The 1153433-nt window shown below is 37.3% G+C and overlaps 1 protein-coding gene and 2 long non-coding RNA genes across 10 annotated transcripts; all 3 read right to left on the reverse strand.

Annotated features, from left to right (window-relative positions):
• Positions 1-48979: 48979 nt before the first annotated feature.
• LOC139827004 (uncharacterized) lies at positions 48980-53933 on the reverse strand. The gene is made up of 3 exons (XR_011737179.1): positions 53776-53933; positions 52761-52872; positions 48980-50537 (listed from the first exon to the last, which is right to left on the reverse strand). It is a non-coding gene; the product is annotated as an uncharacterized lncRNA (long non-coding RNA).
• A 71262-nt stretch (positions 53934-125195) lies between these two features.
• Positions 125196-167965, reverse strand: LOC139827005 (uncharacterized). Of its 2 annotated transcripts, none has more exons than XR_011737181.1 (6): positions 167701-167965; positions 162097-162143; positions 142902-143016; positions 131420-131478; positions 131089-131238; positions 125196-126899 (listed from the first exon to the last, which is right to left on the reverse strand). It is a non-coding gene; the product is annotated as an uncharacterized lncRNA (long non-coding RNA). The 2 variants fall into 2 exon arrangements; XR_011737180.1 differs by having other exon boundaries at positions 131420-131499.
• Positions 167966-222341: 54376 nt separating this feature from the next.
• Positions 222342-963589, reverse strand: ROBO1 (roundabout guidance receptor 1). Of its 7 annotated transcripts, XM_071809743.1 has the most exons (32): positions 963227-963588; positions 885678-885853; positions 861198-861338; positions 595341-595445; positions 487910-488236; positions 336367-336524; positions 307398-307518; positions 303886-304024; positions 302532-302659; positions 285037-285161; positions 282967-283138; positions 280205-280410; positions 278698-278779; positions 278364-278532; positions 278097-278263; positions 274332-274453; positions 271643-271874; positions 270272-270393; positions 266606-266777; positions 259308-259505; positions 255899-255925; positions 253250-253292; positions 249503-249657; positions 245841-246176; positions 243272-243379; positions 240829-240973; positions 240257-240508; positions 236106-236515; positions 234216-234368; positions 226129-226437; positions 224667-224866; positions 222342-224056 (listed from the first exon to the last, which is right to left on the reverse strand). In XM_071809743.1, the coding sequence occupies exons 3-32, from the start codon at positions 861283-861285 to the stop codon at positions 224042-224044; spliced, it is 4986 nt and encodes a 1661-aa protein (XP_071665844.1). In that variant the 5' UTR covers positions 861286-861338; positions 885678-885853; positions 963227-963588; the 3' UTR covers positions 222342-224041. The 7 variants fall into 7 exon arrangements, with proteins under 7 accessions (XP_071665844.1, XP_065718862.1, XP_071665840.1 ...); XM_065862790.2 differs by lacking the exon at positions 885678-885853 and having other exon boundaries at positions 595341-595424; XM_071809739.1 differs by lacking the exon at positions 885678-885853.
• Between the last annotated feature and the right edge of the window lie 189844 nt (positions 963590-1153433).

Raw genomic sequence — 1153433 nt, forward strand, 5'->3', positions numbered from 1 at the left:
AAGTTTCAAACTGTCCTCAGACAGACAGAAAACTAGAATCTTTCTAAAGCTGATGGTCCAGAATACTGTTCTCGTATTTGGCAGAAAAAGGAAATACATTTTATATAAACAAGGAGAAGAAATAACTGATTAAAATATTTCATTACCCATATTGTAAGGTGCATTCATATTGGTTAGGTGCATGAGGTTTGGACATATATTTAAGATTTTAGCACAAAGAAATAGAGATTTCTGGCCTATCATATATGAGGGAAGCAGCAAGTAAGTACGCTTACTAGCAGAAAAGTACTTAAAAGATACCTGTGAATTTCTTTGACACTACTAACTTTAGACAAAGAATGTGAAAAATTGACTTCATGAACATGGTTGTCCCTCTGAGGCACAATGTAGACTATACAGGGATAATTAACTTTTCTACTTCTTAGCCTGGCTTCCTAAAAAAGCAGAGTCTGTGTTTGCATGCTGTCCCCTCTGTCCGCTCTATTTCCATTTTCTCTTAACATTCGAATGCATAGATCAGTTTTAACTAAATGGGAAGGAAAGGCAGAGGTTTTCCAAGATTATTTCAATTCTACAAGTTTCATGACAACTATTGGAGAAGAGATACTCAAACTAATACCTCTAGCTGAATAACTTGCCTGCCTGTCCATAGCTATGTAAGATCAAGTAATAAGCAGCAGGTTGCACTGCATTCAACCAGTCCACCCTGCCAAGGACATGAGGAAGACCTGTGGTACAATGAAGCTACATGGTAGAGAGAGGCAAAGCAGTGAAAGCATTTTTGATGACAAAGAGTGCAAATTTAAAGGAAATCAGTCTTCAATGCTGCTGTAGCTTGCTGATATTTGCATTCATTATAATATTCCCTTTATTATGCGTATAGCAACGAATTTACTATAAGAATCAGGGGGTTTAAACAGTCTTTAAAGAAAGAAAAACTCCCCTTCTGAAGCCCCAAATTTCTGCCCTGTTGGTTCTGGAAAGGCTGTTTGATGATGTTCTGGGAGAAAGACAAGGCAGGTCATCCTATTCTTTATTAAAACCACAACAATTTTAAAATATTGGTCTTAAATCAGTTCATAGAAAGATATTGATGTGTGTGGGGTTACTTTTTCCATGCTATAGGATTCAGAGAAACGCTATTTTTTTCTATGAAAGTTCTCATTTAAACTTTTATCTAGGCTTGCAACTGAGTTGTGTGAGGCAGATATATGGCTTTTCACAGAAAACAAAAATCAGATATTGAAACACAGCTTTAATAATGCTGTTGCAAAAGCTTTGCAGAGTTGCTGGGTGAGCAGGTTAAACAACATTTGCTGAAGTGCTTATCACTGTTGGCTACAGGTCGATTACTGAGGTTCCTAGGCTCTGCAAGTAACAACATCCTGGCACATAAAACCTATACAAGGTCCCAATAGTCTTTCTACTTACAGTGGCTGTGAGATTATATTTTATTAATACTATTTACAAAACTTTGGGTAAACCCAGGTCAATTCTTATTTTGTGTAGTATGAGGTGTTTGTGATTAGACCAGGAATCTGGAGGGCAGTCTTTGCATCAGAATATTTGGTATGGGGAAGTAGGGGAAGATGGCACTGTGAGTTAATAACTCTTTTCAACTTTTGCTGAGGATTATCAAAAATGAATGTGGAAATATAGAGTCAGTTTAAATTGAAATATTGAGGGGGAAGGAAAAAGTGTTTACCACCTGTGGTTCAGGGTAGAGAAGCACACTCAGAGATAGCTGAGAGCATTAGATTAGTGACTGTAGTGATATCTAGGGAATTTTAATTTGTATAATTTATTCAGTCATTAATAAGGAGGACTAGAATGTTATGTAGAACTCATTTTTTATATCGGTATGTGTTACAGGCAACTCAGCAAGGAAAAACTTCAGACTGAATTTTATTAAGTAAAATGGATACAGTAAGTACCACAATCATTAGGGATGGATTTTGGATACAAATACAGGTGTATTAACATGTAAATGATCCAATTTGATACAATCAGAAATGTATTAAGTAAAATAGATTGGCAGTGTTTATGAGCAAAGAACTCTGAGGAAAAAAAAAAAAGATAATAATAATTTGCAGAAAGATGAGGAGGATAAACTGTGAAGTAAAACATGAAATATAAATAGTTTAAAACCTCTGTGGATGAGTGATAAGTTATTAAGTTAATTACAAGTAGCAACGGAGAACTCAAAAATGGCATGGAGTCAAAAACTTTGGCACAGATTTAATGTCATTGAAAGAGACAGAGGAAGTGTAGAAAAGAGCATTTGAAGAATAAAATAGAATAAATGAGTCACTGTTGCTTGCCCTAGTAGGACAACTAGGGGGGAAGTATCCCTGTGATGCAGCTGCCTCCTGTGGGTGGATGAAGAGGCAAGCAAAACAAGTAAAATGAGTAAGAAAAGAGCAAACGTAAGAGAAATTTAACCTTTTTCTTTTCAAGAAACTAGAGTCCTGTTCCTGGTAAATCCTTTGTTACAAAGTTGCTTTTGTCTTATTGTGTTCCTTACAGCAGTACAAACTACCACAGGAAAGGGTTTATTCTTTAAAATGTCATGGTACCCATGGAGCAGCACTCTACTGTGTCTGTCCCAGTAATGGGATTGCACGCATTTGCATGGAGGTTCTTAGACAGGTGGAGATGAAAAACTTGAAACAATTATGTATGTGGTAAAGATAGCTTTCTCCCCCAAAAGGGGAGGAGGAGTTGATCCAATTATTGGTGGTAACAAACACTAGAGAAAAAACATTAGACGTGTATGTATTTTCAAGCATGTTCTTAGCAAAAAACAATAAACCAACCAAATAAACAATAAAAACACACAAAAAAAACCCCAAACAAACAAACACGTCAGTAGTTGCAATGCATTTAGGGAAGTATTGAACATCAAACCATCTGTTTAGTAGTAGAAATCTGTCTTTCTCTGTCTAAAGAAGAATATCTTTGCATTTCAGATTTCAGTTGGTGGTAGTTTTGCATGTCATTTTTTTTTCTCTATGATATAAAAAATATATATTTTAACATCTATAAGACATGGATTTTCCAGGATTCTGACACTACAAATAATGTTGTCAAATTTCTGCAGAGAACACAGATAATTTTCATTTCTTTGCCACTCTGTTACTTTACTAGTGCTGAGAATAAAGTGGCACAAACCAGAAAATTTTTAAAAGACAGAGTCCTTTTTTTTTTTTCTTGTTTGAAGCTGTGCACAGTGAAGATGCAGTGTCCAGTGACAAAACTTAGGGTGTGGATGAATTGGTGCCATGCCTAATTATTTCCAAACCAGGGTAAAACATTAAGTTGAAGGATATTCGTGACAGGAGCACAAGCTCTTCCTCTTCTCTAGCTGCTGTGTCCAGGGGTGTATTGCTTGGGAAGATGACAAATCTTGAGATTATCTGTGCTTTTTTCTTTGCCATCTTCTTGGACAACACCTTATGGTTACTGGAAATGAAGTAATAATTAATGCAACACTGTGTTGAAAAGAAATAGTAAACAATTAAGTGTTTCAGTAAGTTGATTGTGAATGACAAGGTTCATTATAGGCAATAGGTAAAGGAAGTATCTTGAAAATTTTATTACGTACCTAAAGCAAAAAAAAAAAAATAAAAAAAAGCAAAACCAAAACGCAACCGACTCTCAACCCTATTCATTTTCAAGGCAATTAAAACATTCAGCATTTGTGAGATTACCTAGAATAGGTGAATAAGGTGAATAATCACTTATAACAATGCCTTTGGAAGAAGGAACCTTTTAGTGAACATAAAGAGGTTGTGAAAGGTCTACACACTGAAAAAGGAACAATTGACAAGGTTGAGAAAATGCTGTGGCTACGTACTATCCACCTCATCTATAATCAGTAATAAACTAGAAGGGTGTATACTGTATTCGATAATTGTGCTAGCATCTTGACAAATATGTCTTGGTAATGCTCAAATCAAAGCACACCTACCATGGATTTTCCTTTTATCTTAGGAGAAGCACATCTATTGAAGCCTTGTAAGAGAAGAGTGAGGTGTTTCTATTCTGGCAGTAAGCATGGTCATATTCTGTACACAAATATTAGGAAAAAATGGTGGGTTTAGGAGGAAATAACTAGGAAATGTAGCCAATGAGTAAAGTCTGTATGATTTGAAGTGAATGAGGGAGATTTGGAGAAAGGTCTCGTTTGAAGAAGAGCAAGGGAGGTGGTTTATTATGCAGTTTAGTTCTGATAATCCAGAAGAAAATTATGGAAACTCAATTTACCTTTTGTAATATAAGTTTTAGCTGTGCAATAGACCTTGAGATTGCCATGCTATGACCAAGAAATGAGGAAAATTGTGCATTCCCTGACTGTGGATTTTCTAAGGTTTTAGTACCCCACTGACAAACCAGTGCTCTTTACAGAATTGTTCAACCCACCCTTACAGCATCTTTTATCACATTTGTTCGCTTCACTTACACAGTTGCTCACTGTGTCATTCAGCTCATATCTGCACTGCACCTGATCAGCAGGCAACGACCTGAGCTGTGCCCTGGATCCATCTCCATCCCACACAAGCAGGAGAGGAGGGAACCCCTTGCTAACACAGCTCGCTGCAGCTCAGCCTGCGGCCAGAAAGGCTGTGGCTGTGAGGGAGGGACGGTGACCATCATCAGAAACCTGGGAACCTGCTGCCTGCTGTGTGTCCTCAGAGGAGAGGTTCTCACAATGGGCATACTGAGTGTTGAGCTTCACAGTCTCTAGGAGGTGGTTTCCTGTGGTGAAAAATAATAGTTATGTGGCTTGGAGTGCCCAAAGTAAATGATTGTGACAGCCTTCAGTGCTTCAGGCAGAAAATGACAACATGCTCCTGCTCTGAAATCATTATGCCATATAGGAACACTGTCCCTTTGGCCTCCTTCCTGCCTCCCAAAGGTGGCAGGAGCCTTGGATGGTGAACAAGGAGTTCCTGACTAAACTCAAACAAGAGTACAAGGGATGGAAGCAAGGACAAGTGACCTGGGACAAATATAGAGACACTGTCCAGGCATGCAGAAATGGGGTTAGGAAAGACAAAGCTCACAGAGAGTTTGACTTGGTGAGGGGTCTGAGGGCAACAAAAGAGTGTCTACAGGTATTTCAACAGCAAAAGAAAGATACGGGAAAATGTGCACCTGCTGCTAATATGGAGTAGGGGACCTGCTGACAGGAGATACGGAAAATTCCAAAGTGCTCAGTGACTCCTGCACCTCGATCTTTAATGGTAAGATTTACCCTCAGGAATTCCCAGCCCCTGAGACCTGAGGGGAAATCTGGAGCAAGGTAGACTCACCCTTAGTGGAGAAGGACCTGGGGAGGTAACATTTAGACAACCTGGGTGTACATGAGTCCCTGGGACTTGACAGGGTACAGCCACCAGGTGCTGAACGATCTCGCCTATATTACTGCGAGTCCTCTCTCAATAATTTGTGAAAGATTGTGGTGCTTGAAGGAGGTATCTGAGGACTGGAAGTAAACAAATGTCACCTCTATTTTCAAAAAGGAGGATCCAGGGAACTCCAAGGCATTCAGCTTCACTTCAGTCTCTGGGAAACCATTTCCAAACATGAAGTAGATGAAGGTGGATTGGGAACAGTCAGCATGGATTTATGAAGGGGAAATCATGTCTGACCAACCTGAGAACCTTTTATGATGAAACGACGGGCTCAGTGAATAAGTAGGAGCAGTGAATGTTGTTTAATCTTGACTTCAGCAAAGCTATTGACACTTAGCAATGTATATAAATACCTAACTGGGGAAGTAAAGAAGTCAGAGTTAGACTCTTCTTAATGGTACCTAGCGACAGGTCAAGAGGCAATTGGCACTAACTAAAATACAGGAAATCCCGTTCAACCATAAGGAAACACCTTATTATTGTGAGGGGGATTGAGCTGTGTCACAGGTTGCACATAGAGATTGTGAAGCCTCTATCGCTGGAGATACTAAGAAGTCATCTGGACGTGGTCCTGAGGAACCTCTTGTAGGTAACCCTGCTCTGAGAAGGGGGTTGAAGGTGCCTTTTGGTCACTGTGAGTCTGTGATTCTGTAACATTGCAGAAACATACACTGGTTAAAAAAACTTCTGCTTCTACCTTTTGAAGTCTTATAGTCTCTTAGAGGAAATGGAGGAAAAATAACAGAATGAAAATTTTTCTTATAAAATTAATTTTTCATAATTTACTCTAATTATGGAAATTTTTTTTTTAAATAAATGAAATAATCTGTCTGCAATCAAAGAAGGCATCTATATTTTTAAGAGCTGGAAATAGGGCTAAAAATTCCTGTTTAAAAGTTTCCGTGCTGTCATGGCGATAAATTAGGTTTCTAATTAAACACATGCTCACACACACAGTCTTGGATGTGAATGTTATGCTTGATCAATAGCCCTAGGCTACACGGTAGCAGGCAGAATTATAGCAAATGGAACTGGATGAATGGGTTTACTTAATGACCACAATATGATTTATTTCATTGGTGGGAAAGGGGGGAGGAAGACATCAAATTACTAAAAATACTACCCGAGCAAATTAAGATATGATCTTACAAAAGAGACGTTCCCAAGAGATCCTGTATGAGAATAGCAGATCAGAGCTCCGATCACTCTCAAAGAAGTGTACTTGATGAAAGTGTGTCAGCTAATCTGTATTCAGCTTGTTTTCTATTTATAATTAAGAAGGTTTTTTTATTATTTTTTAATGTAGATACCTTAACCATGGACAATTACTGACTTAATCAGCACATTCAAACAGTGTCATTATTGTAGCCACTGGAGGAGTCTTAGTACGAGAAGCAAAATTAATGTAGATAATTCCACACATAGAGAATCAAATGAAAGATACATTTTTTAACAAAGTTTCATAAAATTTTATTTTTTGATCCCTGACTGCAATCACTTACTACTTGACAGTTGCACTCAGAGTTAAAACAACATCCCCTGCAAGACCTGCCAGTGCAGCAATATGGTGGTATCTATTGGTGGTGAATCTGGGACTGGCAACTACGTGTTTGGCTCTGTTGCTTGGGATATGTCACTGACCCCTCTGTCCAGTTACTTAGCTTGCCAGTGAAGAGAATAAAGGCAACCAGAGCTGAGACACAGAGAGAGAGAGAGAAAGGCAGCTTTCTGAGCTTTGACTTTGCTGTAAAGAAATTCTTATGGTTTATGGTTTATGAGCTAAGTGAGACAAAAATGAAAAAGCTGGCAAAATTTAAATGAGTAGTAGGAGACAAAATATTCTTCAGTCCCTCAAAGTTCACTTGAACATGTATACTAATTTTGGTCCTGGTTATTGGAAATGTCCCTTCCGTTGCTTTTTCTCCCTACTTATTTATCTGTGAGAAATCCAGAAACTGAATATAAATCAGGTTTTGACTTTTTCTATAATTGTGCTTTTCAAAGGAGATAATTAAATTCCTGCCTTTTTGGGAAAAGGTCAGCATGTTGGGGTAACAAATATCCATATCTCTAGGGCATTTGCCCTTATTAGCCATGAATCACTGTTTCATAACCTTGGAGCCTTGGCTAGAATCCATCTAGCCTACAATACTTTGAAAACCTATGAATTAACAGAGATCTACTTTAATAGTTCAACTTTATTACTAATTAACCTGTATAGGCCGCAGTTTGTTATGCTGCAATTCAGAAACTAACACTATTTCTATTGTCTACATATTAAATGGATGGTGCTACTTCTCAATGACTTTAGGAATTTGTTGCTATGCTGATGACTTGTTTTGTACACAAGTTAAGGCTGTAGACAGGCCAAGGAGGTTAGTGAAGAAGCCTTTGGAAGGCTGGTGGTTGACTTAATCTTCATCTCCACATCAGCTGACTCAAATCAAAGAAACAGCTTGCATTTGGTAGACAGCTGGAGAGCTTAGTCACAAGTTGACTGCCATCGTACAAGACCCTTTGTAGAGAAGCAAACAGACCAGCTAGAAGAGAACACAAGGGTCTTTGTCTTTTCTCTTTGCATTTTATTCAATTATTTATTGTGATCTGAACTTATAATTATGGTTTCCATTCAGATTTTCAACAGCTTCTCAGCTTTTGTGATGGCAGAGGTGATCAGAGCTGCTTTTTATCCCACCTGCAGTTTCAAAATTAAATATCATTACCAATATCCGTGTTCTTGTCACTTGAGAATAAAATCTCTCCAGGCTTTTTGATGTCTGCTGTGATGGAGCTTGAGCTGACACCAAGCTGGGAGATGTGTAGCTGTGCCATTGCAACACAGCTGGCAATAATACACCCTCTGGGCAGCAGGGCCAGGAGCCCGGGGCAGTGGTGCAATCTGGAGGCCCAAAGCATTGTGATGGCCCAGCTTGAAACATGGTGACAACAGCATAGCATTGTATGTCTTTGTCAGCACGGCCTTGCTCATCTTAAATGCTCGGACCTACCATTAGCTATCCCTAATGTAAAGTTCAGATAGTCAAATGACCCCAGCTCAGCTGCATCCTTAAACTTAAAAGGTCACTAAGTCTCTTGGGTTTCTACTAATAAGGACCCTGAGACATGTAAATCTCTGACTACTATGAGACTGTGTTTAGCTTAATTTAAAGCCCGCTGAAATTGAGACACTGGCTAGTCCTCGCTTTTCTCACCTGTTGAGATTCATTCTTAGTAGACAATTCTAGATTGTTTTGTTTGTGCAAAACAAGAAAAAAGACATATCCTCCTATTCTTGCCATTGCTTCCTCTATGGATTAGCCATTAGCCTACACTTCTACTATTTAAAGGTTTAGAGGTTTGAATCTCTCCCTTCTTGATGGTCTCGTGGAGATTTTTAATTGATTCATCCTCTTAACACTTTAAGCTTGGTCTTCATCTTTCTCATGGAAACAGCTCCATATGGTGTGGATGAGAGAGGAAGGTCCATAAGCACATTTCCCATGCCTTGTTTGCCTAAGAAATCTAGGTCCTTGAAATGCCAGTAAAAGCTTTAGCATTTTAAATTTAAGTATGATTTGTAGCAGGGAGAGTAACGGAAAGTCATCTTTTTTCTAGGTGGGTACCCTAACGGTTAACCTATATGGTCATGTTTCTGTTTGTTCACCCTCTCTGGTCTACTGAATATGGAATGATAATATGATATTTAACATTAAAGTGGAACAATCACAATAGGAGGGCATGAGAGCATCTGCTTTCACATAAGTCCATGTATACTGATTCTCACCTGGAAGGTGAGAGAAATGGGTTCATAGCCCCTTAGAGAAAGGAATTGAAGCTGGGAGCATTAAATTTAAATGTGTGAGAGCTGTTTTATGCAGGATGTCTTTATTAAATGTGACAGTAACACATAGTTCATATAAAGGACTTAAAAATTTTGTAATTAAAAAAAACACAGAGTGTGAATGTGCCTAGTCATACAAAGAAGACAAATGTTAGCATTACATTAAATTACAATTCCAGAACAAGCATATTCTATGTCTTTTTTTTATTTGCCATTGATCTTCAGACCACATAAAGCAAAAGCTTTCTCATAGCAGTTTAATATTTTTTCAAGTTCTGCCGAAGAGCAAACAATGTATTGAGACTCTGATAATAGCTAAGTGTGATTTTATCTGAACACTTTAAATGGTCTTAATACATCACAATAACTGTGCTATAGGAATTACCTAAAAAAAAAAAAAAATGTAGGTCTGTGGGGAGGAACTGGGGAAATAGAAACAAACCTTACATTAACTGGTTTAGGGCAGACCAACAGTAAAGCTAAAGTCGGTGCAAATCACCTTGTTTCTGGAGCCTGATGTCCTGTAGAAGAAGTGTCTAGAACCAATTGCTTCAGAGAATGGGGCAAGAAAGCTTGCAATAAGAAGCTGTATAGGAAAAGTTCTATTAATCTTTTCTAACCATAACAATAATTTTGCTGTTTCTGATTCATTTTCACTAGCTGTCCCTTCCCTGTGTCTAAGGAGAAAAGGTTAAAAAAAAGAGTGCTTGATGTATATTCTATACCATTTACTATTTTGTTTGTTTTTATTACTTCTCCTATAATTTGTCTCTGCTCAAAGATTTATGCTCTCCAGACACCTTTCCCAGGAGGAGAATAGAAATGGATTTTTCAGTTTAAAGAAGCAAATAAAACCAAATCTTCCTCTGTGAAGACAGCGTTGAAAGTATACATAACTGATACCAAGTAAATGGAGTTAAAAAAAATAATCAACTTGGCTACACTTCTTTGACTGTAAAGCCTTCAGTATACACAAACATCAATATATATATGTACTTTTAAAGACAAGCGTTTGGGGTTTTTTTATTCAGAATATATCTTGAAGATTCCTGGTAACCCCATCAAAACTTTTTTTTATGTGAATATTATGTAGTAAAGTTTGATGGAATGGTAGAATTTTTCCCAATAGAATAAACCTTTGCTATATAGAGGAATAAGGAAAAATAAGAAAAGAATTTTTCTCTTTAAAGATGTCCCTGGCAATGCATAATTGCATTTTAGTGGTGCTAATTTAATATTTTGCATGCTCTAACATCTAACTGTGTGATTCTTTCGTTCAAGGGTGCAGCAACTCACTGAACTTGGTGTCACTGCTTGTTTCCTCACATTCACTTGTGACTGCACTTTCTATTACACTGCTGGAAAAGTGGGGTGAAAAGTGACATCTTCTACAGTTTTTAGCAGATTTAAGGAAATAAGGGAGGAAAAGACAACTGCCTGACACAATTTGAAAGAGCTCTTTTCATATATTCCCATGGGCTTCATATATGTATAGACCAAGACAGACTCAGAAATGTGTTGTATTAATGATCTGTTAAAAGAAAAATTAATAAACGTCAACAGTCATACATCCAAAGATTTTTTTACTATTTGAATGTTACTTCCTTATTTAAAGAAGGCTACATTCTTTTGGCATTTAGGTGCTGGAAATAACTATATAGTCATAATATTCTTACACCTATGTTTATACATAATATTTTCTTTTAAATATTTACATATATATATTTAAACTTTACTTTCAGAATTTCCTCTGTCCACCTAACCATATTCCCATCAACACTAGAGGTATTAAATCACTTCATAAGGTAAAAGCCGTAATTTTCCATTTTGATTTTTCAAGTAACTTTCAGCTGCTACCTTGAAGAAATTACGGCATCTAGGATTTTTTTTTCAAACCTATGTCTACTGTTTGGATTATCCTTCAGACTTCATTGTGCTAAAGTAACCAGTGCTCTTTAATGACTTTCTGCAATACCTTCAGGGAAATGAAATGGCTTTTTCATGTCTGAGCATTCAAAGTACCAGTTCCTTGTCCTATTGCCCATACCGTGGGACAGGGCTCTGACAATGCCTGTCAAAGCAGCATTGTCTATGGTATCAGAGATGGCAGTGTAAAAGCTGTCACATTTTGATCCTATTGGCTTTGGGCGTTTGTATTAATCTTGTGGGGATGTAGATTTTTTCAGTGTAGCCTTCATCTTAATGGAGTGTGATAGCTTATGAATGCAAACTCTCCATTCATTACTGCACAGATTTTTTCTCCCTTTGTCCACCAAATTCATCCTTGTGACAGCAGCAGAAACTGTTTACATAAGAAAGTAATTGGAAAATATTCCTGATTTAGAGCAGCAAGTCCTCTTCTTTGTAGGATGCAATAGTATTAGACATGTGCCTTTAAGTATTCATATTTATGCCATCTTATAATAGGCTAGCAATTCTAGCAATTTAGTGATTTTTGTGTTCTGCATAATTTCATTATTTGCCTTGTATGTGGCACAAGCCTGAAGTAGCACAAAAACCCAGGCACTGAATGTTCAGCAATACGGCCTCAGTGTTGAGTAGCTTTGTTAATATAGGGGAATTCGCAGTTCTGACTTCTGTTCCTTGTCTGCCTGTGCAGTCCTGAAACATGCATGTGGCAAATCAGGCATCAGAGGATGTGACTCACATCAGACATCCTAACAATTTTGCAAATGGGAAGTGCAGCAGAGAAGGTTGTGTTCTGTACTTGCTCCTTTTCTGGGGCTTTGGAGCCTCATAGCAGGATCGGCACTCTGCTTTGCGACCCACCTCCTGGAAAAAGGTTTCTAAATCCAGACCTTCCTGATAAAACAAAAAGGAAAGAGGTGGTTTTCCCTGTCAGTCTAACAATAAAAGCTTTCATTTGGAATACAGGAAATACGGGAAGACATGTTTGACCATCATCAAATGTGCATCTAACTTATTGAGCCATAAAGCATTCCTTCAAGTGTTTGTTACTCTGTTTTAGTACACACTGAAATATCAGGCTACTTCTTCACCATTACACTACACTTTTCTAATGATCTCTTATTGTGTCCTGTGAAGATTCAATTATTTCATGCACACTAAAATAATTTCAGCAGGGGAACTGCCTCACATGCAATCTCCTGAACCAGTCCATGTCAGAAAACAGGTACTGTAAAATCTGACACTGATGTTACTTGAAGTTGCCCAGCATGTTCAGGAGGAGGTCCTGTGACAAACTGTTAAGCTAACTTTTTTCCCCTTAGCTTTTGAAAGCAAGGCACATGGTCTGGGTTTTATGTAGGCTAAAATGGTGGGTTAATATACTATGCTTGTAGCAAGCCAGGGAAGCTCTGCTGTCATTTAGTCATGTTGCCTCAGCTTGTTCTATCCAAGGATGAGAGACGATCTGTTGCTCTGGATGCAGTCAAGGTAATCGTGGTAAAGAACATTACTCCCAAACTCCAAGTAGAGAGGGATAAGTACTTGAGCAGGGTGGTGATATACAGGTTACCAAGAATATAACTGAAGACAAGCAGTGATTGCTTGGATCCTCACCTCCTTTTACAACTCTGGCAGGAGAGATGCTTGTCCCAGCAGGTCATGTCAAAACTAGTTTGTTGTGCCCTGGCTGGAATAACTGTAGCAATGGCACATCGACACTTTCATGCCACTGAGCCCCCCAACCTTAAGTAGGATCTGTGGCAATGAGAAAGATAAACCAATCAGAAACCAATTTATTTTTTTTTCAGTCCAACTGTAGGACATATAAATTCGCATTTTTTTCTACTCCCCCCTATTTTCTAGACTTGAAGAGCAAAAAACATATTCAAATGGTAGGAAGTTATCCAAATGTCCTAGATCATGGATATTTGCCAAAAGTGTGTGGATAAAGATGTTAGATTTTTTTATGGCATCTGATCCTGAAGGTAGGAATTGTTTTACTGAATTGGTCCCTACAGCCAAAACAGGCAGAGAAATTCCATATTTATGGATCCTGGAAAGCCTTCACTGACCATTTTTTTCAAATTTGGGTGATTACTTAAGACAAAGTTTCTCAGTATGCAGAATACTTTAAGAGGAGAGAACAGCATGTTGCAGCCCATTTGAAAGAGAGTTTGAAAGGCAATTCCAGCGTTTACTGCCACGCACTACCAAATCTTGCTGAGATGCAAGCAAGGTACACCATTTTGCTCTTGGTCACTTTTGGACTAGCAATATTTCAGGAACAGGCATTAGGAATTATTAGAATCCCAGCTTTGAGCTTGGACAGATTTCCTGGGGTTTTGCCCCCAAAACACTATTGTGGATTTAGACTTCAGTGAACAATAGTAGTGACCAATAGTCCCACTGAATCACGAGAGATGAGTCCATATTTAGGGGAACTATTTCTTGGCTTTGCTATCACATTCAGTGTATCAGGGAAACCAAATCAGTGCCTTTAAACTGATTTGTCGCAGACCAAGGAACAGAATAAGAGTCAGAATCTGATACTTCAAACCCATTCTCCTTTTGTACCTTCCTTAGACATTTAATTAATATTCCTAATCACTTACAGAGAAATGAAATAAATCATGTATTTTTAAAGTAAATAAATATATGCAGTATGAGAATTTCCAATTGTCTACATTAAGAGCAAGCAGATGGTTCATTGTAGTGTGTTATTTTGTTATTTACAGAATAGCTAGCTTGTACTACAGTATCTCTTCATCTCCAGAATTTCTCTTCCAATATTATGTATAGGCTCTGTCTTAATAGTAATATTTTAATTCATCACCACATGTTTAGCAAACTCCTTCTTTTATCACTTGATGACAGAAGAGATATTTTTCTCTGACATTTATTGCTTTTTAAACTGTATTTCTGGTCTGGTGCCAGATTTCCCCCAAAATATTGTAAATAAATGTGAGTAATAGAGATTTGGATTTATGAAGCATAATGGCTGAATGCTCTAGCTGCGAAGAGATATTTTATCATATTGTCCACTGTTACGTGGAGAAACTTCAAGACTTGCTTTTCTGCTTCATTTTACTACAGTCTTTAAAGGTTTTAAACCAAGTTGCTTTGAGACTTGAACACAATTATAGTAACCAATCTGACATGCACACAATGTGAATAAAATTCTGGATTATACACAGGCCTTTTAACACTGGTACATTCTACACACATAAAATAAAGGCACCTTGAAATAAAACTCTTATCTCCCTAACCTCACTTATCTACTAATTACATATAAACTCACACAATAGAAAAAAGATTCCTGTATGTATATCATTAAGGAACATAAAAGAAAGGCTTGTTATCTTTTTGCATGCTTATCTGTTAGACTCAGTAATGTTTCTAACCGTAAGAATATATACTCTTTATATATTTGTATGTTCATATATAATTTATACATACAAATATATCTCCCTTTAGGCTCTGAAGGATTAAAACAGAGGCTGTGGAATTGTTCCTGTATTCATGCTTTTTGAAATCAGAGATTCTTTAAATGGAAGACCCACATCTCTTCCTTCCTGAACACTGCTTCATGAGACCATGAAATCAATCCTGCCACCCTTTTGGCTAAATTTGGATTCAAAATGAAAAATTGCCTCTCCTCTAATAGCCCTATTCTCTTTCAATCATTGTTTCACAACCTGGATCATTTTTTTGTATGGTAGATTAAATGTGCTGGTAACAAAGTTTGAAAAGATGGTGGTTAAGCTAAACCATCACGCCTTCGCATCACATTCTTTACCATTTTTGCATGCTGCTAAATTGTGTGGTTTACCTTGAACAGCAGGAACAAAATTCAGGCCTGAAAAGAAAGCATATGTCTGGAGGAAAAAAAAAAAAAAGAATATTTATAATCAGTAGGAAATAAATCCCCCCCTAATATGTGTAGCATTCACCTCCCAAGCACTATGTGGGGCTAGACAACTTCTGGGCTTGGTGTGCTGCAGCTGAAGATGAATAGTATCAACTTGGGCTGTGGTGAGTTCTGATGTAACCAGCGCAGGAATCGAGATTTCTCTCACTCCTGTCGAGGGAAGAATAAATGACTGCTTGTGCTCCCTGCTGTGGCCACAGGGGCTGGCATCACTTTTCGTAGTGTTAGAGGCCATATGCCACATTTCAGATGTGATGTAAAAATGCAGTCTTCCCAGATTTCTTATCTGCTTTCCATTCTGATTTTTTAATGATTTCCCAGTGAATTCAAGTGTTGCATAAGAATTCCAAGGAGAGGAATGACCCAGTTCAGAGAGATATCATCAGGGGACATTTCCCAAATGCCGGTTTCATGGGGGTGGGAAAGGAAGCAGATGTTTTCCTTCAACAACTAATGTTGAAGAGCTACTGTTACTCCCTCTCTAACCACAAACTTTAGGACATAATCATGTACTCCCTTCTTCTGCTTCTATAGATGTAACAGAAGCATGTAATAATTCAAATTCTGTCTTGTTGACACAGCTTGCTTCAGCTGTACAGAGAGCAAGTTGTTTGTTCGCTGAATCCGTGGACACATCAGCACTTTACAGGGAGCCTAAAAGGAGCTGCTGCTTTCTTGATGGCAATTGCCTGCTGTCGTCTGAGCCTCCTGGAAATCTGTGGCAACACACTGTAAATTTCTGTCAATGTGGCACAATTATTTGTGTTAAAAAGAAAGAATCACAGTTCTCCCCTGACAAATTCTCTTGAATAACTGGCATAAAATAAATCTTTCTTTACTATTAATTCAGGAAGCTGATTTCAAAAACTGCTTCTTTGTTTGTGTTAAGTAATTTTCCCATTTTGAATATGGAGGGAAATTCTAGGAATTGTTTCAGTTAGTCCTGTGTCACTGATGGGGAATGATGTGTGATACACACCTGGCTTTGTAGAGACTGAGAATAACAGATATTCTGATGTAGCATGTTGTAGACTAAATGAGTAAACATGAGGTACAATGGATAAAATTAGGCTTAAAATACAGGAATGTGTGCAAGAATTTCCCAGAGATAATATTAAAGACCAAGTGAAGAAAGAATGAAAATGAAATAGTTAGATGGCATTAGGATAATAAAAGGAGAATAACTTCTAACCTGTTGAACCAAAAAAGGTTATCTGAGAGACTAAACATTTATTTTTAATATAAATATGGTCAAGATCTCTGTTCTGAGAGAATGAGCACTTTAATATTCCATTTGGCCTATGTGGGCAATATAATTATTTCATCTTCTAGTGCACAGCTATAGATAGACCAAACTGGAAAGTCAAACCATTAACTTCTCTCCCTTTGCAACCTCACAGAACCTTGCTATTCACAGAATCACAGAACGGCCCGGGTTGGAAGTGACCAAGAATCAGGGAGCTGTGTTCCTACCTTTTATGGGAAAGGGAGCGTAGATTAGATTATTCAGCACCTTGTCCAATCACATCTTGAAAACCTCTAGTGATGAATACTCCACCACATCCCTGGGGAGGTTGTTCCAGTGATTGATCTTTTTCATTGTAAAAAATTTATTTATTTCTTATATCAAGATTAATACTTAAATAAGACCTCTGAAGTGTTCCATAACAAAGAGAGCTTTTCTTTTTTTTATTTTTTTTTTTTTATCTGTAGCAAAAGGCTGCATGAATACAGCTGTGGTCTAGACTTCGCTCAGGGTCAATGAGCCAAAGTTGATGCTAATTCATAAGAATCTTTGTCCTCTGTGTAGGCAACTCGGGAAAATCCTGAGGCTACATATATAGGGGACTATCCTATTCCTTCCACAGTAAGAGTTCTGAAAACACTGAACTCAGTAGGAATTTTATTCAAACTATGAAGAGTGTGAAACTGTGGAATGCCATGGGACTGTAAACAGTAAATAAAGATGAAAGTTACCATTTGTTGCAACTGCATTATGTGTCTTAAATACCAATCCTGAAGAACAAGGAAGGATGATTAGTAACATATTTATGGTAAATCTAAAACCTGCAGCTCATGAAAAGGTGAAGAAAAGGATGCAATGAAAGGAAAGATAGGAAGGGAAGTTTTACCACAGGCAAAAGGAAAAAGAATATGTAGATGCTCCCTGAGGCATTGCAGACGGGGTGAAGAGGGCTATGCTGCCAGCTTCCTACATTAGTTTCAGAGGTCAGTTTTAAAAGGTAGGAGTCAGGTCTGGGGGACTTTTTTCCTCCCAAGACATGCCATCAAGAAATCTTAGGAGACAGCAAGGAAAGGTGATTGATGCCTTGCTTTGGAGTTAGATTTTATTTTTTCTATTTTTATTTTTGTAACAACATTTCTCCCCTATATTTAACCATTTCCTTTGCCAGAATAAAGCTTCTTTTCATTTTTAACTTTCAACTCTATTTGTGGGTGAGAAATCTATAATGCTCTTTTTTTACCTTGGGGGTAACATTCAAGTGAAGCTAAGTTTTGCAGGAAAACCTTGCAAGAGCACTGCTCATGGAGGAAGCTTCCCTCAAAACTGTGGAAGTCTAGGGACCTACAGGACCAAATGCCAGGACTCGGGATAAATTCTCCCAAGTTATGCACAAATGAGTGCCTTCCTTGCAAAACACAGAAAAGAGGACGCAGCCTCTATGCTGAATATTCCCAAATTGCTGCAGCTGATCAGTGCAAATTTCCTTTGGTGGAAAAAATATGACATGTGACAAGCAGGAGTGGAATGTTGCTTTGTTATTCTGATTTTTCACTGACAAACGCAGATCAGCAGTATGTGTAAAATGAACCTCAGACTCTATGAAAGAGGAGAGAGCTGAGAATATGATGTATCGACTTTTTTTCTTGTTTCATGGGGCTGCTGGGATATGAGCATGCCATTTTGGGGCAAGCTAATTGCCTGTTCAGCAACTAAAAGCAAGATACCTTTGTTCTGTGAGTTACAATTCCCTAAAGTACACTGCAGTAGCAAAGCAGTAATTACAATGCAGCATGTCTTAAAAGCGAACTATTATACATTTCATGAAGAAAAGGATAACTTAGGCATTGCTGTTCACTGGTTAAAGCAAAAGATTTAAAACATCTTGAGCATGATCATGTATGTTTTATGAATACCGATTTCTTACGTTCATGCCGATTTCTTATGTTAAAGCTATGCTTGAAGCCCACTGTTTTCAGTCTGCTACCAGACCATGTTATAAGCTATTTTGTGCTACTGGCAACAGTCCAATAATCTAAACCACTTTTTTTTTTTTCTTTTTTCTTTTTTTTTTTTTTTTCAGTCCCCAGCAAAGAGATATTGTCTCACCAGAATGGAATGATTTCTGGATGAAGTGACCAGTATAAATTAAAGCAGGGTCCTTGGCTGAAGTGAAGCACAATGAATGTTTAGAAAAGGATGGTGAAAAACAGAAGGGTGAACAGGCAGGGGAAGCCAGGCAGCAAATACAAAAGAATATGGGTTTAATATATTTCTGATATCCAAAATAGAGTGAGCATGGTTGCAGCATTCTGGAAATCATAAACACCTTAGAGAATTAAGACTACCTCATAAATGGGAATAGTTCATTTCTTAGGGATTATTTATAAATCAGATTTTAATTAAAAGGTCAAGGAAAGAGGAATATACATTTTAATAAATGGTTCATTATTATGGAATCCAAACTTCAATAAGCTGTTAATAATCACTTATTGATAACTACAAGTGTACTATAGTTATTTATTAACTTCTAGTTATTTATTAACCATTGGCAAATAGAACCTTTTCTATGCGATATAAAATTACAGAAGGAAGCTGGAAACAAGATATTAATTAGAATTTTGACAGAAATCAGTAAGAGAAGATAACTTGCACAGCAATTATGCTGTGTTGCATTATAGGTTCCATACTCTCTCTTAATAACTACGTAATTTTCTCATGTCTCCACAGCACATATTTTTTGAGTTTTTCATTACAAAAGCCAACACAAACCCAATGATCTCTTTTGCCACATAATACATTATTGGAAGAATCATAAGGAGGGAGGATAAAGGAGCAAGTTTAATAAATGCTGCAAAGCATATGACTGCTCCTGAATGTTTGTGTTGGATTTCATATGATGTATGAGAAGCTGACATGTCCTGTGGGGGCTAGTTTACATTTTTTTTTAATGAAAGGTTACAGTACTCTGGATCTATAGTTTATTTAGCTTTGCACTAGTGATGTAAATATTTATTAAGGATTTGACTCATTACATTTTGTGCAACCCTTGCACTCCAAATCTGTGTGATTTGCAGTATGCTGAAAACAGAAATAATTCCCCTAAATCACATCTGTCTGTAAAGAGAAAATCTGCCAGGTCTTTCACTCCCAACTCTTCACCTTGTGTCAGGCAAGGGGAAAAAAAAAAAGCAGAAACAAAAACCAAAATAAAACAACAACAACAACAAAAAACAAAACAAAAACAAACAAAAAAACCCACCAAAAACAAAACAAAAAACCAACCAACCAACCAAAAAAAACCAGAAAGGAAGCTGGCTGCCACTTGGAAATGCATCATGATATTCTATGTAGAGTTTGGATATCTTACATTGACTAGGGCTTTATTCCAAGAGATTTCAGCAACGACAGAACATGTCCCAGCCTAATAGGCTGGTTTTGAGGCAGACCTGCTTGCTGCTGGAATTGAGAAGAACTGGATTCAGTAAAGGGCACCAGCATTTCAGTATTCCACAAACAATCAGAAGTCACTGGGACTAGCAAAAGACTCTTTGATCTCATCAAAATTACAGGATTTTTGATCCCATTGCTCCTAATGACCTTTAACGTAGACCTTCCTAAGCTTATGAGAGGGTCTCAAAGACTTTATGGCTTGAGCACAGAGCTCTGCACAGATTTCCAGTATGACATTTCTGTGAAGTAAACTGACTTGTGAGGTCTTTTGCTTGTTTGTTTTCTGAATGGCTTTGTCTTGAATTCTTTCCTGCAGGGTGACATGATTGCAAAATACAAGAATGAAAATATGAATAGCTGATAACTTGGTGGTAAGTGTGGCATCTTGAGACAGATGAGTTTGCATGCTAGGCAGATGTAAATCATGGTCTTCCATGTCCTATTGCATTCATATTTTAAACAAGTGTGTCTGCTATCTCATTTTGTGATGAACTTGACCCTGTCATACTCTGAAAATACTTTCATGAGTCTCTCTCTCTCTATAAAATACTACAGCTATTGTAGAGTTCAAGTGGTCTCAAGGTTATGCAGTGTTAATCAGTTTTGTGGTTCTTATTCTGTTTTCAAATTTGGTCATAGTAGCCTTTGCATTCATTTTTATGGCACTTGATTGATTTTGTTATCAACATTACAAGTCATGGAATCAGTATGTTGAACAGACATATATCAACACAAACCTACTGAAATGTATATTGATTTACATCAGTATTTTTTGTCTAGAAAGGTGTTTGATTTTGGGGGTTAAAGTGTCTCTCTGTGTGTATAACATAGATAAATGTATTACTCACAAATATTTGTATAAATCTGCTTATAGATCTGCACTGTTACCTTATGCCTCCAGATAAAAACAGTAAAGCAGGCTTTTCCTGAATATAAGAAAATCCGTCTTGAAACTTTAATTAAAAAATAATCTATCAATGACAAATTACCAGAGGGCAGATATGTCATTCACAGTGTTGGCATGTCATTTCAAAGAACACAACTGAAATCATAGGAGACTAACAGATCTGGGTATTTGTTTGCACTTAATAGACACGGGGAACATAACTGACATGAAGCAATTTCTAGATAGTTTCTCTATTAAGAGATTAGTTGGAAATTTCTTCACTCTGGAAGAAAAAGCGGGCACTAGACCAAGTCTGCATATTTTAGAAAGTCTGTGAAAATTCTACTGAAACAAGTAATTAGTTGACATGTTTAAAACTACTATTTTTTTTTTTTTAATTGTGTTGGAGTTCATGAAGTCTCCATACTGGATGACCTCTCAAGCAGCTTTTTATTTGGCTTCATGGAGAAAATTTTGTAACCCTGTATCAATTTCTCTTTTAAAAGAGTGAGAGAAGAGGCATCCATGAGGAAGTGAGAAGTTAGAGTTTTTTTTTTCCTCAGTTCTGTAGTTCAAATGAATTAATTTGTATATGTGGTAACTGAGCACTTGCATATGCATTTCTGTGCATAGAGTCATTTACAAAATAATGGCTCTAAGTATAGCTCCTATGATACTGATAGGCTAAAAATTATTTGCCTGTTCTGTAAGAGAAAATACACTGACAATATTGTATGAATATTTGTTGTGATGTTTTTTACTCAGCTGATTAGTAAAAGGTCTTTTAAAAAACTAAGTGATTACATTTGTTCAGTCTCCCATGAAAGTGGCATTTGTCATCCATAGGTTATTATTATAAGGCCTGTGTCAAGACAAATTTCAAATGGGAGGCATATGAACTCAATATAAATCACCTGTTATCTCCTCTTGCTTAAGAAAAAACACTGGCATACTAAAAGTCATAGTGAGCAATGATTATCAGGTCTTTTTTCCTTCTCAAGAGAGCATAGTTTGAAATTTATCTCATCCTAGAGAACCTTGTAAATCAGGTGGAATAAAGATTACAACAGAATCCTATGGAAATTTCATATAATCTGAAACGAACTTGCTGGCAGGTCAGAAACATATTATCCTGGGCTATATACAGTTCCCTGATCCCATCATGCAGGATGGATACATACACTTCAGCTATAATCCTATATGTATTGTGGTCACTGTTATTTAACTTGTAACTTTCTGTTGGGTTCATTTGCTTCTCTTTTTGCTTTGCTGGTACTAACTTTTTTGCTTATTTTTGACCCCAGAAACATGTTCAGCATTTTCTACCCTTAAAAGAATATTAAATCTACAATAAAAGCTTAGAAATTCACACCTAAAGGTCACAGCTACAATTCTATGTATAGACTCAATTGGACTACATTTCTTTCAGGAACTTCAGGAACTACTTTTTAGCCTTAACCCGAAGGAATCCATTTCATCTCTACCGTGTCCTTTGGCATGAGTGCAGTTATATTGTGTTTCTCTCAATCTATTCAGGTTTTCTATATGAAGGTGGTATTGGAATACAAATCTGAAAGACAAGAAATCTAATGAATTTAACTTTCTTATTCAACAGCAGTGTCAAACATGTCATTAGACTGTTATTGACCAGAATGTCCCAGTCAAGGAGTTGGTTGTTAGCCTAGACACCAATGTTGGTTGCACAACTTGTCCACCAGTTTGGCCCCAAACCCATGGTAAACTGCAAGTCACACAATTTCTGTTAAGGATATGACCATCTACAATGCATATGCAAAATTTGTGGGATCAAAAGCAGTACAAAAGTGTAAAACTGTAGGTTGGCACAATTGATTGTATTCTGATGATCACCTTCCGTCTTAGATATTTTGTCATACATTTTGGTACTTTCTATACTTCTTTAACTGAATGATAGATAAATTTATGATTTTCTTTGAATAGAAATTGCTTCTTTCAGCAGAGGAAACCACGGACCTTATTTTGGAATTGCTGGTCCTTCTAACCTATGCTCTTTCACAATGGTGGTCTAAGCACCCTTCCTTGCAGTTTCGAACATCCTTTTTAATCCTTGACTTTCAATACAGAACACATCTTATGCCTAGCAAAAATACCATGTTTCAGATACCTGAGAGGACAACAGCTCAGCTTTCTCAATCTTGCTGTGACTGGAAATCGGATGACTTATTTGGAACGGTTTACATTCTTGACTTGTTGCTTTTTTTTTTTTTTTTTTTCTTTTCTTTTTTTATAGATTTAACTGGCTGGAGAGAAATACGTGTATCCTTGCCAATGAGACTGTTTGCGGAAAATAGCAAACTTGAGTAACATTCAATAGACTTTTATTTTTCGTGGATAATCTTTTATTTACTAAGCCTTCTTCGATGATTAGTTTCGGTGTGAGAGTTACTTTTAAATTAAATTATATTAGAAATATCCTGTTTCTGTTACACATGACACTATAAAAGGTGTTCAAGAATGATCTGATACTAGTTAATTAATTAATTAATTATCTGGGAAAGAGCATCCTAATGATGGCATTTTTCCATTGCATGAAGAACATACATAATAGACCATCATTCTAGCCAGCTGTGCAACTATTAACAGCAAGCTTTTCTATGCTCAGTGGCTTTCTATTATTAAGGATTTTAGTTTAACTATAGATAATATTGGCAACATATATAGTGAGTAGGATCAAACTAGAAATTTGCACCAAAATAAAAATCTCAGACTGGTTATGAAATAGCAACTCATATAATCATTAAGCAGAAATTGAACTGGTAACATGGTTCCATGATTAGAAATTTCTGAATAGGATATCATTGCTTTCATCACGGTGTGTAGAAACACTTCATATGTGTATATTAAAACAAAACAGGCAGGAAATACCGGTGGTCCTTTACTGTGCAGGCTACTATTTTCAGTTAATAGCTTTTTCACAGGTTATTGTGAGTGACATTATCAGATTTGGTTATTTTTTCTTCATAAAATATACAATGATGCCACTTATTTCTTGGAATCAAGATCAGAGCTGTAGGCTTAGGGGTTTTCATATCTTTTTTGTTATGCGGCAAAAAAATTTTAGGTTCGCCTATGCATTCAGAGCTGTTTGTGTTAATTTAAAAAGGTCGGGGTGAAAAGGAAAGGGGAAAAAGCCATGGAAATACCATATTGATTTTAATGGCACTCACTAGCCATCATAAACAAGTAGCATATAGATGCACATCTTACTAAACTTAGTTATCCCTATATATAGGACAACCTGTGAGTCAGATCCTAGGCTGGCAGCTTTTCTGTTATGTCTTGAAGCTGGCAGAGGGAAGAGGGGTAAGACTGGCTTATGTAGTTGTTTCTGTGCAGCACAAACACACCCTTTACTTGAAAAAAAGAGGTTTTTCTCCTTTTTTGGGGGTAAAGCCTTATTTTTCTCTGTATGTATGAACTGTTTTCTTCTCCTGGCAACTACTTTTAAAGAGAATCACTTCAAACAGGTTATAGAGAAACATTCACTCTTGAGTTTCCCTGATTCCTTCAGCAAAGCAGCTCCATGTTTTTTTGGTGAACAGTTTTGTAGGGTTTCATATCTATATATCTGTACAGTCCTCAGAAAGCACATATCTCAGGAAAGTATGAGCTACTCTTCACTCATATATCCAGTTCCCTTCTGTTTATTTTCTGTAAGAAGGGAAGAGAATCAGTGTAAAATGTGTAGCTGGATTGTTTGAGCACATGAGCAGAAGGTTCTCTGTGTACATCCTGACTTTTTTCCTATGTTGCTCTTCATCAATTTACACCTAAGATGGTCTATCACCAGCTTCAAGTATTTACGGTCTGATTATAAAACACACTGAAGATTTACTTTTCCCTCTAGCTTCTGTGAGGGCTTAAGAAGTTTTGAAAATTCAGACTCTAGATAGTCTAAGCTCAACAAACAAAATTGACACACAGCAATTATTTCTGTTTGTCCTTTTTTTTTTTTTGGTGTGTTTTTCTGTTTGTTTGTCTTTTTTGGGGGGTCTGGTTGGTTGGTTTTTTTGTTTATTTGTTTATTTTTGCCCCACAACCAAGGTGCCCAAAGTTACAGAGAGATTATGATAGATACATTCAGTATTCAAACATTGTCTGAAGAAAGATGATATAGTTTGAGATCCAGACATCTGGTCGTCATTAAGCATCACCGTTCACACATGATATTTTACTTAGACTGAACCAGGAGGCAGACAGTAATTTATATCTTATAGTCAGTGGGAAAAAATCTGGTAAAATGTTTAAGTGATCATGAATTGAAATCTCTAGCAGGTTCAGCCATGGGGTGAGGTCAGTGAGGAGACAGATTTAAAAAAGGGAATCACACCTCGGTGATTTTCCTGGCTTACAATGAGGAGGTTCCACCTATGTTTGTCAGATGAGAAGTGGTGTTAAGGTACTTTTTCCATACAATGTCAGTCTGTATGTAAAGAGATTTTGCAATATAAATATTAAGATTCTTCATGGATTTGTTTGCTGTTATTTTTTAGACCTGTCTCTACAGAATTTTCTGGAGGAAAAAATATAGCATTACTTTATTCAATTTCAGTTGGCATTGTGAAATGTTAGATTAATAGCTGTCAGGCAGTCAAATATCACGAAAGTTTGCCTGTGTATCTCTTGAATTTTGCCAAAGATTATGATGTGTTCGCTATCATTAGGGACATTGGATATGTACTGAATTATTTTGTGGATTATACTTTGAAAAGTTTCAGCACCAGAGTATACTTCTGGCATTCATCTCTTGTACTCAGTATTTCAAATCTTTATGAATTTGGTTCCTGGACTCAGGTAAATAACTAAAGAGGGGAGGGGAGGGGAGGGGAGGGGAGGGGAGGGGAGGGGAGGGGAGGGGAGGGGAGGGGAGGGGAGGGGAGGGGAGGAGAGGAGAGGAGAGGAAAGGAAAGGAGAGGAAAGGAAAGGAAAGGAAAGGAAAGGAAAGGAAAGGAAAGGAAAGGAAAGGAAAGGAAAGGAAAGGAAAGGAAAGGAAAGGTTTCTGCTTTGCTTCCTTTGCAGACAAGCAGTTGACAGCTTGCATTCGTTCAGCTAAGCACTGAATAAAGCCTTCAGAATTTTTCCCCATACCCATTACAGATGGAAAAGAATCAAATGCTTCAGTTTCTGATCAGTGTAGCTATTTCAATGGCTTTGTTCATGAAATTTGTCCTAATTCCATTAATACCTAGGCTTTTGGGGAAAACAATGTTTTCTCCTATTCATATTCTCCACACAGACAAAATAGCCATTGAAATCAATGAGCCAAGTAATGGCTTTCCCAACCTCTTCCTTGGGATGCACTGGAAAGCAAAGTTGCTCATCCTTCTCCCACAAAATGACCATGTACCCAAGTTCACTGTGTAGACATCCCAGCATTTTTTTGAACTGCACTGAATTTTGTTTCACTTCTCTGTCTTTTCCCTATTACTCTGACAGTTAGAGTCTCATTGTGCTTTTGGGTATACAGGCTGTCCTTCAGTCACAATAAACATAAGAAGCGACTATCTTTTCAATGTGTATCTATGTGTGCACAGACACAGCAGAAGCATTAGCAGATGCAGACAGCTACAAACAGTCAGAGGATCATTTGCAGAATAAACCCAAGAAAAAAGATATTTCTGGATATTTTGCTGGTGAAAACCTGTCCCTGAACACCAAACCAAACCAAAAATCAAGTCAGCTGTTCTGAGATTTCTGATGTGTTTAAGAAAGACTATTTTTTTAGTACATTCTTGCAAAATGAAATTTCTTTCAAAGAAATATGATTATTTTAATTTGAGTTGCCTTCTAGCAGAAGTAGAAACAAGTAGAAAGACAGGAAACATTGATGAACAGCTCAGGTTATTCATATTACAGGCGTTTTGCTTCGGTGCTACTTGTCACCTTTGATTTTCATTTTGAGTTTTTGTCTCATTCAATGTCAAAAAAGTAGCACATATTTTGGTCAGTAAAACCAATACACTTGATGACAAAAATTACATTAATGAGTCCAGCTCAAGAATTAACATTCATAATTTTACTTTGAGCACAAGAATTGTCCTCAAAACAGAAGTGATTAAAGGGAGCTATTCAAAATGAAAGCAAAAATAATTAAATGGGATTTTAATTAGTTTAGTTTTCATTTTGAAACAGTTTCTTCTAATCTAGATTCAAACTCACTATGTGACTGTCAAACATCTTAATGTGTCTCCATCTTGTATTTCCATTCCTTCACCTAGCATGAATTTTTGCAAGATTAATCTTCATTGTAATGAACTTGCAAAAGCACTTTTTTTGGGTAGCAGGAAAATATAGAGAAGCCATGTACTCCCTCAGAAGTTATTAACTTCTAGTATCCTTAACACTGATTAGTTTTAAGGTAATTGAGACCAGTTAATGTCTCGCTGGGGCAAGAACCTTAGTTTTTTCAAAGTCTATCATCAAAAATTCTATCTGCAGTGAGAACTCTAGGAATTGCATGGAATTCCATCCCATTTTCAGAAGGCTGCTGAACACATTCTTTATAAGTTTAAATTTAAACCTCTCTCAAATAGTCTCATGAAAATAGAGCGTTTCATTGGTTGCATAAGGGAGTAACAAAGCTGTTCCTCCCTTTCTGGTCAATTATATTGATTGTGATTCTGACATTTTCAAATGTATTTCTCCATTTACTCTAATTACACTAAGCATGATTGTTAAGATGATTGTCTTGGACTTCAAAAGACATGCAATGAGCCAGCTCACTTGTAGTTCTGTCAAAGTTAATTAATTTTTCTAAATCTAAAATGACCAGGGATGCATTCTGCTTTCTGTTTTGAATTAAAATCACTTTTTCACTGCTGCGTTATTCCTAGTTTGTATTGATTTTAGGTTCAAAGGGTATTAACTTCAATTCTAGATTTTATTTTAACCTGTGGAGAACATGGAGGGATCACAAGCTCTGCTTAGAAATTTCCCCAAGGGGCTCATCCAAAGCTTAACGAAACATTGTCAGTGACTTAATTTCACTTGATGTCTTTGAAGAACCTTCTCTTTTATACTTTGGGTTAATTTGGGGGGGAATGTTCTGATTCAAATGCAAAATACCCCAAACTAAGAGTAGTCTTCTTGCAGGTGGAATTATTTGAATTTTTGCAAATTCATGAAAGTAAAAACAACAAAAAAGAAAAATAGGTATTTAAATGTATCTTTCATTTAAAAATGAAACAAAACAAAACAAAACAAACAAACAAAAAACCCAAAAACTAACCAACCAAACAACCAAACAACCAAAATCAAACCCACCCCAACCTGTTGTGGGTTACCCTTGTCTAAGAGTCAAAATCCCACCCAGCTGATCACTTACTTCCCTCTCTTAGTGGGATGGGGGGAGAAAATAGGAAGAACCAGAAGCAACAAAGTTCCCATGTTGAGGTAAGGACAGGGAGATCACTTACCAATTACCCTTGTGGGAAAAACAGAGTCAAACTGGGGAAAATAAAATTAATTTCAATCAATTTAAATAAATATTTAGTTACTGATTCAGGTACTGGTAAATGAACAGAGAAACATGAAAATAACAATTCTCCTCCTCCTTTCCTAGGGTCAGCTTCACTCATTCCCTCCAGGTCCCACCATCTGAGCAATGTATGGCCTGCCAAGGGTCACAGTCAGCACACAGAAGTTTTTCTTTGCTATTCCCTTCTTCTGACATCCTTTTTCTGCTGCATTGTGGACTCTCCATGGCAGCAGCTCCTTTGGAAACAGATGTATATGGCATAGGGTCCTCCACAGTTTGTAGTGAGTGCCTGGTCTGGTGGCAGGTTGTACCTTTTGTACCTTCTGCTCCTCCTCCTCCTTCTCTGACCATGACTCTTCTGTTTCTCACTCTTTTTGTTCTCTTGTCCTGTCTCTGCCTGGCACTTTCTGCCCTTTCTTATGTATGTTTAAACCAAGGTGTCATCATAGTGTCTGCGGGGCTCAGCCATGCCCTGCAGTGGGTGAGTTGGAGCTGCTGGAACCGGCTGTGTCCAAACAGGGCAGCTCTGGTCGCTCATCTCAGGGGCCACCCCTTGACACCTTCACCCAATACAAACAAAATATTTAAATCAAAACTTACTGCTTGGGTACTCCTTTAAAATTTGGCTTCCGTTTTTTTCTGTACCTGCAGTTAATTTCAGACAATAAAATATGTAGCTGAAGTGGTATGGAGAAGCCATTACAGTCGACTTTCTAACTTGAGACAGGAGTGTGCTTTTCTGGAAGTAAATATAATGATCACCCCATTTTATCATGCCATGGTCCACACCGTGATGCAGCCTTAGAGTACACAAACCAGGCTTCCTTGCGGCCTCGCCTCACACACAAGGGAGGTCCCAGAGTATGCCTGGCCCATGCCAACCCCAGGCACAGCTCTGGAGCATGGCTGAGCTGATCTGAGCACCAGTATGCACAAGCATGGGCATGGGCATGGACACAGGTACAGTCATGAACATGGGTATGAGCATGGCTGTCAGCACCACTTGTATTGCCACCTGCTGTGCTGCACATCTCACTAGTGCACTAACTGATGCACTTGCAGAGTAACAAACACACCAGTGTTTGGTCCAGGGTCTGTTATGTGTCTCAGAGTATTGTGACCAGTGTGATATGAGGTCTGCTTGCTGGACTACATGCCATGAGCTTGACTGTATCAATCAAAAACTTAAAGAGACAGAAGACATGTGACCAAAAAAGGATTAAAAAAGGTAGGTTTGACACAGTAATTACTCCTTTGATAGCTCTTTCTAGGTAAGGCAAATTGGTGATGACAATGTAGGGAAATTTGCCTCTCTAGCACTGTTTTCTGAATAAAATTTCCCACAGCTGTCAATCAGGCTTTTACCCTCACACTTAATTAGCACCATTTATTTTAACACTGTCTTTTGTACAATGCTGAAAGGTGAACTGTATTTTAATTCAACCTTGAGAATATTCTGTTGTGTTAAAAGTTCCTATTTTTATGTAGTCTTTATTATTTCTTAACCAAAAGTCTTAGACATATGAGCTTTACTTTCGCAGCCAGGTCGCACAGGTCCATAACCTAAGAAGTACTTTTCAGTTTTTGTTACTTTATAGTTACAAGTGAATGATAATTTCACTTTCATCATAGTCACATGTGTTTCCTTTTCATTCAACTGTGTATCTCTAAGGTCTTGTCTGCTTCATATAACACATATTGTATTTGGATATTTTGTTTTATTAAAACAACAAATGCCTTTTAAAATTATTATTGTGTCTCTCCTGCATTGTCAATAAAGTGCTGTAAGACTGAGTGATGGATTGGACCTCACATAGGTTTGCTAAATCTACAAGTAGTTTTACAAGGAGGCTATGACAATATAGAACCGAGTATTTCAAATACAATTTTCGGGCAAACTACTTTCTTCTCAAAGTTGGAGCTACAAAATACAGTGTGCTAAGACAGGATAGATATACCAGGAACTGGTCACTGAGTCCAAGAATGATTTTTAATTCCTACACATCATGAAGGTTTCAATATTCTCATGGAGAGAGAAAGGGCTTGGATATCCATTGCTATTCCAAGGAATTATTTTATCCAATAATAATCATAGGTACTGCTTGAGACAAAGCCTGTGCCCCATGTGTCATCTCTCAGTGCCCTTATCCTTTGACTGAAGACTTATGCTCCTTAAGAAGCAATAAGAAGCTCTTTAGGAAGCTTTTTCAAGAAGCAATATTATACTCACTGTTCTCCTCTTGCCTTTCCCACATTAAATGAGCCGTGTTTGACAGAAAACCATGAAAAGTGGTGAGGCTTTTGTGTGACAAGTTAGGCCCTCTCAGACTCGTCTGTCACCTACCATGGGGAATGCTCTGAAAAGTAGTGGTCATGTGGGTTCCAGACCTGGTAATGAAACAGAGACTTCCTGACTTATTGAGTTTAGAAAGGGATAGCTTTGGAAAGTGAAAACAGAAAGCAAGCATTTACTCCATTAGGTTTATAATAAATTAATAACCTTTAGTGTGATCTTTTTAGCGCTATTTTAAAATATTTTAGGTTTTCTTAGTTCTTGTATTAATAGCGGGTAATACGGTCCCATAAAACAAGCCAAACCATCACGGTGGTATACGTAGTATCTATTTAACTATATGTATTTATTCTTCTGTTTCTGCCACTTTCTTTCAGAGCCATCCAAATGCATATCATGATATTTTTTATAAGCTTGAAACTCTCTCAGTGTCTGAAATTTCACCATCTTCTTGCTCAGATGAAGACCACATTGACTCACATGAGTGAGGCTGGTGAGCCCAAATCTCCTTTCAGAGACAGAATCTAGCAGTGCCACTTGTATTTCCTGAAGAGCTAATGCCAGGTTCACATCTGGAGCCTGTTCAGCATACTGCAGTTAAGGTACACTTAGAGTTTGAAATGGTGAGGGTCTCACCCACCTACCTGTTGGTGAAGGATATGGAAGGACAGCCATAGGTCAAAAGTAGTCCATAAGTTGCTTCACTTGGCTCTTGCCTTCTCTAAGACAAGAAGAAGAATAGGTGTAGAGCTCCCGCTGCAGGTAGGCTCCATGCTGGGTGCAGCTGGGAAGTATGAGCATTTGCTGACACAAGGACAAGCAAAACAAATAGCCACCGATGAAAAAGCAGAGTGAAGCAGGTTGCTACCACTGTGTGGGGAGGTGGATCACCCACTAAGACAGATGTTTCAAGGTGTGCAAGTAGCCAAGAGGAGCAGCTGTTTGCACTGTGTAGGCAAGTATGTGTCTGGGTTTCTGTGCATGGGGGAAGGATAGGACATCCTTGTAGGAAAGATGGAGAGAAGAGGCACTTGCGATTAAGTGAGGTATGGGCTGCTCTGTTGTCTGCAGAAAGAAGAACTTCCAAAAGCATGCTTGGGTCTAGCTGTAAGCTGGATCACCCTGGACTCTATAACCTATAGGTTACTGTACTCTATAATCTCAATTTCCCAAAATGCTTGAACTCTTCTTTAAATCTCACCTTTACCTCTCTGGCCTCAGCTAGTTTTACACAGCTGCATGGGAGACAGGCTTATGAGACTGAGAATATTTGGTAGAGGCTCAGATTTATCAAATAAACCTGAAACTACTTTTAATTTGTAACTTAAGAAGGCTCTTCTTTCTGGTATTTTGGTAGGAAAAATAGATATATAGAGGGTTGTTCGTGGTTTTTTTTTTTTTTTTTGGTGAGCACTCAGCTGTAATGCTTTATCCAGTGTTTATTGAAACTTTTCATCTCACATACAAACTGGATAATGTGAGGCCTCCTTTTTAAAAAAAAAAATGAAAGAAATGAGTGAGCCTTTGCTAGTGAGAAAACCTATTCAATCAGCTTCTGTGTAGAAGCAGTTTTCAACATTAGCAACTGGATACCACCCATTAGCATGACTTAACACAGCTGTGAAACACTGCCAAACTTTTGTAATACAATTATTATGTGGCAGTATTTTGTAAAATAAACCAAGGCTGCTGCTGCAAGCTTCATTCGTAACAATTCTGGGTTTAAAAGCTGATGAAGAACATCAGGCAATTCTGTGGTACAAGGTAGATCTGGGAAAGCTCAAAGAGTCCTGTGAGAATACATAAAGTGTGTAGTACAAGACCTTATCACATTAAAAGCCTATTGTATTCCTGTGTTGATGCTTGCTTTCCTAGAGAAAAATGCCAAAATATTATTTTCTCTGTAATTAAATAAACATGAATTCCCAACATTTGTATGTCACAAATCAGTTTTCAGAAACTTATTGTAGTGCCTTGCTGACTATTTAGAAAAAAAAACTTCACGAAAGTCAAGAGGAAGATCCACCTTTGTGATCAGCTTTATATCTTGTTGATTTAAATAGGATAACTTTCTAGTACTCTGAGTCAGGAATAAAAAGAAAAGCAACAACAAAAACAAACAAACAAACACCAAACAAACACAAACAAACACAAAACAAAACACAACACAACAACAAACCCAAACCAGAGATGGTGGCTTTTAATTAATGTTTGGGGTTTTTTTCTACAAAAAGCTGGGGGATCGCAGACTGCATGTGTAGACAAATGGTGCAGAAGAAACTTACCTGATTGTGACTTTAGATAAAGACCTGTGAATCTAGCCAGGACCTCATAAAAGATCCTTAAGACTTTTGTAGTGTTAGTCCACAAGATCTTTACAGTACTTCTCACTCCAAAATCTTAGACAAGGACTCGGCTATGCAATGCTAACATTTGAATACATATACTTATTTCCCACGTGCTAATGTAATAACGAAAGGTATGTTGCTACCTCGCCTGTAAGCTCAATTAAGTTTTTATACATTGTAGCCATATTTTGAAAGCTGTTCTCAGAACAGACCACCGCTGCTGAAAATCTGCATCTGTAACAAGCTCAGTGGAGTTTTAACAGCTCTGTTCTCCCTCTCGTTGTTTTCTAGCTCTTTCCTTGTAGAACTTGGTTCTCTCACCAGTCACTTATCTACTAAATACCCCTTGCAAAGACAGGTGAACTAACAAAAAAGTTCTTCCAGTACCTTCTTTTCAATCAAGTCATAACATTTTTTTGCTTTTGCTTTTCTTCTTTTGGTGTTTTTTGTTTGCTTGTGGGTTTTATTTGTTTGTTTGGTTTTGGTTTTTTTTTTGAGAACTACTAAATAATATTGCTATCTGAAGTCTGTATCTTAATTGTGTCCTGGTTTTGGCTGGGATAGAGTTAATTTTCTTTCTAGTAGCTGGTGTGGTGCCAAGTTTTGGATTTAGTATGAGAAGAATATTGATAACACACTGATGTGTTGGTTGTTGCCAGGTAGGTAAGGACTTTTCAGCTTCCCATACTCTTCCAGGAGCACAGGAAGCTGGGAGGGAGCAAAGCCAGGACAGCTAACCCAAGCTGGCCGAAGTCGTGTTCCCTGCCATATAATGTCATGCTCAGTATATAAACTGGAGTTGGCCGGGGGGAAAATACCACTGCTCAGGAACAAACGGTCTACTGGGTTGTAGGCAGTAAGCAATAGCATTGTGCATCACTTGTTTCTATGTTTTTATTATTATTATTATTATTATTATTGCTATTTTCTTTTGCTTTCCTGTTAAACTGTTCTTATCTCAAACAATGAGGTTTTTTTTTTCCTTTCCGATTCTCTCCCTCATTTCACTTGGCGGGTGAGGTCAGCAAGTGGCTGTACAGTCCTAGTTGCTGTCTGGAGTTGAACCACGATATTCTGCAATTTTTATCAGTCATTAGTCTGGTATTTATAGCATTCCTCTTTCAGGCTACTGAAACCTTTCATTTCTTTACTGAGTAGGGTAATGTTTGCACTACCCATATGTATTAAGAGGTAGAGATGTGAGGAAGCAACCACCTCATGTTGAAGCGTCACATCCTATAACTTAGATTTTGCTATTAATTAGTGACACTGGGTTTCTGTCCTCATTATGGGATGAGCAGGGTCACTTCTGGTGATGTTCAGGCTTACAAATTCTTAGCTGACTTAGTTAATTTTAAGGACAAAAGATAGGAACCTCCAGAGATCAAAAACTGGATAGTCTATTTGCTAGGCCCAAGGTGTTTCTGGAGCATTGCTAAAAAATAATGAAGATGGCCGAAAACTTAGGACATTTACACCTAGGTTCTCAGGTTCTAATTCTGGGTAAGGAATACTAAAGCGCTGTGTTTTAGTAGAATTAAAATGACACGCAGAAAAAGGGTGGATTGTCACGGAGGTATACGTACTGTCGCATCACCTTCACATGGTTGTACTTATTTTCCCACTTGAAGTCTGTAATAGTATGAATTCTGTGAAAGTCAATTACTATGTTTTTTTTTTTTTTTCCTGTTTTAACTAGCTTTGTTTTGCATATTTGCATTTTTGTGAAATTTCACTATAATTATTTCCTGTAGTCTGGCAACTTCTCATCATACCAGCCGCACATAATTGCTGGAGGGTCAAACTTGACAGGAAACCTGAGAGTTAATTTTGTCTATAGGGAATCCCAAGTTACCATAGAGATGGTGAGAGTCCTGACCCTTAACATGGTAAAGAAAAACCCCAGGAAAATTGTATGAGCCCAAGGAACTGTGTAGTTCCAACAATACCTAAAAGCTGGAAAGGCCCCATGGGCCAAGGGCATCCAAGTGCATCTTAGAACATGTCAGGAAATACTGATAAAAGGTGTCAAATCACAACCTTTGATGGCCTCAGTTTCTGGGATTGCAATAGTGGAGAAAAATCAGATGGCTTTCAGACACTCAGAGGCTACTCTTCCTTAGCCATAGAGGAAATGTGCTACAACTAAAGCTCAGGAGAAACAAGCTTTAGAAAGTCTTGCTGCAAGCTCTGGGTTTACTGGAATAAACCTCTGAAATTGTGATGTATGGAAGTTTGATTAGAAGATATAGCCATTGTTATTCCTGTTTTAGTTTCTTTTCTTATTACTTTCCAAACTTTTTTCACAAAGCATATTTATGATCCTACAAGATGCCACTGGGTTTGTGTCCATCAAAGTAAAACGATGGCTGTTGTGTTGCATGTGTACCACAGTTCAAGGAAAATCAAAATCGTTATTGAATACTGAGAATTTGGACCCTCAGAACAACATTGTCACAGAATTCTGAGAAAAGACCTCCATGTAGTCTGCATATATTCTGCTGTTTGTGTAGAATTAACATTTAGTTACAGTAAATATATCAGTTTAACTACTTGTTAGTTATAAGGAAAGATAAATTTTACCATGGTTAAATCTATATTTGACATATATTTTCTTTTGAGAAACAATACAGTAAGTGGATCAGCTTACAAACTGCTCTCCAAGGTGACAATGCTTTACCCCAGTAATCTATTTCTCCACATTCATGGGCACAACCTACTTTTAAAAATTCATATAAGTGGTCTACCTTAGGTCTTTGATAGACCATACCATAGACCAAGCTGCATCTTTCATTTTTCTATTTTCTTTCAGGCTGTTTGCTTATCTAAGCGGACTTCTGCACCTGGTTTCTCTCATTTCCCTGTCTAGCATTTCTTAAATGGCAATTTTAATATAGGTTTAATACTTGGGGGCTTCCTAAAATCTAATGATTTACAACTTCCTGTAGACTCAACTTTAGGAACCTTTATTTCAAATGACAAGTGTGGTATAATTATTACATAGGTAACTACAAATAGTTAGTAGAAATCAATAGGCTGAACACTGTTTTCTCATGTAAGTTTGCCATTTCAGAGTACAACATTTGAAATCAATATATTTATTTTGGATTTACTGCCTTTTCCATGGTTAGCCTGATGCAAAGCTCTAGGCTTGAGATTTCTTGGAGTTTATGTGTTGCATTATTTGGCATGCAATGAAAAAATCAGAACAGGTAAATCAGCCCTCTAAACATCTTAAAAAAAAAGCTATCAGTAAGTACTCTATTTGAACAGACTGAGAAACAATGGGATAACTGCAGAAAGAATGTATCTGCAAGTAATTCTTTAATACTCATTTGTAATACAGATTTTGTTTATAGTTAGGACAATTTAAAGAAGAAAATGAAAAGTTATCTATTAAACAAAAGAAATATCAGACTTGATATCTCACCTTTACACAATACATAACAAATTGCGTATGTAAAGGTTTTCATACAGTACTATCAGAAACCAAATTAGGAAAAAATAAGTTCTAGGTCAATATAGCTTTTGTTTGCAGATGATATGATTTAATGGATTAGAAATGTTGTTAAAACAGTTACAGAACAATGATACATTCAATAGCACAAAAATCAGCCTCCTTTAAACGGGAAAGTGCTATGTGATACAGATAAAAAGTCAAAATAATGTATCATCTAAAACTAAAAAGGCCTTGCAGTTGTCAACATTTGAGTAGAAGAGCTCTAAGAAAAGTCTATTTGCTGCAGAAAGTTTTTTGAATCAGTGACCGACCCCCTGGGTTAGTACTGAGCAATATTGCACCAGTGGGTTAGAGAGGATGCCATGGAGCTGTGATTTGTCAACATTCAGAGACTTAATTGAAAATACCATTGATTTCTGTGTTGTGTTTTTGTTGTGTTGCTGTTGTTGTGGTGTTTTGTTTGGATTTTTTTCCCTCAGCTGCCAAATGTGTTAATTCTGGTTCCCTGGATAATTTCAAATAGCTAGCTATATTGAAGGTTATATAGAGTACATGATGTGACTCATTTTATCCTGAAACCATGCCTTTTTTTCTGCCTTGTTTTCAAAATTGTTATTGAGGAGTTAGATCAAGTTAGACAAACTGATTTTCTTGTTCTGTTAAGAAACTTTTTCTTACCCTAATGTAAATCAATTATTTTGTAAAGCTATATTTTTTTGTTTAATAAAACATATGATTTGGAAAACCTTAGCATTCTCATGACTTTGAATAGGAATTTGAAATTATATCTATAGGGTGGTGCTTGTCAGAGATCTGCCTTTTATCTTCCCTGTAAAAACCTACTTAAATTTGTTACACCTTTTGGAAATCACTGTTTGCACATGGTCAGTAGTGATGTGCTCAATTTATTAATAGTTATATATTCTCAAAGGAATATATATAACTGCACTGGCAATGCTCCAACCAGGGCTAAGAATGGTTTTCACTGCAGTTGTCTTCTAAGATGCTTAAGGCCGTGCCTGATCCCACAGCTGCACTGAAAACTGAGTGTGTGTTGTTCTAGTGCTCTCAGTGACATTCTACAAAGGACTCAAGGGGGATGTAGTTAGAAATACAGGGGAGATAAAGTCCAACAGTCATATGAGAGGAAGAATCTCAAGGTAAAGCATGGAGGGACAGAGACTGGAAGGACAGCCTTTAGTGGAAAGGACTGGGCTTTTTAGGGTGCCATGGGAGAAGAGCATGGGCCTGTAAGGCAGCGGTGGTGGGACAAGAAGCCAGAGTGAGGATGACAGTGATAAAGGTCTTGAAGGAAAAGTCTAGGACTGGAGGCTACAAAGTGTGTACAGAAAGGGAGAGCAAGAGAGAAGCTGAATGAGGAAGCAGAGATGAAAACTGCATATGACTTATGAAACAAGCTTATTGTCTGACCTCGACGTCACACACTGAATCAGTTCCTGCAGTTTTAATGAAGTCTAGACTGGAGGGGGAAGCCATAAACACCAGCTCTAATGTTAGCTTCTTTGTTTCTGAGCCTGGTACTCTAATCCCATCGGGATATCTGCCACATCACTTTGGCAGTTCTGCCTTTCTTCCTCCTGGATTTCCCCTCAGAGGTTAACCTTCCTCTTTCCTGGTCTTGAATGATTCATCCTCCTCAGGAATTTTTCTCCTTTGCATCCATAAATGTCCCAGCGGACCTGGCTCCAAGACAGATGTTTATTTCTTGTCACAATCTTTACACTCATTATCTGTGAAGACACTGCAAACACTTGCACAGGTAACTCTTGAACATCCGCTCACCTCTTGACAGCCTTATATTCAAAGCTATCTATTTTGCTGTTGACCATAGAACTCAAGTGCACAAAAAACTCAACGACTATTGGAAAGGGACCACTAATAAATGCACCCAAATTCTTCTTAAAGACAACAATAAAAAATGTTAAAGTCAGATAGAGCCACTATAGTTGCTTAGTTAGACAGTCTACTTAAAGCAGCTTCCAGAACCACAGCATGCAACTGATTCCTGCTGACCATAAATTCTGACTCAGTTAGCATATCCCCTTTAGAAAGACAGCCAGATGAACAAGCCAATGGCTGTTTGTTGTTATTTCTCTCTCTGGTTTTTTGTGTGTTTGTTTTTGGGTTCTGTTGTCATTGTTTAATTTATTTATTTTTGTTTGACTAATGGAAAATACATGGAGAAAAAGACAAAAATTCTAGACAGGCTATGGCTGGTTAGGCAAATAATAAGATACAGAAATGGGAATCCCATTACTCCCTTTTAAGCATGACTTTGAGCAAGCACACTGATTTCCCTATGCCTGCTTTCCTCCAGCAGTTTTGTTCTGTCCTTCTTTATTTAGCTTCTGTCCTTCATTTAGAGTGTGTGTTTGGAGACATTTGTAAGAAGATACCTTGCATATGACTGAAACAAAGCCCACTCCCAGCCTGTGGTGCCAGCTTCTCTCTGCTTGTATTGCCTGGGATCTGAGAAAGCTTTTAGCAGCAGACTTTGAAAACATTTCCACCAACTACATGGAAGTGAATACAAAATCACTTCTGATAAGCTTGCAGAAGAGATGGGGAGTGACAGTATGGGAAAAAAAAAAAAAGAGATGATTGCAGGAGCTGCTCTTCTTGGCAAATGGGTACCCTTCAATCACAATGTGTTTCATTCTCTCTCACCAAATGCCAGATAAGAGATTAAGAAATAAGCTATACAAGTTAAGCCTAGAGAATGGAATAGTTTGTCTTGGAAAGTAGTGACTCTGAAAGGAAACTAAGGGTCACAGCAGATATATGACTCCAAAAGACTTCATGTGCTGCTGTGGGAAAAGGGTTAATGCCATCCATGGGTACATAAACACAGGAGTAGAGGGAGGTGAGCTTACCTCTGTGTGATTGTTATTGCAATATGCTGTGCTGTTCTGGTCTCCATATTTTTAAAGCATGTTGGTAAGAGTGCTAAAAAGAGTCATAAAAATGATTTAATGGCTGGAGACTTAACGACTTAGAGTGAGAAATTTAAAGCACTCATTTTGTTAAGCTTATAAAAAGGAAGATTGAAAGGTGATTTGTTAATGGTTTATAACCACATGCATAGGGGAAAAAGCAAGCAACAAACAAACAAAACACCAAGGAACAAAGGATTATTTCATCTACTGGAGGAAAAAAGAAATATAGAAAGAATTTATGACTAAAACAGAAACAGAAAATTGAAAACATGGTACATATTTTTAGTTGGAAAGGTAAAAATAAATTAAAATTCACAGGGAAAAAAGGTGGACCCTCCATCTCTTGCTGCCTTTGGATCAAGACAGGAGTCCCCTTCAGAAGTTGGCTGTAACTGAAGAAAATACTTTTATGTTAATGCAAGGGGAAAATGAAAAAAAAAAAAAATATATATATATATACACGGTCCCCATCAACTTCTGATATCAATTTATTTTTTTTTTTAAATCAGCCTGACATGGGCAACAGACTGCCATATTATAATATTTGGTAGCTTGCTTGAGCTTCAGAATCATAGGTCTCCAGTGAGTGGGACAATGCAGAGTGTATAGAGTTGACATCCAAATCAACTGGCTAGAGATGTGCACTTAGCTCTGCAGAAAAAAGTGGATAAGGCAATGATTTGTACAGATAGGCTGAGAACTACTAGGCAAAGATAATGGACATGGACTAGATATTAGGAGAAGTTTGCCATCACATTTGTTGGACTTGACAGAAGACATAGAGCAAACATCATCTCCTTTCCCAGCCTTTATTTTGAAGGAATTTGACACAGCTGTCTAAAAGGTAAAGAGCCTTTTTTGGTATTTAGACCATATTCAGGCTGAGCAGTCCCTTCTGGAATTCAAGAAACGAAAGAACACTGAGCTAAAATGTCAGGGAAAAAAAATTCAATAGAAAACTCCTTAATCTTTTAAAATAATTCCAGGGTTTATAGTCAGAGTGTGAGTTTTATTTGTTTGTTTGTTTATTTTCACCTTTCCTTTTTTGCTTCCTTTCTCCCCTACCTTTCTGGGTGTTTCTGTATGTCCCACACAAGGAAGCCAAGCTGGAATACCTCTCTGACAGGGGTGTGCTCTTATTACGGCTCCTGTCCCTCAAGCTGCCAGCACTGACTGATTACACCTTACTGTTGAGACAGAAGATGCTGGTCCTTGTTATTCTCCTTCATAATGAATTGCTGATTTGGTTAATTTTACTCCCTCCTCCCTGTTTGTGAGTTATTTATGATTCTCATAAATATACTTGCAGAATAATTCCTATTAACAGTTCTGGTCTGCATCTCATTTCAGAGCACTTCACTGCAAGTCTTCAATGTGTGACATTTGAGCTGTGTTATCTAGTTTAAAGTAAGAATTTCTGGTATCCTCTTCCATCAGATTCCTGAATTCCTGGGATTCACTTTTCTTAACAGCTAAGGATAGTCTATCAAAGAAAAGCAAGACTCCTTCTCCTGTCACATACACTGTGTGATCTCTGACAATTATCATCACCTTTCCTCACCCTAGGTGTAAACTGGAGACAACACTTTCCTACTCACCTTTCAAGCATGTATTTTTGTAATAAAGGAATGTCCTGTTTATAAGCAGTATAGTAAATGGAGCTTTTTCCTGTCTGGAAAATGATACTTCCTGTCTGGAAAATTATACCACCAGCTTTTTTTTTTTTTTTTTTTTTTCCCTCTTCTCCTGACTTTCTCTATTTTCCTGATGTTTCTTTGCATGTTCAGGTCCTTTCTTACCTGGCACTAGTGGAGATGCTGCCTCCTTGCCCATTTCTTCCCTGGAGCTGTGCTTGCAGGTATACTACTTCAGTAACAAGTAGGGATGGAATCTAAACAAATGACTGGAAATCTTGTCTGTAACATATTCCTCCAACAACAAAAAAAAATGGCTCAGTGGTTTCTGAAGTGGGGCCAGATTCTACTATGTGAGGGGCTCTGTCTAGTGTCCTTGTAGTGGCCACAGTGGCACTAGTCATGTAGCACTGATACTTAGGGAAGCTGTGCGCCTAAGGAAATTGAGTTGTAATAGCTCCTCTGATTAACCTGGTAAATAGAAAAACATCATATTTCTTTGCTGCTCTTCAGCCTTTTGGCCTAGAAAAAATGCACAGCAAAATAATTTATTCTCATAGGTTTGTCCTTCAGATTCATCACAGTAATCATATGGTCTATTCTTGCCATAATTTATTCTTTGTAAGTACAAGTTGTACTTGATGGTTTCTTTCTTACAGTTCTTGTTTTTCTTCTTAAACATCACCTGCTAACAATGCCACTGGGAGGGAAGACAAATGTGTCAGACTCAAGGTGATACATATGATAGAGATGGAAAAGAACAAAAAAATTTATTGCTTATTCATTGGTGCTAAACATCCAGGTAATAAGCACAAAGAACTGGAAATTCTCCTCATAGAGAGGTAATCTGGTCTAATTTGCTATGCTGAAAGCCAGTGAGAAGGGCTGTAAGGTCAGAGTGTGAAAGAAAAAAAAATCACTAGCTACAAGTTTTTCAGGAAGGACAAGGCAGAGAGAATGATATTTGCTAATAACCACTGTTATCTCTCATTCGGAACTGGAGAGTCATGAACATATGTAAATCAGGCACAGTCTAGCAAGGTGAGGTGTGGCTGTTTTTTACAGATCCAAACTAAACTAGCAAAGAGGATGAGCTACACATACAGCAGATGTCTGAATAGAAGTAAATGATCTTAGAAATGAAACTGTAGTGAGGTGAGCATGAATAGCTACTTCAGCTATAAACATTTAAGATAACTTCCTTACATAAAACTGCTGCATTAAGATTAACTAGCTTCCTGGTCATTGTGACAATGGACAAAGGTGAATTGATCCTTAAACTGGAGTTAGGGTAGTTGCCTAAACCCTGACCAGTCATAGCCTGGTAATATTCAATAAACATGAACAGAGGTTTATTTGTAGACTTTCATATTTAAATTTGACAACTGAGTTGTCCAAGTCTTGAGAATTTTATATGTAAGGACTGGAAGGAAAAAGGAAAAGAAGAAAACCTCAACAATTGAAAGTAGTGAATACATTTAAGATGTTTGCCAGTAGTCAGCCAGCTGTAGCTCAAAGCACATTGTAGTTAAATGAAATGCCTTGAAAACTCACGGCAGTTAAATAAGAAGATGGGAGCAAACTTGTACAACAGCAAACTTGTCATCTGACACAACTGATATACAGTTGCTCGAATTATCATGTGGTCCCCTTTACGATAGTGACCATTAGAAATATGTGACAGGATATCACCTTTGAAACTCTCATCCAGATATGTGGGTTCAGGATATACAGCCATTTCATTCAGTTAAATGAACACTCATGTAAAGGCTGTACACCAGGCCTTTAGAAATGGATTTCATAACCATGATCCTTGTGCTTTTTAATCACTGACACTGCAGACACAGCATTGCAAAGACTTCTCACAAAGCAGATTTTAGTTTTAGGAGTTTCTGTGCAAAGATATGGACCTACCTTTAGGGATACTGGTAGTCAAATGACAATTTAACCATTTGTCATTCTTCTTATATTTATTAAAAGCAGTATTTGCAGTAAGAGATAATAGTAAGTAATAAGGATCTCCTTATTAAAGTGATGTAGTTTCCATTGTTTTCATACCAACTTTTAACTTGCTTTCTCATAACGCAGATAATAATTTACATATTATTATATTAATACATTATGTGTATTATATTCTTATTGCCATCCTCTCTGGAGGTTCCGTGTATTAATAAATATTTTTAAACATAGCAGATATCACTGAGCTCTTTCCAGTGAAGAGAAAAGCTACTTAAATGAATAATCCTTCAGAATGTATAGTTTGAACAAAATCAGTAGAGACACGAGATTTCAGCTGCTAAAATACCCTAGACCTACTACAAATGCTCTGAACTGTCTTCTGGAGGATTCTCTCATTTGTAATCTCTGTCTCTCTGTGGAGTACAAGAGGCAGCCTAGTCAAACTGACCTAAAACTAAATGTCTGAAAGGTGTTTTTGCTAAGTGTGAGTTCTATTTGTCTTAGTGTTCACATAATCAACAAATATTCAAGATCTCTTTTATCATTATTGTCCAATACATATCTCTAGAATTTATTTACTTCACTCTGTTCAATCCTTCTCTGAAATTAGAAATATCAATTGCCTTGTTGATTTCTGATTTGATTGTTACTGTAGCCTCTGAGTACTTCCTAAACCATACCATAAAACCTCTTTACAGCTGGAAAAAAAATCAGCATTCAGAGATTAATATTAAAAATATTCCCTGATTTTAGAATCCCCAAACTGTGCTTTATTCTTTGGATGGTGTTGTATTATCTACAACATCAGTTACACCATGCACAGATATGCCTGAGTCTTCTCACTATCATCAGTGGTGCTTAAGTATCTCTGCTCTGTCACCTCCCACAATTAATCATCTCTCCTTGTCAGATTTAGGTCAGTTTAATGCTACTGAGAAATAGTTACACTCTTACACTTCTCAGAAAATGAAGTCATATGCAAATGAATGGGAATCAGATTGCAGTGAAACTCTTCAGACAAAATTTATTAGTCTCTGGCACATCAATCAATGGCTGTGCATAAAAGATACGTATCAGACTGATCCTGCATCTTTCATAAAGCATAAAATTTACAGTACCTATAATATCCTTATGCATAAACTTAAATGTGAATTGCCAATGTTTGCAATTATCTAGAAAATGGCCTGCTCTTATAATTATTAAAGCAAATGTATAAACCCTGGATGACAGAAAACACAATTTTACTGCTATTAAGAGACAATTTAATGTATGAAACCACATTAGTATGCTCAAAAGATGGCTTTCAATCATTCACATTAACATTACAAACCTGTTCTATGGAACTTCAGAAAGAAGATAGGTGATTTTTCAGAGATAAACTTTTATGAGCACATTACTTGCACATTGCAAGTAGAACAGAACAGTTATATGCTGTCCTGAGAAAACATCAACCGCACAAACCTCCCCCATATACTAAGGAGTGAAATTACTTACATAAATCTGATACAAAAATTTTGTTTGGGATTACACTAAAATTCCCGATCTCATTATTTAATATTAATTAAATGTGTCTCTTCCACTTCAGGGGATGGGAGACATGGAGGAGAGGGAGGTGAAGGAAGTCTGTTCATGGGGCCCTTCACATATTCTGACATAATGTGAGAGGAATTAGACTCACGGCTTTCTCTCCCTGGGCAAGCTCAAAGCAGTGACCAGGCTGGTATCCTAATGTTCAAACCACTGGACACCTGGAGGAGAGAGCACAGATACATTGAGTACAGACCTGTTTGAAAATGTCTGGGTCTATATGCCCAAAGTTTCCTCTGTAGACCTGGTCTTTCTTCTGATATCTCTCCAACAGCAGCAGATACCTCCCCCAGTTTTTCTCAAGAAGACCTGTTCCTCTCTTTGAGAAGTTTAGAAAACTTCCCTGACTTATTGTCTTTTTCCATTTATTCTCCTGCCATATAGCTCCATGACATTCTAGACTGTTCCAGTTGGTACGATAGGCCCAGTATTTGACACAACTCTAAGGCTGATGTCTGCTCTTTGGAGATGTACTTCCAAATCCAGAAATTATAGCAGTAGGAAAACTTACGGATCCTAAATTTTGAGGATTACCTGGCTATTGCATATTTTTATGAGAATTTTACTTCTGTAGAAGTGTCACATTTTCTTGGCACAAAATAACATGCATCACAGTCATAGGAAGGCATCCAAAATGTAAAGGTGGAAAAACAGAGACCTTCTATAATTTAAACATATTTTATAGTGTCTTTTGTATAAATTGTTTGCCTTTTTCATTATGGATTATTTAATGTGTGCCAAAAGTCGAGAGCCAGTTGTGCTGTATCTACATTTCTGACTACCTACTAAATATGAAATCCAGTTTAATTTATGAGAGGACAGGTAAGTGCAAGACCTTGATATAGAAGAGACATGAATAACCAAGGTCAAAAACCATAATAGACTTCTGTGTTTAGAGCTTAAATAGTAACTCATAATCAGTGGAGGTGGGAGAGAAAATGGAGGTCAAACAATGGTAGAAAGATTGAAGCAGCAATTGCAGATGTTATTCAAACTGACAAAGTAAATATTATTTCAGTGAATGGTACACGTTTTTTTTTTTTTAGCTCACATTTGTGATATGCAATAAAACATTACCAGCCTGGACTGGAACTGCTTATCTGTTAAGAAAAGTGCTAAGAAAGATGTGCATATGGGACTCATGCATAAACAGACTGGGAGGGAAATCTAATTATTGTAGACAAGCATGTATGGATATATGGATTGGAAAATAACATCTAAGCTCACTTTTCATTGTTGCATAAACATGGCTGAATTTCAGCTTTCATTTTCTACTCTAATTGTCATCTGTATCTCCACCCATGAAAAAATTTAAATTATTTCCGAATAATTAAAACCAACCTCTGTCTTTCAGTGCTAGAGGCTTCCACAGTTTCATACTCTCTGAGCTTTGATTAATAAGTCTTTAGTTGAAAGAAATTTTTATTAGGAGGGGACTCCAGGGACTATCTTCCTCTGAAATTTTTTAGTGATGTAAGATGGTACAGTTTGGAATTCAATTATGTTATGAAAGAAGAGATGCATTTCTTAGCAAAGAAAAAGGAATTGAGAGTACTTGTTAGAATTCTTCATAATTTGTTTTCTTGAACAATACATTAAATAAAGAGACTTGAATCTGTAGGAAGCCATTCTCAATTCGGAACTAGTGTCCATGTCAAGATAGGTGCTTGTGACCGATGGCACAAGGCAAGATCTCAGGAGAAAGACAAAGCCTCAGGGTGAAGTCTAAGTGAAACAGGCAATGAAAGGAGCAAGGTGGAGCAACATAAAGCAAAATCTATCTTCAGTCAGAAAAAAATATGGAAAGATAATGGATTTCTGAAGTGTTGGTTGACTTGCAGACAGATATACACAAGTACGAAGTGGTGCAAGAAAGAAAATAGACACCAAGACATTGTCTCTTGAATGCAGAATTTATTTGTAAACCCATTAACTGTTGCTCAAAGCAGGGCAATATGAACAAAATTAACAATATGAATAAAATGCATCATATGAACAAAACCAGACCTAGTATACACACTTGGCCACATTCCATAGGGACTGACAATATTGGAGGATCAGTTAAAATAATTTCAAAATTACAACTTCAGTGGAGAGTAGAAAATAAGGTAATAAGGCTCACTAACCGTCTGTTTGTCATCCTATTGTATGGCTGATAATCCCCTATAGAATTCACTTAATAAAGAATTTGTAAAGTGAGATTGGTCATTTATGATTAAATAGTATGAGAGAAAGTTCTACAATTTATGTAATGTCAGAAATTACTGCCTTTTATTGGTATATTGTCTTGTACCTTCTGGTTGAGATCCAGCACAAACATCAACTCCAAATGCATAAATTTTATGTGACAAGTTCCAAGAACAGAAAGAAAAGCTGTGTTACCTTATGAATGGCAGTCTAGTCTCATCAAATTCTTGGTCACATTATGCAGAAAAAAATCCAACACATTACAGACCTGAATTATAAAACAAATAATCTCTTTAATGTGCAAGTCCATCTACATGAACCAAAGGATCTCTTAATGAGAGATCAGAATAAGTAAATCAATCAAACAAATATTAAATGAGAAGGATGCAAGTTATTTTGCCTGCCCTCAGTACTTCAAGCAGCAGATGCAAATCATATATGATCATCGTGCAAGACTGATATAAGTGGATTCAGCACTCTTTTTTATGTATCCAACATGCTAGGAAGCTAAGCTAAAAATCTGCCCAAAATGTATTAAAATTAGTAAAATAATATCCTTCTTTGAACTTAAAATATGGAGTGCATTATGGACCAGTGTGACTTCTGGGATCACTGTACTGGTGATATTTTTCTAAATAAAGAAAAACAGAGAATACTAAAACTTGGGCAAAAAGGAACCCCCTTTAGACAAACACAGAGAACTATGATCCAACAAGTTATCACAAGAGAGCTGACATAAAAATGAACTGAAACATTTAGGGATTACTGGATCATCAGCTCTCAAAATTGTCCTAGAGCTTATGAAACATAGCTTGTATAATCAGTGAATATATGCTGATTAGCAGTGGATTCATGTGTACAGAAATGTGCAGGCTACCAATTGTACCAATCAAAAATTAATTGTAAGACATACAGAAGTGTGCAAAATTATTTTAATGATGACTTATATGGAGAAGTGAATTATGATGGTGTTTGAAATCCACTTGTAGTTTCTTCTGACTGCTCTCCAACTTAACCAAAACATCTCCAGTATATGTGCCAAAAGAAAACTCTTGTTTTATTTCTGACTAGCATATTTAAACAATAATTTTATCTTCTAAACTGCGTAAGTACATAGGGCTAAGGTATAATGTAAAAATGTGTTTCTTAACAGTTGGGAGAATATCATCAAAAAGAACATCACAATCTGCACTCTCAGTGAAGTTAGATCTAAATAGAATAACAGAATCATTTAGGTTACAAGGTTCAGATTGAGAATTCACTGGGCCCTACTCCGCCACTTGAAGCAAGGTCATATTCAACAACTAATTCATCACAGTTTCAGAGACAACAGCTTCCTAAGACAGCTCTGTACTAAATGGCAAGACAGAGTGAAAACACAAGACAGAGAGGATCCTCATTTGAGTCAAAATAAGGCTTGCTTTTATTTATTCTGACCTGTCCCTGAAAGATCTTTTGTAAATTAGAGAGTTTAGCCTCTTAATGATTAAAACTAATCTTTGTGAACATGCCCTCACATTCATAATCTGTCAACTACCTACAAAAAAAAAGTTTCAAAAATAACCATTGTTCTTACCTCTGTACAAAAACATTTTGTTCTTCCCGCTCTGTAAGGAAGTATGTGGGGTTTTTTAATAAACATTACTGCCATGTGGCTAATTTCACACCCCTAAGCTCCAAATTAGAGAACATTCTAACATTCAAGTAAAAGCAATAAAATGCTGTGGCCTCCTTTTTTTTTTTTTGTAAGACTTGCACCTGGACAGTGGTGTCATGTACTAGGAATGACACCACTAGGTGGGTCAAGTGGGAAGAGCAAATTGACATGGAAATTATAGGCTAGGATGTTGATAACAGGTACAGTTACAGCACTTCCAGCAGGATTTATGTTAGCTGTAACCCAGAAACTGTAAAAACTCTTGAGGGATACCATTGGAAATCACACAGCTAGTTCTGTCCAAACAGAGAAACTCAGAAAACAAAACCCTAAGAACAGATTCAATTACTGCTTCTAAATTATCTCATATTGTCATGTATTTTTTCATATCTCTGGACAACGACATTAATGTTGTTCCTCCTGAGCCACACTTTGTAGTGCACCATTAACCTTCCTGTATCCTACAAATTTGATACCTTACTCCCTGGCATAGTGCAGAGCACATACACGTGTACATGTACACACAGACACACACACATACACTCTGTTACAAGACTGTTCTTACAATGTTGGCAAAAGCCAAAATTAAGTTTTAGTGTAGGTATGCACTGTACTCAGATGGCAGCAAATAGATCTAAAGCTACCATCAAGTACACAAAGTGCATTTATAATCTTCAGTGTTCAAATTAATTTCAGGCTGCACTGCACACTTTTGCATCTACCAGTCTCTTATGTACCCAGGTTTTAATTCTTTTTCTCTTTGACTTTATGAATGCCAGAAAGGAACCCTGAAGTACTCCTTTTGCATCATAAATCACAGTATATTTTTAAAAGGGAAGGATAATTACAACAAAATAACAGCTCAAAACTCTTTGGAATTTACTTCTTAGCCTTGAAAAATAATTGCCTGAAGATAATGTGTTACATTGATGTAGATTACTTGTTATGGACACATAGTGTATCCTATGAAAACAACATTCGTTCAAAAAAATGAAACAAAAAACAATCACCAAACTTGCAAACTCTTCAAGCTCTTGACAAATTTATTTGTTTCAGGCAAAACATTGCACATTTGTAATTTCTTGTCTGTTTCTTAAAGGTCTATTTGTCATATCTGTTTTGTCCTCTGTCTGTATGTGTGTGTTGTAGTTTATTTTAAAGAATATTTCATTTCATCAGCCTGCTTTCTTATTGCTCCTCTTATTTTTCATAAGACTTGTCTTTCCTTGGCTGTTTTTTCCTTTTAGTTTTTGATGGGAATATGATAAGATGCCATGGTTATATAAACCACTATGTTCTGGTACTGTTCTGTTTGTTTACTCTTTCTGGTGTGGAATCTGTCTTTACAGATTCTGCTGCTTTTGCTGAAAGCTGCTTGAGTTCAGTTAAACTTATACTCAAAGATATGATGATTTCTTATAATTGCTGTCCCAAGCAAATAATTATACTTTGAATCATATAACAGCCATCAAATTGTATTAAACTTATTATGAAAAACCAAGAAGCATTGCCTTGTTCTTATTTTAAAGGAATATAAGAGAAATAAAGGCAAAGTCACCACTGTTTGAGCTCACTAACTTGAAGATAGTTCAGGTACATCTAGATGAGTTGCTGTTACTTTTGCAATTACTTGTGTTGTTATTTTTAAATAGCAATGAAGACATAGCTTGCATGACAGAGGCAAGCTGTTTTACCTAACCTTTACCTGCTGTTCTTCATCCCCAGTCCTTTCTCTCCCCTTTTTGGATCCCAAGTGCAATGCCTGAGACCTCTTTCACTAGCCTAGCAGCTCCACTAAAATTACCAGGGTTTATGTCCTGGGGCAGCCTGGGCAAACACTCTGCTTTGCAGGGGTAGAATTGACAAAGGGAAAGCTATTCAGCAGCACATCTGGAGCTCGCAGAATGAGGCTGCAATTTAATCTGAAGGTTTTGAGATACTACTGAAGTAGAAATTACAAGAAGGATGGAAAGGGCATACAAAAAGCAGGCCCACATGCTACTTTCCTAAAGAAGGATGTGGTCTGAGGGATCTGAATATAGCTTTGTTCTCTTACAAATGTTCTCTTTGCTTTTTTCCCCATTATAAACCTCTCTTTGAGCTCTTTTGTGAATATGATCCTTAGCTGTAACCAACTCCTTTCATGCACGTATCAAGGTACCCATAGCTTCTTCCTCTTCCGCCCTCAGGTACAATGAGGTTCCCCTGGCAAATCCACCATACTCAGGAAACTGTACTTAAACTGTAAAATAAAAAAAAAAAACCATAATACTCTTCAGCATGCTAAAGTTTCACAAAATACTTATCAACAGAGGTTTATTGAATTGTAATGTTTTATTTTTCAGAGAGAAAAACTAAAACAGCACACTAAAATATAAAGCTATTGTAAGAATTACACTTACTCTTATGACTTACTGACCTAGTAGGTCTACTTTATGAATTTACCATGGGGCTATATTTTTTCACAAACCATTGAGTAACATGAATTTAATTTTGATCAGCAAAATGATCTCTTACAGTGTGCAACATTATTCTTTATATACTTTACCTGTGATATTAAAAATCACTGTACTCTAGAAATCAGTAAAAAGACATTTTGAATTTACTCTTCTAATATAAGATCTGCCCAAAGAAAATTCTGATTATCAAAAAGACATCTACTTGGAGCAATAGAAAATCAGAAATATCAGTTTCTACATAATAGTCTAGTGTTTTGAAGAATGGCATCAAACCAGGCTTCTTTTCCTGGACTGAAGATCATAGGGGCAGGAATGTGCTGGCACAGGCATCAGTAGGGGAGGGATTACACTTTTTTCTTCAGGGTACTTGGGACGGAAGAGAAAGAAAGAAAAAAAAAAGAGGATAGTCCTGGTCAATTACAGAAAATTGGGTTGTTTGCTACTGGAGATGAGGCTTGGTTTGAAGCCAAGTGTTCACTGGAAGAGAATGTAGAGGGCAGGAAGGGGAATTGATTAACCACCGATGGACAGTATTAAACAAAAAATGTAACAAAGAGAATGACTGAAAAATTCATGAAGGGTAGGAACACCAAACTTTGAAACCCAACTGGTAAAATTATTTTCCATTACTTTTGAATTTATCCTTTCATAGAAATACTTACAAAACCCTACTGAAGACAACACACAGAAATGTAGCTTCTGTTATTAAAAAAAATAAAAGCTCATTGTCAGTATGCTCATTAGAGGAGAATGTTACACTTACAAGTTAGCTGATAGTTTTCTTAATGATTTAGCCAGCAGTAAAGCCCATTTTAAAGAATTTTTTTTTTTTCAAAACAACAACAATCAAATGGAAATGACAACAGTCAGAATACTAAATCCACAATGTAAAAGAAAATTTCCTAATAATGTGTAGATGTTGAAAGCACAATTTATGTCTTTGGACATGTTACTACAAATTCAACATTGCTGAAGTATCATTTCGATGACATTTTGTAGAATAGCTTTTCATTAGCAGGATGTTTTGTTCCCTTTGCTTATTTATTAGTTGTGTGGTTTGGCAGCAACTATTGTAAAATAGTTCTCCAGAAGAAAGTATGACATATTTTCTTTTTTTTCTTTTTCCTATTATTGGAAGAAAACATAAATTAAGATCTTTCTCCTTAGCCATACAACTAATCCTCCAAATAATAAATTAACTGATGCATCAGTGGTCCCCCTAGGACTGGGTCCCAGGGAATCCCCCTCTAACCTTGGCCAGTTCCTGAGGCTAAGAGCTCAGCAACAGAATAACTTGCCTTAGACAAAGCTTCCTCCAATCTATGTTCTATCTTTTATGCCTGGAATCACAGGGAATTTTCCCCTCATAAAAAAAAAAAAAAAAAAACAACAAAAAACAACAAAAAACCAAAAAACAGAGCAAATATACAATGCCGTGGGATGCATCTGTGTGCACTCTCAAAAAATCTATAAAATATCTAATCTTGTCTCACAAAGTTCTCTGGCCTTACTGTCACCATGAGAGCATATTTCAACAGATACTTTGATGAGTATAAATGTGTCACTCATCTACTAATTTTATATTTTTGTGGAAACAATTTATCAAAGGCAAGTTAGATTGCAAATGGGAACTGGAAGTCGCTGTGTTAAGAAGTAAACAAAAAAAAGAGAAAAGGACATTTGAATGAACTGCAGATGGAGTTTAATTTCTTTACTCCAATCCAAACACTAATTTCACTTTTGTAAAGGTCTGAAGATACATTCAGACTAAATATACTCAGACTTTGGAGTTAAAATTTGAAATCTGTGCATAAAGGTTTTAAACTCTGGGTCCTATAAGGTTAAATCAAAATACTTTCAGGAAGGCCGTACATGGTTGAACATGGCTGCAGTCGTTTCGGCACCAGTAACAAAGAGAATATTAATGCATGTCTGAACACATTTTAAGATCTACATGAACTATGTGCAGAATTGACTGAGAAGAGAAACACTAAAACCATACATACCTAAATCCTGATCTTCTGAGAGCAGCCAGACACCTTTGGGTTATGCCTCAATGATACTGGAAGGAATATAGTGTAGCAGGTCCTCTCATATTGCAGAGTGTCCTTCAGCATTCTAGACATTATAGACATCATTAACCTGCTTTTAAAATACTTTTAAGGAGAAATAGATAGATAGATAGATAGATAGATAGATAGATAGATAGATAGATAGATAGATGCATAGAATTACATAAGTAGCCAAGTGACACACAAGACAGGCCACACCTTGATATAGATTCTGCTAAGCAGTTCTGGCAGGAAATAACACAACAGTGTTGTGGTTTAACCCCAGCAAAAACTAAGCACCACCCAGCCACTTGCCCACTGTCAAACAATGGGACAGGGGAGAGAATCAGAAGAGTAAAAGTGAGAAAACTCCTGGGTTGGGATAAACACAGTTTAATATGTAAAGCAAAAGCCGTGCACCCAAGGAAAGCAAAACAAGGCATTCATTCACTACTTCCCCTAAGCAGGCAGGTATCCAACCATCTCCAGGAGATCAGGGTTCCATCACACATAATAGTTGCTTTGGGAAGACAAAAGCCATCACACCGAAGGTTCCCGCCCCCGCCTTCAGTCTTCAGCCTTATATACTGAACATGACATAATATGGTATGGAATATCCCTTTATTCAGTTGGCGTCAGCTGTCCTGGCTGTGTCTCCTTCCAACTTTTTGTGTACCTCCAGCCCATTTACTGGTGGGGTGGTGTGAGGAGCTGAAGAGGCTTTGACTCTGTGAGCTCTGCTCAGCAGTAACGAAAATAACCCTGTGTTGTCAGTACTGTTTCCAGTACAAACCCAAATCTTAGCTGCACACTAGATTCTACAAAGAAAACTAACTCTACTCCAGCAAAAAACAGCACTATCAGAAAAACCATCAGATGTGGTGAAGTACAGCTTTCCAGAACACACAGTAAAATGAATTAATCTGCAGTCAGCAAAATAGACACATTTACTTGCCTTATTTAGACTCACCTGAAGACTACTTAAAATACCACGCTCTCAAATTTATGCTGATTATTTTCAGTTGGTGTACTGTCCCCATGAAAAAAATAAACAACAAAAAAAAGTCTGTGTAAGTTTATATACCATGGTAAAAAACTTGCTGCCAAGTCAATGTCACTTACTTCCTCCTAATTATGAAATGTTAAATAAAGCTATCAGTGTCCCCCATAGAACTTGCGCTAGTCCAAATCAGCTGGCTTCAAAACAGATTTCTCTATCCCTTTCCAGACAATCCATGCTGACCTCAATTAAAATGTTCAGGTTTGTCCCCTATATTCAGCAGTGCTCAGCCAGTTTAGTCTGTCTGTTCTTTCAGCTCCTCAACCCTCTTTGACACAATTAAATCTGCAGCAGCCAGTTCCCAAAGGCATCAGTCTCCGAAATTCTCATCTATGAAAACCTTACTCATATAAGTAGTTCTATGCAGGATGATAAAACTATGATACCAGATTTCAAGAAGTGGAGTTGCAACCACTATCAAACTACATAGAATCTACATAGCATTTAGCTGTTGGAAAGTAAAATGTGGGGAAACAAGATGTGTGGTTCCAGCCACTTGGATGATAAAGGAAGATCAATACTAACATGACCATCTGAACAGTCAAAGACATAATACTAACATAATAATATATACAGGGCCTTGGACAGTACGTTTCTCATAATTGTAAAAAGTTATAGCCAAGACTCGTGAGAACAGTCTCTCGGGCTGGATAACCACCCCCAAGTGCATGGGATGTGTGGATGTCCTTGGGCCTGGTCTGTGAATGAGTGGAAAAACAAGTGAGAAAAACATCACATGAGTTTAGTGTGTTTTAATAACAATTAGTGGAAAAGCACCTTTTGTAAAAATCTTAGTCCAGGCCTGTACCTGTAAATCCTATAAATTGTCAATGGTGACTAAAGAAGGCGGTCTCTGCTTGGCCAGGCTCTGTGCCTTTTTTCCAGAACAAGATTTCTGTCTCTGCGTGAATCTTTGTCTGCATCCTGGTATGCGTCATCCCTAATAGCTGGATTTAGCATCCTGAAAGCATAGCAAAATTATTCAACTGAAGAAACATGTCTCTATTAAAGTACCAGAGAGCATAAAAGAAACTTTTCAGATCTACACAGAAATTATAGAAAGGCTGGTATCTTGGAAGAAATAAACCACAGACATCCTACTGTTTAAGAACAAAGTATGACAAGCGTGAGCAGTGGAGAAAATGTCATTAAAGTTATATGTGGGAAAAGTTCTGAGTGTGTATCAATTGAAATAATATCAGTGGAAAAATGGCTTCAAACCACCAGTGGCTGAAAGAGCTAGGTATACTTAGAAACATAAGCTCACCTTGAAAATTTGCTGCAGAAAGGAAAAGATTTAAGTAATCGGTTTGCATGCTTAGTGATTCCCAGCAATCTTTTCAGCCCATCCTGTGTGAAAGTGTATGCTGGGGCATAGCTATGGCTCTTGCTGTCAGGGTGCATTCTCATGGAAATTTCTAACTGAATCACTCAATGGGCACATTTACATGGCAAAAAGCTGTAGAAAAACCTCCCAAAGCCAGAGGTAAGTTATACTGCCAAAACTGTTAAGCCCTAAGTGGGTTTCCAAATAAAATTCAGTTGCTCTATTGGGTGCCACTTGAATGAGTCAACAATAAACTAAGGCACTAGCTAAAAAAGGCCTTTTTAATATGAAAAAGTATCTTTCAGTTCTTGAAACAGCAATCCCCTTGAGAATAAACTGAAAGGTGAGACTTGTGAAAGGCTTTGTCCAGTTTCAGCCCAGTGCCTTTGATATGTTTAGAGATGCATTCTACTGTTGCTGCATATCAAGTTTGCAGCTTTAGTTCGGTTTTCATCAGTTACACAGAGCAAAAGAAATATTTCTTTGGACTTTGGACAGCTTTTTAACATTTTCCGTATTGTGACTAACCTAACATACAGACCCATTCAGGAACCACTTTCACTCCCTCTCCTGTTAACCCCATCTCAGACCTTTTAATTCAGCAGTTCATCTATTTGAGTACATTAAAAGTTCACAGAAGGTAAAACTAAAATTAACTTCCTTCAGTGAAAGGCTGTTATGGTGTTTTTAATTAATTTCATACAACAATGAGTCTTTGGAGGCCCACTGTTATTTCATAATGATCTTCATAGTTTGTTTTGATCTGTAGCTTTCTCCAAATATTTTTTCTGCCACTGAGGTAGAGGAGACAAATATCTGGGGTGTATGTTTTACATATTATTGATATTGGCTTACGGAAACAAAAAAAAAAAATCTGCAGTAAGATGAAGTTGTTTACGATGAATGCTACAAGACATTTGAGTTGTAAATATCTGTTGGGCTAAATCCTTTCTTCTCTAAAAATACTAGTAAAACAGTAGATGTAAATCTTGAATCTTAATCATGTAATATCTTAACAAAAACTACCAGCTGCTAGAATCAAATATGAACAACTCTCTTAGTCTGCTGAGATGCACCCTTAAAGATCACTACCACAGTCTTTCACTGAGTTTTTGCCTGTGTTTCTGTGATTCTCTAAATACTGTGATGTTTCAGGCACACTGTGATAATATTTCAAATGCTTTAAGCAGGCTGCCTTTTTGTCAGGTTTTATCCAGTTAGTAAGGTTGTACTTGGAGGGATGGTTCCCAGAAGGTGTAGAACAGAAGTAGCAGTTGAAGCCTAGTCTGATGTTTGAGAAGGAAGCAATATTTGTGACAAATGACATTTCAAACTCCCACATCCTGAAAAGTGCCAAAACCTCTGAGTTTCTATTAAATTGAAAGGTCCCTATGCAATATCCTCCTCTTTCCTACTTAAAGATACATATTTAAATTCTTATTTACAATCTTTTATTTCCATATATAAAAGAGTATTTTCCATCTCATATCAAAGCATCCTGGCTTAAACTATACATTACACTCTTCAGGGCTACACATTCTGGTGATGCAGGCTTTCTCTTTTTGGTGAGAGAGCAAAATATCAGTTCCAGTTGTGATGGCCTTAAATTCTGCCTAATATTCCATTTGATTGCAACTCACTTCTTTATAATTCCTTATTTTCTGTTTAAATGCTTTGTTGCTATTTAGATTTTCCATTCACAGAATATAAGGTCTGACAAGCAACAGCAAGAATTAACATATACCGAATATATGAAATAAGCCAGATCCATCATCCTTAGGAGCATGAATAAAGTCCACTACTGCCAGATCTTCTCAATATTTGTAGCAATATTTGGGAAAAAAAATAGTAACACACCCATTTGCCATGGAAGCAATTTCTCATGTTGATCCTTCCCCAGTCATACAGGGTGGGTGGATAACATCACTGAAAACAGGGAGTGAAAGAAGGTTAAGTTTTAAATAGCATAAATGATAGCAGCATATAGACAAGCTTCCTTTAATCAGTCAGCCAGCATTAGATTATTTCAAAAACTGGTAGTTAACAGTGGTTTTTTTAGCTTGTGGTATTTGAAGGACACTGATATGCATATCAAACAGAATTCAGGGCACACATTGTGGAAGTGCCAACTGAAGCTTTATATGTAAGTTAAAGCTGGAATTCTATCCCTCTATCATACACGAGTCATACAGCCTTTCTCTTGCAAATTTCCACTCATTTTCAATGAAGAATTAATTTTCTGAGGGTTCACAGGTAAATGTGTTCATTAAAATCTAGTTTCTAAAACAAAATTGTCACATACTATAGACCAAAGATTTAGTGTAGGTCAAATTGCATACTAAGCTTACAGTATTTGTGTTGTATTCATAGCATTTTGCATTAAAAATATGAAATGTTAAATTTCTTAAAGGAATCCTATTAAAAACAAAACAAAACAAAAATTCCTTTTTTCCATGGAGGACACAAAGAAATGTAGATTCCCAAATTTTGACCTTTATTCTCCTGTTATACACCTGCTTTAACCTTCTTGTTGTTTTGTCTATGTTCCACTACGCACAAATATACATGTATGAGCATACATATGCACAAATAACAACTTGCCTCTGCTTTCTGTGGCCACATTACCTCTCTTTCATCTTCCCGAAGTACGATCATCATTGAAATAATCATTTTTGCCATCATTTTTGACAGATAGCACTTCACCAATCAGCAGACGTGGCTGCATAACCACTTCTCCAGGAGAGAATCTCACAGGCTATCTCCAAGTGATCTAAGGAAAATAGCAGAAATGGATGTCCTTATAAAATAGCCTCCTGAAAGCAAGTTGGTAACTTCAGTTGCATTGTTGACAATGGAATATGGCAGCTGTTGTGTACAACCTGTAAAACAAAATTGTTTTCCTGAAGTGAAAACTCCTGGTTAGAGAATAACAGGGAAAGATAAAATGTACCTGTTCAGCTAGCTTTGTTGTCCTATTTTCACACACTTATGACGAAATAAAAAATTTCTCCTTGCACAGGATTTGCAGGATATATTTTCCTAAAAACCTGAACAGCAAGGAGATGTGTTAATAAGAAAAAAAAGGCAGTCCTTGAAAATTAGGTCTCCTTAGTCCAAGCAGCTAATTACCAAATTTGCCAACTGTATTGTTAAATCATCAAATGCAATTTTTATAGAAAAGGTGTGTTGTACCAAAAATGCTAAAGTAAACCCAGATGCCTTATATTTTATATACTTTACATTTGAAATACCAAGAAATATTTTTAATTGTTTTAAATGCCATCTGGAAAGAATGAGTAAAAAATGTAATGCAACCCACTTCTAGGAAAAAAAGTAAGAAAAATTTGAAAACAGACTGTCACAGAGGCACCCCGAGATTAGTTTAAGGGACAACAGGGTCCAAACCAACTTTTATTAAACCAGTGAGAAACAGGGTTTTAGCACTCCAAAAGTGACTTAAATATAGGTTTGGATATCAGTTGAGGAAAATTATTAAGGGGCAGCAACTAATACAACAGGCGGTCCACAATGTGCATGCACATGGCTTCACCCAAAACAATGCTGGAATCGTCTCTGAGTCGGGAAGAGTACACACTTGTCTGAACACGGTGCAGGATTATTCTTAAAGAGATACAGGTACTTGTAGTGAGTACGGAAAGTGTATGCTCATGATTCCGCGAGGGTAAATTTAGAATACACTTGCAATCCTGCGAGGGTTAATTTACTTACACGTGCAAATGTGCACGGTATACTACACGTGCTTATATGGGAGCACGGGAGGAAAATACACTCGCGATTGTGCAAGGAAATAATTTAAAGTACGCGTGCAAATGTGCACGGAAAGTTACTCGTGTAAATAAGCACGGAAAGTACACGTGCAAATGTGCACGGAAAGTTACTCGTGCTTGTATTAAGCACGGAAAGTTACACGTGCTTATGTGGAAGCACGGGAGGAATATACACTCACGATTGTACGAGGAAATAATTTTATACGTGTTTGTATTAAGCACAGGAAGTTACACTTGCATATATGCACGGAAAGTATAAATATATTCGCAATCTCGTGAGAAGTTTACTCACACATGTGGCGGCAAGGCAAGCGGAGTCTCCATCCCGGGGAGGGGGGCTCTTGGCGGCAGCATCTTTCTCGTGCTCCGAGAGACCCGCGACAACGGGCAGAGTCTCCACGAGAGTCCTGTTTTTTATAGGCTGATCAGACCTAACTGTAGGCATTCTAGAAGCTTCTCTGCACCCCCACACTGGCTGTGGGGTGCCCCTGAAGCCTCCAAACATCCCCCACACTGGTCACAGGTGCCCAGCAGCTCACTGGCGCCTCGGCACTCCCTTCTCCTAATGGCCCTGGCCAGAGTGCTCTGGGCCGAACAAAAGAAGCTGTTAGCCTCAAGTAGCAGAGAGAGGGAGATGTGCCTACTCCCTCCATACTGAAGGAGGGGGCAGGGAGAGGGGGGTTTGCATTCTGTCACACAGAATTATAATGAATGCTTTAAAGATGAAAGATAATGACTTCCAGTCATAAAAGGGAACAATAAACCTCTGGCAAATATGTTTGCGAAGATGTGACTGAGTGAAAGGGTTTGCAACTGGAAATAAATCTAGGATGTGGCAGTGCTTTGAAGATAAGAAATCGCAACACAGCTGCAGGTACAGTTGGTCCCGTGTGGGGAACTTTGAGGCCAAGATATGGAGGGGGAACTATGTCTCTTGCCAAAGTCTGTAGAGAGGGTGGAGCCGGGTCCTGCTGGTACCAGGCTCCGGGGAGGAATTCCCCTCCGCAGGCACAGGCTGGTGCCCCTACTGCAAGGTCAACTGAGTGCCGACACCTGCTTCTAGGCAAATGCGCTACAAAATCCAGCATACTAGGAGTATTTTTTCCAATATATTCAGTGAGTCATTTTTGACTTTTTAAAGCAGCCACAGGATTTCAGTCAAGAATGGAGAGCAATTTTTCTACATCTCCATTCCTTTCCCAAGGATGACAGCTGTTCCCCATCCTAATCAACAAAAGCCACATGTGCTTAGACAACACATACAAAGCTGTAGTCTTTTGAAAAGGAGGTATAAATATCTGAGTTTATTTCTGTCCTTTACCTTAGGCATCCATTTTTGTAGATGTTTGTACCATCATGCAGTATATAACTGGTGAAAAGATGAGGAATCATTTGTATGGAAGGCATGATACAATTGTAAGAAATTATTGTCCTTGTTCCCCAAACATCATGTAATCAATGAAAGGAAAAATTGTTTCTGTGAGAAATATTACTGCTTCTAAAAGATTAATGCTGATGAAAGAGAATAGTTAAACATCACCCCACATATTCTAAACATTTTTTTAACTGAGACAATGATTTTTGAACCTACACTATGAATGTATTTGTCTTATGCATTTCAGCTGTACAAATGGGAGGGGAAGGGAGAGGAGGAGGAAAAAGGAGAAAGGAGAGGAGAAGAGAAAGGATTGATTTGTTCTTTGCATCAAAACATACCATTATGCACTGACTTTAGTACTTGGAAAATCAACCACTGTTTAAATTAAAAAAATGAAATTTGCTGAGAACTGAAATGTTTGTGAAGTTCTGATGTTATGTTTATGATGTTATGATGTTATTGCCTCCTGGTAAAGTTACATATACTAGTTACTGTGCAGTAAGCTAGGCTAGAGATTCATGGTGTGTTAGCTACTCCATTGAAGTTTCTCAAGTTTTCAGTTTGCAAATGTTTACCTCACAGCAAATGTGAGGAGTTAGTTATCTTGCTTTTTTACTGTGGGTAGTAACATGCAAACAGTTATTTCAAAGTAACTGAATCTGTAACTTGCTTAACCTGTAGTGAGTTGTTCCTGTAGCAACACCTCTAACACAGTATATCACAGTATGTTTGGGATTGGAAGGGACCTCAAAAGATCATCTAGTCCAATCCCCCTGCTGGAGCAGGAACGCCTAGGTGAGGTCGCACAGGAACATGTCCAGGCGGGTTTTGAATGTCTCCAGGGAAGGAGACTCCACAACCTCCCTGGGCAGCCTGTTCCAGGGCTCTGTCACCCTCACTGATAAGACTTTTTTTCTCAAATTTAAGTAGAACCTCTTGTGTTCCAGCTTGATCCCATTACCCCTTGTCCTATCATTGTTTGCCACTGAGAAGAGCCTGGCTCCATCCTCATGGCACTTACCCTTTATATATTTATAAACATTAATAAGGTCACCCTTCAGTCTCCTCTTCTCCAAACTAAAGAGACCCAGCTCCCTCAGCCTTTCTTCGTAAGGGAGGTGCTCCACTCCCTTAATCATCTTTGTTGCCCTACGCTGGACCCTCTCCAGCAGTTCCCTGTCCTTCTTGAACTGAGAGGCCCCGAACTGGACACAATATTCCAGATGGGGTCTCACCAGGGCAGAGTAGAGGGGAAGGAGGACCTCTCTCGATCTACTGACCACCCCCCTTGTAATACACCCGAGGATGCCATTGGCCTTCCTGGCCACAAGGGCACAGTGCTGGCTCATGGTCATCCTGCTGTCCACCAGGACCCCCAGGTCCCTTTCCCCTACACTGCTCTCTAATATGTAATTTCCCAACCTATACTGGAACCTGGGGTTTTTCTGCCCAGATGCAGGACTCTACACTTTCCCTTGCTAAATTTCATCAGGTTATTCCCTACCCAACTCTCCAGCCTGTCCAGGTCCCGCTGGATGGCAGCACAGCCTTCTGGCATGTCAGCCACTCCTCCCAGCTTAGTATCATCAGCAAACTTGCTGATAGTACACTCAATTCCCTCGTCCAAATCATTAATGAATATATTGAATAATATTGGCCCCAGTACTGACCCCTGAGGCACTCCACTAGATACTGGCCTCCAACTAGACTCTGCACCATTGACCACCGCTCTCTGGCTTCTCTCCTTAAGCCAGTTTGCAACCCACCTCACTACTCTGTCATCTAGACCACACCTCCTCAACTTAGCCGTAAGGATGCTGTGGGAGACTGTGTCAAAGGCTTTACTGAAGTCAAGGTAGACCACATCCACCATTCTGCCATCATCCATCCACCTTGTTACATTCTCATAAAAGGCTATGAGGTTGGTCAAGCATGACTTACCCTTGGTAAAGCCATGCTGACTGCCCCTAATAACCCTCTTATCCTTGATATGCCTTGAGATGGCACCAAGGATAAACTGTTCCATTACTTTCCCAGGGACAGAGGTGAGGCTGACCGGTCTATAATTACCCGAGTCCTCCTTCTTGCCCTTTTTGAAGACCGGAGTGACGTGTGCTTTCCTTCAATCCTCGGGCACCTCTCCCGTTTCCCAAGACTTGGCAAAAATGATGGAGAGTGGTCTAGCAATGACTTCAGCCAGCTCCCTCAGCACCCACGGGTGCATCCCATCTGGACCCATGGATTTATCGATGTCCAGACTATTTAATTGCTCCCTAACCCAGTCCTCATCGACTAAAGCAAACTCCTCCATTGACCTGGCTTCATCCGGGGTCTCAGGGGTACAGGGCTCCCCAGGACAGCCTCCAGCAGAGTAGACAGAGACAAAGAAGGCATTCAGTAATTCTGCCTTCTCTGTATCTTCTGCCACCAGGGCACCCACCCCATTCATCAGTGGGCCTACATTGCCTCTGGTATTAGTTTTATCTGCTATGTATTTGAAAAAGTTCTTCTTGCTGTCCTTGACCCCTATCGCCAGCTGTAATTCTAAGGAGGCCTTGGCTATCCTAGCTGCCTTCCTACATCCTCTAACAGCAGCCTTATATTCCTCCCAAGTGGCCAGCCCCTGCTTCCATGACCTGTAAACTCTCCTCTTCTGCTTGAGCATACCCAACAGATCCCTGTTCAACCACACAGGCCTCCTGGCTCCCTTCCTTGACTTCCTACATGTGGGGATGCTCTGATCCTGAGCATGGAAGAAGCAATCTCTGAATGCAATCCAGCTCTCTTGGGCCCCTTTTCCTTCAAGCAGTCTTGCCCATGGGATTTCCCCTAGCAATTGCTTGAAAAGGCCAAAGTTAGCCCTGCTAAAGTCCAGGGTTGCAACTCTACTTGCTATTCTTTTCCTGCCACACAAGATGCTGAACTCCACCATCTTGTGGTCACTGCAACCCAGGCAGCCCTCAACCTTTACTGCTTCAACCAGACTCTCCTTGTTAGTGAGGATGAGATCCAGCAGTGCACCTCTCCTAGTCGGCTCCACCACCATCTGCATGAGGAAGTTGTCATCAATGCACTGGAGGAACCTCCTGGACTATGGCTGGCTGGCTGAATGGTCCTTCCAGCAAACATCAGGGAAATTAAAATCACCCACAACAACCAGGGCCTGTGACTGTGAGGCCACTCTCAGCTGCGCATAGAAGGCCTCATCAACTTCCCCAGCCTGATCTGGTGGCCTGTAATAGACACCTACAACCATATCACCCCTACCAGCCTGCCCCTTAATTCTGACCCATACACTCTCAACTCGTTCCTCATCCGCTCCTGGGCAGAATTTAGTACATTGTAGTTGCTCTCTCACATAGAGAGCAACTCCACCACCACGCCTGGCTGGCCTGTCTTTCCTGAAAAGGGCGTAGCCATCCATGACCACATTCCAGTCATGTGAACTGTCCCAGCATGTTTCTGTAATTGCCACCAGATCATAATCTCCCGACCGAACATAGGATTCTAACTCCTCCTACTTATTCCCCATGCTGCACGCATTGGTGTACAGGCATTTCAGGAAGTGAGCAGAGCACGCCAATTTCTACCTAGGGGCACAGGAGGCCACCCGGTCCTCATCAGTTTTAGAATGCTGCCCCACTGGGACAAGCCCAGCTACAACCCCATCCCCCTTCGAGTCCAGTTTAAAGCTCTCCAACTGAGCCCAGCTAATTCCTGCCCCAGCATCCTTTTGCCCCTGCGAGATAAACCTTTCCCACGTAACACTGTCCAGACTGGAGTCTTATAAAACCAACCATTATCAAAAAATCCAAAGCCCTGTCTGTAGCACCAGTCTTTGAGCCAACCATTTAGAGACTGAATTTTCCTATTCCACCCTACATCATCACTTGAAGATGGAAGGAGCGAAGAGAAGATCACTTGAGCCCCTGAGTCTTTCACCATCCTTCCCAAGACCTTGAAGTCGTTCTTCATTCCCCTCAGACTACAGGAAGCAGCTTCCTCCCCATCTGTCTGGAAGACCAGCAGCAGGTAGTAGTCTTTTGGGCGCACCAGTTTGGGGAGCTCTCTAGTGATATCCTTGATTCGGGCTCCAGGTAGACTATAAACTTCCCTAAGATGAGGGAAGTTGCATATTGGGTCCTCTGTTCCTTTCAGAAGGGAATTTCCTATTATAATCACCCTTCTTTCTTTCTTATCAGAGGCAGTATTAAGTTATGAAGTCAACCGCCTCTTCCTATGTGATCTTGTAGGCAGGCTTGGCACCACCTCCTCACCTACCTCTTCTTCAAGATCCAGGGCCTCGAACCTATTACAAAGGGGCACCTGGGGAGGCAACGTAGGCAGGGAGGGGGGCTGCCCGTGATGCCGAACTGGAACACGTTTCCAACCCTTGTCGTCTTTTAGGTCCCCTACCTCTGCCTGACAGTGACAAGGGTGGGGCTGTCTCAGGACTTCCGCCTCTGTCCGAGAGGGCAGGAGGTCCATCTCCTTTTGGGGGGTACCTCCCTGGGGCCTTTCTGACTGGCACATCAGGGTGTTACTCCACCAGTCGATCTCCCTTTTGCACTCCCTGATGAACCTCAGCGTCTCAACCTCCTCCTTAAGTTTCACAACCATGTTGAGCAGATCTTGCACCTGCTCACACCTCACACAGGTGGAGTGCTGGCCTCCCTCCCCTGGCAGCAGCAGGCTCTGGCAGTCCCTGCAGCCTGAGACCTGAACAGCCACCGTTTGGGACAGAACCTCAGTCTGTATTGCCACAGTCTTTTTGAGACAAGTGGAACAGTTCTGCTACTCTGTCTGGTTGAGGTTACTCAGAAAGGTTGACCTAAAGAAATAAAATACATTTACTATGGTTTTGTTAAATCACATTGAACATGAAGTATTCATTTAGGACTTTAAACATTTATTTAAACTGAGCTTCATTTAAGTTAGTTCACTTCCAAGACAAGATTTAACACTATGTAAAAATTGTTTCACTTACTTAAACTGAGAAAAATATCAGATGAAGGAGCAACTCTGAGACTAAACACTACAACTAGATCACTTTCTATCCAAACTGAATAACTAGAGTAAGCCAATAAGCTGGATAACATCTAGCAGGACAACAACCCCTATGCATCTTCTGTCTTTCAAATAAATGACTGTACTCTAGAAGAGTCAAACTTTTATTCATCACTAACACAATCAATATTTGAAAATTTAGGTCTCTTGTGATATTACATTTGCTTAGGGCAATGCAGAAACATCCAAAGTCTGCAGCAGAAAGGCATGTAGTGTCCTCTGGTCTTTAGGAATTTTGTTAAGTACCTTAAGTCACCTGGTGACCAACTAGTTGATGACACAAATATCTCATGAAAAAATCCTTTCCATGGTACACTTTGAAACTATTTGCTACTAGAACTTTTTTCTCCGCAAAATGTGTCAGTTTAAATCTCACTGAAGCATAGAAAACCTTAAAGAATTACTTCAAAACACAGCTAAATCATATTGTAGAGGGTAGGTAACAAGACACTAGAAGAGATTATCAGTATTTCAATGTAATCTGCTGTTATCCAGCACAAGTAGCTGCAGGGACAGAGCCCAGGTTTTAGAAAACACACACAGATATATACACACACACATGTGCAGATGCACATAGTCTTTAATGCGTGTAGACATGTATGCAGGCACACACACATACGTGCCCATATGTGTACACATGCTCGTGACCAAAAATGCACAGAGATTCATGAGCACACATACACAGAGATCCAGTCCAGGAAGGCAGCCAACTTTCTGGACCTATCTACCACAGAAGAATCCTGAATAACATCCAGTTGGCCTGAAATCTCAGAACAGCAGAAAACTACGGTTCCTTTTTTCCTAAGAAATAGAAAAAGAAAATTACAGAATAAGTGAGACATTTGTTTTTCGCATTTCTATACTGCTTTTAGTGGCTGTCCCAAGGGATTTTTTGTAAGCATCTCTGTGTATGCACCAGCCTGCACAGTTCCTTCCTTTAGTATTCTTCCTTTTAGCATCCAAAAAAATTTTCTTTGCTTGGCTTTTGGCTGTGGTTTCTTTCCCCAGTGGAAAACTGATTCTCATGACAAACCTACTGCCCAACGCAGATCAATAAATGCGAAGTGATGCTGCTAGTGACACTGATATGGAGGGACTGAAGGAGCCCTTCTGCTGTCCTGCTGGGCCATGAGCCCAAGCCCAGAGGTGCAGCAGAAACGGCAGGATTGGGGAAATGGTGGCAGAAGTGGGAAAATGTGGCAAGACACAGCAGACAACACGGAAGTAGTTTTGGTGCTTGGTCAGATCCCACTGCCCCTTCAATCAGTCCTGATCTTTCCAAGGAAAAAGGTAGAGAGCTAGAGGGAATCATCTCCTGGGTTTGGTCCATGGCGTCACCTTGACCTAGACTTTCCAGATTTTATAGGGACAGAAGGCAAGATTAAATACTAGAGAAAATTAATAAAATCCCCAGTTTAATTGGGAGCTACTACTGATGTTAAATAGATCCTCTTAAAGAATAGTGATTTTGTATCACTGAGGTTCAAATATAATTGAAAATGTGCTTATGAGAAACTTTCGCAAAGCCTGCGAAACTGTTAGGATTAGGTTGAAGTATCCAATGTGATCAATATCTTGCAATCACATTAAGGCTTCAGGCAACAGGGGCCCTTATTCCTTCCCATTTTCTGTTTTCTGTTTCTAGGCACCATCATAGGCAATCAGACATGAACAGAAAATGAATTTGCTACAAGCTACTAGAATTGTAAGTGACTTTGATAAAAGTGGAACAAGGGTCGGTAACTTCTAAGCTCCAGTAGCCTGATAAGAATATTAAGTCTACCATTTATCCCCAATGAGTGCTTGATTAGCCATACAGTGCTCTGCTGACAGAGTTCACTAAAAATACATTATGCTAATAACACTTGAGTGCCAGCAACACTGGGAAAGCCCAAGTCCTAACACAAAGAATGAGTCATTGTGATATTTACCTGGCAGATACAGTTATAGGCAAAAATATGACTTCCTAGTCCTGCTTGCAAAGATATGTGTAGAAACAGAGGTGATAGCTCAAAGCATGAAAGGAGTAGAAAAAATAAAAATAAATGCCTCACATCAGCATATTGGCATGTGGGAAGTAAAAAGTTCCTTAGTTTTTCAGAGCAGGCAGCTCTTAGTAGGAACAACTCACTTATATGTATTTATCTTTGTCTAAACTACATCATATGGCTCTTCACTAGTGCCTCTTTCTGCCTGGTTTAACACCAGACATGTTTCCACCTCGCTGCATGCTTGGACCGTACGTGGGGACTCCTGCTGCGGACCTACGGTTCCCGCCTGTTCCCTATCGCACTGCCATTGCCTTGCCACTTGTGCTCCTGCTAACACAGCATTTTGTGTCATCTGAGGGTAGGGTTTATAGGCTGTCTGTCTTTCTTAGCATAAGCTACATGCGCTACATCACCCTGCAACAATCCAAACCATACTACAACATATAGAAGACAGTTGTGTGGAGAGATGCATTGCTACTTCAAATTACCTCACTGAATCTTACAGATCCTTCCAAACACTGAACACCCCAGTCCTCTTCACAGTTCTCCTGCCCTCTACCACGGCTGCCAATGTGTAATCAGCAACCCGCCTCGCCAGCCTCTGGGCTCCACACAGAAGACAGAAGCATTCTGCAGCCAACTGCCTGGCTGCCAGCTATTGCACAGGAGAATTGGTGCACAGTACTTCAGCACGAACCATAGCAAGGGCAAGCAGTCAGTCCACAGACATGCAACTGAATTTTTCAAAAAGATCAAGCTTGGGAAAAAAAAAAAAAAGAAAAAAAGGCACAAGAAATCTGGCCATTAGAGCTGGTCAAACTTTTTTTTTTTTTTTCCAAATCTTTTACTAGCCAAAAATTCTTTTTAAGCCCAGACAAAATTAGGTCAAATTTGCCAAACAGTTTCAAAGAACAAAGATAACATTTCAAAAGGCAATGGAATGTCTCTTTAATTTTAAAAAGATTTGAGTTTTATATATTCTAGAGGTGCCATAAAAATATTTTTTCAGAGCAATGATAAAAGCTGAAACCAAAAGATTTGCTTTAGAATATGTAAACCATTTTGGTGTGCCTGAAACATATCTTTAGTTTTAGAATTTCTTTTGCTCAGAAAATAGAACTAAAAAAATAACTTGGGACTCTACCAATTTTAAGAAATATTGACAATGAGCCAAAACACTCAGCTACAAGCCGCTGGACAGTTTAAATGCAATGGTACAAAAGAGCTAAGTAATCTGATCTATGGTAGCTGCTTGTATGTGAAGAAGTAGTGTGAGAAAGGTCCAGGCAATGGAGAAAAGCAAGAACTTCCATGGTACAATTTGTCTCATGCTAATGTAAATGCCTAAAATAAGTCAGATGAATCATGCCTTATAAATGCCCATTTCTCTTCACTGACCAGAGAAGAAACACAGGCAACTAGTGCTGGTGTAGCAGTCTACCTTAACAATGCCAATACTGGGTTGAGATTAATTTCTGCATTTTAATAATTCACACGCAAAAAAAAGAGGTAAAAGATCCAAAACATGTGGCCAGAAACTGGAAGGACTAGCCAACGGAGAGAATATAAATCGTTGTTGGTTGCTTTGACATTCAATATTTCACATCGTACCCTTTTTTTTCACCTTTTCTTCCATTTAACACTTTTTTCTTTTTTTTCACCTATCTCATGTTTTTGTTTTTCCAACCCACACAACTTGATAGCTGTTGTTCAGAACCTACTGTTGACAGTGTCCACCTGCTTCTGTCATCTGTTTGCTATCTTTCATCACCACTGGAAAATGAAAGAGGACACTTTAAAAACCATGAGCATTTATGCATGGTAGCATATGTGAATTCTCCCAAACTGGCAAACTGTACTGTTGTTAGCAGGAAATGACATTAGATGTGGCTCCAAGGAAAATTTGCTGTTTTTTCAGACTTGAACACTGAAATGCTACCTTCAGTATCTTTATTTCTTAATGTATTTTCTGGAACCAGACCTCCCTTCAAAGTTTTGTTATGAAATAAGGTATTCAAGGAATCCCAACACCAATTTCTTTGTCTCACCCTTCAAGAGCCTACTGTGAATTCCATATTCAATATTCCAAGTTTTAAATTCATCAAGTTTCCTTGCAAGCAAGAAAACAAGGTCCTTAGTGGGGCCTTAAAAGATTTTTCAGTTGGTCCAAATCTGGCCAACAGTTTTACGTGTTGACTTCCGCGCTAACAGGACAGTGAGCAAATTTGAAAAACATAACACCTGTACCTAAGCAGAAGAGTCGTGTATAGAGTTATTAACAATACTCCAGTGTGCATTCTTCATTATATATGTGTATATACATGTATGTATGTACAAACACTACATCCATCTCTTTAATGCAATTTCGTTTTTAGCTAGAGCTTTCTGATTACGCCTACTATACCCTACAAAAATACAATAAGGATCACACAAAAAAAATTATATATATATATATAAGGCAATCTGTATTACTCCTAGCTGTAAAAAATCATGTATTTGACTACACTTCTGAGGAAAAAGAGCAATACCTATATCACCCCACTCCATAAAAGCAGTTTGCAGACACTAGACAAGTAAACAGAAGATATAATTCCAAAGGAACAAACAATACTCCTGGATGACTGAGCTGATGATCACTCTGTCTGGGTGTATGGAAACTCAAAGCAAGCTGAAAGTTTTCAATTTATAATGAATAGTGTACTTAAGCAGCAGAAAATTATATATTTACTGTTCCACTCCAGCTGTGTATGATATGTGAAGTACAATGAACTCCGTTTAAAAATACATTAAACCAGGTGGTAAAAAACCAAACTCTACTCTTCATTACCCTTGGTGTTTATTCTACAATTTTGCAAGCAGTTACATACAGTGCTAGTGCCTTTTATTTCCTACCATCCTGTATTGTTTTTTTCATTTATATTATCAATATTTCCCTTTTAATTTCCCTTTTACATTTTCGTTGTTGTTCCTTTTTCCTCTCCCTTCTGGGATTCTGATATTGTTATTCACCAAAATTACTATCAAGTTTAAACACTGTTTGGTTGATTAAATTTATTTATCCAACACTTTTAAAATGTCTGTGTAAATTCTCAAGCTAGTCATAAAGAAGTTTATCCTGTTATCACCTTCTCATTCCTGATAAATTCTCAGTTAATTCTAGAAATATAGGGTAGGGCAGAAATCTTTCCCAAGTGCTTACGAACCTGATTTTTCACAATGGAAGGACACTCTTGCATACATGCAGACTACATTTGAGGCAGAATAGTTATGATCAGGTAAAATCCTGCCACAGATTTCTAACAATTTCATCAAGGTAAATGTCCAGAGACTTCAGTAGATACCTAACACAAAGCAAATTAAAGACACTTCCTAATGAGGTTTAAAAAAAAAAAAAAAAAAAGCACCATTCTACCTTCAGCTAAACATGTAAAATTACTTTTATGGAAGCTGGGGACTTTGGCCCTTTTTTTTTGGTTATTTAAAATCTATCATAATCTGTCTTTTCTGTAGTCTTGTGCTGTACTCTTGGCAATAATACTGAGCATGTTAGACGCGGAAACAGTAATTGGTATCTGTTCATACAAATGTTCTGGCCTGTTTTTTCTCATTATTCAAACTCCATACACAAGACATGTTTAGAAGCATAAATTGTTTTCCTACTGCGCTTCTAATTAACACTTCCATTAAGACCCAGGCAGAGAAGCATGGAACATACTGAAAGAAACTGCTGTTTACAGAAATGGTGATAAAATGTATACAAATATGTCCTGCAAAATGCAATCAAGCCAGCTTGCATGACATGTGGATGTCTTTCTTCGTGTATGTAGGCACAAACAGATGTGGTACACTCACATGCAAGACTAATGTGTTCATTAACGGTAAAAAAAATAGATGACTAACAGTCCATTAATTTTTATAATTACTTCTTGCATGCCTGTATCACTGGTCAATTTAGTTTTTGAAGCCCTTGGTGGCCTCAGACTGGCTCCTTGACATGATCATATTGGATACTTCAGTTACCTTCCACTGGTTTTGCATTTACTAGTTTGGATTTACTTGGATTTCGATATTTATATATTTTCTAATGGCTTCCGCCCTTCTCCATTTTCTATGTGAAATTTGAATTAGCCTTAAATTAAGATAAACAGTAACAGTTTGGCACATTTTTTCCATCTTGAAGGGCAGAATGAATTTATCAAATGGCTTGCTAAGCATCATAAGTAGTTCAGGGTTTCAAGAACAGCTGATTTGTCTTTGAATAAAAGCATGCATAATCTCTTCAATTTTGCATGTATTTTATACAAAACCAAATGAGAAAAACCTCCAAGCAGCTGTAAGTGAATTTCACCTCTAGAAATCCCATTGTGAGATGATGTGAGTCAATCCACAAGGAAAGAGATTAAACAAATGGTCTTGTGACCTGAAGTGCAATAAGCTTTGCACTGTGAGAGTAACTTTGAAAGCCTGACAATTAACTGTAACTCAGAGTTGGTGATAGGGGGATGTTGTTGTCTTTGTTTTTAATTACATTTTATTGAACAACTAAGTGATAAGCATCAGAAGACAAGATTGTCTTGGATCATCAGAGGCAGGGGAGTCTGTTTGTTCTGTGAGTTCAGGCAAACTAAAACAGCTTTTCCTGTGTTTACCTGAGTAATTAATGAAAGACCAAATTGCTTTTGAGCCAGCAGGCTGCAGTTAATTGGAGTTACGTGCATTCAGTGAACTTAGTGATTTGGAGTAAAAAGGATTTACAGTGTAGGTGACAACCCTTTTCAGGGAAATATTGCAGGAAAGACTGAATATTAGAAGACAGCTTCCAGATTATGTAATTTATGTGGAAAGCTTTCTCCTTTAGTAAAAGTTTAAAACTGGAAAAAGTTGTAGGTTAACTGAAAAAAATGCTCGGAAAAAAGTTTAGTTAAATAGAATTTTTAAAAAGTAAGATTCAGACATTCAACCTATTGTTCATTATCTTTTAACTAAGATCAGCAAATTCAGAGATGTTTCCTCGTGTACCCTAAGGGAAAGTATGTTTTCAGGCACAGGTATGTCCTAATTTCTGAAGTTATTACTATACCTATTTTTCTAATATATGTCACTAAGTACTGGAGACATAGTGTGATGCTCTTGACAGATGTAGTAGCAACTAATAATCTACTGTTATTATCAAATAATAGTTAAGAGAACTTACTTTTAAACATACTACTCAATATGCCAAGAATTATCAGCACTTGTAATCCTGTTGATTATTGATTTTATTTCCCAGACTGGCCTGAATGTGTTCATCAAAGTGTTCTTACAGCTACAGTGGTACTGGAGATCAAAGATTGCCAATGAACACATCTACTGCATTAAAGGAGAAGCAGAAATTATGTCTCACTTCTTACTGATGAATGCTGTTGAGTTGGACAGGGTTCCTCTTGCCTCTTCTCTTGCTCAGGTAATTCTAGAATTTTTTTCTCTTCTTTTTTCTCTTCTTTCTCTTAATCATGAGCATGCATTCTTCCCTACTTCCTGAAGAAACCAACTTTTAGGTACATACACTCTTTCTTGGATCTAGTTCTCACCAAATAACAATGAGCTGATCAGATCTCAATCTCAATACACCTCATTAATTCCTTCACTAAATATTCATCTTAGTAGTTTGGAAGATCTCTCAAATTCAGCTTTTTCTTCATTACTCCTTTTTTTTTCCGTTAAGGTTCAAAACAACCTGAGTTCTTTCACTAAATGATTGCACTATACGTTGTCACAGAATCACACAGAATCACAGAATGTTAGGGATTGGAAGGTACCTCGAAAGATCATCTAGTCCAATTCCCCTGCTGGAGCAGGAACACCTAGATGAGGTTACACAAGAAGGCGTCCAGGCAGGTCTTGAATGCCTCCAGAGTAGAAGACTTCACAACCACCCTGGGCAGCCTGTTCCAGTGTTCTAAGACAAATGAACTCTCAGTCACTCAATCTCCTCTCCGATCTGTGTCCTAAAATCCTTTTTACAGATTTCTTGGAGTTTATCATACTGTTGACTGCTGGATATTTCCACATATTTTTCATAATAAAAAATGCACAAACACAGGTTGGGAATGGATTGGGAGCAGCCCCCAGGAGAAGCCAAACACGAGCTAGCAGTGTGCTCTTGCAGCCCAGAAAGCCAACTGTACCCTGGGCTGCATCAAAAGGAACATGGCCAGCAGGACAAGGGAGATGATTCTCATCTTCTACACCACTTTTGTGAGACCCCACATGGATTATTGCTTCCTGCTTTGGAGCCCCCAACATCAGAAGAACATGGATCTGTTGGAGTGAGTCCAGAGGAGCAAGTCCACAAAGACGATCAGGGGCTGAAGCACCTCTCCTATGAAGACAGTTGGGGTTGTTCAGCCTGGAGAAGAGAAGGCTCCAGGGAGACTTTATGTCAGCCTTCCAGTACCTAAGGGGGATCTACAAGAAAGCTGGAGAGGGACTTTTTACAAGGGCATGTAGTGATAGGACAAGGGGTAATGGCTTTAAACAAGAAGAAAGAGGGTAGATTTAGATTAGATACAAAGAAGAAATTCTTCACCATGAGGGTGGTGAGGTGCTGGAACAGGCTGCCCAGAGAAGATGTAGATGCCCTGATCCTGGAAGCGTCCAAGACCACGTTTGATGGGGCTTTGAGCAATCTGGCAGGGGGGTTGGAACGAGATGACCTTTAGGACCCCTTCCAACCCGAACAATTCTATGATTCTATGTGAAATAGCACAGTTGGTTCAACTTCACATTACTTTAAATCGATTTGTTTGCTTTATATTATAGTTTTCTGAAATAAGAGAAGATAAATATATATATTCAGTCATTGTTCTCTGCTTTTAAAAAGCATCATTTTACTCTATCTTCCAATAATGATTTTTATAGACAGTTTCAGAATTCTTTGTTCAAAGTCAATAATCATACTTCTCCCTCCCTATCTCCCTTCCTTGTCCTTTTCCAGTAAAATGCTGATGAGCTGTACTGGTATTTCCACATACTTTCAAGAATAAAGTGTAATCAAAGTAGCGTGTAAAATTTCGTTGTCATCACTGGGTTAGGGACAAAGTCTGAATGTGTTTATCCTGAACCCTACTACTGAAATGTCTGCAACACTTTGTGGGAGTTAGTAAGATATTTCAACAGTTTTATTTTTAGCCTATCTGTAGTGACTAAAATTGTGCACTGAGTTAGAAACAACCTCAAGTGTTGTAGGTGTCTGCAGAGGCTGCAGTATAATCTGTGTTTAAGTTGTTATGAGCTAGATTCCCAGCGGCTTCCTGTCTAATTTGATAAAACTAGAGATCCATTACATTTTAATATACACTTCATGAGTTGATGGAAAAACCTGGATCAAAGTGGTAAGAAGGCACTCATTTCCACACTGGACTTTAATAATTTCAGATGACTGAATATTTGCAGAGAACCAGTGCTCTATAGATTTTGGAAGTTGTATGCAAGAAATCACACAGAGCCACAGGGTGTCTTTCTTTTTTTTTTTTTTTTTAACAGAGTTCTCCATTGCAATCAATAAGGAACTGTACTGAAAAACTGGACATCTATTTTTGGTTTAATGCATGGCAAATTCTTCCACGCTTGCTCCTATTGAATATGACCTTATGTTTTGAACAATGATAATTAAACCCTGGAATTCCATGAGAAGAGTTTTTCATTCTGCATAATGCCAGCAGAACCTGGTCTTCCCCTGCCCTCAATATAGAAATCCTACAGAAAATAAGAATGGTACTAAATTATTTGTTTTCATTGGAGTTGGCTGTTATTTTATATTTAAACTACCTAAATGTTGTACAGACAACGGCCATTTAATGGAGCTTCATGAGTCACACACAAACAAGTTATAAAAATATATGTATTTGTATATGTATCTATAAATATACATACAAATATCCATATGTCTGTTCTCACAGTTAGTTATTTGAATTGTCAAATTCCATATTTCTTTCTTCCACTTCCAAAACTGTTGAACACAACCATGTGAGGGCGAAAGACTCAAGGCAACCCATTATTAAGTGGAAAGCAATTACCTAGTGATGACTGACATGAAAAATACTTCAGTAGCAGATATTTTGATAAATACAAATAATGTTATTTTGTCTGTTTATGTAAGAATAACAGCTTTGTTTTAGAGAGATGGGAAATTTTGAAGGAAAGTATTGGTTTACTAAATAGTCAATGGCTCTTCCACAGCCTTAATAACATCTTCTCTAAATAGTTTAATTTTCTTTCCTCGTTTGATGGCTGTTTTCATTACTAATTAGGGTAATGCTGTGAAGTTACTGGCTATTTGTTGTTCAGTTCTGTAAATTATATTAAATCACTGAACAAATTGTTAACAAAACAGAAGAAAAGGAAGCACACAGGTTTCTAAGTAAGGTCATGTCTTTCCAATGGAGTTGAGAAGACTTAGCTAAAATCAATTAAAAAATCAGGATAGAGAAAAAGAAATACATTCTAAACTGATTTCTTTTGGTTATACTCATTTGTACTTACTTTATAGGAAGATCTGGTGAACACATTTTCTGGGAATAACATCTTTGGAAACCGTGAGCAAGGATACTCCTTGAAACACTTTCCCCATTTCCTAGTTCAGAACAATTACATACTGTTTTGAACAATTATACTTCTTGAATTTGGAACCATTTTAGAAACTCAAATATTCACATCAGAATTCTGATGGTAAGGTCTTGCTGTACACTTATACCTGGGTTGATAGTCAGTTGTATCAGCAATATTATTCCTCTGAGAAGAAAGGGATTAATGCTGTTAGTATGACACAGACACATTGTCATAGGACTGTAGCTACATCACTACTTTACCAGTATGTCAGTTGTAGTGTGCACAATATTATTATTATTTACAAAGCAGGCTTACAAACTGTATTTTTAAATTAAGGTATTCAGAAAAAGCAGTAGATATATGGTGAATACTGAATATTTAATCACCCTGAAGAGCCAGACTTTCTCTGAATAGCCAAATGGTTTTTGCAAGTCACAGTGTTCTCACAAACTACATGCAAAGAAAAGAGATTTAATTGAATAATTAAATATCACACATTTTTTCATACAGAACTAACATTTGGTTTTATTAATCATGTGAATACATTATTTCCTGACATAACACTTCTGTGGAATTCATTGAATGTATGTTTCAGAGTTCATGCAAGAAAATATATACACAAAGGAATTTTGCACTCTTCGTGATCCATAATTAATATTAAATGCAATGTGTCTGATTCCCAGGCTTCCATGGACAAGAGACTTCAAATATTTCCTCTCCTGAAATAATAATTATCTGTCGAATTAGCTGACAAAGTAAACTGTAATTTATGGAAACACTTATTTTGTAGTGATTTGTAATCATTATAGTCTTCCCTCTGGTTTTGCATAGAAAGGTACTTCCCATACCACATATTTAATTATCTAGATAGGCTAGGAGGGATATATTCAAAGAAATGGAAACAGTGCAATTCATCCTGTGATCTGTCAGACCAAAAACCCAATTCTGACATCCTAGAACAATAAAATGCAGACCTAGCTGACAATTGTGATCACCACTAGCATATATCAAAAAGCTAAATAAGGCTGCTAACGTTTAGCTAAAATAGATGCAGAAGTTCAATTGAAAATTGAAACCTTCAGTGAATTGCAAGCCCATTCCTTGCCTTCAAAATCAAGGAGGTTTTTTTTTGAAAAGATATCAGCATAATTCTACTGCATAACACAGGAATTAGGCTCTGGAAAGACAACCTTGTGTTACAAGATTCCTTGGACAGCAGGTAAGGGATGGATGGACTGGATAATGTCTCCAGCCCCATGTGTTTCACCTTCCAGTCAACTGCAAACATCTGTAAATACCTGGCTACTTAAACTAGCCTGGCACAGAGCACACAAGTTGTGATCCTGTAGGGAGAAGAGAGGATTTAGGGGAGAGGATTTAGGGGAGGGGAGAGGATTTAGGGGAGGGGATCTAGGGGAGGGGAGGGAAGAGGAGAGGGAGGTGAGAGGGAGAGGAGAGGGAGAGGAGAGGACAACATATGGATTCCAGGCACAAAATCCAGCTAGCAGGTTCCTTTTCTTATATGCCTTGCATAGACCTGTGTAGATAATTCAGATATCATAATGCCAAGTCACATAATAAATAAAAACTCAATTATACTAATCACCTCAATTTTGGACAATGCAACGTTTGGCCTCATTCTATCCTGTGGGATCATTTTCATGTAAAACAAGCCAGAAAGTTTAGCAAAGGAGAAAATTTTCCTAGGATAAGAGGTATGCAGAGCCCCAGATATGTGCCAAGCCCAGAGTTCATTTAAAAGCATCACGATACACGTTCATCTTAATATGATTTGGGATTATACTTGTTGCTGCCTGATTTGTAGTGCAGAAAGAAACAAGAGGCACAAGGGATTTCTCACACACACGTACAGATCTCAGTACATAATATTGCTGCATACCTCCATAGTAAGTAAATGATGCTTCTTAATTCATAGCTAGAAAGGAAAAACACACGAAAAAAATACCTTTTCATTGCACCGAACAGTACAGGTGTAAATTATCCTGTGTAATTTCTGTACCTTGGAGAAAAGCACACACACAGACACACACAAAGGAACAGGAAATACAGTTGTTCATTGCATTAACAAGCTGCTGGTAGCATTAGGCTTGAATCACAAGAACTACATTGCACTGAACAACTTGTAATCATCCTGCTACCTGATGAAATCTGTAGCTACGTATTAGGCATGAAGTGTCCCTCCCCGTCATCATGAAGAACCTCACCAAGGACAGAATGTCCAGGAGTCACCAGGTACCAGGGGCCAACCTAATCCAGTCACCCCAAATATCCTGGAACACCCTTTTGAAGATGTTCTCCTGTCCTCCAAATCATGAAACATTTGGAGGAAGAATAACAAATGATGCAAGAATGACAACTACCATACTGATAGCACTGTTGTCAGACTAGCATTCAAGTCTCTGTTCCATCAAAGATAATCAAGTTTTTTATAAAATGCACAAACGGTGCAACAAGAAAGATTGCAAGAATCAGAATATGGTGATCAGCAGAGTCCATTCAGTGTAGGAAATGTGCTCAAGTAACTGTAATATCATTTTGCAGATAAGTTCTGTAATCACTGAATTGTTGGATTAAAAAGGAGAGACCACACTCTCCTCAGTTGTGGTTTCTGGAGATTTGGAATAGCTTTGACAATGCTTTCTGGCTCAGCTCCTCAAGTTACCTACACAAAGAAATACCAACATTTCCAACTCCTGGAGCTAGAAAGAGACCAATACTGCCCTCTGTTTTCCTTTATATTTGCAAGAATATGTCACCATAGTCTTTGAATGACAAAATTTGTTTCTAAATCCTTCATGTTAAGGACTTGCAATTTTTGCTTTTAATTTTTGCCTATGTAAAGTTGTTTCCTGAAATCACTGCAAAGTGTAAAAGAAGATGTTGTTTGTTCTCAGGAGTAAATTCTCAAATCGTTTTTAATGTGTTATGGTGCTTTATACAAAAAGTTGTAACAAACCACATATTTAAAATCATTACAATTTCCCATGTTAATTAAATCAATGCATTTGAGAAAGGCTGTAAGGAGGAGAAAGCAGCCTGAAGCTAGGAATTTACTAATTAAGATATGCAATAAAAATGTTAATCAAGTAAACTTGGGGAGGATGGGGGAAAGCGATTACATAATCCTCTTGGCACCGTATAGTGTCTCAGTGCTCTCACACAGGAAAATGATGAGTAGGTAAACAAGTAAGAGAGAAAAAAAACCATGTCCTTTGATTGTGGGCCAAAGAAGAAACTGTTCCAAATGGCTTCTCTAACCATCATTAACAGTTCAAGTAGAAAACATTGAGATCTAAGAGCTCTCTCTAGTGTGCCAGCCTGGGGATAGCTCACAGTAACTAACCAAGCAGCCTGAGAAACTGGAGCATTTAAGATTATTATTTTTAAGTACGGTCACAGCAATGCTTTTTTGTTATTTCTTTTCTTTATAACTCTAGTCCACCATTGCAAAACTATAAGTGAACCAGATAGTCGGTTCTGTGTCCTGTATTATAGATGTTTCTCTGTTAACCATCAAGTAGGTACTGCATTCATACTTGCGTGGGTACTTAAAAATGAGGGCTTTGGGATCACGCTTGTTTGTAGCCACGTTGCCCAGCAAGTACAGTGTCATTTGTAACAGGCTTTGTGCTGAGCTAATGCTACAGAACTCAAAACCTACCATGCTCTGTCTGGACTTACTTTGGTCTAGCTAGAGCCATATTTAGTCTTGTTTAGCAGTAACAACGGTCATCTAATAATCTGGTGACTAATACCTACTTTGTTTTAGTTTGTGAACAACCGTATAGGGTAATAGCAAGCAGCAATTCAGTGCAGAATGAACTATTCATGACTCTAGAATAAAATGAAGAATAGAGGAGTGCCATCGATGGGTAATAGCAGAAGTGTTGAAACTATGGGCACAGGGTGACACCAGGGGCTCTGGGGCTATAAACATGTCACCAATGGTCAGTTAATGGTCATTAAAGGAAAGGAACCATGTGAGAAGGGTAAGGATAGCTTCAAAGATAACAAAGAGAATAATGAACATGTGTCTAACACGTTAAATGTCCTATACACAGTAATGTGGAAATGTAAACCACTGAAGCAGCAGCAAGGCATAAAGCGTATCACAAAATGTATAAAATTAGTCCAGGCAGACCCAAAAGTGAGGAGGAAGGAAACATGTACATCAATGTTCCAGTTCTCCCAAAAAAGGACTATGATGCTGACAACTGGCTGCAATCATTCTCCCTCACCCTGAACCAAAGCCTGAACCCAGAAACACAGTGGAAGCATGACAGTAATGCCAAATAAAAGTGGAAATCTTAGACTGTTTGTGTATACTAATCTTAGCTGTATAAAATTTGAATCGTAAGTATTAATACAATTGTAAGTAAACTAATCATTATTCTTTGATCAATCTGTTAAGATTTAGAATAATAATAAAACCCCTGTTTGTGTATGATATGTACTTATTTTCCCTGTAACAAGACTTTGAGTGTAGTAAATAGGTGGCAATAAATGCAATGTACTCTATAAGCTGGATGCAACAAACTGGCAACACTTGCAGGATGCACAGTACCCCAGTGCGTTTCTCTGGTGTTTCAAAAAGGGAAAAATATGCATATCCACCAAGATGTTGAGCTCTTTTAGGAGATACTAATAGCATAAATTCCTTATGTACAGAGAAAACATCTTCTCAAATTAATCAAGAATCCCTAAATCTGGAAGTAAAGAAAATGAAAATTGAGGATTGTCCCAATTTCATAATAGATGTGAAATTGCTATCATTGGCCTCTGCAGCTCAAAGCATGATGTTCAGAACCGTCTGTCTGTCTGTATGAATTCATAAACCCAATACACATATGGGGATTCACCCTTCTAGGCAATATGCTAGGAATCTGACTTTCTTCAACATGGCTAGGCTCTTTGCTCAGGTACTCAGTATGGCTCTTCTGGGTTTTACTTCTCTTGTAGGAGTTCCTTTTTTAACTTGAAAAAAAAATGGTGCTTAACACTCTAAGTAACGGCAGTAATTTTAGTTTTTTTGGTACTATTAAAATTTAAAATGCTTACTAATACCATAATCATGCATTTCAAAGCACTTACTACTTTTTAATATAGTTCACTTTTTTTAATAGAAAGCAAACATCTAATCACAGCAATAGGCTGATTTCTGGCAAAAATAAACTTGGTACTAACTTTGATAAAGTTGTCTTGTTACATTACCAACACTGTAGCTTTAAATTTCCTGCCTTTATTATTTGGTCATTATATTTATACTCAATTATTTTGTTCAATACCAAGAGTATTATGAATTAGGCTTATAATTTTTACCAGGTTAGGTGTAAGTCGCTCTGTAAAGCTCAGACACTGTATGTATTTATTTATTACCTGGCTAAAGATGTCTGTTATTTTGGGATTCTGTATGTTGATTTGAGAGGCACTGACTTTATGAACTGTGTTAACACATCTCTCAATTTTATTACTTACTTTCTAAAACAGTAATAATGATTTGCAATGTACAATTTTGATTGCAATGGTAATAGTCCTATAGCTAATAAACATAACTATTAGTACATGACTTCTTTCCTGGAAAACTTCGAACAGTATGTGCAGTTTAACTTCATACAACAAATTGTGTGGGACCCATATCATTTAATAGGCAAAGATTAATTTTTAAATGGAAATATTTATTTTGGTAAGGTGTGACAATATAACATCAGAATAATGAAGAAATTATTATATTAATTGAACTTGAGTGTATTATATAACACCTATATGGAGATTACTTCTCTTTTTTTTTTTCAATCAACATATTCTAAAGAAAAATATTTAAAGAGGGAAAAGAAAAAAATAAATTTGCATATTAGATTTATTGTGAAAAAGCACGAAAACTATTATTTTTGTATCCAAATCACATCTCTTCTACTAACATAAAAAGGTTGTCATAAAAATTATTTAAGTAGGGAAATAAAGTTATTATAATATTTTGCATATTTTCCCCTAGATATCAAAGTTAGTAATTACTGGTATTTAACTAAGAAGGTAGATTGGGAACAGGAGAATTATCTGAATTATCTGGGTAGACACTGGTTTGACTATTAATGCCCATTCACCTGAATCAAGCTGGTGCATGAAAGCAGTTCAGAAAGTACATTTGAGCCATTATACAATCTTAGTTCAAATTTTAGTATCTTGGCTTTGTTTTCAATGGCAATATATAAAGTTTTCTGTATACAGGTGATGTTTTTCATGTAGTATTTGAGCAGACATGTTTTTCAGCATGACACAGGTACTTCCAAAGGTGAAATACAACCCCAGTAGCATGCAGGTTGGAAACAAATCACGTATATCAAGGAGAAGTCTGGGGAATTAGGCTGTAAATACCCAGAAACAATGACAAACCTCTAACCCTTAACTGTGTACCACTATGGCCCAATACAATAATTTACTATATCAATAAAACTGGATGGGATATGAGCAAAAAACGTCTGTAAAAAGGAAAAAAATTCTCTTCTCAAGAATATCAGTGACAAAGGAAAGTTTAAAACTGCAATTAACATGCCTTTTTTTCCTTTGCACTCCAGAGTTTGAAGTAAAAAATAAAATTTACTTGATAGTTAGTGATGTATATAATTAAATAGAAAGGTTTTGGATTATGTGATTTTATGGTTACCGTAGCAACTAACACCTAGATTGTCCATATCTCTGTGCTTTTCTATCATTAAAAACAAACAAAGAAACAAACAAACAAAGGTCTATGACCCACTTGAAAACAAATAGGTTTGTACTGCTCAAACTCCCATGGTTCTTCACAGACACCTATTGTCACTCAGTATCAGGCCACTAGGGCAATCCTATTCTGGAAATATTCCAGTGGTTTTACCAAACAGCAATATTGATCCTCTGTGGTTTGACCTATAGCATAGCAGTGGAAATCCTTTGCACAGTCAGATACAGATCCATTTGGCCATATATGGCTCTAGTTCTATGTATGGCGAGAAGAATGGAAGGTTTTAAATGGCTGTTGCTTTTCATAGCCTAAACTACTTATATTTAGAACTGTTTTAGATTTTTTTACCACAATCACTCAATCACCCTCATCTCAAGGAGAACCTTTGAAACCTTATTAGTAGTAAATAGAAGCTGAAAGTTTTTCCCAAAGCTCACCTTACTGTTGTTCTAGCATGAACTGAAGATGAACTAAAGCAGAAGTGCTGAATAGCTTATTGCCAGATAGAATTTTCCTGTGTTCATCTTGCTAAGAAAGACACCTCACCTGTTTCATGTTGCACCTGAGAATTTAAGAGAAAGGGACAGCAGAAGTGTGACAAAGGGTACACAGTTACCATCTACTGTAGAAACATATAGTACTTATGGACACTACTTAAATTATTTGTTTTGAGTCAGAAGATCTCTAATTGCAAATCTTTCTCATGTGAGTTTTTCAAAGGTTGCAACAATCAAGCATAACAACAAAATTTCAGCCCAAGTAAGTAAATTACCATTCTATTAAGTTCACCATCTCTTCCCTCAGAGGTCGCACAGATGTTGCTCTTAATTTTACACTAAATCCTTGACTCGCCAGGAGCTTGCTTCTATTTATGCACATATGAAAGGCAGAATTAATATTAACATTCATGTTAAAAAGGATGATATTCTTTTTTGTTTTCTATTAAAAGGTCTGGTTACCATTCCAGGTAAATCTGAGAGCAATTTCTTAAAATCTCTTTCAGTCTTTTTTTTTTTTTTCTTTTAATAAACTTCTGTTTCTGTAATATCAGAGGTGGAAAAATAAAACAGACAATATGGACACCTCTTTACCACATATTTGGTTTAGGTCTTCTAATTATTGACTATACAACATATCCAAATGTAATAGATTTATTTATTAACTAAATATTTGTTTTTAGAATGACAGTTTCCCTTTTTACATTCACTTACTCTTTTCCCTATCAGTCTTCCAACACTTACTTCTAGACATCTTAACTTTAAATCATACTCATTTCCATTTTGTGATCAGGACATAAATAAACTGTACTACCAGACAAGCATAAGATAGCACCTTTTCCTCCTCAATTGGTTCATCTGCTTAGAATAACAATTGAAAAAGTCCAGTTTTAGAAATAAGGCTAGGGAGAGGTTTCACACAGGCAGTATGCTGCAAGTTTCTCTGTAAGCCTTCATGTACTTCACGTCTTCACTGTACCTGCCAACCCATATGCAAGAGACAGATGTTCGTCCTTCCACTTTGTTAGCTACCTTGTCACAATACATCACCATTTATGTGTTACTTCGTGGAGGTTTGGTTTACACAATTTAGTCTGCATTTCCACCTATGCTTTAGTAGGATCAGAGAAGTACCTGTTAAAGCTACTGGATTACCTTATGTTCAGAGAGTTATTTTTAATTATTAAGTTCAATATTTACATTACATAACAAATATTTGAAGTTTGTTCTGTGCTCACTGCAGGTAACAAGTTTGCAGTTCTAAAACAGAGATAATTTGGCTGCCTGTAAAGGTTGGGCAATGTTTACATTGTATTTTTACTCAAGTAGCCAACCTGAGATGGATTAGATGTGTGACAAGATAGCACAACAGCCCTGTGCATTGGAGAGACATGGATTTGATGAGTGGACCACTCAGTGGATAGGGAATTGACTGGATGGTCATACTCAAAGAGCTGTGGTCAATGACTCTATGTCCAAGTGCAGACCAGTGACGAGTGGTGTTCCTCAGGAGCTGATATTTGGACTGGTGCTGTTTAACATCTTTGTCAGCAACACAGTGTAATCGAGTACACCCTCAGCAAGTTTGCCAACAACACCAAGCTCTATGGTGTGGTCAAAACACTGGAGGGAAGGGATGCCATCTAGAGGGCCCTTGACAGGCTTGAGAGGTGGGGCCATGTGAACACCTTGAGGTTTAACAAGGTCAAATGCAAGGTCCTGCACATAGGTTGGGGCAATTCCAAGCACAAATACAGGCTGGAAGGAGGATGGATTGAGAGCAGCCCTGAGGAGAAGGACTTGGGGGTGTTCACTCACCATGAGGGTGGTGAGGTGTTGGAACAGGCTGCCCAGAGAAGCTGTGGATGCCTCTTCCCTGGAAGTACCCATGACCAGATTGGGCAGGGCTTTGAGCAGCCTGGTCTGGTGGAAGGTGTCCCTGCCCATGGCTGGGGGCTTGGAACTAGATGATCTTTAAGGTCTGTTTCAATCCAAACCATTCTAGGATTCTTTTATCTAGGCCAACTATGCAGCTTTTTGATCTCAGTCAAGTGAAGCCAGTGTAAGTCTCAGTGTAAGAAAATACATTAACACTTTCCACTGTGCCAAATAAAAATGCAAAATGAAGAATTCACAAGCTTAATAAACAAAGGTATGTTTTCTGATATTGTTTGTCTTAGGTAAAGGGCCTCACACATTTGAGATATGTCCAACACTATGGAATCATAGGAAATATACTGCTGCCTCCTGATTCACACTACTAGGTGTGAAAGTGGAAGTGGAATTATTTGATGGGAGTTGAAGGTGCTTCACCTTCAGTAAAACATACTCTGCCCTTAATCTTCTCAACACCAACTACTCAACAACTGCAAATCTGAGGCTATTCAGCCTATGGAATCATAAAACACAGGCATAATTCACAGGCAAATAAAGAAATGACAGAATTTCTGACGCACATCGACACTCCATAAAATATCCCTACTGTAACCCTGTGCACTGTCAGACTCCAACCAAAATAAGAAAAGGGAAGTTGGGAGGGCTGATGTTCACACACCATCAGTCCAAAGTTATTTAGCACAATTGTTTCTGTAATTGCAGCTCACTGGGAATGTTCAGTGTTCAATGGTCCTTGAAAATCAGACTTCCAATTGGCTGATGATGGGTTTCGTTAGATGCACAAACTGGGCTGGGAAATTCAGCTGCACATGTCAGGACCAGAGAATTCTCAACTCTGGCACAGGTTTTTGGGGTGAAGAGGGTCTTAAGGGGATCTAAGCTGGTATTTGTATACAAACATACATCTCTCTTGCTGAATTAAGAGCATATATGTAAGACTTTAAGTTACTGAAACCGAATAGCTGTTTTTAGCTACACAGAGTGAAAAATGGGGAATGAATTTTCCAAGAAAGCTCTTAAGGGACCTAAAATTAACCATTTACATATCATGACCTCTGATGGAATAGTTGTCCGAAGTGTCACAAATATTACAAAATTCAGATTCTAAAAACAAACAAACAAACAAACAAACAAACAAAACCACCAACAAATAACTTTTCAGGTAAGTTGTGTTGTTTTGATTTGAGTGTGGTTTTGGTTTGGTGGGGGTGTGTGTGTGGTTTTTTTGTTGTTTGATTCTATTAGCAACATACACAAATCATCCCTCAAGTCCTAATCAAGATAAAATCAAGCTTTCAGCCTTTCTCAACAAGAGTGGTGACAGCCTTGCAGCTGGGGTAGCAGAGAAACACTAGGGCATTTTCTCCTATAAGGGACATGAGATGACATGAGTATGCTCCTGCTTTGGGGGTGAAGGGAGACAGGGGGAGGTAGTGACTTCAGACTGTAAAGGTGCAGGAGCACTTACCCCTGCCCAAAAGCACAATTTGTCTTTATGTCTGATAAAAGCAGAAATCTCAGCAGAAGGACTGAAAGAAAAAGTAGTGGACTGGTCAGAAGCTCTTCAAAGTTCTTCTGTATCCTATAGCCCCTTCTAAATCCACACCTGAACATACAATAATGACAAAATTGGGTGAAAATTGAAGGCTATTTTACAGCAGTTTTCATTCTACAGTAACATAAAGTATTGCAGTCAATAACTACTGCCTCAGGAAATATTGTGTTGGGTAAAATCGTATCCCTCGGGGGAACAGAACTCTGTGTTCAAACACTTGATCTTACCTTATAGATGAGACTGTTCTCTGATGGTAAAGAAAATTACAGTCCATGTGTAGGATCTATATGAAAGAGCATGCTATGAATCTCAGACTGCGACTGGGGAGCTCTGCTGTTCCTAGCGAGCAGCCTGTTAGAGGTAGCCCACATCTCTGTGAGTTCACAGCCCAGTCTACAGCTTCAGCCCATTTCACTTGGTGATAACACCCTGGTCTATCACCTCTGCAGGGTGAGTATGCTGATCCATCCTCCTTGTCAGATAGGGCAGCAGAAGCCTAAGAGGGCTAAGCCTCTGAGCTGGGAGTGAGAGATCCAGCGGTGCCAGAGCTACGACAAGTAAACACACCCAGGGAGAGAGGCAACTCCAACACATGCACATGTAAGAAGGCATAGAAACCTGTGAAAAAATGGGTTTGAAATCTCCCCAACAAATGACTTGCAAATAGGCCATGGTAGACAGTTTGTGTGGGTAGTGCTGCAATAGCCATTACCCTTCCCAAAACACATCAGACCCATGTTTTACAGAGATGCGTCAGAGGAATAGACTGCCAAAAGTGGCCAGGCACTCCCTAAAAAACGTCTCCTGTGGCCACCACAGGGGAATTGGCTACTATGGCAGATGCTCACACCAGCCAAGGCATTTTTTTTTCTTATCCCATCAGTTAAATTCTTGAACAGTAGCACAAAGCCATAGTAGAGACCAGCAAATCAAATCCATTACTGGCTGGCACATGAAGTTTAACCAAGACAATTTTGCAAAAAAATAAACCATGCAATCAGAGCTAAATCTTTCACCATTTCCTGCACCACTGCCTAGGTAATCTGCATATTGAAACAAAGCTTCCTAGTATTCATGTCTGAAAGTGCACACCAAGGGAAACTGAAGCCAGATGGTTAGATGTCAAAGTGACTAAAAATTTGTTTTTAAAAAGATAGGCTTCCAATAATTAATAGTCCAGATCTTCAGATAATATAAATCATTGAAGTGAATTGTACAGTTCTGATTTACGCTACCACATAATCTAGTTGTTTGTGTCCACCCCTTATTTTCAAAAACACTTAGCACAGAATGCTTGGATAACTCATCTTCGAGGTGGGGAAGGGGGGAACCAAACACCCATTTGCTGAAAGTCTTTGAGAACATGACGTATTCTAAACCACTCTGAAACATAACTACATGCTAATTAAAACTTCATACTTTTAAATAATAAAGCAGGAAAGGGATACAACTGCAGATGTAATGAGCACCCCAATACTGTGTACAGACAAGGCAAGAGTTTCAAAAGACACAAATGGCAGATAGGCACCTCCCATCAAGAACTGATGGTGACAGGTCATGTCAGACAATTCTGCACTCTCAATATCCTAACAGAAACATGTTAGAAGGCTTCTGAAGACCAAATAACTCTCACTATTCTTTGCTGATCAAGGAAAATTTTTCAGTTTAAGTTTCAGTTTCATTCTTAGCACTCGTAGAGTGGTTGAAAGATACTACACCTCTTCTCACATGGTGGACTCTTTTGTTACACCATACACAGCAGTAATGAAGACAGATTAATGCTGATTATTTGCTGACAGTGATAAGTGCAGCCTGTCTTTGTTTCTGTATTTTATTATTAAAGTCTTGTTTTTCAGTCTTAAATACCTGCAAAACAATGCTTTGTAATAAAGTACCAAAAAAAAGAAGTTTAAACAACATTAATAAATTGCATTAAATCAACAAAAGATAACACATTGTACTCAGTGTTGACAATCCAGCCTTAACACAGCCCTGAGGTAGGAAATAATAGAAAAGGAAGGGTGTGTTTATAAATAAAGGTTTCCCCTCTTTGAATTAGTGTTCAAGGATCCCTGTTCATCAAGCACTATAGGTAAAGCACTTAAAAAAAAAAAGGCCAGCAACACACAAGGAACAAAAGCAAAGGTGGGCATAGCACTGGAGCACATTTCTCAGAGAGACTTTCCAATCTGCAAATGAGATTTTCACAACCCAGTTAGACCCAACGAGAGCTGACCTGATCTAACACTGGCAACAGACCTATTTCGAGCTGGGGTTTCATCTAAAAGACCTTCACTGGTCCCTTGCCACTGACCTGTCAGTGGTTTGATAATTCTATGCAAACAACTGAGAGATGGCATCTTGATGGCAGGATGTGCTTGGGCATCTTAAAGACCAACAAGAAAAGAAGCAATGTCATTGTGTTTCTATAACTTGTGTGCAGCCTAAGACTTTCCCTGTCTGACAGTAATGGTATAGTTCTTGCTGAAACAGGCAGGGAAAACATCTCCTAATGAAAATAGTTATACTTTTAAGTATTTATTTAATTACAGTGACAAAGACCATTGATTTTCACACACGGAAATAAATTTGCTCTGATGCTTGTACTTACAAGACCCAGACCATAAGCATGAAATTCTTGGCTTACTTCTACGTTCTTGAGCTGGCTTCTTTCATCTGTTTTATTTTTCTTTTATTAAGAATTAATTAAAGAAATCTATCAAGCTCATCTTTCTGACTGAAGTCAGCCTTCTTCGCTTGGGTAAGTACAGGAAATTCTTACAGCTGTGAGTAGCGTAAAGTCTATTTTAAAAATGTTTTTTGTTGTAAAGGGTCACTGCCAAGGTGATTAGCACCAAAACCAAATGAGCTTTTAACCTGTCTCCTTTACTCCGTTCCTGATTTAGCTAGTAAAATCCTGCCAGCAACACCAGTTTCAAAAACAAACCTTTGAAGCCATACCACAGCAAAAGGCTTCTTGAAGTCCAAGGAGACTATGTCTACTGTGGTGCTCCTGTCAGTTGTCATTGGCACTTCCTAGTGTTAAGCCTGACCTCTGCTTTAGCTAGCTTGGATGTGTCCAAGGGTGTACCTGTCCAGTGCTCCCCATCAGCGTCCTGCTCACCTCTTCAGCCAGACTTGGCTCCCTCCCAAACAGGGGTGTCAGGTCATCTCCCCTCCCTGCTCAGCCTCTCATCTGCCTCTTCCACCTGGCAAGGAGTCCAGCCTCCCTGCCATTTGTTCTTCTCTTTCCTCACCTAGTGCTAACTCAGGGGTAATGGGTGTTCTGCTTTCATCTTTCTTCTGTGTGACAGGGTGGGTACGTACATTCTCCCCAAATTCAGTGGCTTCATGATTATCCATGTCTACTGTCTGAAATGGGGCTGCAGGGACGACCCTGCTCACAAGGCCCCCTTACCACCAAGCTGTAAAACTTTTATTTCAAACGTTAATTCACTATGAGCTTCTTTTCCTCAGATCTAGTTTGTTTATTATATGGAGAGCTGGTCATGACATTTTTAATTAAGATTGTCTAATATTTTCCTTTATAGTTTTCATGTAGTTTATAACTCCATGAACATCAATCATTCTGGGCTAAATTTTGCACGCTTCATTTCTGCCTCAAGTGGAACTGAATATGAGATCATCAGCTATCCTGCTCCTGCTTCCTATTTTTCTTCCCCAAAGTATTCTCTTGTTTTAATAAACTGCAGTAGGCTGGGAGTCAGATGATCATAAATTGCACTTTCATTATTTCAACTGCATAATGTTAATAATTCCATGCAATTGTGTCTGTAATCAAGTAAGGTGTTATGCATAAAAACACAAAACTGTCAGACCATCATCTTAATCAGTGAAGCAATGGAGGTTTTCAAAGATTGTGCAAGGTCATCAATGCAAACTGGGATTAAAACTTCATGGAAAAAATGTGATGTTGTCCACCCTGCACATTGCCTCTAGACTGCTTGCTTTTGCAAAAATATTAAGCAGAAGAAGCCAAGACATGAAAAGAACCTTCTGTAGTCATCAGATTTTTACACTCTGATTGCAGAGGATGCCATGCATACCATATAACACGTCAGAGACACTCTCCATTGAACCGGGACTACCAGGCTTTTCCAGCACTCATGGACAGTTGGCTGAAAGCCTAAATGCAAGTTTGCCAGATCAGCATGGGGAGTCACACATCATTTCTAAAGGTTGAAATAAAAAGTTATTGTGATTATTAAAAATAAATAAATAAATAAAGTTAATAGAGTTTCCATTCCACTGGACATTTCAGTAAAGATGATGAACTAGATTCTGGGTGTTCTTGATCTTTTCCTTTCCCTTCCTTCTTGTCTTTCTCTCTCCTTCATTCAGGAGACTGAATTACATACAGAATGGAAACCTAGGATTTCTGATAAATTCTTGCTATTTTTTTTCTTCTGCACTGTGTTCCCTTTGGGAAGAAGGCTGTCTGCAAAAACTCCCCAGAACTTGTAAGATTAGCTGCAGTTTCAGGTGGACACAAGCAGACACAATGCCCGGGCTGCTCAGCACCAGTAATTCAGGTGTGAGCTCTGATGACAGCTGTTCAGTTCTCAGTATTCCAAGCAGCAGGACTGTCCTCTTCTGTTTACCACTACTGTCTTCAACAAATTGGCAGGCAGGCTTTCTAGCCTGTACTCCTCCAGCATTCAACAGCAAGTATCTTGCATCTTCTCTTCTTAATGTTTAGGCTGTTCAGAGATCTAAAGGGGCACAAGGTGTTCAACAGATGCAGAGCACTTCTTCTGTCCTCCTCAGTACAGCTGTAGAGCATGCATCTGTGGCCCAACCCTATTTGCCTCAGCCATGAGAGTAGTTTCATTGAAGTTACTCTTAAAGCATGCAGGCTTTGCCCTTTGTGAAGAAAGCTGCCTTCACCTTTGGCACTGAATGCAAGATCACTCACTCTTTTGCTTCTACTACAATACTTAGGTCCATTGGGTAAGGAAAACAATCCGACTCTAAAGTTCTCCTATTCTGAAAGGTTAACCTTCACTTTAATCCTTATACTTCTCATTCATTTTTGTGAGTGCGATTTCTTGAATATATCAGGTCACAAGCTTCAGTAAAAGAAAGAGACGGGGCAAAAACCATTGTTAGACAAGAATGCTAATTCTGAGAGCGAGCATCGAAAGGTTGAGTCAGCCTGTGCCACATTGTGAGAGTTCAGCAATGCTCCATTCATTTGTGTGACAAGCCTCATTATGAGGAAGCTTTTTAAAAGCAATTCATTCTGAGAAAGCTTTGGATACAGTTCCAAAAGCAGAAAATAAAACCTAGTAGAACTGGGGAGAGTAAAGAGTAGGCAGCAGAATCGAGCAGGAAGGCATACAAAAACTAGCTCTTTTGCAAGTTCATTTTTTCATTATGTTTGACATTCTTGAGGAGTCAGAATTGAGCTGCACAGTTGTGGCCTCAGGCAGTGAAGCTGGAAGAAGATATTTCAAGAACTTCAGAACACACACACAGCTGTATAACACAGAAAAGGATATAAAAATTGAATTGACAAGATTGTGATGCTAACTTGGTCCAGAATTACAACAGCCAAGGCAGTCTATTTCGAAGTAGAAAATTTTACATTTCCCAACTATTTCACCACTTATTTGGACCTTTAGGTGGTGAGCAGAGGATGGGTCATCTAAAGTTCAACTGAAACATTGAAGTCAAATATATCACAAACATATCAGACAGATTTTCTGAAGAAAATGAGCATTACCTGGAAGTTGTGTGTGATTTTTTGGGAGACAAGAAATATCATCAGTACCAGTTCTAAGCAGACAGCTAGAAAAATATATAGCTTGCTGATGCTCCATGGGTTCTAACAACCTTTGGGATTTGGAATTGTCATTTTTAAGTCAACCACACAGTCTCTGAGAAATGAAAACAGACAGTGTTTTGTGCTCCCTCTGCTGGTTCTGGAGCAGCAGGTAGCTGAGAAATGTGAGACTTTGAGATCTTCTCTGCTGCTTGACAGAATTTGGTGATAATGGAGCAGAAACAACAGCTTAGGCTTTCAGCATGGTTTTGTATGTGGCTGGTTTTGTTGTTATTAAACAAGCGAATAAAAAAGGCAAAATGTATTTTAGCTCCCTTTTAGAAGAAAAGCATGTTTCTCTTTCTGAGAATGATAGGCAAGTAATAACTAATGTTTGCTGAACTTCAGGGTGTCTTGCAACGATCATGTCCTGGTCAATGCCTGGGGCAAGGCTGTGAAACTGAGTGGCTTGTAACAGTATAGATACCAGCAAACTCTCTCCAAATACCTATTGCTATTAATATTTTCAGTCTCAGTCTAAACTAATAGTTGATCAGGACTCAGCTATGCTTATTAGCCATGTAGAATTGAGGATTTAGCTCATATGCTCAGATAACGTAAATACAAAAGATTCTTATTAAAAAAAAAAAAAAAAAGAGAGAGAGAGAGATGAGATTTAACAAATAAACTAGTGTGTCCATGAAAGGAAATTTGTGCTCACCAGGATTACAAAATACAAATGAGTTTGAGATAGGTTGATATTCTGGCATGCTTTGGTGCAAACAATTTTTCTCCTTCTTATATAGCGTCAGCAGGCATTACGTAGAGGGATAGTTCCTCTCACCCAGCAATGGTACTTCTGCTGGAAGTTCTTGCGGGAAGAAGGTGAGAATAGTGATGTCAGAGTACAAGGTGACCTCACTAGTCCTGCTAAAGTGTCACATTTACCTTTTAGTAGAAAAAGAAGAGAGAGAAGTCTGATGGGACTGCTGGGATGGGTCAGATTTGACTCATACGGAATGAAGAACCACTTAATCTTTTGAAGAACAGGAGCTGATCTTTTGTACATTAAAATATGTTGATTAAAGCTGGGGTTTGGTACCAACATTAGCACAGGGAAAAGCATGTGTTGTAAATACAAAGTGGAATAAAAAAGGACACGCACAAACATCAGAGACACATATCAACACCCCAATTTTCCCACTGGGAACTTGTAATGCTCTGAAGCACCAAACTCACATGCATGTTAGTGTTCAAATACATTGCTACAGACCTAGAGCTATTCGAGCTATTCCTTGTCAGCACATGCGTAATTCTGCTAATAATGTCTTTTTTTTTTTTTTTCCTACCGTGTTACTACTGCTTTAGAACTGCATTTGTGTAATTCCTTCTACGTGGTTTTCATTTGATGGCATAACTGAAAATCAGCCTAGTTCCATGGCAGATACAAGTTCCCCAAGGATAACAGAATTGCAATAGCAGAGCAGCTGTGTAAACAACTCAAGACCAGGCCACCTTTTTGGCGCGTCCCACACTTTTGACCTTAGCATGTTCTTTGTCATTTATAGACTTGCTCTTAAAAGCAATTTCAGAAGGATACAAAATGCCTTCCTTCAGCAAGGAAACTTGTGTAAGGCACACATGAAAAAGATGTGAGAAAATTCTGCTGGCCATTATATTAACTCTAAGGAATAGAACTTGCTAACATAATGAAGCATGGCACATCATCAGGAGGCTGCATCTATCTGTAGAAGTGTCAAACAGCCCAGTTTTATGGAGCATGAATAGTGTGCATTATAGAAAAATATTTTAATTTTATTTCAACCTCAGCTACCAGCCCACTACCCCTAGGGTAGAGATGCTTCCATATGCAAGATTGCGTAGTCTAGAAAGTCACATAATTTATTATGGCGTGAATAACTTTAAAAGCATCAAAATGAGTCTTTGTTGGAAATGGTAGGTAAATTCTATCCTTTCTGTGTTAATTTTTTTTTTTTTCCTTAAAGGATATCATCCTATGAAACAATAATTCTTGCTTTAAAATAAAACAGACAAGGAATAACAAAAATTGAACTACATAAATTATTCATTTGATTCAATTGTATAAGAGAAAGATAGACTCAGGCAATGTTTTCCTTGTGATTCACTAAAAACTGTATTTTTAATGGGATCTGTATGATTAAATTTTCTGGACAGCTCAGAGTGATAATGTACATCTGCATACTATTTCCCTCTGTGAAAATTACAACATCTATGAATTATGTTTATAACATCCCAAAACTGGAGAGAACATTCATATCTCGCAGCTTGAAGGTTTAATTTCAGAATGTACCCTGTTGTCTGATAATCATTTACACCAGACATGCTACTACGCTTTCTTATGAACTGCAGCTTTTGATTGGTAATATATTACGGGAAAGGAAAGAAAAAACAAACAAAGAAAAAAAACAACCAACCAACCAACCAAAAACCCCAACAACAACCTCTCTCATTTGTATGAAGATTCAAATCAGCTCCTACCTCACATGATACAAATTGTCTTGCAGGGTCTGGACCAGCTGTGGACTCTCTCTCCCCAAGGGACGGTACATGACAGTCACTGCAACCTTCATGACCTGTTTGGGGCCATCTTCCCTTCAGTTGCACTTTCAGTCTGGTTTGAAACCCTGCTCCCAGTTTTTGCGTCTGTCTATGCAATGTCATACATAAAAATCATCTAGTTCCACACTTGATTTTCTCTCTAGTCCCTTTTAAATTATCAAACAGCATTATTTCTGATGAAAATATCTTGAATACCTTAGATTTGGCCTTAACACCACCACTAAATGGTGTAATTAACCATTTTAATGAGGAATATTTCTACCAAATAGGCAACTAAGCTGCTAATATCTCATTCTTAGCACTGTAACAATATTCATCAGGACCATATAAGGACTGGAAATTAATTATTTCAAAGAGGTGTCTTTTCTGAAATCTTCAAGAGTCCTCATCAAGACTTGAGGAAAATATTCTCAGATCCTTGCCCAAATGTCACCTTCTTAGAAATAAAAGTTACACAACAAGAATAATGATAAGTGAAATTCAAAGAAAAAAGAAAAAACACCACCACCACACGCACCACAACTGCATATGAAGCAGGCATCAAGATTCATTTTCAACTGAAATAATCAGACCGATTTCTTTGCTTTTGTACCTAATTTACAATATCTGGAAATAAAATGTAAACACTATCCTGAAATACTGCAGAAGAATTATGAGGCTAGTGACACCTGATCACTGTGCCCAGTTATTTTCTGTGTACTAATTCCTGCGCAGCATGGTCCGCTTGAGAGGTGTGAAAGATCAACAGCTGTGAAAACAGAGTAATAGCTGTACTGAAGTTTCACACCTGCATGCAAACACTCCTTCATCAACTCCCTGAACTTTAACTATAAGGTTTCTTAAGTGTCATGTGGCTGTTTCCTTAGTAAACAATGAGTGTAATTAAAGTTATTATGTATTCTTCAGGCAAAAGGATACCAGTATTCAGATAGAAAAAAAGTGGTTTAAGATTAAACTGGCTGGATTTGTAATTCTTCTACTGCAGATGATAAAATGTTAGCAAATGAAAAAGGTGGTAGTAAATTTTTGTTATTGCACAGAAAATGGCTGCAACACTTAGCTTTAAATGCAGCTCGTATGGAAGTGTTATTAGTAAATAGGCTTCTGACAAGAAAAGTTTGTTTTAGCATAGCATAATGTCAGTTGCACTGGATTGCATTGCATTTAGTAAACAGAGTTACATATGGATCTGGAAATAACTATAGCCAATGAAAAATATGAGTGCAGAATCACTTTGAAACTGTGAATTTAAGCCCAGAAGTCAGTGATATAGTAATTACTTGGTGTTCTCAAGGGGGACTAAGAAATTAGCAAAGAGATAAGGTAAAACAAAAGAGGTATAATTCTTCATTCTCTGAGCTTTTCTTTAGTAGAAAATCAGTGCTAAGATTGCTTGAAGAATTTAATTTGTTTTTTCCAGACCCATCAGCTATGGAAATGATACAGACCATATTGCTAAATAACTAAAATGGAATGGAACAAACCCCAAAAATAGGAAACTGTGGCAAGAGCTGTCCAAAACAGAATATTTCATTTAAAACCTGCAGCAGGTTGACTGAGTAATTCCATGCCACAGAAAAGCCTTTGGGATGTGCTCCTACTGGCATTCTTGTACCACCTGCTTTGGAAGTACTGTACCATGGGCCTTAGCATTTGCACAGACTTCTGTAAAAGGAAAATGTCAGCTTCCATCTGATGTCTCAGTTTTGTAGTTACAAAAGACCTACATGCATAAGCAGCGACTAGGCTCATGGAGGCAAGACGTACACATGCAGAGAGGGCTCTCTGCTGCATATTTCAGTGAGGCTGGAATCTGCCTCTTGATTTTTCCATCCAATCGAAGTGATTATATGGTGAAAGTACAGTAGATTTCATGCATATGAAATAAAACCTATTTTACATCAGCTGCTAAATGGGAGCCTAGGAACACTGACCCTTCAATTTCAGCCTTAAGTCTTTAAAAAATTCTTATATGAAATATTTTTCAAGATATATTCAGTTATCGATATGTCTTCCTTTTGAAAATATTTCCCCTGTCATGACTGAAATGATTTATACAATGACAGACCTTATGTTCTCCCCCTGCTGTTATTATAAACAACATTTTTATATCTCAGGGGAAGTTGTCTGAGAAAAGGTTTATGTAGACTGGTTAGACTGGGGAATAACTAGAGATAAGGTACCTGGAGAATAAAACAAACTGCATGCTACAGGTTATAGCATAACAATAATACTAAAAATAAGTATTGAAAATTGGAGAGGCCAACATAACTGAAACTGGAACTTAACACTGTAGGTAGAAAAAATATATACAATAATCTTGTATTGTGAGGGAACTATAGTAAACAGTTATTCTGAATACACTTCTTGGAAACAGAAGACTGGTGAAGTAAATAGCTTTCCATTTTTGTTTGTAAATTATCTTGGAACACACTTGATGAAAATCCACTCAGTTACCACAGGATATCTTCTAATGAAGGCCACCAAAACTGATAGATCACTGTTTTATGGACATGGAACTAATTCTTCACCACAAGATGTATTTTATCTGTTGAACAGTAAAATTTGGTCTTTTTAATCTTTGATGCATCTACATAACATCTCATTCAGGACAGCTACTGGTGTGCATCCCATGCTATTAAGTGCTGCAGCCAATTAGATTTCTATCAATAAAGAAAAGCTGATTCCTTCTCAGAGAAGTAGAGAGTAACAACTGACAGTTTAAGAATCCATATTTTAACTGAACCAGTATTTCAGGTATCTTAAGATGCCGTTTGTGACATCTCTTTTTACCAACTAGTCCTGTCAGAAGCTGTACTCCTGCTGGGATACAAAGTTGCACATTCAGGGATGCAAACAGGCAATCCTGTGAAATAGTGCTTTTTAAGGATGAGCAAATAAAAAAGTAAATAACAAAAATCAGGCTTCTCAATATCTCCAAGACATTTGAAACCAACCCACATTAATTCCTCCAAGGGAGAGATAAGCTGCCACACTAAAAGATAGCTTGTAAGCTTCATACTTTACTGCAGGATGAGCATGGGAGCAGATCCATCCTGGTAACTAGTTACTTATTTTTTATGTTTTATTGTTGTTCATTGCAATGCATTTACAGCAAGTCATTTAAACTACATTCACTCTGAAAAACTAAGCCCTGGTACTGCATTTCAATCTTCAGAATTTATTCCGTTGCCAGGTGTTAGAAGGACACAGGAAACAAACACTTGAAAATAGACAGAAGCTGTGTGTGCCTGACTTACTTCACAGCTTTAAGATTTTGTTTCTGTATGTACCATAAACCTCTGAATCCCATATTCTGAGATTCCCAAAAATAATTTCCAAGTATCTGGGTATCTTTCTAAGATTCTAGTTACTTTATGCAACTGTCAGCTCCAGTCTATTACATTTAAGAAACAAACAGCAGTTTTAAACATCATCATTTTTAAGACAAATTACCTTTATGAAACTCCAAAGTAGTAATCTCACTTAGACACAGGAAGATCTACTGTCCTCTCATCCCCAGTCACAACTTCCATTAAAGCAGATCAAGGAGGGAATATACTTTCTAGTATTTAGATTTTTAAAATTATCTCAAATCAGACCTGTGAAGAATATTAAGGCCATCTTAATGGACAAGCCATTTGAAAAAAAGAGAAAACCACATAGATTTTATTGAGCAGAAACATCTATGTATTACACACATTGCTGCCCCAGCACAACTCCATTTTATTGACTGTGGTATATTATTCCTTACCCAACAAGATCAAGGTAAATGGAAAAAAAAAATAAAATCACAGTGTAAAGACTAGTATCCACTTCAGAAGAATATCATGTGGATCTCATTGTGGGATCTCTGTGGTTAACTAGAAAAATCATTGAAAACAATAAGAGTCACAAAGTTGTCATGAACACCATCCCATTGTCCTTGTAGGTCACCTTCATTTAAAACCCACTAGCCTGTTTCTGCCTCAGAATCTATAAAAATGTTAAATTCAGTGATACAGTAAACATGAGCATCATGCTAAGATATAAATTCTTCTTCCATCGCAGAAGCCACAGATGTTACTTCATGTTTCTGTATGCAACAGCTTCACAATCAACTCTGTACAGAAATAATTGGAACAGCTGGGGACTTCAACAACATATGACCACCAATTTGTATCACAGCATCTCAAAATAAGATACTGACTACGCTTAGATGATGTTCAGTGGAAAATAAGAGAATAAAACTTACTGCTTTTCTCTCTTTGTAATGTCCTCCTGAAACAACCAACAATGTATATACAAATATAACATATAAATATATCCTATATACCCTATGTAATCTCTCTCCATTATTTCTTTTAAGAGGTGAACAAAGACCATTCAGTGCTCTAAGTCTGACAGTTATTCTCAGCACCCTGGAGTAACCGCCCTCCCTGTGTTCCATTTGTTTTGGAGCAGAGCCAGATAAAACACTCAAAACTTAAGCTCCTTTTTGCTGCCCCCCCACCCGCCCGATACTTTAGTATTCTTTTACATCATTATAAAGGCAAAGACATATTGGGTAGTGAACTATTAATACTATAGGTTCATTGTTCACAGAGGGACTGGAAAGTGTCTGGGAATAAACCTAAATAAATAAATAAATAAATTTTAACCAAGTCACGTAAACCTAAACATTTTTTGTTACAATTTTGTACTTTACATACAGAGAATTTATTTTATATACTATCAGTGTTTTAGCCCTTTTAGCCCTTCATTCTGTTACAATGTCTGAGAAGGTGCAACAAAGCCCAATGTGTTTTAGCTTTTGACTGGCTTCCTTTGTGTTTATACTATTCCATGCTGTACCTTTGGGTCTGAATATAGAATCCAGAAGGAAAATGATGTCCCATTCTACGGATACTTCTGTCCTTTGTCTCAGCCAATCAAAGTGTGATCTCCTGTGACGGAGAACAAGTGGTATTTTGTTATAGGATCCAAAGGCAGTGAAGACCTAAGCTGTAACCAGGTCAAGAACTTATCTAGTTCCAATCTGTTCTCTGAAAACCCTCATAGGAGCAGAGCAACACAGTGAGAATCAATGTATGTCAACTTGCAACAATGATCATGCGATTAACACATGAATAGCGGATAGCTTTTCCAAGATTCATATATCAAGGAACAAAGGAAGTTGTGTGTACAAGGAGTCTCATGCATACCTTTCCCATTACATGTAAACTGACTACAAGCCAACCACTTTATTCCATAAATATGACAGCTTTTGAGCTTCACCTGCTAAGCAGCCTGGCTGCGTGGCAGTGATCTCACCTGGAGCTGGGACACCTCTCAATGTTGCTCCTCAAGGCAGAGAGACCTTTCACCAACTACAGAACTTTGTTAAGGACCAATATCATTCATAGCCTTAAAATCATAGAATCATTTCAGTTGGAAGAGACTCTAAGGATCATCAAGTCCAACCATAACCTAACCTAAATCTAGCATTAAACCACGTCATTACGAACCTTGTCTAAACACCTTTTACACGCCTCCAGGGATGGCGACTCCACCACTTCCCTGGGCAGCCTGTTCCAATGCCTGATAACCCCTTCTGTGAAGAATTTTTTCCTAATATCCAATCTAAACCTTTTATTATAGTGCACTAAGATTTTTGTCTTGATAACTTTAAATCATTGTTCAAATGATTGTGCAGTACAGTAATAGAGAGAACCTTGCCATCAAACTTTGTTAAGTCACACTTTTACAACATCGTACTTCAATAAAACCACTTTTGCCAATACCTTTGACAGTGGTTCTTCAAGCAAACTAAATTGCCCATTCACAACAGTATAGTTTAACTACTGAGAAGAATTATAATAACCGTTGGTTGTTTCTTAGATGCAATGTCTTTAGTTTAGCTATTTATTAAAAAATAATGTACATGAAGCATTATTTCCCCAGAACCAGAAGTTATGAAGGTCAGAAGAAAAACAGTCAGATTCCTTCCTCACCATTTGTAAGCCCGTGCTAGAGAAACAGGTTTCTTTCTCCAACAACAACAATCTATTTCACAAGATAATTTTCTTTTCTCTGTCCCATGAACAGGGCAGATTTACCTCCTCTCATCTGACTCTTTACTTCTAGAATACCTAAAATGCCTACCTCCTGTCTGCAGACAGTGCATGGCAAACGTGACCCCTATCCTTCAGCAAAAGGGCAGTACAGCCTTTCACCACTCCAATTTGGTCTAAAATACGTTGTCTATTGTACCTTTAGCTTTGATGCCACGTTTTGTTATGACCCAAGTTCTTGGACAGAGGTTTTGATGTACCTATCCAAAAACAGGAACACGTGCTTTTATGCTTATAATAAAGTACAACTTTGTCTTTGCAAGAGGATGTTTAGTGTACATGTTTTCTTTTAGGTTAGTCACCAGTGAAGACTACAAGCAGTAGAAAATTATATGGCAAAATATTGCTTATGTTAATCAAAGCCTTTCCCATTCTGCTCCAAATTCAGCATAGCAATGGGGTTAGTAGTTGTTCAGTTAGTACTTGCACATGAATATCTGGGATTGTCATGATACCACTCAATAGCAAGTATATTGAAAAAAAATAATATTTCCAGTTTCTAATACCAATGGTGATTCTTTTTGTTCAGTCTCTCTCCCAGCCAGCTGTTGGGATGTGTGAGCGTGTATACTTGCTAGGACACTGTGAAGTGCAAAGGACTTGTGATAACTGCACAGGATCACTGTACAAATCTAGGCTTGTAGTAACTCAGTGGGGTCAATAAAGTTATTGTGAGAAAACTCTCCCCAATGATATTAAAATAGAAGCAATTGTACAGTTTGGTACAATTCATTGGATGAATCAGTCTTGTTTGCATATCATAAAGTATTCCCCTGCTTTACCAAGTGCTATTGCATGTGCATTATTGATAAGCATTATCTTCTTCATTGTACCATTCAATAAAAGAGTACCAAATTAGGGGCCTGAGTTTTGTGCAAGGTTTCTTAATGGTAACTTCCATGTTGGTTTTGTTTGCTTTTTCTTTTTCTCCTAATACATGCAACATGACAGAAGACACAGAAAAGAGACTGAAATGTAGAATGGATTGCAGTAAGTAAAGTATTCTCTCCACATGTAACTGGAGATCTATTGGCTACCCTACAGTGCTGGTATCTTTTCAGATAAAAGTAGTAGAGTTTTTAACACTAAGACATGCAGCTAGAAATATAGTATTTACAGATATGACTAAGCAGCTTTCAAACTCTAAAAGGTATACTTTTGCCTCCTAAATTCTTTAAGGATTTTGAAAGACTCTCAAAAGATATTTGGCATGAGCATGAATGCTGATTAATTGGAGTCTCCTCATTGTTTGAAGTTAGGTATGATACATATACTAACAAAACATTATGCTGCAGTCACAACTCCTGTTGACAATACAGAACTTTTGTTAGTATCACTCAGACATGTTTCTCAAAGTGTGCCACAGCAGCTTCAATGGGAAGGCTTTCACTGGTAGCAGAACATTGTGAAGAATCACAGCTGTAACTAGCCAAACTAGAAAAAGTTTCTATCATAAGGTGATCCAGAAGATAACATTTTCATTATCCTTTGTTACATAGGTAACTATGCAATAAGAATACAAGAAAGCTGGTGACCCGAGACTTGGTGCTGTTGCTTACTGCCTTTGAAGCAGTGATTGTTTTGTTAATATGCTAGGATTTTGCCTTCTCGTTCCAGCAGTTGCCTTCAACAGCAAGATTTAATGACTGTCTACAAAGACAAATCATGTGCTAAAGAACTGGTCTCATTCCCCTTGCCATTCTCGTGGAGTTGAGATGGGAAAGATCCCATAGCCTCAGAAGTGGTCCTGTCGCCAATACAAGGGAGCAGAGCCACTCTCCCTTCACTGGCAGAAAGAAATTGTGCACCATCTTCCCCAGTAGTGCTATCTAACACAAATACCCAGAAGGTCATTATTAACCATATTAATTTTCTAAGTACCATACCTATTTTCCTCAGCTCTATACTATATGCAGTGTGCTAAACTGAAGTAATTTCTTTTTATAGTCTGTAGTCCCATTTTCTGACTTATCTGTCAATTTTTTTCTTTGTTGCAATATGATTCCTCCTGGTAAAGAGAGCTTCAGAATTTTTTAAAGAGAGTTAAACGGTAGTTGCTTTCATAAATAGAAATACTTCAAGTATTCTGTGATACTTTTGCACTTCTGTAACATGCTGGACTTTCATTTAACAGATCATCTCCATATGAAAACATATTGTTTGGCAACCTTGATACAGACTTTTCTTCTGTTTATGTGAAATATCTAGCTATTTCACTAAGGTATTTTAACCCAGACTGTGTTCTTTACCATCATTCTTTGGTTCGCAAGCTTAAAAAAAACCTCTTCAGATCTCTTTCCCTGCTGTCACATTTTCCTTTAGATACATTCTGAAGAAAGCTTTTTCTGCATTGAAAAATGTCATAGCATGCTTTGTACTGTCTAATTTTTCATCTTATTAATACCAATAATATAAAGTATTTGAACACGGCAATATTTTCATAAGATTCATTGGGGGTCTATCTTTTTTCAGCACCACTCTAATGTTCAGATAATGAAGCGTGGGGGCTGAAATAGATAGCCTGCTGACCACCTGAACCCAGAAAGATTAAAATGTATGATTCAAAGCTGTTCAAGGGATATGCTTTCTGGAAGAAAGATTCCTGCAGTGCTCTATCATTAACATCTAGACACTTCATACTGGAAAACTCAGAGGAAAATAGAAATTCAATTGCTTCACATAGCCAAAAATACATGTTTAGACAAAAAGGTAAGTATGGGAATAAGGCTGAGTGAGCTGCATTTGTACTATCAATTAAGCTATTTGAAGAAATTTATTTTTCTTCTGTAAAGACTAAACTATTTGGTGGCTCAAAAAAGAACAAGTAACTGAAGTAAAATACTTCCTCTGGTATTTCTAGTAAAGGAGGCAAAAAACGGCACCAATAAATATCGAACAAAGAGAACAAAAGCAACATGCTGGTAATAAAGCTTCCTATGACATTTTAGCATCCAGAAATTAGACACCAAAGAAAAGGTATAATTAGTGCATTGGAATACATGCAGTAGTAAGATCAACTGTAAGCTATACACATTATTATAAGAAATGATTTTTTTAACAAACATACCAGTGATGGACAGGGAACTGCAGGGGATTTTCAAGTTTTCAGAAATGCAGATTTTATGAGAACTATGAAGTAGGGAAAAAGCACAAAAGATTCAACAACACTCATTTTCATCAAATTTGTGTTTAATAATGAATGTTGTCAAAAACCTCAAATGCAGAAAATGTTGTTCATGTCTAATTACACTGAAGTAACTGAAGTCAACAATACCTCACCTTTGACTTCTTCTAGACTTCTAGAAGCTAAATACTGTGTCTTGGATCATAGCCTAGGTACTTTCCACAGACTGTCAGAAGAAATCTCCAGTCTGATTTGATGAAAACTCTTGGCTTAATCAAGCGGCTTATTGACTTCATTGAGGCTGAAGCTTCACTGACTTTTCAAAATAAAATTTGCAGACAGCAGAACAAGAGCTTAAACTGTACTACTTTAAAGGATGTATTTAATATCAAAACTCAATAGCATACATAAACATTATTCTATTCCAAATGTACCTGTTCTTTGTCATATTAAATATGGTTTGTATCTTCTTGCCTTCTCAAATAAAACACACATTGTGGTTGCAAAATGAAGTTTTTCTTGCATACTTCATTAATGTTATGTCCAGATGTATTGCGCAAACTCCCTGCTGAGGACCATTTATTGCACCTGGAAGCCCTGAGCCTTTGCTTCAGTATGGAATACTGCTGCTAAGTCAGAGTCATCTGCACTTCAGAGGAACATAAAGAGGTAAAAACCAAATTTTGTTTGACACCTTGATTGTGCCTTGAGGCTACAAATCAGATAGTTTTTGATTAGTGAAAAGCATTGTGGTTGTGAGAACAGGCGGAATATGACAATTCAAGATGTTCTTAAAATGTAGTAAGGGATAAATAGACTTCAATGTCTTTGACAGGTGTTTCTAAGAGGTAACTATAACTGCTTCAGTCTCAAAGGCTTTTTGGTCATGAATGAAACTTTTGGTAATCCATAGGCATCGTAATTAATTATTAGCTCTTCTACATTATTTTTAGGGAAGCTGGAGTTTAACCTACCCTCTCTACCCCCCAGGCTACTGGGAGACTTCTTTGGTAGTTGCAAAGTTGGACGAGTTGCTATTTATTTTGCTGTGAAGTGCAGCTTTCTCACATAGCAAATCTTCTTACAAGGTGTTAACATTTCCCGTTCCCACTCATCAAAACACTTACCACGAAACAGATGCACCAAAGATCAATCAAGCTTGAACTCATAATTTAGTCACCAAGCTTCACTTTCCAGAGATCTGTATAGGCAATTCAGATAAAGAGACAATGAAGCTGAGCTGACCAAGGGACAGCAACCTGCTGTCCTACTCTACGGACAGTTTTAGGTGAAGGAATTTGTCTGCTTTTCTCTCCTAAATACTGAAGCTGTATGGTATTTTGCACTAGTCAATCAAAAGGAGAAGATATCAAAATTTACTCTACTCTTACTAGCTGTTCATATGCCCTAGGAGCTATTCCCTCCTACAGCATAACTGCAGCGCTGAAGCGGCCTGTCTGTAGGATATTTTTCACTGCTTCTGTGTCCTACATCAGAATAGGAACATTCTATCATATGTGGAATAGTACTGGTCCCAGTAACGACCCTTGAAGCACTCCACTAGATATAGGCCTCCAGCTGGACTCTGACCCATTGACCATGACTCTCTGGCTTCTTTCTTTTCAGCCAGTTCACAGCCCACCTTACTACCCAATCGTCCAGATCACACTCCCTCAGTTTAGCTGTAAGGATGCTGTGGGAGACTGTGTCAAATGCCTTACTCAAGTCAAGGTAGACCACATCCAATGCTCTGCCATCATCTATCCACCTCGTTATGTCTTCATAAAAGTCAATGAGGTTGGTCAAGCATGACTTCCCCTTGGTGAAGCCATGTTGACTGCCCCTAATAACCCTCTTATCCTTGATAAGCCTTGAGATGGCACCAAGGATAAGTTGTTTCATCACCTTCCCAGGGATGGAGGTGAGGCTGACTGGTCTTTAGTTACCCAGGTCCTCCTTCTTGCCCTTTTTAAAGACTGGAGTGACATTTGCTTTCCTCCAGTCCTCATGTACCTCTCCGATTTCCCAAGACTTGGCAAAAATGATGGAGAATGGTCCAGCAATGACCTCAGCCAGCTCCCTCAGCACCCACGGGTGCATCCCATCTGGACCCATGGATTTATGGATGTCCAGATTGCCTAATTGCTCCCTAACCCAGTCCTCATCAACTAAGGCAGACTCCTCCATTGTCCTGACTTCCTCTGGGGCCTCAGGGGTACAGGGCTTCTCAGGACAGCCTCTGGCAGTGTAGACAGAGACAAAGAAGGCATTCAGTAACTCTGCCTTCTCTGTATCTTCTGTCACCAGGGCACTCACTCCATTCATCATTGGGCCTACATTGCCTCTGGTATTAGTTTTATCTGCCATGTATTTGAAAAAGCTCTTTCTGTTATCCTTGACCCCTCTCACCATGTTTAATTCTAAGGAGGCCTTAGCTTTCCTAGTTGCCTCCCTACATCCTCTGACAACAAAAAACAAACAAGCAAACATCTAACTGTAGCACTCCCATCCAGTGTTCTCCTCTTATTCATAGTGATTAAACTTAAAAGAGGCAGAAGAGTTCGATTTGCCATAACTGAACTGTGTTTGTATCTTTTGAAATATTTGTTCCATTAATCCTCATAATCTCTTAGCAATCCAGAACGATCATTATTGCCAGGTACATTAATATGTTATTACCAGAATGAATCCTTTCAGTTGTGAGACCTCCAGGAATTTTAGCAAAAAATGTTTGCATAGGAAAGATCACAAATTAAAGCACCTGTTTTTCACTGATAAATTCACTAGGAGTGTCTTTCTTCAAAGCGTAATGAGCAGTCACGAGCTTTTATCATTATGAGAATAAAGGGAACTAATTTGACAGTTCTGCCTTCAGTCTCCTTCACACTTATTTTATATGAAAATAACTCCTCTGACTTCACTGGGACTGCTTCTGCTTTGTACCAGGTTTTGAAAATAATCACATCCAAATTCTTTTGTTTCAACAATGTCCTCATTTTTCTTAGACTTTGTTTTTTTTAATTCTGAAGGAACAGTTAATGGGACCACCCCTTGTTTGTATGTGCTCATTTTAACTGAAAGCTAAGCTATATGCTGTGCAAACTGCCTTGATGGCTTGACAAGAAGGGGCATAACTTAGGTTTGCTATTTGCAAGATGTCCCACTATCTCATTTAAGCCCCTTCATTACTAAGTAGTCCTTTAATCAGTGCCTTCTGTTCTCCCATAGAAGTCAATATATCCTAAAAAAAAAAAAAACAAAAAAAACAAACTCACCTGAGAGGCTGGTTGAAGACAAAGATTAGGTTTTGCCAGCCTCCATAGTTTTATGCCTGTGTAGTTTCACTGCTTGATGCAGTGCACCAACAGAGAAGATACACCTATAGGAGGTACAGTGGTCAATGCTGCATCCAAGAGGTAACCAGAGACTTCACACGTAAGCACAGGGACAGAAAATGTTTCAGAATATTTTTTTTTTTTTTTTTTTTTACAGGGCTGTATACAACATCCTGCTAATTGAAGTCCATGCTTGATTAGTATATAACATTTGGTACTATTGATACTACTTAAACTGTAACACAGCTGGATATTAACGCTGATGCGTTTAATTTTAACACGAAGTGAAAAGGCTTATTTGTCAACTTTAGATGCAAAAAGTTATAGTGAGGCATAGACCACAGTCCCCATACTTGAGAGAGCATGTGAATGCATTGGTGTCTGTCCGTGACATGGGGGCTCTCAAAGGAGTCTCTCTGTGATCTCCTTGTGCATCCATGCAGGTGCTGCTGCAAATTTGCTCCACTTTTAGAAGACAGCATGTTTTTTTGCAGGCAAATCTTTATTCTGCCTTTTCTGATCAAATAACAGCATGCATCCAGGACAAGCACATAATAGGGATGAAATTAGAAGAAAACCAACAATTTGTCTAGCTTTTGTGGGGGGTGCTTACAATAATCTTAAGTCTAACAGAACTTGAGAACTATTTTCTTTCCATTGTTTTATGAGAAAACTCTCAAATAAAGCAGAGCTGATGAAATTTCTTGTCTGCAATCATTTCAGATAAATCAAATAAATTACCTGACCAAAAGGTTACACAAATTATTTAAACATCTGAGTGAAATCTTATGGGACCCATAAGCATTTCTCAATGATGAAACATAACAATAAGAGTTTTCTTTTTGGAGGTTATGCTGAGGTTCTCATGGGTTCTTTATATATAACACCATAAAAAGTGAATTCTGAGATATATCAAATGAGGTTCCCCCCGCCCTTACTTGTAACTAATATTTCACTAAAATCTAATAGCATTATAGCTATAAACAATACAATATCCTGTATACAGGGATATGTTGAATGCTTACTAAAGCACTAAAAAAGTAGTATCTGGGTTTTTTTTTACACACTTTAAAATAATTATAAAAAATGGAATATGAAATACGTAATATAATTTATTTGAAGCATTACCTGCCTGTTTTTCAGTGTCTGAATATTGTGTAGCACAAAAGGATTCCCAAACACTAAAATACAATGAGAAATTATAAACTAGTAAATTAAGCTGTTGCAGAACAGTTCATTCAAATTTTTATTCCTGGTTTATGAAAACACAACTCCTCTGTTCTCATTGCTCTTTCAAAGTTTTCAAGCATGGCATCACTTGCCTTTGTATCTGTAGTTCAAGTGTAAGCTAACTTCCGTGAATCATGGTAGAATGAATAAATAGCTTTACATCACCTTTCCTCTCCTCCTAGGCTAAATAATTTTGTGGTTTATGAAAAAAAAAAAAATTTAGAAAAATAAGAAGTTATTCTGCAATACCTAAGCACTGCATTTAGACATACAGTATGTGTATGTAGAAATGCCAGTGGTATGTTCAAATTACTACTTTACAGAACCTGAGCTTGCATTTCTGAAGTAAATAAGAATTATATCACTATCTTCCTTGCAGAAAGTGCTTGTCTTGTAAGCTCTTTATGCAGGATTGTTTTGTAGTGTTTGCGTGAGGTGATAATATTTGTACCTGCAGCCACTATCAAAATATAGATTCAGGGTTTTTTTAATTCCAGAGCAGTGACCTGATCACTTACTCAAGAAAACATTATTAGAGATTTCAATATGTATATGTTACAGTGTCAATTATTTATGGGAGGAAAGTATCGGGAATCAACAGCAAAACACAAACAACCACAGAAAGATCTATAGTATCAACAACACTGCTAGACTTTTTCTTGTTGTCCAGGACACAAATTGCAAATAGAAAATAGTGCTGTGCCATTCTGTCACAAAATTATAGATTTAAAACCACTAACAGTCAAGCCCTAGTAAATGAAACTATTTTTTTCTTGTCATCCCTGAGGACCACAATGTTATTACATAAAGGAAACAGAGGAATAAGACATATTGTTTCTACAACTAATTCTCAAAAACTATTTATGTATTTTATAAAAAGAGGATCACCTAGGGGGTGTTTTTCTCTGGATTGTGTTGTTAAATTTAGTCACCCTAAAAATATGTTTCCAATATTCCTACTTTGAATAGACCTGCAACATTTCAGGGAAAAGAACAAAAAAGTTTGAATGTCAGCTGTTTTCTGTCATCATGTTGATATGTTTTGTTACTGTCACTGTTTCACTTGCAGGTACACAAAAATAAATTATTCCAGCAAAGTAATTTTTTTATTTCTTCTTTTTCTAAAGAAAAAAAAAAAAAACCTAACAAAAAACACACCACTGAGTAGTGGCTTTTAAAATGAGGTAAGTTAAATAATCTTTTGTGCAGGAAAGACAACTTTTTCAGAAGAGTGAAGTGTAGCAGGAACTACCTTCTCACTTAAGTATTTGGAAGTATCATGTTAAAATATTCACTGTTACCATATTCCTTTTCAGAATGTTAGACCAGACTTTTATATATGTTCATAACCATAATTTATTGTGTAAAGGCAACCATTTAATTTATTTGAAAGAACACTAAACAGAGAAACCATAAAGAAAACACCTAGTATTTCAAATATACAGAGCTTTTCAGTTCAAATCTAGAAATAAAAACCTATTCCTCAACTGTTATTGTCAAGATCTGGCTCAGTAGTGTAAAAATACCATCATAAAAGTACAGGAAAACAAACAAACTTGCAGGTAGCTCTGACTTTGATGATTATACTCAAGAAAAAAAAAAAAATCTACCTGTGTGGGTTTTGGTTTTGTTTTTTGTTTGTTTATTTTGTTTTTCGAGCCTTCATGTTAACCTAATATTTTACATCAAGACAGGGACACCACATTTGGTTAATAGCAAACACAGCCATAGAAAATGTAACCAAGTTTAATCTAAGCACACCTGTAAATTTCCTTGTTAGTACTGCCAAATTTATGTGAAGGGTTTAACTGTAAAACAGATCAGCTGATCACCTGCAACAGAATATTCCTCTAGTCAGTGGAAACGCAAGATTTCAATACAGATTGGTCTGTTTTCTTTGTTTCTTACTTGGGAGGGAGTCACTCAACCTTTGTCCATTTTCTGTCTGGCTTTCCAGCTGTGGTAGTAGTTTCCTTGACACTCCTGTTCTTTGGGAACAATGCTGGGACGACCTGCCTCACTCATATTTGATCAATACACATGTTTTTTACTTTTTTGCTTTTTACTAAGCTGGCTATTTTATAGCAGCTGGTGACAACCTCTGAAAAAGCTCCGATCCAGCTGCCAGTCTCACCTACTACTTTGTCCTTAGGGCTATTCATTAGTTGAAAAGTAGCATGTAAGTGCTGTTGGATTTCTAAAGCTCACATTCCCAAATACAATGAAAAGCAGACGAATTTACAACTTTGTCAAACTCACCCATTTCAATGAATGGAATATAGATGTTTCACTCAAAAAAAAAAAAAAGAATTGCTGTTTACTGGTTCTGACAATAGAGCTTTGGTGCATTTTGAAAATGTCTACAATAACATGCAAGAATGAGGAAAGAAATCATACAGTGGCATTACTGAGCAGGTATCTTGTGACAGCACAAGAAGCCACCATCAGAGAGACCCTCAGGAGCACACCTTTTATGGAAACATGTTCTACAGTGCATGCATAACTTCCAAGGGAAACAAAGTAGCCTGGAAAAATTTATTTGGAGACCACCAGTACAGTCAAAGACATTTTTGAATAATGTTTGCTTCTTAATGTCAAAATGTTTATGATCATGTATCTTGCAAGCTAAAAATATTCCTGTTGCTTGAATAATGCACTTGGTGGAATGGTTAGATGAAAACTAAACATGCAGCTTCTTTTGAGGTATTTGATCCAGCAACAGGATTTCCAGCTTCTTAAATATGATTCTGTTAGTTCGACAGATTTAATGTAGGAACTTGCTGAATCCAAGCGAAACTATAGTGGGTCAGTTGCTTGGTATTCAGTAGCTTGGTATATAGCTACATTGGCAACATTGAGCTGCCAAATAAGGGTAGATCATAGCTCCACTTCCACAAGATCAATCTGTTCCAGCACATAGTCAAGATGATGACACTGATTTTTCACATGGAATCATGAACTCTCTTAGAGCAGCATGAAATGCTGCTTTTGAGTTTCAAGACACAAAATCACTTGTGTTTCCCTTGTTTTGCTCATGAAACAGATAGCCCAGTGACACATAGAAGCCTGCCTGGACACACATCGCAAACCCTTGTATTTATTTAGGTATGGCAAATTTTGAGTAGTTTGAAGGCCAGATCTGGCATTCTTTCATGTGAATAATCAGCACTGAGGCAAATAGCAGTTTTCTAGTAGGACTGAAAGAGCATTACATAAGCTAACCAACATCCTGGGCATCTGAAAGCCTTACCTTTAAAAAGCAGAAATGAATAGTGACAAGCTGTCATAGCTTGAGGAGCACCACAAAGGAAAATGGGAGGTGAATGTCTCCACACATCTCCTGAAGTCAAGAAGAGTTCGTGTCACTGGATACCCGATATTTATGTTACCTTGGAATCCATCCTGTGCCTATCCCACACTGCTATCAATAGTAAAAATATTCCAAAGTGGATGGAACAGCAGTTTTGGTATTACCATCCTGAGACACACAGCCTTGTGCGTAAGTCGAGAAAGCACAGCACAAAAATCAAAAAATAGCTGAGGCTGAAACTAACATCTTGAGATCATCTAGTCCAAACCCTTGATCAAGCAGGGTCAGCCTGAGATTTTTGTTGTTGTTACTGTTTTTTTGTTTGGCTTTTTGTTTCTTTGGGTTTTTTTGCTTTGTTTGTTTGTTTTGTATGGGCGGAATTAGTGGTTTAAATGCAGGATACTTTAATGAGAACACAAAATACTTAGATGGAATCTATAAGGGTGGTATTGGAGGACCACGAAGAAAGGAGAGGGCCAAAGCTGACATAGTCTCATCCATATTATTTGATAAATAATTACTCACTGGGAAAGATTTAATCCACCACCAGAACAACCCTGGATTTTTCCTTAGAGGGAACCTTCACATTTCCTTCAAGAGAAGTCCTGGAGTGAATTTGTATCTGTGGGGCAGAAAATGGGGGTTTCAGAATCCAGCAGTGATGCCAGGAGTTATGTTATTTTACCATGCAGACACATGCAGATGCATGAAGGGCTCCTGCTAATGCACCAGCAGCCATCTCTCTCTCTGAAAAAAGGTTTTCTCTCAGGCAAACTGAGCTATGTGTGAGCTTGCTGCTTCCTGAACATTTGTTACCCTCTGTATGAGCTCATGCAAGGTGCCAGGGGCCTCAGTGCCAGAACAAGTATCTTGCTTGCTCTTCTGTCACCACAGCTATGCCTTCACACTCCTGACTGAAATAGCTGTGCTGGCAGAATCCAGGGTAGATCTGTGCTCAGTTTCTGGAAACAAAGGAAAAGCACTTAAGGGAAAAAGAATGTTTGAATAAATTTGTAATAAGCTGAAGATTGAAAGACAGGATGAAATTTAGATCTCTCTTGTTGTTACATGGCTTGACATCCAAACTCTTACTATTCTGTTCAGGTTCAAAATCCCACACCTCCTCATTGTGATCAGTGAGTGCTTGGCAGCAGTGGCTGGGATTTTCAAAGAAATATAAGGGAGGTCAGATTTCAGTGAGTTTGGGCACCTGATTTTCCCATGATACCTTGATAATCCCAACACACAAAATAAGGTTTTTATTGCTGGAACAAAAACAAAAAGATGTTAAGTTTCAAACTCCAGAAATCAGTCCATGGCACTGAGAAATTCACTGCATAATGTTAGATTCTTTTTTAAGGTCAGTGATTGCAACACCAAAACAAGCACATATAGGACAAACTGATCTTATGAAAAAGCAGAGACTGTCTGGGGATAAGGGGAGATCATAATAAACAAATAGACATATAAGACCACTCTGAAAAATTTCTCCCTAGACTGAAATACTGGATCATCTTCGACAAAAAAACAATACTGCAGATATCAAGGATCTGGCTGAGGAAAATCTAGTTACAGCAGTGGAGAAAAGCATATGTTCCAGATACATACTATAAATAGACTAGGTACTCTTATGGGATATATCAGCATAGTGAAGAGCAGCAATAGAAAAGGCCAGAATAAATGTGCAGGTTTTCTTTTTCATTTGTCCCGTCAGTTTCCTGTGTGCATCTAGTGACATTACAGGGGTTTTTTTTTACTCATCATATGTTTTAAAATCCAGTGTTTGATTCAAAATAAAGCTAATTTGCATTGGCATAGTGACTTAACTCACTGGTGTATTATTATTGTATAAGCAGGTGTACCAGCAACTACAAATGAATGCTTGCTGATGGAATCCCAGCAGGGTTTCTGATGAGTTTTCATTTTGTTGAACCTTACCCAGAAAATTATTGTGTAAAAAGCTTTGCTCTTAGTTCTTTGCCTGAAACATTATTTAGCTACACCTGGCCAAGTTCATGGCAATTATACTAACTATTCATAGAGGACATACCAAAAATCCCACCAGCCTTTTACAATAATTGTCTCAAAACCTGCATATTAACAGTGAAAAAATCCCCCTCAGATTAATATGCACAATGAGACTTCTGATCCAAATCCTGTTCACTGTATAACCTACATAGAAAAAGACACAAAGAAAGCTTTAAGGTGGAATCTGGGTGACGCATCGCTGGAATATTCCAAGTGAAAGTATTTTACATTAAAACATGTCATTCAAAGCAAAAGTATTATTATGATGGCTTTGGCAAGACATTTGATTATATCATTAGAGTTGATTTTCATTTTAGTTATTTGGGCTGAGAGCACTTCCAATTATTTTGCTGTTTGGAAGCTTAATGGCTTACTTGAATCAATTCAGAATACCCAAGAAATGCTGCAATGGGCACTGCATATCCCACATTCTGCAACCTCCTGTGAAGGAATTATTTAGGTCAATCTTTCTTACCTGCAGTAAAGAGCAGGAAAAGTTTTCAGTAAAGGGCTGAAGAATAGCTATTGATGCTTTTATACAGATCCATGAGAGTAACCACCAAAAGCACATACAAAATCCACATCTAATATTATCAGTGTGATTACATGAAAACCAACAAAAAAGATTTAAATAAATTCCTACACTAGCAAATGAGCATTTGCCAAAGAATGAGAATTAAAATTAGTTTTCCTGTTGATTTTCATGAGTGCTTATGAATTCTTTCAAGTGATAATGATGACAATTGACATACTATGTAAAGAAGTTGATAAAATACCTAAAGACCCATATGAAATGTTCAGTAGAGGAACTGCACCACTGTTTACAAAGCATACTGACCTACTTTTTTAATCTCACTCAAAAAACCTCTATATTCAAGGCAGTAAGTTTTGTTTTTTTTTTTTTTTTAATTTACCTTCCTGTTTAGTACTAAAATGACATACTATTGCAAAAACTTTACTTACGGCAAAAGTCACTGGACAGAATTCCTGCAGCACTGGAAAGTGGCCAGTGCAGCCACTGTGCCACCATAGTGTGACACCTGCCAGTAACTAGAGAAACCAGTGTCTTGATATGATTCATAAGGCCTCCATTTCAGGTTCTGTTCAATTTGGTTCACCATATTACACACACACAAAAAATAAAACATCTATCCCATGAGAAGTCTCTGCTACACAACTTAGCTTTTAGTACTCATAGCTTTCAATACCATGGAAAGGCTTGTAGACCTGTCTTGCCCTGCTGAGAAACCACAACTCAGAAGGACTCTCTATTCAAGTCAGAGCAGAGAGAGAGAGAGATAGTAACACAGGTGTTAGTAGGCTTCTGAATATTACTTCCAGATGCTTTTCAGCTGTGTAAACATTTATGCGTGGCCAAAGGAAGAGAAGGACAATAGCACAGTCACTTGAATGCCCACATATGGATCTAACTTCTTCAAAAATCTGCTTTGAATTGTTCAAGGCAGTTCCTATATGTATTAAAAAGTCACAATTTACTTTGGAAATGTAAATCTCTCACATCATTTGAATTTGTTGCATAGTTATTATTAACTTACCATGGTTTTTAAGCAAAAAAGCAACATGTGAAGCAGGGTATATAGCACAATGTATGTCTAGGAAGCTATTATACGGGTAGGCTCAGTAATGAACAGGAATATAACACCTTTTCTAGGGTTTTTTTGGCACCTCAGTGCCACCACTGATTTGGGGAATACTGGGGTAGTTGCACTCTTATAGGTGCTTTGGAAGGGCCTCCCTAGGAGTCAGCTGTCACCACCCTGTGCACAGCAGTCTCTCTGTCAAAAGTGGCTGCTTCTGTTTTTCAGCTCCTGCTGAACTCATTACTCAGCTAAATGTGCCACCTCCTGCAGGGGCAAGGATCCCATTTTCCCTAGAAAAAACAGTTCCTGCTGTCTTTGGGCTGCTGACTTGGCTCTGTGGGTAGTTAGCTCCCAGCTCTGTGATCCCACTTGCCTGCAACAAGAGCAAGGGCAGCTCCCTCTCCTACAAGCATGATTTCCATCTATTTAAAGAGCTGTGATTCACAAATCATGAGAACTCCAAATTTAGCAAAGCAAATTTTAGAAAAGGAGTCCTACCCCTTCTCCCCACTTGCCCTCAGATCTCAGGAGAAACCTGAGCCTGAGCAAAGTCATAAATCCACCAGCTCTCCAGGACCCAGGTGCAGGCTGGGGAAACTTTAGAAGAAAATTTATTATTTTATTTACTTTTTTTTAATTCAGTTAGAATACGAATGAGAAAACAAACATGCAAGATATACAATTCATTTATGAAGAAATGTGTAAACAGCATTTTTATCAGGTCAACCTGGAGAAGACATGTTTGTTACCTTGACAAAAACGCTTTCTCTCCCTAAGATCTGCATGATGGGCAGAGCTATTAATTGATTCTTTGTATTTCTGATCTCACTAGGGCCACCAAGCATTCCTAACAGTTTCTAATTCCTCATTATGACATCCATTATGTTCACCTCTGAGATGTCTAAATGTATTCCATGTATATTGGCAATGTTATGTAAAATGCAACATGACAGGAATACTCGGAATTGTTCAAAGCTGTGTGGTGGAAACCAACCTTATTTGTGATAGCCATCCAATATAGGATTTGCATGTTCGGTTTTCTACAGGCACGCTGAGAAACTCAACTATGTGAGGGTTTTGACATTGCAGGTGGGCTAGTGTTATATCCCTTGTGGCTCCATTATGAACAGAAAACAAACAAAAATAATCTATACAGGAAGAGTAGGCATGCTGACAGAGATTGTTTGACATTAGAAAAGCACAGCTACAGCTGCCTACTCTTTGTTACAGCATCTACAGTAAATCTGGGATAATGCTCACACAAGAAACAAAGAGCTACCACAGAGGACTCTTAAATAGAAGAAATAGATTCTGAAAGGTGTCAATTTAAGTAATTTAACTACAGCAAAGGAAAAATAAAACAGTTCTCTAAAATCTAAGCCTTTCAATTACAGAAAGCAGCTGTGAGAAAATCTAGCCTTTCTTTGAAGCAGAGAAAAACAGGACAGTTGTATGACACAGGCAAGAAACGATTCATAAAATACAGCATCCTTTCCTTATCTATATTGCACAGTGTCAATAATAAACTTGAATGTACTGGTTTTGTGGCTGAACTGTCAAGAGAGTTGTAGAAGGGGGCTGGACTAGCTGATCTTTAAATGCTCCTTCCAACCCAACCCATTCCATGATTCTGTGATTCTTTGACAGTGTCTGCAGCATGGCAAAATGACTTGTGTTCACAGAAACATGTATAGCTCATTGGTTCAGTGGTGTTATCTTGCTCTAGTGCCACACAATATCTACCTCATGGGTCTCACCCAGCCTGGGAAGGTAAGAGAATAGCCATTTAACAGAAGAGCAAATTGTACAATCCAGCAAGGCTCTGCAGCTTATGATTATGTAGGAAAATGGGCAAGATAGTTTTAGGACTTATAGGATAGGATTTGTAACTCAAAAAGATGTTCCAAACTATGCTAAAATTAAACATAGTTTCTTCTGTCAGCTGAGAGGAGGGAAACCAAGTTTCTTTTGGATTTACCCAACGTCTGGGAACAAATGCCCAGTCTGAACACAAAATGAAATATCTGTGAAGCAACTGTTTCCAACATATCTCAGAAAGACCTGCAGCATTGTTGACACTCCAAATTCATCCTCATATAGATTAACTAGTAGTATTATAGGAACATGCAGAATCACACACATAATCAACATTCCTTTCTGGCTTTGCATTAACATGTATTGTCTCCCAGTTATCTGCAAGCCATATCTTCCTTTTTTGTCAGACAAACAGAAGAGTTATTAAAAGACTCTTTATAATAAAGAATTTAGATAGAAATATTAGACATATATCGCCTTAAAAACACTAGATCATTGGTTCCTCTGTTTCATCACAAAAGCAATAGATCCTTTTCTGAAACATATCAGAGCAAGAAATCTGTGAAACACATCCAGGGGCCAGCACTAGGAGATTGTAAGGTGAGAACAGAAAGAATAATTCATTTATTAAAAAAAAAAAAAAAAAGGAATTTGGATCTCATTCTAGTCTTTCTCAGCAAAGGATCTGAATCATATCAATGTGCAGATAAAAGATATTATGGATTGACTAGACTAAAAATGATATCAGGTTCATATGATATTCATCCAGCAATTTAGCATAATTCATGAAGAAAATACCCTGCTTACTAATCGTGGTATTTAACTTCTCTACATTCACATGTGATGACTGAGAGATGGCCAAATATCTCATCAATATTTTAAAGGTTTTGGGGATCTAAAGTCCATGGAACTTTAAATTGTTAAATCTACCAGAAAAATCAGTAGAAGCCTTACCAAGGAACTGATGGATTGCTGCACAAACAGGAAAAAAAAATCAACACACCCTTTGAAGTGTAAGTCCAGAATCACAGTCTGCTAGATTTTTTAAAGGAGGCAAAGATATATGGATAAAAGAGCCGTTGGTAGTGTTTATCTCCATGAGTTTCAGTAAAGATCTCTCCATAGGCTCTTAAATAAAATATACAGCCATGAAACAAGAGAAAAATTAATAATTGGTTAAAATAAAGGAAATAAAAGTTACTAGTAAATGGGAAGTTTTCATAGAAAAGACGTGTACAGGGATCTATGCGTTTGCTTTTCAGCATATTCATAAGCGATCTGGAAAAGGGCATGCCAAAATTTGCTGATAATACCAAGTTATGGTGGCACAGATTATGGCTGAGTGAACCACTGTCAAAGGACCTATCAGAGGAGATAGTAGCTAATGACAATGGCAGCTGAAATTCAAGATTGGTAGATGTAAAGTGTTGCACAAAAATAATCCTAGCTTGATATATGAAATCAACAATTCTAAGATGGCAATTTCTGTTTGGGAATGAGATCTTGGAGGGACAGCAGTTCTAAACTGAATGCTTGGTAGTAGGTGAAAAGAAAAAAAAATAGAAAAGAGAACAAAAATGTTACAACTCTGTATAAATCTGTAATATACCCATAACTCAAAATCATGTACAGGTCTGAGCTTCTGCAATCTGGAAAGAGTAACATGGAAGTGATAAAGCGCGGGTAGGGACAACAAGGATGTGAAAGGTATGAAATTGTATGCCTTAGAGGGGATTTAATCAACTAAGACTCCAGAGCTTGAAAAATTAAAAATAATCAGAGATGCAATCAAGATCAATAAAATAATGAGTGGCATAAATAGAATGATGAAGGAATCATTATATCTTCCAGTATAAGAAATAGGAAATTTAACAGGTGGTTGTGGTTTAACCCCAGCAACAGCTAGGCATAGGATGGGGAAGAGAATCAGAAGAGTAAAAGTGAGAAAACTCCTGGGTTGAGATAAAGGCAGTTTAATAGATAAAGCAAAAGCTGTGCACACAAGCAAAGCAGAACAAGGAATTCATTCACTGCTTCCCATGAGGAGACCGGTGCTCAGCCATCTCCAGGAGATCAGGGCTCCATGATGCATGATGGTGACTTGGGAAGACAAACATCGTAACATTGAACATCACCTCTTCTTTCTTCTTCTCCCAGCTTTATATGTTGAGCATGATGTCATATGTTCTGGAATATCCCTTTGGTCGGTTGGGGTCAGATGTCCCAATTGTGCCCCCTCCAAATTTCTTGTGCACCCCCAGGCCACTCACTGCTGGTGTGGGGTGAGGAGCAGAAAAGGCCTTGGCTCTGTGTGAGCACTGCTCAGCAGTAACTGAAACATCTCTATGTTATCAACACTCTTTTCAGCACAAATCCAAAACATAGCCCTATCCAAGCTACTGTGAGGAAAATTAACTCTGTCCAAGGTAGCAAACAATCAGGAGTTGCAGAGCTCACAGGTAACACTTAAGGTACTTTTAAGTGTAAGAAAACTTTAGTTTACTAGACGTACTTTCCAATTCATTTATATTACACTTTTAATGATATTTATTTAACTTCCTTTTTCAATATTTCTCAGTTCTCTGCAGGAAGAAGTTGGATCTGAATGTGAAGATTCTAAGCAAGATCAGGTAAAGATCAGAAAGAAATATAGCAAAGAAGTATTTCAGAACAAAAAACAGGTAGCCTATTCTGAGTTTGAAAGACTGCACGAAATGTAAGAAGAGCAGATGAGAAGAATTATACAAAGGCACAGTTGAGATTTATAAACAGAAAGGATGAGAGAATAGGGTTTTATTTTTCTTTCTTCAGAACTGTGAATCTGACAGCACACTTTCCCTACTTACCTGAGAAAGGACAGACTAAACCTCTTCTTTTTTTTACTCCTTCTCTTAATAGGCTTAAGCAATCTCTCCCCAGAAGAACCACATCCTTCCAACACTTAAGATGATCCCTAAGCCTGTTAAAGGCATTTTGCTAACAAAGTGATTTAGGTAAATTGTTTCAAGAACTTTCAGAGAAAACAGATTTAAAGTTAACTTCAAATTTTAGAGTATCCACACTTTCAGCATTTGAGAACAAGAAACAAGTAAATCTGGCTTAACAAAGAGTAAAACCAGGCTTTATTCTTCTTTACAGCCCTTTCTGAAAATAGATTTCTGTGAGGTTCTCTGCATAATCACACCACTGAAACTCCTGATAGGCAGCTGTGAAAAACAGTTGCTTGCTTACAATACCCTACATAGGCATTGTGGGTTCTGTACATGTGATATTTCCTACAGTAAGTTCTTAAAGAAATAATTTTCATAGTCATCTGAAGTTTGGTTCTTGACAACAAGAACATTTCATTTCTCTTAAGTGAAAAATTATCACTTCTGTCTTTTGTAAGGACTAGAATCCTGCATATTCATTTGTAAATCTTAAAAGGCAGAATAAGAACAGACACACTGGAAATCTAAGGCTTTGGCTGTAACATTTTTTCAAAACACAAAACCCTTGAAGTAGAAAAGAAAAAGGAGAAACTTTTTACTTCTTACCTTGGCAAACTCCCTCTATAGAATCAAAAAGAGATAAGCCTACAAGAAAATGGAGGAGGATTGTCATAGCAACCAGCTGAGAACATATTCAACACAGGAAACAATCTGATTTATCTCTTCCTTTTTTAAGAACTACAGAACATACTGCAGCATCCAGTTGAGTAACAGGACATTTTTTAAAAGATAACAAATTAAATCTCACTTCATTAAAATTTGTAGTTTATTTGCAGAGCTTTTTACTCATTCAATGCATACGCAGCTTACATGGCCATAAAAGAAAATGAAAATAGCCAGGTCTTCTGTTTGTTTAAATTACTTAATTAAGCCCAAAGATTTCTGGTAGGAGACAAAGAAAAAGCGATATAACTTTTAAAAATTAAGAAGAGATACTCTTGCACTGAAGAGTATTAGAAAGTTAAAGCAGTCCAGGGCTAGAGACTAGAGAATGAAATCCCAAGTATTCTTCTTTCCCACTTCTTTGCAAGCCATTCTACTATGCTACAGAAATCTCAGTGACTTCTGAGCAATATCTTCAATTTATGAAACCACACTTTCATTTTAATATTGACATTGTCCATTCACTAAGTCTCAATCAGTCTCAGTTTTAACACATGCAGTAATCAAATACTGCTACACTGTTAGGTTGAAGATCAAACATACACACTTACTTACTTTCCCTTTGGGGACAGTCTTGATATAAGTAACACTTTATGAGATATGTTTCTGAGAGACTTATTTTCAGTCATTACATAAGTTCACATTTAAGAATTCCAAGAAAGACTCATTAGCAGACCTGGATGGAAAATATTGTCGCTTATTAGCAAAACATTATTGCAAACAAAAGCACAAGAGACAGCAAACTTTCAATATAATGTTCTACCATTTTTCGAGGAAAGCCAAAGTATTAAATGCAGCCGAAGCCCGTTCTCCTAAGAAAAAGTTTAAAATTCTGAAAAAAGCCAACAGTTTCTTCTGCTAGTAAATAGTTTTTCTGGGATTCCTATTTTTCAGCACAGGAGAATTTACTCCAATAATAGGTTCTTTGCTATTTCTCATGTTATCAGAACCAAACTGCATTTCCCACAAAACCTTTCTGCTGTCTACCTGTTTATATTTGAAAAGTCAAGAAAAAATATTGCATGAGCTAAATAAAAAGGGTGTTGATTACATAGTTGAAATCAGCAATTATTTTATAGGAAGTTAAATGCATCAATCTATTTCAGATTCTTTAGGAAAAAGCACTATTATTGCAATCACTAAACCCTGCATGTTTCTGAAGTCTAAATTCTTACCCTCATGCCTTCCTTCTTCAGATAAAAGAAAACAAAATGCAGAAACTTATTCCAGTAGAAAGGATGCATCATAAATTTGATCTCATGCATTCTTTTGTTTTAAAATGCTTTAACAAAATCTAAACTTTAAGCCTAACTCTCCACTTCAAGCCCAGGGCAAAGACAGTGTTTCCTGAAGCATTAGGTTACACCCACTCATTTTTTGACAAACTCCTGGGAAGCACTCTTCAGATCCTGGGCCAGGCATCACAGGGTAGCCCCCAGCCAAGCAGAGCAGCAGAAGCAGTTCTTGTCACCAGACCTGTCCCAAAGACCTGCCCTTTCAAAACTCACACCACCCTTGCACCCCCATCGTGGCCAGACCTCACCAGTGCTCTTCCTACAGCAGCCTGGAGCAGCCATTTTTCCCTTCACCACCCTCTCTGTACCACCATATGTCACTCACTATTTCTGCCTCTACCTACTGTTGTCTTCATAGGGGAAAACTGTGCTCCTTGTCATGACAGCAGATCAAGCTGTCCCTGCAGCCACAGCTTCCTCACATCAACGGGTGGATTTGGTGGTGGAAGGCAAGAAGACACTTCAGTTCTCTACAGACCTGTCAAAATCAGCAATGGGTACATTTTTGATCCATGATCCCCACCACTTGATAGTTTTGCAAATATCAGGTATTCTGAGGTGGCTTGAATGTCATGTAATAAATTACTAATGATGGTAGCAGCTCAAACATGCTCCTTAAAAATTTCAAAAAGCAGAGCTTTGGCTTCCTGTGTTTCCTGACACACTCCATCAAGTGTCTCTAGAAATCGACAAGGTGCTGGCCTGAAAGTGGCAGGGCAGATGTGGGAGGCTGCAAAAGTCTGTGGAGGAGTCCGTGGATGCATGTGTTGGGGGTGGAATGGCCATTTCAATGGATACTTAAGAAACAGTTGTGAATTTCAACAAAAATCCTAGTAATCCCATTCCTCAAGAACACACACAGAACAGGAACAGGCTACAGTCCTGCAGTTTGATCATCATGTCAAGTGGACACAAAGACTTAAAGATTTTATGGCTCATACTTTAAACTGTCAGATGTCTAAGCCTCGCTTTGTTATTTAATGTTCCTGCGTAGCATAGTTCTTACTTAATGTATTTGGCCTTTCACCTTAGAATAATTAATTCATCCATAAGTTCAATGCTCACTTACTGGATTTCATTTTCATTGTTTGTTGTTTCATGTTTTTTGAGGATTTTGTTAAAACTCTTTCTAAAAGTTCCTGTTATTTTCCTTTTAATATTCAACTGCTTTTAATAAAGTCCCAACAAAGTGCATGTTGAAAGAACATGTATCTGCAACTATTGTTGCTTTGTGTTGTCCTTACATTTAATGAAAGATAATGTTATTATTTATGTTCTATATGAACACTGTAATTTACAATAGCTTTATGTTGTGCTTACAGATAAACAGGATAGCTGAACACATTAGAGAGATTAAGTGTTAAGCACTGAAGAAAAAATGATTTGTACAGGTGTCAAAATTGCCAAATGCTACTGACAAGAGAAGGTTTAAAAAGACAAAGCAGTAATATTTTTCTGCTTCTTTCCTATCGTGAGAACTGTGTATCATACAGGGTGCTTCAAAAAGGTGGACCCAATTTCAAAGTAGTATATTTCATGAATGGAACCTTATTGAAACACCCTGTATATCAGTGCAACATATGGAGAAGATGATTCTCCACCCTGGAAACTATAGGAAATTTAACTTTGTTCCAAAAGCCTCAAAAGTTGGGGTGTTGTCAATTATGTTATTTTTTTAAACTACATATATAATATAGCAAACATTTTCGTTTCCTGTATTTGGCCTCAAAATTATTGCATACAAAAGTATCAGCAGAACTCTGTAATCAGTTCTAGAAGAATCCATGTGAATTTATCTCCCAGCTCCCTAGAATCAGGTTAATGAATGAACAGTCCTTGAACTTACATTGTATCTTGAACACATTTGCAAATGAGGATGATCTACAAAACAGCAGAAGACATTTAAACAACTTCCAAAGGAGCAGATAGAATTCCTTTGCCAGACAAACAAGCATTACAACCAAAAGTCACACAAAGTTCAGCTGGGATGAATGTGACCACTTTAAAATGGTCACTACAGACAAAACACCTTTTACAGACGTTTCAGTGATGGCTGAAATGTTTCAGTGACAGCCCATAGTTTTAATAATAAATAGGTTAGGCACTTGTGCATTATCATGGCAAAGATCATTAGCAGAAATGCCTCAGTGACCCATAACACTGTTCACTGGTAAAATATTTTTAAACAAGGTGTGACTAGTGAAATGACCAGTTGCTTTATAGCTAAGAATGTTGCTTTTATAGCTAAGGACTAACTTGTCTGCATATGTCCTTTCCTTCAGTGCACCTATCTCTATTTGTACTTTACTTTTTGATGTGGATAGCCACTTACACTTCCAGGACTAATAAAAAGATATAGAAAAGGGAATAAATAAAAATTGTATCATCTCTCTGAAATTTCTATTTATTCCAGTGAGATCTTGCTGAATATTTTTTCACCTATAACATTATATTCCATGCCTTTAGCTTTCTGTAATAATTTTTTTTATAAAAAATATTTTTTTTTCTGCACACCTACCTGTTAGTCATCAAAGCAGTGAATTCACAAGGTTCTAAGACCAAGAGAAATAACATTTGAAACAAAACAGACAATGGAAAACTCTTGCCACAAATTTATTGTGTCACCAGCTATACGAGACGGTACGTAAAAAAACATTATCATTTCAAATGAGCAGTTAAAATACATATATATATTGCTCAAAAGTACATAATTGCCAAGGAACTTGAGTAAATTCTCATAAAATGGTATGTAAAGTTTCTGAAAACCAAACCAACAAGACAGTATAGGGAGACAATCAGTGTGTTTGCTTTAAAACCACATTGCTGTTACAACCCCAAAAAGCTAATGGAGACAGAGCTTATTTAGCTTGTTGTGGACAGAGTCCATACAGAAACGTGTTTTTACATCTGTATTTATATGTAAGCATGTATATAACACCAGTGCAGAATAACATACTGGTTTACTTTGAAGTAGAAAAAGTGAACTACTGATCAAAAATATAGCAACAAAAGAGTTTACAAGCCAATCAATTTTTTTTTTTTTATCTTATAACCTTGCTCAGAGCAGGGTAAATAACATGGAGGTTGAGAGAGAAAGAAAAATAGAGTATATTAGCATGAACAGAGTTACATGTTACAAACTAGAAGGAATGTTATTTTAAAAGGTCAGTAGGAACAAGTGCTCCGTGAACTGAATGGGGGGACATCAAATGAACTTAAGAGCTAACAGGTTTAAAACAGTGAAAAGGAGGAAGCTGTTCATACAAGGTAGAGTAAGATGTCAGAGCATTTTGTTCCAATATGCTGAGTGCTTAAAGTTCAGTTGAATTCAAAGGACAACTGAGTTAATTAATATAAAATATATCTACTGAGTGTTATTAAATTTATAAAAAAATGTCATGCATTGTGGAAGTCTCAACCACAAACTGGGAAAATACTTTGAGGAAGTATCATTAAGTGAAACTACTGGAGGCTGTCTATGTATAAGTAATACGCTAAAGGAAATGCAAACTTATTAAAATGTGTTGCTGTTAGCAGGTTTCTGAGTGTTATTCATTATCCTTCATCACTACAAAAAACTTCCCTGGGCAACGTCACGTGATATTCTTCTGCCTATCGTCCATGGACCAACAGTTACTTGTAAGAGCCAGATATAGTCTGTGAACTGACAACAGAAACATGAAATCTACACACACTCTCCTCCATGCCACTGGAAGCTATGGAGTCAATAAATAAGGTAGAAATAAAAAGTGTATATAAACATTCAGTATTTAGCCTATTTTTTGAAAGAATGTAAAAAAAACCTGTTGAAATAGTTCTGTACAGAATGATTCAAGGGTTTGGGAGTGGCATAGCTCTTTTTCTAAAAGGCAAGCTAAGAAGATTCAAAAGCAACATTGGCTGCCCTAACACAACCACAGTTATACAGGTTTTTCTTCTTCTACACATATCTGCACCCTTCCAGCTAGTTACATTTTAAGAAATGGGGACCAAACCAATCTGTTTCAAGAGGGAAGTAGAAGACATAGCTCCACATTCAGTATAACATGACCTAAAATATTAATGTGTTTAGATGAATGCCGTAAGTATATTTTAAAGCTTTAAAACAGAAAGGTGCACTGTCCCTTATTTTATTGTGTTCAGTACAACTGAAAGTCACCTCACATTTTTTTAGTCAAGTCAAAAACAAAAGAACAAAGGCAACTTGTTTTGTTTGGAAGCTCTGGTTGCTTGGAAGCACTGGAGAGTTCAGATACTTGAGTAAATCAGACAGCACAACTCATGGTTCATTATGTCTCCTCCATGCTGCTCTGACAGCTCAGTCATACATCTTTGAATCTGCAAACAAGAAAAATAAGTAGTTTTGTGGGTAGTAAAACTTAAAAAACTCGGCTTCTTGTGTCTTTATGTTTTATTTTTGAATTTTCCCAATCTGCCAGCTTTTGCTTTTCAGTGGGGCATTCACACTTCCAGTGTAGATTTTCTGGTGTCTGATACAGTAGTTGAGTTGGCATTGGATTCTTTATGAGAACATATGGTTCACAAAAATCTTTTGGAAAGATACTCCAGAACTTAAGATGAAGGAAACTAACAGGTTTATACAGTAACAATTCTGAAAATTAATCTATAACTATGTGGGTCACTTTTTTTCCTTTTCATTCATGTTAGCAGATGGAAGATCCTGGGTTTGCTTCGCTAGAGTCAGGAGTAGGATATCACTTCTCAAAATGAAAAGCTACGGTAAAGTTGGGCCTATATCAGTGAACAGTGAAAATCATAGAATAATACAATCTTTTATGCTGGAAAAGAACCTTAAGATCATCGAGTCCAACCATTAACCTAACACTGCCAAGTCCATCTCTAAACCATGTCCCTAAGAGCCTCACGTATATATCTCTTAAACACTTTCAGGGATGGTGACTCTACCACTTCCCTGGGCAGCCTGTTCCAATGTCTGAAAACCCTTTCAGTGAAGAACTTTTTTCCTAATATCCAATCTAAAACTTCCCCTGGAGCAACGTGAGGCTGTTTCCTCTTGTACTACCACTTGTGTCATGGTTTAACCCGATCTAGCAATATAACCATGATAGCTGCTCACTTGGTCCCCTCCCACCCGCCCCCAAGCATGGGAGAGAATTGAAAGGGATTTATCTCATGGATTGAGATAAACACAGTTTAATAAAATAACAAAATAACACTAATACACTACTAATAAGAATATTTATAAAATGGAAATATAATAAAAAAATAACAGATGCAGCTCCTCACAAACTCGGTCTGCACCGAGCCGCCAGCACCAAGAAGGAGCAGCCTGGTCCTGAACACCTGATCCCAGAGAGAGAAGAGAGAAATAGGCAGAAAGACCCAGAGGCTTCATGCAAAATGGCAGGATGGAAAAAGCCAAACTAAAGAAACTCACAAACAGAACATCACCACAGTAGAGCAGAACCAGAACAGGTCTCCATCCCTGTCCGTCCCTACTACAACATAACCAGAAGCTCCTGACTCTCCTTACATATGAAGCATCATGCCAATGGCATGGAATATTTTTATTGATCAGTCTGGATGTCAGTCAAGCTCTGCGTCATCTATGCACCCCTTCCCAGCTGCCTTATATCTGTGGGCAGAGTGCTCAGAAAAGTCCTTGGCTCCCAGACAACAATTGAAAACAGTAACTCTGTTCCAGGTTATCTTCTTGTTCTTAAACTAAACGCAAACAGTGACCATGCTAGCTATTAAAAAGAAAGGTCTTTAACTGCTGAAGAATATTAACTTGCTTTCAGTCAAACCAGCACAACTTATTACTTGGGAGAAGAGACTGACAACCCTCCATGCTATGACCTTCTTTCAGGTAATTGTAGACAGCAATAAGGTCTCCTTTCAGTCTCCTTTTCTCCAGACTAAATAGCCCCAGATCTCTCAGCCGCTTCTCTTCAGACTTGTGCTCCAGACTCTCCACTGGCTTCATTGCCCTCCTCTCAACTCTTTCCAGCACCTCAATGTCTTTCTTGTAGTGAGGGACACAAACTGAACACAGGATTCAAGGTGGGTTCTCACCAGCACCGAATACAGTGGCATGATCATCTCTCTAGTTCTTCTGGCCACACTATTCCTGATACAAGCCAGGATGCTGTTGGCCTTTTTGGCCACCTGGGCACACTGCTGTCTCATGTTTAGCCAGCTGACAATCAGCATCCCCAGGTCCTTTTCCACCAGGCAGCTTTCCAGCCGCTCTTCCTCGAGCCTGTAGTGCTGCCTGGGGTTGTTGTGACCCAAATGCAGGACCCAACACTTGGCCTTGTTAAACCTCATGCAGTCGGCCTCAGGCTAATGATCCAGCTGGTCCAGATCCCTCTGTACAGCTTTCCTACCCTCCAGCAGATCAAAACTCCCACCAAACTTGGTGCTATCTGCAAACTTACTAAGGGTTCACTCAATCCCATCATCCAGATCACTGATAAAGAGATTAAACAGAACTGTCCCCAATACTGAGCCCGGGGGAACAACACTCCTGACTGGCCACCAACTGGATTTGACTCTGTTCCCCACAAATCTTTGGGCTCAACCCTCTAGACAGTTCTTTATCCATCGCGGAGTATACCCATCCAGGCCACGAGCTGCCAGCTTCTCCAGGAGAATGTTGTGGGATACGGTGTCAAAAGCTTTACTGAAGTCTAAGTACACAACAACCACAGCCTTTCCCTTGTCCACTAAGTAGGTCATTTTGTCATAGGAGGAGATCAGAGGATAAAAGATTTTACATAGTTAGATTTTTTTGATATATTTATGTTTATGGACATATGAACATTATAGAATGAAGTCACATGAGCTTTGCTTACTACGGTAAAAACATGCGCATACATAACATTGAATGAGGAGTTCCAAGACAGAAATGTGTTTATGGATCTTATGGATGTTGGTAATTTTTATTAGGTTATATGTCTCATTACTGTTCTGTAATTTTAACTTCCCAGTTTCTATGGGTTTTGCACAGTAGCACTGCATTAATGGAGGAGTTCTCAAAATCAGCCTTGGTACACTGCAAAACAACCTTATGGATTATTAAGCATAAAATGAGTATCTGTAGGTTATGGATTCATTTTTGCATGTGTAAGTATTTATAGCAATAACATATGTATTCATTTATATTAATAATCCCTAGATACTGTGTGTTTACACAATGGATTTACAGGGCTTCAGATGTGTATATATGTGCTTGGATGTACAGTTTTTTACATTCAATAGGAAGAGAAAAATTATTTTATGCAGGTATAAAACTCTTTTTTGTTTGAATATTTGGAAACTTCATGCCATGATGCTGGTTTATATCTTTTTTGCATTGTCTTCTGTCCCAAATTAATGAGCTAATAAATAGAAACAGAAAAGTAAAGAACAAAATGTGTGCGTTTGAAAATTCTTCTGTATTTAGGCATGTTGGGAATACTGGGCACTGATTTGAGTTCACAACAACACAAGACAAGCTGACAGCAGAGAACCCATTTATCCTTAACACAGAGCACAAAGTAAATATTCAGTCTTGTTGTTTGAATGTTCTGTCTGGACATACTGCTCAGATATTACATCTGACTACATTACTTTGAACAAGTTCAGCTACCACTACCAACAAACCTTTGTGATTTAAATTCCACAGTCATTTTTCTCTTTATATCTTCCAGATTTTATGATGTCTCATCTTGAACCAACTGCCTTGGGATACTACTGCTCTAACAATGCTTAGTGTAGAAAACTATCTAACCTCTTGGAAAAGGTAAAGATCAGAAAACAGAATCACGTGAACTGTTTTCTTAACAACAATAGTTCACGCTCTGCATGCTTTCCACAATGTTTTGGTTTATTTTTCCTCATACTTCCAATATCATATATATGTTTGTACCTCTGACTACTCCAAGACTGAAAACATTAAATATTCGGAAATCATAACTCAGGCCACAATAAGATAAATATGAATAAATATCTTAAATTTACATTCAAATTCTTTAAAAAAAGTCTTTGCAGTCCCCACATTGAAACAAAAGAGCATAGTAGGTAACAGTCATATAAAGAGAATCCCAAAGGCATGGTTTTTAAAAATAATGTGTATTTTAAGGTTTTGTTTTTTTTTTTTTTAGTATTTGGGGCCATAGGCAAAATATATCTTGTGCCATGTACTTTTCCATACAGTCTTAAAAACAGGGTATCCATTAGTTCTATCATAGTTTTACCCATTCATTAAAAAAAAAAAAAAGTAAAAAAGAAATTCACAGCTAATTTATTTCTGTGTTTTCTGCACAACAAAATATACCAACATGTGTTGAACTACTAGACCTAAGCAGTCTTCAGTGTTGCATTTGAGTTTGAGGCTGGTCTTCAGTGTAAATACAAAAAGCAAGAAAAGAGAAAAAGCAAAACAAAGGAAGAATGGAGAGGAGAGGCAAGGCAAGGCAAGGATTTTGTGGAGAACTGGTGCATTAAAGCATGATCATTTGAACTATTTGAACTTTAAATTATTTTTCTTTGTACTAGTTACCTGTGCATTCTTCTCTGAGGTCTTACGTTACAGAAAGTGTGTATCACTTAGTTTGCCTCCGTGGTGGTCAGGACTGAATATAAGAAAATCTTCTTTTAAATCTTCTTAATTCCCAAGACCATTGATTCAAACACCAAATGGAGCTCTAGCCTTAACAGTTTAGGAAGAAAATGCAATAATTTAATAGTAGGTACTCTGAGTGACGGAGTGAGTGTAAAGTCAGCCTGACTAGGAAAAAAAAAAGGGGGGGAAGGCTCCTGGAGGAAATAATAATAATAATAAGACTGAGTTTGAAATGCATTCAAGTGATTTATTTTTAGCATGTACTTACCGTATATTCATACAGGCTGTTCATTAAAAAACCCATATCCCAAGAGTTCAGGTCTCCATCTGAAATGCCAACAAATGCACCTATGCACAAATGCCAAGTAACAAATAAAAAATAAATTATCCAAATAAATATCATTTAATGAGGTTTAAATAACAAAAAATAACAAAAAGAAACAAAGTGGTCAAGGAAGAAGGTAATTAAAAATTTCAGGCAAATCTCCATCTGTCTTTAGTATCCAAAAGAAAAATAACAGGTAACTAAAGATTCAGAAATGAAAAAAGGAGTACCAATGAGCTGGAACAGAAAAATTGATATGGACAGTGAGAAACATCTGAACTGTTTGTAAACTAATGGGCAGTGTAAATGAAGCAACAAAATGAAATACTGGTATAAAACAGAAGAAACAGGACTATAATCAAGCTTTATAGGATTTAGTTTTAATTGTTTAAGGGCAGTAAACACTGGTTTTTTCACTATGTTTGTCTGTTTCTGAGATTTTAGGATATCTGTTTCATCACCGATAAGCATCAGCAATCAATCCTTGGTTTTAACACATAATTTTCAATAAAAATGCAAAATTCAATTCTAAAAATCTTAATTATAACATAAATAATAGAGGTTATATGCACTAGAAAGTAAAATGTGAAAGTAAAAGAATTAAGACAATTAATATAAACTGAAAAAAATAAATGCTAAATGCAACTACAAAGCGTAGCTATTTAAGGATATAATAGTAAACAGATTTATTCACCAAATACCTACTGAGTCAGCAAGTGATGATTTTATGCTATTTTTAGATGAGGTTTTGGTAAGCAACAAGGCCAGAAAAGAAGAACTGATTGCAGCAAGTAACATTGAATGGGGTGATCATGACTGAATTCAATTTAAACTACAATTAATAAACTATGGATTTTCATTTTTAAAAGACAGACTTTGAGATAGCAGAGTCATCTGATCTGCATTGATGAATGAATGTAGAAGAGTTTTGGAATTCCTTTTACTCAAAAGGTGAAAGAAAAGATGTGGAATTCATATCCTAGGGACAGAGCAAAAAGTTGTATCCATACACAAAGGGCCTTCTCCCATTTGCACTGATTTGAGCAGCTACATCAAATGTCATTCCCCATGAGCATCTGAGATGTAACTTATGCACAACCAGGAGGACAATAGTTCTGCGTTTGTAATGTTCTCTATTTGTTTTTGTTTGTTCATCTCAGAATGGTAAGATTTGCTTGCAGAAAGCCTGAGATCTCTGTACTCTACAAACAGGCTATTTTCTCTTAATATTAAGAAGTCTGATCTTGGCAGATGTGTTGATGAGGCAGGGTGCCAGCCCTTGAAGAACACTTGATATTTATCATTATCCATATTATTATGTCCTTGAGTACTCAGAAAGTGGTTTATGTCAAAGACATTCTCATGACTGGCCACAAAGACTTATTTTTTCCACTTCAGTATATGAGAAAGAAATGAAATGTCTGGAAATTGTCTTTAGGCTGCACAGACACTTCAGTGTTCCAGCTGTTACCATGAGACCTCTGAATTAACTGCCCACATGCCAAAAATTCTCAAAACCCACTAATAGGTTAAAGATGAATGGAAAAACTTGCTGTAAACAAATGCATTATTAGCAGATGGAACATCACAAATCAGTAACTTCTAAATAAACACATTTATATTATATCAGTTTGTCCTGTGCTGACAAGCAAAATGCTATCATGTCACTACCTGCTCCATGAGAACCTAAAAATTTTGAAAATACCATTTGTGCCTACCTTACACAAATGTATACACATACAGAAACTGTATACATTTGTATACACATACAGAAAGTGTACAGTCTGCAGTAAAGGGCTTCATTACATGTTTGGTTGATTTTTTTTTTTTTTTTTTTTAAAATCAGAGACTATGAAACAAGAATCCAGGAAGTCCAAATTGCTGGACAAGTAGTAGGCTGAATTCAAGCAGAACAGCAAGTAGAGGAACATATTTAGCCATTATCAGATAAACAGGAAAAAAATAGGTTGGAAAGCAGTCAGAATGAATTATCAGTCATCGTTGTTGTTCTGAAACAGATTTAATTTAATACGGTAATTATGTTTTTCTTTATCAAAGAAAGAGGAAGTGTGTCCACATGGAAGTGTATAACCTATGTTGAGAAACTTGTTTTACTTCACATAAAGAGAGGCACATTTCAGCATAATTTTGTATTTCTCACAAATGGTCAAAATGTTCAATTCCATGCAAAATTACAAAAAACATTTCAAAGCTCAGGAAGCCTCATTATCACACAGAATCACTGTCCTCTAGAAAACTCAAAATTTAGACACAAACACTATCTCTGTCATTATATTATACTGATATAACATCAATAGAAGTATCTTAAGGCAAATATATTAATGTAGCTGATACATCTTACTGTTACAAGTTACAAGTATGACTATGTCCCAACTTCAATATATCAGAGTGATAAAATATCAGTGAGAGAACTATCACTGTAACTATTCCTACCCACGTAACTGTAAATTTATACCTGAGCTAACATGTTCTCATAACTCATCGACTGCCATCAGGATTTAAAAACAGAGACTAAAAGGAAAAGATAACTAAAAATAATCAGAGATTTTAATATCATATATTTAATTCCATACTAGAGCTACATGCCAAGCAGCTTTCATTTTTTGACTGTAGGTGTATCTACAGGGCTTGTTATAGAGTTTACTATAATTTTAATCAATAATACTGAAATGACAACTTATTTGCTTTTCGAAATTGCCAACTTCAATATTAGCAATAATGGCATGATTCTTACAGATTTAATTGGTGATCCTAACCTCAGTGATCAGTCTTTCATTAACTATGACAAGCAGTGTGTCAGACCCCTGACAATGTAACCTTTGTATATAGCTACATTTCATAAACTACAACCTATAAAAGAAGTAAATAGGATCCTATTTTTTTGACTATCATCTTCCTGATACCAAAAGAAAATTCTGTTATGTTTATTTTCCTAATAATGTAAATTAATATATTGTTTTATGCAATTGAAGCTATGCATCATGTTTTATATTCCTCTCTAAGAAAAGTGGGAATATTACTTAACTCACAGACCACGTTTCAGGTCTGGCTTTATAATAATAGCTTTGAGTAGCCTGAATGCACAACTGCAAGAAAACCATTGTCCTTATTTCATATAAAACTAGGCAATTCTTTTGATCAGGCACTTTCAAAGGTCTGCATGAGACAGTTTTCATTTATTTTTTTCAATTTTTCAGCATTTACTGTTAAACCTTAGGTTAGTAAATCTAAAAAAAAACCCCAAAACAAAACCAAAACCAAAAACAAACAAACAAACAAACAAAAAACAACAAAAACACAAAAAAAACAAAAAACAAACCAAACCAAACAAACAAACAAAACAAAACAAAACAAAACAAAAAAAAAAAAACAAACAAAAAAAAAAAAAAAAAACGAACTGTGAGAAAGTTGTTGTCCTTAGATTACTAATCCAGTGGTGTATCTCCAGTGTGAAAAGATCACCCTTGAAAGTACCCCCTGTCTTCATTTCAAATTCATAAAATAGAATATAGTAGCAAATACTCCTTTCCTCTAAAAAAGCTGTAGCCTATCTTTTACTGCACTATCTAGCTGCACATCTGTTTCATTTCAATCACTTCTCATTTTTCTTGATACTGATAAAATTTGAGTTTGAATCAGCAGTCTTGTAAGTATTTTTCCGCTTTCAAACTAAGGACAAAGTCACTATATGATGGTGTACTCTGGAAACCTTTCCATTATGTGTAGAAAGGCAAAAACACATATCATACATATTTTTTTAGGAATAAATACGGAACAGTTTTCCAAAACTACCTTAATTTTACCCCTTCTTGATCTCATTGTCTTGCTTGGATCTTAGATTAATGCCGGGATTGGATGTATATTTTAACATAAATGGCTATTATTGTAGTGTATTTATATTTATGGATTCAGAGAGTTGTAATAAACTGACTGAAGAGAAGGTGGTAAGCAGTTCTGCGGACATGCGGAAAAGAAGGAGTGAGAGGCTCCTAAGAAGGCCTTAGGAAGAAGTAAACTAGGCTGGGAATTAATAAAGAGACAAGGTGAGTAGTCTCTGTGTGCTGGGGTGATAACTTCCCGCATTTGATGCAAATCCATTGGAAGAGGCTGCAAGGAGTGCTTTGTTTTCATTTAGCTGTCAGAGATAGGGACAGGAACTGGTCTGGAAGGTATTCAAGAAGCTGCTCACAGGTAGTAGTCTACAGGTCCCATTAATGAGGGATTATTAGCTCCTGATGCAAAACAGATTTTATCACTTCTCAGTGTAATTTTACCCAATCAGAAAAGACCATAACAGTAACTTCTTCATCAACACTCCTTGACAGGGAAGAGAGGGGTCAGGGAGTCCTCAGTGATACAGAGTGAGGGGGGAAATAAATCATAGAATTTTGTTTGGAAGAGACCCTCAAGATCACCAAGTCCAACCATTAACCTAACACCAACACTAAACCAGGTCCCTAAGTACCTCATCTATGCATCAGATACATGAATGCAGTATTACAGAATCAGCCATAGCTTATGGGCCCAGTCCCACTGCTATAACCTCTCCAACACCCTGCTGGAGGGCATGAATTCTGCCTGAGGAAAGCATAGTGTGCCATGGGGGTGCTGCACAGAGCACCCCTACACTGCCCCTACTGTCCTCGGCCAGTGGGACTCATCCCAGGGAAAAATGTGGAAGCAGCTCCAGCTCCCTACTGAGTATGAGGGCTGTAACTGTCTGCAAAAGTGAGGGAACACCTCTTCTGGCACTCTTTACATCCTATTTCTCCTCTGACATCTTGCGCTCATAAAAAGTCTACACAAAACGTGGCTCTAAAAATGAAGCTGAGGATTTAAAATGAAGCAGTTACCAATGCAGTCACGTTCACGCTGCTTCTGTCCTCAACCAGTAGCAGTTCTTTGGAAAAGAACTTTGTGATACCTTGCTTGTAAACTGTGTGATATAAAATTCTTTGCCGTTGTTTGGCAAAAGGAAATCTAAAATCACTACTATAAGTACTGCATCCATCTTTTAAAATGTATAGCTTTTAGGACTATATCACACATGGTGAAAACAGATCAAGAAAACAGATTGAGGCTTTTTAAACCATCAGTTTTATCCTGCCAGCTGCACTTATTCCCACTGTCATTTACTATCAACATTTTAGTGTTCCAAAAAAAAAAGTGTAAAGACTAAAACATATTCTTGAAAAATAGTAGAAGCTGCATGCTAATGAAGCCACTCTTCCTGAGGGTCTGTCTCCTGCTATTTGTCAATAAAGACATTCAAGTTCCTATAGTAAACAATGTCTGCTCCTTAGAACATATTGCAAAGCACCAAGATGAAATAGGAGGATAACAAGTACCAGGCATTGTGACTTTGCTAAGAGAAACACAAGTGATTCCCTGCATCAATCACCACCTTTGCCCACCCTCTCCACTCCCCAGTCTTCTGAAATTAGCATCCATTAACTGAGGTATCATTCTAAAATCTGGATACCAGAATATGCTAACACAAATATTATATGGTGGATAGATAATTCAAAACAGTACAAGTTGTTGTGTACTGTAAATAATGAAAAAGAGAATCGGATTTGTGCCATCATTATCAGGAGCACATACAGTAGTTTTAAGAAGCTAAATCTGACAGCTGACTGACTTCTTAGCAAATATTACCCCTGGCTGCACTGGCAGATTCCACCATAATATCAGAGACAGAAACACTATCTGACTGCTGCCAAGCCAGGACTAAGCCTTTGCTTTTATGTTGCCTACTTATTGTGTTTTGTTTCAGTTTTGTTTGTTGGTTGGCTGTTTTTCTTAATTCTATTATTAATATGTAAAACTATCTGCATTTCTGCTTTACATTACCTTAACATACAGTAACAATAAAAAGTAAAAAAAAAAAAAGAAAAAATGTATGCAAATAGTTTCTCCAGTGGCTCAAATAAGATTTATATACTCTTATCTCTGAGTGTTGTTGTTCTGTGCCATAAAATCCATGGGAAATATGTGAGCATATGAACTAAGGGATAGCCAAGAGGATATACAAGTAATTTAGTTTTTATCCCAAATATAAACAACAACATTGTAGCGTGCATAGATAAGCACTGCTCCAGTTCTATCAGGGGGTTCTGCTGCTATCTATATGGCATGATATTTATCATTCATACACTGACCTTCAACCATTTACTTTGCTATGCTATTAAGACCTCTCCATAGAATAAAGGCCAGGTTTTACAGAATTAGAAAATATTAGTCTTTCTATACAGTAGCTTTACGTAGGTCTGCATTTGCCCTCAGGGTAAAGCAGGGTAACACGCTTTCTCTCAGGAGCACCTACACAGATCTCCCAGTGACTGAATTATTCATGAGTAATCTCAGGAAAAATGCAATCTTTAAAATATTGACGAGAAATTTGTGTTACTGCTGGGGATGAGGCACATTTCTAATCCAGCATCCCCAGGATGTTTGAGTAATGCAGGACTGGGAGTAGCAAGTATTCGATCCACTGGTTCAAACAAATACATGGATGTTTCCAAATGAGTTTAAACTCTTCCACAGAGGTTTGCTCCTGAACCTTTCCTGAACAACCTCTCCACAGATGGATGAGTTGGCTAGCAGGAGCGTCCTACTGCTCCCTGGGTAGCAGTAGGACATTTCTGTAACTTGAGAACATCCCCTGGCTGAAGACAAGCATAGGACTGTATGAGAAATTTCTACCCAAACTACTCGTGTTAGCTGCACTGCAATAAGAAGGAAAACAAGTAAAGCCATATTTGCTGGGATTGGAGCACAGATGCAATGTTATCTTCAGAAGATTGAATGAAGGTGTTTTACTCAGATTAAAAGGGGAAAAGAAAAAAAAAAAGGCACATCAAACCACTTGAAACATATGAAGAAGTACAGACTTTGCAGTTATGCTAGGTAGGGTAACAGTTAAAAGGGCTATTAGCCTTCATTTTACAGATCAGTGGAAGAGGTAAGGGACATACTTCAGCAAAGCAGTATATCTCAGCTAGGCAGAAGGAATCATTGTAATCTTCTTTGGGCTATTCACTGGGCTAAATCAGATGATATAAGCAATCATTACAGAGTTTAGGGACCAGGGCTGCACTTAGAGTTCCTGGATTTCTGTGACTGTTGCAAGAAGTTAATCAAAATAAGTGTGCATCCCCAGTGCTGGAAAGAGTTGCCTTGAGAAAGACTGGGGGATCACTGTGGATATTGGATAGGCTGGAAGTCAAGAAAAGGAACCAGTCTGGTTGCGCAGTATTTGAACAGACCTACAGTGGGGTCAAAAAAGATAAGGAAGTCTTTTACAACGTCACTTGCACACTTTATTTTTAATGGTAGTGGAAAAACACTGAAAGAACCTGATGCATTGGGTTTTTTTAATTAAATTTGCATCCAAATGTAAGACTCCAAGAAAAGTTAAAAAGATAATGATAATATGTAAAATATTTTATATTCCTCTAGTATTTATTTTAGGTTTTTAATAAAAAAATTGCAAGGTTGAAGCTAGACTCATTGGATTCAACACATCTTAATTTTCTACAAATTTAGATCAGAGTATGGGTACAAATTCCACTTTTCAGACCTCTGCAGTGAACACGTCCCAAGCTACAGGTAGGGGCAAGTAGGACAGAGAATTTTAACACAATCCAGCTAAATTATCCTATTGATTTGAGGGAAGGGAGGGGATGCCCTCTCTGCAATGTTAAGAAAATGCAGAAATCAAACTTACAACATGAAAAATAAATGTGATATCGTACATATTGAGTGGGATGATTTTGTCCTGCAGAAATGTAATAATGTGAATTTCTGGTCGGTATGGGATATTTATAAGGGTGTCTGTGTTTTTCTCTTGCTTTATGCATACTCTTTGCTTATTAGGAGCATTTATGCGGTTTCACAACAAACACTTCATGCTTCTGTGTCCTGCAAGGTCAACTAAGCTTATGAAAACCAAGCTGCTGTCTGTCTGCCTTACCTCATCACTAAAATTCCCAGACAGAACAGAAACTCTAAAACTCATCAAAACACTATCAGTTAGACTGGAGAGAATTAGAGCTGAATACTAATTTGAATACCTCTGTTAAGTATGCACAACATAACTATACTTGAGGTTGAAGTAAGCAACGTATCTTGAAGGACTCTTGTTTATTCACTCTTCCCCAAAAGAGGGAAAGTCACAATTTCATCTAATGAAGTGAGAAGGTGAAGGTAGTTTTACTTTGTGAGTGAGTTAGTTAATGAGGCAATATCCTCTTGAATCTTTGAGATAAGCTCTAGGTCAAAAGCAGACAAATTAGCATAACATTCATATTAATATATTTCAGAATCAGATACAGAAACAACCTGCACTCTGAAACCTGCCTAATCAGAGACAGCGAATTTTCAAAGGAGTTTTGGCACTCATTATTGTGATGGGTGACAGTACTAAAAACATACACATTTCCTGGAGATCTGCCACGCTTTATAGGCACTTCTCTTCTATATTCCATGAATTGTATTTTAAATTTTTTGTACTTTATTTAGGTACTCAGAGAAGTAAAATGGGGTTCTTTCCTGGAGATATTTTGGTATGCTGCTACAGTGCATTTGTGTACTTGCAACATAGATAATCCAGCACATGGTATATTCTAGGACCAGATAGTTGCAGTTCTGCTATTTTAAAGCTGTTATTGTCACATCACAATGAGAAATACACAGAGACATTTGTAAAAACACACACATAAAATATGATGTACATGAAGTAAGGGTGCTAGTATTTATGGACAACTTCATGCACACGTATAGAGACACACACATACAAACACCTCTGCTCTCATAGCTATGTATACAGACTGTACCCACTGTCAACATGTACCAGCCCTTATGCTACTGTGTGCAAATTATCAAATTATCTTATTTTCCTGTAGATGACCTTAAACAGTAATATGCCACAAAACGCTGATAGCCATGGGTTAATATTGCTGGTGTTTTCTCATTTAAAAAAAAAAAAAAAAAAACAAAACCAAACCAGAAAACACTGAAGCAGAGGGAAAAATGTGTGGTGGAAGATGCTATTACAAATAAATAACTAAATCAGAGATTAATTTTAAAGAAAAAGGCATCCACAACTATTTCCTTAATTTTTAATAGATTCTGTTGATGAGGCAGGTTTAGGCTGCCTCAAATTCTGGTGAGTTTGAAACAGTTAACATAGTGAGTTTGATTCTAGGACAGAGTGCCTTACTTATAGTCTCAAAATTCACTGTTGCTGGATAAAATTCATTTTGAAATATAGCATTAATCATCAATAAAAATGAAATGCAGCCTTTTGCCCTGTGAGAACCATGCTTGGATAAATAAGTACCCAGAGTCTCATCTTAGAAGTGTGTTAAGCATCTTTGAAGATGATGAGCACACTCAGTTTACACCACATGCAAGGGAAACTGATGTCTTTTGGCATCTTCTGGGTTCAGGCTCCTTTTGATTGCAGTAAAAAAAGAACACAAAGGGCTTGTGCTTTAGGCAGTGCAGATTAGGCAAAAGCACATATGTCTAAAAATAAGAAATTACTGGAGAGTACAAGGCAATGGTAGGGATGATGGGAAGATTTATCCTGCAAGTTACAGGAACACAAGCTGGCCATGGGCCTGCTAGCAGTGGAAACTGGAGAGTGAGCCAAGGGAAGGGATCTCATCTTATCTGACTTGAGAGGGGACAGCATGTTGGCAGCCATGGTCACAGACATGACAGCTGTGAGTCAGGTTAGAGCTTTCCCCCATCCACATCCACCTCTCATTTGTGATAGGAATAAAATCTGCAGCTCACTGGGTACCACAGCAATAAATGCTACCATAACATTTGTTACTGTGGTCACTCCCAGCTCACCACTGGAGATCTTTTTATTACCTAAATATTATTTTTGCTCAGTTTTGCAATATTTTTCTTCTTGCACTATCCTAAGACTCCTTCTCCTCCTCACTGTTTTCTGAACAAGTTCTGGTTATGGTCACCTCTCTCCCTTCACTGTTTGGGGCTGTGTAATATGCAGTACAAAATACTGAACGAGACAGTCTCTATGATCGTTCAAGCATTGTTACACTAGTGAAACTGTTGTTCTTTCCTAAAGAGCTCCCTATCTGCTGGTACCTTCTTAATTACTCATTGTAAAGATGATACCCTGGGTCTCTTATGGCAGCTTGGCTGGCATAAGTTTGATGGTAAGCAGGGAAATTTTTGGTGACATCCCAGCGTAGAGGTTTATTGGCATGAGCACTCCTGACAGCACAAAACAGAAAGGCTTAAACCCACTGTAAATTCACACGTCATCCAAAGGCTTCTCTTATTGAAGCCACTAATATTCCAGGAGGATTTTTCAATCATCCAGGAACCAGCTGCTTGCTTTGTGTCCTGGGCTCAAATCCTCATGCCTGGCTGTATTCCTGCATCATGTAAGAAGAAGAAATTAAAGCCATTATGATGAGACCATGAATTAAGGAATTCCTCAATGAAGGAAGCTTGATCTGCTGGATATGTAACTACTGCATAGGTATGAATCTGACACAGTATTTTGATTCAGTTTAAAAAAAAAAAAAAAATGTTGCAGTCGTTGCAGTCTCTTCACCAAAAGCTGTAGTAAGAAGCCTAAAATACAGGCAGGGGTGAAAAAAAATATTACTAAACCAGAAAAACACAATAAATCACTGATTCCTGTAAAATTTCTCTGTGCCTGTAGCATGGGAAAATTGTTTTGTGAAAAGCTTTTGTTCTCCTTAGATAGTAAATATTCACCTTCATTATAGGTGAACAGCTAACAAGGATTTTCCCATCAGTTATCTAGAAAGCTCATAACTGTTGCTATCCAGTGCATCACTTCATTAGTATTGAAAATTTATCTCATTTCTAGACAGATTATGACAGTACCTTTTAGTTCACTGAACACCTTTATGTTTTCTGCCATGTGGATCCTTCTTCTTCCTAAAATCTCCAGAAAGCTATCTCATGGTTCTTTAGATGCCTCCCAAAACTCATATGTGTCTTGATGCTGATGAACACCTTAGCCATACCTTGGATGCTGCTATTCTGACACAACGGAGTGGGCTGTCACTGAGATTTTCTGGCATCCTTTTTATCACTTGTCTGAGAGTGTAAGGCCTATGTGAGGTACTGCATTTTTAGTCTGTCCTTGCACACCACCTTGCACAAGGAGGTTCTTGTTCAGAAAAAACAGCAGGAGGGAGCTGCAGCTTGCTGCCTGAATGACTACAGCTAACTCCAGAGACCATGTTGCAGCTATTGACAACGAGTGATGCCCACATCAAAAAATACCACATGCTGGTTTAAGTCCTTCTCTCAGTGCTTGGCCCAGGAAAGAGTATCAGATTCAATAGTTGATTATACCCCCTATATATAGCAACTTAATTCTTACCCATAGCAATTGAATTAACTTGTTTGATATCCAGGTTTCACTAGTCATCGCAACTGATCACAGGATCATACATGTATTCACATGCAACATTAAGTGTTCAGCTGTTCAGTCTCACCTGATGGAAAACAAAGAATACAACAAAAGAAAAAGCTCAGTTAATGCTTTAAGAGTTGGTGGGGTTTTGTCCCTCACTGTCTTTACAGTGTGTTTTATCTTGTATCTTTAAGCATTATAGATTCACAAGCATTATGCAAAGCATTATGAGGATAATCGGCACAATGGGGGTTCGGTATTTAATGAAAGTAACTCTTGTTTTTAATTATAGCATTAAAGATCATCTTATTGTCAAGTGGAATACAGTCTTGATGTTTTGTCATTTGGCACCCATGGTTGGATTTAGGAAATATCCCACCATCCTCTCCTTTTACCATGAACATCATTTCCCGGATTTTCAGGTAGCTGTACATGTTATATATTTTGTTTCGGAGCTTTCCAAAACCAGGACTGAATAGCAAACAAATCAACAACATTGTATGAACATCCTAGTGGAAAATATTTTATTTTAACATATTGTAAATGTAGGAGGGCAGAAGTTCAGTTTTAGGTATCTTATTTCAAGATGTTTCTAACTTCTGGCATATATGTTTTTTTCCCTTTTTGCGGTTATTTTCTTCTAAAAAATAAAGTCCCATAACTAAAACAGCCTCAATGCTAAACTACTTGGAGAAGACACTTTGGTTGCAGGTAATTAGATTTCACATATTTTATAATTTCAATTATTTCATTTATAGTATAATCAATGTTTTCACAAGAAACGCTATATTGAACTAGAGATTTCTATCTTGCAAGAGAAACCAGCAAACAAAACGGTTCCAAATCCTGTTTGCATACAGATATGCTCTACACCTCAGGAACAGCAAAAAGCAATTGTATTCAGACACATACACATTTCAAGACTGAAAGAAAAAAAGCCCACACCATAATTGCTGTGTTTAATGTTTGTATCTTTTGTGTATATTTTAACCATATTTGCAATTTGCAAAGCTATTTGCCTGATGGCATTATTATAAATCTATGAAATCAATCCTTTGAACAGATGGTACTATAAAACACAATTGTATCTGGGAAGAGGTGTTTGAAGACAGTATATGTGTAGGCATACATGTGATGACACCTAGAAGACCACAAAAGCTATGTAAAATAGATAAGCACAGTAAGTGGCAGGCCCAGCTTCCCAGGGTAGCTGATGGGTATGTCTTTTTTTGTAATATCAAATGTCATCTTTGCAGTGCTTGTAAAATAATACCCACTGGGTATAGGAATAAAGATCTCCACTGGTATTCTGCAGTATCTTTTTCCTGAAAAGTCTGTATTCCCTGTGGATGATGTTTTTAAGCAAGAAAGAGATAAACAATGTGTCATGTTATTTAGTTTCTCTGCATTTTCAGGTGATTTTTTTTTCTAATGGAACGATCAGTTATTGGTATAAGAACCTAAGAAAAGTTTAAACATTTATTTTCATTGTAACAGTAGCAGTAGTAATATTTATTTACTAAGTCTTTGAAGCTTTTTTTTTCACTAAAATATGCAGAAGAAATAATAAAAAGCCAATAGTATATTATTTGGTTAGATGTATATAAAAAGCTGGCTCCAAGTGCTGAAATTCATACAATGTGTTGGCATAGCTCAAGGAGAGTAAATTTGCAATGAATTATGATAATTTGCTATGAAAGAAATTAGTGCCTATTTTGATTAGGAATTAGCCTTCTGTTCAAATTTCAGCAGAGGAATGTATTCATCCCTGGTTAGAGCATTATCTGGGTTGAAAGGTTGAGAGAAAAGCTGGTGGACAGAGGGAAAATTAAAACAGGAAAAGACTAAAGAGCTTCTTCTCTAGTTCAGTAATAAGGTAACTTAGCCAGTTCAAACAGAAATCACAACCAGTGTGTTACACTGAAATGCACATTTACCTCGATACTCAACCTCTGCTGAGGTAGGAACTCCTGTTGTTCAGTTTTTAGGAGTACATTGTTCACCTTGCACCTTTGGACCTAATCACATCCAAATTGCTCAGTTTTGGAGGCAGGGAGATTTTTTTTACTTCCTAAAAAGAAAGCAGCACTTGAGCAAATAGTGTATCCTTTGTAGATTTGGCATGGTGGGCAGGCAACGTAAGCTTTCCCTTACTTACATTAATTTCATATTACACAAAGTACTTCACTAATTACTTTAGACCACATGATAGATGCTTAGCTATATGGAAATTCCCATTGGTCATTGGATTTCACAGGCTATGACAACATGCAGCAGTTGAGTATGTGGTATGCACTTCATAAGTACATACATACAAATATTTCACAGCTAAGACTTTGTTTCCTTGCCTTTAGCCCTGGCCTGGAAAAACAATTCATCAATTACCTTAGAGTAACTAATGTTAAACCTACAGAAGCAACCTTCAGAGCTATTGAAATTTTCAGCTGCCTCACTACATTTCCTACCAGGGTGCCACATGAGCCAGGGCTACAATTCTTTCAATTTCTAGCCAGGAAAAACCACATTTCCAGAAAGAATTAGCTAGAAATTCTGCTTTATGTATTGAAAAATGTAGCAGAGAACAAATGAATTCTGAGCAACCTCTGCCTGGTGAAAATCAAAGCATTGACTGTGATGAAGTGGAACCTGGAAGGGTCTGCCATTCAAGTGTGCAAGTGCTTTGAGGAGTTAATCTACGAGATAAGCTTAAAAAATGCCAGCATTTCTATAATGGTGCCAGCTGTCAGGGCTCTGACAGTTTACCTCAGCACTGAATCTTCAGAACAAAGGAACTAGGTCATGAAACAGAAAATTTAAGCATATTCCCCATGAAACATACCTTAGAAGATGAGCATTCAGGTTACTAATTCAAGGACTGAGAAGTCAGAAAATGACAAATTTTGGGCTGTATGTTCAACTTTAAGCCTCCCTCTTTGAATATCTGCACTGTTGAACCACTAATTATATGACTGCAGAAATAATTGTATGTAAATACCGTACTTCAGCTGATGGCAAAAAGGAGTGCTGTTATTTAATTTTAAATGATTAATCAAAACAGAGGTTTAAAATATCTCGGTGAATACAGTGCCTGTCCATCAGTGGTTTATAGTTATTTATTGTTAAACTCACAATTAAAACTACTCTTTTAAAAACTGAAACTAAACCAGTTAAAAATACAAAAAAAAAAAAAAAAAAAAAGAAAAGACAAATATTCTAAAGGAATTAGGCTATTTAAGTGCAAATAAAATCTTCTGCATAATGACAATAGCCCTCTGTTTTTTTTCCCCACTGCAGAAAGGTATCTAGACTCTACTGTAATGGTCAATTTTTTCTTCAATTAATATAACGTAAATTTAGGCTATTGAATTAATGTGGACTTAGACGTGACGAAGGCCTTAACCTACATTCAGTGAAAGCAAATCATGATCATAGGTAGAATTAATCTGAGAAGGAAAGGAACATCTCAATACTCAAGTCCATTAAGAAAGAAGCACCTGGAAAGAAGCTTGGTCCGTGTAGAGATGTAGCCTTTTCAGCCTAGCTGTATGTTGCACTGCAGCATTACAGGAAGAGTAATGCATCTGGTATTTCTTGGCCACACTCAGGCCACAGCAGACACTACTATGCCGAACGCCATATGCCTTTTTCATTGCCTAAGATCTCCAAATTCAATAAGCGCTCTACTGACACTCCCATTTCTTTACCGCAGGAGAAAGCAGAAATCTATAAAGGCTTCTTTAAGAATGGGAAGGATTGGGACTGCATGGGAAAAAGGAGATAGTTGTCTCATTTTTAACTTTAGGAACTGGAAGACATCACCCCCTTGTGTATCCTTCCCCACAGCCCCAGTAAACCTCTGAAAGCTCCAAGTTCCTTCCCTTAGTTACCTATCTGTCCTCTTTTGCTGCCCCAGTTTCCCCTCATGTTCAGTCACAGTTCAGCTCTTTGGAACCCAAGATGCTCTAACTCCATTGGTCAGCAGCACTTTTTATCCTCTGCATTGTTTTTATCCAACAGTTACTCTTGGATAAGACAGGGGAAGATACAGCAGCAGAGGAAAGGGAGTTCTCCCTCTTGGCAGAGCTGAGCTGACAGGTCTCTGCTCCGTTTTTGCTCTTGGACACCAACAGCCAGTTCAGGAAAGTAAAGGCAAGGACTTTGGCCACCAACAGGGAGACAGATCCTGAAACTGCGCCTTGACTACCCAGCTACTAACTTCTCAGAAGACAAAATCATCAAATGGTTATAGCCAAAGGTGTTGACAGAGTTCTTCTTCATTCAGTGTGAGCCAACTTCAACTTCCTTATGCCAGACACTCTTCAATGTACAGCTCCTAGTGTAATTAAAGAGCTAATCACTGAAAGAGTGCAAGTTTTCAAATGCTGATGCCTTCCAGAAGAGCAGCACTGCTCTTAGTTCCTTTCTGCCTTCCTGTTCCAGATGGAAAAGGAAGGCCACAGTCAGTATCTCTTCTTGTATCCAAAAGTTAAGGCAATGCACTTGCCTTGTCCCGCTTTTGATCCAGCCACAAAATGCGTGTGCTGCATAAAACACTCCTAAGTTTTGCAAAGTTATTTATTTCCTGCTATTGGAGAGAATAATACAACGTTACCATAAAACAAACCTCAGTCTTTAATGAATGGGTCATTTCATAAGGAGAGACAAAATCTTTTATGAGGCTAACTAATAAAGCCGGAAAAAAAAAAAACATGGAAGCTTTTAGGAATACATTCTTCAAACTATGATTTCTTCAGGTCATGGATTGATGGGTTAAGTCTATTTAAAAACACCACCAGCAAGTGCATGGTACCATGTACAAGACACAGAGAAATAAGACAGATTACATCTAATATGTGTTTACACAGCCATCGCTCATAAACTCTTCAGAGAATAAATGTTTCCTAAAGCCATTTTAAGCATACTGAAATATGCTCCCTGACAAATACATCCTTTACAACCTCTTCCAAGTCAGAAATGGTTTTCAATTTAAAAACAGCAGATACTGTTTTCCTAAAGCATCACAGAAGTGGCATATCCTTCTGCATAAAGTGCTTGCTTAGTGAAGATAATTGAGGATGGAAAATACATTATTTTTCTGTTCTATCCACCATGGCAATTAAAAACAACAATTAATTGTGTCAATGTGCAAAATGATGATTTTGATTACACTGCCAGAGTAACATAAGAGGATCGCATGCAGGGACCGCATCCTTGATTGGTCCAGGAGACTACAGAAGAAAATATAGAAATCCTTTCCTAGGTCAGCATTCCTCACCTCATTCATGTTGATTTACTTCACAAATAACCTCACTAACTTATTTTATTGACCTCCATGGTAACAGGTTTTTGAAAGTAAAACCAAGATATTTTTCCCTTTTATGAAAGTTTTATTATTTCACTCTATTTTTAAATACTACTGAGAATTATGTGCCATATAGAGCATCATGTTTTGCAGTCTGTCTTGTATTTTAAATTGGTCATGAAGGCAACGGAAATAGTTCTAAAAGAATAAAAAAGTTGATTTTCAACAACATTCACAGTATCATTCAGGGATCATGAAGTCCAGATTTCTCACTACCACTGCTATCACACTGAAGCATGCTCAGAAAGCAGAACACCAAAAAGATCCTCTTTTCTTTAATTATGCCTTTACCTCTGCCATCATTGAAACTGCATGTCCTAAGGCATTGGGAGAAACAGCAAACGCTTTCCTGAAAAGTTCATAAAGCAAACATGATCCATATATCTAAGTGTCTATTCCCCTTGTACCTTCAGGGAGAGAGGAATGTTATTGAAATGATTAAGTTCATTTTACTGTCTAGTGCCTTTGAATAGTATTGTTAAATTGGAAAAAGAATATCACTGCACTCTTGAAGCCAGGGTCTCTAATCCAGTGCTAGAGGCACATACAACCATACGCATATGGTGCAGGAGATTAATATATTCAGATTCGTATTAGACACTTCAAGCTGAAGAGGGCAGTTTCACACTAATGTAATATCCTAGCTTAAATGGTCTCATTAAAACAAGTTTTCCTGTGGTTTCTGATCTTTTTTTGTTGAACTGTTACAAATACAGAGATTGTCTTATCCCTCTTGTTTTTATTCAAACACCTGTGCTGGTGCATATTCATAAAGTTGTTTCATATACCATCATGCATCTTCCAGATGGATTTTATTAGAGATCTTTGGGAAGGCTTTCCCCTTACCCCCTTCTTTGCTTCTTCAGAACAGTTAATTAGAATACTTCCACAGAGATGCACAACATGGACCCACTAACTAGTGTCAGTCATTGTGCAAAAAATGAGCCAATGTATTGGGTAACTAGTTATTGCAACCATTTTTTTTTTCATGCCAGCCTGTGTTCTTATTGTGATTCAGTAGAACTGCTGAGGCATCAATTACTGTGTGGTTTCAAAAAGCTTTTATAATTTGTGTTTAAAATGCCAGCTTCAACCACAAAGCACAGCAGTCCCATAATTTACAAAATAAAATTTGGGGCTCAGTTTCCATTTACCTAAACTTCTTCAATAATAAAAATGTGTCCGCTGAAGACATCTGCTACAACTCAGTAACATCTAATTTTAATGGCAAATAATAGAGTTCAGCTCCATAAGATTAGAGGTTACGGGCTAGGCCGTTTGCCTGGCTTGGCGTCCCTGTTGAAATTTTCTGCCAGCCAACTTAATACATGCATTTAAAAAAATCCCAATGACTTGATGATTTCCTCCTCCTTCTAAGCCTCAAAATAAAGCAATTCTGTCATCTCTTAATGCTTTGCTCCATTGCATTGTTGAGCCTATGGCAGTGTCTGTTTGATGGAACTGACAATAATATTATTTCTTTTCACTAAAAATACAGGCTAAATGAGGAGAAATTCAGAGTTAATTATATGGTGGAAACATTCGCTCTGCTGGAGAGGAGGTGGAGTTGCAAAAATCACTGTATTTCAGGCCAACCCTGCTTGTTTTCCTGAGTTTCAGATATTGGACTTTGTCAACCCAAAGTTTGAGACTCAGGTTTCTTCAGATGAAATTCAGTCTTCTAGCATAAGTAAATCACAAAATGGTACACAACTATTGTAGAGGGTGCTTTTGGAAAATACATATAACCACATCGCCATTCATAACAATCAAACTGTCAGTGACGTTTAACAAAAGATCTGTATTCCTTTTTTAATCCAAAACTCTTTGAGAGATATTTATGACTCTCCCAGGTAATATATGCAGTAGTGAAATAACCAGATTTTAAACGCCTGTGGAAACTCTGAGTAGAAAAGGGATGTTGTCACTTCTTCTAGCCTCTGACAGAGTACCCGATCCAGCAAATCACTAAGTAGAACTGCTTGCTAGGACATGGATGAATAAAGCTGCAGAGAGACTCGGATGCTACTGAATAAGTCTCTGTAAAGCCAGCAGAATCTGGGAAGATTGTGCCATCAAAATCAGTCTGCCCCATTTGAATGCTGAGTAGCAAAAATATTTTAAGCTTGGAAAGAAAAATGGTCAGACACCCCACAGACTCACTGATAATGTTGCAGAGGTCTAAATGGCCTGCTGGACTTTTTGAAAGAGGAAAGCATGGACCAGGTCATGGTTGGGTTTTACTGCCCCTCTGTGCCTTGCTTTCCCTCATGGCATGTACCCTTACTCTGACTGTCCCCTTTCCCAGGTCAGCAACTTGCACTTTTTCTCCCTCCTTTCTAGGAGGTCTTACTATGACACTGTTTCTAGAAATCACCCATGTACAGACAGTGTCTAAGGGGTAGAAGAATTATCAAATCTGCCACTTGCATGACTCACATGAAGAGATTGCAATCCAGGAACAGGAGAGTGCCCTGGAATAACATCATTGATCATCTCCCAAGCTATCACCAGGCTTTCCTCAGCTTTTGCTTATGAGTAACATTTTAATACACTCTGGTCTTGGTTCCTCACTATATCACCTGTGATACAGTATTTGCAGTTCTATAAATCAAGTAAAAATATGGTGGTAGGTATTTTTATTTAATTTCAGTAGTTCTTTATGAACAAATCTATAATATAAAGATTGGAAGTGATAAACCAGCTTTTGAGAAAAAAAAAAAAAAGATAAAAAGGTCAAAGACTTTGGACTTGAGCCACTTGCACCTTTTATTCAAACTTAAGTCCATAAAACAATCACATACCTCTCCAGAGCCTTTTGCTCCTTCCTGCATTCTCCTCTGTGTTAGGACAAGAGCTGGTCATGGGCACCCATGTCAGCACGCCAACACAGCTGACAGTGTGACTATAGGCACAAGGAAAGTGAGGGGAATGCAACCAACGAGCAAATGATTCACAGTTGCAGCATCTTAGAGGCTCTGTGGATGTAGTTTCAGACCTGCAACTGAGCCAAATGAATGCTCACCTCCATGGAAAGGACTCTTACCACCCCACCCCAGTCTCCCTTGTCCTGGCTCTGACATTCACACAATCGCTAGGTACATGAGTTGTTGCTAACTGAGTGAAAAAAAACCCAAACAAATTCACTTGCTCCCCCCGCCCAAAGTGCTTCCCTCCCTTTCTTTTAGAAATAGTTACTGAAATTTCACCTGAGTGCCACACCATGCTAAAGAGAAACAGCAGGAGGGTGAGCCTGACTGGGGAGAGCTGGATGTGAGGGAGGAGGAAACCCTTTTTCACATATGACAAGCAATTACATCTGCTGAAGCCATGTCAGGAAAACACAACTCCAGAGAGTGGGAGATGATCCTGCACGTTTTGCTGAACAACCAGGAGAATAAGGTTTCATTCATTCTGTTATTCATTCTTACAACTACATGGCTAGGGAGCAGAAGTGGAGAAAAAGACAAGTAGGAGAAGCTCCAGTAATCTCTCTCTCTCTAGTCATTAAGTAGGACAGCTGAAAACAGTATTTACCAAATGGGATAAAGAACCTACTCAGCACCTCAGGCTGGGAAAGGTTAAGAGGATGCTGAAATCACTCTGTGCTTATCCTCTATGCTGTCCAGGGGTTAACCACCCATCTCTCTCTTATTAAGGATGTGTTGTAAAGAAACAGGCTAGCTCTTTATGACTGGAGGATTATTTTTGTTCCTTGTGGCTTTTTTCAATGAACAAATATTAAGCAATCATATTGTTTTCATCTTTTCTCAGTGCTACGCCCTGTACCGCTTTCACTCCGTTGTCTTTAATGAAGCTCTCTGTGTGCTGGACACATCTGCAGAGATCTTTAGGAACAGAAGACTGGTCATCACCAAGCAAATCTTTATTCACCTCTCACAACTCTATTTATGATATACTGATTAATCAATCATCAGAGAGATTAAAGGTCATCTTTATAAAATAAGTGTCTTATCACTGCAGCAAATCACGGCTTTGAGATTTATTGGAAAAGGCTATAAATTGTCAGTCATGTTATTACACAAATAAATCAGATAGTAACTGTAAACTGATTAACTGAATCAATTTTTTTTTTAGGAACAAATTGTTGCTCAATTCTATTTTTCTCTCTTCTTGGACAAAATGATTGCTTTGTAGTCCAAGTGAATGATTGCCTATGTGTCCAAGGCCACAGTTATTGCTTTAAGTTGCATCACATACATTAATGTTTTTGAGTGTTGTTCACAATTTGCTTTCGCACGAGCACTGTTCCTCATTTGAAAAGACTGACTAGTGCAATGGCTGTTTGAGATGTTGAAAATAATGTTTCAACAGTACAAACAGCATTATATTTATATCTGGAACAACCCTACAATTAATATAGAAAGGATTTTCAAGTTTCATAATAAAAATAGAGGACTAAGGACAATTTTCTACACTAAAAGAGATACAATCAAGACCTTCTCAATATACTTGGCTTGTTGTAAACACTAATATGTTTACAGTATTGTGGGGTAAGGAGGTGAACTGAAATTAATGGAATTAATGGATTGTTTCAATAACAGAAAACAAAGTTGGCTGAAATTCAGGACATTCATTGCTGAGATTACAATGAATTTTCTTGATGAAAATAATTAGATAGAGGCACATGAAATTAGAAATTAAGAGCCAACTAGCACATTTCACTTACTCTTATGTTCACTGCATTTGCACCATCTGCATGTCTCAGATAAATCCCCCTGGGTCACAGCTAGTAGACACATTGGTTGAACTTACACTGTCAATTCAGATTACTCTCTGTTTCATTTCAGTGCCTTGTTGCTGTGACCAGCCTCATCGCACTCCTGTGGGATCCCTGCTGGAGAAAAAATAGGTTCCTCTCACCAGCTAAAACCCAGGCATGGTGCCACGGCACTGCTCAGATGGCCAGTATAGACAGGTCTGTGCCGGGGTTTTCTCCTGCTGTAGAGCACAGTCCTATGACACTAACAGGTCTTGCATCCTGGCGCATCCTCTTGGCATGTCCCGCTGCAGGCACAACCTGAAGAATCATGTTATCAGAACACAAATGCAAAAGGTTGTCATCTCTGGCACATTGCAAAGAAGTATCGATTATTAACATACCTCAAAACAGCTAAAATATCTCGGTATCCGAGAATGCTAGGCCGGGCCAGAAGGCTCATGCCTCAAACTACCCCAGAACCACAAGTGTGTAGGGGAAAAGAAGAGCTGTGCATAACTGCAAAAGCCTTCATGACCACTTACAGGAGGATGCACCACCTCAGCTTGCTGCCATGAATTTTAAAGCAGTGCCACTCAAAACTGAAAAACTAAAAGCATCCCACTTGAAGGTCCATCATGAAAATTAGTATGGATATGTGAAAAGCAAATTTTATGCATACAATATACAATGGGCCAGAGGGGGCTATGGGTGAGATAGAGAAAGCCATGTGATAGGTGTGAGTCTGGAATCAGTCATTCCATGTGCCATTCTCTGGGACTAGCCAGGTCTCCCTAAAACAACCTTAAAGAGAAGGACCTAAAAACAAGTTACTTAATGCCCAGTTCAAGTAGTTTGGTGGAACAGGAGCATATTAGTGGACTGGTAGGTGATAACAACTTTACATTTGCAGCATATATGTCTTGGGGTGTACTTCAGACCAGATTAGGCTGTTCCAATGGGCCAAAAATCCACACACAGAGGATGCTCACAGTAAAGCAATCCCAAAGTCTTGGTTTGCTTGGATACAGGTCTCTATATAGGCAAGTCTAGGAAACCTTGTGTGATCTTCTTGCTTGTTTCATGCTGAAGACTGAAGCATGTCACTGCTCCTCCCGTTATTGCCTGTAAAGTCTAACATGCAGCCACAAGCCTTATTTCTCTTCCTGTCATTTTCTGATGCCTTTTTCCTAGTCTCCTTTCTTACTCTGGGTTCATTTAATGTCCAGACAAAGGCTTTGTAAGGGTAGATGAAATCTTGCTTCTGCTACTGTCAGACAATACTGTGAGTGAACAGAGAGGGATCATCCTGCAAAAGGAGGAAGGAATAAGACAGGTTCAATTAGAGCTAGCCACAGCAACCACTTTGTCACTAGTTAACCCAAAGCTCTGAGCTGAGTCAATGAGCCAGAGACGTGGGACTGTAATGTTGTCTAGATCTGAGGCAACCATTACAGGTACAGGATTTTCAGCTGTGAAGGGATAGAGCAGAAGCCGTTAGCTGTGATCTGTCATTTCTAATTCTCCTTCACCAGGTAAAATCCTGGAAACTCAAACTTGCATTCAAGACAGTGGCCGTGGCTCTCTGAGACCACATCACCCTGGTCTCTAACAGACAACAGCTGAATAGCATGCAAACAGGTCTTCAAGCAAATAATGACAGTCCTCAGAGTTGGACTGTGAGGCTGACTTGCTGCATCTCTGTGACCAGCATCTTAACTCCAGCAAAGGCCTTAAGTATTCCTTTTCACCCCATCTACTCTGCCTTACACACCCTCCATAAAATTGAACACAAAATTAGTGCTGTTGCCCTGGATGAAAGAAGAGGGTGTCCTGATGTATGCCATGATGAGGAGTCTCCAGATATGCTTCTGTAGGTATCTTCTGTGGGGCTCAGGAGCAGGGATCTGAATCAGCTCCAGAGTGCTGCCTCTCCGGGTGTCCTACACAGTGAGCCCAGGACCAACAGTGGGGGTACTCAAAAGACTGACCGGCCCAGATGGGTTTTCTCACCTGACCTTCTGTACAAATTATCTGTAGAATGGACACAGTTACATTGCCACTTCCAAAGGGAAACTTTTGTCCCCTATCTTCAATACAAGGAACTTCACCTTCTTCAATGAAATGTATCACTTTGCTGGTCACTGTGTATGTGATCACAGTCACAGGGTTAGTGGATTGCTTGGATTGCTAACAATGAAACAAGTTATCATGCCATGAGAAAAAGTTTTGGCCCTTCAGGGCTCAGGATGATGTCATTGTCACAGTAGCACATTTCTGGAACTTCTGTGAGAATAAAAGGAGATCTGTTGCCATTTCCACAACAAGCAGGAAGAAAGGAGCTATAATTCTTCAAAGCAGTGATAGAAGCCAAAATGATTCAGCAACTGAACATAAAGCAGTTAAAAAAGGGAGAGGATCTTGAGCAAAGAAAAGGCTGTATGACTGACTGCAGATGTGAAGGAGCGTATGTCTTATGAATCTTAGCACACCATAAAGGAGTCAATACAAACATTGCAGGAGCTCTCATTAGTTCGTAAATTTTCAAGTGGCATGTGCATGCTTGGCATGCACAGGATGCCCTTGTGCTCTTTTGAACCAGTCATTGTGTTGCATCCCTCTGTCCTCCATGAGTGTTGGAGCACATTTGGCGCATACCAGGAGGAGAACTTCCAGCTGAGCTGCCCTTGAAAGGATTCAAGGTTGCATACACCAGACTAACACTGTGAACCAAATTGATGCCTGGGAAGGTAGGCTGATCTGCAATTCACTCTAAACCAGCTCTAGCCATACTACAAAGAAAATGCAAACACAGTCCCAACCACTTCTGTTACACACATAATGGCTAGCAGAACTGTTTATGCTATCATGAAGCAGCAGCTCTGGCATTGTGGACAGCAGACCTGATTAGCAAGTCTGATGCACCCTGTCCCTCATTTGATTCTTACCCCTTTGCATATACAGCAGAACAATAGCTAAAAATATCCACTCTGCCAACATGAATGCAGCTGAAAAAAAGATATTGTTTGGTCTCCTGCATGTTGGAGTTCCTAGTCTCTTGATACTGGAATGGTCCCAGCAGCTATGGGTTGCTGGTCATAAAACAGACAAGCTTGAGGACAAATGTTTTATGGCAAAGACTTAACTGGCACCTGGCAGGTCCTGAAAGAAGGAGCAGAAAGACAGCTGAAATGTCACATTTTCCCTTCTGAGCCTGCACGAAGCACAGTTCAGGCAAACCAGAGACTCTGGCCCAGACAGCTAAAAGGTCTGATCACCTCCCACCTGGAAGGGGAGGGTACCAGTGCTCTGTGTCACCAGCTACTGTTTGACCTCAGACACCCATCTGTTGCTTTCAAGGAGGTACAACAGAGAAGTTGGTGCTGTTTTTTTCTGTAAACACACTGATCAAGTGCCAATTACCAAGACTTGTTTGTTATATAACAGTTAATAACTTGTAAGGGGGCTAAAAATGTTACCTGCTTATTAACATGCTCAAAACCCAAGAAGTGATAGGGTTACTCATTGAAAAGAATCCACTAATCTGGTTAGGAATTCATCTCATAAACACTAACAACACACAGACAAGTTAAAATTTACTGGTCCTCAAAGGCTGATAATACCTAGTAATTCCATTTAGGATTTTTTTTTAGGTAATTAATGAGTACTGACTCACATGCATCCTATATGACAGATACTTATCTGTTGCAAAACAGTCATATCACATAAACTCAAAAAATTTTTCATTAGTTAGACCTAGGCTGATCCTTTTGTGATAGACTTCTTCCTGCAGATGCCTGCAACACTAGACGGTCAGTGTAAGGTTATTGAATTCAATGGAGCAAGGCTGATTATCACCAGCTGAAAGCCCAGTCCTTGATATAAGCATGAGCAGTTATTTTGGGTATTTTTTTAGCTATATCCTGAATACCTTTAAAAAGTTCAACAAAAGTTTCATACTTTTTACAATGGACTCTAAAACATTAAAAATCTCTATAAATGTTTTAAAGATTTAACAAAGCCAAATAAAAAAATCTCTGCAGGTTCATCCATTCCTATTATGAAGTTCCCTGTGGGCACACGGCTTCATAGAAATTCTTTTCCCAATGTAACAGAATATCCTTTTAATGGCAAAAAGCTGTATAGTTACTCATAACTCTTAGACTAATATTTGCTTTAGTTACATCATAATGATCCTTTTCTATAGAAATCAGCTGGGCGAAAAAAAAAATCCCTATGAAACTGTAACAAACACAATATGCCACCTAGCTCACTAATTTTCGAAGACTATGGTTATTTTTTCTGATAAATCTAGTATGGTGCCTGTAATATACTTTCAAGTGGCACCAAGCAGAGCTGTTGAACTTTGCTTCTCAAATATCTTCTTTTCTTTTCCCTGTTTTGCCCTGAGGTCTCTGAACTTCAGAGAGTGTATGAAAGTCCTCAGAATCCCCACTATTTTCTTCCTCTTTCTTCTCTTACTAGCTATCTTCTGGGTTACCATGAAGAAAAGCCCTGCTGTTGTAAGCCATCCATAGGTGCTCCACTGTCTCTTGACAGTCAGTGTCCCAGAGAGCTGAGCAAACACAACTGTTATTGAGATCCCTTTAGGATGTCCCAATGTTTCAAATGACCAGTAGTAAAAGTAAAATATGATACTTATAGAGAAACTTCATTAACCTATTGATCTGAATATTTGAAATATAACTCATAAGCAAAACCGTAACAGACTAGCTTTCTTATATTGCTCAAGCAACTCAAAATCTAGTATACCTATAAATCCCACTGATAGATCTCACCAGAAAATCACATATCTGGATGCATGTATCAGAATTTAGAAATTCAAATGCCATCTCATACAGTTCTGACACCGTGACTTGATCATCTGGTGAGAAATTTACATGTCCTACTGACATACTCCAGTTTGAAAACTGAGAGTACAGAAATAAATCTTGAGGCTATTAAAGTCAATGGACACATTTTCATTGTTTTCCACAAGAATAGGATCTGGTACACTGCAAAATCACTGTAGAGAAACACATAATAAAAAAAGTTACAAAGACTACTCTTCATTTGACTTCAGACCATTCTATAATGACCCAAAATATTTGTATTCCTGTATCAAGAAAATGTATGTCCTATTATTTTAAAACAATCTCCAGCATATCTTTAACAGATCCCAAAATAGATTGTCAGTTTAAAGAAAAGGATTTTACTTCCTCTCGTATAATGTGTTTTAATAATGTGTTAAGCTGTTAAAAAAGACATTATAACCTTCCTTAGGTTCTCTTCTTGGTGTCATTGCCACCACTGAGTTATTATGTAAATTATTGCAATCTGGTTAGCTCCTTCCGTCTCTTTTCTTAACAAAAAGGGTCTGCAAGTGCTAATCAAAATGTTGCAATTTACATATTAATGAAGTTTTCATAATGGCATTTGCTTCATATGCAATATAAATTGTATGGAGACTTTTCATTTTTCTTTTGAGTAACCACTACATTTTGATTTCCTGAAGCAGTTGAGGTACATTTGAAAACAAACTGTAAGTGCATCACAGTATATCTCTCTCTATATGTATCAATATTTCTATATGTCTTCATCATCAGAGTGATACACTCCAGTGTTTGAAACTTAAGCACAGCATCACTTGTGTCTGTGGACTGTCATTATTTACTCACATTCCCTTGAACACTTCTGTTGCAATCATTCTATAAAATGCTAAAGGCACATTTTTCTGCTGAGACTGCTGAGTACAAAGAAGTAGTTAATCCTTTTTGTGGTTTAAAAAAAGAAAAAAAAAAAAGATAAAGAGTGAGAGGGGGGTGGAAAGAAAGGGAGAGAGATAAAGTTTTAAAAATACCACAAACCACTCCTATGAAAAGCTGAAAGGTAAAAAATTGCCCTACCAGGATAAATCTCATGTTAAAAAAGCTGAACAAGGAAACACATTGTGTTTCAGTTTTCCATCCATTTTCTACTTTGCTTTTGCTTTAAAATACAGTAACCACACAAATTGTGCTCAGTATTAGATGTTCAAAGCTTCCTAATTAAATATCTGGGATCACATCTATCTGCAAGTCAATGCAGTGGACTGTATTGATTTCTACTTTCAGTTGAAGAGACAAATACGAACAAAGTTATGTCCTTTAAATTCCTATTAGACATCGTTAGGGAATGCCAAACAAAGCATGGTATTCCAAGTGATAAATTGTCATCTATATTCAAATTGAATTTCCACTTGATTTTTTATAGCTTCCGGTCATGAGATCTTGCTCAGGTCTTTTCAGTTATACTGAAGAGTTCTTTACCAAATTTTTGTTTCTTACTAAAAATGGAGATGAGGTTAAATGTCTGTTTGCCAAACTCAATAGATCATGTGGAATCTCTTAAACCAATTAGTTTTCTTTAACCATTTTCTTTATTCTTATTTAAACCTTCTCCAGTATTTATCTATTTTCTTCAGGAGTGGACTCTAAACTTGAGCATTCCAGAAATGTCTATTCTTGGCAATAGAACATCTATACTCCTCATCAGTTTCCCAGGTTTCTCCTCTAGAAAATCCCATTGGCCTTTTTTGGCCAGAATTTCTACTCTAAGCGCATTTTCAACACGATGACCACTGTGACTCAGCTTCCTGGATCGTGAAAATTTTCAAATGATGTTCTTGACACTTCAAGGTAAAATATTCTTTGTCAGGATGAGACCTAATATTGGATCACTTCCAAACTGGATGCAAAATATTTTGAGCTTGGAACAATATGTATAGATGGCAATCTTTAAGATACTTGAACCTTACGGCATGAAAATTTAAACACTATGCAGATTTAAGACCATCATCAGAACACATATTTACCTGTTTTTTAATAAAACAACTTCTTGATAAATAGTCATAGTACTGTACTTACTCTGCTGGGGAACGAGTTACTGCTTTATCTGAGAACACTGGCCCAGGAGCTTACAAATTATTTCTCTCCAAAATTTCAGGAACAAAACATGAGAAATTATATTTTTGTACAGAATTTCACTCCTTCTCTCCACTTACTCAATCCACAGTTTGTCTTTAAGGGTCCAATCCAAAGCCAACAGGAGCAACATTAACCAGGCTCTAATGGAAGATTTGATGTGCATGGAACACATTTTTTACTGTTGGAAAAGAGACCTGGTAATGGTTGCATTTGAATCTTCATGATGAATACTTCCAAAGCAGATTGAAGACATGTAGAAGTTATCAAATGATATTAAGAAAAGGATAATTTACACTGAATTTCAGGAAGACATTTGAGAATAAGATTGATGCAACTACAGAGAATATTCCCAGGGGTTTTGATGGGTGTTTCATTGCTTTGAGTATTTAGAACTAGTGCTAAAGAAGAAATATCTTTTTATTGTAGTTTAAAGCATTTGAAACTGAAGTCTAGTTATTTTCTCATTTTTATCCTCCTTTTTTGTTCCTCTTTTTTTGAAACTGACATATTATCAATATTTTTAACTTACTGAAATATAGTTTGAAAAAATATCCATTTCAATAACTGTTGCAATTCATATTTTCACTAAACAGATCCAAATTCAACCAGAAAGGGCACAAAATAGTCAGTCAAAACATAATATTGATAATTTAATTCTATGTTCTTAGAAGTGTATTTTTTCAACCAGAAAATCCAGCTGATATTAAAATGTAGAGCACCTATATTCAGAACAAAGTTAAGCAATGCTTTGGAGATCATACCTGTTGTTTGCACCTCCTATGCAAATATGTGCGATACACAATGTATTATACACAATGCCAGCCAACAAGCCGGTGTCTCATATTGTTGTGCAAGGGAAAGACATAAGGTTTTTTATGTACCTCTTCTACTTGCCAAGACATTTTATGACCGAATCAGAGACAGACAACCCTTCTTGCCATGAAAACTTCTTACCACAAACATCATATGTTTGATGGCCATTTAACACATCCCACATAGTTCAGAGACCAAAGAGTTGATCTCTTGAGAGGGAAAATAAAATAACCGGTATAATTCAGCACACATATTGCGTGCAATATCTGATAACAGATAAGGAAGCAAACACCGAAAATATCACTTTGAAACTTGCTTTTTCTCCATAAAACTTGTGAGAGACTCATTCTGATCTTGTATAATATATATGAGTAATTCTGTCAATATGTTAATCATCCTCATTTTAGAGTCAGTTTATTTATCTTTACATTAGATACAGAAAATTAGTTTTGTCCAAGGCTAAAGGTTTAGTGAGGAGAATTCTCTCCCCTGTAAAGAGAGAAGTTCTGGTATTTTAGTGGCAGATGAATAAAAGCAGTGGCTTTCTTTGCTATTTGGAACCAGAAGGGACACATACAAATATTTATAAACGTGTATACATCAAAACAAAGCACTGCTTGGGAACTGGAATATGGTGTTTAATACTGTTATACCATTAGCAGAGCCAGATGACCTTTAGCCAATGCTCCCTTTATTGTTTACAAGCAGTTCTTAGGTACAGCCAAGGAACTAGGTCCTTCCAGACCTGGTATTGGTAGGCAACTTGCATGTAGCCAGGATGTGAGGGATGAAGCTTTTTAAGGGCAAAGACTTGTATCATTCTCTGAAAGTTGGAATCCATGCCCGGGAACCCTCCTGTTCACAGTTAACTCACACAGACATAAGCATACAGTCCTTCCAAGGATGATAAGGTTGTTGGATATACCGGTTTGTTTTTGGAAAACTTCACTCTTTTTTTCTAGGATTCATCCACCTTTTGAGCAAATCAGGTGGTTTGTTTTTTTTTTTCCTGTCTGTGATGTACTTTTGAATCTGCTGTTTTGTTTTGTTTTCATTTTTAATGCATATTATGTTTTTTTTCAAATACATCCCAACTGGAACAAGGGTTTGTATGAATGCTATGAAACAAAGAACTAACCTTCTAAAATAGATTTCACTCCTATTCCATGACAGTGGTGGAAGTATAATTCTCAAAACTGAAAGGTTGAATTTTGAGGCATATCAATAATCTTTTGCTTTCTTTCTTTATTCCAGAAGGCTTAGCACATAGTCCAAATTCTGGAAAACAAATTACAAACTCACCTGCTGTGAATGACAGGGTAACATCAAACACAACAGTGTATAGGTACCTAGAAAAACAAAACATAAAGAGTGTTTTGTGGAGAAGTCTCTATCAAGCATTCCTAAAGACAGCAAAGTCACTGTCTCTGTTAATTCTCATCCCAGATCAAAAGGCCCAACAGAATTCTTTGTAGAGATACTTTAAAAGACAAAATTATTTTGAACCCAGCAAAACTGCCTTGAAGATTTTCTATTTTTGAGCAGATCTGCTCTGTATTCTGCCTCTCAGAAAACTCCAACAGAGTTTCTTCTATAACATCAGCTACCTATCAGATTTGATCTGCTTAGAACAAATTTAGCAAAGAAGAGGAAACAGAGGAGAAAAAGGTTTAAAAGCGTTCCCTGGGAATGTACTCTATAGTGCACTAGCACGAAATTACAGGGGAGGAAGGAAGGAAATGGGAGAGAATGGTATTTCTAGGAAGGTTTTCTGTCTGCAACATGCCTGGCTGAGGTATGAGAGGGAACAATGAAGATCCATGCCAGCCAGTTGTTCCCCAGGAGAGGCTCAATTTCAGCACTCCATTTGTATGAGTATTGTAAAGATTAAAAGGGGTATGGTAAAGGAGTGGCAGAAGTGGCAGGGGAGAGACAGAATGGTGGGTTATGGTGGGGAAGCTGGATCTGCAGTGTTGAGAGGATCCTGGTTGGTGAAAACAAATACCCTTGTTAGGAACTAAGAAACCTCTCCAAGCTTCGGATTTACAGAATATGATGATATGTGTAATGGGTTCTGTAAAGAGCTGCAAGGGAAGATAACATAAACCTGGATCACCTGTGTTGACAAGTTTCTTTGTCATACAAAATTTATTCCCTACTAAGTGTGAAAATATATCTAATATCAAATTCACCTCTGGAATAGGAATTTAAAAGTTCTCAATAAACACATTGCTTACTTTTATTACCTATCCTTTTTACCTCATAAAAAGTAAATAAGTGATTTGTAACTAGCTGCCACAGTGTCAGAATGAGTCTTAGGTTCCTCTCTGCTTTTACTTGTAATGAAAGGCAATGCCACACTTCAATGAAATTCAGTTTGGAGTCCAGCCAGAAATGTTTTCTGCACTGTAATTTAATTTCATTTGGGAGCAAGGTACTTTTAGTTATAGCATTCCAGCTATGGCCAGGAACATGAAAAAGAAACACATTTAGAAACAAGTGACAGATTACATTGTTCTAGAAATACTAGGATACTGTATAGACTTGGGGTGAAGAACAATGGTAGTCTACTAATATACTTTCGTTGTAAATAATCAGAAGTTCTCATGTTTTCACATTTTAAAAGCTGGCATATCTAACTTAAGAGTAATGAGGAAACAGGGAAGAAATTGTCCATTGGGAAAATACTACGTTTGGAATTTGTGGTAAGGATTTGAAAAAGTTTACCTGGAACCCTGAACGCACAGGTTCACTTTAAAGCATTTGTAAATCCCCCAGTTTTAGCTGGGATATATAGCCCTCTGACTTAGCTCTACATTTCAAATATATGAGCAAGCAGGGAAGTGCTTAGTGTCAATATGTCTGGAGACTAGCTACTGTCCAAAACAATCACTTTCTCCAATTTTTCTGACAGAAACTTCCCAAGTAAAACTAAAAAGCCTATTTCAAGCTACCTCACTCCAGTTTCTAACAGAAATTTCTTGCTTTTCTGTAGTATTTGTGTTGGAAACAATTGCCAAGGTGTACACACTCTTGAATCACAGGGAGGTTGAGATTTAACCTTTGCAGAAGGCCATGTGATTGACATGTCCATTGCCAGAGTTTTTCCAAGTCATTTCAAGAACCAACTAGATTTCATTTTGCCTTATCTGTGTGTTATCATTCTTACAAGAATCATCTCATTCTGACGGGATCTTGATTTAAGGCTTTAAAAGTCAGCCTGGCTCAAACTGATTTTGCAAGGTCACAAACACTGCAGGTTCGCTCCGTAATATGGAATTACAAGATCGAGTGCCAGTCCTTTCAAGGTCCTAGCAACAGTTAGATGAGCCTCACAGTCTCATGATCAATTAGGGCAATTTTTAAGGCTGTCACCAGCTCACAATTTTATCTCATGGTCCTCACCTCAATATTTTTTCCAGGTGTACAATCCTGACAAAAATTTGCGTCCCTTCCATTTGCAAGCTACTTCAAGAGCCTTTCTTTGTGTTATATTTAGATAAGTACATATTCTAAATTTTCATACAATGAAGTAAAATTTCCCTTTCCAAAAAATGTCTGTTGCTCTAATTGACTTCTCAACCATGGGGGCACAGAAGATGGAATGCCTGTTTGTACCACACTTGCATATGAAGGATCAACCATGCAAAATAGCTACCATGTTGTATTTAATTGCCAATTGTTTTATTAATTGCCAACAAATAAGTTATTGTCAAATATATTGCTGCTTTTCACACTAAGCTGTTCCCCAGGGAAACAAAATAAGCACTGAACTGTTGGTAATTGCAAGACATAGCTTTAATAGGTTTCCTATTAAAACCCTATGAGTTAACTTGTAGATTTTACCATTCAACATACCCCTTTGGCTAGTCATTTTTTTTAATCAATTTTCTTGAAAGAGGGTAGCTTAGAAAATCCTAGACAAGTAGTCATCATACATGTGTGACCAAACCCTGAGAGGCAGAGATCCCACTGCGAGTGCAGACCAGAATTGATACAGCTTGCATCCATACAAGCAATAAATGTGATATGAGGTCCTGGAGTGCACTTCTTGTAGGTTAGTCTGTCTAAGTCAGATTAATTGTATGGACCAGGCACCATGTGGCTAACTAGTTCTGGACATGTGAAACACTATGAATATGTCATATGTTACCTGAGCACCTTCTTCTGTATTAAAGTATGAGACAGAAAACAGAGAGCCTTTTACTTTACAGATTTTTTTTTTTTTCATTTTTAATTTTTAGTATCTGGTAGTAAATTTTAGCTGCATGTCTCATGCCAACATGCATCTCTGTGTACATGAGGTATAATATGTGAGGTAATACCATTTACAGGGAGGGAAAACCCAACCCTAACAAACCTTGAATTCTGGGGTAGCAGCTGAGAGTTATTTTTAAATGTCTTAGTTTTTCTTTGCCATTGTTGTTTTCTACTGCTAGATGACTCCTTCTTTAGTTGTCCCACTAAGTTACTCTTTAAGACCAAAAGAAGAAATGCAAGCAAATGTTTTATTAACATTGTGGCAGAACCTTGAAGGAACAAGGCAAAAATTATATAACCAAAATTACCAGTAAGATACTCTTGAAACAAAGAAGCCAACAGACTGCACAAAGTATTATTTTAATAATGACTGTGAAACAGCACAATAATTACTACTACTTCCTATTTGCATTGCAGCAATATCAACAACAGAAAGTTACAAATCCTTCCCCACAAAGCTTTGCTCCCAGCGCAGCCATGCACTTAAGTACACATACAAATTCAAGTAAACCTACTGAATTCAAAATGCAACTCATGTGCTTCAAGTTAAACAATGTGTTTCACAACTTTCCTGGGTCAGGAGCTTAAAACTTATGAACCTCTTTTTGGAAAACCAGCTTAGCCATGTTCAGCTATGAGATGCTTTATCTAATAAAAAAATAAGAAAGGAAGTTTCATTTATATTTTTCCTTCATTAGTTTCCAGTAAGAGTAATTTCCATTTAGTTAGAAAATTGCTTCCTCCTAAAAAGTGCCCCACAAACATACATGTTACAGACTTCTGCTGGATCATAAATATAACTATCCACAATATAGTCCTGTTTTTTATTATATACCATAAAGAATATCTTCTTCGCATCACTTTGAATTATCCTTCACGTTGTGCTGTGTACCTTCAGCAAGGCAATACTCCTTGTTTGAAAAGGTCGCTGAAACCAAATACATTGAACTAGCTGAAGTCTGGTCAGTAGCTTGTGTAGCAAACAATAGCATTTCAATTCCAGTTTACTTATGGGGATACCTCTATAGCCTGCTTGTCTTTTCCAGTGCCATTACACGCCGTCAGGGATTCAAGGACTGTTAAACAATAAAACCTCTTTTTTGTCACTTGTGTCTTCAACTTGCAATTGCTGTTGTTATTTGTTTGTCATCCATTTCCTCTTAGACACACAAGCATACACTTTAGCCTACTTGTGGCACCTTCAGAAACTGAGTGGAAGAGAGGATATCAAGGCTATATTCATTATTATGGTGTTTTCTGAAGACAAATTGTTGCGAACTTCCTGGGAGCTAATAAAAAAAATAGTGATTTTGGTGTTCTAAATAAATACATCAAATGAAATTTTCAGATTTTCATCTGTTTGGACCAGTAACATGGCAGCTTCTGATCCTATTGCAAATCATTCCTTTTTCTTTTTTTTATTGTTAACAGATAGGCTATCAGTAGTAAACTGTGCTAGAACAACCAGTATTATGGTTGGTCAGTGTTTATCATCTCATGAAGGAAGAGGTAGTCCATACTAACAAAACCTGAAGATGCTACTTGGTGGGGTTCAAGGTGGAGACACTACATGGGAATGCAACTTATTGAGCATTATAAGCATTTTTACATCTCTCAGAGATATTCTGTATTTGCTTTTTGATTAGGTTCAAAAGCCCTTTTTGTTCAGTGTATGTTGGTGAATAATTCATACTCATGACGAAAAACACAACTACTTAAGGATTTTAGCAAGAGACTCGACTGACAATAGATGTAATTTGACAGGGAGAAGTGCAGTGTCTAACTGGGTCATGGAGCCTTCATAAGGTAGCTATTTATCACTGTTAAATGATTTTCTTATTCTCAGTGAGCCATATACTATAGAAAGTACAAGTCAATGTGTGCAAACAGCTGGAGAAAGCTCAGGACATAAAATTGGCAAAGCAAGTGGAATGATGACCTCCACAAGTAAGCTACTACTCAGTGCAGTCCTCAGCAGCAAAGTCACACTCCAACACTAATGAATCACTCTTGCAAGTTGAATCACTGACTTACTCATCATCCTGTATTTCCAGAATTACCTCAATATTTTGTTGGTGTGTTCCAGAAACACATTGCTTCCTGAGGCACAAACCCTGATGTTGCATGCAAAAGAGCCACCACAATTTAAGAGAAAGGGAACACAGTATCAGGTAGAGTGAACAAAGAGTAAGATATTTATATGAATAAATAACTTGGTAGTAGTCTATAAGTCTGATTTTCCAGACCCTATAGTGAATATTTACAGATTAATTTTTCTTCTAACTGAAACAGTAATCCTGCAGCAGTCACTTAGCTCCAAGATTGCTATTGCAGGGGTAGCAGTCCTCAGTCAAGAAGACTCTACACCTGCTGAGCAGCTATACGTTCAGTTCTTTACAACCCTGTGGGAGTGCTGGTGAAGGCAAAAGTCTTCTGAAACCTCTGTACCATTCTGCTTGTCAAGGTTTAATGCAAGGTGACAATAAACTGTGGCACATGCTCTCTGTTACCCCAACCCTCTCTGCATAGGAAAAAGGTGATAGAAGGATAAGGAAGATAGTCTTGTAAGTTGGAAAAAAAAAGTTGTAAAGGCTTTACTAATGCTGCTAATAAACAGAGAAAATACAGAAAATATACAAAACCAACTCTGAATATCCCGGGGTAGTGCAGGGTAGGCACCCGGAAGTCTTGGGCGGCACTCCACAGCAAACCAGAGCCAGATTCAGGGATGAAGGGTCTGGATCCAGGCCTTGGATCACATGGATGACAGGCAGGGTCCTCTTCAGATGTCAGCCATGATCAAAGAGAGTGAGACCCTCGTGATCTCCCACTTTTATAGGGTGTGTGATGTGGATAGGATGGAATACTCGGTCAGTTTTAGTCAGCTGTTCTGTCTGCCCCTCCTTGCAAATATGCCCCCTTATCAGAATTCTTGGTTGTTATAGCAATAAACCTAAATATGGGGCTCTTCTGCATTCCACTGGTCATCTTATCAGTTCTGGAGTGCAGGGTCTCAAAAAACATGTAGCTAAATTCAGAAAAGTGCAGTTACTTAGAAGATACTTAGAAGAACTTAGCTGAAAGGAAAAATCCACTAAAATAGAACTGGTCTTGTTTTTAACAAAACCGGGACATTGCTGTTTGATGGATAGAGATATTCCCTACCCAAGTCCAGTGTAAACCATATCATCAGGCTTTTAGGAAATTTACTGAAGAGAATGAAAGAACAGAAAAAGATAAATACAACATAAAGCGAAATACAACAAGCAAAACCTGTCTCAAAATCTGAATTATTTTGACATATTTGTTTGTACACTTCCATTTGGTTGATCTCAGCCCGAAATTGTGCTCCTTCACAAGTAACCTTTTGCCTGATATTTTTTTAGAAAATATTTGGGCAATTTGAAAACCAGGACATCATCACACAAAAAAGTAGCACTACCATTGATGAAAAAGAATTGACCTGCAAGCTTCAGTCCTGCTCTCAAAAGTGATGTGTAGTATGTCAAAGACAGAAGGAATGTGTTTCAGCAGTCTCTGACATGAGGAGACAAGCTGTGGCCATACAAAGCCCCACAGGAGGGGCAGTCTACCTTGGCTCTGCTGCAGCCAGAAGAGAGAAAGAGACAAGCCCAAACCATACATCTAGATGTATCACTTCATGAAATGGTGGGAAGAGTCTTCCCACCATTCCTTCTTCAAGGGAAAAGGGTAAAAATATCTTTGCCTCCTTCACCAAGATACCTCCTTAATGAAATTAATTACTTTCAAGGGTGAAAATGATCTACATTAAAAAATAAAATTATGTCAGCTGTTTCTATGCTGAATGCAGACAACATGACATGGTAAAAAATGGAGGAAAAAAATGACAATTTGATTAAGCAATACCAGACTCTCATAAATTTGTTACTTATCCCTAAAGAAATTAAGTACCACAGCATGCTCTATCAATGACTCTACACACTTTTGCTAGTATTTTTCCACAATTAATGTCACAGACTTACCTCAGACTAATGACATCATGTTTGCAAGTTTCTAGTGCTCTCATAAAGGAATTTGGAAAGTAATTTCCCAAAGACTTAATCTGTTTCTGACTTCATTTTCTTGAACTCTCATAGATATGAATTATTTGCCTTCCAGTTATTTCTCTTTCTTCAAGACACCAGAAATTTTCTTTTATTGTCAGGTCTATGTCATGAAGACCATGGCCCTGAATCTTTTTAAAACATAAACTTCTTCTCAACTTCAACCAGAAGAGTGGTCTCTTTGAATCTGGAGAAAACATTGACAATTTTAAGTCATACATGTGTTTTACAAGCTGGGATCCATATTTTTTCTCTTGGACTAGACAAATATGGCAGCAGTAGAGGCACGGAAGGAAGGAAGGAAGGAAGGAAGGAAGGAAGGAAGGAAGGAAGGAAGGAAGGAAGGAAGAAAGGAAGGAAGGAAGGGAGTAGGGAGGGAGGAAGGGAGGAAGGAAGGCTGCTTGCAGCCTAGATATACAAGTTGGGCTCTTTATGACATGAACACACGTATGGTCTCTGACCTGGCAAGTGTGAGCAGCTCCCTGCCTTCTCAGATGTCCCAAACTATTCCACATGTTCCCAGGTCCTACAGGAACTCCAGACATCCTCCTGAACACTGTTCCAGTTGAGTGGAAACATGCACCATGGCTGGCTTCATTCCAGCTGTGAAAGGTGTCTGCCATGGTGGAAAGGTTTGCAAAACTGGAGAATTAATTTTCTTCCTGTTCTTTTGTTTTGCTGGGTTATTTTGTTAGCACCCCCCACCTACAATCAGATTTGGCAATGCAATAAGAATGGGACCAGAGAGGCAGGGAACTGCCAATCAAAAAGACTTCTAGTTTCATCAGTGCTACCAATTTGTTCTGCAGCAGCCTCAGCTCATCTCTGCCCCTGCTTCTCTACCTGTAAAATGGTGCTGGGATTACTCCCCTGCATCTGTTATCAGATAGTGCAGAGCTCTGGATGTGTTAAATGCAACGTTAAGTGTTGATAACTGATTTAATTAGGAAACATAACCCTTGCCCCAAGCAGTTTGCCATCTACAGTCTCTTCTTTAAATCTGTTATTTTATTAGCCTGTTTTTTGGTTCCCCAGTCTCCCTATTAAGTAGACTGCTTTCCCATTTTATTTTTCCTTTATTGTAAACACAGCAGCAGAATCCTTTGTTGGTTGAAATACCCTTTACAATTTGACATTCAGTGCTACTAATAATGTTCTTGACTTGGTTATGCTTCTTTTTAGAGATTTCCCAATCCACTCTTTACTACTTTTTCTATATATTTTTTAAGAAGCCTTCTGTTTATAATTATTTTTACATTGCCACTTAAACAAACTTGCATCTGTTGCCTTTTTTCCCTCTAGACTGAACTGGGATGGATTTTAATCGCTTCACCAACTGTTTCTAAAACACTTCCTAGAGTCTCCACTAGAATTCCTCTGCATAATAAAATCTTGACCAATAAAATACTAACCAAAACCTGTTAGAGCATTTCATGTTTTCTCAAAGTCAGTTTTCCTGCAGTCCAGAATGTTCACTTTACTTCCACCAGCCCCCAAGAATATTTTGAACTAATGATATTGTAATGTCCTGGGTGTTTCTGTGATTCAGTCCTATTAATCATACTTGGTATATTTTCTAGGACTTGGTCCAAAATAGCCTCTAACCATCTGAATGCTTCAATAAGCCATGGAAGAAAGCAATCCTGAAATACCTCTCAAAACGTGTTCCTCCTCTTCATTTTTCTATTGAGTGGCATCCAAATCAACATCTGAGTAATTAAAAATCTGCCAGGATCAAATATCCTGCCTTATTATAGGATTCTCCAATGTATAAAAACATTTGCTGATTCTGTGTTATTTTATTTTAACTACCCTAGAGATGTAAACTCTCTCTGTAGCATCCTAGAGTCAACTTACCATTTTATGGCTCTAATTTCTATACAGATTTCTATGTCAGCCATAATATTTCTTTTCACAAATCAACGTTCTGCCTAACCAGCTCCCTTACCTACTGCTTTAATTTACTTAATCATTTGGCAGAGTCTATATTCTTCATATTATAAGATATTACTCTGCAAAATCATTTTAAAATGTATCCTACTTACAGAATTACAAATATATAAAAAGTATTCAAAATATTAAAACATAAGTGCACAGAAAAATATTGGCAAGATGCATACACACAACAGAAAATAATTTGAAAAACTGCTTCAGAATTTAAGTTGATAGCCATGCTAAAGTCTGCCTAACTTCCTTAGTCAAGTTACAGGGTTTGTAGTCACAGGCTCATGATTCTCCCTTGCTGTCAGTACAAACGCTGTTGGTAGAAATGGATATCTGTTTACCCTTTCAAGTGGAAAATGGGTCTTGGTAGCTCTGACAGACAGGGAACAGAAACACTTTGATTAGATTTTTAGATCCCAGAGTCATTGAAAAATTGGGGTCCAGCTCTCAGGGTAGCAGCAATTCACTAGTGAGGGAGTTGGGCTATGGAGAAACACCAGTGATAAGGAAAATACCCCAGTCACTGAAGTAAGGCAGTGAGAGCCATCTCAGGCAGTGGAAGAATGCAAGGAGAACTGCAATTGCAGGGATGTTACCTGGATAGGTAGGATGAAAAGCTGACACAAAATCAAGGTTCTCTGTGCAGGACTGAACCCAGAATGAGGCATATATCAGAGGCTGATAAAAATGATTGGAATTATGCACCCTCTGATCCCTGACCGTATCCATGATTCTTCCCTAAATGAAAGCTATTTTCTTTTGTTTTACTTCTCCTACCATCAGCCAATAAAATAATGTTATTTTATACTCCTTTTCATTTTTGCAGATGCAAATCTATACACAAATTTCTAAAATATTTCCAGTTGCATATTTCACATTTGATACTCATTTCAGGAATCACAACAGACTGTAGCAGGTTCATCCTTCTAATTCGTCTCAACTCACTAATCAACCTTCTCATTATCTTCACTAAGATTTGTACTATGCTGAATAATCACTTTCCAATTAGCCTTATGCTTCTTACTTAGATAGTTATCTAAATGAAAATCAGTTAGCTCTGTTCTAGCAGAACATCCATAGTGTCCACCTTGGTTCATAACATAATTCCCTCCTTTTCTTCCTTTGCTGCATGGATTCCCTTCCTCTGAGTTACCTACAAATCGGTACAAAACCTTCAGCCACTTGGACAGTGACGGGTTTTTTATATCTATCTTCTTTCTAACTAGTGTCTTCTTACAATCCAATGACAGTGATGAATTTGAAATAAAGCTTCAGAGGACATTTGAATTTCAGGGAACTGTCAGATCATTCACATTGGGATGCAAATGTTCCAAAATGATGGCACCACCTGAACCCTTAAAGCTTTAGAATTCCCACATGTTCTACGGGAAAAGAACAGCTTAGAAGTACGCTTGGGGAATTTCAGCATTGGGAACCCGCTACTTGGGAAATCCCATGCATGGTAAGATGAATATATGGGTTACCATTGCATTCCTCTGTAATGGTTTAAATTGGACTACAGAAAACCTTGGGAAAGACTTAACATTGTGGCACTTGAGGACCTAGCTCTTGACCAAAGCGTATTTTCCTGAGCCCAGTGTCCAGCTACACAGGGTGACTCGTAGATTCCCTCAACTATGAGGATGCCAGAGCAGCCCGGGTACAAATAAAGCAGACCCAGAAATGTGTCCACTTGTTTGTTTGAAACGAAACTTCTTCACAATGACCCAAGAAAACCATTTTGGTGTCTTTACATTGAACTCAGTTCTCCTCTTAAAGGCATGCAGGTGCATGGCAGCACCTGGAGAAGAGCACCAGAGGCTAGCTGCATAGGAAGTGTTTTCCTTTTCCAGAGCTTGGTCATCCATGCTCTACCACTGCTTCTCCACTAGTTTTTCACTCTATTTTGGTTTTGCCAGCCAGAATGCTGATAGTAGTCTCAAATATACTGACAAAATACTGACAAATGTCAGTTAGTTTACTTCACTTCCTCCAGGAACAAAAAAAAAACCACAAATAAACAAACAAACAAAAAAAAAGTGTGGGGCAAAAAACCCCACATCAGACTTTGGCTTTGATCTACCTTAGTTAAATCAAATAAATTCGTCAGGTGCTGAAAAAAATGCCAGGTGGTGAGAGAGAGTCATCAGGAATCCTCCTTTTTAACACTGGCCTTCGTTCACATGATGATCATCATGTAGACATACGCATGGAGCTCTCAGTCTGCACGTGTCCTGCAAATAGCATTAATTGTCCACATTGTTCTTTCACCTGTGCTGGCAAATTTTCCATATCAAATAGATAAATACTTAAAATACCAAAGTGTTACTGTCCTTGAAACTCTCATTTTCATAGTGATTTTAACTCAGTGTACACTTTGGAGTTAACAATACAGGGAAGGAGATTTTCCTCCTTTACTTATTAAAATAGCAGTGTATTTTTTTTGCTGTTACTGTTCAGGCTACCTGATATTTTTGAGCAAATATATATTGCTGATTTCAAACACAACATTGTATTCTTTCAAAAAACAAAAAGTTTATTCCTTGTAATTTTCTGGGTGCTTTGCAAACATTATTTTCAACAAACAGTATTTTTCCTTTCTTTTTCTGCCATAGATTCTTCTTTTTTTTTTTTTTTTTCCTAAGGGAAAAAAGTGAAAAATGGGGATGAAAAAGAACAGGGAAGAAAAATAAAAGAATAAGGAGAATCACCTCTGATTGAAGATTTATTTTCTTTTTGTTTTCCTAAATAAGTTGCTTTACATGCCCTGAAATATTTAACACAGATAACAGCCTTTACCTTGTTTTTTTATAACCAAATAGGAAAAAAAAAAAATCCTCTCTTTAGCCTTTTGACTGGGTCCAGTCTGCAAAATATAGACACGGGAAAAAAATATTTCACACATAATGCCCCCTCTAATTGTTATAGATGTATTGTAGCAAAGGATGGAAGATGAGTGTCTACCTTTCATGAAAGAAAAAAGTGAAAGAGGAAGAAAGACATCTGGAGTACCTTCACATTATACAGTATTATTGTTTGAAAGCCTTGTTATTTCTGCAAAGCTTATTTTAGTTAATTCTCAATTTTCCCAGAACAGGACAACACAGTCCAGGGAGGTGGCACAGATCCAGGAGGTCCTTGCTCATTTTCAGCACTCTGAGTGACAAGGTTTAGCAAAAGACTTTTTGAGATGGTTAATGGCAGATTTGACTCTGGGAGGTAATTATAGGTTTTGACAGGAAGTTTGAGACTTTGGGGATGAAAGTGACTCAGAAGGTTTTGCTGAAGAAACCAACCCCTGACAGGCACAACATGCTTATTACAGAAATTCTGTAAAAGCACAGAGATCTATAAAATAAGCTAGATACAGCAGAACATATTTTTATTAACCCTACTGCTGCTGATGGCAAATTCCTCCTCCTTGTTGTCTGAGGACTAAAGTGATTTGTAACCTCAGCAACTACAGCCTTTTTAAGATGCAAAGGTTCATTTGCTTGTGAACTCCCTCCCATCCTCCTTCCTTCACCCTTTTGCTTTTGAGGGTTAGGTAGGTGGAGTGGAGGAAGGGAATATCAGATAGATAGTGTCATGAAAAATAAATTATGACTTATCAGAAAGTTCTTCCCATAATGCAACTGTTACATTTGCTGTTATAATTTTTTTATTGTTTGGGTTTTAGTGATGCTGTGAATAAAGAAAATATCAAAGTGACATACACACTTCTGATTCTCAAAATACTTATTTTCAATATTGTGAAATGTAATATCTGAGAACTGGAGCAAAGCTTAATTAAGAGGGGTTCCTCTAAGGAAAAGGTCCTTAAAGGCAGCAAGGCTTCTGGTAGGAGCTCTTAGTGCCAGCAAGTGCTTTAGGTTCTTCAAAGCAGCATCTTTCAGCTGCATCCACCTACTATTGGGACTAACCATCATTTTACTACAATTCAAAAATGCAGTGACCAGGTTTTTACTGCAGGCTCTCTGACTTCCCAGCTTTTTTGCCAATGAAGGGAAAATATTCTGCATCACACAGCAGAAAACAGAGCCCTAACATCAATTCAGAATAGAACTTTTCCCCGAATAATATTTTTTTTCTTTCAGAGAATAAGAACATTGAAATAGAATCCAGCCCTAGGAAAAGGCTATGAAAAGACTTATTGTTGAATCTAAATTTATTTACAATTCATACACTCCTTTATACATCTTGCAACTATCAGGTACAGACCTCATTTCAGCGGTACCTTCTGGCTCCTCTGTGTCTTTCTGTCAACATAAAGCAGCTGTAAACCTGCCTGCTCTGGCCAATTAAGTTGTTTTGTATTTCTGGAGTGGTACAAAGGAAACTGACCCCTCCTTCTCAGTTTGGTTTAATAAAATAGGGATATATGTGGCACACAGGAATCACAAGAGTTGGAGTGGAACAAGAGTCATGGGCAAGATTCTTGAGCTGCAATAAAACAGTGTCAATCCAAGGGAGAGATGGCAAATTATGCTAGCTGGGAGTCCCTGAGTTTCCACAAAAGCTGTTCTGTCAGAAAATAAAATTACATTATTAGGCCGCCTGTCACCATCATTCCCAAAATTATATGAAATCTTGTGTTGGATTCTGCAAAAAAGGAGTGTTTGCCCAACTTCATTTTTATGAGATCAATTCTATTACTTCATATTAATTGCGAACAAATGCCCCAGTGCAGCATGGGTTTGATAACAAGATAGCCTGGGAAATGTCATGTATCAAGAGGGTACACCCTTGACTACGTAGTCAACGTGGGGTCATTTTACTTCCTTTCAAAGCCTTGACCTGAGGTTTTGAGCAAAAATAAAATCAGACTTTTTTCCTGAACTTCAGATCAGGAGTAAATCTGACCTGCAACATGTAACAAAAACCTTCATAAAGAGAAGTGAGTGAGCAGCAGAGCTGCTCCCAGCGAGGCAATAAGAATTTTGCTTTTCCAGGCAAAATTGAACCCTTATTATTACTATCCACACTCACAGACTCTGCTGCATTGAAAAAGTCTGTGATGTAGATTACCCCACCGTGTTTAGACATCTAACATAAGCCAAGATTCATTTACCTAAAATCAGATATCTGCGATGTAAAGATTTCCCCTTGAGCTAGCCACCTTAGCATTGCACTCCTTTAGGATAAAATTGATCATTGCCTAGAAACGCCTATTTTGTTGGCATCCTCTACATTTTAGTTAGATAAAACCTGTATTTGGTCTCCTGATCTCTCACTGTGATAAGCAATGAGAGCGAGCAAGGTGATCCAGAAAACAATCCAGAGCATTTGTTACCTGAATTGTCCTTACCGTAGTTGCTATCTCTCTCTCTGATTGAAAAGGGAGCCAAAACTGCTAGCTATCATGAAAGAAACACCTTGAGAGCAAGGCTCACCTTTTGAGCCTCACATAGGAACTCTCACTCCAACATGTTCATCTAATAGTCAGTCTTTCTAGAAAACACAAGAGTAATACTGTAGCATCTAGTTTGTTTTGTGACTCACCTATAACTTTAATTTTCACCTTCAGTCCATAGTAAAAGAAGCAGCTACTGGAAGACCATAGTTTCAGGACTGGGCAGGTGAACGTCAGGAAAAGGCAGATCATGCCACGTGGAGTAAAAAAAATTACATAAAACATGGAGCCTCAATGGTGAACTTTGCTAAAAACCTGCAAAGGAAGAATGTTTGAAATCTTAGAGGAAGTTATTTAATTCATTTCATTCCACAGTTATTCAATACAATCCCTGAAAGAAACTTCTGTGTTATGTGCATGAGAACTGGTAGAAACTTATCTTTACTTCTGTACATAAAATGTTCGTGTAATAATCTTTTTTGTTTTCATGCAGCCAGGGCACAGAGTATCATGGGATTCATGAGGCAAATCACAGCTAATCAAGGATGAGATAAAAAGCATCCCATGTATTTCAGCAGAATTAGAGTACATAGTTCCATTTTCAAATAATTGCTGTCAAGATATAAAATAAAAACTCAAAAAGACACCTGTCAAATAAAATTTTAATAACATATGAATCAGAATAAGTTGTGGTCTATTGTTTGAATATTCCAATAGCAGAAAAGGAGGTTAAATTCAAATAAATTATTCATTGAGAATAGTTGCTCATCTCCAGTATCTCTGCATAATTTAAACAAAAACAAAGGTGTACCACAGAATAAAATGAGATTTTTTTAATACTTCCTTGAATCTAGATCATGCAATTCCCTATCTCATTCCAAAATAATTATTAAACACAAAAAAAAAAAGCATAAGGAATATATTCAATTGACAGACGACAAATACATTATTTATTGCTTCAAGTTATTGATGAGCTTTCATACCACCTCGTCATTCTCTTTTGCTCTGTTGCTCATGAGCTATAAGATCATCAGTAATTCATAATAAATAATGTATCCATAGCCAGTCCTTTGGGAAGCTACCCTTGTTTGTCTAGATATATGCACACATATATATATCACATGCTTATTATATATATACACTTTCTCACCAAAAGAAATGGTCAATACATTAAACAATGCTGACTGGCAGGGGTTTCAAACTTATAGGCAGAGAACGAAAAAAGGGATTGAGGACTTTACAAATTTTGGGGCTGTGTATTTTTTTCATGCTAAGAATGCATTGCTAGAATAATGGGCAAATATGGAAAGTTATAATGGATTTGTTCAAACCATACTTACAATAACTCAAAATCATAATGAAAATCTATTTTAACAGATCTAATATAAGCAAAGAGGTCAAAATTAATATAGAGATTTGTGTGACTATTGAGCCAATGAGCTGTACACTTTTAAATTTTTGGAAATAATTTAGTAAAGTTTAAAATGGAAAGTAAATTCAAGACGTAAGCTGGTCTTATAGAAATGACAGTTATACACACAATGTGATCGAACAGATGTTGTTAGTAAGAATAAAAGGATTCCAATATAATAACATCATTTATAATAAGTAAATCTCTAATATTTCTTCACCCTATAACATAAATATTCCTGAATATTTGCACTGGAATTCTGGTGTAGAGTGATCACTGACAAAAATGCCATTTGTTTTGACCTGCATCATTATTTTAAAGTTATAGACAGTGCAGTTATTAACTCTTTTTCAGCTAATGAAGTAAGAATTTGGCTGGTTCATGTCAACTATACAATAGTGTTCAAAATGGTTAACCTGATTTACAATTTGTATTTTCAAAAAGCAGTTGGAAGAGACCTTTCCTACACACTTTTTCTTTGAAGGAAAAAAAATGGTGGGGCCAGGCACTAGAGCCTCCAATTCTGTATGCCATGATGTACTGGATTACATATTTTTCTATTGTTCTATCCATCTTGTTTTCTCATTTACTATGCATGATCAGCAGTTCTAAATGACTGAGAAGAAAATATGGGTATATTAGCTGCAAAAACTAGATGAATTGATGACAAGTATAAGCAGGATTAACATGAACCATTGGTGCATTTTTTATTTTTAAAAAAGCTAATATGATTGTACAACAATGCAAACCAAATATTTCCACAGGGATATGCAATATTAACTCTATTGTATAAGAAGATCTTGACAACAATTTATGTAGAATATTATAGGGATATTTGTATAGCTCGAATCACATACAGTCAAGGAAGACATCTTCAAACTGGACCAGAAAGAAAGGTGTCTAACTTAATGTGAGAACTAGAAGAACTTTGTTCATTTTAGAGAAAAAAAAAATACTGTTCTTATAAGTAGATATGCATATTTTGCAAATGTGTGTGTGTGTGTTATGGGAAGAAAGGGATGAACGTTCAAAAGAAAAGGTATTTACAGTTAAAGATAGTGTATCCCTTGGCACAAGAACAAAGAGGAGAAAAACATGGTCAGGAATAGGGTTGTACAGAAAATGAGAAGATTTTCAGAAGAGTGAAGTTTTTTAAGCAAATTTCTAGTAGAAGTAATAGGCAGCACAAGGAGCCTAACTGAAAAGGGAATTCGGTAAATCTATGAATGTCATTAAATAACACAAGGAAGGCTGTGGGTGCCCTTGACGACCTCAGGAACCTCTCCTATGCTCTTATAGACTACAATGTGATTTATCCTGAATGAAGCACAATGACATACAGAACCACAAGGTCTCAGCTCTCAGTGAGCAGGGAAAAAAAAATAAATTAAAAGACGTGCCTGATAAAGCCAAATCAACCAACCAACACCCCCCACCCCAAACCTTCCAGTTCTCAGCTGCTTTCTCAGTGCCTAGCACTGGAGCCATATGGCTAGCGCCTTATCTTAGCAAGGCACAAAGAGCTATACTGCCAATTTATTCTTTTTGTGTAGCACCTTTCTCCTCTACTGCGAGGTGAGAAGCTGCTCATCAAGAAGTTACAAATACATATGGCTTTTACATATGAAGAGAGGTACTTATGAAACAACAGTGACTCACATCAACTGAAATCAATAGGGACAGTAGCTGAACACACACAAATAAAGAGCTGGCATGCCAAAAATCCTCAGTGCTTCCCACTGACTTCAAAGATTTGTGTTAGGAGAAGGTCCAAATTAATTTTGTACGTGTTATTAAAGTTTTCCATCATCCAAGCCAGAGATATGCTGAGGCCCTGAGGCTACGGTGAGCTCTACTGCAGAGTGTGTGCACAGCCACTCTGAAGCTGGGGAGAATCCAAGCACCTCCATCCAGATGTACATGATGGAGGCCTCTGCTTGAGTGCCAGGTAAGACTCAGAGGCTGTCATATGCTGAAAATCAGAAACCAAACCCTGCCTTAAAAGAGTATAGCAATGGATTCCCCGCATATGGGCTCATTTGACACAGTGTGCACAAAGCAACCAATTACAGCAGCAAGCCAGCAAAGTATCTGGATTTTTTTTCCTAAGAATAAAATGAACTACTTCAATCCCCCACAGAATCTCATTCTTCTCCTTTTTAAATCTGACATCTGCTGTCATATCCCAAATTTTACACTAGAAAGCAGCAACCTAGAATTTCTCAAATGTGTAAATTTTTCATATTGCACTCAGACTGCAACAGCCTTACCTAACCAACTGGATCTATCTGTCACCTGCCAAGCAGCACTTGCAATTTGTTTACAGTCAACTGCAAGGAGATATATAAACTCCCACAGATGAGGAAGATGTTGAATTTACACAGACAAGTGACAAACGAGCTCGGAATGATAATGCATACAAGAATAGCCTACAGTACGCCATTATATCATGACACAAATGTATGACAACTACTCCAACCAATGCCCACGGCAAATGTTTCCCTGTGTTATCACCAATTTCTCTGTGTTGCAGGTTTTTTCCTTCTTTCCCCCCCTCCCCCCCACCCCCCGTGAATGAGAGATTCATTCTAACGTAAATAATGAATAAAAGGCGCCTATTAGAATGAGCAAATCATGCTGTATTCAGCAAGTTTCAGGACAACAGTCCGGTTATTGCAGTTAATGCATCTCATATCTTGTGGATGTGTCTGATTACCAGTAGCATGCTCCACCAGAAATATACAGGTATATACACCCCGTGTTAATTTGTAAGAAGAAAAAACTATAATCTCACTATGTTTATCATTACATCTAGACTCCAATCACAATAAACAGAATAACTTACCACTTGTATCTGTAGAGTAATGCAAAACAAAACTCACAGTATACATGAAGAGCAGCCTTTCATAAAAGTGGACTCTGTATAAGTGTTGCTATCGGATTCAAGTTTCCTTCTCTCAAGCAGCATTTTCAGTTCTTTCAAAGCTTGAAAATCATGTTTCTGTAGAGAAACAAAATAGAAATCCTCCGGGCACTAGCGAAATCCTTCCTAATCTCCCAAAATGAAGCTTACATTGCAGGAGGTGTTACAGAGCTTGGGCTAATCCTCTAGAAATGAAGGACTACCTTTGAAATGAAGGAAAAAATGGCATCAATGGTGGCAACTTCCCCAATCTCACAGATTGTTATTGGAGATAAGACTGATCCTTGTTCCTACCTCTGATACATTTAAGAAGCAGCCTTTCAGTTTTAGAAGGGTAAATTTCTGTAGCCAACAAAATCTTCTATCTAAACACAGCCAATTTAGGAGTCTCCAAAGTGAGAATCTCACCTTTTCAGCTTAAACCTCGTCCTTGTCACTGACTATTCATACTTCTGCCTTGTTTGACTGGAAAGATAAAATTTAGTTGAAGATGGTTGAAAAACAACCCACCTTTATTCAGAACAAATCTATAAACCATATTTCTTTGTCAGAGGCAGCTGAAGCAAGAGTCACTGCCCAAAGGCAGGCCAACCAGTGCTGGCTGAAATCTAACCAAAGAGTTATGACTGAATGAGTTTGTTTGCTTCTTCATTTATTTTAGGATGAATCCAAAACATCACATTAAAAAATGGAAAAGCCAGCAAGAAAATGCTCTGTTTCTCAAAAGCATAAGTGGTAAAACCTGGAGAACTCTAGATTAGATACTGGTAGGAAATAGTGAACTGTACCAAGCACAATGACTCCTAGATTTGATTCTGTAAGAGATCAGAAGACTTTTTTTCCCCCCCTCCTAAATCAAAGGACAATGCAGCAAGGAATTATCTGATTCCATCAGCTGTTTCTATCTCTAATAAATATAATCCACAGGACAATGATTTCAGCTAACCACTTGGTTAAAAAAAAAAAAGTTAATGTTTTCTTCTTTGTCAGTAGACGTAATTGATTTTTGATGTCTCATGCAACTGTTTACTAAAAGCAAAGGAATAAGAGACCTTTAATTGTCCCTGAGTATGGGACAAGACACCTTGTCTATGCCAACCATGTCACCAGCTGCTCTCTGGTCTTTCTACTCTCATGTTATAGAAACATAATCAGGGAAGGTGGCTGGGCAGGACATGGTAAATTTGGACCAAGCTCTTCTGATTAACAAGAGGACTGGCACTTCATATTAAGCCTTGGTACTTGTTTATTTGCAGTAAAGAGTGCAGTATTTTCAAATCCTGAAACCCTTATGGACTAAACACTCAAAGAATGCACCAGAATCATCACTTCTGCAACAGAAAAACTAGAATATGAACAGAAGTTGCCTGAAGTGAAAAAACAGGAATCACACCAAGGAGAAAGAAACTTCATTATGCCCTTACACAATCCAGTGCATGAAGCCGTTTTCAGCTTCAGGAACAATATAATTTACATTTAGCTTTGCATAGCTCAGAAGAGCTGTCCCAGTTGCCAGGTAAAACCAGGGTAATTCAGGCAATTAACCACTGTGCTATTTTAGATACCCTGGAGTATTGCCTCCAGCCTTGCCTCCAGATGCCACAGATCTTCCCCAGTCCTACAGCACATTTGTTGTCCCTGTGAAGGTGTCTCAGGTACCCAAGGGCTTCTGTCTAAAGTGGTCTACATACTTGTGTCTAGGCAGCTGAATTCCGCCCATTATGTTTTCCCTGGTTTTATGCTGGAGCAGTAAAGAAGATTATAGTCCACGTTTCTCAACAGCCCTGGCATATATTCTATGCAAAAAGAATGGCTGCTCCAACTTGACAACCCCTTTGTGTAAAAAGCAGCATAAAGAGGTCATATCAGAGCTGAAAATTGGGCCAAAGAGAGTATATTTTCCTCTGGATGCACACTTATAATTGCTATTATGTTTAGGGAATTGGGCTTGATCACTGAATGGAAAACGCTTTGCAATTAAGAGGGTTGAAAGCATAACTAGATTTGAATAATTGATGTTAATCTCCATTTGCAGAGAAGAATATCACAATGCTCAATCCAAATGTCATGCAATCTTCTGGTCCAGTCCCTCATTTGTTGTTGCCATAAACTGCAAGGTAATGCTTACTGGAGGGCCTTGTACAGAATTGCAACACGGATCACATCCCCTTATACATCTCAAATCAGGAAGAATCCATGCTCACATCACTCATGCTCATGAAGCAAGTTCTTTCCTTATTTGGCTATACAATTAACTTGAATGAAACTGAATGTAATGCCTTGAAAACAATACTAAATTAAATGGTAATGCAGTAATCCATCAATTACAACAGGACAACTAATGGCTTGAAATAGCTTTGTACAAGAGTTTCTAGTTGGATTAATAATATAATTAATGCTATGTACTCACCATTAAAGTAGGAAATAAAATATTGTTTTAGTTAATCTCTCTTTGTCATTGATGGGGAAGTGCAATGCAACTAAAATGAATATTCATTGTAATGTAGTGCCTAAGTATCTAAGTATGTACCAAAAAAAATTCCAAGAGATAAAATTTGCCAACTATTGAAACATACTCAGTACTGGGATTGCTGTAAGTATCAGGAAAAGTGAACATATTTTTAATAATCTTTTTTATCCTAAATGAAATAATAGTCATGTTAGCTTTGTACAGGTAAAAGAAGAGGAAGATTTGAATGACTCTGTGAGCTAGTAGCCTCAGTATTTATGTAGTTCAGTTATTTCAGAGAGACTATAAGAAAAACAGAGAACAGAAAAAAAAAAAAAAAAAAAAAAAAGATGTAATTTATCTGGCCAGTTGTAGTAAAAAGGAACAGAACAGAATCTATATTTGAAGAAATGAAGGGAAGCTGTCTCCTCTGCTTTCTAATGCTACACATGCAGATGGTCAGTTGCTTCTGATTTTCACACTTCCTGCTGACATCAAAGCAAGCTTGAGAGCTGCAGGAACCCGAAGACACGTGCATGCATTTAGTGTCCCTTCTGTGACATGCGTGCAAAGGGACACAGAGCAGGTACCACCCTTTCTAGTCTCCTCCATTAGACCTTGGCCCTGAATTACGTTAAATGCCCTCCTGGTTTATTTAATTTACAAATGCTGTCTGTTCCATTGACGACAGTTGCAAAACAGCCACCAGGTTCATGTTACAGAGCAAAGTACCCATATTTAATTAGCAGATCACAAAGAAGAGGCTTAATGACTGTTGCCATCAGTCAAGGATGAGGTGGGAGCAGGAGGAGGTTCAAGAGAGCAGTGGCAGGATAAGCATCCTCTCCCACTCAGATCCCACAGCAGGGACATGCCGGAAGGCCTTGAAGGAGAGAAAGGAGACTTTTATTCCTGTAATCTGTCTCTCTTGCATTTCATCCTGCCATGCAAAGCTGCTGACTGGTGGGCAAAGCGGAGGGCACAGACCTGCCCTCCAAGCACTGCCGAGGGAGCACAGGGGTGGGGGTTGAAGCCAGAAGGAAAGCAGCCAATCCAACCTGATGCCCCACTGTTAAAACCATCCTGCTCAAGCGATTTACAGATGGCAGAAGTCCTAATGTTCACAGGGGAAAGCCATGCTAAGGCGTGTGATGTGCACAGGCATGCTGGGACTTCAAAGCCTTGCATCCCACTCCTTTGAATACCTTCAGATCAGACAGCTCTGAGCATAAGACTGTATTTCAATAGTTGTTTAACGTTGCCTATGGACCTAAAATATAGCTATAAAAGGAATCCAAAGCTCTGATTTTATGCTTTTTATGGAAAATTTACCCCAAGAAACTGGCTAGTATATTATATGAGCTAAGGACTCAAAGATTTAAATATAGTATCTGTAAACTGAAGTAGGAACAAATATAGCCACAGACACATTACAATCCATTGTGGTCTGTTTACAGTGGCCTTTGAAGCAGATATAAAAAAAATCTCCATTGCCATAGGGTTTGCTCAGATGTTCCCCAGAAGAAATGACTTGCTCCTGTATGTCTTTGGACCAATGAACTGGAAAGCAAAAGTAACGGTACTGGCTCCTCCTTCTGTCACCTTTCCTTCTCCCAGGTTTTGTCTTGCCTGGAAGCTGAATCAATGCAGTTGTTTCTGACCTGGGGAAAAGCAAGGAAATGGCAGTTCTGCTTTGCTTCTTAATGCTTTCCCCTGACTCCAGCAGAACACCTCATGAGCAAGGTATATTCAAATAGACTGTTAGCACAAGCCACAGGGGTCACTTACTGAGTAAAAATCTGTCTTGTACTATTTGCAAGAAGTATTAGATAACATTTTGGCCATGAAGACACAAAGAAGCATCATGAGATCATTAAAGCTCTAAAGTGCATGTAAAGCAGAAGGGTGTCTTTAAGAGATTATCAAAGGACCCCACACATGTATCAAGTTAACTCCAATGGAATAAAACAGAAATATGCATATTAATACTAATGGGAACTTCAGAGTAAGTAAAAAGGCTTTCGATTTGACTGTCCCTGAAAATAGGAAAACGCATGTTTCAGTAATACTGAGATTTTAACTTGTGATTTAAAGGAACCTATACATTTCAGATAAAAAGTATATCTCATTAAACATCATGCCTAATAATTTGCAAATGTGTAACTTAACCACACAGGTAGATTATTTTGTCATTTGCTATTTAGAGGGGGCAAGAGTGGTAAGGAAAATCAGCTTTTCTTACTATATTTCTTTTATGCTTGTAATGGAGATGGAAGGAAACAACACACCATCAAACCCGCAGACTGAGTTGGGAAAAGGTTAAAATAACTGTACGGGACAGAGTCTCTACTGACCTTGTGCATTCCGTCCTTTAAATGTAAATGCTGTCTTTCAAACCAACAGTACTTTGTATTTCATTAGTGCCTGTGGAAGAGCAAAAAAATGCAGAAAGTATAAAAATCAGGCTTCTGTGAGATATCCTGAATAAGCTAAAATTAGGAGCATCTCCTACCCAGTTAAGGGTTTCTTTTGTTTTACAGTCTTGCTTAAGTATTTTCAAATATTAAAGGAGATGATCATGAACATTTGTGGTTATATTTCTACATCTCCCAAAAAGAGGAAAAAGTGCCTGATGAGAAGCTTGGGTTTGGGGGGAAGGAGCACAGGAAAGAGAGTGTAATGAAAGCAAAGGTGGGTGGTAAGTGGAAGGGAAAAAAGAGCCAAGATGGAGAGAAGTCATTTGGGTTTGAGGTTGGGCAAGGGAGTTGCTTAGGACTTTTTTTACTGTTTGACTGCCTACAAATATCCTGTGTGTCTGGAACAGAATTGAATTATTAAGGCAGTGAATAGCAAAAAAACCTCTCATTAAATTATTAATAGATATGTTTTAACACCCCTTTGCAGGAAAACACCAGTTCAAAGAGAAATCTCTTCAAGTGTAGAACAGTGTCCCTCAGAAAACACAGCTCCTCCTCACTGTTTGGGCTCTGTGGATAGTGGCATCAGGAATGCGAAGCTGGGAACAATCCTGTGTGATCACCTTCTCCTATAATTTATTGACTGCTGTCATAGCATGTGGTACTGTGCAAACACTGCCCTAGGGTGTTTATCCTCTAAATCAGAGACAGATAACAGAAGTCAGAAACAAAATACCAGGGGAGAGTCCAAAACAGATGGAGATAATCTATTTTACATTAGATGTGGATGTGACTTTGTCTTGGGCTGATTACTTCTTGTTAGAAGATTACTTTGCTCAAGGATTTAACTGAACAGTGATCATCAGTCCTACTAAGACAAAGAGCTCTCTTGCAGGAGGTGCAGAGTGAATGCAATCACTGTAAAAGAGCAGCGAGCACTGTCCAGGGACACCCTCTGACTAAAGGCAGTTCTGGGTGCAGCATAGCCACTTCACATAGTGTCACCCTTGAGTAATTACTACATTACAAAGTGGCTGTTCTGCATCTTCAGAACATAGAAATCACATGACATGGACCTGCTGTCTTGTTTGGAGTCTGCTTTTATTTCTGTGCCTGGTCTTACATTGCACAGGCTATATTTTACTCAACAGGAAAGAAGAAAATTGTGTGATACTAATGCAGTCTTTTGACCACTTCAGCTGTTCAGACTGCAAGCTCTTCATGGGTCTGACTGTGATTTTGTATAGGAGGAAGATGCCACAATCTGACATGTACTGAAGAATTCCAGACCATAAATTTTGGCAGACTTGTTGACACACCTTTAAAATCATTATCATAAATATCCCCAAACCAGAGTCATCAAGATCCTGAGGTCCCACAGCTGCACTGCCCAATGCACCAAAAGTCTTTACCAAGACAGTAACCCAGAAAAGTGAACTCCTGGGCAATGAAAAGAAAAAGCCCCAGTGACTTACATATTTCCCACAAAATAGCCCCTCTATCAGTGATCTCTCAGCCTTGATCTCAAGAGAAATGTGTAAACCACTTCCAGACACAGGTTTGGGAGCTAATGTTTGTAAATCTATTGAATACTAAAATTTTCATATCCCATGTAGTTGTTAGTTTCATAATTTTCTCAGTTTCATGCTCACCTACACTCCTACTTATCGCTTTAAGTTCTGCAGGGTATGGACTATAATTTTCTTTTCTTCAACCTTATCGTCCCTTCCCAGAAGTAACATACCCTCTGCTTCCAGCAGACCTAATACTTTTTGTCTCATGATCTGAAATTCAGCTGATTAAACTCAGTTTATGTTTGAAGATGGTTATTTCTATTTTGAACCTGAAAGGCGTGCAAAACAGTTTCTCTCCTCTGCTAACTGTACTAGAAGCTTTAGTGAAAGATGTTATCTATCTCTGCCAGTTTTTTTCCATATATACCTTAACTAAAAGCAAAAGAAATACTATTTCAAATATTTATACTACATAAATATTTCCATTTACTGAACAGAGATAATATTTTAGGCTGTATTTAGCACATGAAGGAATCTCAACTCCAGTACCATAAAGTCTCATCCTCTCCGATCAACTCAGCTTTTTTGCCAAATCACATCTTTTCTGGTATACAGTGGTCAGCCTTATTCATATGTGTGGTGATCCCCCCCTGCCAGGCCTCATATCTGGCAATTATGCACTAAAGGAGAAGTCACCAAAACAAACTGTTCTTATTTACTTCAATAATTACTGCAAACTGGATTATTTGAATCTTCCTTCACAACTGGTCTATTTTACTCTGCAATTAGTTTCCCTGGGATGAATGGGACCCTTGAAAACTAATGCATGCCTCAGTGAGGGTAAGTATAGTGGAATCAGGCCATAACAATGGATAAAGAAACACATTCTTTTGTTACCATTCATCCTGTTCTTAAAAGCCCTATTTAAAATAGCCATCAGACAAAGAAGATGATGAAGAGACACAAATTGAGGCCATGAATAACAAAATAATTCAGATTAAGAATTCTAACCCAAAATGGCCTTCAGAATTAATAGGCCATTCAAGGAAAAAGAACACCCTCAATAAAACAACTATTTATATGAAATCCTCCCTCTATACCTTTAATTTAGGCAGAGCTTTTCCTCCTGAGCTGCTATTTTGCATGTATTTATGTGCCTCAGTCCACATGTAGGGGGAAAGAGAAACTATCTGTTGTACATACTGACATATACAAAATGAGTAAGAAATAACAGTGCAGTTACAGGACACCAAAACTCAGCTATTACAACTGCATGATGCAATTTGATTACTTGCATAACCATACCTAGATTATTACAACATTTAGATATTACTGACTGATTTATTTTGGAAATCACTGATAGCAACAGTGAGTATATGTTATACATGAAGAAAGCATTCAGGTATCTGTAAACTATAAAATTATAGTCTGTACTTACATACAGAAGTTATTTTAGGGCATTTCTTTTCTTTGTAATACAGAGTAATTATAAAGTTTGTAAAACAATGCCATAAGATTGGGTGATTCACGCTTTGTTGCTCTCTGTGGTGACATTTTCCTGAAAAAATCTCTCACTAGCTCCACTCAACTATATAGTGATTGGCACTGCCCACTCCAAAGACTCCTGAGCAACTGGCTACAAAAATATATTTTCTAACAATTTGTTATGTTTTATTCCCCCAGTGTCTTATTCTTTATCTTCCTGAACAAGTTTTCAACCCATGAATGTCTATACAGCTTCACTGTTAACACAATTTTGTTCAAGTTGCACTGGTCCTTACCTCAGGTATGAGTGGTATTTCTGGTAACAATTATGGCTTTTCCAACATATTTGAATTTCCATAAAAGCTTTCTAGTTAATGCAATCAAAAGAGACCAAGTATGAAAATCGATTACAAATAAATGAGACTTTCCCACTATAAAACAAAGCAAGTTGTGTTTTGTTTTCTTTCCCCAGCATGTTGTGCTCTGTTGAAAAGCCCATGTCTAAATATCACAGAATCACAAAATCACAGAATGTTATGGATTGGAAGGGACGGCAAAAGATCATCTAGTCCAATCCCCCTGCTGGAGCAGGAACACCTAGATCAGGTTACACAGGAATGTGTCCAGGCGGGTTTTGAATGTCTCCAGAGGAGGAGACCTCACAACCTCCCTGGGTAGCCTGTTCCAGGGCTCTGGCACCCTCACTGAGAAGAAGTTTCGTCTCAAATTTAAGTGGAACCTCTTGTGTTCCAGTTTGAAACCATTTCCCCTTGTCCTACCATTGGTTGTCACTGAAAAGAGCCTGGCTCCATCCTCGTGACAGTCACCATTTATATATTTGTAAACATTAGCAAGGTCACCCCTCAGTCTCCTCCAGACTAAAGAGACCCAGCTCCCTCAGCCTTTCCTCGTAAGGGAGATGATACGTGCTCTTGGTCATCTTTGTTGCCCTGCACTGGACTCTCTCCAGCAGTTCCCTGTCCTTCTGGAACTGAGGGGCCCAGTACTGGACACAATATTCCAGATGTGTTCTCACCAGGGCAGAGTAGAGGGGAAGGAGAACCTTTCTTGATCTACTAACAATCCCCCTTCTAATACACCCCAGGATACCATTGGCCTTCCTGGCCACAAGGGCACAGTGCTGGCTCATGGTCATCCTGTTGTCCACCAGGATCTTCAGGTCCCTTTCCCCTATACTGCTCTCTAATAGGTCATTCCCCAACTTACACTGGAACCTGGGGCTGTTCTTGCTGAGATGCAAGACTCTACACTTGCCCCTGTTATATTTAATTAAATTTTTCCCTGTCGAACTCTCCAGCCTGTCCAGGTCTTGCTGGATGGCAGCACAGCCTTCTGGCGTGTCAACCACTCCTCCAGTTTGGTGTCATCAGCAAACTTGCTGATAGTACACTATTCCCTCATCCAAATCATCAATGAATATATTGAATAATACTGGTCCCAGTACTGATCCTTGAGGCACTGCACTAGATACTGGCCTCCAACTAGACTCCACCCCATTGACCACGACTCTCCGGCTTCTTTCCTTCAGCCAGTTCCCAGTCCACCTCACGACCTGATCGTCCAGACCACACTCCCTCAGTTTAGCTGTGAGGATGCTGTGGGAGACTGTGTCAAATGCCTTACTCAAGTCAAGGTAGACCACATCCACTGCTCTGCCATCATCTGTCCACCTCGTTATGTCCTCATAAAAGGTGATGAGGTTGGTCAAGCATGACTTCCCCTTGGTGAAGCCATGCTGACTGACCCTAATGACCCTCTTATCCCTGATATGCCTTGAGATGGCACCAAGAATAAGTTGTTCCATCACTTTCCCAGGGATGGAGGTGAGGCTGACCAATCTATAGTTATCCAGGTCCTCCTTCTTACCCGTTTTGAAGACTGGAGTGACATTTGCTTTCCTCCAGTCTTCAGGCACCTCTCCCGTTTCCCAAGACTTGGCAAAGATGATGGAGAATGGTCCAGCAATGACCTCAACCAGCTCCCTCAGCACCCACAGGTGCATCCCATCTGGACCCACAGATTTATGAATGTCCAGATTGCCTAATTGCTCCCTAACTCAGTCCTCATCAACTAAGACATTTTAAAACTGGGGAAAAGTAGAGAGGAACAAGAAACCAGGCTGAATCCAGAACAAAACTGGAATTTTGAGCAAAGGAAATGTCCAACTTGACAAAGAAGGAAGTAATTCTGATTGATTCAATCAGGAACAGTTGATAGAAAGTGCTCAGAGATCAAATGTCATTATACAAAATGTTACAAGGAGAGACATCTGATATTAAAAAAAAAAACAAACTCAAATCCTGTGCAAAGCTGGAGTCTGCAAAAGAATACACATGCTGTTGCAAAAGGAATATGCCAAGGCAACATCCCACCCTTATCAAGAAGAAGTAGCTGCATGTATTTTTTTCAACAGAGGAAAAAATTCTTAAATGTACCAAGGGCAGAGTTAATGACCATTAAGGCAGAGTATGCATGACATTCCTGTTCAGAAATGAGAAAAGATAAAACTCAGAATAACCTCAAAGGCAAAAACATACTTCTGCAGGTTAACAACGTAACAGTCCTTACTCCACCAGAATTTTCAAGGTGCAACAAAGTCATTGGAGAAGTCATTGAAAAGGCATAGAAAACACCTCAACAAATTATCAAAGGGATGTGAAGAACTACAAGTGTTAAAGTCAATGGGCAAGTTCTCCTTGTTCCTGAAGAAACAGTAAGCAAAAACAAGGATCAAGAAAATCAGTACTCTCCATGATCACTAAAATATTTTTTTTAGTAAAATAAAATATATACATATATATAAAACTTGTTCACTACATACAATGATAAATAACCATGGGCAGATAATTGATACTGATTTTTCTCCTGATACCTCAAGTGTCTGGGACATCCTAGACAGCAGAAAGGATGATACCATGCAGGATGTGATGTGTTCTCCTGAAGAGGGTAAGTCAGACAATTGTAAGGTTTGGAGATCTAAAAGTAAATCTGAAGTCTACTAAGGACTGAAACCAAAGAACACAATAAAAAGAAGACTACAGAGTTCTATATTCATTTTAAATATACAAAATATATTTTATAGCAAAAACTGAGCCTTGAACTGAACCCCTCTTTTGCTAGAAAAAAAAATATCAGGTAGTCATTGAAATTTTTATATTGGTTATAAGAAAGCATGTCCTTGCCCTAGAACACACTCACTTCTTTCCAATAGGTTTATTAGATAATACTTCAGTTCAACAGTTATTTTTGATACCCGCTATCCTTGAAACAGCGGGTATGACTATGCAATTTTCAGCAAATTACATGTTTTGACATAATCTGCTGAAAATCTAAATAGGAAACATGGAAAAACACTCTAAAGCCAGACCTTTCTCCATATTTAGCAGTTCTAGATTACAGTTTGGGACCAATGAAATATAGGTTGCAAGTTGATTAACATCTAGTTTGACAGAAATAAGAAAATAAGAACATTTGCACTTATGTGAGAGGCACTAGAGGCTTCCAGATGTACAAGACAAAACTCTCACTGTGAGTTGGAGGTGAGGAAACTCCTGTTAATTCCCAAAACAGACAGTGAGTAGTCCTAAAGTCACAGACAACAGCATCACCTGGGAATTAGCATCAGAGGTTCACCATTTGCTGTTCCACTCTCAGGCACAGCTGGAAAAAGCAAATAGCCCTTTCCACAGTGGCAGATAGTGAGAAAGACCAGAGGCAATGCTCCTGCCATTCTGTCAGACACAACAGACTGACACTACTTGGCCTTGGGGCTTGGGGAGACCAAAAAACAGCACTGCTGGTGACCATGGAGAAACACGTATGTCTGTGAAGCTACACGTGGCACTTCAGAGGCTAGTATGTTACTGTTTTTTTGGAGGGAACACATCTGTGAAATCTCACCATCCTTTGTGTTGTCACTAGTTAATATCACTGTGTTGGGCTGCAGAAGGTGGGTGTGGTAAGCTGTACCTATAGAAAGTCATTGCCAGAGTGCTGAACCACTGGAGTTGTTGTGCTCTTTACAGCGCTACGTTACACAGCAGCAATCAGCCAGACTCTGCATAAAGCAAAAACACATCTGAGCCCCTGATGCAGAGGGACTATTGGCCAGGTGTACCACTAGTGAATGGAGGGCAGCTCCAGGGACAGTTTAGCTCAGGGATGTCAAACTCATTCTCACCAGGGGCCACATCAGCCTCACAGTTGCCTTCAAAGGGCCGAATGTAATTTCAGGACTGTAAAAATGTAACTACTCCTGGCTTAGCTCATCAAAAGCTCCCATGAGGGGAAGGGCTCGTCTGGCTCTTGCTCTTCCGCTTCTCCAGAGACCCACACAGGTTTTTCCAGGGTTTGCTCACCATCCCTTAGCCCCTTAAGAAACACATGCAGAAGGTCTGAGGAAACCACGGGGTTAATTCCCCAGTCAAGGTAAGGAGCAGGAACCAAGGGCCAGGATTACCAGGGGGAATAGGAAAGGTGGGAATGGGACCCCCGCCCCCTTTCAGCAGCAACGAGCTATTAATTTGCCTCAGCCATGTCTTGTGGAACAGCAGCCTGCAATCAATCTCTGCTCAGCATTAACTGCAGCAGCAGAGCGTTTCTGACAGACTAAATGCACACAATGAATGGCGAGGAGAGACAGCAAGCGGTTTTGCTGTGCCATTCGCAAGCCTTCAAGTTCTGGAAACTGGAAAAACAAAGTGTTACCCCACCCTGCTTTTGGAAAAAGGCTTCACATTCCTCTTACCAAAGCAAATCTGCAAAATACCGACATTTTTCATGGGAATAGAAGCAGCAAATACTAATTATCACCCAGTTACTAAGTATGGTTATAGGCTGAATCATATACACACAGCAGAAGAATTGCTGCATCTGTTACGTGGGAGGCAGACATTGTACTGCAACAGGAATGAACCAAGTGCCAAGTAATGCTGTTTTCTTGTCATAGCTTCAGAACAGATGTAATTTTGTCATAGTTGCTGACATAATTTTGAAGATAAGAAGATTTGGAGATCTAGTCCATGATGTTTTAAAGCTAAACACAGACAGGATTAGAGCTTTAAATTTAAACATAAACTATATACGGTCTTACAACACAGAGTTCTATCAAACATACCCTAAAAAGCATTTAGAAAAAAACACCATGCCATTTTTAATTTATTGTAATTGTGGTACTAATGCAACTTCAATTATTATTTTACCCTCTCATATATTATTAACTGCTATTTTCACAGAATAATGTAGACAGAAAACCTGACTCAAGACTGCTGTTCTGGAAGGAAAAAAAAAAAAAAAAATTAGAGCTAATGAGGCTTGGTTTCCTTGGATTAAATTTTATTGACTTTCATGGCTAGGATGATGTAAACTTCAATGCAAGCTTTTCTCTGTGAGTGGGACCGCTTAAATGAACATCTTCTGTGTGGATTCTCTGGTGTCTGGTACTGCATGAGCTCATGCCATAGTACTTTTTTTAAATCAAGGATATTACAGTTTCTCAGTCTTGTATTTTAAAACAGCTTTGCAGTGTTAAACACTTTCAAAATGATGAACCCCATTCAGTTTTGACTGGGTTAGTCCAACAGGTTTGAGTCTGTTTGGTCAGAGAAAAGAGACACTAAGCCATATTGAAGCCACAATGATTACTTAACCCTTGTTCAAATAGATGACTTTTAGTGGGTTTATATTTTAAAATATAAATACTACATAACAATTAAAGATGCAGTAGGAATTTCTTCAGCAAACTTCAAGGTAATACGGAGCTAACCAGTTTGCGTACTGGTACGGGTAGAGACAAGGTGTGGAGTTAAGTACACAGATCAGGTAAACTAAGGGAAGGGTAGCCCATACTGCCCTCTTGTCTACTCCAGCTAACCTACTGGCACTCAGATTAGTCTAGGCCAGTTTAAAGGCTAGATATGCTTTTATATCCAGGTAAGATTAAGTCACACTGATGACCACATGCAGTCTGTATGGCTATATCCCATTGTAGTCACAAGGTCTATTGGTATAAACGTAAGACAATTTCAGTAAAAGGAAATAGTATTCACTTCAGAGAAACAAGTCTAACCCAGATGTGAGTAGAATGAAAGAAGGGCTCCTAGTGTTTTTGACAGAGATCGAGCCAGGTATTCTGGGACCTTCCAGATCTTTTACTAATACCTACTCAAGCCTCTCCTTCTAGACACAGAATCAGTACTGAAAAAATTACTGCAAATGCTGGATCAGTCTCTATCTCTATCTCTTTTGATTCCTTTCAAGTGAAGACCTCATGCACAGGTGCTGCCAATGGCCTAAGCTGGTAAAAATAGTTTTATAAAACCTACAGTGAATAGACTGAGCCCTCTTATTATCCTACTTGTCATTATACATTTTAGTGATTCGTGCATGATCCCCTGACCACGTAGGTGTTCATTGTTCGTGATTATTTCTAATGTGAGAGGTTTATTCTTCCTACTGCTTTGTACCAGCACCTGAAGTTCATTGCTACTGTGGTTCAGTTATTTTAACAATTAATACGCAGTTACTGGTCTCATACTCACAAATACAGAACAGGAAGAAAAGTCAGACTAACAAAGGCAGGCAAAACTAGAATGGCTGGCACTGTATAAGTAAATAACTGGCAGAATGCAAAATATTTTTGCCTTCCTGTAATACTACATCATATACAGTATTTTACTGGTTTTTATGCTAGTAACACACAAAATAATGTTCTAAAAGGCTGTTTGAAATGTAAGCTGAGCAGGAGGAAGTGCAGAAACACGGAAGACAACTAAGTATCTCATCAAATAGCTCTTCTAGCAAATAAAGAAATCAAATCTTTTAATGTAGGAATGGTTTTATATTTCAAAACTGAAAAGAGTCCAATTTAAGTTAGAATAGGACAAATGGGGCATTCTGTTCAACCTCTACCTTGGTTCTAATCTCATCTTCAGTGCAATTAATCCCTGCAGGTATGTCTGAGTCTCTCTTGAGTTTTTTGCTTTATGTTTAAAATGATCTGCATTGGATTCCTGTACCATCTGGACTCAGGTAGCACTAAACCTACTCCATTTGATTGTTTTACCTTGTGACTTCATTGATTTACAGGGATTTAAAAACACAACATGTTTTGAGAGATAAAACTTATCTCACTAACTATAATCAGTGAGATATTAATGTGAAAGGACCTGTCATTTGCTTTCAAAAGAAAAAAAAAAAAAGGCTTTATGGTCATATCCATAAAGGAAAAGCCGATTTAAGGCCTGATATAAAGTCACCTTCAGTAAATTTTGTTTAACCTAATAGAAAAACCCTAGACAAAGTTAGTCCATCAGAAGACCATATATATAATTTTTGTTTTGAGGCTCATTAAAATTTCCAAGGTGTGGGAATATGGTTTGGATTTTGTTGTGGTGATTTTTTTTTTTCCATCTACTCTCCTTGAATTCTTTACCTTAAGAACATCTTCCATGTGATCCCATTCCAGAACTTCACTTTTGACTTTCTCGGGACAAACAAATCTCATTGTAGTTGTCAATGTGTTATATATATATATTTATTTTTATTATTATTATTATTTTCTACTGAAATATTAAAGGTAGATTTTTTAAAGTCTGAAAGGCATCTCCTTTTGGGTGCTTCTAGGGACTGGGGTGAAGAGGACAACACACCATTCCTGTGAAGTGCAAGGAGAAAGCAGCAATTATCTTGTCCTTCACATCCATTAATTCCTACAGGTGACTATCACCCTTCCCGAGTTCAATACACAAGTAAAGGCTTGTTTCTCTCTATCAATTTCCTACTACCAAATTTTCAGAAAAACACAAATTTGAGAAGTCTGTAGCTGTCATTTTATACTCAGTCGGATAAATGGTTAAAGACCAAACCATGACACAATGAAATCCTCATAATCTTAAGAAACCATTGTAAACTAAACTGGGTTCGGCCCTAATTTGATTTAAGGGTTTTATTTATCCCACTTTGGTCAAAGAATTTCTTTTCAGGAAAACAGATAAAGGTCTGAAAAACAAGCTCTACAGTCTTGTACTCTGATTAGGATACAAAAAGTGTTTACCAGTATAAAAAGCACAAATCAGTGTCTCCAGACTTAAAACAGATCTAAATGTTTTACTAGGGTCATCACTCTCCCAAGTCTTAGCTCTAGAGGGATAAGTGCCAGCTTTACTTGCTTCTGGCATCCCCCTGGGAGGGTACCTCATGTTTGGCCAGGAGGCAGGCTGTGGTTTGTGGCTCCTGGATGGCTCCTTACCTGTGTGTGCATATGGCATCTGTGCAGCTGGGAGGATTCCTGTCTCCTCAGGGTGGGCTGGCAGGGAGGAGAAAGGAGGAACATCACCTGCAAGGATTCTGCCAGGGGACAGAAACTGAGAAATGTTCAAGAACAAGCAACAGCAGGTACACATCCAGACATCTAGAAGACAGAAAAGAACCCCCCACTCCCCAAGGGACCCAGGTGTCAATGTGTGGAGGTTTTCTGTACTTAAGAGATCTAGAGAACTTTTCTGGATGGAAAGCAAAGACAATCTTCTTTGCAAGGGCACAAAAGGGGGGAGATAAGTCTTATCCTGCAGATCCTATGTAAAATGCAAATGTTCTAGGGTGTCCTCCCAAAAAGCTTTGGTTTTGAGCGTCAAAATTTGTACATATTTTTTCTTGAAGAGGTATTAGCAGACCTACTTTGCATTTGCCTTGTACTTGCAGCCCAGCCACAGCAGCAGGGGAGCACTGGACCCCAAATAAAAGGGGTTTTGTTTGTGGTGTTTCTTCTTTCTGGATTGTTGCTCATTCATCTTTTGATGTTTTCCCTTTCATGAAGAAAATAATGTCTACTTAGTATTATTTTATGACCAAACAAGCACCTATTATTTGGAATTATGACTTTGCTCATAGTAATACATCACACCCATCATCAGGTTCCAGTCCTTTTTGACAGACCAATGCGATGCAAAAACATCTAAAACCACAGGGGAAAAATCTTCCTTGATGGAAACTATCAGAGAAAGCAGCATGCTGCTCTTATGGACCTCTAATAGAGGACAAAACTGAATGTGGGTGAGGGAACAGTACCAGTGACAGGACTGGTAACAAGCGTAGCACTGTTGTTTCCTAGGCGAGCTGTGGCTACCAAAATAACTTAGCCTGGATACTGGATTCAAACATACTGATGGCTGCAAGCTTCTTTGCATCTCTCTTATCCTGTGGGATACTGAATTCTCCTTTTTTTTTTTACCACATCTATTAAATAAGGACCCCTCCCTCTGACAGCATAGAGAAAGAAGTATTTTTCTCAGAAAACGGTACTGCCTTTTTAAAATGAAGCTCTCTTAAAAACCAGTAAATATGATCAAATGTTTATGCAAATTTCAGAATTAGAAATTTTCTGTTGTCCATGGGGAAAAAACTCCCTATTTTCCATATGCCTCTGCACACATCTATGTACACGTACATATTTACATGTCTATGTACATACTTCTCTGTGCACATACACATAAATTGCATAGATCTGCAACACTCAGCGTGACATACTCATATTTCCCATCACTCCCTATGCCTAAGAGCAAACTGAATACTGGTGGCCTCATAATAAGAACATAAAAATGACAACCATTTTTTTATTGTAGAATAATCCACACTGTCAGATGTACCACCATCTGTGTTATTCAGTACTACTGCTCACTGCCTGCTGCCACCAGCACTGACCCATTGTTGGAGAAATTGCAGGAGAAGATGATTTGCTTTATGAGAGAGCTTGAAACTGGTCCCAGAGTCAAGTACAACATAAACCCCAAAACTGGACTCACATGTTGTATTCAAATGGTGGCCCCTGCTGTTATACAACCACAGGCATATTTAAAGGGGATGGGCTCCACTATTTCTTTGTCAGAGACCAATGAGTTAAAATAATCAACAGCAGAAAATGCTTCATATGGTTGTGAGAGAAGAACTGAAGATCCCAGTGACTCGAGCTTGCTTGAAACATTTGTCACTGCAGCTGTCATCACTGCAGTACTACAGAAACTCTCCTAGCACCAAGCCTATGCACAAATCAAATGTCAAACCTGCACCAGACTCCAATTATTATCGGGTGAATCCTCACAAGACAAAACTTTTGTCACAATTTGGGGACTATTCTCTTTTCATTTTCTGTTGCTGTGTTGCTTTGAAACCATGCCCTATTGAATGCTGGTCAACATCAGCATTATAATGAACCTGATCTGTGCAGAATAATAACTAAGACAACATTAATACCTTCCATGCTTGTAGTCAGCTCTTCATTTTCTTCCCTTTTCCTTCACATCCCAAAGTGCTAACAAAGAATGTTTTCTGATATGACAAATGCTCTGGCAGCTTCAGTTCTAGTAGACTAGTATCTGTTTTTACTTTAGCACAGACAGTTATAGGCTGAGAATGGAAAGCTTATAAAAGCTATTGTAAAATTTAAAAATTTCAAGACTGGGGGATGTTTCCATAATCATAACATTTAAAGTTGTTAAAAGAGAAAAAAAATCTAACCAAGCAATTATCTTCAGTAGAAAATACAGTTTAATCAGTCTTTGACCTTTTTCTACACGTGCATTCATAATTCAAACCACCACCTACTGTATAACAAATAAAACCTGCCAGATGGAGTAAAGATTGGAGGTAATAATTACAGATTAAACATGGACTAGGCATGGTCCCAGTTGTCCCATTCTTCCTATAAAGGGCCTGTCAAAATGTAGGAGAGGTTCCTACACAAGTATTGCTCCAAGGGTGTTAAAAAGGTTTTTGACAGCCATAATATTTTGACATGGCTGTATTAGGAAAACCATACTGAAGAAATGCAAAAATCTTCAGAATGGCTTAGCAGTAAGGCTACCTACTGTGAGCTCTCCATAGGTTTGTATAGTTTTCACAGAGCTTACAGACATGGCTATGGTGGCTGTCTTCATCCATTCCCACATACTCCTTGTCTGTGACAAACCTTATTCTTTCGTCATCCAGGTCTGAGTCCTTGAACAACCTGAAGTCAGTTGATATCTGTTAGTCATCCACAAGCTGTTTCTCTAATATTTTCTGATATCTTGTAATAACATAGTAATTTTACATGATAATGCGATTTAATACTTTTTCTTTTTTTTTCTGAAAGAATCTGTGAGTGAAGGCTGAAGATTGTCTGATTCCAAAGTCACATCTTTCAAAGCTGACTTCTCTCTTCACTGTCTCTGTGCAGATCTGATGTACCTCAACAGAGGAGGGTGGTGTAGCTAGGAAGTCCTCCACGTTATATCCTCTATTGCAAGATGTCACATTATAATCTTACAATCACGACAAATATTTCACTCACCATTTTGCTATTCAGAACAAATGAAGATTTCATTCCTCCAGGCTGCTGTTAATAACTGCTGTATGTTTGCTGGAATCATAATATATCAACAGCTCTTAGAATTTGGAAAAAAAAAAAAAAAGAAAAAAAAAGAAAATATCTGAGCATACAATAAACGGTGTCAAGCATGTCTGAAATGGCAAAAAAAGTATAATCGAAGTAGATCATAACCCTGGAAGAAGGATGAGTCAAGAACATAAGTAAGCATAAAAAAACCATTGTGGATCTGAAAATGCTTTCAATAGGTATAAAATTTCTATTATATTACTGAAACATATATTTGATTGCTTTGTCTTTCACTTTCTTACTTCCTTTTAGTGCTATGAATAAGAAAGAAATAGAAAAAATATTTAAAAAGAGAAATAGAGAAAGCATAAAGCAGAAGATTAAAATCTATATTTTTAGTGCAGCCTTGCACAAAATCCATCAAATTAAAAAAGATTAAAAGCTTTGATAAATTTTATTGAAAAAGAAAAGTTACTTTTTGTTAAAAAAAAATAATGTTGACTACCTAAGTATAGTGAATATAAAATCTTGAACCTGGTGTTTCTCACTGAAGTATTAAAAGGAAACTGCAGGTATTAGAAGCTCCAGAAGATAATTCCTTTAGGTTATACATTGTTATGCTGCAGTTATTCCATTTCCTTCTCTTTGTTTAAAAGATAGTTCTTCATCTGTATACCTATTAGCAGAAAAGCATGTATACAATTGCACTTCCACATTCTTAAAAATAGATGTATTTATTAGAAACTGAAGTCCTGGTAAGTCTGGAATGTATTTAAAATAAATTTAGCTGTAAGAAAGGAAAACTAGCAATACAAACTTCACTAAGCATGAAAATTCACTATGCTATGTTAATTGAAGCTGAATTTCAAACAGAACATGGACTTTTGTAGAGCTTCATTTATAAAAATGGCACATTCAGTTCAGCATAATAATAGTGTTAGTTCTGCTAAAAACTGAACAGTGTTTTTGAACTCAAAAGTCAAGAATTGTAAAGAAGTGTGAGCATCACATCGCACACAGTGTCTACTGAGCATGGGTGTTTTCCAAACACTGATAGGAGTAATATATTGTGTCACTAGGAGAGGCTTAGTGAATACCTGGACACTCAAATTCATGTATTGCACATTACAAATGCTACCACATTTAGAACAAATTTTTGTCAAGGTTACTTCTACCAGCAGTTGTTTTTCAGAACTAGATTGACAGTTTGACTGAGCCCATAATTTTCACAGTTGGAGTTTCATGATTTGTCATGCAAATCATGGCCAGCTCAGCACAGTAGGAAAGTCTACAATCTTATAAATGCCCCAAAGGACATACCAGGATTTATCATGCATGTGCTGATCCACTGGGACAGGATCCAATTCACATATCATTCCCCACAGGCACCAGACTATTCCTGACCAACACCAGCACAAGGATACCATTCCAATCTGGAGGCTTACCTTCTTGTCATTATGCTGCTTTTTTTCTGTTTCTTTACGCTGTACATGCATATATATGTACCTTCACACATAAGTTATTGTGTTGACGATGTAGATAGAGCCAAGCAAACCTTTAGCTCTTGAGTGAAAACACCTCCTTGAAGGTTCTTTGGGCTATAATCTCAGTTATTATTAAATCTGTGAGATGTTAAGCACCCTCATCTCCACTGAGATAACTAAGAGAAAAGAGTGGTTGGCACATGGCAGGGCTAGGATCTAAATGATTTGTAAAAGCTCAGTATCTGCTTCTCCAATTCAGAACAATTTGTATTGAATATGATTTTTTTGTGTAAAAAGGATTTAGCGGGCTCATAATAAAGACAAAACAGTGGACTGTAATGAGGATTGGCAAGAAAAGTAAGGAGGAAGAACACAGTATTATGGAAATTACAAAAGAAAAAGTGAAATACATAAAAGAGTGAGGAGAGCAAAGGGAGCATTTCAAATTCTCTACTAGCAGGGCTTCCTTATGCCAGTTACAACATACTCATACAGCAGCCCAAAAACGTTTCTCTTAGCAACCCCCATTGAAAGTTGTTGTTATCAACACAGCAATGACTGAAAAATTCAATATTTTCTGGAGAGCAATTAGGTTTCCAGCCTTACAGCTAGTATTTCATCTTTCATTGATACTCTGCTCAGCTATCTGTGTTTCTTTATTTTTCTTCTGGCAACATATCTCAACTACTTTAGGTTCTTTTCAGTTCAGGGACCAAGGAAACCTACATCATCATCTTAAGTGAGATTCAGAGTAGTAGCTGAGACTACCAATTTACTCTTTTGACACAGCCATTTTCTCTGGCCCAGAAGCCACAGTAGTAAACTGCAGTGCAAAGGGGAAAGAAAGCAGGGGGAAGATGAAAAGTCAGTGAAATATGTAGCTTACAAACAAGTGCAACCCAAAGGTGAAATGAGTCTGTGGGTAGCTATTGCTCGATTAATGAAAGAAATAAAGCTAAAATACTACCACCAAGACAGCTCGCTGTCACAATGTCAGAGCTCAGGTAAGTCGTTTTTCCCAGACAGAATGTAAAATAACTTCTCCCTTTCATAATGTGGATGTCACTGTAAGCTTCGTGTGAGTGGAGTAGCCCATACAAGGGAAGTCTGTTTCTTTGGGAGACAAGCAAGATGCTTCTGTGCTCCAAAGACAATACTGGCAGAATGATGCTGGAGCTCTGGCGTAGGTAAAAAGGATGGCAACCTTCAGCACTCCTCATTTTTTATATTCCCAAAACTGCATCTGAGCAGCTATTCAACATCCTCCTCTGTTTATCAAGGAGTGCTGCATTTTGGACTGAAAACTTGCTAAGAGCCCAACTGAAAAGTAGCTACTGAAAACATTATTCTTTCTTTCATCTCTGCATTGCTTATTGAATATTAATGTAGCTCTGACTTTCTTTCACCATCAAAACTGCCCAGCCATATACTGGCCACAAACCTTTGTTTCAGGATTTTTAACCTCATTTCTAGTCTGATGGTTTCCTGGGGCCTGTTTATGGAATACATCGCTTTACCCTTTTTTTATGGGGACAGTTTAAGTGTCCTCTTGTTTCATTTTACAGCAATAGTGTACTATTACTCTTCTATAATTAAATATCTGCAAAAGAAGTGGGCAGGCGTGATGATGGATGTGTTGGAGCATGGCGGAGCGATGGTGGAGTGGGCATGTCAGTGGTGAGCCAATACCAGAGGGAAAATGCTCGTGTGGAAGAGCTGGGGCGAGGGGAGATGCAGAAGCACTGCAGTTTGGCAGAAATGACTGTGCAGTCATTATTCAGATGAGATGTCTCCAGCCAAACAGAGCACTAGAAACTACGTGTCTGTGAAATAAGTATATGGTTACAGGTCATTAAGTCTACAGTATCTCTGTTCTCTCTCTGACAGGGGGCAATAACATTTGACTGTAATTTTTAAGAACGTCTGTGGTTAAAGGAAGGTTAGATTTAATATTTGCCAGATCTATTGTTTGTTTGTTTGTTTTCCATATGAAAAAATGTATGTTTTCTTCATAGTCAAATGGTATTGTCTATGTAACCCTTTTCCATGGTTAATCTGAGAAAGAGGGGGACAACAGAACTGACCCTCTTTCTGTAGTCTATACCTTTTATTCAAGTACTATGTCTGTTTTTCCTAGAGGTATACCAAAAATATAGATGCTCGTGGCTTTTCCTTGACTGAGGAACTTCTAGAGATAATAATCTTTCTTTTTTTATTTTTTTTTTAGTATGTCTACATGTGATAGAGTCTTGTCCATCATGGTCTCACTTCTAAGTACAGTCAAGTGCATGATTTAGAGGATTTTGATCCAAAGCACATGGGAAGAGACAGAGATATCTCTTTTGGTGACTACATCACTTCAGAACTACAGTGCAGACCTCCTGCCATACTATTTTGATTTGTCGAGGTTTGTGCTCTCATGATAATTTAGACTTCATTACATACTGCAAATATGGAAAAAAACAACTGGAACTCAGTGTTTGTGATTTAATATATCTATCTATTCTGTCTTAAAATGAAAAAAACAAACAAAACAAACATGCAAATCTCCTTACATTTTCCCTGCAACACAAATTTGCACCAAGCTTCCAGTTCTTTTTTAGCTATTACAAAACATGAATTTCTCTTTTGGATAATGAGTCACATCATAAACATTTTCAACTCTCTTATCTCATTTGTCCCTCAGAGGAAGGAAACATCTTTCAGTTCTAGATGCAGGGCAGTAGCGCTAAGGGATTTGAGTGTGGTAACAGCTCCCCAAAGCCCACCCATCAGTGCAGCAATGAAATACAAACCTTTGCATTATTATCAATCCAAAATAATAATCAGCATGACCATTTCTGATGTCTCCTACAGCACTGAATTGGAACTTTCCTTGGCATCCATTCCTGTCAATCACCGTGGAAAAGCTGTGCCTGAAAGCAGAACTGATTCTGCTCAGCATGGAAGCTGAAAAATTCAGCTACAAGGCAGTTAGTGTTAATATGCTGCCAGAAATGACATTAAGACAGTGAAAAGTTATGACTGATAAGAGTAAACAAATTAAAAACTCTGACAAAAACAGGCTCATACATATATTTACAGTGGCTTAATAGACTGAGTTATGTGTGACTTCTAGAAAGACAGGGAAAACTGGTCGGCCTTTAAAGGTTCAGCAATACACACTGACGTTTGAAGTAAAAAAACTGAGCCCTTCTGAAAGTCTTGTTTCACAGCTTACAGTCTGTCCAGTCCTTATCTGCTCCATCATACACGTACTTCTTAAAATTAAATTACCAGGATAAAGGATTGGATCTTTAAGCTAAACAAGGCCATAAGCAGATGTTCAGCCCTTTTTTCTTGTTCCAGTGCTAAATGCAAGCCTGTCTCAGCCAACAGCAATTGTCAATTAGTTACACCGTGCATTCATCTGAATAAAAGAAGCTGAAGAAAACTCTTCCCTACAAGAAAAGGGGCAGAAACTTTCTTTTTCTTATTTGGAAGCAGCAAGCGTAGCTTCTCTCTTAGCTCAAGATAAGGAGAGGCAGTGGAAAGCAGATGCTACATCCCAGTCTGCCCCTGCAATTTGATGCTGTAGTACCGGGGTTCTCCACTCTACTCTTGCAACAGGGGCAGGGAACTGAGCCAGGGGGAGGAGCAGGGCTGGAAGGCAACCAGGCCATGGAGGTGCATAAAGCAGATTGTCCCATTGTTAGCTTTTCTGCAATTGCCTCCTAAATAAAAAAATCCTGAAGTGACAGGTTCTCTGCTATCTGGATCAGACCTTGCCTCCTCCATTAGGAGGGCAACAGCATTATTGCTTGTATCAGAAACAGTGTGGCCAGCAGGACTAGAGAACTGATTGTGCCACTGTACTCAGTGCTGGTGAGGCTGCACCATGAATCCTATGTTCAGTTTTGGGCCCCTCATCATAAGAAGGACACTGAAGTATTAGAGAGAGTGGAGAGGAGGCGACAAAGCTGATGAGGGGTCTGGAGCACAAGTCTGATGAGGAGCCGCTGAGGGAGCTGGAGCTAGAGAAAAGGAGGCTGAGGGGAGACCTTATCGCTGTCTACAGCTGCTTGACAGGAGGTTGTAGCATAGAGGGTGTTGGTCTTTTCTCCCAAGCAGCAAGAGGAAATGGCCTCGAGTTGCACTAGGTGAGGTTTAGATTGGATATTAGGGAAAAATTCTTCACAGAACATCGGAACAGGCTGCTCAAGGAACTGGTGGAGTCACCATCCCTGAAGGTGTTCAAAAGGCGTTTAGATGAGGTTCTTAGGGACATGGTTTAGTGCTAGAGTTAGGTTACGGTTGGACTCAATGATCCTGAGAGTCTCTTCCAACTGAAATGATTTTATGATTCTATGATTACATTGCAGTGATGCCTTCGAACTTTATGAATACTGAAGTTTCTCCCACTCCCTCACGCTTGTTCTTTTGCTCAGTCTCTCCCCCTTTCCTTTCTCTTGTTTTCTTGCTCTTTTTCTTCCTTTCTCTTCTTTTTGTAGCTCTGTGTGGGACACATTCTCATGCACCTCCTTTCACCAGAGAAGAAATTGCTGCCATGTGTGCAAAAGGATTCTTTGATGATGCTGCCAAGATGTTCAAGGGCACTGTAACATTTTGCAAGCTGAAATCTGCAACAGATCTTTCCCTAGGAGGAATTCAAAAATAAACTGGGGTACAAAAGGCTGTGGAGATCCCTTTGGTTCACTCAGTTTTCTGGAGAATAGCTTATAGCAGCTTATGCCTAAGTTCCAGGTAAGCTCGAAAAAGTGATAAGATATCCCAAACCCCTCCTTCTTGATCACCACCCTTCAGATGAATGCTTATCCATCTGAGGAAAATGCTCTGCTTTTCTGCATAACAAATAGAAATAAATAAAATTATTTCTGGATCATATGTTGTACAATACAACAAACCCGTGCTTGGAGCAATCTTTACAGCTGAGTCATGAAACCTGAAAGGCAGAATTCAAAATGAAAATTATGATAGTGCCATTGTTCTGCTAATAATATAGTCATTTCAGCCACTTAAAAGAATACTGTGGCACAGAACACATAGAAGTACCCTAGCAGACAGAAAGACTGAGCGAACACAAGTCAGTACAACCATATCATCAGACTCAATTGCTCACTGTAGGGTAAATATTTGAAATTATATAAAGGGGATTCAGCCATATGATACTCAGCAATATTAATGGGACCCCACAAAGCTAAATCCCCCCATACAGGTATCCCCATATTTCTGATATGATAATTGAGCAATGGGGTGCATGCTCTGTTGCGTTCATATGTGCCTTCCCTCTTAACCTCAGGACAGAAGCCAAGTACCACCAGCAGAGCCAGGCTTAGGTCGACAATATACAAGTCTTGTACTGCACCCTATTGCTCTCATAAAATGTTAGCTAGAAATATCTATATAGCTAAGTAAGCAATGACATTCTGGGCTGGAAGTGTAATGAGCCCTATTCACTGCAAGCAAGTTCAGTGTCATGAATGGTGTTGATTACTCATGGCTTGTAAGGCTTCCAGACAATCAGGTTACACAGTAGCTCATGCCCTCTTTCTAATTATGTAACAGAACAGTAAATGGATTTTTCATTAAAGAATCCAATAAATAATGTTCCCGTTTTCTCTGTTTTATGTAGCTAACCCTCCACCAACATTTCTACCTGGAATTTCCTATTTAATATTGGCAGGGTTGAATTTGGCTTAAATTCCAAAGACTTTACCTTTGATTTTACTTGTGTTATCTTCTGTGATTTATCAAGGGTCTCGCAGTTTCACAGAACAGCTAGACATAATCCTGTACTTAAAATGTCCAAATCCATTTGTTTTTAAACAAACTTTATTAATGTTATTAGATTCTATTTTAGCTTCTTAACACTGAATAGGCTATAAAAATCTGCATATTTTAATGCAGCAGTGCCATAAGCCTAGAAAGTGAAAGCAATATAGACATACTTCAAGCATTCATTAAGAACGAAATAACTTTGTTTCCTTAATCACTAAATTAAGAAAAGTTAAAATACCAAAATGTCAAAATGTAAGAGTAATCACCATCACCGGTAATCAACAATAATCCACAGGAGCTCAAGTTCTGCTGCAACTAAGTAGAGGATTATCTTCTAAGACTGCTTGGGTATCCATGCTAGGTGACTAATACAAGTGAGAAAGTACACAGGAGAACAGGTCTGCTTGTTTAAAATCATTTGGGAGAATACTTTTCCTGAACTATGTGATAATGCTATTAGCTCCAGTCACTTGAGCCTCAGGGTGATCCTATGCTGAAGCAGTCAGACAATGTCTAAGCAGCAGAGTCACCAACCCCAAGAGTTTTGTAGACAAAGACAGATGTAGACAAGATCAAGAAAGTTAAGGATCAAAGAGTGGTAGAGAAGCTACAAGCTTATTCTGCTTGCACAACTTGAGGTTAATATACAATATTTATTCATCAGTAAGTATAAATCTAAGTGACTCTGAGGAAGCTTAGCAGCAAGAGATTACTTCTGATTTAGTTATATATCCGACTCAAAAGGATTATTTTAATGCTGATATCAATATTACTGGATTTGCACAGGCTGAGTGTTTGCCATGCTGTGACTGGAATTGGGAACTGCAGAGTATATCTTACTCTCCCAATGCCAGTTCCAAGGCTTGTTTCTGTCAAAAGAAGTCAGCATTGTAAATCCTTGCTATGATTGCAATGTGAGGTACTATTATGAAGGCTTGAGGGGAGGAGTACTTCTGTGTGTTACTTAGATCCAACAAGAGATCTGTTCAGTCAGAATTACTCTACTGGTAAATGTCACCCCAGATTTTCCATTGATTTTTATGGGCTAAACATAGGAAAGTATTGAGACAAATTGTGCACAGCTGGAGTACTTGTATCCAGTTATTGAACTTGGACTGATGATACAAGGGTCATGGAGCAGAGTGAGAGAGAAAATGTGAGCTTTCTACCCACAGAAGAAAACAGCAAAGCAATATTCACTGCACATGATAAAAAATATATCTATACCCTTTAGATGGTATGTAAATAATAAATTAAATAATCACAATGATGAGTACTGACAATATCAATAATAAAATAACCAACCTAGGAAAAAGTCGAAGCCAGAAAAAAATTAAAATAATTAAAAACTAGAAAAACAGAATATTTGTGAAATATAGGTATAATAAGTATCCAGGTAACAAATATTAAGTGTTGAATACTAGTTGTTATACATGTATCCAGAAAGATTCAGGGAAGTTTTGTCATATTTTATTTCAAGTTGGCTGTTTTCTTGTCAGCGCAGCTTCCAGCTAAAGGTATTATGTGAGTGCATTGTGCAGATATGCTCATGACAGGAGATGTATTAAAAATGAATAAATAAAATATCTGTAAAAGCATTTAATGATTGTCAGTAGATCTGTAAATGCTACTGAATTACTATTTTTTAGAGATTCCACACACCACAACCATCAAGAATTAAAATGAAATGCCCATGAGCTATTGAAATACATCAATAAATATTTTGCTTTCCTATTGTCATGATGTTCAAGGTCATTTTGTGTTATAGTGTTGTGAATATTTAACAAAGACCTCTACTGGTAATTTGCAGGGAAAGCATCTATGTTTTAGTTTAGACAAAGCATTAATTTTTACATTCAAGTAAAGGTCAACTACCATAGCCAGATGCAGCTGTAATGAAAATGTGTTCTGCTGAACAATGAAATAGTTCTTTCCATATTCTGTGTCAAATGCCTCTCTAAATTAGCTATATTAAAACTGTACAAAAAAAAAAAGTACCCACTAATCCTTCAACTGTCAGTTATAATAAGGAATTACTGAGATGTGAATTACAGGTCTCACACAGAAAAACAGCATCAAGAAGAAAACACTTGAAAAGTCTGAATTATAACAAAGGTTGGGATTGCTTAAAACCAGCAAGGGTCAAACTGTTATGGATTACATTTTGTAGGTTTATATACCAGATTTTGTATTCATTTATATAATTTATAGAATTATAGCCAATGCCTTTTAGAACAGAACAGTAAAATATTATTAATTGTTGGGTCATATTCAGTGACAAATTGGGAGAAAATTATGCTTAAAATACCATAGTATTTGCATTGATCTAGGAGTAAGGAAAGATTCTGCTCTAATTTATATGTGCTTTCACATAATTAGTTAAATGCGACGGTAAGAAGTGGGTCAAAAGTATTTACGGACATGATTCAAATGGTAACATTAGGTTCTCATTTTACAGCTCTTAATGAAAGCATACTCTGAGCATTAAAAATATTTGAAATGTTATGGGCTACATTACAAAGCATTATGTATTATTGGTAAAAGTGTATCTTAATATTACCAAGTTCACATTGACTTTTAACAAAGCCATACGTGAGAATTTCTAGGGGAAAAACTAAATTATGTTAAAGTTTGAACCCTAACTAAAGAGTCTATAAAAGCTACCCACCATAGTACTTTTCTTTAAAAATAAAACTACCAAACCTCTACAGATGCGCTGTTAAAGCTGTCTGTCTCTCTGTTGTCCTTTCTGTATTACTACAGACTATGGTTGTGGTCAGTTTGAGAGGTAGCTTGAAAGGCAGTGATACAGATCCAAACATTAGAGTCTGAAAGCAAAGCAGACCTAGATTTTGAATGAAAACTCTCCTTAAAGGCTGGCAATCAAGATCAAGATTTCAATCGTAGTTGCATTTGTATAAAGCCAAAAGTGTTTGGTTGAAACTGTAGACTTTCCTAAGCCAGTATATTTAAGCTTCAGCATCTGAAGAAATCCACAACTAGACAGAAAACAGAATTCTTCTTGAATTTGTTTCTATTCCATATAAGAACCAAAGGCTTGTGTTTCAAATATTTTCCACTGACAGGATTTAAAAAAACCCAAACCCTAATAATGCAGAGAATGTTGAAACCTTTCAAATAAATAATGTTTCATTTTTGCTATGTTAACATGTAGTGACAAAACAGAATTGATAAAAATAAGAAATTAAAAATAACTCATTTCAGCAGTTTCCAAGAGAAAATAGCCTTAGAGGAAGCACAGCTCCATAAAACTTCCACATTCCAGTAAACTAACACTTTTGTTGCCTTTTTTTTAGGACAGCAATTCTTATTATCCTGAGAATAATAAAGGCAATATAAGAAGCTCAAAAAAAAAAATTAAAATCAGGAGTTCTTTTGAAGGAACTACTTGAGATGCTCAAATGTGTTTTGCAGTGTAATGTGAAAGGTAATCTTGGTGGTAAAAGTAAAGTTTGTATCTTAACACTGTAAACTTTAAGTAAGCATGACAGGGATGGAATTAATCTCACCCAAGCTTAGTAATCAGCAGCACAGATACCTAATTCTGAGCTGGTCCTCCTGGGCCTCTGGCATGGACCATCAATCAAGAGAAAGAGGCACTGTCAGAGCGTAATTTCTCTGAACTATTTTAGATGCATATCTTAGGATGAGACACACCAGAACCGTGCCATTTCTTCTCCTAAATATGGAGCCAGGACGCAGACCCAGCTCAGGTGTAGACAGCAATGGTTGGGTCAGAAGACTCTCAGCTGTGGGCTGCAGATCACAACAAAAAACAGCAAGGTATCACTGCCCTACCTGTGAAACATGGATTTAATCCTGCAATTAAAAGAAGAGAAAGGTATGTGTCATCCATGCATGCATATGCCCAGTTTATATAGCGTTGTTGCCTAAACATGGCAGCTGGAATGAAAAATTCTTTCAGACAAGTTTGCCTTCTCTCTTGCTTTTTTCTTTCTCCTGAAGGACAACATAAGATGTGACTTTGCAATTTAATTAAATGTGACATATGTTGCTATAAGCTACATACGTGCAAGTATAGTATTTATGCCAAGTATGAGCAATCCTAGAGTAATTATGGTTTATGTTTTACAGAGGGCATGTCACTCAGCAGACAGGTTTCATGAAAGGACTGAGAAAAAGAAATGCCAAAAAAAGAAAAGGAAATTATGGGCCAGAGGGTTTAAAGCTCCCAGATGAATAAAGTGAAACTGGAAAGTCTTTTAATGACAGAGGAGCAGATATGACAATAACCATAATAAAAAACTGGAGGCTGGAGTTTAAGGTCAGACTGCCAAACCAGGCCCTGTGCTCAGGCTGCTGAGAGGCAATTACTCCAAGACTTGCTAGGAGAAGTATTTTTTCCAAAGATCTGCTCCAGAGCCTTTGGGGTGTAATTCCTTTTCAATGATACAAGCTGGATATGAAAGGCAATTTCAGGAGGTGGATGCAGAGAAGTAATGTCTATGGGGGGGGGGGGGGGCGGGGAATGCACCTGAAGTGTTCAAGGATGGACTCCATTTGAAAAAGCATGCTACAGCTTTCGTGCTCCAGTGTATAACATCACTGGCGAAAGCCATAGGAGAGATCATGACGCTGAAGAAAATACATAAAGATATTTTGGTACTGGATGCAATTTTCAGAAACACTTGAATGCAAACTACTCATTTTTTCTGGCACAGAATAGCTACTCAGTTTAGAGTGGTTGATTTACTGCTCTATAAACTACTGTGATTACAATTGCACTGGCATTTAAGTATCATGTCACTGTTCAATATCAATAAAAACATAAACTATTGTAAATCTCCTCCCCCTTTCTGTGTGAAACTCAGCTATGCAGGTAGCAACATTGTTACATAAAAGTATTTGGGAAGGAGGTTATCTCTAATTACATCGAGATATTAAAAATTGCACAACCATCATGTGAAGGGGTTTAAAATATTTGATTGTAGTAAAATGTGCTCAGGAACTAAATCCTAGGCTTCTAAATAATTTAAGCCTAGTTGAAAATTATTTCTTTCATTTTCAAATTTAGCACCTTGGGTGAAAAAGATGTGCTCTTCGGACACTGAATTACTCTTGCAGTCACACAAAAAGGAATCAAAGCAATGTGTAGCACCCTATGAAAAAAGCACCAGGCTGACAAAATTGCAGGAAGACCTATGTTGCTTTGATTAACTGCATTAAACTAATATGTGAGGGAACTTGTTTTCTACTCTCAAGTTCAAGCAAGGCATTTATGTCTTGCTTATCATTAATGCAGCATCAGAGAACTATCATGAGGCTCAGCAGAGCTTTCCTTGGGCCTGAGACGCTCTGTGCGACCTTACGAGCACCCTAGTTTCTGGCAATTCAAATTTCTTCCCTGGTGCCATGCTTGTACTGCTCCCATGGCATTCCTGCTCCTCTGCACCTCATAAAATTTACCTTCTGTTTACAGGGTATTTATTCTCCCTGGTGACTGTCAATCTCATAGAGTTGTCCTCTTTTTATCTTCTGGACCATGCTGTTGAATGGGGGCATTTTTTAGCTTTGCTGTTGGAGGGTTCATCTTCTTGCTTCTCACAGTCTCATTTCCAAGTCCTTACATTTTTTCTCTGAACTCAGACATTCAGATGGTCCCATCAGTCATCTTTCCAAACAGATGAAGATACCTTTCGTTCAGATTCAAGTTAGGGTGAAACATTCAACTTTGGATCCATCTCCAGAATATAAGTTACTACAGGAATGAAGCTCATTATTTTCTATCTATGCATTTAATCATCAGAATAGTGAAACCAATTTGACCACCATAGGTTACCTCAAGCTATTGGTACTCTGTCATTTCTCCAAAGCCACTAAGATAACTCCTCGGTTTTCTCTTTCTATTTTCAGATTGAGGTTTAGGTGGAAAAGCCTGACTCAAGTATTAACCTTAATGTCTTGCTCTGAAAGAGAATGTGATACTAAATCATTCCAGTCTATTTCAAAAGCAGAGTTTCAGAAGCCACTGTCAGGGAAAAGTTGCAACTTGTGCTTTCATGACTTTTCTGATGAGTCCAGCTGTCAAAAGGTTCCTATTGAAGAGTGAGGTTTCACTGGAATTTTAGATCAATTACACTGAGACCAAATAAAAATTATTCAGGATTTTTCACACAGCAAACAGCTGTTTTTCCATGTGTGTATAATAGTTCCTATCAAAAAAGTTGCACGATGACATGAATGAAAATCTCTTTACCACAATCCTTCAGTTTACAAGGAGCATATCTGATTACAGAGCATAGATACTTCTAATTTTACCACAGCATCAGCTCCACAAACAACTAGAATTGGACAAAGCATCCCATTTGGGGTTTTGGAAGTGCCTAGACAATGACATCTGCATTTCCTTCTCTTTCTACTGGAAATACATTTTATGAGATATCTCAGGTTTGCATTTATTTTGTTTTGTTTTTGTTGGCATAGTCTCACTGGGAGCTTATAAAACTTCCTGGGATCAACAAATTCGTTCAGGCCTTTCTCTTCCTCACAGTTGTTTTCAGCTGATGAATTTCCAGCATACAACAGGCCCTCATATTAATTCCTAAATGCATGACCTTGCATAGTGAGCTACTTAATTTCAGCCTTTTTCTGTTACTTCAGTCCTCAAGGTGACCCACTCCTCCTCTGTACCAGCAATTGCTCACAACTTTCATGATCAGCACATTTCATTATCAGACTCCTGCTTTTGTGCCAAGTACTTTAATGAAAATATTACATAAAATTGTCCCAAAATTGATCCTCTAGAGACCCTACTGATAGCCTCAGAATATCATTAGGCTTTACATTTTAATACTAATTCTATTGTATTATTTATATAATGGCAGCAATGCTAGACAACTGTCCTGCAGCACTACGCACATACATAGACCCTTTGTCCAGAGGAGTCGACCACCTGAATTGATGAGAAAAATGGAGACAGGCAGGAAAGCACTAGTATTCTACTACTTTGAGAGGTCGTAATCCAAAACATGTTATGGCAGTTGTAATGAAAATTTTCTGAGAATTTAACACTGTTTAAAATTCAGATTTCTCCTATTTGCAGTTTAAGAGAGGGGAAAAAAAAGAAAACCTGCTCTATCTTACTCAACTGCACAAATGATGATCTAAGGTTAGTAGAAAACTGAAAGTTTTAAGCAGCTGGTAAGGAAACGGAAAATGATAAAGATAATTTGCTGTCTATTGTAATGCCCAAAGAAATATTCAGGATTTTTCTTGGATATTCTTCACGAATCAGCATGCAGTCATGCAAGGCTTTTCTCAATGTGTCAAAAGAGATTCCTAACCATTTCACAGAAACATTTTTCAACATTAGTTTCAGCATTTCTGGGAAATTTTTTAACGTACCATCTTCAACCAACACAAAATTGGTTTGATTACGATAATCAGAAACAACAAAGAATTGCTGTCTTTCCGATTGTTAAAGTGTTACAACCAGCAAATACTTAAGCAAAGTACCATTTATACTTTTCTTTCAGTTTTCCTTTGGTCCCTTCTATAAATTGATGGTAATATTTAAATTAATTTATTTAAAACTTGATAAACTGATTGATTAAATCATTCACTTTGTTAGGAACTTTGTCGGTACCTCACTGATCACTGAGCATAACAGAATGCTCCTATTGTTAGCTGGACTAACATCCTCCATAGTTTGCCCTCAACAAGAAGTATAAAAGCAACTGAAATGAGTAGATATGTGTTTTCCTGGCACTTGGAATCTGCATTTCCCCAGAGTAGGCATGATGTCAAAGCATAGTGACAGTGTGCATGCATCCAAGAAAGCAAGCCTACAAGCAGTGAGCACAGAACAAAAAAAAAATCCACATAAAATCTATTTTTTATTTTCCCTTTTTTGTAGTATAAATTTATTGCACTTCGGTGGACTGGGTAACTAAATAAAAGCTCACCAAAAGCTATTAAGAAACCATCTTCACTGTGATCGCAAAGCAAAACTGACAGAAGTGCTGCTACTACTGAAGGCTTAGACAGAAACGTTCATAGTCAGAGTGCTTGACAGACATTAAATTAATCCCACTGTATCTTAATTCTAATTGCCACAGGGATTCAGACTGTTCCGAGGCATATCTGCTGCAAAAGTTAAGTGTCTGTAGCACCTTCCTACTGCAGCAAAAGCAGTTAAGCTCCAGCTTGTTATTTTAGTGAAAAGATTCTTTCAAGGATTTTTCCTACATTTTAAAATTGGCTCAGACATTCTGCTTAGTATCTTGTTGGCACAGCCTTATTAATCTCTCAGTTGTTTAAAAAATGGATGTAGTTGAAACTTCTCACTTGGAAGTTCCATGATACTGTGGTAGCCAAAAAAAAAAGGCAAACCCCATAGGAAATATCACCTACCTGTTTTACTAAGTTTCATACACAATACAGTGGGAACACCACATTGTTTACTTGTTCTTCTTTCAGGAAAAACAAACAAACAAAACCCCCAAAAAACAAACCACAAAAAACCCCACATTTTCAAACCCTCTCTTTTTGAATTTGAACTTTTGTTCTGGAACATGTAACATTACTGACTGACTCTTTCCAAGCACTTGAGCGCTGAATCAGCTCATTACAGATCAGAGTGCCAGGAGGACCAAATGTTTGGGGGTTTGACACTCTGATTACTTTTAAGATTCTGGAAACAACAGCTTCTTCAGCCTCCACCACCTTACCTCCAGCTTCATGTTGGTGCCCTATCTATCTTCCTCCTTGGGGCACAGTGGACAAAAGCCTGGGAAAGGCAGAGAAGACCTACATGTGGATGTGGATATAACCAAGAACTGTGTGAGATGCTGCATTCCCAAAGCATCAGTAAGCTGAGCTTGTACTCGTGGCATTTACTACCGTGGAATGAAGGAAAACATTGCAAGCCTTCAGAAACTGAACATCAGCACTGTGCTAGTTTTTCTTTGTGATTTTGATAAATTCTCAGAAGAGCTCTGAGAATACAGGTTTCAGCTTGTATTCTGTATAGCTGGGAAAAAACCACTGCCTGCCACACTGGAACGTGATGAGGGTGCGTACATGAGAGGCTGTAATAGCATGAACAGGTACCTAACATGAAAGCAGGATAGTGCAGTAGCAATGTGCACTCTGGATTTACTGCTGCCTCTATTATTAACCAGCCAAAGTGAGCTCTCAAGGATCAGGTTCCCAATGAAGACGTGGTTTTGGTTTTGTAGTACTGTGCAGAGTTTTAATGGACAAATAAAAAGTTGTCCCTGAAGAGAAGCTTTTGCAAAATACTCACCAAAGGCATGGACGTGCTCAACAACCAGCAAGGGTTTTAGCAAACTATACAGTCAATCTTCATCCTGTACACTCTATGAAACAGGTTTCGTAGGGAAAAAAAAAAAATAAAGGTAAAATGTAAGTGAAAAGAATGTCATAATGCAAGCACAGAGGAGCAGAAAATTTGAGGTTGATGAACAAATGTACGTGCTTTTTCTTTACATCTTGTACACATAAACCTGATGATGACTCTGATGCAGCCTTTCTGAAGCATTCCATGTCCTTCCAAAATGAATCACACTAGAATGAGGTTAGTTCAAGGAACAGAAGAGATCCAAGTATATAAAGCCATATCTATCTGTATCTGTATCTGTATCTGTATCTGTATCCGTATCTGTATCTATCACCTCTTAAGCCATATGCCACCCAGGTATTGTTTATATATGCTTAAATAGATTCTGTTCCCTACAAGACCGGGCTCCATTAGAACCTTGAATTATTACACTATCTGTACAGTTATTTAGGTACTTGTACCCAAAGAATAAAGACTGCAGGATTATGACAGCTTTTGAATTTTAAGCTGTCTAAGCCATCAAATACTGCTGCCTTTGTAATATCTGTCAATGGCGGCCATGGAAAGTAACGTTTTGTTGTCTTTTAATTTGTATCAGTAAGGTGAACGATCAGTGGGTTACAGACTTGGCACACTGATGAGACTGATTGTATCAGGACCTAGTTCTCAGCCCCACTTCTTTTGATTTTGCTTGATGTAAAAAACCGCATTGCTCTGTACTCAGCTCAATATAGTGCAATTTCTTTTGCAAACATCTCATTCAGGAATATAATGAAACCTTTGATTTGGTGACAATTAACATTGCCGAAATAAATGCTCTTGGCCATTATTTTCATGCTATCCAAACGCTTTAGGACTACCCTATTAGTTACCATTTACTGAAAGGTTGGGGGGAGGTTTGTTGGTGGGTTTTTTGCCCTTCCCTTTTTTTTTCTTTGTTTTGCTTTTGTCCTTTCTATTCATCAAAGTCCATAAGGGCTCCTTTACTGTTTTCCCTTGCTGCTGACTTTGAACCACAGCTATGCTTGAAGACTGGTGGGAAGCCACAGAATAAAAGTCAATACTTAGTAGGTTTATCCTATATTTCCTCGCGTTGCTTTTGCTAAAAATATCTTAAGGCTGAAAGAAAAATTCAATAAACCCTTTTTTTTTTTTTAATCACAGCTTTGATTGTCATGCTCCAAAAAAATCGGAAAAGCAATTGGCTCCACTTTATGCCAGATAGGGAAAGCAGGGCCGAGCAGGTCCCATCCTCATCATCTCATGTGACAAGAAAGCTGAATGTCACAGTGAATTAAAACCCACTTTCCTCTTCTGGCTGCTTAAAATGAGCCCATTTGGTGCATATTTAGCAAGGAGGCAGAACAAAACAAGCATGCAGGAAGGATTTTGCTCTTCTTCTAGTGTTCATCACACTGTGATGGCTATTGTTTGCCAGTCCATATGGGGGTAATTCACTTCCAGGACAGTTCAATTCAACAGGATTTTTGCCATTAAGTTCAATGAGACTTGGGGTTTCTCAGCTCCTTGAGTTTTTTTCTCTTGATATCCCTTGATTCCCTTTCTCCAGTCTGCCTTCCCGCTTTATGGCTTTCATAGACTGGATTCCAGTTTCACCAATTCATTTTCCTCTTTCTGAGCAGGATGGAATTTTTCCCCATATAAAGGGATCCTCATCTCCATGGTGTCATCTCAGATCTTTGACTGTTTCTGTGATCCAGAATTCAGTGGCTTGATCAAAAGAAAGAATAGTTTCAGAAATAATGCTCTTAATCTTCGGTTTCACGGTCATGAACAGTACAATAGTGTCGAGGGTTTGATTGCAGGGTGACAAAAAAAACATGGAAGATGTATTGTTAACCTCCTCTCTTCCCCCTTTCCACTAAGGACAGGAGATCGGGAAGGAAAGAAGGATAGCGAGAAGAGAGTTGGAAAAAATTAAAAATGTTTTACTAATGCTACTAATAAGAATAGAGAAAATAATACAAAATATACAAAACCAATCTTGAAAATCCCAGCAACTGCAGAGCTGGCACCCAAAGTCCTGTATTGGACTCTGCAGCCAACCGGAAATGGATTCAGTCTCTCACTGGGCCTCAGTTCGCAGGGACGACCAGCAAGGTCCTTTCCTAATGTCGGCCATAAGCAAAAGGGACAAGATCCTCGTGATCTCCCACTTTTATATGAAGTATTCACGTGAATGGAATGTTATACTCTGTTGATCAGTTTCTTGGTCACCTGTTTCTTGTCGCCCCTCTCGCGAGATGTCCATCCGTGCTTATCAATAACCTCACATTCCATTGCTATGTTTACCAAAACATGTATCTGGTTTTCCAGGAAAGTGCAACTAATATGAAAGCTTTAGCTGACAGGCAAATTCACTAAAAGAGAAACTTGTTTTTAACAAAACCAGGACAACTGGCTTTTGAACAGGTTTATAGGCAACAGCAAAATCGTTTTCAGTGGGAAAAAAAAAGTAAAGAAAATCAAACCCGAGTGAATAGTTCACACTGAGAACCACAGTTGCTGTCGATTTTAAAGATTCATTTTGTGATTTAAGTTCTGAAATTTTCAGTTAGTTCAATACAAAATGAAGAAGCTGGAGGACACGTCCAGTGAGGATGACGCCCATGGCAACACTGGGAATTACTCATGTGTGTGTAAACCTCAAACATACATAAAAATGTTCGCCTTTCAGCAGAATGTTTGGAACAGACTCTCAGTTCCCCACCTTAATCTCAGCAAATACAAAACCGTATATATATGTAAATCTGCATTTGCAGATAGTAGTATCTTCCTGTGTACACACTAAACATATTCTACTTCTTCTCTTATACATAAGCAGTAACTTTCATTTCCAAAGAATTTTCATCTGTAACATAAGCAAAAGCAATGAATAAAGACGTTTTCTCTACTTGTAAGTAGATAATGAATTTGAAAGCTTCACTTAAAGAATATAGTATTTTTAATAGATGGTTTTGTTGCCAACAGTAAAAGAACCTTTTAGAATTTGTGAGTACAGAGGTTGGAGATTAACTTTTGAAAAACCATATTGCAGAATAGATGTTAGGTTAGGCAGATCTTACATTTTTCCCATGGAAGTTCTTTCTTCCTTAAGTTTATTCAAGAAAGATAATAGATTATGGAATAATAAAGTAGAAAGTGTTAAAAGCAAGACATTGTACAAAATTTATACACGAACGAAAGCAATAGATTAAGTTGGTATTTTAACAAATAGCTGGTTCTGGAACACAGGAAGTAAGGTGGCAGTTCAAATATATTTGATGGAGTTGAAGCAAATTACATTGCTTAGGTTTCATCATCAGTTACAGCTAACCTCCTCCTACAAAATATTTGCAAATACAGATCTAGGGTATATTTGCATTACCCTAAAATAAAACCACTTTGTCATTTATGCTTCGAAGTAAGTACTCTTTGGAAAATAAACTGATATATAATGCTATAACATGTGCAAGGCATTTCCTAAAATTTTATAATTCTCATTTATTTAGACATCTTTCATAGTGTCCCAACAAATACTATTCTACTTTGAGTAAAGTCAGTTTTAACAGTAACTCACACAGAACACACTACAAGAAAAATCAAACTTATACATTCATTATATCAATTCAGCACGCAAATGCTATGGATTTTCTAGTACAATACTTGTTTTCTTCAGGTATTTAGCATAATCAAAACCTCTGAACACTATTTTCCAGTCACCGAGTAACTCTTTAGGTAAAGTAGCAACACATAAATGATCCAGCTTTACTGTACTTGAATGCCAAAGACCAAGTCAAGTGTGCATCAATACTTATTAACAGAAGTAATAATTTTAATACCAAACTGTTGTATATTTTATCTTCATTACAGTTATTTTGGTAAGACCACAATGCACTGAGGACCCAGTGTGGGTGCAATAACTCTGTGACAACTCTGCGATGTACTGTCTCAAGATACTGCTGATCACAACTGAATGCAACCACAAAACAATCCAAGTAACTTCTTCAAGAATATTATCAAACGTCAAACAAATTTATAAAAACTCTTAGTGAAAAAACCTTATTGGGCAAGATTCCCACTTACCACTGTTAGAGGTCAGAACTTCAGCTGGAGTCTGACTTCTAGCGAAATGCAGATGGACATGGACATCAGCTGGGGATCCGATGTGAGGTTTCCAAGTATGTCACCGTGCCAATAAAGAACAAAGTGAGTATCTGTTATTTCAGGCACGCAGCACCAGCGTTTCTGAACAGATACACCTCACAGAGGTTTACATGCCACAGCTGCAATTACATCCCAGTTTTGTGCTGCACCACTACGCCTTTGGCGGCAGCTTGAGCTTTAGTGCCATGGGGCTGACATGCCCAGTGACCCTGCTTGGAGCTCCACCTCGCTCTCCACAGCCTGGAAGTGGCTTGAGCCCAAAGCACAAGGCTGCTCCTGGTGCCAGCAAATCAGCTGCTGAAGCAGCCTGTGCCCATCAAATCAACCTCTCCTGCCTCCTCCAAAGGAAAGGTGCAGGCCAGATGGATGTCTCCTGGGGGATCCTCTGGTCTACGGGCACCCATCTGGATTATGTCGGCAGCTCTAACACATAGTGGTCTGAACCCAGGCAGGAGGATGGAAAATGTCCCCAAAAACTCTTCAAGCAACATAGAAAGATTACATACTTATTCTACTTAACACCTGCTTCAAAGCTATAATTTTGAAAAGAAAATATATAATACTTGAGGCTTGTGGCCAGTTAGGTTGCCATGGGTCTAGTGGCAGGACATCACAGAATCACAGAATGTCAGGGATTGGAAGGGACCTCAGAAGACCATCTAGTCCAATCCCCCTGCCGGAGCAGGAACACCTAGATGAGGTTGCACAGGAATGTGTCGAGGAGGGTTTTGAATGTCTCCAGAGACATTTGGTGCTGTAGCAGTGCTCTGCAGCACCTCAGGATCTGGATCTGGACTCTTTAAAGATCTTGGGAAAGGAGAAGCGTGGTAGTCAAAAAGACAAGGTGCAAAAAGGTTTTGTTGAATCGAAGATGTACTTTTTTTTTTTTTTGCTGGAATGTGCTGGCTATCTTGCTCTTTTTTTTTGTTGGTTTTGTGTTTGCTTGGGTTTTTTTTGTTTTCTTGTTTATAACTGGGATGATGGTTGTAGGGTAAGGAAGGGCAAGAACGAGGTGATCAGTAAGAGTACAGGTACATGAAAATGCATGAGCGGAAAAGGGACAATCATGTTAGCTGACCGTGATCCACCAAAGGACTTTGCTGACCACAGAATGGCTACAGGGCTGGAGGACAGAAGGCAGGTAAGAAAACTTGTATTTGTGCAGGCCCCAACAAAAACATGACTCATAATATTCATTCCCTTCACATATTTGGATCTTATTTCCTTTGTAACAACTGCAACTCACCCCTGAGGTGAATGCTTTTGTTGGTACAGATTTTCTTCATCAGCTTTCTCTGGAAATTGGCAGGCTAATAGATGTTTTTGTTATCACAGCTCATGAAGCACCCAGAAATCAGATCTTTAAGGCAATCAATTTTAATTATGTAAAATCTTAGGCTGCATCCAGCTCTCCCACTTTGCTCGTGCTACTGTGACTGCAGGATTTCCATGGAACAGATTCTGACTCTTACCAATAGAAACAAGATCAGAGTTGGCCACAGAATTACGTTTCAGGGAACACAAGAAACTACGCAAGGAAGATAATGTATTTGAGAACATTTTTAATAAATAATGTGACAAAAATTACTTTTTTGATTATTGGATCCTCAGTATGCAAAATTATGGCTAAAATATGAGGTTTCTTACATGAACATAATGAAAACATTAATCACATGGATTGTTCCTTTAGTACCGCACACCCTTTCTATGGAACCTTTCTTTAAAAATCAGCTAAATGAAAAATTTCAGTCCTCGGTAAACACCAAAACACTTTTTTTTTTTCTTCTTTTTTTTTTTTTTTCATTGGGGCTAGTCCTGATAGCTGTCAATAAACAAACACACATTTTTCCATTAGCACCAATGACAAAGGAATTTTATAATTACAAAAAAGATCATAAAATCTACAGACAGAGGACATCATTTGGCAAATTTAATGCAACTAATGCCTCTATTTCAGCTTTAATGATAAGCCAATGTTGAGAGAGGCCACAGCAAAACTGATAATTTTCTGTAAGTCCAGGAAAAGTGAGAAGTGTTTTGATTATGGCCCACGTTTACGCTTGTTACTTTATTGTCTGTCATCATTCAAATATTCCAAATACAAACATAGAGCATTAACAAAAAGATGAAAAATATCCCAAACAAATGCTTAACATTTCAATAAGACAAAAAAAAAAAAAAAGGTTAATAGTTACAATGGTTTACAAACAAAGTTTAGTGATTGTGCTTTTAAAACCAAAAAAAAAAAAAAAAAAGATAAGCAGTGCATTACAAAAGAATTAATTGCCAAGATCAAACAAAACTTCTTTAAGTGGCACTTCTTCTTTAAGGTGAATTAACACAATTAGAGGTCTGAGATTTGGGCCAGTAACATTTAATGATATTACCCAATCATTATTAAAAATGTCCATTTTCATAGGCATTGCTCAAGATGAAAATTAGAAAAAGTTTCAGATAAACTTGCTCACGCCATCATTTGGCAAACAGCAATCACGTTGGCTTACCTCCTGCCTATCTCAAAGGACATTTTTAATAAGAATGTACTGAATGATTAAAATGGAAAGACAAATCAAAGTACCACAGGGGATTTAAAATGAGTACATATTTACAATAAGAGCCACCTCATCCCAAATTAATTTTACTTGCATTGGTAAAATTGTATCGTCTGCAAAAGGTTAGCAAGAGACTGGCAGAAAAGAAGACACAAAGTCTGTACAGAAATTGCAAGATGCCATTTGCACTAACTGCAGACTACAGTGAAACCCCCGGAATAAAAGAACATTCTGCACGATGTTTGCCTGGGGGATCTTTTTGATCAATGCCGTATTACTTGCAACGTTATGGATTGGCTCACTCGTGTGCCGGCAGTGCGCCAAGCACCGCCACGCTGGGGAGAAACTGCGGGCTCCTGGGCTCTGCAATCCCCTTCTGCTCTAATCCCAAGGCAGCAGCTGGCCCAGGGACTACCAAGAGCAGCTCACCTGCCTTCTTGGGCAGCAGAGATGATGCACGTAGCATTACGGAGTAGGCAAGGGCCGTTCCTAATAAAGAGGGTTTACAAAGAAAGAGTAAAATAAAAACTAGCATTTTGATGGCATGAAGAAAAAAAAAAAGGAAAATTGTACACTCTGATTGCACTGAACATTATTTCTGGCGTCAAACATCATCAGACTTGAGGCATCTTAAGTGATTTTTTTTTCTGATCAGATTTTAAAAGCCTGTTACAGTACATGTCGTTGTCTTCAGCTTTCTGTTTCCTGTAATAAAAGAGCATAAAAATGACTACATGTTAGATTTCATTATTTAAAGTATTTTTTCACATACTTCTTAGAGAATTGTTACTTTTCAATAATAATTACTACTTTGAATTACATGCAGCAACATGACTGCATGTTGGACACCCATTCTACAATCACGATTTAAATGGAATTATATATCATTAGTTAGATAAAAAAGAAGAAAAAATAGTTCATGCCTTAATATCTAATAAAATCTAGAACTATAAACTTTCCAAAAATATGAAAGGCAATGTCAGGGCATTCTTAGGTGCTATAATGCCTTCTTTTCACTTCTGAAACAGTCTGGATAATGTGAAGTGCACATTTACATACTGTATTTCTAAAAGTTCTGTTCCCTGGGCTTTAGTGTGGTGACAGTTATACTATGCTACGTACTACTTGTTTTCTACATTTTTTGACAAATTCTTACAGTTTCTTTCTTGGATTTGGCATGAGGTTACTAGACAAATAAATGTACTCATTTCTGTAAAGAGTACTATTTCTAATTCAAAGTGTTTTTTCTTGGCATCTGTCTAAGCACAGAAAATAGTCTTATTCTAGTCATGTTCAGTAGTACAACTGCAGTTACCTCCATCTCTTCTTCTTCCTCTTCTCCTTGTTCATATGCTCCCAGTACTTGCATTTCTGCAACATTCCTTCGAGCTATATTTGCTTGATCTGACCTCTGTCTACCTCCTGATCCTCTTGATGACATAGAGCTGGAGGAGCTGGGATCTCTAGGATTATTTGATGTTGGAAACGTTGGTCTAGAATATGGCAGGATGTCCTCTGTATAATTAAATATATACATTGTTATGTTTACAAGCCCAGAGATACTGTGATCCTAAAATTTCTGCCTGCAGTTGATTTATTTTACTTTTTATGATCCTCAGTAGGTTTAAAGTGATGCCTGACCGGAATACGGAATGCACTGTTTCCACAATAGCATTGCAGAAGCTTTCTTGAGGAAATTTATAGTGTTCACATGGTAACATTCACCACAGAAAAACTAATTCATGATTACTGTCCACTTCATTTAAATTTATGATCACTGCTCTATGTTCTACAGGAAAATAAAGAAAAAAATAAGCCTTGTAGTAAATTTTCAATATGACTGAGTAGGAGGAAATGAAAATATATGCATGATACTTGGAAGGAGCTCACTGCATATAAATAGTAGACCCTGTATTTCTCAAACTGAGTTTGAAACAAAATTAGTGGGCATGTTTTAAAATTTCAGCACCATCCCCTTAAGGTAAACTTGTAATAACTTTTCTCTCCAGTAATCACCTGTAATCAATACCAGTCTGGTACTAGTATGCCCATTTAACCAAATTAGTGCTCAGTCACCCCTCATATTGGGATACCTGTAGGAAGAAAAGACCAAGGCGTTTGTATGAATCTGTGTTGAAAGGCTTGGGCAACACTTGGCAAATTAATGTTCCATCAATCAGTAATCTTACCAGCTTCCATAAAGAAGAGATTCCATTGATCAGGTCTGATCCACATAATGCCGTATCAGTTAGTATTCACAGTTAAAGCCTTACTACTGTGGCTTTCTTATTTTTTAAACAGGACTAGGGTTACAAATAGACAAAAATGGGCGAAGTGCCAGTTCTTTGGTAGAAAAGTTAAATATCTGACTTATAGATCTACTATCTGACTTCAGCCACTTCCTTTGTAAATTAGATTATAACTAGATAGATTAGACATAACTAGACTATAAATGCATGGTAGGGGCAAGGATAATGATCGTTACAGCTCTTGAGGAAAATTTCTGTTTCAGCTTTCTCAGCGCTAGCTTTAATACATGATGGGTTCATAGGGAAAACAAGACAGAAAATCTATGTCTTTCATAAGCTTTTGTTTTCATTTTATGTTAATGAGAACCTGCATCATGACCTGTATTAGCACAAATAATTACAGTAAATGGTGACAATTCAGCACACCTAACTTCACTTACACCATCGTTGTGAGAGACCTGGAAAGAGCTGCCTCTTCCCTGTGACCAACACACAATATTTTATTAAAACCAGAGCATGCAAAATAACCTTGAGGAAGATGAGTTTTTGCTGGTGTGGCTTCTCGTTTTGGTGCTTTATTTCCTCGCAGTTTCCCATCGCTTTGCTGTTCCTGTGATTCTCTCCGCTCTCCCGAATTTGTCCGCATGTCCGAATGCTGTCGCCCCTCCACCCCGTCCCTCCCCTTGTAGCCGCCTCCTTTCCTTTCCGCAGACCTGTCTGTCCTCGCTTCTATAGAAGCAAGTTTTGGCAACATGACCGGCCGCACCTCCAGCTGTGATTTGGACTGGGCGGTTGGTGATTTTATAGCTGGAGGTGGCACAGGAGGGGGCGGCAAGTCTACAAAGTTGAAAAAGAATGATGATTACAATGACATCATACACCAACAAACTTAAATAATATTTAACTTCCACCGAAGAAACAGATGCCCTCTTCACTTTTAGCCTTCCCTCTGCCCTTTTCTCTCCACCCAAAAAAACTATTATGTTACTGTTACAACTGTTGATGGGTATTTTCCCAAAGCTTGAACTTCAAAAATACAAAGTAAAAACCTCCCACTGCCTTTTCAAAACACAATATTTTCTTAAAAATCATTACAAAAAGCTGTAAGGAAAATTAGGTTACTTGGATATTAATATATCAGTTATGGACATCAACATATTTATCCCCCAGTTCATTCAACACAGCAGCTTGTACTCCAGGTCTTCAGTGGGCTGAGCGTTAAAGCAAGTTGGCTGGGGTGTAAGTATGCATTTCAGATGCACTGCTGATATACCTAAGGATAAGCTATATTAATTATTGCGTCCTTCAAAACAATAGGTTAATCTAACGTACATATCTCTGGTGTCTCTGGGTATCTTACAAGATGTTAAAAAAATCCACACTCTATGAATGAAGTAACAAGCTCTCTGGAAGAACAAAAAAAACCCCCAAATGACACACAAGATTTGTGAATTTCTCTCAAGTTAGCACAGCTGAAGTAGTTCTAAAATCGTGTATGTTTTAAAATAGCATTTATAAGGCCGTTCTAAAATTCTTTATATTTTTAAAAAGTATTTATAAGGGTCACATATGTTTTACTCAGTCAAAGTTTTTTATTCCTGCATTAAGAATGTGTAGACTCTTCAGCAGGACACAATAATGCTCTGTGGAATATGAGGAGTGAAGGAAAAAAATGTAAAAGTCAAACAAGGAAGTGACAATACAAAAGAGGTTCACAACAAAGCTGTAGGAACAAATCACATGCGTGTAAGAGAACAAGAGGCTGAAAAACGTGAGACATGGAAGATGTCTCTGAGGTTAATATTCTCAAGTGAGATTGCTAAAAAAAATTTTAAAAAATAACAGAACTATTAAAAAATGTAACTTCAGCGTTTTCTGATCATGTGTATTCATTCTTTCTGCTTCCACAAAAATCTTGGAGCAGCTGTGTTTTTCAAACACCATTGCTATACATCCAGCTAATTCACAGTCTATTCAAGAGAACATTTCAACTGAAAATTAACTAAATTGTGCCAAAAATAAAGGTAGTACTCCTGAATAAGAAATAGAATAGTCATCTAAAATACACCTATAAATTCGGTTATGGTAGACACGAGATATTTTTGAGAGGTTTTCCAGTGTCACAAAGCACAAATGACTTGATCTAGCCTTGTGAAAAGGTGAAGCAATGCAGCAGTCAGTGCTCTATGCAGGCTTACTGGGCACCGTCCTCCACGTTAAACTGGTGACATAACTTGGAATTGCCCTTGACCTGTTTTAAACAGGACTGGAAGTTACATCAGTTGTCTAGCATGGGATGATGAGGAAGAAAGATGTCATAAAGCTAATTTCCTAAGGTTGGACATGCTTCAGGTAAAGGAGATCTGTAAATTCATTCTTGCTGCATTAACTCCACTGCCTTGCTAAAAAACAAAAACAAAAAACCACCAACCACAAACAAAAAAAAACAACCAAGCATACACAAAAAAGGTGAGGGAAACCACAAAAAAAATCCCCAAGCAACCAAGGAAACTTCTCCTTGTTCCAATTTATGGCTTGAATAAGGGACAAAATCCATTTAACTAGAAACACAGAAACTACTTTCCTTCTGTTCATCTTAGCTAAGAACAAGTTGGACAACTGGCCTTATATTCTTTGCAAACTTTGTAGGGTAGTTTGTTTTTCAAACTGACAGTTTGGGGAACATCAGTTTTACAGAGTAGCTAAAGGTAAACAACTGAATACTGACACTTAAGTATCTACTTAACACTCACCATTCACAGATGTCTTCTAAGAAAAAGTACTGTCATTTCCAAAACTTGAGAGGCATAATGGAAATTAGTTGGAAGCCTGAATATACTAGGTGGCTGACTCAAAATAATTTTACTTACGGAGTGGGAATTATTACGCTATATAGAGGAACACAGATAGATCTGTGGGAAATGGACTGCACTTTTTAACTGAGAGAATTAAAACTGGAAAATGGAGAGGCAACGTCTGATTCAATAAGATATTAAATACAACAGCTTTTGGCAAGAAAGCACAGACCAGTTACATTGCATTCTTTTGTTCTCCACAATGCTTTAAAAACATGGCTTACAGTGGTAACCTCTGTCCAAGACACAACCTCAGCAATGAAACTCTGTAATTCCACACATCAGAGCAGCGTTCAGACTAACTCCTCTATGCATCCAAAAATGCCCCGTAAGCTCTAGGCACCAAAGAACGAACCAAATCACTTTCACTGTGCTGCCCAGCCCTGTAGATGCTTGAATTCAATATGTGCCTACACGTGTAGGCATTTGGATCACAGGGTTTGATAGCCATACGAGCTTAAGTGTCAGTATCTCTCAAAAAAATCTTGGTCTGAAGGAGTATATAACCTCCTACAACTCAACGATGAGGTGAAAAATTGTGTGACGACTTCAGAATAGCATGTCATCTGTTCCTTGTAAGCTCAGTGCACCAGACCATGTCAGATCCAGCCCAAAACTTATCAAACACAACAACTGTTCTTCAAAAGCAATGCTGGAGATGGTGATGGCTCCCACCTTTTGCAGAACACTTTTAGTGATTACAGAACTTGGCCAAGATTTAAAAAATAAGATAAACTTGTCCTTAGCCTGAGGAGCTTCAAGAAATATTTTCTTTCCTCTGGAAAGCATCCTTCTCACGTCTTCCCTCAGAAAACGACACACCAAATTGTATGTGGATGAAGATACTCAAACTCAAAAGCCTAGGCTTCTGGAACCACAGCTGTTCACGCAATATCGCGTGTCTCACATTCCCCACTCACTGTCTCTATTAAGTTATCAGAGCACTGAATAGCCCTTCTGTTGAGCTTGCTGATGTAAAGGGAGTGCAGACACTTAACATCAGCCTTTTCAGTCACCCTTGGAGCCAACCTCCAACAGCTGTGGCATCATGAGGCACTGGCTGAATACCAAAGGAACCAGCATCTCTCCTGTAGTGTATAAAATACAACTTGGAACAAACTACTTTATTCAAGAATCCTACCCAGCTACACAGGACAACCAGCAAAGTGGTGTTAAGTCTTGACTATGGAAAAGAAAGATGCATTGATATAAAAAGTTTCATAAAATGCCAGTACCTCTATGGTACAGTAATAATTAAAGACAAGTGATATTCTTTTTCGAGAACATTTTTGCAACCTGCAGGGAAACTATAAAAATCTTCATTATAACACAATACTCCTCGCTGAGAAGAATCCTTTACAGAGGAAAAAAAAAAACTTTTCAGAGGTCAACACTATTACACCCCTGTGGTATTTATTTTAACAGCTCAGATCACAGACAAAATCCAGATTTAATCTGCCTCCTCGAGTACAAACTGGCATACTTCTTATTAAAAGGAAAATGGAAGCTTCCATTGTGAGGAATGAAAAATAAATCACAAAGCAACATCAAACCAATATAAAGAACTCAGAGGTATTTGTTAAAGGTCAGCTGTGCTCACATGTTTCATTCATGTCTATGTATTACTGTTGTACTGCTTCCCACATAACTAAAACAATTAATGTATACCGATTCACAGTGCAGCCTACAGGGGAAACCTTCTGTATTTGTCTTTTGAAAGGAGCAATGAAAATTTTCTAAATGACAACATACAGAGGAATACTGGAATAAGCAAAACACCAGTGGGGAAAAATAATCTACTGAGTTAGTTTGCAACTGAAGTGGAGAAACCAAAAAGAATCACAAAAAGATGAATTTTAAGTAATGACAAATAAGGGAATTAGGCCTTATTAGGCAACTCTATCTTTTCAGCTTTATCACGGTGTACATTTCTACAGTCATGCCCTGAAGAAAACAGCAGAGTTATAGATTTGATGCAATATTGGGGAAGATACAGAGTGAATTATTTTTGACTGCATATTCATGCCGGCAAGCAAATGACAAAATTGTTCCTGACTTAGTAAAGCTTTAAGATCATTTAAGATTCCTAGTTACATAATCACCTCAGCTACAATCATTCATGTACTAAAGTTATGTTCATGCTTTTTCTTTCAAGAAACATGGCTTAAACTGTACACAATAAAAGCAGTGGGATTTTAGGTTGTAGGGTTTATTTGCCTTTACGTACATTTATGTAATACTGTTATCAAAACAATTTTCTCTTCACAAAACCTGCCTGAGTATCAAAAACCAGCATTTACAAAATATCTCACAATGGAATCAAAAGTAAGGACTCTAAAGAGAACAGGTATCTGAAAATTATTATAATTCAATAAATAGTTGTTTTTTAGCAGAGGTAAGAAATGCATTCCTACTCATTTTTTACCTTGCTGAAATGTGTGCAGAGTAGATTATTTTGTACTGCACAGGCAGAGGGAGACAAAAGTACAAATGGTGTTGGCATACATAACAGCTCAACATTTCAAAGCGAAAATTCAAAGAAATATTTGGCAGAAATTCAATTGCCTTTTGTGAGAAATTCAGCTGCCCTAACATCATGTCACTGATAACACAGCTAAATAACTCAGTTACAGTCTCAACCAGATAGTTGTGAAAATGCTAGATTTTTTTTTCTCTGTCACTCAGAGATTCAAAAAAGAACCAGGATTTAAAATCTCATGTGAACTATCAACAGCACAATTTCTATTGAAAGACATACTGAATCGAAGCAATGACAAAGTAGATTTTATCCTTTTTATCCAAATGCTTACAATTCTGAGGGCTTGTAATTACTACTAAATCACCTCAAGACAGTGCAGAAGATGATTTCACATATATAATTTTTGAAAAGACAAAAATATTCTTTTAAAATTAGGTTTCTTAAATTAAATATGTAAGTAGGTCAGGCAAGGTTGAGAAGGAGGATACATCTGTTAGTTGGTTCTTGTAATGCACTCTTAGTAGTTAACTCTCTAAAAGGCTAGATGAAGAGCAATTAAAAATTCATACATTTTAATCCTTGCCACCTACTGAGCAAAGATTTTTAGCAACAAATATGGAGAACATTTCTCCGCCTGGATGACTGTCAATGAACAAAACAATTGAGCAGAAATCACATTCCACAAAAAGTAGAAACTGATTCGAAGCAATGCAAGCAGAAAATACAAAACTGTTACTACTTCAACAACACAGTGTAGATCAGAGGGCACTCGTCTTTCTTTAAAATAGGGTAGTAGTAATCCTTTTACTGTTACTTTCAGAAGTACCTATCTCCTTCACAAACCTTACTGTATAAAGAAAAAATAATACAGAATTTTTTAATGCTTTCATATATTGGCTGCTGAAAATACTCTTGGCATTTTCAGCCATTCATGCAGTGACTTTATTTATTTATATATCCTTTCTGTCGGCCAATAATGTCATTTCTCCATGCCATTGACTGGTATTTCACGAAACTGCTAGCAAATACTAATTCAGGTAATTTGGGAACAGTAGAAAGCTCTTTATATGTGAAATTAAATTCCATTTTAAAGGCTGAGAAAGTAATGAAGCAACATATTTTTCTCTTTTTAATATTCAGTGCTTCTAGCCACCAATAAATGCTTAAATTCAGAATATCTGCTTTGCTCTACTGCAAGCACACATATATTCACCCACCATGAGAAAAAGGAAAATCTTTGTATAATGCACTCCTTTAGAGAAAAAAATAACAGTGTAACATCAAGTCAGTAGAAAGAGGTAAGTATATCTGGGAAAGGTCACTTGTGCTTAAATGTTTCATTCACATCTCTGGAACACTTTTCTTCACTTAAGGAAAAAAATCAGTACATGTAATTGAATAGATAATTTTAAAGGGACAATATACTAGATGTGGCTATTAAAATGAATGGTCAGAATCTTCAGTAAGGTTCCAAATATGCTTATGCAAATGTAAGGAGGAAAAAATAATAATAATAAAAAAAATCAAAACCAAACAAGCCCTTCAACCTTTGAACTGGGTTTTATTAGTTCTGCTGAAATTAAAGCCATAATTTGCTGTTCCCCAAATGACCACACTATATTGCACACTAAACAGGTTAGCGAAAATTCTTACCTAATTAGAAAATATGCTGAAGTAAGCAGGTGCTATATAACACAAAACAAATATTGATCATGGTTGCCAAATCTATTGCAATATCTAACCACAATGCTCTATGATTTAACTTTGTATAATTACTTTCACAAAAACCTGTCATCAAATACAGGCCTATCTCTTATTTATTCCTGTGTTAGATGAAAATGGCCACATAAAACTCCTGTTCAGATTTTATTTCTGATGTCCTAGCTGTTGTGTTTGTATTGAGGTTTGATTCTCAGCCAATTATTCAGTTAAGAGCATTCTCTTCAAGAGAACAAAAGCTCATAAAATGTCCACAAAATCTTGCAAAATGCCGTTACAAGGGTCTCAAAAATGCTAGATTTCTGGTACAGTTTTGGGATTTACACCTTGTGTTGTTCTTTCACAGAAGCAAACGTACAAAACCACTGCAATAACCTCTTGAAATCAGACAATATTCCAACAGCTCAGTTTCACTGACAGAAGGGGCCTGGGCATAAGCCAAGAGGCCCAGGTGCACGGTGTCATGCCAGTATTTAATGCAGTCTAATATCAGATAGATGCAAGTGAGAAAAAATACTCAGAATAAAGTATAGATAATAGCACGGACAACCACTCATTGCTAAATTACTTCTGCTCATCGTGCTGTGAGCTTTGTATTAAATTTTTTCATCAAGTGGCAGGAATCATAGGGAGAAGTGGCTCAAAACTCCCTTCTTGTAACCCTGGATAAGGATCTATAATATTACGCCTTCATATGATAATGGCAAACGATGTCCCTCTTTGAAAAATTTCAGACTGGTAATGAAAGTCCTAATCAGATTGTTGTTCTGGAGAACCAGAAGGTGGGGAATGATGCCTTTCCTTCCCCTCCCCACCATTAGCAAATTTAGCAAACTTGACAAGATGGGTTAAGTCTTGGAGAATTTATCTTACATGAATTTCCAACAAAGGCCGCGGGTTGTTTTATAAAACTGGAAAGTAGTGCTTTAATAAAAGCTGCACCACCTGAGGCATTTTCATTAAAGGCTCTCTCTGGACAACATCACAATGTTTGCATTATCCTCCTGCGCTCCCAGGAGAATGCCAGCACTACCTTTGCAGCAAGAGTTGATATTGTGTGTGAAGGCATGAGAGAAGATGATTAGATTTTGCTTTTACTCACAAAGTAGCCACTCGCAACAATGCTGTGGTCAGGATTAAAATTCATTGATTTGTGTTGCTCAGTATTTGAATGGTAAATCTTTTTTTTTTCAGGAAAAGATAGATACATTCTGAAGGTTTTAATAGTCAGTCATGTGAACGAAGATTTTAATCCTAACTACATATTATTCTCAATGACTGTACTATTTATGCTATCTGGGCTCTTAAATAATGACAGTAATTAGCCGATTAGGACACTACAGAAAACAGGTGCAAGGCTCTGGAGTGGAAGCATCAATGTGCAATATTAAGGAACTCAGGCATTTAAAATGATTAATCTGTTCAGTGTGTTTAGCAACAGGAAACACAAATCACCGAATTCTGAAACATAATGTTATCTCTGTGGAAAAATTTCACACGCACGCGCTGAATGCATATTTAGAAAGGTTCACTGACGTGTTCACCCATTTCAGTGGACTCACCATCTGTGTAAACTTCTCTGCGCAGATGTCCTGGCTGGTGTTTCTGCTTTTTGGCAGGTCGGACCTTCTGTATTACAACAGCGCTCATGTTGCTGTCAGTAGAGACGGGGCTGGTGGGTCTAGGACAGTGTGATGCATGAAAATGTCTACGGCCTGGAAATTGTTAGAGAGCAATAGCAATTATTCTTCTTATCTAAAATAAGATGTTTTCATATTTTCTCTTTCTTCACTTCAGATGACCTAGGTATACAAAACCTGAAAATATGCTGGTGGAACAATAATAAAACACTCATCCTTCCTATCACCAGTTTTAGAGTGAGTTGTAACTAAATTGAAGCATTTGCTATGCTGTCAGTAGGCAGGTTGGCTTAGTTGCACAGATATTATCCAGCTGGTTGATAGCTGGTAGTTCCTGCCCCAGGAAGATGAACACCACCAGCAGTTGAGCACCGGCAGCCTCTTCCCTTCCAGAAGCAACAAAATATTTCAGTTCCCAGAGGAGTTTCACGTCCCCTAGCTTGGGCAGTGCAAGGCCACTCACGCCATGAGCAGAACAAGCCACCAGCAGGTCTTGGGTACAGATCCCCCCTCTGCTGTTTTGAGTGAATTACCAGGAATGCATCGGGGATGTACGACAGCTTATTTGCAAATAGGAAGTGTCACATTCTTGAGACGCGGAGTCAGGTATGAGTACAACCCATGCATAAAAATTAATGCATAACATGAACTTGACTATTGTAAAATTATTTACTCGTAATAGTAACGGGATATAAAAAGACCTTCTCTAAATATATGTAAATGCACACACACACATTTATATGAATGTATATGTAAAAAATGGATAAAATCCCGTCCCTGTGGGTATGAACGGGAGTTTTGCCACCTACTTCAGTTGGCCAGGATTTCATCCAGAATTACTAAATTACCTCCCCTCTCACTCTTCATGATGAACAGCTGTGTTGGAATGAAACAAAGGACTGCTAACTGGGAAAGGATATCAGAAATGGGAGGAAGGCTGCAAATCGGTGGAGTCAGGGTGGACGCAGTTCTGACAGAGTTACCTCTCTCCAGTTTGGATTGACTAGCAAAACATCCATGGATCTGCTTGAAACCTGCATCCCACCCTGCGTTATTCTTAGGTGAACTATAAAAATATACATTGGGCCTAGTCAGGTGACTGATTACCTGTATACATCCACTGTTGCTAGTAACCAGTATGTTGTGAACCAATAAATATTTCAAATATTATATTTCACAGGTCCAGTGATGATTTAGGAGAAAAAAAAAAAAAAAAGAAATATATGCATAAGGACTTGCTGCATATGCATAATCTAGAATCTGAACTGCAACTAATACCAGCTCTCAAATTATGAAGCCAGCACAAATCCAGTTCACATCAACAATACAACAGTAAGAGCTTAAACAGCGTTCCCCAAAAGATAACAGCAAAATAAAAAAAGGAAAACAATTATATTATGATCTTTTTCAAATCCAGTGGAAATATGACTGTAGAGGTTTGCTATTTATTTGGACATTAAATCTCTCATGAAGAGTGACTGAAAACACCGGGACCCTTATACTAGGGAAAAGGATAGAATTCTGTAATCCTTTTTTTTTTCCTCATTCAGTTCTGGGTGAAAATCCACCAGCAAGGCTGAGGTTTAGTAATAATCAATGCGATCAAAAAATTAGTAACTACTTATGAAAAACAATGTAGAGCAGAAATTTATTTGAGCTCCTTTTCTGGCTTTTCCGCCAGCGTAAATTGACCGCTCCTCATGAATTTCTATGTGTTGTAAGAACAACAGGAATGCAGGGAGCAGTTGTGGACGAATACATTTCAAAATGGCCATTTTTTTGCTTCTCCCGTCAAACAGAGGACAAACTCACCTCCTGCTGCATCCTGCATTTGACGTCTGGCTACTTTCAGGCCAGCGTATTCCGCAGCTGCTGCAACAGCCTGTGCAAAATCTGCATCGGTAAAAAATGATCCATCAGAAGAGCTAACGCTGGACCGCCCACTTGAGATGTTATCTTCTTCAGAGGCTGAACCCCAGCCGTTGATCATGGACCCTGTTACAGAGCTCTCCAAATCCCCAACGCTGGAGGCAGGTGTCTGCTCAAGGCCACGCAAAAGGAGCTTTCTGTTCTGCATCTTGGCAACCTCCATATCTGCCTCGTCCTCTTCCTCTTCTGGTGCGTCAGTATCCATATCAGAGACCAAGGGTCCTGAGATATATCCATAGGTATGTGGTGGGGAGATAGGCCTTGGAGGGGGTGGAGGGCTCACAGGTTGACGTCTGCATAAACACACAAGGGTAAGAAGAACTGAAGCCATATAACATAGTCAGAGGAAACAGCAGATTTATGAAAATATAAATCAACAAATTTTATATCCGAAAGGTTCAAGGTTGTTTGTTATTTTACTTTCTACTTTTGCTGTAAATCAGAACTGAGAGCTATGCAGTTTGAAATCTACCTCAAAGAAATCTGATTTTTAATACGGTTCCTTTATCACTGTTTTTTTAGGAAAATCAGCTTATTTTGCATAAAGCTGATCCTTTTCCTGAAGCAGCACGTGTACAGCTAGGCAAAAAGGTGGTAACAGTTCATTTGACTATTTAAAAAAATTTGTGCACCCTCAAGAGTATGAGCAAAAGAAGTGTCCAAATATCACTCTAGAAGCTTGAAACTATCAATGTCAACAGATGCCCCTATCCAAACAGATTGCTCCATAAATATTATGTTCCCTCAAGCCACCCCAGTGATTCGGAAAGATATGAAAAGAGATACTGCTATTTTACTATTTTTTGAATTGGTTTAGGTGATAATATAAAGAAAGAATTCTCTACTGTAACATTAATTCTAGCTCTTAAGGGTATCAAAATGCATACAGATGCATGGGTTCAGTTATTTTGAGCTTAAATCACCAGTAATGGTGTCTCCAGCCTGAGGAGACAAAGTATTAGATTTCATGACATCAACATTCAGTTTAGTTAATACTTCATGCGAAAGTCCCAAAGAGTAACATTGTCAACAGTTTTCCTCCACAGGGCCACAGGCATGCTCTTTAATTGCCATTTGTCTGATAGGAAGCAATACTTTGTGCAGCAATGGCTGTACTTCTGGCTTTGCTTACTGGGAATTTCTACTGCAGTCTGCTTTGAAAAAATTTCCAAAGTAATTTTCCTTTGTTGATTTTCCCTCTTGTTATCTCATTGACAAAAGGTGACTCTCAAACTAAATATTTTATTTTGGGGAGGATGCATTTTTTTATTTTAATAAATCAGAATATTTACTAATTTTGAAAGGAAAGTTTAGCAAGGAAAAATCTAATACTTCGTTGGATGAACAAACTGGAACTTCCCTGGACTTCATCATCTAGCCACTATTTTCCACTTGTTGTACTAAGTACTGAATAGAACGAAGAAAAGTCAGTTAGGGACATACACCCAGTTAACTATTTAATAGCCCCTTTCTCCCCCCAGATCCTAGAAACCATTGCTGCATGGGAATTTCTACCTGCTTTTAACTAGACTTTGCCCAATAAAGTTCTACTGCCTTAATTTAAAGCTCTTGTGACAACTGTCCTTGTAATATATTTGCCAGTCTTTGTATTCTCCAGGTTTTGGTATTAGGAGACAGGCAACCGGTTACAAAATTTGCTCGGGTGCTTGAAAATATCGCTGGTCTGCCAGCCTTTCAGGACAGGCTAACTGAGAGCAGCTGGTTCATGGGCACACAGAATTAACACAACTTCCTTCACATTATCTGATGCAGCAGTTCTTACTTTAACAGTGACATTGTCTTCTGTCCCACCTCTCACTCTAACATTGACATCATCTGCTACTCACTAAATCTTCAGTTTTTTCTCTGCTTGTCTGCTCTTCCAGAGCACAGATTTCTATTTCAGTTTGCTATACTTCTAGAAAGCTGACTGAGCAGAGAAAAATTACAGTACACTATCGCCACTTGAATCATGTCCTAGATGCCTGGTCCTGATCAGAAACTGAGATAATATTCAGCAGAGCTACAAGTAAAGCTAATAAGAAGTATGACAAATAGTATTTTAGACATTATTTTCATTATGAAACCACCATTTACAAAATCCCCCAAAACAATACAGAGAGGCACCACTCAAAACGTATTCTTATCCAAAACAGAAATCCCCTTTCAGAATGGGCTACAGCTGTTGAGCACAGTGCATCCAACTCCTAAATAGCAATATCATGGGTCATATCAACGCTGTTAGATGGAAAAGGTAGGCAGCGGAGCCTTACAGATCAAGTAAACAGAATTCTGTGAATCTTCTAACCAATGAGATAGATGTAGCAAAAAGAAAATAAAAAATGTTTGAAAAAGTACAATACAAAGCCAAACGTAGTCACTAACAATTCTAAGACTTTCAGTAAAGTTAGAGTTAACCATTGCAGGAAGAATAAATATACTTTTTATTGTTTCAGTCATCTCAATAAGTAAGCTCTATGACCTAGGAGCTTACATTGGAACACCCTTCCAGATACTTCTGTCACTACTTTCGTGACATTTATGGTGACTAGCCGTGAGTCTTTGTGTTGAGCAAACCTTCTACTTTCCAGGGAGCTGCTGCTGGTTATGGATGTTCGCAAACATCTGCTCCAACGGCTACTACATTCTGTGTGTCAGCATACATCTCCCACCTTTCAAGACATGGTAGCTGAGCCTCTGAAAAGGCACTCACAACAGATTGCTCACTTAGCATTTCCCTTTCCCATTAGTGTCCAGATAGTTTAACCTCCAAATAACCCAGAAAACTTCAGTGATTAAAGTGAACACTTCTGTGCCTCGATGTATCGGTGTCAATGAAAATTACAGGAAAACATTATTAGCCACCCACCAATAAAAGGAGTGATTGTAACAACTCAGGAAGACAGACAGGGAGAAGAAGATACACAGTACAAGAAGTGTTGCCATGCAGAACAAATGAAACAAAACAAGGCAGACCAAACAGGAGTAGAGAGCAGAAGCAAAAACAGATATAAGCCTTAAAAAAAAAAAAAAAAGATTAACAACTACTGCTTACTTGAAAAAGGGAAACATAAAAATGAATCAACTATTCAAAAAACATTCTGGAAAATACACCCATAAATGTTCAGTAAGCTATATTAATAAAAAAAAATAAAACTCTTCAGTCTACTTGTCAAGATCAGATTCATTTCATAATAATAGACCTGCATTTCACTTTGAATACAAAGTATGACGACAATTTTGCAGGTAAGTGTGTATATTTGTGGTAATAAACAATATGTGCAAACGACTGGAGGAAAAAAATAATAAAAGAAACAATTTGGGATGGAAAAGCTGTGCCTTCTTAACAAAAAGCAAGACAAGTAAGCATCATACATAAAAAGCCTCATTCAGAATTCACTGTTTTATGGGAGAGAAGCTGTGAGAGTGTATATGCAAAATAGTTTGTACTAAAAGCAACTCAGAGAAGAAACAAAATTTCCCTGTAAGAAATATCTATCTTTATTAATACTGGTCATTCCTTTAAATAAGGGTAGGTGGAAATGTTAAGAAGATTTTGCACGCAATAATTTCCTGTATTAGGATTTATGAGAAAAGGAAGATCTATAAGTTACATAAATTATATATTTATATATATTCATACCTATTGGTGACAAGTTAATTGCACAGTTACTGTGAAATAATGCATGCTATTTTATGGTAATAATGCAGTAAATCTATTGGAAACAATGGAACTGTAATTATATGGTAAGCTGTGTTAACGATACCACTTTAATATCCTGATGACTGTGAATTTAACTTGTGTCAGCATTGTATGTACCGTAAAGTGATATACTGCACTTCTTTCCATGTTATAATAATAAACCAACTTAATTACGTATTTCTTAGGTTACAAATAGTTCCAGCATTCCAGACTAGAAGTTAAATATTAACAGAATAAGTATCATGGGGAAAATCTTGGCCTCACTGAATTCAGCAAGAAATTTCAGGATGACGTTCATCACACCTCCCTCGCTACATTCGCATTGACACACCTCCGGTCAGATTGGTGCTGTATGTGTCCCAGATCCTCCTGACAGTCCTGTAACATGGGCTGGAGCTCCTCCTGGGGAGAAGGGGTGAGGGTGGCAGTTGACTGATGGCTGTAGGAGACAGCGGCTGGAGAGGAAGCTGCTCCCCGGACAGGTGGAGTAGGACCTCGCTCATCTTCTTCCTCTTCCTCTAGCTCATCCTGCTGCAGATACATCCTTGCAGGTGGGACAGGACAAGGAATTTCTTGGTCATAGCTAAAATGAATTTTTCAAGAAAATGAAGACTTAAATTTTTACTATGTAATTACCGTATCTGATACATGTATAAATAGCCCAGAAAAAAACCAAAACCAAACAACATTGTTATATGTGCTCTTGAAAACAGCTTAGTAAGAATGTACTGAGTGGATGTAAACCACTGCCAGTAAGTGATCGCTAAATAGCCACACTACAGGTAGATGAGGAGCACCAGAACAGTACCGAAGGACAGTCTTACTGCCAGCTTGTAGGGCAAATTATAGTTCAATTAACTAGTGATTAAAGTGAGAAATGGATGATGTATTAATTTTTCTTACCTTTCATCCACCGAGAGACTGTAATCTTCACTATTACTATGGGGAGGTGGATGTGCGGGAGGGGGTGGAAGAAGATCTGCCCAGTTCATGCCAGCTTGCTTGGGAGCCTTTGGGGTCCGAGCACCCTTCTTGTGCCCTTGACTCCCTATGAGTAAAAAGCAATACACATTTGTAATGCTTTTAAGTGTCTCCTCACCGCTACACTTCGAAAAACAAAATAATCATAGTCTCTCCCAGATCCTCTTGAACTCTTTGGGCATTTACTGTTGTCCTGAGTTGGAATAAACTAGCATTCCTCCTTTTTACACTCATTTGTAATTGTAGCTTCTTTGTAGAATTACTCTATATTTTTAAGCAGTTGAATTTAACCAGTAACTTTGCACTGCATGGAAAAAGCACATGGGATACAAAACCTGAATTGTTAATAAATAGTCAAAATGCGATAAAACCGTAAGTGAATTTTACAAGCAATGTCATTAAGAGTGAGCTTCCTCCTTCTATTAATTACATTAGAGATTATCATCTAAAACAAATGAGCTGTAGACATATTTTCTAAAGTGCCTTTATACTATTTAATTGCTTGAACCTAAAATACAATATGATACAGATATGATCTATTAAAGTTCCACTGTTGCATTAAGTCACTGAATATATGTAATTTGTACTTGTCCACTGAAACATTTTAGGCACAATGAATTTACTAGTTTTAGTCTAAATGGCAGGTGCAGTTGAAAATAATTGCTAGGAGAACTAAAATAACAGAAAAAAGAAAAAAGAAGATCGATGGTGTATGGTACAAATGTTTTCAACTACTATTACTGGGAAATTATAGCTCACAATAGAACAATGCAGCTTTAACAGTTCCAATAACTTTGAATAAGACTCATTATTCAGGTGGTCTTGAATTTCAACTTTGGATATGGCTGTGATCAGAACTGACACTAGCCCTGTACCTCGGTATACATTTTTATCCCTCTTTGTCATTGTTTCTTCTTTAATTGTAGATAAAATCACCATCTTTTTGAACATGTTTTAGAATCCTTCACATTTCTCTCTTCAACTGAGGCATGGTTTTATATTTCCATAGTTAAGCCTTGTATACATGATTAAATATATTGCAGTGAGACTTTGGAAGTTTATTTTTCTCACTTCTGCGGTCTCAGATTTCCATTCTTACGGACAGTAGTTCTGCTTACTGTTGTCCCACATTAGCTGCCAGATACTAATGTGTTTTAGCTAGGTACAACTATTTTTTTGGCATCTCAGTATATCGAGCAAAACCCTAACTATCCCAAGGCAACCATCACGCTCTACCCTAAGTGCCATGATATATACTAGATTCAGCACAATTAATTTATTACTCTGTTCACCTTGCTCCATTCCTGCTAGACTACTTGGCACAAGACTATAAATTTTAAGCGTTATGAATAACCACAACAGGTGTCAGCATGGAGTATACCATCTTCTCATTTTTAATGTGCATGGGCTCATAGCCCTGAGATGTGTCAGGCTGAATTTCTGTTCTTAACAGCATTGAGCACAGGCTGAGCACCACATCCTGATGCTGTAGACCCAGGAGTGGGCAAAAGGCTGGCTCCCAGATGAACATCCCTGAGCAGTCTGGAGAACTGGGAGTTGTGCTTACCTCACCCCAGGCACTGAGAATTCGGGTCACCCAAAGGCAGAGCTGGCTCATCTATGTGTTTATGCCTCTGCTGTGCCTCGGTCAACTCAGTTAAAAAGGAGCACAGCTCAGCATTAAGGCAACTAGGCTACCAAAGGCAACAGCAGAACAAAAGGTGAACACAAAAGGCCTTGTTTTCATTAGTAGATAAAAAGTCCAGGGAATGGCACTTGTGACTATCACTCACCGTACAATTAGCTTGATGTAAATGAACATAGGCTAAGTATAAGGCTTACGATAAAGCCTATGTGTAGTTTCTGCTTTAGCTCTGAACATTTCACATACATCTACCAGAAATCAAAGCTGAAAGTGAACAGGTTGTACAATATGAGAAGCAATAACTTTTGAATTAAACCGTATTCTGTGGTTCCAAAGAACAGAATACAATTTCACTGCCCTGGTCACCACTCTCCAGCACAAAAAGCTGTCTTATTTTAAGATTTTTACAAAGGACTTTTATATATTTTGCACAGGAAATGCCAGTGAGAAATGAAATTTAATTATCTACTGACTACATTTTAAAGATGTACAGGAGTAGTTTTGACATATAGCCACTGAAATCTATATAAATTATATTTAGGCATGCATGCTTCTCTACTCCATAAAATGCATGGTTTTAGTTTAAAAACAATGAAAAAATTATTGTCAGTGGGTCCCTTCCCGTTGTCCCTTCTATAAGCCCAGTAACTAGTGCTATATACAGCTAGAGCCTCCAAACATCAAAAAAGCTAAGGTTTGGAAAACAAGGTAGAGACTCACCAGATGTACTACTGCCTCTGTCCGAGCTGTTGTAGGATCCACCTGTATTCTGGTCATATGACTGGTTGTACGGAATAGTTGGAGCAATGTTGTCATTTGCCCGGTAATCTGCAAGTTTGATAGTATAGTTAATGCAATCCTTCAGAAACAGATCTACTTTTATATATCTGCTTTGTAACACAAAGTAAGATCTCCTGAAAATAATGAGGAAGAAATAAACTGATTTTTTGAAAGGAAAATAATCCTATAATCATATTTTATTTTTATCCCGTCGCTAAATGTAAGTTTAAGGAAAATCATGGCAACTCAGTAGCTCCACAGCAAAAATGGATTAAAATAAAATCCTATGCACAGGGCTGACACAATGCCTCCGCAAGGATTAAGTCTCAATGGATACATATAGGATATGCATATGAACAGACTGCCACCTTGATTGATTTTCCATGGTCTCTGCTTAATTTATACATGCAGGGCAGCCAATGGACTGTGATAGCTACTTTTTGTATTTCAAAGGTGACAAACCCATGTAGGAGTCAACCCTGCATTACAAGAGCTGAATGACCTGCTGGAGCAACAATGCAGTTTCACTGAATTTGGTTTTCAACAGAAGAGGTCTTTGTTTAAGGTCTGCTGGCTCCAAGAAGATTTCTATTTATACTGGGTCATGCAGGTTCTAGCTGCAGGCAGGGCCTTTTTTTTGCTAATGCCTATTGCCGTAACTTCCTTCTCCAGTTCCAAAGTGCTTGATATACATATGTTACTTTAAAATCTAGATTTGGCAACCAGATCTGTAAAACTTATCAGAAGTAAAATTCTCATCTGACAAAACAGTACTCTCATGCCAAAAAGAAATTATAATTTACAGAGAACAGAAAGGAGCTGAGTTACTCTTCATAAAGCAAATAAAACTGTGTCATAAACAGAACCGCTGGGCATAAGGTAGTGACAATGAAGCACAGCATGTAACTCATCAAAACGGTTATTTCCCATCACAAAAGCTATAGGTGTAATCATCAGCAAGATGGTTTTGACTTAGAGAATGAGAAAACCAAGATCAGAATATTGACTCATAAAATACCAAATCAAAACAAAAATAAACAAAACTAAGAATCCAGTCCCCATCTGCTGCAGAAATGTTTGTGATAATGTAAGCATGGGAAAAAGAGCAAAATGATAAATTCCACACCAGAGTGTATCCTGTAATAGTTTCTCAGCCTAGTTGCATTCCAGAGACCACGCTGAAGCCCTACATACTGCATATGTTTACATAGAGGATAAACAGTAAATCAACACTCTGAGATATGTATATACGACTGTCAGCAGACAATGCTTTAAGGGGGCCTTTCCACACTACAATATGCTAGAGAATATGCAGCTGCAATATACACAGTTTGAAAGATGCAGTATCCTTGAGGGCATAAAAACCAAACATGTTTTAATTCCAAAATAGATATGTAATACACAGTTCATGAAGGAAAACATAATTACAAAAAATTACAGTTTTCACCCTCTAGTAAGGAGGCACAAAAATCGAATTTTCTTTGGACATGTTTATGTCAAGGGAAAGTGTCAGATTTCACATTGCCCTTTGAACTCCTCTGTGAGTAGATGGGTCCGGTAGAGCAATCAACATTCCTGTAATGAAATGTATCTTTTTATGGATAACTTCTCACTATGTGATCACTTGAGTTACAACAATCCATGCAAAAAGTTCCAAGTTAGAATGGGTCCACTTCCTAAGGATACAGTTTTGCAAATCAGGTTATTAAAAGAGGTTGCATGGTAGCCTGGAGGACTAGCAAGAAATCACATACCTACTTCTTCCAACTCCCACACATTATATTAAAGAAATGTACCCTCAAGGCCAGAAAAGTACATTCTGATGTTTCCCGTTAACACTGAAATCAATTTATTTTTAGCTTCTGGATCCACAGACTTCAGTCAGGGTAACAAAGGAATTTAGTTTCCAAAACTGTGTGCGGTAGCACTGTCTCTCAATATGTGAATCGAAGGCTTGCTAGGAACAAGTCTAAAATGAATTGGATCACTTCAATTGTGTCCCCAGTGTACAGCACAATAGAATTTTACGGAGTCTGATATGCAAAATTTCATTCGTTTACATGAGCATGTAGATTTAATTAGTCTCCATCCACGACTGGGAAGAGTGGCTTGACCTATTTAAAATTTAAGGTAGAGTATAATGTGACTACCATGCATCTGGCTGATGAATAAAATATCTGGCTCCTGTCCTAACCAATCCCTTAACTACTATTAAATTTAAATAAATCTCAAATGCATAGGAAATGTATTTTATTTAACTCTTTTCTAAAGATACAGACTGTTTTTTTTTTTTTTTTTTTTAATTAAAACCTGAATATTTGAAGGTTATTGTGGTGCTAATTAACTTTCTGACACTGCTAACTGTGGATATCTAAATCTGAAGAGGGAGAAATCTAAAAGCACCACAGAAGTCTGTAATTGCTGAACCTGAAAGCTTTAGACTCCTAGCACCAGAAGGTCAAAACTCCTCTGATGCCTAAAGGGGGGAAACAAGCTAAAAGCTCTTCACCTTTGTTTAATTTGTTTTGCTCCATAATGTTGTACTGTATGGGTGCAACCTCTTGCTTTTGCTGAACAGAGGGTTTCCAGTGTTTCTCATTCGTATCCCCGCTGCCATTGTTAACATTATTGCTGATATTTGACTGGATGAGTTGAGTGGTGGCATAAGGAGTGGGCTGCCCAGGCTGGTTGACAAATCTTCCGTCCTTTAGATTTGGACTATTGAAGGTTTTCATCTCATTGATTTTGTTGCTGAGGTCCACGTCACCATATACAGTTGACTCAGGCAACATCAGGTTTGTTTGCTTGTTGTCCAGCTGATTGTTGTAATTTGCTATACAATCGGCTAACCACAGAGGAAAGAAAAAACAAAAGGTCATTCTGTTCGCTTACACTGTACTTTCAATGAAATTCCCTTTAAAAAATTTTTAGTGCATAACTATATTGTTTGCAGCCACGAAGCAGCAATATTGTAATTAACTAAATAATTTACGGAATATTATTTACCTTATGAGCTACTGCTTCAAAAGTAGTGTTCACTGCTTTCATTCACTGTAAATTCAGACCTTCTGAATTGCACCTACAATGACTTACCTTGCTAGGCTTTTTCTACAGTGGCCGTATAAACATTTACATTCTTAGACATTATTCTCAAAGGGGTATAGATATCCAATCCATAACTGTGATTAAGATAATTTGCATTTAAAGGAAAAATCAACTAAAACCTAATAATGAGAATAACTAAACATGACAGTCATCTCATGTCAATATAGAACAAACAGCATTTAGACTCTTTTGTAGTTGTGATAAGAAAGAGAGATACAACAGATTTTTATAAAAGACTGAAAAATGATTACACATAACAGAATTAAAGAATACAATGTGAAAGGTGACTGAATACCCAGTAGCAAGACTTTATTTGATCATTGTTTCCTTATACAATCTTATATTTTGGTTTGAAACAAAAAGACAGGAAAGCACTTTGGAATTTTTGCTAATTATTAATTACTTTGGATATTGCAAAATAAGTAATACCATTGTCCTCTACGCTAAATATATATCACATAGACAGCATGAATTCATTCTTTTAATAGTTATTGCATCGTGATATCACCACTTATTGCACAGAGTAAATTAGACATGCACCGATGGTCTGGCCACGCTGTGTGAAGCAGTGTGCCTGCCCTTCCCAGTCTCTTGCCTCTGTGTGACAGCAGCTCCACACACTTTTTTTCCTCTCCATATACAGTCCACTGGAAAAGTACCGAACGGAGTAACACAGTCTGTGGGTTGGCAGTTAGAACGCTTAGCAAAACCAGTCTTCAATGATCATTAAGCAAACAATTCTCATTTGCCAGCTGATTAACGCATCAATAATTACATAACAACCACCAGGAATATAGTTTTCCTCTTTTAAAATATGTGGTATTTATGCTAATGAGTTTGATCCAAAACCTGCAGTCCATTACCTGTGGCCACAATTAATCTACTGGAGAGGGTGCTAAGCAAAACTAAGTACAGAATTTGGGAGTTGACCATTATACTGAAGAGAATAACTACCAAATACAGAGGATGTTCAATTTCAAAAATATTCCCTAATACATACATCTTTTTTGAGAAATGTTTCCTGAATAAGAGAAATAAAATACTACTTGAGGAAGAAAACCACAGATTCACATTTTCAGTGATTAAGGAACAGTATCAGAACATGCCACATCCAGTTTATCATTGCACATTTCATGTCCCCTGGCTTGTGCTTTTTGATGGTTTTACCGTTTGATATATTTTTCTTTGTTATGTGAGGTATTATTTATTGCTTCTCAGTCTTCAGCTCTTGATTTCTGCTTTTTAAGTGTTTCCATTTCTGCTTTTTCTCTCACCTACTGAAACCATGTTAGTCTTTCCTCCTTTCCAAGTCTACTGAAGTATATTGGCCAATTATATATCCAGCATGTTCTTCATTCTTAATACCTCATGCTTTGCTATAATATCCTTGCACAATCACTTATAACATATATTTTTCCTCCTTCCATTTTCAGCTACATCTGATTTGTGTGTAGGGCAATACAATCGATACCGTATATGCAGCAGGTACTTTTTTTTTTTTTACACAGACACATTAGAATTCCACATACAAAGGACTTAAACAAAACTGGCTTACCTATGTAACAGAAGATTTATTCTGTTAGATTTTCTATAGCATCTACTTTTAGAAGAACCCGTTCCCATTCTGTACAATTGGAGGACAGTACTATACTTAAAAATGCAGTTACTTAGCACATTCACAGCTACAAAGGGGATATCCAACTCTTCTGTTTCAGAGCACAAGCCAAGCCCAAGCTGACATAATTAAAAATATTTGCCATGTTTTCCAGGACAGAATAGACAACTATAAGCATCTTGTCTGACCCTCAAGCTCATAAGCTCTACTTGAAAGGAAGGAATCACTTTGCAATGCAAGCAAGCTTGATATAAAATCTAAACTGAGAAAGAATCCATCCACTGCACCTCATGACGAGAAGCTATAATAGTTTACAACTCTCAAAAATGTGCATTCTCTTCCTTTTCTGAATTTGTTAAGTTTCAGTTACTAGGACGTGGTATGTCTGTGCTTGCCACAACCAAGTATCTCTGTATCAGAAATCTCTTTATATAGGTATTTGTGGACGTGATATCCTCGGGCAGGGATATGTTAGTAATGTTAGTATCTCTCACCTTCCTTTGAAGCACCTGGCACTGGTCACTGTCAGACAGCATATTGCAGGAGATGAATTACTGCCATCACATTATGGCTGGTTTCACATTAATTACAGGAGGTAAATGCTGTTTGCACTTACGCAACGTCACTACAGGTAACCATGCTCCCTCTCTGAAATGCTACTGGCAAAAATCAGCCAGAGATGTTTGTAGTGGGAAAGACCCATTTTCATTCCCCACCAGTAACACAAACCAGGCTAAAAAAAAAAAGGAATATTAGGTCCATTTGAAACAAAATGTGCAACAATTAGTGCTTCTAGATATATCTCACCAGCTGTGTTCCCATGGATCTCACAAGGTTTTCTTCGAGAGCATTCTGAGTCCTTACCAAATTCCTGGGAACTATCACTTAACCTGACATTTTGTAATTGTTTTTAGAGTGTGAAGTTCACCTTTTTATCCACACACCCTAAAGAGAAAACCAGCTATGCAATTTTGTACAAAATGGCACCCCAAGGGAGGTTTTGAATGTGCCAAAGTAGACTGTCTCGCAAGTAGCACAGCAGTGTTTTATTTCTTGCTTCTCATCGCACCTAAGCTGGAAGTAAAATCTCACTAGTGCCATTTTGGTACTTCAGCTTCTCCATTCAAGCAACAATGATGTACAGAACAACTTAAAAAATGACCTTGTCTGCTCTTTTTCAGATGCTGAAACATATCAGTTCGGCATGACTTTTGGTAACATCGAACTTTGCAGGGGCTCCTTCAGCCTACAGCTTGCTACAACTACCCAAAGAGGACTGAAAAAAGGCATCCAAAAAGGAACCAAAGGCATAATCATGACATAGAGTAGAAACTATATGAAGTCTAAATGCACTGGAAACAAAGAAAGAAACAAATCTGTACACTCTCTCAGGTATTAGAAGTATATACTCTGTAAGGAAGATTCCATAGCAATGTAGAAACATATCTAACCTGGTCGACTGTACGTCGTAAGGTTGCTATCACTGTTCCCGTTGCCAGAGGTGCAGCAGTTGATGGAGCAGTCATTGTGATTGTTCCCTGTGTTAGGCCAAGTGTCTGCTAGCCATGGCTGAGTGGCTGGTTCACTGATGTTTAGGAGTCCTGGCCTTTAAAAACAAAGCTTGGTCATTTCAAAAATTAAACAAAAGCATTTTCACATTGCAGTTATAGGTTAGATATTACAAAATAATATCACATATTTAAAAGCATAAGCATTGGAAAATACAGCCTGTTTCAATTATTTAATGGTTTCTAATCTCCTATATAACCTGATCCTTGCTAAGACACTCTGAAGTGAACAGCCAACGACAGCATCAATCCAGTTTGTGGAACTACACATATACATTGGCATGCAACCTTTACCTGTCACTTTTTTTTCCCCTGGGAAGGTTTTATTTTTATATTTCTGTCCCTTCTCCCTTTCTTAAAGCAAGCAAGGTAAAAATGGGGAAATTGGCAAGTTAAACAAACAAAAAATTCACACATGGAAGCGAGATGGATACATGGAAATAAGAGACTAGTTTGGATATGAATACTCCCAAGTTCTTGGTGATTTATGAAGTCAAGTTCTCCCCACCATCAGCTAGTGTTACTGTAGTGGATCAAAGGGAACAGCAGATTACAGAAACCTCTGTCACTTGGGAGTATTTGGATCTCACTAAGCATACTGAGTGTGTTATATATCTTTGTTAACAAGTAAGCCACTTGCTTAATCTTTAGATGGGTGGAAGAGCAGCAGCTCCAAAGCACGTTTAAAGTAACAGCATATACTCAACACCTTTTAAAATATCTGGATATCAATGCTGCATTTGGAATAAAGTGTATTCCTGCCATCAGCAAAAAGAAATAGCATTCCTTGGCTTCCAAATTGCTGAATTTTTCTAGTGAGCATGCAAGACTCTCTAATTCTTTGTAGAATCTTTGGTGCCTCTTCAGTTTCCACACTAACAATACAAGTCCGATATATGAGGATTCTCTAGCAACTTAAAATTGCCTTTGATAACTAAGGTGCTTTTAAAAGTAGATAATTTTAGCCACTGACAGATATATATAAAGGAATACAGTGTCTTTCATCACAGGATTTAACAGGCAAATTTCCTTTTGAAATATTTCAGAAACTAGCCTCCAAATATTAGATGTGATGCTCTACAGAAATAAAATACGCTAATCCTCTTAAACTGCAAATTGAGAATACAAACTGCATGCAGAGAGTTTTGGGGGATGTAGTCTGTCATTGCTGCAAGCTTAAGTCATAAGTCTTAGAATGACATTTAGAAGTTCTATACACATATGTGTATATGTATTTCTGTACTGCATGTCATCTGACAATTTAACATGGGAGGTGATGAGGCTTGACTTACTGTCAGGCTAACAAACCAGACAATACATGTACACTAAACGAGTATTTTTTGTAAATCTGAAATAAATTTATAGCTATGTAGTCCTGTGAGCAGGCCAGCTGATTTAAAACACTCTGTTTTTTCCCTGCCACTCTGCTTTTACAATTAAACATCTTCAGGCATTTGGAGTAGACAAAGCCTTCCAGAATGTTTTGCTTTCAAGACTAGTGTAGTGAATTGTGGAGGGAGAGTTAAAAGTCCTTTGCTTCTAAAATTTACTTTGCATTCACACCTGCTGTCATGTAAGAAATGTGACGTGAGGTATATAAATAGACAAAAACTCTAACTGGAGCCATCGAGGTGGAACTGTAGGCAAGAGATGTTTGCATTGCAGCTTCATAGCCTGGTGATGATCGGAGATCGTAATTTCCAAAGATCTTTAACCTTTGCAGCAAAGTCCTTGAATTAGTGTCCTGGGTTTGGGGTGGGGGTGGACTGAGCAAGTGGCTGTGTGGGTGCCTGGCTGCTGGCTGGAGTCAATCCAACACATGGACCATAACTTGAATCTTGTCTAGGAAAGGGATTGCCACAGACTTTTTTTTTTTCTGCATGACAGAATAGGGGATTATGTCGAAATATATCACTGTGACATTGTGAATTCTGAATAATGCTTTAACATGCTCACATATCTGCATTAGGCAAAAATGCTAAGCCTCTCCAAAAATTGCAAATATAATGTAAAAAAGTGAAAATCTTAGGTTTTGGAAATCAGAGGAAGGTTTTATATGTAAAAATAACTTTTTTTTTTTTTTTTACATTGCAGAAGTATGTTTCATATTCTACAAAACCTGGTACATCGTACATCCTATAAATGCTGTATATGCAAATGAACAAAGGCAGCATAGATGTCAGCTTTGAATCAATTACATTGCTAGATTGTGGCACTTATCCTTAAAACTAGGACAGTAAAAAATGAAGCTGCTTCTCTAGCTGCACCAAAATGACTGTATGTGATGTAGACACTTCTGGGTTCATTTCTGTCCTCTGAGTCTATGCGAGTGCGCTTTGTTTAGCTTGTGCTTTGGGAAGGGCGAGACAGCACAGTGGCACAAAGAACACAAAGGATGTTAACTGCATACCTTTTTGAACAACCCTGTCAGGGAAAGAGAGGGTTCATCTGTGTTCTCTCTTATTTTCTCACTATCCTGGGGTGAAGGCAGCAACCCAGTGATTTACAGATTTGCCCACTCAAAAATCACATGGTAACTTGTTCTAGAGGTTTTCCTCTGTGGTTTTATGGCTACGACAACACAGCAGCATACAGTGCAGGACAGAGATACCTGCAACTGCTCCTAACATGCCAGGTTCAGCAGGAGCAGCAGAGCAGCCTTGTCTCTGCAAAACACTCCAGTAGACTGGGAATGTCTAATTTTATGCCTAATCTTTACTCTTCCTGAATTTTTGTATGGTCTTGCAAATTAGGAATCACAAGATGCCACTTGTGAAACAGGAACTGATATAGGAATTTATTGCCCAACTGCTCCCTGAGATTTTAGCATTTATTTCAGCATCACATCGAATCTCTGAGATGCTGAGAAAAAGGTATACTTGAATGTGACCTAGAAAAAAAAAGATGTGCTTGGACTTGCCTTTTTGCTAAAATTGTTATTTTGCCTTCTGAAGAAAACTCTGACTTTACAGAGGAAATGCAAATTACTGGTTTGTCCATTGCCATTCATTAAGTAATGATATAAACCCAGTAAACATATTTTACTTAAATCCTCAGTCTGCAATGGGCTAGGTTATAAAAGCTGGGGGCTTTAAATCTAAAACCTGTTCCCTTCTCCTTCAGTGCCCCATCTCTTTTAAGTGATGCTTTAACTGCTTTGCATTCATAGCAAGATTTTAAAAAGTCACCTTATAAGCCATTTATGTCTTCAGCAATTTTTTCAAATAAACATTTTCTTTCTTTGTAGTATTTGTGAACCAGCTATATTTCTTAATCTTCATAAATGCCACGACTTAATTACTTTTACTTCCTTAATCAGCTAGCAAGCCAGGTCTTTATTTTGAAGTTAAACTGCTCCCTCTGCTGCTCATTTTTTGAGATACAATTTTTACAGGTTAACAAAGCTGAAAACATTGCAACCGCATTCTTTGGAAACCAACCTAAAAATTCAAACCATATATCCTCCTTCTAAACAGAAAAATGACCAAAATGTACAAATTAATACAATAAATTAAAACATATCTTTGCAAGTGATTATTCTGCTATCACTCAAAAGAACAGTTATACTCCTACAATCCTTAAATTTAGTTGCACACAATTTATAGCTTTAAAAATAAAGCACATAATTACCTGCCTCCACTGCTTACGGCCTCTCCTCCTCTCTGATATGTTACTGAAATAATTAAAGATAAAAAAGGAAATAATTTAAAAACCATAAAAGACTCCTCAAATAGCAGTATTAAATTTGCCTTTGTTCATTTTAGCTGAGATACTAAACGTGCATTGATTATACATTAATCATTTGCGAGCTATTCCTTCAAATGCAGGTTTATACATAATACTTGTGTTGCTTGATAACTGCTAGTCTTAGCTGCAACCCAGTTTTATATTTCAGTTCTGTTTCGAAAAACACAAAGACATGTATCACTTAAGAAAGCAGGAAGCCATACATCAGGTTGAACTTATCCGTAACATAACTCTGCTGACTTCAGTGGAGTTACTCTGTGGAAGAATTTAGGTCATGTATTTATTTCCTGAATGGCTAGATGTTAAAGCTTTGCTCTACCTTATTATTTTGGTAAGATTAAAGAGGTATCATGATTCTATAACAGACCTTACTTCCAATGTAAACAATGGCTGATTACAGCTGAACCTACTGCAAAAACACATGCTCCTTCTGAATGTTACTGCACTATACTCATGGAACAAGCAAACTCTGAAAGTCCACAGGAGCTTTGCATTTTGTAACATTTTACAATGATATTTTTTAATCTAAAAAATTAAATGTATTTATCTTCATAAAAAATGTCTGGAAGAAAGAATACTTCCTAAATTAGAAAGAAAAGTTTTGCTAGCATATCAGTAGCATTACAACGAACAAAGTGGATGTCCACATGCATTTATTTATTGGCATGGATTGTATATCCTTCATAGGAAGCATCATGACTGAAAAGTTAGTTTTTAGGATGCAAACATCCAAGAAGAAACAGTGCTACAAATTCTGCAGATTTGCACTACATTTGGCAAAGGGTTTAGGAGATTGCCTCCCAGCAAATGTTGACGGATTCTACATTTTTCAACTAGGAATGTGTCGAAAAAAAGCAGCCAAATTCTGCTCTTTAGAAGAACTCCAAACTGGAAGTCTGCAAGAGAGAGATAAATGCTGGCAGTAATTACAATAACAGGATTAAAATGTAGGATGCACTGCTACAGGTTAAGTCTTTTACTGTAGGTAATGCTAAAGCAGAGGGTCTGGTTCCATTTAAAGTCAATGGAACTAATGACTGGGATCCTGGATTGAAAAACAATTTTTTTTTTCCTTTAAAAGTTTTACATACTTTTTTTTTTTTAAATTTCTCCTTTAAAATCTCAGTGCTATTTATTTTGCAGCTCTGACATATCTTATAGAGCCCTGTTATTTTATTTTAATGTTAAGAATCCAACTGAGAAAATATATGTTAGCTAACCTACCAACCTCTGCATAATTTCCATAGTGTGCTACAATTGTGATTGCAATAGAAGCCCTCTGTTAAGCCAATTACAGTAATAGCAAAATAATCATAGTTTGAATTAGTCTCCACCGTGAATCTCAAAGGACTTCAGAAATATTAAGGGCCATTCTGACTCACGCTGAACAGTAAGGAGCTCTACTGAACATAACAGGATGACTTTGGAAACAAGATACTATTTCATGTGATTAACAGCACGTGGATAAGAATCTAAGCCGTTACAATTAGGTCTGTGGATGAACACAGACAAGGCATGAGGTTGCTTCATCTGTGGTGCAACTTAGAGGGATGTAACTCAGCTCCTGCCCAGAGGCCAAATTAGCCCAGTGTTGATTTTGAGCTAATGGGAGTCTGCAGAGGAGGGGGCAGGTGGTTTTCACCCTGCCTCGATATATGTGTCCTGCAAGTCTCATAGATCTCTTGTGAAAATAAGGAATTTGGAACAAAGGAGGAAGAAACAACCTGTCTGGTCGCTCGGGCTGTAACTAGAAGCAATGCCGAATATATTGGATTGCATCTGCTGCAGAGGAGGAGCTGCTGAGCTGCCAGACTGTGGAACACACCGAAGGTCAGAATGGAAAGGCTGTCATAGACTTTGGTGGGCTATGGCTCAGGTTACATCATTTTTTGTATGTTTCCAAGTAAAAAGAAATAGAAGATGATTTTAAACCCACCCTGAATTTGAGATGCATCTCAGTTTATGTAGAACAGGATGATTATTTTAAGATTTCATTGTCCAAATGCAGTTTCAGGCAGCAAGCAGAGAAATCTAACTGCTACAACACTTTGATTTTCTGTATTTTCCTAAGCAGACAAGTACTAGGACACTGGTTTAATGCAGATTCAGAGGAAAGAAAAGAAGCAAATGTTTCACCAACTATGATCCCAGTAAATTCTTTTCAGGTCAGCATCTGGGCTCTGCTAAATCATTCCACGTCCGTCAGAAGCACCTTCGCATCGCTAGATGCAGAGGCCACACCACTCCATTACAATGCTAAGGAGAGCCCAGGCTGTACAAACTGATGGGCTCATGCTACAAAATTATATGCTTGCATCAAATGGTATGCTACAAAATGGTACACACAAATGGAAAAAAGTGTCAGCTACAAGGTAAATATACACTACTCAGAGAACAAAATAATATCTGTCATTAATGAAACTGTTTTAAAAACCTTCAGAACAGTTGGGCTGGTTATGTCAGAAAAAGAGAAACAGTACCACAAACACATGCTAAAGTAACAAAGAAGGGGGGAAAAGTGCAAATATATACCTGTTGGTGTGAAGGTAAAAGACGGGACTGAAAAATCAAAACAAAATACAAACTGGTTATTAAGCTGAAGAGAGAAAGGGAAACATACCACATTAGTATAAATCTAGCAGACAGCTGAACATAGAACAAATGTATATAACTAACCCAGTAGTTCAGTCACATTGATAAGGAAATATAATTAAATTTGCTATTCAGAAAGAAGCTTGTCTCTGCAGGTACTACTCTGGGAAAAACAAAAAAAAAATGCAGCTTGATATTCTATTGTGCTCCTGAGGGGACTGGACTGTGGTTTAGCCTTTAAAATATCCCTCGGTTTGGTATTTTAAGTCTTCCTGAAAATCCTAACACAAACAAAACCCCCACACTGTTAATCATTCTAGAATGGAGAATGACGAATTCCTTAACAAAGCCTTATCAAAGTCTTATTGAACCCTATCTGCAGTTCACTAAGTAAATGCTCATTACACTGAACTAATAGGCACACTTAGGTATTCAGTGAGGAAATAATAATCATATAAAGGAACAAAGAGAACTGCTGTTTTACTGTCTCTGAATCAAGAATGGCACCAAATCTCGCTGTAATAAAGTCATTAAAACCTACTGCAGCAATTAATTTTTGTTCTCATAGATGAGAAAACACAGTTGTTCTCTTCTTTCTGAAATAATCACCAAAAAAAGGCAAAAAATCTCCCTAAATGTAACACCTTTCTACCTTTGGCTCTAAGAGGAAAGGGTTAACAATGGAACAATGACATTGCTTGACAATCTTCACTCTTGCAGCTACTATAAATCCTGTTTGGATCAATAGAGTCTCTAATCCAAATACAGAGCATCAGCGTCTTCTCTTCCTATTAGCACATGCTCCCCCTCCTGTTGACAAGACAGCATAGTTTTTCTTTCACTGATGGGCAGGAAAAGGCTAACACTGCCCTTTTCAATCTAACGAGAGCAAAGACAAATCTTAGAGAAACAATAAAATATTCACGCAAAGTAGCCTTGAGACAGAATTTGATGAGTAAACCTTGCCCAGAGAAAAAAGGTTCTGGCTAAGAGAACAATTCTTAACCTAATTTTCACAATAACTCTGGTATTTGAGGGGAGTTCAGAGTGTCTTGTTATAACTTAAGATATGCTGTAGTTTCCCCCTGCTTTTACCAAGCCAATTTATTTCCAGGGATATGACACTAAGCAAAAAAAAGAAAAATCTCTGAGCATTTGCCCAATTCAGGCTTCATTTGTAGCAGAGCTCTTTATCTTGGGAATTCCATTGTATTTTCTTTGAGCTAGGCCTTTTCACACAGTCAAGTTTAATTTAGCTACATTCAAAAATACAGAACTATAGTAACAAGCTTTCATTAAAATAGAAGGTGCATTTAAATCAGAGCTATTCAAAAGAGAATCAAATGTCTCAAAATTAATTTGCAATCACAAGGACATGAAAAAAAGGATCTTAAACTACTGTCTCGTTACTCTCCTGTGAGCTAAGTACTAAACCTAGTTTGGTTTCTTAAGGAACTCAGGAACAGATGAACAGAGGTTCAACTAAAGGAAATCTTTATCACTACAACATGAAAGAACAACTTAACTCTCAGAGCTTCTATTAATAAACTCTTCTGAGTGTGTAAGACTGCTAGCACAATATGTATGTGTGGGAGTAGAGAAGTAGTTTAACAGATGTCAGGCCTGAAACTAAACATAAAAATATATAAATAAATGCAAGAGTGAAGAAAGCTTGGGCTTGTGGTGATGACTTGATGCACTGCGGAGTGGCAAACTACTTTGCAATTTATATTTCACTAAAGATGGCTTTTTTCCTTCAAGAATACTTGATAATGGAGATGCAAACCCTACTTTTCTGTATATTTTCATTAAAATCCCCACCAAATTACACAAAAGATATTTTTACAGATATTGAAAAATACAGCTGTTTTGAACAATAGCTGGTGTCATTAAAGTAACCATTTTTAAGGACAAATTGTATGCCTCTTGCTTAATCATAGCTGCTGCTGAAAGCATAGTGATGTTAGTTTGATAGAACTGTAGAAAGGCAGTATGGCAGCATGCTATTAGTAAAACAAAACAGCGCAGGCCAATGCAGCGTGTCAGGGTCTGTCTTATCTAAGAAATCTTGGCAGAACAAAATCAAAGGTGAAATGCATCCCTGACTCCTGAGGTCACAACTCTGCTACAACCACTGTGCCTGAAGCCTACGGCACGCATTGATACTTCAATAGCACAGAGGACACACAAACTGTAACACTCCAGAACTACTTCCATGTTTCCACTTGCTATTTTCAGCAGTGCTTCTTTTTCCTAGCAACACACTGCTACTGCTTAAAAACGTTTGTTTTATATTTTCCTATCTATCTTGCTCATCACGCATTTGTTCTTGAAGGGACTAAAGAACATAAATCTCACGACACCTTTCATTCATTAAGTTGTGTGCACCTTTTAAGCCTAGGTCTACCTTTTGATTGCTAAATAAGAAACATTCTCCCTCTATGCCTTCAAAAGCAGGATCTCCCATTTTCTGATTCCTTCCAGAATTTAGGGTTCTCACACTATGAGTGCCTATGAGGTACTGCTTTGAGATGTAATGAACTGTAGCTTATTGAATTCAGTTTCAACTTTGGGGCTTAATCAAAAGATTATTGAATCAGAAGAAATCAAAATTTTATTCTAGATTTTCCAGGTAGCGATTCTAGTTTTGTCTGTTACAGAGTATACTGTAAAGCATTGCCTGCCCACCAACAAGCTGATATAAAAGGTATCAGTAACATAAAAACAAAGAGTGCTTCCAGTTAGTCCCACTGCTACCATTCTAACCAAATGCAGATACAAGATAGTGCCAGAATTCAGTCCCAAGGAAGGGTCTCACCACAGCATTTATGACAGAGTCTTGGAAAGTATTATTGACTGTTGTGCTTTCGCAAACAGCCACTTCACTGCATCCCCCTGGAACACGAGGAAATTCAAGTACACACACCAAAAGCGTTACTGTTCTTTACACCACTGTTAGTACTCTTAGCAGCAGGCAAAGGACTGCACAGGAGGGACAATGAACTACTCTCCACTTGGCTCCTTTACAGAGGGTGCAGTGTCAGGTAGCAAGGGCATATGGGAAGCTCCCACCCTTAAATTCATCTTTACATTTCTCAATTGTAGGAGCATCTTTATGAAAAGCTAGTCTAGATGTTTTGCTAAGGGCTTATGCTTTAAAGCCGTGTTTAACATGTAATGTAAATATTGCTGCTTTCTGCATTGGCTCCTGATCCACACTTCCTGAAGGTATTGACGTAATTTAATAATTCCTGCATCGAGTCTTAGAAGAACAATAGACTGATGATAAAGTAAATAGACAGTAAACAGCCATTCAGCAGCCAGTGGACTAAAATATATAATACGGCACCTTTTCTGATACCAGCGTAAGTACTAGTGAGTCCATTTCGCTTCTTCCGGTGGCGATATAACCAGATGCTGAAGACCATAAGGATAATCCAACAGGCTGCACCGATTCCCGCAATAAAGGCAGGCTGCTTCACTACATCAGAAATCTGCTGGGCTAAACTGACTTGATCTTCTGAAGACACGGGGTTTCCATGAGAATCTGAAAAAAAGGGACCCAAAAACCCCAATTTATTTGAATGAGCAAATGCAAAAGGAAGCGTGAAAAGAATTGAGGTAACTGTAGTACAGTTTTTCAAGGTTTTTATTTTAGCAAAGCAACACTAGGTTCAGAAAGTCACCAAAGAACACAGCAAGTAGAAGAAAGCTCAAGGATGAAACATTGGTAGTCTGTTCTTAGAGCTCTGTGAACATGTAGAAGTCAGCTACTCAAACGCCCACTTTCATAACTGAAAATCACAGAAGAATTACAAATTGAAAGTACGTTCACATGAGGCTGATATTGAGGGATACATTTTAATTTAGTAGTTCCTGACAGACGACTTAAAACTTGTATTACATGGTCTAACTTACTCTTCACAGTATCTCACTTCGACCTCAAAAAAAACCCCAATGAATATTTAAAAGTACATAAAGAGATAAAAGTACAAAATAACCAATCCCGTCCTCTTGATGTGGATGAAAATACTAAAGGATAACTAAAACAGGAGTTATGAATTGGCAAAAATAGTAATGCATTCTCATAATTACTGAACAAGCAGACCTTTTCAAAACCAGTTTATCCTTAAGTATCTCACATCAAAACAAAGAACATGTATTTTTCCACACAGTTTAAATGTTTTTTAATAGACCAAGCATTCTTACAAGGACTAGTCTCTTCTGCTCTTTATTGAACTTTTGCAAGAACCTTCTAGGAATAGCAGTAAGAATATTCAGTCAGTGACTGATGCTTTCTAATTGAAATGAAGGAACTCAAAGACAAAACACTGCCTTCCTGGGTTTTTTTGCCACCGCAGTGAATGCTTACTGGAAATTCCATTACTGCGCGGAGTGAGGGTAAGAATTTGAAACCTTTACTCAGAGCGGATATTGCTTTACACAGTCCACAGCTCAGTCTTTGAAATACCTATTTTTATTCTTGTGTAAATCCAAGAGTTAGTTGTTTTTTACTATGGGTAGTGATATCGGATTCAGAATGAAATTAGCGTTTTATGGAGAAAGGTGCTGTTATTAATTCTACTAATATAAACCATGTAAGAAATGAAAACCTATTAACTTAATTTACTTAACCTACAGACTAAGGAGTGAATAGGTGTGGGGTTTTTTGTTGTTTGTTTTTTTTTTTTAAATGATGACGTCTTGCATTATTCCAAAATAACCCTAAATAAAATATAAGAAACTGCAATACAAACAGGAAATGGAATCACAACAAATCACATGAATAACAGACCTCCTCTGGAAAACGATACATTTTAGAATGGGAAATTGTTAAATTAATAGCAGATTCTTCCAGTGAACAATTCCAGATTACAGTTTTTGCAACATCGAGATCAAATACCTATTTTGCCGAGGAATCATCACTGCCTTTGATTGCTACCTTATTGGAAATTTTATTTCATATTTCAGGTTCCTTTATCTTCTGTGATCCTAAGTACACTGCCTAGTCTGAAAGTTCACCAGACAGACTCATTCTTTTCTTACTAATACACCCTTTGTGTCTGCTGGGTTTATAGATTTCACGCCTATTTGGGCAAGGTTAAGATGGGTTGCTGCAGATTTTATGGAGACAGCCAAGTGAAGTTCCATACAAGTGGCCAGATGGGCTTAAACGTATAAACTATACTGTGACCAATGAATTAAATCTGTCACTCCCTATCTCATCTTTTGTCTCTTTGCAGCTGAGGGCATATTAAGATATGAAAACTTCATCATCGGTGTCTTTGCAAAATAAGTCTACTATTTCTATACAGCTATGCTACCTTGCACATCGTAACAGAACAGAAGATTTGTAGAGGACTTATGGCCCTGAATAAATTTATTTCTCTGATCCTTTAAATATATATATATATTTAAAAAAAATATTTTGGGAAAAAATAATCACAAACTCAAAAGTCAAACAAGAATGGTTTTGAATATGTCAACAATTAAGCCATACAGAAGGATAGGACTTTCATACAGACAAACATTTAGCATTGCTCAGTCAATTCATGTCTGAAGATTACAAAATAGTGAAGAATCTCTTAGAACATTTATTGTTCTAATCTTTGATTAAGGTTCATTTCATGGTATTATTTTGCTAGCCACTGCAAGCATAAGAACAGTAAAATAATATATTTGCTTTTAAGAAACTAGGTTTCTGGCAAATTGTACATAAGTGGACTGTTAGAGACATTACGCTAAATTAGCTGCTATATATTTACACACATGGTGAAGAGAAAAATGTGTATATGTTCATATACAGTCATATAAACAGAATCATAGGAAAGAAGATGGAAGGGCTTTCAAGAGGCCACATTTGACCCATGTCCCGCTCCTCTATTCAAAAACAGAATGTAAGCTAAATATAAGCCAAAGGGAATGAAATCTAGTGAACTCCTCATTACTAAACATTTCCAGGAACAGTATCTTGGAAGCCTTGCTTTGAGAAGGACATCTTCCCTCCCCATTATAGTCCTGAATGATCAGTCATGAAAAAAGCTCTTGAACTAATTAAAGTACTTTTTCTTCATCTCAGGAAATTTCTGGAAGCTTTGACTGGGATATAAACGGTTCATAATCAACATTCCTGTTCCTGCTTGCACTCCTTGGGGAGACGTGCCAAAATAATAAGTGAACGTAAACATAATACGGCAAAGCGCATCTCACTGCCAGAGCAGCAGCCGCAGCATTTAATGTACTTGAAAGTGCCTCAGAGTTGTTGGAGCAGGCTGATCCTGCAACTCCCTGAAACCAGCATATTATCACAGTGACTCATCCCTTCTTCTACCCCAAAATAAGAGCTTTCTTTTTAATCACAGATAATGTTGCTATGGCTATTGCTCACAGGCTACCCGATCTGACCGTCTCTAAGCTCCAAGTTTCAAACTTCAAAGACAAGTCATTAGAATTTACATCAAGAAGAACTTGGACATCTAACTCTCTAATGTTAAATATTCATATGAATAATAATAATGATGTAAAAACTATAGTTTAAGATGTTAAAAGATTAATACACAATTGAGGTTGGAATGCCAAAGACTCAAAAAAGGACAGGAAATTCCAGGTTCACAGGTGTGCAAGCAACCCTAATTTTGCCCTGTACATCTACAATCTATAGAATGGTACTTTTCCACATGCCTGGCTCATTTCACATACAAAATGTACAAAAAATAAGTAGGAAGATCTAAGTTTTGTTGACATTGCTAATTCTGGCAATTCAAAACTTGCAAAAGACCTGCAACCTGCAACATAATATCTGAGTGTTTCCTGAAATATATGTGCATGACGCAATATGAAAATTATTTGGTAAAGTATCACCGGGTTAGGAATACACTGTTTTGTCTCCTTTCAGTTATATATATTTCCAAAACTGGAAAAATATCAATTTTGTGTTTCAAGCTTTTAATATATAATTTGAGGAGAGAGCACGGAACTGGTTTGTAAGGTCTTGCTGCAAGGGGAAGAAAAAAAAAAGAGATTACTTTCTTCAAGTCATTTGAAGGTCAAAAGACAAAAAATATCAACAAAAAACCCTTACAACTATCACAGTACATGCACTTCAAGGGCCGACAGAATGAAATCCCTGAAGGCATCCTAGCTAGTTCACAAATCATGTTTCCTAAATGAAGCAATTAAAATACTAAAGATTCAGTGAGATTTTCCTGTGTTTTGTACACTTGAGACAACCACTGGCTGAACAACACACTCAACATCTATCATAAATGTGCAGACGTCTCTTAAGAAATAACTGCATATCACATATTAATGCAAATTACGTGTTTAAGAGTAACATTAACTGCAGTTGTGGAGCTTCTCAGAGTTGGTATCCTGGACAAAATATGCTGCAATATGCTCCAATTTCACTACTTGTTTGCCAACCAGCACAGATAACACCGCCGAGCTACAACAGGTTGTATCCCATCACTGTACAAAAGTTAGAGATCAGCAAAAAATAATTTGTTGTGATAATCCTCATCTTTCTGTACAGAGCATTTTTGTAACCAATGTCCTGAAGTTACATGCTGTGAGAAGAAAAAAACTTCTACCAAAATTCTTCTATTTTTTTTCCCCACAGCACGGTATTATAAGCATAGTATAGTGAGCTGTGGCTATCTCTCATGAAATACCATTTTTTCTCCTTAACACCAAAGCTCTTGCGGTCCTTCTTTATGTAAAATATCAACTTTTAAAACAAACAAACAAGTGGTTTTCGATCCCTTGGAAACACAGAGAAAGCTTTAAAAGGTCATTCAAAAGCCAAAAGGAAAATTCAGAAGCCCCAAAGGGAGTGTTTTAAGAAGACACATGATTTTTCAGTTGATCTCATGATTTTAAACACTGAAAGGTGATTTTTTAATAACAAGCAAGTATATTGTTGGCTTGTCCCAAGTGGCACAGGAAGCCTGGGGTATCGCAGTTCAGTGAGCTGCTTCACATCAGCTGAGAGATGGAAAATGAAAGAGCTTGGAGCTCACAATTTGTACCTGTCTTTGTAGCAGGTTAAGTGTGTGCACGAGGTCAGTTATCACAGCTCAGCTGATGCATGGGATGGTGATCGCACGCCTCAGCTCTCCGAGAATCCCATTTCTCCTGTCTGCCCCTCTTGTTCTGAAAGGTGACTTCCGACAGGTGAAGCTTCCTCCTGTCACCCACCTGGCTCAAACTCTGCCTAGGCATTTCTCACAGGCACAAACCCAGGAGCACCCAGTACAGCACGCAGACTCAAATATGAGTTTGCTGTGCAAAATAGTAGGTTACACTGAGGAAAAAACCCTCCTCTTTGGATGCTTCAGAACCAGCAACAACTTAGTTTTATTTTCCATATGGAAAACACAGATGATAGACATTGGATTTTAATGAAAAGTTCTTTAAAAATCCCTAAAAACAAAACAAAAAAACCCTAAGGAATATCTAAATCACACAATAAATTTTTTTTCCACACACAGAATCCTTAGTTTAAAAACGAAACAAACAAACAAAAAACAAAACAAAACAAACAAACAAACAAAAAGGAAGGACTGTACTAATTCAGATATCAGGAGAAGATTTCCTGAAGGAATAGCTGAGATCAGTGACAGAAATGTCGAAACTTGAAGTTTTCATTGTCAAATACTGAGAGAGTCAGGACTCTTTTAAACCTTCTAAAAGTAGCATCCTTGGTCCTCTTTCCTCCCCCTCTCTGGCCTCCCTTCCCTTTCTCTGTAACCATGGAATTTATTGCTGGTGAAAAGTGCCAATTGATGACATCAACAAATTAATTTTCTTTCTTCAGAAGAGCTACCAGAAAACTGCAGTGTCTGCTCCACCCCCATGCTGGGAGCACATCCAAGAACTAAGAATGTGATTCCTTGCGGGGGCTGTAAGAGAACTTGTATCACAGGGTAGAGTTAGGTGAACTGCAGCCATTCTTCTGCCTTGATGATTTTAGGTTGGTCTTTACTATTAAAGAGTACTCCCCTAAAATGTAAGTACTAATTTTCAGCAGCCTCTTGCAGTTGCCAAATGGATTGCAGCACTGTCTAGGTATTTCTTTGTGCTGCTTTTAGCGGCATGGATCTCCACAAGACTCCCGTCTCCAGGTCTTTGCCATGTAACAACCAGAGTATGGGATTTTTACTACAGTATATGTATATTTGGCTATGCCACTTAATTAGAAGCAAGAATACAGACTATGAAACCCAATCCAGCCACAAGGAATTACATGGATTCTACCAGATTTGCACATTTGAATACCCTCTGAGATGTGGGATTGCTTCATGCCTTCTAACAGAGAGTCAGTAAGGGCAGGAACACAGAAGCAGGTAAAAATCTTACCATGAGAGAGTCTCATTTGTTTCTTTTTTCACTTAGCAAAACACTACAGTGATTAAGTTCAATTATGAAACTCACCTTCATTTAGTATTTTCTTATCAAAGAAAAGGGGGAAAAAAGTGTTTACAAGGTCTTTAGCTTTGAACACTAAGGTTACCCCATTATTTTACACTCATACGCCTCAGTAATTTAAATTTTCAAAATCTAAGCTATATAGAACAAACTTGGCATTGACTGGAAAGCTGGCTGTAGGAAACTGTGAATGGACGCTGGCTGTAGGAAAGAACAATCCAAAAAATAACTATGGGATTTTGCACATATTAATGGAATGTTATATAACTTGCATGTAATTTTGTCACAAACCCCTATTGATACAACTGGGAATCATATGGCTGTATAAGTTAAATAAGTTAAAGATGACCTTCATCTTAATAGCCATGGAAATGTACATGTAATTTTCCAGAGAATATATTAGTCATTCAGTCTTGATTTCACCTGCAGGTACTACGGATTTTTAAATACAAAAAGTGAAATAACAAGGAAGATCTGCTAATGATACAGAGATAGGACACGAAGTCCAAAGCAACACTCTTGAGTTTGCTTTCACAGTTATATATTGTAATGATAAGGTATATTGACACAGGCATACTGGTAAAGTGGCATATGACTATACCTAAAGGTATCTTAAATAATCTTCAGCTAACCAACAGCAAAGATGCATTTCTCCCAGATACATCCAGGAGCAAAGCCCCTGATCTGCATTTATGACAGAGAGATGTTTGATTTAAATGAAGTTAGAAGTCAAGATTATTGCAAATCAGCTGTGTACCTCTTTTTCCTCTACTCAGGTTATTTACTAGCTTCTACACATAGCTGATACTGATTGTGCCTAATTTTAGTGTGCCCTTGGTTTTTTTGCTTCAACAAAGAAAAATAAAATCTGATCGAGACAAATTAGATCCCGAAACTAAAGTGAGCCAAAACTTAGTGACTCAGACTCCCCTAAACGTTTCATTATACCAATCTTAAGTGTGAAAATTCACTTTGAAAAATCAATAAGCAAAAAGCATTGGTGAACCAGGAGATTAACAAAACCTGTGTTGTTATAATTCCATCTTTACTATGCAGTTCTAAGGCAAGTTTAAAACCAGAAATGCCAAAATCCTGCTATTTTAGGGATCAAGTAACACTATCTGTTTCACTTGTCTTGGAAGTACTTCTGATGCCATAAAAGACAAAAGCAAACAAACAAAAATCACTGAAACCAATAGGTAGGATTACTAGCAGGCTTACCTAATTGGATAAACTGGGGATCACTTTTCACTCCAGGTCCTGCTCCAGTACTTGCTGCCACCTCCACGCTGTATCGAATACCAGGAACTAGGGAGGGGATGACTACAGAAAGGGTGGAACCATCCACCGTCTTGTTTATATGGTATCGACTTTCATTGCCAAGACACCAAACCTGCAGGGAAGTAAGCGTATAGTATGTACAAATGTTCAAAATTCAACACCAAAGGATATGTGGAAGGAAGGATGACACATTCCTTTCTGCTAGATAAAGAAATTTAGAATGTATCACTACCCTAACATCTGCAGTCATGGATTTCTGTCCTAGGCACTGTGCGGATACTGCAAAGATACTTCTTGCTCCCAAGAGCAGCTCCAACTACCAGAATCATTTGATGGGTTTATTGTAATTCATTTACAGTTCAACCAGTGACTTTGTGCTAATAAAACTAAAAGCATCAGTAAAACAGAACAAATAAGGGAAGCCTGGTAGCCCAGAATCATTCATATAACCAACAAGGTAAGAGCATTCAGTTAAATGAATCTGCAATTCTCTTCACCAGGAATGATGCAAAAAGCAAGGTTTTCTTCATTCAAGTGCAAGGGCAAGTCTTTCATCACATGACATCACAGGAGTATTGATGTCACACTGGAATTAAAATGTTACTTTTTTTTTTTTAAATGGCAGCAAGAGGCAAGGATCGAGCAATATGCCATCTTCTGTTGAGAGACAAGAGCATGGTATCAGACATCAGCTTTCAGATAAGATCAGGACAGAGGTCCAACAACTTCAATTCACCACTTTATAAATTAGATCAGTGATAGTAAATGATTGGAATAAATAATATGGTGGAATATTTTCATCTCTTTAGGTCTGAAGCATTGATGTGGGAAATGCTTCTAAGAGTATGGTTGAACTCCCAACTGCTATTAAAAGTGAAGTAACCACTAATCTAGATTGGTCAAAAAATTGATGAAGCTGTGTTGATCTCCTTTCCCACACATGTATACGCTCTACAATGAATATTTATCAGGGATATTAAATTAGTTAAATTCAGTGCTTTATCTGTAAAGAAGCAAACTTTCCTGAGAACAGCAGCATTTCTGAAACTATGCTGATTCCACATGGGATGGAAGATTTAACTTCTGACATATGGAACTCCTAAAAGACTTAGTACCCAGATAGTTGCTCTTAATCCCTCGTGCAATTCTGCCGTTGTGGAGGTGGCCGGGTGAGTGAACTACAGTTTCAAATACGGAACAACTGCTGGGGCCCTTTCTGTAGAGCCTTTTCTGCCTGGACACTGGAAATTTTATTTTACTTTCATTTTAAGACCCTTTTTCCTTCTCTGGATGCCAAAGATTGAAAGAAGGCTAGTGGGACACTGTGTAGATCTGAAATGCATTTTAAGCTCCTTTGAAATTTAATCCAAACACGGCATATACATAACTGCTGCTGCAGAGCAGGTCAGAAGACACAAAGAGAGTACCATCTCCTTTCTGTATTCTGATACTAAATAGAAACTGTCTCAGTCAGTCGTAGCATTTTAATTATTAGTAATATTAGCAATATTGCTCTTAAATGCTACAGGACAGTCCATGAAAATGCTCTTATGTGAATAAGAACTCGAAAAAGTGAGGAACAAAAGATTTAAATCTACATTTTGACTTATCCTGTTTTCACAGAAATTGTTACTGACACCTTGTACAATGCTGTATGTGCAAACCTTAACACAATTTATTACGTACTTGCAATTATGCGCTACTAATTCATAAAAATGTTTTGTTCTTAGGCACTCGAATACATGGAGAAATTAAAAAACCAAGAATGCTAAGTTGTTTTTACCATATGATACTTGATTTTATACCTAAATAGGCAAGTGAAAACAAACTTTTAGAATGTTAGGAAGAAAGGAGGAATTCAAATTATAACAGACACATAAGTGAAGAAACAATCAGTATAACAAGAGAATTTCTAACTTCATGATAGAGGAGGGAATGCCTTCTCCTGTGATGGGAATTTCTGGATTTTTGTGTGTGCTACTGAAATTTCTTCAATTAAGATGGTATCCTCCTTCCTATTTATTTTATCCTTTAATTACAGTAAGTAATTAGATCTGAGTTGCTGAGAAAACAAAGAATTCCCCCACATATTTGTAGGAGATAAAAAAATGAGAGGGAAAAAAAAAGAGAAAATTTTACAAGATTTCTATTTGTTTGTGTTTTTTTTTTTTTTCTTGTTACTAGTTATTAATCTTAAATCACTGGTTCTGCATACATTTAGTTTTTAGCCAAAAATATTAATTACGTATAGCAACTTAAATAGTAGTAACATGCATATGCATTGTGTCTCTTTTCTGTCCATGGTGAAAATCACAAAGGAAAATAATGGTACCCACACAACAAATGTAGATAGAAAATGTGCCAGTGTGCCATCTACTGCTACACAAGCATTATAAGATGCTTCCTCGTACACCTGGTAGCCTATTACCTCTAAATGCTAGGAGGTATGTTAGGTATTACATCCACTTGGAGATGTGAATTTCCTGACTTTTATTGTTTTGTCCTTACAACCTTAACATTCCTCTGATGGAGTTTCTTGATGAAAATAATTCCATATCTTCAGCTCAAGGTCTGCCTTTAAATAAAATAACTTTGTATTATATACCTAAAACTAAGCCATAAACTGATTTTTTTACCAGTTGACCTGGTTCTGAAAGGCGTTTTATTATTCTAAATTGACCATGAAGCTTAGTGATCTCTTCCCTTTCCCTTTCCTCCTGAGGAAAAAAAAAAAATAGCAGAATGAGTTCTGATGGCTAGGCATGTATGTCTATAGCACAGTGTTTTAACCTGAAAAAAATAGTCAAGCCATTCTCATTTGAAAAAAACCTTCTCAATAATGCACATTTGAAGGAGACTGAAACCAAAGATTCTGCCTCTCTGTGGATATAAAGCTTACTTGATAACCACATTTAAAATATCTATAGCTTGCTTACGAAAAATAAGCTTCATTTACTTTGCTATGTAAATTATCGCAAAACAATTTGAACTGAAAATACATACAGTATATGTTGCTAAACAAACATCAAATAATGAATATTTGAAAATGTACTTACAATTTGTTAAAAATTAAATGGCATAATGAGAGCTGTGCTTGTGTGAAAGAAAAATTTCTATACACTAAATACATACAGTATTATACAAGAACATTCTTTACTTGAAAGTTTTCCATTTGTTTTAACTACCCAGTTACGCATAATTTACTCAGATCTTAAAACTGTTAATTATTATCCCTGAGCTTTTCAACTCATTAAGCCTGTTTATATTTATTACCTCGGCCAATGTCTTTGAGTCACAAAACAGTTCTCAAACTGGTATGGTTCCCTCTCTACTTGGGTGCGCATTTCTCAATTTATAATGAAGGTAAGAAGGTAGTTGTTTTAATTAAAAGTGTTGACCCCTAGCTTTGATTTATGGAGGCTGTTTTAATTGCTTTCTACCATCTAGAGAGAATTACTAAATATGGAGTTTGAATCAAAGAAGGGATTTTCTACCTCCTTTGCGCTGACTAACCAGTAGATGGAGCCGAGCACCCACAAACAACCTGATCTGTCAGCACCTGGACAAGAGCCCCTGTACCAGGGGACCATAGGGTACCCGCTGTACCTTGTATTCCTGAACCATCCCGTTCTGGTTGTCCTCAGGGGGCGGCTGCCAGGTGACCACAATTGCTGTCCCGTTCCCATCGTTCTTAGTCACTGAAACGCTCTGAGGTGGAGCACTAGGAGCTGTTTGTTTGGAGAGAAGGATTGAATGGTTAAGATCATCATGGAGCGGCGAGCTTTTTTACGAAAAAGCTGGTTTCTGGGTTACACAAATGCATTCTGTTATGCCTTACCCTTCATTAAGGGCAGTTCTTGTACACGAGCTAAAATGATACACAAGGAAAGCAACATGAAACTGCAGCCAGGCTGCTGAGTTCTGCTGCAGTCTCGCTGTGCAGGACAGGAAACGTCACACTGGTCATCAGACTCTTCAAACCCAGATACCCGTTACCTCAATGCCAAAGTCCTGGGCACTGAACTCCTCACTGGTATCAAATCACCTCATCCAGGATGAACAGTTTTGAAAAACGAAGTCTACAAATTGACTCCAACAGAATGCTAAACCTCAGTTCCTCCAGTGCGTAATGAGTAATACAAAACTTAATAAAATCAGGACAGAATGTGTTAATATTAACACACTTGTAATAAAAACTTATGTTTTGCATTTTAAATATCTTTCTAAAAAGTGGATACTTGGGATGAATGCAGTTAAGCACACCTCTAAAGCACCTATGGCAATAAGCCAGAGCTATGCATTTATACTGGAGAGGGAAGAGAGAAAGGGAAAGGTATTCCCTCTCAACACAGGCACTGAAATCCCTATTCGGAGACACTGGCTATCTCACATGCTTATTATGCCAGAGCAGCAACAAAAGGAACAGCTTCATCAACCTTCTCTTTTCAGCACATGTATGAGATGGAAATACTTAATTTAGTTCACTATATCTGTTGCCCTCAGTCTTCTTTTCATTTTGTCTTACTGATTGATCCAGATATGAAAGCCTTCTAAAAATGTGGCTTCCATTCCCTCAGCTACAGTGCTTTGATGATTTCTGTGGTGTCTGCTATCTACTCAAGATAGTGATTAGTAAGTGCTTGAACCTGACAGAAGTCACTTGTGACCAGACCCTGAACTCAGCAGGGAGGAGAGCACACTGCAGTGAAGATAAAAAGCGTATTTCCCATTGTGTGCTGGAGAGGATTTTTGCACATCCCTCTCTCTCTGTCTCTCGTGCCTGGTTCTGAATATTTACTTCTGTGTCACCAAACAATCCACATAATGATCAGTCCAACACAGCCGCCACTGCCGCAGATTGCTGTTCTCAAACAGCGCACACTTCAAACAAAATCAAATAATGAACGTATCAGAGGAAAGCAGGCCAGATGACTACTTCAAAAAAGGAAAGATGTAAAGAGTTGGGATCCTACTTGCCTTCTTCCAGGGTCTTTGCAAATTTCACTTCACTATCTGCTCCCTGAAACTCATTAAAAAAAGGGCGGGCCTTGATTTCGTAGTTTACACCTTTCCTCAGCTCAGGAATGATAACGCTGTTTTTGGTTGGAGTCCTCACTTCAAAGATTAACCACTCTGACTCTCCATAGGATGCTGGTGTAGGCCGGTACAGAATTTTATATCCTTGAATATATTGGGATTGCTGGTCCACCTGGCAAGACAGCAGAATACAGAAGACATACTTCAACAAATATGAACCAGGAATGATCTCTGTGACACTATGCAGGGTCCTCGGACTATCCGTTCATTTTACACAAAATAAACAACAGTGCCAAAGCAGATAAAGGCTCCTTGCATTACAGCAAATAACGGGCCTGATTCACAAGCACATTAATCTGTTTGATGCTGGTAGAACTGTGCTCGTTTCCGTGGATTTATGAAGGCATTAAAGGGGGATAACGGAGCTGCACAATATGCCCAGCTCCATGAAATAGGCATCCTTCGCATCTGCAGGGCATCAGAGGAGCTCAGGACAGAGCAGGCTTCTGCCCCCCCAAACCTACTCAGTAGGGAGGGGGGTACATGAGGGAAAGGGGGAGGGCGAGGGCAGGGGATCTACAGCTCTGCAACTCAGGGTGATGAATAAGGAGATCAAAGAGAGTGCCTGACAGCTCTCCCGAGGTGTGGAAGCTTCCTCAAATCCACGAAATGAGCACCACTTCCTGCCTGCTTCCTTCTGGAGAAAGGGAATTGCGAGGGCAGCCAGCTGGAACTATCTTCATCACTGTGATTAGGCTGGGCTCTGTACCAGGGCAGGTTGGCCTAAGAGGCTCCTCCGTGTCCACCCACTTGGTGGAAGGCTTCTCAGACAGAAAGGGCTGTTTTGAGAGGGCTCTGAAGAGGTTCATAAAACTCAGTATGGTAACACAGATGAGACTTGGAAAAATTAACTAAAATGATACATGGTGGTCCTGAGTGCTTTTTAGACCATGGTGATTTTATATCAGGTGTATGGAGAAAGAGATCTTAACGTAAACAAGGGTGAGACTCAATGTGTTTGGCTACAGCTGAAACAGAAAGCTATCTTATAGAAGTGATCTCCTGTGGAGCATTCACTATCTTTTAACTACCGGTTTCAATTTCTGATGAGTAAGAAAGTCTAATAACAACAAAAAAAACATTCTTAAAAGTGCATCAGATTTTCCATATTTTCAAAAATCTCATACAGTGATATCAGAATACTGCTTACAGTTTTACTCCAAAAAGCAACGTTTCATTTTTAATAATCACATTGAAAAACGTGTGTTTTAGCTGAAACTGAGGTAATGCTCATTTCTGAAACTGCAGAGTAGCCACAGGCCACCCAAGAGTGACAAAAACTGCCTGTCTGGAAAAGGTTGTTCTGTAAGTAAAGGTCAAACAAAAATCATGCTAGGAACCTCAAAGATGTTTTAATGCTATTAGTTCAAACAGGAGATTGACTGCTGCAGGTGGTCGTACCACAGGTGACAGTATAATTACTGTGCAACACAGGAGATATTATTTGTACTTCTGCAGCACCAAGGAGCCCTGGTCATAGACCAGGACCCCATTGGGTTATGGCTCTTCTACAAAGTCAAAATATCTTTTGTTCTTATTCAAAATGTTCTGCCATGGCATGGCAAGGGCTACACCCTGTACTCCCATACACTGCCTCTGCCAATATATTGACATGTTCAGACAGAAGTCATAAAAAGATCTCCAAGCTCACTCCTTTTGGATTTATTTCTACATCTGATATAATAATCCCCTGGTTTTATTTCATTCTGCATTCTGTTTTAAAACTGCTCTTCTTTGACTTACATTTTCTTATCTCATTGCTTGGTACTTGCTGTTTCCCGTGCTGTTCTTTCTCTTCATTTCTACCTCTTGATTGTCAAATGTCTCCCATGGTAAGCCACTTCTAATCCTTTCTCTCACTGAGGCTTCAGCCTTCTAAGCCTATTTGAATCTTTTTTCACCTATGTTCCCATTCCCTTTGTTTCAGTCTCTTACAGTATTGTTTCCTCACTCCCTCATTTCCTCTGCTATATCCCCTATGCAGCCAGCTTCCTGCATCCTCCCACCAGAGCAACATCACCACAACCACTGAAAACCATTTGCCATTTTTGTCTCTTCTCCCTGTACTGTGTGTACTCATCACAGCACCATGGGAAAGGGTAGGTTCAGATGAGGCTATATAGGTTTAGGTGTGTTTCTCAGTATGTATGTAGGATGGAGGTAACACTTTCAAACAGAATTATGCAGTATTTCTCTCCACTGCTGACTGACAGACAGGCAAGTGCCCACATTATCTCATTAATGGGACTGATACACTTCCTACTGCAAGCAGTGCAAAAACTTCAAATGATATGACTTAAGAAGGCTTTGATCAGTCCTTTAGCTTCCGAAGGAGGGTTCTGAAACTCTCACCATATTTTAGGCAGCACTTTCTATGGAGACATAAAATGGTGGAAAAGCAACAAAATTTAATGAAGTAGGAAAGCAAAGGCCAGGTAACACTCATTCCAGAGACAAAGATCTGCAAGTATACAAAGTACAGAACTTCTTAAAGCGTGACTCCACTGTAGTCAAACAGAACAATTCAGTAATATATATTAGCCACTCTGTGATGCACATTTTTACTTACCGTCCAATGAACTTCAATTGAGGAGGAAGAAAGGATAGTAGGGTTGTGTAGATGTAGTACCACATCACCTAGTTCTCTCTGTACCTGCTTGTGATCCACACCTTGACTTGTTGGTGGAACATCTGTAATAATTTAAGATTCCATTCTCAAAAGTATATACAAGTGTTAAAATAAATACATGTAAATACAAGTTCCATTCTCACAAGTATCTAAGATTGTTAAAATAAGTATATATAAATACAGATGAATATATAACAAAGTATATGATGCTATCACCAATAAAGTTTACCCGAAATACTTCCCGATTCTGTAAGAAAAAACTATGTGTTATATTTTCCCAAGAAAATCACCATTGCTTAGGCAGTATCAAATCAATGCACTGCACTTTCTTTGACAGAGACACACAGGAGGGAAATGCTGCATAAAAAGAAAAACCACACTCAGGGATGTCTTTGGTAAATGACTACAGCAGTATCTCTTTATTCTTTGCTGTTGTGAGGAAAAAACATTCTATTACTTTGCAAAGTCCCGGGGTCCAGGAAACCTACAAAGAACAGTAAAAGCAAAAGCTGTATCTTCAGATAAATTCATGGGCAAACTTACTGTTTCTAATTACAAAAGAAATGTAAAAACTGAGGAAAAGAAAAAGGAGTCACGTGGCTGCAGCTTCCCTGATGGTAACTGACTTCTGTAAACGGGAGGTAGGGCAGATCTGAGTGCTGTCCAGCTCTTCTGACATTTGGTCTAACTTGTAGCTAAAAGAATTGTTCATATGCATGAAGGGACAAATTCTTCTCAAAATACACAATAGTACAATGGAAACATATTTTCTGTATACAAAGCCCTTGAAAAGCATATTTAACTGAAATGGAATGACTGTCAGAAATATATAGAATTTTTAAGACAATCACTAATAAGGTGTCTAAAATACAGAGGTACTATGGACAGCAGAGTTAACATAGTTTCTGTATTCATTTCATATATGTCTCTGAGCACTTAATTTTAAAGAAATACCATGCTGACTATGGCTAAAAATCACAGACTGAGAAATCCATTAAAACCACTTAAAGTGATTTCTAATTAGTGATTAATCTAATTAATTTAATTCCAGATACAAAGTAATGCATTACATAAACTTTGCATCCCTGCCTGACCTCCTCTAGCGACCACGCAAGATCAGGAAACCTTCAAGGGTCTGTTCCATACCCGTCTGCTTACAAGAAGTGCCAATAAGAGAGTACGTGGAAATTGCATATATATTTATGTACAACTACAAGTACTGTAATAAGTCAGGGTAGGCATGTACACTATACTGAAAGCTGAGGTTTGGAAAGTACAGTTGATGCTGATATAGAAGACACTTATTAAATGCAAGTGCAACAGATGCAAAGCATGATTTCTGCATGGTGGTCTTAGTCTCAGTTTACCAGCTTTTGGCCTTGTCTAAATAATAACAAAAACCTAGTAATAATGGATTAAGACAAGGCATGAGGACAATTTTCTTTCCAAAAATGTAGCTCCTACTTGTGAATACTAGGCCTATGCCACTTTTTAACTTTTACCATACAGTTTCCTCAACATATATACAAGAAGCAGAAAAAGCAAAATGTGGCTAGCATGTAGTCAGTGGGTGACAAATCCGGATTCTTAGCAAGGAACACTAATAGTAACAGAAAAACAAAACCAAAAACCCCACCACTGACTCACTGCTGAATCCCCACAGGTAGTATGTTCCACCAAACAGTTCATTTATCAGAGTATTTTCCTTCCCACAAGTTTGAAAGCATTAAAGAGAGAAGCTTCTGTTTGAAGAATTGCCTAAATATCACCCAGCTTAGAATGTAACAAGAAACTCAGTGGAATAATTAGTTCTCTCTTTGCTAGCCATAAAAGATGAGTCATCAACAATATGAATTAAACTATTAATAGGCTCGGCCATTTGCACCTCTGTGCTATAAAACAATAAGTATGCTTCCTTATTTTGGCTCCAAGCTTCCAAGACAAGCAACGTCAGTGAGAACACCTAAGCATGTTGTTAATGTTGGGAAAGCATAAAGATGAAGGTAGGTTAGGTTCCTGGCCTGACCATGTATTTAGGACAAGACTGTATCACCATCTAGACAAAAGTGAACTGGAAATTTTTGACCTTATTTAGCTAGACCACAACTTACACAAAACTGAAACAGTATTGGAAGAAGAGTAGAACTGTTTTAAGGAACTTGACATTTGATTACATTTCTTACGATTTATAAAAAAGTTATATATTAGTTTTTATTTTCACGCAGGCTTTGTGTGATTCTCAAGTCTTCAGCTCCATGAGATGCCCAGAGGACAGCAAAGCTTTCCCACATCACTATAAACCATTCAGTTCTGTGACTAAACAGAATACTCTGCTTCAGTCACTGTTTATCAGTCAGGACAGTGATTAGTTCATTGGAACATTTAGACCTGATACCTCATCTCATCTCCAGTAATGAAACCACACTGCACGAAAAACAGATTCATGCAGAACACTGCAGCCTGCCTGCATAATAAAACTTGTTGCCCTATTTCAAGGAACAGAGAAATCATTACATTAGGTTACTAAATCTCTCTTTGGTAACAGACCAAGTAACCTGTTCAACCCCTATTTTTCGTGCGGCTGTGGCTCTGCTGTCTATATATCCACTGAAACTGTCACCCACCGGAAGAAACGCATAATAACAAAGCACAGCAATGTGAGACTGCTCTCTTCCCATGGGAGATGAGAAAGACTTGGTTTCAGACCTACTTCAGGAAAAATGAGAAGTCAGGAAACGAAAATGCTTTGTTTCCTTTAAGGAACTTCCTTTCAAAAACAAACATGTACTTACTTATGCAAACAAAGAAACAAACATACAACACAAGCACTCTTCAAATGCCAATGGGTCAATTTCTCCAGTAAGCAGGAAAAGTAGGGAAAAAAAAAAGATCTCTATCATTTGTACTGTCAAGTAGAATATGCCCAGTTTTCACCCTCATAAGAAGCAAAGTATTTCCACTGGAAAAACGCACACGGCAAAGTTGCAGTGCATTAGTCCCTGTACACCTTCGTAAGTATCATTTATTTTCTACAGTGAACACAAAATTATTTTAAATTTTACATAGCTCTGTTTGGTCTACAGCTAGACTTCAGGCATAGCTGGAGTCAGTGCATGACTTCTTCATCCAATATTAACTGGTCTTTTCTTCCACTTGGCTATCTGTAAGCATTGTCTCTCTCCCCTACCGTTTCACTTTCAATAGCAGTACTATTGCAATACTTTCAATATATTGACAAAAAAACTCTTCTTTACTGGCTCATGATGCCCAGCTCCTTAAAATTTTAAATTTCTCTCTTTCCTCATGCAGCAGAAGCCAAATTATACTATGTGCTCTTTCTGTCTCAGTCTTAAGCCTCTGATTCACTGGACATAAGAATAACATTTCCAAGGAATTTGAGGATTTGTGTGACAACAAAAAAGTCAGAGATTACTTCTGTTGCTAACAAGAGCTATTCTGCAAGATGTAACTATCTTTGCATAAGAGATACTAGGGTTCCTTTAGGCAGTGCAATATGCTGTCTAAGCAGCTTCTAGAATCCATGTTATAAGGAAATGCAAGTTTAAACGTTGTATTTTACTATCTAGCATGTATTATAGCCAAGACAGACAAATGGAAGCTAGCAGAATTCCTGCATCTGGTTTTGCTCAGTCAACTTGTGGCAGCCACTGTGACCACCTACAAGGTTCAGTATCAAAAGCTTACCTTGAGTTTTCACTGGATCAGATATTTGGCTTGGGTCACTTAGTCCATATGCATTAGCTGCCCTCACAAGGAATAGATAAATTGCATTAGGTTTTAGCGCTTTAACTGCAAAACTCTCTGTTTTCACATTTTCAGCTACAGTTTGCCAGCTGCTACCAGATGCATGGCTAAGGATAAAACACACATAACAGCAGGTTAGCACGTGCTTCTTTAACAACATATTATATATGAGCATAAGTAAAATAAGATCACATGAGACTCTCATACCTGAAGGCCTCAATTATGTAAGAGGTTGGTGTTGCACCTGAGTTCAAATTAGGTTGCCATGACAACGTCACTGTATTTCTGCTGACATCTGTAACCTCTGGTTTCGATGGAGCACTAGGAATCAAGTTTGGGTCAGTGGGTCTTGGTGGCTGCACTGGGACTCCAAACTCTAACAAAGGAGAGAGAAACGCTGAGTATAGACAGGAAGCATCTGTAAGGTAAATGCTGTTCACATCTGCACTGACAATTTATGACAGTCAGGTAACTTCTGCATTTCAATTTCTGATCTTCCTTTATGTATTTTCTCTACACAGAGGAACTCTAATTGATTTACCTTGAACCTCTATGTATGCACTCCATGTAGCTTCGCCACTTGGGGTTGAAGCGATGCAGGTGTACCGACCAGTGTCGCCCAGCTGAGTGGGAGAAGAGAAGAATAAATATTTGAAACAATCAGGCACTCAGTGGACTAGAAAAGTAATTACAGCTCTCTGTGTTCCCCCATGAATATGGATAAATGTATTAGGCTGCAAAAACTTCGAACCAGAAACTTCTTCCATTAGAAGTCTGATTTCATGTGCTGCAAAATGAAAATAGATACTTATTTCTGAGTATTCATTAAAGAACTGGAAAAGCTGCAGATTCTAATTTAATGCTGCCTATTCTGTAATGAACAAACTGAAGGCCTATTCATGTAGCATTTATTCCTTACTCTGCAGAGATCCTAACAAATAAATTGAGAAGGAACTCAAATGTCAAGAGCCCATGCAACTGTCAGCCTTCTGCCTAAATAATGCCTGGGGATTTGTCTGGACTGCAGCACTGGAGAGCATGTCATCCTTAAAACAAAGCTTAGATATTGCACAGGACCTTGTACATCTGGGGTTCCCTGTGTTAGTATAAATTTCACTCTACAACACACCCAAAAAAGAACCTCCATATGCTATTCTCATCCAGTTTCGAATGTTGGATTATTTGCCCATATGTGACTGAACCACATTTCAAAAGAGCTTATTTTTTTTTCCCCAAAAATAAATGCTATCTTCCTAAGGTCCCAGCCTCAGCAGATGAGCTGAATAGAAGCACTCAAAAATCAGAGGTTCAACATCTAAGTCAGTGCAGCTCATAACTGGTAATAAGGCAACTCTTGGGAACATAGAAAAGTAATGTGTTTAGCCTAATTTTTTAAAAATTACTACATTCCAGACCACAGGAAAGATAGCAGAGAATAGCCAGTACTCTAAAACTTAACAACATGTTAAAACATCTTACAGCATGCGAGGCATGACCAGCAATACTGACCAGGTACTTGCTATAATTCCCTAAGGAAGCCAGATATTTGACAGGTGATTTACCATCTTAAGCTATGTTCATGGAATCAAGTGAATATGTTTAAAATTTAAAAATTGTTCTGAAAAAGCTGTGTGCATGGCTGTATTACTGCAGTATGCTAAACAAAGCTTTACTTTGTAAACATTTGAAATAATTAGATCATTTTAATCTATTAGTGCTAAAGCCCAAATAATTCCAGAATTCATCTTACTGAAATGTAAGTTTTGCTTTTCCCTTCATGTTTTAAGTACCAAATAATTTCCTTAACTAATACCTCTTAAATGCATTTTCCCTTATGAAATCTGAAATAATGTGCCCTAGGCAGAATAAGCCAAGGTATTAAGCATAAAGAATGAACTACCTGAAAGCATGAAATATCAAATATTTTAATACAATTATTTAACATTTCATTAATTCTAGATGCACCATTTACTACATCAAAAGTGCCTGGAGGTAAATAACCAATGTGAAACGAGCAGCAAGAAAACCTGTTTGCCAGTTCAAGCTACCTTGGCATATCGGATCTGTAATGCTCCCGTCTCCAGCTGCTTGATGCGAGAGTCCTGGGTGGAAACGAGGATCCCATCCTTTTTCCAGAGGATAGTGGGCATTAAAGTGCCTGTGGCCAAGCAGTTTAGTACTAAAGTACCATCTACAGCTACAGTTTGATTCACAGGACCCTGTCGAATGACAGGGGGAGGCCGGTCTGCAATCACTGCCAGAAGAAACAACAGGAAAGAGATTTCTGCAACTGGAAGCAATTTTCTAATAATCTAAGCAACAGCAATCGCTTGAGGCTTTGAAAGAAACTAAAGATAATTAAACAAGTAATTCAAGTTGGAGGCATGCATTATTCAGGGCAGGGTGCACTATAATGATGAACAACTACAGAATTTTAAAATGATACACACACAGTATCTTCAGAAAGTAAAGAAGTAGCACATATTACATAGTGGTATCTGCTAGGTATTCTCTAATTCTAGTGTCTTTATAAAGTCCTAATGGAATGAGAAAGGACTTCCCAAATTCTTTGTTAGTGCACAGATTACACCTTGTTCACCTTTTACCATGCTGCAGACCTGCATAACAGAATTCACACTTTCAGCATTCAAAGACAGAGAAAAAGGAGGTGGGCAGGCAGGGGAATAACCTGGCAAACAGGTACTGCTTAAAACTTCTTATTGTGTACCACCAACTCATCTTGGTGCTGTTTCCTAGTTGGGAGATGTCTAGCAGCAGGGTAAACACAAAGCTAATAGGAACATATTACATTTTTTCAGTTAAGGAATACTTTTCCAGTAGCTTCCTACTTTTAGTTCTGTGACGACTTATCCTGTCAATATGACTTCAAAATCACAGCGTGTTTGCATCAATTTTAATGCACCTTTCACACAATGAAAATTAAATGTTATTGATGGGTTATTTAATAACTATGCACAGAAAGGTATAAAGCAGTCTCAGTATTCACAGAAAAAAGAATAATCATTAACATGAGGTTGTCTTTCAATTATCCAATAGAAGATCAAAACAAAGAGGTAAAAGCTATTATTATCTTATCTCATTTCAGTGACCTCCTCTACCTGGCCCATCCAACAGGATATGGACTGATGATCTGAAAATTGTCACAACTTTAAATGACATAAATCTGTTCAGTAATGTCATGGGAGCTCCTGTAATTTAAAAACTGGTTTGGTAGCCAAAATATAAACCTGAATTTCTTATAATTTGTGAACTTCAGATAATTTGAAATTACTTTTCACAATAGGCAGGGCTTTAGTACTGTTTTTTTTTTTTTTTCCTAAATTTCAACTCCTGTAATTTCATTTTCATGTTCAAATGACATTCATTATTTTCAACTGTGTAATTTATCCTTTACTTCTTGTCCCAACCTGTCACACTGCAATGCACTGTGAGGCCATTCGCATCTCTCTAAGCAGAGACAGGCAAAATAAGCTCACTTACAGATTGTGTTGTATTTGCCTTGACAAATTTGCAAAGAGCCTTGCAATTGCCAATGGTAAGGTGCTGACCAATCTGTGCTCTACATTAGAAATCCAATGCTGCTGAAAACCATGGTAACTTTAAGTGCTGCTGAAGCTGATGGCAATTTCTGTTACCTTTAGGAATATCAGGTATCATTCTGCATATCCTGCCTTCACTTTCATAAAAGTACATAAAAAATTACTGTCCCAAGACGTTATACAAAACAACCATTCATCAGATCAACCCAGATCTTATATCCATGGTAAAGACATTTAAAATAAATCGATTTTTTCCAAGTTCAGATATCATAGGTCATTAAGAGAATAACTTTAAAGGTTAAGATCCTTATCTTAATTTTCTATTTATTTTTTTTTTTTCCTCACCTTGCCCTAGCCTTGTCCCCGTGGTAAGTGAGTAAGAGTGTCTTAAAAATGTGGCTTACCACTTGTGAGAAACCAGAAGGGATTCAGTCCTATCCTTCCAAACATCTCAGTCCAGTAGATGTAAATAAACAATTTTATTCTCCAGGTTCATGGCATGCTTCTAGCATTGCATTATTTCTATGCTTTCTACAGGACAGAAGCCTAGCGTACGGAAACTCTTATCAGACAATAGCTTCCCACCCCTCAAAGTCTCTCTACAGACTGCACTTATCCTCTTTTTCTGAAAGTACTAAGATTATTAGTTTTTCTTGTATCTTTGCTATTAAAATATGAAGTATTTCTGATAATTGGCAAGTTGGCCTCACAATAGCATATATTACTGCTTGCAGTTACGCTCCCTGTAGCTTTTTCAACTTAAATTTTGTCCCAACTGCTCCTTAAAGGAATGTATGATAGTAATAATTTGTACATTATTCTACTGACATCCAGACAGATTGAAGTTTTTTCCCTTGTTATACAGAAATATTTAAAAATAAAGAGAAAAAACAGATAAATAGAGATGGTATGCAAATGGACACAGCAGAAGGGATAAAGAGCTAGGCGGCACACAATCTGAAAGTAAACTAAATCCAGTAAGAAAGCTAAGAAAGTGTCAGATAAATTAACAAACCTGATAAAAATCCATGAACTTAAGTATACTTACCAAATACAAAATGGAAAAATTGTGTTATACCATATCCAAAATTTTAAACCCCTGACAGACGTTGGCAAAACAGGATTTTTAAGTTCAAAGACACATCATCCACATTTATGCAAAGTAGATACCAAAGCAGTGCCACATCATCCTGTTGCTGTCTTTAAGTGAAAATGAAAACTTGAAAATGATAAAATAAAGACATCATTACCATCAGTAACTTCCAAGTAGGCTTTTGTTATGATACTTCCCGCAACATTTAAAGTCTGGCAGATATAGTACCCAACATCAGATCTCTGGACGTTGGTGATCGTGAGGTCACCTGTCTGGGAAACTGAAAATCGGCTGGATGACTGAGGGGGCTGGTATGAGAAAAGCAGATTCTACAAGATGTACAGGAAAGAAAGTGAGGAAAAAAAAGGGTTAAACAAATTCAAACATCAATAATCTTAACTTTAATATATCTAAACATATTCATGTTTTCACATTATATGTAAAAAATTCTGCTCTTCATATCTTAAGCATGTCTATATGACAATATTAATAGCCTTTATAGGATTGTTTGTGATAAAATGGGTGCAGATATGCACATATAATTGTGTGATTGCTCTAACGCTCTCTATGCTGGGCTTTACACAAAGTTAAAGAGGTACTAACAAAGATCTGATATATATGGCTACCATAATGACCCAAGCAACTGGGCAAACCTAAGTAATTTGCTCTAACACCCTTTTTTAGAACTCACTCCAGGGTATTCTATTTATTTCATTTAAATGCAGATGTTGGTTTACTTATTTGTATTCTAACTTTCAACTTTCTAAGAATGGCACTGTTTTTTAAAGAAGAGATGCTGTTTAGGTCTCTCTAATCATAGCATGTGTATTCTATAATGAGCCTTATAATATAGAATTAAATCCTATGCCAGTTTCTACACAATAGTTTTGGTATGAAGCACACAGTATTTTAGCAACAGTGTTCAAAAGTCAGAACAGCAAGCATAACAGTATACAAGCCTGTCACATCAAATACTGGTTCTAAATTTCTACCTCTGGTTGAATAATTTGTGAAGGAGAATACTTCAATGTCACAGAAGCTATTTCTTATCCTCTCTTTATCTTGCCAAATTACATTTTGCATTTCCAAAAAGCATCCAAAGGAACGGAACACAAAAGCCACTTTAATATTACCAAACCCCATTAACTGATCTCGTTCTCCAGTACCACTGTTCATCACAATTGGTTACCATTCAGCAGAGTCAAAAATGAGACAGAAAAAATATGTACTAGACAATACTTGTCAAATACAAAAAAAAATCCAGGTGATAGGAAAATACAAAAATAGTATACCAATGTATTTATACCACTGAAAATTATCATCTATATTTGGTTACTAGTTTAGTTGTACTTAGGTATTTAGACAGAAATGTTGCAAATGGAGTAAAGGAGTCAATCTCTAAGCATTCTCAATTTCTCTGCCCTATTGTTTTGTAACACAAAGAACCCTGTCGTATCCTTTTGCACCATTCATTCCCTCATTGACTGGAAAACCAGACTCCTGTATTCCTTCTTTCCCTCCAATAAGGAATACTTTGTGTTACATCCCTCCTTCAAAAAATGACTCTGAAAGAAAACTCTGATTCTCTTGCTGTGCTATACAGTCTTTCACCCATTGGCTTTCAAGATCCTTTACAAGGAAGCTGAAAATAATTTTCCCTCCCATTCAAATAAGGAAGCTGGGAGAAAAAGTGACCTATTTGGGTATGAGATGTCAGCCAACTGACTGGCTGGGAGAGTAAATCTCCTTAGTCCCAAACCGGTATCCACACATGTAGTGGGGCAGATCAATACAGCAAACAGTTTAGTTTGCCAGACACACACAAACACATGGCAAACTAGCAGCTGAACCCAGAGACAAACTTTCTGAAAATCTGGGAGTTCAAATAAACTTCAGCACTAGTCATCTTTTCATCTCTTTAAAGTTTCTCCCTGACAGGTGAAAAAGATTTACATAGCAGTGAAACATGAAATGTTTCTAGTTTCATAGATTTATTTTTTCATTCACAGAGAAAGTGGGTAATTGAGCAAAACATAGATATTCTTTCTAGGAAGGCTGACATCGCCTAGTATGACTGTGCCTTAGAAATAGAGAAGAAATATCCAGCGTCTCCAAGATCTAGATCTCATTTTCACATCTTAAAAACAATAATGAACATATTTTTCTTTTATGTGACATCACCTCTTCAAGAAACTGCCAGGAAGAAGGACCAGAAAGTCTGTTTTACCTGACTTCCCTCTCTCCGCCAAAATATGGCTGGCTGAGGGTTTCCTGTTGCTTCACACTGGAAAGTCACCGTTCTCCCCAGTGCTGCTACCTGATCTCGAGGCTTTACAACAAACTGTGGAGGCTCTGAAAGAGGAAAATAATGAAAAAAAATAAATCACACTGCTGTCAGAAAACCAAAGTCAGCCTAATTGAAAGCCACAATTTGCCTATTGACTTTAAATGTTAAGTTTCTTTAATAAGGAATGGCAGCACAAAGAGACATCAGTCCAACAGTCACAGCATCACTGGGATCATCTTTTCTGTTGCTGGACTTCCCAATTAAAACTCTGACTTTGCATCACCGGCTTTTATTAGTGACAACTTTTACAAGAAAGTGAGTCCCAATGACTTAAGGAGACAACTTGCAACAGTCACGGATATGAACAAATTCGTTACAATTTGGTTTTTAATGGAGGAGTATGGCTGCAAGTCATAGAATCACAAATCTCAAATTGTAAGGGACCCATAAGGATCACCGAGTCCAGCTCCCTGGAACGGAGTCAGAACAGAGAAAACTTTGAGGGACAACTGGCCCACAGGCCACACTTTGCCAAGGGCTGTAATAAACACTGTTGAGTGACTATGTGAATTCATCGCTTACTTGCACAACGTCTTTGATTTAGGAAAGCTGAGGAGAGAAAAATCCTTAATTCCTTATAGAAGAGACTTTTGATGTGGTTGGGATTTCAAAAAAATGTAAAGTCAAAAGTCCCAGAAATACTATTGAATGAATTATAATCATTTACAATCTTCAGTCCAATTACTGAAGAGGAATCAATTTAAAGGACCAGCAGAGCTAAATGTCTTCCTCATTTACATAGGCAAGGGCATGTTCAAACAAAATATATATGCAAATGAAGGCAAATTTGAAACAGCTGCTCAGCCTAACATTATAAATATTGCCAGCATTGTCCAAGCTGCTGAATTTATACAGACTTCAAAAACCTCTTCATCCAGTAGTAAATAGAATGTCAAAGAATGTCAGTCACATAAAAAAAAAGAATCAGCATAGATGACAGCATTCAGTATCTTGATGGAGCTAGCACAAAAAACCACAATCTGGCTTGTTTTATAGGCTGTTAACACTCACTTCTTGAAAAATGTGCATTAAATAAAAGTCCATTTACTTATTTATTTCCAACTCCTTTTGATCATGTGTCCAAAACTAGTTATTCTCTTTCTTTTGGGTTGAGAATAAAGGGGATGTTTTGAATCTGATTTTAATAAGTCAAATGGTTTCAGTGTTTTGTTTTTTTCCTTACAAACCTTTCTGTATTTACAAGATTTTCCTTTAAAAAGAATGTGACTCATGTAATTTAAAGATATCACTCAATGTGTCCTTTCCTAAAAAAAATGGCTTTCAGTGTTCACGCAGGCCAATACTTTCAGTTATCTGTTCCTCATGCCTTGTGATATTGCTCCCTACTGAGTTCACATTAGAATAGAGTCTTCTTATGACCCTCTTGCTTTAGGAAGAATTTTTAAAGCATAACACATTATTATTTACATTTGGATTCAAATTCTACATATCATACAATTTCCTTAGATAAGAAACTACCAAAAGTGAAGGTGAGATTGACCTACAGTAATGAGCAGACTTCAAAACATTTAGCTCTGAAATATTCCATCAATACTTCAGAAGAGGATGTGGGAAGACTTTGACGTGGCAGCATATTTAATGTAGAATGGAAGGTGAAACTGTTGGAGGTTTGACACAGGGTTGTAAGGTATGATGTGGAAAATGGATATGAGGGTGAAGCACCTTTGAAATGCTGTTGGATTCTAATAACAAGAATAAATTTAGCATATAGTTAAATGTGGGGCTTGGCTGGTTCTGTACTGGTCTGGGACAAGCCACAGAAAACAGAACTGAGGGTTTCTAAATCCTGTGATAGTGCAGAGGATTTGTAAGGTTTCAGACTTCATTGAACTTGAGAACGGGTACATCTGTAGAGAGGTTAAAATGGTTCTGACCACTGAGAGATAGCTTAATTCTAGTACCTGAAGACTAATGTTCAGGGACGACTGAACACAAAAAACGAGGGGAAATCTAGTCTTTCAGATAAACATGGTAGAATATATAAAATGTAAATAGGTAAATGTTTCTCCAGGTATTATTCTAAATTAATATTTTGTATGTATATTATTCTTATAATGCACATATGTCTTATTCTAAATCTATTGCCATTAAAGTAAAAAAATTAAATCGTATTAGCTAGATCGTCAGAAGAATTCAAACAGAGTTAAGTGAAACTTTGTAATAAATTCCATCCAGTGTTTACTGTACAGGAAGTATTTCCACTGTCCTTTTTTAACTTCAGTTTGCTTTCACACCTTGGGTCACATATGTGTGGTATGTGATGAATATACTGTAAAAGATGCTGAAATAATAATCCACTTAAGGAAAGAACAACTTCTATCCTTGAGACCTTTAAAACAGAATTAATTTTTTAGGGAACACTTTAAAGTTCAACTAATGCATTCACCGAAGAAAGAAGACATTCGGATTTGTCTCGTTACATCACATAAAAACAGACAGAAAGTGAGCAACCCATTACCTTTCTCTTTGCCATTAAGTTACCCATACTTCATGCAGAATTTATTCTGTGCGATGTGTCTTGTCAATAACAAGTAAAAGATGGGAGCTGATTGGTTGAAGGACATGGAAGGGGATGGATGGGAAGGGGAGAAGAAGTTCTCGTCACAGTGATACGATGATTAGAAGATGGTCAATAAAATTTCAACTTACCAGACACAACTAAAAACGAAAACAAAACAAAAAGAAAACATGGAATAAATAAAATTGAATAGACATGAAACAAAATAAAGAATAAAGCAAAATTAAAAAGAAATAAAAGAAAATAAACATGACCCTTGGTAAGGACCTTAGAAAGCACACATATATTCTGATAGATGAAAATATCTTTAAAATATCGAATCATATATTTTTATTTGACTTTTTAGCAGAAATCTCTATCAAACGCTGAAGAGGAAAATGGCTAACAAACTGAAATAATGATCAGGTAATCTGGGTCTACTCCAAGCTTTTCTCATGAAATGTTGTGTAAGCTTGAATAAAGTTTCTTTGTTTTCATATTGTTATAATTTCTCTGTATTGAGAGCTTTCCATGGTAAAATTAACTTTAAATCTCCAGTAAATACCAATCTGCAACATTGCTGAAATGGAACAGTGACATTTACACCCTTTCTAAAGCATCAAAACATCTATAAACGGAAAATAGTTTTCTGAGGCCAATAGCTATTACAAAGCAAGTTTATTAAAAAATTAATAATATGCTGAGACATTTAGCCCACACACCAATCTCTTCAGTATAAGATCACTGTATCAAGATCGTTATACTCACTATTAAACAGCAAATACAAAGTAAACCACAATTAAAATTAATTTGAAAAGATTCTTAACCCTTTTCTTCCACTCCACCCCAAACCACAATTTCACTAAAATATTCAAAACTAGAGATTTATTGCAAAATATTAGAATTTTCAACAGAAATTATCAGTGGTAAATTATCTAATATTAAATTATCTTTCAACCACAGCTGAAAATTTTCACAAACTTTGAAGTGGCACAGTTCCTGGCAGGCTAACTTTGCTTATAAAAGAAAGGCATGTTAGAAGGCATTCCAACCACTTATCACTGATTGAAAGAACAGATTGAATCTAAAAGTGTAAAAATCATGCATTTCAGAAAGATACACAGATACCGTAAAAAAAAAAAAAACAAAACAAAAAAACAACGAAAAAAGGGTAGTTTATAGAAGATAATTACAGCAAAAGTCCAAAAATAATATTTTTTAAAATGCATGTTACAAATACTTTGGTCTTATCACTTCATGTTGAGAGCAAACCAGCTATTGTTCAGCAGGGTCCACTTTCATATCAGGTAGGTAAGCATCTGCAATACACCATCTTTTGATAAAACATATGGAGAAAAACTAATAATACCCAGTCTGCCAACATTCATTAGACATGACGAATATTGGCTTACTGTTCAAATAAATACAGAGGACTCCAGGTGTATTATGAAAATGAAGCTGAAAGAATCAGATATAAAATTGGAATTTGGATCATGCTGAAGCCAAGAAGCTGCAACTGAACGCATCAAAACCAGATCATATAGAGAATTTGGGTTTTATGTTGTTAAGAGATATTTTTTTAGGAAATAATCCCAAACAGAGAAAGATGAGATTTCAATTTTTCAAAGCTTTGTTTTTTAGTTAAAGGGAAATATTCTGGACAGACAACAGCCTTTTTTAAGTGTGTGGGTTCAGTATTGCTCAAAGAGAAAATTGGTGTGCATTTTTATGTTCAGATTATCCTGGCAAGTCTGCGATTTGTAAGAGGAGTGGCCAAGAAATGATACACAAGAATTCCTGAAAGAAATACACCCATCCTCGAGACTCAGCTTCAAGTAACCACTCCTTTTTAACTGAAAAGCTCTTTACTAAACTTGCAATTACTGTCTGACCTGCTCTGGAATTGGAAATACTTCTCCATAAAACACAACTCATACTCCACATGAAACAGTCTGATAAGAGACTTAATGGGATGCAATTCTTGCACAGAAGAAATTACACTAAGTTATCAAATTTCCATTACTCAAAAGTGCCAAAAAGAGAGTTTAGTCTTCTTGATAGCAACGCAACGCTGCTTAAGCCCCATACTGAAAGCTCACTTGAAAATTTCTAACAGATAGAAATCTGTCTTGGTTGCTCAGTTACATTTCCACTAATTAAATTAACTTGCAAGTGCTGAATTTCCACTTTTCCTTTTACCAGACAGTTTTGTTATTGTAGTTCAAAAATAACCCTTCCAAGCAAATATATATATTTTCCTGCCTGTAAAAACAGAGAGGATACTGATACATGAAATAAATCCCTGCTGAAACAGGGCATCACATTGGTAGCAAACTTGTGGCTATGGCAAAGGGTGAAATTTCATAGAAAAACTTGAGTTCTGCCAGAGGGACATCGTGTGGTTTAAAATAACAACAACAGCAACAACGGCAACAAAGACCACTCGTGTAGTTTGATTTACATCCTATTGATGTCTAAGGTTACTAAAACTGAGATGTAAATAGTTTTTCCTCTGTTACAGCACATTTTATTTGACAGAACTTTCAATTATAAAATAAATTAATTTTCCCTGTGTTAATCATGACTTTTCACGGGGCAATTAGTGGGAATAACCTGCTTGTAAAGACAGGAAGTTAGTATGTAAAACCACAGATACCAAAGGAATAATATTTTTGCCTTTCAAATAATTCCCTTGACATGTGAGGTTTTTTTTCTTGGAAGACGTGTCCAGTCACCAAACAAAAACCAGAAGAAAAGTGGTTTCCAGACTAGTGACATGATCTTTTAATGCCTTATTCTTGCCAGCAACCCTATCGACCTCACTGGGACCACTGGTATCATTAAATCCACTCGCAGGGGTAGGAATTTGCAGTTTTAGGAGTTAAGCTACAGACTAGTATAGTTGCCAGATGTCAATGGAGCAACTATTGTATTTGACAGATGTAGTATTGCAGGGTCACAGGATAATCAGGTTGGTGGAAGCAACCTTGGAGGTCTCTAGTCCAACCTCCTTGCTCGAGCAGAGTCAGCTATTGAGTCAGACCAGGCTGCTCGGGGCTTGATCCAGTTAGATCTTGAAAACTTCAAAGGGCTGAGAATGCACAGCCTCTCCACCCAGTGAAGAAATTTCTCCACATATCCAGCCTCGATCTCCCATGTTTCAACTTAAATCCACTCTCTCTTGTCCTCCCACCACGTACCACTGTGACAAGCCTGGCTCCATCTTACGGACAACTTCCCTGTAAGTATTAGGGGCTGCTTTTACTTTCCTCTGGAAGCCACCTGTTCTCTACACTGTGCAAGCACTACCCTCTCAGCCCTGCCTCACAGGATATATGTAAATATGAGACTTCAACCTACTGTATGTAATGTGTACCTCTCTAAATAACACATTTCGTAATTCTTCTCATAGAGGTGAATGCCAATGTTAATCTAGTGTTCCTCTGTAACTCATTGGTTTGCTCATATTTAGAATGAAATATTATGGTTGTGTCTTATTTCTTAGTCTGATATTGGACAAGCTATAAACTTCAAGTACCCCATTCTTGAAAGCTGTGACAGTAATTATCTATTCAAAAAGAGCAAAATCATAGAAATTTTCATTCATTTATACTAATAAGTTGCTTTTGAGATACTGAGAGTCAAGATGGTACTTAATTACTAACCAGTATTCTGTTCTCCATATTAAATACTCATTAATTATTTTCTGACTATTACTATTTATTAATACCTTCTAGGTGCTCAGAAGGTATCATGTTATTCAGCTAACACAAGCTGAATACTGTCGATTTAAGCTCAATACGCTTCACTTTTGAATATTTATATAAAAATCTTCACATCTTCAAGGACTTCTTGACACCCACAGGGGCTATTATAAAGGAAGCAAGACAGTATAATTCTATACCAGAGAAATGAAAAAATCCCAGTCTTCAGGCTGATAATTACATACAACAATCAGGCTCATATCCCCTCTTTAGCTTCTGTGTAATTATTTGGCCATATGACTGATCTAGGAAACAGCAGTCACAATGGAATTTAGATTGTTTTCAATTAGTTTTGTGATACATCAATCCCAGTTCAAGTGACAAATAGGAGAGGTTGAATGTGCCTGAGAAACAAACTGGTAGGAGGTGGGATGAGAGCGTGAGCCCATGTGCTGGAAGAGACAGTGGAGCTCTGGAGGAGGCATCTCTGACGCAGTTGGCCAAGTAGCGACCAGATGGTGGGAGACGAGAAACTCCAGAGCAGGCAACAGAGATAGTATCAGGATAGTTACATTATCTGTCATGGAGCATTGCACTTCTACAGAATGGCTGAAACTCAGCTGTTTATAATCTCAGGAGGAAAGGAGTGGGTGAGAAACCCACTGTTTATAACCTCAGTCTGAAACGAGCGGGTACAGAAAAACTGGGTACTAGAGTTACATGCAGAGGAAATGTGAGAGTCTGAGTATGTTTAGCAAACTCTTCAAACTCTGACTGCTCACTCTTTAAAAAAATAAAGAAATTATGAACAATTTTATTTTCCAACTCCTTCTCCAATTCCAAATAAAAACTCAGCTAAAAAGTTGCCAACCTCTTCTGTTCATAAATTTGTTTCATTGCTAAGCCTGTTAGGCTCTGAAAGCCAATTAACTACTTTTTACCTTCAACCATCTCAACAAATCCATTGAATGCCTTTCTGCAACATGACTATCAGGTATTTGGTTGGTGTTTTGCAAAAACTATTACTAAGAGAGATACTTTAAGACTGTGTTTCATTTCCTATCTAGTGATTTCTAGGCTGTTTGTTCTTATCAGAGCAACCTGAAACACCCAATATCCTGGACTGCACATCTCTTTGCAGTCATTCGTGGAAAGTATAATTTTCTGCAGAGAACTAAACAAATTCCAAAATCTCTTGTTCTGAAAAAATATAAAGGTGGCCATTCAGCTGTCTCCTGGCTTCAACTTGTGAAAAATATGGGAAAATAACACTGGGTACATTACAAAAGAATTCGGGTATATCACTTTTCATTCTCATTGGTCTCTCTGTTTTCAGCTGTCACTTCTTGAGGTCATATATGTATCTATATAAATAATTCACATTTCCCCAGATTTTCTGCTAAAATTCACATTCATGTAAGACCAGACTGGGACACCCTTATTCAACACGAATGCTTTCACAGTACGCAGTCCCAGGGTATGAAGTGTGATACAGTGCAGTGCAGACTTCTGAGGAAAGGTCTAACAGTCTGGCGCCAAGCATTCTACAGCCACACAGCTGAGGCAAAATGTTTAATGGAGATTTTTGATGTTTCAAATCAAAAGTGATGACTTGTAATTCCAAACCCCCAACAAGGGAGTGATCGTGCTTTATTACATTTATGATGACTGGAAAAATTCTGTTTTGGATTGCTGCTGATGTGTCAGATAAGCACTTCTTAAGTTTAAAGGATGAAGTGACTACGGTAACTTCAAAGTTACCAAAGGCAAGAAGACAGAAATCTAACTGATTGGAAAAGAAATAGATTAATTGTTTTCTATGATAAAAATTAAAAATGTGGAAAGTCTTTGCAGTGTGGTTTGAAAAGGCAGCACTTCTCAGGTTAATGTATGTAGTACACAGTTTAAAACATTTATAAATCCTGTAGTCCTTGCCTTGAGGTGACAAAAGAAATGTGAAACATGGGGGTTAGAGGACAGGGAGAGGGAGAGAGGGATTTAAGGTCTTTCAGAAGTTCCTCTCCTTCTGTCCCCTCCCCCTTCCTTGCTCTGTATCCTCCTAAACCATCCTATAAACCAAATATCATCTAGAGAGCACATTTAGGACAAGTCTAATTCAATGTATTTAAAAACTAGAGTGATGCAGTAAACTGTGGAGTCCTGTGTTTAAAAAGAATGTAGGTAATTTTGGGCACTGCTGGAATCAAAGTAATCATGGCTACAAATATTTATATTAAAGCCTTTTAAAAGGGTGAAATAAGGGTTAAATAAGCTATACAGAAGTACAAAAAGATTATGATAGCTGGATACTATTTGAAGAATTCTCAGGAGCTTCCTACTGCATTTTTTGACATACAGAAAAAGATAGCAGAGCTGAAAAGGAAACAGAGTGGGATTTTTATCCCAGCTGTTTTTGATAACACAGTTTTCTTCTTGGAAAGAAGTACTTGAAATCCATAGTGACCTTCTTATAATAAGTTAAAGCTATTTGAGAAAAGTGGCCAAAGCCCCATGATCAATGGATACCGAACACACACTAAAAAGAGAAGGACAATAAATCTTTCCAGTGCAGTAACTTTTGATCATTAAAAATGTTGTTTTGGACATGCAACACTCAGAAATGAATACTATCAACTGAAACAGATAGTATTTCAGAAGAAATCTGGACTTCTTTTTATGGGGACACCACATCCCCCACATACAGACAACCCAAGACTACATATGGGACACTAATACCCAAACTTCTTTGGTAGCGTTACTTAGAACGTGGCCATGACACGTTAACAAATTTTAATTATAAGTAGCAAAAAATACAACATATAACAATTTTATATAAGATGGAATTAGCCATCAGGTACTCAGAAATTTTATTGTGACAGAGGTAGAAAAGGGAACAAGCTGCTTAAGGAAGTAAACATATCGTGAAAAAATAAAATGTAATAAAAAATCTGGGGACACTCAGCCTGATTTTCATAGCTGCAGTTATGATGGCCTAGGGATATTAGCAAATGCTTGGAGGCTACATCTTCAGTTAGGTTAGTCATACTCTTTGAGGAAAAAAATCTGACAAGGTCTGAACACCCAAGAACTTTGAAGGAAGAGGTACAGAAAAGGTCATCAGACCTTGCTGGTGGAAGACAGGACCACAGTAGAACTCTCAGGAGAGTTCCTCCTCCGTACTGAGAGCCAAGTATCACTGTGCTACCTTAACTGTGTCCAGAGTGGGCTCTCGTTATGCCACTGAAAGATGCAAAGAGATCTGAATCCCCTTCAACGCTGTGTTTAGAGAGCACAGGACATTTTTCACAGATATCATAGAACGTCCTGAGCTGGAAGGGACCCACAAGGATCACTGAGTCCAACTCCTGTCCCTGCACCGGACAACCCCACAGTTCACATCATGTGTCTGAGCGTGTTGTCCAGACTCTTCTTGAACACTGTCAGGCTTGGGGCCGTGAAACCTCCCTGGGGAGCCTGTTCCAGTGCTCCACCACCCTCTAGGGTGAAGAACCTTTTCTTAATGTCCAACCTAAACCTCCCCTGGCACATCTTCCTGCCATTCCGTCAGGTTTTGTCATTGGTCACCAGAGAGAAGAGATCAGCACTTGTCCCTCCTCCTCCCCTTGTGAGGAAGCTGTAGCCGCCATGAGGTTTCCCTCAGTCTCCTCTTCTCCAGGCTGAACAAACCAAATGAATTTAGCCAACCCTCATATGGTTTTCCCTCCAAACCCTTCACCAACTTCGGAGCCCTCTTCTGAACACTTTCCAGTAACTTTATAACCTTCCTATCCCGTGGCAACCCAGAACTGTACACAGTGCTCCAGGTGAGGCCGCACCAGTGCAGAGCAGAGCGGGACAATCACCTCCCTCACCTGGCTGGCAATGCTGGGCTGGATGCACCCTGGGACACGGGTGGCCCTCTTGGCTGCCAGGGACACTGTTGGTTCATGTTCAACTTGCTGTTGACCAGAACACCCAGATCCCTCCCTGCAGAGCTGTTTTCCAAAATCTCTTCCCAAGTCTGTATGTGCAGCCAGGGTTGCCGTGTCCCAGGTGCAAAATCCCGTGTTGAACTTCATGCGGTTGGTGATTGCCCAGTTCTCCAATTTGTCCAGATCTCTCTGCAGGGCCTCTCTGCCCTCAAGAGTGTCAACAGATCCCTCCAATTTCATGCCATCATCAAACTTATTAAGCATTCCCTCAAGTCCTGAGTCCAAGTCCTTTATGAGGACATTGAAGAGCGCCGGCCCTAAGATGGATTCCTGCAGAACCCACTAGTGACTGGTCGCCAGCCCAACATAACCCCATTTACTAGAAACCTTTGAGCCCGGCCCGTCAGCCAATTACTCACCCACTGCATTGTGGGTGGATGCTGGCCATCTTCTCCAGGAGGATACTGTGAGAAACAGTATCAAAGGCTTTACTGAAATTCAAAAACCTTTATGAGAACAAGACAAGCAACCTGATGTCTGTCCAGACAGCTTTGTTGGTTTTTTTTCTTTTTTTTGTTTCTAAATCCTCTCATCTTTTTCCATATTTAAATGCAGAAAAAAAAAAATCACCCCAAACTTTGGGAATTAACGTGTGGTCATAGCAACAAGAGGAGCATGCAGTTACTGCCTGCAGAAAACAATATGAGCATATTTGGTATTTAGCAGTTTAACTTGAAGAAGCAGGTTCTTTTCCTTGCACTGGAAGATTCTGATACTGAGACTACAAGGCGTATCTAGTTTGTGCATAAAGATTGCAAGATACTTTATTACCAGTTCCTGATTATCCAGAACCTAACAATAAAACAGTTTAGTGTTCAAATAAAACATAATTCACAGTACCAAATGGTACTCAAAACAGCTTATCAAAACAATGTTTGAATGTACTGTTATTATAAGTCAGCATTTCTTTTTTGTCAAGAACCAATTCAGAGATGACTCATTTTAATGATGCACATCAAGTAACAAAAATAAGAGAGTGGACTATCATCACTGTACAGTCCCTATGAATAACTTATAAAAAAGACAAAACTAAAGTGTGTATTATCATTTTATGGATGTTTAGCATAATTGAATAAAGTCTATTTCAGAATGAACATATAGCAGAAGTATTGTTTAATGAACAACCAATGAAAATTATTATTCCTCACACACTATTTAATTCTATACATTAAACCAAAAATCTGCAAACTCAACAACTTGTACTAAAATTCTACTTTGTCTGTTCTAAAGGCAAAATTATTGAAATGTTATCTTTAGAACAGCAGTCACAAAATAAAGTCTGCAACAGTGATGGCTGATACAAAACCAATTTATTTTTCCCTAGTCATGGGATTTAGGAAATTAGAGGCAATTGAAAACAGTCTTCAGATTTTCTTTGCTACTTTTTAATTTAGTGCCGAAGTATGCTACACAAATCTACTTCCTTCAGTTCTCTGCAGTGAATGAGGTAGAACTTTAAAGAACTTTACAGTAAATAAAACCCTTTCAGCAGGAGAAAGCCTCTAGCTTCAACTTACTTTTGTAGTGATTTCTCCAAATTATTTGGACTTCTATTCTACTTGCTCAGAAACAACTGTTTCACGTCTTTGTTTCAAAGTACTAAATCGTAGGAAGGGATCTCAAAAGTTTTAAGCAGCATTTCCCTGTAAGCAATTGCCACTATCGTGACACTACAAGCAAAACAAGTGAAACTCCATTTAAAATCTTAAAAGCCATGGAAGCACTTATTTATTAAAATATATTAGATGGATTTGAAGCAATCATAAATTACTTTTTTTTTTTTTAATTGCTTAAATATTTACTGATTCCTTCTTTTACTCGTATTTTAGAAATGCTTCAGGAATCTTGGTGCTCATCACTTGCAGCAGTAGAACAAGCACCTTAACGGCACTATTCTCTTCTTCACACGGTTTCCTCAGTTCCTTCCGATTAACTTTTAAGATTTATATTCTTTCACCAGAAATAGGTAGTAGTCAAACTCCTCAGATCCTTGATAGAAATCTGAAGTGCTGACATAGTTTACAGCAGTCATGAAGGAGAAAAGGGCTGCCTCCCTAAGATACACAAATCACAAGAGATGGTTTCCCTCATTCATCCTGTCAAAAGTTTATTAATTAAAAAAAATCTTGAAGTTCATAGGAATATCACTATTCTTCCTTCCTCTTTCATAAGGTCTGAAGACAGAATATGGCCTCAAATTAAGAGAAATACTGACTTAAAGAGAGACCAAGTACACGAGTTCAGATTTAAATCCAAACCCTAGTTTTAATATTCAAGTGGTTAAATTCACCCATGATACTGTGAGGCATTCACTGAAACACATAATAACCACCACATACCTGAAGAGCATTTTTGTAATGTCATAAAAATCTGAATTTTGTCTTTGTCATTTTGATGTAGGTAGCTCAGATGCTTAAAAGAAATTACATTTACAGCCAACTTATAATGTGTACCAGTGGCCTGACACAGTGGAAACATTCATATGGTACCTGGCAGATAAAAGAGCAAATTCTATTCCTTTTCATTCTGGGTGGTATTCTCAGCCCTGCCCAGAAGCCTTATCAAATAGGTGTCTTTTACGGTGTGCCTTGAAGCTACTTTATACAAAGAGGGAGTGGAAAGAGGAGGAAATTCCAGACCTGAAGCTTGTGCCATCTTTTCAGATTAAAATTCCTTGTCAGTTGACTAGTACACCAAAATCAGAGCCAGAAGTCACTTATCAAAAGTCCTCACTATACACCTCACCGACAAGCTCTGTTAACCCTAAAATTAATGACATCATAAGCTAAAACACCTTGATATCAAAGAACACCACTGTAAAATACGAATTGGCCAGAGCAATTTCCATAGGAATTCTTCTTTTTTCTTGCCAAACTGATAACACTGTGTTTAGTGTCTTTGAATGGCAAAATTTACATGTTACAGTTCAGTCACTGCTGCTGTGTGTTGAAGTGCATATTAGGCAGGGCACTGTAACAAGGATTGCGAGGAAGAAGAGTAAAGAACTCGAAGTTTGAGGATCGTTCACACCAACCCAATGCTGATCAAGTCGTACTGTTGGTATTATATATTCTTGTAAAGTCCTCAAGTCAACTGACCTACTTGACCTGTTTCTTTTTCAACTCCTGCTGAGTAGCAACTACACTGTCATTGCTATAATGGTTCTTGGCCTACTGCCTAGGAGAACCTTCCACTGGAGCTGTAATTTCCACTAGTATCAGATAGTAAAGCTCATTTCAGCATAAATTATAAACTTATTATAAAATTAGATGTTAAAAAAGACTAATTAAGTACTGCAAATGGGAGGGAAGCAAATGGAAGTGGGGAAAAACACGGAAAACCTTTGGGTGTTAGATTTGCTTAAAAGCATTTTTATTATTAAATGTGAATTTTACAGGTTTTTGAAGAAGCCCTAGTTCTATTTCCATTAAAGCTAAAACTAATTTTCTTTCAGAACTGAGGTTCTGAGGCATACATTTTTGATAATTTTGTGTCTTAGGAACATGGGCTTCAATTAAATTGCACATAATACCATAATTTCTACATTCCTGCTTCAAGGCATAAAACTAAGCAAATCGTGTAACAGAGATCTCAATGAAAACATGAAAAGCAACTTGCATTTATATTAAATACACAATAAATATAACCAACTTGCTAAGTGCTAAAGCAAGGGAGAAATCTGCTGGTTCCAGAGATACACTTTCGGTCATTGTTTCCCTTTGCTGAAGCACATCAGCTACTAGGTAAAATATAATGTATTGGTAAAATATAATGTATTGTACTCTGGGTTTCTTCCTGGCACTTTGAATTGACTGGGGTATTTATTTAATAATTAATCATCTCCTGAATTAAACGCTTCCACATGTATTCAGGAATGTCTCTGGATGTCCTACATATGCACTACATACTGCTGCAAAATGAAAACAGTGGACCCAGACACTTTTGGGAAAATGCAAACAACAGCAGATTACATTTTCTTAGCTATTTAATTTTCCAAGGAGAAAAGAAGATAATTTGACAGTTTGAAGGATGAAAATGCTTTTAAGCTGCAACAGTAAAAGACTAAGTGAAGGGTTCAAATTTCTATGTCAATACAGAACTCCAAATTTGGTTTAGGAATATGACTGAAATAGCAAAAAAAAAAAAAAAAAACCAAAAACCAGCATCTCTACTCCACTTATAATCCCCAAAGTTAGAAGTCTGTATAAAGGAAAACAGTCATTCCAGTAATTAGAATCTTTGATGATGGTGCCGTGAGCAGGAAGAACATTAACATGGAACTGATACTCCCTCCCCTCTTCTGCATTTTCTACAATTAGCATCCCATTATGTACAGCTGAACTCTCTGAGCTGACAGTTCCTAGTCCGCAGCCCCAGACGGGGCCCGTGGGCTGAGCTGTGCAGTTTTCCCCAGACAGGGAGCACTGCAGGGCATTCCAACATCTGCCACGTCAAGCAGGGTCAGAGCTGAGCTGGAGGTTACATTAACGCCACCAGATCCAGGGCAGCTCTCTGCTGAGACACCACATTAGCTATCCGCCGCGCTTCACCAACACATCCCTGACACCTTGCTATCTCAATCAGCCCTGCTGTTGCACGCTCCACCTTTTAATACCCTAGATAACCCTGTATCGTGCAGAACATAACGGGTCAACCACAGTGCTTGAGGCCTGAAAACTGACAAGTATAGAAGAGGATGTGTCCTCTTCTCAGCAGCGCTGCCAAGCTCAAGGCCCAAGAGGTGTCCTGAAGGGGCCTGCTGACAGCCATGGCTGCTGCAGCCCATCCTGCACGCAGGGCAGCAGCTCCTTTCCTCACACAGACATACAGCTTCTGGGGGCACCATCAACAACTTTCATATTCATTCTGGAGTAGTCTGGCCTGAAAATACCACAGCCTGTTGCTGAGATACTGAGGGGAAAAACAAACCACCCAAAACCCACCAAAAAAAAGCTAAACCAAGCACACAGTGCCCCCCCCCCCCTTTATCCTTTGCTAAATTTAACAGGTCTAAACAGTGGAAGGTATAACTTCTGAGGCCATGATTTGTAACACAGCACCCCGTTTACAAAGAAATAAAGAAATACCTCTATTTGGCATAGCAGAACACACATCACTTAATCCCTACAGTCAATACATCACATGATAATTAATAAAAGAGTAGAAGATACTCGTCATTTCCATTTCTTAAATTATGGAGAAAAAGCACTATTCGTATGAAAAAAAACTCCTCAAAGAGCTGTGTGTCCATAAACAGTAATAATAATGTTATCTTGCACTGAAACAAGATCAAATTTACCTCTCTAGATGGAGCACAGTCAAAAAGCTGACCCTTTAGGGGGAAAAAAAGTGTTTTAAACAAGAGAGAAGAGGAAGGGAGTGGAGGAGAGGGGAGGGGAGGGAAAAAGGATGAAAAAAATAAAAGGAAAAATGTGAAAAAAATCTGGATGAAAAATGCATGTTTTCTAGAGGCATCTTTTTTTTTTTTCTGCCCATGAAATGAGGTCTCCTAGATACTCGAGTAAATGGATTTTGATAATAATTTACTACATTGCCAACTACAAATTGGTCTTACACATTACAGTTTCTCACATCAATCCTTTCTACAAAGACATTAGTACAGACAAATGGCTCAGGAGGTAATCCATTCACACTGTGAAACAAATTATCCCATAACAGTATCCGCAGAGCAAAGCTGTTACATTGTAAATATCTACTGTGTAATACAAGTACTTCAAAATAATAAGAATCTTGCTGAATCAAGACTTAGGTTATAATCATGTTTCTTAAAAGTACCATTTTATTATCAAAATTAAAAAGATCTCACTCAAGATCTCTACCATCTACATACTTATGTTGTTTTATATCCACGTAGCACTGTTAACCTAAATGGGATTACAAGAATGTACTTGCTTATTACTTTGAATAGGACTGTGGGGAACTACAGCTACCAATAGCTTATTTCCAGAAATGTAATTGCTCAACCAGTCATAAAGCAAATTTTGTTACTACTAACATTTTACAAGATTAGCAGCTGAAATGTGATTTTCAGAACAAACTGGCATTTAAAATAATAATTCACTATCTTTCTTTTGAATAAACTGTGCTTACTGCTTATGCGTTAATCTTTTTTTTTTTTTTTTCTAAAACACTGAGCATAAGAACTGGTTATTTTGCAAACATAAGATATCAGTTTTGATGTATAAACATCATGGTGACAAACACAACAGAGCATCTCAAAATTTTTGGTTTTATGAGAGCTTCAACAAAAGAATTCCTATGTTCCTAACAGCGACAGATGTTAAGGACACCAAATGTTTCTGGTGGAAAACGGAGAGCAAGTTAAGGACAAGACCTTTCCTGTTATAGTGAGTGTGTAAAAATAGAGGTCTGTTACCAAATAAAATAACTTTTAAGCCTATACTTCCCCAAAACTCCATAATGACTAATTCCCACTGAACAGAGAAAAGGACAGAAGGACCATCAGTGCTCAGAAAAAAGCATCAGGGTGACATCATTGCCTGTCTGCTGGCCAGGAAAGGAAGAGAGGGATTATCTGAATAGTGAACATCTGGATTGTGTATATAAAGGCAATGAAGGATTTTTATACATATTAGTTCACTGAGTTCCACTGAATTTTTCTCTTACAAAGAAACAGTAGTGCTACGATACGTTTTTATAATGAAAAAGCAGCAGGAATTCCAGTGGTCTGGGTTAGTGTATTAAAAGACACCATTCACTGCTTCTTTACTGTATTTAATTGAAAAAAATTAGGCAGATACTTGAACTTACAACTCTTTTCAAGTTAAAACAATGTAGTTTGGTAACACTGGTTTTCCTTTTTCCGACAGCATTTCAGATACAAAGACTGTAAGTGGCATGACTCTGACCATACTGAAGTTCAAAACATATTCGCCTCTCCACGCCAGTACTTTGAAGATGGCTTACAAAAACATCTTACATATGAAGTGCTTCATTTTCTTAAGAATACAACCCAAGCCAAATTTATATTTTTGCTTACCATAGACCTCCTGCATAAGTAGCAACTCTGCTAGTTGTGTATAGATGCAACTAGTCTGTGTATAGCAAATCTATCAAGTTACCATGCAAAAAATTCAGCTTTATTCCAGGTAAAAGTACTATGTAAAGAAACGTTCTTACCTTGAACTGTTAGAGTTGCTGATGCTTCAGCTTTTCCAACCATATTCTCTGCAACACAAGTATACGAGCCCATGTCTCCTGCCATAACTTTCCGGATTTTCAAAGTATGATCATCACGGATTTCATATCTTCAAATACACATAGTAATAAACAATGAATAGGAATAATAGAACTTTGCAAAGGGTAAAAATATAGTGTGATTGCTTTCAAATATTTTTATTTCTACATTTCTCTTAGAAATAAAAACATGTAGAAATATTTATAAATTGACAATTTAAAAATAAAGTTTTAAAAGCAAAATGTATCCAAATATTTGAAAACCTTATTTTTATTTCATTCGCAATGTGCGTCAGTTTTACTGACGTCAGTAGAATTTCACTGGCATAGTAAAATTGTAAAGTGCTAATGCAAAACATTTTAATTGCTAGAACTCTTTTTAACAAGTAAATATAATAATATTCTCTCTATAATTTTTCCATCTGAATGAAGGATTTTTTTTATATGATCGAAAAGAAAATATTGTTCTCAAGAAGATCACAATTGCTTGAAAGTCAAGATAAATCACAACTCGGTCAATAATTTTTTTTAAAGAACAGTGTGGCCTTTTACCATTTTATCTCCTTTTATCATCTTTTTTTTCCTCGTATAATGCAGTCAATATGCTTCTTTTTCTCTTAGAAACACTATAATTTTGATTAAAGCTATACCATAGATTAACAGGAAGCTGGATTTGGATGACTGGAGCCAACTGTTACGGGTTTTCTTCTTTTTATCCCCTCCCCTAATAGGTTTTTAACTGATTTTGGGGAAGTCGTAGTAAATAACTAAATAATCTATCTATCACAGAATGTACTTCTTTTTAATAAGGTGCTTTATTTTTTGGTCAGAATTAGAGCACTGAGAGAAACAAAAAAATGTATGTGGAAATTCAACAACAAAAACATGTATAACCAAGGTAGCTTTTTACATTACCAGGCTACATTTTATATTAATTGCAGTTCCAATATATACTTCTTCATGTTGTAATCTGATTTACTATTTGTTACACATTCATCAAAACTTCTAGTAATAACAAAAGGCTCGTCAGGTGAAGAATTAATATGTATCAGATATTACTGACTGAGTTATTTTTGTTGTATTTGTCATGTGTTGTCACAACAAAAGCTTGAGAACAAGCTGTTCTTAAGTTTCACTATAAATTATAGCTTCAAATAGAGCTCGATGGTAATTAGAAATGTCTTATTAGATGAGTCAGGCTTTCTCCATTCAAGAAAAATAAATGCTAGCTGTTGAATGTCGAATGGTTACATCATCAAGCTAGATGTCACAAAATAGGTAACTCCATCTACCGCACCTTCCTTTTGGTAACTCCCCATCATCTTTCCTCCACCTTACAGTAGGGACCGGGTCACCTCTTGCCTCACACTTAAACTCCGCACTATCATCCACAGTTACAGCCAAATTACTTGGTCTCTTCACAAAAGATGGTCTCTCTAAAAGGAAATGAAAGGGGAAAAAAAAGGGGATTAGTCCAGCAGTTCTGTGCCCAAATTGCAATTTTCCCTCAACTGTGACTGTAAGAGTAAGGGGAGCAGGATGACAAATCTAACGGAGGCGTCTCTGCCGTCATTCCAGCCGCTCTGAGTGCCACAGGCAGCAGATCTGCAGCCCTGATGGTGACCAGATGCTCTCAACAGTGGCTCAGGGTCCAACCACAGACTTCACTGGAGGTTTCGATTCAATGGTGCCTCTAAATTTGAAGGCTAAGTAAGGTCCAGCACAGTATTTCTATGAGGTTGCTTGCAGGTATCAGCAGCAGCTAGTGTTTGATGCAATCATTTCCAATGCTGCATTACAAAGACAATGTTTCCTTTCGCTAGTACACATAAAATAAAACAAGACAGAAAAACCCACAAAACCCAGAAATTGCTGTTATCCCTGACTTACATTTTAGGACATAGATGACCCAAGTCCTGGCTCATCAGATTAACTGCCGCATACTTTTTCACAGAACCAAAACAGGATGTCAGTACTGGCTGTGCTACTCTGGCGACCCAGCTACTAGCTGGAAATCTCAGGAAAGGAATTGACACACTTTTTTACCTGTAAAAGGGTTCAAAGCTTTACAGTGCTGGGCTATTCATGGTTTAATAGTTTCACACCAGGCTGGAGTGCAGTGAGGTTTGCACACACATAAGGAAAAGTGTTTTTTTGCAATTTCTGGGATACTCCAGGAAGCATTATCCATATTGAAAGGCAGCAGCCGATGACAACAGGATGTCCATAAGAGAAGAGGGAAGGTTTAACATGAGAGTGCTTGGCAGGTTCCTTTCCCTAAGGCAGATGACCTTTTTGCCTATAAACCTGTGAAATCTCTGAGGGAGTTGAGAAGGCACTTGCATGTTTCGACTTGTATCTATTAAAGATGCAAATATCATCTCCCTGGAAGTGGAAGAACCCGAAGCCATTGGCACAATCAGGAAGTTAGAATACCCAAAGATATGACATAAATTTCTCATAGGAGTACAAAAGCACCAGACAGAAGGATAAAGAGGCAATCCCATATTCCTAGTGTCTCACATTTGTATTTGAAAAAGGTAGTTCTGAATGTTATTTGGACTTTGTAGGTTAAGGTAGAGAGATTCAGTATTGCAAAACCTTAGTGAATGGTTCAAGTGAAATGTGAACTGAACAAAATCCTATAAAAGAACTCCCGTTATTCTCGAGGATATTCAAACCAACTGGACACTTGTTTTGTAGAAAACTTACCTTTGCTTGCAATGCTAGGCAAATCATGTTAGAACGAAACAGCAATTTGATATTTAAGCTGCCAGTTCTAGCCTAGGTTGATACACAAGAAGTGAGAAATAAAAGAGAGACCCATAGACATGAATCTAGCTGTCAATTAAAAAAACACAAATACAGACTTCCCCCCACCCCCACCCCAGCCCCTTTCTTGTGTTGTAAAACGACAATCTGAATGCGAGTAAATAACATTCTGAATTAAACTAATGTGAAATAATAGTTTGGGGAAGAATATTCAGCTTAATTATGCAAGAGAAAGGGACTGATGCAGTAAGGCCAGGACTTACAGGACAACAGCAAACCCACAACAGGCACAGTGTTCTCTAGATTGGTTTCCTAAAGGCAGAGTAATAGCCTGAGGGCTTTTGTCTGCCCGTTCATAACACTCTTACTCAAACCTATAAATGGGTAAGGGAAATCAGCACTGATTTAAGTATCTATCTTCGTCACACAACTATTTGGTAAATACAAAGAAAGGTTAGCAAGGATCACTTTGAAACTTTCTAGTATTACCATTTCTGGCATGCAATCCTCTCTCTGATCTAAAGCAGAGACCTAAAAGCAAAAGTTCAACATCTAAATAACCAAAACCCATAAACAGATGATTTATGTTGAAAGATTTTAATATATGAAGTCGGCATGTTTCTCATACTTTTTGACGCATATCTAAGGCCTGAGTTGAAAGAATGAGGTGTATTAAAAATTTCTAGACACAGACTGATAAGACATTTAAAGCTTTACTGTCCTATTTGAAAAGAAAACCTCACTAGTTTTCCCAGGGTGAAACTCAGAAACACATTTGAAAGGAAAATTAGATGAAGGAAAAAGCAAAGAAGGCCTCTCCCTGCAATGCATCCCTCTTACAGGTGTTCAGCAAGAGCAGTACTTTCCAGCTTGGATTACGTAATGTTCCATGCCATGATTCCCTGGTTAGTACCAGACTAGTGATGAGCAATTAACTGGTACAGCTAGCTAGGAGCCCAGTGTCAGGACTTTACTCATGTAACAACAACTTCCTTTCGATTCTAGATTTTGCTTGGAAGTTCTGAAAGTCTATTTGACAAAAATCTTCCTCTCCAAGTGCTTCAAAGATGCCTATAAATTTAAAAAAAAAAATCCAAACATTATGGTGGATCACAGGAAGTCTTCCTTAGCTTCTAAAGAGTTACATGCTATCTTGCTGGATATTCAGTTTCAACAACTTTAAGATGTTTTATTATGGAAAAGCCTGCTTCAAATAAAACTCTGAACAGGACTTCAAGTTGCCCAAGACCTAACTCTAAAAGGTAGTGAAGACAGATAAAAGTGCCAAAGACTGAGAAGACAGATCTTAAATCTGAATTTAAAAAAACCAACCAAATATGGTTTGGATGTTCTCATCCTGTGATGATATCTACTTTTCCTGCAGAAACAATTAAGCTATCTCAAGCCTCCCCCCCTACTTTAAAGCAACATGGGACACATTTTGAATGAAAACTACTAAAGATGCAGCTACAGTGATAATGGGGAAATTCTCTCATATCAAGATCGCCCCTGGCATTACAGTTTATTTTCTGCAAGGGCAACAAAAAATGCAATTTTCAGCTAAGCTCGGTAATCTTAACTGAAAATTAATGTTGCAATGCTGACAGGAAATATCATTAGAATCACTTGAACAAGTAGACCTGTTGTATATTTACAACACTAAGCACACAGAACTATAAATGAAAGGATAACTATTTAGAGCAAAAATTGTAGAACAATTCTGATTTTCCTCAATATCAGGGAAAATTAAGCTCCTTAGTGATGTTAATTTTTGTTCTACAATACTGATCTAGCCAGTGGACACCAGAATTATTCTAGTTTGAGAACTAAGAAAGTGCCTTCCAATAGCAAAGCCAGTCCAAGGTGGATTGCAAAGCCATTAACTGACATCCATTTGCTAGAACACAACCATGACAAAATAATTTTCAACATAAACACTGAAAAGGAAACAGAAGAGAATTATTCCTAAAAAAGTGCTTACTAGCAAAAACAACAGTTGGACATTTTCATCCACAGTCTTAAAGGAGGAATTCTTACCTAAAACAGTGAGCTCCGCAACTTCACTTTCACGTTCTCCAACCATGTTTGTTCCAACACAAACGTATTTGCCAGCATCATTCTTTCTGGTGTATGTGATCATAAGCTTTCCTCCTCTGATCTAGGACAAATCAAGAATAATAACATGAACTAACGGTTTAAGAATATTTATTAACTTGAAAAAGGTTTTGCTACAGATGATGAAAAAAACAAGCTATGAGTTTTTTTCCAAATCATACAAAAAAGTGAAAAAATGTCACTACTAATGTAGTGCCCTCCCCCTACACAAAAGGCTTGCCTCTTAGTTTTACATCAGTATTTTAAAACCTTTCAGATTTAGAAACCTATTACTCTTTCCTTCATCCTGTATAATGTAACACTGGCTGTTCAACAGCCTGTTTCATGCTTGTTGGCCAGAAGGACTACAATTCCTTCCTATGCATTACTGCAGTTTGATATAATCAGGTGGAGAGTAGAAATTAGCACTAGACATAAAACCCATTTTCACATCAAGTGCTGCAATTACTTTTTCTTGACAAGAAATACGTGTACATTATCCTACTGTTGGTCATGCTCATTATTATTCATGAATTTTGTGTTTGTTTTTGTTTTCATTTCTAAAGGAAGCGAAGGAAATTTTTTATTCTTTAGTTCTTCACCTTTAAATAAGTAATTTTAAAGGCTGATAAGCAGCTGGGCAGAAGCAATTAAATCCTTACTGGGAAATGAATAACATTTTGCGCTTAATTCAGAATTCAGTTTTCAGGAGATAACAGAATTCCAGTAACCCCTAAATTAGAAAACATACTTCCCCTTTGTGACTCCAAATCTTATTATTTTATTTTAAAATATATGTCAAATGCATATGAAAATATTTGTCTTCCCTTTAAAAAGTCTTTATTCTCCCATTTGATTGACAAAATGGTTGAACAAGTTTCAAAGTTCACCAAAAGGCAGCAAAATTTGTGTAGGCAACAGATTATGTACCATATTTCCTTTAATATACAGAAACATGACTTGATTACATTAATTACATTTTTAACGGACATACACTTATGAGTCAGATCACATACGAAAACCACTGCAGTTCAAGGCATGGGTGGAAGTAAATAATAAATAAAAGCCACATATGAAGCTACATGAAAGGGTCTAATGTGGTCAGTGACAAGGAGGACAGTGTTCCCAATATGAGGTATTTTGCTCCAGTTCCCTACAGCTAGTAATCTATCCGTGAAAATTTGACATTTTGAGCAGAGTTGGGATCTTATTATCATTGTAAGATGTACGCACACAAAGATGACAGTTATTGAGATAAATGAACATGCACATGTAACGTAGATAGTGTTGCATACAAATTTCATGTTGTTGCCTTTGGCACTCATTGTGTGAGAAGAGAAAAGATATGTCCTTTATCATCCAGATATCTAGTAACGCTGAAATTTCAACAGGGATTTGAGGCATGAAGAGTGAAAAAATGAAGGTGACCCGCACATACACGTTTTTTTAAGGATCTGATTGCGTTTTTAGATTCTTGACTGCCTGAAATAGTAAGCATGAGAAGAGAATGCAACATATTACTAAAAGTCTATCTATATCTATTCCTGTTTTCCATCTCCCTAAATCACAGAAAGCTATTTATTTCCAATTAATCTATGCAAAGGATTATAAAAAAACAATTTTTACATGCAGTTTGGAGCATTACTATATCCAGGAGTATATGCAGAAATATATACTTCTCATATATATCAATCCTGAATGCCCTGGATTTAACAAAGAAATGTATTTGCATATCACAAGAATTTACCAGCTCAGCTGATGATTTCAAAGCCACGTAAACTGAAAGCAGTGATTTTCACACACATCTTAAGAGTTTAAGTCCTACTGAAATTCAGTAGCACTTGTTCTCTCTGTGATTTTGGCACTTCAGAAAATCCCCTTCAAACTCATTACAATATGATACAACTGTGTATTTTGCACAAATTGTAATTTCCAGCAAGAACTATCCTGGGAATTTCTTCTAGGAATCACCACAAAACCCTCTTCAGAGCACAGATGGAGAGAAACATTACAGCAGAAACACTGGAACAAATGAAAAGTCATTGAAGTTGCTTTTCTTCCAAGTTATTTGAGATGTACAGAAGAAAGAAAAGGCAGAGGAAACATTCCCTCATGGATGTTAAGACAGACTTCCAAAGATGTGAAATGCTTACTGAATGAAGCCGTGCTTCCAAGATGAAATTCTGAATGCATTTAGTTTATTTTTCCTAGGGGTTTTCCTTTGTTGGTCTTGTTTGTTTGTCTGTTTTCCTTAAAACAGAAGGGTTTAGAACCTTCGCTACAATAATGGCTATGCCACATTAAACTGTGATGAATTACACAGTTACAATAAAATGTACTACAAGTGCGTGTGGAATTACATATGCGTGTAACTAGTGCATTCACAGATGGCTAGAAGAAAGCGTTCTTCCTCTGTTGGGTCACTACCCAAGTTTTCCATTAAATTTTAACAATTAGGTACCCAGCATCTCGGTAAGCTTCATCAAGCCCTTCTATTAACAAGACATTGCAAATGGAATCTGTAGCTATGACAAACTTACATTCTCTATATGCAATGTTTACTACTTTTTTTTCTCAATAGGAAATCCTAGAAATACTTATGGACTGTAGACCAATGGCTTTAACTAACAAAGTACTCAACGAAATACATGTATGTGCATTTTCGTAGGAACACATAAAGAACCACTGCTACATTTCTTTGTCTTACTAAGTTCATATCCAGTATTTAGAGCAGTAAAGAGCCAAATCACCTTCGGGGCAGCATCTGAAATGCTGCAAATTAGAATAATTCATAGTCTGTAGATACTTAACCGTTAATCAGAGCATTTTAATTTCAGTGGTTTGGCTCTTCTTCTCATATTTGTGACCCTGCCCCCAGTTGGACTTCACAGTAGTAAATGATATAATGGTTTGAAAAAAATGACAGACAGTGTAACATTTCACCTCAAACCTCCAGAAGAGCTGTTACCACACTGAACACAAAGAGAAATCCATTCTTCCCAGTAAACAAGATATAGCAAACAGTTTTATTACACTACTCTGCGTATCATGGGAAAAGAGGTGCTTTGCTAACTGCCAAAGCCTTAAGTCCAATTTTGAAAAGATGGAAGTAAGTATCATATTTCATTTATACAGAAATGATGCCAAGGCACTTTTTGACTTTTCACGCCTCTTCAAGCTTTTGTTGTGTTCCGTGCCTACCACTAAATTTACTAGGGCTGTGCAGGTAGAGAATGCAAGAACAGCACTGAATACTGATGAGAGAAAAGGATTGTGATCAGCGGTTCACAGATGATCTTCAGCTGCCTGTCACACGTATGGATTGTTGTATGTCTGTTAAGAGAAGATGTGATAGCATAGTGACTCACAAAGACTTATTGAAAGCTATTTTCTATGACCTGCCTGCCTGACCATATTATGCTCCTCATGAGTGAATTGTTCATTCAAGCAAGTCCACTTCATTTATTTCTTTAAACAATAGTCAGAGATGTTCATACAGAAAATTCCAGGCACCCACAGAGTTAACTAGGTCCAGAACTGTAAATTATGGCCACCCAGCAGCAAAAAATCATATACAAATAATGAATCAACTCCGTCAGCCAATAAATCAAATCCATAAAAACTTACCCAAGGGTTCTACAGCATAACACCAAGTATTCAGTATAGCTGTACGCATATATATATACTTATCCTAAGACCATATTTCATGTACCTATGCATGTTGTGTGTGAGTGTGTAAATTTCTCTGTCTAAATCCATTCCCAACTGTCAGCATTAGGAAATATTTTTATATATGTGGGTGATTCATTTACTTTTCACAGAAATGTGATATGAAATATGAGAAAGAATGAAGTCGTGAGAGAAATGCTTAGGAAGTCCAAATGCAAAGGTGACTGACATTTTTTTTTAACTTTCTGTTAGCTTGTAGTTTCATTCTATGTAATAAATGAAATCTGCTCTGCTGCAAAATAATTTTAAACTAAATTTAAATTCACAAGAAAATGAAATTTAGACTGCAGAGTAAAATACTGACCTCTATACAGGCAGGGCTTCTGCATATGTAATATCACAAATGTCACATATTTCAGTCTTTTGCAGTACAACATACATAATATTACTTTTTTTTTCAAATGAAATGTGACAGGTATGTGATATTAACCTGCCAGACACAATCTGTGCTTTAAAGCAGTACCATCTGATTACAAATGACAATAAAACAGTTGAAGAACAAGGTGAGTACAGGCAATCGTAATTAATAGTGTCACTGATGGTAGATAAAATTACAATGGAGCTTTTATTTCTTAGTTAGGAAACACAAAGTTTGCTCATTCCCCTCTGCAATCTAGCATCTCAAAACAGATTAGTATACCCATATTATGACTTACCATTGCATCATAGACTGTAAGGCATGGAATGTCAGCAATAGAAAACAACTATTTTAGTGAAGTTGAGTAAGAGTATAAATTAATAACTATCTTAAATTTTTATTTTTAAATGTGTATAATTTTGTTCAAGCCTTGTGAATCCCATGTATTTTTCCCTATGTACAATAGCATGCTTAAATATCAGATACTAGACATCAAAACATGTTTGGAAAAGGTCTTCAACAATGATTAAAGTTCATTCTTGTTCAGCTTCAAAGTTCAGACTGAGGAGTCTGTCCCGCTTTCGATTCCTTTCTTTGGGACCCCAGCAAGGTACATGATGCCTCCTCCAGATCAAACACACAAAAAACTCTATTTGAAGTTTAAAACATACTTTCAAGTGGTATTCCCATGCCATAAATCTGTCATGACAAAGTGCAAGTCAATTACTCCCTCCTACCACACAAACCAACAAAACAGTCCTGCAATGATGACAGGCCTGAAGGTGGAGTTTATAAAGGATGGTGTAAAATGCATAGGAAAATAGCTTTGCTTAAAAAGAAAAGATAAAATGACAATAGATTCAAGCTGCTGCTTCTGACTCCCCTGCCAATCTGGTCAAGATACATCAGAGTCAGAATCCAATTCAAGTTCGCTCACGAGATGGCCTTCCCCGCTTTTATAGCCTCGTTATTAATGGCTGTATCTGCAAGAAGATGGTTATCTACAAAGGCTTGTATCCTGAATTGTTTGGTGACTACAGAAGGAGCTGAAGGTTATTCAGCACTTGGCATTACCACAAGACACTAAATATCAAATTACTGTATGTATTTGACACTTCACCCAACTAACAAGATCATGGAATCACCTAAGACATATGCAGAATGTCATTAATGAGCTTCAGAAAAGAAATATCCATACCTCAGTATATATAATTTCCAGAAGTTTAGAACTGTAACAGTCCAAAACTTACTTTCTACAAACATCCAGCTATTGTTAATCACAAAGGAAGATTTAATTCAAAATAGGTCATGTTAACTCACAATAATCAGAACTATTAATGAGAACTAATTTCTGATCAGACCATGATGTTCATATGAAAATATTCGAACCAGTAAAACATTTCCCTGAAATATTTTCACAGCTATAGTAGAAAATATTTACTACGCAACACTTCCTTTCTTATTATAAACCAAGATGAAAATCCTCCTGCAACAAAAACATCTTACAACTACCTTAATGGTCTTAAATCTGCTTTACCAAGATCTAAGAAATTTAGAAACTGTTTTTCACAGTGCTATTTACCGACTACAGAAAACACACTAAACATAACTAAAATAGGCAACACATAAGCACATCCCGTGGATCAGTAAAAAATATATGGAAATAAACAATCTTTCTTCAATACCCAAAGAAAGCCCAACTGAGCCAAACATGGGAAAAATGATGACAATATTTCTGTAAAAGAGTAAATTTAACCTCACGCATGAATCTCCCCTGGATGCAGTGGTCCATTATATGGCTTCCACTGCAATCAGTGACTGAAATCAGAAATAAAAGTGAACTTGAACTGAACCTGGTGTCTGGTATGTCTTCATTTCTCTCCCCTTCAGCAAGTTGCATGATTTGAAGTATCTGTTACACAGGAATTTTCTTTTAAGCATCACCACCACTGTGCTATTTACACACCTTCAAGGATAAAAATCCTAGACCAGCTGGGGTTAATTTGCCACACAAAGTCTCTCAGTTTTTAATTATGTTACCTAAAGTATCACAAATGTAAACCAGAAAAACAACCCTAACAAACCACAAATCTTAAAACATCTAAAAAATTCCTACCTGGTAACTATAAAAGAAACAACATAGCCCAAATCTACAGAGGAATTTAGCAGCCTGTTTCCCACAGAGAGTGCCTACACTGCAAAAGACAGACGCCAAGCCCACTGCGGGGCTGTCTCAAAGTCACCAAGAATGAAGCCAAGAGCAGGTCCAAGTTGGTTCTCTGGGGACCACAAGGGCCCATTTACATGACCAGGTGAGACCAGACCCTGCAGTGACCCTGCACATTGCAGAGTCCACCTAAACCCTGCAGACATCACTGGAGGGGTGAAGGGGGTAGGAGTAGCACCACCAGGCAATTTCAGAGGGACTCCGTTGCTGATTTCAAGTGGACTTCAGTCCCTAACCATCACTGTAGATACTGACCAATGTTGCCTTGCTTTTCTAAGACTGGAGTTAAGGTTGGCAGGACAATGATGTAGATTTAAGAAGAGTCAATATCATGGGCTGTATTTCCTCAATAGGAAGTTTCCTGCTTTCCCCTGAGGAAAGAGGAGCTGTGCAGACCACAAGTCTCCAACAGCAAACTCCTAACTTTCAACTTCAAAGCTTAGAAGCATGAGTAGATAAAACTGCACTAAGACTTGTAACCTGACGAAGGACATTTCTCAGGGTACAGATCTCTCACAGCCATCCTGCCAAAATAAGGGATTTTTCAAGGTCCCCATGTAGGGTTTTCTAAAGGGAACTGCTCACGACTCAAGTTATCAAGAGCTTTGAAACAATCCACTCTGGGTGAATGTGCTCCAGCAGGTGGGTTGGACTAGATGATCTCCAGAGGTCCCTTCCAACCCCAACCATTCTGTGATTCTTCTACGAATCCCACAAGAAACTGAAAGGCCTTTAACATACAAAATAAAGGTTCTCCTAGACTTAAAAGTACAGTTGTGAAACAACAGCAACAAAAAACATCACTGTCCTGCAAGAAAAGAAATGAAGGATTATTCAAAATTTTTCTCTTGGCATGGCTCTGTGAAGCGGATCACTACTTTCAGCTTTGGTTTCAGTTATTCAGTGACCTGAGTTGCAGCAGGTTTGTCTCAGACTCCCCCTTGTCTTGAGGAGAGGGCACATCCCCTCCAAGATCGGCTGCCCGCTGCCAGCTCCTCACCAAAGGGGATGCAAATCCCAGGCGTCCGAATTCTTCCCGTGACCATTGTGCTTCCTGTACTCGATGGTCTGTGAAGGTTTTCCCCCTGGAGCTGGTGCAGCAGCTTCCCAAGGAAAGGAGGAATTTCTGCCTTCCTCTGGGGGTAAACCTGAACCCTTGATGGCACAGAATACAAACTGGCAACCAAAGTAAGCAGAATTTGTCACAGGGGGCAAAATTGCAGTGGATTCTTTCATACATCTCCAAGCTGGTATTTTCACAGTTTTAAATTTTGAGATAGATTTGACTTCTCATTCAAAACATTTTCTCTTGAAGCTCTACAAATAAGTTTACTTCACAAGAATTGTTTGCCCTACCAACTATACAGTAGAAATACACAAATATTTTGGAAAATGTAACCTTGAAAAAACAGAAAATGTTTTTTAACACAACTAAAAAAACTACTGATTCTCTGACTTTTGACCAAGATGACATGTCATGGAAATGAGACCATGCTTCAAAAAAAGCATATAAACCAGGGCTAATCTTCCATTGCATTTGTCTCTGACTGAGCCTAAGCTTACTAGAAATCTAACTTCTATACTAAGACTATGCTGGACATACAAAGTTGTAAAAATATTAAATCTTTCACATCATTTCTGTAACAGTTTTTAAAAAAGGAACACTTGCATCACATTGTTCATTTTTCATGAACAGTTAAACACAAAAGTCATATATTTACCTACCACATTTCAGTCTTCCATCAGCAATCACTGCAGCTCTTGTGACTGCAGCACATGCAAATCATAAATCACAGATTTCCTTGTATTTTTTGTGGTCTGCACACAAGCTTTGTGCTAGAGGACTGAGGTACAAACCTGCAGTGAAAGGCAACCACAAGCCAATTTGATTGTAACTTTCATTTTTTATTGAAGGAACACCGAAAAGTCACTGGGCTAGACATTTCAGCTACAAACAAGGTCCCTGCTTGGAAAATGCTAGAATTTAAACTTAGAACAAGGAAGAGAATGCACAGAGAGGTAAAGATGAAATTCCCCAATGTCCCCAGCCCACATGGCAGCCCTGCGTAATTATTTTTGTTTTTGTGCTCAACTTTAGGCCCACGAGACAGACTCAAGAGGCAGCGAGTGACCTGCAGATCTCAGTCTATTCACAAATGTTCAGCCCTCTGCTGTCACAGGGGACTATACAATATAAACTGACCTTTAGCAATGGACATCGAAGCCAGGAGCTATTTGAAGTTTCTTTTACTTCTAAAGTAACTCAGCACAGGTTGCAATCAAACCCAAACAAAGCATCCACTGTTCTCATCCTTCATTCCTACTGGGATCATTGCTCCCTGATGCTCAAGACACTTCCTGTCACCATCCTTTAGCTACGATACCCTCTGAGAGTTGCTGTTTGCCAGTTACTGCTGGGCTTGCCACTGAGAAATACAGCTCCAGTGTCGGCAGGAACAGGCTGCCACCAGTTCTGCTCTTCCCACTCAGCCCTTGTGTTTGGAGCGGCAAAGCACTTATTGCTCAGTGTGTACATGGAAGGGATTACACTGCAAACAGCCAAGGAGACTGGAGAGGCTGAAGCCCGAAAAATGGTGCTGCTCTCCTTGTCTGGGCTGGGGGCTGTCCGAGCTATTCAGGGGGCTCTGGAGCCCTGCTGGGATAATTGTTTCCTTTGCAGCAGTTTCTTGCTATTCCTCTCAGATGCCACGGTGAGTTTAAACTCCTGACATAAGTTTTGTTGTTGTTAAAAGGGTAAACTGCACCAATGGAAACGGTGGAGAAAAACCAAGCAGCTGGAAAAAGGGAAAAACTGTTCTGGACACTGGAAATACCAGCTGCTCGATTTTTTCGATTTGTATTTACAAAGCAAAGTATCACAGTATCACAGTATGTTTGGGATTGGAAGGGACCTCAAAAGATCATCTAGTCCAATCCCCCTGCTGGAGCAGGAACGCCTAGGTGAGGTCGCACAGGAATGTGTCCAGGCGGGCTTTGAATGTCTCCAGGGAAGGAGACTCCACAACCTCCCTGGGCAGCCTGTTCCAGTGCTCTGTTACCCTCACTGAGAAGAAGTTCTTTCTCAAATTTAAGTGGAACCTCTTGTGTTCCAGTTTGATCCCATTGCCCCTTGTCCTATCATTGTTTGCCACTGAGAAAAGCCTGACTCCATCCTCGTGGCACTCACCCTTTATATATTTATAAACATTAATAAGGTCACCCCTCAGTCTCCTCTTCTCCAAACTAAAGAGCCCCAGCTCCCTCAGCCTTTCTTCATAAGGGAGGTGCTCCACTCCCTTAATCATTTTTGTTGCCCTACGCTGGACCCTCTCCAGCAGTTCCCTGTCCTTCTTGAACTGAGGGGCCCAGAACTGGACACAATATTCCAGATGTGGTCTCACCAGGGCGGAGTAGAGGGGAAGGAGGACCTCTCTCGATCTACTGACCAACCCCCTTGTAATACACCCAAGGATGCCATTGGCCTTCCTGGCCACAAGGGCACAGTGCTGGTTCATGGTCATCCTGCTGTCCACCAGGACCCCCAGGTCCCTATGATCTAGCTTGCCAAGTTCTCTATGGAAATCAGTGTCTCCTGTTTGTGGCAGTTTGCTATTGGTGGAATGGGCTTGCAAAAATGGCAGAGAAATTGAAATTACTCAGCACTTTAATTTTCCCAGTTTTTCTTGTAGCTGAGTACATGCCTATTTTTACACTAGTACTATCCTAACATAAGTAAGAAGCTTTGATGTGTAAAAACACATAATGAATAGGAAGTTATCTTTACTGAAAACTGAAAGTGTTACCCGATCAGATTTCAGCTCCTTTGGTACAAATTACCTCTTTTATGACAGCAACAGGAAGTTAAAAACTGCAGTCACATTCCCATAGTAAACCTTCCTCCCTAAAAACAGCCACACTACGCTTCTAAAACAGACAGAAACCCAAATGTTCAGTCTGAAGTAAACACTTAACTTTTAAAGGTATTCCTTTTTCTTCACCAGCTACTTAGAATAACAAACAGAAAAGAAGATATACTTATGTATTTAAAAGACTCATCTAACTAACATCCTGGCCAAATTTTTCAAAAGCAGATGGCAAAAGTTAGGAGTCCTTGGTTGCTGGCTAGGGTAAGGTAAGGGGCAGTCAACACTTCTGACTATCAGATGGACATGTTGACATGTCTAGATAGTAGAATTTTCAATTCCACTTTCAAAAGCTGGTCCTGAATGTGCTGCCTGTAGCCCATAGCACATACCACACCGAGTGCCTTCCTGACCCATCGGGGGCCATTGACAAACAGGATGTGTAAGGGCTGCCTTCAGCTGGAGGGTACTCCAGCTCACCACTCCTAATGCACTGTAACTCAAATCAGTGCTCCAAATACATAAAAATATTTATAGGAAAAAAATTTATGACTAGTATTTCTCTGTGTTGTTCCCATTACTGCACATTATTCCTTTGCTGGCTTCCCTCCCATGCTGATGCACCTCAAGGCAAAGTAAGGAAAATGACGCAAAACCACACACCAAGGAATGCTGGGGAAAGCTGATGTATGTGAAGAGGCATAGAAGACGGTATTTAAAGGATTGTCTTGATAGCATCTATGCAAACAAAAGCTTTTCAATAAGCTTCTTTAGTTGTCCTGCCTACTTTTCCAACACAAACAAACATTAACAGGATCAACCACTATTGCAATATGTAAACAAATTTCACTAGGTCACATCAGCACCCTGATGACTGAACCAAGGTATAACCTTACTGAAAATCTTGCTGACAGCAAAGTTCACCCTTTTTTTATCTCAGAAGACACATTTGTTCCAACAAAGATCCACTGGTTTTGCTTATTTATGTCCAAAAAAGGTACAGAAATTATACTTGTTACCCTTGCAAATTAATTTTTAATTGAAGACTAGTAATAGGGGTTTCAAATATTAAATACATAAAACTTTCAGAAATTAAGGAAAAGTTCTAAAACCCTTCAAGTATGATAAGCAAAAAACCAAAACTGTCAGCTGAATGAAGACTTCATCAATGATTGTTTTGGGTTTGCATGGCAAGGTTTTGGTAGTAGGGGGTGCTCCAGGGTGACTTCTGTGAGAAGCTGTTAGAAGCTTCCCCCATGTCTGACAGAGCCAGAACCTGGAGCTGCACAAGAGATCAGCTGCTGGCCAAGGCTGAGCCCATCAGTGATGTTGGTAATACTTCTGGCATAACTTATTTCAGAAGGCTGGGGGGAAACTATGGAAGAATAATAGCAGAGAGAGGAGTGAGAACATGTGAGAGAAACAGCCTTGCAGACACCAAGGTCAGTGGAGAAGGAGGGCAGGAGCTGCTCCAGCCACCAGAGCAGAGATTGCTCTGCAGCCCGTGGTGCAGATCATGGTGAGGCCGGCTGTCCCCTGCAGCCCATGGAGATCCACGGTGGAGCAGTTTCACCTGGAGCTCGTGGAGAACCCCACACTGGAGCAAGTGGATGCCTGAAGGAGGCTGTGACCCCATGGACACATGGTGTCCAGCCAGGGTCATCTCACTACAGTCCTTTTTGGTGCCCAATGTGGGTCAAAGGAGGAAGAAGCCTGTTCCACCCCATGCCTTTTGAATCACATATTTAAGAGTTATTATTAAAATCCACATTCATCACACAATCTTAACAATCTTCACTGACATCAACAAAAATAATTCCCCACATCAAAATCAAAAGAACATAATTATAATAATGAAAGAAAATTGACAATTTACACACAATGCACCCCTTGTCACTTCACCACAATTACAACCACCAAAATTCCTGACAATCATTCTGCTTTCTAACATTGTTCAGTGCACTGAACATTCACATTATACTATCTGCATTACATAACATTTGCATTATACTATTGGGTATTATACTTCATGTACTTCATACAGACTTTCTAAGACAGCTATATTGTTAAGTCTGTTGAAGAAAAAAAGAAAGCAAAAACCAAAAAAAACCAAAAAACCAAAACCCAACGACAGAAAACAAAGCAAATTTCCACTGAAAATGGAAGTCGGTCACGACCATAAACATCAGAAATTCAGAAAATGTTTGATATAGATGGAAAAAAAAGTGTTCTGACGATTCTCTTCACCTTTCAAATAGTTTTACTTGACAAAAGTTTCATAAAACCTTAGTGAGTTTCATCCTTTGATGAGATCCACATTCAGGCTGTTTTGCTTTAGTGGTTTCAGTGGATAGCAGCGAAATACTGCATGTTGCCTTAGACCTAAACTTTGGCAATAAATGTTTGCTGGAATAGAATATGAGTATTTCTACTATATTTCAGAAAAATGCTTAAATAGTACTTAAATTTCCGAATACTGAATTCTGAATACCAAAATTCTGGAAATTCCAAATAGATTTTAAACTTCTGTTCAAGATCTCTAAGAACTATAGTATAAATGCTATACTATAGATATTATTACTGACATTTTCAAACATCCATACAAAGAAAAATCAGTTATGCAGGTCATTCAATGTACTGAATATTAAAATATCATATTTTTTTGTACTTAGAGTTGCCTTTATTAACATGTTGGATTTTGATCTAGGCTCATTCTGCCTGCACAGCAAGCTAATTTCATAGCTGTGTTGTCTGGAAATAACCACAAAGATATGAGCTTATGATCCTAATGGTAACTTTTCAACAAATGCTTAGGAGAAATTCACCTTGAAGTAGAGGACTAGGACTGGGTCTCTGCTGCGCTTGACATGTTTGTAGCACAGAGCAGTAACTCTGTTCCTGAGACACGCGAGGAGGTGAAAACCAAAGCAGGAAGAGGGATTTAAGGAGATACACGCTTCCTTGAGGAGTGGAAGACCAGAAGCTCATTAAGTAGGGATTTGAAAGCAGGTACACATACGGAATTCCATCAGAAAGACATTTGAGATATTAAATTAGTCACCTAGGAACATATATACTAGAGTGGTTTCAAGTGTTGTTTCTTTTTCTGTATGATCACATGGCTAAATAAACAATGCTTTTCCTTCTCAGAAAGCTCTTTTGTGGGATGACCAGCTACTGTTCAAGAGCTTCCAAAGGGAAATACCATGGGATCACACCTAATTGGAGTTAATGCAGCTGTTACACTGGTTATTATAAGTTCCCAGGCAAGTCTAAGAGAAGGAAAATTATATAACTCTAAGCGAAAAGGAGTAAGTAATTTAAGGCTTGTTACCTAAGAGGTTGTGTTCAGAAAGTTTATGGAGAGGACAGAAGAGGATGCAGCACTGACTCATTAGTATCTCAAGTCTCTCAATTGAATGCAAAGAGGATGTAGAATAACTTTGTATACAGTCTGAATGCTGCAGGTAGGTACCTATATGTAACACCTCTAGACTGCATTTTGTAGAAACTAAGAAGGAAAGAATACAAGGGTAAGACCTAATAGACTATGTGCTGTTTGGGATTTAAAGTCATCTCCTTTGTCAGCAGAAACAAAAAAAATGCATTGGCATTCTCCACTTGGCCTGAATAAACAGATCTTATAAAACTTTTAAATGGTAGCTAGCGTCAATACTACAACAAGAATATGCAGAAATCATTTTAAACCATATAGGAGGCAAGTGGGGTCCTGGTGGACAGCAGGATGACCATGAGTCAGCACTGTGCCCTTGTGGTCAGGAAGGCCAATGGTATCCTGGGGTGTATTAGAAGGGGGGTTGTTAGTAGGTCAAGAGAGGTTCTTCTTCCCCTCTACTCTGCCCTGGTGAGACCACATCTGGAATATTGTGTCCAGTTCTGGGCCCCTCAGTTCAAGAAGGACAGGGAACTGCTGGAGAGGGTCCAGCGTAGGGTAACAAAGATGACCAAGGGAGTGGAGCATCTCCCTTATGAGAAAAGGCTGAGGGAGCTGGGTCTCTTTAGCTTGGAGGAGACTGAGGGGTGACCTCATTAATGTTTACAAATATATAAAGGGTGAGTGTCACGAGGATGGAGCCAGGCTCTTCTCGGTGACAACCAATGATAGGACAAGGGGTAATGGGTTCAAACTGGAACATAAAAGGTTCCATTTAAATTTGAGAAGAAACTTCTTCTCAGTGAGGGTGCCAGAGCACTGGAACAGGCTGCCCAGGGAGGTTGTGGAGTCTCCTTCTCTGGAAACACTCAAAACCCGCTTGGACACATTCCTGTGTAGCCTCATCTGGGTGTTCCTGCGCTGTCAGGTGGATTGGACTAGATGATCTTTTGAGCTCGCTTCCAATCCCTAACATTCTGTGATTCTCTGTGATTCTGTGAATATTTGGTACCTATCCCTTTTATTATTTCACGAACACAAAAACTGATGGCCATAACAGTACCCAGGAGCAGACCTAACATCAAATGGCATACGTGTTTTATCAGAGGACATGCTTGATAAGAATATGAACTTTTCTAAGTGCACATTTAAAGGGTACAATGTATTAAAACAATGAATTTTAATACATATTCAGAAAATCTGTCTCAATAGTTTTCTCTTATAAAACAGTTCCCTTGACTAGATACCAGTCCGACAGACAAGAACATTATTTGGAAATATAATTTGCTAGGTTAGCAAATCAAAACGCATTTTAATTATAACCAGCTATTTATCCAACATGGTAGCTTGGTAAGACAATTCCAAACAAACAGTGTCTTTAACCTGACAGTAGCTAGAACTTACCCCACTAAGCCAATACTTAATCATGTCCTTTTGTCTGTCATCACACACTTTTTTGCACTTTGTAGCTGTGTAGTACTGTAAGCAACATTTCAGGTATGAATCTGACCATTTTCCAATTTAGAAAGAAAATGCTTCCTCATTTTTTTTTTACTTAGAGCCATGTAGCTGTTATTTTAACAATTTACAAAAAACAGAGATAAAGTTGTAAGTTTTAAAATTTCACATCTTTCACATCTATTTTAACACAAAATTACGAAGAAATATAATTCATTCTAAAAAATCATGCAAACGTATTCCTATGAAACAGCAGCGTGAGACTAAGGCTTCTGTTTCACTTGTCTGAAACAGTGTAGGTTGATAAAGGCTCCAAATGAACAGGTATCGCTAGCATCACAAGCTGTAATGATGTGTTAACCTTGGTGATAGTCAGAACATAAGAGTCAAAGGTTCAGCTGGCATCCCCAGGGATGATCTTTCAAGGTGAATTTGAGACTCACTGACAGGGCAGCACACTAAAACTGACACTGCAGTCTAAGACATGTATATGTTACAAAGATGAAGTAATGTCTTTTTCTTCAACCTTATATTCATAGCAGTAGAAGAAATGGCCTTTGTTAAGATGGTTAATGCATGGACAGCACAGTTCTCCACCAGCTGAAACTGTAAAACCAAACATTTTCAAAGGTTCTACCTTCTATTTTTAAATCGGAAATAATTAGCAAAGCAGGCTTGCAGGTTTATTTGTTCTGGTTGCTCCAGCTACTCTTAGTTTTGAAAATTTTAAGTTATTTCCCCATGTCCTACTTAAAATGTTCAGATTGCTAAAATTAAGATTTCTTCTCCTACTGAAAAACCCATTACAACTACCTACATTTGTTACCTTCAAGAATAACGGATACAATAGATGACTTTTTATATTACTAAAGTCTTTTATTTTGGATGACAAAAGTAAAGTAACAGCAGTCATCTCCAGGTGAATAATTCCTAATATTTAAGAATGACAAATGTGAAAGATACCAGCAAGTCATATAACATGGAAAATTTCTTAGCAGAAAGTCTCAATAGGATGAAAATGAGAATGAATATGTAGTATTTCCATAAAACCCCAGCTGGGAAAGTAACTAGATGACAAACAAGCCAATAAGAAAAAGTGAAGCAGTAACAACAACAGCAACTGAAAAATGAAGACTATCAACTCATTCAGTGCTCCAAAAAGTGGCTTCTCCCTCGTTATAAAATAAACTATTATATATACTTTCTTGGAAAAAGTGAAATATTAGTCTCAATGAAGACAATGGTAATAATCGCAATGATTTCCATAATGCCAGAATTTCACACTGAGAGTTTTGGACATGTGCAAAGTGTATTTTCATGAAACATACTAATCATAGTCATTGTGAATGCAAATGTCCCAGGAGTTATAATCATGTAAAATACCTACTATAAAAACATTCCTAGTTTCTTAATAAACTTTTGAGATCCTTGAATACCAGGGACAATAATTTCAAAACCACTTTGATGCTTCAGCATATCACTTGAATGGTAAACAACACATGCTTTTGTTAAAATAACATCTCAAAATACTTGAAGCTGGGCTAGATCCAGCACGTATAACACAGTCACAAACGCCTAGAGCGAAGCATGGCTTGAGCATGTAAGTGAGAATATTACTCCGCTGTTTTGTCTACAAAAAAGAGCCTATTCATGATTTAGGATGGAATAACACTTTGCGCTTTGGTAAAGTGGCACAACGTAGTTTTGCTGCAACAGTGTCAGGTTGCTTTACGTGTATGAATGAATTCAGTCCCACGACTCATGAAATGCTGAATAAGAAGTACTAAACAACTTCAAGGCTTGCCCAAAGTCACACAGGAAGATTGAAGCAGCAGCACAGCAATCTGCTTTGCTTAGCTTGCAGACTTTCTACCTCAAGGCAATCTTTCCTTTACTGTACAGTAATTTTCTCAGTAGGAAAATGTTCTGCAGCTCACTTTAAAAAATCGTGTTGCAATGAGTGTATAGCCCCATGGTAAAAACAGCTTACTTTTAATTCTATCCAGTGTACAGGTCTGCCAGAGAGCAGTACCACTCACTCCCGGAATCTGGAATACCTAACATGAACCGAAAAACAGCTTCAGTCAGCTACCTGAAGCTTCTATTTTAACACTTGCCCCTGAACAAGAAATCTTCTTCTTACGTGATTTGCATCATGTCTTATTCTAAGAGAAATGCTCAAACCGAACACTAGAGTTCAAAGTAGCCCTAAGAAACAAATGGTTTCAGATGAACGGGAAGAGCAAGATCTACGGAGGTTGAAATGTGGGCCGTGGTGGAGGGAAGCCCAAGCCATCATGTCAACATCTTCTGCATTCAAAAACTTGGCATTCTGAATGGCACAGCCACTTGGAAAAGCAATGATGCAAAACACAGAAACTTACAGTTAAGCGATCTTGAGTCATCTCTATGGCTAGTTTCAAAATTAATATATTCCATGTAGCACTAAAAATATTTCAAGACATACACCGGGAAAGCATTTAACTTTCTCAAGTTTTACTTTTTAAACAGTATTATTTTCCCTGGAAGGTTTGTGGTTTTTTTTTTTTTCCTCTCTTAGCCTTATAGGGGGAAAAACTTATTCACTTTTCTGCCTCTTATCTCTGTGTAATTTGTTCTCCCTCCTGCAGTCAGAACCAGGAGGCCTAGCAGAGGCAAGTAGAAAAGTGACAACGGCAGCAAAGAGAGAGGCAAAAGCAAGGCTGTTGAGTTAAAAGAAGTTGAGTATAATTAGATGCAAGCATAACTAACCACCTACACTTCCACATTAAATAAAAGAACAATCTTTAGGTGACCATGTGGCAAGTAGATTCTTCTTACATAATGATTTTTCAGGAGGAAAAAAAACCCAAACAATTAATTGCTCAGTGCAGCATGAGTATTGGCAAGAGTTGTCCTACAGCTAGATAAGGAAAGAAAGTAGCTTTTTTTCTTTCCCTTTTAAGGAGGGCAACCATAAGAAGGCAGACTTGGTTCTACATAATATTACACAGGAGTCTGGAACAACACCCTGCAATGTGTATGTTAGTCCCACACTACTGCACATGGTGAATATCTGAACTTGGCAGTAAGAAATTGTGAGTATATTATTACCTGGAGAGAGAGAAGTACTCTGTTGGGTCAAGGGAACCCAAGAACTGAAAAATTATTATTTTTGAAGTGCTGTGATTTGGATTAGACTTTTCACATAACCAGAAGCATCACAGGAAACTCAGTAAGGCAAAACTATCCAAACAAAGTGAAATAAGCAAAAATGAAGTTGACAGAATTTCAAAAAGTAGACCAAAAAATCAAAGCAAACCAAACAAGCCCTAATCACTTACATCTGTTCAAGGCTCCAAAAATGGGCACTGTTCTTCTCTACTATTTTTATTCTACATTTTTCTTTTGATTAAGAGAACATAGTATGTGCAAACTCAGCACATAGATTGTTGAGGTTTTATTAAACACGGTTTTAGAGTTAGTGTCATTTTTACTCTACAAAACTAATTCCTAAAAAAAGCATGATACACAATAAAGTCTCAGTTAGCAGTTATCTGATATTTGGATTTTAAGTGACAACATGTGGCTGCTGTGGTGTACAAGCGACCAGGAATATCAAAAATGCCAAGAACAATCAATTTTGTAAGGACCACTAGAGACTTTCAAGAACAGAAATGTACTTTCCCCTCCCCCTGCTCCCCTCCCAATGGAAAGGATTTCAGTGTTTGCAAAACGGTGAACACAGTGAGGAATTAGGTTGTTTCATTTCACTGCTCTAGACTTGCCACAAATAATATATTGATTTCTGTAGGTTATTTATATGATAAAAGGTCCTTCGTGTTTTCCTAATGGAAACATCTCTGTATACGAGTATTAAGTAAACATAAATACAGTTATTTAAATATTTATGTATGTATGTATTTATTTATTTATTAAGAAGGGGGCAGAAAAGGCTCACAGGTCCAGGAGTCTGCATGAGACCTTAGAATGCAGAAAATATCTAGTGCTTTTCTGCACATTTGATCTGCAGGGATCCTAAGTCCCATGTTCAATGGACAGAAGTCTACTCTGAACATGTTTTGTGCCTGTACACAGTGCGCCTGCTTCCCGCTGTGGGTCCCGGTGTCAGATTCATAAAAGGTTCTAAAAGTTTGATTCTTTGAATATTGCTTTGCTTCTGATTGTTTTTCCTCATGATGAGGAATCAGGGAAAGCACACAGTACAGCAGTCCCTAAGGGGCTGCAGGGAACGATCTCTCCAGAAATGGATTTTTAACTTAGAGAAGGATGCTCACACTCTACATGGAGGATTTCCATAGAGCTGATGGAGGGAGGGGACAAGAAGAATTAACTTTCTAAACCCAATTTTCATCTTTATTGTGCGTAATATAAGCAAAGGCTCCCTTCCTGACAGCTTAAAAAAACTAACCGAACAAAAATATTTCTTTTTCATTAAGAGAATAAAATGAATGAAGAAATAATTTCCCTCCCACATCCTTTCTTCATCTCCCTTACCCATCCCAAAAAACCCAACAACTTGACTGTCAGCCAAACAAAACAAAGAATTTACTTTCTCAGCATAATAAATCACCTTTGCTCCTAACCATTCAAATCATGAAGTTCTACATGCTCTGGGTAGCTCAAGTAACCTAATCTGAGATAACAACCACCTGGCTTCTTATTATATTTTAAGGAGAAGCTTCCCAGACTCTATTTCTATAATTTCAGATGGTCCCAGAGGTTCAAAACTCTCAATAAGCCATTTTAACAAGAAAATCCTGATAGTCTAATGCCTATGCCTGTGGAGGTCTCAAAACTCAGATATCTAACACATACTCTATTTGCTGCAGGCATTTATTTTCTTTTACTATCTAGGTCATCAGTTCATGACTAGGGACAAAAGAAATCTGTGGAGAATTCTGACTCAATGAGGAGTTTTCAAATTCCTTTAAGTCCGCAGAGTATCTGCAAAAGAACTTCATTCTTCATCACTTTACTTTTATATTTAAAAGTAGAAATCAGTGTAGAATACAGTTGAGCATAGAAAAATATATACTTAGTTCACTTTAAAGGAGTACTTTTCATTACTGCTGGGTGAAACAATACTGAGAAACCATAGTTATGCATGTCTAATACCTAACATTTTCATTGGCGAAGAGACAAATGAAATAGCTGAAGCAATGCACGTCACTGATGCAGAAGATATTCAAAAATTGTGAGAAAAAAACAGAAGGAACACGTTCTCTTTGCTATAAAGACAATATGATCAGTGACAACTTGGTTTAAAATGCCAGCAGTTAAATGACCATAATGAGCCTTTTAATCTAACACTGTATTAAGGTGAGTTTTAATTCTAGTAGTTTTGTTTAGTGTGAACAAAGTCTATACACATCAAAACCTCACACAGTAGGTTACACTATTACCAGGTATGTTTTGGGAAACACATGAGGTCAGTTTGGTCTCTGTGATACCCAGCACAAGCCTACAGAACCTGGTGTACTCCCCAGTCCACAGATCTTTGCCATCGGGCCACTCTTCTGCTCTTCATCTTTATGCTCCTTCCCTTTCTGCTAATTCCACAGACCAGTATTATCCTTTGGACATGTCTACTGAAGAGACATATCCCATCAAGTGTGAACCAATGTATGGTTTCCCCTGTTCTACATTTTATTCAGCAACCTTGCGTAGAAGATTCATGGTTAATAATGAGCCATTTAAACCAATCAGAACAATGCCAGGCATTGAGCATGACTCAAACACTTTAGATTAACTGGCTAACAGGCTTTTTCCTCACCTGCCTCCTTGCAGCAAACATCACGCTAATGGCAAAAGCATCTTGTCCCCCAAAGAAGTATTCAGGACAGCTGACTGTGAGAGCTATAGAGAAGGAAGGGAATGTCCACATGGGTGTTTTCAAACCATTTGCTCTGGCTTGGTGCATAGAGACTTGGAGCCAATGTGAGCTCACTTTGCCCCTACCCTCAGTGCAACAGAAGCTGTGTGGCCATATTAGCACGACACCGTGCTGGAGCGATCTCGCCTGTCTCTCAGCAGGGCTTATTAGCTCAGGCTCGGCGCCACATTAACCACTGCCATATGGCTGCTGGTCGACTCAAAGAGCGAACTGAATGAGCTCACATCTGCCTGACAAAGTCTGCATAGCTCTGCTCTTTAAAATGGCAAACCTGCGAGGAGAGAATCTTCTAACAGGCTGGGATTTTCAATCCATGCTTTTCTTCAGTGCTTCTAGAAATACAAGCTGTCACTATTAGCAGCTGTGGTCAGGGGTGGAAACTACTTGTGGATGTGTCGGAAATTAAAAGCTTCGTCTCAAAGAGCTGAGTCTGAAAAAATGATGTATGGTAAGGCTCCAAATAGGACAGAAGATAAAGAAGCAAATGAATATAAAAGTATGTTTGATATTTTCTCTTCTTTCAGTCAGATTCTTCATGGTCTATAGATGAGCAGGGTCCTCTCAAGCAAAAGGTAATGTTTTTCAGGGCTCAGCCAAAAAACCCACACATGATGTGTAAAATGATGTGACAAATGCTAATGAAAAGATTAATATACCACTGAAAAGAGCCCAGATATGCCGGCAATAATAATAATTAAAAAAAAAATTATAAAGAAGTGGCAGCATAGCAGAAGATACAACCGAGAACTCTTTGTCTTGACACAAAAAGAGTGGTTGTGCAGATGTGCAAACTCGAGTGGTTTAGACACAGCAGGGGAAAAGGCAGAGAGAACTGAGGAGGAAGATGGGAAAGGTGCCCTGATGATAATGCAGGAGCACATGCCATGGTCAGAGCAGAAAACAAGTGAGATGATCCAGAAGACACATTTTGAATTATTTGTGGAACTTGGAGAGCACAGAGACTCCAGCAGGAGCAACAGGCACCCTGAAACAGGGCTCTAAGCATGAACACAGGAAAACAATGTCACACTTTGGAAAAAAAAGAGCAAGAAACAGCAGGATTTAAAGCCATTCTCACTACGCTCTGGGACAGATGTGTGGTACCAAATTATTTTTCACAATCTTTTACATTTTTTTCCCCTTTGTGTGCCAAGTTAACTCACAGCAGCTCCAGTTGTGTCAGCAGAGGAAGCAATATTAATAGTAGAATAAATATAAGTCATTAACAAAACCGACTCTCGATCCTTGAGGAAACCACCATTGTAGGCATCAGTAGACAAAGGAAAAAGAGAGGTAGAGTAGGAAGCCCATCCTCTCAGGCAGTGAGAAAAAGAGACAGAATGAAGAGAAAGGACTTGGAAGAAAGGAAACTGCTGGGGGGCAAGAAATACATATGGGAATCAGAAGAAAAAATACACTTCTTTTTCTAACCCTGCTGGGGCACATAGGAAATTGCCACCTGCCCTTTAATCTGCCCCCAAAAAAGAAAAACAATTAAAATGAAATAAAACCCTGAACTGTAGGTACTTGCTCCCCCACTTCCTCTCACCCCTATTGCTTCATGTGCTATGCACCCAGGCCATGATCTTTCACACAGCTCTCCATAGGACAGACTATGTTACCATCAGAATTACATCTTCTACAGCAGGGGTGTCAAATGCATTTTCACGAGGGGCCACATCATTTTAGGACTGTATAAATGTCGGAGTAGTTACAGTCCTAAAATTACATTCGGCCCTTTGAAGTTCACCTTGAGACTGATGTGGCCCCTGGTGACCAAGAGTTTGGCACCCAAGCTCTACAGGAACATGCATTCTTTTGCTGTGTATCTAGCATATGTAACTTTGGAAGATTAAGATGTTAAAAGATTAATGATTAATAAATTAATGAAAAAATAGAGAAGACTGGGGGGGTGGGGGGGGGAAGAGAGAGAGATATGGGCAAGAAAGAAATATGGATAAACATCTTGAATTAATTTGGAGTGGCACCACACAGTGTAGTTTGTAGTATAGTTTGTGTCAGGAGCACAGACTTACTCCTGCACAGCACACAGCAACGAATTTGATCAGTTTTTGTTTCCTCTGTTTTGATTCACCTCCACTCTGCAATTTTTCCACTGCAATTTAACTTTGGAAGGAAAGACACCTTTCCTAGATAGGGAATGAATTTCTGCTTTTTCCACTGTTCCCTCCAATACAAACAAACCTTCCCCTTTTCCTTTTTAACTGACAGGCACAGCAATTTCTCCAATCCCTCTTTTTTTTTTTTCTTATGACAGAGATCCTGTTGGGATCACCTATGTAGTTTTAAACTTGCCAAAGCACCATGAGGCTTTGAATGATTCCAACAGGAAGAATGAACTAAGTCCTCTTTGACAATTTGTTAACAAAAACTTCAGGGCAAAGAAATAACATTTCTTCCTGGGGATGGTACCTTTAAGGAAGTTCCCCTGTCACAGCAGAAGATCAGAGGCTTTGTTTTCACATTTTGTACAAAACATTTTCATCACTCACTTGTGTAAAAACAGCATTGTGCAAGACACAATAAATGCTTCGTATTTGTGAGGTACTTTTTAAAGGCCAGGAAACAAAACAGGAATCAAGAATTCAAGTTACAACTTATCTGAAATAGGAGTGTAAGTCATTCAAAACTCTTGATATCACAAGACAGCCACACAAAAAAGGAATGAAAACCTGTATGCATTATTCATCTTGTAACTTTGATCTTAAAAGCTAGGAAACCTGAACAAGGAAAGATAAATGCCTTCTCAAGCTTTTTCTTTTAAAAATCAAATGAGGATGATTCAGGATAAATGATAGATAAGAGTTAATATGAAAGAGAGGGAAATTGCAATCACAGTGCTGCACTAAAGTTTCAATGCAAAGGCTCTGCTTTTTGTATTCAATTACAAAGGACTTCTTTTTTAGGTACCAGCATCCCTTTTCATGTAGGTATATGTAAGAGATTTTGCCTATTAAAAATTCACATCCAGTATGCGTAGCTTTTTTCTTCTACCACCTATACCATGACTTCACGTGAACAATCAGGAAGCTTTCTGAAGCATGGGCTACTACTTGTTTGGGGCAGGAAAAACAGAAGCTGTGAAATCCTGACCCCCAAACCTGGCTCAAACATTAACTTGTTCCAGAGCTTATGCAAGATATGTATACATTCTCCCAATGGGAAAGTATTGATAATTACAGGCACTTTGACCTCATCCTGATGACAAATAGAGAAAGTGATCCAAAAGCGCATGGAAGTTCCCCTATCTAGATGGGAGATCCCATAAAATCCTCTTTGAACATTTTGTGCTCCTAACAGTCTGTAATTATTGCCAGCTTTTGCCTGAAGATATGCCCCACCATCTCGGTTAGATTACTGATGTCAGCATCTTCGATACAGGGAATTGCATTTGGGATTCACAAAGAAGATGGAGCAGCAACACAGTTCCTCAAGGGAGGCTCTCAGCAAACCTAATGCAGACAGACAGCAACTCATCCATTACAAATCAGTGCACACAGCCATTTACATAAACAGCAGGCCAAAGGAAGAGTGCCTTTACATTGCAGCATACAGCAGGAGGTTTTGCTTATCTGAGCTTCCAAATTGTTACCTCCAGACAAGCAGTTAGCACTAATCAGATGATAGAGTGGTGCTAGACAGATAGGAGAAGAAGGTTGGGTGGATGCAAGGGCAGGTTGTGAGATGGAGGAAATGGATGGGGAATGAGGTGAAAATCGCATTGCAGTGGTGTGTGGTAGGAAGACAGTGGGGACATTATTTGAGAAGTAGTAGGAGGTTTCGGGGTACAACAGGAAGATGGCTGAGAAGAGAATGGAGGTATACTGAAGGTATTCACAGGATTACTAGCAAGCAGTATTTGCTGCAGTTGCTGTGAGTGCCCAAGTAAGTCATTGCTAATGGTACCCGAAGCGACTGATGCTCCTGCCAAGTGCATCTAGACAAAATATATTTGGAAACACCGAGCCCCGTGATTACAACAGTCAGCAGAAACTAGGAGACTGACTGCACTTCCTCCTCAGCCCAAGGGAATGCAAACTCATAGCTTTCGGCACCAAGGTGAGGGCCTGAAACACGTGGCTACCTCCTAATGGCACTGGGCTGCCATGCAAAGGAGATGGCTAGACTGACAGGGTGGGGAGCTAGCCTGTTCCTGGTGAGGACACCCAGAGGCCCGGAGTCCTGGCCTAGATCTTCACTGCAAGCAATTTGTGGGTCTATGAACTGCACCTGAGAAGACAGCGATTCCAAACACGTAAACACCACTAAAGGCTGGAAACAGAATGAGGAACATCCCCACCCTGCTGAGCTCCCTTCTCTTTTACTCATGGGCAAGACCTTGCAGCTTCTTTCTCCATCCTGTCTCAGCTCCAAGAGGAGAGTCACACAGGCTCTCCCAGTGCAGAAGGAACATTTCAGAAATTGGAAAAATACATTTTATTTTCACACTGGTGCAGTGAGAAATAAGAGCTATTCAGTGGACCGCACTAAAGCACTCCTTTTCAGCCACACATATTACGGAAGGGATTCTTGATTTCACAGTAATCCCAGGAGAAAAATTAACTAGATGAGCACAGAATCACACTAGTTCTGCTCTGGTCTCATGATAATTATTTTTTCAATTCAATTAACTTGAAGATAAGCATTTGCTTCACATGCAAGACTGTCACTGCTGCTTCATTTGTAATATATGGAGAGGGATTAGCCACATTGAGCATATGCTTTCATGCAGTGGTATAAAGAACACACATGAGAAAAATCATGTTTTGCTCCAATGCACTGAGAAAACTGTTTACAGACTACAGATTTGAGAGAAAAAATGTTTTGATAATGATTCTTCACCAGATGCACCCAGTGGACATGTGTAGACCGAAGAGCCTTCACTGAGACCAACTTGTACTAAAACTGAGCGGTACTGGGAGAGCTGTGCTCAAAGAATATGTCTGTTTCTATAATCCCCATCACAGATAGCTGTGCCCATATCGTTACTTTCATTTCTTCTTTGTTCCATTCAGTACTGTTTTTAACCTGTATTCAAAGCACATATATTTGCCTTACAAATGGACCAAAAATATGCAAAGGCTACTTTGACTTTTATTATCTCACCTACACAAACATATTGATTCCCCTAACCCCAACAGAACAAAATAATATTTTCTTTTTATTGCATTCCCGAGGAAGCTGTGCCTTAACGTGGATCCTATTTAACTGCTATTTATCTACATATCTTGCTTCAAACTCTGTCAGGAACCAAGCTACCACCTCTGTTTCTCTGGCACCCTTAATAATCAATCTGTAAATCCTAGTTCTGCCAACTCAAAGATCAACACTGTCATTGCAGATGGAAAAAAACCAACACCCAAACCTTCATATATTAAAAATAAGGTTGTTTCATGGGCATAGCATCTTTTTGAGGAAAGTATAGATATGAATCAAAAAGGAGGTGTTGAGCGACATCCCTTATTCTGAAAAAAATACATTCTTAATGTTTATTTTAAATACCTTGTCAGAAAGGAAAGCATTCATATGAAATGCTTTCCAACAGCCTTTGACACTTATAGAACGCTTAAAAATGGCAATGAGTCAAAGATCAACAAGCCTTTAAGAATGAAAACAACCAGAAATGCTTAGAAGTGAAGCCACTGAAGTATTTAACTGATTAAATGCTCATTGGTATTAGGTATATATTGAACATCAACACATATAGTTTGACATTTCCTGATCTGCTAATTTCATGGCTTAAAGGTAACATTGGTAAACTGGATTACCTGAAATCTAGTCTGAGTGCATGATAATTTTACCATGAAATGAATGTAGGTGTTCATTTTAAATACAGGCACTTAAATGAAAACATTTAAAAAAAAAAAAAAAAAAAAAGGTTTACATGAAATCAATCACTTAAAACTGAACAACTTCAGCCTTATTTCAGCTGTTGCTCTCTTTTAATTCTTTATGTTCTGGTTGCTAAACTGAAAAGGAAATGACCTAAAGGAGATAACAGAAATGGAATAATTCTAAGTCAGGTTTAAAATTAATATTTTTGCCCATTTGCCCTTAAGCATGTTGTCCATTCCAGGTCTCAATCTCCCCTTACCTCCCAGCCACTGGCAAGATAATACAGATGGAACTGCAAAGCTGTTAAGACATACATGTGAAGGCATATTTAATCACTTGGCAAGATCCTGCTACAGCTGTAAGTTGATGCAAATCTGCATTACAATGTACCTGCAGTCTCTTGCCTGTGTCAGAAAGCAACCATAATATTAATAGTGCTGCTTAAGACAACGCCAGGCAAATATGACATAAATTAATGCAGTTGAGCTAGCTATCCCAGCACTCTTAATTTACAACTTGGAAAACAACCACTCATTTGGGCATCAGGAACAAGTGCATATCTACACCTATATTGAAACTGATTTTCATCTGTTTGTTTGTGGAAGCAGAAACTGATAATGCAAGATAACTCCACCAGATGTCATGGTGAAAGAATGCTACGTAGGTATGCATTTGATACAACTACCAGAAAAGGAAACCAAACTGAGGGTTTTTATCCCATCGTAACCACAGTTTTAATAAATACAGGTGGCACTGCCTGTCAGTGATAGTTGCAGTTGTTCTGGGTATGTCTTTGTTCCAGCAGCTGGGAAAAGAGCAGTTTTCATGTATAAAGAAATGTACTTAATAGGCAACATCTGAAAATCCTTCAAGCGAATAAACTATAGCAATAGAAAATGCAAGTTTAGAAAGCATTTCCTGAAAAAAAAGTAGCACTAGAATCTTCTCTTTATCTCAGGTCAATTGACTTGTCACAGTGGGAAGGAGATTTGAAAAGGAGATTGCAAGTTCTTAGCAAGTGTGATTGGAGGAATTGAGTTAATAGCCAGCAATCAGTATAGGTTGGTAGGGTACTTAAAATTTTAAATGTATGCATATACCACAACTACAGAATGGCTGAGCTTTGTCTTGTTTGGAAAAAACAAATGGAACAACAGGCAATTTAAATCTCAAACAAAAATGGTAATTTTTTACATAGGCTGCTGGGGTTCAAGTGTTCTTCCATTAAAATATTCCCACATCTCAGCGTATGATTGAAGTATATGAACCATATGCACCTCTGATCTTGTTTTACACTAGCGATCCTCCCAGTACCAACAGGATCCTACATGGTATGTGCTTTCAGATGATACGGTTTCTCACCATATGGTAAGATGTTTTGTATCACCATGTTGGCAGCATAAAAATGACTCTTGAACTCCATTTTTCATTGCCATTTCTTCAAGCCATTTAGGCTCAATAGCTTATTATTTCACACGTCAAAAATTAAAATAAGGATAGTTTTCTGATTTGAGAAGCTACTTTATCCATACTATTGAATAACTGCACACTGTATTCAGCAAGCCACAGTTACAAATGAGAATGACGACACCTCTAATGAGAAAACAGCTTAACTTGAGAGGCAGGATAAGCCATCATCTCTCTAAAGAAATGTGACTATATCCCAAAAGCCACCTTGCCCTTTCTCATACAGTACACAACTTTTCTGCATGGTTTCTTTTCAACAGAGTTACAAAAGAAGATCTCACCTAGACTACTAGTAGCTCCTCTTTCTAACCAAAGGTGGCAGATATTATAGGTTGCAGAAATTTGTAGGTGGATAAAAGGCAAGAAAATTATAGGACAGTGACAAACATAATGAATTTCATCTCCACAAGCTTCTAATTCCTCTGAGGAAGAGAAGAACATAGGTTTTGCATGGTCCTCTTTAACAAGCAAATGCATACCCTGCAATGAAGTAGTATGAGACTAGAAGACGCATTCCAAGCTAAATGCAAACTAGCCCTGCCTCTGAGGCAAGGAAAGGACAGATCCTAGAAAGTACAGCATGGCTGGATGCCCACATCCTCCAGAGACTAGTAATTTTAGATTCCTTGATTTTTGCGGTGTTTGAAAATCTTTTTGTACTTACTGTAATTCTCTCATCTTTGTCATCTAGAGGGGTCCCATCTTTTTTCCATGATATAGTGGGTTCTGGGTGACCTCTCGGGGGCTGACATTCCATCACTGCAGGTTCACCCACGGCTACCATTACATCTGATGGATTTTGTCTGAAGTCATCCCGCAGAACTGAAAGAATAAAGAAAACAGAATTAAAAAATTATCTAATAATATAATGATAGCACAGCAGTGTGTTTAGTTTTGGTCTTTAATGGTCCCTATTGTCATTGTCATTAATGAACAATTCAGCTTAAGAACTTCATTTGGCACCTGAGGATGATCTCTGGTAAGACAGAAAACGCATGTACAACTCATATTTATCTTCCAACATACAAGCCAAGTGAGTTTAACACAGATAGAGGTGAAAGGCTGACACAGGCGCAGGAACGTCCACACAGAAGCGCTGCCTCACTTGGCTGGATGTGGCGTTAGTTTCTGTCCAGCATGTGAGCACAGAATTCCTATCACAGCTGAAGAAAGCACAATGTCTTCTGCTCAGGTAGAAGGTCACCTGGGGAGAAGCACGGCAGAAATTGCTTTCTGCGCTTCTTCTTCTGAGACACAAGGTCAACCTGGCAATAACTCAAAGGTTTTTGGTTCAAGACTGGTCACTGGCCATATGAACTGCACGTATCCCTGAATTTATGGCAAAGATGAACAAGCTAGCTAAACCTCCCAGTTCTTCGATGACACTATAAGATGTCAAAAATGTGTGCAGCTTTAGCCAAACTCATCTTTGCAAGTTGGTTTGTGTCTTTTCAAGAACAAAAAAAAAATCTTTCCTGATCTCTGGGAGTCATCTCTAAGACTGAGCCAGGACCACATCCTTCATTTGGAAGAAATCAATTTTACTACCTTTTCACAGAAGGAAACATTTTTATTGTGGCTTCATTACTAGAATTTGTTCTTTCTCATCATTTGGCCAAGCCCAGGTCTACGAAGCTCTAGTTTTCTCCAGTCACCCACCATGAATTTTATCAAGAGCTGTGGGATTATTTTCCTTTTTGGGAGAGCAGAGACATCATACTGTGCTCAGCAGACCACTATACAGGGACACAGTTTAACAGAATAATGGCATTCCTAAGTCTTGCCAAGTAAGTGGTGCTAGGTTTAATCTAAAAATAAATAACTCAAATGATAACAAATATAACATTCTAGTCCTCTCTACTGCGGTTACTCCCACAACATTGAACAAAGGATATGGTAATGGAAAAGGACATTACAACCAAAGGACTCTCAGGATTTGATGAAGCTGTCACTCTTGCTACCTGCAACAATCTTGTGTCAACAGCAAATAGTGCCAAGAATCTGCAGCAAAAAATACATTCCCTAAGACTTGGAGCCACAGATATGTGGACCCTGACTACTGAATAATGGTTTGGTTGTTATTGCTGCTTCAAAGCAAGGTGTGATTTATTGTTTGATGCTAAGGAATGTGGGTGTGCTTACAGATCAGCAGGTATAGCACTGCCACCAAACCACTCCTCTCCACAAGGTCTTTCATGCTGTTAAGAGCTTTTAAAATGGTCTCGAGGGTAAATGGGTCATATGCTTTGGGACAGAGGGATATAACTTTCTCACACCTACTTTCTGCAATGGCATATAATCTAAAATGAAGGGAGGGAGCAAAAATGACTCGTAGTTCTTTGTTTTGGAGGATTATTGGCAAATCGCCCTGTCAATAATCAGGAGGACTAATATTTTTTCCTCTCAAGTACATCTACATTATGTTCAGATACCCTACCATTCAGTAGCTACAGTCATAGGCCAATGTGCCCAGCTTTCCTCATTATAACGTAATACATAACAGGGAACGTTCCAGATTAGCCTAGAAGTGTAGAAGGGAATCAAAATTGACAAATACAAAATATTTTACCACTGTTCTAGAAATAGGATATGATTTCTGGCAGTACCAAAGAACATCTCTGTACCAACAAGGCTGAGGTATGCTGCAGATCTCACCAGACATCATCTGAGTTTACCAGTCCCCTTCCATATTGAAGCACTAATATTTCAAATATTTCAGTTTAATTATTGAGGTTTCTGGATGCCCTGGAGGCAGGAGATAGCGATGCACTGGAAGAGGATAATCATGGGGAAAAAATGTCTCTATCCCTTTAACAATACAAACTAATACAACAGAATGATAGGACTTAATGAAGAAATTATAGAATAATTTAGTTGGAAGGGACGTCTGGAGGTCATCTAGTCTACAATGAGATGCTGCTGGATCAACATGTTTAACAAACAAACACCCGCCCCTCTCCCCCCACCCCCGAAAAAAAACACAAAACCAAGCCAAACCAAACACCAACAAAACCATCTACACGAACCCCCCCGCTTAAGCAAATCATGTACTTATTTCTTGGTGTACAAAAACCTAAGAAAGCATGCTCTAAGAACAAAGAAATTCTCTATAAAAAGCAAAACGCACAGATATTTTCCTTCTATGGACTAGGGAAAACTGACAGTCTTTTCAGCTTTAAAATTAATCTGGGTTACACATAAAAGAAATAATATATTTTCAGAAAGGTAAGTCAAAAGACAAATCCTTTAGCTTCCCTTTTGCTTCCAACAAAACTTTATTAAGTTTAACCTACATTCTCTTACAGCTTCCTTACTACATTCCTCTAAATTTTGATGCATCAAAATTAGATACATCAAATTATTTTGGCTGTGGGAGCACTAAAATACTACTCACACACACTGAAAACCTTACATATACTTATTCCATTTAAACAGAATATGGCTTTAACAAGCAGATGCAACTTCTTGTGTTCCCAAGTAGCCCTAGAGCCATACAGGTACAGTAAACGATGTAGCATATAAGTGGCTGAGCTGACACTGCTTCAGCTGAAGTCAAATAATTTCTTCTGTTTACTTTAATAGAGACCTGATCTGGCTTGGAGCCACTGGACATAAAATTTCCCTCGCTTGCCCCCCCTGCTCCCATGTCCAAACTAGACGACATAAAAGAAGAAGAAACAGAAGCTGCACCAAGTTACTGAAAGGCCTCCATATATCCATTTCCCAGTGCCAACAGCACATGGAAGTGCAGAAGCGTTTATTTGGTACAGCACAGTTCTATTGCAACATAATAAAAGGGGTGTTTTGACCATGAGTAAGAGCTGAAGATTATATCACTTGGATAAAGATAGGAGATATATAAAGAGAAGTGTCCTTAAGTTTGTGGTTTTTTTAAATCTAGTGAAGTGATCTTAATAAATGCTAAGTGCTTTTCAAGTCTCTCAGACCTAGTAAATCTAAGAGGAAAGCCTATCAGATAGCACCTCAGATGGCTTTTAGCACCTTAGAAGCAACAAAGAAGTCCACTACTTGCATAACAAAACCAAATTACTTCAGTAATTTCTACACTCCTTAGTCTCAGATCAGCTTTACAAACACAGTACCTTGCCTGTAAACCAAGACCTTTCACAAATTACCCAACGCATAATAGGGTGCTTTAGGAGGACATCAAAGGTCTAGGCTATAGATACATCAAAACAAGTATTTCTTTTCCATTTACTATGAATTATTTTGGCTCTAACATTACGTAATGAAATGCTAACAAAATGTAATCCATTAGAGATCACTCCACAGATAGTCGTTATGTAATTATTTTTGCAGCTGTAAAGTAGATACATGCTCTCTCTTTTTTGCCTCAGGCCCTGGCAATCAGGCATAAAGTTATAAATTTAAATTTTTCTTCCCTTACCACAAAAAAAAAAAAAAAAAAAAAAAATTATTTTCTGTCCTTCCTAGTCAAGGCTCACTCTAAATTAAGAATACATTTCCTTTTGAAGATATATTAGAAATACACTTTCTAATCCAGTACAGCATGTGTTTTCAGTCACCACAAGGTCAAATTTCACCACATGTACTTCTTTCTACATACATGCAGCTGGAACGAAAATTGATAAATTAAGAAGATGCGTGCCTTTTCTTTCTTTAAAAACAAAGCAAACAAACAAAAAAAAATCAGTGTAGAATCTCCATAGATATAAAGAAAATCCTATATTACTGACATACTGTGGGCAAGGTTTTCTAACATTTTGCTCTAATATTTTCTGCAACACAATGAATAATGATGATAATTATTGCCATTGCACAGCTAGGACAACTCCAAGATCTTGCTCTGTGAGCTCTGAGCTCCTCCTGTGTTTATGCTGTGAACATTTTTATGTTGTGCTTGCTGAACTAATCAGAGTCAAAAGCAACTTTTGTAACTCCACTTTAAAAGTCAGCTACTCATACAGCTATTTAAAATTGTGTACTATTCAATCAATAAACCAATTGCACTTTCCCCAGAGAATCTTTCCCAGAACAGAAAGGAACTAGCAAGCACTTGAGGATAATTTTTTATTGACAAGCAACATAAGTAGAGACAGTATTTTTTGTGTAAAGCCTAAACAGTGCTTTTCAAAATGCAGCACCCAGTGTTTTTTTCTTGAGTTCTTAATTGGCTGCTATGAAAAAGAGTAGGGAGTCATTACTGGGTGAAATGGGAGGTAGGTAGGCAGGGGATTTTTTTGCATATGGACACTACAGACATTTAAGAAAAAGAATATTGTTACAGTTTATCATTAAACATACGTGATCTACTTCAAAGGCAATTAAAAAAAGCTAAGTAAAACACAAGACAAAAGAAACCAACCAGAAAGCTTTAGACAATAAGTGAAAAGAACAGAATTGTAAGGAACACACTAATAACTATCATACATTGCGGATATCATGCCTTACTGGGTGGTTGTCATTTAAGAACTGGAAATAAGAAAGTCTGCTGGAAATCAGACAACCAAAGAAATCACAACAATTTCCACTCTTTCAGAATGAAGACGATACAAATATTCCTTTGTATTGGATCATGTGCCTCAAAAATGAGGACAGTTGAAATAAACAGAAGAAATGATCATTCCTCACATTATGAAACAACTAGCCTGCAAATAATAAGCAGGTTTCCTCCCAGCAAATAAAAACCTGCTAACTTCAAACTATGTGCCAAAGCTGAGAAATGCAACCCTACTGAATGACCACTGTCCTGCCTTTTGGCTAATTTTGTTACTAAAACCAAAAACAAAGCCACAAAAAAACCAAACATGATAGATTTTTTTTTAATCCACCAATTCTATTTATTCCTGTAAATTTATAACAAGTATTTCAGCATTTCTTTTCCCTCCTCCCAACAAAACAACAGTATTACAAAGAAGGAAATACAAGGAAATATGAGGAAAAAAACTCACCAACACTGTGCACTTGCTGTAAGATGCTCTGAGATTAGGAAAATGAAAAATGGGATTCAGGAGGTTGTATAAATGTTCTAATCCCATGAACCCATAATCAAAGAGAAACCAATTATTTCTCAGTCAGGATTGAGCTGTTATTCAAAAGCAGAACAGTTCCTGTAATTTAGGACCAGCAATGATCCCTTTTCCCCACCACCTACTGAACTTGTAATTCAAATGTACAGACCAAAGCAGATGTTTTTGGCATTCAAATATACTGTGAGATGCTGGTCAGTTGGAACAGTGTTTCAAACCAGGTGCTTAATTTTCATTACAACTAATTTAAGCATCAGCCAGAACTATGATACCTTGTTTAAAGACTTTGCTGGCATGAAATATATACAGATGTCAGAATATAATTTTTAATGCATGCATGCCACTAATGGGGAAGTGTTATGGCACCTAATTAGGTTCAAAATAATAAAAAATGCACACATGATCAGATTTAAGACAACATGTATGTTACCAAAATGTATTTTAGGTCTTATTAAACTCTTTAAGAATGCTATCTGGTTTGAGAAAAATATGATCTTTTACAAATGAGAAATATTCTTTTCTGAACAGAAACCCCTAAAAGTTTCCATGCAGTCATGTGAAGTTAAAGCAAAAACTTGTTTCCTGAAAAAAAATATTTCTTTTCCTCTCTGAAGATATTAAAACCAGGATAACACTGGCGTTAACTACAGTACATAGTCATTAAAACGGAACAGAAATATTAGGGCTATAAATAGTCAGAAATTGCTGTTATGATCATAGGCAATAATTTTATGCAGTGACTGAGTCCAGCAGTATCGTATTGAATGTTTAAAAATATGCCTACGCTTTTATAAAAGCTCCATCAGGTAGGGACTAATTCCATCCAGCAGCCAGCCTGCCTCCGGCCCCCTCACTTTCATCAGTGCCAGTTCTCATCCGATTCCTACCTTCAAGCACTTTGACCTCAGCTGTGGGATCTCGCTACACCTTTCTCAGTCGACTAAAGAGCCTTTGACAGGCAAGTGGGTGCCAATCAGCTCAGTACTGCAATGTCTAATCTTTCAGCCTTCTCTGAGCTTCACAACTACTGAACACCAGGGATGCGGCCCAAGAGTTTAACCCTCTCACAGAGCCGGCCCTCCCGCAACACAGCACTGCCACCATTTCAGCCTAAGAGCTCACACTGCAGAGGTTTCCAGGTATAAGAGATTGCTCATTGTAAGGAAACTGATCATGAAGTGCAGTTAGACTTATGGAATAGTAGCAGTGAAATTAGATCACACTTCTAAAATGTTAGCAAAATGTACTGCCGCAATTACTGTAACCTTTAAATGTTTTAAAATGTTTTCTCTCCAAAGAGTAATGGTTTTGAGTGCTTTTTATACAGAGCCACCAAACTGGGATCTTACTATCTACTGGAGGTCAACAGTTACCCTCTCTGGGAAAAAAAACTCTCATTCCTTTTTATATTAAGCAATACATGTCAGAAAATGTAACATTTGCGTGCTTCTAAACCACCAACATAGTAAGAAATCAAGGAGTGCTGCGCCTACCGGATCACATCTTCTAAAAGGCACTGATGAGAAATACAAGTTATAAGCTTGACTCAAGCAATATGTTACACTGTGAAAGCAACTAAACATTGAGGCATTTGGCGATAAACATACTGAATGCATATAAAGACAGTAAAATAAATCTATTTATTGTCATTCGTTATTCAGTCATCAAGAAACTTAAAATTGTTAACAGAAAGAACTTGCTTAAGGAACATGTTCCAAAAAAGTCTTCTGTAAAAACCACTGACTTCAAGCTACTGATGATAATTACAAAAATTATGGAAACCACCCACAATCTGTCTGATTTTATTTCATTAGTTGAAGATTTGGGCTTTCAGTATTGCCAGGAATCTTACTGGGCAACATAGCTGTCATCCCAATATGATATTTCCATGTGTGGAAAGGAAAGTGTCAATGAATTAGATGATGAACTGGGAGTCAATTAAATGACCAAATCTGATAAGCCATATGAAGAGTAATTTTAACTCCTGTGAGAAGGGCAACTGACAGGCCCAAGAGAGCATGCTGTAGCACTGGGAATCCTAATTAAACCCTGAAGGATCTGTGATGCCTCAGGCATGCGACTCTGAGAGTGTCCCTTAGGTTGATTGAAAATTGAAAATAGATAAGGAGAATAGACCTAATTATTAATTTGATTGACTGTGTACAGAATGTGATCCCTCTCAACATCTTCCACATATTATGATCTGGGACACAGCATTTACTACATGTAATCAGAATTTACCTCCTGGAAGAGTAGATTCATTTGTACAGACTACAGACAGCTGTTCACCTATCCTAATTATTTATTTTCTTTTAAATTACTATTATTATTTTGTTGTCCATTTCATTTTAGAGTTTTGTGGTTATTTGAATCATGCTTCATTACAGAAAATATTTTTAGTGGGACTAACACAGTATACTTCCAGACTTATGGACACAAACCAAGGGCTTTTAGATGCAGTTCGCAGAAGAATTGTGTCTTTGGGGGAATCACAGATTAGTTTTCCCTAGGCAAAGAAGGGTTTACGTCTTTAAATCCAAGGATTTGGGTGTGTTCTGTAAGTAAAGGGGTTTTTCTTCTGCACACTCCAAGTTAAGGTCCTGACATGCAGTTTGCATTGGACTGCTAGCTGCACTAGCCTTCCTTCAAAGCAGATTATAATAGAAAAGAAGAATCAGATTAAGATGCTGCAGTGAGGCCTTGTTTGGCCTTTCACATTAAAGCATAAAGAGGTAAATGAAATGACAAAAGCTATGTAAGAACCAAACAATGAAAGAGAAAAGGTGAGAAGACACTACACCAAAATGCCAGTTTTCCTTCACTACCTATCTAACCTTATTTTATGAGCAGAATGTTTTTTTCTTTAAAGAAGACATGAACCAGCCCAGAAAAACTACTGTCCTGTAACACAGGATTCAGGGAGAAAAATCAAGGAAGGAATACAGGCAGCAAGGACAGAAGCAAACACTTAGCTAGGTTTCAATGAGAACTTAAAGCTGGGGTTTAGAGCACTGGCAAATGGAGCCAGGTGGCAATTGATTGAAAAGGTGTTGCTGCCAAATAGCAAGCTATGCTGGCTTGAGATGTGAAAAACTGACTCTCTTCCCATAGTTTCTAAGCTGGAAAATCCCTCACCAGGCCAAACCTGAAGGAACTTTATTTGTCTTAACTTGTGTTAAAAGAGGAGATGTAACTATTACACAGACTTGCCAATGAGACTGTGGCAGCACTGCTTCTGTAGTACAGGCAACGCTTAAATGGCTGATGCTTATTAAATTGCTTTTAATCATCCTTTCACTTGGAAGAAGCCAAAAACTTATCGGGAGATATTTTCAAAGAAATAAAGATTCACACACCTGCGATTAACAGTGTTTCTGCAGCATAGCCCTAAATCTGCATATGCACTATGCTACTCTCTTGCTAAGGTCCTGCCTCAAGGCAACAATTTTAGCAGTGTTCTTCTGCTTAGCATCCAAATTTCAGTGTGTTATAAGTGTACCATTGCTATCAGCTATTTTTGAAAGGACCCTATTTCCATGAAAACATTCCCATTATGATGTTAAAGTGGCTGAAAAATATGACATTTTAATATCAGAGAATATACAGTGTCATTATCACACTCAAACAGCTAAGTCACTTTTCCCTTCATATTCTGGAAAATGATATTCCCCCATTACATCTGAGGTCAAGCCTGAAACATCAGTCAGAAGGTGCAAGATGCAGGCACTTCATACGCCCGAGTGGCTAATTCTAAATAACAGTAGAGGTAAGAACAGCATTTGTTGGTGTCAGACACTGTAGCAGAAATGCTCAAAAATGTCGCTGAACTATTACATACACTTTTATTCTGTTCTGTTGTTCTGGTTTTATACACGATTTTATTCTCTTGAAAGGACCTACAGACCACAGAGCTCCACTGTCTTTTCTCATCTCTCTGGACTGCTCTACAGCAGGATATACCTGAGTTAGACAAGGGATGTTTTGTTAATTATACTTTGCATTTCCAAATGCATGCATATATCAATCTTATGGTAATGTTATCCTGCTTCTTTACCTCCTAAAACGTACAAGGTTTAAATTGACAACAAATTGCCACAGCAGAAGCAGGTAAACTGTTTCAAAATTACATTTATGCCAAATATCATATACTTTTCTAATTACTTTTGCTGGTTTTAGGAAACATTCCAGGAAATCACCTCACGGAAAAATGGCAGACAGCCTTATGCAGAGGTCATAGAGAAACATAGTCTTTATCTAGTTCAATTAACTGCTTTGAGTTAGATCCCAAACAGTACAGGCAAATGTCTGTTCTATTTCAGGCATATTCTAAGCTATGAATCATTCCACTTTCTCAACATAAGCACAGCACAGTATCATACGCTCAAATGTTTTATTGTTCAGAATTTGACAAACCTCTAGACAGACATCTCCCTGATTTACAATGATAGTTCTTCATTTAGACAATCATCCAAAGGCTTCATATACAATAAAATTCTATGTAAAGCATTACTAAAAGTAGCAAAGTTAATAGATACAACAATGAAAAATGATTTCGTAAGCAAATAGACATTACCAAATTCACCAAGCTGGAACTCTGAATTGCATCTCTTGGAGATTTATAAGCTATTGTAAATGGTTAAAGACAATAAAATAATGCAGTAAAGTATTCCTGCATTTGGACTCTTATTCTGGCTTCAATCCCTACGAGATATTCAAAGGCAACGTGCCAATTGATCAATATGTTAGTATTTAATGTGCAATAAGTGCTACTGAGTAAAAAGCAGAGAAACATTGCCCGTTAACGGAGTCTGCCTTATTGCTGGCAGGAAGGAGTGCATGAAGTTTTGGATCACCCCATGCGGTAAAACAGCAGCCAGAAGTCTGATTCAGAATTAACAAAGGGAAACTGAGAGCAATGCTCAGCATGAACACGAATGCACATAAAGCCTGCCAGATTTCATTACTGAAGATTTTAATTTTGATTAAACGCTTCCTTTTATATTGGGTCACACTGATTGTTTTCAATCCTCTGTTTTCATTAATATTTTAATACCCATGGTACATTAAGTTGCGTAAGTTCGGCGTTGCGGCGAGAGATAGCATCTTTAATAACAGCTACAAAAGAGGCGCTGGCATCCATCGCGGTTCAGACTTCCCAATGCCGTGAGGCCCCGTGGGCTGGTAAGGACTTTGGGGAATGCCACACAACACCCCTGCACCACCACCCGGGAAAGAGAAGTGGATGGCTGTAACATTGGCTTAGTCTGCTTGAAATAGGAACTTTTAAAGGGTTTCAAGACAAAACAAACCAAGGTCGTGCAAATGGCTACAGAAGTCTAAAAGGATCAAGGCACTGAGGACATTCGGTGGAAATGCTGCTTCCATCTTTGTCTTACACCCTGTGAGAAACTACAGTACAGTACAACCCCTGAAAAACTTCCCAGGAAACAATGGCGGTAAAGAAACTGTAACATGTAATTATATTAATTTGACTGCCGGCTTCCCCGCCCCCCCCCCCCCCCCTTATTTTTGCTATTGTTAACTCCTACTAATGAAATTTAAGTTTGGACAAAGTTCAAGAGACCACATTTTTTCTTGATTCCATAGGAGATGGGGTTCCCTTAGCAGTAATACCTGTACTCTATTTCCCTTGCCATTACAAAGCTGAACTGTGGGGTGCCATGATACCCTCTACGAAGACCCATAAACTTCATTAATTCACTTCCTATCAGTCCTAAACAGCCCATATAGGTTAATTTCCTGGTAAACCACAAGACTCTTAGATTTCCATTAAGAATTGTTATTAGAGAGAAAATATACAAATGTGGTATTGTGTGCAATTGGCATTCTTTGATTTCTCTGTGAACTCTCAATAAAATTAAATTTTCAAGCCAGTTCAGTGGACTGATTCTTTTCTGTATGTTTATGCACAAAAAGTAAGCTTGAAAACGGTATGAGACTTGATGTAGCTTATCAGTAGATGCACAAAATCAAAGTCATACATTTTGGTAAACTGGACGCTTAGAAGCCAATGAAATTGTAAGACAAAAGCTATGGGTATCTTCTAATAATTCACTCAAAAACACTGAGTTAAGCAGAAAAAAATCACAACACTCAAACACTATCTGTATTGCCAAAGACTTTACACTTGTTTTTCTGATACACTGTGAGAACATGTTTTTGATGCTATAGGAATTACTAGTAAATAAAAACTCTAGCTGGTTTGGTGCTGCTGTTTTCATTGTTAGACTTATTGGTGAATGGCACTGTGAAGGTTATTTACTGTTACTCATTACTATTAGTGTCTTTAATGGGGGGGGCGGGAAGCCTCAGCAGTCTGCAATCATTAAGAACTCCAGCTTCTGTTTTCCCATCCTACCTAGTTAGTTAGTGCAGAGAAGCTGTACCAGGCACATCAGAATTTCAAATAATTTGTTAGGTTTCTGGTCTGCATAGTTATATGGGTCTTCAGCAAATACACAAAGTATAATAAAAGAAATAAAAAAGTAATTTTGGCTCCTTTTGCTTCTCTTCAGTTTGCTTCCAAACACAGCAAAAACCAAACTCCAAAGCAAAATGGAAGTTCCTCTATGGATGTGTTTATGTCACTACTTGAGTTTGGATCAGGACTGCACTGTGAAGGAAATCTCCTAATCTTCTCCACCAGCCTAGCTTTGATTCATATCTTGGGACAGGGTTTGGAACACAAAACCCCATTGTTTGGAGGGGGATGGATGGACTCAGACCAGAAGATGAACAGCAGGTTCCAGGGGACGTCGAGGCAACAGACCAAACTGGAGTCCTCATGAAGCACACACACTGTAGACACTGTTCCTCAGGTCAACTGTTACCATCTATAAATATATGTGTATTGGGTTGCAGTACTTGCAGCTAGTTGCTGTAGACACAACAAACATATAGCAGAACTAAGAACATCTTATTTCATAAAAATTCCTTAATAATATCTACTATAGCAATCTTACAAAGGACAGATAAGTTTTCAGTTCATATTACAGGTTTTCTTTCAGTGTGTGTATTCATTTATTAGATTTTGGCTAGTGATTACAAAACCAACTGGGAGCAAGAGGGCTAACAGAAAGACGATACAAGCCTTCTCTTGTCAGGAAACAAGAAAGTACAAAAGAGCAAATAACAATTTTCAAATTCACCATGTTGATTTATATATGAGAATCTAAAGCAAAAAAGAGAAATTCCCCTTCTAAAGAAAGCTCTTTGCTGCTGCATGCGTGGTTGAATGCAATTGATTGGCATCTTTCAGCAGCTGACCAGGACCAGTGATTATTCAGAAGCTTTCCTGAGCTTTCAGATTGAGGCACCACAGTTACTTCATGTAGAAAATGCTTTTAAATAGTAGATACTTCTAATGTTTATACAAACTATACGGTGTGTATAAATATTCGGTTTTCTTTGCTTTGTTTCTTGTTCACTTTACAGCAATGAGAAACTTGGCTCAGAACTAAGATACATAGTGTATTATGTTGTACCAAAAATGCAAAATCTGCATTACAGCTAAATGTTAAAATAAATTTGTATATTTTGGATTTATTGAGGGGAAGGGCTGTATTTGTTGTGCCCTTACTACTGTCACAGAAATAATAGTATTATATATCCACAAACCCATTGAATCTATTAATCTGGTCTAAAATGGGAACCCTTAAGAATGTAATATTAAGCAGGAAAAAAACCCAAACCAACCAAACAAAAAAAGTGAGTGCTTTTACCAGTAAACAGAAGCAAGCAATGCCAGTAGCATTTATTCCCATTATTGTGTCAAACTTCCATTTTCATTGTAAGTCTGTATGAATATAGCCTCGGTAGCCTTTGTTATTTTAACATATAAAACTGTACAACATAGAAAACTATCTATCTCTCAAAGGAATTTTTTTTAAAGAGCAAAGTGGTAACTCTATGCATATTCATCTCCAAAAACCAGTAACAAATACCTCACTAAATTCTGTCAAGGTTCATGGAAACAGTTGGGATTTGTATATACATCATTTGGATACAGGCCATTATCAAACTATCTAGAGAGTTAATCAACAGAGGACACTCTCAGCAAAACAAGACGGATGCTACATAATCAGAAACACCAGAGCTGTAAACAATGGAAATGCACATTATTCCCAAACAGTATAAATAATTTAAGACTTCCAGAACTGAAATTAATCTACACACAGAAACAACAATTCAGGCAGAATAAAAAAAGGTAAGGGAAAACTAGATGGATAATTAAAAAGATACTTTTCAAGTGGGAATACACTTCACTCAGCAGTGCTGGTAACAAGTAAAGAAATGCATGTTGAGGAAATTCTATTACATGTACATATATTTTATACGATTTTTTTTTTTCCAGATTTACCCCCCTGGCTCTTTGGTGTGATCGGACACTGAAGCTGCTATATCCATCAACATCTACCTGATTAACCATTCAGCTCTTTCAAGTGTCAGTGTTTTACAGGGCATTATTTGCAGAGATGGAAACAATTCGATTTGCCCTTACTTGAGATGGGCATTCTTCTTTTAGACCCCACTGCCCTAGAAGCCCATACCCTTTTCATCCACAGATGAAGTCTCAACATATACTTCAAAGGAAAAAGATACTCATGGTGTCTTAACCTTTCCTTTGAAACTGAATCTGTAGATCCAGTATCATCTAGCAAGGCTAACTGCATAGTATGTAAGGGAATTACTATTATTTCAATATAACACACTATAAAGAAACGATGAAAGCTGAGGCACTGTTCTAAAGACACTGTCTAAAGACAGCATTACAAAAGTACTATCAAAGGCGAGTATCTTGCACAAGTAAAATAGGAAAATTTCACAAAATATCAGTCAGCTTACCCCACAAAGAAACCCTTGGGAGACGAAAAAATTCAAAAAAAAATTAAAAAGAGAGAAAAAACAAAAGAATACAGACACAAAGCAGGTATGTGATTTTATGGTTAGATGTTATTATATATCTTTCATTATATTAACACACTGTATTCACTATTTATTTTACATTCAAATCCCCTTACCCTATGTTTGACATTTTTCTATAACACACGTCCAAATTGTTGTACAAGTTATTTCAGATAAAGGAGAAAAAAATGGGAATGCAACAGAAAACTAATAAGAAAATGTCATAATTAAGAATGTATTTCTCATACAGCAAGTAAGACTGCTAAAAAAAAAAAAATACTATGAAGAGAGCATCAGGTACACAGGTTGAATTATGGCCTAAACAGCAATTTGGAAAACTTTTAACTACATTAAACAGCTTCCACTGTAAGCATATAAAGAAAAGGCAACCAATTCGGAGAAAACTCTAAGTTTTCAAGTAAGGAAAAGGAACCTTCTACTCCTCACCATGAAAATTTGTACCTTCCATCAGTTCCATGATTTCCATCAATGAAAAAGTAAAAGAGGAATATTGGAAACCAAGTTAGAAAAGTGGTTAGGCATGTCCCAGTGCTTCTGGAGCAACAATGCGTTTAAGATACACTTAAAAGTTTTTTTCCAGTCAGTAAGAAACCTGTCAGTTCTCCCTATAAATGTCAAAAGCAGGAAAATAGTCTTTGATTTTCTTAATGTACAAGTATGGTGTTCAGGTAAAAAAAGAACAATCAACCAACCAACCACACAAAAGAGAACCTAACCAACCCAAAACAGAACTAACGACAACAAAACACCAAAACACAATAAAAATGCCCCAAACCTTTAATAACACTTTCATTATTTTTACAGAATGAGAGATGCCTTTTCTACTACTTTCCTACGTAAGAGTGAGGAGGTACAATTACACGAGTTACATTCAGCACCACTTTATGCTACCTGCGATTATACACCAGGGACCACATATTATAGAATCTTATTCAGAATGCAACAGTTGAACTCAAAGTCAGTAAGGTCTGGTATGCAGTAAGAAAATCCAGCCCCACCTGAGATAATGGGGATTCACAACAGCTTTGTCCATTTATGAAATATGTTCAAGAATTTTTTTTTAATGTTTAGCATGAGAGGAAATTGAAAACTGTCAAAATGCTTTTGTACAATTATATATATATTCCCATACTGTCCAGATACTCCACCAAAACAGCTTTTTTTCCCTCATGCTTCCAAATAAACATAATGTACCAGCATGTGCATGTATTGTTTACTGTAAAAGAAAATGTGCCTAGAATTTATTTAGTCAACATGATAAATCAATAACAATCAATCACATTTTTAAAGGCAGCCAAATTCTTCAGAAATGGAATGTTACTCAGTGACCTTAATTATTATTCTTCTATGTGAGTCAATATTAGTAGCACTCACATTCAGCAAACATTGAAACAATCGTGCAGTATTTTTAAAGACATTTTGTGTCAGGTGTAAAAGGCCTGAAATCTTTGATTTAAGTGCTTTTCAGGAAACAGCTACAAAAAAAAAAAGAGCACAGAAAATAAGGTTACATTTAATTAAACACAAAAATTAATAACTAGTACAAAATAACACATTATTGATGTGGTAATTAAAATATTGTATTCTGAAAGATGAATATATTAGCAAGCCAGAAGGAGCTGGCCTTATTTTATTATACTTTAATAGAGAGGAAACAGAGTTAAGCAGATGGCACTCAGGATTTCTCAATGAATTCAACATCTGTGAGTACATGTTGCATAAGTGCCAATTAAAATGTGTCTGAGTAAATTTAAATCCCTTGCTGATAGAATGTAAACCAACCTAGCTGGCTTAAGATCAAGGTTAAATTTAACTGTCTGCTCAACTTGTAGCAAGTTGCTCTCAAATTGTACAGAAATTTCCAGTGAAATAATAAAACAGCGTTGCTATTGATTTATATTTATTTACATTCATAACTCTCTTCTCAAGCATTGGGCTGAACTACAAAGGAAAAAAAAAATATTATGCGAATCATTTGACAAGTCTAAACTCAAAAGAATACTTACTTCATTTAAAAAGCTTTTGTAGAAATGTTCTACAGAACTTTCCCTTTGGGTAGTGTTATGAAAAAATTCCTTTAGAAGTATCTTGATAATTTTTAACCACAGAAGCTACTTTTTACTTTCTTTTACTCTGTTGCTGACTAATTACCAATATCTTATATTAGGTTGTCATCTGAATTTTTCATACAATGCAAAGTGAATGTTGATCATTATATAATAAAATACATACAGAAACTACTTGCGTACACTGACAAGTTAAAGCAGTGTTGTTGTTCAACCCTATAGTAGTTCTAATCCAATTTGGCATTCAACCGTCTTGTAATAATGCACAGAGACAAACAGAGAAAAACCCAGTACCTTTGGTATAAAAACAAAACAAAACAAACACAACCCAAGAGCAAGACTCACAAAACCTTGAGATTTTGCTATATATTTCAAGAATAACAAAGTGCAGTCTAGTAGGCCTTCACCCAGGAAAACTCAGCAGCTATTCTCATAAGAGAAGGCATTTTTGTGATGTGCTGAACCATCCATAAAAATTAGGTATCATTGACTGAACTGGGGCAAACATACAGCAAGCAAAGCTTAGATCTTCTGCAAAGCTAATCAGTTAAGTCCCTTTATACATAATCCATGTGCGCAGCCTTTTCCCACACCAATTATTTCATGCTGGCAGCGTTTTGTTGAGGGAATAGTCAGTCAGAAACCATAAAACATACAACACAACAGCAAATGAAATTAAATGCCTGAAGTGCAAATTACTATCTAGGAAATGAAATCTGAACTACTCATGCATGTATACATACAAGTAATAAATTAAATGATGGCAGCCAGGGAAAAGCCCTAAATGTCATTAGGAAGAGTGCAATGGAAACACTGGTGCCCCACTCAGCAACTACATAATTCAAGCTTGCCTTCAAAGTGAGAAAAGGTTTATCACTGTTTTCTACAATAGCAGGAATAAAGTGACCCAGTGGACACATGCATTCCTGCGTATTTTTAGATAATAGAAATCATACTGGATTTTGAAAAGATCACTAATTCAGCAAAATCTGTTTCTCAGGCACTTCTGCCGAGACTGGCTGGAGAAGACATCCTCATGTCTTTTCCAGAAGGTCAGTGCTTAACAGAATGCATACAAGGAGCCTGATTTTCAAACCTATTTATCACTGAGCTATTGAAGCTCTGGCTGAGAAGCTTTAATGAAAATTAGGTCCCTAAGCATTTTATTAAGGACAATGGCATTGGGGAAGAAAGGAAATTAAAAACAAACAAAACACACACACACAAATCAGGGTCCACAACAGACATGCTTCCTAAATTGAATTAAGAATTGGGCAATATCAGCAGAATTTTCAGACATTAATTTAACTAAGTAAGGGAAGTACACCACTCTTGATTGCCTTTTGACTTGTAGTCTTTTATTGCAAAAAAAAAAAAAAAAAGCACATGGTCCAAAATAAGAAAACTTGTCATCCAGAAACCTGTTACCAAGAAAAATAAAACAAAAAACCTTCTGAGCACAGGTAGCATTCAGCAGAGAGGGAGGCTGAGGGAAGGACAGAAAGATGGACAGCATAACTTGGCATTGCTGAAAACATCATCTGGTGCACACTGAGGGTAAGTGAACAATTGATGGTGTCCACTCAGGCCCTTTCTGTTCTCTTTCTTTACATTTTGGAAGAAGCATTTTTGCTCAACTCATCTGAAAAGCGGATTTTGGGGGAAGAACAAATTCCAGTGGACAAATGGAACGGTCCCTGAAAGTCAGATTTGCCATACTCCCCTCCAGGAGAGCGCCAGCAAAGAGGAAGGAGAGGTCCCTGTGCTACTTTCTTCTGTATTTCTTTTGCTCTCCAGCCATTATCCCTGATTGCACCTCTGCTTGATTTCTTCTATTGGCTAATTTTCCAATCCTCTTCAGGGGCTTTATATCCTCACACTTAAAAGTTTCACCAAAGTCAGGACAGGTCCATTCCTCAATCAGCTGATAATGGCTGAATGTCACGTACATCCCTGCAAACTATGAAGTTTTTTCAAAGTGGCTTCAGACCTTTTGATGGCAGAAGCATCTCCAGCTTCACAAACAACAAGTTTGGCAACTGATGGTTCAGACATATGTGTCTCAATAGTTTTAAAAATGAAGGGCAGAGCACCTAATAGGGTGCATGAGGTCCTACCAAGCACTAATCTTCACAATGACTGTAACTACATTTGGATTAGATTCTTTACTCCAGCTTGCAATGCACACAATAGTATGTTTCAAAAATTGCTGTAATTCTCTGCAGTTGCACAAAGAATAAACACTTAAAGATTCATCTGAGTGGCTTTTATTGTTTTCTATTGTAACTGCTGCTCTATTTATTCAGAAGGGGCGACCTTCTAGTAACCTTGTTCTGTGGCTATGAATGAATGGAAATTTGAGTTTGACCTCACTTTATGACCTCTATAAAAAGAATTATACTACAATGATCTTGCGTCTTTATGTCAGCATGTCAGATAAATATTTTATTCAATTGCTACCTGGATAATGTATTTTCAAAACCACTCTCCATTTTTTAAAATATATTGCTAAATGAAGCAAAAATGCAACTATATTTTAATATTCAAATATATTTGACATTTAAGAAATATTGGACATGTTTGCCTCAGTGAGAATGCACTCTGCATTAAAAAAGTTTTATCTTCCATTAGGAAGCAGTACCTATGAATAATACATCTTTTTCTAATGTTTTTTTATGTGCACAAAAACATCAATTTGTACCTAGCTTAAAAGAAATCTAAATTACAGGTAAGCTATCTAATGTGTCCCTTACTACCTTTTGGCAAGCTTAGTCTAATCAGAGGTTTTCCACTAAATTACCCAGATCAACAGAAACCCTTCACAATTATATCCTGCTCTCTAAAATAGCACATGATCTTTGCTCATGTGGGTAATTGCCAGGGTGGAAAATTGCAGTGAGGATGATGGTACAGATGTTCTTTTTCAGTTGACCAAACAAAATGAAAGAAAACAAAGAATTCCATAATGACTTCTGTTTAAAATGCATTGTTTTATACACATTCGCACACGTGTAAACAAATAAAAAGGGAATTTTCAACTTTTTTTTTTTTTTTTTACGGAAGATTAAATTCTTCTGTTGATAGTACAGGAAAAGATCAGGTTTTAAGGGAGCGATAGCACTAATAAAGCATCAACATGTGAAAAACAAATGTGCAATGTTTGGAAACTATGAGAATGTACACTGTGATAATTACTAAATTAAAGTTGTTGAAGAGGTTTCCAAAGCAGGATAGATACACTGGAAAAAGTATTTTTCACTTGTTTGCAAAGACAAAAGACAAGCAATCTCAGCACTGACAGGATAAAAAATATTTGCCTGCCATCGTTACCACTGCTACATTTACTGGTCCCCACCATTGAAACTAGAAATTGCACTTCAAGGGGATACAGGTAAGTCATCATGAATAATGTCCTGTGTGTTCACCAGAGACTGTTGCAGAACCATGCCTACAGAAGGGACACCTCCTGAAATCCTGTTTCCAAATTTCACAGCTCCCTACCCTCGGCCCATGTTGTTCTGCTCTCCACACAGGTGCTCCCAGTTCTGTATACCTTTGGGACATGTTCTCCATTATGTTTATGGGATGTTTTTTGTGTCTTACAATGAATTATTTTACATTGTACCCAAAAGCCATCATTGAGCACCATTGTTGTTAGTGGAGGTTTTTTAACATTTAGATTATTTTGAAAAGCACACCGCTTATTCTGAAACACGAAGCAAAACAAACAAGCCTTGGCAATTATTTTGCATCAACATACATTGGCACCAGTCTTCAGTTATGGCAATACAGAGTGACCAAGATTTTCCTCTGTTAGAGGCGGAAGCAACAAGAAAAGGAGACAGAGAACCAGGCAGAGGTGATGGAGAGTTTCGAAGAGCAGCTGTTGCAAGTTAAGACACCACAGAACTCCTTTGTATAAATTACAACAGTAATTTCTAGCAAAATATTGGAAAAGAAGGTGTTGGAACAGAGCTTGTGCTGACCTGACAGAACTTACGAGAAGTATTAGTGAAAACCAAATTGCTTGTCTTTACCAGCACTCAGAAATATCTGGGCTGAAGATCTTCCACCAGTGTACCCAGGAGAAAACAAGAGACCTGCACCATTTCCTGACAGTCCCTCATCAGTGAAAGTACTTGTATTTGAGAAGGGGGAGGACAAAATGCATGGGTGTATTATATGCATAAAATTTTCCCTTTGTGAGAGGTGCAATAACCTGCATCTCAAGAACAGCTGCATAACTAATTCTGGTGAAGTAGGCACAGACCACAGAAAAGCATTTCCTACCTCCTGTAGTCTAAGCAACAGTGCTTTACTCTTGTCTGTCTTAAAGCAGACTTCTGTCTTAGTTTGAGTTGCTTGGACACAAATGATATTCTTTCTTCATGGATATGAGAAAGACCAAGAGGTATCCACGTCATGCTCAGACAGCATGCTGCTACCACCCACCTTGAGGGGTACGTTACCTCTAAGTCTACTATTAGAAGCAAGGATGAAGGAAGAATGACTCAAAGTAAACAAGAGACTGGGGACTGGGTATGGATTAGCTACCCTCAGCCTCATTTCTCACAAAATCCAGATTTTGCTTATGTATCTGGATTAAGAGACACAACTGGAATTAACCAATAAAATTATCAGCACTTTTCACAAAATGCAGTATCTATTTTATGGTTCACAACTGAGTATCTTGCAAGGTGTGTAGCTGCTGCACCACTGATCATTTCTTTCAGATTATTCCATAACTGCTGCCTATGTGCACTGCTTTGCTATTCACTGTAAATATCTTGTGTCAGAAAGGGAATAATCATCCACGTATGGTATAAACTGCAACCCAAAATCAACCTTCTTTTTTTCAGATGTCTTTTTATAAATCATGCTAAAAGCCATCTGCTTGGTGTTAAGGTAGAGAGAAGAAGAACTAGAGGAACTGCCTTTCCCAAAGGTTTCTGAATACTGATAAGAGAACAGAATATGCCATTATTTTACAATAATATATGCACTGCTATGTATGCATATTCCTGTATGATCTCTAATCATGAGCAGGGATCAGACTGTTCTTCCTGTCAACCTCAAGTATCTGTTTTATTTATCCTCAGTTAGAATAAAGTAATCAAAAACATCTGACAAGTGTTTAACACTAACCAATACATATTTACTGAGAGTTACAGATGGAAAGAGTAAATCCACTATTTTTCAGCACTTCATAATGTTACCTATCTGGAGGAGAGTCAGTTCCCATTTGTTTCCTCTGCAGAGCACATACCCATAACTACAGGCTGGGCTCATCCTTCCTTTGTAATTCAGCTTTATGTACAACTAAGTCAAAAAATATAACATCCTTTAGGCTATGTTTCTCAACCAGTCCTACAAGGCAAGATCCTGAGATGCTCACCATCTCTCAAATATGCAAGTGACAAAAAAAAAGTAGAAGAACCATGTAATTTCTAAGTAACGGCCTAACAGCCACAAACTTAGCTGATGACCAAAAGATCACTGTCATCCTCTTGACACTTTTGAATATTTGCGTCAAGATAATGTAGGGGAGAATGGCTAAGGAAAGAGCAACTTATTCACTGCCTCATAACGCAAGTAAGTCTAAGGCCCAATCTTCCCCCTCCCCCAGTCCAAAAACTAGGCTGTGGTGCAGGATTTTAGCTACTTACATCTGGTTAAGCTAAGCACTGAATAGCCTATTTCTCTTTGCATTGCCCTGGCCACAGTTCCAACTGATCAATCTGAACTTCTCTGAGAACAGCTGAAAAGAGCTTTTTCTGCAAAATTACCATCTTTGGAAACTTTGTGAACTGTTTTTTTAATTTGATTTGAATCACTGAATAACTTCAACTAATATGCATTTAAATTTCAGGAATGTCATATTAACAATACTTGAATTGTCTCTCAAACAAAACTGAGAAGGAAAGAGCAGTAGCACTGACGCCCCAGTATGTTCGCTGGTGGCTCACACAGGTCACCTCTCAGACCTGAGAGTTCAGCAAGCAGGTTCACTTCCTAGAGAAACTTTTAACATTGTCTTTCTCAATAATTTCCCAAACAGTAAGCTTTTCGTTTATCTAAAAAATAAAAGAAAATAAAAAAAAAAAACTATTACAGGCAGTTCCATACTATTCTTATTTGTGAGCTCCGTCCTCTGCAAAAAGGTAGGCGTATTGCCAGAGAAATGTAGCATGCAGCAGTTTTAGGCTACAAGCTGCTTTAAGCATTTGGTTTTGAAAAATCTTTTTTTTTTTTTTTTTTTACAGCAATACAGTCAAAATTATTCCTTTAGAAAACATGGTAGCATTTAATTCACGAAGTACTACTTGAGCTTCTAATAAAACGTGTTATGACATGGCCTGTATTCTGGATGCTGCGCTCACAGCAGTTGGATGTGTGCACTATGGACTTTACCAAGGTTCACAGGATGCTTCAGTGACACAAAGACAGACTAAATTCTTGGTGCTGCCAACAACTGGGAAGTTATTCAAAATAATCTTAATCAGTAAATATATACTTATCAGTATCAAAAGGAGATCACCAGGACTCAGATTAAATTATTGTTGTTTCGTGACTTTCTCTGAAAGCTTGCAAAAAATCAGCAATGTTAGAAATGGATCAGGTAGGATTATTGTCTGCTGAGTACACTGCTCCGCTAGAGATCACCTAAATGCCATTCCAATTCCACCATAAATATCCTGTATTGCCTTCCATGGGACACTCACTGTGTGTCTCCTCCTGCAGACAGATTGCAGGCTGGATCCAACCAAGTTAGTGCATCCCCATGGTGGGGTGCCAGTGAGGTACAGATTCCTCCACAGGCCTGAAATCAGCAAAGCCACATAAGGCAGCACCTGAGTTTACAAAGTTACTTTTCAGCATTTACAAATCTGGGAACAGAACCACACTGAATTGACTCTAGTGTGAACATGCCTTTACTTTCTCTAGTCTCAGTTTCCTGTCTGCAAAAATGCACGGCTTACCACACAGCTAAAGGTCATAAAACATTAGAATCGCAAATGCCGTCTGAAAACCTCAAGATGTAGAACATGACCTAGATCTAAACGTAAATACTAAAACGTAGATAAATACTGAGAGGATTTAGACTACTGAGCCCTTCAGAAACTAAAATGGCTTTATGTTAATGAAAATCCTTCCATCCTCTCCATATTGCCAAAAGGCCATGCACATATGTTAAGAAATTCAACTTACTCATACCTTTCTGTTCTTAAGGTCCTATTTTTGCCACAAAGACAGACACATTTTTCTTGACCACACTATCAATATGTTAACCTGAGAAGATATTAACAAGGTGTTTCACTGTATTTGTTATACCTGCATTAAATTGTGAAATGAAAGCCTACAAACAGTCATTGAATAGATTTAAATCATACTGAAACTGTAAAAGTGGGATTTTCTATTGTCTGTTTATACATCAAAAGCACTGCAATCATTCATGTGATATGGATCTGATAATTTCCATTCACCTGTTCTAATGGGAGCAGGAGGTTAATAAAAGATGCTGTTTCAAATGAAAAGTACCATAACTGCAATCTTATATTTTCATTTCCTCTCATACTATCAAATTCTGCAGAGTAAACGCGTGTCAGATTCCTGAGGTAAAATATATGAGGACTTTACATCACTGTTGTCATACTGGGGTGTAGGCTACCACTTTAGGTACGCTAAAATTAAATCACCATTTCTTAAAAAAATCCTTGCAGCTCTGTTGATGTTACGTATTGCTCTACTTTGAACTTGTAAGTAATTATGTTAACCCAAATTCAAATCAGATCATTAAAGTTCAGGAATAGCTGCAAGAGGCGACAGGAAGAAAGAGGACAGCAGTTCAATATATTCATGGTGCTGGCCTATATACAAGCACTGTACTCTTCCATGGGCCTCCACGTTTTCAAAATGCCTAAATAATGATAATTTTCAGTGACAAGACAAAAATTCATAATCTTACCAGAGTCCATGCTTTGATCAATACAATTCAGTTCAGACCACAAACTGAAGAAACCTTTCATATTGCCTTCCATCTCTTTTTCATATAAAAAGATCCCCAAATTCAGAATCAACAGTTCCACATGCTTCAAACTCACAGCACATATATATACACGCACTTGTTCACTGTCTGCCTTCCTGTTGACTGGGGTTATATTCTCTGTCTCCTTGGTTTCTAACATCTCTTGTCATCTGCAGGGCTACTAAATAATAAAAACAATGCCAAAGAAACACAGAATGTCTCCTACAATTCCTCATGTAACTGCTTTATTAAAAAAAACAAAAACAAAAACAAAAACAAAACCAAAACAAAACAAAACAAAACAAAAACAAAAACGAAAACAAAAGCAAAAAAATACCCCTAGGTCTTCAAGAAAAATACTTCATGTCCTGAAACTCTGAAGTGAACTACAGGGATTATCAAAAAGTTTAGCTGCAGCCAGGTAATGGGCACAGAACAAAAGACTGCAGGAAACTGTTCAAATGACTCAACCCACAAGGTTCCTTCAGGATCGCTCTGCTTTCAGCTGCAGTTCCAATCACCAGGTCCTGGTGCCTCCCAAGACCCCAGCAGTGGATTTGTGTCCTTCTGATCTCTGATGCAGCCCTGGGGTCACAACATCTATATTGACATTAACACGTGATCCTCTTTCCAAGCAAAATCGCTTCCAAGGATTTTATTTTGTTGTTGTTTGGTGGTTTTTTGTTGTTGTTGTGTTTTGGTTTGGTTTTGGGGGGCTGTCTTTTGGTGGTGTTTCACCACCTCCTCCCCCCATAATTTAACAAGACTCATGCAAAGGCCATCTCATATGTAATTTACCTGAGAACATTTTTCAGCTCACTATCATGACTCCTCCTGCGGCTGTGGCTGTGGTTCTGTCGCATTGCTACAAGCCCATTAATCACAAACATAGTTGAATTTTTTTCTTTTAAATAAAAGTACGGGGCAGAAAAGAACAAATGTTAAAGTAATGCAAGTCACCAAACTTACACCAAAAAAAGCACATTTAAAATTCAAGATTGAATTTGATTCCTCATTTATTGCACTCAATAACTATGTATGATTTTATATTTGGGTGCAGTAGTGTACAGTACAAAATTTTGAAGCTGTGTATAGAACAAGCCCCACAAAAAAGACCACTGTTCTTCTTTTTGTTTTCTTTGGTGTTAGCCTGTTACGATTTTGAGGTGGTTAAAAACTGCTTCCTGAAACAAACTTGCAGTTCATGCACCAGTGTGTTCATATGTGTAATGACTGCAATGTGTTTTTTAACACAATCGATGGAGTTTCTTGTTGAAGTACTTTGTTATCACTAACACATCATCTATATTCTACAAATTAATTCATTTTATAAATTCTAGGATGCAAAGATTAATAAAAATTCTTTCTAAAGACTGTAGTCTGCCTTTAGATTTGCTTAAGACAGTTGTAATCAGGTGATTGAGTAATTTTCTGAACTTAATTTAAATTTACACCCAGATAAAATTAGCAAATCTTGGGTCTTGTAACAGCAGAATCTTTGTGGAAGATGAGCCAAACCGGTTATTTATAAAACTGAACTCCATTTCAGTGACACCAAAATAATAGATTTATGAATAGTTTCTCTCCTCGTTACACTCAGATTACTGTGTCATCTGGGTGAGGCTGAGGACTTAAGAGTATTTCACCTAAACTAATAAACCTATTTACTGAATCTGAACTAAGTGCTGAAGTTTACTTCTAATGAGTGTTGACTGATCTTGGCAAACGAAGTGAATTAGACCACACATAGCTGAGCCAGACAAGTCATCACTAGTCAGCATGTCCCCAGGGGACAGAACGAATAAAAATTTCTTCCCAGCTTATTTTTTTTTGAAGGATCACCACAAATGCTTATGTTGATAGCAGCACTATCTTGACATCCTTTCAGAGCTGTTCTCAGCACTGGTAATATCTTGTCTTGGTGAACTTAAAAAATTGAGCCATTTTAACAGTTTATTTTATTTTTATCTATCTAGACGCTTGTAACACACTCATCACCTCCATGTTTGCAAGCCTGAGATTCGAGTGTTGTCACACAAAGGATTAGTGTGCAAATCCCCCAGGGCCCGGAGTACTCCACATCAAACAAAGGGTTCCATCACTGCTTTCCAGGGCAGCAGCTCTGGGGTGGCTGGAGCTCTGCTCCAAGGGGCGCTGGGCTGGGGGTCAGAGGACCCGGCTGGTTTGACTCAGCCTTTTGTGACACCCTGGACAACTCACGTCACATCTCCCTGGCTCGGTTTCCAAGAAGAGCGGAAGCAGCGATATCTTTCAAAAGCATTCAAAAACCATGCTTGGAAAGCCTCAATAAAAATTCTCTATTACTATTTGCTATGAGAAATTGACAAAATATCACTGAAAGGTTCAGGGTATTACCACATTTAATTGCTTCTACGAAAAGCAAAGCTGTAATGCCACCCAGCGCTATCGCTCACCCGAAATCAAAATAGGAAAAATAATCCTGACCTAAAGAAAAGATAAGCGTGAAATACTGTGCATGTAAAAGTTTCACTGCTTGAAGCGAGACCATAAAAAAGCATTTCTGTTTCCCTGGCTTCAACAAGTCCTACACACAGCTCAGATCAGGAACCAAGTGTAACACATCCCACACGTCTGCCCTGATCGATGGACCTGAGTAGGGGTATAAAAAGGGAAACACCTATCTTTTCAGACATCCCTCTCATCACAAAGGTAACTTAGCCAAATGACCATCTTAGTGCTCCCTGCATGTTCTGATGGCTGGGGTCAGAGCACGGGAGCGCAGGAGAGGCCCTGGGCTGCCTCTCCCCACTGGGGGCCAAGGCCGGCCCAGCCCCACAGTGCAGTGGGAGGCCACGGCCAAGGCCTGCCCTAGGGGTGCAGGACCACCTGCCCCACACCCCAACACCAAAATACAGAGGGTTGCTGCTTTCAAAGCGAGCAAGGAAGGATGCCTGTAGTTACAGCTTGTACTTACTTGTGCCAGAAAGACTTGCGAGACACCTCTCCAACCTCTCCACATCAGTAAATGCAGAACTGCATTTCCAAAGTTCGGTTACTGCACTTGGCTGTAACCTGATTTATTCTATCATGGGCACTTAGATCTGTGGTGCCTTTAACCTCAATTTGGTAAGAAGTTTTAGAGTCACTGGCCTCTCATAATTTTTTCCATAGTTCAGTTGTCTTTAAAATAAAATTCACATACCGTGTTATACAAAGATGCTTTAACAGCCACTTAAAACAGGACTTCTGTAAAAATTTTCAGGTGTGGAATCCGAACAAAAACAACAGAAACTCTTCCAAAACAATATACGAAGGTTCAGTCTTATTTTTCATCTGCAGAAATTGCCACTGCCTGTGACATCAGGTTTACTTAAAAAAAACCCAAAACAACAACAACAACAAAAAAACACCAAAAAACCCACACAAACCACCACTGTCCTTGTTTTTTGCAAGGACTGGTATTAGAGGCAGATGATTTGGAACACGAGACTGCTTGGACCACATCATGCCACTGACCGTATCACCGCACAGGAAGCTGGAGCACTTCAAAGGTTATTTTAGACACATCAAAAACATTTGCAGCCTCATATAATAATAGTATTTCCTTAAAAGTTACAGTGCATCTGCTAAACCTCTTTGTGCAAAGGACACTTAGCTCATTTGTTCCCTAGAGATTTTCAGCTGTGCTGCATATTAGCTTGTATGATCATAAGAAAGCAAATATTACCTGCTATGAATTTTGTTGTAAGTACATTGTGAGGCGGTCCTGAAGTTCTTTGTTAACCACACCTTTTGTTACCTGTATGTTTCCCAGATTTGTAGGTTCTGAGGCCAAAAAAATGCCCACCCCATCAAAAGACAAAACCAAACCAATGTTGGTGTAGTGTTGGAGGAGGAAATTAGTATGCCCTCTGCATCTGAGCTTCAGACAACCTGGAAAACATAGAAGCAATTGGGGTTTCCTCTAATTGAAACCTAGTATCCAGATAAACTTGCACACATCTAACCTTTGTTCTCTTACTACAAAGCTGTTCAATTACACGTGGAAAAATGGAGTACAATAAAACTATGGCATCCATTCACACCACAGGAATCCAATTTAATTATTCCCACTAGGAGATATGAAGCATTTCCTAATGCAAATACCGGACTCGCAGAACATCGACATCAAGGACCTGCACTATATTTTCCCCCACAGGGAAGAAGTATAAAAAGTGTTGCATTTTACACTCAGTTTAAGCACAGTATTTTCCAATGATTCTGCTATGTAATTAAAAAGGCAAATCTCTAAGTTTTCAGTAAAGTCCTTACAGATTTTCTAACCTGAAATATGAATCTGCATAATGGATTATTGCAAAATACAGCTATTTCTGTAAACGTCGACAGAAATGTGACACAGTATGCTCTGCATTCATCACAGACCTGCTGTTAAGATATAAGTAACCTTCTGTAAGCACCAAGCATTTTAGTGATGTGTTTCACTATTAGTACCAGTTACAGTCAAAATCGGTGATAAATTTCTAAAACATATCAAAGACCAAAACTTTATTTCTAAAGAAATGCCTGATGAGCCGCAACAAACCTTGGCTTTAAAGAGGGTAGATTGATCTGCTAATGGTTTAACCAACAAGTCAAAAGACTTTTGTTGCACAAAATTAAAACCTGAAGCTTCAACCTAAGCCAAATTAATATAATACTGCCAAACACTGAACACAACCTCTAGGTAGAGGAGTTTCATTCTTGCTCTCTGCCAGTGCTTCACCCTCTGCCCTTGCCCATGGTCACCTCTGTGTCCCCTTTCATCAGCTGCTCCCACAGGCCTCTTTTTCCACTTCCAAGTTATTTCCAGTGTCTTCTGCTAGCCCAGAAACTGAGACAATCTGCAAGCAGTGTCTGTAGGCTGGTAACCTGGGTTCCACCACAGAGCTCAGCTGCAGCACATCTGACAGTCCTCTACAGGGTGTACTCGAGTATTACAGAAATTAAAATGCATATTTCCCAGTAAATATGAGAGGAAAGAAGGTCATGAATCTACAGACTACCATACAAAGAGTCCCTTGTATCTTCCCAGAGTCTATGTATTTTTTCTGAAGTCCCCTGAAACAGCAACCGAGTCCCAAATAACACATCTGTCACAAGCAAAAGCTTTTATTCCAGCAACAGAAATAGGAAATAGATTTTAAGAAAGTATCTGTGTATTTTCATGAAATGCATATATGAATTATAGATATATACATATGTCTTGATCCAAAATACTGGAGCTAATATAGGATCTTTTTTTCCAGCAGTATGTTCAAGGGTACACTTAAGCATAAAATTTTTTTTTCAATGTAACATTTTTAACTTCACATATAATTTTGAAAAAAGCTGGATAAATGAAATGTTTTAGACAAATGTGGTAGATTCACCAGTTTAACTTCTGTACAGAGACATCTAGACATCTTTGTCATACACATAGCTTGAAATTGCTACCATGTGCCAAGTAAGCTTTCACAGATGTTCAGCAACAAGAGTTCAAAGAAATTACATTGTGTCTTCCTGGATATATACCAGCTAAATATATAAAACCAAAGAAACGTCAAGATATCAAATGAAGTGTCCATTTGCTGATGTCCAGATAAATGAGAGATGCAGGACTGCTAATATTCTTTCTTTCCCATTACTTGAACTACATTCAAACGATGCTCTGCAGTTATTTTGAGTTTACATCATGAAGCATTTCAGCTAAAGTATGACATGTTTTAAAAGTGACTTTTCCCCTTGGCTTTCAAAAGGATATTTCTACATCATATTACATGTGTGAAATCCCCTGATAAACTTTTGTGTGCGCACATAGAAAGTGTCTGTCAGTATTAGATGTATTATTGAGAGAAAAATATACTGTTGTTGGGGTGGGATTACTTTCATAAATTTAATCACAAAAAGCATTTCAGCATTTTGTTTCGTAGAATCAGTAATGTCCCAGATAAGGTATGCCTAAATAAGGTATCACCTCTGACCCTAAAGGTCTGCTTTTATTTTTTATTGCTTTAAATATATTACAAATTCATGTAATAAATCTAAAAAACTTGTAATGAAGCCTGTAACTGTATGGTAAGTTTAATTCATCATGTCCTGTTGACCACTCACCTGTTCTATACTTCTGAGACCATTAATCCATTTTCTCTAGGGTCATTTCTAACATTCCTAACTTTGAAACATTTGAACATCTCCAATCACTTCTTATAAATAAATCTCACTCCCCCAGGAAATATTTCCTTTCTTTCTCTCCATTGTGGAATTTCCATTTACCTCTTTATTCCCAGAACACCCCCATGAACACACTCCAAATTACACTTCCCTAAGGCACAGGACAAGCAATATTCAGTCCTCGAACAGTGACAGGTTTAAAGTGTAATATTTCTTAGCCCATTAGGGCTGGAGAGGCTATTTAGCATTTAGTGAGCTACAAATTCCTTTTCCAATAAGAGATCCTGCTCCTAGTCTGGGTTATTCACTCTGTATGTATGCATGTACGCACATATATATGTACAAGTATACACCCAGCCTAATAAATCTCTCTTTATATACATCAGTCACCTTTTTTTCAACAGGAAATTTACAGAAAAGCCATATTAGGTGATTTTTAAAGGTTTCTACAATTTATTGCTTATAATTTTCCTTTCTTTTCTGGTTCCATACAGGTGGATTCATTCTATGAGAGGAATTCAGTCAAGCAAAGGAAGACATGAGAAATAATTCAAGAAAGTTTTATGAAGCTAGATTTCTCTTTCATGCAAGTTATGTGGTCCATTGAGAATTCATGGTGCTTTGGTATACCATAAAGGTTTTATTCAACTTTCCTTAGGATGAACTGCAGAAGTAATTTATGGCTTTCACATGTAATACCATCAAAAAATTACTACCAACCCTTCATGCTTTTAAATCTAAAATTTCCTCTCCTATAAACAGTCTAGAGTTATTACTACTGAAAATTGAACAGTTCTTTTTTTTTTTTTTTAATGAAAAGACAATTCATCAGAAAGCACAATTTTGTGAACAGTGAAATTAATGAAGCTTGATTTCTTGCAGATTTCTATCTCATAACCAGCAACTAACAAGGTGGCAACTGAAACTGTACCTTTTCACTAGTTGGGTCATTTACAACAGCTCTGTGCTCTGGTGTCTCGTAAGGGCTGAACTCACGCACAGGACATCCTCCAAGGTCTCTTGCTCTCTGACTTTCTTATCTAGGTGTGTATATTTCAGGAAATTTGTAGGAATAGAGTATCTGAGAAACTGGGCCCTCTCTCAGCCCTTCAGATTCGGTTGAAATTGGCCAGCGAATTAAAAAAAATCTGTCGTTGTGTGAAACACTGCCATGTGTGTGGATGCACGTGTGCACGCACACCCAGGCACACATAGTGTAATCACATAAACCTCATTTCCTTCGGAAACCAGGCTAAAAATGACATAGCAACAGCAGATGTGAACACAGTTATGGAAAGCAGCTGCATGAGTTTTCCAGGAAACAAACAAACATAAGGTCAACATGCATACAGGTTCCTTTAACAAAGCTCAACTGGCAAGCTTTTGAAATACTTACATAAATATTTTAAATATCCTCTTTCTGTGGGGCAGAAGACATACATCTTGACATCAGTTCGTGTAAGGCATGTTTCTTATTTTCTCTGGGCCAAATTCTTACCCACTGAAGTTAATAGAAGTTTTATCTCTGACTTCAAAATCTACAGTCAGGATTTCTTTCTCTGAGTATACTGATATAATTTATCTGTGAGTGCTCACACCTCCCCTCTCTCTGGCTGCACTTACATAAATAACTTTTTGATATCTTCTCCACGCCATACATGAATATATTTGAGTACTTCCAAAATCTACCACTGACAAAATATGTATGAAAATCTTTGTAAGAAAATGTATTAGAACCCAGACACATTTGAAAACAAGTATCACCACAAAATAGCCCTATAGTCTTAACTAGAAAGATGAGCTTTTCACTGCTTCTGACAACAGAAAGCAGTGTGGGCTCTCTTAGACGAATGAGAGCCATTTAGCAAACACTTTGTTACATCCAACTTCAAAAGCCATCTGGAAATTATAGAGTGGCATATGTCATTCTGGTAACATAAAAACACACGACTATGAGGGATCTTGAGGTGTAACAGAATCCAGCCTCATCGTCCCCTCTTCCTCTGTGCAAGAGACATTTAATCCAGGGAAGTCTGAAGCACACCCACATTTGATACCCCACATTTCTTCTCTCATCTGCTTTAGAAAGCTCAAGAAGAAAGTAAAGCTAGCACTCTAATTGCTTCCTGCCCCCACCATCTCATGTTCAACAATCTATTCCAAATATTGGTTCATACATGTCTTGACATCATTAGCTTATAGTACATCACAGGAGCTACATTTCCTCTCCAAGTACTCCAAGTAAAGCTTCCTGTACAGAATTTGCATGGTTTGAATGTTTCAACTAAAGACAGTATTAGTTGTTGGTTTTATATCACTTCCAGAGGTAAAAAGGGTTATCTTAACAGCTTCCATGGCAAATGCAGTGAAAGATTTAAAAATGCAACTACGTTCATGAAAAACTCATACAATCATAAAATAGTTTGGGTTGGAAGGGGGTCTTTAAAATTATCTAATACAACCTTTTTATTGGAGGGTTTTTAATTTCCTAAACTCTAATTTCAACGGGCTTTGTAGTGAATTTAATGTAACTTCTCCTTTGAAATGCAGGATGGTTTCACACAGACAGAATCACAGAATGTCAGGGATTGGAAGGGACCTCAGAAGATCACCTAGTCCAATCCCCCTGGTGGAGCAGGAACACCTAGATGAGGTTACACAGGACGGTGTCCAGGCAGGTTTTGAATGTCTCCAGAAAAGGAGACTCCACAACCTCCCTGGGCAGCCTGTTCCAGTGCTCCGTCACCCTCACTGAGAAGTTTCTTCTCAAATTTAAGTGGAACCTCTTGTGTTCCAGTTTGAACCCACTGCCCCTTGTCCTGTCGTTGGTTGTCACTGAGAAGAACCTGGCTCCATCCTCGTGACAGTCACCCTTTACATATTTGTAAACATTAATGAAGTCACCCCTCAGTCTCCTCTTCTCCAAGCTAAAGAGCCCCAGCTCTCTCAGCCTTTCCTCATAAGGGAGATGCTTCACTCCATCATCTTTGTGGCCCTGTGCTGGACTCTCTCCAGCAGTTTCATGGGAGATGGGAGAGTTTGGCCTGTTTTTTTCCAGCTATGTGGCTGTTCCCTTGCTGACTAAAATAAGCCCCCTCAACTGAAATATTTGATCTAGAAATAATAACCTTTTTTTTTTTTTTTAAAATCAGTAATCAAAATTTTAACAGCTAACTCACAGGCTGCTTTCCCAAATCTAACAGTTAGTCTCCTTTTTGCATGGCGTAAGACCCAAGTAAAACTTGATCACCTCTGCAAGAGAGAGCTGGGTAAAACTTGGATGCTAAAAGCTATATGCATCCTATACTCAGTGCACTGGCAGTCATATATCTTTAGGCTATGAACCGAAAATAAAGACTATTAGGATGTATAGTGAAGCACAGATACCCTACCATATCATAAATTCTCAATGTTCAGAAAACAAATAACATAAGTGTTCTAGACACTTTTGGTGAATACCAGCCTAGATGCTACAGCCAGGATTAGTTATCTAAGCTGAAATGCTTTCAGCTCACTCTGAAGTTTCTAAGCACTGCTTTGCTCTTTTCAAAAGAAAATGGTCCATGTTCTTTTGCCGGTATAATTTCTATTTGGTAGAATAGATGGTATTTTTCCACATTTGAATAAATGAATAAAGGAGTTGTTGAGAAGAGGTCTCTGAAACTGAGTGCAACTCTGTGAATACCCATGTGCATCCCTGTTTGAAACACAATTCTCAGTTTCAGCAGTTTTTCACGTTCTGTCACAATCAATCTTCTTCAAACACTGTGGGCACGATGACGATTGAATTCTTATTAAGAATTTTCAGAGTACACCTTTCTTACAATACATGACATTGAAAGTACTTCAGTGGAGATGATGATGCCATGAGTGCTTTGCCTGATAAAATGGATGTCACCTCCAAGGTGAGCACTCGCTGTTCCATTTACTTAGGAAGGGGAGGGAGTGGCAAGTTCAAATGAAGCCAGAAAATTAAAATACGAACTGTAAACATCAAAATTAACTCTGTCTAGGATGACTCTACTAACATTTGAATTGCATTTTTAACAACACACAGAACTTGTAATTAATGATGTCACTAAATCTGCAGAGACAGAAGTAGAGTGCCCAGATTAATTCTGAAGGCTTATTTGCTGCCAGTGTTTATCTGATATATTGGGAATATAATTAGAAGCTAGTAATCATGGAAGGAGGTTGATCTGAGAAGTTGGTCTCCAGTGTGTGTGCTTTAGCAATGCTATCAGTGTGCCCTGTTGAGAAACATTACTAGCACCCAATCTTGTTTGGTGTCTGGGATTAGGACTGTGCTCTAATTACACCTGGCAATATCTGTTCTAATTTTCTAAGCACATGCATATTCTTTTACTTTGCTAGAATATACTTTATTTTGTGTCTATAATCTTGTTGTAAAATAACAACAAGCTTAATGTGATTGGACAGTCATCAAGTGCATTATTTCTTAGAAAAACACACCCCGCTCCTTGAAATATGGCTTTTGTCCTTCCAGATGTGGTTTGGACTCTTCAGAATCGGGCTGTGTTTTTTGGTCACAGACTGTTGTCAGAGCAATGAAACCCAATCTCCACTGCAGCATAGAAACTGGTGTGCACTTGCATGTAACAGCGAGCATGAAGCCAAACCACAATGCCAGGAGCACACCATCAACTTTGCAAGATGGTTACCTATCCCTCTGAAAACATTAGCAATACTTGTTACAATTTATTTGGAAGAAGAGGAAAAAAAAACCAAAACCTCCAATTGTTTTGGTTGGTTTCCTTATTACATATTCATACATGAATTACTAGGAATTTTCACACTATACAGTTCTCTGCAGTAAAATTCAAACACAAAAGCTTTTATGCATGGCAGTGTTACTTCAGTCCCTCTCTAAAGAAGTAACAACTGTACTTTTTTCCAGTTTAGAAGACAAAACTAAACTAAAACTTAAAATGAAAGAAAAGTTCTTTTCCTCAGTGACTCCTTAAAGTAAAGCAAATACAACTGATTTTTGGTTTGCATCTGCCTCAGGATCTGGCACCTCCTGGATCAACTTGCCAGTGCTTGGCTGCTCAGTTCACTGGAAAGAAAAAAAAAAAAAAAAAAAAAAAAATATATATATATATATATATTTTTTTTTTTTTTAATTTACTTTTTTTTTTTTTAAATCTTTCTGGGTTCTGGCAAAGTCCCTCCTGGAAACCTTCCCAATAGTTGCGGTTCCCAATGCTTTTTTCTATGGACAGCTCAGACAACTCTGGGCTAGCCTGCCTTCTGCAGTCCTCTAGATTTCTTCGCTGTGCTTCTTGGATCAAGTTCCCAAACCCTTACACTCATAAGCATTCTCACAACTCCTGCCTTTTGCATGCTCTTCTGGTTTCTGAGCCGATTCTGGCACCATTTTTTTTTCATAGCTCCTTTCCAGCAATGAGTCAATCTGCGGTGCAAGTCTCAGCACAGCAGCTGCCTTCATCTTCCTCTTATTTTAATTTGCAGTACTCTGCTTAGCATCTTACACAAGGCCAAGCTTCAAAACGAGTTGTAGAAGGTCAGCAGCAGCTTTGTTCCCTTTTGCCTGGAATTTAGGATTCCTCTGAGGCTCGTTCCTTCTCTAGAGCAGTGCTCCAACACAGACGGATTCTCTTCACCTTTCCGTCAAGTCTGCAGATGTAGGTGCTTACTTAGACGACAAACCCACCCGCTAAAAAAATGGCTGCAGTTTTACAAGAAAATACGGCAAAATGTACTTGAAAGGTGGAAGCTTGTTTTAGATTTAATCTACCGAAACAAAAAAACACTGACCTGCACAAACACGCTTCCTCTCTTTTTTTATCCCCAAAAGTCAATGCAGCTCTGGAACACTGAAATGAACCTGATTCTTGATCTTAATGGGCACAATGAAATAGCCTAATCCTTGTCTCATTCTTCTCATTTGCACATACTCAACCACAATGAAATGTAAGGAAGCCAAGAACTCTTATATGAAACCTATGCTGCTAATGAAGATACGCAACCTAGAGGGGAAAATACCTTAGGGAGTCAGGAAAGGAAACTTATTTGTTGTAAATACAAGATATCTGACTCACAAATAGAGCAGTATTTATATGCAATAATTTTGCTTGCAGCTGTTACAGAAGGACCTCCGAACCAGGTTCTTAAAGACAGCTCTTCCGTGCCATTTAAAACAAAAAGCAAGCATATTATTATTTTCCTGTGCCACCAAATATCTGTTAATTTGGGGATTTAGCAACAGTCACAAAGCCACTACTGAAGCCCTGAGATAACAAGGAACTCAGTTGGCACCTAACTTTGGAAGTATAAGGAGCACATTCTTCTTAATGTGGAGCACAAGTTGCACTGGCACACGTTATCAGTTCAACTTGCTATTTTATGCTTTTAAATATTGAAGATATTAGTACCACCATGAAGATCTAAACAAGTCTTTCTTTACAGTTCCTTACACAGCTTTGTCCTTTTTTGGTGCATTATAACACAACAGTTCATATCCTATCTTACCTTTATGCGTTCCTTACTAGAAAGCTGCAACTATTCCTGAATACACATATATATATATATATATATGTGTGTATATATATTTTTTTTTAAATTAGTCAATCACTTCTGTAACCCTGAATTGTCACATCAAAGAAAGATGTGTATGCGATTAGGAGTTGAAGTGAAATCTAAAATAGGATTCTGGCATTTGAAGGTTATTTGTCATATGGAGATTCATGCCATATCAGCCATTTTATACATGGCTACAAGGGAAACATCTGCAAGGTCTAAGAGCTGATAAAGAGTAACCTGCCCTGCTACTAAAAAAAGAAAGACTGCATTCTATTCAAAGGCTGCAGATAAGACTTAATGAACTGAGATTTCATAATGGAGAAATGATGGATAACATAGACCTAATATATTCCACATACACAAAACATGAAGAAAATGTGTTAAAAAGAGAATCTTAAGCTGTCATGTCTCCCCCCTCCCCCAAGTATTTGAAGCCCTGCATCAAATACAGATTTAACAATTTTAAACAACTCTCAATATCAACTTTTCCAGAGATGTTGTTTCTAAATTAAGATCGTGCAATTCCCTCCCTCTCTCCCACCCATGTTTTGGCAAGTGTTACTAAAGCACATTAGTTTAATCAGGATACAGCAGGCAGGCTCAGAAAGGGCCTTGGGATATTAGCTTTGCTGGCCATTTTCAGAGAGAAGAGGTTAAGCCACATAAATTTTAACAGTACTCTTGCTGGTTATTTCAGAGAGAAGCAAAGCTAGTTGGTGGCATGGAAAAGAAGGATGGAATTAGAAGTTAAAGAACTAAAAAAAAAAAAAAGGAAAACCTTTTCACTGACAATAAACAACAAGCTTGACCTTTTAGAGAAGGGTGCACCCTTTCCTCACACTGTAGCTCAAATGAGCTGAAAAGGAGATCTTTGCCCCACAGAATGATTTATAAAATGGCAAATACTACAGCAGAAGAAAAGAGGGAGCCTAAATGACAATAGACAAAGGAATTAATCCCCGTGACCGCAGGCAGCGTTGCACTTTTAGCTAAGTCTCAAACGAAATACATTTGCATCTGCATACTGATTTAACTCCTTTGCAATTGTTTAGCAAAGGCCTAGCTTTGTGTCTCCACTGGAATGAACAAAACCCATATATTGTTAAGTAAGTCCCTGACACTTCATCTGGCTAAAGCCAGTACTATCGGCTGGTTTTAGTTTCTGAGGTACTAAGACATATGTGTTTCAAAGCTAACAGAAACCTCTGAGAGAAACACAACTTCCACTCCAGATCAAGCCTGTCGTACCACAGCCCTTTCACAATATTCGTAGCCTTGTCAACAGTTTTACTTGTAAAATATATGGCTGAATCCAAACTTCAATCTGAAACATTTTATTTGGCTGGGAACTGCTTCTTCCCAACCAAACACTAATTGTGCCAACATTTTTTTCTTGTCTCAGTAACTCCGAGTTGTATTTTTGAAAAGATTGTTAAATATGTTACAAGGCTTGTCCTTCACAGCAGTGGTATCAGACTAGTAAGTGAAGGGGCTTTAATCACATAGCAACTCTTAGCTGCCAGCTTTCCTTACTGCGTATTAGTGAATAAAATGGGATAACCATGTGTTGTACAAGTATAATTGGCTGAAGTGATCAATATGATCGGCTTCCACCTATGCAGTTTTCATAGCTACATAAATATATTTGCCTAATTGCTCAGTAGGTGTTAAATAACCGAATGTGCATTTTAGGATTGGCATTTAAAAAAAAAACACACATTAAAACCATTTCAGGTCAGTAACTGCTCCTGGGAATGCCAAAGGGGGAGCATGATACCAAGATTCCTACATCGAACAACTGAAAAAACCTATGTAAGCAAATGCATCTGGTGAAAAAATTATGCATAGGAAAAGTAACTTCATTCTGTAACTACTTTCATAATTCAGCTCTTATGTTACCCGTAATGCTCCCAGGTTTGTGTGGGACAAAGGGAAGTTTGCATCCAAAAAAAGTGATACATATGGTTTTAATTGCTTTTTGCAGGGACGTCAGGGTCCAATGTAAAGAAAAGTTATTCCAAACTCCAGCTTCCAAACCAGGTTTTCATGTGAAAATTTCCAATAAAAAAGCAGCAACAGATGTGGCTGAGGCTATTAACTTCCTTGGGACCTTTTCTTCAGTCTGTCTACTTCCAATCTGTTGCCATCTACTTCTTCCTAATCAACACTGTTTCCACTTAGCACAGTGAAGCCTTCCCGCACAAAATCTCCTCCCATAAAGAATCAGCTGCAGCTAGAGAGATGTCCAATATCGTCCTTTTCCTTCAGTTTTCTTTTTTAAGAATACCGTGTGTCTGATTTTTTCCTTTATTTCTGAAATAATAGATTTGATATAGAGTATCATTTTTAATGAAGTAATGAGATATGGTATCAAGCTACTTCACAGCAATGAGGCTGTCTGTTCTAACACTACCCAGAGCAAAAGAACTCAACTTTGAACTTCTATAAAATATAACATTCTCCTAATTTGATTCCTTGGTCCTGGTTGCCCTAAGTCAGGGTATTAGGCACAGTAAACCTTCACGTACAGAAATTGTATGCTATGAGACAGTAGAATTTTAATGCCCTCAGAGTAAATGCTACATTTTTCTTAAACAAATTCATCTAAGAATTTCCATAAATCAGTGCTTTTAAATACTCTTCCAACTACCTGTGAACGTGTTTAATTCTGCATGGGAATAATTCTTCTGCAGGTAGAAAGAAGAGGAAAACAGACTATTCAAAGTTAAATATTGAGGCCAACATAAAGGTTAGCAGAGGATGTGGTGAGAAGCATTTTAAAATTTAAAGAATAAGAAAAATTATGTGAGAGATAATGAAGATAGCAGAGCAAAACCACCACAACCACCAACAACGTAAAATAACATCACATAATATTCTGAGTGTAAGCTAAGTTTTTTAGGTCTGATTAAAAAAAAAAAAATAAACAGACCAAGCACACCAGAATGAAATAAAAATACTAAACAAATCAGATGAGCTAGGTGAAATTTTACAAAGCACTGACAACTAGTTCTATAGAAGACAGATATCATTAGGTCAAATACATATAAAAATTTGGTTTATTCTTTAAGATTCACAGAAGATCAGGATTGCTACCATCTGTGACAGACACAGAATAAGTAACTAAAGCACAAGAATTCAGTTAAAAAGCTAATACATTTGGGGGTTGCAAGCAAATATTACAAAATGGCATCTGAATGAACTACCACCAGAACAAATCTTCACTTACATTTTCAATAAAAGTACAGTTGTGATGACTGAAGTACGAGGTGAAGGAAAAAATGCTCTACAAAGATGCATTTATCCATGTTTTTGTTTCTTGTGATTGCATTCTTTTGACTGTTACATACTTGGAACAAAGATTGTAAATCTTTCATGTCCTTTTTATCTATTTTTCTGACATAATATTAAATCTGTCCAACATTTGGGCTTTCAAAACAACATTCCATTTATAATCAAGACATGAATAAAAAGCCCAAACAAAAGAAAACCAAATGGAAATTAAAATACTGCAAACGTTGACTTAACACACAACTCCTTGAAAGTGTATAAAAGGAAGAACATATAAATCTATAGTCTGTTTAATGTAATTTAGGTGTCTTGCATTTAATGAAGTAAGATCCAGGTAAACACAAGGATATAAAATGCTCTGAAAAGCACTGAAGCTTTGCTTTTGTGCATTTTCTTACCACAACACACCACTATGTAGATCCTTGATTTGTTGAGGGCTTTTCAAATGAGAACACCTGACTATAGTGAGCAGATCCATTAGCTCAATGATACTTCTTCTGTGATGAAAAATTTTGGTGAAGAATGTCATCCCAATAACAAATTTTAAAAAGGGAGCTTCTCTATTTGGATACTGAACTCAGATACTGTTTCATGTGATTTGATGAGTTGTGCAGCCTAGCAATCCAAATCAAGGGGAGTACTATATTTAAAGACAATCCAAGAACTGTTTTATGCTGTCCTTCCTAAGCAAGTTTGCACTCTGTTCTCTAAAGCCTTAGTATAAGAAGGAAGAAAAGAAAGGAACATACAAAATTCCGACAGGTTTCAGATATTTCTCACATTAACATTCCTAGTTCTCCTATGGCTGTTCTACAATTCAGTGACTTATAATCGTAAATCTCATCTATGATGACATCTTCAATCTGAGAAGATGTCTGTGCGTTGTTAATAATTATGTTGCCAACTACGTATTTTCAGTTGATTTGAAAGCACAAGCAGAAGTAATATAATTAATACATTTTGGCACATGTTAAGCCAGTGCCCAACACAGACCACTTTCAGGTTGTTCAGGAAACCTTCCTAGTAACTTTAACACAGTTTTAAAAGGAAATTCCTGGATATAACTGGGTGATATCTAGCTCTTTGGAGACTGCAGACACATGTATCCTCTTGAGCATTAATTTGTCTGTGAGGCTGGAAATATCAACAGTTTACGCACTAAAGCACAAGAACAAGAAGAAAAATAAATCCTGTTTATAAGAACATAGCAACCATCAGACATTTGTTAATGTTCTATAAAGGGCTCCCAAAGTTCATTAAAAATTATATAAGCCTTTCTGCTCCCTTCTTGAGAAAAGGCATATTGCCTCTGTACATAATGACAAGAATGTACTGGACAGGGATTTTGGTATCCACAAATTCCTTCACCAAGAACAGCAGCATTGCCTCCATCATGCCCTCAGAGAGAGGTTGCAAATTACTTGACCAGTGGAATTTGCTTGACAAATGATCCAACTAAAAAACTTTTGCCATACATCACTGCTGTTACTTTCTGTGCCTCCTTCTTTTTTGTCCTCTCTGACACTCCTGCTCTGCAGCAACATTCAAATCTCGATTTTTCACTGCTTTAGTATCTCCATTCTAAACAGTAGGTAGGAAAGTGTCACACAGGAATGGACTTCAGATCTGAAAATTAAACAAGTATATGGGCAAGGGGCTTATCCTTGTGCTTTACAGTCACCAAGGCCAACAATATAAAGCTAACTACATAAATAATGTTATGTCATGCAAGCTGTATTAATGCACCATGCCACCCGTGAGGCTGGGGGATGAAATATTTACAGTGCTTATGTACAGGATCTCTTGGGAGTCAGCAGCCGCAGAAAGCAGAGAAGATCGTTTTAGAGCAAGCAGCTTTGCAGGGTCTCACTTCAGGGAAGAAACCCAGGTTTTCTTATGTGCACAGGGGCCTCTATTGCCTGCCAGGAAAAATATGCGAACAAGAAAACTTGTTCCAGTACCTGCTTACCTACCAGCATATGTTTATTTAAGACAATGACTCAACTCTATGCTTCTCATTTTATCTGAATACAGACATTTTTTCTAATCAGAGATGAAAATAAGTAGCTGAAGACAAGAATGTCCTATGGACTAGAACAAATTCAGAAGACTTGAGTGTCACCCAGGTAAACTGATTAAGTTGGAGAACAACTATACAGTAAGTCAAGTATACAAATACATCTTCCTTTCCATTCTTTCTCTTCTCACACAAATACAATTTCTAGACATCTAAAAAGTGTGTAAGTGCAGCATGTGAGATCTCCCACTGATGTCAATGTGCCTAAAGTCACCATCACACTTGAGAAATTCAGTGAAACACACAGTTAAGAAAAGCCAAGAACTGAAACAGACCAAGAAAATGCTTGGCCTTCTCTGATTTTGAGACTGCAATTTTCTCAGTTTGATATAAATGGTTGAAGGCAATATACAAAACTAAGTAGCTCAATAATCACAAAAAAGGGACAGAAGTAATTCAGATAATTACCACCAAAATAATGATGAAATATTGGTGTTAGCATGCGGCAATGACAGTGGCTGAAACTCTATTTTGCACTTGTACTGCTGAAATACAGAACTTAAGATTCTGATGCTGCTACTGCAAACACTTGGGTTCTGGGTTCTAGGTACTCTTGATAAATAATTTACAGGACACCTCTTGGGTGACCACTTCCAAAATTTTGTCTTTCTCCTAAAACTGAATTACTTTTTTTAAAAAATATAGGTTATCCTCTGCCCATTTATTCACAGTGATTTTCCACTCCAGTGATTTGATTTAGTTGGAGAGCTTATTCCAGTTATTAAAGAATGATTTTGTTACCGCTTACTTTTGTAACTCATAGTCTCCACTACTCTGTGAGCATCATCATTAAAGAATGTGCTTCGTTCTTTCACGTGAATAAAAATACATTAAAAAAATATCCACAATTCTGTCTTTGTTGGTTTCGGTTTTTGTCTTTTTAATTAACACTCAGAATTTAATAATCTCTTTTTTCTTTTCCTAATGTTCCTTCCTATCTGAAAAACTTAATACTATAGCATTTCTCTATTTCTCACATGATTGTAACAAAATACAGTGGGAAATCTTTAATTTTATAGCTTCATAATGGAGATAAGTGAAGCCGACTAAGAAACTGCTCCTATAAAACCAAAGAACACTGAAGAAAGATTTGTAACTAGTATGGGCTCATAAAGATTCTACAGAGAAAATGTACATTTTTGTACATTATAAAACATTCTTCTAAGGCCAATGCAAATTAATATTTACAAATTGTTCTGAATATTTTTCTTTAAGTATACAATAGTTCACTTGTTAACACTGACATATTTATCTGGCCTTTCCCAGTTGTAGGAAAAAATTATGTCAATTTTCCCTCAGACTGCCTTCCTATTCTGTCACACACATTATTTCATGAAACATGAATCCAAATGTTCTGTTTCTTTTCAATTTCCTTTCACCACAAATTCCAGAGCCCCCCTCTCCATGGCTTTTAGCAACAATTCAGCCTTTCTAGTCTAATGGCAAATACTCAGTACTGCTGTCTTTAATCAGGCTACTTTTCACTCCAGTATCTTCAATAGTAAAGATTCAACCCTTTGTTAGAACTGCTTCTTTGCAGGTCAGAAGTTATGCCTATGATTCTACTTTAAGCATCCATTCTCATAAGAAACAGCAAAGCTTGACAAGATGTCTGAAAAACACAGAACACTCACACAAAGACAGACAAAAAAAAAAAAGTAACGGATTTTAATAAAGAAGATATTTTACAAGTAGTCAGGCACTTCTAAATGACTCAGGTGACTTTGTACTGGCAAACGGGTCATCAGAATTATAGTTAATGCAAAGGTAACCTGTATTACTTGGAAAGAAAAAAAAAAAAAAGGTGGTGCTTAAGTAATTAGAGGGAATATCTTTATCTCTCTCCTTTCCAACCATTCTTGAGTTGGCCCAAAGCATCTATGATTGCAGGCCTGTGTCAGAGTTCTGACAGCTGAACAGATGAAGGTCTAAAGAAGATGCATTCAAATTCAGATCACAAAACTGGCATGATCCTGATACTTGCTATCCTGAAGAGCTCACAAATGCAAGATGTAAGAAACAAGGCTATCCAAATAAGGGGACACGCTTCACTGAGGAGAAAAACATCATTAGTAAGTGAAGAGTCTTTTTTTACTAACTTCAGGTTTTGAATGTTTTTTTCCTGTGGACAATATACTGCAAACTCTAACATCAGTGTGACAAAATAAGTCACAGTTTCACAGGCAAAGTCTTGTAAAAGTAAAGAATGGAAAAACATTTGCTAAAAAATAGCTGTCTTTCACATACTGCAGAAGGGCAAATCCTCAGCCTGTGATACAGTTCAATATAGACTGAATACGCAAGTCTCACACATTGTCTACCACATCTAAGAACACCCTTCATTGTGAAGAACAACCAACCTTGATCATCCACGTCTTTTGATCCCAGAGGAGTGGAATAGTCCAAAGGAATGCCATATACTGCTAGAAACTACACATGTAAATAGAACATAGCAGCAACCAATATGTAAGCGACATAAAAAAAAACATCCTCTGGATCTGTGGTCCAGCTGATGCTATGAAGATTAATGTTCTAAAAATCGTTTATGAACCTTCTTTTGTTATCAAACGACAATATATACTACAATCCAACTGAGCTACATAAGCTGTGAGACGTGGGGGTTAAGCATTTTGAATTCTGTGCTCCTATGATTCAGGTCCCGCTTCCCACTGAGAGTTGTAGAAGGACAAACACCTGCGTGGATGCTTGGAGTCCACTTGTGTACATTTTGTACACATCAGAGACCTGTCGCCAGCTGCAGATTCTGTTCAACCAATAACATAAACAACATGCTCTTTAGATCTACATCCCACTGTTTATAGGGAGTATATTTTAAGGAAAATGTTCTAGACATAGGCTACACTACAAACTGGAAATAGCATAAGAAGCCGATCTCAGGATAACTCAACATCAAAAAAACCTCAAAAAACCAAACCAGGAATACTGTTTGTTCCATTGGATTGTGTACATTTTAGGACTTTGCTCCAAAAAACCCCAGATGTTTGGTTTTAAAATGCATACATTAAGCTCAAAATTGGTTACTGAAACGAACAGCAGTTCTGATTCACATGTGTTTATAAACATAAGGGTTATGCTGAAAGATATACAGGCATTTAAAAATGCTATGTATATTTGTGTATGACTATCTGTACGTAAACTGGCCTCAAGTGTTATGCTTTGATTAATCCCTAAAAGGCAAACTTTCAAAACTAAAGACAATGTACAGTAACAGCAACCACTAAAACTACGTAGAAATAAAAAAGTTTATCTATGGGAAATACAGTTATTGCTTTAAAATTTTGGATTTAGCTTACACATCCTTCCTTCTACAATACCATTCCTAAGGACACAGATGGTAGGCACAGATTTGCTTCAACAGTGCCAATACCAACGGAACATGTAAGCAAGTCACAGGTTGGGAAAATCATGAAAAAAGGTCTCTTCAGCCTTGAAACGATGCAATACCTTATAGAGCCAGTAGCAAAAAAACCCACAGTTCGTCTTTTAACTGGGTAGGACTACACACTGAAAATTACCTAAACTCTTCCGTGTTTTATCTAGCCAGGTGACCTGGAAATCCACTCAAATCAAATATTCTTTCATGGGATCTAAGTAAGGAAGTGTTAAAAAATGGTTTAAACATTGCAGCAGATTTGGTAATAAAAATATTCAGCCATGCTCATCCTGTCCCAAGGGGAAGTCGAGCAAAACAGAACACAGCTAAAAACATTTCCAGATAACTCATCATGGAGAATTGCATACCACAGGTTCCTAACAGGATACACAAATGATTCTTCATCACTGGTGTGCACATGGACTGGATTGTCAATGGCTGAAAATTCTTGCCCTATGATGCTAGGTAGTTCCTTGAGTGTTGAGTTGTAAAATCAGGTCTATGACCCTAATGCACAAGCAGAGCTCCTTTTTCTGTATTGATAATTATTTGCCCATTTAACTTTTTTATATAGTTACAGTTTTAGAACAGTAAAAATTAATGGTTCCATTTTCCTCTGAGCTGGCAGTAGTGAAAAGCTCACATTAAGAGAGAGCTGTTGGAATACTGAAAGTTAATTTAATAACAGAAGAAAGACAGAGCAGTTTTCCCAGTGTTGAATTTCCTACTGAGAAACACTGGCACTGGAGAATATAGTTTTCTTTCTAAAGTCATTTTCATATGTTTAAAAAGAAAGAAAAAATAAAAGTAGAGCTGTGGAAGCTGCCTTGGACTGAAAAGTATTCATGAGGTCAGTGCTATATAAGAAAGTTAACTCTAGTGAATCAAAGAATTAAGGAAAGTGAGATCCTGCAACCAGGATATTGTCCTTAGATCTGATCCTAAGAATGAGAAAGATATAAACTCTGTAAATGCTAGCATCAGTAACCTTGAAGACAGTTATTAAAAGGTACAGAATTTGTAAAAACTCTGTAAGAAGGCTGTAATGGAATATACCATGATTGTCTACTTCCTATTCAAAGAGCAAATGGATACTTTGAAAAGACCAAGTACTTTTGTTGGGATGTTTAAACAGATTCTCACATTTCAAATCCCCTGGTAGAAACAGAAGCACCAAAGTTCCAGGTAAATCTTAATAAGGCTATGCAATTGAATCAATCTCATGGTGAACAAAAGGAAGGGAAAACTATTCCAAGAGTGTTTTCCAGTCCTTAGAGAGTTTCCCAGAAGATGGATGCCTCAGTGCATAGTTAGAGCTGAATAGGATTTTCATTATATACATGAAGGTAACTCATGATGTGTGATCAAGAAATTGCATTGCTCTGATTTTGCTTGTCAGGGTACTTGTAGGCTTCAAAATGATCCTGTGGCTAGGAAAACACTTTTATATGCTTTCTGCAGACAGACAACTGAAGCACAGATGAGCCAATGTGTCCACAGTCGCACAAGTTGTCAATAAATAAGGAATCAAGAAAACCAGGCACCAGATGAGCCTTCTGAGTCTTCCCTTCACAGGGAAGCATGTCTGGAGACTACTCACTGTGCTATTTTAATGCCTCTTACTGTAAACTGGTACTTTGTGCTATCCTAATCTGGAACGAAACTAGATGTAAAGCTGATGACTGCAAAAATGACCTGTTAGTCTGTTAAGGATTGAATTAAGCACTGTACTTGGAGGAAGACTGAACTGAGTTCTCCATAGTGAAGAGTTCAGCGTTCTGTTGCTCCTACAAACCCAAAGACAACTAAGATTTCATCCAGAGTTCTTAGCCTACTCAGCTGTAACAAGACTGAAGGCAGATTTGTTTAACAGATCCCATTTTGTCTCTTCTACTTACTTGGCATGGTATGTATGTACAATACACATTTGTGCATTGTAATCTGTGTATGAGTAAGAGACTCGAAAAATGTATACTGTCTAACAGGTATGGACAGAGTCAGCAACTTCCTATTTAACTTAATCTAGAAAGCTAAAATCTCAACGTTTTAGAGTAGGCACAGCTTAACTGAAATCAGTGAAGCGCTGTCTATTTGTTTAGGCTAAGAATACGCCCCAAGATTTATGAAACAATAACTCTCTAAGTACCTCATCTCAACTGTGCAAACACTTTTACTAGATACACTGATGATCGATTCCTTTTTAAAGTATTAGACTTGGTCTATACAAATTCTGTTTCTTTGCTTGTACTTGGATTTTGCTGCTAGCAAAGCAAACCTTTCTCCTACCCTATCTTATCGATGTTTATGGTACCAGGAACCTCAGAGCCACTCTGCAGAACTCAGTGCGTGTCAGAAGGGGTATTCTGAGTGTTTTGACTTGACTTTAAGCCAATAAGATTACTTTGCAGGAAACAGACAAAACTGGAACATATTTTCTATTTATACTGATAAAGTCAGTCAGCTGGAATATATTAAAGAATTTGCTGGCGCTAAATTAGATTTTCTAGTAACTGCACCATCTGATACAGAAGTAACAGAACTTCTCAATTAAAACTGGTTTATTTGAAGACCTGTTTCTTTCAGATTTTATATGCAAAACAATGACATATGAAACAACTTCAACTCTGCTCCATGCTGTACAGCTCAAGATCAAGCTCATACTCCTCTGTGGCTGGGAGTTAAATTGTGTAGAATTTTAAATTATCTCTAATAAGCAGCATGTGCTAGCACACTTGTCAAAACTGCTCTTTTAATCGCAATAGTGGAAGTAAGTATTTTTCAACAATTGACCCATATTTACAGATGCTGAGTTTTAATTATGCTATACATTCGTAATTAGGAAAAAGACTGAATGCAAAACATTTAAGAGAAGATTTGATTTTATAAGAAATGAAGAAGACTCCTCAAGAAAAAGATGGAATAACTGAGCCAAAATGTAGTGATTCTTTGTAAGTCTTTTTAGACATTTGCTACTGCAAAAAGATTTTTAAATTTTCTAAGTTAATTTCTTACTTTTCAACCTACTTCTATACCTAAAAATAATTTAAATTATTAGAAGAGGTACACCAGTAAAAAAAAAGTATGAAAAAGTAAGCAAGCCAAGGAAATACTATTACATACTAAAGCCCCAAGTACTCAAGCCTTGGAAACTATAAACAAGTAAAGTAAATTCATTGTTCTAACAATAAATAGTTAGGGCCTACAAATATCAATAATGTCTACCAGCAGGACTAGCAAGCCAACCTGTTATATTTTTGTGCTAGTGGCCTGTGTTGTATTGATATCCTAGATTTTCATTTCCAATTTAATAGCTGAATTTGATTTTATAAAATACTTGCATTATATGTTTTCTCTTTTATGACTTCTTGGCTCACAAAGAATGAGCAGAAGTGCTCTAAGGTCCCCAGGGACCTGTTCTTAGTACACTACTATTTCCAACCGGTTTGGGTTGTGTTTCATGGGTTTTTCTTTGTTGCCGTGTTGTTGTTTGGAGGTTTTTTTGTTTGCTTCCCCCAAACAAACAAACAAACAAACAACAAACCCACAATAATCTAAACATTAAATCTGTATTGCAAGCATGCAGATGACAGATTGTAAGTACATAAATAATTGAAGAACTAAAGCACCTTGGCTACTGCTAAAGGAATAATCTATCGGGTTAAACAACTGCAAATCAACAAAATATATTTTATATTGACAAATTGAAAATAACACCTTTGAGGTTAAAACACAACTTAGTGTAATAAAATAATAAAAGCCAAAGTTTGGAAGGTCTTCATATGGTACAACTAAAACAATATAGATTGCAAGCCCCCACATAAGCTACTGTTGGACGGGGAAGAATTTCAGCCGCAGAGGGATGGCCCCGTGCCAGAGCCCGACTCACTTTGGCACAGGACTGCTCTGGGAGGCAATCTGGTCACAAGCGAGTGAAACTAATCTAACATTACACCACCACTGAAAAAGGTTTACAAATTTCTCCACTTCTGGCCAGAAGGCAGCTGTAGTGCTCTTCATGGGGACTTGGATCAGCTCACCGACTCAAATGGAGACACGAGTGGTGTGGTTTTTTTTCTGTTTTCCCATGGTAGATTTAGTCAGAGGAGTAAACTTGATTCACCATGCTACAACTCGGGTACAAGAGCCAACAAAGGGGAGGAATGGGAACGTGTGGCTCTGGCTGAAGAAAGAACAACCCGTTCCCTTCAGCAGCAGCACAGGGTTCGACCAACTTTTAAGCCAATAAATAGCTATGCTGCTTCCAGAACCACATCAAGAAAAACACGCCATATAGCAATACATGCAGACTATCGCCATAACATGTGTTTCTAATGTAATGCTGTGACTGAAAAAAAAAGGAAAATAAAAAAAGACAAACCAGCACCAATACAACAATCACTGGTTGTATACAAAGACAAATTTCATGCACAAGTGAAAAACTGGCTACAGCTTTATACAGTGATAGGAGGCAACCTACCAGCTTTGGCTCCCAAAGCTCTGGAAAGAGAGGCAGTCGTCACTTCTAAGTCTTAAGAGAGAACCCTAGTCTTCCAGACTAAATGTAGGACTGTAAGGAAATCACAGTCTTCATTTGAGTGCCAGCAAGTCTAGATGTCTACGTAAAAGTGATCACATGCATTCTGGTCTGACTGCTTTCAGTTTTCACATTTTATTGTTATTTTTCCATTTCTGGGAGATGGAAAGCAGGCATAAAAGGAAAAGGCCTAATTGCTTTAAAATTTTACATATCAGTCACCTAAAACTTCATATATTGGTCACCAACTATCAAAAAGTAACTATTTCTAGATATCGGTCCGTGTGCATCTCTTGCCCACAGAGAGCTATGGTGATCCCTCCATGTATATGGGATGTATATTTTAAGTCTGACTGACAGGAAGGGAAGGAGGAAACAAATCATCTCCCTTTTCAGCATGCATGATGACACACCTGCTGAGATCATCTTAGCAAACTAATCATTTTGCATAGATCTCAAAAACTGATAAAGTTCTAGTCTCTGCATTTTTCAGCTGTTCTAAAAACTAATTTTATTTATATAAAGTTGCGAGTCTTAGCACGCATATAACAGGGTGAAATTTAACAGATGTGACATGCACGGTCCCAATGAGAATAAATGGTTTATTGATCCTTCCCAGTCTTAAACATTATGAAAGCCAGACCTAGTGTGCATAGTAGACAGACCTGAATTATGATGAATCCCCAGGTGAAAACAACAATTGTGGCTAATGACAAGTCTGTAGGGGGGAGGGGCTGTTAAGAAAAAAAATAAATCAATGCAACATAATTTCCACTTTAATTTCATTTGACTGAGCATGCAGCCAGATGCATCAGATAGAGTGTGAGAAGACCTTTACTGCATGTGTGCTTCAATGAGTATATGCAGATGTGTGTACCATCAGGTAGAATTTATAAACCATTGATTGCCCCATGCTTCCCCTAATGCCACTCATCAAAGTAAATGATCTGAGTCACAGCCAGAAGCATAGGGGACAGCAAAAGCCTTCTTGCATTTTTCTGAATATATACCAGTTTGCTTTGGTTCAGCACGTGCAAATAAAAAGAAAAAAAAGACAATTTACATAGACATTTGGCTTGCTCCTGTTCTGATATCACTCAGGCCATGCACTGCTCTTGCTACATTTGTACAGGATAGGCATAACAATGTCTTGGTCCTGGCATGAATCCCTAAGGTCTAGTGTAATATATGTAATGAGTAATAACGCAGTCTCCTGCTGTTCCTGTGTCTCTAGCTGCTACGCTGACCTTCTTCTCTTGATACTGCACGTCAGCTGATTCCATTTGCTTTTGGAATTAGCATTAAAATGGCAATCCTTGGAGATTACGCTACAGTCAGAGTAATGACAATGGAGATTTTGAAAGAATTTTTGTTTTTTTCCATTGCATGTTCTACAATACAACACTTTTCCTATGACAACGTGGAGCAAAGCTAGAACTGTTTTCTACTAAAAAAAAAAAAAAAAAAAAAACACTTTAAGAAATTTGTGTCAGGAGATATATTCCTCCATCTCCATCTCTCGTTGCCAAGACAGCCTCTGGATGTATTTGTCAGAGTAATGCCATTAACGAGCTTTTATTTTGAGTTTATCTTAAATGAAAGAATAACTGTTTTTCCTTTCTAAAATAACTGCTACAGACATGAAAAATCCTGCAATCTTTCATCAGATTTTTAAATGAAAGACAAACTTGATTAGTTTAAAATATGATCAGTATTTCTGAGATGGGTGGAAGGAACTTAAAACTTCATAAACAATAATTTTCAGATATTGAAGTGATTCATTAATGAAATTTTACATGGGCACTGAATCTCAGAGGATTCCTGTCATGCTATATGTCAAAGTTGTTATATAGTAAATCTAATTCCTTCTATTGAACTAAACTGAGTTTCGTACATTCGTATTGCCTGCCCTTTACCTGAGACTCAGTAGGAAGATATTGTCACAATAGATTTGCAAGACCATATGAAAGTTCAGGAAGAAATAACATTAAGAAATAGCACACAACACAGCCCATAAAATAAATGCTTTTTTGTTCAAAGATGAAATCTTACTGTTTAAAACTCTGAAATGAGTTTACACTGTCTGTTTATAGCTTTTTCTGCAGAACATATATCTAGGAATCTGTATATTTGGATTATTTTTATATATTTATTATATTCATATATTTATATAGATCAATGATGCTTGGAAAATGTAAGGAAATACACTGATTTTGCACCACTAACACAATGTAAAGAAATGCTGCACTGTACTCCACAACTTTTTTTAACATCATCCTGATTGTGTTTGCAGCCTTTCAAGCCTTAAATGCTATTGCCTATCAAAAAGATGAATATTTCTAGTAAAAAAAAAAAAAAGTATACTTAAATCTGACAAGCAGAAAATTAAATTGCTGAAAGTTGTAACTGGACAAATTCAGTCCAGAAAATATAGAGAACACTCAGCAGTCAAGGAATGTAGTGGATTCTCCCTCATTTTAAATCTTTAATTAAAACTGGATGTCTGTCTTAAAGATATGCTCTAACTCAACCACAAATTGCAGGTTGGATATTGAAACTACTGAGTGGAATTCTAAGGTCTGTGTTATGCAGGACATCCATTCCTGGTCTACATTTATACTGAGATGAAAGGCACTCTAAAACTAAGTAGTACTTATTTGATTTCTGTCAATTTTGAAGTCAGTGCGTGTTCTCGGGGGTCAGAAAGAAAGAAAGAATGCAGTCACATGGACTGCAGTCTCTTTTTTCTAAACAAAAAGGACAATTTACCTTTCTTGTATGACAATACTTTTCTAGGTGTAGTGGTGGTACATATGCTTTAGAAAACACGCCAATGTATTAGAAAAACTCACAGTATTTTTAAAAATAAGAATAAATGTTACTTACTTAACTGATTAGTTCAGACACCACCTCATTCAACAGTTCTGTGGAACAGCTTAGCGTAACTTCACCACCATTAAAGATCAAGGGATTTTTACCACTTCATATACTGACTAGTAGGTATGCATTTTTCTTCCCATAAACACAAAATAGAATTAAACTATATTTCTAATAAATGTATAAAAAAAATTTTCTGTCACATGATATAAAGATTTTATAATCTCTTTATATATAATGTTGGGTGTGGCAGAGACAACATTCCACACAGTAACTCAAAGGTTTGTCAACAAAAGGATGTGTGCAGTAACAAAAAATGTGCTTGAAGACAGAAAGGAACAGTTTACACAGAAGTATACAGACATACTAACTTTTTCCTTTGCTAAGACAACATGAAATGGAACTATCATGAAAACTGTTTCTGGGTATCAAGGGCAGAAAAGAGAGGGTCTAATAGCCTTATTTACATCGATAGTCATGCTGAGCGTTATACTTTAACCTGAAGTTCAGAACCTGCATGTCTTACTGAACACCAGCTACAGAGCACAGAGCGCCCTCAGATCCATCAAGGCCAGACATCTTGGAATCATAGAATGTCCTGAGTTCGAAGGGACCCACAAGGATCATTGAGTCCAACTCCTGTCCCTGTGTATGACAACCCCACAGCTCACACCATGTGTCCGAGAGTGTTGTCCAGTCTCTTCTTGAACACTGTCAGGATTGGGGCCGTGACACCTCGCTGAGGAGCGTGTTCCAGTGCTCCACCACCCTTTGGGTGAAGAACCTTTTCCTCATGTCCAACCTAAACCTCCCCTGGCACACCTTCCTGCCATTCCCTGGGGTTCTGTCATTGGTCATCAGAGAGAAAAGATCAGCGCCTGCCCCTCCTCCTCCCCTTGTGAGGAAGCTGTAGCCGCCATGAGGTCTCCCCTCAGTCTCCTCTTCTGCAGCCTGAAGTGAGCCAGGCTGGCCTGACTCTTGCACTACACACAGTGGAAATAGATGCCCTGAAGCCCACAGGGTTACAAAACCCTTCCCTCCCCATCCACCCCTGTTCTTGTTCTTAGTCGGCTGACCGAGCGGGCAGCTGCAGGCAGCTTGTCCCTACTCGGCTGTCCAAAGGATGTGGAGCCAGGACAAGCGAGACCAGCCTGCCAGGAGAAGGTGGCTGCTTCAGAGTAAACCTTGCCCATGTTAGCAGCAGCGTTCTGGAGATAACCTGTTCTCCTAGGTGAATCTCCCACGCTGCTGGCCGCCCTCTGTAGCAGTGATCGGTGCTCGCCCATGCCTGAGGGATGCTGCAGCCCAAAAGCCCTCCTTTCCACCCAGGGGTCTTTCTAGCTCTAGTTTCTGATTGATGCTTAGTGTATCATCTCCTTGACATACACTGGAGCACAGAGAAAGGCAACTTGCTGTTTGAACAAAAGAATCAGAGAGAGAGAGAGAGAACAGAGTTTAGGGTTGACTGTGTGTACCAGTCCTCAGCCCTAGCCCAGCCTGTGTGGACGTGCCATCAGTATAAACCTGGGCAGCCCATCAGCACCTCACGTGCTGGCACCATCTCCAGCCTAAGGCAGCCCATGGCAAACGCGGCTGTCGACCCACAGGAAGCAGCCTGTTAGGCCCTATGGGCTGTGCACAGAGAACATCTCACTCTTGCTGGCACAGCTGCTTTTTGCAGCTCTGAAGTGATGTGTTGGAATATGGTCATTCTCATAATAGGCTCATTTACACAAAAGCATATAAACAGAAAACAAAAAAAATAAGGATGAGGCAGGGAGGAAGAGTGAAACAATCAAATAATCTGCGATTAGCTTGTGGAATGCTGCTACACTGATGTGAAAGATGCACCAATGTTTAAATAACTTAAACGTTAACTTAAATACTCTCCTTTGAGAAGTAACTGCATTGGTGATGTGATGAGGTAACAAGTTTCCTCTGTGAGCCTTGGGAAGGAAAAGCACTTAATTTTAAAATGCTTACTTGCCAGTGCTGCAACATTATCACCTCTGATCATTCTTACAATACCAGCACCATTTCCCTCTTCCTACTCAACTTTTAACTATGATGTCGAAGCTGTGATTTTAACTGATGAATAAAAATGCAATGCATTTTTAAATGGCAGAATTACTCATTAACTTCACAGACTCCCTTATCTACCACTGAATGACCACCCCTGGGCTAACTGAGATCACCTAAGGGAGTTGCTCCACTATCAGCTGAAGTAGCGGAAGTCTTTGAAGTCATTCTCTTGTAACATCAAGTTAAAAGGAAAACACTGCCTCCAAGGAATTCTCATTACAGTATTTCATTTCCAGGAACATAGTTTTATACTGACCCAGTGGTTCGAGGTACACAAATCCTTTTCTTGTCATTATGATAAATTAATAAAGCAAAGTATATATTTTATATGTTTCCCATGCCAGAAGGTTTTAAATATGTGGGTATAAAAACAAAAAAAAAAAAAGAAAAAAAGAAAATCAAGGTCAGAAATCATCTCCAATAAAACAAATTAAACTGTAATGAGGATTAAAAACCAGGTCATTCATCCGCTTTGCAGTTCTATTTACAGTGTGTCTACATAGACTATTTACTAAATTGTGTACACGAACAGATTAATGGGAGTGGAAAAGAATAGAATAAAACGTACAAGGAGAACACAAACAGTTCGGGTTACAGTTTTTGTTGCTATAGCAGAAAACACAACAGCTAAATAGGTTGTAAAAAGTTCTATTTCTTTATGAAAGGCTACTTCACCCTTATTTTTAACTACAGTCAGATAATGGAAATACATCACTTGCACTAAAATCTATGTAGTTTAATTCGGTAGTTTGGAAAACATGTTAGCATTTTGCCTTTTCAAAGAAACAGAGAAAAAACTGTTCATTAAATCTCCAGAAAGGGAGTCACAAACTGTGTGGTCAGTTTCTAAGGAACGGAAATAAAAGTTCTCTGAGAATGAACACCACTACTGTTTGGAAAATTTTGTCCACCAACTTCGAAAAAAGTGATTCAGTGTCATATGCTTCACAATCAATTTTACAAGTATGGCAGAAATACAAAGAAGACCGAACTAAGCCTACACAACAGTAATCTTCATTGTTTACATTACAAGACTGCATTCTAATTTTTCTACAGGGAGCACTTAGTGTTAAATTATAAAGCAATATTTTTTTACATAAAAATCCTATTGGGAAATGATATAACCCGAGTATTACAGAGGCAATATGTCTAACAGATTAATTATACCAATTTAAGAATTCCAAGTTGCCTGTATTTGACCATCTGGGAAATGCACATTTCATTGTATTTTTAATGCTGTATTAAAGTCCAACATTTCAACTTACCCAGACAGTTAAATTAAACATTTTGGAACAGCGCTGTGATACATCTTAACATCCCCTGCTATGAAAGCTTAAGTATTCATTAAGAACTCAGGTGCAGTAGAAAGGACCAATTAATTAGAAGACAAAAGATCTTTGGTTTTACTACTTTTTGAATGCCATTAAAGAAAGTAATATGAGGCAATGGGATGAGCTTTCTTACAGTCACTTTGCCACCTTGTTTAGATTACTCATTCCACTGAGCAAACCCAGCTCCCCAGAAATTCTGCCTCACTCCCGCCATTCTTCTGGTCTCACAACTTGCATCAACCTGGACATGATGAGAAATCATGTGACTGCATTTCTATAGCCCTAGGAACAAAACTTCTCTTTATTGTCCCACTGTGTAAAATGGACTTGGATATCAGCAGGTGGCCTTTTCTAACATTGTCACATGTAGAAAACCTACAAGACAGGACTGCAGAATTTGTGTCACAGAGTGAGCAATGTTAGAAGTAGACAATGGAGAAAATGAAGAAGAAAACGTGAAGCATTTAGGAATCTCTATTTCTAAAGGCATTTTCCTACATATCTGTTCATGGACCCATGTGTTAAGTGGCCCACTAATCATGAATTCTCCAAAAATTCTCACGTGAGCAGGTGGCAATATTTACCAGCTATGATCTTATTCATATTATTTAGATATGCGCCTGTGTATTTAGGAACCTACTAATAAAAAAACCCCAACATATTTGAAGAGCAATATTTCATAAAAGAAAGAAGACGAACATGAACAGTAAATTTCCATCAGCTTTATAAAAACAATAGAGCCTTTCATTTCTCTCCCCCAAATCCCTGCCCATACTGCTCTCTCAACTAAAGAATTCATTAAATATGTCCAATATTTAATCAAACTGCATCATAAATTCAAAAACCTTGGTTGTTCCTGAAAACTGCTTAAGTACTTTAATCAATTAGTCTGGCAGGGTTTTAGCTGAGAGATTGAGCTTTGCCATCTCACTTCAGAAAGATGTCAGCTAGCTCTATGGAGTTAAAAAGAGACCAGAAAAGGATAATCAGAAAGTCTAGATGTGTCCCAGAGGAAAAGGAGCAACAGCGTTCTAAAGAATGGATAAGACTGGGAGACATGATAACAGTCCTTGTTTATGTAAAAATTCCTTCCCTGTTATTTAGCAATATATCAGACATATTTCAGTTTCTCAAGCACTGCTGAGTTTTACTTGGACATAGTTATCTTTTGCAAGATTTGGGAGCAGACTTGATGTGAATGGTTGAAGAAAGGTTATCTTACAACTCCTGCGTCCTATTACGATGCATGCCTCCTCTGACCCACATGAAAAATATGAAGAGCAAAATTATTGTACAGTCAAAATTAAGCAGGATAACATCCCCAAGTGTCAAAACCTCTGCTTTTGATTTGCTTAGTTTTAATGCTTCAAGTTCAAACTTTCTACCTGGATGACAACAGGATGATGCCTTGAGGCTTGTTCTTTCTGGAGGTATAGATTAGAAGAATGATCTAACAAACCTTCATCCAAAAATGCTGCCATAGAATGAATTAAAGCTTGGTATTGTGTAATGCAGAAACTGTGGCTTCTGTGTTATTTTGTTTAAGTGGTCTCCATATCTTTACTTTGAATCACAAACTGAAAAAAAAAACAACAGCTATACCTAAACCCATATTTTTTTAAGTCATTGATAGAGGCATTCTTAATTTCCATGAACTGCATCCCACAATTCTTTGCAGTGACTCCAAGTAAACTTGGTTTTGTCTGTCATGATAGTATCTGGAGACAGGAGACTGATTTTTTTTTTCTTCTTTTCACTCAGTTTTTTTCATTTATTTTGGATGAATGTGGAGATATGACAGCAAGTTAACAGATGTTAAATGCTAATTTCAGAGGTTTCACAATAGTTTGCAAATCACTATATTGAAAGGTTTAACAAGTTTTATGTAGAGAGATACGTAATGCAGCAGACTTGCAGGGATAAGGATTTCAAAGACTTTCTTCTTATTGCTAGTCACTATCATAATGAATAAATCTTTCCGTTTCAGATTTGTGTGTGCACGTGCGTGTATGTGCCTGTGTGTGATTATGAAGTCCCAAATCATCAGCAGTATGATGATGGAAAAACACAGAACTAGATAAATATGCCTAAATTAACAATATTTATGTGAATGAGAGAATCAAAGTTACCTGAAGAAGCTAGCTCTTGACAAATAGAGCTCCCTACTCAGATTCTGAGAACTACTCCAACAACACGTGTTTTCATTGGGCATTTTCTTCTTTACTGCTAATATGTGATAAAAATGAATTCATAAAAATAACCAAGTCGAATATGATACTGTTATATCATTACTTCTGTAAGAGGGATTAGAAAAACACTGTCACTTTGTCTAATGCCTAACTCAAAGCACTTCAATGACAAAGGCACTACAGAAACATATAAAAGGCAGAGCTGTTCAGTACTGGGGCCTGAAAATACTGCCATTGCTGCAGGGGATATTTCACCCTACAGGATGCTGTCTGTAAGAACAAGTTCCTACACAGTTCCTACCTATTATACCTGCAGGACATAATGAGATTTGAAAGATTCAGTGTCGTGAGTGATGCTTTTAAACAGAAGTAGCTTGCTACAGGAACAAAGTTTATGTGGATAGATTGCGAGTCTGTCTGCTTATCTGTCTCCTCCTAGTAACTTTGTGGAATACAGTCACTTTCAACCAAAATTAACATCAGGCTCTAGTCTCCGAGATAATTACACTCGCACAAATTCTGTGAAAATGAGCAGCTAGAGCTAGAAGAGTCTAAATCAGTATTTCCAGCAAGAAACAGGCAATCAAAGCTTTTAGGCAGTAGCTGGCTCATCCATCTGCATAAACACACATTAAGCACAACAGTCCCATGGCTTATCTGAGCATCACAGTCTACACAGAAATTAAGTGGGGTTATACACTTACGTACCATACATTGAGAAAGAATTAGAATATAACCATCAGAACTTGGTTCTGTAGATTTGGGGTTTTAACAGAACTCCAAATACCAGGACAGAGTGCTCCAGTGTGCAACCAATGTTAGGAAACCTTTCCATGATGCTTCTTTACAGCTGCCACGGAGGGACAGAAAATAACCTCTGACCCACGTCACTTCCCAGCCCCTTTGTGTGTTGCTCTTAGAAGCTCAGCTTCGTGCACACTGACAGAGACTATAGCAAATAGAAGGTACCATTATATAAGATATTCTCGACATTTCAAAAACATAATTGAAACAATACAGCACTAAAAATATTCTGGGTTTTATGGTCTAACTGCTTTGTGTTATTCATGTGCTGTAAATTGTACTGAATTTCAACGAGCAAATGAAATGAGAAAAGGACTGGACAATAAGGAAAATTTGTGTCCCATTTGATACAATTATATACACAACAGTCCATATCTACCTAGCCTAGTTTTCCATTTATCCTAATTAAAAGCAATAAATCAGGACAGTTTATTGCCATGTTGTGGTTTTTTTTTTTTTTTTTTCCCTAAAGAAGAATGTTTTGACTTATCAGTTTGACATCTTCAGCATCAATTAACAGTTCTACCTTGAAAGGGCATCTTCTGCTAGGAAGTTTAATTTCAGATCAATTTCAAAGCCTATTAACGAAAGCTGCAACCATGCTTACATTCACAATGGATAGCAACAGGGCTGATACGTAGGAGATACCCATAAACTAGCCCTGAAACAAATGGTGCTATCAAGCCCTCAGTGTTAACACACCACAGAGATGCCAGTTTGGGTCTTGAAAGCAAGAGTGTGCCTCATACGTGCAATACTGTGCTCACAGGAAAAATTCTATCATCTCCATGAGAACACATTATTTTAAGGATGTACGACATAATCATTGTTGGCTGCATTGTGCTCCATCACACAGACACACAAAATTCTATTCAAGGGTTTTTTTTCTTAATCCTTATTTCATTTTCACCATAATTAAGCAATTTACCTTAATAACAGAAAATAAGAATAGGAGAAAACTATTTCAGTCAAGTTTAAAACTTGTAATGCTAATATCCTCTAAAGATTACAGACAGTTTCATTCAACTGTTGAACTAAAACACTGCTTTACATACGATAAAAAACATCTCTGAAGTAGCAGTGCTTGCCTTTTTTTTTTAGCTACATGTGAAAAAAAAAAGTATCAGAACCTTATGCTATATTTTAGTTAACTTTTCAAATTATTTTTAAATAGGCAGAATAACTACTGTGGTAATAACTTGGAAATTTATAGTATCAAAAAAACAGTGAACTTAGATTAAAACAGTAAAATTACTTTATCTCAGTGCTATAGCATCTGAAAAAACGCTGTTTCAAGAACTTCCAATTTTACTACGCTGATACACTTTTGTTGAAGAAATCAAGATTAAAGCAGAATACAGTAAGTGGCCAAAAGAAGTGAATTTGCTCATTAGAGCAAGCACAGAGCTCATTTTCCAAGTCCCTTCATGTGTAAATGCTCAAGGAGCTGAACGTAGTTTCAGTCATCTGACTCTGGTTATGGTCAAGCAGAGTCTTGTTCCCAAAATCTCAATTACCACTTTGAGAATTGAAGTGTTGATGGAGGCTTTGTTTATGCCATGTAGCTTCTGAAGGCTGTCTATAGGAACACACTTTTTATGGAGCAAGTAACTTGGATCCAAACGACAGCAGAACAATGACCATAATATTTTTCATAAACCTGCTGGTGATAGCTTTTTAACTGTTCCAGTCAATGCTAAATATCTCAAGATAAATTCTAATCCTGGATACAGAAATAGAAAAGCCACACTGACTTGATAAAAAGGCTCCCAAGTTACCAAGTTTGAATGTCATTTTTGCTCCTGGTCTGTCTTGAACTGAAAGCTTTAGCAGTGGGAGCAGTCAGCTCCAAAGATGTGGGAAACCCTCCCTGCTGAATTTAATACAGAATATTTACAAGTGAAAACACACTTCAAAATATGTACTTTATACCATCCCAAAAACAAAATATTCGAGCACAAAGGGTGAAACAGGCAGTAACTACAGCAGTGGACTACTTACCAATTTAGCAAAAATTTATGCAGCAGTATAATGAAATTAAGTATTTGGCATTTTATCTTCATCCTCAGATGAACAAATTAGGGTGATTCCAAAAAGCAATATGATTTTCACACAATTTCTTATGACATACCACCAATCTTTTAAGTACTGCTATAAAGTGAATTCTCTTATTCAGATTTTGTAGAGTGACAAAGATAAATGAACACAGACAATAGCTAGAATAGCTGAGCCATGTTTGACAGATATATAAAAATATATACACATACACATAGAAATATGCAGATAAATGTGTATGCAAAGAAAGCGAGTTAGACTTATATGGTTGTGATACTACCTACTGCCCAAATAATAAAGTAACCAAACATTATACTTTTATTAGAAAGAAAATCTGCTGTTTCCCCCCACTACTTCCAAAACAAGTGTACATACACCACAAGCAACAAAGATCTATTCTTTGTGTATTTGGCTTCACAGACAAAACCTGTTTGTAGACATGTGATTACAGATTGCCTGTGATTAGGTACAGTAAAACAATAGTAGTCAAACAAACAAGAAAAAACAAAACAAACCCCAAAAACCAAAACAACAAAAACCCAAAAGCAAAACCTAAACAAAAAAAACCCTACACATCATCATGTAGACCATATATTAGAACTGTAAGACAGAAAAGAAGATACAACTACTACAAAGGATGATGGGAAACCTAGACTGATGCTTTGGAAATACCTGATTTATTTTTAACTCCTCTTTGACATCTACTGTTTCCATAGTCAGAGTATTTAATACCAAATTAGGAAGGGGTTTTCAAAAGCTCTTGATGTTGGCTAAATCTGCTACCACTGAAGTTAATGGGGGCCAGATTCACAGATGGTGTAAATCGGTTTAATCCTATCAAATCCAGCTTTGAGTGTTTTATCACTAACTTCACTGAGTACAGATTAGGCCACTGCCAAGTCTTTTGAAAATCCCACTCCTTAATTCTTCCACACACAGCAAATTTAAAGCCCAGTAATTAAAAAAAAAAAAAAAAGAAAAGAAAGAGGGAAAAAAAAAGGAGGAAATAAAATTCCAAGTAAAATGAGGCTACTAGCTCCAGAGCAGTTCACTTGTCCTTTCAATGAACATCCCAGCTGAGGCCTGTAATCCCAGTTTTCAAAGACACATGACCTGTTCATATTATTATTACATAATCCTGTCTCTAAATATTTTCAAAGCTATTTGATAAAGTCAGGACAGGCCAACAACAGGTACAATAGCTAATTTGTATATTATCTTCACCTGAGTCAAATTAAGACTGTAATTATTCCTGTGTAAGTATTCCTCTCATGATGCAACTGTACAACTGAAAATATTAGTTTGGTTAGTTTGCGATCAATCTTAAGAAGTCGTAAATCCATCCATAAAGAATACACTGAAAGCAAAGACAAGGACTTTTTGCAATAAGAGCAAGAGGGATTATATCCTCTGCAAGGGTATCAATTTTTAGGGGTATAAAATTTGTACTGTATAAGGTCAAGTGCACATTGCATGTGTGCTCTTGATTTTAACTTCTACAGTGTAGTAACAAATCCACTAGCTTCAGCTACGCAAAAAACCATTCTGATTTGTTAGAAACAGTTTTGTACCACAGACAAAGATCTGGAGAGATCAAACTGCTGAAGCACTGAAATGTCAAAGAACTGATTAGGTAACATGATCAGAGGACTCTATTGGATAGCTTATATTTCACACTGTTTGGAAAAGCAAATCCCTTTTCAAAGTCCCTGCCCACCTTGTCTGCAAACCCTCACTCTATATGTGGTGATTATTTTCAGATTAAGTATTAGACTTGAGCCCAGCAACTAGATTTGTAGAACGTGTGGATTTTGTACCACCTCATTTAGTGCTCAGTGTCTTCCTCTCAAGATATTCTGGTATTAAAAAGCCAGAGAGGAAAATAAAGAAAATGAAATGCATTTGATCAGCTGTGTATCAGGGAACAGTCTAACCTCCTGGCTGACTACACTGGTGGCCACACGGAACAGTCACTGACTGAGGGGTCAGGGTTATGAGAAGGCTGAAGGCAACACAAGTGACTGTTCTCCCCAGGGCCTCTCAAGGAATTACAAGGATCTCACAGTGCTGTCTCTCTCCGGAAAAGCATAATATCCACATTTTAAGCATTGCAAATCGATGTTTTCTTGCAGTTAGAAGGACACTGTTCCTGTTCTGCACACCTTTTTTATATTTGTCACATTCTCTCCATGCCGAATATCTTCAAACAAAGTGAAAAAGTTGTGCACCTGACTTGGAGTTTTCCATGTTATGAAGATGCAGAACATCATAGGAAAACAGTTTCTGAGGTTTTTACACTCATTCCAACACTGTCAAAAAGACTCAGTGGTATATGGTCATGTCTCTGGCACAGAAAAACAAAGTACTACTTAACTGAGAACAAAAATATGAAATAACCATTTCACTCTCATTATTCTTTGAGACTGAAACCTGTTCCACAACCTGTTTCACAACTGGAGTCAGATATTTAGACAGACTCTGCCCTCTTTATCAGGAGTTTTAGTCACACAATTGAAGCGTGCATGTATAGACCATTTTTACTGTTTTGTTATAACAACAGTTCAAATGCTATTTTCTGTGGTGATCATTATTGTTATTTTGAAGCCCCTTAACATCTAACCCGTTTTCTGCTTAATTAATATTTCCTGTACTCCATTTTTCCCCACAGACAACTAACTCTGTGATTTCTAAACAGCATCCCTGTAGCAATAATGCTTCCAAAAGAAGTCACAGAGCAGCGTTATTGATGTTGTCCTATTGCAATACTTACACAGAATTCAAAAATTGCTAGGCTGCTGATGGGCTGTCATTGCCACTTACCATTTACTTCTTTCATTATTAGCTTATATTCCCTCTGGCTGTTTTTCTTTTTCCCATCTACTATCTCATATCATAGACCTATCTGCACTGTGTGTGGTATCAGATACAGCACACATTGTGTACAGTTTCTTTTCCTCCTGTTCCCTTCTCTATTTAGCCACTGAAATGACAAAACTACAGCAAATGTGTACTGCAGTGTTAATAGATGATAGGGGGGCAAGCGGCCCTCCTGAAAGCGACAACCATCCTTAACACCCACATTCAAAATGCACTGCCTAAGCTTTCAACACATTAAAACTTCTGAAACTCAGCACAGGAAGAGGTCATGCAAAACCAAAGCAGGAAGAGGTGTTTGGGTTTTATTTGTAAGTGTACCTTCGCATTTAATTCCAGCAAGTAACACACTCCTTGAAATAGTGCTTTCAGATCTCATGTTCTGTAGTAACACACAGTAATGATCACTCCACTTCTTTATTCTTTTCATTCCAGAGAAATAATGAAGAGGGACAAAGTTGCAAAGGAATCAAACAAGATTTCTTCCATGATAACACGCCTTGATAACTACATGTGTCCCAAAGGTCCTTACAGAAGGTGGGATTTCAGGAGAAGATTGTTGAAGGTTGCTCTACATAGGAAAATATAAGTACAGGAAACTCCACTGTAGTTTGCACAGGGATTTACATACTCAATCCAGACCAGAAATTAAAAAAAAAAAAAATAAAAAAAAATAAAAACAATCCCTCTCAGGCGTTAAATCTTTAATCCTTGATTATTTGTCCGGCAAGGTGACAGATGGCAAATCTACTGTTATTATTAAAGCTCTTCCTCTGCATTGGCATCTGTTTTCCCTGGGGTAAGTAGAACGAGGGAGTTTGCCTGCCTAACCAAATCAGCCAAGTCTAGATATGACTCCTTCCAGTATATTAATACTGCAGAGAACTACATATCCTCACACTGCCTTCTAGCACCATGCCTGCTAGCTATATATTGTGTTGTCATGATATTCTATTCCAGTCTTTGCATAAAGGAGAATCTAAATGGATATTAATTTACACCTATCTACATCTTTCTAGTACATGAATTGCTGACATAAATAGGCATCAAATACCACCAAACTCAGAGAAGTGCAGTTGTAGTCATGGAAACAAGATCCAAGCATCAATTTGAATTTGGAATTCAAAATGAATGATCATTAAAAGGAAGTTAGTATTGACAAACTCTTTGATACAGCTGTGTGCTCCTGCAAGCATGTCTAATCCCCTATCATGCAGACCTAGACTGAGTCCTAGATAAAAATGAAGCTGCAAGGATATCTGTATCTATGGATGGGCAATCTGGGGTGCGGGCGAGGGGGGTGCCCGGATATTCATAATGCTGCATTAATGACAGACGCATTGTTAAATATTAATAAAAATAATATTCCTGAAGGTACCAGCAGTTACCCGTGACATTAAAAAAACCACAAAAAACAAACAAAACATGCCTTTTTTTTCCAAGTAACTCTATAAAAACACTCAGGGTAACAAAGAGAACTTGCTGAGCTTTCTTCATAGTGAATCATTTTCCTTTTTTGAAGGATATATAAAGTCTAAGTGGTGCCTGGCAGGGACATGGGACAGTTCTGTTTTCTATTGTTTCACAAGGAGAAACAATGACCTAGTTCTGAAGCCTTAACAGTTAAGGCTTTTGTTTCCTCTAAAACCCAGTTATATTCTTCCCTTCAAAATATAAAAGCTAATTTTTGCTCTAAATTATGTTTAGCAACATTTATTCACATTTTAATGGAGGTACTTTCCATTACTAAACACAGAATGTTAGACTAAAATCATAGACTAAAATATAATAAGCTTTCAGACTGTAATGATTATTGTATAATGCTATATATCCATGCACCCCAAATGATAATAGCATAATCCACTTTGCATAAATAAACAACTGGTATTCAACAGACAAAACTAGTTTTTGTTTCTTTTTTTTTTTTTTTTTTTTTTTTGGGGGAGGAGTTGGGGAGGCATATTGGTAAAGACTATAATTTATTCATATTAGTCCATTAACTGCTTTTTACTAACAATTTCTAATAAAACAAATAAAGGCAAACCAAAGAAAAGAAGCCACCTGCACAATTAAATGGTCAGTCAGTGCATTTAACTTATATAAGCTATATTACTGAACAATGTAAACACTATCTCCCTAAGCTGACATCCTGGCAAAAAAAAAAGCATCTTTCATGTGTTAGACATTGAAGCTGCTGAGAAGTGGTATAACTTGCTCTAGAGAAGAGGGCAAACAAATATTTTATCTATGAAGAAGTGGGAAGGAAACAGACCCTCTCAGTAGTGTTCTGTTTGTGAACAAGATTAAAAAGGAGGAAGCTTAAAACATGAAAAGCGCAGCAATCACGATCCTGTCTACCACTTTTTTTTTTCCTGTTTCTACAGATGTGAGTTAAAAGGCAAGCAAGAAAGAAGAAAAATGCATGTGATAACACAAGGCAGCTACCCGTTGTGAAAAACACACATTTACTGTCTCCTGAAAAAACTCATTGTTTAATTCTGAGAAATATTTTAGGCAGTCAGGTTTTCTGAACTTCTTAATTATGGACAATTTGCTTTCTCCTGCCACCTAGGTTATTAAACTGGCTGATTAATTTAGAATGAGCCTTTTGGCTTTTTGAATATATTAAAAACCTACAAAACAGTATGACTCAGGCATGTACCATAATTTTTCCAGCAACAAAACAAAAGGTCAAAGGCTGAGCTTAGAATTGACAGGTTAGCTGTGCTGTAAATCAATACCAGCCTTTGTTGACCACAGTGATCACTTTATGGACAAAGGTCAAATCATTTAGAAGGTTCAAAGAATATTAATGAAACCTCATGCTCAAATTCTTCCGTTTTTCTGCACTCTCAAAATACACTTCTCCTGTATTAGTCCTTTACTGAACAGAAAGCTGAAATTATAAACTATAAATCATTCAGCTAGCAGTCATAAATGGGAGAGAGACAGAAACCATCACCCATAAACTCCAGAAGTTCCCCTGACACCAGAAATTAAGAGGATGATGCCTTTCCCTGCTGGCTTAAGAGAGCGATTACTAGCACTGTGCTACTGCCATAAAATACCACTTAATTTGGAATTCACCATGAGACTACTAATTGGGTCAACAGCCAGAAAGTGGAAGCCAGCAGTGACGGTCTGCCACTCAAGCATGCTTTTGTTGTCTGCTTAGAGAAATTCTGTGCATCCGCAAGGAGCCACTAGGAACGGGATGCAGCTGCAGATGCAGGAGGAGACACGATGACTGGAGCAATACTGGCTGAACCTGGACAGAAGGATGTGGGGTCTGTACATTCCAAACCCTTCTGGTACCCAGCTCATGCTTTCTCTAGCATTGCCTCCCTGATCGTCCCATCACAAAGCAGTGCTCTGAGCCAGGTCAAACAGGAGAAAGTTCAGGGCTAACCTAGAAGACAGCATTTATTTTGAAAATAGAGGAGTCTCAGTGAATCCAGAGTAAGTCTGACTGTCCTTTGTGAGACAGAAACATGTTCATTGTCTACGTTGAAAAGGTAGGGCTAATGCACACAGATCTTTTGGAACAGATGCGTCTTATCCTGAGAGAAATCACTGTAAATAATTAGATAAAATTAAACCACAAAACAATTATATAACCTTCAGAGAGTCGTCACTGTTTTGTCAGTCAGTACAAATTCTGTAAGTACAGTTTCCAGTGTTTACTTTGTGAATGCGTTCAGAAAGGCAGTGTTTTGTCTGATAATTTCTTTTGATCTGTTAAAGTTTTATAAGTTTCAAGAATATTTTGCTACTGACAGAATTTTGATTAGTTACCACAGAGATTCTTCCCTATCAAAAGATTCCTATATTAGTAAGACTGTAAGCCACTTTGTCACTACGCTGCAGGGGAGAGAAAGGCTTTCTCCTGTATTTCGTCGGCTTGGCAATCACAGACTTAGGATTCAGAAGATAAATACTTTAATCTCAGTTTTTATGAAGGTCAGCATCAGGAGTTTGTCCCTTCTTGGTAAGTCCTGTACTGTTACTATTTCACACTTCACTGGAGTCGGTCACAAAAGGTTAAGAAGTCTGAGGTTCTCTCTGAGATCAGAAACATCAAGAAGCGAGCAAGCCCCCTATAAGCGCATGGTCTTACCATGAGGTCTCAAAAGCTCTCCTCCCACTGCTTTGCTTTTTTTTAATGCATTTCTGCCCAGTGTGTCAATGTAACTCATAAGGGTTTGTATGTCTTTCTTCTCTTTATAGCAAAACTGTTACAAAACTATAGCAAAACAGACAATTCTGCATGCAACCTGATTTAAAGGCCATATCCTTATATGCAACTATCAAAAAGATTTAAATAAACCTCCTAAGCTCAGTCTTCACGTGCTGTATATCCTGCTGGAATCACTGTATTTTCTTTCTCGTTTAAAAAAAAAACATCAAAATTCCTAACCAGGCTGTAGGATGGGTCTGTCAGTTCACAACAGACATCATACATAGATTACCTTAAAAAGGAAACATTCATTTCAAATGCACAGGCACTCCTTAAAAAAGAAGAAGAAGAAGAAGAAGAAAAAAGATCCTTCTGCGGTTTTCCAAAAGCATTCCACCACAGTTACTTACATTGCTTTGAAATTGGTCTGAGTTATGGGAAGGCCACAGCCTGAGACCGGCAGCTGAGACAGCAACAGAGATGAAAGTTTTTTAGCTTCCAGATTCAAGGGGGAACACAGCTGCTACAGCTGGTCCTCTCAGATCTCAACACTTACTACAGCGATTGAGAAAGCGATAATGCTTTATGTCCCAGTTTGAAGAACGCATTAATAAAAACAGTCCTTAAATAGAATGAAAAAACCCCCAAAATAATTAATCAAACACTAAGCTTTTAGCTCTGGAAGTTGAAGTGGGCTGATTTTAGGGAAACTGGGTTCTGTTACATACTGAGTTACCTGCTCTGCATGAAACTGCCATGGCTGTGTGTCAGTGCCTTTTTTTTTTTTTCCCCTCTGAAAGACAATAATTTATGTTAACTTTACAGTGATTTTAATTGATATACAGCAGCATATATATGAAAAAATTTCAGAAGTTTCTTGTAGAAAGATATGGAAAAAGAAAAACAATATTAATATCATGAAGCATGGACCAAGGCAGATATAATGGGAGAGTGTGATATCAAGCACCTTTTCAAAGAAAAGCAGCAGTAATAACTTAAGTGGAAAGTACTGGAGATCTTCAAGGTCACAGGATCTTTAAGATCACTCTTCAACAGTGACTTTGTGAACAGTGACTGTTCAACAAATGATTGAATGATAGCTGTACATTTCCCTCTGGGAACTTCATGAGAAAGCTTAGGGGGGATAGGACAGAAAATGCATGAGCAGGAAGGATTTGGGAGAAAAGAAAAGCAACCTATTCCATTCATGTAGTTTTAACTACACTGCTAATTTTGGAACTTATCTACGAACAAGTAGTGGTTTTAAAACAAAACTGTAGCATGGTTACAGTTGTTAAAGTACTTAAGTCTATTTAACCAACATGAAAATGCTATTTTGATATAATTTACCCAGATGCTGGAACAGAACATAACTTTGCTAAAGCATAGAGGAAAGTGCCAAATCAGAAACTCATTTCCAGGCTCAGTTTACAAAACGTTTCAGTTCTCATCTGAGAACAATGCAAATTGCTGAACATAAAATAAGAATGATGATGACACCAGTTCAATTTAGATGTTTAAACATCAACAGAGCAACTTTGGAAATTTGCCTTTTGCAGTGGTGTGGTTTTGGTCAGTGTACTGGTTTTGGCTGGGACAGAATTAATTTTCCTCACAGTAGCTAGTAAGGGGCCATGTTTTGGATTTGTGCTGGAAACAGTGTTGCTAACACAGGGATGCTTTAGTTACTGCTGAGCAGTGCTCACACAGAGCCGAGGCCCCGGGGCTGGGGGTGCACAAGAAACTCGGAGGGGACACAGTTGGGACAGCTGACCCCAACTGATCGAAGGGATGTTCCACACTATATGACATCATGCTCAGCATATAAAGCTGGGGAAAGAAGAAGGAATGTGGGGATGTTTGGAGTGATGGCATTTGTCTTCCCAAGTCACCATTGCATATGATGGAGCCCTGATGTCCTGGAGGTGGCTGAACACTTGTCTGCCCATGGGAAGTAGTAAATGAATCCCTTGCTTTGCTTGTGTGCACGGCTTTTGCTTTACCTAATAAACTACCTTTACCTCAAACCACCAGTCTTCTCAATTTTAACCCTTGTGATTCTCTCACCCATTCCCTGAGAGGAGTGAGCAAGTGGCTGGGTACCTACTAGGGTTAACACACAACACTCAAGAGTCTGTCAAAAATAAACGCCCTCTAATAAAAAAAATAACACTAGTAGCTTCTTCAAAAAACACCTACGGTCCTGGGTATAATAATTTTGTACGATGTTGTAGAGAAATTTAGAAAGGAGAATGTATTTCAGATGTTTTTGTTTGGTTTTTTGTTGTTGTTGTTTTGTTTTGTTTTGTTTTTTTAATGCAATAAAAATCTTCTTTTAAAGGAGACCGGAAATTATTTTGGCATGAAAAATTTTCAAGCCAAAATCATAGAAAAACTTGAGGACCAAAATTTGACAGCTGTACCTGAAGGATAATATAATGGTATTGTATCAGACCTATCAGAAAACTGTTTTTTCTTTAGTCATCTACAATATAGCACATGAAGCTGATGATTCATCTGCTGTAAGCCAAACTAACAGCATTTTCTTGTATCTTAAATTACCCCTAATTAGTTTTAAATGCTATGTTTTGGTTTTAGTAAAACTCATCACTGGCTATGAAAAAAAGGTATCCTTCCAAGACTTTATTCATAAATTCTCTCTCTTTCCCAATAGTGGAAAAAGCTGAAAGCAAATAACTACTGGTATCAAAGTAGTCATGGTTCTATTAAGTTAGCTAAAACACACAGGCAGTTGGAAATCAATATGAACTAAAAAGCTGCAAGTTGCTATGCATGAAAACACATATTTAGACAGTCATAAATCGAGAACTGTTTACTAACAATTTGCTTGTTAACTGTAATATGATCAGTATTGATTTACATCACAGGATGGACAAAGAATTTTACAAAATCATAACTCTTGGTTCATGATAATTAATTAAAACAGTAAACAAAAAGTCCTTTTCCACAGTTAACCTCATTCAAGAACCACTAAGCAACAGATATGGCATAAACTGCTGTTATAACACAAAGAAACCTCATATGTTTAGTTATGTACCATACAAGTACATACATGTTAGGTACCATACAAGACAAGTAAGTTTCAAGTCATGTTTTGATCAAATACCCTGAATAAATCTCTTTTGTCTGAAATGAATTCAATCATGTGACTTTAAAATAAACAGAAATTAACCTTTTTTCTTCTCTTTTCTGTTACTAGATTATATACTCCTGTACAATAAGAAAAGGCAGAATTTTTGTGTCTACAAAAGGATTTTGTACCTTTTATTGCAGATGCTCAAGAAATTAACTTCACAGAGAAGTTAGTGGTAAGTAGTTATTATATACTTTCAAACATAGGTGCAAAAGCTTTTGTTTCTGCAGTCTGGGAAGTGATCCATTCTAATGTGGCTGGTTTTAACCTGTATTTGGAAAATGGATTTCAGACAAATGGCTTTCAGATACATCCTCCCATTTTAAGAGGAAGTCAGGACAAACCTTTCTGAGTAGTCAGCACAAACTTTCTGAGAAATGCGGACATAGGAGGTAATTGTTCATCAGTTTACAGTATGATTCTGGACCTAATTAAGTAAACAATTGGCTATTGTGGGCCTAGAATTTCTTTCTGATCATCAAAAGTATATTTCTTTCTAAGCTGGCAATTGGCCCCCCAAATTTTGGACCCTCTCGCTTCAGGCTTTAGAAGCTTCCTTTATCAGTGAGTAGCCCTGTAGATACTTAATGCAAAAGACAAATTTTGCACTGAAGTGGATTCACCACATCCAGCAGTCTGTAAAGAAGTACCGCATCATTTATTTCAGTTATTATATAATATATAGCAAATGATGCAAAGGTCTAACAAGAGATCATGAAGCAGTAGCTACAGCCAGAAGCACAAGACAGTGTCACAGAAGCCAGAACAAAACAGGTCCTACAGATATGCGGAGAAAACTCAGAGAACACTTGTCCCTGCCAGGGAGAAAGCTGGGAAAGTCCATGAAAGTTACATTTCCCACAGGATCCATGTGCTGCTCATGCTGCTCATGCTATTATTCCTCTGGAGCTAGACTAGACTTCACAAAAAAGATAGCAAAACACTATCACGCAAAGCGTAAAATGTTCACGGAACAGATCACACTCAACAGCTCTTCAGTCTTCCTACTGAAAACCGCTACTTCAGTTTTGTATTTAGTAAAAAACGAAGTTTTCAGTGGTGGTGACACTTGCTTCGCACCGCTTGTACTCCTGGCCAGTCAAAGATCCCATCACAGAACGTTATTATAGCGCATACATATTCAAGGCAATTTTAGAAGAACAATCATTTTCTAGTCTCATACATTGTGTTTAACATCCAGACTTGGCTGCAAATCTCGGATGAGGAATAAATATCAAAACAAAGTATTTTCATTCAAAGGGCTGGAATATTAACATGCCACGACCTTACTAATTCCTTTGAACATTAAATGTCAAATGTACAGCAGTGAGTAGGTTCAAAAAAAATTACCATAGAGACTGTTCTGCCTTACCAGAAACTGTTACTTGGGTTTTATGTTTCTTCTGCAAATCAAGGGTTGCATCAGATACATCCATTTGGCTACCGAACATTAAATGCAGTATTTTCCCTTAGGAATGCTTCAAGACAATTACACTACCTCCTTCTCCAGAACTGACATTTGCAATTCATCCAACAGTTGACTGCCATGACTTTAGTAAGAATACTTAGTGTTTAGAACCAAACCAAAATCTCCTTGACTTCACTGGAAGCATTGGTAAAGTACTAAAAAATACTCTTCTATTTTCTTAAACCTTACTTAGATCTATTAACACCAATGCATTACATTATTATTATTATTATTACATCATTTATTTACAACAAAGTTTTAAGTTTTCAAAAAGAAGCACCTAAATTTCCTAAGCTTAAAATAACTGAAAACAAAGTACATAACAGTGTAATTCACATTGAGTGATATCTGTGAAACTTCAGAGGAAAATTAAAATCTAAAATGATGCTACTTAATTTACTCAATTATCAGTTAGAACTCAGAAATTAATTTCAGACAATTTTAAGAAAAAAAGATCCTATTAACTACACGTTTCTTGGAATTTTGTGTCAGAAGTACATACCCATAAGGCTCTATCAACAAAAACCCAGCCAAGAGGTCATACCATTTATGTTAAGAACAAAAGCAGAGCTCTACATAACAGTTTGTAAGTGGGAAAACTCAGGGCATTTTCTAACGGTTTTATACTTTTCCAGTTAAAATATACAGCTATTATTTCTGACTTGATTAGGTAAGGCCTTTGCAATTTGAGCACTTGTTCAATAAATGTTAGACTAAACTTCAATATTCCTTTGGGATTCACAAGAGATTCAAATTCACCACTAACACATCTTGCGCTGTTGCTTCTGGAGCCATTGGTCTACTAGGCTACCATGTAAAACAGAGCAGCATGATGAAAATTGGCTTTTACAGCCATTGTCTTTCTAAAATGAGGGTCAGAACTGATAAAGCTGCCGTGCTTTAGAACCCCTCCAACATAACGGATATAACACTGGGAACCAAACTTCTCAGATAGTATAGCAGTATTTAGTTTGTATGTCCCAAGCAGCTGTAGAGAAGAATTCAGAATGAGATGCTTGCCTTAGCTGAGACAGCATTACTTGCCAGTTATCACAATAATACAGTAGACAGTTGATAAAAGCATGGGCTACCAGTAACTCAACAGAGCTTTTTGGGAATCATTATTTGCTTTAAGAACAGAAATTCTGCTGCAATTTTTTTAGATACAGGTCTTAGGCATCACGTTCACAATTTAAGTCATCATTTTAAAGCACTTGTACTTCATTCCTTTTTGGTGAACATAAGCAGGATATTAATTAAAACTGCAGCATAACTATCAGCAACAGCACATAATTTTTGAGCATTCCTTCTATGAAGTTAAGAAAAATCATCAAGCTTTGCTACTGTTCTTACAGAATCTCGTGGGCAGCGGTAAAACTGTAAATAATTATGCCAATGCCACACTACTGCTGAGTCAAATGCCTGAAAATAAACCTAAGCATTAAGAAAGTCAGCAAATACCATTATTTGTGGGGAAGCATGACCTAAAATGTGGTGGTATTGTGGGCAACCATGACTAAAATCATGAAACTGGGGAAAAAAAAAAAAAAATCATGGACTGGGAGATAGAGATGAATAGTGGACAGAAAACGTTGTCTTCCTCCTTTACTATGTCAACAGGCTTTGCCACAGAAAGCAGCTGAAAGCTCCTTCTCATCTCACCCTCATCTCAAAATACAAGTAATCGCTAAAACCAAACTTATGAAGTGATGAACAAGGATCTGATCAACATCGGATGCCAAAAGTGACACTTGGAATCAGAAGGATATCGAGATCTGCACGAGGTTACACCCTCCACACTTCTGTCTATCGTGTTTTGAAGATCTCACTATAAAAATCACACTTTTAGTCCAGCTCAAGTTTAACAAACTAATGGTGAAGTACTTGAATTAAAGTCGATACTAAAGGTTGTACAGATACTGATTTTATTGTATTTTTGCTTGTGTTCATATAAACTCTGCTAACCCTAAACAGATTACAAAAGTAAGTGAACGGGATAAGCCATTCTGTCATATCATTGCACTCCAAGTATGTGCAATAAGAGCAGAAAAATGAAACTTCATATTAGATGTTATGACACCTCTGCTCTCCTGGCAGCCAAAGATCCTGGATCTCATGGATCTCCATTGCTTTTAACAAGGCAAACATAGTAGTTTATACTGTACAACTAGTATAGACTCTAAACAAGTCCCAACGTTTCATTAAAGCAGTCAAAAGAAGACAGTGATTTCATGCTACCAGTGTAAGTGAATTTTAGCATTCATATAGAACTACTGTAGGTATTTTTAAAAGTCTGACTGCACTCCTTTGAAGTATACTAAGTACCATTTTCCTGTTTTCCTAACGGTAAAAACAAAGAGTAGAAACAAAACTGAATTTGGACATGCTGCTGTTTCTGAACTACTTTATACCTTGGCTGAAACTCAGCCCTGTGAGGCACTATGGCGCAGACAGGTGAACTTCACCATACTGGAATAACCACTTACAGCAAATACTCAAAGGGAATGGAAACATTACATAAGTATCTCAGCAAAACAAGTCTGACCATCTCTCATTATTATTTGTACAACTCAAGAAGATAGAAGCTGCATTGTTTAGCAAAGGTTATTATACTCTTTGCTTCAAACTTGTAAATGAACCGATCCAATCCATATATTTTAATTTCAGAAAAAAATGCACGTAGGATTAGCCTAAGGTATTTAAAGGGTTTTACATCTTAAGAGTTTATTTTGTACAGTAGTACAATCTAAAAGTTTTGCAATTTTTAATTATAGACTATCCATAAATAATCATACAGCAGAAATCATATTCAAAAGAAGTAAAGACCAAAGTCTTTATGATACTGTGAACACATCATGGGAAAGAGAAGGCAAAACAGGTTTGTTGTTGTTTTAAATGAAGGGTTTGCAGACTGTGGGGCAAAGGGGTACAGATTTAAATGGCAAAACTAGGGAAGAATGAAAACATGGCAAAGTGGAGAGTGGTTCAACAGAACACAAGGAGAAGGTGAGAGAGAAAGTAAATCTTTCCAAGAAAATGGAACGGTCACTAAAGAGACCTGGAGAAAATTACAGGACATGTGCTTAGCAGTTACATAATAGGCATGGAAAGAAACCATGGGACTACAATGTCACCTGCTCCCTCACAGCGAACAGAAGGCAGGCAGAAGAAAGTGGAAGAGCTATCTGTTCTTGATAAAAGACTGAATGCTCATTTTCTCTCTGGCTGTGAGACAATCACACATTAAAAATAATGTCTCTTCCTCCCAAAAAGCACGCTAATGTGATTAATGCGTAAAATTTTAAACCCAATCCAAATCAAACCAAACATAGTTAAGAAGAACTCAGATATTTGAGTGCTCTCCTCCATGAGAGTAATAAATTTTAATTTTTTGACTTTGCAGCTCAGAGGAGTAGCAATTGAGCTCTATGGCTTACATTTGTTATATGTAAGAGAGAAAGCGCTCATACTGATTCGAAAAGAGCGTTAAGTGAAAGTTATAGCACTTGCATTAAAGCATGTCATGGCTATTGTCCAAAGGGGCTTGAGCACTGCTCTTATCTCTAATTAAAATATAACATTTCATTCTCTGTATCTGTCAATTTAGAAAAGATATGACTTCTGAAACATCAAAGGATACCGCAACTAGAAAATGCTTTAGAGTTCAGAACAGCAACAACTGCCAAAGAGCTGTCCTGCAGTTCATCATCTCAGAGTTAATATGTCATCATTCCAGCAGCAGCATACAGTGAGCATACTTGCAAAAAACAAACCAGGCAAAAAATATTTAAGGAAACAAATGACAGTTGACAAGATACTTTTATTTTATGTGCTTATATGTAAGAGAGCAGGAGAGATGGAAAGACAGAACAAGAAAGTTAACATCCTAAGAAAAAGAAGGGGAGTACATATATTTTGCTTAACATTCATTATAATTTTTCCTAGAACGCAGTCTCAGTCTTACAACTGATCTGTGGAGTTTTGCCAAGGACTAATCTTGCAAAACTTTTACCCACTGGGGTACTATTATTTTGGGGTTAAAAAGAAATAAAAAGCTGAATAGTGTTCAAGAAACCTGCTCCTTCAGCAACATCTCCACTGCAGGATGCATCAGTGTGGACTTTTCCATAATACAATATGTAACAATTTTGTATGCAAAGCATCTCATGTGTCTACAAAGTATGAGGCTATTATCTTTAATTATTGGTAGTTATTTTCTGTAAAAATATATTTCATAAAATTATAACATTGCACAAGAATCTTTTATAATGCCATAAATATTTGAACCCAAAGATACATTTACATTGCAGAAAAGTACAAACTGGCTACCCACATGAATTGGGCCTCTCTCTGCAAGCAGGCATGGTCGACAGTCCTCTAAGGTTCAAAATGGGCAACAGCCATTCATCCCACTACTAAAGGACTCCGCTTATTTACAGATCAGTGATTTTACAGAAAATATCAGAAGTCAAACAACACAGACAGACAGACATCTCAAGATTAATTCCATGATCACCTGGAGGACTCCCCCTCCATCCAGGAGCTGGATAGAAACAAACATTGTAATATATACATTTGCTGTGATGATGAAAGAGCAGTGAGGGATGATGGAGTATATGACTTTGGAATTTAGACTGTGATTTAGTGGACTGTGCATGAACAAAGCATTCTGAAATCACTGCCCGCCACATGGATCACTGGTGATTCAGAAAATATTTCAGTGGAAAAGATACACACACAGGCCCTTGTTAGCATTTTGGCAACAGATCACTGCAGTTTTTCTGCCAGACGTGCAAAAGCTGAACTGGCACAACGTCATGCTACACACTGTACATCCTGCACGTATCTTTCAGCTGTGATTGCTCTGGTATAACAAATGGCATCTGAGAACCCATAAATATCAGTAAACAGTTCCAGCCAACTAATAGCTTGTCTCTCTCTCTTTAATTTGGCACTTCATACAAATAATATCGGGCCGTTTCTACTTTTCCAAATAGAGAGTGTTTGCTTTTAGGAAAGACAGACAGAAAGGCACAAAAACAAAATTTAAAAAAGGGGGGCAGGGAAGGGGATAGGGCACAATTCAAAAAACATGTCCAAATTGCTTTTTTCTAAAACTACTGAAGATATGCAGAATTCGACTCCTGTGCAATAACTTTACACATGTAACTGAGTGATTAAGTATAACTAGGATAAAACAGATGCTTGACTTTTTGCTGCTGCTTCCAGGCAGGAAACATTAAGAGCCACACGCTCCCCACAGGCCACTGGGACAGCCGGGCAAGACCCATGGTAAACCCCCACTTCTTTATGACATACTTTCTTTTTTCTCTTTTTTAATCTGCATTGCTGTTGCAAGCCCAGCAGCACGCATACAAGAAGTCTAAATCTTCTTCCATCTAGTGCTCAAGCTCATTAAATGTCACAAAATGTTTCCAAATGGAGAAAGCAGAAAGGGCAAGGTTCATAATAGGATTTACAGAACAAAACATCTCTTTCTCTCACTGTAACTTGGGAGAACACTTAGACCACAAGAAAAAATAAAAACCTAAATAAACAGTGGTAGAAGTTCAGTCATCTGACTGCCCTAAAAGCTGTTAAACAAAACCGATAAAGCTAACCTATTAATCCTCTAGCAGGACTACTGTAGAAATAATAATTTATGCAAGTCCCCTGGTTACTCTGATGTCTTTATCTGTGGAAGTGCAGTGACCCCTCAGTGTCTTTGACCTACTAAGTGCTAACAGATCAAACACTCAACAGCTTTTAATATATTTTCAAATTTGAGTCCTAATCAGATGCTGACTCTCGAGTTCTCCAGCAATGAATATTTAATAATATTCAGCCAAATACTGTTAGAGTCAGAAATTATCAGCTCCTGTGGATTACATCCAATAGATTCTCTGGATGCAATCATAATAATTTGGCAGTATTGAGTGATTGGAGGGAATAAGACCAGGCACGGTAATAACACTTAAATAATAAATCACTATGAGAAATATATGGAAATTTTCAGTATGTAGCATTACATACACTTAAGCAGTATTTCTTTATACCTGAAAGGTACACTTGATATATTAAATTCAGAAGTTTATACTGTCAGGAAGTCTAAAGTGAAAATGTTGAACTTTTTTCACTGAAATTCTATGTCTGTATGTTTATCATATTGACAAGGAAATAAACTGTTCTTAACACAGCTCCAGGTATGGCATCATTTTACAAAAATAAACACATCTAATTATAAATTGACCTACTGTACTGTAATAAAATGAAAAAATAAATAGTAGTGCAACCGAACAAAAGCAGAGGGGAAATGAATGGGAAAGATTATCCAACACAAAAAACTAATGACCGTAAAAGAGATTACTTTCTTTGGTTGTTATCTTCGATTACCAAAGCAAAAGTAACAGGATCAATCTAACCAAGGATAATAATCATTTTAAGTTTTGTAAAATACTTATTCACATTAATATTCAGTTCTGCGGGTTTCCTTTATATGATGACCAAGGTTTTACAAGGGCTTTGTAAGGAAGAATAAAGATCAAGACAAATGTTCATTAAAAGCCACTAAAATCTGTACTGAAGAGAAAGACTGCCATTCACTGCAGTAAACTATTCTAAACCTAACCCAGGAGATCATCCTTCCTTTGGTTCATTTTTACTGTCACAGGAAGTACAATGTTATTTTAAGCTTGTCTCTACCTGGCAGAAATTAAATGTTGCTCATGTTTAATGACTCATTTTCCAGTTAATCTACTACTTGAATGCAAAAATACTATGCTAAGTAAAATCCTTTCAAACATGCATTGTTAATAAATCCACAGTATTCAAAATAGGGATTGAGAAGGCAAACATAATTTGCAATGTGTGCCAGCACGTAGCTTACCTTCTCATGAACTCAGATTTGACAATTTTTTCATTGGTCTTTCAAGCCAAAAATTGTTCATACTTCAGCAGTTTGCCAGAGGGAAAACAAACTCTAGTATCTTATGAAGTATAACAACTGAAGATCAAGCAAGTGCATATTTGAACAAAACAATTTTACAATCTTGCTAAGCTGATTTAACAATAAATCACCAATCGTCTTTAAAAGATGTATTACTGCCCTCTCATTTTTAGTATGGAAAACACATTACCTTTTGAACAACACTTTATTAAAATACTTTTGTCCAAGCAAGTTTTAATAATACAACTTAAAATGGAAAAAAAAAATGAGCTTGATCTTTGGGGTTTGCTCTCCCTGCACACAAACTGGGAAGATTACGAAAAATCCATGATCTGACATCCACATTGTCTCATCTTGCTGAAACGAAACTAACTGCCTGCATTCACTCACAATAGCTGTCTGAAAGGAAAGCTGCTAAAGCAGAAAGCCTTCAACACATCATTTGCCACTACATACCTCACATTGTGACTTGCATTGAACAGGCTTGCAGGCTCCACTGAACCTCGTTCATCCTAAGTGTAGAAATAGGGTCCCAAAAGAAAAGAAACAAATAGCAGCAGCCATATCCTCTCTTTCTAATGTACAAAGTAAGTACTGCTTGGGAGCCAGAAGGGGAATTTGAGTTTTGATCTTTCACTGAAGAATCCCCTCTCTGAAACTTGGATTTATAACCATTTTCAAACCAATAAAGTTGTCCCAACGTGTATCAGAAGAAGTGGTACTCTCTGCTTTCTGTGACAGTAGCATCCTCTGCCTTTCTAGAATTTATATGGACCAGCTGGAAGCACAAATAAGTCCTTTGAGATCTATAACTAAACCACAGTCACGCATTGTAGTAATTAAATAATAATATTCACAGTTAGTGTGAGAAAACTAGCAATGTGAAAAATAGCCTGTAAAGACGACAGTGATTTCCACAGCTATCTACTCAACACTTCAGGTTGTCTATGTCCACAATATAAATTTATTTTTAAGTCTTAGTATTTAATTAAAACAGGTTTTCCAACTAAACATAGAAAATATTCCCATGCAACTAGCTAAGGCAAAAAGGGAACTTTCATTGAAATCAGCTGGCAGAAAAGCACAGCCTCCACTTTTGTATTTCAGAGTATCACTCCAGTAAAGCCCTGATTTGGCAATAAACGTGAAATACTCCTGAATGCTGCCATTCTCTGCTGTGAAGAGGGGAAAGTACATATTTCACTGATGCTGCAAATGCAATAATTCTCATACTAACCTAAAAGAAGCCTGCAGGAGCAGACTTGCCAGAAGAGGAGTCTAAGAGCCACTCCGTCCAGGTGCTCTAATGGTTCTCTTCCAGGGTTAGGGACTGGCCTGGGAGAGTGGAGTGCCACCCCACAATGGGGACAACCCACCACCTGGGGAATGGTGGGGGGAGATGGCTGCGGAGCTATGGGCTGTCACTGCTCTCACTCGCCACAGTTGCCATCACCATTTGCAGACTTTCACGACTTTTTGGATTTGTATAAATAGAAGTGGAGGGATAAAACCCAAATGGAGGAAAATGGTACACAAGGAAGTCTTATTAAGCAGCAAATTTCCTAGGTTGATGTTTTATCAACCATGATCTTGGCTAGACACAAATTGAAAGCAATAATTTTCGAAACCAGCAATGCATCGTATATGGCATTATTGTAGTTGTTACAGGTATTAAATCAGTTTTAGATCTACTGCATGGGAGGCAGTAAAAATTCCCCTTCTGGATTGCCTTCTCAGGAGGTATGTACATCTAGAACTACAGACAAAGAAAGGAGAAGCAGAGCAATGGAGAAGAAATCAAGATCATTTCATCAAGTCAAGGACAAGGTATTAAGCCAGATAAAAACTAAAATAAATCTGTGCAAAAACACTCTCTTGCCACATTAAGTAGTGATTACATTTTGGCAACACTCACATACAGAAATGAGACTGTTTGGGGAAAAGAAAAAAAAAAAAAAAGAAAAAAAAGACATTGTCCAGTTCAAAACCACAGCAAACTTGTAAAATAATTGTGGCTAAAAGGAATTTGTTTTGTTCTGGTTCATTCAAGATGGGCAGCTGGCAGAAGACTAAACCAATGTCTCTTCAAATATTTTAATTCAGAAAATATTTATTTAGACTTGAAAGAATGTACTTTTCAAATCCTGGAAAAAATGGCTTTTCCTCTAGATGAAAGGGGCAAAGCTCAGAATAGAGTAATAAGACTTGAAATATTTGGCTTTTCTGTCTACTAAGCAGATGTTTTCCGAAGTATTGCTAGGGTGTAAAAGACAGTCTGGTGAGTGCCAGCATTGCAAGCAAGTAGTTGAACCTGTGATCTTAGCCAAACATCTCACAGTGAGTCCCAGAAAGTGGCATGACAGAATTCCAAAGCACAGTACAAAAAACTTCATTTATTTCTACATATTAAATCTCATCAAATATCCAGACTGATTTTAGATTCCATTTAAAAGCAGAGAAAACAAAGAATACCTATAATTTATACCACCTCTACTCAGTAAATACTTTCACCTCTGCTACCTGAACATGAAGAATGATATTGGAATAAGATGCATCACAATAAGATTGTTGACACTATATGTGAAGCGATGGCTTTTGTGCAAAAGTACAAAATATCATCAGCGGTAACTATATGGTAATCACATTTCTTTTATGTGGTTGATTATTCCCCATGATGTGTAAATAACAGCGTGGCATTCCCAGTACTTCCCTGCTACTATCAGGTTCTTCCAAAAATACATTCAGATATTACTGACACAAGTATTTAACCTTTAGGTAAACGATAATTATTCACCGATAACCAAATTTGCATGAACTATGACTCTGAAATAATAGAGACAGAAGGTAAATACAACTTTCATTGGCCTCTAAATTGAAGTACTTTTGAAATAAGCTTTAAAGGAATTGAAACACCAGAGAAAATGGCAAACACTTGGAAGACAAAAAATCCCATGTGACACTAAACAAGTTTTATCTTTAGTACATGAAAATTATTTAACTGTATTAAATGAAATTACAAATATTTAATTCAGCATTTTAAAGACATCTTTCATGAAAGGCCCAGGGTACAAATTTGGATAGCTTCAGTGTCCTCGTACTTATCTGAATTTTGCAGCAAACACAATAGAATTATTCTGTTATTTTAGTAAGAAATAAAAATCATATGTATTTCAGGATAATTAATAGAGTCTGGAAAAGTGATCCAAAATATTATGTGCTCTGTCTTTCCTTTTTTTTTTTTTTCTTTCGGTTTGTTCATTTTTTATATTTGCTGAGAATCATGGAATAGGATACCAGTTTGGAAGGAACCTCACGGATCATATGGTCCTGCTTTTCTTGGCAAAAAAAACCCCAAAACACTAAAATTTTAAAAGTCATACTATAATTTTTTCCCCCAACGTAAAATAAACATGAAATGCCTTCATCTCATACTCAGTATAAGTGAAACCCTTCAGATATGAATCAATACTGTTGAGATTTTCTTCATCATTTCAGTAGGTGATGACAAGTCAGACAGAAAGCAATTGCAGTCAGTTGCACACATGCTGGCAGCACAACCAAGCTCCGTTTTATTGTACTTCAGGGCCTGCAGCGTTTACACTGTACTATCAATTTTCTATTATTACGATATTATTATCAAAATTCAAAACACAACATTGAGGTTCTTCAGACATGAATGCTTCTCAACCTACACAGTAATATTTTGAGGTTACCTGTATATTTTTACAACAAACCTAAGTAGTAAAACCATAATAAAATTTTGAGGTGTCTTCTTTATTCTTCAAAAGACAAAGACATTTCTCTTTTAGGTGAGACCAATAAATCCAGAAAGAACAAGGTGAGCCAAACGAAAAACCAGAGAGGAAGTTTAAAGGACATAAACTCAGCAGAGGTGAAGAACGTTTATTCTCAGTTTGACAGCATATGCACAGGTGCATGGGCACACATACACAGAAAAGATCTTTGCTTTATTTGCCTCTTGCTTTCTTCTGCAGCCTCAAACAGGCCACCTTGCTGCATGAGAAGCCGTCACATCAAGATACAATGTCTCTAGCTTGCCCATCCAAACGTTGCAAGCACTCTGAATTGCCAGAAAATGGTTTCTGCAAGATAAAAGTCTCTCTGAAATTGCTACTTGAAAATTCTATCTCACACTCAATGAGCAGACAAAAAATATTGAACATGCTGGAAAATGAGGCCATTCAGCTGTATCTTCCATGCGTTATTTTACACAAATATTGGATTTGAGGTTTTGACAATGTGTATTTGTGGATTTTTTTCTACAGAAATAGCATGGGAGACATGGAGATAGACAAAAACATACATTTGTTCTTATAAACTAGAATCTACTACTTGAATACACAGCATTAGCCAGGGGAAGGAGACATCAGATTCTCACAGGAATATCTCATACCATAGCATCAAAGTTTATCCAATTCCTTGTTAGGCAAGTTTTCACAGTTCAATAATGAGAAACAGCCTATCTCCTTGGCTCAAGATGGGTATCAGTCAGGTGCTGAGAGCCCCACGAACAGAGCTACAAGAACCTAAATATTCATATAGGCATGAATGCTGATTACTTGGCAACACACTTTCAGAAGTATTTTTGTCCAATTTAGATAATTGCCCACTCATCTAAATGCTTGCTAAGGTATTTCTAAGTCACACAAGACATCTATTCACGTATAGTAGAAGGCCCCTAAGTGTCTAATTAGACACTACCCCAACCTTGCACCTTAAAGTTCACCTTTGTAAAGCATTTGTGAAGTTTCATTATTACTCTTCAGAAATGCTCCATTTACAAAGCAACTTACTTAACTACTTTTTTCCCCTCAGCAATAACTGTATGATTCTACAGTTCACAAAAGCTTGCCCTTCTGATGCTGGGAACACTAACTTTGACATCAGTGAGGTTAACTAATTAAAACGTTAATCTTGTGGGACCAAACCAACGTAACACTGACATAGCAGCTCTACAATCTACAAAGTAGATTTGAAAAGTCCACTTTTCTGGAAGTAAGGATCTATGCAAGTTCTGCAATGTACTTGGAGTCAAAACTCTGAGAAGTTCATAAAAGCAGTATATAAGAAAATCTACTTCTTAAAAATATAAAAAGCCACAGAGTATAGCATTAAAATTGAGGAAGACTTCAAAACATGAATATGTCTATCTAACAGATCAATGGTACCCTACTATCTATGGAAGTACTATTAAAATGATGAACACTCTGAAATTAGTTATTAATTACTTTGGAGATACAAGACTATAATCTGTAAATGTGATCTGTATGCATTAAAATATTTAAGTAATTACTATGATGATAACATAACTTCTAACTGTATTTTTAATTATGTTATTGTACAAGTTCTTACTTTTGTTAATTAACAATCATGCAGAACACAAGAAAACTTCTAAAATCCACTTTATTCGAAGTCTGGAATTCAGTACTGAAAAAACATAAGTTTTTTTGAAAAAAATTGCAAATATTATAAGAAAGAAATTTTGAAAGCTACTTCTTTATGTATTTTCTGTCTTAAAGCTTCCATCCACAGAGACAGGGATGAAGAAGGGAAGGAGTGAGAAGACAACAGTTAAGCCAAAATTCAAGAGTCTGTAGCCTTTTCACCTGGAAGGAGAGCAGAATTTTTTGCTTTGTTTTTCCTCTTCCTCTTCTATATAAATGATTGAGCTACAAAGAAAATAACTACATGTGCCTCTACATATTTGATGTTTTATGTATCAACAAGCATTGGTACACATTAAATGTTCCCAGGTGTCTTCTATTTCAGTTATTGCCCACAAATATTTCCCCCTGATTCCAGCATACATATCACTAGCCCTAACAAAAGGCCTGGATCTCATGAGGATGTCTCTTTTTTTCTTAAATCTCACAGCGTAATCCTCACAGCAATGAGCTATTCAACAAAACAATTCTCCCTCCCTTTAAAAAGATACGAGTCAGGAAGTCAGATATTGCATCAGGCAGCTCCGAAACCAGACCACCCTCCTAGCCACCACATTAGATACCAGTCCTTTGGAAGTCGCTACTAAAACGCTAAAAGCCAAGTCTGCAAAAAATTGGTTCCAGCAGACAGGAATGGAAACATCTGACTTAGTCTTGCTGTGGTGCACACAACCAAGATTTTTCCTGTCATCCCACCCGAGTCCATGCTGCGCCAGCAGACAATGGGAGCATTCTGAGAATGACACGATTAAGCTGTTCAATTATAGCAAAACGCTGACTGAAAAACGGATTTGTTTATGCCTAAGTCTAAACACTATTTATCAATCAGATGGGAAGTAGCCTGCAGATAAGTTTCCTCTCCAATTCCGTGCACTAGGTTCTTTTCTTTCCGGAAAACTTTTTAAAAACTCCAGTTAACCTGATGAAAATGTGACACATCATGTCTGTAAACTCTGTTCTGTTCTGTAAAGCAGCTTCCAGTACTAGTTTCAGCTCCGGCTTTGCTTTCTTTACATGTCCAAGACAAAACCGAAGCAAACTGCTTTTTCGGCTTGGGTTCAGCACACCACTGCGCTACAACAAAAGGCAGCAGATCAGAGATGATATTCCATTATGTTCCTTTGCACAATTTCAGTAACAGTTCAGTTCTCACTGGTTTCATCCATCAGCTGTCCTCTCCATGTTTCTTCTATGTTGCTCTCAAGAAGCTCACAAGGCTTCAGTGCATCAGGCCAACTGGCTTTGTTCGTTTAATGCCTTAGTGAAACAATTCTTTCTTGGCATTGACTAAAACTAATTCCTAGACGTAAACTCTGTAGTAGAAGAAAAAGCAGAAATTTGAAAACGTACTTAATTCAACCTAATTATTTTCTATAAGTCTCCCTATAAAATTTGTCTTTTTCAGACTTCCATGTCTACAAGTCAAAGACATGCTGGGAGCTGGGTGTCAGCTAGGCACACCAGCACGCACTGTGAATACCTCATTCAACAATGTAAGTCACTCCTTTTCAGAAATGAAAAGTTATTACACAGGCTGGTTGGTTGTGTACAAGATAGTCTTTCACCTAAAGAGGCAAAGCATTAGAATATCAGCAGAAGAAACTCAGGTAATTTCACAGAAAGCAGAACATCAATGGGTAAGATCTCGAGGCCAACCAAAGGAGTTGAATCAGAGGTAAGGAAAGAGATAGACCAGTTTAATTTTAACTAAACAATTGCATATTAAATTCCCTATTATACCTTGGAATGTACTCAATGGAACAGGAGTGCTAATAAAATGACAGATTTTCGAAGAAAGTTCTCAGCTGAGCTATGCTCCCTGCCACTCATCTCTGCTTCTGAAGTTTCAATTTTGACATATAATTAACCAAGCAAAGGCTCATAGTAAATACAAAATTTGAATCAATGGAACTTGTGAGATGGAAGTGTAAATACAAACATTAGGGGAAACCAGTAAAGAATACTGCAATTAGGCTGTACTTCTTTTTTTTTGGTGAGTTGAGTGAGGCTATTTGTCATTATGATTGTTTCATACTAGACTATGCTGATACTCAGATAAAGTAATAGCTTCCCTACACTTAACCCAAAGTTTTTGCAGATAAGTCTTCCTGAGCAGTTAAGTTTTTCCACTGATAACAGCCAAACAAAACCCAAGTACCAAACCTATTCCTGTCTAGAACTTATTCGTAGTTTTCTCTTCATTGCAAAAAAAGGTTGACTTTTTCTTCTAAAGACAGTAAGGTAACTGTTGCAACTGAACTAGATTTTATGAACAATTGAGTGCAAATGTGAATTTAGCAGCAGACTTCCCTCATTTCAGAGGAAACAGGTTAGGAATACTTCCGTACTTTTTCCATTTTGCTTCTTGAGGACTAACTGAAAGCTTGAGAAGACTCAGAATGACTTGTTGCACGTAGGAAAGTAATCAGTACACAACCAGTTGCAAACGCATTTCAAAGTAGAAAATATTATGCAGGAGCGCCTATATGTACTCTCACAGACAAAATCATTAAAACTCCTCTCAACAGAAGAAAAAAAAGTGACTCATAGAGAAGAAGCCTTTTAATCTAAGCTATATAAAATGGTGTTTACAAAGAAACTACGCAACCATATTAAACTAATTATACTTACTAATGACTTAATAGGAACAATCAGCTCAAATTTTACTCAGGTGCACCTGCAATATAATATGATATAATGGTGAAACATCCATGTTGAATTCAAGGTTTGGGAGGAAAAAATAAATAACTATTTTGATTAATGATTCTTTTTACAAACATGCAGAAAATTAAAAGCATCTGGAATCTGCAGGATGGCTCTGTACATAAGACGTTCTTAGTACAAGTTCCATCAACGCAAAAAGAATTTATCTTGCACTTTATTTGACAGAGGTGACTAAACTTTCTGACTGAGGTGACCAGGTTACTCAAACAATTATCCAGACTTCCATTAGCATGAAACAAAAGAATGACTGGCTCCTGCAATCTGTTTTTTTAACGAATAGACACCAAAGACTGACTGGACATACATAGTAGATTAGCACACACAAAGCAGAAACAAATGCTGCTTCATAACCAGAAATGACTAGTACAGATGTTGTGAATTCATGAGGTTATTCGTCCCTAGTTCCAGTACAAAGTATATAAACTTTCTTTGTATTTATTGAGATCTCTCTTAGAAAGCGACACTTTTGCCCCCAGTACTCCAACTGAGAAGCTGCTTCAAATGCTCACATCTCTTCTAATTAAATCTCCTTTTCCAATTTCTAGTCAGATTTTATTTAAGATCATTTTCTGTTTTTCTGTTCTTGGGTAAAATCTGGTCTTTTAATGGTAAGGAAATACCTTCCTCTTCTACAGCATTCATATAGTATAGATTTATTAGCTCTCAATTTCACTAAGCCAAGCAATGATGCTCTTACAGTCTCTTCTTACAACCCTGATTCATCATTCTTCCAGTCATTCTTGAAGCTCTCCTTAGCATCGCTTCTAATCTCAATTCATGTCATGGCATGTTTGAGATAAAAGTTGAATACAGTATTTCAGATGAAGTCTCACCTAGTCTTTCTACAATGGCACAGATGTTTCCTTATCTATTTAACAATAACATTTTAAAGCTGAATCTCACCAGATCAGTCATCTTTTGATACTCATAAACCTTTTCATTTTCAGTCACTTTTGCTTCTTAAGATCATTGTTTATATTTCACAATTGTGTTAAGCACCTTAAATGCATGACTTTCTGTTCATTGTTCTAGTACAGGGCTACAAGCTTCATCCAATACTGAATTCAAAAATATTTTATCCTCTTTGCTGGGTGAAGTCCTAAAACTAAGATCTGTAGACTCATGATATCACACAAGACCAAAGGTGACAATGCTTTAAAGCTAAAATTAGGGAAAATGTCATTTAGTGACAGATTAAAATGTCTTTTCCTTAAAATTTACTATCATTAAAAGCGTGAGGGAATAAAGTATGATCAGATATTCACCTGCTAAATTAAAAAAAAACCTCATCATCCCAAACGATTTCCAAAACAAACCAAATGACCTTACCCATCCACTTCCCCTCCCACTTCTATACTGTTTGATAGGCCCACTACCATATTCATTACTGAAAGAAAGTCCTGAAGGTAAGGATTATGGGGAGTCAGACATTTATAATGCTGGTTTAATCTCTTCTCCCTAACACCAAAATGTAGCAGTTTCCATCACACACTATCATTAGGGTAAAAACAGAGTAGGATACCAAAAAGCCATCAGGCTCAATAAAAAAAAAAATATAAGTCAGCATGTTCAGCAGAAAGTGCCCTGTCATTAGGTCACAGAAATGCTGAGGAAAACAATCTTAAACCCCACCACTAAAGCAGGCACCTTGGATTCTCCCTTAGTCAGGGAGATCCTAGCCAGCAGCTTACAAAAATGCAAACTCATAATAATGGATCATTACCATAAACCACAGACTAATTTAAAGACAGACTGGTCTTCTGGGGTTTGTTTCACTCTCCAGAACATAAAACTCACATTTTTCATGTTATCACTGCTGTAGAGCAGGGGAAGATTTGTATGTAACACCACCTCTTTACAAGATGCAATACCAAGACGTGGTACTTTCCATAAAACTCTGACCTACTTAGCGGTTTCAGACTTGGCCTTTCCACCTTTTGAATTATGTCCCAACTTCTGCTGTTGCAACTCAAAACATTTACAATATCAAGAATATGAAAGAATTACAGAAACAGTGTGCAGGATAACTATTTATTCTTACATTTAAAGTAAGTTTTAAAGTTTTTCCACCAGAAAACAAGTGATATTTCTGCTGATACCATACACTTTTCAAACTCCAGTTTTTGAAACCAGCACCTTTGTAGCTTTCCTTGCTATTGCATACGGTTGAAAATACTTTTCTCCTCTTGCTACTTTATACAGTAGCAAGCAACAATTAATATGGTTTCCTTCTTGTGTGGATGATTTTATAATTTAACCATGTAATTTTACTTTAAACTTTCAAATTTCCCGTAATATCTTTCAGTATCAGAGAAGAAAGGGTACAGAACTACAGAAAAATATTTAGTCACAGTCCCTTTCTCACTTTGTCTTCAAAAATTCTTTAAACTACTTATAAAGCCACTGCGCTAAACTATCAGACTCAACTAAAACCATCTTCCCTCATCTCATTTTCTTCAATTTGAATGTTCTCCTTCCTTTACAAAAGAGAAACCACCTGACAAAGAGAGTTATTCTTACGCCTGATTTATTTTTTTCACCTTTTCAAGAGAACTGAGGTAACTGTGACTTTCAGAAGGATTTACTGTTTCGTTTGCACTATTATCTCCCTCCGGAGAGATCAGATTTTGCTGTGTTCCTTCCACCGAAAGAGAAATAGATGGGCTAGCTAAACTGTTAGATCTTATTTCTGTGTTGTCCGTATTCCTTTGTCCATCAACTGAAGCTCTGTCTGCAGTAGTGTGCTGGCACCAGGTCTCCCTCTTTTCCCAGGCTACTGTATAACATTTCGATACCGCCGGGATCACTAAACAATTGCTTGAAAAGTTCATCAGTTTCAAGGTTCCTTTCATGCTGATATCCAGCCTTGACAGTTCTTTATTTAGATTAAAAATCAGACACCTAAATAGCAGAAGCCTTGCCAAAGAGCTTCTGAATCGGCAAAATCTGATCTCACACACAGTGAAGAGATCTTCCTCTTGCCCAGTGTGACTACATCCAAATGAATTAATTCATCTTTGTGCAGTGCATCTGGCACACCAAACAAGCATTTGTCCCCTCAATGAGTGATTCTACGACTGTGGCATAGTCTCATGGTTTTCACTGTTGCATTTTGCTACTTCGTCATTTATATTATTTGAAAACACTTGTCTGTCTCCTGGAAGTGAGTTAAGATTATCTTAGCAGTTCCACTTATCAACTCACTATACCAAGAACTCTTTTTTAACAAAATACATTACTCTGGAATATTTTTAGTACTGGTACATTACATAAGAAGAATATTCTGGGGGATATCGAAAGATGGTGCTACATTACATACCCAATTCAGTGGTACTCAATATCAGCATGCTTTGTCATTTAGTAGCAGCCTTAGGAGAAACTTGTATCTGTGTTTTAAAACATACCGCCCCAAATCTCCCTTTCTGACTCCACCTGCTATCTAAATGATATTCCCATTATTCTTCCGCCTCCCTTCCTGGCAGCTGGAAGGAACAAGAGAGCAGGACATGTCCTGTCTCCCACTCCAGCGTGCCCCTGCCATGACAACAATACAATAGCTCCAGCACCATGGACTCACTTTAGATACAATATGTACCGTGAAGGGGCACAATGAGATAATCACTCTGTCTTTTCAATGTGAAGAACTAAGAGAGTTCAAAGCTGGACTAATGGGCAGGGCACCCAGCAAAGGTCCAGCTGCCAACAGAGCTGCAGGGCCACTTTTACCCCACCAAAAGTTCATTGTTTCTCACATCTTGCCAAATGATCATAATAACAAACCACAGTTCTTCTTTCAAACACTTTATTTATATGAAAATGTATTTTTCTTTTATAACTGGAATCACCGCACGACTTAGGAAAATGATACTAATGTCTCAAAATCTCCACCTTTAGCTGGGAGGAAAATGATATGGGGCAATGATAAACAGCTGTCAAATAAGCAAAGGTTGCTGCAAAGAAAAAGAGAACAATTCTTAGTGTCCCTAGTGGACTGGAAAAGGAGTAATGCATTTAAACTATAGCAAGGATAATTCAGGTTAGATGTTAGGGAACAAGATAATGAAACAGTAGAACAGATTACACTTGCTAAAGAGTGGAGTCTCCAACATTGCAGGTCTTTAAAAACAGAATAGACCGACATTTACCAGGATTGATACTAGAGGATGATTAAAGAGATCTGCTTTGTCATTCTTCCGGAACACTAGTGGAGAATGTCCCCTGTTGGCATTTTCTCTTCAATTAGGTGAAAAATATGGCACTGATATACAGAGTGTGTATCTGCCAAATACTGTCCATTTTCATTTCCTCGTGAGAAAACACAATTTGAAGGACAAGTTTCATGTCAGGCTTGCTGCCCACAGTACAAGAAAAAAACAGTGGTAGTATGCAGGAAGCTAGCAAAAGCCAGGCAATGCCAACAGCTATCAAATGACAATTACAATTTTGTTTACAACACAAAGTAGTCACAACGGCCATGCATTAAGCATCCATGTTAAACAAGTTATTCCACACCTCTGCTTCAGGGCCACCAAGACTTTCTCAGGCATTTTAGAAAAATACATGTAATGACAGAGTTCATATGTTTAACAAAAATAGCTTCCTTCAATTTCATATACTCTTTCATACCCATGACGCTAAAAAGAAATCAAAGTTAATACAAATGTTTTAATAAGATTCATGCAACAAGAATATAAAGTCACTTCTGGAAAGAATGTATAGTTTTCAATGCAAAACAAGTACTAGCCTTTTTCTTTTATTGGAGAGGCAGTAACTTGGAAACAAAATCCAATATTTGGAAATGTGGGAAAGCACACGTATCAAGGCTTGAAATTTGAACTTCATTACATGTAACTTATCACCTTTCAGATGGCAAGCCCACGCAATGCTACAGGCTTGAGGAAGAGTGGTTGGAAAGCTGCCTGGTGGAAAAGAACCTGGGGGGTGTTGATTGACAGCCAGCTGAACATGACTCAGCAGTGTGCCCAGGTGGCCAAGAAGGCCAACAGCATCCTGGCTTGTATCAGAAATAGTGTGGCCAGCAGAAACAGAAGTGATTATCGCCCTGTACTCAGCACTGGTGAGACTCCACCTTGAATCCGGTGTTTAGTTTTGGGGCCTCACTACAAGAAAGACACTGAAGTGCTGGAGAGAGTGCAGAGGAGGGTGATGAAGCTGGTGAGGGGCCTGGAGCACAAGTCTGAGGGAACAGCAGCTGAGGGAACTGGGGCTGTTTAGCCTGGAGAAAAGGGGGCTGAGGGGAGATCTTATTGCTGTCTACAACTACCTGAAAGGAGGCTGTAGCATAGAGAGTATTGGTCTCTTCTCCTGAGTAACGAGTAATAGGATGAGAGGAAATGGCCTCAAGTTGCACCAGGGGAGATTTAGATTGGATATGGGGAAATATTTCTTAATGGAAAGGGTTGTCAGGCATTGGAACAGGCTGCCCAAGGAAGTGGTGGAGTGACCATTCCTGGTGGCATTTGGATGAGCTTCTTAGAGACATGGTTTAGTGGTGGACTTGGCAGCGTTAGGTTTACGGTTGGGTTTGCTAATCTATGATTCCATGGTTATAATATACTTTGTTATGATTGTAAAGAATTAAATGGCATCCACAAACCCTCTATTTATTTATTTTTAATATATGCTATATCATGACATATTCAGGTTCCAGTATAAGTTGGTGAATGACCTATTAGAGAGCAGTGTAGGGGAAAGGGACCTGGGGGTCCTGGTGGATGGCAGGAAGACCATGAGCCAGCACTGTGCCCCTGTGGCCAGGAAGACCAATGGCATCCTGGGCTGTATTAGAAGGGGGATGGTTAGTAGGTTGAGAGAGGTCCTCCTTCCCCTCTACTCTGCCCTGGTGAGACCACACTTGGAATACTGTGTCCAGTTCTGGGCCCCTCAGTTCAAGAAGGACAGGGAACTGCTGGAGAGAGTCCAGCGCAGGGCCACAAAGATGACCAAGGGAGTGGAGCATCTCCCTTATGAGGAAAGGCTGAGGGAGCTGGGTCTCTTTAGCTTGGAGAAGAGGAGACTGAGGGGTGACCTCATTAATGTTTACAAATATATAAAGGGTGACTGTCACGAGGATGGAGCCAGGCTCTTCTCGGTGACAACCAATGGTAGGACAGGGGGTAGTGGGTTCAAACTGGAACACAAGAGGTTCCACTTATATTTGAGAAGAAACTCCTCAGTGAGGGTGACAGAACACTGGAACAGGCTGCCCAGGGAGGTTGTGGGGTCTGCTTCTCTGGAGACATTCAAAACCCACCTGGACACATTCCTGTGTGGCCTCATCTAGGTGTTCCTGCTCTGGCAGGGGGATTGGACTAGATGATCTTTTGAGGTCCCTTCCAATTCCTAATGTTCTGTGATTCTGTGATATGCTAACTCATCTATTAGTTCTCAGGCACCGAGATGATGCAGGTAATATTTGCTCATTGCTATTATTTCAGTTCTACACAGAGTTTAAAAAGTTTAGAACATAATTGCATTACACGTAATCATGAAGTCCTTTCTCAGCCTCCAACTATCTGTTATTTTTGGCACAGAATCTAAACTTTTTTCTGGGGGAAAAAAAAAAACAAAATCACCAACTGGCATTCACATCTTTTTTTTCCTGTTCTCTACACTGTGACTCTTCTTTCTACCTCACTGTTATGTCAGATAATTCTCGACTTTCTTGCCTAGAACAGGAAAACTGTTACAGTTCCTCTTTTTCTCCACTTGCACCATGACTTCTATGTTCACCTAGAGTCTCCATACTCTACAATCAAAAAATACTACAACTTAGACTGTTCTCTCAAATTCTGTTAGCATTGAATTCACAACATTTTGTTTAACCAGTATTTCTTGACTGTTCTTTACCTCTCCTTATCTTCTGGTTCTGCACTCTGGATGTTATTTGCCTGTCTTTTTTTTTTTCCTTTTTTCTTTCATTTGTTCCTTTGAAGGTCTTATGAGAATCTCTTCAACACTTCAAATACGTTCAGTAACAGTAACAAAACACGGTAAACCAGTGTTTTATCAAAACAATGTGGAAAAATCCCATTTCACTTACCAAAAGCCCACCTTGGACAATTTAAAAGCTGCAATTTTATTCCAATTGCACCATAAAAATGCCAGACACAATGAGAAACTGTCACTGTAATTGGCAAGCTCAATATAAGATTTAAACACAGCAAGTCTCAGCTTTTATGATGGCTCATTTATGTGTTACTTGCTGATTCCATGGGTGATGCAAAAGAAAATGCAAAACACTCATAATTGGAGGCTTTTGCAAAGCAAGGATGCAATTTTTCCCAGATATAATATTGGGAATATCTATGTGATAGATTAAAAAAAGTTATCTGTAAATGACAATCCAAGTGCTCCACAATAACGCATCTCACTCTGACATCTATGTTATAAAATCTTCGCACAAAATGCTTAAATCACACTATATAAAAGTTTTTAAACTTGAAAATTCAGTATGACTTTGCTAGCAACTATTATTTTAAAGAAAGCAAAGCATAACTCTTTTATAACATACTATTGGATATAACATTGGAGTGCTATAATGCAAACTTAGTGAATTTTACTTTTTGGGGTCAATGACCAAGATAATGAAAATACTTGCTGCCTTGTCACAAATACCACAAGTGTGGTGCAATGCATTTACTTATTTATTGCATGCTGTAAAGTGATTTAGTAAGAATTTCATTGTGTATTTAGGTTCAATTTCACATTTCTTTCCACCCAGTGGTCTGGCCCAAATACAAGGTTAAGAAATATGCAAGCAAAACCTATGTAGCATGTTTGATCTTATAAAAATTCATGAATATTGTTACCACATGCTTTCTTCACACACAAAAAGGAAGCCAAATACCATCTGTGCAAGATAGTCTAATTAGGGGATTAGGACCACAGAAGTTCTGCTCACTCACATGTTCAAGAGCCTGCTCCCTTGGCCACTTAAGAAAAAACATACGTGAAGAAGAAAAGGGACAGCAGCATCCTTCTGGATCCAGTATAGACAGGAGTTAACTATCCTCACAGAATTTAATAGTCCAACTCTACCCATGGGAGTTTGCATTTTTTTCCCTTGAGGTATAATGCCTGGCCCAGCACAAGCCTTGTGAATAAACTTGGCACCAGATGAATCACATTTTAATAAGTTCAAATGATATTCTGCAACCGACTGGTATTTAATGGCTGCAGCATACTTCAGGGACCAATTTTTTAGGATTTGGCACCAACAATAGAAAACTGAATGATAAAAGCACATAAGTAGTTCTTAAACAAAATAAATGAGGTATAACAGTAAGTAAAGGCTGTACTGAATATATAAAAGAGTCTGACTACACACAAAACCAAAGATCCATTTAGAACCACCTGATTTTAGAAATAAAAGTGATAAATGTACAAAGCAATCTTCTATTAAAACAAAGGTACTAACAAACGTGCTTCACCATCAATTTAAAACTGTTTCCTTTTCCCACATAATTTTTCCTAATCACGCCATAATTTATGAATGCTAGTAACAACATGCAACCAAAACCCTTAAAGGAATATTAGATCTTTGTATTTTGAACACAAATTCTGACTAGTTTCAACAGCCTATATCATATTCAACAATTTGACAGAAATTTGTACAGCTAAGCAATGAACTCACTCAGATGCATATTCAAAACTTCTTTTTTTGCTTACTGACTATTCAAACACAGATGTGTTCTATTGGTTTAACATTTCAAACAAATTTATTTTTGCATTTTATTTTTTTTACTATTTCTGTAGTGGCTGCTGATAGTTCACTTTGACTACAAAAAACCCAAAATGTCAGACTGGTCATGAATCACAATTCTGCAACTAGCCTGCTTATTGACTGAACACACATGTATATCTTAGCTGACTCAAATTAGTGTTCTGAAAACATTTCCCAGTTTGAAGATAGGTCAGGATATCTTTATTGGAGAAGTATTTATTTTCAGACTAAGGAAACAGTAAATGCAATGACCACTGGTATCCTGATCTTATAGCTACGGAAATACCATACAAAAGTCAAAATGATATACCAATGTTGTGCAAGATAGCTGAGCCTGGGTCTCCATGTGCTTGCAGTAGCATTGCCAAGACCAGACCAGGTCTTTACCAGTACTCAAGTAAAGCGCAATTACCTTTTAAAAGAACTGTTTAATAATAAAGATGATCACTGTTGTGCAATAATTACGCTGGAGAAGGAAATGACTCAAGTCAGTAAATATTGGAATACTCAACATGATTACATCACTAAACTTAATTTTGATTTTCTATGTTATCCCTTGTTTAGTCTAGCACTGCTTTGGGGGACCAAATACTGATTACAAGGAATAATGTTTTAGAGTGATTTTGTAAGAACAGCTGGCCATCCAGAAGAACAGCAAATTCCCAAACATAGTTTATTTAATTACTTAGGGTAGATCTTAAAACAGCTCTGAAAAGTCAGGGTTCCACTTTCTTGAAAATACTTGCTTTGACTAAAATTTCAGTAAATTCACTAAAATAAAAAATACTATTTTGATAAAGTAAATATTCAGTAACTGGCCAAGCCAGAATGAACGGGTTTCTCCCAGCATGATGATCTTTGCTCTTCCAGCTGAGCTATATAAATACTGGAGAAACAGAAGACAACAAATGCCATATATCCATGTTCCATCATGTAAGTAGTTGGCTCAAAGTGTTCAAATTCAGACTTCTCACTTGTTATTGACTAACATTCCCTCTCCCATCCTGGACCCTTTATTGTCTTCTCAGATACTGGTTTCTGCAATGAATTCACATTGTCAACAGATGTGAGGGTGCTGCTTACTCAGCTTATGACTGGTTGCCAGAAGAGATTTGCTGCTTCAGGCTGCAGTAAATTAATCCCAGTAGAGGCAAGGTTTATTTGCTTCTCCAATAGTTTGAAAGAAACACTGATGGGACAATTCTGAGCAAGGCTAGAGACAAGGGAGCACCAGAGACAGCCTTGGAAAAGACAGAGGTCTGCTGGAATTCTCTTTCAAGTCCACATTACCTACAGGGTATTCACCTCAGAAAATCCACTTACCGTTTACAAGATACTGCTGTTTGCTCTTCAAATGTTTACACAGAGAAAACTGTTAGTAACAGTGTATATATACATTTAAAGTCAAGGGCACAAAGCTAGCCAGTGAGCATAATAAAAACAAGTAAAGTGCAAGCCATGGAAGCTTTTCCTCAAAGCTCTGAACTAGAAGACAATTTTTTTCAGCAGAAATTCTTTCAAGACTGCTGTTCTTAACTTCTGCATGGTTGAATTTCAATTTTTTATGACCATAAAATAAAATCTAAAATAACAAAAGCAGACCAACTTTGTTACCATTTTCAACACATCACCTAGAAGAAAAGTGAAGCTTTCCTTGCTGTTCTGAAAGCCAACTCAATGCTACAGAGCCAAGGTGGTACTAAATTGATTTTTTTCTCTTTACCTGCCTGGCTACAAATTGGGCACTTACTACACTGCTTCTCTGTCTTTGGCCTACCATGTTACATATGTTAAATTACCTTGCTTATCTAAACCACAACAAAATTCTAACAGCTACTTGAAAAAGCCAGTGCAGCAATACATTTTTTTTAACCTAATATGACTGAATTATTTTAAATATTTGAGTTGGGCAGCCAGAGTCAGCGACATAGGAAACCAAATGATGAACTTACCACAAACACTACATATCTACTTGCAAATGCTCAGAAATAATGTACATATTGAGGAAGGTGCAAACTGATCTTTCTAATCTTAATACTGCATGTAAGAAGTGAGAAGAAACTTCTCTCCTGCAATATTTATTCCTCTTATGCTGATAAAAGCATCACTGTCAGTGGGAGTATTCAAGTGCTAAATTGTAAGCTACATAACATAAAAGAGTTTTTCTGCTTTCAGTTCAGCAGAAAAAGAAATAAATATGCTAATTCTATAGTCAACTTTCATTTTCTTCATGTAGGCATGGATTTTGTACAACCTTGTTACACAGCTCCTACACAAAGTATGTATTTGTACAATATCTGACAGTGCAATATAGAACTTGTACAAAATTTTGTGTTCCAGACAATTTTCAGTTTCATCAATATTGTTATTTCTTTTTGTCCAGCATTGACCTGCAGTTTTTAGCTTTTCTATGGACATTTATAAAAATCAAAATCATTGAGTAAAAACCTCTGAAGGACACTTTGAGAGCTTACATGAGGAAATGGAAATCTAAGTTCCGTCTGTAACATAAGTGAAAGGCAAATAATAATCTTCAGTGGTGTACATACAAAAATAATGGCATGTTTACTAGTAATAAAATATTCTTAGCTAAAGCCAGTAGTTTCTGGTCTTGAAATATCCACTAACCCAAACTAGCAGATGATTCATAAAGCAGTTGGAAGTTATTAAGTCCCAAAGTTTCTACAGAAAAAACTTTCCGAAGGTGAGCTGGAACCTAATTGTTTCTTCTTCTTGATTCAGCCACACATACTTTTCAACTGACCCTTTTGGCTTCACACTCAACCTCTGACTGAACTACTCATTACAATCTCTGCCAGTTTGGTATTCCTGATATTTACAACTTCATGTTGCTGTTTTCTCACGAATACAGCATTTAAAAAGCTCTTGGTCTAGATAAATAAACTATTTACAATTGGAATGATTCTGCTAGATTCTACTTCATCCATCAACGCTGTTTGTTAAGGTTCCTGCATTCATGACTTTATCCCAGGAGGCCCTGGCAGGGTACAATGGCAACGCCAAGCATTGGTACTCAAGCCTTGTAGCAGAAGAAGCAAAAGCGACCAAGGTTGGCTTCACTCTGTTACTGCCACAAGCACACCCAGAAGACACAGACACAAGAAGCCGGCTGCAGAACGGCAAACGCCGGAGTTGGGTTATTTGCCATAGCCATGGATTTGAGCGAAGGATACAGGAGCAAAACACTGTTGTCTCCTTTTCCCCTCTCCCAAAGGCAAATTGATATACGAAGAGTTAGATTTAATTCATCAAGCATTTAACAGAAAGAGCTTGAGGAAATTAAGTTCATGAGCAACAAGAGAAGAATGGGAAAATTTCAGCACTTCTCCCTGTAGATTGCCTCTAGTAAGTCATCAGTTCCTTAGTTTTAATAAAGTATTCCACCTCTCTTTAATCATTTTTCCAAAATACCACTTTTAAACATTCTTTGAAAAAAAGCTACTACATTTACACCAGTAGCTACCAGTTCTGTATTGAGGTTCCTGAGATTCTGCACACTGGGGAAAATGGTATAATTAAAAGGTATAATTAATTTTAAAAGATCACTTGGACGATCTGAACAAATCCTGAAGTGAGTTTCCTAAGAGGCACTAGCTAACCTGAGAGAAAGTTACAAAACCCTTCCCAAGCTTTCTCAGGCGTCAACCTTCCTAGAACCTTGATCTTGCTTTTCAAATTGATTGCAAGCAACAGAGAAAGGAGGGCAGTTTGTCAGCTGCCTTCTTGGACACATAAAGAGTTATTTAAATGCCTTATCAACATTTTGGAAAAGATCTTTCTTTCAAAACCAAGTTCCCACCACTTCCTTTGTGGTTCCACTCAAACAGTGGGCAACAGCATTAATTAAAACCAGCCAGCCAGATTTAGAGTATGCGCTCTGTTTGTTGTTTTAAATTGTTGAATATCAATTACCTTATTATTTTGTGATTAGCATGAAACATATGCATCTATGTCTTGTGGCTTTTGGCAGTGATTTAAAAAAAAATTCAGCAACTTTGCATACGGCTGTAAAACAGCATGTTTCCAGGCATTTTTAGCGCTGACTAGAGCCATTCTCAATCTGCTCACCAGCATGAAGTTAATTAGGAGAGGCATGGAGCTTATGGCAGGGTGCAGAAATCAGCAATGGAACAAAATTATCCTTTTTTGGCTTCAGCCAGTAACTGCCACTGTGTCTACATGTTTTTTTTTTTTTTTTTTTTAATGCTTTCACTGTTAAGTATCAGTTTAAGCTTTAACTTTGTATCTTATCCAATTTTCTAAATCCTTCAATGAATGCAAATTGATGAACATGTGAGAACGGAAGGAGCTAATTATGTAGAGCTTGGGGAGGTAGCATAACGGCCTAATTTACAGAAAATCCAGTTTCAGACACAGCCTTGGGATTCTTTTATCAACAGTCTGTTTTTGACCAGAGCAAAACTGGACATTTTATTCACAGAATGCCAAACCAAGCTTGTGCTGCAATGCATGAACATTTTTTAGGAATATCCATGTAACAGGGAATTTCCCTGAACAATTCACAAGACTCCTGAGTCATTACGGTCCACAGGGGGCGGGGGAATAAAAAACAAACACACTCCACACAAACAAATTATCTTGGATAAGTGGACTTCATCAAGATGAAATTCAAAGTGCTTTGATTTTCTTCATTCTTCATGAGGATGGATTTCATTGTCTATGTCAACTTCCACAGTAAAAGGACTGCTCAGCTACACAATAAGTTATCTGTCACCCCTGCTATGCCTCAAACCATGCACATGCATGTGCACGCATTAGTTTTTCATTTTAGTAGATATGTCTACTTTTGAAATCATTCCCAAACATCCCCACTTACTGTATTTTAGTTTGCATCGTGTAACAGTCCTGCAGCATGTGAACTGGATTTCCTTCAGACGAAGCTAAGACAGAAGGCAGAGCCCTGAAGAGGAGTTAAAATCATTCAGGCCAAGCATCTGCACCAACACTGGTTGAAAGTAAAAGCTCTAAAGCCCATAAACAGCTGATGTGCTGATGTTGGGGCCCTACCACAAACCTTTTCACTCTCCTCCTGTTGCACTGTAGAATTTGTCAACATCAACATAATCAGAGTCTTCCTAAGTGTCCTTTGGCTTATGTTGGCAGAGTTTAACAAAAGACAGTTGAGTCTCACATCCTATGAAGTCATCAAACACGAAGAAAACACCATTAGCTGGTGGGAGAGGACACATGGGAGGAAGGAGTAACACTGGTTCAGATGCTAATGACAAGGGGCAGCTTGGGATACTCCTAGTCAGCCCTTCCTTCTCCAGTGAAAGTGAAGAAATATAACCAGTCTTTTTTGAAAACTGCTACTGTCTCTTCCGACATCAACTTAAAAGTTCCTGTTCAAAGTACTTCTTTAGGAAGTGTCATAAGCTTATCACATTCAAAAAAAGAGACTTTCATCAGGCGAATCTTTTTGTGACCACTGCCCCATCAAAATAGTTCTCTGGAAGACTATCCACATTCTTTGGAACGTTGATTCCAAATGACACCGAATGAAAAATACTGAATGTCAGGAGATGCAAGCTGCAGCACCAGCCTCTCAAAGCAGAATGTATCCAGCATATTGTCACCTCTTGCATCAAACACCACCAGTGCACTTAGAAGTGAAAAACAGGACACTTTGAAGCTAGATACAAGTTCAGACAGAACCACTGGGTATTTCAAAACTTCCTAATTATAGCATTCCATCACATCAAATTCATGTTAAAACATAATCAGAACATTAACATTTTGGTGGATAAATAGAAAAGATGATTTTTTAAATTTTTTTTTTAAATGAGCACATCAATCAAATATTGGTATGTCTGATCTTAGCTTTTCTTTTTCTCTACTTTGAAGACGACTTATAGACACAGTCAGGATGTTACAAGCAAGAAACTCCAAAACACTACTCACAAGTAGAAATTTACAAAGTCCTGTAAAACATGGACATTTCCAAAAGGAAAAAAAAAAGGTCACCAATAGAGTGAATGGATGCTGAAGACCAGAGAAGGCAAAAGGAATCAGAGTTTAGAGTTACAAGCTATAGTAAGACTCATCATTTTTACTGTGTCTTTTTGTGACAAAAAATACTTATCTCTGACAAACTTTTGCAAAGAAATACAAAAGAATCCTTTCTTGTACTGAATATTCAAACGAGATTATTGACAACTCCTGGATTCATGGAAAGATGAACAGAGGGAGGAAACTGCTACATTTTTTCTGTATTCAAAATGATGTTAGCATGATTTGGAGGAAGCTAAAATTAAAGCACGAAAGCACAGCCCTGAAATGATGAAAACTTTGTGATCCAGTGAAACTATGGGTTCTAGTGAAAACACCTTGATATGGCTAATTCTTCTGGAGGTATAGATGAAAAAAATACTTATGAATACTCAAAGACAACAAAAAAAAAAAGACTCATGAGTCACTACATAGTAAGAAAACATACAAATCTTTACATCTATTACTATAATTACAGTTACCCATTCCAACAGTAATATTTTTGCCTATAAATGTGATGGCAATGTAAAAATAAACTCAAGTTTTATACAAAATTCAGTTCTGTACAAATACAGCATGAAATATATCTACAGTCCAAACAAGCATGCACTTTACTGATCACAGAAATATTGCATTTCAGACTGCAGATATTTCTAATTACCATATGGGTATTTTTAAAGATACTTCTTCATTATTTATTCTCCTGTCATATCACACAATTATTTCACAGTAAACTAGCAAAAGGAAGGATTCGAGCTGTAAGGTGAAAAGTTTATATATTGAAATTCTTAGCAGTCTGAGGAACAGTCTTCTGCATGCCAACTAAATTGTCAATTAAAGAGTTGGAGGGTCGTTGATTTTACTAGACAGTCCCTAGTTTGTAGTAACCATTTTACATTCAGTAATGACCTGCCATATTTTTACATATATTTAGATTCTATATGAAGTCAATTAAAAATCAGGTAGTGGAAAGCACAGAAGAGTTCTAAGTATAACAATACTCTTCTGTGTTGACTTTGTTCCATTAATTGGCTGAATTGTGCAGGACTGCTCCGATCAATTGAGACTAACGAACTGAGGTGCCTCCCAAGGGCAGGCAAGGCCCTACTCTCCAAGGCTTGTCCTAGGGACTTTTTTCAAAGAAGCTGGAGTATACAAATAACAAGAAGTTAGGAACAATAACCTGTCACAAGGCAGGATGACTACCGAACTCTTGTATCCCCAGTTTCTTACATCTGTAACGTCTTTCAAGCCCAAAGAAAAACTGGCGAAAAATGCCAAAAATATTAAAACAAACAAACAACAACAAAAACTCCAAACCAAAAGCAAACATCTCAGTCTAAGTTTAGACTTAGCCGTTCAGTTATCTGCCAACTGAAGCTCATTTTCCATTTTGACAAAACAGAAGTCCTTAGATTATGTATCCAATACAGCCGTGGGTCCCCAGCAGTGAGTGGCCTCGGGGTTGTGAGGCCCCTGGCTGGGACACGTGCCGCTGGCCTCTCCAGAGACTCCAGTCAGACTTCCCAAAGGCTCTCATTGCCCCCTCAGGTTGAGGCCAAACTCAGCCTGGCTGAAGTCCTGGTAATCAATTAGCCAAGGTCCAGCGCAGGCCAGGAAGAGAATCATTCACAGGGAAGGCTGGGGAGCATGTAGGACAAAGCTATCTCTCCCACTAGAAGAGCTTTTCATGTGCATATGTGCCCTGAGCATTGTTCTGCCACTGAGGAGCCACATTAATCAATGTTCAGAACTGCCTTAAATACAGAAGTACAGAGCTGGCTATTCACTGGTGATTTATTACCAGGCCCAACACGCAGCTGACATGAAGCTGCCACCACCAGACAGGAGAAGGGGGATGCGGCGGTGGGTGCAGGGGGGCGCTGGCCGACCAGCTCCGTTTAACCACTTTGCGAGGGAAACGCCATGTTGGCAATCACCTCAGCAAACACCCACAGAGTGTCTCCAGGGACAGAACGCCTCGTTTGGACTAGCAGAATTGCATAATTGCTGAGACTCCAGAAAATTAAAGCTCACACAGTCATGAATACTGCTATTATGTATACATAATGTCCTAAATGCCATTTAGAAGTGCCTGGAACTGAGGTTATAAATTAAGATATCTGCACCTCCCTCAGAAGGCTATGGAAGTTGTAAAGCTGTGTGTCATTTAAACAGGAAAATAAAACCAATTTTCCATGTTCCTACAGTTCTAGAATCCTTGTTTAAGTCCTTCTAATTTAACCCTGAGATGGAAGTTTCAAATGCATCTTTCATTTTTTATGACTAGGGAATTCCTATTTAAAACTTTAACCAAATTTACCTCTGAAATCACCTCCTGTCTGGTTACATGCTTATGTCTCAGCGTACAAATGACAATGTAGTGTCTTCTCAACAAGTCCAGTCCTCCTAAACATTACTCGAGAGAAAGGACAAAAAACTCTCTGACTGAAAAAAACCCACATACATAAAATTCTAATTTCTTTTATTTTTTCTCATGACAAATACTAGAAAGAATAATTGCACTTTTCCATTATTACAAGGCAGTTACATTTCCCCTTGAGATGTACAGATTATTTTTAAAGCAAAATTACTACTACGGCACACCTCACATTTAGGGTTTGTTTTTTTTTGCAGGAGATACAAGTTACTGTACTGTGAACAAAAATAACAGAAATTACATGGTAGAATTTTTAACACACACACACACACACACATTGCACAAAGAAGAAACAATAAGAAATTGTTTCAGGAAGAAAAAGGAAATCACTGCAATTCACAACACAAAGACCATGATAATAGCCAGAGGTCACAAGTTTAAAAGTGTGCTCGATAAGCTCTGACACCAGCCCAAAACAGGTATGTTGCAAAGTGCCATCTGTGCAATGTATGTAAATGTTATTTTGTGATCTGAAAACTCAAAGGAAATATAACCACAGTCTGCGGACAATTACACTTTGTCTCCTATTTCTAGGAAATTTATGTTTGTCATCTCCATTCAAGGAGTTTTCATATTTGCTTTAAAGGATACAACCCCTCTGATAATTCTGCTTTAAATACAACACACACACACACAGAGTCTTCTGTGCCTTCTTGGCTGTTGAAAGAACACTGCAAAACCAGATGTAGAATTTGGCTGTACAGCATTAAACCTATTAATATTACACCAACTGGATTTGCCTCAGTGTCTTTTGGGTGTCCTTAAAATAAAATTAAAATTTTTTAAAAAGTACTCTTCTTCTCAAATTCTACATCATCTGAGCCAACATTTTCAACCAAGTAAAGCTTTCTGAGTTTCTGGATTTGGTCCTCACCATACCTTTATTTTCACAAAGCTTTATGGGAACACTTTATTATATATATTCTAAACAAATCTGTCTTAGAAAAATTCAAAAATTTTTCCTACAGCAACAGTTTCAAATTTCAGAACCTAAAGAAACACTTCTAATCCATGCATTCTCATCTGAAAATTCTCTTCAAAGATATTTTGCAACAACAAAAATTCTCCATGCTTTTTATTTCTACGTTTCACTTGCAAAAACATTGTAAGTACACTTAAGAATACATAAAACACAACGATTTTTCTTTTCATTGCACTTCAAGCCTATTAAATGAGATTGCTACAATTACAATATTAATTTGAGCACTAGGTTCAGTGCAATGGCTGGTTAGTGTAATATTGTACTTCAGTTGAACTAAAGGTTTAAAATATTCTCTGAAGAAGATTCTGTTGCTCAGAATCACATAGACAAAAGTAGTTTAAAGTTTATGGCATTTTCTGAAATTACCCAAATTAAAAATGATAAAATTCAAAAGTACTCCTAGAATTTGGCTATGAATAGTTACATTACACATATACATGTATATATGCTTTTAAATACCTTAACGTGCTTGACAGGGGAAGCATAAAACAAGGTACAGCAATTAAAAAAATAGTAATAAACACGAGTTACAGAAAACAGAAAAATATACCTTCCTGAGGAACAGCTAATTTAGGTCATAAAGCCCTGGAAGAATGCAGGACTGTAATCATAATATTTGCAAAAGATGTTGAATGAAGGAAAGTAAAAGCATTGTAGAACAGAAGCCGAGAAAGTAATCACGTTTGGAGAAATAAATGGTCAAAATCAGGCACGTGGGTGGAATATATCCTGCACTGAGGTTAAAAAAATTTATTCATTTTAACTATGAACTATAAGGGGAAAGCTGGAATGAGCCTGGAAAACATTCAATATATTCACAAGAAAAACTCACATGAGGAAAAGAAGATTGGTGATTCCAGAAGGCTTACAGGCTTCAAGCAGCCATTAGTAAAATCATTGAGTAATGTATATGAGGATTCATTAACTACAATAGAGTATGCTTGGTTCAAAGAGAAACTGAAAAGGACACAAGTATAAGATTCTTGAATATATTTGAATGTACAAATTAGACTTAAAATGACACAAAACATATTATTTGTGTAAATTTGCAGTTGACGAAGATCTGGATAGTTATTCTATGGTATTTACCTACATACTCCGCTTTTCTGAGGGAAGAAAACCAGAGCAAGTCTGAGGCCTTTGATATCGGACATAAAGAATTTATTAGCTACTCTAGTGACAGCAGTCTTGGGGGAAAAAAAGGCAGGAATGAAGCAGAGATTATGAAGAGCCAAGAATCCAATATTTCGCAAGCTATGAAACAATTTAAAAACAAATGTCCTTTTCAAAACCACATTACAGGATGAAATTAGAGAGAGGATAAAATTTATTAAATCTCTCATAATACTTAGAAATCAAAGCTCCAGCCACAGGAAATCAAGCTAATTCAACCTAAGTTCTTCAAATTAAGAGAAGTTTACCTCACTTAACTAGTTAAGTTAGTCTACTAGCCTTAGCTGGTTACAGAGCTCCCTCTTGAAATTAAGAGAGCAGGACAGGCAACTCAAGGCTGAAGCTTTGGATGGACACACTTTACACTGATTTACTACACGAAGAGTCTAGAAAAGTAGTATTCACTAGGCACCATTCAAATGGTCAACGGTTAGATGAACTATAGCTCCTACTAACACTACAGAGGGTAGTGTTTGTCTCACAGTTACATCATGGGTTTTGAAAGTGATTAACAAATTCAGGTAAATTGATTGCTCCTTGGCCTAAACTGGGTCTATTTTGAAAAACATTTGTTATAATGACAAATTATTTGTAACGTAGATGACGAAGTGTCCAAATCAAAGACACGTCACTCAGGCAACAGGATTTCTGCGAAACTGCTAAGTTTGAGTACCTTCACTGTGACTCCAATTTGAAATGGTAACCTAGGGACTAAAGGCCCAAGATCCTCCAAGCCCTGAAAAGGCCTCCTCTGAGTCTGAGAGGTACAATTCATGATTGTCAGGATGTACATTTCCACCAGAACAGCTGTATTATACCAGCACTAGAAGGTATAAGACTAGTAAATCATGTAGATTCTTTTTTTTTTTTTTCAGGAAAAATAGTTAAGATACAATCTGTCACCCAGAGAGGTGAAGTATTGTAATGTCTCTTGGTTTTTTTTCCTCATTTACAGCTAGATGCACATCAATGAATAAGAGATACTTGAAGGTGACAAAACAATTAGTTAATAAAACTCTGAAAGACCCTTCATTGGAGAGCTGTTGAAGAAGCAGTTTCTAATTAAAAATTAAAAACTCAATATGCTATGACATAAAAATTGTGTTTTCATCCCCAGAGTATTAGTTACACAATTGTCTCCCAAGGATATTTTTTGAATAGTTGCATTGAAATGCAAAAAGAATATTCTCAGATGATATTTTCTAAGGAACTGCTAAAACCAACCAACCAAACAAACCCAACAACCCTGAAAGTGAGCTTTTTACCCTAGTGTTTTGAGATTTTTTTAAAAAAATATTAATTGCACACTCCAGTTTCCAAGAAATTTCTCAATATAAAGTAATTATAATTCCTAATGGAAATAAGTATGTGTTTCAATTTAAACTCCTTCAATTTAATCCTATCTCTTCATACAATAAATCCCATTCATTTGTGGAGTTGTCTGGTTAACAAGGTTGATGCCCTAGAAGAATCTTTGAAGACATGTGATCTGTTGCTACTGAATGACACACAAGATCTCTTCCCAACTTTATGAATCTCCATGTAAGCTGTACTTTAAAAGTGAAACTGGACCATCCATACACTCAGACTATGCTTGATAAGATGTTTCATGGGTCAACTGATGCTCTACTCACATATTTTAGTGGAAGGAATTTGTCTTAATCACAATACTGTGCTAAAATCAATCAGTGGTCATCTCTTAATGATCCAAATTTTATTTAAGCTACAAGAACCTACATGCAGAATAATTCTAATTCAAGCAAACGAGAACTAAGGAGAATAAATTTACACATATAAAATGAAATATAATTAACTTTATGGGACAGAGGAAGAAACCTCCATAAAGCATTTACACACTAACTTCAGTATAAGTACTTAGATTTTTAAAGATTATGCATCAAGGATAAACACTGGAGGACTCAAGACTCTAGCATGTGAGTGATGATAAACAGGACACTTTGTGCTGTCACTTGAGCTACAATTTCACACGTATGCCATGAAGTCTATATATTCAAACACAACACTTTTGTTTCTGCTGCTGTACCTTGCATCAAACTGTTTTTAGCCAATTAATTTATTTTACACAGATATAAATGATTTTTTCCCCTTGTTCTAAAGGATTGCCTTGGTGTCTTGCAGCCTGCTCGGGTTCAGTTTCAGATCGAGCAGGCCGTTCCCAGTGCATGGGTTCGAAAGCAAAACGGGGCAGGGATGCAGTTCCCAGGCTGTGCAGTTGGTTCACAGTCTCTTTAACATTGGTTTTAATTAAAAACTTAAATCAGTGTGCCCATTGGCCCTCGTGAAATCTGGATGGTTCATAATTGGCTGTCACTCCTAATGTTTCATTTACTGATGCAAAAGTTAAAGGGGCCACAAGGACAAACTACTGGCACAACCTTCCCCAAAGTAACTTAAACATGACTGAATGTATGTGCTGGTTTTTCCAGTGTTATTAAGCCTTACTTGGAAATGGGGGTGAGGTGAGGGGGAGGCAGGGGAGCCCAATTTAAACCAAATACTCATGTATTTGTCTTGCCTATTTTATACTTGGGTTGATGTAATTTTGGTGGAAGAAATGCATCACTTGAAGGGAAGACACACTGATCTGTCAGATTCTTGAAGCTGTTTAGGATTACAGAATTTGTAAGAAAGACCTGATGAAACACTTTAGATAGAAAAAAAAGCAAATGAGGCATTTGAATGAGCATTAAATTCTTTCTTTTCCTGTGCCACAACTGTTTGTCAGGTGACTGAAGTCTGTGAGAAGCACAGCTAGTCACAGTGCACATACTTCACATACAAGGGCATGGCTTTAGCTCACTGATGGACAAAGACATCTAAGTTTTTTCTGCCTGCCCGCCCCCCTCCCTCCGCTTTTTTAATGGGAATCTGTTTACCATGCTCAAACGTTAAAGAACTGTGAAGCAGCCTCTCAACTGCAGAACTGTTATTAGTTCTGGAATCAATGTCTATAATTCATAAAAGCCACAACTTGGGCTTTATTACCTGGGCTGCCATGGGAGCAGCATTACAAAAGCCCTCACCGCAGGCATGCGATTCGGCCACAAAACAATTCAGATGATTTTACTGATACTACTCAGAGGAGTAGGAGTTATAGGAAGACTGCTAACCCTGCCTGTAAATCAGGACTACCATAACATTTCTATGTGTAAGAAACACACAAAGAAATTAAGTCATAAAAAATAATCTTTCAAAAACAGAACAAAAGTAGCTACTGGCCTTGCCTCATATCCTGCCAGCGCAAAGAATTCCTGCTCGCAAGGAAAACAGCCCATGTTGAAAGCAAGTAGAGAGGCCTGCGGGAATTTGAGAAGTGTAAGGCTATTATTTCTAGGCTTTCATGGACAGAAATGTGATCAGCTCCAGGAATACACCGAAACCAGAAGACATGGCAATATCAATTTTAACCACAAGAACTCTGAAAGTGCAGTTATGCATAGCTGTGGCTCTTGATATTATATCAGTATTACAACAGAAGCCTTCATAAAACAGTTAAATTAATATTTAATATTATTCCAAACAAGGTCCTTTTGACAGGGTAACTTGCTCTCCACAATGCACAAAATGAATTCAGATACCTATCTTGAAAAAAAAAAAAAAACAACCTACAACATTTTCTGGATTATGCATGGATGACTTTTTTATTTTCCTAACTGAACTTCAGCACAAAAATATCTTGACAGGTACATATTTGAATTCAGTATTTCATTTTCAGTTCTGGTACTACCAGCACAGATTTGAGGGGTGGGGAGGGAGCCAAGAGGCATAGGGGGGTTGTCCAACAAATATCCTTAAGGGAACTGAAGTCTGGTCCACACACAAAGTTTTCATAAATCAGTTCAACTTCTCATGTTGACACACTTGAATGGCTCTACCACTGACTTGTATATTTTAACACGTGTCAGTAAATACACAGAAATAAGCCAAGCTGACATAAGCCGTTTGAAACCAGTACAAATGTTCAGTTGGGACACTAAACTTATTAAGTCAGCTTCAAAACCTACTTTAAAAAGTAAACAAAAGTGTAGCAAATGCACAACCCCCATGAGTCTGAGTCCTAAAGGTGCCAGAAGTTCAGCCAGGGTGTAGCTTCTACAGCCTAAGTGAGAAGAGGGTTTGGATTTCTTTGAATATGTTTCAAACACATTTAAACAGAAAGACAAAACACAGATATGTGGCATCCTCATTTAAATTTGCTATTCAAAGACTACAAAAACGCTATAAATTTCAAATTTATCTTCAAAACCATTGCTCTAACAAGCCTTTGGCAAAGTATCGTTCTTAAAATACATGAAAAACAATTATGGAAAGTCATATTAACATTAGGCTCCTGCAACTCCAGAACACTGCTCTGCTTTATTTAACATTTCCTCCAACCATCCATAGTATTTGCAAACACTTATTAACGATTTCTCCTGGATTTACACATAATAATATTAAAAAAAAAAAATAATGGTAAGACAGAAAATGGAATTAATGCCATTTTGTTGCTTTAGGTTACCAAGTTTGAAGATGTGACTTGCAATACCAAACAAACCAAAAACCTAGGACTGACTGGTCAAAAGAGAATTCTATTCACCTAATGTAATGAAGAGAAATAATATTTCATTATCACCCAGTTTTCATATTTTAAGACGATATTTTTTAAATTATGTAAGTCTAAGAAAAAATACTTATATTATTAGATTACATTATAAACAAAAGCACAAATCTGTTATCTGAAAACTCAGAACAGATGTTTGTATTTTCTGTGGAATCTATCAAAAAAGACAGAAATAAATAAAAGTAGGGATCTTCATAAATATTTGCTTTATTGCCTTAGATTTTCGCTTTCTTTGGTAACGTTTTCCTCTCCTATTACTGGTATATAATTGGAGTGGAAATTGCTTAATATATAAATCAATATTTAATAAACTGTAATTTCATAGATGTAACTTAGGTTTATTCCTCCTAGGAAAACCTAATATACAGTGTACATATTGCAGCAAGATCTCCAGGACCCAGGGGCCATCATCTCTGTAGAAGTCAGCACAGAAACTCAGAAGTTCTCCCCTCTGACAAGAGCTTGTATTCAGAGATTCATGATGACATGATGGCCACGAGAACTGACAGTCACCTCTGCACATCACGGAGAGTTAATCAACCAGCTTCATTTCATTAAACTACAACCTTGCAGTGGCATACATTATCAGAACATAAAAGTCATGACCCATGTTAAACACAACACTTTGAAAAAGAAGAAATTTTGAGAAGATCGCAGTAAAGACAAAAACACTTTTGTTGAAAGACTGAAATTTGAAAGGACAGCAGCATCTAGGAACTAATAGAAATTCAGCAGAGTAATACAATACTAGTGATTTTAATGTAGTAATATTTATTGCAAAAAATGTTGCCAGTTCCAATTATTTTTTTAATGGGAAGGTAGGCAAAATACTGTAAAATTGTCAGTGAACAAAAATTCTTGTTAAGGTGTGGGAAAACAGTCTTGCATAGAAATGATTTAAATCTACAAAATGTTAGCCTGACAGTCATGAATTGGCTCCTGCCTTCTCATATGTAGAAGCCACATTAACTATCATTTCTTCACACTGATACCTTTGGTAAATTAGATCACATCAAGTGTCTCCTATAATAACTTATGTGATAGCCCAGTTTTCCCTCTGCAATGGCCATTTTCATGCTTGTTTTCTTTCTCTCATTATGTCAGTTTTTCCCTGGTCTGTGTCCTCTTCCCCCAATGTTGGCTGAATAAAACAACAAACAAACAAACACACACAAAAAAAGTTGATGGCCATGTCCAAGGGAAACTGAATATACTGTTTGGATTTCTTTTTCCACAATTTAAAACAGAATACAGTGTTTTTCTAAAGTCACTATAGTCCGACCTTTATAGATAAAACACTTTTCCTATTCGTCTTTCACTTAAAGATATTCTGTAATATTTTTTATGTTTATCAAGTCCAAGAAGTAAACCTAGCGTTCAGAAAAAGCCCAAAACATCAAAAGGAATCATTAGAAATTAAATACACCAATAACTGTATCATGTTATAACTATTGAATTGGTCTAAACAAAACATATTTATTGACAGGAATTTTTAAAGCTGAATTTTTTAAAAATCTATTTAGAGTGCACATACCAGAACAGGATGTACTTAGAATTAAGCAACCCTATTCCAGATCAAAGGATTTTAGAGCCATTTCTAGCCAGAGAATGACATTATTTATACTACTGTCTCCACAGAGGATAAATCCATTTCATGTTTGAAGAGGTTAGGCAATAAAGAGAGATTTATAAAACTAGTACAAATAATGGGTTTCCTTTCCCTTATCCTCTCTGTTGGCTTCAGTACACGTTGGATAACCTTAAACCTCCACCCAGTCTGGAGTAAAATGTTTTTACTAAGATTTTATATTACTGTTTTTCTAAGAGATCTGAATAATTATAATTAGGATTGTACTGAATCAAAACCATATTTAAAAGGGAGGGCCATCTGCATGTATTTTCTCATACTGTCCTGAATTTCACTTTAGGAAAAGCTGATTTTTCACAAAACCAGTTTTACTATTTCACTCAACTGTGGAAAATAACAATTATAAGTATTTAGAAGATGAAAGATGGGAGGATATTTCTAGTTTATAAACAATGATATTACAAATTAACAGAGAATGAAGGCAGCAAAAAATAAGAAGGTAAACAGTAGCATTAATTATCTCTGAAATCTGTAGACTGATAATAGGTTTTATTATGGTTTTCTTTTCAGTTTAGTTTTTGATTAATACCAGTGTTAAGTCACTATATCTATCTATCTATCTATCTATCTATCTATCTATCTATCTATCTATCTATCTATCTATTTTTAGATTGCAAATACTACTTAATTATCCCTTAAAAAATACAACAATAAAAAAAAAATAATTGGTTAGATAGAGGTAGCCCTTCTGAAAAAAGCTTTTTAATATGTTGTGACGGTCATTGAGATAATTTCCTAACAACATTTGTAAATCAAGTGTTACAAGATTTTATTGCATTACACACAATCTCACTGATACTACCAATAGGTACAGCCTATTTTTAAAAGCATGTCAGACTTGCTGATGACTATCACTGACTACACTAGTGAATAAAATCACTGAAAATTACTTTTAAGTAAATAAGAAGGGATGAAACTTAGAATGAAATCTTATGTATCTTATATTCTATTTATCCATACCAGAGTCAGAACAATGCCAAAAAAACAGTATTTCTCTTCCTGTGTATCTAAAAATGAAATCCATCTAAACCATAATTGTAAAGGAGGGATTCCTCAGCAAAATGGTTCACCGCTAGTTTTCACACTCTAATTTAGCAATTTGATCCTGTTAAGCAAAAGACTTGGATACATACTTAGTAGTAAGTTTCGCATAGTTAAAATATTTTTATTTTGAAGTGACATAAGAATGAGCTTCACCCTTTCGCAAAATTATTGATTAAATATTTGGCATTTCTTTGATGACAGCTTGACAATTAATGCAAATTACTACAGCACTTAATATACAACTTCAACACCTGGGTACCAGAAATTAGTAAATATTCACTTATTCATTTCACGTAGGCCACTGAGCAGTAAATCAGGCCTAATGGCTACAATGCAACTTCTTACCTAAAACAGACAAACTGAATAGAACAAAAGAATATTTAACTTGCCTTTAAATAAAAGCAGTTTTAAAAGCTTTATTAGTCTCTATTGGAAATACACAGTAAATACCCAGCCAAAAGGAATGATAAAACATCACAGAAAGTCATGGATGATGTTAGAGGAAGAGTGTCCCCTTATTTTTCCCAACTAAATAAATGAATAGCAAATGGCCTACAAGACACTTTTATTCTATAGAAACATAATTATCAATTGCAAAAAGATACTATAATAACTTTATTTTAAATGTTACGTGTCTTAACATGTTCCCTTCAATCAGAGCTTCATATGCTGCTCTAGCAAAAGTAATGACTCTGATAATGTGTGGAATTGTGTTTTCAATAACTAGGTCAACATTTTCACACTGCTTCCCAATGCAAACATTTTTTTTTAAAAAAAAGGCATTAGGTATATAGATACTCTACCGAGGAAATGCCAAACCTAGTCCTTAGCCAGCAACAGCAGCAGTGATGGAAGCCAGAGGTACAAGAAAACTGTTCTACTATCATGATTATACTGCATAAGGAAAATCAGTTTTATCACTGAACAGACTGAACAGCTAGACTGAATGTCAACTCATTCAAACTCTGACAAAAAATTCTTGTATGGTCCTTATCTTGTGACATCAATAAACAAGCTGTGAACTCACAGACTAAAAGAGATCGCTTCTGTACAACTACAGTTCTGTGAGATCCACTCTTTCCCCACAGTGTCCTAACTCCTTCTATCATCTGGAATCTTAAGAGACTCCGGACCCATACGGGATAAGAAGACGAGTCAATAATACAATGCTGTTTTAAAACAACTTTGCATCAGTCAGGTTTCTGCTACAATACTGTGTCTAATTTTGGGTATCACTCAAGAAAATTAAAAAAAAAAAAAAAAGAGTCAGACATCAGAAAGTTGATGGGAGTTTAACATGAATGATTAAAAGGTATGAAAAACTTGACATAAGAGGAAAGCTCAAGAAAGTCAGGATTTCTCAAGTAAAGGAAACAAAACTTAGGTGCAACAAGTAATAATGGTTTTGAAGTAGGTGAAAAAGTTATTGCAAAAAAGGCACTTGTGCTCTCCATCTCCACAAAATGCTGGACAAATAACAAATTCTTGCCATTTCAATAAGAATCACACAGTGAGGTCAATGACTATGAAAAAAATATTTGTAATGCTGGAGACTGCAAAGCATTACTGACTGCCTGGGGAGTTTACAGACTTCCCACTGGCGGTCTCCAAGAACAGATCCATCAGCACTGATACAGGTTACGCCTGGACAGGAGTTGGGGCAATGAGTTAGGACTAAATGGGTTCTGAATTTTAAAGAAGCATAGAAAACAAGACAGATATTTTAAATTCATCCATTCTAAGGCAAATATACAATACATTCAAACAAGCTAACAATTGGTTAGCCAAATTAAGAGAAATCTTGTAAAAAGAGTGAAGCATGGTTGACAGTAGGCTCTGAATCCTTAAGAGAGGTATTCTAAGAAATGTAAAGAAACTGTTGACTTGGTCTAAAGCACAAGGCCATCACTAATGAAGAATTAATACAGTGACCATAGCACACCACAATTAACATCTAAAAGGTGAAACAATGGACTATAATTAAAAGGTGAACTACAGAAATGAAATGGATACGTATTTTTGTTAAAAGAACATTGAAGTTCTAAAGATAATATTCTTGTAGCTGACATAGAACTATTCAAAGATCCCACGAGAGATTAATCACATATTGCCATTTTTAACAGAATAACTGGGTACACCAACAAAACTACCAGGCAGTGGATTTGGGCACGTCTTTTTAAAAATAAGTTGTGGGTTTGTTTTGATTCTAAAGACAGTACATTCTGTAAATAGCTCCACAAAGCTGATAATCAGTGAGGGTGGAAGGGACCTCTTGAAATTTTCCAGTCCAACCCTCCTGCTCAAGCATGGTCAGCTAGGCCAGGTTGCTTGGGTCAACTGTGTCCAGTCATGTTTTGAATATCTCCACAGATGGAGACTTCACGACCTCTCTGGGCAATCTGTTCTACTCTCACAGTAAATACGTTATTTCTTGTGTTCAGATGGAATTTTGTGTGTTATAATTTGTGCCTGTTGTCTATTCTCCTGTTGCTGGGCACTACTGAGGTTGTCTCCCACTTAGTCACTGCTTTCCATGAGATATCTACACACATGGCTAAGATCCCCCTGAGCCTTCTCTGCTCCCAGCTGAACAGTTCCAGCTCTCTTAGCCTTTCCTCATATGACACATGCTCAAGTCCCTTTATCATCTCCATGGCTCTGTGCTGGACTCACTCCACTAAATTTATATCTTTCCTGTACTGGTGAACCCAGCACTGAGCCCAGCACTCCAGATGGGTCTCACCAGGGCAGAAGAGAGGGGGAAGGATCACCTCGCATGTCTTGCTGGCCACACTCTTCCTAAAACAGCTCAGGAAGCTGGTCGCTTTTTTATCCAAATGGGTGCATTGCTGGTTTATGGTCAAGTAGTTGTCTGCCAGGACTCCCAGGTCCTTCCACAGAGCTGCTTTCCAGTCCATCAGACCCCAGCCTGTAACTGGTACATGAGGTAATTCTGCCCCAGGTGCAGGACTTTGCATTTCCCATTGTTGAACTTCATAAGGTTTCTCTTCGCCCAGTTTTATTTCCTCAAAGTAATGTGAAAGGCCAAAATGCAAGTGTATTCAAAAGACAGAAGAAGTCTAGCTACAACCTTCTGTTCACCACTAGAAGCTGGGAAAGTGTTCCAAGCACACCTGTTGTGTGTTAAACCTTTCCCCACCTTAACGTATAATACAATCTAGTCAGATTTTTGGCTTCATCCAGTGTGGCCCTTTTACATTCAGCAGGTTTAGCACAAAAGGTGCAGTAAAGGAGAAAGAATGGAAGTTCAAAACAGAAAAAAAAAAGAAGACAATCAGATGTTCTCTTAACAAGAATTCTTTTCACATTCATCGTCTTTATTATCAACATACACTTGGCAAGAAATACCTCCAGTTCTAGTCTCTTCTAACCTAATTCACCTTCCACACATTTTTAGTTCCAACCTATACTTTCCATATATATACTATACATATATATCTCTCTATACTTTTCAACTACACTATCCTACAGTTCCTCAGTAGTAATTTCCTACTGATTCTACTATTTGTCTGAATTATCAAAGCCTCTTCTCACTTACTCAGCTGTTAATACTAAAAAAAAATGTCTACAGTGGTTATTCAGTACCACACAATTCTGTTCCAGTCCACCTTCACCAAAGTAATATTAAGTCATCAAATCCAAACAAAACTACTGAATCTGTAACCACAGACAACACATTACATGCTATAATATCTCCAATACAGTGCAGGTCCAACACATGGGACTTATTTGTGATATTACATTTTACTTCAAAAACTTCACCATTTAGAGAAAAGCATGCAATACATCTTCTAGCTATATATTTTCTTTTCCTTAAACATAACTTGATGAAAAGAACCATTTTTTAATTTATAATCAAAACCATTAAATCTGGCAGTAGAGGATATTCTGTGGAAGAGACTACTAAGCAAAAAAATCCATCAACTTTATTTCTTTTTTAATCCCATTCTAATTATCTTCCTAATCTCCCAGTTAATGGAAGTCTACTCTAAATGCTATTTTATTCTATTGTGTTTCCTTTCAGTTGTACTGCAGTGCTCATCTTGACTAATATATGTCTGCAAATCAACTAGGCTGGCTGTCTCTCCCAGTATCTACTGACCAGAAGGCATAGCCCAAAAGCTAATGAGCTGCTAAACATTGCTGCCATTGAAGAGAGATGTACTGTGAATTTGCAATTTTGCAAAACACCAAGCACATAACTGATGATTCCTGTCAGTAGCTGTGGTGCGAGATCACTATTGACTCCAAGATAACAATTAAAATGGAATACATTAAGTAACTCGTTATAGACAGAAGAAGCATAAAGCTTGCCACTGACTGTGGCTTCATTTCCCTGACATGACACGTCATGAAAGCCTTATGATTTGTCAGGTATCAGAGCTGATGAGTCCATATAGAAAACTCACTTGGAATAGTCCATAGCTTTGCTCTACTGCAGGCAAATCACAAATTGTATTTACTTGGGAATATAAACCTCTTCCACCAGCATGCCCACACAGAAGAACGACTAAATGATTCAAAATAAAAGTATTACCATATAGTCATTTTTCTCATATAAAAATGAAATATTTGATTCACAAAAGGATGTCTTATTTTTCAACAACCTTAATTCCACATTGGTCTCTACTGCCCTGTGCTCTAGTTTCCATTTCACTGTAGAAGAGAAGGAGATGGCTCAGAACCAGATTCCCACAAAAGGATTTTGATAATTGCATTCCTGGACTAAGTATACAGATTCTGCTTATGACTTCCTTTAAAAATCGATGCCCTGTTGTGAATCTAGACTGGTTATTCACTAAAACTTTCAGGGAAAAAGAATTTTGCTGAAACTAGTAAATGCTGAAGAAAGAGCACGATATCCCTTTAGAGGCTTAGGCATATGTCTCATCACTGGATTCATAAACCATAATCCTCTACATATAGATGATAAAATTCCTCTTTTAAAATAAAAAGGGGTGATTCTTTCCAACTGCAGCAACATTTGGAAATGTACGATACCTTCTTCACATTCAGCAGCTCAGTGATGAAGGTTCTTGCTCACAAGTCATCATATCCTCAGGGACAATTTCCCTAGACATCTGGACTGTTTTGAAGTGGGTTCAGGGGTAAGTTTGTGTATTTATGTAAACATAAATAAATAATTATTATTATTATAATTATCCAAAATAAAAAAAACCTCTTAACTTGTGATCGGCTCCAAATAAATGTCACGTTTCCTTTGCTCCCTTTCAGTGAACTTGCTCTTGCCACCTTTGAACTCTCCTGCACCTTTTTTGACTCATTTCTAGAATAAAATCATTCACATTTTGTTTATGAAACTGAATATAAATATTTCTGTGACGCTCTGAACCAATATGACTTTTGTTCTTGTTACACCCATGTTCCTTTGTGACTAATAACAAAGTACATTTTCACTGACTGTGCTTTAAATGAATAAATATTCGTGCATACTGATCAAGTGAAGTATACGAAGGCACATGGAAACAGAAGTGACTTTATGCATTCTTAACAGTAACATTTCCAGCAGTGCATGTGAACCAATTCAACAGCAGAAAATGTGTTCAGAAAAGCCCAGAATGTCAGGTTGTAGATTTCCATATTTTCTTCTGATATTAACTTTTCATGCCACTTGAATTCTGAGGTGCAGTGAATTTTATACAATGAAAATCAAGCTACAGTGGTCCAAGGCTGAGGCTTCTTGGGAAGACTGCTACTTTAAATGACAAATGAAAGCAAGACGTCATTAAAATTAGACACATTTTAAATCAGAGGTAGAACTCCAGAAACTCCAGAAATTCTCTATTTTTAATGTCTTATTACACTACTCACACTAGAGCTGATCGGTCTGGAGGTCTTAAAATTGTTTGGGTGTTTTGGGTTTTTTAAACTACTTCGCTGTGATTCATTCTGTTAAGTCCCAAGCTTGATTTCTTGCAACTAACACAGCATTAAAGGACTAAATCTATGAACCATTGCTTTCATTGCACTCTCCCTTTTAAGGCCAAAATCCAGCTTTCAAGCAGCACTGAACATTATTAGCGTCTAAGTGCACTGGCTCATGAAATATTGGACATTAAAATCAATCAGAGTTTACCCTGGAAGTCTAGACAGAAAATGAGATGTTTCTAATGCCACTTTTAGAAATAAAAAAGGAAAATAATTTTCATCATTGTAGCTGATCATGGGTGGAAAACACACATGGACAGACCAGTACAGACATTTTCATGCTTAGGAAATACTTGCTAAACGTGGATCTGTAAGCAGTAATCAGGAAAGAACAAAACAAAACAAAAAAGCTGTTCTCCAAGGACATATATGATTAACAAGCTGGAACCAATTAAAGTCAAGTGAAATCCATTAGAACAGAAGATCCCCAAAGTTGTGCTCATGCCCGCCTTGGGTGGCTCCGTGCTGAGCAACACAGCACAGGACAACCAGGAGTAAAAAGTTACTTTTGCACCCTTCACATTGGAGAAGAGATTGTGTAACATTACTTCCAAAAGCTTTAGTACAGCACTCAAGGTAGTGTATCACTTAAGTATATTTACTAGCCAAGACAAAAATATATCACTGCCCATCTATTTAGGTTTCAAAAACTGGCCATTTGAAAAATAATACTATAAAACAACCCCAAGAGACACCGTAACACTTTAATCAGAGAATGTTCAAAACATAAAAATCTCTCTTCTGTGAAATTAAAGACACCCTTATATATACTTATTCAATAAAATAAGATTTGTTAACATTCTTTTTATTCCAGGCTAATTCATGTCATATTTATAAATATTTAAATCTTTCTTTGGGAATATCTTCAAAACATTGACAAAACTGGGATCCATTCCTAAACTTGAAAAGAATATTGATATTTTCTAGCCTAACTTGCTTAAAAGAAAACCATCTCTACAACAGTCTTCTACAACGAAGATTAATTTCAGTAGTTCTTTTATCTGATGTTTCTTCTACTTCTAATTTAAAATAAAAAATAAACTTTACCAAATGGCAATTAACCAAGCAGAATGCTGGCAAACCTGTTGATTTTCCTAAGCTATTTGGTTTTACCTCCTCTATTTAGATTCTTTAGTTAATAACTGCATTCTACTAAGGCTATTAAAACATCTTTTTTCAATTCGTTTGTACGATAACACATTTGGCTGTTAACGAAGACTTCAAACTTGAGACCACTTTCTTGATTAATATGTAAGTTACTAGTTCTAAAGTTAATTCCTCAGAATTTCTGGAGAATTTATGCTTTTACCTGTCTAATCTGTATTAGAAATTTAAGCCTTGACAAGCACTCTGCTTGGACTCACTGGGCTACAATTTCACAAAGTTCCTGCTGCTCTTCTGGATGGAACCATCCTATCACAGCTTCAGATCTAAGATGGGGTTTTTTTCCTCCAAGTTCACTACATTTTTTCTTATTACTAAGAAGAAGAAAAAAAAAAAAAAGAAAAAAAAGTCAAAGCATAAACATGGTTTTTAAAACAATCACCACCACTAAACACTCTATTCAGATAAAGACATGAAATTCTTTGTCATCCCCACCTAAAAATAAAGTATCTGAATGTTGGCCTCCCTCAGGCTTTGCAGTCCCAGCATCCCTCTCATGGAATCATTTAGGCTGGAAGAGATTCTCAGGATCATCAAGTCCAACCACAACCTAACCTAACTCCGGCACTAAACCATGTCCTTAAGAACCTCATCTAAACACCTTTCAAACACCTCCAGGGATGGTGACTCCACCACCTCCTTGGGCTCTCTCCTCACCCTGTCTCTTCCTTCAGTAGATGTTCCTCTTTCCTCTCCTTCCTCCAGTGCTGGTGTTAACTGACCTCACTGATACGGTTTCAAAGAACACTGCTGTGATAACCATGTCTAGAGCTTTGTCCCCACCCCGACTCATCCACGCTGTGTCCTGTGACACTGCTGCAGTAGCTCAGCATTACCACAGCTTGTCTGGGGCTCTAACCACACCATCAGGTGTGACAGAATAACCTAACTACTGATTATTTTATCAATTAACTGAACACAGCCACATGTAGAGATGGGCAAGTGTGGTTCCCACTTGCCAGGGCACAAAAGCAGAAAGCAGAGTCCCCTGGAAGTGGTGCCCGCTCCCTTTCATGGAACATCAGTACCCAGTTCCCCCACAATTTACACAATTACTAAGTATTTAAGAGAAAAAGGAACAATGAACAATAAAATATTTGTTCCTAATTTAACCTTAGTGGGAAAAAATAAAAGGAGGCTAACCCATCATACTCATGCTGGGAACCAAATTAGCGTGTAAATACAAGCAAAGCTACAAAACAATTACATTTTTTTTTTCTTTATGACTTTTCAGATTCTCCTAAATTAAATGAAAGGGGGCTTATTCTCAAATGTTCTTTCAGTGTGGAACTTCAGACATTTAAAAAAAAATCTATATAAATTACAAACTCTCAGAATTTTATCTACTCTCTACTGATAAATATAATCACAGTAATGCATGTAAAGAGATGGGTAAGACAAGCTGCATGCATCTTATATTACTAGAAACATTAAATCACTATGCTTCTGGACAGGCAGCCTGATACGTCACACATCACACAGGAACAGATAAAAGGGTTAATATACACTTGGTATTATTCTAACAAGCAAGATATCAGCTGGTAGGTGAGACCATGTAGAAAAGCACCACTGAAGCCCAAGGAAAATACCAGCTGTCTCTGTTCCGAGAAGACAGATGACCACCTGTCCTGTTATCTTTCATACACAATACAAGGCACGTTGGTCATTTTAACAGGGATAACTGTACCCATATGCCATTTAATTTTGCACTGCACTTTGCCTATTTGTAAATATTCGTGATGGATCATTTTAAATTGTAGATTAGCCCAGTGCTGCTGTTTAGCTTGAGGATGAACTTCACGCTTCCTTTAGTTCCCTGAATCTTTAATCTGTAGCGTGCTATGTCAGCATTGCTGCTTTAGGCAAACAACGGAAAGCAAACACAAATGCACACATGTGCATGCACACACACACACACACACACACACACACACAAGAGGAGGAAAATAATTTTTAAATATATTAGAATTTTTAAAATGTTTTAGGGAAGAAGTGTCCAAAATCACAGTCTAGCTAAAGAGCACTTAACGAGCTTTGTTTCATATACTGTGAAAAGTTCTGCCTACAGCTTAAGCAATGCATTAAATAGTGGTATTGCAAAATCACAAACACTGTTGTAAAGCTTTAAAACCAACCAGGAAAAAAACCCAAACTGTTCCAGTAAATTTTACAATGTTAGTAGAACATGCCATTTATGATACAAATACATGATTAACTTTTTTTTTTTTTTTTTTTTTTTTTTTAAGAGCAAATAACTAGAATCTCTTCAACAACTTTCTTTTGGTTTGGACCTTGATTCTTCGAAGTTAACTGAGTGGTTTTATGTTTGAAATGTGTCTCTGAATAACTAGTTTTATAACACAATCCAAGTTCTATAAAGAAATAAGCAAGAGAACCATCTACAGTGTAACTCTGCCACCTTCACAACCATAGCTCTGCCAAAAAAGCAGACTCAACCTGAATTCTCAGATCCTGTAGGAGTTGCAAACTTTACGAGAACATTCTGGTCCTTCCTGTTATTCTTTTTCTGGCATTCTCTGCTGTTGAAGACAAGTAAAATAAGAAAATAAAAATAATTTTTAAAAAGGCTGCTCGAGAATCACTGGCAGGGAATACAGCTGACTGCTTTCTGTCAGCCAGATATAAGTGGCTAAAAGCTGCATTATTTGCAAGGGACAGCAAGGATGTCTGAATAGGATGACAGAAACACATTCACAATGGGGAGTAGGACAAAGGATCTCAAATTTTGATTGTTTCTGAAACTTCAGAGATTTGGGGTCATCTCTAGCCTTGCGCAATGTCTGCAAATGCTTTGCGCCCTAGCAGCTGGTCAGATGTTTGTTTGAACAAACATTTGCAAAAAAGAGTTGAAATAATTATTTTGTATGAAGTTGTTGCATCATGGTCTAAACTGCAAGTTATTCAAGGGCTCTGAAACAATGCACTGTGGTTTTGAACCAGAATCAAGTATTCACTTATGCCATTTTCAGTTTTAGAAAAAAATTAAAAGCCCAGAATGTGAAAAGATTCACACTGAAAGGAAGGAACACATTCCCTACAAAAGCTCTGGTCTCTCACTCAAAGAACTCACTCTATTAGGTCAGGTGTGAAATTTGTGATGACTGAGCAGAAACTTAACCCCATATTCATCCCCATATTTTTTGCTAAAATAATGACACAAATCTACCCTCTGGCCCTTTCATTATTTTGAAATTTACAACTTTTTAAACAATAAAATGTCACCACATGTTTACTCATAACATATATTTTAATTCCTCCCTTTTCTGCACTTACTTGGCACTCAGTAGCTGAGATAGGGGAAAAAAAAAAAATCCAAAAAAATCCCAAATCCACAGAACAACATGATTTTCAACTGTAACATATGATTTCTCACTTGCAATTACCAGGCTAGAAAACATAGAAATTGTAATAAAATTAAACAAAGGGAACTTTTAATTTTAAAACATGTCATAATATAGATCAACATGCAAGAGATACACAATTAATTTACAAGTTGCCTTAAAATACCTACTTATTCAATTAGCTTCTACTTCAGTGAAGCTGCTAAAATTTATTTTCAGCTGAAGCAAGTAACAATTTTTCCTGCGTTGATCTACATAGCAACTGATATTCACATGCTGCTTTTAATCAGGCTTCAAATGCTCTGAAGATATGTTTCTTTAAATATAAATGAATTTACCTTCTTAAAATTGTCTCCCTGTTTTGTAAGTGAAATACCCTTGATTCATAGAATAGTTTGGATTGCAACGGACATCTTCAACTAGATCAGGTTGCTCAGATCCCCTTCCAGCCTGGCCTTGAATATCTCCAGGAATGGGGCATCTACCACATCTCTGGGCAACCTGTGCCAGTGTTTTACCACACTTATTGTAAAAAATTTCTTCCTCATGTCCAGCCTGAATCTCCCCTCCTTTAGTTTACAACCATTACCCCTTGTCCTTTTGCAACAGGCCCTGCTAAAAAGCCTGTCCCCATCTCTCTTATAAGCCCTTTAATACATATTCCTTAAATTAGATTTTAAATTACAACTTGTAAATCTACTGAAATACAAAAATACCTTTTATATACAAACTTTAAATACATTATTCACTCATATTCTATCTCCAGGTATATGCAGAATTATGTAAACTAATTACAGTATGTTTGTTCTGAGTATATTCAACTGAATATAAAAAAGGATTGTATACAAGTTAATAATATAGCTATCACTACTCTAAGTCTGATCAACTGCTAAGTTAACTTCTCAGCCCCAGTACTGTGTCACCCTGCCTGTGTTCCTGCCACATGTGCCAGAGTTAATACTTGATATTATTGTTGATATCAAAGATAGAGTTCTGCTTCAACTTGGCAAAACTGCAGCTTTTGCAACTCTAACTAGACTCAAGTCTAACCACAACAGCCCACTAAAAAATGGTTATAATAATTGCACTCAGCAATCAGTCTTGGATTATTAGAAATAGACAGAAGAAAAACAACAAAAAAACCCAACAACCTCCCCCCCCACCCCGATTAAAAAATACAGAGGACTTTTTACAGCAATTTTAACACAAATAAAGGAATGCCTCAGCCCTTTTACACATAGAAATTTTATTAAAGAGCAAAAAAATTAAGGTGACCATTAACATTTTTATGTTATTTCAGAGGTTTCATATGTAAGAGTTTATTCCCTGTAGAATAGGCTAATATTTTACCTAAAACCCTGCAGCAGGATATGACTGTATCATACTAAACAGTAAATCCTCTAAACACAAATTTATTGTGTTAGTTACAACATTAAATGTGTAAGTTTTTTTTTAACAGTCAGTTCAAACAAACTCTCCTTCTGGAACATGGCCCTATAAATAAGTAAGTTAACTTCAGTTTAGGCACTCGGAAAGAATAAATCTTCTGTGCAGTCCAAATTTTATTGCTCAAGTCTGATTAGACCTTTGTTTCAAGTAGCTGAACACATTTGAGTAATCCAGGCAAGAAACAGCAGTTCCTACCAGACATCATTACTTAAGGCTGATAAATCAGGTGAAAATAAGGAGTATCAAGAGGTGGAATTTTAAAAGTTCAGTTCAAACAGGAAAAAAAAAAATAAACAAAACAATTACAGACACAAATACTGTATAGGAAGACAGACATCACAAAAAAGATGACAGAATCTGAAGGAATATGATTTTCTCATACTGTTATCAAATACATACGCATTGTCTGACAGCAATATGTTATACCCTGCATGCTACCCTGACAAGACGAGATTACCACGTTTGGCTGATTGTTCATGCTACTTTACCAAAAAAGTATGTTGCATCTGAGTAGGGTTGTAATAACTGCAAGGGAAGACAGAAGCAAACAGCTGGGACTAAAACCTCTTAATTTGGTTTAACTGTAACAGGCAGAGCACATCTGACCCAATTTGACAGAAAGCGGTGAGCATCACACTCAGCCAACTCCCCACCTCTGTGGGGTAGCACGTACGGAGGAACGTGATGGGGTTATCTCCCAGTCCCCTCTTTCTGAGCCATGCAGCAACAAGAGCAATTGTCTGCCTGGGACAACAAAGTGTTAGTGTAATACTTCAGCAGCTGGAATCTGGAGAAGTAAGCACCACACTACTGGAACTTTTTGCCCATATACCCAAAATATTCTGTGCTTGCTGCTTGTCTGCATTTCCAAGTATTAAAAAAAAAAAAAAAAACCAAACAAAAAAAACAAGCAAACAAACAAACAAACCAAAACAAAAAAAAAACATAAAAATCTTTTTCAGAAGACTTTCAAACAAAGAATGAGAATCTGAAAAGGACTAGACTTTTTCTGCTGTGGCTCTTTTTTGATGATATATCATCATTCAGGTATTTAATTACCTATTATATTACGCAACTATTCTATGGATTAAACCAATTCTGAGCTCCTACAGTGTTGGACTGAGATGTAGCAACCCAGATCTGCAGCACACTAGAACCAGTTCTCCATCACTGAGGATTTTTCTGTGCAGCCTTAACTCCATGAACAGACATCCAGGCTGAGCTATCCCACATAAAACTAGTAGACTACAAACCCTTCAAAACTATATTCAAGTTATTTTAGATAGAGACAAACTCATTCACACTAACATCTATGTTGTCTTCTCATTCATGACAATGTCTGCCAGATGTGCTCAGCAAAGCAGCGAATTACACAGCTGTGGGGCTCCTTGTGCCCTGTGACAACACACAAAGAATTGTTTCCCTCAACATACGCGAAGTAAGTTGCAGCACAGCATCGCAACACCTGCAACACCAGGGCGGTTTTAGTCTGTATCTGAACTGAAAAAACAAAGACTCTCAAACCAAGCAGTAAACAGCTTTGGACCGTGTCCGTGCCTCTGTTCCAACTGGTACCTCAGGTGTCACGCACCCCTCCCTGCACACTAGTGGGAAGCTGCTTATGGACAAAGCCCAAGTGAAAAGTCCACAGAGACTGAGCAACTGGTATTTGCTACCTCTGTCTGGGAAAGGGTTCTTTTTTGCCAGGTGAGGTTGGAGCAGATGATCACTGAGTCCCTTCCAACCTGGTATCCTATGATACTTTTAAACAGCACAGTATGTCCGCTCCCTGCAGCCTGCTCATCTCTTCTTTGATTACTCCTAGGCTAGGTAGTAAACTCTTTTAACTCAGTGGATGCTGGATTTCATTCTATGGTCAGCATAAAAAAAAGAGGGTAAAATCTGAGCAAGTTTTATTAGTGTCTCCCTGGTGTGGTCAGTGTCTGTGCCTATTAATTCTGATTTGAGTGTGAATTCTGATTTTACAGAAGAACAAGCTAATAAAATACTATTCTAGAAGAACAAATAAGATATTAATAAATTAGAAGAACACTCGTCACACAGTGATTTAAATTTTCATACTGAAAAAGTTCCTTACAGATAAGAAGAGAAAGAACAGAGCTATGCAAGATATCACTTTATGAAAACAATAAAGTAAAAAAAATAAGCCAACCAAAGATACTATGACGACGATAAAGTAGATTATTTTTCTCCTTATAATATGTGATTTTCGGAAGATTTTTTTTTTTTTTCCTAAAATTTCATAGGAAATTGATGTAATAACAGTTAATACAAAAAAACTCACCCACATAATTTTCATTTGGGTTCCCGTTGCCTGGAATAACCCAGGCAGAACAAAAATATATTCGTAAGTTGTTTATGCTTTCCTCTATTTTATTCCTTTGAAATATTCATTACTAGCTCTTGATCAAAAATGAATACAAAGACTGTTATTTATTCAATGGAAAAGGTAAAGTCACATTGTATTTACCGATTTTTTTTATTTTCTCCCACACAGCTGTATACATGAAGTCCAATAAGAGACATCTGAGAGAATATAACTCTAAAAAGACCTCTGCTGGTTTGATATCCATTTTTCTCACTGCATCTCTTGCTTTTCCTCTCAGGTGAGAAAGCAGTGAAATAAGCTATGAGCAACACCTAAGAGAGATACTTTATTGGATCAGGTTTATAACAACCCAAAATCTATTACTTTCTCCTATAAACTCAGACACAGTTTGGCATTGACATTATTTTGAACTCTTCTGTATGATTAAAAGCTGACAGGCTTGGAGGAGGGGGGTTGGACTGTGCATTCTCCAGAGGAACCTTCCAGCCACAGTAATTCTATTTTAAAACCAACATCACACTAAATATATCTCTTTAAATACTCATATAAGTATTTCTCAGTTTGGTTTCTAGTAGAGCGTTAATAATTCAACTACTATTCTTCTTAAATGAACCTTGCAACAGAAGACCTTCATGCGTACCAGACAACAAAATATTCAGCAATATTCACAAAGGCAATAAACATGCAAGGCCGCTTCATACAGCCTCTAACAAATCATTTTCTCTACGTCTATGCAAAAGCCTCAGAGAGAGCATTTGCTTATTTCAAACATAAACCAAACAATTCTGAAACATTCTTTAAATAAAACTAATAATTTAATTTCTATTGTCATTTCTGTGTGTTTTAAAAGGGAAAACATGCTGCTCGCTATACACAAAAATTGACCTGCCCACAAGGAGTATCTTTGAACTTAAAAGTCTGAAATGATATAATCAAATATGACCTCCTTCCATAAGAGACTGTATTTTTCTCCTTGCTTTTTTTTTTTTTTGTTCTCTTAAAGTTCATTTTTACCTAAAATGAACTGGGAAAATAACGATTGCAAATTAAAAAAGAAATATTAGTTTAAAACATCAACAACATTTCTCATATTTCTTAACTTGAAACTCCTGCTCAAACTCATAAACCCTAATATCACAGTATCTTGAAAAAATTAACATTAAATCCTACTGGATTGTTCAAATTTAGGACCCTAACACCTACTATCAGCATAACTTCAGTTATAAGAAATCTTGTATAGCTTATATATATATCAACACTGTACTGGGTTACATCAAGTTACATTTCCAATCTAAATTTTGCAGGGCTTTAACTGAAAGGACAACTATAAAGTTTTCAAGTAGGGATTTTTTTTTTATTTTTTATCAGGAATGTATGTAACAAAATAATATTTTTCTATTTTTTCTAAAGAGAATGTCAAAAAGAAGCTTAAAAGTTATGCACCAGAAAATAATGCATTTCTTAGTTTTTAACCAGCTACTGCGGTTTTGCACATTGAACAGACTTGCTCTACTTCTGCAGATGGAACAAATTGTTTTCATTCATTTTTTACAATCTCCCCATACAAGTATTTCCAAATTAAATAAATTTTCTACTTTAGACTCATTTTTCTGTTGCTACTTCGTAGTTACTGGAATTATAACTTTTGATCTAACATTTAACATCAAACAGTAAGTGACAGAGGGAAACGCAAAAGCCAAATCTTAACTGTACCTGCAACAAGAACATTAAGTCTTTGAGGAACTGTTCCAGCTGCCCGGGTTTTGGTACAGCTCATCTAAACCAGGAACAACTTCACTCTGAAAACTAAAGTGTTTTTCTATCTTCTGCAGTTGTCACAAATTCCAGCTGGGAGAATTTAGCAGATCTCTTTAAACAAAACATGGACAACACATACAAATTACATAAACAACTCTTATTCTTTAATTCTGAAACTTATTGTTTCTACTAGTTTTTGAAAACATTCTACTTGGAATGAAACCCGAAGTTATTTTGCTTATATTTTACTTTTTTTTTTTTTTTAATCCTACAATAAGCAACATTATCATAATTATCTGCAAACCTCAGTAACGCTGCCATGGCAGAATGGCCAACCTGCCTCAAACACTTGTCATTGAAGACTCAGGTGGCACTTCTTCCTCAAAGAACTGCCACCTTTGTTGTACAGAACATACACACAAAGGTATTTCTATATTGCCACAGGTCTCTTTAGAAACATATTCCACTGAGACCAGGGTAGAACAGCTATACTGGTCCACATTAATTCCAGTCTGGAATACACTATGGTTTCCTGTCCTCAGTACTCTCTGATATAACTCCTTTAAAAACCTGTGGTGTTTGGATTGGGTTTTTTGGGTCTGCTTTTGTTTGTTTGTTTTTGTTTTTTGTTAGTGTGGTGGGATTTTTTGGTTGTTGTTTGTTAGTTTTTTTGGTTGGTTTTTTTTTGTTGTTTTTTTTTTTTGTTACTGGAGGGTTGTTTTTGTTGTTGTTGTTGTTTGTTTGTTTTCTTTTCTTTTGGGCCAGTTCCAACCTTGTAATATTGTCTGTTGTAAAACCCGAAGACACAACACAAACTTCATTGATACAGACAGTTGTGAAAACTAAAAGCAAGTTGTGTTACTTTTTAAATACAGTCCAATGTACATTTTGCATTATTTTTTTAAATACTAATGAATTTGTCACTTTTTAAGACAGCAAGGACAAACTGAAATTATTTTATGGTATTATTTGCTTTGTAGAAAAACATTAAAAGAAGACATCTAAGGTTTTTAAATACCATAACTTGTGCTTTGCGTTCATACTTGCAAATGTTTGGCAGGTTGAATGTTAAAGTTGTACATAAACATGTAACACTTCTTCAAAGACAGAAAAACAACACTGTGAAGATGCATGACAGGTGGTGTAAATATTGGGGGTATGAATTTATTCATACTAATTCACATTTGTACCAGTTGTTCACAAACAGAAGGACAGGCCAGTGCTGACCGCTCTGAAAACAGAGTGGAAAGTAACTAGGATGTTTTTGCTAACCATCTAAAATGAAAAATATCTCTAGTACTTATCTTATTAAATGCTGACTGATGCTATCAAAAACTACATTGAATCTGACAAAGTCAAGTAATCAGGCTAAATAATCAAGCAGTTGCACTTCCAGCAGGTGTATCTGCTGCTTAAGGAAAGTGTCTGGCAGTTTGCTACATAATGCAGATAGTTACAGCCCACCCAGAGTATCAAACAGCCCACAGATCTGATATCATACTACATCTGTAATCAGTATTACCTGAATGATATACACTATGAACAAATATGCAACAGTTTGATTGAACTTCAGTGTATACACAGCCTCCATTCTCCGTTCATTTATTTTTATTTCTTTTGCAAATATTCCAGATTAAACTAAGACCTTGCCTTTGTACCAGTCTATTTTTATAGACTAATTTAATACAGATCACTTCATGGAGACATAAACCCCAGTTTGTGGAAGAAAAATCTGTAAAGAAATAAAAATAGCAAATGAAAGCGACTTTAAGGAGACACAAGTTCCTCAAGATAACTAGGCCTTCAGAAGACAAATGAAAAATAGTAGTGGTAATAGCAACAGAGATTAACAGCTCTTTTACTGGAAGCATGCCCAAGGCTGAAGCACAAATTGTGTAGAGGATTCCATGGATAAAAGGCAAACATTCTCCACATCACTAAAATAAATGAAAATCTTTCATGTTAATGCCTCCCATCCTTAACTGAAGGAAGCCCACTCCCCCAACCAAACAAAACTGTGTATTTCTGTTCCTGCCTGCCAGAAAGTAAGTAAATAATTGAAAAGCTTGTGGATTTTCCCTTTGAAAAGAACTTTCTCTCCCCTCACTAATGGAAGAGCACTTCTGTATCACCAAAAGTCTGAACATAATTCAGCTTTGTCCTAAACTTCGGTTTTTTGGTACTTCATCTTTAGAATCCAGATATGACAAACTGCAAGATTCCTCACCTCCTAAAATTTTCGATAAAGAGGTTAAATGACAGTCAAAGCAGACTTCACATTAACACTCCCTCCAAAATCTTCCCATGTGTTACCAACAACCTATCTAGAACTGCAGGGATTTGGCCTCTGCTACGCTAATGGGCAAATTCAGGCACGTACAATCAGGCTGTTAAGCTGAAGACATACACAGATGCTGGCACTGGTACATAAATGGCTAAAGAGAAACTAAGTGTTCCACTGATAAATAGAAAATTGAAGATTTCCAAAATAACCTCCAAATCCTAAAAGAGAATGGAAGCCCTGAAAAAGGTGTCCCAGTCACAAGATACCAAATAATTATTAAAAAAAAAAAAAAAAGAAATTAAAAAACATCCCTTTTAAGCAAAATCTCTTTTAACCTTCACTGGAACGAAAAGCCCTTACGGTCTCCACAAGCCACCACCGTATTTATCACCAGTTCTACTTCTAAGCCATATTGGAAAGATTTGTATTGGCTAACAAGTCTTACATGACATCACTAGTAATCCTCACCATACAACAAAGCTGCAGAAAATAAGTTAGCGACTAGGAACCTCTTACTCTGAATGGGTTCAAAATTATTGTAACTACTATTTTTCTAAACAAAATGGCAGATTATAGTCTAAATGCATTTGTATATTTTGACCATCTTAATCATCCCTGAGATGGTATTCTTAATAGTCTTTAGAAAAAAAAGTTTACTATTTTATCAAAAGAAAACACCCTACTTTACATTTTATTGTCACGAAGAAACAATTACCTTCCCATCACCATAAAGCTTATTTCTCCCCACCATAACAAAACACAACATCTGCCAGCATTAACTTTATTTCTATCCATAAAAAAGGGTGAGGGCATTCAGATTGTATTTTCTAATTTATTTTTGTATAAAATCGTCTTTCATAAAGAGCATTTCTTTCCCTCTAATTAGCCCCAGTGTAGCACTACTCCTTCATAAGTCTTCTTGTAGAAACTCTCTCATTTCCAAGCACACTTTGAACTTCCTCAAGAAGGTGAAATCTGTAACATTTCCTAGTCAGTGCCTTAAAAAATACAGCTGCAAAGCCTGCTGTAACATTTTATATCAGCCATATTACTTCTTTTATAGATGATACAGTAAATCTAAGATAAAAAAATGTAATGCACAGGCTCATAAAAGATCTTTATTGCATGCTATAATTGAAAGTATGTTTTGCATTTTATTTTTAAGGTACAGTTTCTCTGTGTGTTAAATTAATAGAGCTTTGAACAAGATACCTGAATAAATTTGTGCACACAAGTTTTATTTCAAGTGAGATATACATGAAATCTATATAATACACACAGGTATGTTTAATTAAACTAATATTTTTAAAACAAGTTGTTAGTATACATTTAATTTAGAAGATAAGCACAAAACATGTAGGGTATGTTATCTAAAGCCAAAATGTTTTTTTGCTTAATACAGTTTGTTCACTTTATTTGTTTCTACTTGTAATTAAAAAAAGCATTGTAATTTGTTCCAAAGCTTGACACTCTGCAGTGCTTATAGAATAAACCAACCTGAAAAGCCTACCTGTGATTATTTATTGCAACTGTGCATATATATGTTTCAGATATGCTTTTTTATTCGTCAACCAGAAGAGTCTCCAATACATCCATAGCAGGAGCAATCAGAAATGAATAAACATCAGGCATATGACACCAAACCGTATGTCTCAACAAATCATCATAGCCAAAGTAATACCCTTCAAAGGAAGTAATTTTTCTTTCTCCAAATCATTTCAAGAGAAAGACAAATACTCAAACGGTTAAGGTCAGGAATAAAGAGATCATTACTCTTCATTTACCTTTCCATGCTTCAAGTCTCAGCCACCACACAATGCTGAACTTAAGGCCAACACCACATACTGGTGGGAGCAATCCCCTGTTCACCATCACAGAGGAAGAAGTTACCAAATTCCAGAACGGCCATCAACGCAGCTTAATATAAATCTTTAGAAGTAACAGATGGGCAAAATTTTACCTAGCTTGGCAAGACCCATTAACAAGATCTTTCTTGGTGTGTTGTGGATAACAATCCTAAAACACTTCCAGGCCAGCGCCACAGCTGCCTTTCCAAGCCGACCCTGTGAGAGAGGTTGCCTCCCCAAACCCTCCCGTGTCAGCCCGTGTCCAAGGGTAAGTTGCCGTGGTGCTGGGCTGTCAATGTCCCATTTCTATACTCTGAAGGGTAACAAAAGCCTGAGATCCAGCAAAGAAGACAAAGAACAGCTCACTGAGAACTAAAAGTGCAGGTACAACAACGAGCGTTATCAGAAAACAGAAACATTTTTAAGAGCGCTCAGAAGGAGGGGGTGAGGGAAGGAGGCATGGAACCCTGAGGGACTGGCACCTTCTGCTGCTGGGCAGAGCGCTGCATGTTCCTACACAGTTCCAGGGGGCAGATCTGATGCAGTTGTGTGACCACAGGCTGAGGAATAAAAGATTTTTTTTTTTTCTGTGTACTGTGTGTACATCAAGACACCTTTGAGTGAAATCTTCTGAGCAAGACTAGTGCATAGCCAGCTACTTTCGACTGTTTCCTGCTCTTCTGGTGGTCTATGGATTTATAAGATGCCATCAAGATTAATTAAAGGCAAAGAGAGTAACCAAAGTCTGGTGAATAGTTAGTATCTTCAGATGTAGACCACAGATCATCTCAAACTTTCTAATCTCCTCTTTAGCTCTAAGTACAAAGATGCTGCACAGAGACTCATCCAGTCTTGCATATCAGCTCACTACAACACAAGAATATGTCAAGCAAATGTTAAAAAAAAAAAAAACACCAAAAAAACACAAAACCTAACAATACACATTTCATGTCAGTAAAATATGACACCAGGAGTCTACATTTCATACAGAAGAAAAGCATATTAAAAAATACTACTACTGTTTTCTGACAAGTTGTGCTTCTGAAGTTTCAGCTGCAATTCTCTTCTGTCCCTTCTGCTTCTTTGACTCACTGATTTGTGTATTGTATGAAAAACTATGTGATTCTTCGAGACACAAATGTTACTTAGGAAAACAGTCAGAACAGCACACCCCACACTCACATTCTCATCCTGGAACTTCCCTCACTGTGTTCTTAATTAAAGAATAAATGGAATACTGAAATAAGCTCCATTGCTGCTTTAAGTTCCCAGGGTAGCATGAAAGTCAAAGTGCTGCAGAATTAGCAACATTTTACCTACTGATTTACTTCGTAGGTACAAAACTGTTCAGACATTCTTCAGGGGTGTAACTGTGGTCAGGGTAGTGCGCACATATATAGCTTCTTATGGGACAGAATCACTGCATCTACTTTCATGTAAGTAAGCTACTAATTGGAACTTCTATATAGTATAAGTGACTCATAGCGTCAGGTTACTTCTTAATGTTTGCTTTAAAAAAAACTATAAAGCAGAAGTATCACGTACACCAAGCTTTTCAAATTTTGAATAATCTTTGTAGCTATTTTCAGAGTGTGTGTGTGTACGTCTACTCCAGTGACTCTACATATATCTATCAGCTTTGCAGTTTTGTGTTTGTGTTTAGAAGGAATGGTCACTGCTTGATTCTTTCTATAAACCAGTAAGATAATTTGAAGAAAAGTAAATCAGTTTTTCACCATTAGTTTACACTGTTCTCCTGTGGACAAGCTCTGCTCACACTCATCTAATCCTCTATGAAGACTGGTTTAAATCAGATTTCTTTTTTGTCATAATTGAAGTCAGGAAAAGATTAAACTTACTTTCTTCTTTCCAGTAACAAAATATTTAAATGATGACAGCATACTGAAGGAGCAAAACCAGAGACTGTGACTCCTAATTACTGCTCCCATTTTCTACCCTCTTAACTTTGAAGCTCTGCAACTATTCCATGACATAGAGCAGACATATGCATAGTTGTGATTCTCCCTCTAGAACAGAAAAAACTAACTGACAACCTGAAGGCTAAATCCAGCACCACAAGATGGTTGCACTTGTCTCCCATGATGGCCTAGAGCAGGCTGCATATCATGTACTGTGCTAAATAATTTGCTTAGCCCCCAGGGGTGCAGGAAAGAAAGAAAAGGGATTGAGGAAAAAGAGAGGGTGGGAGGAACAAAAGAGCGTGTGTGATGGCTGAAGGGCTAAAAATGGAAGTGTAACCATTCCAGCACTTTTCCTACCTTCCCCAAGTTGCCTACTGGGAGAGCAGCTAGTGAAGAGCAGAGCTGGAGCAGGCTGGGTCCTTCACTGGGCCTGCCCCAAACATGGCTCCATGCTATAACCTCTTTTCAGGTAGCTGTAGACAGGGATCAGGTCTCCCCTCAGCCTCCTTTTCTCCAGGCTAAACAGCCTCAGCTCCCTCAGCTGCTCCTCATCAGACTTGTGCTCCAGGCCCCTCACCAGCTTCATTGCCTCCTCTGCACTCTCTCCAGCAATTCAGTGTCCTTTTTAGGATGAGGGTCCCAAAACTGAACACAGGATTCAAGGTGGGGCCTCCCCAGCGCCGAGTACAGTGGCACAATTGCTTCTGTATGACGGCAGACCAGGAGTCAACCAGTGCTCCAAGACCCCCTACAAAACAGAGAGGAGGGCAGGACCATTCCTGCACAGGACCTGCAATTTCTCCAAAGGGAGGTCACACTGCTCGAGCAGAGACAGAGTGTGGATGTTCCTGGTCTGGGCACAAAGTCCTCTTCCTCACATCCACTATGTATTAAAGCAAATGGGCGGAATTTGATTTTATAAGCTTTCCCTGAGCACAGGTGAAATTAAAATCAATGACACTCATCTGCTTTCTGCATGATTAGTCCCCAGTCCAGCAGAAATACACTAAATCAAAGTCAGAAAAACAAGTGTTTCTGTACAAGGCTCTCCAGCACCTTCTATAGCACCCATGTATTATAAAGATTTCTCTTTTGTACTTTTCGTCCTCTGGACAACAGAGGGTTAAATATACAATCATGTTGATATATTCAGCTGATCCATGAACAGCTGGTGGGGGGCTGGGAAGAAAACAAACAACAGCAAAAAAAAAAGGTGGCCCATAATCATAGGGAATCAGCAATCCAGGCTCTAAAGGAACAAATCCATAGAAGGTAAATCAAAAACTACAAATTAAGAGAAGTAAATTCTAAATTTAAATCCTAGGACCTCTCAAAAGGGATTTTTTTTTTTTTAATATTTCAAAGAACTTCCAAAGTTACTTGCAATTAGTGCTAAAAATAGCTAGGAAATATTTCAAATAATCCTTAAAGAAGAGAGATGAAGAGCAGTTTTGTGAGGAACGAATGTAAACGTGAGCCAGTTCCCAGTCTCTCCATGGCTGGCAGACATCTTCGTGACCCTCCCAGACCAAGATTTCATTTATTTTAAAATGTGATTTGAAATACTTACACAAAAACAGAGGAGTGTGAACTTTTCAGGGATCTCTTGCAAAAGAAAATATCACAAAGTGCTAAGATACCAGAATCAAAGTGCATGCATTGATTCTCCTCCTTCTCCACAGAGACAATATTTACTAAAATTAGCTGGCCTTTATGATTTTTAATTATTACTTTTGGAAAATATTGTGACTATTTTTTGTTTAAAAACCTAATTACTTCAGTTAGCATTTCAAAATGAAGTAATTTGCAGTGCCATCCATTACACCTTTTATTAACATCAAAAGACTGGTTCAGCCCATTAACAATAATAAGCTACTTACTGAGAAGATACTTATTATTTTTATTTTACTAGCTAATTCCAGCATGGCAGTTTTGAATATTTCACTGTCCACTACTTCAATAATTATTCCTAAAAGTCTAGTACATCTTAATTTATAAGGAAACTTTGCTATCATATCAAGTATTCTGCCAAAAATGCTGCTTGATGCCTATTTATGACAAACCTTTCCACTGTATTTTAATTTATGTTTATTCAGAAAGTGGTACAGTTTTCATATATTTTTGAAGAAAATTCGATCTGTTAATAAACCAAAACCATAGTTCTTAGAAAGAACAGGCCAGAAGAAGACACAGTTTTGTAAAATATCCTAGTGAAGTCACACTATCAGTGGAGCCTTTCCTGTCCTAAAACCTCACTACAGACTACACCAAAGAACTAATTCCACTAATAAAACTGGAGCCAAACAAATTATCTTCAGATAAAGTTGTCTACGAGAGCATTTTGCTAGTGTCTGATGAAAAATTTAAGGGCAGCATGGTATTCAAGGAATCTGCTTAATTATTGCCATCTTACTCTTGTGGCATTTTTAGTCTAGATACTCTGTATATTTCAGGGTGAAAGATATTATTTTTTTGACATCAGAGAAAAACCTGCAGGTTTTTACTAAATAGTCTATCTATAGTAGAACTGTTGAGTAACGATAAGGCATTGAGCTGAACACCAGACTTTAAACAGCGACAGTTTCTGCCAGTAAAACATTTACTAATTGGAATGAAGGAACAAAAGCAACCAGGAATGCCTTCGCATCTGGAATTGGTTAAAGAAACCAAAATGGTAGCAGTGTATAAAGTAGCACAGTCATATAATACTTTTTTTTTTAATTTATTTTAAAAAAAAGGGGGGGAGGGGTGTTGGAAAAAGATATTTGACACTTTTGCCTTTTTATAAAATTGAAATATTTTAAAGGTATAAATTCATTTTAAAAGCTCATTTTTAGTTTTTTTTTCAACGTTATTATGAACTTTTGGAACTGAATTATAGCACACATATAAATAAAATAATCAGTTTCCGTCAAACCAGCTCTAGTGCACAGCTCCCCTCCAATCACTTTTGATAGCGCAAAAGCACAAAGAAGCCCAGTTTAGAGAGTCCACATGTGTTTAATCTTTGATTAATTGAACCAAAACTAAGCGCCTCCAGACGTATTTCTTTTAATCACAGGGAAGATATCTTTTCAGTTGCTTTGCTAGTAGGAGAGAGTCAGCAGATGTCTGTCTGGTCTAAAGGGAATTTCTCCTTCTCTGGAGAAAACAGTTTAAATATGAGAGGAACAGACATATGCTGACTATGCACTGCTTAACAGATGACGTAGAGAAGCATCTACTACCGCAGGGAATGGAACAGGGCAGTTTTCAAATTAAATTTCTTTCAAATTCAAAGCAATCAGCTGAAATCAATTTACATACAGGATGCAAGTTAAGTCAGACAGTTCTCATCACAACAGCTCACAGACACAAAGACACAAATCTGTCTTTGTCAGCAGTATGATTAAGAAAGGTTTTAATGCTATGACAGTAAAAAGAAAAATAATCCATTTCTTCACAATTTTAAACACAGGTCGTACATTTTTTTGGGGGGATGATGATACAATATAACAATAATAAAATGACTATCAATATGAATTATTCACCAAAGGTTCTACATTCATACACAAAATGGTATTGGCACAATGCAAATTTATCTCAAAATTTAACCCAGGATAAAGTCTTTCAATATTTCAGGAAAACATGTTTTAAAATTTGTTGGCGGAGGAGGGGAGGGGGAGAGGCATCAGAACAATTAGTGCATGGGGATTACTAGTCAGCATTTTATTTGTCTGACTTTATTCTTTTGCCTATATCCTTTTGCCCACAGGCCTATGTCCTATATCATTATCTAGAATATGAAAACATTCATAAAAATAGAAAGGTTCTCCCTCACTTCATCTAGTTTTACCAAGATGTCTTGGGAGGGGGGTGGAAGAGGAGAGCTTGGTGGCTGGGAGGAGAAGAAAGATCAAGAGTTTAAAGGAGAAACTGGGAGAAAATATACTAGACACTTATTAGTTGAAAATGGCATATAAATCTCCCTTAGACCAGAGGAAGCTCACCAAGCAGAAAAAAAGAGGAGACAGGTAATGGTCCCAATTCATTTGGTAAATTCCACCAAGGAGCTCCCTCTGAGCTCTGCTTGAGGCTCCGTCTTTTCAGGGCTCACAGGCACACAGGCTTCAGATCTATCAAAAAGCACATTGCTCAGCATGGGGGTGAAGGGGAGTATGCAGCAGAGAATGAAAACAGAAAGTGGTATCAAAACCTCCACCTCCTTCTTCATGTAATTAGGATGCTTGCCTGTATTGCTATTTATACTTGATGTTACCAGTCTGAATTGTCTTCCACAGGCTCCTGAATAGCAATAGCAGAACTAAGGAGAGCTTTGGTATCAATCCACATGAACAATTTTAATTCAATCATATTCTTTCTCTGAAAGTAGTGACTGATGAGTCTAAATCAGCAAGGCATAGCTTCCACCTTGTTCTAAGAACAAGCTTCTCCAGTCTTGATTGAAGGCTTCAGATACTCATCAGAGTCGCCATTCCACAGAAAGACTGACACCACTTTCTGTGATTTATGAATTTGCTGAGCTGCTCTGCAATTTCTGGCAAGACTACAAAACACATAATTTGCATGATCATCCATCCCAGCATGGTCACCATAAAATCCTAAATTACTCAGCTGCATAAGCATCATCACTATAGTCACAGCATCATAACTGAGTAAGAACTCTGTTGGCTAACGGTAACCTCAATTCCTCTAATCCATGGTTTCTGGGAAGACACAAATATTCAAGAATGGCTTTCTTGGGTTGGAAAAAGAGCTCATGTAGCCCGTTATTTTGCCCTGACCTTGGCAGGAGTAGATAACTGCAATGAATAGGAATCTTTTATTTACATGCTTTGTTTGTTGTCTCGTATGTATCAGCATCTACAGAAAGCTTGCATTTGTTGTATCAGTATCATTGTTATTCACTAACAATACCACTGACCCGTGAACTGCCTTGAGCACAGAATTAGCTGTAATGCTCAAACATATTGACACACATTCTCAATAAAAAGTCCTCTTAATCTGCTACCAAAATATATTGAATCTTAGCACTTCAGATCTAGCATGAAAGAAATAAACAATACAAGCTTCCAAACATCTCCATGGAACAACCAAAATCCTAAAACACTAATCTTACAACTGTAAGTTATACCACCTTTGGATCTTTAACAATTACTCTTTTATATTCCCAAATACATACATGTTGTATCTTAGATAATACACATACAATTTTCCTTTGAGAATAAACTTAGACTCACCACAAAATGAACTTCTACTATACCAAACTGCACCAGTTAGGAAATATGCTTAAGTTAGGGTAAGCTTTGGTGTTTTGGTTTTCTGTTGTTTGTGTTTTAAACCTAGACATCATTTTACTCTTCCATGCATCAATTAATCTTGTAACCCTCTCTGCAGCACGAACATCCCGTAACTCTGATAAGGCACATTCCTTATTCTCTTATTTCATGAGTACAAGTAAGGCTGAATCATTAAAACTTCGCCAAGCAACACTAAAAAAAGTAACTCTTTTTGTCTCTCCCACTGCCCCCACAAGGGTGGACACTTCCCTGAAGAAACTTAGTCTTTGGACAAAACAATAAATTAAAAACTCCAAAAAGACAGACCATTTGGAATATCTTAAACCTAAGTGCAGACTTGGGAAAAAAATAAAAAAAAAAGCCAACCACAACTTTTATGACACTTCGCCCACTATATTGTAAACAACATAAGCAGCATGATTGCCATACACTCTGAAACCCATCACCCATTCTCAGCAGCCTACAAATGGAGGAAAGACTATCTTCCCAAAGAATTTACTGTGGTGTACCATGGTATACCACTGCTGACAAATTTCAGAAAAAAGCTCCAGAACCCATGGTGGAAGCAAAAAGTATTAAAAATATACAGTAAAATAAAATAAAACAAGGCCTACTTTTGACTTGGCATGAATATATGTTCTTCCAAGTGTGTCCCCAGGCAACCAACTAAATCTTAGCTATCTTCACTATAGAAGTTTTTCTTTTGGATCCCATATAACAGATTCAATCTCAATCAATATGGAGGCAACACCTTTAAATCCAAAGGAGTCTTAATTTCTGTGCACTTTGCACACCAATTATTCTTGTCATCACTGGAATGGAACCAATTTTAAATACATTAATATTTCTAGAAGAATTATACTTTGAGTTACTGAACATCAAATTATAACTAACTACAGGTTCTTCTGACATGTTAAGCACTAAATGGAAGCTGCAGCGTGCACCACAGCATGTCTCTACTGGCCCACTGCAAAGAGGATGCAAATTAAATGACCATGAGCTAAAACTGAGTTAATAAACCTTTTAGTGAAGTGGCAGCAGGGATTATAGCTATAGTAGCAATGTTCCACCAACAAGTGAGGGGAGCTGCCCTCCCCAAGACAAAAAGAGAAAAGATCATTCTAAAATTAACAATAAATACCATAAAAAATGCTGAAAGGTCATCAACAAAAGTTGAGGGTGTTTTTTCCCTGATCTTGTGAGGTATGAATGGTAAAACAGTACACAAAAGAATTAACTCATTAAAATCATTTTAGCACAGATTTTAACAACAAAATTCTTGAAGTATTTTTAGTAAAATATGTGAAAATATAGTAATGTAACTGTAACAGCATTATCCAATATGTACCACTGCTAAGCACAGTCAGTTATATAGATCTGCTGATCCTGATAGCAAATAAACAGAACTGTTGTTCTCATGGTCACCCAATGCTAAAATGATATGACCTGGTTCATACTTAGTTCATTTCTTTAATTAAAAAAAGAACAAATGGTTTGGTTAAAAAGGGCATATTTTTCTCTGATGCCACAGGCGCCTCAGGTTGCAGAAATTCTGATACATGTCCAAAATGTTTCATTTACTGTCATGCAACTGAAAAAGGGAGTAACATGTTGCTTGCCTGACTCTTTCAACACACCAGTGACTGCACATAAAGTATACTTTAAAAGACAGAACATTTGTAAGAATTAAGTGCTTTGAATTTTGACAGTGTTGCATAACTTGCAGCTAAAAATACGAACAGTAACATGGGAAGACCACATCTTGCCTAAAGTTAAAAGTGAGAAAGAATTTTGCAGCTAGTTGAACAGCTCATATTCTGCTAACACAGGAAAATTAAGTACAGGAAAGTCATCACGGATCTTTAGATTCTGTAGCAGCTTTTTATTCATCTGCCAAAGGAATTTCAGAACAACAGGGGATATTTCATTTTACCAACATTAATTAATGAGGCTGCTGATGAAACCATCTTTTTCACAGAAAGGTTAATTCTGTTTCTTGTAGTTCAAAGGACCTTGAGGTATTTTTAGAAATAAGGCACCTACACTGAATGTATGCCATTTTATTCCTTTTAAATAATTTTAAAAGTGCAAAGTATTTTTTGAACCAGAACAGTAATCTAATATGTACTGAAGATTACATTACAATGATGACAAAGCTACACATGAAAGAATCATGCCAAATTCCCCATCATCATTATAACTCTTCTCTAAAAACTCATTATGACATGGCAAGCAGAGAAGGGGAAAAAAGGGAAACAGTCTAATTCGGTGGGAAACATCAGATTTCATGTGTCCAGTTCACCAAATAAAATAATCCTAAAGTAATTCAGCCACCATGGATCAGGTGTGAACTGCTTGCATCGTAAGTTCTGTTCCTAGAGAACACAAATGCAGAGACTCAACGCACTGCCTTCACATTGGGACAATCCAATTGAAGACAACCTAAAATTATGGCTTATTACCACCCGGTAGAGGAGATCATAGTAGTGATTTTTGTTTTAATTTGGAGTCTCCTGAAATATTTTGTTCTCTTCGTACCATACTATGAGTTCAGACTGACATTCTTCCAATGTGTCACTATTTCATCTGTAAACCATGTTACAGGACAGTAATGGAGAGCATTCAGGATAGCCATGGAAGCCTCATGGAAAACCAATTTTTCTAATCCTGAACTAGGAATATAAAGTTAACAATAATATGATGAAACCTGTGTACCATAGGAGTCATAATATTTAAATGGTTCCATTTGCTGCACTGTTTGATTTCTGTGCACCCTCACTCCCCATCTCCTTTTGTGTTTGGTTGATTCATGTCAGAATGTAAAGAAGTGAGGTTTTTAAAGCACCTGCTATTTTCATGAGGTTTAACTCAATGAAAATTTCATTTCCATTAGGTTTAACTCAATGAAAAAATAGAAAGAAAAAAGTACAATGTTCAAACTTTCAGGGATACAATACTGCTATGCTTAAGAGAGAGAACACGTGTGCAATCACACACACGCTATCATCTAGAAATATGACAGTAGAGTTTCAGTTAAGTTATTTTTTTAGTTTCTCCACTTGTCATTCACTCTCATGGGTAGGTTTCTACATTATGCTATGTAACAGACACCCACAAGATCTGGAGATAGAATTTTCCTCAAAAAGGAGTAACTGGAAGAAAACAAAAGAAAAAGTTAAACACTGAATCAAACTATCGCACACCAAAACCTGAATTTGGTCTTCATCAGGTGCATCCATGCATTAGGACAACTAGTTTTCTTGGCAGTTTACAGTAATTCAGGCTTACTATGCAGCTGCAACAAGCATTGAAAGGGTCAAGTTCAAAGCAAGCCTATCACTGATAAATGGTAGGTTTTAAAAAGCATTAGTAACAGCACTATTAAAACCTTCTATGCCTCAAGCAACTTTTGTTTGTGCCATTGGTTGTGGTACGCAATGGGTACAGCTTCACTCAATTTTTTTATATGTACACAGGAGCTTAATGAGATTCTTGTAAAACTGAGATTTGCCTTTGTTACATATGCACATAAGCATTCAAATTAAGTCACTTGTTCATCAGTAAGACATTACCAGCTCAGGTAACAAAATATGCACATTTTTTATTTAATTTCAGCTTGGCTTAAGACACTGATGTGGTACAAAGGCAGTCAGGAGGGCAAGTTTGCTAATATAGCCTAGTACCATACAGACTGAATATACAATGAAAACAATACACAAAGAAATATGACTTTTCATTGTGAGAAAGATATTGCCCTTTTAGAAGTACTGAACAGCCAGAGCTGTTAAATCATCTTTCTTACCAATTTTGTGCTACATAAGTTTTTTTATTTGTTTGCTTTTAAAGTCACAGTATAGCAAGTCTATAACTATGATGTTGCTGGGATTTGATGTAGAAAGTATTTGGACTATTATCCATTGTAAACTGAAAACAAATGTGAACAAACTTTCATACACAACAGCCTTCTTAGTGTAAAATATCCTGTTATTGAGGTTTGTGGTAACAGACATGTGTATATAGTTTAAAAATACTTTTGCAAAAGCATTGCTCTTGAGAAGGAAATGCATATATCAACAGAAAATGGAAACGTCATGATAAAAGATACTCTAGAATTTTCACAGCAAAAGCAACGTTTCTCTCAAAAAAACATGATTTGAAATGAAGATGCATGAAGCCACTGACCAAAAAAATATAAGTAATTTCATGTGCATTTGTTTTTTCTTAGCATCCTCAAAAACTTTACGGTGCTGAAAGATGATCATACCCCCTGCAGCTACTGTTGTCAACTCTTGACATGCGCAGTTTTCTACGTAATGCTACATAACAGACAGCCATGAAATCTGGAGATAAAGTTTTCCTCAAAAAGGAGTAAATGGAGGATAAGGAAAAATTAAACACTGAATCAAACTATCAAACACCAATAACTGAATTTGGTCTTGATCAGGTTCATCTGTTCACCAGACAATCCTGAGAGACTCAAGCATGTGCAGCAGCTGTAGCCACCTTTCAGTTTGCCACTGGGTAACTTTCCACTTTTCCAAATCTACTACTTCTTCTCTGCTGTGAAAAATGACTTTTGTTTCCCAACTGTTTACGTGACAGCCAAAACAGCCTCTAGCCCTCACTCTGAGTATCAAGCATGGTTCCATTTTGTGCTCCCACCTGTAAAAGCTGACATTTATAGAGAGAATTACCCAGTTTCGTTTTGACAGGGACATGCCCTTTTTCACGTACTTTAGGACCTTTCACCACCGGAGAATGTGTCACTGGTAGGCAGTAATCTGAAACCAGTTACATTCCTCAAAAACAAAACAGAGAGCTAATTTAAGTAGGTCTCCAGTGATCAAAAGGCTGAGTTCAGGAAGTCAAGAAGAGGGAGGCAAATGGACTTGTAGCAGCCTAAATCAGAAGGATGACTCCAGACTGTTATCTCTTTATCTCATCACCCATCCTTTCCGGGCTACTCTACTGAAACTTCATTCTTCTGCAAATTAACTTTGAACACATACAGCGAGTCTTCATTTCAGAAGTTTTGTGGGAATAATGTTTCAAATAAAGATGAAACCAGACAACTAGTACAAAAAAAAGAAAAATCCCCCATTTAAACAGAAGTTACATCTCTTTCATTTAATTGACTTGTAATTCAGCTTTCCGCTGGGTTCCTATTTATGCAAATTTATATCCTTCCCATTTATGAAGTTCTTACAGATCTACATTACACGGAAAGAGTCATGTAATATTAAATTAGAAAGCTAATTTGCACAGAGCTGTGTAGCTTACAATAGTTTAACCAGTCTCTAAAGCAGGGGTGTCAAACTCATTTTCACCAGGAGCCACACGAGCCTCACGGTTGCCTTCAAAACGCCAAAGGTAACTTTAGGAACTGTGTAAGAGTAGTTACAATTATATAGTCCTAAAATTAAATTCAACCTTCGGAGGCAACTGCAAGGCTGATGTGGCCGATGGTGAAAATGAGTTTGACACCTCTGCTCTAAAGTATCTGAGAGATTTTAATTCTTGAAATATCAAGTGGCTAGCTATTTCTTTAGAGAAAGTTATACTCCCTGCAACATAAGAAAACAGAACACAGCCAGTGGGGGTTCAAGTACTCCATTTCATAGATTTCAGAAAGATACCACTCTTCACCAGTCAGAAGGACCATCTTATTTTTAAGATCTTTTTAGGGGTCTGGATGGGGCACAGTTTCAAGGAAAAAAAAAAAAAACAAAAAAACACTAAACTGCAGGAAATACAGCTGCAAAAATATTTATATATAAATGAAATAACATTATGGAGAAGAGATGACAAATCTCCAGTGCTATGACTAGACACATAGGATCTTCGAACATTTTAGAAGGGCCGCAAGAAGCAGAGACTGAATAATAAAGAGACTTACTTAATTGAATTTGCTGATAACAAGTGGTATTTACATCACGTTTAATGGTATTAATTGAGGACTACACCATCATGACCAAAGCACATATCACCAGAAGAAAATGCAGCATCCTTTGGATTACATGACATGCACATGTTAGTCAAGCCATCAAAGAAAGGCTGATTAACAGAAAGGAATGAAGTAGAAACTCTCCCTTGTAATTTTATGATTTTAGTCTCTCCCCTCTTGTGGTTATCACATCTAAAGCTATTTTTGAAGTTCTTAAAATACACACATATTTAAGAAGATAAAACAGCTTTTAGTATATTGCGCTTCTGAACTATTTGCAGATTTGAAATCACTCTACATTCATGTCTTTTTCACTGCAGAACCTATGCACAGTGTACCTAAGGACGATGTCCACCCTAGTCCGTAAAGAGTTTGTTGCCCATGTAGTATCTCGAAAATGAGCACTAGAACTGCTTAAAAAAAAATCTACCTGAAGGAGTAAAAGACATGAAATATTATTTTTTAGTATTAACCTGAACCTGAAGTCAAATCTACACATCCATTGAACAGTACAGGAATTTCATCTAATTGAAATTGTTACTATAAGAGGTGATGGAAGAAAACATGATAAATTCTGTGTCACGTTATGAAACCAACTGGTACAGTCAGGAGCTGCTTCTTCCAGAGAGAGCTACCTGTTACAGTGTGGAAAACACTTCTGCTTTCTGTGTTTCATAAAAGTTTTCTGAATAAACTTGTAGCATCAAAGCATATCACCAAATGAGTACTCTAAAATATCTTGTGTACTTCTGTAAATGGAAACCAAATAAAAGCAATTTTAGTCTGCAAACATACAAAAATTCAACTATAGCATAAGGATTTCTTGAATAGTAGTTGTATATGACTATGTGTATACAAATGTAAAAGCTGTGGTGCTCAAAACAGGTGTATGGAGAAGTTCATCCAAACAGCTGACTTGCAGCAATTCACCCTGAATGTAGCTACAGTTATTATAATGATGATAGCTTTACAGCTATAATGCACAGATTTTGAATTTAATGCAAATTTATTTCCACCAGCCTTCAACTTTTTCCTTGTTCTTCACCTCTCCTGTGCTACTTAAACAGTTTTGGTGCTCTTGCACTTTCACATCACTACCTTTTCTATTAAAGCGTAACTTTTCTGTTAAAATTCATTGCCTATAATCTGCTGGTATACATTTAAAACTATTTACCATTATACTACAAATCTTATTTTCTAATATAGATTGTGTTTTTTTTTTCCCCTTACAGCATGGTCAGTGTTTATTTTCTGACACTAGCCCTCGACATGAGAGTAATGTTGAGCTGGATTAACAGCTTAATGCTATACTATTGTTAGGTGGTATACATTTGAACCCCTTTAAAGAGACACCCATCTTTTCCATTTTGTCTTGAGTGTTGGCACAAGCTCTTAAAAAATGTGTAACAATATCAATATTCTGCATTCAGACCCTGTCATTTACGCTCTACTGTAATCACATGAAGATGATTTGATGCAGGGTTCAGCAATTACATGCCAGTTGAACTGATACACACCATAGCGTACCAAACACCAAGGTCTACCTCATGTTTCTGGGTTCTGACGAAAAATTGTGGAAGACACAGAAACACTACCTGCATTTCAAACATTACTCCACGATATATCACAAAAGAATTGAAAAATAAGCATGCCCATCTATGCTGCTTTGTTTCATGGACAGAACATTAAACTAATTTCAAGAGTCAGTAAGTGGTACTATGAAGTAAACAACAGCAATTAGATGAAAATCAAAATCTCTTAAACATTAACGGTCACTTAAAATTACACCTACAAAATATTGGATGTAATATTTGTGAGTAACCAATTAACAGATAATTTAAACAGGTTATACGTTTATTGGATTTACTTCCAGCTAGTCAGACACCAGCTACTTTTAGCACTAAATCCAGTGACAAGGCAACAGCACAGTCATAGATCTTAATCATCTGTATTTACTGTATTGTATGTGATGCTCAAGATCTTCCTGGTATAAGAAGGATAAAAGTCCTTGGGATTTTCTGTGAATGTGAGTGAGACTAGACAAATGGCTCAAGTAAATGCAGAAATTTATAGTCTATTTCCTTTGCTTTTGGTGACAGTCATGAAAACCTAGACTTTTTTCTAAAATTACACACCAACAGTGGCATTTATTTAACAGGAATCTCAGAGCTGCTTAACAACATGAATTGCCTAGTCAGAGTGATCATTGTTTTCAGAGCACAACTCACCCAGTTCTGAGCTAGCTCTTCAACATGACACCACATGAACTGCTACAGATTAAAGAGAAAGCCTATAAAAGCAACGTAAAATAGATACCTAACTTCTGAATTGCAAGGTTTCCTCTCATACTTCAGTACACCAAAACTGGTATTTTTTGACCTACACTTTGCACTCCATTTAAATGCTTAAAACCCTTTCATGTACACTCTCTTCCTTTAAAATAAGTAGAGTTTAAAGGGCATACAGGAAGAGATAAGCATTACAAAGTGATGTGAACATACTTGACTGCTCCTTCCGTTGGCCAAATACTTAGAACTAGCGAGATAATTTGTGGTCCAGTTTCAACTATTCCAAATGTACCCTATTAGATTAAATCCTGGCTATCCTGCCTCCAATTACACATTGCATTTTGCATGGTTATATGGAAAGGAAAAAACACCTATAAATTGAAATAAGTACACAAAATCTAGCAAACATTAAGTAATCGTAATTGTATAGAAACATAAAAGTAGCAAGAATACACAAAAACATCTCAGTTTCTACAGTGATGCACTATCTCTTCTGATTATTTTTCTATTATCCTCTGTATCAATAATAATTAACTGTACAGTTCCTTCATTGCTTTTAAGTCAGTCCCTCAGAGGCAGCTCACACTTGTTTTTCTAGCTTCAAAGAACATCAAAGCAAGCAGTTGTTACCAAAAGGTGAAAAAAAAAGTACTTACTTGCCACCTCCAGCGATGCATTATGACTTACAGCTTCCCCAAGGTAATTCCTTGCCACGCAGACATAGACCCCTTCATCTGGCCTACTCTTGCGCCCATGCACAATACGTAAGAAAAATAAAGATCCGCTGGGCAGCAGCATGCGGTGGGAGCGCGGATCATCCTTGTCCGTTTCCACTCTTTCCCCCCCCTTGTACCACTCAATGGTGGGGGTCGGCCTTCCTTCAGCTTTACAGTTTAAAGTTGCCGGTTCTCCCTTGGAAACAATTAGATCAGAAGGGTGTTCAACAATTCGAGGTGGAAAATCTTCTTGCCGAAGACGAGAGCCTGCAACATAAAAAATGCAAAACTTTCTTAGATCATTGCCAGGTACAGTCATTGTGTTTTGCAATACAGCTACTTAAACCATTATCCTGTAGTATGTGATTAAAGAGATGCTAATAGCTGTTCTTATTACAAGTGAAAAAAAACACCACCTTAATGCATTTCATCGCGTGCAAGGTTCTCGCAAGTGAATGCATTCAAAAACAATTTTTTCAACAGGCAACCTATACTAGTGAACTAAACCGCCATGTTCCTAAATCACATTCATTTTTATATTGATCTATTCATTTATATAAACCTATACTTTCACAATTATGAAAAATTCATCCTACAGATACTCTACATGCATCAGACCACCCCTACCAGCAAAACTGGTACTGCTAATTCATAACACAAAGTCATAGTCAACCTCATTTGACCTTTTGGAAAGCCCATTAATTCATGCAGCGCCTGCAGAGTAAAGCAAACATCTCCAGTGCTCACTAAGTTGCTTTACCTCACTTGTACTGTCAACTCTTTTTAGTCACTTGTTAAGCAGTACCAGAGAGGTACAAATGAATGCAGTGTCCTAGCACTTCTTCCACCTCTTGCGTTAGAGAAAACTAGAGAAACTTTTTAAATTATCAAAATTTTTACTGTCTCCAACCTAGAACTCTAATACAATGTGAGACAACAGTATCAGGGGTAAAAGAAAAGCTACAAGCAAACAAGACACTCTTCCACAAAAGCATTTGATTTCAAACTAATTCAAGCTCCAAGCTAATACTTGGCATAAAAAAAAAAAAAATAAAAATAAAAATAATAGTATGGACAGAGGAATATGGCAACCAACTGGATGTCCAAGAATTCCAAATTAGGAATAAGCAGCTACCAAAACTCTTGGGGTTTTATATTGTTGACTAAATTTCAAACTACTGTTTTCCTTATTTCTCTCTTTCTTGATATAAAGCTCTGCCACGGATAAAATTAGTCTCTTGGATCACTGATTCCTGATTATTACAATTTTAAATGTCAGGATTCTTTATTAACATTAATAACATGGGTTTTGAACAGCTGTGAAGCACCAGAAAGAAATACAAGATTATTCACTGCAGGTTAATAGACCATAAACTGGTATGAAAAAAGGGAAGGAGACAAGGAGAGGAAAGTCCCAGAGAGAGATCTGTTTTCAATATATACTATATGTGTGCATAATACATACAAAATAAAAAATATTCTAAAATGCATGACTTTCATGTAAAGTTTATTTCACACTTCCTCCACCTCAAAATAATCAATTCAAATTAAATGATACACTAATCGGCTAGCACAAACCACACATTCCCTAATTTCTGGTATGGCTCGACTATATTGAAATACATTTGCATTCTCTATGCATTAAAAGAATAAAGTTTTATATGAACATTACTGATCATTAAATACAAAATAACTCAAACAGCAATAAACCTACTCTTTAGTCCTTCGGGGAAAGAGAACATAAGTAGTATTGTATTTAGGACTATACTCCTAAATTGCAAGAAATATTTAATCACGTATTTAATTCGCCAATTTCTGTTCAGTTATTCAGAATATTGCAACATTTTGTAGTACCTAAAGCAAACAAGTAATTACATTTTATGTTTATTTTTGCCTACAACAATTGCCTGAGACATGAAAACTGAAGCATGGGCCGACAGAACAGCAGCCAGGAAACTCCTGAATCCTTTTGCTGGCTACACACAAGCCCTGGACATCATGCTAAAGCAAGATTTTCAGCTGCACCGCCTAGAGGTATAGCACAGGCCAGCTCCAGTGAGAGGAGAGCTAAAAGTGCAAAAAAATAAAATCGTGCCAACCAGTACTGGTCTTTCGCAACAGCTAAAAAGAAGCCTCTGATACTCCTGTTTGCCCTGAGCGCATATCTTAGGCCTTGCAAACTGCATTTGTGTCTACTCATCCTGAACTTTTACATGGCTTTTGTGAGAAGCCCCTCACACAATAATGTTGCTGCCCTCACAGTTAGGGCCACCTATCTTAGATCTCTTTTTCCAAGGTAAAAATGACTAGACAGGGATAAAAACCTTGTTTTGTTTATACTTCCGCTCACTTACTATGGACCTCACAAGGAAAGGCACAGAAACAAAGGATGCAAGAGGGAAAACCAATTGTTATAAGTCACTCTGGAAACATCAAAAGCCAAGTTCAACATAAAATGTTTAGAGAGAGTTAAGAATTGTTTTAAAAAACAAAGTCTGCACATATGCTAGTATGCATCATTTTTATATTTTCACAGATAATGCTAGCCAACCAGTACATGGTGTAGTATAACGCTCCCATTATTTGTCAGCCTGGACCAGACCATAACTAAATTAAATATCCTTTTCGGATGTATTTCGTGCACACTTTCCATACTGACATTCAAGTGACTGTACACTAACTTCAAGTACGGTACAGAATGAATGTTTAAAGACTAACCACTAAACTTTCTTTAAAACTGAGGCTCAAAACTCTACAGGGGAAAAAGTCCCCAGGAAATTCTAGAAATGCTCATTCATATACTTCTAAAATTTCTTTGCTGGGTAACATTAGAGGAGTAAAAACTACATTTATTTATATGTATATATATAAAATCCTAGCATTTTATGAACTAACATTTATCTAGAAAATTTCATAAAACTGATTAAAGCAGAAAGGAACAAAAATTGCACAAGTAGTTGACTGGCACATAGTGAGTATTAACCACAGATTTAGTGACAACTGCCTAAGGGGTATAATGGCCTTGACAACCGAGTTATAATCTTTCTACGTATCTAGACTTTTATTTAAAACAAAAAAAATCTTTCCTTCCTTTTAGCGTAGTTATTTAAGTTGCATTTACGTTTTATTGAGAAGCAGCAGCTTCAATTATCAACATAAATCATATAGTGGGCACCAATCCTGTAATTTTCCTGTCAAGAATCCTTCCCAAGGGGATATTTGGTAAAAAAAATAGAAGCAGAACACCCATTACATGCTGGATCTGCCATTAAACACACAACAGAACTCCTTTTTCTTCTCCCCAAAGATGACAGCACTGTGTTACAGCATCTAACCAACTAGTGCACCCTGCTTTTAATATAACTCAAGTCTTCCATAAAAAGTCAACAGGATGCCACCAATTAAAGTATGCCATACTAATTATTTCATGCTGCTACTTAAAAGAACAATTATATGAAATCATGTTTCCAGTTTCTTGGACTGTGCCACAACTATTTTTACAAGAATTCAAACACCAAAACAAACAGATGTGAAGGTTCAAAGAAAGCTAGCATTAGATGAATGGTAAACTCACAGAGACAAGATTTTCTTTCATGCCCACCTCAATACTCCGTGTTTTGTAGCATATAGAACCAACGTATTGAAAAATAGCAGAGAATGTGCTTAAATGTGAAAGCTGCTGATACCAGGGGTGCAAACACTGTGCTGTTCTCCTTCAGGAGAACAAAAAAAAAGTTACATGGTACTGGAACAAAGTGCCTCAAATATGAACCATGCAGCCTAAGACAGTTAAAAATCAAGAACGTATCCACAGTCGATCTAAACTTCAGCTCAGACGTATATGGAAAACCTTATTTCCCAAGATCTATATATCTAAATAGTAATTTATCCTGTCCTATAAAAATGCCACATGACAGACTGTGTCTTTAACCAAGCGCCAAAAAGCCAGTACACTCTTGGACCCACTTCTTTCCTTTTTTTACAAGTACAGCATTTAACACTGATTTTCAGAGCACAAAATCACAGAATAGTTTAGCTTGAAGGGAACCTCCAAATGTCATCCAGTCCAAGCCCTCTGCAATGTGCAGGCACATCTCCGGTCTTTTATTTATTGAAATACTTTACATTGTAACATAAGATCTGAGCAACTGGTTCAATTGCTATCAAAGTTATTAGTAAAACACTAAAAAACAAAACTACAGGTTCAAAACCAGTGTTAGGTGATTCCTGCAACAGCTATACTTAATCAGAATGTAACACCATTCCCAATTCCCTAGTGCTTCCACTACGTATTACTTAATCTCTTTCAGAAGCTTTTCAGAAACAGGGGGAGGAATTTTTTGTGGTTTTATGTTGACTGGAAAGATATTCCATAACACTCTTGCTCTAGTGGTTAGAATCTTTCTCTAATCATCAGGTTAAACATATCCCTGAGTAGTAAATACCTTATTCCTCCTGTGCTTGAGCTCTCTTTAATTTAGATCTCTCCACATACTTCTTGGAATTTTTATCCCTTTGACATGCAGATTACGACCTTCTCACTTTTACCATCCTCTGGGATTTTGTGTTCTTGTTAGAAGTCAACAAACTAATCTCGTCTGATTTTCCCCTCATAAGACTCACTCACCTTTTCCTTGTCTTAAATTCAAGTTTGAGTTCATCCTTTTTGAACATGGAAGCCCCAAACAACACACACTTAAGAGGCAAGTAGACTTGGAATACCATTTCAAGCACACACCGCAAAGCAACATCACATCATGTTACAAAGGAAAAATAACTACAGGAAAAAAATCAAAGTATTCATCGGCAAGTGGCTTTTCTGCTTCAAGACATTCAGCTAACTTACCCTACTGGGTTTACCTCTTCTCACAGACAATAAATAATTTTCAAGGAAAAATAACAGAGCAAGGAAGATTCACAGAGACCTTGTACCATTCACTTTCTCTCAACTTCTCCAATTTTTAAAATATTCTTACTCTTCGTATACTACTCTTGTTCAGCCGAAATAAAACATCTGATTTCCTGAGCTTTGCAGCCTGCATATTAAAGAGCAACTAATTCAAGATTTCCTTTACAAGTGTTGTGGTCTTCTCTCCATAATGAAAGACATGAAATAATGAAGCCAGTAATGCTGTGCCTATTTGGATTTTCCCCAACGTTAACTCTGTAAGAACAGAAATTCTGTTTTTTAATTCTACTTCGGCATAAAGCACAAGAGCCAAATTTGCATATAATTGGTATTTCTGAAACACTGATTTGAGAACAGCATCGGTCATTTTGTCACTTTGGACTCAGAAAATAGGTCTTTGCACAGAGAGTTATATTTACCAGAACTGTTCATCTCTAAAAACTGAGTATTGAACATTTCGTCTAGAAAAAAATAAAGTTGTTTTTTACCTAAATCTTGCCAATACTTTTCTCAGTCATAACATTGAACATTTCCGTAACTTCTTTAAAAGGATACCACTTTATGAACAAAAATACCAGGTGACAGAGGTCTTACAGTCCAGCAAGTAAGCCAGTATTCGTATATTGAAGAGAAAAATGAATAGCAGGAACGCAACAGCACCGTCACATCACTTGATTAATGCTCACCCAGGATTACAGGTTTATTGAAATGCATTTTAAGATGCACTGAATTGTTCCAAGCACTGATCCAGGAATATGTCCAGTTCTTTCCAATAACTTAGATACTATAAAACCTGACAAACAAGGCTCTCACTTTGGATCAGTAGAGTCTGCAATTCCCCTACGTATTCCCAACGAAGAGCAACATCTCCACTTCTTTTTCCAAGAATGTAATAGAAAAAAAGTGAGCAAGATGTAACTAAAAAGAAAAGCATGAACAATAATGGATTATTCCTACTGTGAAACCACTGTGGTGCTCCCTGAAAAATAAGTTGTTCTTTTTTCAGTTCACACCATTATGTCAAAGAATCCTTTTGCCTCCCTCGCTTAATTTCTATTTGGAGCTCCTGTTCATAATGAGACATAAAATTATTAATAAATGTTCTTTTTCATTATTTCTGTTATTGTACTAAGGCATAATTTTGGGTAAGGCAAGTTGTACTTTAAATACAAAGTGACTGTAAGATTAAACAAGAAATTTTGCAGGTCTTGGTTTCAAACTTAAGTTGTAGGCACCCACAAAACATTTTCCCACTTCGAAAGACAATCGTATAGTATTTTATGTTGCTAAGACACCATGAATTACAACTACATTTCTGTCATGGCTACCACACTACCAGGAGATGTCAGCAGCCCATGATTTACTGTACACTTACGGCTAAAAAATACTGGAATAACTACAGAGAGCCTGGAGTTTTGAGCCATGTCTGTCTCTCTGAAACAAGAGATTAAATGTGAGCTGTGCTAAAAATGCTTCAAATCCAGACTGATCTTGTACCTGGCTCTTATATTCAGAGAAGACATAAATCTAAATATTGGAAGCTATGGACTTCCAATTTACACAATACTCACATCCTGATCAACTGAACAAGCGTTAGCTTAAGTATTATAGTAATAAACTAAATAAACAAGGGAGAAAAATAAAAACCATTTATACATCACGTTTGTTTAAATGGTTTCTGTTCCTTATTTTGCAGTAAATCCAGACATATACTATTAGGCCAGAAAAAGCCATAAAATTTTATGCAACAAGACTTCTGGAAAGATGTAGAGCATCTTACAGTTATTTAAATACTCTGCCTGGTGGGAATGAAAAACAATACTGGCAGGTACTGCACTGCACAGATATTAATACTGAGTCTTTGTTTTAATACCTAAAGACATATTTCCCAGGAGATGCTGAGAGAGACTAGTTCTCTGAAATCACTTTTAACAGAGAAACTGAAAGCAGCAACAGTAAAAGTCATGCTTTAGTTTCTTAATCCAAAATTAAATACAGCTCTTTTAAATTGCTCTTGAACAAACCATTTATTTTGAAGAGAGGCAGCTTTACAGTCAATCTTTGTTACAAGAACACACACTACTGGTTTGTCCAGCAGTTAGCATAAATAACTCCTGACCTGGTTATTCATTAAATTAGCTAGAATATAAATTTAAAATAGTAATATTTATATTGAGCTCTGTAAGAGGCTGACATTTACATAAAACCTCAGGCAGTAGGTAATGTTCCCAGTGCAAAAAAGCATTCCGTTTTATTTTTTATCTCTCTCAGTTCCACTTTCTGGCAAGATATTTACCTCATCTGACTTTAGAAGATATTGGAATAGCCCAAGATAGCAGTATCTAGAGCACTGACTTTAGAAATCAAATCTCAGTCAATAAAAACTGCAATATCCCACAGCAAACAGGTGAGTTGGGAATAGCATTTTCCCTTAGAGAAAACATTAATGAAATTACAGGAGTGTTTTCATTAGTAATGCAAAATCAACTATGACATGATGAGCAACCACACTGTATTTGAAAACAAACACACTAGTAATAAAGCCTACTTCATTAGTCATTTTCTCTTTGAAATGGCTGCAGTGATGCTGGGAGATATTTCCTACCCTGGGATGGTATTGAGAGTAAGAACACAAGAACAAGACCGAGAACATCTGAGATACATCTGAATGCAAGCTCATCTTCGGAGATTTAGATGTGACAACCTGGCAATGACAAACTGCTTGGAGATGACTATGCTCAATTGCAGGATGAGTGAAGCAGTGGGGTCAGGTAGGTAGAGGGGAACACAGAGAAGACCATGTCATTGCAATAGCTGCACAGACCCTTGGCTCACAGTCAAGAGTGTAAAAAGGATGGCTGGGGGGAAAAACATGGCAAAGGATTATTGAGAGGCTGCAAATACGAGGTAGAACTGATGTAAAGAGTGACTGAAAGACCATGAGGGAAAACTTGGTATCACTATGTATTTGAAATACATCAAAGTGACAGGATTTGATGATAATTGGATAATTCTGTGGGTAACAGAGCTGAAAAGATATTGGAAAGGGTCACTGGTCAAACAGAGGAGTTGGGACAAGGCAGGAAGAACTGAGACAGCTCATCCCAATCACTGATGCCCTTTTCGTCCTTGAGAGACTGTGCTCCCTACAACTCTGATCTGCTGTCAGCAGCCTCACTGACACACCTGAGAAGAAAAAATAGACACAGTAAATGTGAAAGTGTGAGGACAGAGGCTGCTGTGAGTCACATAAGAATTGTCATTTTCTAATGAGCAGTGAGGGATGACGATTAGAAAACACAACAGATGCAGTCAGGCTCTCCTCATCTCCATCTTCGATCCTTGTCCTCAATCATGTTTTATGCCAGACAGAAAGAGCACCTCGTTAGCTGCGAACCACTGCTTTGCCATTTGGGACAGGAAAACAGAACTTGGAGAATAACAATGATAGTGTACCAAAACAAAGGAGAACTCTTAGCTGCATTGAAGGAACCAAATGAACTGTCAAATTAGTAAAAATGCCTAGGACTCATAATTAAATAGATACCTTATATAAAAAATTATTTTATTAATATATCAACACATTTTAGAAGGTGTTATACACTTTTCAAAACATATTCTGTGTTGATTATTCAGATGTCAGCCACACAGATGCAGAAAAATTGTACTTCACCCTAAAGTTTGTCTGTAATCAGTGCCAAAGATTTCACCTGTCTGTGGCATGATCACAACATGCTAAGTTATTTTAATCCAAAATTTTTATCTGTGTGGCCAAGCAAAACACAAAATATCGTTCTGCATGATCATATTAATTTGAAAATAATAACAACAATAATACCTGCTTTTTGGGTTCTTTTTAAAAATCATTTAGTCACGAAAACAAATGTAATGCATCCTCTCCGTATTATTTCAAATGAGTTGCCCTCACGTTCTTCCATACATTTCAAAACCACCTCCTACCATGCTTAGGAAAACCAACTTCTAATTAATTTCCAACTCCAGATTCAGTGTGAGATTGAATCTGATATTGATCAACTGCAAGTTTAAATGTCAGAGAGATGCTGAGAGACAGGAAAGAGTATCCTCAATTCTGTAGGCTATAAGGAAGTCAGAGAAACAGCAATTCCCAGTAGGGCTAAGGGTTTTCTCTTCTCAGCTCCATCAGGCAACACACTTCACCTCTGCAGCAACAGAAGCCCAAGTATTGTAACACGACAGGCAATAACATTCCTACGCTTATGCCTGTGCCAATTTTGGTACTTATCATGCAATTGATATTGCCATTTATTCTTGTTTCCAAATTAGATTTAAATATAGATATGAGGATTTAAAATACCTATCTGAAGCCCTACTTTTTAAGTTGATCACAGATTTGTTTCAGAGGTAAGGGTGAATGAAATATCAAAACCACTCTCATAAATCCAAATGCTAGGTATTAATAGGAAGGTTATGTCAGCTCAGGAATAAGTTTGAATTTAATTATTCACTGCTACTAATTTAGGAAAGATTAACAACAGGACAAAAAAGAGTCTCTCTTAGGCAGTTCAGTTTCATTATTTCTATTGCTATTATGTTAATATGTTAAATATTTGGATTAAAACAACTTTTTTGACTCCATTTAAATCAATTTGAATTTTTGAACAACACTGAGTTTGGACAAGTATAAAAAGCACAGACATTTTAAATTACAAGTTGTTACTGTAGTAACACAACACTGTCATGCTTTGGTTGCATAAAAAAAATGGAAACCTAAATGAAAAACTACTGTCAATGAGTTGTTTACAATTACATAAAATATACAGATCAGTATCAATTAAAATATTTTATAATTGATAGTTTTAAAAAATATTAATATCAAATAACCACTTATTTAAAAGCCATCTATCTCTATCCTCTTTCCAAACCATACTTTTCTTCAGATATAAAGCTAAGTAAATCAGTATGAAAAGCACAAAAGACAACATGCTCTCAGGGAAAAGCAATAAATATCTCCTCCTGAGAGGAGGAGGGAAAAAAAAAATTCTGATCCCACCGGCTTAGAAATTTAACACCTATTGAACTTGTAAGAACACCACTAGTCAAATCAGACTGCGCTGCTGGACACTAACATCTCAATGACTCTGTGAGAGATTAATCTTTTTGCCAATAACAACAATACCAATACAGTGTTTTCAGAGAACCTGTGAAATATTTTACCTTCCCATATAAATGCCAGTTAGCCACACAGTCCTCAAACTGTATTTCAGCTCATTTGTGTACTAAAAATCCATGAGTTACTTGGCATAGCAATCACCATGATGTTCACTGCATGATGACTGAAGCTACCTTTCTATTGCTGTTTTTCACCAATATAAAGACATGTCAAAACAGCAAACAAACTTTCACTTAAAATAAATTTCCACCTATCAAAGCCATCAAAATTATCTCTTTCTGAGCAACTGCGCACTGTTTTCCCTTTGACTGTGTTTGAATTTCCTGTTCCTCAAAAGGTCATGTAGTCCACTTGGTTTGGGTTTTGTTTCTTAAAAGGTTTCTTTGGTTCCAAATTCAAACAAAAAAAATCAGAGATCTTTCACATGCCCATTTGTTTTACAACTGTTTTACAACTGTTTTTACTTACTCCTTTGCATAAAGCATAACTTTACCAAGCTAACACTGAATCCAACTGCGGGTGAATGGCATTAAACACAGAAGGCTGTAACCCTGGACCTGCTTAAATGCACAACAATATGGGCCCAGAAGACTATCAGTGAGTTTTCTTCCCTGAGGGACATAAAATTAATGCTGCTTTTCTATCTGTGGTCTTATTTCACACCCCAGAGCATTACTGCAGAAAATCTAGTGGAAAATCATCAAAAAATTTCAGCCAACATTTCTGCCACTCCTGTACCTTCCCAACTGGATTTTAGTTCTGGTTGTAGTGAAAATGGTACAGCTTGAATATAACCACAGTGAAGACTTAAGTTTTACTCAGTGGCTACTACAAAGTTTCTAAAAACATGGCCTGGAAAATTTCCATTTATTAGATTTATGTATTTACTCCTACATAAACCTGAAGTCATCTTGATCACCTACACTGATGCATGCAGAGTTCCTACACATTGAGCTCTGAATCATGTTACGAGAAAAGCTCTCTGAAAGATGCCAAGAAACGAAGCCACGCAGGCAGTTGCTCAGCTCCATATACTCATCCCCTACCAACACACATGGCAAAATTTCTCAGTTATCCAAATATAAAATAAGACTCCTACAGAAGAAAATCTGGTTCACTGTAAGACCTATGTTAAAGGGACTGTGGTAGAAAACATCACCCTTTTACATGGTGGAAAAGCACAAACAAGTAGTTCGGTGAAATCTTTTCCATGATCTCATAGCTGAGCAGTGGGAGACATTTCAGCCAACAAGCTGGATGTTGCCCATAGGAAGAGGGAAGGGAAAGGCAGACCGTGGTACCTGCTATGAGAGGTACTTCCCCGGCGAGCAGTTTGACACGCTGCCAAATGAAACATATAGGTATACAGGGAAATTAGAAAACTAAAAAGGACTTTCATTTTTATTTTACAATCTCTAGAAGATTGTTGAAATATGCTCTCAATTTTCTCAACATGTCTTCCTGATAAAAGCATATTCTAGACTATATGCACAGCTATGTATCTATATATATCTATATAGATATATATAGACATATAAAAAATACAGCTAGCAATGCTGCTATTAGTGTTTCTATTTCATTTTATACTACAACACAGCGTAAATAAAGAAAAAACTCAAAGGAAATAGTTTCAAAATGAATCTAAGTTTCAAAGCACTCTCTGTAGACACTAACTTCAGTCTTCAAGCATTAAAATTATATTTAAAATCTCTCTACATAGAATTAACACAAGAAAACGTAAAAGCATACTTTATCTAGTCAAGTTGTTACCAATAAACTAAATGGTAAAAATAAATGTTAACAGACTATTTCGTTGAATATTCATAGTGAATTCTTCAGAAAACCTGTAGCTAATAGCCTAAGTGTTCAGCAGCCTGAAATGTACTTAAACATTTAAAACAAAGCTTTTGAGATGTCCTGTATGACAGGCACACTCAAGGAAGATATTTAAATAGCATTGGTTTTAGGTGAGTTATTAACTTCAAGAAAAAGTACTGAACCATAATTGTAAGGATAATTGTCTGAAGTCATTTATACTTTCAGAAAACAAAATATTTGAAATGGCCTTTTAAAGGATTAGTCACAAATCCCTAGAGGAATGCAGACATCTCAGTCAATTTTCAACCTTAAAAGCAAATTCTGACATATCCAGAACATTAATGAAGACAATGTTTATCCCTTACATAGCATGCTAAATCTGAGAATTTTACAGATAAACAAAAATGCTCTTGACTCTGCCTACTGAAGCTGATAATGGAACGAAAACAAAGTTGAAGGGCAGTACCTTATGGTTGTTGAGGATGAGATTTAAGGAGTGAAGACCATCATTGACAGTATAAGGGAAAAGTTAGAAAAATATCATTATTTGATCAAAACAAGAGTGTGGTTTTATTTTGTATATTTTAATTAATTTAAAATTCGTTTTAATAGCTAGTTTAACAACTAGCTTTTGAATTACTAATATAAGGGGTTCTGGTAAGGAGATCAGAGTGCTGATAAAGAAAGAGAGATCAAAATTAAGAGGTCAAAAATGGAAAAAGGAACAAGAGAGGAAAGGTGACAGAGTGCTACATAAGTATGAGGTCAAGTCAAAAGTAGCAGAGACGAATATAAACAGCAAGCAAGGGAAGATAAATACATCTCAAAGAGTTCTGCAGAGCTGCACAAGAAATATATAAAAAAAAAAAACAGTACATGAAAGTTAGAGGAACAGAGGTGTGTGATTTGAGAAGATTATAATGTATAATACAACACTACCACAGGCAAGCTGGCAGAGGTTTGCAGGTTTACACATATAAATGCAAATGATAGTGAAGCCTCAAAATTATTAAGAATAGCTGTCTGAAAACAAGGGAGAGCAATCATCATTATTATTATTATTACTTCTAGCAGCAATCACTACGTGACAAGGGAGGGGGCTCAAACAGCAAAGAAAAATAGGTTATGCCAGGAATTAATAAGCCTTAGAGGAGTCTATGCCCAGAAACATTATCTGTCCTTTTTGTACCTTGATCAGTACATCTAATAAAAGAGATTACTTCTCTGCACAAGGCTTGTTTCACAAGTTAAATAGCCCTGTACAGAGAGGAAAGTAGAAAAACAACAGCAACAACCTATAAAAAAAGTGGACAGCTAGATTCAAAGAATTCAGCTAAGCGTGCTCCTTCAGTAAAAGGAAGTTCTTTTTCTCCAGTTTGTAAGACTCTAAAGTACAATTATATTAATAGAGTTTTCTTTCTAACAAATTAATCTGCATTTTACAAGCATGTAGAAATGCTGAGGGGGAAAAGATACTTATATTCATATAAAGAAACAAAATTAATCTCAAGTACGTCATCTTTGACTACTCAGCTTCCATTATGCATGGAAGCTACCTGTTCACTAAGTTTGCATGTTCCTCTCTATTACAAAGTGAACTAGTTTTAATTAATTATCTCCTGCTTCTCTCCCTCCTCCCATGGCTACTCCATGCAGAACTTGCTCAGTCTCTCTGGAGAGATGAAAGTAGGCTGGGACCTGTAAAGGCCCCTCACTAGAAACCAATGCTGTTCAAGTAGCTGCAGCCACCTCTTCTGCAGCACAGGTAGGGTATCAACCACGACTAGAGAGGTAGATAAAAGGAACTAGAGGTTTTGTTCATTTTCATTCTTGCTAGCCAAATTTTCAGCAGGGTTTTTTTTTTTTTTTGCAACAGGGTTTTCAAGGCCAAACTATCTTTTTGTATCACAAAGAGAAGTACATCATGTTTTATAATGGCTAAAAGACAAACAATGTATGGGCTTTTCCACTTTATGTAAACAGCTATTTGAAACAAAACCCCTTCAACCTAAATTAAGGCTCCTGAATAGGCTGAAAGCCTTCAGTGGGACTAATTAGACAGAACCACTAGGCCTTGAGGCTCACAGCTGCTCACCAGTACCCTCAGCAAAGGCTGAGAATTAAATGCTTGGTTAGTGGTATAAATTGATTAATGGGAATCAGTTGTCCCTTCTCTATAGGTAGAGTCCTTATCTCAATCATTTTATTTTCTGATATACCATTATATGACTAATTAGTAGCCATTATAGCTCATATATCAGTTTAAAGCAATTTTTAATGTCAATTAATCTATCCTTATTTTAAATTCGTACTTTAAATAAACAGGAAATTCTCCCTTAGCGTTTTGATTAAAAACAAAAGCTAAGTAGCTAAAAAAAAATCTATTAAAAATTAATGGGTCTTCTCTTGAGAGATTGTACCAGAAATTGTCAGTCCTCTACATGTTACATAGGAATTCTACTCTTAAATTTGTTTCTATAATTTCATTTAAACTGGCTTATCCACATTAGCAACAACACACTAGAATACCTACAGGACTTCATAAACTCAAGTGAATTTTAAGTAGTCAAGCTACATAGGACAGATTCAACACTATTTGATTCTTCATAAGGATAGCAGTAAACAGCTCACTTTCAAGACTGTTAGGTAGGAAACACTGGGCAAAGACTAGGAACTCTTTATTTGCATTAACTGCTTAAATCTTAGCACAGAACACACCATCATAATTGAAAAACTTTACCATCAAAAGTGAAAATGAGTTAATTCCTAAACTTTTAAACTGATAACTAATGAAAAATAAATGAAGAAGAAACTGGTGTATAAGACTTAGAAGAAGGGAAGAAAAAGGTCTCTCAAATATTTCAGCCCAAATCCCATGTTTTAGCACCAGAAAAAAAAATGAACTGGGCTTCAAGGAGAGCTCAAAGCTCTCAAAGACTGTGTACCACTGAACTGCATGTTCTTCTTTCAGTTTAAAGAGTAATGTGGAGAAGAGCATTCTAAGCAGAAAATGACATAGATTTGGCCTACTTGATGTGAAACTGCCTGACCGAGCCAAAATCAACTCCCTAGTTTCTTCATGCCTCACCACTTTAGTAAAGGTAAATTAGTCATCTCCTTCTCCCTAGAATGAGTAGTTCACAGACTTCAGGTGTCTTCAGAGTAATTATGCCCTTTCTTTCAAAACTACATAATACTTTTTCTGAGAAGAATCCAATGAAGGCAATGAGGGGGCTCATTTGTATCAGCAATTAGAGAAGTCCAGCAAATACACATCTCAGCTCCAAGGGCTATTGATCAGGTCTTCCTAAAGGATTTAAAATACCAATTTTATAAGAAACTAGTTGTGACTTGTTTATGAAACTCAATCTGGTAGGTCTGAGACAGACAGCTACAGAACATGTTAGTGGACTGAATGTCTTAAAGACCATAGGAAGAGTTGTAGATACAAAGACTGGCGCAGAAGGCTGGGCAGGGGAGGGGAGAATTTGCCTGGCAGCATTTAGGCTTGTGACTGGGAAATAAACGATGGAGGTTTCAGAATAGCACCTTCAGACACAGTTCCACTTCAGGTATCCAAGTCCTTTTTGGATCCTACACTTTAACCTGAGTGCTTATTTCAACTCCAGAAGAGACGCACATATTTATCCACCTGTTCACAGAAACTGTTATCAGGCCAATCTACTAACATTTCTGTAGCACTATTTAAATGGTACTATAAATAATGGAGAATTACACTCAAAACCTGAAAACAGTACTGAATCTAATCAAAATGATCAAAGCTTTTTTCTTCCCTTATCTCAAATGGTGGTTCCAGGCTGGTTTTAGTGCTATTTAGGCAATTTTATGACACTAAAAGGATCAAAAAGCACTTTTCACAATATCCAGAAGTCCTAATGTCCAGCAGAAACACCTGAGCTGACAACAGATTCACAAAGCTTAACTGCTGAACACTAAATATGGTTTGTTTGTGGAGTTTTTGTTTTCTTTTTATATTGGTATTTAATTATCAGTTTAAAAAAAAAAATCAAACAACATAGTTGTAATCTGTGGAATCAAAAAATAGTTCTTACAAGCCAACAACATTACAATTTCACCAAGGTTTTTTTTTTATTCAAAGCTGATGAATTAGCAACTGTAACAGTAGTCTACTCAAGACAGATTTCTATTTAAAAAGACAAAAAAAATCTGAGCTAAAGCTGAAAAATTCTTAAATGTAAGTCAGGAAAAATAGTCAAATAACCTTAAGAATGAAAATAAAACCTCTGCCTTTCTCTTGTTCAAAGAGGACCATTTTTCATCTAGTTGCTGTAGTATTATCAGTGCAACAAAAAGGTTTAATGTTTATACCTGTAATTCACCAGAAAGTCATCCGTCAACTGATTAATAAAGGCTTGGGGAACTGAGCTAAAGCCCAGCTACAGGAGCTTTGACCTTGTATTATTTACACAAACACAGAGCAACTTCCGTACAAATGCTTACCTACTAAAAACATGTAAATGGAACATAATCTTATTGGAGATAAATTGATAGCATAGGATAAAAAGTTAAATCAAACAAGAGTTCCTAAGTTACTTCGAAAAAACATATCAGAGAGATGACTGGATTTCAATCAGGTACAAAAAAGTAATTTAAAACCAACATCAAAGCAAGCCTTTTTTCAAATGCGAGACCAGAGCACACTGAAAGTAGAAAAAAGCCACACAGCATTTATTTCTTTCCTTCTAATGACATAAACTGAATACATCAAATAATATACATTCAATCTGTCATTCTACACACTTTATACGTACTGCAGAGAGTGTTTCATGTAGTACACAGCCTTCTCTAAAGATCTCAAAGTGCACTTAATATAAAAAACGTCACAGACCTTCAACATGTATGTTCTTATCAATTAAAGTAATTCTCACCATTGTCTGGGCCTTTGTAATCACATTAAAAGTACTACTTCCTAAATAAATAAAAATAAAGGTGCTCACAGACCTATTTTGAAATCATCAGTTTATGAATTTAGGCAAGAAAAAAGGTTCTATGAAGTATTTTAAGTCCCAGTGCATTTCAAAGGGATTCAAGTGCCTAGAACCTTGAAGCTGATTAGAAAACCTGAAAACTTAATACATTGCTGAGAGAAGAGTGTGGAGGGGTTTTTATTGCGTTTGGGTTTATTTTATTTTTAAAATCCCTTGATCTTTGAACTCTACCCATATTAGACCATGCCAAATCAACATTTGCCAACATTCATACAGTTTTCACTGGTCAAGCTCTAAGAAGGTAACATTGTGTGATGATGACTAGAAGCAATAAAGCAAACAACTAAACAGGAAGCTGTACATTAGGAGTGCTGCATACATATTTAAACACCATATCTCAAGTATATCATCCCATCCTCCTTATGGCCCAGTAGTGCCCATTGTTAAACAAGACTGGCTAGAGGAAAATGAGGTATGAAAAACAGTTTTGCATTCCCCATTTACTAAAGACAAGAAATCTCTCCTTTCTTGAACTTTGTTAAAGTATCAGCTTACAATTCTTTGAAATTCTACCTCTAACCAAAAAAAGAAAAAAACAAACACAGAATTGCAGTTCTTCAGCCTGACTTAACCGCACTCAACTAGCTTATTTTCCCAGGAGTTTGGTGGGCCATCACAATCTGAAGTCTCTCCTGTGTAACCCCATAAATCCAGCTCCAAAAAGACCCACAAACTTAACAGCTGTTCCAAAACAACAAATCCAAAATATTTCTTCCACCCCAGTTTAAGTAAATATCCTCAATGACTAATTGCAAAAGGAATAGTCATATAAACACACAGAATCAAGCCATAGTACAGATCATCCCTGACCTTGAAAAAAGCCTTTTTGGGTATACTTCAGAGGAAAAAATTCCCCATTTTCCTGTTAATGCTGTCATAAAGCCCAGAATGAATTACTAAAAATCGTTACTTTTATGTTAAAAGCTCTCATGATGACAAGAATGAATTAGCAGGGGATGGAAGTAAAAAGACAAATGATGCTAAAGAGGCCATCTCCACAAAACACTGCTGTGAATGCTAGTGCCTAAAGCCTTGCATGCTTATTAGTATTGCTCATTGTAGTCCCCCCTTTCCGCAACAATTTACCTGCTCTCCTTCACTAATGCATTTTTTCTTTTTTTTTTTCTTTTTTTTTTTTTTTTTTTTTCTTATTTTCCATTAAGAAGACTCCCTTCTTTATGAATACCTATCACTCACTCTCCAGCATGCTGGCTCTCCACTGAGACAGAACTCTATTAATAACTACTGGCGAAAAAAATCTGCAGGGGTAGACAAAATTGTAATGGTAAGTAGTGCATTGCTAACAGCGCATTGTTTCCAGTGTAGATAAGACAGTATGCTACTGGAGATAATAACCCAGAAGAACTGAACTTTCAATCCTGGAAAAATTAATCTACTCCTAAGGATTATTTCACCACAGGGAGCAGGGACAGGAGGTGGGAAGGGGGTGGGAAATTGTAAACAAAAAATCAAAACAAGCAAACAAAAAACATAACAAAACTTCCTTAAAAATTCCACAGAGAACATGACCATACATATTCACTAGAAATTAGTCTGAATGAAATCTTAATCCATAAAACTTCAAAATTCTATTACTCATTAAAGGTAAACATCATTAAAATAAACCATAACTTAAAACAGTAAAGTTGGCTTGCTCATTTGCTTCAAGTAAATATGTTTTTAAGTTAAGCTTTCAATCAAAATATGATAGGATAGCATTATATTTTTAGAAAACAAGGTACTAGTTTCAAGATTAAAGACTTCACACAGCTAAAAAAGAACCGATACATATTTACAACATGGAATCCTTTAAAAAAACCCTTTAAACATTGTTTATATACATCCTCCTTTTCTATTTTTGAGGTCAACAAATTGCTGCATACAGATGACAGATTTTTTCTGTCTTGCTTATGAAGATATGTTGATGACAACATTTCATGAGGGAGACACAAATGAATATAAGTTTGAAAGAAAATGTGGCTGAACATGACAAATTAGTACTACGTATACTTCATAAAAATCTATATAATACTGAGAAGTCTGTTTAAAGTTACATTTTAAACAGAGTTCAAAGTTACATTGCATCCAAAGTAATACAGTTTGATGTTGAAGATGTTACTTATATTTACACTTCTAATTTATTAAATTGTCTAACATTGGTGAAGGGTTTGGAGAGGAAGCTGTGTGAGGAGCAGCTAAAAGTCACTTGGTTTGTTCAGCCTGGAGAAGAGGAAACTGAGAAGAGACCTCATGGCGGCTACAGCTTCCTCACAAGGAGCAGGCGCCAAACTCTTCTCTTTAGTGACCAATGACAGAACCCGAGGGAATGTCAGGAAGATGTGCCAGGGGAGGTTTAGGTTGGACATTAGGAAAAGGTTCTTCCCCCAGAGGGTGGTGGAGCACTGGAACAGGCTCCCCAGGGAGGTGTCACAGCCCCAAGCCTGACAGTGTTCAAGAAGAGACTGGACAGCACCCTCAGACACATGGGGTGAGCTGTGGGGTTGTCATACACAGGGACAGGAGCTGAACTCGATGATCCTTGTGAGTCCCTTCCAACTCAGGACATTCTATGATTCCTTTCTTAGTATGGGCTTGAGGTGGGAGGCTTTTCAGTATCTTGGATGCAGCCACTGTTGGATCACTTTTGCTTGTGATCAAGTCTCAGCAAAAGTGATGACTTAGTATTGTAAAGCCATTTTTAAGAAGTAGGAATATTCTTGAAACTCCTCCTAAACAAATGCATGTGAGACTGACAATAAAAACAACACATTTCTATAAAACTAAAGTGGATTTTTTTCCCCACAACTCATCAGCTCCTTCATGATACAGATTTGTATCTTACCCGAGGAATAAGTTTCTATTGATTACACCAAATCTTTATGTTTTCAAAGAACCAAATTTTTCTCTTCCTCCTCAAAATACACCCAGCATAACTGTTACAGGACCTGTCCAGGTCTGCAGAACCAAATGCAATGCCTGAAAGGTGTGATACATGCATTTTTCATAAAAGATGTCCAAAATGTCTGCTTATACAAACAAGTGGAAAAAAGATTAAATTATGAATACATTTTTTGTGTCTTCATATTGCTCCCATCATCATGACGAACAGCTGATTTTAGCGCATGAATGAGTAAATTCAGCAGAGTAGTTACTTTCCCTTGTCCTTCAAATCTAGTAAGAAGAAGAAATCCCATTAACTCCTACAGAAATAGGAAGTCAACTGATTCTCCAGACTGCAGAACAAAAATCTTGGGATATTACAGCATCATCATGAGGAAAACCAGTGTAGGAAATCTAGGAAGGATTTATAGATTGGTCCTTTCTTTGTGATCCCTGAAGAAACTCAATGGACACAAACAGCAGGTATTCTGAAACAATTTACTGCAAGTGACATTCATAGAACATATTTGTTGAATAGTGTTGAGCACAGTACTACTGAATTCTTGTTATATTTGGGTTTCCTTGTTAACATAAGTATAGTCTTGCAGAACTGGTAAGCAGAAGAACTTAGATTTCTAAATACCATTAAACTACATGGGTCAGGTGGCTCAGTTCAATTGAGAAAGTACCTACAACATTAGCATTGCTTTTAACTTGGGTTAAAATTGAACAATCTGAGTCTTTATAAACATTACAACAGTAGGAAACACACATCAGCCGAACAGAAGAACCTGGTTCATTACGAACAATTAAACCTTAAGCCACTACCTGAAAGAAGTTAGCTCCCCTTCCCAGACCCTCTAGCACTCACAGTGGCATAATCAGCTCACTAACACTGCTCACAGCTGGCCCAACTTGAATCTTTACCTAGCTTTTTTTTTTTTTGCTTTTTTTTTCCTTAGTAAAACACCACAGATCATGATAAAGGTATTTTCCTATCTTGGCTAGGTCCTCAAGTACAAACTACACATTTTGCTTTGCCTTGCTAGAACTTTCAGGAAGCACAAGCAATCACTATTGCTCTGGAGAGTGACCTTACTATTTTCACTTCACAGATACCAGTGAACGGCTCAGTGAACAACCAGCTCCACCATGCTTCAGAACAACCTCTTTACAGATGTCTACATTTTAATAAATATATATATAATCGTCCATTTAAATCATCACCATTAGCACCACAGTTTGCCTGGAGCATCTGGTTGCTTCTGTCAACCACAAATGGCGAGACTGAGCAGCATTAGTTACTACTGTAATACTGCATATCAGCCTATGGACACTTTTCCCAAACACTCTCATACTACTCAACTAGAATAATTTTTAAAGAAATTTATATGCTAAGTATAACTCCTCCTTGCACAAATAGGTATTTCTATCACCAAACAGAAGTATTTCAGAAGACACACTGTTAGTTCTGGTTAATGCACCACCAGTCCAATTCTAAAAATATTATCTATATACATCAAATAGTTTTCAAAAGAACAAAACAATTTAAGCGAATTATCTGCAAAATGAGCTACTCATGTTTTATTTCTGTCCAGATTGCCCTACAGCTTCTATACTGTGATAAAATGTGCCAACGTATGTAATACTGGAGAATCAACACAGAAATTTACTGGATGTGCAAAAGGAAGTCGGCAAGGGGAAGCTGTGGGAAATTCCAGTATGAATCACCACTGAGGATCCTTGGGAGGGAAAAGGGAGTAGAAGAGAAAGAAAAGAGGAACACAGGAAAAAATCCTCCTATAAAGAATTCTTTTCTATTGAAAACTAAACCAGACTTCGAAAGAGCGGCTGTGGATTCCTTAGACAGATGGTGTCAATAGATCTGTCTATTAGTCACTTTGGCAGCAGCAGTAAAGGGATGGGGGTTGTAAAATGCCTCTTACAAAGTTGATATAAACACAAAAGAAGTACATTAAGAAGATGGTTCAAATTTCTAATACATGACACTTTTTCTCCATGTATCATGTAAAACTAGCTATTGTTAATGTCTGTGAGTTTGTGGTTTCTGCTGCAGTTTTACAGACTGCAGTAGACAGGGACTTAAACCAAAAGCAAAGCCCCACATGGGACAGCTGGCCTCAACAGGTGAAAAGCTCAAACCTAATGGCTTTCCTGTCAAAGTCCTTCTACATCTTTGCTTTTGTATACTTGTAGGAACTGACAACACACAAAGATGTTTTCTCACTGATATACCATTTAAAATTGGAAGTCATGGTTGTTCATCTTCCTCCTTCCCCTACTGCAGGATCTTCACTTCCAACTAGCATGATCTAACATTTATAAATAATAAAATCTTAATTCTTATATGCTTTCATTTTAAATGTATAAATATATCTGGTTAAATTCTCTGAACTTACATTCCAGAAATGTTTGACGCCAACAGATACAAATGAGGCATTCTTAAATGAAAACACATGAACTTTAGAATCCTTCACAAACTTGGTTAGCTTCTACTTAGAAGAAGTCTTTCACTGACAAAAAAAAAAAAAAAAAAAAACCACCACCACAGCAAATATCACACAGATTTTGGAATTAAAGTATTACCCTTTAAACACAACGTATTTTCACAGTACCCAATAGGTTAAAGATATCTAGAATTTGATAGAATAGCTAAAGGCATTAGGAACAAAGTCAACTTTATATTTATGCAGAATTATATCAGCTATTAAATGGCGTGCATCTGGCCAAGTTCAACAAGTATATATAAAATAATACCACTGTATTAGAATCTAAATGTATTTAAAGCCCACATATTCCTAGGATTACTCTCTTCGTCATTGGTTCACTGATTAAGGTGGCAAGGAGCTCAAAGATTCACTTTTAATACTCAGAAATACTTAGAACATGCAGAAAGTCAGAGTCTATCCCACTGCCCTACTTTATTTCTCCAATAAGAAATGTAACTCAAAGAAGCAAGACTTGAATTCTGATTTTTTCAAGGTGAAGGCAAATGCTTAACATGGAACATGTATCCTCAGAGAGGACAGATACGTAGTTCCAATAATCTTGGTTGTCACCCATGCAAAAAAGAGCCAAAGATATGGTTAATCTTATCACAGGTAATGTACATGGTGGGAAAACTCCTTGGAAAATGGTCAAGACCTAAGAACAGAAAAATTTTAATTTAATTACCCACTACAAAGCATTCTACCTGCCTAGCACAAAATCTGAGTCATACAGTTGCTGCTTTAATTATAAAAGACTCACTGGTTATAATTGTGCCTCCACTGGCATGGCAAATATATCTTCAAGAACATTTTCCCCTCTGTTACTGTGTTAAAAGGAAAAACATTTCTGAAAGAACAACAGGATGAACTTGAAGACAGGCAATGGCTCCTGGATGTGAGTATGTGGTCATGTTCAGATTAAGGAAGTCAGCAATACCTTAGCCTGCTTACGAGATTTAAGTCTGAACAAACAATATGTATATCTGGAGAAAATAAAATATGTGAAACATCGACGACACAAAGCTCCAAAAGAAAAAAAAAAAAGGCCATCTTCCTTCTTTCCTTGAAGATGGATCCTGCTCTGTAACCAGCATGTTCTGTAAAACTTAAATTCACTCAGAATTTTATGCTATGGACGAGCATTTCCTCTACGGAAAGAGAAGGATCAGGAGCAGCACGGTCTTCTGTTCACACAGAAGGCTCAAGCCAGGCAGAGAGATAAGAGGGTGTGGATGAAGGAGAAAGAGTGGCATTTCCTAAGGAAACTGTGGCATCATCATAGTGATGTTCCATCTAGAGTCTCAAACAACAGATGCAGAAGGAATCAAACAAAAACTCTTAGAAATGTGGATGGAAGGCACAGTGATTTGCTCATCATTATGTATTTTTGAAGAGGTGTTTTCTATTCTACTAGAACAGAAAATACAATTTATAAACAGTGTTTTCCTCTCTGAAGCTTCCCAAATTATAACAAACTGTTTTAAATACACATATGAGAGATTACACCTTTTTCTTTAATTGTATATAAACTTCTTTATTTTAATAGCACTCTAAGACACTTCCTTTTTTTTTTAAGGATGAATATTTTCTCAGAAAAAAAACTTCCCCCTTCTCTAGCATGCCTAAACTTGTATTTGTAATGATGGATAAGCAGTAGCAGAGGATTAAAGGCCTATCTAAAAAGAGTTGCTGAAAATTGTCAAAACTATTGGCTATTCATGAGAAGGATAAATGTGCTAGGGAAAAAAAAAAAATATTATGGGCTAATATTTGTATGCTATGCAAGGATTAATCTTTTTCAAACTAATCACCTAGTCATCCTGAATATAAAATATGGCAGTTTGTTATCTGGAAGAACACGTTCATCCTTTTACCTATCTCAGAGAAGGAATTTGAAGCAAGACAAATATTTTGGAAAGAAGAAAGAGACACTTTTACCTTATTTATGACAACTAATTGCCTTTGAGTTTGCAATTTAATGATCCAATAATAATTCAGTGCTCCATAGCTAGAACAGAATTATACCAAAGTAGTAAACAACATAATTATAGATTATAGATTATCTTTAAGAAACATTCTTTATTATCTAGTAGACTTTGCTACTTAAATGTATTAAGAGCAACATTTGGTTATGTTCAGCATACACCAAAATAATTCAGTAGGATTTATTTCCTTTGTACAAAAGACCTTTAGAGAAAAGTCAATATAAGTCAAGAAGGCTGTCCAAGACACAGTTATAAGCATCTGTATTCAACTATTAAAAAAAAATAAAAAAAATCAACAACAAATAAGCAATGCAATACAGAGAAGCGAACACTTCTGAAGTACTTGAACTGAGAATCAACCAATAACTGGCTATTTCTGTAAAAAATTTTCTCGAAAGTGAAAACTCATATTATATCAGGTTAGTCATGTTACCTACTCCCAAATCCAGTTCTCTCTCAATTCTGACACTTACTGAAATATGAGTGTACCAAAACCATTTGCCATTTGGAGCTTCTGACTTGATTGTTCTAACAAGTACTTAAAGATTTTTGCATTGCTTTATTTATCAAATTTACAGACTTAACTTGAAGTCTATTCCCATGACAAACTGTTTTCATGTCCCAGAAAGCAAGGAAGAAGAGAAAGAGCTTATCTTTAGAAACTATTATAATCTCTGCTTACAAGGTTTACTCCTTCGGACTGTTCAAAGTGAAAAAACCATGAAAAACTATAACCAAAATAATCAAAAGATTTTATCACTGTGGCGAGGATATCTTAATATAGTGACAGGAAAAATATTACTAAATATAATCTAGAGAATTCTTCTCTTCCTGCTGCTCCTAAAATTGAAAAATGCCTTTTTTTAAATTATGTTGAAAAAATGTGTAATGTTGTAGACTTCAATCACAAATATTATACCAAGAGTTATATGATTAATACTAGCACATTTCAAGTACATATAACTCCTCCTGTAGAATTCCAAAATAACAAGGTGGTAAACACTGTTACCTTAAAAACAAGCAATAATTTCTGTATTAATTTCTGTGTACTGTAAACTTGACAGGAGTGCTAGCACTCCTGTCACAGACAAACAAATCCAACTCATATTCCAAACTACAGCTTCAAGTAGCTGGCCCTTATCACCTGAATAATGCTTGTAACATTAACAACTGAATGTCAGTAAAGTTCCATGTAACACACATCAGCAGGGAAGATTACATGAAGCGAATATCCAATACAATAATCTATTATAGGATATAAATGCAGTGAAGATAAAGGATTCTATCTATTTTTATTTATATTTTGTTTTACACTAATGAATCACATATTCAAACGTAGCTACATACACACAAAACAACAAACAGAACTAGTGCTTCATTGTTGAAGGACATATAAAATATTTACCCCTAACACAACATTCCTTCAACTGTGAGAATAAAACCACTTCCTTATGATGACAAGATAATATTGAATACACTCTGTGAACATCCCTTCATGTTGAATGCAGTGTTCTTCTAAGATTACACCCAAAAAGGTAAAATAGTATTTAAAAAGCCAACACATAGCTATTTTAATAAATCTTGTTTTCAGACTCTATCCATTTTCTTCATGCTACAGGTGTTACCTTAAAAAACAAACAGTTTGAGTAGTGTCCACTTCTTATTGAATGCACATAATTAAAGCTGGCCAATGTAGCAACAGCCTAACACAGAAGGGCATTAATTAGCTCAACTGCTGAATACTTCCCAGACTGCAATTGCTTCTGATGGTTGGGTGTTGTGATCCTCTTCTGTGGCTTTCATGGCATTTTAATTAGTGATTTCTTAATCCCATTAAACAACAACAACAAATCCAAACCACAACACAAAACAACCACAAAAAACAACAGAAAACCAACCTGAACCTAAAGTTAGACTTCGCCGTTGCATAGACAGGTGGCCATTTGCACGAGGTCACACCAAAAGAGTCCACAAAAGCATCTCTAGACAATGTGAAACTGAAGAAAAATCCTGCTTGCCTAATCTTTCTCGATCCCAGCTAACTAAAACATACGGAGTCCTTACATTACAGATCTGCTGATATCCTGCCCATTAACACACAATGAAGAAGTGGTGAATACATGAACTGAGTGGCTGTTGAAATGCAGTTTCCAAAATAAACCATTGAAAGATTTTGATCCCCTAGTCAGGTTCCAATTCAGAAAGAAACTCCAACTGACTTTTCATTTTTTTCCCAGAATTTTTGTTTCCTTATTTAATATTTAAATTTAGATGCTTACAAGCCAGATATATTAATCTCTGGAACTGAGCCATGTCCATGAAAACTGAGAAGCTTTACATGCAATCTTTCAGGTGTGTGTGCACACTAGCACACCTTCTGACACTTTTCACAACCAAACGGTAGAAACATTCTTTCCTTTAGTTTAATTCACCCTCAAAGCTAAATAGGCCTCTACTATTTCGACTTAGTCTGTAATGTCATAGAAAACAGAGTTTAAAAGGAAGAGACCTGTCTGACACCTGCCCTGAAACTAGGTATTAGCCCTCAAGACTGCCCAAGTCATTTCACAAATATTAGCAAAACTGCAGTATTACCAGTAACAATATTTAACCAAACTTCTCCAACAGAAACAGCTTTTGATCCTACTTCGTCCCCATTAAAAAAAAAAAGTATGTAACTTAGGAGTAAAATAATAATTTCCTACACTACAATATATGTAAAGGCATAATTTTCCTTAACAGTTGCCAGGGAACTACGCACATTCCAAAACATACCAAATACATTATATAATACCTGACTTTAAAAAAATACATATGTATTTCAGAGACATACCTTGACATGTTCAAAGAAAAGTTAACTCAAGCTGTAATTAAAATCTATCCCTATAAGCAGGGCAGGACAAGCAAGATGTCTGGATAGACTGTTTAAAAAAAGAAACACTAAGTGAAGCATTAAATGACAAAGCAACCACACAACCAAGTCAAATGAAGAAATTTTCTGTTGTAATCTCCCACAACACTATCCATGCTCAGGAATCCCACACAAGGCAGGAAGGAACTGCTGAGGAGGTCCTGCATACAAGGCTTGTTTCTGAATTATCAGCAGGGATCACATGCACTGAAGACCTACAGGTCTCAAACCCTCCATCTCCATTACTATCATGCTTGCTGTGTTACGCACTGCTTCTCAAACTGCTGACATGCCAAGTGCCTTCAAATCCCCACTGCCCCAGACCTAGAACATGATTTCCTCATCAGCAGGCATGCAGCTCAGGGCAGACCTTCAGACAGCTGCTCCTGCTGTCCAGCTGACAGACAGAAGGCAAGAGAATTCCCATGCCCTGAAAGTGATGCCAAATAAAATAGGTACCTGTGCTGGAGCATGCAAGCTCATCACAGACAAATGTGATAGAGACCTGACTTATCTCTGCAACCCTTTAGAATTTAAAAGAAGCAACAATGCTTAGGTTACCCTAAAAAAACACATATGATCCTCAGTTTTCTTACATATACAAAGCACATTACAGATCTGGTAAAAAGAAATATTGAGGAATCTTTCTTGTATTTAGCTATGTCTTTCTTTACATTCCCTGAAGTCATACAGCTAGCAGATGAAACATCAGAATATTCAAAGATCTCTTACTACAAATGGCAACTAGTCTTACACAGTCAACCAGGATGTAACCATGCCTATCACCTAGATGGGAGAAAGGAGCAAAGCTGCATATACTCTTGGTCTGATACAAGAGGTAGCATTCTGCATACAGTAATTCTTTTGCATATTGCGTATCTTCTTTGATTATGTGTTTATGAATATTTAAAAAGTAAAATATTGCCTTATTCCTGGAGCCATTTGATCACAAAAATAGGCAATACACATTAAAGAGCAAACATTTTACATGGTTGGAACTAGTGTAAATGCAGAGCAATTGGTATACAAAGCATCTCGTGTATGAAACTTCAATACATCTGCTTACAGGAGGAACCAGAGTATTAGATAATAAAGAGCTGCAATTCAAACTGAACAAAATAAATTTCTCCAGTCCTGCAAACACTTAGAATGACATTAGATGTAGTTAACCAAATTATCCCATCAGCTGGAAGGGCCTCTGGGTAGCACTGAATTGTTAAGGACAGCCACACTATCAAAAGAGTCAGCTGGTATTTTCTTTCCACATTCACTGCACACTCCTGCAATAGGTATGTATGCAGTATGATACCGAAATAATTTTTATTAGTGCACAGTCCTGTACTAAAAGCATCTGACTCCTCCTTGAGACTTAAAAACAGCATTAGTTGATAACATTAGATAAGGAAACTCTAATAGCTTAGTTACTCTGACATGGTTTTTGAAGTCACCGGCTTTGTCGTCTAGCTTGCAATAAAAGGTCAAAAATTTTCATTTGACCTGTAAGGCTATTATTTTTTGAACAACAGAAAGTTTTAAGTGTTACCAGTCTTGCAAATACACATGTATTTGTGTCTGTAGGGACCAGGCTGATCCAAGTCTGCCTTTGATGTAGTTTTGAATGGACAGAGCATGCATCCTCCTGAGCCTCACCAAAGGTATAATTAATCTACATTTTGTTCCTTCTGCTATGTAAGAGTAAACACCAACTATAACACAGCAAAGTAAGCTATTTTGGGGGCAAAATCCAGTGTTTATTTCATTTTCACGAGACATATCAAAAACCGTTGGAGACATGATGCCTCTGTTCTGTGAATGGGGCAAAACACGCATTAGCAGTCTCCACTAAGAGCAATCTTCAGTCTCTTCCTCCTAGAAGCTGCTAATTATGTCAGTCATGCTGAATGATGGCTGACAGGGCTTTTTTATGTCACCTGTTCTTCAACTGTGCTCAGATCACCCACTCATTTTATTGGTAAAGAGAGGATCTGGAATGAGAAGCTGAAGTACCTATTATCCCTTTATTTCAAAAACAGCAAGAGTTTACAAACTTTTTGTTTGTGAATAAAATTCTACTTGCAATAAACACAATAAGTATGTAGCAACATTAACTTCCTTCTCAAAAAAGGAGGAAGAAGAAAACAAATACAACATACTTAACTGATTTGATCTTTTCTTGTGGGATAAGCACTTGCCTTTGAATTTGCCAGTTGCTCATCTACTTGGGCAGATTCTCAAGCAAAGTAAATTAACACCGGCTCATTGACTTCACTAGAACTACACTCATTTACAACAGTTAAAGCTGACCTACATTAAAGCAGCATTTAACACCAAGGAAGAGCTGCCTAAAGACAGTTGGAGCCAGGAACTGCAGTGTATTTCTTCTGTTTATTTAATCGTCATTCTGAAGTGTGGTCTTCCCTTATTCCCAGGGCCAGCAGCCCACCTTACACTGCTGAAGTGGTAACAAGCTGACAGGTTATACAACCACTAATTTCTCACTGGTCAGTCCTAGCCAGCACACAGCTTGTGGACAACTAGACAAAGCATGTCAAAGCCTAAGCAGCTGCCCTTGGAACTTCCAGAGAGGAGTGGTGCCCGTGCTTGCCACATGAAGTTACAGAACTCAGTTTCCAGTGGAAATCTTACAAGTTTTGTCAGCCATCCTCCTTTCAACAGTCAGAAACACATTCTGCCTCAAGCTGGTGGTTCCTTCTGATTGGTGATGTATCATAATGAAAGGAGGCTGACACAAAGAGTCAGAGATGAGGCAGGGAGAAAGAAAGAAAGAAAATGGGTGTAATTCAGAAGGGAGAACTGTTAGGATACCTCCACACCCTCCAATTTATTTTCTACCATAAGTAAATGTAGGTTTGAATACACAATCCAAACCACTAATGAAGGGCAAAAAAAACCAAAAAACAACCAAACCCCACAACTGCTGGAAGTAAACAAAGACTGAATATACCTGGGGAGACATACTGCACAATTCAAGAGTGAAAGAAGGATAAGCACATCAGCTTCGCAGCAAAAGAGAAAAATATTCAACAGATGTAACTTGAAATAACTGTTTTAAGAAGTAGTCTCATTTTGAACTGGAGGCAAAAACTAACAAGGACCTACCTGCAGATTTTAAAAAACAGGCTCTGGGAGAGCTACAGAGATGTTCAAGTATAAAATCTGACACCACAGTATCACTCAGTAGGAAGAGGCACCTCCAAGCAAGCATAAACAGAAGCCTGTACTTTTCACTTTCCTCTCTTCACTTTTACCCATTAACTGGTTAAATGAGGAAATAAGGGCTGCAACCAAATTTTGATATCAAATGAGTGCACCTCTGTTTTGTTTTGTAAATTAGCTTAACCTTGTTTAATCAATTCTTATACTTACCAGGGCATGACATTGTTTACATAAGACTGAGTGCAAAACCCTGACCTCTGTATTTCCATCATGACCTCAGAGAATAGAGCCCACTCACTCTATCCCAGTTCTTACAACTTTAATTATGTTCGACAAGGCTGCTGTGCTTTAAAGGTATCATTTACCAAGACCAAAAGCTGTTTATTTTTATTCCTGTTAATCGCTTCCATTTTGTTTTATCTATTTATAAATCCTGGCTTTTGCAATCAGAATTGCTATCATACTGGATCACTTCAGATGCAGCTGAACAGCTTCTTACACTAGTATGCAGCCCTATAAAAACTCAGACCATTTAGTTTTTTATCTGATGTAAACTGAATTGATCACAAATTCAAAAAAGATTCCAAATTGCTTGGATCTTTAAGAAATCTTTGCAGGGGTAGGTGGAGGGGGTTGTACACAGACAGGGGACAGGGACAGGTCCTACGCATCTCATTATTTACAATTTTAACATCATAAGTTAAGGTTTATCTTTAAAAGGAATTCCAGCCTTTCTGTATAACTTTGCTGCCATGCAAAAAACAGCCGTTGTCTTCCCAAATACAGCTGAACTTAAATTTTTGACAATATTTTAAGTCAAATAATGCAGTGAAAAGCCAAGTTACAAATGCAACCTTAAAACTATCTAGAGGAAAAGCTTAAACACAGTAGGGGAGTTTTATTAGGGTTTTATCTCAACAGGTTCTTCAAATTATTTAATAACATACAAGGAAATCTACAATAATACATTAATGTTAAAAGTTAAGCTGTAATAGTTTAAAATACTCATCATTTAGTTTATCATTATCACTTAGTTTAAAGTCATTATCCTTTCACTTTACATTTAGAAGATGAACAGCCTAAATAAAAATTGTATTAGATTCAGTTTATTTAATGAGACTTCTAAATTGAAATAAAAAGTATGCAGCTTGAACTTTATGGCAAACAGCACAATCTTCACATTTTCTTCTCTGTACCACATGAGCTACTTGCTCACTAGACATAAATGGGTAGAAAACAAGAGTTTCTTTGTTTGCGTACATTAACTTAAAGCTGTAAAACTCATTCAGCCAAACTTTCACCTTTAAACCTTCACCTGACTTGTACCAACATTTGTAGCCTCTAAAATTACACTGCATGCACCCAGACGGAGTTAATCACCCTTCACTTTTGATGCGTGGAATAATGATCTACCACTTAAACTTGAGCCCTTAAAAGCCTGAAGAAAAATATGTGCGTATCTGTGCCTTACATCAGCAGCGAAATCACAAAACTCTACCTAGCATTGCCCAGTTAAATAGGAAAACAAAACAAGACATCCAATTTGTAGCTCATAAAAGTTGAAGTCTCCTCTCAAATACATGCTTCCCAGCACATGCTATTGATCAGACACTTGGTCATTTTAAGAAAAAAGGCTAAATACAGAGGATAATCTGGCTTTTCTGTGTAATTTAAAACTTTTTTTGGAAAAAAAAAAGAAAATAAGATATCGAAATAGCATGTTCTAAAAGTTGATGAGCTCGTTATCATTTAAAATGGCTGGCACCATTTTTTAATCAAGTGATCTGTGCTCAACACTTTGTTTAGAATAGATTATGGCTCCCTTCAAATATCATGCTAGTAAGAACCAGACTGTATTCATTTTCAAACCTAAGCAACAGCAATAGTTGAGTATTTTTGCCACCTAAAAAAAAAAAAAAAATCAGAACTATGTAAAACTCTTAGATCTATGTACTATACCTTCTCTCACAATCCCAGCTAAATGCCACAGGGAAAAGAATATTATACAGCACAGAAAAATTCAAAGCCAAAAACACTTTGAAAAAGCTATTAGACACTCAAACCAAACAAATCAAACACAGCAGATAAAAATGAGAAACTAAACCAAAAGCAATTCAGGTGTTGAGGAAGCAGGGGAATGACTGGCTACCCCAGGAAAAACACCAACAGCACCAACACACAATAAATCCAACCTTGACAAAAACGGATCCGAAATCGTAGAATTTGATTAGCCTTGAAACTTTCCTCCCTTTAAGTTTAGAAGTGACATTATTAATCACCTCTTTTTTCCCACTATTAAGCTTTTCTATGTAGTATCACATAGTGGAAAAATGACACACTACTCGAGCCTTTGCAAGACAAGGTAAACATTGAAATCAGTAGTTAAGCTTTCTTTGACTTTAAGGGGCTGAGGACTCATCCATGTTTTGGGTATTTTGTTTTTTGTGGGTTTTTTTTGTTTGTTTGTTTGTTTTTGTTTTTTGTTTTTTTTTACCTCAGGCCACAAAAGGAATGAGTTGCTGTTTCTCTTTCATTTACACTAAAAAAGAACAGGGAGCTATTTTTATCTTCTCTTTATTACTGCTTTAAAAATAAAAGAATCCTCTTTTTAAAACAAGTTTTAACAAGTACGTTACAGTCTGCACATATAATGCATTGGGTGGAGTCAAGCCCTCAGAAATGGTGAACAGAGCCAATAATGGACTTGTCGCCAACACCCTGCAATTTCATGACTGCTAAAACAAAAACAAATGCCACATTCAGTTCATTGCAAAAAACAATTAAAAGGATTCATTAACTTGATGTGGCTTTTTATTTGACCTGTGTAAGGTGAGTAAAATAAAATTTAATTTCATGAGATTAAAAATGATCAGCTGCAAGCCTACAGGAATTATGATGAAATGACCAACTCTGTTTAATTCTAATTATTGCTGGACTGTAGGTCACCATGAATTTTTAGCTGTGAGGTTGTTGCTTTCCTTCCTGCAATACTGTAACAGGCAAACAAAATGTAAATGTTTTCCTGTGAACTGATGCAAAATAAAATGTAAATTCCTGCTAAAGACGGAAATATGAATCCTGAAGACATGACAATCTGAATGCACACGTTAGTCTTTTTGGAATAATAACAATTGACTTCATTGACATTTAAGTGGTAAATTCCTTCCTCCCGTGCCCCTCCCATCCCCCCCCCCCCCCCCCCCAAAAAAAAAAAAACAACCAAAAACCAAAACACAGAGTTATCAGTTCAAAATCAAGTGTCCACAGTATCAATAAACCTTATAGTCACAGGAAAAATAAGACCAAAGCCGCCAAACTTCCTAGTTTGCCTGTCCCACAAAAGGCAGGGGAAAAAAAAATCCCAATCTGATATGGAATATTGGGAGGGGGGTGAGCAGGCAGGAAATAGTCTCATTCCACGTTATGGTAACGGCTACCACATAAATGTACGGATAGGAAAGAAGCAATCATTTAGCTTTAAAAAGTCTTACTGCCTTGCTTTCTGCTGGACACACCACTCGCCCCCCCTCATCCCACTGCCAGCCCCCCTCCCTCTCCCCAAATCAATTTTAAAGAAAACCAAGACAGACACTAAACAGGTAGGAATATTGACAAATCCAGAAGCCAAAAAATGTTGTTAGCAGAGATTTTTCAGCTATGTGGTTTAGGGAACTTCAGCCCTTAGCTGATAGAGATTAAAGCTGAAATCTATTTTAGTATTTGCAGTGATAAACCTCAGAGGGATAATACGTTATTCTAGAAGTACCTAGCTGCCTTTTATTTTCTACCTCTATGTATTTGCTGCAGAAAGGTCAACCATTTTAAGCAACAGCATCATAAATGATGTCCCTGTTTGTGTCTTTCTACAGTTCTAAAAAAAAGAACACTTGAACACACACTTCACTGGTTTCTCTAGTCCTTCCGCTGAATACTTGGAAGTAAAGAGAAGTGTATTTATATCAGTACTATAATCCTCCTGCAGAATGACAGCCTCTGAACATTTTGAACATTATCGTTCATATGATACCAAGCTACATTACCATTCATCACCTCAGTAACTGCCAGAATCATGCTTGAGAAAAGTTAAAATAAGTACTCTGTATGCCTCTAATCTTGTTTCTCTTTATAAATTTCAATATTTTGCCTTCCCTACAGGCAACACAGATTAACACTCAAAAATGAAAGAGAAAAATGAAATAATTATTTTCTCATGTTTTCTAAGAAGCAAAGTACTCACCAGCAGCAAAATTCCAACCTGCACACACCTTCCCATTTCAAGGCTCTGATTGCTGCATACACACTTTAAAAGTGTTCCTCAGAACAATAATTCAAAAGTTCATTTCTTAGTTTCTAAACTTAAAAGCAGCATGTAGCAGATTTCTCCTTGTATTAAAAGGTAGGAAAGACTTTCTTCCACCTTCTGTATTCAGTAGGTAAACAGAAGTATAGTCTCTTCTTTCTGCATTGGATCTAGTTTTAAATTATTCCTTTTGATTTTTAAGGGCTGTATAACTTAAGCAATGAGTCTCATTAATCACTACTGAATGATTTAACCCAACCATTCAGTTCCAGATGCCACTTAGTGCTAGAGATATGCTAATTCCTTCCAAGCTTTACGTCCTTTTTGCAGTCGAAACTGTAATTTTCCATGTTGGGGGAGACGGGATTTTACTCCTTGCATGAGGCCTCCTGCCAATCACTTTTATGCCTTAGCAGGGGCACAGCACAAGTTCCATTCCATGGTTACATCGGACACCTTTTTGTTAAACCCCTTGTTATATACACACCCTCTCTCCTCCTTTTTGCTGCTGCAGCATCATAGCCCCAAACTCTGCTCTCTCCAATGACAACCCCCAGTTTGTGTAGCAAAAGGTCAAATAATATGTTATACTACCCTAACGCTGTTTTTTTTTTCTCCTTGTTTCCTCACACTACTTTATTTTTTTTCTCCTTTATCACCTCCTACCATGAAACACTTGGATTGTGAAGTATCTGCCAACTGATGTACCCAGGGTACCAGCTATATTCCAAAACCAGAAAGTTACACTGACAGAGTTGTTTGGCAAGTGGGAGGTGAGGAGGGGGAAACATTCAAAATTCGCAAATCCCAGTTCTGAAGCCAGCTAGCATCCAAGACATCCCAGCAGAAAGACAGAGCAAGTGCTGAGTTTAATACCAGGTGCCAAGAGGTTCTGATAGAAGAAAAATAAGAAAAAAGAGTGGTGACTTTGCTCAACGTTTGATCCAAAAATCCATATTTCATGACCCTGTATTATACACTCACCACATAAATACAGGCATAACCTATTTCTGGATTTGAGGGTTGCTCTCCTTATCTTGGGCTTACATGCTGGGGCTTATTTGGCCAAGAGGAGATGTCTATGTTGAAAAGTCTGCTTTTGAGTGATGTTAGTGAAATGCACTACGAAAGTGACAAGCCAAGAAGATTCTAAAAGAATAAATACTCAAACACATACTTTATTGGCTACTTATCCTACACAGAGCTACAGACGCACATGCAAATTCAAAGGTATACAGCTTTTTCCAGTTAATTGGCTCTTAAGGAAATGTTCACCACAATCTCAATTTTCAGATGAGCTTAGTACTCACAATGGTACATCGGAGATAAATGTGAACACTTTAAGCATTCTATTTTAAACATTAGAATCAAGCATTTCAAAAGGCACTACTGATATTAAGTGGCTCTACATTTAGGCTGTAGGCTCCCAATATCAACAACTCACTACATTCTGGATTACAAAAAAAAAAAAAAAAATCTGAGTTTCAGTGTTTACTGAAAATCAAGCCACTTTTTAAAGCATGTCCATCTGTTCACTATCAAAAATCCATTTCTTTCCCGCTTCACCTATTTCCAAAAGAAATGGAAGTTTGTCCTGTGTATATCTTTAGCCCTACATTATATCCTTGGCCATATATTATATCCTAATCTCCAAGATGATAAGTTGTTAATATCCACTATGCTACTGTAGAAGCAAATAGTAAAGTCTTCTATATATGAATTTAAAACCATGAACTGCTTCAGATATCTAATCTTCAATGTAAAGGCAGTTATGCAATTCGATAAGGGTGCTATAACTCAGAATGTAAAATAAATATCTTGCCTGGGGATATGCAAATTTTGGAATGCACAAAAATGCTAGCCAAGCAAGTTTTAATACAATACTAGCACAAAACCGTTCAACAGTACTAAAGAAATCACAACTCTGATTTATGTACAAGACAGTTAAAGGTGCAAAAGACAAAGACTACAAAACTGAGTAACATCAAAAGTATACAGACTATACAGTTCTCTCACATGGCTGTCACAGACAACTTCAGATTTCACTGGTTGGAAAACGACCCTTGCTATACCCTGCACTCCACACTTCAGAAGGCAGATCGTTCCAGAATTGAGCTTATGCAACTGCTAATTTACTATGCAAGATGAAGGAAATAAATTATTAAGATTTTACATCAAGAGCTCAGCACAGGCTTGTCAGCTGCACAGATCTTTAATCTACAGTAAGGGATGTTGATATTATTTTAATCGTTCACTATATTAGCCTTAGACTGAAGGTAATGTAACACCACATTGAGCAAATACTTGCCAAAAGAAAAGGATAGCTTGAATAACTTTGCATATCTGACTAGGCATTTCTTCAAAGAAAGTATCTGCATTGCAGAACTGCAAGCAGTCCAGAAAACACACTTGTTTTCTCATTGAAAAAGAATATTTGTACCACTACAATATTATAGTCAACTAGTAATTTTGGTCTAAGCTGCATTTATAGTAAGTCATATTTCAATCAAATGCTCCATTCATTCAATTTACCGTGATTTACTTAAACATAAATAAATATAAGCATTTAACATGTACAAGACAGCCCTATGCCTCTCTAAAGGTATAAAGTCTGGTGACAGAAAACAAGAGGTGAATTGGAGTACATTGTGGAATTTACCCCTACCACCAGTCAACAAACCCACAAAGGTATCCTCCTCTTGTTTAGGTACGGAATCGAATTGTATGGTATGGAATTTCTTTGAAAGACAAGTAAGAAAAATCTTCAGCCACATATTTACTACTTCGTGAAGGCATATATGCTAATACAAACATTAAATATGCCACTATTCTGACTGAGAAGATAAATATCTAAGATGCCCTTATAAAAACCTGATGTTTATGCACTAGCTGTATAGACTTTATATAAAAAACCCTTAAGATAAAAACCAAATGTCTTAAAATAAGCATTAAAAAAAATGCTATTGTGGTACCCAAAATCCATGCGGTGAACAGCTACATCAGGTGAAGAGAACGCCCAAGTTACACTACCAGGGCCTTCACTCCTGCAGCACCACATTGAGATCATTTCACTAAAAACTAGATGGAAATGTGTTCAAGTTCTGTGTAGTTGTTTGGACAGTGGTGCTGAAAGCAACTGTGCGTAAGCTTGAGGACCTGAAATGCAGTTTTACACAAAAATGTAAACTGGCTTTTTAAACTTTTAAAACATGCTGATCCTTTATTTTTATCTATAAGTTTATTCTCTGCTGGTTAACAGTAGATCCTCCTTCCTACTCTTCCAAGTTTCTGTTTCTGGAAAACACAATTAACATTACTTCCCCCTAAAAAAAGTGAAGGCAAAATGTTTTTTGTACCCCTTCTCAGCAAAGAGTTCACCTCCTTTTGGTAAGGTAACGTTAAGGATATACTATTCAATAAACCATTCTATCCTCAGCAGAAGAGAAATGACTTATCTGTTCATCTTCTCCTTAAGTGCAGCTGCTCAGATGAGAAGTAGGCGCTAAATTAAAAGACTGGCCTGTCAACACTCACAAACCTGATTATTGTCAATTTATCTATTTTGTTTTCCTCAGTCATACGCAGACACACACATACACACAGCAGTCTTGGTCAGAAGCTTTCCTAAGCTTCAAAACAGGGACGCATGAAAACCATCAAGTCTCAGAGAACCCTACAATAGTTTTCAATATATGACAGTGTTTAACTTCCAGTTGTTCATATACTCCTTCACTTTCCTGACTAAAAACAGTTTCCTTATTTTCTTTTCAAAAGACATGCACAGAAATAGAATTACCTTTCCTTAAGCCTCTATTCATTGTTTTATTGAAGTGTAGGACACTTTCACTACTACTTATTCCTGGAGTATCCATTTCAGGTAAATTAGATGAGAATAAGTACTTGCCTACCTCTCCCCGGCTGACTTTGTGCTGTTGTTTTACCACCAATTAAAACATATGGGCTCCTCATGTGAGAGGCTTACTCTCATACCTCTTAACAAGTGTTCCAGAACCGTATCTTATCACTTTTGCTGGTAAATCTGGGAAAATGCACAATTATTCTAATGAAATCATTGTGTCAACTAACAAAGGAATTCTGGCATCCAGAATTAAAATCACCACCATCTTATTTCAAAAAAGCTTACCATTACCTCCAGGGAAAGGTAACTTCCAGTACCTGGCCTAAGTCTTACAGTACTGTGATTATTAACTCTTTAAAAAAAGAAAACCCCAAACCATAATACAACAATGGAATAAAAGCACTCTGCACATATGACTGAAAACTGAAGTAATTATCAGCTTCCCAGCTGCTGCTCTTTTTCACCTATTAAGATTTTCCATAGTACCAAGTCTGAACCATGCAAGCTCAAGGTAACTGGCTGCCATCTATGGCCCATGTCTGCAGACCAATATATTCTCGTAAGACATTATCTTTCTCCACATTAAATCCCTTTCTACCCACACACTGATTTAAGGCTGACATAATAATCGGCCAAGAGGCATCAGCATACGTGTGAAACACACTATTCAATAGTCATATTAGGACCTGTGGAGGTAATCCTGAAGAAGGTATAAAGAGAAGGTATGAACTAGTAAATTATCTGCCCTTACAAGCATCTCTAGCTTTCAAGATAACTAAAAAGAATATGTCTTCGTAGCTCCACTCTCACCTATTGGTCAGGCTTCTAGTCACTAACAGGAAAATACTCTTATTTCCCCTGTTTACACAATTTATTGGACTTAAAATACACCTCAGTCACTACTTCAGTTATTTCACTATTTACTTCACAATTTTATGAAGAGGCACTCAGGTGAAAAGTTAAGGAAGGTTATCACTACAAAATGACATTATATAGCAAAATACACAAATAAAATGTGTCAGGACCTCAGCATATAATATACTTAAGTGTCCTTTAGTTTGCTTGGAAAGAGCAAGGTTCCTACCAGTTTCCTGACTGCAAAATAAACCTCAAAATATTAACAACTATTGACAACAAAAAGCCTTATTTCTAACCATTCAAGCATACAAAAAACTCCAATAAATTCACAACAACTTATATATCAACAAAGCTGATCATCACTATGAAAGAGCCATATTTTGAAGAAGAATCTAAAACAGGTACCATGACACTAAGCCAACTGACCGTTATTCACAAAACACATTGAACGATGACAAAAATAATAAATTGTACAAGTTGAGCAAGTGACCGGACTTGCTAGCCCCAGTACATTATTAAATTAATTAGACAAAGCTATGTCCTAATGAGACATAATATTACACTTGTTTAGGATTGTGAAACAAGACTCTTCCAGTTATTTAAGAAAATTAAGTGCCAAACCAAAAAAAATATTATTTGGGAACAAGGGAGTAGGTTCTCAGATTAATTACAACAGTAGATTTCTCATCTTAAATGTCTAAATATTTTCTCTCTCTACTTCTTACAAAAACAAGATTGGTTTTGATCCCCCACTGGACCTCTTTGGTCATCACTTCTAAAGCATTTAATATAAAAATATCATTTGGCATGAATATCCCACATTAATAATTAACATTAAACAATGTTGTTACCTAAGTGTCACTAGTTTCTGATATTTGTAATGGTCCATCCATCTTTGTACATACAATCAGAACATTCGGCCTAAAGACTTCGGGCAGGAGATTGAGGAGTATCCTTCACATAAATTCATGTTTTCTAATGAAATCTTATCGACAGGACATAGTAATGCTCCAAAATTCAGTACCCTGAACATTATAGATGATCCCTACTAACAAAAACACTGTGCTGCTTCAGGACAATGGTATGGGACTACATGACATTAGAAGCAAGAAAACACTTGGCAAGCAAAACTGACTGGTGAGCAAAAGTCAGCTTGAGTTTTCTTTCTGTTTCTGTTTTAAACAGGTATGCAAATCAATTGCTAAACTATAGGAAAAAGTGTCTCTTCTGGTCAAAAGGTACCAAAACCACACTAATGCAAATTTTAAAAAAAAAAAAAAAAAAAAAAGAAGTTTGATATCCACAGATACTATCAGTACTCACAAGGTTAAGAGGTTTTGAATCAGACAAACACCTGGATACTTTGAAAATATTCCATCATGAGTAAGGAATTATCAATTTCATACCATGTGGTTATTTCTTTTCTAGTTTGAAGTCCTAAAAAACACAATGCAAACATGGCCAGCGTCTTCAATAGTAAGCAGCTGACTCAATCTTTCTTAAACAATCTTACAGTAACATTACTTAAACAGCACACAATGCAGTAGGGGTAGGTGGAAAAGGTTGGTTTTTGTTTTCTTGGATGACTTAGTTGTTCTACAGAATATGCACTTAGGCATTTATAATAATTTCAATTACTATGTAATATTTTTATTACTATTAGAGAATGTGGAAAAAAGAGCAGACACACTTCCTGTAATATTCTAATGCCACTTCACGAAGGGAAGCTTCTCTCTTTAAGTACAAACTTATGAGACAAACAAACCGCATCAAAGAAATGGCTGATTAATCTACTCATATAGGTAGGCTAGCCAACTGGAAAGGACTTTGGGGACATTCCATGGACACCATTAAACTATTAACTGTCAGAAGATAACTCTGCCATGAAGGAATACAAGACACAATTTTGCCCTCCACTGGCTAGAACTATCACTGGAAACCACGCCTGCCTCATTGCTGTCAGAGCTGCCTCTTTCATACAGCATGAGAAGCCCTTGCGAGCAAATGTACCGATCCCATTTGAAGTACAGCAATTAGCATAGGATATCAGAGACAGGAGAGGGGGAAAACATGTTGATCAAGTGGGAATCAGCTATGCAATGAAATACCTCACCGAAATAAAGATTTCTGCAGAGGTATCAGAAAAATCAAATGCTAACATATTTAGCCTTGAGAATTGCTAGAGCATTAAACACATGTGTGGAAAACCAGAACCTTGACATTCTTATTCCCAAGCACAAGCGTTCTGCATCTTACTCCCCAGATAACTGAAAGCTTTTATTTTTCCAAGCATATTAATTTGATGCTGCTGTGTTTCTTGGGGGGGGAGAGGTGTAGAAATGAAAACTCCATGGATTATGAAAAATGCTTCCAAATGAAGTAAAACGGCAGAATACAGGTGAACACTCAAGAAAACAAGGAAAACCAGAAAAATACCCCTTAAAGCATCTTTTATTCTTATCTTTATGCAAAGAAGCACTGAAATTACACTGGAAGAATAATAGAGGAAAGCTGCTACATTCTAATGTTCAAAATTATTCAAATTTAAATGTATTCAACACTTATTAATCACAGGCATAGATGAAAGAAGGTACTTCAGAGGATTGCATAGCAGCAACACCAGGGTAAAAATTAGGGGTTTTAAATTCTAAGTGGTTTACCAATTACTGTTTTAACAAACAGTAACCCACTTACCTCTCTATTATTAAGATTTTCCTCCTCCCGATCCCCCAATTATTTCCCACCTCTCAGTAGAAGTTTCTAACATCCCATTTACAGGGTGGCCACACAAAGTGTTGATTCAGTATTTGGTGTAAGTGAGGGAAGTGAAAACCTTCAGTGGAAGAGGAAGGAAAGGATCAATCAATTTGCCAGCAGTTCAGCTGTCAGTAGAACTCAAAGGATTTCAGTGTGGAAACTGCTGTAGATGACTCCTGTCCTTCCTTCTGCACTGCAGCCATCTGCCCTCAGACTTCATCCTGCCAAAGGTTTCTGGCAGGTCCATTGTTCTAGATGCAAGATTGACTATCTGATTATACTCTAGCTAAGGGGAGAAAGAAACGCCTCTGGTGAGGGAGTTGGAACAAAGTTATCCTCTGGTGTTTGTGTCTATCTTTGTTACTGAGTCTGCTTACATGGCAAAAGTAAAAATCTCCAAACCTCCATAAAAATTCGTGGTCTATTTTTTTTTTTTCTTTCTCTCCAACAACTCAGCTGGAATCAACATTATTAAAGAGAACATCCCCATCCTGAAGGGAAAGGGATTAAAAAAAAAGTCAAAAAACAAAAAAAACTTACATCCATGAGCATTCATGTGAGAAATATGTAAAGGAAAAAAACAGACACAAACAAAATAAAACCAAACAGTTTCTTAACTTGGAGTTTAAGATACTCCAGTACAGTTCTGAGTTACAGAGTACATTGTCTGTGAAGTCAACCTTTCCATGGTAGGGACAATAGTTATGGAAGATTTACAAAGGCCCCATTACATTTGTTTCTTCCATTAGATGAAGGCAGCAATTTAAAAAAAAGCAGGCTAGTGATGGCATGACTGACGTGGTCAAAAGCAAACAAGGCTACTCTTAAAAAAAAAAAAAAAAAAAAAAAAGAGAGAGAGATACAAAGCTTTCCATATTCAAAGCCACAAGAAGTGAACATAATACCCAACAGCAAAAATTTAATAGTTAAATTTATGATATAATCTAGACATAGACATAAGTTATTGCATTCAGTGGCATAATTAAGACTTAAAGCTTCAGGCGGTGTACTTAAGTGTTTCAAAAACTTCATTCATTCATTTACTGACCAGGTGTCTCATGCTACCATAACTTTAATGACTCAAAAGGGTCCTCAGCAAACTTATAAAAATCAATTAAGGAGGAAAAGTTAGCACCCAAACTAACCTTACATATAACGCAAGGTTTTACTGTGTTTACGCGTAGCTTAAATTATGACAAAAGACATTGTTGAGAATGGGAAGGGATACTGCAGGCTGACAAATCCGGCCTTCTAAAAGCAGCAGGAAGCTTATTCAGAAGCAAAACCCAAAACCTCCAGCACCTTCAGGACCGCTCCGGTACCCGGGCTGGGCACCATCACCCCGAAGCAGAAGACTGCACACATCTTCTGAAGTCATTAATACGCAGCCCTTTATCGCATTCCTCGACACCACGATTTGACAGGGTGCTCACACAGAGCAAAATCTGCTATCAACAATCCCCTATTAGCGCGACCCTATCTCTCATCCACAGGCACGATAAGATGTCCCAACACGCATAAGCCCCGCGCAAACAGTGACTAATGACCATTAATCCCCCTCCGATCTCCCCAGCGATCTCTCCCGCTCCCATTTATCACGCTGGCGCTTCACTTCGCACACGTGGGTAAACTTTAACCGCCAAGGTGAAGCAAAACCCGTCCACAAGCCGCCCCCCGCCCGCCCCGCCTCCGCGCTCCCCAACCGGGGCGGGTGCGCGGGGTTAACCCCTTCACGCGTGGGCCCGGGATCACCCCGCGAACCCCCGGGCTGTTGCGAGGGGGCAAACGGCCGTTAATGGACCGCCCGGGGGAGGGTGCGCAGTACCTGCGGCCTCTCCCCTGGCGCTGTATCCGTGGGGAGCCCCTGCCGAGCGGAAGGCGCAGCCCACCTCCCGCGGGAGGAGGGGGTCACTGCCCGCCGTCCCTCGTTACCGGCCGTGGTTGCATCAAACAACCCTCAGGAGCTGCCGGCGGCAGGGGGGGTGCCGCGCCCGCCCGCAGCCCTGGGGCCGCACCCGGCGCCGCGCACCGCCCAGCCCCGGTCCCCGCGCCCAGCAGCTCTCGCCCGCGGAGGGGCCGCGACCGGCGGGCAGCTCCCGACACCGCGCTCGGGGCAAACGTGGTCTTGGCGCCCGACCGGTGGAAGCCAAGCTTGGTTTCCGAGGAAAGCAGGGGGGCAGGAGGCGCGGAGAGGCCGGCTAGCGCATCGCCCCCCCGCCGCCAAAGCGCGACCACCGCCGCGGCCTCGCATCTGACTCGCCTACATGTGGTGGTTACCTGAGGTGAGACATATGAATCCAAAGAGGTAAAAGTGAGCAAACTCCGCGATCATTGTCCTCGGGTGGCGCCTGCAAGCAGTCTCATGCCAGAAGAGCGGGGGTAAAGACGAAAAGCCCCCAGTTGTAATTCCACAGAAGCTTAACGTAAGCGAGGTTTCCTAATCCCGCCGGACTCCCAGGGTGAGCCCCCTCCCGGGAGGGCGCTGTCAGGTCCGCGGGGTTCCAGCAGCACGCCAGCTCCCGCCGGCCTCCCCTCTCCTGGCCCGGGCTCTCCTAAGCGGCGCCTTGACACTTCCCAGGACCATCCAAAGCGACAGGACAAAACAAAAGATCCTCGAGTTCCCGCAGCCGAGATCCGCCGCCTCCCGATCACAACTTGCTGCTCCGCTCCGAGACTTTGTTCTGGATACCCGAGACGAGCCAGTAACGGAACGCAGCCGGGACGGGGTGCAGACCGGCCACCGCCGCCCTCCGCGGAGGCGAGAGACGGGCAGGGAAGCGGTCTCGGCAAAGTGCCCCGCCAAGTCACTGGGCAGCCGACGCGGGCGAAGGGCGGGCGGCGGCGCGGGGCGAGCGGCGGGCAGAGCGCGGCGGCGGAGCGGTGGCAGCCCCCGCTCCCATCACGGGGGAAAGAGGCGGGCGAGTCGGGGGCCGCGGCGGAGCCCAGCCGCAGTCAGGCGGGGCGGCGGGCAGGGGAGCCCCGGCGGCAGCCCCTCTCCCTGCACAGCATCGCCGCCGCCCCCTGCACGCGGGAATCCCAAACTCGCCCCTTCCCCAGCGCCGGAGGAGGGCACAGGAGGGGCGAGGAAAGAAAGAAAGGAAGAACAGACGGCGAGGGCGAGCAAAACTTCCCCGGGCCAACGCCCCCAGGCACCCACCCCACCCGCCCGCCCTCGGTGCAGCAGCAGCGACGGGAGGAGGAGAAGGAGGAGCGGCTCCTCGCCTTCCCCCGCCGCCGGGGCAGGGGTGCACGAGTCGGGCGGGGCCAAGCCCGCCGCGCCTGAACTTTCTGGTATCACGTCGAGCCGCCCGCGGCCGCCGTGGGCTTCCCCTTTCCCTTCCCCCTCCCGGCCGCCTCCGCCTCCTCTCCGCGATGCTGCCGCCGCGGCAGGTCTGGTGCCGCCTCAGGACACCTTAAAGGAGCCGCACCTACACGGCCCCCGCACGCCCGGCGCGGCCCAGCCCGGCGGATCCCGCCTCGATCCGCCCCGCGCGGAGCTGGCACCGCCTCCCCGTCCCCTCCCCCCGCCGGCGGAGGTAACGCGCGGGCCGTCGCCCCTCCCGCCACCGACCGTAATCCCGGGGCACAGCACAGACGTAGCTGCCACGGTCTAGGGTCGTGGTGGAGGGCAGAGGCTCCGGTCGGAGCTGGGGGGAGCATCTGCTACAGAAAAGGGCCGATTCCCCCTCTGAAAACAAACAATCAGGTAAACCGGGGTCTCCAGAACCCTAAGCCCCAGGTGGAAAAGTGCATGACGTGTGCGGAGGCCCCCCCTCGAGGTTACTGTCTATTTGGGTCACAGTTACTGGGCCATTGCACACCGTTAGGGACCCGCTCGCCACCACGGCATGGCCACTGCGGGCCCACGGCACGAAGAGCAGCAGCCCACCTTTTCTCTCATGGTTCGCCGGGTTGTTTTCCTTTCCTCTGCTGTAACAATCTATGGCACTCGCAGGTGGCATTGCAAGCAGGTACTGTGTTGTCTGGCATTCCTGGTAGAGTGAGGAGACTGGTTTGCCAGATGATCCCTGGTGCCTGCAGCCTAGCTATGTTTCGGCTATGTGCAAAACCCACCTGGGACAAGCATCCTCAAATCCTCACTCCCTCAGCAGAATACATGGACAAATGCTGAGGTACATAAGCATGAGGTACTCTTACAGTCAACTCCACATGGTCATGATCACCAAATCACAGAATGGTTGGGGTTGGAAGGGATCAAGTCCAACTCACCTGCTAAAGCAGGTTCACCCAGAGCGGATCACACAGGAATGTGTCCAGGTGGGTTTTGAAGGTCTCCAGAGAAGGAGACTCCACAGCCTCTCTGGGCAGCCTGTTCCAGTGCTTTGGCACCCTCAAAGTAAAGAAGTTTTTCCTCATATTCAGACGGAACCTCCTATGCCTCAGTCTGTGACAGCTTTATCTTGTGCCGTGAAAGGTAGTGGTAGGGCAAGAAAGCTTAGCACCGCAGGTGGAAAGGGTAGGTGTACCTACAAGAAAGATTGCTGCCCGACAAGTCAGGTGTATGGCAGCTCTACTACCTCACAGTAAAAGCTCCAGCTGTTCCTAGGTTTGATTCATTAGGTTATGAGTATTGAAGGAAGTGTAAAAAGAAATTTCATTTCAATGAAGCATGTTGAATATATTAACCCCATTGCAAGTGAGCCTTTTATTACAGTGGGATAATAAAATGCCAGAGAAAGAACCTTCCTTTACTTTCTCTCACAGGATTTACATGCACGCCATGTTGTTATCAGCTAAACAGGTTTGGATGGTCTCAGCCACCATCTATAGAAACACACGCTGGCACGCCACTACGTTTGCCCCATTCCGCCTCCCTCAGGGTGGCGTAGGGCAAACTCTGTTTAAAAGTTCAACAACAGAAGGGTCCTGTGAGTTGAACGAAATCTATTTTAGTCCGCTGTTATGCAAAATCAGTAAACACAAACTGTCAAATAATGTAAAGCAAAAATGGTTCACATTGGAAGTTCCTGGTTACATCTATCCACTGTATATAGACCAGCAGCAAACAGTCAAGATTTTCCACTAAAACTGATGAGAATAGATCAAACATTAGAACATTGAAAAGTTAGAAAAATAATCTATTGTTTTAACACCAACTGGACATCAACATTCAGAGAGAAAAAGAAATTAGTATCCTACTTCAAACACATTTAGAAAACAGTCATAACTGTGGAATCAATAACAGTGAATACTTCAGGCTGTACCTAGCCAACAATTTCTGTTCAGTGACCTCATGCCGTCATTCCACACTTTATGAAAGAAAACTGTATTAGCACCTCCAGAATTAAAACACACTGCAAAACAGTGAAGAGGTCCTAGATAATCCTTGAACCCTACTGACAACACTGAAATTTCAATAAATTAGGTTTGGAGTTGTTCTTTTTTAATTAAATAAACAGGAGTCACATGCAGGGCTGAAAATGAGCCTCAAGTGTTTATTTCACCTCCCTGTTCTGAGATAGAGTCATATATAGGTAGACTCCTACCAGCAAATATTTTTAAATCCCATTACTATACATTTCTAATGACTGGGATTTCATATCCTCTTTAGGTGACTTGTTCCAGTTACTGTATAGTCAGAATTTTTTTCTTTTATGCCTAGACTAAATAGTCTCCAGAAAAAAACACACCACCACCACTGATAACATTTTGAAGGCATGTTTTTTACTTTTTGTTGTATCAATACTTGACAGACTCATGTTGTACCAAATTATGTGTTTTAAATTGATTTCTTCAGTTGAAAAAGTAAAACCATGAATCTACAAGTAGGTCAGTCTATCAGGAATAAATAGGTTTACATTTTCTGTGAATGTACATACACATATATTTTATATATATGGGTATTTATTTACTTGTAACGTCATTTTTTATGTATTTCTGGTTTTACATGAATTTGCCAAAATCCCCTGTAATCTATAATTGTAAAAACATAATTTGTAATGCATTTCTATGACATATCTATTATCTAGCTACATAAATTAATCCATTTACTTTGTAACTGTCAACAGGTATACATGATGTGGAGAGAAGGTAAATAAAATGTTTAGCTGACTCTCAGAGTACTTTCTCTACTAAAGATAAATCTGTTTCCTGTACATGGGTGAAAGAGTAGGTTTCTGGATTTACTCTCTTTTGCTTAGGTCATTCAAAAAATGGCCTGTAACATTTTATGCTGTGTTGAAGTCTTATGTATGCTGGATGTTCATTTTTTTTTTTTAAATTTCACATTTCAGGTACAGAAATATTCGAAATACAGCAGTGGATTAAAGCTCTAAAGCTTACCATATGATCATGAGGTCAGCATAAGTAAAACGGTTTAAAGCTTTAGTGCCACAGTTACCCCATCTTTAACAGCCATATAAGGCTGTTCCTGTAACTTTGAAGAAATTTTTATCCTTCGAGAAGTATAGATTCATTCTACTTTAAGTACCTATAGTGAAAGTACACTACAGCTTCAAAGACTTGTTCAATTTGTACTGTCTCAGTTACTTCATAAAATAATGTTTAGCTGTCAGTGTTTTCTTACTTCAGAAAAAAAAAAAAAAACACTAGGAGTGGGTATATACTGCTCTAATTATCTTTTTTTTAAAAAAAAAATAATTTAGATTGTAATAATATATAACAGCTGCACAGCTGAGTGAATCTCTTCAAATTGTAAGCCTACAGAAATTCATCAGAATATCTTGCAAGTAATTGACATCATCCTTAATTCTGCAGATGTTCTTACAACATGTGTGCTATTCAAACATCCTTATTGTCCTTGATGCTGAGACATATATACATATATATGAGACACGCACACATATACATATGTCAGAAAATGTTTCTAGGAAAAGAAATATGGCTTTAACCTCTTCAGATCTGGGAAACACTTCTTCTGCATGTACTTGAGGTGTTAATTGTGTAGTATGTGAAATGTGAATGCCTCCAAAATAAATGGATAAGATAAAGTAGATTTGGTGGCATCTGAAAAGGAGAAGTGAAAAATGTCAAAAAACTATATTCCACTCTTAAATTTTATCAATGGATAATTTTGACTCCAAAAATCACAGAAAAAAACAGCCCACTTCCAGTGACAAAGTCATGTTTTAAGTGAAATCTAAAACTACAGAAAATACAGTAATGTATATATTTAATTGTATAACAGCATACATCTACTGCATTAATTGACATGGAATATTAGCTCTAATTCCTAGCTTTTTTTTTTTTTTTAATTTAAATTTCAAACAGTACTGAATGTACAACTGTTGAATGACTGAATTTTTAATTTGGTATTTATCTTGTTATAAATCTCATCCTCCCCTACCCCCGCTGCCCTGCCATTTTTCAGACTTATGCAGACATGTAATGTTAATGAGAATAGGACTACTCCTATGCACAAAATTACACATGCTGCCTGTGTTTGAGGCATAGGACTGTGGTTGGGAAACCTCCAAGAATAAGAACAGGTTCTACAGAACTGATAGTTGTGATTCAGCAGATGGCACTCTTCCCTCGAAGTGACTGAAACCAGCGCTGCCTCTGATACAGGGGACAATGTGCTTTTAGGGATTATTCATTTCATTTTACTCAGAAGAACCTGAATTTCTGTAAGTCCTAAAGATCTCAGGGTACTTCACCAGATGATGTCTTGAATGTGTTATGGGGGCAGCTGCACTCTCTCTCCACAAACCTTTTTGAACTTCAAATGACTCTTCCGTTCTTCATCTTGAAACTCCTGTTCAGCCTTACAGTTATCTCCAGAAGCTGGCTGCCAGAAATACCTATATGTGTGCATGTGTATATTATATGATCACACGTGCATGTGTCTGCATATGCGCACAGGGTTTATCATTCTGAGCATTCTGAGGCTGGCAGCAAGTATGACTACATCAGTAACGTTATTTTGTATGCTACAATTAAACTTCCATTGACATCACAGAGAATTAGTTCAGATAAGAGTGCACTGTTAGTGTCACAGATTAGATTATCATGAAGACGTTTGTACAGTTTATTCAAACTAGAACTGCTTTTACAGGTTTTTGTCAAGATGTGCATGATGTCTGTCCTGGGTTTGCGTCTGCTTTCGTATGATCAACCATATGGATTCAAGAATCCCACAAAACAGCCAATCCACTTGCACATTCACCCATAGTAACTCATGCAATTCATGTGTCCTGTCTTTTGTGTTTAGTGTTTGGGGTTTTTTTGTTTGTTTTTCCCAGTTAACCTTGTAATCACTTTAAGGATAGTAATTTACCTGCTATAGCCTAAAATATGTTTAAATTACTGTATCACATTGTGTTACCCTCAGAATGTAATATTAATTTTAAAAAGGTAAACACCTAAAAAGTCCTGCCATTGTTCTATCAGATATAACCAAGTTTCAATAACTGTTTCTTTTAGGGCACCACAGAAGGGATTAGTTGGATTACTTAATAAACCATCTTAAAAAACAACTGAAAAACTTTTTTTTTTTTTCCCTAAGTGTAAGCATTACTAAGCTGAAATGAAATGGAAAAATGTGAGAAATTGTACATCTCTATATATATATTATGGGTCTAATCTGTGGCATGAATCTTAACTGAAGTCAATAAACATACATGGCAGCAGAATAATAGCTTTTTGCAGGTTTCAGTAGTAAAAACATGGATTTTTCTATGGTAGAGCGAAACAGTTAGTGAAGCTGTAAGAAAAAGCACTGTAAAATGTAACTGAATATAAAAAGTACATGAATAGCAAACACTTGAAAACATACACTTGCCATATAATTAATTTGGATAATTATGATGAGTAAATAAAAAACGTTATGATTTCCATGCCCCTATATGACAATTTCTGTCTCTTTCTTAAACAGTTTGGTTACCGTTTAAACCTGCTATTCAAATAATTTTCTTGTGATTGACTGATTAGGACCTTAACATGGTTTTGCTTTTATTTACATGAATTTTGGGATGCAACTCTTATTTCTTCGATGTTACTCTCAGTTACACCACTAGTGAATTCATACTGCCAGTGTCTTTCACTACGTACAACATTTAGAATAGTGATCATAGTCATTGCAGACTAAGGAATACTAGCAATAAAATATAAGATTTTATTTGCCATGCTGAATTCACAGACAGAGACCCTAAACAAGCTCAAGCATCATTATGCTAGGTGTATAAAAACAACATGACAAAAGATGCTTTCTTCAAAGAATTTATAAAGCATCATTATCAACATAAAAGACTACAAGAAAAATTCACCACTGGCATAAACATGCAAAATTCCATTGATGTTTATCCTTTAATACTCCTTTATATTAGGAGTGAATGCAACTTTTCATTTCTGTTTCAAAGGTGCTATAGCACATCCGCACTGAGGAAAAAAAAAAAAAAAAAAAAGACTGAAGCTATATTCCTTCTGTTCCCCAAGTAAAAATTGCTAAGGGCATATTTTCTCTTCAGTCTAGTCAGCAGATTAGCTCAAATGCCTTTTAAAAATTATTATTATAGGGAATATTGCATATAGCTTCCACTCTGTGGTTTTGTTCTTGTCAATGACAAAATGCTGATACAAACAGCACAATATTTATTACAAAAGCAGTGTTATCTCTAGTACTACTAAACAAAGAGAGACCTGTCCCTGAAATCTCAGTATTTGCTCTAAATGTTTAACAAACGAGCCATTCAGTACTATCTCCTTGTTTCTATACAGGGTATAGGAAGAGTATGAGGGTGTCACCTAGTGGATTGTTTGGACGGCCTATAAGAGAACTAACAAGCAAAACCATCCGAATGGCATTGAATGACCTAACAAAATGAAAGAGAAAGGATTCTTTTTTCTTTATTTAATTACTCCAGGAATTGTGAAGGCTTCAACAGAGTGGTGTTGTTCTGTAATATCTGCCTTTGGGTTCCCATTCATGTCACAGAATCTATTGGCACAGAAAAGGGCTGTTAGAATGATGCATCAACAATTTTGAAGAGAAAATTACCTATCTTCCTGGCTCAGAGGAAAGGTTTAATATTACCACAGATGACCGTTTAAAATGAGTTGCACAGAACTTTTTGTTAAGATTAAAAATAACTGGAAGAAATTATATACAGTGGCTGCAGATTCCATGAATTATACTTTAAAAGAAAGCACTGTCCCATGGTTTTCAACAGGCCATCAAAAAAGGGTTTTTTACATGTGTTAGTTTGAGATTGCTGTATGCATTTATAATTCATGAATAGTTCAGGTTAACCTTAGCAATATGGAGATGAAAAGGATTACATAAACTATCCATCCTTTTTGTTTGATTGAATTACCGCACATATTTAAAGCAGACGCCACTTAAGAACGGAATACCTGCAGTGAATTAACTCAGTCAAATGCAAAGCAGACACCCAAGCCAGCTCACCCAGTACAATTTCAATGCATATTGAAATTTAAAATAACCAGCATACAATTTATAATTGCATGATGATGAAAGCCTATCTGATCCCATATATTTAACCTCTTTTAATTTAAAAAATGCTTACTACAGTTTTAATATTACATTCTGCCCTTGAGTGGAGGAAGGAGAAAAAGTAAGGATGGAACTACAAATAATAGAGACATCCTGTTTCAGTGCCTAGAGCATGCATTGTATTACACCCCCTGAAATTTTTCAGTGTGTATTGTGTGACCAGCATGGGAAGAGGATAAAGTCTTTGCCCCATGATGGTATGTTTATCTGCTGGTATCAGAAGTACATACTACCTGTCACACTAGCAGTACGCTTTGCTGGCCTTGCTGGTGGTACCTTCCTTGAAGTGGTAATACGCGTATTTTAATGAACAAGTGGAACTGCCTGCCTCTGTGTGTAAGGGCTAGCCCAGCCTTAGCCTTTTCTGTACACATAGAATACATACTGACAATTTAAAATTATTTGCAAAATACCCTAGGAGAAAAGATAGAAAGACCCCAGCAATGCTTATACATATTAAAAGCTCTCAAAATCACTCTTCAAGAGAACTATGAAAATGTATATTATTTAGCTTTATTACCAAACCAAAAATTTGTATAAATATATTTCAAGAGTTTTAATATAAACAAACTATCCCTACTTTTTGAGGTAGAAAATATGGAAAAAAGGAAAAAAGATTGCTTAAATTCCTCACCCTTAAAACAGAGGGCAAAGTTCTGTTGATCAGAAGCATCTTATTTGCCTAGATATTTAATGTTTTCTGCTCCTTAGAAGCATTTTTCTCCTCTTGGGACATGAAGTTATTTGGGGATTTTATTTTTCTCCTTTTTTTTTTTTTTCCCTCAAAGTTATTGGCCTGGGTCATAGTGGATTTTGGTGAGAAGTGCCCAGGTGTTGTATATTGTGGAGTTCGGTAGTAGACACTGGTAAAGTACAAAATCTGCAGGACAAATAAGGATTACTGCTGAGGGAGAGGATGCTGTTGGTGAGTCTTGTATACCCATTCATACAGCAGGTTATTTTATTTTAAAACAGTTATTTCCAGCTTTGTGCAGGAAACAGCAATACCAGGTTCCCATACTACATACATCTCCTTTCTCACAGAAGGTCAGACTGCCTTCAGAATAATTAAAAAACATCAACCCCCCCCAAAAAAAAAACAAACTAGAGGGAAGGCCTTGGGCCAAAGCTAAATATTTCATTAAAAAGAAAACTGGTCTTGCATGTGTTCTCCTTAAAACCTCCCAAAGGACAAATCTGTCAGGGTATGTCTACATAGTTGGGAGCATCCAGTAACACAACTCTTCCTCCCACTCTCTGAGACGGCTTGACACGAGCCAGCTCCAATCCAGAAGCTGAGTAAATACACTATCAGAGTGCCAAGCCTGAGCTAACACAGGTTGTGTCTCAACAGGCCTTATTAGCTCAGGCTCATTACTGTAATAACATGGTTCTGTGGCTGCTGCACTGCAGCTGGCCCCGTCTGCCTGGCTTGCTGTGTGTGGGGAGCAGGCACTGAAGTATCTGCTCCTGACTGTGTAGACATGCCGTCAGCGTGTTCCTCCTCTTCTTCCCGGAGGTTTTGTCATTTAATTTAAAGTCAACAGCTGCGCCTCTCAAAAAAAAAAAAAAACCACCCAAACTGTACTGGCATTAAAGAAGAACATTTTAAAAAATAGTATGGTTGTGAAAGGTTGTGGAGTGCTGACTGCCTCTAGCAGTGGAAAGCACGACCTTAAGCAAGGATCACATAAGTATACAACTTGCAGCTTCATCTCCCATCACCTCCTAACAGAGAAGATGCAAGAGTAAATTACACACTTGAGTGCTGGAGGAGGCCTGAAAAAATGCAGCAATCTTCTCTCAAATAAAAAGTGAAAAACTCACCCTTCTCTTTTATATAAATGGTCAAGTTTTGGATTTCCGCAGTGTTACTGAGTAGACACAATTTATCTGCATTTGCCCTCAACTATACTGCTGGACAAACATCCTACTTTTAGCTGGAGGGCACAGTCACAGCTGCATGGACTCATAGCCAACCTCAAAGAATGCGACAAGAACAGGAAAATTGCTCTTTAAATCTTAATGCTGGAAGGGGACAGCACAAGCATGGTAGTTCAGATAGTAATACCAGAATAAATAAATACTCAGACCAAAGAAAGTCTTAGGTGAAGTTCTTACAGACCGCAATAGGGGAAGATATTAGCTGGGATCTGCCCCTTCCACACGTGATCCCTGTAGTTGTAGTTTTTGGGTGGGCAAGTAGGAGAGCAGCGGCGAGATGCAAACACGTGCTAAAAACCTAATTCTAAGCCTACACCCGCACCCACGCACAGAAAACTATTCCCAGTTGGTTTCCATTATTAATTAATAAATTATTTTTTGTTTTAGCTTTAAATGACATTTTTTATTGTTGCTTCCTAATGGGGCAAGTGGGAAACTATCGCTTCTGTGCAACCAAAACTGGCGGTCTCACATAGAGATAACAACCTCAGCCCAGGAGAGATTGCCTAGGCATTGAGAGGGTTTGCAATATTGAAAATTTGCATATTGCTATGAAAATGTGGCACTACCAATGGACCTTTTATTAACTGGTAGGGGAAACTATTCACCTAAGTAGAAGTTGGAGAGATTTCGTTTAAACATATTCAGTTGGTTTTCATGATTAACAACTTTATTTTCAGTTGTGAAATTTTAAATTTGCTTCCCATCTTCTAAAAAATTCTACATGCTTACTTTTTGTGACACTTTAGGTATGCAACACTACTTGTGTTGTAACATTTGCATTTTGATTTAAATAAGCAAATGAGGTTTTAAAAACCTGATTTTTATGATTATAGTAGGGAAATCCTCGCATCAGTTCAATGTGATAATTAAAGAGTCTACATGTCTTTCAGGAAAATAGTTATCAAACCTCCAATGTACTTTGTCTAGTCTTATCTGGATTGTTTCCAGAAAGTAAGGTTTTGTTTTTTAGGGAACTATGCTGCAGTGCCCTCTGCTGGCACTAAGTGTTTTGGTTTTATTTTGTGTTTGTTGTTGTGTTTTGTTTGTTTTGTTGTTTTTGGTGGTGGTTTGTTTGTTTGCTTGTTTGTTTGTTTTCCCTGAAGCACTATAGTTTTCTATTGTAGGTGATTTAAAGAGGTGTAAAAATGGTTTAAAACCCGAGGAGTCAAACCGCTACATACTCCTAACAGCACCCTATGTTGGTGAGACTCTGTAAGAGGCTTTCAAGTAAAAACAGCAAAATTGATCTTAAACAATACCAAATTTGATATAAACTTTTTACAAAGTTGTCAGGACATTTCAAGCTTTTACAAGAAAGAATATTTGCTAAAGCCTCAAAATTCTATGAAAAATTCCAGGGCTTATGGAAGACACTATTAAGAGCATCAGGTGATGTCCATTTAACTTCAAGAAGTTAATTCTGCATTAGCAAATCAATACTGTGAAAATCTAAACAGAATGGTCATGTCAGATTTCTATATTTCAAATGGAATTTCAAAGCTCTTGGCTTACCTTTTACCCAGCCAACACATGACAATAACTATAGACTGAAACCGCTGTTCAAGCAAGGAACCAAATATATGCACTGGAACTTACATGATACTCTTTGTCAACATTTTGAATAACTTCAAAGAAAATGGCAATGACAATTTAGACAGTTAAGTATACATGTGCTTCAGTGCATTTATGGCATGAACACATGGAAAGAAGGAAATATGGAAAATTAACTTTTTTCCTTCTCAACATGCTACTGTCTTACTGAAACCTTAATGAGGTACTACCCATTCCCAAGGAGTTAATTAATACTTTCCATGAACAAATATCAAACGATATCAAAATATCAAACAATCATCTTCTGTGCAGTAAGATTAATCAAGCAATGATTTTTAATGTGCCATATAATTTGAAATGTGTATTTCATAGCGGCTTGGTTAAAATTACCTTAATTAGGTAGGGTACTGATAAAAATAAGGTCTAGGATGTTCTTGGTTTTGTCTTTCAGTTCCATCTGAGCACAGAGTAGAAATTACAAACCTGGCCTGAATTTGGTATCTTGGAAACATGAGTGAGAGTTTCAAAAGTGCTTTGCAGAGGGGGATGTTCAACTGCCATTGAAAGAACTCCCCTCGGTATTCTTGAAAATCCCACCCTTAAACCTTTATTAAGAATCTCTTGAAAGAGATTTTTGCTTGAAGCCATAAATCTTCCCATCAGATATGCAGGGCAAATCACCAATTAACAGGAGACATGAAGGATTTTCTTGATTACGGTTTGGACGTGCGTTTCTCTGGAGAGCCGCTTTTGTTCAAAACCAGCCAGTCTTCTCCATGTTTCGGCACACAATGTGTTTCACAATCAAAAACTAGACAATTATAGTGCAACAGAAATATGGGTTTCAGTACTCTAAAATACTTTGATGACATGAATTGTTATACAATAGGTGACATCTTGTTTTGACACAACAGCATTTCAGATGGCAAAAGCATTCTGCTTCTGTGTGACACAGTGGTGTTGGAGCCAAATTATGAATACGTGTGGATGTGGTAATAAACATGTTAAAAGCAAACATCAGCACTCAAGACTATTGTGCAGATTTAGGCTAATCTTTAGAGGATTTTAGGTTCTTGGATCTGTCATGTCCTAAGCTGGCAGTAGCTTGAGGTGACAACCCACTGCCTGAGAGCCGGTGTGGAAGGCATTACTTCCACTTTTCAGATTTCTGTGGAAAGCTAGAGTCCATCTGTTTTCTTCCCCAACATTGTAATGATTTACCATATCTCTAATAATCCATGTAATTTAAGCCACAGTGAAGACAACAGCATAATGTAGTTCTCTTTGAAATCTGCTTTGCTCTGATGAAGATTGTAGTTGGTTTTGTTTTGTTTGTTTGTGTTTAGGTTTTAAACTTAACATATTAACTGCAGGAAACCGCTTCATGAGTGGTCAGGGTTCCTGTCAGTGAACTGATGTGATGCCTAGCCTTGTGATATTTGCTGTGCTGCTTTTCTGGAAAACATGGCCCAATGTAGCCTGCCAAAGTAACACTCGTGAATTGCCTCTTATCTCCATTCTTCTCTATTAAACAATGCATTACAGGTAATGTTAGTCCCAATTATATGTAACCATTTCTTGCCAAAGAGGTTAGTATTGTGTCCAGTGGCTAAAAGAAGCCGTCTTGAAGAAACAATATATTCTGTTACAGGATAAGCTAATGATTTGACACTGATTTCTCACTTGAATAGTGGAGGGACTGAAGAAAGCACACAGTGAAAAAGCCACCTTACAGAGAGGAAGACTTATTTCTAGAATCCTGGTAGACAAACATACATCAATTGTTGTGGCACTTTAATAATGTAATTAAAGCAAAACAATCATGTAATAACCCCACCCAAATGTTCCCATGACAGTTCACATAGAGTATAGGTCTCAGTTCTGAAAAAAAAGCTGTCTGGGTAGAGAGTAAACTTAAGCTGTTTCCAGGGGTGGCAGCCATTTCTGTGGCACAGCAATCGTCCCTGCAGCTCACAAGCAAGTGCGCACTGACAGCAACAAGTCCTAAGGAAAGCTGGAAAGCCTTGTCTCTTCTGTGCTCTGTTTCTGCACAGGTGACGATCCCTGAAGTCTGACCAAGATCCCATCACCATAAAGTTGGATCTGGTTCCACATACAAAATAACAACAAAATTCTGTCCACTCATCGTTCAAATATTTGCTGTCTCAAATAGTGCCATGTCCGAATAAGAACACAACAAGCATAACAATCCTGCTTCATGAGGCTTGAGGCCATGACTCTGGAGTAATGTGAAAGTCTTATTTCTGTCATGTCCCAGAAAAACTAGGAACATTGTATGCATACCCAAAGAAAAAAAAAAAAAAAAAAAAAAGCTTTTTGGGTGTATTTCTGTCAAACTATTAACAAGTTTAGTAAGACATATGAAATAGAGCTGTACTTTTGAATCAGATACTAGCGTCTGGAACCATTATTTACAAACAAATTTTTATCATTATTACAACCTATAACAACATGATACTGAGGAGTTGGGGAAGAAGTGGAAACTTAATTTCTTAGTCTGTGCAAATTAAGATAATGTGCTTTTCTGGAAGCTTTAAGCAAATTAAAGTGTGTCTTATGGAGCCCAATACAGATTAAATGGGTGAAATTTAAATGGTTCTGTTAATCAAGCGGTCTTTTCTATCTTAAATACTACAAACATTCAGCTGATACTAAACCATGTTATCTAGGAGATGAACATCACTATTTTAAAGAGTTTCTGTACTACAACAAATTTAAAAGGTTTCATTTGTGTCTGCAATTGTAACTGTGCCACAGCTTACAAAAGATTCTTGTCTGTTCTGCTGAAAAAAATGAATATAGATCCAAACCATGATAGTTTATACCCACAAAGTAGGAATGAGTTACTGCTTTCACACCTCTTCGTTTTGTGGTTTATAGACCACAACACAAGTTGATTACGCTCATGTTCCTAATTATGAAGGTTAAGAGAATTTTCATATCTTTCAATGAAGTAATGTCTTCAGTTGATTACAAGTATGATTGGAAAACAAATCTTTTAATGAAATATGTGACACTGTTGTACTAAATATAATCACACAATGCTCAGCAAAGCTGTCAATAAAGTGAAACAAATACAACTCCTCAAATGTTTCCATGAAATAAGTAATTAAAGGTTTTCTAGTATGCAGCTTCCTGGAGTACAAAGAATAAATCACAGAAAATAAAGGCAAGACACTAGCAACCCAATTTCATGCAGAATTCCGACTCCTGAAAGGTTTGAAGCCTCAGGCAGTTGGAATTTACTGTTCTCATTCAGAGAAATGATTTGCAGACTTAAATGAATATTTTAGGTTTTTTTCTTTGAGTCAAATGATCCATCTGTTTACTAAAACAATTCACTGCAAAGCCAAAGAGGTCACTTCAGGGTAAAACCTCCATCTTAGCAAAGGGTAAACCAAACAGTGTGTCAAATTGAACTATTTGAAGTAGAAAGTGACATCAGATAATGTTTGATGATGGTCAGATTGTATGATCTTTCTGCTGCAGCATTTTTTAAACTGGGATACAAAGAATCATTTTCTTGGAAGGTATGACATTAACAAAGTTTATATTTCTATGTCATCCTAGTTTTACCCTGTCAAATGGAGTTGATAACAAGCTTTATATGTAAAAATGCATATGCTTTGCAACTTACAGCCACCCCATCAGACAAAGAAGTGTTTGTCAGTAGGCTATGCGTTTGTAAGTTATATCAAGGCAATAGGCATATACCAGAGAATGTATTCATCTCCCATTTTAGAATGAGAGATTCCGTTTCTTTCAAATCGCTAATTTGCAGTAAAGTTGGAATGCTTTGATATGGGACTTGGTGGCAGGGGGAAGAGAGTAAAACCAGGATAGAATATTTTTTGTGGAATCAGGACACTGAGTAGGAAAATATTTATCTAAAAGGAAATGGTACCATGTCACCTAAATTTAACATTACCAACAATTCCAGTGGTGTTAAGTTTACAATACAGCTTCTACTAAAATAAAACTCCCTTTAAATGGATTATATTCTCAAAATTAGAATCTAGTTTTGCTTCCTTAAATAGAAAAAACAACAGAGAAGTTAACATGATTCTTCAAATGCTATCACTATTTCCAAGAATTAGCAGAACATAGACAGAATAGGAGCTGTTCTCAGTGAGGTTGATTTCCTCCCACTTGTTTTTTTGGTCCCTATTCTGTGCATTGGAAACAGGCGGGTGGAAATGCTGTACTAGTGACTGCAGATACTAAAGAGTCTAGTGGAGGCAACTGACTTAAACAAAAAAACTGTACTGATGGTACTGTGTATACTCTTCCAACTCACAACCTTATCTGGTGGGTGAAAGTACCACACTGGGTCCCAACCAGAGTTTACTGATATGTTTCCAACACCACAGCTCTGTGCGGCACAGAGCTTAGAGGAGCATCTATCCTGTTGAACCCAGATTTCCTTTCCTTGAACACGAATATCAGTCATTGCATCCATTAGGAGATTCCAGGATCATTTGTTTTACTTGTATGTTTTCCAAAAGCTTTCTTAAAGCCAAAGTGGAAATTTGTAGAGCATTTTCTGCAGTAATGACTTCTGTGTACCTGATTCAGAACAGTGTTTCACAGAAGGTCACCTGTCTAAAAGTGAGTCTGTCTCTATTCCACCTACAACCAGCACAGAGAAATGGGCAACTCTAGAGACTTTTTAATGGATGGATCTTAACACCTTAGAAGTGATGAATCATCTTCTGGAAGTGCCTGTTTCTGCCCTCTTACTGCAGAGAAGCATGTAGGATTGGCTTAGACTTGGCCTAACAACTTTTCATACACTTGACAAGAGGAATCCAACCATTACAGGTAATACTGGAAGTCAGCTTGAGTGAAGGACTCAGAAAAGATGTTCATTCTACCTTTAGCCATATTTGACACAGGTCTTTGAGTTAGGAGTCTCTGCTGTAGCCAAAGTCTGTGAAGAAGTAGTGAAACTTCTAAGTAAGAGCTCCAAATCTGAGTGCTTTGGCTGACTCATCAGTCGTCTGATTGAATCATCTGAATTAAGCAGTTTCCTTGATTGTTTTTGCAAAAAATTCTAAACCAGCTGTCTGCATACATTAATTAAAACCTGAAGTGGCTATTAGAAAGGGATAGACTAATTACGCTGCAGTTTCTTTTAACCCCATTACATTTCTCCTCCTATTATGCAAGGACAAACAGACAAACACGACTATATTTCCCTGGCCAGCAGTTTTGCAGTACAAGAGGAAATTGCTCAAACCGTAGTAAAAGAATTCTATTGAGTCTTACATGTACACAATGTGTGTGCTTCTCTCTTTGTCCCCTTTGTCATTTACCCATTCTTCTATTTCAGAAAGAAACCGTAATGAACTCTCTGTGCAATTAAGGTCTTGTCCTAATGTCTGTATTAGATGTCTCAACTCCCTTTGAACAAAATGCTTCATTAAACTTGCTTTAAGATGGCTAGCTTCCTTGATGTTAAATGTCATAATACTCTATCAACAGAAAAAAAAAACAATTTCATGTTTTTCTGTTATAAAAGTCTGCATCAATTCTTGGCTTACAGAAATTATATTGTCAATGTGCAAAAGTTGCATCAACAGTCTAATAAAGCACACAAGGCACATGAGGATACTACTAATTCTTCCAATAAAAAATTGTAGGATGACTTTTCATTTCCATGACCCTGAGATTGCAGGAGATCCTTTATCAGGGACATTGTTGCTTTTTCTTATTCCCTGTTTTGGAAGATGCATTGTCCTTTGAAATCTGTGTGACAGTGAACGTGTAGTGAATCTATGTAAAATATAAGCATCAAAATCAAGTCTTATTCTCCAAACATGCTATGCATAGACACTAAGCAGGTCAATAAAAGAATAATAAATCTGGCTATTCTCAATGGAAACCAGAAGAGTTCCCCATTTTCTGCCATGTTCTCTACAGTACTTAAGAAGTATGATGAAGATGAGAAAAAGTTGTCTTTTGCTTTACTCTGTTTTCACATCTCTTTTGAATTTTAATACCCAAGCAAGTGTTTAATCCTTATTGCTTGTTTTCAAAGCCATGGATAAATTCTTCCAAAAGTCTTTAGATAAATGGTGAAAATGCTGTTATGAAAACATGTGTTGCTCTCTTTCTGTTTCCTCTTTCAAATCCATTCCTTTATACCCTTCTTTTATACTACTGTGAGATTGACACACAGGCTAGAGGTAAAATACAGATTTTACATAGATTTAATCTCACAAGAAAAGAGATGCCATCTTTAAAATGATTTAAAGAGTACAGGTGCTTTATATTAATCAAATTCTTTTTTGCTTTGAGTATAACTGTGTCAATTGAGGTGCTTATCTGTTCATGTTCTGTTCAGATAAATTACTGCTAATCATGTTTAAGGGCATGTTTAAGAGTTTTTAGACTGGTAATAGAGATGCTGTTTCAAAACTATCATAAATATTATACTCTAACTGCTATAGTGCATCTGGATAGCATTTAACCTGATTCATAATCATTGCCACCTACTGTGCTACAGTAACCAAGCATAAAAGCATGTTGCCATTAGTCTGTGCAGACTACACTCAAACTATCCAGTAAATATTTCTGAAGTGGCTATCACAGCCTCCCCTGCTTGGCTGTCACTGTATATTCATATATTACAATTGTTAAGTATTTTTTGCAAGATTGTAGCCTGTGCTATATATTCAGACTTCTTCCACTTTCTCATGGGAGTTAGCTGTTAGCAGGAGAGGCAGAAGAACCAAAGGTATTATTTTCATTACTCATTTGGAAATATATTATAGTTTTAAACTGGGGAAGGACAATAGGAACCAATTTGATACAATCAAACTTTTTTTGACTCAAAACAGAGGGGCTCAGGTGAGGTACACTTCCAATGATTTGTAAGACACTTATTTTTCAGTATCACCAACAAAATTATCACAGAATAGCAATATAGTCAAGTTGAGACTACTAAAATCCTTTGCAAGTGGCTAAGAACGCACTGGAAAAGACAAGGTGTGACTTGGCTGATGTTGCAAGGCATAGCCATACAAAGCGCTCACTGAGAGAAGCGAGCAGGAGTGGCAAAAAGGAATCGGAAAACTTGGCCATGAATTTCACATGATGATATTATGCTACTAGAAAGACATAAGGGGAAAAGTGAGGGAGGGAGGTTGGGGGAAGTAATACTGAAGACAGATCGAATGGGATATATTGAAAGAAACCAGGGAACAGGCAGATGCAGAAGCTGAGAAAAAGTGACAGCAATGCTCTAATGAGAAGTGGAAAGGATTAGAATAGCTTCAGCCAGCCTAGTAGCATAGTAATAACCCTGAGAAACCTAATGACATTTGGGAAGTTAAACAAGGCCTCGTATCTAGTCTGGGTGCTATCATGGTAAATGAAAACCTTTAGCAACCGCACCACTTGAGTTCTTATGACATAGTCGCTGTTCATCAAAAGACTGCACTGTTGATAGGAGTACTGGGTTATGCATTAAATAGCTGAATAGAAAAAAAGAATCATCCTCTGAGCATACAGGAGTTCCTATCTCTTTCTGAAGAATACTCCCCTCCTTATTTTCTTTGACAGGAGTCAAAATGTTCAGTGTTTGACAGGGACTGGGCCTTAAGAACAGTCTCCAGTCATCACTGTCTTGATATTTTCTTCTCTGCTGCCTGTCTTGTAAAATGATTTCCCAAACCCAGTGCCAGTCTCCACTCTTTTTAATCAAATTCTTCCTAGAGACTCGCAAGTGTCACATCAACCAATCCAGCACCTCATTATAAAGCAGAGGGTCAAACATTGGGAAGAGAAAGCAAACAGAAAAGAAAAATGTAAATAGCATCACTTCTTGGTTACCAGGTGCATCTTATCTTATCTCTCTCTGTCTCCCAGGCTGTAAATTCCTTAGGGTTAAGGGCTGTCTTAGCAAGTGCTTTGTAGAGTGTTTATCACAGCATCATGCACGTGTTCTAGCACAGTGACAAATGTGTCACAGAACTACTTGTCAGCTATTGTATGTTATCTTATGCAATACTACTTTGAGATTAATATATGTCATATGATTTGTGTTTTGCAATAGCAAAACAAAAATCAAGATATTTATATTTCATCATCATCTTTCCTAGGACAAAACCCCAGAAATCAGTGCCAAACCTAACTTCCAATTGGACAGCAACACAAGATGCATGAGCAAAATTAGTATTTCGTTTGTTCCCTCTCAGTTTCTTTATGCTGAGATTTGCTGCTGCTTTGTTGAATTTCAACATGCTGGTCAGATTACATGAAATTTGGCAAACTAAACTGTCTTTATACCACATTGCAAAACAGATTTCTAAAAACTCTTCTGAAGTCAGGACTTGCTGTAGATCCCCACATTCTGAGCAATATTAGCTGGCACCAGACATTCAAAGCATGTCCTCTTTTATATATGTCCATCTAATTTCTGTTTGGCTGTGTTCCTGCGTAATACCTTTTCACTGTAAGTGTTCTGATTTTAGTTGATGTCAATGTAATTTAATCCCACATTCCTGGCATATCGGCTGTTTTTAACCTAGTTCTTTCAAAGATTTTCCCTTGAAGCAGAATCATGGGGGTGAGCATCCTCTTTGCACTGCCTATAGAGTAAATTTGCATTTTTCCCTCCACCATAAGAAGCGGTGATACTGAAAGAGGAATCAGTCATTTTTATCTCTTCTGGTACACTGATCCTTTATACTTCTCATTTACTTAATTCTCTTTTTTCAGGTTCCTAACCTGCTTTTCTAACAATCTCAGTGGAGCACGTAGGTTGCAGAAATAGAAAGATTTTTGGTCCAGTAGCTTAATACATTCTGTCAAACAGTACAAAAATGATAGTTTCAGGGCTGGGATTAGACCTAGGTGATCCCAGTTTGCTTTCTTAAACTCTCAATCAAATTTTACATCATCATCTACGTATATAAAGTTGAATTGTAATTTGCATACAAGCTTAATAGTCCACTTACAATACCACATTTTTAATATGTGTTTTATTCTTTCAGGTGAACCAAGGCACGTTCATATTAGGATCACATGACAACAGGTCGTAAAGCTTATATTCCAACTGTGAATGAGAGCAATATTTCACATTTGAGCTAACAAGACACAGGAGAGCTGTTCAGCAACTCTCAGCCTCTTATTTCTTGTGTGTATGCACTGTGGTCGTCATGGACTTAATAGCAGCTAACATTAAGAACAGAGCTAAAAGCGAAGTTTCAGGTAGCTAACAAGCAATGCCACTGTTGTCGCTCTGCTTCCTTCTAAAAGAAATGGGTGTGCAATTGCATAACTTCTCTCCACTTTCATGTGGAACAGAGTTACACTCACTCATTATTTGTACCACCATTTTGCGGCGAATCCTGGAAAGAAAATATAAACCCTTTTATTAGTGCTAGAACATGTCAATACACTTTAAAGTAAAGTAATAAAAAAGAGCAGAGAATTTGGAGCTCAGATTTTAGAGTATTAGTTCTTCTAAAGCTACTTTGAATGAAAAGTGCCACTGCTAAGTCCTACTTCTAGCCAAAAACAGGAGGTCTGAAATTATTGATTCCTTAAAGGAACTGCTTTGGCACCGGCTGCAGGCTACTGAGAAATAGTGCAAATGCAACAAATGGCTGATTTTGTTAGAGTTTGATTGGAGTTATTTTCTCAGATGCTGTGTATGAAAGATTTAGGCATCTGTAAGGAGAGAGCTGAGATTACCTCTCATCTGGTGTGGGGGAACCCAGCCAGGGAGTTAGCATGGGGTGAAACAATCTCTCCAGTCAGGTTTTCTCCAGTAATTGCCACAGGGAAGTAAGGGCTCACTAGAACACTTTTTTGCTCTACCCACCAGTGCAGAAGCAATAAAGCAAAGGTAACATTTATTTAACGAGGATCCATGCCTATGAACAATATCTTCAGTCTCTGACTGAATTCCAAGTCTCAAAGTACGTGACAGAAATATATCCATTTACTACCAGATGAAACATTGCACCTAACCTATAGTCACTGGGAGGCTTATTTTTTAAAGGTCTCCATTCGGTATTGAAAGAAAGACTTTTTTCCTCTTTAAAACGAAAGAAGAGTAAAGACATCATGCTGAGGAAATTATGCAAATTAAACAAAGTCCATACAAACCAATTAGTTTCAAGATCAGAGGTGACATATTTTCTAACTAATACCAGTTTAAGCTTTTATTTATGAGCCTATAAATAAATACCCTCTCATGCAAACATGTATGAAAGAAGACCAACTATCTACAGACAAGGACCAGGTTAATTTTCCATACCATTAATATCTTACATTAATAAACAGTAACCTCTGAAGAACAGTTTGTTCGTAAATTATAGAATTCCTATTATTGTCCTATAGTCATGAGTCCACACAGTGTTTACAGACTAAAATTTTGCTAAAACCATGGAAATAATGGCTAGATGCCTGGGGAGTCTTATAACAGACCCTTTGATTCAGAATATACCAGAGCAAGCATTCATTTGGTGGTTTTCCTTGTGTCCACAATAACACCACCTGCCTTAAAATGGCTGCTTTGAGTCAGCTCTCCCCCAGAGCAGACAGTCACTTAGTGCTCTCCAGTGCATTGCATGCTCTTAATAGCAACGTACTATTTTTTCCCAAATACCACAGCATCTATTCATTTGGGAATCTGTAGCAAGCTGGACTGAGGCCAGAGAGTAGTCCCCCTGCTCTGATTGCTTCTGGCAGAATCGCCGTCCACAGACCTGCTGCTTGTAGCAGAATTTACTAGAGGTACAATGGAACTGTGCTCATGTCTTCATAAGGAACTTTGCAATTGTCTATTTTTTTTCTATTCATGAACCAAATACAAAAAAATATACAAAACCTGAAGTATTTGGTTGGTGAAGAGGAGATTCTCTAATTTGGTCTTTGCTACTAAACTACGTAACAAATTCTAGAGAAGCGTTTAAAAAAAGGAAAATTTAAATGTCTTGCTCAATTCTTATCTTATTAAAACACACTTTTTTTTCCTTTTTAAGTGATTTTTTCCATTCATCTGAAATGTTTTGATTTTGATAAATCACCATTTCAGAGAAAAAATTGTTTTGCTAAACATTAACTCCCATTTCACACATTAACTTTCCTGCAAAGGAATTACATTTTAAGTTTAATTTGGCATCAGCTGTCTTTATTGGAAGGCAGTGCCAAAATTTTACTCCTCTGATGCATAGGTGCCTTTTTCTAATTTATAAGTTTATTTATAGCCACTTTATGCCTTTTTTAGCATTGTGACAATATCATTTTTATGTTAGATCGTTACCTTCTCTTTCCTTGACGAATATCTCCTGATGAATGATTTGGGAGCAAACCTCCTCCCTCAACTTTGTTCTTGTATCACAGTTTACCAGTTGTCATTTTGAGATTGATGTATACACTCAGGTGTTTTTCCTTTATCCTTTCACAATCATGAATTCTTGAATTTGTGGTAGACAATCTAAGTCCCCTGGTTTATGACCTTGTTCTTCACATACTCAGTCCCACTTCAGTTTGGTTAGTCCTTATTGTCAATACAGCTTTCCCTAAATGACGTTCTGATATTTTTCTGTATTTATGATATCTCCACATCTTACCAGACATCATGTTCTCATACAAGCATGGTTAGGAAAACTAGTAATCTAGGGCAGAGAAAAGACAAATATTTGAAAGATTCCACTGTTATTTCAGCTTCAATATTTCTGTAGTTCTCACTTCAGCACCGTGCTTTGAGTTGCTTACTCAATTTACTGATCTTAGACTAGTTTCAATCCTCTGCAGTGTGCTTTAATTTTTGCTTATGTAGAATAGAAAAAAAGATGTACCCAAGCCCAGGTATATCGAAGATCTGCTTTTTTCTCGTCTCAAGGAATCAGTTGTCTTCATAGTCATCAAGTACAGAAAACCTTATTCAACTTTCTTTTTTCCCCTCCCTTTCTCATTCATAAATATGAATCTCATTTAAAACCACTGTGTTCATAGTGTTTTCCACAGTAAAAATCAATGTGCCTGTCAACACAGAGTCTTTTTCCATCCACTATACTCTAAACACAAACAATGCAAAACCACAATTTCTCTCCAGTTTAGACCTAACCCTACCTGCACACAGCTATGAGTGTGTCTGGCAAGTGTGGGTAACTGAAGAGTAGGACATCTCACACCTTGAGTTTTTGACACTGACTTCCAGATTACTACCAAACCTTTCTGCACTGTCTTTGGTCTTCCACCACTTTCTACTGTATTTTCTACCTCCCTCAGAGAACCTCAAGCCAATGCTCATTCCCTCCTGCTCCACCAGCACTTCTACTGCACACCTGTCCTCACAAGAACCATGCTCTGCACCTTCTGCATTTTTCTACCTTGGCTCCTCTTTGTGTACCCTCAGCGATGAGTGGAGCTCAGCAGTTGTGGGAAAGGGGAAGTTCGTGTCCCTCACCAGAACTTTCTCTGCTTCCAAACATCCTTTTGACTGAATTTAGCCTCTTCCATTTTCCAGGCATCAGTACTAGCATTTGTAGAGTCTGGAAAGGAATCTGGCAAGTCTGTTTGGAATATAAAACAAGCTGAAAATGAAATATAAGATTCAGCTGAAGTATTCTTTCCAGATTTGGTATTTCCTGCAAGGCTGCTTCTCTCATACCAGGACATCTCTAAGTTTTAGATCAAAACCAGCATATCAAAAAGAATGGGCCTCAGTATCAGATTAGATCTTTTTACTATTCTTTATCCAAATTAACTAAAAATAATTTTGAAAAATTTCAGCACAGAAGCAAATGGAAATAAAGAGGGTAGATAATGTAACCTTCTCATGGCTACTATAACTGGAACAGCAGCACTTTAATACTGCACTAATTTTCCCCCAATACTTTGTTTTTAATAACCCCCCCCAAAACACTAGAAGTATTCCAGGGCACCTTGTGGTCTTTGTGATGATGGCTTCTGTGGCACAGTGTAACAGCTAAAGCTTCTGAAAACGCCTGATCCTTTGGGAAACAAATAATCTGTGTTTGCTTTCCCTGCCTGAATTTGTATTCTTGTGAAAGATGAGACTCCTAGAAAACTCCGAAGTAACCCCGTCACAGGCATATTAAAACACCACCACTGGCGTCTGCTGAAGGCCCGACAGAATAGGCCCATGATTTGGGGGGCATCACGTCCTGTACAAAAGTTCCCACACTCAGATGGCTGTCAATGGTGGTGCCAGTGAACCGTTACGCAAAGTCCCCCAAACACTTTGTAAACGAGGATCCGGGAGGACAATAGTAAAGTTCAGGGCTGGAAAGAGATAGTGTACTGAATGCACAATGCCAGGCTTTGTCTGCGGGGGCTTCTGTCGAGGGAGAGGGCTACTTAATCTCCCCACTTGCCCTGGGGATTCTAGCTGTTTTAATGTCTCCTTTTTGAGAGCCTGTGAACTGTAGAATATAGGCTGGTAACAACTTTCTTTAGGACTGCCTCAGCAGAACCAAAAGCTGCCAACACAGAATACCAGCACAGTGGTGCTAATGAGCACAAAGACCTTTAACTGTTTTTACAGCTACCGTGGCTAGGGTTTCATGTCATTCCTTGGTGAAGGAACTAATTCTTTGGCTTGTTTTATAGGAGCCTAGCTTCCATCACGCTGCAGAGGATGGCCTCTTCACCCATTTTTCTTCCCCCCCCCTCCCACCCCCGCCTTTTTGAATAATAATAAAGCCTGATGCATCTTTAATGAACTGTGGAGCTTTCAGGGTTGTTTTACCCCTTCTTACTATATGGTGTACACAGTGCATATGTACTGACTGACACACACAAAAATATTAAAATTATTATTGATTTGCCTAAGGATGAACAGCAAATGCAAATAAAAATCATTGACATATATTTTAACATCCAGGGATAAATTCCTGAAGTCAGTGAAATTCCTGAATTCACGGTAGAATAAACCAATAATCTTTAGTTCAGGAATGTTCTAGTTTGTGCATTTTTAGGAAATGTTAATGTTTTATTTTATGTAATTTGCAACTTTGACTGTTGTGATGTGTTATGAATGAAACTGTGCTATAACTGAGAAAAAAACCCAAAATTGTAAAAAATATGCATTATATTAAAACGAATGCATGGTACAAGCACAAAGACATAGACCCTAAAACAATAGAACAAAATCAGAGATACCTTTCAGAGGAATTAATGACTTGAAGTATATAAACCTATGTGTATAAACCTATGAACTCAAGGGCTTTCCATTGTCCAGCCAAAAATGTTGTCTTTATTAGCTACATACCACGTTGCCTAAATGCAAAAATAAAAAGTGTAAATTTTCAGTTTAAGCTTTGTGAATATTTGTCTCTGCATCGATCAGATGACTGCATTCATCAATGCACTCACGACAGGCTACATGAACATTTGAATTTGACTCACCTCCTTCCCTCTAGGTATCTAGATATCATATAAAATCTGCATGTGTGTGTACCCATCTCAGTATCTGAATATCGTTATGTTTTCTTTTTATCCTTCTTCACTTTCCTTTTCATTTCTACTTTGCCCTGAATTTTTGCATTAAAAATTAAAAAGGTACAGTGCAACTAAGGTTAAAGTGTTAATGAGATACACAGGGCAAAGCACATATTCAAACCCTGCAGTTTGATGGTTTTTGCTGCGGTAGTGTAGGACAAAGCAGCACAGATGTTCTTTATATGTATATTAATACTTTGTATCAAATAATAAATGAACCATAAGTAACAGACTCTTGCATATGCAAACCTAAAATGCAGCTGCGTGTTTCAAAGCACACCAGTCTCTTTGTGAATGAATGTACTTTATGGTCTCACGAGAAATAACAGATATTTCCTCATGTAACCAAATCAAAACCAGGCTCATCAGACTGTATCCATGAGAAATGCATATGGTAGCTGATCTGGAAGCCTGAAATTAACTCTACTTTTAGTACTTCAGGGTTTTCTCTATCTAGAATCATTTGTGCATCACTAGCTTTTTTATGTGGAAAGCTCTACTGTGAAGCAAAATTGTTTTAACATCTACCGATGCCTCCTGAGATTGGCCAGCAAGGTGAGAACTCATGCTGAGACACTAGCTTTACACCTGTATGTCACAAGCCAGATTCATGACCCATTTTAGTAAATTGTTGCTTACTTTGCACATGATGGCACAAGATTGCCAATGAAGTTAACTAAATAACATGGTTTAAGGAGAAAAAATCCTAGGAATAAGCAGTTTTAAGAAGTTTCATTCTAAGCTGTACCTGAATCATGGGATGCAGATTTAGATATCTGGTTAAAAAGATAAACTACACATGGCATTTTACAGGGGTTTTGCTTGGCAGTAAACATTTGCTGAGACCCACGAGTCAATACAAACCCAGTAACTCAGTCCCGGTCTAGAAAATCAAATAAACAATTTTGCTTAAGAATTTCTAGGGAATTAAACCAAGCTCTACAGGTTCAAGATTCAAGGATTTCTTTAAGCAGACAGGCTAATAGATTAGATTTTCCCTAGAAACTGTGGCTTCAATTCAAGCCCAAGCCAATTGCTCTCATTTTTTCTCCGTGGTATTTTGAAAGAAACCTGTTCTTATGGAATGTAACTTGCTTTCAAGGATGACTCCAGAATAGATATCTAAAATAGCAATGGTGTTAGTGATGAAAGCATTTAATTAACCACAACCTCAAACAAAATAGAGCAAAATGAAGCAGAACAAAATAACATAGAGATTTGGAGTTTGTTGGTGTTTAAAGAAAAGAGGAAACACATGAACATGATCTAATGCAAACAACTACTAATGAAAAATACATTTGTTCTAAATTTTGCAGGCAAGTGTAGGTTGTTGAATCCATGAAAACGCTGCAGGATAAACCTGCAGAACAGGTTGGAAACACCTATTGTTTAGCTGTCATGTGGGATAAAAGGTCTTGAAGAACTACAAACCCAGTTGAATTTGCTTCGAAGTGCTCTTATGGCAACAGGTTGGCTTTTATCTATCTGGAGCAAACGAACACCAGATGTGATATGTGTAGAAATCAACAAGTGACATGGTGTTTCTAAAGGCAGGCTTTATGTCACTTCTACTTGCAGGCCCTGGTGTAGTGGAGCAGAAGTAAATCTTTCTTGAAAGAAGAAATGATGTGTCTGGAGCATGGTCATGTTCATTGACTGCCAGAACACTTGGCAAGTTGGCATAAATTTGAGTTATGCTGGGATTCCTCTGGATTGTACCAGGATATAGACAGCTTCAGTAAAAAAGGGTATGGATAGATTTTGTTGGTAGTTTGACATAAAGTTTGGTTACCTTGTGGAGGAGAGCCCACTTTGGATAGAAAAGGCTAAGAGAAAAATCTATTTTCCTGGCTTCAACAGAGAAAAGTAATCTTTACATGAGAAGTATAATTTCTGACCTAAAAAGAAAAGTTATTTGGCCACATGAGATTGGTTTTGGATTTTCATGAATCAAGCAAAAAAGTGGAGAGGCAGAGAAAGGGAAATTAATTATATGAAAGCTACCTCCACATTTCCCTCTCTGAAGCTGAAGTCTGAAAATAAAAGCTTCCGTGGCTTTCCTGAGCGTGAAGCCAATGCCTGTGGCTCACTGTGGATACAGGGAACCCCTAGGTGACTATAAATTCCAGATCCCTGCAGAAACGCAAATATAGCTACATTCATACATCTGTGTTTTATTAGGTCAATATTGTTGCCAAAATAAGTATTATCATTTCCACTAATAAATAAATAGTATTCTTAGGACTAGTCAAGTCCAAACTTAACTTTACTGCCACAGACAACCCTGCTTCTATAGAAAAAAGTTAAGGTCTTGTACTTTAGGCATGTTGTTTTTCTATACAGAGCATGAGTTATTTGATAGTGGAGTAACACAGTTTCCAGAAATTATCTGGTATAGCTGCAGCAAAATCCTACTAATTTGTACTAATAAACAACAGTCACATCTGTGAGTTATATCTTGTCTATATGAGGAAATGAATGTGCTGTGAACTAGCATGTGTATTAAAAGTATACTTGCTACTCAACACCAAGTCCTTGTATGGATGTGCTAAGATCTAGATTCATCCACTTAATTTTGGGCATTCAACTGAAGAATCTAAGTTAAGAGTGTAAGGCTCCTGCAGTTTTTCTAGCACCAATGAAGAACCCGTTTGACATTTCGTTTATAGTCTAGAAGAATCTCTCTTTAACTATCACCTGCATAGGGCAAGAAAACAGGATGCCTCAAATTAAATACCAAAAGTTAGGCAGGATGTATCCTGTGTAAGGGTGCTCTGAAACAAATATATATGCAAGGAGGCATCTTGCGTAGGAGTTGGCCTGGCTCTGTAATTGTTCCCTTTGTTCCCAGACCAGCAGTGAACAGGAGTTCGGTGCTATGATTGCCTATGTTATGCTGGCTCTCTATATGAAAAAAGAATTCTGTTTCAGGGCTGTCAAATCAATACTTTTTTTACAAGCTTTAAAAGTTCACAGTTTTCTAGTGGAAAGGAAAGAGTATAAATAAAGAAAATATAATCCGTGGGCCCTTTCCCTCTCTTGCTTCCACCCCAAAGGACATTAGTATGTTCTGTCCAGTCTCTTTCAGCTTTAACGTTTCCTGCTACACTCAGTGAAATTTAAACAAAATCACTGCTACAAACATTTAAATGGAAGAGCATGGAGTCTTGTCATTTCCCTCCTCATGTAGCACTAATTAACAAAGCCTTTTTGTGAAAGCAAAAAGCTTTCCTTTTTTAGAACTGGCATGCTCCTCCTTGCTGATTCCCAACTGTGGTGGCACAATCCAGTGTTTTTGAACAATGATGAGAACAGAAATAGATGGAATTCAATAGAAGCATGAATAATGGCAACCAGAAACAGAGTGGTGACATAATCTATCTTCCAAACTGCCTTGAGATATAGTCAAGAAAACACCACATTGTAACTTGTATGTTGCGATTGCCTTTGATAGGTATCACCAAATAATTTTCAGGACAGATTTATCCATTCTGGTTAGCCATTTAAGCATTTTTTAAATGAAAGTTATGCTTAACATACTTAAGTCATACATGCCTTCCGCTCCCACATCCTAATGATTATCAGCTGGTTGTTTTCCCTCTTGTGCTCAAAAAAATGGACGTTCTACAGTGTTTCCCATGTGGTGGTTTCTGAAAACACACTTGGGAAGGACATGCCATGTGAAAAACATATTGCATAAACATGTCCAAGGGGGCAAAGAAATGTAATGCTCTCTGAGCATAAAGATGCATGAATATGCAGAGAAATACAAGGGAACAACCTGAATGTGGTGTAAGGCTGTTAAGATTTCAAAATCGAAGGAGGTGGATGAATTTATGTTCAATACAACAAGCCTCAGTTCCAGCTGATGCTTTGTTTTGTTTCCAACACCAAGCTGTAAGCATGTTTTATCAATACTATATTAGGGTATCAGAGAGACAAATATATTTTTTAAAGTAGTATATTTTTGCAGGGTTTTTTTAAGCAAAAAACCTTACAGTTCACTAATAGTAAAACAATCTATCACTGTGAAGATGCAAAGTATTAATTTAGTGATTGAATTTATGGTCCTCAGAGGGATATGACCTATTACAATTTGCTTATTATTATAGCTTTTGGGGGAACAAGAGATGCATTGCTGTTAAAGCTGTGCCACAATTTATCACAGTCTGCTGTTTTCATTTGTTTGTGACTTTCTGAAAGAGTCTTTTTTTGGACTGAGACCTCTATAATTGGTCTCAGCACAATGGAACTCCTCCTCACTCATCCCTCTTCCCTTCCCATCCCCCTGCCTTCAATCTGTTCAGCATTTTTGCGTTAGTGGTGAGTGGAAAAAATAGCACTTATTAGAGACTATTTTGTTTTTACTTCACCATGATTCAAAAGCTGTCTAAAAAGAAACCAAGAGAATTTTTATTTGGCACAGTGAACAGCACAAGCTGCCCAGTTTAAAGGTGCAGTCAAAGTGGTGCTTTTGAAGGATACTGGCAAAGTGCCCTAGGAGGCATTTTAGTGGATCTTTGCCACAAACAGGTAAAATCCTTCCAGTTCCTTCCTGCTCACTGACATAGCACCATGCCCATAACTCTCTGGAACATTTCCTGTTGGCAATTGCCAAAAACTAACTACTAAAAGCACACAAAAGTCAATACAGCATCAAGATCAAATAGAGCATAGTGGAAGGAAAGGTGATTTTGGGGCTGCTGCAATGCTTTGCAAGCTCTTTAAGTGAAGACCTCCCCCTCTTCTTTCAGGCTGATCTGTGCATGATTTTCCTCTCCATTTCCTTTACATGCAGCAACAAGAGCTGCAGTTGACCTGTCCTTCTCCATCTTTTTTCCTTCTTCCCATAATTTCTTTCAGATCTTTCTTCTCCCTTTTCCTCTACCCCTTTGTGAGATTTGCTACTTGGAGTTCAGTCTTTTTCACTTGCAAAGCCATTCCCTTTGTTTTTGTTCTACTGCTAGTGTCAGTTCACTAGGGGTTACATACAGCTAGTAGTAACACATCCTTCAAGAACTGAGAGGCTCCATTGTGTTGACAAAAAAGGCAACTGTGAAAGAGAGCTCAACCCCCTGCCAAAGCAAGAGCTACAGTCCAACCCTACAGATCTAGCACAGGACTGCATATCGGACGGCTGTCTATCAGTAGGTTATGTCCAGATCGATCTGTGACTTTTTTTTTGCACCTGTAAGTGTTCCCTAAGCTCTATCTGCAATAACTGGAAACTCTTTGGAATGGTTCCTCAGTGTATGGGAGTGAAAGGTTTAGGACAAGAAGATATTGCTCTTAGTTAGGACCTGTAAGTATGATTTCATTGCGTATAATTAATTGCTGTAATTTTTGATGTGAGTTCAAACATTCAGACTTGCTCCTCTTTTTCCTTCTCTTGAGTTTTGAGAAGTCATCTGGGCAAAGATCGGCCCTGGAGTCTCCTTGCATGCCCAGTACACATCAGTGGAATACCCCTCATTTCACTCATATTCCTCCTCAGCTAGATGAGGTCAAGGGGAGAAATAGCCACAACCAACCAGTGCTATGTTGCTTGCACTTAATTAAATGTACTGACACTATCATTAATCAAAGTTATGTTTTAATGGTAAATTCACAGTGAAATACACGAGTAATGCTATTGATAGCAGAAGAACAACCTTCTGTTATCTTGCCACTACTTTGTATTCTTTTAAATGACTGGCAATTTGCATTTGAGGCTATACACGAGTGAATGAGTGTACATGCTTATTTATTCCTGGCTTTTACGTATTTATCGTCAGTATCCATAATACAGATTTGCTTCTCTATGTATAAGGCTGCCACATGTAATACGTGCAGAAGCAATTTTTTTTCATTTACATATGTGAATCACCAGTGCATGCTTTTAGAGCAGTTTGTCGTACCATCCGCTGCCACCCAAGGAAAGCCTGGGGCAGCTGAGTAACAGCACTCAGTGGCAGGAACTGGAAGACATTCTGCATTAGAGAACTCCACTTGTCTGAAGGCACAAAACATGGGTGTGAGGTAAAGACCATATTGGGCATGACGTTGATTTATGGGGTGTGATGTACTCCTTCTGCATACCAAACACAGAGTGCAGGCTGGTGTGGAGATTAGAGGAGGTGAGGCCATACTTTATTTCCTATCCCCTTGAGAGCCTGCTCACCCCATAAGGACGAGGGATAAAGAACTCTCTGTAAACACCTGTTTCTCTCTTTTCTCTTTCTCCACTGTTTTCATATCTAGGAAGAATCTGACCTGTATATTAATCCAATGTCTTTAGGAATTAAAATTGCAATTCGTAAGGAATGGGTTGACCAAGCAAACAAATTGCATTCTTAGCCATTCTCTAATGGGCCTTTTTGTTTCAAGGCTTTGTAATTCCAGTCTCTGTGTATGCTACATACACGCTTTTCCCTGAAGGAATTGTCAGAATTTGTCTTGATTACTGAAAACAGATGTTTGTAGCATATGCATCATGTGTTATAGATACGTTGTATGAAAAATTGTGGAGAGAAATTAGTTTCATTGCATGTAGATTTACAGGTCTCCACCAGAGGGAGATCCGTAGAAAGCAGAAAAAAACATTCTGTGTCCAAAAAGGATTGCAGTCGAGTGATCCTATTTTTCTCTGAACTGGGATTTTCAGGTATCTTGTTGTTTAAGCATTCTTAATTAACCACAATGCACCTATACATGCTTTTCAAGGTGTTTGCGTATTTATCATAGAATTTATGGATTTCAGCTACTTCAAAACTGTCTCCTGTACAAAACACGAAATTTCTACATTGGAGTTGGTGATCTTATTAGGACTTCATGTTTAGCTTTTTACTTTGCAATTTTGGTTTATGTATGTCTTATGATTGAAAAATATACATAAATACTCTAGAAATACAGCTGCAGGATCACACTGATGTTTTGCTTTTGTCTGACTTCTCTACATTTTGTTGCATATAGTATAATTTGATATCTTAGGAAATAGTTAAGCACATAAAATACTCTGAATTTATGGATTTTAGATTATCTCCCCCATAAAAAGAAGAAGATAATTCTCTGAAGGAAAGGAAATAAATTCAATCATTTTAGCATTTTGAGCATAATAACAGAAACAAGAATTTGAAATTATGTCTTAAAAACATATTATTTTACACTCAATAAAAAGAAGTCAACACAATGCTGACAGTGTTAAAACCCAGGCAATTCCATATAATGTCATGCCCTGGAATTTATGATTTTTGTTCCTTTTTACTATTCAGTTATAACCATGTTGTTGGTACACTGCCTTTTAAGAGAAGAATGTCTCCCTAGACTCTGTGTGTATTTACATATTTTTCTAATGTCCATGCAAGAATAACCACCACTCCTAAAAGCAGTGGTACCGACTTCTCTACAATGACTCTCTTGGTTCATGGTGTTATAATAACTCTGGTTATTCTATGCCTAGCAACTGGAAACTGAGAGTGAAACGCTAATGATGTAGAAATGGGATGTTTAATCAACCTTAGACAAAACAGGGAAGAACACAACGTGTGTTTATCTATCTATCTATCTATCTATCTATCTATCTATCTATCTATCCATCTATCTATCTCACACAATGCATAGCTATATACAAATACACAGACTTCTTTTAATGCATACGATTCAAATAGATTTCATGATACTGTGCAAGTGGTATAAAGAATTTTCTACAACTATGTGAGCGCTTCTTTTGCAAATGCCCCAAATAGGTCAGCACAAAATCAGTTTACTCAGAGACAGTTTGTAAAAGGCTATGCATTCTTTCTATTTCATAGATTTTACAAACATTATCACAGGAGTTTAAAAAGTTGATTTTCCCTAATCATTTGCCTGTTAATCTGAATACTTTAGGTAGTAGTCTGAATCTTGCCCAGCTTGCATCCAGGGCAGCTATAATGTGTAAAGTAAAATACCATAACTGGAAAAAGGAAGAATTATTTCTTGGGCATTTTCAAGCCAATTATTTTGCTGACAGACAGGAAATAATTTCTAATGTGTTCAAAACTGTAAGAGTATCTATATTCTTATCAAACAGCTTACCTAGCCCAAGATCTGGCCTCTAGGACTGATCAGCAACAAAGGTCCAAAAAGACCCCAATACATTTGTATTAAACTTTTTTTTTTTTTCTTTTTCCCCAAATACACTATTTCCTTTTATTCAATGCCTATAAGGCAGCTGTAGAGGTACTTTTTACAAGGGCTTGTAGTGATGGGACAAGAAGTAATGACTTTAAACTGAAAGAGGGGAGATTCGTTAATAGTTAGGATAAAAGGAAGAAATTCTTCACCATGAGGGTGGTGAGGCATTAGAACAGGTTTTCCAGAGAAGCTGTGGATGCCCCATCCCTGGAAGTGTTCAATGCCAGGCTGGATGGAGCTTTGAGCAACCTGGTCTAGTGGAACGTGTCCTTGCCCATGTCAGGGGGGCTGGAACTAGATGATCTTTAAGGCCTCTTCCAGCCCAAACCATTCCAAGATTCAATACTACAGAAGAAAATATGGGCAGCTAGTCCAGCTTGGGAGCCACAGTTTAATATTTTCAAGGAATTGCTGCTTCTAAATCTATTATTTAAATGTATCTTTGTGCATTTTTACATCACAGTTTGGACTGTTAAGCTGTGTTTCTTCAAGTTTTTGTGTATTTAAAATAACCAATTTTTATATAGTTTCAGGCCTGTTTAACCTTTTTTCATCCAACCTGGGTACATTACATAATCTTTTTCATTTTCAAATTCTAATGTCTTAATGCTAATACCAATTTGATTTGAAGTATGTGTATTATCACACAAATAGAAGTAATACAGCAATCTAGCAGATCTGTCTTCTATGAGTTCCAGTAGAGATTACGGCCATGCTTCCTTGCACTGTGGACTACACCCCTCCCAACATCTCCAAATCCTTTTTATCCTTCTTCCAAGATACTTAGTAGAAGCACCATTCTTTTTCTAGTGAGGAATGCAGTACTGAGAGTGGAAAATTCCAAATTTGACAGGCACACTGCATCAGAGCACTGTCCATCAGGTGATTAATGGCACCTTGTGTCCGTGATGATATCGACTTCCACCTCAAAATGACTCTGGAACCCTGTGGCCGCCCTTCTCTCTCAGAGGTACATGAGTCTGACTTGCTCCTGTGCAAGGCAGTGACTCCAGCCTGTCCCAGGTGTCAAATGTTAATGCCACTAATTATGTTAGTGCCACTGATAACATTAGGGCACTAATGGTGCCACATTCAGAGGGTTCACCCTTCCTCATTTACCTCACAGCTGCCATGGCTGCATGAAGGGCAATGCACTTTATTATAAATTCTTCAGAAGAATACAGCAACTGGGTTAACTAGAGAAAATTCACGATTTATATTGAAGTGCGCTAGAGTTTTGTCACCCCGGGCAATGCATTCTGTAAGGCAAATGGCTAAAGTTCTGTTAAAAAAAGCCATGTGATATCAATTTGGTTCACTTACTGGTGAACAGATGTATTTTTCACATGTTGTCATCTCTGTCTGGCTGTCTTTCCTTGTCTCAATCAAGCAACAACATACCTTTGGCTAGCAATAGGTTTTGTTAATGTTTATGCTACCCAGATCTGAGAAAGCTGATATTCAAGTGGTATTCTAGATGTTGATTTCTAAAAGTTTAGGCTCTTTTTTCTTAATAGCTCTTACTAAAAAGAAATATCTCTATATTTTTAGTTGCAAATTTTATTTTATGGATTCAGAATTAGAAATTTCTCAAAATTTCCTTACAAATCAGAAATACTAAGCTGGCTGTAGGGACAATTGGATATTAGGAAAAAAACCTTCATGGAAAGGGTTGTCAGGCATTGGAACAGGCTGCCCAAGGAAGTGGTGGAGTCACCATCCCTGGAGGTGTCTAAAAGGTGTTTAGATGAGGTTTGTAGGGACATGATTTGGTGCTAGAGTTAGGTTATGGTTGGACTAGATGATCCTCAGGGTCTTTTCCAACATAAATGATTCTATGATTCTATACATATTAAAGATCATTTCTTATATCATACAAAATACTGATTTCAGGGTACAAAAGGCAAGCTTTAAGAAGAATGCCAAGGAGAGAAATTAAATTATTAATCCATCTAAAAGGTGGCAGTTATAGCCTGGAAAAATTAGCATGTATGTGCACAATGCAAATTAATTTTTACACCTACTTATGTTCACATGTATTTACATTTACATTCAGATAGATGATTCGCCAAGCATTTTCATTCTGACAAGTATGTTGGGAAAGCTGGGATGAAAAGTATAAAAGTAGAGCTGAAAAAAGGTGTAGTTTTTGTGCTACCTGGCTATGATGGTGCACAGGGGTTTTTTTCCTATCCCTTGGGAACTGCTGTCTTTAAAAGTATGAAAAGTGCATGTTCTCCACCTGGTTGATTCCTAAACATATTTGTTCATAAATCTGATGTATTGACGTTACTGTACACTCACAGAGGTGTCTCATTATTTTGGATTAATGCATATGGTACTATAATGTAGCTGTAACACTGGGAATTTTGTGTAATTTATCCTGTTATGAACCCTGCTTATATTAACGGCAAAATTAATTCAGCATAGCATTTATCTTCTTAGCTTTTTAAAACGGACACTGTGATTTCTACCAGAGTATCCCATATAAAGCGTTTCGATAATATGTACTAATTTCCAAAATGAGTTAGCTGAGCCATAAAAACTGTTTATAATTAAGTTGTTGCCATTTGATTCTGAACCAACCTCCAAAAATACAACAGATTTTTTTCCGATAGGCTAATTTTTATCCCATAAGCCAGTTGACCCAAATATTTCCTCTTCCTATAATAAAAGTGTATTTCTGTTTTAATCTCTTAACTACACACAACTTTTCATATGGAGCTGTGAAAATTCTGGGCCACTAATGATTTGATGTATCTCATGTTCCCACAACAACAAAGAACACCTGTATGACTTTCAAGCCACAACACCGAATTATTTGGAAAGACATCAAACAGAACCGCGTTTTTTTCAATTGCTATTCATTTATGTGCTGCCAAAACACATTATAACGCTTTTTAAAAGTGTCATGCTGATTACCACTTCCAAAGAAGACTGCATTTCTACAGGTGATGAAACCTGCTTCATCGTGTCTATCAAAAATGAACACTTGCGTTATTCATACTTTCCTATGTTCTGAAACACAGAAAGGGCTTACAAAGTTTGTCAAAAATATGACTAATATCATTTAAGTGGTAGTTTTTGTCGGTATAAGATCTAGTAAGCTTAACCTAAGTAGCACCTAGGCAGGTGTTGATGATGCAATTTTCTAGTTTTCTAAAAGACTGTGGGTCTGAGACAACTATGACTGACATCAACAGATTATTCATCAGTGAATTTTCTGTTAAAAAAATTCAGAAAACTCTGTTCAAACGACTGTGAATGGATCCATTTTATTTGTATGATTGAAGTTGTACATGGGAATTGGTCTTTTGGTGAACTGGGCCTTCAGCTGTCAAATTTTCTGACTAGTCTCATTTTCAGAATTTCAGCACAAAATCCACTTACCTATATGTAAATTAAGATTATTCAGACCTTTGTAGCTATGCACCTACATAGTTTGCAATTACAGTATGCCTAGGATTTTTTAGACTTCTTAGGGTGGAATCTGCCCATCACCCTCCCAAATTCCAGGCGACTGCTTCTTGATTAAAGACTTAATGTTAAGAAGTGTCAATTGAGTAAAATTTAAATACGGCATTTCAGCACTAATTTATACATTGTAGGTGTAAGTCATTTTCATGAGTAGAGTTGTGTGAATCTTATTACAAAGCAGGTGTAACTTTCATGGCTAGATTATGTCTTTTGGGTCAAAGTGAAGAATTTCTCAGTGAACAAATTGCTATGGCATACAGAGCACTGAGAAGGATTTGTAATGAAGCATAAAATGGGTTAGTTAATGAAATTTAATAAACAATTCAGTAACTGAGATTTGTCATCGAAAAGCACTTAGTGCAAAACAGGCAACACTGTGAAACAATGAGATCCCCACTTAAAAACAGACCTTTTGTTGACTTTTAAAATAAATAAATAAACGAACAAGACCTTACAGAAATGCATTGATTCCATGGACTTACAGAAGCTTTTTCTGAATGCATCTTTTACAGGATGAAACAGGATTGAAAACCCATGTAATTTCTCGGTACTCCAAAGTTATCTAAGATTCTTTGCAAGACTTTGAAAGTATGAAGAAGACATCACAAAATGTTACTGTAAGTTTAGTGAAATGCTGCCATAAAAAACTGTCTAGATGTTCTACAAAATGAAGAAAGTTAGGATTCTTCCCCTACAGAATTTCTGATCTTTGAGACAACTACATATGAATAGCGTTGGGGGAAGAAAAAAATAAGATTACAGAAAGAATTACCCGGTGGTCTCTTTGCCACAATAAGTTTCCAGCTGCCTGAACCATATTGTGATGTGTGAAAATCTACAATGCTTAGATTTTTCAATGGGGTTTTTAGTAAGAGACAAAGTTTGCATGTTCATCACATAAAGCTGGAAGAGCAAAACAACTTAGCAAAGATTGATTTTTTCTTTTTTTTTTCCCCGCTACAGTTAGGTGACTCTTGCATTTTAACAGACTCTCACTGCCATTTTTATATGAATCAAAAGTGGAGAACGTATGTAGACAAACAAAAACCACACCAAAACCTGTGCTACAGAGATTCCTGCAAATGCAAGCTTTGCACAGTTGTTTTGAAATAGAAACGAGTTGGCCATTTGATTTTTTTTTTTTTTTTCATAAAATGTTCGTTCTTCTACATAGATTTCATCAATGGGAGGGACTTTTAATAAGCAGCACTGAACCTCCAACTGTTGAAAAATGGAAAAAAAAGTAATAAAAAGTAAACAAGTTTTTACAGATGCCTTTTGTATGTATCTGTTTTCCTGCAACCTGCAGTTACACTTCAATTGCAACTGATGCCTCGGGATCCCTAATCGTGAAGATACGCAAAATGAAAATGCACAATGCATTATAGCCATTTCTATTAATAAGAAGTATGTTACAAATTCAAGTTTACATGATTACTTTGATTAGTCTACAGTTCTTCTGTAGATCTATAGTTACTAACCATCACTTATGCAAACAGTTTTAATTACACCAAACAATTTCTTAAATTATTCCTCTTTATGAAGCTTCTTGGGCAATACCTCCAGTTCTCATAATCATTCTTCATTTAGCATTACAGTCTTAAAACAAGTCACTGAATTAAAATAAAAAATCAGAGTGGTGAAATACTTTGCTCGCTAAAATTAATGACAAACTTCAGCCACTTAGAATTTTATTCAGAACATTGGCATTGGCTATAGAGACCATTTAGGAGGTTCTTTTATCTGTCTATGGAACTAGTGTAATTCTAAAATTCATATTTTCTATAAATACATTTTAGGTAAAAAATTCCCTTTGTGTAAACGGCATGCTTAGATCTGATTTGTTCCTATCATTCCAACATAAAAACAAGTAAAAACTACATATACTAGAATATCATTGGAAAGTGGCTTAAATACAGTCAAAATACATTTTGTGACTAAAATTTTCATGCTTGAAATAAGAAGTCGAAGATTTCTTCAATAAACAGATAGTTTCTATCAAAATAGCTAAAACCACAATCATGCTTAAAACAAAGTTGCAAGAAAATTTCAGCCAGACAAAATAACAGCATAATAGACGAATGTAACAAGCAAAGATTAACAAATATTTTTCAGAAGTTCAGTGTTATCTATTAAATTCTACACACCACAAGCTCACTTGCACTAAAACACTCTGATCAGTACAACCAGAACTGTTTATCCCACATATTTAATGAATGGTTTTAGGGAAACTACTTTTTATTAACTGTTATAAGCCAAAAATAGAATCGCAGTCACAGTATGGAGGCTCAGAGCTAATTTTCCTAAAACACAGTGTACATCTACACGTATTCATCAGAGGTGCTAAATGTCAGAGCCTGCCTTAAGGATTTTTCTTCTGGGACCTACCCAAATGTGGATGCAGACTCTTCTCCTGATCTGTTTTGGCCACCTGTTTTCGTGGAAGTTCGGACCAATATAAAAGAAAACTCAAAGGACTAGATGACCTCATGAGATTTCCACTCCTTAGGGTAGAAGTCTACTAAGAGCAGTTTTTTGATATTTCTCAGCTGTCAAAGTCATAATGAAAGCCTTGCATTCACTAATTTAATATAATATAAACGAGTACCTCCAGACTCTACTGACTTGTCCAACATCATCTGCATTTAAAGATCTTCCAAAAAACCTAAAATCTGAGTTTATTTTTTACAAATCCATGTGTGGGATGATTCTAGAAAATATATGCTTTACACAAAACATTTCACATTTATTTCCAGAACGCATCTGTTTTAATTAGCTGAATGTGATAATGTAACTGTGTCAGTTTTCAGGTTTCTAGCATTTAAACCAAATATTTTAGTTCACAAGGATGAGAGCTGCTCTGTGGGATATTTCTGTGACAGGTGGCAGCCTGCTTTCTTTCAACACACACCATGCATGCATTCATTAAAAGAAAAAAAAAAAGCAAACACTGAATAAATTTCAATTTGGCATGATTATGTGATGTGTGGCCTTGTGTGCATGGAAACTCTCACCTATTGGCACTTGCAATTTTAGTATCATGTAATTAAATTGATTTTTTGTCAAGTCAGTTTTAAACTATGTCTTCAAGGTAAAAGGCCACTGCATTAATCCACTGCGGTATTTATTATTTAAATAATAACCGAGAGGTCAATTAATGTTTTCATTGCTTTTGTAAATGAGTAATGGAGTACTACTTAGAGCTCTTGGGGGAGTCTACTGTTAAACAGGAATCTGATTTCATTCCTTCTTTTCAAATGGCCCTAAATGTATTTATTATGCAGCTTTTACCTTGTATGTAGTGAGTGGAGTGTTTTACTTGAACTGTAGTCCCTGTACTGTACATGCAAAAGCCCAGACTTCTCATATATGCTAGGATTCTAGTTCTACTCTTCATATCTCTTTTGCAATAAAAGGATGTGATGAATGTACAGCTGATTTAATTGTAAGAATGAGAGTCCCTTCATGTGCCAGACATTAACTAGGAAGTTTCTATTTGATTCATATTATCCACAATATTGAACAGAAGGGAAATTAAGTCATCAGGGGACGATTAGCCATTTTGCTAAAATTGATTCATGCTGATGGAAAAACAGATTTTGCTATATACATTCCTGAGTTTACTAAACACCTGTATGAGCTCTATTTTCCCTGATAATTAGAGATAACATTATTTAATGCATTTTGTGTTAAAGCCAGAGTTCCAGTTCCTTTATCATATGGGACCACCTACTTCGTCACATAATGAAACTCCGGACTGTTATAAAGTGATCATGGTGCAAGGTTGTCTGTTTCATTATAAACTCCAAAACCCTCCTAGCTGTCTCAGCTAGGAGCAGAGATGCCAGACGCCAGCACAGAAAAGGTCTAGTTCAAGATCTTCATCCAAGCACTGTCTCTCTGGCATCTGTTACTTTTCACTCTGTTTCCTTTGGTCTCTTGTATGAAGTGGAAAAATCAGACAGACAGGGAGAGAGGCACCATCCTACCAGTTTTTATGAACTGTTTTAAGAAGTCATACTTAATTTCTTCCTGTTGCTGCATTTGGGAACAAGGCTAATTGACCAGCTAAAATCTGCTTTCATTAGTGCCTCTGATGTTACAGAAGCAAGGGAGAGCTATAGGCATGACCTAGAACCTCTTACATTGTTCAAGTGCATTCTTCAAGTTAGGTATCTAGTATTATGTGGACTAATTGGGCAGTTAGAGTGGATTTCTTTAGTCTAAATTAATAACAAGAAGTAATGGCAAGCAAAAATGTTTCACTGTGACAGTGATCAAAACTAGTTTTTAAAATGTCATAGAATATTGTTTAGAAGCCACCACTACTATACTGAAAAACAGCAGAAAAAGAGAAATGCATACCTACAAGAGAGGGTTTGGGAAGAATTTTAAGAATTTTAGACCCTCAGAATATAAGCTTTACCCCAATAGATAGGAGAGTAAGACCCAAGCATGACCATTAAAAAAGAAATGGAATAAAACATGAGCATTGAAGAAGAGGGAACATGACTGAACCCTGTACTTATACTGAAAGAGGACAGAAAATTCACGTACTTCGTATAAAACAAGCCCTTTTACTTAAGTCGAATTGCAGAGTGTCTGCCTCTTCTTTGACCTTGCTCATCTAGTTCTCATCTCTGATGTATCAAGTGAGAAGCAAAGTGCTGACATGCAAACAGGACTACGAGTGAAGATCATGTATGAGCATGTGATGCTGGGACCTTCAAAGAGGTTCTAAAAGCAAATCTACCCCAGAAATCCAGCATTGCTGCTACACATCAAGACAGGCAGGTGCTCAAGGCAATCAAGTTGCCTATTGCTTAGTAGAGGTAGTTAATTAACAATTAACAATTCTCCACATCTGTTTGAAGAAGGGTGCTCAATAATAGGATTTTCTGTCTTTGTACAAGGGATTCAGGCTCTGCACTGAGCAACTCTTTTTTTTTTTTTTCTTTTTGCATTGGACTTTTATCTGGAACTGAAGCTTTGAAGCCTAGGGTCCTGCTGTCAGGGATTATTTCCTTTGTTGGCTCTTGCTCCCTCTCAGACCAAGGCAATACAGAAATTGAAACTGACAATTTTTCATTACTGATATGTTTTTCATAGTTTTTGAACTTCATATTCAAAGGTTTCGTTTCACAGGAAAAGAAAATCACATTTTTAGTTAATGTGACAATAACACCCAAAAGCTTCCTTTGAGCCAACTGCAATATCATGCTCTTAAAAGGACAATTTCTGCTCCAGAGGTGTTACAGTTTTATATTATTTCTAACAGCTCTATTTCTGAGTGTGCTGAGCACTTAGCCAAGATGCAATCTGACGAATGAGGTTCAGAATATGACTACTGCTAATTAGCAGCTGTTAACAACGGAAAAGGTGCATGTGGTACCAGTGCTTCAATGCCGACAGAGAGAAGGGCTCCTTACGTCATGAGAAGTTATTGACACGATTGCATTGGGTCCTGAAGCAAGCCTATTGTTGTTGGCACACACACTGCAGTGACAAAGATCTTATTGGCTGTGTGCAGGCACTAAGCCATTGTCACAGGTGGCTTCTGTTGTGGATGGAGCATGTGTGTTTTGTGCAGCATGGCAGGGCAACGATGCCCACTTAGGACAAATGAAGCATCTGCCTTACTTTGATTTCCCACACTGCTATTCCTGACTCAGTTCTGAAGTCAACACATTTTAAAAAACTTCACATACAGAGGTACAGAGATCTTCAGTATGCCTCAGTGTGCATCTCCCTTATGAGGAAAGGCTGAGGGAGCTGGGTCTCTTTAGTTTGGAGGAGACTAAGGGGTGACCTCATTAATGTTTATAAATATACAAAGGGTGAGTGTCACGAGGATGGAGCCAGGCTCTTCTCGGTGACAACCAATGACAGAACACAGGGCAATGGGTTCAAACCGGAACACAAGAGGTTCCACTTAAATATGAGAAGAAACTTCTTCACAGTGAAGGTGGCAGAACACTGGAACAGGCTGCCCAGGGAGGTTGTGGAGTCTCCTCCAGTGGAGACATTCGAAACCCACCTGGACACATTCCTGTGTAACCTCATGTAAGTGTTCCTGCTCTGGCAGGAGGATTGGACTAGATGATCTTTTGAGGGCCCTTCCAATCCCTGACATTCTATGATTCTGTGACTTCGCAGAGAGCTTGAAAGGTAAGAAAGATAAAGGTAATGACAGTTCCATCACTGCTTTTCCTCCTTCAGTGGAATCAGCCAAAAAATTTTTGATAGACCTGTCAAGGTTTGTAAATAGGTCAACGAGGGGAGGAAACTCTGCGATAGTCCCCATGCTTGAATGAAAAGCACATGTGTGGACAATTGAATCTCTAGCATTTCCAGTTGAGAGAGCTTTCTGTATAACTGCTGCTGTGCTGTGGCAAAGTAGTTTTATATATTGGAGGTATTTTAGCTAGATGTACTTAGTTCCTCACTTCCCAGTAAGAAACAGTACTTTACTGAAAGCAGTTCTCAAATGGCAGCACATCAACTGTTTTACCATGAGGTTGATTCCTGATATCTTGTCTATTTACCGACTTTGGAGCAGAGAGTAACATAATGCTCCTGGAAAAAAAAATGTTTTTAATCCCCTAAAATTGTGAATGGGAAAGTTAGTTTCCTTAAAACAATGACAATTTTAGAGTTCTTTAAATCACGTGGTAATTGCATAGCATCATCAGTGATAAATAGTACATGACTAATATAGCACATGGCACGAGAATAAATGGTTTCCTGAACAAGTAGTCAAGTAGTCCAAACAGAATGGGACCTGTTTTTTGAAGAAAAAAAAAAACAGGATCTTTCTACTCTGTCAAATTTATTTGATGTCCAATTGTTAAAAATAGGGCTGTCATCACAGACATTTTGTTCATGTGGAAGTGCAGACAAATAAAGACTGCTTTTGCCCTCAAATCTAAAATATTGATATTATTTTTATGTATTATTCTACCTTTGAAGCAAGTACTGCATTCAGGATTTTTTTCTTTGCTACTTAACATGTCATATTCACATATTATTGACCCCAAAACATCTGATTATTATGGTTTATATTCTCTACAGAAACACCCCTGACCCTCTTCCTTTGCTTTTCAACGGAGATTTATTAGTAAAGGCTGAAGTACATAACAATGTTAGGGAGGCTTCATGATTTCCAGTATATCATGCTGCTGAACATTTATTCTGTTTTCATTATTTAACTGTTCTTTCTAAAGGAAGTGTCTGTCATTTATCAAAATGTAATGTACCTTTAATAAATATTATCCACTCATTTTGATTATATTTACTCCAATACGCTATATTTGCAACCATAATTTAAAACCAGCATTTCCTTCAGGAGTATGAAAGCAAGGCTCTTTCCTATTCAGTTGGAATTATATAGATCATAAATTCAAGAAAAAATGGAAACAACTGTGATCAAATTAAATTGCAAAACACAACCTTCTTATGAACCCTTGTAGTTCATTGCATGCCGAGCTCAGTCTTATTTAACTAGAACCCAAGAGAGACACAATGGAAAGCTCATTGCATACCTTGCTGTGGAACATGATATTATATAAAACTTATAAAATCATTACATTGCTGGTAGCTTGTTGAAGTCAATAAGGACAGAAGATATTTTCTGATGTTTGTTTCACTTGAGAAACTTATTCTTGGTTTGCATTGATTCCTTCTGATGTACGGTAGCAATATCATGAAATGTTCTAGTCTCTGAGTTCCAAACAAAGTTTATTTGGGAAACTTAATATATTTGTGTTGTCATTTTATGGGATTATCTATGAAAAGCATATCTCATGCATTTAATATAAATAGCCAGGCATTCTTCATTCACTGTAACAGTTTTGGTGCTGAAACAAAATGTATATCCATTCATTCTGACATATGAAGACACAATATTTGTTTCACCATTGATTTAAGTTTATGTTTACAGTTCATCAATGGAAATGTGTTTCTATAATGCAGTCATCTATGAATTTCAACATGCTTTAATCCACAACTTAATTTGTTTAGTGTTGTGGACCAATAAGGTAGGTACCACTCTTGTAATAAAGAGGATGTGTGAAAATTAACTACTCTAAAACCTTATTCATCTTACACGAGGTTACTTATCTAGGTATTTATAATTTACCTTCTATATTTTTATTATTTTTCCTAACAAAATTCTGTATTTTAGGAGGGAGAAGTCTTATCTAAGACAAAAATACTAGAGTTTACCACTTAAAGAAATTGCTGGGCCTTCCCTTCTCTCTTAGAGGTTGTTAGAAACAGAAAACTGGTAGCTGCAGAGTAAATGAGAAGTTCACTGCTTGAATCAGACAACTAGTTAGTCTTATATTTGCACATCTATCTCAGTAGAATACCTACTGCTTTAAGTTCAACTAGACGTATTTTCACTAGTTTCCCTATAGAATATATTTGAAGAAGAGGGGTGGAGTTAGGCAGAGGTCAGATTCACAGCTAGATGAAATTCCAGGCATGGATCCATAGAAATATTTGTAAGGTTTAATCCTTGCTTTGAGCAGTGCTGAGTAAAAGACTGGAAACCAAAAGTGGTAACCCCTAAATTGCTGGCCATTGTGAACTGAACCACATCCTTGTAAATGCTTGTGAATTCATTTGTAACTCTACAGGTTAGAATAACCAATATAAACGGGACCACAACATTTAGTAACATGCATGCAACATTTTAGGATGGAACAATTCAAGACAGAACTTGGCAAAGATCAACAGGCCAAATCCAACAAAATTCACCCATGCCAAAAGGGGTCTTTAATGAGATTTTATCCCATGTAATTAATTTTTGCCAAAATAATGCTTCATCTACTAGCATTTCATACAAATCACAATGATATCCCAAACATGTAAAACATTATATCCCTGTATTCAGCATGCATGTTTTCCAAGTGCTTGAAAAAGAAAAGAAAACCCCAATAATTTTCTTCATAAATCCTTCTATTATAATTTTAAGTGGTAGCTAATAACACAATCCCTTCAATACTTCACTTTCTTGAATAAAAAGAAAATCTCTAGGGAGATCATTTAAGAAAATGAATGATATAGAGCAACGACATGAAATTCAGAATATCCTGAATGGGTTTTTTGAAAGAGCTTTTTAATATATATCAAGTGCTACGGTAAATTCTCCTCAATGAATTAGAGTTTTCCATCATATCACACTGAGTGCCATACAATGTGGAACAAATAAGTATTATGCTTGATTTGGTGGTCAAGACGAATTTCTATCTATAAATCAGAAATGACTGAATACAACACATTTACCATGTACCTTGGGGGAACATAAAGCTGTGAAATGTAGTTAGAATGTAGTGGTATGGTTAATTTCTACTATTTTAGTGTTGTATTCCCAGGCCTTCATTAGATGATCATTCTTTAAAGCAAACATAATTGTTTCAAATCCCTTCTGATTCTTGTCTGTACATGAAAAGACACATCACAAATAAAAACAATTTCAGAATTACACAAAATTGGTGCAGGAAGTTCCTGCTTACTGTTTTTATTCTGTGGAATTTTTTTGGCTTATTTCAATACTGTGTATCTAACTGTTCAGTTTCTCTGCCATTTCTTTCTCATGCCAGCAGAGTCTGAATTAAAGTGTATTTAAAATTGGTACTTGGGCTGGACATAAGTGCTTTAAATTAGAAAGAACACATATAGAAAATCATTCTCAGATTATATCGGTATTGGGGGCACACTGGCTTAATTTTTTTGGATCCTTAGCTTTTGCTGAAAGACCAACTTCAGTGGAACTAATTTACTATTTTAAAGGACATTATGTGGTAAAAGTCTGCTTGTGGTATATAAAATGAGGATCAATAAATACTTAGTATGTTAATATTTTAGTTACTAAATGATAATAATTTGATACATTTTCTGTTCATGTACATTTTTATATTTTGATAAATGGTATTTAGTCCTTTCACATAGCAACTTTGATAACAAAATGTGTAAACTGTTATCATCTCAACATCATAGATAATATACTTTACTCAGATTAGTCTCTGAATGCTCCTGATCAAGGAACTTGTTGTTTTGGAAGAGAAAATAAGGTATGTTATTTTCATTTAGTAGTTAATATTAATATAATAGATTAATAGACTCAGTTTTAAGGAGAAAAGATCAGCTGTGGAGAATTTTTTTTTTTTCATTAATGTCCCAGGAAAGCAGTGTTTGCTGTGCTAATGGCAGTATCTTTTAGTTAAGTCTATTAATCTAATATCCTTGCCAGAATAAAGTAGAAAATTTATAAAGAAAATAAAACAGAGGAAAGGGTCTATTATTAGATGTATGATAAAAACATCAGAGTAAGATTTCATTTCCCAAAAGAAGGTAATCTTTTCTTCTTCTCTGAAAAACTATTTAAATGAGGTCTCATTAGCCTCAGCGGTTGGTGCTCAAGGTGTGCTGCTAGGTTTGCTAACCTTTTGATTAAATCCCCAGAGGTCTCTGACCTAGTTCTTCTGTGCTGACCATCTGAAATATATTCTGATGCATACTGTTGTTAAGGTAGTCTCAGAACCAGTATAATTAGTGAGCCTTAAGCTATTTAGAGCTTGAAAAGGCAAGAAACCATTCATATGGAAACTCACAGGCTTGATGTCTTTTAAGACGGAATCAACAATCATCAATGCAACCCTGAGAGACTTTAATACACCTTCTAAGACTGCTTTCCTATTTAACTCTCTTGCTGGCTTGCTTAAAAATATTGAAGTTTATCAATAAAAGAAATTGTGAAGACAAGAATGGGAGCACAGTTGGATATTATCAATAGTGGTGCAAAAGAAAGACATAAAAAGTTGTAATTGTCAGTACTTTTTAAAATGTAGTTGTTAATTAACTGTGTCAGGAGTAGAAGATGCTCGCATACAATTAAAATATTTGAGTTTTCTTATGTTTTCCATATACTGTAAAGCAGTAATCATCCCTGACTAAATAAAAAGAAAGTTTCTCTGGGCTTTATGTTGAGCAGTGTGCACTGAACCTTACAAATCATAAAGGTCAAGCTGTGGCTTGTCCTTCAGTCTGATTAATAGAATCATAGAATGGTTTGGGTTGAAAGGCACATATAAGATCAATCTGAGTTCCAGCCCCCCTGCCATGGACAGAGACACGTTCCACTAGACCAGGTTGCTCAAAGCCCCATCCAGCCTGACCTTGAACACTTCCAGGGATGGGGCATCCACAGCTTCTCTGGGCAGCCTGCTTGTTACAGGCCAGCATACTCTTAATACTGACCCAAGAGTCAACAGTCCTCTTAATCTTCTGAAGTATATTTTCTACATGTCCTCTTCTCCTCTCTGTTCTATCCGCTACCAACAGAGCTGCTTCTGAATCTGAGTTTCATGAATGTAGAAGGGAAAAGAGATGAATGAGCGATGAGGGCTGGTGGGGACCTTGGGTGAAGGGCAGAAGAAGTGGGTGCTGTACAGCACAACAGCAGGGAAAACAAGAGGGTAACTCTGCAGTCTGCCAGACCTACCCTATTCCCTTACAAAAACCTTTGACTGAGAGCGAGAGTACAGGCCCAGGACTTACGCCCTTATCTGCAGCATTTCTGAAACTTTGCCCCAAAATATAGAATCTCTCAGCTTAGAGCCTCTGGTGTGGTGGTGCATGTGTTAGCAGGTGCTTGAGGAGGAGAAGGAAACAACCCCCGCCTTTTATCAGTTTGTCATCTCTTTTATTCTTCGTACATGGGAACACAGAGAAGACCTTTTCTATGACCAGAGTGCTACACAAGGAGAGGGGGCACAGGAGAATATGAAAATTGATTATGCCCCTTCATGCCGCAGGATGAAAGTTGAAGACAGACAGTAAGGTAGCCTATTGCTTAAGAAATTCTTCAACTGAGAAATCTGCAGTGTTATTTTTAAAGACACACATATCAATACCTGTAAATCAGAAGGCTGCATACGCTATGTGTCATGTCATGACTCTTAGTAGTTTATAACCAACTAACTGGACTTCTACTTGAATACAGAAAAGTACAAGAAATATTCAAACTGTTCCAGTCCTTCTAATTTTCAGTCCCAGACTATCACTTTTCTTCCCTCCATACTATTTTCTTCCTTGCATGCTTTTGTAGTGGCACTAGGAAACCAAGTTTACTGACTCTGCAGGAAATACTGACTAAATAAAGAGCCCTTTTGCAGAGAAAAGATGGGTTGATTGCTTCAGATCTAACTCCTCACTGTTGCTCCATTACAGTAGAAGAGACAAGTGGCCAGTGGGTATTTGCAGTGCTGCACCCTCTGACTTCTGTGTAACACTTACCTAAAAATATTCCACTTATATGGAATATTCCACTTTATTCCAAACTACAGGTTATTTCACAAGGGGGTCTCATTATAATCTAAGTCCCAGACCTGACTGTGTAATCTGTGTGCATATGTTGGAATCAGGTGGTTTCAGAAGAATCCAGAATAGATTTTTATTCCATTGATCTCATCTAGTAACAGGATAAACAAAACCCACTGATTCTGAGATACTGAAAAACAAATTCAGAATGGGCTTTTATCTATTTGTTTAAAAAAACTTGTTACAAGAGATAGACCTCAAATTTAACTTCAATCATACTGATAAATGACAAATTTGAAATCCATCTTTTCAATTATTTGAGTGCTCTAACATAGTCCTGAAAGTGTGACAGAAAAAAAGAAGGAAACTACATTTCAAAAGCTGCTAGAGGCTTTTGGATCCTGTGATGTTCTAGTTGGACTCATACCCTTAACTCCGTTTTTAGTCATCTTTTGAAATCTTCCCATTAATAGTATTTAGTGGATCCATTGCTTGCTGAATGGACTGCAGTAGGATAGACATTGAATCGATCTTACCACGAACAGATGTGTTATAGCCAGAGGGAAATTAATATAGATGGTAAAAGATTGTAGCGAATCATAATTTCTCACTATAGTCAGATCAAGCTGTGTCTTGACGTATGTACAACACTTTCTGACACTGCGCTACCCTGCTGGCACTGCTGCAGAGCCCACTGCGGGGACACAGTTTTAGGAATGCTAACTCAGCCATTTCCAACTGCATCACTTTGATACACTTGTCTGTCTAAATACAACCGTCCCGCTTTGATCAGGCTGCCAAAATAAATGTGTCATGGTGCTTTTTCTTTATCTCAGTTCAGCTTCTGGACAGCAGATTTTAAGAGCATCTGCAGCTACAAGGAGACCTTAACCTTAATACAAGGACATCTTCCAACCAAATAACTAGAAAACTCATAAAGATGCCATCTGGGTATTACAAAAGAATTAACGATTCAGATTTTAAAAATAGTAGCGTCCACTCTTCGGAGAACTTCTATAGACATATTAAGAAAGAGATCTCATCATGTATATTCTTTCTAGGTGTTACATTTACAGTCACGTGGGTTTAAAAAATAACAAAAACAACACTTATCTTCTCTATTCTGTTCTCCTCTGTGTCCCTGCTCTCTTGTTAGTATTTGTAGCTGCCTTGGTTTGGATCGATATTCAGCATGTCGGCAAGCACAGAAGCAAGCCAACCTGACACACTTGTGTGCATGCTTGTGAATTAGCTTATAATTCACTCATATTGAATTTGTATACAAATTCGTTTATAAAGCACTTAAGCAACAGAAGTATATTCTAACACATTCGTATGGCAAGGGCACATTCCTGTGAATAACAATAGAGCTCTACAACTTTAAGTTGTGGTGCTGGAAGAAAGAGCTAACAGTTTCTAATCTCATTGGTGGTTTTCTTTTTTTCTAGAAAGATAAAGCTTCTGCATTATGGAGTTTAAGAACAGCCAAATCATCTTGCTGTTGCTCACATCTTATAAGTATTAGTTTTCCAAGGAATATTTTTGGCCAAGAAAATACTTAGCTTCAGGTAGGTTAAGATCAATAAAGCTTTTGTTTGTTTGGTTTGGTTTGTGGTTTGGTTTGTTGTTTTGTTTTGTTAAAGTTCTTACATTATGGAATCACAGATTGGTTGAGGTTGGAAGGGACCCCTGGAGGTTATCTTGTCCAGTCCCCCTGCTCAAGCAGGGCCACCTATAACTGTTTGCCCAGGACCATGTCCAGACAGCTTTTGAATATCTCCAAGTATGGAGACTCCACAGCCTCTCTGGGCAACCTGCGCCAGTGCTCAGTCAACCTCACAATGAAAAAGCATTTCTTGGTGTTCAGACAAAACCTCCTGTGTTTCAATTTGTGCCCATCGCCTCTGGGCACCACTGAAAAGAGTCTGGCTCCATCCTCTTTGCACTCTACCTACAGGTATTTATATAACATCAATGAAGTCCCCACCTGGTGTTACACCCTTTAATGAAATCTTAGCTCAGTATTATCTCTTCTTACTAATCTTAAAAAATGGCTCGCTATGCTGATGTGCTGAAGTGAAGCCTAGATTCTGACTGCCCAGCTGTTAGCAATGTGTTATAAGTAATCTCACTTGTGAAGAAAGTGCACGCCTGCTTTATATAAACTAAATTTCATCAGAACAGTCTTCACTTCATTATAAAGCCTTCCCTTTGGGATGATCATGCTGTTACCTGGCTTGTATACAGTCACAAGATCTTGAATTTTGAAAAATTTCTATCAGGGGCTGTCTGGAATCAAAACATAGTGATTACGGAGAATTTTATTTTTTTTTCTTCCCAATCTTCAATACTTTCTTGCAAAGCCCTGAAAGGGTGTGTGTGGAAGGGAGGGGAGGTGGGAGGAAGGAAGTAGAGTGTGATATCTTTATCAGCTCTACTTTTAAAGGATATTTTTATTTTTTTAGAGAGGGTTTATTTAATTGCATATTCTATACTATTTGATTATTTAATGTTATGGTTATAATTTCATTAACTAATTCTTAATGTACCCACAGAAATCATTACAAAACACAGAAGTATTTGTATTTATGGATATAAATTTTGCATGAAAATCCAGTTATCCCATGGGTGATATTGTATGCTCAAGAACTGAAAATTATGTTGACAATAATTTGTGTGCATATTGTGCAACAATTTTCACACTATTCCCACAAATTTCTATGGTAAATTTTCCAAATAAGCTTGCTTTCTCTTTCGTCCATTTTCTAATGGTCTGAAAGGTATAATTAAAAAGCTACGATTTTGGAGGAAAAAATAACCCCCAAGCCATTTTTAGCCTCCTGTGGCGTACTTACTGTTCATTAAGAACGGTCTCTAAACTCTCATATCTGAACACTGCACAGTAGTTTTTTTTCCAGATGAACAGGCATATTTCTCCCTCATCAGACTCATGCTAAATTTGCCATGTGTGGTTTTGTAAAAAATCTGGAACACTAACTTTATAATAATTTAATCAGTTAAGTTCATGATCCTTTCACCTTCCTTTGTCTTCTGCTTTCTGTCAAAGTAATTTCCATGGATGTGAAGACTGCAATATTATCCCTTTGGTTTTAAGCAGAAAATTGAAGAAAAATAATATACATATGAAATTACGGAAGGCCTCACTACACAGAGTACAAGTAAACAATCTTACTGAAAATGAAACTAATTATACTTTGCTATCTAAAGGTCTAATTCTACTGAAGAGCAATTTGGTTTCCCTTAGACAATATTTACTTCTAATGAAAGAGAAAAATCTCATATTTGGCTTTGTACTAATCCAGAAACAAGATTAAAATCTATTCTGCTAAAAAAAATGGTTTTTCAGTAGGTAAGTTATGAGTGTTTGGGTGTGCTGGTTACTCCATTCCAAGTTTAGCCAAACTGTGACCTTTCCTTTCCTGTTGGATATTCAGAAATTAACCATGAAATTAGGAAAAGAAAACAAAAAAGGAGAATGAAGCAACTGGAGTTTATTACCTCACAAGAACCATCTGAACAGAATAAAAGGAAGAGTCTAAGAAGAGGCAGAGAATCTAGACAAATGCTGGTGCAGATTTGAAAGAGTTTATTTCATAATATTAGTAGTTTGGAAAAAAAATGAAATTAGGACTCTGCTTATATTTAAGAGTGCCAAATGATTTGGGATTTTCTTCAATAAAGAAAGCAGCAGTGGGTTTCAGTAGTAATTTTTCACTGCTTTTTAGGAAGTATCAGACAGAAACTCTATAAATGATATATTGTCCAGTAAATTGTACCACAGAAAAATGTCTCCTTACTTATACAAGGGTCACTGAAAATCAATACACCTCCTTCTAAAAGGCTCTCTACACTGTTTTAACACTTGTAGGTGATGGTTCAACTTGTTAAGGTTTATGGATAAGTCGTGTAAAAGAATCACACACACACAGAAAATACTGAAATAAGTAAATAAATGTTTGGTAGTACTTCCAGGACAATGTGATAAAACTAAATTCTGGATCTTCTGAGAGATGATGATTTTTATTTCCTTATTCACTGTTGCTAAGTGAAGTTCCATTTCTGAGACAAGAGTTGCAATTATAGACAATGCTATATGGAGTGATCAGTTTTGATGGGAAATACTAATTCAATAGATTCTTTGGGTTTTTTAGACTCCCATGTATTGGGTTCAACACTGTCTCCCACAATATTCCTGTATTCAAGCTGGGACATTATACTCTGGATGGGTGAATCACCAGATGGGTAAAAACTTGATGAATCATCATCTCAGAAGGTGATGGTACTGGAGGACAGTAACAAATACAGGGAGTGCCAGGTCTGTCCTGGAACCTGGCCTGCCTAAGATCTTTATCAGTCACCTGGAGGAGGAGAGGGAAGGCACACTCAGCAAGTTTGCAGAGAAAACCAAACTGGAGGAACTAGTCCATGTGCCCAACAGCAGAGCTGCCACCTTGGAGGGAGTCAAACTGGCTGGAGGAACAGGCCAGCAGGAAACCTAGTGAAATTTAACAAATGCAAAGTCCTGCTGCAGGAAGGGAGGAAGAACCTGCTGTATCCATTCAGGCTGGGGACTGCCCAGCAGGGAGGCTGCGGGGCTGTGGGCCAGCAGCCAGCTGAGATGGACCAGCAGCTGGCCCGGGCAGCAGGGATGGCCAGGAGCATCTTGGGTTGTATGGCTGCATAAAGAAAGGGATTATCCCCCTCTAGTCAGCACTCGTCTGGAGTACTGCATCCAGTTTTGGGCCCTGTAGTACAAGAAAGACACTGATTAATTGGGGTGAGTTCAACAGAGGGTCATCAGGATGGTCAGTGCTGGAGCACTTGCCTGGGAGGCTGTGGGACCAGGGTTGAATCAACTTGGGGAAGAGGCAGTTATAGGGGGACCGAAGAGCCACCAGCCCATGCTGGCAGGGAGGTCACCAAGGAGCTGGAGACACAATCTTTACAGTTGTCCATGACAGGGTGGGAGACAATAAATATAAATCAAATCAAAAGAGTTTCAGACTGAATATAAGAGGTTTTTTGTTTGTTTGTTTGCTTGTTGGTGTTCTTGTTTGTTTGTTTGTTTTCTCTATGAGGACAGGCAGGCAGTGGAGCAGGTTGCCCAGAGAGTCTGTGCCAGCTCTGCCCATGGAAGTTTTCAAGACATTACTGGATCAAGCCCTGAGCAGCCTGGTCTGACCTCATAACTGACCCTGCTTGAGCAGGGTGTTGGACCAGAGACCTCCAAAGGTTGCTCTGAACCTGATTTATCCTGTAAGTCCATGATCCCATATAGTAATTATTATGAAAAATGACCAACAATGCTAACATCTGAATTATAAGAAACTACCTTTCAACATTTTTCTTTTCCTATAATAGTCAAGAAAGTACATTATTTTAGACACAATAAAAAATGCTGACAACTATACAGTGCACTTTGCTATACATTTAATGAGACCATGTGCATTACTAACTTTCTACTTCTTTAAATAAAATAAATCGTCTGGCTAAAACAAAAGATGAACTTCTGTAACATGTCCTGATGAAGACGGGGAGTCATCTTCTCTTACCTTTCTCATCTTGTAATAATTCATACTCTTTTGACCTACTAGCAGAAATTTGCACTTCTGAACATCTTCACAAATTGCTTTGCATATTTAATTCACTGAACTGACAGCAGTGTCTGAGGGTAATTTGCTCTGTCTTTACTCTTTCTAGGAGGCCCTCAGTAGAAAGCCTCTCATCAGCTCCAGGGGTTCTTGTCAGTGACAATCCAAATGGAAAAGGGAAAGTACAACATGCTGAGAACGCCTTTTGTTGTGATTTTACTTGTCTCGTGATTAATGAGGAACACATGAACTTAAGATTAAAATGCTCATCCTGGGGAATCAAATCTAGTATGCATAGCCTATCACAAATTTAAATCTTTGGAAAGGAGATTTAAAACTCCTGTCTGAAAACTGCTCTAGAATCTGCTGCTGTAAAACATATTAAATTTATATCCAAAATTACCTAGGGCCCATTTTATGCCTGCTTATTCTTTTTGTTAAGTAAATAGTAACGTATGAGTAAAAGCTTAGATTTACCCATTGTATGAGGACACATTCTGAGCACTGCTTGAAGATAGACTATTTACCAATAACTGGATTTCTTCAAGTTGTACAGTCCACATGCTCTGTAGCTAAAATATCTTCTATGTGTTCTCTATGAACATAAAGCTGGTAACAAATGCCAATCACATCCCCCTTTCATTAAGAACTCTGACAAAATAAGCTTTATATTCCCTGATTATTTGAATAGCCCTTTCCTGCTCCTTCTCTAGCCCAAATTCCTCTTCTTCAGGTACATCTGTTTAAAATAATCCCTAGTATCTCAGTTATCAAGGAGCTTATGCTGCCACTAATGTTATTGTTAGACAAATTCTTCACACAACTTTTTGCTTTGTTTGTTTCTTTGTTTTGTATTTCTTTGCAGGAGTGAGGGGGTTGTCATCTTAAATTGGTCTGCTGGCTACCAGGAAACTCACTAGTTGAGAAACATGGAACTTTGCCATTTCTTCCTATTCTAATCAAAGCTCTACCTTGAAGTATAACACAATTACCAGAGGAAGATATTTTCTATAAACTTTTTCATAAAAACTGGCAGTGCAAGATTGGTGTAAGTAGGAGTATCTCTCTCCAATATTGCAACTATATGTTTTAATTACATTATTATTGTCCTAACATTGCTATAATTGACAGGCAATTCTTTCAACTGGTGCTATATTTACATCTATATTTTAGTGTGTTTTTTAAAAAATCCTCAGCATCTATGTTCAGAAGAATGCTTGCAAAGAGAAACACAAAATGAAAAGACCTTTCTGGCAGCTTAGATTGACATGGGGAACAGAGACACTGCTGACAGACAAGAGCAGGGGATTTTTTTTTTTTTTAATAAGCATAACAGTATCCATCTGTCCCTGGATTTAGAGTGCAGATGCACTCTAAGAAGCAACTTTGTAAAACTGGTATCATGGTGCTCTGTGTTCATTCTCCCAGTGACTCAAGACCACACTTGCATGTTTTAAAAAGGAGAAAGACCATGACAAACGTCTTAACTACTGGCTGTGCATGTATCCTGAGTAGTAAAAGTCAAGCAGAAGTGTACTGTGTGTTACTGCAAGCAATAAGGATTCTACAACTGCAATTAAATTAATGTTGCTGCTATCTAACCTAGTGATTAATTCAGCTCTGTCAGATGCGTGTTGGTTCTACAGTGCGAGCAAGTATTGGTTTCTCTCTTCAGGCTGTTGGACACGATGAACTCAGTGCAACGTGAGATGTGCCAATAGCTTACTTGGAACACTTGTCTGGAAAAAAAAAGATCTGTGTTTTGTTCAGGCATCACTATCTACCTCTTTCACATCTGAAATATGGTTTTCAAAAGCCTCCTCCCAACCCGAAATATCAAAATTCTAACACTTGCATCTTCATTCACCACTTTTTGTATCCCATTAGCCAAAATCTGCTTTTGTTTCATGTTTGTAGGTTTTTTTGTCTGTTTGTTTTCCCCAAGATCATGGATTCTTTCCAACTAATCCTTAAAGATGACAATTAGAAGGAATATCAGATCAAATAGCAACTATTTCTTTACAACATTCATGTTTGTTATCCTATTGCATATCATAGCTTTTTCTCCTTTCACCTCTTCCTCTCAGCCACAAAACCTGTATGTGAATTTACTATCTTTACCAATCTATTAGAAAAGAAATGGCTGAAAATTACTCCATTTCTTATAGGAAAGGTATTATATTACTGTAGATTTCTACCTTTGATGCCAAAGAAGGCTTATAAGAGTTTTCTTGAATGTGTTTCTAGAAGTACCAATTTTCAAAACAAGCACTCTATTATAAGCAGGATAACCTATGTATAATTGTTGGAACAGAAGAAGGAATGTCTCAGAAATGGTCATGCAATGAAAAGAGATTTCCCCTTCATTTACTGAAATGCTCTGCAAGGACAATCTGTCTTATTTGACATGGGACAAGCTGTGATATACCATGAACAATTCCCCCAGTCACATAACAACATAGTAGTAAAAAAGGAAAGACAGTGTGATAAAAGAGGATGGCATCCCTTGCCATACAAAATAACACCACCACAATAATTTCATTATTAAAATCAGGGGAAAAAAATTGAAGACTAACTTTGATTCACAAGTGAGAACCACTGGATTTCTTCACATACTGGAAGAGTCTTTTGAGAAAACTACGAATAAAAAAGTTTATTTGGAAAGATCCCTTTAAAAAGTCATGAATCTACTTTAATGAAGAGTGGTGATCCTCATCTGCAAATGTTTGACTGGATAGTGTTAATTTAACAAGCCATCATTCTGGTCTCTGTAACACAAGCGATACTCTGTGATCTGTTAAATGATCCCCGATATTTATGTCACAGTTGGTTTAACAGGAAATGTGCTACTTCCTGGAATATAATGCATGCTCACACTTCAATAGCACAGCACAATGCGATCTCAGAGATTACTCTGCAGCCACCGATTATGCGGAAAATAACTGAGGTCACACTTGATGCTTAGTGCCCTTGTGCTAGTTTGAGAAGAGAAAAAGAAGCCAGTGAGCTAAGAGTGAACTTTACTCATCAGGCGGGCAAAACACATGGAAAATCTGATGTGGAAATAAGAATTACTTTACTCTTTTCTTGAAAATCTGTTCTCAGAGGTAATTATTAATTAGAAAAATATGTTTAGTAGTTTTAGTCAAGACAGCTTTATCCTATGTTCTTCTTCAGGTTCCCTTACTCTCTGCTGCAGGGTTGTGGCTCTCAAAGCTCCTCAGGCACTAGGGAACATCGTTCAGCCCATCATCTGCTCCATTTGACCCCTAACCACAAGCTCCTCTCTTGGAAATCCTGATGCTTATTTGAGGCCCTTTCTTCTATGAGCATTTTTACAAATTCCCCATCTCCTGAGTTCCTCCAGTATCTTATTTAGATGATTTTCCATATTTCCGCTCTGATATGCAGTGGGAACTTGCCTAGATGTTTTTGCTTGCTTCCCTTCCTTTTCTGTTTGTTCTTGTACATATCACCAGGACTTTTTTTTTTTTTTCCCCCAGTAGCAACAATCTTTAATGTATATGTGTATACAGCCTCTCCATTTGGGTCTACAGTCACTAGCTAATAATCAATTTGATAATAAAAACCTGATGAACTAGAAGAAGTGCAACAATCTATTGGATAACATATTACCACATTGTTTAGGGAAATAAAATAAAAAACAACAAACTAGAGTTTAGTCCTGTAATGTACTAAGAGTCATGAAAAGTCAAATATAAGCTCATCACTTTCCTATAATATTCACCTTGAAGTTTATCAACAACTTCAACCTTTATCTGAAACAGCTCTGGCTGGCAACTCCTCCCTCTCTCCTGAAACTGTTGTTTCCCCTTCGGTAGGAGGTTCCTTCTCAAGACAAGTGCTCACATCTAGAGCAAAGACAACAGAACCTAATGGGGCAGCCAAAAATCTCTTGCTTTAAAGCAGATTTTAGGTGAACACACTGAAACACTCTCCAGGTGTTGTGTGCCTCCACTTATGAACACTATGAAACATCTGCATATATTCATCCTGAAAAATATATATGGAAAGAAAAATACATAGGAAAAAAATAATAATATTAAACCCTGAAACTTCCCATATGAGCAAATGCTGTGCTTATTTACCTCACAGCTAAACTTATATGGAACTGGAAGATGTGTGCTGTGGATGTATCACTGCTCTTAGTGTGAGTAAAAATCTATTATTATAGTGTATGATAGCATTTAAGTGGCTTGTTTTGGTTTTGTCCATTCAGACACCACCTGAGGATAAATATGGAATTAAAAAATAAATGGCTGCCTCTTTTTTTTTTTTTTCTCCAACAGGTCAAGACATCCTGGACTTTATCTGGATGATTTTAGGAATGAGTCAGATTGTTTCAGTATAAACAACCTGCTGGAATGTTTTTCATTTGGGAGAATGAAATTCTATAGGTAAGAGAGAACAAAAAAATGATCTAAGAATACTTCTGTAAAATCCAGGAACTCCACCTTGGGCCCACATAAATAGACCCATAAATTAGAAGAAAATGTAACTTTACCTATAAGATTATATTACAGTTAATGTTATTTTTAATAATCCTTAGTGATTACCACAGAAATCTGTTGGACTAATCTTAATACATACTGCAGGGCTTTTCCATATAAACCAAGGTATATACACATAGTATTACTGATTACTATTTCATAGAGGAGAAAAAATAATGGATCATTAAATCTTTAAACATGAAAAACTTGGTCTTTCCTTCATTAAGTGCTCATTCAAATGTGAGCACAAAAACCTGAAATGAAACACAACCAGCCATTCTCTTGGCTTTGATTTTTTGTTCCGCTTGTGGTTGCTCTTAACTTGATCCTGACTTTCGTGTTTGCTTGAAAAACACCTATTAAACATGGCCTAGAGTTAAGATCGGAAGCCTCTGGGGAACTACCAGGGTTTGATTTTGTCAGCCCTCCTGAATGACCCCGTTAGTTTCTGAGAGGCAGGTTCAACAGCTGCAATGCCCCGCAGAGACTTGTCCTTGGACATGGTGCCCAGATACACGTGTGCACTTTGGTATGGGTGAAGAATCCAGGTGGGTGACCGGACACAGAAGGATCTGCGCTGTGCTTGGGAAGCAGTCCCACATCCCCATGATCACAGAGGAGCTACTGTCTTAAACACTGACTTATATGTCCTAAATACTGCCCTGTGAGGGGGGAAAAAGCTCTCTGCTGCAGAGCAGCATGGCCTGCAGCACTGGCACCCTCTGCCTGCCATCACCTACCCAGTGCACTCATAGAAGGGCTGGGGCTGGAAGGGACCTCTGGAGATCATTTAGTCCAACCCTTCTGCCAAAGCAGGTTCACCTAGAGTAGACTGCACAGGAAGATGTCCAGGTGGGTTCTGAATGTCTCCAGAGAAGAGGACTCACTGGGAGGGGTCCAACACTTTGAGACCCTCTTCAAAACATGCCAGTGGGTAAAGGTGATAACCTGTCCCCTGAAATCTTACCTGTGTTATTCTCATGGTTAAGGGCGCTTGTGTTGGGCCCCCTCTCCCACCTCTGTGAGCAAATGTGAGACTGGGGAGGGATGAGGGGGCTGGAGGAGAACCAATCGCTCCTCTCTAGGTAAAACTTAACAACCTTATTAATAACAGAGTATGACTCGTGGTCCCAGATAAATTAGTGGCTGCTTAAACACAGGACCTGGGGATCACCATTCCCAGCCTAATTTTCTGAAAACAAAAATCTAACTTAGAGTCAGTTAAAAAATGAATTATTTAAGATACATCAATTTTCATTTTCTCAATACGATGACCCTACGTCCATCAGGGACGATAAATGGGCCAAACTCAGGGAGAGAAAAGGGGAGAATTTAAAAAAAAAAAAAACCCAAAATAAAATAGGAATATTCAGAAGGCAGAAAAGTCTAAATAATCCACATGCAGCAGGGTTTATGCTATGGTTTTCTAAGGCAGCATCTATTTTCTTGGTGGAGGGCAGGTTGTATTGCTTTGCTTTTTTACCTTTCTAGAAAAAAATGTTTTAAACTGGAATAAAATTATGTGTCAAGGTTTTAAACCACATGCAGGGATGATTGTGAGGGGTAGATGATGAAAGCCGTAATCATTGTAAGTGCCGTATAACAGATCTGAAGTTTTAAGAATGGACAAGAAATTATTCTCTCTTTCTTATACCTGTCTATCCTCTTCTCGTATCTTGTAAGACTCTTAGTTATGAATATCTGATTCAGAGACTTTCGTTAATAACTTGACTATATGCAATTTTACAGTGTAAACAACAGTAGCAATAGTAACCCAACAATAAAGTATTTAAAGAATGTATTCCAGTTAAATGTCCAACACATTCTCCCTCTTCCATTCTTTCTTTCTCTTTCCCAAAGTTACTGCCGCCAGAAGAATTAATACTTACCTTCACAACCTAAACGTTATTTAGATATAGAGTCTACCACCGTGCTGGGCCATCAGGAGTTCTTCAAAACCCCAGAGTCAGGAACTCCGTAGCAGAGACCAGGCTGGGGTCAGTAGCCTGACTCCTGGAGCTGGGGACCATCACAGTGTGCAGAGGAGCTGCAGGATTGGGTCCCTCAGAAATCACTGCTGCAACACACCCTACGGTGCTCCTTATCTGTAGCTTTTCTTATTTGGCCTAGAGACACATTTCTGTAGTTTATGAAAAGCAGAAGCCAATGAAACAGATTCCTCGCCAATCACATGTTAGTTTCACTTGATTTTTTTTTTTTCCCTGCTGCAATATATTTTACTTTTGTTCACAAGAGAAACAAAGCAAAAAAAATCCCAAAATAAACACGAGGAAAACCCCTTGCCTTTGATCTTGGAAAAATTGCTCTGAGATGATATATTGCCTCATGCACTAATATACACAGTTTGAAGGAAAATAATGGGTACATTGTTTCAACAATAGAAAAGGACTTTAAACATTTAAATAATTGAAATGTACTAACACACACAAAAGGACAGTCATCTCGGTTAGCTAAAAGTCACAACAATATTTCCCAACAGTACTAACAATGTTGAACTTCTAGGGTGATGTTGAAAGACAGCCAGCTAGCAAGAATGATTAAAAATCCATGTACAGGTGGTAATGGCAGATGTAGGTGGAAAGTGTCAGAAGGAGGCAGTCAGGAATATTTTGGAAAGATGCACTCTACCTGTGTAGCCCAGCGAATTGTCACCATTATCAGAGGTGGGGAGTGGTGTCCCGCTGTCGTTCCCCCTCTCTAGGTCGTCGGAGTCTGTCGGAAACAACACCAGAGCTGCTGATGGGGTCACAGAAGTAACAGGAGTTGCCATTTCGATCACAACACGTCCAGACACAATTAACTCCACACATGACAGCAAGAGACACTGTACCAGTGCACGGCACAGTTTGTCCTTCCCCCTCCTGCCTGGTGGTGCCCAGCAAAAGGCGGCAGGGAGCATCACCCGGGGTCCCCAAAACGCTGTCCTGTGTCCCTCTCTGCCTACGCCAAGTCTCACTCTGCAGCCCGCCGGGCACGGTGGCCACCCTGCCAAGCAGCCAGTGCAGGCTGTGGTGAGCATATGGGGACGGGAAGGCAGGGGAGCTGAATGCTAGCATTGCTAATTTTCCACCTTATTGTTAATCAAAGCTATTGACTGTGATCACTCCCCATCATCGCTTCATCTCCTGGCAATTACAGACTCAGGGGACTTCACCTCTTTGTGGGGAGGAGGCGGCGGTGGGGGGGGATGACACACACCACTGTGTCTTGGCAAGCATGGGGAGGGGGCTGTTCGACCTCTTCGGGAATATGGGGCAGGGGAAAGGGGTAGAGCCGTTCTATGGAAAGGCAACAGTTTAGCAGCATAAGAAGATGCATTTTCTGACTTGAAAGATGTTTGCAAGGAAAAATTCAGTTTTAACATCACATTAAAAACAAAAAGGAAAGGAAGGCAGCTGGTCAGCTAAACACATAAATGAACGCGTGTTTTAAGACCCCAAGATAAATTGCTGCTCAAAACACCACAAAGCACTGTGAAGATAACTCATAATAATGAACTAAATAATTCAAAGCAAAAAAGAAAATAAAAATCCCAAAGGCTCTGAAAACAAAACACCACAACCCAAAGGAATTTGTTGTCAATATCGCTAGATCTTTTTACCCACATCTATACAGCTTAATATAAAACTGTTTATTACATTTAGATTATATATTGAATTCACTATTGATAGTGTTCTGCCTAACAGATAACACCTAAAAAGAAACACTTATATCTTGTTTAAAAAGACCTTAAAGAAGCAAATCTCTTTGCAAGAATATCACTACCACAACAATAGGCTGCTTATTTCTTTTTCCTGCTGACAGGTGTCAGATAATTTATTAATTATTGTAAAGACCCTGAATAGGAAAGGTATATTTTCCTCTCTCACACACAGACATATTCTGGACCTCTATAATGACTAACAGTAACTGTTCCTTTTCAATAAAATGCACGTGCTGCTAAAAATCTTTCTGAAGTTTCACAAAACACATAAAGAAATTAAACTAGAAAAACATAAGTGGATTTTTCTTTTGAGACTTAATTTTACTAACTCAGTCAATCTAATTTTTAAAATGTGATGCCAAACATTCATACTCTCCATTTGTCTTTTAAACAATCGTATAGAGACCGCATCCTTACAAATCAATATTTTTTTTAATGAAATACAAAACAAAAACAAAAGCAAAACCGAAATCATCAAGACAAATCTGGTTAAGGGGACTTGTTGGAAAGAAAAATAATTCTTAAAATAAATAGTCAGTTAAAGAAATGATAGTCTGACTTTTAAAACACTGTTGTGTAAATTAAGAAAATAAAAGACCAAAAAGCAAAACCCAACCAAACACCAAGATGGTGTTTCATCTTGGCAGATGGAAAAAGTAAAATATGTTCATTTATTGGTCCATCCATCTTTGCTGGCTTTGTAAAGGCCATTGTCATGCACATCTTTAAAATCGGCTCTGAAAATGGCTGTAGAGTGACTGGATCAACATTCAGCTTCTCCAGATCGCTCACTTATTTGCATGGAAGGGCTGATTGGGTCAGAGTTTTGAATTACAGCAATACAGGACAGGAGGACGGGACTTTTTATTAAATTAAGAGGCAGAAGCTCTGCCTACTTTTTTTAGGGTAAATGTTTAGAGCTGACTACAGAAAGCTCAGACCGAGTTTTCAAGCAACGAACCTGCTGATCGTCATTTTGAAAGATTAATTGCCTGGCTAGGAGATTTAATCACATGCTACTCAAAATAATGAAGAAGGAGGAAGATGCACTGAAAGCTACTGGAGTGTTCTGTGTGTCAGTGTAATGTCTGGCGTCATGCACAAAATAGAATTTAATAATGAATTGATCTTTTTTACCCAAGATACTCCCTCAGACACGGCTTTCTCAGCAGTGGTCACCCTCCTTGGAACACCTCACAAAGCAACCAATCCTGATGCCCTTTAGCAAGGCTCACATAGTTGTTAAAATAGGAACAGTCTCCATTTCAAAAATAATATAGCAAACAGGACATAAGACCAGCAACTTTAAAAACTAGGCTACAACTACCTGAGCCATTTAGGCATGAACATCTTGGCTTCAATCCCTCCACTGATGGAGATAAGGTGATTAGTCTCTTTTTTTAACACTACTGATATTTACATTACACCTGTTAGCAACAATGCACTTATTATTTAAATTCCAAATGCATACAGGTATTATTCACTCTCTCTTGCTTTGAGAAATGCTACTTTTTGACCCTGTCGTAAATAACATGATATTCAACTAATGTTAAATTATAGTATCTGGCTGGAAATTAGTCTCACTAATGAAGGTTGCTGAAGTTCCGTTCTTCCTGTGGGTGAATTCTATCCATATCACTAAATGATAACGCTATGCCCAAGTCCTACATTTTGTGTTGTGGGCCCCTGCACTGGGCTGAATTTAATTTCAGCTTCATCACAATATCCAGTTTTGCCTTTGCTTATGAGTCAGTTAAAACTTAATGGAAATAAGTACTATTGAATTAAATGACATATTTCACCATTAGACTGCTGCAAAGGCACTCTGTTGAAGGAGTGGTAAAGGGTCTGAATGTTAACATTTGATGTATTTCTTATGACTACGTTGCTGTAGGATCAGGCAATTTTCCACTTGGCTTTGCTAAACTTAATGAATGATTTTACGTCATTACACTTTTTGAACTAGCTGCTGTGCCAAAAAAAAAATTGTAGGGAATGAATTATATAACCTGGAACAACTCACCTGGTGTATGAAAAATTTACAGCTCAAAGTGGAAGTGGTGTCTCATCCCTCAGAGAAATGCTGTGACCTCTCTATAACAGAGCTCTCATCTAGCTCAAACTAATACGATGGAGTAGACATTTCACAGAGCTATCAAAGAGAAATGTACCTCAAAACAACTCTCCAGTAAGGCTGAATGTCTTGGTTGAATTTCTGTATCACACAGGAGGAATTTAAACCAAGGTCTCTGATATTCTAGCAGCTCAGAGAAGCGTATTTTCAGTGAAATAAAACCTACACTTTAAAAAACATCTAAGCAGTAATTGGTTGATTCCTTAAGTAAAAACAAACAAACAAACAAAACAATCAAAAATCAAAACAATAAAAAACCCCAAACCCAACAAAACAAACCCCAATATTTAATTCAACAGAAAATTACTTATATCCGTAAGTATACAAAACTTCAGGAACAAGGTAAAAGGAGTTCTACCCCCTCCTCCCCATTTATTTTTATGGTCCCAAACGGCTTTATTTTGGAAGAGGAAGATGAAAAGTGAAGTCTTGACTAAGAAAGAGAAGAAAAAGACCTAGCTACCCCTTAGCAGTTGTTACTACACTCTTCTATCACAGAAGCATTTGAGAGAGGGAACCGCCTTATCATGATGAAAAATATCTCATTCACTCTTTCCACAGCTATTTCCAGAGTCACCATTCATTAAGTTGGGCAAGTACCTTAAGTCATTAAAAAAAATATAGCAAACATCTATTTCAAGTTGATAGGAGAGTGCTAAGTTTACCAGAAATGAGTAGTCTAGAGTTTTGGTGGAACAGTTTCAGGTTTATTCAGCACAGCCCAAGCACAGAAGACACCTTCAAAGCAGCAGGAGGACTTGGCTTAATCATACAAATCAGAAGGAGTTTTAGTGGTCCAATGGCACTCAGAAAGCATCAAAGATTTATGCAAGTGTGGGGAACTTTTTCCAATGAAATTTCCACTGAAATCTGTAAGTTACTCCATTTAATTAGACTGCAACAGGAGCTACTAAACACCACTCCTGCTTTGAATTGCATATCTTTAACTCTTCAAAATGATCAGAAAATCTAAATACTAAATGTTTGCTATTGTTATTCTGGATGATAGGATAAAGTGTACCCTGATGAAGTTTGCTGATGATACCAAACTGAGTGGGGAAATGGATGCTTCAGAAGACAGAGCCACCCTGCAGGAAGACCTGGATAGGCTGGAGGAGTGGGCTAGCAAGAACCTTATGTAGTTCAACACACACAAGGGTAAGGTCTTGCACATGGGAAAACATAATCTAGAACTGCTGCACAGGCTGGAATCTACCCAGCCAGGAAGTAGCTCTGTGGAAAGAGACCTGGAGGCCCTGCTGAACAACAAGCTCAGTACGAGTGAACAGTGTGATGCTGCAGCAAAGGTGGCCAACAGGATGCTGGACTGCACCAAAGGCATCACCAGCAGAGCCAAAGAAGTCATTATTCCACTCTACTCAGCACTAGTGAGGCTAGACGTGTAATACTTCTGTTTTGGTCCCCACTGTACAAAAAGGCTGGAGAGGATCCAGAGAAGGGCCAAAAAGATGATCCAAGGACTGGGAAGCTACCACAGGAGGAAAGGCTGAGACAACTGGATTTGTTAAGCCTTGAGCAAAGAAGGTTTAGAGGAGACCTCATCATCATGTTCCAGTATTTAGAGGGTGGCTACAAAGAAGATGGAGACTCCCTCTCTACCAGGAGTCACATGGAAAAGATGAGGGTCAATGGGGACAAGTTACTCCTGGGAAGATTCCAATTGGACACAAGAAGGAAATTTTTCACAATGAGAAAAATCAGCCATTGGAATAATCTCGCAGGGAAGTGATGGATTCCCCAATATTGGACACTTTTAAGATTCAGCTGGACACGGTGCTTTGTCGTCTTGTCTAGACTGTGCTTTTGACAAGAAAAGTTGCACCAGATGGTCCTTCTGGTCCCTTCTAACCTGGTATTCTATGATTCTAGAATATGATTCCATGATTCCCTTGGCTCCTACAACATTTCGAACCAGACACATTTATTTTTGCAGCGACTTACATTCAAGTGTTTTGTGCAATCCTAACCTCAAAAATTATATTAGATGTGCTTTTAACCACGGCTCTTCTATTCATAGAAAAGTCACCAGTAATAGACAGTGATGCCATCAGTTATTGGTTCTTTTGTACCAGGGAAGTATGTTTGTATGACACGTTTTATTGATGACACATCCTTGAAAGTCCCCAAATGATTCAGTATTGATGCTCAGACCCATCCTCCTGGAGGACGTAAAGAAAAATTGAAAAGACCTAAACAGACACAACTTGTTACGACTGTAGGAATCTCATGTATCTGGGTTTCTACACAAGTTATAGTTTATCTGAAAGTAAAGCCACCTACTGAAAAATGTCTGAGTACAAATATAGTTGCCTTATTTAATTCCAAAGTATATAACTTCATTATTTCTTGTTCTGTTTCTCTAAATTTCATTATCATCATCAGCTTTGGGGTACTAAATTCAGAGGAAACAGCAAGAACAGCATTTTGCAAATGAATGTTAAGAAAAGATTAGGGTGAAGCAAATTAATATAAACTACTATCAATATTACAATTGTGTTTTACAAATTGGATCAATTCCCATTGATTCCTTTCTAGTGACCTAGAGGAATTCAGGAAAAGACATCAGAAAAAAAACGAACTCTGGCCGCATCAAACCACAACCTGGAATAAGCAAATAAATTAGTAGCCTGTTTTATTCAATTTTTTTTTTTTTCTAGGTTTTCATTGGAATTGCAGTAGAAATAGACTATGTCTTAAGGGGTTTTGATTTAATTCTATTTAGTCATTTGGTTATTCATAACAACAAAGTATTTTATACTATCAGAGTATAGGTAGGTAAGGATAATACCTAAGGGAGAGATACTGATAAAGTTAAATCAATGTATCTGTGAGAACTAGCTTTTGTAGAGGGAAGTACTATCTGAAATATGTTTATTCAGAAAAATACAGACAAGGTTTCAAGAGTGTAGACCTATTCTTCAAATCTACAATGAAAAGGAAAAACTTCAGGCTATGTGAAGAACAGGAAATAATTAGGCCATCGCTTACACTATCACAGCATCCTAAACACTTACATGTCTATATTGGAAGCCCATGTAGCACATTGCTGATTAATCTGGAGAATATCCTTAGCAATGTTTCATATTTGCTGAAAGAAAATATTACATTGTTTTAAATAATACTTAATAGAGCAACTTTTTAGAGACATTCACATTCAGCCAGCTAACTTGTTTAAATTGGATATCTTTAGGAGGTTATGACCATTTTCATCAGCTGAGATTCTTTACAAGTAATTAAGTTATTTGTTAAAGTTTATACTACTCAGCTGCCTCATCATAAAAGTTAAGAAAGGTTTAAGCTAAGGGGAAAAGGGAAGCATTTTTTCTCACATAATGGCTCTAATCTGAGGATCTGCCGCAAGTAACTTCCAAAAGAATCCATAAGGACGCTTTTTATTAATAGCCTGTACAAGTATGTTCTAGCAACTCAATATGTGGTTCTAAAAACAAAACCTACACTTATGCACAGGTACGGAAATGTTTTTTGTTATGCAAAAGAGACATTTTTGTGGTGAGAACAGAATACTTTGTAGTGTAAAAAAAACCACTTAGAAACAGATTTGTCTAAACCAAAGAAGAATACAGATTTTATTTAACAGTTTGAGTATCTATTTTTGGTTTTATTGTCTTCAAAGAACAGTGCATATGACTGAAATACTGGCAATACCTCAGTAGTGGATGGTGTTTAAACACCTTCTCTTAATTTTCATGATTCAGTCAATAACAGCCTTTAACTCAGTGAAAAGCAAAGGAGGACTTCTAGTTATGCAAAAGCAGGCAACAACCTCTTTGCATTGTTATGTTGCCAGTAAACAACCTCTTAGCATCTAATTTAATTATTTATTTCTTTGGGAGTAAGCATATGTGTTAGCAACTCAACATAGAAGTTGTTTTCCAATTCTAAAGCGGAAGTCCTATGCAGGATCAGTCATGCAGGAAACCATATGAACATAATTACATAGTGACATTTGTGACTGAACAGTTAAATTCTCAAATCTTGGTATTTAGCAGAAAGTGCATAAACACACACTGTACAACTTCGATGCTCCCAAACCTGTCTATTATCCTCTCTCCATTTCCCCCCACACCTTGCCTTTTCATAGCTCTTCCTTGCACTTCTTGGGCTGTCCCTTTTAGCTCTTTCCTGTTCTGCATCTGCTCCCATTTTTTTGCCTGCCAGATAAACCTAAAGGTAACAGCCATTCGGGCTAATTAAATGGTGCTGAAAGTGAGTTAACAGGTGGTGGCCCCAGCTGCTTTAGTTGGAGGGGTAGATAAGAGGCCCATCACTAGCTTATATAAGGCACTATGATTAATTAGAACAAGAAGCCATTTTCTAAGGAGTGACATCCAGATTTATAACAAAATTTTCTTCTCTAAGGCAATGAGCAATCTTTCTCCAGAAAACACAGAAATAAATTACTTATTCTGAAGTCCTCACCAGTCTTCTTGACTATGTTCAACATGGCATATGAAGAAACCTATGCCAAATAGGTCTTATGCATATCAGTATTTTGTATTTTCTTTCTACTGCAAGATATGCATTTGATTTACTTCAGGAAATTTCCTCTCCCTTAGAGGGTCTCCTATTTTATTTTATTCCAAGTAAACTTACATGTTTCTCAAGAGAGTTCGGATTACTGTGGGAACTACTATCAAGACATTTAAATAACAACAACTAGCACAATATACAGTTGTAGAACTGGTTATGCAAGCTTCCTATTGCAATCCTCCAACTCCACTGGACTTCTTGCAATAATCCCCTCACCATTGTAATCAGTTCTATAAGAACACAGCCAGCCCTCCAGGCACTGACCCCTGGAGCTGCTGCTTCTCTGACTTAAGCCCTGTAAGGTTTATTTGAGGATAAATTATGCAGCTGCTTTACAAGTAGCTGCCCCCAAAATAGTATCAAAGAACTGGGTTCATTTTCTCTTTACTGTAGAACTGGAACAAAGCAAGAAAACCAACATGCCTAATTACTCCTTATTTTATTCAGCTGAGTGGTAAACTTAGGAAAGGTGATTAATTTCCCTCACTAATGACCGTTACAGACCAAAAACAAAAATGCAGGAACTAATTCAACACACCATCAACAGTCTTGAAATCACATGATTTGAAACTGAAACTACCATAAAGATGAATAGTGAAGGGAATGTATGCAATTCAAGAGCTGAGAAAGCCCTTTCTCATTCCCTTGCTTTTCTATATATGCAAAGTTATCTTCTGAGTTGTGAAAGATCTATCTGCAACACAGCTGTGTCATTTACATTTTACTAGTCTATCTGCAGAGTTCAGCATGAAGAATCATATTAAATCAATGTATGTCAATGCCTGTTTACAGAAAGAGTGGCCATACTTGCACTAATACACTGTCTAGCAAGAGAATACACTGGCACATTAAACCTATTAAAACTACGATATAGGCAAGAAAATCTCTCTGGTATTGTAGGAATCGCAGGTCCTTTTTTTTCAGGAGACACTCCTAGCTACATTTCTAGCTGTACTGGTTGTTCTCCACATTCTCCTCTTTTAGAAGGCCAGCATTTTGACCCATTTTGCTGTTGCCACCTCGTGATTACTGATACCCTTAGCATATAGATTTCTCACAGGAAATGTGTCCTGTTGCTACTTTTCCTTCCTTTTTGCCTCCCGCAGTCCCAGCCCTTTGGCTACAACAGAGAAGCCAGCAGACAGGAGAGGCTTTGAAGGCCCTCTTCCTTTCGTGTTTGAAGCCACTCATTCTACTTAACCTGTCTTCTGCACAAAGCAAAGACCTGGTAATTCTATATCCTGTGGGGTGATGCAAAGATTAAAAAAATGAGGTTTCAGCCCTGTCATAGTTTGCAATTAAAGTTGTTGTGGCCTAACAGGAAAGTAATTTAGTAAGAGATGTACAAGGATGATTTTGAAATGAAGCAAAAAGGTGAATTGCAAGGTAAAAAAATATTCACATTGACTTGTAAAAAGGTGTGGAGTTGATAAACATACCATGTCAATCAGTACAGCTCTGCAATAATAAGTTTAAAGCAAGCTACAAGAGTCACCAAATCACAAATATAGATCCATGCAAAGCAGTAGTAAATTGAGTCTGTCCAGAATTCCCTTTCCTGTTAACCTTCCAAGACAGTGAATTACCCACAGATATCAAATGATTCTCACTTACAGCATGACTATTTTTTTGATCCAAAGAATGTTTTCTTTTATGCATACGAAGTAGAAGTATGTACTTCAGGGAAGTTTTTGTCTTTTGTTATTAGATCACAGAAGTTCTTTCTGTAAAGCTCTTCCTAAGAGCTACTGCTTTTGTGCAGCATAATGAAACATGTTCTACAAAGGAGGTTTTTAAGTTTGTCCCTTGGAGAGAAGCCGTACAACAGGTGTTACTCCTTTCTTTGTTTACCTGAGCTGACTACTCCGTGCTCAAAATCATATCCTTAAAAAAACAAATGATGGAGCATGTAAGCATTTGCCTGGAAAATTTGATATTAGGCTGAAGTTCATTCTTGTTAAAGCAGCAAAATACTCCCATTGACTGTACGCAGGGTTCTGTTAGCACAGCTGTGAATACTTCTGGGAAACAGGAGAAAGAGCCACAAATAAAGAATTAGCAATTACTATCTAGCTCATAATGAAACATACACATATGTCCAAACCGACTTAATAATTCTCAGTGTAAAGAGGGAAAGATTCATAAAATAGTGGTAAGTTAATCTAATAGTTCCTAGTGGTTCTTTAGCATCTTCCAGCTGGGAATCTCATTTCTCAGTATGATTAATGTCAGCCTCAAAAGAAAGCACAGGGTCAAAAATTACGCCAAGTTTATGAACCCAAAACCCAGACAAAATAGAACAACAATGAAGTGAAATAGCTGACGAGGAAGATGATCAAAAACTTTTCTATCTGGTAAGAATTCAGCTCTGCAAAATTAATACCAGATCAGAAATCATACAACACAGCAAGGGGTACTTGGGTTTATAAGGACCTACAGATTTCTCTAGATAATATCAATTTGTAATATTGTGTATGTTGAACATGGGAATTACTAGCCAGAGGCAGTAATTTTGAAACAAAATAAGACCTTCAATAGATCCATGGGAATGCTGAAATAATTAGAGCTAGAACTGGAAGCACAAAGCCCAAAGTAATAAAGTATGAACACAGAAAAATTATATGTTTTAAAATACACAATATGACGAGAATGATGCCAGTATAAATTACAAAAGTAGTCACACCCAAATTTTGATGCATAAGTCTATCAAGCTGGCAAAGATGGACCAAATCACATATCTATGTTCAAAAACCAACCAGACCTTTGAGATAAACTGTCTGGTAAGACAGAACCTTCTCAGAAACTTCAGTTTGTGCACTGGTACATATAGAATAACATCTAAATAACAAATGGAAGGAAACACTCATGCTACCCTCAAAAAGCAAAAGCAGGAAACCCATAGTGCAAGAGATTAGAAAAATAGGCTTCTTGTAGTAAAGGACTCATTTACCATGACAGCAACTAATTGAAAATGGAAGCACAGATGACTAAGAATGCATTGTGTCAGATTTACTTGTAGAAAGTTTCCCAAGTATATCATTGGTGGCTGGGTCACAGCTTTAATATCTCAGAACTAAAGTACAACGCTGTACGAGTGACAGCTCAAAAAAGAAAAAAAAAATTCTTTAGCAAACCCTGATTGTTTGTTTGTCCTAACTTCATTAAATGTGTTGGTGCAGCTGCTTTGGGCAGGAAATAAAAAATACCTCTGAAGCAACATTATACATATCACATGTTTCTAGCGTGATTGGTTCCATATTGTTGGGGCCCTTGAGTGCCTCTAGCAGAGTTCCTCAGCAAATTTTAACGTGTCAAACTGGATAAAAGTCAGAAGAACATGCTTTATCCCTACAGGCTAAGACGACTGCTACCCAGCACAGAAACTCCAACAGGGAAGATAAAGCCCTGGCTTCGAAATGAACACTGCTGCTCCCGCAGGTTCCTGATAAGAGCCTGAGCCCAGAGGTGGCTGCCAGTAATCCCCTCCAAACTCCTGCATGCCCTGGTGCCCTCAGTGTTCCTCTCTGGCTGTTCATGGTTGAGGCCTCAGCCCAGAGGTGCCCCGGCTCTGGGGCAGGGGGTTCAGCATCCCCCAGCCCTTGCTGGGTGCCACAGGTGGGCAACAGGCTATGGCACCACAGCAGACGTGTCAATAGACTAATGAAATGTCTTTGAACAATGCTTTTACTGCCTAATCAATAGAAAAACTTATAATCAAGTTTGGTATCAAGATGAAAACCTTAGCTCTCTGCAATGAACCCTTAAAACTAATTACACCGAGCAGAAAATAAGTATACTACATAACAGAGTATATCAGATCAAGTCACTGATAAACAAAGAGCTGCGGGATCAGATCTGTACACATAACCTGTCAAATGTGAACAACTGCTGGCTCACATATTAATGATACATCATTACTACTGCTGAATTTAAAAGTCTGCATACTGTGCCTAAAGGCTTACTAATTTGAAACATCATCATATTATGATATTAAAAATTTCTAGGTGTGTCCAAGATTATTTCAACCAGTATACTAAACTTCTACTATACAACCGACCAAAATGAAAAAACACATGAAATATTTTTACAGACTTCATAATTAATTTTTTTATATTGCTGGGAATGGAGTTATGAAAGATTATGGAAAAAGGAGACAAGAAAACAAAACCACAAGAACCTGGAGAAAGAAAAGCATGTTTACCATATTAAAGGCAATTAATCATCTTACATTCTAAGAGGCCAGGCTACAGAAAATTCCTGGAAAAACACTGTAATTTCAGAAGGTGCTAGATATGAAAAAAAGAGACTAACACTTTGGATCAAATAACACATCCAGCAAGAGACTGACCTGACATTGAACACTAGTTATGAAGTGGAGAAACACAAAGCAGAATGATATTGTTTTATGACACCAATGTAATATTTCAAGTAGAAAAAAAATACTCCAAAGATAGTGAGGAAATACGAATTTTAAATCAAAAGAAACAGTGCTGAGTTTACCACATCATTCCCGTTACCCAAGTTTTACAGTTTATCTAACTCTTCTGAAACTTCTGTTGTTATTCTACAACTGGAGAGTGACCAAAGAGATGCGATATGATCTTGAAAGTAGAACACCGGAGATAAATAAGCTGTAAGTGTATGTAAGTGCTCAAAATTGAATCCAATTGAAGCACTAAGCAAGTTGGTGAAAAAGACCTTACATATGAGATGAACACTGTTTCAAGTGCAGTTCAGCAAAAGCTTCTCAAATTTTTAAATGTTTTAGCACCTTTTCTTAGCTATAAAAGACTGAGCAATGAGAACAGAAACATTTGTCACTAGAAATAATATAATTAAAAATAATCCAAGCACTTTTCCTTATAGTTCTAATTTTTCTAAATGTCTGTAGCTAATGGCTGTGTTTCTGAAAATGCGTTTAGTCTCAGAAAGGAATCCACTGACACTTACAACATGAAGTTATGTTTAGTGATTAAAGGTAAAGCAGGTTAAAATTTGAAATAAATAAATAAAATCTTCCACAAACGTTAACTAGCTTTACACTGCTTGGCACTCATGCCTAAGAAAGCTCCCTAGGTAAGCTCCTATTTAAGCTTTTCTCACAAGCTTGAATCTTGAGCATAATTATGTTTGACTAGATTCAGGCTGAGTGTGTCTCAGGGTCCTGCCCCCCCAGTCATTCCAATCAGAGTCCCAGACAAAACCTTCCCAGGTTTCCTTGCAGCTTCCCACCGTGGGTATCTCCCAAGGCAAGCAAAAGACAGAATTTGGTGTGTAGTGAAGCCTTGTCCTAATATGCGAACAAAATGTAACAACATCTCATGTCCACTGGTTCAGACATAGCTCTGAGACTCCTTCCATCTTTATTTAAGATTTTGGTTAAAATTAGCAAGTGGATTCAGAAGACACTACAAGAAGATAACCAACAAATGCAGACTATATGATAAGAGAAGCCGAAGTAAAACACTTCCAATACCTTCCCCATCCCACTTGGCTGAATTTATCAATATACATTTCATAATCTGCATTAGTAACATGAATACAAATGACAGATTTTATAAATCTGAATGAGTGACTCCAGTTCCACAATTTGAACAGTAATAAAGGTTTTTACTATTGAAAATAATGGCCATTCATAAGAACAAAAGAAAAATCACTCAATGAAAAATGCTATAGGCATATGAAGATTTTTCTGATGATATAGTATCAAAGAAAATTTAGTTGAATTTAGGCTGACCCTTCATTTATCATAACCTGTGGACGAGTCATTTAATGACTATATTGATTCTCTTTTGTGTTCATTCTTATATACAGCATCCAACCAAGGTGAAAGTAACCATAAGATATTAATTTTAGACAAAAATATTTCAGTGATAAATGTTTGAAGAATTATTACAATACAACAGATTTGCTGTACTGCAATTATAGGGCATATTTGTATAATCGCAGTTGGAAATATCACAAAATACGCAATAGGTGATCCCTAGAAGTAGCATATTGATAGTAGCTAAAATGGGCTTTAACAGCTGAGGATCTGATACATGCTAAGTGCCATGACACTAAACTCAGGAGTAATGGATTGCTTGGGAACCTTTAGTCATTCAGAGAACAATGTTAAATAGGTACCTGAGAGCACAGTTTCTCTAGCCTACCAGTATCTGAAGATGAGAAGAGGGAAAAATATTCAATTTCTATGTACATCTGACTTCACAGGCATTTTACCAAGTTTGTTTTTTCACTTTCACTGAAATATAAAGAACAAAGCACATGACCCCCCCTCTAATGCTTGTCTGTTTTGAAGAAAAACTGATCAATGAGAAAAATAGAAATGGTCTTTCTTTCACAGGGAGAAAGGATATTCTGCTCTTCATGCAATTCACTTCAATCTGTGAAGAAAGGTATAGAGCAGATTGAACTAGCATGTGACTAAAACACAGTATAACTAATAATACCCTATCGACACAAAATATCTTTTAAAAATACTGGAAGCCATATATATTTTTTTTTATTTGACCTCCCTTTCACAAAATGTAACTATTGTTCTCTCTTTCTGGTTTTCATTTTCCATCTAAACAGCTCAACTAATAATCAATCCTTGATTCCTAGACTAATTCACTCAGTTATGTTATTATTTGCATATTTAGAAACTTTAATCTTTGTAAGAATATTTTAGGTATTTTCTCCATTCTAAAACCTCTTTCTCAATAGCAGATTTCTCCCTTAATCAAGCCTAAAGTCCCCTGGCATTTTTTTTCAATGTTTTGGGTTGCTCAGTGTTTGAGATTTAGTTAGCAGAAAGCAAAACAAGCTGAAGATGCACTTTTGTGACAACTCTCTTCACAGAGACTTCCGATAGCTGCTGAAAGGTCACTGTGCTAAGGGAAGCTGCAAGGTGGAAAGTAAGTTTAATTTACAGCTTTATTTAAGCTCTTGGGAGAAAAGAAAGAGGGAGAGGAGAGTAAGCACACATTTGATCCAGTCCGAAGCTCCTTTTAAGGAGAAAAATTTCCTCTGTATTTTTATTACTAGAAAAACTGAAAACAGATATCTGAGGAAAACAGAACCAGATCTCCCATTGCAAGGACACTCAGTAAAATCCAGCCATATCTCACGCAGTGCTCAACCACCGGGAAAACCTGGGCTTGAGAGGAGCCCCCGATGGCTGCAGCTGGGGCTGGAGCCCTGCAGAGGTCAGGGAGGTGTCTCTGGGGACTGACAGAGCTGAGTTACAGCTGCTGCTCCTGGAAGGGGAGGAGATGAAATTATAGCTTGGCGGGGGGAGGCAGGGAGGGGAGAAAAGCAGAACGTCTGAAGGGATGAAAACACCACAGTTTCACTTTCATCCCTTTGAATATTCTCAGGAATAGCTTTAGGGGGATGAAAGCCAGCACTTGAAAGTTGGATTCCTCTGTCTTTATGTTTTGCAGCCATCTAGAGAGAGTAGAAATATAATGATAATGAACATGCATTGAAGACAGTGCAAACTGTTGCCTGAATCCCAATGAAATTAGTGCAGCCAGATATATGTTCCTTCAACAAACATTGTGACCAGTTATTATTATAGTCAATAGCATCAAATAATAGGCATTTACATGATGATGTCCCCCACCCACAACCAAAAATCCTTGAAAGTAAAAAGACTCTTGTACAGTCTTATGGTCTCAAAGACACCAACTTGAAACTTAGGAAAATGCAGAAGTGAAGGTGCGCAACTGATCTTACTACAGCTCCCCAGGCACGTTTTAATCATTAATTCTACCACCATATCAAATTATTCTTCCAGTGTGGAGAACAGATGATGCTCAGTCAGTAAGCAACTATGCAATATTTGATTTCTCCATATTGCTATTACATATCCCAAACACTGCTCTAATGATAGTTGCATCTTGCTAAATGACTTTGCTTTATAGTAATGGAAGTCCAACACATTTCAAGGACATGGACACTGAATGCAGAATAGGAATCAGACTTCTCCAAAAGCAGTAAACTTGCAGACACTGCTGCTAAATATTCTCCATACACAAACTAATGCATTTTCCCCAGAATCTTGCAAGCTGGGGGAGGTACTACTATCATTTCCGTTTCAAAGCCGGAGATTCAAGATGCCATTGTGGATAGAGTCAAGTTAGCCGAAGAAAGTTAGTCTCTTCAGATGTCCACCACCAAGGCTTCCAGTTCCATGTTCAAAAGCCTGGAGCTAGCACAGGGAGAAGAGGACACTGATGGTATCCCAATAACCTGATGACCTCTGTGGTTTGGAGCTTTTAGTCTGCTGTCTGATAGCACAAAGATGAATAGTTTCTAAGTTTTAGCCTAGGTGGACTGAGGGACCAAGCAAACCAAAAAAGTTATTAGTCCAAATGGGGACATTTCCTGCCTTCATAAACATTACTAGACCAATAAATAATTAGTTGATTAACCTACAAAGGAACATCTCCAATTCTTAGGAAAGGATTAGTAAGTATGAAGTATATTTATCCCTTACATTGAATGTGTTTAAATGACATAATAGTTAATCTGTAATATTCTGAATAAGACTCATATTTGATATCTACTTTTGCAAAATACATTTAAATGTTACTTTTGGTGTTTAAAAATCTGGATTTATGTTTGCATGGCTAATATAAAAGAAAATATAAAATACAGACTTTGGTCTCCATAATATCTTTTTCTCTCTTCTTCCCAGTTCTTCTCCCAACAAAGCAAAACCGTAAACCCTATTACCATTTTTAAATATATGTGTGGAAGAAAATTGATTGCTGAGGCAATGTTCCGTATGTGCTGTAGAAAACACAGTCACACTAACAAAGGCTCATTTTATTTAAAAGAAACAGTTTGTGAGTGATTGTTTGGGAAGAAAACAAAGGAAAAGTTATTTCAGAGAATGTTTTGGCTCCTGGAATCAAGATAGCTTAAAGAAATCTTAATAAGAGACAAACATTTTGAAAGAAAGACAGATGGCTAGCCTGGAAACCATCTCAGCCGATAACTTTTGAAATCAAGTATCTTAATCTGTCACTTTCTTGCTGGGTTACCACAATCAGATCAATAGTAGTCAAATCCAGAAAGGTACTAAGATGCCAGACATCTCTGCGGATCTATTCCAAGTCTCCCTTAATCCATTTTATAAAAGTGTAATAAAAGATTCCTGAATTATAAAATATGTATGTCCATATCAGATTGAAACATGTCTTAATGTATTTGTTTTACTCTAAATTATGCCATGAAAAATGTTTCATTAATAATTTCAGAAGGTGTGACAGATCATGAGAGACATAAATTTATCTATTTTTAACCACTTAACCTTCTTAAGCACTGAAAGTTTAAGAATTGTGCAAGTACAACTTCTATCTTACTAACCCTATACTTTGAAGAGAATGTTGTATTTGCAGTGTAATTACATCTTCAGAAACATCAACTGCTACACCCTGGAAAAGAAATAGTTTTATTAAAGCTAAGTTTACCATCACTCCTGAAAGCTGGCCCTTTGCTGAGCATCATTAGTTATTCCGTAGTCTATAAAATAATTCTTTATCTCACATAACACGATTCACATTTTAGATGCAACAATGGGTATTTTCTTTGACATAAAGAGAAATACTAATATGCTAATTATTAAAAATATTCTTATTGCGAGTATCCTAAATGGTCAAGTGACAACTTGATATTACAAACTCAGCTTCCTTACAATGAGACTCCTAAACTACAAAATTTAACTATGCCTACCAGATAATATACACATCTTAACAGATTAGGTTTTATCATTACTATAAACTAGTGTCAAAATTCTTTCCTATATTTCTGTGCTACTACAGAAGTCCCTAGCAGCATTTAAATATGACATTTTGCAACACCACCCAGTGCAGTCCTGAAATGATACAAGCTAGAAATGTTTCCCTTCTTCCCGGTGTTTCACTGAATGCAAACCATAAAACATAAATTGCAAAAACATAATTAACAGCTTCAAAGACTGTTGACTCAGGTTCTGCTAATTTGTATTATGAAATGAGCTGCAAAATGAGTGGGTTTTTATTCTCTATTGCATAAAGCACTCTGACATGAAACTGATTTCTGGGATCATGTCTGGGTGAAAAAGCCACAACAGCTTGCTCTTTTGTAGTTTAAAGAATTAGTGACCTCTTAAATCTATCAAAAAATCTAATTTGGAAAGAATAAATAATGATGTGGTCTAAATATTATTGTTTCATGAAGCTGGGCTAGCTGCAGCACACCCAGGTTATTCTCAAGACAAAGAAGCTCAGACAAAAAATCTTGGCATCTACAGATACCATATGGAGTTTCCATGTGTCATTGTCGTATGACGAAATTCTCTTTCTTTCCCTCCCGCCCCACCAAGATATTTATAATACACTGCCATTTTTGCCGGTTCTTTTTTTTCCAAATCTGGGATGAGGGGAGTTAAATTATTTTTGAGTCCATAAGCAGAGAGAAATAATTAGCTTAAAAACTCCAGCTCTATTCTGAAATGGCTTTTCCAGCCATAAAACTGCATATTATTAGGCCTAGTGTTGTGGGACTTCCCATGGCTTGAGGCTAATGCTCTCCCCAAGTGAAGCTGAGGATCTATCCTTTTTCATGGTTTGATGCTCCTGTTTCTAACCTTGATGGTTTGCTAGGCAGGTGACCTTCAACCTTTGATCCTGGAAAGATTATTAGTGGTGACTCCAGGAGATTTGCCTCAATCGCAAGGCTGTAGGGGAGCATTCCCAGGTGTATTATAAATGCAACTTAACACATCATTCTACAATTGAACAATGGGATATCACAATACACTCAGAACGTGTGTTTGTAAATATAACTAAATACGTGTGCATATCAACAAAAATTGGTGTGTAGTTGAATTCAGGCTGCATCCATTACACTCCTGTGACCCACTTTTTTTGTGCATATTCCCCACTTCTCCTAATCCAAAATAGGATTTATGCAAGTATGTTGCTTCAAGTGAAGTTCTTTAAATAAAGCTATGGGAATCAATGACATAAATGATCAGAGAAATTATCTATGTGCTTTAACAGCTTTTGCTGAATTGAGGTCTAATCCCAGCTCTTTAGACTTCAAACTGACGTTTCAAAACTCCAGACAGGTTTGACTACATGTCAAGTAAACAATTCAACACCTGCCATGTTTGGAACATTATTGTAATACCGATAATAATTAATATCCTGGAACTTGGAGCTGTTTAGAGGAATTGCCAGTGAGGAATATTTTTTTTCTCTCTCTCTTTTTCACTGTAATTTCCACCAGTTGCACTTTTCCTTTCTCTTGAAGATTCTCTGTTGCATTCCTCATTGATGTTCTCTAACAAATTTATTTCAGGATAAAAGGCTAAAAGGAAGCTTTCTATGGTGAAGATGTATCATTAGCTAAATTCTGCTGTGTTTGATGTAGTTGTAAAATGAAGGTACACCTGATGTTGTATCTAGATACAATATTTGAAAGCAATCCTTAAAACATTTTTTCCCCTGTTTAAATCATGATAAAAATGAAAGTGTATGCGTAGGACAGGAAGAATAAGGGCTATGACAATAGAAAGTCCAAATATGATGTCAAAATAACGTGTCTCTTAAAGCAAGTAAGATAAAACAGTATTGTTTTACTGAGTTTATGGAATCTGAAATGTATGTTTCATGCATAACACAACATGATTCAAAACAGCTGACTTTTTCTTACAGAGTTAAGGAATTACTTTACTGACAATTACAACTTAAAATTGCTCCATTGACAAAACTGTAACATGAACCAAAAGCCTCATCTTGCAAAGACTTTTGTGCCTCCTATTATGTTCTGTGGGAAGTCCCCCTGACCTCATGGCTCTGAAGGTTAAGCATGCAACTGTGTCTTCTCCTCTTTATAGGTTAGTTGACTTGTGGTCTAACAAATGAAGAACTAAGAACTGTCAAGCTTAAAACTAAGCATTTTTATTTGAGGTTGGGGGGGTGGTGGTGGCAATAATTATCAAAGGAAGGGAATGATAGATAACAAGGGTAGAGTCACAAGAATGGAAGAAGGAAGAAAAACTTTGGCTAAGAAATAAACTCCAGCTGCTGACTCATAGAGACATTTCTCAGTGAAGTTCATGAGGATATTACATGTGGATTCAGTATGCATGTGTGACTGCTGAATAGTCCATGGATTAAGAGTCACAGACACAGTTAACATCCCTCCTGAGCTTTTAAATTCTAATGATTATCAAGGCTGAAAGTTGTTTTTTTTTGTTTTTTTTTTTTTTTTTCCCCCAATAAGGTTTATGAGTTGTATAACATGCATTTAAAGGCTCTAGGGAGTTCCTGTAACTATTTTGGCTGTACAGTACACTTTAGCGATATTACTACATAAGCAATCACAAAGAAAGGGGGGAAAACATTTTCCAGACTGTTTTTGTAAACTTAAGTAGTTTAAAAATAAATATTGAGTCTACGTAACAAATACCTTTATCAGTACTGAGGGAAAGATTATAACCCTAAACGAGCATGAAACCTGCCTCCAGCTTTCTGGTCCTCACATTCCACAGTTTCCATTTAAGACAGCAAGACAGGCATGACATGACATTTCTCCACCACCATTACTTAGAGAACTACATCACTGACATCAACAACACAAGTCAAAGCACCAAGACAGTCCATGCTCTCCTTTGTTACACAGTCTCTAAATACTTGTTAGTACAACAGGATGCATAAAATGTTCCAACTTCAGCAGAATGTTGAAGATATATTTAGGTTTATCCCTGAAACAGCACTTAAGCATATACTCCATTTCAGATGACTCAATATCCCTGAAGGTGTTCAAAAGATGTATAGATGAGGCTCTTAGGGACATGTTTTAGTGCTGGAGCTAGGTTATGGTTGGACTCGATGATCTTAAGGGTCTCTTCCAACCAAAATGATTCTATAATTCTATGATACGTTCATTTAAATAGGACTTAAGATGTGGGTAGTGGCAGTTATATGCCTTGACAAATGTGGATAGAAGTGTTATGAAATGAAGATTGGTCCTATATTTGAATTTTCTGGTGTCTTTTAAAGACATACTTTGAAAGTGGTTTGTAAATATGTTCATTTATTATTATATATTCACTAATAGACTTGTGCTGGGAGTCCTATAATACTACAGTGGAGATTCCTCAGATTATACCAAAAAATCAAAATACCTATTATATCCAATGTCTTTCCTGTAAAATGATACACCAACTTCCATAATCATTTGCTATTCTGTCTTTAGAAAAATCTGATATCTTTTAAACCTCCTAATTAAAATAACAAATAAAAACTCCTTTGTAGTAAAAAGGAAGGAAGCTGGCACAGAACCATAATAAAGAAAAGCCAGCTGAGGAGCCTACTAGAAAACAATACTATGTATAATTGGTGTTTAATTATGCAGAATTAACAAATGGCAGCAGCACTGGTTGTATTACTTGACCAGGGCTCCTTGCCAAGTCAACAAGCTGGTTTTAATGTAGGAAGTAACCCGTTCAGCTATCTGGTGCCTTTGAGCAGAGCCCTGACTGCTGTGTTCTCCATCTGTGTTGCCAAAAACATTTAGCAGAAGAAAGAAATCTGTTGATTTGCTAAAGCAAGATAAATTTCAGTCATTGATATGGGTGAATGCACCAATAAGATCATGAAAAAGTTTTCTAAACATTTTATTCATCTGGTGCCAATGATTTAGCAACACCACGAGAGCTCAAAATACTAATTAGTATGAATTTGTAGGGTTGATATATTATACAATAGAATATCGAACATGTTTATCTGAATATATTATCTCTACTAACCCCATCCCTCTCTATACACACATATTTGAATGTATTTAAAAACATGTTTAAATATTTATGTTCTCTAGAACCTCATTACATAATTTTCTCCCATGGTAAGCAATTAATTTGTATTTGGAAATGAACACAACTGTGATGATACATACAAGACGTTCCTGGAGAGTGTACCCACTGATTCACCCATACTCACAACTGACCCCCATAAGAAACCTGAGCACTGGCCTCACCAGCAGCTCCTCCTGCTTACCACCACTCTGATCTGCCACACTCAGGAGATCTGGGCTGACACACTTGTGACGATGTATGCTGATTCAGGGGAGCTCAAATTCAATTTGAAAAAAAAGCCTGTTTGAATTAAACACTGGTAACAAAAACCTTTAGGAAAAGGAGAAGGCAAAAAAAACCTCTTGGAGATCCTAAAAGTAAGTAGCAGTCTGCCCCTTCTAAACTTCACTTTCATGTGCAGGTTTCATTGAGGGTTGTCACCGTGATAACTGGTACAGTAGCAGACATACTGACGAATGAGAACTGTCAGTAAGAAGTGCTTTGATATATCTATTTATGTCGTATATTTATGCTGCTTGCAGGAAGGTAGAAGACCTATTAAAAACCATGGAGAGAGAAGCAGGATTTAGGCTTTGATAGAACAGAGTATACAGATAGAAAATAAACAAATGGGAAAGTCTCTGTCAACCAAACTCTTCTACAGATCTGCGTAGATTTGGCTTCCCCTGAGTAGCTGTACCTGGTATTGCTAAGATCCTGACTACTTTTCTCTAGGTAAGATCAGGATATAGATTACTACAAGATACGGTGAGCTAGTGTCATCTGAAATCCCGTGAGAATGGTTAATTTTGCCCTATCTTTCTCATGAAGAGCCATTGTTGTAGGAATATGATTGCAGCTGAAGATAAACTAAGAACAGAAAGATTGGGTTTTGCTTTCACAGCTTCTCAGGACAAAAGGGTGTACACAAACCAAGGACACCAGTCTGTGGAGCACCAAGTGCAATACAACACTAAGTAGGGGCCTCTTTTACATCCTTAAAAATAACAGGCTTTAGAATTCAAGGCTTATTTTAACGTCCATGTTTAATGGCAAAGAACAGCAGTTTTCTCCTTCCTTCTTTATCGTATTTTTTCAATGACATTCAGCATAATAAAAAACAATTCCTAAATCCACAGTATGTTATGTTTACAAATAGAAGGTTAAATAAAAATGCCCCTCTGTGTGTGCATGTACATCAGTACACAACTTCATAAAGTTGAGCTATTTCCAATGCAAACACAAGTAAATCTGGGCATCCTCATATATTCAGTATTTTATAGGCTCAGTAAAACTTGATCAAAATCCACTTATACTTGTCGGTTGTGTGACTTAACCTTTAGAGTAGAATAATTAGATTAACAGACCACATACTGTAGATTCCAGTACTTCCTCAATGGCTATTAAATTACACAGAAGGAATTATGTTTTAGAGTCTTGCTTCCTTAAATCAAATTCCAGCCCTGTCACCTTTCTTTCATTTATTAGACTGCAAAGCTCTTGTTCCCTTCGTAATAAAAACTGAACCACTGTTAAATTCCATCCTTAGTACTCGAAGTTATTAATGATTACAGCACTTAGGATCAGATAACTACAGAATTTGAGTGTACACCGGGAGAATACAGTTCATGACAGGTATCCTGCTAAAGGAGTGAAAAGGTGCCACTAAATGTTGAAAAGGCAAGGAGTAGGGGACTATTCTTACTTTTAAGAGTCCGACTACAAGATGTACCCCATGCAGACCACAGCAGTGGAAGAGCAGAGTGGCCGCTGGTGTGGCAGAAGGGAGCACCTGCTCCAGGAAACGGGTACTGCTTGAAGGAAGCCAGTTCAGCTCTCACCCCCTGGCTAAGGCATGGAGTTGGGCAAACAGGGCTTAAGAAATGCCTTTGTAGCTTTCCCAGTGTGTTCGCTTTTTCTTTCTCAAAATGTTGTCCAGATTGTGAGCAAAGATTTCGTATACTGGTCCTGTATTCTCAGACACCAGGGAGCCTGGGCATGCCCATAAACATGAGCAGAGCATCCAGTATTTCCCAGAAAACACCAGAGAAACTGTATATACATAACAAAATGCCACTAGTAAGCTGAAGAGAAGATACAAGGTTTTGGGTTTTCTTGCACTCGCATCTACCTATACATTGTTCACGGTATATTACAAACAGCATTACAACTACGAAACCCAGCTAAACACATCAAGCTCAAAAAACTAAGAAACGCTCAGTTCAGATTTTTGTTGTTCAAGGAATATAATAACAAGCAGTGCCAAGGGAATTTCTGCAAGGGAGAAGACCATAGAATCTAAAATCTGTGACACAACAAAAAGACTACAGACATATCATCTACCGCATGCCTGCTGATGCACACTCTTAGATCTAAATGCCAGTGTGCTCCTGCTGTCTAAATTGCTAGAAACACTGAAATAGTTCATATGGTAAAGGTGGTGACAGTTTATTCTTTCAAGTTACCAGGATTCTTGGACTAACTTTGAAGCAATGACACACAACCTGGCACTGGACATGCCAGTGTGCCCAGCCTTAGTCCCCATTAATGCTCAAAGCATTGCAAACAGCATTCAGGACTGTCCCATCAGGACATCAGAAGAGCTTGTCATCATCAAGACACCACAGTCACACCCTTATTTGTCTGTAGCTCATTTCTGGTCTGTGATATTAGTCGAACACTCACATCAAACTTTCTAACCCCATTTACTGCTGATGAGACTCTTTCTGTGCTCCCCGTATTGCTCGAAGTGTGTGCTGGTGTGTCCCCTCACAGTTAGTACAGTTGCTTTAGTAGCCAGGGCAATCCATGGCTCTCAATGGCAGGACAATTGTCTTTGAGGGTAGCAACTTACCCACAATTGTATTTCTCCGAAACTATGTAATTAAACCCACATGGCTTCAGTAAATAGCAAAGCCATTTTGGAGGAAAAGCTTGATGAATAAAGACAAAAAGAATACTCCACCTTTATTTGGAACGTGTTAAAAGCCTCCTACTTGTATACATTTTTAAGACAGAAATCTCATTTCAATCCGAGCAGACAGGCAGATCCTTTAACCAGCCTCAGACAAAGAGGGTTTGGAACAATGGAATGAAATAGCAAACCCTGACAACTCTGCACTTGTGATCAGGTAGCAGAGCCAGGGAGGGGAGCCTGGTAAAGCAATTAGGAGCAGGTGATGCTTGCCAAGAGAGATTTCAGTCTTTAGGCAATCAGTGTTAGAGGGGCTTCCACAGAGCCTACGGTGGAATCCAAAACTGCCCTAAATGCTCAGAACTTCTTCAGAATATGAACTGAGCCCCAGGTCTGGTTCAAAATATGATGAGCTGTGAAGGCTTCTTACAATAATCATGACAGTGCATAAAAACATTATTTATATAGTGTTATTTTTTTTTGTATTGGACTTTTATGCCCTGCTGATGCCGACATCTTCACGCTTTGCACAGCAGGAAGACTGTGCATATTTTACACTATTCCTGCCAAGCTCCTCCACAGTGATTTAAAGCACCTGAAGTAGAACTACAGGCTGAAAGAGTCTGTCCTCATTCATTAAGTACTTGTCATCTAGAGATAAGCAGCTAAAACTGCATGCTTAAAATAGGTGATGTGATACTGCACTGCAAATAACACTAAAGGGTTTCTGCCCCAAAATGCTTTCAGTTCTTAATAAGAAAAGAAGGATAAATTTACTATATGCCACAAGGTAGCAGGAGGAGAGAAATGGTACCCAAGGTGTGTTCTCCATTCACTAGACTTCATTTGCACAGTCAAAGACCTTTATATGACCACATTTAGAAGCAAAAAAATCTCCCACTAAAGAAAATCCTACCAAGAATATTAGAAAGAAAGAAAAACGTCCTTCTCCTTTTCTTGAATCCTGGAAAAAACAGAATTCTTTAATGCCTTCTCAGTTAAGATATAAATCTGCATTCTGAACTCTATTTTTCTCCCATTTGATTATCATACTGAATCTGGGGGGAAAAAGCACACAGTGAAAGACACATTCTTTGAATGAAAAAGGGAAAAATTCTTAGTGTCACAGATGGCTGTCAGGATGAAATGAAGCTTGTGTCTGCTGAGGGAATCAGGCATTAGTGTGAAATCTGAATAGAAAGGAACATAGCAGAAGGCAACATTTCAAAAGGAGTTCAGCACCAACTGGCATTGTGAGGGTTAATTTACTGCCAGGAACTGCTGGGCTTTTCATTCTCAGTAGACACACAATAGACAGATCCCCAAAGTACCCATCATAATCACAGATGCTGGGGATTAATGCTAAAATGAAAGCTTCATGAATATTAAAAATATCAAAACTGCTAATGAAGTAGCAGAGTTTGGAATAACAACCAATCTGAAAATCTAAGAGTGTGCCATGCAGACATAGTGAGACACTGTCTTTTTAAAACTGATTAAACCTACTCAATTTGTAACAGAAAGAGGCTTATGCATATTAGGAGCTGAATTGACTGCCAAACTTTACAAATTGCACAAGCTAATTACCATAATTAAGCTTTGGATTGAAGAAGAAAATTCCATTTATCTCAGAATGACTCAGTGGAACTTCAACAAAGGAGGCAAAGTACATCAGATGGTTTGCCCTTTTTTTTCCCCACCCCCCCTTTATTTTTTCTCTCTCTCCTAAGTGGTGTCTCAAAAGCAGTTGTGAAAAAGATAAAATCAGTGGCAGCATAGAAATACTTTTGCTTGAAAATCAGAAAAAAATGCGTAGTTTAGGGGTCTGATTTTGGAATTTGATATAAACCCTCCCCTACAAATTTGTACAGTAAAATATGTTCTATTTTTCAAATATGAAGTCTGAATTAGGGTGTAGTACAAAACCACGTGTGTTTTATAACCTGAGGCCACATGTAACTCCTGTAAATACACTTCATCAGTTTCCTGGAGAGGACACTGGGCAGCATTTGATCCGCTGGACTCTCCTGCTGCTATCCGTGTCTGCTGTTTGCCCTCTCATGCCGATGCAGAGAAGTTATCTTGAAAGATGAGATAACAGGTACCACAGTTTAAGATAATGATTACATGTTATTCTATGACTTTGAGCTGGATCTAAAGACTTTGACTAATCTCAAATGGGATTTGGATCTTGTCCTTTGGGGATGCTTGGTCTGCAAACAATAAAGGCACAGCTGTGAAAACTTTATTATGGGATAAAGGAAAATGTCTTCCTGTATTTCCTTTCCTATCCTCATTTAGGAAGAAAACATAATATGAAGGTCTTCCTTGAGCTTGCCTAGGCTTTAAAGTCACATATGCTTCAGACTGTATGTGCACAAACATCATGCAAAGGAGAGTGCTGAGATACTGGGGAAGCATTAGTCCTCCCACATATAATGTGACTCTGACTTTTCACCTGTTGGTTACTTCAGTTTTGTCTGCATTTATGTAACTTTATCTTCTAGCATGATGATATCTATACATTTTCAGGTCTTGTTACAGAATGTCTTGAACAAAATGGTCCCCTTGAAAAATAAACATATAGGTTCAATTATAGAAAATACAGAAAACTCAAAATGAATCCAAAAAATAAAAAAGTAAATTAAACAGACCTGCATTTCAATCACTGTAGAACTCAACACAGCTATAATTTTTACTTTCAGAAACCACTTGAATTTTCTGGAGCACATATTTATTAAAGATTCACTAACATTATAAAATAACATACACATATGTAAGCATGTAAGAAAGAATAAACTACCAGCTAATTCTAGTCCAGAATTTGCATCCATCAAGCCAGATTCACATTTTAATAAGATATTACTCATTTATATAAACCATATGTGTCTGCTTCTATGCAATTCTAATCTCATATAACAACTAAAATACAGAAGGTCCCACCGCATTTACTCCTTGAGGAATCAACAAAAATAATATTAAAATACCAGATCATGGGTATTTTTACAAAAATCTTTCATCTATGCATGCCATGCTTTTGCCTCTTTTATATGGCTGCTAAAACAACCAACCCTGAGACAGTCGCCAGCTGAAATTCCCCACTATGCACACTAAGCATCCTGGCAGCAACTCCACTCTGCATTCTGAGTAACCAGGAGGCATTCACTTCACATACCCAAACTTAAGCTTGTGTTATTTTGTGTGGCAGCAGAAGAAAGAAATACAAGTTGTGGAGACCCTCTAGGCATGAGGAATTTCTGTGACTGGGATATGTAAGTGATCATGTTGAAGTTCTATGTATCTGAGCAATTTTGTCTGTCACTAATTCTGTATATAGAAAGCATCAGTCTCCTAGTATAAGTTGGAAATAAGTCTATCAGACATAGTAGAGATGCAAGTAGTAAAGGCAGAGGACAATCCCAGACCATTAAAAAGGCAAACACACACATTATTTATTAACACATGTAATAGTGAATACTATCCTTTTTCCTTTTATTTTTTTTTAAGAATCTTTTCTTGTTCTTATATGGAAACATATGCAACTGTTACTGGTTGAAACAACAACAGTATAAGCTGAATTTAAAATTGTCCTAATGTGATTATGTCGTATTATTTTTATATCAATCTGTTATCAGAGACCATATTTCCTCTTTTTTATTCTTCACATTTCTGTACCCAATGGAAAGCTCTGTGGCCAGAAACTGCTCAGGCAGCTTGCAGCAAGCAAACCACCGAAACATCCAAGCCCTGCTTTTAAGTGGAGTAAGGAGGTTAAGTGTCGTCTAAAGGCAGACACACACCAATAAAATAATAACTTTTAAAAAATCATTATTTCTGCAGTGATACACTGGCTGACTGAACTCAAAATCGACATTAATAGTTCAACACTTTGAGTGAAAAATGCCAGAATTTAAGATGTCCACGCTTCACTTGATCTTTTGAGGAACTAATCCTTGAGTACCTGTGGCTAGAATGAGCTTCATACAGATAACATACTGCTTAGCAAAACAATCTCTGTGCTTTCTCAGAAAATCTTTCCTTACCCTCATTTTAGGGATAGGAAAAACCCTTTTGATTCATAGGTTTGTTATCAAGCTCTTAAACCATTAATTACTTTGTATTTACAACCCTTACAGCAAAATACTCATAACCTAAAGCAGGTCACGTGAAACTTTGTAAGGTGCCCATGCTATGCAAGATGCTCTGCTGTTGGTATTCCCTAATGTTTATCCCTCAGATAAGAACGGGAAAGATAAGTTCTAAATATTTGAGTTTTGAGTGAATTAATTTTCAGTTAATGATTCAAGATTTTACATAGTCCGTTCCCTTTCATTTGTCTGTTTGTTTTTAGTTCCTTGCTTAAACAAACTAGCAAAACCACTTAAAATACCTCAATCCAATCCAAAATCCTGCAGAAGAGGCACAGAAAAGAAAAGCCACAGCTCTGTCATTTTTACATGCAGAAAATATATGTCTTCACAATATTTAAAATTAGTAAGAGGGACAAGTAGAGTCCTAAACTACTGATGTTTCACCCCCTTAACAAAACATTAAGGAACTTTAGAACCTGGTATATAATTACTCGAGAATAGTTTTTATTACAGTTTATGTCTGTTATTTCTAAAATCACTCAGGATTTTCTTGTTTTTTTTACATACATTCCTGTTCTGTGACAGTGGGCTAAAATCTTCATGTTTAGCTCTGGTGTTAGGAATTGAGATGCTGAAGAATCCACCCTTGAGATCCTTCAGAGGGCTAAACGAGCCTGAAAGATGTTTTCATTAAAAACTTCGTTCTTGTGCCAGCCTGGAATAAATGGGGTAATTTTATCAGCTGATGCTGATGAGGCTCTGGAAGCCTTCTGAGAAGCATTCCACAGAATTGCACACGTGGATGTTAATCTGTCAACACAGCAGAGAACAGGCATATAGGTTTTAAAAATCGTTCTTATTTTTAAAATATTTCCAGATATAGAATAGAAAAAAATAAGTAACCTGAAGTCATTAGTATGAAAACATGTAGACATGATCTAAAATATATCTGTAATGATCTTCAGACTGAGAAAATTGAGAAATACAGCCAGGCTGACCCATTCTTTGGAACAGAACATTTCTTTATATTGAACTGTGGACTAGAAATATGCTGAAATTTCATTTATTCTAAATCCTGAAATATGGACAAAATAGTGTCATCATACAAATACTCAGAGAATTAAGGAATATATTGCCCATCACCTGTAGGTTACCAGTTCAAATTCTGGAAGATGAATAGTGACAGAAAGGCAATAGAAGCCAGTGGCTGTTTCATGAACTACATGTGAATCAGGTAAGTGGTCCAAGAGCACATCCTGGTATAGCATAACTCCTGATGAGGAACAGCTGGTAGTTGTAGCGAAAAAGCTGAACTAAACCCCTTAATAAAGATTCACATTATAAAAGCACGTATTTGAAAGCATGGGCTGCACATCATTTGCGCTGCAGAGTCAAAGGATCCATTTAACTTCAAATGTTGTTAATGTGGCATGAACATATACACAAAATCAATGTCAGAGCAGTAAAAAAATGATAATTTCAAAAAGGCTATATTGGTGTTAGGTGACTGAGTATTATTACATTGCTTAACCAATATGAAGATAACAGATTAGAATTTTTTATTAGATGGTACTCATAGATGTTTTAAAAACTTAAAAACTTTAAGAAGTCAAGTTTTAAAGAAGGTTTTTGTTTTGTTTTATAGGGAAGTTTACAAAGGAAGCGAAGAAAAGGCAGGAAGATGCAAATTGACATTCTGACTCTTCTTAAAGAGTTGGTAACATTAACACCAAATTTCTGATTTTTACTTTAAGATTTTTCATTCTAGAATTTCATTTCTGGCACATTTCAATAAGTGCTAAGTTACAAGTTAGTTTAATACCCAGGAATCCCAAAGTGCAACTTTTCATTTCAGTCTATCCAGAACCATGGGGAATATATCGTGGAAGCAAATTCACTGCTGCAATAAATCAAGTTACTTTCTAAATTTAATTTCCCACACCGGCCAGTATTTTTGAGAAAACAGAGAAACAGCTCTTTGCCACCTACACTATGGATAGTGCAAAAGATTCTACTAATACCATCAGGCAGCATAGTTAAAAAGCTAAATTATTTGTGTCATTAGAATTTAAATGACATATATTTTGAACAGATTTAAGTGGCTCCTAAATTAAATGAAATTAAAATGTTGCAGAATAATAAACAATCTAGAAAATACTAGCGTGATATTATCAATGCTTTCATTCATACCGCACACATAATTGTCCTCTTTATTCCATATTTTCACTTTTAATTACGCTCAGATTTTTATGAAATTCCATCTATTTTGGAATCTCAGTCATGTTGTGGCTAATATAATACAACTTTCCATTAACTTTACTTAAGGCAACGACTTTCATCCTATGTGTTTTTAAAAGAACATCAGATATCTACTGAGTGAAAATCCTTGGATTTTTACTCTAATATACTCAACTAATTTTCAGTAAATCTACCTTCTTTGAACTGAAGTACCTACATCTTGTGCAATTTTTATTTTTCATTAGTTTGAAGAAGAATCTATAAATAAATCTCTCCTTTACCTTTTGGTCACAGATAACTTATTCCACCATGGCTGAGCTGCAGTTTTACCCATACAAATTTCTGTCCTACAGAGAGATGGAGGTGCTTAATCTCTCCTGATTATAATACTGGAAATAATGTTTTCAAAGAGCTGAGGAGTATCTGCAATGCATTTAAAATGATGATGATGATGATAATAATAATAATTCAAAATACTTTAAGCATATAAGAAAACTCTACAAAAATCAAACATGCCTCCTCCACAAACAATTTGTTTCTGTGGAAAAGGACAACCTGATTTGTGATTACCCTGTGAATTCAACGTGCACCGACTTAGCAAAACCTCTTTTCAAACCGCACAAAATTGTGGACATCTGCGTGAAGGCTGGCTACTAGTCTCCAATATTGGACAATAATATTAAACACCTGCTTTTACAGCCTGCTGGATAAATATGGCTGGTTTTGACAGACAGGAACTGGAACTAAACCATCAAATTACAAACTAAGTTAATCTAGGGAGGAATAGAAGAGATGGAGAGAGTTGAAAAGGATACAAATGTCTGTTCATGTGCAAACAAGTGATAAATCATAGCGTACGACGTTATTTCTTGGCATCTTTTTATAATGTGGCTACAGACTGATGAAATACAGGACCAGCCATAGTAAATCTGATAACTGGTTCTATCAAGCCTAAATTTCTATCTGTGCTAGATGTTCAAAGAACTAAAATGTACCTGATCAATTAGAGAGTGTTAGAGACGGAGGAAGACTGTAATTCATTTATGGTTAGAAGAATGAATTTAAAAAAAAAAGTTATAGAGAAAAGACTAGAAAGAAAATAAGTTATACAGAAACAAAACACACTGCACGTCAGAGAGACGCACACCGAACATTTCAGCAACTGTGGCTAATAGGAGTCCCAAACAACACACTCGGAGTAGAAACCACTGCCACATGTTAAATGTATTTAGGATGTGATGCAGAAGGGCAAGATTAGTGCAAAAATTCCAAATATGTGCAGGGAAGGAGATAACCCCTAAGGAATTCCAGTTCCACACAATAAAGGTGAAACTGCTCTGCTCAGGTTTCTCCGGACTAACTGTAGCTACATCTGTGCTGCTATTCCCACCACCCATTTCATGTGCAGCTGCACCAAAACCTAAATGTGAGGAGAATCAGAGGACCCATCTGTGTTTAGCATAATATCGCCACAGGCACCCAAGTGGCAAACATGCAAATGAGCTGATTAATCAGGAGGTAATTATGCTTGGGTTACTCTTTCTGTCACAGGACTGCTTTGATAGGAAGATTAGTTATTATACATGGGAGCAGCTCATAGGGGAAAATGTTACAGTACTCTGTGAGACAGTTTGAAGTCCTTTACAAGCACATTTCCTGTAATACTTAGATGAACATTTTGTTTATGAGAGTAGGTTCATATGTCATTACCTAAATCAATCTTGACAGTGAGAAGTCTATAAAATATTGGTTTCCAAAATAAAACATGTACATAGCACTTTTCAGCTGAAATAGTCCCCCAACACAGGGCACAGACTATTTACTAATTCCCTCCAAGGACTCTTCTCTTCAATTAACTATTTCTCAGATCTTCCCAACTCTTAGGACTGTGCTGCTATAAAATGGAACAGGAATCATTAAAGGAAGATTAACTTAAAAAAAAAAAAAAAAAAAAAAGGAAAAATGGACTGAGCATCTTCACTGATTGTACAAAAATTCTTTGTTTTACATTTTTACATTCAGACGGGCTAAAGAAAAAAATCTGTAGCAGGGGAAAAATCAAACTTTTTGTGCCCAAAGTGTAAAGCAGTAAAATCTTCCTGTCTCCAACTTCCACAGAGATTGCTCTAGAGCACATTCAATTACAGGAATCAAGGAAAACTCTCCCAGCCTGCAACTCGTGGATCAGAAGCTCCAGCTTTCTGATTTCCCCACCTCACTGATGGCTCCTCTGCAAGAAGAAGGAATTGCCATTGCTATGTACTGGGTGCTACTCTGCAACTGTTCTGAATCTAAGTACATTTTCTGTGTTATTCTTGTATTACTCAGTGTTCAAAATACAGCTGACATTTTAACATTCATTTCTGTGTACTATTTAATTCCCAATATGTTTACAAGTACTTTAGAATTTCTATAGGATCTGGTCACAGAGCGCGAGAATCAGCAGAACAACATGCACGCCTGCAGTTAATTCATGACATATTTAATTTCGCTGATGATAAATCTCTATGGACTCAAGGCTATGCTATCTCTATTGGTTAAGGTTATTTTCCCCACTGAGAAGATCGAGTACACTTCACTGAGAGGGCAGTATGCCCAAGTAGGAAGCAGACTTTCACAGATGTCAAACACAATAGCCTGTTCACAGGTGAGAGTTACACAGTGATTAGGATCACAGTAGTGGAGGTTCATGTTTCTGGAGGGACCACTAAATACCCCAGGATCCATTATTTATACCAAAAATATTTATACATGCGCAGGTATCATATGTCCAGCTTTTACCTCCTGAAGGACCTGGCTTGGCTCGGAGTAACAGACTCAGCTGAGACTCAAGGGACTTCAGCACAGGCAGAGCCAGCCACAGCATGCCCGTTCCTCCCCACCCAGGCATCTGCCACTCTCCCTGCTTTCAGCTTGAAGAAATCTTGAAAGCAAGACTTGCACCTAATATTAAATAAAAATAGAGATGAGACTAAGGGGTGACCTCATTAATGTTTATAAATATGTAAAGAATGAGTGTCACGAGGATGGAGCCAGGCTCTTCTCGGTGACAACCGATGACAGGACAAGGGGTAATGGGTACAAACTGGAACACAAGAGGTTCCATTTAAATTTGAGAAGAAACTTCTTCTCAGTGAGGGTGACAGAGCACTGGAACAGGCTGCCCAGGGAGGTTGTGGAGTCTCCTTCTCTGGAGAAATTCAAAACCCACCTGGATACCTTCCCGTGTAACCTCATCTAGGTGTTCCTGCGCCGGCTGGGGGATTGGACTACATGATTTTTGAGATCCCTTCCAAACCCTAACATTGTGTGACTCTGTGGTACACCAAGCATATTTTTCCCCTGCATGCAACTCCTTTGTCTCACATCTGTAGCGAGATGTCTATGAAGTGTGTTTAAGAAGTGACGTGTGATTACTGCACTCCAGCAATCACACAAGAGCACCCTGCGCCAATTAACTACAACATTCTTCCAAGCCGCTTTAGTGTGTCCCTTTCCCTGTTGTCTGGCCTTCTCGCTTATGTGGCTGATTATATCTCTGATGGAAAGCTCTGCCAGTGATTTTCCACTGGGCTTCTTCAGGGTCTGGATGCCAGTTGCAAAAAATCAGTCAGTTTGAAACCTAGCTGATTCCAGCTGGGTTTTGGAACCCCACATCCATCTTGGATCTGGCTTATTAAAAAAAAAAAAAAATAAAAAAAGAAAGGAAAAAAAAAGGAAAAGCTAAAATATACACAGCAGCAGTGACTGCTGACAGTAAATGATAGTCTGTGTTGTGGACGGTCTTGTGGGAGCTGGCTGGCTGAGGAGACATCAGTGCCTGGAAGAGCTGGCTGTGGATCTGGCCCTGCTGTGCCTGGGGGGAGGCTGATGAGCTGCTGGATCCTCGCGCATTAAATGAGCTCTTTCCCATTCACAAACTCTGCAGTCCTTTCACCTGAGCACCTAAGCATGAGCCTGTTTCCCACAGCATGTTACATGAGTTTGGAAGCTGAAGGAGCACTGAAATCCAGTGTCAAATTCAGAGCCTTTGTTAGGGAGGAGGCTCCCACTGCTCACAGCTGCTCTCTGGCACCTTCATCTCTCTTGAAACAATGCTACATCTGTATCAACCAACAGAAAAAGAAAAGCAGCAAACAAAGCTAAAAATATTTCTTCTCCAAAATGTTATTCATTGCTGTGTTATTGACTGTGACATTCTAAGGTAACTGAACATTCTTATAGTTCACTGCAATTCCTCAGAAACCCGAACCAAATCGAAACATAAAGATAACTAAGTAAAAACAAACAAACAAACAAAACAAAAACCAAAATCAACTCACTCCATACATTAAACAAGTAATACTGGACAACGGCTTTAATATCCCTGCTGAGTAGAGAAGCTGTGCTGTCTCGCAGAAACTGAACTTCATTTTCTAGAAAGATGAAAACCCAATAAACTTGAAGCTGTGGTATTCCGTCACTTGGGCTTTTTTGCACTTCTTGCATGGTGAGATGCAATGTTGAACGGGGCAGATTCTTTAGAGTGAACATGCCTACACCATTCTCTTACACTGAGTACTCAGGACTAGAGGATCAAAAAAACCAGATTTTATTCCAAGAAAACCTTCAGCACTTAACTTCTAAATGAGAGAAAACTCCACATGCAGAAAAGTAGTGTAAAAAGTCACAGGCAACTCCCACTGCTGTCTTTGCCTTGGCATATTTGCCTTTGCCCTTTGTTTCACTCTCTGAGAGCCTCTTTGATTAGTGCAACCCTGACTGGCCTGTGTTGATCCCTGGGAGGTTATTTCTATCCCACCATGGGCTGTAATTGATTTTTTTTTTTTTTTACATTAGTTCCCAGTTGTATCTTTGCTGTGACTATCTGCTTTTCTTTTTCCTGCCATTCACACTCCTTTGTAAATCTTATTTTTCCTAAAGACAACAACAATTTGTCGACAAAAGCAAATAATTTTCATTCAACATATCTGTATTCCTGAAACAAGAAACATTCTGCGTGAAAACACTTTTATCATTTGAAAGCTTAGAAGAGGTTTCACACAAGGTACGTTAAAAATCAAGTGAAAAAATAAGATGAGCTAAAGAATGAAAGACACTTCAATGATCATGCTGAGACTCTACAAGCATAATTTTTTGCCAAGAGTAGATTATGCATAACTTATTTGTGTCAATAACACTAGCAGCACACAATATTTTATTTTGTATTATAACTTCTTGAAGCAATTTTATGGAAGACAAGAAACTCACCATATTTAGAAGTCTAACTAAGTGACTATGTTAGAACTCCACACAGGTAAAGCCAGGTTATTTGGTTTTTCACCAACAAATATCAGTAAGGCATTTCAAAGAATTTGGCTCGATTTTTCTGCCTATATTCAGCAAAGAACAAGTTCTTGTCTTTTGAAAGTGCCAAGTCAGCCAAAGTGGCAGACTCTAATATAGTCCTGAGGAAATAAAAGACTTATAGTTCACCTTTTTCTTTCTGATAATTTATAAGTTACAGTACTTTCAACACATGGTGCATCACAAGTATTCCTCCTTATTCAGAGATTTCTTCAGGTTAATTCTACATATAGTAATTCATATCACAGACCTTAGGTTTTCAGTTCTCCTAAAGAATAATAATGTGATTAAAATGGCTGTAAAATAACCTAATTAAACCTTCTATGTGATCTTTAGAAGCTTCACTAAAGCACTTTGCAAGCTCTCAAGACATGAATATGTTCCTGAAAAGTATACTAAATATATATTAATTGAATTTATTTTTGGCCTTTAAAGAAAACGTGTAAAATACTCTCAATTTCTTCTGTTTCATTTTCCTTTCAACAAATTAAGCTTTCATCAGATATACATGGAGCTGATACAAATATGAAGTTGACAAAGCACTATCAGGCATTTGGTAATATTTGTTAACACTTTCCTTTGAGAGGACAGTTACAACAAAATTTGGGTAGATTGTTTACTGAAAACAGTAAAAACCTAAATTGTGAAAGACCTGCCGGACTCTGAAAAGTTCTTAAGGAAGCAGTAATGAGGCAGCTCCAGGAACAACTAGATGCCATAACTTTCTTAACAGACTGGAATGATGTGGAAATAGAACTGAAACTGTATCAACATAGCAGTCCAGGGAAAGCTGCCCTTAAGTGATTTTTTTAATTAGCATTATAAGCAGCTTCTGGTACTATGACTAAAACATGCCGTTGATATGCCTACAAATTTTAGCAAACCAGACGGAATGCTCTTTCAGGTTATCGATAGAGGCCCCAAAGGAAAACATGGCATTTTTTTCACCTTCGTACGTGGATTAGAGTTCAGATCCTCCCTGTATAACCTCTCGTATACCGTTTACAATGTGCAAATATGCAAGTGGAAATTTGTGAAACTTTGGTCTGTGTGATTCTCAGCTTGGGCAGCATCCAATGCTCAACCGTGTCATTCACTCAGTTTCACACAATTCAGCTGGTGGACTTCAGCAGCACAGCATTTATCGGCTAAACAGCAGACTATGCGCTGAGCATCTGATATAATACATCACTGACTGTGGTTTTGTTTTCTCTCTTATGACTGGATTTTAATAATGAAAAACGGGAAGAAAATTCTTAGGTCATCAAGTGCAGTCCCTTGGTATTAGAGGCAACCACATTTTGTAATCTCTTATGTAAACTGATCAAGCTCCCTCAAATCTGTAATATTTTTATGACCTTCAGAGACTGCAGCAGCAAAGTATATTTATTTTGTTTTACACTGGATGAACTCTCCCCGGCTTTTGTTATAGCCAAAGAAAGGCTCCCAGCAACAAGCACAATAGAATTTAAGAAAAGAAAAAAGGTACCCAGTTATTAAAAAAGACCTGTCTTGAAGTTAGCCAAATACAAATGAATACCATGTTATCTTAAAATTTCTTTTACATTATGAAATGCACACACTGGTAATCACAAAATCATATTGAAATGTGAATTTTATGATAAGCAACTGTGCCATACTGAGCTGCAGTTACCACTACAACTAGGGATGGGATCAATCACGCAAATTTAATTCAAAGCATTTGTGAAGCTGAAGTTGATAAAAGAATACAAGATTTGCCAAAAATCCAGCTTAATTTGATTTTATCTTATATGTAGAATCATCCCTACTGCAAACAGAAGAAAAAGGATAAACAACACAAATTGCACAGTAGAGTGTTTCAGCATCAGAAAAAGAGCCTAATGAGACACTATTATGACTTACATCTGGCTGATCCATCTATACATGTAGAATTTAAACTTGAACATATTGATACCATCTTTCAAACCAAATCTATAAATTCGTTTAAGACCTGGAAATAAGAATGACAGAAGATATTTCTGATCCAAGGCTAACTAAGAACATTATAAGAACCAAACAACTGGAAGAAGTTTTATGTTTTTTCTCCATGGGCCATGAAGAGCTGATAATTATTGGCAGTAGCACATCAGACGTTATTTAAATAAAGAACACTGAATAGAACATTTGGTTATATTTTCAGATCACACTTCTGTGTTGTTCAGAAAGCTGTCTTAAGCAAAGCAAACATTTGCTGTACTTGGGTTTGCAGAACAACAGCGTTATTTGTGGTCTCATTAAATACCTCATATCTTGCTGATGACAGACAAGTGCCTGCACTTCTTGTTCTAATACTAGCTGGAAAACAGGATTCCCAATCAGAAAATGTGTAATAATATAGCTAGGTTCATATTATGACTGTAGCAAGCACATGCTCAGTTTTCAAAATGCAGAATCTGCTAAGGTTTTCTTTGCTGCTGCAAGGCAATTAGGAACACATGACAGCCTTCTCCAAACAGCCTGAGCTGCCATTATAGAATGAAAGGGGCTCAGACCAGCACCTGACTGTGGGGGGAAGGGGCGGTGGGGTATGGGTAGTGACACCTGCATTGTATTTGGTTAGCAAGACCAACTTCAGAAACAAATTCAGAGGATCAAGCTCAACTTTTTTTTTTTTGCAAACATCTTGATGCTGTGCAGGGGAAAGTAAGATGTTTGACCCGGTGTCTGCTACTGTCAATCTCTGGGCTTGGCAGAAACACAGCCTGGCAGCAGCAGTTACAGCATCTCCTCCTTGGCTCAGTTTTTCATTGTACTTCATCTTGGACAGTCATTTATGTATCTGGGAAGAGATGGGAGGCTGACATTGTTCTAATGCAGTAATATTTACAGCCACCTCTACCTCAGACCCTCAGCGCATCCAAAAGCAAAAGTTGTGAGTGCAAGAGAGCATGCTGAGCCATCCGATAGAAATTTCATTTCTGTCACTGCTGTCAAGCGCTCCAGACGTATTTAATAACTCAGCTATAATAGCCCTACTTTTATAGTTCTGGAGCTAAGTGAAAACCACTTAAAAAAAAAAAAAAAAGTGGTGTGAAAACAAGGGCTAACAGCCAAATTCAGGCCATTGCAAGTCTTGAAATACCAGCTCCAGCTTTTCTTGTGAAACACAGATATCTCACCCAGAAATGGGGCTGTATTTGTTTTGCAATTTGAGTGAGTCAGACACATAAATATTTAAGTTTTAATTCAATTGCCTCTCCTGCGGTCGATGAGTCACTACTGCTCTGATATCTGAGGAGTCTCACTAGGGGAGGTCCTGGAAATGTGTTACGGCTCCCAAGTGGGTTCCAGCCGGAAAGTCTGTGAGCTGCACGTTTAAAATGTATAAACTTATTTTCCTTTCATACACTCAAAATATATGTAATGAACTAGAATGTGTTTGCTTCCTGGACAGCAAACAATCTTGCAGCCAGAAAAAATGTTTACTTTGTAAACACTATTTTCTTTTCAGAAAACTGTTTCAGCAATAGATTCCATGATGAAAAACAGCCTAGGTCATAAAAGACTTAAAATAAATAGAAACTGTAACAATTTTCTTTCTCTCTGAGCTCCTGAAATTAACTCTAATTTGTGAAAAATACAGGGAACATACTTTATACAAATGGATGATGCAGGATAATTTCAAAGCCTTTGATCAAATATGGAGTATTACAAAACTTTCCATACACAAGCTGCAAAGAGCGACTAATTAAAAGCTAGAAAGCTACATTCCGTTTGCATACACTTTACAAATCAAGTGGGTAAGTCAGCTGCAACTGCAACATAAAAATAATTAATGAGAAGGTGTAAGAAAGGCACTCCCTTTCCTATATGACACTCTGTAATATTCCTGTAACCTTTCTGAGTCATCTTACGAACACTTAGCATTAAATGTGCCATCATTTATTTACTTGTGACAGTTCCTGTTTTGACTTGTACTGGTTAAAAACATGGGGTCAGTACTGAAGCAACAGATGGACACCAAATTCAGTCCCACTCCGAACAGACTTCGTGTGTTTCATCCTTTGAGGTTCAGGTGAGGGAAGAACAAAATAACCACGCCAGAGCTCAACAGGTCCAAAACAGGGACAATGGTAAAGCAAAAGACATATCTTCACAACCTTCATGGCCTTGTGAGCCTTGCAGCCCCTGAGGGACTCCTGACCCTAGCTGTGAACCAAGCCACCTACTCTGCAGATGAAAAGTAAACCTGCTGCAGATGTCCTGACACAGACCAAAATCCCCACGTCTCTAGCTCCAAGTTCTGGAGCCTGTGCAAATGAGCTCCCCATAGTCCACACCTGACAACTCCCAGTCCTCAGGAAGAAGATCTCTATGCGTCTCAGGGGGATGAAGCCCAAAGTAGCACAACTTTGCTGCACAGCTGTTAGTGTGGAAATATTAGGTGTGAGCAGAGAATTATTAAATCTTTCCCCCAATAACCATCTGTTGTTCTATCCTCGATCCCAATTCTGTATTTGCATAAGAAATGCAAGGGTATGCATATACATTGAGCACTTCTCCCCTAAAACAGAGACAAAACCCTTTGCTTTTCACTTCACTAGCATTTTGAAACTAGAATTGATATTTACCTGAAGTCCAGGTTTTCATATGATAGTTGGTAGCTTTTGTGGCAGGTCAAACAGGTGTCACAATCTAATGGCACATATTTAGGAAAATACTATTTTCACGATAAGCAGTGATAAAACAGAATAGACACCCAAATGAAAAATATTTTTACAGTATATAAAAGCTCCTTTTACTATATGTAGCATGCTTTGAACATTCTTATTATTTTTCTTTTTTCTTTTTTTCTTTTCCTGCTGCCAGCCTATATTAATGAGGTGGTAGATATAGAGAGGGAAATGACATACTGCCTACATATGTTATTTCAGAATAAGTATTCCAAGAAGAACACAGAATAAAATATCCCCCACATGCTTCAGTTTAAACACATCAGCTCTCTTCTCTAATGGTTGTTACACTGGCTTTTCTTTTTCGCTTTGCAATAAGCAGATCGATTTTCTGGATGCTACACTACTCTCACATGAGCATTTTGTTCCTTACAATTGCATCCACCTTCAATTAATTTCATTTTTTCTGAGATACTGGTGGGGGCGGTGAGTTTCCTACAGGTACCCTGAATGCAAGGATTTTTGGAAGGGGAAAATACATGCCACGGGTAATTTCATGGAGATGGAACGACACCGTGCCACTGGCGCCTGAAATTTAGCAGTTTACTGTGGGTGCTGCAGGGCTGCTTTTTATCACTGGTGTCAAATTTACAAGAAAATCACCACAGAATGCCTTTAATGTTGGCTACAGTTTTCAATTCTGGAAAGTACTGGGGGATGCAATGTATCCCTTCCCATGTACAGGGGTTTATCTTCCAAAGCTGGAGCTATTACAGATGATGGCCTGTGGTTTGCAAACAACCAAGATGTCACCAGACTACAAAGCATTTTTTTTCTTTGCATGTCACATAAGTAAGTTAAAATTGAATTTTAAAGAAAATAACCAGAGTTTTGTTTTTTTGGTTTTTGTTTGTTTGTTTTCTTTCACTAATTGACATCCAGATCTTGATGGTGACTTTCTCCTCCACAGACTAAAGAAATTAGCTGACATCGTACCATCGCTTGGGACATATATAGTGACCGATAACTCTTGTCCACAGTGTTCATATAAAACAAAACACTTCATTTCAGATAATTGCAAACTATGCTGCTATTCCCTTTAAGTAACGTACCTTTATTCATTAGAAATAAAGGTCTAGTGTATCATCATATGTAAATAAGCATTTTTCTATCAATTTTCAGGCTCTGTCCCATTTAAAATAATAAAATAGCTAGTTTATTAACTAAATATTCGTATTAGAATTGTAGCAAAACAGTATCTGAATATGACTTATTACCACTGTAGCAAGAGTAGGGATTTTACATGCAATAATTTGGCAAGATTTGACATACAGTAGTTGTATTTTCCCAAAGGGAGAGCCAAAATCTGGCCAGATCTGTCATGATTTTGTAAGTGTGCCAGATACGACATAGAATAGATGTGATTAATTATCTGAAGAATTCTACGCACATGTATTTCCATTAAAGAGTCACAATCCTCTCTGTACAAATTATACCAACAACTGCCATCTTGCTGGGCAGTCTGAGACAAGGGAATGGAGAGGAATCTCACAGAAGAAGTGAGGTTCTATCCAGTACTGAAACAACAAGAACAACAACAACAAACCCCAAACCAACCAACCAAACCCCCCCCCCCAAAAAAAAAAAAAACAACCCAAACAAACACCACCTCTCCCCGCCCTCAACAAACAAACAAAAAGTTAACTTGCATTTATTTCTCATGCTAGAATGATTTCAAAAATCTCATCCTTGCTCAGTTTCTCCTTATTTTGTCAACAGTATAAATTATACCAAGGCATTCAAGATTCACAAAAGCATATGGCTATGGTTTGAAAACTAAATGAAAAAAAATAGACTTCTGAAACAATCTTTACATATAAGATAAGTGGCTGGAATATTAATGTGTATTTAAAAATGCAACAAATGTGTATTTAAAAAACTTATTAAGAAGGCAACATGTTAATTAGCAGCTCCTTTTAAGATGCTCTTTTTTAAATCTTTCCTTACCAACTACAATAACAGAAAATACCTTTTTTTTTTTTTTTTTAATTCTTATTGTTTCTAGACAATAAGTACAATAGCTTTCTGAATCTACTCACAGAAATATTTGTCATAATAAATCACAAAGATTACAACTGAAATAAGTTTAAAGATAATAGTTTAGTAGATGTGGCACCAAAACACTACGTACTATATATACTGTCAGATTATAATTTCCAATTTAACTTGAGTTACAGGGAAGCAGTATTTTAAGTATTTTAGACACGTTACACCACAACATTAGTGTTCTTGCAACTATAAAGGAATTCCAGAATTCCTTCGGCACAGTTCTGATTTTTGTGCCTTGGGGAAGACATAAAACAATTGCTTTATGGTCAATCAGTGAAGCCTTTAGAAGGTCTTGCTGGGGAAATTGTTACTGCCATCTGTAGTGAAACTGTATAGGCATAACTAAAATGGAGCACAAGATATTCTTCCCTTATAAACTCAGACCTGCTGGAATAATTCCTGTGAACAGCCACCTGCTCCTACAAGACACTTGTTCCACTTGTAAGATGGATGTTAGCTCCATGCTAACTTCTGAATGAGAAATTCATGAAGCTAGCCAACCCTTCACACAGCCATTCCATTGCAAAAATTACATATGTTCCTATACTTGAAAATAATATGTGATAATATGTCATTCAGATGGCATCCCTCTTAGATGGTTCAATTAAAAGACACAAACTGCGAGACAGAAGTATGCAAAAGAAAAGGGTGTTATAAAGACAGATTTTGTAACTTTTCACATTTTTTTGAACTACACGTTGTATAGTAGCCCACGTTCAATCTACATGGTCATCTTATGGCCTTTGAAGCCCTGAGAATATCCAGCAGCCAGAATAGTCATTAAGTTTCATGCTGTCTAGTCCAGACAGATGAACAACTCTAAGGAAAAAGCTTGGAAATTGTTTTGCACCGGGGAATGACATCATCAAACAACCTTGTTTCCATCAGGCATTGCGAGGTCAATTTGGATCCAGACTTTGGCCGTCTCCATGCTAAACCACATCACTATGGCTCCTCTTGTTGTAACAAAGTTGTATTCCAAGGTGGAGAAGAAAACCACACCAGCAAGAGGTTAATTGCCCAAGTTGTACCCTGAATTTTGCCCCTTCTGGATATGTAAGAGATGCCAGAAATAAGCTGCGAATTTTAGGTGGGAATTTTCTAACTACATACTACAGTTAGCATGTGGTACACATCTAGAATACAATTGGGAAAAGCAAGAAGAACAAACTTGTCTACAATAGCAACCCTTGTCTACTGCAGGATACTTCTGGGAACATGGGCCAAAAGGGAAATCCAGCACTTCCAACCGGTACCTAAAACACCACAGGAGCTGGAAATATTGCTGGGCCTGAGAATGCCAAGCCCTGGCACTTGCTTTCTGTGCTGTGAATATGTCAACAGCACTTCAGTGCCAGCACGTGAAGAAATATCATGACTTTGTGTTAGCAGTCAAATAGAAGTGAAATTCATACTTATATGATAGCCAAACCCAATAAGACTCTTAACCAAGGCCCAACTGTAAACAGAAAACTGTTCGCTCACTTCATCCAGGCTCTCAAAAATATGAATGACCTTTTTTGTCCCTTTTCTGCATGTTTATAATCCTCTGATGCCCAAGAATTAACATTGTAAAATCACTGTTCACCTTACAGTATGTTCCCAGAAGTTGATCCCAAACACAGGGGAAAGCAAGAGAGTAAAGATTTCTTCCTGAAGAATATCCAGGTCTTTTTTACTCCTATGACATTGACTGGTGGAATTAAAACAGATGGAACAGAAAAATCAATTTCATAGCTTTTGTTCACCAAAACACAAGTAGTAAATCAAAGCTATGAATTCTTTGAGGTAATCTTTGAAAATATCACCTGATGCAATGGACAGATTTGATGCAAAAAATTAGTTGTATGTTTTTAATGTTTGTGACGTGAAATATGCATTTTGAACTCTGCTGACAGTGGCCTTCCTGTCACCCAAACAGGAAAGCAGCATTTTAAATCCTTTTTCAGCTTTTGTTATTTTTATTGTGTGTTCTCAGTAAAGAGGTGAACAGTCAGTCCCAGATGGTTACCAAGTCACATTCATCAGATTATTTCGTAGGTGGTAACAATGTCACTTTCTTTTTTTTTTTTTTTAATTTAAATTGAACAGTAGACAGTTTATATATTCAGAATTTAAACCCTAAAATACTGTTCTTGTTTCAGTGCCTAGATGTCTGGGTGTATTTCTAGACACTAGTCTGAATACTTGAATAAGCAACAGAGGTGAATTAGCAGACCACATTTAGCCACTATGTAAAGCCTTCTATAAAGATCTTTCTGTTTTGAGCCTACTTGTGGTCTGCAGCCTTATCACTGCTTTAAAAACACATAAAATGATGCCATTTTGCGGTTCAGGTCACTTGTACTTGCTACAAACATCACACACGTTTTCACATATGGTGGTTCCACCCACCCTGGGCAGGGCTGGCAGGAGAGCCGGACCAGCCTGGCCCTCAGGCAGCTGCCTGCTGGGGCCCAGTCACTATAGATGCCAAGAGTAAAAGCAGGTTTATAAAGCCCCCATTCTCCCTCCCCCTTTTTTTTAAAATGCCTCTGGTTTTCCTCTGTTCAAGCACTCTGCAAATGAAGAAAATTGATTATTAGGTCACCCCTAATTAGCTCCATGAGTGGTTTCCAGCACAGCTGTATGTATTTTTTTTTTTTTTTTTTAAATTTAGGACATCACCCCAGTGAATGTATGCTCCTACATACATACTTCAACTGCCACTTTTCTATTTATAGCCCGGAGGAGACTGAGGGGAGATCTCATGGCAGCTACAGCTTCCTCACAAGGGGAAGAGGAAGGGCAGGCACTGAACTCTTCTCTTTAGTGACCAATGACAGAACTCAAGGGAATGTCAGGAAGATGTGCCATGGGAGGTTTAGGTTGGACATTAAGAAAAGGTTCTTCCCCCAGAGGGTGGTGGAGCACTGGAACAGGCTCCTCAGGGAGGTGTCACGGCCCCAAGCCCGACAGTGTTCAAGAAGAGACTGGACAGCACCCTCAGACACATGGGGTGAGCTGTGGGGTTGTCATATGCAGGGACAGGAGTTGGACTTGATGATTCTTGTGGGCCTTTTCTAACTCAGGACATTCTATAATTAAGTTATGAAGATTTTTATTTTTTTTTCCAGCAGGAACAGCACCTGCTGTAGTGTGTGGTGCAGTTCTTTCAGGACTATCTGTGTCACTGGTGTGCAGGAGTGTCAAAATGACGCTCCGCGAAAGGAAGCCTGTAGTTCTGGGACCTGCCAGAGCGTGTGCGATGAAAGCAGGATGGCTGGAGGGTTAAGTGCGGGAAACACTGGCAAGGTGCTTCTGCTTTGCCATGTCACTCTAATAAGAGCCATGACTGTGCAGAAAGGAGGGAGATGGGAGACTTCTAGATATACCAGAGGTGGTTTGCATAAAATTCAGCCATCACTGCCAGCATCTTTAGTATTAAAAGCAGAGGAGGTTCTGTGTCTTTGCCTGAGTCTGAATAAATAACATCACCATACCCTTCTCCTTTTGCTGTGGCGTGAACTGCTGAACGTTTCAAGGCACTTCAACCAGCCATAATACACAAACTGAGTTTCAAAATTATTTTGTTAGTAATTGTTTTTTTTTTCATTGAGCTCACCTATACTGTGGGGAAAATTTCGACATAGAATGTGGAAAGTAGCAGCAACACTGATAAAAACGCTAAGGTCATTTTGTCCTCACAAGAAAAGAGTAAGGCTGTGAGGATTAGAGCCTTAGCCTGATGAAATCAAAAATTAAGACCTTTTGTCTGACCTTGAAAAAAAAAAATCACTTTGCTTCTGAATCAGATCTTAAAGTTGGAGTATTGACACATGCTCCTTCATTATCAATAAGGCCTGCAAGCTCATCGGATACCCCAGGAACAGAAACCATTAAAGTGCATTAACATCAATGCAAACATTTTCTCATATGGATGACTTTAAATGGATCCCCAATTTTGCACGCTGAAGCTTCTTTTTTGAACACACACATACGTACACACATACATATCTTTACAAAAAAATACTTTCCCTAGGTTTATGTGTTTGGTTTTAGTTTGAAAACAAGGAAAGCAAAACATTTCCACTGACAAGCATAAAAATTTCTTCTGAAACTCTCCTTGAAATGTATTGTTGCAAGCAAAAGCATGAATTCTGTCCTGTATTTTTTTCCTTACTACCTTTCCTTCTTCTGAGAGATCACATTAACTGTCACTCGCATGCACAGTTCTAGTTATGTTTTGTTTATGGCTTTTCAGCAGTTCTGTAATCCTAGAGGATGAAAATATTTTCCATTTGCCACAGTGACACGTGCTGCGGAGAGAAAATATGAACAGCTGCAGGCTTCCCTAATAATGGGATCAGGTAACACACTGTTCAGGATTTTAATTTTTCCTTAAAGGAAAAAGCAGGTCTTCTGTCCAGACATCTCAATGCAAGACTATGTGAGGACCACATTCTGGATCAGAAGCGAGTGCTTCAAATGAAACATCTCTGCACTGCCTGGCTGACAGACTTTCATCAACACAGAATTGGCTTATTTTAACCATCTTCTTCTGAACCGAACTTGCTGGCTTCAAGTTAATCATATGCGCTCTATGCAAGTACTCAGAGTTCAGTCTTTACAATTAAACAAACTCTTCAAAAGAAAAAGCAGCCTGCAGGTCAATGAAACTGAGGTGGTGAGTTGCCATTACTTTACTGGGTTACTTTCAATATTTGTCAGTGATATATTAGGTCCATAAAAAATAAGATATCATTATTTAGGATGTTTACTTTAGCTTGGCTCTGAGAGGCATTTGTGACCTTACAGAAGTACTTCATTGGAGGTCATTATTTAGACTAAATTCCAGATACAGAAAACAAAGAGCTCTATTCATAACAACTAAGACAGCGAAGTATTCACAAGAGAAATGAGCAAGAATTTAAAAATGTAGACTAAATAGGACTCTGATTCAATAGAGGTTCCCATCCAGGAAAGCACCCCTGTAAAGCTGACTCTTTAATTACACACTTACTTCCATTCTAAGCAGCGGTGAACTCAAAACTTAATAAATAGTATAAAGTGCTTTCTTGACTATGAGCCTAGGATGTCTTTCAAACAGAAATTCCTAGATTACGCATAGGATATGATTTATTAGAAAGCAAAAAGACCCACTACAATATCTGGCAGCACCACAGCTACAAAGCACATCTTTTTCATGGTTCAGACTTAAAATTGTTCTTATCAAATGGCTGGAAGCATGCAGGTCAGAAAGGAAGTAAGCTTGTGGACAGGCATCTTGAATTCATTGAATCAACAATAAATGTGTCAGCCAAAAGAGGGAACTTTGTACTCCCAGAACATGCTGCAGAAGGATAGCCTGTAATACCCTGAGATCTGAATGAGCAGATGAGCTTTTAATTAATAGCTCATCTTTCCATCTGTTCAGCAATCAACCCTACTGACAATATTGAACACAAATAACAAGCAATATCAGTGCAAGGACACTATTCTGGTTTTTACATGAAGGATACATCACTGTTTCTTGAAGAATATGTAAGCACCACTTATGTCAGGTGATCTCAGAAATACTCAGGTATTTCAAGGTACCTACAAATATTCTCCAACGTAATGAGGCAGATGGAATGAAAAGCTGAGAAAATAATTGCACAAGGCCAGAAACCATACAAAGACAATGAGCTTTTGACTGAAACAATCTCCATTTACAGAAGCCATGAAGAATAGGTTAGTGGCTGGAGATGTTCTGAAGACTGACATGTCAGTAAGTATAAAGGCTAAAAAGAATTGGGTATGGATCTATTCTGACAGTCACCTGCAGTAAATACCCACTGATCTTCATTAGCTTCCTCTTATATCAAATGAGGATCCTTATTAGAGCTGTGCTGTCTTACACAAAATGAACTTGTAACAGAAAAAGTGAAACTATAAATATTTTTTTTTTCTTGAAGATATACAGGAATAGTGAAAATTCTTAGTGACACATAAAAAAAAGGCTAGCTTTTAAATAAACAGTCATTAAAGTATTATAATGGAAGACCTACAGCAAATAACATTGTCAGTAAATGTTGGTGATTTACAAATGGAATTTTTTGGCTTCTTAAGTTGCTACCTTTACCATTCCTTCTATTTTAGTGCGCTATAATGTGAAGGTTTTGTATAGGAATGGTTACTACATGTACAGTCTGTACCACAGGGCTTACAAAGCCTTGGAAATGTTTATGACATTGTACTAATAATTAGTGAGACATGATGCCAAGAAAAAAAAAAAATAAACCCTATCTAACACTCACTGATGGGATAGACATTTCACAAAACCACAGAATGGTTGGGATTGGAAGGGATCTCTGGAGACCATCTAGTCCAACCCACCTGCTAAAGCAGGTTCACCTAGAGCAGATTGCACAGGAATGTGTCCAGGTAGGTTTTGAACGGCTTCAGATAAGGAGACTCCACAACCTCTCTGGGCAGCCTGTTCCAGTGCTTTGACACCCTCAAAGTAAAGAAGTTTCTCCTCATACTCAGATGGAACCCCTTGTACTTCAGTCTGTCCCCATTGCCCCTATCACTTGACACCACTGAAAGAGTCATCATTTCTGCATCTATATTTATTATTCTTAAGCCTTCACACTATTTAAAGACCACTGCTTTAACAATGTGTCCCAGTCCTTCTTCCAGACAGAAGAACAAAGCTGATTCCATTTAAATGATAATTTATTTTTATTTATTTTTTAAATTTTGGTTAAAAGCATGCAAACTTTTTTTTTTTTTCTCTCCAAGCAAGCTTACAGGGATGAAGGCCTTCTATTATCCTATAAATTAGATGCACACATTATATTAATCTATTTTATTGTATTATTTCAAGTAATTGTAGCAGATCTCTTGATCCTGCTGGATCTTTATGTGTGATTGTCATTGTCATCTCTGAAAAGATATTGATCCTATAAGGAAGGAAAGATCTCAGGTTCTAGAAGGAATGTTAACAAGAAATTGAAAACCATCTTTTTCTTACTTTGAAGAGAGAGAGGAGAAAAAGATTTGCAACAGTTGGGATGTAGCCAAGAATGTACTCTGCCCTGTACATTCTTCATCTAATACACAGACGTTTTGTTGTTACAGGCACAAGCTCATTTGCTATTGTTTTGGGGACTCTTAATGGTTCACATGCTTACCGATTGGCTTACTTGCAGCTAAGGAAACTCTGACATCACTTAACAAATATTTACAAAACTGTAAATCCTGATTTTTAACAACTGTCTCAGGAAATACATATATATAGATCTACAAATTTTTAATCAGCCTCATCTTCTGATACGACTACTTCTATTAAAAAAAAAATTACATTTAAAAAAAACCAGAATTGATTTTGTTTAATAGTGATAATTTGAAACTTCTTGAAATGCCGCATGTCAACCAACTAAAAGTTCTTCAGGAAAAAGCATGTGCAGTTTTTAGCAAAATACATGCTTGAAGTGCAATATGGTGGGCTACAAGTAATAAGCAATATTAATACATTTGCAACGGAGTACTTATATTACAATTTCATTTGAATCTTTCTGAATAAATACAACTGTGAACTTCTCCAAAATGAACCCTACGACTCAGTTGGACCTGATATTTGCAATACTTTACTGCCACACTAATGATGGTTGGCATTTACACTGACTGGGGTTATGGTTAGACCTTCTATATATCAGGCAAGGACCAAAGCCTACAAAGCATCAGATACCATTGACTATAGATTGTTTTTGCACTACCTGGGCATTTTCTGAAGATTCAAGATTTGGCAGTCTTAAACTGAAGGAATCCTTTCTCACCTTACAAAACAAAGAAAAATTCAACCCAAACCTTATCAATTGCACTGTTCTCATAGAAATTTGTATGAAAATTTGTATTTGTAAATCCAAAAGGAAAATTGCACTGGAAAAGTAGGCTCCTATACATATGGGAGCATAGGAAGCTGAAAAAAGTGGAACTCATTAAAACACAACTTCACTGTACAGCTAAATCATATCAAAAGTAGCTGAAAAATCTTTAATCCTAACTTGCAGTTATTCCTCTGCCCCATGAAATATGAATTATCGAAGCATATGACACTAATTTTAACACTGAATCGTATTTTTCTCTCATGTTCAAGAAGCCACAAAGATTTCAGTTTTCTCCTGTGCTGGTGTGTAGAACTGCTGAGTACAGATTCAGATTTCCAGATATCACCGTATCTATTATAGATGCTAACAGGATTAGCCAGCATTAGACCGGCATCCACAGGAAGCGTGATACACAGTAAGACCTGAGCAATTCTCTCGGGAGGCAAAAGGTCCAAGTTGAGGCATGCATGATTTCAGTGCAGTTCTTGGCACAATTAACTGCTTGACCTGCAAGATTAACAAGCATATCATCTCATTAATTGCACAGATTTTTGAGCCATTCTGCTCATTTTTTAAATAAGTGTATAATAATATAGTGCTACCAGTTTTTATGGAGGTGATCAAAGAAATTATACATTAAATATCCTGGTGATGAATGAGGACTGCATTTCACATTGCCCTCACTCTCTCTCATCAGCTCTGTTGATGTGATAGGTACATGTATATCTATGCAACTTAATATTGCTCTAAAGATGAAGCAACACTAATCCTACTAGAAGTAGTTCTGGTTCTTACAGAGATTACATAATTGGGTTTTTGTCTCCTTAATAATGTTGGTAGAGAAATAAACTAAAGAATAAAGAGATTTTAAAATCCTCTATTAAGTAAAGTGTAACATACCAAATTAATTCTGTTGTAAAAATAGTTTCTGTTCCTTTTAGACTACAAACATACGCTGTGCTAACATCTGTACAGTCTAGAGTCTGTAAGTCAGAACAAGAACTAATTCTCTTTCTCCCCACTCAAGTAAATGAGCAGATTTTTATCCGTTCATTCTATAGATACACACAAGTGTCTAGTTTTTCTTTTAAATTGATATCTGCTTAGAAGTAAAAACGTTTTTTTTTAATTGTTATTTTTTTTATTAGTGGCAGAAATTGCATTTGGAAATCTATTATTTAACTTACATTATGCACAAGGAAGCACACATGCTTTAATGATTTTGATTTGGTTTTACCAGATTTCATATTAATTGTATGTAGTCTTTTGTTCAAATTGTTTTTAAAAAGAGAGGACAGTCACCAACAACTGCTTTTTAATCTCCAGTGTTTCTTCTAATTCTTGGATTATACTGTTGTGTTGCTGTTCTTTTTCTCCATCCCCAGTCAATAAACATATAAAATTATTAGATCATACCACCTGTATGAAGCCTATTATAAATATATTGTAAGTGAAACAGTATTTGAACAACTAAGAAAGCTAATGTCTTTTTAGGACCAAGCTAAACGAATGAAACATCATGGCTGCTTGACATTCCCTGCCCTAGTTCTTCCAAAAGGCAGAGAATTTTCTGTATTTTGTTTGATTTAGTCATTTAGAAAAGGCCACACTTTTTTTCCCCTGGGTTTTTTTTTTTTTTCAATAACCACATCTTTTTATAATTTAGGTGGTAACTGAGGAAACAGTTTTTTTTCCTCTCTTTGTAAAATGTATATATTTATGTAACTGTATAAATAATAGAACACTCACAAGAAGCCTCTAATAGTAATAATTTCTTCTCACAGTAACTTTTTAGTCTAAATGATTTCTCTTTGATCAAAGAGCATCAATGTGTTGCAAAACGTGTTCCTTTTAACAGCTGGTGAAAGTATAACAAATTTTCAGGATAGCTTAAGAGTTTACTAAGGAATATGAGAGGCTAGGGCAAGCAACATTGTGACTTTAAACAGAAATATAATAGAAATTGGGTGGGGAGTTAAGATTCAGGGATGAATGGAAGTGTATAAATCTTTAGAGATGGAAGAAGCCAGCCTTGGTCTCAGAACTATTCTTCCTGACAGCAAGAGATTTGCTATTAAAAGCATTTCACTCTTTTCAGTACTTTTCATTCGCAAAGTTCTAAAGATTTTCTATGACCTTATCAAGTCTCCACTTGCTCACATTCACCTCCACTCTAAAAAGTACCAGCAAGAGTTTTCTCTTTAATTCTCTAATATAATTAAGTTAAGCTTGAAGCAACTCTTCTGTGATTAGCTTGAAGTTTGCTGTTTCTGACTTTGGTTCCTGAGAGCCCAGGAATCTATATTTACCAACTGTGTCACCTAGTCTAATAAAGTACTGTAAGAATCCACAACAAGCCTTGTCCCCCGAGTCAAAATTATCACCCAATTTGAACGGATTTATAAGTACGCATTATTTCAGAAAGTGCAACCCTTAACACTAGCAGATTAGTTGTCTAGAAGAGGAGCCCTTCCACAGTAAAAAATTAATGGGAACACAGACACATCAATATCCCAGTGAACTATACCACGAAAATGTAAAAAACACAGGGCAGCAAAAGGCAGAAAGTTTTCTACGTAATAAAGTAGGTTTTTATCTACGTAAGGACATTCAAAGGAGGTAAGAGAAGTAGCACCTCCAAACACAAAGCGTTTTTCTCTAAAGTCCAGTTTTTTTCCTCTTTCGCTTCTCTTTGTTCACATATATTTAACCACAAGACCTACTGATGTCAGAGGAGATTAGAAATTATTAGACTGCCACTCCCACTCCTTTTAGCATGGAAGACTGATGGAGTTGAGACAGCCATAAAGACAGTATAACACAAAAAAGCAGCCCTGGCCTGCCTCCTGTTCTCTGATCTTTGGTGTCTTGTGATCAAGAATATTCATTAGTAACACAGACAAACCGACTAACAGCATACAACTCATCCATACCCATCTGTCAAATATTGAACAGATAGTCCATTGATTTGTACAGGTCACTGATCAACTGTTTTGGCAGTGCAATGTCGCACAAAGAAGGACAAGTGGGAACTCTGACAAACCAGCGATATATTCTGCTGAAATGGTAGAAATGGGAATAATAATATTTCCTAATGCCTATCTATGCAAGTAGCTGCTTCTCCCTGTCTTTGAAATTATTGCTAGCACGTACAAATGCCAACATAACTGATGTATCTTCTGTTTACAATCAGATTTGTACATTTATTGCAAATCGGTACAAATACAATGAAAAATGACATTTACTGGTTGGAAACATAACATGCATCTGAAATACCATATGACTATTCCTTAGGCTTTTTACCTGCCATAAGGCAGGTGACTAAAATGTCTGCTGCAAATTTCCACCAAGTCCATCACTGTCCCCATCTCAAGAGTCACAAAGACACAAGCCAAGCAAGGCCACAGGGAATGAAGTGGCCCATCTAGAATGAAGCAGAACACTACTTGTCTTTCGATATTAAAAACAACCAAAACAACTAGAACAACCAAACCAAACCAAACATCCTAATATTAGTTTTAGAAAGAAAAAGTGATCGGTACATTTAATCAGTTAAGGTAAGGAATTTTCCTAAACAGCACAAACTTACCTACCTGCTATGTAGAAAATAGAAATGGCAGCAGACGTCCATAATTTCTTCCCCCCCAAAATCTTGGGAAAAGTAAATATGACTTTTTAATACAATTTTTTATGGTTTAAAATTTTTAGTGGAACTACTGACATTTTGTGCTCTGTGTGAATGCCCAAGGGCTGTAGGGACTCTGGAAGGCCCTGGTTCCAGCCAACACACCGTAGGGCACAGCTCAGGGGGCCTCTGAGGAAACTTGTGTAAGAAAGGGCAAAAAATGGCAAAAAACCCAAAAATGAACAAAAAAAGAGTGAGAAACAGCCTTTTGAGGACCAAGGTGAGAGAAGTAGAAGACGAATAATGTGGTCCAAGTGCTGGAGCAAGGATTCCCCTGCAGCCCACGGGGAGGACCACAGTGGAGCAGATGTCCACACTACAGCCTGTGGAGGACCCCACGCTGAAGCAGATAGACATGCCCTGAAGGAGCTGTAGCCTGTGCAGAACCCACACAGGAGCAGGTTTACCATACTGGAGCAGGAGGAAAATGTGAAGCAGTAGGAGATAGGAGCCCTTATGGACTGGTCACAGCCCCCATTCCCCTGTGCTGCTGAGAGGAAAGCAGGCAGACGAATCAGGAGTGAAGTTGAGTCTGGAAAAGTGTAATGGGGGGGCACAGTGGTTTTTTTTTGTTTCCTCACTACCCTGACTACCTTGTTTCTCACTGTATTAATTGGCAGGAATCTAGTTTTCTCCAAATAGAGTCTGTTTTGCCTGTGAAAGTAATTGGTAAATAATCTGCCTATCTTGACCCACAAGCTTTTCCATCCTGTTTACTTCCCCTGTCCTGTTGTGGAGGAGGAGTGAGTGAGCAGCTGGGGGGGTGTTTGGCCACTAGCCAAGGTTAACCCACCACACTTTTTCTCCAGATGATGCTTCCATGAACAGCAGATCTGACGAGACCCAAGATCTTCTATGACACTTGGCACTACAGAATTTCAAAGGCATATTTAGTAAGACATTAATATCCCATGAGGTAAGAACCATCTTGTCATCCCTAATTTATATATTTACAGAGAACTGGTGCTTACAGATTGCTTCATTCTCCTAATATTTCCATTGCAGCAGAACTTGAACATACATATCCAAGTCTGACTCCTGGGTGGCAAGAAGTCAAACTGAAATATCATTAATACAATGCCTCATAATGTTGTTGAACTTCCTGAGGGAAGTAGCAACTCTGTTAACATCTTTACAACAGCTACATCTACTACTGCATGGTAACAGCATATTAGCAACACTGATGGAATGAATAGCACTGAAGATACAAAAATAATTTTACAAACACTATCAAGTCCTCCTTTTTCTTCATAATGTCATCTAAATAAACCCTTAAGCTGAACAGTAATACTAACAAATTGCTTTCATTACATGCAGACCATGAAGAAAGTATGAGTGCATTTGTATCAGAGGATTATAGCAGATGATTTTGCTAAGATCAACCAACCTACTGCTGATTTCTATTACTGAAAAGGCCTCCCAGACATAGTCTGTGCTACAGTAGAATTTGTCTGTGAAAAAATGTACATCTCAGTTTCCACTGCAAAGAACTACCATTTGGAAGAAACAGTAACCCTAGAATTTAAAACAAAATGAAGACTCAAGGGATTTAAAGTATACTGAAATAGGTCCTCTTCCAGCTACATATTTCTTTCACAGGGAAGATTAGTGCAAGGACACCAAGACCAGCAAGTAAAAATGGCAAAAAATTATATAATGAAAAAAGACTCAGAACATAGGAATGAAAGGTCTACTAGTCTTTGTTTTTAGACTAAATTTTCTTGAGAAGCTTCAGCCCAAAGGCAGCTCTTCTGTTTCTCTTCAATCTTTCAACAGATCCAGCTGAAAACTAATTTCAGTCCCTTAAAAAAAGGGACACAGACACAAAACCCCAGAAAACAAAACAAAAGAATGAAACCCAGAAGTCTGGTTTTAGCTGGATTAGATCCCTTCTGTGGCTGCAGATGTGCCCACACAGTGTTAAGACTTGTACTGGGTTACTGGTAAGAACCAAGTTTGCAGATAAAAGTAGAAAGAAGAACTGGATCATTTCCTCCATTCTGCCTTTAAAGAGATCCCAGCTGCCAGTGAAATCACATCCGCACAAAAAAAAAAAAAAAAAAAATCCAGGGATGATTTTGAAAAGCTACAAAGGAACATACATCTTGTGAGTCTGTGTGAGTAGCTCCCAGGCAGAACTGTTCATCTTCAGGTCTGTCGCCTGCATTCAATCTGCAATACCTGGGGAGAGCTAAGCTCATTGCAATAACATGTACAACAAGCAGTACTGGGAACAGAGTGTATTTTAAGTAAGTAATATGAAATCCTGAAGAAGTCATCTCTGACCCTGGAGATGGTCAAACCCCAACTGCACATAGCTCTAAATAACCTATTTTGACTGACCCTGCACTGAGCAGAGGGCTAGACCAGATATTTTCCAAATATCCCTCCTACCTTGACTAGTCTGTGACTATCCGCGAAATTCGTGCCACTGAGACACCTTTGGTAGGCTATATGGAGGCTGGAATTCTATACCACACAACCACAGAAGCCTGGGTTTTCCTATCACTTTGACTTTTAAAAATGCTTTCCATCCCACATAAAGTGGGGTTTTTTTAAAGTTCTTTGGAAGTACGTATTTTGTCTCCAGACAAATAAAAGTATCAACTACATTTTAAGTGGTAACATTTTTAATTTATTATGAATACTGCCACAACACATCAACTGACAGATTAGAAATAAAAAACTAAAGCTATTAATGTCCTAACAGATATCAAACAAAAAATATCTCAATGTGTTGCCAATAAAACTTAAAACTTTCTGGCTATATGTCCTTTCTCAGAAAAGATGCAACAGTTTATTGTTTTCATGGAACTTTTTAGTTCAATTTCTAATTTCAAAAAATGTTATTTTATAATCAGTATTTTAATGGCAGTCCTTTTAACTACTTTTTCTTTGACATACAGAGCATTCAGTCACTGTTTGAAAGTCCTCAATAAGCTAAATCGACTGCACTATAGGAACGCCATCAATCATATTGACTAGTACTAAGAAAGGCCAACACCATGTTAATTGCATGCAAAATTAACATGAATTTACAAGTAATTTTCTCAAACTGAATCCGTCCTATGCTTTTCATGTATTGAATTACTAAGCAGTCATATCATAGAAGTAGCTCAGGAAATCACTTAATATTATCAAAACATAGGAAAAATAGTAGGAGATGAACAAGATTTTCTTTCAAAATCTGGGTTGCATCAAATAATAGCTACCATGCTCCTCTGAGGTTTTAGGGCAGGGCTGCTTGCAGTGTTTGTGCACCTTCTAGCACCTCGACAGCTGCTGCAGCTCTCAGACATCCGACCCACGGAAAACCCTGGCCAAGTGAGTAACAGCATTCAAAACACAAGAAGTAGTAGGGTAACATACCTAACCAAGGACAATGGGTTCAAATTCACTGAACAAAAACCCCACTGCTAGTGTTGTATTTCTAAATTCCAGAAATGTCCACTTTGGTGATCACACGATTCCTTTTGTAAAAGTCTTATGAACAGTATTAAAATTGTACGCACAGCTGTATCCATTTTAGTCTGACAAGCCTTTGTTCTTAGTTTCAACCCTCTACTTTTTTCACTTTATAACTTGGGGGGATATTCTCATATTGATGAGTTCAATGTTTCTTATATAACTCACTGTGCAGAGGAGATAATTATAGCCTGACTAAGGTTTGACACCTTCCTTTTTTTTTTTTTTTTAAAGACTAGATAGATGAAAGCACGCTTTTTGAATTTTATATTGTATGTAAAATAATCACACTTCTCTCCCATTTGATCTATATAATCTTCATCTAGCATCAGTCACATAAGCTTAAAAAACAACATGGGGAGATCCCATGAAAGCATTCTAGAGGGGCAGATGTGGAGATTAACAACTATGAGATGGATATGTTTTCACCAGCCTTCCAGACAGATCATTTTAACATTATAAGACAAAATTTTAATCCTGTAAGTAACAGACTGATGACCTAAAAAATTCTCAAAGTGTAATATTGTGTATGACATCTACACATGTTGGGGGAGTTGAAATCCAAAATCACACAAAAACAAGTGAAGATTTTCGTTAGTTTGGGCTTTTGTTTGTTTTAAAAGCAGCCTGTCAGCACTTCATGGTCTATTAAGAGAGTCGTCTTTCATTTTCCTTCAAATACGATTCCTTCTGGGAGACTTTTCTCAAGAATATGAAGGGCCAGATTGCGGGTCACACTCTATCCACCTTGCATGTCTCTGTTGGCATAAAAAGGCTATAAAATTCAGAGCAATGGCAGGCAAGACAGCTCAGCTGACCTAAAAAGCTACTGTAAGAGGCAGTTCATCTACTCCTTTACTGTCTCCTGATTCTAAATCTTTTACTCCCAGACACATGCTCTTGTGCCTCTTCCATACTGACTGTGTTACTAATCTGACTTAAACAGCAAGCTGATGGGGTTCATCAAGGCAGCAAAAAATCTGCTTCCCTTTCCTTCCTCCCTTTATTACTTTTATGTCCCCATTTGAACTCGTTTGTTTTACCAAGGGGTCAACTAAGCATCAGGACAGAATAAGTAGCAGAGAGAGAACACAGAACCATCACTTTCAGTGACAGTGAACCTGCGACCAGCTACACCCTTGTTGTCCAGTTACATCTTAATTCAACTAATTTCAAGAGCGGAGAGCCAGCAAATGGTATACACTGGCAACAGGAGCCTGTGTACCACCCAGCTCTCTAGAGCATGTTGCTGGGTGCAGTCAGAGCACCACTGAAAGTTCCTTTTAAACTAATTCACAGAAAACAAACAAACCAAAAACCTCAAACAACAACAAAGAACCAACCAATTCCCCCCCCCCGCCTCAGTTTAGGATAGCGTCAAGACTTTGAAATTTATTCTGAAAGGCAAGGGGTGATAAAAGCTGTTCCATCTTGCATCCTGCTAGCTCAGCTTATCTGAACCCCAAAGCCATCATAACAGGCATTGATTATATATATATGTATATATACTGAAAGATTCATTCATTAACCAGTACCATGCATTTATCAAGGGTCAAGGGAAGGGAAAAGAAAAGAATCATAACTCTTGATGGTGGCGGTGGAGAGAAGCAGGATAAGTGGAAAAATTACAAAAGTCTTTGAAAAACTGAAGAGGTGGTCTTTTAAAAAATCCAGCTAGGCAAAAACTCAAATATATCCAGAAGGTCTTAGATCTAGGCATCATATTTGTTATAAATTGAGTAACAAGTGAGCCTCCTGAGAAGCAACTCTGCTACTCTCCCAGGTAATTTGAACATTTTTCCTCTACAAAGTTATATAACTTGTGAAGATTACTGTGGTACTGGTTCTCCTGAAGAGCAGAGAGGGAACACCCGAATGCACTGATAATATCGAAGTATTGATTTGTTGGTCTAAACAAACTCACTATCTGGCAATACGTGTTATGTAGCAGTTTCATGAGCCAGAATTCTGCTTGATTGCTATGTTCACCAAGCAGCAGCAGCATTGACCAGAGCTGCATCTCTCCTCAGCATCACGTGCCCTTGAGCAGACCCAGACAGCAGTGCCCACATCACAAAGGGAACTGCACTCAAGAATAGGCTCAGGCTAAAAAGAATCTGGCTTAGAGTTTTAGTACATGTCTCTTTACTCTCTTCAGATCATTTTTCTATATGAAGTTATTAATACTGAACATAAAGCCTCTAATATGGTCAAACTAAACCAGATTTTTCTGACATGAATAAAAAGCTGTTGGTTCAGTCCCTCTCCAATCCTATCCCCAGCCATTTTTTAAACAAACGTGCACTGATTTGGTTTCATGACCACATTACACTAACTATATGTGCCATGTTAAGAGCTCAGGTAAGTAAACTGAACCTAAACTGAGGTATCCTCTTTAACTTGTTGTATGTGTATTTTAGCTATAGTACTGACTACATAAGACTGCCACATTTTCAGCAACGTTGGAGTCTCCTTGAAAATACTGACACCTTCAGTGAAGTACTGGAAATTAAATAAATACAGTATGCTACACAGCGACTTTCTCTGCTTTAACCCGTAAATGCCAGAAATAGAGTAAGCACAGCTTCAGAATAGCGAAGACTAGTGTTTTGAGATAACTAAAGACAAAAATCAAATGAGAAAACAGGATAAAGTCCAAAAGCTGAAGTCTCAAGAGAAAATGGAGATAGGTGTTGGGTATTAAAATTGTTTAAAAAAATGCACAGTGCTTTTGAATGCCATATTAAGTATAACTCAGTGCAATATTCAGTGCAAACATACATATTTGTATTAAGGGGTTAAAAACCTGAATATTAAAGGCATGATTATATTAAGGTGCGTGCTTAATTACCAAGCAAATGTCTAGATAGTGAAACTGAGCCACACAAACCAGAATATATGTCCTAGGCACCAAGAGCTGGAGAAGGCAAAGACTGATCAATTTACAAAAACACAGTAAGATATTCCTCTTGAGTAACTTCTCACTGAAATATTTTTCTTTACCCCCTGACATCACTGATGTGCTTTCTATCAGATATTTAAATGGTTTATTCCCACCAAAATACAATTAAACTTGCCTGAAGGAAAAAAATGAACATATTGAAGGCAAGCATACAACTTTTAGTGAAAAGCCTTTACTTTTCAGAAATTTTGATTTCTTGATGAAAGATTCTAACAAATGCACAGGCACTATGTAAACCAGCACTAAAAGGAAGATGTTTGCTCAGAAAAGTCTCATGCTCTTGAAGAAGCTAGGCTTCACTTTATCTTTGTGCAAGACACTTGACCTTGGTTTTAACCATGGTCAGTTTAGCTATAAATTGGGTCAGGTACTCAACGTAAGGGTCAACTCAGCAGAAATAAACCGTATCTCAAAGAATTAGCAACGCATATGTGGATTAAGTACACTTTCTTAAGTTAGAACAGCGTTGTAGTACTTAAATCCTTCAAATAAATTATCATTCATATCCTGCAGGAACATAGTGACGTGTTCAAAATTGGGGACAATTTCCACAACCCTGGGAATGGCAGAAAGCAGTGAGGATGTGATTGTCTCTGTTGACCATTTTCACCCCTCCCTGAGGTCAACTCAGATCTTCCTCCAGAGGCAAATCCATCAGGATCTGAATCCAACCTGGTTCTGTCTAAATGTCCCTGACTGGAAACCAAGTCTCAGGATGGATACAGACTCATGCAAGTTAATCCACATTGAAGAGTTATTAGCAGGGCCTGTTGCGATAGGACAAGGAGCAATGGTTTTGAATTAAAGGAGGGGAGATTCAGGCTGGACATGAGGAAGAAGTTTTTGACACTGAGGGTGGTGGGACACTGGCCCAGGTTGCTTGGGGAGGTGGTGGGTGCCACATCCCTGGGGACATCCTGGGCCAGGCTGGACAGGGCTCTGGGTGGCCTGGTCTGCTGGGGATGTCCCTGCTCATGGCAGGGGGTTGGACTGGGTGGGCTTTGAGGGTCCCTTCATGCCCAGGCTGTTCTGTGATTCTATAAATCTATGAAGTCAGGCAAAGCTGATAGAGCCAGGAATGCATCTCGCTGGTGTCCACAGTGGGGATACAGCTTTCCTCCATCTGCCCCAGAAGGCTGATCCAGGGGTGCTGGTGGAGACCTGGGCTGGTCATGAGAACCTCATCCCCACCAAAGAGGTTTTGCTGCTCTTTGGGCTTGTGGAAAGCTGTATGACAGCAGTGTCAGCCTGGCTACTGCCCTCCAGGTGTTACAGGAAAGCCCTGGGAAGGACACATTTGGAAAACATCGTCATCCAGAGCATAGGGCTGTGTCCTGCTTGCTGGCATACACTTCCCAGGTGGGATCCTGTCCTGGTGCAACGGAAAACGTTGACTGTTCTCATTGCTCTGAAATGACTTAGGTTAATGGTTGCACTTGATGACCTTGAGGCCCTCTTCCAACCAAAATGATTCTGTGATTCTATTTTTTCAATAAATTCAAGAAAAATCCCCTGATAGCCATTAAAGCACCAAACGTGAACCCTGTTTATGTCTGCAGTTTTACAGCAGCCACTGGCAGTGGAGCAACCTTCTTGCTGGACCAGACTTGTCCTGACTGTAGCATCTGCTGTTGTAAATGTGCTGCTGTTCTTCAGCACCCACACCGAATGGGACCCTCCTGCTTCAGACATTCTGTGATTACACATAAATGGCAGAAATTCAAGTATCCAAGAGATTTCACTCCTTCAGAAGGCATGGGAGCTGATTGCAGAGGGGGAGGGAGTGGGACACAAATGCAGGACTGCTCGAATAAGGGAGACAACATTTTCTACCACCTCTTCCATGTAAGAATTCAGCAAAAAATGCACTAGGTTACTTCCTGAAGTTTTCATCCTTTAGAACAACCCCCTTAAGCTTGTTTTTGCAACAACCAGAAACTTGAGCCTGATGAAAGGCAGAGCTGGCTACAGCCAAATGGAATCCACATGCTTGTGCAACATGAAAAGGCAGAATAATAGAAAGAAGTTACTACATGTCATGACTGTAGAGTTTCCAGCCTGACTTCCTCCCATTTTCCTTACTGTCTGTCTCATTCTCATTCACATCACAACTCTCTAAAAAATAAATAAAACCAGCTGGGCTTCTTTCTGTAGCTTTATATCCAGGAAAGTATAACTAAGCCTAGTGTTCGAGTTACACAAAGTTAGATCAGCTCAGGATGAGGTCCATAAAACTTCTGAAGTAACTCACCAGTATCATAAAAGCTCAAAACCACTGGCCAAGCCAAAAGGTCTAAAAACACTGGGAAGCAGCTGAAGCTTGCAAAATTGTAAGCAATTGAAAACAGACGTGACAACAGAAAGTGTTAAGAAACTTTAGCTATAGACATTGCTGCCAGTGCTAACTATAAATCAGGCAAGTAAAACGGGAGGGGAACCTTCAGCAGTCTGTTCAGAGCTTTTTGGAATAAGAGCATGTCTGCTTATATACTTTTGAACAGTGCTAGAAAAATATGATAAGTAGAATGGAAACACTACATTTTGCTTTACACTAAGAACAGACTAAATAAGGGATTTCCAAACTTTACAGAAAAATATAATATCACAGAACTAAAGATTTCCCTTCAATATTTCAGTGTCCTCTAAGGTTTTGACACAGTATCAACATTTGAAACAAACTACATCTCCCAGCCAGCTTGGTTGAAAATGTCAGCGAGGCATGCTCATCTTGATCTAGAATACCAGCATAATTCTCAATGAATTTCATGTCAATCATCAAGCACACTTGTTCAACAGTAGGAAAATATTTTGTCCAGAACACTTTTTGAATATCACAGGGTTAAGAGGTTGGTGAATGAGTGATGGCCCTCCTAATTTTTGTCTGTGGGCAGCGTTCCTCAGATCTGTTCCTGAAGTTCCTTCTTTCCATCTGAAATCCCCAGACAAAAGAATATTTCTTGCTTTTTTTTTAGTCTGGGATAGATTCACTCATCATAGAAATGCTGTTGTTCCATACCTTGCACATGAGGAAGAGAAGTGATTTACTCTGGTCCCATAGTAACTCAGCAGACTAAACAGACGGACCAAAATAACCCGAGCAAGGAAGCCACAAACCACCTCTCCTCCCTCCAGAGCTCTGCCACTCCTCACACCTAAGAAGTGTCACATCCCAGCACTGGGCACTATGTCACCTTCTCACCCCCTTCTCCATTCCCAATGCATCATGGCCTTTGCAGAACTGCCCTTATATTACATCTACTGTTGCTGCTCCTGCAATCTACATATCTACTGATTGTTTTTTGTCACTTTTGATAATGCTCGTCCTAGATAACCACTTGGATTGACAGTTCAGCACTGACAGACTTTGTTCCATACACACAGCCTCGGGCTGCTCCAATGAGCCAGCAGCAAGAAAAGAAAAACTGTGCTAAGGAAGGCGAGAGAGAGTGAGAAGAGAGTGGAAAAAATAAGGGCAGAAGCCTTGCAGTTCACTTTTAAGTACTGGTGATGAACTGATTACAAATTATATGCCAGGTTTCCTATTCATATAAATAAAATTTACTTCTAAAACGCAATTTACTCTCAACTAGGACTTGTGTTATTAAGGCCATTTTTAAAAATATATAAAAAAAGGGATTGTACAAAAAAAAATGTGAAGTTTTTATTAACTGGTTTGTTCATTACCATTAATGACTTAATATTTATTCTCCCCTAGACAGCTTGATAATAAAATGTACTATTAGTTTTGAACAATTCCAGATTATCCTAAACATTGTTTCTCTAAAACCTAAGTAGATCTGCTACTGATCTTGACAGGCTATTTAAGCCAGCTAAGCATTTTATTAATTCTTCAAACACTTATCTTATTTCTTCTCAACTATATCTCTGTTTTTAACTAAATGGCTAAATAAAAAGTAAAGCTATTGATTTCAGCCAGCTTATCTGACAGAGCTGTTACTTGCATACAGTTTCAAGGATCCAGTATTTCTTGCTCTAAAAGCTACTCGACATACAAAAACAGTTGAGCAGCTCTTGTTTACTGCATTTTGGAGCAAGAACAATAAATAAAATGACAGTTAAATGCTTCTTAGACATGTTTGAGTTTCTGCTGGACGCATTTCGGTACGACTTCAAGAATACACTGACCTACAGACATTAATTTTGAGTTTGCTCAACTAACACAAGCCCCAGAATTATTTTTCATTAAATATATTATTATAGGGGATAGTTTCACTTTGATTTAATCACATGTTGACTCGGTTTTGGTTTATTTTTCTTAAGCACTGAAGAAATCAGAATGTAACAATTTTATGAAAAAAGTCTAAAATAAATCTCATTCACTTTGAAATAAATCAGGTAAAATGTAGATGCCACAGTATAGAGCCCTTTTATCCAGAACACTGGTTAGAAAATACTATTTTTGCATAAATAAGAAAGCAGAAGTATGTTATTATCGCTAGGTTTGAATATACAAACATATAGTCATTTTGGTTGGAAGAGACCCTGAAGATCATACAGTCCAATCATTAATCTAACTCTGTCACTAAACCATGTCCCTAAGAACCTCATCTATATGCCTTTTAAATCCCTCCAGGGATGGTGACTCTGGAGCAGCCTGTTCCAATGCCTGACAACCCTTTCCATGAAGAATTTTTTCCTAATATTCAATCTGAACCTCCCCTGGTGCAGCTCAAGGCCATTTCCTGTTGTCCTATCACTTGCTACTTGGGAGAAAAGACCAACAGCCTCCATGCTACAACCTCCTTTCAGGTAGCTGTAGACAGTGATAAGGTCCCCCCTCAGCCTCCTTTTCTCCAGGCTAAACAGTCCCAGCTCCCTTAGCTGCTCCTCATCAGACTTGTGCTCCAGATGCCTCACCAGCTTCATTGCCCTTCTCTGCACTCTCTCCAGCACTTCAGCGTGTTTCTTGTAGTGAGGGGCCCAACACTGAACACAGGATTCGAGGTGCCGCCTCACCAGCGCTGAGTACAGGGGAATGATCACTTCATCATATCTCTCTATATATTAGAATACATGGAGTTATCTAGAATAGGTATAGTTAGTAATGAAGTGTGAGACTGAACTACAATAATAACAACAAAAACATAGCAAGAAGTTAATACTCATTTTATATCAAGACAAAGTTTAAGAGTTTCTATTTCATAAAAATATAAAACATGGAAATAAGGTGTGAAATGCTTGTGTAAAATGCTCAAGGTTGGTGAGTTATCCTTAAGCTATTTCCCCAAATCACATTATACCTGTCTTCTGGTATGCCTACTTAATATAAACAAGATATACAACTAACTTGGATGTGAAGAATAAAGATTTGCCTTTATAAACCTCTACTTTTCCTGTAAAAATCCCAGAGTTATTAGCTAGATATGAACTGAAAAGGTAAGTATGAATTCATCCACATCCAATCTAATAAGGAGATGATCAAAACCATATAGTTATTCCTGCATAAGTGTTCAAGAGTCAGTGTAGAACAAAACTTTCCATGCTTTGATTCACTGCAAAAAGATGTGAAGACAAGTGTTCAGTAGCCAGAAAATACAGAGTAAAAGGGCTTAGAATGTGGGTTTCTTCTGCCAATGATAAAAATTAAACAGTTAGGGTGAGGCAGGCAGCAATGAAATAACGAACTGTATTGTTTTCTTTAATTTTGAGCTTGGGAATGTCTCTAATGAATAGGAAAGGAAAACCACTGGACCAGCACATATTTAAACAATTGGCTGGACCAAGGTCAGAGTGCTCAGTGTTTGCCAGGACTGAAAGGAATTCAGATACTAAATAACACTATTTTCCTTCCTAAATTACTCTCTCCTGAAATCTACAGTCACAGTGGTGGGAGTGCACAAGGCAAGGTAATATTCAACAAGAATATATAATATTCATTATAATATCTCAGCCATTTACCAGTTATTACCAATTAGAGTGGTAGTTGATTCTGACCCAGTGGTAATTTCCATGTTTTTTAGACAACTGTACTATGGTTTCAGATGCTCATGCCTGCCTCATGTCATCCTCACACATCCCGAGCACAGTGGCATGTGACAGCCACCCTCACCTGGTACGCAGTGCCGAGCTTTCAGGACAAGCCTGTGACAGCACCAGCACCGAACACCCTGAATCGATTCAGGAGCCATCTCAGTCTCTGACACCAGGTAGACAGAGCCTGGCTTGGCCATCCTCTGCAGGGAGGGCAGGGTGGCACCAGGGAGGACAAGGGGGCACCTGGCACTGCAGTCCTGTAATGCGCCATCATGTAACCGTAAGTAGATCTGACAGAAGGAGAAGCATAGGGCAGAAGTACCCAAGTGGCTCTGCAAGACACAGCTCACAACTCACTAGCTAGTTCAGGTTCCCTGTCAGAGCTGAAACAACTCTCTCTGGGGGCAACGGTGCTTCTGCCCAGCACTACATCACACATGTTACAGTATTATCCTGAATAACTGAACACACAAATAACATTATTTTAAATGACAGGAGACCCTTTCCTGAGAAAAACCCTAAAAATATTCTCTAACCTTCAGGAAAAGGTGTGGGAGTTAATGAAAAGAATGAACAGAAAAGAGAGTGGTCTGAAAACTACACACCTATTTTATTTTTTTTAGATATTATTTTAGGTTTTTTTTTTTTTTTTTTTTCTTCTTCCCTTCTTACACTAAGCAGCTGCTTATTTTTCTCCAGGATGTATTATCAAATGTGTTTTTGACTTGGTCAAATATCCTTCTTCTGTGCTAGAATGATTAGGTTAATGGAATCACATTATATTTATTATTTACAGAGCACATGGGAATGGCTTAGGAAAAGTTCAGGTTGAACAAAGCTCAAAAGTTGACTTTATTTTTGGCACTTGCCATGTTTGCAGAAGAAACAATATCTAAGGAAGTGCAGTTAATGAAAGGAGTCTGTTTAATCAGCATAAAATAAACAGCTAAAAGCAGGTTGCACAGGGAAAAGCAATGAAAGCACAAGTTATTTGCTATGGCATTGTTTTCTTTTCAAGTTCTGCTCACAACAGAAGCTTTTCAACAACTGCACTTAAATGCCTCAGTTTCAACCCTGAAGTCCATAAGGAAGGAAAGAAAAAGCTTTCAGTTCTTTGTACTCCCATGCTCACAAGCCACCCTGGATCTTCCATAAGCCTTACAACATGCTTCTCAAGTAAAAGGTAAAAACACAAAATCGATTAAAAATAACACAATTTGTACATAAGATGCAAGTAAAAATAGTAATGTGGCATAGTGACTTTATTTTAACTGGAAAGCTATGTTCACTGACTAAATAAGCTTCTCTTGACATGACGTACGTAGACTCAAGAGTACCCACTGAATTTGGGAATGTGCGCCCTGCTGGAAATCTTTATGCGATCAGATCCTTTTACCCACTGGGACTTAAAAATGAAACTCTGGATTTTCTTCCAGTAGTAAACAGTTATAATGCTATTTTAATCTTAAGTTGATTCTAGAGCCAGACACAAATAATGCATGTACTGTCTGTGGAATAATAGTTTTAAAACAAAACAAAATAAAAAAACCCAGTCAAACAAACCAGACTAACTTTCAGTAGACTTTCTTTTTAGAAGACATTAAAATAGTCCGACATTTTATTGTCACCAGAAACAGAGAATTCAAAGACGCCAGTTTTAAACAGAACATGTTTCTGAAAAATGCTTTATAAGATAATAATGCTGTAAATAGAACTCCTCCTAGGAAATTAGATTAAATCATATTTCCATACCTAAAAGAAGCGAATGCCATGCAAAACCCACTTTCTTTGTCTGCTAAGTTGTCTTTGAAGGCATCGTATACAAGACTCAGCAGAATCAGTTGAAGTACCCAGCTGAGTGACAGAAATGTGGTATACACGCGAGTTTGTTCTCTTATTGCTATAATCAAATTACAATCTCACCAGTATCTGCTTCTGTGATCTGGACCAATGCTTTCATACTAGAAGACACATACTTCTGCAACATATTTTGTTTTGTGGACTGTAGTTTCAGCTTTTAAGTAAAGTGAAACTGTTTTTACTGGCAAGATGTGAGACAGGTATGTAGAAAATGTAGCTAAACCTTTTTCTATAAAATTGTCCATCAAAGCAATTAGAGTAAGAAGTAGAGCCAAGGATGAAGAATGTGCTCCTCTTCAAAAGAGATTAATAAAAGGAGTCATACAACACCACAATGAAAAACATTACAGACAAAATACCCTGAGTTTTTCAGTTCATTGTACCTCACAACACAGGAACTAGAGAATGGTCCAAGTGCTTAAGAAGTGGGAAGCTGAAAACATTTGAAAGAGAAGAATTTATTCACCATATAAAGAGACCATGGAAATCACTGTGAAGAGGCACAACAGAGAGTGCACTTAGAAGACCTGGAGATATTTTTTTTCTATTTTTTATAATAGTTGGTAAAGATGATAATGTCTGCTGCTAATGTTGTGTGATGCTGCAGGCAATTCTTTCCCTGAGGCCCAGCTCGCAATTCCTTATACCTTTCATTATTCAGGCAGAAGACTTTCACACTGGATATAGCTGCAGAATAAAAGCTTTGTAGGTTTAAAATAACCTCAGAGTGTGACAATGTGATGCTACATCCTGGAATTTAAGATTTCTGGACTTTGTTTTCAGTTTCTTTCCTTAAAAGCCAAGCCTTAACAACAAGAACAAGAACAACAACAGAAGGCTAAACAACAATAAAAAAATCCACAAGCACACAACTTTCCCTCAAATTACCTGTAACAATTAAATGAATCACTGATTACTGATGGCATTCTATGCTGAGGAAGAACCAGGGCAACATGGTGAAGAAAGCTTCTTGTCAGCTTAATTTTCACAAAAATTAAAAGCTGTATACTGAATATGTCTAGAAACATCTATTGCTAACTTTTATTCTAAAATAGATGTTTTGCAAATAGGAATGAAACTAAATAGTGTTCTGTTCACATGAATAAGTATTATAGGCTATAATCTATAATTAGCCTGAACACTATGGAAGGTAGAAAAACAGATAAATGCACACCAGCCACGAACACAGAAAAGAAGAAATGAAAAAACTGTGATGTTGTTAATTAACAAGAACCACTGCACCAAAGTGAGTATCTTCGCTGAAGAAGCTAGGGAGGATGGTACATTAAGACTTCTTTCTAGAAACTAAATGCAGAAGAAATAAAACTGACTGTATTTGTAGTGCCTTGTATTTACTGAACAGCTGCCACGCTTGGAGAACCTGGGATCACATCTGTAACATGTACAGAAATGCAATAATTCATAGAGCAGTTGCTGTGATGGATAACATTTGAGAAGTAGCTCTGAATTTAAAGTACAACATGAACTAAAACTCTCTCACAGATGAACTATGTTTAATGTTCTCCTCTTGTTCAGAATAGCCACAATACCTACTATACCATCTGGCATGTTGGTACAGTTCCACGACATCCTTTTCTTTTCCATTAGGAGTTGGGTTTCTAATTTCTGTGTGGGATCTTTGATTTAGAGGTATTTTTTATGCACTGAACTAATACAAAGTTCTTCACTTTTGCAGGAGGTGAAGGAAGAAAGATGGAGGAAAGCAGAAACATGAAGGAAGAGGGATGGAATCTACATTGTTAAAGCAAGACTTGTAGGAAAACAGTACTTTTGAAAAAAATTTTCATGGAAGAATATGTCTTAATTTTAAAGTTTTGCTTTAAGAAATTAAAGCTTTTTCAATTTTGTACTGCATTTTACCATTTCTGATCATGCTGCGCAGGTTTGTAGTTGAAATGTATATACCTATCTACACAAGTAGGTTCTGTCAAGTTGTTTTCAGACCAAGAGACATTTTTGGGAAAAAAGAAGAGATATTTTACTTATCAGCAGCTGTCTGCAATGATTTTAAAAATATACTAAAATAAAAATAGTAGAGAACATTTTGTGATATTCTAACAATAAAATAGCAATAAAAGTGTGCTGTTGTTACTACTCTATAATGTAGTGATACATAAAGAAGTAAAAATGACACAGGTATAGAGAAAAATGCAATTTTTTTCCAGTAACATTTTAAACTCTTTTCCACAATTTCATTTTTATGGACAATATAAGCATCTCCTTTAATTATGAGGGGAAATTAAAAGAGGGAAAAATGTAGGATTTGTAACAGCTGCAACTGCATCAAATCTTATTAAACCAATTTTTAAATTTATATAAATGAAGTTGGAGTTTTACCTGACTGCACTGCATGAGAACTAAAACATTGACATGTAGCAACACCTCTTATCAATTTGGTAATTTATCAGTTAAGATCTCATCAATAACTAACTCCTCAATATGTATCAATAACTAACTCACTAGTTTATCCTTTTTATGGATTGTACACTAAATAGGATATATAAGAGGAAGGGCTAAATCTACTCTTGCATGTAAATGGAGGAATTGCATCCACACCTGGCTTATGATGAGTGCTACTTCCCTGAAAGAGGATCTGGAGGCTGTCCCTGCTTGTGCAGTTGTGTGCTGAAGTGAAGAACAAGCTGGTGCACCAGAAAATTTCTCTTCCACACTAATGGTTTGCATTACCAGCTTAAAACTTTCTTAAAACCGCTTGAGAAGGAGCCCTGCTCCCAAGGTAGGCTTTTATCTTGTGCAGCTGATATCAGAATACAAGAATTTTCCAGGTCCCAAATTTTAAGCCTTGTCATATCTTACCCCTACTAGCTTTTCAGTTAACCTGAAAGCAGCCTTGACACCCAAGATGTGTTAAGGTAAAAGTAATGAAGCAATTTACCCATTATTCTTAAAACATCAACTGTGAACAGGTCTACAGAAAGCCATACACGTATAAGGAAACAATCCTTGCAGCTACCTGTACTTAGTTGATTACCAAGAAGCTTCATTTTTATCCAACTAACCAGCTGCTATAACAGATGATCAAAGACTCACAGTTGGGATCCAGGCCTACCCAACCTTCACCTGAAGAACTTCTTCCATTGGAGCATATATTTGCTGGGATATATGTAACTTTTAATGTTCAAAGTCTCCCAGGGATGATTATCAGACTCAGATCTTTCTCCCATGAATATCTGATAATTTATAACTTAAACAGGTAAATTTTATCACTTTTCTAACAAAAATACTGTCTTGGCCTAAGTCAAGAATTATGGGTGCCTATTGGAAATGGCAAGGTGGAACTAATAGACCTGTAAAATACTAAAGTAGGTGCAATTTGATACTAACATGTATAAATATAACATACCATATAGTCATATGAACTAAAATACACAAATGTTTAATTTTCAATTCTTTTTGGAATTAAAGGCATTAGTTAATTTAGAGGGAATAATCTCTTAACCAGATTTGTATTTACAGTACTTGCCTGTAATTTTTTGGTTCAGACAGATACGTCACTTGCTTTCCACAGGAAATACCCATATTATGAATTTTGTAGATTAATGCAATTTTAGGGAGTGTCAGATTTCACTACATTATTCTTAGTAAGTTTTTCAATTATAAAAGTTATTTAAGAAAGGATCTGTGGAAGTAACTGAGAGATTAAAAAAAAAATCTCAGACTGTAATTTATAGTGTAGTAGGCTACTGTGAATGCAAAAAAGACATAACTTCATACCAGCTTGTAGAAAGAATAACTTCAGAAAGTAAGTGCTTGGGGAATTCACTAGAAATGGAAGAGTATCTTTGCCTTGTAGCCATGCTTAATGAAAGTATTAAATTTTTCTCTTCTGAGGCTGTCAACTTACCTTGCTGCGGTCCACAAATTCTCCCTTAAGAGACATTTGTATAGCATGCATTTCAAAAAAATGAGCTGAAAGATGGATGTGAAGAATGTGTCTTACGAACATAATACAGCTAGCTGAATAAAACACTAGATTGGCTGCTACACAGAATTGTTTTCTTGCCTTGCTTTAGTAAGATACCACCATTGCTCTTGCACAGACTTGAAAGAAAAGAACGTAGGAAAGTTAGGAAAAAGTGATGTAGGAAACATGATGGGACTGTGAAAGAAAGAAAAAAAAAAAGAGAGGAAAAAGGAAGAAAGCAAGAAAAAAAAAAAAAAGAAAACTGAATATCCCCGTGGGTAAAAAAAAGGGAATATAGATGCAAAAACATCTGGGAATTAAAGTGAGAGACAAATGAAAAAAAAATGGACGTGAAAAACATGTAGAAGTCTATGTAGTAAAGAAAAAAATAGGGAAAGAACTAGATACAACTGGGACAAATTAAAAGAAAATAATTTTTTTAAGATTACAAAAGTGAGTTTGGAACATGAATCACTTGGAGTGATTAGCGTAACATTTAGTTCAATGATTCTCAAAGAGAAAAAGCTTTTAAGTAATTATATCTTGTGAATATGGGGCTTGAGACACTTTGAAACTTTTATTCAAGGACAGAAATTATCTTGAGGAAAGCAAAGGGATTTTGGAGGGAATAACAGCTTTAGACAACATGTACAGCTACAGAAAGGTTAAAATGAAAAAAAAAAAAAAACTAAAAAAAAAGGATCAAAGAGAAATTAAGATAAGAAAGTCAGTGAGAATAAGGGACTTTTCAAGCTTTTACCCAAATGCAGACTGAAGAAAGAAACAGGAAATGAATACAAATCACGGACTTTCTTGACAGAACAAAGTTGAACATAAAAGGCGAATCTGTCATCTCAAATGCATGTGTTTGCACTCAGTTTTGGTACTTCAGTTTTCAGACATGACATTGAAATAAAGAATTAGTAACTTTGAGCAAAATACATCTCTTCAGTCATCATGTTACAAGGGCAAAATTGTGTTTTAAATTAACCTAATACATGGGATAGCATGTAATTGCTTTGCTTCAACATCAGGCCAAGAACAGGAGAGTAGCTAAATCACATAGCCTCTTCGTAGTATCTGCTTGGTTCACAGGGCAAGGTACCACCATTTATTTTAAATGGTATTTTAAATATTTAAATAAATTAATTCTTATCAGTACATTTCATTTTGTAGCAATACACAGATGCAGACAGACTTAGCCTGCACTGAAGCAGAATAAATGCACTGCTTGTGTCCCCAGGTTTCTTCAATAGTTTCCTGAGCACCAGGAAAAATAAGCGAGAAGTGCCAGCCATGGAAAGCCTATGCCCTCTCCTGTCTTCAGGGGATGCTAAGAAAGGGATCACAGAAAGGCACCTTTGTGGAGTCACTGACCTTTCTGTTTGCTCAGATGAAAGAGCGTGGGCATAGTTCAAAAGAGAGACTTGTGTAAAAAGGTGTAGCATAAAAATGAAATGGAATGAACTTCCTGGTCATGAGACATCAGCTTGTCCTGCTCTTCACTATTCATACTGGGTTGATCCCATTGCAGGTGCTGGAGGTCTGGAGAAAGGTCGTAGGAACAGTGGGAGGGGAAGGACAGACTCCACAGAATGCTTCTCTCCTCTTGCCCTGCCCTTTCCAGCCCAGGGCTCACCTGAGGTATGACAGATTCAAGGAAACTGGAATGTGACCTGGCATTACTGGTATTAAAAAATATTCTTTAATTGTCTATGGCATATGCCCACTCCTGGGTATTTTGTTTCTTATTCCCACCATGAAACAAACATTTATGATGACTTCTGGCACTTGTCCTTTATGTTTCCAGCACCCACTGCAAAGTGGTGTGTAAGGCAGCAGTCTAATTCACTGGCCCTTGGAGATCACATTTAAGTCTCAGCCTGAAGCTGTCTGGTCTAATGAATATATATTCCTCTAGATACAGACATAATTCTCCTTTGTTTGTAATACTATCCATGTCTCAGTACTGAGGACTGTGCAAGAGATGGTCCCATCTCTAAATCTAGGCAATTAAGAAACACAAAGGCAGCAGACACAGAAAGGTAAAAACAAAACTCTGCTGACCCTTCTATTAAAGTGGAGGACAAATCCTGTGTTTTAACTGCCAGCGCAGTGTTTCACCCTCCTCCCCAATCTTCTCAAAGTATTCTATCTTGGACAACCTAAGAATTTTATTTTGCCCCCACAACAGATTTAATAAGAAATACTTAAATGGCTACCTTGGTCCATGAACTGGCTGTGGACCACTGGCTATCTTTGTAGTCCATCATAATGCTGAAAGAACTTATTTTTAGAAAACAGAAATCAAAATAGTTCTTTGTTCATATAGTAACAATACAAAGACACTTTAAAGACATTCCTTAGATTTAAGTGCTGGGTTGAATTTTCATTCAAGATCACTATTTTAAGCAGCAGATTTTTGTTTATTTTTTTAACATTCTAATTTCCATATCTTCTTCTCTAGTCACAAAATTCAGTAATAGAGGAGAATCTATAAACAAAAGGTGGTAAGAGGTAAGTCTTGAAAACATTTGCCAAATGGCACAATTAACACTTCAAAGCATCAAGACAAACAGATTTTAGTGTGTATCCAAAATGAAGGTATTTTATGCCAGCAAAAACTTTAAGTCACTTCTTTCAAACTGAATTCAAACTATGTTAAAAGAAAACCCAAAACACAACTGTGTTTCAGAAGGATGTTTTGTCCTTCTACACTAAAGTGAAGGATTTAGGTCAGGGATCATGATGAGTGAGAATAGCCTTGGTTATAATTTGTAAGGAATTCGGTTAGAGCCAGTGAATAAAAAGTGAATAAAAAAGAAGATTGACAAGGACAAATAGGAGGGACCACAACCTGTGAAGGCAATGACAACTTTCAGCTTCCCAGCTCTGCAAAAGATGTCCCTGTCTCCTGAAGGTAACACAGGGTCAATAGGGCCTGTAGGGCCATGGTACACAAAACCAAACTGTATGCATGTATTGTGATTAGATAAGCCACCATTAGGGCATCTCCCAGCATGTCAGTCGGGGCTAGGAAATGACATAACAGTGTAGGCAAACCGTTAATGAACAGTAAAACTTCAGTCCCTCTATCCGCGCTCCCTTTTTTAAAAAAAATGAAAACAAATCCAGCTTGCATGGTTTTGATAATGATTTCCATCTGTCTTAATACAGCTTGAAGCATATGGTTGAATACAAAAGCACATCTAGAATTAGAGTCCTACATCTGCAATTACATTTTCTGTATATCTGAATTACATATTCAGTATATCTGAAACCAGAAGTAAAATCTTGATGACAGAATTCACAAACCAAAAAATGTTAGTTTAACCTTGGGAAGATGAAAACACCTTAATTTAATATCCATTGACCCACCACCTCAGTTTTGATCAATATTAATTTCTGATGCTAATAAATCTTTACACTATGCCAAGGACAGGGGAGTCAATAATTGCTTATTATAGAATAGAAATGCAAGATTATATTTTCATTTTTCGCATTTCATGCACAGCAATTATCAGCCAGTATTAGGGTTTATAGAAATATTTGTCACAGGCTCCACCAAGTAAAAACAACTTAAAACTTCCTAGGAAGCCATGGTTGATTTGAACACCACAAAAATTTGAGTTATTTCTCAATGAGCCACAAAATACCACCTCATTTAATACCTGTTATGTTACAAGGAGACTATTCCATATGGACTATCAATAGACACATATCCCAAACAGTTTCTCATGGAGAAATATTTAGTAGACTCAGACCTCACAACTGAACACCATTCCTAAATTTTAGGCTGAACATTGCTTTTCATTTTTTCACTCCCTTACATTCACTTAAGCATCAGGCATTGAAAGAGAGCTCCTGAATATACTTAAGACAGTGCCAAAATTCCCATTGATTTCAAATGGGACAGGGTCTCTCACTAGGGAAATGAAGACAACAGTCAGTAATATCGGGAAAGCAGCCAAATGACTAAAATAGCCAGCAATTAAAGACTGTACTTAATTTCAAAGTATCCTAGTTTTGCCTTCAAAAACTGTGCCTGCTCTACTAGTGTCACTTCTGGCCAGTACCAGTGAATGAGCATGTTTAATGGGATGGTGGTGTCATGATAATAGGTCATGCAGATATGAAGGTGATACATAATGACTTGACATACTGATGGTTTGGTTCCTCTAATTCCAGTCCTAGAAGGAATTTTTAAGGCCATATGTAGGCTGTACACGAAGCTTCCTGCACAAATAACTTTACCTGGTAAGTCCAGTTTTTAAGTTAGATTCTATATTAATTAGTGACTTCTGACTTTGATGATTAAGCTTTCTAATGCGATGCCACATGTTCACAGGGGCAAACAATCAATCAGCGCAACATTCAAACCTCTTCAGCAATGACTGCAGTGATCACTCTTTATCCCGCAGTCAGCAATCTCCTGCTTTTAGTCATCAGCCACACAAAAGCTGCTTTACTCCACTGCCGTTTTTGCCTCTTTGACACAAGACAGTATGCCATTTATAGATAGCTAAAGAAAGGCAACTGCGTGTTACTAAGTTTTCTGATAGTTTTCTTTTGATAGAGCCTTTGTCTTTTTGCTAAAAAATGAAATTGTCATCTGATTTTGCTGAAATCTAAATTATATCTATGTTAATTATGCAGCCAACGAACCTCAAGGGATTATGTGGGAAGCCTATGGTACATTCTTTATCATCATAAATATTGTATTACTTCAAATGTACTTTGGAAATTCCATTCTCAGCATTTCTTAATGATATTCAGAATTCCAGGACAGAGTAGACTCTTATCATTCAATGTTAGAACAATTTATACTGCTTGTGTATTATGTTTTCAATTACTGCAATATCAATCTTCCTTTATACTTCAGTAATCCAGTAAAAGATAATATTATTATACTGCTCAAAGGGCTGCTGAGATTTCTATTTAAATGCTTTTGACCAAAAAATTTATAGCAGTTGCAAAGCTTTTACCATAGTAAGAAAAAGCCTGTACACAATATTTTAGCCCATTAAAAAAAAAAAGAAAGAAGAAAAACCCTAGCATATATTCAGATGTCCGTATTAATGTCTTTTCTTCTTAATACACTAAAATGCATCTAGATTTGTACAAGTATTAATTAAAACAACTCCATGAGTTTTGGAGGAAGATTTTATTTCATACCTGCAAAACAAATACACAAAGCAATTTAAGTGCAATAATTATTTCCATCATTTAAAAGTCTTTACGGAATCCTATTCAAAACTGGTTTTATGATCTCTAGCTGACTTCCTACTGCTCCTTCATTTTTAAGGATGTTCTTGCTACCAAAACTGTTCTGCTTCCTAACTTCTTAAATACTTTGCTGTTAATTGCTGAGTACTGACATTAAAAACAAACACACAAAAAACCCACAACCTTGATACAAACACCTGATCTTCATTCCTTTCTCTTATTGCCCTTAGTCCGTAAAGGCACAAATGGTACTTGTTCCTACTGGAAACCAAATTGAGCAAACACTATAAAAGCAAAGAGCTGTGCAAATCCCCCAGTCCCAGGTAGAAGACAGAAGTCAGCGTTAAAGTGTATTTTCTGTTTAAACACCCTGTTGTTCATTAGGAGGATTCACAGTATAAAACCCAAGCCTGAAAATGTAATGAAAAAAGCCACTTTGAGCATATCACATAGAATTCTACCCGTGTGTTTGGCGATGGACTATACAGAGAACAAGTAAAGCTGTGTGGCTGAGGGTCACACTCCTGCTGTTCCCTGCAGATTACTTTCGTACTCTACACTTCACGTCGTTTCTCTTACTACAGCTAAATATAGTTGCTGGTTTGCCTCACCGTAAACAACATCAGAAACCCTGACCCAGAGCTGTGGCTTTCCTTCTGATTTTTCAGGGACCGGTCAAGGGTTTGGAGTGGAATGGGACTTCATTTTCGTGGCTTCCCTCCCACACCCCAGCACATCCATGTGGTTTCCTCTCAGCTGCACACAGGCCTGACCAGCACAGCCCATGGGACTAGTGACAACCCAAAAGCATTTCAGAAACAGTATGGAGAAGAGAAGACCAATGTATAAAGAACATATTTTCTATATATAAAAATGGGTACACCCATTTCCCCAAACCAGCACAGAACAAGGTTATAATCCAAAATTCAACACTGCATCGGAGTGACAGCTGCTACAAATCTTTACAATATTACCTACCCGTCACAACTCAAGATGCGACAAGTCGTGTGTCTCAAAGAAGAGATGAAAAGAATGAAGCATCCAGTATTCCTCAAATTAAGATATAAATTCCAAATGCAGTGAGTTCTCAAATATCATTTATTTATTAATTCTTACGGTCACTCTTCTTGTATCAGCACATTTGAGGTTTTACTGTAAACTGCAGACAAAATGTATCTACTGTTTCTCAGGTGCAATTTAAAGTGTATGTTTTAGGTCTAGATGTGCAATGGGAGATAACAAGCAAACAGTAAGGAAAGGAAAGCATAATGATAAATGTAACTATATTATACAAAACCACAGATTTTTTTTTAATTACTTTTCCAAATTTAAGAAATAATGAGTGTTCATTAGTTTCAGACAGATCTTTTCAATGGGCTTTGTTTTTGAGAAGTGTTTACAATAATTATAACATTTTTCTTTACTTGTTTTTAAAGACTGGCATTATTAATCCAAGTTTAGAAGTTAACCAAAGTAGACTTTTAAAAAGATTTTATTTCTGTAGTTAAAAAAAGAAGGCTGTATTGCACATGTTTTCCTTAGGCTTTTGGATACTGATTTTTTTTACGGATTGTTTTTTAATCATAATAGAACCACATTTGATATTTGTTAAATTAAGACTTCCATGGTAGAGCTACGAGACTGCACTGTCAGGAGTTGGGAAGCCTTTTTTGTCTTTTTCCATCTTGAGCATGAACACATACACACACACACACACAAATCAAACAAACCTCTTAAAAAATTTCTCACAATAATTTGATCAACAGACAAAATGTTATTGTCAGACTAAGGTTAGTAGTACCTTAAATGCAAGACAGTTTCCCTTTTTGAAGGTTCCTGTACTACTCTTCATTTATTTGGAATACTTCATTGTATTTCTTCATCTCCAGACCATAATTTCTTCATCTGAGGACACCACTTAATGAAGACTGTATACACAATACTGTTATCTGTTACTTTCGTAATGTAAAGTAGTATTGTTCAGGATTTTTTCCCCTAATTTATTATTTATTCTTTGTTAGAGGCGCTTTTCTAAATCAGTGTGATTTTAGTGTGAAAGCTATTTTGGAAGGGAAAGCTGCAACTGAAGAATCATCTGGGAGTTTTTTGACGGGTCAATTGAGATTGAAATTCCTGGAAACTGCAGAAAAAAAGTATTAAACCTGAGCTACAGAGTTGAAAATGACTGAGGAGTCATCAAATATTGAGGAGTTAGAGACTGAGAAGTGTTCATTGCCCTTCAGAGTGCTTCATCCTGCCCTTGCGTTTCATTGATACGGCACTTAGTTTCTTAGTCTGTTACTTAAAACACACATTTATCCGTGAGAAGGAGGAACTTTCCAGTGAAGCTATTAATAACTCCCATCCAGCTTCACCTCTAGCTCCTCTCTTCCCTGCAAAAATGTCAAACCAAGCACCAGATCCACAGTCTATGTGCTGAAATGATGTGTCCACACAGCACTGATAATCCCAGGACCTAAAAAAAGCCAAGTGTTTACTTCAAAGGGAATTTACTCAAAGTCAAAATCCAGCCAGAAAGTTCGACTGAAGGAGCAATTTTGCTGTTTCCTATCTCAGTCTTCATGTATGGTGCCTGGTGGCCACGTTGCTCTGAGCTAAGGGATAAGGCTCTGTATCCCTTCGGATTCCATTGCTCTGAGCTCATGTCAGATCTCATGTCACAATACCTCTGGTGGCTCACACCTGCCCAGCCTCCATGGAAAATCCTCATCCGTGATCAAAGATAACAGTAACCTTAATCACTGGTAACCTAGTATAATTTTTCTAAAAGGAAAACTAAGCTTAAATTCACTGGTATAATAAGGAGAAGTTTCTGCTGACCCGTTGTTTGTCTAATAGTAGAATTTAATAAGAAAATACCATAGATTTACGTAGTCCTTTGCAAACGTGTGTCTTTTTAATGCCTTATAGTTGTATGATCACAATTCGAGCTACTTCTCTGTCACAAAATTGCTGATCCCACATACTAAAGCTATCCATAGATTTTCAGCATCTATCTTGATTTGTGCTGACATTGTGCTTTTTATACTACAATACTACATACCTCTTCCTTTATTATATATTGATTTTTATACCTATTAACTATACAATTGTTTTCATCTTTTTTCTTTTCCTTTTTAAGGTACTTACGTCACACGAACTCATCTGTCATGGCTGGAGGCAGTCTAATTCAATAAATTATACTTTAATTCTAATACATTAAAACAGTGGTTCCGTAAAACACTCATGTTATATGAAACAACATATGCTAAACAAATTGTAAGTGCCTTTATAAAAAGGTAAATATCTCCCAACTACATTCTTTTTTACTGTTTAAATATTTCATTGAGGTACTTTAAAATGTAATGGCAAAGCTAACCATATATAAACAGCAAGTATTTTAAAAATGGTAGCTTGACAGGAACTGGATCCACAAATAAAGTTAACTTATTTGACTAAAAGGGTAATTCCTCTCAAGGTTTCCCTCTGTGACCTCCATGGTCACCTAATAAAAAAGTGATCCTTTATGGTCTGGGCAGCTGCTCTTTGCACAGTATAGATTGTGTGGAAATACGACTTTCGACTATTTCACCCGGTTTCCCCTAAAATAAGACAGGGTCTTATATTAATGTTTGCTCCAAAAGATGCTTACTTTTTTGCATGTGTAGCTGCCTGGACACTATTTAAACTGACTTTTAAAATGAACTGTAACTAACACTTATTTTTACAGTAGGGTTCATATTTCAAGCACCCTCAAAAATCCTGAAAAATCACGCTAGGGCTTATTTTTGGGAAAACAGGGTAATATCAGGGAGCAGCAACATTCTCTAGGTGTCTTTCTACAGCCCCACAGCTGTACCAAGCACACTACAGCCACAGCAAAAGGCTGCACCCCACAGCATGCAAACCTCAAGTCCTACTCTCCGTTAACACTACAATACCATGACTCAAATTTGACCATTAATGCCACAACTATGCTTTGATAAGTATAAGGAAGGGCAACATTTTTGAAAAGACATAACTTTTGGCACTTAAATCACATCAAATTATTGGATGCTAAGCTGTTGACCACCTTAAAAATGTAATGCTATTGAGTTAATGAGGCAGAAACTGAAAGTGAGATGGGAAATTACAAAACATATACTATTCTTGTATTAATTCCACCACCACCAAAGAGCATTATCAGAGTGCACTTAAGGAAGATAATTTTCAGAATTGAATGAGAAATTCTCATGCAACGTGGTTTGTTGTGACTTCTCTGCACTGAGTCTGGAATCAGCTGGACCTCCTCAATTGCAATGTTTACAGCTTTGAACTTCGGACCCTCAGCATAAGTAATCTATGTGTCTTAAAAAATTGGACATGAGAACCTAGATAACCATTAATGAGTGAGGGAATGGAGTCATCCCAAGCCTGAACACAATGCTCTATTTATTTGCCTGCTAATCTGATCTGATTTGGGGTGATCACAGAGCATGATCCTTGTGCACCTGTGGCTGTTTTCTGTCTCCGCTCTGAACATGCAACAAACTGAAAACCCTGAGGGGAAGAGTGTGTCTCACTACTTTGGATGAACAGCTCTTCCCTCTTCCATCCACCCTAAACACACACCCAGTTATTTCCACATTGCTTAAAAAGTGAGGCTTGGCCTTGTTTTCCCCTCCCTCATGGTAGAGGTGTAGCTCATTCGGAAACCCTGCTTACAATCATTCATGGACAGAGAAAAGGGCTAGGCTAGAGGCTGATTAGTGCACTGATTCCCTGCTACTGATCTTTGAAGTTCTATAAGTATACATATTAAAGAAAAAAACCTGGGTGTTTCCTAATTTTTTTTGCAGCCTAAAGGACCACCTATGTTCTACTGCTATCTGAAGTCTGACTGACTTTAAGGTTAAGACCATTTTTGCCAGAAATTCATCAGCTTTCTTATCATCTGTGGTCAGGAGGTCAAAATCCTTCCACTTTGATTTTGCCTCAGGAACTTGGCTTGGATAGTATCACATAACTATTTGGATTAAATCTGTAGCCAAGCAGTACAGCCCCAATTTCATTTACTAAATTGAATTCCAGATGTACATTCCATACAGCTACTTACCACTAATTGAAGATATTTAAAATAATTGCTTTAATGAATGAACCATTAAGAATCTCATCTTCTAATTGTACTCTAGGTTGTTCCCAAAAAAACCCTCAAGAAATACAGTCTATGACTGCATGTACATCAAAAACACTGTTTAAAGTTTGGTATTTGTAAAGTGTCCCAAGCCTACTGTAAAAAAAAATAAATGAGTTGAATCCATCTCTAATTATGTCAATAAGATATTAACAGATAATAATTTGATTTTACAGCTCTTAAGAGCTTGAGTGTTAAATTCATAATGACATAAGAGCTGTCTTTCATTCGGCAGAGTCAAAAGAAAAACAGATCACCAAAATGAATATGTACAGTTGAAGAGTCTGGTTTACTGTCACTGATTTTTATTCTCCTTTTCATTTTCGGTAATTGCAGTAAAATAGCTACTCTTCAGGGACATATTAGGAAAAGAATAGTAATTAAGCTTAGGAAGGTATAATCTGTATAAAAATGAATTAGAACTGACTCAGTCTAAAACTAATGTATTACAGAGTCAAATGAAAACCTAGCCGTACCATGTGAATAGCTTATTCAAAAACACTTCCAGATTTCTAGATGTCAGCTCTGTCACTTCAAACACATTTATTATCCCACTCAAAATGTGTAACCCTTCAGTGTGAAAAACAGCATCACCAAAAAGCCAACACTTTCCCTTCCCTAAGGATCCATGCCTTGGAATAAAGGAAAAAAAAAATCTTAAAACTAGATAAATAGAAACTCTATGAATGCTCATGCACTGTTTATCAGTACAATCACTTAAATTGTCCATATTATTTTAGCAGAACATATAGCCCATGCTCTCTTCTTTAATCCACTCCCAGCAGTGATGAAATCAACATCTCAAGGGTTTTTAAAAGCTAGTTTTTGAGCATGGCTTTTTGAACTTAAGCAAGTTACTAAGAAAAAATAAATAAATTTACTAGTTAATAATTTCAGCCAGTGAACAGATAGAGAAAGAAAGACTAACAATCCATGATCACTTTTTAGATGGTGTGCTTGGCAATGTAAAGTAGTGAAACCTGTAACTGGACATATTTCATGGAACCATACCACAGAGTCCAAGGATACCGGACAAAAAAAGTTTGGGGAATATTGGAACATATATTAAGTACTAAATTTTTATAAAATACCACAGACGTCAGTGAAAGATACCATCAACTTCACTGAACTTCACATTCCTGCGAGGTCAAAACTGGTCTACTTTCAAATTTATATGACATTGTCGCTTTCTTCTCTCCCACTCTCTCACTCCAGTGTTCGACCTTCCCTTATTGAAAGGATTAGAAATACACAGCTTATTCTGTCCAGTCTAAATACTAGATTTATTATTAAAATTATTTTAGTCAATATTTACACAGCAGAAAATAAAAGGGCTTTAACCATACCTCTTAGATTTCTTCACTATAAATTATAAAACCAGAAATTAAATTAAACAGAAAGCAAAATAAAGCATGACCCTCCCTAACCACTAAATCATATCTGTGGCAACCTGTACAAATGGATGTATTTTGGAATGTTCCCAAAGTTGAACTATTAAAGCTAGCTTTAAAACAAGATGTGAATTAGCTTGCTGTGTTGCACCCTTGACTTAACCCTCGAAGAAATGGGAAAAAATTTACTAAACAAGCAGACACCGAAGGAAGCACAGTGTCCCTGAGAACAAGTCATACAATTTCTTTCCTATAGTTTTGGAGAGTACTACCCTTGATATAGAAAGTGTAAGGAGCGTGGCACATGAAATGTTGTACTAACCCCAGAATAACCTGTTGTGTGAGAATAAAATTAGTTTCTTGTTTTAATTAAAAATTATATTTTCATGTTTATCATGTTACATTGCATTTCAGTATTTTCAACTCCTATCTTCCAATAACGTCTAAAAATCCTGTATTCAAGAAAAAATTATAAAACAGTAAAGAAAACAGGTCAGAACAGCTTCTTCTAGGATACAGCCCTAAGACTTGAAAATGCATGACAGTTGCTTATGAAATTTATGTAAGCAAGGATAGTAAAGCTTTACTATCAGACTAGAAATACTGGTTTTAATGGCTCTAAGAACATTTGCAACAGAATTGTATAAAAAACAAGTAGATCTGAAACACTGTCAAGAACATTCTGGTCTATAGGTCCACGCACACACATAACAGCTCCCTGTCATGCTCTTAATGCTGATAGATAAGACGCTGGCTCGGTTCCAGTCTGACACACATGGGCATGCCTTACAGTGTGTCCTGAAAAACAGGCTGTTGGTTTTTAGTGTGCAGGACTAGAGAAAAACTGCCTTCTGTAGCATGCTGGGTAGTAGAAGAGGTTTAAAATCTAATCTAAAGTAGTCTTCATTTTATTTATTAAACACTTCACAGTGCATAGCAAATACTGGAGGATATCACAAATGATTCACCTACATCGTTTATTTCGTAGTGCAATACAAACAGAGAAACATGCCCCAGCTCCTTACTGTATGTTAATATTGAATCTTTACACATGTCAGCTGTTTTGTGTTCCGTGTGGTTTCCAGTTTCTTGCTGACAGGTGTCTAAATCACAGAAACTATTCCCACATATAGTGGCACCTGGCCCCACTGTCATCTCTGAGATATCAGAAGTGGAAGAAGAGGGAGTTTGTTTACTGAGATGATTAATAAAATCATTACATAGCTCTCTGTTGGGTTTGAAAACCAAGCAGAACTTAGAACAGGGTATTTTGAAATATTTCAGAAAAAACAATGTTTGTGAAATTATGGCAAGGATGATTGATTTTTGTATGGGAAAAAAATGATAATTGCTTGAAATATCTGGCCGAAAAGATGAAATATAATTTTCAGAGTTTGCCTTTAATTTAGTGAACTTTTCATAACATGGCTTTGTTCAAGTCAGGTAATCCCATCATTCTAAGAATTCATGATAATACACAAATATCATTCCTACATATCCGAATACAGATTGTTGTATACTTTTCGGGTATTGTAGCCAGTTTTCTACCAATAAGTGAGAAGAGTTAAAAGACAACTGAGGTTTAAATTACAAGGGAACATTAGGTCAAACACGTATTGTCATGTTTTTATTCCATTTACACTGGGAACACAAATCAACAACACTACTTTCTGCTGCCTGTTGGAGTGACAGTCCATCTAATCATACAAGAATTGCTGATATGCACGAAAAGATATAATGTAATAACACTTGCAATACCCCATAAGGCAGAAGGTCAGTCTCTGGGGGCTGGTGGAACCCCACAGCATGTTGCTGTCCTTGCAACCGTGTGATCGAATGTCATTGCAGTGACAGCAGGACAGACAAGACTGGCCTCGACTGGCTTTATAGAAACATATCTCAGTGAAGGAACCGTGCTGAGGAGCAAACATTGGACTTCACTGAATGGTCTTTCCCAAACTCCCGAGTCTGCTCAATAAGCTGTGATTCCAGCTTGGTCGAAGTTTACAATTAGAAAAAAGAGAAGCTGAAGTCTGAATGGGCTTCGTCTCACATTGACGCTCCTCCCTTTACTCTGTTAACTTCCAGGCTTTAAAGGGTTTAGCGAATGATTAACCATCTTGGTTGCAGCCTCATTCCCTTAAGAAATTCAAAACCTGGTATTACAGAAAGGCATGGATACTTCATCCTCACACCTGCTAACCCTGGAGGGAAATATCTTTAAAACAAACTTCTGGGAATGCTTTAAAGAAAAAACATAATAATAAAATAAAACCTTAGAGCACATTCCCCAGAAATTTTAGAAATCTTCAAGAAGCGCTGTGCCTTTGAAAAGAAAAGGAAGCAAAAATCCCCAGCAACAAACAAGGCAAGTTAATTCAAAGCATATTTACAAGTATCAGATGTGCTCAACTGTAGTAACTTTCGCTATCACAGAGTTAATGGTTGAGCACTGCCATTGAAATGTACTCTATTAAAAAGAAAAAAAAGTCACAATGGAAAAAAAAAATGGAAAAAGTAGTTTCCTTTTTTATTTTAAGTGGCTATAGGAAAAACAGGTCTTTGTTTTTCAAACAACAGATCTAATTTTGTTTATAAATGTGTGTACAAACAATAATGGATTCTGATTACCTGTAGTGCACTCTGAAAGCAGTTCTCTTTCTGTTTAAAATTACTTCTTAAAACATACATTAATTTCTACAACTAGAATTCACAAAATATGTTACCTTTTACCTAGCATTACATTTAGAAATTATATGTAGTTATTATTCTGGGGAAGTTTTTACTTAAAAGGTGCCTACATTTGTAGTTATCAACGAGGAATATCCTAAATACTTCAGGAGCCCTCAAATTACATAAATGGGGCTTGGTTTGTACTTTTTACAGACTGTTGCTAGTATGAGACATGCAGGAAGGTTCTTAGTGGCATTAGCTTCCTTCCTTCAAACCAGCACTATCTGAAGCTACATCGGGAGTTATCCCCTGATACGCTATCAGCAATTTAGCACAGAAATCAACATTTCTGGTGCAAATGCTCACCAATTGAACTGATGAAGTCGAAGTCCCACAGTGCTTTCTGCGTCTGTGCCTTACAAAAAGATAAATTATCTACCCACATAAGACAGAATGAAAGAAGCTCAGATGGGAGTTGTTCCTCAATAGCCTAAGTCATGTGCTGATAAGCAATCCAAAACTCTGATTTCGGATCCATACGAAACCAAAGAGAGCAGATGCAGAATTCAGTGCTCTGGCAATAAATCTTCACCACCGCCATCACTGGGGTTTTCTTTATTGAACCAGCTCCCTCGGGAGTTCACAGCTGCCTCCCGAGCCCAACCTTCAACCTTTCGCCTGACTTGGTGTTGCAAGTATTATTAACAGTATACCTTTTAGTACGTATCAGCAGGTTTGTTTTTGTTTGCTTGTTTATTTTTTTGGAAGGTTTCTTTTAAACCTAAGCATAGCTGTTGAACATACACTGACCTGAGATACTCGTAACTAATAATTCAATGAATTATTGCTGAATGAGCACTGATACTTGCTACTTTTTCACATCATCACTCAGACTAAACGCAGTGAGAACAGTCTATTACGTGATTACAGGAATTCCATTCCTACCGGCCACTGAAAGCAAGATGCGTCATTGCAATTCAGAATAAAATAACTAGGCCTCTCTCCTAATTTGAAGTGCACAGCTATTACTGTCTTATTTTAATTAATAAAAGGATACCTAGAACAGACTGCTGACTTCCCCTCTTCCCCCCACTGCCCCGACAAGGAAAACAAATGAATAGGAAACAGTAGTATATTTTCTATCCTCCTTCATTGTCCTTCATGTTGACACAGATATAGAATTAGGGACAGATTAGTGAATGTTGTAATTACTAATCCTGAAGAGTCTGGGAAGGTTTCAAAGTCTACCTGACCACATCCCATATCTGATCATGTTCGAGTTGTGAAATTTTCTCTGGTGGTATCTGTCTTACCTGACACGGCTCGAGAGACTTCCAGCACTACCTGATGAGGAGAGACTCACTTTTCTGCTATTATGAACTCATGTTTATGTTTTCATGAATGTTGTACTACTAAGCACATGTTAAATATCACTAGTAATCATTTAAGCCTATTAGAAAGACATGAGTAAATAAGCTTTCTATACCTGCAAAAATTTATCTGTGGTTCTGTTTATTTAAACTGATTGGTAACATAATCTAGTTATAAACTATTAATTATTTTTTCCTACTCTGAGCACGACACATTCTAATTTTGTTTGCAATATAGCAATTATCCCTGTGTATTCCAGTATATGCTTTAAAGCATTTTTTTCCCCATATGAAAACTACTTAAATTTCTACTTTTCATGAATGCATAATTCAAATCTGTTTACTAAATGTTTTATACTAGTGCTCTGAGACCAGGAAAAGGAAGAGATTTAAGTAGCAGTATAAGGAAATTAATCTTCAGACCCAATCTGCCATTTTAAAATATCCAAATATATCTCTATTAGGCCAAAGTCAAAAGTCAACAGAAGTGCAGTCTGCCTAACCTCCTTATTCCTACATTAATCAATCTCATCCTGCTTCATTTTGCTTCTGGAATAGGAAATAAAAAGAAATAAGAGGGGGGAAGAGGGGAAAGATGATTACACAAACATACACTTCAAGGAGATAGATCCACGGTAGTTAGACTGTTGAAAAATATTCAATAAAATAAGGTAAGATAATGCTTTCTTTCTGTAAAGGAAAGATCGGTTACATTAACGAAAGAGCCAAATGGAAGCTTCAGGTCCAATGTAGTAAATCTCTAGTAAATTCCAATTAGTATTGAGGTAATAATTCTGGAAATGATTTTTCTCCCTATAAGTAATGCATATACTTAAAGAGAAAAGAAAATGCTAATAACTTGGATACCATTAAGGACGAGATCATTTTTCATTTATACACACTATATAATTATTAATGATTGATAACTGGTTTTCCAAATACATCTTAAAAACAAGTAAACAAACAAAAAATAAACAGAAATCACACATCAGTAAATCAGAACCATAATGTCACCCTTCAATCCAGTTGTGCCATTTGACGGCCACTTTCAAGCTGACAGTCTGTTCCACTGACAAATCACCATAAAGCATTCTGTATCCGACAGCAGAAACTTCACTGTCGTAAATGGAAGTCTTCGACAAAACAAAATAAACAGAAACCTACATTATACTAGTGCTTTGTGAAACAGTGTATGAACAAATCAAAATGATCTCAAAATTGTAGAGAGATCTTTACGAAAATACTTTGTGCAAAACAAATTGTATGCATTATATTAAACTACTGCTGAATTTTCCCAAAAGTTATTAATTAAAGAGATTTCAATTAAGGACATTTTAAAGTGTCAAAATTCAAGACCAAACAATGCTTATATTACAGTAGGTAAATGCTATAGGTTTTTGACAAATACTATCATGACTACACATTACTGCATATGAATCTAGAATCTGACCCCATCTCTACTGACATGATGATGAAATTGGAAGACAGAGGTGCTTACCACGCTCTCACCTATTCCTTCTCTATTCCCATATGCATAGCACAAAGGTGGGGAAAAATCCTAGATTTACTGGTAGCAGAGACAAAAATCATATGTACTACATAAGAATAGAGACTTCATCCCCATGTCTGGGCACTGTGTCTTCAATTGGGAGGCTCAGCTCAAGACACAATTGATCCTACTTAACTTTCTGTTCTCCACCATTTTGCACAACACACTCCCACACAACATATACATTAAGTAATCAAACAAATCACATCAATACCTTCAATCAGTAAAACAAGTAATGAAGATTCCTTCCTTTGTCTTTACTTTCTGCCTTCATGTTGGCCAGTAAATCAGAGCTATCACGGACAAAAGGCAACCCAGGAAAATCTGCCCTCAGATGGAACAAAGAAGAATCTGTACATGCTTCCCAAGACCTGACAGGCTTTTCTGCTTTCTATGGGTTATGTCATGAGAGCAGTCCAGTCACAGACCAGAAGAACAAAGCAGAAGTGGTTTACCTCTTCACAGCTGTTCTAATAATTTCATTTTTTACATAGTATCGATTGAAAACTACAAGTTGTATTTGTTTATCTGCTTCTATAGACATGCTTAACACTGAAAAAAACCATGGGTATAGCTCTTGCTACTACGAAGTGACTGATGTTTACACCAGTTCACTGCTGCATACCTCCAAAGACGCGGTCACTCACAGATTGCATTTTTGCGCCACTGTGATTTACGGAGTGTGAGGGGGACAATTACATAATTGTTTACTTAAACTCATAATTTCTCAGAAGCCCTACACAATCCTTTTGTTATCATAATCTCTAACGGGCACATGTAGCATGAATATATCATGGCATGAAACTGGATATAGCTGACTTTGCCTGTCTGACTGGTGACTTACTGAGTCCTGAATGTCTGAACTTCTGGGAAACAGCTGCTGGTCCCACACTGAAACTAGAACATTTAAGCTCGTCTGATTTATGTTAATTCCCGTGGGAACAATGACATGAAAAATGAACACCACTTGTAAATAAAGTACCAGTTCCCTCAGCAGTAAAAAAAATACTAAATAATCTATTTCAGAACACACTGATCTATTTACCACCTTGTTACACTAAAACGTATACAGTGTAATGCCAACACAGAAAATGGAGCCTAGAGTATCCAGCTATTCAAAAGAGGAGGTTGTCTGTCCCAGTCTTGCAATTATTTGAAGAATTAGTTTACTACATTTATTGGGTTGGTTTTAGTTGAAGAAGAAATACTATGATGTCATAAGACATGAGGGAGGTGACTGAAAATGAAGTTTACGTAGAAAAAGACAAGGTATAGGAAATGCACCCAAGTGATCCGACTGTCAAAGAGTTCATATTGTCCAAAATTTAGAAGCCCCTACAGTTTATCTAGGTCTGATTGCTCAGCCTGACAGATCAAACATGTGAAACCTGCTTTTTTAACATACTGGATTCTCATGAGAGACTCCATACAACATCAGGCTTTCCACCGATCAAGGCTGGTATTCATGAGACCAAAGCCAAAGCAACTCAAAATGACTCCTCAAGGATTTCATAGCTTTTCCTGTAGATGGGAAGAACAATCCCTTCAAATATTTAGTGCAGTCACAAAAATTAGCCAAAAGCTAAGAAATCAGTAGATGCCCCTGTGTCCAGAATATGACTGGATTTTCTAGTAGTACAGCTGACATACTCCTCAGTTATGCACAGGTACTAATGGTTTTGACCATTTGATGACCTTTTATCATTCAGGATTTATTACTTCTGAAATTCTCTAAGGTCTCTAAGTTTTACCTTGGGAACATAGACAGCCTTTGAGCATATAATCAACTCTGGAGATTCTGCTGCTAGGGTTACATGAGGTCATGAGGTATCAGAGCACAGGCAGGGTTACTTAACAAAAAGTTGGTTTTTTTGTCCTTTTTTTTTTTTTGTGGTTTGTTTTTTAAAGGAACAACTCTACAAGACATTAAGTCTTTTGCTAGGCTAGCTTGGGAAGGCACAGCAATAGAGATCAGGGAGAAAAGAGGCACAATTGTGTTTACAACTGTAGAGAATCAACAGTTCAAGCCATTGCAAAGGACAGAGCACTAACGTGCCGTTACTAGTAATTTCCTTATGAATTCTAAATGCCAAGCTCAACTCAGGGTTTAAAAGGAAAAATTAAAAAAAAAAAGAGAAAAAAAAAATATAAAAGCAAAAATGTCTCCCCCAGGCTTCTGTTGTTAAGATTTCATTTCGTTTGTCAGTTTCATGTTTGAAAAGGCATAAGATGAACAGGTAAAATGTACATTAACATATTTAAGAAAATATATTTAAGAAAATTAAGAAATTGATTTCTTACTCAAGGAAAGGAATCCACAAAAAGTTCTTAGTTTTTACACCTGAAATTTGAAAGTGGCAGACAACAACTTTCTGGTGGCATGTAAATGCGGATATAGAAATGCCACTGAAGCCAAAAGGCAGGCATCAACAGTGGTATCTTCATATGATCTGCTGATAAAGTGTAATGACCCCCTCAAGCCCCCAGAAGAAAATACACACGTGAGACTGTTTGAATACCCCCACATTCTGCAGCTCTCCAGATGAGACTGTGCTTCAGGCACAGGGTGACCTGAATTTAAATATTCTTATGCTCTTGAATGGTATAATTTGAAAACCTAGTTGACTAATCTGCAGTGGTATTAGTGCAAAAAGGGAAGGAAGAAGGGATGCTTTTTCCAAAGAAATAAGAAAACCTCTAAATATCAAAGGAGTGAAGCAAGGGCAAGGGAACAACATAGAGCACTTTATACAGATGTTTCATTAATGATTGCCAATCCAATTGTGTCCCTCCTCAATGTGCTAAAGGAGATTAAAGACTTTACTACAGTCTTCAGGGCTTAGAGGTAAATTAATGTGGAACAGTACTTGCTGAAGATGGGATTTGGACTAAAGCAAAAAATAAACTTCTGAAAACTGCTATCAATAGAAGCAGTTATAAGAACTGAAATTTAGATTTATTTGTTTTTTTTTAATGAACAAACAAACAACGAAACAAAAATAATTGCACTGACTGAGGAAGATGAGGAACAGAATGTACATGCTGGGAAGAAAGCTAAACTAAAAGGAATAATTATCTATTAACACTTAATGTCTTAGTGTCACAATTTTTCTCAAAAACATAGGAATGACAAGATGAAACACAACTACTTGGTTATGTCAGGATGAAAACCTTGGGATTCAGATGGTGCACTGTACTTATTATTTTGCATTGCAAATGCACTGTGCATTATTTTGAAATACATAATAGTAATTTGTAGCCTTACTTTAATATTTACATGCTTTCCTTTAGAATTTCCAGCAAAGGAGAGGAGAAAGAAACCCACAAAACAAACTAAAAAAAAAAATCAGCTCTGTTTCACTGGTCACATTCTACTTCTTCTAGTTTCCCTGGAGTTATAAGTTCCATGAAGTCAGCTTCTAAAAGCTGGATGAAAAAAGCTCTAAAACTTGTATGAAAGTGCTTTGCCTTTAACATTTTGAAAACTCTTGAAGGAATATTTCTTAAACAATGGGTATCAGTTGTTGTCATTCTTTTTTCTGGTTGTATCAATTAAAAAAAAATTAAAAAAGCTGTTTACACAGAAACTACATAAATGTCAAAGTACCTCACAGCTGTCACAATGCTGTTTCTAGTGTGAGACGGCTCCCTTAATTTTATCAGTGGAGGAATTCCTCAGGAACTACATGAGAAAAAAATCTCCAGACTTCATTTTGAGCTTTTGTGTTACCAGTGATCTTGAGGGAATACATGTCCTTGACTATCACATGGGGCATCCTCTCATGATGATGCAATGGTAAAGCATTCTAGTCAGCAGCAAGTATAGACACTTCATACATGTATTACCAGTTAGTCTAATAGTTATCTATTTTTTGTTAAGTAGTATAATAATTGTCCCACTTCAGCAACTACTCTGAAAGTACAGCAATTATGGCATATGTTAGAGATCTTAATTAAGGAGATAGGAGTACAAGCTTTTGCTCATCAGCCATACAACCTGAGGAATAAAAACTGGATTTGTATTTCTGTGTCCTAGCACTTTGTCTTCTCCAGAGGCAATGCTCAAAAATGAAGTTTTATGCAAAATATTTCACCACTTCACCAACTGTTGCACGACGCACAATAGAAAGAATTGCATTGTGCAATTCTGTCACTACTTACTCTTGCTGTTTCCAGAACTGATGGATGACGGAAACAGTTATTTTTTAATCAGAGGACCGTGATGCATTTCAATTTTAAGTCTGTAAGTTGATAACATGCTTGTGAAACCCAGATCAGAAACAGGAATATCAAATTTCACACCCAATGGATCCATATCATCACAAGAATATTCACGCAGACAAATCCTGTTGCTGGATGTGATACGGCAGAGTCAAGCAGACCACCAGTATGTAGTTTTTCTAGCTTTAGTTGAACAACTGCACTATCTAAACAGAAGAAGGTAATAGCAAATGAGAAAAACAAGAGAAAGCAAGACATGTGGGGAGTAGATAACGCCATCGTAAGGCATTCATACTCAGAAACTCGTTACAGATTTCTTGACTGTAAGCTAAGAGAGTTGAAGGTACCTTTGCAAAAATCGACACAGAACTGACCATGGAATCAGAAAAGGAAAAAAAACGCCAAGTAAAAAACCACACCACTCCCTAAACATTCCAAATTAAACATGCCAAATTAAAAAAATAATCTTAAATATTCCTTCTCATACAACAGATATTGTAACGCCCTGATCTGGGTAATAATGCACAGCAACAGTATGAACTGCTCACCCCTCTTCTTCCTCTTTGATACAGGACATATTTTCTAGAACAGTTCTGAAAATTAAGTTAATAGTGCATGTTTGATTTTTATTAAGTATTGAGGGCAAATTCTAAGATTAAATACTGATCAAACAATTTAAAATACATGTTCACAAATATTAGTGATTAGAATAGTCAAGTATTTTTTTAATTACAATTTGACAGATACGTGTGCTTCCATTGTGCTTGCTTTCAGAGATTATTAGTTAAGGTAGCTGAACATTTTCTCCTTCAAACTGTGAATGATTCTCCATTTGTGACAAGGAATGTCATTTACTAGGTACATGACTGAGGTTTTTTGTTTGTTTTGTTTTAGCAATACATCTTCGGACTATGATTGTTTTAAGCTGTTAAGGCTAGGGTTGGTATTGAGAAAGTAAACTATTTTTTCAACTTATTTTCAAATAATTTAATTTCTTCAGCTTAGATAAGACACTTCGAGTCTTCAGTATACTGCTTTGTTTTAACAGATAATATAATAGGTTTTACACAAGACCCTTTACTGTAGGGGATGTTTTTGTTAAGATGAGAGGGACAGCCATGGTGGTGGAGCACACGCCTGTCTGACACACTATCCTTCTTCTCTTCTCTCTGCTTGGAGAACAGTTGTTTCCCGAAGACGTGCCTGCCCCAAGCCACTGGGAAGCCACACTAGCATCTAATAGTGCAATCCAAGTTCAGTGTCTCAGTTTTCCTTCAAGAAAGATGGGAAGGCCCTCCTCTTTTATTTCTCTCTTTCATTTCTTATTTTCCAAATCTATACTAATCTTCCCTTGAGACTTGAGAGGACTTCCAAGGAAACATGATTAACCACATTTTTTCTTGTATTTTTCACATCTTAGAAGTGTTTCCTGGAGCAAAAATAAACAGAAATATATGTATATATATATATATATACACACATATATATATATTTCTACCTCAACCTGACCTATCGTCTTAGTATGGCTACTGTAACTCATGGTATTTATGATGTGGTTGTAATCCAGTTACTCCCAGCAGAATATTTTTTTTCTACTGTATCCCCGCAAATAGGGCTGCTTAGATTTAACTGGAAGTGGTCCAGAAAGTAGAGGGAAAGGGAAAGATGACCCTGGTCAGAAAGACCAAGAATGTCATTTTCACAGAAACCAAGCCCTGGTGAAAGAAACCTCAAGGTGGACTACGTTTGATCCATTTATTGTTCTGCTAGTTTCTCAGCACCTTCAGTTTTGACCAAAACCAATGTGCTTTTCCTACAGATTAAGAACACCGATCAATTAACTGCTTGTACATTTAACAACATTTTAGGTACTGGCTTGTGAGGGAAATCCATATACTATATCTTTAACCTGATCCATAGTTTCTGCATACAGTGCTATTCAGCCATTCCTCAGGGCCTTTTCCTTTGAAACAAACATTAATCTCATAGCAATTTACAGCCACAGAGTTAATGCCAAATACGGTACATATTGTCTTGCTTTCAGAGTGATTCTTTTTAGTACACAAACAAACAAAACAACACATCAGAATATTGAGAAGTCTGCCTGCCATATCAGCTGAAGTCCTCCACACATATTTAATATTTTTTCCACTGTAATCCGCAAATGCAAAACAAAATCCAGTGGAAGGAAAACAGAACAGCAAATATTATGCCCTGCAAGCCCACGTGAAATATTGATGATAACTCATGTGGAAAAGAATTTAATGTTGAAGTTTATCAGCACTTGACACATGACACATTCCAAATAATTAGGAATTACTACAGGTGATAGATAGACCAGACCTTTCTGTCAATAGCAAGGGTCAGTTTCAAATCAGCCTTAATTTGTGCAGGCATGGTCACATAAGAAATATGTTATTGAATATGAATTTCTTATTGAAACCACCACCAACAAACAAACAAACAACAACAACAAACACAGAGAAAAACCGAGTTGAAACAAAATCCATTTTTTTTTCTCCAAGTGAGTAGTGAAACTCGATTCACACAGGATATAAAAATAGAACAGGAAGACCTAAAACCAGCAAATGCCTTTACACAGCGATTAAGGTTCCAGCAGATGTAGCTCAGAATTAATGAGAGTGAATTTTAAGGCATTGTGTGTGACCGGTAAAATCTTTTAAAATTCACTCAGTTGAAGAATCAAAGAATATTTTCTGAACTACTTCGATCTTTATCTAATCTCTTCCCTGAGTTCTCCTGTCTTTATAGAAGGGGTTAGGAAATAGTAGCAATTCATAGACCAACTAATAAGTTTAGAATGCCAAGATCTATATAAAAAAGAAGTTAGAGAAAATATGGTTTAAAATCACATTAGATGATCTTTTGAGGTCCCTTCCAATCCCTAACATTCTGTGATTCTGTGTAGATGTCTACTTTTGAAATTGTTGTGCACAAAATTTAGAAAATCTTGGAAGTTGGAGAGATGCAAAGGAGGCAAGAGTTTAATTTCTGTAATTCTGCAGAAGAATGCTGTCTGAACAAATACATATTATAAAAAATTAAGATGTACATTATGATACTAAGTAAAATAAGAAGCTGTTATGCAAATAACTATAAGAAGATGTTTAAATAGAACATGGAAACATCTGCCTGTGTATTTGTCACTGTGCTTTCCAAAAAATGTAGACTCTACAAATATCTGCCTGTGGAAAGTTCCATGTTTTCTAGAAATACGTGTTCTCAATTAAAAACTATTATTTTCCATCAGTTGCTATACAGGGCTGACTTCCATCATTATCTCTTCCCATCTCCATATATTCTTAGAATAGTTAAATCACAAAAATGCCTCTGATTTCTGTATGGCATTTATAATTTTGGGACAGAAGACAGAAAGAATTCTTGAATATATTCTTATAAGAATAAAAGTTATTCAATATTTGGCAACAACTAAGCAGCAAGGCTGCATCTTTTATCCTCAGTATGCTTATTTGCAGTGCATCTAGAGTCATCAGCACAAAGAATTACCTAAAGGGATAACAACTAAGTGTCAGGTCTCGTTTTCATACCCATTGAAAAAAAAAACACAGTTGGACTTTACTCAAGAGCTTTACTCAGCTCGTAGTCCCTTTACTGTCATTGCTTGAAAGAGAATTAAAAAAAAAAAACAAACACAAAACAACAAAAAAGACACAGAGACACAGACAGAGGACTGGCACAGAGACCCGGCAGAGCATTGAGCAGATGGAAGCAAGCGCATGTCCTGCGGGTCTGGACACATCTCCTACTTGGAAGGAGATACGTGAGAAGACACAGGCAGCTGCCTGCCACTGGCTAACTGGGCCTTGCTGGGGTTGCCTCTGCTGGCCTCCTGTGGCTGCCGTGGAGCTGACAGAAGCCACTTGCACAGACCAGGCAGCATGGCAAGTTGGAGCAAAGGGTTGACTGACTAACCCCAAACAGCTGCTGATTCTAACACAACTCCTGCCTGCTTTCAGCTTGCTGCAGCTCTCACTGCCTGACAAGGGGTGGGGATGGCTGTGCCGCTGGTGGACAACCAGAGATCAGAAATGCCCACACTCTCATTCTCTCACCACACACTCAAATCTCCTCAGGCATTCGAGATCTTGAAATTCAAACCAAAGACTCCAAAAATATGGATAGGATCAATGCAGTTGTGCACACCTTTGCTTTTTTTTTTTTTTGTGATTGGTTGGTGGTTTTTTTGGTTAGTGGTTTGTTGTGTGTTTTGAGTGTGGGTTTTTTTGTGTTTTTTTTTTCCTTCCCAAGGCAGCTACAGCTATTCCTAAATCAGCAGAAAAGTGGTTCGACATAATTATTTGCCATCTCCCAGGTTGGCTAATCCCCCCTGAGTGAGGAGGCAAGGCTGTTTTGCAGCCCTAGGAAGACAGCAAAGAGAAAGCCCTCTGGCAGCAGAACAAAGAGGTGCCCTGTTTGCTTGAACTATGTAGAAGGCAGAAGCAGCAGATCTTTTACTAAGTTAGTGAATACTTTTCTTGTTTTGCCACTTAGCTGGCCATTTAGTTGACCATGCTGGTTATGCGAGGGAGGCACAAACCAGCAGACTAGACACAGGGACATAAAGGAACCTGTAAAATTCTTTCCATCAACCTCTGAAAAAACATCCTGCTACAGATGATTTCACAAATCAGCCATTAATCTACATGAAATTTGTAGAACTCTGTACTTAGTTCACTACTAGTAGAAGAGCAAATTAGAGCATTTTCTGTTTCATTTCACAGCATGTACAGAGCACAGGTGCCTGGGTTCTGTCAAGAGTGGTAGGCACCTCTGTGAGAAGAGGCTGAGGGTGCTGGACACAGCTAGTTCCAGCGGCTCCAACCCATTCACCCACCACAGGGCACAGCTGAGCCCTGCAGACACCATGTCGGCGCCTTGGGGAGAGTCTGTGTAAGGAAGGGCAAAACGCTGCCCAGGGGTGAGGGGAAATGTGAGAAACAGGAGAGGCAACAAACACCAAAGCCACTGAAGGAGGAGATGCTCCATCATGCCCAAGCAGAGATTCTCTGTGGGCTGTGGAAAGCCCACACTAGTGCAGGGCAAAACTGTGAGACAGAAGAGACATCAGAGAGAAATTGCTGTGTGCTGACTGAACCCTCCTCATGCCTCACTCCCTGCTGCTCAGGGCAGAGTTGGAAGCAAAGGAGTCATGTTGAGCCTGGCAAGAAGGGGTGGGGCAGAGGGAAGCTGTTCTAGCTTTTGTCCTTGTTTCTAAACATCTGACTCTATTTTTCATTAGCAAGACATTTAATTCATTTTCCTTAAGTCTGTTTTGTCTGTGAAAGTAGCTGGTAAACCATCCTCCTGTCTATCTTGACACACAAGCTTTCTCATCCCATTTGCTCACTGTTCCATGCACAAGGGGAGTGATTGAGTGGCTGGGTAGGCATTAGACTGCCAGTCAAGGCTAATTTACCACAGAAATGTTATGGCCATTTTGCTCTGCAGAATGCTCTGCTTATGCAGGCTTTTTAAATTTGATTAAGATGAAAAGCAGAATACAAGAACTCTTCAGGAACATTTTTGAAGAAGATCTTGAAGAATCTTGACCAAAAATATTTTGTTATACCGGAATTCCCTGTAGATTGAAAGGAGTCTGTGATCTCCATTCTAACGCAGGCTAAAGAGTGCAGGCTGATGCCCAGCATCTCTCTTACTCATGTGTACCTGTGCATACTAGATTGAAGAACACACTGGATCAAAGCACAACTCTCCACAACAGCAGAAATTTTCCATTCACTTAGCGTATGTGTGAATGGCTTTTCAAGGTGGAGCGAGAACTCCTGTTTTCTAATAAAGATTTTCACTTAAGACATGATCTTATAAAAACAAATGAATGAATTCAAATCCATAAATACTGTACCAGAAAAAAAGGGAAATTAGAACCGTGCACGGAACAATCCATGGTAAGGTATAATAATTTATAAGACCATATGTCAAGTCATACTTACAACAGAAATGAAGGCACCATGGTCTGTGCAATGAAAAAGTCACTCCACAGCACGGTGATTGCTTGATAGGGACAGATGAGAGCTAGAAAATTTGGCCTCCAGATTTCATATATCATAGTGCAGATTGATGCATGCACATACTGCACTTTGAAACGGCTCCACTGTATTTTTGTATTATGACAAAATAATCTAAATAATCTAAGAGCCCTTTGCCTTATTAAGATAAGCTGTGATGAGAAAAGCAAACATCTAAAAAAAAAAAACCAGACAACAAAACCACTTATTTCTGTACATTTAGTAGATCTTCATGAATTAAATTCAAAGAGATATTGAAAATTCCTGCAGGTTTTCTCTGAACCATGTGCAATTGTCACATGGACCTATTTTTTTTCTTTTAAACGCACAGCTGTCTAATTGAGCATTAACAATCTAATAAGGTACACAACAGGACTTGAAGAACAACTTTTCTTTCAGACCCTGCAGTGCACAGGTTCTGTATCACTCCCAGCTTTTCAATTAGATCATAATTATAACATGCCTCATTTAGAGCTACAGGAACCCTGACCCTGTCAACAGTACCGGACCATAATGTGTCTGTCTTAATTAGATCTGATTAGTTCTGGGCCCAGATTTCATTGTGAATCTTAGCTCCGTTAAAAACTGCTCATCTGTTTGGCAGCTGCGTGTATTGCCGAACCTTCTTCATCACACTGCATGGGAGTGCTTTGCTCCCCCTGAGTCTCCTGAGGCATTGGGACTCAATGCAGCATTTTTGCTAGGCCCCCAGAATAAGGCAGATTATGGAAAGTAAAGAAAATAGGTTAAAGAGAAGTCTACCTATTTCATGGACAATTTCACACTTTATCTGGCTGGCCAGTTATAATGTAATAAGGCCTAAAATTTGTAGTATCAAGTCATATTTGGGGAAAAACAAGCCATTTTTTTTGCTGAAAACCCTCACAGATATGTTGAAATTGAAGACAGATGACAATGCAAAATCACATGTCATCTGTGACTAACAAAAAGGTCCACAAATAAGCAGCATGGTATTTTGGTTGTGAGTTTTTGCAACACACAATTAACATAAAGAAAATAAATAATATCTATTTCAACACCCTTTCTCTCTTCTACATTATAATTGATTTCACTTCTGTATCATGTTTTGGGGGTGATATTGAAAGAATAATACAATTCTTCCTCTTATTGAGATAATGACTATAACAGACATTCCCTTAGAATTAGTTAGCAGTCTACATTAAAAGCCCTGTTCCCATAGTTAACTTTCATAACTGTGTACCACTTAAAAAAACAAACTTCAAAAACTTAGTTTACAAAAAATACTGCTACGATTGTGCTGCTAGAATTTATTTCGTATCCAATTTATATGACTTTGGCTACAAGCGCCCCTTTCTAAAACCCCCTCAATGGTGCTCATGCAAAGGCTACAATTGCAGTGGAAAGCAGAAACATACTCAACATTGCAAATACAGACTTAAAAGCTGTCATTGTCTACAATATGCCTACAAATGCCTTGGCTAGAAAAGGAATTTCCAAGAGCTTCTACTATTCTCAAAAATACAGAAGTCAATTCAAATAAAAGGATACCCAGGCCACTCACAGAAGGTTGTCTCTACGGAGCTACAGTTTTTAAACCTCACTCTGCACGCCTCTGGTTCTTAGCAAGTGAAGAGAGATGTCCCACTCTTCTTGTTGTCCATCCACTCAGACTGTAATAGCTTAACTTGGACACAGGTACGTTGTGGGAGACATGGAAGAAAGTTTTGCTGAAGTTGAGGTAATTGACATGTACTGCTTTTTCCTTCTCTACAAATCCAATTATCTTATTATAGAAGACATACAGGTTGGTCAGACATGATTTACCCTGGGTAACACTAATTGTACCCAGACACCACCTTCACGTGCCCAAAATTTCTACTCGATGATTTCTCCAGAGACTAAAAGTCTGTAGCTCTCCAGATAGTCCTTTTGCTTTTTCTGGAGATGAGGGGTGTGTGACAGTTGCTGTTGATACACTCCAGGTCTCCCCGGGCACGTACTAAATGCCCACATGGAAGAGAAGCAGGAAAAACTGTCCGAAGGCCAGATGAGCCTTGTTGGTCTCCACAACATCCCAGTTCTAAGTCTCCAGCAAGTAGCAAGTCTTCCTGGACGGCAGGTCAAGTCAACAGATGGGGCCCCTGTCCGCATCAGGGAGCCTCCTGCCACGGTCCCTTGGCATCTCCTCTTGTGATAGACATGAGGTTGAGACTCAGCAGCTGTGGTACTTCCCCAGAGTGACCTCCCAGCTCCTTGTCTGCCACCCTGGTACCAAACTCCTGTTCTCCAGGTGCAGACCCGTGGTGGCTGACAGAGCCATCCTTCTGCTGCTAGAAGCCACAAGTTTCCATGCCTTTGCAATGGTGCCAGTCCTCATATGCAGTTTAATCAAGCAGCCTCCATCTGCACAGGTAGGGTGCAGACACCTTTCTACAGGCTCCCTGTGAAGATCCTCATGCTCCTTTTTCCTTTCCCCTGATGACATGAAGTCTGCTCACCTCCTCCTGCAGCACCCAGTCTGGTGGGGACAGCCCCAGTGGCAGCATCCACCTTCAGGGACAGGCAAGTGACCCGTTACCACCCCAGCCCTGGAGAGCAAAGCCCATCCAGCCAGCCCTAGAACTTCACCAAGTCCAGACATCAGCTGAGCTGGTGCAGCTGCCCCAGCCCCAGTGCACAAGGTAGGGGACTGGGTGCTGCATCCTCCCCAGCAGCCCACAGCAGTGTTTCTGCCCTCCAGCCTGCTGCCTCCAGTTTAATAATTACATGAAAACCTCAGCAAACATATAACCATTTTGATTGGAAAAGTTTGCTTAATGTTTCCACTACTTCTAACAGATTTAAAGCCACTACCACTTACATAAACCAAATCTAACCACCACTTATTGTAAACAAGCATTTCCAGTGTCTTCAGCAGATTCTGTACAGTTATAAGAACAAACCCAACTGCTAAGGTTTACTGAGCAGGGACCTTGATTTCTCCTAGGTCTCTACAGGAGCATACAAATGACTAGGGTTATAGACACATTAAGCAGTAATTACAGTTTGGCCACTGACCCAAGTGAGTTGCAAGCGCTAATTTAGGGAAAAATTTAATCTCATTTGCACTGTAGTGATCACCATTAAAGTCTCTATAAATTCTCTTGCAAGTAATTACACAAACATAATATTTATTAGATATTAAATACACTGAATGCCATGGTAATCTTTGCAGGTTTATCCCTGTGAATAAATATGAATCATTCTACATCTGTTCAGATTTCTGCCTAATCTCTGCTCTCTATTTAAAGAGTGGCATAGTGTTTGCAGAAACAGAACATTTATAATAAAATTCTATGCACGTAATAATTAATATAAATTTGCAGAAATATATTTTGAGTAAGGAGATTATCAATTTTGCAAAACATGGCTGTAAACATTGAAAGTTAATTAACTCAATATTATAAGATACTGTGACCTCACTACATGAAATTTCCTAGAGGGAAAAAGAAAGACACTTTTCCAATTTTTTATGCAATACTTACTGCTACTAATCTTAGGATGAATATTTGCATGAAAAGATTAATGTGTTTTGTATAATAAACAATGTAAATTAAAATACGCATTGTAAATCATTGGGAATTATTTTACTGAATTTATATAAACTAATAAAATAGAGTACAAGTTTATGTTCAATTAATAAAAAAACAGAACTCATGCTGCAAGTCTGCCAGAGGTAACGGCATTAGATGTTTTTCAAAAAGTGAACACAGAACTACGAATTTCTTATGGCTAGAAGAGCATGTGGAGACTTGATGAGGACATAACCCATTTATAGTGCTGTGTGGCCTCCAGTGACAAGCATCCCGTCAGCCATCACCTATTTCTACAGTAGCTGGTCTGCTGGTTTGGCACAAATGGGGTGGCATGTCAGAAGCTAGGAGAGCAGCCAGGAATAATCTAGTCCTGCAGACTCCAACATCACTTTTAGCAGCATAAGAAACGTCCCATTTGGAAACAGGTTTCACTTGATGGAGCAAAATATTAATTATAAAAACTTTTCCCCCCATCGAGTGTTAAAAATATCTGTCATGGCAGCAGGCAGTGTGCAAAGGCAGAAATACAGCAATCAAATATCTGGATATTTTTTTCCTTTTATTCCCTTAAAGGTAAGTCAAGACCTCAGCATTTAAGTCAATACCTCAGCATTTAATTCAATAAGCTATTAAAATTGCCTATGAACTACTGAAGCAAGAAAATATCTTGATGGTAAAATAAATTAGAACAGTGTTGTCAGTTTCTTCACACTATTAGCTTAAAATATGCCAAGAATTACCAATAGCAAACTCAGTGTCTTCCCCTTATTACTGCCATTTTCTCTTCCATTCCCCCAGCATTCTTTCTCTCTTTCTTCCCCGCTCACATGAAAACACATATGCAAAACTACACAAGCCAACCCCAGCCAAGAGTCCAAGAAACACAGGAGCTAAATTCAAATAAACTTGTAAATGGAAAAAAAATACCTACAGTGAAGATGGATTGTTGGTGGGTTGTGAGGGAAGGCACTTTTGTTTTGTTTTTGTTTTAAACACAAAGGTGATTGTAAGAGATATGTTTTAATCCATCGCATACTGTGAGAAATAAATTCAGACATGCTTTTAAATCTTAATGAGTTCTTAGATTTATATATTGCCACTCTTAGTACCAGCCCCCAAAAATGGATGTCAAGTTTCATCTATGTAAATATACAGCCAAAATAAAACTGGTCCATCATAAGAGAAATTAAATTGTCCCTAAAATATGAGGACTTCTGGAAATGATGAGGAAGAGAGAGTTCTGACAGTCAGATAGATTAATAGTGTGATGATAAATTAAACATAAACCACAAATCCCAGCTGCCTGTGATCTAATGGTCACTCAGAGACATTGCAAAGCTTTAACATCTGGTGTAAAGGGGGCAAAATTACCACTACACTGGCCTTTCACCTTCTAAAAACACTGCCCTGCATATGGCACAGTTGCATGTGTACCAGATGCTCACTTAAAATGTGCAACAATCCCTTCCCAGTAAACCCAAAGAGTTTAAGTTACTTTAGCCCAAGTTAAATCACGATTAGTTTAAAAGAAAATGGAAAAAAAAAAAGTACTATTTTTTTTCATATAAAATTTCTGCTTGAGAGACCAGTTCTTAGATAAGAGAGGTACTTGTTTCACTCCAGGTCAGATGAGAGGACTGGCCATTAAATCCTGGGACAAAGCTTCAGAAAGCGTTGTGTAACAGTTGGCTCTCTTTAGCACATTTTCAGTATATCCCCTTTCAAATGAAAATGGCTATGCTTGAAAGCACAAAGTTGCAATTTAGAAAACCAATGCCGGAGCATACACAAATGATGGCCTCCAAACCAATAAAAATGTAAATCCAAATTTAATGGGAGGTTAAATACACAAGGAAACTAACTTTAGATCAATTTTATCTTGCATACAATATGTTTCACTCTTTCTTAATATTTGGGAAAAGAAATGTGCCTAAGAGATTGACTGACTATACTATATTTGTGTCCAACAGTAGTGCAGCATTTAATTCTTATATAAAGGTTGATTTCTGTTCACCGAAGGTTTTGTTTAATTCCACCTTGTATCAACATGATAGTGTTCCATAGGACTGCAAGAACTTGCTTTGAATAAGTCTGATCTTCATCAGTAAGCAATGGAATATTTGAGGATTCTGGTTTTTGTGTTTGATTTCTTTCTCCCCCCTCTTTTCTTCTTAAAACACTTTTTTTTTTTTCCCCTGCATATCTTCCTACTCAAGTTGTCACTTACTATTTATCCAAATATTAACTAAATTTCTAATTATTAATACTAATAACGTATTCCACTCAGGAAGTATAAATTAGTTGGACAAAGCAGCGAATTCTTAACCATGCCTTCCTGAAGTGGACAAACAGACCCGCTGCCCACCGGCCCATGACTGGTATGTAGTATGGAGACTACGTGGTAACACAGCCTCACTTCAAACATGCCTCTGGAGTGGCATGACTTCTTTGAGAATTTTACTTCAAAAAAAAAGTTAGTTTAAGACTATGTAAGTCTTTCCAGGAATTGTGTTAAGGTTTAATTCTCCTCTCACTATGAATTTTCTTCTCATAATTTACTAAAGTATTTGCACAGCTGAAGACACCTTGTGCCTACTTAACCATTTGTAACGTTGAAGTCATACTAAGAAAAATTTTTTGCCGTGTGAAGAAGAGCAGACAAGCATGGGACTGTTTGTTTCCATGTATCAGTCAAGAATTGGCAGCTGGCGCTAAGACAGGCATTTTTTAATTACGTAAAATGTCACACCCCTAGTCTTGCAGGGTTTTGACATCACCAGAACTCTGCTATCTCCTCCAAGGGAGAGATGGGCAGCCTCATTTTTTGACTCCTCCTCCTTTTTAAGGATGATGGTGTGAAGGAGGAGAAGGAATGTGTGTTTGGGGAAAGGAAAAGCCTTCAATACTGTAATTATATAGAGTATTTTATATTATATATTTAATATATATTATATATAATATAATTATATATATATTTTAGGAGACAGAGTGCTACATTTTTTGCTCTGTTTTTGTTTTACATAATTGACAAATCATAATTAGGAAACATTTTAACCCTCCTCAAAGACATGCACTTGGAAAAAAGTGACATCACTTCAAAAAAGGTTGTCAGGCATTGGAACAGGCTGCTCAGGGAAGTGGTTGAGTTGCCATCCTTGGCAGTATTTAAAAGATGTGCTGATGTGGTGCTTAGGGACATTGTTTAGTTGTGAACTTGACAGCATTCAGTTAATTACTGAATTAGATGATCTTAAAGGTATTTTCCAACCTACAGCATTGTATGAAAACCTTATTTCCCCAAAAGGTCAAATGCAGCACAGTACACATGAAAAGTTAACCTGTTTGATTCAGTAACTCAATGTCGAAACCATTTTTTGTTATACATTTATTGCAGTTAATTTCCAATGCAGCATATTATTGCAGCATAGCTCAACTGCATGCTTTTTGGCACCACAATCAAAAACTAATACAGGGGTACAATTACCCACACTGCTCAGTCAACTTGGATTTTACCACTGTGGTATCATCCTTGCATTGTTGTTAAAGTCTGAGATTATTGTAATGCTTTCAATAGAGGTTTCGTAGGTTACTTTTTTCTAGATGTCGCCTTCAAAACAAAAATTTCTACTGTGGCACATCAAACCAGGAATACCAGTCTGCTGTAATACAAGTCTTCAAGGAATAACTATGTTTTTATGTTTGACTTCCAGTTTACTGAAACACATATTTTGAACTTTTATTTTCTTTATTTGTTCCTTTCAGTCTTCAACAGTGCCACTTTTTTTCAGATTTCACAAATGTTTGCACAAGCCTCATGGGCCTGGTAGATTCCAAATATAAAGCACAAAGGGCTTTGGAAAGAATGGGAAATGTTCCCCCATACCAGACCTCCAGGCCCAACCCATACTAAGACATCAACTATTTCCACAAAAGCAGAGGTGGAGACTCTGCTAGTTACAGGACACAGATGATCATTGATCAGACCATGATTTTACAAAAATTATCATGTAATACCCTCTGAGATCATACAGCACTCCCTAAAAGGTTCTGCATTTAATATTTAAAAATTTTCATGTCCAAAAGACAAAGTATCATACAACCAAAGGTAAAAACTTGGATAAAGTACTTGTTAAACTGGAGGCCACTGTTAAGCTGATTCCCAAACCAACTCTCAATTTTTCAAGATCATCCAATTAGAGGAGCACCATCCTAGTTGGGTTTCTACAGCAAGAACATGTTCTGAACCGAACCTCAAAAGGAAAGAATTTTCAATTGACAAAAGAAGGCGAGAGGACTATCACAGCAATTATAAATAAAAAAGTTTTTACCACCTTTTGATAAGTTTTATTCCTGTTTTATTGTTTCTTGTAGAATCATATTACTGATGGAATGTTTTGCACATGAACTAAACTCATGAGGGAATATCCGGATGTTACATTCCATCTAATAGCATTTGCAGGAAAAGGCTGTTGGGTTGAATCTCTCTATCACAGCAAGAATGTCTTCATTTTATTTGTTTTACTGTTGGGTTCCTGTATACAAATGCCTGGGTAAAGAGCATCCACATATCAGCTGAAGGATGTGCAAGGATTTAGCAAGTTTTCTTCATCTATATATTTGTGTTATATTAGAAAAGATAGATCTGTAGTGAATCTAATGTATTATAATGCATTAAGGTGAATTTCAGTACAGTATCAAGCGCACAAGAGAGGTGATAAATGTCAGTGAAGCTCTAATATCAAGCACTTTTGCAAAGCACTTTGAGTTCCATGTGTCTCATCAACTCTGCAGAACACAGAAAATTTGAACATTTCTGAACTGCATCTCCTGAACAACATAATTCGTCGAAATAGGGGATGAAGACAGCAAAACGTGATGTTCAATTCCTTTCACTTTCTCACTCTGACTGCTGCAAATATGTGAACAATTTTTGTTGTTGTGCCACCATGAAACAGCGTCTACTTTATAATTTTCTCAAGAATTGGCTAACCCTTGGATAAATAAGTTTTCATGTACACAATGCATTTCCAGAAGTAACTATTCACATCACAACTTACAGTCCCATTCTTAAGATTTCTCAACACAAATACTAGAAGGAAGTATAACGCTTTAATGGCTAACACATTATTATTATTGAGTTTACTTCAATCTCCATACACAGAAGTTTCTATGATGAAAATACAGATATTTTGTATTTCAGAAAAGTGGCTCAGAAAGTTGTGAGTGCAACAGAGGCGAGGGAACAACTTCCTTTGGTGTATAGGAAACAAGTCTAATGCTTGACCTGTTATGAAGGGATGTGTGCACGTGTGTGCATGTATGCATCTGGGGAGAAAGCCAACATTTTTCTTCTGGTTGTAAACAGTAGTCCTACTTTTGACTGTGAAAGTCTTCTTTTTTTTTTTTTTCCTTCTGTCTAATTTATAGGTCTGCCAGACAGATATCCATCTGACATCACATTAAAAAAACATAACAAAACAAACAAACAAAACAGAAAGAAAACCTAACCAAATAGCAACCACCTATCCATAATTGGTTTCTGTGGGGCTTTATAAGAGATTAACAAGCCTTAGTCTTACACATCCCCATTATCCATACTGGAAAACAAAACCAAGCCTCAGGACCCCAGGCACTGAAGTGCTGTGCCTGCAAGACTGATTACTGCACTAGGAAGAAGAGAGGCCACCTTCTGGAGAAGATACAAAACCCCAAGTCCATCCCTCTTCACTCTACACAAGACCAAATAACTTTGGTCATGAGTTCCATATGACATCTGTCCTTGTGTCACAGACTTCCAGAACAGAGAACGATGTCATCAGTGCTGTCAAATGGTGTGAGGGCTGAGTGCCTCAGCCCAGTGTTGTCACCAGGAGTGAACTTTAGGAGTTCCAGGATTCCTCTCCATGTAGAATCAAGAAATGTCTCTAAATTCATCTGCAGTCTATAGAAGCAGTTTTATCCCTCAAATTGCTAACAGTTCTTATGTTTACTCAATGGAAGAATATGTTATTAAAATTTTGGCAATGAAAAAACATCTGTAGTGAAATAAATGAAGTTTTGAACTTTTACGAGGCATGGATACCCCTCCTGGTTTCTTGCCTTGGGGGATAAAAAAAATGAAGTGACAGAAACAGTCTGGTGGGTGATATTGGATATGTATTAAAACTTTTTTTTTTTTTTTAACTGAAATGGAGAGAAACTGGATTAGTTTAAAATGTAGAAAAGCATTATATACAAACAGAGTTAGAGTGGGAGCAGGCACAAGATGACTAGAGTAGGAAAAACAGAAATAATGCCATTTCAGGCTTGAAAGCAGCTTCCTCCTTCACAGACCTCAAAGGCAGTTTGTTTGATGCTACTGTTGGAATGTATTTAAGTGACTAACCAGCACCTTTTCAGCCATAGTCTGAAGAGGGGGAACCACAAAGGAACCAAACAAACCCACAGTGCATTACAAAATCATTTCAGTCATCTGACTACAGACGGCTAACATAGAAATATGGAGAGGTTAAGGATACAGTGTGGGAACTAGACTGTCTATATGCCCTCAGATTTACCTACAATATAATCTTTGAAGTTATAGCTTCAGCCTTTCCTTTTTGTTGCTGCTTATATTGTTACTGGGCTTCCAAATCTTTACTACAATCAACATGTCATACCTGAACAAAGAAAGACAGAATCTGTCACAGTTTGGAAAAAAAAAGAAAAGGTGCTGTGCTATCTGAGATGCCTGTAAGAACCTGGATGAGAACTTTAGTTCAACACATGAAAAGCAACTATTATACTTAGGTATGAACAGGTGATCACAAGAAAGAGCTACCATGGCTTAAAAAGTTTGTTTGTTAGCTGAGCAATAATACCTGAGCATACACAAGGTCCCAGCTTGCTCCAGGTACAAAGTCTGGTATTTTCCCTGTTCAACCTGCAGTAGCAAGCCTGCACTCAATCTGACACACCTCACTCCTGACCTCTCATACATCAATGCTATGTCATTAATGTGCAAACATCGTGTTAGAGCTTGTGCGTTTAGATGGGCATGCTTAAGTACAGACACCTTATCTTTAAGGTACCTAACTGATTTCTGCAAAGCAAACAAATAAACGAAAAAAATCAAGGCAAAAGTGTCCTGACAGCAGATGCCATCTGCCACAAGCAGAGCAGCTCTCCAGGCAGGTCGATCTGCCCTGAATACAGACTACCAATACATTTATCTCTCATCTTTGGCCCCCCTCAAGGCAAACAAAAGAACAACTCAGGGCCCAGTTACATAAATAGAAAAAATCAAAAGGCAGAAGAGAGTTGTTGAAAATAAGACTTTTACTTTGAGTGTTCCTGACTACTCAATAATAATGGCAAAGTCAGATTTTCAAATCTCACCATTACATATCGACACCCTCACCTCCTCACTTATCCATCAATCTGCTGATGAAACTCTTGCCTTTGTGTCATCCTTCCAGTTGTGTACTCCAGCAACAGGTTGCAAAAACAGTAAATCTAAAATTCTTCCTATAAAACTCCATGAATAGGTTTCCATTATTGTGAAGAATTTAAAGAAACTTTAACAAAAAAAGTGCCATAAACTATTTCAGAAAGTCAGTTTCTAAGCAACGCTACACACCTGCTGTAACTTTATCGTGCATTTTCCAATCACTTAAGAGTAATTACTACTTATTTATACATTAACCACTATAATAACAATAAAAAACGCTTATGTATTAAGAGACATAAGCAGTTAAAATATTTTATTGACAGACGTATTTTGGCCAATATTTCATTGCACTGGAATAACATTGGTTGATATTTCAAAATTAAAAACAGTTCACATAGGAAAGCTGGGCTTTATCTATCTCTTTAAATAAAAAAATGATAATATGTCTTTTCACCCTTTCTTATGTTCAGATTAACTGCTGGGAGCACAACTGCAAACACTGTACATGAATTTGGCAACTTCCAGCACAGATTAAGTCATTTCTACACAGAAATGAAGGAGCATTGAGAAAATTCACTTATGCGTTCCTCTCTCATACAGTAATATCAATAATACATGCTCAGTGACTTTTGGGTTTCCATTTCACACAGTATGAATAACCAGTTCCTGTAATTTTATCATAATCATGGTATTTTAGAACAGAAACTTTTCATAGCTTCATTATCTGTGACATAAAAGTTAAAACTTTTTTTTTTTTTCTTTTGGCAAGGAAATGGGGTGAGAATGCCAAAGCTGGACAAGGCCATCATTTCAAAGTGAAATGAAATCAAGGTTTTCATTACTAAAAATGGCAATCAAATCCCTGTCAAATAGAACTAACATCAATCCAGACTGTATGAAAAACAGTGACCAGAGCTGGCATATGAAAAGGATCTAGAGGAAAAGAATGAAGAGGGAAGCAAGACAGGGGTCCTGAGTATTCGGGCCTCAGGAAGGCAGCTGATCTTGGCTGCCTGGTGCCTGGAGACAAGCACTGGGTAGCAAGTCTCGTGTGCACATCAAGACCAAATACTAAGCCAAGTGAAACAAGTGTGGTGAGCATGTGAGCATGACAATAAGCAAAGCTGTCCAAATGCTTGGATTTTCCATTATGGTGCATAGTCTTTTTTTCACAAGTTTTCTTTGTCCCTTGCCATTTGACTTTCTTTTTTTTTTTTTTTTTTTCCTAGTCCTTCTCATATTAATTCATCTTCTGCTGGTACAGGTTCTTCCCAGGTTACTACCAATTTTCTCCCCAAAGCAAAGGATCACACAAACTTGACTTAGACCTTGTTCTCTGAACGAAAATGTAAGCTACATCAATAACAAGGACCTGTCCTTCCTAGAGGGGATGGAGCCACCTGGAGGTCTATGCCTCCTGGCCCCACAGCAGGTCTGGGGCAGCACTGGCCAGTAACTTGGTGTAGGCTGAGCTCTGTTTGGGCAGGAGTTCCCAGAAACATTTATCTTTCATTGCTGAACTGGCAGGGCAGGGAGTTATTTACCTCCTTGACACACACAGAATGGAAATGTCAGCAGACATCAGGAACAAATACATGGGTTTGAAATGCAAATCTATTCACCATAGATGCTGTTGGGACTGAAGCTCTCCAACACTCCTTTCTTGGCATAAAGAAAAAAACAAGTTGTACTAGGTCCTAGGACTGGCCTTCATAGTTTAGCATGCCTTAGAATAAACACACTGCTTCATTTGAGTTTCAGACTTCCTATAGTTTATTGCTCATTAGCACTAATCTCTATTTAAAATGCTTTATTGTAAACAACTTTTCTTAAAGGTGTTTTTAGTGAAGTTTTTTTTCAATGCAGGGTACTAACTTGATAGTCAATTATTCAGATGTTTTTCACAATTTTTTTTTTCATTTCTGAACTTCTTACTTCAAACTAATCACAGTTGTCCTGGAATTAAGTGGGGAACCTGAAAACCTGAACATGTTTTGTCTGCGGATAGAAACCTGGAGAAAAACACTACTAGTACACAGACCATATTGTGTATTTAAAGCATTCATAAAGAATGTTTCAAAATATTTTATTTAGCATTTAGGATTCTTAATATTACTGACTTCCTAGCACCTCCTTCAAACCTCTGCTTTGTAAAACAAGTACCATTTCTTCCAGCTTAAAGCCTCACTACTAGCACTGGGACAAGTGTTTAACCATTATGTTCTAACAGGGTGAAAGCACTTCATATGAGTGAGTTTCCTTTCAAGAAAAACAACACCCTCAATCACTAATAAATTTTGAAGGAGTTACGTAGCATGTCTATGCTTTAAGCAGAAACAGACATTAGAAGTCTTGCATCTGGCTGTATACATGGGAATTACTTTATGATCAGCCATCATTTTTATTCACAAAGGTTGCTTCCCAGTAGAAAAACGAATTAAGAAGGAAAAATGTTTTCTATTCACCACTCTTCTTGCACTAATGACTTCAAGATATTCCATCTCTATCTGATGAAGTACTTCTAAAAAAAAAAACCAAAAAACCAAAAAAACAAAACAGCAAAACAAAAAGCAACAACCAAAAAACCACTAATCAAAAATAAAATCAACACTAACATCCAAACTTCAAAATTTTCCTTATTTTAATGTCCTGACCCCATATGGAGGCTTAGTTAATGTAAATTTAATCTATAAGTAATAATTATGGTAAGCTTTCAACCATTAAGTCATCTTAAAATTAAAAAAAAAACCCAAAACAACAGGAATAAAATAATTTCATTTGATTGTTTTCACAAGTACGTCATATTTGTTTCATGGGAAAATGGAACCATAAATGTGCACTATAGGTTATATTTCCAATGTCAGTGATTGTGTAACCTAAACAATAGTTCATAGCTATTTAGGGCTGTCTTTAAGCCACAGGAGTGAAGTTGTTTAAAAATTATCTTTACTTAGTGCATCTTCTGCATGTTTTACTCTGGATGTTATTATTTATTAAGAGTTAACTTTTTTTTTTTTTTTTTGGAAATGATTCTGCTCCTTTAAAACATCAGAAGTAGAGTTTCTAATGAAGGTTTTTTCAGTCCACATGTGGTTTTGTCTTCAAGAGTTGTATCCAATAAAGAACCAGGTAACCACTTGGATTTACAGGAATATCTTGTCTATTTCCTTTAACACATACACACACAGATGTTTGTACATATTGATTAGCTTTTAGCATAACCTTTATCCTGGAGCAACACTTTCCTACTGACATACTAAGCTATTTTATACTTTTTCATGTTCCAATTGCTTGTACAGAAAAATAAAACTAACACCAATGTTTCTAAACAATCCCGTTTTCTGAAGTTCAAAATGCCTTTCATCGCAGACAGAAGACAACGACTAGAAGACCAGAAATATGGATGCAGCATACCTACGTCTGGTAAGCAGGAGGAATATTCAGGCTCTAGTCCTTTCATTACCTGTCTCCACACAATTTGGGGAGAATGTGAAAGGTAGTACAGAACAAACAAAAGAAAAGCAAAACACAGGTGCTTACTAAGATCACTGGTCAGGCAATATGGGAGGACTACAGAGATGTTGCTCACCACTGTAGGGAGGAAATTTGTGCTGCCCAAGCTCAATTACAATTGAAGCTGGCCAGTACTGTGAAGGATAATAAAAAAAGGCTTTAAAAATATATTAGTGACAAAAGGCAAAATAGAAATAACATGGGTCCATTACTCATTGAGCATGGTCACCTTATAAACAGGAACATAGACAAAGTTGAGACATATAATGCTTTCTTTGCTGCAGTCTTCAAGACCAATGATGGACTTGGGGGACCCCATAACCCTGGGTTAGAAAACCATGGCTGCAAGGATGATAAAGTCCCAATCGATCCAGAACTTGTATGGGATTTGCTACTCCAGCTAGATTCCTTCAAGTCAATGGGACCTGATGGGATTCATCCAAGGGTGCTTGAAGAGCTGTCTGATGTCATAGCAAGACCTCTCTCTGTGATTTTGCACGACTTCTGGGGATCTGGAGAGGTCCCAGAAGACTGGAAGCTGGCAAACATTGTCCCAATCTAGAAGAAGGGCAACAGCAATTGTAGGTATGTCAACCTCACTTCTGTTCCTGGCAAAATCATGGAGAAGATTATTCTGGGAGTTACTAGAAAACACCTGAATAACAACACAGTCATTGGTCCCAGCCAGCACAGGTTCATGAGGAGAAAGTCTTGCCTGACCAACTTAATTTCTTTCTACAACAAGGTTACCCACATAGCTGACCAAAGGAAGTCTGTATTTGTGATATTTTTGAATTTTAGTAAAGCCTTTGATACTGTCTGTCATAGTGTCCTCCTGGACAAGATGTCCAGCATGCAGCTGGGTAAACACACAATGCAATGGGTGAGCAATTGGCTGGTGGGCTGGTCTCGGAGGATTCTAATAAATGAGGTTATGTTGGGCTGGTGACCAGTTACTAGCAGGTTCCGCAGGGATCCATCTTAGGGCCAGCGCTCTTCAATGTCTTCATAAATGACTTAGACTCAGGATTTGATGGACTGCTTAGTAAGTTTGCAGATGACACAAAGCTGGGAGGAGGTGTTGACATGCTTGAGAGCAGAAAGGTCCTGCAGAGGGATGTGGACAAATTGGAGAACTGGGAAATCACCAACTGCATTAAGTTCAACTAGAGCAAGTGCCAGATTTTGCACCTGGGACACGGCAACCCTGGCTGTACATACAGGTTGGGGGACAAGATGTTGGAAAGCAGCTCTGCTGAGATGGATCTGGTGGTTCTGGCTGACAGCAAATTGAACATGAGCCAACAGTGTCCCTGGCAGCCAGGAGGGCTACCTGTGTCCTGGGTGTGTCCAGCACAACATTGCCAGCCAGGCGAGGGAGGTGACTGTCCTGCTCTGCTTTGCACTGGTGCGGCCTCAGCTGGAGCACTGTGTGCAGTTCTGTGTGCCACAGGATAAAAAAAGATATTAAGCTACTGGAGAGTGTGCAGAAGAGGGCTACGAGGTTGGTGAAGGGTTTGGAGGGCAATCCATATAAGGAGAAGCTAAAGCCACTTGGTTTGTTTAGCCTGGAGAAGAGTAGACTGAAAGGATACTGAGGGGAGACCTTATGGTTGCTACAGCTTCCTCACAAGAAGAGGAGGGGCAGGTGTTGATCTCTTCTCTTAAGCGATCTATGACAGAACCTGAAGGAATGGCAGGAAGATGTATCAGGGAGGCTTAGGTTGGACATTTGGAAAAGGTTCTTCACTCAGAGGGTGGTGGAGCACTGGAACAGGCTCCCCAGGGAGGTGTCACAGCCCCAAGCCTGACAGTGTTCAAGAAGAGACTGGACAGTACCCTCAGACACATGGTGTGAACTGTGGAGTCGTCATATGCGGGGACAGGAGTTGGATTTGGTGATTCTAGTGGGTCCCTTCCAACTCAGGACATTCTGTGATTAACTGTTATTTTTCCTATTTTTATACACATTAGAAACTGCACAGACAAATACATACTAGGATCCACAGACAGGGAAACAAATGCTTTAAGGAATGGGTCTGAGAAGATGAGAGATCTTAAGAGTCTGGCTTTACAAGACACCTAAATTTGGAGGTTCCTCTGATACTGAAAGAAATTGAAAGGCTATGATATCCCCTGAAGCAATAGGCAGTTGCTTAAATATACAGATGTCTTTCTTTGTGAAGACCAAAAACTGTGGCTGACTAACATGTTAACCAGTCAACATGCTCACAAGGGCCAGGTGCCTAAAACAATGTCCTATTTGTTTCTTAATGTAGACTCATTCTTGGAATCCTCCAAGGGTCTCTCCCAAGCTTTGGCCTCAGTCATAGCCCCAAAAAAGCATTCCACTCCTCATAAGCCTTTTCTGGTGACATTAGGAACATTTCCTTACAGGACAGGACAATTTCTTTTCTGACCAACTGCACACACATATAGGCTAAATGAAAATTTTTTTTTTCTGCATAATGCCTAATCTATAACAGTTCTTCACATCAAGACATGAGCTGTGCTCTGTGCTACCTGTACTTTATTAAGCCAAGTTACAGCCCACTTTCTGAAGACATATTCTACATCAATTGGCATCAGCCTGTAGCTAACAAGTTTTCCTGATCCTTCCCTGAAAAGCAAGACATTTTAATGACCTGATATCTCAACATCTCCAAAGAGGAAAAAGAGAAACTGTTTTAAGCTCTCTCTTCTTGGCTATAAGCCTACTTTTTATGATTTAAAACTTGGCTTCAGTAAGTACGATCCAGCATTCCTTTAGCTTTCTGCCTAGTTCCTTTAAGGGATTTCTATGAAAATAAATTAATAAATGAAGAAACATAATAATGTGTGACTTAAACTTATACAAATAATAGTAAAAAAAATCCTTTTTGTACAGACTCACAGAGGCAGCCCTTACATAGGCATTGCTTGCAAAGAGCTTCAAATTTGGAAGCTCCCTCCTGTAAGAGCTAATTGATTACACTGAAGAGCAACTATTAGTAGATGTGATAGATACGCGCAGGAGTCAGTTGTTTTCTTTAAAATTAGTAAGTGCAGCCAAGTTATTTAAAATACCGTGAATGTGTTTCTAATAGAAATCATGAGAGTAGTCTCGATTTTAAGCTCTTCTCTCATCTGGACTGCGTTGTAGCAGGCAATCATTAATAAAATGCATTGCAGAGTCCTTTTATTTTCCACAGAGAAGAAACGAAAAAAGTGAACTTCCACAATGGTCACAAACAACATTGTCTATAAAGCCAAAAGCCAGGCACTAAGCATGGAGTTACTATATATCATTATACCCAGAGGTTTACACCAAAGACTTCTGAACTGTAAGCACAGGATACAATCAGTTAAAAACAAAAAATCCTGAAGAATTCTAACAAGGTACAGGAAAACCTGTATTTCACTGTTTGTACATGTTCTGAGATCAAACATGAGAAAAGTCTAATTCACTTGAGTTTCAAACTGAAGAGCTTTGGGTTTTTTTGTGGACATGAATCAGAGTTCCTCGCAAAAGCTTATGAAGATAGTGCTCCTAGGTTCCCTCTGTAATCAGTGGAGAGAAATAACCTTAATTGTCTCCCACAGTGCTTCTCTCCAACTACTTTGAAAAAGATGAATCCTGCCCTTAGCGCCCATTAAAAAAGAGCACTTACTTCCTCCAGTGGAATGACCTCCTGAACCACTGAGCAGCTCAATCTCCCGTTGTGAGCTGCAGGACTACACCTGTGGGAGTCATAAAAACCATACCAAACTCCTAACTTGCCTCCAGAAACAAAAGCAAGTCTGAAGTTAGTGATTAAAGCCAAGGGTGATGTATGAGGAGAAGCTGGGACACCTCAGGTCTCTGTTAGTAGTTACCAAAGTTCGTATATAAAATGCAACAGTGTGCAGTATTTAATACGTAGTCTTGCAAATCACTTTCTATACTAGGAACAGGGAATTCAAGTACATTTAAGCCCATTTTGTGATATAATTAATGTCCTCCTTATTACATAATATTTGAATAGAAAAGCAGTATTGTAACAGATAATCACACATGACATGATTTACTTTCCTGACATACAGAAATCCCCATTGCTAGCACCACATGCAAGACCATCAGAACCATGCCTTCAAATCCATTTTTCATCCTGTACATCACCAGTCACCGTGAACTGACTGATGGGGTCTCCAAGACAGGTTCCCAAATCCCAGTCTAGCTCTCTTTGCTTTTGGAGTTACTGCTGTGAGGGATGATGGCAGCACAGACCGCATTTTACTGTCTTTTCTAATGTGTGTGTATAGACTACCTCCATCTGGTACAGAAATCAGAGTTTAAATGTTATTAACCGAAGTGCAGCAAAGTGACTGTGAACAAGACTGCAGTGGTTTAAGTATCAAAGTCTGCCACTGCTGAATATGATTTGACCCCATGATAAAAGAGGCCTTGGTTTCTTTTGGGCTGTGGAGTTTGGCAGTTTTTCAGATCACAGTTTCTCCTCCGTCTCAGAGCACTGGTTTTAAACAAAGGAAACACTACATCTGATATTATGCTTATCACTGTAGTAACATCCTTTTGATAAGCACACTACCCTTGGAAACATAACATCACGGAAAAAGTTGAATATTACAAATCTCATAATATTGTTTGACTATAGTGCAAAGATTTGTCTAGTTTTACTGAATGCAGTTGCCTAAACCTTGGTGACATTTGTATGGCTTCTGATATTTATCCATGTCTCTAGCTGGCTTTTTTATTTGCTTAGGGTATCCCAGACATCCTATGTGCAGCTGCAACATATGAGGCAGGACCTATGGGACAGCAATGATAATCCAAAAAAGCAGTTGGAAACTAGGAAGGATACTTCAAGATGACAAAGTAAAAAAACCCTATACACATTTAAGCAACTGAATTCTGTCTTCAAAGACAGCCAAAGAGCTACCACTAGTCTTGGCATCTGTAGAGAAGAGATGCTCTATGTATTTGCAGGTGTTTTCAGCTCTTTACTCGTAAGAGTGACATGCCCAAGCAAATAGTACCTGAACATACACTATATCTACCCGATTTGTCTGAAACAAGTCTTGAAAGAACTCAAGAAGCAATAACTGATGTTTACAGTACGGTAAAAAATTAGAAAGGAATTTTAGTTAGACAAAGATCATAACTGTTTCATTTACCTTAAAATACCATACAAAATTAACGTAGAATTGAATTACTGAGACAGATCTAAAAGCACTAGCAACAGAAACCAGCAAGAGACAAACAAACAAGGAAAACACTGTATATTGTTACAGTTTGTTGTACACATGCCCATGAAAAACATCCTTTTATGGCAGTTGTTATATAGAATGTTCCTTCAAGATGTCACCATTGGTTTTAATGGAGTTCACTCTTGTACTTCGGAAAATACATAGTAAGACAGTGTATCATTATATTCCTCTAGATTTCACTGTTCTATTAATAACAAGAAAGACAACAGCCAAACACAGCACTGCACATAAGCCAATGTATAAAAAGATATCCAGGGTATTCAAGAGTGATTTAGATATTCAGGATCACATGGTAAAACTCTGTAGCCATCTAAGTTGGGTGTAATTGAACCTTTAAAGAAAAACTAAAAATCAAACAGGTCTCCCAAAAAATCTGTTAAAAAAAAAAAAAAAGAAATGCTTACTACATGTACCATGGTAGTCCTTTGCACAATATGTGATCGTCTATTTTTCTATCATATACCAGGACGATTATTTATTCAGACAAGGATCAATGCGCAGTTGCAAAAAAGACAAATGTTTAAGTTCTCAGCCGCTTCCACATAAACCTGCCCACCAGGTTGCATCTTTGATTTAGAAGAAAATCAGCTTGCTTTAGGATCTGCTCAACCTGTGTTAAAATTACTCAGTAATAAGACAGTAATTTGTTTGCCTCGTCAGCATTTTAAGACAGGTTAATCTGCTACCAGCATTTAATGGAAATTAAATCGCAAGCATATTATAGGGTAATTGGGAAGCATCAAAGGAATTGCTCAACTGTTGTCATGCACATCCTGTTCTTTGAAATTACAGTACCAAAGACTTGTCAGAGTTTCCTTTAGTTTCTCTGTAAGACAATGCAGTAAGATCTAGCACCTGAAAGTTATAAGGTAAAGTGACTATTGAAGATAGAAATGCAGAATACAGCTTGCAGCTGGGTGCTGCACCAAGCGACTGAAGGACTGCAAAGGAAGCAGGGCCCAGGCCATGACCAGACACAGGCTGCACAGACACAGCAAGAAGGGAGACGGTCATGTTTAAATCCTGTGTGGTTTTATTCTGTCTTACCTGGAAGATTTGAGTTTTGTGTTATTTCAACAGTTAAATGGTCTAGCTTATGTTCTAACAGAACTTGATCTGTTAGTGTTTGGAAGCATTTTGATCAGTCTCAGGCTGGTCCATTAAGGAACCCAAACATAGGCTTCCCCACAGATATTAACTCTTTCATGACAAGAAGTATGCCTCTGCATACCAAAAGTCTATTTAATATACACTGCTGATACTTTTATCTACTTCACATCTTCAGATAAACAGACTCTCCTTCTGAAATTTCAGTTGAAAAAGACACAAAAGACTACGTATTTGATTACCCACCTCCTGTTAATTATTTGCAGCCTTCTCAAAACACAGAAACTTGATACAGCCCTCATTGATACCCTTGATTGTTAACAGAGAGCAGTTTTTAGTTCTGATTAAATAACAAAACAAATCTGAGGCAAACCTGAAAACATAGTGAAACTTAGTTACGTGAAGCAGTTTCCAACAAGTAATTCGGCCCATGTTACATTGCACATCATTGTTTTAATACCTCTACATTAAAAAAAAATATATATATTTTGAAGCAGAATGAATTGCATTAGTCAAGATAAAATTATGATAGCTAAAGGCAGAAAAAGGGTAAGCTGCACTCAAGAAAGAACATTGTAAACTCTTTGATGCAAGTTCGATACTTGAGAAGAGAAAGGTGCAGCAGAAGGCATGACTTCTGCATGTGCAAGGGCCAGGAGCAGCTGCTATTTGGGTACAGTCTCCTTTGATGGCGATACCCAAGCAAGTCAGAATTGTGACTCTTAGGTAAGATGGATAAAATGCACTTGAGTTTGCACAGCCAGGCTAGAAGAGATTGATGCACTTCCATGTAAGGTGCATTAACAGTGCTGCTTCCCTCTTACAGCTCAACATCTTTACTTGTTATCTTTCTGTAAAGAACAATTTGTTCCCAGAACATCGTGTCCAGGCAAAACTAAACTTCAATAAGAACAACAAAAGAACAATTAATACTAAACAAATACTAAACAAAAAAATACTAACAAAAAATCAATGCATTTCATTTTAAACAAAATGAAATTTGGAAGTTCCATTCCATTCATTTGCCTTTTAGTAGTATAACTCCAGTTACAAACTGGAGTTAGCACAGCAAGTCTTGCTTTGCCCTTACCTCAGTACAAGCAGCACAGTCCCAGATGGCCATCAGCTTGAACACCATATGCATAAGGAGGGTAGTTACAGGTCAGGAATGCTGCGCATTGGCAAGACTGTGTGGGAAAATGCATATGGCACCTGCTGACATCCTACAGGCACTTTCCAATGCTTTACTCCATCAAGAACACTAAATAAACAAGTGAAATTCCTCATCCTGAGATTTACAATTTACAGGTGGGCAGATTGCTGTGCCTACATGGTGCCTCACTTAAGTCAGCACGCCTTTATGTAGGTACAGCTGTCCATATGCACATAGTAAACTCTAGGCTCAGAGCTTATACTTACTGTCACAAAAAGAGAATAAAAATAAATGAACAAGAAACTGGTTTAGACTTTCCCTGTACTCTAAGTAAATGAACGTTTTGGAGAAAAATAAAATAACTGATTCTGGTTCAATTTCTCTTTCTCCCTGTATATATCACTGGGGTAACATGTCTCCAAAATAGACTGGGAAAAGCAGTAGCACATATTTTTGCTTGCAAACTGGGGATGTCAGAGTAAACTATAAAGAAGTATGATTTACTACTGCTGAATCTACAGGGTATTTCAAAAAGATGGACCCAATTTGAAATCACTATATCTCTGCAACTAAGAATCACCTTTGAATTAACACATTACTACTTGAAAGCACAGGGCATAGAGTTTCAAGTTATTACTGCTGGATACCTCTCTCAGAGCACAAACAGGCCCCAGCCTCAGTCCTTCACAAGAATATTGATCCACAGATGCCAAAGAACATTGGTTGTTGGTACTGACAATTTGAGGAAGCAGGCTGTTTATGTAAGGGCAAGAGCACAGGCAACCACACACTTCAGAGGAAAACACAAGAAGAATCGAAGAGAGTTTTCTGCATAGCCCACACAAGTCCACTCGTCTTGCCAGTCAATTGGGTCCATCTTTTTGAAACACCGTGTATTTTGACTTCTTTATGTAGAAATGGATCCCTAAACAGAAAACATGTTGGCTATAATATGCCTCACTTTGTCAGGTCCTCAAAGCTTGGCTCATGGTACGTGTGGGAGTAGCATAAAGCAGACAGCTGTTCCTATAATCTCCACTAACCTCCTGTTTTGTAACTGCTCGGTCACACTATAGGGAAAGCACGTTGTAAGCATTACCTTTCAAAGTAACTTGGACTACACAGTTGTTGCTACAAAAATACTATATAATGGCATATGGGAGAGAAAGAGTTTCTGCAGTCTAGAGAAGAAAGAAAATGGGTCAGAACCCCTATCTCTTCTAAAAGCATGAGAAAATACAAGTCACATTTTCATCACCTGAATTCCTGGTTCTGTGTCTAGAAGTCACAGACTGTAGACTCATTAAATCATGGTTTTTCAGTATGCTGTTCATTTTGTACAACTGCAGTTCATCACCTTAGTAGTGATTCAGAAACCCTATCCCGTGAGCCAGCTAAGACTTGCAGAATTTATTTGATCAGTTTTCACATTTAATTAGTCTCATTTGCTCCTTGGTGTTTGAGAAAGCTCAAGAGATAGTGAAGCTTAGTGTCATGACAGAAACCATTTTCAAAGCAAGATTATCTCCTCCCTTTTTTTGCTTTGATTACATTTAATTCCCAGATTTAAAAAATGAAAACAAACCAAACAGAAACAAAAAACACCCACAAAAAAAAAACCAACAAAACAAAAGCACAAACAAAAGCCCACAAAAAACAAACAGACACCACATACAAAACCCTCACCACACAGAAAAAAACAACCTTATTTGGACTTCTGATACAGGAAGATTTTCAAGACAGTTTTCCTCAAATAACATCTATCTTATGACAGAGATAGCCAGGCTCTTACATTAACATATAGCAAAGTTAAGGGGCCACCTTTGCAGCCTCTTCTCCGTCTTGTCTTTGTAGCAGATTTTATGCCACTAGACATGTCCCTATCACGTTTTAAGTTAATATACTGGGAAATAGATTCTTTTGCTGCTCCAACATACGCATGACAGATAAGACAGACCAGCCAGTGCAGACCACGACTCCCCTCTGTCATGGTTTCTCAGCACTCAGAGAGACCATATGCAATGCTCCTACCACTTGGCACATTCAATATTTATCACCCAAAAGAATTAGGTTCAGTAGTTTTTGCTTCACTAGTTTTTTAACAGCCAGAAGAACACTTTTGGATTAGAAAACAGTTAGGACAGGCTTAGCTGCGACAGTACAGCAGAGCACAGACCACAGACCCACATGCAGCTTCAACCAGCATTCCTTCTCTTTGCCTGCAGAATAATCCAGCATGACAGTTTGTTTGATTTCCATAATAGAAAACAGTTCAAGAATATAGCAAAATATTTTCCAGTCACTTGGTTGAAACTGAGTATTCTCTAGTAAGAAAAAAAAGTTGTCAAAGCATTTTTTTGAGAGTCCATTAAACTCATTGTTTGGGGACTACTTTTAAGCCCCTGTTCTTCAATTTCCTGAGTAGGTCCTTGCGTGGCAGGTTGTAATCACTTCCATCCTTCACAATATTTTAAATAAGCTTATTTCAATCTACAGTAAAAAAAAAAAAAAAAAAAAGCCTAAAACCACTCAACTAAAGACAGTTTGTCTTCCTAGCCATCTAAAAAAAAAAAACTCAAAGGGTTATGACCTATAACAGCTTTTCTCTTCTAACCCCTTTTTAAAGACATTATGTAATAAATACAAATGCTTGAAAGAGTATGGAGTTTAAGATGCCTTTTCTGTTAGATATTCACTGAACAAGGTTGGTAAAACCCACATTTTTCTTTTTTTTTTTTTTTTTTCCCCCTCCAAATGAGGTAAAAAGCTTGCCTAATTTGTGTGTGTGTGTGTGTGCGCGTGCTTCTGGAGTTACAACTTTTATGAGCTAAAGATACAGAAGAGTATCAAATCATCCACTAAAATTCTGTACCCAAGAGGAAGAGAAAACAAAAGTTTTATTGTATCTACAGTTCTTCCATTCTTCTACACCAATGTTTCTTAAGGAATTTTTAGTTTTTATTAAATGGTGAAAAAGTCAACTAAGTTTTATGTATTGGTGCCTCCTATAGGGAAAAACAAACAAAAAAAACCCCACTAACCTAGGTTTACACAAAACAGAAGTTGGAAACAAGGCAATGGAAACAAGTATAGCATTCTTATTAAAAAGTTGAGTCATTTGAAGGCATAAACTTCATACAAGCAAATTACATGTGCTCCTGTACTTGCCCATATTTGAAAATTTGGGCTTACTTATCAACATCTTTCGACAAGTCTAACAATATTTAAAATATTCCCAACTCAGAACTTTTGGATTTAGTTTTGAACACAATTTATGGCATGAAGCAAAAGATCTCCAACATATTCTGAAGTTAAGCAAGAAACAGCAAAAGTGCTTAAATTTTATAGTGACCCAGTTAAAACAACTTTCTCCAAGGTAAACTTCATAGGTAGGATGTACTATGTTTCTAATATTCAAAGAAATATGCTTCAAGCACATAGCTCATCTGTTATATTGGTCTGCCATCTGTAGGTCACTGAGAAAATTCTTAGTTCCTGGCGTTTCAGAGTGCTTTGTTCATTACTCTGTGGTTTTGAGTGGATAGCAATTAGAAGTATAACCATCAGTATTAACCTTTAAACATCATACACAGCTGATCTGCAAATCATTCCAGACATGGGATCATCACGAGAGACTTAACGCTTCCCCACCCAAGAAATCTCACAATCCACATGCACAGTTGGTCTGTTATCCTCAACTCTAAGGGCATCCTGGGATTATTAAGATTTAAGCTGAAGCCCCAGGAATGGCCATTTATAGCTGGGTAATACCAGCTTCTCAACTGTATGTCTTTAGGCATATTATCTCCCCTATGCCATATTGTAACTGTATTATGCGTGTGTGTATACATACACACACACATGTATAAAAACATACATGTGCACATACACATTCTTTCATCCCATGCAATTTCTCTGGAGGTTTCTTCCAAGTGTCACACGAGCACTGTTTTTCATGGATGCCACATAAACACAATCTGTCAGTCTGGAGATGTAAAATTCTCTTTCTGTTCTGCATGTCCTCAGCCAACCTCAGCTGCAATTAGTTGTGAGCACTTGGATTCTGCAGTGAACAGGAACTGCTGTGTCTGCAAGTCATGCTCACAGATGTCATTTAGACTGCTCAGTAGGAACAAGTGTTCCCTTAGAGATTACTCCCTTCCTATCTGTTATGATAAAAAGAAAATAAAATAACTCCAGAGTAGTTGAGACAAGGTACAGATAAAGGGCTCAGTGCCAGCATCTGAGAGATTCAGGCAGGTGAACTAGCACATTTCAGGGTGAAAATTAAGTTACAGTCCATTGGGATTGTTGTGCATCACACCAGCACAGATACACAAAAATTCTGCTTCAATCCACATGTTCTTCACTGCAGTGACACTTGGAGACACTTTACTTCTATATTTCAGAGTGTTTATGGAACTAAAGGCAAAGGTGTCTTTAGGTTTATAAATCAGTTAAGATGTTCATGCAATATAGAGTTGTCCATTGGTGAGATTCAGAATTTGTGACCACAGTTCCCATGTTTAGCTAAGTACAGATATGAAACTATACACTTTCTGTGAAATCAGAGGTTCCTAACAAGTCTCTGATACTGCTGAAGTGACAGAGATGTTATTTTTATCCAAATAATTTCAAACCACTGAAATCTACGCCACACAGTCTTGCCGAGTTTTGTACAGCAAAGAACATCTGCACTGCCCCATATCTATTGATCTGTGTGAAGAAATAACTTAGCTAGTTCTGAACAAACAGCTGGAGACCTAGAAGTAGCCAAGAGGTCCCTGCTTAGACCAGTTTTGGTGGGACTATGCTGCATCCAGATTTCTGGCTCCTACCACTGTTTAAACCTGTTTTGCACAGTGTTAGCTGACGTATGCACATTCACTTGGAGCAACTGATATTTTCAACATGCAGATTTTTTTTGTATATTGTAAACATGCACAAAGAGACAGTAAAAGCATGGCTAGTGTATGTGCTCAACCCAGGCAGACTCTGTGCCTAAGTCTGAAAGATGTGAAGTTAATTATCACAAAAGAGCACAGAGGAAAAACAAACAAACAAATCCCAACCAAATGACATCCTCTATGATCCCCATATGTATCATTCCTTTTCATGTAATGGACTGACTTTTTTTTCTGAAACATAGCTGTATGCTGCTGAGAATATAGACCCTCACCTGTTATCCCAGCCTTTCTTCTCCACAATTTAGAGGTGAAATATCTAGTCAAATCTTTTACTTCAAAGTAAATGATAACATTTTTCTGTTTGAAATCTGTATATGCCATACTACTGATTTATCTAAAAGTCAACCCAACTGATATTAACTCAGTTCTGACTTGGATGGCAGCAGAGCTGGAACTTCACCTGATTATTAAAAGAGCACAACAGGAGGCTTCCCACACTACCAAAATTCAGAGCAGTGCCCTAGAAGAACAGTGGTGTCAAGATTCTTGCAGTCATCCTGAAGTGAAACTGTGAGGGATTATCACCATCATTAGCAGAAGCAAGTGCAGACAGCCTGCACCTACCCAATATGCTTCCTCAGTGTTTAAAGACACCTTGGGCTTATTATTTCTCAAAAAAATTATGCCTATCATTTCCCAATCCCACGTGAGCATCTTAGCAGTAAGATGGATTTAACTGCAAGCTAATTTAGAAAATCCTTTCTATGGACACAGTTTCACAGAATCACAGAATGTCAGGGATAGGAAGGGACCTCAAAAAAATAATCTAGTTCAATCCCCCCGCTGGAGCAGGAACACCTAGATGAGGTTACACAGGAAGGCATCCAGGCGGGTTTTGAATGTCTCCAGAGAAGGAGACTCCACAACCTCCCTGGGCAGCCTGTTCCAGTGCTCTGGCACCCTCACCATGAAGAAGTTTCTTCTCAAATTTAAATGGAACCTCCTGTGTTCCAGTTTATACCCATTGCCCCTTGTCTTATCATTGGTTGCCACCGAGAAGAGCCTGGCTCCATCCTCGTGACACTGAACCCTTATATATTTGTAAACATGAATGAGATCTTATGAATATTAATGAGGTCAAAAGGATTAGGTCCATTCCGAACAATTATCGCAGAATCACAAGCAGGGATACTCACCACTATAAAGAAAAAGAGGAGTAAAAACTATGAGGAGGATTGACCAGTAGATGGTGAATCAGATCAAAGATCCAAGTATCCTCTTTCAGATGGGTTTCCAAAAAGTGTTTGCACGTAAGCACAGAACTGATAGTTCCGAACCCTGAATTATCAGTATCCTGCATGTGGTCATAGGGTCTACAGGCACTTATTAGACCAGATTTTTTGTTACATGTATCAAGGTTTTTGTTTTGTTTTCTCCTCCTATGCAGTCCTAAAGACACCTTTTCAGAACTTGCTTGTGTTCCTGCTAATTTCCAGCCTCCACACTCTCCTTTGGGAGAAAGTTCTACAATACAACTGCTGTGGATACAGAAGCATCTTCTTTTGTTCATTAAAAAACAAAACAACAACCAAACAAACACACAGAAATGAAAACCCCTCCTTTCCTTCCATCACTCTATCCCCCCGAAAAAGACCCCAAACCCAACACCTAAAAAAACCCAGACAAAAACAAACAAACAAAAAAAAAATACACCCCCCCCAAAAAAGCACCAACTCAAAATCCCTGTCACCTGATGTCTGCTGGACCTTGCACTGGATGATTACACTGTGCAGGCAATTGAGAGCTTTGGTCCAGACTGCCAGACAAGTTTTTTTAATCTAATCCTAAATTGCCTCAGGAACAAAGAGTGCTGTATGCCTCTCTGTTGCTTCAAAACACATAGGGCTAAAGCCAAAATACAAATTTAGCCTTTATGTTGAGAAATGTTACATCCAGAGGAGGATTTCCTATTGTGCAGTCCACAGCTGCAGGCTTAAGCAACCCACAACGAGACAGAGCATGTGTGCAGTCTGTGGCTCCAGCAGGAACCCATCTCATGTCCTAGCCAGTGAAAAAAATTCCTGGCTATCCCATAACTACCACATGATTGTATCTGTCACAAATACTGTGCCACGCAAGAGAAAAATCAGGGGCTAGAAACTTGAACTATCATTCAGAAGTTGAGACAGCGAGGTATGTTTCTAATTATTTTACTTTTCAAATGAACTTTTTTCCTGTAGAAGCCTGTCTATGGCAAATAAATTGGAAACAAATCTGAAGTCACAGCGATGCACATCTGCGAGGTGAGACACTGCAAGTCTATTCTCACAGCTTGAAAACTGAGCGCACACATAACTGCTGCGACCTCAGGCGAGATGAGGTGATCTCTGATGAAGGACCAATTGGATTATTATAAACAACTTGCAGTTAAGATTAGGTCTTTTCTTGAAACACCACTATAAATACAAGTTATTGGGTTCAATGTGAGGATATCTGGACAACTGTTGCATGGTTAGTAGGACATAAGAAGTCAGGCTAGGTTTTCCAATTGATTTTCAGAAATAACAACCCTTCTATAATTACTGCTGTGCTTATATATATATTCTTGGTGCTCAATACAGGTGTCTTGTGGCCTATCTAAAAAGCACTTCATGATTGGAAGATAAGAGCAACATTAGCTTTGTGAAGAGGACAAACAAAATTGTTTGAATCCTAATTTCTCCGGCCATGAAATTGAGACTCCAACATATTCCAATACTTGACTGTTCCAGCTGTGAAAACAAACTTTTCTAAGTTTCTAACCAGCAGGCTTTCACATTTCTGGGAAATGAAACACTGCTAGTTGTTTTATTTATGGTATCTTTCCTTTATGACAGTTAATGAGCTGTAATTTTATAAAAGAGAACAAAAACAATACTTTGTGCCATCACAAATAGCCATCAGCGTTATTTATTGCAGATGTTTTAATCTATTGTGGTAATAATTAAACATTCATTGTTTTGCTACCCTGAGAAATCTGTGAGAAATTTAAAATTACAAAAGCTTGCTCTCCCTTCCCCCCCAAAGATTTTGCTCCTTTCCAGAAGGTTCTGTTGCAGAACGGGTAATGATGCGCTTGGTAAAAAGCATAGCCAAGGAAACAGCAAACGTACAGGAACAGTTTCATGATCAAGTTTAATTACTGCCTTCTGCAGAATGCAACTGTTTCATAGACAAACAGGACATTACAGGCATTATTAAAACTTGAATATTAAGTCCTCAACTTGATAATATTCCTGCAAAATCAAGTTTTGTTTTATTTATTCAACTTGAAGATGTACAAAAAGCAAGTTGAAGACCCAGCCTCTGCTCTCCTTAGGAGCTACCATGGCTGTTCAATGATCTTATCAAAGCCAAGGAGACAGGTTCATGCACGCCAGAAAAGACCTGACGGAGGTGACCATATGTAGAGAGAACAGTATATTCACCCAGTTTTCCCAAGGTAAGCTGACAGCTCTGCACTATCATCTGTCTTGATTCAGCCAAGGGTAGTGCTGGAGCCTGAAAAAGAGCAACTCCTTCATTCGGATTCTTTGGCTTCCATCTAGTCAGCAGTGATGGAGAGAAATCTGGAATGACTTTACCAGTTGAGCTGCATCCACACAAAATCATCAGGGTAGACAAAACCAAACCAAACCCAACCCAATCCCTGAGGGCTCCCAGGACGAAATTTTTGGTCCTTGTTCCAGTGAACATTCCACTTTCCTCCTATTTCTCTATTAGCTCAACTATTGACTAATGCAACCCCACTTCCCTAGTAAAACAAGTAGAAAACTTAATTTATAGCAGGTTTAGCATCTGTCAGGCAAGTAACCACCCAATCATTCACAAGGTTTTATACCTAAGAGAACAGGCAATTACTCAGCCTTCTGACAAAGACAAAAGGAAAACTGAAAAATTTGTAGTGTGGTGAGCTCATGTTCCAGTGGTTGACTTTCTGCAATAACACTAAGGAGCAGAGAGCCCAACTTTCACAGTTGTCCAACATTTGGAAGCATTGTAATTTCACTTAAAGTCAAGTTTAATCACAGTGGAAATAGCGAACTACAGAAAATGGAGATGTGTTGAGGAAGGCCCATAGCCTAGCTGAAGCTGTTTAGAGCTCATCTTCACAATCATTGTAATAATGCAGTCATAGAGAAACAAGTAATTTGTCTTTATCACAGGTCAAGCTTAACTCTTCAAAGACTACTATGTGCATTGCTTATTCTAATTTCACTGAAAATAACTCCTCTGTTACAGCTGCGAGAATGCACCACTCATGTTCACAGGATGCAATAACTTACACTCAGCTCCTTGCTCAAGCCATTCACGGGAGTTTCCAGCAAGTAGTAGCTACTTGACTGTGTGCCCAGACCCATCTCTTGTACGTATTAATCTTAGTTAGAATGGCTGAAAACACTAGATGAAGTGCGATCCTCTGTGTCTACATTTCTACCCTAATTCTTAATTTTCACTCCTCATATCAACCAGACAGTACAAGGGAAACACTAACATCCAGGGATCTTGCCCTTTGTCACAGCTTATCAGAAAGGTTCTTTAATATCCAAAGAATTCTCTTTGCATTCAGTATTAAAGAATGCAAAATCAAGCCATGTCAAGGAAGGCTGCAACAACAGAAGATACTATTTTGAGACGTGCTGCCTACATTCCCTCAGTTACTTCTGTAGCAACTATAGATTGAACTGAACTGTGAACCCTGCTCATAGGTAAAGTGATAAAACCAGCATTGTTGTAGTCAAACTACATTGCATTTCTTACAGTATTTTCAAGAATATCAGGTACTATTTCAGACACTTTCACCCTAGCTATAGCACAGGCAGCATCTCAGGATAGGCTAGTCTATTTCTCTCTAAGTACATTAAAAGCCACAATCACCTAGCAACTTTCATTGCTGCATTTTCCTCATCAAACCAAATCTCAGATGTGTCCTCTAACTCCTTCTGTCCTTATCTACCTCCACAATAGCCACGGCTTCAAAGCCCTCAATTTCCCCATTGAATCAGCTCAGTCACGCTGCCTCCTTCAGAAAGATATGGTCCCTTCAATTTAAGATTTCACAAAACTAACATAAAAACTTGGTACTATTCATGTTAAGGCAGAGATCTGGGCCTTGATGTTTGATTTATAGCTTTCTAGAGTTTGTTTGCCAGAGCCAAGAGATCTGCCTCAGCTTTAAACACTTTATTCACATAGCAGTCTTTCAGAGACTCTTTTCGACAGGAATGCTTTCAAATGTAAAGCAAGGTAAACGCTGCTGGCAACTGTCATGAATGGACAGCCAAATAAAGCTCTCTAAGATAGTTAATTAGATTGCTAATTGGATCAAAAGACAAAGCAGCATTCGAAAGTAATCACCATGACACAGAACATGTAAACAGTCCCCACCGCTGGTTTTACTTGTGGCAAACTGGTAGACAGGATAGTAATATTTGCTAGTGTTATGAATAAAGCATCTAACTCTTTAATTTACTTTAAACCAAGGAACCTCTCCTCCCGCAGGTGAGCTAATGCTAGAGCAAGACAACCAAGTACTTAGTTCCAATAGACACTTTTCATATGTGTGAATACTTAACAGAGAATATTGATACATTAAAACTATTAGAGGTATACAGCTAGCCAGGAATAAGGCTCCAACAGCCTTAAAGATATGTCAGAATTTAAGGGCACTGTGCCCTATAGTTATACTGTGATCTGCTTTGCAAGCTGGTAAGAAACATGATTTCAGAAATGTAGTTTTGAAGTTCAGCACCAAAAACCTTAGCCTAACACATGCACTGCAAAAAAACAAACAAACAAAACAAAAACAAAAAACCCACCACATTGTATCCAAAATGATCACTAAAGCACCAAAAAAAGTCAGCAAACCAGGTGTAACTGTGCTGCACACAACACAGAACAGTGGTGATTCCAAACATATGACTGAAGTGCATTCAGGATCATCACAGGAAAAAAAGTATGGTTTCCAAGAATGAAGGCTGGGTCACTAAGCAAGTGTCTCTCAGAAATATGAAGGACAATTTCCTGCTTCGCAAGACTCTGATAACCACTTAGAGAGACTCCAGTTTTCGTTTGTTTTTAAAGACAGCAGATGTTGACATTAAAAACAGAACCAAAAAAACAACATACAAAAATACCAGCAGGTAATCCCAAATTGCTGTTAGGAGAGATAATTGCTAAAGAGATCCTTAGTCATCTTCGTGCACAAACTTCATGCCCAAACCAATTGCCTGCCAACATGCCTCATTTAGCTGGAAAATGACAAACCTGAAGAAACAGCAGTTTTGTGAAACTACTTCCTCAAACTTTTTTGAAGAATGGTTTGTAGAAAGGATAATGGAAGATTTTCCAGAGCAGTAAGAATTGTTCTCTTAGCTGCAGAATATTAGCACACCGTGTGTTATAACATAAGAACTTCTAGAACAATTATTAACTGCATTTATACAGCATACAAAAAAAAAAAAAAGGAGTACATTACATTAAGCAGTTCTCATTAAGGTAAATGCAATCATGATTTACCCACCTTACAGTTCAATACAACTTTGACTGCTCTTCACTGAGTTGTACGTAGATTATTCAGCTGACAGACCCACAATTTCATCTGGCTTTCAGACAGAAAAGCCTCAGGTACCCTTCAGTCCCTCTTAATCAAAAGGGTTCCTTTGCTTTTTTAGTAACTTTATTTAGTGAGATCAACAAGACTCAAAACTCTCTCAGTTGCCGCTTCCCTACAGGCGGTAGGGAGAGCTTTGGAAGAGAAATGAGTTTACCCACTTCAATGTTTGGGATTCCATAACAAGAAAACCTTCGACTCTAGATTGCCAAGATCAGAACTAGAGATATGCCAAGATCAGAACTAGAGATATGCCATCTGCTATGTTAAACTGTTAGCCTCACCTAGTATGCAGCAACCAATGTAAGACTGCAGAAAAACCCAAAACCAAACCAAAACAACCACATCAAACCAGTCCACAAGCTGAACTTTAGCCACAGAAAAATCAAACAAAATAGAGGAGAATTAAAAAACAGCAACAAATAAAAAAAAAAAATTAGCTTTGTCTTCCCACACCATTTTAAGCTACCAACACAAGGCCAAGCGCACCACACTGCTGTTTCCTCAGGTAAAACTACTTGGGCAACCTCTTCCCATCTCAGTGTTTCTCCCTCCCTGCCCCTGCAAGGTGACACATACTAAGGTTTGCTTCTCCTCAGATTATTTCACCTGTTTCCCAGTGTGGTTCAACAGCAACCTCTCCAGACTGGATTGCAAGAATTCACCAGCTAAATGTCACCACTGTGGCTACAGGACTTAACAAAAAAACCCCTCTGAAGACAAAACCGAGCTCAGATAGGAAAGTTGATAGGGAAAGCCACCAAGCCGAAAAGCAATACATAGTATTTTAATAACATAAATAAGATAATCCTCTGTTCCGTCAAACAATTCCCTAACACGTACCTTTAGCTCCCATGTAACTCCAAAGCTTTGATTTAAGCAAGACCAGGTTGCTAAAGAGCTGCAGTTTTCAGTCCCACTCTTGTCTTAATGGTGGGCCAGATCCACAGCTGGTACAAATCAATCTTATCACTAAATTAATTTCTGCCAGCTGAGGAAGGGGCCCCTTTTTACTCTGTATCTTGGAGTATACACTATTAACTCTGTCATTTGTCATTTCATGTGCAGCAGACCTAGCCCAGAAATGGTTATGTTTTTGATAGACAGCTACTCTCCTTCTGTTAAATAGCACCTGACTTGCACATTTTCCTGTTGAACTCTTGACAATAGAAACAATCTAAAGATCTGTAACAATATATTAAATAGTTATTGAAATCAGATGCAAGTTTTGAGTATGACAAGTAGGGGTTTATTACTTCCGTCTAAGGGTATTCTTACACTTAATTCTCTCCATAGACAGATTCAAGGTAATTCATTGTGGTGAGACAAAACACTTGGCCAGTTTAACTGCAGTCTTTTGTTCTCCTTCATAAATAGGTGTGCACAAACTTTCAGCTCATTTAAAGCCCAGAACCTGTACAGACAGACAGCCGACTACCCAAAAGCAAGAAAATTCCTGAACTGTTACTTTCCTCATCACCTTGCTTTGGGACTTGATAAACGTATGAATCACGTTGCATGCAAAACTAATCTAAAATGTGTAAGTACTATATTAAGACTAGTACCTACTGATGCTCATCTCAATATACTACTTGAATTTTCCATGAGAATACAGTGAGCTGTTTTCTGCAGCAGGATTCTGGAAGGTTTCTTGTCTCAGATGTTAAAATGCAACTGTCTAAATAAATATTCTGTACAAAGTGAGATTTATACTGTAACTTTATACTACACTACACATGAATAACTACATTAGAAGAATTAATGCATGAATGGATATTTTCTACATTATTTTGATCATCCTTCTGAAGTTCAAACTCATAACGTATGCATGCACATTCTGCAAATTAAGCAAAATTTCTTATCACCTGTGAAGCATGAAGAGTTGATTTCAAATAACCAGAATAACAATAGTTGACAGTTATGGAGCTTGAATGGCTCAAGTCCAAATGCTTTCTCACTTGCAGTTTCAGAATTAAGAACTTTTTTGACTTTTATATAAGCAATTTACTATAAAGTTAAAGCATTAAGGCTGAGGGCAAAAGAGAAAACAAACTTTCTCACAGTTACGAAAGTATTTTATTGGAGTACATGTGCCTTGCACTCTAAAGTACATTATTCCAAGAATCTTAGAGTTCATAATAAATACTCTCTAAATTATTCATAATACTCCTTTCAGACCCATTTCTGTACTAAATCTTAAATGAATTTTTTAGTTGTCAAAAATGTATGAATACATAACAACAAAATTAGCAGTCTAGAGGCAAAACTGAACAACTATTCCTTCTTAGTGCCTTTTTTCAAAGAACCAATAACTTTTTTGAGCTTTCACCACTGAAATCCTGGTATTTTTCCATGTTGCCATCCCACATGGAGGTAATTGGTTTTAATTAAGCAAAAATGCCTCTATCTGGCTTGAATGAAAGAGCTATTTCTCTGTGTTACTAAGCACACAACTATGTTTCCTTTGCATAACTGGAGCAGGTGTAGCCTGGAAGATAAAATCTACAATAGGCATATGTTTCATTAAGTAGTTGTGCCCACCTGCCCTTGAAAGTACTGGTTCTGTTCTTATATGAATATATGGAAATTATACACTAAATACACAAAATACCTTTATTTTCCTGAACTTGGAAATTGCATAATTGGACTGTGCTGTGTGAGGGTGCAGAGATAATTAGACATCACAAGTGAAATGTTAGGTCAGACATTTACATCTTTCTGAATGAGTAAAAAAACTTTGGTTTACCATAGGCTTATTGCAGATGCTGTACCACAAGGCGTGAAAGGGCTGAAGAAGTGTAAAAAGTTAGCAAAAGTCTTTAAAAAACACAGAACCGATATGGAATGAACCACAGAGATTTTGCCAGGCACTGACCCTGAGACAAGAGACTGAGAAAAGAATACATTTAAAAAGAGTACATTAAAAAAACAAAACCAAACAGTGACTATGAATGCTCCCTTACTTAAGGCCTGCAGCCTTAGTCTGTAACTGCTGTACTGAAGACCTGTAGTAACAATACAGTGGCAAGCAAAGAGCACGAACTCATGAATATGCACAAAGCAGAAAAAGTGTTTTATGATCAAAGGCAGCTGGGTAATGCAAATGCAAACTTAATACTGGATTTTTAATCTAAATTCTGGCATTTTCTGAGAGTGTTCATCAATGCCTACATTAATAGCATTTTGAGTATTTAAGCATGAAATCACATCCAGTGTAGTTGGCAGCTTTGGTGTATTCTTTGGTAATTTCTAATTTTACTCCAAATGCTAGCCTTCTGGAATAGATATAACTCAGCTGCAAGGCAGTGACATTGTTATTTGAAATATCATACCTGCATGAATACAACATATCCTCCAAGAGCTCTACAAATAATCAGCAACACACTGTGAGGCTAAACAGAGATGGCATTGTTATGTTCCATATCTCTGTGTATACATATAGGAGACTTGGGCCTTTGGGCTCTGTTTTCCTTAATCTATTTGAGATCAAAACTCAGGTGAGTACCTATAACAGTTTCACTCCAAGAAAATAGTAGAGTTACGCATCACATCAGGTAAACTTGGGGCCAGGCTGGCTAAACTGGGGGCATGAAGGAGGCATTTTTGCTAAATAGAACCAAAGGTATTGCAATAAGATATTCCTTAAAGTACAGTAATGCTTCTCTGCTGAATGAGATATTTCTGTCCTGCCTTTCACTGAAGCAGCTAATCCTATGAGCGATACAAAACATTCCGTAGAAGAACTGGGAATCTGTGCTCCATTCGTAACAGTGACATCGATCTAGCCAGCTCCTGCCAAAACAATTTTCTGTTGCGCTGGTGTAATGGTGAAAACTGGGCTGTTATGCTGGTTTCCTGTTTGTATGAAAAGTCAGTTGCTATAACATGCAACTAAATTGCTTTTCTAGCTAAAAATAAAAAAAGTGAGTATACTGTGAAAGCTGCTGAGAAAAACATAGACAGCTGCACAAGCTGATGTCACATCTCAAAATATCATGCAGATGTATTATTACTTTGTTTATGTTGTTTTAATACTTTCTGAAGTGGAGAGGTTTAATCCTAAAATACAGGACAGCATGTTTTGAAATAAATGCAGTTAAGTCTTCTGTAGCCAACTAATGAGAATTTACTTTCTGCTGCTTCTTATTCCAGAGCCTCATTTCATCATAGTAAGGGAACCTACTTGATAGCTCATGACTTCTTTTATCTAGAGAAAGTTACGATTAGCCAAGCACTGAGTAAACACTTCTGGTGTATATCAGGGACATATATGCTGCTGTGCATGCTTTACAGGCACTATAAATTTTTTTTCAAGCTCTGTCTCCAAAAAATTCATCCCTTTTGGTAATGACTCAACCACTGAGGAGATTCTACTTGTCAGACTATTTACCATCAGAGTCTACTTTTTTAAATACTTCCTTCCCTATATAAGTGATGGAGTCTGCTGTGTGTGAAGTTTGATTTACTGTTTAGTAGTACCTTATTCTTGCTTAGTGAGTAATGTTACTTAAATGTAGAGCAGGGTTTTTTATAAGAGCACAGAGAATCAGGTTTTCTAAGGTGGTCTTAGCACACTATTGTGTAATTAAAATTTTCAGCTTCACATGTCAATGAGATTGATCCATTTGTAAGCATACACTTCCCTAAGAAACATGCTTTATTACATGTTTTCTGTGTTCCTGGGAATCCTTTTCCTGGCTGTTTTGGAATTATATATCCCTAGGTAAGTTCTTGGCTCCTAAGACAGATATTTTTTCTGTTCTGTTGAGGACCCCAAGCCCATAGTTGAAATGTGTTGTCCAAAAACATTGTTGCGCTTTGAGTGATCCAAAGGCAAACTTTAGCCTAACGAGCTTAATTTCCCAAGGCTCCCCTTACTGGCTCCTTCAAAGTAACTCTCTGCTGAGAAGCTTTGGGATAGCTGGACTAAATTCAGCCTTTATAGAAATACCACCCTTATTTAGTTACTACATTAATTGACTTATACATCTGGTCTCTTGGACTCCAAACAAGATGTTAAATCATTTGATTCTGCTACAGCCCAGAGAAAACACATTTTCCTCCATCATGAAAAAGCTGCTGTAGATTTTTCACAGCTGTTTAAGTCTTGAAACTATAACTTCAATTTTAATTCTCTTGCTTATCTTCATTGTCAAAAGCTGCTGCCTTTATAAGAACTAGGTACTGAAAAACATTCTCGCCCCACAGGAGAGAATATGCTGCTATATATCTGCACTAGATTATAGGGAACTTTTACTAGAATCTGTGCCAAAACAGTTTTATCAATAAATAAATGTTTAAGCTAATCCAGGAATTACATTTGCTTTCTACATCTGCTGCAATGTCCTCGGAAGACCACATATGCCCAGATATTTCTGGATTGACCCTATTTCCCTAGCTGCTTATAACATATGGTAACACTGTCAGTAACCATCACACAATATATCTAGAGCCAAAAACATGTACAATGTGCACATGATGCAAAAACATGTACGTGACGCAGCCTTGTTAGGTGATCATTTATGATTCCTTTAGTTAAATTAAGCAGTGAAAAGGAAAATTGTTTCATACTGATGATAGACCTTTTCACAGAGCAGAAGGTGCTGCAGCTGAAGAAAGGGAGAGAACTTCTCAAAGAATCTGTTAGAAAACATATTAATAGCACTTTTTGTTCTCCAACTACAGCGAGTCCCCCAAAAGTTTATAGTTATAGGCTGAAGTTATGAAGTTATTGTGTAGACGAAAGCATCTATAGTAGCAGAATGGCAGATAGTACTTACAATATATGATAAAAGATGGAATATATATCAAAAGTCAGAGATGTAACCTTACCAGACCCTCAGTTCAAGATCTTAATACTTAAAATTAAAAAAAAAAAAGAAAAAAGAAAAAAAAAAGGTGTGAACTTTATAATCTGGGTGGGACAAAATACCTGTCAAAGATTTGCTTTGGCACCTGCCTCATCATTTTCATATTTCTCTAACAGCTCATGTGAAAGGGGTTTCTGAAATATAGCAGACACTCCTGGGAGACAATCTGACAAAACAGGTAAAGTCTGCATCCACCAGCACAATAGCATCATTGCTTCTCAGTCTACAATTTCCACATTATCTGGGAGGTGCTTATGTACACAGGCTATCAGATGTCCAATTAAAGCTTTAAGGTGCTGCATATAAAATGCAAACTAAAATGTTTGCAGTCATTAAAAAGAAGACATTAATGACGTAGTGCTATACGAAAATAAGCAGGCTTTGCTAAAAAAAACAAACACTACTATTCAAGGCCATGTGATTTTTAAATCAAATATTGGATATAAACCCATTAGTAGCTGACATGTAAAACTGTAATATTCCCAATGGTCTTTAAGAAAAAAAGAAAAGTTAAGTCAGTAAGACTTTCTTTTCAAGAAAATATGCAGTTAGATTCTTTCTATGTTGCTAAACACACACACAAAAAAGGAAAAAAAGTATCTTTATTGGTACCTAAATATTAATAAATCACATCAACAGATGTTAAAGCAACCAGAAATTGATTGTGAGAAAAATATTATCTTTGGATATTGTTGTGAAGGGACAACTGGTGTTAAGAAAGAAATAGAATATTTCTGTAAGATTGAAGGAAATAGAAACAACAAAATATTTGAATCTGTATTTATTAGTTTCTGTGGTTTTATTGCTTTGTTTTGTGTTTTTTCTTTTTAATGAAACCATGCACACAGACTGCCTAGTGTACACAGTGAGTTAAAAGGACATTATTTTAAGCAATATCTAAAACATTAACTGTAAAACTAACATCTTGTTACAATGTCCTCTGTTCTTATTCCTAATGTTACATATTGGCATCTCTTTACACAAAACAGTAGTTTTTCTCCATTAGCAATACACAGGACCCATCTGTTTCTCATTAAATACCTTACTTTTTCTGTAGGGCATTGTGTTTCTGTTGCAGAAATTGTTCTCAGAAAAATGGGCTTCATAACAAAGGATTTAGGTCAATTCTCAAAGCCTCCTCAGCTCTGATTCAGCCCATAGAAGGATCAGCATGGGGGACATTTTTTCCACACTTTCCACATTTCCTCATCCTGCACCAGCAGAAGATACAGGAGGTACCCCCAAAATATGAAGGGGCTTTCTCTGTGCACTGTGTGACAGCCAAAAATTGCTTTGGGAGAGCAAGAATAAAGGGATGAAAGAGAGTAAGATCTCCAAAAGGCAGCTCCTTTTAGCAAAGCCTGTTAAGGAGAAAATGCAAATAAAAATGCAGGGAAGAAAAGCAAGTCCATTTTTTGGACTGCAATATATCAGAGGAAACATTCCACAGGGGTAATTTCCCAGCCTGACAATCCAGTCCATTGGGTAGGCTGAAACATATAAAAACCTTGATGAAAGGCAGTGTAATTGAGAGTAGCGAACTGATTGATTATGAACATATGTCAAAGAATAATAAATAAATGTGTTTTTCTGTAGCAGCTAAGTTTCTCAGCTCAAGTCATCACCAACAGATTTTTCACACAAAGATTTACTACACAGTATATCCAGGTTTTCATTTTTGTTTGTAATTCGTCACATTAATTACTCAAATACAGACTGTTAATATGTTATGAATGGTCAATCAGTGCCTTCCTCCACTCAAGTATGTGATTCACAAACGACAAATGCTTCTGTTCTATTTTGCTCAAATTCCTACTAAACCCTTCAGCATGGAGCTTCTCAGAGACACTAAGATCTTACACATAGCATGAAAACAGGAGATTGGGCAGGAGAGAGACACCCTACAAGCATCCAAAAGTTGCTGCCAGAGACAGAGGTTTGTGCTATGAATAGAAAGGGAGAGGAACTAAAAATATGTCTGTGCTTTTAATGATACTAAAAACATCAAGTATGAGAAGCACATCTATAGGCTTCATTATTGCCGTTGAATGTGAATTTCCAAATTTTTGCCTTTTTTTTTTTTTTTTTTGGTTTATATTGTATGCAATCTGGAGTAAAACCACACCAATATTACATGCATTCTGCAGGGCACAAATCACATTTCATGGCATTTTACCTTAGATGTTTTGCCACACAGAAAAAAAAAATAAGATGACATATCACAATACAAAGAAAAAACTAGTTATGGTAAGTATATGAGAAGAAGTAATTATCTTTTTAATAAATATATTCCTTGTAAATATAGGCAATAGGCTTCTGAAGAACAAACTCTGCACATACGTTGCTAAAGATACGTTCATTCATATTTGTATAAAGTTTCTTTAGGTAGTATGTGACTAGTCCCTGAACTAACATACTGTCAGTTTTGGTGCCTAATTGGATTGCAAACTTTTAAAGAGAATGACAACAGTTGAAATAGTTGTCATGCATTACTTGCAAGAATGCAAATATGGGCAATTATACAAAGAACAGCCATTCCCTAATCATTTGTGAAGAAACCCAGTTTAAATGGGTGTTTGTAAAAAGCAAGTAGATCACATCACTGTTGTGGCCACTGAACAAACAGTCATTGAGAAAATAAACTCAAGCTTACAAGCTATTTTTCAAGATTTGTACCAAAAGTTGTCTTGAGTTTGCTCTCTTGTAGTCTTAGAATAGCGGAAGAAAGAAACGTAGCATTATCAGCCACTTCCACTTCTGGAAGAGTCTTCTCTGATTTGGTGTTTTTATAGCCCAATAAAAAATCCAAGGAATGTTCAGGAAACACAAAGTATGTATTACCCTGGAGGTGCTCTATATAGAGCAAACTTCATGTTTATTATTTTATTTCATTATTTTTCACACATGCATCCTTCCACAATACAGAAATACCTCCCAGTTGACACTGGGTTGCATTTCTAAAAAAGTATACACGTTTTCTGGATTTGATTGTGGTACTTTCATTCATGAATCCCTCACATAGAAATAAGTATTTCTATGAGTATTTATTGCCACAAGGAATTTTTCTTTTCATCTGTAACAAGAATGTCAGATTTATAACATCAGTAGTTCAGTGTCATATCATTATAAAGCAATAATTTCAGTGGAGGGCAGACCTGAAGTGTGACAGTGATGAATCAAGCAACCATTCATGTTTAAGGATGTAAGATAGTAAACCAAACAAATGGCCTATCAGAGATATATTTACAACCTATGTTACAATAAATAAAAGAAACTAACAACTAAATTTATGCTTTTATCTGGAAAACTATTTTGTATAGAAAAAAAAACCAAACAAACATAAAGCCTCCTTCATAAGCAAAGACAAAAGACTTTGACTTAAGAAAGTCTTGAGGGTGGCAATGGATTCCTATGTCTGGCTCTCTCCTGAAGACTTGAGACAGGTATGCACAAGCATCTTCACCTACAGTATCTGTGTAAACAAAATAACCCCCTGTAGAACCACGTATGTGCAATTCAAGATACAGAAATTGAGACTTCCACAAAAAATCAAAATTAAAGTGAGAGTTTTTTATTTTCGCTAAAACATGTCAGCCAATACAAGTAGCCTTCAAACACTGCTGTGTTCTAACTTGAATTTATGCAGTGGTAGCCAGATTTTATGATCCTTCAACCTGCAACCCAAAATCTTCATCGGACTGAAATTCAATAGGTACTTCAGAGAATCATGTTAAGTAACTCTGATGGAAATACCAGTCAAGTTCCCAGTTCTGCAAGAGATATGAAGTAAAATCATGAGGATAGTCTGGGATATTGATCACAGCAGTACCAGGTTGCTCATTTCCATGGGAAAGCTGATTGCCCAGGGGCTCACTACCATGTGGATTGGTAACACTCACACAAGGTACTGGCAAAGATGCAATACACAAGAAAAGCTTGAAAAAGCTTAAAAAAAAAAAAAAAATCACAACTAGGGCACCAGAAAATCATGTCATAAAGAAGAAAGCACAAGGATGAGGCAGAAGTGAAATGGACAGATGAGATGAAGGGATAGAGACACTCCCAGGCACCTGCCCAGGCAACACAGTACTGTTGTAGACCCAATGGCTGTTCCCTGACGGGGCAGGGAGGGACAGGGAGTCCTTTTCTCCTTTCCCTTTGCTGGCTGATAGGCTGGAAGGTTGCTGTAGGGTTTCAGGTTCAGAGGAGGAGACATATCATCAAAAAGAAAGCATCCTTCAAAGTGGAATACCTATAGTGCTGTGATTCGGGGATGATTTTTCTCTTATTAGGCAGTGATGCACCTGTGTCTGATATAGTTGGCTTGCAGTTTCTTTAGCAGTGGGACACAAGCCAGTGTACCAGTTACAGCTCCAGGCCCTGGAGATAAACGAAGTTTACTTGTATCTTACTTGAATTGGGAAACAGCCTGAAAATGGAGGAGCTGATTGCAAGTGCAAGGCTGTAAGATCACTGTAAGACGAATGAGAGGGTTCTTTACTGTTCTTTTCTAAATCTTCAGATTTTAATTTTTTTTTTATCATGGTTTTAGATGTTTTGAGTCAATAACAGTGCTCTTCACAGGAAAGCAAACTTGGAACACCACAAACTACTTATCTAGGTACTGGGTGGTCCTCATGTTCCTGTTTGGATACTTGTGCCTAGTGCTTCCATATATCACCAAGCAAAGAGGGAGAGGGAGATGAAGTATCTGTGAGCCTGTCTATCTGAGATAAGGACAAAAAAGAAGGGAATGCAGACACTGAAGATTTTAGTACAGTTCATGTAGAGAATGGTGTTAACTATTCCATTGTCCTTAGACAATAGCTAAAATAAGGAGTTACAAATAGTAAAAAAAATAAAGCTACTCTTGTAGGTGTTAGGAAATACATATAATGTCTATAAGACTTGACTACAGAGTGATTAAAAAGAAATGTTATCTCACAGTAGGTCATTGACTATATGGTACATTATACATTGAAATTCATTTCACTTCCATTCAGATTTATTAAAGGTCAAAAGTTCTGGTGCAGCAAATGCTCCAAATTTTAATTACTCTGTAATCCTTATGCTTTTCTGAATCAATGTCATCTCACTTCAGTTTCTATGATAAAATCTGACTGAGGCAATATTAAAATAAAACAGTTCATTTTATCCTCATAACTTGGACAAATTAAATTTCTAAGCAAATTTATTTTTTGACATAAGAGGTAATTTCCTAGATCCTACCAATAGTGTGATTGATGTGGAACACTAGTTAACAATACAGACTAAGTAGTTTGCGTGAGAAATTGGAAATTATTTAAATGGTAACAGCAGAAGTAGTTTGTTTTTTACCCTTCTAGATTATCTTCTTTTCTCCTTATCTTTCTTCTCCTTTTTCTTTACTTTCCTTCAGCCTTCAGTTATTTAACTGTCACTTTTTTGGTTGCTTCCAATCCCTCTTCTTTCCCCCCCTTTTGAAGTCTCTCTTCATCTTTTCTTAATCTCTCTTTTCACTATTTTTCTGTTTCTTATGAGCCACATCTGCTCAAGGAGAAAAAATGTCTCCAGCATCTAAAGGCAACTGCCTTTTCTGTTCATAGATCTTGTTAGATACCGAGTTACTTGATGTTAAAATGCCTGTGATAAAACACTGTCATCTAAGACAGGATTGTGTGAAACCAGATTTCTTCTAAGAAATACAATGACCTGAAGGCGGAAAAAAGTACTTTGAAAGTGGTCTCAAGGAAAGGCAGTATTAAACCTTCCTGGTTACACTTTGACACCAAAGACCATTAAATGGTTTTGGTTTGAGATTCTGTTTAAAGCTTCCAGTGAAGCATGTAGTGCAAGATTATAATATTAAGAGGCAAACTTGCACATGAAAATTAATTGATACATATCAGGGTTAAATACTGTAACAAAAGATCAAATTTGAACATCAAAAACTACTCTGTAGCAGTTCAAGAAGAAAAAAAAATCTTTTCTGTAAGATAAGGAACTTGCAGGTTTCTTTAAAAGAACACTTGCTTTTAGCAATCTGAAGCAGGTGTACTCAACCTTACATTTTTTTCCATCAAATCAGGAGAGTTCATCTTGGCAGAGAAATTAATCTCTTGTCCATGGTGTACCCCCAGCAGCTATTTGTCTGGGAAGCCCAGTGGCGACTCCCACTGGCACAGGGCCGGTGACATGACAGGGCAGCGCTGCGTAGGGCTAATGACTCCTTGGTAAAATGGTGACTACAGCACAATCCATCTGCCCCAAACATTATGTCCTATCTCATTCCAAAAGTACTCCTGGAAAAAGCGAGTCTGGGATCATCGCCGCATATAACACCCCTGGATTATGCTAATTGTTTGGGCAGCAGCAAGCTGGACTTTTCTGTCCTCTGTCCTGCCACCCCCTTACCTCCCAGGTCATACCAGAGCTGTGCACAGGTTGGGCTGGAGGCACAGGCTGGACTGGACACACACCTTGGGTCTGTGCACCCACCACAAAGCCAGGGCTTCTGACCTACAGAGAGGATGTTCCTCTCTGCCTGGTGCTGGGCATGCCAACCTGGGCCTGGTTGCTTTAGGGGGGCCCAGGTAGGGCAGGTGCTCGTCCTCCTCCCAGTCACCATCAATACGTACGTACTGGGCTCCCAGTGCTAGCCTGTGGGCCTGGGTCTCATTCAAAGTCGGACATGAAGAAGTGACACAAATATTATTCAAGGACTGGGAAACTGCCACTGGAGGAAAGGCTGAGAGAAGTGGGCTTGAGAAAAGAAGGTTTAGGGGAGACCTCATCACGATGTTCCAGTATTTAAAGGGTGGCTACAAAGACAGCAGAGACTCCCTTTATACAAAGAGTCACAGGGAAAATACAAGGGGCAATGGGTACAAATTAATCCAGGCGAGATTCTGATCGGACACAAGAGGAAAATTTTTCACCATCAACCATTGGAATAATGTACCCAGGGAAGTGGTAGATTCTCCAACACTGGACAGTTTCAAGATTCAGCTGGACACAGTGCTGGGCCATCTTGTCTAGACTGTGCTTTTGCCAAGAAGTTTGGACCATATGATCCTTGTGGTCCCTTCCAACCTGCTATTCTGTGATGATTTTTTCACAGAAGCAACAGATAGTCATAACACGCACTGTAAACAAAGGTTTTTCTTAAAGTGTTTCAGTCAGAAGGTATTTCTCTTACTTTTTTTCAGTACTGTCTTTGATCCTTTTCTGTTCAAGCATATTTATATTCAAAGTAGCAAGATTACTGCTAAATCTGTTTGTTTGGTTTTGTTTGTTTTTTCGTGGATCCACATACATAAAGCCACATACCAGACTTATTTTCCTTCTTACAAAAGCTATTTGAAGGATATATTATCTGATAGTCAAATATAAAGCATGGAATAACTTGCAATACTTAGTGCCAAAGCATGCTTCAACTTCTCTAAATTGTGATGAGTATTAGGAAACTTGGAAATAAACAGCTAAATTTTACATTAACAGAATTGGGACAATACTCCTTCATCAGTGGAAGACCGGTAAAAACTATGGGCATGAAATACCATAATAATTTCACAATCAATCAACTAACCAGGGAAGAATGACACGAACTTTTTAGCTGAAAATATGTAAACAATTCCAGCATATTTACTCTACCTAGAAAACACTGGATTAGGACTGACAAATGACTAATATGTTGCTGATAGGCTTTTAGCACCGTAACAGCAGATTGTTACAAATTTTAAGAGTGTAAAGTAGCTCTTCATTAAATGTTAGACTGATGACTCAGCAACAGATGAGTCATACAGAAATATCAAATAGCCTTCAGATACAAGTCTGAACACTGAAGAAAGCCAAGGATTTTTAAATCATAAAGTAAACTATGATAAACAGTATAATTTTAAGGAAATTGCTTATTCACTGGTAACTTACGTGAATATTGAAAGTAATTAGAGGAAATTATGTCTATTACTTTTTATCACACATTACAGAAATTTTAAAGCTTTCTGTCCCAATGAATCTCTCAATGGATTGAAAGTTTTAGGTATTGTCTACCACTAAATAAATCTGAAAAATGAAATACATTCACTCTCCAGAGGAAAAAAAGGTGTGTTTTTTGGTTGGCTTTTTTCTATAGGTAGATGGCAGTAGAAAAGTGTCGCAATTACTTACTGATTTGTTTCGCTATTTTATATATGTATCTAACTATTTACTTGGAATAAAATAAAATTCTTAAAAACATTAGAAAAAATGATTTTAATACAGTAATTTACATATGGATAGATTAGATTAACAAAGACATTGGAATTTTTCTTACATTTCTTAATTCAGTGTAATCTAGAAATAACTCGGTAGTTTTGAAATCCAGAAGATGATCACATACATGCTGACTTCTGGGGGGTTTGCTGCTTCTAGTTGCTAGATTTATTGCTAAGAACATGTTGAAAACCTTATTATCTTTCTTCTCCTGAACTGCATAGTCCATGTTTAGGTCACATATAATTTAAGTACAAAACTCAGAAGCTTTACTTTCGAAGAAGACAATATAATAATTATAGACAAGGACCATAATAAGGACAAAAATGCTTTATAAGATATTATAATTACTATGCAAAACATTTCTAATATTCGCCAGCTTTGTATTAGCTCTATCCTCTGTTCAGAGGCCTTCATTCTTGAATAAGTACTTTATTTTTTAACCTATTTTAAATTCAGTATTCACAAATGTACAACACACTGTTCTAGAGTGACAGCCTAAATCCTGTTACTGTGTGGATTTTCCCTCTTGATCATATTTTTGCCTTCGTAAAGTTCCTGCAAAGGAATGAGGCACACACACACGCATCCTGTCCAGCCACAGGATGGATGCACACTGTTTATTTTATAAGCTTCAGCAGTAAAATTTGAGGTAAAAGGCCTTTCTCAAGAATCAGTCCTATTGTGAGATCTTCTCTTTCAGATGTTTCCCTAGCACACAATTTCTAGTAAAAATATCAAAATTCCATTAAAATAAGTTATTCACAAAAAATAACTACAGGAAATTTTTACAATCACACAGGTTAAGCAAAAGCATATTTTGTCCCAGAGTGCTGAAGTGAGGAAGTTATGGAGCTTTTAGAAAGTGCATGTATGTGTGTATTACATCAATCTATGTATGTATGTGTATATGTATACCTATACATATATAATGTCCAACATACAAAGAATCTTCCAGAACAGGTATCACTGTTCTTTGTTAATGATAGATTAATGACATTCCTAACAATGAGTAGGGCTCAACAAAGACTATGACATTTGACTTTCCTCGTGACAGCTATTGTAAATAAGACGATGTTCAACTCAAGTTCTTTATCTAAAATGCAAAATGAATTGAACAATAGAAAGCATAGTTTTAATGTCTTGTAAAAATGTTAAAACTTTGTACTTCTATTTCTACCATAATACAAAACCACATTTTTGATTTAGCAATTCATTCTTTGGCCACTTTAAATTCTGATCTTTATACATGACATCTAAATTTGCCCAGAAAATTTCAATTTTGTTCTCTACAAGAAAATATATTTTATTCATAGAGCAAGCAAACCATTTTGATTAAAATTTCCTAACAAAGAAAATTATATCTGGTACAGCAATAAATATACAAAGTTATAAATGTCAGAAAATATGCATGTACATTCTCCAACATAAACATTATATGCAGTATATAGAAATCAATAACAACCGTGGTATTACTCTATAATATGTTTTTTCTGAGGAATAGTAAGACAGTCTTAATACATTGTAACTTCAGTGTCAAAATAATAGTGAGATTTATTTATAGTTTCTGACAATCATAAGCATGTCAGTTTTAAAATGCAGGTATTCAAATGATAACAGTTTGCTTTCTTGAGAATGAAGAGAAAAAAAGTTACAGCTTTTACCAGAAGAAGACACCATAGCATAAGCAATTAAGCAATGATGGGTTTTATATATTTAAGTGTTTTGTATGTTTAATACTACCTTCAAGATACATATTGTTCCTGTACCCCCAGCCCACACAGGTGATGTTATAATGAAATGTACAGATGTATATGGGAGTACATTCTCTTATAATATTTTCCTTCCATACTATTTTTTGTTGCTGTTGTACCTGTGAGAAATGGTAATTTCTTTTCACCCTCCCCAAATCTGATTTCAATCATTTGAGCTGTGGTGGAGAAGAAATTAGACTACAAAATTCCCAGCTCCAAGACCCTTCCATTGGAAAGCAAAGAACAAAACTTTGTCCAAGGAGATGTAAGCTTCTGTTGCAGCCCTCGCTGGACCACTGTCGTCTTGCCCTTGAGATGGATGGCTAGAACTTGGATTGACATGAATTTTTTGGGCAACTCAGAATGCCTCTTAATATACCATGGTCTTGTCTGGAGAAGCATCACAGAGACACTAAAGAAATGCAAAGTTGTTCTATCTTCTAAAAGACTACTTCAAGCAAAAGTATTTTGAAATCTCTGAAATAAAAAAAGTCTTGAAAGCATTGCTATACTGCTGCACCTGAATTCTTTAGTGAAAATTCCTGTTAAGAGATGCAGAAACTGGTCACGTTCCTTTTCATTTAAAGTCATATTTTTGGCTTGGGTTATGCAATAAGTGTAAGCCAATTAAATGAGTATATATTATATAATCACACACATTCTCAGAGATATTTTTATTAGTATTTTAACTATGACGTGCAAAAATCACCTAGCAAGAGAACATGTTTGAGTACTCTGTCATTTGACAGGTAAATATATATGATTAACAGCAATCAACAAAGAATCAATCAACTACAATTACATAACATTTTGGCTTTCTCCTTTTGCAGAAAGAAGGAGCTGGCTGCTTCCCACAGCATCCAGCTCTGCATGATATCTGCATTCTGCTACTGGAGAAATTTTTTTGTCAAGGAAAGCAAAGTCAACTGATATACTATTAAGATGGCATTCCTGTAAAATCTGTCCTGCCCAACAGTTGTTCCCAGTATGAATATTGCCAATATTTAAACAAAAGGAATATTAAGGTCTAATCCAAACACCTTCTCTTAATTTCAAGAACACTTCATTCAGATCCATAACTTTTAACACATTCCATAACTGATCTCTCTAAGCAATTAAGTATCACAGTATCAATATGATATAAAAACTAATTTACATCCTCGTTTTTCTATTAACCAAATATTAGCAATTTGCTGATGTGCTGGAATGAGAGCTCTCTGTCCTGAGAGAACAAAACAATCTGAATCTTTAAGGTCTAACATCTAACTGCAGATAACATTAAATGACCTATTATAATTGCAAAACAATTTCCAAAAGATGTGGTGCTCTTAAACTCCTGTATTTTTGTGTAATTTACTCACCGTGGCTAAATACCATCCCAAACTCATTAACTCCAGTAATACTTTTGTGAGACATTAATATCTATTTCTCCATCTACTTCAGTTCTTCATAGAAAATAATTCAAACTAAATAGGCAAACTTCCAAACGCTTGAAAATTAATGATTCAAAACTGAAAATACAACATTTTTGTTCTGAGAACTGGCTTTTTCATAAAAGGTAGTGATTGAAAAGATATACAGATATGTATTTTAAAAGGCATTTTTACTGAGCAAGAAGCATGCTTTGGAAAAATTTCCATCAAGGTATTCCAGGTCTTATTAGATTTGTGCTTCAGTTTCCACATCCATTATATTAAAGGGCTATTTTAGTCATAATTAGTTAATATGCTTAAATATTTATAAGCTGTGGGATGTTATTTTTATGCATCACTTATGCACACATTTACAGCCTGCAAGTTTGAGCAGTGGGGTTTTTAGATGTAAATTACTTGTGAATGGGTTGAGGCAATTCTCAGTTCCATGCAGTCCAGTGTCTCTTTCCTTAATGCTGCTGATTTGAGGGGCCAAACGAAGTAGCAGATTTATTGATATGCATGTTTGCACTTTGGAAAAAAATATTACTCAAACTGCACATCAGTTTCCACACAACATGACTGTCAAGATAATACCCATCTCAAGGATACCAACAACTATCCCTACAAGTTCTGGTAATTTTAGGGACTTCCATCATATATATTTTCTAATCAACCACATCACATTTAAAACTAAGAACCTTAATTCAATTTTCAATACTCCTTCACCATTTTGTAATCTAGATATTTCTAAAAAAAAAAAAAAATTAAAATTCACACACATAATGATAATAGTATGTTTCTCATCATGGGCATGTTTATTTATAAATAACTGGACAAGAATAAAGCATAATTTCAGCAAGAAATGACTTGCCCTTTAAATGAATATAATAATCTGGCTATTTCAGTCCAGCAACTGTGTATGCAGTAGGAACTCTCACTCACAAATATTACCATGACTCATCTACTTTCCTTTTCTAATAAGAATGTTCTTTTCTCTTTTAAGTGCAGCATTGATAAACCCTGCACAGGCTGCAATGATGAGTTAAATTCCCCTTTCTAAATCTCTAGATCTTAAACTGCAGTTACCCATTCATATCCCTAAAGTTACCCGGTATAATCACCGTGGTTACAAGGTTCTTTCATGTAAACAGTAAACCTGTGAAAATTGCTACCTTTATTTATGCTAACATTTGAAATAACATGGAAAATGACATGACTATAAATAGGTACAGCTGACTGTAGCCTGGAAGTCTCACAACTCCCTGGAAACAGAGGAGTTAATCAGCACAGGCAGTTCGGAAAGCTTGCCATGAAACAGAGGACTGTACTGCAGATGTGTGGAGCATACAGAAGGTGTGGCCCGTGCTTTCTACATGCATAATTAACTATTTAAAATTATATGTCCTTAATGTTATTATTAAAGAATAACCCTCCGAAGAGGAAGAATTATACAGCGAAATGAGGCCTAATGCATTTCTTCAAATAGAGAGCTGAGAAGAAGAGAAGGAAAAGCCCGGGTTACTCACGATTCTTTTCACCTCTCCACCTTGACCCCGCTTTTATTCTAGGCGCGATGTCCGCAGCAGCCGTTACAGCTACTAGCCCAAGCAGCAGCAGCAGCAGTGACAGCACAGCCATGCCAGGTAACAAAAAAATAAATCACCTCTACCTGGAGTACTGATAAAGATCAATTAGAAGACTTTCCTTGGGAATGAATAATTGGAGCTAGCAGCACTTACTCAGCAGAGGCAGAGGGAGATGTAAAATATTATTCCTACTAGAAATGTTTATTAAAAATTGTATTTCCATTGCATCGGTTATTTCCTTTATCCAAGGGATCTAAAACTAGAAGAGTCGTAAAGGCTTCCCCTAACCAGGAGCCTCTGGCACTCAGACGCCAGAAGAGATGCACCAGCAGTTTTCTTTGGTCCCTCGGAAGCCACCAGCTCCTCACCTGCCTCTGCCACCTCTCAGCCCTTCCCAATGTTTATCAACATTCCCCACAGCACCCTAGCAAGGGACACAGCCAGGCTCAAACTGGAGGAGTTTTTTTCTCCTTCGCTTGCACATTTCACTGCAGTTTCACAGAGCAGATGACACGGAACATTTTAACATTGACGCTTGAAACTCATTGCCTTTATCAGTGGGTGCAAAACCACAGTTTGTAAAGCTTCCTTCCCTAAACACAAAGGGAGGCAAAGGAAGAGAGAAAAAATAACACATCTAAGATGAGAAAAAAAGACTTAAAAAATAAAAAAGCGATACTCAATAACTCTGTCTATCATTCAGCATAAATGTCTTCTATTTCTAGGGAAAAAAAACCAAAACAAATACTACCTCCCACCCAGATTTCCATCAGCAGACTCTGTGTGAATGGAGCAGTTCAGAGACGGTAGAAGCTCTGAGAATTTGTGTATATATATCTATAACCAACAAATCTTCACCCTGTAGCCCAGCTGCCTCTGGGCAGCCAGTACCCCTGTAAACAGGCTTCAGTGCTTGCAGCACTGACAGCAGTGTTGTTGGAAGCTATTTAACCCCACATCTATAAGTGCCACGAAACCAGATCAGAAACTTCCCTGTGTTGATAAAAAACAGTCTCAAGGAAGAACTGTAACAAAAATTGTCTGCTAATCTTTTCACCACATTCATGAAATCATTCCACACAACCTGTGGAGGGCCAAGAAATGTTCATCCTGAAAAATCCTGAAAACCACTGTAATAAGACCAGAGTGCTTTTCACTCATGGTGACAGAGCGCTTTTGTCTGGATGAAGCCTACATTTATATTCAATAAAAGAAACTGCAAAATATCTAGTTCTTTAGCATCATAAGCATCAGTCTCAGAAATACTTACAATGGTAACGTAAATAATGGTAAAACTTACTTTCTTAACAGAACAGCAATGAATTATCATTCTACAAGCTGATCTTCTGAATCAGACATTGCATATTGCTGTTGTGTAGATGCTATGGCTATAACTGAGCTGCAGAATTCAGGAGGTTTTTGGAATAAATTTCGAGATACAATTTCAATTGCAAAGAAAGGAGAGACAAAGCAAACATCTATTAATTTGTAGTGGTCACAAACACTGCTCTTTATGAAATCTGAGCTCAAAGTGATTAGTGCTATTGAAATACTTTGTAGTGACCAGTTAAAGTATGACTATCTGAAGCCATTCATTTCTAGACATTTTCATGTCAGTGACAGTAACTTTCCAAAACAGGCCGGAGCAATTTTATCACCTGAAGCTGGCGGACTTCAGATGACCACAGAAATACTGTATCAGAAAGTTTTCTGCGACTATTAAAGTAGTTATCTATGAGTCCTTTAAATGAAATACTCTGTGTCTTCATTCTGAGCAGCTGGAAAAATCAGGAAAGGAGATCTGCTCTTGTTTCAATTTGGGCTATGTTCAGCACAAAAAAGGAAGTGTTCACAGCACAGGACATAAAGAGCTGGTCATCTGCCACATCTCCCACATTTTATACAGTACAAGTAGTCTTCAGGTTTGCTCTGACCTCAGCAGCCCCAGCACAGCTGTTCCCTCTGTGCAGATCTTTCTTTCTGATCATTTTATTCCACAGGAGTCACATTTATGGGCAGAAGAACAATGGAGCATCACTCTTACATCTGCCATTGGGCCTTTGCCCCCTAGTAAAAATAGCTCCTTTGGTAACACAGTGTTAAAAGAAATGGTTAGGGATTTCAGATCATCTTGTTTTTAAAGCACATTCTCACTGCACATCCTTCATGATCTTAACTCACGCCAGGGAAGCATGGCAACTCTCACTCTCTAAAGATGACTCATCATGTTGCTGGTTATGTAAGACACTTGAATGTACCCAATTGTTCACTGCATCAAAATACGGCACATGAAAAAAACCTCAGTTAATACAAGGTGGTCCTTTAGGAGCACATTAGCAGCAATGCAGAATGGTGTAGTTCACTCTGAATGCTGAAAAATTGCCTTTTCAAAAGACAGCTGCAGATTTGAGCACTAAAACCAAAAGGTTTTTTGATCTTGCAGTTGCAGTGTACTGTTTGAAAGGTAGAAGATAAAGATTTTCAAGAAAATATATAAAAAAGAATGTGTGCAATTCCAGAATGAGCTACACAAAATGAATCCCAGCCAAAAACATGACCTGCCTCATAAAATAAACCTCTGCCTCATAGCTAATGATTGGTCCCAGATCCAACCTCATTGAGCTTTGTGCTATGCAAAAATAAAATGGTGAATCCCATCAGTGTTTCAGCAGATGTTTGCCGAGCTCTCAAGCCACAGAGTTTTGTCTGGTATGCAATCTAACACAGAATTAATGGAAAGTTTCAGAACTGTAGGCTAGATGGCTTTTTCTCTTACAAGACTAATGGAAGAGTATCTTTATGGACACAAAAACTGCACAGATATTTTTGCACAGGTTACATCACAGGAGAAGGGGTTACTACCTTCAGAAAAGCTACCCAGTATTCTGATGGACGTGAAGGGATGCCTGAAGCAGCATCTCATAACTGACCATTTTTCTCTTCATTCACATCAAAAAAGGCAGTCAAACAGGGAAAAACCTACCAACAAAAAAGCTTTTATATCACGTTGTCTAATGGTGTGCTTCATGTACTGTGTTGCTGGTTAGCAGGATAGTAAACAATTACTGCCATAGAAGCAATGCCAGTCCACTGCTGTCCCTGCTGGAGTAATAGCAAGTAAAACCAAAGTGATTAAGCATTCAGAGGTGTGAAGCCCAATAAAAGGTTGTCTCCTGCTATGTGATTCAATGTTTTATAGATCATTTAACTAGTTTTATTTTCTGCTGTATAATTCCTGCTCATGTGAGCTCCTCAGGAATTTGAAAGTTTACTCAAAAGCAGTGTAATTAATTCTGTAATTAGCCATGTGGACAACTTTTTTGGAGATGCAGTGGACGGCTTGAAGATGTTATACCAAGACTGGATACCTTTCTAACTTATATGTTGCAGCTTAGTTAGAAGTTAAGGACTAAAAGATAAAATAACAAAGGAGTAAAAGATAAAATAACAGAATGAATTTATGATGCTAGTTCTATCTAGCTTAATATGTGTAATTCTCTGAAATCTTCAGACATAGTTCTTTTCTCCTCAGCTTTCATTATGCCCCAGTCTTTTAATTTTTGTTTTAGTGTTCTAGAGGTAAAAGTCACTAGCAATTTACAAGACAGTTCTTGCCTGGGATCAGATGTCTTTCACAGAGCTTCTCATCCATAAAGAGCAGAACTTTTTTCCAAAGTTCTCTTTCCCTTCATTAGAGACTTCACTTTTACCTTCTTCTAAAGGGTAACAGAACTCTCTGTAGCATCTTGGTACAGCCTTCTAGGAAGGGTTTGAAGCAACTTTCCTCTGTTCTACCGAGGGACATTTCATCCAACGAGATGTGTTGGAAGCTACAGCCTCTCTCACTGGAATTCTGCAAAGCCGTGAAGTCAGCCCTCTTGTGCACAGAACTCCTTCTCCGTTCTCCTCAAAGCCAAAGCCACTTCGTTACACAGGGACCTCTCTGTCTCCACTTCTGAAGAAACACCGATGACTGTGCTGGAAATTGATGATCTGGGAAAACGTTGGGTGTTTGTTTGTTTGTTTTCACAGAGGTCACACACTGCATTAGTGCTGAGAGAGGACAGCCTGACAAGGAGAGCCGGGCCACCACAGCACGGGCTCATGAGTCCTCTTCTCCTGAAAGTCGGACTAGTCAACCCATAAGTAAGGGCATCTATTGCTCTCTCCTTGTCTTATCATGGAGGGTAATGAGCTGCCCTTTAGGGTCCTTGGTTTTAGGGCATCTTTATCAAGTTTGTAAAACAAAGATCATCTCTGTTTCTTCAAGTACAAGCCACACTTAAACCTCTGTCAGATACAGTTCTTACATCACCTTTGATGCATATCTGCAACAGTCTTCCATTTTTGAAGAAAGGCAAAATGTGGTGACTATCGGAGAGCCTCTATGAGGCAGCCATACAGAGACTTAAAAGCGTGACAGGAAAACAGTTACAGAACTAATTAAAGCCAAAAATAACCTGAGTTTTATTTTGCAGGCCTTATGACTCTAACAACTCTGGGGAGATCAACTCAGACACAGCAATGTTTGCCATGAAAACAGTGCAATTCTGTGAAGGGCACACTCACATAATTCAGAACTGTGTGTGGGGACCAGACCTACATGCCATTTTAGCCCTGCAAGCCTGGGGAAATACTGAAGTTCCCAGGTCAGCTTGGTAGGGTTTTTTTGTTTTGTTTTGCTTGCAAGGCAGAACTATTAAATACAGCAATCAAACAAAGGAACCTGAGACTTTCTGTAGCTCAAGGAAATGAAAAAAACCCACGCCTTATGTGTTTTTTTGGTTTGTTTGTTTGTTTTTATCAACCAAATGCATAAAAACAATGAATATAGAAAAATTACCATCCTACTAACATACTCTTAATTTTTTCTGTTTACTTATTGAACATCAGCAGTGCACTCAGCACTGTACAAAGGTGTAAACTGATGTTACCTCTCTCCTAAAGACTTTATGGGGTAGCACAAATATGTCTTAAAAGTCATCACTGCTATGAAAGCATGTTTGTTTGTTACTTTATTTTGCCACTTTTGAGTATTTATATTCTCAATCACAACATTATACATTTTGCTAGCACCTTTTAAGTTCTTGCTGGCAGAGGAAACTAAATCTGTTTTGCATAAATGGATACACTTGTACAAATCTTTAAGTGCTTGTACATGTATCTGTGTATACATTGTTCTGCTAATAAACTCACAAACACATAAAGGAAAAGCTGCACAATTAAAAATCAGTTTTGATACATATTATTTAACCTTGATTAAAGTAACATTTGAGTAGACTAATCTTGGTTTGAGTCAATGAGACATACATATATACTCATTTATTTATGCAATGAACATGGAATGTATTTCCTCTTAATGAAAATGATCTGTTTTTTGAGGGGGAAAAAAAAAGCCACTTTTCTTATACATGTGTCTTATCAATTTGCCATCTATCCTCATGCCCTCAATGTAATACAATTGTTATTATTTTTTTAAAATGCAAGGATCTTAGACTATCAACTATAAAACATATAAAGATCGAAAAATATTACCAGAATTATTTTTCCATCTGACTGCGGAAGAGTAGGCATTAGACCATGTCCATAAAGGTCAGTCAGCAACTACTGTGCCTTTTATAAGAAATTTCACACTGCTGGCCTAACTAGCATGGAAAACCAAAAATTATTACTTTACTTTTTTTTCCTGTCTCCTAACACATTTTTTTAATCTTTGTTTGCAGCAGACACTTTAAACCCATCAGGAAGCAAACGAAAGAAAAACTGATCCATAAACATGTCAGAGAAGAGGTTTTGTTTTTGTTGGTAAGAATGCAAAGTAAGTTCCTATGAAATATCTCCAAACTTGCATTCATGCAAAAAAAAAAAATAAAAAAAATCAGCCTTCCTAAGGCACCTAGACAGCTGAGACATTGTAACTGGCTAAAGTTTAGATAAGAAAGCATCTCTTAAGTGTTGCTATTTGAAGTGGAGGTGGCTAACTTACCCTTCATATAGTGGCATTCTAGGAGAGTTTATGCATTTACAGTCACAATTAAAGAAAACAAAAATAAACAAAAAAAATCACAGCAAAACAAAACAAAACCAAACTAAACCAAATAAAACAACAAAAGAGTAGCCACATGATTAAGGACCAGAAGGGCAGGGCACTCCCACCCTAGCTGAACCAGGGTATCTGAGTGATGCTGTTGTTACTGTGGGCCACCGAGTCAAGGCCATTCTTATACCTTCTCCTTCTATGGCCACAAATATAACAGCTTCTATGCAATACAAAATTACTTCTTTAAAAGCAACAGATACCAGCAGACTCTGAATCCCAACCCACCATTAGTAAAGGAAGCACAACTTTCACAACAGCATCACATCTCAGTATCCCTCCTTAGCGCTGGCATTACATCAGCAAAAAGCCTGAGTACCTCTCAAGAGCTCTCAGGACCCTCACACCATGGCACTTCAGTCTTTAAAAGGCACTCAGTCTCTTACTGTTTTGACCCCATATCAGCAGCAACAGCATGCTTTCTTAATAACGGTTATTTAAGATTTGTGTGTGTAACTGTACAACTTACAGATTTATGCAGTTCTATGTGAACGGATATTTCAGCATAACTGATGTTTTATGTTAGCATAAATGAGAATTCATATGAGACTACCACATGAAGGCTTCCCAGATCATGTTGACAGTAAAATTTTATAAGATAATGTCAGTGCGTTTAACATCAAATTTATGGGTTAAACATGTCCCAAACATATTTAATGTATGCAAGTATTTTATCTGTTCTAACAAACTGGTAATCTTTATCCTATTAATTCAGGCAAATGTAGGAGTGTTTACTGAGTGGTGGAGAATTAAAAGGATATGTTCAAACAAAAATAAACACAAGAAAAGTAAAATGAATACTATTTAATGTAAAAATATGCCAGCTCTCAGAATAAACTGCTGAACTGTGGTCAGTCTTCTGTTTTTCAAAAAAATGATTGTTAGGCTAATCTTATTTTCCTTTCCACCTATCTCTGACTTCTTCATTCTCTGTCTCAGTGAACTACTCTCTTTTTTTTTCAGTATATGTCTGCTTATCGTTCCTCACCTCCTTCTTCTGTGTCCTCCTTCAGAGCTGAGGCACCGCATGGAGTAGGCGGGAAGGAAAGGTGGTTGGGCTCAGAACTGTGCCAACATGGGTGAATAACAGATGATGAAACACCAAGGTGAGGGTGGTGTTATCTCAGCAGCTGATTTTGAGTAAATGACATGAGATAAAAATGGGATACACCTTGTATACTGGTGCTCAAAAAGCTAGAAACTGGAGCCAGCCTATAAAGTATATAAAACCCCATGTTATTTTTCCCAGAAGGTAGAGATATTCCTGGCATTCATTCTGTTCATTTAAGAAAAGAAACTGCTTTATACACATGCTTGTTGAATGGACCATGATGCTAGAAGAGAAAATCAGCTAATTTTTCCTGGGATGGGTAACACCAGAAGCATCGGGAACTACTTAGGCAGATGGGCATAGCAGAGGAACTATGACAAAATGTGTAAAAGCAGGTGTTAGAGTCTAGATGCACTTTTTTTTTCTACATCTGCCAACACTATTACAACACAAATTGCAAGTCAGTGAAGGCATTACACTATCTTTATCCAAGTGGATGAGGGCATTTCCTTTGCAGTACTTCCATACTGATCAGAACAAGAATGAAGGTCAATGTCTCACAGATTAACAGAAAAAAAAAATCCCAATTGAAATATGACTTTTATAGGTAATTGCATTGGTGTTAATGGACGGATTAAAAACAAACAAACTAACAAACCCCACAAACAAACAAACAAAAAAACCCAAACAAAAAAACCCCAAACAATTCACCATTTTTATTTTTTGATTTTAGCTAGTTAAACTTAACTTTTTATTGTTGAATTTTGACATTGGGAGACTAAGTAACTTACAATCATTTTAGCAATGATATGGCTCGTGTCCCAAATGGTGCCTATAATTTACTGACCGAAGCAGAACTATAGCAAACTGTGAGCATCTGGCCTTCTCTGCTTTGATCAACATTTTCAAAGCCTACTTGAGAAAGACGGATGCTCCTTCCTATTAAGAGAACAATGGGAACTGGGTTTCCCTGTATCCAGAGAGACTATAGTAATACAATTTTCAGCAGTCAATGGAAGTTAGTGGTCTGACTTCTATTTGTGCCTTTGAACCTCTCCCCAGTGAGATTCTTTGGGTGAATTAGAGCTATGGGGTAATCTCCTAAATTGGAACAGAATCAATAAGCTAAATGACAATATCTACCTTAAACTCTAATTTAAATCCTGAGCTGATGGAATTAAAAATGTCATATCCTTTATAGCTCTACAGAAATAAAAAAGTCCCACCACTAACTGATATGTGATAAAGAGCATGGGGCTAAAATAAGCATATAAAATCATGTGCCAACTCTATGTTCAAGGGAAATAAAATAAATATATTTTTCTATGGGTTGGGATACTCAGAACACAAGCCACTGTGACTTGCTTTGATTTATGTATCACACGAAAAGATACTTTTTCAGCTGATTCAGGGCAGCATTTCACTTTAAGTTTCATGTTATACTACCATACAGAGATGTGTTAAGGGAAATCAACCCAAGAGCAAAAATTCTTCCCATGAGTTCCACATCTTCTAATGGAGAAAATCACTAGTATAATATATTGGTGTTCAGAATGATATCAAAATAAATAAGACACAGGATTATAAACATTCCTAAATATACGAGCTACTTAAAATTAATAACTTCAGTAACAAAAGAAATACTTTTCTCATAGTATTTAGTAACTAATTCCAATATAAGATCTCACTCAATTAATGCACGACAGCTTTTGTCATCTGTTAGGTGAATTTTCTTGTATGCCACTGTAAAACTGGCTTAAGATTTGTGTTCATGTTATCATTTTAATCTATCATAAAGAGAAGGATTATTTTGGGAAATCATTGAAAATATGCATGTGAAATAATGAGGAAATAACTGGAAACATCCAAGGGACTCTTTTAAAGATTATCAGATCATATTTTGGAGACAGTCCTGATTATTCTGCCTAGAAAAACCATGAAACACCCATGAAATGCAAATGCACATTTCATTTATAGATAGGAGTTTTTAATAGAAAAAAGAAAAAGTACATTTAGGTGAAAGGTGTGGTTTTAACAAAAACATTGTGACTGTAATAATCAAATTTTCCTTACAAATATCAGGTTGAAACATGGCTAAATTATGCTAGGGAAAAGATGAATTTTTGAGATGTGGGGCTATATAGTATCAACATGCCAGCATGCCGTGTTTTTTTTTTTTTTTCTGGTTAAGATAGACATGTTATACAGAAAGAAAAAAAAAAAAGTAATCATCAAAATAAAATGAAAAAACCCAAACCCCAGCTTTGGTAAGGGAAGATGAGAGAGCTATTTTCATACCTTCTTATAAGGTGGAAATGATCACTATCACCTTTTGAGTTATCAATATAAATCCCTGTATATGAAAATGAATGTGACCTAAATGCTGTAAAATGACTTCAGTGCCTGCAGATGTTGCTTCCCACAGAAAACCTAATTAGGAAGTCTAGTCTATTCTTCGTATCTCTTTTCCCCCTGATTATTTATTTTCCATGTTAGCTAAGTTAACACATTTGCTTCTCACTTATATGTGGACCTGTTGTCTGATACTTTTCACAGATTTTACTCTGTTGAAAGCTATTCTAGGTGCATTCAGAGCTATTTTAAAAATGAAAGCTGTTAACATGACTTTCTCAGACAGGCCAGTTAAGACGATAGTTTCAAGTTCACAGGAGTCTATAAAAAAAACCCATTTTAAAAAATAGAAGCAAAAATGACTCCCTTTTTGTATTTTAATCAGATCTTAAAAATATTAGCAGTCACAGAAGTACTGTTAACTTTCCAGATAAAAGACTAAATTTTAAGTATAAAAATTGTATTGCTATCAAGGATTAGCATAAAATCAAAGTATATTGGCATGCTATGGTATAATATAGAAGGTTTCTGAAAACTGTAAAAAAATAATTTCTAAAACTTACTGGTTTTGCATATACTACAATTTACACTGCAGAATTCATATGGAAACTGTAGCCTATAAAAATGAAGCCGGTGGAATTATGCAGTGTGACAGCCTGCCTAGGCCTTGCAAAAAAAGTACTACAGTCTTCTCAAATTGAAGACTTAACGTTATCAAAAATAAAGACCAGGAGTATCACGAAAGAGGTAAGTGCAAAGTATGAGTGGCCGTCCAGGGGTGGGTATGCACCTGTGCAGGCTTCAGGCTGGCACAGTGGCGGTGACGGTCTGATGGAAACTCATACTGGGAAAAGCCTGAAAACACTTTTTTCATGAGGCCCTGGAAGTAGGAGACAGCATTCCTGTCTGACTCCCACTCAAAATATCCAATACAAACGTAGAGGCCTGGCTGAAAGTTATTTTTTGTTTTATTTTAGACACACTCAATGTACAATGTATAAATGAATCTCAACCTTGCTGTACAGAAGACCTTTAATATTCAAAGTGTTTTTGCAGTGAAGCTCTGTTTTTAAAAGTGTTTTTTTTTCCCCCTTCATATTTTAAGATTTACTGTTAGCTTTTGCTATACAATGAGATTTTATTAATTAATATTATTAAAAAAAAAAATCAGTCAAAGAAAAGCCACGGTCAACTCTGATGAAAAGAGAGCTCCATGGAAATCAAAAGCATTTGGTTCACAAACTTCAGGGCAGATTTTTATCCTGAATAAATCCCTATGACATCTGGAAACAAGGAAAGAAGGGAGAGAGAATTCTGTAAGAACAGCAGAGAGCTCTTCCCTTTGCTCAGCCTCGCTTTCATTCCCTCATCTTCCTTCACCATGTTTCTCATTTTCTTCTCCTCCTCTCCACCGCCTACACTTCTTCACATAGCACACATGTAACTGGACAGCTTGAACAAGTCCCATGGCATAACTTCATTATTTATGCCAATTCAGTTTGTTTAAATAAATTATTATTTTAACATAAAGTTAACTGGTTAATCAGACTACATATTTAGAGGCTCTTTTTACAGAAAGAGTCATTCTCAATTAAATTAACAAACTTGTCCCCTTCTTTCTAACTTTCTAGGGATTCTTTAACAATTTGTTCTTTTCCTCTCTTTGGATCAGTTCAAGTCTTTTTAATGGCAATTTATATCCTTACATATGTATATGCAATATACATATGCTATGCATTTAGTATTTGTTTATAGCAAGGAAATACATTGAGAATAAAATGAAGCAAACACCTAACATCTTGTTCTGTGAGGTGATATCTTCTCCTCTAAAAAGCTGCTACACTTTGTAGCAGGCATTATAAGGCCACCTGTGGATCCATTGCCATTTATCTGCAATTTAGCCCATTAGCTTTAACACTACATGACATAATTCCCTGCTTACAACATATGTTGGCAGTTTCACTCTGTGAAGTCCATTTACTGAATCGAAAGTGTTAGTACAAAGCAAAACTGTGCTGTGTATACACAGAAATCCCTAGTGTAACTTTATATTTGTAATCTCCGTTGCTGCTTGATTTGTTTTGAATTAGTATATTTTAAACTCATGATTCTGAGATGAATGTAATTGCTTCACATATTGCCATGCTTACTGTGCTGATTATGTATTGCAACACAGACCAGAAATTACGAACTGTAATTTGCTATGTCACAGTTTAGAAAAACGTATAAAAGAAAAAGAGGTGAAAACCCCCCAACAAACAAACAAAACACCTGAGAAAAGTAGGAAGAAGGAACTCAAGCTTTCTCTAAATCAGCAGGAGTTATAACCAAAGGAAAACTTACTCAGCACTTAACAGAATTATGAAACAGTCTATTAAATTTACAGCTACCGGGAAATGTCTGAACTTTATTTCACAACTATCTCAAGCTCACCATTTTGGCTTTTTAAAGTTAACCCCAAAGAAAGTCTGTAAAGAAATCAGTTTTGAAAGCTGGTTTTTAAAACACATTTTTATGTTTTATTTAATGAAATTAGGATTATAGATGTCACTTATCAACTGTTGTTAAAGCAAATTCTAGTAATTGCAAATGGCACCAGTATAAGTAGACTATTTTTAAACAACAGAATTTTAACATGAAAAAAAAGCAATTTTCATTGGTATTTGATTTAAATAATCAACTAAAACTGAGAACATTTGGACCCAAAGTATGTAGCCAGCTGAAATGAAGGCTATGACAAGTGACGGTAGACATAATAAAGAACATTACTCAGACGTGAAAGGCTTAGGGCATGCCTTCTAAATCTTTTGCTGTCAAATACAGACTTGGCTTTATTAGTTCAAATTCCAAAGGTGAGGATTCATCAGACCTACAAATATTCATCTATATATATACAGGAACATTTTTTTCTTGTGCAACGTGGTACAATTTGAGCTCCCCAGATTAAGAAGGACGAGGAATTACTGGAGGGAGTCCAGCAGCAGGTTATGAAGTTGATTAGGGGCCTAGAGCATCTTTCTTATGAGGAGAGACTGAGAAATCTGGGTCTATTCAGGCTAGAGAAGGAAAGACTGAGAGAGGATCTCATTAATGTTTATAAATATCTCAAGGGTGGGTGTCAAGAGGATGGGACCAGACTCCTTTCAGTGGTTCCCAGCAATAGAACAAGGGGCAATGGGCACAGACTAAAGCACAGGAGGTTCCATCTGAATGTGAGGAGAAACTTCTTTACTTTGAGGTGCCACAGCACCAGAACAGGCTGCCCAGAGAGGTTGTGGAGTCTCCTTCTCCGGAGACATTCAAGATCTGCCTGGACACATTCCAGTGTGATCTGATCTAGGTGAACCTGCTTTAGCAGGTGGGCTGGACTGGATGATCTCCAGAGATCCCTGCCAGCCCCAACCATTCTGTGATTTTGTAATTGATTAACTAGTATTTGAAAAAAATATTGATTTAGACATCTGGATATTTTTTTTTTTTTTTTCTGGGTTAGAAGCGTGTGCTTTTGAACTTGAAGCACCACACGTTGATAAATAAATATCTGGCCTTGAATTAACTTGTCATGTTCTGCATCAGTGTTTTATAATTGTCGCACATTTTTCATTTTTATTGGCAAACCACAACTCCTTGGAATAAAAGCCTAATTTATACATAGCCAAATGGTATGATTTGTCAAACAGGAACATATGAACTTGGAAACAGTCAACCTTTTCCAGTAATTTCAAAGTTTTTCACTATTCTTGAAAGGGAGAGGTAATGTTTTTTGAATTTTCTAGAGTGCATATGAATAGCTTCAGGAGCCAAATCTTTTGTTCTGTGTTTCTGTGCCAGCAGATGGTTCCTTCAAAACCACCCTCCCAGTTTTTACTCTTGAAATAGTACTCCATGCAGGATTTCTGGTTCTGGCAGCAGAACATCCAGATTTTCTTTTATTCTTCTTTGAATCTTAAGAACTTCTCTAACTCCTCATGAAATAAAGCATGAGAACATGACATTCCTTCGAGCACAGAGAACTGTAGAGAAGAAAATCATAAAGTAGAATTTGAAAAGTTAAATGGTAAGAAGGATCCCTGGAGGTGTTTAAAAGATGTGTAGATGAGGTTCTTCAGGGCATGGTTTAGTGCCAGTGTTAGGTTAATGTTTGGACTCAATGACCTTGAAAGTCTTTTCCGACCAAAGTGATTCTATGATCCTATGATTAAAGAAGAATTAAGAAGTTGTCATATTATAAATCAAAAGTAAAATCAAAAAGGAAAATAAAACATAATTAAAAAAAGAGATTTCTTTTTTGGTCAGATTTTTGTCAGCGCTTTGTTGGGAGCCATGAAGCTGATAAACTGTTCAAAATAGCCTTTGGCAAAAAAAGAATATGAAATATGAGGTCTGAGAGCCAAGAAACTTAAAATGTAGCATAAGAATGACTTTATAAACTGAGTTCCTTACATAAAAAGTGGTCTCCACTCCAACAAGATCAGTTGCAGTTGTGCTTGTCACCCCTGTCTGAACATCTTTTTAATTTACAAAATGGTTAAAAAAATTTAAAGCTAAAATTACATTACTTTTGTTTTCTTCAGGATTTAAATACCTGAAGATTCCTTCTGTTAGACATTCCACACCAATATTGTTTCTAAAATAGTATATGTGGCTATGATAGTCTATAACTAAAACCAATATAAATTTGAAATAATCTGCAATAGTCTATCTAATGCTTGTAGCTTTATTTACCAATAAATCATTAAAACTAGTATTATTTACTCAAAACTATAACATGATTGCTTTGTCATGTGTCTTGACAAAGCAGAATGCATAGGTATATACACTGCACTCACTGGAGAAGAGCAAGACAGCCTTTAAAATTTCTCTATTGTGTATGGTACAAAATGACAGTCCAAAACTTTCAACTGAAGTCTAGTACATTTTTTCATCACTGAAACTATGACCTCATTCTATATTTAGTTCTGACAAATGTGTATATAGTTCGCTTACTCGTTTGTTCTTTAAAAAATTGAATATAATACACTGAATTTATTTTTATTCCAAACGCTGCTTAACTATGAAATAGGATAACTACCAGCTAGGAATTACAACATTTGCAAAGCTTTCAAGTCTACTTTTTTTTACTAGTGTAAAAGTATCAGGTTCTTAATATGTATAGAATGAGGAATACCGTATATGCTGAATTATATAACTTTGGACTAATTCTATTCATTTTTACTCCAGCCAGACAGTGGAGGCTGGGTCATCCACCTTCTGGATAATGGGAACACAGCAGCAAGTCTTCAGTCAGCCATGGGGGTTGCTCCCAGCCCCATAAACACAAAAATAAAACCAGATGTTGGAGATCTGCAGAGGAGATGTGAGGATATCTTATGGCATTCAGGCACATAATAAAACTCCAATGAAATTTTTAGATGAGGTAGTAGGATTTAAATATCACAAAATGCTCACACAGAGTACTTTATGTTGTTTCTACCCCATACCATATTAAGAATGATTCAATAATCTTAAAAATGAATACTATTCCAAGTTGTTTTACTCTCTCACCCTCTTTCTCTCTAAATTAAGGAAACTGGAGAATTATAAAATCACAAAACTCCCTTGAACTTCAAAGAGAACGATCTAAAATAAGATACATCAAGCTTTACACACTATGGAACATGATGGTTATTCTTTTGTTGAATGAGATTCAGTTTAGCTTCAACTAATCCTCTGTATGTTGTAAATATTGGAAAAACATTGTGAAAGCAGATGATCTACAACCAAGATGGTGCAAAGCTGTGAAGCTCCACACATATGAACTAATTATGTAGCTTACAGTCACAGAAATATCCTTAAAGAATACTATGCTCTTAGAAGCAATTTAGCCATATGGAGGTCAATGGAAATTTTTCCATTGATTTGTATAGATTTTAGACAAAGACTTTGAGATAAAGAAGTGTCAGTGTCTCAAAAAGACCTTTAAATCAGATGACTGGGGAAAGAAGTAAAGCACAATTCTGCTCAGAAATTATAAATTCCAGAAAATATGCATTCGATAAAATCACAGCTAATGTTGAAGTGTTGATATCAAAATATGACATAATGCTATGAAAATCCTAAAATACATTATTTCTTTATTCAAGGAAAAAGCCATAAACTTGCTTTACCAAAATGAAAAAATGTAGAAAAATGAGAAGGTATTCTATTGTATTTAATAAAGACTGCTGGAGGTTAATGTAATCTCTACTCATTGCATAAAGATCAAATAAAGAACTTCAATCACTTAAAACTTGTATGAGGAATTGATAACATAACATTTCATAGTTTAGTAATTGTTAGATTAATTCATTTTCTGTATTATGTAAGAATCAGACAGCTGCAAAATTATAGACAGGATTACAGTAGATTACTAAATGCGCTGAAATAGTTTTGCCTTACATTAAATAGGACAGTCCTATAATGTTTTTTACTCATTGTGCTGGTTTTGCTAGGATCAAGTTAGTTTCCTTCATAGTAGTTATAATATTTTCTCTTTAATAACTAGTACAGTCTTTTGTTTTGGATTTAGTATGAGAATAATGTGATAACACACTGAAGTTCCCATGCCTGAGACCAAGTTATTTTTTCTGTTCAGTAGCTGGGCTGTGTTTTGGAGTTGGTATGAAAAGAATGTGAGAACTCACTGATGTTTTGGCTGTTGTCAAGCAGCCCAAGGACTTTTTCAACTTTCCAGCTGCAGGTGTACATAGAAGGTGGGGGAAGTGTAACAGGACAGCACCTAGATTGACACCCAGCCTGGTTGATGAGATGTTACCTACTATTAGCATCATGCTCTGTATATAGCTGGATTTTTCTCTTTTAAAGCAATTGGCTGTTGAAGAGGAGGATTCTCTCTTTTCTGGGACCTGCTGATCAACATGTTTGTATCCAAGCATGAACTGCTGGCTGGATCTCCACTCTTCCAGCAATAACTGTATGGGACCAGTGCTCACGAAAAGTTGCGTTGCACATTACTTATTTCATATACATAGTTGTTATTATCATTATTATTATTATTATTTTATCTTATCTTCCTTTGCTGTCCTATTAAACTGTTCTCATCTCTTTGTGGTGGGGAAGAGGCTGATGATGGAGCAGTTGCGTGGTCCTAGTTGCTAGCTGGGGTTCAACAAAGCGCTCATTAGTGTGCATGCTAAGGAGATAAAATGCAATTTTTTGAATAAAATTGTTAGGCATATTTCACTGGATCATCCATCTGAAATTTTCTATATGTTTCTTCTGCAGCTAAAGACAGCTTAATACTGAAGTAGGTTACAATAATGCATCTAATGCTTTTAGATTTTTACCAAGAAAATTAAAAAATATATATTATTTACTCAAACTTCAATCTGATTTACTATTTTTGCTAAACTAATTGTTCCAGCAGAGACCTCATCCATGGATCTTATTACTACTATTCTCCTCCTCCAAGTAATTTAATACAGGAGAATGTGCTGTGGCCCTCAGTGTTCTAAAAGCGAAAGTGAATTCTAATTTAGTGAGGTTTACAATGAACAATATACTAACAAAACAAATTCCTATTGCAATTATATTAAATAATGACTTTGAAGTTTAAGTTCTGTTTCATTAAGAATTCTAAAAGTTAACCCTTGTATATGATGCTAAGATGTGACACTTCAGTGGACTAATTCTGACAGTGAAGCTAGCAGATACATTAAAAAGAACTCCCCTTACTGATAATTTTCGTACATGTTCTGTAACAAATAATTCAAAATATTTGTCCAAAACCAAGATGTAGACAGGATGGAAACTGCCTACAGGTAGTCCTCAGTGGATTGTAAGTGGAAACTTCAGGTGAATTGATACAGTCAGTCCTGAAAAAAAATATTATAAAGTGTCTACTGTATACCTGACTAAATGTCCAGAAAATGAAATAAAAGTATTGTAGTATCCTATAGATACTATTATCTTACAGAAGAAAATTCCTGTTTTCAACATAACTTAAAGAGTACAGAAGATAAAATGGAGAAGACAACAGTAAAGCGATAAAAGCATAGTTGATAAAAATACCACATACTGTAAATTCAGTCAAGACAAATGAGGTTTCAAATTGATACATCACAGAAGTCAGGAATGTCAAAACTGTACTTTCTAAGAGTTCATTATGAAATGTAACTAGCATTGAAATTAATCTTTGTGGTCTCCAGAAATTCCATTACAGCATATAGCTCGGGGATACAGTGAACTAGTTAATATCTGTCCACAGAAAACAGAAGTGCCCTTTCCAAGTCATTAGTCAGCCCTGGACAAGAAAAAGCCCAAGAATTGTATTTATGAGGGAAGATGGGTTACCACAGGGAAGCTTATCAGTTTATTTTTCATGATCTTCATCCATCTCTTCTGCCTGACGCCTAAACCAAAAATGAATTAGATCATAGATGTCACAATTTACAGTCCAGTGTTTCAATGCAAAATTGTACTGCAAGCAATTCAGTAGCTGCTTAACATATGCCTTACTCAGCTTCATGAGGACCGAATAATGACAGTAGCAACTACTTTGCCCTGATTGTGGTGTCTATTGTTTGTAAATCAACAAGTGGGAAACTCTATGGGGCACTTTTGTTACTCAGCATCAATCAGTAACTTCCATTAGCCAAATTCACATCTGAGCTCAGCCTGTCCTACCATCCCCATAGTCATATGCACATTTGGGCCATGGATCAGGAACCTCTGGAGGAGGAATGACAGGTCCGCAACACCTTGGAGGGTGTGATGGGTACATCAACTCTGGGAAGAGATCTGCACCAGATATCCCACATTCAAATATTTGTAAGTTGCTTGTACAAGCTTTGGGCCAAAGGAAAGTACAGACCAAATGTTTATGCCTGGCTTCTGAGGCTGCACTAAACCATGCTGCATAAAAAACTCTTGACCTTTGAAAAAATGCAGTGCCATGGACATCCTCCCTCTCACTCTTCCCTCCATTGATCTCTACAGAAAGGATAGAAACTCCTAGTAATTAAGAATCTCTGTCTCTGCTATAAAGTTATTCACTTCCAGCTACATGACACACCATGCAAATTCTGAAAGGTCCTGATGTGATAAATACAAAGAAACTGAAAATTCTTCTAATACCCACATCCACATCTTTGTAGGCTGTGAATATATCGTGCCAAAACAAGTGCAAAGCCAAACTCAACAATATATTCACTCAAAACAAATGCAATTGTAAGCCAGCAAAACTATAACATATGCACCAGAGAGCTACTGCCTGTCAGTAAAATCTACTAGGTATACAGTTCTTAAGCTCCATCCTTCTGGGCATGTGGGAAAAAGAAGTCATTACTGCAGTGGGAAAAGATGATATTCTTCTTTAAGGTCAGAGGGGCAACTCCTATTCGCCAGCAAATAGACTCCTTAAAGCATGATGTGATCAAAGGGACAATCTAGAACAAAGCCAAGGCACAATTGCCTGGTTTACTAATTTTACATATGCTGAAGTAGATTTGATATTAAAAGGATACAGTATTAGGCAGCACAAGACCTTTAAGTTTTGTGCATGTAAAATACCTTGCTACAAATACTAAAATATTTTATTGTTGTGTCCATGCACACAGTCTTGTACACATGGCACATGATGAATTAAAAATAGAATTCTGCAACAGCAGACAGGACAGTGAAACGTAGGGAGGACAAGGGAGGGGGAGGGAGAGGAATGGAGACAGAGAAAAGAAGAGAGAAGGAGCCAGGAAAATGTAGACCCCCAGACTCACAGCAACGATTTATTCAACATGTCTGTTAGCTGTCAGGATACTTCAAGCTCACTGGAGTGTGTTCCAGTGCTGTTAAAAACAATTGTCACACAGAGGTGGAGGAAAAATAGAAAAGTGTGTTGAAATTCCTGGTCAGAATCCATAATGCTTATTCAGCAATGCCTAGTGAATGCAAAAAGAACAAGCGGCAGTAAATACTTTTTACCTGACCTTCATCTAGGGTATTGTTACTATTGTTGGGATTGTTTGAGAAACTGGTAGAGGTGCACCTTTGTTCAACATCCGCATTCCCTCTCCTCTATGACTGTCTGCATGTGTGTAAGGCTGCACATCAGGTTTTGCCTATTGATTTTTGCCATTTTAAATTCAGTTAATTTTGTGTAAACTGGTTGTGTTTATGAGAGTTACTAAACAAATGTTCTTTCTCTTTGCTCTATGAATTTCTTGTGCTCACAAAATATTTTTATGCATTTAGTGTCCAAATTTCAGCTGTGTCTTCAAATATTTACTATTTTTGCTTGGTATTGTTTATGTGGCTTGGATGATTATACAAATGGTAGAAGGGAAACTGGAAAAAAATTCAGGAGTACCACACAAATCCACAATTTTGGCACAAATCTTCAAAGCAATGTATGTTTGCTCAAACATACATTACATTTTCATTTTTTGAAACAATTTTCTGGTGGGAAGAATTGTCTAGAGGAGCTCTAGAAAGAATTCATCAATGAAAACAAAGCTGTTGCTTATCTATAGCTGCATGCTTGTCATTTATTAACAGACACTTAAAAATTTACAGTGTCTTTTTAAGTTAGCTAACTTTCATTCCCTAGTTTACCATCCAAATATCTGTCCACAGCTAGTGTTTTTTTCTCCAGTGACAAGGAATACATTGCAAAAAAGTAATACCTTAGGAAAAATACTTTAGGAAAAATACCTTAGGCAAAACAGAAATTAATTTGGGGCTTGAACACCGTGGTGGAGACAAAAGTGTTTGTGGTTTAATGAAGAAAATAATTTCAAATGGTAAGTTTTACAGTCTGCCCTGACTGTTCCTATTAGAAGATCCAAAGAGATCAAACCTCCCGTATCCACTGGATGACAACTTAAAAGGGATCTTAGAGGCTGATAAAGCCCTCAGCGTTACACCATAATGCTACTCTAACAAAGAATCTGATGATACAGTAGTGAAAAAAATGAGTCCTTTTGTTCCTCTGACAGAGAGAGGAAGATTAGAAAGAAAGCAAGGCATCACACACTCAGAAGTAACACACACACGTAAAATTAAGGAATGTTGTTTAACACTCTTGCAAATGCCCTTGGGAGCATCAGCTGCTGGTAATGGTGAGTTTGAACAGATCTGGTAAGTTTTGGCCAGTGTGGCTAAAGCAGCTAAAACATAATTTTCAAAGGCACTCAATGTATGCTTCCATTGTTAAAAAGTTGAAATGATTCCACATACAAAGAATGACTGAAGTTAAAGCACATCATTTGAGATTTCTTCCTCAGTCAAGAGCATTTCCCTGTAGAAAATTCACTTTTATTTTTTTGGGATCCCATTTAATTATATAATTACAGGATAAATATCACTTAAATTCTCAGAGGTTAAAGTCACCTTAACTGTATGTGCTAACATGTGATAAGAAAAGACTTTTACTTTAAAGTGTTGTACCTTTAGCAGACTAAATACACCTTGAAGTTCTGCTCCTATGTTTAACAATCATTCTGATGCATTAGGTAATGTGTAATATTTTACATCAATCTTTTTTATTCTTCCAGGAAATTAACGGAGTTAAATGTAGATTAGATGACCTAGGTGCTTTACCTTTTCTTTTGTAATTATTATGAGAGTAGTCTGTCAAAAAAATTAGGGTAAAATTCAAAGATGAAAAGGAAAGTGCACGTGCCAAAATATCTCATTAATTAGAAATAATTTTAAAAGGAGGTTATTAAATACATTTTGTTCTGCATTTCATGTCAATGAAATATACTTGAACATTTCAAGACCTTTCTCACCATTTTTTCTAGTGACAACTTCCTACATTGTCACAACTTGGGAATCCCAATGCATTATTTTTACAAGTGCATACATTTACATGAAAAAAGTGACTATTCAATTTATATCGTCACTGCTACACCCTATCATTGTTTCCACCAACTGAAGAAAATATTCTGTTAACATGATGATAGATGGTCTGGAGTCAGAACAGTGCAATTAACCTTCCTTAAGCTTATTCTCATTTAAATGGGATAATAGAATTTGATTTTTCTTTTCAGGGACTCTGAAGTTTTCAAAATTATTTTACAGTATGCAGAAGCTAAACACTTCCAACATTTCTTATGAAACAGTTGTGCGATTTTTGTATTAAACATGTCCTTGTCATTCAAAAGAAAAATAATTCTAAAGATAACTAGTCCTTAAAAATATAACATGAAAGAACAAGACCTCCCAGATAACTAGACCTCCCAAATAACAAGATTTTATAATACAGTTCAGGTCTTCTTTTATTTTGTTTTCTGTTTTCCTGATTTCTCTTGAAGTTTATAAGCATTCGTCTGGAAGCTTACTCTCTACAAGAGAGTTGTAAACTCTTCTTTTAAATGGAGAAAGGGAAAAAAAAAAGGTTTAAAATTCTGATGTTGTTAGTATGAACTAGGAGCTGATGGGAATTTCAAGACTTGAAACAGGAGTGGAAGAGGTGGAAGTGTTGATCAAAATACACAGGTCTTTTTCCGGACACAACAGAGGAGAATGAATGCAGCTGAGTCCACTTGTGACAGCTCCTATTTAAAAAGGCCAAATGACTTTTCAAAGTCACACAGGGATGACATCACCTTCTGATTTTCTTTCCCTTGCTCCATTACATCTCTGCAGTTCTTCCCACACAAACCGACAGGATGATGTGCATAAGCTAGTCATGACTGACAGTTTGTTGTACTGTCATCACTACATAAGAAATATTAAAAGAAAAAAGGACCTACAGAGTACAAAGCATAAAACCTTGAAATATTACTTCCCAACATTATAAATACCTCACGAGGTCAGTCAAAGTTGTAATTTTATGTCTTAGGAAACTTCTTCTGGTTATGTATTTAGTTTTCCATCTTTTGTCCTCGTGGGAAGAGGAAATAAATAATGGAGTACCTCCCAGCAGAAGAGAGGATTTCCTTGCAAATCTTTGCTCATGTGAAAACCTGTGTGGTTTTGTTTGGGGTATTTGGTTTTAAACCTTGAGTAATCCCAGTGATATTACATTTCATAAGATTATATTTCATAGTATAAAAGGGTATCCAGTAACTTCTCCAAATTAATTGTGAAATTTGCCCTACACTGGCCAAAGCATTTCCTTTGTGTTAGTTAGCCTGTCTCAAATTCAACAGAAAACAATGTTCTGTATTGTAAGAGAGGTGTTATTGGCAATACATCACCCTGTTCCTAGTGTCACCCATCAGGACATCACCAAATAGCTGTAGAGGCTGCTGGAGTGAGTGGGGGAGATCCTCACGATATAGGCACTCAGCTACAGGGCTGACTCCTCTACAGTCTCTGACATTTATACCTTCAAAGAAACATCTAGTGAAACAAGGAGACTGCCCAGAGGCAGAAACTGGTAACCTTCCCACAAGAACTGAGAAGGGTATTAGAGCAAAAGAATTTAGCATCTGGCTAAAGATCCAGCAATCCTAACTTGAACATCGCTCCAGACTCATCTTGGAATAACAGTCCTGGCTGATCAAGCTATAAATGAGCATTTTTCAGAGAGCACGGGGGACTACGGAGATCTCTTTACTCCTCTGTAACCAGCTGGCTGAAGAAACTGAGCTCATCTGACAGGGCAAGGGGTACCAGGAGGAGCTACTGAGTGCATACCAGGACTAATGGTGGGAATAAATGTATCCTTAAGAAACTAATATCAAGACTCATATCTTTACCTAATTAAGTAAATGAAATCAGTAAATATATTAAAAAAATTTACTCTGGGATCCACCATTTGGATCTGGTGGGTGAAAGCATTACAGAAATCATTGCTATAAACACATTACTTTTAGTGTTGTTTTTGTTGCATTGTCGTTGTTTGTTTTCTTTTTGTTGTCTTCTTTTTTTCTTTTCTTTCAGAAGAACTGAGAGTGCTAGCGCACTAGCACTTCGTTGCAGTGACTGAGGACGAGTATGAACTAATTTCATAAAACTTTGTGTACAGTAAAAATTAAGATACATAGTTTAACTGAATTCTCCTTGCCTTACATAAATGGTAGGGTTTGTGTTCGGGATTTGAGACTGATCTTATGATTTCACACCTAATTTTGTTTCCTTTTCCTTGCATTGCTGAAATGAACAATTAAAGACTGGTGATGGTCCATCTAAATTAATGGAGAGAAAAATATAAAATCCATTCTTTGATTTTTCTACCCTCAAAGAAATAAAAGTAAAAGCATGCTTTACATGCTCATCTGATGGTATGATAGCTGAGGCAGAGTTGAGAAAACTTCATGTATTGCAGCTTCCTACAGAATTTAATTAATCCTTCACACCACTAGGAATAAAGTAATGCATAATCCAATAGGACTTCATTCGTAATTTATCATCAATTATTGTTCCTCATTGTAGTGTTAAATAATACCAACCTCATTTAATGTGTGAAATGAGTCCCATTGATTCCTTTGTCTTTGTAATTGAAAAGGACAGTCCCATCAGTTTCATTAGAGGTTATCTGTCCTCTAACACATCAAACAAGATTTAAAGCTTAAATATGAAAAAAAAAAAATCCATTACAAAACACAAATAAACCTAAAGGTAAAATTTATAAGGTCAGTGAAATGCTAATAATAGGTTCAGCTACTCAAGTATCCTGAAGACAGGGAGCATATTAGCAGCTAGTACATAATTTCCCTGTGAAAATTGCAATAAAAGAAATTACTCTAACTTAAAATCAATGTTAATATAGACAAGTATGACAATACACTTTGCAAGACAGCGTGCATTTCTGAAAAATGTACTTTCATAACAGCGATTTCAGAAGCTATGCCAGTCACACTTGTGTCACGCTCTGATTTAAGTCCTAGAGAATGCTGAGACAGCAGAAGCATCACTATGCAATCGTATTATTTTTGGTTTAGGAAGAGAACGTGCTTTTTAAGCAAGCAATGCAAGCCATAGATAAAAATCTGTCCTTCCCAGTAAGCACTGGAATTGCCAAAGGAGCTTAGAAAATATGAAGGAACACATTGACTAGCCAGGACAGTTAACTCTTTTTATGCTGGAACAGGCATGAAAGTCTAGTGTAATAAAATCACAATTGAGACAGATGCTCAAGAGCCACAGTAGACTGTAAATATATGATCAACTGTATTTTTTATGTACAGGGGTTCAGCCTATTAGTACCCATTGTTTTTAGAATATTTTAGTTATGGTGTTAGTTGTGTTTCAGTTGTGTTCTTTAGTTGGTGTACTATCTTAACCAAGAATCACAAAGCAGTAAAAAAACCCAAACACTTAGCTATCTCAAAGAACTCAATCACCTGACTATTCATTGAGTTCAATATCACTATTCATGCATGAAAGAGCTACTTGTGACAAGAAGTTATGGATTAGAATTGATTCCTCACATTAGGCTTACAGAATGAACCTTTGTCTTTAATGCATTTCCCTGGTGTGACAGTTCAGTTGCCTTCCTCCTCTTATGGAGAGAAGCAAGGCAGAACTGTATCTCTGATGGCATGTTACCAGTCTTTACTGCAGCCCAAACCTCCAGATTATCATCACTCTTCACGTGCCGGTGCACATTCTGGCTTTCTCGGAAAGAAAATTCAGACAAAAGATAGGGACTGACTGACACCTGAGCTTTGCTTTTATGATGAGCAAGAGTTAAAATGGTTCCAGCCCAGTTATCTCAGGCAATACAGATATATTGCCTTCAATTTGAGAAAGGTGAGAAAAGAAAGTTTAAAATAATCAAGCAATTAGTATTTCACAACCAAGAAACCAGCTGGAATTTCACAAATTTATCAGGAGGTTAGTGAAATGTATAGATAAGACAGTATAGCTTAATATTTGGTAACACATATTTCCTGCTTTCCAACTGAAAGTACGTTTTATTTACTGCACCAGAAATATATCACCTCTGTATGCTCTGTCTTACCATTTTTTATCTCAGTCATGTTTTATTTTCTTATTTTCTTCATAAACATGTCAGGCATGTGTGTGTTTCTGAAATACTGGTTCTCTTCTCTTCAGTTAAATCTAAGAGCTAATTTCTCCTTTACGAAGCAACAACTCAGTTTTATTCAGAGACTTGAGAAAAATTAGCGATTAGTAATGAGCCTTGGCATACAGAGTAACGCAAAAGATACATGTTTACTTCCATAGCTTTATCTGAAATAATAAAGATATCGTCTATTTTATATTCTAGGCTGTCTTACTAATACTTTAATAGAATAGAAATAGAAGCACTTATCTAAAAGTGAAGGACCTACAGGAAGGAAGTATCACAAGCCAAAGGTTTTCCCAGGCCTTGAATTTTAAAGGAAGAACAGGAAGCAACCTCTTCACCAACACAGACGTATACACAACAGTATCTCAGGTTTCCCCACCCTCTGTGAATACTGAATCAAGAGCTTTGTAACAGTACGGGAAGGTCAATAGTCTTTGGCCACTTGAGGAAGAATTTCAAACTGAGAAGTTGCTATGAAACCTGAGCAGTCCCTGGCACCAGACTCCCGCATGACAGATTTCCTCTCCCATCATAGCCCTGACGTGATACTGATGGAAAGGCATCTGCTGCTTTAGCTGCCCCTCTGGGGCAGGGAGCAGAGAGGAAATCTCAGGTAAAGGTCTTTAGGCTCCTACACAAAACAAGTGTCATAATTTCCATCTGGGAGGTGATACGTTTAACAGAAAGCTCTCTCCAAAATTCAGCAGGCAATCTACAAATCAAACCACGGACCCAACAGTAATATGAAAAGAAAGACAAAGGAAACAGTAGATGATGACTGAGGGCATTTTGAAAAAGGAGCTAATGAATATCAGCAGAATAGAGGACAAGAACAAAGAAAACAAGGTGAGGAGCAGGGAGAGCTGAATGGAAAGTGTAAACAGATTACAGAATTTCAACCTTCTCTTCATAATTTCTGATATCACAAAAGTGTTTGCAATGGTTCAATCATGTTTTTTCAGTGTGCACTTTGACTTCCTAGTCTCTAAAGATTTTTCAGAATCATGGACACTAACATTTGACAGTTCCCCATTCATTCCACATTTCAAGGCAATGTCACTAATTTTGTGCTACAATACTGTTGCACCAGTTTGAAAAAATATTTCAATTTTATTTTTTGATTTATTCAAGTGTGAATCTTAAAAGAGCTCGGTAGAAATTTTAAGACACAAAATTGTCTTTATGGTTGGGATTTCCACTGTTTTCCTGCTCAGTTTGCTACCTTAAAGAAAATATCGAGTGTACGAAAAACCTTCCTACATATCAAATGAAATTATGGATTTACAATACACTATTTTTTTTTTTAAATTTTTTTTTTTTTTGGCACAACCTAGCTGGACAAGGTAGAATGAAGTAAACTACTTTGTACAAAGGTATTCTTAGTGTGTGCTAGAATTAGATGCCTGGCCATTAATTCATATCTTACATTATCGAACAGTACTTTTCCTGTGTTCCTTGGAAACAGAAAAAAATGAAGAGTGATGGGTGTGTTGTAATTGGAATCTGAAGGAGACTTTGTGTTTATGTTTGCTATTGTTCATTTTAATGTCTCAATACAGTTTCTCTATGATATCTGGTCAGCATTCTGAATTTCATTAAGCCTACTGGAATATCTATGAAATATTAAACCATATAAGCAAAAAAAAAAAAAAATCACTCACAAACCAAACAACAGTCTCAGCTTCTTTTTGTCCACTTCTTTCTACTCAAAAAGGCACAGTACACTAATGCCAACCTCAGTAGTAAGCTTTGTATATAACCTTTATATTTTGTATGTATTAAGTATGTTTTGCTGCATTACAAGGGCAACTTTTATACCACAAAAGGTGATTTCTGAAGAAAAATATTTGGCTGTGTCCATCCAGAATCTGTAAGGAAATTTAAAACACCACCCTAGCTAAAGTGTGATGCTCCCTTACATGTTTCATTTTGAAGGATCATAACTCAATACCAATATTCAACTTTTTTTTCTTTGAAGAGCTAGTATATATTCTACTGAATAATGTCCTTCCAAATAGATCAGTAGGAATACGTTCTTTCACTTTGCTGGTAATGTCACGAGAAAAATATCAGATGGAATGAACTTCTTAATGTGACTCAAAACAAGCATATTCTTTCTATATCACAGAATTTTTAGATATTTTTAATATGTATTTATTCAAACGTAATGGAATCAGATTGCTAAGTGAGTTCTTTTTACAGAATGAAAATCAACTTATTTGGTTTCCAAAATGTCAAAACGTTGTTTGAAGTGGTTTTAAACTTATTTTAAACCAATGTATATGAAATGTATATTAAATCTTACAACTGTATAACTAATATTCAAATTAAAGATTTTAATTTCTGGTCAAAGGTCACAGCAATTTCAAGGCTATCACAGCCTTCATTATTATGCATTGACATACTTACTGACCATCAACTTCGATGGAGTGCCACTAATATAGACCAGCTAATGATCTCAAAATTGCTACAAATATTTTAAGTTCTACATGTTGTTTTTCAGCTTTCCAGAAGAGGACCTGTTGGTCCTGGTGGACATCAAGTTGAACATGAGCCTGTGATGTGCCCAGGTGATCAATGGCATCCTGGGCTGCATTAGGAGGAGTGTTGCAGCAGGTGGATGGAGCTGATCCTTCCCCTCTGCTCAGCACTGGCAAGACCACACCTGGAGTACTGGTCCACTGCTGGGCTCACCAGTGCAAGAGATGGAGTTGCTGGAGAGAGTCCAGCAAAAGACCACCAAAATGATTAAGGGACTGAAGTGTCTCTCCTATGAGGCAAGGCTGAAAGAGCTGAGACTGTTCAGCCTACAAAAGAGAAGGCTCAGGGTGAATCTTGTCAATGTGTGTAAGTATCTGAAGAGAGGGTACACGGAACACTGAGCCAGGCTCTTTTCAGTGGTGCTCAGTGACAGGATCAGAGGTGATGGGCACAAACTGAAACACAGGAGGTGCTGTCTGAACATCAGGAAATGCTGTTTCACCTGGAGGGTGACCCAGCACTGGTGCAGGTTCCCCAGAGAGGTTGTGTAGTCTCCATACCTGGAGATATCCAAAAACCATCTGGACATGGTAGTGGGCAGCCTGCTTTAGATGGTCCTGCTTAAGAAGGGGACTGGATGAGGTCCCTGCCAACCTTAGCTGTTCTGTGATCCTGTGATTATATTACAGAAATGTCTAGCCATCCTAGTCAAGATTCCACATGCTTGGTTAAGCAAGATGAACAAAAAGAACAGAAGCAGGAATGGAAAAGCTAATTTTGCTTGCTGGAAGAGAAACAAGCACAGCTTATTCCCAGAGCAGCGCTGTACTGCCTGGAGCAGGGACTCTCAAACTATGGTATTCAGCAGCTACATGTCTGCTATACCATTGTTCCTTCAGGTATGCCAGAAAATAACTAGATACATGACCAGAAGTTGTCATTGCTGATAGACAGACCTGCCTTCCTTGCTGCTGCCGAAGGCCTGAAATAGTCTAATGGAACAGGCACTCTTAATTTTTACATATATCCAAACAGAATATGTGAAAAAGTGTTATGGAACTCCAGCATTTCTATGACATTTAGAGCTTCAAACTTCTGTCTCTTGAAACTGCTAAGCGGTATCCCAACTATAGAGTATATTTCTTTGTGGTAAATACCTTATACAGTCCTAAGGTTTATCTTCTTTAAATTAAGCTAGCCCTCAGAAGCTTAACATTTAAATCAGGATTACTTCTCAACTAAACCAACACAGGCTGTACTTGAATATTCCAAATCAATGCATGACTAACACGATTTTTCCTGCTGCAAACTGGCTAAATTCAAATATAATCTCAGCTACCATTCTACTTATTATAGTAAAGGATGCAGCAACCTTTGCTGCTTGGGTGAACTCTTTCTGATATCTTAATGCAATTTACAGTAGACTCTGGGATAATCCTTTGTTCAATATTGCTGAAGTGGCTTTTTCACTGACCACTGGTTTTGAGGAAAGCTCAAGATATTATCTGTTCACAATTGTTAATGAAAAAGGTTTACTTTGAAAATAATTTCAAGACACATAGCTGAAAAATGGTTTTAAATCTTTCCTTGTGTAAATAATATTTTTTAAATCATGTAAAACATTTAATTTTATCCAGACTATCTGTTTAGTTATATGCCAATACCCCATTCAATGGAAATTAAGTCAAATATGTGTGCAAAATTATGTACACTCAAGAACCGCATTTGGTAATTTCAAAGACAGTATCAATATCTGATATCTCTATTTGATATCAATGGAAACATCCTCCAGCTTTGTCATCAGAAGAAAAACTTCTTCATAATGTGAAAGAAATTTTGTAGCACACTCCTCCTTTATAGAATATACACCCCTTCTGATAGCTCTTCCTGTTCCCTGGCCAGGAGGTGAGGGAAGGCAGCTTCCCCTAAAATGCAGAGGTTGACTCAGATATTTCAAATGCAATTAAAGTGCCTTTCCTCTACTTTGTATTTTAAGGTTTAAGGCCAACATTTGCAGGATGCTTCAGGTGTTACAGATGGACACTTTTAAGGGAACCACGGTTGCTTAACATTGAGTGAAAACTGATGGAGACTCAATTAACTATTTCATCTTTCTCAGAACAGGCAGCAAAGATATCTAACAAATCATACTTCTAACAGTTAATATGAATGCTATGATTATTACCTTTTTGTGTGATAGCAATGCAGACAATAGGCAAAACAAAAAATGTTACTAGTAGGTGTTCTACTATTTAAAATGGTATTAAATAGCATTTTGTCCCTCTTTGACCAAGTTAGGTTCCTTTGGGAGGCTGAATAATGATCATTGTCTCCTAACCCCTGCACGAGGCAGCTAAAGCAAATTGATAAAATAGCCTACTCCCTTTTGTCTCTTTTCAGTCACCCATATGTCTTGACCAAATAAACCCACCTTTTTCATCCTCCCATAGAGTGTATTTTGCATGTGTGCTAGCAGTTTTCACCCCGTGTTTGGTGATAAAAGCTATTTATGAGAATCCTTTGGTAGCCCCTTCTGTCCTGGGCTGCACTGAGTAGCTGGGCATGGTAAGCTACATCTACCCCTGCATTGCTGCGAAATAGCTGCACAAAGCAGCTGGAGGATATTGCTGGGATAATTCCTTTACATTTTCCTCTAAAATTCTCCTTAGAATTTGACTTACCTATCTTCCTGACTTCCATGGCTTCCCTTGCCAAATTATCTAAGCACCATCTCACTTTTTCAATGTACTTATTATACACCTGTGAGAATGGAATATATTTATTCTACTTGCACTGACCTGGATTTGATGTGTGGAGAATCTAAATGGAGGAAAACCACAGGTCATAAGGAGTTCTGTAAACTTTTCAATGCATTAAGAACTAGAAAGGAAATACAATATTCCATTGAATCTGTTTGCTTCTTCCTGAACAAATCAGAATAACACCTGAGAGATAATACCAACCTATTTTTGGAAAAGGGACATTAGCTGCTCTCAAACTGTGTGTTTCCATAGAATCAAGGTCAACAAGTAGAGGCATTTAAGTTGAGGAGCGCTACATTCAAAAACTCTAAGTTGAACAAAATTTATTCTAATCTGAAATACTGCAACTAGCTAATTGTGTAAGCATGGAAAAAACCTTGTTTGTTTTCTGGGCAAAAAAAACCCCAACATTTTAGTTTCATAAGTGCATGTTTGGATGATATTTTGGAGGTGAAGGAATACAGAAAAATGGTCAAGAGAGTGTTTACTGCACTTTCCAAAGGAACTTAGCTGAAAGTCATGCTCGCACTTTTTATTTTCTATTTTACAAGTGGGAGTTTCCTTCCCATTCTCTTGAAAAGCAACAGAAGAAGGTCACAAGTTCCCGGGTGACCATCTTTTGAAGGCAACTTCCATTCTTGTTCCTCCAGGCTTTTTTATATCAGCACACACCAATGTCAAATGTAATTGCTGAACATAAAAAAATTCCTAATCAATGAGAAGGCCTAAAATGAAATAAACTGGTGAAACTAAACCATTAACTGAGCTTTGCTCAGTATAGGAAGTGTTCTAGAAAATATGCTGCAAGACAAATTAAACTGAGATATTAGTAAGGAGAAAATCCGAGATAATGTCTGCAAAACTATAATTCAATCTGCTCCAAAGCACAAAAGTTAGGTGGAAAAGATATTTTCCATTACAGTGAAATGTTAAAACAGTTGTAAGAGACTTCCATTTCTCTTGCTATTGTAGACATTTCCGTACACTAATTTAAAATTTTAAAGCAGATCAGCCTAAGCTTATTACCTATCAAACAGCCAAAGCAGGCAGACCTCACAGCACATTTTATATGGAGGGAAAGAAATAATTTGAAACTTCTTTTCATTTTAGCTTTGTCCTGGTTTTAACTGGGAAAGTTAATTTTCTGCTTAGTAGCCGATATAGTGCTGCATTTTGAATTTAGGATGAGAATAGCGTTGATAACATGCTGATGTTCCAGTTGTTGCTGAGTAGTGCTTACAGTCAGTCAAGGACTTCTCAGCTTCTCATACTGCCTTGCCAGTGAGGAGGCTGGAGGTGCACAAGAAGCTGGGAGGGGACACTGCTGGGACAGCTGACTGAGTCTGATCAAATGGATATTCTATAACATATGACATCATGCTCAGCATATGAACTAGCACTAAAGTTAGCTGGAGGGCTGCTGCTCAAGGGGACTATCCAGGCATTAGTCAGCGTGGGGTTAGCAATTGCATTGTGCATTGCTTGTTTTGCGTATTTTTTTATTGTTGTTATTATTATCCCTTCCTTTTCTACCTTATTAAACTGCCTTGACCCATGAGTTTTACCTTTTTTTCTGATTCTCTCCCCCATACCACTGGTTGGGGAGCGAGGAAATGACCGTGTGGTGTTTAGCTGCCTGCCAGATTAAACCACAACACTCTTACTCATCACTAAAATGGAGACAGTGGGATAGATTTTAGCAAGTACTGATACAATCTATAAGTGGAAACAGGTACAGAGAGCTCAGTAGCTGTGACCAGTGAATGAGCATATCTGTACTGCGGTGACCTGATTTCAAATACAGAAACAATCCACAAAACCCCACTTTAACTGGAGACTTCACCCAGATGGTAGACTTTGTATCACCTGAAATACATTCTAGTTTCAATAATCAGGACAGAAAGTCAGAATACATTAAGCAAAGATCAGCTATAAAACTCAGTTTAGCCCGCACTAAGGTATAAAACAAGAACTCCCGCTGTGCTGTGGATGTCCACCCAATCACAGAAGGTACCTTGAAAGGTGTTACAGCCAAGATTCGTAATGAAGAGCTGATACTTAGTCAAGTCAAAAGTAGATCAGGCCTTTGTTTAGTCACTAAAATTAAAGGTGAGTTACATAAGTTGGGGAAGAATAATTTCAATTTTTCACTTCATGTTTTTCATCTGCTTTTAACAGACATTTTCTGCAATGTTCATGACTACACCATCTGCATTGGCTGGAATCATAAACCTACAACTGATTAAGTGCTGTTCCTTTCCATAAAAGTGAGACCTGCTATCGAAATTAAAGATAGAAAATTTATCACAATGGATTTCCAACTTATGTACTAGCTAACTTTAAGAAATATACCGTAATACATGCTCACACTTAGTTTTCATCTGCTGAATACGTTGCTGTGGAAAATACGTTGAAAAGTATCCCAAATGTTATATTAAGGACTGATGGCATTTTCACTACTGGCAGAAGTGATGACAAACATCTGTCAGCAATAGAGTGAGACTAGACTGACTAGAGGCTATGAAAATTTGCTTAAGCTGTTTATCTTTATATAAAATCAGAGCATGTGGTCAACTGCAGAGACTAGAAGTACGAATTACTCCCACAGCAGTCAAGGTCTAAGTGATGACCCACTGAAAAACACACATAGGATGATGCACTGTTAGGTTTTACCAAACATTTTGGTTCTTTCAGGAAACTGAAAAAAACAAGCTTCTCAGGGGAAGGCCCAAGGGTCCTGTCCAGGCACAGCCCTCCAAACCTTCTGAGTTACAGGACAGAAGTCTAATACAGTGCAATCCATATACGGACACATTTTGCATCCTGACAGACAACAACCACTTGTGGGACTTTTTGATGAAGTGCGAGAGGGTGTTAGCCATGGCATCTGTTCAGCTGGGGCTCTGGTTTTGAACGTAGCCACATGAAGCCAGGATAATCAATTAGGTAGGGTGTCAGTGTGCCAGCACAGATGTCCTCAGTCAATTGCAGATAATCATCAAGTTCTTTGAAATTTCCAGAGGAGATTGCATTACTCTTGGGACACCCTTGACCTGACATCAGGAAAGGTTTCCCAGATAAGAAAAATAAAAGGATCATATCCTTTCCTAGTGCAGCAATATATATTACAGGCTATCCATGTCCTTGAAAGGGTTAGAGCAACACACTGAGAGCTGGATGCATACTGCAAGGCACAGGAGCAGTGCTTCATCCACCCACACCGCCAGTACAAAATCAAAACTTTACAGCATGATGGGATCAATGGCATCAGTGGTATCAGCAGACATCTCCCCTCACACTCTTTTTCAGGGAAGATCAACTTTTGTAAGGTCAAATGAAGGGAGGGGGGTTTCAATTTCAGAGCATGCTTTTTCAAGATGGTACCTGAAATATAAAGAACTGTGTATGGAAAAATGAGGTGGAACTTTGTCTTACAGGGACTAACAGAAACATTTTGTCTAACAATGGTTCAAATTTTACAGGTATTGACTTCAAAAACTTCCTAAGTAAGGAAAAAAACAAAACCAACTTAATAAAGTTTTTCTATATCATCCAGCTACAAATGTTATGTTAGAAAATATTTAGAGCCAATCAAGGTTTTCAGTGGCAACAAAGCTGTCTTGATTTCTTTAAAAAGACAAGACAATCTTTGAAACTGAAAGAACGTATTATTGAGAAAACACAAATGAAGTTCACTCTGACTAAATCCATCATTGCACAAAGGATAATTATGACAGAAGCAAAAACCAAAATTGGCTACAATAACAAAGAAAGGGAGATGGATCCAGAGGACTATTTAGACTCATGGTCACCATATTGTGATTCTTAGGAATACTAGAAAGACAAACTATGCTTCTGATTTTTGTTTGTTTGTTTGTTTTCCTAAAGGAACTATTGATGTGTACTGATGGGACAAGCAATAATATCAAGAACTTGTCCACATGGGAAAGGACATGCAAGTAGAGGAGTCTCTTTATCTGGCTGAGGTGCACCTGGAGGAACCAAGGACAGAAGAATAGCTGGTAATGCTGTATGAATATCCAGGCAATTGCTGAGTGGGCCAGCAGATTGTAAAAGTAGGTATTAGCTACTTGAGACAAACCGTAATGCCTCCTATTCACACTATTTCAGAAGAAAGCAAAAGAAAAATAACACTAAAATAGAAAATGAGAAAAGATTACATGAGGACTCAGACCAAAAAGACAAATACGGCAAAATAGGTATGCTGAAGTTAATCATGTCTACATTGCAGTCAGTTCTGTGTAATGGAGAGATAAACCAGCCAATCTTTATCTGGCTTGGGTTTCAGTAGTCAATCAGTTGTGACAGTACAGAGCTCACCACAAGCTAATTCATATATAAATAACTTCTGTGACTGTAGTTTAAATATATATGGGCTTACCTGGGTATGTATTATGTCTCCTGTTTTCTAAGTAAGGGTATTCACTCTGCACACACATTTGCTGTTTTATCATAAGTGGAGAGTACCTAGCTTACTCAATAGTATACAGTTCATTATTTTTGTTTCACTAAACATCACTCAAAGCCAAATAAAACACAAAAAGCAGTTTTCTTTCTCTTCTGTTTCTGGAGACTTTTGATAGCTAGCATTAATTTTTCAAGTAAAGATTACTATAAACAAGGAAAAAGTCAATTTGAGTGCTCTGTGGAAACAATGATGGCTATCTCTGTTCCTAAGTACTGATATAAAGTGTCAGATATCATGCAAGTTACAACAAACTGTTCATCATACGGCCAGGCTGAAGAGAAGAGTGTGTGAAAAATTAATTATTTCACATATATTAAAGAAATTATTTTCCATAGTTTGAACATCCTACCGTATTGATCAGCTTTTATGACCATACTATATAAAAATACTGCCCATTTTGTGACTGAAATATTGATGTATCCATTCCTCTAAAATGAAAATTGGACCATATAAAAATGTTTGCACAAAAAAAAAAAAAGAGATGTTTAACTTCCTCATTATTTAGAAGGAGAGAAATAAAAACACTCAGCCCTTAGACTTTGTCAGTCTCAAGAAACTGATGAGTTTTATGCCAATGTCATTGATCAGATGTCAGAGTCTCACAGGACTGATTTAATTGTTTTGGACCAGGTTAGACCACCCTTATTCTGTTAAGAGCGTAATTGATTTTACTGTGATTACTTGCAGAGAAAAGTCCTATTCATTGTGTATGAGAAATGCAGGCTCCTGCCCTGGTGAGCCGATGTAGGAAGACTAGTACTACTCAGATAAAAATTGTACTTCCACCTTTATTTTTATTTTTTTTTTTTTAATTGTACACTCTGCAAAGGTTAAATCCTTCGGTAATGTAACATGGGTTTTTGGGTTTTGGTTGGTTGGTTCGTTGGTCATGGGTTTTGTTTGGTTTTGTTTTAATTTAGTTTTTTTCCTTTTTCTTTTTCTTTTTATTTTTCTTTTTTCTCTAAGAAACCTCCAACATTGCCATAAACCTACTCCAGCATGAATATTAGCATATGCTCTGCTAACGTGTGACCTTTTAATAGCCACAGTATGCTTCTGTTACCGATAAAGGCATTTCCAATACAAAAATGCTTCTGTTAAGACAGTCCAAATGATAAATGAAGTGTGTATTAAGCCTTAATTGTAATTAATCATAAGTACACATAACAACGCTTATGCTCAGGACCATATAAAATAGGATTGGTTTCTATTAACACCTATCAATGTGCAAGGTTTAGATAACAGCACAAATTAATACAGAAGAATGCTAAATACAAAATCAATGAGCTTCATCCAAGCCTATTGAAAAACGAAATTATTTTAATAATACTGTTGTAGCTAAATGCCTGGTACATGTTGCCCTCTTGTGGAATCCGTGATAAAGTGCAATCTACTTTGTATTTATTTTTATTATTTTGCAGGGATATTTTAATGTTCGGAATGTAACAATTTATTAAATTCACTGTGTGAGTAGTTTATCATGATAAACACTGAGTATATTCTGTAAATGGTTGCATCTGACAAGCAAACCTAGGTAATTAACTCTAGTAAATCAGGCTCACATGCTGCAAATTGTAGAATATTAGTCAGTGTCATTTGACTACCAGTCAGTCATTTGTTCATTTGGGATAAAAATATATATATAGATGTATATAATTTTAGAACCTTGTTGAAGTTAAAATTTTTTTGCTAACTATGAAAAATGGTATTTTAGAATTTTTAACTATTTCTTACTGAAAATCCCAGACTTACCTCACCTATGACTGCTACTGCCTATATTGGATACAACATAAACAGAATCCGTTGGATGCTTCATATTTCACTATTAAATCACTCACATTCTTTAAATGCAGAATAATTAAAATACTAATTTTCAAAGAACAATAAATTTAATAATTTTTTTCAATACATATTTTAGAGATAAGTATTTTCCTTATGAACCAAGGAGAAAAAGAGGAAACCTGAATGACACATTTAGTCAAACATTAGAGGACTAAAAAATAACTTCAAAGACAGTTAAACACACTATCAGGATACTTTAAAAGAGATAAAAATTGTACCTGAATTTTCCCTGGAAATATCTTCTCATATAAGAACATGAATATTTTAATTCATTTCAAATGTCTCCTAACAGAAGGTAAGTTATATTTAACACATTTGCATAGCCTTATATTTAGGACAACTTCAGATAACTCTAACTGCTTGTTTTTGTTGTTTGCTCTTTTTTTCTTTTATTTACCATCTCAGTATGACTTGAGACATGAGTCAGTTGAGTACAACACTTGTACCCTTGATCAAAGATTTCCATCAGCTGTGGACAAAGGTCAGGTGTCCATATTAATGTTATCAGCAGCCTCTGATACTGCTGACAGCTAGGTGTCACTGATCCATCTGCAGGGTCTGATGGATTTGGTGCGATTGCTTTATTCTTCACCCACTGAGGTTTTATTTAGTTTAGAAAAAGGGGCTGAAGGGAGGATGTGATTAGCTGATGTTCTTCAGCTCACCTTGTCCCATGACCCTTTTCCCCATGCTAGCACAAATGAAACATTTACTTGATTTGCTGTATGAAATCAATCCAAGAGGCAGGGGCTTCAAAGTTTAAGTGATTGGTATCACTGGATTGTCTTAAAAAAAAAAAAAAAAAAAGTAAATCTACAGGATGTTTGAATTCTTTCAATATACGAGATCGTTTATGGAGACTGTGAATGACTTGGGGCTACAAAGTCATTGATAAATATTTGGATGAATGGAAGTTCTCAAGCTTTGTTTTGCTTCTAGCAACTCCCTCTTTTCTCCCATCTGCAGTTTTTGGCTAAGACTTCTTCCTGCTCTAGGAAAAAAAATGATTAATGGGTATCCTATAAAGTGAGGTTATGTTAACTGATAAGTCCCTAAAAAAATTGCTAGCATCTTCAGATGATTATTCCATGTTTCTTCTAGCCCAGTTTTCTAAGAAAAGTCTTGTATTTATTGAGTTTTTACCTCGGAATTTTATCTAAAATATCCCTTAAATCTAGTTCTGTGCTTTTATAGTATTAGAATGTATATGCTTGTGTTTGTATCTGTTTGTGTGCACATATATATGTCTTCTAATATACACTTATACATGCTTATTAGTGTTAAATTACTTTGCTAAAGGCAAACAGCATCTGCAACTTTTAATGTGTCATGACTTTTCTACCAGCAAACATATAACAAAATATAATCTCAATGTTATTAAAAGAGAAGCCAAACTATTTTGTAAGTTTTAAGCCAATATTAGATAAGCTGATCTGACTGAAGAGTAATTTCTGGTCTTTTTGGTTTGGTTTGTTTATCAGGGCTAGAGTGATCAATTCTTTGAGCTGACTGACCATGTAGCTTCCCTAACATTAATGCAGGCTCAAGGGAAGCAGAAGGGATGGCTGGCAGAGAGCACTGGGGAGAACACAGCCATTGCTTTTGTCAGCGGTGTCAATTCACTTTGACTTGATTGAGATGTGAAGCAATACCACAGTTAGATGACCTAGGTGAATTGAGGCTTTAGTGGTTTGAGGTCAATAATGCCCAGACTTTAAACCCCAAACCGCCTGCACATATCACAAAGTATTAGGCTCTCGTGTTCACAAAGAACAGCAGTATTGACATAGTCTCTGCCCTTTTGACTGGCTCCTGTAACTTTATTCATGAAGGAGCATCATGTAGCAGAACTGATCTTCACACTGGAAAGGTATGGATCATGAAGCTTCAGAAGCAATTATTGTAACCACCAAATGAAAGATAAATGAAAACATACGTTAAAGTGACTGCTTTTATATTCTTGCTCAAAAGCAGACATAAATACAGCACCAGTAGCTCCAGTAATATCTGGCGGCAATTGCTCTCATTTCAAACACAAAAATGTTTTTTTCTTCAGGTTCCTCACTTAACCATTTATATCTTCATCTTAGCTATCTGGTACATCATCTTTGAAAGACACCGTTTGAAAGACCATCAAGACCAGAGTCATGAACGAGCAGCCAAGGTACTTGACATTTCTGTTGGTTCTGACAAATGATTCACACAGAGCAGAAAATGGTCAGTGCGCTCAAAACATTTTGTCCATGAAAAAAGCTAGAGAAATGCAGAAAAAAATAAGAAGAATAGTCCTTCCCCTGCAGCACATACACAGATGCACATACACACACATACACAGAAAACTAAGTGAAATCTCTGCGGCTATTTAAAACAACTTTTGGGTTATCTGCAAAGCCAGATACAGGCAAATCAGTATTAGCAGTTTTGGTCTTGACCATCCTGATTCCTTTGCTTATTCAAAGTTTTTATGACTTTGGAGCTAACAGAACTTCCTGGAGGGCCATCCTGTCTTTGGGTTACTTCTGCAGAGAAGAACTAGAAAGTTGTACCTGCAGAAAATTAGGGATGAAGATATCTGGTGTGAAATGCTCCAAGTGAAAATGTAGGCAATATTCAATACTGCAATCAGTGCGGGGAAAGAGTTCTAACCTCCAGCACCCCTGCCATCTTCTCCATTTCCTCACAGCTTGAAGTGAAAACTACTAAAGGCTGTCCACGCAAAAGCTGCATAAATTCATGAGTTATATGAGAAGAAAAGGATAAATCTTAGAAGGCTTATCTGCACTTGAATGCAAAATAAAACAAAAAAGATGGGATTATAAGTTCAGGCTTAGCAAGTAAATGGTCAGGATTAATTGTAGAATCATAAAACCATAGAACGTTATATTGGAAGGGACCACAAGGATCATCTGTTCCAAGCTTTCTTGGCAAAAGCACAGTCTAAACAAGAGGACCCAGTACCGCGTCCAGCTGAATCTTGAAAGTGTCCAGTGCTGGGGAATCCACCATTTCCCTGGGAGATTATTCCAATGGCTGTACATTCTCATTGTGAAAAATTTCCCTCTTGCATCCAGTTGGAATCTCCCTAGGAGTAACTTGTACCAATTACCCCTCGTCTTTTTGATGTGACTCCTTGTAAACGGGGAGTCTCCATCTTCTCTGTAGCCACCCTTTAAATAATGGAACATGGTGATGAGGTCTCCCCCAAACCTTCTATTCTCAAGGCTGAACAAGCCCAGTTCTCTCAGCCTTTCCTCCTATGGCAGCTTCCCTGTCCTTGGATCATATTTGTGGCCCTTCTCTGGATCCTCTCCAGCCTGTCTGCATCTTTTTTGTACAGCAGGGACCAAAACAGAACACAGTATTTCAGGTTTGGCCTGACTAGTGCTGCGTAGAGTGGGATAATGACTTCTTTGGCTCTCCTGGTGATGCCATTGGTGCAGCCCAGCATCCTGTTGGCCGCCTTTGTTGCAGCACCACACTGTGCACTCACATCGAACTTGTTGTCTACCAGGCCCTCCAGGTCCCTTTCCACAGAGCAGCTCCCCAGTGTGTGCTGCACTCCTGGATTATGTTTTCCCAGGTGCAAGACCTAAAACTTGTCTCTGTTGAACTTAATAAGGTTCTTGTTAGCCCTGTCCGTCAGCCTAACCAGGTCTTCCTGCAGGATGTCCCTCCCTTCTGAAGTGAAATGAGCAATTCTGTAACATGTATATTTAAATGGGTTCTGATTAAGTATTTTGTAGAGATAAACAGACTTCAGGGGGAGTAACAACAAATAGATACTCCCACATGTATGTGTGCATTGTAGGATTAAGACTGTTGTAATCAAGAATTAAGATGACAGTCATACTAGATCTGAGTTTCACCACTCTGACACAGTGCAGAAGTACTCTAGTGTGGCCTGTGAAATTTTCACTGATATTTTCACTGAAATTTTCAGTGATGACTGTGTCAAATATGTAAAAACATTACTAATTTGCCCTTATAACACTTCCTTAGCTTCTCACATCTTCAGAAAATCAGGTTTTCAAACATAACGAGTAAAAGTGTTTTCTGGTTTCTCTCTGACACTAACACAGAAACACAGCCTGTTACTTGGAGCTCCCTTTTACTAACACAATGATCAGCCCAAGGACTATTAAGAAAGCCTGCAAACAGTCCCTTTGAGGAACCAATAAAAGCTGTTCTGTGTACACAAAGTACTTTCAGTTGGATAAAACATTTCACGGGTCATGACCAATGTTTCGTATCCTGATAAATTTAGATTAGCAGCTGTACTCTTTTACAAAAGTGGGTGAAAAAAAAGCTCCTTGTTCAATAGACCCTCCAGATGCTGGAGATCTCAAAAAGCCTCTAAAATAGCTTTTCTTCCACCCCACTCTGACCCCTCCCGAAATCAATATGCTTTAAGCCATTTTACCTTCTCTTGAAGGTATTGCACTTTAAAATGTAGTAAATGCAAAAGTGTTCCCCAAAATATTTTTGATCTAACTGCCCCAAATACAATGTTGTTATAATCAAAGATACTACAATCCAACATTTGATGTTCAGAATATACAGTGTTCTCTCATGGATTATTTTTTACTTTTGTTAACAAGAACTCAGACAAGATATCTTTATTTAACATACTTCATGGGAAGTGGGAAGGGACAAGAGGCCACAACATTAGCCTTACTGACATTATTTGTGCTTTCCAGCTAGTAAAAGATTTATGTAGTACTTTAGTCTTCTGCTGACTTTGCTGCATGGTGAATGTGCATGTATAGCAACTTTACAACTAAAATAAATGTAAAACTTTCAGATCTCTTGGGTTTTTTTTATTTTTTTTATTTTTTTTTATTTTTTGTATTTTTTTTTTTTAATTTTTTTTTTTTTTGCTAGTGTGTGTAAATAAAGCTCTTTTTGCAGTAATGTCTTGGCAGAGCAATACCTAATCTGTTTTGTTACACTGAATGCTATTTTAGATATCTTAATGTAAGGTGTATATGAAGAAGGCATTATTACAACATATTAAAGCACTTCATCCCATTTCTGGTCTAAAACTAAGTCATGAGAATGATTTACAAGCAAACCAGATTCTGGGTACAACAAGGATAAGGAATATTAGCATCTGGCCACAATCCTCCACAAAGACATTAAAATTGGTGCATTCTGAACTACTGCATTAGCCTCCAGCAACAGCCAAAGACTAAAATGAGCCTAACATTAAAGCCCAGCAACAAAAGGAGGTTACATCCCTTTAACCACAGGATTTATAGCTTCTCTGTTGTTTCTTATGTTTATCTGCAGCTTCTATATCTTCTGCTCTCCACTGTTGTCCCATTTACTTTTAAACATCCATCAAGCAGAATGGGTGACAGACCCATACAAGACCATTCGCAACAGACATCTACAATATGATAAAGAAGAGGTCCTGGGCAAAATACAGCAGAAATCAACAACATTTTACAGTTGTTTACATAGGTTTCAGAATGTAAATTCTAAAAGAAAAAAAGTATTTATGTAGGATATTATTTATTTTATTCATTCATATAAAGACAGCATTGAAATGGATAGCGAAAGCTTGCCTGGGACGTCCCTCTCCCTGATAAGAACAGACATGGATCTGCCGAGTTGTTAGCCTGCACAACAGTCCTGGATAAATAGCCCAGGTTCTAGTCAAAGGGAAAGGTTAGGGCCAGTGATAGTAGCAGACGCTGCTGACAGGAGATATCTCTAATTTTCAATTTTCCACCCACAGGAGGAGGTGCTACCCTTATGCCTTTTGCCTACCTAATGGTTCTTGGCACATTCAACATAAAGCTAAAAAATTTCTACTTGCTCTTGAGCCAGCACTCTGTCAAAGCTCTACTCCACAGCAGCTGGGAGAAGAAAATTTATTTTTGTCTACATTACCGAGAAGCCCTGAGTCAGCTCTGCTAGAATGATCCCTCATGATGAAAAATTTACAGCTTTTACTCTGCCTCCGTCCCTCCCTTTTAATATCCTTCCCTTTTCCCCACAGTGTTCTTCCCAATTTGATTTGGCAACCTCCCCAATCCCTATTTAACTTCCTCGTTCATCATTTTTGAAATAAATGCATTTAGCATTATGCCTCTATTTCAAGACCTCTATGCTTTGTTTTTAGACTGTTGGCTTTTAAACGATGAGCCAAATCCCTAAAAGTTTTCAATCAATAATGTTCTTTATGAGTTGTTTTAATCACTTAGATGAAACACCTATGCAATTTATAGGAGCAAAGTCACAACTCATGGAAAGAGTGAGCTATACAAGATACTGCCATCAGCTGTGAAGTGCTGTGAACATCTAGAGATGTTGGAAAGTGCATAGTCAGTTAAAAATAGTCAGCAAAGCACAGAAACTGACTCTGAAATAAAGCAAATCTAGTAATACCCCTCTTTCCAATTGCCTGAAAGTTACCATTCTCTCCACCCACTACAGGGCTCCAGCCCATTACAGTTGATGACAATCAGCAGCACAGAAAAGAGAATGGTGCTTTCCATCAGTGCCATATGTACAAGAGCTCTGACAGGAGGGGAAGAGGAGGAAAGTGCCACAGCCAACCAACCCACTTGCTGGTATGTAAAACCAGCCCTAAGTCAGGGGAAAACTACCACTAGGTTTACTCCAGAATTTGCGGAGCTTTATTTACAAGGAAATTTTCCATTTCAGAAGGAAGACACAGCTTAAAGAAACATTTAAAAAAAATTGTTTGTTTCAGCACAGTATTTTAGAAACAGCTTCATAAAAACCAGACATAAACATGTTCTCCAGTTTGCCAGGAGATTTCTCTCGATTTCATTTTGATCTCCGTACTTTTCCCTTGCATTGGTTTATAAATACATTCTTCCTTTGTAATCTCTCAGAGTGTTTCTGCCACATCAACAAGTGAAGAGGAGAAAAGCTGACCCAGATACTGAAACACTTTTACATCTTGGTATTCATTTTTATGTGTGTTACTTGTTTATATGTGACACGACGTCTGTGGGAGGTGACTGCTCTTCACACTCCACCTCTCCTTGCCTTGGGAACGGGGAAATGTTGCATCTGTGTTCGGAGGATGCCAGATTGCTGCCTGCGCCTGCCTGGCTTCAGCTGGCAGGCAGCCCTCTGGGGTGCTGCAGCAGCTAGTAGGAGCTGGGACAGCCCTGCATGTTTCTGCTTTTCTCCTAAATCTCTACCAGCCACTGTCAAGACGCGGTTGAAGTCTCTGGATTCTCCTAAGCTACATACAGTGGAATACAGATTCCAAAGGAATACGTCATGTTCCGAAATTGTCTCTTTTGAAACTTCAGATTTCCATGTCTGCTATTAACAGAATGATCTTTTAGCAGAAACATACCAAATTTTGATTCATTCTTTCCTTTCTTCCTAAAAATACACCTAGAACCTTTAATAAAGACATAGTTTCAGTTCAAGGATAGAAATTCCACAAAGGTCTTAAAAAATGGCTACATGCAGGTAGTAGAGCTGAGACCTGCCCCCTCACATTCTTGGCAAGGAGGAACAGCTTTCAGGGACTGTGTGGAGCTGGATCCCTGTCAGAGCAGCTGAGGTAAATGGAACCAAGGATACATGCAAGGACCAACCCACAGAAATATTGTGAGCAGAGAAAAGTTTATTCTTACTTTTATTCTGTATGACCTATGATGGGAGGCCAAGTATTTAAAGAGAAGCATCTTGAAACACATTACATCTCAATATAGTAATAGGAAAAGCAGTCCTTTAGGCAACAACAGCCAGGTGAGCAAAGCAGGGATGGGGAGCACCCATAAGAGCAGAAGAAATAGAAATAGTCTGTATGCTTTATATCCAAGTAGATGCTATGAGTCAACATAACCTGACCTTCACATAGAATAAGTAATGTCTAGCTGCAGAGTTAGGGTTGAGCATCAAAATCTCATTTCCGATTACTGATCTGTGAAATACTTGTAGACAGTGGAAGAGTTTCAGAGAACAAATAATAGCAAAAGAAATATCAGCAAATGAACCATGATATCTAATAAAGTGTAAGATATATATTTTTTTTATATTTACTGACTGATGCATGCATCTGTAGATCTAGTATTTCAGGAAATACTGTTAACAATGTGAGAACAGCATTGTTGTTATAAAAAGTAGCATGTTTTGTCTTCATGCATGTTTTGAAGAAGGTAACAACATTACTAGGAAAACAAGTTGGAAGTGTTTTAATTATTTAGCTTATTTAATGCTTTTAAAAGAAAGATCTTTTTAAGTAGAAATTTTGTCTGTAAGCTGTATATTTTATCAAAACAATTTTTTTCTTAATTAACATTAGAAATATTTCTGACAATCGAAAAAGATGCCAGTAATATTGACATTATAAATTATGAAACTTGAGCTGTTTAGAGTAAAAGCGATCGAATACCAAATAGAGGCCTTACTGACACCTGGGAGAGTCAGTTACATAAATGTAGTTGTTTCATTCTGGAAATAAATCAGATCTCATTGGATTTTCTTGCCCACATGGAAGAATACAAAATAGAATCCAATTATGGTAAATTGATTTTAAAAATACATATTTACCAAGAGCCAAACAATGCAATCGGGACTATGTTTATTTACAGTATAGAGTTTTGTAACTGCAACTTGGAATTAATAATATATTTAAGTAGCATGAATCAGCCAAAGCAGCACCTGAGCCTGTGAAGCTGTGAGCAGGGACGTAAGAACTCCTTCACAGCTTCACAGCTCAATGTGTTGTAATACACAGATACATGTATGTGCATACAGTATACAAGGTAAAATTGTACACCTTGATTACATTTGGAATATGAAGAGGAAATGATTGTAAGGACTGAAGAACAATAAAATTGTTTACGCTTCGAATTTACAGTCTTTTAATACTAACATGCTTTGAGAAAATAAGGCTCTTTGATTACTACTGACCAGAATAAGTCAAGATACTGATTTAAATTTATTTGCAATTTTTTACGGTACCCGATCTTTTACTTTCTTAAAGAGTCATTTCTATCCAAGAATTAGAAAAAAAAAAAAAAGAAAACAATCAATTTTTTTTCTTCTCATTTTTCCTTCCTATCACATCCTTTAGTGATGTGTTTGTCCACTGGGTCTCCCCCTGCAACACTTTCACGTTCATTCCCATGCTGAATAAGCATGGACAACCTCTGTTTTATCAGTTTATGCTGCTACTCCTCTCTCCTACAATATTATTAGCAGAATTTGAAGTGTTCACATTTAAGAAACACTATATGTGTGAATTACTAAAGCTAAGAGGGAACTCCAATAGTTCATAGCAGTAAATAAGTAGTTAATTTTGAGAGAATTGGATAATACAGGCTGACAACAGGACCCTTTTTGTATTGTTCTTTAAATGTTCTGAGCACTACTGGACAAAGGCTGGTGTAGCACAGAAAATAAGTGTAAGCCTGCTAATATCATCTGTTCCTGGAAGCACTAGAGGGACAATGAGGACAGAGAAAATATGCAAAAAAAGTCTACATGTTTCTTCATCTGTAGTCACTGGAAGATGTATGTTTTGGGTGAGGAGGAAGAACGAAATCTGGGCCAGACAATCTCTACTTGTTGGCATGGCTTCTTTTTTATCTGCTGCTTCATGATAAACCACTATGTTGTTCTGAACTTAAGGCAAAATATTCCCTCCCTTCTTTTATCTTGTACCCCCCTTCAGAGTTACATCATGTTTGCTTAAAGTTTCCTGCAAAATACAGACTCCATGTTTGTTTAAGCACACTGAGTGTTTTGCTTTAGACCACAATGCTGAAGAAACATTAGAAATGGGCTCTTACTGAGGGTCACTTGCGGTCTCTCACAGTGTAAAAGTTCCCCTTCTCTGGGCAAGAGCACAGAAGTCTATTATTTTAGCCTTATTAAATTGGATATCAAAACATCTTTAAGCCTATTGTAAGATGGAAACTGTTTTTTTTTTTGAGTGTCTTTTTCTTTATCTCCATTAGTGGTAATTATGCAATCATTTTTAATTTCTTTTTTTCATGAATGTGGACAATTATTAAGATACATAGATTAAAAATTTTGATTCAAAATGACAAAGCAATAGGGTATGCAAAAATGAAATCACAAAGGATTTGAGATTACTGCATGGCAAAAACATCATCTCTTCTTTTTGAGATGCAAATTTCCACGTGAAATGTAAAAAATGTCTGCATCCAACTAGAAAAATAACAGAGCTATGTTGTGCCATCTCAATACACAGTTGAACGTACTTATCCATCAGAGTTTTTATTACTGCATAATTAATGTATATATAATTGACAGTTCTGAATAGGTATGTTGATTTTAACTTAAAAACACATAACCACGTTTATCTGTGAAGAATACAGATGTGACTGGATGCTGAGAAGTTATTGTGAAAAGAATAAAGACTGAATGCTGAGTGTCATAAAATTCAAACTGTATGAAACACTTTTGGATGGCTGAACCCTGATAAAATCAATTGACTTTAAAGGTTTCAAGAAGACATTCAGGAAGACATGACTTACCGGATACGGACCTTCTGCACTAGTAGTAGGCAGTTTTTTTAGGTAACTTGTAAATCCACCAAAAATGAACTTTCTGTCCTTGATTTTTACATAGTAGACTTTTTTCTTTTTGGTCATAAGTTGCTTCATAACAGAAAATCACAGACTCATAGAAACAAGTTGGTTGAAAGAGACCCTTGGGATCATTGAATCCAACCTAACTCTAGCACTAAACCATGTCTCTAAGAACCTCATCTAAATGCCTTTTAAACACCTCCGGGGATGGTGACTCCACCACTTCCCTGGGCAGCCTGTTCCAATGCCTGGCAACAAATAAAAATTAAAAGGTTGAACACGGAATATTTGCTAACATAAATAAATTTCACATTTCATAGTTCAAAAGTTCAGAGCTCAAAAAGGAGCAAAGATCAAAAGAGGAAAGATCAAAACTTGTGGTATGCTTCAACAAAGGAAGTGTGTGGAAGATGAAATTGCCATTCAGAATGTTGAAACTAAAAAGAAAAGAAAACAAACAGAATTGTCTTGCCTTTCTTCAAAATAAGAGAGAAAAACAAGTATTGTTACTGATATCTTAAAGATGCTGGGAGATGTTAAGAGGAACTTCATGGCCACATAGTCTTTTCAATCATGTCTTTTTTTTACTTTTTGAAAAGTCAAGACAGCCAAATATGTCCCTAATTCTTCTCGTCACCACAATGACCAAAAAGGATTCAAATCTGAAGGAAAGGTGAAAGCATGGTATCAGAAAAAAGATATAATGTAGAAGTTCCTGATCTGTCCTTTTCCTGGAGATCTGTGCTATATTGTACTACTCAGCATGCCAAGATATTTTAATCTGTTTTAGGTTCATCCTGTTAGCTCTTTTCAAAAAAATAACCAGAAATCCGCAGAAATAATTCCTTAGACAGGAAATACTAAAAACTTATAGGTTCAAGTATGATTGATTTGAAACACATGATTTTGTGTATTTGTAATTATCCAAGGGTATATCATGGCCTTCATGTGCATGAGCTGTTAAGTTTTCATAAAAATAACAAAATTCTCAGAATGCCTTCATTACATAGTTCATAGTGAATTTGATAAAAATTTGGAGAAACAGCGGATTTTGATTATTTTTTTAATGTTTAAGTCTTTTCACTGTCTTGCAGAGGTAAATAAGAAATGAAATCACTGCTGTGATTCTTACCACAAGATGCTTCTTGACTCATAATTTCCAACCAATGAAATCGAGAATTTTCTAGAAAATTGATTGTATAACTAGATGAATTTAGACTCACAGTTAAACAGTATCACTGAAAGAAATAATATTAACATAGTAGTTGATCCCAAAGGACCCTGAATAGTCTTGTATTCCAGTGAAATACAGCAATAACTGGTAAGTATTTAACAGAATATAAAGCTTTTGTTAAATATTTGGAAACAAAAAATAAGAAGTAAAAAAGTAAAAATAAAACCTGAAAAATGGCATGAACAATGAAAATATGGACAGTGCTAAACAGAAGAACTGGAAAAACATACCATACATTTGCCAGAGCTATCAATAAATCTGTATTAATAATAAAGCTTTCTTTATTACCTTTCAGCTTTTTTTCTGTAATCATGCTTTTAGAGGACAATGCCCAGGGACTGATCAGAGATTAAAACTGGATAAGGAAGGGGTGCCATGGAGAATCCATCATGCATATCAAACAGCTCAGTCTTTAGGTATTTTATGGAATTACTTTAGACATTCCTACTTCATCTGTAAATTTTGACAGGATTAAAGAGAGAATTTCAGATGTCAATGTAGGAAATGACCCTCCTTAAGGCTAAAGAAAAGATCTCCCAGCAATTTCAAATTAGTGGAACTCCACCAAAATGAAAGAGTATACAAAGGACTCCACTGTTTAAGAATCTGATTGTTACTAAGCCTCAAATGTAAATTATGTATTTTCTTTACATAGCTTTGTATTTCTTTTATTTCTTTCCCCAGGAATTTCCTTCCTCTTTTAAACCTCTTTTCTCACACCATTTTCTTTGCCTCTCAGCATGGCTGGAATAACACTGCTCCTTGCTATTCCCATCACTTCCATTTTTGTGGTCTAAAGTTCTACCACGATTTCTTCCATGTGATTTACTTCCAGTTTGCAAACAGTCTTCCATTCAAGACCAAGAAAGGCACAGTAAAGCTTAGCTTCCTAGACAAAATGCATTCTGTCTCCCAATATGGCAAATGCCTTTCCTTCAGTTTGCATCAGCCAAATGTATTATTACTGTAAAAGTGAAGGAACCCTTCTTCTTCCCATCTTCTCCCTTTCCTCAGTCAAATATCAAAATGACACAGACTTGCTTTTCAAGAGCTGACTCTTACACTTTAGATTTCTGAAAATTCTTGGTTCGTTTTTTTTTTTTTTTTCTCTGTCATATTACTACCAGTTATAATTCAACACAAATTTGTAAAAAAACACATAAACAAACCTCCAAAAAACCCTGAAAATAACGCAGCACAGAAAAGTAACCAGCAAATTAAGTAGAACTTACTGACAGAAAATAGTGGCTGTGCAAGATTTGAAGAAATCATTAAGAATCACTTCCCTAACCACAAACTTTACTAACCAGAATATGAAATTAGCTGTAAACCAAGTACAACAAAAAAAATTTGTTTAATCAATATGGTTTTTGTTCCAGAGATTAACAGGAGCCTCAACAACACAGAAGACTCTGCTGTACTACAGCTTTCACTTAAATAAGTTTCCACACTGTCCTGAGGCAGAAGCAATCGGTCTGATAAAGAAGACCCCAGCTCGTAAGATCTGAAACAGAACCAATTATTTTCTAGTTTTAAAAGTCTATATAATCATCTAATTATTCAGAAGTCAAGCAAGACACAAATACAAGTGTGAAACAGCCAAAAAAAAATCTGATAACTAATTATCCAAAGTGCTCAATGACCATTTATGGTAACAGATACGCTGTACAGAACATCTGGATTAACTCTTAAATAACTTGCTTTCAAATAAACAAATGACAGTCAAAAATTGTGGGACTGTAATAAAGGCTTTTACAGCTCTACCAGTGAAAAATGTTAGTCTAAATGACAACAAGTTAATTTGCTGTCTACAACGACCGTTCTACTTATAACACAAAAAATTCCGTTTGTATTGAGTCTTCCCCCTTTTCTGTCATGCTTCTTTCACACTACATCTCATTCTTATTTTTAAATGTTTTTGTCCTGAAACTATACTTAAAATGTCACTGCTGAAGTTGAAATTTGATTTGTCAAACACTAGATGGCAGAACAAGGCTGGAACTGAGCATCTGAAAAAGGCTGCACCAGTTGAACTCTTTCAACTGGTATTTCTATGTAGGTTGTCAGTAGCTACATAAAAATTATCTCTATGCATTACAAGCATTGTATTGCATGTTGTGTTCCTTCCCTGAAAAAAAGAAAAGCAAGAGATGTCACTCGGGCAGGGTCCTGGCACTTTGGTGCTGGCTCTTGCCCAGCCCAGGTGTCCTCTTGGCCACTGCACGGAGTCTTTGGTGTCCCCAGGGCAGCTGCAGAACTGCAGAGCCCTCAGTAAGGTCAGCTCCTGAAGCCAAATCACATTGACTTCAAAGGGCTGCATGTCTAAGTTGAAAACGACCAAGAACTGAATGCAGAATTTCGGATTTAGGCTGACGTACAGATCAAAGAAAGGGATTTACCTTTCAGGCTTGTCAAGGAATCTAACAGTAAGGCACACAAAAACAATAACAGGACGCAAAACATTCAATATAGAAATAAACAGACAAATTAAAATGACCTCTTCTACGCCCACCTCTAAAGTTTGAAATGGCTCTTTAAAAAAATATTCACAAAATTAAGAGTTCAACAGAAATTCAGAGATTAACAGGTACACTGGCTCACCTAAGCAGTTTTATGCATAAAAGATGCCATAAATAAACCCACCTAAACAAACTAATAAAAGCAAGGTGCGATTCAGTTGTATCAGTGCTGAAAGCAATTAAGATAACATTTTGTTCACAATCAGGCTCACAGACTCCTGTATCCCACCATGCATTTGATGAATCCCACTGCAATACCTCAGTGGAGCAGCTCGCACTTTGGGTAAGTGGAAAATTATATGTGTTGGCGATGTGAGCAGTTATGTACAGCTGCACTTGAGCAGTGCTGCGTGTCATTTGCTGCTACCAGCACTAACGATATGGTTCAGATGGAATGGCAAATTTCACTGAGGCTGCGCTGCGGCTCTGCCTTTCATTCCTGCGTGGTAATCCTAGTCTGTAGCAGCCAAAGGCTTTGCACAAGAGTGGCGATGCATCCATTACAGCTTAGACATGTTGGGTAGCACCACAAAAGGAGCAAAGTATACAGACATTGTCTCCTATCCTAAGCCTTGTCCTAGTCACATTATATTGCTTCATAAACCTAGAATTACGCTTCAAAAGCTTCAGTCTTTCTGGTTTTGGCAGAGGTCTCCACTGTCCATTAGGAGGACTCTGAACATGCAATACATGAAAACAACAGGCAAAAATGTCACAAACTAAGGCAACAAATGGTTGGGGAAGGCTGCTGAGCTGCTCAGAGCTCTCCTTCAAGGGAAGGAAGACACATCCAGGCAGCAACAGGACGCACTTAAATGCATTTTGAAATCAAAGGGAATGGCTTGGGCAACAGCATAGCTTCCATTTATAATTAAATATGTAATTCATTTTACATTATTTCAGGCTTTTAATCATATATATATGTAATATTTTGAGCTTCATGCTGAATGATAGGCTGGACACTGCTGCTTTTGGAGGATGAAATTATATTGTCTCCTGATAATCAACATACGAGCATGTAAAATACCAATAAAAGATGAGAGAAGGGGAGGGGAGGGGAGGGGGAAGAAGGCTGAGAAGCAGAGAGAGAGGAGAAAGACCCACTGCATATATGCCACTCACTGGCTGTTCTTTTGTTCCAGTTTTGCCTCATTCTTAAAATGGTGCATTTAACTGGAATTAATCCATAATTTTGGGCCAAACTGGTAGAAATTGGGAGAATATGGCTGGCCGACAAACTACCCTTTCCCACGGCAGCAGTGATGCTGTCAACATGTCTGTTGTTCCTGTGGTCTCTCCTTTCCGAGCTCCCCTCTGCAGCCCCAACACCCAGGAAAAGGAATGAACTCCAAAATGACCAAAAAAGGATCACAGGGAAAATCAGATTACTGTACCCCAAAAAATTCGTGGTTGTTTGCTTTCTCCTCACAGATGCCTTGACATTGCACAGTTCAGAAAAAAAGAGGCCGTAGTAAGCTAATAGGAATTTCCTTTCTTAGCTGTTCACACCTGAGCTATGTAAGCCTTTATGTCTAGGATTTGATATTGCTCAGGTTAACTGGGCAGTGCAATTCTACTCCTCATATGCTTTAAAAACAGAAGAAGGGGTAAACAGTGTTTTCTCATCCCTACTCATAAGTATCAAAATGTCATATTACAAATATATAATAAGGATTAATTTCTTCTGTCTCTGATAGTAACTAGCTGTGTATCAGCTGAAATTAGTCTAACTAGTGTAGAAGTACTACAAAGGGAGAAGTGAGACACAAAATTCTCCTAATTGAGTAGGTTTTTGATAGCTCAATTTTTCTTTAATTTTTCTGCTTTCCTGTGCCTCATCTTATGTAGAAACATCTTTACGTATACACCCAGGAATCCATTTCTCTGCTGTCTTTCAACCCTTTCTTTACTGACGTAGAGCATTGCACGCTGTGGTGAAGGTAATTTCACAGCTTCTCACATTGCTCCCAGCTGTTTCAGAAACATTATACTCTTTTTTTCCTCGATGAAAACAAACCTGCAAATTTTCCTCCTCGAGCTCTAGTCCCTGTCTAACTGTTGCCAAGTTGCTACTGTATCACCAGTACTAGATTTGCATTAAAAACAAAACAAACAACAAATATACATATTTGATAAAAAACAAGGCTACAAGTAGGTTTTCTGTTTATTACACAAATGAACCAAAATATCACCCTAACTACAATTCATCAGAGGAAAACCTGCTGGGAACACTTTCATGCCCATGGTTTTTACTTACGTGTATTCATCTGCTAAGTTCAAAAGCCTTTGCATTTGACTGAGCACAACATCCACTTTCGTAATTGGAAGTATCAGCTCTCTAGCATGTTGATTGGATTAAAAATAGTAATACCTAAGAAGAGGCTACTCAAGGATTAGAAGAACTATTATTGAGTTACAACATAAGAGCCGTGGAACAGCAGAAATAGGTGGCAGCATTTATAGCCTGTAGAGCTGGGGAGGAGTGTCAAACTCATTTTCACCAGGGGCCACATCATCCTCATGGTTGCCTTCAAAGGGTCGAATGTAATTTTAATATGGTTTATATTGACATAAATTTTAATCAATATATCTTTAAGTAAATGTAGGAGTAGTTACATTTATACAGTAGTAGTTATATTTATACAGTTCTTAAATTACATTCAGCCCTTTGAAGGCAACTGTGAGGCTGATGTAGCCCCGGGTAAAAATGAGTTTGACACCCCTGCTCTGGAGTATTCACTTTTTCTCAAAAGCCAATGAAGCCATTATACTTATTGCCACAAGATAGAGAAGGTTTACATGATTTCAAAAAATATTTAGACAAATTAATGGACAACCCACTGCAAACACATGAAAGGCTAAGTGAAAATTAATCCCTCGGATTGTTTAGGGAGGTAGGCTTTCCTTGCTCTTAGATTGCCTACGTATTTGCTGTTAGCGATTTTGGATTTGAGGCATCAAGATAGACAGTCCATTCATAGGCCCTGTAATAGACTTTTCTACACTGCTAGGCTTCAGTGTGTTTTGATGAGTGACACGTTAAGCTACATCAATTATTTCAATTATTGCTATTGAATTTAGCTGAAGAAAAACATCTTTACATTTGTTGATTTTAAACAAAAGATTCTATCAGTAAAGTCTGTGCATTATGCTGTCCCTAGTTAATCAGGCAGTTTGGCAAAATCACTACCTTTCCCCAGCCTTCCTGCATTTTCCTGTGTATTTTCATTCAGATTAGGTCAAGTTCCTAACTAAACAGAATTACTGCTGAACACAGCTAGTACTCTAACCATGGGTGAAAACATGTCATCCTTACTAATAATGAGCATAACCAGAAACAGTTTCATTTAGCTAAGGCCTCTTGCACAGTAAAATACTATTTAAACTGATTAAGCATAACAGAATCAGTCAGTGTGTGAGTTAGTTCATAGTGTATTTGCTTTTCTGAACACAGAAAGATTAGCTTCAGCTGTAATTTACCATTGGAAGCTGATAGCCATTTCTGACTTAAAAGAAAGAAATTATGTTGCTAGTTACATACAGGAATTTGCTGTTTTATTTTGAAAAGAAACACCTTGTCACTGCTAGTTACAGAAATTGCCTACAGCCTTCAGCCCTGTAAAAAATTTCAGACCAAATTAAATGGCTAGAACAGTTGCTATAAATAAACACAATAAAAATCCAAATCCCCTGGAAATCCTTGTGTATTATTCTCTGACAGGGGAATTCAAACGGTCAGATTCTCCAGTGCTGCTCGTGATAAACAGTGGCTTAAACGCAAGAACGATGCTGGGCCTGGGGCTGGGGCTGTCATGCAACACCAAACACAACGGGTGGTAAGAGCCAGACAGCAGACAGTAACATTCACCATGTTTTGCTCAGGTGGGCATGTGAGCAGCCGTAGCTTCCACTGTCATGGTAGGCTGACACACCTGCAGTACAGAGATAGGTCCTCTCTGCAATCCGTTCTTTGAGGGACATAATTTCTTGCAGAGATCTAAAGAACACAGTGGAGGCTTAATCATTTTATATGTTGACCACCCTGGTGAAGTTTGCAAGAGAATGCCTTCTGAAACCATCTGCACGCTTTAGGTTTGACAATTTTTATGTGAATTAGAAAGTACAATGAATGGCTTTGTCAGGAAAGTAAAGAGTACGGCATTTTGGTAAAAGTTGGTACTAAAGTTTAATTTGAGAGAGGAAAATGTGTGGATCGTTGGCTAAAATCACTCAGTACACAGTAGTTTCAAGATTGTTGCAGGCTATGAAAAATACATAAAATTCCCGTGAATGCATATCCACTCAGTTATTTTGAACCTTTATAACCAAATGTCTGAAATTTGATGCACTCTGGACTGATTTAATTTTCAGTGATGTAATTCTAAATGTTACATAACAGTATTTTTGTGTGTATCTCTGTCTAAACACAGGAGTCATACACATAACCACTATTAACAGTAGTAGGTATTATAGGGAAAATATTCTGTGTACTAGGAACAGATTATATATATATATATATATATATTTTATTTGACATATTGTATTTTATTAGTTGTCATACTACAATGAATCAGTAAATAAGCATGTCTAACAAGAAAATATGTTTGTGAATGACATTCAGCCCTTCTTACAAATATAAGGAGGAGTCACAGCTATCCTGAGATACTATCAGTTCTCTTTCTTACCATCTAATTTGAGACATTACAATGGTAGGTAGGTTCATGAGCCGCGGCGTCTTGGAAGAAAACCAGCTGATAGGGGAAAGCAATTTTAGAGGATCTGAACTACTAAAAAAAAAAAAAAGTGGATTCTGCTAAAATTTCTTGCTTTTTGATTTTGGGTGGATTTGGGAGCCTAGGTGAAAAAAATCATATGAAGAGATAAGCAAAGTATGTGAGAAATAATTCCTACTGTTGAACTCAGGGTCACATTCCCAGAGCCAAGCACAGACTGTGCATATCTGCTCTTCTCTGAAGTTCAGACCCACCACTCCCTCACTCAGTAGCATCTCACTGCTTCCATAATTCCACTATAAATGAGTGGAAATATTCAAGTGATAGTTGAACATAAATAACTGTATTAGTCCAACCCTAAGCAGACAGAAGGAGGGCGGTGGAAATCTCACACTACCGTTTGCCAGCACTGAACTTTGGCACGGAGTGGTACATCCCCTGCTGTTTGCAAGAAATTGATGGCAACAGCAAGAGTTGTGTGTGGATTTCTTGAGTATCAGTCCAACATCTGTACTACAAGGCTAATATCAGTAATGTGTTCAAGGTGCTCACAGCTTTGTTCACTTCGGGAGATCAGTGCAGAATGTCAGTTCTTTCCCAATGAATGCTTCAAAAAGCAATCATCTCTCTCGTTTACAGACATTTCTCTCTGCCAAACTGTTTTTTTTAATGTATCTCCACATACTCTGAGCAACTTATATTTTCTCTCCCTCCCTAGAAAAAAATCTTTTTAGAAGTGTGTGCTGCTATCCGACATAGATAAGTCACAACGGCAGTTAAGGAAAGAGTATTTTGCTTGCCCATCTCCAGGGGAGATGACAGCCTCCAGCCTAGTCAAGTCATTGTCTCGGATTGTAAACATCATGCCGTAGCCTTCAGTTAAGATCCCCTGTAAAACAGCAAGGCATTCTGTTTTTATATTCTCTCACACATACTGCTATCAACTAGGGCAAATTCACTGAAGTCAATCTACACTGATATAAAACCAAGTAATAGAAAAGAGAAAAGCTCTAAATACTCTGGTATTGCACCAAATCCAAAGAATAAAAAACTACGCATGCATGATAACAAAAAAGTTTCACCAAATAAGAGCAAGATATTCTTTCATCCACCACTGGGAAGCAGTATAACCATGTTTTTAACAACTTGGAAACAATAACTATTCAAGTCAGATTTCTGGAATATTTAAAGAACGGACCCTAAGACAAAAGTAAGGAAAAAAAAAAAAAGAAAAACAGAAATAAGTCATTTCTGTCTGATGACTGTATCAACTACTTATGACATTGAATGCTCCCACAGAAAAGTAAAACTAGAGAGAATTCTGAACATAATGGAAAAGCTTAATGTAAGATATTTGTCTCATGTTTAAAGGAGAGAAAACTTTGCAAGCCTTCTTGCATCCTTCCTGAACATGATTACCATGCAAAGTACAAGACAAAAAACACAGAGGGCTTGCTACTTTATTATTTCGCATCTTGCAAAGTGTTCAGTTACAGTTTTCAAAAATTTCTGATGTCTTTGTAGAATGTTTTTATAAAGGTGTGAGACATGTGGTGCATTTATAAAAATATGAAGATTACAATATAATCATAAAATCTAATGGAAAAAAGTTACCAGACTGGATTTTGGACTAGAATAGTTTTTAAGAGATGCAAATATGCTATAACTCTTGCTATCTATATCATATTTTGTGACAGTGTGTTTCATGACCATTTCTTGAGCAAGAAGAGTAGGTAGTAAGTATCTCATCTCTGTCCACAGGATCAATGGATCCATACTCTTCCTAGCCCTTAAGCCCTAAACATGTCCCAATAATTTCAGTAGTAAAAGTGTCGTATTCTTCACCAAGATTCCATTAAGAAGTCTGAAGGCTTAGATTCTCTTTCAATTCAAATATCAGAACAGGATCACTTGTTGTGGTAATAGCACTTAACATTTACACCCCTCATTCATCAACTACTTCACAAACATCAGCTAATAAGGCAGACTTATTTTCTTTGCCTTGTAGACTAGAAACCCAATCTAGGGAAGTGATTCATTAGTCAAATGCAGTACGTGCCAGATCCGCTAATGTTACTTTCCTTAGCTTTTTTTACTATCTGAAACTATCCTATTACACTTCTCTGTATATATCCTGTTTCAGGAGATAGATAAAGTGAATACAGTGATTTAATTTCTAATATTTTTATTACTTTCCAGAGAATTAAATGTAGCTATTTTACATCTTAACCTCCATATAAAAGGCTGGTTATTTTTGAGATATTTCTAAATGAAATTGTTAGTTTGATAAATATTTAATCACTGCCATCATTTACAAATATGTTATTGGTTTTATATCAATACACAAAACACAATTCTCTTATATATTTACTTATGCTTATCCACTTTACATTTCTTCTAGGAACAAAGTTTCAAAAACAAATGTTTTGTGCAAAATTACACTTCTTTTCAGTCCTGATTTATACTCTTGAAAGACCTGAAGTCCAAGTGATATTATGAACACTTCTCAACTCTTCTAAATCTTTCAATTTTTTCTTTCTGGCACATCAAGACATTTTACTTGTTCTTTCTAATTTAATTTCAATAGTTTAAAAGACCGCTGACTAAGCCATTGGCAAAATGTCCTGTTGGCATTTATTTTAGCCTTAATGTAAAATGTCATTGAAATTCACACACACACACAAAGGATCAGTGTATACATCACCTAAGAGAGTTTACATGACCTCCTAGACAGATGGGTCATCACTAGAAGGTAGATTATGTTGAACTGGGTAAACAGACTCACCCACTCCCATTTCATGCCTGTCTGTGCTCTCACATGAAATACATATTGTCAAATTAGCAGCACTAATATACTTGTTAATATGGAAATGATTGCAGAAAACTACATATCCTTATACAAGCATAAAAGCTTTAATATTGGATAGGTCAATGCCAAAGATCCTGTAAGTCAGCCTGTTAACTGAGGGAAGAGCTAGAAACAAAACAGGCCAAACATAACACAGGAGAAGCAAAACATAGACAATCTGGGAATGCAGCCCAGGCCTCTGTGAAGGCTGTAGCAAAAATCGCTAAAACTGCACAGTTAGGACTTCACTCAGACTTAAGACTTCCAAGCCTTTTGGTAAGGTTGTTGTGTGCGTTTTGGGGAGAGAAGGAGGGAAGAGTCCTTTACAAACTAATGCATTTTAATACTTTTGCTCTACAGTAATAATAAAACACACTCTTTAATGCAGCAGTACTGTGATTACTTTCCCCTCTATGAACTCTTTTAAATACAGGAAACAAGACTGAAAGATAGCACCACGTATCATAGCAAGCATTATAAAAGATACGGAAATAAAATACAGCCTGGCTGGCAGCACTCCAGCCTTCTTGGCTACTTGTCAAGTCTCAGATGTGATGATATGGTGCAGGAGACTTGCCTCCATACCTTTGACATGTAATCCTTATCTGACGGGGGCCTAAACAATGCCCTTTGGAGGAGAGGATTAGGAATGTGGCAGTTTGTATTTCAAGCAAAATTCCACAATTAAGTATGATTATGTGCCGCATGTTTTCCTCCTTTCAATTTTATGTAGTCTTGAAAACTAAATAAATACGTAGGCTTGTAAAATAATGGAAAGCGTTACTGCCATGGTGCAGCATCTGTGGTATACTGCAGTACATCTAAACCAAAAATACAATCTATGTAATTATTCTAAAATAAGTTTCCTGCATCACAGGATAGTTACCATATATATGCAGAATACTTTTGAAAGTTTGTTTACCTGTACTTTTTATTATATTCAGGTCCAACTTAATTTCTCTAAAACATACCACGATGGAACTGACAACAGTGCTCACTAAAACCAACACAATTTGCCCAGGTGAACAAAAGAAGATACAACCTCTTCTCCTATGTTTACAGTGATAACATTAAAAATCATGTTTTCACTCTTTCTTTTTCACCCAGTCCACAACTACATGCCTCTGTAACCTTGCTTCTAAATTAATTTTGTTTTATAAAATTAAGTAAAATTTGATTTTTTTTTAATTGAAATGCTTTAATATAAAGCATTGACGCATTTAACTGAAGACTGAGAATACCTAAATGAGCCCATTGCTCCAAAGCATGAATGCTTTTGAAGCTAATTTGATGAAAACATCTTTCCTCCAGAACTCCAAACAAAGTTATGCATTACAGTGGAATGTTTTGGCCACAGTAATTGCAGGACAATTGCCAGTCATCTCAGCATTCTACAAGCACACAAACATGTCTACATTTACTGAGAGATATTCCACACTTGTGAACACAGGCATACCCCAGGCTTAACATCTTGTCTTCCTTTTCCTTCAGTGCAACTTCACACCTAGAGTCAGCTTGAGCTGAAGCTCTAGGAAACATTATGGACCCTTGGAAATCAGTTCCAGCACTGGCTACAAGGGGCATAGGATTTCAAGTGCTAAATCAAATTACTTATATATAATTTATTCGTTTGGACTTGGATTTAGGGAGGTTTTTTGAGACATTTGCTTGGTTCTGAGGAAATACTCATTAATTCAATTAACCATTTCTCAGGTATTTCCAGGAAATTATTACATGTACTTTTTAAAAACATTTTTTAATACCATGCAAACCACAATGCAGAACACATCACTGAAATCCTATTAATTGGGAAGTGGTTTTATTTACAGAAGCAAGGTCTCCAAGATTGAAAATTACCTGTTTTAAACCAGGATAATTCTAGTAGGGCAGACATATAGGCAGTTTACTTAGTTGACAATGTAGCAAAGTAATTATACTACTCTTTTATGAAACTGATCCTGAGGCATATGTGTCTTCACATATAAAATAGATACCTATGCAGTTTTAATGGAACTTGAAAAAATAACTAATGAGCACTATATATGCACGATGCTGCTCTGCTTCTGATAGGGTAAATATGAAAACAGGGCCTTTTTTGACTTTTATTTCAAGAATTGTGCAAATAACGAGCTCGTAATGGAAATGTTAATGCAACAGTAATTACACTACAGCATCAACTACTGCCTAACTTGTTAGGCTGTGTTTCCTCACAAAAAATGGTCTCATTTTATTTTGTACTTTGGATTGCATATTTAGGTCAAGCTTTAAAATAACCAATATACAGAGAAATACTTTATTACAAGGAAAGCAGTTAATGACTGCGTTAATTAAACTTTCAGGGTTCTCTACAACTAGTGGCCTTATTTTTTCCTCAAATAGTTATAAACAAACATGACAATCACGCAGTTACTGTCAGCTGTTGTATATTGGTAACAGTATCCCCTATGGTAGTTTGTGTACACAGTAACATGCTAAAAGATATTCGTAGTACTGGAATATAACTACAGAACAAACCAACAATGCTCCATTCTATGAATCAGTGATGAAAGAGAGAAAGAAATGCAGCTTTAAAGACATTTGGAAATCCTTCTTCCATAGTAGATATGGTTACTGGAAGACTGTTTGTTTGTTTGTTTGTTTGTTTGTTATTATGCCTTTACCTTAGGGAAAACATTATAGGAAACAAAAATATAAACAACAAGAACCAAACAAACTGAAGAAAAATTCTGTATTATGACCTTGAAGTCCTACCACAGTTAGCACTGTGATCACAGATAAGCAGTAGTTATATATCATTCTAAATTAAGACTCCAAGGAAATGTACCACAAATATGAATAAAAAGTACCTTTCAGTCCCACTAAAGATTCATTGTGGTAGCCAAAAGTCAGATAAAGATAAAACAAATCCTTTTTTGTTGGGTCTATTCAGATGTCTAACTATTACCTGAATCCCACTAATTCTTGACCCCTACTCCAATATCAAGTTCTGCAGTCTGCTTATGAGCATTTTATTATGGAATAGAACAATTCAAGATTAAAGCATTTTGACTTTATTGAAATACTTCACTTTCATTAAGCTAATATGCTTAGGTTGAATTTTTAAAGTTAGCCTAAAATGCTACACTTATTTTATAAAGATAATACTTCTCACTCTTCGTCTTGCAACAGATTCCAAAATGAACCAAAGCCTAAGAGTGTGATACTGAATCTTCTAAATACTTCTAGAGAACGCTTTTTTTTTTGGATCTTGCACTAGCTGCTACTTCAAAAAGCAGTTAAGATAGCATGTGTGTGGAGAGAAAGGAGAGAAGGTAAATCAGTTAAAGAGGTAAAAGCAATGAGAAAAAAATAACAAGGTCACAAGAGCAGTGAAAACAGAACAAGTCAAGGTGAATGTGGAGCTCAGTCAGGCATCACTGGATTCCTGTAGCATGCATGCAGGTGTATATTTAATATGACAGAAAAAAGTAGTAGGACCTTAGAAAATCAGTAAAGGAGCTAATGCAAGTGATTAGCGGAGACCAACAGTTTTGTTAACCTTCTCAGCATTTTGAGACACTACATGGCCTGCACATCCTGCATCAGTCTCTAGAGTGTATTTTCTATCTCCCTCCCACTCTCACTTAATTAGAGAGCTCATGCTATCTTGAAATCCCATAAGAACGTGACTTAGTGGCCAGCAGCAGAGTTCAAGAAGCATTTCGTGGCTCAGAGCCGGAACTGAGAGCTCACAGCCTGGTCTCTCACTGGTAATTCTAAACCTCTGCTCTGTTTCATAAATCTTTAAATAGCTTACGCACTCTTTCCATTGATCACTTAGAAGGTATTTAACAAGTTCTGTCCATAAAAAGATTAACTAGCCATGATCTCTTTAGATTAGAAAGGAGACAATTAATTGATGATATAATAAACATATACATTCATGATTACCTGGAGCAGGTTTCTTTCATTACTAGGTAGACAGGTTATGTTAGCTTCTCCTCCACTTCATTTACCAAAAAAGACAATAAACTTCCACTTTTCCCTTTCCTTTAGTATTTCTAGTGTACTAGAGCTTTAGGATACTAAGTGATGCGAGCTACCAGGGAAAAAATTATGTTAAAGTGAAAGAAGAGAAAAGCTTATGGTCTCGGCCAGGCTACAAGGTGACATGCAGAAGCATCAGGAAGCAGAAAAAGGTATCATGAGATGTGTACACTGACAGTTTACTGGTTTTACAGCATTGCACGAATCAGCCAGGGAGGGATTTTGCACAGAACAGTTTGCCGGGGATGCCTCTTGACTTTTCTCTCTCAGTTCTCACTGGCAATGGAACAAAATACAGCAGGTGGCTGGGGCTTCATCTGGGTCCAGTACTTAGTATTATTATGCCATGGCAGATAATGGCCTTGGTTTTGGATACTACATATAGGCAAAAGTACTATATAGCAGAAATAGAAATAATATGGGAACCAGAACAAAATTGATGGGAGACAGGCAGTAGAATCTGTATGAGGAGACATAAGGTAGCCGGGGACTCTTCAGGTGGTTTTAAATCTGAGACTTTACCATTTTATTTGATGCTGTTTAGTACCTTTGTAGCCATCTTCTCCATGCCGTTCTTTACTTTTACAGCTTTCAACATTTATTTCCTAATAACCAACAAAAATAAATTATTTTTCATACAATGTATTCTTAAATTACAGCCCTCATTGCCACAAAACCTTGTGAACATCAAAAGTAGAAACTGAGAGTGATTATTGAAGCCCTGCAGTGGAAGAAGTCTCTGAGGAGACAGGCAAGCCCTTTGTGCTCATGAAGCTTGTGATATGATGTGGAGAGTGGCTTTCCACTCCTGATACAAAAGAAGCTCATCTTACCTCAAGACAGAGAGATCCAGCCTTTAGGTGACATCAGCTGTCTTCCTGAGCTAGCCAAACTGGAGAGATGCACATTAATATACGGCTCAGCCATACACAGACTACAAAAAGTGGACAACAAACAGAACGTACAAGAGAGCAAAGGGCTTGAGCTGGTTTGAACTCATGTACTCCTTCTTAATGTCTGGGGACACCCAGCCATTGTATTGGGATCCATCTGTGCATTGCAATTGTTATATGTGTTTAAGTGTACGTATATTTTGGTCTACATGCACTGCTGCATCACTGTGTTAAATCAAAATCCCGTGTCATGTCACATAGTGTCAAGTAAGTAAATCTGATATTAAACATCAAACCCTTCATGTGTGGAATATCAAAATAACCCGGTCAGAGAAAAGCGGACTCTTGACAGTAATGCAGTCCAAAGCGGTTAGATCACTTATGTAAGAAAAAGCCTTTAAGGACTATTAAACACCACTTTTAAGTACAACCTTTCATTGAGATTCCCTAACCTGCATATCAGGGGAAATGCCATCTTATAACCGTTCTTCTTCCCTAAACTGCCGGTCAGGAAAAAACAAGCTAGTCCTTTAGCCTGACCCAGTACATTCTTCTCACATGAGATAATTCAGAATGTCTAAAGTAGGTATCTCTGTTCACCTTGTTTGTTTGTTTAGGGGGGGTGGGTGGGGAGCACAGGGTCACAGAGGTTGACAGTGAAATCTGGTCATTTGATCTCAATTTTCATCTTCTATATCTAGGTCAGTTTTTTATATGATACAACACGACACTTAGAGCTTGCATCCCATGACTATTCAATCTTTTTGTAAGTGTTCCAAGACATCTCTTCAAAGTCTCAGAACTAAACAAAATGTCAGTGATGATCTCCTTAATATGCTCATTTATCAACATGTTTGTAGAATGTCAACAGATCAAGAAGGGAGAGTTTTTCATACAGAGTTTTCTGCTTAGACTTTTCACGTCCTGATCTCCCAGGTCTTTCTTTTCACTAATAGACTAGGTTAAAATATTTGGTTTGAGCTCAATAGTACCCTGGTTCAAACACAGACATCTGTAAAATATGGATGAAATTTTTGTCACTCTCCAGTCCCATGAATAAGAAAAGCCTGCATGTTTTAATAGCCTTTCATTCATTTAGTATTTCTGTTCTCTTAGCAGACTTGAATTTTGCCTCTTTGTTTTGTGTTTTTCTTTTTTTTTTTTCAATTGTCAATAGTCCCAGAACCCCTTCAAATGCACAGTCTTTATTGCCAAGAGGGAGGTATTTTTTCACAACCTACAGCGTCAGCCAACCATGCATACAGTTCATTTAGCTGCTTACCACTTTCTGTAGATCCCTTGATTTCCTATTTCTGCGTAATCAAAATATTTCTTACTTAAATATTAAAGAAAGATTTTCATATGAATTCTCTACACGTAACAGTAGGCTTTTAAATGAATCTCAATTAGGCCTAAATGACAACATCAGGAATCTATTTTCTACTACATTGTAGCAGTTACTCTGATCAGTTTCACCTCTGATGCACGCATTGATACAAGAATTAGAGCTAAAAGGAGTTTATCTGGTTTTGTGGCAGAGAATTTTTATACTATTGTTGCTGTAGACACATGTAAATGTCAAACACTGACACTAGAATAACTATACCTTTGCTTAAAAATTCAATTTAAAATGCTTAAAAAATAAACCATTCAGAGATTAAACTAGACAGAAAACAAATGAAGTTCTACCGTATTTTATGACAGTTAATAAATCAACATTAAACAAATTAGTGCATATGCTCATAACAATTCTGTTTGAAAAATAATCTTTCGAGTTCATGGGAAGCAAAGGTGTGGCGAACAAACCTAATTTCTATGTTTTCACAAAGAAGTATGAAACAAAAGACTTCCTGCCTAAGTCTGTGAACTCACACCTTCAAGTGAAAGCCTGCCACAACCAACAAGCAGAACATTTGACAAATTCCATTTGCTATTTCTTCTTTTTCTTTAGTCTCTTGTCACTCTGCAATTTATCATGCTAAAAGCTGTGATCCCTAGTGTTGAACAGACATGAATTTCCTAAATGACTAAAACTTATGGGCAAGTGTTTCCTTTTAGAGCTGCATGTAAATGCAGTGTTGAATTTTATTTTTGTAATCTCTTTAATCAGAAACAAGGGAATTAGCCAGCTGTTTGGATCTCATGTTAAGATGTAATTAAGCATCTGATTGAATTTCTGTGCATATCAAACAGCAAAGGCTAGTATTTGCACACAAGACAGATCGCTTTCATTAAAATAAAAATCTTCTCACCAAATGACAACAGAAAGATTTACTTCAGTGGTTTGTTTCTGAGATATCCCTCCGCAAAAAAGCACATATCAGAATGGCAAAAAAATTTTCTTTATGTGTCAATCATACCAACAGGATTCCTTACTGATTGACACCAAGCTTTCCCTTACATCTGTACTGCATGCTACTGCAATACGCTAAGGAATTGCTTGTCTTTCAGGCTTCACAGAGGAAAAAAAAAAATCCCACAAATTGTCAGTTACTCCATTGTGGATATAAGCTTTGCTGCCAGCTGTGCTTGTTTTGTTTTTATTTGTTTATTTTTTGTGGGAGAGGATTTCGGTTTTTAATTGCTAGTGAAAGCCCTATTAAAAAGTATTACTGCTGAGGTTTATGTATATATATCACACATAGCCAGGATTGTTCTGTCTGGTAAAGCAAAACCTAAATCTTCTCCTTTTCATGAGAGTTATCCAGAGATTAGTATTAAGAAATATGAAAATGTATTCTCACTTTTAATACTAACAGCAAGTAAAATAGTGAACCAAACAGAAAATATAGTTTTAAGACATAGGATGATACAGGGTAAACTAATCTTTAGAGAAAACTACTTCTTTAAGTAATTTTGTCTCAAGACAAGTAGAGGAGCTCCTTGATTATTGCAATCAACTCTGGATCAAAGCATCCACATTCCCTTTGTGCTAGCTAGGAACAAAGCAGCCTCAGGAAGGGAGGATAGTTAGTCTTTGTCTCCTCAGTTTCCAAAGGTGGAAAAAGCATTTAATCAGTGTTATTTGCACGGTATTTTGGTCCTTTCTTGCTGCTCAAGGGATGAGGGAATGGAGGGATGCTGACTCTTCTAGGAACAGTCTGTAGGTGCCCCACTGCAGACCCCACTCCCAAAGACTTTCCCTTGACTCAAGAGAGAGAACATGGAAAGCAGCTGACCAGAAAGCTGCATTTCATCAGCTGGCAGCACCAAACACCAGAGCTGAGAGCCAACAGAAAACATGACTCTTAAGGGACCAAATTGGTGCACCTGGTGCCACTCAGCTCCACATGGAGGTGAGGCTCAAGGATCTAACAAATGAGTCTGATTTTCTAGAAATCCTTGATACATAAAACATATAGTGTGACCCCAGAAGATCCTCATCTAGACAATCAGGGTAAGCAAGGAAGGGGAGTGGAAAGTATCCAGAAAATCAGAATATCTTAGGCAAAGTTATATAAGGAGTTTGTGAGATGGAGATCTGGCAGTTTGCTAGATGTAAGCACACTGTACACACCCAAAAAATATCTCTATCCCTGTCTTGTTTTTTTTATGCTACACAGAAGGAACATATTGCCTAAAGATCTACTATGCAACACAAAAAAAGTCCTGTTGTGGTCAATGTTTGATAATCCAGAAGAAAGGAAGAACACAGGGTAACAAACAACATGTGCAATTCTGGTCTATTAGTCAGGCTTCTTCTGACCAAGACTGTCAAGAAAATATCCTTGTCTATTACTGTTTTGCTATCCCTCTGGTAATTAACAAATATGATAGAATTTACAAAACACCTAAAATACACAAGTGTTCAGAGATGTATTTGAACATGAACTTGAAAGAGAGCTACTTTTGACACTTTAGTTATTTTCTGTAAAGCTGTCTCATTCAGCTTACCAGAATGAGTTTTTGTAAGTTAAATAACTTTCACTCAAGGGACTTTTTTAGGAACAATTGGGTAGAAAGTTTCCAGGTTTTGAGACAAAGATCGTTTTAAATTCACAGGGTTGTGCAAAGTCTTCTAAAAAACAGCCAAAGTGATTCTAATTAGAAAAGACTGATTTGGTTTATCTCAGAAAATTGTAAGTATTTTAAATTCTATCTAGTCTAAGTAACATAAGGAAGGTATATTTTCCTAGAAAGGAAAAACCTAATATTGGAATATTTTCAAAATGGTGATAAAATTCAACTTTGAATTTTTGAGCAACTTTTATTGCTTGTAACAAATATCTACACAGCCACTAGAAAATGCCATGGGTGAAAGAAAGCTTGTTCAGCAAAACAAGCCAAACAATATGCAAGCACCAGCAAAGAACATTTTGTCTATTCCATCTTAAACTAGTGCTAGTTTGGGCTTTTTTGTGTCTCTTTTAGATCTTATCTAGAAGAAAAATTAGATAAATTCTCTTGTCCAAGGTAATCTATGCACAAAATTAAAGTTACGCTGTCACAGCTACTTGGGAGCACTGGATAGCAAGTGCAACTCTGCAAGTAAAACATGCTGTGGTAGATAAGATTTGCTTTCCTCAAGCTCTCTTTCTTTTTACAGTATTTAAACATTATTTGAAAACATCAAGTACTATCACAGGAGAGGCATGATACAGCTGATTTTGAGAAGGAATTCTTCGAAAAGTAGCACTTGCCTGAGACTTGGTCTGAGCTGCATTCAGCCTACATCCTTATAATCCTTATTATTAGATGGATTCCACTATGCACTCCAGGTCCTCAGGTGCTTTTTGAAACATGACTATTTGGTTCTCTTGTGATAGAACAAGGTTCAGTCAAGAACCATCTCAGTGAAGACCAAGAAAATTGGTTCATTGCTATATAGCTGGGAAATTTGTTGATACTGCACAGTATTTCATTTCAGCTTTAAATCCTCAGATTCTAGAGTCACATGATTCTGTCAAGCTCTCAACCTTTCTGAATTTGTCTTAATTGAGTGAAAAAAAAGCAAAGATCAAATATAAAGAATCTATATAGTTGAAAATGAAAATAAATTGAATTTTTTACTTAGCCTCTCTCACGATTTTTTAAAGCTTTGGATAGATGCTGTTACATATATATATTTTCAGCTTTAATCAGTTATATTTATAATAAATTTTCTTACAGTTTCCAAGTGAAGAGAAATAAAAAAATTGAAGATCAACTCCAATGCAACCATGCTTCAGGTTAGATAAGGAATCCTCATGCAGCTCATACTGATTCTAAGAATGATTTCATAAGGCACTACCAAAGCAGAAAGTCTGTACACATTTCCTGAATCCTCAGTTCCCTTTCCTTAATTTGTAACTGAGTTTGTCCCTAAACAGTTTTCAAGCCAAAACAAAACACAGGAAACTCCTTGCTTCCTGAGATGACCTTAAAACTCAATTTAAGTATTTGTCCACAGATAAGTATAAGTAAAATATTTGCCACTATATCTGAAATCCATTGTTCTTTGTATGAGACTATTGTCTAGAAACAAAACTGTCTTAATAGTCCCAGCTATTACAAATAGAGGAGGTGTTTATTTATTTATTTTTTTTTTTAATCCAGGCAGCTGATTTTAGTTCTAAGTGTAGTAGACTCCATTTCCCTGTGCAGTGGCATCATAGGTATTTCAGTCACACTTCACCTTGGGGGCTCAAGTAGTTGTTGCCTTGGTAACACCATGCTTAATGTGTTTCATTTTCCCTCTTTTCTCCTTTTGTGAGTATGAACTTGGAAAAAAAAAAAAAAGTAATATATCACACCATCTTCTAACTAAAATCCTATGAAAGTAAATGCTAATGATACCTATAATAATAATAATAATTTCCCAGACAAAACACGAATACGACATAGAAAATAGAACTGAAATGAGATGTTCAGTATTTCTAGTTTATTTACAACACCATGTGCTGTTTCCTTTAGCAAATAAATATATTTTTTCCTCTTTGTTGAAAAAATACGTTATTAATTTTGTAATATTTATGTAACTGTCTACATGCATGTATATTTTATTTCAATAAATATTAAAAGAATTTACTCAAATTAATGCTTTCATATTTTACATGTCAATACCTTCAATGAGATCATTGACAACATTCAGAATGCAGAATCTTTACTACTCTGACAAAGACTTTAAGTAATGCATAGGGCCATATTATATGTGTGTATGCATACATGTATATATTCATATGCATATACATAAAAAATACCTTAGACTGAGATGCAGAGTGCAAGTACTGTTAGCAAGAGCTTAATACAGCACCTGAATAGTAACTAAGGTTGACATGACCTGCTAAAAAGCCTGATTCATTTTGTTATTTTATCAGTAAACTGGCAGGGCAGCTGACCCTTCCAACTTCATGAACAATAACTTTCATACAGGAAGTTTTGGGACTGTGTGTGTGCATTGACACCAGCCATAAGTGTGTGCAGTGTATTCCCATCCATGAAAAGCACAAAGGATGCACAGCAAATTTTCTCATTTCCTGAAATGGTTGTGTGGTGTATTATTTTTGGTGTGTTTTGGTTGGTTGACTGGTTGGTTTTATGTTGTTTGGTGTTGTTGGTTTTGTTGTGTGTGTTTTGTTCTTTTTTTTTTTTTTTTTTTTTTCCCTAGCATCCACATGATAAGCATAATATCAAGTCTATGACTTGGTAATAGGCACACCCTTAAGGTATGAGGATCGCAAAGGGACTTTTTGTTTATTTGCCAATCAAAAGAGTATAAAACATAACATATAAAACTCCTTTTGCACTGGTATAGATAACCCTAAAGAACGAGTCAAGAATGGGGCTTTTTATCACAAAAGACAATAGTATGCTTTATGTATGTACGATTATGTTAAAGAAAAATTTTTAAACGTTTTCAAAAATTTTATTAAAACAGGAATATTTTTGTACAGACTGAGATTATAATTGAGTCTAAAAGGAAAGCATATTAATAGGGGTAGGTACTCTCATTAAACTTTTCTGTAAGTGTAAATACAATAGCATTATCTTTGATTCTTGTGTCACCATAAAGAAGTAGATAAAGACAGCATTTTCTACTTTCTCCTTAGCCAAGTTCATGATTGAGCTCTTCATAATCACCAAATCAGATTTAAATTCAACACTGCTCCATATTTTAAAGCCTGCTCAAATCTTGTTTTTAAATCTCAGAAAATACAAAGAAGCAAGCACCACACTTGACACTGAACAGCTAACCCTCTGAACTAGGGAAATACTAGAGTTTATACTTTGTCTTTGCACCTGTAATCAAGCACATCAACTGCAAATGACTTTAGTACTACAGGCATTACTTATGTGGTGGTGAGTTGTTCACAGAATCTTGAATCATTTTCTGCAAAGAGTCCACTTTACAGATAAATCTGAATGATTATGAATTCAAAGAAATGATTTTCTGTCAGGCACGTTTTGCTTGTTATAGGAGTTAGAAAGTATGAATAAGGTACAGACGTAAGAGCAGAAAGAGTAGTTCTGGGGTTAAACTTGCCAAAAGAAAAGGACTGAAGCACTGTCTTATGTGGTGACAGACAAGTCATTAAGAGCTGAGGTCTCACTAGAAATCTCTGTTCATTGCTCACACATGGGTCTACATGCAGCTCTGTGACACCTGACGCCCAAAACTGCCCAGCACTCCCAGCTGCAACTGAGACAATGAGCCCTGGGCTCTGAATGCCTCAAAAGCTACAAAAACTGGGTCTGAGGTGTCCATAGTGGAAGATGTGAAGTAGGTACTTTTGTCTTGCTGAAACCATGTGAATGTGAGTTCCATAGTACTTCTAAACCACTTGGATACTTTTAAAATGAGCAAACTGGAAAAAGCCCTTACAAAATGAATAGCTGTCTTCAAAGCTAAGCAGTAAATTCAGCGTATATTCATACAACCAAGAAAATTAAATGAGCACTACCAACTGTTTTATTTGCCCTTCAATTTGTCATGTTTCTATGCTTTATAATAGTTCTTGGTTTTATATGGGTATTTCACAAGGAGTAGAGAATGACATGGTTTGGCACATGGATTTTATGAGTGTGCATTTTGCGAGTGTCACTCATGAATAGCTAAATCAAAAACTGATTGTACAGATGAGTCTGAACAAATGAAAACAAAGTGTTTTTGTTACAGTGTTATGTGTTTTATATATAATGAATTGACCAATTAAACTATTTGACAAGCACCTAAGAGGCTTTATTAACTATTGTACTTATCTTCCTGTATGCAATAAAATTTAGTTATGCAATATACACACAATATTTTCTTAAGCCTACTTGACTAAGCCTGGGTTGAAATAAAAGATCTAAATGATAAGTCTTTAAGGTTTTTTTTCCTCCATTTTAAATATAGAAAAGATAGCATTATGACCTTGATTTTAAATAAAATTAATGCTTTATGTGGAGACTTTCCAGGGTTCAACATTTTCCTGTAGCTACAACCAAAGTAAATGCTGTGTATGCTCTGTTGGAAATTGAGATCTGCTTTTTTAACATTCAAAACTTCATATAGTTCACGCAATCTTTACCAAAAATAATGATAAATTATTCCTTCCCTGATAACGAAACATATTTTCCCTTGTTTCTGTTTCTTTGGGTTTATGTTACAGTTACAAGAGGGATATTAAGGTCCATGCAAACTTAACAAAGCCATAGCTGTATCTATTGTTCCTGCTCCTCCATGTTTCCCTTTGGGGTCGACATTTCTATTTCTCTTTGAAAAAGTTCTTACAATTAAAGATTGTGTTTTCCACCATACTCTCCCTTTCTGTCCAGCACACAGATGTACACACATGCACACACACACAGGTGGATAACTTCTAGAAACAAGAAAAGGGAGTGACTTTTCAAAAAAGGAACATAATATATTAGCTCTGCAAAGCTATAGATATTTTTCAACCAATTGAACCCAAATCTAAGTTCATATAAGTAATATTGTCCCCGTAGGAATTAATAAAGCAATGCTGACTTTGAACTGTAATGTTGATCATCCATTTACATCATCACCAGATACTGACACAAAGCTTAAGTTTTTAGGTTGTTTTCACTGTATATGGTTTTCTGGTAGTTTCTGGCCACATAGCCAACAACAACAGCTTTCTTCCATCAGCAAATTATCTGGCAGTAAACTGGACATATAGTGTCTTTACTGTTGACTTATGAGGACTGACAGTTAAACATCCTGTTACTTGGGGTTGACCGTATACCCTTAAATGCATAAAATGAAAGGAAGATAGCAGATACAGAGCAGCACATTTTCCAGAAAGCATCACACTAAAACATTTCATCTCTGCTATTAAAGGCATGATACAAGTGTCATAAAAAAGTTGCTCATATGTTTAAGCTGTCACTAAATTGATTAATGATTAAGTGGAGGTGAACAGTTCAGCAGAGTTAAGTCTGAATTTAATACATACCAAGGCACTAACATTTGCTGAACAGAAACGATCTTGTTTTTATTAGCTAGGTTCAGATTTGATGGGATGAACCATTCACCCAGACATAGCCATAACTCAAGAGAACTATAAGCAATCACAAAATGTCTTTTGCATGTCAGCATTTTATGGACAAACACAGCATGGATCAAATCTTACTCTTTGTATTTAGAATTAAAAAAGCTTGAAAATAGAATACTAAAAAAATATAAATTATATTAATATAATCTCATCAAAGTAGAAGTAGGCATATACCATAATGCTGCACAGCTTCCCAATTTAATCATCTTACGAAAATAAATAATTCAAATAAGGAGCCTTCTTGAAGATAACTAGTGAAAAAGGGAATATCCAAAAGCACCAGAAACCTAGCCATAGAGCTCTATGCTTAATTTCACAATACTCTTAGCTTTCTTTACCAATGGAGCCCTGGGCCATCAAGAGTTCCCTTCCTGGCATATTTTTGGCTATGAAGAAACACATATCCCAAGGAGGGAATTTGCCCACCTCTTTTCTCTCCTTCTCTCTCTTTCCCTAGCTGAAGCACATGAAATATGCAGGATCTAATGAATTCATGTTTAAAGGGTATTGAAAGGACAATTTAGAAGTGTATTCACAGTTTCTAGAAAGATGTTTTTAATCTTTCATCATTAACTACAGTTATCTCATTGATTTGTAATAGTGTGAATCAGCAAGGATACAAACCACAGCCAAGTATACTGGTAGAGGGAAAAAAGGAACAACGAAAATTAAGAGTGAATATATTACATAGGAAGCAACAGAACTCTATTATATGATAGAAAGCTATGGAGGTAAAAATCTGACAATCAAATTGCATAAATACTCCCAAACTTTCAACACAAAAAGTATGAAATAATGATAATATATTTCAAGGTATGTTACCTCAAAACTGGTTAATAAATTTGCAGTTATCAATTCCATGGGTACCGTAAACTTGTAATAATTAATAATGTGCAATGGTAATTAAACTGCTTAATAATGAATTAATTTACTGGGGAAACATCAGTGCCTATTATTATGTATTTGAAGCAGCAGTAGTTCTCAGGATGTTTTTATCTTCTAAGGCTACTTAAGTTGTCCTGGTTTTGTTGCCTTAAACCATGACATAAGTGTCTGAATTTTCTTATGTGATTATAATTATTTGTAGGCATTAATTAGAATCATTATGGTAGATGTTATACAAGCATACATAAATCTTATGCAATCCATGCCTAAAAATCTTGACATTCCAACTGGAAGGAACAATAATGTGATTATAAAACAAACAAAGGGAATATAAAGGCAGTCAAAGAGTTCAATAACAAACCTGTGTGCTTACAAATATAACCATATGCATAAATAATACATTCCTTACTCTTTAAGACATTACTTTTTCAAATGCCAGCTTCTATTTGATCTACTTTTCATTGGCTTCTCACTAGTAGCACAGCTGAAATAGATTCTGATGCAAACTAATGTTCACAGTAAAAAGTGAACAGCCTCTATCTGCAGCTAATTCAGAAACTTTCAAAGTGCAGGTGTCAGTAGACCTGTCTTGCCAGGGAAGAGTATGCACTGCAGTTACAATGCAAAACATTGTAAAAAGTAACTATTCATTATAGATGAGACTTACACAAATATGTGTACTTACAATATGTGAATCAGATCAGTCTAGTAACCAAGATACAGATGTGTATCCTGTGATACTTAAGGGTATTAAATAAATTCCAATAACCAAGTTAAATTAACATGCAGAAATTATGCATGAATATCTGAAAGTACTTTAAACATGATTAATGAAACCTGCAAGATAATTACATTAGGAAACCAGTAGCATTAAACAAAGATAATTCTGTGTAAAAGAACAAAATTCATCAAAAAATTTCACAAATGCATGAAAGATTAAAGATAAAAATCTGACTCAATTACAGTCTATGGCCCCAATCCAGTAAACCACTTAGAGTATAAGTTTAGTTTTATCAAAGTTAACAGACCTCATCGGTCTAAAGATAAGCATCTACCCAAGACACTTCCTAGACTGAGGCCTATGGATTCTGTACAGCTACACTGAAACACACTTGCTTCACAATAATTACATATTTAACTAATAATTAAAATACTATCTGTCAAAACGAAGTATCTTCTAAAAGGCTTTGGTAAAATTCAAATGCTTATGTTTCTGTCACTGTAACATGCAGGGTGATCAAGAAAAATTCCCAGGAAGCTAAGTAAGAGAGAGCTGATTTCTAATCACAGAAAGAGAGGATACATTTCATAACTATTTTTTTTCCATAATCTGTGCCTCTTTGGAGCATATATAACTGTTGAAAAAATCTTCCCATTGTGGTTGAATCAAATTTAAACATAGCCCCTTTGCAAGCATTTACCTTTTCCTTCAACTTTTTAGAACAGAAGAAATCTCCTAAAAAAAACCAAACCAAATCAACCAACCAACCAATCAACCAAACAAAACCCAAACAAACAAAAAAACAACCAACCAAACAAAAAGTGTTTGGGGGTAGTGGCAAAAGCAGTAGCATTGGCTCTAGGTATCAGTAGAGACCTCTGCTGAAAATTAGTGAGTAAATCATACTGGTCATTATGTTTCTCACTGAAGATACAGCTTAGAGAACAAATATTGCCCTTAGAAATAGGCATATAGCTGACAATCTCTTCACTGCTGGATCACCAATTAGTGACACTTTTAGACATGGCTTCAATAAGAAGAACAAACAAACAGAAGAAGGTATCGTAAAAATAACCTTAATCAATTATATGTTGATTAACTCTAGAGCTACCTGATAGAAAAGGCACCTGTAAACAAACACTTAAGTACAGTGAACTCATTTCAGAAAAAAGTGTGATAGAAAAAGCAAAGAAACAAACCAGACTGTGCTATTGCTCTGGAATGTTGAAGAAAAAGATGAAAAAGAAAAACAGAAATTGTTTTCCAGCTAGAGGTAATCCTATTAGAGAATGGGCCCAGGGAGGACTAGCTGAATGATCGCAGGCATATGTTCAAGTAATTCCTTCTTTTAGGGCATAAAATTAGCAAAATCTGAAAAATTGCGAATGCATTAAAGTGTATTTTATGTATTTTCTAACGGTATTTGATAATACAATGTAGCACTGCATTTAAATTTCACTTGACTTTTTATTTTCCTTTGACAATTGTAATAAATGCAAACAAATAAGGGTTGATATCTAGAGCAGGGAAATCCCCAGAAATGTTTCAGTTTCTTCTCTCTTTGAGCAGTTTCCATGTATGAGATTTTATCTCAGGGTAGTATCAAATGTTTGAAGCACTAATGGTGGTAGGAACAGATAAGGACTGGACATGTTCTCAATTCAACTCTTTTTGAAAAGAGCAGGGCTAAAGTACAAAGATTGCAAAGATGTCCTAACTACCAGACTAGACAAAATGCACCTTCTAAAACTCAGATATTGTTGCTTGAACCCCAGTACAGACATTTTCATGCTATTGCACATAGGGAGAAATTCCAGGGTGTTACAGAGATTCTTCTACTTTGCATAGTTTCATGTATAGTTTTTACACAACCATAATTTGAAAAGATATAGAAATAATTGCTATGTGGTTGTTTTACATTTCGTTATAGGTGTTTGAACAACAAAACATGCTCACAGAAAATATACAAAATATTACTCACCAGAAACAAAGATCCATATGTAAGAAAGCTGTATACGTGACTCAGGTTAATTTGTTGTATGCAGTTTAAGTAGCTAACCATTAAAGCTTTTAAAAAAGAATACTCATCCTGTTAAAAATTATTCCACTTCTGAGTTAAATTTTTGGTAATTCGGAACTTTGTGTGCACATGAATTTAGTTAACTTGTAAAAATCCTTGAAGTGTAGGGTCTAAGCAATGTATTCAGCGGAACTTGAATGTAACAGCTCTCTCTCTCCAAATGGTGGCCAAGACAGAAAATAACACCATCAAAATGCAATTCCAGAGGATGTACATAATCAGAAACTGCCAATTCCCGTCTCACAAAAAAATGCTTTGTACTATGCAATTCTATTTGAGATTGTGCTGTGAAAGCGCTGTATGTCTACACAGGCAATATTCAATTGATTACTTTGGGAAGTACTTGGGATAGGTGTGACTGGTACTATACCACTCTTCAATTAATGTGTATTCCACTGTGCTCTAAAAGCATTCTCTCCACAGCAAGGTAAATAAATAGATACGTGGACTCACCTATGAAATCAAGTATATATCTATTATTCTCAACTTCAGTAATTTTAGTGATTATGCAATGTATCAGATAAGCTGCATTGAATTTTTTTTTTTTTCCCTTTTTAAAAATCAGAAGAACACTTTTGGTATTTCAGTAATTTCTTATTCATACATCATCTATAAAGATTATATTTATTTGGACAATGAAAAATGTTTTAAAAACAGAGTGAACATAGTTTCTAATGAAATGTACCATAGTCACTTTGTCTCAGGTCCCCCCAGCTGGGTTTGAAAATTATTATTACCCTATTTAGTCATAACTGAGGAAAAAGAAATTACTTCAAATAAACAAATGGAAACATGGCTTTGTAAAATATTTCTTTCCTTCCTATTGTAAGTCAGGAACAGACTGCTAGTTCAGCAGGTGTGAAATTCCAGTTTAAGTACAAGCTACTCTAATTTCACAGTTGAATCACAGAGTTACCACAGAGTCCCCATTGAGCAAATTTCACATTTGCATGCATTCAAGGTCATTACTGAAGGTGATAGAAATGAGACTCGACACCTCCATTTATTTATTGTCAGGGAGTGGGACTGAAATTTGCACTGACTCTAATCACTCTGATTCCACGTCTAAGTCAAGGTTATTACAGTCTTGTCTTACCGTGTCAAAGAATTTCCGCTTCTAAAACACTAGCTTTCAATAATTCCCATATTTGATCAGATTTCAAGCTCAATAGTTTTGACACAGATACTACACAATCTGCTTGTACATTACTTCACCAATTCATATTATTACTTCTCTATTGGATTAAAACTACATCTTTTTATTTCCTTTACCATATTTCTGAACACTTCATTCAATGATGCACCTCAACATCTTAAAGAACACAGAAGACAGTTCAAAATACATACATGTGTCTGTGTTTAGAAGCACAACCCTCCATTCGTGTACATATTTACACATACATGCACATGATGTATATAATATATATTTATAAAAATGTAAACATGTATACATAGACATTCACATAATAAGAGAGAATTTGGACTTTATCCAGGCGGAAAAGACAGATTATTGTGATGACTGATAGAAATTTGAATAATGATTACAGTAGACACTCTATAATGAGAATGAAAATCACTCATATATTAAAATGTGCTGAATATATTACTGATTCATTACTTTTCATGGAAAACAATTCTGCTCAATAATTATTTTTGAAAGTCTTGAATTTCTGAAAAAATATGGTCTTGGAAAAATTGATATATTTAGTGTCAGTTTGATTAGTATGAAAATAAGAAAATTTTACAGGTCTATGAACAGTTCATTTGAATGGGAATGTTCTATCTCCATTACATAGGTGGAAAAACTTACACACAGAAAAATTACAGTACTTGTGCAAAATGGCACATTGATCCAGAAGGCACCACAGACTACTTTGTGCAACTCCTTACTCTAAACATTATATGAGTATATTTCTTCTTCTTTTCAGGGCTTGGTCAAGTCTCAGGAGCCATTAATTTAATTTCTTCTCTAGTATCGCGATACAGTTCCTGAACTCTACATGTTTGGTGGTTTTCTTTAATTGTATACTTAGCAGTCTTTGACCCTGAACTTGGAACATGTTTAATTTACTCTATTATTATATGTAGCTCTCATGGAATAAATTGATGATGTTGTACCATGAAGTCAAGCCATCCTAGTTTTTAAGGTCCAGATATACTTCTTGAATTAGCTTCCACGGTTAGATAATCTCTAAACAGACTAGAGAGGCAACTGCTATCAATTGATTTCCTTTCACTCATTGAAAAGCTTTCTGTTGAGCTGAAAAATAAGCAGTGAATTGATAAGTGTGAAATCAATTCCTTTTTACTCTTTGCAGGCCAAAGATAAATACTTGTAATAGACTTGGAAGTTACATCATATGGCTAACTTTTGATCCTTGTACTCTCCATATTGCACTCTATGTCAAAGTTGTGAATCAGAGTTTGTTTAAATCACATATCAATTTCTCTTCCCTAAGAAAATAAGGTTTAAATGTCACTATAAGGAAGCATAAGGAAGAATATCAACAAACAGTCATTTGGCAACTGTGTTTATATAAACTGGTTTTCCACTGATCATTTTGCTGAGCTTAATATAGTGTATACTTACTGTTACATGTGTAAGATCTTTTCTAGGTATGCAGAAATATATAGTCACAGTAGTAGCTGACTTCTTCAGTTACCACTACGTTCATTCTCACCTATGATTCAGGAACCATTGCTATTAAACTTCAGAGAATAACTGAAAGCAGCACAGCACTACTAAATGAACTGAATTAAGCTGCACAAGCGGTCTCCACAAAGGCCAAGAAAAGAATACTCATCACTGAATGCTTTACCCATCAGCACTTACTGATACTTTCTCTAGGAGATATTACCTATACATCAAGAAAGTGTCCAATAATACGAGAAACATTTCCTCAGTATATGACAGATTTAAAAATGATGATTTAATAAAATAAAAAATTAGATGATTTTCCAATTTTTTCTGGTTTCAGTCCATTCAAAAGTAAAGGTCTGATTCCTTAGCATTCTTTGAACTATTCTAAGACAACCTATTTCTCCTTACTGTAGGGTTACACAAATATTTTGCAGAAAGGGAATTCTGGCTACAAAGGACAGAGGAACATCCCAACTATCCTCTGGTCTCCATCCAGCTGTCCTTCAGCAATATTATTTCAACAAAAGGGTTCAGAAACTTTGAAAATGTTACTATTTACTTTAGGTCTTCTAGGAAAACTATTGTTAGATGTAGCATCATATGTTGATGTGACATACCATATTGTTAACCCTGATACACTAACACTAAAATATTTTAAATTATGTTTAATTTTAATGCTAGTAAAGCAATTTTATTTTAATTAAAATCAATATTAAAAGATCAAACACAACAAAACAAAACAAAATATAAAGTCACTAGCATTATTGACATATGGGAATGAATCATACTGAAACTGTAGATGTTACTATTTAGTTTCTTGATGAACTTTAGATATTTCTAAGGTTCCGATTTCTTCTTCTAAGAATCAGATGATTGTAAAACCATTTACTGAATCTTTCCAGGATTCATAGTTCTTGTGTGGCTACGATGGTGAATTAAACATGTCACTGAGGTCCCTTGGCATGGTGCAACTCTTGTCTACGCCAGCAAACTGGTTTACTCTCCAAAGGATGGAGAGCAGCAGGGACAGTTCTCTGGCCAATGGGAACTACTCTTTTGTGCCTGGGGACCATCCGGGGCCAGCCCCCACACTAGGGGCCAGATCAAGTATTCATCAGTGTAAACTGCCAAGTTGCAGTGGCACTGTGTGTTCTCATGAGAATCTTTAATTTAGCACTACGGGCATAATCTTACATGTGTGAATTCCATTAGTTCCATTGAGCCAAAATTTTCAGACATAAGTGTTTTGTACCTGCATTTCAGGATATCTAGCCTGTAAAACTCTAAACTGAGCTGTAACTTACAGTGACTCAGCATTATCCCATTCAAAGATAATATACTAAATTATTTATCCAGGTATCATTCTCTTATCAGTTATGAATATCCTCTTGAAACTGTTATGCAGCTAGTATTTGCTAATAAAAAGGTTAGAGTTGTGGGGAGGATCTTCAATTTTACTTTGAAATGCAATAAGGCTCAAAAATTCCTACCTTCAACAGATGTTCAACTTTCCAAAAGTTCTAAGCACTCAACAGGTTGCAATAACTTCAGAAGAATTTGGATTACAACCCCCGAGCAATTATTAGATTATATAAACATCCGATAGCAGTGAAACTAATAAGTATGTAAGATGGTATTTTCCAAGTCTTTTTCTCTGCTACCAAACTTAAAAAAAAGGAAGAGAACAAACCAAATCAAATACAAGTCACACAAAATCCTAAAATGTCCAGATGTTTTAAAATTGCCTTACATAAAACACCAGCTGAGAACTTGCTCCTGAATTATATGTGACATTCTGAGTCACACTATATCCCTTTTTAAAAAAGACATAAACCACAAAAATATGGGTCACAAACACTGTTCTTTCTAAAATACATTGCAGATAATAATAAACTAATTCCTGAAGTACTGACAACTTATTTTCTGAGACTGAAATTGATTTGTTTTGCTTTCCCATTGATTTTATGACGGAAAGATGAGAAAGATATCTGATGTGCATTGATATTTAATGATTCGAAGGAAAACATATGTTTTGAGTACAGACATCAGTGTTATCCTGTCTATCTGTTGCTCCCAGGGTTTTTTTGGTAGTTTGCTGTTGTGGAAGGAGTAATTTTAATTTGAGTTCTAAGCTGCATTTTTGAGAAGTAAAATACAACATATAGAAGTGTATTAAGCAAACATTTATTTTAAATAATACCAAAAAAATCAATGTAAGTTGTCCCAGTAAGCCAGTGGACAAATGACAGTTTTGTCACTGAATTTACGGAATTCTACCTTGTTTATAAGCTCATTTTCATACAGATGTATACATTCAGTATCTACTTACTTATCTTTCCTCGTTCACCTTGAAGATGATGCTACCTATACTTTCCCCAAAAACCCACTTCAGAATAACATAGTGCAGCCATAGGCCAAGCTAAACACAGTACCTAAGCCATCTCACTACTGCTTTATATGTTTGTCTTCATAATACACCTGTCAGAAAGTACAGTACAGTCCTACTTTTCAGATGTGAAAGTCAGGAGAAGGTATCTGCCTAATAAAAAAATTAGAGACCTATACTAAGGTAAGTAGAATTGAGGTGATGAAAATTTGTTCTTCTTCCAAGAGTGGAAAAAATGAAGCTTCTTGTCTATTTGGCTTTGAAGGTCCCTGGGTGTCTGGAACCATGCTTCCAAAAATGCCCAGAACTGCCTGTGGTCAGGAAGCGTATGAAGTTCAGTTCAACTACCCATGACTACTCTGTCAGCAAGAAGAAGTGTTTTATTTCATGAAAGAATATTTACTAGACAGAGACCAGTCCCCCCAAGCTGTGTGAGCATCCCACTCCCTGCCCAGCCTCCCTGCAAGCTCAGCAGCCACTGGCTTGAGCATTTCATCTGGGCAGGAGCCACCCCCAGAACCACCATCATGGCTTCAGCCCACTCAGTGAGGATTCAATACACAAATGTCTTCCAAGAACAAATGTAGAGCAACATTAAGAGATGTACACTCCTATTTTCATAAAAAGAATGAAACAGAGCCACAAGAGAATATACATGTTCAGGCACATCCAGACCGGCTGCAATGAGTGACCAACAAAGGCGGCTCTTGCCGATGTTGGTGAGCTGTGCTGTGCAGCTGAGCATAAACCATCTATTCCTGTAGGACTATAAAAGAATGAATACCTTTGATGTGAAAATGGCCCTTATTTGTGTATTTTGGGTGTAAGAAACTCTACACAGGAGTTACAGAGATAGAGGTATCAATTCATGTTATTGCTCATCTTTTCCTGCTTGTCTCTCTTAGTATGTGCGGTTGAAGAGAAAAATGTTTTCTGTTATTCTGTGATCTCGTGAACAACTTTTTAGTCAATCTGCTCCAATGTTGCTATTTTTTTTTCCATAAAGACTACACTACACTCTAATACATATATTTACTCGTCAATTCATTATGTAACTGTAAAAGTGCTAAGGCACCTTCTTGGTATATCTGAAAAGTATAATGCTTTTTTCTTTTTTTAAATCAATAAAATATTTTTGCTTAAGACCAATTAAACACAAAAACAGAAGAGAGGAAACATTTAATTTAACTAAAGAGTTTTCAATTTTTGTTGGTATTAAGTTTGGGGCAGGAAGAAATATAAATGTGAATTAAAGGTACTGGCTTTATAATTCTATTCTTAGCAGTTTGTACTAGCTCAGAAGACTTCTTAAACTATTAAGTTGCAAACTACAGACCTGCAGGTCCCACATTAGCAATTGCAGCATATGTAGTAGATGTAGGCAATTCCAAAGTTGAAAATCAGGTATTGCAATGTTTGTTGCTTGTGTCTCATTTCTACTTCAACTGAAGTAAAAAGTGAAATATCTATTGACTTCGGTTGAACACAACCGAATGCAAGTGCATGTGCTAATACAAATGCAAAACAGAATTAGTATGGAAATGGGTGACATGAACACAGTGGAGAACTCAAAGGAATCTGTAGGGTGAGCCCTAGAAAGGTTGAACTTTTATAACTTTGTGAGCAAGTTTGAGCTCTCTAAACTATTCAGGAAGGCTGTGTTTCTGAAGAGCAAAGGAATTATTTTGGTGCCTTTGTTATGGTAAGAGCACAAATTTAAGCAAGTAGCTTTTAATAAATCAGGCAATTAGCTTATATATGTCACAAGCAAAGGTAGACTTGACAATTTGGAGAACTGGTGTTTTAGAGACATCACTGTAAATAGACAGTCTCTGACAAATGTTGTGTATATTACTTCTTAGCATCAAATTAAAAAAGTATCTAGATTAGCATAAAGCAGGTTTATTTTTAAAGTCCAAGTCCAGAACTCTGCATTTAGCTGTGCAGCTAGTAAAAACACAAAAAAAGAAAAAAAGAAAAAAAAGAAAGAAGAAAAAAGAAAAAAAAGAAAAAAAAGAAAAAAAAAGAAAAAAAAAGAAAACAAAAAAAGGCCAAAATAGAAAAAAGTTCCACCATAAACAAACAGGGAGGTGGTTTTATACATGTCTTGCCTAAAATAATATCTTATATATGAATGGGTCTGCCAAGGTCTATCTAGTTCCTGCCTCGGACAGCAGCCACTGATCAATGCCAGTCAGAGTGTCCAGTGCTGGGGGAAGGGTCTAGTGCTCCTTCTTTAATATGCTTTCCCTATACTCAGTAGTTACCAGGTCATGGACTTCTAGTGCTCAAGGTATCATTTGGTATGTAATAGCACTTTTTCTTCCATTAATTTTTCCAGTAAATTTTTGACCTGACATCCTGTGGTAAGGAGTTCCTCAGTCTGACTGAATGTTACATAAAAGCAGAGCAAGCCGACTTATTTGGTTTGGGTGATTCTTTTTTTTTTTTCTTTTCCCCCTCAAATTTTTCTCCTGTAAATATTACTGAAAGTTTCCAGTTCTTGAATCTGAAAAGGTAGTGGGCGATCACTCCAAACTCAGCTTCTCCATTACAATCATGGTTTCTAAATCTTGATCTTATCTACATTCACCCGTCCTTCTCAAGGGCTGAAGAGTCTTAATCTGATGGATCGGTATTTCTGTGCAGACACATCCACTGTTTTTCGTGTTTTTCCAGCTCCACAACATGCTTTAGGGATAGTAGGACTAGAACTAACTTCAGACAGTATTCAACATGGAAGTACACTACAGATTTTTACGTATGTATATTAATGTTATTTGCCTTATTCTATATGCCATTCTTAATAACACCTAACATTTGATTTGCCTTTTTTTTGACTGTTATTGAGTACTGAACTGACATTTTCATAGAACTACCAATCATAACTCCAAGATCTAATTTCCATGTGATAATAGCTAGCTAGGAATCCATCATTATGTATGTAAAGTTAGAATTGTTTATTTCCCATGTGCATCACTGCAAATCTATCTAGATTACATTTCATCTGCTATTTTACTGCAGTCACTTAATATGGTAATATCTCTCTTCAGTTCATCACAGTCAGTCGTTGTTTATATTATCTTGAAAAACTTGGTATTATCAGTAAATTCTGTCTACTCAAATACACACCCTTTTTAGTATTAATGAAAATCCTATAATATTCTACACTGTTGTCCAGATGCCTTCTACAACAAAAACAACAGCAACTGAAATAGGTAACTACTGGGTAGAAGGTGGTTGGCACTGCTCACACAGGAATATATAAAAAACTTAACCCTCAGATGCAAATAAGCAGGTTATGGGAAAACAAAACACAAACAAACCCATGCATAAAAACCCCAAACATTTTATATCCGTCAATTATATACGAAACAAATCTCCATGTCCGAAGTAATGAGCTTAAAATGACTGGCACAAGCTGCAAACCATCACTATGTTAAAGATTTGGGATACTTACTCTGTGAAAAACCATGTGTTGTGTTAATGCAAATCACTTATTTTCCCTCCCTTATTATCTTGCCAACTCCTTAAAAAGAGTTACACTCAATATGAATCATATTTCATCTGTACACCTTTAGAATGTGACTAACTCCAGCTTCACTATATGGTAATTTAAACCCTTCTGAATCCCCTCACAGCAAAATTCAAGTATACATAAATACTTTTACACAATATGTTGACAATATTAATCTACTACAAAATTTATTTCCCTTTCTTTGGCTTTTACTTGGATAGCCATGAGACTGTCAATTGATATCTATTTACAGTAAGTGCTATGGGATAAAAGAGGTTATTTTACCTATTGCCTTGCTCAGATACGGATTCTAACACTAGAATGTATGTACCTGGGCCTTCCCAGCCAATAATTACTACCTGCAAGCAATTACCTAGGTATTAAGCAGGGGACTTTGCTTCCTTGCAAAGCAGTCCATTTAATTAGCTTAGATGTATTACACGTATTAAATTGTTTCACGAGAAATTGTAAAGTTCTATACTGTTACTCCCATCTTTGCTTTTTTCTTTAGCTCTCCTTCCCCTCCTTCTCTACTCTCTCACAAGCAGAATCAGAGAAAAGGGTTCTTCCTAGCTGCAGTGTTCTTCTCATTTTCACTCCTGTCCAGTCCAGCCTATTGTCTCCATATGTTAACTTTAATTCTAGCAGACTGCATGGTATACCAGTACATTGATATAAATAAGCCTTGGACCAGGATGACACATACCTTCCCCATTCAGTGGGGTAACTTTAAAAAAACAACACCATACAATACGCCCCATCACTCCCCCCAAAAACTCACACTTCCTTTGAATGTGAGAATACTAGGTTTTTATTTATTTTTAGTAAATGTGATACATACTTCCAAAATGCATTAAATCGATTGCTTTTTTTCCACTCAATTGAGCACTTGAACTTCCTAGTTATCTATCGGTATTTCTGCATATATATGAATAGGCTCAGGGTATCATGTGTAAAGTACTTTCTATAATGTTTTCCTTATTCCACTATTAGACTCTTCTTTGCTTGCTATTTAAAATTCATTAAAAACAAAAAGTGCTGAACTAACTTGCATTTGACAGTTCATTTCAAATAATCTAATATGACATCTTATATATACATCTCACATTTGTAGACAGAAACACAAATTATGCATCCCAGCTACTTTATGAATTTTCCTAGGTGCTTTATCCACACCAGTAATTTTGAACACCTAAATACATCCCAAAAAGAATATCTGAAAACACTTCAACTTCTCAGTTGTTTTCTTGATAATCTCTTAAATAGATTTTGCTAGCAAGCATTTGTTGCTAACAATGCAGACATAAAGCTGGAATCTGAATCACTAAATACACTGAGTAAGAGCATAAACAAGTCAAATACGCGCACAAATATTCATATCAAGTTCCAACTTTCTTCTCTTTTTCTAAACTATCACAGGAAATAGAACCAGTAGCAACATAATATGCATTAAACACAGCTACATGGAATCTGAAGTAATTATTTGAAGATTAACTTTGAAAAATAGATTAAAACTACTATAATAAAATTTTCAATATGATGTACAAGCATGAGACATGGCAGAAAAAAAAAAAAAACAACAAACATCCTTTTCCATTCACAGACATATCCTGAACCCTGTGAGTACATTCATCTTTCACTTGAAATGTCCTTTAAGGTCCTAGAATTAAAAGGAACAGATGAAAGAGCCCATCCCTTCAGCCTTTCCGCACCCTGTATGTCAGAGTGGCCACAGTAGGTAAACTGAAAGAGGTAGTATTTCACAGAATTAATTTCACAGCAAAAATGTAAGGAACCGTGTCATGGTAGCCGAGTAGTAATTCTGCATCTACTTGATTTATTTTAATGAAAAAAATAGCATGGATTGAGATAGGTTGTTATTTCACAATATGACCGGCATCCAAATATAATGTATGCGGGTTTTTTTTTAATTAAAAACATGGATTAATCACTAAAAAGTATCATTATCTTTCTCAGATATGACTGTTCCACTTTGGAATGACTGTTTGCGACCACTAAAGTTATTGAAATAAGTCATATAACAAGTTTCCATTTAAACATTAAAAAGGATTATCAGTAAAGGTATTTAACTGATTCTTCTTGCTCTTGTAAATGCTGCAGCAACATTTTTTCTGAAACTGCAGATGAACCTACATTATCATGCTGGTACACAAAAAAGTCATGATGCATTAAGAAGGAGGCAAGCCCTTTACAGTGGAGGGAAAATGAGAGATGACTGCCAGGGTTTGAAAGAAAAGAGGTTCAGACTGGATACAAGGTCAAGTTTTATCTCCGAAGGGACAGTTAAACATCGAAGAAGGTTGCTCAGACAGATTGTGCGAACTCAGTCTTTGGATATTTCCAGGAAGCGACTGGACACAGACATGAACGACCTGGACTGACCTGGGGGCTGACCCCGTTTTGAGCAGGAGGTTGCACAGGTGACCTCCAAAGGCTGTTCAAGCTGAACCATTCTACAATCCTGTGATGGCCCACACTGGCTGCAAGCTGTTAAATAATCATGATGACACATAAAAGAGGTTTCCTTGGAAAAAAAGACAACCTTGCTCTTGGGTGTCCAGGAGGGCTGGTGCACATGTGTGTGCACATACATGTATGTACATCCTCCCTGCCCCCAATTTTAATGATACCATAATTTCCTCAGAAAAAAAAAAAAACAACACCTGGGTACCGTGTTCTGATTTATGTAACACACTTGAACAGAAAAGCTGCCTGCAAATGTCTTGTCAGTTTACTGTGTTTTGATATCATCTGGGGGAAAAATGTGAATATTAAGATAACATGAATAATGCATTAATATATTTTGGAAGGAGATTTCTTTTCATATGGTGACTTCACGCTGATTCAGTGGACCAAGGATACAAGGATACGACTTTTAAGCTGCATGACAAATAACATTTACAAATATGTCAATTCTCGCCCATCTTTACCAGAGTAATTAGGTAGCTCGGTCTACCGATTGGTGAGAAACATGTGTTGGGACAGTATTAACAGGAATCATAATGAAACACATTCTGAATCCTCAGATTGGCAATAAAATATATTTTTAAAACAACTATATATTGTTTATCAGTGCACATTTCAGAAATAGATATATAAAAATAATTTATGGTACATTCTCATGGTTTTTTTACAGATGTCCGTATCCAAGTCTTTCCTGCTTTTAGCTTGAGTGATCAATATGACTATGTTACTACCTAGCACTTCACTGCTACCTTCTGTGAATCAGTTTTTTATACCTTTCCACTGTATTGTGCTTCCTCCACGGTTGGCAAGTGTCCAGATAAAAGACCTTTTATTTAGTCTTTCCTGCTTCTTCTTTATCCGCCACTGCATTTACAAGGAAGCAAGGGTAGAAAGCGCTTTCTCCACTGATATGTTCAATTATGTCTGGTAAATCCCCAATCTGAACTAATTTCGTTTCACTACTGTAGTCTACCAAAACGAAAAGCGCTCATCCTGTAACTTGGTATGTTCTAGAGTTAGTTCATTTCTGAAGTTTGGTCTTGGTTTCAGAGTCAATCAGGAAATTCCTATTTGTATAATTGTGATTTATATTAAAAGCTCAGGAAAGAGTCCTAAAACTTGATGTCACAACAGTGTCCTGCTGAGTCACATGGTAAAACCCTGAGCTACCTTGCAAGTCAACCCGATAGAAACTGGCAGGGGAAAATGGAATCTCTTGTTTATAGAGGCTTTTCAGTGCAGACAGCACCGCTTCAACAGCAGACTTCAACATGCAAAGACTTTATCTACAAAGAGTTGCCCTTATGCTGGACTCCAATTTTACTCATTTTCTGACCCGTAGGTCTTCCTCATTGCTGATTTGGTTTCTCCAAAAAGAGAGCAATATAAGGGTTAGGAGAATATTTATTTGTTATTTAAGATAGATTAGAAGAGATTTGCTTGTTTATGAACTTACAACATTTCCTTACCATATTGGTAACTTTCAGAAGATTACCTACAATGACATTGTTTTAATTCCAACATAATTCATCCTCTAGATCTGGAAAATCCTGGAAGACGTCTATGGCCCTGTATACTAATGATATATTCATTGAACTGAGAAGAGTGGATCAGAACTCAGTAATCAGAACAAGGATTTTTTGCACCTCTAGTGTACCAGATCAACTCATTCTGTATTATTTCAGAGAAAACTGAGAAATTATGTACTTCCTCTGACCTGTCTGAAGTTATTTTTATGTGGTTAAAAAAAGGCAATTTTTAATACAGTTGACATAAGTTTTGTATTATGCCTACATCTTTTATTAAATTTTTCAAAATATAAGCTAATCTAAGCAAAGAGCTCCTCAAAGAACAGAAAATATATAAACTAGAAAAATGGAATATAAAGGCAGCATCACTGCACATGAAAGAAATATCCATACATTAAAGAGAAGCACAGAAATGGTTCTTTTGAAGAATATAAAAGGTATCATCTTGAACTGTGATGGATGGGACATTTCACATATTTGGTGACTCTCCTCCTGTCAACATCTATTCTCCGAATGTGTGTATATATTGTTTCATTACCAATACAAATATGTGATAATACTACATACTTTGGCAATATTATCTGTTGTACGTTCATGTACAGAGACAACTTATTCTTTCTCTTAATCTGCCAAGGACTCCTGCAAAAATGCTTGTGAATTGCATGAAGTAATTGTAGTTCAGTATTATAAAAATTGGTTTGAAGTTAGAATCCAAAATTCCCAGCAAAAGGAAACTTAATCTGTATTTTGTAGCATTCTACATTAGAAGCACACAAACATAAATTTTCCTGCAAGGTAAGGGAGCTGTCAGACTACTGTCTACCTTCTTCCAGAATTTATTTGTAACTATGCTATGCAGTCACCATATTCTATCAAATGAGAAATAAAATAAAATTGGTAATATTTTGAAATCATGTCTGTCTTTCTTGCAACCAACCTGTTTACCAATTTCTCTTAAGAAATAACCTTTTCATTTTTGGTGAGCTTCTCTATGACAAACACTGGTTCAAAATTCATAAGTCTTATTTTACAGGGATAAACTACAGTAATATTCATTCATCATATTGTTTCCTCTTGGGCTGACTTTATGTAAAAGCTATTTTGATTCAACAGTAAATATTAACCCCTAGTACTTCATCAGATTTTTTTAAAAAAACTTCTATAGTCTTTATCATGGCAATAATTGAGATAGTGTTCAATTAATTATTCTGAATTAAAATTCAGATAAACTCACTAGTAAAATTGTTTCCCAAGGAATCTATTTAGAAATATCTCATATGTGACTACTTACATTTTCTTATACACTTGTCTGAATATACAGTAGTTGCCTGAGCTACTGCTGGATTTTGATATAAAAGTATTAAAGAGATGATACAGTGATTTTAGAAACTTCTGAAAAAGACTCAATGGCTGTCTGACATGTTTGAGTTGTACTGTGAGCACTAAAACGTCTCCTTGAAGGGCACATTGGGAGGTTAATTCATGTCACCAGTCATGTCACCACACAGAGCTGAATCCTTTAGTTAACGTTCTTTTTACTTCATATTTCTCTTAGAAAATAAATGTATTATTCCTGGGGCTCCTTTCTCCTTTTCTCTTGCCTTTGGGCTACAGCTTCAATTCTCATATTGGAGCTACTCACTATGGTCTATTTTTTCCCTTTGACAGCGAGCATGTGTGTGCCACAAATGCTGCTATAAGAATACAAGCTGTAGGACTTGCATCATCTACTCTCTATTATGGCATTTCTTTAATTAATTTCACAGACATGTTTAGTAAACACTTCTCAACTATTTATCTAGTAATTTTCCTCCCCCCTAACAAGTAATGCCCAAAATGCAGATATTTAGTGCTCTCTTTGTCCCTGCTAAGTTCAGAGATCAGGGCTCCAGGGTACAAGTAATGTACTCTTCAATTCAGTGCATGCTATGCCAAAGCCTTGGACACAGCTATTTCACAGAACAGAAACTCTTCTCTTTCAAAATATGCTCAACCCATAGTAAAAATTAGATGTTACTCAATGGACTTTCCACGCTTGCATAAATTTCAGCTGAAGCAGCCCTCACTACCCCAAAAGCAAAATGCAAAACCATTATAGAAAAACAACAATTGAGAGACAAAAATCGGTAGGTTATCTGTAGTAAAAGCCATCCATCTCCTTCTTTTCATTATCAGCATATAAGCTGGGATCATTGCTCTTTTACTCAAATGAGAGTTTAAAATTTGCTGACTCAATTGCGCAATATAATTTACAGAAATCAATAAGTAATTCACCATTTCTTATACTTAGGTATGGATGCTCACTGCTATAGCAAACAACTACATTGAATTACAGCCCTAACATGGAGATAAAATCTGAAGCATGCTGAGGTAATGACTCCTGTATGTACAAATTAAAGAGGCTTTTAATAATACACAAATAAAATCATTCATGCAGAAGTCTGTGTAATAAACAGTATCAAAAGGAGAGTAATAATAATATGCATATTTTTACTGAAGTTGCAACATTGGGTGATGACTACATCTATAATTCACAAAGAATGTAAAAATGCAGGAGCAATAAAACACATCAACAGGCTGAGGCATTAATCAGAAAATAAGATCAATTTATGAGTAGCAATTAATTTTAAAGGACTATGACTTCTGTTGGTCCCACAATAATTCCATGACTAAGTCCCAGAATATTTTTAGACTCCAAAGGACACCAAATATTTGTGTTAAAAAGTATGGAAAACATTAGGTTTCTAAATTTCATTTCTATTTTTTTTCAGTGAGACACTGTGAGTTTTATAAATAGCAGATCTATGATAATCCATGTGACAAATCATGAGTAATTTTGAGAAAATCTAAACATTCTCCAGCTGGCTGAAAGTGTAGGAGGAAGATTAGAAAATCAAGGTATCAAGAACCGAAATAATGTTGTGGGAGAAAAATGCCTGTGTATAGAATTATGCAAATACTATCTGTATGTCCTACAAATTACAAAATTGGGATATGCTTGCAAAGTTGGAATATGAAAGTTTACTTTCATGCTTACGAGATGCATAGATAGATATTTGAATTTCAAGCAGCATACAAAATGAAGTACTTCCTATGTATTCTTTCTCAATTTAAATTTAAATTAGTTCAATTAAACAGTTTTAAAGCACTTATGTTATTTTAATTATTATAAAAATTTTCAATACCTTTTTGGAGGTCATCCCTGAAGCAACAATCTTGATTTGACTAGGTGTACCCCATACTTATTTTTATGTATAATTTTACAACCTTTAAGCACTAAGTGTGATTAAAAAAAAATGCAGCACATAGCATAATTTAAAATGCCATTTGGAAGTAAAGAAAAAAATCCACAAAATCATTACATTTGCAATGCATATAGCCTAAGACCTAAGGTTGTTTCTTACCTCTGCAGTGTTCTGTTCCCCTGTCCTCTGCCAAGAAAGCTCTCACAAGTTATGTATCTCACATATGCCATGTTCAAATAATTCCTTACAACACCACCACTTCTGAAAACAGCTGTCATATCATGCTGCTCTGTCTGTCCTTCCAAAGCCACTATCTCAGTTATAAAGACGCAATCATTTACAAGGCTGCCTTGTAAACTAATAATGTTACTGATATGGTTTATTCCATAACACCACAAATGGTTATGCTAGCACAACTGAACTTCATGCAGAAACAAGCATGTGCGGTAAAAACTTCTTAAAACATCAATGCCACTGAGAAAAGCACACATGGAACCACACCCTCAGAAAGAGTTTAATTGTTTTAGTAGAAGAAATAAATAAATTTGTTATTTCGTTATTAGAATTTTTTATAACAGAAAATGCCAAACTTTCAAAACAGATGTTGATTTCTACCTCAAAAGTAACCGAATATTCTTTTGGCTTTATGCAAAACTAGGATATTATACGTGGAGGTGAGAGAAGGATCTCTGTTTAAAGAGGAAGTTATAGATCTTCAGATGACACCAAGCTGAGTGGTGCAGCTGACACATCTGAGGGAGGGGATGCCATTCAGATGGACCTGGAGAAGCTCAAGAAGTGGGCCCATGCAAACCCCATGAGGTTCAACAAGGCCAAGTGTAAGGTCCTGCAGTTGGGTCAGGGCAACACCCAGTATCAATATAGGCTGGGAGATGAAGGAATTGAGAGCAGCCCTGCAGAGAAGGAGTTGGTGACACTGGTGGATGAAAGCTCAGACATGAACCAGCAATGTGCACTTGCAGCCCAGAAGGCCAATTGCATCTTGGACTGCATCAAAAGGAGTGTGGCCAGCAGGTCAAGGGAGGTGATTCTGCCCCTCTACTCTGCTCTGATGAGACCTTACCTGGAGTTCTGCATCCAGCTCTGGAGACCTTAGTACAGGAAAGACATGGACCTGTTGGAGAGGGTCCAGAGGAGGCCACCAAGATGATCAGAGGGCTGGAACACCTCTCCTGTGAGGACAGGCTGAGAGAGGTGGGGTTGTTCAGCCTGGAGAAGAGAAGGCTCCAGGAAGACCTTATTGTGGCCTTTCAGTACTTAAAAGGGACCTATCAGAAAGATGTGGACAAACTTTTTAGCAGGGCCTGTTGCAAAAGGACAAGGGGTAATGGTTTTAAAATAAAGGAGGGAAGATTCAGACTAGACATGAAGAGGAAATTTTTTCACTGAAGATGGTAATACACTGTCACAGGTTGCCCAGAGAGGTGGCAGATGCCCTGTCCCTGGAGACATTCAAGGCCAGGCTGGACAGGGCTCTGAGCAACCTGACCTGAAGATGTCATCGCTCATGACAGGAGGGTTGGACTAGATGACCTTTAAAGGCCTCTTTCAACCCTAATCATTCTTTGGGTCTATCATTCTATGGTTTGAGAAATGTCAGGATAAAATTTCCATGTAAAATATTAATTTCTTCCCATTCTTTTCTTCTGTATACATAACACTGTAGAGTTTATTAACATGGTAAGACACCTCTTTCAATGCATAGGCTGAACATTGGTCACAATGCTTATCTGCAATATTTTATTTTGTTGTCATGTTTACAACTGTGAACCAACGTTTTATTTATTATTCAAGGCAAAGCCTGGTAATAAATTATTTCCTCTGGTGGTTCCTATGTCATTCCCTTAAATTACATGCTTAAGTACTTCTTCCTTGTTCTTTCAATCCCAAGAAAGGAAGAAAAGTAGTCACAAAAAGAAATAGTTTGCAGTTTAATCAAATGCTTTCTCACTACATACACACTCTGGGACAAACAGAATAAAGCAATTCAGGATTATCCTCAGAGCCTGACAGCTGAAGAAGCTGTGGGGTCTGAGGAATGTAAAAAAAATTGTTGTTTCCGTACTAGAGCAAGTGATGCCAAGGCTGCTTCAAAATGTTGCTGCTGTTTCTTGCATAGCATCCATTTCATATCTCAACAGAAAATGAGAATGCAGTTATTAGCCTGACGGGTGTAGTTGGTTTATTTCCTAAGAAGGCTCTTCAGTATCTAGATGAGAAAAAAAGACTCAATACATTTTCTACAACATCAGACACTCAACAGGTATCATTATTGATTCCTTCTTTAGTCAATGGTGAGATATAAGCAATTCAAGGAATAATTCAGCCCACTTTAACCTTGGCTGCAGCAGGACTCTGCCCCAGGTGTCTCCACCTAATGTAAGTTGGAATGAATTCAGAGCCTCATAACTACTCCCTAATTTATTTCCCTGAGATTTACAGTGCTGAGTTTTTGTTTCCTGAGACTGGTTAGCCTTCAGGCACTGTGCCTGGAGGTAAAACTCGAAGAATAACTTTTTTTCCCTTCTGAGACCCGAGATGCTTTGGCCCAGCTGCTGAAGCTTGTGACTCACGCTTCAAGCTCTTCAGCAGGCTCACTCCAGACTGCCTTTCAAGAGCATGCAAGGATGCTGAAGACTTCACAAAGGCTTTCAAAATTCCTCATTTCTGATAGCTCAGTGTCCAAACAAGGCCAGAAATAAGTTGTTCCCATAGCCTCGCTTACTTCTGAAAGTATCAATGAATCCCAAACACTCCCACTCTATGCACTAGAGCTACAAGCCTTCCGCATAGCTCGGAACTTCTGTCAGAATAGGTTGGGAAAAGTACTTTTCCTGTAATATATCATCCTTAGGCATCTCATTAGCTTGACAATGGAAAAGGCCTCACATTTAAAATCTGACAAGGATTCATTCATGCTACAGCTGAATTAGTGAGGCCAGCAGTAGATCCTCGGCCTTCAGGCAAACACCAAAGGCCTTTACCCTATGCTTTAGTTTTCCTGGAAAGAGAACGGGAACACAAGAGCTATAAGACAATCTCAGTACACTTTGCCTTCATGCCTTTGGATAATTATAGGACGAATATGTACAAGATAAACAATAGTATATCCACTGTTTAGTCTAGAGGTAGTTCAGCTGTCAAAAGAGAATTAACAGACACCAAGGACGGGATTTATCTGACCAAAGGTAAATCCATACTCTTTCTTTAATATGGGGAGAGAACAGGCAACTACAGAGGGCAACCCCCAAGATGCATCTAGGACACATCGATACTCTGAATGGTTTCTCCTTATTGACTATAAATTATTTAGAACCAGAGTGATCAATTCAGATGCAAGTATCTACAGCTTTAGATATCTGTATCTGTGGTGATAGTTGCATAAACGAACACTGAGTGTCAGCACAGAGATAATACGTTGCAACTTTGTACTGTGCCAGAAAATACAAGGTGAAAGTGTGTATGAAGAAAACTAGGATTTATTGTTTCAAGATGTTATTAAAAAATAATATTTCTTCTGTTTGCAAATATTTGTGTGTAGCTTAAGTTTGTTGATAAAAGTTAGAGTGCTGCTAGGCTGCTGTTTCTGAGCAGTTGCATTCAGAGTTCTGCATACGGCAGTACTCAAATGTAATTGTTGTTAGTACGTGCTGATTTTCCTCCACAAATCCTGTAAACAACAACAAAAAAATCAGGCCTATGAATCAGTATATACACTAGAAGATAAAATCATGTGAGAGAATTTTCTATCATATTATCTTAACATCATCACAGTATACTATACTCTCAAAACATCTGAACTTCATAACTAGAAAATCTAATTTTCCTCATGTAAGGTAATATTTCTTCCATTATACAGATGGAAAGAATTGAGGACTACCAACCATAATACCTAGAGCTTCCACCAATATGGTACAGGCACACTGAGATGTGGCGAGTCTCATTTTTCAAGAATATTTCACACCTTAAAAATCTTCCTTTGTGGTGAAAAATGTGATTGTGTTTAATTCTAATGGTGAATGCTCAGACATGATGGAAAACGTGGTCCTGGGAGTCAATTCCACAACTCATGAAATGAGGTGTGGACTATTATTGTCCACCTGCTGGCAATTTGTTTGAAGACTCTTGCAGCAGCACTTAAGAACCTGTGGCAGATGCATGGACGGACTCCAATTCTCTGAGGTTGCACAGTAAACAAGAAAGGTAATATAAAGCCAGCAGTTCTTTACGATGTTACCCTGACTGCAGGCCAGTACTCTATGCACTCAAAGACAAGGGGATTCTGTAGGAAAATAAATTGTTCTGTAAGCAGTAAATCTAACAGAGCACAGGCCTCTCACACATTCTTCCGCCATAATTCCTGATTTTTATGAAATACACTCTGAAATGCTGTCGGCAGTGACTTTGGTTTTCCTCCAGTCCCTCCGCACCCTTCTGCATTTCTTTTCATTTCTTCCTTCCTTCTTTGTCCTCCATGTCCCCTAGCTGTATATGCCCAAACCCCAGCATGTACTGGGTTCATTCTAAGGCACACCATGTGCTGACGGGCAGTAGATATCTGGCGGTACTAATCTAGATCTTACTCTGCAGAGCCCAGTTCTCACAGAAATTTCATATCTCTCTCAATTATCATCTTTTACATGCCAAAAATTCCATCAATGGACTAGTAAAGGAGGATTAAAAAAATGAGAGAAGAGTGGCTGAATTTATTAACATGTGGACATACATTACCAGATAAGTTGAATCATATTAAAAAGAGGACAATATTATATTTTGAAAAAGAGTTTTAGTATTCACACAGAATAATACAGTACACATAGCATGCTTGCAAAAGGAGTTTTGACAGTGTGGACATATAGCTGCTTGCAGCTTGCATGTTATACTAAACAGAACAATAATATGAAGCAAAGAGGTTACGAGTGTGGCTGTTCTCAGCTGACACAGGAAACGCTCACTCATTTATCTTAAATATTTATATGAATAAACATAACATAACATAAACATTTAATTTTGTGACTCTGATGGTTTTTTATTGTAATTCATTGTGTGGCATTTCTTTGTCTAACTCTCTGTCCTTCATCATGAGGAACTACATAGCCTCAGAATCAACGTATGGGGTCCAGGAGTGCTTCCTAACTCCTGAATATCACCTGACAGGTCCCCAGAGTGATCCCAATATGAATGGCAACACAGCAACTCCTCCTTTTCAGGAGTTACTCTCTACCTTATAGTTGGAAGAAGGCAAAGAGAGATCTCTTCATATGACCTAACAGTGAAAAGTACAAGGTGGTGAAGGATGAGAACCAGACTGCCCACATTTGTTTTCAGGCTCTTAGAACTGCTGTACCTACAGAAACAGTCATTCTGCACCAATCCCTCTCTGTTCTCCTTCCTAGTCTTCCTCTTCTTGCCCCACTCTGTTTTTTTCACCATCAGGTCAAATTTCACAGCAGAATCTCATTATTTTCCTTGTTCCTTAGTATAAACATCCTCTGACTCTTTTCCTACACTGTTTTCACCAGACTAGCTCTTCTGTTCAGAAGCTCCCTCCTGGAAATCTATTTGGCATCACCCTAAGAGAACAGAGGACTGAGTGATCTTCCTGATTGCTTTACCAAAGTCCAACTTCTGTTTTTCAGGAGCAATGATCACAGGGAAAGTCTTGCTTGTCCTCACTAATCTGAGAATATTTGAATTTTTTTTTTTGCAAATTCCATCAGTATGTTAAATCCAACATCAGCAGCTGAACATGAGATTACATGGAATAATACAAATGCAGCACATTTAAGTTTTCAAAGAACTGAAAAGAGATGCCCTTTTCAAGTTCTAGCTCCAGAATGTTAAGCATCTACTAATAAAGGCAAAAGAGAGTCCTTTCATCCTTTTTACTCTTAAAACACAAAAACAAAACCCCCACAAAAAAACAAACAAAAAGACAAAAAAAAACCCAAAATGTGGACTATTTCTCTTACTTTAAACATACATGTGAATTTGGTTGACCTGCAAACATGGAAAACTGCAATCCAAATGATTAAGCTAGTCAAAAGTTAGGTCCTAATAACAGGGACTATCAATCACATAGTTCATTGCTTTATCACTGTTGAATACTGAGATTAACTTTCCAAGTGATTGAGAACTTTGCTTTATGGTTGCAACTGAACTGAACAGGAAAAGAAGAAACGAAAAGGTAACTGCAGAAGTATAAAAAATTCATGCTATTCCTGCATGATTTACTTACTTACATAAACAAGCTAAAAAAAATTATTTTTCTGTAGATGAAAGATATACCAAACAGAAACATCCATGAGGTAGGAATGAAGAATTCTGTAAATAAAAGGCTGCAAACTAGTCTCTTACAGCTGAAGAAGGAAACATGATATACCTCTAAGAAACTGAATGAAGACATATATTAAAGATCAAAATAGAAAGTAAAACAAAAGCTTGGATAGAAGATTATTCAGATCACTTAACTCTTCACTTTGACAAGAGTCAATTCATTAGCAAGTTTTAATGGTGATTGCGGGTGCCCAGTGGCTCTTAAGTGGAATTTGTTATGTTGGCACTGCAGTATAAAAATATTGCTTATGCTTTGTTATTTACATTAATGCATATGGCATCAATTATCAGAATAAGTATTTTACACAACTGGCCTAGATGGAAGGAATTACAGCTGGCGAGAGGGGTCAAGGACAGCAAGAAGAACTTTTTCAAATACATAGCAGATAAAACTAATACCAGAGGCAATGTAGGCCCACTGATGAATGAGGTGGGTGCCCTGGTGGCAGAAGACACAGAGAAGGCAGAATTGCTGAATGCCTTCTTTGTCTCTGTCTACTCTGCTGGAAGCTGTCCTGGGGAACCCTGTACCCCTGAGACCCCGGATGAAGCCAGGTTAATGGAGGAGTTTGCTTTAGTCGATGAGGACTGGGTTAGGGAACAATTAAATAGTCTGGACGTCCATAAATCCATGGGTCCAGATGGGATGCATCCGCGGGTGCTGAGGGAGCTGGCTGAAGTCATTGCTAGACCACTATCCATCATTTTTGCCAAGTCTTGGGAAACGGGAGAGGTGCCCGAGGATTGGAGGAAAGCAAATGTCACTCCAGTCTTTAAAAAGGGCAAGAAGGAGGACCCAGGTAATTATAGACCGGTCAGCCTCACCTCTGTCCCTGGGAAAGTAATGGAACAGCTTATCCTTGGTGCCATCTCAAGGCACATCAGGCATAAGAGGGTCATTAGGGGCAGTCAGCATGGCTTTACCAAGGGTAAGTCATGCTTGACCAACCTCATACCCTTTTATGAGAATGTAACAAGGTGGATGGATGATGGCAGAGCAGTGGATGTGGTCTACCTTGACTTCAGTAAAGCCTTTGACACAGTCCCTCACAGCATCCTCACAGCTAAATTGAGGAGGTGTGGTCTAGACAATAGGGTAGTGAGGTGGGTTGCAAACTGGCTTAAAGAGAGAAGCCAGAGAGTGGTGGTCAATGGGGCGGAGTCCGGTTGGAGGCCAGTATCTAGTGGAGTGCCTCAGGGGTCAGTACTGGGGCCAATATTATTCAATATATTCATTAATGATTTAGACGAGGGAATTGAGTGTACCATCAGCAAGTTTGCTGATGACACTAAGCTGGGAGGAGTGGCTGACACGCCAGAAGGCTGTGCTGCCATCCAGCGGGACCTGGACAGGCTGGAGAGTTGGGCGGGGGATAACCTGATGGAATTTAACAAGGGAAAGTGTAGAGTCCTGCATCTGGGCAGGAACAATCCCAAGTTCCAGTATAGGTTGGGGAATGACCTATTAGAGAGCAGTGTAGGGGAAAGGGACCTGAGGGTCCTGGTGGACAACAGGATGACCATGAGCCAGCACTGTGCCCTTGTGGCCAGGAAGGCCAATGGCATCCTTGGGTGTATTACAAGGGGGGTGGTCAGTAGATCGAGAGAGGTCCTCCTTCCCCTCTACTCCGCCCTGGTGAGACCCCATCTGGAATATTGTGTCCAGTTCGGGGCCCCTCAGTTCAAGAAGGACAGGGAACTGCTGGAGAGGGTCCAGCGTAGGGCAACAAAGATGATTAAGGGAGTGGAGCATCTCCCTTATGAAGAAAGGCTGAGGGAGCTGGGGCTCTTTAGTTTGGAGAAGAGGAGACTGAGGGGTGACCTTATTAATGTTTATAAATATATAAAGGGTGAGTGCCACGAGGATGGAGTCAGGCTCTTCTCAGTGGCAAACGATGATAGGACAAGGGGCAATGGGATCAAGCTGGAACACAAGAGATTCCACTTAAATTTGAGAAAGAACTTCTTCTCAGTGAGGGTAACAGAGCACTGGAACAGGCTACCCAGGGAGGTTGTGGAGTCTCCTTCCCTGGAGACATTCAAAGCCCGCCTGGACACATTCCTGTGCGACCTCACCTAGGCGTTCCTGCTCCAGCAGGGGGATTGGACTAGATGATCTTTTGAGGTCCCTTCCAATCCCAAACATACTGTGATACTGTGATACCATGAATTTTACTCTAAATCTTCCTTCAGTTTCAAAAAATGAGGAATAATGTGTTTTTGTGAATTTTAAACATGTTATTACTGTAGCCATTTAACATACATGCTTTTAGTGTTTCTTTTGAAAAGAGGATAGACTAGCTGGTTTATTTCTAGTATCAACATCCTGTCAGTCTTTCTGAATTAGCAAAATGGACTGTTCTGCAAATGCTGACCCAGGGATTTCGCTTGTTTCTTGCAAGGTGACTGTAACATAGATTGATTGGAATTTCTGCAGTAATAGAAAGGTTAAATATTTTGAACCAAAGCTCAAAGCCAGACTTGACAGTGACTGAATACCTTCATAAGCTTTGAATGACCTCAGACCATCCTTTTTGTCACTGTACTTAATTCCTTTGAAATACTAGACGATTCAGACTTTCCTGCTAAAGCACGCACAACTTCTTTCTTGTAATGTTCAAAACACCCTTTGCAAAGTCTTTCAAAAACCACCAGAGAAAAAAACCTTAATGATGAAATATTTGTTAAAAAATTCAGGAATTGGAAGCCAATTTCATTTACAAGCTATATGATAATTTTTTAATGTCTACAATATGATAGAACACCATGAAGTCTCACAATAAAAGCATCATTGTGAAATAAAGACAGTAGACAGTGAAAGAACAGCAGACCACAATGTAAAGTTAAGGTCCCAGGCTAGTTTAAATAAGCTAGCTCAAGTCCCAGAAGCAATCAAGCCATGACAGCAGGGAGCTCCATTCGAGTAAGCAGCATGAATACTGGAAAGAGCTGAATTTAAGTTAACATTTTGACCTCTCTATGCAGCAAGTCCTTCCAAGGACAGAGAAGTTCTGAAAAACATGTGTTTTAAAGGAATGGAAAATAAACTACTCAGTAGTTATTGTCCTCTTCCTAGTCCTAAGTTTCATGCATTTTAGTTAAAATTCAGAACTGTCTGTAGATATTGAAAATTTAGGACAGAGTACCATCAAATTCAAATACCAGTAACATCTGCATATTAACTTGTGAGACTAATTCAAACTGCCTTGTTCAACCCAAGTGCTAAAAGTTTATGCAGAAGAAGCTTTCTCTCCTGCAACAGCTGCAATTTAAAAACATGAAACCTTTCACGAGCCCTATATCAGAAGCAGGCCACCAAAGTGCTGACATTTAAAAAGAGATGTTAGCTTTTTTGTGCAAAGGTAGCTGAAGTTAATCTAAAGTTTACAGTAAAGCTAATCACAGGTATTTCAGATTGTAAACAAATAGAAAACTGAAGGATAAAATTCTGAGAGCTTATAAACAACTGATAAAAGCAAATGAAATAGTAAAATGTAGGAAATAAACCAATGAGAACTGGAAAAGAATGAATCCATGTACAAGTTAGGAGACAAGAGTTTAAGAAGGCAACAGAATGTACACAACCAATAGATTATTCAACTCTTACTTAAACATCTGTAAACTCTTTCCGAATATTCCTCAGTGGAAGATGTAGTTGTGAACATCCACATCTGCTAAGTCCCACTCTGAATTAGCACAATGCTTAGTCCTGATTCTATATCCAGAAAAAAATTCAGCTTATCAGCTAGCACTACTAAGCAAAAGTACCTAAGACACGTGCCAAAAGGAAAAGGTAGAAAGCGATGAACAGAAGTGGCCATGAGTATTGCGTTGTTTAAAATTGTGATGTTTGTTTATGTATTACATGCCAAATCAGTAAAGAAGCCTAAGTTTGCTTCAAATTTCAAGCATTAAGCTCTCATAGAATTTTTTTGTGTAACATAAGATTCAGCGATTAAACACAGATTAAACAAGTAATTTAAAAAAAAATGCAGGTGATCGATTCTATGCTAGTTCTGTGCCATGTTCTTTGGTGAGTGTTAGTGAATATAACAAAATATGTTTTCTGAAATGGAACTGTACATAAGCGGAAACTTTAATTTTGCACCTATACATGTATTAATAAGTGCCAGATGGATGTAAAGTGAACTGGAAATTGTGAACTGGGAGTACTGTAAGTGAATAAAATCCTGAAGGGCAAAACTGATCAATTTTGCAAAGACAAGAGAGAGAAAGGAAGAAAGAAAACCCCATCCTTTTGCTGCGTACCCTTATCTGCCTTCTTATTTTCATATATTAAAAGTGTGACCTTGGAGGTCACCTCAGCTGTGTGTCAAAATGAAGTAGGTTTAAAACCTCAGTCATATATGATCTGATTTAAAAAAACAAGTTCTCAATAGTATCATTAAAAATTTTACCTTTAGAGTAATGTTGGGGAGAAAAAAAAAAATACCAAGAAAAAGCACACCCAAAATGTAATTAAAGAAATGTCTGAACATGGAAACTTAACAGTAAGTGGCTAACCTGATGTGCTTCACAGTACTTTTAAGGGCTCTTTTATCTTTATAAGGTAGCCTGTAACAGTGCCTTGGGCGAAAATAATTTGTAAAGGATAGGTGTTTCTTTGTTTTCATACAACAGAGGAATGAGAGTTGATTGATTTAGTGGTAGCATGCATACAATATTTGACATGATACTCTGACAACTAGTGTACAATAAATAAGTTCATGCAGGAAAAGTATTTAAGCTGTATTAACAAAAATAGAAACTTACTGAAAGTCATGGTATGGTACCTGCAGCTTATACTATTTGATTTATCAGATATGAAATACCAGCTCCTCTAGATATGGGCCTTATATAAGTTTCTCTCTGGATCAAAATAATAGATTGTGATTTTTGAACCACAGAGAATAATATTTTTTTAAGCGTTTATAAAATTATATTTAAAAAGTTGGAATAAAGAAGACACAGTAACTAGTCAGTTACACATTGGTGTATTGATAACACTATCATGGATAAAGTATAAATCCTTAGAATAATGTATCCTGTCAGTCTAACTCAACAATCAACGTTGAGAAAAAAAAAAACTTAAAGCATAAGACTTGTTTGCTTTTACTAGTTCCACTTAGATTTAAAATTCATATTAGACTAAAATCAGTAATTTCCTATTTACTTTCTGTAAAAATACAATGGCAGTCTCTGAGAAAAGGGGTTTTTTCTGCATATACAGATACGGGACACATAAATCACCCTTTGTCAAGGCAGAAATTGTGCAAATATGTTCGACACTTATTAAAATATTTAATAAAGCATCTCTAGTCATTCTATTTCACAGCACTGAAAATAAATTAGCTAGTGTAGATATGCCTACAGTAACCCCTTGAGTAGACATACAAGTGAAAACACCCTTGTAAATTGTTATATTCTTTCACTGATATGACTGAAATTAGTTTTATAATTGATGTTAAAGACATTAAATTGCTTTGAAGCTCTAGCAGATTAATCATCTAAATAAATATTAGATTCAATAGAGACTATGTCATTTGTGTTGTACTTTAGTAATCGAAGATTGTTCTCAGGATAATGGATGACTTATGGAAGGAAACACTTATTCTTGTTAATTTTAATATAGGTAGGACAACTTCCGGTGAAAATTCTATTTATATTATCTACAAGTATATACATAGTATTTATGCCGGTTTCTCCATTAACCATAAGAAACATGGTCTTTACAGAAAAATTCAAGCAAATGCATTCTTAGATTATATGCAAATGACTGTATATTAACCTTGCTATCAACTTTTGAGTGTCACAGAGGTATGTAAATAGGAAAGATATTCAACATAAGTTTAGAATGCCTGTGATAGATACTCAAAACCTGATTATGCCATTCTCATAATCAGCATGTTTTTGTCTCTAAGAAGCTTAGAGTTTCAAGTAAGACTATTTGTGAAACAAGAAATGAGTGTTTACCAACAATTTTGCCAAAAAAAGCTTCAGAATCTGGTCTACACATTTACAAAATCTTTAGCTGTAGCCAGTCAAGCCCATATTTGAAAAACTGTTTCCCTCTTCATTATATATGCTCAATTTTTTTTTTTTTTTGTGTGACTATGACTGTCTTTGGTGAATTTATTACATCTTGTTTATGTTTTATTTTAGTGGGCAGCCATCCCAAAACCTTACTTTTGAGGCCAGTGTTGGTGAATGATCTGTCAGTGCATCCAAAACCAGTAGATTACCTGTGTGTTCTGAGGAAAATCACAGACAGAGGCTTTCAGAGGGGATTTAAAAAAAAAAAAAAAAAAAAAAAAAAAAAAAAGTGTCTCTGGAATTATGTCCTGAAAAAGTAAGAGAAAAGAAAGGGAAACAAAGCAAAGTGTGGTTTCTTACACATGCACTGAATTGCCTTAGAAAGGTGCTTACCTGCAGGCACAATAATAGCAGCTATAGCATCTCACCTCTATCAGTCATAATCTAGAACAGTGCCACTTTCTATTAACCAAGCAATAGAGGAACTAAAATTACTTATACTGGTCTATACAAGTCACTCAGTTTGCTCCAGTGCATTTTAATGACTTAATTAGGAAGACAGCGCAGCACATGTGGTTTTCCAGCCAGGTTCATCACAAAGGCCACATCATCAAACAGAGGAGTTGTGTCTTCTACAGCTAGATTAAAAATAGGGATTTCTTCATTAAGTGTATTGCAGCCGACTGCGCCCCTTGGTTTGTCTCCTTCTATTCAGACAATTAAATAAAGCGTCATGCTTTATTTATTTCTTTTTAAAGGCTAATAAAGAAGCTGTGAATTGAAGTACAGCTGGCCATCTTTGTATTTATTAAGACCTCAGTGTACACAGTGACAATCTCTATAAGGCAAGGCACGTGCTCTAATTTTTTTTACCCCCTTTTAATATATATCCTCTTTCAAGACACAACAGTTCTACTCATAGGACTTACCAATCTTTGTCATCCTCTCAAGCAAAAGCAAAAGAAAAAAACAAGCACAACAAGGGAAACCTAATGTCACACTCAAAAGACAATAAAATGTGAAGCGATCTGGGTACTTTGAAAATGTGTTGATGTCAATCAAAGTAAAAAAAATGGGTAAATGACAAAACTGTAAAAATCAGCTGGCACGTATCTGATAGAGTCAGAACTAATTTAGTCACAAACTTCCAAATTAAGAAAAAAAACATTGTATCTTTTTACTTCTATTAGCAGGGATGGATGACTAGATAAATTACATGATCATTATGTAGGTAAATTGACTGAAAACAGTATACAAGATTTACTACACAGTTTCCATTTCCTGATAACAAAAACCAGTTATTGCTTGTGTTATTAAGTAATCCGGTTTGTACAGTCATCATGGAAATTATACATGGTAAGTTCATACCATGGAAAGAACATAACATTTACTTGATAACAAATACATCGTATCATATCATAATGTGATCTAGCATTAACTCATGAATATCGGAATATAGGAATATAAATTAGCGAAAAATATTTTTTTAAATATTTTGCAAGGATGGCATATTAACCTGAACTAAACATGAGGTAAGATGACTTTTCAGTCTTAAGAGCTACTAACTGATAATTATATGTCATTATCTATACTTTCTGATACAAACACACATGCATACAAATATACAGTGGTCAAATTAGATTATCTTAGCTTTGTCTCTACAAGAGGTTACAGTCTGGCCTGTGCACATTGCAGTGAGAGGAGAGAAGAAAGAGGCAGATATGAACACAAACACGGTCTTTACAAGAGCACAGATGCCAGTTTTTCTCTTTTTTAGTTTTAATTTTATTTAGTCTTTTAAATAGAGCCCGTTCTTTGTAGAGACTAGCCAAAAAAGTGAATGGTATTAAGTTTGGATTTCATTTGTTTGTTTGTTTGTTTCTTTTTTTTTTTTTATATATATATATGGGTTTTTTTAGATCTGAATTGAAGACTGTATTCTGTCTGCTTCAAGTTAATTGTATGAGGATCATAGAAACACATGTTTACACATGATTCTTGAGCCCAACAAGGCCTAAACTGTGTACTCTCTCTGAATTTGAGCTTGAATACTGCAGGCTACAAACTTGTTGGCACTTAAAGGTGGAAACAATACATTAAATCCACATCCCTCGCTACACATCATTTACAGATGCATTTGTCACACATATATTAAATTAGGATCACAAAAATGTAATTTATAGTCAAGACTGATATTTCATAAAGACTGTGTAAACGAAATTACTGGAGAATGTGCACCAAAACATGATATTTCTTGCCACTACAGTTTGTCAACAGAACAGTTCCTCCAAGATGATTCTTTCTACGGTAAAAGTTATATAATGGAAAGTCAAGAACATGACAGACCAATCTGTGGTCCTAGTTTGTAAGCTGAATCTGAGCTGGCAGTGTACTATTGACTCATGGCAGGATACCAACATACTGGGATGCTTTACTGAGAGCATAACCAGTATGTCAAGGAGTGATTCATTCCATCCAGTTGTCATTCATGAGTCTGTAGATGGAAGAGTACATCTAGATGTGGGCCACTCACTCCAAGAGAGAAACAGAAAAATGGGAGAGTGCTCAGAGGAGAGACTCTAAGATGGCTGGAGCATATGAGATACTGGGAGAGGATAAAGAAGATGGTTTGGTTTAGTGTATGAAGTCAAAGGTAGTCATCTAATTACAGTCTTCAACTACCTTAAAGAAAGTTTTGCAGAACTGAGAGCCAGAGTGAAAGGACAAGATGCAAGGGTCACAAACTGAAACACAAAAAGTTCCATCTGGTTCTAAATGGAAGTAAAACTTCATCTTGAGATTGGTCCAAAGAGATTATGAAATTTCCATCCCTGAAGGTGCTCAGAATGTAGCTGGACGTGGGCCTGTGCAACCTGTTTTAACTCTGAAGACAGCACATTCAGTCTGATTTCTTTGCTCAGAACAGTGCTGGAGGTCATTCAGTTTGTGCCTTCTAAGCTATTTTTTTCCATGATTCTATCAGTGTTCCTAAATCAGAGCTGCACACTTCAAGTTGTATATTTATACATATGTCTTTAAACAAAAAAATAGTTAAAAGTTATCTTCATTTGGCCTCAGATTAAACAAAAGAATATGTGGAATTTATATGGAATTTAGGGACCCATATTTAAAAAGCTGACTCTGTCAAACCACGTCCTTCTCTTTGGAGTTAACATTCCTCTGGGACTTAAAGCTCTGTTCCTGAGAAGGCATAGCTTGACATGAGGTTTGGGTTTGGCGTGTATCCTTTGCCTTATTTCCCCCATGACCTATAAACTAGGCTTTCCTGTTCAGGTGCTCTGAAATGCTTACTGGCTCATCACAAATTAGTTACAAACATCACTTTACTTTAAAACAATAGAAAACTACAATCCACGAAACTGACATATTTTTAAAATATGAGCTCAGCTCTTGGATCACTTGCTCAGAAAGGGTGAAAACTATCCTCAAGTACCTCCCAGCTGAGGGAATTTCAATCCATATCCCCTCCTCTCTGACAGGTTTCAAGGGAGTACTGGTGACTTAATTTCCTTAGCTCAGTGAGTCTTCACTTTTCCTGTACAATTTCACAATCAGGGGCTTACATGGAATTTGAGCATCCAGTTCTCTTTTTCTCCGAGCTTGTGCCAAAAGACAGTCAATAGTTAAACTAAGGGTTGGGTTTGGATGAACAATTTCTTTTTAAACATTATTCTCAGAAAAACCTGCACAACCATAAAACTAGCTAAATTCTTCACCTGAAGTATTCAATGCCTTATCCAGACCACTGAGAGATTTATTTTAGGTATTTGATTGAAAATTCATTCAGGCACTTAAAAAGCACAGAACAATGAATGTGTACGCATTACATTATACAATACAGCGATCCTCTCTGTGAAGCAGTAAATGACCACCTTTCAGTGCTAGGAACTATTCTTTCAAGGTACCTTCAAAAGTTGCAGGGTAACCAGAGGAATGCAGAATTTCTCAGCAAAATCACACATATAAATCTAAAGTATCATATTCAGACAGCAAATTCAGTATCTTGACAAGCAGGTGACAGGGGAAAACTAAAAATCTTGTTCTCACTAGCTAGATCAGAGTCTTGAGTACTGAAAAGTTAACAATGATTTTTTTAAAAAATCACACCAAACAATTTCTGTTACTGAATTATGATTAACTTGACAAAAGCTCTGAGATAAGAGTTTTCAGATTCCAAAAATGACTGCTTACACCTTAGCATGTTAGAGGCAGTGAAAAAAAGACAATTTGAATTTATGAAAGTTTCATTATGAGTAACAAGTGACTCCTGTTAAAAAAGGCAGACAGGATAGTGGATGTATTGCCTGTAGTGTTTCATTACTAAGACAAGAAGTATCAGAGAAAAGGAAATTGAAAGTATTCTTGTCTACCCCAGAAGAGGTCAAATCGTGGGCTGGTTCTCTTCAGGATTTCAATAATCTTCTATAATTATCAAAGAAGGTTATTTTATGGTTGTTGCTTTTTGCTTGTTTGTTTTTAAACTTACACTAGCAAACTATATTATTCAAATTTACATGTTACTATGCATATTATATATCTATCTTATGATTTGTTATATATCTGCATCTCTTAAAGGAAACATGTTTCCTGGAGAAACAATGCAGTTCACAGATTCAAAAACGAAAAAAGCAAGTATCAGAAAAGCAATCCTTTTCTACTCAAAAAGGATGGAAATATATCACATTTTCTAGGGCAACATCAGTCTTTTCTCAGTTACTGAGAGGCAGCACTTGTAGACTATAAAGGTCTACAAGCTTCTATCAAAATTTCTCAAAAATCAAGGTTCAAGAGAGGTTTTTTTTCCTCATCCCTCTCATCCTCATTCCTCTCCCCAAGATCTCTAGAGAATTCTGTTTCAAGAAAACTATTAGTAATCTATCAGGAGCATCCAAAATTTGTTATTCCATAGTTTTACAAGGCTTTCTCTATCCAGATGTCTCTGTAAAGCTCCAGGGTTGACTAGATCCCACATAGCTGGCACCTGTTTCAGTTCAGGTGGAGGGCACTTTCACAAGATTGTCTGCTAAAGGCCCTGATCCTAAGCCTAACCAAATCCATGGGGAATGTTCCTGCTGCTTTTATTAACAGGGCACAAATCTTCAAGCTTGCACTCACTTCAATTGATGTAAAAACCAAAAAAAAAATGTTTAAATTATTAAAAACTTGTGGATGTACAGTTCTTCTACATTTTTGTTGAGAATGTAGTAACTGGTAACTTTAAAACACCTCAGTGACTTAGCTGAAAACATAGAGCTCAGTGTATGCATCTAAACATAATATAGTATTTGTTAATACCATATTTTCTTAGATCAGTGCACTTTAAAATCAACTACCAAGTTTTCTAGTTTTTAAATATGCAGAGCAACTGGAAAGAAAATCACATCTTTCCTAGATAATGTTCAACTCCTGATTAAATAAAGATGTGCCAAGGCAGAGACACTTTATGCCTCAGGAGACAGCCATAGTGGAATTGCAAGTGTATTTTATATGTGAATTAGAGGTAAGATGTAATGACATGAGATGAAAGGCTCAGCCATGATTTTAATAAAGAGGGGAGACAGTACTTCCCTGTGGACCCCATATGCAAAAGACTGACACTCAACAAGAATATATGAAAAGAATCAGCACAAACTACAATAAATGTTTCAAAGTTATAAGACTACCATTAAAATTCATCACATTTTACTGAAGTTGAGAATTTCAGTTCTGAGAGTAAGATTTAACACATTTCTGATAGTTTGTTATATGAAATTAAGCTATATCATACATAAGCTGGAACAATATTTTGGTTTAGGTAAGACAGAACTGGAGAGTTTAAAACTATAAAATTTCATTTTTTACTGGTTTCTAATAATGAGATCTAAAAATAATTTAATTGAATCTGTTACTTTCAAAGCCTGTTTTTAATGGATATAAAATAACACAATTTAGTAATACTGGTTTTAGCTGCTGAGGGCTCTTCACAATCCTCAAAAAAAGCTTTTACCTACTCCTCTATTGATATATTTATGGATACAGAAGAATTCCAAAGAACCATTTTTTTTTTTCTTTTCCCTATTAAATTGAGGAAAAAGTTTGAGATTTTGCACAGATATCTCTTGGTGCATTAAAAAATAATAATAATAAAAGAGAGACATGCCTTTGTAAGGAAAAGACATGAAAAGAGCAAAATGAATGGGATGAACTGCTTAAAGGAAAAATAAAAATCCTGCTTTGTTTGATCTCCTGTGATAATCACACTCCTGGCACCCTGCCAGCAAAGCTGAGCATACTGATGTCTGGCCAAGTAGAGTAATCTCTTGGTTCAAGTCTGAGGTCTGTGATGAAAATTACAAAGCAGGGACAAAATCAAAACGCCACCTGTGATTTTATTCTGAAACTAATTTGACGGGAAAAGTAATACAATGCAAACAGCCCTTTTAGTAGAGTCTACAAAACTATGACTAAATTGAAACCAGCAAAAGTGGATGAAGGTAGCTATCATGCAAATACATTTGGATCTGCAGGCGTTCCATTTAAAAAGAGCGGTAGATGTCTTTGTGACAGGTAAATTGCTTTGAAATTATGTTTGAAGTCTGAGGTCAAACTTTTAAAATGATAATTTCAAGTTACATCTTCCTTCATTCTGGAGTCTTTTTGCATCTCCTGCATAGCCCGTTTTAAACCAACAAAATCAGGAAGAAAAAAACAAAAAAATATTATCAATACATTTCATTAATTTACTTTCTATGAACCACCATTCATTACAGGTCAATAAACCCTTGAAGGAAAAGAACTATTCCTTCCTCTTTTCATTCAGTATTCTGTATTTTAAGTAGTTGCTCACAGATACATGGTGAAGAATTTTATATCCACTAAATTCTGTATGCACAGAAATCCAGTCGGTAGAGTCCTCCCCATTATTCAGATGCAAAGCAGAAAAAAAAATACAAAACAAAACAAATAAACAAAACAAACAAACAAAAAACAAAACACAAAAACCCCCAAACAACAACAAAACAACAAACATACACCAAAAATCAGCACGTTACTTTTTTTAATGTCTATCATGTTTTCCCATATTTTGCTGAAAGGTTGTACATTATCAGCAGTATTGATCAAAGTTGCTTTGGGTTTTTCCTAAGAAATATTGAAGATGATTCAGAATTACTCAGAAGCTGTTTTTACAGCTTTTTGCAACACAACAAAACAGATTTTGTTTCCTGTATGTTACTTCAATAAAAATCCACTGCTCGCTGAAGTGATACAAGTTACCTATTTTACCACCACCTTCTCTTTAAAGTTGGATAGTATCTCACCATTTTCATACACGTTTACTACTCCTCTCTGCACTAGTTAAGACTTGCCGTACACAAGCACTAGGACAACCCCTGATCTCTAGGACTTCACTGAAAACACTGCATTTCAGCTATTTCACAGTTGCTGGTATTTTCTTTCTTCTTCAGGAAGGTTTTCTATAGATTTCCTATTCTCTTTGAAATTCAAGTCTGTTTCTGCACTCTCTATTTCTTCCCTCCACCAACAGTGCTAATCAAAGAAATGCTTTAACAGCCACCTTTACCTTCTCCTACTAATGTTTTCAGGCCATTCTTTTCCTATGTTTCCTTTGCAATTGAAAACAAAAAAGTAATTAATTGCAGCATAGATAATGCAGCACTTATTAAGCTCTGTGGTTTTAAATATGCAGATATGCTCATAAATTTCTTAGCTACACACATTAATACGTCGGGAAAGAACTTCAGGCATATACATGCACATATGGACATTGACAGCATAAAAATGATTCATAAAATCATGAATATCTATGTTTAAATAAATAGTACCTACCTGGAATGAGCTGACCCAGCAACTGATGGCATCTGGAAAGGCTGAATACAGCTACTATGACCAAAAAATGATAATGTTTCCATTTCATGATGTGTCCTTCCTTGCATTACACTAGCTCAGCAGTACTAACATGAATGTTACCTGCAATACACAATGGAAATAAGAACAGACAAATTAATGCTGAAGTTAAGGTACTTCCAAATAATTTTGTTCATTGTTAACTCTAAGAAGTATGCTGGATTCAATGGAGTTTTAGGTATTAAAATGATGTTAAATTCTCCAACAATTAGGAAGTTGAAAACCACAACCAGAATAACCATTATCCTTGGAGAGCAGACAACTCCAAACCAGATACATTATATTAAAAGGAGACAATGAGCCCCATAGTACACACCATATGTTTTAAAGTGCTGCATGTTATTTGTTCATGCAACCCAGATTAAAGAAATTGCTCAGTTCAGCAAGATAATTCAGCGTAGGTTTAATCCATGCCAGTTCAAGGAAATACGTAAAACACTTGACAACAGTAAGATGTTTTTTAGACAATCTCTTTAAACACACAGCATCTGTAAATAGCGTTTTGTTTCAGGTGTTTTGTTTGGTTGGTTTAGTTGGGTTTGGTGAGGTTGTTTGTTTGGTTTTAAAAATAAGAAGCTTTATCTCAACACAAACAGAAACATGTGGGACTCAATGTCCCATATACTGCATAGTATCTGGGATTCATGACAAGTTCTTGATGACAAAAGAGAAGATATTTTAAGTGTCCGTCAGGTTACTAGATGCGCACAATTTCTTGACCCTAACAAACAATTAGAGACCACCGAACACAACTGTAAACTTAAGGCAGGCTGATGCACGAAGCTCTACTCCAACAATTAATTACTATGTAAGACCTTGATAACATTACAACCACACTTCTAATTTCTTGCTTCTCACACTTGTTTCTCTTGCAGGTAAGAATGTATACTCAAAGATGAACAGTTTGTATTATGACTCCTATTTTACCTAAATGCCAGCAGACAGAATCATAACATAGAAGAAACCTGTGGTGCCATCAGTAACTTATTCAGTCTACTGGAACAAAGAATTTTCAGCTGTAAACCTAAAATATATTTAATAACTGCAGATAAAAGAGTTGCATCATTACTGGGAGTATTTGCATAAATGAGTTAACTATTAACAGATTCAATCACCTACACATGCTGCATTTTACATTTGCTTTTTGTGGCACACCTGCACTTCTAGTGTCTTAGCAATCAGAAATAATAATACTCCATTTCCAAATACTGCTACTATTCTACAAAATATTTTGTATTCATTTTTCTTACTTTATCTGCATTTCACACAAAAAAATCTAGGTCCTTCCATTCCCATCCTTTTCATTTTCCCCATCACTTGTATGACTGCTCTTCTGTTGCAAACAGCTTGACAGCTCTTAATGGCAGGGTTAACAGCAATTAATATCCAAGGTTGTTATTATACATGCTGCTCTAAATGCTATTCATGATACTATTCCAAGACTGAAATGAAGATTTACAACTTCAGGCCTCCAAAATATCTATCTCTTCCTCTGTACAGCAATACACTCTTTGTTTATAAAACTATATACCACTTCGGCTTCAGATTCCCATAGTTTCTTCATCTTTACTTTGTGTCTACAAATACAGGACTGAATGTTGTTTCTGATGCAAGGATGATGAGGCAGCCCATTGAATTTGGTTCACCAAGCAAAAATATAGCACTTTCAGTTAAGGATTTAATTTGCCTTTGTAATGTGATGTGCTCACATAATATGTGCCAATGTAAAAGAATAATTTCATTAATATAAGTTGCAAAATTGTTCAAGGACTCAGAGATTCAATAAAAGCCTAATTCTTGCCATCTAGTGGCAGGACACAACTCCTTCAAAGTTCAATAGGAGTTAAAATCACACATTCTAGAGGCAGAATTTGATTTGTGGACCAAACTGTACTGGGTTTATGCGGCAATGTGCTGGTAGAAGGGTGGTGCAGGGTGACCTATCTGAGAAGAGACCAAGAGCTGCCCATCTCAAACACAGCTGGCTCCAGTAGACCCACTGCAGGGAACAGCTGAGCCTGTTGGCCAGGCTGTTGGTGCATGAGGGAAAGAAAGAGAAAAATACCAGATAGGCAAAGGAAAAGCGGGGGAGGGGGGGAAGGGTGAAAAAGAGAATCACACAGAATGGTTAGGATTGGAAGGGACCTCTGGAGATCATCTAGTCCAACCCACCTGCTAAAGCAGGTTCACCTAGAGCAGATCACACAGGAAGGTGTCCAGGTGGGTCTTCAGTGTCTCCAGAGAGGAGACTCCACAGCCTCGCTGGGCAGCCTGTTCCAGTGCTCTGGCATCTCAAGGTAAAGAAGTTTCTGCTCATATTCAGATGGAACCTCCTGTGCTTCAGTCTGAGCCTGTTGCTCCTCATCCTATCATTGGGCACCACTGAGAGGAGTCTGGTCCCATCTCTTGACATGCACCCTTGAGATATTTATAAACATTGATGATATTCCCTCTCAGCCTTCTCTTCTGCAGGCCAAACAGATCCAGTTCCCCCAGTCTCTCTTCACAGGAAAGGTGCTCTGGGCCCCAGGAGAGAAAATACCAGGGTGAAAGCAGGAGGAAGGGGAGGAGATGCTCCAGGTGCCAGAGCAGAATCCCCTGTAGCCCATGGAGATGACCACAGTGGTGCAGATGTCCACACTGCAGCCTGTGGAGAACCCCAGGGTGGAGCAGGTGAATGTACCCTGAACAAAGCTGCTGCCCATAGAAAGCTCACACAGGAACAGGTTTATCCTGAAGGACTGCAGCTGATGGGAAGTAACCACACTGGGGCAGTGGAAAAGTGTGAGGAGGACGCAGCTACAGAGAAGAGCCCTTGCAGACTGACCACAACCCCTATTTCCCATTGCCCTGCACCACTCCAGCATAAGCACTGGAGAGGGCAGTAGAGGTAGAAGGGTTGGGGTTAAAGGGGTGAAGTAAAGCCTAGGAAAAACAGGGGAGGGACAAACATTTTAGTTTTTATTTTTCTTTCTCACTGTCCAATAGATTCTGCTCTTTAGCCAAGGCCAACTCATCACAACCATGAAGTTGCGGGGGGAAACATGAATCCCAGCAAAATACTTTATGGCATTTGCCCTATCTGTGAAGGCATCACATGCACTAATTCGAAGTTTTGTCTTTTCCATACCCCTCTCTTCCATTTACTTAATTGTTAGACAATGACTTCTTTTTAATTGCTTTGTATGTGACAGAGCTCCGCAGGGAGCTCAGACCATGACTTTGTGACTTGTTTGTTAAAACCTTTTGTGCCATGTAATCCTGTTTGTGGTTTATGTTTGAAATATAATATTTAATTCTAAAATCTGAAATTATTTCAGTGTTACTAAAAATATTGTTCCTACAGAAAACTTACGTGAAAAAGGCTTTAATGAAGCCAAATAATTTTAATATGAAAAAAAAAAAAGCTTTTTAGTCTACAGTTTAAAACCAATTATTTTAAGTATTGAAAACTATCCTGACCAGGAAGCTAATTCTCTATATTCAGAGTACAGGGATTTCTTCTGAAATAGTAGCCCTGATCACATGAAAGATAGAGTGGAAAAAGTTGTCATTAGAATGGAAAGTTTTTTTCTGGTAGAAGTTGAGTTTAGCAGAAGAGAAACAAGATATTTCTTATCATAGTCTACTGCCACAGTCCCGTAATTCAAGTACTTCACTATAGCGGAAGAAACCTACAAAAATGTATCACAACCAAAGGGATTCAGCTGGCAGTTTAAAACACTACTTCCCTTGGTATATGCTAAAAGCCTGTGCAGCATCTGCCACATACATTTAGAACTTCTATTCATATACCAGTTTCTCAGTGTCATAACGTTTAAGTTTTTGATTATCATAACCAAGCTAAGTGTTTTTGTGTTCAGTCCTTCTCTGCAATTAGTCTGTCTTTCAGTGTCTGAAACAAAAAACTAATACTGTGGAATAAGGACTAGCCCTAATTATTAATAGATGTTGCCAGTGACAGAAGGATGCACTCGCCTATGAACTTCAGCTGGCCTCAGACATCACTTAACTCCATATGAAATGACCACAGATCTACACCAGAATGTGCAAGAAAAGATTCAGGTCCAATGTATTGTCCAGCATGCACAATGAAGATAAACACTGGCTCCTCTATGACATTATAATCATTAAAGAATCAATGGCAAATTAAACTGCACAAACCCAGAGGGGAAAGAAGCACTATGGTAAATGGAGCAAAAGGGTCTAATCAATTATTTTCTTCCACTTCCCAAGTATAGTGCTATTTATCACTGTAGCCAGTGCAGCATTCAGCAGCAGAAGCAAGGACACCAAGACAAGACCAAAACCAATACTAATACTGGTTTTCTTTTACAATTTCATTAGTATTGTTGCTTCTCTCAGAAATGGTCACCAGCTTGGTACGACTAGATTTTGACAGTATGTTGAACAGAAAAAAGGACACAAAGGTCAGGTAATCAAGGTTTGAGCTTGTAAAAATAACTTCCCTTTATAAAATCTTTGCATTTAGTAAAGATTATGCTAAAGAAGATTGTTTACCCACAGGATGAGGCAGAATTTTTATTTGCCTTGCACCCAAAGGCCATTTTGGAGTTGACTGGCAAGATTTCACTGAAAGCAGAAAAAATAGAAAATCCTCCTTTCGAGGCAATGTTACTTCATTTTGAATATATAAAACTTTTAAAGCTTGTTGTGTGTTGTGAGGCCTGCTAGATAGTAGATGGATCTTCCCATACTTTCAATTCTTTTATTATAAAGTCTTGATATCTATTAGTCAGACACCCAGTAATCTGGTCATCTCTGTTTAGACTGGCACTTCTTTTGAACTTCTCCTGTGCATTCTCATCAGTAAAGTCATATATCACTGAAATTAAGAACTTCCCTCTACTATTTTAAACATCCTGTCTTTGTTAAACTAAATTTATTTGGAGTTCCAGGAGGATGAGAAGGAAGCACTGCCATACATTGTCTCAACTGTTTCCATTTAGAAGCAAGAATGACAGAGGGTTGATGAAGTAGGGGAAAAAAGTCTGACCAGCTTCTTTTCTGTTATAAAGTAGATCAACCCCACTAAGATCAAAGCAGCTAAAAAATATCAATCTATTTAAACCTGAGTACTTATGAGTACAGAGCATCTATGGATATGGAATGTGATCCTTTCAGTGACAGTTTCAGCAGACATTCACAAATATCACCTTATTTAATCTTTTAATATTCCAAAAAGTTTGGGTTTTTTAGAACAAATTGTTAGGTCAGTGTAGACAACTGTGATGCAAGATTTATACTTTACTTATTTTATGGGTTTGGTTTGAGATTTGTTTGTTTGGTTGGTTTGGGTTTTGTTTTGCTTTGGGGGGCGTTGTTTGCTTTTCAATTTGGTGAGAAAACCAATAGTAAAATGTGCTCAATATACATTTCTAAGCTGGCAGATCATAAATTTATATGTAAAACAGACTTATCTAGATTTTAACTGACTTGGTTCTCTGTATGGTATACTTACTGCTTAAGCAGTACCATAGGAATAGTTCAAGAACAATAATTCAAAGAAAAAAAAATAAAAAAAAAAAAAAAAAAAATCTCTGTCCATGTTCATCCACCCCTACTGAAAGACTGCACCAGAAACCCAAACAGCAGTATCAGCCTGACAAACTGTGGTATGTAACATAAGCTGTAGCCTAAACGTTAAATATCCTCTACTATGCTTCCTACACAGGAAAGCTCAGTGTGAGGAGCCAAACTTATGACAAAAGAAACGTCTTTTCTCCCACCAGTCTCAGTCTCATAAACAATCTCTCTACCAGAAGTTCTCCTAATCTCTAACATTTATTTCATGTGTTCAGTTATATGATCTGAGACTAATTTTGAAAAAGGAAGAACTTTAACAAATACGTTTTCCTGAAGGAGAAGTACGTGAGACAGTGAACAACAGAACATGATTTCTGCACAAGGAACACAATGCAATAAATATGCAATATAAAGCATGAAACATGAGGTGGAGTGTTAAGGATTGTAAAGAGAAAGAAAAAAAAAAAACCCACAACAAAACAAAACCCACCAAATCAAATCATCCCATTAACTGTAACACAAGGATTTCCAATTGCTCTGTGAGCTGAGGTCACTTGAGAAAACTGACAGTTCTCTGCAGGCTCCTGCCCCTGCCTGACCCCCCCAGACTGTTGGCCTCTCTCAAGGTGTCAAATTATGTCACTGAGTGCTTACTGCTCTCTGCCTTTTCTGCCTGCTGATCCAGGAGCAATATAGAGACACTGTCTGAGTGTGTAGGGCCAGGGTTAGGAAAACCAAAGCCCACCTGGAACTCAATCTGGTGAGGTATGTGAAAAGGGACTTCTGCAAGTACATGGAAAAAGCTGAAGTATTTGATGCCTTCTTTTATCTCAGTTTTTGTTGGAAAGATCAGCCTTTGGGAATCCCAGGCCCCTGAAACAAGAGGGGAGGTCTAGTCTAAAGAAGACTTGCTCTCAGTAGAGGAGGATCAGTTAAGGGGACACTTAAACTACCTGGACACACACACAAGCCCCTGGGACCTGACAGGATGCATCCATGTGAGCTGAGGGAGCTGCTCAACATCACTTCGAATCTAATCAAGAGTGGACTTGCAAGGCTGGGACAATCAGGAAAGGTTCCTGAGGACTGGAAGAAAGCAAACATCACTCATCTTCAGGATGAAGGATCCAGGGAAGAGTAGGCCTATCAGACTCATCTTGATCCCTGAGAAGGTTATGGATGAATCCATTCTGGAGACCTTATGCATGGAAGGACAAGGTGATCAAGAGTAGTCAACACGGTTTATGAAAAGGAAACCAAGTTTCATCTGAAAGCTTTCTACAATGACATGACTGGCTTTGTAGATAAGGGTAGACCAATGGATGTTGTTAATCTCAACTTTAAGAAGGTCTTTGACACTGCCTTCCGTAAGAACTTCATAAAGAAGCTGATCAAGTACAAGCTAGATAAGGAGAGAGTGAAATGTACAGAAAATTATCTGAACTGCAAGGCTTAAAGGATTGTTATCAGTGTCAAGACGTCTACTTGGAGACCAGTCCGTTACGGTATACCCCTAGGGTTGCTGCTGGGTCCAATACTGTTTAACATCTTTACTAGTGACCTGGACAGTGAGACAGAGTACACCCGCAGCAACTTTGCAGATGACATAAAAGTGGGAGGAGTGACTGATAATGCCGGATGGTTGTGCCACTATCCAGGGGACCCTCTGCAGGCTAGACAATCCCATGAATTTCAGCAAAGGAAAATCCAAAGTCATGCAGTTGGTGAGGAGTAACCCAAGGCACCAGTACACCCTAGAGGCCAGTGTGCTGGAAAGCAGCTCTGCCAAGAAGGGTCTGGGACTCCTGCTGGAGAAGAGGTTGAGTCAGCATTGTGTCCTGGCAGCAAAGAAGGCCAAAGGTATCCTGGGCTACTCTGGGATGAGTGTTGGCAGCAGGTGGAGGGAAGTGATCCTTCCCTTCTCCCCAGCACTGGTGAGGCCACATCTAGAGGTCCGAGTCTAATGTTGGGCTGCCCAGCACAGGACTGACAGTGGAGCAAATTCAGCTAAGGGGCATAAAGTTGGTTAAGGGGTGGAAGCATCTGTCATATGAGGATAGGCTGGGACAGTTCAGTCAGAGGAAGAGAAGGCTCAGGAGGATTTGATCCATGTGGACAAATGCCTGCTGGAAGGGAAGGAAAAGAGAGAGCCAAGTTCTTGTCAGTGGTGCTCAGTGACAGGACAAAAGGCACAAATTTAAACAAGAAAAAAACCTTTTCTTTTGTGAGGGTGATTGAACAGTGGAATAGGCAGCCCAGATAAACGTGGAGATTCCAACCGAATATTCAAAACCTGGTAAGACAGTCCTGGGCAACCTGCTCTGACTGACCCCGCTCTGAGCAGGGCACTGGACTAAATTGTCTGTTCCCTTCTTCAGCTGTGATTATCCTGCTTCAGTGTTTTGGAACCACAGCATCAAAATCAGCATTCCATATCCTGTTTCAGGAAATACAGTACTATAAAGTGTCTAACAAAGATCGAGAGCAGGCAACATCACACAGAAAACTAGTCACAAAATGCTCAGAAGCTGTAGCATAGAGTGACTAGAAAACGGAATAGCGTCAAATGGTCCTGGAGCAGAAGCTGACTGAATGGAGACAGTATGCTGGGCATGTCTTTCAGGGCTTAAAAGAAAATACAAAATAAAGCAAAACAAAAGAATACTAGAAATATCACTTATCTGGTGAAAAGTTCTCAGTGCATGATGAAAAATTGAATGTTGAGGAGGTTAGTGATGAAGTTTTTTGTGAAATAACTATGAAGACTATAAATAATTATTATCCCACAGGTAGGCAGAATGTATGGATAGATTCACACTCTTAAATATGCTATGCAGCATTATAAGGCATAGTCTGTCATTGCAGCGCTTGTTGTGTTCAAACCGATTATTCCCTTGGAACACAAAAATCAATTCTAACTTGCAAACTATTATTTTGCACAAACCCAGAGTACTGCAGGTTTTGTTCCCTGCTTTATATTCAGTCACTCTCAGGAGAGCAATCAGAGGCCAAAGATAATTGGCAACAGTCACCAGTGAATTCATTGGACAAAACTTTCCTCAAATCCAGAAGGTGATTTCATTCTGCTAATTAGTCTTTTTTTTCTTTTTTTTTTTTTTTTTAATCTGCTGATACAGCTAAAAACTGTGGGAAGAGAAAGAAAAAGGGAAGATATTTTTACCATTACTCTCAAGAAGCCATTCAAGGCAGTGAGAAGGAAAATCACAGAATGTTAGGGATTCTAAGGGACCTCAAAAGATCGTCTAGTCCAATCCCTCTGCCGGAGCAGGAACACCTAGATGAGGTTACACAGGAAGACATCCAGGCAGGTTTTGAATGTCTCCAGAGTAGGAGACTCTACAACCCCCCCGAGCAACCTGTTTAAGTGTTCTGTCACCCTCATTGAGAAGAAGTTTCTTCTCAAATTTAAGTGGAATCTCTTGTGTTCCAGTTTGAACCCATTAGCCTTAAGCTTTTAGCTAGATACTTTACAGTGCAAGATACTCTGTGTGTGTGTGTGTGCATACGCACAAGCACTTGTGTAGGAGAAAGAGGTGATGTAGCTTTAGAGATATCTTTAATCTGGCAAAATTTCCTTGTGCTTCAAACCTAGAGGAAAATGACACTTCGGGTTCTTCCCTGTTGTAGCTGGGCTGCCTGGTGCACTTCTTGCTCATAGAACACTGAATGTCTCTATAGTTAAAGCAGCCTGCTGAAGGAGCAGAACTACAGTCTTCAGGAGCTTCAATTGACTCATTCCTCGCAACTCTAAAACACAAGACTTTTGAGACAGCTGTTTGGGTTTGTTTACATTGGTTTTTTAATATGCAGTTTCATATTTTTCAAATTGTATCCCCTTTAATCATCTTGGGTCTTCATTCTTGCATAATAAGGGAACATCTCTTAATAAGGGCAAGTCAGCAAATGTGAAGCAAATCCTTTACCAATGGCACTACATAAAACCTTATGGGGTACTTAATTTAATTCAGAGGCAGATTTGGATGTGAAACCATATACATAACTCAGTATAAAGCAGGGAGGGAAAAGAAAAAAACAACAATTCTTGGTCAGTACCTGTATCACTGACTGAGGCAGTACATCTGCAAAGAGCTTGAACATAGTCATGCGAACAAAACTTACAACAAAATTAATGGATTATCAATGAGGTTGCTATCTTTTAAATATTTTACCCTGTTTTAGTGAGACTTTCTGACTGTGATTCAATAACCAACAAGCAAAACTTCAAGATGATTCTGAACCCAAATTACAAGACCAACAAGCACCAACTACTAGTCTACACCTATTCAGAAGAAAGCAACATGTATGATATGAAATTACTTTCTCATAATTTCTCAATCTAGAAAACAGTATGACAAAATTAAAAAGGAAAGTTCCCTTAAGGGATGCTCTTATTTGTGAATGACAGTAAGAAAGTAAGTGGTACTTTACTCCTATTATATCAGATACTTCCACCTTTCATTTCTATAAACTCCTTTCACACAGAAGTGATGCAGGAATTAAGTATCTATCTTCTATTCAAATGTAAACAGAATCATTCAAAAAGGTTTGAACTTGTTAAAAGCAATGCTCTCTCTTCAAAATAATATGAATATGCTCACATTTCAGTCTGAATTTACAACAAATTCAGTAACAGCTTAAAAAGCTCGGTGTGTTCCAAAAGACAAATCTTAAGAGCTGGCTAAATGTTAAAAAGTTTGTGCTTTTTGAAAATATAGCCAAGGAATTATCTAAATAAAATAAGAACTTTCTCAAATTTTGTATTACCAATGTAGTATCACTTTTTGCCCTTTGGCATCCTAAATCAACAACCGATGTCTCAACTATCAAGATTTTCAAGGGAGTGTGTTTGGAAAAAAATTGGTACTGTATCTATTGCAGATTTGACAATATGAAATACAGTGTTTTCCCACTGTTTTTAAAAAAAAAAAAAAAAAAAAAAAAACTCATCACTTTTTGAACAGCCAAAAAAATTATCATTAGTAATTGATGTAATTAGTAATTTCTTAGTTTATTAGAAATACTGTCAGTGTTCAAACTCTGTTAAGTAGTAGGTGTCTAAAGAAGTGGCTGCTGTCAAAAGTACTTACAAACAGATTCACATAGGAAAGAAACAATATTTGATAGAAAGAAAATCCAGTGTCTGAAAGGTTAAAAAAAAAAAAAAATAATGATTCTTTGACTGCATTGTGCCTCCTGTGTTATACCTGATCTAAAAAAGCAAGGGTTTTTCAAAGGCATTTAGCTTTAAACATTCACAGTACCTTTGAATGTCCTCAGCAGGGCCAGCAAAGAGGGATTCAATTTTCAAAGATAATTGTGTCAGATAACTGTCTCATCCCTTTTCAGAAACAATCTGATAAATACCTAATTACCAGCCAAGTGATTTCAGAGCCACACAGCTGGGTCTGAGAAAAGGCTACAGGGAATGACAAGGTCCCCTAAAGCCACTGAGAGCAAGAGGCAGTTGGCTTGTGAATTACTGCATTTATTCAGCTGATAAAATGCACAGAAAGCCCCCAGAGAAAACAAAATATCCATAAAATGTTGAAATAGTAAACAGAATGAATATTTAAGCAGAGAAGTAAAATATTAATTTTCAAATAAAATAGGACTGCGTACTAGAGAGTAATTACGTTCCAAAATCCACTACAGTAAATATTCATGTCTTTAATTCCACTCATTTTTCCATGAAGCATTTATACGCTACGCAGTCTAACCTTGTCTCATGTTGATATATAATGCTGTATAAGAAATTTGCTTTACAGTATTTTTATATTGCAATCTTGTTGAAAACTTAAAAAGCATTCTGATCTTAAATAATTATAGTCTTAACTGACAAACTAGAAGGAATTTATAAAATGTCACTGATGTTCAAGAACTATATAATCCTTCTTGAAAACACTGATAATTTGTGAAGCGTTCCTTTCTGAAAAGTATAGAGTAGCTTCTCTTCTAAATTATCTTCAGCAATTAAAAATATAACCCACAGGTATATGCAGCATCTCAGATTTCAGTGAACCTTTCAAACATGTACATTATAGAAGCCGATCCTGTAATGTTGCTGAATTCCTTGTGCTTGGAGAAGTGTTGGCCCTTACTACACATCGTAAATGTTAATGGAGTGGAGAGCATGAAATATCAACATAATGATGCAGAGTTCAAAATCACAGATGGGAAGCAGAAGATTACTGATAATGCTTCAACATCATTAAATTGGCCAAGTTATGTATTCCTCGGGCTTTATGAAATACGTGTTTGCTTTGTGAAAAATGCAACAGATCTGAGGTGGTAATCTCAAAAGTACACATTTCTGACCTAACTCTGCTCCCAGATTTGAGCAAATTGATTGGAATTTTGCAAATGCAATGAAATAAGAAAGATCTATACACTTCTGTAAATCCCACTCACATAATTTAAAAATAAGGACACAAAAAATGTTACATATACATAGAAGAGAGGTGAGTCAATGGCTGTTGAGTACACAGTGTGGAGACAAAGATTTAAAGTAAGCTGATTGCCTTTACTTTGGCAAGTTATCACACAGTCAAGAAGAGAGAGAGACAGGGTTAAAACTGGTTCCTTTAGATTCTCAGCTACTAAGTGACAGTATTTCTGCATGTGTCATTATTCAGCTTGCACATAAACATGAATTAAAGCTGATCAAGAATAGCTGACACTGCCAGCATTTAAGTTTCAGCAGTCAGGTACACATATTCAGTGGGCCAGGCAGGAATAAGTTCTGGGGTTTTGCTTGTCTGAAAATTAAGATTTGACCTGAGATCACAGCTTTGGCATAGCTGATGTTGTGAAAGTGTGTTAAGTGTGAAAGTAAAATTCCCAGATAAATTCTCTGCCCAGGTACGATTTAGCAAAAGGAGACCTGAGTGCTGGTCACTTAAATAAAAGCCCAAACTCCACTTTGGTGCCTGGTGAAAGCTTTGTGTTCATCCACCCTCCAGGCTTCTCAGGCTTCTATCTGCCATGACAGACAAAGACAGTAAATGCCCTTCATAAATTTAAAACTCTGTGAAATATAAAAAGGGTGTACTAGACAAAGTCTCTGTGCACAAAGCAAAACGGGGGATGCTCTTCACTGCAAAGCTGGGAAACAGTAAGCATTTTGGGACCACGGACTGCAGCCTCTGGAGGCAAAAGGCTTGACAGAATTCTTTTCCTCTGGAGATTCTAGTTTGAGAGAAATAAAAGTGGCTTGGCTTTTGCCCAGGATCAATTACTAAGGATTTGCAGATCCTGCACCACCAATGAGCCTTCTCAAAAGCAGAAATTTAAATCAGGATTCAAAGAATATTCAGCTTCCCGTTAGAGCACATTCATCCTCCTGGGGTCGTCAGTAAAGGTGAAGCTTAAACAATGTAAGGACTTTCAACCTTGTCTGCTTCTTGGTTAGACAGACCTGTGTGAAATGTTAACTCCTTGGGGGAAAGGAAGAAGATGCCAGCTTTCATGAAGATATTGGGGCAGAAGCCCTTTGAAACTGAAACTGATCTGATAAAGGCCTTTATGGTTGTTAATAGCAAGCCTTTCCCCTGCTCCCTTGGATGAAGTGTTGGCATTTAGCTGCAGTCTGGGGCAGCGAGCAGCCACCTTGTCATTTCAAGGGAATGCTGCGACTAGCAGCTCCTCTGGAAGGCCCCGTCCTGCCCATATTCCACAGAGTGAAGCTCTAATACCTGCTAGGTGAGAGGAATACTGTTGCCTCCTAACCTTTCTGGGACAAAAGCTAGTAGCTTTTTGCTGTGCTTTGTACTTAAACCAGGAGTCCAGCGTGAAGAGAAACACAAAGATTGAAAGTTATTTGATTTCTACAGCTCCTGAGAATGCAAATCTTTAGGTCAAAAGTAAAAAAAAATCATAATGTTGGCACTCTCAACCCCAAGAGGAATGCAGGGAGGAAGGTAACACTCACTTTTGCCCGGCTAATGGGCCCATGCAGAACTCCACACCAACTCCAGAGGAATGAGATGCAGGGCATTGCTGTGGTGGCCTTAAAGAACATGGGAAGGAACAGAAAAGGAGATCTGGGATTATTTCAGAAAGTTTAGTGGATGCTGAAAGTTAATCTTTCAGAAGCCAAGTCCTTTTTAGCCCTGCTGTTTCTGTTTCAGCCTCCTATACGGAAAATAAACAACAGGGATAGGGGGACCACAGACTACCTGCAAGAAGGTGTTATTCTTTAAACCCTGATAACTTTTTGAATATGCTTTATGAAAGCTATTCATTCAGTCTACATGAGGTCAACAACCTATGAAAAATTAAAGTATTGCCAGCAAGCTCCTCCCAGAGCGTGACAGGCTCCCTCTTCCTACAAGCAAGAGAGAAGAGAGAATCTGAGGCAAGAACTGGAATCTCATTTTTAACATTCGTGTGGAACCAAAGTCTCAGACAATATATATTTTAAAATTGCACTAAATTTTATTAAGAGCATGATATGCAAGGGGAGTTTACCTCATAATCTAAACACTAATTTGAGAAAGCAGATCACTCCTAAAAAGAATATCATGCCTCCTTTTTTTTTTTTTCCACCTTCCTACTTGGTTTCTCCTTTTAAGTAAAATCTCTTACAGTATATTTTTAATCTGTTCACTAGTTCTGGAACATAATTTAAGATCAGCAGTTATCTGTTATAGAGCTAAAAGTAGCAGAGAACTCAAGTTGCTAAATCAAATATTTTGGGCCTGGAAAATTTTTCTTGTGATGATGCTCCCGGACCATTAATCTCAACTATTAGAAATGGAGAAGCTGGTAGTTTCCTTTGGTATATGAAGTACAGTAAATAAGAGTGTGCGCTTTACCTTTTACTTCTGAGTGTTATTGTAGAAAAATAAATAAAGTGGATAAAGCTCCTAAAAATGTCCTGACCAGGAAAGCGCAACAGATATGGAAAAGACAATGAAGGTTTTATGTCTCAGAAAGGCTATCCAAACTTAGAAATTCTGATGCAAATCTTGGAATAACATTTATGCACAAGAGCAAACACAAAAACCTCATGCCTCTCAATAACAAATTCTGGAGCTCCAGCTACCCAGATAGCACCATAAACCAAAGCCTAGCAATAATTTACATTCGTATTTTCTCCTATCAATGCAATGAACTTTCCTGAGAGAAAACATTCAGCTCAAACAAAAGGGCTTTCATTTTGTCAAAATATTAATATCCTAAAAGTTCAGATTAACTGGTCAGTATTTTGACAGGTCTGCAGTTTCCAGCATGGGTCCTCATGCATTTTGTATCTGTCAGATGCGCAATCAGATGCTCACACATGCATCATGCTCCCTGTAACTACAAGGGACACCAGCTATAAACATATTTTAAAAGTTATGGATGTGCCTGACATAACTGGTGTGACCTTTCCTAAGAGAAGAACTGCTGTATAATCACTCTCGGGTGAGCAAGAAAATAAAACATCTCGAACACTGAATTCAGTCACATCAGCAGGAATTTGAAAGCGTGGACCAAATAACTAAACTGCTAATTCCTAAACCTTCAGAGACTAAAGCTTAAATATTCCTGAGCTGGACAGAAACAGACAATTGGAAATTTATAGGCATGGACAACTGATTTCCTAGCAGTAAAACATAATGACCAAACTAACTTGCAAAGGATGAATAATTAGATAAGAGTAGAAAAAAAGGCTGAATCCACATGAATTGTGTATTCATGACTTAATAATCAGCTGTATTTCTGCATATTTCATTTAAATGTAGGACCACTAGAGGAGTGGCTACCACGCAGGCATTGTGACAGTATAATTTTAAAAAGGCTGTCATTCAAGAGAAACATTTCTGTCTGATTTTAGAAAGTTTTCTTTCATTGAAGCAATTGGTTCTTTGGAAATACCTTTAATAAAGTGGCATTAATTTCCCTACATGCCTTACGCGATCAGAAATAAGATACCAGTGGAGCAAAACAACAATATCATATACTTCCTCTCTGAACTGGAATCTGAAACTAATTATGTTAATTGAATGTTAATGAAAAATATGCATGTATTGGCTTGTGCTGCTGGCACTTTTGAAAGGCAATATTGCTTTACTAGGACTCCAAAAAAGGCAACATTAACAGCTTAGTGAACACAAGACACTGTAAAATTCTGACTCAAAATACTTTTATTCCATTTACCTCATTTTAAAATAATAATTTTGTTCTGATATTTCCATTATCTTGCCTTTTCACCCTCCGTCTTTCCTCTCCTTTCCTTTCAGATAAGTCTGGAGACCTGGATCCACATAGATGGGTTCTTTGCAGCACTATGATTCACAATACATTCAGATTAACTAATAAATATTAATTAAGAGGTTTATAAGGTATCTTTTGAAGGTAAAGGGGCCCAAAATAGTTGGTTAGCGTTCAGGGACTGCTTCTACCAAGCTCAAGATCAGAGCATTCCAACACGTAGGAAGTCAAAGAAGGGAGCCAGGAGACCTGCGTGGTTAAACAGGGCAAACTCAGGTGGAAGAGGAGAGTTTACACATCATGGAAGGAGGGGCTGGCCACTTGGGAAGAATATAAGGCTGTTGTTAGAAGAAGTGGGAAGGCAATTAGGAAAGCTAAGGCCTCCTTAGAATTGAACCTGATGAGAGGTGTCAAGGGAAACAGAAAGAGCTTTTTCAAATACATGACAGATAAAACTAACACCAGAGGTAACGTAGGCCCAATGATGAATGTGGTGTTGACTGAAAATACAGAGAAGACAGAGTTACTGAATGCCAGAGTCTGTCCTGAGGAGCCCTGTACCCCTGAGGTCCCAGAGAAAATCAGGAGTCTGCCTTAGTTTGTGAGGCCTGGGTTAGGGAGCAATTAGGCAATCTGGACATCCATAAATCCATGGGTACTGAGGGAGCTGGGTGAAATCATTGCTATGCCATTCTCCATCAACTTTGCCAAGTCGTACGAAACGGGAGAGGTTCCTGAGGACTGGAGGAAAGCAAATGTCACTCCAGTCTTCAAAAAGGGCAAGAAGGAGAACCTGGATAACTATAGACCAGTCAGCCTCACCTCCATCCCTGGAAAGGTGATGGAACAACTTATCCTTGGTGGCATCTCAAGACATATCAAGGATAAGATGATCATTAGGGGCAGTCAACATAGTTTCACCAAGGGGAAGTCATACTTAGCCAACCTCATAGCCTTTTATGAGGACATAACAAGGTGAATAGATGATGGCAGAGCAGTGGATGTGGTCTACCTTGACTTCAGTAAAGCATTTAACACAGTCTCCCACAGCATCCTTATAGCTAAATTGAGGAAGTATGGTCTGGACAATCGGGTAAGTGAGGTGGACTGTGAATCGACTGAAGGAAAGAAGCCAGAGAATCGTGGTCAATGGGATAGAGTCTAGTTGGAGACCTGTATCTAGTGCAGTGCCTCAAGGGTCAGTGCTGGGGCCAGTATTGTTCAATATATTCATCAATGACATGGATGACGGAATAGAGTGTACTATCAGCAAGTTTGCTGATGACACCAAACTGGGAGGAGCGGCTGACACACCAGCAAGACCCGGATGGGCTGGAGAGTTGGGCAGGAAAAAATTTAATTAAATATAACAAGGGAAAGTGTAGAGTCTTGCATCTGGGCAGGAACAACCCCAAGTTCCAGTATAGGTTGGGAAATGACCTGTTAGAGAGCAGTGTAGGGGAAAGGGACCTGGGCTTCCTGGTGAACAGCAGGATGACCATGAGCCAGCACTGTGCCCTTGTGGCCAAGAAGGCCAATGGCATCCTGGGGTGTATTAGAAGGGGGGTGGTTAGTAGGTCAAAAGAGGTTCTCCTCCATCTCTACTCTGCCCTGGTGAGACCACATCTGGAATATTGTGTCCAGTTCTGGGCCCCTCAGTTCAAAAAGGACAGGGAGAGAGTCCAGCACAGGGCAACAAAGATGATTAAGGGAGTGGAACATCTCCCTTATGAGGAAAGGCTGAGGGAGCTGAGTCTCTTAAACTTGGAGAAAAGGAGACTGAGGGGTGACCTCATTAATGTTTATAATACATACCGGATGAGTGTCACGAGGATGGAGCCAGGCTCTTCTCAGTGGCAACCAATGATAGGACAAGGGGCAACAGGTTCAAACTGGAACACAAGAGGTTCCACTTAAATATGAGGAGAAACTTCTTCTCAGTGAGGGTGACAGAGCACTGTAACAGGGAGGTTGTGGAGTCTCCTTCTCTGGAGACATTCAAAACCTACCTGGACGCCTTCTTGTGTAACCTCATCTAGGTGTTCCTCAGGTGTGGGGATTGGACTAGATGATTTTTTGAGGTCCATTCCAATCCCAAACATACTGTGATTCTGTGATAACATGCCTCAAAGTCACATTCTTGTACACATTAAACCAATTCAAAACTACTTTTCTCCACTTCTTTTTGTGTTAGTGAGAGGGAAATAAATTTATTTTAAATCCTTACTTTCATCTGCGCCAACCCGTATCACAACCCTTTCTATTAACTTACTTTGTTTTCAGTCTACCTTGGAGATCTCCAGTATATATTGGCAGATAAAAAGCAAATTTGTTGAGTATCACAAAGAGCATACTCTATAGAGTACAAAACATCCCTAAACTGTTTAACTGAAAAAAGTAACAACTAATAATATTTTTCCAGGGAAATGAGTATGTACTAGCATACTTATATGTGCGTCTACTAAAGACTGTATCTTGCACTAAAATTGAAACTTCTAACAATGTATGATCGTAATTAATAAATTAATACCAATAAACCTTTATTTGCATAATCATAAAGCAATTAAAGGTTTTCAGTCTCCAATACAAAATATTTTAATTATTCCCTGGTACTTTTCCCATTTCTTTTATGTCACCTGCTGTGCACACTTTTACTACTGTCTCTTCCACAGATATCAGCATCCTAACCCTCGGGCAAACTTCGCTGAGTCTTTACTAAAATCGCTACTATTGGACAATCTGTTCCTAAGCATGAAATCTACAAGTTTATACTGCTTGTTTATAGATAGTTCCTTCCAAGTACATGTGTAAAAATTAAAATAACACTGTTTTTTCTCTCAGCTGAGGTGATGCCACCATGAGAAATTTTTTCTCAGTTTCTCAAGGTGTCCCCTAGTTCCGCAAAGACTCTGCTTATGTAGAACACTCAGATATCTCAAGAGCCATGAACTGAAGTGCCAGCAGATGACAAATCGAAATCTCACATTCATAAAACGAACACTAACTCTGCCAACACGTAAAGTTCTCGTCTGATTGTCTTTGATGAAACAGGAAAGTTAAATTGAACTCAGGGAGAAAGAGAATTTTAAAGTACACTGCTATGCTCGGCAGTGGACCAACAAAAACACACATTGGGACACACTCTAATGTAGGTTTTGAAAGACAACATCTTCATCAGTACACTGGGAAAAATTTTACCCTTACAAATGTCTATAGAAAATACCTCCCTGCTCCCCTACCCCAGTAAAATCAGCTTGAAAATACTCTCACAGCTAAAACATAACCAAACACAAAATAATTCATGACTGACAAATTGTTGAAATTCTTCCAAGCAATAGATACTGCTCTACCACTGCAGACAAGGAAAAATAAGAAAAATAAAAATGTAGTGCATGAATAGAAATTACAGTAGGTTTGATTACAGTGAAAAATAAGAAAATCCTGAAAGGTGGTTTGAAAACCAACTGTCCTCAGTAAGAAAAAAACAACCAAACAAACAGAACAGTTTTTCAGATGCATTCAGAAAATCAAATTTCTCTGAAAAAAAAACAAAAACAAACCTTCTCCTGTTTAAATATTCAGACTCCAGTCTTCAAAAGCCGATATTTATGAGACTTCCCTTTCAGCAATTTGCTGCACTAATCTAAAATAACATTGCTCCCATTTACATATAAACTAAGCCAACTACACCATCACATTCTTTAAGCAGTATATTTATTCTGTCCTTGGCAAATAATCTTTTTTGGTTTTCCATAATATAGACTATATCACATAGAAAAGTAGGTCTTCTCTGGACTTCTGACATGAACTAAAACAAATGGTATGCTAAGAGTGACACAACCGTTTCAGAGTACAACATTAGAAGAAGGAAGGTAAGAAAAGAGTGCAGGAACAACACAATATAGCTTTTCTGCTCTTCCACTTAGTGCGACCTGTCAGTCTAACTGTAAGTCTAACCCACTAAATTTCACACATGAAAGTCAGTCTGATCTGCTGGGCAAACATTCAGGCAATTTGTTTTAATGGATCACTGTCTCCATTCAAACATAAATCAAACTCAGTGTTATAATAATAGAACGTATGAGAAGCGCTCCTTTTGGTAGCCTATTCATTTTCAAGTCATGAAACCTCCAGTAAATACCCCCTTTATTAAAAAAAATCTAGTTGCCCTCAATGGCTTTTGGGTTTGTTTTTTTTTTTGTGTGTGACTGTGATATAGGCTTAATAGAACTATTCACTAAACAGAATATATACAAGTAGCTTTACTGAAAAATCACAGACTAATTTCTCCACTCCTGACCTTTCTTCTTCTACTTTATCTCCTACTTGAGCTGTCTCACTGACATCTCACCCAGCTGGCATACCGCTGCCTTAACATGGTCAAAATTGACCTCTTTGTCTTCTCACCCAAGCACTGCATCACTAGTCCTCCCTGTCACTCAAGCCTCTAATAAAAATGTCATTTTTGTTTCACCTTTCCCTAGCCTTTCTAATCCAGATCATAAATAAATCTTTGTGCTGCTTCTTCTACACATTAAAGATAATTTTCATCCTTTTTGCCTGCACAGCTAAATGCTCACTTAAGCTCTTCGTTCTCATTTTGATTCATTTATTCTCAAGCTCCATTACATCATATCAACCATTCCCTTTCAGCCCATTCTAAATGCAGTTTTTAGTTTTATCTCCATTTAGGTTTCATCACAACGGGTAAAAATTCCAAAAGCATAAAACAGCCTAAAAACCAAGAATCCTTGAATCCATTTAGGATTCTAAATGGATATGGGTCATTTTCGTAAGCACTCATGCAGCTAAAGATGCAGATTATTATTAGACACATGACCATTTACAAAAGCTTCTCTTTCTGACAATGGCACATCAGCTTCTAAGTATCTTGGAAATTGGGCAATTTTAAACACTCATCCACTCTTGTAATCCTTCTGCCACCTTCCTGTGTTTCACGCACCATTTTTTTCGTATAAATTCTTAACTTTGTCATATCATTTCTTAACTTTGTCCCTTTTTGCCCCCTCCTTTCTCTTGGCATTTTAAATTCTACTTCTTCTGCTACCATCTATTTTATGTACAGCTTTGCCACATTCTCCCATAAGTGTCTGAAATTTCATTTCACTTCATGACTTTGGCATAAAACATGCTCTGTGAACTTCCTCTTTAATATTACACCTAACTCTAAGAAGCAGTTTACTAATGCCAGCTAAGTTGAAGATGCTTAATGCTACAATAGTAACAAAGTAAGTAACTATTCATTTAAAGAATGTATATTATGTGTATATTTAAACCATATGTATCTGATTGCATATTGTTACTCTTCTTACAATGATTTTACATTCCAGTCTATGTAATTTCTGTGTCTTACAATGAAATTGAGTCTTCATTGGGAACAACAAAACGTCTATCAACATATATATTAAAAATGTAACTTCTAATAATTCATGCACAGAGACTATGTCGAAAATTATCAAACACCCAACACCATGAGTCAACCTTATACATATAATTAAGCAGTGTTTCATTCTTTCCTAATTGTTTCTGCCTAGGACTCCCCTCTCTCATATATCACGATATAATTTTGTTGAATTAACTATTAGAAATCTAAGATTTCAAGAGTAGATGAACAAAAAAGAAAGTGCTAAACTACAGAAAATTATTTTTACATTGCTAGGCAGACACAATGGATGAGAATCACATGGTGTACAGTGAGGCAGCAGTAAATTAACAACAGTGGTTCTCAACTGACTCAAAGAACAACGTGATCATCCGTCAGCCTGTTCTGAACTAAACATAGTCTGGTTAATGTCACTGAGGGATATTTATAGACCATGAAAAACACCTGGCCCTGCGTCTTTCTGAAATGGTAAGCGGTGATGGGAAGAGTGGTCGATGGGCCATGGCCCTCAGCCAGCGTGTGCCCACTTCCAATGCAGGGCAGGTGGAAGGAAGAGACGATCGCCTCCCTTAACAAGTGGTTTAGAGACCTTGTTAATTAGGAAGTTTTGTCCTTAGAGTCCAAATTAACAGAAATCACCCACAACACCAAAACAACAACAACAAGGAATTTCTCCTCCATTCAGTGGACTGGACTGTCCTATTCCCTATGCCCCTAACTAGCACCATTACTAGGTTTCATCTTTAATGTGTCAAAGTTTCTGTCCCTGTAAAAAAAGACCGCTGCCTAGCTCTTTGCTCAGTCCTGATGATGTTATAATGGCACTCAGCAAGCTACCCACTTTCTTTTTATGAGATAAGTTTTTCACTCAGTCTATGGTCGAGCTTCATAAATGTTACAGGGAACATGAAGGACACAGTAAGAATGGGCAGCCCTGACTATGCATGAGGAAGGGAGGACTTGCCTTTCCTGACACTTGTGCCAAACTGAATGACTTTAAGACCATGGCTTTAGATCATGACCTAATCACAACTCTAACATGTCAGAGATTCTTAATCCTTCTGGATGGATTTTTAAGGTATGCTTACATGAATGAGCACAGCAAACCAACCCAAATCGACAGGTATTCAACAACCTTCACAAGTAAGCTTTATACATAGTGAAATTACTTAAAGAAAAATTTCAGAGTTCTTTTCTGTCTACAATAGAAAATACATATGTTGTTTCATATACATATTCATTTGACAGCTGTAAAGTGAGATTTAAATATTCTAATCAGAACATCAGAACCTGTTATGTAGTAAACCCTATTCCTTTTTTTTTTTTTTGCTATTAGAATGTTTTTGATAAACCTATTCTATAGAAAGAACCCTATAAAAATGCACCCCATAAAATACTTTTTTCTTTTTCCTTAAAAGAGGTACTAAAACTTCCCCCTTTAATTCATTAGCTTTCATTCGACTTTGATTGTTGCTATAAAATCCTATTTCTTTTTTTACGATACCATGATCAGGTTTTTTGGCTTACCGTAAAGGAAGCGAACATCAATCACTTGTATTATTCTATCATGATCAGTGCTCAGAAGGGAATGTTCAGGTAACTTTATTAAATTATGCATTACCTACATCCTGCAGTTAAAGAAAAACAAACCACTGAATCCAAAGCTTTTGTTATCAAAGAAATATGAATTGCCCTTTTCAATATGTATTATTAAGCATACTGTACAAAAAACTCTAGTACTGAAGCCAAAAATGATTCACATGAAATATGTTTAGGGATGAAGCCCTAAGAAATTTCTGGTAGAAATGTTAATTCAGCACATTTTCAATGATAGGATAAAATGGCCAGCACATGTATTAATCATCTGATATTATCTTTTATGTAACAGCATGTACTCCTCTCCCTTTAATTGTTCCTAGCTGAAATGGCATTTGAGTTAAGTAGACACTTGAGGATTAAGGTCATAATAATATACAAGCAGAACTGCTTTGCTATGTCTTCTGCTGAGTATATCTTGGCCACGACTCTCAAGGCTCCACTTCTGCTAAAAGTTACAATCAAGAAACCCAGACAGTAAAGGATACTGAAATGACCCTCACTCTAAGCCACACAACCTAGTTTCTCATGAAAGGGCATTTATGAGCAATAAAAAGCATTTTCCTTACATCTCATGGCAGAAGGAGTAACCATGAGCACAATGCACTTTTCTATGTGGGAGTATCAGTACTGTCAACTCACTCATAACGATGGTTCATCATACTAGACTTCATACTTTCACCTCTGTCCAGAAGTTTGGAGAGGACTTCCTTCACATTCCTCCCTTTATGCTTCAGTGAACATACATCACACAAATGCTGCTGGATACCCAGCCCTGAATATGACTTGGTTACTTTCTACTGTATCGTAACAAAGAGCACTATAAACACTGCCACTAACAACACTAGCTTATTTTCACTGGGTCCCAGACTTCGGCTGCAAGTCTGTGGGAGTAGTAATATGGACTTTTCTGTATATTCCTTGGATCTGCACTTCTGTTAAGTTCAATTGTCTTCTAGCCATCAGAATTAAAATGGAGACATGCAAGTATGCTTCTGCATTCAAAATATATCTCATTGAAGAGACAGAAGGATTAAAAACCAGAGAAAAGGAATGTTTGGGCTATATCTCTAGACAAGTCAAAACAATATAATTAAATGCATTAATGCCCTTGCCTGCAAAGAGATACTGTGCTAACAAATTTATCAAAATGCAATAAACTCCCAATGGCCAATTAGTTGCTTGCATATTCCAAAGATGATAGAGGAAACAACCTAACTTCAGCCCCTGGAGACATACAATGAATCTCTACCTTTAAAAGAATATGATTGCCTGGAAATAAGGGCTGAGAAAGAGCGAGTCACACTAAAAGTGGAGAAATACAGTCTAAAGCCATACTACAGAACACTGCCTCTAAGAAGCATCTTATGGGAAAGTCATGGCAGCATTCAGTTTCTATGATAGATAGTTTGGTGCTATATGAAGACTTACAAGAATAACAGGCTTCCCAAACTTTTAATGAGTGGTGTGTATCTTTTCGAGCTGCTTCAGATCAATGCTTATTTCCTATGCTGGTTGACTCAGAGTGGCTCACATCCATACTGTTCTTTGCAACCTCTGCTTAGAGTTGCCTGGTCACACTCACATCACACAGCACTAGAAGTAATCTGTGGCTTGGTACCTATAGCATGAATACTCACCCACAGGTTTCCTCAGTACATTTGCATATAGCATGTTTACAACTGCTCACCAGCCACTTGGTTTTGCCTAGCGAAGCTTGTGTCATATCACACAGGAGCTGGAGAGTGATGTGGCACCATGGAGTGAAGGTGATCCAGGACACAGATGCCCGGGACAAAAGAGGGAGTGATGCAGCCTGAACCACAAAGGCAGTAAGAGTAGTTAGGAGTGTACTGAATCCATCTCTCAAACCTGTACAGATCTGTAATACAAACCACAGTAACAGCGTAACATGATTGACATATGTTGTTCCATTTTACAATATCTGTTTGTTGTCCAAAAGATATGCCAAATACTGTGTTAATGTCTAAAATACATTATTCTTGTTCTAGATATCCTGAATTGAAAAGTAAACAAAGAATGTGCTGAGTTTTGTTTTAACAATAAAATGAAGACATACATGCAACACATATCTTCAGAGATTTTAAATGCTTTCCATATGATGTGGAGCAAAATTTGAGTCAGAAGGATACCCTCATGATCAGCATCAGTGATCTCCAAGGCCAACAGAAGTGCTAAGAGTAGAATTCAGAACACAAAGTTCAGGTTCTACAAAAGATGCCTTTTGGGTTTGTGTTTTTTGGTGGATTTTTTTGTTTGCGGGTTGTTAGGTTTTTTGTTTGTATGTTAGCTTGAAAGAGTCTATAGCAATTGATTCAAGGAAAAAGTTCCAAAAGTTGCCTAGAAAAAGTAAGTCTGTATTCCAATTATGGTTGACATTGACAACACTAAATTACTTCCAAATTCTGTTAGGATTCAATCTTTTTTTTCCCTCTCAATATGTCCATATACTTACCTCTCTTTCCCTAGTGAAATGGTTAATCCTTACTGAGATTGTCTGGTTGTAAGGGTAGCAAAAGAAAATGAAAATAACAAAATATCAGGAGATACTATAAGATTCTGTGATTAGTCGCAGAGTAAGCAAAGCAGTGTTTTGAAGATGGAACTCAAAAGCTAGTACTGGCTAGCGAGTCTCATATTTATTTGTATATTTATGTGTCAATTCTACATAATTCAGCAAAAAAGAAAAAAAAAGAAAAATAAAATAATATAATAAACATAAATAACCAAAATCTATTAAATACTTAATCTTTTGCAAGCTCAGCTACTAGACATCTACAGGGAAAGGTTCCAAGGCACACTTGGCATCACCACTGGTCCCCATGTTTAAGATCAGGCATAGAAAAAAACTGTTTATGTTCCATGCCTGCATAGAGTTCCTTCTCTGTTTATTTGTTCAGAGTTTACTGTGTACAGGGAAAAGATTGCCAGGTAGCTAAGAGCTGAGACAGTTAAGAAACAAAAGTTCACACATGCGGCCTCAACTGTGCCATACCTTACGGCTGTGGGGATGTCCCTACCAGAGGACTCCAGCCCAGGGAGATGCATTTCTTCTTTGAGTGAGCAACACCCATTCCTCTCTACTGGGCCCTGTGTCGGTATGTGCATTCCTGTGCTTAGTGCAGGAGGGAGAGAAGACTCAAAGAAGTAGTTGTAATGGTCTGGACCTCATTGTCCCCACAGAGAGACCTGCCCCATCTGCAACTGTTGGACCCATCCTTCTTATGTTTTACTTGAATAAGTTTGAGACAGATGGATCTTCTCCCTCCCCATTCATCTGCCCTCCCCCAGCTTATTAAGCAGGTATAGCATATTTTGGCAAAAGGGGTAGAGTCTTGCTCATGGGTATCAGAAATAAGCAAACTCTTCTCTCCTGTCTACTGAATCCTGAAAATTTGCCTCAAGATTGAGTCAAGACCTTCACTTATTAATACCGATGAAATAGAACAAAATTTCAAGAATGTGAACTTCGAAGTCAGCTGAGCATTCAGGGTGAGGTTGAACTAGCTGCCAAATACTGAAATTTGAACATTCTTCATCTTATATGCCTATGTCCCAGCTACAAAGACATAGGAAAACAATTGCCCTTTACAACTGCAGCTCATTAATCCCAATTGTCTGCTGGTCACCTGACCAAAAAAAAAGATACTCACTAGTTTTCGCATTACAAGCTCTAGTGTGAGAAACAAAAGGCAATATCCATATACTTGACCATGTTTGAAATAAGGAAGATCATTTTCCTCAACAGGCATTTTATACTAAAGCATTAGGAAACAATTCTGCCATAACAATTTACATCACTTCACAATGCTCCACCTGAACCTGCCTAAAGTTCTGGTACTGTACATGCAATTTTTAAGTGAGCTTAGATTTATACTCTATCATACAAATTTCAGCATTTTAATAGGGATAGTTGCAATTCAAAATAACTTACAATAAATTTGAAAATACAATGTATTTAGCTAAGAAACTTGTTGAAGTGCTTTTAGGAAAATTGTTGATCTTATTTTGCCCTTCCTTATTTTGACTTTATTTAAACATGCAGTAATAAGTTTCTATTCTAGAGCTGGGATTATAGCCAGTATATATATAGAGTCATGGCTAGTTAGCTCGTGGGAAAATAGCTAGGGAGTTTAAAGCCCATTTCATATTTGCTCCTGACAGAGTAAGAATATAATGAGTTGAAAAAAAGGATATCCTAAATACAAGAGAGAGACAGCCACCACATAGGGTTTGAGATGCTAGAAAGCAGTAGTCAGATTAACCATAGTCTCATCACTTGTCCTGTTTCTAAAAATAACTGCTGTCATATAGAAATTATTTTTTTCTACTGTAATATCAGTAGATTTTGCTATATAGTACTTCTCTCTTGCAAGATGGTCAATAGATCACATACATCTAGAAATGACCCTGCGTCCATTTAGAATAACTGTACATAGACATCATTTATCACACCTTGGTAAAAAGCAGATCTTCCAGCCTGTTCTGATTCCTCTTTCTAATTTTGTTAAAAAAAAAAAAAAAAACAAAACCAAAACATAACACAAACCACAATAAATACACCATATACAGAGAATTTGCCCAATTTCCCTCTGTGGCAGTCTGCATTTATACAGCTCTCTACGCTTTCATTTGCATCTCTCTGTTCCCAATAGTAACTTTGGCACTAGAGAGTTTTCTATTAAAGGAAAGCAGCATTGATTGATTGCTGCCTGGCTTCCCCCATCTCTCCCCATTCCAAGCCATTCACAATGGACTCATTTCTTCTTTCCATCACCTTAGCCTGAATGCCTGAAGCAACGTATCTGTATCTAAGCTTCAGATCAGATTTTCAAGGAGCCAAGGACCTAATTAAATCAACTGGAAAAGGAGTTTAATCAATAGCAAGCTATAAACTCCCATCTTTGTTTTATCTGTAAGTACATAAATTACCAAAGAAAAGTTGAATGCAGCAAAAGATATTTGAGAGAAGCACTAGCCAATCTACACTGTCCAATGCTTCCATTAAATTAAGTCTCAAACTATTAAAAAGAATAGCTTGAATTTCAATCAGGAAATGCAATGTTCATTGTATGCTTTAATTGAGGCAGGTGAAAATAGTATCTTTTTTTTCCCCGTTTTCAGCTTTTCAGTCTGCAATTTCTGCTCTTTTAGAAACCTTTCCTTCAGCTATTCAAGGTAAAAAATCCTTTTCAATTTGCAGTATATCCTAGATAGCAGTTTTAACTGCATACTGCAATCTCTGCCTTTGCCCATTCAGTTTTGAATGAAGCATAATAGATACACATTCTTCTCAAATATGCCTTCATTATTCATAGTTCTCACTATATTTTATTTATTATTTTTTTTAATATTGTGTGTCGTGTATTATGTCAATGAGCTCCACAGCACATGGGCTTTTCTGTGCTGTTAAAAGGGACTTTGGCAATCCAAATAGCATTGATAACCAGAAGTACCACTTTCATTTCCTCTTTGCATGAAAGTTCTCAGGTTTTCTCCTTTGTTCACATTATTCTTGTCTTATAAGCCTTTATAAGCCATAGGCTGCATTACTATTTTGTGTAACATCATATCTGCAGGTTTCTGTACTGGACATGTACTGCTCCATGGCTGGAGCAGTGAGCACCCCTTACAATGCCACATCTATGTACACATGAGTTCAACACTATGTGCTATGCTGCACCTCAGGCACGTTTAGTCTCAAACAATTTATTAAAGAGTGCATTTTAAGAAGTACAAAGCCCACTTTCCTCATAGGTTTATGTAGAGGCCATCACACAATACTGAATTTTCAGTCAATCCTGGTGTGCCTGCTTTGCTCATTTTAATTTGAGTGCGAAGTACTAGACACATTCTTCTCACATGTGTCGTATCTGCGTGTCTGTATCTTCATACGCAAAATAAAAAAAGAGAGGATGTCATACTTCTAAAATAACACACCACATTTATCAAAAGAACCCTCTATCCTGGAACTGCAGCTGGCCTTTCATACAGGTATATGCAGATTAGCTTCTTGGTATTTCTCTTATCTTTCTTCGTGTAAGCAGAATTCTCCTCAAACCCCATGGAAGCAAATATATCTGAATGTTTTTTCACTTTTGTCTGAACCAAATGTTAAACTGACATGGAAATTATAGTAAAAATATGGGTGAATATAATCTATGTAGAATAGATTATTTTTTTTCCCCTCAGTAACAGCTGCCTAAACTAAAATGAATGAATTCTACTCTCCTCCCCTCTCCACTCCCCCCAGTTTCCTTCAAAACAAGATTTATGCAATCATATGCCATATCCCTAATCTGAGTTCGAGAATGTAGTCGGTGTTAAATCTGTTCAAAAACTGTAACCGAATTTGAGAGGTGGGGTCTCAGAGACAAACTTCTGCATTTCCAGATGGTGGAAACAGGCATCTTAACAGAGAGATGTCCATCAGTGTTCTACTGAAGGGCAGCCAGCAGCAGGAGCTCTCCCTGCTCATCCTGCCTGCTTGGGGCCAGCCAGTTAATAACCTGTCAGGTAACTAAAAATACTTCAGAAGGTTTAGGCTACATTTGGAGGTGGAGCTGGCATGACTGAGCTGCAACAGGAGGAATAAAAACCAGAAAGAACATGCTTGATTTCCCTACAAAACCCCCTAAAGAACATGTTTACCAAGAAAAAATTAAGGTAAGTAATGTTCTCAAAGGAATATTATTGTACTGGTCACAACCACCATCATCCTTAACTCTGCAAAGAACCTGCAAGGAGACACAAATCAAAATCTGTAACCATCTATCCCTATGGTAATTACAGTAAGTTACAATAAAAACTTGAAGAAATCTTAAATATGCAATGGATGTCAGATCTTGGTTTTATAAAAACAGATTATTCCTAAAAGAGTGTACTGCGCAGCACTGAATCAGTATTTTTTTCAAACTGTTATTCATCATGAAACTTCAGAACTTCATTGATCTATTTAACCTATACATCACTGACTTGGGTTAAGCTTGCATGAGTGTTCTGTCCTCTTCACACATTGTGCTACTCATTTTATGAGTGTCTATATTAAAAAAATGATGTGGGGAAACATAAGTTACATTTTAAGCATTGCCTACTTAATTAAAAAGGACCCCACATGTTCCTATAAAAGCTACAATTTATTTCTGGTTATATGCATGCCATTTGGATGTACATTTTCAGAAAGAGAACAAACAAGAGACTTGGTCTTAGTTTGTAGTTATATTTTAGTGTAAGGAAAAAAGATTCAGAAAACAGTAAGAAGAGTGAATAACTATAGTGAAAGTTATTTAAAATTTAAAATTGGATTTACTTAGTATCCTCATTGCATAAATCATTACTTGCTTCAACTTTACCTCATGTTAATGACAGATAATTAACATCTCCAGAATGTTTAACTAATACCTCTTCCCAAAACTTACCTTATATATGAGTATATGCATGTATGTACACAAGGCTGTGTATCTATTAGATGATACTGAACAGTATAAATCCCTCACTAATGTTTCTAAGCAAAATTTAAGAATGAAGCATAAAATTACAGACTTAAAACTGATAAGGAGCAGAAATAATTTAAGGGAACTTTGTCATCTTCTGCTGCATTTTTTTTATTTTAACGAAGTTTTTAATGTCTTTTGTTAGCTACTGTTAAATGAGCAGCTTTTAACACATCTGGCTTCTAATTACATATAAAGAGTATCTGCTCAGATGTGCTCTACCATTTGAGACAGAAGATGCTCTTTTCCTTTACAAATACATGAGTACTATGCATCATTTATGTTTTATAACAGCCAAAACCTCTTCAAAATCATATTTCTCTATTCCTAGCAGCTGGGTTGGCTTTGCATTAACCTGATAAACTTTTACAAGATGCACCAAAGAGCAAAATCAATGTATGTGAATGAAAATGAAACTTCCTAGAGTGTCAGTCTGAACCTGACAAGCACCGAAAGCTTTCAAGGTCTGTTGAAGTCAAAAGCGTGTACAGATGCTCGGCAGAGCTAATAATGAGACTTGTGGCCTTGGGTCATTAAGAAACTGATAAAGTAGACTAATTTGAAAAAAACCTGAAACTTTAGAATAAATTTTAACCCATTTAATGTCTATGACTACTGTGACTTGAGGAATGGAACAGAGACACTCAAGTTCCCAAATCCTTCAAGTAATCAAACAGATGACAAAGATGACATGAACAGATGACAGTGTTTTTCGTTTCTCATTCTAAAAATTAATCCTGCCCATATGAATTTTAATTTTATATTTCTGAATAAGAGATCAGAAAATGGAACAGAACTGTAACATTGCTGGCACATATATAATTAATTCCTTGGTTTGCTTTTCCCCCTTTGGGGTAATATTTGACTTTGACCTTTATGCGGTACTTTGTCAGATGGAAAAAAAATAAATGCAGCATATTAGTGGTTTCTCTCTTACAGCCCAGACATATCTTCCTTTAAAAAAAAAGTCTTCAAGAATCAAGTCCTAACAACTTTTGTGACTTCAACCAAGTATTAAAAATTTCTGTTTATTAAAATATAATCGTATAAATCCTAACGTAATTATTCTTCCGTGTTTAACTGATACTGCCAGCTGAACATGAGCCAACAGTGTACCTACGTGGCCAAGAAGACCAACAACATCCTGGCTTGTATCAGGAATAGTGTGGCCAGCAGGACTAGAGAAGTGATCGTCTCCCTGTACTCTGTGCTGGTAAGGCCCCGCCTCAAATCCTGTGTTCAGTTTTGGGTCCCTCACTACAGGAAAGATATTGAGGTGCTCTCTACAACCACCTGAAAGGAGGTTGTAGCAAGGAGGGTGTTGGTCTCTTCTCCCAAGAATCAAGAGCTAGAATGAGAGGAAATGGCCTCAAGTTGCGCCAGGGAAGGTTCAGCTTGAATATTAGGAAAAAAACTCTTCATGGAAACGGTTATGAAGCCCTGAAACAGGCTGTCCAGGGAAGTGGTGGAGTCACCATCCCTGGAAGTGTTTAAAAGACACGTAGACATGGTTTAGTGGTAGACTTGGTAGTGTTAACAGTTGGACTAAATGATCTTAAAGTTCTTTTCCAACCAAAATGATTCTATGATTTGATATATATAATATAGATGCACATTTATTTTATTATTTTAGGCATTGCAAATTAAAAATGCAGTAATTTGTTACTATGATCACTGTATTTATATAAATACTACACCTATTTAAGTGTGTTTTTCTGAACTTTCATTAGTACACACAATGGTGTAAACTAATAATTTTAGAAGCTGCAGTTTGGAATAGCCACCATCACCTCAGGGTTATAAATTCAAATATAATATATTTATGCTGTTAGTTTTTAAAATTATCTTTATTTTTTTTTATTTAGGTTGAAATTATTACTCTGTATTCACTCATTAAGGACTTCCAGTAAATCTTATTTAAACAAAGGGTCTGCATTGTCTGATGCTGAGCATCTTTGCTATCCTCTGTCAGTTATGCAAGGAACTCAGCACTGCACGTAGTGGGGGTAGGGGGTACCTTTCCCTTTTTTACAGTGGCTTTCAAATATCCTTCAACTTTGTCCCACAGAGTGGTATTTTAAGAATGGGAAAGTTCAAGTGTTCTTCACATTCAGTATTGTAATATTCCATTTCAGTGTCTGTAAGGGTAAAACAGATTATTCGTATCTCTGTTCAAATTATGACTGTCTGCAGGATGTCGACATTTAGAAATCTAGATGCCAGAGAAACTAGGTTGTGACAATTTTCCCATTTCTCATGGCTTATGGAACAGCTGTCAGATGGTAACAACTTACACCAACTATTAAGCCAGTCTGCATTTGAACTGGTGACCTAGGAGTGAAATATTCTCTCTCTCATGATCTTCATTCTCTCATTAACAATACTCCTGAGCCTTTCACTTCCTACTGAATAGGTCTACTTTTCTTCTCTCTCTCCTTTTTTTTTTTTTCCCCCTTAAACTCAAGAGCATGTTTTTTCTTGGTGCACCAGTTGAAGTTATCTTACTGGATAATCTCTTTCTGACAGTCATGAGCAGGGACAGAACAATTGCTGGCTACCTAGAGACTTAATTACAACATGGCAAACGTAAAAGGCAATGAAAGAGTACATACATTTTGCCACATTGTTGAGATATAGACTGCAATTAATTCGAAGACTCAAGTAAAAATGAAGACAAGAATATAAAGAACAATGCTACATTTTTTTTAGATGTACATGTACACACAGAATCACACAGAATGTTAGGGACTGGAAGGGACGTCAAAAGATCATCTAGTCCAATGCCCTTGTCAGATCAGGAACACCTAGATGAGGCTACACAGGAATGTGTCCAGGGGGGTTTTGAATGTCTCCGGAGTAGGAGACTCTACAACCTCTCTGGGCAGCCTGTTCCAGTGTTCTGTTATCCTTACTTAGAAGAAGTTCTTTCTCAAATTTAAGTGGAATCTCTTGTGTTCCAGTTTGAACCCATTACCCTTTGTCCTATCACTGGCTGTCACCAAGAAGAGCCTGGCTCCATCCTCGTGACACTCACCCTTTACATATTTGTAAACATTAATGAGGTCACCCCTCAATCTCCTCCAAGCTAAAGAGACCCAGCTCCCTCAGCCTTTCCTCATAAGGGAGGTGCTCCACCCCCTTAATCATCTTTGTTGCCCTGCGCTGGACTCTCTCCAGCAGTTCCCTGTCCTTCTTGAACTGAGGGGCCCAGTACTGGACACAATATTCCAAGTGTGGTCTCAGCAGGGCAGAGTAGAGGGGAAAGAGAACCTCTCTTGCGCTACTAACCACCCCTCTTCTAATACACACTCTCACCACATACACCTAGAGTTGGCTAGTGCTGGGACTGAACAAGAAAACATAAAGTTCATCCTGACAGAAAAGCACTAAGTTCAGAGAAACTATATATCAATATATCTGCAAAAATCCCGCAGTGAATGAACCCCTCCTACTAAAAACATGACATTTTTTTTTCTTGCTTTCCAAGCCCTGTAACATTATTAGCTAACTGATACCACTTAAAGATTCAACAAAGTCCTATAGGATTCTACTGAACATACCCTGAGGCAGTAGATGTTGTAGAACTATAAAAATCACAGAAGGACATATTAAAGAGTGAAAAAAAAGAAAAAAACCAACCACCATCAAAAGACAGAAAACTGCCAATGTGACTATATATCTATACAATAGAGATGTAGGAAACTAGAAACAACATGAAAGAGGAAAAGGCAGCAATCACTTAATCCTCAATGTAATGAAGAATAGATGACAGTCAAACATCAAAGAGCAAGAAACATAAAAAAAACCTGTCCTTAAGAAAGCACAGAAAAGATATCAAGCGTTTAGCAGCTCCAAATCACAACTGTGTTTTCATGCCATCCTTCTTAACATAATGGACAAGTAGGAAAGTGGAAAGGGAAAGGAAATTCACAGAAGTTAGCTATATTTAACACTTGGCATAGATAATTCCATGGATATGCAAGACTAAATAGGAATTAGCAGTAGAACAGTAACACACTAGGAAGTTTGAAGGTCTAAAACATACTTTTCTCAACTTTTTTTTACAATAGCAACTGAAATGAATCAGTTAGAGGCCTGTATTTTTATAATCAGAATTTTTTTAAAAGAAGGTTAAAAAGAAGTTCACAACCAATACATAACTACATATACGAATATATACTTATGTGACTCAGCGAAAGGTCTGACTCGTACACAAACCAGTCATGTTTTACAGCCAACTAGGCAATTAAAATGAGATCTGGTTTCTCTTGCAAGTGAAGCTGCTACCTTAAATGTTTTAATGTTTAATTTAAATGGGAATTCTAAGTGCTTGGATGTTTCTGTAAGCTAGGGGTTAAATTACTCTCTCCTCGGTTTGAACCATCACCAAAAAGCATTTTATGAGTGCAATAATGCACTTCAATAAATGGAGCTCACAATGGATACTCACTTTTCTCTGGGGAATGAAGAAAACTTGTAATTCTCTTTCTGCCTCACAACACATTGGTAGTCTAAGGTATCCTTTGTAGTCACATAGCTTGTCATACATTACTGGATATATTTCGCTTATATACATGCAGGAGGCAGTTAAGTATAGCCCCTGACCTAAGGTATATCTATTTTGATCTCTCAAACTGTGACTTTCCTTACTCATGCAGAAACTAAGTTATACTATTTCTCAACTCTATCTGAGCTTTAATTTCAATTTTGGCTGAAAATGGCAAAGCAACCATTAAAAAGGAGCATAAAGTTACACCCCATGTATTTAAATTCTCATATTGATACTACAATAGCAATTCCATTACCATCATAATAGCTATATGAATATAAATAAATGCTTCACTTAATTTGTGTCAGCATTTTCAGAAAATAATACGACAGAGAGCAGGGCTCCAGGGATTCATCTGACATTATTGAACAACCTCTTAGCCTAGGATATGCCTTTAGCTGCCCTGCTGCAGACAGATTACACAAAGGAAGATCTACTCTCAGCTTCTGAATGAAAGTCTCAGAGACTGATCTGTGCAAAAACAAAGAATTTGCTAATGGGAATGCAAATACTATCACCTTTATAAGACAAAACAAAAGACCAAAACAAGGAAATCCTGACGACTTAGCACCCAGATAAATACTTTCTTAAAAATGTTTCTCTGAAAGGGCCCCTGTGAAGACTCCTCTTTCCTGTGTCTCAAGCCCTGGAGCAATGGCTAAGATTTCTGATATAAAATTTAAGTTAAAATTTTATCATTCTGTTTCGAAAGCGATGAAATACGAGTGAGGTTTTTACCTTCAGAGGACATAAAACTTAACCATAACAAGATGTACCCCAAAATATAAGTGTTTAGTATTGAGTACTATATTACTGAATAGAAGTCCCAGAACTCATTTCTGAAAACTTAATAGTAATTTGCATGCAGTATGACTACCAAACTAATTTTAAACCATTATTTCTAATGAAAGTGTGGTACATATTATAGAGTCAGTTGAAAACGTCAAAAAATTTGGAGTACTGTGCCTCAAAAGGATTTCCAGCATTCCAGTTGGGGAATATCCTATACTGGCATGAAAAACAATGTTTCAGAAAATAGTTTGTTACCACTTTAAACTGCAGAAAGAAAACAAGGGGTGTGGGGAGAAATAAAGCTTCTCACTGGGGCTCCTTTAAGAATTGACTCCTGCTGATCCTGCGTATATTGGATACCATCTCATACCATGAGAAAAGTCAGGAAGGTCAGAGTCATTATTCATAGCAGAAGGCTACTAAGGTAAAGATTTAGAAGAACATTAAAGATCATATAAACAATAGCCTTTAGTTTATTCAGCAAAATAAGGGGCAGTCTTATTTCCACATGTAATTAGAGACAGATTCAGCCCTGCAGCTCCCAAGTTTTGGTTTCTGGGTTTTGTTTTGTTTCCTTGTTTTTGGTTTGTTGGTTGTTTTGTTATTGTTTTTGTTTTGTTTTGTTTACTTTTGGATTTGGTTTGTTTGTTTTAATGAAATGTGGCCAATTATCTGCTTTCTGTATTTTGTGCTTCGTGCACATCTGAATGTAGAAAAACCACAAGTTTCCAATTCTTTTAGTATCACATAGGGAAGAAAAAAATAATAATTTTTATTTCTACAATATTAACAGTTTGGCCCATAAATTTGTTTAAAATGAGCACGGGAGAACACATCCCAGAAAAACTGTGGATCATATGGCATGCCTCTGGCCTTCTAGCTAGAACTACAACACAAAGGTTCTGTACAAAGTCTCCTGAGTGAATGAAGTTAAGGCGGACTCACAGCTCTGAAGGAATTACTTTTTTTAAAAAATTTATTAGTAACTTGATATGAAGAATTAATTTAAAGTCATAATGTAAGAGCTGAGCTTTTATATTGTTCCACTACCGATCTTTAAAAGATTTTTAGATGTGCATCAGTTGAGGATGAATTTGGAAAGAAATGAAAAGCAGATTAGAAAGTTACACGGCTGTATCCAACAGCAATATAGGATAGCCATTTGTGAATACATTAGGCCTGACCTTAAACAGGTGGAAATCTACAATGCTTCATTTTACACCGGCTGAGAATCTGACCTATTGAATTTAAGGTGACATTTCTCATCAATCTTTTATTTATTTCACATCCATTGTCAGTTTTCTATATATTATATGAACCAATGTGAACTACACCTATTAGCGGTTGTATTCAAGAGTCAGCATGGTGACATTAAAAATAAAAAGGATAAAGTTCTGCTCTTTCTTCCACTTTTTCTCTATGATGTATGATTCTCTTTCATAACTTCGTAATTCTTCCTGACACCATTCAGGCTACCTTATCTCATTCCAGTAAACAAGAGAATCTGAAAATTAAAGTGGAGAGTGCAGAAAGCAAGTCAGAGATTAAACATAAATTGAAGATGATCTAAAGTGGTAAAAAGGAATAGATTTGTATATCAGTGAAACCACTTGCAATACATTGCTTCAGTGATCTCGTACCATGTGACAGAAGCCTGACCTGCCCTACACATCAAAGCAGAGGAGGTGACATCCATTGCAAGGCCAGTTCTCAGCTGAGGTCCATTACTTGCACAGGTGGTGGGAAAATGGCGGGAGGTTCGGCCCCTTCCTGCAGTGTTCCTACTCACGCAATCAGGCTGGGATAGAGTTTGTGCTCCCTTGGAAAAGCAAAAGACAAGCAGGAAATGAACTGTATTTAGTTTTTGCTTTTATTTCCCAGGAGCATAACAGATACTGCCTTTTATTTGGGGTAGGTAATGAGATGATTATCTCTTATGCAGAGATCTCATATGCGGAATATAGCAGTATGGAAAGAAGAGTGTAACAAGGAAATGAACACAGAATAAAAAAATTAAATGGGAACTACTAATGAAGAATAAAATTAACATAGTAAGAGAAGCAGCCATGCTCTGCAGCGAGTACAACCAGTACCCATTTATTCTGCAGAAAGTTTAACAAAAATGGTTGGCTTTGCAGCAGTAGAGTGCTGCAAACTGGGAAGCTAAAGCTGACATTGCAGAGAGATACTCGAAAATTGAAGCTTTATTACTTAGTAACAAACTGGAGTAAATGAACCAGTAGGTAATCCTTATGTTATGCAACAGAGATATTGCTACATGCAGCTACTTTGACAGTGCATCTACATTTTGGATGCACTCAAAGCTGCAGAATTCTGTACTTTGAAAATACCACAGAATGTGGTGGGGGAAAGTAAGACATTCTGGCAGCTGCGAAAGAAGCAGTTTGGATATAGCATTTGGGAGCCAGTAACAAATAATACAAAGTAGCTGATTGTTGAGAACATGTTGTCAGGTCTTGGCTAGTAAGCAAAAGTGATCAGAGTAGAAAACCAATTTAATTTTGCTATATATCTTTTGGACTTTCAACATCTGTTAGAAATAAATCAGCCCTGATTTTTGATGAAGTTTATCCTTTTGCCCTCAATAAAACGCAAAAATGTTCTTAAGATATAGGAAAAGAAGCACAAGTTTTTGCATCTTCCACATCCCAGTCCCAATCTGTGAGTTCCAGACACAACCCTACACATAGCTGAGATATTACAAATTTGCCATTCAAATTCCATCTATGCCTATCCTCAGTAAACACTTTAATTTTAATAAAACATCATGCTTATTGTGCAAAGATTTTTGTTGGAGCAGATTGCTCTTCCTAAAAGTATTAATTCATTAAAGTTCACAGCTGTATTTACCACTCTTGAAAATGTTGTTTTCTCTCTACAAAAACCAAACAGCAACAAAAAACACAAGAAAAACAACCCAAATGCATATCAGCGCCTGCATCTTGGAAAAATAATTCCACAGGCATGAAATTTTTCTGTGAGCACAAGTGTATTTTAACTAACCTTAATATAAGTGCCTATAACAGATTAAAAGAAAAAAAAATACAGATACCTTCAGGTATGTGACTCATCTTCAACACCTATTTTAGGAGGAAGTCACCTTCTGCAGATGGTCATTGCTTCCCAATGACTATTTGGTCAAACTGTTAGAGTTTATAGTGCAAGCCTAACCTGAAGAGGACTAATTTAGGATGGCAGAATCCTTCCCACTACAGATACTTGGTTAACATTTTAGTATAATCAAAAACTGGAAGGTAATAAAACTGTTCTTCTCAACACTTCTGGAAAACCATTTTTGATATGCAGCCTGCAAAGGAGTCCATCACAAAACTGTTAAACCAGACTGTTTTCTCCTCCCTTCTCTGCATATCAAATGCTTTGCTCATTCCCAGTCTTTTCCTCATTGTCATTCATCTGCGACTTCACTCTCCATCTGTATTGTCGTATGTTGAGTGATAAGGTCATATCAAAATCCTATCCTATTAAGTAGTAGCTTAGGCAAAATAGCTCAGATTTAACAGCAGTATAAAAGAAATCTCTAACCTCCTCCACAAACAAAAACATAACCGCTCTACAAGTACGTGAGTATAAAACCAGTGTTACATACAATTCTGCTTGTTTCCAAGCTTTTTGTTCTCAGACATCATGACTTTGGATTGATTCAGAGTGTTTTTGTCAAATCTGATGAAGAACCTTTTCTCTTTATTATATATTCCTATATAAAGAAAAAATAGGCTGTGAAGTATTCTATATAGTAGTCAAATCCAGACAACGAAACTTGCAAAGTGGCTAAAGCAAAATATTTCACAACAATAGAGTTCTCCCTCTCTGTCTCATGTTACTGCCTCACTTATCCTGGCATCCTAAATTACCCCCAAAAATGGTGGCAAAATTTAGGTTGGTAATAAGACCTCCAATGCCCTTAAAATTCCTGAGTCAATATCTTTTGCTCAAGCTGCTACTTCTCATGGGTGAAGCAAAGAACATCTTAATCTGCACATTAAGCTAAGCAAAATTCCTGTCAGCCTTTGCAAAATAAAACTACTGGTGCAGAAGGTCACTGAACGTTTCAGGTCAAATTCTGAACTAAGAACCAGATCCTGCAAACTTTTCTCTGACAACACTAAGTCAATGGACAACATTACATTCAGAATATATGAAAGCAAGTGAGGATAAGCCCTTGTTCAGGGCCTTTTGCATGAACAGGAAGTGTTGTCCTGAAAATTTACAGTTGCTCTGCAATTTTGAAGTGGTGTTACATATTTAAAATTGTTAGTTATTCCTCTAATAATCCAAGATGGGTTGTGTGTACATGTAGACAGTGGAATATCAGTTCACCAAAGCATTTAACCTTGTGCTCTACAACTATTTCTACTCAGCAAACTTCTTTGCCTCAGATTAAAACTTTAAATCCTCTAGGTAATAAAAAGCAACAGAGAAAGCCACCATATACTGGAATGATGAGCTCAGGGGGATAGTTTCAATGTTTGCACAAACTAACAGCAATATGTGAAATTGTATTGGCCCACATAGTCAATCAACAGCTATATAATTGCAAAATAAGAGTGAAGAAACAGTACCAAATGTGCATAAAAACCATGAATCAGCTAGAATGTGTCGCACCAGTGGTTTCTTCAGCTTAGTACCTTCTCTGAGCACATCAGTCAATGAGGACAATGAAGGACAAGAACAGTGCAAGTACACAGAGTTGCTTCTCTGGTGTGACTACCCAGCTCCCAGCAGTTCCTGACTGAGAAGGTTCCTAAGTCTAAGGTCAAACTTGCATCTTCTTGTATCTTTAGTCTTTATTTTTGATATAGATTTTTCTCTTCCTGAATTTATTTAATTGATATTTTAATCCATTTTGGCTATTGTAACATTTGCCAATGTGGTCTGTGTACTACAAAAAGCAATTCCTTTACATTTTGTAGGTGTAGCACTTAAACTGAAATATCAGAATCCATGAATCAAAACCATACTTGGCTATTTTGGTGCTCTTTATAGGCAGAAAAAACCTTTAGTTGCTGACTCCTGATGCCTGATGGCCACTATGGATGGTGCAGAAAGCAGCTGGTGTGCTAGTATGGGCAGGTCGGGGTGCTGCTTCGTGTGACCAGAGGCATCATGATGCCATTCTTGGCATTTTCTAAAGCTTCACATAAGAAGCATGATAGATGTGTATTTTGGATCTTTTCAAATGCTTTTCTCATCTGCTTCTAACACAAATCTAAAGTCCATTCCCTCAGCAGGTGGATCTAAAGAATGGTATGGTCAGTTTTTGTTAATCAACCTCCTGCTTCTTCCGATGTAAAGGGAAGGCTGAAGGACTTTACATTGGTGTCGCCTCAGATCTATAAATGGAGATGGTAAAGCAGGTGTCCCTGTGCCATGCTGTCTTCACAGCTGCAGACTAAGAAGCAAGAAAGCCTTGATATTGATTATGTTATTTTTGGTTTTTCCCATGGGAAACAATTTCTTCTAAAAAATACTTGATTTGCATTTGTTATCACAAAGTATAGCCCTCCAGATAGATGAAATATTCTAGAGATTAAAAAAAAAAAATTGCCTTCAATCTCTTTTTCCTCTCAGTATCCCTTGTGCATAGCAGTTTAGCTGCAATAAGAGAGACAACCTAAAATGACCACAAGATTGGAAGAGGAAAAACTCCAAATGTCCCTGTATTAAATAACAGAAGGTTAGCATAAAGAAACAATAATAGTTTTAAAATAAAGTACAGAAAAGGAATCACATTAAAACCACAAACGCAAACTTAAAATTGAGAAGCTGCTTTCAGGTCTTCATCTGCAGAGTCAAATAATCAGCAGAACACTGGTTATAGGCCGCTCTACAGTGAATGTATCCCCTGGTACTTCTCTGGCAGGATTTTCACTTGCTTCTTTTTTACATGATAACAAACATCAGGGCTAGCCAATACAAAACAAAAACTTGAGGGGAAAAAGCAAACAAACAAACACATGGATAGCACAAGACAACAGGTTGCAGAGTTTTGTAATCATAAAATGCCACATAACATTGTGAAAAGTTTGAGTCAATAGAATCAGGGCTAACCTGAATTTGGACAGAAAAAAAACCTAAAAGCTATTCTCAGTGTTAATACTTAAATTGAGTAATTTACATTGGAGTCCTAAAATACTATGAAGCAAGCTATTACACTTCAGTTCCAGTTTAAAAATTTTCAGAAGTGGCAAGCATAGATTTATGAATGAACCTTCATGAATAGTATGTAATGGACAACAAACCTAATCACGACCTAATTCACAGAAGCTAGTTTCTTTAATTAGAACCCCTATACATCCTGTGATTTCAGGGTAGTTGGGTAGAACTCCAATTTGAGATTTTCACTGAATTTTACCTTTTGTTCATTCAAGAAGTATCATATTTATATGTGAGACAGGATAGACTTCAAAGGCAGTGGAAGGTGGTAGGATTCCTCTCCTCTCACAGGGATTTTCAGAAGTAGTTGTTCCAAATTCACTCCACAATCCCTTTGTATGCAGATTATCACTCTTTCATTTGCATGAGGAAATCTTTCTTTCAAATCTCGCTGTTGTCATGCACAGTAGTGACTCTGGGCTATACCTTTGATTATCTTCTAAATTAATATTTGTCCTCGGCTTTCAGTCAACAGGAAAGTGTATTTTGTCAAAAGGCAACACTCAAGCATATTCATGAGGGCTTAGCGGTGATTATGGTGCCGAGGCACACACAGCAGCAGAGCTGCTCTCACCACTGCTTTGTGAGCAACGCACCGTGCATCCTTCCTGCAGATTTTCCATAGGCTCTAATAGCTCCCAGTAGGCCTCTCCATGGCAGAGCCCCACACAGCTGGGAAGCTGACGTTGCTATGGAGCACCACCACCATTACTAAATAAAGGTGCAAAACAGTGCATTACAGCTGACATGCAGCTATGGAAGGCATTAAGTGTCTTTACCGAGCTGTCACTTACAGCCCTGTGGGAGATCAGAGGCAAGTCACGGGTCCAGGAAAATAATATAGTGCATTAGCAATAACTGTGACAGAAAGCTGAAGGGGTTACGTAGAATTAGTTATACCACATATGGCTGTACTTGGCAAAGGAAGACTGAACTAAAGAATACAACTCTGTTCTGGCCTTTCAGTAACTTTAAGGTATTGCCAGAGTGACAATCTGACAAGGAGCTATTACCTCTGTTAAATAAACATATACATGTATTGGACATTATATGCATATAGAAAATAGACATATATGCATACATGTCTATTAATTTTATCTATATGGGAGTTAAGCCAAATCGTCTTTTCAGACTTACACATGCCAGTCTTTTTTGCTGCCCAATGCGATATGAATGCATATCCCAACAGCATAGCTTGCGCTTTTTAAGTGTATATAGGTAGGCTAAGTAGCACTCTTCATTTTTTTTTATATTTCTGACATTCACTTGTAAAACTTGGAAAGATTTCCATACAGCCAGATACAATGAATTGTGCATCATTATAATCCATCAAGTATCTCTGATGTTGTCAACACCTTCAGTTCTTGTAGTCACTCATCATAAAATATGCTTATTCATACATATTATTAAAAGCAGATTTACATGGGTCAGGAAACACAGACTTCGTTTTTTGTCCTCCAGATTTTTCCAAAGAACACCATGTCAAGACGCACGTGGCCATACAATATCCAGCAGTTGTTGCTTGGTATAAAGGCAAAGTCTGCTATTGTATTAAATATAATTTACAGACTTTGTGTAACTATTTCCAGTTAAGCTCTCATATTCCTTTTACATGAGTTTGCAAGTCTCCCACTTAAAAAAAATGCACCTCTGGAATGCAAGATAATATGCATCATACACATACATACAAGAAACCCAGATCTTTGTATGATGTTCTGTGAATTTACTGACTATAAATACCTTAGGGTAAGGGAATAAGCAATTTTTGAGTTACAGTTATAGCTGCAGTACAGGTTACCTTTACTTAACATGCTAGATCCAGAGTTGTATTGTGTATGAATTCAATTGACTAGTGATAATCTGTTACAGCGCAAACACACGCTTTTGGGCACACCAACTGCTTCTGATCAAACCAAGACACTGCCCATCTCGTGTTATTTCTGAGAGCAACGCTGTCCAGATCAATTCACCAATGATTACTACCATAGTACAGTACAATATTAGCTTTTCTATTAAATATTTTCTTGTATTCTGTTAATTTTCAGATGTTTTTCCTGGATCAGGACCTCTTCCATCACAATATATGCCATGTAAGCAAGAGTTTTTATCTCCCAAAGATCCCAATACTTTTTCTTTTTTTAAAAAGACTTCTTGTTTACTTATAGATTTTATGTCATTATTCCAGACTGCATTTTTCTTTTTAAAAAAAGTTAAGGAGTTGAGTGGCTTAGTTTAAACCTCAGTAAAGTGGAGACATTTTCTTTCACAAGAAATCGCTTCCATTTTATGGGTCAGTTGGATAAAGCTTTGCAGAAGTATGAAAACATAGCCCACTTCCACATTTCCCAGCTATCAAATCACACAACTTGGAGTTAATATATCTCTACTATGAAAACAGGAAGTTGAATCAGACTGACCTAAAGCTACAATGAACTTAATTTTATCTTTAGCTAAGTAATTGTAAGGACAAACAGATGTAGAAGTATTAAAGAAAGAAGGAAAGAGTAGCGCTAAGTAAACAAATTCACACATATAATTACACCTAATCAGTAAAGCCTGGTCAAAATGAAGACGGTGGCAGAATTCTTAGTTTAAAAGGCAATCCCAAGTTTAAATAAAAGTACAGTAAAGGAGAAATCATAAGGTATTACATATTTAATGGAGGATGAAGAAATCAAGCTCTTCCCTTCTCCAAGAATATGCAGTTCCTTTCAGTGTCCTTACTGAAGGGATACAGCGTTGCAGAGAAGGACTGGGGAGTTTTGGTCAATAGGAGGTTGACCATGAGTCAACAATGTGCCCTTGTGCCCAAGAAAGCCAATGGTATCCTGGAGTGCATTAGGATGAGTGTGACCAGCAAGTCGAGGGAGGTTTTCCTCCCCCTCTACTCTGCTCTGATAAGGCCACATCTGGAGTACTGTGTCCAGTTCTGGGCTCCTCAGTTTAAGAAAGAGAAGAAATTAGTGGAGTCCAGTGGCGGGCTATGAAGATGACTAGGGGCCTATAGCACCTTTCTTATGAGGAGAGACTGAGAGAGCTGGGTCTGTTCAGCCTGGAGAAGAGAAAGTGAAGAGGGGATCTCATCAATGTTTATAAATATCTCCAGGGTGCGTGTCAAGAGATGGGACCAGACTCCTTTCAGTGATGCTCAATGATAGGATGAGGGACAACGGGCACAGACTGAAGCACAGGCGGTTCCATCTGAATATGAGGAAAAACTTCTTTACTTTGAGGGTGGCAGAGCACTGGAACAGGCTGCCCAGAGAGGTTGTGGAGTCTCCTTCTCTGGAGACGTTCAAAACCCGCCTGGACACATTCCTGTGCAATCTACTCTAGGTGAACCTGCTTGCAGGTGGGTTGGACTAGATGATCTCCAGAGGTCCCTTCCAATCCAAACCATTCTGTGATATAGTCATTATTTCACATCTAAAACTGCCTGCACATTAAAACACACTTTGTCACATCCTGGCCAAGATTTCTTCTGCTATTTATATTTTGCCCATTGTTTAACTCCATCCCCCTCTATAAAAAGACCTGTTAATGAAACTGTACTCATACAATTCGCAGAGTTCTGTGTTCTAAATGACATAGAGAGTGACCTCATCAACTGTTACCTAAATCAGTTAACTTTGTTCAAATATGTAACAGAACAGCACATTTGTGATACAAATGCCTGATAACACACGTATCAAATTTGCTTACAAACAACGGAGAGTTTGGACTAGTCTTAGCTGTGAAGGTGCTGTTGGTTTAACACCATGATATTAATTCAATTTTCTCCAGGTAGTAAGACAGTAGTATTGATGTAGTGAATAAGGAATACTATTTCCATAAAAATATTTTTTGATAATTCAGTAACTTCAGTACGTGCTTTGAGGTTGGTATGTATTTGACTATCAAGATGAACATTTTATATCAATTTTTAAGGAATTTTTTATTTCATATGGGTTTGGTATGGAACAAAAAGACTTCTTCTTTCCAGAATTTCAAACTGAGGCTTTCTAAAATGTTTAGAGGAAGGAATCAAAGGTTATACAGCTGTGACCTTTTCTCATTAAGTAGCATTGCCTTTCTTATAACAAAATAGTCCACTGCTACTAGCCAAATGTAGATATTTCCTAATTTTTTTTTTTTTTTAATTGCAACATACCTTTATTTTAGAATTTTCCCAAATATCTCAAATAAAAACTGGTGAAAAAATGACAGATGCCCATTAGCATAACTGACTGCTTGAAAAATAACAGTAATGCCTTATTACTTATAACATATTCATCCAAATGTTTCATTAACTTCGTAATGCAATATTAATGAGAAAGATAGTTAAAATTTTCTGGACCCAACAACTGCAAACTGCCAGCTAATCATTAAATCCCAGCTCTCCTTTCACTTAGTTTCATCTGCACAGGTTCCTCACAAATTCCCATTCACAGATCACAAAAGAACAATTTGGGTTTCTTCAAGAATTAATTAGACATTTATATGAAAGCCACTAGAACAACTGCTCCTCCTGCGAGTTCATAAAGCTGTTTAATTTGCTCTTGTATTTTCATTCAGAGAAGCTGGCAACACCACAATAAAACACAGCATGCCGAGATAGCATGCCAAATTTCTTACTTAATTGTTCACTTTCATTTACTATGCTCATTTAAAAGATGCAAGCACTAACACCTTTTAACCTCTGCAGTGACACAGCTGGGGCACTCTTCACACATAATACTGAGTGACTTAGAATAATGCACCCCTTGTCAATCTGTAAAGAGTATTCAGGTTGAGATTTAAAGTCTGTACTTGCATTAGCGAAAGGATGAAAACCCCTCTTTTGTACAGTTTAGCTTTTATTATGTTTATATCTTAGCAGCTAATTGCCTGAAGAAAAGAAATGCTGAACAAGAAGTATTGAAATGTGCATTAAATGCTACAAAACAATAAGACAGCATATTTACTAATTTCTTTTTAACATCTTAGCTTCTTCACTGAGAAATTAAATAGCCATTACAATGACACTCTTTCACCAAAGTTGTCTTTATAAAGCTTCTATTGAAGTCTATAGACAGACTTCTATGTGGGACACAGGACAGATCACATTTCTGTATTCAGCAGAGGTATTCTGCAAGAAACTTGGCTTAGCCATGGAAATAATATCAGTAAAAAGTCCAAACCTGCCCTGTGGAGATCTAATTGAGGGTGGAGATGAAGATAATTCTCCCTCTGAGCAGCAGCCCTGGCTAACCTTCTAAACATCTGTTTCATACTGCTGTAATATCTTTTCCTACTCTCCAGCCTTGGAGTTGGAAAACACCGCTGTATCTTTTGCACCTTAAACATGACAGCAGTTTTAAGGTCTGCAAATCCACTATCTGCAAAGGAAAAATGAAGCCACTCAGACTTATATGTGGTGTGAAAACTGGCTCTCTGGCATACCAGCACTGATGTCCATCTGTCAGCATGGCATTTAGCCCACACACAAGGTGGAATGCCAGTTTCAATAGGGCGTAGGTGCCAATTAAATACAAATTTAGAGTGATAGCCTGCAGAAGGCAGAAAATAGCATATATTCTGCAAAGAGGCATTTCTGATGGTAAATACTGCCAAATGTTTTATTATAAGGGATCACTTATGTTTATGATAGCAGGCATTATGAGTTGGATCTAAATCCCCTGAAAGTCAAAGTAGCCTTCCAAACACTGCAGAAAGTATACATATGTAATATGTGTCAAACCCTGCTCTTAACTTGAATAGCAAGACTATTTAATTCATCAAGCCTTAGAGAACATGCCTTTTCCCAATCAATCTACATGACAGTGAAAACTCTCTGTGCACAGAAAGTACTAATTACATGTGATTGACAAGGTAAAGACTGCAGTGCTTATTTTAAAAAAAAAAAAAAAAAGCAACAAAAAAACCCCCGAAACACACATGACAAAACACACACACAAAAAGCTTGGCTAATCACACCTGTGTCTTCCTCCTCTCCCATGGCAAACAGGCTGCAATTAAATAATATACATTCCAGCTACCTCCCAAATACATACATATATATATTTTTTTTTTTCAATAAGTGTACTACTGAGATACATAAAATCTGGAAATTGGCATCTGTTCTTCAGAGAACAGTGTTCAAACAGTAAAAAAAACCCTGTTAAGTCACTATTATTTATTGTCAAAAAAGACTATAAAATTTCCTTCTCATTTCCCTCCTCCTTCGTTCCACTACTTACCATCCAACCTCTGATACTCTAGCCTTTCATGACACTTTCCCTCCTGCAGAATATATTTCCCAAGTTAAAGCAAGATGGAGAAATGCACAAAACAAACCCCAGTAATTTCTGTGAACTGCAAGTAGTGAGAAGGGCAGAGCTGTGAAGGCAGGAGAAAAACAGACAGCAGCAGAGGACCAGCTGTTATCAAATAGGTCAGACCTCAGAGGTGTGAAATCTGAATTAAATACTATTGGAAACTGCTGAGTGTTGGGAGAACAGAGATGCCAATAGGGCAGGTAGGTCAAAACCAGAGTAGTTATGGGTTGTCAGAGTTATGGGCTGTTGTGCTGTACTGCGCCTGCCTTCAGCTGAGCTTTTGGAGGTCTACAGAACCAGAGTTGGAGGAGAAGTAGATGGACCATATGACAGGTTTTCTCCTTCCTGTGAATGTGGACATCACCACACGAGGCTTCCAGAGGCACAATAATGTTTCCAAATGCAAGCTCACTCTTTCTTTTTCCCGACTCATAACCTATAACTAATATCTAACTGTGTGCCTGCTGCATGACTTAGATGTTTACAAATGCTGTCAAATGTACAAATAGGCTATTCTGAAAGTTTTCAAGAAATATTACTGTGTTTCATGCAGCACATAAGTTGATCCTGCCACTTTTAATGGAAATATATTGCACATCTTTGTATTAATATAGTTTTTATTGCATGTTTCTGCGAGGCATGTCACACAACCAACCTTCCCTTTCCCAAGTTTTATCTAAAGCTGTGTCTGAACAGGGAAATAACACCTCATTTCCAATGCCCGTCTTTGTTCTTCTGTTGAAATTACAGTGTCAAAGTGTCAAATTCAACTATCAGACAGACTTCTCACACGACAACAGTAATTTTTATTTTTTTTTTTTTTATAATAAGGTGTGAGTGGAATAGAACTGTTAGTATTCAGAGACAGAAAACAAGTAAAAAAATCCAAATCAGAATAATCTATATGATGTCTTCATTGAACATTCGATATGATTCTCAACATTAATTTTCATTAATTCATTCTGGAGATGTAGCTAGTGTCTGTAGTATAAGGAACCGAACTTTACAAGTGTGTTTAAGCATCTGCTTTGCATTAGCAAAAGATACAAGAAGGATTTTCCAGAATCTTTGGCATCAAGTGCTTGTAATACCTAATATCTGTAGGTGCAAGCTTGGATTGGGATGCTTTTTGTATTCAAATCTTCTCTTAAAGAAGCCTTGAAGCATGAATTTTGTATTTTGGGAAAGAAATCAAAACCAATCTAATAGCTCTGCATTTGTTTTCAGTTTTCTTTCTCTCCTAAAGCAACCTTATCATCCTCCTTCCCACTCTGAAAAATGTTAACTGCAGCACAGTTTCTATATACTGAATAATTCAATCTCATTTACTGAAAATAGTTTGGGGGAGAGGAGCTTCTGAAAGTTTTAGGGGCGAAGGAGTTGCAATCTGACTGCCAACTCCTGCAAAAGACCTTGGGAAAGTCACTTTAGCTGAATTAACCACTGAAAAGCATAGAACGAGATATCTCTAACAACAATACAGAACCTAAGGTAATATTGCAAGTAATTTTGAGCACAGAACAAAATTAATCATGCTCCAGACCACATGAGAGCTTCACAAAAGAGAAAAAAAGAAGAAGCTGTCAAACACTCGAGTACAAAGCAATGATGGGTGCCAGAAACAGCAATCAGTCAGTAACAAAGAACTATAAGGATACAATGCAGTCCTTCGATATGGTCTAAACAGTGTATGCTTTCAAATTTGGCAATTAATTGTAAAACCAATGCCCCATTATTGAAATTATCTTGCAAGTGGGGCTATCCTTGCATTCCTTGTAAAAAATAACAAATATGACTTCATAGATTTAAACTGCTATGGACCTGAGATGGGAGAAAACCTGTCTTCTGATTTAACAGGATCCTAAATCATTAAAGCTAGTTAAACTATAATGACAGAAAATTTCAGTTGAATCCACAGTGTTAATATACCATGCAGAGTACAGAATCTTACCAGAGGATGCTTCTTCCTTGACCTTGCCAAATGCCAGTAACAAGTTTGGAAAATACACACGAAGTTTAACATTTTTATGTTTATGACCCCCTCTTTTTTTTTTTTTTTTTTTTTTTTCTTTTCTTTCCGCCCTCACCAAATCCAAGACCTGAAATTGTGGGAAAGTCTATTTTCTTATATCAAGAATCCTTAGCCTCATGTATGCCGTCTTTAGGAGAGCTCCAACAAAAACACCTCTTTTCTATCGTGTGACAAGGTATGAGTGCAAATTTCCTTGTAAAGGCTCACAGACCCTTCCCTAAAGAACATCTGCCATGCTTTTATATAAGTAGATGATTTAAGAGGGGAATATTAAATGGTATCAAATCAGAGTGCCCTAATTTGGCTGCCTTGAAAACAGACAAAGGGTGATATCTCAAAGAACATCTAAATCATGGAGACAAAATAATGCTAACATTAACACTAACACTAACACTAATATTAATACTAATAATATGGAGACAGGTTAATAAAAATAATCGTAGGATTCTTTCTATGTACTTATGTATTAAGGCAACACAGTCTCTTTTTGACACAGATAAGTCAACTAGGATCTCAAAAAAAAAAAATTTGGCAAAAAAACCCTACCTGTTCTGAGGTGATCATTAGAGTTTTCTATGGAGCCTTGCTACCTGAAGAGCTAAACTGGAGAAAGACATTATTGAAGTAATAGAAAAATCCATGGACTGAGAGACAAATTTCATGATCTCTCTGGATGTAAGACTCCTAGATGAAGAGTGTTTGACAAATTGACTTCAGATGGTCTAACTCCATAGCCTTACTCCCAGCTTTATAGCCTACACTGGATCATTATCTTGCGATCCTCATTTATGACTGCACAGCAGCCTGACAATCATATTGCCATCAGTATGGTCTGCAAAATTGCCAAACATCTACAAATCAAATGCAATTAACAGTAGCATAATGACTTCCTTGTACCTGTATGTCACAAGTAGAAGAAAATCATGCTAGGAATTTGGAAAGAGCTGCTGTCCACTATCAGGGCATTTCTGAATGCTAGCTGTGATGCAAGTCCTTAAAACCAAGTCCCACACAGACAAAAATAAGCATAGGTTTTGACTGCTTAAACCTCCACCTCCTAAAATACTGTGTTTGCTCAGAGAAACCTAAAGGAAGTACAATCTTTCAAAAATCTCAGTCTTATCACCACTTCTTGTGGCCCCTGCTACACAGCCATTGAAGTATGAAGACAGGACTTTTTCTTTTTTTTTTTTTTTTTTAACTAGAAAGTCTCCCTCATACTGAACTATCACCTAAAGAGTTGTTTTTCTCCTCATTTAATAATCCCTCAGAGAAAAGTGCCTAAGCAGAGACCCTTTCTGACTAAGATGGGACTGGTGTAATGGGTTCAGGGTTCTTTTGCTCCCCTCCCCTGCTCTGGGCAGTAGTTGTCACAACAGGGCACCAAGTGGGGACTATTTCACACGTAGAATCGCAGAATCACAAAATGGTTTGGGTTGGAAGAAACCTGTGGAGACCATCTAGTTCAACCCACCTGCTAAAGTAGGTTCACCTAGAGTAGATTGCACAGGAATGTGTCCAGGCGGGTTTTGAATGTCTCCAGAGAAGGAGACTCCACAACCTCTCTGGGCAGCCTGTTCCAGTGCTCTGCCACCCTCAAATTCAGATGGAACCTCCTGTGCTTCATCTGTGACCTCTGCCCCTCATCCTATCGTTGGGCACCATGGAAAGGAGTCTAGTCCCATCCTCTTAACACCCACCACCCTGGAGATATAAACATTGATGAGATCCCCTCTTCACCTTCTCTTCTCCAGGCTGAACAGATCCAGCTCTCACAGTTTCTCCTCACAAGAAAGATGCTCCAGACCCCTAATAATCTTCGTAGCCTGTCACTGGACTCCAGTTATTCCTTGTCCTACTTGAACTGGGTAGCCCAGAATGGGACACAGCACTCCAGATGTGGCCTTACCAGGGCCTGCTCTTTATCTCCTACCCATAGACAGCCTTCTTCACAGCTCCAAAAGTGTCCTAACTCTGGGCATGCCTGTGGTCATTGCCCCTCATCCTATGTTTTGTTGATCTAAGCCAAAGAAAAGAGTTAGCTGAGGATCATGCACTTCACATTTTGAAGGAAAACAGATGTCCTTTAAGCTGTAACTCCAGAAACTTGTTCTTGGTATGAGAGATGAGGAACGAGTAAATTAATCAGCTGTTTCCTACTTTGTGAGTCATTGCATCATTTTAGAAGCACACAATGAGTTCTGAACCAGATCCACACTGTGCCAGGGAAATTCCTACTGTTAAGCTATAAAAACATTCAATCAGGTTTCACATGATCCTGAAAAGAAAAAAAGGAAAAAAATGTTTTGTAATCAACAGGCCATGTAATGGCTCATTAACAAAAACATCCATATTCAGAAGCCCAGTGAAGCATCCTACAGATCATTAGCACTAGAGCTAATAGCCATTGATTAAAAACTGACACATTGATCATTCATTCTCACTTTTGATTTGCCTAAGGCTTCAACCCAATTTCTTGCAGCCTCCTACAGCACTTTATCCCCTAGGTCATGAAAACTGTAGTTTCAGCTTCATGGACACATCCTTAGTCCATCTATTTATGGTATTTATGCAGCATGTCCATTGATAGGTTCCTGCCCATATAATTTAGTCATAAAATCTTGCCAGGCCCATGACATGATTTGCTTCCAGTTATTAAACCACTTTGTTCGTTATTTATTATTGTAATATTGTTTGCCCTGTAACAGCTAAGGTTACGTTAGCATTTCTGCTACAAACACAGATACATCAAGGGATTTAAAACTTGACTGTAAAAATCTTGCTCTAGGCTGGGATTCTGCAGAGAAGGTTTCAGCTGACAACAGATTGAAAAAAAAAAAAAAGTACTAAGAATAAAACCAAAATCCATCTCCTACCAGTTTGGTTATAGCAATATGAAAGAAAATAATTACCATTTGCTATCAAATCACTTTCAAATACATATTTTCCTAAATTAAGATTTTTATAGCATGCCCTGGGTCATTTTGTTGTATTTCAAAATTATAAAGCAATTCAACTCTGTGAAGCTGGCCACTATATCTTCATAATAGTTTCATATTTTATGTATGGAATTCTGAATTTGTACAAAAACATAATTCGCTGCACATGGAAATGTAACAAATTGCTATTTAAGGACACATAATGGGCATATCTTGACCTCAATACCCATACAGAGGCTTTGAATATAACTTTGTAACCAAACTGAAAAACCCAGATTAATATTAACATTTTTCTATACTGTAAAATTTATTGCTTCTTCATAAAGGGCTGATCCTATTGCCTATACCCACCTCATCAGTGTTTATTGTATTAGTGTAAATTTTTATTTTTAAAACATGACTATTATTTCTTCTAGGAGTGTGTGTAGATGTAAAACCCTGATATAAGTATGAAATTATCGTTCTTACCAGCATTAGAGTTTAAAACATTACTTTTAAAAATGAAGACTTCAGTTTTGACATTTGTGCTAATAATTCAGATGCACAGAACATCCTACTCTGATGGATTAGAAAGACAATTCACCTTCAAAGAAAGTGGAAGTAATCTTTGTTTGAGGCCCAGCAAATTCCAACACAGATCACTTTATTAATACATTAGCAGATATACAATAAGGATTAATAATAAGGTTATATGGATTCCTGTACTAGGTTGTCTTAGAAATATTAAGCAGAATTTCTCCATTTACTTGTTTGTACCAGTTTATGCATATGTAGCTCATGGGTTACCTAAATTTAATATTTCTGTCTATCAAATATTTTCAGTTGTAATGATTTAATGGTCCTAGACCTGAGATGGGAAGTTGGAAATTTAAACAATCATTTGATTTATACTTCCAAGTACTGCTATTTTATAATTGAAAGGATTCTGTATTGCACCTGATTGCAGTTTGTGGAGTGTGAATTCGAGACTGAAATGGAGAAAGGGGAATAGGTCACATTCAGTTGTGCTTCAATGTTGAATTTCATTTCTATGACAGCTATATGATGTAACCAGAGTACCAGTGTTTTTACTTATGGAAAAATCACAGCAAAATTCTAAGTAAACATTTTTATCTCCATCTTTCAAAAAAATTATACTTGGTAGATGTATTGTTTCAGAGATTTCTAGAACAATGCAACACTTTCATCTAGCAACAGCAAAAAGAAGCTTGAAGACTACACATTTAAGAAAAAACACTTGAGTCTTATCTCAGAATTCTTGTTTCTCTCAAGGTTCAATCTGTATATCCTAGTATGATTTAACATATTAGGTACTTTATTATATAGATTCAATTATGCTTGCATGTGAATAGATTTATCCACACTTTGATCTGTTTTTACAGTTAGATACAGACATTTTACAGTGGCTGAAGATACATTTGTGAACCTATCCTTACTCTGTTCTCCATGGAACATTTATCTAAATTTGTATTTTCAATTAAAATGCTATCGTTTGTCTCCGAGGCACTTTTTCCCAAATCTTTTCCACACTCCCTCCACTCTGACCTTCCTTTAGGCTTCACAGTCACATACACAAAAAGGACACCGAGAAATGATCCAGTACAGCCCTCTGACCAAAGGCTGCATCAAATATACCTCATGGCATTCCTGACCGGTGTGTTCCCAAGCTATTCTTGGGGCTATCGTGTCACAGATATCCCACAGTTTGCCCAACTAATCTATTTCAGTGCTTTGCTATCTCTATCACTAGAAAGATTTGTCAGAATTTGTCAGAAATATATAGATGTCTTCCATGTTGTCAGCCAGTTTATTCGCATCTATCTGCATGTGCAAAGACTGATAGTATGACTCTGAGTTTTCTTGCTCCAGGAGTTACCTCCCTGTTTACTTCAAAATCCCATTTCTGAAATAATATTTTTGCTTTCGTCTGCATAACTCCTCTTCCTTGGAAATGTATTTTCAAATATATCTGGCACAGCAGATTCTCAGGCTCATTTTGACTAGTTTAATTTGATCCTAAGGTGCTGGAAAGCTTTACTCTCCTCCCAAAAAACTCCGCTTTCCTTTCTAAGGTAACCCAATACCAGGCAGGTCCCAAAGAAGATATCTTCCTGGTTACCACTTGTATGACTATAATAAGGTTACCACTAATCTCCTTGTCAAGCAGGCCATAAACATGAGAGGGCATGTATTTAGCTTTTTCAAGATGGGAAAAAAAAAAATATAAAGTCTGAGTTTCTTTCCCATGAAGTACAATTCTGTCCAAAAAGTTTTTCATAAATATTTAACACAGTCAAAAGTGAATACTTTACCAAAGACACTTAGCTATCAGGTTGCCTCACGGTCCAGCAGAGTTGATGTGACATCAATCTATGAATAGAGGGCAGTATTTCAGGCAAGGCTGGATAATAACATGCTGAAAGCATGGTTATTACTGGAGGCACTAAGCATGTATCATCAAATAACGTAGAACTGATTTGCAGGTCGCCTTTAAGTAACCAATATACTCTATTGCTGTCCTCCTATCTTTCCTAGGGAACTTCTTGAAAACACTCTCATTGAGTGGGGAGAGGCAGCAAACATCAGACAAACATCCTTGGTTCACATTAACCATGTATCTCCATGAAAGATGGTGAATGGTATCTCTTCACTTTAGATGAGAAATATGTTCTTACTCTACAGAAAAGTCATACAGTTTTCCAGACCTTCTAATTTTAGTCGATATTGTCTTTGCCTGCCCCCCCCCGCCCCATGCCTTTCAATTGCTTTCGTTATTCTACAAATCAAAACCTCTTAGAGGGCTGTACACTGACATGCAAGAGCAGCAGAAATCACAGATATGGTTAAAAGATTAACCAGATCAGATAAACCACCGTAACCTCAATAATGACAGATTCTTTCATCCTTTCCCCTGGTCCCTGCCCCTGCCCTGCTGCGTTCAGAGTCAACACAACACTGCATGTGCTCAGCCGCTTCATGCAGACAGGGCCCTGTCCTTGGAAGAGAGGGAAGGTAAAATGGTTCTAAAGGCTCTCGCTTGCAGCTCTAGAAACTACTGCACCCGTGACTTTCCTCTGTTGGCTTATGCAAGTCAGTTCACTTTCTTTGGAGAAATCAGTCCATGGATATGCATGGGGGCAGGGAGGGCAGAATCCAAGATCTGTTGTGACTTCCAAAGTGCATCATTAAAGTCAGGACCACTAATCAGGTGTTCTAAAAACTTTCATTAAGTATCCTCAAGTAACTGAACATTTGACATTTGAAAATGCATCAATAACTATTCCTGTTTCAAGCACTCTGCCTGCCACAGAGGGGAGGTGACAGATGCACTACAGCAGCTATTGATCTGGGGAACTGAGCTTCCATTCCTTCTCTGGGCTTATCCCCTTTGACTGATTTAGAGAAAGACATTTCCACTATGCTTCTTGTCAACAGGTTACTATGTTATTAAAGGAGTGGTTATTGATTTAAAGACATGACAACCTGGGCATCCCAGTAAATTTTCACTGAGAAGACTTCAAATCAATTGGTGAATGTGTTTCAAGGTGGAAATAAAAAATTAGTGTCTGAAATCATTAGGCAGATTTAAAATTAAGATTCTGAAAAGTTCATTACCAGCAACAGAAAAACAGTAATCCAGTAATCCAGTTCTTACTAAACTCTTTTCATATATGTTTGTTTGCGTTACTTTTTTTTTTTTTTTTTTTTTTATGTGTTGTTCGTGCCTCTTAGCTAAGGTATGAAGGAATTGCCTGGAGACTTTGGGAGTAAAATTCAAACACGTTTTGTGAGGCAGCATCTATTTCCCTGTCAGCAGGAACTACCACAGGACCTCCTTCATGCCTCTCAGCACAGCCATGAGATTAAAGTTTTCTCCACAACACCCAAGGGAACATTCCAGAAAGCAGTTTAAAATTTAAAGAAATAGTTCAAAAGGAAGCCACTGTGCTATGACAGAGTCCATTCATGTGCTGACAGGGAAGTGAGTTAATCAGGGGTTAGAAAACTCCCCCTTTAGAGTATAGCCCGTGGACCTTCGTGTCCTACTCTGGAGATACTTGGATGGCCTCTTGGTCCAGAGGAGGTGAGAACAGGACTACTGGAAACAAGAATAGATAGGCAGAGCATTAAAAAACATTAGGTTTTAAGAATGACCAAAGTTGGAATTACTTACTTACTACTTACTGATATCTTCTCTTCACTCCTTCCCTCTTCAAGTGACGATGTGGGGTGGAATGGGAAAATTCAATCTCTAAATGGTTGGCTCCAAGACTGGTGCTACAGGCAGGGCTTTGGTTTTTTTGATAATGGCTGGTTTTACAAGACTCCAGTCCGGACAGTGTTATGCAGGAAAGGCTCATCTTGTAGAGGCAAAAGGATGCTGGGGCAGGAATTAGCTGGGTTTATTTGGAGAGCTTTAAACTAGGCTCGAAGGGGGATGGGGTTGTAGTTGGGCTTGCCCCAGTGGGGCAGCATTCTAAAACAGATGAGGACCGGGTGGCCTCCTGTGCCCCTAGGGAGAAATTGGTGTGCTCTGCTCGCTCCCTGAAATGCCTGTACACCAATGCACGCAGCATGGGGAATAAGCAGGAGGAGTTAGAATCCTGTGTTCGGTCGGGAGATTATGATCTGGTGGCAATTACAGAAACGTGGTGGGACAGTTCACATGACTGGAATGTGGTCATGGATGGCTACGCCCTTTTCAGGAAAGACAGGCCAGCCAGGCGTGGTGGTGGAGTTGCTCTCTATGTGAGAGAGCAACTGCAATGTACTAAATTCTGCCCAGGAGCGGATGAGGAATGAGTTGAGAGTGTATGGGTCAGGATCAAGGGACAGGCTGGCAGGGGTGATACGGTTGTAGGTGTCTATTACAGGCCACCAGATCAGACTGAGGAAGTTGATGAGGCCTTCTATGCGCAGCTGAGAGTGGCCTCACAGTCACAGGCCCTGGTTGTTGTGGGTGATTTTAACTTCCCTGATGTTTGCTGGAAGGACCATTCAGCCAACCAGCCACAGTCCAGGAGGTTCCTCCAGTGCATTGATGATAACTTCCTCATGCAGATGGTGGAGGAGCCGACCAGGAGAGGTGCACTGCTGGATCTCATCCTCACTAACAAAGAGGGTCTGGTCGAAGCAGTAAAGGTTGAGGGCTGCCTGGGTTGCAGTGACCACGAGATGGTGGAGTTCAGCATCTCGTGTGGCAGGAACAGAATAGCAAGTAGAATTGCAACCCTGGACTTTGGCAGGGCTAATTTCGGCCTTTTCAAGCAATTGCTGGGGGAAATTCCATGGGCAAGACTGCTTGAAGGAAAAGGGGCCCAAAAGAGCTGGATTGCATTCAGAGATTGCTTCTTCCATGCTCAGGATCAGAGCATCCCCACACGTAGGAAGTCGAGGAAGGGAGCCAGAAGGCCTGCGTGGTTGAATAGGGATCTGTTGGGTATGCTCAAGCAGAAGAGGAGAGTTTACAGGTCATGGAAGCAGGGGCTGGCCACTTGGGAGGAATATAAGGCTGCTGTTAGAGGATGCAGGAAGGCAGCTAGGGTAGCCAAGGCCTCCTTAGAATTACAGCTGGCGAGAGGGGTCAAGTACAGCAAGAAGAACTTTTTCAAATACATAGCAGATAAAACTAATACCAGAGGCAATGTAGGCCCACTGATGAATGAGGTGGGTGCCCTGGTGGCAGAAGACACAGAGAAGGTAGAATTGCTGAATGCCTTCTTTGTCTGTCTACTCCGCTGGAGGCTGTCCTGGGGAACCCTGTACCCCTGAGACCCCGGATGAAGCCAGGTTAATGGAGGAGTTTGCTTTAGTCGATGAGGACTGGGTTAGGGAACAACTAAATAGTCTGGACGTCCATAAATCCATGGGTCCAGATGGGATGCATCCACGGGTGCTGAGGGAGCTGGCTGAAGTCATTGCTAGACCGCTATCCATCATTTTTGCCAAGTCTTGGGAAACGGGAGAGGTGCCCGAGGATTGGAGGAAAGCAAATGTCACTCCAGTCTTTAAAAAGGGCAAGAAGGAGGACCCGGGTAATTATAGACCGGTCAGCCTCACCTCTGTCCCTGGGAAAGTAATGGAACAGCTTATCCTTGGTGTCATCTCAAGGCACATCAGGGATAAGAGGGTCATTAGGGGCAGTCAGCATGGCTTTACCAAGGGTAAGTCATGCTTGACCAACCTCATAGCCTTTTATGAGAATGTAACAAGGTGGATGGATGATGGCAGAGCGGTGGGTGTGGTCTACCTTGACTTCAGTAAAGCCTTTGACACAGTCCCTCACAGCATCCTCACAGCTAAATTGAGGAGGTGTGGTCTAGACAATGGAGTAGTGAGGTGGGTTGCAAACTGGCTTAAAGAGAGAAGCCAGAGAGTGGTGGTCAATGGTGCAGAGAACAGTTGGAGGCCAGTATCTAGTGGAGTGCCTCAGGGGTCAGTACTGGGGCCAATATTATTCAATATATTCATTAATGATTTAGACGAGGGAATTGAGTGTACCATCAGCAAGTTTGCTGATGACACTAAGCTGGGAGGAGTGCCTGACACGCCAGAAGGCTGTGCTGCCATCCAGCGGGACCTGGACAGGCTGGAGAGTTGGGCGGGGGATAACCTGATGGAATTTAACAAGGAAAAGTGTAGAGTCCTGCATCTGGGCAGGAACAATCCCAAGTTCCAGTATAGGTTGGGGAATGACCTATTAGAGAGCAGTGTAGGGGAAAGGGACCTGGGGGTCCTGGTGGACAACAGGATGACCATGAGCCAGCACTGTGCCCTTGTGGCCAGGAAGGCCAATGGCATCCTTGGGTGTATTACAAGGGGGGTGGTCAGTAGATCGAGAGAGGTCCTCCTTCCCCTCTACTCCACCCTGGTGAGACCCCATCTGGAATATTGTGTCCAGTTCTGGGCCCCTCAGTTCAAGAAGGACAGGGAACTGCTGGAGAGGATCCAGCGTAGGGCAACAAAGATGATTAAGGGAGTGGAGCATCTCCCTTATGAAGAAAGGCTGAGGGAGCTGGGGCTCTTTAGTTTGGAGAAGAGGAGACTGAGGGGTGACCTTATTAACGTTTATAAATATATAAAGGGTGAGTGCCACGAGGATGGAGTCAGGCTCTTCTCAGTGGCAAACAATGATAGGACAAGGGGCAATGGGATCAAGCTGGAACACAAGAGGTTCCACTTACATTTGAGAAAGAACTTCTTCTCAGTGAGGGTAACAGAGCACTGGAACAGGCTACCCAGGGAGGTTGTGGAGTCTCCTTCCCTGGAGACATTCAAAGCCCACCTGGACACATTCCTGTGCGACCTCACCTAGGCGTTCCTGCTCCAGCAGGGGGATTGGACTAGATGATCTTTTGAGGTCCCTTCCAATCCCAAACATACTGTGATACTGTGATATTGATATTTCTCATTTTTCAAAACCACTTTAGAAAGCGACTTCTTTTAAAAGTTTTAATTATCTTCCCAGCCTGGAACATAGCGACCTGAGAAATGGTTGTGTTGGCAGGACACAGAGTGGGCGGGTAGGTGGGAAACTCCTTAACTTGTATTGCCACTGACATTCGTCTCTCATGCAACCACAGCCTGAGTAGTCACTCCTGATACCACACAAACACTGATACAATCAAGTACAAGCACTGTCTTTCAGATAGTTTAAAAGTAAACTCCAAATTAACAACTACTCATTTTCTCCTTACCATCCACTGCTAGTCCTGCTCAGATCAGACTACAGTCCACACAGATTTCATCAGCTTATCTACAATCATACAAATAAACAAACCCAAGGCTCTAGCTGATACCTTTAATTTTGTTCCTATGAAGGGAGTATTAATTTACCTTGTATTTGTAAACTGACAGCCATAAACAATAACCATTTGAAACTTGACACTTCAGTTATTCAACTGAATTGATATTTACATCCTTTTTAGGTCAATTGGTAAAAATTATCTTTTTAGACAAACTAGATTCCTATTTTGAAACAAAAGTAATTGCTATGTTCATGCCAGAATCAGATCTTTTATCAAAAACCATTTCTCTGCCCTTGATTCTCTTTGGATGTTTTCATTTCTTCCACAATACTGTTTTGTGTATTCCTCCCTAAGAAATATAAACATACCATATGTCATGTGTGAACTTGTAAACTCTTTTGACATACAAGGATAGTAAATTCTGAACAGTATCATTTCTACCATCTGAACACCTTTACTGAACAAATCAAAGACACAAGAAAAAGTCCTCCACAAGGTGAGAATAAGAGAAATAACAGTATAAATTTTCCTTATTTACCTAACAATCATATTGTATAGCAAATACACCTATTCACTCATAATAATGTTTAAATAGCTTTTACATTTATATTCAATGTAGTGTCATAGTGATCATGGTATACAGATAATCCACATGGTAACATTTGTAGAGGATGCAGTTCCAACAACTGCAACAACCGCTACACCAAAAAAAGCCCAAAAGTTAGTAGACTTACAGAAATCAGGTCTAAATCTGTCTCTTGGTGTTATCCTTAAATCCAAGAACAGCACTCTTATAGACAAACTAAAATAATTTCTATTGAAGATAAGCTTTGCTTCTCAATTGCATTCTGATAAGAAAATGTCAAATTAATTATTTTGATGTCTGATGCAGTTAGAAATGGGTATTCATACTATTCATAGTGAAAGGCAGACAACACTTACAAAGAACTAAGACTAACTTGTCACAAACTTACGAAGTGTCTTTAAATCACAAGTGGTTTATTGCATTTTGTATCACTAAGGATAGTGATTTGTATCACTAAGGATAGTGACAGGCCTCATTTTGGTTGGTAAATCATCACACCAATAATTTCCATTACTTTCATTACTATATGTGAAAGTTGGATACTTGAATCTCTACAACTCATTACATTTTAGATGTTTATTCAACTAATTACAATCATCCTGTACGCAAACACAATTCATCATTTTGATAGGTCAAAATCTCTTCTTTTTTCTCCTGCACTGCAAACAAGCTGGATTAAATATCAAGTTTCAATTTCACTCAGAGATCTTTGCTTTAAAATAGATGTAATGATAGCAGAAACACTTGCCTATAAACATTTATTGGCTGGCAACCAAAGAGATTTCTGTGACTACCTGCACACTGTGACTGCTTTGCCCTTGTACACTTTGATAGGCTTGAAGACTTCAAGGACTTGGTGGGCTGGGTGGCTTCAGCAAGGTCTCAACAGGACTCCCAAGCTCCTTGGTTGCTCAAATGAGGTGCTCCCCACGAAAATAACACTTGCAAGGAATGCATCTGCCTAGGTCCGCGGGCCTGTTGCTGCCCCATTGGGGTGTGAAGGCAGGAGTGACCCCTAGCAGCAGCAGGTTGGGGCAGGGGAGGAGAGGGTCTGACTCCAGTTGTGCCTGGGCAAGGGAGGGGAGAGGTGTTTGCTTCAGTGCTTAATTGCTTATGCTTGCTTTTTCTCCTCAATACTCAAATCAGTCGTTAGAAGTTTGTGTTAGTTAGCAACAGATTAAGGAAAATATCCCCAGGTTGAGACAATTCTGCCCTGGCCAATATGTTGGGCAGATACTTTTATAGCTAGTTTGGAATTAAGCACTGAAGGAAGAAACCCTGTCACAAAAGACTCCTCCTTCCTAAAGGAATCCTGTTATTATTGGCCCTGTTCATACCCCATAACCAAGGAAGATACATAAATTACAATCTGAAAAAGATACCTTTCTGCATATTTTACAGTAAAAACATACAGAAACTAAAAAGAATAACTGTTCACATTCACACCAAATGTATTAGTCAGATCCCCTCCCTTAGCTCATCTCTGTCATGTTGGTTAAAGCCACATTGATGTTAAAAGAAAAGGTCAGAATACCCCTAGCATCTTCACAAAGTAGACAAAATGCTCAATGAATCGCGTGATTGCAAAGCACCAAAACCAAAAAACTCACTGTAATGGATGATAACTCTTTAAGTAGCTTTAGCAAAGATTATATAGCCAGAACAAAAGTTTTCATCAATATGTCCTTCAATAAGGCCAGTTGAACTTACAAGTATCTTAATGTAACACAAAAATTAGTCAAAGAATCATAATTCTTATGAAATAAGAAAGTATAATACAAAAAGACAACTTGTTAACCTCATCACAAACATGCATGCTCAAGTATTTAATGAAGTCACAGAGAAACACAAAAAGCAACACTTGTAGTTCCCAAATCCCGTTGAAATCTGATTAATCTGCAAATATTTTATGTTCTTAACTACACATTACATGATTTTCAGATGGCACTAGCCCTACTAAGATCAACAGTATAACTTCTGTATTTTCAAGTCAGGGTCTTGCAAAAATTTCGTCAAAAATCACAAATAGAAAGTTAGAACCAAATAAAAAAATTACACCAGTGTGTGAGAAAACCAAGTTTGATTAATTCCTCAAAGGACTTAAGGTACTTCATCAAAAAACAGATTCTTGAAACACCAGAACCACTAAACCTTGACATCTCTTGTCCATTGACACTTGAGTTTTTCATATTAATATCCTCAAGGTACCCCATGTTGGTGCTTGAGAATGCCCAGCAGCACCAAAACTGGACAGTTTTCTATAATACCTATCTGACCTGCAGTAAACTCAGGACTCATGGACTAGGTGTTCCAGGGAACAAGCTGCTCAAGGTGCTCATGCCAAGTTCACCTGAAAGCAAATTCACAGGTGTTCACATGCAAAAAAAAAAGTTACCATGTCTACTGTTGAGGTTCTGACAGAGGTGGGGGCAGTGGCACTCCTGGTTTTGAAGCTGATAGCTCCTTGTTGGGGACAGATAAGACCACTGACAAAAGTTCTTTTTTCACTTTTTGAAGGAATTATCACATCTCTCACAAGCCTGGTTTGCAACAGGATGGCTTGCCATAAGCACACTCACACTCTCTTCAGTTGCAGGAATTCAGCATATAGTTCCACAGGAGCAGCAGGACAAGCAGAAAAGGAAGGAGAGACAGGACAGGCCCCTTTGCCTGGCTGTACAGACACTGATCCTGGAATAGACAGAGGACTGTGAAATACCTCAACAAACAAGTGCTGTTTCCCACAGCTGCCTGTTAACTAACTACATGAACCAATACAGAGAAACTTGACCGCCTGCTGCTCTGTGTCATCTGCAGAAGCATCCTTGGCCAAACAGAGCAGCTTCCATGGCCAGAGGTGTGCCTGAGCTCCCAGCCACAGCAGAAACCCACCAGGGAAGCCAGGTGTACTGACAGCCAGTGAATGGTGAACTCCAAGCTGCCAGAGCTCAAACCACGCAGCTGAAAGCTAGATGGCATAACTCAGTTAGTTCACCTCCCCAAAATATTGGTGCAGACACAAATTCTACCAACAGTGCTGCTAGGAAGTTTCAGATATGAATCATTAGGATGAAGAAATCCTGACAAGTTGCTTGTTTTGGGTTATACTGGCTATTACCCATATTCGTAGCAACTGAGATCAATGGAAATATCTCCCAGATCCCAAATGTTACAGAGGTTTCAATCAATCTCTTGAAAGAAAAGAAGGATTTGATACGTTTGTGGTCCTCTTTCATGTAGAAAATAACAAAAAAGAACCACCTTAAATATGATGTTCATGCAAGATTAATATGCATGATAAAGTAAGACAAGCTCCTCCACCAGCTTGTAATACTAAAACTAGAAGAGAAATCACAGTATGTTTAAAACATTTGTTTAAATGTCAATATCCTGTCTGCTTCAGCAGAAATGCAGGTTTTTGTGTCACTTCTCCTGCCTGTTATCGATTAAACAATCATGATTGCTAATGAGGAAGCTAAAGGTGCTATTTTTAATTCCACACTGGTTATTACCTCTGTTATTGCAAATGTGAAATTACCTTTGTTGTTTAAAAACTCAGTATGTTCTTTATTATACACTCTGAAAATTATAAGCATGTACATTATACTATTTCTCAATACTTCACACCGATGTCCAAATATATATTTTTTCCTCTTTGCAGGATTCAATTAGCTTTAATGAATTGCCCCACCACAAACTGTCAGTCAAGCAGAACATATAATCCTTATAAATGAAGTTCTCAGAAAAGGTGAGGCCTAAATATTCAAGTGCAGTCTGTTCAGCTTCACATAAGCAGAAGTAAGGAAAAGAAAATATATCTGAAACTCACAGAAATCGTGTTCTGAAGACAATGGCAAATGTCAGTACGTAAAGTTCTTACTGCACATTTCTGTGGAAGATTTGCATTCATCTTTTAATATAGATAATAAAAACAGTTAACCATTTTGCCCTGCAACAGAAATGTGGCACATGAAGAGATTACAGCAAACCAATGCTCTGGGCTATGGAAAGCTAGTAACTACTCTTTGTATTCAAGCATTACCTGTATACATGAATGGTGTCTAATTTCTAATGAATATTAGTAAAAGATCCCAGCTGTGACTCCTCTAGGTGACTAATTTAGCAAGGCAATGTTTTCTACAAACTTCCTAAAAATAACCAAAGTGGGCATGTTAGATGTAAAACCTTTCCCTTTACTTTAAATATGGGAGCTGGGTTTATTGAGGTTTATTATGTTGGTAAATACATGTAATTGATTTTCAAATGAATGTGACTACTCCAAAGGATTTTATTGAGGGGAGGGTAGTATTTTCTAAATTCACTGTAGGATCTTACTTCTTGATTCTCTCCTCCCTTTTGGGAAATCCCTTCCCAATTATTCAAGAAGCTTTTATATGGAATATATCAAGTACTTTGTTTTCTTATGTCAGGAGGAGGATCTCTTAATGATTTATCTCAAGCACTGGTGTTAGTACACCCATACTTAGGTCTCAAATGCCCTAAAAAGACTTTGAAGTATGTGAAAAAGAATATTTTGTAGGATGGATTGACACGGATTCTCAATAAAGTCAACCAGACAGTGATTATTTGCTGTAGAGGCCGCATGCAGTTCAGCTTTTCTTCCAAGCTTCAGACAGCACATTGATGAAATAAGTTGGCAGAAGAACAGCTACAAAATGAAATTATTTGACTTGTTAGCAGAGAATTCAGTCTTTATCCACTAATAAAATCCATAAAAATACTAGAGATACAAAAAGTAAAACATAGTCATCTTAAGCAGTACTAACACATTCGATGAGAAAAAAATAAATAATAACTGGGTAGTAAATTATTTCCTCCAACCAGAAACAATCGTTTTGCACAATAGCTCTGAAGGTGGCATTGGTAATTCAAAGGTGACACCTTCTGTGGAGTAAAAGTCCACTAAGATGGATTAAATGCTTATTCTGAAGCTAGATCTAGCCTGTGACATTTCTTTTTGTCAAAATCTGCTTCAAGACATAGGCATAAAAAATACAGAGGAGTGTAGTACAAGACACAGTACAACACTTTGTGATGTGTTTTATAGCACACCACTTAACCATATTTGCTCTCACTTTTATCTCCTAGTGTCTGGAATGCTATAAAGTTACTAGCAGTGACTTTCAGCCATGTACAGGAGCACTGTGCCTGAAAAGTGCTATTTCCACCTTTGATATGTGACATTAGTTACCAAAGCCCCTCACCTCTTGGTGGGAATCTCTCAGATGGGGTCAGAGAGCATGGTGTTGAAGGGCTGCTGGAAGACAAGAGATTGCCACTAGTGCATGGAGAGCACCATGGGATTACATCAAAAAGCTTCCTGGTGCATCAAGTAAGAGGAGAAGAAGCTGTGTTACAGTTTATCAGCTTGTTACCAGAATGTTTGTCTACTAATCTGTCCTGATGTGGTGGGTTAGCTCCTGGTATCCGTAGCTGTCCTCTGATAAGCATACTTCCCACCCAGAGTTATATCTTTTATTGACCTCTTCTCCAAGTTTCTTTCTGCTGCAGGTGAGGATTCGTGTTGCATTCAATCACTCCCTGGAACTTTCCAGTATCCCACAGGACACCTTCTAAAGAACGTAGCTCCCAAAATGGTTTAATATGTTATGTGCTATACCATTAAAAGTTGTGACTGGAAGCACTTCATATTATGAAAATATTCCTCTTCAAGCAGAAATCTTAACACAATATAATAAAAGAAAATACAGTGTAATGAACACCAAAGAAACAGGTAGAACAGGTAGACTGTTCGTGGAGAAGCACACAATTCCTTTCTCCAGTTTTGCTGCTCTTCACTGAAAATACCTTAAGTCATCAGCAAAGACACTTCTCTGTTACAGCCTCCAGAGAAGTGAGAGAGGACAGGTAAACCAAAGATCCATAAACATCCATCAGACTGATTACATTTCACTGAGGGCCAGATCTTTTTAAAAACTGTATTTATGCCATGCACATAAAAGATGAATTTAAACCAGAACATTTTAAGGGGTTTAACATTACTACCATAAATTGTTGCCAGGAATGTAGAAGCTTTTAGTTTTTCACCTACTGGAGCTTGGTCAATTTTCTCATCTGTCACAGCCTGTGCTTTGCTAGATTTCCTACAGTTACAGTTTCAGCTTTGGAAAATAAATAATTTATGAACACAATTTTCTCAGAATTGTTCATGAGAAAACAGTGCAAAAAAGTCTTCACTAGAGTTTCGTTACTTACTGTAACAATTTTAATGCTTCAAAGCAAATCCACTCTTCTAAAGCTGCTTGACAGAGTTAATTTGGCTTATCTGTAAAACTCTGCACCATATTTCACATAGAGATATATACATTCATATCATATTTGTGATGAACAGATCTTCCTGTGCTCTGTGCTTGATTGAGTTACCTGTTACTCATACTGATAATACATTTTACAACAACATTCTATTTGGGAATCATTTAATGTTGGCCACTAATTCACTTTCAATTACTTGTGCTATGCAATTTGTGGTATAACATTGCTTAAAAATATATTTCCACATTTCTAGAAATTTTTATTCTATTAGCAATAATATCAGCTATGATTAAAATTACCAAAAGATGATAGGGCTGGGGACTTGATACTGCATTCAGATATGACAGCAATATATATAAAACATATGTATATATACACATAAAATTATGTAGAAAAAAAGTTTAAAATACTATTTTTCATTTCCTAATGAATCCACATTGATAACCTTTCATATACAGTAGGTTGCACTGCACAGAAGGTCTTCATCAGGAGATCATGTCCAATGACAGACTGCTGTTTGTACAGAGACTTTGAACACAATTTTATGTATCATTTTGTATATAACTGCAAAACGAAAAGGCAGGGGTAGGATGGGGAACTTCAAGTCCAGCACAAAGTTTAAAATAAAGCTATCTAGCAATCAGAAGATAGACTACTGCATGTGCTATCTTATCCATCCAGCTTGACCTGCCTTGCAGTGCTAACAAGAGAAGTGCCCATATGAAGGCAGGGCCTGTAAGTCACACCAGAGACCAAGTATAAACTCTTAAGGACTCTGGGTAAGTATCTCATGTTCAAGCCCAGCTGACCACATTGCTGCCATGATCCATGTTATCTGTGGAAGCTAGTACATAACACAGGTGCTATAATCACAAGTACAGGGTGTTTCAAAAAGATGGACCCAATTTGAAACCACTATATCTCTGCAACCATGAACTGCCCATGAATGAAACTCTTACCACTTTAAAGGGCAGGGCATGGAGTTTCAAATAGTTACTACTGGATGCCTCTGCCAGCACACAAACAGCCTCCCAGCCACAGTCATTCACAAGATTTTTGTGTAATTGCCATTGTGAAATATATTGCTTTGAAAATGGGTCCATCTTTTTGAAACACCCTATGTTTTGGCTATATGTCAGTTATTCTGCTCAATATTACTTTTAAGGTCTTCAAAGACAGCAGTGAAAATAGCAGTTACATCTTAAATTCTCTTTAAAAAGCCAAAACAGCCAAAAAAACATGTTGTTTGAAGTCCTCCTATTAGATGTAAACCTTTTTTGCTTCCTTTTTCACTTGTTCAGAAATGAAATTTTGGGTATTTTTCTCTTTAAATTACCTCTCCCCCTCATGTAGACTTATCTTGTTGTCAAGAGTTAGACATTAATGATGATCAGATGGCAATTCTCCCTCACTTAAAATTAGTAATTTCAAATTATTTCATGAGGTACAATTATGCACTTGTTAAAAAAAAAAAAAAGTTAAAAAAAATGTGTGGTTTATGTTTTTAAATAGCAATTCGCTCTTACCAATATCAGGTTCAGGGTGATATGCCTCATTATAGTTATTATGATGGTGATTACTAAATATTGATCTTGTCTCTGACCCAAAGGTACTATTATTGCTTCCAGTTTCAGAGGTTAGTCCTGGATGTATATTAAATACATATTTAAAGGCTCTCAGTGTTCTGCTGAAGCATGACAATTTATTTTACTAAGTTAAATTGGTGCTACTGTTATGACTGCTTTTCTTGATGAGCTACAATGAATGATTTTCTTTTCTTCAGTGTTACCCTAACTTTTCTCAATCCAGGTTTTGGTTACCTGAAGCATGCTGCAGGTCCTAACTGATCTTGCCAACACTTTCTTTATCCAGTTGCACCGACAAGCACACCTATCAAGGAGTCAAAATGTAAGGATTATTCTGTTTAGTTCACAATTCCCAAAATGGCCAGGTTACCCACAAATTTTTATTTCTTGTAAGGATTAAAGCAGAAAAATATCCTAAGAACTCTAGAGTGAGGTTTGAATTTGATAGCACTGAAAGCAACACAGAATGACACTCAAGAGCCTAGGGAAGCAGCTACATCCCAAAACTATACCAACAGGACTTGAAAGCAGTTAACTATTTAGTCATTACACTATCATACTAATTAAAGAGTTCCTAAAATCCTGAAGGCCTTAAACTTTGAGGAAAAAATTAACTATTTATGCCTTTGGTTACATAATAATCAGCTACAAGCTATTCTGATCCAAGCAAGAAACAATGGCACTACTAGATTTATGTTTTAATATTTCAGGAAGCAAGTGACAACAAGAAAATAAATATCTAAAGTAAATTTTAGAAGATTTCCTGTTGGCTTAGTGATTTCAGTGGATCTAATCTCCCTCGAAACTGAAACTGTGAATATATGAAGATATTGGGGGATTTTCGCAAGGTCCAAACCTGCACACCAAAGCCCAACTTTGTATTCACAATGAGCTATCATGGAGGAATGAGATGTTGTTGCAAGTTCTAAACTTGTATTTTTTTTCTCAAGTGACGTTACAAAGGTGAATGGTTCTTCTACCTTTTGTTATGCTGACTAAAACCTACTGCAGGAGGGGTGGCATGCAGACAACAGCACCGGTGAGAATCTGGTACAGCTCAATATTGAATAATCATTACAATCTGTTCATGTGTTATTAACAGGAATTAAATCGGAGTTAGAGACACAGGCTGGCAACCATGCCAGTTGTTAATCTGTGAGGAGAGGGGGTTAAACCGAGGAATCCTAACACTCTCCAACCTTGATAAATATTAATAAATAAAAACATAAAGCTGGTCTATCAACAGTGCATGCAAGCTAGAGCTGGTCTCTAGGAGTGCTGTCTTGTGCCTTAAGTCCATTAAAATGTCACTATCCACACTCACCAAAGTACCTTTCGCATTTCCTTTCTTTAAGCCTTTTTGTGAGCTATAATTACAATTAAGTAAAGATATGTTTATTGTCACAAAATGTATGCCAATGGCTCACACTAATGCAATCCAAACATTAGTATGAAACATTTTTCCAATTACTGCACAGACTCCCTATAGTGTTTCAAGCTGCTTTATGACATTTTAAACTCCGTATATAATGCAGTCCTTTTGAAAGCTGCAAAATCTTTCTATTTCTTTCTTATGACCCGAGAAAACCTAAATCTATTAAAAGCACATTTTCATAGCAGCAGGACAAAAATGCTTTTACTACATTTATCTTCGAAATTGGTGGTGTTAAATAGTGCCAGGGGATAAATAACCATAAAATATAACATCAGTGTACAGGGTACTGTTCTAACTAGGCATGATGCGATGTTTTTCTACCCTTTCATTTCTTCTTTCTATTTGTGCCATTAGAGCTTTGCAACCATTCATCAGACATTGTGGCAAGCAGTGCTGCTCCGTCCTGACTGCTGCCTAAAACAAAACCTAAGAAAGAATGCCATAGAGAGCTAACATAGTCCACAGCAGTCCAGCGATGTCCACATCTGCATTCCTGACTGATTTTCTACTAAAAGAATATTTTAGTAACTTCACATATTGGACCAAACTAGCAGAAAAAGAATAAATAATTAATAACCACACCAAAAATACAACTTTCAGCTTTGACTTAAAACCCAGATGCTACAATCAGCTTCCACTAGTCCAGCTGTGCTTCCTCGCCCTGGAACTTCCAACAAACTTGTGATGCCTTAGTATACCTGACCTGCCAAAGTGTTTGAGGTTTAAGCAGATGCTATTTTTCTAATCAAAATCCTAATAACATTAACATTGAAGTAATCCTAAAATGAACTGAATTTAACAAAAAAATGAACAAAATGTAACACTAATTCATGGTAAAACCACATCTTTTTTACTAAAAAAATTGAGAAGTACAATATGGCTCATGAAAAAGATAGAAGATATTTTCTTGGCATAGCTTTTGATAAAAATGCATCTAGCAGTTCTCTACCTATTAAGCAACACCCACCACCTAAACAAAGGGAGTAATTCACAGGAAAATCTGATGCTTTCTTATATATTTAATCTTGCAAAAATCTAAAAGAATGATTACCTTCCTGTTGAAGTTTATTTTTCAGTAAAAAGTATGAAAGATAACTTTCTGAATTTTGAGGCAAAACTAGCGTATTTGTTATGTGTCTTACAGAAACATTGTCCTTTTTTGTTCAAAGGATAACATGTGTCCTTTAAATTACTTATACATATTGAAAATGATGTTTAGAAGATTAAGATTCTTCAGGAAATCTTGCACTGAATTTCCTGGAAGGAAATCCTCATATTGGGCATTCTATCAAATACTCGTTAAGTACATTTTCATTACTTCCAAGTGTGCCCTTTCACTGATGTCTTAAAGAAAATGAACTTTAAACAAAAAAAAAAAAAAAACAAAACAAACAAACAACCAACCAAACAACAACAACAAAAAACAACTTAAAAAGAACCCCTAAATTGTTGAGCTCTGAATAAAATGCAAGAAAAAATGAAAAAATAGGAAATCTTTCTTTCAAAGGATAAATAATTTCTTGAACTTGTAGCCACTGAGAGATCTAAACCATCTGGATTTTGTTAATCTAAATTACTTATGAAGTCAAGGAAAAGAAATATCATATTTCAAACCCATGATGTCTGAAGTACAGAGATTGGTAGACATGCATTTCTAAACCACTCTAGCAAGACTGTGATCCCTTTACTCAGAAGATCAGTACTTTATTTCAGTGAAATCAATGAGCGATCTTCTGAGAAAATTGCCACCAAAATAATCAGCAGAAGGCCTGTGTTGATGAAGTTCCCATTTTCATGTTAAGGCTAGGGGTTACCATATCTGTAGCTTTGATGACCTTATTGGACAAAGTACATGCTTTAAATTTTTTGCTTGTTAACAACTTCTGGGTCAAAGTCTAAATTCACAAACACAATGAGCCTAACAAGGTCATGGATTTATTTTCAATTCAAAGTGATTTTTTTGTTTTTTGGGTTTTTTTACTAGCATGGGCCCAAAACCTTAATTTGTTGTGGAGACAAAAGGGTTAGTCACAATGGGAACTCACCAACATGCAGATCAGTGACAGTAAGGGATAAAAGAAATCCAAGAACAAAGCACAGAGGACACTAACCTGAAGTGTCATTAGCATCCACAAATTCAGAGAGGCATCTTATATGGGCATCACATCTGTTACTGCAGTGGATTTTGTCAAGTGTCTCAAAGCAACTTGGAGATAGCTCTTTTATCATAGAAAGTTCCAGATAAAACTAAGAGAGTTAAAATTATGGAGAGTAATTTACAGCACAGAACAATATACCTTCTTCATTTTCCCTCAAAGCCTGACACCCGTGCTTCACTGAAATTTCTATCTGTGTAGCTGTAGGAGTTTACTGCATTCCACAGTTCAAATGTTTGGATGGAACGAAAGGCAAAATACCTAACTAAAATGTTTAAACGAGAGACAGATTGCTAGGAAATTTATGGTGTGTCAAACATTTGACCATAATACACTACAATCTTTGAGTACTCCTACCTAAAGTAAGGAACAGAACAAAAATAAAAGTTTACATCAGACTTGCAGATGGAACATTTCATTAGCATCACTGGGAAACAAAGACTTATTTTGAGAGTAGTTATGTCAGTTATTATGCTATCAAATACAGTCATAACAAAATAAAAAGTCAGGATGTCTGATCCAGTCATGAACACTATAATCTCAGTACAGAATTCAGCCAAGACATCGACTTTGAATATATATGTTGAATGCTTCTAGCAGCAAAGCTAAGTTAGAAATACAAACAGACCTACATTTTTTACCTTCATCCTTCAATTTGTAATTAAGTGACCCCCTGAAAGACTCCTTGCTTCCTGTATGCCTAAAGGCGGAGACATCCCATCAACCACAGCATGTGGGAAGCCAAGAGAACAACCTGTTGGCAACATCTTAGAAGCACATGAGTTGTACGTATTTGAAAGGTTTGCTTTAAAATTACATTAACACAGTATGCTTAACATAAATAAACTCTCTTAGGGAAAGAAATTTCAGCACTAGTTGGCTCGGAGGACTATAGTTGGTAAATTGCCATTCAAACTGATCTCACTGTAACTTTATTTTATATTCTCCAGATCTAAGTGCTATATGTCTCACAAAAAAAAAATAGTGCTAGAGGGTGTTTAAATCTTTGGCGTATCTCCAAAAGGTCTGGTGGTTTAAAGTCTGTGCACCCAGAAGGAGCTATTCCTGACTTTAATTGTGCCTCAGACATTTCTACTAGCACTGTAAATATTCTGTACTGGAGGGACAATGTCAGGACTCTACCCAGAAAACTATTCTATAGTTTCATAGTCAAAAATGACATCTCTGCTACTAGCTTTTCCACATTACTTAATTTTTTATGAATGACAGTGAGGACATAAAATAATGTCTCCACATTAATATTCTGTAATGGAGTTTTGAACAGCTGAATTAAGACACAGCAGGTTTATTCTTTAATCAGAGCTGCATAATAATGGTAACCTTTCATTCTGAGGGGGAGTCACTGAACCACAAATGCTCCACTGAGAAGACAAAACCTTTCAACTGACATGAGTGAGGATTCAGAGATGGGGCCAACTGATATAAGGAATACTATTATCCACACTAGTATTATATTTTGGTAGAGGGTAGGGGAGTTGTTTGGACTTTTTGTTTGTTGTTACTGAGAAGGGTAAAATAAACATCATACTGAAGTCTTTGCAGAACCTTTGCAACCTTAAAAAACTGCAAGTTTTTTTAAAAAATAACTGACATGACAACATCTGAGTAAAAGCAAGACCAAACCAATATGTACACAGAAGTTGAATTCCAGCACATTTTGTGTACCTGTTACGACCATGGCTTCTAATAATGTTTCAAATACAGTAGTAAACAAAGTCTTCCCCTACATTTAGCAAAAACTTGAAAAGTTGCTAGAATACAGTTCTTACTGTAAGGGATTCCAAGGGAACTCTTCATGTTGAATTCTTTTTCGTATGGTTTGAGGTTATGAAAAGACTATGATACACTCTATCACAGGATTCATGTGATTTTCAGTTGTTGGATAAGAAATATGACGTAATATGAAGAGCAAAAGTTGACATCAACAAGCACATATAAACCCCATAAGGACTTAAAATGTCTATAAGACGACGCGGATGAGACTCCATATTGCTAATGCAAAACAAATTAGCCTCAAGTTCTGATATTAAAATATTTGCAAATATTGTAAATTTTTGTTATATACTATTTTCTGTAAAGAATTAGAGACTGTCTATACACATCTATGACCAAAGACATCATATGATGTAATGATCCTCATAAGTCTATGGGACCAGACGGGATCCATCCTAGGGTGATGAGGGAGCTAGCAGAAGAGCTCGCCAAGCCGCTCTCCATCATCTTCCAACAGTCTTGGCTCACTGGGGAGGTCCCAAATGATTGGAAACTGGCAAATGTTACCCCAATCCACAAAAAGGGCTGCAAAGCTGACCCTGGCAACTACAGGCCTGTCAGCCTGACCTCGGTGCCTGGCAGGGTGATGGAGCAGATCATCCTGAATGCAATCACACAGCACCTCCAGGATGGACCAGGGATCAGACCCAGCCAGCATGGGTTTAGGAGGGGCAGGTCCTGTCTGACCAACCTGATTTCCTTTTATGATCAGGTGACCCACCTAGTGGATGAGGGGAAAGCTGTAGATGTGATCTATCTAGACTTCAGCAAAGCCTTTGACACTGTCTCCCATAATATACTCCTTCAAAAGCTGATAGCCCATGGCTTGGACAAGTGCACTCTCTGCTGGGTTAAGAACTGGCTGGAGGGCCGGGCCCAGAGAGTGCTGGTAAATGGGGCTGCATCTAGCTGGCGGCCAGTCACTAGTGGTGTCCCCCAGGGGTCAGTGTTGGGTCCAGTCCTGTTTAACATCTTTATTGATGATTTAGATGAGGGGATTGAGACCACCATCAGCAAATTTGCTGATGACACCAAGTTGGGGGGCAGTGTTGACCTGCTGGAAGGCAGGAGGGCTCTGCAAAGAGATCTGGATAGACTGGAAAAATGGGCTGATTCCAATGGGATGAAGTTCAACAAGGCCAAGTGCCGGGTCCTGCACTTTGGCCACAACAACCCCCTTCAGCGCTACAGGCTGGGCACAGAGTGGCTGGAGAGCAGCCAGACAGAAAGGGACCTGGGGGTACTGATTGACAGCAAGCTCAACATGAGCCAACAGTGTGCCCAGGTGGCCAAGAAGGCCAATGGTATCCTGGCCTGTATCAAAAATAGTGTGGTCAGCAGGACAAGGGAAGTGATCCTTCCCCTGTACTCTGCATTGGTGAGGCCACACCTGGAGTATTGTGTTCAGTTCTGGGCCCCTCAGTTCAGGAGGGATATTGAGGTGCTGGAGCGGGTCCAGAGAAGAGCAACAAGACTGGTGAAGGGACTTGAGCACATGACCTATGGTGAGAGGCTGAGGGAGCTGGGGTTGTTCAGCCTGGAGAGGAGGAGGCTTAGAGGTGACCTCATTGCTCTCTATAACTACCTGAAGGGAAGTTATAGTCAGGTGGGAACTGGTCTCTTCTCCCAGGCAGTTAGCAATAGGACAAGGGGACATGGGCTTAAACTCTGCCAGGGGAAGTTTAGGCTGGATATTAGGAAGAAGTTCTTTACGGAAAGAGTGATCAGGCATTGGAATGGCCTGCCTAGGGAGGTGGTGGACTCACCGTCCCTGGAGGTTTTTAAACTGAGATTGGACATGGCTCTTAGTGCCATGATCTAGTAAATGGGCTGAAGTTGGACCAAGGGTTGGACTTGATGATCTCTGAGGTCTTTTCCAACCTAGCCAATTCTGTGATTCTGTGATTCTGTGACAATATTTTAACTAAGCTCTAATTAGCATTAATGTTTGTAGTACCCTCTTTGGTCCTTATTTAACATTCAACAATTTTCAGTTACATGAACATGTGAAGAAAAATTATGTTCATCTACCAAACATCTAGATTAGGATCAGAGGTCACTGTCAGATGCTGCCTTGTGTTTTCAAATTGTATGTAACACCTAATGTAACTATTAAATGATCTCTGTTACTTCACTCATAGTTCGTTCATGATTGTGAAGGGCAGTATCACAGTCTTGCTAATTACTCTCCAGATCATTTACATGCTGAATGTAAAAGATATCAATTTCATGGACAAATTCCATATCTATTTTAGAAGTTTCTTAACACTTATTTATTTACTCCCAAAATTAAGGCTGCTTCTCCGTTTTTTTTTTTTTCATAGATGACCACTCTGCAAGCATTAAACTCATCTTAAACTAAATTTTAAAAAATACAAAGAAAATGTTCAGTTATTTTTCCGTATATTATAACCACTAAAGAGCAAAGTGATTCTTTCTGGAGAAACAACAATATTTTGTGTAACCATCACACGCAAGTTCTACATACAGAAATATATTAATTTAAAAAAAAAAAAAATCCTCCCTTTCCCTTATTCCCTTATTGCTGCTTCTATCTCATTTTTTCCCTCTTTTACAGATTTATGAAACTGTCAATGTGTTTCTATCAAATTGTCTTTGATAATGTTTTTATTTTTTCAGTCAGTTGGAGCCCAAATTAAGAGAGAACTGATTTACTTTTAAATGACTTCTGGCTTATGCCAGCCAGAAACACTATCTGCACTATTTGATGATGTGCAGGTGTGGGTTATCCAGACTGCGATGTGGGGCTATAGAATATAATGGCAGTATATCTTCCTTGCCAAAATATGGGGGGAGGGTGAGGAATACAAGAAACCAGCTCCTCTTGATTAATTTTAAATATTATTTTTAAAATCTTAACCAGAATCCAATTTAGAACAGCAATTTTGTACTTTCTGTGACTCATGTCTCTTCTGTGTTCAATAGGTTGGACTGCCTATCTGCAATAAATATTTTCATTATGTACTTTTTTCTTTTTGCCCAGACACTGTGGTTCATAGAACAACATCCTAGTAAGGTTGTTTTATGAAATACATAGGCTAACAGAAGACTCTGAATACCACATGGCCCAAACGGTACCATCTATTAGGCAAATCAGCAGTTTAGCTGAACAAGAAAAATAACAGAGAGGGGGGAAATTACATTAAAACCAATATTTTCGTATATAATTATTTTTCAAAACAAAACAAAAAGTTAGGTCCTACAGGTAAGGTAGTAATTTCTTACTTAGTTAAAATCCCTGCAACATAGCGAAAGTTGAAGGAATTTTTGAAGGATTTTTTCCCCAGCTTCACCTTAGTTGTGTACTTAATGGTAAGTTTTCCTATGTAGATAAAAATTTATCTTTGTTGGGAATACAAAACTGGTCTTTATTTTCATGTTCTAGTACAAATAAGTTAGTCCTTAATATTATGTTGGTGTAGTTTCTGATTTTTTTCTTGTTTAAAACTAAAATATTTCTTGGTCTGTTTCAAAAGTTCAGTGAGAATATGTATTGCACTAATGGCAGTGAATGCTCATCACAGCTACTCCACTGCTTATTTGTTTAGATTACTGTATGGGGACATAGTGGAAGATTTGGCGAGGAGGTTAGTTAAATGTAAATACGCTCAAGTGACCTGCACCTGTCTGTAGAAAAAGTACATACATCACACTAATTGTTTTATTGACCTTGTGTGCTTGATGAGTAGAACCTCTGTGTTAGATAACATAGGCCTCTGAGAAACTCTAGGCACCTTATCACTATGGCTGAGATTCCTGCTTTGTTGTGAGAAAGAGCGGGAGGCTGCGCCTGCCTGAAGCCTTGAAATACAGGCGAGCTCAGCAGGCCCAGTGATCTTCCAGCAGGGCTGAACTGACCAGTGCCTGTGTCCCCGCTGGCGTCACCTCTGCCCGGGAGCTCAGGTGTGGCTTCAGAAATCCCCCAGTAGAGAGGTAACTAAAATAAAACTTGTTCTTTGCAAATGCATTTGTGGCCTCTGGCTCTTCTTGCGATGTGCCTGCGTATGTGTAGACAATTATTTTCACGAAAATACAGATTTTATAATCGTTGTGAATGTCAGAAGAAGAAACAAGCACACTTCAGTTATGGATGCAAGATAGAAATACAAAAGAATTAGAAATTGGAATATACTAGGGAATAGTTCCTGTCATATATGCAGACATCAAGTAGACTTCAAACAACAACCATTTAGCCAGATTAACTTTACTACCTCACTTCGTTTTTTTTTCGTTCGTTTGTTTTGTGGTTGTTTTTTTAAAAAATCTTTTAATGGTCCTGTAGTTTTAGGTACCTAATCATCCAAAATGGATAGACGGATGGATGGATGGATGGATGGATGGATGGATGGATGGATGGATGGAAAAGAATTTCAGAAACCATGATCAGATTTAATGTGTTATTTTGTTAGGTAAACTATCATCTTTCTCAATAAACATTAAACAACTAGTTTTGTGACAAACTATTGGGACATAAAATGACATAAATGCACTATTAACTCCAGACACTTCTTTGACAAAAACTAGTGTATTTTTATCTTATACCACAACTATTTAGCATCTTGATTAAATTAAACATTAAATACAACACACGTGTCCTTAATATACATACTCTGGTTCCAGGGTTCTGTTTCATAAACCAGCTTTCTCCTGAGATGTATCCATTTAGGTCATGAATAGATAGAGATTAATTTGGGACTATTCTGAGGTTAATTCAGTCAGTAGAAACCCCCAGATATTCAGCTTTGTGATTCTGACATGCTTTGTAGCCAAACTTTTCCTTTGTAAGTGGTCTTATAAAAGGCTGAGAGCCAGAAGTTATAATGGCTCCATTTAAAAAAATTCAAAGTCACAAAATGAAGTCCATAAACATAATAAACATTAAAAAGCTGCAGTGAAGGAAAGTGATTTCACATCATTCAAAGACCTGTGATTTGGATGAGAGAGAGAAAAAAATGCAAGAAGAATTTCTTTCTTCCGTTTGTATCAGAGCATTTTTTTTTTCTCCTTAGGCTGCCTCAGGCCACCAATTCTGTCTGCCAATACATTTCCAGTGTATCTCTTATTCCTTTTTAAGAGCAATTTCGTTTACCTTGTCTGGTTTTCACTTTCACTACTAACAGGAACAGGAGAAGTAAAACTAAGCAAAAACCAAATCCTAAACAAGTATATCTATAAATTGACTCAGAAAATAAAATGAAACAAAAAACACATAGAAAGTCATAACATTAAAAGCCCAAAATACTGACTACAAAATAAGACAATACGGCGAACAGAAGTTAAGCATATTTATGATCCTTGGGAAAGCAAAGTTGTGTAGCAACAGTGTCTTCTGGAAATTTTTACTTTTTAAAAACAGTGATGTTTTAATTTTAAATGATTACCTTATCCTAAACTGAACATTTAAGACTAGAGAAGTATGTGCTCCTACAGCTGAAATTAGAGAATCAAAGTCATAAGAAATCATTTTTCCTACTGCTGAGGCCCACTAAGTTACCCTTTACATAGATCAAGTTAAGCATGCAATCAGGTTTTTCAGAATATGGGAGTAGCTGAATAATTTCATTTTAAGGATATAAGCAATAGTATAATTTATTGTACATTTCTGAAAAGCTCAGATTTCAATGCTCTCATGGCAAGCATTTGAATGTTTGGTGTTGGAGCAGATGGAACCTTTTACAGCAAGGCTTTAATTCTCAATCCGAAAGGCATAGCTTTTGCTTCTGGTCAAAGGTGAATTTATTCCCTTTTCTGTCCTGGGGCTCTCCCTAAGCAGGCTCTGTCAACTGTGCTATGTTTCTGCCAAATTACGTGATGATTTTGTCATGTGGGCTAATATTCCCCTGTGATTCAGTTTTAATCAAATGCATAAAAGCAAAGTATTGTTGAACAGCTCAGTAACAAAACCAACTGTTTTAGAGAGATATGAAAGAAGTAAATTTGGGGTTTAAAACTTGCACACACACACACGTAAAATCCCTGCCACACTTCAGAAGGGCTCTGCTCTTTTGTTCTGTGAAATAGTTACTACAGACAGTAACTCACACTCATAATTAACAGTAAATTTGCAACATTTTTTGTTGTAATGATGGAAAATTTCTTCATCTTGGAACTTATACTTTGGAGCAAGGGATTGCTCTGATACACACTCCAACAGTGTCCAACTAGTGTAACAGAACTCTGCAGTAACTTGAATAATAACCTATTCAAACTTCGTGATAAGCTTTTAAAAATCAATGATGACAGCAAGAGATGGCTTGTGCCTACAGATGAAATATTTTTTGCTGAGTGATACAGACTCTGAAGGTTTTGCAACATATTACTGTATACAGTAATGAAGATGTTTTAACTGGCTATCTCACTGAATACACGTATATACTTACTTTGTGCTGTGCTATAGAAGTATCCGCTATAGTTGTGTAGCAATAGTGTCTTATCCTTTACAAAGAATCATAAAGTAAAATATTATGAAATAACATACAAGAATTCAGAAACTATGTCTAGGTTATCAGATCATTTAGGGAGGGATAGCCACAGAGAGAATGGTCGACACTGACAACACGTGTCCATAATATACACCTTTCAAGGCCTTTTATTTCAGATTAGCTCTAGTCTGGTCCTATGAACTGAATGCCCATTTGCAGCTGGAGTGCATTAGTTACACTCCTGGAGTGTGCTAAATCTTCCAATCTGAATCCTAGATTCATCTGAAAGGAATCAAGTTGAGGCACTGAAAAAGCTCCACGTGACATGAACAAAAGCACAATAAGAAAGAGGGAAAAATATGCACTTCAAAAGCGTGCTCTTGATTCAAACTATCACACTAACAAAGATGTGCCCTGAAAATACATACATATATCTCAGCCCACACATATATGCACATAAACTTATATGTATTAATAACATAAATGAAAACAGTGTTTCTAGCACAAACTGGTAGATATCATTTATCTGTTTTATTCATGAGTTCATTTTCTTTGTTTATTACAAACCAGCATTGCTCTATCAGGATTAATTTGCCCACTGTTTTTTTTTTGTTTGTGTTTGTTTTTTTTTTTTTTAATTGCAGTCTAATTAAATTTTAAAATCTCTTAATGAGCCTTAAGGTACAATTTTTCCTCTGTTAAAATTTCATCTCAGGATAGAGATTCAATAATTTGAACCTAGCTAAAATTGTTCATTAGCATGAAATTCTGAATACTGAATAAGATGTAAAATACTTGTAAAATTAATGTGGCACATTAAACAAGTTGGTGTTTTATAATACCACAGAGCCTGTCAGGGAGCTATCTGTGTACATTTAGCTTATAATCTTGCCAAATACGCCAGCTGATTTGCCTCGGCAATACTTTCTCCATGTAAAGAACAAGTGTGTTTCATTCCTCAGCAACAATGGCAAAATTAGCTTTAAATCAGGATACTTTGATGCCACAAGAACCATCAAAGATGAATGTGTGAGAATACCAGTTTAGAAATAAGAAAGTACTCACCAAAAAAACATTTTATTATGACTGAGAAGATTGAGAAATGTAATTTTTCAAATATAAGGATGGAAAAATGAACAAACAACAAAAAAAAAGGCTAGCTTATTTAGTCAATCACACTCACTAGAGTGGAGTTAGAAGATAGGATTTAGGGACAGGAAATGCTCAGTATACAAGATTTCTACGTGAGTTTAGAAGACCCTATGCTCAATTCCAACCACCAGATATTTGGATTTTGTAATTTTTATTATTTTTTTTTTTTAAACTCAGGTTTGTTGCTCATTTCCTAAAAGACAGTTTCCTATATGCATCTATAGCACTTAGTAACTAAAAAGTGTATGTGAGCACTGTTGCTCAGGGTTTTACGTAGCACAACTTGGAAAACACATGCTTGGTCACCAACTCCTTTGCTTTATACTTAGGAGCTCTTATACATACTGAAGAGTGTATGTCCAGTACACACAGGACTGTACACTGAAGAGCAATGTAATTGCACTGTGCTATAGTAGATACTCCAGGAAACACCTTCTTCCAAAAGACTCCAGCATGTAACCACTCTTTATAGAAAGTGATGTCATTTATCAATAAGAATAAATGCTTACTCTGCATCTGGCTGATGCAGAGTAAGACTGTGTCTTGTTAGGATGTGTTCATTGTGTAAGTATGCCAGAAAAATCAAGACCTGTCTTTAAATTTTCCGATACATTAAAAAAACTGTATTTCTGTCTATATGTACAGATTGAGTGCACCACAGTAGTATTTATATATGTATCCCATTTTTATTGCAGTAGCTGAATATTTTAGACACTTAGATGGTCTGATATTTTAAATCCTTAGAATCATCTGGTATTTACAAGCAATTAATAACAAGAGGAATATGGTGATAGGGGAGCACCAGCTTTAAAAAACTGTCCACAGCACAAATCCACAAGTCTTTCCAGCTGACAGCATTGTTGGGAATGAAGATAGGCAATTTTAACATGGAAAATGTTTCCCATGGAGTTCTGGATGAAAAATTGGAATGAAAATGCATTTTTTATGTATACTAAAGACGTATAAAAATGACAAAAGCTAACATTTAAAATGCAGATCTGCTAGTGTTGTGTGACACAGTGTGAGATATATCTCAGAGTCTTAGGGTTGACTAATTGAATTGCCATTGATAAGATGTCACTTAAAGAGACATCTCTGCAGTGAAACATGGGTTTGTTGTAAATGACCTGTCATTAGAGCCGTGGGTAATGTCCGTGTCCAGACTGAAAAATATTGTAGCTCCCAGCAATATGCTCAGTAGGAGTTAAAACAGCAAGAATGGTAAGTCAGTGTATGTGAATCACCAGGGAATTATGCCTCAGGTGCTACGTTAATTTACTTGTTGGCATACATTAATTGAAGCCAATCAATAAAGCTGGAGGTATGAGAGAGAGAATGCAAAAGAAGTAATCGACTGCCACACTTACTGTTTTTAAACTTGGTAAACAGAAATAATTTGGTCTCAGATTTTTCATTTCTGTCAATAAAGATAATTGGATTATTTACTTATTTTCTATTCTTTCAGGGCTAATTATAATAACTACATCTTTCAATAGCCTTTATGTAAACCCCAGTATTCATATTAGCTGCTGTTAACTTGCCTATAATGGGAGTGACCTCTTTCAACTGAGAAGTTAGAAAATAAACATTTTTTCTACTACAAATAGTGTTAATCATTTTCCCAAAGTGAAATCAATCATATATTTTAATTACAATAAATTTGCAGTAATTTTTTTTCCATTTATGGTATACTGACTTGTAAAATTTTTCATTCCTGAAGATAAACATTTCAAAGTACCTAAGAAGCACATAGAGAAATGATACTGTTCTTTTGAACTTTTGCATTAAATTTACTTAATATTTTCATTCTATATGTCCACTGTGGACTGGTATGCTTTCAATTTTTAGCCTAGGCTGTTGTTTGGTTTTTTTTGTGTTTTTTTTTTCTTTTACTTTTTTTTATAAACATCTACCAGAAAGTTTTTGCATCTTAATTACTGAGTGTCTTATTTGCTACCATTACTTCTGTGACCTCTATCAATCAGTTCTCAAGACCACACCACCTTAAAACAAACAAACAAACAAACAAAGCAACCAACCAACCAACAAACAAACAAACCACAGAGCTACTTCTTCATATGTGCAGAAACACACTCAGAATTATCACCCTTATTTAATGAAAACCATTCATCCTCCCTGATCTTCTGTTCCCAAAGAGATCAATGGAAATCAGAGTACTGCTATTCATGTCAGCTTTACACAAGGCATGGACATTTACATCACAGTAAGCATGGTGCCATACACTATCATTATGTCTTTGGTGGCACTGAGTTTTCTCCAAAGTTGTCCGGCAATGAAAGAAATCTAAACATTTATCCTCTGTCAAATAAGAAACACTTCCTTCTACATTCGTAGCAGCATTACTTTCCTTCTGATCATGCTTAATGATGCATTTGCTCCAACTAGTAAGTCTCAATTTTTCCTAGTATGTTAAACTCCACATAATAGTGCTAAATTCAACCTCCAGACAAAGAACTGCATCTGCACCTGTTGTTCTTTGGCACAGGCTCATTAAAACCAGGTAGTAGTACAGATTTGTATCAGGTGTGATGCTGGTAAGATGTCTTTGTAACTTTGTTTTCCGTGGTTTTTGAAGGCATCAACAAGACATGGAAGATGCTATACAGAAAACAAAACAAAACACACACACACACACACACCAAAAAAAAAAAAAAAAAAAAAAACAGAAAAAAGAAGAAAAAGACAAATTTACAGACAGTGATTACTGGGCATGATGCTTATTACAAGATTGTCCACACCTGGCAGATTTTTCCCACATTGACATATGTTTTTCTTGTAAGTGAACTGAACCATCCAGTTGGAATACCTACATACACATATTTGTCTCGAGAGTCTTGCTTACTTTGGTTTTAAAACATCAGTTCTATATGGATATTTTCTCATGCAATCTAATTACTCTGATTCTTAAAAAAAATAAAAAATAAAATAAAAATAAAAATTAACCAACTATTATATTTTTGTTATACTACAGATACCATAACCACAAAGATGTTACTTTTACCAAAGACTGTCAGAATAGGTGAGTACTGGAAGCAAATAAAGTGAGAGTTTGCTAATGGTGGTGCTGTTGCTTGACAAGCCTGAATGCAGAACAGCAATTTACATCTGACTGGAAAGCAAATTTTCTGTGAATTCAGGTAAGTTTAATGCAGGCCTTTCAAATTACCTCTCGGTTACAAATGAGGCAGAGATGATTTGTGAAATGCTGAGCAGCACACTTAGGTCACAGAATCACAGAATGTTAGGAATTGGAAGGGACATTGAAAGATCATCTAGTCCAATCCCCCTGCTGGAGCAGGAACACCTAGATGAGGTTAAACAGGAAGGCAACCAGGCGGGTTTCAACTGTCTCCAGAGTAGGAGACTCCACAACCTCCCTGGGCAGCCTGTTCCAGTACTCTGTCACCCTCACTGAGAAGAAGTTTCTTCTCAAATTTAAGTGGAACCTTTTGTGTTCCAGTTTAACCCATTACCCTTTGTCCTATCATTAGTTGTCCTTTTCCTTGACAATGCTGTACAACAATATGGTATTGTGGATGATACATTTTTCAACAGGAGTTCTCCAGCCAAAGGTTAATCCCATTCCCAGAAAGGAGGAAGTCCTAGAAGCCGATTACTAATTAATATGTGGAACTGAATTGAAGGACCGAATCCCATGTAGCTGCTACAGGAATTAAAACAAGGAGTTAGGTTAAAGCTCATTTTCCCCTCTCATGTTCTCTAAATCTTACTCGCAATTAACAATTTCAATAGCATGAAGTAGTCTGAGTCTTTCAGTTTGAAGCCCAGAAGGAACAACACTGAAATCCTCAGTCATAAGATAGCTAGAATAGAAATGTGTGGACAACAATTACAGAAATAGAAGTGTATACTTCCATCCCAAACTTCTTTTTTTTTTTTTTTTAATATACGGATAAAAAGCTCTATGGCAGGCAAAGAAAATATAATATTTTACATCATCCTGCTCAAAGTTTCTGCCATTTATTTGCAGTTCCAAATCAGGATTCAGAGCCAGCTATTAAATATGACTATTAAAGTGACAAATCACCTTTATGCATTTTGCATTACTCATTTAAGGTACTAACAATGAATGATAACAGCTAAAGACATTCTAATTCTTCTTTCTTGCAGTGATAAAGGCTAAATACTTCACATTTTATTCAGTCCCCCATAATTGATCAACTTCCAAGGTAAAATTGTTTCATACAACTTCTTTTATTGGAACAGAGGGGTTTAGAAGCTGCCTTTGTAAGGGACAGAGCAGGAGCCAACTTATGGATTTGTTTCATGACAGTAAATCTAGGGAATGTTCTCACATTTTTAGGAGCTATTGTTGATGGTGACTACATGCTATTTTATTTTTTTTCCCTTCCCTCACCCTGGAAAATTCTGCAGCTCAGCTTTTTCTGGAAAATGTAATAGGTGGGCCCTGTGGATGTCTGCAATGAACAACGGGTGCTGTGAACCCTCCCTTCCTACAAACTCAAGCCCTAAATCTCTTCTCCAGTTCTATGACATTAATCCCAGTTATAATCCATTGCCCTTGCTTCCAGTCACAGCAGAGAAAAGAGTGCATATTTTCAGGTCAAGTCCACATTTCCCAGTTTCCCACCAGTGTATACCAATGCCACTCAGAGGGACAAACAGGGAAAGGATCTGAGAGTGATCTGGAGCAGGTCAATTCTCATTAGCCAGTCAAGAAGTACACATCAATCAGGCATTCAGCAAGACAAACAGAATAGATAAATACTGTACTAATGTGCACATTAATTTGGGTCTCTTTTCTCCTCTGCTACTTCTAGGATATCTTTTAGACCTCAATCTCTCCAGCAAATTTAACTGAACAGTTGGAAAGCAAATTCTAATATTAGATATAAACAGAGAATGACTTTCATTGTAATTGATCAACCTTTTTTCTTTACCTGTTTAAAGCACGTGAGGAAAACACAATGTCAAATTATTCCAGTCACAGGTAGTAAACCACACATATGTTGGTCAACACCACTGTGAAACCTGGCATGAGTAACAGCATGACTGGAAGTCCTTTGTACTGTATTCTCCTCCTCTCAGTCAAGTTGCATCTTAAGGATTACAGCTCTATAAAACATGCATTCAATAAAACAACTTTGCAAAGGAGCAAGCTAAATGTATCCTACCCTGAGCTGTTAAGAGTCCTAAGATAAAAAAATAAAGAACAGATTTCTTATAAAAAGAAGACATCACAGATGGACAAGTGACTAAGGGATGATATTATTATTAAAGGCTTACTGCAGCAGCACTCATCCAAGATACCTTGGTGAAGAAAAAAAAAAAAAACACCAAAAACCACAACAAAACCCCAAACAAACAACAACAAAAAACCACACACAAACCACTAGCAGATTTGTAAAGAGGTGAAGAAGGTCAGAACAGATCCAGAGTCCTTTGGCTGTATTTTTTTATTGTCTTCTAATATACAGTAATGCATTGAAATCTCACTTGGGAGAAAAAAAAAAACAAAACAACCCATACATATAAGCAAATATGCTGTTTCTATAAAAAAAAGTATAGTACTTGAATGTCCTCAACCTAATGTTTGAAGTTTACATGCAAAGATCCACTTTTAAAGCTTTGTATAAATGGTTTCACAATTTAATTAATGGCTTATAAGCTTTATTGAATGACCTCTTCAACATGTTCTGTTTACCAGCTTATGACTACAAAGACATTATTTAGGGAACATTAACCTCAATCTTTCATTTGAATCAAACCTTATGATTTTAAACTTTTAAAGGTAAGTTATCTTCCACACAAAATTGCAAACAAAACATAAGATTTCAAACACAATGTAAAATAACTGCCTATCAATCTTCCCCACCAGACTTTACACATTCATACTGTCTTAGCCTGCAGATCCAATTATCCTCCAACATTTGCTGCTCAACCATGCTGAGATTATTCACCAGCTCTCCAGTTAGACTGTAATAAAAGGTCTGTAGGTACATCTACACTCAGAGAAATAAGGTATAAATGCTAGCATTACAGTCATCTCTTTTTGAGCTAAATGCAGAGCCATAAACAGTAGTCATGAATCAGACTATTTCCAGCTACTTTATCCATTCATTTGCATGATACTCCAACTTATTAATTTTGAAAAAAAAAAAAAAACAAACCAAACAACCCAACAAAACCCTAGGTACAGCATATATTCAAGATGAGACAATTCTTGACCCAAAGGCCTTACAAATAAAAGTACCAATATCATATGGAAGATATTTCCTCCTGCGACCAAAGTATGGCTCCAACATGGATATTTGATTACCCTCTGTAAAGGTAATCTCAGCTCCCTTTCAGTTATTTTTTTTTTAAGCTTGACATTTTAAGAAAGTAATCATACATGCTGAAACTGCATTGACCTCTGGGATCATATTCTGCACAAAACTTGGCAGACTTTCTGCTTCTCAACAAAAAAATTAACGGCAGATTAATGATAAAATGATTTCTGATATTCCAGTCTTCATGATCTTTGCTCACTGCAGTAGTGGTACATCATGACAAAACAAAAACCCTCTGCCACAGGACATTGGTACATGTTGCCAAGAACGTCAGAACCACAGTTTTCAACCCAAAGCTGCAGCTACTTGAACTGCAGGAGTCATTTCGCTAGCTGACAGCTGCAATAAGCTGTTCTTTCTCTATGTGGAGAAGCTACTGGTGGGAGGTACAACTCACGCAGGCATAGTCCATAAATCATGTACCACTTCAAGAAAAATATACTTAAGAAAACATTTACAATGTACTGTGCAATATCCTTCCTATTTATTATCCATACTTTTTTACCACATTCTTGCCTTAGCATTTTGTAATTCAAAAGTTCACAATAGACTTTAAAGACATGGGTAAAATTCAGGAAAATTTGAACTTTTTTGTTCCCATTTGTACTATTTCTGTTGATCCAGAAAATGTGGATCCTTGGTGTTCCTTGATGTCTTACTTCTAGTGAACATATTCCTATTGACTGAGAAAAAACAAAATTTGATTCTTTAGTTACAGGTTCAAATCACATCGATGCTGTTTATTTACTACATTACTGCTATGTAAGGTAATATAAAATTTTAACTTGATATGTAACTAGCTGAAAAGGACATTAATTGCTTTCAAAACTACATGGTATTAGTAAAATGCAGCATATCACTGAACTACATTAACACACTTAGACATTCTTGAGCCTTTAATTCTGTGATAACCTTTAGCCTCCTAATCATCTACAGAAAGTAAGGGAGATGATTCAATACAGCCAGCACGGCTTCACCAAAGGCAAGTCCTGCCTGACTAACCTAGCGGCCTTCTGTGATGGAGCAACTACATCTGTGGACAAAGGGTGGGCTATGGATGTCATCTATATCTATCTCAACTTCTGTAAAGTCCCCCACAACATCCTTCTCTTTAAATTGGGAAGACATGGATTTGATGGGTGGACTATTCTGTGGATGAGGAACTGACTGGATGGTGGCACCCAGAGAGTAGTAGTCAATGACACAATGTCTGGATGGACACCAGTGACAAGTGCCTCAGGGGTCCGTACTGGGACCAGTACTGTTTCATATCTTCATCAATGACATAAACAGTGGGACTGAGTGCACCCTCAGCAAATTTGCAGATGATACCAAGCTGAGTGGTGTAGTTGACACATCTGAGGGACGCGATGCTATCCAGAGTGATCTGGACAAGCTTAAGAAGCGGACCCGTATGAAATCCATGAGGTTCAAGAAGGCCAACCCAAGGTCCTGCACTGGGTCAGGGCAGCCCCAGGTATCAGTACAGGTTGAGGGATGAAGGGATTGACAACAGCCCTGCAGAGGAGTTGAGAGTGCTGGTGGATCAAATACTGGACATGAGCCGGCAACGTGCACTTGCAGCCTAGGAGGCTGATCATATCTCTGGCTGCATCAAAAGGAGCATGACCAACAGGTCGAGGAAGGTGATTCTGCTCCTCTGCTCTGCTCTGGTGAGACTCCACCTGGAGTTGTGCGTCCAGCTCTGGATCCTTCAGTACAGGAAAGACATGGATGTATTGCAGAGGGTCCATAGAAGGCCACAAAAACCATCAAGAGGCCTGGGACACGTCTCCTGTGAAGAAAGGCTGAGAGAGTTGGAGTTGTTCAGCCTGGAGAAGAGAAGGCTCCAGGGAGACCTTATTGTGGCTTTTCAGTACTTAAAAGAGGCCTATGAGAAAGATGGGGACAGACTTTTTAGCACGGTCTGTTACAACAGGACAAGAGATAATCATTTTAAGCTGAAGGAGGGGAGATTCAGGCTGGACATGAGGAAGAAATTTTTTACACTGAGGGTGGTAAAACACTGGCACCGGTTGCCCAGAGAGGTGGTAGATGCCCCATCCCTGGAAACATTCAAGGCCAGGCTGGACAGGGCTCTGAGCAACCTGATCTAGTTGAAGGTGTCCCTGGTCATTGCAAGGGTTTGGACTAGATGACCTTTGAAGGTCCCTTCCAACCCAAAGTATTTTATGATTCTATTGTTCTATGATTCTATATATGAACTCAAGGCAGGCGTATAATCTCCATTCTCACAGCAAACCTCCTCCATTCTTCATCTGTGGCCTATTGATAAACAAATAGCAATGCTATATTTGAACAAAAATGACATTAATAGAAAGATGACTAATGTAATATTTGATTTTTAACTTCTTGGGTTATTTTTGAATTTGTTAATTTTTTAATTAAACAGGATTTTCTCTTCAAGAGAAAATGCTAGCTTCACTTCAATAACATAGCCTTTTTTTTTTTTTTTTTTTTTTTTTAAATCTGGAACAGAACACACTAAAAAGGATTGATATGAGAATTTCACTTCTGAACTACCATCATTTTACCCTAGATGATCAGTACAAAACATTTTAAAAAGTAGTGATTTAAGTAGAGTTTTGAAGAAAGGTACCACATCTCTGCCAAAGACTTGGAATTAGCTGTCACACAGAAAGAATAGTCCCTAGCAGCAAGGACTCTCAGAAGCAAAGTGGGGCAATACAGGCACCTTAGTCCTGCACTCCAGCAGCAGCTCTGGCTGGTGGCTGGTCAAGATGAAGTAGCATTTACATTGAATTAGCTGCCTAGAGAAACAGTTGGCATCTATTCAGTATTCTAAGGCATTTTAGGAAGTTATGGAGAAGAAACAGACATTTCCAAGCTTACATATTCCCACCACTGTTCACCAGAATTACTCACAAGGACAGTATCTGTTCCACTAGAGGGAGGAGCAGGCTCAGGAACTGCATTTACAATTAGAGTTCCAGCATTACTTACAAAACAGCCTTATTCCTATGTGAAGTATGGTCTGTTGTCATGAAGAGCTAAAAGGGCAAAATTGGAACATGAAGTTCCATTTATGCAGAAAAGTGTTTTAACAACAACAACAAGAAAAAAAAAAAAAAAATCGTTCCTGAGCTACATTTGATTTTCTGGTTTTGTTTCTGTTTTTCCGGTAAATGGGATGCATTTCACATTATATTTAGATTTCTAGATCACACTGTCTTTCAACATTGTGATAAAACTACCTGAAACAGAGTAGCAATTTTAGCTTATTTCCTCTCTTGTAAAGGAATTCATGCAGATGTTGTTTTTAATGTATTCTCTCTCATCGCTTCTTATTGTTAAGGTTTGGTAACAAGATACTATCTTCATCTGAAAACAGATATATTTAAGAACTGATAGATTATGAATAATTATGAAGTACAAAAATATTAATATTTCCAATTGCAGTATTTTCCCCAAAAATATACGAGATAGAATAGACCTGGAGATTGCAAAGATTCAATTTTTCCCTAAGAAAACTCAAGAACTACAAAGTTCCCATATGTCTGTGTTTCTACATAACAATGTAACAACCCGCTGTAACTAAAAGATTCAGGTCATTCGCTACTGAAACTATTTCTAATGACTTTGGTTGGGACAAGTCCCATGCCTAGTTAGTGCAGCACAAAGGAAACAGGCTCACTAGAGCAGCTGTATCTTGTGCAGACAAGCAAGCCTACAAAGAGACATGGCTTTAGTCCAACCTATCCATCTCACCTGCCAGAGAACAGCTGTACCAGAAAAGGAGGACGTTTATGGAAAAGCTGGAACCTGGCATGTGTTCCTCTTCTCCTTACCCTCTTGCAGCAGTGGGCAGACTGATGTATGATCTTCCCTTCAGGGTAGTCTGCAATAGCATCCACACAAGTGACTTTTATACTGTGCAAAGCACTGTGGCATATTACTGACCTCTTGTTGAGTTTGACTAGCAGTTATCATATATTTGATTATTCTCCCTAATGGCTGAGAGACAGTCTTAAACCAACAAACCTCCTCTGTATTGTGCAATCAATCTAGACAAGACCCCAACAAAGAGGAGTGCTGTATTTGTAGACAGAGTCAAATGTTGGTTCCTAATTCCCTAAGAAATCTGTTTCATAGCACTTAAGCATGTGTCCTTAGAAAATTCTGTATCTTACAGAGGCTGCACTGTGATTTTACTGTGGCACATTCCATTGGGCCAGAAAAGTGGAGATATTATATAGAGAGCTTGAAAAATTTGTGGTTATCCTAAGCCAAAGACATTAAACTCCCTGGATATTAAGACAGAGGCCTTGAATTTGATGGGATGCGGAGAGTAGGGTCAATATGCTTACAGTAGCCCCAGCAGGAAATGTGCTACATGATTTTTATATTGCCTAGTGTTTTCTAAATATTTAGGCTTTCATGCTTCTCATTACTGTAGCTCAGCCAAGAATCAATGAATATATGAGTAACAGAGGTCAGCTGAAATTTTGCTGCTTTCCCAGAGATGTGTGAGGGTTTGAACCATTTCCCAAGCAACCTGCTATATTAGAGTTAGCATAAGACCAGGAGAAGGTTTACAGTCATTCATAATCATCTTAACAGAACAGGGCAGTACCATTTTGTACCCAACTTCAAGAAATATTTAGTAGTTGCCTTTATTGTAGGTTATTCCTGAAATCAGGATAAGAAGCCATTTGTAGTCTGTCATTAGAAATATAATTCAGAGTTGTATCAAGGTCAGTGAGAAAAAATCTGGATTATTCCGCTTTTCCTAAAGTATACTGGTTCCCCTTCTGAATCTCTTCATCTGTTGTAATAAGTAGATGAGCTCAAAAGCTGCAGGATTCAGACTTAATTCCAACTGCCAGAGAAAACATTCTGAATAATATCATCCCACCTGTAGTTGGGCTCTTTCTGGATCAGCATGGGATTAAAGCCACCATCTCCTTTGATCTCTGCTAATTAGCATAGAACTTGCAATCTCATTAGTCAGAGCTGGGTGATACCAGGAATATAGGGTACTTTAACAACAGCAGATTATCAACTATGTAGCATTCAAAAAAGTGATGTATTTTGCTTTAGAGTCTTCTGCATACCTTGACATAGATCAAGATCAGTTTCACCTAGTTTCATCTTTGAAAATGCTACTTATTGCCACCAGTTGCATAAAATGAAATCATTTCATTGCCACGAAATCAATGGAAATAAGTGTAAAACAATTATTGTCTTTGTACTTCAAGCTATTTATTGAGTGCGACAAACACATACCCATTATGATTTGTCCTAAAATAACCAAGAAAGGACAGCTAAGATTTTGAATCAGGGCAAGATCAGGGAGATGCTTTGAGCTTACAGGCAAATCAGGCACTTTTCCCCATACAAGTAGGTATCTGTGACCTCAGGTAATAAGAGATTTACTGCAATGACAGTAAAAATCTAGTCTAGCAGATTTATGACAACCATTCCCGAAAAAACAGGTTGCAGTATTTAAATTAAAAATATTTAAAAGATTTTTTTTACAGAAATACTATTGTGAACTATGCTGTCAATGTGAGTTGACAGTTGCATAACTGCACATTGGTTCTTTTATACATGCCATTAAGGAATGAAAGTTGGAAGAGGAGTTATGGCCCCCAGAGAAAGTCATTCAGACCACCTACTTCAACCTTCTGCTACCAAAGGTTTTGAGAGAATTGTTGCTTATTGGAGAGATTTCATAATCAGGATGGTTGCTCATATTATGGACATGATGTGCAACATTAAAAATATATTTATAAATCACACACTGTCAATTTACATGCAAACACAAGTAAAAATATTTTAATTACATAAGCTACTGATAGAAACACAACACACCCCTCCAATCAAGTAAGGCTGAATGCAGATGATGTTTAAGTATGGCAAGGCACAAAACCACCCATCCTTCTCTGACTGATTTATACTTAGTACATTTTAGCATTTGTTATCAGAACTTTTAGGATAAGAAAAAAAAGCACTGTCTCAAAACATATCCCAGAGCTGACTTTGCACCTTGTAACCTACACATACGGTTTAAAATTGAAAAAAAAAAAAAATGTATTTTTCAATTTAAAATGTTATGTACAGAGCTCCATTGGTTGGTTGGTTGTTTTTTTTTGGTTGTTTTTTTTCGTTTGTTTGGGGGTTTTTTTTTGTTGTTTTTTTTTTTTTTTTTTACTTTTTCAACTGACATAATGCTTCAAGGTACAGAAATAACGCTTATTCTATGCAATGTTCAGGAGCTAAAAAATTAAAATCCTGGTTTGAGTAATGTATCAAATACAACTCAAATGATGTAATACTTTTCATTCCAGTATGACAGACTATGACTGTAAAATTTTGAAAATTATACATTTTTCCCCTCCAAAGAGAAGAGGAATGTTTCTTGGTTTTGTTTACCATCTAATAATTGTTTAAATATATGTTTTCCATACCTTGATCCTCTCCTTACTATGACTGTTTGAGATTAATGCACAGAGGCAATAAACTAATATATCTCAGCAAACAAAGATAAAATTAACTTGCAGTGTCAAATCTCCATGCAAGATGAAGCATCTTTGGACTCTGTAATTCCTTTTGCCATACTTTCCATGCTCTCATTCCTGTCCTCTTACACTCAGACGAAGTGTTCCTATCTTTTCATAACATAGTGTAGATAGTTCAAAAGTGTGCCTTGCTTTCATCCATAAACAGCACGTCCCATCTAAAAGAAATGATTGGAAACAGTATTTTCAGTGCTTTATTTTGATACTGTAGGCAAACTTGATACAATTCCATGTTATAAGAAATAGTGATACACTTAAAATTTCTTTAGGCCTTATGCATTCAATGCTTTCAGTAACAGCTTCTTTCTTAATTTTAAAAACATTCTGAAGTGCCATTAACTAAAAATACTTAGCTACATCAGAAGCTTATCTGGAAACTGAAGCTGGCTCTATTTTATTCAAAAAATTCAGTTAGAATTTTCTGCAACCCTGACTGCCTGCAATTTGTTTAATTTTTCTGTCTAATTTTGTTGGCTATGAAAACTCAAACGTGGGTTCAAAGAGTCAAGTCATATCCTTAAATGCATTTATCACTAATAAAATTCTTGACATAACTGGGGTGGATTTGAGGCATAAATTTGCAGAATAATTTATTTGAGTCACAACTACCACTGGTGATAAATGAGAATAAAAGAAAAGCATTTGATTTTCAGATATTAAGTTGGGTGTGGCAGGACTTGCAGTTAGAAGCTGTTTAGTAAACCTGGCAAGTTTTAAGAGGAATCAAAATGAGCCTACAATTCTTTTGTCCAACTGTTCTTAGTAAAACATTTCTCTAAAATCTTTGTGTTCTTGGAACAAAGGCAAGTTGCAAACACTACTACAATTTGGTTAAATTCCCATATTTCCAAGGGCAGTATCATATGCAGTGGATCTCCTATAGTTAGGTGATCTGTTCTTAGATGTTTATTGGTTTGGAAGATCTCTTTACCTCTCATTTATTTTTTGGGTGCTTTCTAACACTAAATTATTTTGAGTGTGAAAGTCTTGATGAAGACTGTAATGAAGTTCTTTCAGTCTTGTTTTTTCTAGAATGTGCTGCAGAACATTAGAAAAGTATGGTTACAGCAACTTAGCCCATGTACACTCACAACCAGTGTTTTGTATTAACAATGTTTTTTCTATTATTTTTATACAGGTCCTTTTTAGAAAGTAAAGAGCTAGAAAGACAAAAAAAAATATTTATGAGTATTTAATTAATTATCATGTCTGAAGTCAAATAGGAACATAAATGCTATAAGCATCAAAGAGCGATATCTTAGATTACATATACTGCTCTGGTTCTTTTTGAACCTATATCCACCATTATAGAAAACTCGTTAGTTTGAAAAGTCTTCATTGTTGGCAACTGAATCCCAGTTTACTAGATGGGTGAAATTCTTCCTTATGTTGTTTTTAGGAGTGGAACAGACTTATTGTTATGGAGACTAACAAACATACACACTTGAGTTCACTCTTTGTGCACCCCATGCAACTGTTTCTTCTTCCAAACAGGGGCTCTGAGAGGGAAATTCAGAGCATGTAAGGGAATTTATGCAGAATTATTTCCCCTAAATTGAAGGAAGTGATATAGAAGAAACTACATACTAATTGCTACTTAAGAGATTTCTCTCTGCAGTCTGAAAATTTCTCCAGAGAGATGGGGATGATGCAGAACTTCCTCAACTAGGGAACTTGGATTAACCCCTCAGCAACACAGAAACAGGATGAAAGGTCTTTTGAGCTCAGCGCCAGTCCTTGGTTGGAAGAAAACCCTGTGCTCTGAGCAAGATGAAGATCCAGGCAGCATGAACTACAATACAAACCATGGCAGCTACTTCACTTCAACAGACTGAGGAGAAAAAGAAGGAAGGAGGTATTGTTCAGGAATTGCTTCATGCAAAATACACCTCAATTCCAGCTACATTCTTGCCAGAAATTCTGGTCTCATGGCTCTTGTCTTCCCAGTAGAGATACCGCCTCATCCCTAACTTAAATTATTCTACGTTTTGGTTCAATGAAGCTTCAAGGAAGACGGGCAAATGGCATCTTCCACCCCTATTGTGCTAGGCTGCAAGAAGTAAGGGATGACACCTGGGGACAAAATAACATGTAAGAGCAGTCTGTGGCCCAGAAACTTGAGCACTTGGATCAAGATAAGACTTTCTAGGCTCTGAATGCTTCTCCTTAGATCGATTTTGAATATTATAATCACACGGTATTTGTCTGAAACAAGTTGTATTACAGAGAAGTCAGACCGGAATTATCAACATCTCTCCTAGGGTGGGAGCAACCAGTAAGGTACTAAGTCTCATTGCTGTTGCCTGCCAGCTCTCATTTTCTCTCTCCTGCCAGACTCATTTTCTTGGTTTAGGGATCAACTTACATGGGCTCTGAGGGGCAAGAGGCCAGTTGAGTAGGGAAAGAGGACAAATACTCTCAATGTGTTCACCACTGGCAGAGCAGAAAGCTAAAGCACACCCAGGGAAAGGAATTTATCATATGAAAATGTGAGAAATTCTCGTGACTTAGCAGACCTGGAGCACAGACCTGGAAATGGCTAAGGAAAGACAGAGGATACAGGACTGGAAAGAAACAAACCAAAGTGCCCTTATGGAAGGTACACAGAGCTGATCAGGGAAGGCAGGAGGGTGGTACACACTTAGACCTCAAGATGAACAAGGACAGATTAATGATTGAAGAAGTTTGGAGGAGAGAGTTAATTGAGGTAAATGATTGATGTGTTTGACAGACTATAAATTGATGGTGGTGAGAGAGGACTGATGGGACCGATGATTAGAAGATGGATAGGGAATGAAAGATTTATTGATCAAGAATGTTAGACAGAATATTACAGGTAAAACACAGGATATCTGCTAAGTTTCCTGCAGACTGGAGGAAATTTTTCACTGTGTTCCCCTGTGTGCTGGATAAGAATGACTTGAGCCTTCTGAAACCTTATGGTTTTTAACTTACATGCTCACTTGCCTCACAATTCTTTCTAGGGTTATGGGGATATTCAGCTTCTCCTTCCTACAGCTTTTTTTTTTTTTTTTTTTTTTTTTTTCCTTTAAGGCTATTATAGTATAATTGCAGAGGAGGACACACAATGGTTCTCTTCATATTTCTATTGCATGATGTATCACCTTGATCAGTCTAGAAATATAAAGTTTTCTAAGCTTTTTTTTAAAAGGCCATTTTCCCTAGGATAGAGACAAATCTCTGTGCAAATCCACTGAAATTGGTTGAGTGATAGTATTAATGAACACAGAAAGACATGGAAAAAACTTTAGCCCACAGGCTCCTTCTGAACCTAGAACCAAGTGCTGAACCTGTAGTCCGTAGGGTTTGGCTAATACTTGTAAAAATGAAGTGTTCACAAACAGTGTTACCAATAAACTTTAGTCTTGATCTGCAATTATTCTAGTATTTTCCTCAACAAAAGAGATCAAAATATGTCAAGTTCCTGATCTTGTAGGTTAAGAAAGATGTAGTTGCACATATAGCTTGTCATCTGCTATCTGGAAGTCCAAGTCTGGCTCTACACAAAGCAATATGAGAGTGTCAGACATTCCTGAAGACACAGAGAACACTTAATGTAGCAAGTGCAAAATTTGGACAAATAAAATCACAGTTGCCCAGTCATTTTCACTTTTTGAGCTAGGGACTCCTGATTCCACCCCAGAAGGATCACAGCCCATGGAATTCCTCTCAGGTAAAAGGTCAAGAGAATATAAATCCCTTACTTCTTCCCATTTTTTTTTTTCTTTTTGTACACTTACCTGTTGAACTATACAAGTGTGTTGAATTTATGCTTAACCATATGCCACAAAAAAAAAAAAAAAAAAAAGTCAGGGAAACCCAGATGTAAGAAGAAAGTTTTCTCTAATTTCTACGTTATACTTTACCACATGAGGAAAGTATATAATATTTGCTTATCTGTATATATTGATATTTCCTACAATTTCCTCAACAAAAGAAAAAGCTGAGTCTCCTTTGGCTAACATGCCTCTCTGTCACTTGGGCTGAAGTTCAGATGTGCACATAGACCTTGAAGAGTTACTTGAAGGAAATCCACATGAACATTACATATATGGAGTATTATGTTGCTTATTGTGGCCCAAATCCAGTTACAGCAAGACAATATGAAAAACACACAATGCAAAAAACAAAACATAAAAAATAAAAAACAAACAAAAAAAACCCCAAATAAACAAACAAACAAAACCCCCACCACACGACACCAAACAGGAATAGATTAAATAACATCAACAAAGGAAAGGAACAGAACTCAAATATCCTTCCCACTTGTTAAGACTTCAGTTCCCTTTAAAAACATATTGGGAGGTTAATAAACCTTTTGTTTATCCTTTAGTGAACACACTCGCAGGTACCTCATTGCAAAATTTGTCAAGTCCTCATTTCTCCAGTATTTAACTGGTCAATATCCAGTACTGAAGATTCAATATTACCCAGGAATGCAAAAGGCTTGTCTTGACATTTTCTCTCACTGAATAAAAAGTCAATTAAACAACAACCAAAGCTGTTTGAGTTGCCACAATGGCACCACTTTTTTTTTTTTTTTTTTTTTTAATGAGGATTCTTATGGAAATGAATGCAGCTTCTGAGCAAGTGTCAGTCATGGTACCAAAAATGCTTGCAGGAATCCGTTATTGCAGGATTGCAGGGCTTGGGTCACAATTGCCAGGCTATTTGCAGAAGTTTGGCGGTGTTTGCTGAAACACTGAAAAACATCAACTACTCTGAGAAACACTAGAATCATTTTATTAGTTTGCTGCCTTTCTTTCTTGACCTTAATCACCAAAAGCTAGGTCTCTTTCTGTATGGTTATAGCCTGTTTACACCAGTGTAATGCCCCTCTGGAATTTACAGTGGTTTAAAATGTAAGTAGAAAACATGCATGCAAACAAATATAATGCAGAAAAAAAAACCCAGAAAAGTAGTCAGATATTATTTTGGAGATTAGGCTTATTACTCCATAATATAACAGGACATTTGTAAACCTGTTTTGTCTACAAACTGCATCCAACAAAGGTTTCTTTTCCCATTAATGAAGAGTATGAATTTTCATTTAACAAGAAGCCTTCTCAGAGATCTTGCCTGTCAGTTCAACCTCAACACACATCTACAACACAATGGTCCAGGATTAGAGAACTGACCCTTCTAGCCACACATACATATTACAGATATGTCACAAAAAAAAAAAAAAATCCCCCCCAAAAAAGGTCTCTGAAGTATTTCACAATAATGAGCAATTTTAAAGATTGCGTTTTTATAAAAATCTTAAAGGCATTTAAGTCTGTTTTCGAGTCATTGGTCATTAATCCATCTTAACACATCCCAGTGAACACGGAGGAAAAAAAAATAACAACGCTTTACAGAAAATACGGATACTGATCGTGTTAACGGTAAACTTAATTACATCCTTATTATGTCAGAGTTTTACATTTCTCCCTCTTTATTCCATTTTTAATAGCTTCACACTCAGGTGCAGCAACACTTCTGCTGCCGAGCCCGCACTGCAAGAGCCGCTCCGTGTTCATCCTCCTGCGTTCCCAAAACGCGCGGAGAATTCGCGGGGCGGCCGAGCGGAGCCTCCCGCCCCGCCACGCAGCCGCCCCGCCCTCAGCACCGCCCGCGGCCCCAGGGCGGGGGACGCCGGTTCCCCTCCGCCACTGGTTCCCCTCCGCGGCCGGCGGTGGCGAGCGCAGCCGCGGACCGTGCCCCGCGCGGAGGCGCAGGGTTGTGCGGGGCTCGGTGCCCCCGGTGGCCGGCCCGAGCCGCTGCAGCGCGGCAGCCGCGCAGCTCCGAGCACCCTCCGCGGGGGCGCTGCCCCGCGGGGCGGGGGCATGGGGGTTTGCGGCACTGCAGCAGACGGAGCAGCTGCTGCAGCGGAGCCGGAGACCTCCCTCCTCCAGCTCCGCCGCGCCGGGGGCCCTCCATTGTGCGGGGAGGCGGCCGCACACCCGTGGACTGCGCCCCACCGCAGCGCCCCTGAGGAGAAGGGCCGCTCCCCAACCTCGCCGACTGCGGGTGGCTGCGCTATCACAGCCCCCTCCCGTGCTGCTCTTTTCCATTTCTAAAGATATTTATGTACCTATATATATATACATACACATATATATATATACACATATTCCATCCCTCTCGCTGAATTTTGGTCTCCGCCTGCCCGCCCCGCGCGGGATCGGGCGCCGATGAGGGAAAAAGGATGACCCTTCCCACGGCAGAGCTGCTTCCTGGGGCTGCATCTCCACACGAAGGGAAAATGTTATTGCAAGCGCGGCGAAAACAAAGCCGGTGCTTCTCGCCCCAGCCGCCCAGCTGCGGCCGGGACCGGCAGTCTGCAGGGACCGCCCCGCCAGAAGTTGCGGCGCGGATCACCCCTCCTTTCGCCTCCCGCGGCGGCAGGTCAGCCTGAAAGGCGCCCCGGGGGCAGTGGGCACAGCGAGGGATGCCCAAGCCCTAAAACTTCTTTGTTAATAACGACCGAGCCACAGGGTGGGAATACAGCGAGGGACGCCGTCCCGCTGCAACCCCGGCAACTTTACAGACAATAAGCGCGCCTCCGGTACCCGCAGAGAAACTTGTTGGACCGCTCCCTCCGCTCACTGGCTACTTTCGCATCCCCCTCTCCCGCTGTGACCCCTCCCGACGCCTGCGGGAAACTGTTGCCTCACCCAGAGCCGGTGCCCGAGCGCGGCGGAGCGGCTAACCCCTCCCGGCACTGGCCGGCGAGACCCGCGCACCGGTCGCTACTTGGGTAGTTGGGGGACTTACCCTCCGAAATCAGAAGGCTCTCAGAACACTAGCAGTTTCATCATCCAGACAGTCCTTCGCAACTTTCCTTGCACGGAGCGAGAATATATCTCTGTATGTAGAGAGGGAGGGAGCGTGCTTAAGGCGACAAGCTGTTCAGGAGACTTTTGAATAAAAGGGGGATGAAACCGGATTTCTTCCCAGTATCAGGACCCTGGAAAAATCAAATCCTTCTTCAGAAGAGAATTCTCTCAGACCCGTTATCTGTATTACTATTAATGCGCAGAGCAGGAGGCATCGCATACAAATAGATCCCAGTAGCAGCGTCTATTGGTGGCTGCGGAGGGCCCCTGGGTCCTACTGCTCCGGCGCCGAGAAACTACAAAGCCGAGCAGCAGCGAGCGGCCCCGGCGAGGGCACGGGCTGGGGGAAGGAGAGCGATGGAGGGAGGCGGGGGGCGGCTGCAGGGGCCGAGTCCCGTTCAATTGATTCGCTACCTCGGGTATTGTAAAACATGTTGCAATGTTTAAGCGGGAGAAAGCCGCATTATAAACGGATGTCATGCAATCGCTCCTTTCATAGCTGCTCTTGCAGGGTTATTGTGCAGTCTGGTATGAGATATGTGTCTGATTTTTAAAAACAAGGCTTTATTTGTCTGCATTTTTTTTTCTTCTTCCCTGCACTGTCAAAATTATCCATCATATTCCTTAATAATTATGTAGTTACTTCAGTAATCAATTATTCATTGAATTTCGCTTACCTATGCTTTTTCTTTCTTAAATGATGGCTTTCCAAGGGCACATCTGCTCCTCTGCAAAAAGGTTAAATAAGCCTTCTTAAAAATTAACCAACTGACTCCTAAATAGAGAAAGTGAAAAGGAATCATCAGGGTAAGTTTTCTCCATTACAGAATACAAAGACAGTTGGTTTCAATATATGAAATCATGGTCCTTATTTGATGTAAGAAATCATTGGACTAAATGCAAATATCCCCATTTGAAAATTCCAGCAGTGAAAAGAACAAAAAATGGATGCAGCATTTGTGTACTGACTGCTAAATGGAGAGTAAATGTGAGATAATTACTACATAGGTGAACATAACTGAGACCTGAACTTAGATATACCTGCGAGAGTTATCACCTGTAGCTAAAATTCTATTACTGCCTTGTAGATAATATACATTCTACACTGAGCATACATCTAGATAATAAACATTAATAGGCTTAAAATTGTAAATATTTAATGAAGTTGTTTAAATAGTGTGTGAAGATTTTCTAGACATGAAACCTGCAATATGTTGCAATGCATGACACAGTTAAAGGTCTAAACATGCCCACTTGCCCTGCATAGAAGAATGGAAATCAGTGACAAGTGAACATTGTTCGAAAGGTTCTATGTGTAGGGTGTTGTTAACATGGCAAGGTCCTTACACTCCAGTTGGGAGCTACCAATGTAAATACGGACATTATTACAAATGCATTTTTACAAATATTATTGAAAAGCCATATCTACAGCTCCAGGTTACTTGACACTACCCCATTATTTCACCAGGTATATAGGTAGAAAGAAACAAATTAAAACAAAATATGAAGGAAAATACAGTGTTTAGATAACTCTTGCACTCTGAGAATCAACAATAGTAGCTGAATCATTCTTTGAATGAAATTCTCTGAACACTTTGGAGTGGACAAACAGGGGAGAGAGAAGGGAATTAGAATTTTTTTTTGCATCAGTAGCCTCTGACGAGACAAATATTACAGTACAAGTTCAAAATTGGGCCTTCATTGCTACATTTAAGGCCTGCCTTACAGCTCACATCTTTAAGACCTTGCATCTTGTTGGAAGAAGATTCTCACTCTTTGTTCTTTGAATTCTGCTGCTGTTCTGGTTTGGGTATTTTATGCCTCAGATAACAAGTATATCCCTAAACAATATCATTTCTGTTGTCAGAGGAGATTTACTAGAAGAATTAAGATAATGATTCTATGAGTACGCTCTTCAGTTATCACTGTAGTTACACATTTTATTTCTTTTTGCTTAAGTTAACTTAAGTTTCAGTTATATTACATTGAAAACAGGTGACTATTGAACTAGTAAACACAAGTTGGGTAGTAAACAAACATATTGTAACTGTTTGTGGTTTAGACCAAATTTTGTTTCACTGTTTTGTTTCTCTTTAGGTCTGCTTGGGACAAATTCTGCTTATCTGAGAGTTCAGAATACACCTCTCATCTCTTACAGCTTGTTACTTCCATGGGCCTTACACTTGTTATTCTAACCTTAAGGAGATTCCACATTAGCATAAATTCCAAAGAGAACAGGCTCAGGCCTATTGTATTTAACAAAATGATGTAAAATCATGGACATTATGTGCAAATTTAACAAAAAATAGTAGACTAGTGTAAGTGCAAACTCAGGAGGCAATAACCACCAACATCGCAATTAAGAAATTACTGTGTGAAGGAGAGACATTCCCATGCCCATTGTAGAGCCTACAGAGATTAATGAAATATGGCTGTGTAACTGTTCTAATAGATAAATTGGGTGGGTTGTTAAACATCTGAGAGAAGATGATTACTTTGTAGTGAAACAAAACAAAGAGGAATAAATCACAAAGCTGCTCTATTACTACAATTAAAATGCAATTGCTTGATCAATTATCATTCTAGCTAATAGCTTGATGGAGGACAAGCAAATAAATAAAACATTAAACTAACCAGAGTAATTTGAAGTATAATACACATACATACATATGTGTATGTATACATATGTGTTCCTTATTTGTATGCATTTATGTCTGATACATACATACATACATAGTGCATTGTATAATGTAAGTAAGCTGTATATAATGTGTTTAGGGTTTTATTTGTAGTATACAAGTAAATATCAATGGTGCATAATTATGATAATGCATGTAGTGGGAAAATAGCTAATACATGTTTAGATTATTGATATAATATATCTCACTTTTTTCTATATCTCTAAGAATCTGCTTTTTTTACGTAGTTAACAGCTGAAGGTGTTCTGGAATAGTTTCCAAGGTCAGCATATGTGAAGACACATGTTGGTTTCCAACTTAACCTTGGAAAATGATGGCCACTTACAGAAGTTCATGGGCATTTTAGGCCAGTTGTAAAGCAAACTGTGACTGTTGCATATCAGCATTACATTTTTATACCTAGTAATCAGCAAAGCATGCATTCCTATAGAGGAAGGTAGATGGTAACACATATGTTTGTTTGAAATAAAATCTAAGGTATAAAGGCAAATATTTTGCTTATCTATGGCAGGAGCATCCTGTGATAACATGATCTAAAGTCAGTAGCAAGGAGCAGACTTGTCCCTTTGATCCAAAGTCTTGGTCAAATATAATTCTAATTCCATCTGTGGAAATATTCACACAATATAGTTTGAATATGTAGTGAACAAATACTTCATAATGATTACTAGTGTGGAAAGAATTACATGTGTTTATGTTGCCTAATAGCAACACAGATTCAGTTAGAAGTTGAATAAGATTTGAGAAGAAACGTGGGCTTGTGGTGAGCTTTTCAGGTATCAAAACGCAAATGAAGGGGAAGTAACACATACATCCCATTATAGAGAGGTATGTCTATGATTTATTTTTGACACTTTAATGCTTTGTCTTACGCAGAAAGACGACACATGTTTGACAAACTTGTCTTGCCTTTCCTAAGGCCAGAGTAATTGGAAAATACACAAGTTTGAATGTATTTAAAGTGAGAGATGTATGTGTTGTAAAAATGTAAGTACCGCTGTAGTGTGCTAATGAAACTGCGGAATTTGTGTTCTTGCAAAAGTAGTATGAAGCTACATCAGATCTCGTGTCCTGTTATTCCCTCACGTGCAGGTATAATAGCATCCATATTAAATCTCTTCACAAATGTATTCATAGTTAATTTTTATGCTTTCCTGTCTGTGTTTGCTGGGGTATTAGAAACACAGTCTAAGAGACTAGTGCCATTTCATTACTTCTGGATGAAATGTTTTAAAAAATGAGGACTTCTCTCTCTCTACCTTTCTCATTTATAAAACTTTGAGACGACCCTAGACCAAAGTCCACAATTTCAGGATCTGTATTCTTTTTGTCCCTGGATTAAAAAACTACAGCAGGGCCAAAGACATGCAGATTTGAAGTACAGGAAAATGGGATTTCTACATTTTGGGGAATGAGAGCTCTCTATTCCTGCTTTTTGAAAGTGAAGGAGAGACTAAACATTTTGATGTTTTCTATTGTAGTTCTCTAGTATTATATTTTTAAATGTATTGTGGAATTTGAGACCTGAACATTATATGGTCATTCTGTAGTTTATTTTTTTATTTTGTTTTGTTTTGTTTTGTTTTTTTCAAGCTTAATAATAAGCCCAAAGGCTAACCCAGGTGCTCTAGTGATGCATACACAAAGACTGAAGGTTAAAGTGAGCTTGAAGAAATCATGAAAAATTGGGAAAGCATCATATATCCAGTTGGTGAGGGCTGCAGGGAAAAGATAATGTCAGGAAAAAGCAAAATGAGTTAGTGCTAACTGAAGAGTGTAGGAGAGAAAAAGAACTCCAAAAGTCTTTATCAGAGGAAAGCAGAGTGCCAGAGTGAAACTTCTCCTGTTAGCAAATGAAAAGGAAAATGAAGATTGAAAGAAATTAATTCAGACACTGAAGTTTTAATATTTAATTTTCCATATTATTTTTTCCTTCTGTTAAAGCAAATTAAAAGGTCGTTGTGAAAATATTTTTAATGGAATTTCTACCAAAAGTGAAAAAGCATGCCTAAAAAAATTAAATAGATAGAAGAGATCAGTTCTAGATTATATCATGTTTAATCTTAAGCTTGTCAACATAGGAGGATACAATGTCTTTAACAAGGCCCGCTGATGCAGTTCAAGCTGAGACTGATGACCATATGAGCTTTTTCAGTCAATTTATCTCACTTACATCCCTAGAACATAACAGCTACACCAACACGACAAAGTGCATTTTCATTTGAAATGTGAACTTGGAAAAGTCTGACTTCCAATATTAGAGGAAACCTTGACGGTTTTTCTCCAATTTAAAATATACTAAGGCAAGTTGAAAAATGAAACTAGGCTGGAGCAAATATTTTTTAATGGGTTGTGGATAATGCTGGTTTTAATATGAGTTGGAACAACACTATAAAAATTCTCTATACAATATTACAATATATACAATATGCAATATATACAATGTACAATATATACAATATTCGCTATAATAGAATTAGGTTCCTATGAAGGCACGGAGTGGGCACCATGGCTAGACTTGAAGAAACTGATACCTCATTTCTAGTCAGTCCTCTACAAGAGTGTGTGAATCTCCTGCTGCCACTGACAGCAGACGAACATGTCCTTCACCTCAATCTGTGTTCTTGCTGGAGCAGTAGGTACAAAAAGGGTGGCAACTCTACCTGTTCTCCCTCTGGTATTTTTGTGCTTGCTAAGATCTTGCTGGGTATGTGAGTCTTGAGACAAAGTTAGCTGTGAGTAAGCAGGCTGGGTTTTTTGTACTCATACATCCTGTTAAGCAAAGAGTTGTAAAGGATTACTCATCCCAGCTACACTTGACTGTATTTGAAAGGCTTCTAAGTGTGTATGGCAGAAGAGATTTTGTCAGGAACTCAATACAACACTTGAAACTGTTGGTGAAGTGAGTATTGTGTGGAATCATTAAAGGGCTATAATATGAAGTAATTATGTCAGCAAGTTTACTGCTGGGTATGAAATAAAGTCCTGTGTTGTTTTGTATCTTTGTTGTTCAGAAGTAGAAGAGGAACAGGAAGTTTTTAATTAAAACTATGATGAAGATAGAAGCCAATTCTTTCTCCATCAATGTATGTATGTAGCTGTTGGTCAATACTGTTTTGCTGATGCAATATTTTGGGTAGGGAATTGAGCATTAAAAAAAAAAAAAATAGATCTTCTTTAGGGAAATTCTAACTTCCTATTGAACAGCTGAATGCTAGAAAAGCAGAAATAAAAATTAACTGAATGCTTGAATTCATAAATATTACCTTTATATCCCACTAATACAGCTGTGATGTTTCTGCATTATTTTGGCCTTTGTTTCTCAGCTGAGCTTTATCATGGCTTGTATACTTATGTACTGAAAATGGGTTTTGAATGGGCAGTAATTTTTTATTAGCTCCAGCATCTGTATGCATCAGAGGGGAAAAAGTTCTTTCGAAGAACAAAGTCCTTCTCTCTGCTTTAACAGGTAGGAGGAAATTATCAGAGCCAACAGGGAAAGCAGGTGTGGATGGGAAGTTGGTTGTGGGGAGCAAGCTTTAAGGGACACTATCTTTATTTTGAAACATGGAGTTTAGTTTTTAGCTGCACCATATGATCTGTAGGAAGAATAAAGCCAGAGCTGGAAGACAATAAAGGGTCTGCCTTTTCTTAACCAAACTCCTGAGACGAATTGCTGATAGTAGATGCTGATAAAGTCATCGCTAATGTGTGCAGGTGTTTCCTTTTTGTTTGGGAAACCTTGAGTGAGACTCATGTGAAAGAAGAGGTGGGAGAGACAGGCTGAGGAATGTGGTAGAGTTATTATAGTAGAAGTGTTGTAGCTGAGAATATGTGCAGGTAAGTACATGGATAATGTAGGCTGTTTAGGAGGGTGTTTTTTTCTTTATTGTTATTTTAGTACACAAGAATTTGTTGAATCTGGAAACTGAGGAGTGAATCCTTTGCTACTTTGTGCAGGAAAGGAAAAACTCTTTCTGGTTAGAAGGTGAAGTTAGCTAAACTAGTTCAGCTTAGTTTATGTTAAAAGAATTCTATTAAACTGGTAAATGGGTATTATTATCTAAGGTATTTCTGTGGCATATAAACCCTATGTAAACCATGAGAGGCAACAATATAAACTGGATGCAAAAGGGACAAAGAAAGAAATTAAGATGTTCAACTGGACTATGAATATGTTTTAAAGAATGAAAATGAGCAGTGTAATATCTGGAAGGACTTCATAGGAACTAGGCTTGTTAGGTGATGAAATAAGAACTAAAAAAAAGAACTGAAATATATCTATTAAGTTGAAGTATTTATGACTGCTCTGCAAAATCATTTAATAAGTATTTCACAGGGAGAAATTCTAGAGTTTTTATAAAGTGACTACTTGTAAATTAGTGAATCTGTGAATCTAAGAATTTTTCACGTTGCTTTTGATATATATTTTTTTTTCTACAATATTGTCTGATTGTTACACTGATAAGCTAGATTTTTAGTTTAGGGTTTTTTTGTTTTTTTTTTTTTTTTTTTTTTTTTTGTTTTTGTTTTTGTTTTGTTTTTTTTTTTTTTGTTTTTTTCTGAATAAGGTGTTATGGGCCCTTCAATTTATTTTGTGATGCTTCCTGGATTTTCATCCCTGACCTGTACCCACGAAGAACCTTGGAGAACATTATGTTTTCTAGAACATATTAAATCCACTTTACACTAAACTGGTGAGGAAATTTTCAAATGGTTTCACTTTAATAAAAAATATGTTATTCAGAATTGTTCTGAAATGCTATGCCAGGAGGGGAAAAAACCCTTCTCTCTCAAAATGTCTCACTGAAACACCTGTAAAGAATTGGCATGATTTGAGCATCAGCCAAACCGTTTCTAAACCATGACCTTAAATTTCATCCAAATGAGGTTATACTGACCCACTGAAAGGATTTTTTTTTCCTTCTTTCTGTTTTTGTGGGGTTTGTTTGTTTGTTTGGCTGTTTGGTTTTGTGTGTTTGTTGTTGGTGGTTTTTTGTTTGTGTTTTTTGTTTGGTTGGTCGGAGGGTTTTTTGTGCATTTTTTATTGTTGTTGTTTTTCATTTGTTTTTTTTTGTTGTTGTTGTTTGTTTGATTTTTTGGGGGTTTTTTGTTTGTTTTGTTTTGTGTTTTGTTTAGTTCCCCCCCCAAAATGTATTTGCTGTACTGTGGTTACAAAGTTCTCCAGGGAGTGTCACAAACTCACATAATCTTTCTTCAAACTTCAGTATTGTATTTTTGGCGATGTTTTCTACATTAGATAGATTATTTTAAAATTTCATCTGGCAGGTTAGTTCCATATCAGCTGTTCATCAAAGGAGTCTCAAGAACATACATTTTTTTTCAGTTAAGTTTACAAGAACCTGAAATCAGTATACAGGCTTAACATCTATTTCAGCTGATTCTGTTAGAAGAATTTATGTTCTCTTTTCCATACCTGTTTCCCTTTTCTTTTGATACTGATAATTACAAATATGAATGAATGGTTGGACTTTCCTTGGTGCACATGAGTGCTGCTGAAGTATTAAATGTTGTTATTTGGTGTTTTACTTGGTATATTGGATAATGATTAATACTTCTTGAAAGACAGCTCAGACTTGATTTGGCCTACATGGAGAAGTACATGCCTGTCTGTATGGCGGTTTTAGAGCATGTTCTCAAAGGATCCTTCAGTTTTAGGAAGAAATCTAAAAGAAAAAAAAAAATTTCTTTTATCTTTTTTTTTTTTTTTTTTTTTGTTTGGGTGGAAACATGATGCAAACTCCACTTATTTCAGTGATACGTCAAACAGAAATAAATCCCAGAAGTTATACATGCAAGAATTATTCAAGATTACTTAAATGCAAGATGAAAGCTACAGAGAGGAAAAAAGACATTCTTTTGGCATCTAGAAAGAAATGTGAATGACGGGGATGAAATATTTAATTTCCGTTTCACGTCTTTTCATGTCATAGAATCATAGAATATTTTCGGTTGGAAGGGACCTTCAAAGGTCATCTAGTCCAACCCTCCTGTCATGAGCAGGGACATCTTCAACTAGATCAGGTTGCTCAGAGCCCTGTCTGGCCTGGCCTTGAATGTTTCCAGGGATGTGGCATCAACTACCTCTCTGGACAACCCGTGCTAGTGTTTCACCACTCTCTTTGTAGAAAATTTCTTACCCATGTCTAACCTGAATCTTTTTTCTTTTAGTTTAATACCACTACTCCCTGTCCTGTCATAACAAACGATTTTAAAAAGTTTATCCCTAACTTTCTTATAGGTCTCTTTTAGGTACTGGAAGGCCACAATAAGGTCTCCCTGGAGCTTTCTCTCCGGGCTGAACAACCCCAACTCAGCATGTCCTCACAGCAGAGTTGTTCCATCCCTCTGATCATCTTGGTGGCCTCCTCTGGACTCTCTCCAACAGGTCCATGTCTTTCCTGTGCTGAGGGCTCTAGAGCTCTAATAATTTTTTAGATACTGGCTGTATTTAAGTGGTACAGTTAGTTGTAAATAAGCATGTGGCATGTAAGCTGCGAAAGTGTACCAAAAAGACTGTCACAGATATCTTTGGAGCTGGAAGATTCATGTATGTGCTCTTGAGAAGGGGAACACAAGCTCTTGGCAGAGTTGCAGCCATTAACCAGAGCAAACTGTGTAAAAAGAGCATCTAATTGTAGTAAGTGATGAAACAAGGACAATGAAGAGGAACATGGCCTGGAGTGGCACAAGAGGCAGTTCAGTTCTCCCAACAGATCAGGAGCAGTTTGGTGAGGATGGACTCACCAAGGCAGGGGAGATTCTTCTGTTGCCCACCCTGAGAAGGGTGTTAGTCTGGAGGAGGGGAGAAGTCTGTTGCTTTTTACTTTTTCTTATTTCCTAGTGAAGCCACTGATTTTTGAGCTAAAGCTGGCTTTTGGGAAATAGGTCTTTAATTATTCTACATTTATTCTCCTACCACTGTTTCCTCTCCTTTCTTCAATTTAATGCTGCTTGTTAAGCCTCCTCATTTTCTATTTATGTGAAGATATTAGCACATTGAGTCCAGAATATTTATTTCATCAGTTTTCTAAAATTTGTAGCTATTACTACTAGTTCATTTTTGGTAGACAAATGATGATTGTTTTAACTAATTCTTCATAATTAGAATTATTTTGTTTGTGAATAACAAGCATCAGTGATTTTATAAAAGAGAAAAAAAAACCTTTCAAAATAATAAAACTAAATAGTCACTTCTTTTGATATTGTCTTCCTTCATCTTGTGACAGTCTCTAGAAAATGAATATAGATTTCTCTTCTAGTGGGAATAGAAGACAAATAGCATGAAAATGAGATGCAACTGAATCTGAGCGAATAATCAGTGGTTAATTTTCTGGTGTCCTTCATTTGCTACCACTCTAAGTCTTTTTGAAACTTTTGTGGTGAGACCCAAATGTAAAGGGACAAATAGCCTAGAATGCCTCTGGAAACCTGTATAATAAGCTAGGCTTGTCTCAGCCACACTGATTTCATAACTGTGAAATCATCTTTCTTCCATTCCCTCTTTCTGTAAAGTGTGTATCACCCATACACACCTTTCATTAGTAAGGATGCAGTCTGGCTTGTCTGTTCATGAGCCAGATAAATAGGCAGTTCTTTCGGCAGTGAAGAGATACAAGAAATGTCTCTGTGCTCTGAGATTGCAGAAAATCGATGCATGCCTCTCCCACCAACAGCTAAAACCACTGATAGCTACTTTGTGTTAGGAGAGACACTTGACAACTTGGGAAGATGAAGGAAGCTCTTTGGAAGTCAAGAACTGAAACTTCAGTGTGTGTATGAGGGGATTTTAAGGGTGCTTTTAGAAGTGACTAAAGGCAGTATGTGATTTTTAGGAAAGAAAACGTGTCCCAACCAGCAAATAATAGGCAAGGGGTTAAAAAAAAAAAAAAAAATGGAAAAAAGAGAGAATTGGAAAAGAAAACATCAGTCTATGAAAGTGAGAAAGCTGAGGCAGACAGGCAGGCAGTGTCCCAGAGGTCAAACTGAAGAAAGAGCATGGACTGAAAAGATTAATAATGACTAGTCAAACATCATCTCTCTGGGTCTCAGCAGGAAAACCTAACAGTAAGGAACACTGACAAGCTGAATCTCAGAGGTTGAAACATTAAGACATGATAATGTCCAGACCAAGGAAGAAAATGGAGCATGATGTGAAGCTGATGGTAAAGTCTGAAATACAAATAAGATTCTTTTTTTTTAAAAGCACAGACACAACAAATGATGAAAATGCTAATCATAATGATGGCCTCTGCAGTGCATACTTTGTATATGAGGGGAAAAGTAGTAATTTTCTGTGTCTTGAGACAGTGATTCAGGTTTGTATATGGGGAATAAATACAGGACTGCTGTGCTTGAGAAGCAGGTTATCTTCAAGGACTGTGGTGTGGTATAGAAGGATCATGAATGAAAACTTGAATTAGTGGAGCCTCTTCAGAGAAAAATGTCACTAGAAATATTTTGATCAATAAGCTTTTTGTTTGTCTTTTATAACACAAATATAGTTCCTACACACTCACTGAATTTAAGGCTTCTGTCTATATCAGTACATCAAAGGAAGACTTTACTATTTCCTCATGGAATAACCTGGGAAAAGCTGGTTTTAGCTCACTTCCCTCCTTCTTCTGCATAGAACCAGGGAAGTCAGGTCAACTAAACCAAAGTATATTTAACTAAAACTGTTCCTGATATAATAACATTTAGGTTTGAAGTTAAACCTGAATGCAAGAATTGGCAGCTAAACTAAAATACTTAAAAAAAAAAAAAAAAAGAAGACATCAAATGGTTGGCATATCCACTATTGTAAAAGAGTAGTAGAAATACTGAAAATTCTAACATTTCACAAAATTTTTTCAAAACTTTTCTGATTTGAATTTTACCGGTGCTTTTAGCATTGAGGTAAACGTGCTTTAATGAAAACCATATCTAACTATTTTACAATCTTCAGATTGACCTTACCTAATCTCTCTGTGTTGCTGGAAATGATGAAATGACTGACATATTAAAGCAACTGCAAAATCCCTGAATTAAATGTTAAGCAAAGGCCCACAACAGAACTTTGAGTCTTGATATGTGTTGAAACTATCTCAAAGGATTTGAAATGTCCATTTAAATAGATATTTTGGCAGAAGAGGAAAAACCCTTACAGAAAATAAAGTGTTCACAGTTTTTAAGTGAATTTTGTAGGAACAGGTGTCCCATTTTGATGCATAACCTGAGACCACTGTTATCAATGCTGAAACTTCCATTGCCTGGTGGAACACTACCAAAATGCATTTGTCTGTCTTTAAGGCTAATTCTTGGAAGGTGCATTTTCTTCATGCTAATTTCAATCTGAAACTTCATTCTTAATTTTATTCTGTAAAAAGAGCCAATTTAATGGATCTAGAAAAAAAAAAAAGGCTTTAATTTTGAGTGAAGAGGTTAATATTGGCACCACTTCAACAGTGGTGTTTGCTCTAGAATGAGATAGTAGTAGCTTTGTGTTAAATTTACTGTAGCAGAGTCGCTGTAAACTGAGTTGAATTACAGCCGAGTTATATCATCTTCTATACCCACCACTTCATGAGTGCTCCCGGAAGAGCTGTACAATTATTTTTGATGTGGATTACAGGTATTATTATTTACGTAGCATTGCACTGTATATGGATATAGATAAAAGTACCTCCTGAAGAGCCAGACACTTTGAAAAGCTAGGTTCACAAAGAAGATATAGAAGCATATTCAAAACAATAACTTTACATTTAATTGTGCCTAAAACATCAATCTTTGTCACTCACAAGCTTCAGTTGTTGAGTTTTGAGATGCTAGAAATGAACATGCCAAGTCTGGAATTTATGAAAGCTTGAACATGTAGTTGTGCATACTTTAAGTATGTACAGTGGAACTTTTTTGGCAGCTTTTTTTTTTTTGGTAGAAATTTACACCAGCTGATTTGATTTAAACTGGATTTCAATCATAAACATAATAGGACTTGCTCACCTCAGTGATTTTTAAGATTTTCCAAGAAACAACTATAAAAATAAATGTAGCTGATGTGTCTAGGACTTATCTGAGATCTTCAGGCTTTGGGACTTGAGGATTTTAGTCAAATCCATTAAAATGCTTAATTGCATAATTTACTTGCGAACACTGAGTAGTTGCAATTAATAGATGTTAATAGACTACTAGCATACCTTAATAACTTGTGTGGGTCATGAGTGCATGGCACATACTAACTTCTAATCACCTAGGAATTTCTGGAACATGAAAGAACTGAAACAAAACAACATAATGAGTTGGGCTTTGTTTTCTTCAGTTCATTGATATCACCAAGCTTCAATTGGATTTCATGTAGGCTGCCTCAGTTTGCATTTGCGTTACAAATTTTATTCTTATTGGTGTTAAATGGATATATAATATTCACATGGCTGTAACAATGAGCTTACAGGCTTACTTATTTTGTTTCATAATTCAGTATTGTAGTGAAATGAAAAGCAAATATTTTGCTATAATGGTTATGCTAATTGACTTTTAATGTTGTTTTATTTTCCAGCTACTCACCAGCAGTCTCCAAAGTTTAATAAAGCTCAAAACATTTAATTTTATTGCCTTGGACTATTGATTATCTGTTTAACACTGAGAACAATGTGATCTGTTGTCTTTGCCTTGCTGATTGTCTGAATTATCTTGAAGAAATAAGAGATGTGCATGAGGAGAATCTTGTGCAATAAAAAATGTCACTTGTATGCATGACTCATGGCTATCATACAAAACCCACAAGCCTTTAATCTCAGATTTGCAAAGGAAAGAAATGTTATTGTTTCACGACTGAATGTGATATTCCCTCAGCATTACACCACCATTTATGTTTCTCTTTCTTGATTTTTACTGCCAACACAAGCTTATTTAAAGGAATGAATAGTATGATGTCTACTTCAAGACAAATATTAAAATAATACTTCAAAAACCCTACTAGATTTATTAAAGAGGGTTTATTTCAATCTTAGAAGTTTCAAGTATCAAGGAAAACTGTATCTGTTTCAAAGACATAACAGAAAACAAAACAAAACAATGTAAGGACACATCCATTCCACTATTATGTAATGTTTTTCACTTATTGCAATGTGGCTATGAAAACTTGAACAGTGGGAAGACCGAAACAAGATATTCAGAGGAAAAAACAGGTGACCTTTTGAAATAACTTACCAAAGCAAAACTATGTTTTGCAGCAGTTTATCAGAATGCAATGTTTCATTGCAATTATAAAAACTTTTTTTTTCTTGTTTTTGGTGCAGAACTGTATTTTTGATGTCTGTTGATCACACGGTTAAAAAAAAACTAGTAATTTCTGTCAAATGTATGGCTCTCTCATCTTACCATACAATTCATTCTTTTGAAAGCTGCTGTGGTATTGACTGTGCTGAATCAGTTTTCTGTTTGTGAAGTAGGACAAATTCCAGGTGTTGTGGCAGCAGATGTTTTACTATCAATGAGCTCATAGAAACTATAATTCTAGTGAATCAATAAGTGTAATATTGAGCTTGGTGAGGTACAACAAATCACATGTCTTTCATGCTAACTTTATTTTTAAGTGTATCACGTCCTGTGTCTAAAAATTTTTGGAGAAGTGTGTTGCACACTTGAGAAACACCTCATTTTTCAACATATCTGTAGCTTTAGTGCTTGACTTGGGAATATCAGTTGCATTCATTGGGGAGAGGAAAAAGAATGGGTCGACAGATCATCCACAAATATTACTTCTGAGGAACTAAACTGATACAGATTTGTATGGAATGCATTGATTGTTGTTATTAGGTTATCTTTTTAAGAAAATCTCTGTGTTTTGTTTTAATGTATTCTGGAATATCAATATTTAGTTGTTAATTGCTTCATAAATATGTGTTTTTTAACCTGAAGAAAGTTGAAAAATAACTGCAAGTCTGTTTTGGCAACTGTAGAGTTTCTAGGGTTAAGAAATAGGAAGTGCTATCAATTCCATTCTAAAGATCCACTCAGCCCTCCCAGTTAAATTTTATCTTTATACTGTCAGGAAAACTGAACATAGGCTCACAGAATGCTTTGTGTTTAGTTCAGCCCCCAATATGCAGGGACAACTCCAACTAGATCAGGTTGCTCAGAACCACATCCAACTTGACCGTGAATGTTTCTAGGGATGGCACATCGACCGCCTCTCTAGGCAGCCTGTTCCAATGTTTCACCAGATATGATGTGTTAAGATTATAGATGAAAGTAAAAATGTGCTCATGATTTGGATTAGTCTTCTCCTGGCTGTGGTCTTCTCATATAAAGAAAAAAGTATTCTGAAGGAAAAGCCTTCGTAGAGATCACAGTATTTTGTAGGTCAGAAATGAGTTGCATACTTTCATTTTGTGATAACCTCCTGAATAATTCTAGTAAATCCATTTAGTTTCTGAAAAACACAGAGTTAAAATTGAATTTTGTGACCCTCCTTGTCAGTAATTTGGCATATGTTTTGTCTCTTACGCTTGTGGAGAAATTACAAAAAGACATGCATCTGCATTTCATAGTGTTTAAATTCAGGGGGATTGAACTAATCTTCTTAATCAGCAAAGATTATTTTCTCACTCCACCTCTCCACTTCTCTCTAGGATTGAGCAATGTATAAAGGTTATTTCTTCTTCCTCTGATTTTACAACTGTTAGTTTTCAGTCATAAACCTTCCTTGGTCACAGTTGTCACTGCCAGCATAAGAAACATAGGAGAAATGATCAATGAAACAGAAAAATGGAATATTCTGGACTTACACTTTAATAAAATTTAACCGTGGCATAAAATCCCTCAGCTAAGTATTTTTCTTTGAAATAAACTGCTTTGGGGCAGACAAATTAACACCAGAGAATGAAGATTCTGGTCAGTGTGGCTCCAAAGCTTTAGGTGATATATAGTGGGCACTCTGTAAGCTTCTGTCCTGGGCAGCGCTTGAATCATGTTACCTCCATAAACTCCCTTCAGTAATAATTCTTAACAAATCTTTTGTGAGCCAGGATTTTGAATGTGCATGATAGATTACACAACTGTTATAAAGGGACAGTAGAACATTCAATTATTTCAGAAAATTATCAGAAGGAATCTGCACATAAGCTTTGACTGATGTGTAACTATTTGCAATGTTTTTAGCTCTACTTTAAAATAGAATTTCAATCTAAAAGCAATCGATAAATCACTGCGCTATTTTAGAGTTTTGTATAAACTTTTCTTTATAAAGTTGAAATTCGAACAAGGAAAATGTGTCATTTTGTAATTTTTCTGAGAAAAATGTTAATTCACTTTTTTTTTTTTTTTCTGTTGTATTTTAGTTTGGATCTAGTTGAACTGAGAACCTATTGGTACCATCAGTTGATATCTAGAGATCTGCCTGCAAGTTTGTAAATTCTACCATTCTTGGTGAAACCTGTTAAAAGTTTTTCAGGAGATATTGCTTTCAGTATGCATTAAAACATGCGGTTTCCGTAGGAGCCAGAATGTACCTAAGTGTTTGGTTTCCTCCTTTGGACAAGTCAGTCACTGATTGCAGTTATTAATTTCAAGCGCTTTCACTGTGTTATTTTATTGTAATACTTTTTAATATGCGTATGTTGCAAATACAGAAAACTGCAGACTTCAGTCAGATACAATTGCCTTTTTCAACAAAAATAGTTTAGAAACATTAAAATTCTATGTGATATAAATATATATAATATGGAATTTCAATATACATTTTGTTGTAGCTGAGTATTTATTATTTTCTACCTTCTACTTAGAATCTCTCCATTATTATATATAATTTTTTTAATTTTTAAATTATTATTAAATTGTGATAAACCCACAAGAAAAAGGACTATCTATGCTCTGGAAAACATTTTTTAAAAAGCTCTAATACCTAGGACACAAGGTGTTGTGGTTTTGTCTGTTTGTTTGTTTGTTTTTGTTATTTTTTTTTTTTTTTTTTTTTTATTTATTAAGGTAAGATAGATATGAATATGAAAGGATTTGGGGTGGAAAGATTTAATTGTCGAAGTACTTAGACTGCTTTAGAATTTAGGACTTTTACATTGTAATGGAGTATCTTAATGGACCACCAAATGTGTCTGTATATTTTCTCTGTCAGCTGCAGTAATGACTTAAGATTTTCTAAATAATGTATATAAATTATTTTAATGTGGCCCATAAGAATGACACAAAACAGGATACAGCACTGTGTGGCAAAACTGTCCATAAAAAAGCCTGTAAAACCAGGAGATTTAATCTAAAAAATTGGTTTTTACCATGTGAGATTTAAGTAAGGATTAATTATCTCTTGGTAGTTCTGGTTCTCTATTTGTAAAACAGAGAAAATTATGCTTTTAAGAAAGCATTCTGCCTGCCTGTTACGTTAGCTAAATTGTTTATGTGAATCTACCTTATTCCTGTAGTACCTCCATCCATCCCTGCGGTAACTGTTCCCTCACTTTTGCTGACACTATGAAGTGTTTGAAAGGAAGATGCAATATAAATATAGAGCAGAACTGCCAAACTTCATTTTTCTGATAGGATTACATGTGTTCCAGCACCTGTATGAGGGTTTTGTGGCTGGTGCTCAGTTTCTCTATGTTTTTTAATCAGACGCTACAAAGATGTGAAAAGTGAAGGTGAGGGTAGGAAGAAGAGAGAAACAAGTTCCTGATCTCTCCTTCTGATTTCACCAAGGCCAAGGGCTAGAGCAATGCATGACCATGATGTGAAAAGGTTGAGGTGTCAAAAGTGGTTGATGGCTGATAAGAAGACAAACGAGGTCTCTCTGAACAAGCAGCACAGTTATCTGTGTGCTCCCAGGAGCATGCAGAGCTTTGACACTCATGATGGGCAACTTCGTTATTTTTTCTCTGTGCATTCAAGGCAAGTGCGGCACCATGAGCTTTGGGGACACAGAGGCTGGTGCCAGCGTTGAGTCCTTCAGGCCTAGGAGTCCAGGATATAGGTGTCATGCTTTGAAGCAGCTTTCTTGTCATCTCCTTGCTTTGGGATCATCAGCATTTTAGAGCATTCCTGGGCCTCCTACATCTGTGTTGGTTTCTGGCTGTAGTCTATTAATTTTGAGGAGCTCAGGAATAAAAGCCACCTCATATGTTGAGCTGGAAAGAATAAGCAATTGAAAGCATAAGGAAGTTGAAAATATGAAAAATGCTATTCGTTCAGTTCACTTAATGCAACTGTTGTCATTTTTGTGTATGCAGTACTAATTAATAACAACTAGCTTTTATCAGAAGTCTCAGAAAACTTGTAGAAAGGATATTCTTTTCTAACACTGAGAAACTGAACTGGGAAGTGATTAAATGATTTTTCTGAGTTCATCAAAGACAGAGCCAGGGATAAAGCTTACACTTGTGAGGCCTTGACATGTAGTCACTAACTCATATCACTGTCAGAAATATGATAAAATTCTGAAATACAGTTGCCATTACAATGCTAATTATAACATTTCTATGAATGCTGTCCTTTACAGATGCACTAGGAAAAGGTTATTGGTAAGGATCATACAGTATTCTCCAACACTTGTGCCCTACAAGTGCTTTGGTCTTTCTTTGGCCTTATGATAGTTTCACCATTAGTTAAAACACTTCATACAGTGTGCTTCATTTATCTGTTGGCAGCGTCTTTCTTTAAGATTTTGTTTTGTAATGGTTTTAAATTATAAATCAGGTCTAAACAGGTTAGCATCAAACTTTCAGGTTTGACTTGCTCTGTGTGAGTCAACTGACAGTTTAAATTCAAGGCTTCTTTTCTCCTTGCTCTCTCTTGCATACTTTCAGTATTTCTTCTTTGTGTGATTCTTAAACCAGAAAGAAGAAATGTGATTGCTTTGCGAACTGAAACTGAAAATCAGTTCTCTCATGAAATAAATAGACAACCAACCTTGAAGTTCTTATTCTTGGAAGGCTGACATTTAAATTGCTATTGATCAGAAAAAGTTCAGTTTGAGCAAAAGAATAAGGATAAACTTGCTGGGGCTTTGCAAACAATTTAGATATATAACAGACTTAACAGAAAAATCTATGTCTGCTGAAAGTCATCAGGTTTTGTTAACTCTGTAATGCTCTCCACTCTATAAATGTCTATTGTTACAGGATAATTTTGAATGCTACTTAACTGAAAGCTGTAAAAGAGAAAACTAAGGCCTTAAAGCTAAATTTTGCAATATTTATTTTTGAAGTTAGGAATATGCAGTTGGGTGGGGATTTTTTAGTTGTTGTTTTGTGGTGGTTTTGGTATTTTTGTTTATTTGTTTGCGGGTTTTTTATTGTTTAGCTTTGAGTGTGGTGGGGTTTGTTTGTTTGGGTTTTTTTAAAAGCATAAAACCTAGGCAAGTTAGTGAAATGCTTGATCTTCCTGGAAGGTGAGTGTTTCTCCCTCCTCTGTGGGATAGCTGGGTTTATTTCTGTTTTGGAGCCCCTTGTAGACAGCAGATGATTGGAACTCTCTGAAGCAACTGCTAGCACCCTTGGAAGGTGTTAACACCCTTTGCTGCTAAGCCGTGACGTGTTAGTGACATTTTCAGACAGCTAAAGAGTACTTATTAAAATATTTTTTATTCTGAAGGCTTTTTGTGATGTTGACCTTGCTGCATGTGAAAAAATCAGGTTAACAAACAAACAAAAAAATTCCTCTCTGTTAAAAGTAACCCAAAAGGTCTGATGTCTGCTTAGCACCCATTTCAATTCAAAAACTCCATCCCCTGGTTTTTGATGTCTAGAATGTTTTCCTCATGGTAACTGTAGTTTTCTTTTCACATTTTAATCTATTTAGTTTATTTAGGTAGGATCTGAATATATTTAAATAATTTTAAAACATGAATAACAGTACTGTTTTATTTGTAGTGCCTATATCAAACAATCTTAGAATTCTCTTGTTTTGGTTGTGGTGTATATTTTTGTGCTAAGTTGTCTTTCTGAAGTACTTGCAGAAAGGTATTAAGAAGCTTTCAGAAGAGACCTTTTACTTTCTGTTCCTAAAAAGCTGGGGATTTCAGACTACCTGTCTTAATTTAAAAAAAATTGTCTATTTTAATTTTTTTCTCTTCTATTGTTTTCTTAATGTATCTTACCTTACTGTTTATCTTTTCCTTCTACCTCTACCTTTTCCATTGTGCTACTGACCCACTGTGTGTGCATGTTAAGGCACCCTTGTCCGTCCCTCTGAAGCATCTGGAGTAGGTTAGTGCTAAGGTCAGGCTACTAGTGGGTGAATTTGTGCTTTACCTAAGTTAAGGGCAGAGAACTGATGTTCGTCGGTGATTCTATTTGAAATAGATAAAACTCAGCATTCAACATATCATTGCCCTACAAGTCAAGTCATTAGGTATATACACCTTTATAGAAAAAGAACAACACTCAAGGTGCAAGATATAGCATGGTCTTTGAAATTTTTGGCTGTAAAACTTAGGGTTTTCCTGAAATAAGGAAGAAATAAAAAAAGGACAAAGGAAAGTAAAACAGATATTCTAGATTTATTTGTGAATTGTGGGGCTTTGGAGGCTTAGGTCAGTTCTTTAAGATTACTTATGGTTGGTAAGATAGAGGGATCTGAACTGATCCCTCTTTATGCATAAATAAAGCATAGTGATAGGTTACTGGGGTTTGAAGAGACGTTTTGCTCCTGTCCTTTTTAAATGCTCTTGTTCCCTTGGATACAGATAGCTCCCCAAAAGAGCCTGAAATGTTATATAATCCAATTTGATGGACACCAAAGCTGCAATTTCAAACACAAATGACCTCGTTTTAATGGAGGTCTCCTCAATGTGCATAGTGAAGTTTGAACTGTTATTCATCAGAGGATATGAAGTATATTGTTGCAAAGATACACTGATACAAATGAATGGTTATGAGAATTTTATGACCTGCTCATTTTTTTAATATCTTAAGTAGGATGAGGCAATTGGCTGACTAATGAGATCTTAATGGGAATAGTGGTCTGAGTGAGGGGAGTAAAACTGTCTTCATTTAGTCTAAATCTGTTTGGCTTTGAAATTTACTGTCCTGAGAATTTTTATTTTAATACTGCAGAACTGGCACTGACAACATTACCAGTATATGTAATGGTTTGGAAAGGGCAATGACAGCAACAGAGGAAGTAATCTTAGCAAATGTGGGTATTGCTGGTGAGTGTTTTGAGAAGACCTGCATATTTTCAGGAACTAACTAGAATTTTATTTTATTAAGCTCCAGGACTTTAAATCTCCATGGCCCAAAAGACAAGGCTTTCATTTTCATTTCCTAACAGAGATATGCACCATAATTTAGGAGTATAGTGAAATAAATCTCAGTTGCATGGACATTTGTTTCTTTGTTTGTTTGTGTCCTCTAATTTTATCTTTTAATTCACTTCTATTTTTTCCTGTTATTTCTTTTTCCTCCTTTCTGATAGTAAGAGCTCTCTACTTGAGTTTACTTTTAACTGATGTATCTTTTCTACTTTAAGAAATTTTTTTGCTCTCCTTTTTTCCTTCTCATCCATTTTCATCTGATTCATTCTAGTCTGTCAGCAGATGAGCATAGTAACTATGAGTCTCACAGTTTATATTTACTTTCATTTGCCTGTTAGTCTAAAATTGCTTTTACAGGTGTGTCTCTTACCCTTGTGTGTTTTGAAGTTTAACATCTACAAGTCAATTAGGTCTCTCAAACTTACGTAGCACTTTGTTACAGTACCAGTACTACTGTAGCTGTGATGGTCTATGATATTTTGGTTGAAAGTAGCATGTTAGACAAACCAATATAGTCTGGAAGAAAACCTGCAGCCTGTAGGGTTATATGCTCTTCTCATCTGAAAGAGAAACACCAATCTTTAATATTAAATACCAGTTGAAAATGATTATTTTAACTTAATTAGCTGTGTTACTTAGACTGAAGGATAATGGATAATTGGTGTCTGTGTCTGTATGGAGGTATTAACCATGTCTTTACCCTAATTCCTGACTTACAAGAAAGGAAGAGAGTGACTCTATCATCTGTGGAACGTTGTTCATTAACAGAGAGAAATTGCAATGTTCCATAAAAGTGCCTCTATAGAGTGCATAATTGTGAGTATCCTCTAGTGTGAAGAATTTCAGCTTCCAGTTCATATGGGAATTAGTTAATCTTTTACAAACTTTTTGGGAGCCTCCCTAGGAGTGGAGGAGATGGGGACTAGAGCTGACTCATGTGGCAAATGCCCTTGCCTGGGTGCCCGTGCTCTTTGTTGACCATCTCTACAAGTTCACTGTGATGCTGCTGTTTCACCCAAGTAATTTGGTATATGGTATTTTGGAAAGGGTGTGGATTGAGTATGGGACATTTTTTTTCTGCTATGGGAGGCATCTTCTAGGGTTGTCCAGATTCATGCTTTTTCCCTACATGTGGGCAGGTCGTATTTGATGCATTCTATGTACTGGGAAGTTTCATGATAAACAGAGGCTGTTCAGAAAGTAGGCAGTTCTGGGAAATATCTTTGGAGATTGACACTTCCTTTAGTATGGGTTGTAGCTAGTCAAGAGTTTTATTTTTGTAAAACATTTCTTCATAGGAAATATTTTCCCAGAACACTGTTCTAGTTAGGTAAAAATCCTTTTTATGTAGTTGAGTTGTATCACAGTAGTTCTCAGAAAATATGGTGGTATTTAAATGGATGTCTCATAACATTTATATTGTTGTGTATAGAAAAATTAATTTATAATTACTAATTAGCACAACTGCCTCTGCTACTTTTACAGTAATAGTATCAGTAAGTAATAATTCTTGGTTCATAAGACATGTATTGAATTCTTCTTCATCTGGTTGGAAAGATTGCTGGGGTTTTGGATGTAGAAATTAGTCATGGAAAACTCTCTATTGTGTTCTGCTAAAGCTTATTGTTTAGAGAGGGCAACAGGAGGCTCAGGGCTCCTCAGCATAAACCCTATTTTTTTTTCCTGTCTTTAAAATGACAGTTTGAGTATAGACTACTACTACCACAGGAAGGAGAGAAATACAACACCTTTTTAAAATTTGTTGTGGTGGACAATCTCAGAGCTACTTGTCAGCCTCGTTGATGTAGTCTTTCCATTTCAGGATTACTATCTCCTTTCTTTCGTCTGCTACTTTAATTACTATTTCATGGTTATGGACAGTATGGATTTTTCTCTCTGAAAGATAACAATCTTTTTCTCTTCAACAGCAGTTTCTGTCCTGTAGTGAGAAGACATCTTTCTTTCAGCTGTTGTGACTAATATATGTAGTCAAACGTAATTGTTTGCAACTTGTATGCAGCTTTGAAATTTCTTCTGCTTCAAATCTGAAGAACTTGTGTACCTGAAAGTCTGTTTTCTCTTCCTACTAAAGAATCTTTTTTTGTAAATCTTGTCTTAGCTTGGGTGGGAATCTGTTTTTAAAATGGATCATTATCCTAAGTAAGATATTAAAGTGTGATTGAAATATATTCCAGGTACAGCCTGACCATCACCAATCTGCTTCTTGTTTTGGGATATCTTGAGCCCATACTATTTGAAAGAAGATAGCAAAAATTCAGTACAACTAAGATAGTTTTGTTTTAAAAACAGTGAATCTAGGAAGCCATTTTATTAGCATGTTATAGAATATAATTTTTTTCTTAATAAACTTGCAACTCTACATAGGCAGCTAAAATTGTAACATTGTCATTTTGTAAGCTTAGTCAGATAAAGGCAGCAAAGCCCAAAAGGCCTATGCACATCTAGGAAATTGAAATTTCCTAAACAACCCTAAAGGGGAAACAGTTGCCTGACATTGCACAGAGGTACCATTTAGGTCTTAATTTCGGTATTGTGATTTTCAGAACTCCCAGTCCTCTAGCTCCTGAAGTCTCAAAGAATCTACATTTTTATTAGGTAAGTATCCCTAAGAATCTAACATTTTCTTTATGTGCTTCACTAAATCAGCACTACTTGGGCAGAACTGAATAGTTTCGCATGTTTCATTGGTGTTCAGCTCAGCTATGTGAGTAGTACCAGAGCAACACTCTTGGCAGTGCATGTTATATTGAATTTTCTTTTTCTTTTTTTTTTAACACTTTTTTCTTCATGAATAGGGACCAGGAGTCAGAACAGCTCTATGCGAGGAGGGAAAATGGAGGGTGAAAGCACTGGCATGGACTCTGCTGGCCTGCTACTCATGTGGACTCGCTGACAAGGAGGGCGAAGGTGGCAGTGGTTCCAGAAGGAGCCTCCTGGCCTGGTTCCTACAGTTTCTCCCAAGTGTCTTGGACTGCCCAGGGCTCAGGTGCAGTGAGAATAGGCTGTAGGGTTAGGCCCAGTATGCTTGGATCCAAGGAAATTTTCTGCTATAGACCAACACACACCTTTCCTCTATGCAAAACTCTAAGCTCAGCCCAAACCACATCTTTCAGGTAATAACAGAAACGGAGGAGATGGAGCTGCTGGTGGTACTCTTCCTGTGTGATTACATATTAGTTAAAGTATGCAAACTGGTCCTAGGAGTAGGTTTGCAATTACAGTCTTCCTCTCTCACTACGATGAATATCTTAATAATGGAAACAAAGGGTTATGGTCTCTTTCCTCTACAGAAGGTCAGGGCTTTACATTGCCAGTAAGGCATGGTCACTATAATTGAGCAGCAATTCAGGAGACATAGAGTAAGAGAATAAGAGCCACAAAGTCTAAAGCTTTATGTTTTTTTGTTTTTTTTTTCTTGTGCTAAATTAGTAAATTTTACATAGTAAGTGCAAACACACAAACAAAACACCTCAGGCCATCTGGAGGAATGACAATCATTTGAGAAAATCGAGACAAACATCAACACTTACTTTCCTGGGGATAGTTACAGATACTATTTTGCAACAGAAATAGCATGTTGCTCCCAGTTATTGGCAGTGGGGAAAAAACCCAACAATATCAATGAAAAAAAATCAAAAGAAACAGATTTACCATAGTCACTAAACAGGTGAGAATAGAAGAGTTTGACATTAGTTTGTCTTCATGTGATCAGAAAGCCATTACTGCAGAGGCAGCAGTTACGGACCGGCATCCACCAGGAGAGAGGATATGTTTATTTTTTAGAAAGTTCAGGCCACTTACAGTAACCTCTTCTGCTTGTGTGGTGTTTTATTTGCCTTCAAACTTCCATTCCCAATCAAAGCAGGAGAATCCAGAACAGAACCTTCCTGGGTAGCACTTTAGATTCTTCTTGATGATTGAGTTCAAAACTGAAAGACATGTGCCATTTTCTCTGGAATGACAGACTGTCAGAAAGTACTTAAAACTTGTGATTTATATTGTTATAGCTTTACCTCTGATTACATGTTTTAAATGAATTTTAGTTTATGTAATGTAACTCTAGGATATAAGACTGGCCTGGTCCCACTCTTGTTAGTGGGATTGCCATAATCTTCCAACTCATTTTTGTTTTGGCACTTAGTTTGTAGGTCTGTTAAGTCCATCAAACCTTTTGATAGTCAGTGCTCTAACATTTACCAAGCTGACTATCTTTAATTTGAGGAAAGAAACAGTGATAGAGCTGGTTTTCTTTCTCAGTGTTGATGATTTTCTTCAAAACGATGAGTTCCAGAAGTGACTCATGCATGTCTTTGGGAAGCAGTCTGTACATCACGCTAGCTGATAGGAGTTCCTACTTTATCAGAAGTAGGATGAAACCTAATGTTGCAAGATACCATTCCTATATTTTTTTCTTCTACTCAAGCAATAGTCCTAATTGTACGTGACAATACACATACAATTGTACTATGGACAATAAAATGTCATCTTACATTAAATACATTTGCTCCATGTTAGACTCTCGATATAGCTGCTGTAAACTGGTTTTGTTTCAATGGAGCATTTTTATATTGGTTGAGGATTAGTTTAATTTTATTCTGCTTATGTCATTTTGTAAGGGGAAAATGACAAGGAGTAAATTCATAACCTCTTGTCTCATTAAGTACACCATCAAACATAACAAAATTTCATTAAATAATAATTCTATATAGCTAAGCAGGCTTGGCTGTGGTTTAAGGCACAGATAGAATGCATACATAATTGACAAGATAGGAAAACAAATTGCAAAAAGGGAAAGTTCAGCATAACCTCAGTAATGTGTTAAAATTCGTTCAAACTCACCACCGGGAGTTTCAGGGAATGTCTTTGTTTTTATCTCAGAAATAAATACAGTTTGAGGAAATTAAGAGTACACTAAGATAACTAAGTCAATACACAAATCTTCATCTTGACATGTGGACCTTCAAATAACCATGTGTAACAACTTTTATAAATGTCTGCTGATGTGGTTCCATTTGTCATTCTCAATATTTCAATTCTGATAGACTGTTTACTGTCTGACGAAAGGAACTTTTTGACTAGAATGTGGCTTTTTTAAACACAGATGATGAGAAAGTAGTATTTTGTTGGAGAGGCACCAACATGTACTTGTAAACAGTTTAGGTGTTTGAGATACTAAATTTAAATGCTTTTGTAAATAAGACTTGGATTAGTTATGGCCTTAAAATCAAGCACATTATCAGACTTTACTGAACTGTCGTCTAGAACTAGATAAATATATAACTGATACATCTTTATGTCCCCTGCACTTTGCAGAAAGATACAGTTCTATATCCTTGGGCTTCATTTTAGGATCAAGTTCTATTGTTTTGCTTCTACTCTCTGCCTAATATTTGGAAATATTTTAGTACATTATTGTTACTTAAAAAAAAAAAAAATTGAACTAGTGATTGGAAAAATAACCAACAATAAATTTTTAGAGTTATAGTGTGACTATTTCATGGCTAGTATTCTCCTTTGTAGGTCTAAATTATTACTTCTTCCCCATTATAAATTTTGCCAACATTACATATTGTTTTATATACAATACTATTTCTTCAGTACACTGCTCTCTGTGCTGCCATAGATGGATCTTTGTGTGGGACGACAAGTCTGGTTTAAATCAGCCTGTATTATTCTAAACTTTGCCTTTTGTCTACTTGATTATGTATTCAAGAAATAACATAGCAGAGAATTATATACTTTTCCTAAGTCATTTAAAAGTGTGAGATTGGGCCTAATAAATTGGATAAGGTTTTGAAGATCACTTTTCTTATGGTACAGATGTGCATACATTCTATATTTGTCAAACAGGACAGTTCTGTGTAACTCACAATTATCTGTTTGCTAATTATAAAGTTCACTTATATTTCAACTGTAGTGGCTAATCTTTTTATCTGAATAGATACAGGGGTACACCCTGCACAAGGCAGCATCTTTCTGGCATGGAGCCTAAATCTTCTCTACCTGCTACAATTCTACTGTAAATGACAGGGATATGTATTCCTGGATCTACTTTGCCAACCAGTATTTTTTTTTCCTAGTCTTATTTTTCTCCTTTCTTAATTAAATTGATAATTTTTACCACTACAGATGAAATTATCCAATAATATCTGACTATAGTGGTGAAAATAATGAGCAAATGTTATTTTAGATATGGACAACTGTGGAGAGTCTCTGGCTGTGTGCTGTGAACAAGCCAGGGCTTGATGCGGCTGTGCTACACGGAAGGATTTCCCTGAGACACCAGAGACAAAAGGAAAGTAAACAGAAGCCGCTCTGCCCTCGACCCAGGCTGCAGGAGGGGCGTTGCCGCTGCGCATGAACAGTCTGTGAACAGTGCCCTGCAGCCAATCACCATAGTGGGGGGGATGAGTGACTGTGAGTGTAACCAATTGTAGCCTGCGCTTGCCGCATGGCCTTTTGGTAGAGAGTATATAAGGCTTGGAAAAACGTGGTCTCGGGGACATTGATATTCAGTGTTGTTTAAGAGTTCATTAAAGAGTACGGATGGTAAATTCACATTGAATTAGACTCCTTACTCTCGCCCGGCCCGCCCGTTCGATCAAAGAGCTTATGCCAGCGTCTGGATTCGTCGAATTTGCTACCGCCACATTTGGTAGCAGAGGATGGTTCGTTAGCAAAGCACAACGCTTCGGATCTACAAATGGTAGCAGAAGGATGGATCGTTAGCAAAGCATATCGCTCCGGATCGAAATTACTGCGGTGAGCAGCGTTCATAAAAACGGAGCCAAGCCGGGGTGTGGGATAGTGTGCTTAGTCCGATATCAAAAGACGGGCACCAGTCGAGCTGGCCACTCGCATCCTACGTTAAGACCGCGCTGATAAGATAATGGATATTGAAACAGCCGCGGCACTGCTGACGACTATTCTCTCTAAGAGAGGTATTGAATCGTCACAGGAAAAGCTAATCACATTGATTTTTTTAGCTCAGAAGTGGGGACACTTTGGGGAAGTTCCACTTTTGTTTTCCCCAACGGAATGGAGATCAGTGGGGGACACTATGTGGGACAAAACTATCAGAGGGGAAGAAGAGAAAGAAATTAAAGCTGTGAGAGAATTGTGGAAAACCGTATTAGAATCATTAGAAATTATGAAATCGGAACAACGTGCCGCCCTAAGAGCCGCGGAGGCGCTTGTCCAAGAACAAACCTGGACTGATAAAACTTGTCCAAAAGAAAAGAGGGGCCTGTGGGCTACTCTGTGGGGTCTGCCTGCCGTTCGGGGTGGTCGCGGGGTCCCGGCTCAGCCAATACTTTCACAATCCGATCTGCAACGCGGATTAGAAACTGCGCGGCTCGTAAACAAAGAACCGGAAGTTTCCCCCTCCGAGTCTCTGGGGCAATGTGCCAAGAAAGCGGAAGTGCAACTAGTCGACTGTCCGGATGTGGGAGGCCCTGAGTGCCGCCCTCTTCCTACCGCTCCGCCTCTGCCCTGCCCCGAGCCGGACACCCCCCCGCCCTCCGAGAAAAACGTGGGGGCCAGGCCCGGACCGCCCGCGCCGCCGCCGGGGCCGGGGCCGCCTCAAACTTTGCCTCCGCAAGCACCCGCGGAAGTTTTTTGTGAGCCTCCTCCTACATCATTGGGCTCACCCCAAGCAGTAGAGCAGTTACTGCAAGTCATTACCAACAAGCTTGAACAACTTAACTTAAGAGTGTCAAATGTAGAGAATAATAAGGAACAAATTGAGTTTCAAAAACCAGCTTGCCCTTCACAAACAATGCAATCAAAGGTGCCTATAGACTCTACTGACCAGCCGCAGCCCCGACGTAGCAGATGGTCAGGGGTCATCAAAGATGCCATTCTAGAAGGTGATTGGTCTCCAGCAAAATTAGCCCTACCGGTAATTCAAAATATGAACACTCAGACAGCGGTATGGGAACCACACGATTGGAAAATTTTGCAACAAGCAAAACAAATAATCACAAGCTATGGTATACGTTCAGCAGCTACCAGATACAAAGAACATCTCCGAACCTGTATCACAATCAGCGACCAACCGTGAACCAGGCTTCTTTCACCTCAACAAGCCAAGCACCGCAGGAAGCCTCGGAGTTGATGTGGAGACAGCAGTAGATATAACATTGACCAATACTGCAATTCACAGAATACCAACGAATGCTAAAGGACCTTTATTTAGACAAGATAGTCTCATTGGAGGCCTATTGATTGGCCGTTCTTCTGCTAGTATCAAAGGTCTTATAGTAATACCAGGTATAATTGATGCAGATTTCACAGGAACTGTTCAAATCCTGGCCTACACTCTGCATCCGCCAATTTTTATTCCTTCTGGGAGTAGAATAGCTCAGGTAGTAGCATTGGAAAACTGCCTACCAATGCTTCCAGGAGTCCCTCCATCATCCTCAACACAAAGGCATGATAAAGGATTTGGATCGACAGGTCCTGCAGTTTGCTTCACCTCATCAATGACTCAGCGTCCCATGTTACGTGTGCAACTATTTCAATCTGATTCTACTGTTGTTGTAGAGGTAAATGCAATGCTTGATACTGGAGCTGATGTCTCCATCATTAGTCAATTCAAATGGCCACGAAATTGGAAACTTCAAAAATCAATCTCTTCCACTGTTGCTGGAGTAGGGGGTCAAACTACTCCAAATATAAGTGTTGATCCCATTTCGATTAGTTTCCCTGAAGGTCAATGTGTTACCCTTAGGGTGTATGTAATGGAATTGCCAAGCAGCCTTGAGGCGCTTATTGGCCGTGATGTCTTGGGGCAACTTGGTGCCGTGTTAACTACTTCACCTTTTCCTTAGTGGTCACTGGAAAGCAGTTGCCCAACCCTCCATTGACCTGGTTAACAGATAGCCCAGTTTGGGTTGACCAGTGGCCATTAACAGAAAAGCGACTGCAAAAGGCACGTGAATTAGTAGAAGAGCAATTAGTTGCAGGCCATATCAAGCCTTCTACTAGTCCATGGAATACCCCAATTTTTGTAATACCAAAAAAGAGTGGAAAGTGGCGATTATTACATGACTTGCGAAAGGTAAATGATCAAATGCAAGCCATGGGTGCTTTACAGCCTGGATTACCATCACCTGTAATGTTACCAGAAAATTGGCATATTCTAATTATAGATTTAAAGGATTGTTTCTTTACCATTCCTTTACATGAGCAAGATACACAGCGTTTTGCATTTACACTGCCTTCAGTAAACAAAGCGGAACCAGCTAAAAGGTATGAGTGGGTAGTGCTACCGCAAGGTATGAAAAATTCTCCTACACTGTGCCAAATGTATGTTGCATGGGCACTTCAACCTATTCGTGCATCATGGAAACAAACAATTATTTATCATTATATGGATGATATTCTGTTCTGTCAACAAGCTGAGTTCACAGAAAGTTCCATAGTCCAAATTACGATCAAACTCAAAGAAAAGGGGTTGGTTATAGCTCCAGAGAAAGTTCAAAAGTCTGCACCTTGGAAATACCTTGGTTGGTCCATTTGTGATGCACAGATTCGTCCACAAAAAATTGAATTACATACTGATTTACAAACATTAAATGATGTCCAAAAATTGTTAGGGGACATACAATGGATTAGAAATTGCGTAGGCATTACTAACAATGATATAGCACGTCTTACTACACTTCTAAAAGGAGGTGATCCAGCTAAGAAAATAAGCTTAGAGTCCGTGCATCTCAAATGTCTTTCTGATATTACACAAAAGGTACAGACAAATTGGTCTAGCCGAAGACTTTCTGATCGACCAATTTCCCTCCTTATTAGCAATCTAGAACATCCGTGTGCAATCATCTGCCAGTGGCAAAACAAAAACGGGGAATTCCCCATAGATGTTGCTACAGATTCTTCCTTTTGTGCCACTGTCAGATTGAAAACAGAAAATGATTTGCGATTATTAGAGTGGATTTTTCTCAGTGTCCAACCAAAATTCAGTATTCAAACGAGACCAGAAGCAATTGGAGAATTGATTCGAAAAGGAAGATCTCGAATATTAGAAATTAGCGGTCAGGAACCAGATGACATCAGTATTCCGATAAATGGAGCCGATTTAGAATGGTGGCTGAGACATTCGATGCCTATACAGAATGCATTATTAGGATTTATAGGCAAGGTACATTCACGACAACCAAAAGGTAAACTATGGCAATTCCTTAGAACAAATCAGTGGTTAGAGAGAAGCAAAGTAAAAGCAAAACCTGTTGAAGGCCTTACAGTATATACAGATGCAGGAAAACGAAGACACCAGGCAGCATGTGTCTGGCAAGAGAATAGTCAATGGAAACAGCATTTAATTGAAGGTTCAAAAGAGGATTCATTGCAGACTTTAGAGCTCACGGCAGTAATATGGGCCTTAAATAATTGGCTGAAATTTGCTTTAAATGTTGTCACAGATTCTTTGTATGTAGCAGGTGTAATACCCAGAATGGAAAATGCCCTGTTAAGACAATCGAATAATCCTCGATTAGGAAAATTGTTTGTACAATTGAGAGCTATTTTAAATCAAAGAAAAGAACCCTGTTGTGTGATTCACATCCGCAGTCATCAATGGAATCTTGGTCTAGGTGAAGGAAATCAAATTGCAGATAGTTTAGTAAGTTCAGTACAGCACATGCCTCCAACAGATAAATTCCAACAAGCGAGACAAAGTCATGAGAGCTTTCATCAGAATGCCAGAGGTCTCCAAAGACAATTTGATTTAACTTTAAATGAAGCAAGAAGTATTGTACAGGCATGTCCTCAGTGTGGAAGCCAGATGTTAGGTATAGGAATCGGTGTCAATCCTCGGGGTTTAAAAGCCTTAGAAGTATGGCAAATGGATGTGACACATGTGCCAGAATTCGGAAGACTTAAATATGTGCATGTCACAATTGATACTTTTTCAAAAATGATATGGGCTACTGCTTTACCAGGGGAAAAAGCACTACATGTATGTAAACATCTTACAGCTTGTTTTGCTGTAATGGGTGTCCCAGAAAAGATTAAGACAGACAATGGCCCTGCCTATGTTAGCCAGAAAGTTAGAACTTTTCTAATGAAATGGGGAGTGAAACACGTTACAGGTATACCTCATTCCCCAACAGGCCAAGGAATCATCGAGAGAGCACATCAAATGATTAAAGGGTATTTGAGCAAACAGAAGCAGGAAGAGTTAGATTGTCAACAGCGTTTAGCAAAGGTGTTGTTTACCTTGAATTATTTATGTCTAACTGGAGATCATGAGGAGCCTCCTGTGATCATTCATCATTATCAGATCAGACTAGGAAGGAAAAACACTTTACCGGAATTCATGGTGAGATATCGTGATCCCACCACTGGATTGTGGAAGGGACCAGTACCTGTTATTTTTAATGGTAGAGGGTATATGTGTCTCTCCACAGATCAAGGTCCATTATGGGTTCCAAGCCGAGCAGTAAAGCCGGAGTTGAAACAAACTCAACCAAGTCAACTCCCTGCAGCAGAACCTTCGGAGGTCACAGAGTGAGGTGTAACCTTTGCATTGATTTAGCTGTGACATGTATGCGTACTATAGTTATATAAGTAGATCTTTAAACACCACTACCTCTTGAGTAAGTTTATCAACACCCAGCACATCGTTTGTTATAAGTTGAGTATCTTTAAACCAAAGTTCTTGGAATTTGTTTAATCAATCCATTGCGATATTTAAACGGCAATGGAATACCTCAGGTTTATTGCAAAGTGCACTGTTTACGTTGATTGTTGTTGTTATTTATATGTTATGTATAAGTTGTTTTTTATCACATATCAAAGAAGGATTAGTACACACAGCTAATCAATCCTGGCTTGTCCAAAAAGAAAAAAAAAAGGAGGAATTGTGGAGAGTCTCTGGCTGTGTGCTGTGAACAAGCCAGGGCTTGATGCGGCTGTGCTACACGGAAGGATTTCCCTGAGACACCAGAGACAAAAGGAAAGTAAACAGAAGCCGCTCTGCCCTCGACCCAGGCTGCAGGAGGGGCGTTGCCGCTGCGCATGAACAGTCTGTGAACAGTGCCCTGCAGCCAATCACCATAGTGGGGGGGATGAGTGACTGTGAGTGTAACCAATTGTAGCCTGCGCTTGCCGCATGGCCTTTTGGTAGAGAGTATATAAGGCTTGGAAAAACGTGGTCTCGGGGACATTGATATTCAGTGTTGTTTAAGAGTTCATTAAAGAGTACGGATGGTAAATTCACATTGAATTAGACTCCTTACTCTCGCCCGGCCCGCCCGTTCGATCAAAGAGCTTATGCCGGCGTCTGGATTCGTCGAATTTGCTACCGCCACAGACAACATTGCTTTTGAGTTTCTAATCAAATTAAGTGGAGAATTAAGTTAAAACAATAATTGAATTTTGGGGAAAGCATTGTACCAATTGAATTTAAAACTGGCTTTTAATAATGTATTTCAAGTATCACTTTCTAAAGTCTGTCTAATATTCTTCAGTCATGTTAGAGTTTTCTGAATCACCATAAATACATGAAATGTCTTTTTAAGTAATTTAGACAAGTGAAATTTTCAATATTGATTCTTAAACTGTGTGCCCTTGATTTGATGTTACTTTTTGTGCCATAATCTCTACTGGAATATGGATAACAGAAGCCACGAATTTTTAGGTAAAAAGTAGGACCTACTGGCCTATGTGTAAGATTGCAATTTGGAAAATCTTGACTTCATATCTGTCTTTGTTTTTGATATTTTTTTTTTTGCAGCCTCACTTAAAGCAGCATTTTTCTTCATGTATATCCTGAAAACTTTTCCTAGGACTATGGGTTTATACGTATTTTTATTTGACTATCTGCACTGGTTTAATTAATGGTTTGCTAAATAAATTCAAATGATTTCCTTGTTAAAAGATCTTGTAGCTTAAAGAAAACTGAAGTCATCTAAGGTCACAGGTTGTGTGCCAGAACTCTGTATCGAGGCTGTTTTGGGTTGTTGTTTTTTGTTTTTTTTTTTGTTTTTTTTTTTTTTTTTGTTTGTTTTTTTTTTTGTTTGTTTGTTTTGTTTTGTTTTGTTTTAGTGTTTTGTTTTAGTTTTTTTAATCTAAGCAAAGATTAAAAAAAAAATGCAAAGCAGGAATTCAAGGTTGTTATCTTTCCCATTTACAGATGGGAAAACTGAGGTATAAGGAACCCTGGTGACTGACTCTCTGCCACCAGCCATGTTACTTACTGGTACAATGGCACTGACAGAGGTATCGTACTTGAGAGGCAGACAAGGTATCTGCTTGACCAGAATGCTATTGGGCTGAATGACATTTTGCAGCTTGAATGAGGGTTGACTCTTTTTTTTCCTTTGTTTACTTGTGCAGACAAAGTCTTAACGTTCAGCTTATTGTCTTGCTGATATCAAGGGACAATATGTATGTATGTATGTAACACTATGCACTTATAATCCTTCTTGAGAAAGAGACTACCTACAGTAAAAGCAAAATGTTCTGCAGACAGCTGGAGTATGCGAACTTTGGGAACTGGGGACAGCGTGCAATTCGGATGTAGGAAAATGACCTGTAAAGGGTTAAGAGGACTTGCTAAAGCACAGCAGCAGGATAGGATGAAAGTGGGTGGGAGTATGTAAGTTAATCTGGAGTAAAATCTCCAAAACTATTAACTGTTAATATAGCTGTTAATATTATTAATAAATCAAAGTGGAATACTGGTAATCAGGACCCTGGAAATGTAATAAGATAAATCACCAGAATGTAAAAGTGAGAGCAAGCAAAAAAAAAAGAAAAAAATATTTTGTCTCATATTTGCCATTAAAAAATGAGACACATTATTTTTACTCCCACTTGCAAGGCCCAATGGATAGAAAAGATTAGCACTAAGCAGCAAAAGCTTGCGGGGAAAAATGACCAATGTCACCTTTCAAACTACAAAAGCTGCAGCAACTGAATTTTTATGTTGCTTTCCAGCTTGCCAGGATGACTTACAGTTAACATTTGCAGCACTGCGTGGCTGAGAACTAAAGGCTTACTCAGCAGAAGCAACGTAAGGTGAGTACATGGTGCTTGTTCATATGGGGTCAGTGTGCACTGAAAACCCTTCACACTGTACCATCATCAATATTACTAGATAGGGAATGCAACCAAATGATAACACGGCTAGTTGTGACCTTGGTGTAAGTGACAAACATCTTACATTATAACAGTTCACAAGTGGCAATAAGTAATAGAGCTCACAGAGGTGGCCATCAAATATAAGTAATTAACTGAAGCAATGTAGGGAGAATACATGAGCCTGGGAAATGGTCCAAGAAAGAAATATAAAAAACCCGGATAAACTGGAGGAAAAAGACATTTTTGTTTTAAGACAGGAGACTTATGTAGGTTGCTGATAGCATCCTGGACTGGCTGGCAAATGGAGATAAGTTGGATGAATGGTATATAAAAAAATATATTGGATAGCTGGGATAATATCACATTACAGAAATAGTATTTTCTTTCTTGCTCACAAGTGAAGCATATAACAAACTAATACATTTATCATGGAAGGAGGGAGACAAAGGCATGTCCAGATTAAGGTTTAAACATAAATAAATCCAGGGCCAATATCCTGGACTTGCAATAAAAAAAATGATAACCTTAGCTTCCAGTTTTAATAGTTCTTTTTCTGATTCTCACCACTGTGGATGGAAGGGGCTGAGGCTTGAAAACATCTCCAGCATGTAATTGGAGTAGTGATGTCTTCCTGAGTCAGCAGTCAGGGAGTGGGTTGGGGGGAAATAAAATTAAAAGAAAGTCTATTCCAGTGCAGGTGTGTCAGAACTACAGGTCATGCAGAAAGCATTAGTCCTGCAGAGGCATTTCTAGCAATGGAGTGTGTCTTGTAGGCTTTGCAAGCATGTACACCCTTATTCAAAGTATAAATCCAGAAAAAAAAAGACATTTCTACAAGGTTTTTCTCAGTGTATACTTTCAAAAGCTTTAAAGTCTGTACTGTGATGGAAGCTCAGCCTCCAATCTGCTTCAGTCTCTCACTGTGAGAGGAGTGTGCTGTCTTGCAAATATCAATATTGTTTCACAGTAGATCAAACTTTATTAGCTATTTTCATCATATCCTGCTCCCCATATTTTCTGAAAACTGAGTGTTATGAAGTGAACAAAGATCATTTGCAGTTTCTTGCAACTGGAAAGAGCTACACACTGTACAGCTGCTAAACCCAAGACTTTATATTTCCATTTTGTGTAACCTCTTATGTTTAAATATGAAAGGAAAATACAACATACCACTTTTTCCCCCTCTTTGTGCTTTCTAGGGATTGTTGCAGAATTGAACTCGTTACTTCAGCCCTTTGGGTAGTCAAAGGCTGGGGCAAATGATCAGGAAATTATAAATGGGTCATTCATTTGTAACTCTGTGGGTTTTTTTCCCTCTCTTTGGTTGAAGAATCTCATTTTTATAGAGGGCAATAAGCGCTTCTGTGTGCAGAGGGAAAGTTTGTTGAACTCTTACTTTGCTTTTCTGGGATTCCTATAAATGAACAAGAAATCAGACAATATTCCCCATTTTTATGGCTTCTCCTTTCAGTTTAGTAAGTAGGGGCAATCTTGGGCAAGTGCTATAGAAAAGAAACAATTGCTTAAGATTGTCCCATGGCTCATATCAAAGGTGCTTCTGAAATTACATGACAACCAGGGAGATTTGAGGGGGAGACAGAAATAGAACTTCTTCAGAGGCTATGGCTGGAGACATATGACCCAGGGAACATGTTATCAGTTCATGATCACACAGAAGCCAGTTTCCTTAGCTGGAGCTGTGGACTTTTTCATCTATACCAGATTTTGTCTTCAATCTGCACAAGCAGGTTTGCAAGTGTTCAGTATTTGTAAATTGACCAGAACTTTGTAAGTGCTCAGCATTCAGTGTGCCAAGTCCTTTTACAGGTAGTGATTTTCCTGAAGCTAAAAGGAAAGTGGAGCCCTCTTGAAAGTCAAGCCCAGATGCTTTCAAAAAGTAAAGACAATTTTAGCTTATATGCACTAGCAACACAATGACTTCAGATCCTACAAACAAGTGGAACTTGGTGGTTTTCAGCCTGGGGATTTCCAGTGACTCTTGAAGAAAGTAGAAAATAATGGTAGGGAGATTGCTGGAAATCTTAAGTCTACATGGGAAGGTATTTAAGTCCTTCATTTGCTCATGAATAGGTCTGAGAATACTTGAGAAGTGGAAATAATTACATGATTGCCTTGAAAATCTTCATTTTTGCTTATTGTCTCTATTGTAGCAGTCTATCAGTTATAAAAATGAATACATGCTGGTGAATAGCTTCGAATACTGATTTTTCAAAGATGCTCTATCAATGAGTCAGGCACTTTTTGATGGTATCTGAATCCTGTAGTGAAGGCCAAATATTCAAAATCATTAAAGGATTTAAATAACACACTTCCAATGAACTGTAGAAAATGAGATGTTTATAGGTATTTCTATGCTTTTGAAAATATGCTCCTGAATAACACTGTTTAGAAACGTACAAAACACCTAAAGAAATACATTATATGCAGTGTACAACGTGCAATTTTAAGGTAAAGTCAGTGAACAATTCTTGAGTGCTATCTACTTGGAGAATAACAAAAAATCAAGTAATTATTGCTGCATATTTTTCTTTTTATTGAATATTCTTGGGTAGTTAAAAATTTTCGTTCCTATGTTTTTCCAGTAATGTACCATGTTTGAAAATGGCAAGTAATAATCTTTTTTCTTGAACACAATCCCAGCTGGAAACCACATTGAAAACAGTATAGTTGACATTGTTCATACTGTATGTAGAATCATTCATCTTTGCTTAGGCTTAGAAATTGGCTCATCTTGTTGAATATTATTCTGGTAAAATTATGTGGGAAACTTTGGAAACTCCCCAGAAACCCTTTAAGTGAGAACTGGTGAATTTTCTGCAAGCACAGAGTTTTCACTGGCTGCCTGTAATTTCCTGAATTCATGATTCTTTCTTCATTTTATCCAGTCTTCCTAAAATGTAAGTTTCCCTAAAATTAATAGATTCTTGTGGGTGTGTGCATATGATTCTTCCTAAGATAGGAACATTTTTAGAAGACAGAAGAAATTGTTTTACTACGAAACCACCCAGAACAGTTGTTAGAACATATTTCTATCTACAGCTGATAGCCAGCTGGCAATGGCTCCTTGTGGGCTGCAGATACATGCCAGAGCTAAATGTGGTTTTGTTCTCCCTTCCTTCCAGTTTTACTTTATTTATTTTAATATTTTCTTTGTTTCTAATACTTCAGAATCATCTACCTCATGGTCATATATTATTTTTTACTTTTTTTCTTTGCAACATTTACCAGTTACCTGTTTGATGGTAGGAATTTTCATACCAGAGAATTTCCTCTGTATCTGCATTTGATTTACCCTTTCAAAGACATGATGTCTTAGCTGACTGGCCCTATGTAAGGCAGCTGTAAGGTCATCCCACTCTCTTCTTTAAGACATATTATTGGAACCAAAGCAGTATTTTTCAACTAGATTGACACACATGAAATCAAAATTTGATACTTTATGTTGCACTTTCTATATATTGAATTTGGGAATATTTCATGAAGAGGCTTCTATTGAAATATTTATCAACTATGTCCCTAAATAATATCCTTTTATCTTACTAATATTGTTTCAAATATATAATTTGTCTATTATTGATGCTTTGGGGCATATTATATATAATTTACACAAACTGTAGTATCTTTTAAGATGCTGGACATTACTATTAGCATTAGTTATTAGAGCATGAAACATGAAAGAGTTTAGTGGACAATTAAAACCAGATTTACTCCCCCCCCAAAAAAAAAAACCAAACAAAAAAACAAGAAACCAAAACAACAAACAATAAAAACCAAAGAAACAAGCAAATACAACAACAAAAACAAAACAGGAGTCTGGCTACTGATAGAAACTACAATTTAATGGCTTTTGTAGGGAAGTAAGAGTTAATATATGCTGGCATTGGAATAACTTTGAGCGATTTTTGGTTTTGGTTGTTTTTTTTTTTCGAGTATCTTAATTTAAAACCAATAAATAGCACTGTTGAACTAAATATAAACTCTACATAATGCAAAAAGACAAAAGATGCACTTGTACTTCATACATATATTATTATTTTGTATTAAAAGCAAAAGCAGTCAATGTGTTATGCAAATTATTTTGGTAAATCATGGCACTTTTTTGTTGTTGTTCTTGTTTTGAACTGTCCTAACTGAAAAAAAATTAACTGAAATGATGGATATTATTTCACGTGATAATATTTTTATCAATCTATTTTATTAAAATTTGTCTTTTCAGTCTGATGCCCAATTATGATAACTATCACTTTTTAAATGTTAATATAGTGCAGGAGTCAAAAAAACCTTATGAAGACCATCTCTAGAAAATTGTTACCATCTATTTGCTTTATATAGAGTTCTAGATTCTAACAGGTACTCCCTGAACATGCTTGATTTTTTTTTATTTGTGTGGTTCTGTTTTTTTTTTTTTCTCTTGGCTAGACTTGTATAAAACTACTTTTAATAAAAATCCCACTGTATTTTCTATAGTGCCTCTTCAGATGAGCTACAAAATGGTGCAGCTCTACTACATTGTGGGCAACCTAAAGAGCTGTCAACTTTACAGTACACCTGATGTTGAATTTTCAGGAGTTATTTTTGCTTAGTTTTCTTTTAATGTTCAATTCAATTTTGAAATCACTATATTTCTACTGTTCATCATGGAATTCTAAAAGATAAAATAGGTGAAGGTAGAACCTGCCCTTTTCCTGCTCTGCTTTCTTGCATTATAGTGCTTTAAAAAATGGAAAATCTCTATAGACATTAGGAAGAACTAAGAAATACTGTAGTGTGCCGAACCTTGTTTTTGCAGCATGTATCTTGTTACCTTTTGAATCAGTAGAAATTTATTGCAGAAAACTGAACAGAAAATGACAGTAAAGGTATCTTGTGCAAACTAGCAGTAGGGCAATGGTACTCTACTAAAAAAAGTTTTTAATTACATGTTAATTCTTTAGCAATAATAATAAAATCAATGCAGTAGTAATTCTGGAATTTGCTATGGCTGATCACTGCTTATTAGTTTTGAAACCCTTTAAACAGTGCTTTGTCCTAAGTGCACAGAGCATTCAAATCCATTTCCATGGGCTCTAATCCTTTACATACATCAAATACGATCTAGATTTTTATTAAATATATCAGATATGGTATGGTTTACCCTCAATAACATTCACTGTCTAACTGTAAATCTGGGTAGTAGCTTTACAACATATCACAGAAATTTAAAAGCTTTTGTTGTTGTTGTTGTTTTCCTTGCACATGGCTAAGTCTGAGACAATAAAGCTGTGGGTTTTAGAGCCTGCCATAATATAAAAGCTCATCCATGGTTCTCTGGATGAATTTTGAGACTTTGCACAGACAAACAAAGAAGCTACAAGCCTGTTAGCCCTTTTTGACCTTGAAGCAAAAATAAAATAGAGGCAAAAAAAAGGAATATTGAATCTGAAACTCACGTGTGCAGCAGGGCAATGGAATTTCTTTTGAAGGGAACCAGGGTGGTAATGATCTTACGAATTTGCTCCCTGCATGAATAAGGAGGCATAAAAAACCAGCAATGGCAAGTGAGAAGAAAGAGGAGGAAGAAAGGTTATTGCAAAACTAATCATAAATGAGCAGCGAAGACTGATAATGAGAGAGGAAATAGCTCAAAGTGTGATGGTGAAGGGCAAAAGAAAGAAAAGGCTGGGACATCTTCTTCATTAATGAAAACATAACAGAACCCAGACTACAAGTAAGAATTCAGACAAAAATAACATGGGTATTTCTGTATTTTGCACAGAATTAGTTTTACCTGTCTGTAAACACTGGGCAGCTTTTGCCCAGTGCTATGTTTGTAATGCACTTGGTCTGCCAATAAGCAGAGAGCTATGATCAATCTGGTTCGACATTAGACTTCTTAAGAAGCAAGGAGGACAAGTACTTGCTGAGTAACTTGATCAACTTGAACTTTGTCTGAACTCACTCAGGTGAAGACCTCTGTACTGTGACACGTGAACATGCAGCAACAACCCCAGCACTCACTGTATTGTCTGGCAACTGCACCACGGATGGTCAAGGTTTCCTGCTCTCCCACAGTCAATGTCCCATAAGCCTTGGTCCCTTTTCTACCCACTGCAAGTCCACTGGGAAGTGTGGCCTTTATCAAAGCTATATATTTGTCCTAGTCTGGAGGCTGCAGTTGGAGCTCCTTTCTGTCACCTCTTCATGTATATATCCTTCTTTGCCCCATATCTGCAGAGGTCTGGCACTGGGAGGCATAATATACACCTAACTGGCAAATATGACACCATTTATTGAGTTGGCATCCCTAGTCTCTGGACAGGTTAATTTAATCTTTTCAAAATGAAGTGGTTATGCAATATCATACCACCACAATATTTGTATATAAGACCAACTTGAAAACTGATTCAAGACAAATTCTTTGAGCTGTGGCTGTCTTCATGAGGACATGACAGCATTTTTTCATAGTTTTTTTGTTGATACTGCCATATATCTTGAATAAAGAGAGTGCTGCTTCACAATCCCACATTTATCTTATAACATGACACTGAATATGTACTAGTTTTGCACAGGGACATCGAGCGATGACATGGAAGATTGGCACATAGGGAGAGAATATCAAACTTGTTATAGTCAGCCTGTGGACAGTTTGAAAGCAGCACATTAGGGAAAAACAGCGACCAAATCAAAATGATGATATAAGCATGTATGGGACCATTCATCCATGTTTCCTCTGTAATCCAACATAATGCCTAGCTCCAAATATTTGACTTGTGTTTTTGTAAAGGCCATTGAAGCTTTGGTGCTCACCAATGAGGGTGATATGTGCTCAGAAAGATGAAAATAATTCTAAACATTAGAAATCCACTTGCAAAAAATTACAGAGGAAAGTGTGTTCACTACAAAGACTTCGTACTGTGTTATTGAAATTAAAGCTAAGGTTTGCTCAGCTCTCATCCATTATGTTTGGCTCATGTTGAGTAGTGGTGATTACATGACATTGATGCATGGACTAATATTATAATAGATTTTTAATTGAACTGAGGAAAATACTTGTGGGGTCAAAGTTTTTAATAAATGAACAGATTAAATGTCCCATGAAAGATACCGTATGTTTTTTTAAAATCTGAAAATTAGTTGCAAAGTCACAGCTAATTTAATTATATGGTCTCTCTGTCTTGGGATAATAAAGTAGACTGAGAATTATCATAAAGAATTTAACCTTTACTGTTGAGAGGCATTTTGAAAATGGTATGTTTTGTCAACTGCTTTTAAATGACTACTCATATTCACAAGGGTATTATTTTAAAGATAATACATTTAGGTCATGACACAATAATGATTGGTGGTGTGTCGTCTTCTGAGTTGTACCTTCTTATGCTGGGTATCTCAATCTTTACACGTAAGCATTTTGCTCACAGTAAAGCAAAGACACTGTTGTAAACAGGTGGGAAGTAAATACCTTGGGCCACTGATGGCGTTTCCTATTTGTAAGTATGCTGACCAACCTTTATGACCAGTACTATGAGTATGATTATTATAGAACATCTTTGTAAGAAAAGTAGCTACCTTCTAATGTAACTGCAGCTCTCATTAAAATGATTGAGAAAAACAACCCAAACCTTATGTGTAATAAAAAACAGAATCTGCCATATTGTCTTCTTGACCAATAATGTATTCTGATACTATTTCTGCATTTCTATGTAATATGTGCTCGTAAGTTTTGAAATTTTCAAATGCCTGTTCTTTCCAAAGCAGAGATGTGATCACCATCAACAATTTTTGTGTGCGCGTGTGCAAATGCTCTACCTGCATTGACTTTTTTCTTTCCAGGTGAATGATAAATAAAGTCAAGTCTTTGACTCATTAATCTGCATATCTATGAACATCATGGACTAAAGTTTATCTTGTGGTTAACACACAAGATAGAACTTGTATAAGGAATTAAAATTTAAACAAGATTTTTCTACGCCCATGAATATGTTGCACTAATGACGCGATGAAATCAGAAGTCTATTCAGCAGCAGGTCAGTCACTGGTAAGAAGTAAGGTTGTTTTTGATTGCATTTTTTTCAGATATTGTGTAAAAGAATATTTCATTACTAGGGTTTTTTCCATTCTAGTCAAGTGACTTTCTTGAAAACATACACTTGGTGAAATGTTTTATATTCTCCTGAAAATTGTTGATATATTTATGGTGTCTGGAGCAAAGTAATTCCAGAAATCTTAACAATTGGTAAAGAATTGAATGTAATTATAGAAAATGAACTAATTAGAAGTGTTTAATGAAAAATATGTTTTACAAATGCATTACATAAAAGTAGATGGAGAAACTGAAAAAAACAAATCACTGATCGGTAAAATCTAAGATATTATTGTTCAGCATCTGCTTTTTTTTTTTAACAGCTGACGAACTCAATATCTTTGCAAACAGAGTGATGACCAGATTTCTTAGTAAGAATCCACTCTGACTTCTTATAAGAAAATGAAGTTATAGGGAAAGGCTAGAAGCTATGTCATGCTTCATCACCTACTGAATAGAAAAAGAAGGGGTTTAAATAGTTAATACCCAGAGGAAAATGTAGTAGATAACCTGAATCATTAAACCACATCATTGAGAGAGATTTAATTTTTTTTTTCCTTATCTCCTCCTATTTTCAGGGGCAGAGGTGTTTTATTAACTTGTGGTACTATCTTCTATTATACAATTTCCGCCTCAATTGTATTAGCCTTTCCTTTTCAAATGAATAGGCTTGAATACTTTCAATCACTAGTGTACATAGTAGGCTACTATGGTTAATCTTATTGATTATAATTATGGAGAAAAATTTACTATTTCTTGTCATACTATTAAATTAGGCAACATAGTTCCCTTTATGTCATTATAGTTTCTAAGTATACAAAGAGTTCTTGCTGATCTAAATGACTGTACAGCTCATGATTAAAGTATTGCTGGGGAGGTAAAGGAATTGGAATACTTCTCCCTGGAAAATGGTTTTGTTAAATAGGTAATATTTCCTTTTTCATCCTCCAAAAATTTCTCACTGAAGACAAAATTTGTAGACAGATTGACTAGCATAGGAAAACAGTTTGATTTTTGCTTCTGCACCCTGAAACAGAAATTAATCTCACCATTTGCTTGAATCTCAGGTCCCTGAAACCTATACGCTGATAAAAACCTTAATACTAAGCACATGAAAACGAAAAGATGAGGTTAAAAATTTGAAAACCATTTTGCGTGAAGCTGGTTGGATAGAAACCTAGATAAAATACTTTAAAAGGTAATAGCTTTAAAGGAGTATTTTGACCATTTTGGCATGATTGATAGAGCATTGTGTTCAGAGTTATGGAGAAAAGCATAGCAGTTGGCTTGTGTTTCAGTGCTCTGAAGCATAGATGTATCTAGTACAGTTATGTCATATAAATGAAAAGCCTGAGTTTACTATGACTCGTAGAGGCTGGAGATCATAAAAATCTGACCTCACTTACTGAGCTGACTTTGACCATGGGTGATCAGTGACTTACAATGAGAAAGGAAGGGAAAAGTGTTCAAATTCTGATTAGAAACAGGTAATGTGTGATGAAAAAAACGAAGAAGTCAGTGGAAAAGACATGGATTTTTTTCTTTTTTTAAGTTACTATGTGTCAATAGTATCAAAATGTTTGATATTGCATCACTATAAGAAACAAAATGTTCGTTTGAATTAGTAATGATATAATAAAAATCATATTTAAATCTTCATTTTAAAACTAAATGAATTGAACCAACAATATAAATATAATACTTTAGCATTATCAAAAAGAAAGAAATATACTTTCTTTCACTCCATGTTAATTTGGTATTTATTATTTCTGACTGTTGATATGAGTAAGGGAGATCACCCTTTCTGACATTGTTACTACAGTTATTGCTTCTTTATACTCTTGGTTTTTGCTGTGCTTAAATTAGGCTTTGTGATGATTTTGACTAAAAATCTCTGCAACTGAATAATTCTGATTGAGTCTATGTGGTCCATGTGTGTTTCTTAGAGTAGTACAGTGCCCTGCCTGTCATACAACACTAATACTAATACAATACTAATCAGAGTAACCTACTGAACAACAAAAAAAAAAATTTAAAAAAAACAACAACAACAACAAAAAACCCAAACAAAAACAAAAACAAAAAAAACCTCACCAAACCAAACTGGACTACAATAAAAAAGTGTGGAGAGTCTCTGGCTGTGTGATGTGAACAAGCCAGGGCTTGATGCGGCTGTGCTACACAGAAGGATTTCCCTGAGACACCAGAGACAGAAGGAAAGTAAACAGAAGCTGCTCTGCCCTCGACCCAGGCTGCAGGAGGGGCGTCGCCGCTGCGCATGAACAGTCTGTGAACAGTGCCCTGCAGCCAATCACCATAGTGGGGGGGGATGAGTGACTGTAAGTGTAACCAATTGTAGCCTGCGCTTGCCGCATGGCCTTTTGGTATAGAGTATATAAGTCTTGGAAAAACGTGGTCTTGGGAACATTGATATTCAGTGTTGTTTAAGAGTTCATTAAAGAGTACGGATGGTAAATTCACATTGAATTAGACTCCTTACTTTCGCCCGGCCCGCCTGTTCGATCAAAGAGCTTATGCCGGCGTCTGGATTCGTTGAATTTATTACTACTACAAAAAAGGAGGGATCTGATATTATAGTTAATTGCTGAAGAAGGAAGGTGTGCTAGGTAAATAACCAAGGCTGAAACAGTTCTGTTTTCAGAACTAATGAGGAAAGAAGAGGGAACATTGTTCAAGTTGAAGTTTCTCAACTGAAGAGCAAAATAAAATGGGCTGATGAGAGAAAAAGAGAGCAAGTCTTTATCCTTTGAGGAAGACACATAATAGTGACTGAAGAATAAGTGATGGTAAAAGACTCTTAGCATAAAAGTCAGAGATTCTGATTTCTGGACTTTTTGCATGTACAGAAACTGAGGGATCTCATCTCTGACCAGTTACATGTGTGAAAGCAGACTGGGAGTCAGTGGCTGACAGAGATGGTACTATTTTCATCTACACTGTTGTCCTCTCCAAGCTACAGGAAGACTTTTCATGTGGCAGGTCTGTTTGCTAGCTTTAACTCTTCTATTACTAGAGGGAGAATTTATTCAGAAGCACCTGCTTTTTTAGTGTCTGATCCTGAAAATATGAGCACAGGAGTAACTTTCTGCATGAGACCTGTCACACTGAAGTAGTGTATTTGAAACTAATTACATGCCCAGATTGTTCTTGTGATCAAGCGTTTGTGAGTAGAAAGGACATATCATCTTCCTGTATGTCCAAGATGAAACCCCATCCATCTGGATGAGGTAAAAATTCTTCAATTTCCATTTGTGTGTATATGTGGACCTTTACACCCTCCAACCATAATTGTTCCAATCCTAAGAAAGCTGCATTCTTCAATTTTTTAACTCTCTTTAAATCCTCTATGGCTCAATTCATTCCCTGTCCATAATTGGTGGGTAATGATGAGTGAACATTTAACATATCAATCATTAACTACACTTAGTGTTTTGTGTACACCACTCACACAGTCCTTTAAATGCAGAATAACAGAGAACTTCATGCAGATTTCCATGGTACTTCAAAATATTTTAATATTGACCTTATCCATTTAAAAGTGTAGTGTTTTTATTAGGCATATAATAAGCTGTGGATCTAGGATTTCCTACTTTTTTTTTTTTAATCTAACTAAATTTTACGGAGAGGATTCAGTTTCATGGGAGTATTTGAAAAGCAAATGAAAACCAAGTAATGACATCTCATAGTCACCTGCACGGCTGGAACATACTAAAGCTGTTGTACAGATGTTTGCTACCTGACATAACAGGGTAACTAATAATAGTGACAGCTCACCATTTTGTGTACAAACTGTTACAGGTATGCTTGGACATACTCAGCTGGTGCATTTCACAAATATTTGCTGATAGCTTTAGGTAAATGCTACAGTAAGCATCATTTTGAAACATGTCGAGCAGAAGTTCTGGTGGCAGCATGTTTCAAATCTTGTAATAAAGCTAAAAAGCTAAAATGTATTTTTTATATAGGAGATTTCAGGGTTAAGTGTATTCATAATTTTTACACTCTTTTTCTATTTCATGTCACTGCCTATTCCAGACACCTTCTGTTTCCACCACTTTCTTGTTGGCTTCACAGCACAGCTAACTTCTCCTCCACACCCAATTCTTCTGCAGCCCCGTGTCCACAAGTAGAAAACTGAAAAGTCCCTTTCCATGCTCTTCAGCTTGTACTCTGCCTTCTAATATTCATCTCAGTCCTTTATTCAAGATTTTTGTGGTGGGTCTCCTTGTTTTGGTAGAACCATTTTCCCCCACTCTTTCCTGGCCTAAGTTCTTGTGCAAGTATTGTTTCAATGTCCTTCACACAACAACCTAATTTTATGCTTTGTCAATTACTTTTTTTTTTTTTTAATCCAGTTTCTTGTATTTACCAGATCTGTGGATTGTTTTCTCAGTTGGCTCGCATTTTTTCACACCAGCTACCAATCCTAATTTGCTTCTGATAGTTCCCATCCTAATCCCATGTTTTTGCTTGTCTACTTTAAAGTATGGATAACCACTTCGCTGCCTTCTCACCCCAAAGACTGTGGAGCATTTTGGTAAAGAAAGATTCACCAAAATGCAACTTTTGCAAATGAAGTTGTTAGTCTATGTTGCATGAAGATATTAATTTCTCAAATACTTTGTAGGTGCCGATGATTTAAGGAAATGTCCAGTAAATATCACATTGTCTCCTTTGTATTCCGTTTATCATGTTTCAGTTACATAAAACAGTATTACTTGTAAAGACAGTAACGACTTCACAAGTTCGAAACAACTGGTATTAGTGTATTACTTGTCTCTGCTATTGCTACTTCATATCGTGGTATGTGAGCATCCAAAGTGTATCCTTTTTTCTTTCCAAGTGTGGAGGACTGATGACAGCAGGTCCAGATTTGCTAGCATTAGGATGACAGGCTCAGCAGTGCTAGGAGGCTGAGGCAGCTTTCCTGTGCATTTCCAATTGATCCCAGCAGGTTGTCTCTTTGTGGCAGGATAACATACAAAGCGCACTATAAGATTGTGGCACTTTTTCTCCTACAGATAGAAGAGAAAATACTTGTGTCTATATTTCAGATAGAGGGGTACATAGAGCTTGCCTGTGGTCTTTTATACATGCATGTAGAATATTCTGGAGTGTACAACACAACGAAGCAGGTGCTATTTCTTAGCTGAAGATCCCATTACTTATTTTGAAAATCAAAAAGAAAACCTATGCACATACTGGAAAAATAGTGAGGTCATAAGATTCTAAGCAGACAATGATTATTACTAATATTACTGGCTTCTTTTCTTGTTTGGCACATTTATTATTGATATGCTTCTTGTGCAGGATCTTATTCATATAGATACACGACTGAATTGTACTAAGAACTGCTGGTACATGTCCTATCCCTGATGATTAGTAAATGAAAACATGTATCTGTGTTACTGCTAAAGAAGGGTGTACTTACACAGATTATCTTACAGTTTCTGTAAATTATCAATTAATTAATTAATTAATTGTACACAGAAGACTTAGTTAATCAACACAAACTATCAAAGTCATTGAATGATATAGTTTATTATAACAGTTTATATTTCTTATAGAGTGATATTGTTATGCAGACATTTTGAATTGCAAATGAATAGCTGCACATCTTTCGGATCTGTTAATGCATGTCAGATCAGAGCCAAATAGCCACTAGCTACACAGATATAGTCTGACATTTCTGAATTCTCTTCTTCTACAGTCATATTTGTAGAAGTAGAAGCAGTGAAAAGAGCAAACATTTTTCTTAATGATTTTGTCAACTGTATTGAAATCCTTTTTATGTAAAGGCATAAATATTTTCCTTAACTTTTATATGATGTTTAGAAAAATGTATGCATTTCACCTGTTTGATGATCCAAAATTAAGCTGTTACTATATATTTATATATCCTATATATTCTTTCATATATGATTCAACCCTTTCTTAGCATTTACTTGCCTGTGATTTAGATTAAAAAATCATGTTTCCTCCTAAATCTGCTTATTTTCATAAAATATGTATTTATCTCCTGGAATAAAATAGGTAACTACTTTATGTTTAACATATTTGTGTTTTGACAGATTAAAAAAAACATAATACCAGATGAAAATGTTACTTTCAGTCTTATTTTAAAATAATTTAAACATTTATCTGCTATTTATAAGTTTGTACTTACTGCACATGGTTAGGAAAAACATACCTGCAGTGATTCCTACAAATCACTGCATATTCATTAGTGAAAGATGAGCCTAAGGTCTCATTTTGCAGTGAAAGTGTATTGTAGGTGCTTAAGCTTTAAAAGTGAAAACAAAATATTCCATTCGATAGGTAAACTCAAGGCTCCAGTATGGTGGTAAAATAAATATTGTTGCTGGTAACAGCAGGAAACATTGTTTGATATGTTCTCTGGCAGTTCAGTACAAATGAACTTTACATGAATGCTGACAGAATTGAAAACTAACTGGAAGAGTCAGTGTCTAAAATATATTTCTTTACAATCTTGTTTTGGCAATCGAAGCATAGTATTTTATAAATATGGAAATAAGTCAAACCAAGAAATTTTGTTTTGCCACTCTATACAATGAATATTTTTTCAAAAAGTACTATGAAGATGTTTTTGGAAGAAGTGTGTATGTTTAAGGGTAAAAATCATGGAGGCTTTTGAATAGTGAATTTTTAACCTATCTGGAAACCAGTTTTTCAAAAGTTTTTTTTGTTTTCAGGGAGAACAACCAATTACGATTTGCATTTCTCACAAAATCTAAAGATTTCTTAAAACTGTAATATTTCATTTATATTGTTCTTAGGGGGAAAATGCATTTCAAATAAACAGAAATCCAAATTTTGGGGTGTCATATTACTAAAATGAATTGAAATATTTTGGTTTTCTGTTTTATATTGTTTACCTGTGTATTCATGTACTTCCCTGATATTTCAGAAAACAGACTGAGCATCTCTTATGCACACTCTTTGTATGTGGCACCCAATCCAAGTAATTTTCCCAATATAAGTAATGGGTAACTTCCTCCCCTCACATAATCCAAGGAAAAGTCTCCCAAGTACCATCATATATGTACTTCAGCCAAGGAGAAGCCAAACAATACTTCCTATAAAACGCTCTGGTAGATTAATGAAAACCCAGCTATCTGGCTGTAGGTGAAATTTTTCTTCAACCCACAAAATATTTCTAACAGAAAAATCTGTATGTGCGATCATGCTTCCTTTGGTACCTGATGCCCCGACCTCAAAAGCTGATGGGAAGATTCAGGCTGCAAAATGGGATTTGGGGCTGGATTGAAAGCAAGGCAAGGTGAGAAATGAGTCTCTGGTTTCCAGAGACCTCCAATATGGTGCATGGATAAACTGGTACTCTGGATCCCTGCAGACCCTCACTGTTGCAGCCTGTTTAGGTGTGTGTGCACAAGCAGGGCCTGGGCAAGCAGCAACATCAGCTGGGCTTCTTATCCCAAAGATTGGGTGGAAGAAGGGAGAACATGGGAGCCTCTAGTCTGTTGTCTGCTGATCCAGAGAAGGTAACAACACTGAGGAGCTGCTGGATCCCTGCACCATTGGGGGTCTCTAGGGAAAGCATCTCTGATGGGAGGAGGCAAGGGCCGATGGAAAGCTCCCAGGTGGAGACTCAGTTGTGGAGCTGTAACACTTTTATTTGCCATTATGAGAGCTGACTAATGCAGGAGTGAAAGACAGCTCTCTTTCTGTTTCCAACTGTATCCTTGGCTGCATCAAAACAAGTGAGCCAGCAGGCCAGAAAGGTGATTCTGCCCCTCTACTCTGCTCTGGTGAGACTCCACCTGGAGTTCTGCATTCAGCTCTGGAGCCCTCAGTACAGGAAAGACGTGGACCTATTGAAGAGGGTCCAGAGGAGGCCACCAAGATGATCAGAGGGCTGGAACACCTTTGCTATGAGGACAGGCTGAGAGAGCTGGGGTTGTTCAGCCTGGAGAAGAGAAAGGTCTGGGGACACCTTATTGCGGCGTTTCAGTACCTAAAGGGGACCCATAAGAAAGCTAGACAGGGAATTTTTACAAGGGCCTGGTGTGATAAGACAAGGGATAATGACTTTAAAAGAGATGATAGATTTAGACTATGCATAAGGAAGAAATATTTTATGATGAGGGTTGTAAAACACTGTCACAGGTTGGCCGGAGAGGTGGCAGATGCCCCATCCCTGGAGACATACAAGACCAGGCTGGACGTGCTCTAAGCAACCTTATCTAGTTGAAGATGTCCCTGCTTATTGCAGAGGGGTTGGACTAGATGACCTTTGAAGATCCCTTCCAACCTGAAATTTTCTATGATTGCATCCAAAAACAAACGCAAGCTTGAGTCAAAGCAATCTAGTTTACATCCTGTGTAGAATACAATGTGATTTATTTATGTGTTTTCCTGGCTGCATAACAAATGGAATGCCTTGGAATAATTTATTTGAGAGATAACATATATATACTACTTCTAATTTATAAATTATTACGTTGCACAGATAGCAAAAAGAGGGCATAACCTAGCTGTTTGCAATGAAAATTGAACCTGGAAATAAAATACAGATGAACTATAATCCTCAGAGAAAGCTTTGGGTCCCATGACTGCTATCTTGCTCAAGAATGTTTTACTGAGAAAAATAGAAATTACCCTTTCCAGGGAAGTACCACAAGATTCCAGTCTTCCCATTTTATTATTTCTGTGTTAAAGAAAGATGATGTTAAATTTGTGTGTAATCCAATAATTCTTGAAATAACCACCTCATCTAAATTGAAATGTTTCAAACAAGTGTAAGAGACTGCACCGGATTGCCAGAGGTGAGGTGTTCTCAATTACCTCAAGTGCTAGTGATCTACAGAGCAAGGATGTGAAGCCTTGGTTTTGATGACCACTTGGGAAAGAGGGTTATCATAGATGGAGAGTGATCTTGGCTTTGAAATTTAAAGATATTGAAGACAAATTACCTCCATCACATGGAGGAGTTGATTTATTTTTTTTTTTACATTGTTGTATGGATCAAGTTTGATTTATAGTGGCCGGAAGGATAATTATTGCTAAACAGCAGAATCTGTTTTGCTTAACTGCAGGCTTTATGGGGGTTTGTATTTTGGCTCTGAAATGATTCAGGCTATTAAATAAAATGCCAGCTGCAATGTCTATTCTGAAGAAAAATTATTGAAATGTGGGAAATGGTGATAGTAAAGAGGAAGAGATTTAGCTATTATTTTTACTTCAATAAGGATATGAGAACTGCTTACTAAATTCGTTCATGAAATAAGTATTTCTTAGGTAGAGAGCAGAATGAGCAAATACAATATGGAGCTAAAAGTTTGGAGGCTTATGTAATGACAAACTCATGTGTCAGCAGTTCAGAATGATGAAGAATTTTTACAGCTAGATATTTTAAGGTAGCACTAGTAATACAGTTAATGTTCTACTGACTATGGAGAAGTCAGAGCAAAAAGCTTTCCTCTATTAATTTGTTGCAATGCTTTGCCAGCAGGAATCTACTTAATTATATATCAATTTGTGATTTTAATGAATGCTGTGAAGTTTTTGTTGTTGTTGTTTGTTTGGTTTTGGTTTTTTTGTTTGTTTTGTTTTGGTTTGGTTTTGTTTTTGTTTTGTTTTTTGTTTGGGTTTTTTTAATGCTGTACTTAGTATTCCAAGAAATGGAGTGATGCAAATTTTTTTTCTTTTTAAATATATTATAATAGATTGACATATAGTGTATGATCATAAAGGTATGCTTTAAAGAACTGGTGCAAATAATATTTGGTCCAAAGACAGAATTTCAGGTACAGATTAAACTTTGGTCCCATTAAAGTTGAGAATAAAGTTCAGATTTTCTTCAGGGAGTAATGCAGAATAAAAAAAGATATTGTTACATTAAATGAAACAGAGAAAAGAAAAACAGTGCATTTTGTGTATCTCTAATAATTTTGAAGTTATATAGGTATAGAATTGCACATCTTTGTAAAAACAGTTTTATAATGATATATAACTATGCATCTGCTGTGGTTTTACAAGACATAAACTGTTGTTTGTTTTTTTTTTTTTTTAATATCTATTGATTCAGGAAATGTTTCCATTTTCTTATTCTCTGTTTAGGGGGAAGGAATAGCAATAAGGTTGTGTAGTTCTTATCAGATGCACATACCTCTCCGATTAATGTCGCTGAAATCAGTCCATGATAGGAAATTTCTCAGTGTAATAAAAGTAGGCAGCATAAAGACTAACCTAGACCAGTCTGTTATTTTGATCTAGTAATGTGCACTCCAGACAAAAAAGTATCAAGGCACCAGAATATATTTGCAGAAAACCTGAAATAATTATTCTTACTGATGTTTGTTATTTCCTGGTACTCTCTGATGAAATATTTTTCCTTACTAAAACAATCTGTAATATTCATTCACAGTATAAAACTCTCCCAGATGATTATTTAAGCCAAACAAGATTTCATTGTCACTGGGGAGTGGTAAATAAGAAGATCCTGGGATTTACATAATAATTGACTTGAAACAAGTGATATTCCATACAGTACTATGTATACAGAGAGTAATGAATATGGTAGCCACAGCCTGTGAGATCACTATCAGGACTATAATGAAAGCTGAATATTTTTAGTCTTTGGAGGTTTTCAAACATCCATACAAGCTAATGAGCTAATTTAGATAAGCATTAAACATGAATTTAATCACATTACTGGTAATTATTAGCAGACACAATATGAAGGCCTTTTAGTTTCCTTCAAAGTTGTAATTAACGATAAAAAAGTAAATTGTTTGACCTCAGGAACTGCATATAAATGACTCAACTAAATACTTTTAGATTTAATAGGATGCTTAGAGTAGAGTAATTTTTCCTTATATATTGTTTAGCTGAAAGTAAATGTGTGTTTTTAGCTGCATGTCAACTAACGTGCAAAATCAGAATACATTTCTCAAAGTGTTACTCACTGAAATGAACGTCAAAGCCAAACCCATTTCCTAAGAGTATATGGCGTATGTTTATCTGATGTGTGGTCATATTCCCGCACCATCTCCTATACTGGTCATGCGTTAATAGGTGGGCATATGCTTCCAGTAACCGACCCAGCTCCTCTGAAATGTTTAAGGTTAAGCATGTGAGTAAGAGTCTTGTGGATTAGGACAAAAAGTGGGCTGAAATAAGACTGAGTCTTTTGCTTGGCAAACATCCTGCAGACAGGCATACCTGGCTCAAAAGACTTGAGGAAACAAGATTTCCTCCCTGGTTGCCTACACCATGCAGAGGGCTGCACTCCCCATGCGTTTCAGTGACAAAACATAATGGCTAGAGTATATAGAGAAGTACATAAAAAAATATTATGAAAGTATTTTGAGATGAAGTTTCCATCTAATTCCAAGTAATGCAAGTGAACTGGTTTCTGAAAGTTGGCAAAAGACTATGGCTATTCAACTTCTCTCAGGCAGTGAGGGAAAGTGTTGCTTATTTAACAGAGTAGTGAGCTCATTTACTTTTTCATTTATCAATGGACCATAGCTCAAGAGCACATCTTCCATGGCTTTACTCACATTACTCAGAAATGATACATTTTCAGCAATATTTAAAAATGAAGATTTATATGAAAACAGATAAAATGCTTTTTTCCAATGGATTATCACTGATAGAAAACTATTATCTTTTAAGAGGCTTGATGATAGCAATTCTTTCACTGTAAAAATTGGTGGAGAAGTAATTTTCTGTTGAGTTAATTTTTCAGCAAAAAATGTTCAGCTGGTTCTTCAACCAGCCGTGTTATCTGTGCCTGTGATTACGCTGAAGACTGTCTTTGGGCTCTAGCAGGTCAGCCGTTAACCTAAGCTAGCAGGTGCTTTTGCACAAAACTAAGTGGATGAAGGGGAATCAAACCAAAGCTACACTTTTCCTTTCTCAGAAATGGCTACTGAAATGGGCCACATGTAAGATTTTTCCTCCAGCACGCTGTGGCCTTTCTATGAAAACTCACTTTCAGCCACTAAATTCCACAATATATGTGTTAAGAACAAGGAGAATCCATCAGAATTGTAGTTAATCAGCTATAGGGATGTAGGTGTCAACTAAAAAACAGAGTAACCAACAGAATTGGGGCACTTTCTTCTGTTGTGCAAAATCATTCTTCTACCTGCAACTGTTTGTCCTTCTGGCCTTCCACCTGACTTTGTTCTGCAGCTCTACTGTAAACATTTTGCTCTTCTCCCTGCTTCCTCTGATGTAGTCACCCTTTATTCTTTTGTTGCTTTTCCAGTTGAGTAATCCTTGCTGCATAGAACATTCCTGAAGTACTGTGGAGCCATGATGGTTCCTGCAATTACTTTCTTCAGTTTATTTATGTTATACATCTTTCTCTTAAGCTGTGTTTATATAAGCAGTTACAACAGTGGAGCGCACTATCTACAGACTAATTAGAATTTACCATAATAAACACAACTATTAATCATGGCTTTCACTATTTTTTGCTTTAATGAACACTTGATATAATCCAGAACAATGACAAGAGAAAGATAATTAATAACAAATAATAAGTATTTATGATGAATTAAAACTGGTCATTAATTTAGTGGAAGGATAAGGATTAAAGGAACATGACATTCACAAAATTTACTGTAAATGAAGAACAAAAATATCTTCAACTGGAATTAAAATTTTCATTAAGCTTTGTGGAGTGCATTAAGGACCTTCTGAGGGGAACGCTATACTTGTTCAGTGAATAAAGTTCATTGCTTAATTCTTAGACAGAGCAATCAGAAGCTGTACGGTATATATGTGAAATTATGTTAGGTAAGTAAGAAAAAGTATTCTGTTCTGCGCACTCTGCATGGGAAGAATATCTCTTTCTAGACTTTTTCGTGCTTTGTCTACAGAAAAGGATAGGTGACCTTATCCCCATGTCTCATCTTGATATCTCCTGGTTCTCTTATGTTTAGCTAATATAATACAAAAATAGGAAGTATCAACTTCTTGCAAGAATATAAAACTTGACTGAGAAAGAGAATTTAACTTTTTTGGTTGTTGCTTCGGACATATCTCAAGTTACATCCATCCCTATGAAACCGATCTTTCCAACCTATCTACTGAAGTTACCTTACACAAGTACTGATGTCTTCTTTTACATAAGTGTTTCACAGTCTCTTTTCGTAATACTGTAATTGCACTTAGATGTACTGTTTTTTCACTATGTCAAATTTGAGTATGAAAATTTTCTAGCTGCTAAGCACTCATTTTTGATTAATGAAGATATGATTTTGTCTTATTTCTTTTAGATTCTTCATTTTTTTCTCCTGTGTTGATGAGCAAAATTTTCCCTGAATTTTGCTGTTTAGTAATAATACTGCAAAAGAATGTAATGGAATGAAGACATGTGGTGAGAACTCAAGAAAGAGAAAAGCTATTAGAAAAACTACATAGAGTATGAAGTCTGTAGTCTTTCCTGTTTTTAACAATGATCATCTTTCATGGCATTGAAGGGCCTCACTGTTGGGGTGCTGAGAAGGCCATCACTTTCCAGTGATGGCGGTAAATGTACACAATACAGAGTAGGACTAAATTGACTGCTTTGGCTCCACTGCCTGCTGTGTGGAAATCCACATCTGGGCTGTTGGATCATGAAAACTAATTTACTTGAGGTGTGTTGAATGCATCTATGCATTGAGTTACTTCTGAGTAGTTTATTAAAGGAAATATTCTTTAGCAAACTTCAGGAATGTTTTTCCAAACTATGCGAACAGTTTTTGAAAGCAAAATAATCAAATCGTAAATCTAATGGATGTCAGCTGAAGAAATATTCATTTTTGTTTCTGTTTCTTTTTCTGAGAAATTATTTAATGATTACTGTGTCCCATGTTTCCAAATTTACAGAGTAAAAAGTCTGACCTCTGCAAACTGCATTCAGAAACTCATTTGTATTTGGTCTTTCTGAACTCAGAATTTTCTATTCAAGTTGTAAAATTTGGCTGTGCGCTCATTTGAGTAGTGCAATATGTGGTAAGGTTTTAAAAATTACATTCCAAAAGCATTTTTTTAAGTATTTCATGGTGGGACTAGATCATTTTCCTAGATCACAGCAGAGGAAGCAGTGCACTTTCAACAGCATTTAAAATTTATCGTAGAAATTACTGCATTTGATTGTATGTCTTATAACTGGGTTTTGAATTTTTTTTTTTTTTTTTAATAAGCATAAAGGGACAGGTATTCAGTGAGAATCCATGACAGAGCTATGCTAATTTATGTCATGATGATTCAAAATGCTTGAGGCAGCTTTTTTTTGCACCACCCCCCCCCTTTTATTTTTTTTTTAATATGAAAGGCACTATGGAAACAATAGTAATTTTTTTCTTATCTCAGTGAATCAGTGTGTGCTGTAAAAGGTAGAAGAAATACTCCTACACTATGCTTACCATCCTACTCCTCTTTATCTTTGCATCATCATATTAAAAAAAAAAAAAAATCATGGTAATTTTGACCCAAATATGGTCCTTCAGTCAGTCAAATGTAAAAAAATCCCCTTACTGAACAAGTTAAAAAATGATCTGCCTGCACGGCTATGGAAGCAGAAGATTCCAGTGGGATCTTGTTCATTCTGTGAGTTTTTGTGACCTCTGGATGAGCAGAAAGTTGTGTATTAACTTCTAGTCAAGCACCAGCAAGGCAGATGTTACGTGTCCTGACCTTCACTCACTGAAACTGGTAATCAGTTTGGCTGTCATTCATTGTCCTTTTGAGGTTTTCTCACAGCAAATGAATGCCAAGGAGACATATTTGATCATGCAGGTCCTGCCAGAAATTAGGTTTGGACTTGGATATTTTGGAATGAATCCGAGTGGAGTTTGACAACAAAGGGACGGCTGCTGCAGTAACACATGCAGATGATCCGCTTCTCAATCTGTTTGTATGCTCCAGAGCAGGGAGACATCAGGGCCCTTTTCTGCCTTTCATTTAGCTGTGGGTGTGAAGGCAAAATATGTAATAATGTCAAAACATGCAATTCATTTATGCAGACAAACTGGCCACTGCAGTTGCACCTCTGTAACCTAGTGAACCTAGTGAAAACCATCAGCGTTTCACCTAATGGCAGATAAATCATTAATGACCAGGAGCAGAAGCCTTCTACTTTGTGATTTGGACATTAGAATAGAATGAGAACACACACTATTTAATAGTAAGATAAACATTTTGTCACAGAATTAATATCTTATGTACTTGAATCACCCACTAACTATGTTTAATAAAAAGCAAATTTTCTGTATTTCTTAATCACATTTTTTCCTAGCATTTCATTAATGATTTTCAGAGGTGCTGCAATGGTATATGAGGATGAACAGCAGTGCACCTGCATGTACTAGGTAGAAGAAATGTGGCAACAGAAGCATAATAATGTTCAAGGACTAGAACATATGAGTATTTGTAAAACTTCAGAAGCTGCAGTGAGTTAGTAAGACAAGGTTGGTTCTTAGAGAAGTAAAGGCTAGAGCCAATAAAAAGGTACACATACTGATGAAAAAGTTACAATCAATATTATTTGTAATGATGTGACATGTTATATATGACAAGGAAACACTTTCTTTGTCCCTTTCATGAATAAAGGGAGAGTAGGTAATCCTTAATTATTGTCTTTTTTCATCAACCAATTACAGTTCTCCATCTTTTGCCTTGGTGACTCCCCTTATCAGTATATAAAGCAGGAGAAATAACATGAAGACCCATTTACTAGTAGTCTGGTTTCTATACTCCTTCAGCCTCCCTCACAGGCTACCTGCTCCATCCTGTTTATTTCTTTGATGTTTGCCATCTTCTAGATTTCAATCAAATTTGTAAGAGTATACAAAGTGTTAATGACAAACTGTATGGAGTTTTACAAATACAGGATAAAAACCTAAGGCTGATATAGTGAAGCAAGAATCCACCATGAATGCTGCAACATTCACAAGCACATTTGGTCATTGGGTGCATGATGTAAAAACTATTTTGCGCACACTGTATAAAATAGATCTTGGGGTTCCTATTAATTCCAGTCCAGTGAATATTTCACACAATTATATGCTTACATTCCAAGTAAGAATTGCACCTTAGTATTTCTTTTTGTACATTGCAGTAGAACTTATTAGAGTGATACTGAGATAGAAAACCTTCAACAGACCTCTTTCTTCCCCCCTCCCCGCCTTTTTTGTTGAAAGATCTTGATTTCAAATTATTTTTTCTGTTTCTGTTTTGCTATACTTATGCTCAAGTGCATTGATAACCATAACATATTACCTTCCATATCTGCTTTCTGAAAATCCATTTATCAGCCTACTTCTGCTTCTAGTGCAAAGTCCTTTCCTGTGCATTTCATTGCTGTTGGTACTTTTTCCTGAAGCAGTTGGATTTAGATGGAATTACAGTTAACACCCTTCTACAAAAGATGGGATGGCAACAACCAGGATCTTTTGAAGTTCAAAAGCGGGGGAGCAGTGGCCTTGAGGCTTGTGTAGGCAGATGCTGCCTTCTCATACTGCTCCTTGATTCAGCACTCCCATGGATGCTCTGAACTTCTCCAGTGCCTGGTGTCACATAGGCTGGTGCCTTACAGCCATCCAGAAATTCTGCAAAACCAAAAATTCTGAGTGTAACTTGAAAGTAGACTGAAAAATGTATGCATGAAGAAAGAGAGAAACTTAATTAGTGCTGTACAACAGATATAGTATTGGGATGTACTTGAGTTTAGACTATAGGGCTGTAACTGCAGCTTGCAGCTGAGAAGCTGTGCTGGTTTGACTGAAAGTGAGTTAATATTCTTCATGCAGTTAGAAACTCCTCTTCTTTCAAAGCTAGCATGGTCATTGTTTGGATTTAGTTTGAGAACAAGAAGAAAACACCCCAGGACAGAATTGATGTTTTTCTTCAAGTAACTTTCCAGTGTTTTTGAGTTGGAACAAAGAGATGTAAGAACTTATTGATATCTTAGCTGTTGTCTGGGAGCCAAGGTCTTTCTGAGCTCTCTGCCTGCGTGTGCAAGGCAGCTAGGAAAGGGGTCATGGATGAGGCAGACCTTGATTGACACCCAGACTGATCAACAAGAATATTCTATGCCATTAGCATTGTTCTTCATGTTTAATGAGAGTCATGTTTTCTGGCTAGGGAGACGGAGACCCATTCTGGTTCTACTTCATTTTAGTTGATTTGCATTTGGGAGTTTCTTTTAGTCCAGACTTTTGCCATCCTGTCATTTTGCAGGAAGTCTCTGGGCCTTTCTGCCCTTTTCTCTGTCTCCGGGACTGGCTGTAGTAGTGGTATATAAGTATTAGTTTGTTATTTTATTAAACTGTGTTTATCTCAATCCATGAGTTTCTTCCTTCCTTTTCAGTTCTCTCCTGTATTGGGTGGGGGGGAGTTGGGGGGTGTGAGTGAGCAGCTATCATGGTTATATTGCTAGCTTGGGTTAAACCATGACAGAAACATACAGGACAGCTCATTGGGAAAGTCAGCATGGCCTTTTTTGAGTCTGCAGTTTTGCATGTGCTGATCTGTTTTTCCAGCACCACTGTACTTGGCCAGGAAGGCTATAGTGTGCTTTGCAAGCAGTTATGCCCCTATCAGGACTGTGTGGTACAGCAGGTTTGGTCAAGAAAGCCTGGGCAAGCAACTCCTTCCCTTTACCCTGGAGGAGAGTAGTTGGAAACAGTGATATGATCTCAAGATTATTAGGGTGATGCCTTGATTGTTTGGGCCTTCAATTGCTTTTCCATTACTGGTAGTGGACCGGTAAATTACAGGATTGAGGAAAAGATGCACAATCCTGCTTCTAAAATACTGCAAGCGTATTTCTAAGTTACTTAGATGCCTTTTATCACTGTGTTGACCAGTTGACCTCCCAGTGTTACAAAGTCTTTGGGGTGTTGTTTGCCTTGCCATGTGAGGTTTGCATCTCAGAGCAGAGCCACGGTTGGTGCTGACCTGGACTGTTAGCAGTGCCACATGCAATTTTGATGTCATAGTTTGAGTTTGGGAGCACTGTCCAGTTGTAAGAGTTTCAACGCCATTTGCTAACCCAGAGTATTTCTTATTCCAGAGCTTTTAACCTCTGTTTCCACATCACTGCTGAGTACAAGCATGATCCATGCTATTTAAAAAGGTATTCAGAAAGATGAAGGGAAATAGCTTTTAGAAAAGACTGAAATAGTAGCTTGCTTGATTCCATGAATATGTTTTTGATTTTGAGATTTTACGCAAGAATTTTTTTTTCCAAGAAAATTCACTGAAGAGTTTTAAGATTTGTGAAAATGAATCTTAAGAGCATTATTAATAATAAATATATTTACATTATAAATACACTATGCATAATATCTTATGGGTGTAACCAAGTCAGTTTTCTTTTTAACCTAGCAAACTACCTCAAGAAGTTAAATTCCCCCCATTCTCTTTTCTCTTTTTTTCCACTTGTGTATTCTGACTAGAAAAAACCTACTGTCTTCATGGCAACTAAAATCTTATCAGCAGCACAAAATTGTCCCAGAGTGATACACAGACACTTAATCCTCTGAATTCCGCTCTTGCCTGAGACCTTAATCTTGGCTTCAGAATGAACACTTTTTTTTGAAATGCGGAGACAATTCAGTTTCTGAAAAATTGTAATCCTAGGGTTTTCTGCAGTGCAGGCTCTCAGTTCTGAAGGCAAAATGAAAAAAAAACAGAAGAATACTTCTGACTGCACTACTGAAAACTGGAAATCAGGTAGGGTGATACGAGAAGATTCTAAGCTTCATGAAAATGAAGCTAATGTCACTTTTCCAGGCTCTTTGGCTTGGAAAATAATATCACTCACTGTTTGTTTATTCTCCATCTGTTAAGGTTTTCAGAGTGACATTTACTATTGGTCCCAAGTGTGTTAAGGGGGTTGCTTTGTTTTGTCTATTTTGACTGGGGTAAAGTTGTTGCTGGGCTTACACATGCAACTAAAAAATGAATCAGTTAAGAATTGTTTATTGCTTACAGTGGTAAATATAACATAATGGACTAAGCAAGGTATATAGTGGCATAATAGTATCTGTCAACCAATTCCAGTTTATTTGTTGAACCAAGTATCAGTAGTGTCTGTGAAGGGATCTAATACCACTGGTGCTAAAGATGTCACGCTTAGTCCTGTGAGCTTGAGAGCAGCTGGTTATAGCTGAGAAAAACAGTAAATAATAGGACTTGAAACATTGTTCCACAATTGCCAAGGCACTGCCAGTGAATATTCGTTTTACTCCGCAAAAGGGGACTTTGTCTCCAAGCAGAGATGGCAGAGAAACCTCAGCTGTCCTCAAAACTGAATATGCAGGACTGTATGAGGTAGTCTGAATCTGGGACTCACGTATCTAAATCTGTGGTGATGTGTGATGTGTGATGTCCAAAATCAAGCTGCTCAGTCTTCAATAAACTGTATGTTTTTAATATACTCAGATCTCCTCCAATCTTAGTACCTGCTTTGTTTGTGCTCTCCCACTGCACAGACTCTATATATCTTTAGATATGTCAAAAATGGTATGAATATAGTTAAGCAGAGGAACTCACAGGCCCTCTGCTGAAGAATTATTAACTAGATTTTTTTTTTAATTGTTATTAAATAGATGGACACAGAAATCACTTTGTGATAAACGTATAGCATTAACACGGTGGTGCCATATAGGTTATTGGTAGATCAAGAGCTGTTGTCATGCTGGGGCCTTAGCCAGTGATGGGCAGGAGGAATTGATTCACTCAAGTCACCAGAGAGAGTCCAGAAGTACAAGTCATCTGTCCTGCCTAAGCAGAAGGTGATCCTGGCCTTGGGAGTGTCATCGCTTGTTTGGTTTTCCTGTGGCCTGACTGTTCCCTTGGGGCAGAACAGTGCATGGGAGGAATTCAGAATCTGCAGTTTTCTTGTCGGATACTGTGCAGACGATATAAACAACTGCATTGCAGTTGAAAGGGATCATATGGCATGGAACTGCACCCTGGAGTGCCTCTTTCTCTCTTTACTGGGCTAGAGAACATCAGTGGGATGTACTTTTTTTCCTTTGTTATTGCCAGTACACTGTTTATACTTCAGCTAATTATAATGCACTGAAATAAATTGTTGGGTTTTTCTTTGGCATCTTGGGTGGTGAGGAGGAAAAGGACTCTAAGAGGGAATCTGGAAAGGACATCACTTTGAAAGGACAGAAGGAAGGTTACAGAAAGAAATGTAAACAGGGCTGGGATCATTTGAATAACAGAATACTTCCTGGTGTTACTACTGAAAAATATCAGTACACCAGGAACAGTAATTTGGTACATTTGTATGGGAAGCAACATGTTTTGTTTCAGCACAAAGTGTGTTCTGGATACAGCACAAACATATATGGGAAAGTGAAATAACTTGTATTTCCTGGCAGCTTTGATATCTCATAGAAAATAGTGTCAAGGGCAGCACAGAATTGTAGTCACCACAGCAGACCAACACCATAACAACCTAGAAAAAGGCTGATCTTGGTACCTGTAGTGGAGCATGTTGAATAAGACAGCACTGCTTAAAAGGCAGATTGGAGTCATGTGAACTCAAAGGGACCAATTAGTTTTGTTTTGAGCTGTGCTGGTCTCTTAGCTGAAAGGCACCTGATGAACTATTCCTATTCTCATTTCAATCCAGAAAATTCACAGGTGGTTTGTGTTAGATTATGAGGACCTTCATAATAATAATTTTGATTTTACTACTTCTCTGCTCACTGTAATTCAGTGCTTTGATCAGGGGACCGGTTTTCCTTATAGTCACAGATGGTTGCTGCTTGACAGGCAGACACAAAGTAAATAGGCATGCAAATAACATATTCCTTTGTTTTGGTGGGTCAGGACAGTGTCATGTGGGTAAACACTGCTCTCCAATCCTTCTAGCTGCATGAGGATGGAGAGAGAATATTGTGTATATTGGTACACAGGAATCTTACATTGTTCTTTCTTGGACTGTCCGGTTGAGGATTTGATCAACAAATCTGAGCTTACAATGAAATTTCATTGTCACTTTTTCGATTAAGGTGGTAAGTGTTGCCATTACATAGCACTGTGAAATTTCAAGGGTTTAGTCGGGAAAAGTCCCACCTGGGAAAGATGTGCCTGATCCTGCATATCAATGGGAGTTTTGAGCACAGATCAATTGCAGGATGAAATGCTACATAATTGTTGCCTGCCTGTGCCTGTATCTACTTGCCCGTATTCACAATGCAAAAACCGAAGAATACTGCAAAAAAAAACCTCAAAACCAAACTCTCGGGGTCACCAGAGATACGGATCCTAATACAGCAACAAACTAGTTACTTAGGCAGTATAAGTGTTTTTATGACAAATTTCTTTATTATAAAAACAGAAAACCAATAAATCAATGGTGGTTTTGAAATTGATGAAATGCTTTGGGTTAAGAACTCTTCCATGAAACTGGTGGCAACACTTGAAGAAAAATGACATCTGGTCAGTGAATTCTCCTGGGGTAATTTTGTTGGATTGGAAATCTGGTTTTCCATAAAGAAATTGTTACTGACCTATTGATAGAATATGACATAGCATGCTTTTTGTCATGTTAGTCAGTAGCAGAGAAAGTTAGTCCCACCTGCCCTTAGACTGATCTTTTACCACTTAAAGGAGAAAAAGTATCTGGCTGACTGGCCACAGAAGAAAGATAATAGCATGACAAATTTCTCTGTGTATCAATTAAAGTGACCCTAAAGCTATGCTTTTTATCTTTACATTTCGATTGAAAATAAAGAAGTTACCAAGAAAATAGATTTTTGTTTTATTGATACATTATCTTGCTAAAGACCAGTTCTTTATATTTGGTACTTAAAAGAAATGATTTGGTTAATGTAAATAGTTGAAAAGAAACTCCATCAGCATGGAACTGTATACAGTTCTCTCTTTTCTGTTTCCTGAATGGTTTTGCTGGATCGGGTTTAGCTGGTCAATGAAGCTAAATAGCAGCTTGCCAAATAGTTCTGTTGAAAAGGATAATCAAGTCTGTTATTTCTAAGGGCACTGGGAGTGGGGAGGGAAGGGGAAAGAAAAAAACATTTTTTTAATGTTAATTTTTATTTAGGATTTAATCCTTTTTGGAACCTAGTGGTGCAAAAAAACCTACACTCTCAGACCATAATTCCAGAGTAGGACCTTCGAGGGAGCTCTCACTACAAAGACTGCATCCATAATTAATAGAGCAAAACATACTTTTGGAGTGGTTTCAGGCCTCCAGCAGGGCTGCTGAGCAGATGGGGAAGGCAGTGAGAGGGGGCACGGCAGAGGGGTTGGTGGGAGTTCAAGTGCCCCGTCCCCCCTGCTGGTGGCCACCCCAGTGCTGGGGGAGGCACAGATGAGCTGGGGGAGGCACAGCTGAGCTGACCAGGACCACGACAGGGCAGCCCGAGTTGCATCGGGCTCCCACAGCCCCCCAGGACCAGGGTCCTTGCACCCTGCAACCCTGCCAGAAAGGGCTGTGTGCCACAGTAAGGCACTCCCCAGTCAGAAGAACACAAAGCAGCAGAAAGCAGCTTGCTCCTAGTATCTGAACTTCATCCTGAAAGCACCAGGGGTGGGGCGGACACCCAGACATCTTCAAAACTCTGGCAGCCTTGAGTTCTGCCAGGGGTTTTGCAAATGTTTGTCTCTAGGTGTTGGCTTGGTTTGGTAGTTCAGATTTGTCGATCCTCCTTTCCATAGACAGTTTGCAATAGTGGTTCTTTCTTAGAACCATAAAATCATTTTGATTGGAAGAGTCTTTCAAGATGGAGTCCAGCCATAACCTAACTCTAGCACTAAACCATGTGCCTAAGAACTTTGTCTATACACCTTTTCAACCTCTGCAGGGATGGTGACTCCACCACTTCCTTGGGTGACCCATTCCAGGGCTTCACAACCATTTGAAGAATTTTTTCCTAATATCCAATCAGAACCTTCCTTGATGCAACTTGAGACCATTTCCTCTTGTCTTATCACTTGCTACTCGGGAGAAGAGACCAACAGCCTCCATGAAAACAATGTGGGGTTTCGTTGTTGTCATTTTTTAAGGAAGACATTTGAAAATATTCAATTTCTTAAAAATGTATTGTAATTTTTTAATTGAATTTTCTTTCCTCAATATGCATAAAATTCCAACAGGCTATAATTCATTAAGAAAAAGACTAGATAGAAATTGCGAAGTATTGCTTTAAAATATTTTGCTGTTGTTAAGTACAATAAGGAGATAATCACTGTAAATTTGTATTGATAAGTCACCTTCAGTTGTTTAAATGAATGCCTCGAGTTAGTAAAATTATATGTCTATCAGTGGAAAAAAAATGTAAATACAGACAGAAAAAAAAGTGTTTTCACAGAAGAAATTTCTTGGTGGTGGTTTGCAAATTTTTTCCTAGATTGAGATAAATCAATGTCAAAGACTGCATCTTGAAAAAAGAGCAGGAAGAGAAAACAGAAAATCTCATGAAGAAATAGCCAGCAATTATTTTCTAAGACCATACAAAAATACATATGGAATGCATACATAGAAATTTATGGGATATTTCCTAGATAGTTGAAGTAGATGCTAATTGTCAAATCCTTTTTGATCTGAAGTATTTAAAAAAGTTAAAGATATCTTCATAAAGCAGTGAGTATCTGAAATAAGGATTGACCATGACTAGGTCAGTCTACACTGGAAACATTTTTCTTTGTATTTGTACTTATATTGAATTCTGATATCCTTTCAACCATGTTCTGTTGCTTCTCTCAGAACCTACAAGAGGCTGATTTTCTCATTTTTCCAGCCCTGCGTTATCAGCCAAAGATCTTTCAGAAAATAGTTAAAAGTATTTACGAAAATAAAGAAATAATTAATATTGAATTTCATTATGAAATATGAGGCTTAAGGTTTTTCTGTGAGGTATGTGAAGGTGGGCACAGATACACAATAGTTCACCTAGCTCAGGCTTTTTTTTGTGAGTAAACCCAAAGCTTTAATTGTTTGCCACATCGTAGTTGTCATCTTTCTCTTATGTCAATGACAGTTCCTCAGTCTGCCACCTGAAGAATCCTACAGGCCCTCTACACTGTCAATCTCACTCAGGTCTGTGAGATGATAAGCTGATCGAAGTATTTGTCGGAAGAGTCCCATGGTATCATTTTTTATTGTTTTCAGCACTGGAACTATTTCAGTTAATTTTCTCTCCCTTACCTTCCATAAAATTTATATCTTACATTTAGTAAAATGAAAATAAACCACAATGAGTAAAGCACTCTTATTATTTAAGTTTAAATATTATGACTAAGCTGTTAACTTTGGTTGCTACTGGCAAGAGTAACATCATCCATCTAAAGTTCCCCTGTATTGAATTAATAGATTTTTTTTTTTTTACTCAGTTGTGTGGGTTTTTTGTTGTTGTTTTTGTTTTTCCTTCACTTTTCTTCATGTGTTTATCACTTCAGGAAAATTCATGAGTCAATATTGTCCCTCATTTCAGAGAACTGAAAATGAGGAACATCATTCAGCTTGTGTCTTTGAGTTAAATCAATCTTGAAATAATTTATCCTTCCCATGTGCCTTTCAGATACACAAATCTTGTTTATGCAGCTTCTGTGCAACTTTCTGCACAGCTTTCATCTAATTTGCTTATCCATGTGCTTCTGCGTGCTCGTGTTGGATCCCAGGCTTAAAGGGTGCATGGCAAGTCTTCATGATGTTCCGGGTACTCTGGGTAAATCAGATCATTAAAATACAACTTAACCTAATGTATCACCCTGCAGTATGAAACAGTATGTTTGACTTATTGCTCCCTAAAGGTCACAGTTTTGACTCCTCTCTCCACATATTCATTTTGGATTTTATTTGAGGAAGGGGCCATCCTGTCTTTTGTTTGCACAGTGTCTTGACACATGGTTGAGGCTCATTGTTGCTGCTATTGATTGAATAGACTTGGTATGTAATCAGAAACATCATTAAGAAATAATTAATTTATTATGGAGTATTCCAACCTAAGTAAATTTACATATACCAAGACCCTGGTCACGGATCTAAATGTATTAAAGAATAAAACAAACTTGTATGTTTGATAAAGTACATTTGAATATATTTACTTTGTCTGACAGATGAAATCATCTCATAATTCATTGCTGCTTAGATTGCAATGGCTGCAGTATCTCTCTGAGCACTGCAGTACCACTTTGGTCCCAGATCCAGAGCCTCCCAGGGTGGTGTGTTGCGGAAGGCTCACTCCTGGCTGCCAAGGACATAGGCTGAGTCTGGACTCAGATGCCAGAGATCACTGGGACATGTTTTACAGTCCTGATTCCTCACTCTCTGGACCAGGTTCTAGTCTCCCATTCATCTTGTGCATGTTTTATTTGCTTATTTCCTAATTTTATTTGGTAGGGATCAGGGTATACATGGAGCGACTGGTGCCAAACTGGCGCTTGCCCTGACAGTGCACTGGGATGCAACAGGGGTAGATCTCCAAACTTGAGAATTAAGAAATTATCCTGGTCAAAGTTAAATGGCAGGGAGACCTGATCTGAGGAGGCCTGGCTGGAAAGACAGAGGTAAGAAAGTGTTCTGCTAACTCTTTACCACATCAGAGAAATACATAGGATTTCTTGGAAGAAAATGCCATCATGGAGGATTTGACCACTGGTAGATGTTCTTTTTAAGCACAAAATGAATGAATGTTTCCAAAGACCTTAAAGATTCTTTATAAATTAACACCAGTGCTATATATTTCTTAATAGAGATATTAGTTTTCAGTAGGCTGAAAAATGATTAATTTTCCTATTCTACTGCCATTTGATGTAGTTCCTGTTTGACCTTGCTCTGTTGTTGTGTTTGGTTAATCACTGGTCAGGACTTTAACCCCTAATAGCAAACTAAAGTCATATCAGCATTCAAATGCTGCTGTGATGTGGTGCTACTGTATCAACGTGAACAATGTCTTGTTTCCTCATCCTTAGGCTGGCCTGTTAAGATGTGCTACATGGATATACATGTACAGCCTACATGTGGTTCATGCAGAACAGCAAACATGAGACACTACTCTTGAGATTACTATCAGAGCAAACGGAAGTGTCCATGTGAAAGAACAAGGACTGGAACTGCTACTTCACAAGCTCTAGTGTCGGTACTTCTGGTTTAATGACAATCACACATCTCACATACATTCAATGATTGTGTCAACTCAGTATTGGAAAGGAAATTTAGGACAGAAAGAGTAGTTTCAAAAAATTAACAGAAGAGATGATTTCTCACATTTTTATTAAGCCTCAAACAAATAAATGTAAACATAAGTACAAATAATTAGGATAAAACAGAAAGATATAAAGTCTATATTTTGTCTTTCATCATGACTTCCTCCAGGTCTACTAGCACAACTCTAACCCAATATCAGACCTCAAAAACATTCATGAATCTAGGATCTGAAGTGTTGTTTTCTCTAAAAGCTGAAGAAAATGTAAAATCAAAATAGAAGTCAGAAGCTTCAACAGTAGGTTGATTAGGAATGAGACAGGAAAAACAAACAAAGAAACAAAATCCCCCAAAACCCTCAAAAAACAAAGCTGAAAGCTTGCTCTGGAAAAATATTTGAATTTTTTTTTTTTTTTTTTTTTTTTAATTATGTATCAGAAAATACACTATCAGTTTTCAAAAATACAGAAATTGTGCTGAAACCTTATTGGCTGTTCTTTCATCAAAGAAGAGAAGGCCAGAGTAAAAAATATTTTCCATCTATTGATTTAATGTCAAAGGCAGCTTTTCTGGATCTCAGATTTTGCATATCTATATAGAACATGATAGAAAGTCTCACCGCATTTTGTCTAGAAAGAATAGTTCCAGGAAGAATTTAATGGTGAAATCCAATTAGCCTTTTTTTTAAGCTGCAAAACTCTTAACAAAAATAGCTCTCTGAGTCCATGTGCATCGAGCAGTTCAAGTGAAAAGCCATCCATGGAACTGAATTAAAACCATAGAGCCAAGGTCTCTCCTGGTATAAATCATGTGCATTGCTATAATAAAACAACATGTAACAGAAGCAATTCTTCACACCACTGAATTTTTGGCATGGGAGCTGATCCCAGAATCCAAATCTTATGGCTTCAGCTTCCATATTTCTTAATGTGTAGGAAAACCTAAACTATAACATGCTGTACTAATTTTGTGACATCTGAGAACAGAATATATGTAACCTAGGATCTAAAAAAACCCTAAAATAAATTGGGATTTATCTTATTTTTATTTTTAATAGTCTTGATTGTGCTAGTAAATGCCATTTTCTTATCTGTAAAATGTAGTGGAGGTATTGTACCATGTCCTGATTTTAACAGTTGAAGTCTCTTTCTTTTTTAATAGTCATAAAATATATGTCAAGCACTATGAGCAACTCCTTTATGCCTTGCTTGCAATTAGGATCATACTGTGTCATATTCGAAGCTCAGTGACTGTTAAATGTGCTACGGCTGCATCACACTAAGTACTATATCAGTCATTTTAGATGACCCTCTTGAAAATTGCTGCCAAAAGTTTATATGTCAGAAATCACTTTCAAAATGGTTATGAAGTGAAGAATTTTCACAGCTCTTTACCTACTCAAATACTAAAAACTGTCAGTCAACGAAATCGGGCTCGACAGTTTATATTCCGAGACTCACTATTCAAAGATTTGCTTGAAAAATTATTTCTATCATCTGTCAGCAATGGGGTTTTCTGTTTAGTCAGTTGCTCACTTTTATATTGTAATAACCACTGGAAGCTGCTACAAAAGATTTGCCAGAACCCTTAGCATTATTTTCAAATGGAATGAATCAGGGACACGTACATCAGCAGTGCAGCCCTTGAACGTGGCCTGTTGTGAAAGCTGGAAATTCGGTCCTCTTGTCCAGGTGCACATTTGATTTCATTCTGAGCTCTGTACTGTTTCACCGGCATCTTCAGTCCCAAGTGACAGCAAAAAATATGACCCAGGTACTGAACACAGGAGATTCATTTACAAAGCAGTTAACAATTGGTAATATTCTTAGAGAAGGGAGTTAAAGAGTTTTCTTGAGTTTTAAGAATTTGAACTGTAAACTTATCCTATAGGTCTGTTACCAAGGATGAAATTTGATTTAGGACTGAAACTCTATATTTTTAATTTTCTGGAAAAATACACTAGTCTACTCTGCTACAGGTGGGACTTCAGTAATACGTCTTAGATCTAAGCCTAAACCTACAGAATCTATAGGTTAGAATACAGTGTTTGCTTACATAATAATAACTGTATAGTCATCAATATAGTGGTAAGAGTCAATATCTACATTGAACTGCTATTAATAAGAAGTGAGTCACTATTTTATTCGTCAGTTCAAAGCTGTATCAACATCTTGTTACAACAAATGGCAAAAGTGCTATAAAACTTGTCCTGGTTTTGTTAAAAACAAGTTTCTCTTTTAGTGAATTTACCTGTTGGCTAAAGCCTTTCATATTAGCTGCATTTTCCTGGAGAACCAGATACATGTTTTGGTAAACATAGCGATGGAATGTGAAGTTATTGATAATGAATTGATGCACCTCTTGCGAGAGGGACAACAAGAAAACAGGTGACCAAGAAACTAAGAAACTAACCGAGTATAACATCCCATTCACGTGAATACTTCATATAAAAGTGTGAGATCATGAGGATCTCGTCCCTTTTTTTGCTTATGGCTGACATTAAGAGAGGACCTTGCTAGTCACCCCTGCAAACTGAGGCCTAGTGAGAGACTGAATCCAGCTTGGCTACAGAGTCCAATCCAGGACTTCGGGTGCTGGCTCTACAGTTACTGAGACTTTTGTATTATTTTCTCTATTCTTACTAGTAGCATTAGTAAAACATTTTTTATTTTTTCCAACTCTCTTCTCTCTGTCCTTCTTTTCCTCTCAGTCATCTGTCCTTAATGGGAAGGGGGGAGAGGGAGGGGCTAGAGGGGGAAGGTGGGAGGAGAGGGGGTTAACAATACATCTGCCATGGTTTTATTGTTATCCCACAATCAAAACCCTCGACAAACTTCATGTGCCTTGTTGTCAACCTGTACCAAACATTTCAGTTTCCCCACTTTGTAACACAGTTTCACCAGGGAGCTTCCTCAGTACAGCTGGTCTGTTTGCTCAGCTCGAGCAGTTAGGGGGTCTGGGTACTGGGGACCCAGAAAGGAAGGTTATTGGTGCTGAAGGCTGTCATCAGTGCCTATCCAACAGACCTCAGAGAGTAGCAAATGTCTGTATGACTGGGTTCTTCACAAAGCAAAGTCATAGAAAAATTCTGCTGCAGTCATCTGTCTTTTACGTAGTAAAAGACAGCCTCAGAGATCTCCTCATTCACAAAGGATTTAATTTCTCTCTTTTGGCTTTCCAGGAGATGACTCAGGCTATAGATCAGGGGCAGGACTTTGTGTCCTGTCCTAGGAGAAGGGAAATTCAAACAGAAAAGGAGGTCTCTGTTCTTGTCCTTTCATTGCTGCTCCCTTTTGCACTAAACTTCCATTGGATAAACAAAAATAATGCTAGGACCAGGACAGGACTGTAACGTAACCACTATGTGTTAACCATGGATATTTTTATAACTGCTGTAAGGGTGCTGCTTAAATTTTCCTACTGGGCCAACTATCACTGAAATGGAAAGAGGTTTCTTCCTTGTTTAAAGCTGTGTTGTTTTTTCCTTTTTCTCCTGTGAAACAGGTTCTGTAGCCCCAGGAGGAGCAGTCAGTCACCAGGTCATTCAGCGTGGTGCTGCCTTGCCTCCTGCAGGGTGGAGGTGCAACTTCCAGAGTTGTGTCCCCACCAGCAGCAAATGCTCAGTAACAATTAAGTCTTCGCATGAAAAGTATAAGCTATATCATGCAACTCCCTGTCAATATGATATGCCACTTATAAGCATGTGTGTATGTTTCTAAATATATTTAGGTGTATACATACTTATGGTAATATAGGCATAAATAAAAGGACCCTAGCTGATGTTAGATGAATGCATAAACCACACACTGGAGTCAATGGGCACACCTTCACTGACTTTCATGGACATTTAAGCAGGCTCTTCCCAGAAAAACAGATTTTGGGATTCACTGTTGGGTACAGAGCATTCTGAGAATCAGATTCCACTTGAACAGGAGGAGAGACAAAAGCATTTCTAACAGTCTGCTTTTGTTTTTCTGTAGTCTGGTGAGGAGCCTTTTTGCTGTCTGGCCTAGCCATTTTAAGCACCAAGCCTTTGGATGATATTTCTTTGATGCTGGCCTCATTTCCCTGGCCTGTCGTGGCATGTTAGCTATCAGAAATTCTCTAAAAAGCAGGCATCCAGCAGAGAAATTTCTACAATAATGGAGCCAGTGTATTTTTAATTACACAATATGAAAATCTATTATATCTAATGTTCACTTTATATACTCTTCTCTTAGCATCATAAATGTGTGTGACCTCTTATTACAGCCAAGAGAAAGTATGATTTAGTCAGAACTAAATATGTTGTAAGCGAGTGGCTGCTTTCAAGTCTCTATTACTTATGTAAAAATAAATCTAAAATTGATGACTGCTAAATTAAGACTCTAAAGGAGATGAGAGTAGAATTACTGAAAATAGTGCTTGGGGTTTCATCAAATATATTGCTGAATCCTTAGTTTGACTGCCAAATAATGCTAGAAACCACCACAGAAGGCCTGTAACCATGGAATTTACTACAAAGCTTTTGAGGTTCCTGACTACCTCTGTTGAAGTTGCCTGTCAATAGAACAAAACAAGTCAGATTAGAAGGGTGAGTGTAAATAAAATTTGACTCCTTAACCACTTTCTTGTGTTATCTATCATTCCGGCTTGAAAACAAAGGAATTATTTCACACTTTTTAGATGATTTTAAAAGAGTTATGTGCCAAGTGTATAATGGAAATATGTGATACTCTGTGTATCCCCCAAAGTATGCAAAGTGATGATAGCTCTAGTATGAAGACCATTACCAGCTCTAATGTTAAGTCTAAACAGATTTTCTTGAGAACATGTTATACTAGGATGATGAAAGAAGGTCAGTGGTGTTGATGAGGAATTTTACCACAAGTCACGCAGTAGTGAGTAGTGTTGTTCAGACAAGCCATTTTTTTATAGATTAAATTATAGAAGGTAACAAAAAACAAATCTTCAACAAGCAAAACAAATCTTAAACAAGCAGAGCCAATTTAAGAAATGCTTCTGTAGTATTATTAAAGATGGTCCTCCAGGAAGAAAAGTGCTATCAAAACAATATTTACTGCATTGCATTACTGGCCACAGGGATATTTTTACTTTTTTTTTGCTTTTTGATCATTCCCCAGCAGCGATCAGGTCTGGGCTGTCACTGATCAAAGTGGACAATGCAGTTCCACTTATAATTACTATGACTGTTTGACATGCAAAATCCCTAGACCAGTTCAAACTCCCATTGCTGCATTTGAAGTCATGACTAGCCACCAAAATGGTGACCAGACAGGCGTCTCAAAATATTTATTGTCTAATGATGGGACCACAGTACACTAACAAAGGATAGTTTGTAACAACCAAAGTATTTACACTCCTGATTATTTTGCTTGAGTCTGTCCCTACCCTGCCTTGGAACCTAGGAATTTGGGTTTTTTTATAGACTGTAGGAGTGGTCTTTATCTGAGTGCAATTTCTTAAGAGTAACTGCTTTTGTTCTCTGAAGGATTGTCTTTTCATACTCGTTTGAAATCCTTTGCCTTCCCATTTTCTTTGTGCCTTTCCTCTTTGACAACCTGGTTGGGTGAGTTCAACAAGGGGTCAGTCCTTGAATTCTCTCTTAAGTGTTGCTAGATGGGTAGTTATCTGAAGGTGTTGCATTCTTTTCTGCTCATGGGAACTAGCCCTTTGTTAACATTATGTATTTGGACTAACATTTGATATATATAAAAATATATTTATATAATACTCTTGCACTATTGCAAAATGACTCTTTAACCAGGGTTTACCTACCACTATTTACAAGCTCTTGCAAACATTCCTATTGTAGTTTTTAACCTCAGATTTGCATTCTGTCACAAGAGCTTACTGCTTCTCAGCAATGTGTTAGCAGGAAAAAACATGCATATTGTCTTAGTTCAAATACCCTGTCACTGATAGTTTCTCCTGACTATCTTGTGATAATGGTAAGCTCTGGAAAAAAAAAAAAAAAACAACCAACGAACCAAAAAAAAAAAATCAGTGGAAAAGTGTTCATTTCTACAGCAGAGTTTGTTAGAACTTATCTGTTAATCCCGAACCATCAGAAGCCTTGTACAAGATAAAAGAAATATTTCTGTGGTCTGTTTCAGATCTAGCAGTCAGGCTGGTCTCTCCACCAAGAGTGCTGTGCTATTCTTTATTGTTTAGAGTCCTGGATAGTGTTTAAAAATAAATACACCAGCTTCCTTCTAAAGTTTGTCGACCTATATTTTATTTAAGATCTTCTTTTGGCCAGATCCTGTAACTTTGTCCATGAGAAAACACATACTTTTTTCCAAAATAGTGAAGATACAAAATAGAAAACAATTTCTTTTTTCTTGAAATGACTAGCTGAAGAACAACTTACACAGATGGCTTTTGGCAAAAATGTGCACATGAATGGCATTATCCAGGGAAGAAAGAGGCCGTGATTAGGTAAAAGTTCATACCATAGTGATCCTTTAATGGCATAAGTGTTCCAAGGCACAACTGCAATTGCTCGAGCACGGTAACGTCACATACAGTTTCAATGGATGTATTTGCTAGCATGTAGCTCTGGTAAACTTTAGCATCTCAGTAATATAAACTATAGAAGACACCCTCAAATTGTTAAGTTCTCCCATGCAAGACCTCTTTGTTGGCCCTGCAAGCCCATGCTCCCACTGTGGGGGCTCCCAGGCTGTCCCAGCTGGGGTGTCGAGCTGTCCTGGAGGAGAAGAAAAGGCATCCACTCCTGTAGAAATCAGTTCTTATGCTGTGGTCTCCAACACTTGCTTACCTCTGCTTGGTCCCACCTCTTAGTCACTGAGTTACCTTTTTGTCCCCTCAAATCTTCATGACTGGTGGGTCTTCTGTACTCTCTGGTTCCTCACAGTCCGATCATTTGTTACCTCTGGGCAGTTTGCTCCACACCTGCTAGAGCTCCAGCACTGTTAATCTATTTACCTTACAGCTTGCTAAATGTTACATCAGTATTTTGCTAAATCTGTTTAAACTAAGTGAACAGTTTGGTTATTGCCTAGTTGACTTCAGTCAGCAGTTTGGTTGGTTTCTGTCTTGCCAAAAGAAATGTTAAATATATTTGTGTGGGGCTGGCAGTTTGGTTGCTGACTCATCTTGGCACATTTCCATTATTTTCCACCAGTTCATCCTTTTCCTTCCTTCCTTCCTTCCTTCCTTCCTTCCTTCCTTCCTTCCTTCCTTCCTTCCTTCCTTCCTTCCTTCCTTCCTTCCTTCCTTCCTTCCTTCCTTCCTTCCTTCCTTCCTTCCTTCCTTCCTTCCTTCCTTCCTTCCTTCCTTCCTTCCTCCCTCCCTCCCTCCCTCCCTCCCTTCCTTCCTTCCCTCCCTCCCTCCCTCCCTCCCTTCCTCCCTTCCTTCCTATTACATTTTCTGTTCCAGAACTTGAAGGCTGTTAGATTTGGTGAAAGTAAAAGATGGAATGCTCTAGACTTACCACAGAAAAGTGGTTTTATGGCCTCTGCCTCTGCAACAAGCAGAACAATTCCTGAAGTGCTTTTTGGAGCTTCCTTAGCATTCAGTCACATCTGTACAGTGCTTGGTCATCTGTGTCCTTTCTGTGAAAACTAGGTTTTTTAGCTGGATTCACTGTCTTCTGTCTTGACTAAGAGATTTCTTGTGAAGCAAAGAGCAAGTAGTGAAGCAAGCGATCTAATCCCTATGTAACTTCTCTTTCCAGATTACCCACTGTTTTTTGTTTGCAGGCAAAACCAAGGCAGGCATTCCTTCTCTGTGGCCAAAGGAAACAAGGCTCTATTGCTTGCCAAAATAATTGTGAATTGAAACAGTAGTTAAGAACTGGCTTGAATCAAAGCCCTTAAGATATAAGGAGGTTAAGTGATTTATGTGATAGCATTGCTCCGAGTACCTCATAAGGCAATTTAGTTGTGGTCCCCCCACAACGGAATGTTAAAGAAAATATTTAAATTGATCTTAAAACTGAGAAAGTTAGAGTTTTACTAAGTGCTTAGATAGCTCAGCTATTGTTTGTGATCCTTTCTTCATGCTATAGCTCAAATTTCGTTAGAAGCTTTTTTTCCTTCAACTTAATCCTTTAAAATCCTCATAAAAATGGAATATACACAGGTTTGAACTGTTTTTCTTCGACTAAAGCACACATTGCACAAACGAAACTGACTTTCAGATTATGATTTGCACAGTACTATGTAATATAAATGCATCCGAAATTTATAGCACACCACAACTGTATAATACTCGGCACTTAAACTGCTGTGTTTCCACAGCAAGCTGTAATAACCGAAGATTTAATACAGAAACTGATATCTGGATAGTTATTAACATTGTTTTCTCAGTATTTTACTACCTACTTGTAAACACTAGTTTATTGAAATATAACAGTATGTACATGGTCATATAAACTGTGAAAAAGAACAGGTTATTTCCTATGCCAGAGGTACCACAGATGTAAAAATCTAGACCTTGAACTTGAACATCCAGTCTTATATACAGAAAAAGTAAATCCTTTCCTACTACACTGTTTTGACCTTGTGTAGCTGTTCAGGCTTTTTAACAACCAGCCAGAGGAAGAGATCTCTGGAGATCTCTTTTGTTTGGATTTGGTTTTTAAGCTCTGCTATTCGCTTTAACAAAGTAGGGTTCCCTCCCTTTCCCCTTTATAATCTGTAAAAAGGAGGAAGGACACTTCAATGTAAAGTATTATTTTTACTGCTGGGTCTTGTGCCAACAGAAATGAAGGATCTAATTCTATTAGACTGCAGAGATTAAAAATACCTACAAAATATCAGTAAATGGTTATTACTTGATATATTCATGTTCTAAAGTAAGTTTCTTCTCTGATCCTATTTAAGTATATTTTAAGATCTCTCCTTTCACTCTTTGTCAACTTTTATAACTATTTTAGAGCAAGACCTTAGCAACTGCACGAAACAAAAACAAACAAAAAAGGAACCTTTATGCATAGATAGGAAAACTCTTGTCCAGGTGTTGAAGCCAGAAACTACATGTTGTCCAATAGATTTAAAAATTAGGATATGTTGTTAAGGACCTACCTTCACCTACCTAATCAAGAAAATCCTAGCTGAACTGTCAGAGATAATCCATATCAGTATCCACAATTATTATTGTGGAAGAAATCTATCTTGTTCATCAGGAAGTGGAAAAGGAAAACAAATTAGCAGTTGTTTTGGGAAGGGGGGTGTCATACCTTAAGCTGTCAGCTCAGCAAAATTAAGTCCAGAATCTGTACAACTAAAACCAGCTTTCATGTGCTTTTTGTCTAGACCTTCACTTTCTAAGGTTGGTCCTGTATTTTGAGACTTAAAGACGTATCTTCAAGTGCTTCTTCTGTGATCCATGACACATGATTTCCTGCTTTCTAGCTACTGCTCTTTGGCTAGATCCTATGTTTCAGAGTCCCTTAATGGATGCTTTTCCTCCTTTGTCCACAAAGACAAGCAGCTGAGAAATGGACCCAGAGTGTTACTTGATAAAGCATTCTTCCCTGTTGGTTAGTCTGTATCAATTTTGTTCTAAAAAAAGCAATTTCTAATTAAATTTGCTCTACAGCTAACTTCAAACACTGCACAGCTGCTTCATATATATAGTTATGTTGGAATTTTAGACACCTGACTAATACAATTTATTTGATGGGGCTTTAGATCTAGACATTAGCATATCACAGATATGGCTGAGAAGGTATCTTGCATCTCTGATACCTTCTGAAAAGTTTAGATACATAGAGGTACTACCAATACTTTGGATATATTGAATCTTGGAGGAAAAAAAAAAAAAGAAAAGAAACAAAGGAGTAAAAAGTAGAACATTACCTTCATAATTACCTTCATATGAGAGAAAGTGAGAAGACCTATTAGGCTAGTCACTACTTTCACAGAACGTGACCAACAGTGAAATGCTTTTAGTGTGTGTGTTACTGTCTGGTAGATGGAAAAGTATTCCAAACAATTTTTAATGGTCCTAGTTTGTTTGTTTGTTTATTTTTAAATTTTAGTCTGCAGTACTAAAAATACACATTCCAGTATTAGAAAAGAAATCTAGAAAGGAATAAACAGAATTTCTTGTGGAAGAACTGTGATTTATTTAAAACAGCAACTTTTTACTTTTTTTCTTTCTTTTTTTTTTTCTTTTCTTCTGCTTACTAGTAGTGTGAGCAGGTATTTTCTACATCTACAGCTAGAATAAACAGACAACAAAAAGAAATATCTGCTACCAGTGTAGATTACTACTAACTTTGGGTTCATTCACTCGCAGACAAAAAGAGTGAGCAGAATAGTTCTCTGATTCAGGCTGTAGCTATTTTTAGCTACAGTGAGTGTATCTATCACATACTATGAGTTTATACCAAATGCAGATACCAGAGGAACTGTAACTAAAAGACTCTAGATTATGCAACAAAGACACAGAGCACTACATTCACTCGTCAACAGCATTGCTAACCTTTTACAGTTCAGAATGATGTTTTGAAAATCCTAATAAGATCTGAAAGGGATTTAGTAATTATGTTTCTTTTTCTTTTTTTTTTTATTCCCAGTGGAGAATAGACGTGTCAGATAACAAAGTTTAAATGAAATATGAAATGGCAGGATGTGATTTTTTTTTTAATGAAGTTTTCTCCTTCAAATCTCCCCTCCTTGGCTAAGTAAATCAGCTGATATATATATTTTATTAATACAATGGGAGATATGTTTCACAAACAGAGGTTTATTCACTATATTCTAGCATGACATGGGGTCTCCTATGTGCCTATAGTGTATAAAGGAATGTAGAGGGGCTTTGAGCAGAATCCAAGCATTTTAATGCTCCTCAGTTTCTCTCCAGTACTGCTACTCATTTCCTTTCACTCTCAGATTCCCAATCTGCGAATGTACAGCCAATGCTTGTCCGTTTTTTAGCAAAGACTGCTTTTGCTCCAAAGGAATTGAAAGAATCATGGCCAGAGGTCTGACAGCTCCAGCACATCTTTTAACATAGGGGGTGAGTTTTGCAAACCTTGGTTTTGCCAGCCTAAGGCATTATGAATTCATAATCCTGACTGTGCCACTTAAAAATGTCTGAAGGAACTAGGACTTTAAGGAATATAACCTGAAATCTGAGATATATTTTCTGACATCCTAGACTCAGGGTAAATAAAGCCTGTGCTTTTGGTAGTCTGGCTTGATGGTATTGTCAGGCACTAATGAGCTAATCTGTATCACTAAATTAGAACTGCAGCTATGTTGGTGGTATCTTCTGTGTATATATATTTAAGACAGAAAAGTGAAGGAAGAAATTTCATTAACATAAATGACAACAGCACATGAAAAATTAGGGCCTGCTGTCTAGGTAAAGACAGTACTGCAGAGAAAAATCTTTTTCAAATCTGTCTGTATAGGATTAACGTTTAAAAACCTCTCATAATTACCTTCAATGTGAATTTGTTTTTCATATCAACATCTTATTTTAAAATATACAGGGATGCATAAGAAATAAATCCAAGTAAAGTATGCAAAATATGTATTATTAGGGCTCGTTAGTGCTCGATGCGCATTCCAAGTACAGAAGATGCCATCACCCTGTTTCCAAACTCCTGGGGGAGTTTGGGCAGAAAAGAGAGGTATAGTGCACAGAACAGTATGTGAAAGAGCTAGTGTCTCCTGGGTCACTGCCATGAACCATCATTTACACTTCAAACCTGAGAGCTTAAAGCCTTATCAAGCAAGAAAAACTGTGTTTCACACTTCTTTACCACAAGTGTAAAATTTGCACAAACTGCAAGGCAGACAATAAGGATCAGTTTGCACCACTTGTTCCTGTATAGTCCATATTAAACATTTCAGTCCTGGTATGGAAATAGTATATAACCACTTTGCATTATAGATGATTACTCAGGCTGACAAGCAGTGGGAAACTGGCCACAGGAGATTTTCCTTTGTTCAAAGTCCAACACCGGTATCCCTTCCCAATGCTAATTCTCAGCTTCAGCCTTAAGCCTTGTCATCCAGCACATACACAACCAACATATTTCCTGGCTGACAAATTCATCTGTGTCTGTTTGAGGGTAAAATGATAGGAACCAGCAAAAGATGAGATTTAATGCTAGAGTAGCCTGTATGCTGATATGAAAAGGTTACTTGTTTTGCAGGTTTCAGTTTTCCCTTTCTAGCCCTGTCATTATTACTGTTTTGAAAATTCTTGTCATTATTAGAAAGGTTACTACTCCACTAACAGTGTGCTATTTTTCGTTTTTTAGATTCTGCTAGCTGATGATTCATCCAATGTCAAGAACGTATGACCTGGAAGTAGTAGGCTAAACTTAGCCCAGATATATATATATATATATATATATATATATATATATTTCAAGGTTGGGTGAAGGAATATAAACCTTGAACAGAATGCTCCTCAGTCCACTATGGAACAAATACTGTGTGCAAATAGGCCCTCAAAATCATAAAGTCCTCATTGACTTGTGCTGAGCTATCTTGAAAACATAAGACAGAATAAGGGTCTTAAATTCCGATTGCATTTGCATTGAGCATCACCAGATGAACTAATGTATTAAACTAAAAGGATACATAAGTCGAACTCAATAAAGCTTCAAAAATAGATGTGAGTTTTATTTATCTGCACATATTTTATCTTTCATGTTGCTATTTTCAAGATGGAACAAAGTTGTGCAACACAAAATTAATTATCCCCTTTATGTTTAGCGGTATCAGCACTCCTAAAGATGTCTATCTGAATAGAAATATAATAACTTACCAAGGCACCACTGTGTCTTTGATCCACCTATTTATCTATATAATAAGCTACAAAATCATTCACTAAAATCAACATTATAAAATATTAAGATATCTTTAATATACTTATTATGTTATACATTTTTTTCAGACTGTTCTTATTCCTACTTAATATTTTCTTGAAGACTGAAAGGACAAGAGAAAACATGCTGTAAATTTGTTGGCTCTTACTTGATAGATTCTAAAAAAGCTACTGATCTTTTGATCTTGAAACAACATAACCTAAAAGCTTTTTCTTTTTGGCTGAAATCCCAGACTCCAAATGTCATTCAAAGGATACATTTTCATTATATACTATTTGATATTCTACGTGCTTGTATATATTTGTTGGTTTTTTTTGTTTGGTTTTTTTGTTTGTTTGTTTGTTTTGTTATACCATTTCATTTGGGGTATAAAAATTTCAAACTATAAAACAGATTAAAAAGTCTTTAGGCATAGAACTATCTGAACGTGTAGAAGCAGAATTTTTAAGTGGAACAAAAGTAATCTTTCTCCATTGCTAGATGAAACCAAAGAACTTTAAACAAAGTGGTACCATACTGTAATGAAGAAGAGAGATGGGTACTTGAGACATAGACAGCAAGAACTGTTAGGAATTAGTATTAGAAAAACCTCTTACTCAAGTTTACTTGAGTAGAACTGCCTAACCAACACATGGATTTTCATTTTGTTTTCTCTTTGTGGCTTATTATCAGCATCTAATTCTCTGTTTTTAAAAACGTGGCTTACAGTTGAAGGCAAATTCTTTTGACAATAGTGAAATGCATACGGTGGATAAATAGTGAATATATAGAGAGTAGGAAATTGATTTACTGTAAATTGTTTTAATATTACTGCATAAAACAGCCTTGCAAAATTGTCATGAAAATTTACTGGAACAGATGCAAATGTCTATTTGTCTGCCTTGTTTTCCGCAGTAATAAATCATCATGGGGAATTAATAATTTTTAATCATTGCATTGCAAAATATTAATCATTTCCGGAAGTTACATGAGCAAAAATTTGCCATACTGCCATATTTTAAATACATATTTTTGTATGCTTGTCTTTTGTAAATAAATTATATGTTGTAGTTCTGTAGCTTGCTCATGTGTTGGGGATATAATCAACATTGTAATTGAAATAGAGTGCATGAAGATTACATAAAAATGACAATTGTATACTGCATAATTTTTTGTATTGTTTATTTTTTAATTTTAGGAGTTTTACAGGCATGAATAAGTAATGTTAGCTACATGATAGCCTAATCTGTAGATTTTAGATCATAGAGAAATCTCTTTAGAGCTTCAATAACAGATTTGTAGTATTTTCCTCATAACTCAAAATTATCGTATTTAACCTCCAGGTTATGTCATATCAATGATGCAGTGCTAATTATTCACTATATCTCTCTGTATATATTCTTACATAGGAGGTATGGGACTAATAGATAGGTCTGGAGGTATTTCATAGACAAGAAGATTGGTGATTATTTTGGTGGTCTAACAATATACCTGGAGTGCACAGCATCAAACAACGCAATAAATATGTCATATTTCAACAACCATAGTGAGTTGGCTCTGAGAAGGCTGAAATACCTCCATAGCTCAGCATATTACTTTGGGTCCTAGGAACAGACCAGGTATTTCAATACATTTAACCCATCCCTGGGATTCTTCTGTTTCTGTTGCAGATTTGAATAGTAACTTACATGCAAACTATATATTTACGTATTTAAAGGAAATGATCCAAGACCTTTACTGGAATTTTTGGAAAGAGACCATATCTAGAAATTTCATAAGATACTGCAAAAGCCTAAAATCAATTTGAATTGAGAAAAGGAACCTATGTTTTTATTTTTTTTGGATATTGACTTCATGATTTGAGCTGGGTGTAGAAGCTGTGGGGTTTTGTGGAAGATCTTGGTTTCAGTACCAAGTTTAGCACAATTTAAAATGGAGCAAGTTTCTGGTTACGAAGCCAAGTCCTCCATCATGAACTTCTGTGCACCTGAATGGTTCAACTCTGTGGTGTTCTGAACCTGGGCTGGCATTTGACAGGTAAAACTGACAAATTACAAGCTGTCCTAAAATTTCAAGACTCTTTTTTGGCATGGCAAAGAACCAGAAACCTAGAAAATTAGGTCTCTTTTCATATGCTCTATGTCTATGGTTTTTAATGACGGTATTGGCTTTGATGAAACCAAGCAGGTTCCAGCATGAGCCACTGTTCCCCTTGAACTCTCCTTGGATCTTGAATAACTTTCCCAAAGTAAAACTGGGTTGATTCAAGTCTGTCGCTACATAGAAAAAAGGCAATTTCTATGAAAAAAATAATCCACATTTTTCTCAGCTATCTATATGCTAGCAAACAGCTACTTTGGCACAGGTTGAATGAAGGTAATCAGTTTCAACCACATTATTGAAAGCATTTTGTATTTCCTCAAAATTAAGAAGAAAAATCTGTTTTGATGCCAAATAAATTTTTTTTATGATTTTGTCATATGATGATGTAGAGCTGGTTGGGATTCTGGAGATGGAATCTGCTGCAGGAAGATCACTGTTGATGGGGCATTAAGATAAGTGAGGAACTTCAGTTTTTAGAAGAGAGAAGGCTGACAGTAAGAAAACTGAGCTGTAAGTGACAGAGGGGCAAGATTCAACAAATGCCTCTAGGTCCCAGAGTTCATGAGAAGGTTCAGAGTTGTTTGAATTACTAATGAAAATAAAATTAGTGTAAGTAATATACTATATAAGTAAACAAACTAGCTTTACTGATCAAGAGGAGGGAAAAGAAATGCTACAAACCCAACCATTTATTTGCATAAACAGAAACATTTTTTGTTGCAGAGTAAAAGTCAATAACTAAGGAGATAAAGAAGGCAACTACATGAACATTTATGACAGCAGTTGCATCTGTGGAATATTTTTCCACATTCAGGTGAGTGATGCTAGAATTGAAGATTAATATATCTGCGATATATTGTATAATTTTCTTTTTGGCATCACTGATTTAAATATAGAGATTGAGCTATGCAAGAGGGGGAAGCAGATAAACTATCATTAGAATCATTCTAGTAACACCAGCTGCAATGAATACCAAACATGTTTATACTTAGCAAGAGAAAGTAAATGTAGCTGTACCAAGATTTGAATGTCTATTAACAGCTTGTCCAGTGACTGAGATTAAACTAGTCTCACAGCAGTTGAGATGTTTTACTTACAACGTGTTCTGCTTAACATTAAGTTAATCACTGTTTCTGAAAAAAAGGAAATAATAAATATCTACAATAAATCAGACTGACCTATAGTATACTAGGTCCATACCTGGTAATAGATAGAATTTATTATTTCCTCTCCTTGATATCAACACACAAGATGAACTTCCAACAGTTCTGGCATTTAAAATGAAATTCAGAGTTTGTTTCTGTCTTAGGTTTCTCAATGTGGTATTTTAAGATAAATTTGTCTGCATTTTTTGTAGGAAAACAGCTACCAAATAGTCTTTTGCTGCTGTAGAAATCATTTAAATCCATGCTATAAAAGATTTAATCTCTTCTGAATTTCCCACAAAAGAAAAAAAAGGGTACATTTTCCACATTTTTCAACCAGAGCAGATCACCCACATATTTTCCATTACGAAGCAATGTACAGTAACTAAGATAATTTCAGCCACACTAGTACCATCTTGTGTTCCATTGTGAAATTATTTGGATTAATTTATTTTAGTCTTTAGTCACTATTTGAGGCACTGTCTTTAAAAATCAGTGGTAACAAACAAAACATTCTTACATGGACAGCGTGCACCAGAAAGACTGTTTTGAGCTTCAGTGATTGGGATTTGGGATAATCTCTCTCTGTTCTACTGCTGCAATCTAAGTATAGCTGCAGGACTTATTCACTTCTTATCAGTCATGTTGACTCAGAGTGCAGCATGCCCTGGTTTTTATTCCAGTTTTCCAAGCGTGAGTCACTTTGAACTAGAACATAGATGAGTACCATTGATTAGGAGCCACATTGAGTAGTGCAAAACTGCCTATGAAATTCTTGCAGGTCCAGACCCAACTAATTTCTGAGGCCAAGACATGTAGAAATCAAGCCTTCAGAAAAAAAAACAAAAGCATATGCTTAAGTGCAACTGATTTCTTCATGATTATAGTTAAGTGCTTGCTTAATATACTTCCCTCAATATCGTCTTTGGGTTGTACTGAGACAGAAAGAAACTGAAGGTGTTAATTACCTTGTATGGTTTTGCCAGTCATTTAGTAATTACGGTGTTGGAGAATTTATGGGGATTTTTTCACAGGAAAGTAAAAAAAAAAAAAATCCTTCCTGGATTTTTATTCACCTGCAATAGTATCAGACGCAACTTGAGTATTTCAGGGAGAGTGGCAAAATAGCTATTGACTTCTCTGATTCAGAGACTGGTATTTCTATATCTGATGAAAAAAGACACAACTTTGACAGGAATCAGCTTTGACAGTGGAATCAGAGGTGAGATATAGTCACATTGATAAAGAAATGCAAGTAACTTTCAAAGTTTGCTCAGGTATCAGTCAACACATGTTAATTCATTAGGAATCTATTCCAGTATGTCCTAAATCCTGATTTTGCGCTGATCAGATGCAGTGGTACTGCTGAATGCTGTGTGAACTAAATCAGCTTTAACAATTCTAATCATCAAGCAAAACAAATTTTAGACACATAGCAGAGATTGACTCAAAGCAATGTTGATCTCAGCTACTTTATCAAACTAGGATAATACATACTGATTTTAAATATATTTCCATAAAGAAAACAACTGGATGCTTCTGTCACCATAAACTTAGTAATGTTCTAGACCACTGTCCTTTCCTTAGTTGACCAACTGCTATTATTAGAAAATCACACTACATACAACATGCAGTATTTTTCTATTTTACTTTTCAAGGGGGTTACAGAAATTAAAACCTCAAAGTTATCTAACACAAAAATGCTATTATTTCTGAAAAAAACAAAACAAAACAAAACAAAACAAAACAAAAAAACGACAAACCAAAACCAACAGCAACAAAACAAACAAAAAACCAAAACCAAATTATACATTGAAAAGACAATATAATTCAGACTAGACTGATTTGGCTTCCTGTCTACATAGTATAGATGAAATTGCAAAAGAGGAAGCTTTACTTTATTCTTTTCTCCATTTAAGGGTAAAATTGCTTGTCTCGTAGATTTTCTGAATCTGAGGGCTTGTAGGCTATAAGCTTCATTTCTTCTGAAAGTCCACAAAAATTGCCCTAATGAAATGTCACATTCTTGATCAATACATGTGCCAGCAATAAGAAATATCTATAATAATATATAAATTGGGTATTTCATACTAGGTCATATATTTACCATCCTTCCAGGAAAACCTGGTACAGTGGAATAATAAGAGATAAAAAATGTTAAGTGTCAGATTCAATCTGTGATGTAGACAAGAACACAGAAATATCCTCTCATCTTTATAAAAATGAGTGGAGCTATTTGTCTTCCATTGTTAAATTTAACATTGGAAACACTGCTAAAACTAGTGCATCTTGCCTTGAAAAATGACTCAACCCTACCTTGCTTCATGTAATTTTACATCCACTTCAGTCACCAGTTCATTTGTGTTTTGGCATAGGATTAAAGCAGGAATATAGAAGTCATATTGTAGCTCTGATCATTCTTCAGGTATTTTTCATTTATTATCTCTCATTTAGGCATGACTATGAAGTACTGCCTTGAGGTAGGTCAAAAATAACACTGAGACTTGTCACCCACAAGTAAACTGTGGAGGCTGGAAAAGTCAGGTGAAGAAAAAAGGATTTCGTGATTTGCCTGGTGCGTGGTGTCACCAGTGGCTGAACCACAACAGATGCAGAGCTGCCACAGCCAGTGGCAAGGCTGAGCATGTACAGGTGTGTACATGTTTTGTATACACTATGGCTGACCATCTGGATTGGAGGCTTTGTATCACAACAGTGAGTACCCACAGAATTTTAAAAATCATTTAGCTGTGCTTTATAAAGTTAATTTTGGGAAAATTAATGTAGGCCCTCGACATTAGTACATAGATAATTTGAGCAACGACTACAGGACCCAATACTTTCCTGTTGTACCACTGAATCTGCAGAAGGACAGCACACAGAAGTCGTGGCAGAGCTGACCTTTGTCATGCTGTTAAGTTAGAGGCTTCACCCTCATCATGCCTCAGAGTAGCTAATTTTTGTCATGATAATCCAAATAGATGGGAAGACATTGACATTTGGGAAGGTAAATGTAGTGAGATTGATTTTAATGTGATGATTGTCTATATTGTTAATTTTTTTGTGAGTCTCAGCACCTGAAGACTGTTTGGGTGTACATCATAAGGCTGTAGGGGCTTATGCTGTAGAAACAGAGAGCAAACCAGCTCTGTTAAGATTGCCAGTAGTAAAATAAAATCCGTCTAAAATGTTATTGAAAATAGTTAAGCTGTATGATATAAAATCTAAATTATTTCTCCATTAGAAAAGGAAAAACAATTGCCTAGAAATGTTTAACAGGCAAGGTGAGAGCATGGCAATGTAGGCTTTCTTAATTAAAATAAATCAACAACAACAACAACAACCAAACAAACAAACAAAACCAAAACCACCAAAAACCAACACCCAGCATAAATTATTTCTGAAATCTATTTTCTCTGATGGCAGATGACTGATTATGCTAAATATAGTTATATTTTCTGCAGAAGTTTATGTATAATGTATGAAATTAAAATATTGCTTCAGATTTTATTTGTCAGATGTTAAAATTACAGAGAAGAAAACTTTATGTGAACTTTTTGAGAGCAGCAATCTCAGGAAATGGGCAATCCAAGTTTAGCATTGTTTTGGCATTACATTCTCTTTGCAGTAAAATGCTGAACAGATGTATCTGATAGCAGTTGTAACCTATTCAGAAGGAAGACTGCCAGTGCTAACCTACCACTGGTAGAAAGCAATAAAGTGTCTCTGGAACCTGTTCACTACATATGGTTTGCCTGAGGTTACTGTCTTGCCTTTCTTACAATGTTACCCAATAAATCACAGAAAATATGGATTCATTTTGAACTTAAATGAAACAACACAAGAACAAAACAAAAGAAAAGAACAGATTGTGAGGATGGCTGAATATTTTCATTTCAGACATAAAATAAGCCATTTATAAGGCTAAATTAGTTTTAAAAACCTCCAAAATTATGCTACTAAAATGTCTTTGTTGTTGGTTAACATACTTATTTTATCTTCAGAAAGAAATGCTATTGCAGCCAAGACTTATAGAACATCTGCTGTGTTAATTATCAATATTTTACTAAACCCTCAATTTCCTTACTCAAACATAATTCTTTAAAAACATTACGAGAAACAATGGATTTAGGAGGATATCACTTGAGGATTTGATGTACTGTTCGGCTTAGATTCTTTCCTTCTGGACAGATGGAGCTCATAAGAAGTTGTGAGGGAGGAAGCCTCTAAACTATTGCCAAAAAAATCTTTACTGCACATGGAAGATCTGCAAAAATGGTGAAAGAACAGGTTATCCAATGGTGGCCTAGAGGGAGAAAAAGCATAGATTTTACATATAAATCAGTTATGTCCTTAATGTAAATCCAAAGATAATTCTGCTTCAGACTGGAGAAAGCATGTTTCACATACACTGCATCTTCTATTTGAAATGAACCACTTACTTAATTCATTCCGACATCAGTTTCTACAGTGTTAGTACTTAACAAGCCACAGAGCAAGAGGTAATGAGTTGGAGTCTTCCTATGGCAGGTATCAAACACTAGGACTTCAGAAGAGAAAACAAAGAAGTTAGATAAATGGTCAAAAAAAGTCTGCATATTTGATTTTAAATTACATTTGGAAAAAAAAAAAAAAAACAAAGGAAAAAAAAAACGTGTTGTTTCAGTTACCAAAGGTGTGATTTGAATCACCTGCATCTGAGCTTGGCACCTTGACTTGCCTTCAAGTCAAGAGGGATGAGCTGCCACTTTTAGTGAGCCAGATAACTTGGTTTTGATGATTACTGTGCACAAGGACAACTTCTAATGCTTGTATTTTTCCATTGATGCTACAGGCAGCCTAGAGAGGCAAACTCAGATTTTGGTGTTTATAATGGCCAGGTGAATTCTTCCCCTATGGCCACTGGTATGTTATGCTACTGAGTTTATGCTGTGAACACAAATGAGCTGAGAGACAGTGCAGTTTACTTGTTTTCTTAATTTATTTCTTCATTGACTACACACATGATCCTCTTCAGAGAATGTAAGTTGTCCTAGAATTCAGCAGCCAGGAGTCAAGCTCAAGCCAAGTGGCATGTATGTTCATTTGGGTAATGGCATGAGACATATAGAGATTAATCTTTGCGTCTACGTATGCTCAGGGTTGGTTAACCTTGGACCATCTTATTAGACTTGCCTTATTATTAGGCATGTCTTGTGTGTATGAGTCCTTTGGACCATGCAGAGATTTGATGTGAATTAATTTGCTTTAAGGTCAAGGAGATTTTTTCCACAGGAAATATGTTAATTTATTATACTATATTGTATCTAGTAGGCTATATTTGAAAATATGTAAAACATTCTTTAGGTCTTTAGAAAATGTTGATTTAAAAAGGATTGATTATATAAATAAATTTAGAGAAAATATGTATTTATCAAGTGCTACAACTAATATTCCTTTGCTTTTCATCTTGACAGTTCGAGGAACAAAAATTTTGCTCTTTAGCAACAATGGGCCTCATTCCTAGTGGTCATAAATTAAATCAAAGTAACCTGGGGGATTTATACCAGAGAAGGATCTGCACCACCAGGTAAAATTATTCCCAAAGAAAAATTCTTGGTGTAATTCCAATTAATACACTGAATAAATGTGTCCCTTAAATCACATAAGAAATAATCCAGCTTCCTCATGTGATGTTACTAGCTTGCAGAAAGAGAATTCTAATATGCGCTTTCCTACTACTTGCTCACTGAATTAGAACTAATAAGACACCTTCAGCTGGTTTTCTTCTCCTATGCAGCCAGTATTATTACTTTGTTACTTCACACTACTTTTAAAACAGTGAAATATTTTGCCAATAAAAAAAGATTAGGTTGTCTCAATAGACATAATATCTTCATGAGTTTTTATTAGAAAATATATACACCTGTACCAAAAATTTTAAAATGCAGTCTGCAGAGTAGTGCAACAAAGCTATATTCTTTATCTTTTAAATTATCTTCTGGATGGGTCAGCTTGATGTCTACAAAGAGATGGGGAAACCAAATAAAATAGTAAGTTACGAACAGCAAGATATATGTTCGGAATTAATTTGGTCTTGTTTTTTTCTGTTCTCTGAACAGAACAGAATGTATTATAAGTATTCTTGGGTTTTCCTAGCACTTTGAAGCTGCTAATGTTGTTTAGAAGCATATTTTGTCTACTTTTGTAACTTTGAAATTACGTGACAGTAATAATTTTTTGCTTGAAAGTTAGTATCTTATTTATACAAGAAATATGAGACCCATGCACAGTATTTGGAGTCATATGTTGAACTCCATAGAGACAGTTACTAACATCTTTTTGCCATACCCTGGAAAAGAAAAGTATTAATATGAAATGGATCTACAGATGCAATAAATAACAATTCAGATAAAGAAAAATGGTTTCTTCACTGAAAATGGATTTTGTTATTTTCTTCTAGAGATTTATTCTGATCACATGTAGTCTATAAATGAAATAACTGTGTTTGACAACAGAAACTATTTGTTTTCATAGTTTTGTAGAAAATTAAGATTCTCTGCTAACTTTCATTTGAAGAAAATATGTAGTGAAGGTCAAATGCAAGACTTGGATAATTTCAAACTCTTTTTTTTTTTCTAAAGCATTTTAAAAGGTTCTGATTTATTGAAATGTGAATCAGCACTAAAAAGGGTAATATACAATTAAATACACAAAACCTATGCTTAAATAACATGAAGGTTGTGGCACAAACTGACAAAAGACAGGAAATTTAAAGTTAAGGCTGTAACTCTGGCTTTAAGTCATGTCATGGAAAAACAGAGAGCATTATGGATAGATTGTCAACCTTAGCTTTCAATTTCCTGGCTTTTGTCAGTTTATGACACAATGTTAATTATGTTTAACATAACTTTTGGATTTAATTTCCTTGTGCGTATTTCTGTAGCTTCTTCTTGTTGTTGCTGTTGTTGACATAAGGGAAAATAAATTTTATTACAGTTAAGAAGGTACCTGTTATTTAGTAGACACTTTTTTTCTAAGTTTTACAGGTTTTGGCTGGTATAGAGTTAAATTTATTCATAGTAACTTGTATAGGGCTCTGGTTTTGATCTGTTTTGGAAACAGTGTTAATAACACAGGGATGCTTTAGTTACTGTCAAGCAGTGTTTGCACAAAACCACGGCCCTTTCTGCTCCTCACTTGACACCACCAGTGGGCTGGGGGTGCACAAGAAGTTGGGAGGAGACACAGTTGTGATAGCTGACCCCAACTGACCAAAGGGATATTCCACACTACATGACATGCTCAGCATATAAAGCTGCGGAAGAAGAAGGAAGGGGGGACACTGGGAGTGATGGTGTTTGTCTTCCCAAACCACCATTATGCATGATGGAGCCCTGATTTCCTGGGGATGACTCAACACTTGTGTGCCAGTGGGAAGGAGTGAATGAATCCCTTGTTTTGCTTCATTTGCACATGCAGCTTTTGCTTTATTTTATAAACTGTCTTTTTCTCAACCCATGAGTTTTCTCAGTTTCACTCTCCCAATTCTCTCCCCCACCCCACTGTGGAGGGAGTGAGTGAGCACCTGGGTGGGACTAAGCTACTGGCTAGGCTTAAAACACGACAAACGTTTATCAGGTATTTCTCAAAGCATAACATGGAAAGCCTGTGTTTAAATGTCCTGTTATTGGTAACGAAGAATTGCTAGGAGTGAATTTTTTTTACCTACTTATTGAAGATAAGTGTCTATGTATTTCTTCAAAAGCCTTTTACATTTAAAAAAAAAAAAAAAGACAAAAATCCACTATGTATACCAATTCTCAACCTATCACAATTTTAAGGGCAGATATCCTATACAAAGAAAAACTGTGGTTTCCTAGGTCTTATGACACTTTGTAATCATTGACTCATGTTCTGAAACACAGAGTTTAGTGATTCCAACCAACACAGTCTCATTGTACAAGGTAGAAAGTTTAACCAGGAGAGGAGTCCAGACTTCCTGTCCCTGTGAGAACCCCTGTGGAGGCTAGTGGGGATGCCAAGCATACAGGAGCTCTGCTCTGAGTGAAAAATTCAGGACTAAGGCTGCAATTTCACTATTTTGATCTGTTATAATGAATGGATTGCAGTCTCTTCAAAGATATTGCTACACTGGTCAGTGTGTGAAATACTACCTGGATTGGTTATCACTCCTAAAAGACTGACATGTGCATGGGGTGATTTACTTATGTCTCCTTAAAGTACAAAGGTCATAACATCAAAGGCACTTGGAGCACTGTCTTGTTACTAGAAATGTCACTGTATGACAGACTAAGAACAGACTTTACAGATATTTATGAGGGGAGTAGTGAAGGACAGGGATCTGTATCATGTCTAACAAACTTGACAATATGACATTTTACAGGGGTTATGAATTTTTTTAAATGTTAGAAAGTTGGAGGCTGCCCAGAGAAACAGAAGTTAAAATAATTCCATGCAATTGCTGCTGCTTCCCCTGGAAGTTATGTCCCTACACACTGATGATCAAATAATTTCTAGTACTAGTTGGTACTAGTAGAGGGAAATACTTCCACACTCTGCTGATGTAGTTCTGCCCTCTACTCTTGTGTTTAGCTCCCTCTTGGTTCCCATATTTCAGTGGAAAACAGAACCATTAATTTTAAAGTACTTTTCATTACCAAAAGATAGATGTGCTTTTTATGTATGTATTTAATTTATGCAGGACATAAGGACATTTGTGTTAAGGACAATTGATTTTTACCTAAAGAAGGAGCCCCTAGGTACTGGCCATAAATTTGATCTCACTTGATGCACTCTTTGAAGTATTATATTTACCTTAGAGCTGAAGTCTTGTATTGTGCTATCCTTAGAAACCTGGATATGCAACATAGTGACTTTCAAAACACTTATTCCCCAGCTTGCTGGCTCTTCAGGAGCATATGTTTGGTGTGGTTGATGAGAAGCCCTTAGATCCAAATCTGAACTATGAATTCAGGATAGGAATATTTTAGGTGCATAAATAAATACATTTTCAAACAACAAAAACTGACAACAGACTTTTGTCTTTTCTAGTTTGGCATTTAGTTATGATTAAAAAGGACAACATTTCTACTTCAGTTATTGGATTGGACATGCCGAATTAGCATTCCTTGAGGAAGGACGGATCTTGGATCCTTGGTCTCGGTTGGAGGTTTTGCCTCTTGATGATTGCTTATGCCTGCTTTTGCTCCCCCTGTTCAGCGGGAAAATTCATCAAATTTCAGTGACTTGCAAATAAAACAAACTTACATGGTCAGCTTTTTGTCTGACTGATAGCAATTTTTTAAAATAACAGGTTTCAGATTTAACCTGTATTCACTTTAAAGCTGTATTTTTGTAGCTTACAGTTTCTGAAACAGGTGAAAAGACCTCCAACTGTGGGCATAGGTTTATAGTAAATCAGAAAAAAATACGCAAAACCAGTAAAAGTAGATTACTTAAATGACTTTACTTGGTCCAAGTTGGAATTTTTCCTCTATTTCAGTCCTGGAAAAAAAAATCCTTGTAAGAGACAATACTTGTAGGACTTCAAAACTATCTGTTTTCTGTAAGAGGTCAGGCAGCTTAATTGGTCTCTTTACTATTAAATACCTTTCAGTATTTTTATTTTTAATAGCTAAAGTATTCGTGAATTTAAGAAACATTGTGTCTGTCTTAAATACAATAGAATTTTCTTTTGGATAATGCCTTGTGATTTTTCTCTATTTTAATTTAGTGAAATAATTTTGAATGACATATCCAGAAGAAGACTCACACTCTTCTCACTAGTAGGTATTTGAGTAAATGACTACTGAAGTCAAGGGACGATTTTCTGTAGATTGCAGTGTGTTTTAGCTTGGGTCCAAAATTATTTTTTTTTGTCTGCTGTTTGCTTCTCTGCTTTTTAGATGCACTATTTTTTTTTTTTTTTAATATTTTTTTTTTTAATACACTGCCCATTAGATTCTCTGGCGTTTGTATTTTTGATTTCCATTCAAATGTTCCCAGAAATCTAAGATATTAATAAGAAAATGTATGAATTTTATAGGGAATAAAAATTTGACTGGTAAGTTTATGTGAATGAACCATTACATAAAAATTAAGTTTGAGGGTGTTGTTTGTAACTGGTAATAATGAAGCTTTCTGATGTGCTGTAAAGTACACTGGTATGGAAAGCTGCTTCTTAGTCACCACCATACATTATTTTCTAGAGAACTGTTTGCTGAAATAGCCATTTTTATACCTTATCTGCTAGTTTTGTATGTTACCATATTTTTTTTCAATAACCCAAGACCTATGTGTTTAAAAATTAAACATTTCTCTATAAATGTTTTAGCGTGTGATCTCATGTGTTCTAGACTACAATTCTTATTTTATTTTACAGTTTCTCATTATTGCCAAGGTAGAGCTAAAGCTCTGAAGAGGAAGCTGTGCTAAATTGTTCATTTTTTATGCCACCAGATTTTCTGCTTATTAGTCTTTCTTTTAAAATTCATTATATACCACATTCAGCAGGACTGTGAACTGTTGCAATAAAAGCTACAGCTGTCTCTCCTTCTTTTTCCTCCTTTTGCCTTCTGCTAAATGTGTGCCAAATATGGTCAACAATGGTCTGCCTACCTAGGAAACAAACATCAGAAGTCTCTTTTGTTTCGCTGCATTCCTCCTCTGCTGCCAAGAGGAGCGAGTTTTATAACACTTATAGCAGGGCAGCAGCAGCAGTAGCAGCCATGGGGAAGACTGTGGGTCGTAATGTTCCATTAACACCCCCAACCAGAAACTCTCTGGGGTGGCCCCAGACTCCATTGGCAGCAGAACCAGCTGCCCCAGCATCCATGTGGGCCGGTCTCTGCCTTTTTTCCGCTTTTATTAGGAAGTCGTTGTTGGGCCAAGAGGTCCTGAGGTGTCATCAAGCTGCCCTGGTGTTCTCCCTCCAGAATGAGAAAGGGATAATGGCTCTGGTTGGGCATCTGATGGCACAGACATGACTGGCTGGTGGTATAACCTCCAACCTGTGATTTGGCACTGGGGACGCATCAGCCCATTAGATCTGTTTGCAAATGTGCTTTTCTTCACCTGAGACCAGCTTGGTGGGCTCCAGATAAATTTCTGATATGAACAAGAAAAAGGCCTCGTTTCAGTACTTAGGAGAGCCCACCTAACAGCTGTTGATCTTCCTCTGTAATGTTATCTGGTTTATGCTGACAACTATACAGGAAAAGGCATTTTAAAGCATGGTTTCCCTTTGAGCACCCAAGAATGAATTATTAAAATAACACTTTGTGAACTATATATTCTGTCTCATATGTATATTGTCTCAAGATGATCAGCCTTTTTGTATTGTGACATGAAAGGAAAAAGTTTCTTTGATTCTGGAAAAAATGCAAATCACATTAAAAAAAAAAAGGGCACAAGCTAGCACTCTTTGGTCTGTAGACAGGAGTTCAAAGAGACAAATAAATCTGCTTTCTACTCATACAACCGTGATGTGGCTGATAGGATGTTTTGCCATCACTGTCTCCACCATGGAGCCTGACAGAGACCTGTTTATTTCCATGGGTGTCTGACATTGCAGTCCCATCCCTACTTTTTAGTAACTGACTCGTGTTATGTAATTGAAGGTGGCTGCACATTTCTGCTGCTTTTCTTTATGTGATTTGAACTGGGCACAGAACTAATGTTAATTAAAAAAGAAAAAAGTTTCATTCAGGCCAATCTCCTTTTTACATGTCAAGGTTTTATTGAAGAAGATGAGGATGCATAGCTGAGGTAAAAAAAAGAACACAAGAAAAAACTGCAGCCCTCATTTTAGAGGCAGCTTGTTTGTTTGTTTGTTTGTTTTTTCATTTAATGCAATCTTGTGATTGTATTTTTAATTCCAGTTGACCCAATCATAATGTGAGATGAGTCATGGTTTAGCATAACCAGTCTTCTAAGAAGCTCTCATGCTGGAAGCTTTTCAAGGTAAGTCACTGTCTTGGCACCTAGAAAGGGGACATCATGGTACACTTCTTAAATAAATTACAAGCTGCTAGCAGTTAAATTTCCTTCAAACTTTTTAATAAATGTGTACATAAAAGCAATACAGGGCATCATCAAACATGGTGTTTTTAATATGTGAAGTACCACAATAAGAAAGGAAAGCAGCAGAAAATACACATGGGGGCCCAGTTTAAAGAAAGCAAGCTGCATCAGCGGAGTGAGTACCTGTCAGCTTTACATGGGTTTTCACGTGACTGGTAACTGGAGATGTCCAGACTGTCATTTCCTAACTAGCTTCTTCTTAGATTTATCTACTAGTCGTTGTAAAGAGACAGTAGTGAATAGAGAATATATTTTCTGTGTGTGAAGTTGGGACGAGTAGACAGGTAATATGGTAATCATGACTACTGTGTTTCCATTGATATGTAATCCTATCTACTGCAGTGAAAGTTTCCTGATACTGTAAGACCACAGAACTTGACCTGCAACATGGGTATGCTTGTTTCAAGAGGCATGTACCACATATGTCTTCTGTACTAAAAACTTTAAGATGTTACAAAATAATTAGTATTTTTCAAGATGAGCCTATTTAGTAAAGTAATAAAACACACTTAATCTACAGAAATGTCCAATTTCAGGTGGTAACTGAAAGTGAGGAAATACTTCATTCTTGGTTTAGGGTGAAAACAAATGAAAACAAATTTTTGTTTATTTCCAAAAGATTACTCACTATTCCCCATTGTGACAACTCACTACTAAAAGATGGTGTCTTGATCATTCTTAAGTGCAGTGACCTACACCAGGCTGAGTACTTAAATGTATATGTTAACAGCTATTAAACAAAACCGAAGATATGACACCATTTACCAGTTAAAGTGAAGAAGATACTTTACATACAATTAACTTTATTTATAATATTAATTATGTTAGTAATTACTTCTTTCATTTTCAGTACTCTTCCAGTGGAAAACACTAAGTATTTGCCTGAAGTAAAATTTTTGTGCCCTATTACTGTTTCTTGAATTTATGAACTGTAGTAATGAAGACACATTCCTTTGTTTATTTCAGGCTTCAGAATTTACCAGTACCTAAGAGGTATTTGTTGTCTCATAGTGCCATATCTCTTATCTGTCTTAGTGTTTAATTGCACCATTGCCAAGCACCATCAGCCATATAACCTTGATTAATCTAAAGCTATTGTTCATGAAATTTCCCATATTCATGCTGGAGAGGGCTCCATGGCCTAAAAAGTGAGAGATTATTTGGTGTTGTGTTTGTTATTTTATAGTATTTATCAGAAGATTGGTAGTTAGAAACCAATCATACAAGCACATCATGGTTTTTAAACTGGTAAACATGTAGTGTATTTTGTAAGTTGCTGTTCAAATTTTATGATGCAGTTGGGAAAAAAAGAGACCAAAACAGACAACCCTAAAGTCTTTGCCAAAGGAAAACAGCCAATCTTTGATTTTTCTGAATTTGTTCCATTTCAGAGTGCTTAGACCCACTGTGGGGAAATTTGCACTACCTGTAAGAGAAATACATCTCAAAATCTCATTCGCCACCTAGACTTGTGCTATGATAAATTTATAAGCGGTCTGTTATCCTGAGTGCTCATTTTTACCACTAATCAGATGTAAAGTACTGAATCAAATTCTGGCTTACTTTTTTTTTTTTTTTTTGGGAGGTACCGTAAGCAGTACAAATGAGTTGAAAACCAAGTTTTAGTTTTCAAGATGAGCACATTTGGTTGGTATCCTTTTCTTTGTTTATAACATAAGTATAGTAAATCTTTCAGTAAATTTCTCTTAAGTCTTCATGCCTTTTCCTATAACATGGAATTTGCAGTATGGTCCCACTTTTCCCTTTCAAAAATGTAAAATCAAACCCACATGACTTGGAAAACATCCAATTATGCAAAAACATGTAGTAGTCCTTCCTTTTATTATTTTTAAAAAGTTACCTACAGCCTCTCTTATTTTCATAAACACTAGTAGAACAATTGTCTTGTATGAGGCGATAGAGGAGAATTGCTTTCTCGGTCTTCTAAGCAAAAATTACAATTAACATTTGCAAAAGAAAAGAAGAGGTAGAGCAATATGATAGTAAATGATGGCAAATAGCCCTACCATGTAAAACTGAAATTGGGAAAGGATGTTAAATGGAGAGTCTTACTAAGGAAAAAGAGAACACACTTTATAGTGAGATAAGAATTTATTATAAGTCAAATTAAAGTCTTAACAGTTTAATCAAAAAAGCCCAAAGAGTTACTTACAGTCCAGTTGCAATGGTACTAAAGCCTGCAGCCAAATTATTCAATTAACGCAGAAAAATCTCTTTGATATCACACTTTACATTTTTTGCAAAAACTTGCTGCTATCCACCCCTTTTCCTATGGTGTTATGATCACCCTTGCCTCTCCTCCTGATCCCAAAGGGCAAAGGTTCACCAGGACAGGGTACGAGGGGTTTTAGCAAGACATCAGTGTCCTGAGTACTTTTCTGCCAAGAGCAAATACTGTGGCAACCAAGACAAGCCCACTCAAGTCCTGTAGCCCCATGCTGTCAGGTCAATAAAAAGTCTGGGGCCTTTCACTAGTATAATAAATGTAAAAAATTGCATCTACTGGGCTGTAAGAAACCTGCAAAATCTCCAGTCTTTGGCTTAATATCTAAATGTTTTAGTGTTGAGAGATAGGGTGGAGGTCTAGTTGCAGGGGCCTTTGGTGTGCCATTTGTAGAAGAGTTTCAATTTAGAGAAAAAGGGGCTTGTAATGAATTTTTGCTGATCTCTAGCTGCTCTCCTTTCCCTCTTTTGAAAACTCCTGTTTCATTGATGCATCTGTCACAAAAATCAATCTAGCAAGAGATGCAACAAGGCTTCATAATCAGCTGTTACAAAGCAGGGGGACTGAGCTTGGTATCACAGAAGAAGTTTCACTGTTGTCTGCAATTTAACTGGACACTCCAGGATTCTTCTCAAATATTACTTGTCCAGCTCCTTTACTCTCACCCGTCTTATTTTACACTCTAGCAGCCAATATGAAGTCACATAATGGAAAAAACAAAACAAAACATAACAAACAAACAACCAAACAAAAAATGAAACTCTATTATTTTACTGTCTGGTTTCTTTCTACCTTTTGGTCATTTGAAAGTCCTATTTGATAAAATAATCACAATAGCAAGAAGGAAAATATTAGAGATCAGTGAAACTCTGCAGTTTAGATAATAATATTTAAAAAAAAATAAAAAAAGCTTCCTGCTTTACTCTACCTGTGATGAATTTCGTTGTAGGTGTAAGCACCTGGTCCATGTCTTAGTGAAGTCAGCTCAATCCAAGCTGACTTTTTTTCCTTCTAGATTTCTGTTAAACCAATGCAGAATTTAACAAATGCACAGGTGCTACTCTTGTTTGCTTTTTCCGTCCCTCACATTAATGATAACCTGTGTACCCTTTAGATTTCATTAGCAGTGAGTAGGTTTGTTTTGTAACCCGATAAAAATTTTTAGATGCCTCAGGGTGAATTAAAAATCTGTGTTTTGTGTGAAACAGTGGCTGTGTGTCACTGCTTATAGCACTGACAGCTTGACTACTGCAGCTGAAATTGCACAATAAGTAAAGATCTTCCAAGCAGCAATGAGCACCAGCAATAACCATAGACTGGAATTGTTTCTATTTATTGCTTCTTTATATAAAGATATAAAGTCAGGAACTGACAATCATATTATAATAATGTGTGGTTACAAAACTCTCACTATATGGATTTTTGTTTAACTGAGATCAGTATTTACGTGAGAGAGAGATGTCCAAATATTCTCATGTATAACTGTGTAGCTGGAAAAACACACTGGCTCATGTAATTCAGCAGTTGATGATCACATCTAGAAGAATCCACCATAGCTTTTTGTTAGAGGACAGTGTCACAGAAAAGAAGTAATATTGCTTACTAGAAATCCTGATGTTGAAAAGCTGAAATCTTTTAAGTGCGTAAGTTGTTTTGAGATCCAAGTACAATTTGAGAACAACAGCATAAATCTAATTTGACTATGTTACTCAGACAATATGAGAAACAAACCTGTGGACTAAACTGTGACAATCACAAGGAGTAAGATTATGGTGTCAATGGGGCAATACTTTCTCTATACTTAGTACAGAGAAGTCAGCAAAGCTGGTATTTGGAAAAAAAAAACATAATGTAATATAAACAAATTATCTAATGCACTAGTTGTGCAACATTTAACAAAACTTCCAACAAAGCTAACAAAATGCAAGGAATCATCTGAAGCTATTTTGCAGATTTTTCCTGACATTCAAGGCTCCAGAAAATCCAAGATCGTGTAATTGCTGGACCAATGTGAGACTGATGTTAACTCGACCTTGAAATATTTTGTGTTAGAAGCACATTTAGCAGAAAGAGTTCAGGTGCAAACTGCTGTTTTACCCTCATTTTTGCTACTACCAGAGAAAATGTTTGAGGTATTAGGAGACTTAAAGGCTTGCAAAATCTGTCATACAGAAACATTTTCACAGCCACAACTTTCCACTTTATTTATTTGTTTGTTTGTTTGTTTTTAAAGGGGTTATTTCCTGACAGCCTTTGAGCTGAGGAGACCAGTGCTGCTTGTAGAACACTGCTTGTTTCTATGTGAGCAGGAGTTGATATACGTATGAGTGATCAAAGGCCTACACCTTAGCAAGTTTCTGCAACAGCAGATAGTAGTCAAAGGCTTTATGAAGTCGCACAGGAAAAAATAACAGTAAATGAATCTTTGTAATTAATCTAGTTCTTCTACTTTAAGCTTGCTTTATAAATTTCTCTCTCATGTTCTCTCTCTCTAAAAAAAAAAAAAAAAGCTAAATGACTTTTTCAATGACCATTTTGGCACTATTACGTCTTCTCTTCACCCCATAGGAGACCTTTTGTCTTTAATTTTGGTGTATCCTGCTGTGGCTATGCTATTATCTATGGCAAGAGTTTTAAAACTGCAAACATGTGGGGCTTGTGTTGCTGCATTTTGCTTTAAGCTTTCAAAGTGGCTCATTTATGTTAATATACAGCACCCCTGCTGTGCTTTTTTTTCTTATTCTGACTTTTTTTTTTTTTTTTTTTGTTACATTTTGCATATGGAGCCTGAATGATTAATATTTCATCAGTTCTTCAGGGCAGCATGACACAAGGATGTGTTATGTTTGGCTTTTCTGGAGATCTGTTGTCAATGAATTGTGACTAATAGCTGGAGCTGGACCTCTAATGGTTTCACGGGATCAGATAGAAACAAACAATTGTTTACCACATCATTAATCTATAAGAAGCTAATTACATACTTTCCTCTTCATTTTAAAAATATTACCTTATCTATAGTACGTAAGAAATTAGTGAGCACTATTTCGATCATTGGCTTAATTCGATGTTTAATGTAAAATTCAATTCACAATAGCATAGTTTAATTAATTAAATGATTTGTTGCAAAGTGGAAGCATTATAAAATTTTATGAAAAAATCATCTGTATATTTTGACTAGAGATGACATATGAAATACATTTTAAAAACTAATTTTTTTTACAATTTTAAAACTCCTAAATAAATATATATATATGTATATGTGTATACACACATACATGCATAAATATCAGTCATCAGTAATACAGCCAGTTTATCTGTAATATGTATTTGTTTTCATAAATTAAATTGAATGCAATATTTCATATTTAATTTTAAATAATCTTGTTTTTAATAAGAACTATCAGGAAAAATGTGTTGTAGAAGCTTCTGTATATGACCAGAGAAATTGTAATTATTTTTTTTTCTAAAATTAATGCGTGCTTTATGGATGTGTATATTGGTGTGCGATTCTTAAAATCAATTTTTCACATGCACATTCGATTGCATGCTTGGGTTAGCCTTGCAAGCTAGTCACAGTGGTGATGGTGGGTGGCAATCCAGAGAGAGATCAGAATGCTAAGATTACATCAGCACAAATAGGAGTTAAAAGTGGGGAATAAAATCAGCTTAGCTAAATCTGCAAGCAACTCAGGCTAGAGGGCTCTTTGATTCTATTTCTATTAGATAACATATTTGAGCTACAGTATAAATGGATAACCCACATAAGTGCTCTTATCAGAAGCCTTTGGCTCTTTATAGTTATCTCAGTAGGTTACCAAAACCTCAGTGATCACATTAACAATAAGCAAAACAGTTAACATTGGTTTATTAAGTTATATATACAAATATTTAATTTTCTGTGGTCAATTTGCCACTGTTACAGTTACCTTTGTAAATAATTTTGCAGATCTTTCTGCCCATTATTTTCAAAACCTAAGGGAGTGTTTAACAGGAGCCTTGTACCCAGGCTTAGCTGTGAAAGACTTAAACAAAGCAAACTGATCTCATATAAAGCACAAATGTTTGAAAGTAATACGTTGTATTTTAATCTTTTAGAAAAATAAGGAACTTTGGAAAAATAAGAATAAAATGTATAATGAGTCTCACCTCAGAACTGTAATTTAATACTAATATAATGATAAAAGCTAGGTGTGGATGGCAAAACAATCCCTTTCCTGGAACTGGATAGGTAACCTGTTATGAAGCTGAGGAAGCACAGCCAGCTTATACCCCCCTTCATTGGTGAGGCTTGCTGTGAATAGGTGAATAACACATTTCCCTGTGGAGCTCTTTGCCTGACAACTCTGCCCACCAGAATGGATTTGGACATGCCAGAGGCTGCCTCCAGCTCTTGGCAATATCGCTTTGTGTAAAGGAATGCAGTTCTGATGAAACAGGTATTGGGGCTGATGTCTAAAGACACGGTAATGGCACTTGCAAGCTTCCCTTCACTGTTTCAAGTGCTTGCCTTTCCCTTTTTCTGGCACAGCCACAGTCATAAAATTCTTACTCAGGCTCTATTTCCATTCAATATTTGACCTGCTGAGGGCATCAATTAAAGTCAACTGCAGTTGAGTTTTTAGTTTGGGGAGCTAGATGCAATAAATGTATTGAAACAAACAATGCATTTTGTTAGAGCAAGAAAAAAATCTAATCTCATGTAATGTACTCTGCCATATGTTTGCTGTGGTATGACTGCAAGATGAAGCTTCAGATCTGTCTTGTTCCTGACCTGGGCTTAATCTGAACATTCAGTATAAATGTGTATAAAACTCTATATCTCATTACTAGTCTCCTGTGTTTCCCCTAAACAAATACAGTGGATTAAAATGCAAGTTCATTAGGTTAAAGTGCTTAATTGTCTTAAAACTCATAGTGTAAAAGTCAGATGTCAGGATTTGATTAGCACTGCAGGGAGGCTCTGTAAGGAGCAAAATGAAAATAGCCATTGTCCTAGTATAGTTAAAATGCTATAAATATGTAAATGAGAACACAAATATGGGTCTAGATACATATGCAATATTTCTTAAGTCTCAAATGAAATAATTAGCATAAGTTATTTTGCTGTATCCCTATCTCTGATCCTTAATTATATCAATGCTACATTATTTAGTATTCCATGACAAGTTGTCATAATCACATTCCTTTCAGTCTTGTTTACTGCCTTCTCAACTTTTAAATGTGCACATTTCACCTTCTTTGTTTCATCGGCTTTCTTTACTACTCAAAAAAACTTGGTGTATAGGAAAGAGAGCAGAAGCTGGTTTCAAGGTGAGAAAGAGCTATGATCAGTGTGCTGTAAAGGTTTCTTTACTAGGTGCATATTGGAGGAAATGGGCTCGATGGTTTTCAGTGCACTGTTTGAAAATCAGTCCCTCCAGTAAGAGGAAATTGTAATGCAAACTACCAAAATCCACATGCAGCTTTATTATTCTCTTCACATTCTTGAAAAAGAATAGGAGTCTACCTACTCAATAGCAGTAAACAGGAAATGAAGTTAGAGTTGTTCTGTCTAGAGAAGAGAAGGCTCCACAGAGACCTCATAGCAGCCTTCCAGTACCTAGAGGGGACCTACAAGAAAGCTGGAGACGAATTTTTTACAAGGTCATGCAGTGACAGGACAAGGGGTGATGGTTTTAAACTGAAAGAGGGTAGATTTAGACTAGATACAAGCAAAAAATTCTTTATCTTGAGTGTGGTGGGGCACAGGAACAGGCTGCCCAGAGAAGCTGTGGATGCCCCATCCATGAAAGTGTTCAAAACCAGGTTGGATGGAGCTTTGAGTGACCCGGTCTAGTGGAAGCCGTCCCTGCCCATGACAGAGGGACTGCAACTAGATGATCTTTAAAGTCCTTTCCAACCCAAACCATTCTATGATCCTATGAAATTGAAAATTATCATTAGATTAATCTTGAACTTGCATGTCCATTAAGGTTTTTTTTTATCTGGCTATTTTTAGCTTCAAGGGGCAGCTAAGTCAGGCAGCAGCTAGATTTCTTCTGTGTTATGGCTCTTTTTTTCTTAAGAACATTATTCTTAGGGCGTTATTTTCTCTTAAGAGCTTGAGATATTATTTTTTCTAACACAAGATGAAACCTGTCACATAATACTGAATTGAAAGGTTCCTAATAGATGCAGTCTCAGATGTGCAGGTAGTTGCGGTTTACAAAGGCCAAGGCAATGAGAACTAAGCATGCCTTTGGAAGATGTAGCAGTGCTTATCACAAACTTTAGTTTGTGCCAGGCAGTGCTGCATAAGAATTTGATGTGATTTTGAGATGAAATATTTAATCTCTTCCCTTTGGATGCCCAGTGTGATACACAAATATTCATGATGTATCTGCTCCACTGAGGCTGAGGTATTTCATCTGCAGTTTGCTGCAGAGTTTTGAGACCTGTTAACAGGATGAGGGAGCAACCTTCCAGCCTATTTCAGTCCCAAGTGTGACAGCTTTGCTGTAGGAATATTTCACTTGCGTCTCTTTCTCTCTCTCTCTTAAATGACACTGTAATCAGGTTTTTTACATGGCATCAAAATGGTTCTGTAAATAGCTGGGGCAAAATCCTGCCACAGGGAAGGAAGTATCAACACTGTTGGATGGAACGACAGTCAAACGAAAGTATTTGGGCAGGTTCTCCAAGACAGAATTCAAAAGGCAGAGCTACACCTGATCAAACTCCCTTACACAAGTCACCAGCATCTGCACATGGGTTTGTTCGGAAAGAGGAAAGAGTCATCGGCTGAGCAATGGTTGTAGCAGCAGGCAGCTAATCCTTTGGAGAATAATGACTCTGTATAGGAATATATTTAAAGTAAAAAATATTTCTATTAGGAAGACTCTTTTTCCCCCTCTGCAATACTAATGTCTTTATGTCTAGGAAAACAAACAAACAAAGAAAGCTGCAAAACCAAACAAATAAACAAATAAAACACAAACCAAAGAAAAACACAAAGCAAAACCAAAAACAAGCATTCAAACAAAAACAAACAAACAAACAAAACCCCCAAATCAAACCAACATTTTCTATCAAAACCTGGTTTTGGAAGAAAATCTAACTGAAGGCAGAGATTGCAAATTAAATTCTATCATCAACATCTTGTAGTTAGTGCTTCTTAAAAGCATATTTGAAATATTTTAAAAGGAAACTTTGAAGATGTGAAGTGACATCCCACGTAGCTCTTTTCTCACTTATCCTCAGTGTTTTTGATTGCGTCTAACCTTATGCAGGCTTCAGTTTCTGCTTTGAGACCCTGTATCCTCAGGTTCTATCTTGAACTGATAACTAAATTTTCTATCACTGATCCTAAAGTGTGTTCACGCAGACATACTGCTGTACATGTATTAACCTCTGAGTTTCTGTGGATGTTTATAATTTTGTTCTCCTTCTACTATGGGAGGAAAGGAAAAAACAGAAAAGTGCAAGCAGTGAGACGGTTAACTGACTCCAAGACAGATGTTCATGTTGCTCTAATTTTGACCAAAGTACATTGGCTTCCTGTGAAGCAAAGGATTGATTTTTAAACATAGTATTTGCAGACCAAGCAGTGTGTGGCTCAAGTCCAGCTCTCTTGAAAGACTTATTAACAGTCCCTCACATTCTCTTTGTTCTTTTGAAAATGATCAACTGCTTCAGACACCTACTGTAGCTTCCTGCAGTTCATACACTAGCATTCTTTTAACGGTCTCTTCTCTATTGAACATTTATGCTTTAATTTTAGATGTTTTTAGAACATTTTTAATGTTCAGCATTTGTTAGTTGCAAGAAGTCACCATATTTTTTCTGTAAACAAGAATTTGTTTACATTTTCTTAGATGATGCTTTTCTATTATACAAATCATTGGATTTTGCGTTCTAGTTCCAAAGCATACTTTTAAGAAATCCTTTTAGATCAAGTTTTAAAAATGGTTGTGAATACTAAGTATTTTTATGTTATTATTTCATTTATGTATATTTTGTATATTAGTACTGGTTTTGTGAACAGCTTTATATAAATATCAGGCATTTCAGTATTAATATTTATCATTTTCCTCTGACACATGCCGTAGTTTTACGACTAGTAATAAAAGAAAAACAACAGGCACAGGTTTTTATGAGCTACAGCAGGCCCTTGCAAAGTGAGACTTGCACTAGATTTCCAGTACAGAGTGGCTGACAATTTCTCCAGTCAGTGCATGTCAGGTTGTGCATTTAGGACAGTAGGATCAGACCTGCTAAGAAGCTGCTCTAGAGGTAATATTTAAACCAGCCTTGTTTTTAATGGGATATTGAATGGAATAGGAGTATGTGTCTCTAAGAAGCAACTTCTAGGTATATGCATATTTGGTTATAAATCTATTGCTTTTTTATATATTAACAAATTTATTTATGTATTTATATGTAAAAGAAATTATCCTCTTCCCTTAATCTTTACCTGTGCTAAATGTGTGCAATTGTCATCAGCTGTGACAGTGTAAATGCAGAATAAGCCCATTTAGCTTTCTATTTCAGTTTCCAAAAGATAAGTATTACTCCAGGAAACATTTCATTAACATTTTCTAAAGTGAAATCTGTAATTGAGAACATATGTATTTAAAGGGGTATTTGGTCTCATATAAAAGTTAAAGCAAAACCTAATAGAAACCCAAAACATTCATGTTTCTACCACTAATTTCCTGACTTTCCTGTTTTGCATGAAATGTTTAAACAATAATGTAACATTTCAATGACATTCACTTCTTACTTCCATAGACAGGGTTCCTTGTGTTATCACTTGTTGCATGTTTTAAGCAAATTGATTGTAGTTCACAGATGGTGAGAATCAGCCTTGAGGAAGGGGTCATCTACAGGAAAATGCAAGAGGGGTCAGGTTGCCACTCTTTCAAATCCAGTGTTATTAATATTAGCTAATGTCTTATTTAAATGTCCTCCAAAATAGAATTGTTCTTATCCTGAAGAAAGAAGTGTTGCTAAAATTTCAGAGCAACTTACCATGTTTTTCAAAATAGTCCTCCTAGGATTTATGCAGCTGTACAATATTTTTATCACATTCTTTTTATTTATATTTTCTTTGATTTCCACACATACATTTGTAGAACATGAAGAAAAAGTATATGAGAAACTGAAAACTGTCATGGACTATCCTATGGATAGAGCTGCTAGCCTTTATCTAAGACTCCAGTGATGGTTTCAGAAAGAAAGTAATTCTCAGGGTGATTTCTTCTGTGTTTTATTTTTTTTTCCATTTTTGTTTCGGAAAGTAACTTTTCATCTTTATAACCAGTGAAACTGATCCCGTTTTATCACAATTTAGATCGTATAATTCCCTGCAGCAGACTCAATCTGCAGTGTCTTACGTTTGACGTACTTGAGTCAGAACTTAAATTAAAACTTTTGTCCCTGTTTAAGAAGACAGAGAAATCTGCTGGCATAAACTGACTGAACCTTACTGCCTGGATTAAAATGTCACTTCTTTAAGACTCAGTAGCATCAATGTGCAAAATACCACCATGATGGACTGTAATAGAACAAAATGTTCGTAGTGTTCCCAGGTTTCTTGTCAGTTTTATGGCTTTTAATTTCTTACTGAATTGTAAAATGCTACATGTGATCCAGATTATTTTTTTCAGAATGCTGTGAGAATGGTGTTTCAAAGCAGTATTTACTATATTTATTTTTATTATTTTACAGTAAATGTAGAAAAGCTTGAAAATTAGCAGTAAGAGAAGCATGGACAAACATCACAGATGTATTACAAATCAGAACCATTATGCTTACACTTTTGCTGAAAGAGAGATAATTAAGAGAAAGAACAGTTACAATTCAGCCTATAAACAACTTTTTGTGGTGATTAATCATTACAAAAAATAGATAGGAATAATTTTCATACCAGTGTTGTTAATCATCCTTGTCTCAGGGAAAATTGCAGAAGAAATTTAAGTATTTTTTAAAGTACGATGAGATGTATTGCACCCTTTTTTCTACCATCTGATAAGGCTCTCCAAAGACCATGATGTTGGGGAACATTAGAGGTATAGATACAGCACATTTAAGCATATATTTGCAGTAAAAGATAACAAAGGCAAAACAGAGATTAATTCACACAGTAAAAAGCCTGAGCTTTGGCTAGGGAGGTATTTCTGCAGGCTATGCAGGCTCTACCAAAAATTATCACTGGCAGAAAATCAGACTTTGTAAGTTCTTAAAAAAGTAGGACATTTTTTGCCCTGCAGCTTTTTTTCTTTCAGGAGGAAGAGACCATTTCACGAAGCATAGATCATTTCTGTGTGTGAATACTTGTTAAAGGTAAAATATCTCCCAGCACTTATGTCCCAGGGCAAGGCAATTAAAGATTCAGATGTCTACTGCCTGAGTACTGCAACATCTATGTTTTAGGTACTTCTCCTTAATGGTACCTGAAGTTGAGGATTAAATGACTAAGCAGTGTAGCCCACACAGATTCATGATGTTTAGGTCTGCCTGCAGGTCTTGGGTACCACCATCAAATGACATCTTTAGTAACATGTGCTACTCACTGCTGGACACAGGATCCCAGAGAAAATAAATCCTTGGCTACGGTCACTGTTAATGGACAGAGCTGTTACTTTGCTCATATGGCCTAGCTCTGCCATCCCCATAAGCTGAGAAAACCAGACAAAAATAACAGAAAAACATCAAACTAAACCAAACCAAAAAACACTGAAATGCGCTTTAACCTCTCTCCCGAGCACCTGAGCCAAGACTGATCCCAGCCCTCTTCATGACATATCCACACATATTTTATACATGTGAAGTAGTCTTTACCTAATTTCATAATGGTTAGACTATTTGATCAGGAAGTAGAAAGTTTTATTTATCCTAGAGTTCCCCTGCCCCATTTCTAATTTCAAAGTTGTTCTAGCATCAGGGCACAACTGAAGCTGGAGGAATGGAGGCATTCCCCATCCCCTTCCTTCCAGTGCCAGGAAGAGATCTGTCGACTCAAACACCATTTCCAGCCTATGCTCAGCATACTTGAGAGGAAGGAGAATTGGCTAAAACCTGCTTGCTTTGCACTGACTAATGGGATTTGCCCCCTACCATCCCCATCCCATTAAATATATTATTGTCTTACTGAAGCTCAGTCACAAATACAAGTGTTCCATGTTGATATCCTGGTAGAAAATATGATTCCTCCCAGTAAATATTTTCTAGTTAATGATTATAGTGAATTCTGAAGAACTATGTAAGTTTCAGGTTTTACTTTTAATTTGAATTTCAGTAACTAGCGTAATACAAATATGAATCTCATAGGCAGTTCAAAATATATCCCTTTTTGAACTCTCAAGATAGAAATAAACACTATAAAATAATATCAGCTCGCTAAACAGAAGTCTTCTTTGATTGATATCACTGTGAAGAAATAAAATCTAAAAGCTTCTGTGCAAAAATTGAAGGGTTAAGTATTCCAAGTATATACACATATATGTACAGGTGTGTACATGTATGTATATAAATCTAGGAAAATATTATTTTGCTCACAGTATTTTATAGTCACTCATATGAATCCCGTGGTGAAATGTGTTAAGCTCAGAATTCTTAAGTGTCTGCATCCAAAAGGCTGGAGAAGCATTTGAAGAAACAATTCTTCAACAAAATTCTTTACAGACAGTGTTCTTGTGGGTAACCTCATCTTCTTTCATATAAAAACAGAAAGCCTGCAAGATGAAAAGGTGTTGCAAAAGTTACTCCAGACTAGAAGATAATAAAACTGACACTAATGTCCCATCAAATTCATTGGTTTTGTACAAAAGTCAGAAGACTTGCAGTAGCATTAGAGTATAGAAATGAATGAGAAATAAGGAAATAAGGCAAACAATATTTAGCTAAATTTTGGAAAACTAATTTTAATTTGAATCTCTTGAGAGCAGGATAGGAAGTCACATATAATTATAGGAATTAGCAAGACATGAGACATATAGAATGAGTGAAGCATAGAATTAGCATACAAGCATTTTTAGGAAGGCGAACCAACATCAAAGTACTAGGTGACAAAGTACTTCAGGTGACAGGAAAAAAAAACCCTGTATGCAAAAGAATGAGACAAAAGATTCTTAGGACAGTTTCAGAAGACAGAAAACAAGCAGAAAGGAAGCAAACAGCAAAGGATTCAGGGCTTTGTCCCATAAACCTTCTGAGGTCACTGGTATTGTTTTGCGCCACATTTTGAGACCTTTATCAGAGATTGCTATCTCTGAATTGAAGCCACTGGTAGTAAGGGGAGGTTGTTTCCTCTGATAGGATTGACATTATGGAAGTTGTACTGAGTGAGCTATTTCCAGCATAAATAGAACGTTCTTGCTCTTTCATACAGGAGACAGAAGAGATATCACTTGCAGGACCATGTGCAATTCTTGTTGCCCATGTTCAGGAAGATTAAGTGAAAATGTAACAGAATGATTGAGGAAGTTGGAGCCTTGTTTATAGGCGCAATGAAAGGACCTAGCAAAATAAAAGCAATGTTTAAATGTATAAAAGACAAACATGGAGCAGAGGAAAATTCTTCTCAGCCAAAAGATAACACTTGTCAAAGGACAAATAGAGATAACCTTAGCATACATGAATTTATGAGGAAAATCGTAAACAACTTTCAAATCCTCAGGGCAATAAGACAGGAAAAAATAGGTGCTGGGAATTAACTGGCTACAATATTAATTCTGTTGCAGGACTGCAGAAGGGAGTGTGTGGTAAACTCGCCTAAAACAGGAGAAGGTCCCTTTCAGCACGTTTCCTGTTTTCTGGACAGTCTGAACTTGTAGCAGGGTTTTTCAGCTAAATGCTTTGGAAATCCCTGTTTCGTCTTTCAGCATAAGTATCTGTCTGCCTTCCCTGAAGCTAAAATGTATCTGTTTGTGTTCACGTATGTAGACTTGACCACTTTTGCGTGAAGAAATCAGTGCACTGATCATAATTTATATGTATATAAATGTATTTTCTTTGCATGGATTACAAGCACATTCTGTAAGAAGATTTTCAAAACATTCAATGAGTGTTTAAAGGCTATTTTCGGTAGAATTTGCGTTCTCTAAAATAACCAATTATTTAAATGTAAACTTTGAGTAAATCCTATTTTTATAGGTTGTTATTAGTAAAACATAAGATTATTAAGGGCTTTTTAGATATTCACATAATTTCTTTCTACTGACATACTAATTGAATAACAAGGTTACTAAGATAACTGCTGTGTTTTCCGAAGTTGCTACCTCTGTCCAGTCTATTTCTGATTTCATTGGGACGTTGTTGATTACAACGGTTACAAAGTAATTTATGCATCACAATGAATTTTATTCACAGGGAATTGCAATGACAACTATATTACTGAAGCACTGTCTTTCTGTAAGCCTTTTAATTCAACCTTTAATAATGTAACCACATTCTTAAATAAGCAAATGTATTTTCAATTATAAATATTAAAGGGATGGGTGTCAGAGAAATGGAATATTGCTGTTGCATACTTGGTTATACAAGTAAAAGGTCAAACCTTCATTATCACTATATTCTCTTTGGGAATTTGAGACATGTTATGTTACTAGGAAGATAATTAACATTACAAAAAGATTTATGTATTTTTAAACTGATTTTTCTTCTAACAATTTATTTTCATACCTGACACTGTGGAAAATATCTTGTCACTTACATGTAATATTTTAACACATTTTTATTATGTATATTTTTGTTTTCATAGTAAGACTGTAACAAGATAAAAATGGAACTATAGTCAATTCATGCTTTTAAGTATTAACACTGGACTGCAATGAATTTAATTTCCTGAAAACTGTGTAAAAAATTTAAAAAGTCATTGTCAAAACTTCTGTTTTTTCGAATGTTTCCAAGTGGAGCACAGTGGAAACAGAAAATTAGTTTCACCCTACAGTAGCCTGAATTCTCCAGACTTATGGACTTCTCCATGTGTTGTTTTTCTTGCACAGCCTTATGCCTTTGTTTACTCTGCATTTTTAACCTGTATTTACATGGCCTTTGTTGTTAAAGTCCTGAAGTTAACAAACACCTGACAGCTGTGCAGCAGGTATTGCAACCCTCTTCAGTGCCCAGAAACACATCATGTAGTGCACATCCATCAAACTGGCAGGAAGGATTCTGTGTCTTAATGAAACTTTGACAACAGTGGAACTGCCTTCAGAAATTTGTCCCCAAGTGTAACATGGGAAAAGTTAACAGATTGGTTCCTGTTCTGATTTATCATTTGTCAAACCTTCAGGTATGTATACTTTATTCCTGAATTTTTCATTGTCTTGTATTCTGGACTTTATTTCCACACTGTGTTATGTCAAAACGAGAATAAATCATTATAAGGGAGTGTGGACCTTTTTTTTTTTTTTTTTTTTTTTTTTTAATTTGGGCAGCTATGGCTCTTAAATGTCAACTTTTTTTAGTTTTCTAAGTAAATAGACTGGATTAAGTAGAATCACATAAATCGATCATCGATCACTAGTTTTGGTTTTGCTATCTTTTAAAAATGCTTGCAAATTTGTGAAACCTTTCATTTCAGACCATTTTAATTGTTTTAAAAAGTCATCTTATGGCACTGTATCTCATCATGACACAGATTTAAAAGGTGCAAAACTTCTGAAAAGGACTGAAAAAAAATCTTCAGTCTGCAAAAAGCTTGAGAGTCTCACCAAACTAAAAAATAAAATAACTATAACATTTTATTTTCCAAAAAAAAGCTATAGGCGACTTCTGAAAGAAAAGCTAAAATATCTTCTCATTATCACATCATTTTCCAAAGTGTAAGAGTAGATGACATTGCTTAAGATAAAATTTATAAAGAGGTTAAACTCTAATAGCAACAAAAGCCTAAGCTAGCAAATCTACTTATGTAAAAATTGTCTCTGTTCTTTTGTCCTCACTAAGAACTGTCCATGTAAGGCTTAGACCTGATCTTAAGAAAAAAAGAAAACATAAAACCCCAGAGAGCCCATATCCTTTATTTAGACTTGTAAATAAGCAAAGAGAATTTAAAAAAATTCTGTTCTTGCGGTCAGTTCCTATTAGCATCCCTCAAATGTCTGAAAAACTGGTCAGGTACATAGTATCTGAATATGAGTCGAATATGAGTTTATTTTTAGTCTCAGGTGGTTTTTTTTTGTTTGTTTGTTTGGTTGGTTGGTTGGTTTTTAATGTGTTGAAACATACATGAGCAACCTAAACAGACTTGAGGGATGTGGTTAATTATTATACAAAATATTGATGATAATTTTCCAGAAATAAAAAATGTGGTTAAGTTTTGAAAACTCTGCTTATTGTGTTTTTCATGCTAGTGAACTTTGAAAAAAAATGATACTGTGAGATAAAATATTGTTTTGTTATTACCAGTAAAGAAAGGCAAGTATATCTAGGCTTTACACCTTCAAAGCATGGGATATGTAACTTCTTTAATAAGTCAGCCAGTGCTACAATTCCTTTGAAATCTTGGTATTTCCTCCTCTGTTTTTCTTCTCACTACCTCATTTTCCATCATTTTCTCCTAGGGCTTTTCTCCTTGTTGTTCTCATCTCTGCTTTTCCTCTTTCTGTTCACTTTCCTTCACTGCCTCTCATTTTTCTGTTTGCCATTCGAGTCTGTTTTCTCTACATTTTCTGTTACTGTTAAGTCTCTCATCCTTCACTCTCCCTTTGGTTCTTGCTTGTATTCCCTTTCACTTCACTCTCAAAATTTCTTCAGTTTCTGTTTCTTTAATTAGTCTCTTTTTTTCTTCTTCTACTCTCATCATCTACCACATTCACATATACTGCATTTTCCTGCCTTACCCATGTGTATCTTCTGTATGGGGTGTCAGTGAAGATTTTCTTTTGTTTTCTCTTTGTACTCTGCTTTGGAGTCAATCACTGTAAACACTGCAGATATCATGAACAGCAATTTTGGAGGCAATTCCACCATCATTTTAGAAGTAATTCCAGCATGCTGGTTTCCCATGCATAGTTATGTGTGTCTGCCTTCAAGATACACACATGATTATATGTCTATCTCTGTGGTGATGTCCCATTTCTACGGTAACATTGCATTTCTACCATTTATGCATGATGGAGATTCTGGCCAGTGGGATCCTTTAGCAGATAAAAGTACCTATAGTATATGAAATGTTTTAAAGAAACTGAACAGCAATAACTCCTCCATTTAGCCCATAGACTAAATGGAATTAAACCAGCATTTTTGTTGTCCTTTTATATTTTTAAACAATCTGTTTGAATATAGTCAAAGAACAGAATAAACACATTTCATATTTTTTCTTTATATTTTGAATAATTTTTTTTTTTTCTCAGAAAGTTATTGGATGACAGCATTTATGTTCTGTGCTTACTGATGAAATAGTTTCTAATGCTTGGCTAACTAGTAATGCAAGACTTCTCCCAGGAAGGGGAACTGTGATGTTATAATGCCAGATCTGCAATTCGAGTCTGTGTTCCAGATTCTAAATCAGATTTTAAAGCATTTTAAAAGTTCAGGCATAAATGTTGCCAAATATGTCAGAATATTGCATTGAGGAAAGGGAGAAAGTTCTTGGCTTTTTCAGGTAGAAGCAAACTTCTCCAGTGGTGTGTAGCATAAAGGAAGATTAGTTATTCTGAACTGTTGAGGTTGAATGCAACTTGCTGCAAAAACCATCAAAAGAAAGTTATGAATGAGCTGGTTGACTAATGAGTAATAGCTCATCTGTGCTAGGAAGACGTCGGGCCAGTAGCAATGCTAAAATTTTGTCCAAGGTCAACAGTAAAATTCAGGCCTCTTAGACGACTGTTCTTCCTTTAAAAAAATAGGAATAGAATATCAACAGGTTTGTGTGACCAGCTTTTCCTGCTACGGATATGATGGTTATTGCAATTTTACTAGGGAAATGCTTGAGTGTGTACCACATTGCTGTATGTGTGCTATTTCACTCTGCAGGAGCAAAATCCATTAGGCTAACAATGTTTATGTTGGCTGTTATACTTCATAAGTGCTTTTTTCTTAAGATAGGTTATGACAGAAAAATATTAATGAAATAGAGGAATCTCAAGTTAGATGTAAGATTAAGATATCCCATTTGGGATTTAGTAAGAATGTAGGTATATGACTCTCAACTGTTGAGCTGGATAGGCTTACACAGAAGGAGAAGTCCTGACTTTCTCCTGTTTGTTCTCTTTTAATGATAAGCTGTGTAGTATCAAAAGACACTCTGATGTTAAATGCATAGGGCAGCCCAGGGGACCAGTATCTCCTAGGTCACACAAAAGTATAATGCCTACCTTTGGCCAAATTAGCCTTCCTTGCTTCATCTTAAAAGAAGAGCTTTAATGGGAAAGGAGGAAACTCCTCCCTTTTAGACTGCCTTTAAGTCTGGGATGAGGTGCTTCCTGTGGGAGCTAGTGAGTTCCTACAGTGTAAAAAGTCCATCTTTTTCATTTCCTGGGATAGAAGGAAAGAAAGAGAGAGAGAGAAAGAGAGGAAAGAGAGGAAGAGAAAGAAAGGGAAGGGAAGGGAAGGGAAGGGAAGGGAAGGGAAGGGAAGGGAAGGGAAGGGAAGGGAAGGGAAGGGAAGGGAAGGGAAGGGAAGGGAAGGGAAGGGAAGGGAAGGGAAGGGAGGGAAGGGAAGGGAAGGGAAGGGAAGGGAAGGGAAGGGAAGGGAAGGGAAGGGAAGGGAAGGGAAGGGAAGGGAAGGGAAGGGAAGGGAAGGGAAGGGAAGGGAAGGGAAGGGAAGGGAAGGGAAGGGAAGGGAAGGGAAGGGAAGGGAAGGGAAGGGAAGGGAAGGGAAGGGAAGGGAAGGGAAGGGAAGGGAAGGGAAGGGAAAAGAAAAGGAGGGAGGGAGGGAGGGAGGGAGGGAGGGAGGAAAGAAAGAAAGAAAGAAAGAAAGAAAGAAAGAAAGAAAGAAAGAAAAGAACTCAGAAACACAAACAAAAAAACCCCACAAAAGAAAACAAAACCAAAAACTGTAACCAAAGCAAAAAAGTCACACCCCCTATTCCATGAACTTTGGCTTCTAGTGGGTATATTGTTAGGTTTGGTTATTATAATTCACTGATATTTTTTATACCAATGGTGCATACATCCTTGATTAACAATTTTGGTGTATGTGTGTGTGAAGTGCTCTGATTCACTCAGAGGTGGCTTCCTGAGCAGACTCAGCTTCTGAGGAGCTGTTGCATTTCTGGATCTGGGTTGGCAGTGACAGGCACTGGACTATTCACGTTGAGGTGGTGCAAAAACAGTAGTGTTAAAAATCAAACATTTGGTTTCATTTTGAATATATTATAAATAGATGTCATAAAGTTATAACATCTTTGTTTTTTTTTTCCTTTCATGTTCATCTTCATTAAGATAATTAGAAATATTTAAACTGATGATGTGGTTTCAATAATGCTGTCTCAAGTACTTCACGTCCCTAAACCTGGATCATAAAGCTGACCATCTTTCTTTGGATTAGAGGAGGACCTAAGAAAAATATTCTCAAATGTAGCTTCAAAGGCTACTAATTTTAGCTTTTCAGCTGATAATTCTCCAAGATCTTAGAACCTGACGTAACTGCTCTGCATCAGGGAGTACAATGCTTTTGGGTTCTTGCAACAAATATCTTTCTTCAAGTTCAGAAGATACATTTTTATCTGGAGTTCTCCCTGTCTGGGCTAGATACCGGTTGTCAATCAGAAGGATAAAATCCTGCATTTAAAAAGTAACCATTAGAAAAAGAGACACAAAATTTGCAACTGTCATTATCTCCAGTGTTCATTTATGTCCCTGTCCTGGTTTTGTTGAAAAATAAGTTTCTCTTTTAGTGGATTTGCCTGTCAGCTAAAGCCTTCATATTAGTTGCATTTTCCTGGAGAACCAGATACATGTTTTGGTAAACATAGCAATGAAATGCGAAGTTATTGATAACAAATTGATGCACATCTTGCGAGAGGGGCAATGACAAAAAGGTGTCCAAGAAACTGACCAACAAAGTATAACATTCCATTCATGTGAATACTTCATATAAGGATCACAAGGATCTTGTCCCTTCTCCCTTTTGCTTATGGCCAACATTGGGAGAAGACCTTGGTAGTCGTCCCTGTGAACTGGGGCCTAGTGACAGACTGAATCTGGCTCCGGTTGACTGCGCAGTCCAATCCAGGACTTTGGGTGCTGGCTCTGCAGTTTCTGAGACTTTCAAGATTGGTTTTATATATTTTGTATTATTTTCTCTATTCTTATTAGCATTAGTAAAACATTTTTAATTTTTCCAACTCTCTTCTCTCTGTTCATCTTTTCCTCCTGATCGCCTGTCCTCCTCCCCACCTGTAGGAAGGGGGGAGGGGGGTAGGGGGTGAAGAGGGAAGGAGGGGAGAGGAGTTTAACAATACATCTGCCACCATTTTATTGTCACCACATAATCAAAACCCTCGACAGTCCCAAAAAAGTGAAGGAGAGGAACTACTATAGAATATTTTGTAACCAAACTAGACGTAAAACCATAGAAGAAAGAACTGCTGTTATCTTGTACTCTTAGTTTTACTAGTTTTTGCTACTACCATACTTATTACTATGATTCTGGAAAACATAAGAGCTTTCAAAATCAAGACATTTCTAGGAAAACATTCCTTCTGCATTGCAAAGCAGTTCTGATATTAAATATTTTGAGAGGCAGTAGAATTTCTATACAGGGAAGTAGAATGAGCAGAGTCTCACTATATTTTCTTCTTTTTAAACCCTCTCTCCCTCCCTTCCTCTTTTTTATTTTTTTTTTTTTTAATTCTGTTAAAAAAATTAATATTATTTGAGCCATATTATTTTTTTATAGATGCTGATAACCTGTTTTGTGTATTTTTATCCATTGTTCTATATTCCTTTTAAAAATTGTTATTATTAAGTTAGTCTTATTCTTTTTCTGGAGAGTTTTCTCTCTCTTATGCTTTCTTTATAACTTTATTTTATGTCTGCCTACTATAGTCTTCCAACCTAGAATTTCATGCCAATCTTCCTGATGAGGCAGAAAAGTGTTTCTTTTTTGTTTCAATGAGTGGAATACTTTTTCATGCTGCTAGATAAATTCAGGAATGGAGTGGTCCTGACCATAATTTAACATACATCTGAGTGGCCAATATTTGAACAGTCATCCTATGCTCTTCTAGATGTACTACTCACAACGCAGTTCTTCTAAAATAACAAGCTCCTTTAAGTCAAAGCTGAACGACAGAATGTCTTTCACAGGTAGGTAAGCTAACCTACAGGTAATAGATATTGAATTATTTCAGACTGTAATCCCTTAAGAAACATAGGTGAAAAGTCAAGCAATTCAGTAGAGTGTACCAGAATACTTGCGAGAGTGTCTTCAATATCCACAGAGGTATCCAATAAAGCAACAGTGACCAAAAAGGAACTATGTATGGAACCTTCAATGTCAGAATTAATGAATAACTGAGATTTACTGGCTTTTATTGCATTGCATTCAGGTTAGTATAGATGAAATACTGAAAGAGAATTGATTTGTTAAAAAGATTTACCACTAAAATTAGTGTATTTGTGGTTATAAACAAATTCCATGTGTATTAGCTGTACTGCCATTGTGCAGATGGCAGAATGACTGTATAGTGCACTGAAGCATATTTCAGCTGAAAGAACAGTGCACTCAGGTGACTGGAATACAACTGCATTTCTGCTTAAGGTGAAGAAGTAGTTAGCTTAACCAAATTCTCTTGCAGTCCCTACACCAGCCCTGTGCCATCTGGATGACCTGTTATGTGTCTGTTCAGGTTGGCTGATTTGGGTTATAATATCGATGAGGACAAGTGGATTTCTGCCAACATGAAAGCATCAGTCATAACAGAAAAAGATGATTCTATGCATACTTACTAGTCAAAGGTAAGGAATTAATTTCAACATATTTTATGATCTTAATCAATGCATGTGCATGAGAGACACATGCCACACACCAAAATCTGAACAATTATAGATGCCTTATCTCATCTATCAGACCTGCTGGGAAGGCTTCTATAAATCTTCTGTGGCTTGTCCATTAATGTGATAAACTGACATCTTTCTAAGTATCATTTCCTTGCATATGTGCTTTGATATACCCCAAAAATTCAGGCCTAATGTCTGAGGTAAACATAGTAAAGGCACTGGCATTTCATCAAGTTACATGTTAATTTGGTGCTTTGTCTAGTTGATTTTATGGTGTAACACAAGTAGAACATCTGAGAGAAAAAAATGAGGGCTCTTCAATTTGAAGCCATATTCTTAATACAGTTTTTATATAAGCATGATGCGTTTTATAACAAAGGTGTCAACATATCAAATAATGACCTAATATGAATATAATTTTTGTCCTCTAGAATTCAAGAGGGACTTTGTCATGGAATCTGAGAGGACCAGGATTTCATAAACTGTGAGGAAAAGTGTGATAACAGTTTCTAAGTGTTAACCTTTGACATTGAGCCACAGAAAATAAGGATGTTCCCTGTTTTCTGTTGCAGACTGAACTGCACTGTGTTTTACCTCCAAGTGTCAATTAGCACTTCCTTCACAAGATCAAACACTAAGACAATCCCCTGCGAAAGTAAAAATTGTAGAAATAATTTGTTCTGCTATTATAATCTGCTTAGTTTTTAAACAGTTATCCTGATATACAAAACCAGTTTTACTGTTTCAGTATAGTTTCTGTGTAGAATTCTGTATCACAGAATACAAAGAAATGATTAATCAACAAATCATACAGTAAATAAATTAGATGGTTATATTCTGCCTCTTATGCCATGGGCATCGTTGCACATAAAGAGCAGGATCCTTCTTCCAGAATGTACAAGCTCATCTCAATTCAGCCCCAGGCACCCACGCTCCCCATTGGCAGCTGAGTATTTAATTTCTTGGAGAATTTATATTATTAATTTGTGTAACAGGAACAGTCATTATCGAATTATTAGGTCTGCTTTCATGATCAGCCTCATATTATTAAAATCTATAAAATCAATCAGATTGACACTGATCTTCATGAGGTGAGAATTTTGCCTTGTCAGTAGACAGAATAAAGGAAATATGTTTCTTTCAGAGCATGCATGTGATGACTATCTCTCCTTGGAGGTACACATTTGAATAGAAAAGATTATAACTGGCTATAGTCTTGCTATGAGCTTTGTACAAAATGCTGCAGAAAAGGCATATTCTGTTACATGAGGCTAAAAAGACTTGTTGCTGAAATCAGCTATAAAATGAGAAGGGATTTTTTTTAATGATAAGAAAACATGGATTAAGATCTCTGGGGATATACAGCAGAATCTACAATAGCAGCTCCCCCTTTAAGTCAGATAAGAATGCCTATTAGGCAGATGGTATCACACATGAAAAAAGTGATCAAGCTGTGAGCAAGAGAGCCAGATCTACTTAGTGTGATAATTAGAAAAGAAAGAGCCCCAAAGGAAGTGCAGAATGGTAAAATATGAAATCATGCCTGGAAAAAGTAATGGAGATTGTATTTTGGAGCCAGGAATAGGTAAGATCAAGACAAAAAGAAGGAAGGATTATGAAATTGGAGGGAAGAATTTGGGGAGAATGTGCCTATTGGATTATGAAATTGCAGTTTGCTATCTCATGGAAAATAAGATTGATTTGATTCCCATCTGGTGCCAGTAGCATTTCAGGAATTTGAACTACAGTACCTCTACTATTGTTTGTTTGTTTGTTTTAGTTCTGTGCTCTATCCAGCAAGTTAAATCCTGTATTTGCTTGTCCTATGCATATATGTAACCAAGGTAAAGTCAGCCACTGCTCACTGCTGTGAGCTTTAATTCAGCTCGTAACCATAGCGTAAAGTGGTCCCGCAGATACAAATTGATGTGTCCTAGCACTCAAAAGATAGCCATTAAGTTAGATCCATGCTGTTATCTCCTAGAGTAATTGTACTTGGAGGTATCAAATCTTAAAATAAAAAAAAAAAAAAAAAGAAAGGAAACAAAAACAAAGATGAAAAAAAATTTCCCATCTTTATAAGTTGCTCGATAATAAATAGTAAAAAATATGAAACACAAGGTTCTTTTCTCCCCACTTCTCTCAGTGCTTCAAATCCTCTTTTCAGTTCCTATAAAGAAAGAACTTTTCCTTCGTGTGGTAAAGCACTCCCTTTTTTTCCTCCCTGCTGCAGAGGATTTTAAAATTCAGAAATATTCAAAAACTACTTCCATATTTAGAGGGTATCAAAAGCAAGTGCTAGACTGCAGTGCACAAGGCAGCTTCAACAAAGTGTACACTGGGATCAGCTCTTCCAGAATCTAAGGCATATGGACTCATGCAGTCATTTTGTTCTTTTGAACTTTTCTGCAGAAGATTTAAATAACAAGCACCCTGCCTCCTTCATATTTTGTCAAGAAGTTAGGTTTTTATTATAATTAAAAATATTATTTTAAGTCTCTAGATAGCTTATTTTTTAAAAGTCCTTAGGTTGACCTTCAGCTTCACTAAAATTGGTGTTCAAATTAATCTTATTTCAAAGTTGTCCTTCCACAAAATCCTAGTCTCAGCCTCGAAGAAAATTAAGTAACCCTATTAACTTAGCTTTGCAACATACTGCTTAAGAAACTCATATAGCTCTAGAGTGAACATTCATGGGTATTAAGAAAATTTGTACACCTATTCAGCTCTAAACAAACCCAATGGGAAAGTTCCCATCAGTTTTGGGAGGAAATAACCAGAAGATTTTTGATTTTTTTTTTTTCATGATACTGCATTTAAAATGTCAACATTTATTGGCCAGTTCACACCAGTTCAGATCTATATTTTCATGAGCAGAGAGCAAAATCACTGGTTTCCAAGATTACTAGAGAAAAAAGTCATGGTAGACAAAGATGATTCTTCCCTAAGGGAACTCTTTTCAGTCACCATAATATTTTTTTCTCTAATAGAGGAGACTTATGTTCATTCATAAAAGAAACAGTAATGCATTAGCCTGTTTTTATGATGTGGTTTGACCTTATTTATTATTTTTTGTGGAAAAAGATAGAAGCAGATATAACGAATGAAGTCTAACTATGTATTGTATAAAAGTACAACTGATCAGTTTTAAATTCTTCCCTCTGGTTTAATTTAATTCACTGTTGCTTCTGTGGATATTAGCAGAAGAGGTAAATAGTACTAATTCATACTAATTTTGGCACCACATACTTGCGTATTTCTGGGATCATTTCTTATTTAACCTTTCTTACACAAAACAATTTTATTTTATTTTGCAGGGCTTTTTTGGTATATGATTTTGTTTCCTTCATCTTTGAATGTCTTGTGTTTCTACTTTGTCTCAGTTTTGGTTTCCTTGTATGGGGGGAAAAAAATAGTAAATTCTAGTGGAATGCAGTTGCTTATTTTTCTCTTTATTTTTCTTTTGGATGGTTGCTTATAAAGGTAGAAGGATTTGGGGGAATTCTTAATGCAATTATTCCTTTTACATGTTCTGTTTTACTTTGTTTTGTTTTTTAAAACTAATTTCTACTTGGTCCAGGAAGAATTTTATGTAGATTCTTATTCCAGACTGAACAGGAGAATCTTGAAGTATCTTTCAGTGGTTAAATAGGAAACTTGGTGAAAACACTTTGAATTTCCATCCACATCTCATCTAAAAATATTCAGTGTTTGTCATGAACACATTTCTACTCTGTAATGTCAACATTAAAACTGGGGAGATAACATTTATTCATACCCATGAGGTCCTCTGAGTTCTAGGGTGGAGGAAAGGAACCAGGAGGATGTGTCAGTGCTTCAAAGTATTATATAATAGCCATAGGACCCAGGGAATGGCAGGAAGATGTGCCAGAGGAGGTTTAGGTTGGACATGAGGGAAAGGTTCTTCACCCAGAGCGTAGTGGAGTGCTGGAACGTGCTCCCAAGCCTGACAGTATTCAAGAAGCAGTTGGACAACACTGTCAGACACATGGTTTGAATCTTGGTGTGACAGGAGTTAGACTCGATGATGATTTTGGGTCCCTTCCAAGTAAGCACATTCTATGATTCTATGATTCTATGCTCTTGATCCAAAGACTAATACTTGTGCTTTAATTTTATGTTGACTTGGGTGTTTTGCTTAGTCAGTTCGTAGTTGTTGGATTTTTTAAGCCTCTGAGGCATTGAAGTACCGTTTATTTCACTAGAATACAGATATCTAGATAGTATTTAAAACATTATTCTGGATTCATAAATTCATTCAAGTGCTTTTTACTTTCGATATCAAGTCCTAAGTGCAGATTCTCAAACGAGTTTGTCAGTGAGGCACAGTGCTAATGGTGCCCAAACTCAGCAAGTTCATTCAGTCATTCGAGCCCTGGGAGTGCCGAGACGCTAATATTGGAGTTCACTCAGGGTCAGAACTGGAATTGTGCCCCAAGGAATTGATGCACCCTCCTTTTTTGTGGACCGCAGTAACGTGGTAGAGAGATGAAATAGCATCAGTTTACTCTCATGGCAAAACCACAGTGACTAAGATGTTCCATGTTACTTGGGACAACTGAGATTCAGTTTCTCCTCAGGCTGAATGGAAGCAAAGATTTAAATCCATGGTTGTCCCAGTCCACAGAATAAACTATGGAACTTTGAGGTAAGTCTTTAAGTTCTCTTTGTAATGATAATTTGGATGCTCATCGGGCCAAACTGAAACAGAGTTGTTCAGTTATATAATGATTAGAGCAATTACATGGGAAGCCTGAAATAAATTTGTTATCTTTCACATCTTTGATTCCTCACTATGCATTTTAACTAACAAGCACGAAAGAACTAGACCCTGGTGGAGCTGCTGGGTAATGCTGTTTCTTCTACTTGCTTCAGAGCAGGTATATCTTTTTTTAGTAGTCTTGCTGTTTATGCAGACTTTGTGAATATATATACACTGTGCTCACAGAAGGTAATGATTTAAAGTACATCCATCTTTAAAAAATGATGAAATATCAAAGGCTCTTGGACTGTACTAAAATTCCATTAAATTATAGCATGATAATATTCAGATAATTTTTTTTTTTCAGTTATAAGAGATTACAAAAGCATTTAAAAATTTACTCTTAGTATTTTTTTGAGGAAAAGTCAGATGTAACAATACTAGCAACAACTGCTTAAAAAATTTTGTAATATATCCATTTAAGCTGTTGACTTGTGACATTCAAAGTTTCTGCTTTTGCTGACACTGGACAAAGAGAAAAACTAATTCTAGGATTTTTTTTTTTCACCCTAGAACAATCTTCAAAAATTCCAGTGTTCTTGCAGTATTTAACACTGGTTTATTTATTTATTTATTTATTTTTTAACCTAATGTAATGGAGGTATAGAATCAGTATAAAAATAAACATTCTTCAACATTTATTTGTACTGGAATAGTTGCAGTTTTTCTTATAGCTCTATATGGATGGCCAGACGCCCACACTTCCACAGAAGTTGAATAAGACTTTAAGAATGGTTTCTCAGAAGGCTGTGGCATCAATAGTCTGTATTATTCTGTAGGAACATAGAGTTCTTTGCATCACAGAAGAATTATTTTTCAAGTAATAATTTTGATAATTACTTAATAAGAAAGAGTAATAAAAACTTAGCAATAATTTAGTAAAAATCATAGCAGGAAAATGAACCTTCACATCTCATTCTTCACTAGTGAAGCACCTACATTGTTCACATCTGAAAAGCACTGTCTTTATTACAGCCTTTGTTCGTACTTCATATTTTTAATGTACTGTAAAAATAAGCAATTTATTGTCATTACCTTAAACTGGATTTGTGTTAGATTTTTGTATGTTGACCAAAAAGAGCCAAAAAGAGTCTTTTCCAAAGAAAATCACTCATTTATATGTTTACTCACATAGTACTTGAAGGGCACTGAACAGGGAGGGAGAACAGAACTGGAACTTCCTAATTGTCCCTTGAGGGAGGTGGTGCTGTCTATCCGAAGATACAACATGAAATAGGTTTCTCTGCACCTGTTGGTAAGTTGTACTGTAAAACATCTTTGTGTTACAAGAAAATTCCCATTCTGTAACCTATAATACATATAATACTTCCCCTTACTACTACTCCTCTAATGGGAAAATTTTGTGTATTTCATTCATATGAGGGTGATAATGCTACTCCAAGCTACAGACAGTGAGGCTGCGCCCCTCAGATTTAGTCAAAACACAATTTACATGCTTCTACTGGATTTAACAAGGGCCAGATACTTCTCTCTTTGCTAGTGTCTTCTAGAGTAATGATAGCTTTCTACTTTGTCATGTTTTTACTCTGTGCATTCTCCATGGTTCATCTATATGACTGATCATTTCTTCTGGAAACACTAATTTTCACAATTTATGATGCTTTTACATTGTTTTATTAATTTTATTTGCTGCATATTATTTTTGGCTAAGAGTCCTGTCTGTTAAAAACTTGTCAAAGTTGTCTCACGAAGTTGAGATATTTCTGCTAGGAATCACCCACTGCTGATATTTCCAGCCTCGTGTTCATTGATGACAGATTCGCATAAACGCCCTTGTTTCAATTTGCTCTTTTCCTTCTCATTTTTCATATTACATGTGTGAAAACCTGGGATAAAGGCTCATCAAAGTCATCAGAATTCTTCATTTATCTGAATTAGAATGCTTTTGTCAACCATTAGTCCTAAAGAGGTGTATTTTTCAAAGCATGCCACAAAATACACTGTGAATGTCATAGGTGTGCTATCACACCTGGTTATTGGGTTTCCTTTGAATATATAATGTGTTCTATGTATTTCTAGGAAAATCCAGAACCTCAACTGTTTTAAAGTGATTATAACTCTATTGATGTCTTTTCCATGAATTACTGACCTTTATTCTACTGACTACAATATTTCAGCAAGCAGTTCCTCTGGGCTATTATTGTCTCAGTAGGAAAACATTATGAATTATCATTTCAGCAGATAGAATTAATCCATGTTCTGTTTGTGTGGGGTTTTTTGTTTTGTTTTTAAATTGCCTACATTTTTGACAAAGGAAAAGGGTTGGGTTTCATTTTGTGAAAAATTATTCATTTAAGTAGGTAACTTAACCCATGGACTAAAATTATATTTGCATCAGGCCCTTGATCAGTGAATTAATTTCACACAATGTTCCTAATATATAAAAAAGGAAGGAAGGAAGGAAGGAAGGAAGGAAGGAAGGAAGGAAGGAAGGAAGGAAGGAAGGAAGGAAGGAAGGAAGGAAGGAAGGAAGGAAGGAAGGAAGGAAGGAAGGAAGGAAGGAAGGAAGGAAAAAGAAAAGCCTACTCCCATCTTTCCGCTCCCACCCAAACCTTACTTTTCATTATTGAAAATGTTCTGCTTTGTGCATACTCCCAACACGTAATGAGCAGAAACTATTCAGTACTTTATTCTAGGTCTATGATGGTGCAAATTTGAAGAGTTTTTCACTAGTTGTAACTCCATGGAAATTCATTAATGTAATCCTGGAGTGATGAACTGAGGAATTAGGCCATTTACTTTTAATAAAACTCATATTATTATCAGAATACTTTTCTCTATTGAAATATCACTTTCAAATACAAAGCTTGATCTTGAAAACCTATGCAAATATATCTACCACCAGGACTAGATCTTCTGAAGCTATTGATTTTATTGAGGTTGGCTGGAACCCTACATTTTCCTATGCCAGGACAGTGACATGGGGAGCTCAGGCTTTGCCTCCTTTGCTGGGGAAGGCGAGAACATGATGGTGGTGTGCCCAAGCCTTCTCATACGTGTGGAGCATGACTTTTTGGGTGAGTGTGGCAGAATGCAAACCCCCCTCTCTCCCCCCTCCTCCTTCAGTATGGAGGGAGTAGGCACATCTCCCTCCCTCTGCTACTTGAGGCTAACAGCTTCTTTTGTTTGACCCAGAGCACCCTGGCCAGGGCCATTAGGAGAAGGGATTGCCAAGGCGCCAGTGAACCCCTGGGCACTTGTGACCAGTGTGCGGGATGTTTGGAGGCTTCAGGGGCACCCCACAGCCAGTGTGGGGGTGCAGAGAAGCTTCTAGAATGCCTACAGTCAGGTCTGATCAGCCAGTATAAAAACGGGACTCTCTCGTCGAGACTAGGCCCATTGTTGCCGGTCTCTCGGAGCACGAGTTGAAGATGCTGCCGCCGAGACCCCCCCCCCGCCCCAACCCGGGATGGAGACTCCGCTTGCCTTGCCGCCACGCGTGTGAGTAAAACCCCTTGCAGGATTGCGAGTATATTTATCCTTTCCGTGCACATATGCACGTGTAACTTCCCGTGCTTAATACAAGCACGTATAAAATTATTTCCTCGCACAATCACGAGTGTATTTATATTCCGTGCACATTTGCACACGTACTTTAAATTATTTCCTCGCACAATCGCTAGTGTAACTTTATTCCGTGCACATTTGCACGCGTCCTTCAAATTATTTCCTCACACAATCGCGAGTGTAACTTTATTTCCTCGCACAATTGCGAGTGTATTATAAATTTATCCTTGCACAATCGCGAGTGTATTTTCCTCCCGTGCTTCCACATAAGCACGTGTAGTATTCTGTGCACATTCGCATGTATAAGTAAATTAACCCTCACAGAATTGCGAGTGTATTATAAATTTACCCTCGCGGAATCGCGAGCGTACGCTTTACCTGTATCTCTTTAAGAATAATCCTACACCGTGTTCAGGCAAGTGTGTACTCCTCTGGGACACGGGGGTGGTTCCGGCATTGTTTTGGGTGAAGCCACGTGCATGCACTCTGTGGACCGCCTGTTGTACTAGTTGCTGCCCCTTAATAATTTTCCTCAACTGATACCCGAACCTATATTTAAGTCACTTTTGGAGTGCTAAAACCCTGTTTCTCACCAGTTTAATAAAAGTTGTTTTGGACCCTGTTGTCCCTTAAATTAGCCTCGGGGTGCCTCCGTGACAGTGAAGAGCACCTCTACAGCTATTTGCCAGCTTTTGTAGTCCTGGGAAGAATAAGTTCTGGTCAGGTCTGACAGCTTGGTTGGTTGTTGCAAAGGAACATTTGCATCTTGCCCTTCTGCTGCTGCTCAGAGACAAAGGTGACATTTTGTCAACCCGCTAATGGGAACTGCCTCCTAACTCAGGCAGTTTCAAGGTCACGTGATCAGTTCATAATTCAGGATTGCAAAATTGCTTCTTCAGAGTGTGAATCTTGGTATACTTCAAGGAGAAATACATTCTCCATTTCTCCTCCTACGACTAATTGCCTGGCAGCAGAGTAAGAGAAAAGAAAGAAGGCCCTTCAGTTTTCCACAGCACTGTCCTTGAAAACGTGAATCATACCTGTCGTAAATAGATAGGGTTCTATATTTAGTAAGAGAATTTAAAATAACAAAGTGTAACACTTAGAGCATAGCATCCTTTGTTTGCAATTCTCTGAGTTATTTTAGACCAACAGTTTTATTTACTACACGTGTTTTATATTTTTCTTCTAATACTATTAAGGAAGACAACTTTGGATCAATTTACTTGGAAAACATTAATTCAACCAAGGTGAAATGTATAAAGCACTCCGTATTGCAGATCTGTTTGGCCTCTTTCCATCTATTTGTGTATTTCACCCTTCAGGTTATTTTTATTAGTTCTATTTGTATTTTTTCAGTGTGTCCTTTCCCTAAGAATATAATTTGTTAATAAGTTAGAAAAAGCCCACAAAAAGTAAAAAAAAAAAAAAAAAAAAAAAGACAAAAACAGAATGCTTGAAGAACCAAAAATATCACTTCAGAAGGTTAATTTTACTTTTTCTTTATGTCTTTGTCACATATCGGATCCTTCAGTCTTTTGTCCTTTAAATTCCTTTATATTTCTTACAAGCAGACTCTGATCAGCCTCTGCAATTACTTGATGCTATTCTGAGAAACATAAATGAGTGTTGACCTGCAAATAATAAATTTTCTTCTGTTCTTAGACTTGTTTATTTTCTTGCCCTATTGAATGTCTTATAATCTGGGATGGTTTGTAATATAGAAGGGCCACAACTGCTGCCTGCACTGCAGGCAGAAGTACTTACAAGACATGAAAGACTTTTCTTACCCAGTACACCATGGGGAAAAAAATAGTCTTTAAATGAGCAGCACTTATATGCAGCCCTTCTGGGTTTTTTTGGCTGCATTTCATGAGGATCAGACAAGTGATTTTGAAGTTAATTGATCTGCAGATTTGTGTAATCTGCAGGTGTTTTAACTTTCTCTTTCCTGAATGTTTCATACCTTGCAGGTTACATTCATGTGTTCTTGTTTGTACAAAACAAATATTAAGTGTTATGTTACATAGTGTTACATGTGGAAGTCTAACATGTGAGGGATTTTCTTACATCTATCGTTTGAAACATGTGAATACAAAACTGAAGACTGAACCCTATTTTCCTTGAGAATTGAAGGAGGAATAGGTGAAATTATGTATAGTTCTGCATTGGTTTGAAATTTGTGCAAGGTCAGTCTAAGAGAACAGTATATGATATCTCATATCTCAATTCCTCACTGGTAAAATCAAGGAAAAAGACTGTAAAAAAACCAGATATACTCCCAGGACACTGAAAATAAATCAGCACATGAAACCAGAAAATTTAAAAAAAATATTTTGCACATGGCCACGTGAAGAGTATAGGAAACCATAATTCACACCAGACTGTTTTTCCTGGAAAAGAAAAAGGTCTATCCTTTCTTTCATGTTTTCCAAACTCATCAAGGGCTCTGCTTAATGCAAAAAAAAAAAAAGAAAAAAAGAAAAAAAAATCTATGTATATATACAATAGTATATAGTACAATATAACTATTTCTGTGAATTTACTGAGACTAGAAAGCTGCATTGTCTGTAATTTATTGTGGTTGCATCGATTGCCATAAGAATCAGTATCAGTTCTGAATTAAAATATTGCATTTGGTTTAAGGCAGCCACAAACATCTTCATTAGTATCTCACCAGAGTCTGTGATTATTTGGAAGTGCACAAAACTACAGAGACATTGCTAAAGGGCAAAACTGGTAGTGGGAATATTGTTTTCACACATCTATCAATCATTGTCTTACTTTAAGCTCAGGAACAAATAAAGATGAAAAATCTCACCTATAATTACATTTATATTTGTTACAGAATTATTTTTATTTATGCTTGCTTGAACAATAATACGGAAAAATTGTCTTTTGCGTGAGTGCTGCCCTTTATGCAAGACAAAATAGTGCATTTTTTAATATAACCTGAAGTGATTTACTAGAATTCTCATTTTAAACACACAAACAAAAATATGCAAGAAAATTTAGCTTTAGAACATCATTAACACAAGTATCTCACAATTCACAGCCACTGCAGTTGTAACTATTGTTGGAAATGTCAGGTTGTGCTGGTTTCACTGAAATGAGTTAATTTTCTTCATGCAGTTAGAAATCTTTCTTTTTCATAGCTAGCACAGTCATTATTTGGACTTAGTTTGAGAAGAAGAGATAACACCCCAGCACAGAGGTAATGTTTTTTAGGACATTTTGAGCGCTCTACCCACAGGTGTGAGACATTGAGGAAGGGGTGCATGGATGGGACAGAGCTTGACTGACATCCAGACTGATCAATAAGGGCATTCCATCCCATTAGCATCATGCTTCATATTTAAGGAGGGCCATGATCTTCTGGTTGCTCTCTTGCTTCTTGGCTTTCTTTGCTCTTGTTGTTGAAGCTGAGGAAGTTCTGTTTGGGATGTTCAGTTTGGACTTTTGCTATTTTGCAGAGACCTCTGGGCCCTTCTGCCTTTTTTTTTTTTTTTTTTTTCTCTCTTCAGGATCAGCTGTTTGGGACCAACCAAGTGCTGTTTCCTAGAATTGGTTGCTCAGTGTAGATGGAGTTCATGAGGAATTGCACTGAGTATCTTTTATCTTATATTTTATATATATATATATATATATATATATATATTTACTAGTAGTGTATTAGTATTTTGTTATTTTATTAAACTGTGTTTATCTCAATCCAAGTGGGTTAAACCAGGACAGAGAGAAAACTGAAAGGGAAGGGAGAAACTTGGATGGAGATAAACACAGTTCAATAAAATAACAAAATACTAATACACTACTAGTAAATATATATATATATATATATATATATATATATATAATAGAAATAAAAGATAGTCAAGGCAATTCCTCAGAAACTGTGTTCACAACTGAGCAGCCAGTCCCAGTAAGCTGCACCTGGTCCTAAAGCCGATCCCAGAGAGAGAAAAGAGAGGAAAAAGGCAGAAAAGCCCAGAGACCTCTGTAAAATGGCAAAAAGCTGGGCTAAACATCCTGCATCAAAAAGGTCCCAAGCACCAACAAAAAAAAAAAAAAAAAAGAAGAGCCAAGAACAAAAACAACGTGCCCAAGAGAAAAGCACCTGAAAAGCCGGAGAGCAAAAGCAGAAGAGACGGACTCCTCAAGTATGGAGCATGATGCTAATGGGATGGAATACTCTTATTCATCAGTCTGGATGTTAGTTAACCTCTGCCTCATCTCTGCCCCACTTCCTTGATGCCTCACACCTGTGGGCAGAGTGCTCAGAATGTCCTTGTTTCTCAAACCAGAGCAATTAAAACATTAACTCTGTGCTGGGGTGTTATCTGCTTGTTCTTAAACTAAGTCCAAATAATGAGCACACTAGCTATGAAAAAGAATGGTTTCTAACTACAAAAAGAAAACTCATTTTCAGTCAGACCAGCACTCTTCCCTATGCAGGGAGGGGGTTGAGTGAGTGGCTGTCGTGGTTGTATTGCTACCTCATGCTAAACCAGGACACAAGTTCAGAATTTCAAATTAACAGACATAATTATTTTGGAGGTTGTATTCTACCATCAACCTTTTATTGGAATGCTTTTTTATCTTCATATTAATTAAGGGAGCTACCTATTGAACAAAGTACTTAAATAATTAAATGTGAAATATTTCAAAGACTGTTATAAGACTGGTCACCTGTAATGAATTTGGGTGTGTGTGGTGTAATAATCACAGTTGCTAAATTATTTTTGGGCAATTAACAGAAACACTTCAGATGCAGACATTACATTAGACTGGAGAGCCTCTTAGGAGAGACAAGTGACTTTTGTTTCGTCAAGAAAAGACTGAAAAGATCTGGAAAAGTGAAGGGTGAATGACTAGAGGAGGAAGGAGGAAGAGATCCATGAGCAATATGGAGGTCTTACGCTGGAATTTGAAAATCCCTTTCAGCCAAGAGGGAGAATTTTACGTGGATGACACTTTGGGGTTGGCTAAAATGGCTTCTATTTGGATTCACGTGTCTCTTTGTGATCTTGAGAACTATTGGTAGTGATAATTGCACCACTTGGGTAGTGTTCAGCTCACTTGGTCCTGGTGACCCAGCTAGGGTAATGACATGTGAGAGCTGTAACACTGAGATTATAAGTATGCAGATTTGCAGACTATTAGCATTGTGAAGGATTAAAAGTTAAGCAAAAGTGATTAAAATGATGTGAAAGAAAAGGGAGCTGGAACTCAGAAGAAAGGAATGTGACTTAAGGATGTAGTTTGAAACAATTTTTTTTCCAAACAGAATGGCCACAGTATGCGGCAATTAGCAAGGTTGTATTACGCTTGAGATTGATACACATTTCTTATAGCAATAAAAAATATTTATCTAGACAGAGATAACTGAAATACAGAAAACAGAGGTAGTTATTAGTAGATGTGCATTAATGCAGCATTTTGGGATACTAGGTGTGAAATTGCATAGACGGAAAAAAATTATAAAGAAGAAAACAAATGGATAGTACCTGAAATTCTGGAGCACAACTAGAATGAAAATTTAAAGCAAAAGAACACTCTAATGCCCAAGAAAGTAAGCTTAGGGTTTAAGCTCCATGGTTACTGTATCACTATATGTATGTACTAGGCAACCTTTGTGGAAAATTCATGAAATCGGGTGAGAGGGCATTGTACGGTGGAGAGAGTCAGATCCAGCAATATAACAGTCAGTTCACGTACACTGTAAGTTGAACTGCTGCATTGTCATCAAGGTAGAAACAATCAATAGCTGAGTTGACAGTGATTTATTTCCTGGGGAGATTACTTAAAATAATTATCTTCATAAACTGCTTTATAATTCCTATTGATACAAGAGATGTAATATGCAACTACACTTACGGCTGTCTGTAGACAAGGAGAGATTCACCTGCATCCCAAAATCAAACTACAGAGCTATCTGGGCATGAAACAGGGACATGACACCTCTGCTACCTTCTCAGGAAGAGTACTTGAATAATTATTTCTGAATGTTCTTGTTATATTGCACTTCTAGCATTTCTTTTACTGTGTCTGGAGGCCCTAGTCCACATAATAATGACAAAGCAATTTGCATTTATGTGAGGTTTATCAGACTTGCAGAAGCTAAACACTTTTTAAAAATGTATATATATGTTTATGTCACTAATACGTTATGACAGATAAGATAGCTGACTTTAATCAGTCTATGGAGTGGGTAGTGTTTTCCTACTACTAGGAAATGTTTCTGATGACTAGGATTGAACACAGTCTCTTAGGTTAGTTTCTATGTATTGAACTTATATGTTTTGTTGGAGCCATCGAGGGATTTAAGTTACCCTAGAAAAAAGTAGCAGTGACATTATAATGAGCCTTGTCTTTGACTTTTCAAATGCTGTTTCAGTGCCTTTGGTCATCCTTTATTGACAGCCTGCAGACCATTGAGCTCTCCTTCCCTCATCTGCTCTAGTAGAATTATGACCTTAAGCAGGCAGAAATCCCTTTGTCTTCCTACTAAGCAGCAAAAAACTCTCTATACTTAATAAGTAGTGTGTAAAGAGCTGGGGCAAGACAGGTTACTGTAAATCTGAAGTTTGACAAGAAAAAAGCTTCTGTAGGATGTAGAATTACAGAGGCATCTGGTTAGTGCTCTGTGAGTGGAAGTACTGAGAGCTGCTCGACGTGTCCTTTCCTCATTGGACTCATTTGAGGAAGCCATAAACATCAACAGAGGAAGACTGCTGATCAGGTCATGATATTGCAGAATCACAGAATGTTAGGGATTGGAAGGGACCTCAAAAGATCATCTAGTCCAATCCCCCTACCAGCGCAGGAACACCTAGATGAGGCTACACAGGAAGGTGTCCAGGCAGATTTTGAATGTCTCCAGAGAAGGAGACTCCACAACCTCCCTGGGCAGCCTGTTCCAGTGTTCTGTCACCCTCACTGAGAAGAATTTTCTTCTCAAATTTAAGTGGAACCTCTTGTGTTCCAGTTTGAACCCATTACCCCTTGTCTTACCATTGAATGTCACTGAGAAGAGCCTGACTCCATCCTCATTACACTCACTCTTTATATGTTTGTAAACATCAATGAGGTCACCCCTCAAATTCCTCCAAGCTAAAGAGGCCCAGCTCCCTCAGCCTTTCCTCATAATGGAAAAGCTCCACTCCCTTAATAATCTTTGTTGCCCTGAGCTGGACTCTCTCCAGCAGTTCCCTGTCCTTCTTGAACTGAGGGGCCCAGAACCGGACACGATATTCCAGATGTGGTCTCACCAGGGCAGAGTAGAGGGGAAGGAGAACCTCTTTCGAGTCTCGAATGTGAATATCACTAGAGAAACTGAGCCTTTGCCTGGCTCTAGTATAGATCAGAGAGATATATCAGGTATCCAGCGAAACGTCAGGGTGGGATTTAAGAATTTTCTCAATGTTCACTGGATTTTTTTTTTTTCCCTCTATCATCTATGTGTGCGGGAGGAAGGAAAGACACATCTGCAGTCAGAAGCAGCAAACAGCAGGTGTCTTCACCTCCTACCCGTATTTTCTATGCTAATATCACTGTTTTAATTTATGATCTTCCTGTGGCGATAATGTAACTGTGGTTGCTGTCTGATTATTTTGTGCTCCTACTATTCTTTAGAAAGCACCTAAAAACACAAGCTTGCTTTTTCTGCTTCCATATGCACCAACAGAATCAAAAGTTATTCCTTTTTCTAGTATCAGCCATTCACCCTTCCTGTAGATGATTTGGCAACATAGCTGATATTGGCCTACTGTTGTCATTAATGCTTTTTTTAGTCACTAAATTCAGCTTCTGTATTTCAGAATATCAGCTTCAAATTGTATTAGTTCATTTCAGTAGGTAAAAGGTTGATCATGTTTTTCAGGGAGGGTAGCAAAATTTGGAAATATTTAGTTAATTAGCAGGAAAAAAAAAATGAAAATCAAACCTATTAAAAGTAAAACCTATTAAGGAGACAGGTGGGTAAACAAAGCTATTTTTCTCTTTGGCTTTGGGTTTAGTTATTAAAGGTGGAAAAATCAGCATAATCCTTTCATTTGCTCCATATTCTAGGTGAATATTCAAAACTGTGTATGGGCAGTGCAAGAGTGTTGAAAATTTAGCTTTTGTTTTGGATACTCACAGCATCTGGATTCTTGATTATAGTTGCATACACAGACCACCAGGACAGCTGTCAGGATAGAACAGTTTGTGACTCCTTCTGCAGTACCTTTCTCTTCACCATGTCTTCCTCCTTCCTCTACCTTCCACATCGAACACCCTCAGCTCTAGGAGAGAAACAGAAAAAAACCTCCCATGTCTACTTGGTCACTAGGTGTTCCATCAGCAGCTCACACCTACTTGTAATTAGCCTGTGATCATCAGGTTAAACACTGCTTGCCTCAATGGAGAAAATCATGCATGGAAAATCAGCGTTGGAACAATACTACAGAAAAACATCAAAGTTTGGGATTTTCCATTGTTTCTGACCTATGTAAGTCACTGCGCAACAAGTTACTGTCCACTTCTATGGACTCCTTGGAAGATCTACTATGTGAATTTATCACCACCATTTCATTTTGCACTTTCTTCACCCAGTTTGTCTCACCATGCTATTTGGACACAATCAGGTCTTATGCTGGTTTTCTGCTGTTTCTTGCTTCTGCATCCAGAAACACATCTTTGCTCCAGTCATTTACCTTGAACTCTGCTTCTTTGGAAAAAACCTTTGTATTCCAAGCATACACTAATATCCAGCTAAAGCAAACAAACTTCTATTTTGCGAGTCTGTAGAAAATGTAAATATGCAGTATGTTGGTGGAATACCTGGAAAAGGACATTTCAAACTTATTAACGTAATTCATGTTGGTTTGACTGAAATAGAGTTAATTTTCTTCATGCAGTTAGAAACTCCTCTTTTTCGTAGCTAGCACGGTCATTGTTCAGATTTAGTTTGAGAATAAGATAGCACCCTGGGGTAGAATTAATGTTTTTCTTCAAGTAACTTTCTAATGTTTTTGAGTTGCAATGAAGAGAAGGTAAGAACTTACTGATATGTTAGCTGTTCTCTGAGAGCCAAGGTCTTTCTGGGCTTTCTATCTGTAGGGCTGAGGAAGCTAGGAGAGGGGTCATGGATGGGGAAGACCTTGACTGATATCCAGACTGGTCAATGAGAATATTCCATGCCATTAGTGTCATACTTTGTATTTAATGGGAATTGGGTTTTCCAGATAGGGAGACCTGTTCTGGTTCTGCTCTGTTCCAGTTGAGTTCTGCTCAGGAGTTCCTTTAGTTTGGCTTCTTGCCGTCCTGCCATTTTTGCCTTTCTGCCTTTTTGGTCTTTTCTCTCTCTCTCGGGGATTGCCTGTTTGGGACCATGGTGCTCTTTTCCTGGGACTGGCTGCTTGGAACGAATGGAGTTTGCAAGGAATTACAGTGAGTATCACTTATTTTATATTTTCTTTTCATTTTATACATATTCTTATATTAGTATTATTTTGTCATTTTATTAAACTGTTTTTGTCTCAGCCTATGAGTTTCTCCTTTCCCTTTTGATTTGCTTCTCTACTTGGGGGTGGGTTGGGGACAAGCGAGTGAGCGGCTATCATGGTTGTGATTGCTATCTAGGGTTAAACCACAACAAACTCAATAGAAGAACATACTCCAAACACTGTAGTGCTTCCTAACATTATGTGTAAAACTAAAAGACTGAAAAAACTAATAGTTCTGTTGCTTCTGCAGCACTGTGTAAAAGCTCTTTACATTTTTTTAAATTAAATTAATCCCAGAGCAGTAACTAAAGACTCTATATTTTCCAAATTTCAAAAACCTTCCCTGTGCCTCATACACAGACTTTTAAATTGATTTGTGTCTAAATTAAATACTCAGCTTTGATATTACTAGCTACCTACATTTTATGCATGCCCAATGTTTCTTTAATTTCTTCAAAATTTATATGAAATATTAATATTTGGATTGGGAGAGTTTAGTTCATTAACTATAATTTAAGAGTTGGCATTCATTATTTACTAGTTAAATTCTGGCTTCCAGCTTTTATGCTTTTTGCTGTTTTAATTGTCCTTTTCCTAATGGAAAAAATTATACAGTGGCACAATACTAAGTCAGAAAATTTCTCCCCAGTATTTAAAAGAAACTTAAATATCTGTATTTAGAAGTCAGAAGGTGATCCCAGTGTACAATGGTTGCTTAACCCTGCAGGGGTGGAAAGGCAGCAACACATTTATTGCATGTTACATCACTTGTCTAATTTTTAATTAGAGTGGATATTTGTGGTGACAATTGCAAAAATACTACATACATGTAGTATTAAGCTCACCTGTATGAAGTATATAAACAAGCTACTTCCTTAACTGTGACATAATTTTGATATTCTTGCTCACATTGTAGAGTCATGCATTTCCAGAGTAACTCTTGCAAAGCTTGTAGGAGTGCTTATGGATGAAGATTGTGCTTGATGGCTTGCATAAATTATTGCAGCTCCAGTGAAACCAAGAGAATTACAGAGAATAGATTTGCCTATCTAATACAAAATAAGACCTATTGAAAACAAAATGAAGTAATTTTTAGGATGAAGGACCTGATCCTAGAGAAATTTGTTACTTTCTTTAAAAAGATAGTTTAGATATTTATGATGGACCACCTACATCTGAGACAGTCTTGTCAGACTTTCCTCATGCTCGTACAAGAAATGATTTTATACCATACTTCTTACTCTAAGATTGGTATCTGCTTGGAGGTGTAAGGAATCACACCCTAAGGTAGCAGATTTTGCCTGCTGAGGAAAACTGAAGTGACTAACTCAGGCACGCATGTCTACATTAGGGAATACTAATCCCCTTGTTTTGATGGATCACGTCCTAGCTTTTGAAATTTTCACTGTATAAAAGAAGAAACCAACAATAATAACAAAACAATATATCAAGGAAACTAGCCATAATAATAATAAAAAAATTTATCAAAGGCCTAAATGCAGCGAGCTACCTCTACAGCTTTTATTGTCTGTGCAATATTGTTGACAAGTAAAGAATGTGAAAGTATCAGTAACAAAAACAAAATAACCACCAAAACACTTGTTGAAACAGATATCTCAATTTTTTTTTCCCTACTGTTTATACTGTAAGAAAATAAAGTATGAGGCAAATGATCACAACTGAATAGAAAGTGTCTTAAACACTGACTTGGAAACTTGCAGAATATTTTGAAATACAAGCTTGCTTCTTTTTTTTTTTTTTTATGTCTTCACCTCTCCTCACACACACTTACAGGTAGTGTCTGATTTGTACTGATTGTATCTGATATGCTACTGGTTAAATTGCCATTATTTTCATGAAGCTTCTAGGCTTTGGAGTTCGACTGGGAATTCATTTACAAGGCAAGGCAAAAGCAGAATGATGTTGTTTGTCTCTTGACACTCTTACTACCTTACCTGTCATCCCTGTACTAAAGAATTCATTTTTCAGATATAAGTTTTTTTCCATGAGGACCCTTCTTTAGATTTAACTTACTTTTCAAAATTCTCCTTCTCATTCTTCATTCTTTGAATGTATTGATAAAACGTAAGGGAATGTGCTGATAGCAACACAAAATGTGAGATTCATCAATCATGCTTCTCTCTTTAGCATCTTCACTAACATAGAAGTGTTGGTATGCTCCCAAAAATGGAAAAAAAAAAAAAAGGAAAAAAAAATAGAATAACTGTCTTAAAGAGGCAAGGGGTTTGAAATGAAGGCTGATGGCAGCTGTTATTCCAGAAACTGACATGGGAGCTCAGAGGACAAGAGCAGACATTGCAAAATGTTCTTGGGCAAGCATCACACCATCTCGTATCACCTAAATGTCTCCTTTATTTGATACTAATAACACAATTCTGTGGTCAACTATATAATAAAAATCTCATCAGTAGCTGCAGAGTTACTCATGCATGACTGACTAATTCCCCAGTGTCAACAGATAGAGTTTAAAAGAGTCTGTGACACAAAAGGTTAGCTCTGCTGTCACTTCATCAGTGGAAAGAAGTGCATCTTGTCTTTCTTGGGTCAGTATGATCCCACACCTAATTATTCATAGAAATCATAAACTGAAGATTTGTTATTATGTCAATGATAAATAGTATAAAAATCTGTCTGTTTTCAAAATGCTATTTTCCAACACCGACTTTTTCACAAAAATGAATGAAAATATTAAACTCAGCCTTACATTTATTTAATCAATATACTACTGTGTGATCTAAAAACATCTTAATAAAATAGTTGTCATTTCACAAACCTCAAATGCAACAAACTATTCATATTACCACACAGGTGTACAGCACCAAGATACCATCAGGTCTATGGTGCACAACAAAACCAAAAAGCTCTTCAGCTAAATGATTGTTATGCTTTTCTTCTACTTAAATTACCTCATTTAAAATAACTATAAATTAGCAATATTTTATGATTTGAAAGAAGATGATGGTAGCAATACATCTTTCAGTTATGTGTTTATGACCATATGACTATTAAGGTGCCTTTGTTACAACCTCAGGCCCTTATCTTATCCTAGATGGACTTCATAAAATGATGGTTCCCACCTTTGGGATTTATTAAGCAAATATGTTGTCCTTCACAGTCCTGACAAAGGTCAACTTCAGAATGTTGCAGTTCCCTACAAGCAATTACTAGAAAATACAAGCATTGGAAATGCTCTGTGTCTTAAACCTCAAGATAATGGTGCTGGGACTTTCCAGCTCCAGAGCAAGCTGAATCTGAATTCTATACAGTTGACTTCAGCAATGTGTTGAGTGCCTGCCATCTCTTTTAATACAGCCAAAGTGTTCTATTTTTAACAATGGGCTCAATTTAATCAGCATAGTTGGAATTTTGGCTATGATGAGGGAAAGGACTGTCATTATCTCATTTATTTAGGTTGCTCCATTTTTCCAATGTGAATGCAGTTGCTGAGCAGAAAAATCCTCATAAAAATTGTCAAATCTCGTTACTGTTTTGGGTCTAGTCAGAAATCTGCTGCATGGCACATCATTTGGAAAATAAAAAAGTGCAATGCACTCCAGCAATGTGACAATAGCAAATTTAGAATAATTGAATTGCAACATATTGTATGCCACCTTGTGACCTTGGTATCTGTGAATAGCGGTATAAAGATGCAAGGAAGAGAAGAGAAATAACAACACTGCTTCTAATACTGGTGAAGGAAAGTACTGATACCAGAGTTGCATAGGTGTTAACAAATTCTGATGAATATTCTAGGTTTTGGGAACATTCAGAAATGAGAAAGTCTGGCTTTTTTGAGTGACTGTACTTAAGATTACATGCACAAGGAAAGGAAAGGAGCCTTTCCTCTTCTGAACTATATTAAAAACCAAACCAAAACCAAATACCTCCCCAAACACAAAAAAACTCGAACAAACCTGAACAAAAATTAACCAATCACATCAACAAAACACCTTTGTGATTTCCTAACCTATTTTAAATTATTTCTATCTGGAATGAGTAGCAGTTAACAAGTCCATATATTTATTTTAAGGCTAAGGCTAACTGGAGAACGTCAGCTTCCTTCTCAGTCTTTCCCAGCTCAGTCCAGCTGTAGCTTTTTTTCACTCCAGATACAATAGCTTTAGCAAACTTACCTGGAATAAACTTAAGTGTTAATCAGAACAATGAAAAAAATCAAGAGGAATGGGAAATTTATTCCTTGTTCCACCATATTCTCCAACAGAGCTTTGGGAAGCGTAATGTGCTCATAACAGCCATTGTCCAAAGTACTAAATTTAAATTTTTGTGTCACTTCTTGCAAAGGCACTAGCCTTGAATTGAAAACAGAAAATAAGCCTAGTTTGCTGCTGAGCCAAGAATGAATCCAATGCATCACCATTGACTTAGTTACAGATAAGCTGATGTAAAACTGATGTGCAAGTAGTGAGAAAATCGTAAGAACAATTCGAAAATATCTGTGCAATACGTGCTCTATGGATAAGCAGGAGCTTACTGCAGAATGCAGCACATATAATTATATCTTTATGTTTCATGTACAATTTTCTGTGAGCATTTATTACACATGAGTTGTCTCTTTCCAGTAATGACAGCTGGAAACTTTAGTGCATTAGAAAGCTGGTGAGTGTCAATTCCAAATTGCTTCTAGGGTGTGGTGTGAATCAATTAGTATCTTCTGTTCTGACATAAATTCAAAAACTACAGTTGTCAGAGACATACACTGGTATAATTGTAGAATGTGCAATATGTATTGATGAGTATTCTAAGAGGAATATAGAGATAATTATATGCAACTATACTTAAAATGAAACAAAATCAATGTTGTTTTCTACTGATCTTCACAGAGGCATAAAATAGATTCAATGCTAATAGTTCTACTAATTGCACATATCCTTATGCATATTTATGAATACAAGGTTACCAGAGTACCTCAGAATTAAAAGAAGCACATCTCTTAGTAGGGCATTTACTAGCTAAAGCCATTAGAAAAATAAAGTTAGATTATAAAGAAAACCAGAAAAGACCAACACAGAAAGCTGTAAGTGAAAAAATAGCCTGAATTTTAAGAACATATTTTTGTAATAATTCAAATGCTTTCTTCTAGTGGGTCTAAAACACATATTGTCCTATTTTATGTTGAATATTTGGAAAATCAGGAATACTATGATATGTATTTTTTATTTAAATATCTTCAACTGTATGAACTCCTTTTTCAAGTAGCAGGCAGGTCTTTCTAAATTGGAGAAACCCAACAATACCTAAATACGATCTAAATTTTTTAGAAATAATTAATATTTTCTGCATGGTAAAGCTGACTAAAATTTTGCTTGGAAAATTCCCTTAGAAACAATTATTTACATTGAAATATTTAATCATTTGTCCTTTTTTTCTGTTTCTTCCCTCTCCTTCCAATAGCTGATTTTTGTCAGGTCATAATGTTTCGTTTCCGTTGCTTTTCCTGCCCTAACTTTGTGAGTCTATCTTCTACCCTTTCATGCCCCAGGAATCACACTGAGCACCAGACTCCTACCTTTAGTGTTTCCTCCAGCTCTAGCCCTGGGACCTGCAACTCCATTTGCCTTCCTGAGATAAAATGTCAGTCCACGCTGTCTCTGCCATGAGGGGTGGGAGGGGGAGACTGGTGTGTTGGTGGATCAACCTGTTGTTGCCCTCACTATGAGGTGAGACTGGTAAGCAGCAATTACAGAGTCCCCTGGGAAGAGATGGTACTCAGCCACAGCTGTCCTGCTGTTTGTATCAGAGACAGCAGCCACCAAACTGGCAGTCCAAGCTCTCCAAGTCTTGTACATATGCAAAGTAGTAACTGTCATCATGCATTACAGGGACTGACAAATCATGCAGTTTTGATGTCATCCAGGCATCTAATTTCTACTTTATTTATGGTTGAAGTCAGCACCAGTACAAGTGCAGCAGCCATGTCAGAATTGCTTCACATTGCAATCAAGTCCTTGTGCCAGACAACAGCCATTGCAGTATCAACTTATGTCTATGGCTGCTCATGGTGTTCTCATGCTCTTAGCTCTAAGCTTTAATGAAGGTCGTTGCAGCTCTTGGACATGAGAAGACTTTATCTTGTCACTCACACACAACATCTCTAAAACAGCAGCAAGTTTCATCTTCATATCAAAATTAAAGTGTTACTACTATTATTACTTCAAATATAAATATGAGTTCTTGAATTGCATTGTGCCAAATTATAAAGGTGCTGAGAACACCTCCTGGGTGAATGTTGCAGAACCTAATAGTAAAATTTGAAGGTCTGTCTTGTAGATGTTGGGAAGACAAATGTCTGAGAGCTGATCCATCAGAGGCACTCTGCTTGTAGCAGCCTCACCAGAAAGGCAGTAAAGGAAGACATTTTTAGAATGAGCACAACGATTGAGAGAGAGACACTGTGGAGAGGCTTGTTAGAAAGGAGTCAGAGCTCTTTACAATGCAAGCTGAGACCTTGAGAAGAGGACAGTAAGAGTGAGTCATATTGTTTAAGTGTCAATGCAGCTTCTGTAAAGTGAAGCCATGACTTACAAACCTGTCTGAGTTCTGTGAAGGAGTTAACCAGCACCAGTGTAGCATATCAGCAGTCAATATAGTGCCTGAATTTAATTAAGTTAAAATGAAAATAAGTTATATCTTCTATGCTTTAAAAAATATTCTATCATGGATAAGAAGTAAGCCTTTTTCTTAGATTAATTAGTGGTTAAAAGAAAAATAGAAACTTCACTACAAACACTGGTCTGAATGAGAGAAAACCCAACTGAACATATATGTCATTGGAAATTACTGAGTGGAAATTAAAATTGCCACACCTTACTCACGACTGCCTCACCATTTATAGAAAACAGATAGCTGTTGGCGGAATGGCTGAAGATGAAAATCAAAGCTGTGTGAAAAGGAAAGTGGCGTATCTTTGGCAGGGGCGAAAGTACTTAGACCAATTAATGTAGACCAATTAATGTATCATATAGCTACAAAGTGTCAATGTGTAAGAATAGTCTGAGTAGCCAAGATTTGGTCATTTGGAAAGTATTCTCAAATATTTTACTTTTTGTGTCTACTGAGATATCTAAGTCTTCATTGCATAAATTATGTTTTGAATATTTTCAGTGAGATAAATTTCACTGCTTTTATGATAATTTCCTACACACTTGCTCTCTTGAATTGCATATCCCTGGGACTGTTCTTGACTTTGTAGGTTTTTGTTATGTGTTAATAGTGTTCTGCATTGCAGAACACTATTAACTGTTAATATGTTATATTTAGAGAAATAAAACAAAGGCATGAGTATCACAACTGAAAAGAAGCAAGAAAAGAAGTTGAATGGATATATTCTGGTTATAACTATCTGTAGTTTTGTCTGAGAGGAAACAATGTATTCTTCTCCCCAAGAGCTCAACATATCTACGTCAGTATTGCTGCTGTTCATTGTAAGTGGAATCTCAAGGAATCTGAAGATGTAATACTTTATTCTGCTATTTGCTGATTAATTCCTGATTTATCTTTTTCTTCCTTCTTTCTTCCACTCTGGTTGGTATAAAGAAGTATGAGCACTTTGTGGCATTTGGCTTTCTTCTATTTCAACAGTACAGCAAACATATTTCAAGAGCTATTGGCTGTGTACCCTGCTTCCCTGGCTTTGGCAGTCCAGCGCTATGAGACATTTCCTTAATTACTTCCTTAATGCACACTGTTGTGAGCAGCCTGCACCTGTAGAATGTATGGTTCATGTTGTCAATCTTCATTCTGACTGCACAGAAGAAAAATTTATATGCCATCCAATTTGGTATTACCATGGATTAGAATAAATGATGCAGACCTTTTAAGGCACTGACAATTTTCAATGTGATATTTCAGCAGATTTCCAGCACTAATGATTTATGTAGCTAACTTTATAAACTGCAACTAAACGAAATTGTGATTTTATTAAATCTACCTTATGATTCAATAATTCTGTTGAACTGCTATTTGCATTTAGATATCAATCTTCTCCATGGCTTTTAAGAATTATACAAAGTCCTGAACTGCAAAACGAGGAAGAAAGTTAGGCTTATAAAGCTCCAGCTTGCATACAGCCAGGGCAGTGATTTAAGCTAGTGAAAGATAAACTCAAAGCTTGTATAAATAGTCTGGTTTAGAAAATAGTAATGTAATGAAAGTTGGTCCATAGTACTACTGTCCAAACAGATATGGTGTTGCGTTGGGTTGACTGTGGCTGGTTGGCACCACCCAGCTGCTCTCTCACTCTTCCGTAATAGAGCAGGAGGAGAAAATAAGAAAAAGCTCAGGTCGATATAAAGACAAGGAGGTCACTTACCAAATATTGTCCTGGGAAAGACACACTTATCTTGGGGAAAATTAATTTAATTCATTGTCAATTAAAATAGAATTAGATAGTGAGAAACAAAGAAAAATTAAAACACCACCTTCTCAGGGTCGACTTCACTTCTTCAACCCCAATTCCTCTTCCTCTTCCCCCAGCCCAAGTGGAGATGGGGAATGGGGGTTGTGGTCAGTTCTTAATGGCTCCTCTGTGCTTCTCCTCCTCCTAACATTTTCCTCCTGTTCCAGTATTACCTGTACTTCCCATGGGCTGCAGTTCTTCAGACTGAAGACAGGCTGAGACAACTGGTCTTATTCAACCTAGAGAAGAGAAGACTCCATGGAAACTTTATGGCAGCCTTCCAGTATCTACAGCGGACCTAAGAGAAAGCTGGATAAGAACCTTTTACAAGGGTGTGTAGTGATAGGACAAGGGGAAATGCCTTTAAACTGAAAGAGGGGAGATTCAGAGAAGATACAAGGAAGAATTTCTTCATGAGGGTGCTGAGGCACTGGAACAGGCTGCCCAGAAAAGTTATGGATACCCCATCCCTAGAAGTCTTCAAGGCCAGGTTGGATGGGATTTTGAGCAATCTGATCTAGTGGCAGATGTCTCTGCCCATGGCAGGCGGGGTTGAACTAAGATGATATTTACATGTTCCTTTCAACTCAAACCATTCTATGATAAAGCTACTCCCATGTGGGCTCTTCACATGCTGCAGTTCCTTCACAGCACATCGACCTGCTCCAGCAGGTACATAAATACTACATATTTTATTTGAAAAAATTCTATATTTGGAAGCATGGGTTCATGTTCTTTTTCGTATCATTGATATTCACAAGTAGCATTTGATCTTTAGGGATAGGGAAAAGTTTTAGCTTCTTTGGAGTAACCAGATCTAGACTTCTTATCATCTCATTTTTCTCTTTGTACTGTTCTGGAAGATAAGGTATCTGTTTGGGTTATGTTGGGAAAAAAAAGATGTCTTTTTCTGACGCTAGGATTAATCTGTGTTGAGTCTTACAATAGCTTTCTGTAACCTTCCTCTGTTTATTTTCTTCATACCTGTGGATAATTTGCAGCTTTATTTTCTTCTTGAAGATGCACAAGTAACTAAACTGCATAGAGGATTATCTCACTTCAGGCTTTACAAGGTTGGTTCTCTATAATGAGTCTTTTCACCATATGCTATGACCATGAGCCACTTATAGAAGGAAATGGAAATTTATATAGAACTGTAAAACCATGAGGCAAAACTGACTACCTTAAAAGATCAAGAATCGTTTCATTAAGACTGGAAAAATAAATGGTATATGAAGAAAATTTTTCTACAATTTAGAGAATATTGTTGTTATGATTGCTATTTTTTTGCTTATAAAGAAGATTGCAGAAGAGAAAGTAACTCAATGCTCATGGTCAATTATTTGGTGTCTTCTTCAGATGAACTGTAAGAACTCATATGGGCTAATTTTGTGGGCAGTTGACTTTTTATTTTTAAGCTTGTGTTTTCAATTGGTCTCCCCCCTCAGGAGGTTAAACTTGTATGTTCATAAGACTGGATCTTATGCTGTTAAAGGAGAAAGATAGCTAGCATTTTATATTTCCCTTCTACTAAAGTCCATCATTTTAATGCTGTCTGGTTAACGTCTGTGAGTTAGTAGCGTTGAATGGCATGTTTCATGCTTCACTAAGATTACTAATGTCTAATATTTTAATAATATTTAACTTAATGAGATAAAACATTTCAGGGGTTTGCTTGTTTCAGTGTTTATTAGTGAACAAGTCTTTTCACAGTGAGATTTTGTTGATATAGGGATGCAGAGGCAAGAAATTACTTTCAACCAGGAGAACGGCTTCTTCCTCTGCAGGAAGGAAAAAAAAACACCACCCCAAACAACAACACCCCACCCCCAAACAAAAAAACAAACAAACAAAAAATTACTAAAACCTCATTGCCTAAAAACCCCAAAAAACATTAAGAAAGAAAAAGAACAAGAAGAGATTTTGATTAAAAACCTAAGAAAAAGGAAGGAGAAAAAAAAGAAGAGCAGCTAGGTAGAAATCATACAAAATCCATTCCTTTTAGGGGGAAAAATACCTTTCCAAATAACATGCAGGAGAGGATGACCATTTTCCATTTATGTGATCAAGCCCCTGGTGTACAAACTTGATGGAAAAACTTTCACCTGATGATATTTTGCCACTATCCTCCTAATCCAATGGGCAAGATAGTGAATGTATTATACAAATTGCCTATGTGCAAAGAGTTCAAGATTAGGTCTTTCAAACCTCATTCCCTGAAGGTACTGTAGTTGAAATTAGGCTCTTCTTTCTCCCATAGAAAGTCTAGGAAAAAGAAATATATAGTTTTCTACTGACAATCCAATATTTAATTTGCTTTTCTTCACAGGCAAATGGACTTTTGCCCCCCCAAAAGAAAACAAAATCTAATTCTGTAGATTACATTTAGCTGAAATTTCCAGTGTAGTAAACTTAGGTAACTGCTTAGTACATCCTACATGCTTTAAAAGGCTATTGAAAATATTTAACAAATCCATTTTGGAAAAATTGAGAAGTTAGTAGAATTAGTTCCATAGGAAAAAAGTATTTATTTTATACAGCAAAAAATATGGTTAGTTTGAAGGAGAGTTTTTCTTAAATGAGAAAGGCTGTTTCCCTTGCTTATGATAACAGCATGCAATCCACATCAACAGAGTAAATTAAGAGAAGTCAGCAGTCAATTTGACTAACCAAAATAGGTCTCCTGCAGAAGTCCAAAAAGCAACCTTTTAGCTACTTAGGTTACAATTTCTTGTATGTATTATGTAGCTAGGTTTTAAAACAGAGGAAAAATCACGTTAAGTCCTAATTTTAAAAACAAAAGTCCCTCGTCTATATATATACATATTTATTATTTCTGAGGTATATAGCTAATAACCAAAGACGTCGTTTATTTACTACTGAAGTTCTAAATTTCTGTTTGACAATAATTCTTTTTTACACATGTCTGGTTTCAGAAGACTTAATATTTAATCTGGAACTCTCAGCTAAAATCCAGTCACTACCCACACAAATAATCCATGTAACTTTTTGAATGCAGAAGATAATTTTCACTTTTGCAACTATAAGTGTTTTGGAACAATGATCCCTGGTGTTAAGCAGTTGCTGTGTTCTATTCTAGAAATGATTGCTTTTGTGTAATTGAAGTGATTCTTGCACATGCATCACTTACGTAAAATGCTTTGAGGATACATAAGATGGTATTCAGCCAGTGACTGAATAAGCAGCTCGTGTCCTTTATTATACTAGAAGTTTGAGCTATTTCAGGTTTTTGGGCCAATTTTAGTAGTAGCTCCCTTAAGAGTGAGATCAGCTGTGGAATGGAGGTGGAATCCTACCACGTCCACTACAAACTCTACTCAGCTCAGAAAGATCCTGTACGTCATTAGCAGCTAGTCAAGATATAGAAGTCCTCTCTCTCTCCCCCATCTTCCCTCAAAGCCTTGAATATTAGCTTTTACCACTGATGTTGCATGCCAGTTTTCAGCTGGCACATTTGTATTAGGTTTGTATCTATTTATGCTGAGTTAAATAATTTAGATTTTTTCCTTTTAAAATGAGCAATTAAAAGATAAACACTATTAGCCTCCTAAAGTACTTGCAATGTTTTTTAAGCTGGATCTGATCTTGGGCATCAATTTTATTTCAGCATTTGAGATGCTGGCTCTTTTATAGGAGTTCAATGAAAGGAAGAACAATAGTTATAATTTTAAAGTGCAATTCAGATGAATAGCAGGATCTAAGCTCTTTCTAAACTGATTTGACATAGGTGATTTTGATTTTTGTGTATGCTTAGTACTGATGTTTTTAGCACAAAAATTATTTATCTTGGGAGGTTTGAAAATCATACTGTTTTAATGACAGTACATAGAGAAACAGACAGCAGTGGGAAAAAGTGTATTATGACAGCCTGTTAGGCTGTAAGGGTATAGGGTAAAAGAGGGAATTGAAAATCAGGAAAAAAAACCCACAACAACAACAAAGAAGAGCACAGACAGGTGGGTGGAAATAATGCTAGAGGGAACAGAAATTGCTGCAAGCAAGATTTACCATAATCATTCATGGAAGGTTTACAAAAGGATATTACAGCTACCTGGGAGACCAGAGCCCAGGGCCATTCTGGCACACAAACTAGAGAGAAACTGTAATGCAGTAATTCACTGTTTCAGGATCCAATCAGAACAGAAGTGTTTGGAAGGCAGAAGGTGGTAAAAATGTTCAAAATGTGAAAGTCAACTGAATTTCTTTAAGTAAATAATACTGATGCAAGGATACAATCAGAGTTTTTTGTCTTCCACAGACATTGGAAGTGAAAGTCATACCCAGCTGAGAAAGTAAATAACCTGCTTATGAGGGTGAGCATTGTTCATGTTAGTTTAGTACTGGAGATTTATACCGGCTGAAAAAAAGTAAACATTGGTGTTAGGAACAATTTTTATCATAGTAAAGAGGTCCCACTCTTTGGGCTCTGACAAAAACACCTTCGTATAGATAAATCTCCTGAATTTTAAACATTCTTCAACAACTGTAGATTAGTAATGGAATACATATCTTAATTGTTCTGACAGTAAGAAAGTTAATTTTTCTCATCTATTAATGGCACCTTCAACATGGCTTCTAATAATAAATGTTGGAGTGCCTTGTATATTTTGTGACCTTGCTCATGAGATTTTGCATGTTCATATCTTGTCTTCTATTTATTTTCTAATTGAAAGGAACTGGGGCAGTGTACTTTAATGGTAATGTGTGTGTGTTATTTCTTTTTTCTTTCTGTTGGCTTCAGTGTTGAAAAACTGGCATCAAGAGAGAATGTAGAAGTGCTTTCCACTCTTGCCACCTGAAAACACTTCATTTTAAAGGGCTTTCAACTGCTGATGTGGCAGATCTGTAATTGCAAATATCTTAAGAGGAATTAGACATTGCATCACTTAGGTATGAGGTTTCCTCTGCAGAGCTACAGCTTTGTAACTTGCTTAAGCTGTGAAAATGGGCTGCTATGACAAGGAGTAGACCTACCTGTCTTCTGCTTCCCTTTCTATGATGTATTCCAGACAGACACCTAGTTGCAAGGATTGGGAAGAGAATGTACCTGTCACCAGAGGTAAGGAGGGGGTATCAGCCTGACCTAAAAACAGCTTACAGTGTCCTGGAGCAACAGTCGATGTAGAGGGAGTGTTCATCTGTATGATTCTGAATATATTACAGATTGCCTTTTAACAGTCAGAACTGGAACTTGGAAGCTTCCTAAGCTACCTGTTAAACTGGTGTCTGAGATCACCTGGCTCCTGGTCCCCTGGCTCTTTTTACTTGGCTTTACCTCTGTAAGCTGAGGAGAAGAGCAAACTCCTTTTGCTGGGCTTTGTATGGCTTCTGTATTTCTGTAGCCAGGTTTTCAGGTGATGTGCTGTCCTTCTGCACATCTGTGTGCAGTGCCCTGGTACAACAGCACCGTGACCTGAGGAGAAAGGAGGAGTTGAGGCTATCTCCCACTATCACAGTGATACAAATAAAAAAATAGCAAGGTGTTTACTGGGATTGAAATCTGTAACCTGGCCAACTATAACTAATTCATTCTGATGTCTAGTGGCTATCTATAAATCAAGTGTGGATCCTGGTGGCTGCAGTCAATTAACAATTTCATTTTATTGAGTGGTTCTATAAATAATTATATAAAATCTATATAAACCATCACAAATGTGTTATAATTATCTTAACAATTATTCTGTATCTCAGTGGGTATGAGGGGAAATGAAACCTGTTCCTAGAGCATTTCTGGTTGCTAAGAAACAGTTACTTCAGTCGTAGAAATTGTCTCTCACACCAGATACATTATTCTGGCAAATTGGACTTTCAGATTGAGTACCAAGGGAAAGAGGAGCATTCAGAAAGAGAGACAATTGCTATAACTGAGCTGCATGGGGTCTAGTATATGTGTGTCAAAGGTTCTGGTTTTATATCTGCCTCTGTTTCTGTTTTTCTATTTTCATGAACGCTTTTTCTTTCATTTTTTTTTCTTTTTCTATTCCTCCTCCCCCGCCTCCCTTCTTTTATTCTATCCGCTCCTCCCCCAAGAAAGCATGTCATAAGGCAGCATACCATAAAATCTGGTTTCTTCTTGGTGAGGGAGGCATGGTAAATGTGATGCTCACCAATTCCTACTTCCCTCATCTTTAAAAACAAATTAAAACCTACATAAGGGGATTTAAGACAGTTTTGAGCAAAGTCAAGTGGGGCAAGAGGCTCTGCCTTTTAGAATGTGTGAAGCAGATAGGAAAGGTAATAAAGTTCTGCATCTGTTGCTCTGTAAGGTGACCCAGACTCCTTCTCCTCACCAAGCCAGTGTTGTGCCACAGCCTGGTGTTTGGGTCCGTGGGGAGCGCAGGGTGTTTACACTGCAGGAGTCCTTGTGGAGCACCAGGGGCTGCCAAGCCCTAGAAGGGACAAGTCACCTACCTCTGCCCAGAATGGACTGGGAGACAGGTTTACCAACAATTACATGAGTTGTGGGCTGGAGTCTCAGTGAGGACTTGAGCCCAGATTTGATAAGCTTGTTGGACTGTGAGAAATGATACCCATACTGTGAGAATGAAAACATAAAAGTTTCTAAAGAGGCAGTACAGCAAGAAATCATGGAATTCATTTGTTAGGTCTGGGAGTAATTTGTGTGTGTGTTTACAGCTCATTTGGTCTTTACATAAATTATAAATTGGCCCTGGTCTTCTTCAGACTGACCTGTTTATTTCTCCTTTGTTATAGCTTCATACTTTGTTGACTTTGAGATACCTTTTTTTTTAATTTAAAAAAAAATTGTGATTATATTACCATTGAATGAAATAAACAACAAAACCCCAGCTAACTTTCTGTCAGAAGCAATGAAAACAAAAAATCAATCTTTGCTGAATTTAATGTTTTAAGTTTGAAGCTGTTATAAATTCTGAAGTACATTGTTGTATTTTCTGTTTAAACATCTTGGCTAATAAAATTTCTAGTGGAGTCTCTTCTGTAGCTCGCTCAAAGATTTATAACACTAAAGATCAGAAGGTTGAATCAAGGATTTAATAAAATATAATGTAGAAAGAAAGAAGTTGTGTAGGTGTGCAGAATAATAAGTGCTCGTTTTAGTACTACTCACATGGTTGTAATGATAATCACTGCACATCTATTTAAATTGATTTAAGTTTCAGTCTTACTTAGAAGTTTAAACATGTAATTAACTAATTACCTAAACAAATATGAGCTGTTGCTGAAAACCTTGTAGGAAAAAAAAAGGGTTGTTATTGTCATGTATAGCTTTTCCCATTGCATTTCTGTATGTTGGTGAAATCCTGTGTCTGTGTATACACACAAACATAGTAATGTGTTGCAGTCATTCATAGATCTTACCATCAGCATAAAAAGTATTATCCTACTGTGTGCTACTCAAATCACATTATAGTTAATGGATTTGTATTTTCTATGTTTGAGACAACAAAACTTCAAGAAATGTTTCCCAGGGCTTTTTCTTCCCTGTGACTGATGGGATGACACTTGTAAGAGCTATCTGTCTGCTGCTGTAACAGACAAATAAGGCAGCTAGAGAAAAGAGCTAAGAGAAAAATGTGTCCAAATTCAAAATAAATTGCTTGTTCCCTAGATGTTGTGTAGCATGGCAAAACATTCAAAAATTGTTTGTCTGATATCAATCAAACCGCTGTGTGTTTTTGTTTGTTTGTTTTGTTGTTGTGTTTAAAATGATACCTTTCTGAAGTGTAGTGTGCTCCTTTGCATTGTTTGAAAATCAGAGTTATAAGCTGACCTTTGAGGGAAGCTAGAGTTCAACTGCTTTGTAATTCAAGGCCCAGAAGGTGTAAATTGGACTGGATCCATATTTTTGTATTTAGAACATAACAGGTGCTTTGAAAAGCCGAAACAATGGGGAAGTTAGCTTTCTGAACTCTAACTTGCATCTCTTGCATCAGAGAATGAGTAAAGTGTTGCCACATGATCTTTAAATAAGCTTTCCTGGGCAAACATCTCTCAAAGGAAGGATCAACCCATGTTTCAAAAAATCCATTCTCAAAACTGGCATTAGTCATACCTTTGAAAAATGAGTTATTATTGTTGAACACTTCTAAGGAACTGGCACCAAATGGCCTGGGACACACAGCTTCTGTCTTTGTATATTCCATCCAGTCCACTTACAGCTACACCTGGGTGAACTTTATCAGAAAGCTTGCAAGTATTGTCTAGGACATTTTTTATATTTTGTATCTGCTTTCTTCATAAAGTAGTGATATTTTAGTATGTCTGGTTTTGGAGGTTACAGCTTTGTTTTGAAGACAGTAGGATGCTAAAAGACCCCATACAAATCCAGCCAATTCTGCACATTGCCACTAACCTTTAACTCCCTAAACTCCATAGCAAGATCTGAACTTTGAATTCAATACCACTGAGAAATGATGGGCTCAGATGAGTCTCCAGACCTCTATCCTCTTTCATCTCTGCTTTGTCCTTGGCGGGGGGAGGCGAGGGGAGAAAAAAAAATACAAACAAATGAAAAAAAATACCAACCCACCAAACAAACATAAACAATCTTTCAGCCGACCTGTCAAAGGCAGGAAGCCAGGGAAAATTGCCGTTTTGACCTGCAGCTTGTTTCATGGTGTAAGGCCAGCATTTAGCATCCTCCATCATCCCTGTTGCTATGGAGGAGATTCAGATGAAAGCCACTCCACCTCATGGCTCTGCCTCTTTGGGCTGTTGACAGCTATTAGGAGCTAATGTGGGGCTTGGGAGGTTGCTCCAAGGTGGGGGAATAGGGTGTTTTTCTCTCTCTCTTCTTTTTTTTTTTTTTTCCCCTCCACAGATGGTTTATCTGTGGACTGAACATGGTGGCTCTACTGAGCAAAGTGAAAAAATTAATAAATCATTGAGCAGTAGACATTGTTGACTGGAATTATTTCTCCCTGGTCAGATTCTGAAGTAAAAATAGATAATCCAGCATGAGATTGTCTTATAACTGACAGTGCCATTGTTACATAAGGAATTGCGTGTATTGATTAAAATCTCTTAAGAGAACGGAAATGAGCTGATGACAGTTTAAAAATTATCTTTTTCAACAGAGTATGGCTCAAGGCCATCCAAGGAAGAGAAGAAAAAGCTAAATTGAAGTGAGGGAGAAAAGGGAATACGTTATCATCTCTTTGCTTAGACAGAAAAAGCAAAAAAGGAAAAAAAAATATTTGAAATAAACTTTACTAATACTTTTGCTATATTACCAATAATATATTTGAAAATTAGGGATGTGGAAGTGGAAAACTCAAAGATGCTTTTTGTAAAGAGAGTAAATTTTTTTTTGCCAGAAAGAACATCCTTGTTAATTTCTTGTAGTGATAATGTCTGTTATAGACATTGAATAAACATTAAAATGGCAAAAAGCAGATACATAAGTAAAATGCAAAATTTTACAGTGAATAGATACATCATTTTGAAATAATTACTTGAAATATGATCAAGTTTTACCATAAACATAATATTTTTCCTTTCGTTTTTTTTCCCTTTTGTGATATTATGATCCTTTTTCGCTGGGTAGAAACTCAGAAAATACAGTAATAGTTACAGTGGCTTGATAAATGACTTCTGTAGTATCAAGACAAAGAAACCTTTTCTGATTCAGAGGCAAGCAGAACAGTAGATAATGTGCCCCATTGCAGACTGTAATGCAAGTCTCTACCATCATGCTGGCATAAAGTATTTTAAGACAAATAGTATCTTTGTTCCATTTAGATTTTCTTTAGAAAACAGGTAACCTACGAAGGGATCAAGAATCGTGTATGTTCTTTCCATAAGGCTGGTATTTAACATGTCCTGAGTTAAAAGCAGAAGGTGCTACACATTCTGGGGAAAAAAAAAAAAAAAAAAAAAAAAAAAAAGATCAGGTAGGTCTTTCAGTTGACTCTCTTTATTTTGAAATAGTGTATTATATTGTGGTAAATATGTACTCTATATGTAGGAACAAACCAGTACAGCCAATATGTCATTGTCAACAAGCCAATAGCACTTTGGGAACACCTATAAATATATTAGCTTTTATTAATGTTTCTAAAGTTTTATTAAGGTGAATACAGAAAGTATGCAGCGTTAGTGAACAAATCAATACAAGCATATTGCCATAATGGAGGTCCAGTAGTAAATCAAATGCCAAAATAATTATGCAAAGATAACGCCAACCAACCTGTCAATATCTTGTCTTATTTCCAAGAAGACTATGGTAGGCAAACCAAAGATAAATAAATAATCAGTATAAATCATGATTCAGAAGATGATGATATTGGAAACCCAAATCCTACTTTCAACAGAGACGACAAGTGGTATGAAAAGCTACAGCCAAATGGTAGATCATCATGTGCAAAACTTGAAGCAGATCTTAAATCCTAACTTGAATCCAGATTTTATGTCCAGTCTTTTACAGAAACTAACTTAATTTCCTTCATTCGTATATTGCTGCACCTTGGCATTTGGAAGCTGACTCTTGGAGATTAATGATCCCCAAATCCAGAATTCTCCAAAACAAATGAACAGAAAAATATTAACAATAATAGGCAATCTAGAACAAAATTTCTAATGCTTTTTAAAAAGTTAAGATTCAGATCTGAATTTATTTTATTAAATGAAGGCCATGGATGTGGCATTTGGCTTACACTTACATATTTCACTTGCTTTCATTACAGTGACTTCCATGTGATGAAACTGGATGCCCTGTTTATTACAAAATGACACATTTACTATCATGGAAGTAATTTTCATGTTTCTGATAAACCAGGACTATAAACACTTTTATTTAAGAGATTTATTTTCCCCCCTCCTTCCTCGGCATTAACCTCTTGATTGCAAAACTATACTTGAAGTCTTTTTCCTTAGTTTTGTGGGCAAAATTAACCATTCTATCTCAATTAAAGGACAAGAAAGGATAGCTAAAGGAACCATCACAGTGAAGCAACAGGAAAAAAAAACAAAAACAAATACCTATAAAGTTTTCTATATAGGACTATATTCTTTAGAGAAGTCTTGACAACAGACTTCTTGTAACAAAACATTAAATATTATACATGAAGAAAATTTGATGTAGACATTAAATAAAACTGGAAAAATATCAGTCTTCACAAATATTATAGATTCCATTTTTGACTGTGTTGTCCCCCTTTTATGTTAATTTCCCACAGATCCATAAACAACTGAGATTTAATTTAGTGTTTCAGGCATTGATAGAGATGAACTTCTTGGTGGCATTTCTAAAGGAAATACATTTTATACAAAATAATATACTGTTCCACAAACAGAGGGATATGGGGGAGAAAGGAAATTAGCTATTAATAATTTCTAGTGGTACAGTGATAATACAACATCATTGTTCAAAGTTTGGTTTAGAACGAACAACAGTAAATACATAACATATCACCTATATGACATAGGAAGTCACATATCACTTTCAAAAGAAACTAGAGAACTTGAACCATATTGGTAGAAGTGAATGGCTTTTAGGCTTCTAAGTGGCACAGACACTGAAAATATGTTGTTGTTTGATTGTTTGTTGCAGTTTCTCTTTTATGTTTTGTAATTTCTTATTAAGCTACTTTAAAAATTATTATTATTTTTTAATATATGACAGGAAAGAAGTTTCATAGTGGTTATAGTGCAGTCCTTGTTTTTTCAAAGAAAAAATGAGGCTCTTGGGTGAAAAATTTGTCTGTATACGTGTGAACTATCTATTGTGCCCTCAGCAAGATCATTATAGTCTATCTGGAGTGCTGTGGACATGCCACTGAACAAATATTGGATTACATTATACCTATAAACCTTAGGCATTGTGCACTTTTCTAAATTATTCACACATAATCACTCCGGGGGATTACACTTTAGGATGATGGGAGGATGCCTAAAATCAGACAGCCATGAAGTACCTATATTCTTCAGTATGTTCTTGGAATACATTAATCTTGAAGCTTAAATGCACAGTGATAAGTTTACCTATTTGGGAAAGATGATGATGATTGCAGATCTGTCAGACAACAAGTTAATTGCTATATTTAACTTAGTTATAGTGGATGAAAGGCAGAAAGGCAGGTGCTTTTTTTTTTTTTTTTTTTCCAAAGGACACTTCTAATGACAATTCTTTCTTCTATGTGGCATGGCTAGTCATTTTCAGTGGATAGAGCTCCTGCTCAAAAGTCTTGCTGTCAGAAATAACAAGTGCGTTAAATTGTTAAATTCTCTTGAACTAGTATTAGAAGGTTACTGCTATTAATAAAACTATTTGCTTTGTGAAAAATGTAGTATGCCCAAGGAATTTTTAAAGTACAAAACTAGCAAAGATGATGATGCATCTGCTTTTCCTACTCGTTTTTTTTTTTTTTTTTTTCTATTGTGAATAGAATATAAAGTAATCTTAGATTCAGAGAGGAATTTTGGAAGTTCATAGTATCTAGAAAAATCTCCTCATATAACCATTTATGCCTTACATGGACAATTTAATGAATTAACAACTGTGAATGATGCATAGAATAGAAATAGAATTTACTGGCATTCCTTCCTTCTTATTTCTCAGCCTGATCAAAGCACCTTAGTAGGAAGTGTTCAGCATAGTGAACTCTGGGGCAGTAGCATCAGTGAATGTTCTTTGTTTTTGAAGATGAAGTGGAATTTATTTTGATGACAGCTCACTTGAACATGTGCATCTGCTGCAGAACCTCACTTTAAAAGTACATGAAAATATCCTGCAGAATCTTTTGTAATAGCAGACAATGTCGAGATCAAAATGTAGAGTTTTCAAGCATATATATTAGCTCATCAGATACACTTAAATGTCAACCTAGCTGTGACTGCTCCTGTTTTATTTTCTAAAATGATAAAATGAGAAAACATTTATTTTCTCTCTCGTTTTGCAGTAATTACACAATCACAGAATAGCTGAGTATGGAAGGTACTTTGAGAGATTCTCTGGTCCAAGCTCCTGCTGGAGCAGGATCAGCCACAGCACATTGCTCAGGGTAGTGTCCAGTTGGGTTTTCAATACTTCCACAGATGGGGTTCCCACAACCTTCCTGGGCAACCTGTTCCAGTGCTCAACCATTCTCACAGCAGAACAGTGTTCTCTTATGTTTACAACAGGTTCGTTGCATTTCAGTTTGTGCCCATCACCTTTCTCTGTCCTGTCACTGGGCACCACTGAGAAGAGCCTGGCTCCCTTGTCTTTACTCCCCCATCAGGTATTTGCTCACATGGATGAGATCCCCTGAGCTTTCTCTGCTGCAGGCTGAATACTCTCAGCTCTCTCAGCCACTCCTCATAGGACAGATGCTCTGGTCCCCTAATGATGTTTGTGACACTTCCTTAGACCTGGTCCACTATGCCTCTGTCTCTCTTGCACTGGGAAGCACAGTTCTGGTCCCAGTGTGTCTCACCAGTGCTGAGCAGAGAATTATCAAGCCCCTTGATCTGCTGGCACCACTCATCCTAATGAAGCCCAGGAGGCTGTTTGGTTCTCTACCAGCGAGGCCAAAAAATATCATTAATACACTTTACAGTTTCCTCAGTTCATGTACCTGATGGACTTTGAGTAGAAGCATGGTCAGGAAGGCAGCAGAAGAAAGTAGGCAGCCAATAAAGAGAATAAAAAGTGACAGTAAAATACTACTGTCTTTAAAGTAAGAGATCTTAGCACTTAAATGTGAAGAGATTTCAAACTAATGATGGTGCTTTCACATTTTATTTTATTTATTTGTTTATTTTTCCTTGATCTATGTCTTCGGTGTAAAATACTTTTTGCTATAGGAAGCATATTTCTATTAAGGAAGAAACATAAGAAAGCAAGCTCCCATGTTATTCCCATGCAAAATTTTAAATGTAGCTAGAAAGATCCCCAGATTAAGAAAATTCAGTTTTATGGATCCTATTTGTATAGAGATAATCAAATATAGCTACTAGGAGTGTTTCTAAGTTTGAAAACGATTGAACAACAAAGAATTTGAAACAAAAACAGTGATTCAAATTAGAATTAGAGCTTCATACTGGAGAATGGACGTTCTGAAGAAGCCCCATAAACAATGTGAAAGTGTTTAAAAATGCTGCCATTTTACAAGAGATTATGCTGCAAAAGTGTGAAAAACTACCCACATTCAGAATTTTTAGTTTTTTTCATATTTTTTAAGTAATCGTACATAAAGGTCTGTGTATGACCTTTTCTAAATAGAGGTGCCATTAGACAATGCAATTAGAGCTTGAGACACTTATAGCTAATGTTAGTTTTACATATATTAGAGCAAAACTCATGCTAGATAAATGGGACTCTACATATAGCGAGACCTCTCAAATGACATGTCAGCGCTTGAAAAACAGAAAAAAGTGTCTCTATGCTTTTCAGTTTATGATTCAAACACACAAAGTTGAAAAGAAAATGTTGTTTCCAGAGTAAAACCAATGAATCTGTTTAAAGGAGTTAAAAATAACTCTTGATAAAATCTCCACGAGAAAAGAGATTTAGGATTAAAGGAAATGCTTAATTAGATTAAAACTTTTCATCCTGATGTCATTCTTGAGTGTAATCAATCTTCCTCTAAAACTGAAGTAAGAGAACATTTTATCTGAGTGAACTTTGCAAATTACCCAGGAAGTTAGTGAGTGAGATTATATACATGTTTTCATTCCTAAACTTGTGCATGAATGATAAATATGATTGTGGATGTTATGACTCTTACAAAAGGAGAAAAAACAAACAGACCCTTGAGGTCTTTAACTCCAGATGCTGCATCCCTACGAAAGCTTTGTTGGTGTTTCATACAGCTGCCTTGTACAGGGAAGTTTTGCCACTTCCCTGGGGAATCTTGTATATGCAAGAAAAGGAAACCTGCTTCATGTTCGTTGAAGTCATTATCTGACAGGAAAATAATCAAGGTGGAGCAGATTTTGTGGAACAGAATGCAAGAAGCAGTACATCTTACAGTTTGTAGGTATTTCTAATACCCTGCTTCAAATTATGTTTAATAGGAAATTTGCCACTGACCTTTCAGAAGTTGAGACAGTGAGCATGAAATAAACTTATGTACATGAAGATTGTATTACATGATGAAGTACTAACACATCATCTCATAATACTTGCGAGTAATATATAATTTTCACAAATAAGCATTTCATTCTTTGATTAGTTTCTGTGTCAAAGTCTTCTTTCTTCTTCCACCACTGCAGTCCAGTACTATTTTTGCCCTTTTTCCACACAGTGAATATAGCCATATCTGCCAAGTCACATGTCTTCATTAGGCTTTTCTATTAGATGTCACAATGGATGAGAGATGATCAATTGCCTGAAATGACAGCAGAATTTACTGTACATGTAGGACTGAAAAAAAAAACAACCAAACAAGAAGAATATGCTAATGTACGCATGCAGACATGTGCATGATCATGTATTCAAATTCAGATTTAAAAAGAATATATGCATTAGACAATCAAATAATAATAAAAATAAAACAACAAATTGATAGCTTGTCACAGACATGTAGAAAATGAATATTACAACATTTTTGTTTTGCTTTGTTAAAATTGACCACATCATTTACTTTCTGTCTGGAAAAGTGCCAAGGTTCCATACTGAAACATGTAACAAGTCCCAGGTTGTAAATACTCTTCCATGAAGTCCAGTGTCATCACACATACCAGGGATTTTATTTAACATTTATTTAACCAAGCTGGACAAAGTTCTGTTTAGAGTCTGCGTCGTTTCCAGTGGTCACATCAAACAACAGGACAAAAATCAATGAAATCAGATTTTGTTTGTTATAGGATTTGCAGAACTACCTGCAAAATTAAACTTAACTGTGAGTTTTAAAAAGGAAAGTACCAAGCTACCAGCTGCTGTAATTCAGCAGACCTGGCTAAATATTAATACAAGTATGACTTATTGCAAAGGTGAACATTAGTAGGTCATTGATATATTTCTGTAATTTTAGGAAGATACTGTAAAATTATAACTAGAGCAAAATCTAGCTGAAAAAAATACTTGAGGGATTAAGATGGGGAAAAAAGCAATAATTTCATGTAGAAATGCTTGCAACCTCTGGGTAACATGTTTTGAGAGGATTTCAATGGAAGTACAAAGCATAGAAAACATAATAAATAAATAAATATTCCTAAAATGAAACAAGTGTTACATCTACTCTGTGTCTGACTATGTTTTTATATGCTTGCTTTGTTTTCTTCGGAAGGTATGCTTCTCTAATTATATACTACAAAACAATATTTTACCTTTAATCTCATAAGCAGCATAACTTTCTATTCATAGTCCTATAACCCTCTTTCAAAACCCTTAAAACGTATCTGCTCTTCCAGGTGAAATAAAAGGTTTCTGGTTTTGTTTAGTGTTCATGTATAATAACAAAATATGTCATTATCATGGTAACATAGGGACTGGTAAGTTAAGAATGTATTTCAGAAAAACATATATTTTCACAGAAGATCTTAGTCTTTACATAGTGTTTTGTTTGTTTCTTTGTTTTCCTTTGTCATCTACCATCTACAAAATGGAACTTATTATAAAAGAGAATGTCTCGGTTCTTCCGGTTACAATTTTCAATCGAACGCAAAGACAGTAGGTCAATCTTATAGGAGACCATAATTTTCCAAGAATATCAGGTAAAGGTAAAGTAATTTGGCAGTTAGTTTATACAGGACCTTTCTTTAAATCATAATGTTTAACAACACATACTACTAGAAAAACAGTATCAAAATAGTGCCTCAGATGTAACTGAGTCTACTTAGATTATCAAAATAAAGTTTTTTTCAAGTTCTGCTGACAGAGTATATGGAAATAATTTAAAAATAAATTGTCCAAATCACTTGAATAAGTACCAGTTGCTGACTATCAGCAAATATTCAAGATGTTAGTTGTGAATTTGGCCCATTCTGTAAGTGACTGTCATATATCAAGTTATAATGAAACCTGCTGGTAGAGTGCTGGAGACATCAATATTAGGTTTAAAATTGACTTGTGGAAAATACAGGGATTCTCGGATCCAATTGATCAAGGTTTTTTATTGTTGCTGTCCTTTTGGCACCGTGATGCCTGTGGTTTTTGGTGGAGATGTATCTTCAGCCAGCTTTAAATGGCTTTTGCTACAGCTTGTTTTATTTTTGTTTTTTTATATTTTTTCATAAATAAGCCAAATTTGAATTTTCTCAAAGAAGAATGGATTTGCTAAAGTGAGTAAGATGACAGGAAGCTAAACAAAATGTAGCCAATGTTTCTTCAACTCTTTTCATGTTTGCAGCTTATGAAAGGCTTATTCCTTTAAGTTGTCTGTACTTACCACTCCTCAGAATACAAAGTGAATGGTCATTTGAGGCGTCTGTGCCTAAGAACAGATGAAGTATTCTAGTTTCAATCAAAGGTCCTTCAGGCTCAATATCCTCTCTCTCGCGGTGGACGATTCCTAAAGTATAGGAATCAGGATTTAGACAGATTGATTCACACTTTCAGCAAAGGTATATATTTAATTATTTCACTGAATAGTTCACAAGACAGTTTGCACTTGTGAGAAGTTCATCTTGCATATGAATACATTACTTTTCTGGTAATATGCAACAAACTTGCATCAAAGATATTCTGAAAACAGCAGAAAACATATCCTGTACATGATTCAATTTGTAACATAGGTATCTATGACACATCATTTGACAACTACTGCAGTCCGAGAAAAAACAGTAAAAAGTGATTCCAGGATAAAAGTTTTAACTGTCTGTGTACTATTACATTAATTTTCTCTGTGGGGCAAAATAGTGTATTTCAAATGAAATTATGAGTGTCCTTATCAAGTATTAGCGTATTGAAGGTTTCTGAAGGGTCCTTATGTGTCTTATCCTCTTCTGGTTGCTTAACTTAGATGCTGAAAACGTCAATGTAAAATTGAATCTTAAGTATTCTTCGTGAAATTCAACTATGTATAATGCAGTAATGTTTAGCATCATAAACCACTGCACTAATTTGTGACAATATCTAACCATAGTTGCCTCTAAGCTAAAGAAAATATAGTTCCAAAGCTGATTTTAGCATTGTTTCTTTCAAGAAACAGTCAAGATCAAGATTTTCGAAAGACTATTAAGATTTCAAGAGGCTGGTTTTTACAGGTTGTTTGGAATATCTGAAAGAACATTGAACTAATTTATATGTACTTTTCAAAATATTGCTTCTCTATTCATTTACAAAAAAGGGGAAAAAATATTACAATAGTTCTACCTGATGCTTGTATTTTGGGGGGAGCAATTTATCCTGTTTTCTGAATAAGGAATACAAAACCTCTAAGATCTGACAGTTTTTAATAATACAGAGAGTGATGTAAGATTAGAGGTGAGAAGTTTGGGGATATTTGACACTCGTATAAACCTGAGAGGGATAAGACTTTCATGGATGGTCATATGAGGGGGAGGAAAGATCCTTTGTAAGCTTACTTTGTATACCAGACTGAATTCTTTGTAACAATACTCTATTTTCTTTCTTTCTTCCTCCCACACTTCAAAGTTTTGCTTGCTGTTCATCTGAGATGCCTTTCATAACTTTGAACATCCAGCCTTCTAACTAGTATGTTGATGTTGTATGCATGAGGTTGTATGCTGATGCATGTAAGGAGTTTCATGTATGTCTTCATAAATCCAAGAACAGATAATATGTGTGGGTGTTATTTAACTTTTTACAACTAACGCTTAGATATCTACAGTTGACTAGTCACTTATTCTTTTCTTCATGAAAAGGAGCTGGCACCACTATGCACTTCTGCTTACATACTAGAATAAGTATCTAAAGTAGACCCAAAGTATCATGTCTCGAAAGTGTCTGCTTTTCTCTGTCATCTTTAAAAGGGATCCAGTTCCTCATCCCAGATGAAGGTGTCTCTACAAAGATCACTGAAGACGAGTGAGATAAATCCCATCCATTGGGCCTTAACAAACAATACAGGCTCCTGTCCAAGTAACTTCCCAGTCCATCCAGTGTGGGATTGTCTCTGACTGCAGGCAGAAACCTTAATTCAGTGCTTATAAGCATATTCTATAACTACCTCTGTTGCACTCCCTTTTGGGCACTCCTGAATTATAAGGTATACGCAACCCCATTTGGTAGTTCTAAAATAAGGTCCCTTTACTCAGGAAGTGCTGAATCCATCTATCATTCTGTATGGAGGGGGAAAAAAGGATGGTTTACTTTTCTGTACACTAATCATATATATATATATATAGGCTTTCTGTAAGACCTCTCATATATATTTTCTTTCTTATGAACATGGGGATGTTTTTCCATAAAACCGACAGGTTTATGTTAAATGGAGATCAGTGCATGTTATGGTCAAGCCTATCCAGATACTTATAGCTTGTGTCTGGACATATTTAGATACCAGGATCAGTTAAATGCTTGACTGAGGTGTAAGACTCCCGGAAATGCTCTAGAATGCATTTTACAGTGACTGAGAAACAAATGTACTTCTAGTAAGTACAGTCCTTTGATCACCTGAGTAATATTTACAGAGAGTTGAAAGCACACGTTGTTACCACTACACACACCTTGCTCTCTTCTGAAATTTCTTGTTACGTGAAATTTTGTATTTTGTGTTCCATAAACCAGCTTTGAGAAAATTCTACAGCAAATATTTTGTAGTTTGAAACTGCTAAGAAAATAGCAAATGGCTTGGTGACACCTGCTGCAGCAGTAACATTAAAAATACTGTCAAGAAGAAGCCATTTGTCACCCACCCATATTGAGAAGGCAAACTTAATTTACACTGCTTCTATATTAGCGGAATAGCCGTTCAATAAAAAAGGTTGGAACAACAAGGGAAAGCCTTTCATTGTAGTGTAAAGTGAAATAGCTAACTCTGATGGGAATTAATGTTATCTGAGTTGCCCAACCCTTTTTAGATTTACCATATATAATATGCTTATGGAAACTTATCACTTTTTTTTTTTTTTTTGTCTAAAATAGTGAGTGGAATATCTGACACTTACCTACATGAATTTGTGAAAAATCAATTTATTTGTATGCCAATTTAAGTGAGGAATATGTAGACTTACACTCTGAAAAATACAAATATTAGATTAATATCAGTTCTGCTGTACTAAGCAACTCAGCTGGGGTCATAAAATAAAAACTGAAATCTATCTCTGATAATTAGATTTTTTTATTATTCTTATTCTGTTGTATGCAATTTCCAAGGAAACTACCTAGATTTTGCTTGCACTGTCTGGTTCCCCAACCTTCTCTGAATTAGCTTGCAGCTGCCATTTCTTTAGCCTTATCCTAGTTCTGCCAATGTGACAGGTATTGTGTTATCTGTCAGGAAGAAAAGGATTTCTTTTCATTTCTCTTTCATATACTTTCTTAAACTGTTATTAAATATGTTCTTTGTATGCAGAAGGTGTAAATGTGATTACAAAGTGCATTATTTCTCATTTGTCTGTTTGCTATGCAATAGATTTCTGATTAGGTGAAATAAAGGAACTTTATACTATCAGCTGGTTAACACAGTGTTAAGCTTTGTACTGTATTGCTTTTGATAAGCTGCTGTGCTTGAATGAGAGAGTAGTGGGGAAGTTACTTCAATGACCCTGAAAGCAAACTCTGTGGCCAGACTTTTCTGGTTTCAGACTTGTGAGTCTTAATCTTAAAATCATGTCTGGCTGGGCAAACCTCAGTTTGCCACAGGAGCTTTTGGAGTTTGGGATTCAAATGATTCAACTATAGGTAACCCGAAGAGATGGTACCAGGTGTCTGCAAAGTAGATGTTTAAGGTCTAGTTTATAGAAAACTCATTCCATTTTGCTCAAATCTTGTGTTTTTCAACACCATTATTAATCTGTGGTGATGATACTCTTTTGCTGAGATGATGTCATAGCTTATTATCTGATGGGAAAATGGAACTCAACTTTTTTTTTTTTTTTTTTTTTTCCCCCTACAATGGCATAATCTAATTCAATCAGAACAGCATAAAAGCAATGAAAAATTTAAATGTCACTTTGAAAATCCTTCAACGTTGATATTTTTAAAATCCACTAATGTGGCTGAACTAATTTAAGCCTGTGTTAACATTGCTCATGAAGCATATCGAGTGTTTAATTGCAATGCAAAAAGAACAAATAATGAGAATAAGTTACTCAAATTATTTCATTATAAAATAATTAATGTGATGGGCAATTAAAGTATGCATTTAAGCATGCTCATTACATTGTCATTCAAAATTACCTAAGCTAAGGTTAAAGGTGTTATTAAAAACTTTAATTTAATTTGTTATATATAAGGCAGATAATTATCATAAAATATTGCAAATGATAATGAGAAACACTTTAATGAAGTCTTGCTTTAATTAGCGGGGGTATCATTATGATTTGCCCGTGGGTAGAATGGCAGACTGTTAATATATTTTCTTTTCATTATGATTAGAATCTTAGAGAGTTATTTAACAAGTTACATAAAGAAATACAGGCTTACATTTTTATCTTTGGAATGGTATCTCATTTTGCTTGCTACAGATTTATGATACTGTAAAGCTTTTATAAATCCAGTTTCTGAAGATAGTGTTCCAGGTGTTGACCTGCTTAACCTCTCAATAGCATGTAATATCCACTGTTGAGAGTACCTTGCAAAAAAAAAAAAGTCTCATGGAACTTGGAAGAACCTGAGAACTTCTCCTTGGTGCTTTTGGTCTTTTCAGACCATCATGCAAAATGTATTTGAAAAATACTTTAAAATTGTATTCATGTTATACTAGACTGTACCTCTAATTGAAGCCAAGAGTTGTTCTACAACATAAGCTAAGTCAAGACAGCTTTATTGGTAAAAAATTCTAAGAGAAAGGACTCCCTTTTCAACCCTAAGAAGTCTTTGAGTGAGACTAAATATTAAAGAAAAACTTTCATTTCAACTCTAAAAAAATATTTTAAAAGCAACTTCTTCTGCATCCCTTGAATGAGAAAAATACTAGAAATAGACATTCAACTGGAAGTTGTTCTGACAGGGAGAAATGATTATGAGTGAGAACTTGTTATCTTTGTGATGATGGCCTTTTTGTTTCCTTTCTGCTCTTCCTTCATCCATGGCTTCATGAAAGCTGATAAACACTGTCAGAGGCTGACAGGTTGTTACTTAGAGCAATCAGGATAATGTGGGAAAATCTGTGTTGCTCCAGGTAGTTGCAGCTTCCTCATCTTTTCTGCTTGCAGCAGCTGCAGTGAAGTTTTTTGTTTGGTTTGTTTTGTTTTTTTCCTTAACAGCAAAAGGGCTGTATTTCAGGGACATATCACTGTGATGAATTTGGTGTAATTGTTTTTTTTATCTAGTAATGTAGAGAAGCTGGAGAAGATTGAAACAGCTACTCTCATTTAACATCTCTTTTACATCTCTTTTTTTTTTTTTTCCCCATTCCTCTTCCTTTTTATTTATAACTTTCATGTATATTTCATAGTTAAAATAGTAACAAGGTAATGAATTCAGTCCTCACTATTTACTGACTAACGCTTGCAGTCCAGTAAGTACATTTGACATAAGCTTTTGCATGCAGTATTATGCACGTGGATTCAGGTTTGGGTAGATATTGGTAGAGGTTAAAGCCTCTTTTTTACCAAAACAAAGTGAACTGTGACATGCAAGCTGTTGCATATATCTTACAAGATGTATTATAACATGTTTTTGTGAAGAGAAAGAACAGAAGGTTTCTTAGGAAATCAGGTTATTTGCTTAGAGAAATGAAACTAACATGCCTATCTTTTCTGAGGTTTGGCAACTGCTACACTTTTCCACCAAAACCTGCCCAAAAGTCTATTTGAATTTCAAGCTCATATATAAAATACTGAAATATTGAAATAAAACTCTCTTTAAGAATTCAGTTATTTGATTTCAATGAAATAGAAATATAATAGAGTGCCTATATTAACTGTATTTTGAACAGTTTTTTCTTTTTGATTTCTCAAATCATTGTCAGATGTTTTACTAGGATAACAAGAGAAGAGGTCCTCATGGCAGCCTGAGAACTCTGCCATACTCTACTTCACAAGTGGCAGCCACTTTAAAAGTTACTGAGGTGTAGTTTGATATACAGCTGCCCCAATGGCCAATGTGATTCTTTAAAACTAATAACAGTAATTTAAATAACCTGTTTTTTTCTCACAACTGGCTATGTTATGATCATACCAAAGCAAGCATACCCATCTGTCTGATGAGAAAATGAGGCTTACAGTATGTTTTCAATCTGAATTAAAATTATATTAGATGCAACAGGATAGGTCAGAAAATAGATGGACATCCATATAGTGACATAACCACAGTTAGTCAACTCACTATAATTTTAGTAATGAAAATGGATATGTTTGACAGATATTTCCCATAGAAAGGAGAAATTTAAAAACGAGTTCAAATAAATACAACTTTCTAAAGGAATAGCTTTTTTTTTTTTTTCTAAAGATGAATTAGTAAATTGTTATAACTCATGAGGCATTCTATGGAGTGCTTATAACATATTTTCACCGTCAACTTAACTTTGGCATTGCGTGAGTTCTTTGATCAGATATTCTCTGATGCTGAGGAAAAGCAAGCAGCTCATTTTAGTCTCTAACATCAGTCTATTCAGGCATAGTAACAAGTGGCTGAAGAAGGGCAAATAAAAGAAGTATGTTTTCCATTAATCGATTCATTTGTCATGAGTTCTGCTAAAATGCTGAATATAACTAGGTTTCCTATGCTTTTCTGAAAATACTTCTTTGTCTGAATTTCCCACATCAGTCAATGAGATGACTGGCAATTCCTGCTGAGCATATCAAAGCTCTGCAATATTTTATCATTTTTTCGTATTTTCTTCACACATAAGAAGTTATATTTATTTTGCTGTAATGAATGAACTTTTTACACAGGCTTCTGCTAGTGGTTTCTAGTTTGGTTGTTTATTTGTTAGGTTCCATTTTCTCCCCGAAGAACTTGACTGTATTTTAAATAGAATTAATGAAGAAAAATATCCATTGAAAATCAGTTTTGCATTGGATAGATCAGTTTTGTCAGTTGTGTGAGGCACCTAGCTCATCAAGGAACATGGAGAGATGATGTTACTGATTATCTAGATCATGGGTGTCAATCTCATTTTCACCAGAGGCCACATCAGCCTTGCAGTTGCCTTCAAAGGGCCCAATGTAATTTTAGGACTGAAATTGCATTTGGCCCTTCGAAGGCAACCGCGAGGCTGATGTGGTGCCTGGTGAAAATGAGTTTGACACCCCTGCCGTAGGTCATACCTCAGCATGATCAATGCCTCAGATCACTTTGTAGGCATGTTTGATGCACTGACGGCATATTATGTGCACGGTGCTCTGAGGCAGCTCAACAGAAGAAAAAATGAATCTATCTTTAAAATCACATAACCAAATAAATGTAAGGTAGGTAAGTTTGAGCCTTCATCTGAAACATTCTCACACACACAAGGCTGTACTATGAGGCAAAAATTCAGATCTCCAAGCAGAGGTGATAGCATTGAACTTGTTGCTGTAGTAGACTTTCCAAGGACCAAATTAAAGTAATTTGGTAGTCTAGGAACAATGAGAGATAAATGTCCTACTTTCTACTTGGTTTCTAGTTTTCAACCCGAGTACATATTTTGTCCTCAAGATTTTAGATTTTTATGGTGCATATCCTGCAAATTGTTGTGTTCTTAAAGGACAAGTCATGTGCCATTTAGGAAGGTTTATGGGAAGGACACTGGAGATTGATAGCAATAGATTATATGATGTTGAAACCTCAATGATACCTGAGCTGCATGTATGGATGCACGAACAACCAGTTTAAACCCTTTGACTCATAATGCGAGATCCCTCTTTCTGTTCCTTTGGTCCTTTAGCATCCCAGTAGTGTTTGAATAAGCTGCATATTAACCTTCATAGATGTCTTCCAGCAGCATTTTTGTGTGGATCAAAAGCGTACTTTTGTTCGCTATCCCTGTCATGGAGGCATCCCGAGCTTAGTTTAAGGGACAACAGGGTCCAAAACAACTTTTATTAAACCAGTGAGAAACAGGGTTTTAGCACTCCAAAAGTGACTTAAATATAGGTTCGGATATCAGTTGAGGAAAATTATTAAGGGGCAGCAACTAATACAACAGGCGGTCCACAGAGTGCATGCACGTGGCTTCGCCAAAACAATGCCAGAACCGTCTCTGAGTCCAGGAAGAGTACACACTTGCCTGAACACTGTGCGGGATTATTCTTAAAGAGATACAGGTACTCGTAGTGAGTACCAAAAGTGTACGCTCACAATTCCTGCGAGGGTAAATTTATAATACACTCGCAATCCTGCGAGGGTTAATTTACCTACACGTGCAAATGTGCACGGAATACTACACGTGCTTATATGGAAGCACGGGAGGAAAATACACTCGCGATTATGCGAGGATTAATTTTACACGTGCTTATAATAAGCACGGGACGTTACACATGCAAATGTGCACGGAAAGTATAAATGTACTTGCAATCCTGCGAGAAGTTTTACTCACACCCATGGCGGCGAGGCAAACGGAGTCTCCATCCTGGGGAGGGGGGCTCTCGGCAGCAGCATCTTGCTCATGCTCCGAGAGACCCGTGACAATGGGCGGAGTCTCGATGAGAATCCCGTTTTATGCTGGCTGATCAGACCTGACTGTAGGCATTCTAGAAGCTTCTCTGCACCCCCACACTGGCTGTGGGGTGCCCCTGAAGCCTCCAAACATCCCCCACACTGGTCACAGGTGCCCAGCGGCTCACCGGTGCCTCGGCACTCCCTTCTCCTAATGGCCCTGGCCAGGGTGCTCGGGGGCCAAACAAAATAAGCTGTTAGCCTCAAGTAATAGAGAGGGAGATGTGCCTACTCCTTCCATATTGAAGGAAGAGGGAGGGGAGAGGTGGGTTTGCATTCTGCCACAATCCCCTTTTGGGATAGGAGAGAGAATCAGAAGGGTAAAACTGAGAAAACTCATGGACTGAGATAAAGACAGTTTAATAAGTAAAACAAAAGTTGCGCATGCAAGGAAAGCAAAACAAGGGATTAATTCACTCCTTCCCATGGGCAGGCAGGAGGTGCGCAGCTATCGTCAGGGCAGTAGGGCTCCATCACGTGTAATGGTTACTTGGGAAGACAAATGCTGTAACTCCGAATTTTCCCCCCTGCTTCCTTCTTCTTCTCCCAATATATATGCCAAGTGTGATGTCTTATGGTATGGAATATCTCTTTGGCCAGTTTGGGTCAGCTGTTGCGCCCTCCCTGTTTTTTGTGCACCTGTAGCCTTCTGGCTGAAAAGTCCTTGACTTGATACAAATATTGCTTGGTGACAGCCAAAACATCAGTATATTATCAACATTATTCTTATACTAAATCCAAAGCACGACATTTTATCAGCTACTAGGAAGAAAATTAACTCTACCCCTGCTGAAACCAGGGCAGTATTGCATGCTTATAACAAATTTCTGTGCCACCCTGTTTTGATGAAACCTGAAAGATATACTATAAATGATTGCCATCCTTGAATAGGTGTCAAGTCTACAGGACCAGACCAGAGTCAGTCCAGATTAAACCCCACGAAATATAGATTGTATAAGTATCAGGTTCTTAACACACTTTTCACTCTCCATGGGTCATCCACGCTCCTAGCTCCACACTACTTGCTCACCTTGAGACAGCTTACACTTCAATACTACATGCAGTTCAGATATCCATTTGGATAGAGATCTCCACATCACTTTCTGCCAAACAGTACAGATGTACTCTGTTCTTACAAATAACTGGGTACCTTCCAGCTGGAGTTACACTGAAGCATAACATCTGATGCCATATCCTTAGCTGAGTAAACTAAATCACACTTAAATTGCCTCAAAGCTGATAACAAGGTTAGAGAAAAACCTTGAAGAGCCTGGATTAGCTTTGTAGTGGTGGAAATTTTCACTTTCTGATACAGCAACAACATTTTACCTGGCACCCATGGTGCAGTTAATGAGGCCGACTGCAACTAGTCCTCTTAGGGCAGTAGGTTTTCAGGTTTTTTAGTTGTAGACAGAAAAAATTGCCTAGACTCTTAAAAATTGTTTTATGTCAGAGACTGGAACTAGATAAAGTGCATGACCTGTTGCATGAGATATAATTAACTTAGGAGCAGCTTGGCCATATCTGAAGCAATAGAAAGCAATTTTCTTGAGAAAGGTTGAAAAAATCCATATTGATCAGTACTAAGTAGTAAAAATTTATTGCAATGTTGTCAGCTGCCTTATTCCAAATCAATACAAATCTCACCAAAAGCTTCTTAAATGCAATAAGAATCTGACAATGCCTTTTTGTCACAGATTAGTGTTAAAGCAATGAAAAGGCCCCCAAGGAAAACTGTCTCTGACCAGAATGCCAGTTGTATCCCATTTCAGCAGTACTCCTTTTGGTACAAGACATCCTTATTGACATTTTGGAGCCCTGAAGAAAAGCTTAATGTTTTATCAGCTAACTAATGCAAATGTTAATAAATGTCTAAAGACCTTGGATTTTTTTACTGTTTTTATCAAATTGTCAAAGTTGTTGGTTTTCAGAAGAAAAAAAATCAATCAGTCACCTGATTAAGAATGAAAGATTGGATATAGAAGGAAAGTTCATTCTGTTTAAAATATAAAAAAAAAAAATTTCATAAAAATAATTTTAGTCAGACTGAGATCCTGTAGTAGGAACGCTGAAATTAACACACATGGGTACAAGAGCAATACTTTTCTTCTTAGAAAGAACAACACCACATTCAGCACAACTTTAATTCCACTATAAGGCAGATTTAGATGTTGGTAAATTACCTTCTCAAAGCAGCACTGTCCAGCTTCAGGTGGTGAAGAACTAGAACAACATCCCCTGTACTTTTAGAATAAAAGTTTTTTGGGAATTCTGACTGTACTAGTATGTGGTCAATTAATTGGCATTACCACACTAGCTTTCATGAAAAGAGCTATTTTAGTTATTAAGTTAGCATGTCCTTCATTATTTCTGCAGAAAATATACACACGCTTTTTCATTAAAAATTTAAAAAATCTAAAATTAGTGATAAGTACCTACTTACCATTTTTCAAATCATATGTTTTTCAAATCTTGAAATGATCTCTTGATTTATTTGGAGGGTGCAAATCCTGTTGAAAGGCAGAGACATTTTAGGTTCTAAATCGCTTAGAAGCCTTTAAAAAATCCCACTCTTTCTGACTTTTTTGCAAGACAGTGTCTGTGCACTAAAGTAATTTAGATCTTTATCCCAAACTCTTTCAAAATACGCTTCCTAACATCCTGAGTATGTGCTATGTTGGTGTATTCACTTATGTTAAGTCAATCCACACTTTTAGAGCCAGACATTTGTCTCGCTTGAAAGACAGCAAATAATAGGAGAAATACTCCTTCCTAAACCTTCTCTTGAATGTTTCTTATGATACAGGTGCTCTTGTGGTGTTCCACCAAAAACTGAACAGGTTGTCTTAAATCCTTGCTCCCAATCAAGACAGCAAGGTTACTTCATTTCCTAGGCAGAGTTTGATGGAGACTGTCCACCAGCTAATAAAATATAACTGGCTATTTAGGGAACTAGGGCTACGTTCTTTATATTATTTTGTCAAAAAAAATAGTAATATTCTCCTTATATACAAGGTTTTTCATGAATCACTACTTAAAAACATAAGTGACAAAAAAGCAGGTAGAGTAGTGCATATACAAATTAAAATACTAGAGAATATGGAAGGAAATCCTGCAGAATAGAGGGCAAACTGTGCAGAATGTAGAGCTCCAGAGTAGCTAGTGTCTAAACAAAAAAGAAAAGCAAATAAAAAAATAGAAAAAATATCACAGAAACAAGTAAAAATACTATAAAGGAGAATATAAATTAGTTTTACTTTATCTTGGTGCTGATGTGTTACAACATTTGTCTGACAAGCTGCATCTGAAAGACAGTATATATACGGAAGACTGCTGCATATCTATAAGGAGTGCACCCACTGAGGATTATTGGTTCAACACAAGAACTCAGACCTCTGAATTTCTAATTATGAAGCTTTAGTGTGGCTAAAACCAGCTAGAACTGTTTTTCCCAGACATACAAATTTGGAAGCTTTCCAGAAACTTTGATTTTTTGTGAGTTTGCAGTCAGAAAGGAACCAAAACTGAGAATCACACTTCCAATGTGGACTTAAACATGGGGGAAAAAACAACAAAATAAGGTTTCCTCTCATCAAGTCGCAAAATATGACTACATTAGCAGTTATATTTTCATTGGCAAGGAAGACCATGGTATAGAGGATCAGAAACCCACAGAACACACAGTAATGAGCTGAGCCCTGAAAGCGACTGAAAAAAACAAAAGCAAGGTAAAAATGAAAGTGTATGGAAGATGTGGAAGAAAACCAGATTGAAGAAGCGGCTGGTATTTGGAAAGAGATGCTGCGTTTACTGGAGCAAAATTAATTTCCAGAAGCTCACAGGGAAAGCTAAAGAAAAAAACCCAAACAACCCAAACAAACAAACAAACCTCCACCCCCCCTCAAAAACAAACAAACAAACAAACAAACAAACACACCAAAAAACAACAAACCAAATCAAATAAAACCAAAACAAAACCACAGAAAAACCTAAAACAAAACAAAACCAAAACAAACAAACAAACAAGCAAAAACAGAATTCAGAAAGTATCTTCTTATTCTTGTCTTAGATAGCAGGTTAATCATCACATGCTAGTGGCACTAGTGTCTGATTGGATTAGAATTCTTTCAATTTGGTTGCAGAACCACTTTAAACATGTTATCCAAAACCCCATGCAGTTACTCACGGAGTTCTTGGCTGCAGAAACCATCCTCTCAGCTACATTCTGTCAATCCCTGATTCCTGGTGGTGGAAGTCATGCTCCCCTGACCTCTTCTGTGCAAACCACCAGTGGTTTAAACTGCTCAGTCCAACTCAGCATTAAAGTTAACAGTTGCCAACCTTACATCAGAGGCAGCAACTCCTACATATTGCAACTATCTTGCATTTTTTCAGTGCTTTTCAACTCCTGCCTAAGATGGCAGGATAACCAGTTTATTTAATTTTATACCCAAACACAGCAGGAGAAGAACAATCACTTGGTCAGGCAGCACCAGTTTAGGTGGATAAAGGAAGAACAGTCACAGCAAATTCCAAATCTGATGCCAAGTCAGCTTAGCTTAACTTAGTGATAGATATGTTAGACACAGTATCTTGGCCAGTTTTAGCTGAAAAGCAATGCAAAAAGCTGTTAAGAAACTGACAACAAGAATTTAACATCTGAGATACTGACAATTCATCAGTGGCTTATGGGCCTATGAATGTCCACATATTCACATTACAAGAGTCAGAACTAATTTTCATTCTAAATTATATGAAAAATTTACCAACAGAAAAGAGGCTGAAAGCAATTGCTAGCATTCAGACTCATTGTTATGTTTTTTTTAATCTTTTGTCATCTTTTTTTCATAAGCCTATAATGTGTGTATCTTTGCACTAAACAAAATTGCTTCCAGACTCAGTTCTTAAGTCAAGTGCTTAGGGAAGTGTAATGCAAATGAAGGAGAAGATATTATGGCTTTATTTCACATATTATTTTTCTTCAGTCTGTTGAAAATAGAATTCTTACACTGAAGTCAACGGCAAAACTGTCTGCAGAGCAAAATATTATATCTGGGTTTAACATTTCTGTGGGGGTGATGAAGTTTTTTGAGAGACTGATAGCCTGGTGTCGATCAGGACAACAGTGAGAGCTTGATGGGACTTCAGGTCAAGGAAAGGATGCCTCAGAGGACACTGACTTGTGAGAATAGATCGTTTGCTGCTCCCAGACATGATTTGGGATCTGACTTCCAGCACATTTTTTTGTGTTTCCAGTACATTTATGGGATGCTGCAGATGGTTTGTAATGTTCTCAACTGTTTCCCTCTCACCATAAAAGCAATACTTCATCTTAGTAGGTAGGGCAGGGAGATAGAGAGTAGAAATGAGTCTGAAAAATATTTATTTTAACATAAATACAGCAGAACATGGGGAGAAGTTATAGTGAAGATGCAGTTTAGGAAGCTGTTTCCTCTCAGCTCTCAGTTGGTAGTCCTTTGAAAAGGCCAAGAAAGTGACTACAAGAGTGTTCATTTAGACTTTGGAGACCAATGTAAGACTTGAAATATTTTTTTCCTAAATTTCCTAATGAAACTCAGGGATTTCATTAACTGAATATACCTTTTAATTTTCATCGCAAAATCAGCACATAAAAACATAATTTTGGCAATGCTAATGCCAACTTCTCATTCTACCTTCTACTGAGAATATAGATCACAACAAACCAGAATAAACACAGTTATTACATAGGAGATGCATGTAAAATGCTTTCAAATGGTTAATCCACCCAGTTTCATTATAGTCAATAGTGTATACACAGAAATGGGCTTGAAAGGGTTATTTAGTGGGAGGATTGCAGAGGCAGCTCTTTTATTGACTGCAGCTCTCATGGAACAAAACACAGAAAAGAGGATTTTTGTAAGGCATTTGTAAGCCAGAACCATCTCTTTAGATGGTTTAGTTGTGTTAAAGGCTGGATTATGGAAGCATCCTTATGTTCTGTGATGAATTAAAAAAAGATTTGCTGCCTTGGACAATGGAAAGTCATGTAGTCTAATACTAAGTAACATCTGTTATGTACTTTTATGCCACTTGCAGACTGTAAAACACGTAGTGGGGATCTATTGAAAAGGGTGCAGATTTCAAGGTCCAAAATATAACAACAGCTAACAGATGTTTTGGTCAGATGGTTAAACTAAAATATACTTCTTTTTACTGATGTCTGAGACAGCAAATAAGACCAGATTTATAACTAAATGAACTTCTTATACAGTAATTTGTGTAAAAACCTCCTCAGGATACAAAGCAACATTACAAATAAATCTCATATTCCTATCATCAAGTAATTCTATTTTAGGTGTTTGTGAATGGATCCTCAATTGTAGCTTGACTGACCCAGCACTTCGATCAGATTTCCAGATATTCTATGTATCCAGCAAATTAATTAAAATTGGGCACTTACAGATGGCTCGTATGATTTCAATATGCATGTTGTGTGTTTATAAGCATCTTCTGCTATGTCTAGTGCTTCAGTAAGGAAATGGTAACACAGCCTGATTGAATGCTCTTCACATTGCCAGGATATTTTTACATTTTTCTTCATATTAAGCTATGACACTCCTTTTAGCAGTCTGATAAGACTTCATTCGATTTAAGCTGCTTGTCTTTAATTGACAAAGCAATCGTAGAAGGCAATGAATGTGTTCTCCAGGGTTCTCTGAAACCTGAGAGAAGCAGGAACCCGAGTGTTTCACAGCAAGGTTGTTAGAGAAAGAGTTCAGTCAGTTCTTCTTCGGGTGCTGTGGCTCCTCAGGAAGGCCCTCAAACAGTACTTTTGGCACTGCTGTGGGAGTGTGAAAGGCTGTCATGCGGTCCATCAAGTAGCTCCTGACTGATGAGATTCACTGATACTTTCAGAATGCCCTGGATCCATGGAAAGCTTCAGGAGTGGTTGCTTCACTTCAAGCAGTTTGCCAAGTATCTGTGCTGGCAATCTGCAACTATAAAAGGTAAAAGATCCAGGAACTGGAAGAAAATGTAGATATTCACATAGAGACATTGCTGTTTATCCCATTACAATTTATGAAACAGTTAAGTTGTTAAAGTATTGTTGCACCCCTAAAACCTGTTTTCCTTGCCACATGTTATCTGTGTTTTGTTTGCTTGCTGTTGCCACTTTATTTCAATTGATGTACTCAAGGTCTCTACCCTTGGCAGCAGGGAATCTGATCTTCCTCCATCTTCCCTGTAGAGCATCCCAGAACTCCTCAACTTGAACTGTCTGACACAGTCATATCTTCTTTTTTAACTTGGAAACAGAGGATGAGGCAGATTTTTTTCATTATTATTTTTGATTTCAAGGTCTGATATCTATGAATCTGAACTGGGTGAGACAAAAATAAGCTCTATTTTTTATTTTTTTTTTAATTATTATTTCCAATTGCATTGATTTCTGTATTTTCACGTGTCAGATTCCTAAACTGACAGGGTACCTAGAATTTTCAAAAATAAACATAAAGAGTTGCTTATCAGAGCCCCACAGGTTGATCTCTATCCTTCCCCATGGTAACACCTTTTCAGCACAGTAACAGCCAGCAGAGTAGATAATGGAGCACTTCTGAACCTGAAAATTAGATACTGTCTGCCAAGACTAAAAAGAAAAATCTCACGGTGGAGGGATATGAAGAAAAGTGGATTAAGTTAATTTTTGTTTGCATTTAAAAAAAGGCAGATGGAAAAATAGAGGAAATCAGTGTTAATAAGAGGTATGTGAACATGAAGTTGGAGAGATCACCAAATAAACCAACTTATGCGATTGCCTTAATAACACAGACTTTTTTCACTCATTTAATAAGTTGAAAGTTTGTTTGGATTTATTTATTGGAAATCAATGATTGGATAAAAGAAGCAGAATCTCTTGTTTCTTTTCATATAATTCCCTAGCAAGGTTATCTCGGTAGGTACTATAGTGATTGTATTGCCATTCTATTTTTACAGTAGCAATAGTTACAAATAACAACATCAAACAGATAGGGGAATTTCTCTAAGCAGACAGAAAAATAAAAAAGTCATGGAATATTATAAAATGCAAATGATTAAGAATATTTTCTAAAAAAAAAAGGGTGGTGTCATGTGTATGATGTCATGATGAATCAACTTCTTTAAATTGTCATGTCTACATACCTATTAATGAATCAGCTGACATAGGGAAGAGAGGAGAAAGAATAAATCTTCATTTTTTATTTTATTTTTAAACAAACAGTTATTTGACTTTCATATCAATTCAGAGCTATTTTGTGCTTATGCAGTAAAAAGATGAATGAATTTCCTTCAAAATTTCTCAATAGTGGCTGCTGATGCTGGGCAACAATGCCCCTTTTCTGATTGACAGCTATAGCGGTCTAACTCTGTCTCTTATGATACAAACATCACAGTGAATCTTTCACAAATAGATGTAGTCTCCTTCCCTTTATTAGCTTTCTCATCCCATAGAGCACAGCCAGTATAGGTATCATTCTTGTCCTTTAGAGAGAAGTAGATTAGTCCATTTCCTCATGGGAGTTTGCAAAGTCCTTCAGTAGACGTGACTGGAAGAGGAAGAGGCTGAAGATGGTGGCCTAAGGGAATAAACTGCTGACTTGATAAATCTTTGGGTCTTAAGAGGTCATCTCTTGATGTCTGAAAGAAAGATTGACTTACCAGCAAATATGAGCACTAGTCTTTATGGCTTTGTGAGGGTTTTTTTAAATAATATAGTAAACATTTGTATATGAGATACTTATAAATTTTCTACTACAGAAACAGCGTTTCCATTTCTCAGGTCTTATGAAATTCTCATAGATTTATTTATTCTCTTTTACACTCTGTGCACCCTCTCCATGAGATGTACCAGGAATTTTAATGAGTTTTTACACTAACAAATGCAGCTATGAAATGCAACATGAAAAAATCTGAAACTCTGTGAACTGTTGTTACATGTGACACCTCATAGACCCTGAAGAGTGTAAGAGCAGTGAACTGCAACTTCAACTGAAAATTCTGATGTTTGATATCCGTTGTCCTGAGATGAATCAATTGCAGAAATGAGCAGATTAAACTTTTTTTTTTTTCCCCCCCATAGAGTATTTCATAACTTGTAAAGTTTTACTCTGTCACGGGAGAACCTACATATTTTTGGCAAAGGATTGTTCAGAAACATTTAAATTTTATTGCTCCTTGTTACCCATAGATTCTGAAATGTCATAGCCAGAGCCTTAGTTATAGAAATTGAGGACATGCATCAGAAATCGAAGGAACAATTTTTACTTGGAAACAATTTATTTTATTTTATTATTTTATTTTCTTTAAGGCTGTATGACATAGATAGGGGCTGCAGACATAGAAGTTTAATCTGCACATCTTTGGACTGTGATTTAAGAAGGATTCACTTCCAAGACAGACACATCACCCTGTTGTGACACAGTTGAGATTTGTTGGGCTGGGCTGGGACACAGTTTCAACGGAAGTTAGTGGATGTCCTGTGCTCGTCTCTGTCTGACATTAAATCTGTTGGTAGATTATGTTTTCTAGACACCTTATTTTTCTGCAGCTTACCCTTGACCGTTTTCCTGCTGCTGCTGCTCAGGGTCCACAAAAGCTCTGTGTATTTCTGGGTACTTCTATGAGTACAGAAGGCTGTCTAAATTGCAGAAGGAGTCTGAAAATACCTTTGTTACTTGGGGGAAAGAGTGACATGTTACTCTTTAAGGTAACATGCTCAACCTCTCATAATTTATAGTTGAGCAGGGAGTTAGATTCTAATGTAAAATCCAGCCAATTTTTGGATTTCAGTTTGGCACCTGGGGACAAATGTAAAAGTTGCACGTGTATCATAGTTTTCTGGAAGCATGACAAATCTGTGAACAACATCTGTGACCTACCCCCATTAAAAGATACTTCTTAATTTCTTATTGCTAGGATCTTATGTAATGAAGTAGATTGGTATTTTCAAATAACAGTTGTCAGGATAAGAAGTTGGATACAGTTGGGTGTTTTTGTTTTGTTTTGTTTTGGTTTTTTTTGTTAGTTTTTTATTTATTTATTTATTTGTTTGTTTTGTTTTGTTTTTTTCTTAAACATCTCTCTTCTGAGAGCTCTATAATCTAAATCCAGATTGTTGTTTTCCTCCCCTGACAGGCTGGCAGAGAAGTATTGATCTAGCATGGGAGGATGTGATGAAGTGAAAACAGCAGGGACTTTTATTTGCTCATCTCAGATTAAAAAAAAGTACCAGGAGGCAATGTCAGCTAATCTGCCATGCTTAGGGAAGAAGAAGATATGTGAAGAATAATGGAAAGAATGTGCTTGATACTTGCTTCCATTACAACTTGGACAAGGGTGCTTTGTTGAGAGTAAAAACACTATAACTTTATTCAGCTGTATGATCATATGCAACAGGATTGAGACAAGCACTTGGACCATAGCCCTACAATCAAAACCAAGAGCAAAAAAGAAGCTTTGTCCAAAGGACCCACAGAAAACCTTGCCTACCATCTGATAGAGGCAATAAAACATTGCAAAAATTTAGGAAAAATGTACACTTTAAATGAATGGGGAAAAAAATCACACCTATAAATACGAAGGTGTTGCTTTTTGTCACAGGAAAATGTACAGTTAAAATAAAGAGGAAGAGAGAAGAGTGTTTGGAGGCAGCAGCAAAAGTCAGCATTGAATAAAAATGCTTGTTACTATGAAACCTTCGGCAGAACATAGATTCACGCCTCTTTTTTTTGTGTGTAGAAGAAAAGAAGAATAACAAAATTAATTTGTAATAAGAATGTATATGATTTGCAAGGACAATCTGTATTTTTTGGTCAATAGTTCATCGTGTTCTGCATATGCTGCCAAAGAAATCAAACAAGTATAATCTTCCTGAAAAACAAACAAACAAACCAACCAAACAGCCAACCAACCAACCAAGAAACTTTTAGGTTTAGGAGAGCAGAGGTGCATAGAAAAAGAAAATCTGTTAATAATCAGCAGGTATATTTGAATTCTAAGTCCATACACATAAAAAGTTATTATTCTGAGGCCTAGGCATTGACTTCCATGTTTTATTTATTGCTGTCTTACCCCATGCCCTATTAGGCTCCAGTTCTGTGATGTTCTGCATGTAGCTGGATTGCTACATTCAGACAGATGCCATTAAGCTCCCAACAAATTCTAAAATTGGGGCAAAAATTAAGAATATTAAATTGGACAATAAGCATAATAATATGTTTATTTTTGCAAAAGTAAATTCAAAAAAAGTTTTCTGTCGGGGTAGCACAAGCTGGGATCAGGACATAAAAGTACACTATAGCACAAGAGCACTGCATGTACTGCATGGTTTTCTAGATTTTTGTTCTACTTTCTTTGCAAAAACATCTTTGGATGCAAAATATCTTGTGGTCTCTTTCCTGGGAACACTTCTGAAGTGCAAGGAGAGATACTTATCACAGCTTGATACTGTTTTGTATGCAGAACTAAAAAAATCCATTTCACTATGCAATATAAAGCATCTTAACTATTAGCCATCACCAAATAACAAGATACTGTCTATAATGTGTTTAATATCTTGTGAAAATTAGGGAAGTGTTATTACTATATTCTGCTTAATATCACTTAAGTTCTTTAACTGTTAATTATATTTTATTTGTAGGTTAGTTACCATCTTCAGGACTCTAGAATTTCAGTTGCCGGTGTCTAGGCTTTGCTGAACCTTCTCTGACTTTTAAGAACATTGCTGTTGTTCATATAGGGGCACAGCAAACAAAGAGGTGAAAGGAAAATAGGTCATTCTCCAGGAACACTCTTGTCTAGTCACCTCAGCTTTGTACCTCTTAAACTTATTCTCCATATCTAACATTTCTCAGCTGTGTTATAATAATTTTGGTAATATAGTAGTTGTGCCATAAAAATGGGTCAGAAAGATTGCATTAGGTAGATACATAAAAGAACAGATGGAATATTCTCAAACTGAAGAATATAACTTCAAAATTATATTCTGAATTAAACAAAACCTGATTAGTCATCCACTTACCTCTTGACCTCTTAATAACTGTGTTACTGTCAATATGGAGAGTCATTCCCTTCCTTGCAGCCTCTGACTTTGACAAAATGTCTTCCCTTTTGGCAATGTGGATGCTTTTAATGGGCAGATATAGGAAAAAAAAAAAATAAAAAGAAAGAAAACATAAAAAATGGCAACCAAAAAAATAAACGAAGTAAACAGTGTCTAATAATTCTGGTCATCAATTTCCTAATATAGATTTATGCTGAAGAGTAAATAGTAAATCCTAACATAGCCACCAATGCTTTTTAGTTAGCATGATTTATAACACATTACAAAAAATTAAAAGCCATCTTCTTTTTTTTAAAAAAGCCAACTTTTTTTCTTTTTTTTTTTTTTTTTTCTTTAATCGCAATGTTTGCTTAGTTTTCTGGGTAGCAAGAAAGTAGAATGTCAGCTTGGAAAAACCTAACACAACAAGTGAGAAAGGGATGAAAAATAGTAGCAGTATTCAGCATCCTCAACTTAAAAATGCTTTTCTATGACTGCTTTACATCCTCTGTTTGAAAGGTAAAAGAATTTAATTCTGCTCCTTCTGTGGAAAACATGAAAAATGCGTTTTGAGGGACACTTTTAGGAAGATCTATTTTAATGCTGTTAAAACTCAAACTTTGTATGAAACCATCCGGAATGGTGATCTTGAAATTTCCTTCAGGAAAGTGCAGCATTTTCTGAGAAACCTAGCCTCAAAGTAGGAAGAAATTGATTCTATAATGATGCCCTTTTACTACTATTTTGTTTCTGTTATACTAAATGGTTGATGTAGATATAATAATTCAGTCTGATGTTGTTGCAGCAGCATGAAAATTGATCAATAGATCTTTATTGATCAGTTTCTTTCTGATTGGCTTTGCAAATCTGTGTGTTATTTCTAGCCTCATGCAGACAATCTAGCCTATCCAGAGTTAATCTAAAAAAATGTTTGCATCAACTAACACAGAAGGTTATAAGACAGATGGATTATATAAAAATGAGCTGAACAATATTATAATTGCACATAAACATATATGAAAGCATTTTATATGTGCTTATAATTAGGCATGAAATTAAAATCACACTTAAATCTAGACATGGAATGAAAGTGCTTTACTTAGTCACAGTCATAGTAGTCCAATAACCTCTCTGTTCAGCTCAATTTATGCAAAGCCTTTAAAAATCACAGCTTCTAGGAACCATGCACTATAACCCTGAGTATTTCAGTATTTTCGAATTGAATTCGTGTAGGTGCTTTATTAATAAAGCTCTTATAAATGGTTGAAATACTTTACAGCATTATAAAAAGGCACGTTGCAACCAGCACATTTAGCACAAACCAGTGAAATAATGTTAGACCCATGCTTTGCCTACTTTTGATGTGTTCTTTACATAGTTTACATACCCATTCAATGAAAGTTTGTGATTCTGTGACTGCATTCTCAGGAACCTCAGGAGCCTTATTTGGCTCCTGTATATGAAGCAAGCTGTTTTGTTGTGTTGTTTCTCCACCTTCCAATTTTAGTAAAATAATTTTTAATACCCAGTTAATCAAGATACTAACCAGCAAACCATGATAAGTTCATCAGCTCTGAGTGCTTTTAACATCCAATTTCAATCCTCTAGTGGATAACGTGCTGAAAATCTAGTTATTTTATCAATTGCATGTCATTCCTGGCCTGGTTTCTGTGTGGAATGACATCTGATTAAGAAACTGTGTCACAGCACAACTATTTTTCTCCTTGTTTCTTTTTAACCTGTATCCGGCAGCATAGAAATGTGTGGTAGGAGGGGTCAAGTAACGTTTGTGTAGCTCAACCTAAAAGGTCAGATTATGCTTCCACTACTCAGGCATTGTGTTTGAACTAACGTAATTACAACATTATCGTATTATGTCAACAACAAGAGGTGTCTGAATAACAATAATAATAATAATAATCATCTTGTTGCTCCATTGTTACCCTCCTTCATCGCATTTACTTTTCCTCAGTGAAGTGTTTTAAAGAGAAGTAAATTGATTATAATTTTTTTTTACTTATACATATCTTACATTTTAGCCAGTGTACACTGATTTTATCTTAGAAATTATTTCAGAATAAGAATGGATAGTTAAAGGCCATATGCTAAGGAATGATCCTGTTGGCTTCAGGCACAGCTGAGAGTTGTTCCGTGTTAAGAAGATTATAGCAAAACCAGATTATTTAGGCCAATCTCAAAAAGCGATTTATAGCCACTTTGTGAGCTCTTGGTCTCTTGGACACAGACACCATAACCTGCTGTAACAAGAAGGGAAGACCTACCTCCTCATTAACATAAATTCTTCCTACCTCCATCTCTCTTTAAAATTTGAAATGTACCACTGTGAGTGGTAAGAATAAAAGAGAGTAAAACTCACTGTGAATTAGGTTGATAAAACTGTAAAATTTGGTTAGAGAAAAGCCAGCTAGGTGGAATGGGAAGTGCATCTTCAAGAGAATTGTGCATCTTTAAGAAAATATTCCAGTCAGTTGAATGCAGGTAAATGTCATGAAATTATGAATAGTCTGGGAAGCTTCTGTGCTTTGTGAACTAACACAAATGACAGGCAGCCTATGCACAGCTATTGTCTGCTTATTACTGGGCCTGAGGGTAAAAAGAGGTTGCAACTTTTTAACCTTATGTTTCCAGTCTCAAGAACTTGTAAGTCAGGAGTTGAGCAGTATAGCCTACCGAGACTGCTCTGAAAACTCACATTATTCTTTAGATGGATTTTGTTGTGTTTTAATTTTCTTCCTGAGTCCTGAGCTTTTAGGGTCTATCCAATTCATTTTTATAAAAGTGCTTTTCCTTAAAACAAAATCCAAAACTTACATTAATTACAAACTACAAACTCATGAATCTTCATGAATAGTATAAAAATCCCCTGTGATATTCACAGTAAAACCAGAGAAGACTCTTCATGATCCTTTGTATACAATTCTGAGGCAGACATCTCAGCCATAATTAAACCAGAAAGATGATCAAGTGAATTTAGAGCTAAACAGCTTTTCATTTACCAGGTAGAAAGGAGAATTCCCCAAGGGCTCACTGAGAACACAACTGGCCACCAGTTGCCCGGCACCAGTATCTTGGGTGTCACAGCAGTTTCCCACACAGTATTACCTTCTTTGTTCATGCAAAGTGTGTGGTGAAATCACTAAGAGTCTTAAACACAAGTTGTGGGATTTATATCTGTTACAATTGTCAGATATTATAAACTAGTCATATTTTTGAAGAAATTCATTCTTGGACATTCCCAGTTATTCCCTGGGCATGGCTCAATATTATCTATTTTTTTCTGTCTTATACCTTCTTCTTCAGCAATTGTTCCTTACCATCTGTGAAAAACCAGATGAAACAGCAACAAAGAACTGTGAGATGCGCATCTTTTTAAAGGCACTCTAGCTGGAAGCAGATGATCCCTGTCAGTTGCTCCCTTATACATGAAACTTCCTTGGTTCTGACCGTCTTGCAAAATGACACAAAGTAGTACTCATGAAGCTAAAGGAGCCAGGGAGCTGGGCTGGATTTAGACTGGGTGATTTTCTTGCCACCAGTCATTGCTATGGGTGTCTGATCATTGACAATAGTAGTGTTGAAAGATAATATGAGGGCTTCCCTCGGAGCTGAAAATGGAAGCCTTACAGCCTTCACATTTTATGATAGGAAATATCAGATGTGAGGCGTGATCAAACCTGCAGCATAACATCCTCTTTGTAATTCTTACTTAAATTGAAATATTTTCCTTAGAAAATATAGAACAGGGCTGTTTTCTATAATAATGAGTAATGAATAATCTTATGTTGAATTCCAGGCCAGTTCTTTTCCAGCTTGTATTGTTGCAGCTACTCTAGCAGGGGAGGATTAACTTGTTTTACAATGTGACATCACAGTGAGAGTTACGTGAATAATGGGTTTCTAATGTGATGACTGAAGAGCAAAAATCGAAAGAAAAAAGATTATTTTGAGTGAAAAAAATATATTTTCCTGGTCAGATGAAATCTTTGGAGTCTGAGATTGTTTATACAAAATTTAGCCAAATTTGATCTCAATATATGAAATTGATATCTTTCCTATATTCTTAAAATACTTTTATTTTTGTATTCGTTTTCTTTTTTGAAAAAGCTACTTTCTAAATTACCTCTTACTTGTACATTACATGCTTTTACTTAATCGTCAAATGAGGATTAAAAAAAGCCCTAAATTTGAGCTAAGATGTCGAATTTCAATTGCACAAACTCAAATTACTCAGAGCCTGGGCGAAGCTGAGCAGGTTGTGGAACCTTATCAATCACATCCTAAAGGCATTCTGCAGTTTGGAAGCAGTTAAAATCAGAAGTTAATTCCAGAGACCTATGTGTATGTGTCTCTATGTGTCTCTTTCCCCAAGCGCCCAGTCTGAAAAGGATATTATCATTGAAGCAATGCAAACCCGTGAATATTCATCTATCACAGCAAACACTAGAAGTACCCACTAAAATACAGCTCACAGTCTGGCTTTTTATTCATTTATTCTCTAAATGAATTTGTAAATTGATGTTTACTTAATAACCCATCATTACATCGACAAGCTTGTCATTTCAGCTTGCAAATGCTGTTTCATGTTAAATAAAGCTTTTTTTTTTTCCAATATTACAACAGGATCTGTGGAATAGAATAGCCATTTACTCAATGTAATTTCGCAGAAATAGGATACTACAGTTTCTGCAGTATATTTTTAATGCATGTTTTCTTGAAATCCTTATTCTTGATGGTGAAAACTGACTTATAGCAGAAACTCACCCTCTTCAGGATTATTGTCAATAAATGTGAAGATGTAATTTGAGTGATAATGAAAGAACATTTTATTGAGAATCTCCAGAGAGGCTGTTTAACAAGATATAATTGGAGAGGGGCTAAGAGTCTCCTGGACCAATTTCCAAACTAAGCATGTGAAACATCAAGATGTGTATATTTTAAAACCATCTAGGGAAAAAAGAACTAATGTAATCAATAACAATATAAGATTAGAATACAGCTATGCTGAAATGGAAACATGGAAGGGGCTGGAGAAGAACTCTAAAATTGGTGCAATTTATACACTGAAATGTTCATCAATATGTTCTTAACCTTCCTTTTCATCTGTGTGTTTGAACCTGCTGGGACTGATCTTCATGTTGGTAAATCTTACAGCTGCACTGACTAGCTTGGTTTACAGTGATAGAAGACACTGCAACTATTTGTTTATTTCTTTGTTTTGGTAGACAAAGCTCCTGTTTCTTTGTAGGGTGTGAGTTTTGCTTTGTGACACTTCTGTTTCAGGGCATACTGAGAACACTCTAATCCTGCTCCCTCTTCTATGGTTCTAAAATCACAGCTAGAAGTCAAAATGGGACAACTACCACATCTTGCCAGTGTATTTTCAGAGTTTATGACACCAGAGTTGTAAGATTTTATTTGGTTGTATGTTTGTTTCCTGATAGCATTTAATTCTTTAACATTTTAGATCTAAATGATTTGAGACTGATGCGTTTCAGAAGTATCCTCACTTCCGTCTTGATTAGTGCT

This window comes from Patagioenas fasciata, chromosome 1 (genome assembly GCF_037038585.1).
Source record: "Patagioenas fasciata isolate bPatFas1 chromosome 1, bPatFas1.hap1, whole genome shotgun sequence".
In the NCBI taxonomy this organism is placed as follows: Eukaryota; Metazoa; Chordata; class Aves; order Columbiformes; family Columbidae; genus Patagioenas; species Patagioenas fasciata.

Excerpts from the sequence above, each read along its gene's own strand:
- ROBO1 (XM_071809739.1), bottom strand. The coding sequence starts at position 861,285 with ATGAAATGGAAACATTATCATTTTTTGGTCATAGTAGCTGTATTCAGC. Across the intron at positions 271,875-274,331 it reads CAATTGAAGTTCATTGGACG|GTGGACCAGCAATCCCAATA; the intron begins GTAAGTAAAAAT and ends CTGTCTTGCCAG. Across the intron at positions 270,394-271,642 it reads TGCAAAGACCCTGGAAGAAG|CTCCTAGTGCTCCACCTCAG; the intron begins GCAAGTAGGATC and ends CCAAACAAACAG.